This window comes from Schistocerca americana, chromosome 5, assembly GCF_021461395.2.
Source record: "Schistocerca americana isolate TAMUIC-IGC-003095 chromosome 5, iqSchAmer2.1, whole genome shotgun sequence".
Taxonomy (NCBI): Eukaryota; Metazoa; Arthropoda; class Insecta; order Orthoptera; family Acrididae; genus Schistocerca; species Schistocerca americana.
Window position 1 is genome coordinate 20,988,509 of NC_060123.1, and position 1,153,433 is coordinate 22,141,941.

General features: G+C 43.0%; 3 protein-coding genes, 4 non-coding genes and 2 pseudogenes across 19 annotated transcripts in view; 2 read left to right on the forward strand and 7 right to left on the reverse strand.

Annotated features, from left to right (window-relative positions):
• Window positions 1-9,600, forward strand: part of LOC124615580 (laminin subunit alpha-1-like) — a 1,154,169-nt gene extending 1,144,569 nt beyond the window's left edge. The window contains exons 41-43 of the mRNA XM_047143565.1: window positions 225-990; window positions 6,277-6,571; window positions 9,465-9,600. Coding sequence (XP_046999521.1) covers window positions 225-990; window positions 6,277-6,571; window positions 9,465-9,563 — 1,160 coding nt within the window. The 3' untranslated portion in view covers window positions 9,564-9,600. The remainder of the gene's footprint in view (window positions 1-224; window positions 991-6,276; window positions 6,572-9,464) is intronic.
• LOC124615304 (laminin subunit alpha-1-like) lies at window positions 9,524-58,385 on the forward strand. The gene is made up of 5 exons (XM_047143092.1): window positions 9,524-9,754; window positions 23,534-23,696; window positions 41,223-41,356; window positions 57,355-57,583; window positions 57,669-58,385. The coding sequence occupies exons 1-5, from the start codon at window positions 9,662-9,664 to the stop codon at window positions 57,812-57,814; spliced, it is 765 nt and encodes a 254-aa protein (XP_046999048.1). The 5' UTR covers window positions 9,524-9,661; the 3' UTR covers window positions 57,815-58,385.
• Window positions 58,386-134,513: 76,128 nt separating this feature from the next.
• Window positions 134,514-855,075, reverse strand: LOC124615292 (voltage-dependent L-type calcium channel subunit beta-1). Of its 13 annotated transcripts, none has more exons than XM_047143074.1 (11): window positions 768,629-768,649; window positions 650,870-650,944; window positions 457,532-457,648; window positions 373,514-373,633; window positions 294,988-295,222; window positions 254,177-254,402; window positions 237,491-237,755; window positions 209,800-209,967; window positions 192,630-192,822; window positions 180,463-180,510; window positions 134,515-137,166 (listed from the first exon to the last, which is right to left on the reverse strand). In XM_047143074.1, the coding sequence occupies exons 2-11, from the start codon at window positions 650,882-650,884 to the stop codon at window positions 136,631-136,633; spliced, it is 1,923 nt and encodes a 640-aa protein (XP_046999030.1). In that variant the 5' UTR covers window positions 650,885-650,944; window positions 768,629-768,649; the 3' UTR covers window positions 134,515-136,630. The 13 variants fall into 13 exon arrangements, 7 of the variants coding, with proteins under 7 accessions (XP_046999028.1, XP_046999030.1, XP_046999025.1 ...); XR_006979770.1 differs by lacking the exons at window positions 180,463-180,510; window positions 650,870-650,944; window positions 768,629-768,649 and adding exons at window positions 178,700-178,782; window positions 182,767-182,808; window positions 854,954-855,075 and having other exon boundaries at window positions 137,045-137,166; XR_006979769.1 differs by lacking the exons at window positions 180,463-180,510; window positions 650,870-650,944; window positions 768,629-768,649 and adding exons at window positions 178,695-178,782; window positions 182,767-182,808; window positions 854,954-855,075 and having other exon boundaries at window positions 137,051-137,166.
• Trnap-cgg lies at window positions 238,149-238,223 on the reverse strand. Its single transcript has one exon. It is a non-coding gene; the product is annotated as a tRNA-Pro (tRNA).
• Window positions 238,449-238,523, reverse strand: Trnaa-cgc. The gene has a single exon. It is a non-coding gene; the product is annotated as a tRNA-Ala (tRNA).
• On the reverse strand, window positions 238,749-238,823 carry Trnap-cgg. The gene has a single exon. It is a non-coding gene; the product is annotated as a tRNA-Pro (tRNA).
• Window positions 774,903-775,020, reverse strand: LOC124616988 (annotated as a pseudogene).
• Window positions 855,076-919,110: 64,035 nt separating the features above from the next.
• On the reverse strand, window positions 919,111-919,228 carry LOC124616975 (annotated as a pseudogene).
• A 157,330-nt stretch (window positions 919,229-1,076,558) lies between these two features.
• Trnak-uuu lies at window positions 1,076,559-1,076,633 on the reverse strand. Its single transcript has one exon. It is a non-coding gene; the product is annotated as a tRNA-Lys (tRNA).
• Window positions 1,076,634-1,153,433: the final 76,800 nt, after the last annotated feature.

Genomic DNA, 1,153,433 nt, shown 5'->3' on the forward strand with positions numbered 1-1,153,433 from the left:
TGCATCCTCTTTATCGTAAGTAGCAATCCGCCTTTCCCTACATTGTTGATATTCCTAGCTGGGGTTTCAATTATTTAAAAGAAAGGAGTCATTAGATAAGAAAACATTTTACAGTTAAAGTACAGATTGTGTGTAAATTTATACTTTAATTCGTGACTTTTGTTATATTTGCAAACTTGATTCTTCTAATGGCTGAAAGTAGATTTAATTATTTTATATTTCAGCAAAACTCAAGATCGGGAATGATGAACATGAAGCATCCCCCATCTCACCTCAAAGTTCTGACACTATTCCAGATTTGTCTGAGGCTTATTACCTGATTGGTGGTCTGCCTCCAGGGTTTGACTTGGCTCAGAATAACATCGGCTTTACAAAACCGTTTTTAGGTTGCATGTCAGGTATACAAGTTGTAAATGAGGGAATTAATCCTCTTCAAGGAAAATTTTATGGTGTAGAAGCTTCGTGCTCCCTGTCACTCAGAGTAGTTAGTTTTGAAGGGAATGGATATCTGGAATTACCATCACACACACTCAAAAGAAAATCCTCCTTTGAATTTGTTTTCCGTAGTTTGCAGAATGATGCTCTGCTTATGCTTACCACATCAGCGAAAACTGATTCATTGGACGAAGAGAGAACTGAAAAGTCTCACAATGTGTCACATTATTATTCTGTATCACTCAAGAATGGTAGAATTATTGTATGGTTAGATGCTGGATTTGGAAAGGCTGTGCTCACCTCAGCCACCTCTTTCAATGATGGGCAGTTTCATGTTGTGTCAGTAATAAAGCAATCAAGGAAGCTGGAACTGAGAGTTGATGATGCATGGCAGAGCACAGCTGTTTTACCAGGAAGTGCTGTTGTTATTAAAGCTCCAGGAAAAACTGGTGGACTTTACTTTGGTGGTGTACCTCAGGATATAAATTGGCACAGTATGGCAGCAAGTGCAAATCCAATGGTTGGCACAATCAAGGATGCAAACTTCAATAATGAGTGAGTAATTTAAAAAACACTATTCTACTGTTTAACTAAGAGTAAGGGCAGTGGTTATGTTTTGAAACATTAAAATTAAGTAAATTAAAATAAATAAATAAAAGAAAAATTGTGTGTTGAAATGAGGTGGTTGTAATTTAAACTATCGACACTGAGAATGTAAGTTGTGACAGGGACTTAGAAAGTGATGTTTAAACTTGACTGTTCCCTGATTTTCATTTTTCAAGCTTCCTTAATTTCATTGTACAATAAAATTAAATAATTATAGTCACAAGAAATAATTTTCAGTTGATAAACTCTCATATGCTATAGTATTTGTCTGTGTGTGTGTGAAGGTGATTTGAAAGGCAACTATAAATTGCGAATAATTTCACAAATGTCACATGTAATTCGTAAAGCTATCTAATTTTTTTTTCCTTTACTTGTATGATCTGTGTGAAGAGCAATATTTAGATTTTAAACAATGGAATAACATCAATATTATGAGGAGGACCAATTGCTACTCACCATATAGAGGAGATGTTGAATCCCAAACAGGCATTACTAAAACACTGCTATACAAGTGAGATGTCTTCTTCTAACATAGAAAACTTGCAATATAGATTAGATTAGATTACTTGTTCCATAGATCATGAATACGACACTTCGTAATGATGTGGAACATGTCAGGATAATAAAAGGTGTCTATACAAGATATTACATTAGACAAAATATTAAATGACAGTCAGTATTAAGAAATTCTTTTAATTTCCTTTTAAATGCTATATGACTATCTGTCAGACTTTTGATACTATTAGGTAAGTGACCAAAGACTTTTGTGGCAGCATAATTTACTTCCTTCTGAGCCAAAGTTAGATTTAACCTTGAGTAATGAAGATCATCCTTTCTCTATTGTTGTAGCCATGTACATTGCTATTACTTTTGAATTCATTCGGATTGTTAATAACAAATTTCATAAGTGAATATATATATTGTGAGGCTACAGTGAAGATTTCTAGCTCTTTAAATAAGTGTCTGCAGGATGATCTTGGATGAGTTCCAGCAATTATTCTGATTACACACTTTTGTGCAATGAACACTCTTTTACTCAATGATGAGCTACCCCAGAATATGATGCCATACGAAAGCAGAGAATGAAAATAGGCGTGGTAAGCTAATTTACTCAGATGTATACCGCTAAATTTGCAATGACCCTAATAGCATAAGTAGCTGAACTCAAACGTTTCAGCAGATCCTCAGTGTGTTTTTTCCAGTGCAACCCCTCATCAATGCATACACCTTGAAATTTTGAATATTCTGCCTAAGCTACCAATTTCTGATATAAGTCTATATTTATTAATGGGGTCATTCCATTTACTGTGTGGAACTGTATATACTGTGTTTTGTCAAAGTTTAATGAGAGCCCATTTGCAGAGAACCACTTAATGATTTTCTGAAAAACATCGTTTACAATTTCACCAGTTAATTCTTGTCTGTTGGGTGTGATAGCTATACTTGTATCATTGGCAAAAAGTACCAGCTTTGCATCTTTGTGAATATAGAATGGCAAGTCATTCATATATATTAAGAACAGCAGAGGACCCAAGACCGAACCTTGCAGCATCCCATTCTTGATTGTTCCCCAGTTTGAGAAATCACCAGTTTTTTGCATATTATGTGAACTGTTTATTTCAACTTTCTGCACTCTTCCAGTTAGGTATGATTTAAACCATTTGAGTACTGTTCCATTCATACCACAGTACTTGAGCTTATCTAGAAGTATTCCATGATTTACACAACCAAAAGATCACAAAAAATCCCAACAGGTGACTTCCGGTTACTCAGAGCATTTAATATTTCATTAGTGAAAGTATATATAGCATTTTCTGTTGAGAAACCCTTATGGAAACCAAACTGACATTTTGTTAAAACTTTATTTTTACAAAGGTGTGAAGCTACTCTACAATACATTACTTTTTCAAGAATTTTGGATAAGGCAGTCAGAAGAGAGATTGGGCGGTAGTTGTTGACATCAGTCGTATCCCCTTTTTTATGCAGTGGTTTAACAATGGCATACTTCAGTCTATGTGGGAAAATGCCCTGCTTCAGAGAGCTATTGCATATGTGGTTAAGAATCTCACTTATTTCTTAGGAACAAGCTTTTATTATCCTGCTGGAAATGCCATCAGTTCCATGTGAGCTTTTATTCTTGAGAGAGTTTATTATCTTCCTAATTTCAGAAGGAGAGGTGGGTGGAATTTCAATTGTATCAAATGGTGTGGGTAAAGCCTCTTCCATTAACTGCCTTGCTTCTTCTAATGAACATTTAGACCCTATTTTCTCTACACCATTTAAAAAATGATTATTCAAAATGTTTTCGACTTCCGGCTTGTTGTTTATCAAGTTTCCATTCGCTTTGATGGTGATACCGTCATCCTGTACCCTTGGTTGTCCTGTCTCCCTTGTAATAATATTCCAAATTGTTTTGATTTTGTTATCAGAGGTATTAATCTCAGAGATGATGCACATGCTTATGGACTTTTTAATAACCTTTCTTAATGCAGCCCAGTAGTTTTTATAATATTTGGCTGTTTCTGGGTCATTACTCTTTCTTGTTGTTAGATATAGTTCCCTTTTGTGGTTACAAGATATTTTTATTCCTTTAGTAAGCCAAGGTTTTTTGCATGGTTCTTATAATTAGATTTAACTACTTTCTTGGGGAAACAATTTTCAAATTCTCTTACAAGTGTTGTTGTTGTTGTTGTCTTCAGTCCTGAGACTGGTTTGATGTAGCTCTCCATGCTACTCTATCTTGTGCAAGCTTCTTCACCTCCCAGTACCTACTGCAGCCTACATCCTTCTGAATCTGCTTAGTGTATTCATCTCTTGGTCTCCCTCTACGATTTTTACCCTCCACGCTGCCCTCCCAATACTAAATTGGTGATCCCTCAATGTCTCAGAACATGTCCTACCAACTGATCCCTTCTTCTAGTCAAGTTGTGCCACAAGCTCCTCTTCTTCCCAATTCTATTCAATACCTCCTCATTAGTTATGTGATCTACCCATCAAATCTTCAGCATTCTTCTATAGCACCACATTTCGAAAGCTTCTATTCTCTTCTTGTCTAGACTATTTATCGTCCACGTTTCACTTCCATACATGGCTACACTCCATACAAATACTTTCAGAAGTGACCTCCTGACATTTAAGTGGATACTCGAAGTTAACAAATTTTTCTTCTTCAGAAACACTTTCCTTTCCATTGCCAGTCTACATTTTATATCCTCTCTACTTCAACCATCATCAGTTATTTTGCTCCCCAAATAGCAAAACTCCTTTACTACTTTAAGTGTCTCATTTCCTAATCTAATTCCCTCAGCATCACCCGACTTAATTCGACTACATTCCATTATCCTCGTTTTGCTTTTGTTGATGTTCATCTTATACCCTCCTTTCAAGACACTGTCCATTCCGTTCAACTGCTCTTCCAAGTCCTTTGCTGTCTCTGACAGAATTACAATGTCATCGGCGAACCTCAACGTTTTTATTTCCTCTCCATGGATTGTAATACGTACTCTGAATTTTTCTTTTGTTTCCTTTAGTGCTTGCTCAATATACAGATTGAATAACATCGGGGAGAGGCTACAACCCTGTCTCACTCCCTTCCCAAGCACTGCTTCCCTTTCATGCCCCTCGACTCTTATAACTGCCATCTGGTTTCTGTACAAATTGTAAATAGCCTTTCGCTCCCTGTATTTTACCCCCGTCACCTTCAGAATTTGAAAGAGATTATTCCAATCAACATTGTCAAAAGCTTTCTCTAAGTCTACAAATGCTAGAAACGTAGGTTTGCCTTTCCTTAATCTTTCTTCTAAGATAAGTCATAGGGTCAGTATTGCCTCACGTCTTCCAACATTTCTACGGAATCCAAACTGATCTTCCCCGAGGTCGGCTTCTATCAGTTATCTTACAAGTGTATCATGAAATAAGTTATATTTTAAATTAGCATCGGGTTCCTTGTACACCTCATCCCAGTCTAACTGCTGAAGATTTTCTCTGAAATTTCTAATTGTTGAGTCATTAATTGAATGCACAACTTTGGAGGGTAGTTTTGAATTACTGAATGGAGCTATGTCATATATTGTAACTAGCTGAGCATCATGATCAGAAAGCCCATTCTCAACTGGACAAGAATTTATGGTTTTAAACCTGTCTTGATCTATAAAAGTGTTATCTATCAATGTGCTGCTGTCCTTTACTACCCGAGTAGGAAAATTAATGACAGATGTCAAATTGAAAGAACCGAGCAAGACTTCCAGGTCATTCTTCCTATTACACTCTTTCAGTGAATCAGCATTGAAGTCCCCCACAAATAATAATTTGCTTTCCCCTATCTGACAGATAGCACAACAAGGCGCCCAAGTTTTCCAGGAATAAATGAAAGTTTCCTGAAGGGGACCTATATACTGTTACAATTACAAAAGAGCCCTCCTTCAGTTTAAGTTGACAGGCACATGCTTCTATATGTTGCTCTAGACAAAACTTTTTTGTATCTAAGGTTTCTACACAGTGATAACTTTTGACATATGTGGCAACTCCTCCTCCCACCTTATTCTCTCTACTCATATGTGCAGCTAGTTTATAAACACTGATATTCACCTTTTCCATATCAGACACGATGTGATGCTCAGACAGGAATAGTATATCTATTACATTATCAGATTCAGTGTCATATAAACAAACCAGGAGCTCATCTACTTTATTCTTCAATCCCGGAATATTTTGGTGAAAAATGGTAACATTATTTTTTACTTTACTCTTGTGAGAATCTACTTTTTTCTTTAATCCACCAATCCACCCTACACACACAAGCCCACTGTCTCTCACAGTTTCTTAAACTACTATGTCAAACATTTCATAGAATTTTAAGTGTGGTACGAGAATTTCATGATTCGTCAATGACCTTAAATACAAAATATCAGAGACAGTGTTTATGTGTGTGTGTGTGTGTGTGTGTGTGTGTGTGTGTGTGTGTGTGTGTGAGTTATGCTTGCATAAATGTGTGTGGTTTATGCATAAGGAGAAGGCCTTATGGTCGAAAACTCACATATATAGCAGTCTTCTTCTTGTGTCTATGTGAGACTTAACATCTCCTCTGTACAGTGAGTAGCAATCTATCCTTTCCAAAATCTTCTTTTGTGGAAATATTGAACTGGAAGTCTTCTGACTTTGAATTTATTTACATTATGTGTTGCTTTTATTATTCCACATTTTCATTGTTAAAGTAAAATGCCCTTCTTGTTGCAGACTGCTTCAGTTTGATGACCCAGTTTCTTTTAAACATGCAGCCATTGGACGCTCAAGCAGAAGTATTCCTGATCGGAACAACATCCAGTTTATACCACAAGGAAGTATTTGGCATAAAATGAATAAGTGTCAGGTTGCCAGTTATTCAGTGGAGCAGGGTGCAGTGAAATTTGGAGATTCTCACCAGAGCCACATAAAAATGGATCTTGGTGTCCGGAGCATCTTGCAGAAGAACTTTGCTTTAGAATTTGATTTTAGGACATTCTACCCAAATGGGCTTCTGTTCTTCATTCCAGTAAGTATGTTGCACAAACATAATAAAGTATATCTAAAAACCAAGATGATGTGACTTACCAAACAAAAGCGCTGGCAGGTTGATTGATACACAAAATACACACAAAATTCAAGCTTTCGCAACCAACGGTTGCTTCGTCAGGAAAGAGGGAAGGAGAGGGAAAGACAAAAGGATGTGGGTTTTAAGGGAGAGGGTAAGGAGTCGTTCCAATCCCGGGAGCGGAAAGACTTACCTTAGGGGGAAAAAAGGACAGGTATACACTCGCGCGCGCACACACACACACACACACACACACACACACACACACACACACACACACACACACACACACACATATCCATCCGCACATACACAGCCACAAGCGTCTGCTTGTGACTGTGTATGTGCGGATGGATATGTGTGTGTGTGCGAGTGTATACCTGTCCTTTTTTCCCCCTAAGGTAAGTCTTTCCGCTCCTGGGATTGGAATGACTCCTTACCCTCTCCCTTAAAACCCACATCCTTTTGTCTTTCCCTCTCCTTCCCTCTTTCCTGACGAAGCAACCGTTGGTTGCGAAAGCTTGAATTTTGTATGTATGTTTGTGTATCTATCAACCTGCCAGCGCTTTCGTTTGGTAAGTCACATCATCTTTGTTTTTAGATATATTTTTCCCACGTGGAATGTTTCCCTTTATTATAAACATAATAAAGTGATAGAGAAGTACCTTTGTTTCAGAGAGTATGGTTGTTTGTTCTGAACGTGACATGAATGTGTGTATGATTCTTTATCTTGTACCTTGTTGAGAGAACAGCCAATTTGTATCAGGTTTTAAACTATTTACCATACAACTAGATTTTATATGAAGTGGCCCATTCATGTTGCTTTATGCTCAGTGCGCTAGCTGGTGTGACAGAGGGGTGAGACAGACCTGAATTGAATCTGCATAGTGGATTAATGACCATCGGTCTACTACACCAGGCAGCTTGAGTGTGGTGTTTAGGCAGTTGTCCGTGCTTATTTAGGTACATGCTTGGCTTTTCTCAAATTTACACCTCAAAAAATATGACAGATGAACATTTATAACACGATAACACATACAACGAAGTTTACGCAATTCGTGGCTTCCCTCTCTTAAGTGAAAAATTGTATCTTAACTGGCAAAAAGTGTCAAAAGTGCAACAAAACAATAAAGAATGCCATTATCTTCTTAGATGCAGATGTGCTAAATAAAGGAGTCCCTCAGGGATCCTTTCTTGGGCCAATCCTCTTTCTGCTGTATATAAACGATCAAGACCTGAACATTGAGTCACAAACAAACACTTTTTTTGCAGATGACACAAGCATCCTAACTACAGGAAATACCCCAAGTCAGCTTCAGAGAGCTGTTAATAAGGTTACAGAACAGCTAAACAGATGGTTTGAGGGGAATAAACTTATGATAAACACCAAAAAAACAATATTCCTAAATTTCTGTTCAAAAGCTGATGCATGCTGCACCAGTGTGACAATAAATTCCAACAAAATTTCATTTTCTCTGGAAACAAAGTTTTTAGGCTTTGGCTTCAAAATAACTTCAAATGGCACACACATATCAACAAAATTAATGGAACACTAAATAAAACATGTTACAGTCTGCATTTACTCTCTGTCAAACCAAGTTATAGCACTGTCCGAACTGCCTACTGTGTCCAGTTCCACACCATCCTACTGTACGGAAGTATATTCTGGGGTAATACAGCACCTAGTTCAGCCATCTTCTTAACTCAAAAAAGAACTATAAGAGCAATGCAACATGGTTGACAAACAGAATCTTGCAAACCCCTCTTTGAAAAGTCATCAATTCTTCCTCTTCCCTGTATGTATATACTGGAAATCTGTAAATATATTAGAAAGAATTTAAAAGATGTACATGAAAATTTTGATATCCATAAACAAGATACAAGACAAAAGGAAAAGTTTCATGTCCAGTCAATAAGGACATCAGCCTATAAAACCTCCACAGGAAACAGCACTATACAAATTTACAATAGTCTTCTGTATAAAGTAGAAGACATATCATCATTCTTACTTTTTTGTAAAACCCTAAGGGCATTCTTATTGGATCATTGCTTCTATTCAGTAGCAGAATTTCTAGATCATTTAAGATACAAATGACTTGAAACAAGACAGTGCAGCTTCTGCAAGAACCTTTGTCGATAAACCTAAAATTCACGTATCTGCTGTCTGCTGAAATAACTACTGTTTATAGGTGTGTGTGTGTGTGTGTGTGTGTGTGTGTGTGTGTGTGTGTGTGCGTGTGTGTGTTCTGTATCCTGGAAAGATTTATAGGATGAACAAAAAAATCAACTGACTACATTGTAATGTTAAGGGAGTAAATTAAAATAAAAGAAGAATAAATTAAAATAAGTTTGCCAGGTTGAGATAAACAGCAGACACCATAGAACAGGATTAACACTAGGAAAGATTTTATACGCAGTCAATTAAACAATATTTCATAATGCCAGGATAGCTATAAAAACTTGACTCTTGTGATTTATTTAATCCAGTCTTCTCTCATGATTAACCACTTAGGAAGTGAGTTAGAAGTTTAAGAAATCAATTGACTCTTCAATATTTTGTGAATATATGTTTCACAACATCTTCTAAAATTTGTTCGGATGAAATTAAAAAAAGGAAAGAAAAACAAAAAAGAAAGAAGAAGGGAAAAAAAGAAATTGCAATGACATAAAAAATCAACAGAGTTTATGAAATTGAAGCGGAGACTATTAGGATACCAAAGGATTTTGCTATTGCTTTTTACATTACAACATTCTGTTATACATAGCTAATTGAAGATTTATAAATCTATTTTTATGATGTAAATGTGCTTAACATCAATTTCGTTGTTCAGGATTACATTTTTTTCCGTTACAGGATTCAAGACGGAAACAGAGGCATTACATTGTAGGAACATTATTTAACAAGAAAATGAAAGTAGTAATTAAAAAAGGAAACGGCAAAACAAAATTGTAACTCATTCGGACCTGAATGATGGTTTGTGGCACCATGTATCCCTCCAAAGAGAGAAACAGAATCTTAGATTATTCATCGATACAATCAGAAATGGGACAATGAAATACCCAAAAAAGCTAAATATCCGAAATATAATGTACCTTGGAGCTCTGCCAGAAGCGGGACTTCAGTTTGCATCAGCTGATGAAGAGGTAAGAACTCCATAGTTCTCTTTTTCTGAAAATTTATACTTACATCTTGTGATCTCTCCCTGTCCAGAAATACAATTCCTCCTTGGGACTGGATTTTATCTGAAATTGGCTCATCAGGTTTTGTCTACAGACCAAACACACACACACACACACACACACACACACACACACACACACACACACACACACCTCTGCAAAACTTTGTAATGATCTTGAGTTTGTAATGCCCTAGTAGACCTGCTAACTGTGTGCTACTTAAATTCAAGTAGCTGGAACTTGATTTCACCAATGAAACTGGGTGACACAAAAAACTTGTTTAAATTGCTCTTATTTATCTAATAATAACAATATATGAGTTGCACTAATTATCTCAGTCACTTAAGCAAGTAAACACTGTACCAGAGAGACTTAAAGTCTCATTCACAATTTGCAGAAATAATGTTCTAACTGTTCCTGAGCCTGACAACACTTTCCGACACAACTTTGCTGCTCTGAACTAATACCACTGGTGTAAGCATTCCAAGCTCAGATAAACCCAGTGAGAGCTCAAAGCTCTATCTGTCCAACTACATGGAAATCTTTGAAATGACAGTATACTATCAATAAAAAGGTGAAGTTTGGAACTAACACAGTTAAGGAAACATAGCGTCTTCCAACACTGATATGTCTGGACTCTCCTGACTCCCAACAGAAGTCCTCAAACACATTGAAAAATGTTTGGATTCGATGAAGTCCCACACCGAAGTCTGTTAATAATCTGAAACAGTTCACAACTGTCTGGAGTCTCAACCTGAAGTCCCCTCATCCTCTCAACGTCAATTCCCAGCTAAACTTTGAAAACACCACCCCCAATACCATTCAGTTTGTCTGACCTTGGCTGACTGTATCTGTTCCTCTCCCGCCATATAAGTTGATTGTATTGCCATGCAATAAGATAGACAAAGTTACACAGCTGTGAACCAATTGGCTAATCTCAACAACTGCAACCAAACAGAAGTTATATTCTAAATCACACTTAAATGTTGATTTTGATGCCACCAAACACTGTGTATTTACTACACTTAATATGAGAGGATGAAACTAGGATAATAGAGTGTAGTCAAATTAAATCAAGTGATGGTGAGGAAATTAAATTAGGAAACGAGACACTTAAAGTAGTAGTTGAGTTTTGATACTTTGACAGCAAAATAACTGATGATGGCCAAAGTGGAGAGGATATAAAATGTAGACGGGCAACGGCAAGAAAAGCATTTCTGAAGAAGAGAAATTCGTTAACATCAAATTTAGACTTAAGTGTTAGTAAGTCTTTTCTCAAGGTATTTGTCTGGAATGTAGCCATGTACAGAAGTGAAACACGGATGGTAAACAGTTTAGACAAGAAGACAATAGAAGTTTTTGAAGTGTGGTGCTACAGAAGAATACTGAGGATTAGATAGGTAGATCGCGTAACAAATGAGGAGATACTGAATAGAATTGGGAGAGAAATTAAAAGAAGGGATTGGTTAATAGTACACATTATGAGTAATCAGGGTTCACCAGTTTAGTATTCGAGGAAAGTTTTGTTGGGGGGGGGGGGGGGGGGGGGGGGGGTTAAAAAATCATCATAGAGGGAGACCGAGAGAGATGAATACAGTAAGCAGATACAAAGATACAAAAAGATATAGTTGAATTAATTATTTGGCGATGAAGAGGTTTGCACGGGATATAGTAGGTTGGAGAGCTGCATCAGACCAGTCTTCAGATTGAAGATCACAACACAATCTCTCATAAAATATGTGTTTACGTGGATGATTCCATTAGCATGTATTAATTTTGTCATAGTATTCGGTATATAAATCTTTTCCGCTTTCACTGTGAGAAACCATTCATGTTTTGATTTGATGTGGTAGTTGATTGAAACTAAAGGGGAAATTCAGTTTGATACTGTTTGTGCTGGTATTTTGTAACCTTATGTGGGTGGCTGGTATTGATGAGAGCCAATAATATACACAAAGGATGTCTTGAGAGCAACACGAGGCAGGCCGAATCACTGGTGGCTGTCCCTTCTGTAGCACTTTGCATACATGCGTGCAGTAGCCTAGGTATCTAATACACAGTGTCATCTGGCTTTCCATTCTTGGGCTGAGAAAGCACGTGACCATTTGGAGCATTTGAGGAGACAATTGCCCCTTTGAGAACCATTTCAAAAACATGTGCATTGGAAGCGCTCCGCCACCCTGAAGTGTCTAACAATTACTTGTCGTCCTCCCACCCGTTGAGTTAGAAAGCATGTCACCAGCACTTGCCAAAGACCAGATGTAAGGGGCATTCAAATGAAACCTGGTCATTAGTGTAAAGAAAGTAATGGTAACAATTTTATTAACTCAAAGCTGTAGTTATACACAATACACATACTCAAAAATAGTCACCAAAACTATTGGCATATTTATCCCATTGCGACTCTAGCTAGGCAATTTCATCCTTGAAGAAGCTAGTAGGCTGCTGTCGGATCCAGGCCTGGACCCAGCCCACACTCCATCGTCCGTTACGAATTGATGTCTGTGAATAACTTGTTTTAGAGGTCCAAACACATGAAAGTCACATGGTGAAAGGTTGGTACTATATGATGGATGTTCCAGCATTTCCCATCGAAACTGCTGCAATGTTGTCTTCACCCCAGTCAGTTGGTGGGGAACCCACTGCTCACAGATTTTTCGAAAGAGGTCGAGATAGAGGTACTCCTGGTACCCTCTGCCACACACCGTCGGGTGGCTTGCCAAGTATGGATGTAGATGTAGATGTAGAAGTTCAAGTGTTGATGCATTATGGTGTGGGCGGTGCCCACGCTAATACCCAGTAACTGATGGATCTCGTCTACAGTGATTCTGCAGTTGTCCAAGACTAAAGCATTCATTTCCGCAATCATTTACGGTGTGATAACAGAATGAGGCTGTCCAGAATGAGCATCATCTTCCTGTGACTCTTGCCCCTCAAGGAATTGTTTGTGCCATTCCACAACACTGAAACGACTCATACTGTACTCACCATACACAGCCTTCATCCGTCGATACATTTCACGGCCACCAACTCCCTCCGCCGCCAAAAATCAAATCACTCCTCGTTGTTCCTGCTTACTCGCTTGCACATTTGGTAGTGGACGATAACGAGTGTGACCACCTTCTCTTCGACATGAAACCATACTGTAGGTATACAATATCAAATGGTGCACATGCGTCAGTGTCTACCAATAGACGGCGTCACCATACTGGCGTTTATATGGTGCCACCTTACATGTAAGGCAAAGGTATACGCACTGACCAGGTTTCTTTTGAAAGAACCTCGTACAATAGCCCTTTGTAGTATGTTTAAGGCAAACATGTCATTGTTGGTGTGGTCTTTAGAACCTGTGACATGAGTACTACAATTCATTCAGCTCAAATCACTGCTATAGCAAGCAGTAGTTATACCATTCTTTTCACCAAAGCAAATGAGACGCAAGTTGCAAACACAATAAAACACATGGTGTTGCATCATATTCCATAAAGAAGAGCAGTGATAATCAGCTAAAATTGCTGTCAAGTTCTCTCTATCAGTGTTGCAACTTGTAATGTCATCTGGCATAGTGTTTGCATCTGAACAAGTCTGTCAGTCCATTTTGCTGGCAATTGTATAACTGCATTTGGGTGTGCCCATCTGTCTGTATACTTAGAGCATGCAGGTAGTTCTGAGATCCTGCAATGATGGATGTGTGTATCAGCCTAGCAAACTCTACAATGAGTGGAATGTATTGTGTATCTTGTCATTTGTTACAATAAATGCGATTTATATGTCAAATATCTTGATTTCTCTTATCATTTTAGTGGAAATTAGGGGAGGGCAGAGGGTACTGTACTATACACTGAGAGCTTAAATGTACAAATGCAGAAGTCAGAGGTCTGCAGTCGAACAAGTTATGTACAGTCACTAATGGTTGTATTGGCTGCTGCAGTAGGAGAAGATATTTTTCCCAATCAAAAGCAAGCAAAGAAAACCCAGTCACTAAATGAAAAATCTAAGGTGAATTAGGAAACTACAGGCCATTATTATTCATTCTTACTTTTGCAGAAAACTGTAAGTACTACCTCACCATAACATGGTTCAAGCGAAAAATAGTCAGCACATTTGGCAAAAACAGAGTTCGTTGGTCATATTCTTAGCACCGTTGGCAGACAAGAGAAGACTTGACTCTTTTTTTTGAAAGAATCCTTGTGAAGCATTCGGCTGAGTGAACCATTTTAAATGAATAGAGAAACTGTATCAGTATGGTATCCGAGGGAAATGCTATGTCAGACAGGGTCAGTGCACAGATACCAGATTTACTAATGGTAGAAATATAATCAGTGATAGATCTGAGCCGGTAATTATTAAATATGGTATACAAGACAGTTATCTAGTTGGACCAACAGCTAAACATTCTTTAATGATTTTCCACAGTGTGTTAATCAGTCACTTTTATTTAATCCTGATAACATTGCTATTATCAGCACAGGTAAGACAAAGGAGCAGCTTGAAAGAGAACCAGTCCTCTCTATTGAACATTCAGATACATATCTACTTCAAAACAGTGTTTTTACAAGTCATTCAAAACAACACAGTTGTCTGCGTATTTATTTTAATATACAAAGGGTGTGTAAATAAAACAATTTTTTCCTGAGTAGCGGTGCATGTGCAGACCGGTCTCCCCACCTGGACTATGTGGTCAGGGGTGTTGGCTAAGTGAGCCAAGCATCGACATTCCCCAGCGAAATTCTGGAGTGAAAACATCGCGAGTGCAGGGAGTGTCCGTTTCGAAACGTCGTTGAGAAATCAGTGTGTCCAAAATGCAGCACCTCTTGGAGCAGCAGTGTTTGATCAAATTTTGTTTAGAACTGAACAAGACTGGTACGGAAATGTTTGAAATGATTCAAGAGAGCAGAGTATGCCATGTCACATGCCATGGTTTTCATGTGGCACAAGAGGTACAAAGATGGCTGTGGAAACTTGGAGGACGATGAACACACTGGATGATGAACACACTGGAAGACCTTCAACGAGCAGAACTGACAAAAATGTGGCCAAAGTGCACCAAGTTTTAAAGGTGACCGACAATTCAGCATCAGAATGATTGCAGATGAAGTGGGTATGAATCACCAAACTGTGTTTCACCTAGTGGCAGAAGATCTAATGATGAGAAAAGTGTGTACGAAACTTGTCTCTAAAGTGATCTTGGATGAATAGGAGGAGTGGCACCTGGTTGTTTCACAGGAAATGCTTGAACGTTTACAAACCGTACCTGATTTTTTGTACAAAGTGGTCACTGGTGATGAGACCTGGGTCTTTGAATACGATCCAGAGTTGAAGAGACAAAGCTTCAAGTGGCACACCTCCGCATCACCAAAGCTGAGATTTTGCCTTTTGGACAGACTGTTAGTGGTCAGTATTATACTGGAGAGCTCTGCCATTTGAGGGATCGAGTCCACCCAGAGAAGAAAGACGACTGGATGCTCCACCGTGACAATGTGACCATTCACACCTGCTTCGCCATCACTGAATTTTCGACCCGGTTCAACAATGCAATACTGCCGGAGCCACGCTGTAGCCCCAATCTCGCCCCCCTCGCCCCCAGTGGCTTCTTTTTGTCCCTCGGATGAAGAGATACCTGAAAGGGAAGCAGTTTGACAGCATTGCAGCGGCCAAAAAGGCTTTGACAGAGGTTTAGAAAAGCATTCTGGTTAAGGAGTTCCAGGGAGCTTACCAGCAGTGGAAATCTCATTGGCAGAGGTGTGTGAATTCTCAAGGCACCTATTTTGAAGAATTTTAGTCCAATGTATGAAAGCATTCAATAAATTTTGTGTTTTGAGATCAGTCTTGAAACTTTATTTACACATCCTGTATATTTAATGCATTTCACACTGAGTGGTTTGGAATACTACATAAGTTGTTTTGGTGCCATGTTAAAACATTGTTTTGTAGTAGATATGTATTTTAATTTTCAGTAATCAGGACTGCTTTGCTTTCAATTTGCTCCTATGTCATACTTGTGCTGATAATTCCAATGTTATACTTATTCATTAAAAGTGACTGATTAACATTTTGCAGGAAATCATTCAAGAATGTATAGTTACTAACCCAAGTACAGCCCAAGTACCATATTTAACAGATGTCAGCACAGAGCTGTAACTAATTATATTTCTATAACAACAAAAATAATCAATTGTTGATAATATAATGTAAATGGACAGATAAAAAAATTTACTCACCAAGTGGCGCAGTGGAACACACACACACACACACACACACACACACACACACACACACACACACACACACACAAATGGATTTCACTTTCACAAGCTTTTGGAGCCAGTGGCCCCTTCTTCTGGTGGAAAAGTTGAAGGGGAAGGAAGAGGGCCGGCCGTTGTGGCCAAGTGGTTCTAGGCGCTTCAGTCTGGAACCGCGCCACCACTACGGCCGCAGGTTCGAATCCTGCCTCGGGCATGGATGTGTGTGATGTCCTTAGGTTAGTTAGGTTTAAGTAGTTCTAAGTTCTAGGGGACTGATGACCTCAGATGTTAAGTCCCATAGTGCTCAGAGCCATTTGAATCATTCTTTTTTGAAGGAAGAGAGGTGAAGGAAAATGACTGGAGAGGTTTAGGGAAGGGAATAAAGATGTCACCCAGAACCCCGGGTCAGGGGAGACTTAATGGGCAAGATGAGAAGGGAAGACTGATTGTTGGAGACTGCACTGGATGATTGGGTTTGTGGATCTTAGGAAGAAGGTGAAAGGTGATGGAGGGGGTAAGAAGTTCTATGGTTTGAGGTGTAAGTCCTTGCGAAGGGCCTGAGATTTTTAGGAGGGGCTGCAGGTCAGTTTGAACCACTGGAATGGGATCTTGCTGACAAGTGCTGTATGTAGAGGTGTGAGACAGCCGGCATAGACCTTAATTAACATGCTCCTGTCACTCAAGTACCACAGTGGCAGATCCTTTGTCTGCTGCTGGGGGGGGGGGGGGGGGGGGGGGGGGGGGGGGTAATGATGGAGTCAGCAGCTTTTAGGGAACGTAGTGCCTGGAATTCTTTAGAGGACAGGATAGGGTCGTGTTTTAGAGACATGAAGAAAGGTTGTGAAGCAATGCTGGATGTGAGGAATTCTTGGAAAGCTGATAAGGGATGATTCTGAGGTATTGGGATGGATCAAGTTAGGATCATGGTCGGAACTGTTCAAGGCAGGGTACAATGTCACTTTTATTGTTGGGAAGGTTTTCGGTTTGGGTTGCAAAGTGATATTTCCAGTTGACATTACTCATAAAGAAAAGTAGCTCTTTCACCAAAGCAGCATGGTTAAATGCAGGTTTAAGGTTGAAAGTGAGACCCTTGGATAATAAAGATAATTCAGGCAAGGAGAGTGCATTGGATGAGAGGTTAAGAATACTGTACTGTTGTAACTGGTGCTCGTGATTATGAGTTATTATAGGTCTGTGGGGCAGTGGTGAAGGCTTTGGGATGTTAAGGAGGTTGGCCAAGCTTTTTAGGAGAGGAGTGGTGGTTGATGGCATGGCTGTTTGGGGAGCTGCAGAGGGACAGGAAGGGAAACACCACTGTTGAGGTAGTTTAGGAGAAGGTGGGATAGCTGTTTTAGGTGAAGTCTGGCATGTTGTTGCAGTCTGAAGTTGGCTTCGCAGATTATACAATCCAGGGAAACCTAAGGCCTCTCACCAGGACTTACACCTCAGTCCATAGAACTTCTTATTTCACCCAAACCACACACCTTCTTCCTAAGATCTGCAGACCGAGCGAGGTGGCGCAGTGGATAGCACACTGGACTCGCATTCGGGAGGACGATGGTTCGATCCCGCGTCCGCCCATCCTGATTTAGGTTTTCCGTGATTTCCCTAAATCGCTCCAGGCAAATGCTGGGATGGTTCCTCTGAAAGGGCACGGCCGACTTCCTTCCCTAATCCGATGAGACCGATGACCTCGCTGTTGGGTCTCTTCCCCCAAACAACCAACCAACCTAAGATCTGCAAACCCAGTCATCCTGGTTGTCCTTTAGTTGCTGGTTTCAAAGCACCCACTAAATGTATATATGCCTTAGTTGGTCAACACCTGCAACCCATAGTACAAAGACTACCCTCCTATTATTAGTATTTACATTTTTTGGCCTTCATTGGACCACTCTAGCCAACTTTATACAAAGAATTTTGTCAGTTTCCTGTCAGCCCAGTACTTCTTCATTCTCTCGGATCTCATCCTTCTTTCTTCATCGGAAATCACCCTTCCTATTGTCTGTTTGTTGAATCTCGTTTGCATTCTGGTTTGTTTGTCTGTGAGTTTCCTGATTTAGTCAGTTTTGTTTCTTGGGTCTTCCAATGTAATCTGTAGCTCATCCATATCTTCCTTGATTTCTGTAATCCACTTAATGTTGCACTTACTGTTCCACATTTTTTCTGTTATTGTCCTGATAATCCTGTTCTCTCTTGTTCTGATTAGATGTCTGAAAAATGAAATACATTTCTTCTGATTGTACTCATTACCGGTTCTATTTCCTTGTAGACTGTTTCATTTGTAGCTACTCTCCAGTGTCCATCTTTCTGGTACGATTTGTTGATGCACATTCTGATGATGATTCTTCTCTCTATTTTGAGTATTTTGTCTATTTGCGCAGTGTTAGTTGTTTTGAAGATGGTTTCACTTGCATATGTTATTTCTAGTTGAGTGACTGTTTTGTAGTGTTCTAATTTTGTTGCTATCGACAGGCTCTTTTCGTTGTAGGTTTTCTTGGTGATATATTGTGCTCAAGTCAATTTGTTTATTCTGTTATGCCATGTTGGCTTTTCATTGAAGTTATATGTTATGATTTCTCCCAGATATTTAAATTTATCTACAATTGTCATTTCTTGGTTTCCGGTGGCAACTGTGTTTGAGGGTGGGTCATTTAACATGATGACTGTTTTTTCAAAGGATATTCCAAGACCAATTTTCTGTCTATTTCTTGTATATTTAGATAACCTGTTGTTTGGTTTCCTGGATACTGTTGGACAAGAGAGCAAGGTCATCAGCAAGTCCTAGACAATTTAAACTTATGTTTTCTTTGGGTCCTCCAATTTGGATCTTCTTTGGGTTAATCTTGTACCATTCCCTCATTATGTATTCTAAAGCGCAGTCAAATAGCAGGGGTGCCAAGCAATCTCCTTGTCTTCAACCTTTTTTTTATGATGAATGGCCCAGAGAGTTCCCCCATGAACTTGACTTTTGATACTGTGTTGGTTAAGGTGAGTTCTATCAATTTGATTAATTTTGTATGGAGCCCAAAATTTCTTAAGATTTTTAACATTGAAGGTGTATGGATACAGTCATATGTTTTTTTTAAAGTCCACGGGGGTTTTTACTAGAGGTTTATTTCGTTTCTTGTAATATGCTAGGCTAATTTTAAAGTGATGATTGTTCTGCACAGCTTCTCCAAAGTCTGAAGCCTCCTTGGTATTCACCTAATTCTTCCTTCTAGTTGCTTCCCTCCTATATTAAAGATACCAACCATTTCCTAGATTGTCTGAAATGCATGCCCTTCCCACTCCCACCACACACCTTGCTTGTCACCATTGATGCCATCTCCCTCTATAGCAACACGTACATGATCTGTCTGCTACTGAACATTTTCTCAGTCAACACCCACCTAATTCCAAGCCTATGATATCCTTCTTGATCATCTTAATCAACTTTACACCTACCATCAATTACTTCACCTTCGAGAGCAGACATACAAACAGATCAGGGGTATGGCCATGGGAACCAGGATGGCTTCTTCCTATGCCAACCTTTCTATAGGTCGCTTGGAGGGGGCTTTCTTGGGATCCTTAAGTCTTTAGCCCTGATTTGGTTTAGATACATTGATGACACCTTTGCTGTATGGACTTTTGATGAGGTTGACCTGTTAAAATTCCTGGAATCTCTAAATACTTTCTCCCAATTAAATTTCACATGGTCCTAATCCAAATCCCATGCCACTTTCCTTGACGTTGATCTCGTTCTCACCAAAGGTCAGCTACAAACTTCTGTCCACATCAAACCCACTAACATACAACAGTACTTACATTTTTATAGTTTCCATCCTTTTCATGTCAAACATTCCATCTCATCCTGCTTTGGAATTCCAGGCAAACATATTTGTTCAGATGCAGACTCTTTAAAGCATTCGTCACCACAGTCACTCCAGCTTTCAATGGACATAATTATCCCAACAGCCTAGTTAAAAAGCAGATTTCCTGGACCATCACCTTCAAGCCTGGTATTGCTGTTCCCTTCAAAAAACAATTTCGGAGCACATCACTTGTCACCCAGTATTATCCTGGTCTTGAATGAATCAATCAGTTACTTCAACAAGACCATAACTTCCTATAATCATGAGCTGAAATGAGATCCATTCTGTCTGAGATTTTTCCCACCACACCTAGAATAGTTTTCCGTCGCCCTCCCAATCTTTGCAATATCCTTGTCATACCCTATGCTCCTTCTGTACCCAGTCATGACCTCATGACCAGATCTGGATTCTTCCCTTCTTCCCACAGACACCAGTTTCTCATAACTCTGCAGGTGACAACTAACACAACATCATGTTGTTCTCGCCACCCACCTGTCCTTAATTTACATGAATTCTTTCCGTCTCAGCATATATTCTCAGTAACTACTCCTTTCTTCACTCCGTTTCAGTTTTCTACATCTTTCATTTTCTTACTTATCTATTTTACACCGTCTCCCCTCCCACCTGTTACATAAAATGCACTTAGCTTTTCACTATTATTAACTCGTGCACAACATTTTAGTAGTAATCTCTGTCTTGCATATTACCCTGTGTTCCACCTTTAAGCTCTCAGGTTTTCAACTCTCATCTGGTGCAGTGCTCAACAATCAGTGTTTCCTTCTCATCCCATCTGCTAAGTCTCCCCTGACCCGTGTTCTAGGTGACTTCTAATCTTTACCCCTTTGCCTAATCCTATGCAGTCTTTTCCTTCACCCCGCTTCCTTCCCCTTCAACTCTTCCACCACAAGAAGGAGCCACTAGCTCTGAAAGTTTGTGAAAGGTAAATCCTTTTGTGTGTATGTGTTCTCCTTCCATTACTTGGTTAGTAGTTTTTTTATTTGATTATATTTCTACCATTAGTAAATCTGGGATCGGTGCACTGTTGCCTTTTTGACATAGAATTTCCTTCGAATCCCATGCTGAAACAGTTTCTCTACACATTTGAAATGGTTCACTCAGCTGAATGCTTCAGAAGTGCACTATCAAAAATCAAGTCTTCTCATGTTTGCCAAGGGAGCTAAAAAGATGACCAACACTGTTGTTGCCATATGTGTTGACTGTTTTTCAATTGGACCCTGTTATGATGAACGTTGTATTTACAGTTTTCTGCAAAAGTAGGAATGAATAATATTTCCCTTTAGTTTCCTAATTCACCTCAGATTCCTAGCTTAAAGACTGTGTGACATTCACCTGCTTTATTTCTTCATTGATAGTCCTCAGTGTTGACGTACTGTGCACTTCTATACTGGCTGAAAAATGGGGGGTGGGGTGGGGGGAGTGTTGAAGTTCAACACTGACTACTGGAAATGATGTAGCCAAAAGTTGCACAGTTGCATTTCACAGTTCTTTACTTTCACTGTTCACAACCCCCCCCATATTACACTGTTATATGACCAGTTCACTATTGGTAAACTTTGATAAACCTCATTAATAGGTTGCAGGCAAACATCAGCATACTGCTACAATAGTTTATGCTGTTGAACACCTATGAGCAATAAAAACCTAACCACACAGTTCACAGTTCATGCAGAATAATAAGCTATGTGTGACACTATTTCTCAAATAAATTTAACAGACACTGTCATTGTTTTAACCCACGACCTCTTTGTGTTAAACTGATTCCACTGTTAAGTTGATGCATTGTTGTTACTTGAAACAGTACATAATTTCCCACTGGGAAACGGCTGTGGGCTGACTGTCACGGGATCAAGAATTGGGCCTTTATATATCCTCTTAATAATAGGCACTGAAACTATACATTGTTCGATGTTTAAGTTACAGAAATTACAATTAAAACATTCCTTTAACTGAATACATCAAAAAATTCATTCTTTTTAACACTTTCATCGACCACAAAAGTTAGGCCAAATTATTTGTTTAAATAATGACATTAACACATCCAAAAACAAAGATGACATGACCCACCACACGAAAGCGCTGGCAGGTCGATAGAAACACAAACACACACGCACAAAATTCCAGCTTTCGCAACCCCGTTAAAACCTGTGGGAAGCGGCTAAAAATGATCAATGATGTGTGAAAAAACGGAAATGGAAATAAAGCGAAAGTTATTAGAACTAGCCGAAATGGTTGTTTAATAGGTGAAAGGAACTGTTTGTGAACTGTAAACGGTGGATTTTATAGCGGCGGTAGTGTTGAAAGCGGAAAAAAAATTTTTTTGGTAATGGCAGCCATGTGTGGTTCGGATGTAAGGAAGGGACTTCTTGGCATACTATGGGTGCAGCTGTCGAAGTGGAGTTATAGCTGGTGTTTGGTAGATTTGGTATTGTCAGAGGTACTGATGTTGCCATCTTTGAGGTGAACGTTTGGTTGAGTAGGACCAGGTGAAGCAAATGGGGGAGAAGGTATTGAGGTTCTGAAGGAATGTGGACATGAATAGATTGGTATTGGATGGTGCCATGCGGCTGCCCGTAACCATATCCCAGATTTCTTTATAGGTAATGCCTTCAAAGGAGAAGTAATTGTGAATGAGGATATAGTTGGCCATGGTGGCTAGGAAGGAGGTTGTTGGTTTGGAATCTGTCAGGCTTTGGGAAAGATAGTGTTCAATAGTGATAAGGCCATGGGCATTAATGATGTTAGTGTAAAGGCAGGTGCCATCAATAATGACGAGCAGGAATTATGTGGTAAAGGAACAGGAATTGTGGAGAGTCAGTGGAGGGAATGGCAGGTGTCTTTTATACAGGAGGGTAGGTTGTGGGTAATAAGCTGAAGATGTTGGGTCTACAAGAACAGAGATTTTCTCAGTGGGGCCACAGAAACTGGGCACAATGGGGTGTCTTATGTTGTTGGGTTTATGATCTGTAGGAAACATGTACAAGTGTGGGTTGTGGTAGGGGTAAATAAAATGTCTTCTGACTAGGGCCTCCCGACAGGTAGACCATTCGCCGGGTGCAAGTCTTTCGATTTGACACCACTTCGGCAATTTGCGCGTCGATGGGGATGAAATGATGATGATGAGGACAACACAACACCCAGTCTCTGAGCTGAGAAAATCTCTTACCCAGCTGGGAACTGAACCCGGGCCCGTAAGATTGACATTCTGTCACACTAACCACTCAGCTACAGGGCGCAGACGTGGTAGAGGTGAGGAGAGAGATGGACTCTGGGAAGAATTTCTGGGATATGCCTAAGGATTTGGGGAGAGACTGGAGATATTGCTGGGTTTCTGGAATGGGGTCACTGTGGCAGGGTTTGTAGGTGGAGGAATGTGACATCTGGAGGAGTCCTTCTGCTGGGTAATCCTTGCGGTTCAAAACAAAAGTGATGGAGGCTATGTCAGTCTTTTTTGTGCCTATCTGTGACCGGCAACTCCACTGTATGGTGAGCTGCAACTATCCTTTACATAATGTTGTTAGCTGTCCTTCAGTTAATTTCTTTAATCTTATTTTACTTTTAGTCAGTAACAGTTCTTTCTTTGCCAACGAATACTAGAAATATTCCATTTCATTTTCTTATTCCAGGTTAAGAGGTATGAGACATTCAAAGGGTGTATACGCCATCTGACAATTAATGGGCAAACAGAAGATCTTGTTGGACCAAAAGCAACCCATCACAAAGTTGGACAGTGCTTTCCTCGTGTGGAAGCAGGGTCTTACTTTTCTGGAGATGCCTATGCTATTTACAGTAAGTGCAGTATTTGTAGAGTAGATGAAAAGCTGTTACCAGCTTATAATATTTTATAATTTTGCAGGTGATAATTAACTTGGAAAATATATGATTTGAGGGTCTTTATTCTGTGGCATAGTTTTTTTCCTTAAAAAACGGAGAGAGACAAAACATGTTTTGGTATGACCATGCATTTTGTTACACTGCTTTCAAAAGTTTTCTGAGCTGGTTTATAAACATGCTTATTGCAGTTCATAAAAGGTTTAAAAGCGTTCACAGGTAATGTGTACTGAACTCTCTCCAATAAGAAACTAGTGTAAAACTGACCATACAATCGTAAAAACAAATTATGTTGTGTGTTATACATTTATTAAGGAATACAAAATTAATCAACAATTCAACAAATTCAAATATTTATAAGACTGATATGGAATTGATGCTTTTTAGTTAAGAGAGCTGTCCATTATAGAAATCGCTTGAAACCTTAGTTTCGGCATGTGAATCGGTTGCTATCACATGTTTACACATTTGCATCTCCAATATTTTTTTGTCCTTTTACTTTGTCATTACATTTGAATAAGTGAGGGAAATAGACATGTCTAATGACCATCTGAATGAACCACAGAAAGGTGCTCAAGGTAAAACAGCTTGTGTTCTTTGGCAAATGTTACACTCATGGAAAGCTTATGCAGAACTGTTTGCGTGAGAGTTTAAGATTGGTTTGGTAAAACCTCCAGCAAAGTCTGCAGTGCAAAACTTACTGGCAAAATGACACAAGATGACATGTTCATTCACCAGGCTCAATTCTCAGTCAGTCATATTGTAAATATTTTTGCAACTAATTTTATTTTGCCTATCGTGTGCAGCTTGTGGGACAACTTTTTCTGTGCTAATGCAATGTTTAATTTTAATGAGATTTTTATGTTAAGTTATGATACAGTGAAGGTGAAGTTTATTTCCATTCTTCATAATGCATGCCAAATTATTATTTCTGGAATTTAGCATGAATTGATATGTCATTCATCTAACATTCTAGCTCATTTCAAAATGTTCCATGGTGTTCAGATCAAGACCTTGAGTGGACAAGTCAAGCAAATCTTAGTTTTCTCAGACTTATTTTGCTAACATAAATATTATCACACAGAGGAAAAAAGATATAGTTCTATACTGTAGTTTAAAATCTTTAATAAATGACTGTGGTTCAAAGTGAGAACAAGTGCAAAAATGTTCATGCAGTAGTTCAGTGGGAGAGTTAAATTACAGTTACAAATGCTCTGAAGTGGGGTTTTGAAACAGCATAATAAAAGACAGAAGGGTCGTGTGAGAAATTGAGAGAGATCATATCAAGACAAAAACTGAGACAGTGTAGGAAAAAGCAAGAAAACTGAAACAAGTTGAAAATAGTAACTCATAAAGCATCAAAATTATGCAATAAGAGATTGAAAACTAATCATGCTCAAAGAAAAACCGAGTGAAAACAATCACAGATTGCATGAAGGGTGAGTCTCAGTCCACACATGTTAAGTCTCTCCTTCATAATCAGTGTTTCTATGCAGTGTGATAAATCAGTGAGACATTACAAAAATAGTAAATAAGAAATAATGAAATATGATGTATAAGCAAAAGATAATATCAAATCCACACCTACATGGCTATTCTGTAAATCACACTTAAGGCAAATCACACTCAAGTGCCTGAGAGAGAGTTCACCAAATCACCTTCACAATAGTTCTCTGTTATTCCACTCTCAAACAGCACATGGAAAAAACGAACACCTATATCTTTCTGTGTGAGCTCCGATTTCCCTAATTTTGTGCTATGTAATATTTTGTGTAATGTAATATCTTGTATAGACACCTTTAATTAACCTGACACGTTCCACATCATTATGAAGTGTCATATTCATGATCTATGGAACAAGTACTAATCTAATCTAATCTTTATTATGATGATCATTTCACCCTTTGTCGGTCACCGTCAACAAAGTACTTTCACATTCAGAAGAGAATAAAATGTGCTGCCCTTTGAACTTTCTCAATGTTAATCCTATCTGGTAGGGATCCCGTACTGTGCAGCAGTACTCCAAAAGAGGATGAACAAACATAGTGTAGACTGTCTCTTTAGTAGCTATGTCGCATCTTCTAAGCGTTCACCTTCTCCAGAACATTTTCTGTGTGTTCTTTCCAATTTAAGTTGGTTCTAATTCTAATTCTTAGGTATTACTCTTAGCACTCATATGGATGACCTCACACTTTTTATTAATTAGTGTTGATTGACAATTTTCTCACCATACACATATCTTACATAAATCGTTTTGCAATTGATTTTGAGCTTTTGATCACTTTACTAGATCATCGGCAAACAATCTAAGATGGCTGCTCATATTGTCTCCAAATGATTAATATAGATAAAGAAAAACAGAGCACCTATAACGTTATCTTGGGGAACAGCAGAAATTGCTTCTGTTGTACTCAATGAGTTTCCATCAGTTACTGTGGACTGTGATATCTATGACAGGAAAACATGAATCCAGTGACATATGCCCACAAGGGTTCAGCATTCCTGAGCTGGGGCCTGGTAGTTGTCGCGAGTCCTCTGTCACTGTAAGCTCTGGGCATGCTTCAGTGGCCACTGTGCAGCATGGCAGTGGAACATTGTGTGGCACACGGAATGGGGATCTCGGCTTGACTGCCCAGGTATCCAGAGTGGTAAAAAAACTCTATGAAAAACCCCTCATACTGCTGCATTCTGATGTGCTGCATACTGATGTGATGCATGGCTGTTGATTTGGAACAATCATTAGTGGACAACCTCTAGCGAATCTGTCACACCTCTGTTGTACAAGGCTTAACTAGGTATGCGGGGCCCTGTCTAGGTGAACTTCTATTTCCCTAACTGTTTGTTTGACTGGGATGGATCCTTCGAAATTTTATTTGCCTCCTTCTAGTGGAAAGGGTGGGCCAGTGGTAGTTACTAACACCCAATGAAACAAGAGGGCTCGTGTAGCCAGTTCTCCACACTTGGGGACCACACAGACTCTTTCAGTATTGAATAACGGAACACGTGCTGGTGGCCAGAACGTGTTTTTTATAATTAAATCAAAAGTGGGGAGCTTTGAGACAGTTTCATCTTTGTACATACAAAAAGATTTAGAGGGAATCACTGGAAGTTTAAAATCTGTCATGTGCTTGTGAAACAGGACCCTGTTGCTAGAAACATCTAATTCCTAGCATGTGAAGAACATCTAGAAAGCTCAATGTCTCAGGGAGTATGCACAACACCTTGAACTACATAAAAAGTGTTGTGATGACAGGGATCTAGTGGACATTCCCCTAGAAGAACTGAAAGCTGAGTGATCCCAGGAAGGCATCATTGATGTGCAGAACACAATGAGATGGGTGGATGGTGATCTCATGAAATCAGACTCATTTATACTGAATTTCAGTAGCACGAAACTTCCAGAGCACGTTAAGGCTGGTTTCCTTCACCTCAGCAGGTGACCATATTTTCCTAACCGAATGCACTGTTTTACCTGCTGATGTCTCTCATGACCCTTTGGTGCAGCTGATGGACCTTGATGTCAGACTAGGGCAATCATCTCTCCCCAAGACTGAGCCCCCACCCATTAGGGCTCCCTTCCCCAGCAGAAAGACAGGATGAATGTGCAACCCCCATGTTAGATGGCTCCCATATTACAGTGGAACATCTATGAGTTCAAGACACATGTGGAGGAACTGAAACTCTGTGTTTGTCAGTAGTGTGCATCACTCCTCTGCTCTCCCTCAGGCTGCTGATCTGCAAGCAGTTGCTGTTGATAGTCATGTGTCATGTGTGTTGGAGGATCATTGTTTGTTACTTCCACAAGATGCAATAGACTCTGAGGCTTTCATAGATATTATGGAACAACTCCTGCAGCCATTTCTCCTGCTGGGAGACTTCTATGCTCATCGTTTCTTGTTGGGCTTGACCTCTACTGGCCCTCTTGGAGAATGTCATGATGTCTACGAGCTGTGCATCCCACTCACACTCATTTCTGTACTGCTGCTGGGTCATTCTCAGCCATCAACTTCTCTTTCTGGTCTCCAGCCCTTGCAGACCCCATTCAATGTGAGGTCATTGATGATCTTCATTCTAGTGACCACTTCCCACTCGGCATTCGCCATTTGGATGGAGCATTCCCTGAAAAAAAGCTACCAAAATGGATGGTCAGTAGGGCTTACTGGACGCTGTTCATTCAGGTGGCTATATTTGAACACCATGACAGTGTACAGGAAACGGTGGACCACATCACCCAAGTGATCCTTTACACCACTGACCTACTGATCCCAAAGTCTTCAGGACATCCTAGGAGGCAACTTGTACCTTGGTGGACCGATGAGTTCCATTCAGCAATCAGGACAGACATGAGGCTCTTCAACGCTTTAAATGCCACCCGACAGCAGACAACCTCACCACCTTTCGAGCTGCGAGAGCAAAAGCTTGGTGCATGATTAACGAGAACAAGAAAAGATGGTGCCAAGCGTTCCTGGATTCTATCCACCGTTCCACTTGTTCTACAACAGTATTGGAAGCCTTCCGGAGGATTTACAGTAAACGCAGTCATTTACCACTAGCAGCAGTGCCTGAAAGAGGTGTCTCTCCAAACAATGCCCATAGACATCGCTAAGGTGGCGGAAGAGCATTTTGCAGCAAGTACAGCCAATATCAGCCAAGATTTTGCTGCTACTGTGCGACTACAAGTTGGACTTCAGATCCCACAATTCCGAGTCTTACAACTACCCTCTCTCCATATGGCAGGCACAGTTGCACTGTCTGAGACTTGTGATACTGCTCCAGGTCACGATCAAATCTGGTACTGTATGCTTCAACATTTACCAGCAGCATCAAATGAAATCGTCCGTGAAGGTTTCAATCTTATATCGTAGACAGGCAACTCGTGGAGAGGCAATTCTGATACCTCTCCTCAGACCAGGAAAGGGCCGCACGTGTCCCAATAGTTACCGGAGTGTCACCTTAACAACTATGTGGGAAAGACCCTGGAGCACATTGTTAGTAGTCGCCTAGTCTTCTTGTTAGAGACCAGGCAACTCCTTAGCTGCTCTCTCGGAAATTTCCGTCCACTGTTGACAACATGACCCTATTAGAGGCAGCCATTCAGCAAGCTTCTGTATGTAATGTCACTCTCTTGGTACATTCTTTGATATCCGTAAGGCATACAACACTATTGGAGAGACAATATACTTGTGTAACTCATTCTCATCATATTTTTAATTTACCTGACTTGTATGCAAAGTACGCCATTCTATATTTCAAAGACCCAGTGAAGGTCTGGGTCTCACTTTTTTCTGCCAATTTTCATGGTTGCCTGAAAGCCAGGACCTTGAAGGCATTGAATATCATAAAGTCCCTTAGCCACAGGTCTTGGGAAACAGACAGAACACATCTGCTCCAGGTTTATAGGGGTTTCATGCATTTGTGGCTAGACTATGGATGTACTGTGTATGAATCAGCGAGGCCTTCCTATTTGAAGATCATTGATGCTGTCCATCATGAGGGGGTTAGGTTGGCCACAGGTGCTTACTGTTTCTCGTCCACCTCTAGGACACCTTTTCTTCAGTTGTCCATGAACAACAATGCCATTTGGGATCCATGTGCAGCTTGTGCTGGAGTCACTTGGTGTGGAGCATGTACAACTCCAAATTCAGGGTTTAAACCGTCTGCTGCCCTGGTTACTGCAGAGGGCCAGAGTAATTTTAGATTTGATGCAGTACAGGAGATATCACACTCCTGCGTATGTTTTTAATACTTTCTTTTCTGCCATTATATCTGATCATCAAAGCTCTATAGCTGTCTCTACGGGTGGGCTGTAACAGGGGGGCCTTGTGGTTGCTCTGTTGTCTTCCTTGATCATGTCCTCAAGGTCCCACTGCATCAGGACTTTACTGCAGGCACTGGAGCAGATGAGGTGTACTTAAAATGGTAAATTCCTTGTTTGTTCCAATTCTTTGAGTGCCCTTCCCTTTCTGCAATGCTTGTACCCAGCAGGTAAGGTAGTCTAGAATATCCAGGATGCCCTCCTTCAACTACAGTGGGTGGGGAAGGAATTGTCTTCCTGCTGGGTACCAGAACACATGGATGTTGCAGGGAACAAAAGGGCAGATATGGCAGCCAAGGAGGTGTGTAGCGATCCCCAGTTATTTCAGCGTGCTATCCCACTGCATGCTATCGCCTCGCTGTTGCAGTACAGAGTTACGTGTCAAGGGGAAGCCAAGGGCTGGAAGTGATTAATAATAAGCTGCATCTAGTAAAGCCCATTACGCGGCCACGGCATACCTCCTTCCAGCCACGAAGACGTCTTTGCATAGGCTAGAGTCCTCTGATGCACGGCTTCTTGCTGTGGCACAACAGTTGTTCAATGTGTGCTGCTTGTGGCTTCAGATCACTGAGCGCCATATTCTACTAGACTGTGTTTTATTTTCGGACAAGAGGACAGCGGCAGATTTGCCGGCAGATCTGACGTCTGTTTTAACTGATGTTCAATTGAGTGTGGGGCAGCTTTTAGGGTTTTGTGTTGTGTCCAACTTGATTCCAAAAATTTTAGGGAGATGTTTTTAATGTGTTAACAGGGTGACTGGCCTTTCTTTTTTTTTTTTTTTTAAGTGGTCAGCCAGGTACATTTCTCTGTATTTCTCTTTTAGCTCTTCTATGGTTTTATATTTGTTTTAATACCAGGTGTAGCACCTTCCACCCTTACTCTGTTGTCTTTGAGACAAAGTTTTATTGTGAAAACTATTATAAGCGTCTCGCATTGAGTCCGTGCTAAATTTCGAGCCTCTATAAAAGATTGCTAACCTTCGCAGGTTTACAATCATTTAAATTTAGAATGCTTTTTTCATTGTTTCTGCAACAGTGTTCTGACCTGTTTTGCATATCATCGGAGATCAGCAGTGTTGTTTGTTAATTTATTTGGTATAAGTCTCTCAATTGCTGTTGATATTATTTCTTTGAATTCAAGCCATATCTGGTCTACACTTACATTGTTAATTTGGAAGCAGTGGAGATTGTCTCTCAGGAAGGTGTCAAGGAAATTATTATCTGGTTTTCTGAATAGACGTGTGCTTTGTTTATTTTTGGTGGATTTTGGAGTTGTGGTATTCAGCCTCACTACGGCAACCCTGTGTTCACTAATCTCTGTATCTGTTTTGATGCTCGTTATTAGCTCAGAGATATTTGTTGCTAAGAGGTCAAGTGTGTTTTCACAACAGTTTACTATTCAAGGGGCTCATGAACTAATTGCTCAAAATAATTTTCAGAGAATGTGTTTATCACAATTTTTAATGATTTTTTATGCGTACCTCCAGATTTAAACATGTATTTTTGCCAACATATCCTGGATAAATTGAAGTTACCACTAACTGTAATTGTATGAGACAGGTGCATTTTTCAAATTAGACAAAAGTTTTGTTTGAATCTTTCAGCAATTTTATCATGCTGAAGTCATAGTCACTATCCGTATTGCAGACAGTGGAAAACTGTAGTACACAGACAAACAAATGACTGTCAACACGTGGTGCGAAATTCTACTGTAGACACTGACAAAAATGCAAGAACTGTGTCTAGCAAATTAGATTAACACACAGAGATTCGAAAACTAAACTACCAATCATTATTTTATAGCGGTTGCAAAGAATGACCTCTGCCCATCTTCACTACAAGATAAAACTATTTCTGACTGCAACAAGCACACCACCACCAACTGTATTTAGCTCTATTCTTTCTGAACACCGTGAAGTCCTTCAAAAAATGTCAGCTGAACTTATCTCTGGCTTTAGCCAGCTTCCATCACCTATAATGATTTGAGCATCATGCTTTCTATTAGTGCTTGGAGCTCTGGTACTTCCCCAACACAATAATGACAATTCCCAACTGTTATACCTATGATCTATGTTTTTTTATGTGTTTGTCGTACACCCTTTGAGACTGAAGCCCTTTCTGTGCTTCATCAAGGCTTTCTAACCTAAAAAACATCCCAGTCCACACTACATGCCCCCACTACCTTTGTGGCCACTTCCTGTGCATAATAGATTCCTGACCTATTTAGTGGAATCCAAAACCCCACCAACCTGTGGTACAAGTTGATGAATCTGCAGTCTACATGGTTGCAGAACTGTCTGATCCTCTGATTCAAACTCTCCAGTCAGCTCCATACCAGAGTTCCACAACTGGTCCTTTCGACTATGCTACAAATAGTGAGCCCTGGTATCATCTCACAAGCAAGACTGGAAGCCTTTAGCATTTCTGATAGCCACTTGAAGCCAGAGAGAATCTCTTCCAATCCAAAGTGGCACATATCATTGACACTGACATGGGCCACCACGTGCAATTGGCTGCCCCTGTGCTCTTCATGGCATCCACCCACTATGCACATGGAGCGCACATTGGCTTTCTTCCCCTCCATGGCAGCCATGTCCCTAAGGAATCCCATAATGTTCCTAACATTGGAGCTCCCAGCTACCAATATCCCACCGTTCGTGAGTGCCGGGATCTCACAGGCTGAGAGGTTTATTCTGAAATGGGGCAAGCAACTGTATCTCACTGAGTGACATTATCAGCCACAGGTAGCACCTGGCTGAGAGACATTTGTCAGCCACAAGTAGTACCTGGAACCTGTTTTTCAGACTAACGAGGGATGTTTCACATTTAGTCCCTGGGAAGTCTTTCACAGCCTGCCACATCACAAGGTGACCCCCCCACTTGAACATGGGTTAGCGGTCAACCTCAGTGCGAGCAGTAACTGGGCTGGCCACCCATACAGACTGATAGGTGGACTTGTGGGTTGGGTTGGGTTGTTTTGGGGAAGGAGACCAGACAGCGAGGTCATCGGTGCGGACTTGTGGATTGTGCTGAACGTCGATTGCATCCCCACAGCCAGTACAAAACAGTGATGCCCATCCACTGCAGCCTCAGTCTGTGTAACCGAAGTCAACACATCCTGGAGCTGAGAGCAAAGTGTCTCACACTCAGCTTGCATCTGCATGCTGCAGTCATAGTCACTATCCTTATTGCAGACAGTGGAAAACTATAGTACACAGACAAACAAATGACTGTCGACAGGTGCTGCGAAATTCTACTGTAGACACTGACAAAAACACAAGAACTGTGTCTAGTAAATTAGATTAACACACAGAGATTCGAAAACTAAACTACCAAAGCACCAGATGTGTTTTTGAGCTTAAAACTGCTAGAATTTTTACAAGAGAAATGATGTCAAAATTAACTACAACCAACTAAATACATAAAAAGCCTCTAATTACCAGGTGATGATAGACAAATAAAAATGAAAAGTACCACGGTAGATATTTCATTCAGAGAGGATGGGATTACATTAGAATCCATCAGCACCATTGAATTCAGAGAGATACAGGAAGACAAGACTAACAGCAAATTACACTACAATGCGAGCGGAAAACAGAGTGTGTGCGTGTGTGTCTATTATATATATATTTGCCTTTACAAATGTCTGCTTGTGTCTGTGTATGTGCGGACGGATATATGTGTGTGTGTGTGTGTGTGTGTGTGTGTGTGTGTGTGTGTGCGAGTGTATACCTGTCCTTTTTTCCCTACCCTCTCCCTTAAAACCCACATCCTTTTGTCTATCCCTCTCCTTCCCTCTTTCCTGATGAGGCAACAGTTTGTTGCGAAAGCTTGAATTTTGTGTGTATGTTTGTGTTTGTTTGTGTGTCTGTCGACCTGCCAGCACTTTCATTTGGTAAGTCACATCATCTTTGTTTTTAGATATATTTTTCCTACGTGGAATGTTTCCCTCTATTATAACCATATATATATAGATCCTCCATCGGGCGCCTCCCCAGGTGGCGGATAGGGGAAAGCCTCCCAGATATGGGTGGCACTGAGGAAATCAAATACTCGGGGCGGACCAAAACTATCACATCCTCGAGGATAAGTACCCGGAGTAAAAACCGGGGAAACTAAGAAAACGAACACAAAAGCCCAGACACGTCTGTGTGGTAACCACCGGTACTCTGGCCAGCGTCTGTCACAAATGGTGCGGCTGATACGAGCTCCAGGAACTGAAAATCCCTGGTTCTACCAAACTGGCGCAAGCCAGACGAATTACAAGCTTAATGGCAAGTACACCTAAAAACAACATTACCCCAGGTGGACGATCCACCCGTCGCAAGACGGCAACCAGGCACTCGGATTCTGGGGGACCTGGAGATGTACTAAAGGGCGAGTCGGAGCGCTCTGGCAAACTACCCAAGAAAACACACACATACTTTGGCACCTTCAACATACAGACACTAATACAAACGGGAAAATTACACAATCTAACAACGGAACTCACCAGTCAAAAGATCTCGATCCTAGCGCTACAATAAACAAGATACACGGATTCAGACACAATAGACTACGGAAACTACAGATTCTTCAAGAGTGGAACCAACAGGAAAATCGGCAAAGGAGGAGCACTCCTCGGCATGGCCTTCGCAGTAAACAAAAACATCCTAGACTCAGTAAAAGAAGTCAACGCGATCAACAACAGGCTCATGACCATGCGAATCAAACACGCCAACAAGAACTACACCCTCATCAACATACATGCCCCCACGAACGCAGACAACAAGGACAAACCAGAAGAAGCAGACAAATTCTGTGACAAACTCGAAACCACCCTGGCAAAAATACCCCAAGACAACGCGAAAATTCTACTAGGCGATTTCAACGCACAAATCAGCAGAGAAAAACGCTACAGAGAAACAGTAGGAAATTTCCCTGCACACAAATTCACCAACAAAAACGGCACCAGACTGATCGAACTCTGCCAGCAAAACAACCTCAAAATCATGTCAACCTCCCTGATGAAAAAGCCCAAGAAACAAAAGACGTGGCGATCACCAGTCCACTCACTAGGCGAATTCCAGATAGATCACGTGGCAATCTCCTATGAATACCAGAAAGAAATCCACGACGTCCAAGTGAGAAAAGGATCCAACATAGATTTGGACCACTACTTAACAAAAATCAAAATCAAACTCACTCCAAGAAGACAACACAAAAAGAAATTGACCTCACCGAAATTTGATACAAGAAAGATCAGAGAATCGAACATCACAGAACACTGGGAAAAACAAGAGGCGAAAGATTGGACCAGCTTTAAACAAAAAATTGTGAACACAGCCAAAGAACTGATCCCGCTGACTAGAAAACCCAGGCACCCTTGGTGGAACACTACCTGCGAAATCGCCCTACAAAATCGAAGAACAGCTTTCACAAACTACAACAGCAACAAACCACAAGAAACACAGGACAACTTCTATGAAATTCGAAGACAAACATCGAAAACAATAAGACAAGAGAAACGCAAATACATAAACGATCAGCTAAACTCCATCGAAGAAGACTTCAGAAATTTCAACACACGGGATTTCTACAGGACGTTCGCCAACCAAGTCAAAGGATACTCACCACAGAACCTCTGCTTCAGAAATGAAGACGGACAACTGGCACTTACCAACAAAGAAAACTGTGAAGAGCTCGCGAAGTACTTTTCAAAATTACTAAATTGCCCGGAACCTAACTCAACCTTCGAACCCCGAGAACCGGCCAACGCACCGGAAGACTCACCATCACCAACAAAAGAAGAAATCCTCCACTGCATAAAGAAACTGAAAAACAACAAGGCAGCCGGTGAAGACGGAATAACGGCAGAACTGCTGAAGAACCTAGGACCAAACTCACTAAACGAAATCACACAAATCATACAGAACACCTGGACAACCGAAATCATACCTGATGACTGGAAGACCGCACTCATTCACCCGCTACACAAGAAAGGTGACAGGACAGACACAAACAATTATAGAGGAATTTCCCTGCTACCGGTCATCTACAAAATTCTATCAACCTGCCTTCTCACCAGAACGCAAGGACAACTGGAACCTGCCATCTCGGAATACCAAGCGGGTTTCAGACCCAACAGAGCCTGCCCCGAACAAATCTTCAACCTGAAATCAATCATAAAATCCTACATGACAAGCCCCAAAAAAATCATCTGCACTTTCGTCGACTTCAAAAAGGCCTACGACTCGATCGACAGAAAGTCCCTCATCCAAATCCTCAGAGAAAAAGGCCTAGACCAAAAGACCCGAAGACTAATCGAACAGACACTAACCAATACAAAATCCATAGTCAGATTCATGGGCGAAATCTCGGACCCCTTTGAAATCCACACTGGCCTAAGACAAGGAGATGGACTATCCCCGCTATTGTTCAACATCGTCCTGGACAAAGTAATGAGCGAATGGGAAGCTGAAGTCAGGAGACAAAACACCTGGAGACCAGTCACATTAGGAAGGAAAAGACTGGAAATCCCTTACCTAGCATTCGCAGACGACCTAGCGATACTGACCTATGACCCAACATCAGCAAAAACACAGATCAAAATCCTGAAAGAATGCGCCGAGAAAGTCGGCCTACAAATCTCTTTTGAAAAAACGCAAGCCCTAACAAGAGAAGGCGACGACATCACAACCAAGTACGGCAAAATTAAAGGGGTCACACACTTCAGATACCTAGGCGAAATCATCGAACCGACCGGAACAGAGAAACTGGCTTACGAAGACAGACAACAGAAGACACGGAAATCACTAGGCATGGTACGAAACGTCTACAACAAACAATGCATTTCCAGAAACACCAAGATCAGACACTATAACACAGTGATCAAACCCGCCGTACTGTATGCCAGCGAAACACTAGCACTCAACAGGAAAATCAAAATTGAAGAAATAAAAAAAAAAGAACGCAAAATCATGAGGAAAATTTTAGGAGGAAGACCCACACCAGATGGCTACAGACTACAGAAGAACTCAACAGTAGAAGCATATTCGAACATCGAGAACGATATGAGAAAAAGGCGCCTTAAATTCTACGGACATTTAGATAGACTCCCTGAAACAAGACTCACCAAGAAAATTCTAGAACACATCAAGACACTTAAAGTCTCGACACCCTGGATGGAAGGAGTCCGAAAAGACCTACAAGCAATTGGCACCACAAACACCACAGACAGAAGCACCTTCCGAAAACACATAGACAATTGGGAAGTAAAGCCAGAAGCGCTAAAACAGCGGACCAAACAAGAATGGTCTGAGGAGAGAAAAGAGGCCCTCTCCAAGAGAATGAAGGAGTGCTGGAAGGACAAGAAGAACAAGCCTTCAAAGTCATAAGCTTAACGATTTCCTTTTAGGGAATATTCGCCAACAATAAACAACAATAAATATATATATATGAAAGTTACAGAATATGTTCACATATCCTAGCCAAAGCAGTGTAGAAGTATTTGTATTATTAGACACTCACTCATTTTGAAACTACAGCTTTAGTAACAAACCAGTGATTTGGTCTGGTAATTGTTTGTCCACTATCCGCTGACTCTGAATGAGGAAATGAGGATAGGTTTTTTTTTTTCTTCCCCTCCTCTGTGGAACTGAGGTTATTTACAAAGCTAGCTTTAATGAAAGAGAAGTTCAGGAACTTAAGTGTTAATAATTAGCACATAAAAATTTATAATATGTCTTCACTGTCTGAAAACAGTTGAAGATGTCTTCAGTTGTATGCAGGATACACAAAATGTAGCATAAGATCAAACCTTTACATAACAATTACTGTGTTGCATTCTTAGTCCAAGAAACATTTTTACTAGTCATTGATGTAGTTTTGAAATACAAATCCTTACTTTTACTGCTATTATCTGAGCTAATCACACAAAAATGGCTCTGAGCACTACGGGACTTAACTTCTGAGGTCATAAGTCCCCTAGAACAGAACTACTTAAACCTAACTAACCTAAGGACATCACACACATCCATGCCCGAGGCAGGATTCGAACCTGCGACCGTAGCGGTCGCGTGGTTCCAGACTGTAGCGCCTATAGTTCAATTCTTTTATCTTGGCGGCTCGCGCATGCCCGCCCAGACGCGGGAGATTGCTGCGTTGCCAGTTGCACACGACGCACGCGCCAATAGAAGCAGCGCCATAGTATGGCATAGTTCGCAAGCTTACGTTTAGGGGGGAGCGCGCAGTTCATGAAGTAGAGCCACTACGGCCGCATTAACCCTTTCGCTGCTACAAAGAGGTGCTCCCTACATTCCGCGCTGTGCACGATTTTGACAGTGCACTGCTCGCCTGTGCAGACACATCGTGTTCCGACTGCTTTGACACTCTTATCATTCGATTCCACAAAAACTATTTGGCCCAAAAATTAGATTTTTTACACATCATCTTGACTGATACCTTCCCCCCATAAATGACTTAATTTTGTTTCGATGTTCAACGCAGTCATTATGCATTAAATATAGTAAACCATTGCACAACATTTTGAAGAGTTTGCAGAGGTAAAAGTCCATAGAGTATACTTTCCGTATGGTCTATTTTAGTTGCCACAAAGTTGAGAATGAAATGTGGACAAGATACCTAAATTTCATATAAAATTTACTGTATAACAATATCTCATTTAAGTACCACATAGGTGTCGTATGTAATATTGAGAAATATTCCATCTTTCGCGACTGTAACAAAAGTTTTATTTACACTGAGCACGTTTGGCTTTATTTTAAAGCACTTCAATCAATCAAAAGGAAGTAGACAAAATACATTAAACAAAACTGTCGACTTACAAAAACATTAGGACTTGAATATACCGTCTATCAGTGAAGTGCTCTGAGCTATGTCAAATATAATTTTTGTGTGTGGCACACACAAACATCATTTATTTGCTAAAACACTGATCAGCCAACACAAACGTTGAATATTGTGTTACCACAGCACAAAACTACGAAAGGTGACTTGGCAATGGAGGAGACAAAATACTGTCCACTGAAGATGCTTCAAAAGAGAGAAATGCGTCTGGTCTAAATAAGTCGTTTATTACAGTTGCAGAAGAGGAATATATTTCAGTACCATTGGTAAAATTGCAACTGTGGAACAAAAACAAGAAAGAGAACATGATTACCATTGTGTATGTGCCATACCTGTCATTGATTGAAGTACTTTAAAATAAAGCCAAACGCGTCCGGTGTAAATAAAACTTTTATTACAGTCGCGAAAGACGGAATATTACTCAGTATTACGTACGACACCTTTGTGGTACTTAAATTAAATGGGATATTGTTATACAGTAAATTTTATATGAAATGTAGGTACCTTGTCCACATTTCATTCTCAATATTGTGGCAACTAAAATCGACCATACGGAAAGTATATGCTATGTCCTTCTTCCTCTGCAAACTCTTCAAAATTTCGTGCAATGGTTTACTACATTTAATGCTGCATAATAACTGCGCTGAACATCGAAACAAAATTAAGTAATTTGTGGGGGGAAGGAATCAGTCAAGAAGACATGTAAAAATCAATTTTTGGGCCAAATAGTTTTTGTGGAATCGAATGATAAGTGTGTCAAAGCAGTGGGAACACCATGTGTCTGCACAGGCGAGCAGTGCAGTGATGACAAAATCGCGCACAGCGCGGAATGCGGGGAGCACGTGTCTGCAGCAGCGAAAGGGTTAATGAAGAGACAAAGCACTAGAAATTTCAAAAAATTGCATTCAAACGATTATAATTCGTGAAGTAAGGCACTTCGATATTGTTTTTAAATAATGAAAATATTAAGCACCGCTCAAGGTTTGAACTCAAACCTTTCGCGTAGGAGCCCAACACCTTAACCGTTACGCTAACGGAGCTCATCTGACTACTGAATGCCATGAGGACTCTTAACACATCACGCAAAATATTGACAAACACTGTTGGTATGGCTATGATCTACTCACGCTTCGTCGAAGTGCAATAGGAAATAAACAATTACCGCTGTTCTTTATTGCGAAAAAGCGGTTCGTGAGATTGATACAAACACCTTTCCTTGCTATCGCCTGAATTAGGAGTCTTATTGCTTGTTTGGTTTAATTAATTAATAGAATATGAAGCAATTGGTATAAAGAATGCTTTTTACAAACTTTCTATAAAAGAAAGTCTGCTATCAAGACATTGCTTTTGTTCTATTACTTTATTTATGACTGAACGTTTCTAAAACTGAAGACACTCATCCATGCTCTGCACTGCAGTCGAGATCTGGCAATGTCGTTCTCTGTTCATTGGCTGACTGTGTTTTGTGACGTCAGATGCGCAGAACGAACCTAAACTCGGCCGCCAACATAAATGACGCGCACTTTAGAACTGCTCGGCCACCCCGGCTGGCGCTAATCGCACACCTTACATTTCAAAATTTGTTCAGTTTACACTGATCTTGATGTTTTTCTCTACTTGAGCTTAAGTAGAGATGGCATGTCTTACATCCATAAATACAACTCTTTGATGTCTTAAACCTGACTACTTAATGTAAATTTGAGCGTCAAAGCATTCATGTTGCTCATAGTGTATGTTTTCTTCCCAAACTATGATTGAAAATCAAGAGGTGCTGGAACACATTTTTATAGGACAAATTAATCTCATAACATCAGTGATATTCCATTTATTTTGTATGAGTTTTCCAGAATGACTTTTTGTACTTCCTGGCCCATTAAAACTATGTACCAGTCTGGGGCTCAAACATGGGACCTTTACCTTTTGTGGCAAGTGCTCTACTGACTGAACTACCCAGGAACAGCTCACAACCCACCCTCAAAGCTTTACTTTCACCATACCTAACCTGTACCTCTAAACTTTACAGAAGTCCTCCAGCACACCTTGTGGAATTAGCACTCCTGGAAAAAAGGATATAGCGGAGACATAGCTTAGCCACAACCTGGGGGACTGTTTCAAGAATGAATTTTCACTCTACAGTGGAGTGTACGCTGATCTGAAACTTCCTAGCTGCTGTGTCCTCTCTTCCAGGAGTGCAGATACCACAAGATATGCAGGAGAACTATTGTGAAGTTTGGAAGGTGGGAGATGGGGTAAAAGGTAAGAGATGGGGTACTTGTGACAGTAAAACTGTGAGGCTGGGTCATGAGTCGTGCTTAGATAACTCATTAGGTAAAGCCCTTGCCCACAAGAGGCAAAGGTCTCAGGTTCCAAGTCCTAGCTCGACACACAGTTTTAATCTCCCAAGAATTTGTATGACTTTTTTTTACAGAGGTCATATGTGCACTGGTGTAGTGCAATTTTCATCACATAAGTCAGAAGCTCACCAATTTCTGCAAGTAAAAATTTGGCTGCAGTCAGCATAATTGATTTTTATTGTACATGGCAACCTATACTTCAGTTAATAAGTTGCTTATTTTCTTTCCTACCACTTTGTAATTAATAAAATGAAATTTATTAACATGGCTGTAAATTGACTATAAGTGTTTGAAACATTGACACAGAAAAGACTGATGAAAAAGTGTGTTGAGAAATATTAATGCTGCAGCTTCCATTACAGCTCAGAGATTATAACAATACTATACACTGTAACAATCTCTTTGCTATAAAATTTTAGTGCATAATCTGTGAAAATAAATGGTGATAATTGTATTTTTTTCCTTGTAGAAGAGAATTTTGAGATTGTGGATCCACTGGAACTGGAACTGGAATTCCGAACGTCAGAAATTACTGGGGTCCTCCTCAGTGCTGCTACACCAAACAACTCACCAGCATTCTCCCTGGAGCTAAATAGTGGGAAGGTAATCAGTTACTGTTATCTTTTATTGTCTCAAACTGATATAAAATTTTGGCATGATAGTTAACACCAAAAAATTATTTACAAGTTTTTTCTTGACAGAGAAAAAACAATGCATTATTCCCACCCCCACCCCCCATATTTTTACTGATGCACAGATTTCTACTACTTACACCTGTCATCATTAACATGTTCTTTGAACCGAAAGTGCAACAATCTCTGCTGCCTCAGAATTTCTGAAATTTGTTATTAAACCATGGTGAATGTTTTTCATCCTTAATCCACTTTTTCAGCACATACTTCTCCTGAGCTTGATTTACAGTCCATTTAATCTTTGTCCATAATTTCTCTATGTCCATCATACTGGAGCTAAATGATGTCCACTCATTTTCTTAGTGGGATGCTAACAACAACTTGTCTGCTGTTTCTAGTAAAAATTCTCTTCGAGCAATCCCTCTTTGTTGCTACAAGGTCTAAAATACTTCCATTGCAAGTGTGCTGTTAAACTAATTGCTCAAGACAGGTTTTGGAAAATGTGTTCAAAACTACTTCACGACTTTATGCCCGTACTACCGGCAATGAGTCAACCAGTATTATGTGATCTTGAGTTATTCCGCACTGTGGAGTGTAGACTGTCTTTGAATGATTCTAAAACTGTCATGGCAGAATCAGGTGGCTGGTACTAACATCTAGTAATTAATTTGAGATTGCCTAGACCTTTCACATGTGTCCAGGTAACGTCACAGTCAGACTTAGTTTTTACTTTAATAGACTCTTTATTTTTGTCAATATGTCTTTTTGATGTATGGTCCACGCCTTGTAAAATATTTCAGAGCTTTCTACTTCAGGTTTCAGCCATCTCTCGGTTCCAAGAGTAATTTGGGCATGACAACTTTCCTGGTGGGCAGTAAATTCAGGAACCTTGTTACAAATATTTTGACAGTTCACTATTACAATTTTGACATTCAAAGTGTCTTTACTTCCTATGCAGTTTTAGTTTGCTCTCTGCATACTGACTGGTGATGCTTGATCAGAGGACTTCAAACTACCACCTAGCCTAAAAAACTCCCATGGGCACTTCACAACTGCTCTGCTACATGAGTTGCTGCTTCTTTTGTGTAGAGCACCCCTAGCCTATCAAGGACTGTCTTACAATTATCCACCATACAACACAGGTCCAGAAGTATGGAGCCAAGACCATCAATGATTGGTAGAGCCTTTGTTTGAGACCCTCCACTTGGCTCCAAACCAAAGAACCCCAATCAGTTGTGGGAATGATTCTGCAAATTGTGAACTGTGCTTGCACCTGGAGCTGAGGCTGGCCTCACACCCAAGCAACATTGTCACTGGTGCTGACATGAGCTACATCTTGCCAATGACTGAACCGTGTATGCTTGCTAGCTGCAGACAGGGCCTCCTCCATATCTAAGATGAGACAACGTGGCAGACATGTGGAGTGCACACTGGATTTCTTTGCAGCCCTTGGCACTATTTCCCATAGGGGCTCCATAATGCACTTAACTTTGGAACGGTGTCCTGTGTACAGAAATTAGCGCTTTCCATGCGCTCTTCATTTTCATCATTGCTGTCATTGACCTATCTCATCACATAGATCAGACAGCTATATGTGTATGCTAATGACACAATTCTACTTACCTCACATCAGGACAGTTCTGCTCCAGGTAATATTACACAGAAATCACCTGAATCTGCACTACACCGTTCCTCATCAAATAAGCTAATCCGCAATCCATGGGAAAAACAGCATCTTCTAAGAACATGTCAGCCTTATCTGCAAAGAGATTTCATGAGTCTCGATACTTTCGAACTCTTCCAGTCACGTGTCTCATATGGCCTTCTCATCTGGGGTCTTATTTCTCACATTACCAACATGTAAAAGAGAATACAAAAATAGTGTATGATTTATAAAACTAGTTCTAGGGAGCACTGTCACATTGTCCTTAGTAGGTTGGCTACTAACTTGTAAATCTGTTCACTTATATGTGTGTACTTTTTGTCAGTAACTGTGATGAAGCTTCTTGTCACAGTAGTAGTAGTTGTAGTAGTAGCTTTATTCATTTGTAGATCTCTTTTTACAAGGATGTAGGACATGTCAAAGTATTTACAAATTTAGATCAATTTAAAATAAGCTAATTCGTATACGCATATATTTACAGACTTCTCATTAGAGACAAACATTAGATTTACTCCTGGTATACAATACTTTTTTTCAAATAACTTATTAAATAATGTAATGCCACATTGTGTGCATTTGTTCCCGGAAAAAGAATGCCATAGCTAAGAATTGAGTGTAAATATGAATAATATGTAACTATAAGACACTGCATGTTACGCACTGATGATAGGATTCTAAGTGCATAACATGCTGATGACATTCTGTTTGCAAGTACCTTTGTGTGTTCACACCACTTCAACTGGGAACCAATATTCATTCCTAGAAATTTTGCATCTGTTACACAATCTATAGATGTGCCATCTACATTTAATTTTTGCTGTAACTTCTCTGCAATACTTGAAAAATGCTCGTTTACATAGTTTGCTAAGTGCTGTGGATAATTGATTACTTTATCCCCCTCCCTTAGCAGTACGTTATTCTGCGTTTGTTTTCCTCTCCCTGTTTCCTTTTTTATAACATCCCAGACTGCTTTGCTTTTATTCTCTGTATTATATATGATTTTGTTATTAAATGACCTTTTTGCAGCAATCAGCACCTTCCTATAGATCTTTTTGTATCTGTGATATAAATTTAAGAATTCTGGATCATTGCAAATCTTTTTCTTGGAACTGAGGTGGTTAAGTGATTAAGAGAACTTCTTAATACCTGCTGTTATCCATCTGTTTTGTGAGATGTTGATACAGACATGCATACTTTTGGAAATGCCTTTTCAAAGTTCAACAATGTGCAGAATTTAGAGAATTTCATATTCACATTGGTTTCCGTATACACTTCATCCCAGCTTTGTTTTTCTAGTTCTTTGGAAAAATCTTTTATTTTGATTTCTGATAGATGTCGTTTGTAGTCTTGTAGTTCAGGGAATGATTCGATGCCTGACTTTACTGATGTTATTTGGCAGAGATGGTCTGATAGTCCAAGATCTTTTACAGCTACATCACATTTTTCCCTGTCCATATTTGTGGCCACATGGTCAATTACTGATGAAGTTATTGCAGTAACTCTTGTTGCACTATTGACCAATAGGGACATGCCAAAACTTTGAAGGATGTTTATGATGGTGCTGCTGGATTCATTTGTGATGTTAGTCTTGATGTTAATGTCTGCACACAGAATTATGTTGACCTTTGTACTTGAGACTTTATCTGGAACTTCTGTTAACTTATTGAAAAAAGTGTCCACACTTCCACTGGGAGTTCTATACACACAAAAAATGATTAATTTCTTGGTGATATCAAGCCCTGTTAATTCAATAGCTGATATTTCAAAGTGTTTGTCTTCACTTATGGTACTGAGGTCATATCTTGATTTGAACTGCGTTGCTTTTCTGATATAGATTCATGATCCTCCACCCCTTGCAGTAGTTCTGCAGTAAGAGTTTGCCTTTTCATGCAATGATAATACTACATGTTGGATTTCTGTGTCGCTACACCAGTGCTCAGTAATACAAACTACTGTGCAGTTCAAAGATTGGAGCTCAACTTCTAATTGTTGTATTTTATTTTTTATTGATTGCATGTTTTGATGGAGGATTGTTAGGTCTGTGAAATGCCCCATGTTACTCTTTCCAATAGTTTGTTTTTCTTTATGACATCTGATATATGTAATATTTGAGGTGTTTAATCTGTCTTGTGAGTGATTTTTTCAGTATTTTTTAAAGTGCTGGAGTAATCTTTAGGCAGGGGAACCTGTTATCTGAATTTATCCTAAAACAGACCTACTTTTCCTACCTATGACAACAGGTATTTGACCATGTGTGGCCCGAGATCCATCCCGTATACTTTCATGAATCATGACTGCAATACCAGGAAGAAGGCAAAATTTTGTTGCTGGCAATAAAAATCAGTCTCAACTGAACTGTGATACAGAGTCACATTAAACATAAAAATAATTTTCATGTAGGCTATGCATTCATATCTTAAGTTCAGAGTGGAGTTATGTACTCTAGTTCAAAAGTGTTCAACAAGCTCCCATCCAACAAAAAGCATTGGGAATCATGGACAATTCCAAAGAAAATTAAATACATGCCTCGTTATGCACATCTATAAACCATCTGATTATCTAAATTCGATGATAGAAAATTCCTCTTACTAGCTACATGACAAGAGGGTGTGTTCATTGTACAACTGAATGGTTAAGGGTTGTTTATTATAAACAGACCTATGTTGTTATAAATGTAGGAAACTCTGTTCTTCAAAAAGTACCAACGTACTCATAATAAAAATATATTAATCTACCATGTGGAAATGAACAGCAGATATTTAATATTACTGAGGAAGCACTAGCCTTTTTTATTCTTATTTATTTATTTCAAGTTAGTGGTTTTCTTTCTAATTTACGATGTTAAATTTAGCTGGCTCAAGCTAGAATAGCACTAAGTAGTATAGTGATATATTATTAATATGTGTACAAATTAAGTTTTTATGAGTTGCTTGTTTTCTGTTAATATACACTGTAAATCCTTCCACATTCCAGGAGATTCTCCTTTTTGATGAGATATGCAGGAACCCAGAAGACTGTCCTTCATTGTGGGATCTTTTGAAGATGATTAACTAATGAGTGTCTTTTCTGGAAACATCCCTGTTGTATCATCCCTCTCCCCTCCCCTGCACAGTAGCAATGTTTAACATGACTCTCTGAGATGTTGAAATACATTCTCTCTTTTCCTATCTGCTTTATACTTTCAAGAATTATGTGTAGCATGAATTCCTCACGTTTCTATAATCTGCCTGATGCTGAGGCCACTTTTCTTTAAATTTCCAAAATGACAATAGCTCCTTGTCCTGTCTCTTGCTAATAAAAACAATCTATATCAGCTGTGGTTTGTTACTGGATAGTAAAAAGTGCATGGGGAATGCAGAAAGAAATTTGGATGACTAGTTATTCAAAAATCAGGATATCTTTTGGATGATTAGTAAATTGAGCATTTACATTGTAGGGAGTGGTAAAGTGGTTATTCTCTCATGTTAACATACCTCTGATGAATAAAAGGTGGAAACTGAGCAGTATAATATGGTACTGGGGAAGCACATGCAGGTGGCTGTTATAGCAAAGAGCCACAGAATGAGATAATCATTCAAAGAATCGTAGATAACTATGGAGCTGTACATATCTACCATTGACTTTCAGGCAGTGTGTCTGTGTATTGGCCGTAAGAAAACATTCTTTAAATACATCATTTTCCTTATGTATATCAAAAATTTTGTTGATTGCTGCCAAAAATAAAGAAAACCTAAATGGTATATCAGAATGGAAGGATTGCATCTGTAAATAGCAATTAAATATTGGCAAACAGACTTTTACATATACTGTCCTCTGTAACTTTTCGGGTTTTGCAAGTTGTCCATGAAGGAAGGTATACTTTGCTGAAGTTCATCATTTACAGGCTGGCACCTTGTTATTCACAAATAATGATTGTAGAAAAAGTTTTTGAGTAAATGACAGTCACTTCTTCTGTTGACTTACTTCCAACAGATGTTCATTCTTTCTTTAGTACCCTCACCAGCGAATATCTGTACGGACACACATGAGCTGGTGTGGGTCATGCAGCAGATTAGCATGTATGTTGTCACGAGAGGGCACATGAAGCATTGCCTGTGTACTGTTGGTGGCGATAAGTCTGGGTCCATAGGTTCTTACAGAGATTTCTTCTGCTGTGGACCCACTTGTTGCCTTGTGCCATGCTCTGTTTAGTGGTTCAGTTGTTTATGCCAGTCACTTTTATGGTTTTCTCTGTGCTGCAGTCAGACTCTCTGCTCCCCATAGACTAATTCGCACATTGAGTTTCATTCTCTCTTCAGGGGTTCAGCTTCCTAGTTTTGTAGTTGAGCCGCTGTCAGCTAGTATATAGTGCTGACAGTGAGAGTGACAGTTTCATGATATTGTCATACCCGTGCAGATACAGGCCTTGTGACATAGGATATTTTTATGTGTGTGGCACCTTTTTTCACAGTGTTAATTTGTGACCTCCATGGACCACGCGTTTTTGCAATTCTGTCAGGAGCAGTTGTGCCTCCAGGAGCAGCAAAAAAAGCTTCAGCAGGAGCAGATACAGGAACTGCTCAAACAGAATGTGAAATTGCTCTGCTCCTACTCCACTCTGCTGGTAGGCCAGATGTCTGCAGAGAAACCTTCTTGCCCACCACCTCCAATGCCATTCGCCACCTTCAACATGTCTGTGGAAATGTGAGAGAATTACCTGCTCTGGTTCTTATTCAAAAAATGGTTCTAAGCACTATGGGACTTAACATCTGAGGTCATCAGTACCCTAGACTTAGAACTACTTAAACTTAACTATCCTAAGGGCATCACACATATCCATGCACGAGGCAGGATTCGAACCCGCGACCATAGCAGCAGCGTGGTTCTGGACTGAAGCGCCTACAACCGCTCAGCCACAGCGGCCGGCCTGGTTCTTATTGCACTGCCAAGTAAGGTGTATCATGAATCCAACGGATAGGGCCACCTTGTTATTGTCCAGCAGTAACGGGATTGTACAAAATCTTGCAAAATTTGAAACCCTCCACTGAGCTCAAGAAACTTAATTTTGAGGAACTCTATCAGTTGCTCACACAGTACTTTTATCAAACCCATGTGGTGGTGTCACAGTTACAGTTTATCCAGCTCTACAAGTGTCCCAGGTAGTCATATGCAACCTAGATTGCTGACCTGCCAAGTCTATCATGCAAGTGTTGGTTTGTGAGCTCTGAACGTCCTATCTCATATGCGTACTCACTAACTAGGTATGTGATTGTCCAATTAGCACCTGACCCCAAGGTCCACACTAGGGCATTGGCTTGTCAGGCCCTTCTTTAGCCAAAGATGCCCAGATTGATGAATCACATCACAAAGGCAGCAGCAAGGAGTGTATTTTCTGACAAGTGGGAGGTGACAGAGTTAGATACACGTGGTAAACTGCCCGTGGCACCCCATGGGGCTGACCAAACAACCGTGCCTTCTGCTGTGCTGCCACCTGTTGCCACCTTTGACGATTTGAGTGTGATGACATGACAGCACTCCCTGCCTTTGCCTGCGACATGCCCAGCAGGTATATGTAAGTCAAAGAGTTATAGTCCCTACTTGTGATGTTTTCTGAATTCTCACCATTGCTCTCCTGCATCTTTTTCTGCTCAATCGACAAGTTGGCGGTCCTGCCTAGATTGCCATTTGTTGCATCTTAGACTGGACTGCCCATATGTAGACACCATGTGTATGGCATACTCTAAGTAGGCTACGTAGCATCAGCTTTTGACAGTTGGCAGCCCATCTCCAATGCCCCTCAGCATCACCCCAGGGTATTCTACTAACATTGCTCATGGATGGGCAATTAGTTGACTTCCAGGTGGATATGGGAGCAATAGTCAGCATGATTAACTTAGATATGGGCAGTCTCCTGGGCTGTCCTGCATTGCAAGGCCACTTCATCAAGTCCTGTCTTATAGTAAACTGTATATTCCTTTGAGGAGGCAGTTCACCATCTCAACGTATTATACAAATGTGGAATGCTAAATTGCATCATTAGTGACCAATTTGCTGTTGGTGCAAAATGTTTTTTTTATTTTAGATGCCTTTTCAGTTTTTGGCTTCCATGTACTAGAAAAAGTACATTTAGTGTTTCAGTTGGTCTCTTTTCAAACTTGAGACTTACTAATGTGGTCACGTGACCAGCTGTTTGAAAATGCTTTGGGGCAGGCAGAAATTTTTTTGAGGGCCATGCCTCCTTTGTACCATCTGCAGTACCTAAATTTTGTCACCGCTGCCCCATCACTTTCACCATAAGCGACAATGTCAAGGCCAAGTTGCAGCATTGGCAGGACCTTGGTGTTGTTTCTCCTGTTTCATTGACCCAGTGGATCACTTCTTTGGTGGTGATTCAGAATACAGAAGGTGCTCTGTGCCACTGCAGTGATTTTAAACAGATGGTTAACATGCAATGTGTCACAGACTGGTATCCAGGTCTGCAGTTGGCGAAGAAATTGGCAAAAATTACTGAGGTCCAGTATTCTCATTGCCGTCCTGTCACAACAGAACATGGATGGCACTGTGCCTCTCTTTCCTATGCATTGAAGACTCTTCCAGCAAAGCAACATAATTATTCACAGATGAAAAATGAAGTAGTCCTACATTGCTTTTGTTTTCAACATTAAAAAGTTTCATTTTTTATTGTATGGAGCGAAGGTCCAACCCAGCACCGACCACAAGTCTTCTTATTTGGCCCTTGTTCGCAGCCATCAGAAGCAATGCCCACCAATTGCAGAGAGATCAGCACTCTTTCTCAGTAATTACTGTTATACCATTAGTTAGCAGTCCACCACACAACATACTCATGCAGATGCATTGTCACAGTTGTCAGTGGGACCAGAGCTGGAGTTCAGCAGACAGAAGGCTCTTGTTTTCACATTGGACAATATCTTGCTGCAGACATTGCTCAGTTTTCCTTTGATGGCATGGAAGGTTGTGGCTGCCGTGGCAGAAGACCTACTTTTTTCAGAAAATCATTTCAGCAATTGAGATTGGATGATTCAAACGCATTCCTTCGGGAACGGAGTCAGCATTATGTACGATTTTCCTCCTCCTTGACAGCCTCTGTGGTCCAGAAAGTCCTCATGACTGCCATGGAAGAGCTAAGCTGTTAAGTGATCATCCTGTCAGCATTACGTCCGTGCATACTCCAGCTGCTGCATGCATAACATTGTGGTATGTCTTGTATGATGGCTTCGACATGGCATCGTGTATACTGGCCAGCGATTGGTAGTGATACTGAACATCCTGTGAGGCCTTGCACGTCCTGTGCACAGAACCAGGCCACACTGCCATATCAGTTTTCCCCTTGGCCAGTCCTGGAGCCCCCTTGGAACGCAGTCCACACCAACTCAGTAGGTCCCTTTTGGAAAAGCATGTAGATGTTTGTAGTTGATGCATTGTCCACTTTCCAGTGTGTTGTCGAACTGTCTTCCACAACATCAACAGCTGCTGTTTAAGTGTTTTGCATCATTTTTTCTGTCAACATTCCTCCCACCTCCCTCCTGGACCCTCATATCAGATAAAGGTCAGCAATTTGTATCACAGGAGCTTGACAATTTTTGCATTCGCAGTGGTACCCAGCATCTGACTACCACCCCATTTCACCTGCCTACTAACCCCAAGGTGAGCACTCCATGCACGTTTTCAAGACCTAAATGAAAAAATTCATGTCTGCCTCATCTGCTGATGATCCTCTGTGTTTTTTTCTCGCCATGCACTGGGTGACACCCGTTAAGGGTGCAGTCCAGAGGAACTTTGGCATGTGTGCCAGTTACAGAGTCTTTTGGATTTGTTGCCTGACTCACATGCCCATCTGCACTTTCCTCATGGGATTGCGTGACTGCCGGATGCTATGTTGGGCCACTATAGCAGGTATTACACAACGATCTGATGCAAATGGTACCCTTCTACTGCGACAGCCCTCTAGCGGGTGAACAGGTGAAACTACGAAAATTAGCAGACACATTATCCAAATGCCAGAATAGAGACAGTTCTAAACTGCTGTCAGTCCACGCACGTGCACTAGGCAGTGAGAATCCGCGCATGCGCAGAAGGGGCTACTGCAGTGTTTTCTGCTTATTATTTGCTTACTGCTTGGAGGCTAGTAGCTCATTTCAGATTTTCGTGTTGGGGATTTTCGGAGTGTTTTTTTCAGTAAGTAGGTTTTCATAAATGCAGAGAAAAAACATTTTTACATTTTTTTGCCAGTAGACTTTCTTTTATGCTAGCTGTTTGTGAAAGCATTATTTCTATACTGTTTATTCAAAACTTGGACAAATAACACAAGTGCACCTTTAAGTATTGGTCCTTTCAAGTGCTGCAAATTGCATTGCATACATCCACAACAATGTTTGAATTGGTGAGCTGTGCTATTCTGTGGCTAAAAGCCAGGTTCTTAAAAGAGTCCCCATTTGCCAGGAAACGTAATGCTGCAACCAGCCTGCAACATAGCAGGGCGTTTACCGGTACTTTGTCAGTGATCTAGGCTGATACAATCACAAAACGTGTAAACATATGACTTAATTTTTCTTTCAGGAATGTGAGATAGCCTCCCTCATGACTGTGTCACACTTGCCAAATCTGTCTTCTATCACATACACCAGCTTCTCGAAATAGGCCATGTCCATCCTAATTAATTTCAAAAATACCTGTGGATCTTCGGGCCTCAGTTCTTTCATTAACAGTGAATATATTCCCCTGTCTTCATCCCTTCTTTTCACCCAAGGTCGAACCCAACGACGTCTGACTTTTCGTTTTCGTCACAGTTCTGACCTAATCCAAAGATTTACTGTCACTGCCAGGGCAATAGCTCCAAAAACAAGTGGATCCTCCATGTGCAATATGCTGTATAAATGTAAATTTCGAAATACATGTACCTGTGCAACCAAGTGTCTTAATATAAAACTGTTCAGTGTGTAATTCAGAACAGTACTAACCTACATAAGAGAAAAACAATTACTTAATCAATAATGGTAAAAAACAATTTCTTGTTAAATAGGAACCTTGAGCTCACAGAAATAATTTGGACTTAAGACACCCTAGTATATCATACAGTCGCCCTTGAATTGCCACCGATAGAACGAACGACTTTACAAGACATCAGACAGTTCTATTTTCTTTTCGCGCGTCTCGTCTGCTGCTGCACATGCGTGCTAGGTATATCTCGCATGAATTGTGTAATAAGTTGGAAGTGAACCAGCCGTAGTTACAGGTATGCACGTTAGGGATGCTGGTGCATATGTTGCACAGTTCAGGCGCATTGTGTAAGACGGGCTTAAGGCCAGCATTAGTTGTGGTTGATAGTCTGGAGCATTGACCTGTCATTTGACTTCGAAAAGGTATTCAGTACAATTCTACACTCTTGCATAAAGAATAAAATATGAGTGTGCAATATAACAGACCAACTTTGTAACTGGAGCAAACAGCTCCCAACAAATAGGGCACAGCATGTCTTTCTTAATGGAGAGAAATCTTCAGTCATAAAAGTAACTTTGGGCATGCCTCAATGAAGTGTTATACGAGCATTTCATTTCATGATGTATATAAACAACTTAAAGTGCGCGTCATTTATGACGGCGGCCGAGTTTAGGTTCGTTCTGCGCATCTGACGTCACAAAACACAGTCAGTCAATGAACAGAGAACGACGTTGCCAGAGCTCGACTGCAGTGCAGAGCACGGACGAGTGTCGTCAGTTTTAGAAACGTTCAGTCATAAATAAAGTAATTGAACAAAAGCAATTCTTTATACCAATTGCTTCATATTCTATTAATTAATTAAACCAAACAAGCAATAAGCGTCCCTAATTCAGGCGATAGCAAGGAAAGGTGTTTGTATCATTCTCACTAACCGCATTTTTGCAACAGCGGTAATTAATTATTTCCTATTGTACTTCGACGAAATGTGAGTAATTCATAGTCATACCAACAATATTTTTCGGTATCTTGCGTGACATTTTAGAAGCCTCCAGGAGTCGTATTGAATGACGAGCTGCGTTAGTGTAACGGTTAAGGAATTCGGCTGGTAAGTGAAAGGTTCCGAGTTGAAGCCTTGATTGGTGCTTAATATTTTCTTTATTTAAAAACAATATTGAAGTGTCTTACTTCATGAATTTTTTCGTTTGAATGTAATTTTTTGAAATTTCTAGTGGCAACTAAAATTGACCATACAGAAAGTATACGCTATGGACTTTCACGTCTGCAAACTCTTCAAAATTTCGTGCAACGGTTTACTACATCTAATGCTGCACAATAACTGCGTTGAACATCGAAACAAAATTAAGTCATTTATGGGGGGAAGGTATCAGTCAAGAAGATGTGCAAAAATCAAACTTTTGGGCCAAATAGTTTTTGTGAAATCGAATGATAAAGTGTGTCAAAGCAGTCGAAACGCCATGTGTCTGCACAGGCGAGCAGTGCAATGATATCAAAATCGCGCACATCGCAGATTGCGGGGATCACGTCTCTGTAGCAGCAAAAGGGTTAATGCGTCCGTGGTGGCTTTACTTTATAAACTGCGCACTCTCCCCTTAACGTAAGTTTGCGAACTATACTATGGCGCTGCTTCTCTTGGCGCATACAACTGGCAATGCAGCAATCTCCCGCGTCTGGGCAGGCATGCGTAAACCGCCAAGATAAAAGAATTGAACTATAGTAGACAATGTCGACTTTTTTGTGAGGCTTTTCAAAATGATTGTTTAGTTTACTTCTGAAGAAGAAATCAGAAACACATTAAGAGTGGAGATATGCTGCCAACTTAATTTCTGCCATGCAGTCCTCAGATTGATCACCACAAAAGAAGAGTCTGACTTTGTAGTACCACCCTTGAGGTATATTTGTAATCAATGAATAAGTCAAATCTAGCAGTGGGAGACATGCAGCAGGTGTTTAGTATAGCTTAGTTACTAACATAGAGAGAATCAGCTTTTTTTCTCGTTGAACATTTACCCAATTATTGCAAGTATAGTGCCAAGAATTCCATATGGAAATGGAAGAGGATGTAGATGAAGATGAAATGGGAGATAAGACACTGCGTGAAGAGTTTGACAGAGCACTGAAAGACCTGAGTCGAAACAAGGCCCCGGGAGTAGACAACATTCCATTAGAACTACTGATGGCCTTGGGAGAACCAGTCATGACAAAACTCTACCATCTGGTGAGCAAGATGTATGAGACAGGCGAAATACCCTCAGACTTCAAGAAGAATATAATAATTCCAATCCCAAAGAAAGCAGGTGTTGACAGATGTGAAAATTACCGAACTATCAGTTTAATAAGTCACAGCTGCAAAATACTAACGCGAATTCTTTACAGACGAATGGAAAAACTGGTAGAAGCAGACCTCTGGGAAGATCAGTTTGGATTCCGTAGAAATGTTGGAACACGTGAGGCAATACTAACCTTACGACTTATCTTAGAAGAAAGATTAAGAAAAGACAAACCTACGCTTCTAGCATTTGTAGACTTAGAGAAAGCTTTTGACAACGTTAACTGGAATAATCTCTTTCAAATTCTGAAGGTGGCAGGGGTAATATACAGGGAGCGAAAGGCTATTTACCATTTGTACAGAAACCAGATGGCAGTTATAAGAGTCGAGGGGCATGAAAGGGAAGCAGTGGTTGGGAAAGGAGTGAGACAGGGTTGTAGCCTCTCCCCGATGTTATTCAATCTGTGTATTGAGCAAGCAGTAAAGGAAACAAAAGAAAAATTCGGAGTAGGTATTAAAATTCATGGAGAAGAAGTAAAAACTTTGAGGTTCGCCGATGGCATTGTAATTCTGTCAGAGACAGCAAAGGACATGGAAGAGCAGTTGAATGGAATGGACAGTGTCTTGAAAGGAGGATATAAGATGAACATCAACAAAAGCAAAACGAGGATAATGGAATGTAGTCAAATTAAATCGGGTGATGCTGAGGGGATTAGATTAGGAAATGAGACACTTAAAGTAGTGAAGGAGTTTTGCTATTTGGGGAGCAAAATAACTGATGATGGTCGAGGTAGAGAGGGTATCAAATGTAGACTGGCAATGGCAAGGAAATCGTTTCTGAAGAAGAGAAATTTGTTAACATCGAGTATAGATTTAAGTGTCAGGAAGTCGTTTCTGAAAGTATTTGTGTGGAGTGTAGCCATGTATGGAAGTGAAACATGGACGATAACCAGTTTGGAAAAGAAGAGAATAGAAGCTTTCGAAATGTGGTGCTACATAAGAATGCTGAAGATAAGGTGGGTAGATCACGTAACTAATGAGGAGGTATTGAATAGGATTGGGGAGAAGAGAAGTTTGTGGCACAACTTGACTAGAAGAAGGGATCGGTTGGTAGGACATGTTTTGAGGCATCAAGGGATCACAAATTTAGCATTGGAGGGCAGCGTGGAGGGTAAAAATCATAGAGGGAGACCAAGAGATGAATACACTAAGCAGATTCAGAAGGATGTAGGTTGCAGTAGGTACTGGGAAATGAAGATGCTTGCACAGGATAGAGCAGCATGGAGAGCTGCATCAAACCAGTCTCAGGACTGAAGACCACAACAACAACAGTGCCATGAATATCCTGCTTAATTGCAATAAAGATTTCAGGACTTCAAAAGATATATACAGAAATAAATAGATTTGATTTCAATTTATACATTTATTTTTATGTCTTCACGCAACATCACGACATAAAACTAACTTTTCTGTGGATGCATTGGATAGTAGTTTCATTTCCTATGTCAGGTTTACAGTGTCAGTTTCTTCCTAGTGTGTAAATATGATGATGGAATCTCCTGGATGGAATAAGAATAATGAAAGGGCTAAAGAGGCATTCAGAAATTGAAATGCACACAAATATGACTGAAAACATTGCTAAGCTTTTAGAAATTACCACCAAGTGAAGAGGGCACTGGGCAGCACACTCACATTGCAAATCACTGTCCATCCATCAGATTCAGATTTTCCCTGATTCCCCTAGATTTTCGTAAGGCAAATGCCACGATGGTTCCTTTGAATAGTCACAGTTGATTGCCTTCCTCGTTCTTCTCTAATCTGATGCTGCGCTTCACACACACACACACACACACACACACACACACAGTGACATGGAGGAAGAGAGGAAGAGGGATAGTGCCAGGAGGAGGAGTCTACCTTTCTCTTCTAGCCACCAGCTGCCATTTCCTTCAACTGTTTCTGCCCCTCCCTGCTTCATTTTTTTCCCTTGTCTACTCCACCCATTACAATCTCTTACCTCAATTGAGCTGCAGTGCTCTTGTGATACAGTCTGCTGGGACAAAAATGCCTCGAGTGATACATTTTACGTTATAATTGTATAAAATTCTCCTAGATGTACCCCCTTCATTTTCATGCATTATAGTCTTCCATGTAATGTTTCAGAGCAATCTTACACTTATACACCCAATAATTCTATGTGACGGTGTGTAGTGAACATTGTCAAAGATAATCTGTCGTGTTGTATTTCACATTACTGGTAGAAGGTTACTAAGCCACACTGGTAACAGCCTCACAGTGTATCACAGTGTATTTGCCCCTTTATACATTGTGTCATTATTGGCAACCAGTCCCAGTTTGAAAATTTCTGAGATACATAATACATTAAAACCTTTAAAAAACTTCTAATTTGCTGTAAATATTTATTTAAAGCTGGACTCTGACTTGTTTTGGAATTCAAAAATTCATCTCCAGTTGATTTTTTACACACTTGTTTGTTGAAACTTTACAATCTATTAGATCATGGAATGCTCTAAGTTGAACAGAAAATATATTGTAAGGATAATAAAGCCACAGTTAACTATGTATTTGTTAAAAGCTCTAAATATCCATCATATAGAACATGCTGTTGAATAATCTTGTATGAAGCAAAGAAATTCTGTCATCAAACATAACACAACTTCATTGTAAGGCCATAAAGGAATTTGAGCAATGGTGTCCAGGTTTCAAGCCCGTTAGTCCTAGGATTGTTTCTATCACTTATTGCTTCTTTCACTTCTGGAGAGTCCATAATGAACTATTGGTCACTTAGTAACTAGCTAGGTAAGTGCAGTTCAAATGTTGGAGGCAGACAGGTCCATGCCAATTAGAGCACCATAATGTTCAGACTAACTTTCAGATTTAAAAGAGATTTACCCTTTTCTTTTACCATTAATAGACAATGACAATCATCATTTTCTTCTAAACACCAATATCTTCCTACCATCCCCACAAGAATACAACTCATTTCTCAATGAATGGTAATGTCATATGTTGAAATATTTCTCTAAAATGTCTCTTTTTATATGACTGTGTCTATTTACAGGTCATAATGAAAGTTGATATGGGAGACAGGAAACCTTTTCGTGTAGAACAAGAATTTCCATCACAGTATACAATCTGCGATAATAAATGGCATAGGATTACAGCATTTTTTACAAAAGATGAACTTGCTCTTAAAGTTGACCAGTTACCAAACAAATATGGCCTTTCCGGAAATGGTTCATTTATAAAGGCCAGTGTTGGTATACCACTGTACATTGGTGGATTACCAGGTAAGTAAAATTTGAGTCTGAGATATTTACTTACAATACTATAAGGCTCAGTGGTTAAATTAAATATTTAACTGCTCTTTTACAGATAATGGATCTGGTACTATTTTGGAGACAAGAGACAGCTTTAAAGGTTGCATCAGAAATGTGAAAATTGGGAACATTAGGAGAGACTGGACTGACATGGCATCCTTGCATAATATTCTACTTAACTCTTGCCCAATCAGTTCATAAAGTATAGTTTACAAATGTCAACTTAACTTGCCATAACTATGTTTTAGTGTTCCCACTGCAATGCCTCTTACTCAAAAGAGAATGGGAAAAGCAACAGAAGACTGATATTATAACACTGCCATAAGTAATTCCTGTGAGAAAGTGGTGTGAATGACATTTCAGTTGATCAAAGGTATGTCTTAAACATACTGAGCAATTGAAAATAATGAATGGTGATGAATTCCAATTTTTGTTGTTATTAACTTATTTGTTGTCTTGAAAGAATGTAATAATTTATTCTTAACAGTAGATTCATTTGTTACACTAGGTTTTTCCATTGTAATAATAGTGTTTAAAGTGCCAATCAAGAATTCATATTTGGCTCAATTTTGTTGCATTAAAGTACTGTAGTAATTAAGGTTGTGGATGGTGAAAATCAGTATTAATTTATCAATAATTTTAGCATTGACTGTGTAAATTAGTATATATTTTTGATACGTACAATAGTGAGAAAGCATTACTCAATGATCATGTATTTATTTGTGAAACATAACTTGTATATATTGGTTTGTGTGTGTGTGTGTGTGTAAGTGTGTGTTTTCATGTATTTGTTTTCTGTACATTAACGAAGTTAAAAGTTAAATGTAACATGTTGCAACCACAAAAAAAAAAAAAAAAAAAAAAAAAAAAAAAAAAAAAAAAAAAAAAAAGTTGGATCAGAAATTATACTTGTAAAATTGGTAATCAGAGAAAAGTAAAGAGTGACTCTCAAATCTTAGGGGCAAAAGATACCTTCTCAAAACATGTCTGCTGCACACGATAAAGGCAGGGATCATGTATAATCCCAGGAAAATGTGGTCAGACTTTCTATGAAAAAGATTCAAATGTTAATTATGCTAATAACTCACATATGGAGAAAATCCAGTCCCTGCAGTACAATGTGTGATTATATGACAATAATTGAGTGATATGGCTTTTTATTTGTCTTTATTCGTGTCTCTTATGTGTTGTAGAGAAAGTAAATCATTTAGTGCCACTCATCCAAGTCACACATTTCACTTTTTCTTCCTGTATAGTCGTTTAACTGTGACTGCTAAGCTATATTTTGTTTTGTTATATGTGACCTCATTATATAAGATAGCACCTCATTAACTCATCACTAGGCAGCTGAAATGAAGTATGATCAGATAAAAAATTATTTTGGAAATTTATAGATAAATTACTAGCATGTAAAGGGTTTTGAGCCCTGTAGGTCTTTGGCATCATATTGGTTTAATCAACTGTTTGTACAGATGTATGTAACTCATTTATAATATGAAACATTCAATTGAGTGACTGTGAGTCATCAAGGTTGAAGTGACAGATTTATAACACAGATTTTGAGTTATGCACTCGCATACTAGTTCAGTTATCCTTTTAAGGGATTTAAGATACTAAAATTATGATATCTACAGAAAATTTTCATTTGACTGTACAAAATGGTTGGCCTAGAAAGGCTGTATTGATCATTGACATTAAGAGAAGCAAAATTAGATAATGATGAAATGAATGCTTAACCTATGCTGGTCCTCACTGTCATTTACTTGCAGTACCATAATTCACAAATTACTGTTGTATGTACATTATTATTGTAATTAACAGTGAAAAATTGTTGTATTGCATATTTGAATTCACACATATAATTTGCTAAAACAAATAAATGGTGAATCCTGAAAAGAAATTACTAACTATTAAAAGCATTAAGTTCTTTTTATATTTCTTACTTCTCGTTCCTGAGGCAGAGTAACTGGGCTTCTAAGAGTTAATTTTATTAACCTTTAACAACAGAATGTCACAATGGCTTCTGTTTATACGAAGTCATTTTCAACTGGGAAAGAAAAACTACATATCCAGTCTAATAGGAAATATAAATATTCAGGCTTCGTGATTAATAACCATACATTACTTCATACTATTTTCATATACTATACTGCAACACCAAATAAATATTTGTTTGTGTGTGTGTGTGTGTGTGTGTGACAGCAAAAATCACAGCAACACAAACAGACTGGTTGTGTGCTTACCATTAGGAAGAGGAGCTCACAATGCTAATAGAAACAAACTGACAGTTTCTGTCTGTACCAAGCATCCTATGAGATGTGATGAGCAGTATTCTTAGGGCTATCTCCATTTACACACCGAAAAGACAAAATTTTAAATATCTACGAAATGACAGAGAAAATGTGCCTGACTCTTCTTAGCAAAGCCACATGTGATTTATTTAGTCTGAATTATTAGATGAAAGAATCATCTAAATGATGTGAGAGGAAGAGCAGAGACTTTTTTTCCAAGGGAGCTGCTGTCTTGTTAAAATATGTAATAATATAATTGAGAAGTAATTTTCATAATAGGCAGTGTGAATAGATTAGCAGTAATTGTAAATCATTGTTAGTGTACTTTTACATAGGCTGCAATGGTTGCTTTGCCTGTGAATGTATAATTTGACTCATTCCATGGAGGCTCTGCTTCGTGATGGACTTTATGGAACACAACATGTGAGTGAATGAATTATGAGTAATCAAACAGTGGAAAATCCAGGATGGAATGTAACACTATTATGAAAAGGAAAGTTGCCACTCACCATATAGTGGAGATGCTGGACACTGAGTCGCAGATAGACACGACAAAAAGACTGTCATAAATAAGCTTTCGGCCAGCAAGCCTTAGTCAAAAATATATGACAGGCGCGCGCGTGCGCGCGCACACACACACACACACACACACACATACACACACACACACACTCTCTCTCTCTCTCTCTCTCTCTCTCTCTCTCTCTCACACACACACACACTCACTTATAACTGCAGTCTCTGGGAACTGAAGCCACACTACAGTGTGCCTTGCTGGCCGAAAGCTTATTGGTGATAATCTTTTTGTTGTGCCTATCTGCGACTCAGCATCTTGACTATATTGTTGAATTATGAGCAAATTACGTTAGAAATATGCAGGAATGACTTGTATGTGTGCAGCTAAAGATTTCAGTGCATGGAAAAATCTATAGGAGGCCGTTATCAAGCAGTGGATACCAAATAGCTACTGCTGATGATGATAATGATGATTAAGCACATTGGATACAAAACTGCTGGTCAAAATATTTCAACCAAAGACAATCATATTCTAGAAGAAATAAACCTTGTTTTACAAAGCACCTGGCATCCAGCACACGGTGGCCTATCAATTACTCGTATGATTTTGAAATGCATCCCTGTTGGTTTTTGAACACATTCTAAGTTGATTTCTGAATGAGTCATAAGTTGGTTTTTGAATGCATCACAACTTTAAATAAACTTTCCCGGAGACAAAAGGGGACTGGGCTATACGAGCTAAGATTAATAAAGCCGAACGGGTGACTGCCAGTCGCTGTTTATGGGGTTCAATGGGCTTGCAAATGATCAGCATTGTTATAATTACTAGGGAAGGCCATAGATTCAGTCTATCAGAGTGGAAATAAATGACTAACAGGAATAACAGGTAAGAAAGATTACATATTATCTTCTTGTTGTACCCAAGAAAATGAAATTTTGACACAAAATTTTTGGCCAGACTGCTACACTAGTAAGGGCCAGTTATACAGTTCCTGCCGAGCAGCCACTTAAGTTCTATTCTGGGAGTAGCAAGGAAAATGCATTGTGATAACCCCTAACCAGAGAATAAATGGAGGATAACTAAAGCGGTGACTGTGCCAGGGTTAGTGAAATCAACCGGAGAATAAGTTTTGACACTGGCAGGAATAGTTACAGAATTAGTGATGACAGGATTGTTTGTTAGAACGAGGAAGGAGCAGAAACGGGGACATCACACAAATTATGGAAGAATATGATTCCAAATGTATATAAAAATTTCATACTACCACTTTTCAATCTCATGTTTGAGAAGCTGCAGCATATGAATGAAATGTGAAACTATTTCCTAATATAAAGCTTTTTACTTGTAGTAGGCCTAATACGCATTTGATATTGGTACTTCATGAATTATATTCTGTCGTCTTATAAAAATTACCATTTGTGCCAAAACAGTCTTGTTTATTTAGTGTGCGTTACAATTGCTACAATATTAGGCAGGCCTATTTCTTTTTATCTAGCTGACAGTGACAAACCACACGTAATCAGATCGAGAAACCATACCAGTCTTTGGCACTATTTGTACTAACAGCTTTTTCAGTATTAGACAGCGACGTTTCGTTTTTTCATGTAGCAAAAACTTTCATGAACTTTACGCCATGTAAAGCTGTAGCAATATTAGAGAGAAAAAAAATGCTAGGACTTAAGGATTGAAGAAATCTGTGTTGTCTTGCTTGTCTCTTGTCTTTACTGGTTTTATGTATGCTATATTTAATTTTATGTAACACAAAACAGCGAGTTATTAGCTAATAGGTAATGGAAATGGAAATGAAGTCCCATGCTTCTCGACAGTGCATTGGGGAACAATGCGGGAGACCCGCACCGCCATACTAAGCAAGGTCGTAGTGGAGGTGGTTTGCCATTGCCTTCCTCAAACCATAATGGGGATGAATAATGATGATGAAGACACAACACCCAGTCATCTCAAGGCAGGTCAAAATCCCTGATTATGCCAGGAATTGAACCCGGGACCCCACGCTCGGGAAGCGAGAACGCTATCGCGAGACCACAAGTGGTGGACCCAATCGGTAATAAATAGTGCAAATTTTCTGAAGAGTTCTTGCTGTCCCAGTTACAAATAATCCCATCCAGTATTAATTGTGAGTGCTGGTGTGTGTGTGTGGTTTTTTTTTTGGGGGGGGGGGGGGGGGTTCAAACCAGCCGACTTCTGTCCTGAATATAGTTTGATGGCATCCATTACAAAATATTACACATTTGAATTTGCAGAGCTAAGTACAATGATGTAAGATAGAGAATGCTGTGTGAAGAAGTGTGGCACTGCACTTTGGCACACTTAAGAACAAATAACTTATCTTACATTTCCTCGAACACACATGTTTTATGTATCAGACTCTTCAGAAACATGTTCGCTACAAAATGAACATATTTTTGACAAGTCGATATCCTCCCCCTCGTCCTACCTCAAATGCTCGAGGGAGGGATCGTAGATCCTGGGCTTGTGCACAGAGCAGTGTGAGTTGTAGTGGGGAGGCGGCTAGTCTCCACATGACCCGTGTTTATGTTTAGTGATTTTGCTGCTTCCTCTTTGTTTATTGCTCTCACGTCAAATGAAAACAAAACGACTTTCTGTGGCTGGGACCTATCAAGCGAATTAAAATACATTCACATAATTACGGAAGGCTAAAATATGTTATTAGTTTGAGATTTCATTTTATTTCCTCCTTTCTGACAGTCAAGCATTAATCACCTTGCAGAACAATGAAGTTATTTTAGTCAGTTTGCTAAAGAAATTTGGCTGAGGCAGTCAATTTATTTGAAATGAAGTGTTTAATTCTACACTATTGGCCTGTTTCAACTGTTCACTGTACATTTTTGTCTTCTAGCATGTATGGCATTATGCTGTAATAAAGAACCAAACATGAGATAATACAGTAGAATTTCGAACCCAGATCAGACATTGGTGTCGTTAAAAATTTTACTGTCACTTTTGTGTGATGTGTCTTGAAGAGTAACACACTCAAAAAAGATCAACATATGTGAAAGCGTAGCTTCTCTTGCAGCTTATTAATTTTTGAGACCAATGTTATATGTAAAAGCTTTTCTGTTCTTGTAGCAACACTATGTATATTAATGTAAACCATTATCTTTTCCTATTTGTGTGTTCGTGGTACTTAACAGTGTTTGCTATTGGCTGACTAATCTCATGTCCTATCCTCTGAATATCTGCTGTTATCAGCTGGCGACATCACATGACATGAGCTATGACTGGCTTACAAAAGTGCATCACAATCTCGAATTTATACTTTCGTAACACAAAAATATGCTGTGAACATGTTGCTGTACATCAAAGATCTTTCCAAACGTGTTTTTTTCCCTGAGTTTCGTTTTCTAGAGTGCTGGGAAATTCTGTGTCAGTGTATAAAACCATAACCAATCAAAGGATTGATATGTTGTATTTTCACCCTGGAGAAAGTGTATTTTTAACTGGAAAATCTGGGAATTTGTTTTCCTTGTCCATGTATACACCCTGTACCAGTTTAGGGGTAGCAACTGCAGCATGGTGCCAACTGGCAACAAAACTTGAAGCTAGTAAATTATTTCTTATCTAAATGTCATATGAATAACCAACCGCATTACTGATTAAATATGTCGAAAGAGTATTTATACTGGTTATGAAATTAAGAATGTGGAAAAATGTATTCAAGAAGCTTGGCTTTAAGTAAAGTTAGTGCATCTCGATGGGAATCCCATTCATTCAATGGTCATTAGGTGTTAGTGCACATGTTTCAGTGCAAAGACGACCCTTACAGTGCAGACATGGTAATCAGAACAGTGATGTGAAACAGTGCTGCTTGGAAGTTAATTTTAGTGAGAAAAAAACCAAAGTGACTCAGGTGATGTTATCATCATTGGTACTAGTAACTAACCATGACTCAGATAATATCGGGTTCATTCTCAACTAATCGTGCAGTTTCTATGCTGTTATGCAACATGAACAACACATGGTTTTCATGTAAGCTTTGCTTTTGTGGATGAACAACTGCTTGTGATTGGTTTGTTGATTTGAGGGGAGGAGACCAAAAAGCAAGGTCATCGGTGCCGTCAGATTATGGGAGGATGGGGAAGGAAGTCGACCGTAACCCTTCAAAAGAACCATTCCGACATTTGCCTGAAGTGATTTAAATCAGGATGGTTGGACGTGGGTTTGAACCATTAACCTCCCAAATATGAGGCCAGTGTGCTAACCACTGCGCCACCTCGCTCAGTAATTGCTTGTGATAACAAGAAGTTATGTGTGTGAACCCGAACTACACATTTCAGTTTTAGAAGAGTTAGCAGTTTTCAGTGAGGCAGACAGTAATGCTCATGAAAATAGCAACAGCCTAAGTATTATTTTCAGTTGTGTTAGTGAAAGTAACGGACATAACTGAGGTGCCATATTTACAAGATAATTTGGGAAAGTATTATTTAAAACTGTGCAGCAAGTTTTCTCTGTTTTCATGTTATTTATCTTACTAGATAATAATTTGGTTCTGAAAGGTGAATTAATATTGTCTTATCATGTCATTCAAAGTGAGTGTATACTGTTCCTGTGTTATATGATGTACTAATGTGTACCTAATTTAGAGTGTTACTAATGGCTGTCGTGGTATGGATGGACATATGAAAAGTAAAACGAGGCAATACTATAAATTCTATTTAAGAACTCCTGTGCCGTCAATGAGATCATATATAATCAAGCTGGATCATTCCATATTAAAGATTACAGGTATTATGTCACTCCTTACACTATTCAGAATTGGCATAGTGGCTTTTCAGTTAAGTCAACCATCACTTAATCAGCATATAACATCATTGCAATGATAGGAAGCATAATGTTTAATGATGTCATTTTTACACTTGTTTATAGTCACCACAGTGCGCATTGTGTCTTCAATACAATGTAGGATAATTAATTACTTTTTCATTCAGTTTGACTGTTGCACTCAGAGCACTCAGCTCACTTAAACTCATTTAGTAATAGTTTTGTGAAAAGTAATTTCAGTAAAACTGCAGATTGTACATTACAAACCAAATACTATTTCAAACTTTATTGACAATACAATATTTATCAGTATTTCCTACAATATTAATATGTGTATTATAAGTTTTATGATTTGATATTCTCACGAGTATTGACTTACAAAATGTATTTGTGTGTGAAAACCACCGAGGTTTCTCTCATTGCTCAGTCACTTCAAAGTGACTATTCAAGCTGTAATTCACTGTAATTCACCACCAGTCTGCATTATTGTCCATTCAATTATTTCCATTTATAAATTATTGTGTGATAGCTGAGCATTAGTAATAATACTGTTCAGTCATTACCTTCTTATGCTGCGGCCCATAATCTGCTGCTACATGTTTGAGCCTAATAGCAAATAAAAGGGCAGAGGCGTTGACTCCCCACCTGAAACCTCTTCCTTACCCCCGCTACCTACCTCAGCTAGATGGCTGCTCAGGTCAGACTTGGCTTCATTCCGACCTGAGTGCCCTGAGACAGTGGCCATGTGTGTGTGAGCTGTGCTTGTGTGAATGTATATGTCTTTTCCATGTCGGAAGAGAACTTTGTCCAAAATCTTAAATAGTTTAGCAGTCTTTCTTCTTTCATTGTGCCTTCCTGCGACTCAACACCTCTTCTATGTAGTGAGTAGCATTCTATCCTTTATTATTATTATTTGCTTCTACGACCTCATTGGACCATTTTAGCCAATTATTTCCTGGCCCTCTTCTTCAGTAAACACATGTTTCATTCTTTCTTAACTGCTCAATATCTTTTCATTTGTTCTGATCTTTCCTGTCTTTTCTCATATGTAAATACCCTTTTCATTGTGTGTCATTTGTGTGCTTTTGGTTTAAATCTTATTTTCTTGTCTTTCAGTTTCTTGTGATTTTCTGTCTCGTTTTGCAGATCATCAAAGGTTATATCTAGTTCTTCCATATCCTCTTTAATTTCCTTGATCCATCCTCCTTTTGCTTCAGATTCCACAGTTTCTGCATAATTTTTCTTGCTAATCTGGTTTCTGGTGTCGTCATTATGTGGCCAAAGAAAGAAATCCTCTTTTTACGGATAGTATCTGTGATGGGCTCCAGTTCCCTGCACACTACTTCATTTGGCACTATCTGCCATTGTCCTTTCTTCTGGTATTTTTTATTTATGCATGTTCTAGCTATTCTTCTCTCTACTTTTAGTATTTTGTCAACACTGTTTCTCTGAGTGACTAAAAAGAGTCTCGCTTGCATATGTTACCTCTGGCTGAACCACCGTCTTGTAGTATTTTAATTTTGTTTCAATTGATAGACATTTCTTATTGTATGTAGATTAGTTTTTGAGCTTTTATCATTTTATTGGTTTTTTTTTATTGCCAAGCAGGTATTTCATCCAAGTTGTGTGTTATAATCCCTCCAAGATATTTAAATTGCTTCACTGTTTTAAGTTTTCTGATGTCTACTGTTAGATGGTTTATTACTAGCAGGTCTGTTGAATCGTCTCGGTCTTTTGGAAAGCTATCTGGAGTCCTACTTTTTGCGCTATATTTTTCAGGCTCATTATTTGAATTCTAGTATGCTGTACATTGTTAGTTAGTAATGCCAAGTCATCTGCGAATTCCAAACAATTTAGGTTTATATCATCTTTCTTGGTTCCAGTTGTTATGTTTTTAGGATTCTCTTTGTGCCGTTCTCTCATCAAGTATTCAAGAGCATAGTTGAAGAGCAGTGGTGATAGACCATCTGCTTGTCTCAACCCTGCTTTAATCATAAATGGCTCAGATAGTTCTCCTCTGAATTTTACCTTGGACTTGGTGTTTGTAAGGGCTAATTATATAGTTTTTATTAATTTGGGATGAAGTCCAAAATTTCTTAATATGTCCAGCATAGAAGATTTGTGGATGCAATCATAAGTTTTTTCGAAGTCTACTTTCGTCTGTCTCCTTTTGTAGGCGTCCGTTATTAATTTTAATCTGATGATCTGTCCTGGGCAGCTTTTCTAAAGTCTAAATCCTCCTTGATATTCTCCTAGCTCCTTTTCAAGTTGATCTTTACAGCGACTGTAGAGAAGTGTTGATAATATTTTATATGTGCAGTCCAATATGGAAATCCCTCTATAGTTTCCCGGATTTGATTTTTCTCCCTTTTTGTGTGATGGGCGTATGATAGCTGTAGTCCAATGTTGTGGTAGCTCTTGTTCAATACAGATTTTAACTATGCATTGATGTAATGATATCTTCAGGGGTTCTGCTGCATATTTCCAGAGTTCTGCAAATGTTTGATCTTCTCCACTTGCTTTGTAGTTTTTGAGCTCGCTCAAAGCTTTGTAGACTTCCTGAATTGTCAGTGGGTTTATATTTTCTGGTGGGGTTATTATTGGAGTTTCTGTGTTTATTTCAAGAAGTTCAGGAGGATCCTCACAATTTAGTATATAAATAAAAATATGCATTCATGAAATGGTTACTTTAGTACAGTAGGTAAATAAAAATGAACACATGGTTTAGAACAACAAAATTAATTTGTTTATATAGATTAAGAACTCTGTAAACACTCTGTGATGTGTTTGGTTAAACCCCACACTAAATTGAACCAGAGGCTTTCTTTGTGGGCAAGAGGCTGGATGGTGCTGCACAGCCTCGGAGACATGAGGGGATTGCAGACAAGTAAACTGGCTAGTCAACCAGTAATTAAGTAAACTAATGTGCTAAGACCAATGGGGAAGTTTAACTGAAAATAGATGTTTAGTTTAACAAAAAATGTATTAAACTTTTATAAGTGGGTGTAGGCACTGTCTTGTCGGCAGTTTGGTATTGGAGCTCAGGATGAGCTGGCATCAGGAGTGAAGTTAGCGTCACATGCACGACCGGATTAGTGTGGTTTGAAATATGAAGATGTTATGGCCAATCAGACTTGTGTTATGCCACTGTGTTGCAACTCTGGCATGCTGTGTGGCACTGATTCAGCTCAGAAAGAAATGCTAACTATCCATTTCAAAAACGTCAGTGTTACAATTAAATAACTGTATGGCTGTCTTGAACTATAATTAGTGAGACCCACTGCACAAGACACGACATTTATTGCTTATCACCCTGTGCTTCCGGCCATGGGAGCAAAACAACTATAAAGATTATGCAAGGAGATGGCTGCAACCTGTCAAGCACCATGTCAGTCATGGCCTAGCTATTGTGGTGGCCATGAGTTCAGTGCAGAAGAGTAGTAAAGAAGGATCCTGAGGTGCAATCACAGTGAGTGCATGGGAAAGCATTCTACAGTGAATATCATAGTGCAGGACAGAGGTGCCTATGGCTTTGGAAGAAGGAAGGAGTTGCACACCAAGCACTTGTGTCAGTTATATTAAGTGACAATATTTGAGGGACTGAGCAGAGGCAGATGGTTTACTGTGCTGACCTTATAAGTAATAATTGTAAAGCTAAGTCCATACAAGCCAAAGAAGTAGCTTGTGGGAGGTACATAAAAGGTGCTCCAAATGAGTGTATGGCAGCATGGGAAATTATTAGACAAGATGACACCAGGTGTTTCATAATGAATATCACAGTTTTAAAGCTTTTTAACGTTTATTATGTTCAACTCACAATTATAAATAACACATCAAATGAAAGAAGAACTCAAACAGTTTGTCATACAATTGTTTAATATGCCACCATTCATCACATGGCACACATGTAGTTGACAGGCAAGTTCTTCCTGGACCTATGTCTGGAGGAATTGTTGCAACAACTGCTTCAATCCTGTCTTTTAAGTTGGGTAGATCAGCTGGTAGTGGAGACACACGTGCTCCTTTATGAAATCCCACAGCTAAAAATCATATGGCATCAGACAAGGTGAACGTGGAGGCAATGCAAAATAAGCTCTGCCATCTGGCCCTTAGTGGCCAATCCAGCAGTCAGGGACACCACTGTTTAACCAATCACATACTGAGTTATGCCAGTCAGGCAGTACACTGTATTGCTACCAAATTAATTTCTGTGACTGAGCTTCCTGCAGTTGCAGAAAAAGACATAGTTCTAGCAAACCAAGATAAGAAACACCAGTTGCAGTTGCTTCACCAGAAAGGAAAGGTGCATAAACTCTCATTGTCTCATTGCAACTGTACCATCTCGTGGTGATTTCCTGATCCCCAAATCTGCACATTATGTGTGTTCAAATTTCCTGTTGGGTGGAATGTCAATTCATCACTGAAGGTGACATGATCCAGAAAATCTTCTTCATGCAACAGCATTTTGTTTGCATAGTTGTCAAGTAAAACGTAGTCTGTAGGCTTTAGAAGTTTTAACAACTGCAAATTATAAGCATGCAGTTGTAAGTGTCTCCCCAAAAGTCTCCACATGGATGTCACTGGAGCTCCTAATTCACAAATAGCTTTACGAACTGATTTCTTGGCCCTAAGCATGAAAGACTCTTTTGTTTGTTCAATATGTTCTTGAGTCGCTTTTGGTTGTCCCATACTCTTCCTTTTGCAAAGACAGCCAGTGTCTTCAAACTGATAATTGCTTGTACTGATGTTGTTATCACTGGGAGGATTACAATGGAAATTAATATGGAATGCATATTGCACTGTAACAACAGCAGTCTTTGCAAACTGTAAAACCCAAAAAGTTTTTTGTTCTCTAAACACTATGTTTGCTAGTAGCACTTTCTAATTGAAGACACCGGAAATGGTGCATGTACACAGGTGCTCAACCAAAACTGAGTTTCTCTTTCATTTAATGTGTTATTTATAACAATAAGGTACAAGACCAAAGGTTATACTCTTATAATTTGCAAAGGAAGATAGCAGAAGAAATCTGCAGAAAAGAAATCCATTTTGTGTTTTTTTAGAACATGAAATCTGCAATATACATAAAAACAATGTTAATCTACTTCTCAGCAACTTCAGTGCTTAAGTAAAGAAACTTAAGAATATTGCAGGTGAATATTCAGCACAATTAAACACAAACAGAAATGGCTAAAGACTGATCATATGTGTAAAATGTTCCTTTTAAAACTGATGCCCAATAATTTTCACAAACTACCAAAAAAAGCCAAAACTTGGATATCTTAAATCCAAACCTAGGAGAAATTCATCTGAATCACATACATATCAAAAAGGAATGTCGAGGAAAATATGTTAAAAGTGATCAAGAATGGGGAATTTCATTCAGATCATTGTCTCTCTAAGGTTAAATTGTGATTTCTTTCATATAAAAAAGCAGAAAGTAATCAGATACAAATCAGCAGAGAAAGAAATAAGAGAAGAAAATGAGAAAACTGAAAAAGGTGGTTGGCATGAACTCCAGGTACAAATTACTAAAGTGGTTGAAATAACTTTAGAATTAGCCAAGAGTAAAAAGAAAACACGGTGAAATGAGAAGTGTGAAGGAGCAATGATACTAAGAGCTCAAAAATGATGTTCACAGCAAGAACAACACCTAGAACAAGCCATACAAAAAAGGAAAAAAAAACATCAAAAATGATTAAAAATAAAAGAACCCTTGAGAAATTTCATCGAACAGGGATCAAAAATTGTTTTTGACAAGCTCTTCAACCGTTCAGTTGAATCAGTTAAATTAGAATTTCTATCAATATAAGATAATCTTGAGGAAGAGTTTCCACTAACAGAACTAGAAATTCATGAAACTATCAAAACACAGAAAAAAATAAAGCAAATGGTGAAGACTCCATTACAGAAGAATTACTGAAATGGTTAGAACCAAAGATTGTAAATGATCCACACTTGTTTTTTGAGAACAATTTGAAAGCAGAAAAGACTCCAGAGGAGTGGGAAATAGCGTTAATCCATATACTACATAGAAATGAAAACAACCGAAATGTCAACAATTATAAAGGAATGTCATGTAAATATTATCAAAGATTCTCCTGCTCAAAGCTGAAGAAACTTTGGACAAACAATTGAGAGAATATCAGAGTGGTTTGTGCATAGAACAGGTTTTAACTTAAAATCAATAATTTGTCACAGAATGTGAATCAGCAAACCTATAATAGTTTAATTTATTGATTTCAATAAAGCATTTGATTGGAGAAGCAGTAGATAAGAGTCATTATAGAATTTGGTGTTAAAGCAAAATTACCAAACATAATTTATGAATCTTTAACAAATATGGTTCTGGTATCTAAAGTTAAATTTATAGGAGAAATACCTCAACCATTTGAAATAAAAACTGGTGTTAGACAGAGAGATGGCTTATCACCTTTCCTCTTTAACTGTGTTTTAGAAAAAATATAACGATCTGGAATCTGGAGCTAAAAATCACAAAACTGAACCAATAATTGTGGAAAGAAAAACAAAAGGAATTAAGGTAAACTGCCTGGGTTTTGCAACAGCTTAAAGGTAATCCCATCAAGTCAACATAAGATTTTAGTATTCTACTAGAAACACCATTATAGCCAGTAGAATTACTACTTTTTAGTGACCGATGAATTCTGCAATCCCTTTAAGAGGTTGTAGTTTTGAAATCAGTGTCTGTTGGTAATAAAAACAGTGACTGCACAAATAAATCTAACAAATCTATATTTGTTTGCTTCTTTTCTTGATTTCTGGGAAACTATGCATTTGCGGACCCTATATGTGATGTTGAAAACTGCTCAATTATCTATCAATCTGACCAATTTGGACTTGATTGTGCATTATGACCTTTATGTGTAGTTTTCTCAAAAATCGATGATAAGGAAAGCGGGGGGAGCCAAAAATATCTTAATGTCTTTCATTTCAGGTTGTACAAAAGTGACCTGCAAAATATTGTTTATGATTCTGTAACACAATATTGTTCTTCTATGACTTGCACTTAACTAGTCATTAAATTTTAATGTTGACATTTGACCACCTTGGTCAAATATACCATTGACTTTTGGGTTTGAGTTTTTAAACTCTATCTTATGCAAAACATAGTGTATTTCTTTTCTATTTACCCAAAAATATTGGACACCTCTGTGTCATCATCATGGATTTTTATTTAAGCCTGTAAAATATCATACAAAGATGATGGTTGTTTTTCTATTTTTGGCCTAAAAACTATATCATGTGCATTTTCTCTAATTTGTTTTCATCCCTCTCCTGAAACTACATTACTTTTCAAAATTGATGTCTACAGGTTGGCTTGTTTTTTGCCTTTTTTATCATTTTGATAGCATATCTTTTGCAAGTAGTCATAAAGAAATTTGCTTATTTTTGTAATATATATATTTTTTTGAGTGTGTAAGTATAGTGACATACACAACACTTCTCTCAAAAAAGTGTTTAAAAAATAAGCAAGTTTTTTATGACTGCTCGGCAGATGACATGTCGTCAAAGCAGTAAAAAGGCATAAAAACAAACCAACCTGTAGAAATCCATTTTCACAAGTAATGTGGAAGATGACACATAATTGTCAAAACATGTCTGGGCAAATAGAAAAAGAAATATGTTGCATTGAACATAAGGCAGAATTTAAAAACCAAAATTTACTTTGCAAATATGGAAAAAATGTTAATAGCTTACAACCTGAACAAGATGACTGACTCTAGGTCTGACATCTAAATCACTGCATGTTGCGTGGTCTAAAAACACATTGTCAAAGCCATTGCACTACATCCTTAAGTCATTATGGGGAATTTTACTGTGGAAAATAGTGCAAAGCTGGACATCAACATCTCTAGGCGCACTTGGTCAGTATTATCTGACAAAAAATCACCATTAAATTCTCCACAAACAATTATTTTCCTAGCTCTGCTATCTCAAATATCTCTGGAACAACAATAGATATTCAAAAATGGTTTTCACCAGCATAAACGTACAGTAGAGGTTTAGGAAACCAAATACTATGCAAAATTTTAAAACGTAAACAAATAGTACTTTCAACACAAACTTGTGTATTTTTAAATGGACATCTCCTGTTATTTCATATGCAATCAATAACATGAAAAATCATAAAATAATGTCATTGGTTGCATCATAATACATCAATTACATCCCCAGAAATTGTGAAGAGAAGTTGATGCTTGAAATAAATGAAGCACACAGCTAGCACACGTCCTGAGACTCAAGCGTGCACCTCATGCTGCTGGTAATCATGATGTGATTGACATGCTATGTCAGTCAAGTGTTAATGTATGGTGTGGTATTGTATGACAACACATCATTTGCCCTATACTTCATTGATGGCACCTCTTATAATGTCTCAAATAATGCAGTATCAGAATGATGGATGTCTTGCCCATAACGTTTATTGTTGCAAAATGACAACTGTTGTTGTTGTTGTGGTCTTCAGTCCTGAGACTGGTTTGATGCAGCTCTCCATGCTACTCTATCCTGTGCAAGCTTCTTCATCTCCCAGTACCTACTGCAACCTACATCCTTCTGAATCTGCTTAGTGTATTCATCTCTTGGTCTCCCTCTATGGTTTTTACCCTCCACGCTGCCCTCCAATGCTAAATTTGTGATCCCTTGATGCCTCAAAACATGTCCTACCAACCGATCCCTTCTTCTAGTCAAGTTGTGCCACAAACTTCTCTTCTCCCCAATCCTATTCAATACCTCCTCATTAGTTACGTGATCTACCCACCTTATCTTCAGCATTCTTATGTAGCATCACATTTCGAAAGCTTCTATTCTCTTCTTTTCCATATTGGTTATCGTCCATGTTTCACTTCCATACATGGCTACACTCCATACAAATACTTTCAGAAACGACTTCCTGACACTTAAATCTATAATCGATGTTAACAAATTTCTCTTCTTCAGAAACGATTTCCTTGCCATTGCCAGTCTACATTTTATATCCTCTCTACTTCGACCATCATCAGTTATTTTACTGCCTAAATAGCAAAACTCATTTACTACTTTAAGCGTCTCATATCCTAATCTAATCCCCTCAGCATCACCCGATTTAATTTGACTACATTCCATTATCCTCGTTTTGCTTTTGTTGATGTTCATCTTATATCCTCCTTTCAAGACACTGTCCATTCCATTCAACTGCTCTTCCAAGTCCTTTGCTGTCTCTGACAGAATTACAATGTCATCGGCGAACCTCAAAGTTTTTACTTCTTCTCCATGAATTTTAATACCTACTCCGAATTTTTCTTTTGTTTCCTTTACTGCTTGCTCAATATACAGATTGAATAACATCGGGGAGAGGCTACAACCCTGTCTCACTCCTTTCCCAACCACTGCTTCCCTTTCATGTCCCTCGACTCTTATAACTGCCATCTGGTTTCTGTACAAATTGTAAATAGCCTTTCGCTCCCTGTATTTTACCCCTGCCACCTTCAGAATTTGAAAGAGAGTATTCCAGTTAATGTTGTCAAAAGCTTTCTCTAAGTCTACAAATGCTAGAAACGTAACTAGAGGTACAATTAGTGGTAACACACTTGGTTTCACATTTGTAAACCTCATAAGTTTTGAAATATATGGCTTGTAAAGGATAGCAATGGCATCACAGTTTCTGACGTTGCCTGCACTGGCGCCTGTATCCTGCTGTAAACATACCAATTTCACTGTGGCATGCTCTACCTTCAGTGTACAAGTGTCTCCTAATCTGGTCTGCTGAACAGCTGTCATATTGTAATGTAATACACATACGTTGCCACATTAAAACCTGTTTCCTTGTGGCTTGTTACATTTGCCGTCATCTAATCGATATGCTGGCCATCAGTAATGAAGGAAAACTAGATATTATTTTAATTTATGGCAAATCTCACAGAAATGCAACCACAGCTGTGACACTGTATGCTGAACACTACCCAGATTGGTGGTGTCCATCACGTCGACCCATTGGCAACATCTGCAAGACACTCACAGAAACAGGAAGCTGGACTTCCACAAAACGTCGACGTACAACGCCAGTGACTGGCAGTGGAAATGAAATTGCTCTTTTGGCTGCTGTAGCACATAATCGTCAGTTGGGTGTTTGAGAAATTTCACGAGGTGTAGGAATAAGCCACAGTAGTGTGTGCAGAATCTTGCATCGGCATCAGTTTCATCCGTTCCATATCTCACTGCCACAAGAACTGTATGGGAATGACTTTGAATCCTGCATTGCATTCTGTCGTGTAGCACTTCGGCAGTTGCAAGGTTATCCAGTATTCCTAATCAGTACGCTGTTCACAGATGAGGCTTCATTAACAAATCATGGTAATGTGAATCTGTGAAACACGCACTACTGGTCCATGCAAAATCCCAACTGGATTTGACAAGTTGCTCATCAACGACAGTCGAGTGTCTATGTTTGGTGTGGTATCATTGCTAACTGTATTGTAGGTCCCTATTTTTACTGTGGAACATTGAATAGACAGCGATTTGTATCATTTCTTCAACACACACTAGCACTCCTCATGGAGGATCTAAGATTGGAAACTTGTCTATCAATGTGGTTCCGACATGATCGGTGTCCCGCACACAGTGCAAAAGTTGCCAGAGATGTTCTAGATGTGACATTTCCAAATAGGTGGATGGGACGGGAAGGTACTGTGTGATGGCCAGCACGGCCCCCGACTTGATGCCATTAGACTTCTTTCTCTGGGGCACAGTGAGTAACAAGAGTGTATCAAGAACCCCCAATGACAGTAGAGGATATGCAACATAGTATTACTGCAGCGTGTGCGGCAATATCTGTAGAAACTGTACAATATGTGCAACACTCTCTCGTTACCCATCTGCTAACGTGTATTGATGCAAACAGAGGGCACTTCGAACATATGTTGACGTGACACAGTTTCATTGGTCAAGATGTGGGTGTATTTTCTATGCTAAATGCAATGCACAACAATACAGTTTCTATGGGTGACGGGGCACTAGTAAATGTGTTTAACAAAGTGAATTCAAGTGTGTTATCTCTAATTGTGACTCTAGTTGTCATTTTGCTAGAATAAACATACATTTACAATTTGAAAAATGTAACTTTGCATTGGACGTGTTAGTTGTTTATGTTTGTGGATTGTGCATACCTTCCCATTGTGTGAGCCCTTGACACAGGCAGCGTGAGATGCACACTCAGGACGTGCACTAGTTTAGTGCTTCATTTATTTCAAGCATCAGTTTTGCTTCGTAATTTCTCGGGATGTAATTGACTTATTGCAATGCAACCAACGCCATTATTTTTGTGATTTTTCATGCTGTTGATTGCATAAAAAAATAATAGGGGGTGTCCATTTAAAAATACATTTGTGTTGAAAATAGTATTTGTTTATGTTTTAAAATTTTGCATAATATTTGGTTTCCTGAGCCCCTGCTGTACGTTCATGCTGGTGAAAACTGTTTTTGAATATCTATTGTTATTCCAGAGATATTTGAGATGGCAGAGTTAGGTGGACACCCTGTATATATTGCTTAAACTGATTGTAGCTGTTTTATGAAGCTTATGATACTTCCTACTGGTGGTTTGCATACTGTCAGTACTACAAGCTTACACGTTTCCTGATCCATTATTATGGCACAACATTCAGAAAGCTGTTCAATACAGTATTCATTAACTTGAAGGGCTTGGGTCTGAACTTCATTTTTTTACATTTATAGCCACTCCTCCTTTCTTTTTATCAATTCTATAGTAGAATGATAACAGCTTGTATTCATCTGTTCAGTTTCAGTGATTACCATGCGATATTTTGATATGTGCAACAAAAATTTACTAGAATTCCACCTATCTTTCTTATTTTCCTGAATGGATATAAGAAATTCTTTTTTATGTATACAGCTTCTTATGTTTTTGTTGAAAGACACTCAATATGTTTTGTTTAATATCCTTGCCTTTGTGGAAACTGGTGTATTTTGTGGTACCAGTAGCCATTTCAAATGTATTTATGTTTAATCTGCAACTCTTTCAGATGAAGTTATCCTAAAAAAGACCCAATGAACACATTGTAAGTCACTGAGATAGGATGGATATTGCTGTGGTTGTAATGAATTCTTCTGGCAATTAGCTGCATTCAGCCCCACTAACCTGTTTCAGATCTTAAAGCTCTGCAATCTGTTGTCCCTAATTAAAAAGTAATAGAGTTTTTAAGCCCATGTTGTTGCATATTTAGTGAAAATTCATGTTCAAGATGTCAGTATCCACCACCTGAAGCCATTACCTGAGAATCCTCAGTCCTCTACATTCAATATTATTCCCCTTGGAATGGAATATCATGTCCCAGTAACTTGCAGGAGGCTGCAGGGCCTTTCATAGTCCAACCAGTGCCTAAAGAGATTGGTGAGCCACTTTAACAGTGTTAAACCTTAGCAGAGCTACAGTTACAGCAGTCTAAGACCAGTTCATAATGCTTCTAAATCTTAGAGCCTAGGATCAACACAAGCAATTTTCATGCAGATCATGTACCTGTAGGAACATCAAGTGTACAATCAGTATTTTTATTTAGTGGTCAGCGAGTTCTAATGCCAGCTGTAATACACTTAGTACAGAGGGTAGCAGATTTTGACCCTGTGTGCTGCCCTAAGTGAGGTTCAGTAAGCAGTTTTTTCACCATAAAGCAAGCCATCATGATTTTTATTTTATAGGTACTAACAACTGTATGATTTGAATGTATGGCTTGGTCATTTGAATCTACTCTGGTCAGTTTCTCTAATCGTCACTGAGATGTAATTGAGAGATTACCCCTCAGTCCTGGAAGCATCCAGTTTTTGCAGTATTTACATTTATGCACAGTGTAATCTCCTTGCTTGCTTTTTTTAACCATCTGCAATCATTCATGAAGATCAGTTTGAAGTGGTGGTTGCTGGAGAGGACATACAATGAAATTTGTCAGCTAATGATTTTAAAATTAGTTTTGAATCTGACAGCTTCAATATGAATGTGTTGTCATCAGAATCAGTCAACACTTACAAATACTTGGTTTAACAATTTATGGAGATATGAACTGGAACGATCAGACTGGATCAGACTGCTCAGATGGCAGACTTTGGTTCACTGTTAGGCTATTTGGAAAATGGAGTCAGTCTGTAAAGGAGACTGCTTACAAAATACTCATGTTGGTCGAGTGTGTAGGACCCATACCAAGATCAAACTAACTAGGCACACTGAATATATACAAAGGAGGTCAACCCAAGTGGTCATAGATTTGTTTGGTTCACATGAGAGAGGTAAGCAATTATTTAAAAACTTGTCACTTATCCCATGAAACCTTCCTTACAAAGTTTCAGAACTGAGTGCCAAATGAGAGATCCTGGAATGTACAATATCTTCTATGTACCTCTCCCATACATACTGTGAAGACAGTATTTGACAAATTACAGCAACAAAGAAGCATTGAAGCACTCATTCTCTCCACATTCCATATACGAATAGAACAGGAAGGAATCCTAATGTGGTAGTACAATCGTAAGTATCCTAGGCATACACTTCACAGTAGTTTCCAGATATGTATATAGATGTAGAGGAGTAGATGTAGATTTATTGTATCTTAACTCTATTGTGTGCTTTTCCTTCTATTTTCTGTGCATTTCTGTTTTTACTCTTCCTTTTCTCAGTACGCATAAACAAACAAAAAACATTTATACTTATGGTATTCATGGATATTAGCTTGCATGCTTTCTTCTGACACAAGAGACCAAGGAGAAAATTTCTTGCAGTCACAATGTTTAGCTGCTTGTTTCAGGTGAAAAATGCCTTTGCTTGTCGTCTTTTTGCGTTAACACAATTTGCGTGTAAATTCCTTCCTTCAAGTGGAATTTTCGGAGCTCTGCAAAACAACCATTTACATCTGCCAAAATGTTTTCTAGCCTCAAATCTGTTTAGAGATGGAAACAGGTGAACGTTAGAAGGTGCCAAATCTAGTGAACAGGAACTTTTTAATTTTTAAATGCAAAAGCACTTTCATGGTTACAAGTTTTTTCTCATACCCTATTGTGCACTTTCTGGGTCCTTAAACTAACACTTGCGGATGTGTAGTGTTATTCACATGGATAATCTTTGAATTTAGTCATCCATCCCTTAAATATTCAGAATCAAAGTACTAATTCCTTATAAACTGTCACCAACTTTGTGCAATTTTCTGTTATCAATTAACGATACAAAACAGAAAATATTTTGTGGTAGAGTACTCCCCTTTATCCATTTGAATGAAATACACACAAAAAATCTTCATAACATCTTTATTGAAAAGCCACATAAAAAAAAGCAATTGAATTTCAGATCAAGTTGACATATGACTTACATTACTGCACAACATAAACCAATATAATCGTAAGAAACTTAAAGCAAAATTCCATTAGTAAATTTGTTAAATTCACAGACAGTTTTGTTGGTCTGTACTTACCTTCAGGAAATGTAAGTCCTTGTAGAGCCAGTAGGCACACATAAAAATGAATAAAACTGTACTCCTTGTGGAACCACAGGCTTCATCTTAAGGGGAGGAAAGCACTATGACAGTGTCGGGTCAGATTCCTCGAAACCCACAACTCACATTGTTTTAGCAGGAAGAAACAGAGATACAAATGCATCTGAGAGTGGTGATATCAGTCCAGGAAGCACTTCTTTTCTGAAGTTCATTGTGATATAAACAAGCGAAAGAGAAAGAAATGAAATTTGAAATGGGTGAAGAGAAGAAAGCAGCAACTAAAGAAAATAAAACATTATGTAATAAAGGTAATATAAATTCAGAACATGTAGGGCAAATAGAAACAAATAAAAAGCTTCTTTATTATGAAAAAGATATATTTCTGCTCACTACATAGTGGAGACACTGACTCATAGACAGGCACAATGAAAAAAGTGCTATGCATTAAGCTTTCAGCCAAAAGGCTTTCTTCCGAAATAGAAAACATACACAGAGATTCACACAAGCACATCTCACGCACACATGACCACTATTCCTGGCCACTGAGGCAGAGGTAGTGGTCGTGTGTGTGTGGGCTGAGTGCAGGATGAGCAACATATGCAATATCTGTGCATTGACTGTGATCTAATGGTGCTTAAGTGGCACATGGAAAACTTTATTACCATTGTCGTATAGGTTGATATGCCAACAGGAATGTTCCAGAAGTATCTGCTTGGGAAAAAACTACCATTACCAGACTAAACAGACACATGTTGACTACAAGATTCAATGTTAACTATCATGGATAGTGCAACTGACAGAAAGACATAGAGTAGCTAATAACTCCCAAATACAATTCCATATGTCTGCAATAACAACTATTGAGTACTCATACCATCCAGAACCATCTTCTAACTAGACTATGCGGGGGTCAAAGCCCTGTGTATATAGGGTGTCCCATTTATCTTGACCACCCTAAATAACTGTTTGTCCAGGTGCAAATTACAAAATGTTTCAAGCAGATGTTCTTTAGCCATCCTCTCCTAAGGACCTATTCAAAAATGTATCACAGTATACCATTCACTGAAATAAAATGTTATTAATTAATAACACAACACTGACTTTGAGCCTGGGATCACAAACTCATCCACTTGCTGTAGTTGTCAGAAAACAAATGAAAACTAAGTAAAAACGTAACACAAAATTGACTTTGACTCTCCTGTACCACTGGCCAGGAGTAGAACATTCACAGGTGCTCAAGGTAGTGACCCTGGACACCGATACACTGGTGCACTCTTCGAATGAAAGAATTATTTACTGCTTCCAGTGTTGCCTGCTGGATAGAATTATAAGCAAGCACCGTACGTTCCTGCATGTCCTCTGGAGTTGTTGGAATATCGCAATAGACAACGTCTTTAATGCATCCTCAAAGAAAAAAGTCCAGAGGATTTAAATCAGGAGACCTAGCAGGCCAAGTAACTGTTCCTCCTCGACCAATCCATGTGGCAGGATACCTTTGGTTCAGAACATGATGTGCGCGCAAGGGGTTATATGCTGGACACCCAACATCGTGTTCTTAGTGGCATTTCATCTAGAAGAAGAGGAAGAAATCATCTGAGAAAGTTGGCATTCGCTGTGCCAATTAGACTACCATTGATGAAATAAGGGCCAATAATTGTAGTATCGAGCATCCCACACCAGACGTTAACTCTCCATTGACGCTGATATTCCTCCTGTCTAAGTCATCGTGGATTGTCACTGGACCAATAATGCAAGTTCCTTTTATTTACCTGTCCTTTGTTTGAGAAGGAACATCCATTGGTAAGTAGAACATTGGAAAAGAAGTTGGGGTTGGTGAGGATTTGCTGCTGTGCCCACTGACAGAACCGTACACGATTCTGGAAATCATTCCCATGCAGTTCTTGATGTGGGTGTACATGGTAAGGATGGAACTGGTGATGTGTAAGAACACAATGTACACTGGTTTTAGGAATGCCAATCTCGTGTTCAAGGTGTTGTGTGCTCACATGTGGATTCATAGCAACGAAAGTGAGAACAGTAACTTCGGCAGCTTCGTCTGTGAGAGTGCTACGACGATTGCATTGTTGTGGGTTGAAACTTCCCATTGCCTGAAGCATCACAACAAGACGAGAAAACATCCATTGGGAAGGTGGGTTCTTGCCAGGATATCGCTCTCTGTACAGTTCCACTGCCTGCGTAGCATTTCACCTACCTTCAACAACAACAATAAAAGAAATGTTATGCCGATGCAGTTTGTAGGAAGGACAGCCTTTACTGCATGCTTACTCTACACAACAATATTTAAAAGGACTAAACTACTGTACTAAATGTACCCATACATAAGAAAAAAAGTATTGCAATTACTGTGCTGTTAACTTACATTCCCCATAGATGAGTAGCATTTCTACCTTCTCTTCGTTGGTGTACATTCTACTCACACAACTCTTCAACTGATGATGATTGACGGAATGACGGGTGTGCATTTTACTTATGTTTACATCTGTCCTCTGTCAACATCAGCATGTGGATGTGTTCCATTACCCAGAGTACCTGCATCAAGTGCTGGTACCATCAACATCAGTGTTGTGTTATGTAATTAATAACATTGTGTTTCAGTGAATGGTATACTGTGATACATTTTTGAACAGATCTTTAGGAGAGGAAATAAATTACTGAATAAAAAAATACAGAGTTCCATTTAAAAAAGTCATACCACTGTTCGAATCTTTGTAAAAAGTGAAGCTCCAATGAAGGCAATCATGCTGATTGATGTCCCACTGACAGCTAATTAACATTTCCTTGAAACATTTTGTAATTTTCATGTGGACAAACAGTTATTTAAGGTGGTCAAGATAAATGGGACAGCCTGTATATACCTTCATTCACAACATGTGCCAGGGCACAGAGACTAGCAAAAGCATAGGAACATTGTACATCAGTACAAGTTCATCAAAAACTATATGAGTCAATGCATCTAGCTTGGCAACAAGGCATGCGTAAAGCAGGTAGTTGAGGTATTATTGTGTGGGAAATATTTACGTGAGATGAAATGAGGCTCTCGAATCATCTGCCACTGTCTCTCATCAGTGAATGATGCTAGGACTAGGATCCTCCCCACAGTGCTTTCACTGTTTCATGAAATCCAAACTATAGTGTGTTACCCCCATTATCTCAGCAAAATGAGTGGCCATTCGCAAATAACCACATACGTGTCAACCGCTCATAAGTGTGCAATGTGCAACAAAATGTCACAGTTTACTAACTGTTGTTAATTTTCAAGTCGGCAAAAGTGTAATTAATAGGTTCTGCATAATATCTTTCTCTTAAGAGAGCACTTACACTTTTTGGCAGCCTCTGCATTAACCTCTACTTACTGGTGACAAAATCCATTTAATTTGTATTGCTGCAAAGTGTGTGTAATACACCAAGCACTCTAAAATTGCTCAATCCCATTACAGAAATGTTATGGCTGGTAGTATGTTATTTAAGTAATTGAATCCTGTTCAGACTGCTTTACAACCAGCTAATTTTATACAGAAACATGATGCTGATAAATGTTGATCTATTGCCATTGTGTTGGGGAAATGTTCAATATTTCTTCATGAATGTCTTTTTTCACTAACTGGAATATGAACTGGGTAGATTGATACCCAATGTCCTCTCTTTGTGGTGCGTAGCAGACTGCTACATTTAAAAGTAGACTGTTGAAATTTATTCAGAAATTGGACAAAGGTCTTCATCAGATGAAGAAGTGTGCATGCACACGCGCAAACACACACACACACACACACACACACACACACACACACACACACACAAATATATGCGGCCACCGTCATAACACGTATGCAGCCACTGTCATCTCCAGGCTTTGCAACCCCATTACGGTGAATAGTGATTTTCGATCTTCGCTGGGGTTGATAGTGGAGGTACAGAACACACACACATATCCATCTGCACAGACACAGGCAGACATATGTAAATGCAAAGAGGTTGGGCAGAGATGTCAGTCGGGGCGGAATTACAGAGGCAAAGATGTTGTTGAATGACAGGTGATGTTCGAGGGGCAGCAACTTGAAATTAGCGGAGGTTGAGGCCTGGTTGGTAATGGGAAGAGAGAATGTATTGAAGGGCAAGTTCCCATCTCCAGAGTTCTGATAGGTTGGTGTCAGTGGGAAGTATCCAGATAACCCAGACGGTGTAACACTGTGCCAAGATCTGCTGGCCATGCACCAAGGCATGTTTAGCCACAGGGTGATCCTCATTACCAACAAACACTGTCTGCCTGTGTCCGTTCATGCAAATGGACAGTTTGTTGCTGGTCATTCCCACATAGAAGGCTTCACAGTGTAGGCATGTCAGTTGGTAAATCATGTGGGTGCTTTCACACATGGCTCTGCCTTTGATCGTGTACACCTTCTGGGTTACAGGACTGGAGTAGGTCCATCTGTCCAATGGCCAGCTTCACACATCCGTCCACATCAAATCCACCAACAAGCAACACTACCTCCATTATGACAGTTGCCACCCATTCCATATCAAACGGTCCCTTTCCTACAGCTTAGGCCTTCGTGGCAAACGAATCTGCTCCAGTCCTAAATCCCTGAACCATTACACCAATAACCTGAAAACAGCTTTTGCATCCCGCAACTACCCTCCCGACTTGGTACAGAAGCAAATAACCAGAGCCACTTCCTCATTATCTCAAACCCAGAACCTCCCACAGAAGAACCCCAAAAGTGCCCCACTTGTATCAGGATACTTTCCGGGACTGGATCAAACTCTGAATGTGGCTCTCCAACAAGGATACGACTTCCTCAAATCCTGCCCTGAAATGAGATCCATCCTTCATGAAATCCTCCCCACTCCACCAAGAGTGTCTATCCACCGTCCACCTAACCTTTGTAACCTCTTGGTTCACCCTATGAAATCCCCAAACCACCTTCCCTACCCTCTGGCTCCTACCCTTGTAACCGCCCCCAGTGTAAAACCCGTCCTATGCACCCTCCCACCACCATCTACTCCAGTCCTGTAACCCAGAAGGTGTACACGATCAAAGGCAGAGCCAAATGTGAAAGCACCCACGTGATTTACCAACTGACCTGCCTACATTGTGAAGCTTTGTATGTGGGAATGACCAGCAACAAACTGTCCATTCGCATGAATGGACACAGGCAGACAGTGTTTGTTGGTAATGAGGATCACCCTGTGGCTAAACATGCCTTGGTGCATGGCCAGCACATCTTGGCACAGTGTTACACCGTCTGGGTTATCTGGATACTTCCCACTGACACCAACCTATCAGAACTCTGGAGATGGGAACTTGCCCTTCAATACATTCTCTCTTCCCATAACCCACCAGGCCTCAATCTCTGCTAATTTCAAGTTGCCGCCCCTTGTACATCACCTGTCATTCAACAACATCTTTGCCTCTGTACTTCTGCCCTGACTGACATCTCTGCCCAACTTCTTGGCATTTACATATGTCTGCCTGTGTCTGTATATGTGTGGATGGATATGTGTGTGTGTGTGTGTGTGTGCGAGTGTAAAAATGGTTCAAATGGTTCTGAGCACTATATGACTTAACTTGTGAGGTCATCAGTCGCCTAGAACGTAGAACTAATTAAACCTAACTAACCTAAGGGTATCACATACATCCATGCCCAAGGCAGGATTCAAACCTGCGACCGTAGTGGTCACGCGGTTCCAGACTGTAGCGCCTAGAACCGCACGGCCACTCCGGCCGGCTGTGCGAGTGTATGCTTGTCCTTTTTTCCCCCTAAGGTAAGTCTTTCCGCTCCCGAGATTGGAATGACTCCTTACCCTCTCCCTTAAAACCCACATCCTTTCGTCTTTCCCTCTCCTTCCCTCTTTCCTGATGAAGCAACATTGGGTTGTGAAAGCTTGAATTTTGTGTGTCTGTGTGTTTGTTATTGCGTCTATCTACCAGCGCTTTCTCGTTTGGTAAGTCACAGCATCTTTGTTTTATATATATATATATATATGGGAGAGGCAAGTGAAAAGGGGGGGGGGGGGGGTGAGGAGGAGTCTGGGTCAGGAAGGGTGAGGGATAGCAGGGTAGAGGTTGGGAGAAAGTGAACTGCTGGGGAGTGTGCATTTATGAGGTGCAAAGAGGGTAGGGCAGCTACCTGCAGTTGGGTGGTTAGACAAGGGACAGGGCAGAGGTGGGTGAGGAAGGGGAGTAGAAGAAAAGAAGAGAAGTAAAAAGACTGGCTGCATTGGTGAAATAGAGGGCTGTGTAGTTTAGTGCTGGAATGGGAACAGGAAAGCGTCTGGATGGATGACGACAATGACTAACAAAGCTTGAGGCCAGGTAGGACATACTGCAGAGAGATTTTCCACCTGTGCAATTCAGAAAAGCTGGTGTTGGTGGGAAGGATCCATATGGCTTAGGCTGTGAAGCAATCATTGAAATGGAGAATCTTGTGTTGGGCAGTGTGCTCAGCAACAGGGTGGTCCAGTTACGTCTTGGCAACAGTTTATTGGTGGCCATTCACACAGGCAGATAGCTTGTTGGTTGTCATGCCCACATAGAATGCATCACAGTGGTTGCAGCTTAGCTTGTAGATCACACGACTGGTTTCACATGTAGCCCTGCCTTTGATGTGATAGGTGATGTTACTGACTGGACTGGAGTTGGTGTTGGGAGGATGTATGGGATAGGTATTGCATCCAGGTGTATTACAAGGATGTGAGCCATGAGGTACGAGGTTTGGATTAGGGACTGCGTGGGTATGGACAAGGACTTTGTGTAGGTTCAGTGGATGGTGGAATACCAATGTGGGAAAGGTGGGAAGGATAGTGGGCAGGACGTTTCTCGGGAGACAATGACAGGTGGAGAATGTAATTCAGTTGCTCCAGCCCCAGGTGGTACTGAATTGCAAGGGGAATGCTCCTCTGTGGCCAGATGGTGAGACTCTGTGAGATGATGAGAGACTGGAAAGATAAGGACCAGGAGATTTGTTTTTGTACAAGGTTGGGAGGGTAATTATGGTCTGTGAAGGCCTCAGTGAGACCCTCAATATATTTTGAGAGAGACCACTCATCACTGCAGACATGATGACCACAGGTGGCTAGCAGTATGGAAGGGACTTTTTGGTATGGAACGGGTGGCAGCTGTCAAAGGGGAGGTATTGCTGGTGGTTGATAGGTTTGATATGGACAGAGGTACTGATTAGCCATCTTTGAGGTCGAGGTCAACATCTAGGAAGATGTCTTTTTGGTTTGAGTAGAACCAGGTGAAGCAAATGGGGGAGAAGTTGTTGAGGTTCTGGAGGAATGTGAATAGTCTGTCCTCCCCTCAATCCAGATCACAAAGATGTTATCAATGAATCTGAACCAGGTAAGGAGTTTAGGGTTCTGGGTGTTTAGAAAGGATTCCTCCAGCTTCCCGGTCCCTACAGTTGAAACACTTTTTTGCCACCAAACCTACCAATCAGACTCAACCAAAGACCAATGTTGAACCCTGCCTGACTCTGTTCAGTCCTCCATCCAACCATGATCCGCCCCCACTGCCCCCAATCACCCTTTGTCAACTTTCCAGAATTCCTCAACATGCAAACTAACCTTACATCCACAGAAAGAACCACAGTCCACCATCTAAGAAATGATCCTGACATTATAATCCTATCTGCAGACAAAGGCTTCACCTCTGGTATTTTGAACTGCAAGGATTACCTGGCAGAAAGACTCTGCCAGCTGTCAGATACATCCACTTATAAACCTTACCACAGTGACAACATTTCAGAAATCCAGCAGGATCTCCTCAAATCCTTAGACCCATCACAGAACCTCTCCCTGGAGTCCACCTCTCTGCTCAACCCTAATGGTCCCCGCACTCATACCTTCAACATGCTTTCTGGAGACCATAAGTCCAGCCACCCTGGATGCCCCATAGTGGCTGGTTACTGAGCTCCCACTTGGAGAATCTCTGCTCTTGTAGACCAACACTTTCAGCCTATTACCAGGAACCTACCCTTCTATATAAAAGATACCAACCATTGTCCCTTTACCGCACAGTGCCCTGCTTATCACTATTGATTCCACCTCCCTTTACACTAATGCCCATGGCCTTACCACTATTGAACACAACCTTTCCCAGTGCCTGAAAGATTCCAAACCAACAGCCTCCTCCTTAGTCGCCAAGACCAACTACATCCACACCCACAATTACTTCTCCTTTGAAAGCATTACCTACAAACAAATCCCGGGTATGGTTACAGGCACCCACATGTCACCATCCAATACCAACCTATTCAAATGCCATCTAGAGGAATCGGTCCTAAACACCCAGAACCCTGAACCTCTCACATGGTTCAGATTCACTGATGACACCTCTGTGATCCACATCCAGGGTGAGGACACCCTGTCCTCATTCCTCCAGAACCTCAACAACTTCTCCCCCATTTGCTTCACCTGGTCCTACTCAAACCAAAAAGACATCTTCCTAGATGTTGACCTCCACCTCAAAGATAGCTACATCAGTACCTCTGTCCATATCAAACCTATCAACCATCAGCAATACCTCCTCTTCAACAGCTGCCACCCATTCCATACCTAGAAGTCCCTTCCATATTGCCTAGCCACCTGTGGTCGTCACACCTGCAGTGGTGAGCGGTCCCTCTAAAAATATACCGAGGGTCTCACTGGGTCCTTCACAGACTGTAATTATCCTCCCAACCTTGAACAAAAACAAATCTCCTGGGCCATATCTTTCCAGTCTCCCACCATCTCCCAGAGTCTCACTATCTGGCCACAGAGGAGAATTCCCCTTGCATCTCAGTACTTCCCAGGACTGGAGTAACTGAATTACATTCTACAACAGGGTTTCAACTACCTCTCATCTTCTCTTGAAATGAGAAACGTCCTGCCCACTATCCTTCCCACCTTTTCCACAGTGGTATTCCACCATCCACTGAACCTACACAATATACTAGTCCGTACCCACACAACCCGTTACCACATGGCTCACATCCCTGCAATAGATCTAGATGCAAGACCTGTCCCGTACATCCGCCCATCACCACTTACTCAAGTCCAGTCACAAACATCACTATCCTATCAGAGGCAGGGCTCCCTGTGAAACCAGTCATGTGATCTACAAGCTAAGCTGTAACCACTGTGCTGCATTCTATGTGGGTGTGACAACCAACAAGCTATTTGTTCAAATGAATGGCCATCAACAAACTGTGGCCAAGAAACAACTGGACCACCCTGTTGCTGAGCATGCTGTCCAACACAAGATTCTTCATTTCAATGACTGCTTCACACCCTGTGCCATATGGATCCTTTCTACCAACATCAGCTTTTCTGAATTGCACAGGTTGGAACTCCCCATGCAGTATATCCTACGTTCCCATAACCCACCTGGCCTCAACCTTTGTTAGTCATTGTCCTCATCCATCCAGCCCTTCCCTGTTCCCATTCCAGTACTTCACAGCCCTCTATTTCACCAATGCAGCCAGTCTTTTTATGTCACTCCTTTCCTGCTACCCCCCTCCTCACCCACCTGACTGCAGCTAGCTGTCCTACCCTCTTTCCTCCTCGTCCCTGCGCACTCCCCGGTAGCAATTCACTGTCCCCCATACCTAAGCTTCTACCCCTCCCCCTCCCTGCCCCAGCTTCCTCCTTACCCCCACCCACTTGCTGCTCCCTTCATGCACTGCTGCTGCTGCTGCTCGCTGTGTTGCTTCAGCTGCCGGAGACTGCAATCATGTGCGTGTGAGTTACATTTGCATGAGTTTATGTGAGTGTGTCTGTCATCTTATTTTGACAAAGGCACTGTTTGCCAGAAGCTTATTTTGGGACAGTCTTTTTGTTGTGCCTATCTGTGACTCAGCATCTCCACTATATGGTGAGTAGGAACCATCGTTTTCATAATATTGTTACTGAACATATATATTTTTCCACTTGTTTTGGTTGCCCTCTGTACTTTGGTAATCACTGTTGTCACAATCATGCCATGGTCATTGATAACATTTTTGATGTGGACATCCTCAAAGAGGTCAGGTCTAGTTGTTGCCATTAAATCCTGTATATTTCCATCATGAGTGGTGGTTCTGAGCTATGTGTTGTAGGCAGTTTTAGAGTATTCGTGGAGAATTATATTTAATTCAGCATTAAACATAAGAAAAGTTGTTACTTACAAGAACTATGGCATTCGTCAAGTCCAAATTTAAATTTTCTGTCTCAGTGCCTCATCGTACATGAGGATTATACAGCAGAGCTCATTGATTTGTAAAGGGAATTCCAATTGAATTTAGTAGAATGATTTAGGACTGCATGTGGAAGTAAGTGGACTATCACAGGGTTGCCAGTTCTCAGTTGTGATAGGGACAGATATGTAGCAAAATTCTCGTCATGCTCATCTCATATGGGTGCTCAAAGGGGAGGCATGAGCATAATTGGTTTTTATTCAGCATTATCACTTGATACCTTCTATCATCATGTATTCTTCATGGCAATACATTCAACATTCCATTCTCCCAAACTCACTGACCAAGTACTCCAGTACCAAATAAGAACGGAAAAGCTCTTGCAACTGAATGAACAATTATAATAACAGTAAAAAAAAAAAAAAATAATGAATTAAGTTTATTACATTACATGAGGTTGTTGAGAATTAAAAATAAATAAAAATCAGCTAATGTTCAAAGCAAAGAATTTCTTAGCATTTTGTTACTGAATTCTGCACTGGCTATTTCATAAGAGAAAATAATAATAATAATAATAATAATAATAATAATAATAACCGAAGCAACACACATGAGTACTGAACCAGCTCTACCCTTGTCTTAGACCACAAGATAGGCATGGCGCTACAGAGCAAACTTGATTTTGCTTTGTTTAGCTCTCTCCCACTGCTCTTGTGTTTGTTAATGTAGACAATTCACACAGTTGGAATGTAAGCAAGGAATTACCTTCCTAGGGTCTAGATATTTAATTTACAATCTCGATTTCCTATAAACATGATGACTATTCGAATTACTTCATCAGTAAGAAAAGAGAATATTACAACAATTTGGCAGGATTACTGAGCACAAATCCCAAAAGTGAGTGAACGATCATGAGATGCCAAACATCATCAGCAATATTGCCAAGTCTCAGCTGTATTACCAAAATGATGAACTCCACTGACAGAGCACAATGTCTTCATTACTATCCACAGCCTGCTCCAGACAACTCTCAGTGGAGCTGTGATAACAGATGCTAATCTAATGGACATCTTCAAGTCAACAGTAGATTACAATATTGAAAAATACAAATGCATGCTTATCCTGTTTGGCTTGCGGTGAAACTTATTTTGTAACAAAACTAAAAATGTGTGCAAAATGACATTTTCCAAAATGTCACTAGACAGTAAAGTGCTATGCACTGCTGATCTCAATTGAACTGTGTCTACATCCACCCTAGAGTCATACGTAAGTATAATATAAGGAATACCGCCAAAATGTGGAGGTATTATGGATAATACAGTAATACATCAATGCCACAGAGAAATAAATCAAATTGTGGATTCATCGAGAAAAACTAGACACGTGACTACTATGCAAAAACAAACCAAGCAAATGTGCAGTTTGATATGTTTTTCAACTGCAGATCCGCCATAGGTAATGCATACTACCAAGCTTATTCATTGCTTCTGTGACTTATCCTTGTTTGATATCAATATGATGACAAAATACAAATTTGCGCCACTAGCAGTTGCTTCGTATCTGTTGAGAGACTTTCTCTCATTTTGTTGGTGATGTAATATTGCATATGTGATGCAGATGACTGTGGCTGTTCCTGTGATGCTGCCAGGAAACACATGACATGGTGTGCTAAGATTCATCACTTAACTTGTGATAGTTAGCAGCTCAATTAAAGTGAAATGAAAGGAAGTGATAAGATGCAGCTTTTGCAGAACTATTGGAACTTATTTTGAAAACCTGAGTCGAAACAAGCCCCCGGGAGTAGACAACATTCCATTAGAACTACTGACAGCCTTGGGACAGCCAGTCCTGACAAAACTCTACCATCCGGTGAGCGAGATGTATGAGACAGGCGAAATACCCTCAGATTCAAGAAGAATATAATAATTCCAATTCCAAAGAAAGCAGATGTTGACAGATGTGAAAATTACCAAACTATCAGTTTAATAAGTCACGACTGCAAAATACTAACGTGAATTCTTTAGAGACGAATGGAAAAACTAGTAGAAGCCGACCTCGGGGAGGATCAGTTTGGGTTCCGTAGAAATATTGGAACACGTCAGGCAATACTGGCCCTACGACTTATCTTAGAAGCTAGATTAAGGAAAGGCAAACCTACATTTCTAGCATTTGTAGACTTAGAGAAAGCTTTTGACAATGTTGACTGGAATACTCTCTTTCAAATTCTGAAGGTGGCAGGGGTAAAATACAGGGAGCGAAAGGCTATTTACAATTTGTACAGAAACCAGATGGTAGTTATAAGAGTCGAGGGACATGAAAGGGAAGCAGTGGTTGGGAAGGGAGTAAGACAGGGTTGTAGCCTCTCCCCCATGTTATTCCATCTGTATATTGAGCAAGCAGTAAAGGAAACAAAAGAAAAATTCAGAGTAGGTATTAAAATCCATGGAGAAGAAATAAAAACTTTGAGGTTTGCTGGTGACATTGTAATTATGTTAGAGACAGCAAAGGACCTGGAAGAGCAGCTGAACAGAATGGAGAGTGTCTTGAAAGGAGGATATAAGTTGAACATCAACAAAAGCAAAATGAGGATAATGGAATGTACTTGAATTAAGTCGGATGATGCTGAGGGAATTAGATTAGGAAATGAGACACTTAAAGTAGTAAAGGAGTTTCGCTATTTGGGGAGCAAAATGACTGATGATGGTCGAAGTAGAGAAGATATAAAATGTAGACTGGCAACGGCAAGGAAATTGTTTCTGAAGAAGAGAAATTTGTTAACATCAAGTATAGATTTACGTGTCAGGAAGTCATTTCTGAAAGTATATGTATGGAGTGTAGCCATGTATGGAAGTGAAACATGGACGATAAATAGTTTGGACAAGAAGAGAATAGAAGTTTTCAAAATGTGGTGCTACAGAAGAATGCTGAAGATTAGATGGGTAGATCACATAACTAATGAGGAAGTATTGAATAGGATTGGGGAGAAGAGAAGTTTGTGGCACAACTTGACCAGAAGAAGGGATCGGTTGGTAGGACATGTTCTGAGGCATCAAGGGATCACGAATTTAGTATTGGAGGGCAGCGTGGAGGGTAAAAATCGCAGAGGAAGACCAAGAGATGAATACACTAAGCAGATTCAGAGGGATGTAGGTTGCAGTAGGTACTGGGAGATGAAGAAGCTTGCACAGGATAGAGTAGCATGGAGAGGTGCATCAAACCAGTCTCAGGACTGAAGACTAAAACAACAACAACAACAACAACAACATTTTGAAAACAGTTACAGTTTTAGAAAGGCAGCACTTTACAACAATGCAGATAAAAAAAACACTTCTGTAGCAAACACTCTCTCATTGCTAGAGCTGGAACTGACGTAGATGGCTCATAATGTGATAGATGAGAGTAGGGGTAGCTCACTCACATATGAAACGACTATTTTGAAATCAAAACGTTTGGTTTACTAACTCAAATTCATATCTTAGGTGAGAATCATTCAAATTATTTCATCGAGTTGACTAGAAACAGTTCAGTTAATTTTGCAGGATCAATCGTTCCCACACATAAAAATAATTTTTAAGCAATGGAGTTGCCAAACAATGCCTACAGTACTGCAAAGTTTTGACTACACTTGTGGCAAGAATAATACAGTTTCCTAGATGGAATCATGCAAGATCAGATTCGGAAATCCAGGCTAGTGTGAGATGCTGTGCTCTACAAATTTCAGATATTTTTTATTTTTGAATCACTGTATGAAGAAAATAACAACTCAAACAATTTTATGGTGTACAACAATTAAGGGCTTCTGCATTGAGTCCTGACTGCCAAACTAATCCACTTTCTGAAGTCAACAAGGCAGGGAACAGTGAGAGAAGTTTGGAATACATTAAGTATGTCTTCAAGAAATGGGGCGAAATTAACATTAGCCATAAACTGAATGGGCTTAACATAGCAAGGTATTTTATTGATTACAGCTTGACAGTAATTCCCTTATGAATAGCCCAATATTTTTTTTATTAACAATGCCTTTAGTATCAATCAGGTAGTAAACTGAGAGAAACTGTACCATCTTCAGGACACTATATCAATCCTGCCTACACTCAAACTGGTAAACATACTGCTCTTATTATTATTTTATTTCTTTCAACCTGAAATATATTGCAAATTGAAAAGCTCATTCACCAGTCTCTGTTTGCATTTATTGGCAAAGTTTCCTGAGTGACCATGCAGTAAACATTACATGTAGATGACATTTATTGTTCTTTTGATGCATAGACAAAAATAGAAATCAATAAACTGTGGTTGAATTACCTCAGGTGATGCAGAGTGAGGTTTGTTATGTAAGCAGCAAAATACCTGATGGTGGCAGAAGCAAAAGGGATGTACAACGTAGACTGGCACAATCGAGAACAGCTTTTCTCAAAAGATAAACATGCTAAGATAAATTTGAATGTTAGGAAGTCTTCTTAAAAATATTTGTCAGCCTTTCTGTTCTTGTTTAATGGTGTAGGTTGTTGTCAGTGCCCATAAAAATTATCCCTAGATAAGTATTACCCATGATCAGAACCACAGAGATGAAAAAAACCACTTGTTGCAGTGTTATCCAGTTTTCTACTCGTTTTAGACAGCTGACCACACCATGTATCATAAATCTGGACAGCATAGTGTCTTATGCTAGATTGTATAGCTTCTGTCTGTTAACACAGCACAACATGCAAGAAGATGAAGCCCTGTATGAAGTCGAAAAACTGTCTGACATTATCAGATTGTTTTACATAATGGGGGAGACTATGTTGCTGCTAATTTATTAATCTCATACATTTATCTTCTATGATCAACAAACTAATGAAAAGACACTATTTAGTATGCACTGTACTAATATAAATGAATTACAACTTATTTATAAAAACAAAGATGAGGTGACTTACCGAACAAAAGCGCTGGCAGGTCGATAGACACACAAACAAACACAAACATACACACAAAATTCAAGCTTTCGCAACAAACTGTTGCCTCATCAGGAAAGAGGGAAGGAGAGGGGAAGACGAAAGGAAGTCGGTTTTAAGGGAGAGGGTAAGGAGTCATTCCAATCCCGGGAGCGGAAAGACTTACCTTAGGGGGAAAAAAGGACAGGTATACACTCGCACACACGCACATATCCATCCACACATACAGACACAAGCAGACATATTTAAAGACAAAGAGTTTGGGCAGAGATGTCAGTCGAGGCAGAAGTGTAGAGGCAAAGAAGTTGTTGAAAGACAGGTGAGGTATGAGTGGCGGCAACTTGAAATTAGCGGAGATTGAGGCCTGGCGGATGACGAGAAGAGAGGATATACTGAAGGGCAAGTTCCCATCTCCGGAGTTCGGATAGGTTGGTGTTGGTGGGAAGTATCCAGATAACCCGGACGGTGTAACACTGTGCCAAGATGTGCTGGCTGTGCACCAAGGCATGTTTAGCCACAGCGGGACCCACCTCCTCTTCCTCAAAATCACCCTCTCCAAACCTTCCAGGAATTTCTGACTTCCAGCCTTGCATCTCAATCCTTCTTAAAAAACCTTAATCCTACACCCAACATCACCACTGCTGAAGCCCAGGCTATCCGTGATCTGAAGGCTGACCGATCCATCGTTATTCTTCCGGCGGACAAGGGTTCCACGACCGTGGTACTTGATCGTCGGGAGTATGTGGCTGAGGGACTGCGTCAGCTTTCAGACAACACCACATACAAAGTTTGCCAAGGTAACCCCATTCCCGATGTCCAGGCGGAGCTTCAAGGAATCCTCAGAACCTTAGGCCCCCTGAAAAACCTTTCACCTGACTCCATCAACCTCCTGACCCCACCGACACCCCGCACCCCTACCTTCTACCTTCTTCCTAAAATCCACAAACCCAATCATCCCGGCCGCCCCATTGTAGCTGGTTACCAAGCCCCGACAGAACGTATCTCTGCCTACGTAGATCAACACCTTCAACCCATTACATGCAGTCTCCCATCCTTCATCAAGGACACCAACCACTTCCTTGAACGCCTGGAATCCTTACCCAATCTGTTACCCCCGGAAACCATCCTTGTAACCATTGATGCCACGTCCTTATACACAAATATTCCGCACGTCCAGGGCCTCGCTGCGATGGAGCATTTCCTTTCACGCCGATCACCTGCCACCCTACCTAAAACCTCTTTCCTCATCACCTTAGCCAGCTTCATCCTGACCCACAACTTCTTCACTTTTGAGGGCCAGACATACCAACAATTAAAGGGAACAGCCATGGGCACCAGGATGGCCCCCTCGTACGCCAACCTATTCATGGGTCGCTTAGAGGAAGCCTTCTTGGTTACCCAAGTCTGCCAACCCAAAGTTTGGTACAGATTTATTGATGACATCTTCATGATCTGGACTCACAGTGAAGAAGAACTTCAGAATTTCCTCTCCAACCTCAACTCCTTTGGTTCCATCAGTTTCACCTGGTCCTACTCCAAATCCCATGCCACTTTCCTTGACGTTGACCGCCACCTGTCCAATGGCCAACTTCACACGTCCGTCCACATCAAACCCACCAACAAGCAACAGTACCTCCATTATGACAGCTGCCACCCATTCCACATCAAACGGTCCCTTCCCTACAGCCTAGGTCTTCGTGGCAAACGAATCTGCTCCAGTCCGGAATCCCTGAATCATTACACCAACAACCTGAAAACAGCTTTCGCATCCCGCAACTACCCTCCCGACCTGGTACAGAAGCAAATAACCAGAGCCACTTCCTTGTCCCCTCAAACCCAGAATGCCCCACAGAAGAACCACAAAAGTGCCCCACTTGTGACAGGATACTTTCCGGGACTGGACCAGACTCTGAATGTGGCTCTCCAGCAGGGATACGACTTCCTCAAATCCTGCCCTGAAATGAGATCCATCCTTCATGAAATCCTCCCCACTCCGCCAAGAGTGTCTTTCCGCCATCCACCTAACCTTCGTAACCTGTTAGTTCATCCCTATGAAATCCCCAAACCACCTTCCCTACCCTCTGGCTCCTATCCTTGTAACTGCCCCCGATGCAAAACCTGTCCCATGCACCCTCCCACCACCACCTACTCCAGTCCTGTAACCCGGAAGGTGTACACGATCAGAGGCAGAGCCACGTGTGAAAGCACCCATGTGATTTACCAACTGACCTGCCTACACTGTGATGCATTCTATGTGGGAATTACCAGCAACAAACTGTCCATTCGCATGAATGGACACAGGCAGACAGTGTTTGTTGGTAATGAGGATCACCCTGTGGCTAAACATGCCTTGGTGCACAGCCAGCACATCTTGGCACAGTGTTACACCGTCCGGGTTATCTGGATACTTCCCACCAACACCAACCTATCCGAACTCCGGAGATGGGAACTTGCCCTTCAGTATATCCTCTCTTCTCGTCATCCGCCAGGCCTCAATCTCCGCTAATTTCAAGTTGCCGCCACTCATACCTCACCTGTCTTTCAACAACTTCTTTGCCTCTACACTTCTGCCTCGACTGACATCTCTGCCCAAACTCTTTGTCTTTAAATATGTCTGCTTGTGTCTGTATGTGTGGATGGATATGTGCGTGTGTGCGAGTGTATACCTGTCCTTTTTTCCCCCTAAGGTAAGTCTTTCCGCTCCCGGGATTGGAATGACTCCTTACCCTCTCCCTTAAAACCGACTTCCTTTCGTCTTCCCCTCTCCTTCCCTCTTTCCTGATGAGGCAACAGTTTGTTGCGAAAGCTTGAATTTTGTGTGTATGTTTGTGTTTGTTTGTGTGTCTATCGACCTGCCAGCGCTTTTGTTCGGTAAGTCACCTCATCTTTGTTTTTATAAATAATTTTTCCCACGTGGAATGTTTCCTTCCATTATATTGAATTACAACTTATCTTGATAATGTCATGAAATTTTTTTAAAATTTTTTTTATTTTATTTTATTTTAAAGTATGGTATTGCAAATTATGTGAATTAACAGAATAATACACACTTTCTGCTTTGAAATAGTCTGTCTCTACATTCAGTCCACATTCATACTGATACAGGTTTAAAGGACTATGAAGAAAGTACGAAAATGTAGCAGATATGGGTATATATATAACATCTTGCTAGCAAATCACCCAGTGCCATAGTTAGGTCAATGCAATTGACAGAAGCTGGAAAAGCAGGCCCTAACAAGTGTGAAATTCAGCTATTTTTTCACTTTTAGATCTAAAAGGTGCAGAACCAAAGTAGTGACCAGCTGTATGGGAGAGAAGTTATTTTAGAATTTCTTTGCTGATTGACCATCTGCCTGCTAGTGGCTCTTTCAGAGAAGAGGTGGAAATCTTGTCTCCAGTGAGATTAAAACTGAAACCTAATGCACTATTCTGTCTGAAGGCTGAACACTTTACCGCTAATCAAGTGCACAATTGCAATTTACAACCCTCCCTTGTGTCCCGATCATTACCGAGCCAGAGAATTTGCAACATGAATGGTGAAGTTAACTGCAGTTTCTGTTGGAACAAGCTTCCTCAACTCAAAACCATAAATTTGTTATCTCTATGTCATCCCATAAATGAGTATAATTTCAGAAAATTTAATCTAAATAACAAGAAAATATCAACTAAATTTACGGGGGTCATTTTAACCAATCCGGGAAGTTGTTATGAATGCTTGCATTAATGCCACCTCTTGTATGTAATAACTCCAATGAAAAGACAACATGCCACTGTTTGAAGATGTTGGCATTTGGTAAACAAATATCATATGCTGTGAATAACACATAGCTTCAGACAAAAAATGCAAATCATACAAGGGAATTTTTTGAAATTACTGGAAAATAGGACTCAAAAGCCATGAACATAATTAGATAAGAGAATCACTGCAGTGCAAGTTTGATTCCAGATTCCAATAACACAAAAGGAAAGGCAAGTGAGATGAGAAGATGAAACAAGGAAAAAAAAGTGTGAACAGTAAGGTGTCAAGTACGTCATTCTTAAGCAACACTGTCATTCATTCCATAAAAACCAAAGAGGCGAAAAGTACTGACTACATATAATGTTTAGAATATAACTGCTGGTGATGCTTTGTCAATAAATAAGTTTTTCAATTTTCAGACTGCTTAAGACAGAGAGAAACCAAAGTAACAAGAAGAGGCTATCCTAGGTGAGTGTAGGAACAAATTTCTATGCAATTTTTCCCAGGTGGTGCACTTTTCTCATAATCTATTTCTTGGTTGTTTCACACCAACAGCCCCTCTAGCTATCCCAACATTTGTACACAATTTCTTGAGGTGAAGTGGTGAAACATACTGCTGTTTTAAATTATGTGTAAACTGAAAGTGGAGATGGGGAGAAAGGAAGGCAATTGCTGCTGTCAGCTGCATTGGGGCATTAGGTGGAATCAGTGGCAATGAGTGAAAATTTGTACTGAACTGGGATTCAAACCTGGGATCTCCTACTTACTAGGCAGGTGCATTAACCACTGTGTCATCTGGACACAGCATTATTGCGGGAAAAGATTTGTTTGTGATCGTGTTAGTGAAATAATCAAAGAAAGACTTGTAAGGGATAGAACAATTTATCAGCTTCCTGAACATCCTTCCAACAGCGAGGAAAACAAAATAAAGAAGAAAGAAGAACGAAAATACAACGCTGCTGACGTTCCTAATTTAAACTAGAGGTATGTGATGCTGTAAATATGATTCCCAATTACCAAATCGTGAATACGCCCGAACTAAAAATTTATCACCATAATGTGCAATCCCTGCGTAATAAGATCGATGAAATTAACGTTCTATTAACACATGAACTTAATGATATCTCAGTGTTATGCATTTCTGAGCACTGGCTTAACCCAGAATTAATCCAGAATACGAAAATAAACAAATTTGTCTTGGCTGCTTACTACTGCAGGAAAAACAGCAAACAGGGTGGGGTAGCAATTTACACAAAGGAAAATGTAGATTTTATTACACTACCTGACTTAACTAGGGCAAATGTCGAAAAGGATTATGAAATTGCAGCTATAAAAATTACTCGGTTCAACCTGGTTATTGCTACAGTTTACCGATCACCGTCCGGGAATTTTGAACTTTTCTTAAACAAAATGGAGTCATTGCTAAATAAAGTAAATAAAATAGATTGTGAATTGATAATCTGTGGTGACTTCAATATTGACTTCCTCACGAATAGTGGAAATAGGGAGACCATTTTGAACCTTGCAACGTCCTACAATTTAAAGGCTGAAGTAAAAGCAGCTACCCGAGTATCAGAAACTTATCAAACAGCTCTTGATCAGTTTCTAGTAAAGAAGAGTTTACACAACACCTCACTAAAAATTTTCAATGCAGGTTTTAGTGATCATCTTGCTCAAATATTAAGCATAAAAGTACAAGGCAGTATTATTAACAACATGTCTCTTAGAACAGCATATCGAAGCTATAATCAGCATAATGTGAACTACTTCAACAACTTATTACAGAAAGAAAAATGGCTAGGAGTGTACAAAATGAATGATATAAATGAAAAATTCGACACTTTCATTGATACATTAACCCATTCCTTTGAACTTGCATTCCCACTGAAAACATTAACCATACGGGGAAACTCTAGAACAAACAGCTGGATCACAAAGGGAATAAGGGTTTCATGCCAGAAGAAAAGACTACTTCATGAAATATGTAACTCAAGAAATTCCTCACCTGTAGTACGCGCATACTATAAAAAATACTCCAAAATATTAAGAAAAGTAATAAAAGCAGCAAAAATAATGCATAATGATGAAATCATTTATAATTCAGCTAATAAATCAAAGGCTATGTGGAGTGTTATAAAAAAAGAATGTGGAGAATACAGACAACCTTGGAAAAATATAACACTATCACATAAAAATAAAAAAGTAACAAACCCCTTAGAAGTAGCTAACACATTTAACAACTTTTTCACAGGTGTTGCTGAAAATATGTTACAATCAAACTTTAAGAGCATCCAGGCAAATGAATATAAAATAAGTACATGTAGAGGATCAATGTACATCAGTTCTGTTTCACAAGATGAAGTAGCTAAAGCAATAAAAGGACTAAAAAATTCCAAATCGGCAGGTATTGATGGTATACCTGCAACAATGTTAAAGAAGAGCGCATCAAACCTAATTGAAGTACTCACACATTTATGCGACTGCTCACTTCAGGCAGGCACTTTCCCTGATGTGTTAAAAACATCAAAAGTTATTCCTGTATATAAAAAAGGGGATAAAGACAATGTAAATAACTACAGACCCATCACAATTTCCTCCTGCATCTCTAAAGTACTGGAAGAAGTTATGTATGAGAAACTTATGAAATTTATAAATAAAAACTGCATCCTATGTAATGAACAACATGGATTCAGAAATAAGAGGTCAACGACAACTGCTGTCTATGAGTGCATCAATTCCATCCTAAACCTGATGGACAAAAAACAGGAAACAATAGGAGTCTTTATTGACTTGTCAAAAGCATTTGACATGGTGGACCATAAAATTCTGCTATCAAAGCTAGAAAGATATGGTATTCGAGGTCTGTCCAACAAGTGGATCAGTTCCTTCCTGACAAATCGTATGCAGGCAGTGTGCGTCAAGCACACAGATATTGAACTAAAAACTGTATCTAATCACTTATCTGACTATAAACAAATAAAATGTGGTGTACCCCAAGGATCCGTATTGGGACCCCTTCTGTTTCTTCTGTACATAAATGATCTAAGCTTAAATATTGATGCACACAAATCAATCATATTTGCAGATGACACCACGATTCTATTAAAAGGAGACGACGATGAACAGTTACAGCAGACAGTAAACATGGTCACGAAACAACTTAGCAGCTGGGCACAGAGTAACCAGCTTGTAATAAACAGTAAGAAAACTGTTGCTCTAAAATTCCACAATGTTCCTAACAAGGACATGTTTATCCCATCAGTCTCTATCAATGACGAACCAGTTGGTAACAGTACTGAAACCAAATTCTTAGGACTTTGGCTGCAGAGTAACATCAGATGGAATAAGCATATTGAATGTCTCAATACAGAACTGAGCAAAACATGTTATCTTCTTTGTTCATTAAAATCATGCTGTAGTGAGAAAACAGTAATGAATGCATATCATGCGTACTTTCATTCTCGTCTTAGATATGGGGTCACCTTCTGGGGAAACTCTAAAATAGCTAATAGCACTTTTAAACTACAAAAAAGGGCCATTAGAATCTTGTTTGGGTGCAAGCCTAGAGACTCTTGTAAACCCCTGTTTAAGAAATCTGGTATTCCCCCATTACCGTGTGTATACATTATGGAAACCCTTTTGTTCTTTAAATTAAATGTAATAGGCAAGGACCAGAGGCTACAAAAAAACTGTGATATACATGAGCACTTTACCAGACAAAACAGGAACTTACATATGACTCAAATCAGCACAGCACTGTGCCAAAATGGTACTTTTCACATGGGAGTTAAGCTTTATAACAAACTTCCTGAAAACATAAAAGCTATCACTGAGGTCAATACATTTGGAAAATCTCTAAAGTCATATTTACAGCATCACTGCTTTTATTCCATTGAAGAATATTTAAATTTATGAAATGTGTTATATAAATACTTGTGTGTAAAGTGTATTATTGTAAGCTTAAATATGTATTATTGTAAGCTTAAATATGTATGCCTTGAAATTACTTTCAGCCTGTATATTGATAACTTGACTTGTCCAATGTCTTATGCATAAGCTTCTATGTAGACAACAGGACCAATAAAATACAATCTACAATCTACAATCAACTTTGTGGACTATCTTGGCATGCCTCATGGCTGATCCACATTCCCATCAAGCACCACCTATCCACAGTCCCTGTCTGTGTACACTGTGTTCGCTACTCTGAGATTCCCACGGGAAGTGAACATATTTGTGCATCCGCATTGCCAAACTAAGTGAATCAATTATATGAATGCTTGGTGTCTGTTCTTTTAAACGGTTGTGACTAGATCTCACTCAGTGGACAATGCTAGTTGGAATTTTGTTTCATCTTGGAAACTACTAAAAAGGCTTAATAACACTTTCAAGACATTCACTGTGCACATCAAATTGTCTCCTGAGACAATTGTTCATTGGCTCTTGCTTAAGTATAATGTTGAGGGTCACATAAGTAGGTTGAAACCAGGAGAGCAAATATACATGGAGACTAGACACTTCACTCTTCATATCACTGTGGAATAACTTGGAAAAGTTAAGCAATGATAAGGCAATGGATTTAGATGAAATGAGATTGGTAAAATAAATTAAACTTTTTGAGATGAAACCTAAACCATCCTAGCAACAGATTCGAAATTTTGTGCTGCATGTTCAAATTTTATCTTATGATGTGACTTTTTTCTTCTGTTGTCATGGAAGTAAGAGAGGTCAATATCCTCAATATTTTTCTGACATTGAGAAACATGATAGAATTACTTTCAAAATAAAGAACCATTTCAAATATTACTAAATTATATTTTATCGTCATAAATATTATAAACCTTATGTAACTAACAGTAGTTGAACATGAAAACATGTAAATTTTAGTACTTCAGTTTTAGCTTTGATTTTTATCTTTGTGCTTCAAGAGAACCAGTTTATTTCCTAGGGTGATAATCCACCATAAAAATGTTCAAAGTATAAACAATCAAAGCACTACTAGCAACATGTAAAAGCACGTATGCCACACTCACATTCTTTAATGTGATTATCTCAAGGAAAAACAACTTTGGTCATATTCTAAACACCATGCGATTTGGTGATAATTCCATGGCAAACCAAGCATATCAAAGCATTTTCTTGGAAGATAGAACCTTCAGTTGATTATGGACCCAGGTGTATATTTTATTAATTTCATAGCTTCTGCTGTGATTTCAGTTTGCTGCGTGATGAGAATAGGGCACTTTTGTAACAGGTGAATGTAATTTTTATCCATCAGTAAAAGGTTGAGAGAACTGTGTACATTGGTGGAATCACTTTTAATGAACATGTCAATATTCCAATTTCATCAACAACCAGATCATTGTACAAGGAGGGATAACTTTGCTCATCCAACAAGAGAATAATGTACAGAAACAGCTCTGTACCTCAAACAGTAAAAACTAAACCCTTATAGGATCACTTTGTTGTCCGTGTGTCCATCCATTTATCTGTCTGGCTGGCTGTCAAGACTACTTTTTTCAGGAACTGGTAGAGGTAACAAGTTGAATTCTATCTAAGGTTCTAATGACTATGGTCCCTTGGAAATGTAAAAATATAAGTTTCTAAGCCAAATGCAATCAAAAGATACGGTGATATATGTCAAATATTTAGATACTTGCAAACTCTTATATTGAAACCCATAGATGAATTATCTTCATATATATCAGATGTCGTGGCCCAGCAGTAAAGTGTGTGCCTGTAAACCTGGAGAGTGCGGGATGTAATCTTAGTGAGACCACAGATTTTGCCATCTTCATTTTAACCTGGCCTTCTCCTCTCACAGTTGTGACGAGGAGTCAAAAAGAAGAAGAAGAAGAAGTGATTCTTCAGTCTGCCTTTGGGATTGCTACAGTGTGGACACATGACTGTGTTCTGTGCATGGGACAACATTTGCCTGTGTTTGTGATCATACAGGCTGTTACATGTGCACTAGCTGTACTAGCAGGACCTATGGTGAACCAATATCATAAAGCAATGTTACAGTTCACCTTTTGCTCCAACTTTGTGCGACACAAAACACTCGATGTGGAATGGTTCTTAAGAGACGAGGTAAAGATATCAGTATTGGACATCACAGGTACACATGTTTCCACCATAAGCAGCACAGTGTACGGAACATTATCAATGATGTCACATGCTACAAGATCATCAGGGAGGTGAGACAAGGACTCTGCTTCTGGGAAGAGGATGGCAATTAAGGCACTCCAACTCTCAATAATGTGGATTTGGGTGTCTGAACAATTTTAGTTGGCCTTTGAACTACCTGCTGAAGCTGTGATAACTGCCCTCTGCCACCATGGCACGTTTCTTGACAACATTGCTGAGAGACATATCCTGTCTTGGATAGTGTTCAACATGTGTTTATTGATCTCTGTGGCCATGTGCGCTCCTACGTCCTCATTGGGGGCTCCAGACCCATTACCATGTATGACTAAACCCACACATGATTGTGATGAGGAAAGGAAGGATATCTCCAGTTAGAGTGTATACAGTGTTGGATCACACAATTACAACCTAAGAACGTAAAGCCCCCACCCAACCTGTCTGCTCTGCCAGTGACATATGCAGCTGCGCTTACTGACACTGTGACTTCACAAAGCCTGCCACTTAGCCACCACAACCCACAACAGCCACCACAAAGCAACTGTTTGAAGGATGTGGAGAGACCAATAGACAGGGAGGCCACTACACAGTATCCTACTCCACCCAACACCACTACCAGATTCACCATCGTGTCAGCACTTGGCTCCCTTGTGGTGCCGATTGAAGCTTTCAAACCCAGACAGTGAGACTCGCTGCTGTCGTCTTATGAAGAAGGACATGTCTGCAAAGAACATTCACCATAGCAATCCAAATGGAAGAAAGGTTGATACCAGGAACTAGTGACAATCTCATGCACTAGAATGATAGCACCTCACATGTGGACAACACCCACCAACTGATGTCATCAGAAAGTGATAGTGGCGGACAATGTCATAGAGCTATCATTACAGCACCTGTTCCTCTATGGATGCCCTTTCAAAGGAACCATCCTGGCATTTGCCTGGAGCGATTTAGGGAAATTGCAGAAAACCTAAATCAGGAGGGCCAGATGCAGGATTGAACCATCGTCCTCCCGAATGCAAGTCCAGTGTGCTAACCACTGCGCCACGTCGCTCGGTCACAGTCAATGTCAATGTGATTCACAGTACAGCACAGATACAATAATTCTGAAACAATGATTCACACGTTGGATGACAATATTACCCTATTAACTCTTTAACTGCTCTGGACGTGTTAACACGCACACCTTTGTACCAGTCCCTGTGTGCTCTGAACGTGTTTACCATGTCTGTGCACAGACACATTCAGAGTACCAGGCAGAAGGACTGGCGGTGCGCGTAAACACTTTCAGAGCACACAGGGAGAGGTACAAAGGCGTGCACATTAACATGTCCAGAGCAGTTAAAGGGTTAGAGGTGCATATTTTTAAAAAATCCAGATTTTGATGGATACAACTTGTACCACTCTGTTGGAGTGTGGGGTAGCAAATCTAAGTGTGACCATACTCCTATCTGCATGGGAAATTCCCTCGCCATATTTGGAATGTGTATCATCAATCTATACTCAGTCAGGAATATCAAACCAACATCAATATTCTGTTTTTTTACTCCATAGACTTCATCCCCTTTTCCTTTGTTGTTTCAACCACTCTATAATTGGAGGTGACTTTAATTATCTATTGCATCAACAGACCAACATCCCAGCTACTCTCCATGTCCAGCACTACACAGAATGGTGGAAAATACTGCTTTGTTAATGCGTGGGAGAAGGTTCATGGTGATACCCAAAGTCACACACATCTTACAAGCCATTGTACAAGCAGAATAGATCACATTTAGGTCCCCAACACTGTCCAGTCCAGAGTGCTCACCACACAGAAATTGCCACTCCCTTTTCTGACCACTGTACACCCCTCCTACTTCTACCGCAGTCAGCCTGCTGCAGCCGTGGGCCACGGAAGCTTAACGTCTGCCTCCTAAATGACCCAGTTCGTTGACAACTTATCACAGCAACATGGAATTCCTGTCAATGTCTTCCCACATAGTCCTCTACAGTAATGTGATGGCTCAACTGTGCCAAACAAATGATCAGGAGGGAACTGGTCCAATGTGGGAAAGAACCAGCTGTGTGTCATTGAGACACCATGAGCTACTACAGCACCATGTGATGAGAACTCGATGAGCTACCTGTGTCACTCAAAATGCAGAGGAAATGGCAGCACATTAAGGCCGAGCTCCTTTCATTGACATACAATAAGCTTCAGGGTCTGGTCGTGAGATCGTGCAGACAGGATATCGTGGCTGAGGAATTATCATCTATGCTCCATACCATGTTTGATCATTGTTGTCATTGTCAACAGCTTATTTCCATCCTCCTAACAAGACAGTAATTGCGTCAGCACAGAGGTGACTATTGTCTCTGCTTTTGCTGACCACTTTCAACAATTTTACAATGACAGGATTATGGATGATGCAACATCTGATGGTGATGTCCAATATGTCGCATGTACTCTTGATGCTAAGAAGGCAACACCCTTGGCAGAGGCAGTCATTATGGATGAGGTGGCAGACACTATCGCCAAAGGTGTGATGAACAAATTTCCCGGCCCAGGTGGCCTCTTGGTTGAATTCTTATGGGTTTTCCATGATCTGATGATCCAGAGTTGGACTGGGATGATCCAGAAGCTGCTCAGTCCCAACTTAGATGTGTCAACAGCCTTTGTGGCTAGCATTTTAATTCCAGTACATAAACTATCCCCTGGTCTGGATATCACCAAACTTTCTCTCACTTACTATTCTAACAATGCAGCATGCATAAACTCAGTATTGCTCTCAATCATTTTGCTAGAGCAGATATTGCTTGGTCATGGTGACAACCTACAAGCTGCCCAGGGCGACTGTCAGGATCTTGTCACCTCGCTTCGTCCTGCCACCTCCGTGCAGCACTGGAATCAATCGACTTCAATATTGCCTTTGATAGGGTCCTACACCAGTTCCTTCTATTGGTGGTGATGTGTAAGGTTTCTCTCCACCATTTGTTGACACCCTGCAATGCCTATTTACCAATGACACATCGAGTATTTGAGTCAACGGACACAAGTGGGACCGATTTCAATACAGCATACCATGAGACAGGATTGTTCCCTGTCCATTGTACTATTCACTGTTACCCTTGAACCTGTTATCGAAGGCCTTACAGGACTCACCCTGAGTAGCCATATCTTCTGCTACCAGGCATGTGCAGACGACCTCCTGCTCTTACCACATACACCTTTGGAAATACATAACACCATCACATGGATCTGACAGTATGGAAAAATACCAGGAAGCATCCTCAGTGTGCCCAGACCAGTGGTTATGAACATCGCTTGTGGCCTCCGTGATGAAGAGATACTGCTGCTGCCTGCAGTAGACAAACTCCAATACCTGGGTATCGCATTTACTGAATGTACCTATCATACCCATCAAACCAGCGACTTCACCATTTGGGATAACCAAATCAGTGTTATATGTTCATTGCCACAGTGAGGTACTCACATGTCCGTCAACACGTGATGTCTGGGAACACATGCAACAGATGCTGGCATGTTACTTCCGTGTCCCGTCAATGATGATCAGCCCACAATTCCTTCTCCTTTTGAAGGACACGCATTTTCCACTCACCAAGCACCATGCTATCATATGGTTCAAGGGCCTGATAATCACCCTTTTTCAGACTGGTACAGCATACTACCCTAGGCCTGGCCAGTGAATGGGAGATGTGCTCGAAGGAGTGCACACTTTACCTCCCACCTTACATTTCTATGATTTTGCCTTTACTCCTCATTTTATTTCTGTTTCTTGCCATGCTTCCCAGTGTTTGTGGGTCTTGAGCTGTTAGGGAAGTATATCCCTTTTGATCAAATCTGTGAGGGGATTAAAGGAAAGGAATAAAAGAAATTGATGATTCCTATTCTAGGCCACTTCTACACATTTCCTAACTTGACTCAGCAGTCACAATGGGTGATGAGTACATTGAGGTCAGGCCTCAGGTTATGACCCCTGTCCACTTTGCCCTGCTACCACTGACGACAACTGTGTCACTTTCTTAAAAAAAGAAGTGGTAAAGTGCATGTCTGCAAATCTGGAGAGTGCAGGATCTAATTTTGATGAGACCGCAGATTTTTCAGTCTAAATTCTAACTTAGTGAAGAGTCACCAAAAACAACATGTGTTATATCCTAGCCAGTAATGCCACCTGAGCCCGCTGCCAAAAGGTTGGCAGCATCAAAGTCCGGACGCCATCTGCATAAGCAGCGCCAGCGAGAGAGGAAATCGCCGCGAGTCTGCGCGCGCCACCGCTGGCTTCTGGGTTCTTAAGCGCTGGAGTCGCGAGCGCTAGGACAGTTCTGTATTCGCCGCTCAGTTGTATACTCGCCACCGAATTGTGTACTTGCTAGTCAGTTGTGTGTTCATCGCAGCAGAGTTGTTGTTTGTCGTCAGCCGATGCTGACCTAGCCGCTCCTACTCGAACTAGACAGATTTCTGTAGACACGGAGTTCACTACTGTGTTGCTGTATCTTCGTTAATAAAGATAAGTACCGACTCTTATTTAATCAGAGTGTTTGGGTTTTCATCTTTCTGTTCACTGTTGCAGCGGACCGGTCGGCTCGCTATTAAAAGTGTGGCGGTGACTTCGTAAGCCGTTTCTACAGCGAATTGCTTGTCGCTACGAACGCCGCCACAAAACTGGCAACGAGGACTTCCGAACTCGTGTGCAGGGCTGGTTCAACTTGTTTCTTGTTATACTTATTATAGCGATAAAATTTTGGGGGCTGGTTTAATTTGTGTTCACTATGTCTGCCGAATTACAACAGTTGATCTTGTTACAGAGTCAGCAAATACAAAGTCTGGTGGAAGCAATCGCCCAACAAGCGGCTAATCCACCAACACAAAAGGAACAAGCACAGGCAGCACCACCTTTCCGTGCTTTTGATGCATCAAGAGAAGAATGGCGAGAATATTTCGCGCAGTTGCAGGGGCACATGACAGTCTACAAAATCACAGGTACTGAGCGGCAGCTTTATTTAATTTCCACTGCAGGCGTGGAAGTCTATCGACTACTTTGTAAGTTGTTCCCGGAATCCCAGCCAGAAGCTTTAGACTATGACGTTGTTGTTAACAAGCTTGCTAAGTATTTCGAGTCGCGAGTTCATGTGGCAGCAGCCAGATTCAAGTTCTTCAGATTAAAGAAACTGCCACATCAATCTAATAAACAGTGGTTAACAGATTTACGGGGCCTCACCCGTCAGTGCCGATTTAATTGTGTGTGTGGAGCTTCCTACAGTGATGTCATGTTACGAGACGCTATTACTCAAAACATTGCAGATTCTCGTATTCGTGCTGCTATCTTAAAGTTGCCTGACCCGTCATTAGAGACTGTGATGAACATCATTGAAGCCCAAGATACTTTTGACTATGCTGAGTGTGAGTTAGATCGGCCATGTATTTCTCAAATTGCCTGTGCTAAGCAAGTTATGTCACGCCCGCGGCCCCACCGGCATTGTCAGACTGTCAACACTAGCCGGCCGCGTCAGGTTAAACACATTCGTCAGCCGCGTGTGCAAAATGATAGAGTTAAGTCTTGCCCTAAGTGTGTTCTTGCTCATCCTCATGAACGTTGCCCGTTGAGAAACGCGGTTTGTCACTTTTGTCAAAGGAAAGGACACATCCAGACTGTTTGTTTGCGTAAACGCAAGAACAATTCTAGTGCTGCCCAGCCCATGGATATTCATGTTCTTCAAAGCCAGCCCGCCCAGAAGGTCACGTTTAAAGACTCTTCCACGGTTCGTGTGGGTAATAAACTTGTTCGCAATAAGCCACCCACCCAGCCCTCTGCTAAGCGACCCAAGCGTAATTCAAACGCTGTAAAAAGTAATGTACAGACTGCAAGTGAAGCGGGAGTTGTTGTTCCACCCGCCCAACCCACGAGTTGTCGTAAGCAGCGAACACGTGTTAAACGCGCTGATTTTGTGTCTTCCGCCTCCACTGCACCGATCCAGAGACAGTGTAATAAACTATTTGTGAAGCTACGCATCCAGGATAAGACCTTCAATTTTCAATTAGACACTGGTGCGTCTGTGACTCTCATAAATAGTGCTACGTATGCGGCTATCGGCCGCCCTAAACTTTCAGCGGCAAAACATTCTTTGGCTACTTATAGCGGAGAACAAATTCCTGTGTTAGGTGTATGTAGCGTGCCAGCCACATTCCGTGGCCATACAAAAACAGTTTCATTCACAGTGCTCCGCGCTACAGACAGTGTAAACATTTTCGGATTAGACTGTTTTGACTTGTTTGGCCTGTCTATCCAAGACAATGTGTTGCAAATTAATTCTGTTGTTGTTCCTCAAGACAGCATAACCGATTTCTGTAAACGATACAGTGACATATTTAAAGACGAACTAGGTTGTGCTGCGAACTTTGCCGCTCATATTACGTTAAAAGATAATGCTCAGCCTTGATTTTGTCATGCTCGTCCAGTGCCTCACGCCCTCCGGGCACCTGTAGAAGATGAACTTCGTCGTTGGCAAAACAACGGTGTTATTCAACCCGTTTCAGCGAGCCAGTGGGCTTCTCCCTTAGTTATTATAAAGAAACCGTCTGGCAAGTTACGTTTGTGTGCTGATTTTAAGTCGACAGTTAATCCTCAGACTGTCATTGATTCTTTTCCTTTGCCTAGACCGGACGAGCTGATGGATAAGTTAGGGGAAGCTCGTTTCTTTTCCAAAATTGATCTCCGTGAAGCATATTTGCAATTGCCCCTCGACGAGCAATCACAACAGTATTTTGTCATAAACACGTCGTTGGGGTTGTTCCATTTTCTGTGTTTGCCTTTTGGTTGTGCGTCAGCTCCAGCTGTTTTTCAGCGTTTTTTGTCACAACTTCTGGCTAATGTGCCATCGTGTTGCAACTATTTAGACGATATTGTTGTGTCCGGTCGGACGCCTGCTGAACATTTCCGTAATTTGGAGTGTTTGTTTACAGTGTTGTCTCAGGCAGGCCTACGTTGCAACATCGATAAATGTTCATTTTTCCTTACGGAGATGGAGTATCTGGGACATGTTATTAATGCTCAAGGCATTCATTCCTCCCAGTCACATTTAGCAGCTATTCGTGATTTGCCCGCCCCTCGCAATCTGCATGAATTGCAAGCAGTTCTTGGCAAATTGACATATTATATTAGGTTTATACCTAATGCATCACAGATTGCTGCATCGTTGCATCGTCTCCGCCGTAAGAATGTTCCGTTTGTGTGGTCAGCCTTTCAGCAGCTTAAAGAGGCTTTATTGAATGATCGTTGTCTGGTCCATTACGACCCTAACAAGCCTCTGGTGTTAGCTTGTGATGCCTCTTCTTTCGGCCTCGGTGCTGTGTTGTCTCACCGAGTCGGTAACACCGAACGTCCTATTGCGTTCGCATCTAAATTGCTAAACAAAGCTCAGTGTAATTATAGCCAATTGGACAAGGAAGCGTTGGCTATTGTGTTCGGTGTCACAAAATTCCATCACTACCTCTATGGTAGACCATTCTATTTAGTAACAGATCACAAGCCCCTGACGTCACTGTTTCATCCGTCTAAACCAGTTCCACAGCGGACAGCTCTGAGACTACAACATTGGGCTCTTTTGTTATCACAATACCAGTATGAGATACTGTATCGCCCTACAGCTCAGCATGCAAAAGCTGACGCGCTTTCTAGATTGCCGATTGCTGCGGATGATGTCTTCGATTCCTCTGACGACTCTTGCCATCAGATTGACGCCGATGAGCATCACTCCCTCCGGGATTTTCCGATTGATTATCGTCAGGTGGCACGTGAGACAGCTACGGATCCTCATCTGAGTTTACTATTACATTTTGTTCAACGTGGTTGGCCGTCCAAGGCAAAGGACATATCGGATCCTGTGGTTCGTCGCTATTATCCGCAACGTCATCTGTTGTCTGTTTCGCACGGAGTTTTGCTGTTAAGCACCGAGAATGACCAGCTTCGTGTAGTGGTTCCCCAAATGCTCCAATCCAAGGTCCTCGATTTGTTGCATCAAGGTCATTGGGGAGTGGTCCGCACCAAGCAGCTTGCCCGCCGTCATTGTACATGGATCGGCATTAATAAGCAGATTACGCAGATGTCTACAGATTGTTCGACGTGTGCCGAACACCAAGCTGCTCCGCCTCAACGCTATTTTGAGTGGGGACGCCCTGCCGGTCCCTGGCAGCGAGTGCATATTGATTTCGCTGGTCCATATTGGCATTCTCGTTGGCTCATCATGATAGATGCATTTAGTAATTTTCCGTTTGTTGTGCCCATGCAGTCTACAACGTATGCACAAACTATACAGGCGTTGACTTCAATTTTTTGTATTGAGGGTCTTCCAGAAGTTTTAGTGTCTGACAATGGTCCACAATTTACCTCTGCTGAATTTGAAAGTTTTTGTTCTGCCAATGGCATTCGCCATGTTCTTACTCCGTCGTTCCACCCTCAATTGAATGGTGCAGCGAAACATTTTGTACGTACATTCAAGGATCATATGGACCGCCTTCGAGCTACGCACTCTCGTCAGCCGGCCCTCATCACGTTCCTGTCGTCGTACCGGACCACGCCACGCGACGGCCCTTCGCCTGCGGAGCTTCTCCATGGCCGTCGTCATTGCACCCTACTATGGTTGTTGCACCCCCCGGATCGACCCGCCGCTTCTGAGCATCGCACGCCTTTTCCGCGCAACGACGCCGTTTTTTTCAGAGTTTATCACAGTCGCCGTCGTTGGGAACGTGGTACCGTGATACGTGTCCAGGGTCGCGGTTTTTATACTGTTCAAGGTGCTACTGGGGTGCACAGGAGGCATCAGAACCAGTTGCGCCGCGCTGGCCGCCCGGATTATGCTGCTTGTTCTTTGTCCACAGATTTGGTCCGCGGCGGGTTCCAGCCGTGCCTTCCTACTTCGCTGCCACCCCCAGGGCAGCAGCAGCAGCCGTCGCCGCTACCACGCCGACAGCCCGTCCCGTTGATGCCTCCCGCTCAGCTTCATCCGGGAGCGCCCCAGGTGGACGCTCCGGCGCCTGCGGTCCCTCTTCAGTCGCCACCGTCTTCGAAGCTGACGGACGTCGACCCCTCAGCCGGGCCGCCTTCCCAAGCGGTGGCTGTGCAGCCTGTCCTGCAGCCGCTTTCCTTGGGCACCCCCAAGGAGTCTGACACCGCGGCGCCTTGTCCGGCACCAACTCAGCAGCCGTCGACGCAGCGTCAGGAGACGCTGCCTCTCTTCGTGGGTCCCGACGCCCCGTCGCGTCCAGTACCAGAAGCTGCGCCCGTGGTCACAGGCGTGCACCCTGACCTCGGTTTTCAGTCGGTGTTTCCCGAGGCCCCGCGCAGCCAATGCTGGGGTGCGGACCGGGGACTCCCACCGACAACAGTCTCCGCCCCGGTCTCTTCTGCTACGCCTGCGGCCAGACCCCTCCCCCGCCGTCGACGCTCGCCACGTCGTTATTCAACGACGGTGCGGCGATTTGGGGGGGAGGAGTGTTATATCCTAGCCAGTAATGCCACCCGAGCCCGCTGCCAAAAGGTTGGCAGCATCAAAGTCCGGACGCCATCCGCATAAGCAGCGCCAGCGAGAGAGGAAATCGCCGCGAGTCTGCGCGCGCCACCGCTGGCTTCTGGGTTCTTAAGCGATGGAGTCGCGAGCGCTAGGACAGTTCTGTATTCGCCGCTCAGTTGTATACTCGCCACCGAATTGTGTACTTGCTAGTCAGTTGTGTGTTCATCGCAGCAGAGTTGTTGTTTGTCGTCAGCCGACGCTGACCTAGCCGCTCCAACTCGAACTAGACAGATTTCTGTAGACACGGAGTTCACTACTGTGTTGCTGTATCTTCGTTAATAAAGATAAGTACCGACTCTTATTTAATCAGAGTGTTTGGGTTTTCATCTTTCTGTTCACTGTTCCAGCGGACCGGTCGGACCGCTATTAAAAGTGTGGCGGTGACTTCGTAAGCCGTTTCTACAGCGAATTGCTTGTCGCTACGAACGCCGCCACAAAAACATGTGGTTCAGTTTCCATGTTAAACCATAAGTTCCCTTCCTCCAGATGGGTGACTGGGGAAGGTTAGGGACACACAAGTCACTGAAGTGGCATCAGGCCATTGAACCACACAAAATTATTATTATGTATTTACGCAATTAAGTTTGTGTGGAAACCTCTACATGGGGGGACTCCTTACATCCTTACACTCATCTGGTTTTTTATGTAAGGTTGCAAAACTTGGTCTGAAAGTTGATGATAGATTTCTTTGTTTCAATTGGTCAAAATCTATTTCTGTAACTTTCTCACCTCAAAATGGTAGCATTCTCTTACTAGAGATGTGATACATTCTGTATGATCCATACTTATAACTAAATATGATTGACTTCAGGAACTATTGCAGAGGTCTGAGGTTGAAAGAATGTTGTTGTTTCCAATCATTCATCAAATGTAACCTTGTCATTGGTATCATGTATTTGAAGACACAACACTGCTGAATTCTGTTTCCCCATGAATGAAATGCACCAGGTGTTTGAGGCTTTGAATTCAACGCTTTATGACAGCAATGAGGCTAATGTAGTCATTACCAATTGCTACAATGCCTGTGTAGTAACCACTGTCCATTACTTCTAGCCTCTGCATAATAATCGAACATCCATGAATCGATCATTTTTTGTTTATCTCGATTCTGTCCTCTACCTGTCATTTAGGCACTCCATCACGATAACTGTTTTGTACTCGTGAGCTTGTGCACTCATACACAGACCAGTATAGATTACCAGATTGCCACTTTCCAAAAAACTTTCACTAACAGTTTTTGTTTGCTCCAAGAAGTCAGAGCCAAATTTCTTACTTGAGTCCAACAACACAAAAACCAGCTAATGGAATGGCATCATAACGCATACACAACAGCTACAAATTCTGGAACACTCACAAAAGATACTTACCACCAGTTTCTGGACAAAGCTTGTGACTATACATAAAAATGGAGGGATGGGCAAAGCTATCTTTCCTTTTATAATGGCCTTGCAGTTGAAATTGGGATACGCCATTCTATTAGCACTTTGCAATATATTTTTACTGACAGGTGAAAAATTACATTAACAGGTTATATAAAAGTTGCCTGTTCTCATCACACAGCAAACAGAAATTGCAAGTTGAAGCAATGAACTTAATAAATTTATACTTCTACATCCATAATCAATTGCAAGCTCCAGCTTTTGACAACATGCTTTGATATGCTTAGTTTTGCTATGAAATTATTTCCTGACTGCCAGGTATTTATAGTTACCAAAGACGGTTTTCCTCAAGATAATCACATTAAAGAATGTGACTGTGGCGTATGTGCCTTCATATTTTCCTGGTGGTGCTTAAATTTTTTGTGATTTGAACATTTTTATGATAGATATCATCTGAAAAATATAGTGGTTCTCTTGAAGCATAAAAGTAAAAACTAAAGCTAAAACAGAAGTATTAGAACTTTTAATTTTTTCATTTTCAATTACTGTCAGTTACATAAGGTTATGCAGGATTTAGTATCATAAAATGTAATTTTGATTATATTTGAAATGCTTATTTTTTAAAGTAATTCCATTGTTCTTCTTAATGTCAGAACATATTGATGTCATTGATCTCTTATACTTCCATGACAACAAAAGGAAAAAAAAAATTAATAAATACACTCCTGGAAATGGAAAAAAGAACACATTGACACCGGTGTGTCAGACCCACCATACTTGCTCCGGACACTGCGAGAGGGCTGTATAAGCAATGATCACACGCACGGCACAGCGGACACACCAGGAACCGCGGTGTTGGCCGTCGAATGGCGCTAGCTGCGCAGCATTTGAGCACTGCCGCCGTCAGTGTCAGCCAGTTTGCCGTGGCATACGGAGCTCCATCGCAGTCTTTAACACTGGTAGCATGCCGCGACAGCGTGGACGTGAACCGTATGTCCAGTTGACGGGCTTTGAGCGAGGGCGTATAGTGGGCATGCGGGAGGCCGGGTGGACGTACCGCCGAATTGCTCAACACGTGGGGCGTGAGGTCTCCACAGTACATCGATGTTGTCGCCAGTGGTCGGCGGAAGGTGCACGTGCCCGTCGACCTGGGACCGGACCGCAGCGACGCACGGATGCACGCCAAGACCGTAGGATCCTACGCAGTGCCGTAGGGGACCGCACCGCCACTTCCCAGCAAATTAGGGACACTGTTGCTCCTGGGGTATCGGCGAGGACCATTCGCAACCGTCTCCATGAAGCTGGGCTACGGTCCCGCACACCGTTAGGCCGTCTTCCGCTCACGCCCCAACATCGTGCAGCCCGCCTCCAGTGGTGTCGCGACAGGCGTGAATGGAGGGACGAATGGAGACGTGTCGTCTTCAGCGATGAGAGTCGCTTCTGCCTTGGTGCCAATGATGGTTGTATGCGTGTTTGGCGCCGTGCAGGTGAGCGCCACAATCAGGACTGCATACGACCGAGGCACACGGGGCCAACACCCGGCATCATGGTGTGGGGAGCGATCTCCTACACTGGCCGTACACCACTGGTGATCGTTGAGGGGACACTGAATAGTGCACGGTACATCCAAACCGTCATCGAACCCATCGTTCTACCATTCCTAGACCGGCAAGGGAACTTGCTGTTCCAACAGGACAATGCACGTCCGCATGTATCCCGTGCCACCCAACGTGCTCTAGAAGGTGTAAGTCAACTACCCTGGCCAGCAAGATCTCCGGATCTGTCCCCCATTGAGCATGTTTGGGACTGGATGAAGCGTCGTCTCACGAGGTCTGCACGTCCAGCACGAACGCTGGTCCAACTGAGGCGCCAGGTGGAAATGGCATGGCAAGCCGTTCCACAGGACTACATCCAGCATCTCTACGATCGTCTCCATGGGAGAATAGCAGCCTGCATTGCTGCGAAAGGTGGATATACACTGTACTAGAGCCGCCATTGTGCATGCTCTGTTGCCTGTGTCTATGTGCCTGTGGTTCTGTCAGTGTGATCATGTGATGTATCTGACCCCAGGAATGTGTCAATAAAGTTTCCCCTTCCTGGGACAATGAATTCACGGTGTTCTTATTTCAATTTCCAGGAGTGTATATCCTAAGATGAGATTTGAACATGGAGCACAAAAATTCAAACCTGTGTTGTTAGGATGACTTAGGTTTCATCTCGAAAAATTTAATTTATTTCACCAACCTCACTTCATCTAAATTCATTGCCTTACCAATGCTTAACTTTTTCAAGTTATTCCACAGTGATGTAAAAGAGTGATGTGTCTAGTTTCCATATATATTTGTGCTCCTGGTTTCACCCTACTTATGTGACCCTCAAGTTTTTACCTAAGCAACAGCCAATGAATGATTGTCTCAGGAGACAATTTGATGTGCACAGTGATTATACAGAATGTGTTATTAAGCATTTTCAGTAGTCTCTAAGGCAAAATGAAATTCTAAGTAGCATTTTCCACTGAGTCAGATCCAGTCACAAGTGCAACATTTAAAATGGTAGTATGGTTCAATAATTCATATATGAGTGTTGGGGTAATCTAGAGGGGTTGTTGGTGTAAAGCAACAAAGAAATAAATTACGAACAAAATTGGCAACTGCAACATACTGCATAGAAATTTAATCCCACACTCTCGGTAGCCTCTTCTTGTTACTTTGGTTCCTCTCTGTCTTAAGGTATCTGAAAATTGAAAACTCATTCATCAGGTGCTTTTCACTGTCACTCACAAAGCATCACCAGCAGTTACATTGTAAGTAGCTGATTTTTTTTCTCTCTTTGGTTTTTATGGAATGAATGACAGTTTCGCTTAAGAATGATATACTTGACACATTACTGTCAACATTTTTTGTATCACACTTCCTTCTCCTTTCATGTTATTGGAATCTGGAATCAAACTTGCACTGCAGTTATTTACCTATTTAATTATGTGTATGGCTTTTGAGTCTTATGTTTTGGTAACTGCAAAAAATTTTATTGGATGATTTGCTTTTCCAGTTTGCAGCTATATGTTACTTGCAGCATATGAAATTTGTTCACCAAATGCTAACATCCTCAAACAGTGTTATGTTGTCTTTTCATTGGTGCTATTACATAGGAGACACCTCACGTGTAACTTGTTTCAGCCACAGTCTCTGCTGCAGACACACCTCCGAGTGTATCCAACATGGTGGATCCACCTTCACAGTGGGGTGATTTGCAGGTGGTAATGCTTTCCTGTGGCTCAAGGTAGAGGGCCAATGCAGAGGCTGTCAGTCTGTTTCCCGTGTGAGTGAACGGATGGCCATTCCTTCAGGGACCAAGCAGGCACACATGGGCAGGGGTTTGGTAGTTATTGGAAGATCCAATGTTAAGCAAATTATGGAGCACTTTATAAAGATAGTGTTCAGAGCTGGAAAGAAAACCAATGTGCACTCACTACATCTGCTGGGGGGCCTCATTCAAGATGTGGAGTAAGCCTTGCTTGGGGCTATCGAGCGTGCAGGAAGCAATTGTCTGCAAATTGTGGTTCAAGTTTAGCCCCGACAACTATTGCATTTGTTCTGAGGCCGTCCTCAGTTCATACAGGCAACTGGCAGAGGTGGTGAAGACTGCTGTTCTTGTTCATGTGGTGCAGAGATCATAATTCACAGTATTGTTCCCAGAGTTGATTGGCATCCTTTAGTTTGGGGCCGAGTGGAAGATCTCAATGGAAGACTTCGTTGACACCGTGACAGTCTTGGCTGCAGGTTCCAGGACTTGGGTTACTAAGTAGGGAATTGTAGGACTCCCCTTGATAAGTCAGGTGTGCACCCCACAAACGAAGGAGCTACACGGGTAACAAAGTACTTATGGAGTGATTATGAGTTTTCTTTTTTAGGCTAGGCCATAGTTTGAGGTACTCTGATGAAAATTTGCCAGTTGATATTCAGTTAGCGAAGTTGGGTTCTGTTCGAAGTAAAGACACTTCAAGTGTCAAAAAATTTTGTTAGCAAATTTTTGAATTATTCATAACAAAGTTCCTGAATTCACTGCCCTTCAGAAAAGTTCTCTCTCTCAAATCATTCTTGGGACTGAGAGCTTGTCATAAGAGGGAAAAGGGGGGGGGGGGGGGTTCCATAAGAGGGATAGAGGGAGTGTTCACTGCAGTTGACAAAAATATTGTATCTATTGAGGTCAAAACTGAGTGTGATAGTGAAGGTACCTGGTTGTGTATAACGGGTCTAGGCAAAACAAAGTTAATTGTTGGATGTTTTTACTGGACACTCAGTTCCACTGTGATAGTTCTAGAGTCATTCAAAGGAAGTCTTTGTTCAGTAGTACCTAAATTCAAAGATCATGCAATACTGGTTGGAGGCAACTGTAACATACTAGTATAGACTGGGAAATCTATGGATTCATTGCAAGGCATGCAGGCTTACAGTCTTGCAAAGTACTTTTGAACACATTTACTGAAAACTGTCTTGAGCAGCTATGGTAGTTTGACAGCCCACATGCAATGGAAATATCTTAGACCTGGTGGCTACAAATTGTCTGCGCCTTATCGTGGCACCAGCATAGAGATGAGGATTAGTGATCATGATGTCATCAATGTAGTTAGGGTTACAATAAGTCAATCAAGAAGGCTAAGAGAGTGTTTCTGCTAGAAAGAACAGATAAGCAGTTGTCAGCAACTCGCTTAGACAATGAACTGATATCATTTAGTTCCAGTACGATGGACGCAGAAGAATTATAGGCTAAGTTTAAATCGATTGTAAACTGTGCTCTGGACAAGAATGTGCCTAGTACGTGGATTAAGGATGGAATAGACCCATCATGGATTAACAATGAAATTCGAAAATTTTCGCGGAAGCAAAGCCTGTTGCACTCTTGGTTCAAAACAGAATCTGCAAATGATGACAAGCAGAGGTTAGTAGAGATTCTTATGTCTGTGGAAAGACTTATGCATGAAGCATACAACTTCCACTGTCGTACATTAGCAAAACATCTGGCTGAGAACACATGGAAATTCTGGTCCTATGTAAAATCACAAAGTGTGTCTAAGGCTTCCGTACAGTCACTGGTCAACTAGTCTGGCATGGCAGTAGAAGGTAGCAAAACAAAAGCCAAAATTTTAAAATTTGTGTTTAGGAAATTGTTCATGCAGCAGAATCATACAAACATACCGTCATCTGAAACACATTGTCCCAATGCAGACTGTTAAAAGGTACGAGCAAATGGAATAGGTTCCCAGATATGCGAGTGCTTCGAAGACTTCTTAAGTAATAAAACCCAGTATGTTGTCATCAACAGCGACTGTTCATGAGAGACAAGGCTATCATCAGGAGTGCCCCAGGGTAGTTTAATAGGACTGCTATTATTTTCTATTTACATAAATGATTTGGTGGACAGCATGGGCAGCAATCTGCAGTTGTTTGATGATGATGCTGTGATATATGGTAAGGTGTTGAGGTTGATTGACTGTAGGAGTTTACAAGGTGATGGTTCAAATGGCTCTGAGCACTATGAGACTTAACATCTGAGGTCATCAGTCCTCTAGACTTAGAAACTACTTAAACCTAACTAACCTAAGGACATCAAACACATCCATGCCGGGGCAGGATTCAAACCTGCAACCATAGCAGGCGCCCTGCTAGGGACTGGAGTGCCTAGAACTTGCAAGGTGACTTAGACCAAATTTGTAGTTGGTGTAATGAACGGCGGCTAGCTCTAAGCATAGAAAAATGTAGTTTAATGCAGGTAAGTAAGAAAAACGAAACCATAATGTTTGGATACAGCATTAGTCAACTTCAGTTTTTTGGGAGAATTATGGGAAACTGTGGTTCCTCTGTAAAGGAGACAACAAATAGATTGAAATAGATTGTTGGTGTGACCTATTCTTGAGTATTGCTTGAGTCTTTCAGATGTGCACAAGGTCAGCTTAAAGGAGGAAATCAAAGCAATTCAGAGGTGGTCTGTTAGATCTGTTACCAGTAGGTTCAAACAACATGCAACCATTACAGACATGTTTCGGGAACTCAAATGGATATCCTAGGAGGAAAGGCAATGCTCTATTTGATGAACACCACCAAGGAAATTTACAGAACCAGCATTTGAAGCTGACTGTATAACACTTCTCCTGCCACCAACTGAATGTAGAGAGAGACCATTTTGAAGCAGGAAGTGCATATTATCCTGCTAATTTGTGGCAATTTGGGATAGTTTGTTTTATTAAAAATACTTTTTTTGTAATATTAGCATAATGAGTTGTAATCTCTATGTATAAAAGGCAATGACCTGATTGATTCATCATTAACCAGTCCAAAACACTAAGGATAGGAACTTGAAATCTGGAGGTGTCGATCTTATATTGTAGGTGTCATTTTAGAGGGGATTTTTTGAAATTCTCCCCCAAAACAACACAACCCTATTTCATCCCATTAGGGGTAGGTGACCAGACAACCAGGTCATCAGTCTCATCAGGTTAGGGAAGGATGGAGAAGGAAGTTGGCCATGCCCTTTCAAAGGAACCATCCTGGCATTTGCCTGCAGCGATTTAGGGAAATCACCCAGACATGGGATTAAACTATCATCCTCCCGAGTGGTGAAATAGGGGATGAAGGTTTTTTTTATGCTGCTATTGAGGCAATTTTGAAGCTAGACCTATGAAAACTGTCATTTAGTTTCTCTGTCAGAAATAACAAAAGATATACGTTACAGTACTTTTGGAAATTTAACCCTATGGGGGAGGGGGGGTGAAATATTGGGTGAAATTTTTTTTTAATATGTCATTATTAAAGAACTACTGAAGTATTTTTAAAGCTACTCTATGAACATTGGCATTTGAATTCTCCTTTACAAATTAAAAAAAAAAATACATGTTCCAGTGCTTTTGGAAACTGAACCCTTAATGCGGAGAAATAGGGAATGGAAGTTTTCGTGGAAATATTTCACTGTGCAAGCATTTTTGAAGCTAAATCTATGAAAATTTGTATTTGGCTTCTCTGATGGAAATAAGAAGTGCATATGTCACTACTTTTTGAAATTCAACCTCCAGTGGGGTGAAACTTTTATGGAAATATTTCATTGCAAAAGCATTTTTAAAGCTGAATCTTTGATACCTGGTATTTGGCTACTCGATTAGAGATGAAAAAATACATGCGTCACTGTTTTGGAAATTAAACCATAAAGGGGCAGAAACAGGGTCAGACTGATTCACTGACTCATCATAGCCCAGCCCAAACTGGTGCGAACAGAAACTTGAAGTTTGGAGAGAGTGTGGATCTTTTACTGTAGGCATAATTTAAGAAGGGATTGTCCAAAATTTCACTCCTAAGAGAGTAAAATAGGGGATGGAAGGCGTTTTGGAAGTCTGTCACTATTAAGGGAATTTTGAAGCTAGAGCTACGAAAATTGGTATTTGGTTTCTCAGCCAGAAAATAAAAAAAAAAATTGTCTTTCATCATCTTTTAAAATTCAACCCATAAGGGAGTAAAAAGTGGGTGAAAGTTTTTTTGAAATAAATAATTACTAAAGAATTACTAAGGATTTTTAAGGCTACATCTATGACCTCCCTACATGCAATTCAAAAATTTAGAAAAATATTTCCAACCCATGTTAAACAAAAATTAGTCCAAACACTAGTCTTGCCTAATCTTTACTACTGTGATGTAGTTCAACACGGCACAAATAGTGAAAATTCGAGATGCCTTGAGCTAGTGATGAATGCTTGCGTTAGATAAGTATGCAATATACGGTTGTATGATCATATCAGTCCTTCATACTCCCAGCTAGGTTGGATACGCCCACATAAGGCACGCGATCTCCACACGATGTGCTTACTTCATCGATTTCTTAGCCACTGGTGCCCCCAATACTTATCTTCTCACATTTAACACCTATCATCATTCCACAACCGCAATACCAGATCGGATACATCTAGCATCTTGGCTGTACCTTTACATAACACAAAATCTTTCTCCATGTCATTCTCATCTCAGCCATACGATTATGGAACGCGCTCCCCTGTGATCTGCGTCTTATCCAGAACCACTTAACATTCAAGAGGGAACTCAAGACTTACATATTAGGGACGGTATAGCCACCATTGTTGTGCCCCTCTCATCTCTTTCTTTCTCCTCTCCATCATAGCTTCGAATTTTACCATTCTATTTCTCTTCCTCTAACCTATCTACCTCTTCTATATCTCTTTCACCTCATTCTATCGTCTTATGTCTCTGCTTGATGAGAATAACTCACAAGCTGCAAGAATATAATGAGAAAATTCCCAACTAGCAATAGGACTGACATTCATAAAAGAAAAATATGTCTACTTTCATATACATAGTCATTACTATTATTATTGTTATTCTTGATTCTTATAATTATTTTTTGATTGTTATAATTATCATTGTACTACTTTCATAATCTCTATTTTTTTCTCTAACATTAATACTGTATAAAATGTTATGTGTCCTTAATGTTCTGTAGAAACTGAAATTTGTTGAATCTGATTATGCTTGGTTAGGTGTAAGAGAGGGCCTGAAGGCTCTAAATAAATGCATAAATAAATAAATACATAAAAAATTACTAAGGATTTTTAAGGCTACATCTATGAAAACTGGAATTTGACTTCACAGTTAGAAATTAACAAAAAAATGTGTTTCAGTGTTTCTGGAAATTCAACCCCTAAAGGAGTGTAATTCGGATGAAAATTTTTAACAAAATATTTTTATATTATATATTTATATATTTTATATTATATATTTGGCCTTTACAAATGTCTGCTTGTGTCTGTGTATGTGCAGATGGATATGTGTGTGTGTGCGAGTGTATACCTGTCCTTTTTTCCCCCTAAGGTAAGTCTTTCCACTCCCGGGATTGGAATGACTCCTTACCCTCTCCCTTAAAACCCACTTCCTTTCGTCTTCCCCTCTCCTTCCCTCTTTCCTGATGAGGCAACAGTTTGTTGCGAAAGCTTGAATTTTGTGTGTATGTTTGTGTTTGTTTGTGTGTCTATCGACCTGCCAGCGCTTTCGTTCGGTAAGTCACCTCATCTTTGTTTTTATATATAATTTTTCCCACGTGGAATGTTTCCTTCTATTATATTGATATCATCTGTGTTTTTAGATATATAACAAAATATTTTGTTACATTTACAAAATTTAAAGCTAAATTTATGAAAACTGGTATTTCACTTCCCCGTTAGATATGAAGAAATATTTGTTAGGGGATTAAAGTTGCTAAGGAAATACAGTATCTCCACAAGAGCTCAACAGACATGATTAACAAAATCTTTGGACTCTAGCTACCAGAAGTATTTTTTGGTCAGAAGTACTTTCAGAAAAGAACCATGCTTAATTAGCGTGAAAAGTTCAGAAGGTGTTGCAATTTATGAACAACATAAAAATTCAATTAAATAAAAAGAAAAAACTCTGCAGGCCATAAAGTCTATGTGAGCAAAGCAGCAGGTGCTTAGCTAATACATTTATATTAGTGCAGTGCATACTAAATAGTATCTTTTCACTATTTTAACAATACCAGAGAAGGAAAGTTGCTACTCACCATATAGTGGAGATGCTGAGTCGTGATACTAAGACTGCAGATGTGTGTGCAAGTTGCGTTTGTGTGAGTGTATGTGTATGTGTGTCTACTGCTGACAAAGGTCTTAATTGCCAAAAGCTATGATTGTGTGAATCTTTTTGTTGTGCCTATAGCGTTCAGCATCTCTGCTATATGGTGAGTAGCAACTTTCCTTCTCTGGTATTGTTATATTCCATCCTGGATTTTCCATTGTTTGCGTTTCATTATTTTTTTGAACATGGCAGATAAATATGAGAGATTAATATATCAGCAGAAATATACTCTTCACCATTATCTAAACCAATATGACAACGCTAGGATACTTTTTCATTTTCACATCTCTGGACAAAATGTTGGCAGTGCTTCATCTTCTTACATATTGTACTGTGTTGACAGACATTAAAGCCCTCTAATCTAGCATGAGACACTGTGCACGCCAGATTTCAGATACACAATGTGGCCAGCTGTCTAAGAAGAGTAGAAAATTGAATAACACCCCAATGAGTGCTTTTTTCCCCCCATTTTTGTGATTCTAATCATGGGTAACACTTATCTAGGGGTACTGTTTATGGGCACTGAAAAACAAGCTACAAATTTATCTTTGATGTTACGATGTTTATCTTTTGAGAAAAGCTGTTCTTGATTTGCAAGTCTACAATGTATACCTATTTTACTTCTACCACGATTAGATATTTTGATGCCTACATAGCAAAACTTGCTCTGCATCACCTGACTTAATTCAACTACAGTTTATTGCCTTCTATTTTGTCAATCCAATGAAATATTCTGAATAATTCCCACTTAAGATATCAATTTGAGTTAGTGAAGTAAACTTTTTTGATTCCAAAATGGTCGTTTCATCCATAAGCTACGCCTATTCTCATATGATGAATAATCTGAGTAGTTATTGTTTATATGAGATAAAGATTGTAAATTAAATTCTAGACTGTAGGAAGGTAATTCCATGCTTCAATTCCAACTGGTTTTGTATTTAATGATGTGAACTTTCTGCATTACCTACCACAAGAGCAATGGCAGAGAGCTAAATAAAGCAATGTCATGTATGCTCCATAGCATCATGCTCATCTCATGACCTAAGTTGAGAGTAGTTGCTGATACAGATGGAGTTGGACTACTGATGTGTATCACTTCAGTTTTTCCTCTTTTCTCTGGAAATAGCCAGAACAGAACTGCAAGAAAATGCTAAGAAGACCTTTGCTTTGAAAATCAATTTAATTGTGAACATTCTTCTTTAATTCTATAAATTTCATTCATTGTTAGTTTGTTGTTATTATTATTATTACTGTTGTTTAGTCACAAGACCTTTCCTATCCCTATCTGGTACTGATGCACATGCCAGTGAATTTGGAAGAATGGAATGTTGGATGTTCTACCATGCAGAAAACGCGATTCCATAAATTATCAGTAGATAATGCAGCATAAAAGCTAAATGTGCTCATGCATGCCCTCTGAACAGTTGTAAAAGATGAGCATGACAAAAGTTTCACTACATAGTTGTCCCTAGTACAGCTAAGAATTGGTAACATTGTTGCAAATATTTGGCAATGCTGTGATAGTGCATTTACTTCCACACTTGGTCTTGAATCATTCCACTAAATTCAGCTGGAATTCCTTTACATTTCAATAATTTTTGCTACATAATCCGTATGTACGATGAGACAATGAGGCAGAAAATTTAAATTCAGACTCAAGGAATGCTGTACTTCATACAAGTAGCAACTTTTTTTATCTTTGATGTTGCACTATGAGGCTTGGTGATCAATACTGAGATGAGAGAGACCTGTTCCCACCAGTATCTTATTACACCAGTCGTCCCACAACTGTCTTGTGATGTAGTGGCAGCGCAAGTTCGCAATTCTATTCACTGTGCAGATCAGTGCAGTCTAGATTATTATTTTTCCATTTTATTTAAAGCAGCTGCAAATTGCTAGAAGAAATTCTTTAACAAATCTGAAGTAAATCTTTACACGTTAAGTCTTCTCACAAGCTCATCTCAGTAAGCTGTCACATACACTTATGACCCAAAACATTACGACCACCTTCTTAAAAGCATATTGGTCCACTTCTGAAACGAAATTCAGCAATGATTTTGTGTGCCATGGTCTAAACAAGTATTTGATAGGTTTCCAGACGTCTGTGGCACCAGATGCCTACACACAGGGCACACACCTCACGTAATTTACGGGTGGCTGGTTTATGGGTGCAGAGCTGGCCTCCAATAGCGTCCCAGATGGTTTTCATCAGATTCAGATAAGTTAAACTGGATGGCCAAGACATCAGTGTGAGTTCACTATCATGCTCCTTGAACCATTGCAACATGATTGCATCAGTGTTGAGGAAGACATCAAGCACAAGGGTTCCAGGTGGTCCCTAATAATGTTCACGTAGTCCACAGCTGTCATATTGCCTTTGATTATTACTGCAAGTCTCATGTAAGCCCAGTGAATGTGCCACATAACATAATACTGCTACCGCTGGTCTGTGTCCACGGTGTGCTGCACGGGTCGAGCAGCCGTTCACCTGGATGATGGCGTATCTGGACACAGCCGTCGACCTGGATTAACAATAAATGGGATTCGTCCAACCGGGCAACACGACTCCATTGGTCTGCAGTCCAATCTCTATGATCCTGTGCTGAGTGTAATCATAACTGATGATACTGTTGAGTCAACATGGGAACATGTAGGGGTCCTCTGCTGCAGAACACCACGTTCGATGCTGTGCTCCAAAATGCTTGTTCCTGCACCAGACGGTGCTATGTGCCACAGATCACTGCCTATCCAGCTTTAGAGAGTGGGAAAATCTCCGATTCCTATATTCCATGATGAAGTATGGACATCCAACTTTTTATTGCCTGCTCATGGTTTCAGTATTCTTCAACCACTTTCCATAGATGCTCACGACAGTAGCACACGAACAAGCGACCAGCATCGCTGTTTCTGATGGCTCACTCCCAGACACAAAAATTGGGCTTTTGTCAAAGTTGCTTAAGTCGTTGGATTTCTGCATTTTCATCACTTATCATCACTGGAATGATTCCCCATTCGCCTCTTCTCTGCTCATATACTTCTCTTACCACATCACGTGCCCTCAGTGCCACAAGGCGGCATACAGCCTTGTTACGGGCAGAGGTCATAATGTTTTGATTCATCAGTGTATTTCTGCTATGAGAATACAAGTTCCTTCACTACACAAACGTCTCTGAAGTACTTTGACTAGACTGTCAACTTACAAATTTGACTTTCATTTGTCACAATGCACCCATGTGTGAGGGGAGCAGTTGTGAAGTGAATGTTGTTTGTCTATGCCAAATTGTGAAGTAGCAATTAGGCACCCCCATAAACGTTTCCTGACATTGATGTTAGGAACTTCCTTCCACTCTGGGCAGCTTTCAAAATTAGGCTATTTTGTTGGTTCAAAACTAATATAGTGCTTTGAATATCGCTTTCAATCAATTGACCAATAGTAAGTTCTCCATGAACCCATACGTGGACCTGAAAATGTGCATTATGCCTATGTTGCTATAGAGCTTGCACTACAAGGTATTCACACTGTTTATTGCATACATGTACAATAAGAAATCAAAACATCACAGTAAACATTACCACACAGTTATTAACCGTAGGTTGACAAAAACATACAAATTTCTGATGAAAAAATTGTATAGGGAATTGCTTCTAAAAGGGAAAGAAGCGAGATATAAAGCATTAAGAACAACGTTGAACAAAATGGTGAGGTAGTCCAGTTGGATCACGAACTACAAAATTAATTTTGAGCAATACTCACGTCTTGCATATTAGTGTACTACAATAATAATCATATAAAAACAAACCACCTCCCTCTGTTGCTATTGGGTATGAAATGCAAATGATAGCCATTTTTTTAGAGCATCACTCAAGAACAACAAAGCATTTTACACTCCCGTAGGTGAGAGTGTAAAAGAGATGCTCGTGAGTAAATTGAATAAGGATAAATGTAGCGGGAAAGGGAAACTGTGTGGTTTCCTTTCTTGTATGCAGTGAATGTGGAGCAGTGGTGGAGCTGAGAAGAAAGGGGACAAGTAAAAAATGGTATTACAACCACTGGTCATCCAGGAGTCATTTGTGCCATGGTGCAGCAAGTGCCTGAATCCAAGAGCCATGGCATAAATGACCCACCAACAAGGGTGTAATGAACAATTTATGAGTGGTAGTTGTCTTTCTGGTTTTTTTTCTCTCAGGTCCCACAGTATGCATGTATGGACATTTGAATATACTCAAGAGAGTGGTATTACCATAGCAATTGTGAGTTGTGTTGTAAACAGTAATAATGAAAATGTTGGGCAAAATATACCCCTGTTTGTGAGAAGCGTGGCTATTTATTTAGTAGTGCAATAGAGAGAATTTGTGGAAGCAATCCAGGGACCTTCACCGCAGTTGGATCGATAGGGAGGTGGCACGAAAGGATCCAGACCGCCAAGAGGAGGAAGGTAATACGACTTTCATCTGGCAGTGTATTGGGGTCGGCAAAATATTGTCCCGTTGTATCGGCCAGGGATGCAGCTTCCCGCATGGTTTAAGACCCACCACAAATCTTACAAAATAAGCAACAGCAGCAGGAAAAGGAAGAAAAATACACCCCAATGAGCAGTAGCTGACACTTTCTAGAAAGTGCAAGCAATCACAGCACCACTGCAGCAGCCACTGCAGGGCACTGCTAGTGGTCCCCAGAGAGGCCTGATGCATGTAGCATCCAGAAGCAGATAGTCTGCCAAGGAATCATTTAAAAAATGTAATTGGTTGAAACTGTTATTACCGGTGAGTCAGAAAGTGAAATATGTTATAGCTGTGCTACCATTTCACTGAAGATGAAAGGTGCTACAAAAATTAATGCAATGAGTGGTTTCAACGGCAAGATGCTGCATTCAGACATACACTGTTTACTGCTAGATCACGGGTGCAACGTAGTATAACAACTCACACAAAACACAAGACTGACTCCAGAAAATGCTGCAGACCACAGTGTTGCCAGATTGTGCAGATAGGTGGACTTAGTGTATTATCAGTGTGGCCTGTTTATTTATTCCTTGTCATGATTAGCATGGACTTAAGACTCAGTGGTGCCTGGCCACTGACTAGGTTTTATGTCAAACAGTGTACATTTAACTTCTATATGGATCACCAGTAGCTAAAAACAAAAGGGCGATTGCCATCCAGGTTGTAACTTGGTTGTGTAATGTAAATGTAATAGTGCTGCACTGTCTTGCAATAGCTCATGTTCATCCATTTTGTGGCAATAGTGTGGCCCCTTGCAAACACTTCTGGCTCAGAAATGCGTTGCTGGAAACATTGCCAGGCAATAGTGGCCATTAGTGTGGTGGTACATGTGCCTGCAATTCATGTGGCAATGTTGCAGGACAACATTGTTGAGATGTATTGTTGGCTGTATGCAATTTTTATGGCCCACATAAATGCACTTTAACTGAGGTACACACCCTCAGAATTTGTGACATATTAGAAAAAAAAGGACACATATTTGTGACAGGAAAGAATACAAATGTCATTGATGGTCTGAAAATCTGTTAAAACATGAAAAAAGGGGAAAAAATACTAGCATAGAGCAAGATACAAACATACTTCCTTTCACTCCCAAACCAAAAGCAGGTGTTAGCAGCACAATTTTACCACTTTCATTTAGGACCAGAGATTATTACTCTGTTCTGGTAAAATCTTCAACTTGATGCGACGTATTTATCTATTTTGTATAACAACTTGCAGTATGTCGTTTCAGTGTAACTGCATACCGAAATTTTATCACAAACATATCACCATTATGAAACTTCCTGGCAGATTAAAACTGTGTGCCGGACCGAGACTCGAACTCGGGACCTTTGCCTTTCGCAGGCAAGTGCTCTACCACGAGAGCTTCTGTAAAGTTTGGAAGGTAGGAGGCGAGGTACTGGCAGAAGTAAAGCTGTGAGGACGGGGCATGAGTCGTGCTAGGGTAGCTCAGTTGGTAGAGCACTTGCTCACGAAAGGCAAAGGTCCCGAGTTCGAGTCTCGGTCCGGCACACAGTTTTGATCTGCCAGGAAGTTTCATATCAGTGCACACTCCACTGCAGGGTGAAAATCTCATTCTGGATATCACCATTATCATTAAATGTCAGTTATTAATGCATCAACAATATTAGCTTTCAAGAGATACTATGATATCCAAGGCAGGAAGCGAAAGAGTCACAATACACACTTAGCATAATGAATAAGATTATGTATTATGGAGGTGCAGGATGAAGGTGTGTGTCCCATTATTTGCTGATTTTTTTCTATCTTAACATTTTTGAAAAATTATAGGTCTTTCTCATGAATGTAGTGCAAATATGTTCCAAAATATTCTGAGTTATTTGCATTTCCGTCTGATTAGACAACAAAGGATGAAATACATATTTGGCTGTTTATTTGTGAATATGTGGTGATTTCTGAGTGTGTGGTTAACCAGGGTGGCCAGATTTTCAAAAATAAAAAACAAAGTGTTCCCTTACCATTTTTAATGATCATCTTTTCCAGCTCATATCGGTACAGTTACACATAAACTAAAGCAGGGACTTTTGTGACATTAATACTTGTTCTTTGAGTGTCACCTCAACACAAGACACATTTTTTTCATCTTGGGTATTAATGACTGCTTCAGCTGTAATTAGTCCTTTATTATTGGATCACTACCGGTTTCATGGCACTGACGGAAAACAAAGATTTTGAGCTTTTCCGCTCAAATGTTTTAGGCATATCTTCACTTGAAGATGTGGCTTTCAGTGGCACAAAACCAGTAATGATTCAATAATAAAGGACTAAATACTGCTGAAGTGGTTGTTAATATCCAAGATGACTACTCATAGCTTTGGTTGCCCCATCCACAAGGTGCTCTACATTTTTTTCAATAAATAACTAAGTGAAAAGCAAAGTAATATAACATACTAAATACATATTGTAGTTATTATGATTTCGTATACTAAAAGAACAAAATATTATCTTTAGATATTTAGTTCTTCTGCATAGGAGTAAACCTTGATGTATTTTTATCCAATTTTTCTTCAGTTGTATTTTGTTGATAACTGGGTATCTTTAAACAATTTTGTACAACCATTTACAAATTTATAAATTTGAAAAATATCTTCTCTTATGGGCCATGCTAAATCTGACATTTTTCACAACATTAAAAGAAAACAAAAAACTGGTGACTGAGTACAGAAGCAATGGAGGGGTTTAATCAAAGCAAAAAGATAGATTGTCTGGCAACCCTATGTCAGGCAGACAGCTAAGAGGAGAGCTTAAATTTCTGTGAGTGAAACAAGGGGCAATAACATTCACAATCTTCCTTGTCCATATATTTGGATGTTTATATCTGTGTATATGAAGATCATAAAGAGACAAATAATTCAAATGTTACAATGAGTGACATTTCTGACTGGCGTATTTCTGCTGCATCATGTCCTAACCAGACGCCTTCAACGGCATGGCCACACTGAATAGCATGGTAGTGGTGCTACTATTATCATGTTGTTTATGTTAGAGTCTCCTGAAGGCTTTCACCACTGATATGTTGTTCACTGACAATTAATAATAAGAAATCATACCGAGGGTGACATGTTTGTGATATATCTTCAGAGCAGCCAAAACATTAATAACCTGCACAGGGATGAAAAACACCACTTTTTGTTTTGCCTTCCGGTTCTGACTTTCCATTGGTCACTTGGCTAGAGCTTATACAGCATGGTGGGGTCACTTTACATTCCACATTATTTCCGTTCCTGCACAAAAATGTGCCTCAGTAGCCATGTGGACGCCTTAGCAGGTCATGCTCTCTGTGCTTTCTGCCATATAGCTAAAATCTATTACACTGGTGCAACATTGTGACATGATTTTTCAACAAGATGGTGCACAATGCCATTTTGTGAACAATATGAGGGATTTCTTAGATCAGAAGTTCTTAGACCACAGGACTGAAACAGGTACTCCATCCATTGCTTGGTCCCCTAGAAGCCCAGATATTACACCACTTGATTTTTTTCTGTGGATGTTTAGCAAGAATCAGGTGTACCAGACACCAGTTCATAATCTACCAGATCTGTGCCATTGCATTCATGAAGCTATGCAATGCTGAGAAATGCTTTGAGAGAAGTGGAACACACATTAGATGGCTGTTACACAACTAACAGTATGCATATCAAGGAGTATTAGGTGTGTAAAAAAATATTTTGAGTTACCGTACTTGTAGAAACCTACTGGCAATAAGTATCTCAATTACTTTGTGTATTACTACATTTCATATTATTATATGTTTAACCCAGACAGCCTCTATTTTGCATATGTATGGGGCCTCAAACTCCAAACTGCCTCTTACTTTCTGAACATATTTTGGTCTTGTTTGAGAGATGATTAAAAATGGTGTGGTCCTGGAGGCCCCCCAATGATCAGAAGCCCGGGGCAGGCCACCCTCTCTTAATCTCTCACTGGTTTTTGCTCTGCAGCATGGATCATCCTCCATTTCCTTTCAAATTTTTCATGCCACCAAAGTGCATACACAGACATAATGTGTATAACAAGAGATTTTTAGCAATGCTACTTACTGCAGTCATTAAGAGATGTTTTCGTGTTCTAAATTTTCATCTGTTTATGGGTAGCACGCAGTGATATATAAGAATTAACTTCATTAAATTATTCATAAATTAATTAATTCTACAGGACTAAAATATGACCCACGAAAATGTAACTCACTGACAGTTAGCCTAAATACTTCACTGTTTTTCAGAGTTAAAATGTTTTAACAGAAGAAGACACTAAAAGTATATAATTTCATCCCCCCCCCCCTTTTTTTTTAATGGTCCATTTTTATTCTACTGAGTTAATTATGAAAAATGCTTTAAAACTGCAGGAAAATAATGAAATAATCTTAACTCTTGGTAATGTTGCAAACAAAATATATGGGTTATTCAAGTTACATCTGTCTAATTAGTTAGTCACAAATTAACAGCTGTTAGCATAATGAGAAATTATGCCATAAAATAATAAAAGGTAAAGAATGTTTGTATGAATAGTTGGACACATGCTGTTCAGTAACTGATAAAACAACTAATGTTCTCCAAACCTTAATAGTAATGAAGTACACTTTAGCCAAGATTTTTTATTAAGTGGAGTTATTTTACTGTGAAATGAGTCTAGGGCAATCTCAGATGAAAAAACAAACAACATTTATATTGCTGCATGCAGCTGTATTTCATTTCAAATGAGACACAGGAAAACAGTAGACAATGATAGAAAACAAACTTATTACTTCTGTGATAAAATTTATATGTTAATGACATTAATGCACAGCTTAATATGCAATGAATTCTTGTATCAAATAGCATATACTGTGACAGATTAAATGCAGTTATATAATGTATTTTCTTATGTATACATAATATTCAATTATGATAGTGCCAACAGCAAACTCTCTTAATATTTCTCCTAGAAATAAGGCAAGTATCTTGTGTTTCAATATTTGTAAATGATGAACTTTTATTGAAACTTTTGCTTCTGCTGTAAAAAGGCAGGTGTTTCACTGAAACTACTGCCACTCCTGCTTTATCTTAAACTGACTAAAAACTGTAAGAACCAAGGGCACATACCACACGACTTGGATACAAAACTGAAAACCTATGACTGTCTTGCTCCCTTTATTATGCACGAAGCTGCTGTTAGGCAATCCTCCCATCTGCCTTTCACCAGCCATATTGACTTTGTAGTTACGGTTGCTCTTGTTTGATTAAAAAAAAAGAATCACAGTCACAGCTATTACACTTGAATTCCATTCATACCCAGTATAACTCTTAACGATATTCCAGAGCTTTTTTATACAGCTACTCATTATAAATTGAACAAAGACCAACTACAAACTAACTCTGTTAAATTGATCTACATTCTGAAACAATTTACTGACAATGGCTGAAACTGATTTTTGTACTAATATTTTCTCTACAGCAATCAAATTTTTGAAAAGAAACATCTATAGAAAGCTAAAAAGATTCTTAAAATGGCACAGTATAATTACATTTCCCATAACTATTACACTGTTCTTACTATTAGCAGCATGTACTTATACACTGAAGCATGAATTAGACAAAAAAGCACTTACATTTTAATTATTAGAAATTTTAATAAAAGTATACAGTCTTTTCCAGCAGATGTGTAGTGAAAATAGATCTTAATGAAATTAGAAAATTCCTAGTACAATGAATGAGCTACACTTTCAATATGGTAGGTGAAATTTAGGTTTAAGTCTCGAGAGGAAAACTAATTCTTCCCAGATACTGAATAGTGACAGGACATCACATTCCTTAAAATAAGAAGGTAAAGATGTTCACTTCTCTGTATCACAGAAAAAAAAACCAGTGATGAGAAGTAAACAAATTAATACCTGTATCTCAGCCATTACCTAGGCACCAGTATCTTACACAGTGCTGTATGATCCTCATGTTCCATGGAAACCTAAAAATCTGAAAGTTTCCACTACCAAAAATGGAAGAAATTCTGCATTTACTGAGACATGCTGAATGATTTTTTAATAATAACTTTGTTATAAACATCAGCATTTTGAATTCGATGTCAAGAGAAAAGGTTAAATTTTGAGTATATATTCTGTCATTAGCAGTAGAAGGTATGTATCCAGGCAACATAAAAAATATCTTAAAAAAAAAAACTGCACTGGTGCACTATCAAATTGCATTGCAAAATGAATGGATTATGATGCATTGCAAATGTAATTTAGTCTATGTTAGCTGAAAAGAAAGGGATCGAGTTTTAGGTGCCTTTAACAAAAACATCTTATCTAATGCTGGGAATTAACTTCTGGATACATACCTGTCTACAACAGTGAACTATTTAAATGTCCTTCGTAAACAAATTTTGTGCAAATTGTCAAATATATATCAATATTAACCTATGGAGTAAGTATTTGTGCTTCGTGTTTAGGAGAGAGGAAAAACTTAAACATAAAACTCAAACTGCTCTTCCATTCTACATGTACCAACAGTAAAATCAATGTACACCTACATAATCTGCAGGGACAAAATTGGTAAAACAATTTTGTCACCACTGATAAAGTACTCTTATAATCAGCAGTATGTGGCACCAAATGATTTCACTGAATCCGTATGAAAAATTGTTCAAAAAGTCACACTGCGACCAGATAATCGACAGAATTTTAAATAAATTGTCTGTCACAGACAGTCTGTTTGCAACCACCACTCAGCAATGGTTCCTACGTTGCCACCTCACAACAGAGCCCCGACTAGCACCGCTAGTCGTCATCGTCTTCTCGGGACTCTGGTGAGAGAAGCTCTAGCTAGATAGCGTTGAGAGGTCGGCGTGAGGAAGAGTGGTGGGGGGAGTGGTAATCATCTGCCGGGTCTCGCATGGAATGGTGTTGCCGGTACCTCTCCTCACGACCTAGAGGTGGCCCCAGAGACAGGCCTGAAGGTCCAGCAATGGCCGCACTTCTGGCCATCGACGGCCCGTACTGCACGTGTGGCACAAAAGTAGGGTCGGGTCGACGTACCGGACGACGGTGAGTATGATCGCGCAGTTCGTGTCCCACACGTGGATGGTTGTGATGGGATTGTTCGTGGTGCACTACACGTTCGAGATGTCCGGGATGGAAATGTGTACGATCGCGGTGTGGGTCTTCCAGACGGACACTCTGCAGCGGTATTTCGAGGAGGTCGTGGAGGTTGTGTTCGTGGTGGGAATGGGTGTGGTGGTATGCTGCTGCCAATGGAAGTGGTGCTATTCCATCATCGTACTCATCGTACTCGTCGTACTCGGAACGGTCGCGCTCCAACCTCGATCGGCCGTGTTGGTGCTGGTGGTACACTACTGCTCCTGCACACGTGAAAAGAAAATCAAGTCATTAAACAATATTATGAAATAATTCAGCTTAAGGACAGAATGAAATACTTTAAAATTGTTCTATTGTGAGTAAACGGAATAAATATATTTGAGTTATATATACACATAATGTAGGTAATCACCCAGGTGTTAAATATTTGTTCTGGCATTATGAACATAGTATTTATTGACAGCTCAATAATATTCAGATACTAATTTGGGACCCAAATACTAAAGAACACTTTTTCCATGAAAGACAGCATCTTGAGACCTGCAACTGTTGATCAATATAAACAGAACAGTTTTCTGCATCAGTCACTTATTTATTTGGTCACTATGTGTTTCGACAATTCGCACCGTCATCCTCAGGTGGAGAATTGTTTACTTACATAATTGGTGTTAGTGAAGAGCACAGACACCTTTCCTCAGCAGCAGACCGAGTGTAATGTATGTTATGTTGAGTCTTTTGTTGACGATAAAAACTGTTTCGTAGGAAAGGCACTACCAAAGTTAAAAGCAAGACTTTGTAAGAGTAAATTGTACTTACACAGGAAGCAGAGATGTAAAAAGTCAGTGTACTGCTACAAGTTGCAATATTTTTACAAGTAGCAGCATACAGACTTTTTTACAACTCTATTTCCCATGTAAGTATAAATTATTCTCAAAAATTCACGTTTCTTAACTTTAAAAGTGCCCCTTTTCTATAAAGAAATAAAAAAAATTATTTGTGGAGTTTTTATCATCAGCAAAAAATGCAACATAATCCTGGTCTGCTGGTGTGGAAAAGCATCTGTACTCTTTACTACCATCAGCTATGTAAACAAACAATCCTGAAACTGATGTTTAGAACCACTGAAATGCTTAGTGGCAAAATATATAAGTGACTGATGCAGAAAACTATTTTATTTATACCACATACAGCTCAATGTAAAGCTTGTCCTCTCTCCCAATACTAAAGAACAGAGACGAGAAATGAAAGATAGAGAGGATAGGTTGATTTCAAGTTAATAAGTTTGGCTCACCCTAATGTGCTTGGTGAAGTATGAAACAGCACAAGAGACTACAAAAGATAAAAATAAAACAATCATACCAGTTTCATTCATATTTGACTTGAGAAGTCTCAGTTTCGGGCACAGATGACTGTAATTGTCATTCTTTGGTAACTGCTCCTCTGATACGTAAACATTGCATTAGAAATGGAAGAGAAGCAACAGCTGTGTAAAATAATTGAGGAAATAACAGCTTTTCTTTCGTTTTTCCCCTAAAGTATTGAGTTTCCTGCTAATTTTAGGAGGTTAGTTAAACATAGTTATTAATAAACTTTCTACTGCTGCTCCTCTTTTCCAAACAGGAGGAAAGTTCTCCTGTAAGGTAGCAGTTATGGATATGGAGAGGGCTAGTTGTTACAGGAAGATTTAGGAAACAACAATCAAGTCCCAAACTTCTTCATGGCTAGTGCAAGTCTTAACAAGTAGTAAGGGATATAGGTTCAAATGGCTCTGAGCACCATGGGACTTAACTGCTGTGGTCATCAGTCCCCTAGAACTTAAAACTACTTAAACCTAACTAACCTAAGGACATCACACACATCCATGCCCGAGGCAGGATTCGAACCTGTGACCGTAGCGGTCACGCAGTTCCAGACTGTAGCGCCTAGAACCGCACGGCCACTCCGGCTGGCAAGGGATATAGGTTTTTTAAAATAGGAACCCCCATTTTTTTATTACATATTCATGTTCTATTTAGCGACAAAGCATCATTCACCAACAGCGGTAACGTAAATCGGCATAATATGCACTATTGGGCAATGGAAAATCCACAATGGCTGCGACAAGTGGAACATCAGGGACCTTGGTGGGTTAATGCATGGTGCAGCATTATGAGAGGAAGGATAATTGGCCCCCATTTTATCGATGGCAATCTAAATGGTGCAGTGTATGCTGATTTCCTATGTAATGTTCAACCGATGTTACTACAAGATGTTTCACTGCATGACAGAAGGGCGATGTACTTCCAACATGATGAATGTCTGGCACATAGCTCACATGCGGTTGAAGTGGTACTGAATAGCATATTTCATGACAGGTGGATTGGTCGTTGAAGCACCATACCATGGACTGCACATTCACTGGATCTGACGTCCCTGGATTTTTTCCCCTGGGAAAGTTGAAGGACATTTGCTATCGTGATCCACTGACAATGCCCGACAACATGTGTCAGCGTATTGTCAATGAATGTGCGAACATTACGGAAGGCGAACTACTCGCTGTTGAGAGGAATGTCGTTAGATGTATTGCCAAATGCATTGAGGCTGACAGACATAATTTTGAGCATTTATTGCATTAATGTGGTATTTACAGGTGTTCTCAGAAATGATAAGTTCACAAAGGTAGGTGTATCACATTGGAACACTCGAAATAAAATGTTCAAACGTACCTACATTCTGTATTTTAATTTAAAAAACCTACCTGTTACCAACTGTTCATCTAAAATCGTCAGCCATATGTTTTTGACTATTACAGCGCCATCTATCACATGTCCACATTTGCTATGAGGGTGCATGACATAATTGAAAACGAATGTAAAACTATAAGAGTAATAAATGAAAAAGAAATTGAGAAACTCAACAAATATTTATGAAGACAGCCTAACAAAATTTTCAGAATACATTTGATGTTAATGGAAGTTATACATATCTGTAGCACAACCATAGACTGCTTTGAAAACAGTTGTCCACAAAACTTAACCTGCGTAAGTAGATCAAATGCTCCCAAAACCAGTTTACAAATGGATTAAGAATTACATGTAAAACTAAAAGAAGACTCTACATAGCATCAAGGGGGACAAATCACATTACAAAATGTATAGTAAAATTATAAGCAAAGTCATCAAAATATAGAAATGTCTGCGCTTTTTAAACAAACATATTCTCTTCCTGGAAAAAGATAAGCCCTACTTCAAGCATAGCAAAAAAGTGACAGAAAAAATGTACAATGTCAGAAAAATGAAATTTTATCTGCGTGGCAGGAAGGTGTATGTAGCAGTTCCACACCGGTCATATTGCAACAGGAACTCGAATCAATCAAACATGGTGAACCACAGGTTTATAATTTGGCTTTTGTGTTATTTACAATCTACAAAAATGATATTTTGCTTGTATTCTAGTTGATGTCCATTTTGTCCTTTGATACAAGGATATGAATAAACAATAGTACCAGTCTCCTTACTGAAAAGACAACTAATTGAATATTTGAGAACATCAACAAATGGTTAGGGACAAACAGATTATCATTAAATTTTGGAGAAGAGCAAGGACATACAGTTCAGTGCATTTCATAGAACTCCACAAGCTATGAAATTCAAGTAGTACAAAGTGTTAAACTTTTTAGGGCTATATAGATCATGCCCTATATGTAAACCCCACACCTTAGAATTAATTAAATGTCTTAGTTCAGTTAAATTTGCAATAGGCATGATTAGTGCTATAGGTAATTTTAAAAAAATGAGGGAACTATTTTGGTCTGCATGGTTATGTTCAATAAATGAGTTACAGAATCATGTTTTAAGAAACTTCAACTTACATGGATAATATTTTCTGAATTCAGAAGTGGATTGTAATAATTATATCTGGCGTTGGTTCCAGAAAGTTCTACAAACACCTTTTCCTCTTCTTACTATCAATAATTCTCTTAAAAATAGTGAAAAGCATACAAGGTCTAAAAATGATGTCTACAATGACTTCAGTGGTAATACAGACAGGAACTAGATATATGGGGACATGTAATCAACATCACAGCCACTTTCAAGTGTCTTGTGGGTAATGTGATGGAGTTTAAGACTGAACAAAAGGACCTCCTTTTGGGCAACTCCTACTTCATAGAAGAGTTACTTCACAGAAACTCTTAAAATTGATATTTTATAATTAACATTATAACTGTAATATGTAATATTTAATAATGTGAGATCATTTCAATGTATTGCATTTAAATAAAATGTATATCTTTGAAATCTTTCTATATCACAGGGACCTTGCTCCACTAGATCCATGGAATACAACTAACATAATGTAATGTTAATGTATAAACTGCCTCTTATCACATCCACTAGGTTTTCCTCTGTCACGGGATCTGCAAAACACGACGGATAAATGAATCAATAAATGAATTACCATCATACTGCAGCACAGAAGTAGATATAAATCATGTGGGTTGTGGTGTTTGCTTGCGATAATCTTTAATAATGGTTTTTTTTTTTTTTTTTTTTTTTTTTGGTTTTTTTTTTTTTTTTTTTTTTTTTTTTTTTTTCCTCCACAAGTTTTTACAAATAAAATCATTATTTGTGCATTTTGCTTATATAACAGTACACATGATTACTTAAATGATATTAAAGTGAGTCTTTCATTTATCAGTGTGTCATTATATATCAAAGAAGAGAGACAAGAAAGAGTCACCTCACACACAGAAAAGTCTGTAAAGAATGAATGAAATATTTTAACTGTTATCTTTGAAATCCTCATTAGTTCTTCTAAGGCACGCACAGTAATTTTTGTAACTTATGAACGAGGAACTGTTATACATGAAACCTCTACATATCTAATGTTCTACTGATTACATAAGTAGTTAATACACATGAGAGAGAAATGGTCAGCCAACACATTTATTGCAACTGCCTTTTGCAAGAGTGTTGAATGGGGTGTCCTTAATAGGATTAGGTAATACTCAGATGTACATGGGGTATTTAGGGGTATTTATTGTTTAAATGAGGTACTGTAGTCTGGCTTGGAGGCTGGAGTTCATGACAAGATCAAAAAGTTCAACAGAATGGGTGAGAATTATAAAAGGAATGCCAAGCTCACTGTAATTCCCTTTTCTGGAACTGAACTTAAAAATTAATATAACTTTGAACAAGAATATATTCATCCTGGCAAAAGATGGGGCAGTGCCATGTGATTAAGTGGAAATAACTCTGTGTTGAGTTAGAGCTGGCATCTCAAGTATCAGATACAATATAGTGATCTAACTTCAAAGCAATTAATTCAACGTTACAGATATCTCACATAAAAACCACTTTGACAATATTCTTCTTTGCAACAACTTTTATGTGCAAGTTGTTGAGCTGACTGTGGATTAATTATTGAATTTATCTGCCTTTGCTATATTTTAAACAGTGTGGGTTTTCTGAAAGCCCAATTATTTAGCTCCAGCCTCTTAGATTGTACACACTAACTTGAATAGCTATTTGGTTGCCACTTCCGTCAATAATTTTAGAAATTCCAAAGAAATGTTATATATGCCTTCTGCTTCATTTGATTACAAGTTTTTGAAAACACTTCAAAATCTGAAGCTTCCTGGCAGATTAAAACTGTGTGCCCAACCGAGACTCGAACTCGGGACCTTTGCCTTTCGCGGGCAAGTGCTCTACCATCTGAGCTACCGAAGCACGACTCACGCCCGGTACTCACAGCTTTACTTCTGCCAGTATCTCGTCTCCCACCTTCCAAACTTTACAGAAGCTCACCCGCGAACCTTGCAGAACTAGCACTCCTGAAAGGAGGAGTGCTTTCAGGAGTGCTAGTTCTGCAAGGTTCGCGGGAGAGCTTCTGTAAAGTTTGGAAGGCATGAGACGAGATACTGGCAGAAGTAAAGCTGTGAGTACCGGGCGTGAGTCGTGCTTCAGTAGCTCAGATGGTAGAGCACTTGCCCACGAAAGGCAAAGGTCCCGACTTCGAGTCTCGGTCGGGCACACAGTTTTAATCTGCCAGGAAATTTCATATCAGCGCACACTCCGCTGCAGAGTGAAAATCTCATTCTGGAAACATCCCCCAGGCTGTGGCTAGGCCATGTCTCTGCAGTATCCTTTCTTTCAGGAGTGCTAGTTCTGCAAGGTTCGCGGGAGAGCTTCTGTAAGGTTTGGAAGGTGGGAGACGAGATACTGGCAGAAGTAAAGCTGTGAGTACCAGGCGCGAGTCGTGCTTCGGTAGCTCAGATAGTAGAGCACTTGCCCGCGAAAGGCAAAGGTCCCGAGTTCGAGTCTCGGTTGGGCACACAGTTTTAATCTGTCAGGAAGTTTCATATCAGCGCACACTCCGCTGCAGAGTGAAAATCTCATTCTGGACTTCAAACTCTGATTCAAATACAGGGACTCCGTACCAACTCCAATTTCTGTTTTAGCACACCATCAGATAGTTGTTTTCTCTCATAGAGACTTTCAATGTACTCCTTCCACCTATCTGCTCTAGTATCTGTGAGCACTCTTAATGTTGATGAGCTGCTTTTAATTTCAGTGAAAGTTATCTAAAGTTTTTTATATGCTGAATCTGTCTTCCTGATGACTGTTTCCTTTCTGATTTCTTCACCTTTTTCCTGTAGCTATTTTGCTTTTGCTTCCTCACACTTTTTATTAATTTCATTCCCAAGTGATTTATATTGCTGTATATCTACCTTTTCCTGAAAATTTTTGTCTTCTTTTTTGTCACTCAATTGAATTATTCTTCTCTTATCAGAACCCAAGATTTCTTTGCCTTTGCCTTTCCTGCACTGGTGTAAATAATGGTCCCAAGGATCCTGCAGTGCAGGCAGATCCCCATACTAAGAGAGCCTCTTATTTTGGGTGAGGGAGGGGGGGGGGGGGGGGGGGCTCAACTGTCTTCAGTGGTTTATTTAAAAATGTATTCTTATATTCAGTTTAGCCATGGAAACTCATTAAGGAGAAATGGAGTGTGCTAGTAAACACTTCATACCTTTCCTTGTTTAATGTTAACATGTAAGTAATAGTGTGTGTGAGCCAGCATTGCACACAGTGCACAGACTCTACCAATGCAATTTTTCCACTCAAGCAGTGGCCTGTACACCAGCTAGCAGTTTGGAATGCGCTACCTCCTTCAGTGTGCATTTTCTTCAATTGTTATTGAGAACAATAGGCTCTCCTACAAATAATGGTGGTGGTGGTTGTTGGGATGTTTAAGGGGGACTAAACAGCGAAGGTCATCAGTCCCCCTACAAATAATGACTTGCAAATTTATTTATTTATTTATTGCATGTTTGTAATGCATGCAGTGTTACAGTGCAAGTGATCTGCTAATAGAAAGTGAGTCTAACAGTGCAATGGTGTGTGTTACAGTGCAAGTTAACAGCTAACGGAAAGTGACTCTGACAGTACAATGGTGTATCAGTTATCTGTATAATGCAATTTATTCCCTCTTCATCTAAGTTGTGCAAGCATCAGTGTAAAATGTTTTGCTGGGCTGCTCTTAAATGTTTGCATTAAGTTGAAACCACAATGTCTAAAAACAAGTTATATTCATGTGGTGCTCAAAAGAGAGAATTAAAAACCTGCTAGGATGAAGAAGTTAGAAAGACAATGGAGATAGATACAATCTTCCAGTGATCAGCAACATGCCCAGAATGGATATATATTAAAATTAGTAATGAAAGTGAAAATGGAGAAAAGTTTGACAATTTAAAAGTTGAAAGTGTTAGTTAATAAAACGGCAAAAAATAATGGGGGATGATTCTAACAGTCTGGAAGTTCATAAAAGACATGGTACAAGCTGTGGAAATGAATTGGATGTAAATTCTAGTGAAGCGCAGTTTGAAAATGGACCAAGAGCAACAGATGCAGATTTGCCGCCAACAGACTGTAATTCTCAATTTCAAGACAATCGGCAAAATGCACCTTTCAGCACTGTTAGAGGATTATTGCAAGGTAAACTAAATGAAGAAACTAAACTAAAAGCTATAAATAGCAGCCCATGTCAACCTTGGGCACCTTTCCCTAGACACACTATGACCAAAACATTGTTTAACTGAAATTATTATTATAACTACACAAAAACAGATCAGAAAACTGAATGGCTTTGGCTGTGCCACTCCCCTACTTTAACCTCGTGGTGATCACTGATGCCAATGACTCTGGAATGAATAGTGCTCTACCTTCTGAGTCAGTGAGTCATGGAACTGGCATGTTTCTTGTTGTTGTTTTGAATCCTTTGCTATGTCTTGTGTGATTGTACATTAATAAAGTGCATTTGACAGTAAAAGATTGGTTATTTACATCAGTGGATTTCATCAGCATCAATAGAAAACAGACACTTGTAACCTTGAGTTCTGTGAATGTGCTTCAATTTGTGCATTACTTATTACTGGTTTCGTGCCAGCTCAAACAGTGACTCAACATTCTCGACAGTTTAGGATGTCACTATCACAGAACTGGCTGTCAACTGTGAAGTGCAATGTTTTTCCATGGGTGCTACAAATACAATGAGAATGCCCATTTCTCCAATGTTTACTCTTCCAGAACAGACAACTCTCACCTCCTTTGTCATGCCACACTGGATGCTACATACACCTGCCTGCTACTGGATTCTATTTTGCCAGGAAGTTGCTTCACCATAAGATTCTGGTTTCCCGTCTCTGTAGTTACTATCTCACTCCACTACAGACCATTCAGCTGTACAGTTTCAGGGTCCACATGCACAGTTCTCCTCTCCACAGTATGGTCCACAGTTATATGTGTCACACACCTTCAATGCCTACTTTCTCGCTGATTGCACTCTGCTGTTTAATGTGCCCACTTCTGCACCAGCCAATGGAACACTCCAGTCAACAATGCCAGGATACTCCTACATCTATCTGACCTACTGTACCACGCAGGCAATGAACCAGCCACATTTCTGTCCCACTACTCGGCACTCAATCGTTATTTCATGCCTGCCTCTGGGAATCCATCCGCATCCGTTGTCGATACTTCTGTGGCTTCGGTGTCACGTTTTGCTCACGGTCATGTTCTGCTCCCTCCTATGCAGACCACGGACAAAGATCTCTGGAAACCCAAGTCGGCACTGGTGCTTTCGTTTCACCCATCTTGCTTTACGATTCTTCTACACCGGCCATGCTGTGTTCATTGTGTGGCCACGCAGGCACCTTCTTCACACGAACTGTTAGTGCCGGGCATCATATAGCACCAACACAGGTCCCAGACTTTCATCAGAACATTGCGCTCGTCACCAAACACTTGCGCTGTCCGTGCCCTACCAACTCTGCCACAAGCTATCCCTCCAGGTCATTTTCTAAAGCAACTGCCAATACAAATGGATAATCTCATGATATGGTTACCTCAGTGGACAACTTGTCGGGCATACACGTTATCGTAGACAACGGCATTAGTTTTGTTTGTTTGGTGAACCATCTGCAAGACTACCCTGATCTTATTAAGTGATTTTTGCAAAACCCACCCGAGCATAACAAACACACTTCTGTATGTGCACTCCTCATTGAGCGTCTTTCACGTATGCCAGCAGACAAGAGTTTACGTGACAGAACCCCAACCCAGCTGTCAGGTCATAACAGAGTTCATGCCAGAGTTAGGGCTCAGGGCATTCTGATTAGTTAAACTGCCACAGGAACAACACCTACAATTGCTTCCTCACACCTCATCACGACATAAGGATAAACAATGGTTGGCTGGCCAAGCACACGCCGTTATTCAGCACTGCTGCCAACTTCCTCGGTGTAGTGCAGCATCTGCTACTGAGGTCGGTATGCCACTGCACATACTTCCTCTGTCAGCTGGCAGATGTTGGGTACGGGCACAGCTTGGGCAATGCAATGAACCGTACTCACCTAGTGGCTAGCAATGAGACCGTCAGCTGCTTCTCGTCGAACTTCCCTGACTACCACAGAGCTAGCGGGTGCCCTTCTTCTGCTCCCCACTCACACCATCGCAGAGGGTGTAGTGGTTCTAGCTGACTCACTTGCAGCACACTATCCAGTATATCCTCTATGCTAGTTCCACAAGGCTTTCAGGGACACTGCCAACAACTGCCAAGTACCCTGTACATTTCCAAATGCTTCATGTGGACTACAGAAGGTGCTACGGCTCACGAGGATGACGAAAAGCACCTACAGAAATTGCATTCTGTTCTATCCTCTATTCCATGACAGTGTCTGTATGCCTTGGATTTATGCTCATGTTGTCATTTCCTTGTTGACACTGGAGCTGACATTAGTGTCGTTCCATTCTCATGGCCCCGCGAGGTAGCCATGCGGTCTGTGGCGCCTTGCCACAGTTCGAGCGACTCCCCCGTCAGAGGTTCGAGTCCTCTCTAGGGTGTGGGTGTGTGTTGTCCTTAGCATAAGTTAGTTTAATTAGTGCTTAAGCCCAGGGACCGATGACCTCAGTAGTTTGGTCCCATAGAACCTTACCACCAATTTCCACTCTCATCCACTATGGCGGACAGGATACCAACCAAACTTTTCCTTCAAACGGAAAATAAATTGGAACTTTGCATCGATAGTATGGACATTTTAGATATTAATCTCATCCCTGGTGAACCATTCATGTGACCAACATCAAAGACCCAGTACTTGGAACTTGGGCTTGTTAACTGACCTTCTGTCATCTGCTTTATTGCACCATACTTCGGGTACACATACTGCGTGTTCAGCCACTACATCAGCTCCCTCTCCCCCTCATCCCCACAACAATACTGACACAGCTTTCACCGAGTGTTCTTTTCTGGCAAATTGCCTCGCCGCTTCTGTCACTTGGCTCAGCTGTCGACGACCTTCGTGCTCAGATTACAGAACTGAACTGCACCGTGTTGACAGCTACACAGACCCTCACTGATGTGAAACACCTCATATGCCACCTGTCTAAGCTGCCATATTGCAACACTAGTGACGCACCTCATGTGGCTCTGGCACGCCCGCTTTCACCAGCAGAGATGGCATCTCAGGTTAGCGACTCTTGTGTGCTATCATCTCCTGTTCGAGATGTCCTCTTGTCATCTTTGTTAGTTCAAATTAATGCTATTACAAATGTAATGACACATAAAAATGTCACAAAAGAACCCCTCCCCCCCTCCGCCCCCTTGAAGTGCATCATGAAGCACGCCCCACCTCCCTCCACACAAACTGCGCCTCGTTAAGACTGCTGTCGATGAACTCCTGCACGAATGCATTGTTCAGCCAAGTACTTGGTTTACTCCATAGACTTAGTGCCCAAGAAGGATGGCACAGTGCACCTCTGCAGTGACTATCGTTGTCTCAATGTGTGTACTGTAATAGACTATGACCATATCACCCACATTGAAAACTTCGCCCAAATACTTAGTGGAGCACACATTTTCAGTGTTTTAGACTGCAGCTAGGCATATTTACAAATACCTATGGAACAGAGTGAAATAGCAAAAACAGCCTTGATCATCCCCTTTGGCCTTCACAAATTTTGTTACATGCCCTTATGGTCTCAAAAACATAGCACAAACTTGCCAACATTTCGTAGACTTACTTATCTTTAACAGCTCTTACTGCTAAGCATACTACTGACGGCCTTGGGAGAGCCAGTCCTGACAAAACTCTACCATCTGGTGAGCAAGATGTATGAGACAGGCGAAATACCCTCAGACTTCAAGAAGAATATAATAATTCCAATCCCAAAGAAAGCAGGTGTTGACAGATGTGAAAATTACCGAACTATCAGTTTAATAAGTCACAGCTGCAAAATACTAATGCGAATTCTTTACAGACGAAAGGAAAAACTGGTAGAAGCCAACCTCAGGGAAGATCAGTTTGGATTCCGTGGAAATATTGGAACATGTGAGGCAATACTGACCTTACGACTTATCTTAGAAGAAAGGTTAAGGAAAGGCAAACCTACATTTCTAGCATTTGTAGACTTAGAGAAAACTTTTGACAATGTTGATTGGAATACTTTCTTTCAAATTCTAAAGGTGGCAGGGGTAAAATACAGGGAGCAAAAGGCTATTTACAATTTGTACAGAAACCAGATGGCAGTTATAAGAGTCGAGGGGCATGAAAGGGAAGCAGTGGTTGGGAAAGGAGTGAGACAGGGTTGTAGCCTCTCCCCAATGCTATTCAATCTGTATATTGAGCAAGCAGTAAAGGAAACAAAAGAAAAATTTGGAGTAGGTATTAATATTCATGGAGAAAAAGTAAAAACTTTGAGGTTCGCCGATGACATTGTAATTCTGTCAGAGACAGCAAAGGACATGGAAGAGCAGTTGAATGGAATGGACAGTGTCTTGAAAGGAGGATATAAGATGAACATCAACAAAAGCAAAACGAGGATAAGGGAATGTAGTCGAATTAAATTGGGTGATGCTGAGGGAATTAGATTAGGAAATGAGACACTTAAAGTAGTAAAGGAGTTTTGCTATTTGGGGAGCAAAATAACTGATGATGGTCGAAGTAGAGAGGATACAAGATGTAGACTGGCAATGGCAAGGAAAGCGTTTCTGAAGAAGAGAAATTTGTTAACATCGAGTATAGATTTAAGTGTCAGGAAGTCGTTTATGAAAGTATTTGTATGGAGTGTAGCCATGTATCGAAGTGAAACATGGATGATAAATAGTATGGACAAGAAGAGAATAGAAATTTTCGAAATGTGGTGCTACAGAAGAATGCTGAAGATTAGATGGGTAGATCACATAACTAATGAGGAGGTATTGAATAGAATTGGAGAGAAGAGGAGTTTGTGGCACAACTTAACAAGAAGAAGGGACCAGTTGGTAGGACATGTTCTGAGGCATCGAGGGATCATAAATTTAGCATTGGAGGGCAGCGTGGAGGATAAAAATTGTAGAGGGAGACCAAGAGATGAATACACTAAGCAGATTCAGAATGATGTAGGTTGCAGTAAGTACAGGGAGATGAAGAAGCTTCCACGGGATAGAGCAGTGTGGAGAGTTGCATCAAACCAGTCTCCAGACTGAAGACCACAACAACAACAACAACAACAACAACAACAACTGCTAAACATACCCTGATGACATTATCATTTTCTCCTCCTCTGATGAAGAACATAAGCTACACCTGCCCATGGTACAGGACTTGGTAGCATGTAATGGAGATGAGATTAATCAGGATAAATCACAACTTCGATGCATCTCTGTTACCATTCTTGGGTACACCCTCTCTTGTGATGGTGCAAATCCTCCATAAGATCAGGTCGACTGCATTTGCGATTTACCAGTCCCAGTGAATTTTCATGAATTGCGTTGGTTTTTGGAGACCATCAATTTTTACAGATGCAGTCTGCTGATGGTGGCAGCTATTCAAGCCCCTGTTACTGATGCATTTGCTGGCAAACAAACTGCCAGTAATCAGCAGGTCTGACAATAGGCTGAAAGCTTTTGAGAATCTCAAAACACCTTTGAACATGCAGTCACTCTTCCACACCCCATGCCAGACAATTGCATCTTACATGACAGAGACAAGTGATTTTGCAATAGATGCAATTCTTTAACAGCACGTTGGTGATGCAACTCAGCCACTCTGCTTTTTCCAAAACACTATTTACTGCTCAATTGAGGTGGTCGCCTTTTGACTGGGAACTTCTTGTGGTGCACGGACATCAAAGGAAGGAACATAACAATTTTTACAGAGCATTGTCCCCTCATGGGCACTACTCTCAATCCTACCATTTACCTTTCTCCACATAGATTTTGGCAGCTGGATCTCGTCTTTCAGCACATAACGGACATCTGATATATCTATGGCTCAGAAAATGTGGTGGCTCATTACCTGTCAAGTGTCAACGCTATTTTGTCTCCTGTTAATTTCGACAAACTGCCCTGCTTACAAGACAATCATATCGAACCTGAGAACCTATGTGAGGCTTCTTCCACTTCCCTACAGATAGTTCCTTGCAACCTACTGGGCACTGTCGGCCATTATGGTGGGATATGTCCATGGGTGTCACTCGGCCAATTTTCCCTGTTGCTTTATGTCACCAAGTTTTTGCTGCTTTGCATAATATTTCACACCCTGGTGCTAAGGCTACTATGCGTTTTGTCACAGAATCGTTTTTGTGAGGGCATGAGGAAGGATTGCTGTGTGTGGCCTCGCACCTGTGTGCCATTTCATCACAGCAAACCTGGCAGACATACACAGCCCACTTTAGACAAATTTGACATCCCAAGAGGCCATTTCTGACACGTGCACCTAAACCTCGTAGGGCCATCACCCACAACTGATGGTTTCAGATATATCTTGTCCATCTTCAACTGTGTTACTCTCTGTAGCCTGAGCATTTGTTTATCCATGGACAACTAGATTCAGGTGTCCTACATCCATTGCCACCAATCACAGCAGGCAGCTCAAATCACTATTGTTTAACAAGCTCTGCAAGCTCTTTGGTGTGGATAAATTCCACACTACAGTGTACCACCCTCAGGGAATGGGCTCGTCGAGTGTTGGCACAGGACTCTGAAAGTTGCCCTCTTGTTCCACGGTGGTCAGTGGGTTTGACGCCCTTCCGTGGGTCATATTAGGAACATGCACAACTTATAAGGTAGACATCTAGTTTTATCTTGCTAAGGTCCTATATACTGAAACTTTAGTCCTCCCAGCTGAGTTTGTGGACTATGCTACAACTGTCAACCTATCTGTCCTGTGTGCCTCCTCCACAACCACATACCTGTCCCAAGTTTTCTTGCATTCTGCTCTGGACTCATGTGATTTTATTATGTTACAGCATGCCAGAGTCAAACTAGCTCTACAGCCACCCTATTTTGGTCCACATCGGGTACTGGCATGCACGGCCAATAGTATGGATATCGTCGGCAGTGTCCAGCATCAGACAGTTTCACTCAGTGGGATAAACCAGCTGGGACAGTTGAGGAATGCATCCCACAACCACCTGAGTTGAGTTCTCCACCACTGTGTGATGGCACCGAGCCTGCACATACCACCCCTCATGTGCCAATCAGATCTCGTGAGTTGAGCCTACACCCATCAGCCATTCAATGGTTGGTTGTGATGATTCCCCTCCCTTGCCTCACTGAGACACCCATTCTCCCAGGGTTTGGGGGAGAATGGCACAGGGCACACATGGAAGTTTCGAGATGTGGGATGGTGGATATAGATATTAATGACTGGTAACACCTAAGCAAGAAACTATAACCACACATTTAAATGCATGACTTAGTTACAGTACAAGGAAACATGGCAAAACAATTAACATGCCTGTCAGCGAAGAGCATTACCAAATGAAAGCTATAATATATAGAGTACTGCACGTAACAAGTACCCTAGCTTTATGTCAAACAGCTTTCCGCAGCCATTATAAATCTGATATAGGGAAACAGAGTGGCAATTTCTCAAATATAACAGAACTTCTCTCCATATATGATGCTCTTCTCAGGGTATATCTTTCAAGTGAAATAAAAACTGAGACAAAATATCTGAGCCCACAAATTCAAAATGAGGTTACATGACTGTTAAAGGGTTGTGTTTTAGAGGGATCATTGATGAAATTAAATAGGAGTTGTTCTTTGCACTTGATGTATCAAGAAAAGAAAAACTTCATTCTGTTGTAAGATATTTGCACTTAGATTTAAGCAAACCAAATAAAAGGAGTTTGAAATAAAGGAATCACTCTTAGGATTCTATAAGGTAAGGTGCAATGATGCTGAGAGTTTTTAAAAAGAAATAAAAACTAACTTAGAAGAGGTGAACATGCAACTGGTAAGTGCAGAGGTCAAGCATATGATGATGTTGCATCTATGAGAGGCAAATACTAAGGTCTGAAGTTGAGAATTAAAGCAATTTGTTCCAAATGTCAAGTTTATACATTGTTCGATGCATTATTTATATCTAGTATTAAATGATTCCATCACGGATGTTGTGGAACTACAACAGTTTTATGAGGAAGTACAATCCATTTATGCTTTCTTCAGTGCTTCTATGGTTCAATGGTAACAAACAAATGAAACTTTTGCAACTGACAGAAGTGTTGCAATGACTCTGAAGCTTACTGTGCCCAATTAGATTGTCTTCTAGATTTGATTCATTGTTGTCAATGAAACAGAATATCAAATAAATTTTGCAGTGTCTACCCGGTATCATTTTACAGAGTAAAAATAAAGCAGAGAGGGAAGTAGCTTCTAACCTGATAAAAAATGGGTAAACTTTCAATTTTTTCCTGCCTCTCGTATTTCAAAGTAATATTTTGGAAATGCTGCCCTAGTTTCCAAACTGCTGCAGTCCCCTAATGCTGACATAGATAATGACTCAACTTCTTCAAACTGCAAAAAACAACCTAGTCACTGAGAACAACAATTTTGAATTTGAAACAGAAGAAGAAAAAGTACTACTGGAAGTGCGGAGTGTTGATCCTAAGTTGATTTCAAAACATTCTCGTAAAGTGCAGGATTTTTTGGATGAGCTTTCTACAGCTCGTAGTGTTGTGGATTCACTAGAGTCTTTTCAAATCAAAGTTTTCAATGCTTCCGCTGATATTGTAATTTGAGAATTAAACATTTTATCAGCATACAGAATGTTAATAATTATATTCTTTCTTATGTCCCACTCATCTTTGTCAGTCATAAAATGAAGATATTCATAAAAGAGCAGAAAAGCTGTTTAGAAATGTACAGATCAGATTTAACCATAAATCTTTCACATGAACTTATTAACCCGAAAACACTTTTGTCGAAAGAACTGAAAAGAAAAGAAACGTTGTCAATTAAAGAGCTTGAAAATTTTTTGTTTGTTGAAAATATTTTTCTTGCAAGTAGTCCAGATGATGTATACATAGTCTTCATCTATACTTGACTCTGACGCTTACTTCTGCAATAGCAGAAGGATCATTTTCTAAATTGAAACAAATCAAAATATTTGTTAGCGATAAATGTAGGAGAACTGGAAAGACGTTTGCTTTAGCGGGTAGCCTCAAGTTACTAAACTGAAAGTGTTGTTTGTTCCACAAAAAGTGCATCAGTTGCATCAGATAGTAAGTTTATTACAGTTTTAACCTGAATTATGGTGTGTGAATGCCAAATGTTTTCATGTTTGTTCTTCAAAGGTTTTTAGGAAACAAGGCCCCCAAAATTTATTTGCGGCGGGGGGGAGGGGGAGAGGGGGAGGGGGGGGGGTTGGAGGAGCGTTGCATCACTGAATCTGTGTGCCTATATTAGTCTGTTCAACTTCTGTCATTGCAATTTTTGGGGATGTCCATTCTAGTTCCCCTGAATTATTTACAGTGGTATTCATTACAACTGGATCTGCAGCCTTAGAGAATTTCAAAGACATGTCATCATTCCTCAATAATGAAGTATACCACTTCTTTAAACATTGATTTTTTCTGGTGATTCTCTTAAATTTCTACCTGCTCCTCATCATTACTAAAGTGTGATACAAATCTATATTTGCATCTGGGAATGCCTTACAGCCCATTACCTGATTTCAGAGTCTCTGTCTCACTATGATGTAATCTAACTGGTAGCTTTCCATGTTTCTGGGTCTTTTGCAAGTTGCCATGTCACCTGATGCCAATGGTAACATTCAGAAGCAGTATTGTGGGACAGAGTCTTGTTTGTTTGTTTTGTTTTGGGGAGCAAAAAACAACTGAGGTCATACGCGCCCAAGCCGAAACTACAGAACGCAAACACAGAGACAAGGGATATAACTATATGTCAGTCCCAATGGAAAGAATAGGAGACATCTAAACAAGGCAGTGGAAAAAGGGCTAAAAAAGACACCATAAAAAAAAATGGAGATCCAAAACTAAAAATTAAATGGCCTTCACCACATTGCTTCAAAGGATAAAAGTAAAATGTGGGTGACAGCCTGCGCATCATTTGCTAAAACAGCTAATAAATCAGATGGCAAATCCAAGATGGAATGTAAATTAGTAAAAAATGGGCATTCCAGCAGTTAGTGGCGGACTGTTAAAATTTGGGCACAATGTGTACAAAGAGGTGGGGCAGCACCATTGAGCAAATGATGATGGCTAAAAAGGCAGTGCCCAATACACAGCCGAATTAAAATAATCTCCTCCCAGCGGGAGGGCTGAGAAGAGGTCGTCCGAGGTGCCGGGAGAGGCTTAATAAGTCGAAGCTTATTGCCGCCAAGGGAAGACTATTGGCGGTGCCAAAGGGTCACTACCTCCTGACAGATGGAAACGCAGGGATCACTGGAGGGAATAGAGGTATTCGCAGGCTGAGGTAAGAAGACTGCAGCCTCGGCAGCAGTGTCAGCAGCCTCGATTCCTGGCACACTGACACGAACAGGGACCCACAGAAACATGACATTGACTCCACCAAGAATGAGCAAGTGACAGTTTTCCTGGACCCGCTGCACTAAGGGTTGAGCAGTGTACAGCGCACAGAGACTTTGGAGAGCTCTGAGTGAGTATGAGCACAGGAGACAGTCAGGAAGGCCGTGTCGCCAGATGTACTTCGCAGCCTGATAGAAGGTGAAAAGCTCGGCTGTAAATACTGAGGAGTGGGGCAGAAGCTGATATCGAAAGACACGGGTGCCAACGACTAATGCACACCTGACCCCTCAGTCAGTCTGAGAGCCATCAGTGTATACAAAGGTACTATCGCTAAGTTCCACGTGAAGGTTGTGAAACTGGAGGCAATAGACTGAGGCTGGAGTAGTGACCTTAGAAAGCAAATGAAGGCCAAGGTTAACACGGACTGCTTCACGAAGCCAAGGTGGTGAAGGGTTCACACCCACGGGAAAATTAAGCCATCGTAGCAAGTGGCGAAAGCGGATACCAGGAGGTAACAGGGAAGAGGGACAAGCCCCATACTGCCTATCTAAGGAATCATCAAAGACGGAGGGATAGGAAGGGTGGCCACGCACGGCAGACAAACAGCACGCATACCTGTTGAGGAGGAAGTCACAGCGGTAGGACAGTGGTAGTTCAGCAGCTTCAGCACACAGACTAACAACCGAGCTGGTGTAAAAGGCATCCGTGGCCAAACGGATGCCACGATGATGGATAGTGTTGAGATGGTGTAAAAGGGATGGGCGTGCAGATGCTTAAACAAAGCACCCATAGTCAAGTTTCGAACGGACAAGGGACCGGTACAAATAGAGGAGGGTGGTTCGATTGGCACCCCAAGAAGTACCATTGAGGACACGCAGGACATTGAGGGAGTGTGTACAGTGGGCTGCCAGGTAAGAGGCATGGGAGGACCAAGAGAGTTTTCTATCAAGCATGAGACCCAGGAATTTTGTAGTGTCAAAGAATGGAAGGGCAACAGGCCCAAGATGTAGAGGTGGTGGGAGAAACTACCTGCACCACCAGAAATGCATACAGACGGTTTTGTCATTGAAAAAGCGAAAACCATTGGCGATGCTCCGGGAGTGAGGATGATCGAGACAGTGCTGAAGACGCCGCTCAATGAGACAGGCCCGTGGAGAACTGCAACAGATGGCAAAATCGTCGACACTTAGGGAGCCGGAGACGCCCGGTGGGAGACAGGCCACGATAGGGTTAATGGTGATAGCAAAGAGGATGACTGACAGTATGCAACCTTGAGGCACACCATTTTCCTGAATAAAGGTGTCCGACAAAGCAGAACCCACATGCACCTTAAAAACTTGGTCTCGTACAAATGCCTGAAGAAAACAAGGCACGCACCCACGGAAGCCACACGTGTAAAGAGTAAGGAGGATACCAGTTCTCCAGCAGGTGTCGTAGGCCTTCTCCAAATCGAAAAACGTGGCCACAGTCTGGGATTTCTGCAGAAAACCATTCATGACATGGGTGGACAAAGTAACAAGATTGTCAACTGCAAAATGCCATGCTCGAAATCCACACTGTGCATTCGTGAGTAAATGGCAAAATTCGAGCCACCACACCAGCCCATCATGAATCGTACATTCCATCACCTTGCAAATGCAGCTGGTAAGAGAGATGGGGCGGTAGCTAGAAGGAAGGTTTATCTCCTTACTGGGCTTAGATGTGGGTATGACTGTGGCTTCACGCCAGCGTCCAGGAAATGTGTCCTCAGCCTAGATGCGATTGTATGTGTTGAGCAGAAAGTGCTTGCTCACAAGAGAGAAGTGCTGCAACACAACATCTGGACCTGGGGTGGAGGACCGGGATGAACTGAGAGCTCCCTCATAGTGAAGGCGACATTGCAGCACTCACGATTCGGAGAAGAGAAGGGTATCGCCCGAGCCTCCTCCACTCGTTTCCTATGGATAAAGGCAGGGTGATAGTGGGAAGAGCACAAAACTTCCGCAAAATGGCGGCCCAAGGTGTTGGAGATAGCAACAGGATCCACAATGACATCGGCACCTACTGTCAGGCCGGAAATTGAGGAATGGGTCTTAGTTCCAGAGAGCCGTCGGAGGTTGCCTCACAGAACAGAGGAAGGTGTGGAACTGTTAAAAGAACTGGTGAACGAAATCCAACTAGCACTTTTGCTATTCTGAAGAACTCTATGACACTTTGCATGCATCTGTTTATAATGGATGCAGATTTCCAGCATAAGGTGGTGGCTAAAAATACAGAGAGCACGTCTCCGTGCACGAATTGCATCGCGGCATGCCTCAGTCCACCGAGGGGGCTGGGACATGACATGGTAAAGAGGAAGTGTGAGGAATGGAACATTCTGCAGCAGTAAGGATAAGGTTTGTGAGATAGTCCGCCTGGTTATCACAGCTGAGGAAATCTTGTTCTGCGAAGGTCGCTAGGGAAGAGTAAAGCTGCCAGTCCGTGTTAGTAAGCTGCCATTTGGACATGTAGGGGGATGGGGTAGGAGTCAGCAGACTGAGAGCACACGGGAAAATGTCACTCAAGTAGGCATCGGAAAGAATGGACCACTCAAGATGATGAGCAAGCTGGGCAGTGCAAAAGGATAGGTCCAAATGGGAATAGGTGTGTGAGGAGTAAGAAAAAAATGTGGGTGCACCTGTGTGAAGGCAGAAGCGGTTAAGTTGGTTAAGAATGTTGGCCAAGAGGGCACCTCTCTGACAGATCCTGGGAGAACCGCAAAGGGCATGATGCACATTATAGTCACCAAGTATCAAAAACGGTGGAGGTAGCTGCCCAATAAGATGAAGGAAGTCAGCCCTGGTGACACTGAAGGACGGAGGTACATAAATGGTACAGAGGGAGAAAATTCAGGTGGGGAAGGAAGAGGCGAACGGCAACAGCTTGAAGACGGGCAGTCAGGGAGATGGGTTGACTATGAAGGTCATACCGTATAAGCAGCATGACGCCCCCATGAGATGGGATGCTGACCTCAGAGGGAAGGTCAAAAAGAATCGGTAAGTAATGTGTAAGCGCAAAGTGGTCTTGAGGGTGCAATTTCGTTTCCTGAAGACAAAGTACAAGGGGATGCTGTGATGTTAGAAGCAGCCATAAATCCTCTTTGTGAGACCGAAGCCCACGAACATTCCATTGGAGGACAGTCATGAGCAGGAAGAGATATAGGGGCATCAACTCAGTGTCCACTGAGGGACAGCCAGTGGAGAGTCGCTACTACAGGCCATAGAAGCAGGAGGATCCTGCTTCATGGCTTCCACACAAGTATCGGTGTGCTTGTGCAGTCGGTCGATAGAGTCCACCACCAAAAAACGGTTGGTGGAGTGCACCGGCAAGACAGAGTCCGGCCAGGCTCAGCAACCACATGGTGACACTGCCAAGCAGGATCTTTGAGTTGGTCAAGGGGTAGACTGTTTGTCTTTAACAGACTCCTTCAAGTCCTTCTGCTTAGAGGAACACTTGGGTGTTGTTTGGCTGGAGGGATGGAGGAAGTCTTCTTGGGAGTACTCCTTCTGGCCTTTCCTGCCTGCCGGTTGTGTAGTGGGTAGCTTCTCTCCTTGAGGCGAGAGTTTGACAGGTTGTTGCACAGGGGGACGGGGGAGGGGGGGGGGGCAGCGATGTTACCTTAACACTGGGTGACTTCACAACTTCACAACCTCAGAGCCAAATCTGAGATCACATGTCTGTGTAGCCATGCCCTTCATAGAGTGAGGGGTAACAAGAACTGAACTATAAGTGCCAGACGGGAGAACACAGGGTTTGCGAATTGCTGCTAACTTGCGAGCTACTGGGTTAGGCACTTTTTCCTTTACCCGAATCTCTTGAAGAGCCTGCTCATCTAGATACACGGGACAATCCCAGGAGGAGGCAGCATGGCTGCCATTGCATTTGATACAGCGGGGAGAAGGAGGCGGAGATTCACCCTTGTGTGCATCCCTGCAACAGGTTACGCGCTTTGGACCAGTTGTCAACAAGACATTCTAGTGTGACTGAACCGATGACACTGGTAACAGCACATCGGATTCGGAATGTATGGCCAGACTATGATGATTTCGTAGCCTGCTTTAATCTTGGGCAGCAGCACCACCCTATCAAAGGTGAGGAAAAGAGTGCAGATGGGCACCCAGGAGGAATCGACCTTTTTCATGAAACGATGAACGGAAATGACACCCTGATCAGAGAGGTAAGATTGTATTTCAGCCTAGGTTAAACCATCAAGCAGCCTGGTGTAAATTACACCAACGGAAGAATTCGAAGTTCTATGTGTCTCGACACAAACGGGGTAGCCGTGGAGAAGCGAGGCAGCAAGTAGTTGTTGTGGTTGAGCATCAGAAGCCATCTCCAAAAGCAAAGTGCCATTCCGTAATCGAGAGCAGGATTTAACAGGGCCAGCAATGGCATCAACATCTTTCTGAATAATAAACAGATTGATCGTGGCGAAGGACTGACCGTTTTCAGTATGTGATACCACAAGGAACCACGGTGCAGTGGCAAGGGTCTCTAAATCAGTAGCCTCATTATGTTTTCATTTTGTCGACGTTGATGGAGAGAATGAGTGACTCATCATGAGGAAATCCCCCATGATTGCCAGTGTCTCCGATGGTTCGCTCCTTCCAACTAGGGGTCCATTACGCAAGGAGGGGCACCTGTCTTAAGTGATTGTTCACACCTCAGGTCATACCTCCCGAACACATGACGAAGGGACTAATGGGCAATCTGGGAAGGTTACAGCTCAGGCAGTCACTGCTCGCTGGGTCTGGCCTGTACCGAGGGGTATGTGCAAATCCTACCTGTCTACCCGGGGTTGGGAATTACACGCTACCCAGTCACTTTTTACACATCATATGCGTGGGCCGGCCTTCAGGAGCACACAAGGAGGAAGAAGAAAAAAAGAGGATCCTCAAACGCCGAAGCGGAGGAACGAGAGGAGAAGGGAAACAAAGAAAGGAAAAAGGAGCCAAAAAGAAGGTTGAGACTGTTCACAGGTCAGCAACAGAATGCAGAACATTCCCAATAATAACCCAGACATGTTTCCCAAGGGAGGGGAAAAAGAATAGCAAGAGGCTAGACAAGCAGCACGGAAGGGAAAAAGTGCTGCAAAGTTTGGGCCCCATGGTATCTAAGCACGAACTTGCCAAAGAGTGGCAAGCCCCCTGGCGGAGGGAGGGGAGGGGGACAAAGTCTGCTCCTGCTTTCCCAACCTTTTTCAGTTTCCCCAAACATTGGCATAACTACTTCTCACTCAAGTAGCTTCTCTATTGGCAATCATGAGGCTGAAAGTGTCCTGTTCCAGTCTCCTCCCCCTCCCCCTTCCCAAAAAAAGAACTGGCAGTAACAGACATTAAATGCAAGTCCCCTGCATAGCCATCAGACATGCTGACTGTTTAGCTACTGAGGGGGACTGTCTGTTATGACAAGAAGCAATTTACTGCAGACCTAAAGAAGTCTTTTTCTTCTCTCATTCTTATTATCGGACCCATACTCTCCTGTAACTCAATGTTCTCAATATTCCTTACCCCACTACAGTGTTCCAGTCACCAATGGTTATTAGACTTTCATCTTCTCTTACGTATGAATTACATGTTCAGAGCCCTGATATACTCACTCACTCTCTTCAGCCACTGCTTGTGACGACGCGTATCATGAACTTCTAATTACTTAATTAATTGATTCACTCATTCTCACACCATGTTCTGTAAGTATCATTAGGAAGAAGAGCATTCAGATATAGAGAAATAAGTCAGCAGGCAGAGGCAGCCACTGCTGGCCAAAGTATATTAATAATAGATTAGGACTAGTGCAAATCTGTTCACAAAGATTATCATGGGAATTGACTCTAGATTACTTTATCTCTGTGTTTCAATAGTAGATGAAAAAATTCAAAATTTACATTCATGGACAAAAGGTGCTCCAAATTCCTAAATAAGAAGAAATAACCAAGAAAAATTTTCTGTCAATATTTGATGCAGCACTGTTATATATCCAGTGAAACTGTGTATCCACACAGGCACTCACAGGAGTCATCCAGAAAGCCTTGCAGCAAATATGTTGCCAAAGTGTATTGACAATGGCTTGTCTCCATTTAGCAATATATGTACATCACAGCACAACTAGCTATCATGACTGGCTGCCACTAGGGCCTGCTCTAGGACTGGGCAAACTGAACATTTGTCCAGGGTACAAAAATTTAAGGGTACCATATTGACTGCAACTATGAAAAAAATTTTGCTGTTTTAAATACTCCATAATAGAAAAATATTAGAGCATGCAAGTATAAAATATAATTTGTAGTCATGTGAGTGGTTTACATCATGTCAGCTATCTGCACTTTCATTATTATGTTGGCAGCCCTGGCGCAGACTGCACGCGCTTTGATATTGAGCTCATGAAGATAAGTAGTTAATTCTATAATAACTGTCAATTAATTTAATATTACATTGTAAGGACATTAAGTAGAGTCTGTTTCATTTTATTTATTCAAGGTTTCACTCATTTCAAAGTATTTCTTGGGGGAAAAAAAAAAAAGCATAACCTAAGGACAGGTTTCCGCGTACTTCCGACGTAAGTTTACACACAAATTTAAGACATTTGCTTAAGTATAGTATTTATTGAGGAATTTAGGTTGTCTTCATTACACATATATTTAGTAGTGCCATATCTACTTGGGAAATTAAAGGTTCTATCTTTTATTTCATTTCAAAACGTGTAAAGTGCATAATCGTGCATATGCGATCTTATGCCTAATTTTTTTGGGTATACAAGTTTTGATTTTTAACAGTTAGTTTAAGTGCATTACATTATTATGTTAATAGTATACATGTTTATTCGTGTTCTGCATAAATTCAGTGACTCTTGAGATCTGTAGTTAATAGAATATTACTGTAATTTCCTAGATAAATTTTGTTAAAATATTGTAAACAACTTTGAGTGAGAAGTGTTTGAGTTGATGTAGGAAAGTTAGTTCTGGGGTTCTGTGCAGCTGTTGTGACAGATGGTTACATTGGGGGGAAAATAATGTTAGTATATTGCATCAGAATATCAGGGGATTAAATAACAAGGTAAATTAGCTTCTTGTTTGTTTAGGAGATTTAGAAACTGAAGATGGAATAGATGTACTATGCCTCTATGAACATCATATAGACACAGGTATGGAATGGTAAATGTAGGTGAATATAAGCTTCCAGCACATGTAACTAGACACACTATGGAGAAAGGAGGAGTTGCCATATATGTTAAAATCTGTCATGGTGTGAAAAATTTGGAAACTAAATAGTGGTATTTTTATAATTGTATCCTTATATAGGTATCCATTGGGAAATTTTCAACTATTTTTGAAAAACTGAGATTCTTTGTTGTGCTATCTGTCAGACAGAGGGAAGCAAATTATTGCTTGTGGGCATTTCAATGTAGATTTCCTCCTGAAAGAGTTCAACAGAAAGCTTGACCTTGAAGTATTGCTTGGTTCTTTCAATTTGATGTCAGTTATTGATTTTCCTACTCGTGTGGTACAGGAAAGCAGCACACTGGTAGATAATGTTTTTATAGACCAAAATAAATTTATTCAAATTTATTCAAATAAAAACTTTTCCTGTTAAAGAATGGTCTGTCTGATCACGATACACAACTAGTTACGGTACATGATATAGCTTCCTACAGTAATGCAAAATAGTCCTCCAAACTAGTGCATTCAATTAACAATTTAACAATTGCAACTGGGATCAGTGTACAGGGAACTTGATACTAATTTAAAATTTAACCTATTTCATGGTACCTTTGTGAGTATATTTGGAAACAGTTTCCCTAAGAAAAAAGTGAAATGTAATTGTAAGAAACCATCTAAAAAGCCATGGCTTACTAAAAGGATAAAAATATCTCATAAACAGAAAAGAGAATAACAGTGGAGCGCTTAGCTACAACACTGTTCTGGGTTAAATCTGACTTTGGCACAGAAAGGGATGAATTATGCTTCCACAAAAATCCCTGGTTATTTAGTCTGACAGATAGCCAACCAACATTTAAAAGCAAATTAAAAGAATTTCTGAATGACAACTCCTACCCAATAGATGAAGTTTTAGATATGAAATAGTAACTGTAAAAAATAAAAAAAATATTAACAATACTATTTCAGGTTGGGGGCCAGTCCTACAAGAGAGTGCAAGAATTCAAATACCTAGGGGCACTTTTCACTGAGAACTTGTCATGCGAAGCAGAGATCAATGCCAGAATACCAGCAGGAAACCGATCTTACCACAGCCTAGCACAACTGCTTCGGTCCAGATATCTCTCCAGACAGTTCAAGATTTGACTGTATAAAACCCTGATCCAGCCTGTTGTTCTATATGGCTGTGAGACATAGAGTATCCAGAAACAGGACTTCCATAAGCTCCTTGTTTTTGAGAGAAAAGTGCTTTGGAGGATCTTCGGTCCGGTTCTGGATGCAGATACAGGGGAATGGAGGATCAGATACAACCAAGAGCTTGAGGAACTATACCAGCAGCCCAACACAGCAGGAACTGTCAAAGCCAAACGAATGCAGTGGGCCGGCCATGTGGCCCAGAGGGAGGATCACAGATGGCCTCGGAAGCTCCTGGATTTCGCACCTACAGCAAAGAGACCGCCAGGGAGACCCAAGAAGCGTTGGAGGGATGGACTCCATGTAGATTTAAACCAAGTGTCAATAGATGTGAACAGATGGCAGATAGCAGCAATGGACAGAATACAGTGGAGGAGGAAACTTGAAGACGCGTGCAGTCCACTGGACCTGATCACATAGTAGTAGTAGTAGTAGTAGTAGTAGTAGTAGTAGTAATATTTTGTGTAAAGAAAACTTATGTTAAAGTGACACATTCCACATCATTATGAAATGTTGTATTCATGACCTACAGAACAAGTATTAATGTATGTATGTACACATCTTGCTGCATTAGCAGGTGACGGCCATGTGCCATTCACAGTACAGAATCCTTAGAGCACGAGTTCTTTTTACACTTGCCTGATTTTCTTAAATGTAAGTACATTTGTAATTAAGACTTTTTTTGACAGATACTACTTTATTGTATGTTGATTATTGATTTGAAACAATGAAAGTGTTTTTAAATAAAATAAATATTTATTTTATATAAAAAGGTTGTTTACTGAATCGAGAAAATATTATATCAAATTTAAATGTAACTCCGCCAAAGCCGGTCCCAAGCCCGGTTGAAAAAGGAGGAGGGGGAGGAGTAACAACCTCGTTAAAAAACCTTGGTTCACCTGGCCCGGGTGATAGTACCTCGTAAGGGTCCCTTGCCAGGGTAACGGTGAAGACCTCAACGGCAGTGAAGGCGGAGATGAAGATCATCGGAACGGCGGAACTGGCGGAAGAGGTGAAGATTAACCAACGGTCCAGAAGGCGGAAGAAGACACTATATGTCCCAACGGCTTTTGGAGCGGAAGAGTTATCTTCAATCAGCAGCGTCTGTACTTCAGAGAAGCGGCTGCGAAAGGCGTCTGTACTCCAGAGGAGCGGCCTGAATTAACTTCTTAGTGTAGCGAACTAAGTCTTAGTGGAAGGAGGTGTATACCTCTGGAAACAACAGCTTTAACCAAGTATCAGAAATGGAAGGTGCAATGAGAAAGTTTCCTCCCCGTGGTGGTAATACCGCCGAAGCTGGGCATTCGGATCCGGGGGCCCAGCATCATTGCGCAACAGACCAGTCGGAGGGTCCTAGGATCCCTAACGCTAAACATAGGAACAGACATCAAACGTTCATAGGAACACTGAACGTGAACTCAATGCTGAGAACAGGTAAACAAAAAGAACTGACAAAACTAATGGATGAACACAAACTAAAAGTTCTGGCTATACAAGAAACAAGATACCCAGATGAGGATACAGTACAGGCAGACCAGTACAGGATTTATAAAGGGAAACCAGCACAGATAGTAAAGAATACAAAAGGTCTTCGGGTATATGGCACAGCATTTGTGATACATAACTCATTTTCTACTAAGGTACTAGAATTTAAATCTAAATCACCAAGAATATCATTGATAACATTCAGAAATAAAAATAAAAAGTACACACTTATAAATGCCCATGCACCAATAAATAAAGACAACCAACAAAATCCAGAGAAAGTGCAGACATTTTGGGAGGAACTGGAAGAAACAATAGGGAAGATCCCTGAGCAACACACTACAATTCTGTTAGGAGACTTTAATGCACAAATTGGAAGAAACGAATTATCAAAAAGCACAGGGAGGTTTACAGCACACACTAAAACTAACATGAATGGCCAGAGATTAGTAGAGTTTTGTGAGAAATTCAAATTGAACATTATGACAACTAAATTCCAGAAGAATCCCAAAAAACAAACAACATGGAAATCACCGAACAAATTACTTGGCGAGTTCCAGATTGATCACGTGGCAATAAGTTATGATAATTCAAGGGACATTCAAGATGTACAGGTGGTGAAAGGGGCCAACTTTGATTCTGACCATTATCTGACCAAAATTAAGATGAAATTAACACCAGAAAGAAGTCACAAGAGTGACGAAACAAAAATAGCCAAATACAGAGTACAGGACTTAATGCTCAATCAGCAAGTCTTAGACGACTACAAGGAAAAGACAGATAAAATCAAAAGTCACAAATGGGAAGAAATTGCAACCTCAATACGAGACGCAGCAGAACAAACAATTTTACTAACCAAAAAGAAAAAGCATCCCTGGTGGAATGAGGTCTGTGAGAAAGCACTACAGAAAAGAGCCAGAACTTGGGAGAAATACAACTCAACCAAAAGGCCAACTGACTGGGAGCAGTTCAAAACGCAAAGACGTGAAACGACGAAAATCATTAAAAGTGAACGAAGGAAATATGACACACAACAAATACAGAAAATACAAGATGAATTTTCTAAGAATAATATACGCAATTTCTTTCAAACATTCAGAACTACAATAACAAGATATAAACCACCGACACTCTGCTTCAAAGATGAAAAAGGAAATCTGATCACCAGCGTGGAACAAAATTGCCAACACCTAGCGAACTACTTTGAAACGCTGCTAAGCTGCAAAAGACCTGATGAAACCTTGACATTTGAGAAGCCTGAGAATAAGCTACCAGACTCTGAACCACCTAATGAAGAAGAAATTAAAGAGATCTTGAAAGGATTGAAAAACAATAAAGCATCTGGTAAAGATTCGTTAGTCGCGGAACTACTGTAATACGCAGGAGAAAACTTAATAAATAATTTCGAGGCGCTGTTTGAAGAGATTTGGAATACAGAGAAGATTCCGGAGGAATGGAAGACAGCATTGATTCATCCGTTACATAAGAAGGGTGCCAAGACAAATGCAAATAACTACAGAGGTATCTCATTGTTATCAGTGGCCTATAAGATCCTATCCAAGGCACTACAAAACAGGATTGAAAATCAGGTAGAGAAAGAACTGGGTGAATATCAGGCTGGGTTTAGAAAAGGAAGATCATGCAGTGAACAGATATTCAGTCTACTCTCCATAATACAACTTCGCGCACGCACATCGAAAAATCTAGTAATTACATTCATAGACTTCAAAAAAGCATATGATTCTATTGATAGACCAACTCTGATTAACACATTAGAAGAATTTGGGATTGATGATAAAAGCAGAAGTCTAATCCAGGAAACCCTTACGGGAACAAAATCGCAAGTGAAGTTTTTGGGTAGATTGTCACAGCCGTTTGTAATTGGAACAGGTGTTAGACAAGGGGATGGGCTCTCCCCGCTGTTGTTTAACATTGTCCTTGAAAAAGTGGTCAGGGAATGGAGAAAGAAGATGGCAGAAGCTGGAGTGAAAAATGGGATAACGTTAGGAAGAAATAAAACAAAAATTGAATGTCTGGCATTTGCTGATGACATGGCAATATTGGCAGATGACATCGAAACAGCAAAGATTCAGATAGAAATGCTGCATGAGATCGCTGAGAAGACAGGTCTACAAATATCGTATGAAAAGACAGAACTGATGATACAGGACAAAACAGACCCAACACAGACATTGCAAACTAAATATGGAATAATTAAGAGAGTTCATAAATTTAAGTATCTAGGGGAATGGATTACACCGACAGGGTTACCAAATGTTTCACTACAGGAAAGAGCAATAAAGATGGAAACGGCATACCAGCTATGCCGAAATGTATACAATAAAAAGTCGATCTCCATCAATGCCAAGCTCAGGCACTACAATGCGGTAATAAAACCAGAAAGTTTGTATGCGATTGAATGCATCCCACTGAACAGAAAACGTCTGTTGGAGAAATTGGAAATAAAAGAGAGAAAAATACTGAGAAAGATCTTAGGACCTAAAAAGGATGGACAGGATTATAAATTGCGATCCAATAAAGAGTTATACGAGAAAATTGAAAAACTGACAACATCCTTTAAAAAGAGAAGACTGAGTTTCTATGGGCATGTCAAAAGAATGGCACCAGAAAGAACAGCAAAGAAAATCCTGGAATACATGGAAAGCAGAAAGACACAAATTAACTGGCTGAAAGAAGTAAAAGAAGACATTGCAGAAATGAACATTATACCAGAGACAGTTTACAACAGAATGGAATATAGGAATGCCATCAACAAAATACAGGGATTCAAAGACCGAACGCAATCAAAGAAGACGGGAACAACCTGGTCGCAAGAACGTAAAGAAGCCCACTCAGAAAAAATGAAGAAGTACTGGGAAGAACGCAAGAAAAAGCACAAGAAATGACTGATGCTTAGCGTAGTCCAAAGTTGACTGTAACGAATAATAATAATAATAATAATAATAAATTTAAATGTATTCTATAGACACTACTATTCAAATTTTTATTTTATGAAAATATTTTTTTGAATCAATACTATACTTATATAACTGAACTGAATGAAATCTCAAAAACAAGAATTGTAAAACTTCCATTCATGACTATGATTTGCTGAAATATTTGTTAGTATAAAATACATACATGATAATACTAGATTTTATTTTTGCAGGATATCAAAAATATTGTATGTGGGCATAAATATTTTTTATGTTGACTGACAGAATACAATTCCGAGTTTATGTTAATTACAGTTTTAAAGCTAAAAAAAAGCTATAACAAGAACAAATCTTTACTTTTTAAATATTTTTTTATAGTTTATGTTGTTTAATTTTCCAGAACATCTAGCAGCCAAAGAAAATTGTTTGGTTTCCAGTACACACACACACACACACACACACACACACACACACACACACACACACACACAAAAAAAAAAAGGCTGGAAAAGCTAGCTGAAAGGCAACACAAGCTGACATGTTAAAAATTATATCCAGAGTTGTACCAAAACAAATGACAACTTTGAGAGCCCAACGTTACATATAGTTATAAAAGAAAATATGGAATCATCAAAGGATGATAATGACAAACAAATGTGTGAAATTTCTAAATCAGTTGGAACTAATGACACTTTGACTCTATCACCACCAGATGAAAGTACCGAAAAAACTGACTCCAATGTGACACCCACAGAAAATGTTCTATAAACTTTGAGAAGAGATCTGGCATTGTGGACAAGAATTTTGTGAGATGCTGAAATATATTTTTTTAGTAACACAAGGTCCACTTAAACCATTATACAATTACAAATTGCTTCCAATGACAATGGTCGAGCGATGGAGAGCAAGTTTTAAGAGAAAGCTAGGGTACTCTCTTTTGCAAAACTGCATTTACTGTTCCTGTTGCAAAATTTTCAGCTGAGTGGTTAGTTCTCTTTCAAAGGATGGTTTTAAAAGTTGGAAGCACCTTGGTGAAACTTTAAAAGAACACAAAATTTTCAAAAATCTTATTCAGCCCCAAAAACCATGGTTAGAAATCTAGAAATGAACAAAGGTTAAACTGTTTAAAACTATAGATGCGGCTACTCAAAGAATTATTAATGCTGAAACAAATCATTGGAACGAGGTGCTTCTGAGAATCATAGCAATTACTAAAATGTTTGGTAAAAGCGATCTGGCTTCTCAGGGTGCAAGCAAGAAAGTGTTCGAGTATAAAAATAGTAATTTCTTACAAATAGTTGAAAAATGTTTTAGGGATGATCAAAAAGTTTCCATACGATTGTGTTGCTGCAGCGTATATGCAATGTAGTGCAACTCCAATGTGGGTACATGAGCATCAAACTGTACGTAAGTGATTAGAGGAGCATTCATGTCTTTCAAACATACATGTTGTAAATGTGAGCTATGGTGATGTTATTAGCAAATGCGTCCAGACAGGACAATTGAGCTGTTATTTTTTTTCTTGGCTGCTGAAAGATGAACACTGGTAGACATCCACTGGAGAATAAAGAATGTGTATGGGGCAGCATGCCTGTCAGAAACCATTGTTTTGGAGTGGTGCATGACAAGGGGTGCTGCTGCTTCATGATAAAGCATGTCCCCATACTGCAAACATCATACTGCAGAAGTTATACCAACTCAAATGGAAGACTGTTGTGCATCCACCCTATAGTCCTGATGTGTCCCCATGCAATTATCATACCTTTGCTCCCTTAAAAAAGGCTCTGAAGTGTCAGTGAATTCTGTCAGTCAAGGATGTGCAACAGGTAATTACATAATTCTTCATGCAGCAGAATGTGGTATTTTACCAAATGGACATCTTCAGCCTTTTACATTGGTAGGGTACATTGCCTCAGTGTACATGGAAGTTTTGCCTTATTAACATAATGATTCCGGACTGTATCGCCTTCAAACAGAAACTTTTTGAGTGCCTTTTATACAAAACAAGATATCAGATTGACTGCATCAAAGTGTAAAGTGACAATTATTGATGAAATTAAAAAACAAAATATTTTTCCATAATTTTAGACTGTACTCCTGACAGTAATAAGGTAGAGCAGGTGACCCTTGTAATCAGATATGTTCCTGTCAATAAATTTGACACTGGCATTGAAATGAAAATTAATTGGAGCTTTTTAGGCTTCTTACTGGTTAGAAGGTCAACAGGGAAACAAAGGTCTGATATTACAATAGTAAAACTTGATGATTTGTGTTTACATTTGCCGAATATCAGAAGGCAGTAACACAACAATGGGTTGTGCTAAAGCAAAAGCGCAATCCAGAACCACACAATGTAATTCACAAGCATTCTATGTTTTGTGTAGTACCCACTCTCTCAATCTTGTTGTTAATGGTATGGCAAAAGCATCCTTGGAAGTAGTAATTCCAACAACATTGTCCACTTAAAAAAAAAAAATTTTTTTTTGGCATCTATTTTGCAATGGGCAGTGCTTTTAAAATGTGTTCAAGATTTAGCCTTGAAAACACTGATTGATACTAGATGGGAGAGTAGGACAGAGATATTTCAATTGGGAGATGTGTGTGACACCTTGCTAAACATTTACAGAAACTGAGAAGTTGCTTATTTAACAAGAGAGGATGACTTGTATCAAGAAATTTAAACTTGTGTGTTCATCAGTTATTTTGCATGAAACACTGAAATCCATTAACCCAATAAGCAATTTGATGCAAACAAAAGATTTTGATCTAGCCTCTGCACTTGATCTTTTACGAATCTGGAAAACATTTCTTATCAATCTTTGGTCGGATTTGTCCTTCTGAGGCAAAACAAGTGCTGTATCACTGTAATAGTTACAGAGGCGAGCGAGAGTGCTGGGGCGTACCCCATTTCATCACTACCATTGCCAAGTCACCATACCACACCTGTGCTCAACATACAAGGGATTGACCATAATCTAAGAGTGTAATTAAAAATTAAAATAACTTTTCCAAACTTCATCATCAGTGTATGATTCAGTATATTAATGTTAACATTATAAGGCCTCAAAATGATCAAATGAATAAGTTACACAAAATATACAAACGTAAGAAAAAAGTGTCACAAAATAATAAAACTAGAAAGCTAAAAATTGGTCATAAAATGCAAAAGTGTGTCACAATTGAAATTTACAAGACTCATCTTGATCAGAGCAATATTTTGGTCAATTATTATGAAAACTTGAAGGTGTTTAACATTAGACTACGAAAGATAAAAATTTGTATGCTATCTCAGTTACATATAAAAACATTATGTGTGTAACACCAGTCAGGTACCTCTATTAGTTTTCAAGTTATTTACTAAAAAACCAATTGCTTACCTACTATTACTTTACTATTGCTTTAAGAATGTTGTTAATGATATCAATAACAGTAACAAGAGGCAAAAGGAGTTTCTCTAAGTTAAAATCAATTAAGAATATTTTACATTCAATTACTACACAAAATTGCCTTAATGGTTTGGCCATTTGGCAACTGAGCACGATTTTGTTGATCAAGTAAACTGAAAAGAAAGAGAAAAAGTTTTTTTGTAATTTTGGTATAGCCAATGTTACCTTCTTTTATTTTCAAAATAATGGTATTTAAAAATGTAAAAAAATTATATGGTTATCAGTTTGTGGTTAGGTTCATATATTTCTTAATTTCCACTGTTTTTACTGCTTCATAATCAATGTTATTTTATTTTATATATTTCTTTCCAAATATATTCTTTTACTAAATTTAAACAAAAGATTTGATTTTTACTGAAAATAAAAAAAATTATTACTTTCAAACAATGGAAACTTTACGTTGGTATATCAACAACATTAGGAAAAGTTGCAGACAGGCACAATAAAAAGCCTGTTACACAATATAGCTTTTGGCCAAAGCCTTTTTCAGCAAAGAAAGCACACAAGCAAGCACGCGTCATGCACACATAGCCACCACCACGACCACCACCACCACCACCACCTCTGACCAGAATGTGCCTGTCACGTGAATAGCAATCTGGAGTGGGTCATGTGTTCATGAGGTGTGCTTGCTTGTGCGAATGTGCATGTTTTCTTTGCTGAAGAAGGCTTTGACCAAAACCTATAATGTGTAACACACTTTTCATTGTGCCTGTCTGCAATCAATGGGTCATCTTTACTGTGAGTAGCAATTTGTCCTTTTCCTAATATTATAACTATGTAGCTATGTTGTACACACACACACACACACACACACACACACACACACACACACACACACAACTTAATTTAAGGGGTGGCAATTTGTCTTTTTGTCCAGGATGACTTAACTGCTAAAGCAGGCCCTGCAAGCACTAATGCCTTCAAATAAATAATAAGATAGAGGAAACAGACATCTCAAGTGCTTAATACTGCAGTTTTTTGGGCCTTATAAACACTGTAATTTTCAATGTCTGCAAAACATTGCCAGAATTACCATCAAATTTCATGTGTCCAAATCCGTAAGTAGCACTTAAATGCACTTTACAGTTTAATTTCAAAACACTTTCATGTATCTCCAGTTTTTATAACATTCAGCCAGCACAGATGTGTTAATAACTCTCAATGGCTACTTCCACTTCACTTAAGTACATTAGATTGATTATAAATCTGACAGAGACTATTAAAAACTGTGCTGTAGTTCTGTACACTGGAACTCGAAAACATTACATCAGTGAAACAACTTTTTTTTAATAAGCTTTCACTCAATCATAAACTGACATTGTTGTTGTTGTTGTTGTGGTCTTCAGTCCTGAGACTGGTTTGACGCAGCTTTCCATGCTACTCTATCCTGTGCAAGCTTTTTCATCTCCCAGTACCTACTGCAACCTACATCCTTCTGAATCTGCTTAGTGTATTCATCTCTTTGTCTCCCTCTACGATTTTTACCCTCCACGCTGCCCTCCAATACTAAATTGGTGATCCCTTGATGCCTCAGAACATGTCCTACCAACCGATCCCTTCTTCTGGTCAAGTTGTGCCACAAACTTCTCTTCTCCCCAATCCTATTCAATACTTCATCATTAGTTATGTGATCTACCCATCTAATCTTCAGCATTCTTCTGTAGCACCACATTTCGAAAGCTTCTATTCTCTTCTTGTCCAAACTATTTATCGTCCATGTTTCACTTCCATACATGGCTACACTCCATACGAATACTTTCAGAAATGACTTCCTGACACTTAAATCAATACTGGATGTTAACAAATTTCTCTTCTTCAGAAACGCTTTCCTTGCCATTGCCAGCCTACATTTTATATCCTCTCTACTTCGACCATCATCAGTTATTTTGCTCCCCAAATAGCAAAACTCCTTTACTACTTTAAGTGTCTCATTTCCTAATCTAATTCCCTCAGCATCACCCGAATTAATTAGACTACATTCCATTATCCTTGTTTTACTTTTGTTGATGTTCATCTTATATCCTCCTTTCAAGACACTGTCCATTCCATTCAACTGCTCTTCCAAGTCCTTTGCTGTCTCTGACAGAATTACAATGTCATTGGCGAACCTCAAAGTTTTTATTTCTTCTCCATGAATTTTAATACCTACTCCGAATTTTTCTTTTGTTGCCTTTACTGCTTGCTCAATATACAGATTGAACAACATCGGGGAGAGGCTACAACCCTGTCTTATTCCCTTCCCAACCACTGCTTCCCTTTCATGTCCCTCGACTCTTATAACTGCCATCTGGTTTCTGTACAAATTGTAAATAGCCTTTTGCTCCCTGTATTTTACCCCTGCCACCTTCAGAATTTGAAAGAGAGTATTCCAGTCAACATTGTCAAAAGCTTTCTCTAAGTCTACAAATGCTAGAAACGTAGGTTTGCCTTTCCTTAATCTTTCTTCTAAGATAAGTCATAAGGTCAGTATTGCCTCACGTGTTCCAATGTTTCTACGGAATCCAAACTGATCTTCCCTGAGGTTGGCTTCTACTAGTTTTTCCATTCGTCTGTAAAGAATTCGTGTTAGTATTTTGCAGCTGTGACTTATTAAACTGATAGTTCGGTAATTTTCACATCTGTCAACACCTGCTTTCTTTGGGATTGGAATTATTATATTCTTCTTGAAGTCTGAGGGTATTTCGCCTGTTTCATACATCTTGCTCACCAGATGGTAGAGTTTTGTCAGGACTGGCTCTCCTAAGGCCGTCAGTAGTTCCAATGGAATGTTGTCTACTCCGGGGGGCTTTGTTTCGACTCAGGTCTTTCAGTGCTCTGTCAAACTCTTCACGCAGTATCATATCTCCCATTTCATCTTCATCTACATCCTCTTCCATTTCCATAAAATTGTCCTCAAGTACATCGCCCTTGTATAGACCCTCTATATACTCCTTCCACCTTTTTGCTTTCCCTTCTTTGCTTAGAACTGGGTTGCCATCTGAGCTCTTGATATTCATACAAGTGGTTCTCTTCTCTCCAAAGGTCTCTTTAATTTTCCTGTAGGCAGTATCTATCTTACCCCTAGTGAGGCAGGCCTTTACATCCTTACATTTGTCCTCTAGCCATCCCTGCTTAGCCATTTTGCACTTCCTGTCGATCTCATTTTTGAGACGTTTGTATTCCTTTTTGCCTGCTTCATTTACTGCATTTTTCTATTTTCTCCTTTCATCAAATAATTTCAATATTTCTTCTGTTACCCAAGGATTTCTACTAGCCCTCGTCTTTTTACCTACTTGATCCTCTGCTGCCTTCGCTACTTCATCCCTCAAAGCTACCCATTCTTCTTCTATTGTATTTCTTTCCCCCATTCCTGTGAATTGTTCCCTTATGCTCTCCCTGAAACTCTGTACAACCTCTGGTTCTTTCAGATTATCCAGGTCCCATCTCCTTAAATTCCCACCTTTTTGCAGTTTCTTCAGTTTTAATCTACAGGTCATAACCAATAGATTGTGGGCAGAGTCCACATCTGCCCCTGGAAATGTCTTACAATTTAAAACCTGGTTCCTAAATCTCTGTCTTACCATTATATAATCTATCTGATACCTTTTAGTATCTCCAGGGTTCTTCCATGTATACAACCTTCTTTCATGATTCTTAAACCAAGTGTTAGTTATGATTATATTGTGCTCTGTGCAAAATTCTACCAGGCGGCTTCCTCTTTCATTTCTTAGCCCCAATCCATATTCACCTACTATGTTTCCTTCTCTCCCTTTTCCTACACTCGAATTCCAGTCACCCATGACTATTAAATTTTTGTCTCCCTTCACAATCTGAATAATTTCTTTTATTTCATCATACATTTCTTCAATTTCTTCGTCATCTGCAGAGCCAGTTGGCATATAAACTTGTACTACTGTAGTAGGTGTGGGCTTCGTATCTATCTTGGCCACAATAATGCGTTCACTATGCTGTTTGTAGTAGCTTACCCGCATTCCTATTTTCCCATTCATTATTAAACCTACTCCTGCATTACCCCTATTTGATTTGGTGTTTATAACCCTGTAGTCACCTGACCAGAAGTCTTGTTCCTCCTGCCATCGAACTTCACTAATTCCCACCATATCTAACTTCAACCTATCCATTTCCCTTTTTAAATTTTCTAACCTACCTGCCCGATTAAGGGATCTGACATTCCACGCTCCGATCCGTAAAACGCCAGTTTTCTTTCTCCTGATAACGACATCCTCTTGAGTAGTCCCCGCCCGGAGATCCGAATGGGGGACTATTTTACCTCCGGAATATTTTACCCAAGAGGATGCCATCATCATTTAATCATACAGTAAAGCTGCATGCCCTCGGGAAAAATTACGGCTGTAGTTTCCCCTTGCTTTCAGCCATTCGCAGTACCAGCACAGCAAGGCCGTTTTGGTTATTGTTACAAGGCCAGATCAGTCAATCATCCAGACTGTTGCCCTTGCAACTACTGAAAAGGCTGCTGCACCTCTTCAGGAACCACACGTTTGTCTGGCCTCTCAACAGATACCCCTCCATTGTGGTTGCACCTACGGTACGGCTATCTGTATCGCTGAGGCACGCAAGCCTCCCCACCAACGGCACGGTCCATGGTTCATGACATACAACATGGAATTGAAGATCAGATCCATTGCTTTTGAAGCACTCTATTTATTCACACTGTCCCCACCCCTCCCCCCTGCTTGTGCAAATACATATGAAACAATAATACTAGCCACTGAAATGATACTGAAAAATCCTTGGTGGAACATGAATATTGGAAGAAGGAAAGGTAAACTGTTCACTGTATAGCTAAGGTGTTAAGCATCTGACATGCACATACACCTATTTCCTCCATACAAACAGCTTCAGCTTTCTTCCAGTGTTTCAAAATGTACACGATGTGCATCTTTTTATTCCTATCAAATTAAATTATTTATGTGCATTATTTGATTCCTTACAGTATCTTCTGATACTTAGCTCTACTAGTCATATACCGGGCAGTTGCAGCAAGTCATGGAGGTACTGTCAGCAAAACTTGGCAGATTTGCCAATGTGTTAATGGAGAACACATTTGGTTCAAATGGCTCTGAGCACTATGGGACTTAACATCTGTGGTCATCAGTCCCCTAGAACTTAGAACTAATTAAACCTAACTAACCTAAGGACATCACACACACACCCATGCCCGAGGCAGGATTCGAACCTGCGACCGGAGCAGTCACGCGGTTCAGGACTGAGCGCCTAGAACCGCTAGACCACCGCGGCTGGCGAGAACAGATTTACAATGGAAAACAATTATTTCCAATTTTGGCCACTAGGTGCAAATCTGGCAATGTACATGTCCCATTGATGTCTCCATTGCTCATACTGATCAAATTGTGTAAGTGGCAGTTAATAATAAAATAAACATTATTCCTTTTGCACTTGTTTGACCCTTTGGCCCACATCCCATTCTCAATCTGTTACATATGGTAAAATTTCTATATGTCTTTCTTCCATTCACATTGCTAGATTTGTACCTGATGGCCAAAACTGGCACTACCTTTTTTTGCAGCATAAATCAGTTCTGCATTAATGCATTAGAATATCTACCAAGTTCACTGTCATGCAATGTGACACACACGTGGTTATATTTTGGCTGCAGTGGACTTTGGCATCAGTTTGATGCTAGCACTGTTAGCAGGCCCTCATCTCATTTGCTTTAAAGTCAGAGGACGTGTTTTGTTACAGAACACACAAATGTGTTACAAGTTCAACATCACTGCTACTAATACACTCTTGGCACACTTTAGTGTTTGCTACATGTCCAACATATGTGAAAAACAACTCTGCGAATAACGCATTGTGACTCTTTATGCTTTTCTGTTCTTTGAGATGTATTACAAACAATTAACCAACTGTAAATATTTTGATTTTATCCTGTTTAAGTGAAATAATAAGTATATCACATCTGTAATCTTTTTTGTATGTCTCTACAACAGAACCATATCACACAAGAATGTAACGAAATAATCATAAAGCACACTGTTATTGTCCAAAGCTCTGAACAAAAAGAAGTGAGAATTATTGAGTATCTCTGAAGTATCCAGTATTCTGGACCACAGCAAGACCGCAAGTGGCACAACAATGCAATACCTAAGGCACTGTCATATCTTGCATGCTGCTGCTACTGCTGGAAGATTACAATATCTTTGCCACAGATGCACTTTCATACATAAAATTTTGAAAACTTAGAAAACATAGCAATGATTTGTAGTTTGTGGCCTTTTCTAAATGTGGAGATTTGAATTAGGAATGTTGTACACACTTCTATGACACGTAAATATTAACTCCAACACTTTCTTACTAACTACACCACCATTTCACTGTCAGAATGTCTGGCACATATTAAGAGTTATATGTAGCTTCCTCTATCCATTTGGGATTTCTATATTCTATGAAGACAAATCAAGAAATGCAGAAATAGGAATCCACTAGGTTATTCAATGAACAATTTTCAATATTATGTCATACATTTTCAATTTATAAATCATGTCCTAAACATCACCTATAGTTTCTGAGGAGTTTAGTTTTCAAATAATAACAAAGCTGTTATGAATGGTGGGGTAACATAGCGTTAAATGTAAATTAAACAGAAATCTGAGTACTGGGACAAATTTTTGTTAACATTTCTTTTTTTGTTGCCTCTCCAGATTTCAAATTACACTTAAGTAAATCATATTCTGTTACTTTTGTTATAAAATTTATCAGTTAGGTCTTATATTATTCTTCTACACAATGTTTCACTCTACGTATATTTCAACACTATCTTGAATAAGAAAGATAAAATTAATTTTTGATTTCTTGATAATGATATAAAAAAGCTAAAATGACAAATCTCATTCATGCAATAAGCTTATAGAAAATATGTTAATAAAGCCATGAAACCACACTAGACACAAATGAACGTAACACCAATTACAAAAAATTATCAATAGTACTCCGAAGATAAACAAAGAATAGTGCTAGATATGTGAAATATTTGTAAGATTATGCCACATAACAACACATAAGAAACTCACAGTTCACTGTTAAACAGTTGCAACATGCAAAATATTTGAAGCATTTGATGAAAAATTGCACACAAAAGCATATTTCTGCATTTATTTAAGTAGTCAAATATTTGCAACACATAAATTTGAGTTAACATATCATGTTAATTTGCCTTTGGAGCTTTGCCACATAAGCCTGTGCTCTGTTATTTTCCTTGCTTTTATCATCTGAGACTGTTACCTTCCCTTTTGGTAAATGTGAGACATGATAAAGTGAGCGGTGACCAACAGATGCCACTGCTCTCATCAGTACACACTTCTTCTGGTATCTGTGAAAGTAATTTGTAAACTCTAAGCACAGAACAGTTTCTTCTGTAACAACAATTGTCCAGAAATACTATCATCTGAGGCAACTGACTACCAAAAAATCTACAGAAAGAGGAGGAAAGACTGTCCTTACTTTCATAAAAACAAAAAATAAATGAAGTATGAGACAGTCTTGAAACAAGGTATTGTTTCCAATACACTACATTTTCTTGGAAATAAATACAGTTAAAACAAATAGACTAATATCTCTTTCTTATCACCATTGGGTGTTAGCTAAACAGGTAGCAAAAACAAATAGTACATTTAGCACAATTTCTGATAGATATAGGGTTTTTTGCCAGGCATACAGACAACATGCCTATGTCATGCATTGACTCATGCTGTGGCATATAATTTTACTAGACTGCCTTGATCTAACAATCAGTGTGTAGTCATGGAAGATACTTTTTTACTTGTGAAGTATTAATAATAATAATTATTGTTCCCCAGTAATATCAGATATTCCCCTGATATGATTGAAATACTGTACGTTTTGAGTGTGCTGCCCAGGATGAGTATTCCTTTCTGCACAATATTTTGACAACTGACTTACTCATCCCCATAAAGTGCTGACTTTCAATGTGCTTACTGTCTGGACTTCAACCAGACTCTCATCGTCCCAAGCAGAGACCAGACACTAAGCATATCTGAGAGCACCACTCATGAGACCTGATCAAGATGACGACACCAGCTATTGAAATACTGTGTAGACACATTGAATCAACACCAAGAAATATATTTTCTAACAATTAATTTCATGGTAATTTATATCTTTAGCAACTCTAATATTACTGTCTGTAGTAATTTTCAGTTAGAAAGTATTATGTGAACTTCATATCCAGAAACCAAACATTTTAACAGCACACAAAAATCAGTACCTGCATTCCAAATCTGATCTTTTGCCACTGACATTAGAAGTCTGAGACATGTATTTTTAAAATCTAATCATATTTCCTTAGAAACAAAACATCTTATGACCCAAATAGACTACAATAGATTATCAACGTATGGAAATACTGGATTGTTGCTGTCAAATATATCCAAATAATTATGTCACAATAGCACAATTATCCTGTCCTGTGGGTAATGGGAAATTTTAAGGACAATACAGTCATTAGGAGTAAATTAAAATACAGTTTACGTCTAGTAGTAAGACAGACGTTTCTTTATGCAGTGTTTCCACCATAAAAAAGTTACTGAGTAAAAAAATAATGAATTTGATGGAACTTTAGAATTATAAGTATTCTATTATCAAAGGGTAATTAATATTACTGCTCCAACATACTCAGGCTATTAACAATCTTTAATGCAAGTTGAGGTATTAATGGATGAATTATTCTACATGTACTATTCATTTATTTATTATGATTATGCAAGTTTCTCCTTTTTTTACCACATCAAGTATTTTCATAAATGTAGTTCAAGGTCTTGTGTGTTTTTAGTGTTTTACATGTGTGTGTGTGTGTGTGTGTGTGTGTGTGTGTGTGTGTGTGTGTGTGTGTGTGTGGATGCGTGCGTGTGCGTGCCGCACTATTAGCGATAGTGAATGTCAAGTGTCCACACCACAGATCATGAGCATAACAAAAGTAAAGAAAGTAATAAATATTGACATTCTTCAGCATATACTTTCTCAAATGGGTTACCTTCAGGTGATAACACTCTTGCAGCAAGAAAATGGTATTCTTCAGGATCTGTAATGACAATGAAAATCACAAAAGCTCTGAAAATACATTTAAATTATGTAGATGTGTGTAGTATGGAAGAAACCTGACTATTACCATTCAGAGAAATTAGTGAACTTCAATTAAACGAAGCTATAGTGTCATCACTAATAACAAAACTCCCTGAAATTATGTTATCACATAAGTTAGATAATAGTTTAATACTAGTTCACTAAATGCTTGATTTTTTTATGCATGTTTCTTACAAATATATGACTGAAAAGAAACTGTGGAGATGGACATTGCATAAGCCACTACACCAGATGTAAAATGTCATGGAGAGATATAAAAGCCTTAGTTTATGTATAAAGACTAAATATTGATTTGAAAAATTCAATATACATGGTATCTGAAAGCATAAACCTGGACAACAGTGCACTCAGCTGCAAGCAACACTTTGGAAATACAAATTGAGAGTATCATGCTAAAATGGAACACAATGCCCATGCACAGATGGTGTAATTGGTTTTTTTGTGTGGTTATGTGTGTGTGTGTGTGTGTGTGTGTGTGTGTGTGTGTGTGCGAGAGAGAGAGAGAGAGAGAGAGAGAGAGAGAGAGAGAGAGAGAGAGAGAGAGAGAGAGGGGGGGGCAGGGGGGGGGGAGTGGAAGAGAGAGAGGGAGGGAATAGAGGGGGAGGGGTAGAGAGAGTGGGGGAGAGAGGGAGAGGGTATGAGGGGGGCATGGAGATGGGACAGGGAGAAGAGACGGGGTGGCGAGGGGGCATGGAGAGGGCACAGGGAGAGGGGACGAGGAGGTAAGAGAGAGGGGGGTGAGGAAGGGAGGGAGAGGGGGAGAATGACTGCTGCACCTCTCCCAAATAAAGATTTGCTAAAAGAAATTAATGAATTTCAAATGAAAATCACAGTAACTATAACAATTGCTGCAACAAAGAAATACAAAACAAGAAACAGACCAAGGAACACACTATTGAAAACTTCACAGCAATGTCTGTTCATAGTGGCAATTTTGCCAAAATTTGCAGGTTTACTTGACATTCATTTAGAATGTTCAGAAACTGTCAGTGTTGTGCCAGGTCATGTCAAAATTATGTCAAGTAAATTAATTAGAGAGACTACCAAAGGAATCCCCTCTCTAATAACCATATGTCTCAACAATGCACAATAGTACATTACAGTGCAGTATTGTGGTGTCAAGCTGATGGCAGTTGAGAATCTTACACATTAATTTGTTGGCATTTCTTGTAACTTATTAATTACATTCTTGGTGTTGAGATGTATTGGTATGTATGGACTCTCTTCCTAAACAGTTATTATATTAAGCTATACAATTGCATTCTGTAACATGTGTACCTTACAAAATTAAAATCTTAGTATACATAATCATCAAGTAATCTCCCAAACAGTCGAAATGTTATAATGTTTGTCATCATGTCATGCGTTCTGAACCAGAATACCTATTTGATGATTTAGTATTAAAGAGGAGCTGAAACGGGACTTGAAAAACTATCAAAAGAGAGAAAAATGAATATATTTACAGCAATATTTAAATGAGTAACATAATTTTTTTATAGTACATAGGGCTAAAAATGTGAGCCAAAATCTCATACAAACTTTCATCACAGAGATAAACTCACGTCTGACATGCCACAAGATTTGCAGAAATCAAGGCAACCTTTCAAAACTAACAAACTCAAACATGCATCAAAGATACATCACATGCACATTACTACTATACTTACGGCAACTGAATATAATAAAATCTGGGTCAACTACTGTTTTGAATTCCAAATACATCAGTGCTCAGCCTAATAATGGTACTGTAGAAGTTTGTCGCACAACACCAGTTGATGGAACTACAGGCTCTGCCAGTCATAAGACAAAAGGAGAAGAGAATAAAAGAAATATAAAAAAAATTAAAATATCAGTTGCATGCTAAAAAAGAAAGAAAACTAAGTTTGATAATGAACATGCCACATAAAAAGAAATTAAAAGAAAAATGGAAAAGAGAAGTATGTTTTCTTTTGAGATAGGTAGTCTCCAGAACAATGGCTTTTACAATTATAAATATCTAAGCACAGATTTTGTTATACAACAAAAAGAAAAAAGAAGCATCTTATGTGAAAATTAAATGAGCAAATATCTAAGAAACGCACAGCTTATCTCTATCCATATAACACAACCTGTATGAGGTACAACACAAAACATACTTAATTGAAGGTTTTTTGTTATTAACTATCTGTTGCAACATGTTTGTGTCAGCTCGTACCTCTGTGAGCATGTGGATATCCATACGGATCATGATGAATTCCTGTAGGATAGACATAAAGTTTGATGCTGTTAAGCAGAAGCACAGTTTAACAAGATGAATAAATTATAGTCATGCATAACAAAATCAAATATGTGCCTAAACCTTTGACAATGTCACACATAAGCAATTACATCCATTTGTGAAATGATACAGTTTTTGTGAAGACGTAAGAGAAGGAGCCCATCATGCATATGAAAGAACGACACTGAACAATGAAAACACATGACAGTACATGCAAAAGTGATATATAGTGTGATGATACTCTAATATATATGTTTATGTGCTCTCCTTACAACAGAGAATTATATAAAACTTAATCATTTGTTCTTAAAGAAAATAACAACAATATTTGTATCCAAAGGAAGGTAAATGTGGAATTAGGAAAGGGAAATTAAATATAAGGCACAGCAGAAAGGGAAGGAAAACAATGGATTTTTCAATAGATAAACACTTCACAGAGAAAATAAAATAAAAAAGCCAGTAAATGTACGTAACAGTAAATATGTACAATCTAAAGAAAGAGACAGTAACAAGACAGGATAAGGCATATCATTGGACATGAAGGTTGTAAATGAGATAATTACAAAATGCTACTTTAAATCACATTGACTTATTAAGTTTGTGTGTTTATTGTACAGTCCAAGACATTAGAAAATATTCTACATTAGCACCATATGGTTGTGTTTTCAAAATGGTACATGATATATTTACACTAAAGAGATGAGGAACTGATGAGTTTTGTGTAACAGAGGCCTTTTTTGTGAAATAAGTTTAGGAAAAGCATCATCATGCTGAAAAATTTGCTGTGCGTTGCCACAAAACAGACTGCAGTGTACCATTTCCAAATTTAATTGCATGTAAGGATGTGTTGGGCATTACTAATGGCGCATAAGAACAAAACAATAGCTGAACTGCCATACAAATGAGTGAAATGGGTTATAGCTGGCACAAGGCAAGTGCATTTTCTTGGTCCGTCACATGTGTGTATGTGTCATCTGTCAAACTGCTGCAAGTGAGTGGTTGCCTATCCTAATGTTTGCTCACAGTTTTTGTTCTTTCATATTTTTGAGGTTACCACTTATACTATATTTCTTACTGGATATAGCACCACAATTTGACCCCAGTTATTTATCTGAAATAAGTAGCGCAAATGGTCACAAAACTACTGTGTAGCCTCTCAATCCTTATCATTTAGTAGTTGCTGACAATCATTTATTTTTCCTAAATTTGATAGTGAGCTGCCTCCTCTCTTCCTGCCACATATACCTATGACCTCAAACAATGCCATCTCACTGACCAGCAGGTCACAAGTATTATCCTGTCCCTTATTCATTTAACAAATGGTTTCTTTCACTGAATACTTCTCCTGCGAAGGATAGTCCTTAAATACTCTCTCAATGTATTCAAAAGCTTATGGTAAAAAAAGCCTACCATCAGAATTACACACACACACACACACACACACACACACACACATGACCACAATCTCTGGCTCGGCAGCAGCGAAGACTGTGGTCGTGTGTGTGTGTGTGTGTGTGTGTGTGTGTGTGTGTGTGTGTGTGTGTGTGTGTGTGTGAGAGAGAGAGAGAGAGAGTGTGTGTGTTTGTTTTATCTAATCCTGGTGAAGGTATTTTTGGGTGAGTGATCACTTGGTTGACAGTCCTTTTGTTGTGCCTATCTGCCATTCAGCATCTCCACTGTATGGTGAGTACCAACTACCTTTTTCATTACAAGCCATTCCCAATATCTTTAACTGATGAGACTCATAAGAGTTGTACAAATGAAAGTAAATCCCCCGACAGTTTCATTGAATCAAAACTTAGAACTCTGAATTTGCACCACTAGAAGGTGTTATGTGTATTGCAAGTCTGTACAATGATTGCCACTGGAAAGAGTGGTTTGTGCTGAAGATATGTGTAAACATGATGCTGTTGTTAAATAAGAGACATATACATATGCAGATTTCCACCAAGTTTCTACACTTGCTGATGATGGTGGCAATATATCGTATTCTGGAATATAAGTAGTAAAGCTATCTATCACAATACATAGTGTTCTTTTGGTGCAGAGATTTTCATACCAGATGAATGTCCATAGAGAGCACATCTGATCTCCTACACAATTGCACAAGACTATCAAAAGGAAGTAATTGACATCACAGACCGTTTTGTAAAATGAGTAACTGAATGATCCAATATAATACAGCAGAAACATTCCTGGTGAATGCAGAAAATGTCAGCATCATTATTCACCAACAAATGCACTAAAGTTGTACTCTCTACACTATCATATGAATAGTAGACAGATTTTTTGTGATCCACAAATGAAACGTATTGCTTCCACTTTGAGCTGGTGGTAAAACAATGCATATGAAATGATGGAATCTTCATTTTCGCCAAAAACCTCATTCCAACAACAAAGCAACCAATGCAATGTTCACACATTACTTTGCTAATGTTGGTCCTTGGGTTCTGCCTAGGTTAGTTGTTGGTGACAGTGACAGTGTAATCACAATAATACCCAACAACTACCATGTAACAACTATGCAGTCTTTAACCTTTTGAAATAGATTTTTAAAGTTGAATTTGTCCCTGTGTATGTGCCATAGTACACGATGTACAGGTTGCCATTAATTTATACTGTTGGGTTGGGTTGATTTGGGGGGAGACACCAAACTGCGAGGTCATCAGTCTCATCGGATTAGGGAAGGAAGCCGGCCGTGCCCTTTCGAAGGAACCATCCTGGCACTTGCCTGAAGCCATTTAGGGAAATCACAGAAAACCTAAATCAGGATGGCCGGATGCCGGATTGAACCGGCGTCCTCCAGAATGTGAGTCCAGTGTGCTAACCACTGCGCCACCTCAATCAATAACTTACCAAACGAAAGCGTTGGTATGTTGATAGAGACACTAACAAACACAAACACACACACAAAATTAAAGCTTTCGCAAACCACGGTTGCTTCATCAGGAAAGAGGGAAGGAGAGGGAAAAACGAAAGGATGTGGACTTTAAGGGAGAGGGTAAGGAGTCATTCCAATCCCAGGAGCGGAAAGACTTACCTTAGGAGGAAAAAGGGACAGGTATACACTCGCGCACACACACACACACATATCCATCCGCACATATACAGACACAAGCAGACATATGTAAAGGCAAAGAGTTTGAGTAGAGATGTCAGTTGAGGCAGAAGTACAGAGGCAAAGATGTTGTTGAATGACAGGTGAGGTATGAGTGGCAGCAACTTGAAATTAGGGGAGGTTGAGGCCTGGTGGGTAACGGGAAGAGAGGGCATATTGAAATTACTTTCTCTTTTTGTTTGCGCTAATTTCAAGTTGCCGCCGCTCATACCTCACCTGTCATTCAACAACATCTTTGCCTCTGTACTTCCGCCTCAACTGAAATCTCTGCCCAAACTCTTTGCCTTTACATATGTCTGCTTGTGTCTGTATATGTGCGGATGGATGTGTGTGTGTGTGTGTGTGTGTGTGTGTGTGTGTGTGTGTGCGTGCGCGCGCGCGCGCGTGCGAGTGTATACCTGTCCCTTTTTCCCCCTAAGGTAAGTCTTTCTGCTCCAGGGTTTGGAATGACTCCTTACCCTCTCCCTTCAAAACCAACATCCTTTTGTCTTTCCCTCTCCTTCCCTCTTTCCTGATAAAGCAACCGTGGGTTGCGAAAGCTTTAATTTTGTGTGTGTGTTTGTGTTTGTTAGTGCCTCTAGCAACATTCAAACGCTTTTGTTTGGTAAGTTACGACATCTTCGTTTTTAGATATATTTTTCCCACGTGGAATGTTCCCCTGATGTAACTTACAAAACGAGAAAGTGCTGGTATGTTGACAGACACAATAAAAAACACACAAACACACACATAAATATTCAAGCTTTCGCAACCCACGGTTGCTTCATCAGGAAAGAGGGAAGGAGAGGGAAAGATGAAAGGATGTGGGTTTTAAGGGAGAGGGTAAGGAGTCATTCCAATCCCGGGAACAGAAAGACTTACCTTAAGGGGAAAAAAGGACAGGTATACACTCACGCGCGCACACACACACACACACACACACACACACACACACACACACATTCATCCACACATATACAGACACAGGCAGACATATGTAAATGCAAAGAGGTTGGGCAGAAATGTCAGTCGAGGCAAAAGTACAGAGGCAAAGATGTTGTTGAGTGACAGGTGAGGTACGAGGTGCAGCAACTTGAAATTAGCAGAGGTTGAGGCCTGGTGGGTAACAGGAAGAGAGAATATCTTGAAGGGCAAGTACCATCTCCGGAGTTCTGATAGGTTGGTGTCAGTGGGAAGTATCCAGATAACCCAGACGGTGAACACTGTGCCAAGATGTGCTGGCCGTGCACCAAGGCATGTTTAGCCACAGGGTGATCCTCATTGCCAACAAACACTGTCTGCCTGTGTCCGTTCATGTGAATTGACAGTTTGTTGCTGGTCATTCCCACAGTGTAGGCATGTCAGTTGGTAAATCACGTGGGTGCTTTCACATGTGGCTCTGCCTTTGATCAAGTACACCTTCCGGGTTACAGGACTGAAGTAGGTGGTGGAGGGAGGGTGCATGGGACAGGTTTTACACAAGGGGCAGTTACAAGGGTAGGAGTCAGAGTGTAGGGAAGGTGGTTTGGGGATTTCATAGGGATGAAGCAAGAGGTTACGAAGGTTAGGTGGACAGCAGAAAGACACTCTTGGTGGAGTAGGGAGGATTTCATGAAGGATGGATCTCATTTCAGGGCAGGATTTGAGGAAGTCGTATCCCTGCTGGAGAGCCATATTCAGAGTCTGATCCAGTCACGGAAACTATCCTGTCACAAGTGGAGCACTTTTGGGGTTCTTCTGTAGGAGGTTCTGGGTTTGAGGGGATGAGGAAGTGGGTCTAGCTATTTGCTTCTGTACCAGGCCAGGAGGGTGGTTGCGGGATGCGAAAGTGTTTTCAGGTGGTTCAGGGATTGAGGACTGGAGCAGATTTGTTTGCCACAAAATCCTAAGCTGTAGGGAAGGGATAATTTGATATGGAATGGGTCCTTATACACAAATATTCCGCACGTCCAGGGCCTCGCTGCGATGGAGCACTTCCTTTCACACCGATCACCTGCTACCCTACCTAAAACCTCTTTCCTCATTACTTTAGCCAGCCTCATCCTAACCCACAACTTCTTCACTTTTGAAGGCCAGACATACCAACAATTAAAGGGAACAGCCATGGGTACCAGGATGGCCCCCTCAAACGCCAACCTATTTATGGGTGGCTTAGAGGAAGCCTTCTTGGTTACCCAGGCCTGCCAATCCAAATTTTGGTACAGATTTATTGATGACATCTTCATGATCTGGACTCACAGTGACTCACAGCCGCCCCTCGTACCTCACCTGTCATTCAACAACATCTTTGCCTCTGTACTTTCGCCTCGACTGACATCTCTGCCCAACTTCCTTGCATTTACATATATCTGCCTGTGTCTGTATATGTGTGTGTGTGTGTGTGTGTGTGTGTGTATATACCTGTCCTTTTTTCCCCTTAAGGTAAGTCTTTCTGTTGCCAGGATTGGAATGATTCCTTACCCTCTCCCTTAAAACCCACATCGTTATGTCTTTCCCTCTCCTTCCCTCTTTCCTGATGAAGCAACCGTCGGTTGCGAAAGCTTGAAATTTTTGTGTGTGCTTGTGTGTTTTTTATTGTGTCTATCTACCAGCGCTTTCTCGTTTGGTAAGTCACAGCATCTTTGTTTTTTTAATCGATGGAACTTTAGTATGATGATAGTGGTAAAAATATTAATAATGATCAGAGGATACAGACCGGAGATATTTAAGTTTTAATTAAGAGAATCTGTCAGAATTTACTCAGAGGTGGTTGGAGGGCAGGAGATTGGGGCTAGTGCATTTGAAGGCAGGCACTGATGGTGGCCCATAATTTCACCAGTCAGCTTGGCCGGCAAAGCCAGCAGGGCCTGGAAAGGGTAGGAGCAGGTGCACGGATACCGAAAAGGGCTCAATTTTAAAGTTAAGACACAGTTCTCAAAGTGAGCACCCCTTCACTTTGGTTCCTGCGGACGAGCCAGTCAGTGGGCCAAGCCAAAAAGGAAAACAGTTCACCGTACATTTTGCTGTGGTGGGCAGTAGAGAATTCACCGTATTTACAACCATTAACAGTGTTTAGAGTTGGTTTCCATGTACTTAAATTGGAGAGAATAATGTAATAACAAGCAGAAGTAATATTTGATGCCCGTTGGTGTCTGATGTCACTACCTCCAAGAACTGTGAGCAGTAGGGTGACAAGTCATTGTTACAGGAAACGCAGTTCGACGGTTGAGAAGGACACATGTGTGATGAGTGTCACTTCGTCTTGATTGCACAATAAGCTTTTTTTGGGTGCATACTGTGTTAACAACAGTACCTAAGTCACACACATAGTGAAATTTAAGAATGTGTTTGATGTATAATGCTGCTGGTGACAAATTGCTGAGGCTTAGACACGCATAGTTCATGAAGAAAGCTAATGGCATGTGGTACACAGCACCACCCATATGTGAAGGTAAGTGAACACGACATATTGGTGAGCTGTTAGCTACTCAAGTGTTTTGGTATTTCATCGTCAATGACCCTTTGGTTGCAAATATCAATTTGTGAGATTCGTTGACTTGGAGGATACAAAATAATTTATTTACAGCAATCGTAACTATTCTAGTGAGCTGTGAGACATCCAACATGGCAAAGAGCATTAACTGCATCTTCCCAATTTAGATTATTTGTGTTATGGTATTCAAAAGACAAAACTCTTATGTGAGTTACATTTCTTGGTGGCCTTTGTACCAACAGTAATGGCACACTTACATTTGAGCAATTTCTATAAGTTGTGATAGGTGCCATCTCTGAATTTGGTTTGATCCAATGACACATATACAACCACTTACTTTGAGGGCACTGGGCCTCCAGAATATAGCTCAGTTCTACCAGAATTTGTTTCCCTTTATTAGTAATTGTACTCTAATTCCTCAAATGTGGTTGTGTTACAAACTTAATTAGGCAGAATTCACATGTTGGAGCACAGTGTACTAATAACTGCACTTAATTAAGGTCAGGTGAGTTTCACAGGTTGGAGCAGTGTGGCTGGCTTGCAGTGTCGCAGTACTGGCAAGTATGTCAGTATCAACATAGTGTCATGCAGTACTGGCAAGCAGATCAGTACCGACCTACTGCCACACACCCCTGTAAACTGCCACCTACTGTAACAGCGAGTTGCGTACAGCAGTACACTGATAAGGAGGGTCTGTCATTCCATTATGTCAGCTAACGTAATTTTACAGTCTCTGTTGAGCTTCTGTGTATGCAGGACAGTGGCTGGTCTAATTAACTAGGAAAATCACCAAACAGCCTTGCCATTTGAGAAGTTATTTTATTTTATTTTCAAAAGCAGTTTCGGCAATTTAATATGCCATTTTCAGGCCCCATATGTACCTTATGTATAGAGAATCAATTGTACTGATATTGTCATACTGGAGCCATGAGTACCTGGATGACATGAATTTATATTTCAAGTGCTTCTTTTGAAAACTTGACAAGTCTTCAAAGGAAGCACTTGAAATACAAATTCACAACATACAGATACTGATGGCTTCAGTATGCCAATATTGATAAGATCAAGTGTCTACACATGAGGTGCACAGGGGCCTGAAGATAGCATTGTGAACTGCTGAAACTGGTTGTCAAAACAAAATAGAATAACTTCTCAAATTGTACAGCTGTTTGGCAGTTTTCCTTGTTACATAATTTTATAGTGTTTGGCACCAACACGCCTGTTAGATTCACAGTGAAATTCAATCTGACTGTGAGAGGATATTGGCAAAATTACAAAGAATAATGTTTGTAATGTTTGGCAATCTGGCTGGGTGGTTGTTGAAGAGAAATTATTGGCAAAATCACCTGTTAATGTTTCCAAGAAAAAGGGTATGAGTCTGAGGCAGTCATCCCCAAGTTCTGTTTCTAATCCTGAAGTGAACCTGACACCTTACTTCCGTAATCAGCTGAGAATTTTCAGCTGCCCACATGTGTGAACAATCCCACTCTGACAAATCTTAAAAAGAAAATGGACGTGGTGAACTGCAGATCTTAAGTGCACTGAATTAGCAGCAACTGGCAGAACTGTAATCCTGCATAATGGTCTTGGGGCCCGAAAGTGGCCATGTAAATCATATGCGTAAAGTGAATACTTATGCACAATTCATCATGTTGTCAAGGCCTTCAGAAGTTATAATCCTTTGCACATATGTTTCAAGATCATCATATACTCGTTACTACTATAGCTCTTCCATATCCAGCTTGCAAACTAAGTGAGGACACCATGATGTGTTGTCCTTATTCCAATCTGATATCTGTAAGCTGCTGAAGTAATCAACAACAAACTTTTTTTTATTACAGTTCAAATTCTGTGAATGTCATTTGACATCCATAACATGAGCCTGTTGATTACATCTATTGGCTAAACCATAGCAGAATATAAGGACTGCCATTTACTGTGAGAAACAATATGTGTCCATGTCAATGTTCATGTTTATCACACTGTGTGGAACCATTACAGAAACCACTGCTTTCAGTGAACTACATACAGAAACATGCATAAAAAATAAAAAAGAAGTTTTCTTGTTTCCTCACATGTGCTTATAGGAACCTTTTCTAGCTTTTATCGATACTATTTCCTGAACGTATGTGTGCCCTCTTGCCACATATGTCAAAAGCAAGTGATGTATCAATAAATCATAATTAGAAACTATTAATAAGTGTGATAAGATAGTACTATATTTTACAATGTGTTGGAAATATGCTGCTTCTAGATAGTGAATATTGTGGGAACCATATAGAAGATGATCATCTTCAGTGTATCACGGCTGGATTCGATTTCTCCACTGTGAAAGTGAAAGCATGCAGTATTCAATCTGCAGAATATTTGCTGTACAGCTGTCACATCCTGCCTGAACAGTACATGCAATTTTATTTTACAGTCATAGCTTTCTTCCAAGTCACAAATATTTACTTCTTATTTGAAGTTACTAAATGGCTTGTGCAGGAGATTAGTTTTAGCCTGTTATGGAAGATCTGATTTTAATTTTAGTTTTTAACATGCCACTGGATTACTCTCCATTGCAGATTTTTTTCATAATCAAACAGCAAACACATAGTATTTGAAAATGACATAAGGGTGAAACTGTGCAACAGTATTAAAAATAAACTAAAAACTGACAGCTGCAGGCAGCTTGGAATCACTCAAAAATTCTTAGCAACTGTGGACCCAGGTTCAAAGAAAACTACTTCCATTTTAATACTGGCAGAATAAACATTATTGAGCATAGGGAGTGATACCTATTAAACATTTATTTCCTGTCATATGGATGTATTGATGGGAGATTTTTTTTCCTTAACAGAAATCATTAACATGGCTGCATAAACTGCATTATGGGTATACAAGACGAGTTATTTATTGCAGAGATAGTCTCCCAAATCAGTAAGTATTCCATACAACATTACTCTTTTATTCTGCAGCAGGTCACTCCTTTTAGATGTTAAGTGTGATACCTAATGAGAATAGGGTGAATTCTTAGGCACAACCAAGCTATGGATATTAAAAAAATTACACTAATTACAAAAAGAAAAACATCTACCACTGCAAAGTAGGTGGTAAGATTTCTGTTGGAAGTTGTCTCTGTTTGATGTTGTACGAGACACAGCATGATGGTTATCAAAAAAAGTAAATTAGACTTAATTCTCTGCTGTTGAAAAGTAACTTATGACTTTGGAATGCTGTGGTACTTACCAGGAGGTGTGGTTACGTTGTGGTCAGAAGTGGAAGGCACTGCCCCAGGAGACAACTGCTGCGCTTGCGCCTGCTGGGGATTCTGTTGACCAGGAACCTGATTCTGGCTCTGCCTGGGTAAGCCGACAGGCACTACTGGTGGCTGCTGTGATGGTGGTGGAATTGCTGGCGGGTGTGTTGCTCGCCAGTAAGCCTGTAGCACATGAAAGGTATGCTTTTCTGTTATTCAAGACCAGTGCTTGGTTGATGGTTTTTGACCTTACAAAAACAGGTGCAAAGAAACAATCGTAACAGGAAATTTACCACTATTCAGACAAATAAAAGTTTAGAATTGTTTGAAATGAGTCTATTATTAGTACATGTATTGATAAATTGATATCAGTGACAATGAATTTACAGGGAAGTTAGAAATAACACTGCATACAATTTATATCAAGGGTAATTTTAATGTCTACAAGCATACACTACTGTTTAATGTCCATAAATTAATAAGCTCTTTACTATATACATAAATTTAATGTCTGGATATAATAGAGGGAAAACATTCCATGTGGGAAAAATATATCCAAAAACAAAGATGATGTGACTTACCAAACAAAAGCACTGGCAGGTCGACAGACACACAAACAAACACAAACATACACACAAAATTCAAGCTTTCGCAACCAATGGTTGCTTCATCAGGAAAGAGGGAAGGAGAGGGAAAGACGAAAGGATGTGGGTTTTAAGGGAGAGGGCAAGGAGTTATTCCAATCCCAGGAGCGGAAAGACTTACCTTAGGGGGAAAAAAAGGACAGGTATACACTCGCACACACACCCATATCCAACCGCACATACACAGACACAAGCAGACATTTGTAAAGGCAAAGAGTTTCGGCAGAGATGTCAGTCGAGGCAGAAGTACAGAGGCAAAGATGTTGTTGAAAGACAGGTGCTGTATGAGCGGCGGCAACTTGAAATTAGCGGAGGTTGAGGCCTGCCAGCGCTTTCTTTTGGTAAGTCACATCATCTTTGTTTGTAGATATAAATTTAATATCTGATATTTTAGATATCATCTTATTATAACTGTACGTTGTTGCCACCTTGTGTATGAAGGAATTCTACTCACTGAGGAACTGAAGAACAGAGGAGCTCTTCTCTTACTATTAGTTTCTTTTAGTTACAGTTTTAATATGCGGTAACCAGAATAACACAACAAAACCTTTTATATGTTTGTTGTGAGTACATACCTAAATACTTTATACAATGTAATTTTACTATCTTAAAATTCTCGTTTCACTTTTACCTATTTGTTACCAGACAGTATGTGATATGTAATACTGTTTTCAAATAACTTTCGAACTGGTCTATACTCACAAAAGTGATGAATACCATGGCAAAGACTAAACAATCACAGGAAAAATACCATAGTTTCTAGAACTTCTAGCCCTTTTCCACATACAATTTTCCCTATAGTGGGATCTATGGAACATTATAACAAATGAATTCCATTCTTATTCCTTGCAATGTTACTGAATTCAGTGATTTCGTGGTTACTATGTAGAAGCCTGTTATTTCAAATTCAACAGCTTCCTGCTGGCATTCTCAGCAGTCATCTGTTAGGCAGACAAAATATTTCAGTGGTGGAAATGAATCCCAAACAAGCATTTTAAGACGAAATTTTAAGAGATTTAATACCAGAAAATTAGTTGCTCATCTAAAAATATTGACAACCTACATGAAAGTTGAAAAACTTTTAATAATAAACCAAAGCATTACTGATGGCTTAACAGAATGTGGTGGAGCAACATTATGTTTAACACAATTTTTATAGGTAGAATATTTTGTAAACTCGCCAACCAAACTTACAGCAACATCATTTAGTTTCAGATCACAAACTACCAGTATATAACAATGTAAAGGAGACACTTGTAGAATCAAAAAATGTAGAAAATAAGATAATAACCACAACAGACAAAGTAAAATAGGTTGAATACTCAAAAACCTGTTTTGTGTTTTACAGAACTGAACAAAAGAACCCTCTTAAGATGGCACAAAGGTGCTGAAACACTTTTGAGCATTTACAAACAACAGTTGTTTGCAAAATAATAATATAGATAGGATATACTCACAAAATAGGGGAAGTGTTGAGTCACAGATAGGCATAATGAAAAAGACTTCTGAAATATTAAAGCTTTCAGACAAAGTCCTTCTTCTGCAGTAGAACAAACATTCACACAAGCACAAATCACACAAACATGGTCACTAGTCTAGTGCCCTGAGGCAGTAGGCATGCGCGCGCGCGCGTGTGTGTGTGTGTGTGTGTGTGTGTGTGTGTGTGTGTGTGTGTGTGTGTGTGTGTGTGTGTGAGTTTCCAGAAGGACTTTGTCTGAAAGCTTTAATATTCTAGCAGTCTTTTTCATTCTGCCTGTCTGCGAATCAATGCCACCTCTATACTGGACAGACAGAAACAGCCTGAAAATCTTGTAAGGGTGTTTCAGGAGAGGCTGTGGTGAGAAATAATAGTCAAGAAAATAAATTCGATACATTGCACTGTTTCTGAGTTATTTCTCCACGAAGTTAGCCTTTCAGATTACCACAAGTATACATTCAAATAGCCTTCCATAGGCGGTATTGTCAAACATGTTCTTCATTTGGTTAGACGCAAGGGGAGGAAAGGAGAGAGAGAGAGAGAGAGAGAGAGAGAGAGAGAGAGAGAGAGAGGCAGAGGCAAAGGCAGAGGGAGGAATAGGAGAACCATGGGAAATCACTGGATGGAAGCGAGGATTGAATTCACAGCATGGGCCCTCGTCTATTGGCAATCTAAAAAAAAAAAGTTATAGAATTCTTCATGATACTCTAGCGCCTTAAAAATAATAGTTCTGCCTAGAGTAATGGTATATCATAGTGGTTAAAAAATATTTGTAACATGCAGAAAGTTGTTAGGTTCAAGTATAATCAGGTAATTTGAAATTTTTATTTGTAATTTATTATCGAAATGACTTTGATCATTGGATCAGAAGAAATCCTAATAACTGGTACAATGGGACATCCCCTCTGTCATGCACTTCACAGTTGTTTGCACAGTGTAGATGTAGGTGTAGTTATTTGAATGCTATTAATTGCTTTAAAGGTAATGTTTCATATCTCTTCTTCTTTGAAACGTCACATTAATCATCTTAGTAACATTGCATTTGTCTTGATTTGTTCTTCCTATCATTGTTTTCCCTACTGGAATCTTCATGCAAGTGATTTGGATTATTTTTATTTGTCCACCATAATATCACAACATGTGAAATTGGCAATCTATCAGTTACAAAAATATCTATATTTTTATACTAACTGTGCAGATGTGTCAAAAGCTTTTTTTTCATTACAAGATGTGGATGTCAGGTTACAACACATCCACATTTTAGCAGACATGTCTGCATTTTTTATGTTTAATGTAGCATCCACATACATTTTTACGATACCTGCTAATGTCCCAAATATTTTATTTTTGGGAATCAAGACCTTTTGATTTTTGTTTTCAGCTTGTATTGTGAACAATTTATAAATCTTTTACTTCAGTTACGGAATTACATTTCTTGTTATTTGTTTACATATCAATTTCTTATGCTAGTAGAACCAAAAATATTAATTCATACAGCTTACAATTGACGTTTTAATCTTTAGAGCTTCAATATGGCTTGATGTGTACATTCCTTGCCCATCATGATGAAAACTGTTTTGATCAATTTTAAAACTTATAATAATTCATAGCCATATGTTATGGAAAATCTGAACCAACCCAGAAGAAAAGACGCAACACATTGAATCATTCAGTAGTGAAGAACAATTTAGGGAATTAATTAAAGCTGCACAGTTCTTTGCAGTGGCAACCCATAACGTTTGTGATGAGAGGTTGTGCTTAATGCAGGCACACTGGGCAAAGCAGAGAAACAGTGATACTAAATCTGTAAAATCGATTTCAATGTTGAAATTTAATTTTAGACACTTGAACTGCAAAGCATTCTTTAAATATTTGTGTCAACAAAAGAAACTTTAAAAAAGATTTGCTCCAATGAAAACTGCATAAAGAAGATTTTCCTATTCAGCCAGTTGTATCATTACCTACTGCTCCATCTTACAAACTAGCTAGTAAACTGGATGCCTTCATTAAGAGCAAGACTAAATTCAAACCAGAGCCCAGAACATGGTATTTCAAACTCTGTGGACCTTAGAAATAAGATAAAAGGATATGTGTCTCACACAGTGATAAATTAGTATCCTTTGATGTCTGCTGTTTGTTTTCCAACATTCCAGTAGTGGAATGCATTGATATTCCAACAGAGCTGATGTACAATCATGATAATGCTGTGGAATTGAATGATTTGAAACTGGCCACTCAGACAGGCTTGGCACAGAACTATTTCCAGTTCCAAGGGACTATTTATAAACAATTAGATGGTTTAGCTATGGGTTCCCCTCTTAGTCCGCTGTTGGCTGAAATATTTATGTACCATTTTGAACAACATTTTCTGGGGGGGAAAAAAAAAGAAAAAAAACTTTGAGTGCAAATATCAAATACTGGTTTAGATATGTAGATTATGTCCTCTGTATGTGGACTGGCACTACAAGACTCCTTAACACATTTTTGAAAAACCTGAACGGTCAACATAAAATTATACAGTTCACAATGAAGATTGGCAACAAATACATAAACTTCTTAGAGCTCATGATTGAAACCAGTACACAGATGCACTATATCAAAATTTATAGAAAAATACTGTAATACCGTCTTGCTCACAACACCCCATAGCTCACAAACAAGCAGCTTTTCACTCAGTGGTACTCTGTCTCATAACTGTTCCCACATCCACAAATGATTTTGAAGCAGAGTTAGATACAATAAAATTTATTGCCACAGCAAATGGCTACAGTCCAATCCTTATTGATTACATCTTGCATAGGAAACAAAAATGGAAAATTATACCCCGCCTCTATGCCCCATCTGCTTCCCCATCCACTGTCTGCAACAAATGGTGTACATTACCATATCTAGGAGAGGTATCGCAAATTGTAGCCAAAGAATTAAAAGCATGCAAGTATAGGCTTTTCCACTATTTTAAGAACATGACAGTGCAGTGTATTTTCAACAGCAAAGGTAAGATCCATTATAAGCCAACAGTGGGGTATACAAAATTACCTGTTCTGATTGTGACAAGTTTTACATTGGTCAGTCAGGCAGAGGTATATCAACTAGGCTGCCTGAACATGAACACAGCTGGAGGTTGCAGAATTCTGACTCCACATTTGCTGAGCATGTATTGAGTGAGGGTCACAACTACCAACCACAGTCTCATGTCCTTCACTTAGCAAATAAAGACCAAAAACTCAACTTGCTGGAAGCCCTGGAAATTAACAAACATCTAGCTCACAGTCCTGATCTAATCCTAAATGATCAGACACAGCTCAACACTTACCCTCTTCTAAACTTCACATAATCATCTCTGTTTTTCATTACTTCCCACACTGTCTGCTCCTTCATATTCTCATTTTCCTGTGTTCATTAACATTGACTGAAATTGTCTATGTCATCCATATAAACTGTAGTTTCAATTGTTAAGGCTTTCTTCTAACTGAGACTTGTATTACTTTCCATGTTTTGATACCTCTTGTAGTTGTCTCATCAAATATTGTTTTTATTTTACTGGGTTCATTTATTTAATGCAAAATCTTACAACATCACAGTTTTCAGTAAAATGTTAATGTTTTTCCTGTTTGCTCCTTTTGTATTTGTGTATTGTTCAGCCTCTTTTACGTTTTAAAATGCAGTACCACCACACTCTCAAAGATTGCAATTACAGTATGTTCCCTCACACTCCTCCATTTTCCTGCATTTATGCATTTCTGTTTATCTTATTGATATTGCTCAAGTTCGTTATATATTCTGCAGTTACACTGATAATTCTTTCTTCTTTTAACTGTATCACTCTCCATGTTTTATGCCTCCTGAAGTAGGCTTGTCATGTACTAATTTTATTTTATTTTCTTAGTTTTGTTTGTTAACAGAAGCTGTTATGTAGACATGCTGTTCCTACTTTGTGTTAAAGTTTTTTCCTGCTACTCAGTTTTTATTTTTATTTATTTACTGTTCAAAACTTTTTTACTTTTTACACTGCATTACCAGCACACTGTCAAAGATGTTTCTTACTGTATGTTTCTGCTTCAGCGTAGATGTGCAACTTCTCTTCCAACGTTTTTACAAACATTGTAACTCTTTTGTGACAATACTCAGTAAATGTCTGAAGATGGCCTTGTAAGCCGAAAACCGGTTAACACAATAAAAGCAATACTGCAGAACAAAAGCAAACTAGTGCTTTTCATTTATTAAAAATGCTCTGAAGTTATGCAGGGTGTGTGTAATGTATGTACCTGTAATTATTTGTATTTTTTGTTTCTTATGTAATAAATTTAAAATACGTGAAGTGTCTTCTTTTTCCACCATAAAAAATTGAAAATGTCCCTTTATTCATTCCAACATATGGTAAACCTATGTAGATGGTAATCATCATACAAACATTCGAAACACAAATTCTTGTTGCACTATGGAAAGAAATAACACAAGTTAAGATGTGAATGAAAGAAGGGATTGTGTATAAAACCAAAATTTAAGCAAAATGAGGAATAAAAAAACAGCAGATGAAAAAAAGAATGATAGGAAGTAACAATGAAAGCAAATGAGAAAGTTCATACAACAATTAAAATGGTGTGACAATGGCACAGAAATAAAAAAAATACATTTAAGACATGTAAGTAAATAAACACGATTATCAAAGTAATTTAAATAAGAACTTGAAAATAATAAATGTCAAAGTATCTGATGAGATTTGAACTTACAACCTTCTGCATGTTAACAAGATCCTTTTACAACTAAACTACACCACCAGTTTATGCAGTACTGTGTTTAAGGCACTAGCGTATCATGTGAAATTCCAGTGGTTTCAAACCAGGAATCCCACCACTGGGAACCTCTACTTGTTAGTCACTACCCGTAAGTGCAAGCAACAAATACAATGATTACTCAAGTCATTCATTTAACAACAAAATAATCAAGAATGAACAATAATAATAATTATTCGCAGCAGCTGCTCAAAGTGACCTCCTCCAGCATGAACAAACATGTTGCAATCCTATGTCATGGAGCCTGCAAGTTTTCTGAAGTCAAAGGTTTCCCTGTTTTCATCAAAGACTAAAATTATCCTCCCAAGAAGCTCTTTTATGGTGTCTATTGGAGTGGCATTGAAAATGTTCTTCACATGCCCCCACAGATAACAATCTAAAGGACTAACATCTGGCAAATGAGCTGGCCAGGGAACTAGATCACTTTGGCGAATCTAACTCTATGGATATGAATCATCTAAATGTTCTGACAAGAGCAAAGTGCGGTGATGCGCTATCATTTTGGTGTGACATTACCCGATGGATTGGTTGGGTTGTGTGGGGGAAGAGACCAAACAGCAAGGTCGTCACTCTCATCGGATTAGGGAAGGATGGGGAAGGAAGTTGACCGTGCCTTTTCAAAGGAACCATCCCGGAATTTGCCTGGAGTGATTTAGAGAAATCATGGTAAAGCTAAATCAGAATGGCCGGATGCGGGATTGAACCATCATCCTCCCGAATGCGAGTCCAGTGTGCTAACCATTGCGCCACCTTGTTTGGTTTACTCGATGGACTACCAGAAGGACATCATCTATATACAACAGAAAGTCATTTACATGGAATGCTAAATATGTCCATTCATTTAAATGGGGTGGTAGTAGAATAGGCCCCAACAAATAGTTGTCTACAATACCTGCCCAAATGTTCACGCCAGCTTATGGTGATATGACTTTGCACACATGCTATGTATAATTTCAATGTTCCACATGTGGCTGTATAGAGAGCTGAATGGCCCTTCTCTTGTGAAACATACTTCATCTGTCCACAACACCCTCATTTTGAAATTAGGAATTTTTATGCACTGATTTCCCTTCTCTTGTGAAACATGCTTCATCTGTCCACAACACCCTCATTTTGAAATTTGGAATTCTGATGCACTGATTTAAGTACCAAATCTTGTTCTTTCTGTTGGCGGTACAGAAATAGGTTTTGGTCATATAGGATGCCCAGTACTACAGTGAGTGAAATTTATGGTGACAGCTGGTAGCAGGATTAAAACAATCATATTAAAAATGTTTTCTTCACACTGAACAGTCTACATGCTGTTGTCGTCCAGTGTGAACTCTGTTCACAACAAAACTTCCGGTCTCCTTTAATTGTCTATCAACTACTATAAACTTATTCACACATGGAATAATGTGGTTCGGAAATCTATCACTGTAAACTTTGTGGGCCTCCAGTGCATTTTGACATGCAGCACAGTGTGCCACGTGCACATTGGCATATTCATTGAAGTGCTAGCTCCCATGGTTATCTCATCTGTGTACATTCGCAGCTGAACAAACACTTCCAACAACCACCGATTCTGAAGATGATCAAATGACTAACAGATAGAAGCCTGCCACTGTTATCATAGTACAGATAGTAGTGCACGAGATTCCTGAGCCACTGACTTGGTTTCACTCCTACAGTCAGTTGTTTAATGTTTATATTGCTCTCTTGTTTGGTTTGAGGAAACTGAATGAAGAACATGTCTGACATCATCATCTCGAGTAGGCTTCTAGAATTTGTGTGAGCGATGAGCTCACTGGCTAACTTCAATGCTAAATAACTTGGAAATGGTGCAGCATGTCAATTTTTTTTCTTAACAATTATTGCTCATCACAACCCCACCCCTGCGACACATTTACAAGATTTTTCTTTATCCTTCCCATATTATTGTTTTTCCATAACAGACTGCCCATAGTTTGCATAATACACAGACTGATTTTCCCACTGACCTGCTAGAGCTTCAAAAACTAAATGATTACATAATAATTTAGTCTGAAAAATATAATTTTATGAGTTACACAATCACAAGTTTGGCAAGGTCACAAAATATACCAAAATGAAAATTTGTCTTCTTTAGATCTACTAGATTTGTATTTGTGAGAACTTGTATTGTTTCTCCTTGGAGATTGCTTTATGAAAACCAAACTGAAGGGCAGTTTGAGTTATGGAAGTAATATGCTATACCACTGTGCTCACTCATTACAGATTTATTACATTTTGCAATCAAAATAGGTGACTAAGATAAGAAAGAAGGATGGAATGTAACAATGTACATGTGTGGGCTTTCAATGAGAATGAGACTGACTGGTGCAAACTGCACTGTGATCTGACCTATGGACCATGAGATATTTCAATTTTGTTTAAGCACTGGAATCAGAATTTGCTGCAGATTTCAATGGCCGAAGGCAACCACTGCATGCAGTAGGCTGCCGAGTGCCTCAGAACTTGCAGGTCATCAGGGCAGGAGTTAGCATGGTATCAGAAAATTTTTGGAGGGTGGCCATAAGATTTTGATGGGAAAAAAATTACAAGTTAGGTGCAATTTTTGGGGACAGACACCGTTTGGCAACAAGTATGTGGACTCATCCATAGTCCTGAGCCCAGGAAAAAGAAAAATAGTCCATTTGAAAATAACTGTTGCACAGAAGTTTGTTTTTATTTAAATGGTGACCAGTTTTGGACCTGTTTAGTCCATTATCAAGCCATCCACTTAATTCCCACATAACACCATAATGCGTGTACACTGGCAACATTGCTTGTATAGGTGGCTGAGTGCCAGGCAGTCATAGACAAACGGTATCTTGCACTCAACCACTCACACAAGCAATGTGACCAATGTACACACGTTATGGTGTTGTATAAGACTTACATGGATGGCTTCATAATGGACTGTGATGGTCTTAAACTTCTGTGCAACGTCGACAATTTTGTAACTTTATTGAAACAGTCGTATTGTGAATGGCTGTACATGGGAATTTGTAGCACAGATAGCTAATTTCTTATACCATACCCCAGCTTAGTGAGGATAGCGTAAGTAAATGTGAAGACTGAGTAAAACCTACACCTATACAGTACATTGCCTGTGGGCTGTCTTTCAACTTATTTACACTCTGCTTCCAACTAAAATACAAATTACACATAAATAATATAAAATACAGTGTGTTCAACATAAAAGAGACACTGTAATTTAATTTATACTGTAAGTATGATTTTATTAGCAAACTTACACCATAAGTTGCTATAAATTACAGTAGGTGTTGGAAATGTTCTCCATCCATTTCTACACCCTTGACACGTCTGACCTTGTTCCTGCTACTCTTGTTAGCTTTACACTATCTATTTCATTGATGAATTTTGTAGTCTTTGTCTTCAATTCCTGCATGGTAAGTGGATTGCCTCTGTAAACAATATATTTTAAGTAGCCCCACAGAACAAAGTCTGGACTATTAATATCAGGGGGTTGTGGTGGCCACAATCCTGTCAAAATGATTCTTTCTCAAAGAAAAGTAGAGTGAGCTGTATGGCTGTTTTGTAGCAACCAGCAGCCACACTCATCCTCTTGCAGTAAGGCTATGAACTGTTGGATAATGTCTTGGTAGATGACAGCATCCACAGTTGTTTCAAAAAACAAAGATCCTATTACTTATTGCATTGAGTGAGGTGTTGTCTTTCACTGAAACAAACTGAGCCAGTGGGACACAATTCCCCAGTTTTGGGGAAACATGTTTTATTTGGTGTCAAGAGGAGGCAAACACAAAATGATAGGGGTCTATCAGTCACTGCCAATTCAAACTTATGGCGAATGATGATACTCCTTAGGGAAGTGGCATCCAGGGACAGGAAAGGACACCAGCCACACTCAGTGTGTATGCCTGAGGGCCTCACTCGACATGTTGAAGCTATTCCAGCAGCCACTGGGGGAAGAGGGTGCAACCAACAGCAGACTGTGGTGCACATTGGAAAAAATGATGCTTGTCACCTGGTCTCCAAGGTCATTCTTGGGTCATTCCGGCAACTGGCGGAGAAGGTTGAGAAGGCCAGCCTTACACATGGAGTTTCAATGAATCTCACAATTTGCAGCATTGTCCCCAGAACTGATCATGGCCCTTTGGTTCTGAGTCAAGTGGAGGGACTGAACCAGAGACTTGGAAGGTTCTTTGACAAGCTAGGCTGTGAATTCCTGGACTTGCACCACAGGGTTCAGAGCTACAGGGTACCTCTAATGGGTCAGGTGCGCACTACACATTAGAGGCTGCTACTCAGGTAGCTGACTGTGCATGGGGTGCACACGAGGGTTTTATAGATTAGGCAATTCTCCATCCAATCCAGATAATGATAGTTGTAGGAAACCCAAAAGCATGAGTGCATGGTCAAAAACAAGGCCTCCCACAGGTGAAAGTATTAAAATTCTAATGGTAACCTGCTGAAGCATTTGCAACAAAGTGTCACAGTTTGAAGTGGTCATGAAAAGCAGTGAAGCTCACACAATACTACATTCAGAAAGCTGGTTAAAATCTGAAACTGATGGCAGTGAAATTTTGGGGCAAATTTTAAGTGTATATTGAGAGGGTAGGCAAAGGTGAAATAGAAGTGGTGTATTTGTTGCAGCAGACAAGAAACTCAAACCCTCCAATATAGAAATTCTGGCTGCATGTAATACTGTTTTGGCAAGACTCAGTATCAGGGAGGGGCATAAAATGATAATTCGATCTGTCTATCGCCTACCAGAGTCAACTCCTGATGTATCCAAAAAACCTCAGTTCATTTGTAGGTAAGTTCCCAAATCATACTGTAATTATCCATGCAGACTTTAATCATCAAACAGTTAAATGGGAAAATTACAGTTTTGTTAGTGGTGGGCATAGTAAGACATCCTGTGAAACATTACTAAATGCCTTCTCTGACAACTACCTAGAACAGATAGGAGCTGCACTCATGGTGGAAATATATTGGATCTAATGGCAACAAGTACACCTGACACATTTGAGGATGTCCACATCAAAACTGGTATCAGTTACCATGATGTGGTTATGACAACAATGATTATCAAAGTACAAAGGACAACTAAAGCAAGCAGCAAGATATACATGTTCAGTACACGCGATAAAAAAATTGGTAATGTCATACCTCAATGAGGAACGTGAAACTTCCAACACAGGACAGGAGCATGTAGAGGAACTACGGCTTAAGTTTAAATGAATAAGTGACCACGCATTGGACTGGCATGTACCCAGTAGAACAATTCATAATGGGAGAGATCCTCCATTGTGTACAATCACTGTAAACTTATAAGGAAACAGAGATTACTGCATAACAGGTGTAAAACTAATGATAGGGCTATAGACTGAGAGAAGCTCAATGAAATGTGTTTGGCTGTCAAGAGAGCAATGCTTGATGCCTCCAGTGACTACTGTAGTAGAATACTGTCAAATGATATTTCACAAAATCCAAAGAAATTCTGGTTGTGTGTAAAGACTATTCATGGCTCCACAATTAGTATGCAGTCCCTAGTGAATGAGACAGAAACTCAAACTGAGGACAGGAACACAAAAGCTAAAATGCTTAACTCTGTTTTCAAATGTTCCTTTACAAAGGAATACCCAGGAGAATTGCCCCAATTTAATCCTCATACCACTGAAAAGATGAATGAAATAAGTATTAATGTCAGTGGTGTTGAGAAATAACTGAAATTGCTGAAACTAATCAAAGCTCCAGGGCCCAATGGAATCCCTGTCAGATTCTAACTGAACTTGCAGCTGAGTTGGCCCCTCTTCTGACTGCAATCTACCATACAGCCCTCAAACAAAAAATCACGCAAAGTTCTTGGAAAGAAGCACAGGTCACATCCATCTACAAGAAAGGTAAAAACTTAACATAATGAAAAAACTTAGTATCCTCTGATAATAATATCAATGAGTCACTGTTGGAATCCACCAATTCATACAAATACCTGGGTGTTATACTTTGTAGGGATATGAAATGGAAGGCTCAGTCATGGGTGAAGCAGGTGGTATACTTCAGATTATTGGTAGAATACCGGGAAACTGCAGTCTGCAATGGAGACTGCTTATAAATTACTTGTGATCCACGAAACTACCATCCAATATCCTTGACGCAGATTTGTTGTAGATTCTTAGAACATATTCTGAGCTCAAACATAATGAGATATCTTGAAGAGAATGACCTCCTCAATGCCAACCAGCATGGATTACAAAAAAATTGATCATTTGAAACCCAACTTGCACTATTCTCACATGACACGGAAAACTTAGGATCACGACAGTCACATAGACACAGTATTTCCTGATTTCTGGAAAGCATTTGAATCTGTACCACACCAACACTTATTGTCAAATGTACGATTGTACATGATATCAAGTGAAATTTGTGACTGGACTGAGAACTTTGTAGTAGGGAAGATGCAGCATGTTATCTTGGGTGGAGAGTCATCGTCAGATGTAGAAGTAACTTCAGGTGTGCCCCGGGACATGTGTTGGGACCCTTGCTGTTCATGTTGCATAGTAATGGCCTTGCAGACAATAGTATAATGGTAACTTCAGTCTTTTTGCACATGATTCGGTTATCTTTAATGAAGTACTATCTGAAAGAAGCTGCATACATATTCAGTTAGATCTTGAAAAGATTTCAAAGTGATTCAAAGACTGACAACTTGCTTTACATGTTCAAAAATGCAAAATTGTGCACTTCACAAAATGAAAAAATGTAGTGTCCTATGATAATAATATAAGTCTGAATCAGCCAACTCATACAAATATTTGGGTGTAACACTTGGTAGGAATATGAAATGGAATGCTCAATCATGGGTAAAACAGGTGGTGTACTTCAGCTTATTAGTAGAATACTGGAGAAATGCAATTAGTCTACAAATCACTTGTGCAACCAGTTCTAGAATATTGCTCAAGTGCGTGGGGCCTGTACCAAATAGCACTAACGGGGGATATTGAATGTATACACAGAAGGGCAGCATGAATGGTCACAGGTTTGTTTGATCTGTGGGAAAGTGTTGCAGAGATGCTGAAGGAATTGAATTGGAAGACTACCGAAGATAGACATAAACTATCCCGAGAAAGTCCATTAGCAAAATTTCAAGAACCGATTTTAAATTATGAATCTAGGAATATACTACAATCCCCTATATATCACTCACATAGGGATCATGTGGCTAAGATTAGAATAATTACTGCATGCATAGAGGCATTCAAACAATTATTCTTCCCACACTCCATAGGTGAATGGAATGAGAAGGCACCTTAACAAATTGTACAGTGGGACATAGCCCCTGTCACGCACCTCACAGCGGTTTGCAGAGTATAGAGGTAGGTGTGGATGCAGATTGAAGCCATACCCCATATGCCAATTTTTTGTGTGTGTACAGGAGACAGTGAAAGTGTGTGGGTTGCCAGTACTGCAGGTCCAGTAGTTCTGGCTATTAACACAATTACCAAAATGAAAACAAACTTCACCTGTGAAAAAACACTTGCTCTAAAATACCAATGTTGCCACTAATAGGGTTTTGAACCACTGACAATAGTGAACCCTTCTGACATAGTCAGCATTATTGAGCTCATGGAAAACCTGCATGCAGTACAGGTATCATTTCAGTATTCCTCTCACTGCAATGTAGACTGAACCAAGTGAAATGTTCTTTTCCTGGCTTGATCTCTGCAAAGATTTATGGGGAGAAGTTGTCACCACTGCTTTTATATCCTGAATGAACTGCATACAGAGCTCTGTCTGGCATGTTTCTTGTCTAACACCAAATCCATTTCCAAAGTTCTGAACAACATTTTTCACGGGTTGCTCTTTTTCAAATGTTTCTGTAAACTTTTGCTGACACATGTCATGAGATGTCATCATGAAATAAGTTTTAGCCATGAATACATGCTCTTCAACAGTTATCCACATTTTAATAAACAACAAGACATGATGATGCAACCTTGTTCAAAAGCCAATGCTCAACAGTGACTGGCACAACTTAAGTGTGAAGGCAACAAACAGCCCTCCTGCTCCAGTCACATCAACCATATAAAAATTATTTCACTCAAGTCACACCAACAAATGCCTTTCAATGACAATATTCATATAGTATAAATTACTGAAAGATGGGCTAGTATAACAATGGAAAATATCTTCTTTCTTTCCTTCTCATCCTATCCGATAAGTCTTCCCTGACCCGGGGGGTTCTGGGTGGCTTTTCCAAACTCTACCCCTTCCCCTAAACCTCTCCAGTCCTTTTCCTTCATCCCTCTTCCTGTCCGCCCCGATAGCTGAGTGGTCAGCATGACGGATTGCCATCCTACAGGCCCGGGTTCAATTCCTGGCTGGGTCGGGGATTCTCTTCGCTCAGGCACTGGGCGTTGTGTTGTCTTCATCATCATTTCATCCCCATTCAGCGCGCAGGTCACCCCATGTGGCGTCGAATGTAATAAGACCTGCATCGAGGCAGCCGGACCTACCCTGTAAGGGGCCTCCCGGCCATGACGCCGAACACTCATTTCCATTTCCATCCCTCTTCCTTCCCCTTCAATGCTTCTGCCAAAAGAAGGAGCAACTGGCTCTGAAAGCTTGCATACCTAAAAACTTTTCTTATACGTGTGTTCTCCTGCCGCCACTTTGCGAGTAGATTTTTTTTTTATCTATACAATTACATTACTGAAAGATTGGGACTCTTAAGATGACTGCACTGTATGACCAACATTTTTCATTTCAGCCCGTAACTATAGTAATTTTTACTGATGGTTACAGTATAGGCACACTTCTGAGTGTTTGCTATATTTCTAGCTTCATTCAGGACAAAACACTCATTAACTAATACTGTAACCCCCTACATTCTCCCTCTTTTCCTCTCTAATTTTTTAACTTTTTCTCAGTGTGCTTAGTGTGTACTGCACGTGAGGTCATCCGATACTTGATACGTCTTATTTTAATTGACAAATATAGTAATGTTAGCCAAAAGAATCCGTAGAAGCTTTTATGGAAATGCATAGTGGGTGCAAATAAAGGGACTGGCACGGAAAAGCAACTTGCTGAAAAACAGCTTGTTATGATGACAACAAACTATGCAAATGCCTTTTGCTCTTTACCTCAATATTCATTCACCCATCCAGTCTTTGTAAACATCATGTTCCACAATACCCATCATGAAGGAGAGCCTTCAGGAATGTGAACTGAGACAAGTTACACATTAACAGCCAGAGGCAACCACTGTGGCTACTTTCATAAAGCATATTAACAACATATTATAACTAGTGCTAATTTACTCAAACTGATAGTTTCAGTAATTACTTCTAGATTACTTTATAGATGAATGTTACCAAAAAAGTCACTGCACCTCCTCCAATACTGTTCAGCTGTTGTTTAACCTGATACTTTAAACAAAGCACTTGTGCAACTTTGTACAGTCCACTAAAATCTGTCTACATACATGCAAAAGTAGCAAGCATTATAGTACAAATATTAGTATCATGTAGAATTTACAACATTAAATTCAAGATTTCTGTAAGTTGTAGGAGTGTCAAATAAGATATTCATTGATTCTTTTTTTTCCATTGGTAATCTGTGGTAGACTTTTGCGGCATAATATAAAACTTTATTCCGAGCCTTAGAATTGGATGCATTGTCTGTATGAAACTTACTTCTACTTCTAGTATTATGGTTTGCAAATGACTGTGTTCATTCTAAGTGCACTCTTATTATTAGCTACAAATGCCATCAACGAATGTATGCAGAAGCTTCTGCAAGATATTTGGGTGTCTACTCTGCACACTATTCTTATTGCACACTTACATAGAACACACACACTTTTTTCCTTAACTTCAACTCTTCATAAGATTATGCTACAGGACAGAACTGAGAGGAAGTATGCTAGCAAACCTGTCTGCCGGTCAAAATGTTGCGAGACATTTCAGAGCAAAAGGCATGCATAACTGAGCTTTTTGACTAACTTATTCACATAAACATCTTACAAGATGTTCTCATTGTTATGGTCAACACTGTGATGCTCATTCACGGCTTTCACAAAAACATATTTCCATCATTGTTCTCTCCGTACTTCAACTTTCTATAGCACATATTCATTACAAGGAAATATGCACCAGTGGATATTTACCATCCGTCAGTATTTTTCCTGAATTATTGTAGGGCATGCAAGCTACTTAGACACCTACTTAATTTCTACATGGAAAGTATAATTCACCTCGAGATATTCGGCGATGTGTTCACATGCATCATCTAGTTGATTTTCATCTAAAATGACATCAAACATCTCCTGTGGACACTGTGCTAGTTTCTCTGCAGCAACCATTTGCACATTGAGATGTCGAGCTTGCGATTTTCCTCTAGACTTTATCAACCGCTGAAGCACCTGCAAGTAAATATAAAAAACACACACATGGTGAATATATCTTGAACAACAGCAAAAACATATAGTCTGATTACATGTCACAGATTTCCACACAGATACGTAGAAATTTGTCAAACACAAATGATGGAAATGACTAATGCTTTTTATTGTTTCTATAAGAGCTATAAATCAGTACAGACATGATGCAAAATTATGGAGTAGTTCACTGAATATAGCAGCCACTGATGGGCCGAATGGCTGCAAAGCAGTCTTACACAATAAAAGTAACATGCATGCAGATCAAAGATCAACTGAAGGATTCAAGGCTGCTTCATAAACTCACAATCAATCAGTCACCTTTCAACCTAACTTAAAACTCCACTTACATTACAGGTAAGTCGTTAACACGTCTAAGATTTCGTATTAACATTCATTGACATTGCCAAATCACAACCAAACTAACGTAGACCCCGTACTATGATACAGATCAGTTTGTCAAAAAACCTAACTTCGAAAAACTCACAGAGCCAGAAAATAAATATGGCATCGTCAGTGTTCCATTCTCTTTCTTTTCGCACATATATGGCATCACGTGCTACATCCTAATTGCACTACAGGATGAAGCCAGCAATTTAGGGTTGGTAGTTTGTTGACCCCACGTCTACATCATCTCTATTCGATAGCTGACGATGGGTAGGCCTGTATCTTCATACACACTCCATCCTGGATCTCTCTCACTCAATTTATTTTTCCTTCCACCCCGTGGATTAAAAAAGAAAAAAACAAAAAAACTGGCATCCTGAACAAGGAGCAGTTGCAATCAAAACACGTTTCACTTTTCCATCAAAACATACTACTTATGCAATCGAAGCCGGTGGAACGACTGTTGAAGAATGAAGATACGTTTTTCATGTCAGTACATGAAACAATAAAATGTAAGGTATTTATGCAATCGCGCAAAATGTAACAGATCATTTGGAAGTTACCAAAATTGATCAGATGCATGGATGCAAACCAGCACCCATATACCATTACTGTAGGCGTAATATTAAGTCCCAGCCCATAAGTAATGCAGCCAACCGTCCTGGATTTTGCGAGACCTTCCCCGATTCTGCCGCGCAGTTCCGCAATGGAAATTAAATATAATTGTATGAAGCTGGTATATGTACAGATATCACTGATGATCTTGCAAGCTCTCGAAGAATGAAGGTATAATGAAATCTAGACCTTTCGCTGCTTACGGGCCATATACGCAAGAGGTCCCGGGTTCGAGTCCCGGCCGGGGCACACATTTTTCAACTGTCCCCGTTGATATTTATCAACGCCTGTAAGCAGCGAAAGATCTAGATTTCATAATAACTTAATATAAGTGTCCCGCAAAATGCCTAATTTGTTCTGCATTCCGGGCAATTTTCACACTCCACCAGCTGCGGTTATTCCCACGTGCCGTAAGCACTGCGAATAAAGATATGATCTAGGATTTATGAGTGTGATTATGTGCAGTACCCTTTATTGTCTAGTATACATAAAAAATACAAATATATAGTACCACTTGGTGAAACACCACTTGCTGTTAGCCCAGGGTGACCACTCTTAGTTCTCTAATGCTGGCAGCGATCTGAAAAACAATAGGTTCCAGACGAAGCATTCCGGGTAATGCCGCATTTGAACGGGCGATTGTTTAGGTTGTAAATTAGTCCGCCTGGAGACTTGACATTGTTGCTTTGTGTTTGCGTGCTTCGCCGAGGTCGGTAAACGAATTTTCTTGTTTTACTTAGCAATCCCGCAGACTGTCACAAAGCGAAATTGCCAATTAACGAAGGACTTGCAAAAGGAGTTCACTTTTTTACAGAAGTGTACAACATCTGCAGAAGTGCGGTGCAAAAAGTGTAGTGGGGTGTTCTCCGGTGCTCATGGCGGTAAACACGATATACAATGTCATTTAACATGTAACAAATATAAAAGGACGCAGTCTGCTGCAGGTACATCACCACTCTCAACTTACTTTCGTCAGGAAAACTTCGCTGACAACAAAGAGCTTGCAAGAGCCGAAGGTTTGTTGACTTTCCACACGGTAAGTCACAATCAGAGTTCTAGATCGATGGAATGCACTTCTAAATTGATTCAAATAGTGTTGCAAAAGAAGTTTCGCTGCGGGAAAACTTAAGTGAGAAGCAATAATAAAGAACGTGATAGCACCTTTTTCTTTAGATAATCTACAGATAGAACTTAAAGACGTTCCATTTATCTGTAGGGACGTCTCAGACCACAAAGTCCTCAAAATATTTCCAATACTAGTGCGGTACTTTCATCCAATGACGGGAATTAATGTAAAAATATAAGCTTTCCTGAATTTACCTGGTGAAACTGCAGTTATTGTATATGATTCTTTAATGGACATTCTGGAATAACATGGGCTTAAGAAGAAAGCCAGGGGAATTTGTGCAAATAATGCCAATACAAATTTTGACCGAGTTCAACGTGAAGAACCATGCAAGGTGTTCTTCACACTTCAAGAGGGGTTAGGGAGAAAAATAGTTTGCGTGGTGTGCTGGGCATATTGCACACAACGTTATACGAACATCAGCAGATTTGTTACCAGTGGACGTAGAATTTATTGTTACGAAGATTTATTCGTATTTTTATATATGCACAGTGCGTTTAGAAGCTCTCAAAATTTTCACACGAAAAGAGTTAAGAAGTCTTGCGGAGAGTGGGAAAATCGACAAAAAATATTTTATGGAATGTATATGTAACTTCTAGCCTATGATAGCTGCATCAAGTACCTACAGAAGTATATGCATCAGTACAATGAATTCGAAGTATATGCCTTTATTGCAGGTGGTCGCTCATGTCGGCACCAATGATGTGTGTCATTATGGATCGGAGGAAATCCTCTCTGGCTTCCGGCGGCTATCTGATTTTGTGAAGACTGCCAGTCTCGCTAGCGGGATGAAAGCAGAGCTCTCCATCTGCAGCATCGTCGACAGGACTGACTGCGGACCTTTGGTACAGAGGTGAGTGGAGGGTCTGAATCAGAGGCTCAGACGGTTCTGCGACCGTGTGGGCTGCAGATTCCTCGACTTGCGCCATAGTGTGGTGGGGTTTCGGGTTCCGCTGGATAGGTCAGGAGCCCACTACACGCAGCAAGCGGCTACACGGGTAGCAGGGGTTGTGTGGCGTGGACTGGGCGGTTTTTTAGGTTAGACGGCCTCGGGCAAGTACAGAAAGGGCAACAGGCTCAAAGGGCGCGGGGCAAAGTCAGGACATGCGGGGACCAATCAGCAATCGGTATTGTAATTGTAAACTGTCGAAGCTGCATTGGTAAAGTACCGGAACTTCAAGCGCTGATTGAAAACACCGAAGCTGAAATCGTTATTGGTACAGAAAGCTGGCTGAAGACAGAGATAAATTCTGCAGAAATTTTTACAAAGGTACAGACGGTGTTTAGAAAGGATAGATTGCATGCAACCGGTGGTGGCGTGTTTGTCGCTGTAAGTAGTAGTTTATCCTGTAGTGTAGTAGAAGCGGATAGTTCCTGTGAATTATTATGGTTGGCGGTTACACTCAACAACCGAGATAGGTTAATAATTGGCTCCTTTTACCGACCTCCCGACTCAGCAGCATTAGTGGCAGAACAACCGAGAGAAAATTTGGAATACATTTCACATAAATTTTCTCAGCATGTTATAGTCTTAGGTGGAGATTTCAATCTACCAGATATAGACTGGGACACTCAGATGTTTAGGACGGGTGGTAGGGACAGAGCATCGAGTGACATTATACTGAGTGCACTATCCGAAAATTACCTCGAGTAATTAAACAGAGAACCGACTCGTGGAGATAACATCTTGGACCTACTGATAATAAACAAACCCGAACTTTTCGGCTCTGTAAGTGCAGAACAGGGAATCAGTGATCATAAGGCCGTTGCAGCATCCCTGAATATGGAAGTAAATAGGAATATAAAAAAAGGGAGGAAGGTTTATCTGTTTAGCAAGAGTAATAGAAGGCAGATTTCAGACTACCTAACAGACCAAAACGAAAATTTCTGTTCCGACACTGACAATGTTGAGTGTTTATGGAAAAAGTTCAAGGCAATCGTAAAATGCGTTTTAGACAGGTACGTACCGAGTAAAACTGTGAGGGACGGGAAAAACCCATCGTGGTTCAACAACAAAGTTAGGAAACTACTGCGAAAGCAAAGAGAGCTTCACTCCAAGTTTAAACGCAGCCAAAACCTCTCAGAAAAACAGAAGCTAAACGATGTCAAAGTTAGCGTAAGGAGGGCTATGCGTGAAGCGTTCAGTGAATTCGAAAGTAAAATTCTATGTACCGACTTGACAGAAAATCCTAGGAAGTTCTGGTCTTACGTTAAATCAGTAAGTGGATCGAAACAGCATATCCAGACACTCCGGGATGATGATGGCATTGAAACAGAGGATGACACGCGTAAAGCTGAAATACTAAACACCTTTTTCCAAAGCTGTTTCACAGAGGAAGACCGCACTGCAGTTCCTTCTCTAAATCCTAGCACAAACGAAAAAAATGGCTGACATCGAAATAAGTGTCCAAGGAATAGAAAAGCAGCTGGAATCACTCAACAGAGGAAAGACCACTGGACCTGACGGGATACCAATTCGATTCTACACAGAGTACGCGAAAGAACTTGCCCCCCTTCTATCAGCCGTGTACCGCAAGTCTCTAGAGGAACGGAAGGTTCCAAATGATTGGAAAAGAGCACAGGTAGTCTCAATCTTCAAGAAGGGTCGTCGAGCAGATGCGCAAAACTATAGGCCTATATCTCTGACGTCGATCTGTTGTAGAATTTTAGAAGATGTTTTTTGCTCGAGTATCATGTCGTTTTTCGAAATCCAGAATCTACTATGTAGGAATCAACATGGATTCCGGAAACAGCGATCGTGTGAGACCCAACTCGCTTTATTTGTTCGTGAGACCCAGAAAATATTAGATACAGGCTCCCAGGTAGATGCTATTTTCCTTGACTTACGGAAGGCGTTCGATACAGTTCCGCACTGTCGCCTGATAAACAAAGTAAGAGCCTACGGAATATCAGACCAGCTGTGTGGCTGAATTGAAGAGTTTTTAGCAAACAGAACACAGCATGTTGTTATCAATGGAGAGACGTCTACAGACGTTAAAGTAACCTCTGGCGTGCCATAGGGGAGTGTTATGGGATCATTGCTTTTCACGATATATATCAATGGCCTAGTAGATAGTGTCGGAAGTTCCATGCGGCTTTTCGCGGATGATGCTGTAGTATACAGAGAAGTTGCAGCATTGGAAAATTGTAGCGAAATGCAGGAAGATCTGCAGCAGATAGGCACTTGGTGCAGGGAGTGGCAACTGACCCTTAACATAGATAAATGTAATGTATTGCGAATACATAGAAAGAAGGATCCTTTATTGTATGATTATATGATAGCGTAACAAACACTGGTAGCAGTACTTCTGTAAAATATCTGGGAGTATGCGTACGGAACGATTTGAAGTGGAATGATCATATAAAATTAATTGTTGGTAAGGCGGGTACCAGGTTGATACTCATTGGGAGAGTCCTTGGAAAATGTAGTCCATCAACAAAGGAGGTGGCTTACAAAACACTCGTTCGACCCATACTTGAGTATTGCTCATCAGTGTGGGATCCGTACCAGGTCGGGTTGACGGAGGAGATAGAAAAGATCCAAAGAATAGCGGCGCGTTTCGTCACAGGGTTGTTTGGTAACCGTGATAGTGTTACGGAGATGTTTAGCAAACTCAAGTGGCAGATTCTGCAAGAGTGGCTCTCTGCATCGCGGTGTAGCTTGCTGTCCAGGTTTCGAGAGGGTGTGTTTCTGGATGAGGTATCGAATATATTGCTTCCCCCTACTTGTACCTCCCGAGGAGATCACGAATGTAAAATTATAGAGATTCGAGCGCGCTCGGAGGCTTTCAGACAGTCGTCCTTCCCGCGAACCATACGCGACTGGAACAGAAGAGGGAGGTAATGACAGTGGCACGTAAGGTTGGGTGGCTTTCGGAGTATAAATGTAGTTGTAGATGTAAAAAATAGTCTGAAATGGGCTGATGTGGAGCAGGCGTACCATCAATTAATTGTGCAGATGCCAACGACGGCAACTACAATAGCTGAAGTAGATTGTTTGACGATGTAAACTACATTTCCGAGTACCACAGACTGAAAAACATTCGCGACTATTTTTAACATAGGGTTAACAAAAGGAAGGGAATTGTCATTACATCACGAACCTAAAGCCAACGTCCACCATCTGAAGTAGCCCAAAACATAGGGTTCGCCGCATACATTTTTCCATGGTTCACCACGGTGATACTTCCTCATAACGTCAAGCTGACGTGCTCGATTTCGACCATGTTGGGTGCTTTAATTTGTAAGGAGACGTAGTTTTTTCATTTAAAAAATGCCAGCTTGCATTGTTTTCGTGGGTACTAATCGATTCGATCGTAGACTAAATTTTAAGGAAATCACATTTCATTCTTAAATGGAGCCGTTCAAGCAATGTTGTGCTCTGTTTGGTTATTCCTGAAAAACTGACAGTTACTGACGAGAAATATTCTGGGAAAAGAAGCAAACAGGCTACTTTGGAAATGCAGGTCTGCATCTTACACAGGTTAAGCGTGTTAGACGGTGGGTTAGGCTATCATTGCTAAACACACTTAGCTACACGTTACAGCAAAATATCCATTTTACGAGGTCTTAAGCGTTTGAGACCATTCCCTTAATTACACTTAAAGCATTCCACGATGATGGAAGATGTTTCAAAAATTATATCTCTTTTTCAACCCTGTAAATTACTATTATTGGCCACACAATGAATGACGCATCATAGGTAAGATTTCAAAGTGATAATACGTGTGAACTGCAGTGAGATTAGCGTACTGACAAACTAATAAAACAAGAACTCTGTCCTGCATGGAGGTCTGCCTCTATGCAGCTCTGCTTCTCCGATACTTCAATAATTGTTCGCTTTTTGACATGTGCAAGATACGATAGCATGCCTTGCTTCTCTTCTCAATGCACACGTTTATAGGCTAACAAAGAACACGTTAGTAAGTGTTTTGCAAACGTCAACATTAAAAAAGTTGTGTATACGACTTCAAAGTTGAAAATGTGACGAACAAGAAGCAGTGCCAGTAAGCAAACAATCATTGGTTTTGGAGTTCCAGATTGATATACTATTGATACAAGTGGATAAGAGTGGAATGAAATGCGTTACAAAAGCCTACTTTTCACATCGCACCCTCCTCTTCTTGCTTACTCGAAATATATATGTAAGTACAATATAACTTCTACACAATTTCAGTGCAGTAATGTGTTCAGTACAAATATGTGTGTGTGTGTGTGTGTGTGTGTGTGTGTGTGTGTGTGTGTGTGTGTAAGTACAATCTAACTTCCGCACCACTTCAGTACAGTAATGTGTTCATTGTAAATAAGTATTATAGTAGTTGTATTACACGTTTATTACCTTATAAATAAATGAAAAACTTTTTTATTTTAAATTCAGTGCATTAGTATTTGTAAAATGATTCTTTCATATAGTGTTCATTAAAAAATGACGATCATTCCACTTGAGACCTGTGGAATGGTACATTAGCTTATTAGTAGTAAATATTTGTCATGTATTGTTGCTTTTCTGACATGTTCTACATCCTGGAGGACCTCCTCACTACGGATCAAATGGAATGAAAGTTAATCTAATCTATCAACAAAAACAAATGACAGTGACAAGACCAAATGTGTCGTATTACTAGAACAAATACGCATTCAAGAACAGAAAAAAGTTCGAAATTACCTTCCTGGCACTACGTTATTCATGCAGGCACTGTAATTTTTAGTATTGTTGCATGCACACGACAGAAATAATGAACAAGAACCAATCACAAATAGCAGTCTGCTAAACGCTTTGGGCTACTTAAATTGGCTACAGACCCCGTCCTCTTTGGCTTCAAAACAACGTACAGTGTAAGTCTGTAGTGCCATCTCGCTTCTTTTTTTACCTCCATGGTCGTGATACCAACTGTTGTGAAAGTTTTTATCTTCTGACTATTAGAACGACACTAGCGCCCCTTCTGGTGAGGAAGCCAACACGGTAAGCTTAATGTTTGTCTTCAATTATATTTCTACTTAATTAAGAAAATACTTCTATATTTCTATTCTGGGCATTACTAAACTGTCAAGAGACATGCCTGTTCGCAAATTAAATGTAAAAAGAGCCGTTTCTCACTGATTCTCTGACATAACTTGCAACTTATTCATGAACAAATAAATTCAAACATATGTGAAAGCAAGAAAATATAAACAATTATTTCATGAATGAGAAGCATATGTTTCTGCTCTCTGTTCTCGTTATGGTAGGCATTGTCCTTGACACGTGAGCTTGAACTAAATAAGGGTACTTTTATAATTGTTACTGTATATTGGTCCCCACTAGGATATTTTTAGCTGTTTCTAAAAAAAACTTTGATTCTCAGCCTTGCAATCTGTCAGATAGAGGGAAGCAAATTATTGTTTGTGGGGACTTCAATGTAGATTTTACGAAAGAGTCTGATAGAAAACATGACCTTGAAGTATTACACTGTTCTTTCAATTTGACATCAGTTATTGATCTTCCTACTAGGGTAGTATGGAAAAGCAGCACACTGATAATGTTTTCATACATCAACATAAATTTAATCAAATAAATTTTTTTCCTGTTGAGAATGCTCTTTCAGACCATGATGCACAGCTAGTTACAGTTTACGACATGTCTCCATACAGTAATGAAAAATTGTCCTACAAAATAGTGTATTCAATTAATGTTTTAACAATTGCAAATTTTAGGGAAAGCTTGCAATGGTTAGACTGGGATGAGAAGTACAGAGAAGCTGATGCTAATTTAAAATTTAGCTTATTTTGTGACACCTTTGTGAGTATATTTGAAAACAGTTGGCTTAAGAAAACAGTGAAATATAATTGTAAGAAATAATCTAAAAAGCCATGGCTTAGTAAAGGGATAAAATTACCCTGTAAACAGAAAAGGGGAATGTACATTATAGCTAGAAGGAGTAATGATCCAGGAACAGTCAAACACTATAAAATCGACAGCACTTTATTAAGGAAAGTTATTAAAATGTTGAGACGTATGTGCATTATGCGTGAGATTAGCACCTCTGGAAGTAAAATTAAAACAATTTGAAATATTATCAAAAGGGAAAAGGGGCAACAGAGAGCACAGGAAGACTGTATTTCTATGAAAGTCAATGAAAAGTTTGTGAACAAAATGTCAAAAGTAGAAAATATTTTTAATATTCATTTTTAAGTGTTGTAGAGAAAATAGGATCCAGCTGTTCATTAGAAAATGCAAGGTTTTATATGGGAGAGACAATACCTACACAATTAGACAAAACTGAAATTCAAGCCACGTCTCCTGAAATTGGGAAAATAATAAATTCACTGGTTAGTAAAAGCTCACATGGAATTGATGGCATTTCCAAAAGAGTACTAAAAGCTTGTTCCCAACAGATAAATATGATTTTGAGCCATATATGTAGTAGCTCACTGAAATAGGGGATAGGTCTGATGCTAACAACTACCACCCAATCTCACAGCTTTATCCGAAATTCTTGAAAAAAAGTAATGTATTCAAATTTAGCCTCACATACTTGTAAAAATGAAGTGCTAACGAAATGTCAATTCGGTTTTCAGAAAGGCTCTTCAACAGATAAATGCTATATATGCTTTCACTGATTAAGTGTTAAATGCCCTGAATAACTGAACATCACCCACTGGGATTTTTTGTGACCTCTCAGAGGCTTTTGACAGTATGAATCATGAAATTCTTCTAGATAAGCTTAAGTATTGTGGTATGAGTGAGACAATGCACAAATCCTTCACTTCATATTTAATTGAAAGAATGCAGAAGACTGAAATTAACAGTACAGATAGTCTGCAAAAATCAAAATTCAAAGGAACCATCCCAGCATTTGCCTGGAGTGATTTAGGGAAATCACAGAAAACCTAAATCAGGATGGCCGGATGTGGGATTGAACCGTCACCCTCCCGACTGCGAGTCCAGTGTGCTAACCACTGGGCCGCTGCGCTCAGTGTATATTAATGATTTGGTATGCTATATTCATAAAGATGCAAAGCTAGTTATTTTTGCTGGTTATACATGTTTCTGAAGAAGAGAAATTTGTTAACATCGAGTATAGATTTAAGTGTCAGGAAGTCATTTCTGAAAGTATTTGTATGGAGTGTAGCCATGTATGGAAGTGAAACATGGACGATAAATAGTTTGGACAAGAAGAGAATAGAAGCTTTCGAAATGTGGTGCTACAGAAGAATGCTGAAGATTAGATGGGTAGATCACATAACTAATGAGGAAGTATTGAATAGGATTGGGGAGAAGAGAAGTTTGTGGCACAACTTGACCAGAAGAAGGGATCGGTTGGTAGGACATGTTCTGAGGCATCAAGGGATCACCAATTTAGTATTGGAGGGCAGTGTGGAGGGTAAAAATCGTAGAGGGAGACCAAGAGATGAATACACTAAGCAGATTCAGAAGGATGTAGGTTGCAGTAGGTACTGGGAGATGAAAAAGCTTGCACAGGATAGAGTAGCATGGAGAGCTGCATCAAACCAGTCTCAGGACTGAAGACCACAACAACAACAACGACAAATACATGTACAGTAATCACAACCAACAAACAAGAATTAGCTGAGAAAATTTTAAATAATGCCATTGAGAAAAGTATTAAGTGGTTCTTTACAAATGGACTATAACTAAAATTTGAGAAAACTTGGTATATATAGTTCTGTACAGTAAATGGCATAATCTGGCTGATAAATATTGACTTTGAGCAGAAGTTTGTTGCTAAGGTGGAATATTCAAAATTTGTGAGTGTGTGCATTGATGAGAAATTGAATTGGAATAAACACATTGATGATTTGCTGAAACGTTTTAAGCTCAGCTACTTATGCTATTACGGTTACCACAAATTTTAGTGATAAGTATGTCAGTAAATTAGCCTAATATGCCTATTTTCGTTCACTGCTTTCATATGGCACCATATCTTGGAGTAATTCATCACTAAGAAAAGTGTGTAACCATAATAATAGCTGGAGCCCTCCCAAGATCACCTTGCAGTCATTTATTTAAGGAACTTGGGATATTCACAGTACCTTTGCAATACATATATTCGCTTATGAAATTTGTTATTAATAACCCATCCCAATTCAAAAATAATATCAAAGTACTTAGCTGCAACACTAGAATAAAAGATGATTCTTACTATTCTGGGTTAAATCTGTTTGGCTCAGAAAGGAGTGAATTATGCTGCCACAAAAATCTTCTGTCATCTACCAAATAGCATTAAAAGTTTGACAGATAGCCAACCCAAATTGGCTCTGAGCACTATGGGACTCAACATCTGAGGTCATCAGTCCCCTAGAACTTAGAACTACTTAAACCTAACTAACCTGAGGACATCACACACATCCATGCCCGAGGCAGGATGCGAACACGCGACCGTAGCGGTCGCGCGGTTCCAGACTGAAGCGCCTAGAACCGCTCGGCCATACCGGCCGGCCCAACCCAAATTAAAAGATTTTCTGGATGACAACTTCTTCTACTCATTTGATGAAATTTTTGTATGAAGTAGGAAAAAAAAAACTATGTTGTGTAAAGAAAACTTATGCTAAGGTGACACATTCCACATCATTACGAAATGTCGTATTCATGATCTATGTAACAAATATTAATGTAGTGTAACAATTTTGTATGGAGTCTAATGATTTGCACTTCCTTACGTTTAACTGTACTGTCTAATACCCGAATACTTTCGTAAATACAAGAACTTTTTCTTCAAAAAAGAACTGTGCTGAAGATATTTGAATTTTGTGGCTTACAAGGGGAAGGCCTCAGACACGGCCAACCGATTCGGCTCAGATTTGGCAGGTCGCTTGTGTACAACCTAAAACTAAGGGCTCTAAGTTATTTTGTGTCAACGCCCCCGAAATTGTGAGAAAATCGCCCCTAAAGGTTATGACGAGCAATCGACTCAAAATTGGCGGGATCGATAGATAACTGTAAATAGAGCATTTTTCATCATCAGGTATAGGGTCCGAAAGTGCATACTTTTCCAGAAATTGAGATAAGAAACTTTTACAACTGCCGCTTCTGTACCCACATGGTTAATGCTTTTCGCCGACAGCACCGATAGCGCTAAGGCAAAGGTAACTGGCCAGGACTTGGAGAACCCGGGTTCGAATCTCGAAGAAACCTAACGGATGTTGTTCTTTTCGTTTGTATTTTTCCATATCCCAATTAATAGGGATAGGAGGGTTAATAAGGTAAGTATTATTATCATTCCTTATTGATATACTTACCTTATTAACCCTCCTATACCTATCAATTGAGGTATGGAAAAATACAAATGAACCCGGGTTTTTCGATTCCCAGCCAATTACCTTGGCTATTGCACTATCGGCGCTGTCGGCGAAAGGCGTTTACCGTCTGGGTACAGAAGCGGCAGTTATAAAAGTTTCTTTCCTAGATTTCTGGAAAAGTTTGCGTTTGTGGACCCCATACCTGATGATGAAAAATGCTCTAATTACAATTATCTATCGATCCCGCCAATTTTGAGTCGATTGCTCGTCATAACCTTTAGGGGTGATTTTCTCAAAATTGCGGGGGTGTTGACCCAAAATATCCTAGAGTCCTTTGCTTTAGGTTGTACACAAGCGACATGCCAAATCTGAGCCGAATCGGTTGGCCGTGTCTGAGGCCTTCCCCTTGTTAGAGGGAACAAGAATTGCAGAACTGATTTCTTCTGTGTTGTAAAAGAGTTTTATTGCTGTTGACGCTTTGTTATCATGTCTGTGTAGTTTTGTCTTTGGCTGCAGTTATGGTTTATTTGGAGCATGCAGTAAATTTTGGAAATTTGTGTTAAGTTTATGTGTGACCAGACTGCTGAGGTCATCGGTCCCTAGGCTTACACACTACTTAATCTAACTTACATTAACTTGCGCTAAGGACAAAACACACACACACACACACACACACACACACACACACACACACACAAGCGAGGACTTAAACGTCCGACGGGGGAATCCGCGCGAACCGTGGCAAGGTGCCAAGACCACGCGGCTACCCCGCCTAGCGAGCATTCAGTAATGTACGAGGCGTTTTTTTTTTTTTTTTTTTAAGTAAGCACTGTTTTGAAATTAAAAAAAGATGTGCTAAGATATCTCAATAATTTTATTTTTGCGTGAAAGCCTGTACCTTATTTTACTTTTCTACATAATTTCCGTCAATATTGAGGCACTTGTGATAACGTTGTACCAGTTTTTGAACACCCTCCTCATAGCAGTCTGCCGCCTGACTTGTTAAGCACTGCATCACCACTGTTTTCACTTCGTCATCGTCTTGAAGACGCTGACCGACCAGGTGTTTCTTCAAGTGCAGGATCGGGGCTGTACGGAGGATGATGTAGAGTTTCCCATCGAAAAGATGTAATGAGATCTTTGGTCTGATTCGCTACATGCGGATGGGCATTGTCTTGCAGCAAAACGGTGCCCTTGCTCAACTTCCACGGACTGTTGCTTTGATTCTGGTGTGACGTAGGCCACCCATGTTTCAACGCCCAAAACAGTTTGGCTTAAGAAATCATCACCGTCGTTGTGTTACCGCTCAAGGAAAGTCTATGCACTGTCTAAACGTTTGGTTTTGCGCACATCCGTCATCATTTTCGGTACCCAACGTGCGCACAATTTTCGGTAATTCAAGTTCTCGGTCACAATGCCACACAAAACACTACGAGAAACATTAGGAAATGTCATCCCGCAAGGAGCGTCTGTTGTCTCTCACCTTATTGTCCACTTCCTGCGCCAAACTTTCATTAACGACCGAAGGACGCCCACTCCGTCGCTCATCACGCACATTTGTGCGGCCATCTTTAAATGCTCTCACCCACTTTCTTACCATTTCATCACTCATAATGTTTTCTCCGTAAACTGCGCAGATCTCACGATGAATATCGAGCGCTTTTAGGCCTTTAGCTCTAAGAAACCTTATAACAGCCCGTACTTCACAGTCGACGGGACTCACGATTATCGGAGGCATCTTAAACACTCAGTACACAACGTAAACAAGGAAGGATCAGACTGTAATGGCGTCAGCGCGTAGATTAAGTACAGGCTTTCATGTAAAAATGAAAGTATTGAGATATCTTAGCACGTCTTTTCTTAAATTTCAAAACGGCACTTTCTTAAAAACACGCCTCGTAGGTTTTGTATTCCATAGTCAGACAAGATTGCTGGTTCAGACCAAGTCTAACTGAACTAAATACAGGTTTTTTTTTTTTTTTTTTTTTTTTTAAAAAAAAAAGATTGATTCAATACAGTGTGTGTTGGCAGAAGATTTTTTTTTCTAAAAGGAGCTGTAAGGGAAGAACATGGCTACAAATAGAGGGTATAAAGTAAATATTCATAAACTTGAAGCACCTGATGATTGTGCAAAATGAAAATGAGCATCTCTATTGTGCTCCATTCATGATTATGAACTCAAAGGCATAATATCACTACATGCGAAACTGTGTGTTACCTCACGACAACAAATGAGTAGAAGGCAGTGCACGCAGAATGACAGTCAAGCAACAACTTGGACAGCAAGTGTGCCAAGCGAAGCAACTGTTGGACTTCCGTTGCTGCGCTAAACTGCTGAAGAAATACGGGACAAACTACACGCACAATACGAAGCAGCAGCCACAACGCTTTATATTATCTAAAACCTGTTGGGTCAAATGTGATGAAACACAAGATATATTACATACAGCTAAGCTGCAGAAGTTATTTGTAGATCTAAATGATGAAGTAACCAAACATGAAGAGAACTCGTTTGTCTGAAAGAATATTTGACAGTTGAATTTTATCTACGCTGGGAAAAGAATATGATAATTTTAAAGATCTCTGGGATGTAATACCGGTAGTACCCAGAGTTTGAACTTACTCATTGAAAAACCTCGTGACATTTAACTGATAAAACAAAATACAACAGACATAACTATATTTCTCGCTTCTTGCGCACGGAAAAAGAAGATGACGAAGGAGTGGACAAAATAAAAATTGCTGCCTAATAAATGTAAGGATACCTGCTGTACAGATGTACACCATGCTCGAAGTCTTACGGGAATCGGCGAAACGCCCCGAATAATGAGGGCAGTGAACAGAGACAGTATGTCAGTAGTGTGTGGATAAGTTGAGAATCTGGGTCTGACGGAAAGCGAGCTTGGTCAATCAGTGCAGTTGCGACGATCTCTGTGTCCAGATGGCTCAGCGGTCGCTGCATCTGCTCAGTACGCAGGAAACCTGGCTTCGAATCCCAATTTTGCACAAATTTTCAACCTTTCCCCTTGATGTAAACACGTAAACCAGTGCCCACTACCAGCTACATGCCGTAATTCCTTTGCGTCTTTACTGACAATTTATGCAGGATCAAAATGGTATCTCTTCTATCGGACATGTACGAAAGAAAAGGCATCACATTGTGCTCTCAGCACTATGGGACTTAACATCTGAGGTCATCAGTCCCCTACACTTAGAACTACTTAAACCTAACTAACCTAAGGACATCACATACATCCATGCCAGAGGCAGGATTCGAACCTGCGACCGTAGCAGCATCGCGGTTCCGGACTGAAGTGCCTAGAACCGCTTGGCTACCGCGGCCGGCGATGACCTCAGATTTTAAGTTCCATAGTACTTAGAGCCATTTGAACCATTTGTTATATACCGTACTAATGATATCAAATGAGATACCTTTTGACTGCAGTTTTCAGTATACTTGATTTCATACTATTGCATACTCACTGCTCGCAACTATTCCAAGCAATAACGTTAATTGTCCTACAAATATCTATGCCCTTATACTGATTTGTACCACTGCAAATATGCTATTGTCTTGAGCAGCCACGACAGACTGATCCAGTATGGCTGCCGGTGGTGCAGACTTTTTGCCGTCCTGCCTCAGCAGTCCGTTGCCCGGGGTACAACATCTTGGAGGTTGTCTACATGTGCGAAAGGAACGTTCAGGATATTCAGAGCGATTTTAGCTCATATGTGTATTTAAAAACAGCCGTTCTTCCTGCGCACCGTTCGCGCCTGGAAACGGAAAGAGAGGAAATGACAGTGGTAGATTTGTAGTTTATTTATGACCTCCTGACCGGGTTTTTGGGAAGATGCGAGGAGCGGAGGAAGCAAGCTCCGCCTGCTGAAGCCCAATGCGTCGACAGCCGCAGCGCGGGGAGGAACAAGTTGTACTTTCCTCGAGCATCTCTGGCGCTACTCGTGTGCTTGCTGATACGGCGTGGCACTACAGTCATTTCCAACAGCTGCTGTATACACGGGTTCTGTATTTTTAGATCGCCACTGTTGGCAGCGATGATGATGATGATGACGACGACGACGGTGGTGGTGGTGGTGGTGGTGGTGGTGGTGGTGGTGGTTTGTGGGGCGCTCAACATCGTAGTCACTAGCGCTCGTAAAAGTTTCAAATCTTTCCATTTCCAGTCTCGGCACTTCCCGAATGATGATGAGGTGATGAGGACAACACAAACACGCAGCCCCGGTCAATTTTTGGCAGCGGCCGGATGTAAAACACTTGCGGCCCGAAGACAACCGACTTTTACCAGCACGAGCTGGGTTCATTCGTTGTCGTCGAGGACGTTCTGGACGAACAGTACACGGTATGTCGGCTTGCGGAGAACAGACGTAGGCAGATGTACCTCTATGAGAATCCTGAGGAACCTGTACCATTTGACGACTTGCCCTCGGCGCTAGTTGGAAGTTTTTGCAGACGACTAGAAGGACGCTCGACAGGGATAGCGGCGGGGTGGTGGGGTTTTTGGGGGGCAGGCGCCGCTGCGCCGTCGGTAATTACGCTTTGCTTTTAGGCGCGGCCTCATTACGGGACATTCTGGCGGCCCCACTTCCTCCGGGCGGCCTCGCGGCGATATTCGCCAGCGCGCCGCGTCGCCTCACGGCTACCCACCCCTCTGCGTCTGCGACGCCACGCCTCGGCTACGCAACGGCCATTGTACACTTGCCGAGGCGGCAGCCACCAGTTCCGCCTAAGCGCTCGACACCTGCGAGTACACAGAGTGAATCACCAGAACCCTGTACTGCAACTATTTAGATAATGGAAGAAGCAATTGATATGTGGACTTGACAGATTGCAGTGGTCAGCAGGGTCCCGCCTTTGCAGCCCGTACACAAAGTGTTATGAGTTTCAACTGTGTTTTTATTGGCAACAGGTGCAAATATTTCAATGGAACAATGCCTACTGACAGAACCACAATCAAAGTAGACTAAATTAGAATGTCAGTGGGGTGTTTGTTGCAGCAGTCTGGTGCAAGTAGTTTACGATATATCGTAGTCTGAAGATTGTAAACACCGAGAGTTGTTTCTTCCATGTGGTAGCACAAACGAATGTGAATTTCACGTCGGTTCGTATGTGCAGCCCTACACAGATGTTATACTTTTGCACAGGCGTCGTGCTGTTAAATGGGACGTCCCCTAGGCCAAACGGAAAACAAAGACGAACACAGGACCTCTGTGGGGTCTGACAAAGAACCAATTTAACGTCAAAACTTGTGCTTAAAATGACGACCACCAGCGTCAGTACAAGCTTGCAGCGATTGCCAAACACGTTCTAGCATTTCAGCGGAAATTGCAGTGCAGGCAGCAGTAATACGCCGTATGGTATTATATGTATTGTCTGAAGAGGTTGACGTCTACTGGGGTGTCTTTCTGTGTGTATGGCACACGAACGAACGGCATATTTCCTGCATTCACCATAAACCATGAGCACATCTGATTTTTTCCACTACTACATCCACTATCGCACAATAACTGAAAGGACCGTGGCAATGAAATCGCAATGTACTCACAACAGAATTTAAACAAACATAACGTCGTCAACAAGCATCTAAGAAGTAGGATGGAACAAACAGCTGCCGGTGTTTACAGATTTCACAATACGACAACTCGTAAACTACTTGCACTAGCTTCCTGCAACAAACACCACTGACACACTCATTTACGCTACTTTTAGGATTCTACTGTCAATAGCCATTGTCACTTAAAAATCTGTAATTGTTGTAAATAACTGCGCTTTCGTCAACGTCTCCAAATCTGTGCCCTGGCTGCGAATACGCGCCCTTGCTTAGAATTTAGTTCTGTGGAAACCGTATATCGATAGTGCCTTCCATGTCCGAATGCATGCAGTACAAGGGTTAGGTGATCCGCCACGTAGCCCTTCAGTTTCCAGAAAGTGGACCTGTGCGCCGACGCGCGGTTATGTTATACAGAATACAGACCAGCGGTTGCCAGCCTCTCTACTCCAAACTGCTACCAGTTATTAACCAATACCCCTCCCCCAGCAACACAACATCATGAACAGTAGAGCCTATAAAAACTTTTTCATGCTAAAGTATTTTCGTTGAACACTTCCATTTTTAAACTGACGGAAGATAAACGACATTTAGGTTCTTGCTTATGAGTCAATCAACAGCAGGCACTGCTTATTTGTGAGAACCTTTCATTACAGAATGATGAAGCATTTCTCAGTGCATCGCGAGTGCTCCCTTCAACTCCTTCGAGGAAAGAAAAATTAATTCTGCGCAGTGATGGGAGACACTTGCTACGAAACGCGATGCCTCCGCGCCACTGCACGTAGCCACACTTGTTTCACCCAGCAGCTAAGTTTAAAATACACCAAATTAAAATGTGTGCATTATGCATAGTCCCGATACACCGTTCAGAACAATTAGGGGGACACTTTTATCAACGTCCGGTATGTTCAACCAACTTTGATACAGGCGGATACTGTAGTTTTACAGCATGGCTCGAGGTCTCCACTTTCAGTGTAGGCAACGATTAAAATCATTCTCCAGCTATTGGCTGTGTTACGCATTGCAGTGTCAAGTGACCCCTCAGAAGCAAGTGAGTAAAGGTAATCCAATTTTTTCTAGATGGCAGTCGTCATTTGTGGACGCTGTATTCAACCGAGCACAGGCATTGTGACATCTTAATGCAGTACAAGTTTCAAGGGCGGTCTGTTTGACCCAAAAAGGACGGGTTTCAGATCGTGTTGTTGCAGATGCTAGTCCCTCCCCATGTGTCATCTATATTTTGTGGACATGCAACAGGGAGACAGGTCAGCACACAAGGCGAGCTTGAGAAGGTTACGAGAAAGCACCTTACGACCCATACGTCCTGTTCCAGTACCCATCATCTTGCAGCTCGCTTTCAGCTCTGCCGTTCCCATGTCAACGGGCAGCTTCGACACTGGTGAAACGTTTTATTCACAGACGAGTCCACACATCCTCTGCTGCAGGGTGTGGCCCTGTTCGTGTGCAGAGACCTCTGGCGAGTGGTACTTGCCAAATGTTGTCCAGGAAATCGACATGTTTCCAAGATTCTTTGTTGACAGCCATGCGGATGTTGTCGTTGTCCGTGGTCGCCTTACTACCAGGCAGTACATCGACCAGTTCCTGTTGGATCGTATAGTCACACCTGCTTTCCTCTAACTTCCGTCTCATGCACCATAATTCCAGGGCCCATGCGGCGGGCGTCATCAGGGATGCCTTGCGAAGCCTCGACATTGTATTAATGGAATGACCGGTGGTGACTCCCGACCTAAACCCCAAAGGGCGAATGCGTGACATTCTTGATAAATGTGTTCGTGCCCGTCCTGTTCCATCATAGACCGTCCAAGAACTCTCATGAGCTGTCATTGAAGAATAGGAACGGATACCACGGGGTAACCTCCACAAGCTTACAGAGAGGATGCTTCGTTGGTGTCAGGCAGTGATAAAACGCACACAGAGGGCATACACGTTATTGAAGCTTGTAACCTCCCAACAGTTAAAATTTTTATAACATTCACATTTAGTGTAACCTCCCAACAGTTTACTTCCGTAACCTCGGAACAAAAACGTGACTAACCTCTCAATAAAATTGTGGCTCACGTATAACCTTTCAATAATTAACTGACTGCGAATTTAAACTGGTAAATTTTGGACGTGAGCAGTGCTGCGTCATGGCCCTGAAAGATCATTCTGAACAAATTGAACATTCTTACTTCAATGAAGTCGCCGGATAACGCGTACATATCTGCTCCTATAAAACAATTTTCTGGCACAACCCAGTGCAATGCTGGCCACTAGATTTGTTACGTATAAAAAGAAACAACAGATTTTTCTTTACGGTAATAGGAATGACCATGGATAGGAGAAATTAGTAAAATCTTTAAATTCAAATGAATGATTATCAAAAGTTATCTTTATAAGAAAGATTATTATTAAAAGATTTTTAAAAACATTTACATGGGACTTGATATAACAATAGTACAAAATCAGCCGTTACAAATTACATATGCGCGCGGCTGCTTTTACCTTATACTACATCGCTCTCCACGACCGGCCCAACCGCCCGACTGCCAGCTGCTGCTACTCCTACTACTGCTACTGCTACCGACACTGCCCTCTGGTCTGCGATTCTATTGCAGCTTACATATCGCAGGCACTGCGTGAGCAGTCCATCCAAGTTACACCTGCTCGAGTGCGTTAGCAATAAATTCCTTAGTCATGGACCTCTTACAAGCTCTCAAAGTCCAAACTCCCCACTCTCTATTTTCTATAAGTATATGCACCAGCCGCATCACTACTCAAATTTATAAATTTCAAATGAAAAGCGCGCAGGATGACGGAGTGAATGATTGTTTGCACTTTGTTTTCCGCACCTGTCGGGAATTTAAGTTCTTTTTACGAATACGATCGAGGATGTAATGTTTTATCGTGTACTTTTGTTGAAAGATAAAGGTATAATTAGGTAACATACCCAGTCCTCAATTATTGCTCAATGTAGTATAGCAGACACCCAGAGTCATGCTCCTCTAATTCTTTTGAGCTGTGTATTAGTGAATCTCTTGATTGCTAGACTCCTGAACTGGCAGAAGTTGGAAGATTTCAGACTTTCAATGCTGGGTGAGCAGTGACACTCATAAAATAATAATAACATTATTAACAACAGTAATGATGATACAGTGTAAGCCTGAGAACACTGTAGTAGGCGTTACATAGTAACTATTGTGTTGTACTTTCAATTAGGTCATTTACTGTTGCGAAGTGAACAATGAAGCAGTTTCTGCTCTATTGTCGGCACTCTACAACGCTTAGATGCGTAGAAGGCATTTTAATGAGATATTTCAGTATATACTACGAAAATATCTCTATTTTACTGTCTCAGATACGTAAGGCAAAGTATGTGTGTAGTGGGTAGCGTATGTGAGGAAGCTGATGTTCGTACATTCCTTCCGCAAACTGTAACTTCCACTACAGTGCTCCACGCTTTAAGGCTGCTATTTGAAAAAAAGTAATTATTGGTAACTTATACAGTCGGTTACAAACTTCCGAATCAGTGGTGATAATAATGACCTTTTACACATAATTTACTTTCGTTCAAAAATGGCTCTGAGCACTATGGGACTTAACTTCTCAGGTCATCAGTCCCCTAGAACTTAGAACTAATTAAACCTAACTAACCTAAGGACATCGCACTCACCCATGCCCGAAACAGGATTCGAACCTGCGACCGTAGCGTCGCACGGTTCCAGACTGTAGCGCCTAGAACCGCTCGGCCTCCCCGGCCGGCTAATTTACTTTCGTGATCGAAATACAATTGAACCCTTTTGGTTTTACCCCTCAGAAAATTAAATTTTACCCCTCATCGGGTAATTAACTCCAGGTTGGGAACCACTGATACAGAAGTAATCGTTGCTTAAAACCAATGAGTGTTGTTATACCAATAGCTTTTAAAATTACACCACCACCAAAGCGGCGTGCAACAAACGTGAAATTGGAATGAAGTATCTTACAATGCTTAAATCTCTTCGTGCGAGCTCTAATTTCTCATATTTTACTACGATGACCTTTTCTCCCTAGGTGGGTAGACGCCAGCAAAATATTTTCACATTCGTAGGAGAAAGTTGGCGATTGAAATTTCGTGAAAAGATCCTGTCGCAATGATAAACGCTTTTGTCTTAATGATTACCACTCCAATTCGCGTATCATATCTCTGACACACAGTCTCCTACCTCGTCATGAGTAGTGTAGACGGTCTCTTAAATAGACCTGTTGCATCTTCTAAGGGTTCTGTCAGTGAATCACAGTCTTTCGTTCGGTTTCCTCATTCCTGACATTACCTACTAGATGATATTTCCAGTATAACTTGTTCGTAATTGTAATCTCTAGTTCTTTTGTTGAACTGACAGCCTTTAGATTTGTGTGATCTGCCGTGTAACCGAAATTTAGCAGATTCATTTTCGTACTCATGTAGATGACTACACACTTTTTCGTTATTTAGAGTAAATTGCCACTTTTCGCACAGTAGAGATATCTTGATTACATCATTTTGCAATTGGTTTTGATCATCTGATGACTTTACGACGCGGTAAATGACAATATGATCTGAAAACAGCCTTAGATGGCTGCCCAGATTGTCTCCTAACTTGTTTATGTAGAATGCGAATAGCAGACGGTCTCTAACACAACCTTGAAGAACGTCAGATGTCACTTCTGTATTACTTGAAGACTTTCTGTCTGTTACTTTCTGAAGAAAATCACGAATCCAGTCGCACAATTGAGACGCACTTTGATTACACACAATTTAATTACAAACTGCTTTTGAGAAATGGTGTAAAAAACCTTCTGGTAATCGAAAAACATGGAATCAATTTGAGACCCCCTTTTGATATCACTTATTAGTTTGTGTGAATAAAGTGCCAGCTGTGTTTCACAAGAACGATATTTTCTGCATTCGTCTTGGCTGTCTGACACTAAATTGTTTTCTTCGAGGTAATTCATAATGTTCGAACGCAGTATACATTCCAAAAATCCTACTGGAAATAGACGTTAGTGATACGCATCTGCAATTCAGCGTATTACTTCTATTTCCTTTCTTGAATATTGGTGTGACCTTTGCGACTTTCTATTCTTTAGGTATGGATCTTTCATCGATTGAGCGGTTGTATATGATTGCTAAGTCTGGAGCATATGCATCAGCATACTCCGAAAGGAATCTAATTGGTATGCAATCTGGAACGGAGGACTAGCCTTTATTGAGAGATTTGAGCAGTTTCGCTGCACTGAGGACACACAGTTTTAAGTTAAGTTGGCAGCACTTCTTGATTCGAATTCTGGAATATTTGCTTCGTCTTCTTAGGTGAAGGCACCGTCGTTGGTAACATTACCATTGATATCACATAGTGGAAGTATTGACTGTGTCTTGCCGCTGGTGTACTTTACATACGACCAGAATCTCTCTGGGTTTTTGCCACATTTCGAGACAGAATTTCATCGCACTGAAGTTGGAGCTAAATTTCGAGCTCCAGTAATTCATTCAGACATCTCCCAATGCCGCAGTGGTAACACCGGTTCCCGTCAGAACACCGAAGTTAAGCGCTGTCGGGCTGGGCTAGCAAGTGGATGGGTGTCCAACCAGTCTGCCGAGCGCTGTTGGCAAGCGGGGTGCATTCAGCCCTTGTGAGGCAAACTGAGGAGCTACTTGATTGAGAAGTAGCGGCTCCGGTCTCGGAAACTGACATACGGCCGGGAGAGCGTTGTAACGACCACATACCCCTCCATATCCGCGTCCAGTTAAGCCTGTGGGCTGAGGATGACACGGCGGCCGGTCGGTACCGTTGGGCCTTCATGGCCTGCTCGGGAGGAGTTTAGTTTTTTAGAAACAAAATACAACATGAAAGTGAGAACGTAACTGATTGTGAACGACGAGTACCCGAACGATCTGCTTATAATTGAGGTGCTGTTTGACAACGTTCCATAGCTGGTTCGACTGGGAAATAAAAATAACACTTGGGCACATTATCAGAATTAACTGCACAGAAACGCATCGCAGAATATCGTACTCGCACTATCGTTTGCTGATCCACTTCAGCAGCAGCGACGATTCTGGCCACCATGTTTACGAGATTGTTGGTATCGGCTTCATGTACGAGCATATACAATATTGAAGTGCTTTTATTGTTCAGAAGTGCGATGCAATGTTCCTTCGGGTATGTATGCATATCCGTAGAAACAGGTACTTGGGACTACATTTGTTATAAAATTTCTTCTAGAAGTTCGGGGCTGGCTTGAAGCTTGCTCGGATAGGCTATTTGTAAGGCGACCGCGCCGGCCGATGTGGCCGAGCGGTTCTAGGCGCTTCAGTCTGGAACCGTGCGATCGCTACGGTCGCAGGTTCGAATCCTGCCTTGAGCATGGATGTGTGTGATGTCCTTAGGTTAGTTAGGTTTAAGGGGCTCCGGAACGCCCTATACTTGCAATGTTAAAATAACGCTTATAAATTACATCTTTCCTCACAAAGTATTTGAGCTAGGAAGTTGAACTTCTTACAGATTATTTATTGGAATATGGGCTACAACTTAACACAGGGATTTTACAAAATTTTAGTTCAGTTATTAAAGATGATTTTTTTTTCAATTGTAATGAAAATTCACAACATTTTTTTGCAATTTTTTATTTATATATTCAAAAATATACAGTTTTTTGGAAAAAGGCTGTGTTAAATTATGCAGAAGGTACTGTGTAACATTTACTGAAAGTTTGAAACAAATATGTTTGGAAGATCCTTAGAAAACATGTAATTAGTATGAGAAAATAAAAGTTTTGGGAATCGAGCGACAAAGATTGGATTAACTTTTTAGTGCATTCCAGGTCCATAGGATGGATTATCTTCATCCTCTGCAAACTCCTCCTCCAGCTTCCTCTTGTTCCTCCTCCTGTTTACTCTTGCTTGTATTTCTAGACTCTTTACAGCCCTGTCTGCAGCCCGAAGGCGTTCCTTGTCTAAAGCAAGCATCGCTCGTACCATGTTAGAACCTATCTTCATTCCCATATTTCTAAATACCTTGCACCTTACAATGTTGCCATCATTGAAAGTCGCAACAGCATCATACACACCAAAGTGAAGTGTTTCTATTCCAACAAATACAGTCTTGGGGATTCTCGACCATATAACACTATTTACACTTTCATTGGGGTTTTGAGTTGTTCCGTGAATACACTTTTTCAACAGTTCAGGTGCTCCTAAGTCTCTGAAAATAGGTTTTGTCACATCCATTATTGCATGAGGCAGAATATGCTTATGAGTGTACACTTCACCAGTTAGCAATCCTTTGTTATATTTACACCAACTGTCTTCTTCTTTGGGACACAAGCTATGTTGGGGATTTTCATCGGTTGAAGAAGTATGAAAAAAAAGAGCCCAAACAGCCTTCTTCATTTCGTCGACACTTGGTGTATTTTGCCTAATAGCCATTCCATAATAGTTCTGTATTTTGTCAATTACACTGTCAGTTAACCTTCCCTTCCCATCCAACCTTCTACCATCACTGAGTTTTTGTTTTTTGTACGAAGCTTTCAGTCGCTGAAGTCTTGTTCCCATTCGCTTCTGTACGTGTCCAATACACTCAAATTTCTGCACTACAACATCATCACCATAGGGCTTCAGTCCTTGAACATGTTTGAAACTTTTAGAATCACCGTCACCAAGGTAATTAACATATCGCACTTTATCACACGCCTCAGAACGCTGGAATATACTGGCAACACCAGCCACTTCCATTCCTCCACTACTGCCACTGTAGTTAGCTTTGCAATTATTTTCATGTGTACCTTTATATTTTTGTGGACATCTGCAATACTTTGATATTACTGCTACATCTAAAACTTTCCCTGTACACATACTGGTGGCAGATACTACACCATGAAGAGATGTGTGTCCCCGTTTATGCCAGGTACCATCGAACGCTGCAGTCAAATCTCTGTTACCATTATTTTCCATTACTGCCTCTTCCACAGCGTTCTTCATAGATTCTATACAGACATCTTCTACTTTAGACCCTATTAATTTATTATGGGTCGTAAACGTGGTTGGGGGATTTGGAAGATTCATGATGCCACAGAAAATTGCACCTGCAGTAGCACCCTTACCAACTGAACGCAAGGAATAAACAAATCTAATGTTGTGTTCGTAGATTTTGCTACCATTTTCTTCAGTTGCAGTTACTGCAACACTGTTCCAAAAGGTGGTCATGTATGAACACTTATCACATTTCAGTTGTATTTCACTAGCAAGTCCTACGTGCTTTATTATGGAGAGTTCCAGACCAACTTCACTACAATGAATACATCTTACACAGTTTGAAAAAATTCCTTTGAGAACCGACATATCAAATATTTCATTCACATCCGATTCGCCCATAAAACATTCATAGTTTTCACTCATTGAACCAAGCTTCTTCTGTGAAGTATTTTCTTTCCCACTTTGGCTGCTATGGGCAGGTGTACTTGAGAGGTTAGGTTCACTCACTTGGTTATCGTCTTTATTGTTTACAGTAATAACACATACCTTTGGCTTTCCAACATTTCTCCTTTTCTTAAAAGCCTTCAGAGGATTTCTAATAACTTTACTTTTACTCATTATTATACTTCAACAAAACAGAGAATCAGGAAACAGAATTAATTACGAATATTTTCGAGATAACGACAGAGTAAATAAACATGAAACAATCGACAATCACACCAGCGATATATATTGAACCATCACAGGTTAGCCACAACACATACTCTATCTCACATCACTAAAATGTACCTGATGAACACGGACGTTAGTAATAACACCATTTGACAGCAGTTTAACAGCGCCACAGTGGGTCACGCCCATGTAGAACACATTTCAAAAAAAATTTAAAAATAGTAGTAGTCTTCGGAATTGAATAAATTATATATCTATTAAAAGGTAATAGTCTGCAGATTCAGAAAACGCAAAAAAGTAAGAATTGAACTTTTCATGATTTTGAGCCTTCGGGAGCCCCTTAAGTAGTTCTAAGTTCTAGGGGACTGATGACCTCAGATGTTAAGTCCCATAGTGCTCAGAGCCATTTTAAGGCGACCGTTCGTGATAAACGGGAAATCCGGGTACTAGTGTCGGTCCGTCAGAAATTTTCAGTGTCATCATTCCATTATTGAGATTATGGTTATCCAGAATCGCAATTGCGAATGCATTTCATGTTCATGTGAATAAAGCCCCATTTTCGTAACACAAAATAACACAGCTTCGCTAATGGTGCTCTCAAAAATCACATGATGGCTGTACGGAACTGAAACTCGAACTGAGCATCTGGAAGGGATGATCACACTGGTCTACACAAGTAGAACAATGCAGCATCGCCAGATCGCTCGCAGTGTTGTCAGTCTTATTACTTTTCTCACACATAGGTAGACGTAGATCCGTACTGTTAGAGAGATGGACATGTGCCTTCCGATTAAGGACATTAAAGTATAGCCCCAATCGTCAGACTTTCGAACACCGTGTATTACCGAAAACTTCGTAACTGTGCCTACTACCGCAGCAATATGCAGTGAGTTTTGGTCAGAGTGGGCTTACCTTGGGCGAGGAGATCTTGAGGTAGACGATGGTGGGGGCGAGAGAGGTCTTGGCGAGCTGCGACGGGTGGTTGATGGTGTCGCAGTCGAGCACGACCAGCTGCAAGGTGCGGGCCAGCTCGAAGATGCGCTCGATCTCGGCCTGCACCTCGGCCAGGCACGTGGACCGCGAGTTGGTCCGCTCCATGATGGCGCGCTTGGACGGGTTGTTCAGCAGCGAGCGCTTCGCCAGCGAGATGTCGGCCATGACGCGCGTTATGATGATGCTGTGCAACGGGCAGATAGCGCCGCTTCAGTTCACTGCTCGCCACAGACAACAACTGTTCAACAATGGACACACTATCTCATAAATGGCAACAAGTTACTTATATCCCGATCAAGCGGGATATGTTTTTGGGTAGGAAAACGATACAGCTTGTAAGTATTCGCCGCTCAGCATAGCCTAAACGTTTTGTTATTCCTTGGCGTTTCTAAATGGGAGGGGAGAATAACAGGAACTATAATTACGGTTCCATTTGGTTCTTGCTTGTCGCCAACAAGAATCCCTTACCAGCTCACCACTTTTTCTCACCTCCTTGACAACACTGAACAAATCCTGGTGTGCTGCTGCACGTGGATCAACACATCCCACATGAAACTTCCTGGCAGATTAAAACTGTGTGCCCGACCGAGACTCGAACTCGGGACCTTTGCCTTCCGCGGGCAAGCGCTCTACCAACTGAGCTACCGAAGCACGACTCACGCCCGGTACTCACAGCTTTACTTCTGCCAGTACCTCGTCTCCTACCTTCCAAACTTTACAGAAGCTCTCCTGCGAACCTGCAGAACTAGCACTCCTGAAAGAAAGGATATTGCGGAGACATGGCTTAGCCACAGCCTGGGGGATGTTTCCAGAATGAGATTTTCACTCTGCAGCGGAGAGTGCGCTGATATGAAACTTCCTGGCAGATTAAAACTGTGTGCCCGACCGAGACTCGAACTCGGGACCTTTGCCTTGCGCGGGCAAGCGCTCTACCAACTGAGCTACCGAAGCACGACTCACGCCCGGTACTCACAGCTTTACTTCTGCCAGTACCTCGTCTCCTACCTTCCAAACTTTACAGAAGCTCTCCTGCGAACCTGCAGAACTAGCACTCCTGAAAGAAAGGATATTGCGGAGACATGGCTTAGCCACAGCCTGGGGGATGTTTCCAGAATGAGATTTTCACTCTGCAGCGGAGAGTGCGCTGATATGAAACTTCCTGGCAGATTAAAACTGTGTGCCCGACCGAGACTCGAACTCGGGACCTTTGCCTTCCGCGGGCAAGCGCTCTACCAACTGAGCTACCGAAGCACGACTCACGCCCGGTACTCACAGCTTTACTTCTGCCAGTACCTCGTCTCCTACCTTCCAAACTTTACAGAAGCTCTCCTGCGAACCTGCAGAACTAGCACTCCTGAAAGAAAGGATATTGCGGAGACATGGCTTAGCCACAGCCTGGGGGATGTTTCCAGAATGAGATTTTCACTCTGCAGCGGAGTGTGCGCTGATATGAAACTTCCTGGCAGATTAAAACTGTGTGCCCGACCGAGACTCGAACTCGGGACCTTTGCCCTCATTACTCCGCTGCAGAGTGAAAATCTCATTCTGGAAACATCCCACATACTCTCCATATCCTCTCTCAGCGCAATTTTAACAGACTCCCTTAGCCTGACAACGAAATCCTCCCTGACGTCTACTGCCCCTATCAGATTCAACCCGTTACCCCCTACCACTTCCCAGTTTCAGAGCTGACTCCTTCCCCATCCGTCTATTTCCTCCTGTTGAGCTTGTCCTAGCCTCTCTCCTAGGTATCTGCATCCTATATCCCGTGCTTACCAACCAGTCGTCCTCCCACATTATACCGATCTCCGCAACCCATCCCAACTGAACCAAGTATCTCCACAAAAATTTCACTACTCCAATGGACCAACCGATGTTCTCTCCCCTCATTACTCCTACTATATGTAGGTCCCCCCAATCAAGTGATGGCGTAGTGTAATGCACTGCAGTGCATGTTTTAATTTGCTCCGATCTCATTAGCACCGTTTCTAAATGTCAGACGTTTTCCTATGTTATTTCAAGTATAATCAACGAAAACCGTACTTTTATTTTTTTAATATTTGTATATAGCTCGACCCCGTTAAAATGTTTATTCCATCCTTGTATATTTGAAACTCTTTTGGCTTAAGCGATGAGCGCTGTTCAGTTGGCAGCCCACCTGTGGGACGATGGAATGAACTAAGAACGAGCGACTTGCTTGAGAACACAAGAAGCTTCTTTCTGTCGCTCCTATGCACATAATACTGGCCACGCACTACGGCATGTTCTATGGATTAGTTCGACTATTGTGATATGAATCGTGTTGGTTAACAATCCCCCACACACAGACACACAATTTTTTATTTCTGTCAAATCGCAGCACATTAATTCACATAAGATGGAGACTGGACCAGAGATGTTAATGGACGCATAATATCCTCCTTTCGATGCCAGAGTATGAAATGTGGTGGATGTTAGGTTATTCTAAATATCAGACTTATGAACATACTTTATACTGTGAAGTGTCATAGGTTGTTAAAAAAAAAGCATAAAGGCATGATCTTTCGAAGCTCTTGTATTTTCGCCTAGTGTTTTTACGACTAATATTAAGAAATTTCCATGTTCCACACTCACTTTGTTTTGTGGTGGGCACCTTGTGTCCAAGTTTGTGTTGCCACATGATCTTTGTATTTCCAGACGACATTTGTAAATGAAATACCGGTATGCAAAACAATCCTGTTTAGTGACGCTGTTTCCGATCCTTCAGTTCATCGTTCGCTAATAGGTATTGCATCTAGCTGTTTAAGAAAATCGATAATAATTTATTTCCATTTCATTTCCTTAAAACTATTGTTATATCTTGACACAATCAAATTTATACTTTACATTGCCGTTATGGAGAGTATCAAACCTCCATCTTAAGATCAATAGGCAGCACAGTAGTCTTAGAGTAGTTGAGGAACTGGATTGAACCTGGGTCCTCCATGACCGGAGTCTAACGCTCTACGCACCAGACTGCTACGGCCACATAATAAATGTAAAATCATCACTTTATTTAGCTGATTCACTCTCTCTTTCGTGTTCTTTTTTGAATTCGGTCGTATATTCGGATTAGTGTCGAGGTCCGGTGTGTCTGCCAGCTTGTGGATGGTTTTTAAGGCGGTTTTCCAGCTGCCTCAGCGAATGCGGACTGGTTCCCCTTATGCCAGCTCAGTTACACTATGTCGGCTACTGCTGCGCAAACACTGTCTCCACGTACGCGTACACCATAATTACTCTACCACGCAAAGCAGGAAATAAGTGGCCGGAAGACCGTAAGAGAGAACACAGCGAGTATATGAAGAGAATTTGGCAGGAGCGAAGGAAGAAGGGGAAAAAAATCGCGACTGCTCAAGTTCAGTCGCTGTCTGGAAAGGGAACAGCTGAAAATAATACATGATATATGCCATAAACCACCATTCAGTGCATGGATAAATGTACTGCGTACCAATAATAGCTACTTTTTGTGCTACTCGATTCGCCTATTGAACTGGGGGGAAATGTCGGCCTATATTTCTTGGCAGGCGCTTTAATCTCTCTTAGCCCCAAAAATGTGTTAAGTTTCGTCGAAACTGATCACCGCAATGGCGGTGGACTTCGCACTGTGCTACAGGTTAGTTAGTTAGTGACATGTTCCGTAGACAATTTGGACGGTTCTTTTATAGAAAAATGGTGTGGAGCAAGTGAGATTAGAGAATGCGTTCTTGTCCACTGCCGCAAGACTAAAACCACGGAACTCCTGAGTGACCTCACGGAGTGCGACGCGCAGAAATGTATTGAGTTCTGGTAGGAACGACACGTGGACTCACCCGGACCTACTGTGAAGAGGAACATCTTTAACTGGTCGTATAAAACAAAGAGACAGATTTGCAGCATCAGTCTCGTTTCTTCCTGGCCAGACCCGAGAGCTACGTTTTTCGCAGAGCGCAAAGACACGTTGGTACTGATCTTCTCGCCCCCCGCCACTGAGATGATCGATTCTCATGAAAGTTGCCCCAAAATCGTGCACGACACCAACACCTAAATAGGTAACATTTTTGTGTGCTACAATGAAGACAAAAAAAAATTAATTTCGCTTAGCATTAAAAAGATTCTCGGATCTCGGTGATCAGTTAGCTGCATATTAAAAGACCACAAGAAAACTCCGAGTCAGATGTTAACTAGGAAAATAGAAGTTAACGACATGAGGATACACGCTTTTAGAATAAGTCCTCCACGTGTCAGCGGGAAAGGAATAAAATGACGGAAACAGAAAACATTACAGATACTACCATATTTTTATGCCTGTGGCATATGCTGATTAAAATCGCATCTGTATGCCAGCCAGCTTATCTTCAGCACAGAAAAGAGTCATTCCTACGGTGCGGCTACATGGCGGCTAACGCTACTGAAAGTTTTCAGGTGGGAATCGCAATACAGCGTGTCCAAAGGACGTTCGCGTGCCGTCTTTCAGACTTTCAAAAATATCGAATCATTGGCGTAATAGACATGGGATCATCGTACCGCGACTGCCCAGACAGTTGGCTTTGCTGCAGCGACAGCAGAACGAGTGGCGACAGAGGGGTCAGCACAGCAGTGCAAAAGAGTAGGCGCAGGCCCTTCCACAAGGAGAGGAGATCACGCGACTGGCTAAGCTGAAATTCTGGAAGTCGTTGCAGGCAGCGTGTCAGCAAGAGCAGTCTCTGGAGCAGATTAGTGGAACACGAGTAGAGATTTCCACTAGCCACACGTCGTTTATCACTGCTATCGTATCAAAGAGAATAGAGATTTGCACGGTGTACAGGTAGAGTGAACTGGGACATCGAGTGGCGTTCTGTGGTTCTCAGCGATGATGTATACTTCTGTTTGCGGCGATCAGTTTGATTTCAACGTGTCCATAGACGATGTTAGGGAACGTCGCAGGAAGCAAATATTCTTGAGGCCTACAACTGTCCAACTCCTGGAATCATGATGTGTGGGCCAACTGGATAGTGGAACAGGTCAGTACTGATGATTACTGAAGTGAAGTTGAATGCTCGGCAGTATGTGGCAAGAATGATAACCCGTATGTTCATTCGCTGCGTGACCAGGTTATCAAATGGTGTATCCCACGAGGGTAATGCAGAACCCAAGACTGCAGTTCACATCATTAACGCCTTTAGAAGGTGATGAAACTTTGTGAGACAGCTCCGTCATTATCAACAGTTAGGAACTAAGCGGACGAATTCGAATGTGGACATATCACTCTTTGGGAAGGTCCACATGAGGTAAGTAGCAAAACAGTAACCTGGGCAATGTGCGCAATATGCTCTTAGGCGGTAGCTTTGTTTAAGATTATTGCCACATTTGTTGGATAATGAAGAAACACAAACGAGAAAACTAATTTATCAGCAACGACCAGACAGTTTTAAAAAGTATTGGACGTATTTTAGTAACCGATTTGGTACCGCGGATGAGAGCCTGTGTCCACTACTGCACCCCACAAGCGAAACAGCCACCACGCCAGTAGATAGGAGCCGGCAATCGTGCACTACAAAAAACGAGGTCGATTTCGTCTCCAGAGATGTTATTTCCAGTATTTTATGAACTGCAAAGGTTTATTTTTACTGAATGCCTTGCAAAAAATGAAACAATAACAGACAAATAATGTTAAGTCAAAAAAACAGTCGCAGCACGAAGGAATTATTTGAAGCAGACGGGAATCGCTAAATGTGATGTACATGTACAGACAAAGAAATGATTTCTGCTTCAAAAAATTTGGATGATATGTTCAGGAGATACAGCTCCACAAACTAAGAAAGTCAATATTGCCTTGGTCCTCCTCTGGCTCTTATGGAAGCATTACTCGGTCTGGCATTGATCGGTAGAGTTGTTGGGTCCTCCTGAGGATTACCGTGCCAAATTCTATCCAATTGGCGCGTTAGATCGTCGAAATACCGAGCTGGTTGGAAGGCGCTGCCCATAATGCTACAAACGTTCTCAGCTAGGGAGAGATCCTCCGATCATGCTGGCCAAAGTAGGGCTTTCCAAGCACGAAGACAAGCGGTAGAAACTCTCGGGCCAACATTACCTTGCTGAAATGTAAGCCCAGATTGTTTTGCCACGAAGAGCAATAAAACGGGACGTACAATATTGCCAACGTACCGCTGGGCTGTAAGGGTGCTGCGGATGACTACCAAACGTGTCCTGCTATTAAAAGAAGTGGCACCCCTGACCTCCACTCATGGTTGTCTAGCTGTACGCTTGGCGACAGTCAGGTCGATATCCCACTGCTGTCTGGGGAGTCTCAAGACACTTCTTCAGCCTGGAATCTCATTGACTGTAATGGAACTGTCTTCACTGGTGAGACCCGCTTCGAACTGAGCTCCGCCCGCCATACAGGAGTGATGTTCTGGGTGTCATTTCTTTTCGTAGCTGGTCCCCTTTGGTTCTCATGAGCGGCATCCTTACAGCATTCTGTACGTTGACGACATTCTGCGTCCTGGTTTGTTGGCCTTCGCGGTAAACAAACTTGGGCTTACATTTTAGCATGACAACGCCCGGCTGCACCTAGTGAGTGCTTCTATCGCTTGTCTTCGTGCTTGTCAAGCCCTCTCTTGGCCAGTAAGGTTGTCGGATCTCTCCCCTACTGAGAACGTTAGAAGCGCGGCCCTCCAACCAGCTCGGTATTTTGACGATCTAACGTGCTAATTGGACAGAATTTTGCACGATATCCCTCTGGAGGACACCCAACAACTATCAATCAGTACCAAGCCGAATAACTGCTTACATAAGGGCTAGAGGAAGAGCAACGCGTTGTTGACTTAATCTTTGAAGCTCTTTTTCTTGAAAAAAACGTCCAATTTTTCTGAAATTGTAACCATTTGTTTGTCTATGCACGTACGTCACATTTTCCGATTTCCGCCCCATTCAGATAACTTTTCGTGATGCGTGGTATTTTTTATCTTACAACGCATTAGACAAATCTCTATGACCAACTGGATGAACACACACTTAAGAAGAGTCCTGATAACGCGACAACTGCGGTGGCCTCGTATCCGTGCAGCAATGGTAGTGTTTCCCGAGCAGTAATGAATTCACAAGACATCTAATTTCTGGACACTTCAGAAAAGTCTAGAGGCAGAATCACGTCGTAAAACAAAATGTATTTTATGCAAATGAAGCTATTATTTATTGAAACCAGTTTTAAAATTTGCATTTATTGGAGGCGAGCGGGGTCTACGTGGTGCGACAATGAAGTAATGAGACTGATTTTCTTTGCAAGATGTAGCGACAGTGCAGGTCTGCGTAGGCGCAATATCTTTGATCGTGGTCTATAAGCTGCTTCCAGTCCAAGTGGCACGTCGATGCAACTGCTCAGTCGTGAGTTGTGTTGTAATAAGTGTCTCTCGACACGGAAATGGAACAGCATAACATTGCGCAACGGTATGCCATTTCTTTTTGCGTTAAATTGGGTGAAAACGTGACGACAACTTACGGTAAGCTTCAGAAGGCTTTTGGAGAGGAGGTTACGCCAAGAGCTCAAGTTTTTCGTTGGCATAACATGTGTAGTGAAGGCAGAACGAATGCTGAAGATGAGGACCGCAGTGGACGACCATCAACCTGACGGATGGATGTCAACTTTGACAGGGTGCGTGAACTCGTAGGATCAGATCGAAGATTATCCTTGAAAATGATTGCAGAAGAACTGAACATCAATCGAGTAACGGTTCGTCTAATAATAACTGAAGATCTTGGTATGAGAAAGATTTGTGCAAAAATGGTCCACAACAGCGAGAAACACGAAAAAATGTGGCAGCCGAACTGTTAGAGCAAACGGAAATCAATCCAGAATTGTTGAGCCGTGTTATCACTGGTGATGAAAGTTTTTTTTTTTCAGTGCGATCCGGTGACAAAACCCCAAAGTTCGCAATGGTGCTCAAAGGGATCACCCAGACCAAAAAAAGCTCGCATGTCAAACTCAAAAGTGAAATGAATGAATGCTTATGTGCTTTTTTGATTCCAAGGGAATTGTTCATAAAAAGTGGATGCCTCCTGGACAAACAGTTAACCAATATTACTCGTACTACAAAGAAATTTTAGAAAGACTTCGTAAAAGAGTACTTCGTGTCCGTGCCAACATCGCTGATGATTGGATTCTGCACCACGATAATGCGCCATCCCATACTGCTCTGTCAGTACAGCAATTTTTAACCTCAAAACAAATTTCAGTGCTACCACAGCCACTTTATTCACCAGATATCTCTCCGTGCGACTTTTTCTATTTCCAAGAGTCAAAACGGCGGTCAAGGGACACTATTTTCAAACAACACAACATGTCCAAAAAGCTTTGACGAGGGTCTCGGAGGATATTACAGAAGATGAGTTCCAGGAATGTTACCATCAATGGCAGAAGCGCTGGAAAAAGTGTGTGTGCAATCAGAAGTGTACTACTTTGAAGGAGACAACACTAAACTTGACTAAAACGGAAAGCAACATCTTTTTTTCACATCAGTCTCATTACCTTATTGTCGCACCTCGTAGTCTTAGATTCGCTTAAAAACCATATCCAGTCCGAATGTTCTTATGACGCGCAGATTCAACAGATATCTAGGTGACATCACATCTCACAGGATAGCGAACAAACCACGCGTGAGATGTCACAGTGAAACATCTGGAATTAAACGGCACGTTTATCGGCTGACTGAAATTAACGTAACTTAAAACTTTGAATTAAATTTTAAGCACTTTATGCATACAGGAGATGAAAGAATATGAATCCCAACAGGGTTACACCTACGTCATCTTTAATTAATGGCGTCGTGTTACAGGGAGAAGACACATTGATTGATGACTGTGAAAGAATTAATACAAGATTCGGCTGGTAGAATCGAAAGTTGGGTGACAGTGTCAGCATCCTACGAAGTAGGGACAGAGGCGTCTCCCCAGTGTGGGTGACCGTAACGGCGGTCTTGCCGAAGCATGGGGGAGGTTTGACAACACCGTGGACCAGCGCGCCGCAACAGTCGTGTTCTGTTAATGAATCCTAGACAATCTACCAACCTGACCTCTTTTACCTATCAATCAGAAAGGCTCAACAGTTGGCATTAATAATGGTTCAACTAATTACCTAATGACCGGTGGGCAAGTTTTCTGACGGACAGAAAAGAACATGAGGTTGCGTTGTCTTAATTATGCAGCGCTTATATTGCGGAAGCAACCACAATCAAGGAGCAATTATGTTTGGAACACAAGATAAATTATTACCGACTCTAGAAGTGCTTTGGAACAACTGGTGTATCGCAAGTGGAAGTCTGATAACAGTTGTACTTATCACGTGGTGGAATTAACAGTGAAAAACAGGAAAAAATGGTTCATCTAATGCGGCTGATAGAGCACTCAGGTACTCGCTGTATTGAAGCAGTAGATGCACCTTCAATAGACAGCTTTAAAGAAGGGAATCAAGTATTTAAACAGCTTCCATATTCCCACGTCCTTGACAAGAAAAGAGGCAATGGGAACAGCAGCGAAAAAAAAAAAAGCGAAAACCGATTTACGATCGCTTTAGTCCATCGCCCCATTGTAACAAAAGCGTGGCAGTTGTCAGAAGAATGTTCCGAGGAGACATTGGATATCAATTATTCTAATGAATCTGGAACATGCATGTTTTACTGCGCTTCTCTATGACACTGGAGTGACAGAATCTCTTCCATATGCAGTGAAAATCCAGAAGATGCCAGATCTTAACCACATCATTTTGGGAAGCTATAAATATACTCCACACAAAAATAAACCAAGGGTAAACGTTGCAAAAATGCAGATTTCATTGTCAACAAATAATAAAACATTAATGACTGAGAACAGTCTCGAAATTAAAAGTCTGATGGCACGTTAGATCCAAAAAGTGATTATAAAATCACTAAGGAAGGAGAGGCACACAGAAGTCAGTCGCAATCCGATTAGTTTTTATTATTCTTGCAAATCTAGGTTTCGGCTATAAATAGTCATCTTCAGTGTATTTTCGTTACAATTCAATAGACTCGCGGCAGTTCGTGTCACCATATGTTCTTACAGGTATATAAGCAGAATGAGTGTCCCGCATACAAGCACTGGTCACGCTGTCCACCTTGGTGATGAATGCAACAGTAGCGATCAACTACGCATTCACTTGCAGCAGTCTTTGTGATAAAGTGAGGCTATAAATATCGTGGACGAATCGAGCCTCTAGTTTAGTTTCTTTGTTTCTTCCCTGGGCACAGAGAACCTCCTGTTTATTTCGTTCTTACTTACACACATGGATAACATATTGCGCATACATAGGAAAAAACTCCACTACTTAACAGCTACACTACTGATGACAAACAGCTGGAGACAGCGTCTGCCGTAAAATATCTAGGCGTAATTATCCAGAGCGATCTTAAGTGCAATGACCATATAAAACAGACAGTGGGAAAAGCAGACACCAGACTCAGATTCATCAGAAGAATCTTAAGGAAATGTAACTCATCCACGAAAGAAGTGGCTTACAAGGCGCTTGTTCGCCCGTCTCTTGGGTATTGTTCATCAGGTAGGACTGATAGAGAAGACAGAGATGATCCAACGAAGAGCGGCGCGCTTTGTCACGGGATCGTTTAGCCGGCGAGAGAGCGTTACGGAAATGCTAAACAAACTCCACTGGCGGACGTTAAAAAAGTGACGATGTGCATCACGGAGCGATTTACTATTGAAATTTCGGAGCAGCACTCTTCAGGAGTCAGACAACATATTACTTCCCCCACATACACGTATTGACCACGAGGAGAAAATTCGACAAATTAGGGACAATACAGAGGCTTACCGACAATCATTCTTCCCACGCACTATTTGCGAGTGAGACAGGGTTGGAGGGATCTGATAGTGGTACCGAAAGTACCCTCCGCCACACACCATTAGTTGGCTTGCGGAGTATGATGTAGATGGGCAGTTATATGTGATATCTGAATTGTGACGTCAACAAAAACATGTTAGTAAGGACTGGTAAGGGGCAACACAAGCAGCCACAAATATTTTTAAATAATTTCATTTTATTCCCATGGCCGGTTTCGAGTCATTACACCCATCTTCAGATGGCTGCACTTGTTTTAGTTCAGTAACAGGATCGTCAGCAGCAACAAGGTGTGCATGATAGCCTCAACTGGTCACGGCACATAAAGGTAAAGCTTCTTAAAACTATGCGTGGCTATGTGGGTTCCATATCAAAAATATCTAATTGAGTAAGAACCCTGCAGTTGAACAAGATTACGCATGGATAAAATAACATTAGAATCTGTTATATTTTTTCATTTACCTGTTGTATTCATTCTCTAGGTGCATAAATGAACGTACTTGTTGACTTTTCGATGCTAAAATGCTACGTAGGAAAGGTAACCTTGTGTCTGACTGCATCACTTAGTAGTTTGTAATGGGGTCCTATCCATCACTAGTTTCCCAGCCTACGTTACATGAGGGCTGTGGTGGAATTAACTAACGAACTTTATGTAGGAGCCTAACAGCAAGAAAATATTCGATGCAGTCTTTATGCACATAGATTACTTGCTTATGGAGGATATAAACAACTTGTCCCAGTAGGAATGGCCAGGGATATGACAAGAACGGTCATTAGAAGCAAATGGATCTCGTAAACATGGACTCTAAAAACACACCTTAAGAGCTATGAGCACTTTTTCATTAGAAAAGATGTATATCACAGTAACGAAGAGGAACAAGTTCTCACAGTTTTTAGGGTATTTGTTTCAGAGCTGCGAATGATCATTCCTCTCATATCTCTCAATATTGATCATTCCTCCTGGGACAGGTTGTAGCTTGAGTCATGTACGACGTAATGCCCCTTTATTTCGTGAGCAGTTCAGGTTACCGAAACGAGGTTTTCAGCAAATGATAGAACGACGACGGACACGTGATTTCGTTGGATGTTTAATCCTTTTGCTCTTGTATCAACAAAGGTACTGAAGCAAGTACGCTTTTTTTAAAAAATGGAACGATACACTTCCTTTTAACAGCGCTCGAAAGCCTTTGAAAAGAGGAGTTACATGGATATAACGCTTGTTGATGTTGTAATTGAAACATTACGCATGAATATCCGAGAAGAGTGCTAATGCTTTGAAAACATCGCCAAGTTCGTCTCGCAGGCCAGGCTGCGTTGTTATATGCACCAAGAAGATTGAGCTACGTTGATGAGAAAACGTATTTCCCCTTGGTCCAACGATACAGATACAGGCAAGCTACAGTTTCAGTAAATGGAACTTCAAGTAGACTCGTAGCTTATCAGGAGTAACATAGGAAAACTATTTCAGAAGTGTGTACGTACTCATATTTAAGTGAACAAAGCCTCGATACAACGACGCCGACTGGCATGAGGGCCTTATCTGGTGGTGTTTACACTGCAATACCCGATTCCAGCAGTCTTCTCTTTCAAGCTGGGCTCATTTCTTGGATACTTTTCCGAAAAGATTTTAGCGCCAACATAAACAAGCCTTATAATCACTGTACTCGTCTTTTCAAGAGCTTTAGAATGCAGGTAAAGAGAGTATTTTGTAATGCAAACAGCCTCAGGGATCAGGCCTTAGTCCTGTTCCGACTGGGTTGAGAGTTGTCTATAAGGCAGTAAAAGAAACTATCTGTGATCGCGTGACATGTGATCACGACGTCGCCAAATCTCCAGTAGATAAAGCCTGATGACGCCGTTGCTTCCTTATTTCAAGCAGCTTCGTACTATCCTTTACGAGCCTTAAGTGCACCTCGTTCCAGAACTCACTCCATCAGAAAAATCCGAGAAGGTACTGGGAATCGAATAAGGGTCTTTCCACACCGAAAGCTGTGAAGGTACTTATTCGGCTAAGGAGACGTTCAGAGGATACCGTTTCAATAAAATAAAGTCATATTAGCTTGAGTATCTCGGTTGATATAACGGTTAAGAGCATTAAGCATACTACGCTGTTCCTCTCTGCGTAATATCTTTTGCATGTCGTGAACAGTTCACGAAATAAAAGGGGTGTTTCAGGGAAAGCGTTTTTCCCTGTAACTTAAAGAATAATAAATGAAAGGAATATTTATTTAGATACGTAGAGTCGTTGCTTTTTCTGCAAGATTATGATCATTGTGAATTTATTCATTTTCCAGATAGTTGTAATTTTTTAATAAAATATTTTTATATGACACATTTGAACGAACAGTATGCAAATGAATGAAAATAAAATTACAATCAGTTTTCCTACGGGAGCTAGAAACGTTCGCAGGTTTAGGGTTGGATGTAAAATGCTCAACATGTCTGTGGAGGTCCATGTTCTGGTGGCGAGATGATCAAACAAGTGTCTATTTTCCTGAATGCACAACTCAGTGTGCCTTCGAGACGACCAGCGGGTGAGACGTTAAGTTGCTGCTGTTTTTTTTATGTAAGTTACTAAGATCAACATCTTACCAAAAACACCATAGATATGTATTGGGTGATTCCATTAGAAACTTTCACGGAAAAGCGGAAAAGAATGAATTTGAGGTAAGGGATCCTGATCGGGAAACGACCGAGTCGAAAGTTCGAAAATCGTCCTGATAGCTTTGACAGTGAACCTCTTCTACCATAAGCTCTTTGTTTTCCAAGAAAAAATGTTCAATAAACGTAGGCTCTAAAGTGCTTGCCTTAAGAGCTGTGATCACTTGTTCATGTTCGCTAGTGTGAAACATATCTTCTACTGAACAAGTGTTCATAGCTCTTAACGTATCCATTTCATCGTCCGTGTTTACTTGGCAATTTTTTTCTTGTTTTTGTCCATACTGCATCCTCCCAGAATACGGAAAGCAAAGAGATTGCAGTTGAAGAGGTCAATTATGAGAGGTATCAGAACGACTTTCACCTAGAACTTTCGACTACGTCGTTTCCGGACTAGAATCCTTTACCTCAAACTTTCTCCATCACCCGTGGAAGTTTTTAATATTATCACGGAATCACATTGTGTGTAAAGGTTAACTGTTTACGACGTATAACGGTGGTTTACGGGACGTGGAAACGAACAATTTCATATAATACAGGCCTATATGAAGATGGTATCAGTTCTTTACGACATGTACGAAAGAACAGGTACCCCTGGTGACCATGCAGCTCGTTAGAATGAAATTACAATGAAATGAATACCCTTAGCTGCTTACAGGTTTTGATATAAGTGAACGGGGACAGTTGAAAATGTGTGCCCCGACCTGGACTCGAACCTGGGATCTCTTGCTTACATGGCAGACGCTCTGTCTTTTTTTTTCTTTTTTATTTCATTTTGTTCGCTTTCGTTTGTTGCATCTGCTCGCAGCGGACATCGTAAGACACCCATTTAAGTTCGTTGTTGATCGATTAACTCAGTCTTTTTTATTACAGAGGGCAGCTGACCCTCTGACCGAACACGCTGAGCTATCGTGCCGGGATACATCTGAGCCACCGAGGACACAGAGGACAGTGCGACTGCAGGGACTTATCTCTGGCATGCCTCCTTTCAGAGACACATTCCCAACTTATTTTCCCGCACTATATTCGTAGAGCCCCTGCCCATTACACTCATTACTTGCTGCTTTTCCGATTCCAGTTAGAGTTCTGGCAATGTGTGTGCATCCGCACAGAAGATGGTCAAATGGCCGGTGAGCCTTAAATGCTGGTATTTGTTCTTTCGGACAGTGTAATGGGCCGTGGCACTACGAATATAGTGCGGGACAATAAGTTGGGAATGTGGGTCTCACGGGAGGCGTGCCAGAGATAAGTCCCTGCAGTCGCACTATCCTCTGTGTCCTTGGTGGCGTGGCTCAGATGGGTATGCCGGCACGGTAGCTCAGCGTGTTCAGTCAGAGGGTTAGCTGCCCTCTGTAATAAAAACAAAAACTGAGTGAATGGATAAATAACGAACTTCAACGGGCGTCAGGTGATGCCCGCCACGAACAATTTCAACGAACTATAACGAACAAAATGAGATTACAAAAAGGATGGGTAGAGCGTCTGCCATGTAAGCAGGAGATCCCGGGATCGAGTCCAGGTCGGGTATTCATTTCATTGTAATTTTATATAAGACACTTGGGATTTGTCAAGCTGGAAAACAACTCAGATTGGTCTACAAAAGCGATTTAAGCTACAGCGATTTTTTGAATATCCTTTCGCCCTTCGTTATCGTTATCATTAGTAAGATATTCTTTTTTGTGAGAACAGAGGAATAGATAAGATTTTTTAGCAAGTTACACAAAAAGTAATTACGTTTCCAATACGATCCAAACATAACACTTACAAGTACATTTGTCACGTACTAAACAAAAATATTTAGTTGTTTATTTTATGCTGTTAAAATTCACAAAACTGTTAGGTAAAATGTACACAAATATCAATTTTGTACTCTGTAAGTGTAAGAGCAAGAGGTTTTTAGTTTTCAAGGACGATTTCAGACAAACTTGCGCGGTGCACATGTGTTATCGCTTAAGTAGCTTCTGTAGACCGCAAGTGTCTTGTATGGAACCGTACATCTCGACTTCTCCTACACCAGTGTGGTACGCTGTAAACAGGTAGCGTTTACAACTCATATGACAGAGAGAGAGAGAGAGAGAGAGAGAGAGAGAGAGAGAGAGAGAGAGGGGGGGGGGATGCACAGCAGTTAGAATTAGAAGGCTGTGGCTATTTAATTATATAGGGTGTTTCAGAAGTGGTAGTCAATATTCAGGGATATGAGAGGAACGACGATTCGAAACGAAAAAGTCAAGTAAACGTGGACTCTCAAACGCATACCTTAAGAGCTATGAGCAATTTTTAATCTTCGATACTGTGAAACAAATGTCTTCTACAGCAATCTGTTTGCTTTCCATATTTTCGGAAATGGTAGTTTAAAAAAAAAAAAAAAAAAAAAACAAGAGAGAAAGTCCAGTAAACATGTTCTGTAAAATGCATACCTTGAGAGCTTTCAGTGCTTGTTCATCATCGCTACTTTGATACAACTATTCAAGTGAACAAGTGCTCATGACTTTTGAGGTATGCATTTTAGAGCACATGTTTACTGAAGTTTTTTTCTTGTTTTGATCCATACTACGACTTCCGAAATGTGGAAAGCAAAGAGCTTGCAGTAGAAGACATTCATTGCACAATATCGAAGATTAAGAATTGCTCATAGCTCTTAAGGTATGCGTTTTAGAGAACACGTTTACTTTTTTTTTTTAATTTCGAATCATCATTCCTGTCATATCCCTGAATATTGACCATCACTTCCGCGACAGCCTGTATATTCCTGACATGGTCAGTCTGGGAGCGATCTATAATGTATGACAACTGAAGAAAACCTCAAAGCATGATCGCTAAAAAAGCCTTTTACTGGACTACTGGTTTCGTTAGAGCTGTGCTGTCACCACCGGTTGTTATGGTAAAAATTGGAAAGTATAAGATCCGATGATGCTAGCGTACTTCTGTCGAAAATGTTCTTCCAGTAAAATGCTCTTTTTTTTTTTTTTTTTTTTTTTTTTTTTCAAGCAATCTTGGCTTGTGAAGTTTCATTGGTTACCGTGATTATTTAATTTCGTAAAGAAAAAAAGTGGGGCACTGGGGTAGACATGTGAGGTGGCCAGAGTGCGCGGCTGGAGTGTACTGACCGTCCTTCGAAGCGGTGCTTGAGGAAGTCGAAGAGCGCCTTCTGCATCATGTCCGTCACCTCGTAGCCCTTGAGCGACGGCCCGACGAGGACGACCGGCCGCATGGAGGGCACCACGTCGTAAGGCGTCATCGTCTCCTGCTTGCGGAAAAACGGCTTGCGCTTCTCCTTCGCCGGCGGCGTCGTGAGCGTCGACTTGGCCAGGCGCGCAGAGTCGGAGTCCTCGCCTGTCCGCACAGGGAGCGGCGTCAGCGGCTGCCGGCGGCGCCGGGACCCCCCAAGGCCCCCCAGAGCCCCCCAGGCCGCGCGCCAGTGGTTAACCGAGGCACCCGCCCGCCACCAAACCTCCCAGTCCTCTCCCCTAGCTGTCAGTAACGCTAGTCTATTGCACGAGGCCACTTCCCACTGTCAACTGTTAATTTATCGTGGATAAATGGTAGATGGCGAGAGTGTAAACGAGAAAGAGAGTATCAGCTTTCGTCTACGTTTATACCCTGTTTGCAGTCCTCATTCCCTACTTATTTAACAGTGAGTTGCTCTAGTAGTAAGTAAAGCCGTGCGACCTGTACCACAGCTGACTTCGTTCCGCAGTCTACATTTACAGTGCAGAACGGTATTTCAGTGGGGAAGTGGCAGAATAAGGATACAAAGGACTCGGGATCGATTTTCAGTCGGTCTGTGATTTGTATCTGTCACTGATCACTTCTTTCAAGTCTGGCAACGCCCGTCAATGGGAAAAAAGTCGAGTTGCACCTGATTCGGATTCCACTGTAAACTGTAGGTCCCCTGTAAGTGTCTGGATAAGTCAGTTCCTAGGTTAGAGGGAGGCAACGGTATACCATAGACTACTGGACCATGCCTAGTACAGCACTGTCGTGTCCAAATTACCTTCAGGCTGATGCCAGGTTTACCTCTTTTCATTTGTATTTAATAGTCGGCAGTGTTGACTCATTTAACTTCGTCACCTACCTTTTACTATCGCGCAGTAATTCATTTCTGCACGTTTATTTCATCCATTTCCCTCACTAATTTGTGTTACATATTGTGAATTAACGAGCATTTCGCTCTCATTTAAGTATACGCCGAAAGAGTCCACCTTCAGCAATTGTGAAACGAAGCCTGTCGTCCAGGACCGTGTGCCACAAAGAGCGCAGATTCGCCACGAGATGGAGAAATTCACAGACGTCTCTTGTGCTGAATGAGACCTAAGCGCTGTAGCGTGCGAGTGAGACAGACGAGAACCTACGTCAAAGGCCAAGGAGACGTAGCAGCGTTAAATATGGCGGACGTAAGATCGGCCACAAACGGAAACATTTATGAAAACTATTTAATTCTGTAGTAATTCAGGGTATGAAGCCACAGTAATTTTAAACTACCACCTTTCATAAATTTTCATGGTGATCCCAATAAAGCTTGAATATTGATCGTCTCTATAATAGTTTAGGATTTACTGTTAAAGTGAAATTAACTAGTTTTGTAACAAAGACCTGAATGCTAAAATCTGAACGCTTTGCAGTCGATCTTAACGATCGACATTTCATGTAGAAGCGCGTCATTAAAATGACAAATGCTGTAAATATCAACTCCGAAACTTTATTTGTTTAAAAGTTATAGTAAATTTAAATTATCTATATTTCCTGTTGAGCACCAGATCATCATTTCCTCCACACAGAACACACTGAACGATGACAGCATGACACCTTAATGAATCATTAGGTAGTAGAATATTTGTTGTAAAGTTTAGTGCATAATAGTTACTTTTCTTCTTCATTTATTTATCAGAAAGCACAATGGTGCAAGGCTGCTGGCCGTGACATTCAAAGCTAAGAAGGAAATTGTATTGGTCTTACATAAAAGAATTTAACGTTTATTATGTAATGGATATTATTGTTATTGCATTTAGAACGTGAAAGTGGTCAAGCTTTGACTATTTAAATATGTTAAAATGTAAAATAATGTAGAATAAGCTGTAGCCAGTCAGATGGACGGCTTCAGGAAAGGGAACTGCACTAGTCACTTGAGCGAGGATGTTCGGCGTGTGGGGAACGCGGCCGGGGATGGGCGGAGAGGCAGTGCTGGCGGAGACACCGAGGTGGACAGTTCTGGTCTAGGCACCAAAGGGAAGCGTGCTGGTGCAGACGCGAAAGCGGGCAGTTCGTCTGGAGTCACCAAAGTGGACAGTTCGGATTGAGACGCGAAAGCAGACTGTCCGGCTTTAGGCAGATAGGAAGTGAAACGACTAAAAAAATTTCGCGTTGTGTGGTATCGCGGAACATAGTCTCTGAGAGGTGAGCAGCCGCTCGCCTGGTGTGAACTCTTAACTTTCTGCGTAGTTAACGTGGTGTAATTCGATAATCAAACCGCAACTATGTGGCCTATATCATTTATGGGTCGTTCAGTTCCCGATGTTGTAATTACTGTTATTATATGTTATATTAACTTTGTATTTAGCAAACTTGCCATCAGCCACACAATTTAACCAAAGAGTCACAAGTGTCTAATTTAGGACGAGTAATGCGACACGTGCGGTTCAAGCCCTAGACGAGTTTGAGCCAAGTCATTTCAAGGAAGAGGAACCGCGTGTGAGCCCCAACATCTTTGGGATGTTAGCTCGCAATATCATACACTGTGACTGTTTCTACAGTATATTCCTCCTTCCGCTAAGTCAATTAGTCGAGTATATTTTCGCACATATCGCACTACCTGTCCTCTATTTCGTAAAAGCTTTCTGTTGTGTAATATATCTTCAGTTGCACTGTGGTGTTCAAACTAACCTTCGTGCTGTTGACAATTTTGTTATTTGCAGTGTGTCTCAAACGTTTAATCAAAAGTATACGGATAAGAGAGAGAGCCCTGATTGAATATTTCTAGATGCGAACTAATGGTCGGAAAAAAACATTTTTTTATTGACAAAAATAATTTACGTCTCATAGTGACAGGTTCACTCTTAATGCGCGCATTACAACGTGGCATTTTCCATGTTGTGTTCTGTGTAGTGAGACAGGCAGCTAGGATCATACCAACAAAAAATGAAGAAAGGTTAGTGTTTCACGTCTCCTCAACGGCTAAATCATTAGAGACTGAGCACAAGCTCAGAATGTGGTTGGGAAATAAACGGTGCCAGTTTCACAGGAAACACTCCAACATTTGACTTACACCGCTGGGGAAAACAATGGTAAATCTAAATCTGCACTTTTTCTGAGACGCTGTGAGCACTGCTCTCAGAATGTTTGCTGAAGGAAACATACCGACGCCAGAAGCTCACAAATAAAACCAAAGTGACTGAGAAATAATTCCTATCTGGTGTAGCGAATGACTGCTATTTGTCGGTTTATCATGGGTAAATAGTAGATGGTAAGAGTGTAAACAGCAAAAAGTGTCTCAGTTTTGTCTTCATTTATGTTCTGAACGCAGTCATCACTGTTCAGGTAATTGCGCAATGTGACAGGAAGTGAAAAAAAAAACAGTTTTAGTTCCTGGAAAAGTAATTCAGATTTGTGTTCACAGGAAAAATGCCGAAAAGGCGCTGAGATCGGTTTGATGCGACTGAGTTGTGGGTAACAAACCGGTCTGGAGACTTGACGCGATATCAGATCGTCGAGACACACTCCCCGGTGACCTCTCCTCCCAAAAGTCTGATGTTCGTCGTCCGGTTTATTGCCTTGGTGACGTTTTGGTGTTCATATTAATCGGGTAAAAAAAGAGAGTTTTAAGGAACCATTAGGTACATACTGTTTACAGATCCTGACACCATTTCATGTTAACTAAGCATACCATTGTGGAACTCAGCACCCCGTCTTCGAAACAGATGTCACTGTAAGTAGGTGAGAGAATGGGGAAGAATCTGTCAGTACCTAAGGAGTCCCATATTTCTTGCAAATTTCCTTAAACTGGGATGACTATGAATTATGAATTTCGAAAATAGGCGCTTACGTAAAATTAAAGTTAGCTCTTTAACCAAACGATTTCATTTCTTAATGTTCAGAGTTGCGTGGAATTCTGTATTCTCAAAGCACTACCAGAGGATGTCACCGCGAATCCACGATTCATTAACTTTTGTTCACGAAGCAGTGTTATTTACAGCATCACAAGGCTTAACGCAAAAATCTAAATTCATAATTTTGAGAGTATTGGTTTTGCTTGCACGCTTTCAAAGAAGCATCCGCCTAATTCAGTAAAGTTGTACGGGATACCAACACCAGCAACTACAGTAGCAATTCGAGAAAACGGCCAGTCTTCCGAAAGGAATCATGGACAACATTCCCACTATAGTCAATAAGGTCGAATGTATGGTAGTAGATAAATACGCTATTTAGTCTCCTATATATGGCTGAACTAAATTATAGTAAGTGTTGGTGAAATGTGAGCTGTAGTTTTAATTGTAACTGATTCGACTGGGGGTATACATAAGGACTTCAGAAAACATGTCAGTGAATTGCGAATGGCGTGCTATCTCTCTCGTACGCAGTAATTATAACACATTTTCTCCTGAGTAGTGAAGATTTCGCTTTCCTTCCATATTAATAAATTATTTTGAAGTTATACTGTAGTCTTCTGATGAAAATTTATTTATTTGACAATAGTGGATTACTAGTTTCGGCAATATCAATTGCCATCTTCAGATCCATAGAATCGGGCAGTGGTAGTTACATCAGGCAGTGATTTAAACCACACTGTATTGTATGCTGTAATTACCACTGCGCGGTGGCAATTCATTTTGCAGAAACTAGTAATTCAGTAATCTGTTAACGTAGCGATCTTGGTAGGTAAATAACAGTTTTCGTAAGACGACTACAGTAGAAACGTATAGATCACCTTCTGCACCGTTTGATCACGTCAGATACCTATGCCATTTTAAAGTGTCAGCCTGATATTTTCATCAGAAACTATATTTAATGTAGGGCGTACCCAACTCGAGGTACTGAAAACCTACTTTCCTCAGTTAAGTGTCTTGGGATCGTATCCATTTCATAAGATGCGAAGCATCGTAATAGAGTACCTGTGACGAATATTGACAAGATAGCTGATTTATTATGAAGATGCGATATGAGGTGAAACGCGAAAAATGCTAATTCAACCAAAAATATTTAATATTACAGACGCGCGACAGACGAGTGTCTTTTAGAAAATCGTTGTAATTCCTCTCAGTGCTACTGTTGTTGCCTTAGTACAAGGCAGAATGCTTCAGCAGCTCCATGTAAATTTGCGGGAGCTGTGGCCGGAAAATCTTCCCTGCTGGAAAGTCTGCCATGTTTCATTTTACGTCCAGTCTCCTTCATACCGGTATGTTATGAAAGACATGCGAAATTGGATAAACGAAATCTCCCGTGCTTCCAATTATTTAATACAGTCTCTGGGATACCTACTAAGTCGTCTTCATGGGACAGACGGGTAGAATTCGAAAACTTGGTGCTGGAGCTGTTATCTGGCGTACATACTTGACGCAGACTGAGCGAAAGGAAGGGAGAAAAAGAACGAAAGAAGATTAGATCTTAATTTTTCGTCGACGTTGACTCATTAGAGGCGAAGCGCTCGCTAAATTTGGGAGCGACAGTGAAGGAAACGGTCGAGAATTGTTTAAAAAACCATCCTACGGAAGAACCTGATCGTTCCGCATGGGACTTAGACTTCTACATTTCATCATCTTTCATGGGGCTTGAAACTGTAAGATTTGAAGTTTAGTTAAAAAAAAATCGAGGATCTTTTATTAATTCCAGACCAGCGAGACGAAGTAAGCAAACGTCGGACTCTGCAGCGAAAAAAAAAAAAAAAAAAACACCGACCGAACAGAGCTTGACGGCCCAACTGTACCATCCTCAGCCCATAGGCGTCGTGGGATGCGGATACGTAGTGTCACATGGTCAGCACACCGCTGTCCCGGCCGCTGGCAGTTTTCGTGAGTGATACCGCTACCTTTCAGTCAAGTAGCTCCTCAATTGGCCTCACAAGGACTGAGTGGACGCCGCTTGCCAAGAGCACTCGGCAGACACAGACAGTGACCATGGGCTAGCCCAACTGTGCTCAACTTCGGTGATCTGACGGGAACCACTGCGGCATGGCCTTTGGCATATCATATCGATTAAACTCTCGTCTCAAAGGGGGGCAGCCAGTTCATTTTCGATTCATAATTTATTCATTTGTGTCTCCACGCACCCGACTACTACGTATCGACAGTGTAGCGCCGCAGTTCATACAATAGTCTGCTGAACTGTTTATGGAGAAGCCGTAATAACAGAGTCTATATTTCTGGTACAGGTAAATATTCAGTAGTAAAAACATTACTTCCGCGCTCCAATACATACTCACTACTGAACTGCTCGCAATAGAGTGCTCACTGGCTGCAGATAGCGCGCTATCGACCCCTCACTTGCCAGGTAACCCACATTTCAGGTAGATCTATATTTATCGGCCCCTTCTCTGTATCGGGTACTGAGTCCTGCAGGAGTCTGAGTGACTTAAATGCGCTTTCTGGCGTGCAGCCTACTTCACGGCCATATTAGCGATTTACTTGTGTGATCGTGCGTGGCAACTCTCGTGAGGAATATCCTCTTGTTTTCGGAAATATAACGATTGTACAACGTAAAATCTTTTGGTAATTATGCAACAATATCTCTTCGAGGAAGGTAATTTTCTTCGCAAAGAAAATGTTGACGGAAGTAAGTTCAGTTTACAGAGGCAGTCATGTGCAATGTTTCTGCTCGACGCTTTACGATTTATTATGTTCCGTCAACATGTTGTAGAGGAAAGAAACACACCTCACTGACATTGTGAGGTTCCTCTTGTAATAACGACAGGGATGGATGCAGGAGCAAAGCTTGAGCTACACGAGGGACTGCAAGCAAACGGAGCTGTGAGAGGCGATCCATGAAAAAAATAAGGCCTAATAAACATACGTCCGCAAATGCATACTATGTTAGAGACCATTTAAATCAGGCCACTCTGTACCCGTACATTACATTCCAGTTAATGATAAGCTACTAAGCAGATACTAATGTTCTCAAAAAGACAACAACAGCTCGCAACTCCTTCGTATCATAATACGCGCCACCTCTTTTGCTGTGTTGCCGACTGTGCTGTAGTGGACTTCCATATTAGACGATGGCCTAGTACCCGAAAATGTAACCGGCCAACAGGCTGGTGAAGGCGACGTACAGGCGGAATGCGGTCGTGTCGACGGCGACTTCAACACAAACCTTGTTTCGATCTCTGAGTGAGGCAGTTACGTGATCAGGACTGGGTAACCATGAAGAACGGTTCCGAGATGTGCGTACACGTACAGCGGAGGGACGTGTGATTAACGCTGTGGAGGACGACCGCCGTATCGGCAGTGCACTGGGTGACTCGATGGATCATCCTCCCTGTAAACTAGTACTATCTGCGCCACACGCAACGAATCAAGTTTGTTACTGAATGAATTTCGTCTAGGAGAACAATGTAATATTAGTTTTGTTGACCATGCCACAAACGTTTTAGAGATACCACAATCTTTCTATTCACAGATGAGCTCATAGCCATAACAGTCATCTATAGGCTTCGCATAATCTCTGTGGCTTGTGTCCACGAGACATCAGAACGGTGTAACTTCAACGTGTGGGCGTTAATAATTGTCGGCCGTTTCATGGGACTGGTCGTTCTTCCACGATGCACTGCGGCAGAGACGTGTCTTCCATGTCTCTGTTCACGAACCGTCTCCCCTGCTGGTACTAGTGTTTTTGGCGTTACGAAGAGTCTGGTAGGTGAAAATACCTTGGCACAATCTTCCCCGGTTGGGAACCCCGTCGAGCTCGTGCAGCTGCATGACCCTTCCGATCGCTGTACCTCAGTCTGTTGGACTGCTCTGTGTGAACGACATACGACAATTGAAACTACGCGTTCACGCTGCTACTGACGCCATTCGAATGCAAACTGGTGTATTTGAATGAATGCGGCTCTCCATGTTGTTGCGTGTTCATATTCGCCTCAAAGTCCTCGGGAACCACATTAAACACCTCTTAGAGGACACAGGGCAATGTATCATTCAGTAGAATGTGCTATGCAGGATGCTACTAGGGATGAATGAAATTGCCTACAGCATGGAAACCACATATTTCAGTGCATAATATTCATTAGGAACCCACTTTTATGTTCACAATTGTCTTGATAGCTTTGGATGATCTCATAATACTGTTTACGCCTCTTATGAGTCTTGTAGTGAAGTGACCAGGTTGGGCACTAGATGACTTGACATGTTACTTTGGTGACAAGGCCGGCCGCGGTGGTCTCGCGGTTCTAGGCTGGCAGTCCGGAACCGCGCGACTGCTACGGTCGCAGGTTCGAATCCTGCCTCGGGCATTGATGTGTGTGATGTCCTTAGGTTAGTTAGGTTTAACTAGTTCTAAGTTCTAGGGGACTGATGACGTAAGATGTTAAGTCTCATAGTGCTCAGAGCCATTTTTTGGTGACAAGTCTGATGATAAGTCATACGACAATTGTGATTAATTAAAAAGTATTTTTCAAGTAGATCGCTTGGTTGGTTGGTTGGTTGGTTTCGGGGAAGGAGACCAGACAGCGAGGTCATCGGTCTCATCGGATTAGGGAAGGATGGGGAAGGAATTCGGCCGTGCCCTTTCAGAGGAACCATCCCGGGATTTGCCTGGAGTGATTTAGGGAAATCACGGAAAACCTAAATCAGGATGGCCGGACGCGGGATTGAACCGTCGTCCTCCCGAATGCGAGTCCAGTGTCTAACCACTGCGCCAGCTCGCTCGGTAGATCGCTTGCTCGAGTCTTCTGTTTGTCCTTATTGTTCAGAATCATCGTTTATTTGTTAAATATACTGGATGAGTCATCTACACTGTTGATCACGAATATTTAATGAACTGTTTAAGATACTACAATTCTGTTTTCATCCAGGTAAATTTAAGGATAGCCTCACTGAACGGCTTTAGTTCCCTCATCATTAGTTCCAGAGATATCGGCATCAACATATTTTTTTAAAATGGAACTTCAGTAATTTTGGCTGCTGTTGTCGTAGATTTGAAATTCACGTCGTCTCGCGCTCAAAACGCGAAAAATAATGTTGGAGACAATACATGATATACACTGTAGGATTTCTACGTTTTGTCCAATAAACTGATTGCTATTATATATGAAAATTCACAAGTTTATGCCCAAATAAGAAACTCTGTCGCGTCTCAAAGGAGTTCACTGCCTGTTTTCCTCGTATACTAGTATCGCAGAGGTGCGCCATCTTTTCCTTCTTATTCGACGCCACGCATTGGTTGATTTATTTATTTATTTTTAATTCACGAACTTCCGCACAAGACGCCACACAGTTTGATGGCACAAAACACTCAAGTTCTGGATACTCTAATGATCTCTAAAATATACTCGTCGGATTTCGGAGACTGAAATGCCAAAATTTGTCTCATTCATACGTGAGGTACTGCAGCAGAATATGTTGTAATTCCAGTCTAAGAAACGATATATTGTTATAGCAATAGGCTGTAAGCCTCTTATTGAACAATGTTTTACAGTTCGTCTGACTGTAAACAGAATCAGAAATAGAGTTAGTAAATCTTAAACGATTTCGGAAATACTTGAGGTTCCAGGTTGGGTGACTTGCTGTACGCCATTCTAATTTATGCATTTAGAGACTCATTTAGGACATTTGGTTGTTTGAGAGTGTTAAAAAAAAGTATTTTGCTTGTAATTTTGTTTCCTTTGACTGTCCATTAATGGGAGTATTTTGATTGTGTGACAACATTCGTACACGGCTAGTTTTTTATTGCTGTTGTTTAATTTTATTGTTACATCAGTCTTCGTGCTCATCAGAGATGAAAGGAGACTTTGTAAAGTAAATTAAATTTTACAGTCTTGTAATTACTGTGGGCAGTTACCAACGACGAACCTCGGTTAACCACTGATACGCTGCAGCACGCTTTTCTTTCGAGTATACCCAATTTTTTCATATTAGATATATCACATGGACATTTATTTAGTAGTATTAGTTTGGAAGGATCTTCACATTATCAGAACTTTTTTTCGTTAATAGTGTCATGACAATATCAACAATAATATTTGCGGCGGATTAGCAGACGCACAAGAAACTCTTAAAAAGTGTCAACTGCGATGGAAAAAAAATTCACTTAACAGTACCTTTACTTTTAAATTATTTCCAAAAGCAACAAAAATAATGAAGCTGTTTCATTTAATTGTAGTGAATCGACAAATGATTGCTCTCAACATGAAAATATTACATACATTTTAGCTTTAAGCAAATCAAAATACATCTCTTGAAATTAAGTATGCATTTAGTGCAGGACAAACTTGCAGAAGGAGACAGTGAAACAGAAAGTACATTTAACGTGTTACAGCGAAAAATTAATCCTAAATTATTCGTTTAAAACGAAGAATACTATTACTTTGATGCACACTACCAGTTCCACCAGGCAATGCCTAAATAGAAACAGTTTTAACACGTACATTACGCAACAGAACACACATAGCAATTACACAGCTGTAACTAACACAAAAAGCAGGCAGTTCATAGGCTGTTGCTTCTGCTGCGATTCTTTTAAACGGTGCACAGTACTGCATTCCCGTGCTTCACAAATGAATCGACGACACACGGCAAATACTAACTTCAACCATTTTTGTCATATAATCTTGTACAATAGTGTGCGGTGCTTTTTAGATCATCATTGTACACATATAGATACGGATTAGTTTTCTGCGAAGCAGAACATGTGCTATGACATCTCAGTTAGGCATTCCATAAGCCGGGCTGGACACGAATAGCGGAAAAATATCGATTGTGTCCATTTCAAAGGTACCACCACATCATTTGCTTTAAGCAAATTATTGGAATCACAAAACGCCTAAACGAGTAAGACTGGGGAATAAAAGGAAACGGAGCCTCTGAGGAACGTTTAGCTGGAACAGCGTCACTGTAGCCCTTGAATATCTTCGTTCAGCTCCTCAGTCTAAGCTATATTCTGGTCGTGGAAAAAATTTTCAGCGCTATCATTTGTTCGGGTGTGAGAGATGATGTGGTGTAATGTTCCTGATGGCCAGCCATGGCAGCAACTAGGACTTAACCGAATCTAATACTACTGTTCTCAGAACGAAGCTTATTTGTGAAGGGTTATTCGAGAATGCGTCTGCGATTTCGGAAGACGACTGCGCGAAATCCAGAAAAACGACACGTATCAGTGGACAGAGCACGTCTCCAAGTTTCGATGCGTAATACGCGCCATAGCGTAGTTGCGCTAGGTGAAACGTGCCAGGACATGTAGATAAATCGTTCGCTCCGCATTGTATCGTACTAGTTCGCACCTTCAGATAGACGACCCAATGAACAGATGCTTTATACACTAATGTGTGTATGAGAAGAAGTGCCACCACAGCTGTATCTTGAGAACATCTTTATTCTATCACACGAATAATTTCGACGGCACATCTCCGCCATCGTCAGGTCCCACCACTGTCAAAAGAGTATTTGATTTCTTTGGTGCATTTATTGGGTATGCTTGTAACTAGCACATGTTGGCTAGTTTTCTTCAGGAATCTATATTCGACACCGTGTTGTCTCTAGTGCTCAATGGTGTCGAGTATGATTCGTGATAAAAGCTAGCCCGCGTGTGCAAATAACAAACATCCCACAGCAAATGCGCCAAGGAAACCAAATAGTCTTTTGGCAGTGGTGGGGGTCTGACGGTGGCACTAATATTCCGCCGAAAATAGTCATGCGATAGAGTAATACAGCTGTGGTGGTACATTTTCTCTTATGTGTCATCAGCTGAAGTCCCTCGGCCATGCAAGAAGGTGGAGATCCATAAACTAATATGGGTGTTTCCTGTATGTCTCAAGTGCTGAATCTAATAGGAATACGGGCCACAAGCAAGCTGCAAATTCAAAATCATATCCTTCACCTACGGCAGAAACGATGGTACGATGCCCAAACAGTGAGGTGCGTCTATGATTTTCTGCCAGATACAAAACAGACTGGGAATGAAGCATCGGAATCCCTGAAGAGGCCTGACACGCTACTTGAGCCCTACTCCGCCTACTGGCATCGAATTGGTAGAAAACAGACCTCCGAGTGTGGCTGTGATGAGGAAGGTACGTCAGAACGTAACATCTGGCGGTGCCCGCTGTATGCCGATATTGCTGATACTGATCGGCAGCAGCTGAATCGGCACGGAAGATTCGATGTCAATGAGATATTGCATTACGTATTACGAGACAGAGTGGCAGATCTTGGACAATATTACCGATGATATTTCAAGAAAGGCTCGGGTTTTGTGTAACCTTATCAACCAACACACTTCTACTGGACTACGAGAGGTTACGATAAAAGATCGAGGAGCAAAGCAGCGAAGGCAGCCGAGATCAACAGTTGCGGCTGAAGCAGTACCGACACCATATGAGCAGCCATCGTCATAATACCAGAGAAGAACGCAGCCGTGGGCCGTGTCCCGCCACGCTAGGAATTGGAACCAGGGTGGCGTGGATCGGCATGTGGCAGCGCTCCTTACCGGCAATAACGATGCTCGCTCGGAACAGAGGAAGCGTTCCCTACAACAAAGTAGCCAACCAACAGCGGAAGAGAGAGACGCGATCACAAAACTCTCCACAGCGCCTAAGGAACCGGCAGGGCATGTCTGTGAACTGGGTAGCGGTGGTGTGCACTGTGGAATGTGACAGACAAGAACTGAAGTTGTTATGTTAGTAGAAGAGCAGAGTCCTGCAGTATCGGCCGGGTTAAGTTCTCTAACTTCACTGGGCAACTGTGCTGGTTAATCGTAATATTAATATCCTATTCTCTTACCTTAAGACATGTTCTATGACTAGCACAGTGTCAAGATTTTTATTTCTTGTTTGTAGTTCTTAATTGAGCGAAAGTAAAAGAGTTACAACTACAAGGCTTGCAGAAACTGTCTTGCAGTATAGGCCATTGTCTTTTCTGTGATATCGCTCGTTAATTATACTCTGCAATGATACTCATTGAGTAATGATATGTCACATAAGTATGGAAACTTACTATTTCAGCCCAGCTCGCCACTGTTTAGCCCATTGTTTTACAGACGTCAAAAATGAAATACAAAACATCCTGCTGATCCACCCATCGAACATGTGCCCAGCCTTTACATCTGACACATAGCATCCAGTCTTCGTCAAATGACTCCGGACACATAATGCACTTTTCAGTCTCGTCTACTGACCCATTATTTCTAGTACTTCCAGTTTTCTTCGCCGCTTCGTAACTGACTTTTCATGGCCACCCTGTGCTAGTTTATTTTATTTGGGAACATCCGATTTAAGTTCGGCTTTCTTCAACTCTCTTTCAGACTTTATTTTTTCTGCTTTTAATCTATTCTCTTTGATGACGATCTTTTTCTTTTCTAATTGTTGAAAACGCTTCAACCGCCTCCCTCGCCGTAATTTTGTTAGTCTTAACCTTACTCACAGCCATTTTCATGCACTCTTCCATTTTCCACCTACCTTTTTCTTATTTTACGCCATTTCAATTTTAAAAGGAGTAAGAAGAAGAAAATATAATTTATAAACTGAAATTACTTGTGGCCGGTACTGAAAGACTAGGGCCTAGTCATATTGTACGTACTTTTATAGCAATTATAACGAAGCAGTTATAACGAAACAATTATAATGAAACATTTATTAGATGTCATTCCTCACATAACATAGATAACCGAAATACAGTAACGAATTGAATTGCTTACCCTAAAAACGAGCACCACACGTCTCAGAATATCTTCCGTACGCTAAGAGCTACACCATCACCATCAAGCACTCAGAACAGACAAAGTACTGAAGAGAGGAAGACGATATCAGACTCCATAGTAAATGGATGCACAAGCTTTCTTCTCCTTACTTTACTCTTCTGCTACTGGGAGGCGGAAACGGAAAATACAGTAGTGGTCGGTACTATAGGCCGTCCGCTGTGACTGAAGTTATTAAATGTGGTAATGGCAGTACATGTTCGTAAGCCAAAAACTGAGACTGCGTCATATTGACAGAGATGACTGATCTGTGATGGGACTCCATGGTAATTCGTGACACACAAATCATGCCGGTAAAGACTCCTTAGGGTGCCTGCAACTCTCACCTACGTTTAGTTTTTATTCATAATAGACACAGTATTTTTAATTACTATTGTTGTTAACAATAGAAATAGTTATGGTGTTGGGAGGTAGTAATGCGTAGGATAAAAATAAGTTTTAATGTATATTTCTTTATTTGTGTAAGAATCAATACAACCTATGTTTAAACTATAGGTAACAGGCTATAATGAACTGTAATGGATGGATAGGTAAATAAATAAATTTCTTGTCGTTTTCACACAGCGTTTTCTGATACCTCGGAGGTACTCCTTAGATGCTGAGTCGCAGAAAGTCTTTTTGTTGTACCTGTCTGCGACTCAGCATTTCCGCTATGTGTTGAGTAGCAACTATCCTTTTCAAAATATTGCTGCATTCCATCCCGGATTCTCCATTGTTTGAATAACTCTTTGTACCTATATGAGAAGTAAGACGTATTTTTGCTGGGTAAGGGGGGGGGGCTGGAGATATAGTGGTTGTTATGCTCAACGATCGCAGAAAACAATTTAATGGGACTTTGCTAACTGTGGTTGTTCAGATGAATTTGATTTTCTGTACTGTAATAATTATATCATTATAAACGGCATTTTTGATGATAAAGACAGGATTGCTGTGAGAGGGATCCACCTACTACCACTTGAAAGAAGAGAGTAGTTTCACTAACATTACTGACTCCCTGTTGATACCTGTCCAAGATCAGATTTTTCTTTTTTAATATTTTATACATCCCCATCAACGTGGTTACCGATATTGGAAAGTTACCCCAGTTAGGAAAGGAAGTGGTAATGAATAAGCCATGGAGACCCATACTACTCTTTCTGATGTAGTTTTCATCTGAACAGATGGAACTGCACAATATGAGGAATTTTAATCGTTTTGATTCACTTCAGGCCTTCTCATTCATGTGTTTTGCAGTCGCCCATATCACTCTCGGTAAACGCTGCGACTGAAGCTATTAAATGTGGTAATGGCAGTACATGTTCGTAAGCCAAAAATTGAGACTGCGTCATATTGACAGAGATGACTGATCTGTGATGGGCTCCATGGTAATTCGTGACACACAAATCATGCCGGTAAAGACTGCTTAGGGTGCCTGCAACAGTCTGTGAGAGAGAAGATCTTGGGTACCGTGGTTATACTAGCATATTCTGTGCGTTTGGAAGACACTATTTGAGTTGTAGAGAAGTAATTTGGCACAGCGAACACTTGTGGGTGACATTACACGCGATTGGGTCACTGTATCAGAGATGGCAGGAGTCACTGCGAAGCGAGCCAGGAGTTCAATTTCACCCTCGAATGTGATGTCATTACATGAATGTGGACAAATTTCAAGGAGAGTGTGGAAACATTCAGCTGCTGTACAGGGAAAATAGGTCGCGTGTTACAACTCAGCAGAGAATCATTATTTCTCCTTAAGTGTCTGAAGCACATAACCAGGGCAGCATCATCTCTGGCTATCTCTTGATTTTGGCATTACGCGTATTACTGTCCGTGACATGCTCGTACTTGGTTGGTTCGACGAATTTATTCGCCTGCAGCATTCTGTGGCTTTTGGCTAATTGAAATGGCGAGTTTCAAGCCTGCAGGTGTTAGAATGCTATTAGCTGATGCTTCCTCCACTAGATGGTACCTCTCGTCAGTCAATATAAGGCATTCTCGGCCAGTTGTAATTTTTTTTACTTGTGCTGGTATACACAAAAATTACAGCAGTTATTATCCCGAGGAAAAAATAGCTGTCCTAATTGTTTTGGAGCTTGCACATGATTTGCTTGGAAAATATTGCATTTATCTCGACAGTTGATACTCTAGTCCAAATTAGAGTAATAAATAAAGAAGTAAGAACCCCATAGTTGTCGGCACAATGCGGCAAAACTGAAAGGTGTTCCCTGACTTCACGAAAAATGAAAAACTGGACAAAGGCGAACGCATAACGGCGTATAGAAATAAACAGATATTGATGAAATGTAAGGAGAAGTGACATGTGATGATCATCACGATCCATGATGATACATTTCAAAAACTAAAATCTACGAATGGCCACGCGGAAGAGTCAAGTGCTGTAACGGATTACGACCAGAATATGGGAGGCGTAGATAGGAGCTATTCCCAGTTGCAAAGCCAATTGGCCAGGTACAGACTGAAAAAAAAAGTCAGAAGATTTTTCACCATTTATTGGACGTTTTAGGCTTCGATGCAGACGTTCTGTACAAGTAACAAAGCGGTGAGAAAAGCTGGTTGGAATTCATGATTATTGTCGGGGAATAGTTGGCCATATCCTCTAAACAACAAATGTCATCAATTGTACTTACAGAGCTTTGGCCAAGCACAGCCAAGAAAAGACCAGCAAGGAGGTGTCGAGGATAAGCGAGAAGAGGCAGACTGTGAAGCTCCTCTCTATTACCACCATGTTTTATAACATTTCACTCAGAAACCGACCTGTAAGTATGTGACAGTAAAGTGTAGTTCTGTTCTTTATTACATCTATTCGGCCCTAATCCACTTTATTTTTGGTCCATAAACTAAAATCAACAAAGGAAATAATTTAATGCAGAGCAAACCACTTGGTTCGACTGCATCAGCCACTACTAAGGGAAATTTCCCACTGGAGCAGAGGAGCGCACGCGGAAAACATCCGCATAAAGGACTAAAAACTTCACGGCACTCTGTAAGTCGCACTTCCTCGTGTCTAACTGTGGACATTCGGCTGAAAGAGGGTGCTTCAGGTGCCGTGCGATTCGCTAGATGGGTTCCCCTCGCGCAGAGGTAACGCGAGGTTTTACAGGAAGTACTGTCTTCTCCACTGTGTTTGGATCCGTCAATAACTGGGTAGCGTACTGTTCAGTGGCGAGTCGCTGTTTAACATGGAGAGTATTTCTCGTTACATGTTCGCCTGATACGCCCTTGTAACACTTGAAAACTCTGTCGTCATTGTGGGTAAAAGAACTATGCACAGACACCATGAAACCTGTCTGGGGCGGGATCAACCTTAACGTTCGGATACAGCATTAGTAGTGTCCTGGTTGACACAGTTACGTCGCGTAGGTATCTGGGCGTAACGTTGCAAAGCGATATGAAATGGGACGAGCATATCAGGACTGTTGTAGGGAAGGCGAATGGCCGACTTCGGTTTATTCGGAGAATTTGAGGAAAGTGTGGTTCACCTGTCAAGGAGACCGCATACAGGACGCTAGTGCGACCTGTTCTTGAGTACTGCTCGAGTGCTTGGGATTTTTACCAGTTCAGATTAAAGGGACACATCGAAGAATTTCACAGGTAGGCTGTTGATTTGTTTCCGGTATGTTCGTATAACACGCAAGTGTTGTTGTTGTTGTTGTGGTCTTCAGTCCTGAGACTAGTTTGATGCAGCTCTCCATGCTACTCTATCCTGTGCAAGCTTCTTCATCTCCCAGTACCTACTGCAACCTACATCCTTCTGAATCTGCTTAGTGTATTCATCTCTTGGTTTCCTCTACTATTTTTACCCTCCACGCTGCCCTCCAATACTAAATTTGTGATCCCTTGATGCCTCAAAACATGTCCTACCAACCGATCCCTTTTTCTAGTCAAGTTGTGCCACAAACTTCTCTTCTCCCCAATTCTATTCAATACCTCCTCATTAGTTACGTGATCTACCCACATTATCTTCAGCATTCTTCTGTAGCACCACATTTCGAAAGCTTCTATTCTCTTCTTGTCCAAACTAGTTATCGTCCATGTTTCACTTCCATACATGGCTACACTCCATACAAATACTTTTAGAAACGACTTCCTGACACTTAAATCTATACTCGATGTTAACAAATTTCTCTTCTTCAGAAACGATATCCTTGCCATTGCCAGTCTACATTTTATATCCTCTCCACTTCGACCATCATGAGTTATTTTACTCCCTAAATAGCAAAACTCCTTTACTACTTTAAGTGTCTCATTTCCTAATCTAATTCCCCCAGCATCACCCGATTTAATTTGACTACATTCCATTATCCTAGTTTTGCTTTTGTTGATGTTCATCTTATATCCTCCTTTCAAGACACTGTCCATTCCGTTCAACTGCTCTTCCAAGTCCTTTGCTGTCTCTGACAGAATTACAATGTCATCGGCGAACCTCAAAGTTTTTATTTCTTCTCCATGAATTTTAATACCTACTCCGAATTTTTCTTTTGTTTCCTTTACTGCTTGCTCAATATACAGAGTGAATAACATCGGGGAGAGGCTACAGCCCTGTCTCACTCCTTTCCCAACCACTGCTTCCCTTTCATGCCCCTCGACTCTTATAACTGCCATCTGATTTCTGTACAAATTGTAAATAGCCTTTCGCTCCCTGTATTTTATACCTGCCACCTTCAGAATTTGAAAGAGAGTATTCCAGTCAACATTGTCAAAAGCTTTCTCTAAGTCTACAAATGCTAGAAACGTAGGTTTGCCTTTTCTTAATCTTTCTTCTAAGATAAGTCGTAAGGTTAGTATTGCCTCACGTGTTCCAACATTTCTACGGAATCCAAACTGATCTTCCCCGAGGTCCGCTTCTACCAGTTTTTCCATTCGTCTGCAAACAATTCGCGTTATTATTATGCAGCTGTGACTTATTAAACTGATAGTTCGGTAATTTTCACATCTGTCAACACCTGCTTTCTTTGGGATTGGAATTATTATATTCTTCTTGAAGTCTGAGGGTATTTCGCCTGTCTCATACATCTTGTTCACCAGATGGTAGAGTTTTGTCAGGACTGGCTCTCCCAAGGCCATCAGTAGTTCTAATGGAATGTTGTCTACTCCCGGGGCCTTGTTTCGACTCAGGTCTTTCAGTGCTCTGTCAAATTCTTCACGCAGTATCTTATCTCCCATTTCGTCTTCATCTACATCCTCTTCCATTTCCATAATATTGTCCTCAAGTACATCGCCCTTGTATAAACCCTCTATATACTCCTTCCACCTTTCTGCCTTCCCTTCTTTGCTTAGAACTGGGTTGCCATCTGAGCTCTTGATATTCATACAAGTGGTTCTCTTCTCTCCAAAGGTCTCTTTAATTTTCCTGTAGGCAGTATCTATCTTACCCCTAGTGAGACAAGCCTCTACATCCTTACATTTGTCCTCTAGCCATCCCTGCTTAGCCATTTTGCACTTCCTGTCGATCTCATTTTTGAGACGTTTGTATTCCTTTTTGCCTGCTTCATTTACTGCATTTTTTTATTTTATCCTTTCATCAATTAAATTCAATATTTCTTCTGTTACCCAAGGATTTCTGTTAGCCATCGTCTTTTTACCTACTTGATCGTCTGCTGCCTTCACTACTTCATCTCTCAGAGCTACCCATTCTTCTTCTACTGTATTTCTTTCCCCCATTCCTGTCAATTGTTCCCTTACGCTCTCCCTGAAACTCTCTACAACCTCTGGTTCTTTCAGTTTATCCAGGTCCCATCTCCTTAAATTCCCACCTTTTTGCAGTTTCTTCAGTTTCAATCTGCAGTTCATAACCAATAGATTGTGGTCAGAATCCACATCTGCCCCTGGAAATGTCTTACAATTTAAAACCTGATTCCTAAATCTCTGTCTTATCATTATATAATCTATCTGATACCTTCCTGGGTTCGATTCCCGGCGGGGTCAGGGATTTTCTCTGCCTCGTGATGGCTGGGTGTTGTGTGCTGTCCTTAGGTTAGTTAGGTTTAAGTAGTTCTAAGTTCTTGGGGACTGATGACCATAGATGTTAAGTCCCATAGTGCTCAGAGCCAGCCTATCTGATACCTTTTAGTATCTCCAGGATTCTTCCAGGTATACAACCTTCTTTTATGATTCTTGAACCAAGTGTTAGCTATGATTAAGTTATGCTCTGTGCAAAATTCTACAAGGCGGCTTCCTCTTTCATTTCTTCCCCCCAATCCATATTCACCTATTATGTTTCCTTCTCTCCCTTTTCCTACTGACGAATTCCAGTCACCCATGACTATTAAATTTTCGTCTCCCTTCACAACCTGAATAATTTCTTTTATCTCGTCATACATTTCATCTATTTCTTCATCATCTGCAGAGCTGGTTGGCATATAAACATGTACTACTGTAGTAGGCATGGGCTTTGTGTCTATCTTGGCCACAATAATGCGTTCAGTATGCTGTTTGTAGTAGCTTACCCGCACTCCTATTTTTTTATTCATTATTAAACCTTCTCCTGCATTACCCCTATTTGATTTTGTATTTATAACCCTGCATTCAACTGACCAAAAGTCTTGTTCCTCCTGCCACCGAACTTCACTAATTCCCACTATATCTAACTTTAACCCATCCATTTCCCTTTTTAAATTTCTAACCTACCTGCCCGATTAAGGGATCTGACATTCCACGCTCCGATCCGTAGAACGCCAGTTTTCTTTCTCCTGATAACGACGTCCTCTTGAGTAGTCCCCGCCCGGAGATCCGAATGGGGGACTATTTTACCTCCGGAATATTTTACCCAAGAGGACGCCATCATCATTTAATCATACAGTAAAGCTGCATGTCCTCGGGAAAAATTACGGCTGTAGTTTCCCCTTGCTTTCAGCCGTTCGCAGTACCAGCACAGCAAGGCCGTTTTGGTTAATGTTACAAGGCCAGATCAGTCAATCATCCAGACTGTTGCCCTGCAACTACTGAAAAGGCTGCTGACCCTCTTCATGAACCACATGTTTGTCTGGCCTCTCAACAGATACCCCTCCGTTGTGGTTGCACCTACGGTACGGCCATCTGTATCGCTGAGGCGCGCAAGCCTCCCCACCAACGGCAAGGTCCATGGTTCATGGGGGGACGCAAGTGTTACAGAAATGAAATGAAATGTCGTGTGGCGGGGGCCTCCCGTCGGGTAGACCGATCGCCTGCTGCAAATCTTTTGAATTGAGGCCACTTCGGCGACTTGCGCGTTGGTGAGGATGAAACGATGATGAAGACAGCACAACACTCAGTCCCCGAGCGGAGAAAAACTCCGACTCAGTCGGGAATCGAACCCGGGCCTCTTTGCATGGCATTCTGTATTCTGTGTATTGCAGCATTTGGAAGGCATCTTGCAACAGTCACCGAAACGTCGGAATTTTATAGTTGGTAATGCGGTCCCAAATCCAGAAGAATTTTATTGACTGCGACAACGGCCGCGGAAGCCTACGTTTACATTTAGATGTAGATTATTTTAAACATGTGCGACAGTATATGTGTGTGGGAATGGCGTGTTGTAATAGTATGTGCGACTTTTGCGTGGTGCATATGGACCAGTGTTCCATCAGGTGCGTTGAAAATATGGAATTTACAGGACGGGTACCTACGGCAGAGGGGCATCAAGCATCTAAAGTGGCAGGTTACTCTCCGGAATTGAATGCGATTGAAAATGTTTGGGAAGGTCTAGGCCGAAGAACTGGAGTAACATCGCCACTATGAACCAACTCTGATCACCAAGGTGTCTGTCCAGCACTAGGGCGCAGCATTGCCAGAAGTCGTTCTGGACTGACTCATATACAGAACGGAGGGCTGCTGTGCTCTCTTCACTGGCATCCGCGGGTGTCGCATACCTTACTGGAATTCTGCATGGCGTTGGGAGACGGGTGGTGCCAGTCACACGTCACAACCGGTCTCCCGGTATATATTATATCCACATAACACTGTAACGTTCCAAGATGTTGCCAGGGCTAAAATCGCTATTCCACTTAGTATTTCGTGAAAATCGGAGGTCCCTTCACTTATGGGCCCGAGTGCCAACCACGCCTCTGATCTCCCCACCACTTCGGACAAGTAATAAAAAGGTGTAGGTAAGTGTAATGGGTGTGCGTGTATAGTGGCCTAGTGTCATGTGCATACTGTACGATGACGAGAGAAGAGAGAGGGTAAAACATGGTGCCAGCACATGGGCTGATCCTCTCGAATAGCACCAAGGCGACCGCTGAACTCAACGACGGACGGGTCGCTATTGGACACTGCAGAGAAGTTCGCATTTTATTCTAGGACACGAGCTCAAATCCTTTATGGTGGGGAACTTTACGCCACCACCTCCCTCCCCTAGTCGACTAAATACGGGCTGTGATAATTTCTTCGCTCATCAGAATTCGAATCTATAAACCGAGTCTACGAGATGGGTTCCAAAAAGAAATTACTGATGAAAAGGAGGCAGTGCTCTTTTGTGATAAGATTGTTGGAGTGAACGGGTGAGTATGACGCCGGAGGCAACGTGTTATGTATAGGTGGAGGCCTGGTGTGATTAAGCCCCAACAAAGACATTCTGGAGGTCAACGAGAGAGCAATATTTCTACAACCTGAATGCATAATGGAGGAGAGTTATAAATACCTCCATTGTAACAACCGTCACACCGCCGGACACGAGTGTATTAAGAAGGAAACGAATCTAAGTAGTCAGGCTGGTATCTGATCCTGTCTGACCTTGACACAAATTCACTTTCGTTATTAGAAGACAAGGTGCTCAAAAACAGTCTCTAATATTTGTACTCGAGGTAGAACTACAAGAAAAGTTCCTGTACTTGTATCTCCGGAGAGCGGTAGTTGCTGAGATTTGGACTGAACATTAAGAGTTCATACCTTGGATTTTATTTACAGACGAGGCAGGATTCACATGAGATGGCGTAGTAAGTTACCACAAGAAGCATGTACGGTCAGATGCAAATCCTCGAGCAGTCAAGGAGGTGAGACATGAGGATCGTTTCAGTATCAGTTATTGGCATGGCTTGTCGGTGAAGGGCTCGTAGGGCCAGACATTTTACCAAACAGATTTCTGCAAGATGAGTTACCAGCGCTATTGGAAAACGTCATCCTTGCAGAAAGGCAACTAATGTGATTTATGCACAAGGGGACACCCCTATTTCGTGAGGATCGTGGGACAGTAGCGCACTCCAGTTTTAAGGGCTATGGAATGCTCGAGGAGGTCCGACAGCGTGCCACCCTGTTCACCGCATCTGAATCCATTCCCTTTCTAGCTATGGGGATATTTAAAGGCACTGGTGATGCCCCAAACCGTCGACAATGTGAAGACGTTGCAGCAGCGCGTGATTAATGTATTTAACGCAATCCCAAAGGAGCCAAGCGTATTTGAAAGAGCGCACGATTCATTGTGAACAAGTGCTGAACGATGAGTGAGGATACGTGGCAACTGCAGGAAGCAGTGCCTGGTGTGTCCACGTCTGAGTCACTGACAGATGGGAATGAGATGACAGACTGGCCATATCTCAACAGGTGTTGGCACCGGACACATCATTGTGGGAACTTTTCTTCTAAGTTGACCAAAACTAAGCTCCTTTAGGAATATGTGACACTATTTTTTAAACAGCCCGCATTTTTGAAAGCTTTACGTAATAACTGTTAATGCCAAACGTTTTTTGCCAGTTCGTCTTTGTGGTACAGTGGATAGCACATGCACTGAAGAGTAGAACCAGATCAGTCAACAGGGAGATATAAAAATTTCGACATTTAAAGAATAAGCTTTTGCCGTATTTAGTGTTTTTACATAATTAAAAGACGAAGCACAGTAACCGGCAAACTCCGTCAAAGACCTGTTTCCCGCCTTCGTTTATTGAGCTGGAAGCTTCGAACGTGTCGGGAGATGCAGTGAACCGGTAGCAGCAGCAGCAGCAGCGCCAGTGCGAGCAGAAGAGCAGCACTCACCTGTGGTTAATAGCGACAAGCGCCAGCTGTCAGTGGGCAGGAACAACAGAGTGGCATGCTGGGTACTCACCCTCGGCGCCTGGAGCCCTCCCCCACCGCGGCGGTAGCGGCCGTGGTGCCAGGTCGAGGAGGTCGTGGCGGGGGCGGGAGGGGAGCGGGGGCGGGGGCGGAGGGGGGAGGGGGCGGAATACGTGCATAGCCGATTGCACTGGAGCGTCGCTTGGGTGCTCACTGACCGCCGTCTCCGTCACCCGTCCAGCTGGCGGCCGCTGGCTGCTGCGGCTTGGGACCGGCGAATCGCTACTCATCCACTGACAACTTTTCACTGAAGATACGGCTATAAGAGACACGATTTCTTACAGCGGAGATGAGCTCTGCAACGTTGCTGACCGCTCTAAAACACAGCGTTCCGGGAATCAGCGCACAGTGGCAGAAAGAAACACAGTTTCTCCACAGCAGTTCCACAGCCCACAAATCCGGAAGCTTCAGCTACGTATCTGGCAACTGTCGTAGACGCCTAAAGCATCATCAGTGGGCCTCTTATCAATGTGCATATTGCTGAACGCTCCAATGTGGTATAAATCCAAGATAATTCCGAAACAGACTTCTAGTCATTATTTTTTCTTAACATGATCTTTTCTTTACTGGGTACCACGCCCATACAAAATTTTCTAAAGAACAACATTTTCTCCGTTCCGCAGTACTTGCGTTTACTAAGACCATTACTAAAATTTCAACTTTAGAACCATCTTCAAGCGCAACACATTATCCTTCAGCACGTGTCCAACATGTCACACAGAAATCTGTACGTAAATGTCATCGTGTAACATACTCCATTTCGTATCTCGATGTCATGTCCTGGAGGGGGAATGTGTTTTACCTGGAGATAGTGTTCCTATGAGCACATGATATTTGCTATGTGGTATTCAAATCTAATGACCAATTTTAGAATCGCATGAACAAAAGCGCATCTGACAGCTGTAACCAGTCTCCGCCATTTTCTACTGTTTTTGTTGTTGCGAGACAGGCATGCAGCGTCTGTAAATATAAGAAGATCCACATATTTAAATTCTGTATAATTTCTTCTCCTTCTTCTTCTTCTTCTTCTTCTTCTTCTTCTTTCACTCCAGGTTTAGGAACAGAGCCTTTTCCGGACTCCGTCGCCTCCTCATCAGCCTTCCCACACTTCTCTGGACCAACGGTTAATTTTCCAACGCTAATTTAGGAAGTCTTTGTGGCGGCGTACAAAGTACATGTTTTCTATATTTCTCTTTGTACTGGATAGTCTTTTGTGTTATTTGTCCCTCACTGAATTCAAGATTAGACCGATATTTAGAAAAGAAGTTATTTACAGAAAATTATTACAAAATGCAGCTGGAAAAAAGAATAGCTAAATGTTGGAAACAACTTCTAAAAGATATTTTTGAGACTGCAGAATAAACTATCCCTCTTAAAAAGAAGTGGAAACATGCTTGGTGGAATGATGATTAGGACGAGTTAATTATAAAGAGACGACAAGTTTGGAATACAGGTACACAAATAAAAACGATAAGAACAGGAAAATTTTTATAGAAGCAAGGAAACATGTATCAAAAGGTCTCAGAAAGATTAGAATACAACATATAAAAGATCATCTAACGTCATTTGAACCACATTTTAAGTAGAAAAACATAAGGATCTTTTATAAAACATTCAAAAAGTACTTTAAAGGAGTACACACCACCAAGTTTACAGTTCACAGATCCAAAAACACGAAAGCTGTACATAACAAAACGGAGAACTGCACAGTACCTGCGGACTACTCCAAAGAACTACACAACTGCGATCCAACAAAAGAAGATTTCCGTTTTGATAACGTAATCCAAAGACAACCAGACTCAACGCCACCAATAATCGAAGAAACAGAGACATCATAAAGCAACTTAAAAGTAACAAAGCATCAGAAGAAGGCAATATAGTTGCTGAATTGTGGAAACACTATAGTGACAACATATTCTATGTCTAACAGAAATCATTAATGAAATTTGGACAAGAAACAGCTTGCCATCAGAATGGACATGGGAATTAGTAAATCCATTACATAAATAAGGAAATAAAACTGATCCTATCCATTATAGAGAGCTTTCCCTCGTACCAGTGACATAAGATCTTGTCCATGGGATTGTTAAAGAGAATTGAAGGAATAGTCGATACACAATAGGAAGGGAAGGTCTTAAGCAGATCAAATGCTAAATCTAAAGAACGTAATAGAAGTAAGAAAAATCAAGAACTTGAAATACGTGATAATTTTTGCAAATTTTTAAAACGCAATTGACTCAACTAACAGAAAAACACTAATCAACGTTTTAAAGGAATCGGACTCGACAATAAAACAACAGAATTAATTAAAGGCACTTTAACAAACAGAACATCGAAAATAAATTTTATTGGGGAACCGTCAAAACCTTATGAAATAAAATCACTGGTGACACAGGTAAACACTTTATCACCTATACTTTTTAAGTGCACATTAAAGAAGGTAGCGAGATAATGGAGAACATCCATCAATACTGAGGATGTTCACCTAGGACGAAAACCAAATAAAATCACCATATATTGTCTAGCTTTTGCAGAAGACATGGCATTACTTACAGACTCACTGGATACTGTCAAAGAACAAATCACAGAACTAAAGAAACAAGCAGACAAAATAGGACTAAAAATATCGTTTGAAAAAATACCTTTCATGACGAATATCAATGATGCCCCTCCAAATCTTAAACTCCACAACAATGCAATATCTAAAACAAACTGTTTTAAACAGGTAAGAAAATGGATAACAAGCAAAACAAAAGAAAAGATAGCCATGGAAAATAGAGCACATAAAATGTAAATGCCAAAAAACTTACATAACAAAGAAACTGTCCTGGAACACAAAACTAAGACACTATCAGACAGTGGTACGGCCTGAAACACTGTATGCAGTAGAAACACTTAAACTAACAGAATTTGGAGATCTTGAAAAATTGGAAAAAGTTGAAAGAAGTGTTCTAAGGAAAATACTGGGACGTAGAGTATAGGGATGTTGAATACAAATTAAGATCAACCAGAAAGCTCTATCTGAAAACGAAAAAGTAACTGATGTTATGAGGAAATGAAGACTACAGTTTTATGGCCAATTTTACCGAATGGATAATTACAGACTAGCCAGCTACAGATCCAAAGCGACAAATATACGAAAAACTCGGGAATTAGGATGAGATAACAGAATACTTTTTAGAGAAGCAAGGCAAAAGGCAGGATTTCAGGAAAGAAGGAGGTCTGCAAAAGGAAGAGAGTGGACCCACGAAGAAACAGACGACACTCTCGAAGGGTGAAGGAAAATTAAGCACAAAGTTGCAAAACCAACACTGATTTATCGAGCCTTCAAAAGGGGTTATGCCAATAAATAAATAAATAAGTAAATAAATATTGAAGCTATCTGGAAGGTATTGTTAATTCTTCAGTAAAAGAGATCCAGTCATTCCACCGGGAAGGAGGTACACGGCTCGTGTTGTCTGCCGTTCAACCATGCCTAGACGGTCAATGCCGCGGTTCCATCGCGTTCGCATTGTTCCTTTGTGCCAGAAAGGCCTCTCAACAAGGGAAGCGTTAAGGTGTCTCGGAGTGAACAAAAGCGATGTTATTCGGACATGGGGGAGATACAGAGAGACAAGAACTGTCGATGACATGCCTCGCTCAGGTCGCCCAACGGCTACTACTGCAGTGGATGACCGCTACCTACGGATTATGGCTCGGAGGAACCCTGACAACAACGCCACCGCGTGGAATGATGCTTTCCGTGCAGTCACAGGTCGTCGTGTAACGACTCAAACTGTGCGCAATAGACTGCATGATGCGCAACTTCACTCCCGACGTCCATGGCGAGGTCCGTCTTTGCCACCACGACATCATGCAGCGCGGTACAGATGGGCCCAACAACATGCCGAATGAACAGCTCAGGATTGGCATCACGTTCTCTTCACCGATGAGTGTCGCATACGCCTTCAACCAGACAATCGTCGGAGATGTGTTTGGAGGCAACCCCGCCAGGCTGAACGCCTTAGACACACGGTCCATCGAGTGCAGCAAGGTGGAGGTTCCCTGACGTTTTGGGGTGGCATTATGTGGGGCCGACGTACGCCGCTGGTTGTCATGGAAGGTGGCATAACGGCTGTATGATACGTGAATGCCATCCTTCGACAGATAGTGCAACCATATCGGCAGCGTATTGGCGAGGCATTCTTCTTCATGGACGACAGTTCGCGTCCCCATCGAGCACATCTTGTGAATGACTGCCTTAAGGATAAACACATCGCTCAATTAGAGTGGTCAGCATGTTCTCCAGACATGGACCCTATCGACATGCCTGGGATAGATTGGAAAGGGTGTATATGACCGACGTGAACCACCAACCACTGTAAAGAATCTACGCCGAATCGCCATTCAGGAGTGGGACAATCTGGACCAACAGTGCCTTGACGAACTTGCGGGTAGTATGCCACGATGAATACAGGCATGCATCAATGCAAGAGGGCGTGCTACTGGGTATTAGAGGTACCGGTGTGTGCAGCAATCTGGACCACCACCCCTGTAGGTCTCACTGCATGGTGCTACAACATGCAACGTGTGGTTTTCATGAGCAATAAAAGGAACGGAAATTATGTTTATGTTGATCACTATCCCAACTTTCTGTACAGGTTCCGGAACTCTCGGAACCGAGGTGATGGAAAACTTTTTTTGATGTGTGTACATGACCTTCGAACAATTTTTCACATTTGGAAAAACCTCATCTTTTCGGAGTATTTTTTGTAATTTCAGAGAAAGACTGCAGCTCACGTAAAGTGAATGCTGTATTTCAAAATGGAATAAGAAAATATATTAAACTTCCATTAGAGGTCTCGCTAGTTGCGAAATTCAGAGAACGTGTCAAGGCACAGCACTCTTCTCTCCCAATGTGAAGAAAAAAAAAAAAATTGTAGCAGGCACGCTCGCGCCCATGTGCTGAGGGATGATGTGTTGCCCACGAAACATGAAATCACAATAATTGTCATAATAAACATAACTATAGTCACATGGCGATAATGTTTCTAAATAGATATTTTTGTTAACCTGTTTGTTTGTACATTAACTAGTTATTAAGCCGTAGCTGGACCATCTGCTGAATGCACTTTATGCTATAGCCCGCTGTCTGCTGAGGGTTGAAAAAAAATCATGGCTGTTTTTAAAGATTTATCATCGATGGAACAGATTACTTAAATGGGCCTAAATGTTTCACTCACAGCACAGCATTTTATCGTTTAAAAAGCAAATATAGTGCCAACCTCAATAACGCCTCCGATTTCTACACCACACTTTAAAATGTATGCGAGTGTTTTTACGCTGAAATAAGACCAACATTTATGAAAAATGTCAGCCTCTAACAACACAAGTTGGATAATTTTCTGTCGTGGTGTATCTTATATTCTAAAATCCTTTTTTATTGATGACCTTTTATTGATGAACTAAGTATGTATAGAAATTTTGTTACACGACGATCGCCGTTTCCCCGCAGGCATACCTAGTTTGTAAAAAATTCAACTTATTACTGCGCTTTTTTTCATTATCAATATCTCCACGACTCTTTTTTTTAAAGTAATAGACCAGGTATGAAACATCATCTATACTACAACGCAAAAGAATACAAATGCAGACATCTTACTGAGAAACCCAACTGAAATTTAAGAAAAATCGTTGACATGCTTCGCCATTATTAAAAAAAATAAATTGTACCGTCTCTCTCCATACAACAGTAATGAATACCTGCTTTCTACATGTAGCCGACTGTGGTCTAATTAACCTTTCCTGCTGTTGATTACTATCGTCGTTAGAAATACAGTATTAGTTTACTTATAATTCTTTTTTGTGCGAAATCCTAGGATAAACAGAGCTGCTTCACTAAAAATAAAATCAACAACATTTAAATAAGCTTCAAGATGACAGATGATCTGAAAGTTTGAGGTAATAGGCAGATGATGACAATAACGAAGATCATGATTATATCCTTTGCAGCTGTTTAAAATTCGTTATTCGTACCTCCTCTTTTTCTCATGACTACCAAATATCTACTATCAGATTATATAACAGCATACACTGAGGATTTTTAGCTTTGTCACAATACTTCGCATTTGTTTAGTTTTATTAATAAGTTCCTTTCTTAAAATATGTGTTTTAGTAAAAGTGGTACATAAATTTTATGACCTTGGTGGAGAAATGAAGGAACGATGAAGTAATATTTTAGAAAAATAATGGTGTGAGCGTAAAAATTACAACGAAAGCATGAAGTGCAACAAAATTATTCGGCGTAATCGGTATAGAACGATGTTAACAGAGTGTGTGCTATTTGTGTAAAGTGCAGCCGTTTGATGATTTTCGTGACACTGCTTCGGGATAAACTTTGAGAAGAATCACTCGCAATCAGCTTTGTATCTTTCGACGTCGAAGAGCCTCATTGGTACTTGTTTTGACGTTTGTAGTTCGTTTCGTGCAAAGCGCAACGATAACCCCCACAGCCACATAAAGGAAGCGCGCTGCTGGAGTTTCGTACTCGACTACACTCTGTAATCTTAGTTGTTTAGTTTTGGTACAGTATTTGCACTCCCTCCATCATTCCCGGAGTCCTTAAAAAACTGTTAACACAAATGTAAATAAGTTATACACAACTGCAACGAGTCACTTTTTTTGAATAATAATACTTTATTACATGAACCGGTTTTCGAACCTTTTCAGGTTCGGGAGAAACCATCTGAAGATGAACCTGAAAAGGTTCGAAAACCGGTTCATGTAATAAAGTATTATTATTCAAAAAAAGTGACTCGCTGCAGTTGTGTATAACTTATTTACATTCAATATACAGTCACGGTTCTAAAATATCCGTAATGGATAAGCACAATCTGTTAACACAAAGCTGTAGGGCTATAAAGAGAAACACTTTTATTATGTGACGCAAATGCCACAGGTACAGCGTTCAGCCGCTGGGGATCCTTGAATAGTTCGACGTTCGGCACTGGACTTTGCTTAGGCCAACGTTCAGAATTGTTTTGACTGCTTCGTGTGCAACACGTTGACCCTGGAATCTCATTTGCAACACACTTACATCTTACTGCTCCCTAGATAAACAATTACAATATTGTTCTTTACATTACGTTGCGTTTACATGAAAGTTCTGACTGATGTCCACTGATTCTTGATGGCTGATTACATTCTAACGGAGTTGGCTGCTTTTTATCTCATTTATTGGGATGCACGACACAGCAGCAAGACTCGTGTATGCAGAACGGTTTACTGGGACGAGGTTACCAAATCATGTCACATTTCAAATACTTGGTGGCCGGCTTTGTAAAACGTCACATAGACTAGAGCAACGAGGAATTGGCAAGCTGCTCAGCTCAGCGCGCGGAGTGTTCAGTTTGAGAAATCTCCGTAGTCAAGGAACTCCAAGGAACCGAATACACCCAAAGCCAATGTATGGAATGTCCCCAGGAGACAGGTATGCATCCATTAGAAGGCAGAACACCTGACAGCCGGTGACTTTCCTCAGAGTGTGGAATTCTGCCGGTGGTATCTACATGAAATGGTAAACATCGTTGACTCATGGACGTGTGTTTTGTTCACTGACCAGGCTGCCTTCACAAGAGAAGGAACATTCAACAGCCCCAATAGTCATGTCTGGCAGCCGGAACATTCAAAGGTAACTCTTGTGTTCCACTATTAACAGAGATTTACCATAAATGTGCGAACTAGTATTGTTCATGACCACCTCATTGGGTAGGATCTTCTGGCTAACCCTCTCGGTGGAGGAAACTGACGTACCTTTCTCCATGAAGTACTACCGGAAACGTTGGAGCATGTCACGCTAGCATTCAGGCAACATAATTGTGATTCCACCACGAAGGGGCTCCATCACACTGTAGCGTTGATGTCAGAGAACGTTTAGACCATGTTTTCCCCAATTGGGGGAACGGGAAGGGGTGGGCCAGTACTGTGGCCACCAGTTGCCCGTGCTCTTCCTGCCTCAGTTGTCTTTTTGTGGGAGGGGGGGGGGGGGGGAGTTGAGAGAGACGAAGCATTTGGTGTTCGAGACACAGACTACACTCAAGAAGAGCTGACTGCTTTTTTTAGTGTTGGGCAGTCATTAGAACGCAGATGCCATTAGTGCTTTAATGTAAACGGACGACATTTTCAGCAACATCTCTAAAAGAATATTCATCACACCTCATTTTGAACACCGCCTCTGAACACCACTAGTGTTAAAACCTTCACGGACACACAGCGGGGAATTGCTGCAAATGTGACAGTTTGTCACGTAAAAAAAGTGTTTCTCTTACTTCCTTTAAACACTAACATTTAGTGTAAGTAGATTTTTTTACGTTCTATTTATCTGGCAACACTCCCTTCCCCCAATCTCTGTCAATAATTTATTCTTCATTCCCACTCATCTCTTCTCTTCATTCCGCCTTACTCTTCCTCTTCTTCCTCTTTTCTCCCTCCCCTCTTAGTCCTCTGTCTTCTTCCTGTCGACTCCTCCTTCCTCCTCGTCCGCCTCTCCTTTTTTATCGTACTCTCCGTTTTTCTCTGCATTTGACCTGTACATGAGAGCCCAGAGTAATACGTGCAGTCTTGGCGAACGCTTACCTCCCACCAGCGTTGCTTGTTAGCGCAAGTAAATAAAGTTCTACAGAGACAACTGAAAAACTCGTTCGAAGATTGTCTTCGTCCTTCCAATGTCGCTGCCGTGTGCAGAACAGTTAACAAACTTTTGAAGCAAGGCTTTGAGGCGCCCGCCGTCCCAAGCCGCAGTCAGACCAAGCGCCGGCTCCGGCGGACGAGTGCGGCAGACGGGCGCGCGCTCTTGCCTGCGTGCCTTACCGCATGGAACAAAATAAACACAGAGTAACACTATACCATGTAACAGAACATCAAATCAAGATACTCTCTAGTTTCTCCACTAAATTACACGATTAGGAACACAACACAAATGTCCACATACATGATGCAAATAAAACAAAACGGTTAAACTCAACAGGTGATTCGAGTCGGCCGGTTAAGAAGAAGAGACATTATTGGTGTGATGTGTGCAATATATTGTATCTGCTATTGGAAAATTACTGTTGTGACAGTCACTGGAACCCTCTGGCTTGCACATCATCTGCTTTGGATCAGTCATTGAGATTTATCGGTGTTTGTAACTACAGTGCTTAGATTTTGTCTAGTACTACGGATGAACTTGTGTCGTTAAACTGTGTAGTGGTAGGTGCAAAGATGTAGCAACTGTCATACCGTAGACTGCTCTGCTACATGACATCTTTTTAATTGCCTGTCGGGGATAGAGCTCTGTGTGTCCTTATGAGTTGCTCAGTGTTCCAACGTTACACGTTACACGTTCAGCAGCGTGATCCTGGGAGGTTCCCTTTGTTTCGTGACAGACATATACACCGCTAAAAAAACTTTGGATATGAGAATGTCCACATCCTTGTTTGAAAACAAATTACGTGCAGAACGAAGCAGGCATTCATGATTTGCGCTTTAAGAGAACTAGTTGTCTGAATTAAGACTCTCGTTGTCGTAAGTGCATAATGGCCATTTAAAAGTATTCTTTGTAAATCAGAGGAAAATTTCTAATTACTTCGGGGCCTACATAGTATATCGTGTAAGTGCGTCAGTGACTCTTTACTGGGCAAGTGGGGGCAGTGATGGGTTAAAACACCCGAAGTACAGGGTGAAAGTCACAGGAAATTAAAGTACTAGAGAAACATTTATGACGTTGCACTTAATAACGGGAGAGCGAATCAAGGAAAACTGGTACATATTACGAACATTTGGATACGTAGAGAAAAATTTGGATCTTATAATTTAGAACATGTTCCAGATACTACAACACTCATACTCCGCAACCTACCTTACAGTGTATGGCAGAGGGTACTTGTAACACGACAGTGAATGGTGGTAAGCAGAGACATGTGACTGCTCAGGAAATTTGCAAGAAGCAAGTGGTATTAAACGAGTGGACGCAACTAGCAAGACATAACTGTATTAACGATGATGTCATGTAGAGTAGTAGCCTACTTCCGCTGTTGTTTGACTCGTGCGTCGCGAAAGCAAGTAAGTCGCACAAAAGTTCATGGAAAAAAAAGATGCAAGGATGGCAGAAGCCAATGGTAAGATTCGCAGGCGTCTTACTATTCCTAACCGTAAGAAGACTTAGAGGAACTGGAATTACGGTGCTACTTAGCATGGAGTTCAGTTTACGAATAAATAAAGCTGAAACGATCGCGATGAGGGGCAGTCGGAGACACAATACTGGCTCGAGCGACACCAAAACTGGTCAGTAAGGGGTACAATTTATGTTAAGCAAGAAACCTTAGAGGTAACTTGTGCAAGTGGGAAAGTCTCCAGCAGAATATAGAACTCATATGAAATTTATGAGGATGTGTATCTGAAGCATAGCACTGTATGCAAGTAAAAAGTGAACGATGGGAATACCGAAAAAAAAGCAACTGTGGGAGGGGAAAATAATACAGGCAGAAGAGGATAAAAATATGTGAAACAGATATCGAGGAAAGAAAAAAAGAGCCATAGAAGACTGAAATAAATAAATTATTAAAGGCCAGAGGAATACTGAAATGAAATGATCGTATGGCATTGTTGGCCGGGAGGCGTCATGCGGGGAAGTTCGGCCGCCGTATTGCAAGTCCTTTTTAGCTGACGCCACTTCGGCGACTTGCGAGTCAATGATGATGAAAGACACACAACACCCAGTCATCACGGGGTAGAGAAATTCGCTGACCCCGCCGGGAATCGAACCCGGGATCCCGTTCGCGGGAAGTGAGAACGCTACCGCAAGACCACGAGCTGCGGACTTTCAAGAATATATCGAAGTGCAGTAACTAGTTTAAGGCTGCCTAGTTTAAGGCTGCCATGTGGAACCAGGAACCGGCCGGAGTGGCCGTGCGGTTCTGGGCGCTACAGTCTGGAACAGAGCGACCGCTACGGTCGCTGGTTCGAATCCTGCCTCGGGCATGGTTGTGTGTGATGTCCTTAGGTTAGTTAGGTTTAATTAGTTCTAAGTTCTAGGCGACTGATGACCTGGAAAGTTAAGTCGCATAGTGCTCAGAGCCATTTTTGGAACCAGGAGCTTGCTGGAACAAATGCAGCACCGGGAGGACGTGGTGGCTGACGAAAGTATAACCTGTTTGGTATAGGTGATGATTGTATCTTTCTTGATACCATCAAACGCTTATATCTAAGAAGACTGTATGTAACACAGCTGCAGTTATCTCCAACTTCTTCGCGTGGTGAACAAAGGGAAAAAATGGTAGTAGATTTGAACAGTATATTACTGTTACAGAAAAAAAAACCACGCCATTTGACACTTACGTGAAAGATGAGTATGACCAACTCTTTTTCAATTTTTTTTTCCTGCAAGGAGTGGACATAGCCCTATGAGACCACGCCCATTACAAAACCACCGGCTCTTTTCAGCCAACTACCAGGCGAGGTGGTAGCGGAAGACAAGAGTTCCCAATCGGGAATAAACGTGAGGGAATTATCAGTTGAGGTATTTGCCTTACAACCACGTCAAACCTCACGAAAACCTTGTTCGGAATCAAGGGGTTGCAATAAAAAAGTGTGTGTGTGTGTGTGTGTGTGTGTGTGTGTGTGTGTGTGTGTGTGTGTGTGCGCGCATGGGCTGAATGTATTGCGTACTACCTGTTTTCACTCAGAATCATTGGTAGTTACTTCGTGTTAGAAAGAACGGTGAAATATTTGGATGCTAACTACCGAATACAAGCACTACAGAATTGGCTTATGTACGAGGAAAATTTCCCGCCAGAGAGTGTGCGAGTCCAGAGGGTTGTAGCGGCCGTCTCCCCGCCGCCCCCGCCTGCCCCGGAGGGGCGGACGGGGGCGGCGCCCTGGCTGCCGGCTCCCATACTCGATCCACGCCGCCCCGCGAGCGTCGCCCACTCCCCTCCTTCAGACAAGCACCGCCTGTCCTATCCGACATCATTTTCTGCCGCAGGATTAACTACGTGTCACAGCCTCCGCCCCCCATCCCCCTCCGTCCCCCCCCCCCCCCAACACATATTCCGCCTCAACGCAGCTACGATGGTACTGTTATCGACTCCCAAGAAAGTCCGCAAAACCTGAAACTGACATTTTACGATTTCTACGTTTTTTCAAGGTCAGATCAGTCGACACGAAAACCACAGAGGGAATCGGATGGAACTTTGCGTAGATGTGTTGCGCAGTGTCTTTCTAGAATGCCCGTCGGTCGCGCCACGTCGCAGTTTTCGGTTCTGCGTGCTGTCATTAGATTTCTTCACACTCAGAGGTTCCACTTGATTTCACGCAGTCCACATAATGTAACTGTCATTCGTTATAGCAAAGGGCGACAGCGGTGCAGGAACTTCGAAAGAGGACGTACAGACGTCCATTATGTAGTCGATCGGGGAAGAAAGCTAGTGTCAACCGATGCTCCTGTTGACGGAGTGGATCAGGCGAGTCAGGAAAATCGTCTACGAAGGGCAGTTCAGAACAAGCGAAGAGAAATGTTGTCACCAGACACCTTCCTTATTCGTGACAATGCTCGGCCGCACAATGCAGCCGCAACAAAGACGCTCCTGCAGCATTATCGATGGGAAGTGTTTGATCACCCTCCATACAGCCAGGACTTGGCTACCTCTGATTTTCATCTCTTTGCTCACATGAACCGCTGGCTACGAGGACAGCATTTTGGCACAGACAACGAGCTGAAGACCAGCGTAAAGAACTGGAGGAAAGCACAAGCAGTGTATGACGAAGATACTGGAAAAGTTCGTACCACGCTACCACAAATGTCTAAATCGGAGCGGGGACAATGTAGAGAAGTAGCTGGAAGGTTTAGCTAAAAGTTAGAAATAAAAGATTTCTGATTTTCACTGTGGTTTCCATATCACTATCGATCGATGCTTATTATATCGTATTGTAGAACTTTGCTGTCATACCACGAAACACAAATGTTTTATTTTGTAGTTGCAGTTTTTTTCTTTTACAGATGCGTATCCGTTAGTAAAAAGCCGATGCGTGCTGAGAAACCTTATATTGTATTTCGCTTTCATTCCCACTGATTTATGAAAATAATGCAACAAATCTTCTGAAAGATGTTTCGTGAAGATGCACAGAATGTCAGCTTTACTCGGGGATCGAAATTTTGGTTTACCGCAACAGGATTCGTCTGTGACGAGAAAAAAGGAAAACGACTAGAGCAACAATGGGCGCATGTGAGTCAGTTCCTATGTAGCTCACAGGTGTCGACGAACAGAACGAGTAGAGAGCTTGCCATTCCTTAACAGACTGGAAGATCCGACTGAAACGAAACAGCCATCTTTGCACCTGATACGTTTCTCACCAGAATACTAAGAGGATGAGCCAGTATTTTTGTGTCACAGTAAACAAGCGCAATGTCCGTGCATTATCGAGCAGAACATTCAAGGTACTCCAAGTGTTCATGTGTTCTGTGCTATTTTACGGCTTAAAGCTTATGGAACTTTTAACTGGGCATAGGACTCTCAGTATGTGCTTCAAAACTGGCGGTTTCCAGCTACAGACCGAAAACGTGGGTTTAATCTACCAACAGTACGGTGCTCTACTCCACTTCCATATCGACATTTATGAATCTGTAACGACGACTCTGGAAAAAATCATGAATTGATGAAATTCGCAACACTGTCAAGAACTTTACATCATTGTCTCCACGCTCACCTGCGTTTCTTTTGTGTGGGCTTATGTAAATTATTCCACATTTCCGTTATCTTCATGAGGATACATACAAAAAAAAAAATACGAGCACACATCAGCAATGCCTTTTAACAGATCTAAATGAATATGTTATCTAGAATTTGGGATGAATTTACTACGGACGTGACATCTATGGAATGAGCACGTGAATTTCTCTGTATGACTACCAAACCAGTAATACTATGCCCTACAATACGGCTACAGGATCTGAAATACTTGCACACTGAGGTAGAGTATCGTATATTAATACATGTTGTTGATGTTTGAGGCGTAGGTCTACGAGATTCATTTAGCTTAAATGTTGCGCTTTCAGATATACACTGATCAACCAGAACATCGTGACCACCTTCGTAACAGCCGCTAGAGCCTTTGGCACGGATATCAGCGGCGCCGCGTCGTAGCATGGAAGCAATGAGGCCTTGCTAGGTCGCTGGTAGTTGGCGCCACATTTGCACTCACAAGTCACCTAATGTCCGTAGATTCCGGGGAGGGGGCGATGATCTCTGAGACCAAGTTCAATCACATACCAGGTGTGTTTGATCGGGTTCAGATCTGCCGAGCGGGGGGGCCAGCACATCAACTGGAACTCGCCAACGTGTTCCTCGAACCACTGCATCACACTCCTGGCCTTGTGAAATGGCGCATTATCTTGCTGAAAAATGACACTGCCGTCGGGAAACGTGACCGACATGAAGAGGTGTACGTAGTCTGCAACCCGTGTACGGTACTACGTGGGCGTCAGGGTGCCTTGCACGAGCTCCACTGGACGCATAGACGTTCCCCAGAGCGTGCTGGAGCCGCCGCCAGCTTGTCCCTGTCCCGCAGTACAGGAGTCGAGGAGCTGTTCCCTTGCAAGGCGACGGACTCGACCCTTCCCATCGGCATGATAAAGAAGGTATCGGGATTTCATCATACCGTGTAACTCTCTGCAAATGCGCCAACGTCCAGTATCGACAGTCGGGCCCACTTCACTCGTAGGTGCCAGTGCCCTGGTGTTAACGACGGCTGAGAGACCTTTCGCTAGGAGTTTTCGGTGCACTGCGTGTTCAGACACACTTGTATACTGTCCACCATTAAAGTCTGGTGTTAGTTGCGCCACAGTTCGCCACCTGTCCTGTTTTACCAGTCAGCGCAGCCTACGATATCCGATGTCTGTAATGAGCGGTGGCCACCCAACCCCAGGTGGCCACCCCACCCCTTCCCCAACAGCCGACTAGTCGTGGAGTTATCGAAATGCTCGTACCGAGCCTCTGGGCCATCACAATCTCCCCTCGCTCAAACCCAAAAAGATTGCTGGCCTTCCCCGTTCTACGTAGGGACAACACGCTGACTGATGCTACATGCACCGTGCGTGTGTCTGACTAACAGTCATTCCTCCCTACGTGACGCTGGCATCGCCTGGGTGGGTTATGTCGATAGTAAGTCGGTGGTCATAATATTCTGGCTGGTCGGTGTACACTGTCTGTAGGATGCACAAACTACTACTAATAATGTTGTTGGTATTCCTCTGCGCTTTTATTTTGACTGGAATTTATTGTCTCTCAGTAGGGAAAACTGTATTCTTGCCCTCACAACAGCTTCACTGGCATTTCACATCCACTTCATGTCTTGTTACGATACGAGGGTAATCCCAAAAGTAAGGTCTCCAATTTTTTTATAAGTACATACACCTGTTTATTTCTACAATGGTTTACATCAGTTTACAGCTTGAACATTTAGCTATTTTTCAACAAAATCACTATTTCTGTCGATGCATTTTTGTAAACGCTATGGCAGTTTTTGTATGCCCATGTCATACCAGCTCGCCGCCATGCTGTTCAGAAAGTTATGAACCTCTTCTTTCACCTCGTCGTCGGAGCTGAATCGCTTTCCGGCCAAATGTTCTTTTGACCTAGGGAACATGTGATAGTCACTGGGCGCCAAGTCAGAACTATAGGGAGGGTGGGTGATTATGTTCCACTGAAACTGTTGCAGGAGAGCAACGGTTTGCCGAGTGATGTGTGGGCGAGCTTTGTCATGGAGAATGTGTACGCCCTTGCTCAACATTCCTTTTCTCCGGTTCTGAATTGTCCGTTTGAGTTTTTTTTTTCACAATCTCACAGTACCTGTCATCGTTAATTGTGGTTCCAGCGATTCAGCTCCGACGACGAGGTGAAAGAAGAGGTTCATAACTTTCTGAACAGCACGGCGGCGAGCTGGTATGACATGGGCATACAAAAACTGCCACAGCGTCTACAAAAATGCATCGACAGAAATAGAGATTATGTCTAAAAATAGCTAAATGTTCAAACTGTAAACTGATGTAAACCATTGTAGAAACAAACCGGTCTATATACTTATAAAAAAATAGGAGACCTTACTTTTGGGATTACCCTCGTACTTCATCATTTCGATGTATCAGTCGAATTATGTGGAACTATGTGCTTGGTAGTGACGGGGCATGCCATCATTTTTTTTTTCATGGAAAAAAATTAAATAAGTTTGGAATTGTGATGTATAGTTTGCAATGTTATGTATTTTAAATAGCGCACGTTTGTCGACGTATCTGCTTTGCTCGGATAAGGTTTCCCCCGGGTCTCTGAATACAAACGAGAAATAAGCGGCGAAAAAGAAAAGAACCATAGTCGGAGATCGGTTCTACAGTACTTTAGACCAATCGAAAACAGTAACAGTCATTTCTGCCAGCCCACATACTTGAGGAAAATGTGAAGAAGATAATTTGGTAGCGATGCGGTGATTTGTTTTCGTAACAGAGAATAATAGCGTAAATATTAATGTTTTAGATTTACGGGGTTTCTTTGGAGCTGAGATTATTCTCACTTGAATTCTACTCCCCTCAGTTATCAATTTCGGTAACTACGATCTCGATCCTCTGTCCTACTATCGATATTGATCCCCAGTGGGTGCCCAGTCCCAACTGTTGCGATCCGCAGTGAAAATCAACACACGACTTAAGACGACAAACACTCGAAGTCGACCTGCACTCGAAGTCGACCCACATTCGAAATCTATCCTCAGCTGCAACAAATCCCCACAATAGAAATGGAAACACCACCGCAATCGATATGCACCCTACGGTGCAGGTAACACGGTTAGACGGTAGCCCTGCGCGGGGGCGGCGCTGTGCGAGGCGGCGGCGTCGGATTAGAACGCAAGAAGAACGAATAAGAAGCGGTGAGTGAGCGCAGTGTAGTGTAGTGTAGTAGTGTGTGTGTGCGAGTGCGGGCGGCGCCACGCAGCCACGTACCAGGGGTGGGAGGGGTGGATCCGCGCGAGTTGGCACTCTTAGAGGAGGCGAGCACATCGTTGACTAGCGCACCTAGGTTACTCGACGACGACGTCTTGGAAGCGTACAGCTTGGAGTTGCGCGCCTGGCTCTGCTGCAGCCGCAGGTTCTCGAGCTTGGCGGGAGACGGGATGAAGCCCACGTCGCTGCCCTCCTTCACCAGGCGGCCGATCCACCAGTTGTTGTCGTACTTCTCCTGCGGGACACAAAAACCACCATCAGGCCATGTTGCTGCTTACCGTCACTAACATACACATCGGAAAGCTGTGCGGCTGACGTAACTGGACAAACAAGAGTAGCAAGCTTACAAATGGTTCAAATGGCTCTAAGCACTATGGGACTTAACACCTGAGGTCGTCAGTCCCGTAGGCTTAGAACTACTTAAACCTAACTAACCTAAGGACATCACACACATCCATGCCCGAGGCAGGATTCGAACCTGTGACCGTAGCAGCAGCGCGATTCCGGACTGAAGCGCCTAGAACCGCTCGGCCACAAAAGCCAGCGGTAAGCTCACACTATGAAGGTTATAAACCGAGCCTGGATCTCATATCTACTGTTGTTCATCTTAAGTATAGAAGAAACAACGAAGAAAGTGAGAAATTTTTCCTGAAAATTACGGAACGAAACGATGTAACGTTTAAGGCGTTGGCATCGCATTGAGAAGAATATTGAACTTCCCCGCCCGACAGTTCAGATTTAGGTTTTTCCATGGATTTCCTAAATAAACGCAAATACTAGGGTGTGTGTTTGCAAAGGAAGTTTCACTTAATGAGCTAAAACTAACTACATACATAATTAACAAATATTCCAGCGTTGTCTGTACTCAGATTTGTCTGTTTTTCTGGGACTGCGTGATTATCACACCTGAGATTATTTCTGGCACTGCAGCGGTGTGTATGAGACTATGATCGATGTATATGTTGGTGATTTAATAGATAGCATCAGATGACGGCAGTTGTAGTTTAAAGATCAATCTTCTAAAGTGTATTTATTAATAAAAGGAAGCTATGGGATAATGCCTTTCTTCAGGCACTCTGGAACTGTCAGCTATGGCTCCTTGTCAATCACATGAGGGAGAAATTGGAAATAATCACGTGAGAAGTTTCGCTCTAATCCACGTCAATAAACAGAAATTGACGTTCTTTGCATTGTTATGTGGTAATTTAATCATTTATGGATATTATGAATTGATTAGATACCAGAATTTACGATGTTCATTCTCGTCACAACACCATGAAAACATGAAAACAGCATACATCTGTTGCTACAAGATAAGGATTCTAAACAGTTGTTACAATTTACTAATCACGTAAGTCTATGATATTCTGTTTTTAGTGTGTTTGCAAACTCATTAGACTTGCATGATGGCGTCTTTCCGTTCCTGAATATGTCTGTGGCATCGGCTCTATCTTTTAGCGTGCGATACTCTCAGCCGAAATGCCGGCCTAGTGGCTCGCACCTAGCCCTCTCAGTTTAGCGTCCCGTGTTCGAGACCCGATTATTGTATTTATTTATGTTATTTTTTTAATTATCTACCTTTGTCCGTGAAAACTTACTACAGGAATGCTTCTTATCAAGCTAAGGTATACAAAGGCATTATATTAATTGTAAAATTACAACTGGGTTTCACAATAAGTGCCATACATTTATTATATAATATATGTTGTTCGATTTTTCACGGGTTACAGTCTCTTTAAATTCTCATAAGCTTTTACTTCATTCTTATATCAATTCCTACATTAATCCTCGCAGTTTATTCTTATGTTTACCCTTCAGGAAGATTTGGTGCGTTTTCTTGTATGATAGCGAACGTAGAAACATTCCCAGCATAGGCATTCCAAACACGACGAGCATCGTGTGAAGGCAAATTAGCCGCAATGACATTCTTTTCTTATGAATATCACTCGTTAAATAAACGCTATTAAATTGCTGAAGATTTCATGCGTTGGAAACAATTCCGCGGTGAACCACGCATAACGGATCACTTTACCGAAAACTGGCGCTTGCAAATGACTGAGTTAAGATACACTACAGGAATGTCATCGAAAACAATTTCAAATAATTTTCCCATTCATTTAGTGTTCATCATTTTCATTTCGTGCACCAGATATCAATTGGTAGACAAATATAGACAATTTTATTTCAATATAAACTGGAAAACATTCGTGCTGTAATCTGTTATTTATATGGGTAGGTAAAGGAAAAATAATAATGAGGCTTAGAACGAAGGGCGCAAAGCTTAGAAGCGGCAAAGGTAGCCAGTGTGGCACCATTTCGGCTGAGATTAGGGTGTGCTCAAAGGCATCTAAATAACGTCGAAAACTCTGACCGTCATTTTCTCAGAAACGGTCGAGTATTTACGGTTAAGCCGAGACACGTGTTTAATTATTCTAACCGCCCTCTTCCACTCTGCGAAGTTTCTAAGAAATCAGGTTAAGGCGATTGCTCTGTTCTCCACGTCAGAAAAGGGGGTGTGTTGTAGTAAAAGATAGAAACGGTGCTGAGAGGAAGAGCTACGTTAAGAAGTCGAGTGATTAATAATTAATAATCATATAAAGGGTGTTCATTTCTACTGAAGACACTGAAATATCTCGAAAGCTTTCCATCGGATTAAAAAAAGTTATAGTTCCAATTTGTTTGTCCCGGAGCGGGACACCCAGCAATACCACACTCGACCCGCCACCCCACCTCATGCGTGGGTGGCGGGGGCAACTTTGATAACTTCAATGGGAACCCCCCCTTTCTTTTATTGCAGATCGTGATTATACGGCAAAATCTACATACGTTTTGTCTCAAGCATTTCCTTCGTTTCGCCACAATGGGTCTGTAATCGGAGGAAGAGAAATGGTGTCTCAATCGCAAATTACGACATGCTACTCAAAGGCCCTTGAATATCCAGTGGCGCGTGGGACCCCACCTCCATGCTGCGAGGGTAGGGCAGGCCATTATTTCATAACTTCTAGTTGGACACTCCATTGCAATGTTGTATTCCTCCGACGTACCGAAGAGGGGACTACAAGACGCACCACCGTGGCCGTGCAGCGAATTACGACGTACCGAAACAGGCAGTACAGTGCGACCATGCAGACGTAGAGCCGATAGCGACTCTAGACATTACAATACTTGCACAGTGTTCAGTGCCTGCATACCTACCTATCATCTTGAGAACAGACGTGCAAGTGGGCGATGAACGTGGCAAGCACAGAAGAAAAATTGAAATGATTCTGATTTACGGAGAATGTAGGAGAAATGTTGAGGCTACAGTTGGCTTGTATGCCGAGCGTTTTCCAGAGTAAGCTCGCTTTCGTTCGTTCTTTTACAAAGTTGTGAACGATTTTGTATCTGATGGCAGCGTACAGACCGGCAAAAGGAAACGAAGCAAATGTGTTACAGGAGAGGTAATGAAATAGCTGTACTAGTGGCACTGCAACAAAACCCACGGATAAGCGCCCGGCAATTACACCACGATTTCAGTATGTCCGGAGGTAGTGTTATCACAATACTGCGTCGTCGTGTCATCCACCCCACGTGTCACTGCTTCGAGAACTTCATGGGGCCGATTTCCATAGCCGGGTAGTGTTTTGTGAATGGACATGTCAACAAATGCAAACGACCCCCATGTTCTTTGCCGAGGTAATTTTTTCCGATGAATCTATATTAAAAACCCACGGTAGCGTTAACCGGCATAACAAGCATTACTGGAGTGGAGACAGTCCCCACTGGTTGAGTATCAACGTCCTCGGTCGGTTGACGTATAGTGTGGCATCATGGGGAACGAACTCACTGTCTGTCATTTATCGACAGCACGTTGAATGAACGCAGATATCTGATTTTAGAACAGGAACTACTGGTAGAACTGCGGAATGTTGCCCTGGATATTCGACAACTCATGTGGTTTCAGGATGCCTTACGCAACTGAAGCACTGGAGGTATTAGATTGTGTGTACACTGGTCGGTGGATCGGCAGACGTGGCGTCTCTAATTGGCCCGCTGGGTCGCCAGATTTGACGCCGCTGGATTCCTTTCTGTGGGGATATTTAAAAGATAAGGTGTACCAGCGAGTGTCAACAGGCCGTGAAGACAGACACGGTCGACCCAATCAGAAACGCTTCTGCCGACATTTCCGCAGATACGCTTCTGCCTTGTTTATGGTCATTTGAAAAGCAGGTCACTGAGTGAACTGAAGTTGGTGGACTACGTTCAGAGACTCGCTCTAATTGGAGAAGCAGAGAAGCCACGACCACAGCGCCGCGTCGAGTACATCCCTGTTCGATATGTCTCAGGAATACAGTGGTGCCAACGGGGTTTCCAATTAGAATTTATGAAATGCTGAGTTGTCCTGCCATCGCACTGTGGAGATGGGGTCCCACGTGCCATTGAATATTCAAAGGCATTGAGTAACATAATTGTAAGTTCCAATTGTGTACCCATTTCTCTTCCTCCGATTACAGCGCCATCTGTGGCGAAACGAAGAAAATGCTTCAGGTTGAATATACGTAGATTTTGCCATAGAATCGTAATCTGCAATAAAAACGGGTGTTTCCTTTGAAGATTTCATAGTTTCCTCCCTGCCACCCACGAACGGGGTTAGATATTTTTTTTGGGGGGGGGGGGGGTGGGGGGTCGAGTGTGGTAGCATTGGATGTCCTCCTCCGAGACAAACAAGTAGGAATTATAACTTCTTTGGATACTATATGTAGTTTTTGAGATATTTCAATGTCTTCAGTTAAAATGAACACCCTGTTTATGGGAAGCGAGTATGAGCTCCTCTATTGGCATATCATCGCTGCGGATTGCAAAATTGTGGGTGTGGAATGGATAGTTAGGAATATTCGTTGGTGGAAACCAATAAACTTAATTTGTATACATCGTGTTGTATTTTATAACACATCCTATTCATGTGTAATTACCAGTTCGAAGGCCATTCATAATTGATACGCTACGAACCGTAGGTTGACGGTTTATATATGTAGGACGTGATATGTAAGGTATTAACTTCGCATCCAGTTTTTTTCTTTTACTGCTTTTTCAGTGAGACAGGTGCGAGAATCTGAATGTCATTGTCGGAAAAATTTAGTATCAGGTCACACAAATGCATAGATGTCAAAAATATGGCGTGTAAACAAGTCAGGCAAGTTGAAATCAACGCTCATGATAGAGTGTTATGGCGTCCAGGTCATTACACTGCTGGAAACTATACCTGTTATACTCGTGTCATTGGCACAGGTAGGCTTCCATTAGTATACGTGGGCTGCGTCGATTGTGGTGTATTTGTACTTCCTGACCCAGAATGCCACAGACCTGTTTCGCGAAGAGCAATAGCACCTGTTACACGAGATTCGCGCGGGGGTGGACAGAAATAGGAAATACTGCGAGAAGTGCACGCTTGATCATGAATGCAGGCGCTGGTCAAGCCTGCAGGTTGCGCAGTCCTTATGATCAAGAACGGCACGTGTGCAAAACTCCTAAGTACAGTGTTCTGTATAGTTGTGAGTGCATCATGTCGCAGCTAAGTGAATTTAAACGCGGGAAAATTGTTGGTGTTCGTTTTATGGGTGCTTCCGTAGACAAGGTAGTCGAAGTGTTCGGTGTTTCAAGAGGCACCAACCGAAGGTTTACACCGCATATAGGGTAAGCCGAAAAACATCGTCCGCTAAGTCACAATGTGGACGGAAGTATGTGTTCAGTGGTAGTGACGGATGGCCAATTGAAGGGAACTGTAGCGAAAAATGGGAGGACGACAGATGCAAAAGCCACTGCAGAAGTGAATGTAGCACTCGCGAACCCCGTCCGCATCCAAGCAACACGAAGGGAGCTCCATGAGCAGGGAATCGCAGGGTGAGCTGCAGTTACAAAACAGTGACTCAAATGCCTGTAACAGGAAAACGTGGCGCCGAAGCCTTGAAACCTGAACTATGGGGCAATTGAAGAAAGTCATTTGGTCAAATGAGTCTTGTTGCACACTGTTTCCAACTTCTGCCGGCGATGATTTGGGCTAGCATACGGCGGTGTACGCCACGGCTACGCTGCAAAACTGATCAGATCCATCTCGTGGTACAGTGTTTGTTCCCCAAAATGGTGATGCTGTGTTCCAAGACGACGTGGTCCGTATTCACACATCGCGCACTATCCAGGACTGGCTTTGTGAACAGGAGGACCAACTGTCACATCTCTACCGGCCACCGCGGTCAGTACATTTACCTAAAGGTGTGTGGCGGAGGGTACTTTCGGTATCACTATCTGATCAGTCCAACGCTGTTCCAATCGCGAATAGTGCGTGGGAAGAGTGATTGTCGGTAAGCCTCTGTACTGGCTCCACTTTCTCGAATTTTATGCTCGTGGTCAATACGTGAGATGTTTGTGGGGGGAAGTAATATGTCGTCCGACTCCTCCTGAAAAGTGCTGTCCCGAAATTTCAATAGTAAATCTCTCCGTGATGCACAACGCCTCTCTTGTAACATCTGCCAGTGGAGTTTGTTTAGCATCTTCGTAACGCTCTTTTGCCAGCTAAACGATTCCGTGGCGAAACGCGCCGCTCTTCGTTGGATCATCCCTATCTCGTCTATCAGTCCTACCTGATAGGAATCCCAGATAGATGAATAGTACTCAAGAACTGGGCGAACAAGCGCCTTATAAGCCACTTCTTTCGTGGATGAGTTACATTTCCTTAAGGTTCTTCCGATGAATCTGAGCCTGCTGTCTGCATTTCCCACTATCTGTTTTAGATGGTCATTCCACTTAAGGTCGCTCTGGATAGTTACGCCTGGATATTTTACGGCAGACGCTGTCTCCAGCTGTTTGTCATCAATGTGTAGCTATACAGTAGTGGATTTCTTTTCCTATGTATGCGCAATATGTTACATTCATTTATGTTCAGGGTCAACTGCCAGAGTCTGCACCATTCATCAATTCTCTGCAGGTCGTTCTGCAAATTCTTACTATCTTCTGGCGTTACTACTTTGGTACAAACAACTGCATCATCTGCGAATACTCTTAAAGAGCATCCGACGCTTTCTATAAGATCTTTTATATATATTGTGAACAGCAACAGTCCTATCACACTTCCCTGTGGTACTCCGCATATTACCTTTACATTTGTCGATTTAGTTCCGTTAAGAGCGACGTGTTGAGTTCTATCTGCAAGAAATTCTTGAATCTAATCGCAGCTCTGCTCCGATACTCCATAAGCTCGTTTTTTTGGTCATTAAACGGCAATGCGGGACTGTGTCAAATGCCTCACTGAAATCAAGGAGCACGGCATCAAACTGAGAGCCGTTTTCCACTCCGCTGTGGAACTCATGGAGGAACAGAGCGAGCTGAGTTTCTGTATTTACTCATTCCGAGACTAATGGAAGCTGTTCTTGATGCCAAAAGTTTTCCTACGCCATATTAGGTGTGGTAATCTGTTGCGTTTGTGGTGTTTCCATGTTTTTATAGGACCCCTGTATGTCTCTATATGATCTAGGAATAAAAAACTGCTTTAATATACTAAGGTATTAAATGGCCATTTGAGCTGCAGGAAAAGTCATTTGGCTAATTGCCTCCAACTGTGACTGAATTGGCGATTTTTTGTGAGAAAAGAGTCAAAAAATGTAATGGTAATAGCACACGAGGCCCAAGCAAGCGCCATGATGATTTATAAGTTTTTAGACACTGATAACTATCAGTAATCCGCGTTTAGACAACAGTTCGCGCGAGATTTCAGAAGTATGTGTACTGATGAACAACAACTGCTGCTGGAGAAGTTGTTTTATAAAAATGTGGTCCGAATGTTGTTATGGATGAAATGCGAGTAAATGTAAAGCTTTAATAGGTAAATGGAAGCAACCTATGTGCGAACCTAACAGATAAGCAGACGGAAGTGAAGTCGATACCTGCTATTTTTTTTTTCTTTTTGTCGTTGCTCATTTTAATTCAACCGTCCGAAGCACGTAGTAACTGAATCCTGTTCGCACTAGAGTGTAAAGTGACCACGCTAAAATCCTTAGAACTAAAACTTCTATACAGGCGTGCGGGCTATGTATTACACTGAAGGGTCAAAGAAACAGGTATAGGCATGCGTATTCAAATACAGAGATATGTAAACAGGCAGAATACGGCGCTGCGGTCGGCAACGCCCATATGAGACAACAAGTGCGTGACGCAGTTGTTCGATCGGTTACTGCTGCTACGATGGCGGGTTATCAACATTTAGGCGAGTTTGAAAAAATGGTTCAAATGGCTCTGAGCACTATGGGACTCAACTGCTGTGGTCATCAGTCCCCTAGAACTTAGAACTACTTAAACCTAACTAACCTAAGGACATCACACACATCCATGCCCGAGGCAGGATTCGAACCTGCGACCGTAGCAGTCGCACGGTTCCGGACTGCGCGCCTAGAACCGCGAGACCACCGCGGCCGGCAGGCGAGTTTGAACGTGGTGTTATAGTCGGCGCACAAGCGATGGGACACAGCATCTCCGAGGTAGCGATGAAGTGGGGATTTTCCCGTACGACCATTTCACGAGTGTACCGTGAATGTCAGGAATCCGCTGAAACACGAAATCTCCGATATCGCTGAGACCGGAAAAAGATCCTACTAGAACGGGAACAACGACGACTGAAGAGAACCTTTCAACGTGACAGAAGTGCAACCCTTCCGCAAATTGCTGCAGATTTCAATGCTGGGCCATCAACAAGTGTCAGCGTGCGAGGCATTCAACGAAACATCATCAGTATGGGCTTTAGGAGCCCAAGGCCCAGTCGTGTACCCTTGACGACTGCATGACACAAATCTTTACGCCTCGCCTGGGCCTGTCAATACCGACATTGGGCTGTTGATGACTGGAAAAATATTTCGTGGTAGGATCATTGTCGTTTCAAATTGTATCGAGCGGATGAACGTTTATGGGTCTGGAGACAACCTCATGAACCCATGTACCCTCCATGTCAGCAGGGGACTGTTCAAGCTGGTGGAGGCTCTGTAATGGTGTGGGGCGTGTGCAGCTGGAGTGATAAGGAACCTCTGATACGGCTAGATGCGACTCTGACAGGTGACCTGTACGTAAGTGTCCTGTCTGATCACCTGCATCCATTCGTGTCCATTATGCATTCCGACGGACTTGGCCATTTCCTGTACGACAATACGACATCTCACGTGTCCAGAATTGCTACAGAGTGGCATCAGGAACACTCTTCTGAGTTTAAACATTTCCGCTGACCACAAAACTCCCTTGTCATGAACATAATTGAGCATATCTGGGATGCCTCGCAACGTGCTGTTTGGAAAAGATCTCCACCTCCTCTTACTCTTAAGGTTTCATAGACAGCCCTGCAGGATTCATGGTGTCAGTTCTATCCAGCACTACTACAGACTTTAGTCGAGTCTATGCCACGTCGTGTTGCGGTACTTCTACGTGCTCGCGGGGGCCCTACACGATATCAGGCAGGTGTACCAATTTCTTTGGCTCTTCAGTGTTGAAATTTTCTGGGTGATTCACTCCACGCTGGGAGTCCCATGCTGTCGCCAGCATCTCTCAAACAGCCGCACAAGCACGGCTCACGCTGCTTCACTCTGTCAGTTCCTACCTCCTACAGTCTTCTTTAAGAGTTGAATGATAATGTGCGAGAGTAATGGGTACATACTGCTGTTTAATATTTGAAAGTAAGTGTATGGTTTCTCGAAACCTATATTACACAACATAAAAGTTTCAGAGAGTGTAAAATATATGCCTATGGAAACCAGATACATAGTCTGAAAAAGTATTACACACTTATTCATTCGTCATTATCATAGAACAGCTAAGTGTTTCTGAAGGGTTACAGAAATACGCACAGCTGTTCTATGACAGAGTACCAGATTCAACCGAAGTTAAATTTGGTGAAATATATAACAAGAAATAAAGCTGACGAAAATAAGACTAAATCAGCTACAGAACAGTTTGCACGTGGGCTCCCTATGTCCTGAACGGAATCAAGGTTTCTTTGAGTGCTAGTAAAAGGAAATAAATGCAGTGGAATCATTCCAAGTTTATCGCAACGAGCGTATCCAACCGACTGCGGTTGAAATGCCTCTACTCGCGTAAATGTTGCTTATAATGGTGGTTTAACTGAGGTCTCAGAAATATATTGCTGTTAGTAGAAGCTGCTGTGCAGCAACCATGGTAACATTAGCACGATCAGTGACAGCGACACACGCTCAGGTAGATTGTGTTTCAATTATTTCCTATTGCAGTCATTTTCGCTTGCAGGAGTGAATAAATGAGATAAAAAATATATTTTAACAATAAGTATGGTTAACAACACAGCATTGTCTGCAGGTCAAAGTCGATGGTCTTATATAAAAAAGAATTCCACCTTGTGACTCATAAAATCTTTCTCGGTACTGTACTTAATGACTTGTCTCGGACGCCCGAGGTCCGGCTCGCTCTTTACGACCTTCTGCCCCATAAATCCCACACTGGTGTCACCCAGTGGCCATTTCTTTGCCCTCTGCCTCACAGCAGAGTACTCTTTGTGTCTTGCGAGTGACCTAATGAAACCTGAGAAGATCGTTGAAAAGTCTCTATGAGTTCGGCGTGAGTCTCTCGGTCGAAACTTCTAAATCTAATATTGTTTCAGAGTTCCTTCCAGAAAATAAAATTTAGTGAGGAACTTTTAGTTAGCATTTATGAAAATAATCCAGAAATAATTGTGCCGATGTAGCTCCCATGTAAATTAGCTTTGGGTAGAAGCTTTGTCCGTCCGTCTCCGAAGCATAAGGCCAGCGCGTCTGACTGCTATGTGGAGGATATAGTCACGATACTGCCGGGGATGTTCGCTCGGTGGGAGGACTGTGACAGGGTACACTCCGCCTCGCGATGCCAACTGCAGGTGTAGCGGCTCGAAGGTCAGGAAAGGCGACACCAGTCACCAGAAGAGAGTGTTGACTCCACGCGCCTCCCTACCACTTTCCAATGCCATGACCGAAGATGACAAGGTGGCGGTCGGTGCCGATGGCCCATCTGGGCCATAATGGGGAGCTTTGCTGTAAGTTTTATCTGTAACAAACCGAGTTGACAATATAACTTGGTCCCCACACAAATCACTATGCACAAAATCTGTAAGCAAAATAACTTTTCTTGAAAAATCCTCGTTGCTACTTTTGGTTCAACAAATCCTTCGATAATAACGACGACAACATGGACTACTAATATTATTAGTCAAGTATGGTGAAGTTTTATATTAATCTGAGGATTTACTATAGGAGTTATAGATAAATAGTATCCTCATGCCGCCAATGAAGGCGCGCGTGTATAAATGTGTCAACTGTTGGACAGTTACAATCCAACAACTCATGTTAGTAAATTACAGAATAAAAAACACATGGAAGAATAGAATCAAACAACGATGCATTTTAGAAAAATGATATGGCTTCAGAAAAATATAGTTATCAGGAAAGAAGTCTGGGCCTTCGTTCATAGAGAAAGCTATAATTTTAAATAATTAAGATACTTACATAACATGTGAAGATGTAGAGAAAGCCTTCAGTAATGTTAAAGTGAAAAAGGGGATAAAGAACAAACATAAAATATTAGAATTCCTGTAAGTTACAGATCTACATCTACATCTACATATATACTCCGCAAGCAACCCAACGGTGTGTGGCGGAGGGCACTTTACGTGCCAGTGTCATTACCTCCCTTTCCTGTTCCAGTCGCGTATGGTTCGCGGGAAGAACGACTGTCTGAAAGCCTCCGCGCGCGCTCTAATCTCTCTAATTTTACATTCGTGATCTCCTCGGGAGGTATAAGTAGGGGGAAGCAATATACTCGATACCTCATCCAGAAACGCACCCTCTAGAAACCTGGCGAGCAAGCTACACCGCGATGCAGAGCGCCTCTCTTGCAGAGTCTGCCACTTGAGTTTGTTAAACATCTGCCGAACGAGTGTTTTGTAAGCCACCTCCTTCGTTGATGGACTACAATTTCTAAGGACTCTCCCAATGAATCTCAACCTGGTACCCGCCTTACCAACAATTAATTTTATATGATCATTCCACTTCAAATCGTTCCGCACGCATACTCCCAGATATTTTACAGAAGTAACTGCTACCAGTATTTGTTCCGCTATCATATAATCATACAATAAAGGATCCTTCTTTCTATGTATTCGCAATACATTACATTCGTCTATGTTAAGGGTCAGTTGCCACTCCCTGCACCAAGTGCCTATCCGCTGCAGATCTTCCTGCATTTCGCTACAATTTTCTAATGCTGCAACTTCTCTGTATACTGCAGCATCATCCGCGAAAAGCCGCATGGAACTTCCGACACTATCTACTAGGTCATTTATATATATTGTGAAAAGCAATGGTCCCATAACACTCCACTGTGGCACGCCAGAGGTTACTTTAACGTCTGTAGACGTCTCTCCATTGATAACAACATGCTGTGTTCTGTTTGCTAAAAAGTCTTCAATTCAGCCACACAGCTGGTCTGATATTCCGTAGGCTCTTACTTTGTTTATCAGGCGACAGTGCGGAACTGTATCGAACGCCTTCCGGAAGTCAAGAAAAATAGCATCTACCTGGGAGCCTGTATCTAATATTTTCTGGGTCTTACGAACAAATAAAGCGAGTTGGGTCTCACACGATCGCTGTTTCCGGAATCCATGTTGATTCCTACATAGTAGATTCTGGGTTTCGAAAAGCGACATGATACTCGAGCAAAAAACATGTTCTAAAATTCTACAACAGATCGACGTCAGAGATATAGGTCTATAGTTTTGCGCATCTGCTCGACGACCCTTCTTGAAGACTGGGACTACCTGTGCTCTTTCCCAATCATTTGGAATTTTCCATTGCTCTAGAGACTTGCGGTACACGGCTGTTAGAAGGGGGGCAAGTTCTTTCGCGTACTCTGTGTAGAATCGAATTGGTATCCCGTCAGGTCCAGTGGACTTTCCTCTGTTGAGTGATTCCAGTTACTTTTCTCTTCCTTGGACACTTATTTCGATGTCAGCCATTTTTTCTTTTGTGCGAGGATTTAGAGAAGGAACTGCAGTGCGGTCTTCCTCTGTGAAACAGCTTTGGAAAAAGGTGTTTAGTATTTCAGCTTTACGCGTGTCATCCTCTGTTTCAATGCCATCATCATCCCGGAGTGTCTGGATATGCTGTTTCGAGCCACTTACTGATTTAACGTAAAACCAGAACTTCCTAGGATTTTCTGTCAAGTCGGTACATAGAATTTTACTTTCGAATTCAATGAACGCTTCACGCATAGCCCTCCTTACGCTAACTTTGACATCGTTTAGCTTCTGTTTGTCTGAGAGGTTTTGGCTGCGTTTAAACTTGGAGTGAAGCTCTCTTTGCTTTCGCAGTAGTTTCCTAACTTTGTTGTTGTACCACGGTGGGTTTTTCCCGTCCCTCACAGTTTTACTCGGCACGTACCTGTCTAAAACGCATTTTACGATTGCCTTGAACTTTTTCCATAAACACTCAACATTGTCAGTGTCGGAACAGACATTGTCGTTTTGATCTGTTAGGTAGTCTGAAATCTGCCTTCTATTACTCTTGCTAAACAGATAAACCTTCCTCCCTTTTTTTATATTCCTATTAACTTCCATATTCAGGGATGCTGCAACGGCCTTATGATCACTGATTCCCTGTTCTGCACATACAGAGTCGAAAAGTTCGGGTCTGTTTGTTATCAGTAGGTCCAAGATGTTATCTCCACGAGTCGGTTCTCTGTTTAATTACTCGAGGTAATTTTCGGATAGTGCACTCAGTATAATGTCACTCGATACTCTGTCCCTACCACCCATCGTAAACATCTGAGTGTCCCAGTGTATATCTGGTAAATTGAAATCTCCACCTAAGACTATGACATGCTGATAAAATTTATGTGAAATGTATTCCAAATTTTCTCTCAGTTGTTCTGCCACTAAAGCTGCTGAGTCGGGAGGTCGGTAAAAGGAGCCAATTATTAACCTAGCTCGGTTGTTGAGTGTAACCTCCACCCATAATAATTCACAGGAACTATCCACTTCTAAATCACTACAGGATAAACTACTACTAACAGCGACGAACACTCCACCTCCGGTTGCATGCAATCTATCCTTTCTAAACACCGTCTGTACCTTTGTAAAAATTTCGGCGGAATTTATCTCTGGCTTAAGCCAGCTTTCTGTACCTATAACGATTTCAGCTTCGGTGCTTTCTATCAGCGCTTGAAGTTCCGGTACTTTACCAACGCAGCTTCGACAGTTGACAATTACAATACCGATTGCTGCTTGGTCCCCGCATGTCCTGACTTTGCCCCGCACCCGTTGAGGCTGTTGCCCTTTCTGTACTTGCCCAAGGCCATCTAACCTAAAAAACCGCCCAGCCCACGCCACACAACCCCTGCTACCCGTGTAGCCGCTTGTTGCTTATTCTCTGAATTGAATGAGCGACGGGGTAAAAATGAGAAAATTTCAGAAGAAGTAGTTCATGTCGACGTAGCTTCTTCAGCATAGACTGCGGGATAGGAAACAGGACGAGGTGGCGTCGTCACAAAACAATGGACTCTTATTTGGGCGGGCAGCAGTCAAAATTCTCATTCGGTTATTGAGATTTTAGTTTTCACTGGTTTCCCTGAATCGCTGAAGCCAGATATCGGGTTAATTCCTCTCCTAAGTACAAGTCTGATTCCTGTTCGTTCCCAATGCGAATTTAAGTTTTCCCTCTAATAACCTCGTCCTCGATGGGACATTGAAAGAATGAGAGGAAAGATGAACAACTATTAATAAAGATTGATACAGGAGAAGACAAAGAGAACAACTCTGCGTCTAGGGAAGGAGCCAAATAAAGAAAGTGGTAGGAAGGGAGAGTTAATATGGAGACAAACGTTCCTAAGGAGGTTTTAACAACACATCTTTACGGAACCAGTTTAGGTACGCCTACTATGTACTGTGGCACAGGTAAAAAGTTCACGGAGACACTTCCTCACGTTGAACTCTGTCTCTGACCTTTTGTTCAAGGTTATGCATGACGTCGCTGATGACCTTGAACCGACGATATCGTCAATGATATCGTTATCAGTGGGATGCCAGAACCACTACTTACCTCCAGCCAAACATAGTGCAGTATTAAAAACAAAAGATGATGCAAATGGTCCAATTGCTTTAATAAAAATTAAGAGACCCCTCCATTCTCCCTATCTCCAATCAATCAGTCAGTGCAGTACTCCTTATCTCCAGCCAATCATAGTGTGCAAAATCTAAGCTGACGGAAATAGACCAATTGTATTAATGGGAAAGTAAAAGTCCCCCCCCCCCCCCCCCCCTCGTATCTCCAACCAGTCATAGTGCACACTATTAAAACTCCAAGTTGTTGGCAGTACAACAATTGTGTCTATTATACGCCATTCTCACTCCTCTTTCCAACCAGTCAGAGCGTGGTATTTAAAAGACGTCAAATTACGCTCTTTCCAGTGTAAAATTCTCTATCTCCAACCAATCAGAGCGTGGTACTAAAAGTAGGGCCAGATGTGTACTGAACATTACGTAACCCTCAGATTGAAGTCAGCACTCATTATTTCCGAAAAACATTTACTCTGGCCAAAAATGGTTTCAAATTACATTATTTACGTACTAATGACTGCAAGGTCAAAGATATTGGGATACATAAACACTGTATAGCGTTCCATCCAAAGAAACAGAATACCATACAGAGGCAACAGCGCGACCAGAATGAAGCAAACTGAACAAGCCTCCGCTTTGATTTTGGAAGCCAAAAGAAAGAGGCGTGGCACGTGACAGTTTGTAAGAAAGTCATGAAATTGCAACTCTTAGTGTTCATTAATAATATTTGAGTATAGTGCCTTAACACATTATGTATATCGTCTCTTGACAGTGTCAGTAGCTTTCATTTAAATACTGTAACCCCAAATGGTCACTGATTACACCATCAGTTCTAGGTCATCGATGACATCATGCAAGACCTTGAACAAAAGACTAGTGACTGAGTTCAAATTCAGATAGTATGTCTGTAAGGTTTCTAGTTGTGCCCAAATCGCCGTACCTATACTACTTCCGTATTAAATAATGATATTATAATGTGGAAGACGCTGTTGCAGCTGTCCATCTGCAGCAAAGAATTGTACAGGATTCGTCTGAGAAGTTCGGTGAATAGTCTCAGAAAATAAAGAAAACAAGAGTTACACACAAAATACCTTCACCAGCCAGCAGCGTAGCAACCATTAGCTACAACACACTTGTGGTATCGGCTGTGATGCTGTTGGAACCCGTCAGAAAACGGTTTATGTGGAATCACTCGAAGCACCGTTGTTACGCATTGTTGGTTCCCCGCATCCTTACAGGAGGTGAGACCTGGTGTTACCAATACCATGTGGAGACCAAGCGGCAGCCAGTGGCGTGGTGTTCTTGTCTTCCTCAAATCTAAAATAAAGTAATATGTCAAAATCCAAGATTAAGATGGTGTTAATCGCATTTTTCGACAGCAGGAATTTCCACCAGAGGGTGGTGTGGAAGATGATGAACTCCATGCGACTGACTGTCGCTTAGTCTCCCCATCGTATAGGCAGCAGCATGGCTCATCTCCCGTAAAGATGCAGATATTCGACAATGCGTGAGCACGGTGTTTCGGGCAATTCGACAAGGAGTGTTTACTGCCAGTTTCCAGTAGCTCTACAACCGATGTCACAAGTGTGTTGCAGCTGATGGTCACTACTCTGCTGACCAGTAATGGTATCTTGTTTGTAACTCTTTTTTGCTTTATTTTCTGAGCCCGTTCATCATTTAGGACGCACCTTGTATGAAAATAAAACATGAAGTGTGGAGAAATTGGAGAGGAAGAAACTTGGTGCACCTGAAATTTGGTGCCGTATGAGGATACTATAAGTAAACGAACGTAGAAAGTGACAAGGAAAGGTGCTGAAAGGGAAACAGAAGGAAAAAATCTATCACAAAATTATACCAGCAATGATTCGGTTTAGGGAAACTATTTTATGGGACGTGGATACCGTTGTAGCCTGTCATCGATGTTCTCCAGTCTGTACATTGAACAAGTTGTGAAGGAAACCAAGAAGAAATTTGGAAAGGGAATTAAAGTTCAGTGAGAAGAAATAAAAACTTTGAGACTTGCCGATGACATTGTAATTCAGAGTCGCTAAGGACTTCGAAGAGCAGTTGAACTGAATGAAAAGTGTCTTGAAAGATGGGTATAAGATGGACATAAACAAAAGTAAAAGAAAGACAGTGAAGTGTACTCGAATTAAAACATGCGATGCAGAGGGAATTGGATTAAGAAATGAGGCAGTGAAAGCAGCAGTTGACTTTTGCTGTTTGGACAGCGAAGTAACTGATGATAGCCGAAATAAAGAGGATATAAAATACAGACTAGCAGTGGCGCGAAAAGCATTTCTGAAAAGAGGACCTCGTTAACATAAGATATAATTTTGAGTGTTAGGAAGTTTTGTTCTGAAGGTATTTGTCTGGAGTGCAGCCCTGTGTGGGCGTGGAACGTGGAGGACAAGCAGTTCAGACAAGGAGATTATAGAAACTTGTGAAACGTAATGCTATAGAGGAATGCTAAGGATCAGATGGGTAGATCCAACAACAAATGAAGAGAGACTGAATCGAACTAGAGGAATAAATAAGGAATCAGTTGATAGCACACGTCCTGAGGCATCAAGGAATTGTCAGTATGGTAATGGAAAGAGGGGAGGTCGAGGGGGTTTGGGAGAGGGAGAGAGAGAGAGAGAGAGAGAGAGAGAGAGAGAGAGAGAGAGAGAGAGAGAGAGAGAGAGAGGGGTGGTAACAATTGTAGAGGGAGACTCTCTCGAATACAGTAAAGGCAATTCAAATGGATGCATAGTGCGGCAGCTATGCAGAGATGAAGAGGCTAGCACAGTTTGTAACAGCATGGAGAGCTGCATCAAACTAGTCTTCAGGGCAAAGACCACAACACCGCCACTTCCATATAGTGAAATACTGGACAAAGAGAGAAGGTAAAGATCTTCTTAAGCCATCATTTGGTTTGAATACTGCAGCGATTTACTGGGCCTTGTCCTACTGCAGGTGGTATGAACCGACTTCCGCAAGTTCCAGGGGGACCTAGCAATTCATTTGTACTCCGAATGACGGCATTTCACTTGCATGACGCTGTAACTTGGCATTGTTGACGTACACAAGCCTTTGCCAGAAGTAAAATAAGCAATAAATCACAGAAGGAAATTCCAGGCCCGACTCTGAATTAGTACTCGGAACTTTGAACTGGTGGCCTGGCACTTAACCACTCTGATAAAATGGTATTTGAGCGAGAATTTAAAGACACTAAATTTTTTAACGCTTTTAAGATGTGTAAAAATTTTATTCCAGTTTTGCAGTTGGTTTATTTAATTGTTCATGGACGCTGATTTCGTAAGCTGTATCCATGTCGTACTTGCTGGCTAACTTAATATTACTGTCATTTACTACTGTGTGTTCACCTAGGACGTACGGTAGCCTCACTGTATTGCACATGATTTGGATGGCCAATGTTACGTGTTCAATAACTTCAATCTTCATTACATTTTAACTTTGAATTTAATCTAATTTTTTCCTTCTTATTAGGTACAGATCAATCACTCCCATAATAAACTCTTCTCTAACTGAAGTTACTAGAGGCATCTATTGTGCTTTAACTGTATCAGCGGCCATCCACTGTTTAGTAAATCTAGTGCCGTTGCCGGTTAGAAGGCCCGGCTGTTCGGCGTCCAGGCCAGCATGTACGCTTGGCTCTAAGCTGGCCGTATCGATTCATACGTATTTGTAGTTCTTCGTTGGCTTTTTTGTTAGATAGTCAGACCACTTCTCTGTTGTGCCTGTGGGTTGATCTCTGAAATTTTCTGTCTGGGTTCCCACAGTTTCTTTTAGTTATTCTGACGACTGGATTTTAACCCAGACGGTTTCATATGCATGTGGCTGGTGTGTAGAGCTTCGGTAGCAGGTGCAGTGAATTTCATTTGACAGTTTTACGTGAGTATTGTTTGCGGTTTTTAATTAAATGTTTGACGCAGCTTAGAACCATTGATTACAATGTTTATAGGATAGTCATTTCATTCGCCTCCTTTTTCGTTTTAGATAATCTGATCATACGGTACCACGGCGAAACGCATTATTTTTAAATAAAAATAACTTTGCAACCGCGACTATTTTTATTTTCAAATAGTAACATTATCTTTTTAATTTTTTAAAGGAAAACTCTTCAAGAAAATATTTCCTGTCAACAACGAGAATGCCTTTACATTGGACGAGTACGTGAGCAATTTTAAAATGTTTATATTAAAGTGGAACTGGAAAGTGGAAGTTTTTTTGCAAAGTTTAACGGACGTTTCATTGTAAGATTTTATTTTGCTTCACTTTATAATACTTTTGTAGAAAGGTAAAGTTGTTTTATTGTGTCGTAATAAAATAGACATGTGTAATTTTAAATAGCAATTTAGATTACTTTGTCTTATGTTCAGGAGGTAATCACAGTCACGATACCTGACAGGATTCTGCATCCTACAGGTTGCTCCGGTTTACCTGTTTTATTTCAGGTGCAATATCGGTTCATGATTGTGTGCATGTTTCAGTTGTATGTTTTTTGTTAGAGCGTAGGACGTAATCGTAGTGCATTACTCATTGTGTAGTTACACTCTAATGTTCGTCTGTGCGCTGTACTGCGCGTATTTGGTGAAATGAAATTACTTGGTTCTACTTCTGTAACTTACAGTAGCTTCTTTCACCAAATTACGGTGATAAAACCAATTTTACATGTTGGGTCTTTGTACTAATCCACCACACCGCTGAAAGCTGATTGTAAATTGTCGCTCTGTACCGTTTTGACAGTAAAATTTATTTGTTGAAGAGTCCTGTTGCTTTATAGGCAAAATAAGTTAAAATACTGAAAGGCACGTTTATCCCAAGACATATAAGCATTGATAATTGGATCCCATCTTATGTAGTTGGTTGGTTTGTGGGGGGTTGAAGGGACCAGACTACAAACGCCATCGGTCCCTGATCCCATCTTAAATTATAAGAAAATGGGATACACAAATAGCCAAAGCTAGAACTATGAGATAGACTATGCCACTGACTCATCCTCCATAAAAAATAGAATCCAATACGCCTTGTTGCAACACCTTCTTAGCATTCCTACGTTGCCTACAAGCTGATGGGACGCATTTGTTAAATTTGAACTCATACACACGCAAGTGACAAAAGTCACGGGTCAGCGATATGTACACACACACATAGCGGTAGTAGCACGTACACAAGGTACGAAAGGGCAGTCCGTTGGCGGAGCTGACATTTGCATTCAGGTGATTCGCATGAAAAGGTATGACCGCGCAACAGGAATTAACTGACTTTGAACGCGGAATGGTAGCTGCAGCGTGGCGCTTGGGACATTCCACTTTGGAGATCGTAAGGGAATTCACTATTTTGAGATTGACGGTGTCAACGGTGTGCCGAGAATATCACGTTTCACCATGAACGATGGAATGGCCGACAGCCTTCACTTAAGGACTGAAAGCGGCGGCTTTTGTGTAAAGTCATAGAGTTGTCATTGCTAACAGACGAACAACACTGTGCAAGGTGGTGGCGGCTCCATGGTGGTGTGGGCTGTGTGTACACGGAATGCAGCGGGTGCTCCGGTCCAACTGAACCGATCGCTGACTCAAAATGTTTGTGTCTGACTACTTGGAAACCATTTGCAGCCATACGTGGACTTCAGCTATGGATGACAATGCGCCCTGTCACAGGGCCAGAGTTGTTCACGGTTTATTTGAAGAACATTCTGGACAGTTCGAGTGAATGGTTCAGCCACCCAGCCCGCCCGTCACGAGTCCCAGCTAACGTACCCGGGACGTAAGCGAGAGTCAGCTCGTGCACGACCGCCTCCACCGGCAACACTTTCGCAATCATGATGGACAGTTGTAGAGGCGGCATGGCTCACAGTATACCTGCAGGGAACTTCCAACGACATTTTTAGTCCATGCCATTCGAGTTACTGCATCATGCTGGGCAAAGAGAGGTCCGTCGTGGTGTTAGGACGTATCCCATAACTTTCGTCATCTCACTGTAAAGAGGTAGTCACATACTGGAAAGGTTTAATGAAGTCCACTTTTCAAGAAGCATGACGGCCTCCGGGAGTAATAACGTAAACGAATACTCTAGTTACCACTTACTGGTGGACTCTTGCAACAGAACAGAGGGAAGCCCCTTTGACAAGAAGGGGAGAAAGGTGTGACGCAACTTGGTCTCGCGGGAGTTGCAGGAAAGAGATACCCCACGTCCGGATACTTGCTGTTGTCGATCGTCTCGTTCTCTCTCTCTCTTCCACCACCTCATTCCCTCTGTGGTGCGCCAGCGTTCTCGTCAATAGGCACAAAAATGTGTGGAGGTCCCAACCAGGATTACATCCATTACAAAACAGTTAATGTATTACAAAATTCTCATGGTAAGGTAAACACAATATTGTATTTGACTTGGCCGGCCGGTGTGGCAAAGCGGTTCTAGGCGCTTCAATCCGGAACCGCGCTGCTACCACGGTCGCAGGTTCGAATCCTGCCTTTGGTATGGATGTGTGTGAGGTCCTTAGGTTAGTTACGTTAAAGTAGTTGTAAGTCTAGGGAACCGATGACCTCAGATCTTAAGTCCCATAGTGCTTACAGCCATTTGAACCATTTTTTTGTATTTCTACATCTACATCTACATATATACTCCGCTAGCTACCAAGCGGTGTGTGGCGGAGGGCACAATTCGCGCCAAAGTCATATTTCCTCCTGCCTGTTCCACTTGCGGATCGCGAGACGGAAAAACGTCTGTCTGAACGCCTCAGTACGAGCTCTAATTTCCCTTATCTTTGAATGGTGATCACTGCGCGATTTGAAAGTTGGTGGTAATAATATATGCTGTACATCCTCGGCGAAGATCGGATTTTGCAATTTAGTGAGCAGCCCCTTCCGTTTAGCGCGTCGTCTATCTGCAAGTGTGTCCCACTTTAAACTCTCTATGAGATTTGTAACGCTCTCGCGATGGCTAAATGTACCACTTCTTTGGACCTTCTTAATCTCTTGAATCAGACCCGACTGGTAAGGGCCCCAATACAGGTGAACAATACTCTAAGACTGGACGAACTAACGTATTGTAAACTATTTCCTTTGTTGAAGGACTGCATCGCTTTAGGATCATACCAATAAACCGCAATCTAGAGTTCACCTTACCCGTTGCTTGTGTAATCTAATCATTCCATTTGAGATCATTTCGAATAGTCACACCCAGATACTTGACGGATGTTACCGCTTTCAAAGACTGGGCATTTATTTTGTACTCCTACATTAATGGGGATTTTCGCCTTGTTATACGCAATATGTTACACTCACTAATATTGAGAGATAACTGCCAGTCATTACATCACGCATTTATTTTCTGCGAATCGTCATTGATTTGTTCACAACTTTCGTGTGATACCACTTTCCTGTAGACTGCAGCATCATCGGCAAACAGCCTAACGCCGCTGTCAATACCATCAACCAGATCGTTTATGTAAATCGTAAAAAGCAGCGGACTTATTACCCTGCCCTGGGGCACACCTGAAGTTACGTTTGTTTCTGTTGAAGTCACCCCGTTCAGGACGATATACTGCTTCCTGTCTGTTAGAAAACTATCTATCCAACCGGATATGTCATCGGATAGGCCGTAAGCGCGCACATTTTGGAGCAAGCGACAGTGCGGAACTGAGTCGAATGCCTTTCGAAAGTCGAGAAATATGGCATCAACCAGGGACTTGTATATGTGCATAAAATAATAATCTAATTGTAACGTGTAGTTGTTATGTGGTGGCCTGCGACAGAAGGTACATTGTATGTTATGAATATATGCAGACTGAAGGTACAAATAAAAATTTGTACCAAGGCTGGAATTCGAACCCGAGTCTCCCGCGCTAACCACTACGCCACCCTGGCACACTCGCTTTGCAGAACAGCATGGACTGCCCTAGCACGCCTCCTACCTCTGTCCAAATTCCCATTCACGTCTCGGCCCACTTGCAACTCCCCCTGAACTTAGGCAGCATTGCGAAGCGTCTCCAACTGTATTGGAATAGTACCTCAGCATCGACTGAAACGAGCCATCTTGCCTGAAACTGAGGCATAGGTGCTTTAATCAACTGATATTATATGGTTCCAGAGACCTTTTAAAGCCTCAGACATCTGATGTATATACGCAGACTGAAGCGACGAATAAAAAATTGTACCAATCCCAGGATTCGAACTTTGGTCTTCTGCCCATTGGAGAGATGCGATAAGCGTTACGTCTTCCTGGCACAATGTCTAGAGTAGTCCGTACAGTTGTGCAGAGCCAATGTGCCAGGGTGGATTAGTGGTTAGCACAATCTGCCTAGTGAGCAGGATTTTCACACATTGTTTCAGTCTGCATAAGTACATCACAAATGTTTGGCACTTGAAATGGTCTCTGGAACCGTAAACTATCATTTGACACTTTATGTGATTTTAGATGGTTTTTCACACCTGTGTGGATTTCTGTCCTAACTTTAAGGTGTCATCGTGGCGTTAGGCATGCCTCAAGTTACTTCTAATACGTGGAAATTCACAATGGGTAAAGACTCTACAATTACAATAATAGGATAATACCATGAACAAAAACGAAAAAAGGCGTGAATAGAGTAAGCCACGCTAGAATCAATGCTCAGAATAGTATTTCCCTGCATGTTGTTGCATTTAGAGCACAACCCAAGAGGTGCATCCAGTCTACGGTCCACTGTCCCTATATCGACACGAACGACGTGAGTCTTAGGTATAGAGCGTTTAACTACGACGAGGATGTAATTAGTCCTGGCATCGGTTATAGAGTTCAGCATTTCAGGCTTGGGATGGAGGCCGAGGTCTTCCGTAAATATGTGACAGATCTGAATGGTGTTTGTCTGACAGTACTGGTGGTATGGTGTGGTGCACTGCGATTTTCAACGGACGCGAAAGTAACATCGGTTGTCCCCAAGGGAGCGTAATGTACCAAATATACATAAGCGACTTACCAGACAGCGTCAACAGTACTGGCAAATTGTTCGTTGTTGATGGTGGTGTTGTAACGTCACGAGTCGATATGCAATAGAAGTTATTGCACTACTTTGCAGTACAGCTCATCGATTTGGAGTCGGTGATGGTGATAGAAACAGCCGCTTGTGTCTTAGCGTGACTCATTCGCACCTGCCGCTAGCCTAGTCGTGAGAAGCGGTACCTGTGTTAGTTCGAGCGACAGAATATTCAAGCCCCTAAGAATCTAAATTAACAGTATTAAATATTATTTAATTTTGTTATTAAAAAGAAGATTGTGTAAAAATCTCAGCTTTCTAGCTGTTATACTTCCAGAGTTAGAGAAAATTACCTAAAACACCCCAAACCGACACTTGTAACATTAAAGTCAGTTAGGATTCATAACAGTTTGTCTCTTAGTTTCATTTGGAATTATTACTGAAGTTCACTAAATGACAGAACAATTTATTAGATTTTTTATAATTAAAAACGTTCACTGTTATTCATTTTCGTAACATAGAATTGAGAAAGGATTAATATTTATTTAATAACTGTTTGTTTTGTTGTGTGAATAAATGAGATTGAGTGAGAGTGTATATGTGGGACATACGTAAAGATTCAATATTATCTGATGTTAAACATTACATAACTATGTCATGGGAAAGTGTGAAGCAAGCAGTTGCATTGAAAGCTGTAATTTCCCTATGTCCAAGGGTACTTGCTTTTGTAAGAAGGCAGCCAGAATAGCCATTTAAAGGGTAATAGTTTTCTAAAGTTATTTCAAAATTAGTTTTCGTTTGGTTTTGTTAAACATTTTAATATTTGCATGATGAAGTGACGTAAAAGCATCTGTGAATGTTGATTGGCGAGAAAGAACTCTGAGGATTGTTTTGGTTGGCTGGTCATTATGAACAACCAATCAGCGCTAAGCATTTCCCGTGCACTGCAAGTAGTTATAGGCCCTGGAAGGAACGGCACTGAGGAGTCGGGCGTGCAGGTCGTGGTGGACGTGTCCGTCTACATTATGAGTGAAATGAAGAAGTTGTGAAAGCAGTTGCATTTACGGACAGATTGTGAAAATCTCAACTTCCTGAAGTGATATGTTGGATAGGTAAACGCGTGTGAACTTTCGGCCTTTGTAGAATTCCGCGTGACATGTTTCATACCCGTTTATGGAATAATTGGCCAGCAATTTCTGTTAATAGAAATCCACTGAAAAGGACCGAAAGTGAAACTCGTATATTGTAGCAGAGCAATGACTGTAAATCGCGTAATAATTAGGGTCGACTTAAGTACATTCCTGGCTGCCTTGTGTGTGTACGGGGTTGTATGAACTGTGAGCTGAGGACAGTGACATTATTCGTTAATTAAATACAGGCTGATGGCAAGTGTTTAATTTTAACCTAGAGAAGTAAAAGAACTCGTTGCAGAATTTTGCCCGAAATTTGTTGTATGATATTACAGGATAGCTTGCTACCAGAGTTTACGCGGACTTTGCAAACTTTAGTATTGACGGTGTTTTTCTTCAACGCTGCTTTTAACATCGTCTACGTATACAGAGAAACGGGCTGGTGGTCAGACGCCGTATTGAGCTAGGTAGAACTTTTGTAATGTACAGTACGATGAGAGAAGTGATCGAACATTTTTACGCCGCAAGACAAACCCGCCCCGCCGCAGTGTCTACGTGAAAGTATCGTCGTTGCGTGAATGGATGCAAATGCCGGAGTTGCACAGTATTTCCACTTGGCGTAATGCATGGCAGCTCTCTTCAGAAGTCAAAAAAACTTAAAAACTGCAAGACAGTGACTTTAACAAAGGAAGAGCCGGATAATTGCCGGTTACAACGTTGGCGGCAAACTTCTTGAGCGTGTCAATCGTTTCAATACCCGCAGATTATACATAGAAGCGACTCGACGTGAAACGAAGGCATAAAGTCAACTGGAAGGTTTCAGGTTGTAAGTGTGAACTTCGTATTGTTGGTGTAACTGAGGAGCAGCAGCTTTTGTCAAAGTATGAGCATTCTTTCTAATTTACTTCATTAAATTCAACAGATTTAAGCATGAGTATCACTGTGGAGTTGGTGATAGTTTATTGTTAAGAATGAATTGATGAATGAATGAATGAATGTCGGGAGCGTTTGGACTGAGGAGGAGGGAGTGCTTGGGGAGTCCATGCAGTTCTGCAAAGCTGCGTTGTTCTGTAAATCACCTGTTCTAAGGACATAGCTAAATGGGGGGGGGGGGGGGGGCATCAGTATGGCGTAATTGACAGATATTTTGATTTTCAGTCATAGACGTAAAAAGTGATATGCACTATCAACAGTCAACAAGGCCTTCAGTAAATTGAAAGTACTAATATATCGGTAGTACTGTCGGCTGTCGCTCGTCCCTAACTGAGCCAGGACAGCTACTGTACGTTGTCGGCCTTACTTGAGCTCAGTTTTCATTTAGTTAATCAGTTCTCTTCTTACTTACAGTTTAATTTGATGTAAGTGTTGCCGTTTATCGTTTTTGCTGTGTGCCGTTGTGGTAGTTTTTAATTACGGACATTTGTATCATGAAAGAGGAGAAAAACCGGTTTTGATTCGTCCACTTGAGGTACGATAAGCTAAAAATATGAACGCAGTACTATAATAGCCTAATTACCTATCTACGGCTGTATAACGTTAGCACTGGGGTTGTTATTTGGAGACCGGTAGTACTTTGACATTTGCTGCAATAATTCAGTGTTTCACAAGGTAAGAAAGATAATAATAACATTATAATAAAATCAGTGGACAAAAATATGCGTGGATTTGCCTGCGTTGCTCAAATATGGCGTTGATCAACAAAAGTATCGTCCAAACATCGATGGTTGCATTTCTTTAAAAATGTGCTCAAAATCTTATCATTAGTAGCCCAAATGGCAAAATATCGCCCAATTTGGTCAGCTGGCCTGCACTTAGTTATGAAAATCAGTTCTAATATGAAACTACGGGGAGTGGTTTGTGGAGAGCGGAAAGGGTATGTGATGATAACACAGTATGTAGTTTGTTCGCTTCTAAAAGTTTTTTCAGAGGACTGCTTGAATTCGCCTGGACCACTGCGCCCCCTCCCCCCCCCCCCCCCCCCCCTCTTCCGTCCAAAATCTGTTTACGTTCTGCAATAACTGAAGTCAGGAATTCCATGCGCAATCGAATCTTAAAATACGCATGCATTTGTACACTATCAAACGACCAGACACGCAAAATTAAAGAAAATATCTCAACTACTTCGTTTGTTGTGATGCAGTTTATTTTATTTTAAAGCAATGTACAACGACCAGTTTTTCCAGATTCTTCAGCGACCGGTTCAGATCTGTGGGTTGAGGTTCTGAGCTAGCAATACGTGAATTCGAGGGGCGAGGTGGTTCGAACCCATCAGTCGGCAATCTTGAAAACGGGTTTGCGTGGTTTCTCATTTATAATTTCGGCGAATACTGGTGTTGGTCCCTTACTATAGATCACAGCCAATTCGTTCCTTTCTTGCCTGACAGATTCCAGATCTCTTTAAGAGGCAGCCTCACTGCATAAAGGAAAAAGAGTTGAATCGAAGGGAAACAGAATATCTCTTCGGAGACTCCCAGCACTAAACGTCACACGATAAATCGATACGTATGCGACAGCATGCGCTATCTAATATGTTCCAAAACGTGTTCCGCGCATAAAAACGGGATTTTTCCGTTGTTCACACCTCGGGTTCTATTGGTGACAGAATGGTGGGGACTATTTGTATACCCAACAGAAGGATCGCCTTATCCTACAGCACAGGGGTCAAAATGTGAAATCAAACACTTACTACTGCTTATCGGTTGGTTCTTTTTACATCTGATGTGGTCTGTGGTCGGCCTTAAGGGGCTCATGCAGGCACCATTAGTTCTTGGGCGGGTTCGTTTTAGCCATATTTTCGTACCCGAACCGTGCCACGGATTCGAAGACGGCTGTGGACAGTAAATGGCTAAAATATTTACGGTATATTCCTACAATTCCGATCTAGTACGACATTGAATATTTTGTTGATATCTTTATCCATTTCCGAGAAACAGATGATAAAAACTTCCTTAAATAAAATACGTACGTGAAATACGATGTGAGGTGAAACCTAAGTAATAATTAAGGACAGCAAATTGCTCGTATTTCAAATTCATAGTCTCTAGGAATTTATGTAGAAGTGACATCTTCTCATTTTCAAAAATCTTTACCCGGCACCGAGAAACACCCCAACAACAAGGTTTTTGGGTACCAAAACCAAGTCGTAGATTCCAAGACGGCTATGCACAGAAAATGAGTGCAATTTTTACTATGTATTCTTAGGAGACCGATCTCAAACATACAGGAGTCAAATGAAAACCTTAAATTTGTAATAACAACTCGAAATTTCGCGCCGTTATCCTGTAAGTTGGTAAGCATGCTACAAACAGCGTGCAGAATGGCCTGTAGGTGGCAACATAGTACAGATGCACACATACCGTCGCAGTATCAGTATAAAGATGGCCGCTCCAGTTGTGACTTGCACGAGGGAAGAACAGCGTTCTGTTATTCGGTTTTTGCGTAGTGAAGGTGTGAAACCTATTGAAATTCATCGACGAATGAAGGTTCAGTACGGTGATGCATGTTTGCCGCAGCAGCAAGTTTACGAATGGAGTAGGAAGTTCGCAAGTGGTGTGACTTCAGTGGAAGATGCTCCTCGTCCAGGTCAGGCACAACGAGTTGTGACTCCACAGAACATTGCAGCAGTTGAAGCCATAATGAAGGAAAACCGCCGAGTGACACTGAATGACACTGCAGCATGTTTACAAATTAGTCATGGGTCCGCACACCACATTGTGCATGATGGTATTTGAACATACTCGCTCTTTTTATGCCGTGAAAGCGGGAGACAGTGGCAGTGTGATAGATTCGGAAAAGTAATAAGTAATAATAATTAATAATTCTACGATAGTAGACAGTGGCTGTGGTATAGAAAGAGCGAGAGAGAGACTTTGACAGTGTGAGAGAAAGAGAAGGAACGCAGTGAAAGTGGAACACAATTGACAGTGACAGAACAGTGCTAGGATAAGAGTGAAGAAGACAGAACCAGTGGGAGAGGAATAAAAATACGGAGAAAGTGGAAAAGTGTGAGGGACAGTGGTCATGAGAGACAGAGTCTATGATAATGACAACGAGGAGGAAAGAGATAACGACAGAGAGAAGAGATAGCAGCAGTGGAAGGAATATATGATACAGTAGTAGCAACAGAAACAAGAAAATGGCTGTAAGCACTATGGGACTTAACACGTGAGGTCATCAGTCCCCTAGTCTTAGAACTAGTTAAGTCTAAGGACAACACACACATCTGTGCCCGAGGTAGGATTTGAACCTGCGACAGTAGCAGCAGCGCAGTATCGGACTGAATCCCCTAGAACCGCTCGGCCACAGCGGCCGGCGAGAAACAAGAGGGAGACAGTAACAGTGAGGGCAGACAGCTGTAGTAGGACAGAACGAAGGAGACTGTGGCTGTAAGACAGGAGACAGTGCCAGTTACAGAGAGACAAAGAGATAACGTCAGAGAGTTGGGTTGGATCGTTGAATGAGAGAGAAAGGGAAACTGGGAGTGGACGGGTTTGAGCGACTTAACAGTGCTGGAGTGGTGGCAGTGAGCGAGTTAAAGTTACGATAGCTTGTGGGAGCGAGAGGTGGGTTACATGTTAAAAAGAGTGCGAATATGTTCGAATACCTGAACGTTTGGGAAAATTTTTAAAGAGGCTGACGAAGATAGAATGAGGCAACTGGTACCCGAATTTTCACTCAGGATCTTTTCAACAGGAGCATATCCGCCTTTCCTGTGCTCCGTCAGGAGGATTTCCCGCTGATACATAATAATCCAGATACTCTTCATTTAGGCTGATGAGTTTATCTGCAGAAACTGATCCTTCTCCGTCGCCAGATGATGTGACAAATAAATACTTAGATGAGGAAATTTGGGAAAGTGTAAAAATGAATAATTGCAGATCCTTTGTGTGTTTTTGGAAATTTGTGGTAAGGACTATGGGACCATACTGCTAAGGTCATCGGTCCCTTGGCTTACTCACTACTTAATCTAACTTACGCTAAGGACGAAACACACACCCATGCCTGAGGGAGGACTCGGAACTCCGACGGGAGGAGCCGCGCGGACCCTGATAAGACGCCGTACACCGCGCGGCGTTTGTATTTTCGCCTCCAAAAATTGTTCTAGCTTCTCTGTCGAACATAACAATATCACATCTGTTTATTACTCTGTCAGTAATAATCATGGCGACCCAAAAAATTCAAGTTCGTTGATTCTGATGACTTCCTTAACTCAAATCGAGATTGAAAGAAGAAGAATGTAAAATATCCTTGGAGGACGAAGGGAAATTAAAGGAATACTGCTCCTTTGTGGTTCGCCAAAATACAACACTCCAAAGTAACGAGATTATATCCCCGCTCGGTGAAAACTCGGAGATCTTTGTCAAAGAAAATGGTTTATCGGTTTTTATGGCTATTCGCTATTCCATGGAGCAAAATTGACAAAATGCACTGTTACGCACAACAATGTAATATTATGCACTAAAGGTAGGAAAAGGTGATTAATATGCAGGATTAAAGGGCAAAATATATCATATTAAGTATAGAAAATCAAAATATGCAATAAGCATGAAATTACTTCGTGTAAGGCCAAAATATGCAAACACGCACAAGAAAACCCTGAGGCTGCCTCTTGCATGGCACGAATGGTACTGGTTTGTATTAAATCCGCATGGATAGCCGCGGCCGGTAGCACGCTGCCTCCCGGATACTGGAAACTGACGGTAAACCTTATAGTAGGTGGCTTTTGATAGCAGAGTCAAGACATTATATTAGAATTCTGATTCGTTTGGAAATAGAGTAAAGTGATCGTATCGCCAAATAAAGATATATTTAATTGTGCATTTGTGTATTTCTTACGTAGTTGAAAGTATATGTTACACTTTTTAAGAAAAGCTTTTATTCCTTAGTGTTATAGACCGAATGCTATTTTTATGAAGGCCTCCCGAAAGCAAATTGCGTACATAAAAATGTGTTACCAGAATAAAAGAAAAGCATGTGCCTGAAGGTACTTTTTAACATATTGGACCACCCCTTTGACACAATCCTGGCTATGTCGCTACCTCTTTTGGTGTACGGCTCCAGGTTTCGATTCCTTATCACGTGGGCATCACCAAAGCTATCGAACGCGTTGAGAGACTTACCATTGCAATCATAACAGCTCGCTCCATCCTATACGAAGTGTAACGCATGCGATCAGAGAAGCGAAATACGTGTCTTTGGAAAGCAATACGACGTTGATAAAGCGTTTATTAACGAATCTGTCAACAGTTGCAATAGTTTTATTTGGCGACTAGTTTCAAAACTTAGAGGTTCGTTTTGAAGCCTGGCCTACTCAGGCTGCACCCAAAGTGCTTCATCTTAATAATGGACATCAAAATGATAACATATGCTTTATAAAATGTTTCCAGAATGAATGTCACAGTCCACACGTGATTTTTAGCTAGTCAAAATCATGCTTTGATTAGACTTCGAAAATATTGTATTTCACTAAGTATACACCTGTGTCTGCAGCTTCAGTGATACAGACAGAGGTGGGGAGAGGGAGAGGGACATGAAATTTTTTTCACGAGAGATATTTCTAAATCATCTTGGAGTACAGTCATTATATTTGTGACCCCAAAATACATGAAAACTTCCCCGTAAATAGCGTCGATAGTATAAATGTCCTTTCAGTTTTTCTCGCTACGACTGGAAGACATTTTCCCTAACACGTGTGGGGACCTGTTCTGTATTCCAGAGAGCTACAATAATTAACATTTAGAAAGGCAGTAATCACCTTTCATTAATCTGCATGTTTCAGGTCCCCTGTGTGTTTCTAACAGGTCCACCAGTTTTTTCAACGGCGCCAGTGGTTTATTTTCAGGGAGCTCTTTCAGCATTAGCGCGTCTGTTAAATCGCAGTGCGCCGTAAATAAATCATTCTAGGTGGAATTTAAAATTTAAGCATTCATTTGGAGTCTTCTATTTCGGGTGCGTGATCGATAGCCGGCCGGACGGATGTGATAAATCCACAAGGTGATTTTGCGGATTCTAAGTTAGTTCTTCAGTTGGGATTTCGTCGTAGATCTTACTGTGGAGTTTGGGCGAGGAAATGTTTCGTATTTGTGGCCACGTACCTAAGCCGTCAGATAAATAAGAGATGAAACGTCTTTTGTATTTAAGCATTAAACCGAGAGGAGAGTCTTCGCTAATGTCGACCCACTTAGCAAATTAAAATAGTGAAACGTGCCGGGAAACCAATCCGTATCATTGCCTTCCGCAGCAGTGTCGTCCCGAGCAAGCCATCTGGAAGGAAGTTAGAATAAGACTCTGCTTTAATCTGCAACTGCTTCTCTCATCTAGTTCCCAGCTACATAGAGGCCTTCCCGAATTTTTAAAGAAGATCGTAGCTGTGGGAGATTGGACAGCGTGGAGCGTGGAGTGTACATACACTATTTGATCAGAGGTGTCCGGGCGCGGGGATGACAGGTCATCTGTTAAGACACCAGGGAATAACTGCCATGGTACTACGGGGAGCTGTAGAGGGTAATAATTGTAGAGGAAGACAGAGACTGGAATAATTGAGGACGTAGGTTGCAAGTGCTATTCTGAGATGAAGAGATTGGCACATGAGAGGAATTCGTGACGGGCCGCATCAAACCAGTCAGAACACTGATGACTCAAGAAAAAATCGGGACACCCCTACGTAATTCAGAACTGTCAATTAGATGTCGCGAGAACTGGACCAGCCGGTATCAAAAGAGGCGGAGAGTACTGTGTCGTTAGTAGCGACACTACTTAAATAACAGATCCATTAGGGACATTTCAAACCTTCTAAAGCTGACAAGTCCACAGTTGGTGATGGGATTGTGCAGTGGAAACGCACGAGAACAACCACAGTAAACCAAGGTCAGAGAGTCCTCATATACTGACGGACGGAGACCGTCAAGCATTGCAGAGGGTGGCTGAAGAAAACCTCATGAACTCAGCGGAAGGAATCACTCGTGTATACCAAGTGCTGCTAGCAGTCCAGCTAGGACAATGGCCGTGCGCAGTGCGCAGGGAGAAACAAGAATTGGGGGTGGAAGTGCGGGGGGGGGGGGGGGGGGGGTATAGCGGTCGTTACTGAAATTTGCTTCTGCTCTCTCATTACAATATAAAATTCACTCAATTAAAATGTGATGCACTGTGATTTGCACGCCGCACGCATCAGAGGCTCTTGCCGAAATCCGAAGTGGCTTGGGGCCATTTCATCCCACCCGAGTGGCTGGCAAGAGGAATGCCGTGGCCGGATAGCTGGCTTTACCAACCGCAGTCAACAGCCCCTCACTGGCTGCCAGTCCTCCTCCCACAATTGCATGGATCACTGACGCAGTAGTGAAATGACAGCCTGCGGGGGAGTAGCACATCGTGTTAAGCGGCGTTCAGAGCGGGCCTCCTTGCGAGTGAAGCCAGCTTACCCTGCTACTGAAGGACTTACAGTTGTTCGTATATGCGACGGACCAGATTCTTTGCTGTGTACATGTGCTGCAAAGATTGTTGGGCACTAAGGGAATCTGAAGAAGAGAAATTTGTTAACATCGAGTATAGATTTAAGTGTCAGGAAGTCGTTTCTGAAAGTATTTATATGGAGTGTAGCCATGTAAGGAAGTGAAACATGGCCGATAAATAGTTTGGACAACAAGAGAATAGAAGCTTTTGAAATGTGGTGCTACAGAAGAATGCTGAAGATTAGATGGGTAGATCACGTAACTAATGAGAAGGTATTGAACAGAATTGGGGAGAAGAGGAGTTTGTGGCACAACTTGACTAGAAGAAGAGATCACTTGGTGGGGCATATTCTGAGGCTTCAAGGGATCACCAATTTAGTACTGGAGGGCAGCGTGGAGGGTAAAAATCGTGGAGTGTAAAAATCGTAGAGGGAGACCAAGGGATGAGTACACTAAACATATTCAGAAGGACGTAGGTTGCAGTAGGTACTGCGAGATGAAGAAGCTTGCACAGGGTAGGGTAGCATGGAGAGCTGCATCAAACCAATTTCAGGACTGAAGACCACAACAACAACAACAGCAAGGGAATCTTAGCTGATGGGAAACTATTTGCCCTGAAGATGCCTTATCTGATAAGTGCCTTCAGAATCGCACGGAGTTCTGCAGTAAATACTGCATATCCATGAGGAAGGCGAATCCTGAATGCACGGCTGGTGGACACTATCGAACAGCCAACGGAATCCTCTTGTTTGGAACCACAACTTTTAAACTGTGATGGCCATCTAAAATATTAAAAAACAGATACTTAAACGTAGAATCTGGAGTATAATTTAGCACTTAGTCGACGACGTTTTTTCGTGGTGTAGCGTATTCTCTGGACAGTTCTGAGGAATGACATCGACCATGATCTTTTCAAGGAAAACATCCATTTCATTCTGGATCCATTAGTTTCTTTAAGCGATTTAAGAAACACAGGGAAATCCTTGAAGTGGGATGATAGCAAAGGACCCCGAGTCTCTAGAGGAAAATAGGATGTAACCAGAAATAAACCCAATGCTAGCCCTCAAAATAGCTTCAGCAAGTCTGAAGGTGTACCAATCAGTGATTGTTTTTCATCAAGTTTCATTTGTGGACAGAGAATTTGAATAGCGAGTAACATTCGCTGGTGGCGATCAAAATTACATCGCCAGGAAGGAAAGCAGATAACAAAATTTTAGTTAATTTGCATTTTCAGTACAGTAGAAACAATACATGATTAAATTTGTAGATGATTTGGGAGTGTGAAATTTAGTCTGGTATCAACAGCAGCAGTAACCCGATTGGGCATCGACTCGAACTGAGCTTCGATGACAGATTCTGTGCTGCTTCAACTCTTTACCAGAGGTCAGCAACTGTGGTGGCTGGCGGGTAATAGTGTGCCAGTCTCTCGTCAACGCATGACCAGACGTTTACAGTGTGTGACATACCTGGAGAATGTGCTGTCCAGGGCAAGAGTCGAACGCCCTCTGTGTTAAGGTCTGGATATCAGACAGCGATATATCAATATATCGGAACGAGATTCACAACATTTAATCGATATTTGCCCTGCTGATATACCCATAACATCGACATTTTGTGCCAGTACAATCGCATAACAGCAGCAACAACAACAACAACAACAACAACAACAACAACAACAACATCCCATAGAAGAGAGAATTCAACTCTACTTTCTTTCTCATATTGATACATTTAGAATATGAGAAAGCTATGAACGGTTCTTTACTTTGAAGTTCTTAGTTGAATTTTGAGTGTTGTAAGTTGTGTACTTTTGTAACCTCTTCTCAGTCGAAAGTAAAGTTGGTAGAAATATTACAAATGTAACTCTCGAAACCTCTTCCATTTGTGTTACTCGTTGTGTGTCTATATTATTTACTTAACAATCTGAAAAAACGAAAATAAAAAAAAGGAAACGCTTCTCAACAGTTATGTGTGGAAGCATTTTCAATCAAACAGCTTCCTCTCAAAGAAGTAGATTACAAGCAGACAATACAAAAAATTAATTTTTTGTAAATTATTTAGAAAATAAGTATTGGAACTGATATTTTTTCACTTATGTTATCCATACCTTCAGTGATTTTGCTTATCTGCTTTTTCTGTCCTTTCTTATCCTGTTGTATTTTTTACTTTTCTAAGCTTTCTCTAATTATATGCAAAAAACATGTAATTAAATGTGGTTTTTCTTAATTTTGTAGTCAGTTCGTATAACCCACTCCTTAAACTTTAAAATAACGTGTGCAACCATAAGTTATAATCTTAACCTTAAAACTAAATTTTCGGCACCGATATATCGATCTGGCATTACTTTCTATTCGATTAATCATCAATATCGATATCTAATCCTCAATTATACTATCGATATTTATCTCCTGATGTCCCATTCCTACTCCGTATTGAGGCAGCCCAGGGTAACACACATAACAAGGAGTCTTGGCTGATATAGTGGTTGGACGAATAAAGGGACGAAACTACCTGGTCATCAGCCCCTTTATCCTCGAACAGACTGGTCTACATGACTGATCGTCATCAGAGGTGGCCCACAGCGCAAAACCCAGGGGAAGAAAACCCTAAGGTTAACCGAAGGTCAACGAAGGCCAGATAAGGGACAAAAAGAAGAAACGGGGAATACACGCCGATGAGGCAAAATATTATTATCCCATACTTAGTAGCTTGTTTGTCCACTTTTGGAACGAAATACATCTCTGATTCTGCTTGCAAGGTGACAATCTATGTGGGCTCTGCACTGGGAGAGCAACGCCCGTATCGGTCGCCACTTTGCATATTTGAATAGTTAATTTGGCCAGTAATGACAGGTGGCAGCATAGATGTGGACAAATTTGTGGTCATCGCACTATGTTAACAGAGGCGGCTAAGAGATGAGCAATGAGAATGTACTGCATTGTGTGAAGTGCAAGTAATTTTTGCGGACAGATTTGCATGTGGTATTTGACTCAGGAAGCCGGTTGTATGAAACCAGCAATGTGTTAACCGTAAAGTCGAATTTTACAACCTCCAGCACCCCAGGAGGTGCTGTCCTCGCCAGGCCAGTCTCAAGCGGCGACGTTTCTGGCAGAACACTGCGAGGCAAGCAGAATATCTCCCCAAAGTGAATAACGCAGGGATACGCTGTTTCCTCCTTGGCCGTGTCGCCCAGGGCTCACAAAAGCGTCTCGGACGACATTGCCAGCAAGGAGTGTACCTCCGCGAATCTTGCACTCCCTATTTTCTGAGCGCAGGACAGAGGAGCGGAATGTGTCCGCTTAGACGCTGGCGCTAAGGAATCGTCTGGAAAGTTTTTTCGGACGAGCGGTGACTCCCACAGGCGACCGCGATTGGCCACATTGGCGCATTCACAGTCGTTCTGAAGTGGCGCTCACTGGTGAAAAATTTGTTAAAAATGTTGCGATCGGACAGCGACAGTAGCGGAGCGTGTGCACGCCGCACTAGATTTTGGTAGAAATGGGACACTCGCGTTTCAGCGCCCGTCCGCTAAGGGCGCAGTACTCCGTACTGGGAGTATTTGCGGAGCGGCTGTGTACCTTACCCGGAACTCCGGATAATTACGCGGAATTGTGCCGTATACTCTCGCCACTGCGGTTGCGGCGACATCAGAGCTGATCCACTTAACAGCACGACGACAGCAGCTGGCTGGGGAACAGAAGAGCAGAATAGGAAGTATACGCAGCTCCGGCCGTAGCACGATCAGCTTTGTAGTTCATAGAAGTTAAACGGGTGGACATTGACCCACTGAGCATCGCAGGGCATTCTCGCATTATACCTGTGATTAGGTACTGATGGAAAGAACGTGACCTGGAATCCTGTGCTCTCATTCAGTTAAGGGGAACAGCTAATCTGCATTGGTAGGTTTTATAGTCATAAATTAGTGTTGTGTTCCTTTCTCATTATTAAGATATTAATCTGTCCACGCTCAAGAGGCGTCACCTCATTAATTCAGTTTGTTAGTATATGTGATTCCAGAATGAGACTTTCACTCTGCAGCGGAGTGTGCGCTGATATGAAACTTCCTGGTAGATTAAAACTGTGTGCCGGACCGAGACTCGAACTCAGGACCTTAGAGGACTTGCCCGCGAAAGGCAAAGGTCCAGAGTACGAGTCTCGGTCCAGTACATAGTTTTAATCTGCCAGGAAGTTTCAGTATATGTGATTGTCAAACTGAATACATCTGATAACCGATTCCGATATTTCAGACCACACATGTGTCGACAGAGCAACTCTTTTGTAAAACCAGAAATTTTGATGGGGTTAATTTGATGTTAATAATTTACGCATATAACTGCTTTCTATGGGGCAAGCATGACAATAAGCATGGAGGAATCGGATTGGGGGAATTTATAATAGAATTCAGAGTTCAGCAAACAGGCCATTTGCATATCGCCTCACGGTAGCAAAGAAAGCTCGGAGGTCGTTCCCGATGATTACCAGGGATCCGACAGTTTATTGGTAGGTTTGTGGACGTATGTGGTATCAGGCGTCTTTGCACAAATCACGTAATTCTCATAAATAACGGGCCGCTGATTTGCGTTCGCGGTAATGGCACCCAATAGCTACCCAGATGGGTTCCGTACGGTTTACAACAGACGAATTTGATCGGCGAGTCATCAATGTCACTTCACTATAATGCTCCTCAAACTACGGCAGCACGGTTCTGGCCACGACATACGGACAATCACACTGCTGAAAGGTGACATCGCTGTTGGGGAAGCTGTCAAGCATGAAGGGATGCAGGTGGTTCGCAGCTGTCTGCGTGTCTCCGCTTACTACCACAGGTCCCATGCAAGTGCACGAAAATGCCTCCCACAGCAAAATACTGCTCCCACCAGCCTAGGTTATTGGCGAGTTGCACGTTTCGAGCCGCCGTTAAGCGCGATGACGGAGTTTGTGGAGACTACCATCGACCTAATGTACCAGAAATGTGGTTCATCCGAAGAGTCGACAAGTTCCCATTGGTCGACATTCTAATCCCGGTGGTGCGGTAGCCACCGCAATCGTAAGTGATGATATCGTTGGGTCAACATGTGAACACGTAAGGGTGGCTTGCTGCGGAGCTCCACGTTCAACAAGACAAGTTGGACGATGTGCTTGTGCATGCACCATCATCGTGTTCTGTCGGCAGAGATGCTACAGATCACCGTCTATCCTACTTTACAGAGCAGACAAGCCTCCGATCCACACGTTCTGTGAAGAGTCGCGGACGTCCGACCATTTAGCGCCCAGTGGCAGATTCATTGTCCCCCTACCCCTTTCCGTAGACGCTCACGGCAGTCCCACTTCAACATTCGACCAGCTCCGCATACCTGCATTTGTTACCGCGTCACGTGCCCGCTACGCCATCACCGGCATCCGACTTCGCGGTGGGCGGCGGTGATAATGTTTTTGCTCATCAGTGTAGGAAGAAAGGCAGGCGCGGTGCTCTTTCTAGGAAGCATCCGAAAGCCCCCGAAGCATCCGAAAGCCCCCGAAAGGAATGTGGGGACATACAAGCAGTCTTGCGTTGTATTGTTGAAAGATATCGTCACGCTCCGAAATACGACGTGATGCCACTTGTGTGCAGGGTGTTGTCTTTGGGCGAATCATCATCGGCTCGACCCACTCTGCCACCGTGACAAGAGAAGTTGCATGGTGGCAGGCCGTAGCGTTCTAAACGTCGTCCCACTCACCCTGTGGCTTGCTGCAAAGCAGCCAGTATCCTAGCTAAACTTACGTGACGCGTCTGTACGTTCTTGCACGCCGAGCGAACATCGTGTCTGTCCTCTGGGTAACTAGTCGTGTGGCGCTGCTGGCGTTGAGTATGGTCTTTTGCGAAGCCGTAGACTCCAAATTCGCATGACAGTCGTGGGATTCCGACCAACGTGACAGCGATATTGCGTAACGATAAACCGCAGTCTTGGAAGACTGCAGTTGTCGAATTCCGATAGTGCTGGTAGACTCGAGGCGTAACACAATCTTCTCGCAAGCAACCAACGATCAAACGCGATTTATGAATTAGATACCCTATGCATGGTCTTTCCTTATCTAAAGAATGTAGATGACGTACTCCTACCTACTCTATGCACTTGTGCTTCAGTACTAATCATTTGCATAACCAAGCAAGTACGATGTACGTTACTATACTACTCTCTCAGTGAAATACTAAGTGATCAAAAGTATCCGGACACCTGGCTGAAAATAACTTACAAGTTCGTGGTACCCTCCATCGGTAATGCTGGAATTCAATATGGTGTTGGCCCACCCTTAGCCTTGATGATAGCTTCCACTCACGCAGGCATACGTTCAATCAGGTGCTGGAAGGTTTCTCGGGGAATGGCAGACCATTCTTCACGGAGTGATGCACTGAGAAGTATCGATGTCGGTCTGTGAGGCCTGACACTAAGTCGGCGTTCCAAAACATCCCAAAGGTGTTCTGTAGGATTCAGGTCAGGACTCAGTGCAGGCCAGTCCATTACAGAGATATTTTTGTCGTGTAACCACTACGGCACAGGCCGTGCATCATGAACAAGTGCTCGATCGTGTTGAAAGATGCAATCGCCATCTCCGAATTGCTCTTCAACAGTGGGAAGCAAGAAGATGCTTAAAACATAATGTAGGCCTGTGCTGTGATAGTGTCACGCAAAACAACAAGGGGTGCAAGGCCCCTCCATGAAAAACACGACCACACCATAACACCACTGCCTCTGAATTTTACTGCTGGCACCACATACGCTGGCAGATGACGTTCACCGGGCATTCGCCATACCCACACCCTGCCATCGGATCGACACATTGTGTACCGTGATTCGTCACTCCAGACAACGTTTTTCCACTGCTCAATCGTCCAATGTTTACGCTCCTTATACCAAGAGAGGCGTCGTTTGGCATATACCGGCGTCATGGGTGGCTTATGAGCATCCGCTCGACCATCAAATCCAAGTTTTCTCACCTCCTGCCTAACTGTCATGGTATTTGCAGTGGATCTTGATGCAGTTGGAATTCCTGTATGATGGTCTGGATAGATGTCTGCCTATTACACATTACGACCCTCTTCAACTGTCGGTGGTCTCTGTCAGTCATCAGAGAGGTCGGACTGTACGCTTTTGTGCTGTATGTGTCCCTTCACGTTTCCACTTCGCTGTCACATCGGAAACAGTGGACATATGGATGTTTAGTAGTGTGCAAATCACGCATACAGGCATATGACACAAGTGACCCCAATCACCTGACTAATGTCAGAATCCTATCTAGAAATCTCTCTCCATATACCCGCACAATCATGCTTCCAATAACAAATTTTACCCATGGCTGTCAAACAGCAGTTGCGAAGTACTTTTTAAGAACAGAAATAATCAGTCGTCAGCTGCACAAATTTTTATTAAATCAGCTTCGTAACTAATTTCGGCAAATTAATTTTCCATCCTCAGATCATACAATTACGCTTACATCGGTAAGCAGTCGTCAAGGAAAAAAAAAAAAAAGTATGGAAGACTGTGCTTGTAACACCTCCCACATAATCATCAAATTAATAACATCTATCATCGTTACTGATTAATGTCAGATAAATTCCAATCTGCTATCTTTATTTTTGCTGTTTATTTGTGCAATATATTAGCAACTTCAGTCTTCAGAGTAACGTAACTTCATATTAGCGTGTGCGGACGAAAGTGTAAACCGTAAACGTACCACAGGGCTATGAATTTTCATTCGAACTGTAATTAATGGCAACAGTTGAGATAATCACTTGTTATATACAATTTAAGTTACACTGAGGTGAAAAGATCATGGGAAAGCTCCCAATACAGTGATGGACCTCCTTTTGCTTGGCCTACTGCAGAAGCTCGACGTGCCATGGACTCAGAAAGTCGTTGGAAGTCCCCTACAGAAATACTCAGCCACGCTGCTTTTATATTCCACTGTTGCAAAAATGTTCCCGCTGCAGGATTTTGTGCAAGAGTTGACCTCTCGCTCACGTCCCATAAATGTTCGATGGAAGTCATGTCAGGGGATCTCGGTGGCCAAATTCTTCGCTCGAATTGTCCTGAATGTTCTTCAAACAATCGCCAAATGAAAAGCGTGGTGTGCTACCTACTCCATGCTCTGCGCTCGTAGGTAGCACACCACACCTAGTACACGTCCACCGCGGCGCTCGGGGGCCACAGCACCAAGTTACGACACCTGGAGATGGGCGTATAAGAGCCCGAAACCAGTCGTGTGGTAATAAAACATCTTTACAGCTGTAGCGGTATTTTTTAGCTCTGCTGTAATGCTCACTTGCGGATGTTTCTCAAACAGGTTTGTTTGCGTGCTTAGATCTACTCCTTGTACTAATTATAAATTTTCTGTTCAATTTTCATACTTCCACAGATACCTGCCACTTTCACTTCGCGGCAGAGCACCCCACTTGCATTGTTCCCCCACTCCCGCTGGTCCATAGTCGCTAATGTCCAGCAGCCCCATCCTCGTGAGTTCAGTCACATTTGAAGTCTCAGAGAATTATGTAATGCTTCTGTGGAACACCTGCCTCAATAAAAGCATACCCACAAGTTCGATAAATCTAGACGGCTACAACTTTCTAAAACACGACAGATGTAGCCAACGACGAGGTGGAGTAGAGGCTACATACGGTTTGTTTTATCATCTGTGTGCCACACACATCCTACCATAATGAAGATACACAAGTGGAGTATACACTACTGGCCATTAAAATTGCTACACCACGAAGATGACGTGCTACGGACGCGAAATTTAACCGACAGGAAGAAAATGCTGTGATATGCAAACGATTAGCTTTTCATAGCATTCACACAAGGTTGGCACCGGTGGCGACACCTACAACGATTACTCATACACAAACAGCAGTTGACCGGCGTTGCCTGGTGAAACGTTATTGTGATGCCCCGTGTAAGGAAAAGAAATGCGTACCATCACGTTTCTGACTTTGATAAAGGTCGCGACTGCGGTTTATCGTATCGCGACATTGCTGCTCGCGTTGGTCGAGATCCAATGACTGTTAGCAGAATATGGAATCGATGGGTTCAAGAGAGTAATACGGAACACCGTGATGGATCCCAACGGCCTCGTATCACTAGCAGTCGAGATGACAGGCATCTTATCCGCATGGCTGAAAGGATCGTGCAGCCACGTCTCGATCCCTGAGTCAACAGATCGGGAAGTTTGCAAGACAACAACCATCTGCACGAACAGTTCGACGACTTTTGTAGGAGTATGGACTATCAGCTCGGAGACCATGGCTGCGGTTACCCTTGACGCTGCATCACAGACCGGAGCGCCTGCGATGGTGTACTCAACGACGAACCTCGGTGCACGAATGGCAGAACGTCATTTTTTCGGTTGAATCCAGGTTCTGTTTACAGCATCATGATGGTCGCATCCGTGTTTGGCGACATCGCGGTGAACGCACATTGGAAGTGTGTATTCGTCATCGCCATACTGGCGTGTCACCCGGCGTGATGGTACGGGGTGCCATTGGTTACACGTCTCGGTCACCTCATGTTCGCATTGACGGCACTTTGAACAGTGGACGCTACATTTCAGATGTGTTACCACCCGTGGTTCTACCCTTCATTCGATCCCTTCGAAACCCTACGCTTCAGCAGGATAATGCACGACGCATGTTGCAAGTCCTGTACGGGCCTTTCTGGGTACAGAAAATGTTCGACTGCTGCCCTGGCCAGCACATTCTCCAGATCTCTCACCAATTGAAAACGTCTGGTCAATGGTGGCCGAGCAACTGGCTCGTCACAATACGCCAGTCACTACTCTTGATGAACTGTGGTATCGTGTTGAAGCTGCATGGGCAACTGTACCTGTAGACACCATCCAAGCTCTGTTTGACTCAATGCCCAGGCGTATCAAGGCCGTTATTACGGCCAGAGGTGATTGTTCTGGGTACTGATTTCTCAGGATCTATCCACCCAAATTGCGTGAAAATGTAATCATATGTCAATTCTAGTATAATATATTTGCCCAATGAATATCCGTTTATCATGTGCATTTCTTCTTCGTGTAGCAATTTTAATGGCCAGTAGTGTATGTTCACAGGCGGGTTTGCCTGTGTCTAAACTGATCTTGCAAGTCTTGAATCGACACACTGTAAGGTAAATGGAGACAGAGTCGCATAACAACACATCACACAGCTGAGGCACTGTCGTCAGCTGGCCAAGTGTGCTATGCAGAATTCTATCGAGAATTTTAACACAAGAGCGGTGAAAGGCAGGGGGGGGGGGGGGGTAGGGGATGCTGATTTCGAAGTAAGAGTGCCAAGGTAAGTCATCCACCCAGAAACAGTTAAGGTTCTGCATAAATCCCCATAAGATTTGTATGTATGTTTATTGAATGAAAAGTTGGAAATTCGTATGAATAACGCAGTGAGGAAACAGAAGTAAATATAGTAAGACCTTTGACTAGTGTCTGTGGATTCCGGTGATGTACTGATCTAAAAATAAGCGCATTTTATAACAATTATGAAAGCAGTAAAAGTACATTTTGATATATGTGATAAATAATTTTCAATAGATATAATTTAATTCTCAAGCAAAATTACTTTTTTGACCAAAAGTGGTTGGGAGCAGATGGACTTTTGACTAGGGTAGTGACTTGCTGAGCTGAGAGCATGCGGCGCTGTTTCCGTTTTCTTTTGCCGGTGGACGCAGATCTGGTATGGTCGTTTAGGTGACAAAGTGCCGCTCATGTATATGTGCAGAGTATAGGATTTTGGGAGTCTGTTTTAACATTCGGACTGAGAAATACTTGAGTGCTTTGTTTATTAATTTTGAGATATCGGCAGGCGGTTTACTTTTGTGCATAACTTAACGATTTTTGGATTTGCATAAATATAATTTACCTGCAAACTGCTCTACATGCACTAGTAGAGACGTGACCAATTTAATTTGTTCCTGTTATAATATCCAACCGATTAGCGATTCTTGATGTCGTAAGATCTCACGCTTCATGTTATACTTGTGTAGATGAATCTTGTGTGAGCCAACGCTCGAAATCTAAACTTCTGTTAATAAATCAAGTGTTTAAAAACTGTGGTTTGCATTCGTCAGAGTCGTCTTAATTCCAGCTGTTTTAATACATATCACTTAGCGTACATTGTTTTCTTTATTCGCTGACTGAATTTCATTGGGCGCTTGTCAAAATTAAAACGTTCAGATAACGGCACAAATGCAACGGTGGACAACCGCTCCACTCAGTAGACGAGACATCCGCTAATGTTTAAGATGTTCACTCGCCCATTCTATGGGAAAATGGGATTAGTTCCTCTTATTGTAGTTTGGTGCCATTGACTGATGTTTATTAGTGCAATCTACTTCCTCGGTTCATTGCAATACGAGCATGTAATTATACTTTGTGACACTAACATAAATTTTCCGTACTACAGTCCTTCCAGTGCGAAATTTAAGCGGATGCTTTCTTCTTCAAACATGTTGCTACTTCAGCTTGCTCCTACCCAAAACAGTAGTCACTCTGTCATAGATATAGTTGCAACGAAATCTCTAAGCAGAGTAATTGGTACTTCTCAAATATCTGGCACATCGGCCAATGACAAATTTCTAACGTACATTCTAGAATGTACCAGAAAGAAACCGCACTGACTACACACAGTTACTTCAAGCGCACTGATTTATCCGACCTTGCAACTGAGGTGCAAGACACTGTTTGGGGAACGTCTTCTGTTCCCTTCTCGGACATAAACGAAAAACTTCACGGATTTACTAACAAACTTATTCAGCTATATGACAAATATGCTCCCCTAAAGACCGGAAAGTGAGAAGGAAACCTACACCTTGACTAACTGAAGAGCTAAAACAACCCTGGCGTACAAACTACAGCCCATTCCTGAGAATCATATTACTTACAACCAGATGCCCCCCTTGAACCATGGACCTCACCGTTGGTGGGGAGGCTTGCGTGCCTCAACGATACAGATAGCCGTACCGTAGGTGCAACCACAACGGAGGGGTATCTGTTGAGAGGCCAGACAAACGTGTGGTTCCTGAAGAGGGGCAGCAGCCTTTTCAGTAGTTGCAGGGGCAACAGTCTGGATGATTGACTGATCTGGCCTTGTAACATTAACCAAAACGGCCTTGCTGTGCTGGTACTGCGAACGGCTGAAAGCAAGGGGAAACTACAGCCATAATTTTTCTCGAGGGCATGCAGCTTTACTGTATGGTTAAATGATGATGGCGTCCTCTTGGGTAAAATATTCCGGAGGTAAAATAGTCCCCCATTCGGATCTCCGGGCGGGGACTACTCAAGAGGATGTCGTTATCAGGAGAAAGAAAACTGGCGTTCTATGGATCGGAGCGTGGAATGTCAGATCCCTTAATCGGGCAGGTAGGTTAGAAAATTTAAAAAGGGAAATGAATATGTTAAAGTTAGATATAGTGCGAATTAGTGAAGTTCGGTGGCAGGAGGAACAAGACTTCTGGTCAGGTGAATACAGGGTTATAAATACAGAATCAAATAGGGGTAATGCAGGAGTAGGTTTAATAATGAATAAAAAAATAGGAGTGCGGGTTAGCTACTATAAACAGCATAGTGAACGCATTATTGTGGCCAAGACAGACACAAAGCCCATGCCTACTACAGTAGCACAAGTTTATATGCCAATTAGCTCTGCAGATGACGAAGAAACTGAAGAAATGTATGATGAGATAAAAGAAATTATTCATGTAGTGAAGGGAGACGAAAATTTAATAGTCATGGGTGACTGGAATTCGACAGTAGGAGAAGGGAGAGAAGGAAACATAGTAGGTGAATATGGATTGGGGCTAAGAAATGAAAGAGGAAGCCGTCTGTTAGAATTTTGTACAGAGCATAACTTAATCATAGCTAACACTTGGTTCAAGAATCATAAAAGAAGGCTGTATACATGGAAGAATCCTGGAGATACTAAAAGGTATCAGATAGATTATATAATGGTAAGACAGAGACTTAGGAACAAGGATTTAAATTGTAGGACATTTCCAGGGGCAGATTTGACTCTGACCACAATCTATTGGTTATGAACTGTAGATTAAAACTGAAGAAACTGCAAAAAGGTGGGAATTTAAGGAGAAGGGACCTGGATAAACTGACTAAACCAGAGGTTGTACAGTGTTTCAGGACAGCATAAGGGAACAATTGAAAGGAATGGGGGAAAGGAATACAGTAGAAGACGAATGGGTAGCTCTGAGGGATGAAGTAGTGAAGGCAGCAGAGGATCAAGTAGGTAAAAAGAAGAGGGCTAGTAGAAATCCTTGGGTAACAGATGAAATATTGAATTTAATTGATGAAAGGAGAAAATATAAAAATGCAGTAAATGAAGCAGGCAAAAAGGAATACAAACGTCTCAAAAATGAGATCGACAGGAAGTGCAAAATGGCTAAGCAGGGATGGCTAGAGGACAAATGTAAGGATGTGGAGGCTTATCTCACTAGGGGTAAGATAGATACTGCCTGCAGGAAAATTAAAGAGACCTTTGGAGAAAAGAGAGCCACTTGTATGAATATCAAGAGGTCAGATGGAAACCCAGTTCTAAGCAAAGAGGGGAAAGCAGAAAGGTGGAAGGAGTATATAGAGGGTCTATACAAGGGCGATGTACTTGAGGACAATATTATGGAAATGGAAGAGAATGTAGATGAAGATGAAATGGGAGACACGATACTGCGTGAAGAGTTTGACAGAGCGCTGAAAGACCTGAGTCGAAACAAGGCCCCGGGAGTAGACAACATTCCATTGGAACTACTGACGGCCTTGGGAGAGCCAGTCCTGACAAAACTCTTCCATCTGGTGAGCAAGATGTATGAGACAGGCGAAATACCCTCAGACTTCAAGAAGAATATAATAATTCCAATCCCAAAGAAAGCAGGTGTTGACAGATGTGAAAATTACCGAACTATCAGTTTAATAAGTCACAGCTGCAAAATACTAACATGTATTATTTACAGATGAATGGAAAAACTGGTAGATGCCGACCTCGGGGAAGATCAGTTTGGATTCTGTAGAAATGTTGGAACACGTGAGGAAATACTGACCTTACGACTTATCTTAGAAGAAAGATTAAGGAAAGGCAAACCTACGTTTCTAGGATTTGTAGACTTAGAGAAAGCTTTTGACAATGTTGACTGGAATACTCTCTTTCAAATTCTAAAGGTGGCAGGGGTAAAATACAGGGAGCGAAAGGCTATTTACAATTTGTACAGAAACCAGATGGCAGTTATAGGAGTCGAGAGGCATGAAAGGGAAGCAGTGGTTCGGAAGGGAGTGAGACAGGGTTGTAGCCTCTCCTCGATGTTATTCAACCTGTATATTGAGCAAGCAGTAAAGGAAACAAAAGAAAAATTTGGAGTAGGTATTAAAATCCACGGAGAAGAAATAAAAACTTTGATGTTCGCCGATGACATTGTAATTCTGTCAGAGACAGCAAAGGACTTGGGAGAGCAGTTGAATGGAATAGACAGTGTATTGAAAGGAGAATATAAGATGAACATCAACAAAAGCAAAACTAGGATAATGGAATGTAGTCTAATTAGGTCGGGTGATGCTGAGGGAATCAGATTAGGAAATGAGACACTTAAAGTAGTAAAGAAGTTTTGCTATTTGGGGAGCAAACTAACTAATCATGGTCGAAGTAGAGGGGATATAAAATGTAGACTGGCAATGGCAAGGAAAGCGTTTCTGAAGAAGAGAAATTTGTTAACATCCAGTATAGATTTAAGTGTCAGGAAGTCATTTCTGAAAGTATTTGTATGGAGTGTAGCCATGTATGGAAGTGAAACATGGACAATAAATAGTTTGGACAAGAAGAGAATAGAAGCTTTCGAAATGTGGTGCTACAGAAAAATGTTGAAGATTAGGTGGGTAGATCACGTAACTAATGAGGAGGTATTGAATAGGACTGGGGAGAAGAGAAGTTTGTGGCACAACTTGACTAGAAGAAGGGATCGGCTGGTAGGACATGTCCTGTGGCATCAAGGGATCACAAATTTAGCATTGGAGGGCAGCGTGGAGGGTAAAAATCGTAGAGGGAGGCCAAGAGACGAATACACTAAGCAGATTCAGAAGGATATAGGTTGCAGTAGGTACTGGGAGATGAAGGAGGTTGCACAGGATAGATTAGCATGGAGAGCTGAATCAAACCAATATCAGGACTGAAGACCACAACAACAACAACAACAACAACAACAACAACAAGCAGATGCGGAATGGAGTCAATCAAGTTGTCAGAAATGCAAAATTCAGGTGTGCCCGTACATTAATTGACAATGGAAACAGACCAGCAGTAGTATGGAAAAACCAACACGGCCTTTGTATAGGCAAACTAAAACTGCAGTTGATCTCATCCCAGCAAAAGGACTGAACCAGTACTTCACATTTCCTACAACCACAATCGAACCAAAAACGAAACAGAGACTCATTGATTACTTCGTGGTGCTAAACGACCGTAACCTTCAAAAATTCTACCTAAAGCATATTGCTTAATATCGTCAAAAAAGCTATCATGCATATCAGGTCAGCATCTGCTGGACTTGATGACATCACAGTTCAAATGATGATGGTTATTACTGACCGACTACTGCCCACTATAAAATAAATTTTCAACCACTCCTAACCACAAGTGTTTTCCCCGAGGCCTGGAAACAGAGACTAGTTACTAGTTAAGCAACTTCCTAAAAAGGACGTTGCCGCGGCGTCCTCTGATTACCGACATATTGGCATTCTTCCCGCACTGTCCAAAGTCCAAGAATATATAGTCCACGAAAAGCTTATAAACTACCTAACTACAAATTATCTACTAGATGAATATGTATCAGGTCACTGTAAACATCGCAGCACATCATCTGCCTTGATAAAGGTAACAGATGACCTGAAGCCTGTCACGGATGCACAAGAGGCAACTGCCATGTGCTCCTTCCTTAGACTGCAGCACTGTCGACTTCGGCATTTTACTTGCCTAAATTTCTCGCCACGTGCGGTGCAATGGTTTCGCTCTTACATGACGCCTCGCCAGCACTGCGTCATGTCCTGCACCATAAAGTCACAATGAAGGCGGATAGTACCAGGCGTACCCAGTGTTCGGCGTTACGTTCTATAATATTTTCATTGTACATCAAAGAGTTCTCATCAGTTTTTCCCTACTGCAAATATGACATGTACGCTGATGACATCCAGTTGTATCTAAGAGCATAACAAGTATCGAGAATCTCTTTACCGATCTGTGTGCAATGTCAAAATGGGCCCAGGATGTAGGGTTAAAGCTCAGCTCATCCAAAAACCATACTGGTTAGTCATTATAAGCCCTTTAGCCCGAATCATCTGGAACCTCTACCATAGGAGTTGCGTTTGATAGTGACGACGATAGAGTGTTATGCAAACGTAACTCCTTTCCACCTTCCCCACCTATCACTATTTATAAACAATGGAATCATACCTTACATATGTCTGTTTGGCAATGCATATTTTCCTTCCTGTTAGTTAAATTGTGCACACAAAGAAGGGTTTAGGGTATTATTCGCTTTTAACACAATTTTAGTACTGTTTCATGCCTATATTATTATCTCTAAGGTTAACGGTCTGTCACCTAGATTTATATATACTCCCATTTTATTCAAATGTCTGGTATTGATCTGTAATGGAAATAACCGGGTATATATAACCTCATTTGTACTTGTTTATACAACAAAAATTGCTAATGTCAAGGTAAATTGCATCTCAATGAAAATGAACTAAATGTAATTACTTTTAATGAAGTCATCCTTCATATAATACGTTTATAATATATATATTTTGTACAATAGTTCACAGACTACTGATATCTCACATTGTTGTATGTGTGGTGTGTTATATAGGGCCTGAAGACGGCGTTGATGCATCGTCGAAACTAGTAGCCAAATAAATATAAAAACTTAAGTATAGCTGGAGGAGATCCGTTTTTAATAAAAATAAAGTTCGGGTGAAGATAAGGGAGCATGAAATAATAGGCGAACTGGCGCAGTAGAGCCATGCAGAAGTAAGCAAACTTTCAGATGTCTGCAAGCGAACGCGCGGACAGGGTTGCGACCTCATCCTCTGCTAGCGCAAGGACTCGGCAACAGCAGTGATGAGCTGCACGAAGACACATCTTCTGACTGCGCGTGGCGTGCCATGGAATAGTGTAGCTACGCGAGGCGAGACGATGACTGACAATAAAGCTTGGCCTGCCAGTTTTCGTACGCTAGTAACGAATGGAAAGGGTAGATGATGGGGGGATGGGGAGATCGTCTGTGAACTACAGACGGAGGCGAAATGCAGCCATAAGCTCCTTTTTTCTGTTGGGTGGTTTATGTAGGTATAGCGTGCAGCCAGTCGCCTTTTGGACTTTATCTCACCATCAACCAGTTTTCGAGCCACTGCAGGCTCCTCATCAGACGGAAGTTTTACGGAAACATTGTTTTGTGGCCCATGTGCGACTAGTCGCTAGGGTCATGGTTTTGGCAGAATTAACGAAATTTAGGCACATGTTAACGGAATGTTTACGAAACGAAAAGGTCATTATTTTTAAGAATATATACGCTGCACTGTCTCCTGACATCGTGACTTACGACACTACTATTATACAACCAGTAATTAAACTCATGTTCACACGTAGAGCTTTGATTGTCCATTTCTGCCTATCACGTACGTCTGCAAGTCTTTCACATGTTGTTCACGTTGTAGCGGAACAGCATTACTTATTCATGTACTTAGTGTTTTGTTGATTTCTGGTATGATTTATTAATGGTTATTTAGTAAGGAATATGGAGAGAGATTATAAAAGATGGTAAAAGTATATTACGATTACTACTTAAACTTTTATTTCGTTGTTACATATTTAATAACTTAAAACAATCTGAGTTGTTCTTGAAGATACTATAATTTATTAACATACAAAGAGTAATATTCAGCCAACCATATGGGAAGCCGTTAGGCCTGAGAACCGAGAAGCTTTGTCGCTTGTCGTTCCATTTCAGCAACTCCTTTTGTGTGGGAGAAAACGCTCAGGACGCTGACCCAGTGGATAGTCCGATACAGGGATGGCAGGTGCGCCGTGTCGTTTGCGTTTCTGAAATGCCTTTTCTACGGAATGAGTCACACTGAAGTGGTGGCGGTAACCAACTATCGGTGGTTGAGCGAGGTCATGTAACAGTGCGCTCTTCAAGATTTTAGTATCCTGTGATGACATGGTGCAATTTACGGAGGAAGACGATAAATAATACTTCTGCAGTAACACATCGTCCCATATAAATTGTAACTGCGGATGCAAGACATTTCCAGACTAAAATATGGTGTTGCAAGAATTACAACGTCTTACTTCAAGAATGGCTCCAAAAGTTAGACATTATGCCGTGCTCGGTCTCTCTAAATAATGTGGGACGTGAAACGCCATATTCTCAGCTGCACTGCCTCTGACAAAACTAACTACTCAGAATTTATTTCGTTATTATCCTTGTAAATGAAACAGCAGCAGCCTAGTTTTCTGCTAAACCCTGCGGAAGAAATACGATGGTCTAATCAGTATTCAGACAGGTACAAACGCTGTTAACATTCGTCAGAGAGTCCACTTTAAAACAGTTTTTATTTGTGAGTCCGAAGTTAGAGGCTACGAATGACAGCTGAGATTGTAGCAAGGTCATGCTGTTTATTAGCCGCGACCAGCCACAGTTTATAATATACGAGAACATCTACATCTACATCTACATTGATACTCCGCAAGCCACCCAACGGCGTGTGGCGGAGGGCACTTTACGTGCCACTGTCATTACCTCCCTTTCCTGTTCCAGTCGCGCATGGTTCGCGGGAAGAACGACTGTCTGAAAGCCTCCGTCCGCGCTCTAATCTCTCTAATTTTACATTCGTGATCCTCTCGGAAGGTATAAGTAGGGGGAAGCAATATATTCGATACCTCATCCAGAAACGCACCCTCTCGAAACCTGGCGAGCAAGCTACACCGCGATGCAGAGCGCCTCTCTTCCAGAGTCTGCCACTTGAGTTTGTTAAACATCTCCGTAACGCTATCACGGTTACCAAATAACCTTGTGACGAAACACGCCGCTCTACTTTGGATCTTCTCTATCTCCTCCGTCAACCCGATCTGGTACGGATCCCACACTGATGAGCAATACTCAGGTATAGGTCGAACGAGTGTTTTGTAAGCCACCTCCTTTGTTGATGGACTACATTTTCTAAGGACTCTCCCAATGAATCTCAACCTGGTACCCGCCTTACCAACAATTAATTTTATATGATCATTCCACTTCAAATCGTTCCGCACGCATACTCCCAGATATTTTACAGAAGTAACTGCTACCAATGCTTGTCCCGCTATCATATAATCATACAATAAAGGATCCTTCTTTCTATGTATTCGCAATACATTACATTTGTCTATGTTCAGGGTCAGTTGCCACTCCCTGCACCAAGTGCCTATCCGCTGCAGATCTTCCTGCATTTCGCTACAATTTTCTAATGCTGCAACTTCTCTGTATACTACAGCATCATCCGCGAAAAGCCGCATGGAACTTCCGACACTATCTACTAGGTCATTTATATATATTGTGAAAAGCAATGGTCCCATAACACTCCACTGTGGCACGCCAGAGGTTACTTTAACGTCTGTAGACGTCTCTCCATTGATAACAACATGCTGTGTTCTGTTTGCTAAAAAGTCTTCAATTCAGCCACACAGCTGGTCTGATATTCCGTAGGCTCTTACTTTGTTTATCAGGCGACAGTGCGGAACTGTATCGAACGCCTTCCGGAAGTCAAGAAAAATAGCATCTACCTGGGAGCCTGTATCTAATATTTTCTGGGTCTTACGAACAAATAAAGCGAGTTGGGTCTCACACGATCGCTGTTTCCGGAATCCATGTTGATTCCTACATAGTAGATTCTGGGTTTCGAAAAGCGACATGATACTCGAGCAAAAAACATGTTCTAAAATTCTACAACAGATCGACGTCAGAGATATAGGTCTATAGTTTTGCGCATCTGCTCGACGACCCTTCTTGAAGACTGGGACTATCTGTGCTCTTTTCCAATCATTTGGAACCCTCCGTTTCTCTAGAGACTTGCGGTACACGGCTGTTAGAAAGGGGGCAAGTTCTTTTGCGTACTCTGTGTAGAATCGAATTGGTATCCCGTCAGGTCCAGTGGACTTTCCTCTATTGAGTGATTCCAGTTGCTTTTCTATTCCTTGGACACTTATTTCTATGTCAGCCATTTTTTTCGTTTGTGCGAGGATTTAGAGAAGGAACTGCAGTGCGGTCTTCCTCTGTGAAACAGCTTTGGAAGAAGGTGTTTAGTATTTCAGCTTTACGCGTGTCATCCTCTGTTTCAATGCCATCATCATCCCGTAGTGTCTGGATATGCTGTTTCGAGCCACTTAGTGATTTAACGTAAGACCAGAACTTCCTAGGATTTTCTGTCAAGTCGGTACATAGAATTTTACTTTCGAATTCAATGAACGCTTCACGCATAGCCCTCCTTACGCTAACTTTGACATCGTTTAGCTTCTGTTTGTCTGAGAGGTTTTGGCTGCGTTTAAACTTGGAGTGGAGCTCTCTTTGCTTTCGCAGTAGTTTCCTAACTTTGTTGTTGTACCACGGTGGGTTTTTCCCGTCCCTCACGGTTTTACTCGGCACGTACCTGTCTAAAACGCATTTTACGATTGCCTTGAACTTTTTCCATAAACACTCAACATTGTCAGTGTCGGAACAGAAATTTTCGTTTTGATCTGTTAGGTAGTCTGAAATCTGCCTTCTATTACTCTTGCTAAACAGATAAACCTTCCTCCCTTATATTCAGGGATGCTGCAACGGCCTTATGATCACTGATTTCCTGTTCTGCACATACAGAGTCGAAAAGTTCGGGTCTGTTTGTTATCAGTAGGTCCAAGATGTTATCTCCACGAGTCGGTTCTCTGTTTAATTGCTCGAGGTAATTTCGGATAGTGCACTCAGTATAATGTCACTCGATGCTCTGTCCCTACCACCCATCGTAAACATCTGAGTGTCCCAGTCTATATCTGGTAAATTGAAATCTCCACCTAAGACTATAACATGCTGATAAAATTTATGTGAAATGTATTCCAAATTTTCTCTCAGTTGTTCTGCCACTAATGCTGCTGAGTCGGGAGGTCGGTAAAAGGAGCCAATTATTAACCTAGTTCGGTTGTTTAGTGTAACCTCCACCCATAATAATTCACAGGAACTATCCACTTCTACTTCACTACAGGATAAACTACTACTAACAGCGACGAACACACCACCACCGGTTGCATGCAATCTATCCTTTCTAAACACCGTCTGTACCTTTGTAAAAATTTCGGCAGAATTTATCTCTGGCTTAAGCCAGCTTTCTGTACCTATAACGATTTCAGCTTCGGTGCTTTCTATCAGCGCTTGAAGTTGCGGTACTTTACCAACGCAGCTTCGACAGTTGACAATTACAATACCGATTGCTGCTTGGTCCCCGTATGTCCTGACTTTGCCCCGCACCCGTTGAGGCTGTTGCCCTTTCTGTACTTGCCCAAGGCCATCTAACCTAAAAAACCGCCCAGCTCACGCCACACAACCCCTGCTACCCGTGTAGCCGCTTGTTGCGTGTAGTGGATTCCTGACCTATCCAGCGGAACCCGAAACCCCACCACCCTATGGCGCAAGTCGAGGAATCTGCAGCCCACACGGTCGCAGAACCGTCTCAGCCTCTGATTCAGACCCTCCACTCGGCTCTGTACCAAAGGTCCGCAGTCAGTCCTGTCGACGATGCTGCAGATGGTGAGCTCTGCTTTCATCCCGCTAGCGAGACTGGCAGTCTTCACCAAATCAGATAGCCGCCGGAAGCCAGAGAGGATTTCCTCCAATCCATAGCGACACACATCATTGGTGCCGACATGAGCGACCACCTGCAGATGGGTGCACCCTGTACCCTTCATGGCATCCGGAAGGACCCTTTCCACATCTGGAATGACTCCCCCCGGTATGCACACGGAGTGCACATTGGTTTTCTTCCCCTCTCTTGCTGCCATTTCCCTAAGGGGCCCCATTACGCGCCTGACGTTGGAGCTGCCAACTACCAGTAAGCCCACCCTCTGCGACTGCCCGGATCTTGCAGACTGAGGGGCAACCTCTGGAACAGGACAAGCAGCCATGTCAGGCCGAAGATCAGTATCAGCCTGAGACAGAGCCTGAAACCGGTTCGTCAGACAAACTGGAGAGGCTTTCCGTTCAGCCCTCCGGAATGTCTTTCGCCCCCTGCCACACCTTGAGACGACCTCCCACTCTACCACAGGTGAGGGATCAGCCTCAATGCGGGCAGTATCCCGGGCAACCACAGTCGTAGTCCGATCAGGGGATGCGTGGGACGAGCTGGCCGTCCCCGACAAACCCCCATCCGGACCCCCACAGTGATGCCCATTGGCAACAGCCTCAAGCTGTGTGACCGAAGCCAACACTGTCTGAAGCTGGGAGCGAAGGGATGCCAACTCAGCCTGCATCCGAACACAGCAGTTGCAGTCCCTATCCATGCTAAAAACTGTTTTGCAAAGAACGTCTGAACTAATCTACAGAGAGCGCAAACAAATCGACAAAATTTAAACGGCTATTAAAATACAAGATTGCCTAGTAAATGCAGTAATGCTGCTACTTGCGCACTGCTGACACTGCTCGGCGGCGGAAGGAGACTAAGCGAATTTACACTATTCAGGTACTAAAACACGATGCTACACTCTCAAATACTATAATACGCCCGAAATTTATGAATTAAACAATGCAAGTACCAAAAACACGCAAAGAAATTAAGAATTAAACTATGTAACAAACGAGTGAGCTAGGAGTATACGACTTGCTGCTCAGCTGCTTATCCAACGGCGGCAGGGAGCACACTGACTGTGACCAACCGACACAGGCCGTTCAAAACAAAAACAGTAGACAAACGACTACGCGAATTTACACTATTCAGGTACCAAAACGCGATGCTACAACTCTCAAATACTATAATACGCCCGAAACTTATGAATTAAACAATGCAAGTACCAAAAACACGCAAAGAAATTAAGAATTAAACTATGTAACAAACGAGTGAGCTAGGAGTATACGACTTGCTGCTCAGCTGCTTATCCAACGGCGGCAGGGAGCACACTGACTGTGACCAACCGACACAGGCCGTTCAAAACAAAAACAGTAGACAAACGACTACGCGAATTTACACTATTCAGGTACCAAAACGCGATGCTACAACTCTCAAATACTATAATACGCCCGAAACTTATGAATTAAACAATGCAAGTACCAAAAACACGCAAAGAAATTAAGAATTAAACTATGTAACAAACGAGTGAGCTAGGAGTATACGACTTGCTGCTCAGCTGCTTATCCAACGGCGGCAGGGAGCACACTGACTGTGACCAACCGACACAGGCCGTTCAAAACAAAAACAGTAGACAAACGACTACGCGAATTTACACTATTCAGGTACCAAAACGCGATGCTACAACTCTCAAATACTATAATACGCCCGAAACTTATGAATTAAACAATGCAAGTACCAAAAACACGCAAAGAAATTAAGAATTAAACTATGTAACAAACGAGTGAGCTAGGAGTATACGACTTGCTGCTCAGCTGCTTATCCAACGGCGGCAGGGAGCACACTGACTGTGACCAACCGACACAGGCCGTTCAAAACAAAAACAGTAGACAAACGACTACGCGAATTTACACTATTCAGGTACCAAAACGCGATGCTACAACTCTCAAATACTATAATACGCCCGAAACTTATGAATTAAACAATGCAAGTACCAAAAACACGCAAAGAAATTAAGAATTAAACTATGTAACAAACGAGTGAGCTAGGAGTATACGACTTGCTGCTCAGCTGCTTATCCAACGGCGGCAGGGAGCACACTGACTGTGACCAACCGACACAGGCCGTTCAAAACAAAAACAGTAGACAAACGACTACGCGAATTTACACTATTCAGGTACCAAAACGCGATGCTACAACTCTCAAATACTATAATACGCCCGAAACTTATGAATTAAACAATGCAAGTACCAAAAACACGCAAAGAAATTAAGAATTAAACTATGTAACAAACGAGTGAGCTAGGAGTATACGACTTGCTGCTCAGCTGCTTATCCAACGGCGGCAGGGAGCACACTGACTGTGACCAACCGACACAGGCCGTTCAAAACAAAAACAGTAGACAAACGACTACGCGAATTTACACTATTCAGGTACCAAAACGCGATGCTACAACTCTCAAATACTATAATACGCCCGAAACTTATGAATTAAACAATGCAAGTACCAAAAACACGCAAAGAAATTAAGAATTAAACTATGTAACAAACGAGTGAGCTAGGAGTATACGACTTGCTGCTCAGCTGCTTATCCAACGGCGGCAGGGAGCACACTGACTGTGACCAACCGACACAGGCCGTTCAAAACAAAAACAGTAGACAAACGACTACGCGAATTTACACTATTCAGGTACCAAAACGCGATGCTACAACTCTCAAATACTATAATACGCCCGAAACTTATGAATTAAACAATGCAAGTACCAAAAACACGCAAAGAAATTAAGAATTAAACTATGTAACAAACGAGTGAGCTAGGAGTATACGACTTGCTGCTCAGCTGCTTATCCAACGGCGGCAGGGAGCACACTGACTGTGACCAACCGACACAGGCCGTTCAAAACAAAAACAGTAGACAAACGACTACGCGAATTTACACTATTCAGGTACCAAAACGCGATGCTACAACTCTCAAATACTATAATACGCCCGAAACTTATGAATTAAACAATGCAAGTACCAAAAACACGCAAAGAAATTAAGAATTAAACTATGTAACAAACGAGTGAGCTAGGAGTATACGACTTGCTGCTCAGCTGCTTATCCAACGGCGGCAGGGAGCACACAACGCTACATTCACGAATAGAGCAGACGGTACATGGTCATTATAAAGTAACAAATACCGCACTTTGTTTGTTTATCTTTAACTGTTTCGTACGTTTATTGATGTGTATCGGACAGTCAATACGGGAAAGATGGAAAAAAAGTAAGCAGGTTGTTTATCATTTCAAAAGCAATCCCCATAACTATTAGCACATTTATGCCCTGTGAGGAAAGACGGTCAATGTCTTCATGGAACAATATTAGTTAGCCTAGGGAACCATGATTGTACCCAGGCATCCACCTCATCCTCTAAATGTCTTCGTTCGGGGTTCCAAAAATATGGAAATCACGTGGAGAGAGTTCGGGACTGTATGAAAGATGTTTAAAGGCTTCCCAGTACACTTGGCTTTGATGACTGCTTCTGTAGTGCAGGCGTTGTGTGCTTGGAATTGGATCTCCCATTTCTTTATTCACTTAGTGGGTAATGTTTTCACTTGCAAAGATATTGTTTGTGTTATATCCACGGCCCCATCTTCCACTCCGGAAGGAGTATGGTAGCTTTGGATCATGTATTAGGTACAGGCTCGTGCATTCTACCCGGTTTTCAATGACCACTCTACTTTGGTCTGTTTCTCTCTAACCACACGATATACTGTGGCAGTTAAGATCTCCAATGACCATCTTCACTCTCTACGAATAGAAATTATCTGGTTCCTTGGAACTAAATACGTTATTTTGGTGTTTGTACATGGATGTTACTGTACGAGACTGAGTTGCTACAGTCAGTATTTCTGTGTCGTTGTGTTCAGTTACGTTTGCGGACGAGATATTCAGCCCTGGTTTAGCATTGCCATATTGCGCGTAGGTTCTCTCAATGATTAAAGTCATTCCGCTTGTCTTTGGCCTTCTGTCATTCGGGACACTATGAGTTTCCTGGATGAGCAGGACGTGACATTTCTTTGTCTTACAAATGTTGGATAGTAGTATTTCTTTCTCTAATGATATTCTTTCAATATTTATGGAAATTGTTACAAGAGCCGGCCGGTATGGCCGTGCCGTTCTAGGCGTTTCAGTCTGGAACTGCGTGACCGCTACGGTCGCAGGTTCGAATCCTGCCTCGGGCATGGGTGTGTGTGACGTCCTTAGGTTAGTTAGGTTTAAGTAGATCTAAGTTCTAGGGGACTGATTACGTCAGAAGTTAAGTCCCATAGTGCTCAGAGCCATTTTTTGAGATAAGTCATCGTGGAACAGAAAATAAACTAAAATCGCTGTGCTGAGGATGATATCTGGACTTGAGATCCCTGTAGTATTACATTGAGAATGCGAGAGAACTCACTTTCTAACAACAGTTTATCGCAAGTCGCTGGGGCAACGAAGCGGTCGAAACTACTCGAAAAAGGCGCAATTCATTCCCGTTTTTAGGAAGGGTCGTCACACGGTGCACATAATTATAAGGCTATGTCTTTGACGTCAGTGTGTTGTTGAATTATGGAACACATTTTGTGCTAACATACATTGCCGAAAAAGAAAAGCAGCACCCTCAAGGACTATGTTCGTGTTAGTCATTCATTCGTCATGGTAATCAGCGATGAGACGGGGCTCAGGAGGCCCGCTTCAGTGTACCATCTGTTTTGACTACGCAGGCAGTAACTGTGGGATTTAGAGGTAAACACTGATTGCAACATGCATTGTAGGCTACAACAACGCCCCACCGACGGGTATGTACGTCTGCTGAACAACTTCAGCCATCTGAAAGGGTCGCATTGTGGGCCTGGTGGAGGCTGGATGGAATATCTAAGGATTGCTGCTCGTTTTGGGCACAATGTATCGGCGTGTCGCTACATTCAAAAATGTGTATGAAATCTTATGGGATTTAACTGCTGATCGCTGCTTTTAACAGTTGCCTTTGGAACATTCCCACTCCTGTAGACCGGGTTCTGGGCATCCGAGTAGTACAGACGACAAGATGGACGCGATGTGTGAACAACGGTGGCCGACCGAACATCATCCAGAGACGAAATGCAGGATCGTGTCGCATTTGCTGTGCCAGCAGGAACCACTGGTATTTCCGCAGGGCAAAATAACCCGTGTCCGCTACAATGTAGAGGCTGTTATCGCCGTGTTACCGCCATGTCTTCGACAGGAAGTGATGTGCTTTTTCAGCTGGACAATGTAAGTCGTGAAGAGCAACTACCCTGGCCAGCATGATCACCAGATATCTGAGCAATGGAACAAGTGTGGTACATGACGAAGCGGTAACTTCTTCTCCAGGGCCTTCAAGAACCAGTGCGGGATTGCGACAAAAAAAGTAAGGTGCTCGGTACAACAATCTATCGTTGGATGCAGTATGCAAGAATACACGCCTGCGTTGCCGTCAGAGGGGAGGGGGGAAGACACTGTGTACTGACACGACTATTTGGGCACCGCTTACTGTGACGTGTGTTTCGTTTGGCCTGAATTTGTTATCATATACTCCTTCCTACAAGGGTGAACTGCCTGTCACCTCATTTGTCAGGAACATGATCTTGTCTTTAAACGTGTTGAATTTTTTTTCCGGCAATGTATTATCACGTTTTTTGTGGAACGAAAATCACGTCTTTAGGAATCAATATGGATTCCAGAAACAGAAATCTTTGTAGTTCAACTCATCCCTTTCGTCCGTGAAATCCAGAAGGCTGTGGAAAATAAAGCCCAAGTCGACGTCGTTCGAAACGATTACACACCTACAGTTTGTGGTCAAATACGAGCTAACGAAATGTCGGACCAGCTTTGTGGCTGGAGTCAGGACTTCTTATCAGCCAGAGCTCAACATGTCGTCGACAGGGCGACACCCTAGATGTCAAAGTGTCTCCTGGAGTACCTCAAGGGGGCGTTGTAGGGCCGTTCCGCTGAGTTATACGGGAAGCTCTAGGAATGTGTTCGTGGATTATGTTGTTGTCTGTAGGCAAGCTGCAACGCCAGAAAACTAGTGAAGTGCAGGGAGACAGCCAGAGAAACGTGCAGGCATTGCCAATCGATCTTCAGTGTAAATAAACTCGGCGTATTGCGAATAATAGGTATATGGCTGAAAACAGAAACAACCGAAAATAACTTCGGGAATTCATCCGGAACGACCTAAATCGCAACATCAGACTAATACCAGGTAAAGTAGAGATTAATTGTAAGAAATCCTAGGGAAACGTAAATATCGACGAAAGAATGTTTTACAAAACAGTCATTCAATTGATATTTGAATCCTGCTCGTCAACCTGGGACCCTTACCTAGCAGACCGTTTATAAATTTTTTTTATGAATTTCTTGTCGGTATATCCTAGAGAAACACAGCTTGTTTAACGAGTTGCATGAAACCAATCACATCGACTACTGCCAAGCGCTTATCATCCTTGCGGATGAAATAAATTGTCCTTGGATTGCACTCGTAAAAAAATTATGCGGTCCACACTATCTTACGAAAGCCGAAACCGTCGGATCAATTAATTTACGAACATAATGCATGCTGGCGTACAGAGATGGTAAGCATTTTACACAAATGATAGTTTACATTTACTAGTATATTCTGCAAGCAGCCGCCAGCAGATGACATTTATTTCTGAAATTTGAATACCGCTGAATAATTTACACACTCATGAGTCGTGAAACTAAATACAATTCCCTAAGAACCATTTCTTATGAAATTAATACAAAAATGTCATCATTGTTATTGTTCTTTGACCTAAAGGTTTTTGTTCAATCTAACAGTTCATTGTCACATGTTCACCATAATGAATGTGTATCCTTTTTTTATTCCTGCTGTAGTTTTTGTATAAACTTTCGGCCACAGGAAATGTCATTACCAGTCATTTAAAAAATTTAAAATTGTGTACACTCTGATAACATCAACATTTAGATTCCACCTTTTGCCAGATGGCTATTGGTTGGACGACTGAGTCTAAAGGCTTTTCATGATCGGTCGATCGATGTATACCGTAGACATAGTGAACTGGAATAAATATTCAAAATTCACAAAGCTTCGCTATTTGAACTTCTTTGTATTAGCAGAGGATAGCAGTAGATGCAGGTCAGTGTCTTATGAGAGTTTAATGATGGCGAGTACTCTGTAGATACAATATGTGATCAAAAGTATCCGGACACCTGGCTGAAAATGACTGACAAGTTCGTGGCACCCTCCATCGGTAATTCTGGAATTCAGTATGGTGCTGGCCCCCTCTTAGCCTTGATGACAGCTTCCACTCACACAGGCATACGTTCAGTCAGGTGCTGGAAGGTTTGTTGGGGAATGGCAGCCCATTCTTCACGGAATGGTGCTCTGAGGAGAGGTATCGATGTCGGTCGATGAGGCCTGACACTAAGCCGGCGTTCCAAGACCTCCCAAAGGTGTTCAATAAGATTCAGGTCAGGACTCAGTGCAGGCCAATCCACTCAGGGATGTTATTGTCGTGTAACCACCCTGCCAGAGGCCGTGCATTATGAACAGGTGCTCGATCGTGTTGCAAGATGCAATCGCCATCCCTGAATTGCTCTCCAACAGTGGTTAAGCAACAACATCAATTAGGCCTGCGCTGTGATAGTGCCACGCGAAACAAAAAGGGGTGCAAGCCCTCTCCATGAAAAACACGACTACACCGTAACACCACCGCCTCCGAATTTTACTTTTGGCGCTACACACCTGGCAGATGACGTTCCCCGGGCATTCGCCATACCCACACCCTGCCATCGGATCGCTACATTGTGCACCGTGATTCGTCACTCCACACAACGTTTTTCCACTGTTCAATAATCCAATGTTTATCTTCCTTACACCAAGCGAGGCGTCGTTCGGCATTTACCTGCGTGATGTGTGGCTTATGAGCAGCCGCTCGACCATGAAATCAAAATTTTCTCACCTCCCGCCTAACTGTTATAGTAATTGCAGTGGATCCTGATGCAGTTTGTAATTCCTCTCTGTCAGTCAACAGACGAGTTCGGCCTGATCGCTTTCGTGCTGTACATTTTCCTTCACGTTTCTACTTCCCTCTCACATCGGAAACAGTGGACCTAGGGATGTTTAGGAGCGTGGATATCTCGCGTACAGACGTATAACACAAGTGACACCCAATCACCTGACCACGCTCGAAGTCCGTGAGTTCGGCGGATCGCCCCATTCTGCTCTCTCTCACGATGTCTAATGACTACTGAGGTCGCTGATATGGAGTACCTGGCAGTAGGTGGCAGCACAATGCACCTGACGTGAAAAACACATGTTTTTGGGGGTGTCCGGATGCATTTGGTCACAGTGTATCCGTACGTCTTAGTCTAATTGCTTTGAATTTTGCTTCACATTAACCATTCGTGTTTTAATTTGTGTAGTTTCAAGCGTGATTGCGTATTTGAAGCATGTGCAAAAGTTAATTTTTGCTTCAAATGTTACTCTTAGCATCAGTCCTACCGTTTCTTTCGGTTTTTTTGCGTCTCTGCACATCACTTTTGGAAACGATGCGTCCCACACTAGGTAAGTAACTTAAGCCACAAGCAATGAAACTAAGTTTGGAATACATTACTTCACTAACTGCAAGCCTACATTTCACACCCACCACCCCTCATGAATTGATTGAACGGACGAAATACACGCCGGCAGTTGTGGCCGAGCTGTTCTAGATGCTTCAGTTCGGAACCGCGCTGCTGCTACGGTCGCAGGTTCGAATCCTGCCTCGGGCATGGATGTGTGTGATGTCCTTAGGTTAGTTAGGTTTAAGTAGTTCTAAGTTCTAGGGGACTGATGACCTCAGCTTTTAAGTCCCATAGTGCTCAGAGCCAATTGAACCATTTGAACGAAATAAACAGCCAGAGACAGCTTTAGACACGCAGGCAAGTTCAGGTAGAAGTAGTTACATATATATCTTAAATTAATACACTTTTTATACAGAACTCACCGAGTACCCAGCGTTTCCCAGGTATGTATTTATTCCACTCATCTATTATTCCATCCCCACATTCTCCCCCCTCCTCCCCCTCCCCCCCCCCCTCTCTCTCTCTCTCTCTCTCTCTCTCTCTCTCTCTTTCTCTCTCTCTCTCTCTCCTCCCCCGCCGCCCTCCACCCCCATTCAGTCTCTCTCCCGCCCCTCTCTGTCCGTCTCATCCTCCACACTCTCTCTAAATCTGCTCCTCCTCCTCTTCTTCTTCTTCTTCGTATCTGTGCCTGTCTCTTTCTTCCCCGTTGCTATCTGTCCATCTCCTCCACTTCCCTTCTCTCTCCACGTTATCATGCTCACCCCAATCTTACCTCTAAAGTACAGGGTGCTTCAAAATGGACATACCGGTTTTAAGGCGTTGTAGCATTCATTACGTTCAACTTACAATTATAAATAATACACCAAATGAAAGAGCAACTCAAACAGTTTTGCTTGTATAGCTGTGCGCAATGGGAAGAGTATGGAACGACAAAGAGTGACTGAAAAACCTGTTGCACGAGTGCAAGTCTTTCACGCTTAGCTCCAAGAAATATCCCCGCGGGAAGTTTATGGGCCTTTCTTTTTCGATGCATCAACTGTAACTGATGTTTCTTATCTTGATGTGCTACAGCTATGGCCCGTGCCTCAATGGGAAGAAACCGAACAACACATCTTTATTTGGGAGCAAGATGGTACGCCGCCTCACAGGCATAACTCAGTGAGCGACTGGTTAAACGACGATGTATCCGACCGGCGGATTGGGCGCAAGGGGCCGGTTGACACAGCATTTCATGCACGACCTCCACGTTCGCACACGATGTGACGCGATCATGTGTATGTTCCTCCGACGTCAGAAAGAGTGTTATTGCAACAGTTACTCCTGACACATTGATCAAGGTTTCGGAACAACTCGTCTATCGACTAGATGTGTGATCGGTGTTCACACTGAATAATTTTAAGAAAAACTGTTTGTGTTTCTTTTTCATTTGGTGTATTATTTATAATTTTAAGGTGAATGTAATATGTGCTAAAAAGCCTTAAAACCCGTATTTTCATTTTGAAAAACCTTGTTTTTCTTTCCAGAGAGTAAATAACGTGTGTGCCGAACTTGACTGAAATTGTTCCAAGGATTTAGGATGAGCTTTTTACCAATGAATTTGCCTGCATACGCACAAGTGAAATATATTTCACATATATTTAAGTACATATATTTCACCTGTATATGTAGCGAACTTTGCCCTGCAGTGTCATTTTCACGCAGCTCAATGTCAATGACATCCTATCTCCTGATCTAATTTTTCTGGTGCGTTCACTGGTATACGTGAATACTGTCTGAAAAATTTGTCACGAATAGAGATAGTAGTAAAGAAGTAATGAATTAAACGTCATGCTTCATGTGACAGTTTTACTGTATGAACAGAAAAAATGTAGTAAGCGATAAAGTTTTTCCGTTTCATCATTTTATGGGTGTCGTCCGCGAAAAAAAGTTTCGTGAAGGCTTCAAATTATGTGTAAAGTTTGTTTCAAGTTTGTTCTAAATATTCTCATTCTTAAATACTGGATGAGTAACGTAAGTGTATTCGCGCTTTGTGGGCTGTACTACTTTTTCACCCCCGCCCCCACCCCTTTGATAGGTGGGTGGTTCTTACCCCCACAGTGATTCTTTCCAGACAGTAACTGACGTATGTAGCAAGTTTGGTTGAAATCGTTCCAGTGGTTTAGGAGGAGATGTAGAACACGTGTACGTATATATAACTACATCCGTACATCAGTTTTTGTACGGATGAGAGACAAAGACCGCCAAGATATCTAAACGTAAAAATTACTTAAAACGTAGATGAGGTGAGGAGCAATATACCAACATGACACTAGATACTTCATGAATCATCGCTATTTTAAGTTTGTTTGACACGTGAGAAACGTTATTTGCATCAAATCATCTTCTTCTTGGCCTTATCTCGTGTGTACACGGGGTCGGCGTGTTAATTCGGGTTTGGCGAATGTTTGCGAATTGTGTAACAGACGCATGACGTGGATACCAACCCGCTATTCATCTAGTTGGATATGAGAAGCCGCCTAAAAGTCACCTTCAGGCTGGCCGGCACACCCACACCGACTCTATCCGACAGTTCGCCGGCAGGATTTGATCCAGGGCCGGCGCGCCTCCCCATGTCCCGCAAGCGAACGCTTTAACGCGCTAGGCTATCCGGGCGGATGAATTACTCGCGTCAACACCCAGTAGTAATACATGGAAAATAGAATTATAAAAGCCCAATATATTGATTTATCGACAGTATAAAATCGATGTATTAACATGGATATTACTTTTACACAAATATTGAAATTTCCGATATTTCATTGTTATCTTAAGGTACCAGCAAGCTACCAGCGATCATAATCATTCGTAAACGTTACCTCTATGTCCTAACATGCAAAATGTTAATTTCATCCTCCCTTTCTGTTGCATGTGTTGGCGAATTACGTCGCACATCCGGCCCACGGCAACGAATTCCAGCGGCAGCGCAACGGTTCCCGGCGTTTGTCTGAGCCAGCACAGCGTTAACTGCCAGCGGCTGCCGCTCACGTCGCTCACAAAGCACCTCGTTGAGAGTCTTACACCTCTACACAGCATAATGTGTGTGTTAGTTAAATGACTCGCAGTGACGCTGTAACTATGGAAACCCAACAAATTGAAAGTTCGGAAGAATGCAAGGCAATACCATTTCCAACACGACCATGCCTCGTAAACCTCACTGGCATTCAAACCAACCTTGGTAGAGGCAGCTTTTTTTCTGAACATGTGGTGAGGAATGTATGCGACTTCATTGAAGAAATACGGATACCAGTGCTACCACCGTCCACTAACTCACCCGTCTGACGAATATCTCAAAGATGTGCCTCGTCGACAACTTAATCGGTTAATGATTTGTGCACTCATACAAACAGCGTTGTGAAAAGTTTCCCAGGAACGTACTCTGACTGACCTATGTTTTGCTGCCATGACTTTAAGTCTTTTTTTCACCACCTATACTACCACAAGGGAACATGACTGAATCTTTATATTTTTATTCTTAATCGAATTTCAGTTACTTGGCAAGAAGCTAGGCTGACTTGAATGTAAGCTGAATGTTTCTATTTCTAAATATATAAACTCCGCGAAATTTATTTCGCACGCGAAAATAAAATGGTCATTTGACGTTAACAATCTTTAAGATTGCATCCTGTTTTGTCATAGTGTAACTAAGTGTGAATGATAATACTAATGACGGAGCGGTTATATTTTCAGAAGAACAGTAAAATTCGTTTGGTCGATGTTCTGAGTGCCGGAGAAAATGGTCGAAGTCTCTCCGATGAAGCTGTAGTTCTCGACGACCCTGGAACGGTAAATCGTTTTTACTCTTCTCGCGTTAGATCAACCGGAGTCTGTCGTTGTGCAGTGACAGCAGCTTAATGAGAAGTGATTGGCAATCCCGCACATTTCGTAATTTCAACAGGGGAGCAAAATGCGTCTTGTTATAGTCGTAACCGCGTGCAGACTCGTCTGCCAAATCAATTCGCACGGCCTTAAGCGAAGCGGTGTTGCTGCTCGTATCAATCTCAGGTAATGGTTGAAAATGATAAACGAACGCAACTCTGTATTCATAAACGTCTGTTATATTCTCTGGCCAGTACTTCTGCTAGAAACTATTAGAAATAATTAATTTGAGCAAGATTAAGTTGTGATGCTGACCAGATAAAGAATATTTCGTCTAATGCCGATCCTCCATCAAGTTCCTCAATACAAAGACTCATCTTTTATGTTATTTGCTAATTATCCACATAAGATTAATATTGCTATTTTCAAAGAGTATGAGCGCTTCAGAGCGCTGAAGTCGCTCGTTTCACAACGATTTCCGCAAACGTGGCGTCATTTTTGAAGTTACACACACAATATCAACGACCGCATGATCGGCTATCGGCCTTGGTTAGCATTCGATACGGGCCTCTCACATGAGTTCATCCGCGCCTACCGGAGATTTACAAAAACCCGTCATTCTTGGGATGACTTATTATAACTATTCCAATAATAAAATGTCACGTAATGAATTATTGACGGTTAGTGCCTTCATATGAGAGGGCTCTGTTAGCAGTGAGTTACTATCGTCAATAATTTACAAATTAAGATAAAACACATGCTTTATAATTTGTAGTTTGCCGTTTCAGTGTAACGGAACATTGAAAAATTTATCAGAAACGCAATACTACTATCATTTAATGTCACTTAATAACGCATCGACGATACGATACTTCAGGACAGAATAAGAGCACCAAGACCAGAGTTAAACATGTTAGGATTGTTAATACGTTCTGTTACTTTTTATGAATGAAATACAAGTATGTTTTGCAATGTTGGATGTTATTTGCTCTCCGACTGATCTGAGAATGAAGGATGAAATAAATATTGAGCGATTTCCGAGCATGTGGTTAGGCAGGAACCTAAGAGTACAGCTTTAATTGCTGCGAGTGAATCGAGGGTCAATAATATTCATATTCTTCCTCGTCACAAAGTCGACAGCCAATCCTGCGGTCGTCGATATTGCGCCTGACGTCAAAGTGACGCCACGTTTGCGGGAATTACTATGAGAAGGGCATTATCCCCAGGCGAATATCGCTGTTTTCCGCTCATCAGAAATTAACGGTTATTAACAACGTACTCACTACTTTCTTCGTACAGCCCGCATCTCGTGGTCGTGCGGTAGCGTTCTCGCTTCCCACGCCCGGGTTCCCGGGTTCGATTCCCGGCGGGGTCAGGGATTTTCTCTGCCTCGTGATGGCTGGGTGTTGTGTGCTGTCCTTAGGTTAGTTAGGTTTAAGTAGTTCTAAGTTCTAGGGGACTGATGACCATAGATGTTAAGTCCCATAGTGCTCAGAGCCTTCTTCGTACAGCGAGACGAGAGAATCACAAAATAAACGCAACCATCTTTGCTACTATGATACAGACGGTTGGCCAAATACGAGGGCTGTTCGGAAAGTAAGGAACGATAGGTCGCGAAATGGAAACGACAGTGAAAATCAAAACTGTTTTATTTGCAACGGTTAGCTACACCTTTCGGCTACTTCTCTACACAGCCGCCGCTCAGACTTAGACATCTGTCGTAGCGTTGTACCAACTTTTCAATTCCCTCGATATACGAGGTGCGGCTAGAAAAAAACCGGACTGATGCTGGAAAAAACATTTATTTACAATTATTTACAATTTCATGTGATCTCCTTCAATGTATTCTCCTCCTCGGTCTCTACACCGCTCCATACGAATTTTCCACTGTTCATAGCAATGCTGCAGATCATTTTCGGTAAGTCCATACATTACTTCCGTCGTTTTTTCTTTTACTGCTTCAACAGTCTCAAATCTAGTTCCTTTCAAAGCTGACTTGACTTTAGGGAAAAGAAAAAAGTCACAGGGGGCCAAATCAGGTGAGTAGCGTGGATGATCTAAGATGGGAATGTTGTGTTTTGCCAAAAACGTCCTCAGTGACAACGCACTGTGAGCTGGGGCATTGTCTTGGTGAAGGATCCATGACTTTTGTCTCCACAAATCGTTCCGTTTTCTCCGTACTCGCTCACGTAGGGTAGCCAGGACGCTAATGTAGTAATGCTGATTCACTGTTTGCCCCTCTGGTACCCAATCAATGTGCACAATCCCTTTGATGTCAAAAAAAAAACAATCATCATTGCCTTGAATTTCGATTTTGACATTCGTGCTTTTTTTTGTCGTGGAGAACCAGGAGTTTTCCAATGCATCGATTTTGTTAGAAGGTGGGATCACTTTCAATGTTTTCCAGGATGTCAGAACAAATCATTCTTCGGCGTTCCTTCTGTTCAATTGTGAGACACTTTGGAACCATTTTTGAACACACTTTGTTCATGTTGAAACTTTCATGAAGAATCTGCCTAACACTTTCCTTGTCAACTCCTGTTAACTCAGACACTGCTCTGATTGTTAAACGGCGATCTTGTCGAACAAGTTTACCGATTATTTCAATGTTTGCATCAGTTTTTGCTGACAATGGTCTGTCAGTGCGAGTGTCATCACTGGTGTCTTCGCGGCCATCTTTAAATCGTTTAAACCACTCAAACACTTGTGTTCGCGATTAACAATCATCGCTGTACACTTTTTGTAACATTACAAACGTTTCACTTGCAGATTTTCCTAGTTTGAAACAAAATTTGATGTTAACACGCTGTTCTTTCTGTACACTCAACATTTTCCGACGCACAGACAAAACGTCAACTACTTAAAACAGACGCCACGGGCAGACTGAGTGCAGGAGGCAGATGAAACTCGAGCAGTAAGCGGAGCGAGAGTCACGTGACAGGCCACGCGACTTTCAGCGTTATTGCATTTGTTTTATTGTTTCACCAGTACAAGTCCGGTTTTTTTCTAGCCACACCTCGTAGATGACAGCCGCCTGTGCTTTTCGACAATTTTCTGCTCTGGACTGCAGCTCGTTGTCTGTGTCAAAATATTGTCTTCATAGCCAGCGGTTCATTTGAGCAGAGGTGAACCTCACGGGTAGCCAATTACAGGCTGTGTGGAGGGTGATCAAACACTTCCCATCGAAAACGCTGCAGGAGCATCTTCATTGCCCCTGCAGAGTGCGGCCGAGAATTGTCGTGTAGAACGAACCGTATGACAGTTATATTATGTGGATTGCATAGCTTCAGGCGAAACCTTTCGCCAGGCCGTCGTACTTGGCGGGAGACGCTAATTTCAAGCCATCCTTATGTTCTCACTGTGAACTCAGAACTGAAAAGAGCGACATGACGCGATCGACCGGCGTACTATACACAGTGCACAACGCATCTGTGCGAAGCTTCATCAGATTTTCACTGTATTTTCCATTTCGCGACCGATCGTTCCTTACTTTCCGAATAACCCTCGTAAATGTGAGCACCACCTATGTTCGACATGAACGTGCAACAAGTAGGAGCAGGCACTAGCACCGGAGAACATATAAAGCGAGTCGGGCGGACGCGGGAAAAGTGCAGTCGTTGTCGAAATGCGGAAACGGAGCGATTTATCTGGCGTCGCTAGCTTTCGGGCTAAGGGTGGAAGCAGTGGCGAAACGGCTAAGTCTGTGAACTGTTTGCGTGTCGCCGTGCTTAAATTGTGCTGTATGCGGCAAAATGGTGCTATCCAAATCCGGCGCGTAGGCAACTATGGTGCAGTACGTGCCATAGATAACAGGAGTGGACAATGTCTGTGGGTATGTGAAAGAGTGAATACACGTGCATCTGCTGAGCAGCTGACCGCCATAATGTTCCAAGGGGTACCAGCAGTGTCTCCCCAGCGAGCGTTGCGGCTGCAGTAGGCGCCTGGTTCATTCACCCGTGCTCACTGCTGTTCATCTGTGAAGGAAGCTGGAATTTGCAAGCCAGTGGCGCAACGGGACGTCCACTGAGTGCCGACAGGTGGCGTTTTCGGATGACTCACGTTTAATGCTGAATCGGTCAGATGGCCGTTGGCGGGTGCGGCGTGAAACGTCTGAAAGCAAATACTCTGCAACAAGGAGGGGTTCTATTGTGTGAGCGGAATGTTTTCGTGGCATTTAATAGGTGATCATTCTGGAAGGCACAGCGCATCAACCCAAGTATGCATCTACCCTTTGGGACCATGTGGACCGCTATATGCAGTCTGTTTTTCCTCACCACGATGGCCTCTGCCAGCAGGACAACGGAGCATGTGGCACAGATCGCAGTGTATATGCGAGGATCGAAGGGCATCAGGAGGAGGTAACAGTACTCCGCTGGCCACCGACCTCCCCGGATCTGAACCCAATCGAGAACCTGTGGGACCACGTCGATAAGTCTGTTCTCGCCACGGATCCTCAACAGAGAACCGTAACGCAGGTAGTCACGGCTCTGTGGTCGGCATGGCTCCACGCCGCTGTCGGCACCTCCCAGAACGTCACTGCCTCTCTTGTTGCTCGTCTCGCAACGGTCGGCGCTGCAGAATGTGGTCAGCCAGGCTTTCGAAAGGTGGCCCCACTAACGCAACTGGGCAGCGCACTACGTACAACGCGGTTTACTACATTGCCAACCCGTACCACAATAAATGGACTCACATGCAGAGGTCCTTCATTTAAATCTTGTTGCTCTTCCGGCTCTAATACAATGTTCCCTTCAGTAAGAGAATCAAACTGGTGCCCTGTGGCAATCCTAGGAAGCACTCTTGTATAGGCTGTTTTTCCATCAGGAAGTAGTCACTGATATTTTCGAACAGGAATAGAAATGTTAACCTCCACGTTTCAATTGCCTTAGATGCTCACTATTGTAACTTACTTCCCATGGTAACATCTTCAACTTTTATAGTCCTGTCTTCCTCAGTTGCGAGTAATATTACGGTATATTAATAATTTTTACTTATGGTCCGTCTGAATTTTCAAACAAGATACAAAGAACATATCAGATGTTGGAAGTATGAAAAAAACCATTCCACATTTGCAGAGCATTTAAAACACTACAACCATCGTCCTACAAACATGGAACAAGAAATGAAAATAATGAGAATAAGCAACCATGACAAACATACAAATGCAAGAAAACTTCCACATCCAGAAAGCCATAGCAGAAAACAAACATGTGATAAATGAACGCCGGCCGAAGTGGCCGTGCGGTTAAAGGCGCTGCAGTCTGGAACCGCAAGACCGCTACGGTCGCAGGTTCGAATCCTGCCTCGGGCATGGATGTTTGTGATGTCCTTAGGTTAGTTAGGTTTAACTAGTTCTAATTTCTAGGGGACTAATAACCTCAGCAGTTGAGTCCCATAGTGCTCAGAGCCATTTGAACCATAAATGAACAAACACACATCAACACAGGCTCCCTACTACACTTAGTAAAGGAAATGATAACATAAAACAAAAAATAATAATAAAAAAGAAAACTCTTCCCCCCATCATCTGGAGACACACACACACACACACACACACACACACACACACACACACACACACACACACACACACACAAATGCATACACGAACAGACCACAGATACTTCAATAGTTACACTCATAAGTTTGGCAATAACATTCGATCTTTGGCAAAAACATTTGACAGTAGGCAACAGAAACCAAAACATTGCTTTAAAACAAGCGTTCAGTGCATAGTGTTGTGGAATGGGGAAAAAAACCGCAAATTGGCGTTCATAAGAAGAAGAACAACACCAAAAATGGAACAGGAGCGTAATGTGTAGGAAATTGTCCACGCAACCTGTAAGTACAGTTCAAAACATTACTACTTAATAGGAAATACCAACCACCAGAACTGTTTATAACCTATAGGTACAATGACAAAAATGTAAATAAAATAGCTAACATATGTACATATTCCAGGCCACTGATGATGCCTTGCAGAAAATAAAGGCGAAACGCGTATGGCACTAAAATTGTGTTTTATTCAGTTGCTGTCAGACGGTCCATGAGTAAAAATTATTAATATATCGTAATATTCCCATGGTAAATACTGTTTGTCAAACAGTTGCTGGTAAATGATAGCGGTTGTCGCGGGAAGCGGAAGAAACAAGCTCTGTCGTGACACAACACGACATTTACTACGCAACGGAACACAGTTTTGTATTTTTTAGGTTTCTAAGGCTGGAAGTGGCTGGTCATACATTATCTAATCTGTATGAATTCTACCGATTCAGCGCTAGGGGGCCTACGATCACATATTTCCGATAGTATAAAACTCGTAGCATCACATTACAGAATCTAAACGACACTATTTCATCGGTCTGACCATTCTCGTTCACACAATTTGATAAGTCCTATTAGTACTTACTTTTGCGAGGAAGAAACTACCATGCAATATCGCGTGCAAAACAGGAGTGAATTTCACAGATTTGTGTGTCTGCGACATTCTACACTCTGAAAATGCAGCTGTGCGTCGGAACGTACTTAATACAACAAATGTATATTACCATTTAACTCGCCGTTCGCTGCACTTTCTCTGCGTACTAAAAGACCCAAAATTAACAAGCGCCAAAGTTCAAAAACGTAAGTAGAGCAAAAAACCGGCTCTGAGCACTATGCGACTTAACTGCTGAGGTCATCAGTCGCCTAGAACTTAGAACTAATTAAACCTAACTAACCTAAGGACATCACAGACATCCATGTCCGAGGCAGGATTTGAACCTGCGACCATAGCGGTCGTGCGGTTCCAGACTGAAGCGCCTAGAACCGCTTGGCCACACCGGCCGGCAGCAATAACAATGGAGTATACACTCGCGCAGATGACGGATGTGATAATCTATGCTTTTTGGTACTTAAGGGAGACGTAACAGCATGTAGATAGTGTGAAGTGGACGGAAAGACTAACAACACAAATTCGGATTTATTCAGAAGAACCTGTAATTTTCAGAAGATGACTACGTTCAACTATAAGACAATCATAAAAATGGCACACGTCGACGGACAGGGCTTCTTTCTACGTCTCGACTCGTAACGCTCACCGCGGTACTGCTGAACCAGTCGTCGAATCACCGCTCCGTATAGTCGCATCAGTTGGCTCCTGCAGATAGGCAAACCAGTGAACAGATTTCCAGTGCTGCTGACGCGTCTTCCCAGGCACTTCGTGTCAACGACTTCAGTTACGTAATTGCACGCACGTATTGACGTTTGCTGCGTCACAAACCGCGACCGTACCGGACAACTCTAATGTGAGCTAAAAACTTTGAGAGGTACTCTGTCCACTGATATATGTCTGTTTTATGCGCGTGTTTTGGTTTTCACACAGTCTCTTTCTGGAGCCTCGCCAGTACTAGTAGTCACCAGCTTCTTTGGTGTATTTCCTCGCACAATAAGAACATCTTATTCAGAAATTGATGACACTAAGAATTTTTCAAGCTTCTGATTTACCTGCAGAAGAAAGAGTATTCTTCGATGTCCGTATCGTATCGATAGACTTTAACGTTACTTTCAATTTGCCACTGTTGTCAGATAGCCCTTCAGCCTCTACACTAAAAAATGTAGTGTGTGGACAGTAAGTTAGAAATGTGGGTCTGCGTGCCAGAGGTAAATACTTTAAGTACTTGCAGTCCCACTATCCTCTGTGTCCTCGATGGCTCAGTCAGACAGAGCGACTGCCATGTAAGCAAGAGATACCGGGTTCGAGTCCCAGTCGGGGCATATCAACGCCTGTAAGCAGCTAATGATCTGGATTTCTTGTAATTTCATTCCCCTATATCTTGTCTGCACACCTACGCAATCACAGGCGAGTATCAAAAGTAGCAATAAACAATTGAAACGATTGATTCTGCTTCCGCAGATCACTTTAAAATGTTGACTCAACTACAAAAACTTAATGCTTAATATATATAAGAAATTATGAGCCTCGATTGCGGTAATGAAACCTACCTGTGCCTAGGTTTCAGCCCAAGTAATTGAGCCTTCTTCAGAAGATAAACCTGACTCTATAATATGTCTACGAGGGCATGGTCTAGAAATAAAACTAAAACAGCCTGAATAGGCGTAGTCATATTTTAAAAATGCTGTCCCTTGCGCCCAATCCACCGGTCGAATACAACGTCGTTTGTTTTATCTAAATGTTATCATCTTGTTTTCAAACTGAAAACTTCTCGTTTTTTCAGGCTGGAAACTTTTTACCTGTAATACTGATATGTGAAAGGCGATCGAAATGCTGATTTTCAACTCACTTGTTTAATCATTGCAGTCGCTAATAATCAAATAAAATACTGTACTTGGTTTACAGTACAGTAGTAGTAAGACGGAACTGCTTGTTCCGCCCCCATTACGTTACCTCAAGGTATCCATAGTTCCTTTATTAGTAACGACACAGTGCTCTTTGTAACTATTTGCTCTGGTACTGTGAAGCTCTGGTGGAGATCTGAACGCCGCTGTGTTTATTTGATGGTGTATTAATGCACATTCTGTTCTCATTCCTATTATGATTGCTCTTAAATGTCAGAATGAATGTTTGTTTGGGGTGTCATTCTGTTAGTAGTACGGCTGTAATGTGAAGATGCATGTAGGTACTCTGGTAAACACGCACCAGTAGTGGGAAAGCGTACGTGAATTTGTAGCAAGTCCTCGTCTCCCCTTTAGGAATGAGCAGAGCGACCGTTAGGGGTGCTCCGCCATTATTCCTCACTCGGGTAACGTACGGTTGAGAGTATCGATGGAACCTGTTCTGGTCTCCGTCAAGCAGTTTGCTAATTTAACGAAAGATGCCTCTGTATCATAGATTAGGTCACTAATCCGTTCTTTTCCAGTATCAACACAGTTAGGCTTACGTTACGACCACCGTTTTTTTAATTGTTTTCCGAGTATATTGGATAGTTAGAATTAACATTTTTAACGTTAGCATGGGGAACTTCGTAATGCAGTTGTAGGTTGTTAATCCTGTAGTACCTTCAGCATCCATAATAGTTTTCCAGTTGATTTCTCAGTTAGATGGCGTTTAACTGATACATTTCAGAATTTGTGAGACTTCTATTGATAGCATGGGCTTCTCCCTTTGCGCAGCCATCAAAAATGTGGTCGTAACCGTGCGACAAAGAGTAATCAGTTCCTTATTGTATTTCCAGTTTAGTAATTGGGCGTGTGAATAATGTGATATTTAACGAGTTTTGCATGTGAAGTTAATTGATTTCATTTATTTTTTCTTTGTTGGTCTGTCTCCACGCGGTAACGTGTGCAATACTGTTCGAAGATATAGCCACCAGCATCCTAAATTAAATTCAGTTAGTTTTTGCATTCGTTATTGGAGAAATTCTATGTAGGTTTTGCGAGCGTTCGTGGGACGGATTTAATACGATGTATTTCATTTTTGTGTATTACCTTTGCATATTTGTGCCTGCTTGCGTACTACCAGACCCCCGCTATAAGATCGGGTCCTATTCTGTTGTGTTGTTGCCCTCAAAATCAGAGAGGAACACCGAAATTGGTTTTGAATAGATTATGTTAAAATAGTAGTTGTCGATGTCGTATGAGAACGGTAATCCCAAGAGCGATGTAACGTTCCAACGCATGCCGTGCACATAATTAATTAAGATTAGAGGGACTGCATATCATATCCTTGTAACTTAGTGAATGTTAATTTGTGCAGAACTGAGAGTAGCGGCGTGTGGCCCAATAAAATTGATATTTAAGAAAAATCTTACGTGTGTAGAACAGTAATCCCACCCCCTGTCCCATACCTAATAAATTTAATTTTGAAAGGAGCCCTCATAATACAGTAATGTGACATCAGAATTAATGAAAATAAAGATCGCATGTGGTAGTATATCGTGTCTGATGATAGTGATGTAGATGCTCTCAGTTAGCTGGGTTCTTTGGTTGCTCACGTCGCCTTATTCGCGTTATGCGTTGCGAAATAGATTAATTGAATCATCATTAAATGCAAAAACCAATTAAACTAGCCGAGTTGTGCCTCAATGATTATCTGACAAGCACTCAATTAAGGAACGCAGCGAGAGTATCCGTATATCACCGGAGTCAGGAAACAACCTTTTGACAGATTCGAGACAGAAGAAAAATTAATCACTCGAATTGCGCATAAGTAAGAAAGACACGTAGGAACAACGGTAATCTTGCAGCAGTTTTTCAAAGACAATATTCTGACTTCGGCAGTTAGCTTCACCTAAAAATCAGCAAAAAATGTTTACATTTGCATACAGACACTACGAATCTCTTATTGCTAATTTTTTCAAAAGGAGTATCTACTGTGGTAGGATTTAACGCTATTTCCTCATGTGTTTCACGCAACCAGCTCGTTCGAAAGCGAGTGTCGTTAGCCCAGACCTAATTTCATCTCGTGTGTACTTCATTGCTGCTGTTGGGATTCTTCGTGTCGAGACAGTGGGTAGCTGCCCGGCTGGCTGGCGTGCTCCCAGAGAGGAGGAGAGGGGAGCAGGGAGCAGGTAGCAGGGGGGCAGGGGGCAGGTAGCGGGGGGCTGGCAGCGGCCCAGGCGACTCACCTTGATGTGCAGGAAGTCTCGGACGTCGAAGGAGATGGCGCTGCCGTGCACGGGCGAGTCGTCATCCAGAGTGCCGTCGTAGCTTACGTTGGTCCGTACGGCAAACGCCACTGGCTTCGTCTGCAACACAGGGCGCCGACGTCATGCTACACTCGTCTACGTCTACTTCTACATATATACTCTGCAAACCAGCGAGAAGTGGTTCACAATACATATAAATGATCCAGTGGGTAACGTCGGAAGTTTGGATGCAGTCATCTACAGGGTGATCCTTATTAACGTTTAATAACCTTCGAAGCAACGTAGACAAGTAATTTAACGTGAAACAAATGGGCCCACAAATGTCGGGAAGTACCCAAACAGTGGGTGAGAAATGTTGAACACGTGACGTCACCAGATGAAGTACCTCGCCGTACGCGCAGCGGTCGAGCCTGTCCGTCCGTCACATCTGACCCTCCCGACCCAAGTATTCGAGCAGGTGTGTCTCCGCGCAGACGTACGTGACTTTAGTGCGTGCGGCTCAGGATTTGAATCGTGCGCCTGGCGGACAGCATTTTTTTCCACTACGTGAGTTAATTGTGTATTTACACTGAAAAGCCAAAGAAACTGGTACATCTGCTAAATATCGTGTAGAGCCGCCGCAAGCAAGCAGAAGTGCGGCAAAATGACATGCCGTGGACTCGACCAATGTCTGAAGTAGTGCTGGAGGGAACTGAACCGCGAATCCTGCAGGGCTGTCCATAAATCCCTAAGAGTACGAAGGAGTGGAGATCTCTTCTGAACAACACGTTGCAAGGTGTCCCAGATATGCTCAATAATGTTCATGTCTGGGGAGTTTCGTGGCCAGCGGAAGTGTTTAATTTCAGAAGAGTGTTCCTTGAGCCACCATGTAGCAATTATGGACGGGTGGGCTGTCGCATTGTCCTGCTGAAATTGTCCAGGTCCCTCGGAATGCACAATGGACTTGAATGGATGCAGGTGACCTGACAGGATGCTTACGTACGTGTCACTTGTCAGAGTCGTATCTAGACGTATCAGGGGTCCCATATCACTACAGCTGCACACGCCCCACACCATTACAGAGCCTCCACCAGTTTGAACTGTCCCCTGCTCGCATGCAGGGTCATGGATCCCATCCGCTCGAGACAATTTGATTGGAGACTCGTTCGACCAGGCAATGAGTTTCCAGTCATCGACAGTCCAATGTCAATGCTGACGGGCCCAGACCAGCCGAAAGGCTTTGTGTCGTGGAGTCAACATGGATACGCAAGTAGGCCTTCGGCTCCGAAAGCCCATACTGATGATGTTTCGTTGAATGGTATCACGCTGACACTTGTTGATGACCCAGCATTGACATCTGCAGCAGTTTGAGGTAGGGTTGTACTTCTGTCACGTTGAACGATTCTCTTCAGTCGTCGTTGGTTCCGTTCTTGCAGGATCTTTTTCCGGACCCAGCGATGTCGGAGATTTGATGTTTTACCGGATTCCTGACATTCACGGCACACTCGTCATATAGTCGTACGGGAAAATCCCCACCTCATCGCTACCTCGGAGACGCTGTGTCCCATCGCTTGTGCGCCGACTGTAACATCACGTTCAGACTCACTTAAATCTCGATAACGTGCCATTGTAGCAGCAGTAACCGATCCAACAACTCCGCCAGACACTTGTTATCTTACACAGGCGTTGCCGACCGCAGCGCCGTATTCCGCCTATTTACATGAATCTGTATTTAAATACGCCTGCCTATACCAGTTTCTTTGGCGCTTCAGTGTACAATGGAGTATTAATTTATGAACCAGTCTTGCGGCCTCGGCTGTTTTTTTTAATTAAGTACAGTACAAAAGAAACCTACCGTACTGCGCCACAAGTAAAGGAGTATAAGCATCCGAACTGCGTCATTACCAGTAAATCACCTACGTTTTCTTCACTACATAATTTCTTTACAAAAATAGAAGGGACAAAAGGAAATAAAACATTAAATAGGAACAGCTTTTGGTTTGTTACAACGAGGACAATAATTTCGCAACTTCTACATTTACAACAGATAATATTTACAAGAGGGTTTAAAATTTGCACCGTCTGCTTGAAAGTAAATATTGCACCGCTCCGTTATTCCTTCAAGCATGCGATTGAGAATGCCCTTCGTATTTTCGATGTGACCTCACATGCTAAACATTTACCATCCACTTTTGAGGTATTTTCCGACATCTGCGGTCTTATTAAGTTACTTACATCTACGTCGTTTTAAGTCCTAAATAAGAATGGCTCTGTTTATTACTTAAACGCTATCCTCGAACCCAGAACCCGGTACCAGTTGCAGCATTTTCGCAAGAAAAATTCTATTTTCAAGAATTCGCGTGATTACTGACCGAATTAAAAAATTTAAGGTGCTGTCATAATCTACTCATTAAGAGATATACTCTTATGTTAAAAGTTTAATGCACTAATACAAGTATTAAAGTTAGAATGTGTGTGCAGCGTAACTGATGGCGGGCAAATATACCCGGACTTCAATCACCCACTATTTGAGAATGAGAGCACTTAGCGATTTCTGACGAACCTTAAACATAATTTCAAAATTTTTGTAGCTTACAATATTTTCGCTGCTGATGCAGTCAGACTTTAGTAACTGGCATGACGATTTAATTTATTACGCTCTTACTACTAACTCTATCCGCAACTTACTTTGGAGACAGTATCTACATATATCACTGAACGTACTGCAAAATTATATCATTATATAAGTCACATAGGCCGGCCGGGGTGGCCGAGCGGTTCTAGGCGCTTCAGTCTGGAACCGCGCGACCGCTACGGTCGCAGGTTCGAATCCTGCCTCGGGCATGGATGTCTGTGATGTCCTTAGGTTAGTTAGGTTTAAGTAGTTCTAAGTTCTAGGGGACTGATGACCTCAGAAGTTAAGTCCCATAGTGCTCAGAGCCATTTGAACCATTTTAAGTCACGTAGTTCAGGAGATACGCAGCGCGGGGTAGCAGCGCGGTCAGGGGCGCCTTGTCACCGTCGGAGGTTCGAGTCCTCCGTCGGGCATGGGTGTGTGTTTTGTCCTTAGCGTAAGTTAGTTTAAGTTAGATTAAGTAGTGTGTAGGCTTAGGGATCGACGACCTCAGTAGTTTGGTCCCATACGACCTTACAACAAATTTCCAAAATTTCAGGAGATATGAGGTCATAAATATTGAGATGCGGGAAATACTAGCTTTTGCCTAAAATGGAACACAAATTATCAAGTTCACATTCATCCAGTGTTTCATAATGACAACCTTTAGCGACTTCCAAAAACCCTAAGCATAATTTCAGTCATTTTATAGCCTTTCTCTCGGTTACGTACTTAAAGGCAAATATTTAACACATTAACTCATTTGTAAAGGGATCACATGTATGATGCAATTTTACACATGGGAGCTCGATTCTTTAAAGAATCAGTAGTTTACTGTTAGTAGAGAAGTCACAATATTAGGTAAGTGTACCGAAATGCAGTGACACCTACAGCAGGTCGACTCATGATCCAGGGATTGGCAGTGGATCCTGACCGTAAACAAATGAAACCTATTGTGATAAATAGCCAGAGAGACCAATTATATTGTGTGATTGCACGTTGCAGGACAACCACTACTAGATGTCACGTCCATTAAGTATCAGGAGTATGCGTACGGAGGGATTTAAAGTGGAACGACCACATAAAACTAATCGCAGAAAAGACAGGTGACAGAATGAGATTCATTTGGAAGTAGCTTACGAGACTCTCGTTCGCACAATGCTTTGGTTTCATCCTGGGAAACTCACCAGACAGGACACAGAGGAATTAGCGAAGATCCAAAGAACAGCAGCGTGTTTCGCTGCACGTAAGTTTAGCAAACGTGAAAGCGTGGCGTACATACAATTCAGAGGCAGGCTGTTATCGGTAGGATGCAAAAACACGTAAGTGTTACGGAGATGCTTCGGGAACTCAAATGGGAATCCCTGAAGGGAAGGCGACGTTCTTTTCCGAAACGCTATTGAGAAAATTTAGAGAACCGGCATTTGAAGCTGACTGACGAACGATTCTACTGCCGGCATCATACATTGCGAGTAAGAACCACGAAGATACATACGTTGACACTAAGGACCACTAAGATACGAGAAATTACGGCTCATACGGAAGCATACAGATTGTATTTTTCCCTAGCTCTGTTTCCGAGCGGAACAGTAAAGGAAATGATGGGCTACCCCCTGCCACGCAGCGTCCGGCGGCTTGCGAAGTACCTAGGTAGATGTAGATGTACCTTATCCAGTGGCAGACCCTACAAGAGGGGCGTTGTACGTCACGACGTGGGGTACTTTTAAAACTGCGAGAGCGTACGTTCCTAGCAAAGTCAACCAATATATTCCTTCTTATCAAGAAAAACATGAAGGTAAAATTGTAGAGGTTCCAACTCTCACGGAGATTAATTAACAGTCATTCTTCCCTCCTACAATACGCAACAGGAGCAGTAGTACACAAAATATCCTCCACCACACGCCATAAAGTGGTTTGCGGATTGTAAATGTAGATTCAAATGTAGATGAACTGCATGAAAGAATGACTACTCAAATGCCTATAATTAGTTTAATATCGTCTTCGCAGTCGATACACCACTCTCTAGATTATAGACTTAATACCGGCCCTTGAAACTTCGTAAGTAACACTTCGCAGGCTGACTGGTGCTTATCTTCAAGCGTCTGCCAATTGATGTGGTACACTTCTGTTAACTGGTAGGATACTGGGAATGTGCAATCAATCCATAAAGGAGAATACTTACCAACCACCTGTGCATCCTGCATAAAATATTTCTGAAGTGTGTGTGTGTGTGTGTGTGTGTGTGTGTGTGTGTGTGTGTGACCCGTAGTAAATAGGACTCGCGTAAGGTACTGAACGTGAACAAAGGAGGCCTGCACAAACGATGACAGGTTACTTGACACACGGGCGAGCGTCACAGAAAAGTTAGAAAAACCTGAACTGGAGGCACTGGTGCATTAACCAGACATGTGCACTTTTCGTCGGAAATAAGAGTTTGAAAACTGCTGGAGCGTTGGGTGCAAGAGTGAGACCTGTGCGTGGGACCACTGAAGCATAACACAAAGAATGGGCTTGCTGACGTCGGCTGTTTGGGGCAAGAACCAGAGGCGGCCTGGATTTGCATTGCCGTCGCACCAAACACTAGTCACATTCTGGCGTGTGAAAGGAATAGAACACGATGCGCGTATTTCTGCAGTGACAGCTCTGTCTACAGAATGGTAAACTTACACAAAAAAAACATTTATTTATTTCGCTGAATTTACGTAACACAAAAAGTTATAAACAGTTTCCAACTCTGGTAACAATTACTTGTACTTGTACGACGAGACTTGCGACAGAAAAAGACCAACTGTGGTGATAAATTATCTGCGAGGTTTCCTTAATAACATGCTTGACAAAAACGTAGAACATTTACATATATTTACTGACATCTGCAATGCCCAAAACAAAAGTCACAGCATGATGCAGTATCTGCACACACGTGTTCAAAGGATCTTTCAAGACAATAACTCGTACACTTCCCATCCCACGTCGCAGCTTTTTATCCGTTATCGCAGCTGTGGGTTAGTTGAAAAGGAAAGAAGGGAACACGACCGGTTATACCTATCAAATGAGTGGAAAACGAAACTTCTCAAAAATATCCTAGACGTTCACTGTGATTGATGTTACGTAAAATCTATTTTTAGACTTCTCATCTTACCTAACAAAGCCTAATCGTCATAATCTCAAGAGTGAGAATACTCCATTGAACGCAAACAGTTAGTTCGCTGTATTGTGTCATTATCACAACTTGTCTATAATAATTTCTCCATTCAGAAAGCGTCAACTACATTGGCTTTTCCTGAGGGAAAACTTTATAATGTGATTCTGTCAGTTATACCTAAGATATACAATATATGGATGTTATGAAGTGTGCTAACAAGTATATCTAAGACACGGAATTTTATAATAGTCTGACGTGTGACAGAACTGTTACGGATGCTACATCCAGTTCACCAGAATAAGAACAATGGAATCGTTAGGGACCAAACTGCTGAGGTCATAGGTCCATAGACTTACACACTACTTAAACTAACTTATGCTAAGAACAACACACACACCCGTGCCCGAGGGAGGACTCGAACCTCCGGCGGGAGGTGACATGGCGCATCTAACCGCGGGGCCACTTCACGCGGCACTTCAAACATATATGTTTGTAATATAGAAAAGGGAAAAGGTTGTTACCTAAAATGTGTAAAAGTTCTTGGCCAATCCACTTCACATTTCTACATTCAGATGAAACAACGAAGAAAATTAATCAAAAATTAAATGCCTAACAAACTGAATATATCGTGATAAACTGACTGTAATGCCTATCGCGAGAACAAATAACCGCAGAAATACCCATCTTGGAGGTGGTACTCATTCCGTTGACACCCAGTGATTCAAATGCGCCCTTCCATTTAAAGCGATCGCAGTTTCCGGTGCGGCTTGCACTCACCGTATCAAGAAGGCATAGGGCCAATCATTTTGTGTGGCAGATATTAAACATTGCGGGCAACGTCGGGCAGTGCAGCTAGTCATATTCATAAAACAAAGTTGTTTGGTACAAGAGAGAGGGACAAGTCGAACTTTTCAAAGTTCATTAAATATCATACTATATTTTCATTTAGCTATGTAATAAGCAATTACTGTGTGCTGGTGGCCTAAATAAAGGTTGAGAAGAGACGAGACTGATTAAAATTTATTTCTAGCTTCTGAACAGTTTTTTGTGTTATGCTTGAAAATATGCAAATGTGACTTAACTGGTTATTGCGCCACTTGATATCCTGATATCAGGATGGCCAGACCTGAATTCCTGATCCACCTTGCTCAGCCCGTTCTACAGTGTCACTGGGGTACTTACTGGTTGCAGACTTGGTTCTGTCCTAGTTCTGTTTCTACCCATCTTATAGAATCCTCTGGCTGATACATCAATACCTATTCACTTCCTTTGTCTTTCATTTTACTGGTAATTGTTGCCTGAATCTGAATCCTGGTTCCTGAATATTTTGTTGCCGTCTCCGTTTTATTGTCTTGCTGAACGTGAACAGTATGTGGTCCACGGGACAACCCACTTAAGGGAACACTTTCAAGGTGAGTCTTTTTGTTCTGTTTCTTCTTCGAGAAGGTGGTTTGGTTTCGTACGCACACGCACATGCACTAGCCTATTGCTAAGCATTACTTGATTAATTATTAATTCGGACCTTATGTTAGGGAAAGATTGGTACCCGTCTACGATGTAGAAACAAATATATGTAGTATGTTTCCGATCAGTCTTATATGTCACCTTACTCTCACGGTCGCCTTCTCTTCTAATAGTGCTAGTCGTGTCGTACAGCCTCTTCCCCTCCCTATTCCCCTCCCCCCCTCCCCCCCCCCCCGCCCCACCTACCGCTGTCATCCATCCCCAGGTCTACAGCATTCAAGAGAAAGGAGGTTAGAATTCCCAATATTCATTCAGGATTAGGTTGTCAGTGCCTTCCCTAGATTGCTTAAGACAAACGGTACGATAATTCATTTGAGAAAGGGCAGGGCGGGTTCCCTGTCCATGATTCTCCAGTCCCAACTCGTTCTCTATCCCTAATAACCCCCTTAAAGTCGGGTTGTTAAAGGCCAATCACTATTTTTCTGTTAATTAGTAACCCACATTATGCCACATTTGGCTAAAATTGTTCTAAGCATTTCGGTGCTACAGAGGATCGACAAAAATACGGAAATACTAAAAACACAGCACATTATCATGTCAAATACAGTGATATTATGTATCTCAGGGATTGTATCTTTCACAGTTACAGTGGACTATATACGCGGAGTATTTAGTAACTAAAATATTATTATCAACAGCGAAGTTATATAAGTTTTCTTATTTTTCACATGAATGCCAGGATAGTTCCGTCGACAAAGCCGATGACGACTAGTTGCCACGGAGTTCGTGATTCACTTCTGGAAACCTTGCTATCAATAAAACGTTACATTCCAACCTTTTCTTGTTTTGACAGAACTGTTTGGGCATTTCAGCAGCCGATGGAACCAGTTACGGCAGATATTAACAAAGGGAACAAATGTTAAAGGTAATACTTCTGTATTTACAATAACGGAGTTCCAGTTCATAATCCTGGACACTTTTCCTGTGTATTGTGCAAAATACCGAAATCGTTGCTCTTGGAGTTTACATTCAACACGTATCAGCGGTTCATAAAGCTGCGTTCCGGGTTCGTCTGTCATGTAGCTGTTCTTCCTGAAACGATCTAGAACACTGATACATCTCTCCCTTCAAGAAGAGAGGAATTCCTGTCTTCGCATTACGCCTGCAACAACTAACAAACAGTAATTAAGATGAAAGTAAAATAGAAGCTAGTTTTTAAGATTGTTTCCGTCAGGCTGGTAATTTAAAACAGTACTTTGTTACGCACTAATACCTAGTTTAGAGTTTTGCCCATTCTGTATTGCGTAACAGACGTGCACGCATCATACTGTCAAGTTGCAAAAAACACGAGTCACACGCCACGCGCAGTTAAGGGTAGCATGATCGTCAATGCACACGAACTTCGGAATAAAAGGTATCCACAGACTAGACAAACACGCAGCTGTTTACCGGCATCAGCCTCTCAAAGTGGAGGTTCAGGACTCGAATTCTTGTGTCCTCTGTAGTGGTAACATGAAATAATGGAAATTATTTGCAAGGGTTGCGCATGAAAAAATTGGTAATGGAAATTATTTGCAAGGGTTGCGTAGGAAAAAATTGGAAGGAAGTGAATGGTAACAAATCTTCTAAACACAAATTCAACTAGTTATGTGGCAAAGATGTCAAATACGAAATGGAGAGTGATACTCCACTGCACAACACTTTTAGAGTCAATACATGTGCCTCTACAGCGCTTCAATAAATGACCTCTGAACAAAGCATCGCCGTTGTTAGTCAAGTAAAGTAATTAAATACAGGTGCTCGGATGAATCTGTCAAGTGTACATTTCCAGAAATAAGATTTATTAGACGAGGAATCGAATAAGTGTATATTGGTATTACGCCATACGTATGCAACGTGATGTCAACATTGCATCTCTTAAAGAGGATGTGGCCGACAGGCCGATCTATATATGGGTGTGGTGCCTTGCTTTAATGTGTCTCGTCATCGTAACACGTCTGGTTTTCATGCATCACTGTCCGCAGCTCGTGGTCGTGCGGTAGCGTTCTCGCTTCCCGCGCCCGGGTTCCCGGGTTCGATTCCCGGCGGGGTCAGGGATTTTCTCTGCCTCGTGATGACTGGGTGTTGTGTGATGTCCTTAGGTTAGTTAGGTTTAAGTAGTTCTAAGTTCTAGGGGACTGATGACCATAGATGTTAAGTCCCATAGTGCTCAGAGCCATTTGAACCATGGACCACTGTAACAAAATCAAAGTTGGTTCCGTGCTCATACCCAAAGAAACTTAAGAGGAAATTCTTTGTCTACATCTTTCAGCATTTATTTTCCCATTAAACTCCCAAAATGAACTAAAATAAAGTGTGAATTGAGAACGCAGATACACCACAAGGAACACATAAGTGTTTGGAAAGGGTCAATGACAATGTTCAGACATTTTCCAGCAGTATAGTCTTTCTACGGTACAGACAGGCATCACGAACAATGCGTAATACCTTGCTGATAACGCCGATAAATCAACAATGTGAAAATGTATATAGTGCTAGTTGGCTTGCATTTTTGTAGAGAAGCTCGATATGAAAATTAGCCTCCTTCTGCAGTCACCTCCTTACAAGTATAATGTTTATTGCCATCATCTCTAGAGGAGTGTAACATAAATCTGTCACATGCAGCGTGTTTCTTACTCAGTTTAGAGGTTCGAATCCTATACTCAGAATATTGCGCAAACATTTGAACTCAAAATGTTAAGTATAGGATATGGTCACTCTATTGCCCTAGACTGGCCTGCGTATTTCGAATTTTTTCTTCTTCACATCCTATACTCAGAAATGTATAAAATAATCTGTCTGTTTCATTATTTAATAATAATAATAATGAATTCCATCAAACCCTGACCTACAAACTCCAAGATTTCCTGTCACATGCTAGAAAAAATTATGAGTGATAGAAGAGTAACACCTTCGAAAACCTTGTTTCAGCTGGCCCGGCTGACACTGCCAACTAAGGGCCCGTTGCTAGGGTTACGGTGAAGGCCTCAACAGCAGAACAGGCGGAGAGATGGGCTTCGAAATGGCGTAGCTGGCGAAAGAAGCAATCTGTTGTCTAAGGCTGAAATGGACAGAGGGCACGGCAGTTCCACATATTAGTGACGGTACCCCGGCAGCGTGTGGTCCACGTGTTAACTGCGTCTGAATGTAATAAACCCCAGGCTAACAACTTGCTCTTATTATGGAAAGTCAGGGTTTCTTGCTCTCTACAATTTACAACTTCAAATCGCAAAATGGAAAAGGAATCCACCAATATACCCTGTAATACATTGGGACCTAGGATTCTAGGAAGTTCCAGTGACTGTGGTAAAGAAGAAATGGAATATACTGAAATACCTTTTCAGCTGATGTTGAATAATAAATACTACTTTGGAACATTACGTGTAAACACTTCTGAAAACTGGAACACAGAAGGAATTGGAATTATTTCTGCAGAAGAATCATGAACAAAATTTTGGAAGTGCGGGAAACGAGATTATTAGATGGGAATATAGTTGATACACGACATTACAGAATTTATGAAGGGAAACCAGCAGTGAGAATAATGGAAATCACACCAACGCTTGTAACAGCGTTTCATGTAAACCAAAAAATATAATACAACAGATTTTAAGTCAATCTCAGAAAGAATGTCCATATTAAATATGAAGTGTAAGAATAGAAGTTATATCTTTATAAATTGCTATGCACCTATAAATGAAGCAATAGGAGAAATACGCAGAAAGTAAATAATTTTTGGGATCTTTTTGAATCTGAAATCTTCAACATATCTGAAAAGAATGCCAAAAGACTTCTTGGCAACTTCGATAGGCAAGATGCGATAGAAAAGAAATTTAAAACGTTGTAAGTGAATCTTCAACACTCTTAAAAACTGACAGCACTGGTGAAAGACAAAAATGCGTATAGAATGTTCCTGTGAAAACTAGCTTCCACATATTTTCGCAAACCACCAAGAAAATCCAAAACTTGAACATCTCGTAATCAAAATCTAGGTGAATTTCATGTGGGTCACAAAGTAATATAAAAATATGTATATAAAAGCATGAATGAACGTTGGAGTGACGAGAAATGGTGGATGACTGGGTGTTGTGTGATGTCCTTAGGTTAGTTAGGTTTAAGTAGTTCTAAGTTCTAGGGGACTGATGACCATAGATGTTAAGTCCCATAGTGCTCAGAGCCAATTGAACCATTTTGAGAAATGGTGAATTTCATTCAGATCATGATCTCTGTAAGATTAAAATAAGATTTCTCCAAGCTAAAACAAAAGAGAAAATCCAGAAAGTAATCACATACAACTCCAATAGAGCCAATACTACAATAGAAAATATTGTAAAGTTTAAAGAAGAACCAGAGAAAACTAAAAAACGTGATTCGTTAGAACTCTAGGTACAAATTACTAACCACACATAGGAAACGTTAGAACTGACCAAGAGTAAAAAGAAGACAGTGAAATGCGAACTGAAGAAGTATAAGAACAAAAATGGAGAAAGGTGAGATGTTCAAAAATAGACAAACAACTAGAGTAATTCAGTCAACAAAGGATAGAGACATCTAAAATAATGTGGAAAATCAAATGAACCTTTTCAAAATTTCGGATTATAGAGACACAAGAAAATTTCACAAATTATCAATGTTTTAAACACATACTTGACGGGTTTCAAGGACCAAGTATTTGTTTCAAAGTGGCAAAATAGAATCAAATAAAAGAAAGTCTGTGCCATGTTAGTAACATTTTTGAGAACCACTTAAACTGTCCAAATCCAACGGTTAAATTAGAATTTCCAGCAATACCAGAAAATTTTGAGGAAGGTTTTCTATCAACGGAGCTGGAAATGGATGAAATCGTCAAAACATTCAAAAGCAACAAAGCAAGCGCTGAAGACTCCATTATACTAGTTATAAGTAAACTACACTTGCTTTTTGAGAAAATTTGAAAAACAATATTTCAGGAGAGTGGAAAATAGCATTGGTCCATATGTGACACAAAAAAAAAGAGACAAACACAATGTCAGCAATTACAGAGGAGTGTCACTTTTGCCAATGGCACACAAAATTGTAACAAAAGTTCTCCTGAAAAGACTGCAGAAACTAAAGCCAATTTTAAAATCCGTAATCCACCAAAGAATTCTAAATAATCTGATCTGGTAGACAGAGACACAAATATGGTATTAAAAATTAAATTTGTAGAAAAAGTATGTCAGACTTCTGAATAAAAACTGGTGTTTTTCAAGGAGATAGATTATCAAATTTACTTTAGAATTGAGTGTTAGAAAAAGTTTCTGAAATTTGTAGCTAAAGAAGTTGGAAAACTGAAGCAGTAATTCTGGGAATGAAAACAAACGGAATTCAAATAAACTGCCTGAATTTTGTAGACGATTTTGGAATACTTTCAGAAAATCTGTCAGAAACATTTACTCAGATAAATCTTCTGGATAAAATAGTGAATAAGACTAGTACCAAAATTTCAGCTGAAAAGACAATTCATGAAATACAAAAAAAAAAAAAAAAAAAGAATGCACCAAAATATCTACATCTGCTTCGGTGTGAGGCGTGCGTGGCGGAGGGTACCTTGTAGCACCCCCTTTCCGCTCCACTCACAAATAGCGCGAGGGAAAAAAGACTATCTATATACCTCCTTTCGATCTCTAATTTGTTGTATCTTCGTTGTCCTTACGTGAAATGTGCATTGGCAGCAGTACAATCGTTCTGCAGTCAGTTTCAAGTGCCAGTTCTCTGAATTATACACAGGAACAGAAATAGGTAAAATGGATCAAGTTAGTAATCTTAAATATCTTGGATAAACTGTACAGCATACTGGACTAGAAAAAATTGCAGTACATAAAAAAGTTAACAAACTGGAAAGAGCAAATAATATCTTCATCGTGAAATGTAAATATTAGAGACAAATAACGGGCGTAATACAAACTACAGATGGCTGAAAAATAAGAAGTAACAAGGAGAATGTATGAGTGTAAGATACGTAAGAAGTATTAGAGGAAATTTTAATGTAAAACTGCATTCATTCACCACGTTAGTCTGCAATTGCCACGAGTTTTGCTGGCGTCGTGGAGACCCACGTGAAGTACTGGAATATTGTCATCCAAGCTGTCCGCCTGCTTGGCTTGGTGGTAACGTGGTCACCTCCAATGCAACCGGGCCCGGGTTCGATTTCCGGCTGGGTTGGAGATTTTCTCCGCTCGGGGACCGGGTGTTGTGTTGTCCTCAACACAGGCGCGCAAGTCGCGCAAAGTGGCGTCGAATGAAAGAAGACTCGCTCTTGGCTGCTGAACTCCCCCGAGTTGGGGCCTCCCGGCCAACGACGCCATACGTTCATTTCTGTTGTCACCCAAGCTGTTTCAAAACTGTTCGGAATGCCAGAAAATTGACGGTAATATGATTGTTGTCCTGGAAGAGTGTGTACAATATTGTTAAAGTTCTCCGTGTTATATTCCCGCACGAGACAAAGAATCTTGGTTGTTGCTAAGAAGAACAAATGATAACCCATGAAAACGAAAACCAAAGTTAGTACATTAACTATTAATCATCTGAAACATGATGCAACTACCAAAAAGAAAAGTAAAACCATTACACTACGGTATGACTGTGAACCAATGGATCTTTCTACCTCTTCATTTTAAAGGAGCTTGAGATAACTCTAATAATTGATTTGCAATCTGGATTCTATGCCATATGAGAGAAACAACTTTTTCTATCGAGGCAAATATCCAAAAGACGATAGAAAAATAGAAAAGTAATAATTTTGCATTACAGCAGCTTGGGAACAGAAAAAACTGCCTCCAGCGCAACATACCAGTTAACTGCTGGTTGCACCTGCAAGTTACTTACAAGAACTTCGTTTTCAACGAGACAGCTGCCTTAGCTAACACTCGAAATTATTCCAAATATTCAATTTAAGCTCAAAAATCAAACCAGGAAAAGTAGATAAATAAATTAAGCTACACGTCCTATTGGTTTTGAGAACATGGCGAAGCATTTCCTTCTGTCATCCTGATAATGTTTGCCTAAAAATTTACGATATATGGCTAGTTTTACCTCTGTCAAACACTACAGCGAATGTTCCCACCTTCTCCCGGCTACGCACTTTCTCTTTTCATGTTCCTACCAGGCACGTCATTAGTTGTGTTGTACCACTTCCTCTCTTTTCCACTCTTCCAGCCTTTGTCTCGTGTCCACTGCTGTAATTTTTACTTCTGATGACCGGATTATAAATCTGTTAGTCTATTCTTTCTGTCTCACAGTGATTTCTAAATGTTGTCCGCCTATTTAGCTGAGTGGTGCCGGAACGGTAGCTCAGCGTGTTCGGTCAGAAGGCTGTTTGCTGTCTGTAATAAAAAAAAAAAAAGAAAAAAAACTGAGTAAAGGGACGAACGTGAACGGATGTCTTGTGACGTCCGCCCAGATCAAACGCAACGAACAAAACGCACAAAAAAGTGGTGGCCTGCTTGCCTACCAAGCAGCGGATCCGGGTTCGATTCCCGGCTGGGTTGGAGATTTTCTCCCCTCGTGGACTGTGTGTTGCGTTGTCCTCATCGTCATTCCACCCTCATTACGGACGCGCGAGTCGCCCAATGAGGCGTCGACTGTAATAAAACGCGCACCCGGCTGTCTTCCGGCTAACAATGCCATACGATCATTTCATTCTTTTACTAAATGTTGCATGACGGTGTTTATTAAATGTAATTTGTAACATGATTACCATGAGGAATGTATGCAGAATATTTAGAATGCTTGGTTACATGTAAGAGGTGGTCTGATAGCTCTTATATTTCCAGGTGAAACATAAAAATAAAATGAGTTAAGAAATTTATGTATAGTGTGATTTTCATTGCCACGACATGGATTCGGTAAACAGACTTAAATATAGGTTGGTTGGTGGACTCAGGAGAGGGGACCAAACAGCGAGGTCATCGGTCCCATCGGATTAGGGAAGGATGGGCAAAGAAGTCGGCTGCGCCCTTTCGAAGGAACTATCCCGGCTTTTGCCAGAAGTGATTTAGGAAAATCATGGAAAACCTAAAGCAGGATGGCAGGATGCGGGTTTGAACCGTCGACCTCCCGAATGCGAGTCAAATGTGCTAACCACTGCGCTATCTCGCTCCATGCTTAAATATAGAACAGTAGCTAAAATACTAAAAGGAAAACACACACAAATGCGGGTAACGCACTGATTATCATGGAAAAGATTGTAACAACGAACAACATACTTCGCATGTGCCTGTCGCCTGTTATGGAATAGTAGCAACACCTTGTTGACAGCAGTTGGGCATGTTATCCCTATTTGGTGTCGCGTATTACACATAGGACGCGTGATCAAAAAGTAACGGTAATTTTTGTTTTTCTTAAAGAATCTTTATTTCTTCATCAACATCAGCTTTGGCCCTTCAGAGTAATCCTCCTCAGTCACAAACACTTACGTGAGCGCTTTTTCCAATCTTGGAAGCACTACTGGAACTTACTTTTCGTTATGGTGTACGGTTCCTTCAGCGATTCTGTTTTGTCATCACTGGTGGCAAAGAGAAGTCCTTTCATGGTGCTCTTGAGTTTTGGGAATAGAAAGAAGTCGCAGGAGGCCATGTCCAGTGAATACGATGGTTGAGGCAACATAACGCTTTTTTGGAAGGACTATAGACCTGAGTATGCGACTAAAACGCGAAGTTGATACGTCTACTCGTTCTTCAGGAAAAGGGTTTTGAATAGTCCAGCAAAGTGCTACTGTGCGGGCTCCGTTTATACCAACTGACTCACGGAACACTAGAAAGAGATTCTACTAAAAGAGGGTCGTCGGATGGGTACGATCTATTCAGAATGTGGACAAACGTACAGAAAAACAGCGAGAAATGTGTGTTTGAACGTAAACGCAGATTCTAGCCAACCCTGCAAGGTGTAACGTTGTCTTCGACCACGAACGTAGCCTGTGCAGCGTCCTCAGTACGTTGCAAGTATTACTCGTGGTCAGAATAGTGTTCTGTATAGTTGTGAATGCATTATGTTTGGGCTAAGTGAATTCGAACGTGGGGAAATTGTTTGTGCCCATATGCTGCATGCTTCCGAAACCAATGGAGCCCGTTCAAGTTCACCGTTGATCCAGCTACTCAGTTTTTCTTTATTTTTTTATTTTATTACAGAGGGCAGTTAGCTCTCTGACCGAACACTCTGAGCTACCGTGTCGGCTAACCACTCAGCTAAGCAGGCGGACAACGTTTAGAAATCACTGTGGGACAGAAATAATAGAGGCAGGGTATCGAAGATTCATACCTCATATAGGGAAAGATTAAAAACACCATTCGATAAGTCACAACACGGACGAAAGTGTGTGTGTTAAGCGTTCGTGATAGACGGTCATCGAAGAGCACTGTGACGAGAAATAAATGGACGGCAGTCGCAAAAGTCACTGTGAATCCTATCAGCACCACAACGACACGAAGTGAGCTCCCAACTGGGAGTTGCGCGGCGAGGTGGAATTCCAGTAACGCAAATGCCTGTAACAGGAAAACGTGGTGCCGAAGCCATGAAACCTGGACTGTGGAGCAGTGGAAGAATTAATACGGTCGGATGAACCTTGTTGCACGCTGTTTCTATTTTCTGGCCGGGTTTATGTCCCAAGAGTGAAACATGGCGGGAGTTCGGCGGTGATTCGGGCAGCTATCCGCTCTGCAGGGTGGCATTACTTCAAGGATTATATGACCATTCTGAGTTGATCAGGTCCATTCCAGGAAACGTTTGTCGCCCAGTGGTAAAGCTTGTCCCAAGGCGAAAGGGGCGCTTTCCACACAGCTCGCATCGTTAAGGTGTGGTTTTGTGAGCACGAAGATGGAAAGCCGCCTCTCCCCTGGCTGCCAAAGTCGCCAAGTCTCGATGTTATTTAGTCTTTGTGGTCAACTTGGGAGAGACATTTGTGGATGTTGCTAGAGTTGCCGTCCGTTGGTGTCCTATACGTGCTCGATTGGAGACAGATGTGGAGATCGAGCAGGCCAAGGGAGCAAGTGGATATTGTCTAGAGTATGTTGGGTTGCAACAGCGGTATGTAACCGAGCCTTATCCTTTTGGTGATCACCTCCTGGAATGGTTTTCATTAATGGGAGCACAACAGGTCGAATCACCAGACTGACGTACAGTTTTGCAGTCAGGGTGCGTGGCATAAGAACGAGAGTGCTCTTGTTGTCACACGAAATCGCATCACAAACCATAACTCCAGCTGCAGGTCCAGTCGATCTTCGTAGGCAAACAGGTTGGTGGCAGGCCATAGACTGGCACCCTTGTAAGCCACACGCGGCCATCAGTGCCACCGAGGCAGAGCCAGCCTTCATCAGAAGCACAGCGGGCTTCCCTTCCCCGCCCCCACCCCCCTCCCCCGCCCTTCAGTGAGCTCCCGCTTGACGCCACTGAATTCGCAGACGGCGGTGCTACGGGTCACTGGATGCATGCTGCAGGCCGTCTGGCTCTTAGCTGTCCTTGAAGTTACTATTTGCAACAGTTCCTCGTATCACTTTGGTGTCAACTGGTGCCCATATTGCTGCTGCAGACGCAGTACGAGGCGCCACAGCCGTATGCCGAACACGATGGTCTTTCCTCTCGGTAATGCCTCGTGGCCGTTCCGGGCCCGGTATTCTTGCGACCGTACATTCACGTGACCACTGCTGAGAGCAAACACGCACAGTGGATACATTCCTGCAAAGTATTTCTACAGTACCGCAGAAGTAACATCCAACTTCTCTTAACCCTATTACAAGACCTCATTTAAACTCAGAGAGGTGTTCACAACTCCTTCTTTGCCGCCTCAAAGTCATTCTAGATTAATGTCCAATCTCAAAGTACATCTACGTCTACATGTACCCTGTAAATTATACTTCAGTGCCTGGCAGAGGGTTCATCGAACCACCTTCACAATGATCCTCTATTATTCCACTCTCGAACAGCGCGCGGAAAAAAACGAACATCTATATCTTACCGTGCGAACTCTGATATCCCTTATGTTGTTATGATGATCGTTTCACCGTATGTATGTCCATGTGAACAAAATATTTTAGCATTTGGGGGAGAAAGTTGGTGACTGAAATTAAGCGAGAAGATCCCGTCGCAACGAGAAATGCCTTTGTTTCAATGATGTCCACACCAAATCCTGTATTATATCAGTGACACTATCTCCCCTATTTTCGATAATACAAAACGTGCTGCTCCTCATTGAATTTTCCAGATGTACTCCGTTAATCCTGTCTAGTAAGGATCCCCCACCGCTCAGCAGTATTCCAAAAGAAAGAGACAAGCGTAGTGAAGGCAATCCCTTTAGTACATCTGTTGCACCTCCTAAGTGTTCTACCAGTAAATCGCATTCCTTGGTTCGGCTTCCCGCACGTGTTCCATGTGTTCTTTTCAGTTTCTATTGTAGTCGACGACTTTCCGTCTATTACTACGAACTGTGACCTCTCCGACAGGAAATCATGAATCCAGTCGCATAACTGACACGATACTCCACAAGCACGCAATTTGATTACAAGCCGCTTGTTAGATACAGTGCCAAAAGTCTTATGGAAATCTAGAAACACGCAATTAATTTGAAATCCCTTGTCAAAAGCACTCAACACTTGGTGTGAGTAAAGAGTTGGTGTGTTTCGCAAGAACAATCTTTTTTAAATTAACTCTCACGACCGTTACAGCGTGTAAGTGTATTTAAAGCAAATCTGGTTTGTGTTCTCGTTGTGGCGCTAATACTCTTATGCGACTGGCGTGAAATTTGAATAGACATCTTTAGGTGTACTGTAGACACGCCTACTAACTTTCGTTTATGTCGCACAACTCCTCCTTCATGTCGCATTTTTTTCCGTCAGTATATAAAGTACAACGATATTCGCCTATCAGGCAGAAATCGAAATAGGAGCAGCATTGTGGTGGTCTGAGGTCTAGATCTCTGGGGCAGGAATGTAGAGTACATGACTATCTTCAATGCCCGAAATTACGGAAATCGATTGGAACGAAATTGGTATAAAATCAGTTATGAGTGTCAGTGACGATGGAGAGAGTTTACTTTTGGAATCGGAAAGGAGTGGGAGCGTACGAAATACTGGCATACCGGCAGAACAGTAAAACTAGTAATTGAATAAGACGTCGACGTTGAATTTGAGATTGTTGTGAAGATGCAATCCACGGGAGCTACATTTTTTAATGAACCGGAAGCTACGCCCGTTACCCATGCCGCCTGCTGTTGAATACTTTAAGGCGGCCGCATCGCAGCGGAGGGCGGCTGGAGGCGCCGGCTCCCCAGCCCCAGCCGCGGCCCGCTGTGCGCTGGTCCGTGGGTTCTGGCGCTGCCCCTGCCGCTGCCTCTGCCTCTGCTGCCGTTCTTTAATAGTTAAAGGCCGGAAAGAGCGGCGCTGGCGCAGCAGACCGCACGGACGCGGCCGCAGGTAAACTTAATTAGCAACCCGCGGGGGGGCACTGGCAGCCACCCAGCGAGCCACTCTCTTGTCTCTCTGACTAACCCAGACTCTGGCCGAACCTCCACTTCACGCGTCACACTCAGAAGTAATGGTAGTTTTCCATCCTTCAGAATGCACGGTGATAACACATTCAGGGCTATTACAAATGATTGAAGCGATTTCATAAATTCACTGTAGCTCCATTCATTGACATATGGTCACGACACACTACAGATACGTAGAAAAACTCATAAACTTTTGTTCGGCTGAAGCCGCACTTCGGGTTTCTGTCGCCAGAGCGCTCGAGAGCGCAGTGAGACAAAATGGCGACAGGAGCCGAGAAAGCGTATGTCGTGCTTGAAATGCACTCACATCAGTCAGTCATAACAGTGCAACGACACTTCAGGACGAAGTTCAACAAAGATCCACCAACTGCTAACTCCATTCGGCGATGGTATGCGCAGTTTAAAGCTTCTGGATGCCTCTGTAAGGGGAAATCAACGGGTCGGCCTGCAGTGAGCGAAGAAACGGTTGAACGCGTGCGGGCAAGTTTCACGCGTAGCCCGCGGAAGTCGACGAATAAAGCAAGCAGGGAGCTAAACGTACCACAGCCGACGGTTTGGAAAATCTTACGGAAAAGGCTAAAGCAGAAGCCTTACCGTTTACAATTGCTACAAGCCCAGACACCCGATGGCAAAGTCAAACGCTTTGAATTTTCGGCGCAGTTGCAACAGCTCGTGGAAGAGGATGCGTTCAGTGCGAAACTTGTTTTCAGTGATGAAGCAACATTTTTTCTTAATGGTGAAGTGAACAGACACAATGTGCGAATCTGGGCGGTAGAGAATCCTCACGCATTCCTGCAGCAAATTCGCAATTCACCAAAAGTTAACGTGTTTTGTGCAATCTCACGGTTTAAAGTTTACGGCCCCTTTTCTTCTGCAAAAAAAAAAAAAAAAAAAAAAAAAAAAAAAAAAAAAAAAAAAAAAAAGTTGCAGGACACGTGTATCTGGACATGCTGGAAAATTGGTTCATGCCACAACTGGAGACCGACAGCGCCGACTTCATCTTTCAACAGGATGGTGCTCCACCGCACTTCCACCATGATGTTCGGCATTTCTTAAACAGGAGATTGGAAAACCGATGGATCGGTGATGGTGGAGATCATGATCAGCAATTCATGTCATGGCCTCCACGCTCTCCCGACTTAACCCCATGCGATTTCTTTCTGTGGGGTTATGTGAAAGATTCAGCGTTTAAACCTCCTGTACCAAGAAACGTGCCAGAACTGCGAGCTCGCATCAACGATGCTTTCGAACTCATTGATGGGGACATGCTGCGCCGAGTGTGGGAGGAACTTGATTATCAGCTTGATGTCTGCCGAATCACTAAAGGGGCACATATCGAACATTTGTGAATGCCTAAAAAAACTTTTTGAGTTTTTGTATGTGTGTGCAAAGCATTGTAAAAATATCTCAAATAATAAAGTTATTGTAGAAAAAAAAGCAGTCGACGAACCATGAAAGAAATATCCGAACAGGAAGGAAGTCAGTAAATGTGATGTACAGACAAACAAATGATTACAACCGCAAAAAAATTGGATGATTTATTCAAGATAAAGAGCTCCACAAAGAGAGCAAGTCAGCAAGGCGTTGATTTCACTTGGCTCTTACGTAAGCAGTTATTTGGCTTGGTATTCGTTGACGAGGTCACTGCATGTCCTCCTGAGGCATACCGTGCCAAATTCTGTCCAATTGGGGCGTTAGAGCGTCAAATCCCCGAGCTGGTTGGAGGGCCCTGCCCATAACGCTCGAAACGCTCTCCATTGGGGAGAGATCTAGAGACCATGCTGACCGAGGTAGGGTTTGGCAATCACAAAGGCAAGCACTACAAACTCTCGCTGCGTGCGGGTGGCAATTTTGTTCCTGAAATGTAACCTCAGAATGGCTTTGCATGAAGGGCAACAAAACGGGGCGTAGAATATGGGAAAAGAACCATGCTTGGAGGACACACAAACTGGAGTTGATGGTTATCCCAAATACAGAAGACGAGCACCCAATAACAGTGACTTTACAGCAAAGTGTGAATACGAGGCAGTGACTAACTGGAAATAGACACTCAGTGGGCACTACAACATAACAGACTACTTTACGAAAATGTTCCAAGCACACATAACATACAATACTGCAATTAAGTGAAATCCATCGAACATGTCTGTAAGTATGTGAACAGAGGCAGTGACATGGCACAGTATTTCAAATAGCCAAAGACAGCGAACAACAAAAGAGAAACGGCGAGATCCTCATGTACCAAATCGGAAGAAACATCAGCAATAACGTAGCAGCGCGGCGGAATTTTGGTTTTCCCATACACGAACGCAAACCAGCTGTGTAATATCTAGCAATACATTTGGAGAATCGACAGAGAGTTTACTTCATAAAAGACACTGCCAGAAAAGTTGCAAGCGGACCACCTCAGAACAAAACATTAACAGCTTTTTACCAACTGTGCTAAACGGATCGATTCGCGAAAACATTACCATATGTCGACGTCCCTACCTACTATACGTGGAACACAACAATGAAAATCTTTCAACGACGAAAACAAGGAATTCCAGAACAAGATCATCCATGAATCGTGAAAACTGGCGCAATAGGCCGAGTATACACCGTGCATCCGAACAACACGGAATGTTTCTATCTCCAGAGGTTGCTACGCGAAATAAGGGGACCAACAAGTTTCAAGTATCTCAAGACTGTTGACGGTTACGCATGCCAGACGTACAGAGAAGCATGCCAGCGCTTAGGACTGCTGGTAAACGGCAACCACTGGGAATTAACACCACAAGAAGCCAGCCTCACTCATAGCCTCAGCTGAACAAATGAGACTTAATCGCCATAATTCTAACAACATGTAACCTATCGAATCTGAAACAGCTATGGGACTTCTTCAAAGAGAGCATGAGTGATGACATACTGTACCATATCCAACAAGCTCAACCTGAACTGACTATCGAATTCAACGACGACATCTTCAATGGAACACTCACTCTTCTAGAAGAGAAATGTTTAGCAATAAACAATCAGACCTTAATACAACTGCTATGCAAGGATCAGTTAAAGACGCTATCAGTGTGCTAAACTTCGAAATTACAAAGGAAAAAGGTACATCATCAACGAACTACCTGCTCACAACAAACCACTCCTCAATGACAATCAAAAGGAAATTTACAACGTTATCGTGGGGTCCATCGACATCAACACTTGGGAAATTATTTGGTTGCATGCACCAGGCGGCACTGGGAAAACGTTTCTAATAAATCTAGTACTGGCGGAAATACGTGCTAAACAATATACCCCACTTGCACTGCCATCATCCGGCATTGCAGCCATACTTATGGAAGGAGGGTGAACTGCCCATTCCGTCCTACAACAACCGTAGAATATGCCGAAGAACAATTCCCGGTATGTAAAACCTGAAAAGCACCTGACGGGGTGAACTTCTAAAGCAAGCTAAAGTTATCTTCCGGGAGGAATGCACAATGGCATATAAAAGATCACTCGAAGCCATTGACAGAACATTACAAGGCTTGCGAGAAAACTCTGAAGTAATGAGAGGAGCTCTACTTATACTCCCGGGAGATTTTCTACATACTCTTCCAATTTACACACGATAGATAAATAACTTCTGGAGTATCTCAACGGAGTATTGAAGGGTTGTCACTATTTCACAGTGTATGAAAATGATCTGGTGGGTAACGTCGGATGCTCCGAGAGGCAGGTCGCGGAAGACGCTGTTGTATATGCTACAATACCAGAACTCTACAGCGAGCGTAATGCATGAAGACCTATGCACGATCTACGATTAGTAGTAGGACAGGCAGTTGGCCTGGTCAGCAGAAGTAAATGTAACGTATCACTCAAACAGGCAGGTAGGTCCATAACCATTTGACTACATCATTGGCGATAAAACACTGGGAAGACACAGTAACAAACATAAAGTACCTCGGAGTAACCTTACGGATCGACCTGAAACGGGAAAGACAAATAAAACAAGTAGTAGGGAGAGACGATGTCAGGCTGAAGTTCATTGGAAGAGTCCCAAAGAAAAGTTATTCATTCAGGAAACAAGTGGCTTACAAACAATACCGCCATCTAGAATGAGATTTTCACTCTGCAGCGGAGTGTGCGCTGATATAAAACTTCCTGGCAGATTAAAACTATGTGCCGGACTGAGACTCGAACTCGGGACCTTTGCCTTTCGCGGGCAAATGCTCTACCATCTGAGCTACCCAAGCACGACTCACGCCCCGTCCTCACAGCCTTACTTCTGCCAGTATCTCGTCTCCTTTAATACCGCCATCTATTTCTGTGTTTTATAGTCGTCGTGGTACTGCAAGCTGTCACTTGCTCTAGTCATAAATATATGTCTGAATGAGCCTAAATGTTATTATTTTACATAAAGAAAAGTGTAATATTCGCAATTTTTATATATGATTTAATTTTTATATATGAATTAGTGAATTTACTCATGGCACTTTTCTTACCTATGCCTTTGGTCACTTTCATAACTCACATTAATAACCTAATTAATTAATTAAATATAATTTAACCTTAAACTAAAATTTCTGGTGTACCTGTGCACCACAACAATTAATTAAAAACAGTGAATAGTTGGAGTATGAACGAGAACAGTGCCGCATTTAAGTGCTATTAATCTTTCTGCAACTTCAACTAGGTGAGCAAAAATGACAAACAGAAATCAGAAAAGAAATAGTGCTTAGTTGGGAAAGCATACGTTGGGGTGGAGCTATATAGATTCTTCCCTGAGTTAATCCCTTTTGTAACGCAGTCTGACTTTGTTTACATGAATCCACTGTGAGGTCCAACTGCACTCAAACTGAATCAGTTGCGACCAAGTGTGCGACAGACTGTGGTTCACGTGGGAACAGGTGACTGTGAGCGTCACTTAACAACCCTACACCGGTGCAGCAGCACTTTGCCCTGTCACCTTGACTCGGGTGGCCGCACAAAACTGCGCGAGGGGCGTTGTGCTAACGTCCTGACGTGTCCACCAACCTCTGCAAATTACACGGTCTGGCGTTCTGATCATCAGAACGTGGGGAACTTCCCGATCAGAGCCCTGAAATTTGACTCACAGGCACGACGATGCGTGCTGGAATTGTGAAACGTCAGAAAGCCGACTCAGGACGAATAACTTCACCATCATAAAACACGATATGTCCGAGATGATATGCAGTTCCACTGTCCGTATATTTGGAAACTGCAACTGGCTCTTAGTCCACCACAGGACACAGATCACAAATCTCACACACTAGGGGAAGACCTGAGGTTCTCCACCAGGGGAGGATCACAATACGAAGCAGGCAGAGTGTCACCACCAATCCTCGGTGTGGTGGTCGAATTAGCAAAAACGAACACCCCCCCCCCCCCCCCACATTGCACAAACCAATCCAACTACACTCTACTCCTTGAATCTCCCCTCTTGACTATTTTACTGGCCTGGTAGCCAATCCAGACACAGCACCGGGGTTCCCACGCTTGTGGAGCAAGCCTGCACTTTGCACATCCTAAGAGGGAATAACCAGCGACTCAAAAACTCTCTTGTCTAGAACAAGAATATTTTAGACTGGGGAGGCGTCGTTCTCACGGTAAGCATGGCCATGCTTTGGAAGAAAACATCTACCTACATAAGAACACAGTCACCTATTTATGGAGAGAACTCATCTCTCTGGGCCGACCATTTCCAATGTCAGAAAGAAGGCCGATGTGCTTCCTAGACAGTCGTGCCCGTGAAATACAGATTTCTGAGGCTCGCTAAAAGAACCTGGCGACTTCTTGGCATCACGGGGGTTACAGTCTTGCCTCCACCAAACACGTGCACCAGCTGCTCTGTCCGCAGCTTCAAACACGAGGATGCACGGAGTCTTATGAACGTCCTACCGTTTGCACAAAGGCTCGGTTTACAGAAGTCTCTCCTTAATGGCCTCCTCCAGCCAACTGGCTGCCTTCGCAACGGACTGCCGCCTGGTCCAGGTGAAATGCTTTGTGACCCTAGGGAGGAGGTCGAGAGGGCTCCGGCCACAATTCTCTCTGCAGGTACCATCCACTGACTGCTGCTTCCCACAGTCACTCATACTGCCCGGTCGCTGCACTCAGTTCTGTGGCCTCCAATTCTTATCCCTCTCTGTTCTCCGCCACCTCCACTGTGGGCTCTCAGGTACATGTTCTCTACAGTTATGGGAACAGTCTGCCCACAATTTCCCCGTGTAAAAATGTCATAAACTTCTCATACCAAACTGTAGTACAGGGAAACACCGAGACCATGACCTAAAATATGGATGTTAATCTGAGTGACAATATTGTCAAAGTGAGAGAGTGGCGTGCTGCCTCTCAGTACTCGTACCATGCAACACTGATAAAACAGAAAGAGGAGATCGAACGCGTTTAGTAACAAATTCGCTTACCAAGCACGAGAGACTTATGGTTTGCTAGACGAATTGCAGTGGTAGACTAAATGGTCTACTGTTAAAGTTCAAAGAGCATACTTTCCTAGGAAAGTCTGGCAACATATTCCTACTTCTGACAATCAACTCGCGAAATTATCACGACAGAGAAACAAATAAATTCGAGCACATACGAAGGCTTATCAACAGACGTTCGTTCCACGTGCAGTTAGTGAATGGAACAAGAAAGGGGGCGAGTGATAGTGCTCCCAGAAACAGCCTCCGCCGCACACCGTTAGGCGGCTTTCAGAGTGTATGTCTAGATGTTACTTTCCTCGGAATTATTTACAAAGCTACGAAGTACTTTAAACACTGACCTTAGCAAATTGCATAACAGGTGATTCCATAATGATGTTACAAACTTTCATGGATGATTGAGAAGGGTAAATGTATCAATCTGATATAAGAGAACCTAGTCCGGAGACGAGCCAGTCGAAAGCTATAACAGAAAATCTGGTGAAGTTCGATCTAAGCGTCGCCCAGCACTCAAACTAAGGGCCCCAAGTTACAAACTCTGATCATGACGTACATAAATCCTGCTGAATACTCTCCAACACCCTCAGACAATTTCCCTTGTTGGTGGACTAGCAACGGCGCACGTAACCTGATGTCAGAGAGATCGAAAATCATAAGCCTATAATGAATTCCATTTCTCTGCTCAAGTTTCACAAACTACTTCATTTACAACTGTTTTTCAAAATAGCGTCCCTCAGCGTGGCATCGTCGCACAAAATTCTGTCTTACCCGTTCTAATACTACTGGTCTTACTTGAATGGTGTCGCAGGCCGCGATAATATTTGTCAGAAGCTCCTCTTCGGTCTAGGCAGGCGTCTCGTACACAAGATTTTTCGCATGGCCCCTCAATAAGAAATTACCCGGTGTGTAACAAGGTAAACGTGCTGGCCACGAAACAGGTCCTTCTCTGCCTATCCACTTTTCAGGGAATGTCTGATACAAGTGTTCACGAACCCTCAAACCAAAATGAGTTGGGATTCCTTCTTGTTGGAACCATTTCTGTATTGCCTACCCTACAATCTTAGCAACAAGATTAACGGTGGATGGATTCCACTGTCAGAGATATCTGAACGATTTTCACTTACAGCTTTCGATTCTGTCTTTTCCGGACCAGTCTCCCTTACCTCAAATTGACACATTTACCCTTCTCCGTCTACCACAAAATCACCTTTTGCTCACTGAGGAGCCGAAACACAATGGCCGCTATCTACCGCGAGATTCAGTGCCATCTGGTGCCACTGTGGGCGCGAGATTCGCTACGGAAAACACACAAGTGGAGCAGAAAATGAAGGTCACTCATTCTGGTGACGAAACGAGCTGCTAACAGGGAAATTCACTGACATAAGAGACTATGACAAAGGATAGAATTTATTATGGTTCGGCGCATCGGAACGAGCACCACCGAAACGGAGAAACTAGTCGGCAGTTCGCAGTTCGCGCGCTACTGTCTTGAGTATCTACGGAAAGTGGTTGAAGGACGTTGAAATCACGGTAGGCGACAAGTTGTTCAACGTACGCGGCTCATCACAGAACTTGGTGGTCGGAGGCTAGCCCGCTCTGTGAGGTACGGTAGGTGGCGCTGTGTGCCAGATCTGCCGACAGGCTGCAGTGCCGGTGCACGCAGGCACAAGTGTTTCGTAGCTCACCCCTCAGCTCACATCTCTGAAAAGGGGACTCCGCAGCAGATGCGGCCAAAGTGTTCCCATGCTGACCCAACGGGATCGTCAGTTACGATTGCAGTGGACACGGGATCGCCGAGACTGGACCGTGAATCAGTGAAAACTTGTCGCCGGGTCGAATGAAACATGTATCTTAAGCAATGGGAACTCCAGATTGGAATTTCAACCGTGTTGTGTAAAGGATCGACTGCCACTCACCGTGAAGATGACACTGTAATATTTCTGGCTTTGCAGCCATCATATTCGGGTACAAGAAGCTCTTTTTAGAGCAGTTGAGAAGGCAGCTGAGGCAAGATGACGTAATATGGTGTGATGCACAGATGACAGGTGGTTTGTTCGGTACGGGTAACGTGAGAAAGACGGCCTAAATTGTGGTCCTTCTCCGCGATTGGCTGCTGCGTTCGAAAGTTGCGTGCCAAAATAGTAATCTTCTATTACTAATATTTGAAAAATTAATCAGCGTATTTACTCGAATTTCAAATTGAAGCATCTCTCAATTGTGTGCTATCATTCCATCATTTCGCAAGCATTAATAACCAGCAGAATAATAAACAACTGCTAAATGAAAAGGCAGACGAAGCACATCGGTGATCTTCGGATCGCGCCTAACTCGAATGGCGTGCAGAGTGGTCCGGCTGTAAGGTCAGAGCTGGTTCGCCAGTCTCGGAGGACAGACATGTTGTCCGCCGCGGTATCACTTAAGACCTAGTTAGCAATGTCTAGTGTGTAAATCAGAACTAGTTCGGCAGTGTCGGAAGACAGACATGGAGTCTCTCGTGGTCAGCGTTAGTCAAGACTTTATTAGCAATGTACGGTTATTCGGACGTGTAGTTGAGGACAGAGTGATACTGATTACGGAAATGTGCAGGTCTTTAATTTGCTAAAAATAAAAATCATTTGTGACCCTAAAAAGGAATGTAATTATGCAGTTACTAGTGTTCTGCCAATAAAAAGCGAGTGGAATCCCGTTTAAACAAACTGATTGGAAATTTAATTATTTCTAAAATAATCGTTCCTCACAAAAAGTTTCTTACAGCCTCAAGATAACGGATTCACTACTAAGTTTTCTGCGCATGCGACAACAACTGTAGAAGACTGCAGGTTGGCGAACATTTGTTAGAACTTACGCATTCCACTTAGGGCGGCGGAAGCAAATAGGCACCTCGCGTGGACTAAAAACTTTGTACAAATGAGATGAGTGACACGTCATCTGTGGTAGCACAGAGGAGGTATGAAGAAGAGAAATATTTTTAATGCAAAAGGTTGATTATACGTATATATAAATCTCAAAAAAATGGCTCTGAGTACTATGGGACTTAGCAGCTATGGTCATCAGTCCCCTAGAACTTAGAACTACTTAAACCTAACTGACCTAAGGACATCACACACCACCCAGTCATCACGAGGCAGAGAAAATCCCTGACCCCGCCGGGAATCGAACCCGGGAACTCGGGCGTGGGAAGCGAGAACGCTACCGCACGACCACGAGCTGCGGACATATAAATCTCCCTCACTGTCTCTTTTTCAACTTACCGTAACATGTAGAGTGGCAGACAGGCACAACGAAAAGGTTGTTACACATCGAGCTTTCGCCCAAAGCCTTCTTCAGAAAGGAAAACACATACATATTCACACAAGCAAGGCAAGCACACCCCATCGCCCGAAAGATCTCTGTGCAACAGGCTTGTTGTGCCTGTCTGCGTTCACGTGTCATCTTTACGGTGAGATGCAATCTGTTCTTTTCATAGTACTGCTGAAACACGTTTCTTGTTGCACCAAGTCGATGGTCGTGTCCGAATAGACTGTCATCGAGACGAAAGGCTGCTGGGAAAAGCCTTGCGCAAGGGATACGGGCCGACGTGGACAGTATTGCCCTACAGCGAATATTGACCCGGACTTCCATGGGACCTGTGGTAGAGGGTGATCTATGGCACTAGGCAGCCGTAGACTACGTGAACATTCTTGCGGAGCAGCTGCTTCCGTTCACGTAAATGATTACTCTGCAATTCACAGTTAAGTTCCTGGCAGAGGGTTCATCGAACCACCTTCAAGCTACTTCTCTACCGTTCCACTATCGAACAGGGAGCGGGAAAAATGAACATACAAATCTTTCCGTTTGAGCACTCATGTCTCTTATTTTGTTGTGATGATCATTTCTCCCTATGTAGGTGGATGTCAACAAAATATTTTGCACTCGAAGGAGGTAGCTGGAGACTGAAATTTCATGAGAAAATCCTGCCGCAGCGGAAAACGCCTTTGTTTAATGACTGCCACCCCAGTAGGTGTAGAATATCCCTGACACTCTCCCCCGTATTTCGCGACAATACAAAACGAAATGCCCTTCTCTGAACTTTTTCGATGTCCTCCGGTAAGCCTATCTCATGCGGGTCCCGCACCGCGCAGCAATTCTCCAGAAGAGGGTGCACAAGCGTAGTTTAAGCTGTCTCTTTAGTAAACCAGTTACATTTTTTAAGTGTTCTGCCAATAAATCGCAGTCTTTGGTTTGTTTTCCTCCGAGCATTATCTATGTGATCGTTCCAATTTAAGTTATTCGTAATTGTAATCACTAAGTGCTGCCTTTAGATTTGTGTGATTTATCGTGTAACTGAAATTTAGCGGATTCATTTTAGTATTCATTTGGACGAATTCACACTTCTCGGTATTTGGAATCAACTGCCACTTTTTGCACCATACAGATATCTTGTGTCTATCATTTTTCAATTCGTTTTGAACGGTAAATGACATCATCATCTGCAAACAATCAAGAGGTTTACTCGGATTGCTTCCTACATCGTTTTTATAGGTAACAGACAGTAGAGGGACTGTAACACTACCTTGGGAAACCCACAAATCACTTCTGTTTTACTCTAAGACTTTTCGCCAGATACTGGAAGGAAATCACGAATCCTGCACACAACTGACGCGATACTCCATAGGCTCGCTCCTCCCGGGTACTGGAAATGGAAAGATTTGGAACTTATACGGGCGCTGATGACCACGATGTTGAGCGCCTCACAAATCATCATCATCATCATCATCATCATTATTATTATCCATTCATAGGCTCGCAATTTGATTAGCAGCCTCTTGTGAGGAAATCTATAAATATGGAATCAATTTGAGGACCATTGTCGATAGCATTTATTATTTCGTGAGAATGAAAAGCTATCTGTGTTTCACATGAACGACATTTTCTGCAACAGTGTTGGTTATTTGTCAATAACTGGCCATCTTCGAGGAAATTCATAATGTTCGAGTACAGTATATGTTTCAAAATCCTACTTCAAATCGACGTTAGTGATATGGGTCTGTAATTCAGCGGATTACTTCTATTTCCTTTCTTGGGTATTGGTACGATTTGTGCAACTTTCAAGATTTTGAGTACGGATCTTTCTACGAGAGAGTGTTTGTATATGATTGCTAACCATGGAGCTATTTTATCACATACTCTGAAAGGAACCTCACAGGCATAGAATTTGGCCCGGAGGCCTTGCTTTTATTAAGTGTTTTAAGCTGCTTCCCTCTATCGAGAATATCTACTTCTAAATTACTAATTTTGTCAGTTCTTCTTAATTAGAATTCTGGAATATTTACTTCGTCTTCTTTTGCGAAGGAATTTGGAAAACCTTGTTCAGTAACCCTACTGTAGTTCATGCTCAGTGTCTTCCCCGACAACCGCTGCAGATTCCGCCAGGGAAACTGCTCGTGTCACTACGTCAGAATTGCAGGATAGCGAACTCACGTTGACGTCTCGGACCCTAAATTCACAAGATCCGAACCCCACGAAACTCTTCTGGGATGATGTCGGGCGCCGTCTAACCACCGACCCGTAACGTACGAGAAATGCGTAAACACTGAGGACACCCCTAACGCCACATACCTTCGGAAAGCAACCAACGACCGAAGGCTTCTCGAATCCATGTGTGCGTACTGCGTTCCAAAAGTGAACCAATAGTCTGTTAAGCAAATGGTCTTAATCTTTTGCATCATCATGGCAATTCAGATTGATAATTAGAGGAAGGAGTGGGAGTACTGCATTTTGTATTTAGTTTACTTTTAGCCTTATTTATCAAGTCTGAAACATGAATCTGAACTTGAAAATAACACAGAGAGTAGAGAGTAATGCAGCAGAAAATTAAAGGTTCTAGACAAAAATTTTAATGTTGCCGTTTTACCACACTGAATGAAGTACAATGGTTGAGATTCGTATTATATACGAAACAGGTCCCTACTTAATTTGAAAAATGTCATATTACCGCACTGAGCTGCAGATAAAACACTTTATTTTTACAATAAGTTTCAGTCGTCTGACCATTATCAGGTTCCTATACACGAAATAAAATAATGCATAAGTAACATTACAGGCTTAAGCCGTCACGAATTTGTTAACTTGATGCATATGTGAGCAACAATGCACACGCAATGGAATGTCACATACTCACGTGAAAGTATTGACAGCATCATCTTAAGCGGAAAATAAGATCATTGTCGTCAAGTGATAAAGGGAGCGTACACATTCATGTTACTTATTTACATGTTCCATGCGTCATTTTGCACCATAGATGGTAATGATGTGGAACGAGTCATTTTACATGCACATCGCAGATTAATTTGTACATACAGTTACATTCTGAACACTTCTAATTTTTTAAACACAAAGAGATATACAGAAGGGAGTTAGTAAATATTATCTACCACTTTTACACATTACAGTAAAAGAAATTCTTCAACGGAATGGAAGAAGATATTAAGGAGAAACTCTCTCAGTTTGTTACCAGATTTTACTTTGCTGTCCATCAGGCATTTTATGTCACTGGGCTAGTGATAAAAAATTTTTGTTTCAACATTGTGCTCTCCTTTTTGTGCTAAAGACAACCATAATGTGGAATAACGAATGTCAATTTTCCTTCTGGTACTGCCACTATGTACCTCATTGTTCCTCTTCAAATGCGAATCATTTACGTCTTTACGATATGCGGTTTTCGTAATTGGTCAAATCATTGCGTTACCGTGTGCTTATTTTTCAGTGTATTATTCATGGTGTTATCACCTGACGATGAATATTTCATATTTCGCCTAACATGATGCTGTGAATACTTTTATGTGAGAATGTGACATTCCATTACATGTTCACTGTTGCTAACATTTACATCGAGTTAACAAATGAAGTGTTTTTTTCAGCAGCTCAAAGCGGTAATATGAAGTTTTCCAAACGTATAAGAGCTGTGGAGCACCAACTTCTGAAAATACATTCATATTAACTTGTTTGAATACAAAAATTTAGATTTTTCTTCTTCTTAGAGCAGTTTACACTTTTGCGTATTCAGTGCGTGTTGTTTAGCATGCATTCGACACCATATACAGGGCTTGGGTTCAGACGTATCGCTAATGTGGTATGCGGATGCGAATCAGTTTTGGGTTGTTTCCGTACTTCGCAAGATAACACGTTGCGCAATACAGACGGTCAATAATTCTTATTTCAATATTTCTCCGTATCACTTCCGGAAAATACTGGGAGGCTTCTCCTAACTGGGCTGACGTGTCTGTTGTACGAGTATAAAGGGCTGTTTAAGAACATCGTTATGTATCACTGCTGCCAGTGACAAACGATGCGTTAGAGGTTGCCTCGCCAACGCTGAAGGGAGCCGTAAGCTCCTGTTACGGGGTCGGAATGTAGATGAATGGTCGAACTTCGCGAATGTGGTTTATCGTACTGTTGAACGCAGCCCCGATGGCATGAAATTGCACTACAGTCGTACATATGTGGAAGCCATGGATGAAAGCGAATCAGACGAGCGTTAAATCCTCTTGTGTAGTTTGAACTGCGAAGCCAGCACCGTACGACACATCTCGTTCACTCTGTAGCGACATACATCACTGCTTAATGTCAGATTTTGCCACAGTGTCGGAGAACCGTTGCAAGTCTGCTAAGACCTGCCTACCCAGGTCGCTGGAGTGTCCTGTACCTTGAGCTTTCAGGTCTCCAAATACGCATGTATGCATTTTCTCTGGACAATTATGCCTTCCGCGTAAACACTGTTAACACAGTACAAACTCTTGAGGGCAAAATAAAACAAACTACAATGTGCTCGTCAGTCACGAAGTAGCTTGTCGACTGACGATCGTTCACATTTTTATTTGATAACTCTTTTCGGGTGGAGCAAAGAAATAATACGCTATCTGCTCTGTAGAAACGAACGCCATCTTCCAGAATGTGACACGACGAACGCACGGTGAGTTGACGTAGGGCACCATCGGGTGTCAAAGGGCATCATGGTGCACACCAGCTTTTTATAAGTGTTGATAATCTTCAACAGAGTCCTCCGCACAGCTAACTGGGACATCCTGAATTGCTACCTCACCCTTAAGGAATTCCTGTGACTGTTTTCTAGCCTGGGCAATCATCCTTAATTGTCACAAGAAATGAGAGAACTGTTCTTCTGTCACTCTGTCTTACCACGCGGCAGTTCCCTCGCGGACTAAATCCGCGCTTTTGTCACTTTCGACTCGCTCCTAACGATGGTCAGTGTGACTGAATTTTGGATTCTATCAGAAAGGAAGTTTCTTTCCTCAGGCACCCATCCCCATTCTAAGTCTTATCCGATAACACATTGGGTAGGAGACTCTTGTGGCGCATAGTGGATACACGAAACACTCGTTTTAGACAACTAATGTTATTTTCTTAACTTTGTACAGATTCTTAGAATGTGTAGTGGGCGTGTTAAATAGTGACGTGAATGAGAAAAAAAATTGAGAAATTGGTATTTAAGTTACTCCGTATAAGAAACACAATTTATTTCACTTTTACCCCTGTACATTCCAACATATTATGTACTGTCTGCTCTGTTAATTTATTTGTTTGCTTCAAAATTTTATCAAAGAATAAATAAATTTTGAAAACAGTGTTTACAAATTACTAGTTAGTGTTTGAAATGTAGCTAGAGGCCGGAACAGATGAAAGGACTGTAAACTATGTCATTTTGAAGCTCAGGTTTTTAAAATTATGTTTGGTATTTATAGACGAAAATAACGCTTATAACTTTTATTCAAAAATAATAAATACTAGACTGAGGACTACACGAAGATTGAGGACTGGATGAAGAGCCGCAGGAGAGTGTGACCTACTGCAGACAACATTTTTACCCTTAGGCAAATCACAGAGAAACACCGAGCGTTACACTCAGAAGCGTATATCCCATTTATAACCTTTCGATAAACTGAATGGTATTATATTACGGAAAATAACGAATAACAGAGGATATCCCCGCTATCTCATTCAAGTTTTAAAATAACGTGAAGAACTGCGGAACAGGAATGGGTAATGATAACAAGTTTATAAACAACACAGAGTACGACAAGGGAATTTTATATCACCCGACTATACAGTAACAGAATGGAAGAACGAGAAAATTTCTGGAATGAGAGTAGCTAAGGATACAGTAGTAAGCATTCTCTTATAAGCAAAGGATATTACGATTATACCAAAAACAAATGACCTACAGCGGTCTGTGTATAACTAAAACAGTTGCGAAGGAGTACGGCCTAAAAGTGTGACTTCCAAAAACCAAAATGGTCGTTCTCTAAGTTAAAAATGCAATACAGTTAGGAACACCATTATTGAAAAGGTATTACAGTATTTCTGCTTAGGGGCTTACGTATGTTATGACAAATACAGACATGTAGAAAAAACGAACAATTTTTCGCACGTGTGTATGGGATCATAAGCAGAATATTGAATAATAAGAGGACGGTGGATACAAGTCAAAGATTTGTGAAACAGTGGCGGTAACGATTCTGATATAAGGAACTATAGGTGAGTTTCCTTACAGGCGGATTTGAATAATATCAGTATAACGAAAATGACATTTCTTACCAGAATACAAGGATGCTCTAAGCTGGTTACGTTGTATAATCGTGGTACAAGAACAGAAGTAACTCTTATTAAAATTAAAATACAAATAGAAGGAAGTTTAATACAAACAGAATAAACTAGAGACGACTTCCTAAACAAGCATTAGAGAAAGGCAAAGATACGACATAAGACCTCGGAAACGAATGGTACGGCTGTCAGGATGAATCTGTGGTAGGTGTTTTGAATACATGTTAAAGTGAACAAAAAAGGAAACATCTTTTTACAACTTGTCATCTGCAAGAAAGAAAGAAACTTTCCCTTTTTTATTTTTTTTATTTTTTTTAGGGGAGATCGCTTCCAATTGGCCACATGATTTCGGGTGACACAGTTGTAATGGTTTATGCTCAGCACAACAAATCATCCACATTGAAGACAGGAAGTAGTCCCTTACTACACCCCATCAGTATCCCCACCGCATTAACTGATTGCCGATGCAGTGAAAACTCACATTAAAAAACGGGTGGAAGATGGTCAGAGCGAGCTGAATACGTGCCGTGAAGCAACAATTACATGCACAAGCAAGCAGAAACGATCTGTAACCATCAAGTAATGTCTGGAGAGAGAGAGAGAGAGAGAGAGAGAGAAAAACCATCAGGCTTGTAGAAAGCGATCTTTTGAACCTGAAACAAAAAATGGCGAAGAAGAATTTTGTTGTTGTAGGTGGCAAGCTGTAGAAGTGTAAGTGCTTTACGAGGTACGGTCCTATTGTATAGCGCATCGTGATGTCTTCCTACGATCTCTCAACTAACTTCTTGTTGTTTTCGTAGTCTTCAGTCCAAAGACTGTTTTGACGCAGCTCTCCGTGTTAGTCTGTCCTACGCAAGCATCTTCATCGCATGAATCCTTCTGAATCTGCTTACTGTCTTCAAGCCTTTGACTCCTTCTACAATTTTTATCCCCCACACTTTCTTCTATTACCAAATTAACATTTCCTTGCTGCCCCAGGTTGTGTGCTATCAGGCGATACCATATTTTTGTCCAGTTGTGTCATGAATTTCTTTTATCTTCAGTTCGAGTCAGTTCCTTCTTATTTTTTGTACCATCTACCCAATAAATAATCAGCACAATTCTACAGCACCAGATTTCAAAAGCTCTTATTCTGTTCTTGTCTGAATTGCCTGTCGTCCATGTTTCACGTTCGTATAAGGCTACACTGGAGACAAATGCCTTCAGAAAATACATCCTAACATTTATATTTGTATTATATTTTAATAAATTTCTTTTTTTCTGGAATGCTTTTCTTGCTTCAGCCAGTTTGCATTTTATATAATCTCTGCTTTAGCTATCTTCAGCCATTTTGCTTCTCGCATAGCAAAATTCATTGTCTATTTTTAGTGTCTGATTTCCTAATCTAATTCCCTCAGATCGCCTGTTTTTATTAGACTGCATTTCAGTAGCCTTGTTTTACTTTTGTTGATGTTCTTTCCAAAGACACTGTCCATTCCTTTTATCTGATCTTCTAATTACTTTGCCGTCTCTGCAGAATTGCAATGTCATGGATTTCAATCCCCCCTCTAAATTCCACCTTTGTTTCCTATAGACAACTTCATCTGACTTCCTTCTCAACCACTGCATCCCATTCATGCCCTTCGAGTGTTATAAACGCAATCTGGTTTCTGTACAAGTTGTACATAACCTTTCGCTCCCTGTATTTTATCCCTGCTGCCTTCCCAATTTCAAAGAGTTTAATCTAGTCCTCATTGTCAAAAGTTTTCTCTAAACCTACAAATGTTATAAACGTAGTTTGCCTTCCTCTAACCTGTCTTCTAAGGCAAGTCGTAGGATCATTATTGCCTAACGTGTCCCCACATTTCCCCAGAACTCCAACTGATCTCCCCCAAGGTCGGCCTCTACCTTCTTTTCCAATACTCTGTAAATAACTCGTATCAATATTTTGCTACCAAGGCTTATTAAACTGATGGTTCGGCAGTATTCATACCTGTCAGCAGTTGCCTTGTTTGGAATTGGAATTATTGCATTCTTCTCGAATGTCTGTGGCTATTTCGTCTGTTCAAAATGTGTGTTAATTTATAAGGGCCCAAACTGCTGAGGTCATCGGTCCCTAGACCTACACATTACTCAAACTAACTTATGTTAAGAACAATACAAACACCCATGCCCGAGGGGAGGACTCGAACCGCCGGCGGGAGAGGCCGCGCAATCCGTGACATGGCGCCTCAAACAACGCGGCCACTTGCCCGGCATTTCGTCTGTATCACATATCTTGCACACAGGTGAAATAATTTTGCATTGGCTGTCTCTCTCGATAATTCTGATGGAATAAGGTCTACTCAAGCGGCTCTGTTTTCACTTATTTCTTTAAGTGCTCTGAGAAATTCTTCTCGCAGTATCATATCTCCCATCTCACGTTCATGTAAGTCCTCTTCCATTTCTATAATATTGTCTTCAAGTTCACCTCCATTGTACAGAGCCTTTATATGCTCATTCCATCTTCTGTCTCTCCCTTGTTTGCTTAGGATTGATTTTCCATCTGAGCTCCTGATTTTCAAATAGTTACTTCTCTTTTCTCTAGAGGCCTCTTTAATATTCCTGTAGGCGCCATCTATCTAACCTCTAATGAGATATGTTTGGAACTCCTTACATTTGTCCTCTAGGCCTCCCTGATTAGCCATTTTGCACTTTTTGTCACTATCATTTTTAGATTTTTATATTCTCTTTCGCCTACTTCATTTGCTACTTTTTACGCATTCTCCTTTCATCATTTAAATTCAATATCTCCTGTGTTATCCAGGGATTTCTACGAGGCTTTGTTTTTTTACCTATTTCATCCTCTGCTGACTTCATTATTTAATTCGTCAAAGGTACCCAATCGTCTTCTGTTTTATTCCTTTTCCCCGTTCTTCAATTTTTGCCTAATGCTCCTCCTGAAACTCTCAACAATCTCTGGTTCTTTCAACTTGTTCAGGTCCCATCTCCTTAGTTTCCAAGCATTTTGGAATTTCTTCAGTTTTAATCCACAGTTCTTAACCACTAGATTGTGGTCACAGTCCACATCTGTCCCTGGAAATGTCTTAAAACCTGAAATCGGATTCCAGAATCCCTATCTTACATTTATATAATCAATCTGAAACCTTCCGGTGTCTCCAGATCTCTTTCACGCATACAACGTCCTTTCCTGATTCTTAAAGTAAGTGCTAGCGATGATTAAATTATGCTCAGTGCAAAATTCTACCAGGTGGCTCTTTCTTTCACTCCCTTCCCCAATCCATGTTGTTCTACTTTTTCGCCTTCCCTTCCTTTTACTACTACCAAACTGCAATCACCTATCACAAATTTTCATCTCCCTTTACTGTCAGTCTGATTTCCTTTATCCCATCATACATTCTTTCAGTCTCTTCATTATTAGCAAAGCTTGTCGACATATAAACTAGTATTGATATGGTGGGTGTCGGCTTCGCATCTATCTTGGCTACGAGAATACGTTCACTATTCTGCTCATAGTAGCTTATCCCCATTCGTATTTTTTGTTTCAGTATTAATCTAGTCCTGCGTTATTCCTGTGCTGACCTGATCGGATGTCTTTTTCATCTTGTCATCACACTTGACTAATTTCTGCTGCATCTCACTTCAGCCTATATATTTCCATATTTAAATTCTCTAACCAACCTACAGAAATAAAAGATCAAAAAATGGTTCAAATGGCTCTGAGCACTATGGGACTTAACATCGGAGGTCATCAGTCCCCGAGAACTTAGAACTACTTAGACCTAACTAACCTAAGGACATCACACACATCCATGCCCGAGGCAGGATTCGAACATGCGACTGTAGCAGTCGCGCGGTTCCGGACTGAAGCGCCTAGAATCGCTCGGCCACCGCGGCCGACAAATAAGGGATCTAACACTACACTCTCCGACCCGCAGAATGCCAGCTTTGTTTTTCCTGATAACGACATCCTCCTGAGCAACCACGTCCGAAGATCCTTACGGGGGATCATTTAACCTTTCCATTTTTTTTCAAGAGGATGCCAACATCATTTAACTATATAGTAGAGCTGCATACACTCGGGAAAAAATACGGATGTAATTCTTCCTTGCTTTCAGCTGTTGGCAGTCTCAACGCGGCAATGACGTTTTGGCTGACATTACGAAGACCAGATGAGTCAATCATCCAGATCGCTGCCCCTGCAGCTACTGACAAGGCAAGCAGTCTCGCCTCTTCGCAGATACGTCCCCGTTGTGGTTGCACCTACGGAACGATTACCTGTTGAAGCACGGTAGCCACCTCGACGGGGTCCACGGTTCACAGGGGCTGAATGATCTACACATCCAGTTGTACGGGGACCTACAGTTTGACCAAGAACTCCGCATCATGGCACAACTCGTTTTTTCCACGTTAGCAAATTTTGCCATAGGTGAAAGAACTGACAAGCGAAAAGTAAAAATACTAGGTCAGACCGGGGATAGAACCCGAGGCCTCTAAAGTCTGGAATTTACAACAGAGCCTCTGAGTCAGTCTAAAATTATCTGCCTAAATATGAAAATCTTAAGATAATTCTCACTAATTGTTCAGATTCAGTTGTACATTTTTAATTCGGTTACATTTTTCGACCTCTCGGGATCGTCTTCAGATCTAAGTCGGGACGCCACCAAACCGTTCTGTTTATTTAGAATATCATATCAGAGGAGACTGAAAAATAAATGAGAATTATCTTAAATATCTAAACAGTTGCTGACTGTCTAGAGACGAATACGTCGACTATATTGATAAAAATCTTAGCTTGCCAGAAATGGACGACTATTTTAAAATAAGTCGTGAATAACAATAAAAAACACTCAATAATCATCAAAATTATAACAATTAAACAAGTCCGAGAGTGATCTGCCTTTTCCAAAAGCCGTGTAGATGTATGAAGGTGCTTTACTAGCAACGGTCTGTTCCACGTTAGTACAGACACATCTTCGGGGTTATATGCCAAAGAATACAAATCACTGAGTGAAATTTTGTGAAAAATAGATTACTGGGTAACATCTCGTAGAATGTATTACAAATGGTTCAAATGGCTCTGAGCACTATGCGACTCAACTTCCGAGGTCATCAGTCGCCTAGAACTTAGAACTAATTAAACCTAACTAACCTAAGGACATCACACACATCCATGCCCGAGGCAGGATTCGAACCTGCGACGCAGCGGTCGCACGGCTCCAGACTGTAGCGCCCAGAACCGCACGGCCACTCCGGCCGGCGAATGTATTACAGAATTCGGTATACACCAGATATATAAAAGCCATGTAGGTAAACTTTAAATTCTGTGTGATGTGCGTACACCCGCTGTACTGCTAACAGGCCGACTTGGTTGAAAGCAGCCCGTGGACCCTAGCAATACACGAGAAGGCGGAAAGGCCACGGTGCCGACGAGGAAAGAAAAGCAAACTCATGAACAGCTGCAAGGAGGAAATCATAACAAGAAAAACAGTCTTAGCCTGAAAACTACTTTAAATTACTTTACAACATGCGTAGTTTATTGCAGTCGCAAAATAAAAGATAAAACATAATCGGCTTTACATTACTACCTCAATGAAAAAATGAAGTGTCGTGTGACGAGGGCCTCCCGTGGGGTAGACCGTTAGCCTGGTGCAAGTCTTTCGATTTGACGCCACTTCGGCGACTTGCGCGTCGATACTACCTCAATATTAATAAAGGAGTAGTATTTGATTATTATACATTGCCTGCAATGGCTGCCTCCAGAAATATATGTCAGACTGAGCGCAATAATAATATATGATTTAAAAACACGTAAACCTCGCCTACTTCAAATCAGTTATCTCAGTTTATCCAAAAGAAATGGGACACTGTTTCCACAGTTGAAAGGAATTTGCATATTATGTTTAAGGAAACAAAAGGAAATGTTTTAAGTGTTTTGGAATAAATACGTATCATGAAGGTATCAAAACGATCCTTAGCTTGAACTTTGAGTAATTAGATTGAAATGAGACAGTACAACATCCAGACGAATATTACAGCATGCAAACATAAAATGTAAGTCGTCATATTTTGATACGCAAACGAAGATGTTCTATTAAATCTTCCCTCTTTCTTTCGATATATACAGAAACTGAAGTCCTTTTCTGGCTTCTTTTTGTATGTCCGGGCTAGTCTGAGGAACTATTGTACAAATTTTGATACGTTGTTGGACTTCCCAGGAACAATATCAATATCGATATTTGGCAAAAATCGTTGAGATTCTCGATTCCCAGAATGGATGAGCTATACAGATACACAGACACTATGTGATCGAAAGTATCCGGACACCCCGAAAAACATACGTTTTTCATATTAGGTGTATTGTGCTGCCACCTACTGCCAGGTACTCGATATCAGCGACCTCAGTAGTCATTAGACGTCGTGAGAGAGCAAAATGGGGCGCTCCGCGGAACTCACGGACTTCGAACGTGGTCAGGTGATTGGGTGTCACTTGTGTCATACTTCTGTAAGCGAGATTTCCACACTCTTAAACATCCCTAGGTCCACTGTTTCCAATGTGATAGGGAAATGGAAACGTGAAGGGACACGTACAGCACAAAAGCGAACAGGCCGACCTCGTCTGTTGACTGACACAGACCGCTCACAGTTGAAGAGGGTCGTAATGTGTAATAGACAGACATCTATCCCTACCATCACACAGGAATTCCAAATTGCATCACGATCCACTGCAAATACTACGGGAGTTTAGGCGGGAGTTGAGAAAACTTCGATTTCATTGTCGAGCGGCTGCTCGTAAGTCACACATCATGCTGGTAAACGCCAAACGACGCCTCGCCTGGTGTAAGGAGCGTAAACATTCGACGATTGGACAGTGGAATACCGTCGTCTGGAGTGACGAATCACGGTACATAATGTGGCGATTCGAAGGCAGGGTGTTGGTATGGCGAATGCCCGGTGAACGTCATCTGCCAGCTTGTGTAGTGCCAACAGTAAAATTCGGAGGCTGTAGTGTTATGTAGTGGTCGTGTTTTTCATGGAGTGGGCTTGCACCCCTTGTTGTTTTGCGTGGCACTGTCACAGCACAGGCCTACATTGATGTTTTAAGCATCTTCTTGGTTCCCACCGTTGAAGAGCAATTCCGAGATGGCGATTGCATCTTTCAACACGATGGAGCACCTGTGCATAATGCACGACCTGTGGCGGGGTGGTTACACGACGATAACATCCCTGTAATGGACTGGCCTGCACAGAGTCCTGACCTGAATCCTATAGAACACCTTTGGCATGTATGGAAGGCCTCACCAAGCGACATCGATACCTCTCCTGAGTGCAGCACTCCGTGAAGAATGGCTTGCCATTCCCCGAGAAACCCTCCAGCAACTGATTGAACGTTTGTCTGCGAGAGTGGAAACTGCGAAGGGTGGGACAACACCATATTGATTTCCAGCATTACCGATGCAGACCGCCACGAACTTTTAAGTCATTTTCAGCCAGGTGTCCGGATGCTTTTGATCACTTAGTGTAACTAAGTTTTCATGGAACACTCAGTGCGCGAATCCTGCAGGAACTATCCAAATTTTTGGTGAATGTCAACACTATCTGTGGTTCTGTATTTCCACATTCTATAAAATTTCACACAGTGAATCGTATTCTTGGCAGATAAACCTGAAGATGCGTCTATACTGACGCGAAAGCGGTTGTTGCGAGTAAAGCACCTTCATAGAGCTATGCAGCTTTTGGAAACACATAATTTTTCTTCACTTTTTAACTGTTAAAAATTTTATAATAATTTAAATAGTTATTGAGCACTGACTGTTTAATTGTTATTCACAATGTCTTTGATTTGTTGTTGCCATTCGTAGAAAGTTATTCGTATTAAAATGCGTCATTGATAGTCGTAATGTAGGTGCAGTCACAATGGGAGGGGGGGGAGGGGGGGGCCTGTGGAGAGGGGAAGAGTATCCCATGGTTCCGGAAGAGGGGCAGCAGCCATTGCAAGAGTGTCAGGGGTACTGTACTGGATAACTGATATGGCACTGTAACATTAGCCAACATGACTTGCTGTGTTGGTACTGATAACGACTAAAATAAAGAGGGAGCCACATTATTTTTCCCGACAGCATGTAGCTCTACCGTACGACTTAATGATGATATCTTCCAGTATTCTGGAGTTTGAACAGTCCTCCCATCTGTGGCCGGGGACTACTCAGGAGAATATAGTCTTCTGGAAAAACAAAACTGGCTTTCTACGAATTGGAGCGATGGATGCTACATCACTTCATGGGATAGGTAGACTCTTTTTGTGAGTCATCTGTCATGAGACCGGTCTGATGCAGCCCGCCACGAGTTCCTTTTCATTCCAGAGTAGCATTTGCAACCTACGTCTTCAGTTATTTGCTGGAATTATCCGCATCTCAGTCTTATTCTACCATTTTTGTTCTCTACAGCTCCCTCTAGACCCATGGAAATTATTCCTTTTAACAGATGTCCTATCAACGGTCCCTTCTTTTTGGTGGTGTTTTTATATATATTGCTTTACTCGTCGATTCTGCAGAGAATCTCCTCATTCCTTACCTTATCAGTCCAAATAATTTTCAGAATTCTTGTGTAGCACCACATCTCATAAGGTAGCATCTCATGAGTAGGACAGAATTTAAAAAGAGAAATAGATAGGTTACAGTTAGATGTAGTGGGAATTGGTCAACTGTTGTAGCACGACGAACAGACTTCTGAGTAGTTGAGTACACGCCTATAAAATAAGATAGAAAACATGCAGGAGTAGGATTAATAATGAGTGGGAGAATACACTGAGGCGACAAAAGTAATGTAATAGCCATATGAACATACACTCCTGGAAATTGAAATAAGAACACCGTGAATTCATTGTCCCAGGAAGGGGAAACTTTATTGACACATTCCTGGGGTCAGATACATCACATGATCACACTGACAGAACCACAGGCACATAGACACAGGCAACAGAGCATGCACAATGTCGGCACTAGTACAGTGTATATCCACCTTTCGCAGCAATGCAGGCTGCTATTCTCCCATGGAGACGATCGTAGAGATGCTGGATGTAGTCCTGTGGAACGGCTTGGCATGCCATTTCCACCTGGCGCCTCAGTTGGACCAGCGTTCGTGCTGGACGTGCAGACCGCGTGAGACGACGCTTCATCCAGTCCCAAACATGCTCAATGGGGGACAGATCCGGAGATCTTGCTGGCCAGGGTAGTTGACTTACACCTTCTAGAGCACGTTGGGTGGCACGGGATACATGCGGACGTGCATTGTCCTGTTGGAACAGCAAGTTCCCTTGCCGGTCTAGGAATGGTAGAACGATGGGTTCGATGACGGTTTGGATGTACCGTGCACTATTCAGTGTCCCCTCGACGATCACCAGTGGTGTACGGCCAGTGTAGGAGATCGCTCCCCACACCATGATGCCGGGTGTTGGCCCTGTGTGCCTCGGTCGTATGCAGTCCTGATTGTGGCGCTCACCTGCACGGCGCCAAACACGCATACGACCATCATTGGCACCAAGGCAGAAGCGACTCTCATCGCTGAAGACGACACGTCTCCATTCGTCCCTCCATTCACGCCTGTCGCGACACCACTGGAGGCGGGCTGCACGATGTTGGGGCGTGAGCGGAAGACGGCCTAACGGTGTGCGGGACCGTAGCCCAGCTTCATGGAGACGGTTGCGAATGGTCCTCGCCGATACCCCAGGAGCAACAGTGTCCCTAATTTGCTGGGAAGTGGCGGTGCGGTCCCCTACGGTACTGCGTAGGATCCTACGGTCTTGGCGTGCATCCGTGCGTCGCTGCGGTCCGGTCCCAGGTCGACGGGCACGTGCACCTTCCGCCGACCACTGGCGACAACACCGATGTACTGTGGAGATCTCACGCCCCACGTGTTGAGCAATTCGGCGGTACGTCCACCCGGCCTCCCGCATGCCCACTATACGCCCTCGCTCAAAGTCCGTCAACTGCACATACGGTTCACGTCCACGCTGTCGCGGCATGCTACCAGTGTTAAAGCCTGCGATGGAGCTCCGTATGCCACGGCAAACTGGCTGACACTGACGGCGGCGGTGCACAAATGCTGCGCAGCTAGCGCCATTCGACGGCCAACACCGCGGTTCCTGGTGTGTCCGCTGTACCGTGCATGTGATCATTGCTTGTACAGCCCTCTCGCAGTGTCCGGAGCAAGTATGGTGGGTCTGACACACCGGTGTCAATGTGTTCTTTTTTCCATTTCCAGGAGTGTATACAGATGGTGGTAGTACCGCGTACACGAGGTACAAAAGGGCGGTGCACTGGCGGCGCAGCCGTCATTTGTATTCAGGTGAGTCACGTGGAAAGTTTTCGACTTGATTATGGCCTCACGACAGGAATCAACCATCTTTGAACGCGGAATGGTTGTTGCATCTAGACCAATGGGACATACCATTTCGGAAATCGTTGGGGAATTCAATACTTCGCTATGTAAATATTAAGAGTGTGGCGAGAGTATCAAATTGCAGGCATCTCCTCTTACCACGGACAACGCAGTGGCCCATGACATTCACTTAACGCCGAGAGCAGCGGCATTTTTGTAGCGTTGTGAGTGCTAACAAACAAGGAACACTGCGTGAAATAACTGCAGAAATCTTCGCTAACAGCAGGACATCGTCTACAGCGCCTCTCCTGGACTCGTGACCAATATTGGTTGTACTCTAAACTACTGGAAAACCCTGGCTTGCTCAGATGAGTCCCGAATTCAGTTGCTAAGAGCTGACGGTAGAGTTGGGGTGTGGTGCAGACCCCACGAAGCCGTGGACCGCAGTCGTCAACAAGGCACAGCATTGCGCAAGCTGGTAGTGGCTTCTTCGTAATGGTGTAGGCTGTGTTTACGGGGAATGGGCTGGGTCACCTGGTCCAACTGGACAGATCATTGACTGGAAATCGTTATGTTCGGCTACTTGGAGACCATTTTCAGCCATTCATGAATTTCATACTCCCAAACATGGATGGAATTTTTATGGAAGACTATGCGCCGTATCACCGGGCCGCAGTTGTTCGCTGTTGGTTTTAAGAACATTCAGGACAATTGGAGTGAATGGTTTGGCCACTCAGCTCGCCTTACTGAATCCCATAGAACACATATGCGACGTAATCAAGAGGTCAGCTCGTGCACAAAATGCTGCACCCGAAACATTATCGTAACTATGGACGGCCGTAGAGCCAGCATGGCCCAGTATTTCTACAGGGGACTTCCAACGACTTGTTGAGTCCACGCCACATCCAGTTGCGGCACTACGCCGGGCAAAAGGAGGTCCGACGCGGTAGGAGGGTAGCCGAAGATTTTTATCTCCTCACTGTAAGTCCTCGAGTTAGTATTGCCTCATTTGCTCCAATAATTTTCCGGAATTCAAACTGATTTTCCACGAAATCGACTTCGATAAGTTTTTCCATTCTCGTGAAAAGAGTTCATGTGAGATTGCTAATACACTACTGGCCATTAAAATTGCTACACCACAAATATGACGAGTTACACACTCCAAAATTTAACCCACAGGTAGAAGATGCTGTGATATGCATGTGATTTCAGAGCATTCACACAAGGTTGGCGCCGGTGGCGACACCTACAACGCGCTGACATGAGGAAAGTTTCCAACCGATTTCTCATACAGAAACAGCAGTTGACGGGCGTTGCCTGGTGGAACGTTGTTGTGATGGCTCGTGTAAGGAGGAGAAATGCGTAACATCACGTTTCCGACTTTGATAAAGGTCGGATTGTAGCCTATCGCAATTGCGGTTTATCGTACCGCGATATTGCTGCTCGCGTTGGTATAGATCCAATGACTGTTAGCAGAATATGGAATCGGTGGGTTCAGGAGTGTAATACGGAACGCCGTGCTGGATCCCAACGGCCTCGAATCACTAGCAGTCGAGATGACAGGCATCTTATCCACATGGCTGAAACGGATCGTGCAGCCACGTCTCGATCCTGAGTCAACAGATGGGGACGTTTGCAAGACGACAACCATCCGCACAAACAGTTCGACGACGTTTGCAGCAGCATGGACTATCAGCTCGGAGACCATGGTTGCGGTTATCCTTGACGCTGCATCACAGACAGGAGCGCCTGCGATGGTGTACTCAACGACGATCCTGGGTGCACGAATGGCAAAACGTCATTTTTTCGGATAAATCCAGGTTCCGTTTACAGCATCATCATGGTTGGATCCATGTTTGGTGAAATCGCGGTGAACGTACATTTTAAGCGTGTATTCGTCATCCCCATACTGGCGTATCACCCGTCGTGACGGTATGGGGTGCCATTGGTTACACGTGTCGGTCACCTCTTGTTCGCATTGACGGCACTTTGAACAGTGGACGTTTCATTTCAGATGTGTTACGACCCGTGGCTCTACCCTTTATTCGATCCCTGCGAAACCCTACATTTCAGCAGGATAATGCACGAACGCATGTTGCAGGGCCTGTACAGGCCTTTCTGGATACAGAAAATGTTCGACTGCTGCCCTGGCCAGCACATTCTACAGATCACTCACCAACTGAAAACGTCTGGTCAATGGTGGCCGAGCAACTGGCTCGTTACAATACCCCAGTCACTACGCTTTGAACTGTGGTATCGCATTGAAGCTGCAGTGGCAGCTGTACCTGTACAAGCCATCCAAGCTCTGTTTGACTCAACGCCCATGCGTATTAAGGCCGTTATTATGGCCAGAGGTGGTTGTTCTGGGTACTGATTTCGCATGATCTGTGCACCCAAATTGCGTGAAAATGTAGTCACAAGTCACTTCTAGTATAATATATTTGTCCAATGAATACCCGTTTATCATCTGCAATTCTTCTTGGTGTAGCAGTTTTAATGGCCACAAGTGTATATTTTTAAATAAGCAGTGGACAGTGATAGAGCTATGGTTCTCTGTTCCCTACAGTAATCTATTTAGGCTTGATCTGTTCTCTGCTTATTTCAGTTGGACGGAAAAACGCATTTTTCTGTTTTTACATTTTCCAAAGTTGCTACTGATCGGCCATTCCCATAATTCCACTATGTTCCAGTTTACGCAAGGGTATAGCGTGATCCACTAGGTCACATGCTTTTTTTTTAATTCACAAAAGTTATTTACCAGCATAAAGTTCTCATTTAGTCATAAAAAAGCCCCAAAAACAAAAAGGTAGGTTACAATTCGAGCTGACGATCTTTTCTGGAAATAAAACTGCCATTCTGACAAAAATCCTGAGTAATGAGATGTGGTTATACTCATAGGCTGCCGGCCGTTGTGGCCAAGCGGTTCTAGGCGCTTAAGTCTCGAACCGCGCGACCGCTACGGTCGCAGGTTCGAATCGTCCTCGGGCATGGATGTGTGTAGTGTCCTTAGGTTAGTTAAGTTTAAGTAGTTCTAAGTTCTAGGGGACTGATGACCTCAGATGTTAAGTCCCATAGTGCTCAGAGCCATTTGAACCATTTGAACCAATAGGCTTGATCTAATTTCGAACATCTCTCTAGTCTATCGGTCTAGATTTTAGCCCTGTTCGCTAGATGCTAGATTTGACTCTGAACACCTGTTACACCGTCTCTCTTATCGGCAGCAGGCGGTGTTTACGAGCAGTTTTGATAAGAGTCGAGTACCTGTGGGCGAGCGTGGGCTGGCGTAGGCAGGCATCCCGTCTGATTGGATCGTTGAGTCGTGACTGGATCTCCGTGACTCTGCGTGTTGGTTTAGTCTATCTTAATGCTTTTGGATACATATGTCATCGGCTGTTCTAGTACCGGCTCATACTGGGTTTCAATTTCCTTCCAAGATTTAAAGGAAAAAAGCTGTGTTTTACGGGAGAAATCATTGAAGGACGCAGAAAGTTATGATTTCTTGTGTCCTATGAAAATCAAGCCTTTAGCTATTACTCGCCCATATTTTGATATAATTTACCTATTTACCTATATTTCGATAACAACCAGGAAAAGTGGTACGCAACTGCGTTAGCCATTTCAAAATAATACCTTTCTTGTTGACTCTTTACCCGAGCCCCATTTTATTGGAGCAGTATTAATTTTCCAGTCTTCTCGGTAATTCCTTACTGGTTTCGTTTGTTGTGACTTGGCAAGACAGCCAAGCCACTATGAGGTAGCCGAAAGGCACGCGTTTAAGCTCACGCGGGCTGGCGTGAGGTCTGGAACAGTTAAAGGAGTTGAGTCTAGTAAAAAAAGTACGTAGCTTCTGGAATACTTAACTTTAATCCATAATTGCTAAACATCGGTCTGACGGTACATGCATCACAAGATAAATAGCAAATGATAATGGCGCCTTGCTAGGTCGTAGCAAATGACGTAGCTGAAGGCTATGCTAACTATCGTCTCGGCAAATGAGAGCGTAATTTGTCAATGAACGATCGCTAGCAAAGTCGGCTGTACAACTAGGGCGAGTGCTAGGAAGTCTCTCTAGACCTGTCGTGTGGCGGCGCTCGGTCTGCAATCACTGACAGTGGCGACACGCGGGTCCGACGTATACTAACGGACCGCGGCCAATTTAAAGGCTACCACCTAGCAAGTGTGGTGTCTGGCGGTGACATCACATCGTTATCCTTCGACAGGCAGCAGCAGCTGCAGGGCAGCGCTCCATAATGGTCTCTAACATAGAGATGCATTTAAAAGAGATGTGTCATTGAATCCCTCACTAACACAGTGTGCCAGTTAAAGTTCATCGACGCTTGCTAAAGGTGTGTGGAGACGACACAGTAGGCGTAAGCAATGCGGCGTGGGGAGTACTGTGTCCCGGTAAAAGTGCGCGGCAGGCCGCGCCCTGTTCGTCCCTGGTCAGCTGTGATCTCTCGTAATGAACTGCGTCTCGATCAACTCATCTGTTACAATCAGCGGATTCCAACCGAGGAACTGTGCGCATCACTTGAATCGCTTGAATGTCGGCTGTAAAGATGTCACGCAATTCCTGTTATCGCAAAGTGAGCCCGTGACGGATCCTGCTGATGCTTACGCAAGGGGGAAAAATGGTTTTGCACATTTTTCTGTGATAGGATGTGGTTCTTTTGGATATGTTGGAGCTTAAAGCAGCTCTAGACCCAGAATGCTACTAGGCGACACTGGCTGGACTGAAAGCCCAAATTTCTAGAGTCATCGCGATAACAGCAGGCCCTAGAACAGTTGTGTAGTAATGGAACTTGTTGCCGAATTGGGATGGACTGTCCAACCGCATCCTCCATTCATTTTTGATTTAGCACCTTCAAACTTACATCTCTTTCAGTGCATAGACTACCTAGCCAACATTTTTCTTACTCAGATGCTATCGTCGAAGTTGTGAAACAGCACTTACCTGAGCTGCTTCAGCATTTTACGAACGCAGCACATGGGCTATTATTCACCAGTGACGAAAATTCATGACAAATATTGATGACTTTATGGATAAATGATAGTATATGGCTGAAATGTCGCTCTATTTGACGGTATTGTTGTGCTCTCTGTATCTGTTGCAGTTGCCATGAAAATAAGTGGATGGCATTAATTTCGTAATAAGGTTCATATTTAACCGACATAGATGGCGTGTTAGTTGAGATACTGAATTGTCAGTAGGAATAAGCAGTGTCGAAATTATTTTTCGGCCGTGCAGATGCAGATTTCCCATGTTTTTCATAAATAATTTCATTATTCTTCAGTGTCTGTCTTTTACAGTGTACAATGCGATTTCCTTCAGACATGCATGCATGCACAGATGCTACTGTGACCTATAGCTGTATGAAACGGAAGATACGGCCTGGATGTGATTTTTAGGCGGTTTTCCACATCCCACTAGATGAATGCCGGGCTGGTCCCCACGTCCCACCTCAGTTCCACTGCTCGCAGACATCTGAACACGTTCGCACTATTCAATGGACTACACTATTCGCAGACACTTGGGGTACACTAATTCCGTCCTGGGGGGTACGGGGTGGCGGCAGGAAGGGCATCCGGCCACCCCTTAAACCAACTTTGCCAATTCAGATTGTTCACGCCGACCCTACGTAACCGCGGGAAAAGGCACAAGCGAAAGATGTCGTAGTTTCAGTTCAAGCGAATATGAGGATGTTTAATTTGTACAGCTCATACAAGTTTCGTCCTTATCCATCGGAAATGTTACTCAATAACTAATGATGTCGGTGTTACAGTGGCGTTATATTCTGACCGTTTTGGCACATATTTGAGAAATGCCACTGAAAATGCTTATGAAGACCGAGGACAATTGAGCATTGAAGAACATATTTTGTAACGCGATACATGCAAAAGAAAGATGTATCATCGAAAGAAAGACAAACACAACATTCACGATACTCAGTGTAATTAATCAATTGAACGAAACTGGTAAGACCTGTCGAGTAATTGATCTCCTAAATAACCACTGGCGCCTTCATAACCCGCTTCCTCCGAAATTAATAAACACTGAGTGATCGAAAGTACCTGGGCATCCCGTTAATACGGTCTGTGTCCAACCTTCGCGCTGATGACTACTTGAGCTCTGCTGGGAACACTTTCGAGGAATTTCTGTGGTTGTAAGGCAGTCCATTGCTGCTCAAGAGAAGACACCAGAGAAGGTAATGATGCTGGACGTTGGGTGTCTGGAAAGAAGGCGACCTTCTAAATCATCTGAAAGATGTTCCATTCTTTTCAGGTCGGGACTGTGGGAAGGACAGTACATTACAGGAACGTTATTGTACACAACCCATTGTCTCACAGATACCGCTTTATGAAAGGGTGCTCTGTCATGCTGATCCTCTACTGTACGCAGTACACAGTGCTGAAGACTGTGCTCATATCCTTCAGCATTTAGCTTTCCCTTAAGCGCAATAAGAGGACCTCACCATAATCACGAAAAATACCCCCACACCGTAACACCACCTCCTCCGTACTTCAAAAATGGTTCAAATGGCTCTGAGCACTATGGGACTTAACATCTGAGGTCATCAGTCCCCTAGAACTTAGAACTACTTAAACCTAACTAATCTAAGGACATCACACACATCCATTCCCACGGCAGGATTCGAACCTGCGACCGTAGCGGTCGCGCGGTTCCAGACTGAAGCGCCTAGAACCGCTCGGCCACACCGGCCGGCCCTCCGTACTTCACAGTACACTAGAAATACAGGACGTAACGCTGTTCAGGCATTTGCCAAATCCAAACCCTTCCGCCAGACTGTCACAGGATGTAGCGCGATTCACCACTCCAAATCATACTTCCATTCATCAGATGTCCTGTAGCGTCGCTCTTTACGTCAACTCGAGCGTCGCTTAGCACGGAGTACAGAAATGTGTGGCTTGTAATGGGCTGCTCGACTTATTAACTCCCTACGCATAAACCGGAACCTGATTAATTATGCTGGGGAACAGCTGATACTTGCAGCAGGTCGTCATAAGAACTCTTTCCATACACTGGATGAGTTCGAAAGCCATCGAATACTGATACATTTTTCAGCTGCATCTTGTGGACAACATACATGTGAAGGAGGGTCAAAATGTAGTAACGCGCTATTTAAATGTACTCTGTTGCAGTTTTGAGCGTCTAATATGGTGTGCATTTTCAACTTCTCGCGGCGTAATGAGTAGTCCACTAAATTTCGGGCATGCAGCGGCGCAAATAAAGTTTCCTCCACTTACATTTCGGCCGCGTATCGTCCGGCCATCCTCAGAATGAATCACAAGACTGACGACAAGATGCCAAGCGCGGCCTTATATGCTCCACCGAGCGGTACTGCGCATGCGGGTCACAGATGCTGGTCTGCGGCAGAGAAATACGCTTTCACATGCGCCGCCTGTGGCGAAGGCGTACAGACATTCGATTCGCTTATCGATGTATGATCGGCGGCGGTGACACCGTGGCCATTTCTCTGCAGTTTAATTACCCCAAGAGCCGTATTCCTTGCTTTGTCCAAATTAAAACCATTATCTCTGTTTATTAAATTATTAGCTAATCTAATCTCTATAGCTTCCTTGAAGACAGATTCCCAAAAAGAAGAGGTGGATGTTAAAATCTTCACATCACTGTAATTCATGGAATGCCCTGTATCAATACAATGTCCAGCCAGAGCTGACTTGTCTGGCTTTAATAAGCGCGTGTATCTTCGATGCTCCACACACCTCTTAAGAAAGGTGCGTGTCGTTTGACCTATGTGCGACTTCTCACAACTTCGGCAAGGAATCTGATACACACCCGCTTTACGAAGCTGTGAATCGTGCTTCACAGAGTCGAGTAAAGCTGCAATTTTCGTGGGCATCTTGTCGTCAGTCTTGTGACTCACTCTGAGGATGGCCGGACGATACGCGGCCGAAATATCAGTGTAGGAAATTTTATTTGCGCGTCTGCATGCCCGAAATTTAATGGTCTAATACGGTGTTTAAGTAAAGTATTCCATCTTTTGAAAGGTGGTAGTAGGGACAAGAACAAGACGATAATGTCCACTAAAAACGGGCTCTAAAATACCTACCTTAAGAGCTATGAGTACTTGCTAATCTTCGCTACTGTGAAATACATCTCTTCTACTGCAAGCTATTTGCTACAACTAGAGAATCCAGTAAACAAATGAGGGCATATCCTCCGTTATTGTCCACGGATACACAAGACAGTGAACACCTGCTAGTGTTGCTACTGTAAACTGTATTAACAGTTTTGGATAATTGCAACATATACATTAGTTCTAATGGAACAAGGTTGTGTTGCGATAAGTTCGTGAAACGCTTTTACCTTTTAGTTTCATCTTTGCATTTACCAGCGTAATGAAAGACTATTATTCCACACGGGAAATGGCAGACGTGATCTTCTCTTATAGTCTGTCAAATGGAAGCAACCGTCGAATCCTTATACTAAGTGCTAAAAAAATCCCGAACGCAGGATACAAACTGTACAATTATTCACCCTCCTTCTCAGGGAGCTAAGAGACTGTCTCCGTAACTCCAGCAACGGCGGATCGTCACAGATCTCGCATCATTCGTACCCCTGTTGTGGAGGAATAATTATTACAATGATTGGAAGAAGATCCTGGAACTATTGTACGCACAATTTCAGCAACTATCTGGGTTAGTCATCCTCTACTCCGGGCGATCCTGCTTGATCAGTTGCTATACACATATCACGAACAGCGTGTCCCAGCCCTTCGGCCACAAGATCAGCCTGACAGAATGAAGTTTTGTCAATGGCTGTGGCAAAGAACTGCTCAAACTCGACTTTCCACAACAGAAATACTGTTCACGGACAAGCCTAGTTCTACGCGAGACGGGGCTGCCAATTTTCATAACCAGCATGTGTGGTCTGATGCAAACTCTCACGCAGTTGAAGCCTCAAGGCATTAAAGCCGATCTTCAGTTCATGTATCGGCACGAATTATTCGCAAACTATTAATAGGACCTGACGTACTACCAAAGAGGTTGACTAGTGGCAAGTTGTCGTCGGTTTCTGTCTAACGACTTTCCCGTTTTGCTACAGGAGGCACCATTCCAGCAACGGTTGTAGGTGTGGTTCATGCGCGAAGGAGCACCAGCCCGTTTTCTCCTAAATGTCAGAGAACACCTCGCACAGACATTTATTGGACAATGGATTGGTCAGGAAGGTTAAGTACGTTGGCCACCTCGTTCTACCCAACTTAATCGTTTGAAATGAAATGATAATTAAATAGACACCCTAGCTGCAAGCAGGCGTTGATACATTTCATTGGGGACATGTTGAAAATGTGTGCCCCGACCGGGACTCGAACCCGGGATCTCCTGCTTACATGCCAGACGCTCTATCCATCTTTTTTTTTTTTTTTTTTGTAGCTCAGGGGGCAGAGTGGGCAGGGGTCGTACTTGGAGGCCTGGCCACGGTGTCCCCGTCTCCTGACAGGATAAGGGAGAGGCAGCAGGAACGAAACATTGATATTGTAATTTTTATTTTTTTTAGTAACAATAATATTTTATTTATTCATTTAATTTTAATGTCCCAAAAGAAAAATCACATATAAAAAAGAAGGGAAATAAATATAGAGCCGAAGTGACATCCTCGTCACTTCACTGGGAGTAAATCCTATCCCTCGAAACAACGTAAACCTGGGACTCCCCACCGCTTCGGGGGGTTATGAAACATGCTGCCTAGAAAGTTCGCAAAATGCGTTTTATATTTAGAGTGGCGTCTGATGATTTCGTGTTGTTCTAGTAGATAATGCCAATAGTCCATGCCCGATATCAAGGTCCGCGAGAGCACGTAGTGCGATGCGTGTCCTCCAATCCATCGGATTGCCGACGTTCTTTGTGAGGGGAAATAGACAGGGCCAGGGAAAAATAAAGCGTCCGTCGTGATCGTGGATTCGTCGGTGCGTCGGAGGAGGGCCATGATGCGTTGCGTCAGCCGCCAAACATCCCTTGCCTCACCGCACTGCAGAGAATGTTCGTCGGTGTCCTGCATGCCACATATAAGGCAGAGCGGGGAATCTACCATGCGAATGTCGTACAATCGTTGGCGGTTGACTGTCTTGCGGTTGATTAGTGTATACCATGACGATCGCGCTGCTGTGGTGAGGAGAGGTGTGTGGACAGCTCGCCAAATCTGTCGCCAGTTTCGTGTTGGGTATTTAAGTTCGACAACATTGCTGCCATGATGACGCCTCAAGTATCGATATATCTCACGGGTAGTGGGGATTCTGGTAGAAGGTATCTGTAACTGAACATAACTAAAATCAACAAAAAATCGCGCGACGTGAGAAAACGAGGGCGAGATAGTGCCTACTGCTACCGGTGGTTCAAAGGACGTGGGAAGAAGCACATCCAGGATGGCCGACGTAATGGCGTGTTGCCGCTGGTTCCAAGTTCGTAGCGTCGCTCGCAGGTATAGAGCTAGAGCCTTGTTCCGCACATCCGCGAGGTTAAGTCCTCCAGAGTGGTATGGGAGAGTTAAAGTCTCGTATTTGATCTTAAACAACATTCCTTGGCTGACATAGTATCCAAAGGCCGCCATTAATCTGTCAGCGAGACCATGTGGCATTGGCAGTACCTGTGCCAAGTGCGGCAGTCGCGAGGCCAGGTGAACATTAGTGTAGTCCACCCTTTGGAGCAGGTCGTGCGTTCGGAGTGAATTGTTGCGTATGTGCAGTCGGACGTTCTGGAGGAGACGTCGATAGCTCGCCGCCGCTGATTGTCGTAGCGATCGGGTGAACAAGACACCTAAGCATCGCAAGATGTGCACCGTCGTAAACGGACTTCGCAGAGCGTCCAGCCCTCGACCGATGTGCATGATCTTGGTTTTATTCATGTTGACCCTGCTTCCCGCAGCTACCCCGTACGTAGTAAGAAGGGTAACCACCTGACTTACTTCGTTCTCCGACCGGACGAGTATCATCAAGTCGTCGGCATATGCACGACACGTGAAGGAGCTCGCACGGAGTCGGACGCCTGTTAGAGTCCGTCTAAGAGTCTGCATCAATGGTTCGAGCGCTATTGTAAACAGTATCATCGACAAGGGACATCCTTGCCTAACTGAGCTGCGAACAGGAATCGTTCCTACCTCCCTGCCATTGACTCTCACCGTCGAAGAAGCGCCGCGAAGGAGGCGCATGAGGACGGTAATAAAATCCTGTGGTATCGCCATGCGTCGCATGGTCGAGTCAAGGAAATCATGGTTGATCCTGTCAAAGGCACGATCAAAATCCACCGATACGAACGCCGCTCGCATGCGACAAGCTTCCGTCAGGGAAATTACGTCACGGTATTCGCCGAGGATAGAATGTATGTTGCTCCGAACCCCTAGACAAGCCTGGTCTGGTGGTATTGTTTTGGATATTACAATCTTGAGCCTTGCCGCCAACATTCGCGCAAAGATCTTATAGTCAGTATTGAGCATCGTGAGCGGTCTAAATTGATGGGCGCCGTCACTCGCTGTCGATTTCGGTGTTGGTATAAGCAGTCCCGCCATGAACTGCGACGGAACATCCGTGTCAGGGCTCAATAACTCGTTATACATCAATACCAACTGGGACATCATTAAATCCGCAAATGCGCGGTAAAATTCGAGTGTCAACCCATCTGGCCCAGGGGATTTATGCACCGCACCCTTCGCGAGTGCGCCCCGGATGTCATCTTCCGTTAGGGGTGCCAATAGCACCTCTGCATCCGGACCATCCACCTCCGTTTGCATCTGTCGCAAAATTTCTTCTGCTGTCCGATTGTCCGTCGGCGTCCCAGTGAAAAGGAGGCGGTAATGCTCCAGAAACTCAGCAGCAATGGCCTGTTGTGACGTCAAGGGCCGACCATCGTCATCATGGAGGACTGTGATTAGGGATCGGCGATTACGCGCATGTCCCTTGGACACATGATGCATGCCAATACGTTCTCCATCGACGTTGTCCAAGCACCGAGCACGGATCGAAAGTCCCTCCAGTCGACGTCTCGTGATCGATAAAATGCAGGCCTGAATGCGATGGACTTCCGCTTGACGTTCGGGCGATGGGGCCCTGGAGGACAGGTCGCGGAGCACCATGTAGTAATAGTCAAGTGTATCTCGGAGCCATTTCGCTTTTTCCTTGCCATACGTTATGAGAGCTCTTCGTATCGCCGGTTTTGCACACTGCAGCCACCACGAAAGAACCGTACGGTGCAGCGGCAGACGGCGAGTGCAAGTCTGCCATGTTTCTTCGATCCGCTGGCGACATTCGAGATCCACCAATAAGGAGGAATTAAGTTTCCAGGAACTACGACTCCGCCAGACCCGCTGCCGTGGGAGGGTTAACGTGCATAAATACGCAAGGTGATCCGTAAAAGCTGTGGGCCAACGTTCGGCAGCCAACACGTGATCTCGTAATCCGTCAGAAACATAAATCCGATCCAGCCTGCTCGCCGAGTGGCTAGTAAAATACGTGTAGCCCTCTCGCTGCCCATGGAGCTTTTCCCACGTGTCCATAAGGGCCATGTCCCGGCAGATCGTGTTCAATGCGTGGCAGGAGCTGAAATTAGGAGTTTGATCCTTCGGTGTGAGTACACAGTTAAAATCCCCCCCTACCAAGATGTGGTCATACCTCCCATGGAATAGGGGGGCAATCTCCTCCGAGTAGAATCGTGCACGCGCCTGTCGATTGTCAGATCCGGAGGGTGCATAGATGTTGACGATACGAATGCCGTTCACGGTCATAGCCAAACCCCGAGCCGAAGGAAGGTAATCGAGGTCACACATCGGAATCCCTTCCCGGACTAGTATCGCTGTGCCACGTCCTCCATCTGGAGTCGGCGCTAGATACGTGTGGTATCCATGCACGTCGGGAAAAGCAGCATTGAAGGTTTCCTGCATCAGCAGAATATCAACGTCTGTGGCGTAAATCATGTCCCGGAGAAGTTGCATCTTTGCAAGCGAACGTGCGGTGTTAATGTTCACTGTGCCCACCTTATATGCTTGGTTCGTTGTCGTTGTCATGCTCGTGTCATGTCATTGAGAACTCCAAGGGCTTTAGTCCACTATTCGTGCTCAGAGGGGTGCCCGCCAACGGGCTGCCCTCCTTCGTTGTCGTTCCGTGGTGTGCATCCTGTAGGTGAGTGGTCATCATTTGGGGGTGGCAATTCCTGTAGGTCTTCGACTGGTTCCGCCCAGTCGCAGTGGTCATCCATCCGAGAAACGTCCTCTGATGTATTTCGACGTGGCTGCCGGGACATTGGTGTCCCTGACTCCTTCGTCGGCAGCGCTGGGTCAGTCGGTGTCAATGAAGAGGGACCATCTAAAAGGCAGGTCATCCGGTCACCATCGGACGGAATCCTGTCAGCGTCCTCTGAAGACACGTGTTCTGTGTCAGACAGTTCTTCGGCTAGGATACCTTCCGTGTCCCCTAGGGTAGGGGGGGACGTGTCACCCGAACTATGGCGACGCTTTTTGCGACGCTTCGGCGATCGCTGTTTGCGTGCCCTGCCCTCTGCTGCCTCACTGTGTTCGTCGGTCGTTCGCTGGTCCGTTGCCGGCGCCACCGTCTGGACCTCCACTTCCACGTCTCTTGCTACATGTGAGTTTTCGGAAGGTTCCTCCCTCAACTGTCGTGACATGGACGCAGGGACATTCTCCGAGTCACCTCCATGCTCCCGTAACTCGGTCTGCTCTTGCATAAACACGTCCTTGTCACGCTCCGAACTTGGCAACACTTCCCGGCGGGCCACCGACACGTACGTCATCGGCAGTTGCGTGGGAACTTCTCGCTGTGACGCTTCTCCACGTGGCAGTTGCACGACGCGGCGTTGTATGCACTCCGAGCGGATATGTCCTTCTCCACCACAGCCAGAACAGGTGCGTGGCTGGCCATCGTAGATCACAATAGCTCGACATCCGCCAATGTATAAATAAGACGGGATATGTTTAGTAAGGACGATCCGCACCTGTCGCACGCCGTTTAGCACAGGATAGGTATTAAAACTAGCCCAGCGTTCAGGCGTATGACTAAGTACCGTTCCATATGGTCGCAGCGATTCAGTAACCATCGATTCAGGCACCTCAAACGGCAATTCAAAGATCCGAATGACCCTCACACCCAATCCTGAAGGAGCTACTGTTACATCGCTGATATGGCCATCAGAGTGTCGAAATTTAAATCCTCTTTGAGCAGCGGAGAGAGTTCTTTCACACGCAGCTTCATCGGTCATCTTTGCGTACATTGTACTGCTTACAATGGACAGGTGTATTCCAATTATGTCTGCAGCAGGTAAACGAACTTCTTCCCTCAAAAAACGCTCTATTTCGAAAGCTTTGGATCTGGCAAATTCGTTGTCGAACGTAAATTGGAGCGTAGTCTTTCGAAAATTGTGTGCCATGGCGATCGAGTCAGACAACAACACGCGCGAGTACCGGCGGTGTAAACACTTCCTCGTTCACGCGCGCCCACGGCCGGGACAGCAGGTCCGTGCCGCGCCACTGCCTAAAGCAGACTGTGCGTTGATACATTTCATTGGGGACATGTTGAAAATGTGTGCCCCGACCGGGACTCGAACCCGGGATCTCCTGCTTACATGCCAGACGCTCTATCCATCTGAGCCACCGCGGGCACAGAGGATAGTGCGTCTGCAGGGACTTATCCCTTGCACGTTCCCCGTGAGATCCCCATTCCCAACATGTCCACAACACTACATTCGTAGTGCGCCTAATACATGTTTGCCCATCATACTCATTACTCGTGGCAGATTAATCTACCAAGTCCCGTACGAGTTCGGGCATAGCGTGTGCGTTCGCACAAGAAGGTCAAAGGCCGGGAACCCATATTTTTTTAACTATATACATGACGGTAGTATCTGTTCCCGAAAGAACAGTTACCGTGGATGACCATGCAGCTTTGCTAGAAATGAAATGATAATTAAATAGACACCCTAGCTGCAAGCTGCAATCGTTTGAATATTTAGTTGTGGGGACACTACATCTTCGCCATACGCAGGCCCGATTAACGATGTACAGACACTGCAGGAGCGTGTCGCCATGCCTGCCAGTGAATCCGTGACCGACCTGGAGTTTTTCACTGCGTGCGCGATGCCCTAAGAAGTCGGACTTGAACATGTCTTTAGATGAATGAACACCATATTGAGCACCTCCTTTAGTGATGGCTCACAAGTGCAGGTCGTATGTAATAGTAAGCTCTGCTGTTTCACAGTAACAGAGCAATGTGTTCTGATTTGTTTACTATTTGTCCGCAGCCCGTGGTCGTGCGGCAGCGTTCTCGCTTCCCACGCCCGGGTTCCCGCGTTCGATTCCCGGCGGGGTCATGGATTTTCTCTGCCTCGTGATGACTGGGTGTTGTGTGCTGTCCTTAGGTTAGTTAGGTTTAAGTAGTTCTAAGTTCTAGGGGACTGATGACCATAGACGTTAAGTCCCATAGTGCTCAGAGCCATTTGAACCATTTTTTTTTGTTTACTATTTGTTTGCTGCAATCTGTAGACCATTCGTAATAGCAAAGAACTTGCGGTAGAAGAGACGTTTTTATCAGTAGCGAAGATGAACAAGTATTCATAGCTCTTACGATACATATGTTAGAGTGCATGTTTAGAAAAAATTTTATTTTTGTTGTGGACCACATCTCAAAATGTGGAATACTTTTTTCCAACTGCCCGTATACATATTTTGTGGGCGACGGTGAGGTGGAAGTTACCATATTGTGGAACATCATAGCAGCAAAAGGAAAGTTTGTTGCTGATATCGACATACCTGTTACGTTAAGAACTGTCTTCAACTTTAATATTACAATTTTTGCAGTTCCTTTCAACGTGCAACGTGACAACTATTACAGTTTTGTGTTTTTATGTCGTCAAAGCAGTCTCACACAGTGTGTCTGGAGAGGCACGATGAGAAAATAATTAAAATAGTTGCTGTTATAACTTAGGGCATAAAACGAACATTTTAGTGCGTAGGCGTTAAAAAAAGTTGATATATGACGAATCTTTTTACGTGGTTGACCAGTAAAGAAAATGTTGGGGTCGCTTCATGTGAATTTATAGGATTTCCAAATCTGAAGCCAAAACTGAATTTGGGCCTGTAGGCCAACATTTCAAAGGAATTTGGTGTTTTTGTTGTTTCTCAGTATAAGGCGCTAGCTTCCACATCATAGATAAAAACTGCAAAGACGTGAATTTTAGGTAACCATTCCTATGTGTACAAACTATTTGTATTACGAAGATCTTTAATGCAGTACCATCTGAAGTGATATGAAATGAAGTGATCGTATGGCATTGTTGGCCAGGATGTCCCAGTCGGGTTTGGCCGCCAAGTGCACGTCTTATTTCATTCGGCGCCACATTGGGCGACTTGCGGCGGATGACGAGGATGAAACGATAATGAGAACAAGACAACACCCAGTCCCCGGCTGGGAATCGAACACGGGCCCAGTGCATGGGAGGCATGCACGGTGCCACCCACCTAAGCAGGCGGACATCTGAAGTGATACTGTGAGTACTAAGAATCTCTGTAACTCAGTGCATGCTGCCTTGAGCGTCCTACGAGTTTCTTCGTTTAACTAAACAGGCTGCTACATTCTTCAGAATCACCCGTTCTTATCTTGTTCCAACTTGCGAAATACTAAAGTGAATGGGAGTTAAAACGGAAATATTACGAGCATTTACTATGAACAGGATCTTTTTATACATAGAGGCTTCACAGCTAATATTTATAAGTACACAAGGTGATTAAAAAAATATTCTCATGTTCTCATGGCTTAGGAATTAAAAAAGTTGATACCAGAATTCACCAAATGATCATTTACGAAAGGTGTTAGGGAAAGATAAACCTACCACATGAGTTGCCAACATCCGATAAGACTCCGTAGTTAAGAAAATGAGTAGGTGGAAGAAAATATGGCTGTTTTAGTTTTTTCGATGCATTGCGAGTCCGTTCTTCTTCACGGTAAATCTGTACCGCTCCATTCCGATTTCCAGCATCCGTTCGTACCAGAAGCTCTAACTCCTGACAAGTTTTCGTAGACTTCGTTCTTTCATAGATTCCATATTGTTCAATAAATTAGGTTTACATTTTTTTATTTCATTCTTCGATTCATATGATTTCTCCCTCCTCTATCTAATTCTATAGTTATTTATGTAATGAATTTTTATGGTTGTCTTGACTTGATTTGGCTTTTGTTTGTCGGAATAATTCGGTTTAGTTTGAATCTGTTCTGTAGATTTCTCATATCTCTTAGTTAACTATTTAATGTTGTGGTTTCGGAATACATTGCAGAACGTTACGCTCGTTAAAGTTACACAAAACTAGAATATCCTTAATTTTGTAGCAACTACAACAAATCTTATTGGATACCATATGAATGATAATGTAGTTAAAACTGAATTGCCTTTGCAAAAAAATTATATCTGCACAGAACACTCACGTAAGTGGTTAGTGTAGAAGTGATTATGATGGTGACGAAGTTACTGTTTGCGCTCAAGCATAGACGAATTTAGCTATGCGCTGGGGAGTCTTAAAAGTTGCCGCCGAGAATGTATGGTGCATTTTATGTCTTGGATTCGTGAAGGTATAGCAACCAGCCCAGAAATAGAAGCAGCATCAAAATCGACGAAGTGCAGTTATCATATGAGATGAATCATTTATAAATAGATCAAGATATCGAATCCAAGTTTACGGCAAAATGTAGTCGGTAGAGGGGCTCATAATTTAATTGTGCGGATAATATATTAAACTCTTGTATCAAGTGGGACACTGAACTGTATATTTTAACGGTAATTTTTAAGCTGTCGAAGACGTGTACAATGGTATAACGCTCGTTTATAATGGCGTTGACATTCTTCGGAAAGGTATCCGAGAAATGTGCTATAGTTGAAAGCAAAGCTGTCTGCACTCTTTATTGCTATGTAAACTCCGCGAACCTTAATAAAGCCAACGAACCGCAAGGACGCTTTCCTGACTTGAAATTGAGTAAAAAAGGTTCTATGAACATTTGTCGGGACGTGGATGGTGTGCGTGTACCGACAACAAATCGTCCCGGAACACAGTACAGAGCTGCATCGCATCCACGTCACAACAGGTGCAGGTGTTCCAAGTTGCCTCCTTGGGATGCAATGCACACGTTGATACGCCGCAACATGGATAGCCATACCCTTTCGCAAGTTCCGATCTCTCTCCGAATAGCGTCACAGACGCGGTGAACGCGCTGTTGAAGGGTCTGCACATCAGGAACTCGTTCAGGATACACAACGCTTTCCAGATGCCCCCTGAGGTAACAATCCAGGGGGTTAGTCCTGTGACCTAGCAGGCCACGCTAGAGGACCTCCTCGTCCTATCCATCGTCCGGGGGAGACGATGTTGCGGCGTCGCCGAACTCTAAAGCGGAAGTGGAGTGGCGCTCCGGCACGCACAAACTACATAACCTGCCGTTTTGCCAGAGGCGAGCAGCCCAGCCAGCGTACTCCGCAGGAAGTCCAACTGCGTCCCTCCGTCGAGGCGCTGTGCAATAATAACAGGGCGAAGCACGCAGTCGCCAAGAATCCCTGCCCACACACTGATGCTCAACTGATGCTGATGAGATGCCTCAAACATTCCTTAAGAACTGTCTGTAGTGCATGCGTGACGATTATGCACACCGATGATGCGGGTTCTGACAAAGGTTGCTTCGTCGGTAGAGAAGTCTGATGAGAGAATTCCGATAACTGTGTTGGTCTGGTGCAAAAACCATTGACAGAGTCCTTCCTGTAGAGAGAGACCCGCTCCTAATAATCCTCGCACTCTCTCCAGGTGACAGGGATAGTAGTGGATGTCATCCAGGACACACACAGTCGTACATTACACTGACCTCCACCATGTTGACGGGAAGATTGCACTAGCGTTCGTCGCAATAGCCTGTAGAACCCGGTCCTCCAAATCTGGTGTATGCGCAGTTTACCGCCTCCTTGCAGGTTCGTCTGTCTGGAAGGACCCGCGATCACACAAACGCCCAAAAAGGTCTCGAAATGTTGTGTGATGTGGTTGGTGTCTGAGGGTACTCGCTTTGATACAGCCGTACTGCCTGCCGACTGTGCCCATCTGCTTGGCAGTACACAAACACCACCTCGGCCTGCTCTTGACATGAATACTGGACCATTCTGCCGCTCGCAGTAAGCTGCATCAACCACACAGACTGCAACACACAAGAAACACGCGGCAAGTGGTCGGAGGAACTTTCCTTCGTCAGCGCCATTTACCGTGTCAACGATACATTTCCGGACACATGTTCATAGGACCTTTTTTTCTTCCATTGTCAGTCACGAATCCGCCCTGCAGTTTGTCGATTATATCTGTGTTCACACTGTATACTACAAGAAGATAGATCTGGTCTACTAAGACCATACATTTTCCTCTTGGCTCTGCTTTATACGACACAGATAAAGGGTTAGCTACGATGGTTGTAAATGGAACTTGGTGCTAATTTCTAGTTTATCAGAAGGAGGTTAAGAAAACTGTTTCAAATGTGTATACGTACTCATGTTAAACTGAACAGCTTTTGTGAAAATAAGTAGACAGTAGAAAGGCTCCTAGCCCGGCATGAGAGCTCTTCTTGGCGGTGTTTACACCGCAACAGTTGATTCCAGCCGCGTTGCTTTTCTTTTCGAACATTTTTTGCCAAACGTTTCGACATCAAACGGAGTGAGGTGACGCTCTGGTTAGCAGGCTGGACTCATGTTCGTGAGGACGACAGTTCTAATCTCCGTCCGGCCGCCGAGATTTAGATTTTCTGTTATTTACCTAAAGCGCTCGAGGCAGATGCCGCAATGGTTCCTTTGAAAGGGCATGGCCGATTTCTTTCCCCATTCTTCCCTAATCTGAACTTGTGCTTCGTCTCTGAACACTAATTTTCCTTCCTTCCTTCCTGCCATCCTTCCTTCCTCTCTTCAACGCCAACAATAAAAGGCGTTATCTTACTGTACTCCTGGTTACAAAAGTTTTGTAATATCATTGAAAAAAGTACATCGTTTCATTAAAAAAACTTATTTTTTCTAAAGTATCTCGACTGATGAAGAGTTATGAGCATTACCGATATAACAAAAATACGTGCCCCTCTTCCACTAAAATTTGCCGAAAAACTTCGTTTCAGAATCTCGAACCATTCACGAAACAAAAGAGGTGCTCGTTTTAGGTAATCCACTCTGTAGAAAGAGACCTGAATACCGTGCACCGCATCAACAACAGAGGAAAAATACAACATATCGTCAATGCAAGCAGATATGCCAAGTTTACAACGGTGTTTGCATAAAGCACTTACTAGAAGTGACACCATTTCTTATCATTTCTGCAGCACTGATTATCATTACTGAACAATGCCGAATCAAATAGGGCGTTGCGTACAGCTTTGTTACAACATTAATCATGCTGTGGTAAAGAGTTTAACTATTGCATTAGCCGGCCGCGGTGGTCTAGCGGTTCAGGCGCTCAGTCCGGAACTGCGCGACTGCTACGGTCGCAGGTTCGAATCCTGCCTCGGGCATGGGTGTGTGTGATGTCCTTAGGTTAGTTAGGTTTAAGTAGTTCTAAGTTCTAGGGGACTGATGACCAGAGATGTTAAGTCCCATAGTGCTCAGAGCCATTTGAACTATTGCATTAGTTTTCTTAATTTCAGTTCAGTGCGTTATCATTACTATTACTAATCTGCTGCAAGGACTAATCAGGGAGAAATTGCTCCATGATTAGCCTAAACATACAGTATTGACTGTAATACTGTGCCAGTTTGATCTGAAATAATAATAGCTGTGGTCGTTGTCGTGTTCGGTAAAGAAAATTAATGCCATTCAACAAAAGCACTTGGTTCTACCAGCTGAGCAAGTAATTTATGACTTCACCTGTCGTAAAACGCATGAAATGTACTCATAGGTGCGAATATCAACCACCTCCGGCTGTATAATGGAAGGACGACAAGTAAAAATCTGCGCGGGCCGGGGCTCGAACTCAGATTTCCTGCTAAAGTGTACAGCACGGGGATGACACATGAACGACGACATATGGAAGTTCGGGTGTGGCCGCGGTCGTGGTCGTGGTCGGTTAGCTGAATCGGCGACTGCTCCCGTGAAGCTAGAAATCCGAGTCCGAAATCCGATTCCGCCCGACACATATTTTCATTGTCGTCACACCATTATATAGCCGGAGGTAGATCGTACGCGCAACTGTCATTACATTCACGTCTTTCATAGCAGCTGCAGTGCCCATTCCTTCAGAGGCGCATGCATCCCACTTCTTCACAACAAAGATGCTGACGCATTGTATTGTACAAGAGTTAGGTTTACGTCATACGCACGGTAAGGGCTTCTAGACACGTAGCAGCGTCCTAACTGCGATTGTGGTGGCCCCGGGGCAAAGACTTCAATTGATGACTCATTCCCCTACTCTCCTGCATGCTTGTCCCCCCCCCCCCCCACCCCGTTCCACTAGTAACTCAACAAAATGTCACCTACACATCACTTCTGACCACTCTAGCATGCTGAGAAAAAAAAAAAAACTGTAGATGTTCTCCGCTGTTTCGAAATACAGTGTTGCTTCTCTGCCAGCCTCTCAGGCTGTACAACGCCTTTAAGGAATAGATTCGAATTGTGACTCGATTCTTTTTTCGCCCACCATTGTTTACGACACTCGTGACGGATACATCGAGATAGCCTTAACCGAAACATTTTGATCTCATTTTGTCTCTTTCGTCCTGCAGATTCAGTTAACAGATGTTCTAAATTGATCTTTGACGTAAGAAAAAGAGGTAAATGATCCTCGTATTCACCACATAATATTTTCCAAAACAATCTTCGATTATTTTCATGCAGCGAAAAACTTGTCTTGAAAGATCAGCTTCACTCGTTTTTCGCATTTTTCCTCCACCTTTTCTCCGTTTATTTACTGTGTTTCGTTCAGGCGCCAGCGACTCGTCCTCGATGGCATTGCCTAAATACGACCCGGATACACTCTAGGAGAAAAAAAAGACGCACCATGAAGGAGTTACGCAAACTGGTCATAAACGACGGAATATGAAAACTATAAGCTTTGGCGGCCGATGGATGAACGTGTAATTCTGCTGCCTAATTTCAACGCGCAACTGTTAAGAATAGAAAACAGGGGATATGTCGATACCAGGGTCTTTGCGGATGGTAACTGTGACTCGCAGACAGAAGCGTAAACGGTATACAGACATGCCAGAATTTGAAAGAGGATGTGCAGTCGGGCTCGAAGAAATCAATAAATCAACTGGAGTAATTGGCTAATCGCTCGACATCCGAATACGAGCGATGCCACTATTCAACGGTGTTGGCATGAATGTGTGAACCGTGGCCGAACACAGCGTCAAGAAGGAAACAATCGCCCTAGATGGTGGTGGTTAGTGTTTAACGTCCCGTCGACAACGAGGTCATTAGAGACGGAGCGCAAGCTCGGGTTAGGGAAGGATTGGGAAGGAAATCGGCCGTGCCCTTTCAAAGGAACCATCCCGGCATTGCCTGAAACGATTTAGGGAAATCACGGAAAACCTAAATCAGGATGGCTGGAGACGGGATTGAACCGTCGTCCTCCCGAATGCGAGTCCAGTGTGCTAACCACTGCGCCACCTCGCTCGGTCAATCGCCCTAGAGAGACGACTGAACAAGCGCTCCGAGAAATCATCAGAGAGACACTCAGAGCCCCGGATTCATCATTATTATCGATCCGAAGTGCAATTGATGCTTCAGTGACCACAAGGACCATTATTCGGCGGATCACAGAAAAGGGGATGAGCTCACGGCGCCTCTTACGCTAACTACCATTGGCTTCTGTACACAAACAAGACCTTTTGCAGCGGTGTCGGGCACATTCGACGTGGAATTTCAAGGAGTGGAGTAGAATTGTGTTCAGTGACGAGTCCCACTTTGAACTGAGCACGACGACCAGCAGTGATGTGTGTGGAGCTGCCCCTGACAGCGGCGGAGCACTAGACTTACTTCACCCACCATACGGCTCTAAAACCAAGAGTGAAGGTCTGGGGTGCCATTTAATTCCCTAGCAGGACCCCTTTGGTCGTCATCCGCTGCACCTTTACAGCACAGCGGTACGTCGACGACGTTCTACGTCCCGCTTTGTTGCCCTTCATGGCAAAGCACCATGGACTTACACTTCAGCAAGATAACGCCCGCTCGCACACGGCTAGAGTTTCTACTGTTTTTCTCTGTGCTTCACAACCACTGCCTAGGCCAGCAAGTCGACGGATCTCTCCCCATTACAGCTCGTTTGGAGCATAATGTGGAGGGTCCTTCCACTAGCTCGGGATTCTCGCGATATAGCGCGCCAATTAGACAGAATTTGGTACGGTATCCCTCAGGAGGAAGTCCAACATTTCTGTCAGTCCGAATAACTGCTTGTGTAAGGGGCAGAGGTGGATCAGAGCGCTACTGACTTGCTCAGTTTGTTAAGCTCTTTCTCATTAACAAATCATCCAATTTTTCCTCAAATTGCAATCATTTGTTTGTCTGTACGTGTACATAGCATCTACCGATCTCCCCCCCCCCCCCCCCGCCCGAAAAAAAAAGTCGGAGAATTCCTCCGTGATGCATCTTTTCTTTGCTCTTACAGTGTATTATCGCTGGATAGTGCCCTAAATTATGCGGTAATTATTGTCCTCATATCCCCTCAGAGTAAACAACAAATGTCTACATGACGTAGTTTTCAACAATAGGGGCTTCCCTGCGGCGGCCGATGCCATTGCTCAGCATCAGTTGAAGACGAGGCGACTGCCGAGCAACACGGACGTTTCTGTCCCCACTCAGCAGAATCTTCAGAAAACCATGAAACGCAGCAAGAGCACGGAGCAACGATAGCTGCCAGAAGGTAAGCCGTCAGCCAGCATCTGATTTCTGCCAATCCTCGGCATCCAAAACACTGGGGTCAAAGTGATTGCATTTTCTGCGAGCGCATATGGAGACACAACAGTTATATTTAGGGTAATTTGCTTCTGAAAATCAGTCACTATACTGTGAATTTTAAAACATCAACGTTACACCCGCCTCTTGCAGCCAAGCAAGTCCGCTATTGCTGAACATTGTATTTCTACTGGACATTCAATGTAGTTTGAGAAAACAATGATTTTGTCCACAGCAACGTCTTTCTGGGACTCCATTAGTAAAGAATCCGTAGAAATACGACTGGCGGAAAATCTGTTAAGCCGTGACAGCGGCTACCAGCTGGACAGTGCATACAATCCCATCATCTCCACGATTTGCTCAAATCGAAGACGACAGAGTGCGTCGACGGCCGCGGCAAACAGCAACGCAGAGGGCGACTGAGTTCCGCTATTCCACCAGCGAGGGCGCTGCCGGCGGGCAGTGTGGTTCAAATATCAAGTTTTCGACGCATGCGCAGAATAGTTACAGTAAGCTATATATTGCGGAACGGAGGACGTTTTCGCCACCCCCGATGTTGTCATTGCCTCCGCCAACCTCCTTGGGCGTATCACTGTCGCCGTCCTTGACCCCACAGGTAGCGATCACCTCCCTGTCCTTCTCACCATAACGTCTGCAAACCGCCCCCCTCCAGCTCCGCAACCTGCACCCCCTCCCAAGGTCGTCCATGACTATCGCCGTGCCAACTGGGCTGCCTACCGGGACTCCATCTCCACCCAGGTCGAAAGCCACCCTCTTACCTATCGCCATCCTGACGACATCATCCGCGCCTCGTCCTTCCTTCAGACGGTAATTACTGACGCCGTGGAGGCCCATGTTCCTACTAAAACCATCCACCCACACCGTCCCACTCTCCCTCCGCGGGCTGTCCTCCTCCTCCGTGAATCCCGCCGCCTCTATCGCTCCTTCCTCCGCACTCGTGACAGGGATACACTCCAACGCCACCGGCAAATACAGCGACACGTACGGAACCTTATTACAGCAACGAAACGCCGGGACTGGCGCCAGACCTGCACACGACTCAATGCCACCCTCCCTATCAACTCCTCCAAGTACTGGTCTGCCTTCCATCGTCTTACTGGTTCCCTTTCCGCTCCCCACTACCCCCTTCTCCATAACGATCGCCCCCTTCCAGACAACCTCAGTAAGGCCAACCACTTCGCTTCCCACCTTTCCGAGGTCTTCTCCATCCCCGATGATCCCCACTTTGATTATTCTCTTTTCCCCACCGTCATGGCACGTGCTGATACCTCAGTCGCTCCACTTGCTCCTAGTCTCCAGTACTTGGGGCAGTTGCCCCCCTCCGACGTCAACACTCCCATCACAGCACAAGACATTAAACTTCTCCTCCAGTCCAAACGCAACACGGCCCCTTGTCACGACTGTGTCACCTACCGTCACCTTCGAGAAAGCCCCTATTCCTTCCTAACTGTCCTCGCCCATCTCTATAATGTCATCCTCTCTACTGGCTTCTACCCTGACCTGTGGAAGACCTCCCGCGTCCTCCTCTTCCTCAAACCCAACAAACCCCCTTCTGCCGCCTCTTCCTATCGTCCCATCTGCCTCACCTCCGTCTTCAGTAAGGTCCTTGAATCCATCCTCTCCCACCGTATCCATCGGCACCTTGCTCAACACCACCTCCTCCCCCTTACCCAGTGTGGCTTCCGACCCTCCTTCTCTGCTGACGACCAACTCCTCAACCTTGTTCACCTTCTGTCCCTCCAGCTCAACTCACGTCGCTCCGCCATTTTTGTTTCCCTTGACCTCCAAAATGCCTATGACCGTGTATGGCATCCCGGTCTCCTCTTTAAACTCCAAACCTACGCCCTGCCTATCAATTTTGTCCGTCTGGTCGCTTCCTTCCTCTCGCACCGTCCTTCCTATGTCGCCCTCCACAACACCAACTCCCGTATCTTTTATCCCACGGCTGGCGTCCCCCAGGGTTCTGTCCTCTCCCCTCTCCTTTATCTCTTGTATACAGCTGATATGCCCAAGCCACCCCCACCAGTTCACCTTCTCCAATATGCTGATGACACCGCCTTCCTGGCTCTCTATCCTACCCTTCAACGGTCTCAACGTACCCTCCAAACCCACCTTAACCAGTTCACCACTTGGTGTAATCAGTGGCTCCTCCGTCTCAACCCCTCCAAAACCCAGGCAATCATCATAGGCCGTACCACTCGCTCCTTTCGCCTCCAAGATTTCTACCTCACCCTTTATGGTCGTCCTATCCAACTCACCCCCACCCTGAAATACCTTGGCCTCACCCTTGACCGACACCTCACCTGGACCCCTCATCTCCTGACCATCCAGCAGAAAGCCCATTCCCGCCTCCGCCTGCTGAAACTCCTGTCCGGCCGGACATGGGGATTGCATCCTTCTACCATCCTCCACACCTACAAATCCCTCATCCGTCCTATCCTCTGTTATGCCAGCGTCGCCTGGATCTCCGCCCCCACCCGCTTTTACAAGGCTCTCCAAATCCTTGAACGCCATGCGCTCCGCCTTGCCTTCCGTATCCGCCTTCCTTCCCCCACACGGCTCCTGTATGAACTGATCCCCTTCCCCCACCTCCTCTTGTTCCTCCAACATCTCCGCATCCTTTACATTGTTCGCAGGCTTGATCCCCCCCACCCTCTGGTTTCCTCCTTCCTCTCCACCCCCCGCCCGTTGCCGCGCCTCTATCGCTGTATCCCTCCCTCTCTCCACCTCCACACCCTCCATCTCCTTCATCAGGGCAATTTCCAACGCCTTCCCCTCCCAGATGACGAACTTCGCCGTGACATATACCCTTCCTTCCAACTATAACCCGGCCTTGTTCCCCCCCCCCCCTCCCCAGGGCCCCCTTCTCCTCTTTCCTCCTTCTCCCAGAGCGGATTCTCCTCCATCCCCCCCTCCCCTGAGACCCTGCACCCCATACTTGCCTCTCTCCTTCCCACATCCCTCCCTACCTGGCCCTCTTCCGAGCGCCCCCCTTTTCCCCTCCCCCATCTCTTCCCCTCCCTCCCTTCTTCAGGTCTCCCTCATCTCCTTGAACCTGGCAGATCCTCTGTATTGATCAACATCAGTGTGCCACGTCAGTGTTGTGTTTCGTGCTTTTCTCGTGTGCGTCAAGAGGTGTGATTTTAATTGTGTGCTGCCTTGAGGTTCGCCGTCAGTGCTACGCTGTGTGCTATGCCAGCCGTCAACACCTTTATGCTCCAGTCATACTGTGCCTTGTGTTTCTTTTAATCGTCGCAGTGTGTGGCTTTTTGTGTGTGCTACTTTTAAACAGTTTTTTATCTCCATTTTACAGTCACCCCGTTTTTTGTATATTGCCTTCCATGATGTTCTCCCTTTTTATATCTATGTTCGCCTTCTTCTCTCCTTTGCTGTTTTTAAATGTCTTCTATTGTTTTGTTCTATGTCTTTCGGCTGAAGAGCAGCGCATATGCTGCTGCCAGCCCGCCCCGATAGGGGAATTGAAATACAATAAAGAAAAAAAAAAAAAAAAAAAAAAAAACGTTTTCGCACGGCCATCATACTGTCGCTGGGTGTGCCTTTTATCTCTTGCGAACAGAAACCAGACTGTCGCCATGTTTTTTAATTGTGTGTCTACTATGTTACTTGTCTGATTCCTGTGTATTTTATCTACATTGCCAACCCCTTTTGCTTTCTGTTTTAACTTTCCGCAATTTTACGCCATTTTACACTTTAAATCACCATTTTATCGCCTGTTTTTCCTTGTTTCTTTCTTCTTCCTTTATTTAAAAAAAGTCTGTAGGTTGTGGAGCAGCGTAGTAAGCTGCTGCCAGCCCGCCCCCTTCGGGGGGGAATTGAAAATCAATAAAGAAAAAAACAAAAAACGTTTTCGCCAGTCTGCGACGGCTCACCTGAAGATGGCTGCCAGGTGTCCAGTTGAAATATCGTGCGAAGTATTGAACGACGACCGGCTGCAAACCCGAAATTTGTTTGAACAGTCACCGTACTGTGTATGACGGTTTGTTTGAGGCTGTTTGTGTTGTTACCATGCCAAGGGCTTTCCGTATTCGTTCCCACAGTCGATGTTCGGCAAGCTGAATATATCACGTGCTAACTCGAAATATAACGTTCTTCATGCACGTAACGCAAGAAGTATTATTTGTTTACAAGAATTTTCTTACGCATTGTAGAGGGGTGAGCTTGACTGTCCTTGTGCCTGTGCCCTCGGCATCCCCAATACCAGGACACAGCTCCCACATTTCTTGTTTACCGTCTCCGTTGTGCTGGATAGGTTCAAGTTGCTGGAGTTCGAGCTGCTAACACATCGATTGCTCTGACTGCGAACTTTGGCGACCACATCATACTATGCGCCGTTGGCTAACACTATAGTTACGACTGCTTAATCCTGTGTTTCAGTTAGAAGATGCGTGATTTATAGCTGATACTACTACTGTATTTGTACTTACGTCATCTCGTACCCACTAGCTTGAGCTGTCATAACAAGTAGTTCCGTCGACGACGAGCTCATTTTACGCCGCACGCACGAGCGATGTATCGCTGGCAGTGTCACGAACAGTTATCGCCAGCAGTCTGTCATACACTAACGATTTACCAAGCGATTTCAACCAATATTTCGAGTACCACTATATCAAGAAATTTTGTTATCGAAAAATATGAATTTCAGTTAACAAAACAGCGTATGTCGACCGATACTTGTAAAAAAAAAAAATTGGAGTTGAAAAGATTTAAACCTGTTTTGGAATGTCTTTCGTTGAAAACTAACCTATCCACTAACCAAAGTATTCAGACTTAAATTATCTACTATTTAAATTTAAAAAATCTTATTAATAATGTCAACAATTTCAGTACTATCTATGATCAGTTCATAATTAGCCTTAAGAATTTCCCATTTCCCTGATTCATATGTTAGTTGGTTAGTTGATCAGTCTGTGCATCATACGACGAAAATATGTGATCTTCTGTGCTCTCGGAGGGCAAGATTGGTTGTGGATAATTATGTATTTTGTCGCTGGTTTACGAAAAATATCGAATGTTTGTTTAGATTTCTCGTTCGAAATTTTTTAAATCCAAAAACTTTATGCTCTTATTCTTTTCTCTTTCCATAGCGAAACTAATTTTTTGTAAATGCATAACGTTACTATCTTCTATTGTTCCACCGAACAGCATTAAAATGTCATCCACATGTCTATAGCAATAAAGGATTTTTTTGGCTGTTGAGTAAACTACTTAAAGTTTTTTTCCCTCTAAAGTGTTGACGAAAATATCAGCTAATGTACCCGCTATGCTTGAAGCCATTGCTACTCCATACTCTTGGAGATAAATTTCGTTTTCACACACTTCTGCTTGATTAATTTTTTTTTGTATTTGAGATAATTGTTTCTAATTATTTATGTAGTCTCTGTTGCTGGAATGTTTGCATACATATTACATACATCGAGTGATAAGAGGGTTCCATTTTCTGGTATTTTTATATTTTTAATTTTATTGACAATATTGTAACAACATTTTGCAGTGTATTCTTCTCATATGTATAATATTCCTTAAGGAGTATATTAAGTCTTTTAGTGATAACATATTCTGTGGTATTAACCGTGTTAACAAATCGGGATTTGTTCTCTACGTATCTTGGGCTGTGAATGCAGTGATGGTATTGTTGGATTCATTGTTATTAAATCTGTTATGACTTTTCTGTGAACATGAAGTTACATCATTTTAATGTTTATTTTAATTATGCATTAAATTTGCTGGTTGGGTCCCGGTCGATACTTCTAAAATTATTTTAATCGAAAAATTCCAGTTCTTTTCTATTGAAATACTCTTCTGACATAATTGTCAATGTATTTCCTTTATCTGATTTTGCACTAATTGTATTATGTTCTTCAAGCTCGTTATTAATCTGACGTATGATTCTACTGTCCTTTCCTCTAAGATTGGTCTTGCTTTCTCGTTTTCTTGTTTTCATGTTATTTTTGCAAGTAATGTTGTTTTGCTCATGAGGTGGCAACTGGGCCATATCAAGCGCTACTTTATTATCTGCAATAATATTTTTAATCATGCTGTTTCCAAAGTATGGTTGTAAGTTAAATTTGAGTCGTTTATTTAGTATGTTCATTCCTGTGAGAGTGAATCTAATGTTGGTCAGATTTTATACCTTCTGGAAGAATTTGAAGTATTTTTTTTTTTGCATGTGATGTTTATTTTCACTGAGTGTATTTAGATTTTTTCTTGTACTAGTCTTTTTAACTTTTTACGTCTTAATTAATATTTGAACCCACACAACCCACAAATTTATCAATTGCTGATAAAATATGATTGGTTTGTAACGGTGATAGGACACTAGCTGCAGAAGCAATAATAGTCTTCAACGATTATTGAGACACATATCACGGAAATTAGAGTCACTTTCGCAAGGAGGAGTCTACAAAATTAACTGTGAAGAATGCTCAAAATTTTATATTGGAGAAGCACGAAGGAAAGTTAGCAGGTGATTTAAAGAACACACGACGATAACTGACAATAACCCATCCACCTTTGCTGTACACTTAAAAGGCAGCAATCATGAAATATTAATACAGATGAATCACTTCAAATTTTACATAAGTTACAGAAAGGAAAACTCATGGATGTAAAGGAGGAGATTGAAATTTACATCCATCTAAAAGTCCAGTCAGATAGAGTTTTAAATGAGCAAAAAGACCTGCAAAATGGGAAATTCCTAAACATCTTTTTACCATTTCTAGAACAAAGCATTACAAAACTACAGAATGTAAAATCATCGCTGCACTCATTAATAAATATTACTGTAATACGAAAGATCACGTACCCATAAAGCTGTTTTTACTCGTTTCTCAAAGTTTTCACTACTATTTCATTAGAGTACTGCTATCGATTTTATATACAATATATTAGTAACAACTATCCAAAAATGACGTGCTCCCACAATGATAGAACAAATTTTTACAAGTTACTTTAAAGAAATTACATACAGTCAAGTTTACACCAATTATGAACGATAATTAAATATAATTGAAAACAGAGGCATAAATAGTTAAGTATGTTAAAGATTCGACTTTATGTACAGAAGGGTTTTGCAACAACTGCTCTAATGTAACGTGCTCCTAAAACAGCGGAAATCTTTCTAATTTATGTTCTGACCATGACATGCAATCACAGGAGCAAGGGCGTACATGGCATAACATGCTAATAAAGGATAATCTAAAAAGCAAATAATGATGCGCCGAGTGTATCTACTGATGTGACTTGTTCAGTGTCAAGGTCACAAGTATCAGGAATGTATCAAATATGCAATGCTTCCGTTTTCTGTATTTGAAAACTGTCTAAGGTCGGAACTGTACAATCGTACGTGAAATACAGAGAATCATAGAAAAAAAGAAATTTTAAACTTCTCGTGCTAATGGAAATGAAATGAGCGTTTGGCGCCATTGGCCGGGAGGCCCCTTGCGGAGCAGGTCCGGCCGCCCTGGTGCAGCTCTTACTACACTGGACGCCACGTGGGGATGAAATTATGATGAAGGCAACACTACAATCAGTCCCTGAGTGGAGAAAATCTCCGACACAGCCGGGAATCGAACTCGGGCCCGTAGGACGGCAATCCGTCACGCTCACCACTTTTTTGTTGTTCTCATTTTGTTCTATATTGTTCGTGGCTGACGTCCGTTGAGACCCGTTAGGTTGTTGGTTGATCCGTTCACTCAGTTTTTTTGTATTACAGAGGGGAGCTAAAGCCTCTGACCGAACACGCTGAGCTACCGTGCCGGCTACCACTGAGCTACCGGGGCGGACCTCACGCTAATTAAGACCATAGAAGCATGGTCTTTTCCGAATGTACTTCTGACCAAAAGCTATTCTGGTAGCTTTCATCTGCCCAAATGCCATTGTATACATGAAGGAGAAAGTACTTGCCTGTAAGAGAAAGGTGCTGCAACATGTGAATGTGTACATTGTCCAGCCCTGGGACGGAAGATCGGGATGACGTGAGAGCATGGTCAAACTCCTCCATAATAAAGGCGGTATTTTAGCATCACGATTCTGAGAAAAGAAGGATCTCACCCAAGCCGCCTCCACTTGTTTCCGAGGGAAGAAGGCAGGGTGATAGTGGGTGGAGCTCGAAATTTCTGCAAAACAGCGGCCCAAGGCGCTGGAGATAGCAATAGGGTCGACAATAACATAGTCAGGCAGAAAACTGTGGATTGAACCTTGGTCCCAGGGACCTGATGGTAGTTGCCCCACATGTTCAGAGAGGGAGTGAAACAGTTAAAAGGGTTAGTAAATGAAATCCAGGTAGCTTTTGTGCTATACCGAAGAATGCGACGACATAACGAATACGGTTCAATATTGTAGGCTGCTCTACCCGGTCATCACAACTGGGGAAGCGGAGGGAACCAGGGAAGAATACAGCCTCCAGTTAGCCTTAGGATGCTGCCGATTGGGGATACACGCAGGTGGGGTAAGTATCAGCAAATGGATAGTGAATGGGAAGTGGTCGCTGGAGTATGTGTCACAGAGAAGACGACGGCAAGGTGGGCAGCGTAGAACGAGAGGTAGAAGTGGGAATACGTGGGTGTGGAGCGTGAAAGGAACGTGGATGTTCCAGTCTAAGACAGATGAGTGATTGAACTGATTGAGCGCAGCCAGGAGCGAACCTCGCACACAGGCTCTGGGAAGGGAATGGTGGGCATTAAAGTCACTGAGTAGCAAAAATTGGTGAGAGTGCTGAGCAATTAGCTGGAGGAAGTCTGCCTTGGTGACAGAAAGGGTGAAACAGGGACGGAAAATGTGGGCTGCAACAGTTTGCAGACGCGTGTTCAATCATACAGTTTGGCTATGGACATTATCTTGTATGAGCACCGTGAATGCTGTCCTTGGCGGGAAGGTCAAAGTGGACCAGAAGGAAACGAGAAAGCTGAAGGATGCAATCCCATTTTTTGAAGGCAGAAAAGAACAGAATGTTGTGATTCCAAGAGAAACCATGATTACTCCTTGTTGGGTCTAATGCCACGAACGTTCCAATGGGGACGATTCATAATGGGGAGGAGGGAACAAACGAAGGGCAGTCGCCTCGGCGGCTGCAGAATGCCAGCCTTCGAAGACTCACTGCTACAGAGTGCAGAGGCTGGAGGATCTTGTTTCATGAAATCTGCAGAAGTGTCGGCATTCTCCCTGGGTCAGACTGCAGACTCCAGGACAAAAAAACGGTAGGTGGTGCGTAATGCCGAAAAGGAGGTTGGCCACACGAGGGCGATACCTTTGAAGAGGATCTCCGAGTTGGGGAAGGAGAGGACTGTTCGCCTTTGTTCGATTTATTAGGGTCTTTCCATTTGCCAGACGAAGGCTCAGGCTTTTGTTGGCTGGAGAGACGTAAAAAGTCTTTGCGGGAGTGTTCCGTTTGTCCTTTCCAGCCTGCCAGTTATGTAGCAGGTGGTTTCGTTGCTGGGGGGCGAAGATTTGGTGGCTTGTTGCGCAGATGTAGGAGAAGGAGATGGGGATGATACCGTGTTACTGGGCGATTTCATAACAGAAGTACTGAACTGGAGGTGGCAAGTCGGCTGGCCATGTCCTTCACGGAGCGAGGCATAACAAGAACCGTACTATAAGTTCGAATGGTTCAAACGGCTCTGAGCACTATGTGGCTTAACATCTGAGGTCATCAGTCCCCTAGAACTTAGAACTACTTAAACCTAACCAACCTAAGGGCATCACACACATCCATGCAGGAGGCAGGATTCGAACCTGCGACCGTAGCGGTCGCGCGGTTCTAGATTGAAGCGCCTAGAACCGCTCGGCCACCACGGCCGGCGTACTGTAAGTGCCGCGTGGCAAAATGCAAGGCATTTCGACCAGCCAGCAGCATGCGAGCGACAGGACAGAGTATTTCTTTTCGTTCGCCCAGTTCTTCTGGATGGCCTGCTCATCGAGATGCACGGGACTCTCACAGGATGAGGCAGCATGGTCACAGTTACAACTGGTACAGTGGTGAGGAGGAGGTAGGCAATCGCCCTCATGAGCATCTCTACCACAAGTAACACATTGAGCCGCGATTTGACAGAACACGAGAGTGTGATTTTAACGTTGACACTAGTACCAACACATCAGGTTTAAAATGTATGATCGGACCGTAATGACTTCATAGCCTGCCTTAATCTTCAATGGAAGGACTACTCGATCAAATGTGAGAATGCGCTAGGCCCTAAGTTTGCATCATCCTTTTTCATTAGCTGATGGACAGCAGTGATGCCCTGATTAGAGAGATGATGGTGGATTTCCCCCTCGGTCAGCCGTCAAGCAACTGAATGCAAATAATACCAAGCAAAGTATTCAGCGTACAGTGGGTTTCGACACAAGCACGGTAACCATGGGGGAGCGAAGCTGTAAGCAGTTACTGGACTTGAAAATCATAGTTGGTCTCCAAAAGCAAAATCTCATTACGTAAGTGAGAACAGGATTTCACAGGGTTTTCAACTGCATCAACACGTTTCCGAATAACTTTTGTCCTTTGGGACCCGCATTGCAAAATATGTACTCTAATGACATGATTGTTATATCAGCCAGCCACACAGCTTTTTAAATCGTTTTTAATTTATAAATCACTCACGATGCGCCCATTGTGGCATGCTGCCATCACCAGGTGTTCTGTACATGCATAGTTACAGATCATTATATTAAAGCCATCACCTACCTATGTATTTACAGAGCATCTGGTGATGGCAATATGGCGAAACGGACTCATCGTGAGCCATTTATAAAGTAAAAACCATTTAAAAAGCAGTGTAGCTGGCTGATACTCATAGTAATCATGTCATCACGGGATATTCCTCAGTAATAAGCGGGTTAGTCGTAGCAGAGGACTCTGCCCTCCTTCGGTGCGTGACGAACCGAAGTGCGTGTGAAACGAGTGGGGTGGCCTTCAGGAATCCATGGGGAGGAAGAAGAAACGGGAGACCTCAAAATCCGAAACGGAGGAAAGGGAGGACATGGAGAACGGAGAAAGAAGGAAAAAACAGACAAAAGGCTGTTCCGATGCCGGGCTACCGAAGCTTTAGAAAGCATTCCCGAAAATACCCAAGACATGATGTCTTAAACATTCTCTATCATCATGGCCCTTCTTCTAGTCCACGTTTTTCATATTTATCTTTCTTCTCTGTGTCTGCAGAGAACCTCGTCATTCCCTATTGTATCAGTTTGCTTAATTTTCAGTTTCCTCCTATAGCCAGACATTATAAGCGCTTAAATTCTCTTCTTTTCTGGTTTTCTCACAGTCCATGATTCACCTCTGTACGACGCTGTGCTCTCATCGTACATCGTCACAAGTTTCCTCCTCAGATTAACGCAGATGTTTGATGATAGTGAAATTATATTGGCCAGAAATAAACTTTCTGCCTATGCTACTGCTGTCCATGTGCTTCTTGCTTCGGCTGTCATGTTATTCTGCTTCCAAGGTAGCAGAATTCCTTAACATTGTTTATTTCGTGGTCACTGGTTTCGATATTAAATTTATCACTAATTTCATCTCTGCTGTTTCTATTTAGTTTCGTTTGTCTTCGCTTTGCCCTCAAGCCATATTCTGTTCTCAGTAGACTGTTCACTCTATTCACAATGTGCGACTCTTATCGTTGACATCCTTAATCCAACTTCTGAACTTACCCTTTATTTCCGACATTTCCGACATTTCTGAATATGTCCGACATGTCTGTGACATGTCATCGTCGGAATATGTTTTCTCGATGATCAGATGTCACAGAGAGGTCAGATATATTTTGACATTTCAGCATGCACTTCAGAATGGGCACCAAGTCCAAATCATGATTGCGTAAATTAAATGCACAATTAACAGTCAAACGGCAGAAAGCTCCTAAAAAAAAAAAAACCCTCGAAGACAGACGGCAGCTGCTTGTTGGAATATACCTCCTTTACGGATGCCATTTCGACGGCAACGCATAGCGCTGCCACCTATCAAAACTTCTGAAACTGTAGGGGCTGAAGCTAAATGTTTTACGATGTCCCACAGCAAATTACGAATTTTTTCAGCCGAAAAGGACCGAGAAAAAAATTGAACGCCCCTAGCACATGAATCTTCAGGTTTCTCTCAGTAATAGGCAGAACAACGCATATAACCCTCATATGCTGTGAAGGAGCATTACTCTGTTGCCAACAAATAAATTACATATTTCAGTGACTCCACGTTTAGTTTTATTCCCAAACCGCCACCCGCAAAGCACCTGCTGCAATCCGCTGAGACACCGCCTATCTATCTAGCCACTAATCGCACCCTCCCCTCAGCTCTCCCCCAGCGCCACACTCTTCAACGCATCTTCATCATGACCATTTTTTGTGTGTCACCTAGCCTCACCGTTACACCGTGGCACCACTCACGTCCATCAGTGACCGTATTTTAACTGTAATATAAAATAGCCACACGAGTTTTGAAAACCATTAGTATTTTACGTCTATGTGTATTTTACAAAATCCTCGTTTATTGTCACCCGTTTTATGTAAAAATCTTCAATATCGTCCACCTATCTATCTTTTTTTTTACAAAATCGTCTGTTGCTGTTGCGGTCTTCAGCCAACATACTGGTTTGATGCAACTCTCCGAGCTACTCTATCCTCTGCAAACCTCTTTATCTTCGAATAACTACTGCAACCTACATCCTTTTGAATCTGATTACTGTATAAATCTCTTGGTCTCCCTCTATGCTTTTCTCCCCAACACTTACCTCCAGTACTAAATTTGTGATCCCTTGATCTCTGAGAGTATGTGCTACCAACCTATTCCTTCTTCTAGTCAAGTTGTGCCACAAATTTCTTTGTTCCCCATTCCTGTTCAGTACTTCCTCCTCATACATATGATCTACCTACCTAATCTTCAGTATTCTTCTGTAGCACCACATTTAAAAATGCTTATATTATCTTCTTGTCTAAAATGTTTATTGTTCGTGTTTCACTTCCTTACATGGCTACACTCCATACAAACACTTTCAGAAAAGACTTCCTGACATTTAAATCTATACTTGATGTTATCAAATTTCTCTTCTTCAGAAATATTTTTCTTACCATTGCCAGCCTACATTTCATATCCTTTCTACTTCGGTCATCATCAGTTACTTTGCTGCCCAAATAGCAAAACTCATCTATTACTTGAAGTGTCTCGTTTTCTAATTTAATTTCATCAGCATCATTTGATATAATCTGACTACTTTGAGTCATCCTAGTTTTGATTTTGTTAATGTTAACCTTATATCCTCCTTCAGGACCCTGTCCATTCCGTTCAACCGCGCTTCCAAGTCCTCCGCTGTCTCAAGGAGAGTTACAATGTCATCGGCAAACCTCAAAGTTTTTATCTCTTCTCCCTGGACTTTAATTCCTACTCCAAATTCTTCTTTTGTTTCCTTTACTGCTTACAGATTGAATAACGTGCGGGATAGGCTCCATCTCCGCCACATTCCCTTCTCAATCACTGCTTCCCTTTCATGCCCCTCCACTCTTATAACTGCCATCTGGTGTCTATACAAGTTGTAAATAGCGTTTCTTTCCCCATTTTCTTATCCCTGTTACCCTAAGAATTTGAAAGAGATTATTGCACTCTATAAATTCTATAAATGTAGTTTAGCGTTTTCTTAACCTGTTGTTGTCACCTTTTTATATATTTCAACGAATTTTAAACATAGTTTTTGTAGCCTTTGGTTGAAGAGTGGTTTTATCCTCTGCCAGCCCGCCCCCTTGTGGGGAATTGAAGTAACACTGAAGGAGCAAAAATCTTTAGTTTGATTTAAAGAAAAATGTGTGAAAGAGAAGGTAGAGTTGTGCTAGAAGTGACAGCAGTGTTACACAAATCCATATAATACACGCGTCTCCGTATGGGAGGCGTGCAGCAGCAGTAGTAGAGCGCACGTTCGTGGAGGGTACTCACCCGCGCCTTGTCCAGCTGGCTCAGCGCCTGCCTCTCCTTCTCCCGCCTCAGCGTTTCCTTCTCTTCGTCCAGCGACAAGTCGGAAGACGGCTGTGAGTAGTTAGATTCTGCTGAGCCCTGGTCAACAGCAACAGGCACACGCGTCAGTCATCGCGCAAGGCTCGGCTCCGCCGCGTAAAAGCGCTCTGCCCGCTGCGTTCCTCTCTGTATGGCTACGGCTGCAGACCGGTTGGAGGTGGAGTAGTACAGGGTGGGTCAAAAAGAACTTGACAACCATGGAATTTATTGAGGTACTTTACAGAATCCGTAGATGTTTCACTTAGTAGTAGACACATAAAAGTGTCAAGAGTCATTTTGGTCCGATGCCATTTCCGATGCGGCAAACACCCCACCGATAATCAGTTTCTTCCCGCACTCGTTGGAGCAAGTAGTGCAAAACGTGTGCAACGGCAGCGTAGATTCTTCGTCTTTTCAGATCGGTTAAATTATTTGGTAGGAGTCTTTAATGAAGCCCGAGAGAAGGAAATCCAGCGGTATCAAGTCTGGGGAGTGAGGTGGGCACGTAATTGGCCCTACATGGCCAATCTACCGAGCCTAGGAAGCTATTATCGAGCAAAACTTCGAAATTCCGTGAGGAAATGAGATGGTGCACCGTCTTGCTGGCAGTAAACCACCCCTCTAGGTCATCTTCATCGATATGCGGAATCAAGCATATCCAGATGCACAAAACCAGTGACGGTTTTCTCCATGAAAAAGAAATGGCCACACACTCTAGATTTGCTAAGGGCATAGAACATATTAGATTTGGGGCTATCACGAAAGTCTTCCAGGGTTGCATGTGGATTTTCGCTGCCCCACATTTACACCGAACAGTTGTTGGATAGTTCGTTTCATGAAACCAAAACGCACAGCGAGCACGCTCCGCACCAGTGATATTAGCCATTGTGACTGTAAACTACGATGACGCTAGTGATGGTGCAATGGGGTACTTGTAACGACAACTGTACATATAATAATTTTTTTCTTTATGAATTTAGATAAATTAATGTAAGCCATGTTTTGAACTTCTTTTTCGGTTCGTTTCGTTATGTTAAAGAAACTGTGAGCAACTTTTGAAATGAATATTATTATTTATGTTAGATTTCAAATAATGTGGTAATCAAAAGGAAGTGTATTTAATGTTAAAACTATTGTAAGATGTGAAAATTGTAATTTATACACTTGGTCCATACGTAATGCATTAGGATATGTGTAGTAGAAAACCTGTGGTGATTACCCTACCTGTAGGGGAGCGGGAAAAGGTGGAGGCAGGCGAGGCGGGAAAACGCACACTGGCGCGGTTCGGCACAACGGGCACAGTATAACAGTCGGAGGCGAGCAACAGTCGGAAGTACACGTACTGTACCGAGGAGGCTACCCAGGAAAAGTGGATTCCATTGAGCCTCGGATGAACCGATTCCGACGACTACTTGGCATGGCTATATTCTGAGGCACAAAGTTGGAAAGATTACGACGCTAAGAAGATGGAAAGTGCCGATGTTGTGTGAGCCTTAGCCGTGCTTGCATGTGTGCCGTGCTGCCCGCTACCTCGCTGCCCGCCAACCGCCGCACCGACTTGCACAGGTCAAACATTTATTTCATCTTTAGAAGTGTATCTGTGTGGACCAGTGTCGAAAATGTTTCTAATGGTTCAATAATAACGTGACTTTTACCAGAATTGCTTTAGCCATGACTTATCCCGATCACTGACCTAGACAGGATCCTTACCTCGTATTGTGCAATCCGAGTATCCTAAACTGAAAGTTTAATGTTTGTGTTAATGAAAATTATCAGCAGATTAATCTATGCCATAAAGGAATCTATAGTTCTGTGTGCTGTTGCAAATATTGGTAAAGAACAAAAGAGTTTTTGTTGGATTGAGTTAGCGATGTTATTTAATTAATTTGAGACAGAAATAATGACAGTTAAATTATTCAGAAGTAAGACAAAGAGTAGTTATCCATAGATTGATAATTTTGAGTGTTAATTTGCCTTCAGTACTTAATAGTTTCAGTATAACGACCATAACAGTTTCAGGGCGCCCCCCCCCCCCCTTCTTTTGTCCATTCTTTCAAACCTTGAAATGTGTTGATCAGATTTGATCAGTAAGGCTACGTCTATATTAATCCTAAGTGTATTAATGTTTGTCCATCATTAATAGTGATATTGTGTGTGTACTTTCAAGATTGTCGATGCTAGGGCAATCTATGCCCGATTTTAGTCTGCTCAACATACAAAATGCAGTTCGTAGTAATCATTACTGTGTGGTGTTGTGTAAATTTAGCTCGTCCAAATTAGTACAAAAAGAGGAAACTTTAGTTCAGTGGATTTTTTTTTGGTTCCAAACTTTGCCATATAACGCAACGTTACTACGTGTAGTTATGCTTGTACATGCACCCACTTGTACAAGGAAAAACTCACTCATTGCCTAAGTAGGCTGGCGACCGAATTATTAATTATAGGTAGCATCTACTGTGTGTACTTCTTGTCCATGCGAACGAGTAGTTATACTTTACATTTGCTTGATGCATCCCTGTAGTTATTGACTGAATATAAGTTCGATCTTGCTTCTATTAGGTACACGCGGTCAACTTATGTACTAAAATCCTTGTTTATAAGGTGAAGCCCGTGAACTTATTACAGTACAGGCTTTATAGAGCTAACGTACGTCCGAGCAGGGCGGTAGCGTTACATACTGTTATACTACGTGAATCAAACTTGAGATTCTTTGCTATAAAATGACAAGTCTACCGATTCTGTAGGTTATCTCAACAATTTTCTATATCATTCCAAAGTTATAAAGTCCTTTTTGACTCACCCTGTACGTGTGAGGGGGAAAGGGTTGGATGGGATGGAAGGGGAATGGAGGGGGAAGAAGGTGTGAGAGAGTAGGAGAAAGGCAGGGGGCGGAAAGGGATGTAAGGGAGGAGCAGTTTATTGACATGAAGCCAAAGTGTTCTTATAATACCTTGTAATAAAATGCAAGCCAGTGGACTAACACCGCATTCCTCACCTCAGAAGAAATAAGACCCACATCAGACCTCAGCGAAGGCAGCAGTGACAGTCTTCTTATAGAGACTGGGGTTATGATGATTAGCTCTCATGGATGGGGTACAATGATTCATAACGATTACTACAGCAAAGCAATGAACAGTGTCACAGGAAAAAGAGGGCGTATTTTCTGACTATACAACTGAAACATGATTATATCCGTCTTTGCTTCCACATATTTCACTTTTAGCTTTCGTAAGCCCTTTTCTTGTTTGTTCTGAAAAATACGGTGATTCGGAAATACTTAGGCACTGTGGGAGACGAACTACGTACATGAAGATTGATACAAGTATCAACGAGCATGAAAACAATATTAAGTATTTAAAAACAGTTTCGTGTTTGTGCAGTTACGAAGAAAAATTTGTGAAATGCAGGGTATCGTTTTAAGGATTCTTTTCATACGTCGAAAGATATTACAACTGCATAAGTTATCTTGTTTGTGCATCACAGCTATAGACTTGCTCCGAAAGTATTTGTTAACAAAAAGGACGAATGAAGATAGTTTCTCTTCGGGATAATGATGATTTTAAATGTTTTACTTTGAATGTGAACATATGATGTAAATATATCAGAAATAAGAAAACCTGATTCTTTCATTAGATTTAAAAAGGTAGGGTATTGTACTTCCTGTAATAATACTGCCGCTGCTTGTTTACGACATTTGAATAATTTAGAAGTGGAACGCAGGAGGCATGTGAATTGAGCGGAGCCGTTACATTAGTATTTAAACTACTAATCTGTATGTGATCAGGTCACATACAGTTTTTAGTGCTATTTAAAATAATTTCTCACCATGATCAATACAACGAACATGAAACATGAAGCTATTGCTATTACTTTTGTATTTTATAGCTCATTTACAATACAGATATAAGAAAAATATTTATGTTTGCCAAAGCAGAAGCGAACTTTACATTACTCAATTATTTCTCAAAGAACTACATTCAGTGATTTACTCTCATAAGAGGATGTATGCTGTAGTACTAACTTTAATGCAACAACATTTAACTCTAGCTACCATGAAGCGTTTTGTCACACCTTATTACGTAATTATAGCATATTAGACTACAATTCAATGATATAATTTCGGTTCTATTGCTTTTACAGTAACTACCAGTTACTTATAAGCATTCACCCATAATCGACGAAAAGAAAAGTAAAAAGAAACAAACATGGGTAGCTACCCCTAGTAATCTATAACGACATATTACACCATACAGTAACAAGATGAGCGCAGCGACATTTCTGATAATTTGTAATGTGTGTACGTTCGTACCATGCAGGCAGAAAACTGCAGCCAGCAGCAAATACTCAAGAAGCATCCATCCATAGCAACGAACTCAGTACTTAAACGAAAACAATTGTGCACTCAGGTGTGAGTTTCTAATTTAGTGTTTGTGTCAGTGAAGCGCACTTGAGCTCAAGCAAAACGTGATGCTGAAAGATGTCTTACCAGTGAAGTATAGTTGTACATAAGTTACACGTCACAGCGCTAGAGTGCGGCGGCAGAGCATGCAACAGACAGTGGGAAACAGAAAGAAACAAACAGCAATTAACATGAACAAATATGACAGAGTCATCTGCAATAGAAAAATACATGAAAAATTAGAGTAAAGAAGGTAATAAAAACATTCCGCATCACCATGTGCTGTAAACATAAAATGAAGCCCACTCCTGGAACACACGTACAAAGTGGCACTGGTTCAGTATTACCGCAGTTTAACACACGCGCTGTCACATTATTGAGGAGTGCAGAAAGGGTTAATGCATTAAGTTTAGCTGTCAAAATATTTAATGTGTTCGTCACTAGGGAAACACTCAAGCCGGTTAGTTCAGACCGCCCGATGTATCGACGCTATCATAAGCATTTAAAGTTCAGATCCAGCAGGGTGAGTCTTTGTTGTCTTCGAATGACGGATATGCAAAAAGAACATTCCATGTAACTATAGTGTTCATTGTAATATGAAAGGCGCTTTTTTGCGACTAAAATCAGCAAATAGTGGCGTATTCATTATCTATACAAGCAACAAAAGAGCGTGCATAAATTTATTGCTAGAAAAAATGCATGGAACGGAATAAATTTTTGTGCAAGTTGCATTAGTGAGCTGAAATGATAAACGGTATTACCCAACTTTAATAATGATGAAGATTGTGATGGAGTTAATTTCAAGTACATGGAGCGATCAAAAAGTTTCCGTTTGAGGGCTTTGCTGCAAAGTAGCGACACTCCGATTCGCGTATACAGGGTGGTCCACTGATAGTGACCGGGCCAAATATCTCACGAAATAAGCGTCAAACGAAAAAACTACATAGAACGAAACTCGTCTAGCTTGAAGGGGGAAACCAGATGGCGCCATGGTTGGCCCGCTAGATGGCGCTACCATACGTCAAACGGATATCAACTGCGTTTTTTAAAAATAGGAACCCCCATTTTTATTACATATTCGTCTAGTACGTATAGAAATATGAATGTTTTAGTTGGACCACTTTTTTCGCTTTGTGATAGATGGCGCTGTAATAGTCACAAACATATGGCTCACAATTTTAGACGAACAGTTGGTAACAGGTAGGTTTTTAAAATTAAAATACAGAACGTAGGTACGTTTGAACATTTTATTTCGGTTGTGCCAATGTGATACACGTACCTTTGTGAACTTATCATTTCTGAGAACGCATGCTCTTACAGCGTGATTACCTGTACATACCGCATTAATGCAATAAATGCTCAAAATTATGTCCGTCAACCTCAATGCATTTGGCAATGCGTGTAACGACATTCCTCTCAATAGTGAGTAGTTCGCCTTCCCTAACGTTCGCACATGCATTGACAGTGCGCTGACGCATGTTGTCAGGTGTTGTCGGTGGATCAAGATAGCAAATATCCTTCAACTTTCCCTACAGAAAGAAATCCGGGGACGTCAGATCTGGTGCACGTGCGGGCCATGGTATGGTTCTTCGACGACCAATCCACTTGTCATGAAATATGCTATTCAGTACCACTTCAACCGCACGCGAGCTATATGCCGGACATCCATCATGTTGGAAGTACATCGCCATTCTGTCACGCAGTGAAACATCTTTTAGTAACATCCGGTAGAACATTACGTAGGAAATCAGCACAATTGCATCATTTAGATTTCCATCGATAAAATGGGGGCCAGTTATCCTTCCTCCCATAATGCCACACCATACATTAACCCACCAAGGTCGCTGATGTTCCACTTGTCGCAGCCATCGTGGATTTTCCGTTGCCCAATGGTGCATATTATGCCGGTTTACGTTACCCTTGTTGGTGAATGACGCTTCGTCGCTAAATAGAACGCGTGCAAAAAATCGGTCATCGTCCCGTAATTTCTCTTGTGCTCTGTGGCAGAACTGTACACGACGTTCAAAGTCGTCGCCATGCAATTCCTGGTGCACATAAATATGGTACGGGTGCAACCGATGTTGATGTAGCATTCTCAACACCGACCTTTTTGAGATTCCCGATTCTCGCCGCGACAACAGGTAAAACACCTGCTTGGGCATCATCATTTGTTGCAGATCGTGGTTGACGTTTCAAATGTTGCTGAACACTTCCTGTTCCCTTAAATAACTATCAGGCGAACGGTCCGGACACTTGGATGATGTCATCCAGGATACCTAACAGCATACATAGCACACGCCCGTTCGGCATTTTGGTCACAGTAGCCATACATCAACACGATATTGACCTTTTCCGCAATTGGTAAACGGTGCATTTTAACACGAGTAATGTATCACGAAGCAAATAGCGTCCGCACTGGCGGAATGTTACGTGATACCACGCACTTATACGTCTGTAACTATTACAGCGCCATCTATCACAAAGCGAAAAAAGTGGTCCAACTAAAACATTCATATTTCTTTACGTACTACACGAATATGTAATAAAAATGGCGATTCCTATTTTTAAAAAAAACGCAGTTGATATCCGTTTGACCTACGGCAGCGCCATCTAGTGGGCCAACCATAGCGCCATCTGGTTTCCCCCTTCAAGCTAGAAGAGTTTCGTTCTTTGTAGTTTTTTCGTTTGATGCTTATTTCGTGAGTTATTTGGCCCGGTCACTATCAATGGACCACTCTGTATAAGTACCGACATGTGGAGGAGGAGATTGTGTTTAACGTCCCGTCGACAACGAGGTCTTTAGTGACGGAGCGCAAGCTCGGCTTAGGGAAGGATGAAGGAGGAAATCGGCCGTGTCCTTTCGAAGGAACCATCCCGACATTCGCCTGAAGCGATTGATGGAAATCACGGAAAGCACTGACTTGTAGGAAAGGGAGTAATGTAACATCCGCGTGTTTCAGACGTACGTGCGGGAACGTGGACTATGGCGACGTTATTACCAAAGACGTCCAAATAGGACCAACGTGTTGTTATTTTCTCTTGGCTGCCGAAGGACGAACACCGGTAGACACCCCTCGGAGAATGAAGAATGTGTGTGGCACAGCATGACTGTCGCAAGCCATCGTTGTGGAGTGGTGCGCGACAAGGGGTGCTGCTGCTTCATGACAAGGCACGTCCGCACATCGCAGATGTTGTAACGCACGAGTTATGCCATCCCAACTGGGAGACACGCGACCACGTGGGCTATAGTCCTGATCTCTGCCCATGCGATTATCACGCCTTCGGCCCCTTACAAACGGCCATGAAGGGTCGAAGATTCCCGTCGGACGAGAATGAGTAGCAGACACTTCTCCTAGCAGCAAGACACGGTATTTTACCCAGTTGGTACGCTCAGCTTGGTGCGTAGGGTAACTGGCTCTGTTTTACCTGACTGGCATACCGATTCTGGACCGAACTATCTTAGAAAGGAAACTTTTTGATCGCCCCTTATACAACATCACAAGATGATTCATCGCGTTGTCGGGCCTGAAGGCCGAGTATTCAATTTTATTTTAAACGGGGAAGGGATAAACATCTTGGATGTATCCACGAACTGAGAAAATTTCATTTCTACAAGGTTATTGAGAATAATACTTAGAGAGATTTATACGAGTAACAGTTACTCCATGCTGTCACAAAAGATACGAACGTCGTTGCCTGCTGATAGGAAGACTAAAGCTCAGGAACAAAACGTTTGCGCTCTCTCTCCTACAGTACTGAAATACTCAAACACGTTACAAAGAAGGGTGAGCTGGAACATAAACGGCACTGGAACTTGATAAATGTACACCATGAGAATACTTTTACGCTGTAAGTCAGAAGTGAAGAACGAACTTCTCGGTATTACGACCAAGAAGAACACTGTCAGTTTCTTCTTTCTTGTCAAAACTTAAAAATATCGTTATTTTTATTGTTGTTGTTTTTGTTGTTGCTGCTGCTATTGTGTTTTCAATCCGAAGACTGGTTTAAACAGGTCTCCACCGAAGTCTAACCAGTGGAAGCCCCTTCAACTCTGCACGCTTCTTCAACCTACATCCAGTTCAAGCTGCTTACTGTATTGGAGTCTTCCTCTCCGTCTATAATTTTTACGCCCCACACTTCCCTCCATCACTAAATAAATGACTCCTTGAGGCTGGTGGAAGGGTCCTATCAAAAGATCCTCTATCTGATTAAGAGAAAAAAAAGAAGTTTTTTTTCTGTGGATTTTGGCCAGCATTTGTATTGTAGTTCAGTCTTATTTCTGAAGATGTTTAATAATTTTCTTGTTTTTCTGTTAGGGGTAATATTTTCACATTTCTGTAATTTTTTTTGAACAGTTGTAGTGAAATGTTTATCAACCTTTGTAAAATGCAGCACACACTTTTGTAATGTGTCGTAATCTAAGCACCACAATTGCTTAGCCACACTGAGCGAACTCTTACATGTTTGCTGATTTTTAATCCAAATCGATTTTCTTCACCTAGTGCATTTACAATTCAAATTTTACTTATAAGAAAAAAATGAAATGATTCCATTTTTATCGTTGGTCGAATTCAATTTTGTATGTAACAGAGAACGAGGTCGTTCTGCGACTGGACAAAATGTTGAGTAAAATTAGAGGAACAGTGCGACGGTTGGCAATGGTGCATTTCGTACAGTAAGATGTAAGTGAAAGTTGTGCAAACGGAGGCAGTAAACTAATTGTCCTCCTAACGCCAGCAGCGGCATTAGTGGTGATTTATGTGTATTCTAAAGCCGGCGGCTTTCGAAAGTGTGACACAACGTGGGAATCAAGCTTCAACTCTCTGTAGTTTATGTTGTCTCATTTATTATTGCTTGCTTCGTGATTGTATCGTCTCAGTTTGCTTCAGGGTAGTAAATGCGTATTTACAAATTCGCGAAACAACGAAGGAAGTATTTTCAGAACACATGCTCTGTCAACTCCCATATATTAGCCAAATATGTTCCAGAATAAACTAACAACGAGCGATGGTATGTTAGATTAATGAGATACATATATGCTCAAATAAAGTAAATGATTCAGTGTTAACTTAGAGGATCTTCTCTGGCAGTAGCTGTGATCAGACCCTCACCCGATTTTAACTGTATACATTTCCTAACATCTCTAAATAATAACTTACGGAAGTATTAAGAGAAAAGTGCGGTGCATAACTTACGTAACAACTTTCCTCAATATAAAATATCGCTACTGTTTTCCATTGGTGAGACATTTACTTCAAAGATTCTGAAAGCAATTAGAAGTTAATTACTAACGGAAGTAAACAAGTCAGTAATACCCTAAAGAATACCGAAAGTTAAGTGTGTTGTGATACTTTATTTGACAATCGAACAGGAAAGGAAATGACTGACTAGTAGAGGTTCAAGGTACCCTCCGACATACATCGTACGGATGTTTGCGGAGTATGGATGTAGATGTAGATAGTTAAAACTGAGTGATTTCCGTTCGTACTGTTTCAGTTCCTGCTACTCTTGAATGCAACCACACACACGTTTGTAGCTGTCGCAAATAGAGAGTGAACATTAATAACACCGACAAGCTGCAGGGACGCATTGCTGGCTGGAAATGGAGGAAAAAAGATCTAATGAACATGAGTCCGGAAATGGACGATGTGCGAACAACGACATCAAGTCGTCCGTAACATAGTCAGACATGCATCGCATCCACGTCTCAACAGATGTTGATCGTGGCCTCCATGGGATTGCAGGTGATACGAATAGTAGTGGTTGTGACGCAGGATACACATAATCGTAATTTGGCTGACACCCTGTTGGTGGGCCCCTTGCCTGGAGCTTGTGCTAGGGTTCGTCAAAATATCCTGTAGAACCCGGTCCTCCACATCTGGTGTATGCATAGTTCCCCACCTCCTTGCACGTCGGTCTGTCTGAAAAAGGAATTGATATGTTGTGTGATATGGTTGGTGTCTTTTCTTTGTACAGCCGTGCTGGCTTTCGACCGTTTCCGCCTGCTTGGCCTTACACAAACACAATATCGGCTTGTTCCCGACACGAATAGCAGGCTCTTCTGCCGTCTGCAGTGCGCTGCGTCAGTCACACAGCCTGCAACACACGAGGGACACACAGCACGCGGTCAGAGGAACTTTCGTTCGTCAGCCCCATCTACCGTGCCAACGGTGCATTTCCGGACACATGTTCAGGGGACCTTTTCCCCTCCATTTCCAGTCAGGAATCCGTCCCTGCAGTTTGTCAGTTTTATTAATCTACATCTACATCTACGTGGTTACTCTGCAATTCACACTTAAGTGCCTGGCAGAGGGTTCATCGAACCATTTTCATACTACTTCTCTACCATTCCACTCTCGAATGGCGCATGGGAGAAAGGAACACCTAAATATTTCCGTTAGAGCTCTGATTTCTCTTATGTTACTATGATGATCATTTCCCCCTACGTAGGTGGGTGTCAACAAAATATTTTCGCATTCAGAAGAGAAAGCTGGTGATTGAAATTTCGTAAATAGATCTCGCCACAAAGAAAACCGCCTTTGTTTCAGTGACTGCCATCCCAACTCGCGTACCATATCAGTGACACCCTCACCCCTCCTGCGCGGTAACACGAAACGAGCTGCCCTTCTTTGCACTTCTTCGACGTCCTCCGTCAATCCTACCTGGTAAGGATCCCGTACTGCGCAGCAATATTCCAGCAGAGGACGCAGAAGTGTAATGTAGGCTGTCTCTTTAGAGGGTTTGCGCACCTTCTAAGTGTTCTGCCAACGAAGCGCAGTCTTTGTTTCGCCTTCCCCAGAATACTATCTATGTGGTCTTTCCAATTTAAGTTGCTCGTAATTGTAATTCCTAGGCATTTAGTCGAATTGACAGCCCTTAGATTTGTGCGATTTATCGTATACCCAAAATTTATCGGATTTCTTTTAGTACCCATCTGGATGACCTCGCACTTTTCTCTGTTTAGTGCCAATTGCCACTTTTCGCACCATATAGAAATTCTCTCTAGATAATTTTGTAATTGGAATTGATCGTCTGATTATTTTACTAGACGCTAAATTACAGCGTCATCTGCAAACAGTCTAAGGGGGTTGCTCAGATTATCACCTAGATCATTTATGTAAATCAGGAACAGCAGGGGGCCTATGGCACTACCTTGCGGAACGCCAGATATCACTTCTGTTCTACCCGATGATTTACCGCCCATCACTACGAACTGTGACCTCTCTGAGAGGAAATCACGAATCCAGCCACACAACTGAGACGATACTCCACATGCACGCAATTTGATAAATAGTCGCTTGTGAGGAACGGTATCAAAAGGCTCCTGGAAATCTAGGAATATGGAATCGATCTGAGATCCCTTGTCGACAGCACTCATTACTTCATGGGAATAAAGAGCTAGCTGTGTTGCACACGAAAGATAGTTTCTAAATGCGTGTTGGTTATGTATCAAAAAGTCATTTTCTTCAAGGTGATACATAATGTTCGAGTACAGCATATGCTCCAAAATCCTGCTGCAAATTGAGGTCAGTGATACGATCACCATCAATTTTTTTTGGCCTGTTATGTAGTAGTCTGGTGAGTATAATAAGTAAGAGCAAAACTGAAGGGATGCCTTTGTCTCTTCGGCTTGATGTATATAGTGCCCTTTCGGATGCGAACCAATCCGACTTGTACGTTCGGCTCGGCCAAGCGGCGCCTCTCGGTGCTTCCTAAGCGCCAGCACGCCCTCAGAAGCAGTGCGAGGGAGGGGCCTTATCGCCGGCGGCCTTGGGAAGCTGCTTCTGAAGCGGCCGTTGAGAGCGAATGAGGCGGAAAGCGAAGCGAAGCGAAGCGGCCCGGCCGCGCAGCAGAGTCTCCGTACAGCACTCTACTCCCAGGATCTGGCTGCCGCTGGCGCACCCGCAGCCGCGGTTGCTCACGGAGAGGTGACGTCCACATCCGCTTCTGTACGCTAAAACCCATCCAATGATTAACACAGCCTGCCCCCTCCTTGTCACCCTGAGGCGTCTGAAACGTGGTATGGGGTCGGGCCGCAGTTTTAGCGCGCAAGTTTGTAATATTTCTGGCTTACTCAGCCATCATATTAGGCTCCAGGAAGCTATTCCCAGGGCAGTGGAGATGCAAGAAGCATAGAGAAGACGCAATGTGGCATGAGGTACCGGTGACAGATGTTCGATTCGGTACCATTCCCGTGAGAAAGACCGCCTGCATGATGCTGCTGCTCTGTGATTGGCTGCTGTGTTCGGCGGTAGGGCGCCAAAACGTTAAACTTTAGTTGCTATTATTAATTAAACCTGTCATCCAAATTACTTCATTTTTTTTAAATAAACACCTCTCAACAGCCAGCTATCAATCGGTCATTTCAAAATTATTAAAATCAAAGTACACTCCTGGAAATGGAAAAAAGAACACATTGACACCGGTGTGTCAGACCCACCATACTTGCTCCGGACACTGCGAGAGGGCTGTACAAGCAATGACCACACGCACGGCACAGCGGACACACCAGGAACCGCGGTGTTGGCCGTCGAATGGCGCTAGCTGCGCAGCATTTGTGCACCGCCGCCGTCAGTGTCAGCCAGTTTGCCGTGGCATACGGAGCTCCATCGCAGTCTTTAACACTGGTAGCATGCCGCGACAGCGTGGACGTGAACCGTATGTGCAGTTGACGGACTTTGAGCGAGGGCGTATAGTGGGCATGCCGGAGGCCGGGTGGACGTACCGCCGAATTGCTCAACACGTGGGGCGTGAGGTCTCCACAGTACATCGATGTTGTCGCCAGTGGTCGGCGGAAGGTGCACGTGCCCGTCGACCTGGGACCGGACCGCAGCGACGCACGGATGCACGCCAAGACCGTAGGATCCTACGCAGTGCCGTAGGGGACCGCACCGCCACTTCCCAGCAAATTAGGGACACTGTTGCTCCTGGGGTATCGGCGAGGACCATTCGCAACCGTCTCCATGAAGCTGGGCTACGGTCCCGCACACCGTTAGGCCGTCTTCCGCTCACGCCCCAACATCGTGCAGCCCGCCTCCAGTGGTGTCGCGACAGGCGTGAATGGAGGGACGAATGGAGACGTGTCGTCTTCAGCGATGAGAGTCGCTTCTGCCTTGGTGCCAATGATGGTCGTATGCGTGTTTGGCGCCGTGCAGGTGAGCGCCACAATCAGGACTGCATACGACCGAGGCACACAGGGCCAACACCCGGCATCATGGTGTGGGGAGCGATCTCCTACACTGGCCGTACACCACTGGTGATCGTCGAGGGGACACTGAATAGTGCACGGTACATCCAAACCGTCATCGAACCCTTCGTTCTACCATTCCTAGACCGCCAAGGGAACTTGCTGTCCCAACAGGACAATGCACGTCCGCATGTATCCCGTGCCACCCAACGTGCTCTAGAAGGTGTAAGTCAACTACCCTGGCCAGCAAGATCTCCGGATCTGTCCCCCATTGAGCATGTTTGGGACTGGATGAAGCGTCGTCTCACGCGGTCTGCACGTCCAGCACGAACGCTGGTCCAACTGAGGCGCCAGGTGGAAATGGCATGGAAAGCCGTTCCACAGGACTACATCCAGCATCTCTACGATCGTCTCCATGGGAGAATAGCAGCCTGCATTGCTGCGAAAGGTGGATATACACTGTACTAGTGCCGACATTGTGCATGCTCTGTTGCCTGTGTCTATGTGCCTGTGGTTCTGTCAGTGTGATCATGTGATGTATCTGACCCCAGGAATGTGTCAATAAAGTTTCCCCTTCCTGGGACAATGAATTCACGGTGTTCTTATTTCAATTTCCAGGAGTGTATTACTAAAACAAAAGACTGACGATATTACTGCCGATGCACTTCGGCGGCGTTCGGGTCACGCCTCGCTGGCTTGGCGCGCGAAGTGTCTCGGGCAGTCCGGCTCTCCAGTTCTGACCGTTCCAGTAGACAGACATGTTGTCTGTTATAGCAGTATTTGTTTCATGCAATACTGTTTACTACAGTTCCGACCGTCGCTAGGTACAGACATGTTGTCTGTAATAGTAGTATTTGATTCGTGTAATTTTATTCTCCAATTCTGACGGTTTCAGTAGACAGACATGTTGTCTGTGGCAGGATGTATTGCATGTTATTTTAGCCAGATATAATGACTGTGGAAAGATATGTTCAATACGTTGTGATCAAGAATAGTTTCTAGTGTCTATATCAATAAAAATGCGAGTGGCATCCCAAATGAGTTATAGTTTATTCGTAGCAGCAGTTCCTTGCGAAGTTAATTTCAGCCTCAAGAAAAAGAATCCACGACCTGCGTGCTGTTTTCTGCGCTGGGGACATCATCATCATGAAGACAGCAGGTCAGTGAAGTGTACAAGAACTTATGTATTCCACACAGGGCAGTGGAAACAACTAGGCACCTCTCGTGTACTACATGCACAGTACAAATGTGCTCAGTGACACGTCATCTGCAGTAATGCAGAGGAGGTAAAGAAGGATGAAAGTATTAACACTATCTCACTTTTATTCCTTTTTTCTTGCCGTAAGTTTCAGCGGATTACGTTACCGATGTTCGTTGCGGAGCTAAATGCTTTTCAAAGGAGATGAGGGCAACGCTGAAAACATGAGACTAGCAAACAGAGCAACTTTTCTCGCCTAGGTATGCGCCTCGCTCTTCTATACTACTCAACGCCTAAACTGATCGTGTGCTTCACGTTGCCTACCTAATGGTTTCAGGACAACAAAAATTTGATTTTTGTTGCGATCTCTCAGGTTATCTTGTCACAAGTGATTAATACTGAACTTCCGGATGTTCTGCCGAGCTGTCGTTTCCACTTTGCACACAATATTTCGACCACCGAGCCAGCCGTCTTGTTCAGGCGCTGCGACTTTTGCTGTTACGTCTGTACTCGCTGCCTGGACTCAAATCACACTGTGAATCGTTGTTGGTCACAAGCCGCTGTTTATTGCCGAGTTCGATTCCCGACGCCCGCTACGCGGTCTGATGCTCTTTTGTTTTTCTGAGCTCGCGCTGGCATTTTTACAGGACAGACAGGGAGAGCATTTAACAGCCGCTTTCGTGACCACTTGCCCAACAAAGACGGTGAGAAGTCAAGTTTTGCAGAACATCTTAAAATCGGGAAACACGCTCTTCCGTCCTTGCTTAATGTGGACGTTTTGCGTATACTTGACAAGGGGTACAAAATGGATCTTTTAGAAGAACTTGAAATATATTAACATTCCTATCTTAATTGAAATGGTTGTTGAACTATGAGCTTGCATTCAGAAACAGATGCCATTGTGGTTGTATAACATCTCTTACAAAGTGTGAAAATTTGCCCTTTTCTTTTATATATTAGAAAATGTGCTATTTTTTTCAAATGTATTACGTATAACTTCCTTACATACCTTAGATACACTTTTTATATCATTTTATATAGGTTCCTAGCTGCTGACACAGCAGCTAGATATGTGCATAGATATGGTTCATTTACTGTGAACTACCAATTTATCAATTGTTTTTACAATAATCACGTACAATATCGACATTTTTGGACAAATCATGGCATTATGCTTCTGTGTAGAAGACATCCTATAATACACTTCGTATACTTAAAGGTATAGCGAAATTCTTAACATTTATAATATCCCCCAAGCTTCTGAAGATGACAGATTAATTTGTCTAAACCGGCAAAGCGAAATAAAACTATGCAACTGATTTGTAAAGTGATCAGACCTTGGAAACTGTTTTATACGCGAGAGTCCGATGTTTTAAAGACTCAGGGGTGGGGTTACTGGTTGACATGGCTCTGTATCTGAGTGCAGAAAGTCTGTTGTAAATAGCTGATTTAGCAGTTTTCATGCATATCAAATCAACAGTACCTTTGGTGCAGAGTTTGTAGTGAAACGAAAGCAACTGAGTTTGGCAGTAACTGGTTGTTTTCGGTCGCTATATTTTTAACGTAATATCCTCGTTGGAAGGCATTCCACAGTCAGACAGAATTCTTCGTATTTTGAGTAAGAATCACAAAGTAATGTATATTTCTCACCAACTTGTTCAACGGACAATATACACTGATGCGCCAAAGAAATTGGTATAGACATACGTATTCAAATACAGAAATATGTAAACGGGCAGAATACGGCGTTGCGCTCGAAAACGCTTATATAAGACGACAAGTGTCTGGCGGAGTTGTGAACGTGGTGTTACAGTCGGCGCACGAGCGATGGGACACAGCATCTCCAAGGTAGGGATGAAGTGGGGATTTTCCCGTACAACATTTCCCGAGTGTACCGTGAATATCAAGAATCCGGTAAAACATCAAATCTCTGACTCTGCTGGGGCCGAAAAAAGGTCCTGCAAGAACGGGACCGACGACGACCGAAGAGACTCGATCAACGTGACAGAAGTGCAACCCTTCCGCAAACTGCTGCTGATTTCAGTGCTGGGCCATCAACAAGTGTCAGCGTGCGAACCATTCAACAAAACATCATCGATATGGGCTTTTGGAGCCGAAGGCCCACTCGTGTACCCTTGATGACTGCTCGACACAAGACTTTACGCCTCGCCTGGGCCTGTCAACACTGACATCGGACTGTTGATGACTGGAAACATATTGCCTGATTGGACAAGTGTCATTTCAAATTGTATCGAGATGATGGACGTGTGCGGGTATGGATACAACCTCATGAATTTATAGACCTCGTACGTCAGCAGAGGACTGTTCAAACTGGTGGAGGCTCTGTAATGGTGTGGGGTGTGTGCAGCTGGAGTGATATGGGACTCCTGATACGTCTAGATACGATTCTGACAGACAAACATATGTAAATATTCTTTCTGGTCACCCGCATCCATTTATGTCCATTGTGCATTCCTACGGACTTGGACAATTCTAGCCGGACAGTGCAAAACCCCACATGACCGAAATTGCTACAGAGTGGCTCCAGGAACACTCTTCTGAGTTTAAACACTTCCGCTGGCCGCCAAACTTCCTAGACATGAACCTTATTAAGCATGTCTGGGATGCCTTGCAACGTGCTGGGCAGGAGAGATCTCCACCCCCTCGTACTTTTACGGATTTATGGCTCTAAAAATGGCTCTGGGCACTATGGGACTTAACATCTATGGTCATCAGTCCCCTAAAACTTAGAACTACTTAAACCTAACTAACCTAAGGACATCACACAACACCCAGTCATCACGAGATTCCCACCGGGAATCGAGCCCGGGAACCCGGGCGTGGGAAGCGAGAACGCTACCGCACGACCACGAGCTGCGGACACGGATTTATGGAGAGCCCGCAGGATTCATGGTGTCAATTCCTTCCAGCTCTACTTCAGACATTATTCGAGACCTTGCCACGTCGTGTTGCGATACTTCGGCGTGCTTGCAGGGTCCTACACGATATTAGACAGATATACCAGTTTCTTTGGCTCTTCAGTGTTTAATAATTACATATTTGTTACTGCTGTACAACTTTTTGTACTATTAGGTGAGAAATGGCGGCAGAGACAATTTTTTATAGCACAGGGTTATTAAGATTGAATTACTACTTGCTGTTACTTGAGATCTCCCATCTTATTAGCGCATATGTGCTGTCCTGGAGTTGTACTTACTTGGTATGCTTACCCAGGATGTGCAATTTTAGCATTTTGCTGTCACATTTCGATTTTACATCTCACTTCGACTATTAACTGTGTTTGGGTGTTTACCGTATGTTGTGTTGCAAACTGACGCTCTGAATTTTTCATTCGTCGTTTCTTCGATTTGTGGCGTGTGGCTTCTGCAAGTAGTTTTATCTCTATTTGCTCCCTGCCCCCCTCCCCCCCCCCCCCCCCCCCTCTCTCTCTCTCTCTCTCTCTCTCTCTCTCTCTCTCTCTCTCTCTCTCTCTGTGTGTGTGTGTGTGTGTGTGTGTGTGTGTGTGTGTGTGTGTGTGTGTGCGCACAGACAGACAGAGAGAGAGAGAGAGAGAGAGAGAGAGAGAGAGAGAAAGAATTTCTGTATGTTGACTGGTTATATTCTACATCTCTGTTCGTTATTGTTTTAGTCGCTAGTAATTGGCTGATTACCTTAGCCACCAAGACAATAACAAACAGAGATATAGAACATAGCCAGACTAAATAATAGCCCCCACAAAACATCATGGATCGTAAGTGAAAGCAAACAGCAATTTAACTTCCCGAAATTTGTGCTTCAAAAAATTGTTTCTCACCTAACAAGAGAATACAAAGAAACTAATATAGTAACAAACCTGTAATTATCGTATAATGTTGTTATTATATACAAAAACAAATATGTATTACAGGCCACTGAATATGCTTCAGAAAGTAAAAGAAGCGAAATGCCTACGGAACAAAGAAAAGAATCTTTTATTTTTTTGCATTAGACGAAACCACATTTCCAAGAATACAGAAGCAACTAAGGAACGACGGAAAATATAAAATATAGTTCTCTCCCCTATTTCATGACAATAAAAGAAGAACTTCCCCTATTTGAACTTTTTCCACATCCTCCTTCAATCCTATGTGGTAAGAAGTCTACACTAGGCAGCAGTAGTTCAAGGAAAGACGCACAAGCGTAGTGTAGACAGTCTCGTTAGTAGATCTGCTTCTTCTTCTTAGTGTTCTGCCAGTAAAATGCAGTCTTAGTTTGCTTTGCCCACAACATAGTCAAGGCGATGATTCGAATTTGTGTAATTCGTAATTTTAATCCCAAGGTTTTTGGATGTATAGACAGTCATTAAATTAATGGGCTTTATCGCGTGAAAAACAGTAAGTTTAGCAGCAGTATGGGATAAGACATCGGAACAGCTAGGTGTATACGTATAAATCTTCTTAACTTTAGATAGTTATTAGAGAATAATGCTGATTTTGAGAAAGGCACCAAAATAATACGCAAATAAATCACAAAATAAATCCTCAAATGAAAATCCAATGTGACCATGTAAAAACTACTGAAATTCTGGGTCTGCTTGATCTCGTATACTACTTCTGGTAGCGACAGGTTTAACATAGTTTCTATTCGTTGTAAAATCGGAGTGTGATCGACGGCAGGCACTAGGCAAGATTTACATGTAAAAAAAAAACATTGAAACTGGCGTACTGCCACATATCAGATGTGTGTTTGGATGTACAGTTCTAGCAGTAACATGTACTGTGTTGGCGGGAGGGGAGGGGGGTAGGCATACTGGACGCCGACGGTTGATAGATCGACCGATCAGATGGAACGGCGGCGGGGGGGGAGGGGAGGGGGGGGAAGAAGGAGTGGAAAGCGTGGCGCCGGCCCTCCATCACTCAGTTCATCAGTGCACCTGATCTACATCTACATCTAAATCTACATGGATACTCTGCGAATCACATTTAAGTGCCTGGCAGAGGGTTCATCGAAGCACCTTCACAATTCTCTATTATTACAATCTCGCATAGCGCGCGGAAAGAATTAACACCTATATCTTTCCGTACGAGCTCTGATTTCCCTTATTTTATCTTGGTGATCGTTCCTCCCTATGTAGGCCGGTGTCAACAAAATGTTTTCGCATTCGGAGGAGAAAGTTGGTGATTGGAATATCGTGAGAAGATTCCGTCGCAACGAGAAACGCCTTTCTTTGAACGATGTCCAGCCCAAATCCTGTATCATATCTGTGACACACTCTCCCATATTTCGCGATAATACAAAACGTGTTGCCTTCCTTTGCAGTTTTTCGATGTACTCCGTCAGTCCTATTTGGTACGGATCCCACACCGCACAGCAATATTCTAAAAGAGGACGGAAAAGCGTAGTGTAGGCAGTCTCCTTAGTAGGTCTGTTACATTTTGTAAGTGTCCTGGTTAGCCTTCCCCACAACATTTTCAATGTGTTCTTTCCAATTTAAGTTGTTCGTAATTGTAATACCTAGGTATTTAGTTGAATTTAGGCTTTTAGATTAGACTGATTTATCGTGTAACCGAAGTTTAACGAGTTCCTTTTAGCACTCATGTGGATGACCTCACACTTTTCGTTATTTAAGGTCAACTGCCACTTTTCGCACCATTCAGATATATTTTCTAAATAGTTTTGCAGTTTGTTTTGATCTTCTGATGACTTTATTACTCGATAAACGAGAGCGTCATCTGCAAACAACCGAAGACGGCTACTCAGATTGTCTCCGAAATCCCTTATATAGATAAGGAACAGCATAGGACCTATAACACTACCTTGACGAACGCCAGAAATCACTTCTGTTTTACTCGATGACTGTCCGTCAGTTACTGCGAACTGTGACCTCTCTGACAGGAAATCACAAATCCAGTGACATAAGTGAGACGATATTCCATAAGCACGCCATTTCACTACGAGCCGCTTGTGTGCTACAGTGTCAAAAGCCTTCCGGAAATGCAGAAATACGGAATTGATCTGAAATCCCTTGTCAATGATGGCAACTTGGTCGTTTTGCCAAAGTATTGTGGCCATTGGACACTGACATCCGATAGTTCGCCCGTGAAATGTTTCGACATGAAGTACGGCGAGAGACGCTGAAGAAATACATCTTTTTAGTTTTTTTTGCTGCAATTCGAGGGCTGTACAATGGCAGCGTCCGTGCTGGCCACGGTCAGTCACTGTATGGGCTGGTACAGGAAAGCCTTGTGCGCATTTGTGGCACATCAGCCGCTGCTGAAAGTCTTCGAAATTTGTCGCCGGACTGATCGAGGGACCTGTAATATTCTTGCGCTGGTGAGCTCAGACAGGCTTTCTACAGCAGATGTTGTTGGCTTCAACTGTGAACTACAGCAGGGTTTCCGTGACTTGGTATTGCTATACAATGAGGTTCATAATTCATTGGATAGCGATATGCACATATGCTGATGGCGGCAGCATCAGTTACACGAGGAGTAAAAGGGCAGTGCACTGGCGGAGCGGTCATTTGTACTCTGGCGATTCCCGTGAAAAGGAGTCCAACGCGTACATGGCAGACCACAGAAATTAACGCACTTTCAACGCAGAATGGTAGTTGGAGCTGGACGCATGGGGTATTGCGTTTCGGAATTCGTTAGGGAATTCGGCACTCCGAGATCTATAGTGTCAAGAATGTGCTGAGAATATCGAAGTTCAGGCGTTAGCTATTAGGACGGGCAACGCACTCGCCGACGGCCTTCGCCTAACGATCTAGAGAAGCGACATTTGCGTAGAGTTGTCAGTGTTGACAGACAAACAGCACTGCTCAAATTACAGCAGAAATCAGTGTGGAACGTACGACGAATGTGTTCGTCAGGACAGTGCGGCAAAATTTGGAGTTCATGGGCTGTGTGAGCAGACGACTAGCGAGACTGCCTTTGGTAACAGCACGACATCGCCTGCGGCACCTCTCGTGGGCTCGTGACCGTGTCTGTTGGACGCTACAGAACTGGAAAACCGTAGACTGGTCAGATGAATCCCGATTTCAGTTGGTAATGGGTGAGGGTAGGATTCGAGTGTGGTGCACGCCCCACGGACCGAAGTTGCCAACAAGGCTCTGTGCAAGCTGATGTCGACTCCAAAATGGTATGGGCTGTGTAGGACTGGGACCTCCGGTCCAACTGAGCCTACCATTGACTGGGAATGGTTATGTTCGGCTACCAGGAGGCCATCTGGAGCCATTCACCGACTTCTTCTACCCGAACGATGTAGAATTTTTCTGGATGGCAGAGCACCACGTCATCGGGCCGCAATTGTTGCCGATTGGTTTGAAGAACTTTCTGGACAGTTAAAGCGAACGATCTGGCCACCCAGATCCTCCGAAATGAATCCCGTCGGACATTTGTGGGACTTAATCGAAAGATCTGTTCATGCACAAACTCCTGCACCGGTAAAAATTTCGTAGTTATGGATGGCTGTAGAGGCAGGATGTGAGTCCATGCTACGTCGAATTGCTGCACTACGCCGGAAAAAAGGAGGTCCGACACGATTTTAGGACTTGTCCGATGACTTTTGCCGCCTCGGTGTACATCAGCTACTTGTATGTCGTCCCGCGCTAAGATCGTCGCCCAACAAGTGTCGCGCGTTGTCAGAAGAATGTACGTTACCGGGATTCCTGTAGAGAGTGTTCCGCAGCTGTACAGATACCAGGTGCATCAAAACGCGGCAGTGAAATGCCGCTGCAAATAGTGACGTACTACAAAGCTTGTGTAATCGAGATAGTGCGATTCTTCCGGACAAAACATCTAAATTGCACACACATGCATCGTTTAACTCTGTCTGTATATGGCTGGCAAGCTTCAGCATAGTGGCTGGGCCAGACAAGTATGTAAGTGCCGTCAGGCTGTCGGTGGGGCCAGAGCGAGCGAGGCCGAGTTGAATTTCTTCACAGGGGAAAGGGGTAGAACGAAGCTACCACGTGGCGAGGTTCCGACAGTATATAAGATTAAAACATACAAGTTGTCCCTGGAGGAATGGTGGATATTCAGGGATATGACAGGAACAGTTGTTCGAAGCAAAGAAGTTTAGTCAACATGAGCCCTAAAATGCATGTCTTAAGAGTTTGTTCAATAGAAGCGATGTGTTTCATAGAAGCGAAGACGAAGAAATGCTTATAGCTCTTAAAATATGAGTTTTGGAGCCCATGTTTCTTAGACGTTTTGCTTCGAATGATCGTTCCTGTCACCTCCCTGAATACTGACGGTTCCTACTGGAACACTTATACAGCGTGATTCAGCTGCCCTTACCGCCTGGTTGTATGCAGCCAGCTACGCCTTCAAATGCCACACACGAGATTTTCATATTCTCTTGCTCACTACGTGCGTACTATTAGTCCTACAGAAAAATGAACAGGACCATCTTACAGGAAATTTAATGTAGTTAAATGTTTTCTCTGGAGGCCACGGTTTTCGATTTATTCAAGAAGAACTCGTTTGGAGGTTACTTTTCTACGTTTTTCTTGAATAATTCGAAGACTTCGGCCTTTAGCGTAAACGCATCCCAGTACCAAATTTAAAAACATTAAGTATCCTACGAAAAAGTCCTGTTCATTTTTTCTGTATGACTAACAGTTTGTGTGCAGCAATCGACGGAATATGAAAATCTTTCACATGATATTTGAAGGCGTTGCAGGTTGCGTAAGACCCAGTGACAGGTGCAGTTAAACCTCCCTGCATATATTCAGCAAAAATACTAAAATCACTTCCAAGGAGCTACAGAAAATCTAAAGACAATGGTGAAATGGCAATGAAGAGAGAATTTCTAAGAAGTTATTACTATGTTTGTAACATGTTTATCAATGGAGTTATTAACATTTGTGGATGAAACTGGCTATCATAACAGTAACAAAAGCTATAGACATTTTACATATGCATAGGATACATCATCTGTTAGTGCCGGAGATCCAGTATAAAATATATGGACTATATACTGGTACTTATTGTAAATAAAAATATACATTATCATTGCTGAGTGCGCTAAGTACAAAACAAAGAGTTTCGCACAGTTACACGAAAAGGTCAGCCACTGTGGGAGTGGTTTATTCCACTGATTTTATGGTTTATGTTGATTTAATAAGAAATTTGTGGATTAAAATATATAAGGGAGATATCTGAACCAGTTAGTGTGAAACTGACAAGAGAAAATAAAGATGGTCTGTTGATTAGCAATCACTGTTCCAGTTCATGCAAAATATAAAACGTAATCTTATGTTAGGAACCTAACAACGTTTTCTAAAGCTAAACAAAATTAGTTTTGTATATTATATTGCTGTGAGGGTATGTGCTTGCCTACCGCACTGTTCCTATATCATCTTACTTAATCTTCTTCCTTCCTTTCTTTCATTCTTTAGCTGGTGCCTCGTCCCGCGGTATCACAGGGTCGGCAGGTTAGGAACGGATTTGGCAAGGTTCGTTTTTTAAGGGGTGGCCAGATGCCCTTCCTGCTGCCACCCCATACCTCCCGCGATGGAAACAGTGTACCGCAGCTCTCTGTCTGCGTCTGTTGTAATCCGTGGAATACTGCGAACGTGTTCAGATGTCTGGGAGTCGCGTAACTGAGGCGGAACTTGGGGACCAGCCCGGCTTCACCTGGCGGGATGTAGAAAACCGCGTGTGCCAACGTCGGTAATCCGCCGGGTCGATTCGATCCGGGGCGTACCCGAGTCCAGGTTGGTTCAAATGGCTCTGAGCACTATGGGACTTGACATCTATGGTCATCAGTCCCCTAGAATTAGAACTACTTAAACCTAACTAACCTAAGGACATCACACAACACCCAGTCACCACGTGGGAGAGAAAATCCCCGACCTCGCCGGGAATCGAACCCGGGAACCGAGTCCAGGAAGCAGCGCATTAGCACTCTCGGATAACGTGGCGGGTTATCATCTCACTTAATATTTCACATTTATTTGTAAATTATAGATTACAGCAATGAGTCGTCCTTGCTTAAATTTATTACGCAGATCTAGATTTCAGCTGGAGTCTAGCCAATCTCAATGCACTATTATTTTCGCTCAAAGTTGATCGGGCTTCACCCACAGTTCATTGAGTACTCTACGAGTATTCAATGAACTGTGGGTGAAGCCCAATCAACAGGGACTTACATGCTTTGATCGAAAATAATACTGCATTGAGAATGGCTAGACTCTAGCTGAAATCTAGATCTGCGTAATAAAATTTAAGCGAGGAGAGATGATTGCTGCAATCTATAATTTACAAGTCAATATAACAGTCGCTGAGTGCAATTGCTTTCCAAATGGAAGGTAACCTGATGAACATTTACTTGTGTTTTTGCAATTTATTCATCGACTGTTCGTTAGGCTGAGCTTTCACGATTCAAAAGAGTTCATTAGGGCTCAATGCACAATGCACAATCAGACCCTAGACTAGTGATTGAGTCATTAAAGTGGTATACGGTTGTGTGCTCGCCCATGCTGTAGCTACAAAGTAACAATTTGGTACAGCATACAATTAGTTTCACTTCACAATTTTGTTACCGTTAACCACCCCGGTACGTCGTAACAGAACGGACGAGGTGCGGCCTTGCGTCATCTTGCTGAAAGACGGGGTCGAGCGGAGCACGAGACGCGGTCGCGGCCAGCAGTGTTCACCCGCGGCCTCCGTCCGACAGTCGACGCGCGGCGCTCCACAGCGACAGACGGCGTCAGCTGAGGGCGCGTTCTGCGTGGCGGTGGCCGCGTCGCGCCGCGCCGGGATAATAGAGCGCGGCCGACAGGCAATTACCGGCAGCCGGCTCGAGGGCCGCCGCGTCTGCGCATGCGCTGCGCGCGCGTCACTGGGGCGCGCCACGCCCCCGCAGTCGCCGGCAGCGGCTCGCGCAGTTTCGGGACTCGAGCGGCCGGGCACTTCGCAAATTTTTGTGACTGACAACTTTTTGCGACGGGACTGTTATTAAATGCATTTACTTATTTACGATCACGATTTCTGCTATGGTGCCGTCGTCTTGTAACGAATTTCACGCCTATGTTACTTTTCTGTTGACCCGGTCGCAGTTATAGGTTGCCTATCTAAAGGCTTTCAGGGATTAAAAAAAATTGATTTTCAATATTTCATAAAGTTGTTGCTGTGGTCTTCAGTCTCCATGCTACTCTATCCATGCAAGCCTCCTCATCTCCGAGTAACTACTGCAACCTACACCGCTCTGAATTTGCTTAGTGTATTCATCTCTTGGTCTCCCTCTACGATTTTTATCCTCCACGCTTGTTTAAAATACTAAATTGGTGATCCCTTGATGTCTCAGAACGTGTCCTACCAACCGATCCCTTCTTCTAGTCAAGTTGTCACACAAATTCCTCTTCTCTCCAATTTTATTCAGGACCAACTCATTAGTTACGTAATCTACCCACATAATCTTCAGCATCCTTCTGTAGCACCACATTTCGAAAGGTTCTATTTTCTTCTTGTCTACACGTTTCATCGTCCTTCTTTCACTTCCATACATAGCTACACTCCACAAAAATACATTCAGGAAAGACTTCCTGACACTTAAATCTATACTCGATGTTAACAAATTTCTCTTCTTCAGAAACGCTTTCCTTGCCATAGCCAGTCTGCATTTTACATCCTCTCTACTTTGACCATCATCATTTATTTTGTCCCCCAAATAGCAAAACTGATTTACTACTTTAAGTGCATCATTTCCTAATCTAATTCCCTCAGCGTCACCCGACTTAATTCGACTACATTCCATTATCCTCGTTCTGATTTTGTTGATGTTACTCTTCTTTCATCCTTTCAAGACACTGTCCATTCCGTTCAGCTGCTCTTCCAGGTCCTTTGCTGTCTTTCACAGTATTGCAATGTCGTCGGTAAACCTCAAAGTTTTTATTTTATCTCTATGGATTTGAATTCCTTCTACCAATTTTTCGTTTGTTTCCTTTACTGCTTGCTCCATATACAGATTGAATAACATCGGGGAGAGGCTACAACCCTGTCTCCCTTCCTTCCCAACCACTGCTTCCCTTTCATGCCCCTCGACTCTTATAACTGCCATCTGGTTTCTGTACAAATTGTAAATAGCCTTTCGCTTCCCTGTATTTTACACCTGCCACCTTCAGAATTTGGAGGAGAGCATTTCAGTCAACATTGTCAAAAGCTTTCACTAAGCCTACAAATGTTACACAAGTAGGTTTGCCTTTCCTTAACCTTCTGCCAGAATCTATAACGTGTCCTCAAATGGAAAGGAGACCACAGTTATATGTAATGACATTTTAATAATAATATTAAAATTAACAGTTAATGTGGAACATTACAGCTACACGTGGTTGTCTTTGGCAACGAGCCTACCGTGTAGGAAGGCACAAGATGGCTTCAGTGTTGCTAATGGATCAAGTTTTCCACCAAGTCCACCACTTCCTTGTCACAGATGAACCTCTGACTTTTCAGATAATGTTTTAGGGGGACGAGGATGTGAGTGTCACAGTGGGACATAGCGGGTCTGTAAGGAAGGTATTCCAGAACCTCCCATCGAGATATATGAAGGAGTTCGAAGGTCTTCTTTGCCTCATGGGGCTTAGCGTTGTCCTGGAGATGCACCATCCCATTCGACAGCTTTCTCCCTTGACCTTGTTCTTATTCTTAATGTTAATGGCGTGTTATGAGCCTCAGCATCTTGTTGCAGTACTGGCTAGTGTTAACTGTTGCACCCCGTGGTAGCCAATTGATGAGCAGACGTACTTCTTCGTTCTTCGTCAAAAATGAAACTACGCATCACTGTTCTGGCATTCGGGGCATAGTGGGCATTTTTTGGACGAGGGGGGAGGGGGGGGGGCGTAATTCCGGCATTCCATGCTCATCCGTTTGTAGGCACCATCGATGTGGTGACACCACGCTTCGTAACGTGCCACGATCTGAGCAATGAAATCCGTTCCTCGCGCCACGTATCTCAACAGATAAGATGTTTGGGCATCAGCTACGCATAAACTTCACCATAACGAAACTTTCTGTACTTATCGACAGTCCAACAGCAGTGTCAGGTGTGTTGATTCATTGGTAAGAGCTTCTCCACAGCCGAAATCTTGGCACTGGTGGAGGCAACGAGCGCCTGCCCAGGACGTGGCATGTGCTTGATGTGCACACTCGATGTGTACGCAACGCTGACGCCACCGGAATATTGTGCTCCGCGCGATACACTGCTCTCCGTACACCTTTTTCATCCTATGGCACATTTTTGATGCATGCTTCCCTAACGTGGGAAGGAATTGGATAACCACATCATGCAACGAACTGCAAAAACGACCCTCCAGGAATTGGGAAATTTCTGCAAAGCACTTAACTCCGCTTTTGCAACCGGGAATGCCATCATTCCATTTCTCGGGCAACACGTTTACCCACAGGAATTACGTACAACTCGCTACAGCGAATATCTCCTTTTCAGCTGAGCATACCTTACATTTATTAAGAGCTATAATCTTATCTTGAACTTCTTGAGACAAGTATTTGACGTAGGAACAGTGTGTATGTCTTGAGGCAATGTAACTCACAGCACGCAAATACCCCGGCTATATTCATCAATTCTTTCAGAATGAGAGCTGTTACTGACTTGCAACAAACTATACACACAGGTTGAAACCTTTACGAAACTTTTTCTGGGTGACAGCCTCCATGAGATGATGAAAGAAAAAAACTGTATATTGCTTACTATTTTTTCGCTATTCATTCAGTAATAAATCGGCATCAGGCATGACGTTATAATTTATTACTTTTTTCTACAAAATCTATTAGTAACATATTTTGCAGACGTTATTCACTTACACCTTTGAATATACATGCAAAATTATATCATTGTGTGGCACAAACACTGAAGAAAAACTGCACCGCGAGAGAGTTACGTAAATTGATGACAAATTGATATCCATACACATATCGACGGAAAATGGAAAATTGTAAACTTTGGCGGCCAGTGGGTGAATGTGTGGCCCTGCAGTCTATTTTACTCTGCAGCTGGCAAGAATAGTAAACAGGGGACATCTCGATACGAGCGCTTAACGTCTTTGCAATTTTCACTCCATGCACTCAGTTGGACAGTAACTATGCCTCACAGACAGATACGCGCTATATACGCGGACGTCAATAGTTGAGAGAGGACCTCGACATCTGAATAGGAGTGATGGACTATTCGACAGTTTTGGAAGGAATGAGTGAACCATGACGGAACACAACGTCAAGAAAGAAGTGGACGATCTAGAGAGACTACAAAACATGAGTAGCGAGTACTCTTCAGAGAGGCACTCAGAGCCCCGGATCCATCATTGCTCTCAATCAGACGTGCAATATGTGCTTCAGTGACAAGTTTACTAGGCGGCTCACAGAAAGACAGCTGACCTCAAGGCACCACTTGCGCAGACTACCATTGACCTATGTACACCAATAGGTGGGCACATTCAGCCTGCAATCTCATTGATTGGTGCAGTATTGTCTTCAGTGATGATCAGCCAAGACGTCTCTGCACACATCCCGGACGGCGGCGCGGTACCAAACCGACAGTCGTCCCCCATACTGCCCGACAACCCAGAATGGCGGTCTGGGATGCAATTTCTTTTCATAGCAGGACCGCTTTGGTTGTCATTTGCGACACCCTTACATCACCACGGTACGTGGACGGTTATCCTCGCTCCGTTTTGTTACCTTTCATAGAAAGCTATACTGGACTTACATTTCAGCAAGATAACGCCAGCCCGCACGCGCCGAGGGCTTCTACTGCTTGGCTTCGTGCTTGCCAAACCCTACCTTGGCCAGCAAGGTTGCCAGATCTCTCCACAATGGAGAACATTTGGAGCATTGTTGGCAGGGCCCTCAAGCCAACTCGGAATCTGGACGATATAACGCCCCAGTTGGACAGATTTTGGCACAACATCTCTCGGGAGAACTTCCAACACCTCTATCAATCAATGCCAAGCCGAATAACTACTTGGATAAGGGCCAGAGGTTGACGAACGCGTTATTGAATAGCTCAATTTGTGAAGCTCTTTCTCTTGACTAAATCATGCATTTTTTTCTGAAATTTTAATCATTTGTTTGTCAGCATGTGTACATCCCTCCTACCGAGTTTATTCTCAGTCGGGTAAGTTCTTTGTGGTGCGTATTTTTCTTTGTCTTAGAGTGTATTTCAGGAGATATGACAACATAAACGCTAAATGCATAAAAAGTAGCTTTTTCCAAAACGGAGCGGAGTTTACCGAGTTTTTATACTCGGAAGTGCGATTCTTTAAAGAATGGTGACATGGGGAGGGAGGGGAATAGACGGGTCATTTACTATACAAATTAAGTGGCATTAAAGTAAGAAGGATTTCATGCTGCCAGTGGAAAACTGAAATTCTTTTCATTTTTAATCTTATCAGTTCATTAAGTCGTAAATTGTACAGTAAAATTTTATACAGTTATATAATAAACCGTGAATGTTTGGCTGTAGCCTTTGAATTCGAGTATTGCTCTAAAATAATGTTTTTGTTGCGTCGTTATCACAATATTTACTGTGGTAGAGCCTGCATAACAGGTTCAACCTCGCGGTTTGCAGGTACTAAAATATAACGCGCAGTCCTGGCTGCGTGAATGACGCGGCGGAGTAGCTCGGGCTGCCCCCGTGGAGAGCCGGAAATTTCCAGCCGCCTGCCCCTGAGCTGTGAGCGGTAGCGCGGCCCGCACGACAGCCGCGTAAATCTTGCAGCGGCACAGCTGCCGCCAGGCGCGACGCATCCCCAGGAATTATTGAGAGTGCGCCATCTCGCGCCTGCACAGCCCCGAGCTCTTCCACCTGCTGACCGGTCGGCGGCAGAAGCGGACACTCCCGCGACGCACCAGGTAAAACGTGTCGACCTTGCTGCCTAGCCGTGTCTAATGCTGCCACCGCACACGGTACTTTTACCTCCATAAAAGAGCTCACTGGTTGCTCTGGAGCGCCGTAGACTCTCTAGGACATGTACCAGGCAGGCCTGTGACCCTGTACCACTGTCGAAAGTTACAAGAGTGGTGTGTGGGGCAAGTAAGTTGTATAGAATCGGCTCAGTAAGACAGCAAGAAAGGACTAACGTGCCTAAGTTTTCTACATTAAGAGAAATGACAATTTTGCTTGTAATACATGACACAGAGAGTGTCTTTTGATACCTGAATACATGACCGGTTTCTTGTGCTTGGAGCAGATGATGTCAGTGTCGTTCTGCAGCGAGAGGTTTTCTGTTGTCGGTAGTCGGTGAGCGAGCAGGTTGGCTGGCGAAAATGGTGGACAGAGGATGTTTTTTTGAGATTCTTTCTCGTGCAACGTTCATTTGGAATGTGGTTATATGAGCAATGTTTTTACGTGATGCGATGCTAATTTTAAGATTAATGCTAGCTGTTTTGGGTCACACTTAGCCTTACGCGAATTCTGGTATTTGTGCCAAAGTCAGTAATCACGTGTTCAGAGTTTTGATAACTATTCTTCACCCTCCTCTTTCCGTTAAACGTTTTTAGAAACAAAAGTAAAAAGGAAAATTTTATCTAACTTAAATATTGATAGTTGTTTAGTTGATGCGTGAGTCAGTTTCATTGTTTGTGACAATGGCTAAAGGGAAACTGCGGTTCTCATGGTAATGTAATTCATATTTTTTGTGTTTAGAAGTCACAATATAATATCGGTTTGAAACAACGTTTTCTTTTACTTGCCACGAGTTTGTTAATCTTTCCTCCCACAGTCTTATAATAAAACTTAAGATAACTTTGCTGTCGTGCCTTACTCTATTGCGTAATCAGTTAACTCCATTCTTGGCAAGATATCAATCCTTACTGGGGAGGAACTAAAATAATTACTTTCAGGAACATACAGCTCACTGTTTTAATACAGACACTCAAGAACAGCAGAGCACTGAAGCTTCTTCCATTGCGCAATTGACAATGAACTGTAGGGCAAAGACGAACTTCGTGAGTAAGAATCATGTTTTTCATATAACCCAAAAGTTGCATTTTATAACAGCATACAGATTTAATACGCGACAATTGCATTGTAACTTTTGATGAATTTATTCCGTATATGACGGATAGTTACTAATTAATTTCGATTAGTAATAATTTACAGATGTTAAGTTCAAGAAGCTTATGGGCGCTCAACGGCGAGTTTGAATTTTGCAAAGAGAAGTGAGTGTGTGTGTGTGTGTGTGTGTGTGTGTGTGTGTGTGTGTGTGTGTGTGTGTGTGTAAGGGCGCCTTTGCTTTGTTCTTGTTTGTTTGTAACCAAGGGCGGGGAATTAAATTTGGTGGGGGTGGGGGTGGGGGGAATTCTCGCAAGGCGGAGACCCGGCGGAAGTTGCACGCGAGGCACCGCGCAGCGCAGCTCTCTCCTCTTCTCCCCCTGCACCTTAAAAACGCGCCCGTGATTGGGTTAGGCAGCAGGCCACGCCACCTCGCTCCTAGGCGACTGGCCGCCGCCTCGAAACCCAATAACATTCTTATTCGATTACCCGGCCGCGCCACGTTTATATCGATTGTCGTGCTCCTCAAGACAGCGAGCCGCGTCTCTGGCGCTTCCACGCAAACCGTGTTGCTCGTACCCGCCCGCGTTCTTGCGTCGCACGAGCCGGTCGGCCTGCGAAGGCAACGCCGAGCTGTTACTGGCAGAGCACGAGCACCCTGTCAGTTCGGGAGACCTGGTGAGCGGCTTTTCAGTTTCAATTCCGGACGATAGATCCGGTTTATAAGAGATGAATCCGAAGCGCACCGGAAAAATTTCGAAGGCTGTTCAGGGATATTTTCTGACTGTTTTCAAGAAAGGGCACTTGACCTCCACCGTCTCGTTAGAGAGTAATAAAGTTGCCAGCGGTAAAATGCTCCTATAGTATTACAAAAAATTTGGTTATATATTTCTGTTTATATGCACGACTGACTGAAAATTGCGGTACCAACTGACCCATTCCACCTTCCTCACCGCGTTTAAAAATTTTCTCCGAAATTTTGGCAGGCGAACAACTTGAGCTTTTCTTAACACGCACTTCACCTCAAACTCCCACAAGCTCCCCTAACTTTAACTCACTGACGCTTTAAGTCTCTCATACCCATCTACTCTCAGTTTCAATTCCCCACTCACTCATTCAGCCCAACTCCTTGTAATTCTCTCTTTGTGGTCCCCCAACTGCCACTGTCTCCTGTCTCACAGCCACACTCTCCTCCGTTCTGTCTTACTACTACTGTCTCCCTCTTTTCAAATGGTTCAAATGGCTCTGAGCACTATGGGACTTAACATCTATGGTCATCAGTCCCCTAGAACTTAGAACTACTTAAACCTAACTAACCTAAGGACAGCACACAACACCCAGCCATCACGAGGCAGAGAAAATCCCTGACCCCGCCGGGAATCGAACCCGGGAACCCGGGCGTGGGAAGCGAGAACGCTACCACACGACCACGAGATGCGGGCTCCCTCTTTTTCCTCTCTTACAGCTACCATCTCATTTATTCATTCCCACTGCTGTTGTCTCTTCTCGCTGTCACTATCTATTTCTTCCTCGTTGTCATTGTCATACGACTCTCATTATCACTGGCTCTCAACCGTGTCCACTTTCTTTTTCTCTTTATTCCCCTACCACTGGCACTGTCTCCTCTACCTTTTACCCAGCACGGTTCTCTCACTGCCAACAATGTTCCACTGCCACTGTGTCCTTCTCGTCCCTTCTCACTGCCATTGCCTCCTTCACTCTTTATATAATACCATCACTTTTAACTATCTTCCAGTATTTATTACTCTTCTCTCTCTTTGCCACTGCCACTGTCTTCTTTTCATAAAATTGCGCGAATATGTTGGCATGCCAAAACTTTGGGAAAATTTTTAAAGGTGACGAGGAAGATTGAATGAGGCCGTTGATACACCTCTATTCAGTCAGAGTCTTCTAACTAAACAGGAATATATTCGCATTTTTTGTGCTTCGATAGGATCATTTCTCCTCTGGTTCTTTTCTTTTCCCTGTTGCATCAGGGTATGCAACTCATATGAAAAGACATGTATTGGTCTGTAAAATTTAGATAGCTTACTTATGTGAAACTGAAATAAAGCAAAACTAATTTTACACTTCAGACCGGATTTTACGTGCAAAAAAATTTTGCTTGTGCTTCAGTGCTACAACATAGGGTTCCCAAATGATAAATGAGTTACTTTGGAGAGTATTTGTCAGTACTACGTCACTTTATAAGCAACGTTTTTCCCTGGCACCAGGTTTTACGTGCGTATTTTACATGTATAAGTAGGTAACTTTGAACCTCTGTATCTCCGTAGCGGTTACATATACGAGTATGAAGACAATTTTCAACATTGTTTGAGATCTTAGAAATACGTTGTAAAAATGACAGCCATTTGCTGTGCATAGCCATCCTGGAATCGTCAGCTGAGTTTTGGTTCGCTGGTGACGGCGAAAGTATAATAAAGGAAACCTTTTGTGGGGTTTTCCGAGAAACCACCCTTGAACTAAAGGTGCCTCCACATGTCTCATCAAGCTCACAGTGTACCACATCAAATGCAAAAAGAACCATCCATTTGCTCCATTTGCCTAAGCAGGAGGAAGTGTGTAATATTCATACTTTGATCCTTTACTGTAGGATAGTAACACTAAGACGATCCTTCTTTTGGTTACACAAACGGTCCTTAGCCCAAGGGCTTTCCAAAACTCTTGATCCCCACCTTTTTATCAGCAATGGAAGCCGAGGTATGAGCCCTCGGAACTCCCGCGCGGCGTTTTGGAACCTATTAACGACTTGTACATCGACCCATTCCTCGTCAGTAAACTTATCTTACTATCCCGTGCCACTGTTAATGGAAAAACAAGCGCGGGTCAGAACAGAGCAGCATTAACGGAAGCTAGAGAGCGAAGAGTAAGGTGGGCCTTACTTTTTGTCAACAGTAAGTACTGTCAGTGAATGGAACAAGTTTTTCCCAAACAAGACACACAGGGCATACACACGACATATGCACCGTTGTGCAGACATTTTCAGTGCAATACAGATAGAAACGTAAATAGGGTTGCGGGAGCTAAGAAATGAAATACAGTGTAATTACTGCCTAAAGAGGCACCGAAGATTATTGGTCACTTATGCCAAATTATTCACTGTATGTCGCTCAACAAGCTTTAAAATTTTATCAAATGGCTCTGAGCACTATGGGACTTAACATCTATGGTCATCAGTCCCCTAGAACTTAGAACTATTTAAACCTAACTAACCTAAGGACAGCACACAACACCCAGCCATCACGAGGCAGAGAAAATCCCTGACCCCGCCGGGAATCGAACCCGGGAACCCGGGCGTGGGAAGCGAGAACGCTACCCCACGACCACGAGATGCGGGCTAAAATTTTATCGGTGTGGTTTTAGTTCACCCTGTGTATGTAGAGGGACATGCTCTTGATAGCTGGTAGTAACACACTTACGGACACAATGATAAGTATTTAATTTTTTTATAACTGACGACGATAATCTTAATACATGGACATCATGAGAACGTAAACTACTTGCCAGAACGACGAATCGCCGGTCTAAAGAGGGAGGAAGCAACGTCTGTAAGGAGTTCTGCAGAGAGAAGCTGGACTGAAACATTTGTGATATATTAAGTACGCGAAGATCAATAATTGTGACATCCAACCCCCCCCCCCCCCCCACCACACACACACACACACACACACACACACACACACACACACACACACACACACAGAGAGAGAGAGAGAGAGAGAGAGAGAGAGAGAGAGACAGATTGTCTTAATATCTCTCTCTGCAATACGGAAGGAAGAAAGGAAGGTTGCAGTTCAACTTCACGTCGCAGGCAAAGTCATTACGGACGGTGAAAAAGAGAAATCCATCTCATCATGTATTGCCAGACGTACAAATACATCATGACCTACCATTCATGCCTACTTTCTCCAAGATACGAGCATCAAATAGCGGTAATCCCTGCCTCATGCCAATCCCTGCCCCTAAAAAATATCCGGCGTTGTATTTCGCGTCACACTGTGTCTTCCGTATTTCATCACAAGCGGACAGCTGAAGCAGGAAGAGTTGGGTTCAACTTCCTGTCGGCTAAGGGTCTTCAGAGACGGTGCAAAAGCTGGTACTGGGAAAGAAGGGTGGAAGGAAACCGGCCTTTTCCTTTAGAGTGATTAATGGAAATCATGGAAAACCAAAATCTGGAAGGGCGCACGGCGGTTTGAATCGCCATTATCCGGAATAGGAGTCCATCATGCCCACCACTGCGCCACCTCACTCTGTTTGTCATGTCAAACTTGTTATCACAACAGCTGTTTCGATGGTTCCTCCACATTTCAATAATTATAATCGTCCCATGGCTTATGCACGGAGTACCGCAATAACAATCTACGAGAAAAAAATGTAAGCCCATAATGGCTTGCCACGAATGGCAACAAAACGGCGAGTAGAATGTCATTGGCGTACCGCTATTCTGTCAGCGTGTCGCGGATGACAACCAAAGGATTCCTATGAAGAGACATGCCACGCCAGACAATCATCGCTGTCTGTCGGGGCGCACGGCGGCCAACAGTCATGTTTGTGTCCCACCGTTCTTCGGGACGTCACCAGACGCATCTTCGGCCTGGAATCTCATTGAATGGATTAGAAATGTCTTCATGTGATGGGTCCCGCTGAGAACTGAGCCCTGATGACCAGTGAAGGCGTCTCTGAAGACACCTCGCACTGCGGTGGGATATTAGCCTGGCTATCGGCCAGCATGCGGCCCAGCAACCAGATTTGACGTCAGGGGTGCCACTTTTTCCATAGCAGGTGCCCTTTTGTTGTCATCTGCGGCGCCCTTACAGCACACGGCACGTCGATGATGTTCTACGTCCCATTTTGTTGCCTTCCACGGGAAGCCATCCTGGACTTACATTTCAGCAAGATGATGCCCGCACGCACACGGCGAGAGTTTGTACTGTTGTCTTCGTGCTTGTCAAACGATACTTTTGCCAGCAAGGCCACCGGATCCCTCCCCAATTGAGAACGTCCGGAGCATTATGGGCAGAGCCTCCAATCATTGCGGCAATTTCGACGATCTGACTCACCATTGGACAGAATTTAGCACGATATCCCTCAGGAAGATATCCAACAGTTCTATCAGTCAGTGCCGGCAGAACAACTACTTGCGTAAACGCCAGAACTGGATCAGCACTTTATTGTTGCGCTCAGTTTGTTAAGTCCTTTCTCTTCAATAAATCATTCATTTTTCCAGAAATTGTAATCATCTGTTTGCCTATACATGTACATCACATGAAGAGATTTCCGTCCCATTCGAATTCCTTTTTGGTGAGCCTTTTCTTCTTTTTTTTTGGTATTAGAGTATTTTTACTCTTGTTTGAGGGTCAGATTCCTCACATAATGACAACAAGAAAGTCCAAAGTTCTGACAGATTCATTGAATGATATTTTACAGAGTTTTCACGTCAGTGATTAACAATAACATACAAAAATAAGCTCCGCTTGCTTCTACACACGCACCTACCGACAGAAATGCCAGTTTTTGAGAATCTGAGGACCATGTCGAATTTTTTCTAGGACACTTCAACGAAGCGCCACTGTATCAATAATGTCTGCTGTATAAACTAATTTATTTATTTATTTATTTATTTATTTATTGTTCCGTGGGACCAAATTAAGGACAAGTCTCCATGGTCATGGAACGAGTCAATACATGAAATTATAACACGATATTAGAAACAGATAAAATGAAATATAAAAAAACATATTCAGGTGACAAGTCGTAAGTTGAAATAAAGAAAATCAACAATGTAACACTGGAATTTGCTTAATTTTTTAGCTCTTCCAGGAGCTCCTCGACAGAATAGAAAGTGTGAGCCATGAGGAAACTCTTCAGTTTAGACTTAAAAGTGTTTGGGCTACTGCTAAGATTTTTGAGTTCTTGTGGTAGCTTATTGAAAATGGATGCAGCGGAATACTGCACTCCTTTCTGCACAAGAGTCAAGGAAGTGCATTCCACATGCAGATTTGATTTCTGCCTAGTATTAACTGAGTGAAAGCTGCTAACTCTTGGGAATAGGCTAATATTGCTAACAACAAACGACATTACAGAAAATATATACTGTGAGGGCAACGTCAGAATTCCCAGACTATTGAATAGGGGTCGACAAGAGGTTCTCGAACTTACACCACATATAGCTCGAACAGCCCGTTTTTGAGCCAAAAATACCCACTTTGAATCAGAAAAATTACCCCAAAAAATAATACCATACGACATAAGCGCATGAAAATATGCGAAGTAGACTACTTTCCGTGTTGAAGTGTCACTTATTTCAGATACTGTTCTAATGGTAAATAAAGCAGCATTTAGCTTCTGAACAAGATCCTGGACATGGGCTTTCCACAACAGCTTACTATCTATCCGAACGCCTAGGAACTTGAACTGTTCTGTCTCGCTTATAATATGCCCATTCTGTCTGATCAAAATATCGGTTCTTGTTGAATTGTGAGTTAGAAACTGTAACAACTGAGTCTTACTGTGATTTAGCATCAAATTATTTTCCACAAGCCACGAACTTATTCCATGAACTACATTATTTGTCACTGTTTCAATATTACACACAAGATCCTTCACTATGAAGCTGGTGTCATCAGCAAACAGAAATATTTTTGAATCACCTGTAATACTAGAAGGCATATCATTTACATAAATAAGAAACAGCAGTGGCCCCAGCACCGACCCTTGGGGAACGCCCCACTTAACAGTGCCCCATTGGGACTGAACATCACTACCACTCTCAATATTGCGGAGAATTACCTTCTGCTCTCTGTTCTTAAAGTAAGAGGTGAAACAATTGTAAGCTACTCCCCTTACTCCATAATGGTCCAACTTCTGCAGTAATATTTTGAGGTCAACACAGTCAAAAGCCTTCGTTAAATCAAAGAAAACACCTAGCGTTCGCAACCTTTTATTTAATCCGTCCAAAACCTCAGAGAGAAAAGAGAATATAGCATTTTCAGTTGTTAAACCATTTCTAAAACGAAACTGAACATTTGACAGCAAATTATGTGAATTTAAATGCTCCAGTAACCTTGTATATACAACCTTCTCGATAACTTTAGCAAACACCGATGGCATAGAAATAGGTCTAAAATTGTCAACATTATCAATGTCTCCCTTTTTATAAAGTGGCTTCACTACCGAGTACTTTAATCGGTCAGGAAACCGACCACTCCTAAAGGAAAAGTTACAGATATGGCTAAGTACTGGGCTAACATACATGGAACAATACTTCAGTATTCTGCTAGATACCCCGTCATATCCATGAGAGTTCTTGGTCTTTAGTGATTTAATTATTAACTCAATCTCCCTCTTGTCAGTATCATGGAGGAGCATTTCAGGTAACAGTCTCGGAACACTTTTTTCTAAGAGCGCTATATGATTCCCTTTTGGGACTACCTTTCTATTTAGTTCACCTGCTATATTAAGAAATATGGTTTGAGTGCCACGATCGAATAAACTGAGCTAACGGGCAGATCTTGGTACTTGTCCTTCCCTATGTATTCACCCGTCATCGCAGATAACGTTCAGAGCTTCGCGGACAACGGAACTGAAGCCCCACCACGCATAAACCACATACTTCCTCTCATTAGCATAAGCACATCCTATTGCAACTTCTAAAGAGGGTTCTAAATGGAGGCTTTGTAGCCAAAACATGCAACGCTTGCCAGGAGAACATATGGACCGAACAGTCACTACAGCTTTATCCGAATCGTTAAATTGAAGTTGCGACGATTTTCCAACGGTCTACAAATTTCGGTTGTGAGAAGTAGATGTTGCATCTTTGCCGAATTTCACCTATATGAGCACAGTCACGCAAGAATTAAATGATAATTTAAAGTCTCAGGACTTCAAAGATGTGTTTGTTTCTTGTTTTCTTCTTCTGTGTGAAGTTTCCAAATTCTTTTTGCTTACATCATCTGTTGGAATATACACTACTGGCCATTAAAATTGCTGCACCACGAAGAAGACAGATGCGAAATTTAACCGACAGGGAGAAGATGCTATTATATGCAAACGATTAGCTTTGCACAGGATTCACACAACGTTGGCGGCGGTGGCGACGCCTACAACGTGCTGACCTGAGGAAAGTTTCCAACCGATTTCTCACACACAAACAGCATTTGACCGGCGTTGACTGGTGAAACGTTGTTGTGATGCCTCGTGTAAGGAGGAGAAATGCGTACCATCACGTTTCCGACTTTGATAAAGGTCGGATTGTAGCCTATCACAATTGCGGTTTATAGTATCGCGACATTGCTGCTCGCGTTGGTCGAGATCCAATGACTGTTAGCAGAATATGGAATCGGTGAGTTCAGGAGGGTAATACGGAACGCCGTGCTCGATCCCAACGGCCTCGTATCACTAGCAGTCGAGATGGCAGGCATCTTATCCGCATGGCTGTAACGGATCGTGCAGCCACGTCTCGATCCCTGAGTCAACAGATGGGGACGTTTGCAAGACAACAACCATCTGCGCGAACAGTTGGACGACGTTCGCAGCAGCATGCACTATCAGCTAGGAGACCGTGGCTGTGGTTACCCTTGACGCTGCATCACAGACAGGAGCTCCTGCGATGGTGTACTCAACGACGAACCTGGGTGCGCGAATAGCAAAACGTCATTTTTTCGGGTGAATACAGGTTCTGTTTACAGCATCGTGATGGTCGCATCCGTGTTTGGCGACATCGCGGTGAACGCACATTGGAAGCGTGTATTCGTCATCGCCATACTGGCGTATCACCCGGCGCGATGCCATAGCTTACTCGTCTCGGTCACCTCTTGTTCGCATTGACGGTACTTTGAACAGTGGACGTTACATTTCAGATGTGTTACGACCCGTGGCTGTACCCTTCATTCGATCCGTGCGAAACCCTACATTTGAGCAGGATAATGCACGACCGCATGTTGCAGGTCCTGTACGGAACTTTCTGGATACAGAAAATGTTCTGCTGCTGCCCTGGCCAGCACATTCTCCAGATCTCTCACCAATTGAAAACGTCTGGTCAATGGTGGCCGAGCAACTGGCTCGTCACAATAGGCCAGTCTCTACTCTTGATGAACTGTGGTATCGTGTTGAAGGTGCATGGGCAGCTGTACCTGTACACGCCATCCAAGCTCTGTTCGACTCAATGCCCAGGAGTATCAAGGCCGTTATTACGGCCAGAGGGGGTTGTTCTGGGTACTGATTTCTCAGGATCTATAAACCAAAATTGCGTGAAAATGTAATCACATGTTAGTTGTAGTATAATATATTTGTCCAATGAATATCCGTTTATCATCTGCATTTCTTCTTGGTGTAGCAATTTTAATGGCCAGTAATGTATTATCTCCAGTATCACTGACAAAAGCAACAGCCAGGTCTCTCTGCCGAATACAGCTCCGTATCAGCAAGTTTCTGTACTAATTCTGCTTCCAGCAGGACGCAGAAGAGTGCGCGTTGAGACGACGTTGGCAGCCCTGCGTTATGGATGCTGGCGCGGATGGGCGCGGCTCTGTTGTGAGACAAGTGCAGTGGCCGCAGATTTCCCTGTGGGCGTGACCTAGAACCCGGCAGACACTTCGCGGAAACAGCGCCAACGGCCACAGCACGTAACACACATCTTCTTACTAGCAAATGTTTCACATAACACGCACTCGGTTTACTTCTATAACGCGCGAAGCAGCCCACGTCCATTCGTTACCACAGACAGGTGACCTCTACCTCTGCCTTGCTTTCAATGGTGTAACGCCTTTGCTGTAGCAGATATTACTTTCATTTTGTGACATTCGCCACGAATAAATGTGATTACCGAATTCAACAGATTAAACCACATGCAGTCTAGCCGTACGCGTTTGTCAAAACCAAGTCAACTCGACAGCAGAAAAAAAGTAGTGTAGTTCGCACCCTATCAGGGTCATTCGAAAAGGAACTTGCAGGAGAATGTAAAATGAAAACCGCTGAAGGGATGGTAACTCCGCTACATCTGGAAGAACGTGTGATTTCTATGAGGGCACTAAAATAACTAACTCACGGCTAGAGGGGCAGGGCCTCACACAGACGTTGGGACAAAGCAAGCACGTCCACGCACCGACCGTTCACTGTTGTCAGTCGCGCTAGAAACAGAGAAATGAAGATATCAACAGAAGGAGGTGGCGCGATAGTTGGCAGCGGAGGGATTGCGGGGAAAGGAAATCCATCTGAGAGTGGCCCAAGGGTGCGGAGAGCAGTGCAAGGCGCTGCACGACCGATTCAGGGAAGAGTGGATGTTGTTGAGCGACGATGTGCCATCTGGAACGCCACACCGCGTTAACGAGACCATTGTCCAGCATGTGGACGCCCTCATTATTGAAGGCAGGCGAGCGGACGATGCCAATCATTGCCCTAGAGGTTTGACTGAGCGTCGGGATTTCAACGGACATACAGTGCCCTCCGTACACTTGTGTCATTCTTCGGTGAATTTTTGTTCGCCGCACTCCTTTTGCTGCTAGGAAACGCCCTACACCTGTTTGCTCTACATTTGAACCCTGCATTTCCCCTTTTCAGCACGACTGCCTGCAGTGAAGAGTCGAGGCGTGCATCTGCTCGCTCTGTCCTCACGTCCGGATGCAGCCTCGTCCCTCTGACGGCGCTCTTATACTGAGTACATCTTCTTCCATAGGCGATGGCGTTACGATTGCTTCATCTGTTTTCATTTTACAGCATCCGCCTCGTTTCTTTACGGATGACCCTCACAGGTAAGCCTTCCGAGTAGAGGACAAAGAGGCGGCTTCCATCCTTGAGTGTAAAGAGTATGTAGCTTCGACAGTGTTTTTAAGTTAGAAGCGTGATTATTTACAACACGAGTGGGGGAGTTGTTGATTAACGCTGGTAGAGGGCTTGATGTTTAAGATCCCCTACAGTGCAAGCTGGCGCTCGAAATTCAACAGTACAGTTTTTGATTGAGTACTGAAATAATTACGACGTATTAGCGTCAATTTAACATGGATCAGTGTATCAGAACTTAAGTTCTGTACTAAGAGTGACGAACCGAATGACGAACGAAACAAGTCGCTAGACGGTTAAACCCGAATCAATTAACCCTTACATATCGGGATTATAGCTAAGGAAATACTGATAGGTGGAAGTAGAATGAATTACAACGACATTACTGTCGCTTTATGTGCTCGCGAAATCAGTGTACTTCCATTAGTACGTCGATAATTAATGAGTCGGCAATATGTGACCTGGCTGTTTTAGACAAGAGTAATTAGTCTTCTGTATAAAATACACGAAACAACATACTATCAAATAAAATGGTTCAAATGGCTCTGAGCACCATGGGACTTAACTGCTGAGGTCATCAGTCCCCTAGAAATTAGAACTACTTAAACCTAACTAAGCTAAGGACATCACACACATCCATGTCCGAAGAAGGATTCGAACCTGCGACCGTAGCGGTCGCGCGATTCCAGACTGAAGCGCCTAGAACCGCTCGGCCACTGCGGCCGGCCAACATAGTATCACTTATGCTTACAAAATCTTATGTCTTTCTTGAGTGTGAGCATATATGATACCCTTTTTTTATTGTAAGCTCACCTTCCGTAAATACACTGATGTGACAGAAGCCATGGGATAGCGATATGCATATATACAGATGGTGGTAGTTTCGCGTACACGAAGTATAACAGGGCAATGCATTGGCAGAGTTGTCATCTGTATTCAGGAAATTTCTTCCGAGTTAATTGTGGCCATACAACGCTAATTAACAGACTTTGAACGCAGAATGGTAGTTGGTGTAGACGCATAGGATATTCCATTTCGCCAGCCGAAGTCGCCGTGCGGTTAAAGGCGCTGCAGTCGCAGGTTCGAATCCTGCCTCGGGCATGGATGTTTGTGATGTCCTTAGGTTAGTTAGGTTTAACTAGTTCTAAGTTCTAGGGGACTAATGACCTTAGCAGTTGAGTCCCATAGTGCTCAGAGCCATTTGAACCATTTTTTTGATATTCCATTTCGGAAGACGTTGGGGAATTCCATACTTCGCGATCTGCAGTTTCAAGAGTGTGCCGAGAAGACCACAACCCAGGCATTACCTCTCATCACGGACAACGCAGTAACCCACGGCCTTAACTACCGAGAACAGCGGCTCTTACGTAGAGTTGTCAGTGCTAACAGACAAGCAACAATGCTTGAAATAGCAGCAGAAACCAATGTGGGACCTACGACGAATGTATCCGTTAGGACAGTACGGCGAAATGGGGCATTAATGCGCCTTCGCAGCAAACGACCGTCGCGAGTACCTTACTCACAGCACGACATGGCCTGCAGCGCCTCTCTTGGGCTCCTGACCACATCGCTTGGGCCCCAGACAACTGCAAAACCGGGGCCAGGTCAGACAAGTCCCGATTTCAGTTGGTAAGAGCTGACTGTAGGGTTCGAGTGTGGCGCAGACCCCACGAAACCGTGGACCCAAGTTGTCAACGAGGCACTGTGCGCGCTAGTGGTGGCTCATTATTATGTGAGCTATGTTTTCATGGATCGACCTGTGTCCTCTGGTACAATCCTCTGGTCCAACTGGACCGTTACTTGACTGGAAATGATTATGTTCGGTTACTTGGAGACCATCTCCAGCCATTCATTGACTTCGTGTTCCCAACAACGATGGAATTTTTATGGACGTCAGTGGTCCATCGGGACACAGTTTTCCGCGATTCGGTTGAGGAACATTCTGGACGATTCGGGTGAATGATTTGGCCACGCAGATCACCCTAAATTAATCCCATCGAACATTTAAGGAACATAATCGAGATATCAGTTCGTGTACAAAATCCTGCACCGGCAGTACTTTCGCAGTTATGCACGGCTATAGAGGCAGCGTGGCCCAGTACTTCGCCAGGGGACTTCCAACGACTTGTTGAGTCCATGACACGTCCGGTTGCCGCTCTATGCCGGGCAAAAGGGGGTCCGACTTGATATTACGCGGTATGTTACGCTGCGTTCAGAAAACTCTCCATGTATTGGGTAGCAGTTGCCGGAGAAGACTAGGAAGCAACAGGCTACAGACACCGTACAGACACCGCTATTCTACCTACGATAACTGGCGACATTGTATAGTGGAGATTGTTGTGCCTGGATGATAGGTTACCCAGGAACACATGATATTTCCTGGTCGATGATTCAACCTCGTGACCTAGAATCACGTAATGGAATGTGCACTAGGGACAGCCATAAGCACTTTCCGACTTTTTCTACTGATTTATTGTTGGGTGATATGAGGTGGTTCTTTGGGCAACACTTGTAAATACTTTTAGTCCTGCTAGTTTGAGTGCTGTATAATGTGTTAAGGGTGTCTGTAATATATTGACAGGTCTTCAGCTACAGAATTATATGGTAAGTAATATTCTATGAAGTTTTGGAAGTAGTCGTACATATCGGTATGGTCGATTAAGGCATCTTGAACCGAAGAAAATCTTCTGCCATGAAACATGTGACACTGGAAATGAACTGAGTTCCTTTAACGTATTAACAATTTTGCTTTTCTTGAAAACGGAAATTTGTGTTAGTTTCCAATAAATTCTATTTCAAAATGTTTTAAGCTGTAGTTGGTTTTTGATAATATAAGGTGCAGTCAAAACAAAACAGATGGACAAAAAGTTACTGAACTGCTTATTGTTTTAAAAGTAGTCGCCGTAACTGTTACTACGTTTATCTTACAGTGAGACAAAACGGCAATGCCTTCATGGAAAAATGTTTGCGGTTACATACGGAATCATTATTGTACCCAGACGTCCATCTCTTCATCCGCAGCAAAGCGACAGGCAAGAACGTCGTTCTTCATGACTCCAAAAATGTGAAAACTGCCTGGGGAGAGACCGGGACTGTATGGAGGGTGTGTGAGAGCTTCTCAGAGAAACGGAAACAACAGGCATGCCATCTCCGTGGAAGTCATGATGAACTTTTTCTCTGCCTGCATTAACCGCTTCTGACTATCTTATGGAGCACGGCGCCATACATAGAGCACACTGCTACGTGAACACACTGCAAAAAATTGAATCGCGCCATGAAGTTAGTTAGTTATTTAGTTGCGTGTTCCGTTGATCAATCGCACAGGAATGTTGACGGACGGAATCTTTTCTGTTGCAGTATAATGCCCGCCCACATGCTGCAAAGTAGTTTACACTACGCTGCAGAAGTTTCGCTGTGCAGCTCTTGCGCATCCTCCGTCCTGTCCACTGTGATGTTCATATTTTTGGAAACATCAAGAAAGACAGTCGCGGCCACCGATTTGCCTCGGATAAAGAGGTGCTCACCTGGGTACAGTCATGTTTGCGTAAGCAGCTGGAAACATTTTTCCAAGAAGGCAGTGACCGCCTTGTTTCTCAGTGGTATAAACCTATTAACAGTTCCGTCGATTGCTTTTGAAATAATAAATAGTTTTCTTGCCTTTCATTTCTCCATCTGTCTCGTTTTGATTTGACATCCCTTTGTACTTAATTTACTTTCACTGACAAATTATTTGTATGTAGTTGACTAAATACATTATTGACCAGATTTAATCGACTGCAGTGCATTTTAATCTTAACAGTCTGAGTGTTCATGGGTATATGAACATGGTTTACCTTGGAGCAGTTTTTCTAATTTGTGGAGTATTTTCAATAATTCAGAAATATACTACCGCATAAAAAAACTTGAATGCTACTATTTAAATATGGAGTAAAGAAACATATTAAACATCTATTACGGTCATTTTTGTAAGGTGACTATGAACAGCCATCAAGAAATGTATGAAATACATGTTTGACCATCAGCTGCTTTTATTTTAAACCCAAATTTCAAACGGTTTCAGACATGGACGATCTTCGCGGATACTATCCAAAGATACAACTAATTGCATGTAGTAGAAACCAAACGTTAACAGTTCGTTTTCAAAGAGAAAATTATATATATATATATAAAATTTTTGCTTTGCACTATATTTGAAAACGAACTGTTAACTTTTCCTTTATACTACATATAATTAGTTGAACCTTCGGATAGTATCAGTGACTGAAACCGGTTGATATTTGGGTTAAAAATGAAAGCAGCTGACGGTCAAACATGCATTTTAGACATTTATACAGAGGTGGAAGTCTGAAAAGTGTTCCAAAACACAATACTTTCCTTTACTGCAACATATGCCAGGCAGAGCACAACATAGCATAAAACAAGAAATACACAACCAAGCCTGAAATCAAACAGACCTCGCAACACTGTTGCTGCTAATGTATTCAGGTACCGTTATTTAATTGGTAATAAGCTGCGTGTGCACTAAGAATGGAATTAGTTATATGCTTATTAAGTCAGGTTCAAATTATTCTAGGTAATTCCACTGTTATGGTCACACACCACTTCTTTCCAACATTCACCACCTACTAGATGGTAAGCCAGATGTGAATTACATTTGGTTCAAAGTATGTCATCCCTTTCTCTTCCAGACCCCCGCCCACCGCTCTCATTCCAATTCGATACCTAGTCTGAATCTCTAAGACGCTACAGGCGTTTTAGTTCCACCCTCTTTTTCTTCCACATTGTGTGCCATGTTTGTCCCGTGTTTAGGTGAAACTGCGTTCCTTAGTTACAAATCACCCCTTCCTATCACCACTGCTTCAGTAGGGATAAAATGTCATGTGGCAACTATCATCAACCTGCGGAGCACAGAGCTCTATGGGTTTGTTTTCTATTACTTTTATGTATCGTCCCTTCACTTCTCCACGCCATCTCTAAGCGTTCAATACGCGTCTTACCGCATCATTACATTTTTACAGGTATTTAATCACATATGTATCATACGATGGAACTTATTCCAAGGGATCTAGAGCTATGGAAATATATATTCATTGAAACATTGTTTGTGGTGCCAGTCTTAGGATATTTGGAATTCTGTTTTGTACTTAGTAGCTGGAGACAGCCCTAACAATACTAAGGATTAAGTCTTTCATACGACGCCCTGTGTCGGTGGAATAGGCTTTTTTGCGTTGCAAACAAAATGAATTTTAAATCAGAATGTCACGTGACTATTCGATAGAGCGATCCAAAATTAGTCTAGTCCGGTATTAGTTTTATCGATATGCGTCAACAGACAGAAGAAGCGTAGCCGGTACCTCAGCAGCAACAGCACCACCCTGGCCATCGCTGACTGCTACCGCCATACTAGCTTTTCTTCTTCTTTTACTGTCTTTATTAAAACGTACTGACAAAACAGATATTGCACTAGACTAATATGGAACCGTTCTATCACAAGGGCACGTAAAATTCCGTTTTGAAGATACGTTTGTTTGTAATGGGAAAGAAACCGACGCTTCCCATCGACAATAGGCGTCGCATGTAAGACGTGATGAGCGGTGTTTGTTTGGGCTGACTCCAGCTCAACACTGCAAAAGCGAAATTTGAAATATCTGCCGAAGTGACTGTCACTGTGTGTACATCGTGTCAGCGACTTATTCACGATTTCCCTACAGGCAGCCTCTCAACCTCTCGTTGTCCTCACTTGGACTGCTATGTACAGACGAAAATTACGGACTGATATCGGCCCAAGTGGATAAAAAACCAAACGTTTGTGACTTCTTACGAGACACGGAAAGGCTGCTACATACAGTGTGTTCGGATATCCCCGTTACTAACTTCTAGAACTTGTACAGGGTAGTGAGTGCATAATATTTTGAATAGAAACCCAAGTTCGGAAACGTCATTCAAGGACGCAAGAGTGCGTCAAAGTTATAGGCGCCGGCACATGTAAATATGTATATGTATACACGAGATGATTCTATGAAAATGGAGTAGAATAAATATATTATTCTGCGGTAAGTGTCTCTGTACAGGAAATGGACGAGTCGAAAGTTAAGAGGGTTGGAACTGCTAACGGTATACTACGCCTTCCACATCGCTGGCAACGTGTTCTACATAACGCTGGTGACTACTTTGAAGGACAGCAACATGTGCAAAGATGTAACTCTTTTGTATCGGTTGTGAATAAATAGTTGCCAATATTGAAGTTACAACCCTAGTATAAGCGAAAATGATTCTGATACCTATGACAGTGGAATATGCTGTTGCTAAGAATGTAGGACAGGCAGCTTTGAGGCGGTAGTATGTACCAAAAAAAGGAAACAATGTCGTATAAAGATTGGCTCTAAAATGCGTACCTGAAGAGCTGTGAGCTTTTGTTCATCTCCTCTACTGTGAATCCTATCTCCTCTATAATATCTTTAACGCCCTGTAGCGTCGTTGGATGACGTTTCCGGACGTGGATTCCTATTTAGAATATCATGCACTCACTACCCTCTACAACTTCTAGACATTTGTAACATGAATTTCGAAATCTTCGTGACCAAAACCTGTAGGGGTGATGGATCACGTCAGGCAGAAAAACACAGATCAAGTCATGCAGAACAACAGTTTATGGAGATAAACTGTTCGCTGACGCTTCCTGGCACCGTTAGGAATCGTTTTAAGGTTAGCCTATGCCCGAGAGAGGCGGTAGGGCATAGGTGCTCTCCGGCGTTCGTACAGTGTGTGTTGCCTATCACTCAGTCGACTGCTCCACGTGAAAGGTGGTAAGACGTGCAGAACTAAACTTCCAGGTTCAGCTGTAAACTATCTTTGTCCCTAAGCCGAGACTCAATGTTACGCTTTCCTTGTCGAGAACCAAGAGCAATATAATGAGGTAGGTAGCATCCTGCACACCTGATTGGTAGACCCTGGCAATCCGGTGAAATAACGTCGCCTCAGAGCCGATAAAACCTGAAGGACTCTTGGCTCGCAGGAAAGCGTCAGTGAACGTTTTATCTCTAAGAAAAGTTGTTCCCCATGACATGATGTATCACCCGTAGTCGTTTGTCACAAACACTTTGAAACACCCTGTACGTCAATCCAAGGTCTGTGTGTCCAAAAAGTTTGCCTCAGACTTTTCTGGCAAAATATGCACCTAAAACATGCAAACGCCTACGGAAATATCGTAGATTGAAGGGTCTCTAAAATCTCTACAATATTCTGAAAATGCTGACAATCCTACCAGTGGGAAGAGAGAAACTTCATACAAGTGAGCAACATAAGAACAAATGATAAACTCATATCGATGCACAAAAATGAACTCGTTAACCAATTAGCGACTATTTGATGTTGGATTATCTGTCTCTGAAGAATTCAACAAATTGTTTAACGTTTAGAGTAGCACGAATGACGATGGTATTGACGCTTAAGCGCCTAGTTAGCAAAATTTAATTACATTTACTTCATAGAAGTCAGAAGAACGTCATGATTTACTGCCAAGAACTGCTGATAAAATACCTGTATCGAGCAGTCAGTTTCGTTCGACAGATCGTTATCAGGTTCATAAAAACATTTACAACTTCATAATAGGCGATGATAATGTAAATGCTTTAATGAACCTGACGATGGTCCATGGACCGAAACTGGTTGTTCAGTACAGGAATTTTATCAGCAGCTCCTGGCGATAGATGACGACATTCTTGAAATACACTACTAGCCATTACAATTGCTACACCACGAAGATGACGTGCTACAGACGCGAAATTTAACCGACAGGAAGAAGGTGCTGTGATATGCAAATGATTAGCTTTTCAGAGCATTCACACAAGGTTGGTGCCGTTGGCGACACCTGCAACGTACTGACATGGGGAAAATTTCCAACCGATTTCTCATATACAAAGAGCAGTTGACCAGCGTTGCCTGGTGAAACGTTGTTGTGATGTCTGGTGTAAGGAGGAGAAATGCGTACCATCACGTTTCCGACTTCGACAAAGGTCGGATTGTAGCCTATCGCGATTGCGGGTTATCGTATTGCGACATTACTGCTCGCGTTGGTCGAGATCCAATGACTGTTAGCAGAATACGGAATTGGTGGGTTCAGGAGGGTAATACGGAACGCCGTGCTGGATCCCAACGGTCTCGTATCACTAGCAGTCGAGATGACAGGCATCTTATCCGCATAGCTGTAACGGATCGTGCAGCCACGTCTCGATCCCTGAGTCAACACATGGAGACGTTTGCGTGACAACAACCATCTGCACGAACAGTTTGACGACGTTTGCAGCAGCATGGACTATCAGCGCGGAGACCGTGGCTGTGGTTACCCTTGACGCTGCATCACAGACAGGAGCGCCTGCGATGGTGTACTCAACGACGAACCTGGGTGCACGAATGGCAAAACGTCATTTTTTCGGATGAATCCAGGTTCTGTTTGCAGCATCATGATGGTCTCATCCGTGTTTGGCGACATCGCGGTTAACGCACATTGGACGCGAGTATTCGTCATCGCCATACCGGCGTATCAACCGGCGTGAAGGTATGGGGTGCCATTGGTTACACGTCTCGGTCACCTCTTGTGCGCATTGACGGCACTTTGAACAGTGGACGTTACATTTCAGATGTGTTACGACCCGGAGCTCTACCCTTCATTCGATCCCTGCGAAACCCATTTCAGCAGGAAAATGCACGACCGCATGTTGCAGGTCCTGTACGGGCGTTTCTGGATACAGAAAATGTTCCACTTCTACCCTGGCCAGCACATTCTCCAAATCTCTCACCAATTGAAAAAGTCTGGTCAAAGGTGGCCGAGCAACTGGCTCGTCACAATACGGCAGTCACTACTCTTGATGAACTGTGGTGTCGTGTTGAAGCTGCATGGGCAGCTGTACTTGTACAAGCCATCCAAGCTCTGTTTGACTCAATACCCAGGCGCATCAAGGCCGTTGTTACTGCCAGAGGTGGTTGTTCTGGGTACTGATTTCCCAGGATCTATGCACCCAAATTGCGTGAAAATGTAATCACATGTCAGTTCCAGTATAATATATTTGTCCAATGAATACCCGTTTATCATCTGCATTTCCTCTTTGTGTAGCAGTTTTAATGGCCAGTAGTGTATTTACGATCTTCTGAAAATTATAGAAGGTTGCAATTCGCGGAGTGGGGGTAAGCTCATCGTAAAACAAAGGACAGCGTAAACAGCCTGTATATTACCGATGTAGACATTAGGAACCGTTTAAATTTTAGAATTAAGTTGAATGTGGGCAGCTAAACGGTATAACAATAAACAAATTGAATAGGTTGTACAAGGATTTTAGTCTCTGAGACATAGTGTGTTAAGCCTGATGCCGCATACGAACGTGTTTACTGAGTATGTAGCGTACACTGATTCGGCCAGTAGCCTTAGCATTGCAAGAGAGGTGTGGACAACCGTGTGTTAGGGGAGACCAGGGAGTGCGTTGTAACAGCTGAGGTTTCTGGCATGAAGTGAGGAGTGGTGCCCCTGCGAACAGACGGCTCATGGATAGGGTACGGATTTGCCCTCCAGTGCTCGGGAGCTGTACAGTACTCCTAACGATTGCGTTGTAGGCAGACAGTACCTGTGGACAGTGTCTACGAGACCGAAAATGCGTCAGTTGTGAGTGTTGCGACAACACCACCCCTCGCAATAGTGGGTTCACTGCCAGTGGGGCGGATAATCGGAATCTCTAACAGGTTTTGGCATTGTGAACGAGCCAGGGACGAAGTGTTCCCCTAGGGGGAAGAGCATCGGTAATAAACTTTCCACGTGCTAAAAATAGTACTGGTGGTGGTGGTGGTAGTGGCGCAGTTTCCCACAAGACCCTATACTTACTGCCTTCCGGCATGGTGATGATGTTTGAGTCATCCTCCAGAAGTTTCTCAAGGTAGTCAACGTAAGTGATGCGCATGGCCGTCATGACAACCCGTTGCTGCTAACGCAACTCTCTCAGATAGCGAAACAATACTACAAACAATTTCACCAGCTGCGACATTGTTGCGAATAAAACAGTGACCCGTATATACAATAAGTTTCCTTTAATTTACGTCTATGGTCACAAACTATTTGTTGACAGATTACCGGTTTCGGTCTATAATGACCATCATCAGATCTGTTTTATAAAAACAAAGTTCTAATGTACCGCAGCCATAGTTGCATCGTCGTTTGCATTTAACATTTGACGATGCCACTATGGCTGCAGTACATTAGGACTTTGTTTTTATAAAACAGATCTGATGATGGTCATTATAGACCTAAACCGGTAATCTGTCAACAAAAAGTTTGTGACCATAGACGTAAATTAAAGGAAACAAAAACATTTCTTGCTATGGTTGCTGTCAGTGAGGATACTTTCCCAGCAACAGCTGTGTAGGTGAGTGGCCATGGTCAGTCTTATGTCCAGATGCGAATACCAAGTCGGCTTATTCTCTAGGCTAATGCCAAGCCAGCGTCTACTACACATACCCACTCCAGCAGAGCTAGCAATAATTGTGGAAATGAATAACAGAGAAGAGAGGGGAATGCGACAAGGGCCTGATCTCTGCCACGAAACGACGGCTGGTATGCACTGCACACGGTGCGCCGTGATACGACTGGAATAGTTTCTCCATTACACGCCAGTGTTTCCCGCCATATGTTCACCATCAGTACTATTTTTAGCACGTGGAAAGTTTATTACCGATGCTCTTCCCCCTAGGGGAACACTTCGTCCCTGGCTCGTCCACAATGCCGAAACCTGTTAGAGATTCCGATTATCCGCCCCACTGGCAGTGAACCCACTATTGCGAGGGGTGGTGTTGTCGCACTGGATCTTGCCCTTTCGAAAGTCGCCTCCCGCAGTTTGTCCGCACTATTGAAAACTATCCAGTCTTGTTTTAGGTTTCTAGCCGCGTCCACCTGTGTTGTTGTAAAGAAAGCGAATAGCGATGTGAGTACAACGCTGGAGTCTTTTCCCCTACAATGCGTTGACGGGACTTATGAACTGTCACGTGGCAAACACACCAATGCTACTGATTCGAGCGACGTAAACTGAATTTCCTTTAGTCTGCAAAACGTGTTTGGGTTGAAAATTATTTTGCACTGATGAACCGCCGCACGTTGCGTACGACTTACGTTGCGTGACTATAGTCAGGTTTAAATTACTTAACAGTTGATGACTGTCGCTTGCCGCTACGGTGTTGCGACATGGGCTGCTGGCTGTCGCGACACACAAATACCGCGTGTCACTTCAAGAATGCTGTTAATATGTAACGCGGAGCAATGCTGGAAGCAGCCGCCGCGAGGTATGAAGGAAATACGAGGTGCTGTGACGACAGATTATATTAAGGGGCTCCGGAAAGGCTCAAAATCATGAAAAGTTCAATTTTTACTTTTTTGCGTTTTCTGAATCTGCAGACTATTACCTTTTAATAGATATATAATTTATTCAATTCCGAAGGCTACAACTATTTTTAAATTTTTTTTAAATGTGCTCTACTTGGGCGTGACCCACTGTTGGGCTGTTAAACTGCTGTCAAATGGTGTTATTATTAACGTCCGTGTTCATCAGGTACATTTTAATGATGTGGGATAAAGTATATGTTGTGGCTAACCTGTGATGGTTCAATATATATCGCTGGTGTGATTGTCGATTGTTTCATGTTTATTTACTCTGTCGTTATCTCGAAAATATTCGTAATTAATTCTGTTTCTTGAGTCTCTGTTTTGTTGAAGTATAATAATGAGTAAAAGAAAAGTTATTAGAAATCCTCTGAAGGCTTTTAAGAAAAGGAGAAATGTTGGAAAGCCAAAGGTATGTGTTATTACTGTAAACAATAAAGACGATAACCAAGTGAGTGAACCTAACCTCTCAAGTACACCTGTCCATAGCAGTCAAAGTGGGAAAGAAAATACTTCACAGAAGAAGCTTGGTTCAATGAGTGAAAACTATGAATGTTTTATTGGCGAATCGGATGTGAATGAAATATTTGATATGTCGGTTCTCAAAGGAATTTTTTCAAGCTGTGTAAGATGTATTCATTGTAGTGAAGTTGGTCTGGAACTCTCCATAATAAAGCACGTAGGACTTGCTAGTGAAATACAACTGAAATGTGATAAGTGTTCATACATGAGCACCTTTTGGAACAGTGTTGCAGTAACTGCAACTGAAGAAAATGGTAGCAAAATCTACGAACACAACGAGCGATGCTTGCTTTAGACAAGGAACGCCTTCGGGCTGCAGACAGGGCTGTAAAGAGTCTAGAAATACAAGCAAGAGTAAACAGGAGGAGGAACAAGAGGAAGCTGGAGGAGGAGTTTGCAGAGGATGAAGATAATCCATCCTATGGACCTGGAATGCACTAAAAAGTTAATCCAATCTTTGTCGCTCGATTCCCAAAACTTTTATTTTCTCATACTAATTACATGTTTTCTAAGGATCTTCCAAACATATATGTTTCAAACTTTCAGTAAATGTTACACAGTACCTTCTGCATAATTTAACACAGCCTTTTTCCAAAAAACTGTATATTTTTGAATATATAAATAAAAAATTGCAATAAAATGTTGTGAATTTTCATTACAATTGAAAAAAAAATCATCTTTAATAACTGAACTAAAATTTTGTAAAATCCCTGTGTTAAGTTGTAGCCCATATTCCAATAAATAATCTGTAAAAAGTTCAACTTCCTACCTCAAATGCTTTGTGAGGAAAGATGTAATTTATAAGCGTTATTTTAACATTGCAAGTATAGGGCGTTCCGGAGCCCCTTATGTGACCAGTGACTGAACTGCGGCAGAAGGCGCGTTTTGCAGCCCTGAATCTAATTTGCCCTAACCCAGCCACAGTCTCCTGCTGTGCAATGTATCCGAGAAAACGGCGGACAACAATCGGCGGCAGAACTAAAATCACGACAGCATTGTTCACGACGATTAAAGCTGACCTCTATGAGGAGTCTCAAGACAGATAAATTCAGTTTCAGCGATAAAAACAAACTGTAATTTCTTGCTGTCATTCGTTATCTGGAACTGTTCTTACGTTGGATACACGAGCTGCAGCGTTAACAACCAGAGAGCAGTCCTGGCTGGCACTTGGTTGTATATTGTAGGCGACTCAGGGTGATTACAAACGAAAAAATTATGACAAGAAGAAAAACAAGAGAAAATGAAAAAATCAATACGGTAATGAAAATGACGCGGCAGAAATGTAGAGAAAATTACATTTAAAACCAATAATTGACTAAAAATAACAATCAAGGTCTTCAGATCAAGAAATAATAAGAAAACCGCTGCAACTGTCTTAGTCGCAACGACGAGATGTAGCCTTTTAAAATTCGGCTTCACACAGTGTCACGCGAAACTTATCTAATGTAAGCCGACCTCTGTGGCTAACCATACAGGGTGTATCAATTAATGGCGTAAACGCATACAGTTGAAAGAACACGATACTAGAAGCAAAAAAGCACAGGGTCGAAAATGCATACCTTAAGTGTTACGAACAATTTTTCATCTTTGATACTGTGAAGCAAATCTCTTCTACTGCAAGCTGTTTGCTTTCCATATTTTGGGAAATGCTAATGTGGACCAAAACAAGAAAAAAATGTCCATTAAACATGTGCTCTAAAATCCATACCTTGAGAACTATGAGCATGTGCTCATCTTCGCTACTTGGAAAAACAACTCTTCTAATGAACAATTGCTCATAACTGTTAAGGTATGCATCTTAGAGCAAATGTTTACTGGACATGTTTCCTTGTTTTGGTCCATACTACAACTTCCCAAAATCTGGAAAGGAAAGAGCTTGCAGTACAAGAGATTTGTTTCACAGTATCGAAGATGAAAAATTGCTCGTAGCTCTTAAGGTATGCATTATCGACCATATCATATGTTTACTGAGCCTTTCTTGCTTCTAGTACCGTGTACTTTCAACTATATGCGTTTACGCCATTAATTATGATACTCCATGTATATGTAACGCTGAATCACGTTCTGTACGAAAGTATCCAGTAGTGTTTGGTTAGTGCTGTGTGTGTGTGTGTGTGTGTGTGTGTGTGTGTGTGTGTGTGTGTGTGTGTTTGCTGTGGTTATGTGTGGCGAAACACGAAATAAAATGGCAGGGCCAGACCCAGGACTCTGGATCCAAATACATTAACAAAGAAAGGCAGACAAGGAATTGGTAGTGAACTGACCAATTGTTGTGACAGTTTGGCAACGGCGAACTGTTCGAGCGTGACGCTCTGATTTTGAGTGACCAGCTCCAACGCGTGAAGTGTCAAATATCGATTAATTTTAATCAGACTATAGTTTCGCTCATTACATATCTGAGAATTATATTTAAGAGAACTAACTGAATAAAAATAACAATCAAGGTCTTTTGATCAGATTTAGAAATTAAAAAAAATCGCTGCAACTGACCCAGTCGCAGAGAAACTAGTCAAACAAATCAAGTAATACTTGACTTTCGGCGAATTAACTGTACATCGCATTAAAAGTCACTGTGTCCCTCGCAGGCGATACCTGCGTTTGCTACATTTCTTCAAAGTGCGTCGGAGTCTATTACGAGTCCATTAGAAAGTATACTGCGAGTGCTTTTACTAGTAGAGAATACTAAGTCAATGTCAGATTATACTGTCTGAACAATTGCTTCGGGAGCTTGGAACGGCCTTCATCTTAGATAATAGTGGTGAGGAGACAGCACCCATTGCAACCCACCCTGGCTCACCCACAACCGTCGCTGCTCCGCTCGCTATTAATCATTATCTCGTGTATTTCAGGAGCAGTCCGTTGAACTAGTGAAGGGGTCGAGGGGCGGGAGCTGAGAAGAGAGGGGTGCGGGGATGTAGGGAGCCGAGGGACTGGCGACAGGGTCGGGGTACGGCTTTCAGGGTGCTCCGCGCCGGCCACACGACAGTGTAAGAGAGCAGCCAACTAGTCGGCTGACGCCAACTCGTTCGCGGCGTACTGTGCGCATTGCGGAAGGACGCTCGCCGCTTTGGGCCGCCGAGGGAATCGATTCGAGGACCGGCACGCGAAACCGGGACAACGGCGCGCGTCGCAGCAGTCGGCACGCGAGCCGGCACGCGCGGGCACGCGAGGAGTGCCGGGGGTGGGGTGGGGGCGGAGGGGCGGGGGTGGGGGAGGGGAGGCGGGGGGGCGCCGCGACGCCGCAGCGCAGCGCTATCGACCCCGCTGCCGCTGCCGCTGCCGCACGCAGTCGGCCGCCATCTTGGCTCACGCAGCAGCCGGCGGCCGCTGGAGCCAGTCCAGAGCTCCGGTGCGCGATTCCTCTCCTCCGGGTCGCCCCTTACAGCGATGTTACCAACGCTACGGTTAACTCAAGTGCCGCGCCATCGTTTAAGTACTATCATACGAGGCATTAAACAAGATGCGTGACTGGAATGAAAATTTATTGGTGGGGGTGGGGGGACGCAGCATGATACACTGTCTGATCAAAAGTATCCGGACGCCTATTGATGGAATTAATGTGGAGGGTGCGCACCCTTCGCCTTTATGACGGCTTAGAATCTACTGGGGACGCTTTCAATGAGGTGTCTGAGTGTAGAGGAATGCCAGCACATCCTTCCTTAAGAGCACTAAACAAAGAAAACTGCGAGGTCCTCCACATGGGTACTAAAAGAAATCCGATAAATTTTGCGTATACGATAAATAGCACAAATCTAAGGGCTGTCATTTCGACTAAATACCTATGAATTACAATTACGAACAACTTAAATCGGAAAGACCACATAGATAATACTGTGGGGAAGGCGAAACAAAGACTGCGCTTTGTTGGCAGAACACTTAGAGACAGCCTTCATTACACTTGTCCGTCCTCTGCTGGAATACTGCTGCGCAGTATGGGATCCTTACCAGATAGGATCGACGGAGGACGTCGAGAAAGTGCAAAGAAGGGCAGCTCGTTTCGTGTTATCGCGCAATAGGGGTGAGAGTGTCACTGATATGATACGCGAGTTGGGGTGGCAGTCACTGAAACAAACGCGATTTTCTTTGCGGCGAGATCTATTTACGAAATTTCAATCACCAAATTTTTCTTCCGAATGCGAAAATACTTTGTTAACACCCACCTACATAGGGAGAAATGATCATCATAATAAAATACGAGAAATCAGAGCTCGAACGGAAAGATTTAGGTGTTCCTTTTTCCCACGCGCCATTCGAGAGTGGAATGGCAGAGAAGTAGTAGAAAATGGTTCGATGAACCCTCTACCAGGCACTTAAGTGTGAACTGCAGAGTAATCATGTAGATGTAGAGCCGAAACCAGAGGAGGTAGTGATGTTGGATGGTGGGGTCTGGAGCGAAGTCCACGTTACAACTCATCCCAAAGATGCACCACTGGGTTCAGATTGTGACTATGTGTAGGGCACTATTTCAGTAATGTTATTGTTCATAAACCATTGACACGCAGACGCTGCTTTATGATAGGGTACACTATCATGTTGATACAATCATCGTCTGCAAACGATTCCTCTGGGCCGGAGTGGCCGAGCGGTTCTAGGCGCTACAGTCTGGAACCGCTCGACCGCTACGGTCACAGGTTCGAATCCTGCCTCGGGCATGGAGGTATGTGATGTCCTTAGGTTAGTTAGGTTTAAGTAGTTCTAAGTTCTAGGGGACTGATGACCTCAGAAGCTACGTCCCATAGTGCTCAGAGCCATTTGAACCTGTCCATCATTACATGAGGTTTTCCTGGAGTTGGCTCAGCTGTGGCGGTTGTTTCACATTTCCACATCACAATCATTTCAACAGTTGAAGGCTCGGGAAAGGGTTGAAATGTCCTTGATGGATTACTCAACTGACATACAACGACTAGTTTAGTTTCCAAATCACTCATCTCTCGTTACATCTACTGGTCAATTAAATATTACGTAGGGGCGTCCGGATGTTTTTGATAAAACAGTCTGTTTTGGATGGAATCACTGACAGTAAAAATGATTTCAGACTCTTCCATGATCTTAAGGTCAATAAAAATACTAATCTCAGACTTTTCACACAGATGATGCGTTTACTCGTAATGAATGACTACGTCATAAAAACTGCACGAATATCCAATCACAATTAAAATTTCTGCTAAGATTGGCAGCTTCCTTTAAATGTACAGCAATGTAAAACTATCAATGCAAAACGCAGAAAAGTAGTTTACTCTGACCACAATAGGGACGAAACACAGTTGGAGTCAGTCAGCTCATACAAATACCTGGGTGTAACAAGCCGTGAGGATGTGAAACTGAATAATGACACAAGCTTACTTGTAGGTAGAGCAGGAGGGAAACTTCGCTGTCCCTGGAGTATTTCAACGTAAGACAGTTCGCAGATACACGATTCACGTATGGGGGAGCACATGACGAAGGAAGACATAAACACTGTGAGTTCACGATGTCTCTCATCTTGTTTGGGTCGTTTACGTACATGTTGCCAACCTAACGAAGTATATACTGAAAACTAACTTCTATTCATATTTCTGATGTTTATATCGTGTGTGTGTGTGTGTGTGTGTGTGTGTGTGTGTGTGTGTGTGAGAGAGAGAGAGAGAGAGAGAGAGAGAGAGAGAGAGAGAGTTCCTAAGGGACCAAACTGCTGAGGTCATTGGTCCCTAGATTTACACACTACGTAAACTAACTTAAACTAACTCACGCTAAGGACAACACACACACCCATGCCCGAGGGAGGACTCCAACCTCCGCGGGAGGGGCCGCGCAATCTCTCTCTCTCTCTCTCTCTCTCTCTCTCTCTCTCTCTCTCTCTGTGTGTGTGTGTGTGTGTGTGTGTGTGTGTGTGTGTGTGTGTGTGTGTGAGTGACGTGTACATACACAAACTACAACGTTACATTGACATCCGACTTTGCCTTCTGGGTGCTTCATTCGTTTTATCAGGCAGTGTATATTTCAGCCCGAAGTGCAGCCCGCGCCCGAAAGGACAGAGAACACAAGACTGATCTCACTACCACGCCCAATGTGGTTTTCATGTAGTCATCCTTCGAGCGCTCCATACACGACTGGAACAGGCCGACACATTAATATGTCGTACAATGGCAAGTACCTCATGCCTCACACTTCACAGTGGTTTGCTGAGCGCGTATGTAGATGTAGATATCGATTTAATGAGTAACATGGGAAAACAGTACGACTAAAATTTCCCATCCACTGGAGTCGTCTCCAATAGTTGGATAATAGAATATGAACAGCTACCGAATACACTATCTGGCAACATTTGCTTATAGAAAAGTCCAAATATTTCGTGTACATCGAGGTATATAAATTGTGTTGAGTATAACTTTGTGTTAATTCTTGCTGAGTAAGAGCTTTAATTTATTGGGGCACTCGGGAAGAGGGTAACTGGCCTTCCTTCATGGAAACCATAGCGACTATTCTTGGCAAAACGCAAGCAGTGTAATGAATGGGAAACTTAATAATGAAATCTAATTAACAGTGTTTTTACCTCACCAATATACATTCTGAAGCCACAGCTTGATCACCCATGGCTTCTGTTGTAACATAAGCACCTTTGTGGTGATGTCAACCTGCCAGAAATGCGTACCTGTGAACCTCGCAGGTTTCTCCTGTGTGTACACATAACAGTGAAGTAACTTCCGCATGCTGTGGTGACCACTGCCACCTGTGAGGTCTGTGTATGCTGATTCAAAAGTGTAAACAACATGTGGAAGTGATATCATTGTAATGTCATACACAAAAGTAGTGAGCAAAATTCGCAGAGACGCATTTCTGACATGTTGATTTTTCAACGAACCCCTGATGATAATGTTGTGACCTGGAGATATACATTGGCGAATCAAAAAACGCTGCCGGCCGCAGTGGCCGTGCGGTTCTAGGCGCTTCAGTCTGGAACCGCGCGACCGCTACGGTTGCAGGTTCGAATCCTGCCTCGGGCATGGATGTGTGTGATGTCCTTAGGTTAGTTAGGTTTAATTAGTTCTAAGTTCTAGGGCTTTGATGACCTCAGATGTTAAGTCCCATAGTGCTCAGAACCATTTGAACCATTTGAACCAAAAAACGCTATACCGAAGACAGTAGACGGATTAAAATAATCAGTTTAATTTATTTTCCAATAGAGACCACAGTTGAAAATCAGGCGACATCGGAGTGCTGTCATGATGTATTATTTCTTCCTGTTGCTGATCAAACAATTTTTGGACATTTGCAGCGTAACTGCATGAGCCATGTAAACCACTTCCTTTGAGTGAGTTTGCTCATCTAGAACAGAAAAGACAGTTGGCAAGGCCTACTGAACTATCAGTTGACCATATGACTAACTGATAACCCCAATGCAACTGTCCAAATCATTACATGCTGCCACGTATGTTCTATAGTATCTGGATTTTACGCTTCCCTTAGTTTCTCGCTATCTGAACACGTTCTGCTAGGGGGAACAGTGTAAAGGTAAGATCATCGAATTACATTACATGTTTTAATTGGTTGTTACTGTAGCTTTCGTATTCATTACGGAATTGGAGCCTATTCTTTGATTTTCGACATTTTTAAAACAGACTTTTCAGTGAATAAATACCAAGAACTTGTTCTTTACAACATTCTAGTTATCAATGTATATTTGAGACGAAAATAAGGTTTAGCGTTCTGTTTCGCGACTTTGGTCTTCTTAAGCGCCCATTACCGCACGCTTTCTACATAAGTTACTACAATCTTATTTTCATTACAGTGTTGAGCTTACAAAGAATTCTAACGAAATCTGCATGTGGTCATGAGACTTGGTAGGCCTACAATTTCTTTTGATGCTCTCAGCATATTTTTTACTAATGTTAAAGGATGCACAAACTAAGCGATCCGCATAGGTTTGCCATCGTCTTCGCTATTAAGGCCAGTTACACTGCTCTGTCAACACGTCACCTCAGCGACCACAGAGGTACTGGATTCATTGAACAGTATAAGGAGAAAACAAACAAGGGCGTCGTCGTTGTCAAAAGACTGGACATGTGTAAACGCTGATGTAAAGAGATGCACCTATGCGTGTACATTCTGTTGGAAACGTTGCACTATTTAGAAGGTGTTTCAGGATGTAGCGCACCGACCATATTCGGCCAGAACCGTGCAAAATAGGAAGTAGATTGCAGTAGCACCAGCCACAGGCGACCACGGATGTTCCGTCTTACAAAACGTAACACAGCCGTCTCAACATTTCGAGGCGAGCCGGCCTGGTGAGATAAGGAAATTGTTGACACAGAAGCTTCTCCACACCGGCGCTGTGGACGTGTACGTGCAGCAAGGCATAGCAAAGCCGAAGCAAGCGCAGGCCGAAAGCGTGTGAGTACTTAAGCATTCTGTACTTAAGCCGCTTGTGTTGGTGTTCACGGTTCTACCGCCGCCCTGAATGCTGTTCTGCGACCACACTTCGACTCTACCTCATGGCAGCCCAGCCTGAAATAATGGCTACATTGGGCCCGCCCGGCCCCAGGGACTCCGACAACAAGAGTCATTGCGTCATTGCAATCACGTCATCTGCCGCCGCCAGAAAGCCACGAAAAACCAGACGCCTTGGCTCATACGTCATAGCACGTTCCACACTAGGCCACACGAGTGCCAGCAACCGGCTTCATAAAGAAGAACGACCAGCCTACGAGACTTGAATACCGCCAGCTTCGCTCTTTATCTTCGCGTTCCAGCACAACATTATAAGGTCAAATCGATAAGCATCGTGAATATTAAATTAATATTCGTCAAATATACTATGTGATCAAAAGTATCCGCAAACTCCCAGAAACGTACGTTTTTCATATTAGGTGCATTGTGCTGCCACCTACTGGCAGATACTCCATATCAACAACCTCAGTAGTCATTAGACATCGTGAGAGAGAGCAGAATGGGGCGATCCGCCGAACTCACGGACTTCGAGCGTGGTCAGGTGATTGGGTGTCACTTGTGTTATACGTCTGTACGCGAGATATCCACGCTCCTAAACATCCCTAGGTCCACTGTTTCCGATGTGAGAGGGAAGTAGAAACGTGAAGGAAAATGTACAGCACGAAAGCGATCAGGCCGAACTCGTCTGTTGACTGACAGAGAGGAATTACAAACTGCAACAGGATCCACTGCAATTACTATTAACAGTTAGGCGGGAGGTAAGAAAACTTTGATTTCATGGTCGAGCGGCTGCTCATAAGCCACACATCACGCAGGTAAATGCCGAACGACGCCTCGCTTGGTGTAAGGAGGATAAAAATTGGATTATTGAACAGTGGAAAAACGTTGTGTGGAGTGACGAATCACGGTGCACAACGTGGCGATCCGATGGCAGGGTGTGGGTATGGTAAATACCCGGAGAACGTCATCTGCCAGCGTGTGTAATGCCAACAGTAAAATTCGGAGGCGATGGTGGTGTGGTGGTGTTTTCAATGGAGGAGGCTTGCACCCCTTGTTGTTCTGCGTGACACTATCACAGCACAGGCCTCCATTGATGTTTTAAGCACCTTCTTGCTTCCCACTGTTGAAGAGCAACTCGGGGATGGCGATTTTGTCTTTCAGCATGATCGAGCAACTGTTCATAATGCACGGCCTATGGCGGAGTGGTTACACGATAGTAAAATCCCTGTAATGGACTGGACTGCACAGAGTCCTGACCTGATTGCTACTATAGAACGCCTTTGGGATGTTTTGGAACTCCGCCTTCGTGTCAGGCCTCATCGACCGACATCGATACGTCTCCTTAGTGCAGGACTCCGTGAAGAATGGGCTGCCAGTCCCCAAGAAACCTTCCAGCACCTGACTGAACGTATGCCTGCGAGAGTGGAAGCTGTCATCAAAGCTAAGGGTGGGCCAACGCCATATTAAATTCCAACACTATTGATGGAGGACGCCACGACTTGTAAGTCATTTACAGCCAGGTGTCCGGATACTTTTGATCACATAGTGTATGTACTCATATATGTGGAAGAAGCAATATAGAAGAAAGTTGCAGCACACCCACAGTTATTTTACGATGCGATCGCTTTTCCATTCTATTTTCATTTTTATTTATTTTATACGCCTGGTTCTGTAGGATCAAATTGAGTAGTCTGTTTCCAAGGTCATGGAACGAGTCAGTACATGAAGCAACATCAGAAAAATTAATAATAAACAAAACTAAGTTCACATGAATCCTTTGCATACTATTTATATTAGCACAATCTACTATATAACACAGGAATTTGCTTATTTTCTTTTTCAGGAACTCGCTGACAGAATAGAAGGTTTAAGCCATCATCAAAGTTTCCAATTTAGACTTTAAAGAGCGAAGACTGCTACTAACATTTTTTAGTTCTTGCGCCAGCTGACTGAAAGTGGATGGAGTAGAATACTGGACACGTTCAATCTAAATGCAAACGGCATTTCTGATTAGTATTATCTGAATGAAATCTACTAATTCTTGAGAATAAGCTCGTACTGTTGTGAACAAATCACATTAAAAAAAATATGTATTTAGAGGGTAATATCAGAGTCCCCAGCCTCCTGAACAGCGGTTGAGGAAATGTTCGTGAACTTAAAAACATATTGCTCGATCTGCCCGTTTCTGACCCAGAAATATCCCTTGTGTGGAGGAAAAATATAACCCAGAATATAGTGCCGTACGTCAGAAACGAATAAAAATAAGAAAAGTAAATTAATTTTAGTGTTGGATTATCGCTTATTGCAGATACTGTTCTAACGTTAAATACAGCAGCTTTCAGTTTTTGTACAAGATCACGAACAGGGGCTTTCCATGACAACTTACCATCAATCTCAACACCCAGAGCCGCTGAGATTAGCCGAGCGGTCTCAGGCGCTGCAGTTACGGACTGTGTGGCTGGTCCTGGCGGAGGTTCGAGTCCTCCCTCGGGCATGGGTGTGTGTGTTTGTCCTTAGAATAATTTAGGTTACTTAGTGTGTAAGCTTAGGGACTGATGACCTTAGCTGTTAAGTCCCGTAAGATTTCACACACATTTTTTTCAACACCCAGGAATTTGGAATGTTCACGCTCATTATCATATGACCATTCTGTGTAATCAAAATGTCCGTTTTTAGCTGAATTGTGTAAAATATATTGTAAAAACTGAATCTTACTGCAGTTTAGCATAAATTTATTTTCTGCAAGCCATGTGCTTATATCTTGAACTGCACTATTTGATAAATTATCTATGTTGCAGTGAACATCCTTCACCGTCAAGCTGGCGTCAACAGCAAAAAGAAGTATTTTAGAATAATCTGTCATATTAGAAGGCATATCAGTTATATATACATATAAGAAACAGCAGTGGACCCAGGACTGATTTGTGAGTCGTGCCCCCCACTCCCCACCCCCACCCTTCCCACTTAACCGTGTCCCCATCAGACATCACCTCTAGCCGTTCTCATTTCTGTGGAGAGTGTGACCTTTTTGCTGCCCGTTCTCAAAGTGAGAGAGGAACCATATGTGAGCTACTCTTCTTATTCCATAGTAGTCCAACTTCTACATTAGTATGTTGTGATCAACGCAGTAAAGCGCCTTAGTTAACACAAAGAAGACCCCAATGTTTGCAACTTTTTGTTTGTCCCTTCCATTGCCTCATTGAGGAAAGACAATATTGCATTTTCAGTTGTTGAACCACCCGTAAAACCGAAATATACGTTTGACAGCAAACTATGTCAGCTAAAGTGACCAATTCCCCTTTTATGTACGGCCTTTTCAATAACTTTTGCAAACATCGATGACACAGAAATAGGTCTAAGGCTGCCTACATTCTTGCTTTCTGCTTTTTTATAAAGCAGTTCACTACTGAGTGTTTTAATCGTTACGGGAAGTGATCATTTCTCAAGGAAAAAGTACGAATGCAATTAAGTACAGGTCTAACATATGCAAAACGGGGCTTTAATACCCTGTTAGACATACCATATCCATGAAAATCCTGTCTTCAGCGATTTCATTACTGACTCAGTCTCCCTTTCGTTAGTATCACATCGGGGCATATCAAACAGCAGTCTTAAAAAGCTGTTTTCTAAGAGAATGTATGATTCCATTTAGAAACTAAGTTTCTGTTTAGTTCACCCGTTATATTCAGAAAGCGACTGTTCGTTGGTATGCACGTATATGACGTACCAGTAAGAAAAACATTTTACTACATATTGACTCAATATTCTCGACCGTGTGCTGTTGAACAAGAACTTTCTCTACGACTGACCACGTTGTTGTAATCATATCCTGAGAATTAGCTATTCTTTTTGTTTACCACAAGCTTCTTGCCTTCCTAGTGACATTTTTAAGGAACTTTCAGTATTGTTTGTAATGGGCTACTTCAGCTCGACTGTGAATATTGCTAACATTCTGATATAATTCCCATTTGTTCTACATGATGTCCTTTGCCCATTAATAACCACCCAGGTTGCTTGGTAGTGTGACTACCCTGTTTTAAACATTCTAATGGAAAGCAACTTTCAAATAGAATTAAAATTATGTTATGGGAAGCATTATATTTATCGTCTACGCTATTAACACTGTAAGCACTCTACCACCCTTGTTCTTTACTAAGTTTAAAAAAAGTCTCTGATACCACTGGATTAACATTTGACATGTCAATTTGCACAAATCCGTTTTAATATTGAAATTTGTGCATGTCGTTTGAAAAGCTGTTTACCCTTTTTACTAACGGATTGCTCCTCTAGTAATGATGAATGAACGAAACTATTATATTGTTACTACATTCGGGTTCAAACTGGAGTGTAACGATCGAAACATGAACATCTTGTGAGTATAAATAATAACGCATGACTGTTAGCTACACACATCAAAAAAAGTTTTGCACCACCTCGGTTCCGAGACCCAGAACCTGTACAGAAAATTGGAATATAGATAAATATAAACCTCATTTCCGCCCTTTTTATTGCTCATGAAAACCACACATTGCATGTTGTACCTTCAGAGCTAGTGGTCTAGATTTCTGTACACACCGGTACCTCTAACACCCAGTAGCACGTCCTCTTGCATTGATTCATGCTTGTATGCATCGTGGCGTACTATCCACAAGTTCATCAAAGTACTGCTGGTCCAGATTGTCTCACTCCTCAACGGTGATTCGGCGTAGATCCCTCAGAGTGGTTGCTGGGTCACGTCGTCCATAAACAGCCCTTTTCAATCTATCCCAGGCATGTTCGATAGGGTTCATGTCTGGAGAACATGCTGGCACCTCTAGTCGAGCGATGTCGTTATTCTGAAGGAAGTCATTCACAAGATGTGCACGATGGGGAGCGAATTGTCGTCCACGAAGACGAATGCCTCGCCAGTATGCTGGCGGTATGGTTGCACTATCGGTCGGAGGATGGCATTCACGTAGTATCGTACAGCCGTTACGGCGCCTTCCATGACCACCAGCGGCGTACGTCGGCCCCACGTAATGCCACCCCAGAACACCAGGGAACCTCCACCTCGCTGCACTCGCTGGACAGTGTGTCTAAGAAGTTCAGCCTGATCAGGTTGCCTCCAAACACGTCTCCGACGATTTCCTGGTTGAAGGCATATGCGACACTCATCGGTGAAGTGAACATGACGCCAATCCTAAGCGGTCCATTCGGCATGTTGTGGGGTCCATCTATACCGCGCTGCACGGTGTCGTGGTTGCAAAGGTGAACCTCGCCATGGACGTCGGGAGTGAAGTTGCGCATCATGCAGCCTATTGCGCACAGTTTGAGTCGTAACACGACGTCCTGTGGTTGCACGAAAACCATTATTCAACAAGGTGGTGTTGCTGTCAGGGTTCTTCTGAGCCATAATCCGTAGCTAGCGGTCATCCACAGCAGTAGTAGCCCTTGGGTGACATGAGCGAGGAATGTCATTGTCTCTCTGTATCTCCTCCATGTCCAAAAAACATCGCTTTGGTTCTCTCCGAGACGCGTGGACACTTCCCTTGTTGAGAGCCCTTCTTGGCACGAAGTAACAATGCGGATGCGATCGAACCGCGGTATTGACCGTCTAGGCGTGGTTGAACTACAGACGACACGAGCCGTGTACCTCCTTCCTGGTGGAATGACTGGAACTGATCGGCTGTCGGACTGCCCTAGTGTAATAGGCGCTGCTCATGCACCTTTGTTTCCATCTTTGGGCGGATTTAGTGACATCTCTGAACAGTCGAAGGGACTGTGTCTGTGATACAATACACACAGTCAACGTCTATCTTCAGGAGTTTTGGGAACCAGAGTGATGCAAAACTTGTTTTATGTTTGTATATGCCTTTTAACTTACGTAGAGGCGCATAGCGCAAACCGCTTTCGTCAGTCCGTTAACAAGTCATGCCCATTGAGAAACCGTTATTTTCACGCTCACTGATTACAAATTGACAGTAAAAGCGACACAGTGACGTATCATATATAAGAAAACAGCTCCGAACGCCCCGCGTAGAGACCACCAGAGGACAAACAGGGCAGAGATCAGCATGGATCGAGAGTTCCGACGAATGGTGGAAACCTCGGACGAGAGGGCATACAACAGCAGATACTGTGTACAAGGGTCAGCCAAGACATTATGGCCACCTACCTAATTGCCGGTGTGTTCTCCTTTGTCACGGGTAACAATGGCATCGTGGCATGAAAACAATGGAGCGTTGGTAGGTCGCTGGAGAGAGTTGGCAACACAGCTGCACACCCATGTCAACTAATTCCTGTAAATTCTGGGAAAGGGGGTCATGGACTGACGCCACGTCCAACAACAGCCTAGACGTGGTCGATCGGGTTCACATATGGGGGACCAACACATCAGCTGGAACTCGCCACTGTGTTTCTCGATCCACTCCATCACACTCCTGGCTTTGCGAGATGGCGCATTATGTTGCCGAAAAATGCCGCTACCGTCGAGAAACATGACCGCTACGAAAGGGGTGTACATGGTCTGTAACCAGTGTACGATACTCAGCGGCCGTCATGGTGCCTTGCACGAGCTGCACTGGCCCCACGGCTGCCCACGCGAATGTCCCCCGGAGCATAATGGAGCCGCCGCCAGCTTGTGTCCGTTTCGCAGTACAGGGGTACAGGCGTGAAGGAGCTGTTCCTCTGAAAGAGGACGGCTTCGCGACCTGCCGTCGGCATGATGCAGAAGGTATCGGGGTTCACCAGACAATGCAACGCGCTCTGCCACGGCGCCAACGTCCAGTGCCGATGTCATGTGCTCATTTCAGTGGTAGTTGCCCATGTCGTGGTGATGACATTGGCACATGCACATGCTGCGGAAGCCCATCGTTTGGTGTGTTCAGTGCACTGTGATTTCATACATACTTACACCCTGCTCAGCATTGTAGTCTGATGTCAGTTCCGCTACAGTTGGCCGCCTGTCCTGTTTCACCATCCTGTCCGGCCTGCGACGTCCGATATCTGTAATGAGGAGCGTCTGGGCAGCCTCATAAGGTCTGGACGTCATTTCACCTTTGTTTCACCACGTGTTGAAGACACTCACAACGGCACTCTTCGAACACCCGACAAGTCGTGCGGTTTCCGAGATGCTCGTGTCGAGCCTGCGGGCCATCGCCATCTGCCCTCTGGAAAACTCAGACAGATGGTGTGCCTTCCCCGTTCGAAACAAAGACAGCACACTCCAGGATACTACACGCACCGTTCGTGCGTCTGATTAGGAGTCACTGGTCGTCAGGTGACGCCGCTGTCGCCTGGACGGGTCTGCATCGACAGTAGGTCGGTGATCGTGAAGTTCTGTCTCAGCCTAAGAGTTCCATTAGAACAACAGAATCCGTCACTTCCGTGATTCGTGGTCAGTAGTACCACATATTACCGCATCTTAAAGTTACAGGCCGAGAGCGCCATGTGCTCTAGTAAACCATGAATGTACTCTTCTCCATGTTCACCGCTAGCACGCGTAGAAGCGTAATATAAAGCACACCAGTAAGCCAACCCAGAGCTTCATTTCACTATTATCACCGTATCTACCTCATTTAGCCTGACATCCAAGTTTTGCAGTTGCAAAATATAGCATTTAACCTGTGAAACTTGTATGTCAGCAACAGCTGAAAAAAGAGGTAGGAAAAAAAAAAGAAGACAACATGTATTCCGATACTTATTGTTGTATTACAGCGTGCTGCTAATGAGCAGGCGGTGTCGTTTTATATACTTTTATCTATCTCTTGTGAAGGAAGTAAAGATAAGATAGGTTGTGTTCAGACACCAATTCTGAAGGCCCGAAAATTCTCGGTTCTGCACCGTCGCCGTTTCACTCCTGTTCGCAGTCGGTCGTGTACCAGGAAACGGATGACGTGACGTCAAAATCGCGCATCACCTCTGATCTGAAAGTGAGCTTCTAAAGTAAGTACGTCACCGCCCACGCCGGCTTACGACAGGGGGGATTTACTGTCCTGGAACTAGACACGCTGACTGATTTCTAGATATCCACTAAATACACAGTACCTTTATATCTACATAGCGTGCTCACCAGCATCAAAGCTTGAATTATACGCGATAGTTGTCTATTGCTACAATTATTTTGCTTCTGAGATCGCCTTAAATCCAGTAGCAGCAAGTTTTGTCTGGTACACTTTTGTATTTACACCCCCTCAGTAGGCAAGGACGGCTATAAAAATGGCTCTATTCCTTACTGAAACTGCTGCGAAAATTAATTCTTCTGACTCAAGGGATGACATTTAAATAACGCAGCAAATAATGTTAATTAGGTCTCAAAAGGTATTAAGAAAGACGCCGTTATAGTTATGACTGGAGCACTATATCTGCAAAAGTTAATTATAGTTTTGAATAAGAATCTTTCCGTACAACATTTGAAGCAGTGGTGTCGTTCGAATCGAAATTTCTTGAGACAACCGTGGGTTTAAAAACAGCCCATTTAGAATCGTGGAAGGGGATTACGACCGCGCTTAATTTGAAGTGAGTTCCGTGTTTAAAATCGCTTTGTGTTGGCGCGAGACATCTGCCTATACACCTTGCTGAAGCTTGCGGAGAATGAATGCAGATGCAGAAGACGGAAGAGAAAGGACTACACCTGTACCGAAAACAGTCTTCCTTCGTATCGGGAAGGGACTTTTATAACTTTGCTATTAAAGTAAGGGAGACTAAGAACGAGAAAGTGAATGTCATGGAAGTACAAAGGAAACACCAGCTTTATCGATCACAGTTTATCGTGCGATTTTTTGTTTTCCGTCGTGCGTTTGATGACGCGTCATAAAGGCATGGCGATGTTGGTGTGGAGTGTGGGCGTGAGTTAGCCGAGCTTCAGCACGTGCAACGTCCGCTTCACACTGGCGACTGACCGACGCCTATTCGCCTGTAGCGTTCTTATTCCCTCTATGACTCGGTAGAAAACTTCTGCCACTTCAAGCAAGACAAAGTTCACTCATATTTCTAAAACGTCATGAAGTGAGTAATTTAATAGAATTGTATTAAATGTAAGTCCTTCTGCTATTTACAGTGCCAGTTCTATTTTTAGTGCATCCACTTGATGATTTTCAGCTACTCGAAAACAGAAAGGAGATGTGTACATTCTTGAGGAATAAATTATGGACGTGCATCAATTAATTGTTGCATTTGACGTCTATTTCTGGCGCGAAGAATGGTGCACCACTTTTTAGTCCATGACCTAAAATAAGAGTGGAATTTTTCAAGCAGTAATTACTCTGAAGTTTACAAGTTGCAATAGACTGAGTAATCGGGTTAAACGAAGGACTGGGTAAGTGTTTAACGATAAAACAAAGAGAATTTGATACTAAGCTGCAGAATGAATTGCTTTCGTACACTCGTTCGATTCGAGATGATGCTGACTTCGAGATACCAGCAGAACTTGTTCAGACTGGCCAGTCGCAAACTCTGGGAGGAAATAAGGCATATTTGCCTTCATGGAATCAGCTATTTAACGAACTATCGGCTGTCATTTGTTAATTCCAATGAAAGTCAATTTCATTACAGCTGTGTTATTGTTCTTACATCTTCAATCTGAAGACTGGTTTGCGCAGCTGTCCACGCTACTCTATCCACTGCAAGCCTCTTAATAAGATCGATAACAACTGCAACATAATCCTCTGAATCCACTTCTGTATTCATCTCTTCGCCTCCTTTCTATTCTCTTCCTGTCTAAACTGCTTATGATCCATATTTTACTTTCATGCAAGGCTACACTCCACACAAATACTTGCAGAATAGACCTTCTGACACTTAACTCTATATTTAATGCTAAGAAATATCTCACCTTCATTGCCATTCTGCATTTTATAGACTCTCTATTTCGGCCAATATAAGTTATTTCGTTGGCCAAATAACAAAACACATCCATTACTGTAAGTGTCTCGTTTCCTTATCTAGTTTCCTCAGCACCACCCGATTTAATTCGACTACATCCCATTAACCTTGTTTGCTTTTGTTGATGTTCGTCTAATATCCTAGTTTCAAGATAGTGCCTATTCCGTACAGCTGCTCTTCCAAGTTCTTTGCTGTCTCTGATAGAATTACAGAATCATCGGCAGACCTCTCGAAGTGTTTATTTCTTCTTCTTGAACTTTAATTCCTACTCTAAATTTTTCTTTGGTATCCTTTACTGCTTGTTCAATGTACAGAGTGAATAACGTCTGGGTTTAGCTACAACCCTGCCTCATCCCGTTCTCAACCGCTGCTGTCTTTTCAGGTCCCTGGATTCTTATAACTACCGACTGGTTTCTGTAGAAGTTGTAAAGTGCCTTTCGCTGCTTATTGATTTTGATGCTTATCTCATGAATGTACAGTCGATTTTAGGGTGGTGGTGTCTATCTTCAGTACTTATTAGCCGTGTTTAATCAAGTGGCGTAACTACTGTGGCTGTCGTTCCATCAAGGAAGGCGTTATAGTACTTACAGCATTTGATTCACGAAGCACGCCATTAGGTACTTGTAGACGAGACAATATAGTGTTCCACTGATTTTCCGGATTGCAGTTGGAGGAGACTGAACTCTGCTACGATATTTTTCAGGTGAGTTCTAAAAGGAGCAAACACACTGAAAAACAGGTGTAGAGTGCTGAATGGCTGTCAGCCGAAACTTTATGAGAAGTGTTCGACGTCATACAGCTGCAATCGCGAAACTTAATGGAACACTCATTATGTCGGGAAATCTTTAAGAATCACATGAGGCAATATTGCCTTGAAATCGGTTGTACACATATGACGTCAACATCAAGGAAATTTATTTTCTTTGGAATAAATAAAGCATACTGTCCCAGTCCGCAGCTCGTGGTCGTGCGGTAGCGTTCTCGCTTCCCGCGCCCGGGTTCGATTCCCGGCGGGGTCAGGGATTTTCTCTGCCTCGTGATGACTGGGTGTTGTGTGATGTCCTTAGGTTAGTTAAGTTTAAGTAGTTCTAAGTTCTAGGGGACTGATGACCTCAGAAGTTAAGTCCCATAGTGCTCAGAGCCGAGCCCTACTGTCCCACAATTGCTTAATCAGTGTTCTCAACCTGGAGGAAATCATCGTGAATAGTTAATTAAAATTTTATGGGAGGGAAAAACAAAAAGTAAGTACTTTGTCAAATTAAAAAAATCTCTTATAACTATACTGGTAGACCCTAATATTTAACACATCATCAGCACCATAATCGACCAACTGGCAACCAATGATGAATAAATGCGTCCTCTGTACATGGCGACCTTCAGTGACCTGGATCCAAGTCACCGTCTACTTTATGACGCCACCGGTGGAGAACTTTGTTATGCCATATATCGACGTACTTCTGGATACACGTCTCTCTCACATCTATTCAATTTTTATTTAACTCAGCACTACGTCTTCTACTCCATTCTGTCCACCCCCACCCCCAGCACACACACACCTACACACACACACACACACACACACACACACACACACACACAAAATTGTAGACTTTGGTTGGTGGATTTGGGGGAGGTAACTAAACAGCGAGGTCATCGCTCCCACCGAAGTAGGGAAGGATGGGGAAGGAAGTCGGCCGTGCCCTTTCAAAGGAAGCATCTCGGCATTTACCTAAAGCGATTTAGGGAAATCACGGAAAACGTAAATCAGGATGGCCGGACGCGGGTTTGAACCGTCGTCCTCCCGAATACGAGTCCAGTGTGCTAACAAGTGCACCACTTCGCTCGGCTTTTTGCCTTTGTGTATGCCAATGGGCATCAGGCGAATGCCAAAACAAGAAATCCGTTGATAAAAAATCACAACTGGGATTCCCTCTGCCTGCTGCGATATTTAGCTGGAACGAAGTTCCACGACACTGCTCTCAAGAGTTGGCAATGTAAGATGGAAGAGAAACCTAATATTTTGTTTGTTTTTCTTGCTCTCTTACTAATTCCCATCGTGCATGATTCCACTGGTCGCCGAGAAACGCTAAATTTTATCGAGTAAAAGTCTCACTCCAGTCGGTAAAAGTAGATGACTGCTGATCGTAAACTTTTAGTTCAAACAAATCGGACGCTTCGTTTTGAAAGGGTCTCTAGTTTACTAAAAGCACTCAAGGTCATTTATTACTCTTCTACTTCTTTGTTTTGCATCACACGTTATCACTAAATTTCACATTATCATTGAATCTTGGCGTGAGGGCGCTTCGGTCGGCTTATCGTGAGTTTTTATCGAGATATTTCATGATGACACACTGAACCACTTGACAGTATATGCATAAATGCGGTAAAAGCATTCACAGTGCGATGCCTTTTCCTTGTCCACCACTTGTGTACCGCTGCAACGGCAGTACACGTCACGGCAGGCCGCGTGCTGCAACACCGTGGTCCAGCAGTGACGGTGTCCACCGCCGCCGTGTTCTGTCTGTATGTGAAGGCTAACCTCAGAAACTACTGTAGGGATTTTGATACGGGTTCCATTAATAGAAATAGACTGATTCGCGAGGAAGGTTTGCTTATACAATTTATTATAATAATGGCGTGTGACGAGGGCCTCCCGTTGGGCAGACCGCTCGCCTGGTGCAAGTCTTTCGATTTGACGCCACTTCGGCGACTTGCGCGTCGTGGAGGATGAAATGATGATGATTATAGTCTGGGAGACGAGTCTTTGGTACTGACAGCTCGGTAGCGTCTTTCCGTTGCCTAGCGACCGCAGGAAGGCAGCCAATGACGGCCTGACTTTGAGCGGGTGGCAAGGGCCACGCTGCCGCCCTGAAACCCGGTCGCGCGTGCTTATGAAACTTAAGCAGTGTCTCGCGTGCAGGCGGTGCGGTCGTGCGTCGTTTGTCTGAAGTTGAATTCGCAGTTTATTTCGTTTTTGTTGTTTTTAGTGTTTCTTTGTTTATGTTTCGTTGTAAACAATGTTTAGTGCGGCGGGTAGTACCAGCCCAACACAAGAAGTGAAACGGAGGAAGAAAAGTGTGCTACACACCCAGGCCCGTGAATTCGTGTGCTCTGTGAGGGATTACTTTGAGAAAGAAAAGGACAAAGGTGGGCCCTTAATTCCTGTTGTTCAGGTTGTGAAGAGAACTGCAGCAGCATTGAAAATAAGTAAGAACACTGTTGTAAAGATAGGGAAAGAACAGTATAGTGTAGATTGTGGCGAGAGTGGCACAACAAAGCTGCACACACCAGGAAAGAAGCGACCGAGAAATAAGCAGGTGACAGCTTTGGACGATTTTCAGAAAGACGCTATTCGTCGTCATATATACAGCTATTATAAGAGAAGGGAACATCCCACTCTATCTAAATTACGGGTGTCGCTTCAGAAAGACGATCTTCTTAAAGGGAGCAAATTTTCATTGCGTACAGTGTTGAAAGACATAGGCTTCAGCTATTCACTGTTTAACGGACGCAAAATATTAATGGAAAGGACAGATGTAGTTGCATGGCGGCGCAGATTTCTGCGCAGGATCGTGGGTGTGGAATTCGAAAGTATAGTGTGGTTAGATGAAACTTGGGTCAATGCCAGCCATTCTTTACGTAGTGGCTGGAATGATGGAACGCCCGAGGGGACAATGGCAGTGCCTGTTGGCAAAGGAGGGCGTATTATTGTCTTACATGCAGGAACATCGAAAGGTTTTGTGCCAAACTGCTTGAAAATGTTTCGGTCAAAAAAGACGGGAGATTACCATGAAGAATAGAACAGTGTAGTATTTCAAGAATGGTTCGAGACATCGCTTATGACGAATCTGACAAGTCCATCAGTCATTGTTATGGACAATGCGCCTTATCATTCCGTTGTTCACGATAAGGCACCAACCTTGGCAACAAAAAAAGACGATATCATTCAGTGGTTGAAACGGCGAAAAGTAGATTTCAGAGAAGATTTAAGGAAGGCGGAACTGCTCGAAATTGTGGCACAAAAGAAACCCCAATTTCCAACATATGTAATCGACGAGATTGCTAAAAGGCACGGGCATGAAATCGTTCGGCTTCCTCCATACCACTGCCACTTCAATGCAATTGAAGGAGTGTGGGCGCAGATAAAAAATTACATTGCTGCAAACAATAAAAAATTCACGATCTCTGAAATGGAAACTCTCCTTCCAGCAGCAACCAATAAAGTGACAAGCGAGACGTGGGCTAAAATTGTAAACAGCACTGCAAGTGCCATCAGAGAGGCGGCCAAAACCGAAGGGTTTGTGGAAGAATGCATCGAAAATTTAATTATACATCTGGGAGAGAGCAGTGATAGTTCGAGCAGTGCTGAGGAAGACAATGTCAAATCAGATTCTGACAGTGATGTGAGTGGTGTTTTTCCATTACAGTAACTACAACGTATTCAGGAATGTAAGGAGGGAGTTTGCTATCGATCTACAACCAGATCATCATATTGTGAGTACTTTCTTCAGATTATAACTCTTAATACCCTGACCAATTATTCTGTAGCTTGTAGTAGAACAAATTAATAATGCTAATACTTAACAATGGAAACCAAAACTGGTAATGTTCAACAACTTGCGAAAGTAGTTTTCATTTCAGTTGTGAAGTTTAACAAATAACTTTATTATGTTTCAGCATCTTAGATACTTGTACTTAATAGCTCTTATCAGTTTTCGAGTTAATATATTTCAAGCATCAATTTTAAATTCACGCGTACCAATACGACTTGTATTTTGTCTCGCTTTTATTTCTGTTGCTAGAGAATGCGTGTAGCAGACAGGGCGCCGCGTGCTGTGAGCCACGTTCGGCAACACCGCCGTCTGCCCGCCGGAACTGTCACTACCGATCACTCGTCTCAGGGATATAGGACAACACAACACCCAGTCCCTGAGCGGAGAAAATCTCCGAACCAGCCGGGAATCGAACCCGGGCCCTTAGGATTGACAGTCCGTCGCGCTGACCATATATATTTTTTTCCAAAATGTTCGTTGTTGATCGTTGTGTTTAGTCGTTGCGGACGTCACATTATATCCGTTAAAGTTCGTTTGTTGATCCTTCCACTCAGTTTTTTGATTACAGAGGCCAACCAGCTCTCTGAGCGAACACGGTGAGCTACCGTGGCGGCATGACTCAGCTGCCGGGGGCGGACATACCGCTACACCAGACAAATCGTTCGGCCGTAGATCTTTAGTGCTCACCTTGCAAAGCCGGTGCCGGCCGCAACTAAATTCTAATAGTAACTGTTTTCCTGATTTGGAAAATTGACAAGGGAATGCCACGGTTCTAATACCATTTTTAATGAATGAAAGAATATTGTCAGATAGCAAAACTGCATCCACAGCGCAGCTTCTTCGACTCCACAACAAACACAGTATACGAAAAACAACATACTGGTATAACAGAAGTAGCAATTTGTTTCAAAGTGCGGTGGATAGTAGCCATTAATACTGGAAAAACTCTTAATGTATAAATATTTCATTCGGCCAATTAATAGATGTGAAGGTGGACTTTCGACTATAGTGACAATGAAAACCAAGGCGAGGACACCAAACTCAATAAGAAGAAACGGTTGTTACGGGATAAGCGTAATGAATTGTCTCATCGACTGACTTTGTTTAATAAAAGACATGCTAAAACTCACCAGTGTATTTGTTCTTACTATTTAGCACTCAACACTCTAAAAAGATGTTAATTATTTGCAAAGTAGTAAACAGTTTTGATGGGTCAGAAATCACTTAAAACTTGGCCTTGAGAGTGCTATTGATGTGTGGTTTTCACAGAATTGATTGGTAGTCAGGAGGATCACATTGTTAGCCAATCTGCAGATTGTAATAATACTCAGAAATATATTTTGTGTGCAAAGCAACACTTTCTTAAATGCAACAATAGCTATTGACATTAGCAAATTAAAAGTAGGATAAATTAGAATATTAGTGGTGTTTGTTGCAGAATTCCAATGCGAGTCATTTACGAGATATATTATTTTCAAAAGTTTCCACACCGACATTTGTTGGTGCTATTCAGACTGCTTCGTTTCTAGGTACGATGTTGTTATGTTTGCTTACAGTGTGCGTGTGTGTTGTTCGGCTGCACTGCAACTTGCTAGTCAGTAAATATGTGACAGTCCAGTCGTGGGTGGACGATGGGATCCACCAGTGCAGAAAAAGCCGACATGCTGATGTTGTATGGAGAGTGTAGGAAGACTGCAGTTCGTTCTTGTGCTGTGTATGCGGCAAGATATTCTAACAGACGTCAACCATCTCGTCAATTATTTATCAACGTATTCAACCAGTTACGTGAAAGTTTTAATGTAATACGTTACAGTAGAAAACAAGTGACGCCAGAAAAGGGGGAAATTATTGTTCTTGCTGCTGCTGCTGCTGCAATTGATCAGCACGTTAGCTGCCACGCAATCGCACGAGAAAATGGCACGAGTCAGAAAAGTGTCCTATGCATCCTTCATCGACATAATTTCCGAACCTATCACATCACTCTCCATCAAGAGCGGCATAGAAACGATTATGAGAATCATTTTAACTTCTGTGCGTGGCCTTTAAGACAGGATACTCAACACCTATCATGAATCTTGTTCAGTGATGGAACCACATTTACCAATTATGGCCAGGTATACCACCGAAACATGCAATGTTGGTCTGTTGACAATCCCAGTTGGCTTCGTCAGGTCGAACGTCAGCGTCCATTGTGGTGTGGGGTAGTGATCCCATCACCTTATAGGCTCGTTTTTCACAGGCGGAACAATGAAAACGGCCAAGTATCGCAGCCTGCTAACAGACCACCGTCCACGGATGCTAGAAGACGTTTCGCAGCAGACTGGGAGGAACCTGTGGTACCAATATGATGGCTGTCCAACCCATAGTGCACGAAGTACTACAACATGTCTTCAGGAATTGTGTCCAGATTGTTGGATTGGTTGCAGAGGACCTGTACTTTGGCAGGCACGTTCCCCGGATTTGACGCCTGTAGCCTTTTTTTGTGGGGAAAGTTGAAAGACGCTGTCTACAAGAACACACCAACTACACCCGATGTTACGCAACGACGTATTATTGCAGCTTGCTTGGACGTCTCCTCTGGAACGCTAGCACGCGTTCAGCCGACCTTCCCCACCAGAGTCAAAGCGTGAATTGCCGCTGCCGGTGGTCATTTGAACATAATCTGTGATGATCAATTTCATGGTTACTGGTCAGAATCTACAAACTGACGCATGCAATTTTGTTGTTCTTTAGTGTGTACTACCACAGGTACTGTACGAATGCCGGTATGGAAACTTTCCAGAACACGATATCTTGTAAACAACTCGCACTAGAATCCTGTAATGAACGCCACTGACATTCCAATTTGCCCAACATTTAGTATTTTAATATTAATAGGCATTGTTCCAATTAAAAAGTGCGTGTATAAACAAAAAATACACTTTCTAAGTATTATTATTACAATCTGTTGACTGGCTAACAATACGAGCCCCGAACATTAACAGCACTTTGTATTTCGAGAAAGGATAGTATGTAGTACAGCGTCAACAAACAGCCAACTCCTTTTGTTGCAGCGACGGGTAACTCACATCCCTAATGATGCTGCAGCAAATTTGGAATTTAATGTTTAATACTAGACCCTGACTGGTGCTTTATGACTCCCAGAATGTCCACAGACGTGGTAGTTATGTAAGGGGCCAATAATTTGTCGAACTCCTTCCGTCTCAGGAGACCAGTAATATCAACGTATTTAAAATGGTGGGAGGTAGGTGGTAAGTTCCTATGGCACCAAACTGCTGAGGTCATCGGTCCCTAGGCTTACACACTACTTGATCTAACTTAAACTGACTTTACGCTAAGAACAATACACACACCCATTCCCGAGGGAGGACTCGAACTTCCGACGCGGGGAGCCGCGCGAACCGTGGCAAGGCGGCCAAGACCGCGCGGTCTTAAAATTGTGACGCGATGTTATGTTATGTTCAGTATAGGAGTAATGAAAAACATAATGGAACCTGAACAACCGAATACACCAGTGTAGACAGAAGAAGCGCACGAAACGTTTGTTTTATTCAGCGACAGGTATCGTACCGAATGACGCGGTGCAATTCTCAGAAATCTTTTATGTCTACTGACTCTGGCTGCGCAGCCATTGCGACTTTGATTTACAAAACAACAGTAGTTTGAGGAACCGTGTTCAGTCGCAGGATAAGCGGACAACGGCTTGGACACAACAAATTAAGATTGTCAGAATTTTACTGTTACAGTAGCTTAAAACAACTGCAACATTTTAAAAATCTTGTATCATCTTCCAGAATAGATTTACACCCATTTAAAATTTTAAACATCTTATATCATAAATTTATTACAATCCTCATCATCGATCCCCCGTCACAGGCGATATTAGGGCTTCCGAAATCATTAACCCATTAAGTACCAGTGTTCTATTTTGAGGACAGAGCACATATTTATTTATAAATACACAATAAATTATTAATTTGCAACTATTACTGTTCTACGTCATTTGTTGATGCTTTTTATAACAATTGTATGCTTACAGGAAATTAAAAGCAATAAATCCTACCATTAATTGACTATTGAATACTAAGGCACACTTTTCATTATTGCAGGTATTTACTTCATCGACAATTTAGTAATATTTGAAATATATGGCAAAGATCTTTTTGTGACTGTTTATAGTCAAAAAAGTGTCTTTTAAACTACTTGCGTTGTTAGCTCAATTGGAGTTATATTCATTGTTTTTCATTGTAATAAAATTTTGTGTACTCGAAATAGGACACTGGGACTTGGTGTTACCATTTTAGTTATTTGTATTGCTGCACCTTCGAATATGAAACTCTGCTCCTGCGGATGTATTTTCTTTTTAGAATGTGGTAATTTTACCAGATTCTGTTGTTGATGTAAGTAACGATCCCTCTTTTATAAATATGTATTACAGGATATGAAGTTACTTTGAAATTTACAGCGTATTATATAAGTATCTTTATGAATACGTTACCCTTTAGTAAATAATACTGTTCCAGGTGGACAGAGGTATTTACACATTCCCTTTTCTGTAGTTTGCAATAATGTATTATTCTTTCATTTCACTTTATTTTATTACATTTTACTTCATTTCATTTAATATAGATTATAATGGCCTTCAGGCGAGATAGATACCTCACTAACGAAGAAATAATAAACAGTGACGCATTCTATAATGTGGTGTCTGATGATCAGCACCATATTGATATCACCGTATGTCCTCTTGAAATAGACTATATGACAAACGAAGAAAAAGGTCCAGACGATGTTACTGGAACCGTGGAAGTCTCAGATGTGCCAGGGGCTGTTGAATTACATTATGTTGCATCAGAGAATAACGAAGAAACTGTATATATAACTTCACTGTCAAGTACATCCCAAGTTTCCAGAAGTAAATCAAAGAATGGCCCTCCTAATTTGTCTGGCTCTTCAACAGACAAGTACGTGCGAAAAATGCACTGGATATACTGGATTTGAGGCGTGCTGTTACAGTTACATACCTGAAATTGGACACTGGAAGACCGAATATTGGATGTCCAATGGAATACCCACCAAGTCAGTTGACAGTGATACCAGACATCAGGTTTGATGGAATTGGTCATATAATTGACAAAAGAAGCATGCAAAGAAGATGTGTAAGAGCTAAATGAAATGGGAAACCAAAAACATATTGTGTTAAATACCGTGTAACACTGTGTGTGAAGTGTTGTGTAACATTTCACAAGAAATAAATAGTTAAGACTTGAATACAGTTTAGTATGGTATGTGACACTGTTAGATCACAGTGTCCTATTTTGAGGACGGCCATTATATCAGCATGTATAAATATTCTTTGTCTATTTTTGTACTTATTGTGGTTCATACACTATGTACATTATAATTCAGGAATAAAAAATTCAATTAAAAAAAAATAATTTGGGACTTTATGGGTTAACTTGTGATGGATACTAGCGAGACTGCGAAGCGGTTAAGACACTGGGCCCATATTCAAGACGAACTGTCTCTCACACCGCTTCCCAATGTCATCTTGATTTACGTTTATAGAGGTTCATCCAAATTTCCAAACACAGCAGTTGATTTGGGATCTTCAAGGAGGCAGTGTCCTAACCAATCATTGTACAACTGATCCTGAAAGCCGACTCTAATGACCACATTGTTGGTGGGCGTTAATGTCTAACATGCTTTCTTCCTCACTTGTTTTCTTGGTTAATTTTTTGCTCACGTAAAAAACAGAACTCTCTATTTGCGATGTTCAACTGCAGAAAAATTAATTGAAAAATAGTGAACCGGTAAAAAGATTGTAGACGTAAAAAACCCAGCACTGACACATGAAAGCAGTAAAAAAAAAAAAAAAGGACGTAAACTAGAGGGAAGCAGGGAAAATTCAGTAGCATCCTTCACGAAAAATTGGTAGAGCTCAGTGAACCAAGTTAAATATCTAAAGGGAATATTGGAAATCATATTAATAATAATATTGGAAAACACATTAAAAATAAATCAAAATAAGACGCGAAACCCAGTTCCACAGAAGAACCAATGTCTATTTGAATGTACAAACATTAAATAGGGTGTAATTAACGTGTGTTTTAAGTACGATATCAGAAAAAATTAGAAAATATAAAGGGAGAATTACGAGAGTGGTATCACTGACGACTGACCTCGTCACCTTTCTAAAGATCTCGACCCTACATACAGAGATAGTAGATGCACGATCAAAAATGAGACATACGAAAAGCTGCCACCAATGAGTTACTCAGCCCCAAGAATTTCCTAGAACTACATCTGTCAGCAGTTTTGTACTCTACCCTCACGGCTGCGGACTAGCCGAACAATAATACTTCAAAATGTTGGAATGTACCCTACGGAAAAAAATTGCGGAGTAACATGTTCCTGACGTAAATACTTCCGGGAGTTTGTGGAGTTGCAAAATACTTAAGAGAAATTGGAAGAATCATATAATTGACGTTCTGGTCAGCTGGTAGTAATAGAGGAATGTGACTAAGAAACGAAAACAATCAAAACTGTGCAACTACTGGTGCGGTGACCTTAGACAGTATTATTCTTACAATAGGGAAAATTACGGAAATAAAGCTAGGTCCAGCTTTTAGAAAAGCAAGGGCAAGAGTTAGAGAAAATGTGTAATATATGTCGAGTCTGTAACGACCCTGAGCAGGGTAAAAAAAAAGGAGACGATCATAAGAGTACTAGCAGTAGTAGTAGTAGCGGCAGCAGTTGTGTCTAATTGCACCACAGACAGTATCCCACGGAAGTCTCTTCATATCCGAGTAACTACTGCAGTCCACCAGCATTTGGAACTGTTTGCTGTACATGTGTCTTCGTCGCTCCCCCCTCCCCCTCTCTTCCCTCTTGCCCCTTCCCCCTTCCCCTTCCCCTCCCCACCACACACTTCCTTCCGATACTATACCGATGAATCGTTCATGTCTCACAATGTGTACTATCAACTGAACCCTCCTTTGTCTGGAACCGCTCGACCGCTACGGTCGCAGGTTCGAATCCTGCCTCGGGTATGGATGTGTGTGATATCCTTAGGTTAGTTAGGTTTAAGTAGTTCCAAGTTCTAGGGGACTGATGACCACAGCTGTTAAGTCCCATAGTGCTCAGAGCCATTTCTGATCCCTCCTTTTAGGTAAGTTATGCCCAAAAAAATTTCTCCCCAATTCTATTTAGCACCGGTACCTCCTTATTAATTATGTGATCTATCTCTCTAACTTATCTTTTGTTGTTTATGTTCCACAGTTGTGTTAAATTGTAGAAATGACGTATTGTAGCATGTAAAATTGCTGTCTAATTTATTTTTACTTGTACAGTTGGCTGCAGGCACCGCAGCCGATGCCCATATTGTACTAGACTTCTTTATTCAGTGGCACAGTTCTTGACTACCAGACCATTTGAGAAGTTCACACTGAAGTAACTTACAACGAACACTTACATTCTGCTAGGAAACTGAAAAATTAAGTGATGCTCATTCGTCGTCCTCTCGGTGGACACTAACGTACTGCAAAGGCCAAAAATTAGATTCAGGAACTATGCGTTTAAATTCACGATAAAACTTGTATGTAGAAAGGATCGTGGTTATTTCATAGGCAGTAACAAAGCGAATCACCACAGAGCCATGATACTTGGTTACTTATAAGCACCATGCATGTAGCAGCAATATTTAGGAATGAAACATGCATATAGTTATTTACAATTCGAATCGTAGCCATCAAAAACGCGGCAGATATATATGATAGGAAAGTAAGATATTTGCTACAAGAGCAGAGGTCAGTACCAAAAGTGTAAACCATATTTTAAGACAAAAAACTGAGCTGCTGTCATCAGCATATCGGTCATCAAAAATGTTCAAATGTGTGTAAAATCTTATGGGACGTAACTGTTAAGGTCATCAGTCCCTAAGCTTACACACTACTGAACCTAAATTACCCTAAGGACAAACACACACACCCATGCCCGTGGGAGGACTCGAACCTCCGCCGGGACCAGCCACACAGTCCATGACTGCAGCGCCATAGACCGCTCGGCTAATCCCGCGCGGCTATCGGTCATCATCTGTAGCTTATAATAGTCTACACCTCCCTTTCCCCCCCTCTCCCCCCCCCTCCCCGGACATGTTTTCGCAATACCGGCGAAAGCTGTGTGCATCCGTAAATAAACTAGTTATATGGAGTTACATGATTCACGCAGCTTGCTGGCACCTGCAGCGAGTGACAACATTGCCAGCTACGGTTAGGAATCGTGTGCGTAAGCTGTTGTCACAGAGTGGCACTTCTATTAGCAATGTGTGATAAGCACACAATATTGATCGTATTAACGTCTCCTATGCTATCGCCGTTGCAGTACACAACAACGCCCCGTTTCATGTCAGTTAGAAAGACATCGAAACATTTTTGAAAGCATCGAATATAGTATGAAATCAATGAAAATTTGGTATGTAAAACCCTATCTCCATGTGTGTACTTATGCTTTTAATACAAATATTGTACCGACAACACTAAATATTGCACCGAAATCAGCGAATATACTACAAAATAATCAACTTTCCACGTAAATATGAGAATTTCCATGTTAGATCTAACCCCCTATGGTTGAACGTATACGTCGAAGAATTAACTCTCTTGCTATGTTGTCTAAAACTGACATGGTGTGACCGTGGCTGTGTACAATTAATGTAGGTTAATTCTTACAAAGAAGAAAACAGCAATCAGCCACTATTAATACTGCTCTTTATTTAGGTAAATAGCGCCGTTACCGGTTTCTAACTGACAAATTCATCATCAGACGGCTGTTATCATTTTCAAGATACACTTTACATTATCGTCCGTTTTCGGTTTTTATTATTCCACTGTGGCGAAGTATTTTTGGTGTGTTGTTGCCCTACGGTAGAAAAACAGTGTTAGAAGCGGCCTACGTGAAAATAACTAACCTCCAAACAATGGAATTAAGCGTAAATAAATATGTGAGGTTAAGTGGTTATGGTACTTACGTCGACGCTGTATTTCATCGTTTGGAGGTTAGTTATTTTCACGTAGGCCGCTTCTAACACTGTTTTTCTACCGTAGGGCAACAACACACCAAAAATACTTCGCCACAGTGGAATAATAAAAATCGAAAACGGACGATAATGTAAAGTGTATCTTGAAAATCATGTGAACAGCCGTCTGATGATGAACTTGCCAGTTCGAAACCGGTAACGGCGCTATTTACCTAAATAAATAGCAGTATTAATAGTGGCTGGTTGCTGTTTTCTTCTTTGTAAGAATTAACTCTATTTACGCACTCAGTGAACGACACATGACAGCAACCACATAACAGAATTTCTCGTCTAAGGGTCCCGCCTCTGTGTTTTACGATGCATACTTTACTGCTGCGCGGAGTGGCCGCGTGGTTAGAGGTACCATGTCACGGATTGCACGGCACCTCCCGCCGGAGGTTCGAGTCCTCCCTCGGGCATCTGTGTGTGTGTGTGTGTGTGTGTGTGTGTGTGTGTGTGGTCCTAAGTGTAAGTTAGGTTAAGTAGTGTGTAAGTCTGGGGACCGATTACCTCAGGAATTTGGTCCCTTAGGGATTCACAATCATTTGAACATGTTGAACATACTTAACATCAGACGTCTGCGTAGGATTTCTTCATGGCGACAGGCGACAAACATACAGCAAATCAAAGAATTTTTACGTCAAATTTATGATGAAATCAATAAATAACATGTCTAAATAAATGAAATTTCAACCTAAAGAAATATTAAGCCCCTTTCCAGGTATAGTCTCATTCTATTGAAACGAATATTGTACCGTCAACACTGAATTTTTCGTTGAAAACATTGAATATCCATTGAATTATGACGTTAAGGTGTACGTAGACTTTTTCTATCATTTTCTATCATAAATGCTTCGGAAAGTTCGAGTAGAATTCAGGCAGACGTGATCTGCCGCCTTCTGGGTCTCGTGGGCCGACAGAGCGAGCTGGGCTGCACACACAATCAATGTTTATGCAATGCATGTTGTTATTCTGTGTCCAAAAGCATACAAGACGTGTTCCAAAACTGGACAACCGACTAGCGCTAGTGATATAGACATTTAGTTATGTGGATCAACTCGATGACCTTTCTTGAGAAATGGGAATGCGTATTTACTAGCGTGTAGGTCTACGTCTTTTCTCGCCCAATACAGTTTAGGCATTCTGTTTTACATGGATTAGACACGTTCTTGATAGGTTGAAATGGACTGAAATGTACAAACTTTGAACCGTCAGGCCATTTGAGGTACGGCGCCCTACCCTACATCCCTCCTGCCTAGAGCCTGTGTATAGGGCGAATGACTCATGCGGGCACAGTCACAGATCGTGTGAAGCGGGTTCAGTCGAGTACGCAGTTCTAATTTTCATCTGCTAGAGGACAGCAGCGGACAGGACTAAACACAAAGAACTGTAATGTAGTTAAGAAGTTTGACTATCAGAGTCCAGTAGTGCACAGAGACATTCAAACAAAACAGGTCACTCTGCCTCGTGATGGCTGGGTGTTGTGTGCTGTCCTTAGGTTGGTTAGGTTTAAGTAGTTGTGAGTTCTAGGGGACTGATGACCATAGATGTTAAGTCCCATTGTGCTCAGAGCCATTTGAACCAAAACAGGTCAAGAGAACGCTTTTGTGAATTGTTTTGTTTATTTCTTGAAGGCTTTCTTGTTTATTTATCTTTGTACAGTTTTGTATATGCTTTTAGTAGTGTGAATGACGCGTGAATGTGGTCTAAAGTAAATATGCAGGTCATTGTTCTACTGATGAACGCTGTACGAACAAGTGTGAGATTGTTTTAAGACAGTGTGAATGCAGTCGACGGGGAATTTTGTATCATAATATGTTAAGTAAATTTACGGCAAAAGGGAAGCTAATTCGAGTGCAAGTGAAAATAGTTAATATCGTCAGGTACAAACAAAATATGAGAATGTTAAATACTTATTACGGGGAAAAGTACAGTTCGAAAGCGTGTTATTTGTTGATTGGTTAGTCATGAAAAGCGCGGACTAACTAGGGAGAATAATGTTTTTCTATTGGCTTTTAAGAAAACTGACCAAACAGAACGGAGTATTCTTCGCGCGTCTATTCTCTTGGAGATATAGAATGCTTACAGCGGTCTAAGGTGTCGGCGCCCAGCCTTTCAATGTTACGGTAGTGCGTAGTATGAGCCGGTTTTAGTTGCGCTACATGTTTCAAAAGTGTTTTGAAGTAAGGACATATTTATTCCGGTGTGGTTTTTAGAAACTATGGAATTTTTAAGTGATTCCACGCGGCAGATTGAGCAGATCGGTGACTAATCACTTGAGTGCATTAGACACTGATAAACTTAACAGTATGGCGAGCAGTTTCATTAAAGAACAATCCGTGCTTAGTAGCTGTTCAGATTTCGGGAAATACGTTACCATAAACATGCTAACGTGAAGGAAAGGGTTTGTGCATGACTGTGTTAAGACTAGCGTGGGCTTGGCAGTAAACATGTACATCTCAAGGTTCATAGTATACCGCAGTTTTGTCAGTATTTGCACCTTTCATTCAAAATTAAGACCTTTTCCCGATTCTTAGAATAATTACGTTGTAAGCAGCGCGAGTTGCAGTACGGCAGGTTTCTGCTCGGCTTTCCTACCGGCGATCTGCTGCACGAGTTCACAGGTAGGTGCAGATAGTGGACCAACATGACCGCACCGCCCCACATCATCTGTCTTGCGTGAAATGTATTCATATGAAAACGCTTCCTATTGAATCACGCGTATGCACACGAAATGAGAGTGCAGAACGTACGAGGGTTGCCCAGAAAGTAATGCACCGCATTTTTTTCTTCAACAATTCTTTATTGAACATAATGAGAATTACACACACGAAAGAAAGGTGTTTTATGTACACGCCCTATTTTTCCACGTAATCTCCATCCCGTTCTATGGCCTTCCTCCAGTGCGAAACAAGGGCGTGTGTGCCCCGTCGGTGCCAAATCTTGTCTGGTGGCGGAGCCAGTGCTTCGCTGTGTGAACTTCCTTTGCTGATTGACAGATGCGGCGCCAACTGCCGAGTCGTAATGCGTCTGCCCTCGCGAATGACATCACCAGCTCGCTAAAACATGTCAGGTGTGACTGCCGTGGATAGTCTTCACGATCGCTGCAAATCGTGGAGCTCCGCCGAACCGCCTTCTGAAGACCTCACCCTCCGTGCCAAGCGACGAGCTGTGCTTCTTTCGACAGCAGGTGCTCCATGCACTTTGCACATGCGCTTGTGAATATTCCCCACAGTTTCTTTCTCTGCAGTGAGAAATTCAATGACGGCTCATTGCTTGTAACGTACATCACCTACAGACGCCATTTCGAAACCGTCCTGCTGCCACGCCATCTGTCGGACGTGACGGAAACTCGGCGCGCTCACTCAGGAGATTTCAAACTATCCATACGTAACGTTTCGCATTCGTAGTATTGTCTTCGGCTAAGAGAAAAAAAAAATGCGGTGCATTACCTCCTAGGCAACCCTCGTACAATGGGAACGTGTTGATAATGATTTAACTCCATCTAATAGTGCTTAGATCCATATGTTAAAGTAAAATCAATAGAACAGTATCACATTGGCCGGCAGAACACACAAAACTGTAGTAATCCCTCTTACACAGCTGTTTGATACAGTTTTTCAACCGAAGGAGCATTCTCTGCAGTCCACAGAACACAGCTCGTTATACGGGATTCGGATTCAGAATGCCCCAATCACAACAAACATAAACGACAGAGACAGACTTGAAACGCCTCTGAGGGATTTCTAAATTATTATAACTTTCCATGAATTACTGCAAACAGTCGCATTTTGAGCTTGGTTGTAGAAATTTCTGGAAACCTTTACGCATCACACTCGCAGTGTTCCACTCCATAATCCAAAAATGTTTTGTTTTCAAATTATTTCCGCCGAACACCATCTAAGAACAATTTTTTGTAGCTTGACAGAAGAAGAGTGAAGGTCTTGTACAGCAAGGAATTTCGCTTTGAAATTGGTTTCCCAGCAGCGCGTGTGCCCAACATTTAGCAATCGCAATCTACATAGTCTCATTGCTAAGGTTTCAGCTTGTAGCTCAGCAGAAGTAGTCTGACAGGCTTTTACTTACAGATCACGAAAACAGCTCTTGACATGACAGAGCAGGAGATTTATAAACAATTTATGATGGATTGTGTGTGCGTCTGTTCTTTCAGACATCTCTGTATCTTACTACACTACTGGCCATTGAAATTGCTACACCAAGCAGAATGCAGATAATAAACGGGTATTCATTGGACAAATATATTATACTAGAACTGACATGTGCTTACATTTTCACGCAGTTTGGCTGCATAGATCCTCAGAAATCAGTACCCACAACAACCACCTTTGGCCATAATAACGGCCTTGATACGCCTGGGCATTGAGTCAAACAGAGCTCGGATGGCGTGTGCAGGTACAGCTGCCCGAGCAGCTTCAACACGATATCACAGTTCATCAAGAGTAGTGACTGGCGTATTGTGACGAGCCAGTTGCTCCGCCACCATTGAGCAGACGTTTTCAATTGGTGAGAGATCTGGAGAATGTGCTGGCCAGGGCAGCAGTCGAACATTTTCTGTATCCAGAAAGGTCCGTACACGACCTGTAACATGCGGTCGTGCATTATCCTGCTGAAATGTAGTGTTTCGCAGGGATCGAATGAAGGGTAGAGCCACGGGTCGTAACACATCTGAAATGTAACGTCCACTGTTCAAAGTGCCGTCAATGCGAACAAGAGGTGACCGAGACGTGTAACCAATGGCACCCCATACCATCACGCCGAGTGATACGCCAGTATGACGATGACGAATACACGCTTATGTGCGTTCACCGCAATGTCGCCAAACACGGATGCGACCATCATGGTGCTGTAAACAGAACCTGGATTCATCCGAAAAAAATGACGTTTTGTCATTCGTGCACCTGGGTTTGTCGTTGAGTACACCATCGCAGGAGCTCCTGCCTGTGATGCAGCGTCAAGGGTAACCGCAGCCATGGTCTCCGAGCTGATAGTCCATGCTGCTTGCAACCGTAGTCGAACTGTTCGTGGAGATGGTTGTTGTCTTGCAAACGTCCCCATCTGTTGACTCAGGGATCGAGACGTGGCTGCACGATCCGTTACAGCCATGCGGATATGATGCCTGTCATCTTGACTGCTAGTGATACGAGGCTGTTGGGATCCAGCACGGCGTTCCGTATTATCATCCTGGACTCACCGATTCCATATTCTGCTAACAGTCATTGGATCTCGACCAACGCGAGCAGCAATGTCGAGATACGATAAACCGCAATCGCGATAGGCTACAATCCGACCTTTATCGAAGTCGGAAACGTGATGGTACGCATTTCTCCTCCTTACACGAGGCGTCACAACAACGTTTCTCCAGTCAGCGCCGGTCAACTGCTGTTTGTGTATGAGAAATCGGTTGGAAACTTTCCTCGTGTCGGCACGTTGTAGGGGTCGCCACCGGCGCCAACCTTGTGTGAATGCTAATCATTTGCATATCACAGCATCTTCTTGCTGTCGGTTAAATTTTGCGTCCACCCGCATGACAATGCTCTGATTCTGGCGTCACAGAGATTCACCAGGAAGACAACAGTTCTCCTTACACAGGAGCAGAGGAATACCCCTCCAAAATCTGAATTTCCGCCAAAATTTCAATTTCGCATAATTGTAGATCTAGGGCTATTGGCCTTTGTCAGCATGGGGAAGGAATGGAGAAATCTCGTCCTGTCATCGATGAAGTACATTGCACTAGAATGCCCACAACGTATCTATTGTTAGCTAGCCAGTGAGTAGCGGAATCGAGTTAGAGAGGAAAGTACACTAACTTACGTTCGCAACCATATCACAGTTCACCTGGTGAACAGTGCTACTACAGCCGATGTAGATGAAGTCTTACTGCACTCCCCGCTCCCTTCTCCTACCCCCTCCCCTCTCCCCTCTCCCTACAGAGTCCCACCGGAAATCGAATTCGTTACTTGGGCATTTAGGCCGCTGTAGATGAATACATCAAGAATTACTATTTTAATGAAAATGACCACCCAAAGTAGTGACTGACGAACAACCATTGCCGCTACTGCATTAGAAAGAAGTCGTTTTAGGGAAACAGATTACTTCCATTATTTTCGTAATAATGCATAGACCAAGTTCTTAATGCAGAAGACTACTTGAGTATTAGTGTAAATTTCTGTAAGATGTACTACTTTAGGGGGGAATCGCCACAACGGAAAATAAGCCAACAAGATGGCGAAGAGCAGTACACCGTAGACTCTAAAAACTTTTTCCGAATGGCGAAACAGAAGCCTGCTGAGACACAAAGTACGCAGCATTTTGTCGCTTGCAGTCCGTAAAGTCCCTATCGGAAATCTTGTTGCCCCTACGACGTGAAGGAACGGATTATAAGAATGCCGTAACCTTTGTTTTCGAACAGGATTTCGTGTCACTAACAGGAAGCGCCTATAGAATTGTGGAGTGAAGATGAACAGCGAGTCGAAAGTTTGGCAGTGCACCAGGAAATGAGGTGTTGGCATGAGGGAGTTACAACTGTTCTGCTGGCACTGTCTAGCATACGTTCTGCCGCATTCCTTTGCTCCCACGGATCTCACGACGTCTAAGTCTCAGCGCTATGCTTACAGGCATTTCCTGTCTCTCTCTTTTTCTTTTTTTACACTGAGCACTTCACAATTAGGATGTGGATTTTACTGACAGATGATGATCAACTGAATCACAGTCGTGTCTTCATGGTCCAGAAGGCAAATAGCGACAGGGTGCAGAGATGGCAAATTGAATCCGACAGTGGAAGAAATGTTCAAATACAGAAAATTTGGTCGACAAGACATCAGCAGCTGAGCATCGTGGAATGAGATTATACCGTACCTCGCCTGGCGTCCAGCGTGCGGCGACCTTGCACCTCACCGATCTTGTTCAGCTGAAGTGGAGTTATGACTGAACCAATAAGTCTCTTACAAATGAAGCGGTTTATTATCTGATTTCAAATACAGAATATGAGTGGCAGATGACATTGGGGTGAGGGGAGGGGAGAGAAGGGAGGGGGAGAGGGGAAGGGGAGAGGGGAATGGGAGAGGGGAAGGGCAGAGGGGAGGTGTAGTGGCCAGGGGTAGAGGGGAGAGGGAGAGGGAGGGGGACAGATTCTGAATTAAGAATTCCAATGCCAGCACATAGATTACTTCTCTCGAAGAGCAGAGTGTAAGTTGCCAGACTTTGAGTCTCTATATGATAACGTATCACCGTGAAGAGTGCCATATGCTCTCACTCCATGAGAGACTGCAGAGATATTTTAGATATTTTGAATGTAGCCCTGTACGCTGGAGCAAAGGCTGGCGATTACGAGTTTTACGACACTATTTCGGCATATCTTGCCGATAAAATGTTGCTTACGCAAACGTCAAGAAAATGCGGCGCTTCTATTATTTTGTTTTTAGGAAACTAATATCAAGAGGGGGCGAAGGATATAGAAAAATGACTTTACGCGTTATCCAAGAAAAATGAATACGACATGCATAACCAACTTGCAGTGTGGTGACACTTGTAATGTTGCCTTATGATGTAACAGGTTTCATTGCTGTAACAAGTTCCTTTTTATAAATGTTGGGTGCGTGTGGTACAATAGGACCAGTTTCTTCCAGTGAGCTCCAACCTGGCGCCTGGTCAATAGGGTAGCAATGAGACACAAGGGAATTTATAGGACGTTGGAAGAGCAATTATTTATCACCTTCTCTCGGCAGAAAGACCGCAGTCACAGAGACATCGTTAATTTGCTGAATACAGCCAGCATGACTGTTGGTGCTATAAGACGACTGGAGGAGGAGGATAGGGCAGAATCTGTCCCTCAAAGAGGACAGCCACGGACGGTAAATGAAAGAGAAAGGCAATTAATCATAAGGCATATTAAGCGCTTACTTCGATTAAGTGCAGCTACAGCTGCAACTCAGCTGTTGCAAGAATGTGGTGTAACTAAAGGGCACAACGGAAGAACGGCGAAGTTAATGCCATATGTTAATACCGAACACCGAGGCACAAAACTCCAGTTCGCAAGAGACCACATCACAGTGGGGAAATGATGTTACATTTGCTGGCGAGATCAAATTCGACTTCTTTTCGGCTGGAGAACTACGGTACTTCGAAATACAAAATACGAACAGTAGGTTGAACTGTTGCCACCCAATGTAAACCATGGCAGAAGGAGAGTTCTTGTATGGGGCTGTATTTCGTCATCTATCGTGGGATGGACTGTTTTACATGCTAGCAATGGAAGCAATAGCGGACCATCATCTTGGACGAAATTTGCAGAGGAGTGCAGAAAAGTTGCAGGATTAGATCTACGACAGTTATTCGAAAAGTAAGGAACGATCGGTCGCGAAATGGAAAATACAGTGAAAATCTGATGCTTTGTACAGATTAATTGGGCACTGTGTCTAGTACGCCCATTGGTCGCACCATGTCGCTCTTTTCAGTTCTGAGCTCACAGTGAGAACGTAAAGACGGCTGGGAATCTGCGTCTCCTGCCAAGCATGAGAGCCTGGCGAAAGAGTCCGCCTGAAGCTATGCAATCCGCATAACATAACTGTCACGCGGTTCGTTCTACACGACAATTGTCGGCTGCACTTTGCACGGGCAATGAAGATACTCCTGCAGCGTTTTCGATGGGAAGTGCTTGATCACCCACAATGCAGACCGTATTTGGCTACCCCTGAGGTTCCTCTCTGCTCAAATGAACCGCTGGCTATGAAGACAATATTTCGACACAGACAACGAGCTGCAGTCCAGAGTAGAAAATTGTCGAAAAGCACTGGCGGCTGGCTTCCATAACGAGGGAATTGAAATGCTGGTACAACTTTACCTCAGATGTCTACGTCTGAGCGGCGATTGTGTAGAGAAGTAGCTGGAAGGTGTAGCTAACTGTTGCAAATAAAACAGTTTTGATTTTCACTGTGGTTTCCATTTCGCGACCTATCGTTCGTTCCTTTCCGAATAGCTCTCGTACATTCATATTATTCGAACAAAATGACGCAAAGCAGACATCGTGAATGCCTTGTAAAAGACTGGATTCCGTAAAATTGTCCCAATGCTACTGTGCTGACACTATCTCAGTCACCAGACTTCATAGAGAATTTATGGAACGTAATCGATAAAAAAAGCAAGCAGACTTACAATGTGTTCGAATTCGGTGATCAAGACACCAATCTGAGTTCACTATCATACTTCTCAAAGCACTGTAGAACGATTCTGGACTCGTGACACGGACAATTGTCCTGCTAGAAGACACCACTACTGTTGGGTAAGACAACTTGCACGAACGGATACAGGTGGTCCGCAGTAATAGTCACGTAGTCCACAGCGGTATTGGTGCTTTCGGTTACTGCCACAGGTCCCATGGAAAGGGAGGTGAATGTCTCCCACAGAATAGTACAGACTCCCACCGGCTTGCGCCCGTGGCGTGGTGTGTGTTTCGAACAGCCATTGGCTTGCGTGGCGGCGTACCCGTAAACAGCCATCGACATGTAACAAGAAAGGTAATTCATCGGACAAGGTATAACATTATGTGTGTCATCCTAGAGATGTGTTTACGCTACCGCATGAAAACACGTGAAAGTATAAGTCATAAAATAAGTGTATAGCGATAAGAATGTGTTAATGCTATATTGCTTGTGATTTTCCATTTCATTCGCTGTGTGAAAAGCTTTACGTCTTTAAAATCAAAAGACACTTGACTCGAGGCTTCACAAACGAGTCAAGATTGCCGAAACGACTAAAATCTATGTAAAATTTTGCAAAAACAAGCGGGAAGGCTTACTTCAAAAACGGCTCTGAGTACTATGGACTTAACATATGAGGTCATCAGTCCCCTAGAACTTACAACTACTTAAACCTAACTAACCTAAAGACATCACACACATCCATGCCCGAGACAGGATTCGAACCTGCGACCGTAGCGGTCGCGCGGTTCCAGACTGAAGCGCCTAGAACCGCTCGGCCACACCGGCCGGCAGGCTTACTTCATTCTCTCTTGCCATGTTAAGGCATTGTTTCATCGCCTGGAAATTGTAACGTAAGCATTCATATTTCTGTCCACCATAATTCTGATTTCAATAGACAGAGTTTTTTTTTACCTGCGTATTTGAAATTCATTTAAAATATTAGACCTGACTGTCTCCGACGTTAATAACCACAATTTTGTGTGAGTTTTCGGACTTTTTTATATTGCAGAGGCCGTAGAAAAAGATTTGGTGACGAACTGTTAGAGGGTATAACGACCGAACACATTCCGTGTTCTCTCGGTATCGCTAGGAGAACCTTCCTGAGATAGACTTTCCGATAACCTCTTTTAGTTCCTTGCGTATATTTTTTACGTGATAATCGTGATAGGTTGATCGGTCAATGGCTTTCGAACAATATCGTCGGGAACCGCTTCACTGCCTTGATGTATTGTGCCTTACCAAAATCAACAGTCGGGAACCTGAAATATTACGTGACTGCGTAATTGTGACCTGTTAACAGCAATCATTAGTGCCATTTACATGGAATTTTAGATCAGGTTTGCCGTCTCTGGACGTTTCTCTCACTCGTCACAGTGAAATCATCTTATTTACTTACTAAAAAATTCTTATCTAAACCAACTCAGGCTTTGTCATATAGTATATTCAAGAGGGAAACGTTTCACAGGCGACAGGTTTCCATTGATATGCGGTCCAATCTCGATAACCCCTTGCCCAGTGCAGTCGTGATTAATGTCGCCGTTTGGTCGACCAGGGAACGCGTACCTATCATCTGCGGCAGAGCGCCACGTTCAGCAACGTAAAGTAAACGTGCGCTCTGGAACACTCGTGCCTGCACCAGCACTAAGCTCTGTTGACACATCCGCCACAGGTCGCCGCATGTCGCTCACTGCACAGCGGAAAAGCACGTGACTTGCACATTTTATGATGAGGCGTGGACGTCAGTCACTTTGTCATCTACTCGTGATGTCACCTTCCTTCAGCAACTTTCCGCAGATGCTCAAGACAGTAGCACGCAACAACAGACCAGCTTCGTCGTTTCCAGGCCGCTTACCGTACCAATCTGCCCTTTGCCAAAGTCGTTATATCAGTGAACTATTCCTGTTTGCAACCCGTGTAATGATTTTCCACGTTTGTGCTCAGCTTATATTCTTTCCCTCCCGCGTTACGCGCCCACAACGCCACCAAGCTGGATTCAGTCTCTCTGTGGGCACTGGTCATAATGTTCTGGCACAACAATGTATATGCCGCAGTTTACGCGCATTGAGAAAATTAATTTTTCATTTATTCAAACTTGCATTATTTGTTAAATGAAAATCTGAAAGTAAAACACAGGCAACGACCTTGCCGCAGTGGATACACCGATTCCCGTGAGATCACCGAAGTGAAGCATTGTCGGGCGTGGTCGGCACTTGGATGGGTGACCATCCAGGCCGCCATGCGCTGTTGCCATTTTTCGGGGTGCACTCAGCCTCGTGATGCTAACTGAGGAGCTACTAGACCGAATAGTAGCGGCTTCGGTCAAGAATACCATCATAACGACCGGGAGAGCGGTGTGCTGACCCCACGCCCCTCCTATCCGCATCCTCCACTAAGGATGACACGGCGGTCGGATGGTCCCGGTAGGCGACTCGTGGCTTGAAGAAGGAAAAAGTAAAATACATACCATTAGAAGCAGAGGTGTCCGAATACTAATGACTGCTTCGGTATGTCTAGCTGCGACTTTCACCACCATGGCGGTAGAGTTACGCGGAGTTGTTTTGTGAGGAATCGTCGAACCCTGCCAGTCAGTTCACTTCGTGCTCCCGATGTCGCGCCCACATCCACGGAGATACCCCGCTTTGGTCGAGGCATGCCCTCCGCCTCCGCCTCCCCCTCCCCCCTCTCCCACCCACCCCTGACGCAGTACAGCGGGTGGTGGTCCGGGAGTCGGTCGTTGCCCCCCCCGCCGAGGCCGAAGCGAAGCCAAGCCGACGCCTCTTTGCGTTGCTACGCATTAACGGCACCGACGCTCGCCGGGGGCTACAAGGCGCCGGGGGGCGGCGGCGGCGGCATCAGAACGCTTCCATTTGTCGCCCGCTGCATACAGCGGCCACTTTCTCTGACGCAACTACTCGCACAGACGGGATGCGAAAATAAAATGCACTTGTAGCTAGCAATGCGTCACATCGCTCAAAGAAACTTCCACTTGCTGAAGTAAAGTATGACGGGGTGGCCCAAAAAAAAAAAGCGAACTTTTTCAGTTTCTTCAAGGCAGCAATATGCAGCCGACGGAACAGTGAGCCCCACACGACTGTGCAGTTCATAATAATGGTGGAGCAGACACGAGTAACAGCGCGTTTTCTGCATTTAAAAAAATTCTGAAAGAGAATGATCGTTTGAAACTTATAAAAAGGGAACGCGAACCTATAGCCGTGACTCAGTAGCTGTCCTCCTGAAATACAATGAAAACATGAACTACAAATAGACTGGGTCGGGTCTGGAAAGCATACCGGAACGCCGCCGGAGAAGTGAGTGCACTCCGCGTAATATAGTGGCTAAGTGCATTTCATTGTTCATTCCTTTACTTTCGTGGCGTATTTATCTAAATGTTCAGAACTGTTCAAATGTGTGTGATTTCCTAAGGAACCAAACTGCTGAAGTCATCCGTCCCTAGACGTACACACTACTTAATCTGACTTATGCTAAGAACGACACACACATTCATGCCCGAGGGAAGACTAACTCCGGCGGGACAGGCCGCGCAATCCGTGACATGACGCCCTAAACCCCGCGGCCACATAAAGCTGCGTTTTTTTTCTGTTTTGCATGTTGCCATTAACTTATCTGTCGAGAAATATCAGCGTTTTCTAATACCCATTTTACCCTCGCAGTGCGTGCCACTTTTGGACGTTTGTATTGGAACGCTAGTGTCTTTTGTTTTACTTATGTTGCGCAACGTCTCGATACTTTACCTCAGGAGAATGATGCGATGTCATTCGCTGCAAGCTAATAATGGCATTCATTTCAAGAACTGTTCGCTAACAGTTATACCGAGATTTTATGCAATCCTGTTCACGCCCTGATCAGTAGCTTTATCCGCTTCTTATTTTGCTTGCGTAGCCACCTTAGGTGTCAGATGTGTGAAGAAGACTGGAAAAATTAAAAATAAATAACTAAATAAGTAATTCAAGAACAAATTCGTGGTACCTGAGCTTAAACTTTGAAATGAACAATAGATAGTGTAAGCGACAGATTGTGGTGCTGAATACGTGAGTGGGGCGCAGGGAGACGTAAATGACTTTCACACACTGATAATTTTTACTAAAGGCCGCTCACCACAAAAAAAATTAATATGTTGTTCCTATTAATGAAGTGTTTCTGCCGGCCGTGGTGGCCGAGCGGTTCTAGGCGCTACAGTCTGGAACCGCGATACCGCTACGGTCGCAGGTTCGATTCCTGCCTCGGGCATGGATGTGTGTGATGTCCCTAGGTTAGTTAGGTTTAAGTAGTTCTAAGTTCTAGGGGACTGATGACCTCAGAAGTTAAGTCCCATAGTGCTCAGAGCCATTTGAACCATCTTTTTGAAGTGTTTCTCTTAAAATTTTTCTTTTGTTTCTGTGTTTTTTCAAACACTATTTGTCGTTGACTGGAGAGATTCTCCTCATCTCGTGGCAGTCACAGGACTCCCCCCCCCCCCACCCCCCCCCCGGTGTACTCACTTAGCAGAAACGAAATACGATTAGAATCCAACGCAGTGCGCCTCAGGCACAAATTTTTGATTTTGGCATAGAGACGATAATACGAGAAAAAATCTGTGTACCTAACATTTTTGGTCATTTCGTTGCAAATTGACCCGCTTCCTTGCATGCACACAACACACACACACACACACACACACACACACACCCACACACACACGAGAACACGACTCGCAAGACTCAAACGAGCAAAACTCAAACGAGCAAAACTCAAACGAGCAAAACTCAAACGAGCAAAACTCAAACGAGCAAAACTCAAACGAGCAAAAAACGCAAGAAATCGTTCCCGGTGTCCGGTAATGATGTTTAAAGATGATTCATCTCGATCTGAGAACAGTTGCCTATTAAACGCATTACCAAAACTTACGTAAACACTTCGTCGTCCTTGTCTGTTGCCAAAACTTACGTAAACACTTTGTCGTCTTAGTGACGCAATGCGATATGCCAAGTTCAGAGCTACTCGTAATAGCCTTGGTAGATTTCTGGAAAAAATGTACTTGGTCTTAGAACAAGAAAGTTATAAAACGACTCACGGCCGGTACTCACAGCTTTACTTCTGCCATTACCTCGTCTCCTACCTTCCAAACTTTACAGAAGCTCTCCTGCGAAGCACTTGCCCGCGAAAGGCAAAGGTCCCGAGTTCGAGTCTCGGTCGGGCACACAGTTTTAATCTGCCAGGAAGTTTCATATCAGCGCACACTCCGCTGCAGAGTGAAAATCTCATTCAAGAAAGTTATAGCTGACAGCAGCAGTAGATACTTCCACTAAAAGAATTCCACATCATCCAGTGTAGGCTGCTGAAAGATACGTAACGTCGCCGCCAAGAGAATTTTGAGTAGACTTCGGAAACTACGTTGCACAAGTCTTCTCACTGTAACACCATTGCGCAACACGAGTGGCGGATTGTTAGGAGAGATTACTGAGCATGTTCCAGGTCTCCTGTAGAGACCCGTTTGCTTCGGAACGGAAACCAGGTACATCACCGTGTGCGAGTAAGATGACGCGGGAAGTGGAAATGTATGCGGGACAGTACTATATACTTGTGAGCAAAACACCTGAATTTCACAGAGATCCACCGTCAAATTATGCCGGTGTGTAGACCAAATACAATATCGCGTTCAGCCGCAGCGAAGTGGTGCTAAAATTTGACCTGTGCAGCACAGATGTGCATAATGTTAATCTGGAAGTCTATGTTTAGATCTTCCGACGACGAGGACTTCTCGCAGACGTTCCCGGATAGCTCTGTGAGCAAGGGCGAGATTCTGTTGTCGAGGAACTAAACGACTGGTAGAACACCATTGTTTACAGAGACTTCTCATTATGTTCAAAAATAATGTCAGGTATCCGTGCCATTTTGAAGTGTTGTACAGCATTCAAGAAAAGTTACTTGGCATATCATAACGTACTATTTTGAAGTTCCCTCGTACATTGCTAAGCAATTACTTCAGAACTGCGTCATATCACACCAGTGACTGCGGTAGCTCAGCTAATCCTCGGCGGGCCTCGACGGAAACACTTCTCGCGTGACTGCATACACAGGGCGCCTAAGAATTTGGTGCTCAAACTAACAGGGATGGCACAGAAGACAGAGCAAATAATATTTGTAAAGCAACCATGTGTCGGAAACCCTTATTGGGTGAGCACCGAGCATGCGTAGGTAATACACAAGTGCAGGAGATAAAAGTCGTTGTGAGTGGGCGTGAGTCGAGCTTGGGTAGCTCAGTTGCTAGAGCACTTGCCCGCGAAAGGCAAAGGTCCCGAGTTCGAGTCTCGGTCCGGCACACAGTTTTAATCTGCCAGGAATTTTCATACCAGCGCACACTCCGCTGCAGAGTGAAAATCTCATTCTGCAAAAGTCGTTGTGCCTAACATTGTTACATCAAATGTTAGTCTGGGTTACGTAGTATGGTGTGATGTCATGCGCTTCCACACTGAATCAATAAAGAGCGGGTAGCACTTGTGGCTGCGTGAGAGCTGCAGTGTCAACATGGAACGCACTACACACGGGGAGAACTGCAAGACACGCACTTTGTTTACGGTGCGGCTGAAGCCAGTAGTCGAAGAGATGCCCCTAGATGTGGTTTCAGCGTGACGGTGAGCCGGCACACTTTGCAGAACCAGTCCGAGCTGTAACGACCAGTACTTTTGGCAATCTGAGGTTCTGCTGGTGGAGGACTTGTACATTGGCCTGCAAGATCCCCGAACACCACCCCATTAGATTCTTTCTCAGGCGCGACACGAAGGCCGAGGTGTATTCAATCCCCGTCGACTCAGAGGCGACACTGAGAGCAAGAATTCTTACAGCAGCCACACAAATACAGAACACACCACAAATTTTCCAGAATACACGGGACTCCCTGCTACTCGATACCGGCAATGCTCTGAGTTTAATGGAGCTCATTTTGAGCATTTTTTGTAGAGTCGTAACGATTAGAACAATAAACCACTGAAAAACATTCATCACCATTTTATCCTCAGTCACACATAGTAACCTCCTGCATACTCAGTACTCCAACAATATGCGTTTCCGACACATGGTTGCTTTACGAAACAGATTTGTTTTTATTTCAGTTACCCTCCCTTTTAGTTTGGGCACTGAATTTTTGAACACCCTGTAAGCGAATTAATGTAGTCAGTTAAGAAGTTCCTTTTTTAAGTACACACTTTTAATAAAATTTCGTAAACATCGCAGCACAAGATCTTCATTAAGTAACTTATAATATAAAACTAACCATGTCGCCTGAATCACCTGTTACATGTTACCAATTGTGCGTAATGGCTAGAAAAGAAAACATGCAATATATACAAACGAAAAATTACTGTAATTACGATCTATATACTTAGTATATAGGAGAACCAGAACAGAAAATCAATGGGCAATAATGAACACTCATAGCGATATGAAAGTTGTTGACCTCTCGGCTTCCAAAACATGCCTTAAGCTGAAGTCCGCCAAACACGAAGTAGTCTGTAGTCTTGTGGGCTGTTAAGTACCCATCAGAACCCCCCCCCCCCCTCCTTTAGTGCAAAGAGCTTTTCGTTTAATAGTGTAACAACCGCGCGGAATTAGCCGAGCGGTCTAGGGCGCTGCAGTCATGGACTGTGCGGCTGGTGCCGGCGGAGGTTCGAGTCCTCCCTCGGGCATGGGTGTGTGTGTTTGTCCTTAGGATAATTTAGGTTAAGTAGTGTGTAAGCTTAGGGACTGATGACCTTAGCAGTTAAGTCCCATAAGATTTCACACACATTTAAACATTTTTTAATAGTGAGAGAGCATTTAGCCCCCAACAAATATTGGGGAAGGGGTTAGTAAAAGTGGAGTCAGAGGATACGATTGGACATGAATGTATGCATGTAACCACACCACGTGGCGCGCACGCCATGTGTACTCCCGCCACGCGATCCCCACCTGTTCAGAGCGCAGCGCGGGCTGCGTCAGTGTGGGTGGGGATGATGGTTGTCACAGGCGGGCAGCGAGCGTTCGTTGCGGAAAGTTGCTTGACAACCAAGTCGTGGAAGGTGTTTGTTGTGGAAAAGTATGTGACAACAAAGTCGCGGAAACGGTGCCGTCAATTGTTTGCTGACGTGTAATGGTGCCAAAATGGCAGCGAAGAGTGCTATGCGTCACACAGGATCTGTTTTGAACAAGTCAGAAAACATTCTGAAACTGCCGGAACGCCAGAAAATGTGGCTGCAGTTCACCAGAAAATGCTTCAGAGTCTTGCCAAATCAACTCGATGCATGTGTTTCTTTGTACCCTGGAACTCTGTTCTCTGAGCCACTTTCATTTGGCCTTTATTTGTCACTTAGCGTCATTGAAGCACAGTGATGACTTCTGTTCCAGGATACTTGAAAAACAAAACAGTTAACGGCTGATAATTATCTATCTGACACGCCTTAGAAAAAGGTCTAAACAGCAGAAACTACCTCTACCTGGAACTCGTTCTAAATTTCTTGGGAGATTCACAAAGGACACAGCCGTGGCCATTCCTCATTCCCTACACAGAAATATCTCTTGTTACATGCAACCCAACGGCAGGAGTATAACACGGCAGGCCTTACCCAGGTATCCTAAGTAATCACAGACACCATCTATCTTTCAACTACAGAAATCAAGTGGGATGGCTCAGTGGTAAGACCCTGCACTTGCATTCGGACGTATCGGGTTTCAGTTCCCTGTTGACCATCCGTATGCAAGATGACCGTCGTTTCCCTGAAGTGTTTAATTCAAATGTGACGCTGGTTCATATGAATAGGACACAGCCTAATCGTATTCCCTTACTTCTCCAACCCAACCTCCTCCTCTCTCTCTCTCTCTCTCTCTCTCTCTCTCTCTCTCTCTCTCTATCTGTCTATCTATCTATCTATCTCCCTCTCGTGCCTCGTCGGCGACGGGGCGTTAAACCCTAGTGTTTCTCCCTTCTCTCCGTCCATTATAGAATTTTTACGTTAACAATGGCCACGAAATGATTTCCGTAACGACTTTTAACTGTATAAACGTTCATGTCAAGTGCATGTGTATTACAGGTGCTGGAGAGCATATCTACTAATACCCTAGGTCCAAAATTTTTTTTAAAAAAGTAGCCTACTGATCTCTTGAAGTAACAATAATTTTTGGAAATTTGTGTAAGATCTTATGGGACCAAACTGCTGAGGTCATCCGTCCCTAAGCTTACACATTACTTAATGTAACTTAAACTAACTTACGCTAAGGATAACACACACACACACACACATGCCCGAGGGGGGACTCGAACCTCTGACGGGAGGAGCCGCGCGAACCGTGACAAGAAGCCTCAAACAGTGCGGCTACTCCGCGCGGGTAGCAATATTAGAGCTACTTTTACGTTCCCTTAAAACACTAACTGCAAATACTCTTAGTACGTTTACCTAAACCTTTCAGCAAATATTAACTTTTTTTTATTCATTTTACTCAATCCTTTCTTTCTAGTGTTTTTTTAATTGCAGTTTCTCCTGTAAGTTCACAGGAGCGACATTCGTGAATCTTTTTGCAGCTATGATAAACCACACACTGCGGATGCTTCACAGACTAACAAACGATATCAAAGTCAACAGAGGAGTTGCTGCACTTCTACATAACTGGCGCTTCTGCGTCGACTTCCAAGGTTATCGCAAGTGCTAGAGAGATTTTAAACACGGTGAAAAAAAAAATTACTGCTACGATGGAAATAACGAGCTCAAACTAAATCAACTGAATACCTATCTCTGCACTTTTTCTTTTTAAAAGAATGAAACATCACGGAAACTGCGATAAAGACGTTGGGACTACAGCATGCAAGCCACAGAAATATATGGAAACCATTGCACTGACATCAGGGCAAATGTCTGTTCTCGCTATTTCCGACTTCGAAAACAAACACGTTCGGGCTGGAGCGTGCACACATTAATAATATGCACTGCTGCTCAGTTGGAGAACACACTATTGAGCTAAAACCTTATGACTGACTGCTTGATGGGATGGTGGCCTATCTTTGGGACGTAATACAATAGCGACTCGTCATTGTGTGGGCTTCATAAACACTTGATAGGTTTGCGAAGGTACGTGGCACCAGATGTCTAGCCACAGATCACGCAATTCACGTGTTCGACAGACTGGTGGTATGTGTTCCATCGGGTACAGATCAAGCGAATTTGATGGTCCAGGCGTCAGCGTGAGTTCGCCATCTTGCTCCTCAGTCCACTGCAGTTCGTTGTCAGACGGACAGACGTGGAGCACGCAGCGACGCAGGTGGCCCACAGTAACGTCCGCGTACTCCGCACCTGTCTGCCACAGGTCCTGTGGAAGCCCAGACGGATGTCCGCTCCCCGGCCTGTGTCCGCGGCACGGTGTGTGTTTGGAGTGGCCGTTCGCTTGGATAGCGGCCTATCCGGAAAAGACCATCGGCCTGGTGCAGCGAGAAACGTGAGTCATCCGACCACGCGACACGTTTCCACTGATGTACGGTCCAGTCTCTGTGATCATATGCCCGCTGAAATCGTAATCGACAATGTCGCTTACTCAGTATCGGAATTTGTAGCAGTATACAGCTGTGTGTAGTATGGCTAGCGGCAGCACCATTACCATTTCCAAATATTGGACTGATTCATTGTACATATCTCAGACGTTTATAAATAACAATTATCAACACTGCTTGGATACTATCCGCAGCCTTAATCCCATTCTATTATTAATTGTTCTCATGTCTTAGGCCCAATATCTCTTTCATTTTGCATGTTTCCATAGAAATTATTATATATAATCATTTCAAATTTTCTGTCTTTTGTATATATTGGTTGTTAATTTTAAAATTGACTCTCTATCTGAAAGTTTCCTTTTATCTCTGCTCTGTGATTAAAAGTCAAGCAATAATTTCTAATACTGTTGTGATTAGCCTAATTAGTGCTACGGACTTGGGTAAAGGTAACATATGTGTTATTTATTATGTACAATGTCTTTCTGCTTATGTTGTGGTGCCTGGTACATGTGTTCTCAGGTATAACAGTACTCAAAGACCTTATTCTGGCGAGAGTAAATAACAGACAATAAATAAAATGTATACATTTTCTTTTGAGTTTGAGTAATGACGTACAAATGATTGCAGAAATTTTTCTGTCTACTCTTGAAATTATTCAAGTGTTTTTGATTGGCTCTCCTCAACATTTAGGTGAGTATTCGTAGTCCTGGAAAGTACTGTATATAATAGCCAAGTTCAGTACATAGTCCCTGCTTAACTGAGGCAAATGTAAAGCAAAATTTTTGATAGAAATAGTAAGTGCTCGCTATTTCTTCCGTATGTCTCTGACTCATCGAAAAACGTTTACATAATGATGGCCAGACTGAGAGTTCATCGTTTAATTTCATTGCAAAAGCCTCCAAATAGATAATATTGCCTTTTCGTTTGTGCAGGCAAACGCAGGCGATTCTGCAGTGAATAGAGGTTTCCTCAAATACTTTTCAGTAGTTTGAGCGATACACCGACTAAATGAAAGAGACATGTGTATCCGCAGATTTATCACGAAAAAAAGCAACTCAGAATTAAAAACTTTTAGACAACATTAACAACATTTTCGATCTCCACATTGACTACAAAAATCTAATAGGTTCGTGAAAACTGTCGATAGAAAGTGCAAATGCAACAAGATGGATTCAATAGAAGATGACTTTACAGAGACGGATACGAAGCAATGCTTTTCCCAACTTGCACTAAATAGATAATGTTTTAGTATTATCCGTTTCTCGTGGGTGTCCCACATGTCAGCTACGATTAAAGTCCGTGGAAGATCAGCTCGTAGGAATTCCGGTTGTAACGTCTGTACACTGATTCAGCACAGTCAGGTCGTTTACAAACTTCTGCAATTATAATTTATAGTGAAGATGCTGCACTCTTGTTCATAGTTCTTATTCAGCTCTTATCGACTTAGTGATCAGCGCTCACTTCAATCCCTAGAACACTGTTATGGGAATATTGCGTCACTATATATACATCGGACGCAGCTTCTCTGATTATTGATGAAGATGCAGTTACGATGGAGAAAAAGCAGCGAAGTAACAAAATACAACGAAGAATCATGGTTCGGAAACTCCTCAGACGAAACTTTTAAGCTTAAATAATTGATATTGACGCCCCAGTAGACGAGTAAACAAGGATAAAACATGGACGTTCATCGAAATGTGAACCACTGCAAGTGCTACTCAGCGTTTTGAACAGTTTTGCAGAAATGATCTCGTAGCACCAGAATATTTATCACGACGCATTAGTGGGTATGCATGCGCCCGTGTGTTCCACGTGCGCGTGCGTTTTCGAGTGGTTGCGTGCATGATGCTTGCAGCGTATTTAGAGTGTAATGTGTAATGCTCCTACTACAGACATAACAAGCATTACGCGGAAAAAAGTTGTATGGTCAATAGTTTCCCCAAGAGTAATAGAAAAAGCTACGAATATGGCCACAGCGAAATTGTTCAGATTTAAGGGTCTAAATTTAATTGTTAATTTTAATCTCTGTAAGTGTTGTACACGAAAATGTGGAATGGTTCCTGCTACTCGTAATCACTGAAAATAGCTGAAACTGTGATGTAACTTAATTTTCTATCGAATGTCATATAATAGGGTTTGATACTGTCAGTTCGGGACAAGCATTGACACGTGTAATGAAAAAGGCGACTCTCGTCTGTAACCACTTTTGGTGCGATTCCGGTCGTAGCGTACCTTCCCTCTTGCAACCGCTATTTCTAAAACACTCTTTTTCTATGGCTGCGTGAGGTTGCGATTTCGTGAGTACGGCGGATCAAATACGTATCCGACCACGAGAATTCAGATTTACGTGGTTTCTCTAATACGCTAAGGCAAATAATGTCGTGGTTCATTTGATAAGAACATGGCCGAATTCTTTTACCAAACCAAGCGCGTGCTCGGTCCGTAATGGTTTCGTTGACGATGGTACTTCAAAGCTTCGTCTTCCCTTCTTTCTCTTAACTTCACTATCGTTCCGATCTGTCACAACGAACTTAGCCGTGTACTTAGCCGCTGAATAATTTCATACCTCATGACAGGTCCATTACAGACGATCTTAACAACTACAACATCTCACCTAATATGATAGCAACTACCTAATTCCACGGTATCCTTTTCAAAAGGTCTTGTTTCCTTTTCATGCACTGTTATCACCGATTGTCCATAAAGGTGAAAGAAAGTAACGAGATCGAAAATGCAGACAACGACGTTCTGACCGGCGTATGTGTTTTGGGGTAATCTTCATTGCGATAGGATCTGCAGCTGCGATGAATTTTTAAAGTGATTTTGTGATTCTTCAGCTAACATTATCTGAATTTGATGTATAATTGTATCATTTAGGTCTTAGGCTATTTTCAAAATTCTAAAACGGAAGCATTATACACTCGATGCGTTAATATCACATATGGATTTAACATAAGAAAAAGTCATATCTCAGCTCGTATGCTGGGAGGAATATAATTTACTTCTGTCTTTGCTCCTGTGACTTCCTAGACTACTCAAAAGTAACTTGCTCCTAAAATAATGATTAACTATTTCTAATTTATTTTATGACAATTACATGAAGTCACAGGAACAAAGACGTACATGGCAAAATATACCATTAAAGAAGCTGCCAAGAAATCGGTTATAATCAACCGAGTATATCTTGGTGTATGACTTGTTCCTATGTTAATTTCATAAATGTTACTAAAGCATATAGTGTATAATGTTTCGGTTTTAGATACCTGAAAACGGCCTTAGGCCAAAATTCTACAGTCGTACATCAAATAAAGAGAACGTCAGCTGAAGGTAAAGCGAAATGATAAGTTTATTTCAACAGAATGATCTGGGAGCCTCTAAAATACTGATGTCCCCTTAAGTCTTCCGTGAACAGGATATTGTACCTCCATTCGACAGTACGTTCTCCACAAACGTCACGGATAGAGAAAATTTACTGCCTAAAGACTGCTTCGCCAGGTACCCTGTTAGTTTTCATAAGCAACTTGCGGATTTATAACTAACCATCTAAACTGCCCTGGCCTTAGAAGGTTAAGACAATACCAATCTGCCCGTAAGTGCGATCAGCAGTGCTTGGTAGATTCATCTGTAATTTTGTTAGTGTAAAATTCCTGCATCGAGATAAAATAACGGTCAAGATTAGTACTTATAATAACGTTATTTCTTGTGTCCACTGTCAAAAAATTCATTGTTTTAATTAGCGCCAGATCAAGAATGCTACTGTGTCTGCAACAACCAATACGAGACACTGGCGTGTGCAAGTGAACAGCCCCACGTGTAATCTCCAGATCCGCAACTGATCCCAGTCAACGCTAGATGGCTGGAAACGTGTTGCTGTCTAAAGGAGAGACGTGAAGTGCGAAATGAAGAGTGTGGTTAACAATTCATCACTGACGAGATTTCTCAGAGACCGCGTAAAAGCTCCGAGTGGACGTGGGTGGGACGGGAATTCAGTCGTAGCACTGTTAAAGCTACCATCCCGGCTCCAGCCTAGGGGAACAACTTAAAGCGCAAATCAGAATAGTCAGGTGATCAAATGAAGATCTGGAAACACGTCCTGCAGTGCCGTGACCCTTGTGCCATCTCTTTTACTTTTAAGGAAGATAGAACTGGCCTTGGTATATGTATGAAGTCCCTCTGTGTTTGTGTCTATACTTTGGAGCCGCCAGACAGAGTATATGGAAGGGAACATCGTATTCCAGAGACGCTATTCCACTGGTGAGTAGTGCACGAGAAACCCAACTGCCTGTACGCCGCTGACGGGGGCCAGTTTTTCTAATTTGATCTTCCTGGTCATTTACCGATACCTCAGTTCAAGTTCCACGACAGGCCACTGTCCTCCCACAGGACATCCGAACTGCGGCGTCAAGCAGTTAGGTAGAATATCTCTGTTTAACTAATATGCATGCCTCTAGAAACTAAGTTCAGCTATAACGCTGTTAAACGACTAAATACTGGAGACCAGTATTAGAAACGAATGAACGAATGAAGAAAGCTAACCCAGGGAGGTAAAGAAATAGTGGACATCCTTTCGAATTTTAAATGAACGACAGTTCGTACCCCCACCCCGCCGCCTAGGTTTTGGTTCTTACGTCGTTCCCTTAAACCGTTGGCACGTTTGCTGGACTGAATCCTTCGAATAGGTCTCAGTCATTTCCCTTCGCTATTCTGTCCACTTCGAACCTGAGTTGCGCCTTTAATGACCACATGATCAATACCAATCGGGAGTGATAGTTGAAGGTAGCAAAACGATAGTCGAAGTTTTAAATTCCACTTTTAAGAAACCGTTTTCTCAGGAAAATCGAAAAAAAATACCGTCGTTTGACCATCGTAGAGAATCCCTTATGGATAACATAGTAATAAGCATCCATGATGCAGAGAAACAACTGAAAGAGTTGAAGACAAATAAATCGCCAGGTCCCGATTGAATCTCAATTCGGTTTTACAAACGGTACTCTACGCCACAGGCCCTTACTGATACTGCATTTGTCGCCAATCTCTCGCCCAGCGCAAAGTCTCAAGAGATTGGAGAAAAGCATAGGTAACTCCTGGGAATAAGAAGGGCAAACTAATGTACCCGCAAAATTAAAGACCAATATCCTGAACGTCGGTTTTCTGAAGAATTCGAGAGCACATTCTGAGTTAGAATATAATAAATTTCCTAGACAACGAAAAGCTGATGTCTACGAATCAGCATGGTTTTAGAAAGCATCGTTTGTGTGAAACTGAGCATGACATGCCTCTTCCTCACAGGATCTACTGCGAACTATAGATGAAGAACAACTGACTGTAGTTTAACGAAAAGCATTTGACACGGTAATCCACTGAAACTTTAACGAAGGTGCGAGCGTACGGAACAGGATCCCATAAATGGGAGTAGCTCGAAGACTTCTTGAGTAATGGAACCCAGTATGTTGTCCTCGACGGCGAACGTTTGTTAGAGTCGAGGGTGTCTCCAGGAGTGCCCCAGGACCATTGTTGTTCTCTATATACATAAATGATTTGGTGAACAGGGCGGGAAGCGATCTGCGGGTGTCTGTTGACGATGCTGTGGTGTACGGGGACGTGTCGATGTTGAGTAACTGTGGGAGAAGACAAGATAACCTGGACAAAATTTCTAAATGGTATGGTGAATGGCAGCTGGTTCTCTGTATAGAAAAAAATATAAGTTAATGTGTACGAGTAGGAAAAAAACCCGTAATATTCGAATAAAGCATTGGTACTGTTCTGCCTGACAGTCACGTCAATTAAATGTCTGGGCGTGACGCGGCAAAGCGATATGAAATGGAACGGGCGTGTGCGGATTGTGGTAGGGAAGAGAAATAGTCGACTTCGGTTTAGTGCGAGAATTTTAGGAAAGTGAAGCCCATCTGTAAAGAAGACAGCATATAGGATGCTAGTGTGACCTATTCTTTAGTACTGCTTGAGTGTTTGGGATACGTACCAGGTCGGATTAAAGGAAGCAATTTACGAGGCGGCCTGCTCGATCTGTTACCGGTAGATTCGAAAAACTAGCAGATGTTACGGAGATGCTTCGGGAACTCAAATGGGATGTCCTGGAGGGAAGCCGACGCTCTCTTCGATGCACGAAACTGAGAAAATTTAGAGAACTGTCATTTGAAGCTGACTGCTGAACGATTCTGCTGAAGCCAGCGCACATTTCGCGTAAGGACCACGAAGATAAGATACCACAAACTGGAACTCGTACAGAGACATATACACTACCGGCCATTAAAATTGCTACACCACGAAGATGGCGTGCTACAGACGCGAAATTTAACCGTCAGGAAGAAGATGCTGTGATACGCAAATGATTAGCTTTTCAGAGCATTCACACAAGGTTGGCGCCGGTGGCGACGCCTACAACGTACTGACATGAGGAAAGTTTCCAACCGATTTCTCACACACAAACAGCAGTTGACCGGCGAGGCCTGGTGAAACGTTGTTGTGATGCCTCCTGTAAGGAGGAGAAATCCGTACCATCACGTTTCCGGCTTTGAGAAAGGTCGGATTGTAGCCTATCGCGATTGCAGTTTATCGTATCGCGACATTGCTGCTCGCGTTGGTCGAGATCCAATGACTGTTAGCAAAATATGGAATCGGTGCGTTCAGGAGGGTAATACAGAACGCCGTGCTGGATCCCAACGGTCTCGAATCACTAGCAGTCGAGATGACAGGCATCTTATCCGCATGGCTGTAAAGGATCGTGCAGCCACGTCTCGATCCCCGAGTCAACAGATGGTGACGTTTGCAAGACAACAATCATCTGCACGAACAGTTCGACGACGTTTGCAGCAGCATGGACTATCAGCTCAGAGACCATGGCTGCGGTTACCCTTGACGCTGCATCACAGACAGGAGCGCCTGCGATGGTGTACTCAACGACGAACCTGGGTGCACGAATGGCAAAACGTCACTTTTTCGGATGAATCCAGGTTCTGTTTACAGCATCATGATGGTCGCATCCGTGTTTGGCGACATCGCGATGAACGCACATTGGAAGCGTGTATTCGTCAGCGCTATACTGGCGCATGATGGTAGGGGATGCCATTGGTTACACGTCTCGGTCACCTCTTGTTCGCATTGACGGCACTTTGAACAGTGGACGTTACATTTCAGATGTGTTACGACCCGTGGCTCTACCGTTCATTCGATCCCTGCGAAACCCTACATTTCAGCAGGATAATGCACGACCGCATGTTGCAGGTCCTGTACGGGCCTTTCTGGATACAGAAAATGTTCGACTGCTGCCCTGGCCATCACATTCTTCAGATCTCTCACCAACTGAAAACGTCTTGGCAATGGTGGCCCAGCAACTGGCTCGTCACCATACGCCAGTCACTACTCTTGATGAACTGTGGTATCGTGTTGAAGCCGCATGGGCAGCTGTACCTGTACACGCCATCCAAGCTCTGTTTGACTCAATGCCGAGGCGTATCAAGGCCATTATTACGGCCTGAGGTGGTTGTTCTGGGTACTGATTTCTCAGGATCTATTCACCCATATTGCGTGAAAATGTAATCACATGTTAGTTCTAGTATAATATATTTGTCCAATGAATACCCGTTTATCATCTGTATTTCTTCTTGGTGTTACAGTTTTAATGACCAATAGTGTAGATAGTCGTTTTTCTGTCGCTCTATCTGCAAGTGGAACAGCAAAGGAAACAACTAGTAGTGGTAAATGGTATCCTCCGTGACGCGCCGTACGGTGGCTTGCAGTGTATGTATGTAGATGTACGAGAACGGGACGCCAGACAACGTTATTCCTTTTTTCAGTACTTAAAAAGAATACAAATGTCTAATGTGATGAGTCCAGCGGTTCAAAAGGAGAAACTGCTACTGCCGGCGTGTATACTTTAGTTTGTGCTGTGTTACGTCATATTTGGGCGTGGAATTGAGACTAAATATCATGATACGAAGTATCCCCCATAATACTCCGGAATGTGTCTTGCGGACTATGTATTAAGACACCGTGATTTACCGTGCTGTAAGTTACACTGAAAGTGAGAGGTGCTCTATTGACACCATTTTCGCAATAATTACTCGTCTCAAGCATTTTGAAAATCGTTATCAGTTTCCATTTTCACACTCTTCCCCGCACCTATCCGCTGCTCAACAACGAACAGTGTGTGAAATTCATAAGGCTGCAACTCAGCTATTAGCCTGAGTATGCAGTATGTACTGCATTATGTGTGTACCAGATTATTGTTAACTTAGCAGTCACAAGCAGTCAGACATTCGATGGTATTTCTCGGAAGCAAATGTTTTCCTCTATAGACATTAGGCAGTTTTTCACGTATGTCTTTGCAAGGAGAAACTTTTTCGTATAACAACCATTCAGTGACAAGCGATTGATTTCTGTTTCATTCCATGATAATTTTGGTAAGAACAAGTTGCTGAACACTACGCAGATCACTTATTCAACTGATTTCGGGGGAGGGGGGGGGGGGGGGGGTGAGGATACTATGCCCCATCAAGACGCCAAAGTTAACGAAGATGAGAACAAAAATTCATTCCGATATGGTCACAGATCGAACGTATATGGCTTAACACCTCACTGCAGCACCCGTGGATCATTCACTGTGAAGTGGTTGAATTAAACGCACACGGAACTGCTACAGAACACACCTCATCAATGCGGTTACTAAAAACATCGACAAGAAACTGAGATGTTACGAAACTGAAAAAATAAAACTTTGATAGAGAAGACGAACTACCTAAGGACAGTCATCAAGCATAATTAGACATCTATCTCATCTCCGCAAGCCACCTAACGGTGTGTGGCAGAGGGTACTTCGGTACCATGGTACAACTAGCTGTCTGCTACTGATGTGCGGTTTAGCCGCGACAGCAGCTAAAACACCTTCTTGGGCATCATCATTTGTTGCAGGTCGTGGTTGACGTTTCACATGTGGCTGAACACTTCCTGTTTCCTTAAATAACGTAACTATCCGGCGAACGGTCCGGACACTTTGACGATGTCGTCCAGGATACCGAACAGCATACATAGCACACGCGTGTTGCGCATTTTTATCAGAATAGCCATACATCAACACGATATCGACCTTTTCCGCAATTGGTAAACGGCCCATTTTAACACGGGTAATGTATCACGAAGCAAATGCCGTCCGCACTGGCGGAATATTACGTGATACCATGTACTTATACGTTTGTGACTATTACAGCGCCATCTCTCACAAAGCCAAAAATGTGGTCCAACTGAAACATTCATATTTCTTTACGTACTACACGAATATGTAATAAAAATGGGGGTCCCTATTTTAAAAAAACGCAGTCGATATCCGTTTGACCTATGGCAGCGCCATCTAGCGGGCCAGCCATAGCGCCATATGGTTTCCCCCTTCAAGCTAGACGAGTTTCGTTCTTTGAAGTTTATTCGTTTGACGCTTATTTCGTGAGATATTTGGCCCGTTCACTATCAATGGACCACCTTGTGTTGATTGACGATACACGTCTCTAGAATAAGTGTAAGACGTTTCGTCTCCGACCAAAACTAAATGAAAGGACATGTTTAAAGGGTATTGTTGTGGGCTACTGCCGCAGCATCCAAGAGTGAGAGTCAATGGCGCACGCGAAGGCTGAAGAACCGGCTTCCTCGCACTCTGTGGAGCATCCACGCGTCGCCATTAATCACTGAGCGTCGGCCGGAAAGCCGCAGTGGCCCGCAGCCGAGTGCCGCTCGCTGCATGCGGAGAATTATCTCAAGGAGGCGCCTGGGCCGGCTCGCAGCCGCGCTCGGCCCACCCATCAATATCGGCGGGTGGGCCCCTCTGCCGCAGTCGCGGCCAGGAAATCACGCATGTCCTCTCGCGGCAGACACGCTGCCCGCCTGCCTGCAGCACCAACACTACACCGCGCCGCGACGTCCTGGAAAAACTCCAGCCCCCTATACGGCAACTGGGGCAGCCAGATGCAGACGTTTCAGATGCTCATTAAGATGGATATCAGGGGGCTGGGACAGAACTGCCTCGGAGAGAGAAATGAGCTGGGTAGTGGGAGCCAAAGCCAAATCGCACAACGTCTGCTTTCTTCTGGAGCGACATTTGCATAGTCGTATGCGTAACTACTGTCAAGCAGCAGTCCTCAGTAAATATAGTTGATATGCCGAAGGAAAAAACTTCATCGTCGTCTATTTGTTTGTACAGACGAGAATCAGCTAATAGGTTCTCATATGTTCAAATGGCTCTGAGCACTATGGGACTCAACTGCTGAGGTCATTAGTCCCCTAGAACTTAGAACTAGTTAAACCTAACTAACCTAAGGACATCACAAACATCCATGCCCGAGGCAGGATTCGAACCTGCGACCGTAGCGGTCGTGCGGTTCCAGACTGCAGCGCCTTTAACCGCACGGCCACTTCGGCCGGCGTTCTGATATGTCTACGTTTCTTCGTGTGACTTATCAGTTTCCTCTCGACACGATTCAGAGGAAATACGATATCACGTATTTTTTTTATTACGATATATAATGCCAAAATAAAAACGTTACCCTGCGAGATATAGAAAAGTTATTGTAGCCACATATCGTCTACCTCTCGGCAAGACGCAATAACACACAATTTTTCTAAAGCTGCATCGCTCATGACAGTTCGTGGAATGTGGCGCACTGAAAGTAATTATTATCATAATGACGCAACTGCGTGAGCATTTCGGCGCGCAAATACGCGGACTTTATTCACTCGTTATTTGAGAATGAGAAGACTTAGCGGCTTGGAACAAACTTAGCATCTAATTTCAAACTCATCCGAAACTTTCTGTTGCTGACAACACTGCCCCCATCCCCTCACAAAATAATTAAAGGAAAAAAAGTTTATCGCTTACTACAATTTCAATGTTCAGGCAATCAAACTTCACTAGTAGGCATAACGTTTTAATTTATTACTTGTTTAGTACAGGCTCTATTCGCAATACAATTGGCAGACAGTATCTACGCATATCACCCTGTGTACCTGCAAAACTGTATCACAGTAGTGGAGGACATACGGCGTCATAAATATGTAGGTGCGACAACAACTAGCTCTTGCTTAAAATGGAGCGTAAATTACCGAGACAACACCCATCCAGTGATTCACAGTGACAGCACTGAGCGACTTCCAGCAAACATTAAGCATAATTTAAAACTTTTCCTAAGCTTTTTCTCGCTTAAATGCTTAAAGACAAATGTTTAATACATTAGTAAATTGGAAACTTGGGGGAAAGGTCTTATGGGACCAAACTACTGAGGTCATCGGTCCCTAAGCCTAGAAACTACTTGATCTAACTTAAACTGGCTTTCGCTAAGGACAACAAACGCACACCCATGCCCGAGGGAGGACTCGAACCTCCGACGGGGGGAACCGTGCGAAACGTGACAAGATGCGTTACACCACGCGGTTACCTCGCGTGGCTATGTTTAATACATTAATTCAGATGCAAAGTAATTAGTTGTTTGGAGCTATTTTATACATGGGAGTTCCATCCTCTAAAGAGTTGGGAGCTTACAGGTAGTAACTGAGCTGAGTATTAGGATTAGATACGTATCTTTAAGTTTGGGAGAAATAATAGTGGTTGATAAACTCCAAACCGGTGATTCTGCCCTGAGTGTTGTCGCATAGTTTAGAACCGCTAAGTCAACTTCCTACGACACTAAGAAAACGTGCAATAATACTTCGGAGTTGTTTCTAAGACAAGACGAACTAGCCGGAGAACGAGAGCCGACAAATAGACCAAAACTGTCCAGAATTCATTTTTCCACGTACTCCCGGTACAAACATTGCTCTGTCGGACGTCCTATAAGTTTTGTCCAACTGTAGGCTGCAGCACTTGTAAGCGCCTTTGTAGACGCAGGCAACTGTATGAATGTATGCTGTCTTTCAACGCTCACGTCAGTGGCGAAGGCATTCAAGGCGAACAGACCAAAGAAACTGACAAGCTTGTACAATAAAGAGAGGTACCCACCACTGCGTCAGCAGGTGAAGTGGATTTAGAACTACGACCATTCAAAACGCATGGAACTTGGAGCAACACAGAAACAGAATTTGATCTCAAAGGGATAGACGAATCAGGTTTCCAGAGTGCATGTGGAGCTATAAGCATGGTGGGTGATCGTGACTGGCTGAAGAAAGATGAAACTTTTGGTCACCAAAGCGTGACTAAGGATCAAATATTGGACCAGGCACAAGAAGTTTACAGCGATAAAGGAGCAAGTAAATTGTATCAGTGAATGAGCGGATAATAGAGCAAAATGTAGAAGTGTTACCCACAAGACTATATTTCGGAATACCAACTTTACTGACATTACTCCGGATTACCAAAAAATTTAACTTACACGAAGAGAGATGTGACAGATGATAAAAGAAGAGTGTACAAAGTGTCTCAATTATAGTAAATTCCTTTTCGCTGCCAGTATTGCCACGGCATTAACAACGGGTAGTAGCACCCCTCTTCGGCTGCTACGGACCTCATCACTACTGTTCCAGACGGTACAAATTAATAACCGATGAAGCATGTATAATTCTGTAGTAAGTGTGACGAAAATTTCCAGCTCATTGCAGACATTCATTTTTGAATACATCCAATAATGTACAGTGACCAGCCAGAAGATTATGACCACCTACCTGACAGCCGGTATATTCAGCTTTGGAACGGAAAACAGAGGCGACGCTTGATGACATGGAAGCATTGCGGCTTTGGTAGGTTGCCGGAGGGAGTTGGCACCACATCTCCACACACACGTCACCTGATTCCAGTAAATTCCGGGCGGGGATGTTGAACTCCGACCCACGTTTAAGAACGCCCGCGATGTATACGATCGGATTTAGATGTGGCGAGTTCGGGGGCCAAACGCATAAATTGGAACTCGCCAGGCTGTTTCTCGAATCACTCCATCACACTCCTGGCCTTGTGACATGGCGCATTATCCTGTTGAAAACTGTCACTGCCGCTGGGAAACGTGATCGACATGAAGGGGTGCACGTGGTCCGCAACCAGTGTACGACACTCCTTGGCCGTCAGCGGGGCCTTGCACGAGCCCCACTGGACCCGTGGATGCCCGCGTGCGTAATGCGGGCGCCGCCAGCTTGTCTCCGTCCCGCAGATAAGGCGTACAAGTGTCAAGGAGTCGATCCCCCGGAAGATGGCGGAATCACGCTCTCCCAGCGACATGGTGAATAAGGTATCGGGATTCATCAGACCATGCAACGCTCCGACACTGCGTCAACGACCAGCACCCATGGTCACGTGCCCATTTCAGTCGATGTGGTGTTAACACTATCACATGCATGGGTCGTCGGCTGTAGAGGTCCATCGTTAGGAGTGTTCGGTGCATTGTGTGTTCAGACACTGTTTTACTCTGCCCAGCATTAGTTTTGCCACAGTTCGCCATCTATCCTGTTTACCAGTCTGCCCAGCCTGCGACGTCCGGACGTTGTTCACCTTGGTTTCGCCCCGTCTTGAAGACACTCACCACAGCACTCCTCGAACAACCGAGAAGTCGTGCAGCTTCAGAAATGCTCGCGCCGAGCGTTCGGGCAATCACAACCTGCCCCCGGTCAAACTCAGAAAAGGTTGCCCCTTCCCCATTCTATACTCGGATAGCAGGCTCACTGATGCTACAAGCTCCGTGCGTGTGTCTGATTAGCAGTCATTCCTCAACGTATGACGCTGCTACCGCATGAACGGGTTTATGTCGATAGTAGGTCGGTGGCCATAGTCTTCTGGCTGATCAGTGTATAAGTGCAGTAGTTTAATGTATTTAATCCTATTGTTCATTATTTTGACATCGCTATATAACTTGCCTTAGTCTCTTTGTAGAAAAAACCTCGCTTACGGTGAGCTGAAATGCTTTACGGAAACGCAGGAAACTTCATCCAAGCTGGTAGGACAGAAATTCTCACGTCTGTGACTTGACCATCGTACCATATAGCATGGTCTGAACATATCAAGAAAGCAATTATATCCGACACAGTTAAGGCGCAAATTATAATAGTGAATTAAAAACTGCACGAGACATAGCCGTGTCATTATATGCAACTGTTTAGCAATTTCAGAACATTTAAAGTCACATGAAAAAGTATCAAAAGTCAGTAATGTTATTCTGCGTGAGCGTAAGAAGCGAAAGCGATGTACATACATATCTGCTCTCCCTCAGCAGAAATGCTCAGAACCGGTTTACTGACATTTTCTGCTACCAAAAGCATTAAGAAACAAACCTCTATGTACCGTAGCACTCAACTTTTTAAATTTTGTCGAACTGTATAATGCGCACGAAATGACTACTCCAAACGGCGAATGGCTTCCCCCTTGATCGTCAATTTGTTAGTGTGAGTTAATTCAGTTATTCTCAAACCACATTTTTTGTAATTTGTTTCTTGACATTCAGCTGCAATGTTAAGAATCTTTGCGTGACGACATACCAAGCAAATGCTGCCTTTACAGATATCTGTTAGTGCTAAAACACAATAATAATAATAATAATAATAATAATAATAAATATAGGGACTCTATGGATTAATTTCTGGACAGTCGTGAATTGTACATCTATACACACACTTCTCACCTAGCGATGTGGTGCAATGGTTATCAAAGGATTCGCATTCGGGAGGACGACGGTTCAAACCCGCGTCCGGCCATCCTGATTTAGGTTTTCCATGATTTCCCTAAATCGCTTCAGGCAAATGCCGGGATGGTTCCTTTGAACGGGCACTGCCGCTTTACTTCCCCTTCCTTCCCTCACCCGATGGGACCGATGACCTCGCAGTTTGATCCCCTCCCCCGAATCAAACAACCGTACTTCATAAAACACCATACCCTGCATGGTGGAGGACACCTTCTACCACTACCAGTCATTACCTGTTTTGTTTACCTTGTATATGGAGCGAGGGGAGAACGACTGTCTCTGCTTATGCACGAGACCTAATTTCTCTTTTTTTCTCTTCTCAGTCCTTATCGAGACGGACGCTGGCGGCAGTAGAATCCTCCCTCCTGCTGTCTGTCGCAAATGCCGGTTCTCTGAACTTTATAAACATTATTTCACGAAAAGAACGCCGTATTCCCTCCGGGGATTCCTACTGGAGCTCACTGAGCATTCCAGAATACTCTGATAGTGTTCAAACCTGCCGTTAACAACTCTAGCAGCAAGCATCTGAATTATTTCGATGTCTTATTTTAATCCGGCCTGGTGGGGATCCCAAACACTCGAGCAGCGGTCAAGAATGGTTCCCACAAGCGTGCTATACGTGGAATACTTTATGAGGCCCGTTTATAGATGAGGAATTCACAGGACTGGAACTGAAACGCACAGTGTAGTACTTGTACGCTTCTTCTATCCAACTGTTAGGACAGTAAGTATTGCTGGACGCAGGAGTGAGGGCTATTCTTGATGTCAGCTCGACTTCTACGTCAGTCCCTCCAAAGCAATTACCAGACACACTCAAATTATACAATTACCTCCCTCAACGCTTGGCGGGACAGCCCCAAAAATTTCAGTCCCATGCAAAGGAAGTATCGTCATTTGTCCCTTGTTCAGTAGCTCGAGAACAAAAGAAGAAAAAAAAGAACAAAAAAGATAGAAAATATTACCCTAAAAGATTCCCTTCTTCGCGCGCCTCTGGTGTTGTGTATGTAGTAGCTTCCCTTTTCATCAACCAGTGACAATCACTTACTATGGCAGCATTCCATTTCCCTTTGTGTCTGAAAAATCCTGCTAAACCGCTCACTAACTTCATTGCACGTCTCACTGTAAATTGGTGTTAAGAAAGCCACTTGTTATTGGAAAAAGTTCTTATTAAGTGACATATTGCATTGCAATTATCTGTATGGGCACATCGGAGCTTCCGTAAGTTCTTTGAAGTTATTGAAAAATCGTTTGCAACATTCCTAAAATATTGGCATACGGTTTTCTATTCATCCTTTAGCACTAATTCAGGCCGAGTGTGTTCGCTGATCTTTCTTCTCTGCTATGTTAACATAGCAACTAATTTCCAGAATGAGTCTGTGATCATTGTGAATATTTTCTGAATAAAGCAGAATAAAACACTCAGTCCATTTCTGTATTAACAACTTATTTTCGACCGCTGCGATCAGCAGAAGAAAACTTAAGACTTGTGAAGCAATGTCTTACAATTTCTGACTTTTGATCTGATGAGGGCAGCAGCCGAAATGATGTTCTTGATATATGGAGCAAGAAACACAGCTGATTCCACTTTTGGAGAGAATCCTAAGTGAACAGAACTAATTAGGACTCTCAAACCCTTTCTGGGAAGTTCAGGAGCGACAGCTTTAGAGCTTGCAGAGTGTATGCAGCAGGGTATGTAACTCTTTGTTTATAAGTGGAACTATACGAAAATAACAGTCATTAGTACGTTTTCCGCTCTTTTTCAAAACTTAGGCAGTTCAAAACCGCATGTTACGTCTTTTTCATTTAATCCACGCACAGTGGTTGAAGGAACATGTAGCGCAACGGAAGTCTGGCTGTTGTTTGTCCTGGGCACCTATCTGACGACTCCTTCGGGACCTTTTCCTTTCGCGGAAAAGTGTTCTATAGAATGGGCTACCCAAGCACGACTCACGACCCGTCCTCACAGCTTTACTTCCGCCAGTACCTCATCTGCTGCCTTCCGTACTGCAGAGTGAAGTTTCCATTCTGGAAACACCCCCAGGTTGTGGCTTAACCACGTCTCAGTATACTCGTACTGTTCCCAGTAGCTCTACTTCTGCACGCTTCGCAGGAGTACTTCTGTGAAGTTTGGAAGGTACAAGATGAGGTATTGCCGGAAGTAAGGCTATGAGTATTGCCCAAGAGAGGCAAAGGTCTCGCGTTCAAGTCTCAGACGGCACACAATTTTAATCTGGCACGGAAGTTTCAGATCAGCATACACTCCGCTGCGAAGTGAAAATTTCAATTTGGGAATAATACAAATGGCCTGCGTTATTTATAGATTTGTGAGACGCCATTGCGCGTGTCTGTTCATAGCGCATTACGTGTTCTAACTACATTACGACACAATTCTAATGAAAACATTCCGAGGCGCGTCTAAACACCACCGCTTTATTGCAGCAGTGCTTAAGAACTGAAGACGATTACTTGGCCACAACGTTACTGATCACCTGGCGATCACTTAGATCACCAATCGGTCGTCCACAGCAGCTGAAATGTCGTCCACGAAAGATTTAAAATTTCAGAGTTTTTCTCGTTTTCCATTGGGGGCACATCATTATGGAGACGCTGCAGCGCCGCGCGCCGAGTGAAGCATGGGTTGCAGGGGCGCGGACACGTGACGGAAGGCGCAGCATGGCGCGGGCCAGCCAGCCAGCCACAGCGGCTGGCCGTGTCAGTGATTCTGTTTGGCTGTGTGGTGGGTCGACAACATCAGTAGTTTGAATAGCCGTTAGTTCTCAACATTCTTACCAATGTATGACTTACGAAAATGAAGTACACATTTTTGTACTTTATACACTTTTAATCAAAACTAGGTGTTATAATACGGAATATAGGCGTGAGTGAGTACACCTATATGTGTCATTATAACAAAGAGTTGACAACAGCTAGGCAAGCTGCCATTGTCTACCTAATTGGAATATCACATTACGTAGTAAGTAATTAAAAGAAAGATAGTAGATCTATATTTATTACTTAATTGTGCAAAATACAGTATTTTTACGCTTTTGTTATACGTGATTGCATTTCTGCTTCATTTTCAGAAAATGGTGCCTAAGAGAAAATACGACAATAGTTGCATTAAATTCGGATTTACTTCGACAGAAAGGAATGGGAAAATAAAACCACAGTGCGTTATATGAGCAACCGTTCTCGCGAACGATTATTGGTAGCCAGCGAAATTACAATGCCACATAGAAACGGTCCACCATAAATTTGTCTAACAGACGACCAGAATTTTGTGAACGAAAATTAAAGAAACTGAAGAAAATGAAAAGTTTTGCGTCATCGGAGCAAAAGTTAGTAGCGTCATTTGAGACATCTAACTTGACAGTGCAATCAAAAAAGCCTCACAAAATGGGAGGAACACTGGTGAAACCTTGTTTGATCAAATCTGTCTAAGTTTTAGGGTTAAAAGCCAGCAAATAAACAAATATAAGAAATACCTTTATCGAACAACACGCTAAAAGTTTGAACTGAACTAATGTCACATTATATCAAGCATCAATTTGTTTCATGAGTAAAAAAAATCACCATGCCTCGCTTTGCAACGTTATGAATCGACATACATTTGTAATTATTGTCATTTACTCTCGTTTGTTCGCATTTTAGACGACAACATAAAGAAGAATTACTATTTTATGCATACTGCAAGCGACATCGTAAGGTATGGACGTGTTGAAAATAACTGAATTTTTTCAGAAACGTAACATTACGTGGGAAAATCTCGTCGGTTTCTGTACAGATGGCGTACCAGCCATGTTAGGATCACGTTCCGGTATAGCTACGTTAATAAATCAGAAGAATCCTTCAGTATTGACAATGCACTGTATCATACATGGTCAGGCAGTAGCTTCCGAAACTTCCTGAATGTCTTAATAGTGCAATGCAGCTGACCATAAATATGGTAAATGTTATCAAAAACAGTGTCTTAAATAAACGCCTTAAAAAGGCTGTGCACTGAAATGGACTCGGCCACGAGACCCTTCGCTTTTACTCCGAAGTTCGTTATCTGCCGAAACGTAACATGCTAGGAAGATTATATACCAACTCCGAGGAGAGGGCAAATGGTTGCTAAGTCAGAAAGAAACGAAATCATAATCGAGAAGCTTTTGGATCTGACATTTCGGATACATTTGGCTCACCTTGTGGATATTTTTACACACTTGAATTAGTTGAACTTGCAACTGCAAGGTTCTGGAAACCGATTTTTGGAAAATGATTTACCTTTGAAGATAACCTCATGCATTTATTTGCATACTCTAATTATGGATGGATGAAACTGGCGAAGCCAATTATTCTGCATTCGCGACATTAAAAGCACTCTATGGTAAAAAGTACGACACGATTAAGGCAAACACACATGGAAGATTGGAGGGATCGCATTGCGGTGTGTTAGCTTATCTCTACAACTTATTAATGCGAACAGGGGTTATCTGCTTTCCTGGTAATTACAAACAAGTCCAGGATTCGACAGAAAGTAAGTGACGAAATACGTGCAGCTTTTAGCAATAATATTATTCCCAGGATTACCGAACTGGTACAGAAGATGCAAGTTCAAAATTCACATTGATACAAAGCCGAATATGATTTTCTACTAAAAAATGTTATGTTTTCTATTACAACAGTACTTCTAGTGCAGGTTAGTTTTGAATTGAACAAATTGGTTTTTTATTTAACTTTATTTTTAAATTTACACAGCTCATTTCTTTTGGACCTCGTGGTCCGTGCTAACAGCAAAGAAATCCAAGTGGTTCCTAGATTTCTCTGGCCTTAATCAAGACTTTGCTCACTGAATACGTCAAGGTTGGTTCAAGAGACAACTAGAATGTGTCCGATGAAGCTGAGCACAGTTTTCCCATGTTACCTTCAAGAGAAATTGGTAAGTGCCTTTTGAAATGCTATGATTATTGATATGCTACGTATTTATACAGGGTGTCCGTAATTAAAGTTCCAGTTTCAAAACACTGTAGAAATGCAAATACTACTCAGAATGACGTCATATCTGAACAGCAAATTCCTAACGTCAAGGAAAAAAATGTAACGTAAATTTGAACATTAGAGGGCACTATAAGTTAGAGAATATATGCACCAATAGACTCGCAGCAAAAGGCTATTCCTTAGTTTGCGTACGAGCCGTCCAATATGACTGTCTCGACGAGGGACAGCGCGCCGCTGGTAAAGCAGAACGGTGTCTGTGCGCCGCAGCCCTGCGGCAGTTCCGGACCCTCAAGGGTATGGAGGAAGACATTGGACCGATGTCTGCTAAGGGTCTGGAGGAAATGATTACAAAATTCGAAAAAGACAGGTTCATCTGAAGTAAAATGTGGCAGAGAGAGGGAAGATGTTGATCACACATCTGTCGAAGATGTGGCCACAGCATTGCACAACGGGACGAACGGTGATGTGCAAACAAGCAGTGCGCGGGAACTGCCCAGACGTCGGACATACCAGCGGACACGGTACATGAATTCCTACAAAACACCCTACATTGCTATCGATACAATATCATCCATGTTCAGGAGCTGCTTCCTGCTGACTTGTCAGCAAGATAAAGGTTCGTTCTACAACTTCTCGCTCGTATGGAGGTGGACAATGAATGGCCGTGGAACATTTCGTGGACAGACGAAGCCCATTTTATCTCCAGCGACATGTCAGTAGGCAGAACTGTAGAATACGAGCAACGAACAAACCGTTACCACTCCATTCTGCAAAGTTGAGTGTGTGGTGCGGGTTGACTGCATCGTTTATCGTAGGACCGAATTTTTAGTAGGGGATGAGTACTGCGGGTCCTTTACCTTTACAGTCAATGGGTAAATGCAATAAGAGTGTCTGGCGCACGAACGTCATCGCAGCGTGGCTGTGTGCGTGGGGTCGTTTTGATACAAGATGGCGCTCCTCCCCGCGTCGCACAGCCAGTGAAGCGGCTGCCGTGGAGGCATTCCAGAAATGCTACAACTAGCAGCCGTCATGTCCTTTCAACCTGGCCCTCCAGATCACCTGCTCTTAGAGTTTTGGTTGTCAGAAAGACATTGTATTCAATGCTCCAATTATTAACGTAGCAAAACTGAAGGCATGCATTGCGCAACGCATTCTGAACGTGACTCCCGAGACACTCCGAACTCCAGGGCAACGTGCTATTCCTCCATTTTAACTTTTGGCAGAAACCGGTCAACAGCATACCGAACATCTCTAGCGTCAGTCTCACAATTAGTAACCGATGTCATTTTGCATTTTTTGCGATTTTCTACCTCACGACCATTAAAAACTGGTTTTTGTTCCATCCGATGTGTTACGACCTTGGCGTGGCGGATGGGCTTATCTAGCTAGCAGTGCCACACTGTTGACTGCCGAACTTGGCAGTCATGCACGTTGAACAGTACGGATAGTGCAATTTACAACTTAAACCATAGCAGTCGTACTGGGATTCATCTGTCATTTGAAGCCGACCCCATTTACGTTACGACACTTCTGTTTATAAAATTTTCATTAAATGTTTTTGGTTCATGGGGTTTTTCTTTGCGTCAACAATATGCTGTCCAAATTTGACGTCTTTTTAAGCAGTGGTTCTCTTTCCACAGTGTTTCGGAACTGGAACTTAAATTACGGACACACTGTAGATGCAGTGTCAATAAATCTGTCTTATTTGTATATTTTACATTCTTTGGAATGTTCCAGTTTCCGTACTTTATTTTGCACTGCTCAATACTCCTTGACATTTGCTAAGAAAGGGAATGCAGATACACTGCACTCCACTGGATCATATCGAAAGTTACGTATGAATGAAGTAAGTGGGAATTGTTTTGTTGTGCATCGTGATAACGAGAAGGATAATGCAGCTAGAAGAACAGAGCAGAAATTACATTTCTTCTCTGAACAACTGTAGTAATTAGTCATGTCGCTAAATGGTTCAAATGGCTCTGAGCACTATGGGACTTAACATCTGTGGTCATCAGTCCCCTAGAACTTAGAACTACTTAAACCTAACTAACCTAAGGACATCACACACATCCATGCCCGAGGCAGGATTCGAATCTGCGACCGTAGCAGTCGCGCGGTTCCGGGCTGAGCGCCTAGAACCGCTAGACCACCGCGGCCGGCAGTCATGTAGCCGATTAGCTCCATGTGTTACATGTAAGCTAAACGGACTTACTGCACCTTTTTATTGAAATGATTCTCACTTACGACTTACATGGAACTTTAACAGTTGTAGTCTTTGAAGCCAATTGATACACTCTGTGGATCCACCTAGCCGAAAATCTCTTTTCTGATAGAAATTACTGCCGCTGTTAGTAGCTTTGTACCTGATAATGTTCTAACAGCCGAAAACCGGTTAGATAATTTACATCTACATGGTTACTCTGCAAATCACTCGTAAGTGTCTGGCAGAGAGTTCTTCGAACCACTTTCACAGGAATTTTCTATTGTTTCACTCTCAAACGGCACGCGGAAAGAACGAACACCCTTATCTTTCCGGGCGAGCTCTGATTCCCTTACATCATTATGGTGATCGTTTCTTCGTATATAGGTCGGCATCCAAAAATGTTGTTGCATTCGGAGGACAAAGTTCGTGACTGAAATAGTGAAAAGATCCCACAGTAACGAGAAACGCCTTTGTTTTAATGATATCCGCCCCAAATCCTGTATGTCTCTGACAATCTTTCCCCAATTTCTCGATAACACAAAACGTGCTGTACTTCTTTGAACTCTCTCGATGTACTCCGTTAATTCTGTCTGGTAAGAATCCCACACCGCGCAGCAGTCCTCCAAAAGATGACGGACAAGCGTAGTGCAGGCAGTCTCCTTAGTAGATCTGTTCCAAGCGTTCTGCCAATAAATCGCAGTCTATGGCTCGTCTTACGCACAATATTTTCTATGTTCTCTCGAACTTAAGTTGCTCGTAATAATAATTCCTAGGCGTTTAGTTGAATTTACGGCCTTTAGATTTGATTGATTCCTTTTATCACTGATGTGGATGATCTCATACTTTTCATTATTTAGGGTCAACTGTCAATTTTCGCACCATACAGATATCTTTTCTAAATCGCTTTGCAATTTCTTTTGATCTTCTGATGATTTTGATAGACGGTAAAGGACAGCATAATTTGAAAACAACGTAAGACGGCTACTCAGGTTGTCTCCTAAGTCGTTTACACAAAAAAAGGAAGAACAGAGATCCTACAACACTACCTTGGGAAACGCCAGAAGTCACTTTTGTTTTACTCAATGACTTTCTGTCAAATACTACAAACTGTCACTTCTATGATAGGAAATCAAGAATCCAGTCACGTAACATATGGTATTCCATAAGCATGTAATTCGATTAGAAGCCGCTTGTGAGGTACAGTGTCAATAGCCTTCTGGAAATCTAGAAATACGGAATCAATTTGCAATCCCTTGTCAATAGCACTGGATACTTTGTACGAGTACAGAGCTAGTCGTGTTTCGCAAGAACGATATTTTCTAAATCCTTGTTGACTGTGCGTTCTCTTCAAGGTAATTCATAATGAATGAATGGTGGGCTCCATGTGGTTCGCAAGTTGTGCAGCGACCGTAAACCATAAAATTACCAAACAAGCAGTAACCAGTCGCAAAACCATGTTTTATTTATTCACTTTTGCAAATCGATGTCAACTGATTAACAGCCATCACCCGTGTTTTCAACGACTGTCTTAAGACAGTATTACTACTCATGGCGCACATCCGTTGAAAACACCGATGATGGCTGTTAATCAGTTGAAATCGATTTGCAAAAGTGAATAAATAAAACATGATTTTGCCACTGGTTGATGCTTGTTTGGTAATTTTTTGTAGTTCATAATGTTCGAACACACCGTTCCAGAATCCTGCTGCATATCGACGTTAATGATAGGCCTGTAATTCGGTGGATTAATCCTATTGCCCTTCTGGAATATCAGTGTGACCTGTGCAACTTTCCAGTCTTTGGGTACGGAACTTCCGTCGAGCGAGCAATTGTATATTATTCTTAAGTATGGGGTTATTGCGTCAGCGTACTCTGAAAGTAACTTAATTGGTGTGCAGTCGAGAACAGAAGACTTGCTTTTTTTTAAGTGATTTAAGTTTCTTCACTACTCCAACGATATGTACTTCTGAGTTACTTGTAAAGTTATTGTAGTGTATTACACAAGTGTCGCGTGTTTTTCATTCCTTTATGCGGATACCCTGCCGCAGCTACAAGCGCACCTGCACAGTAACACGGCCGCTGCGCCGTCCTCGGTCATCGATATTTTATGCATGGGAGCGACGTGGCAGTTGGCCGCAAAGCGACCGCAGCAAATATTCCGCCACTGTCCGGAAAACGCACGCACAGCGAATGCTGGTATCGAGCCTATTATCGCACTGGAAAATATTCTTCCAGCCCCCAGTCATATTTGTTTCCTAATGCTGTTCGCTTGATATTTTAGATCCTTTGCCATTAACAACGAAGTTCAGCGAATGCAGTCGTGTTTACAGGGGCAAATAAATTCATTCCGCACGATAAGCAGAGTTATTTTAAAATAATCTCCAGTGCGAGTTCTCAAATATGTTCCTTTGTGCCGAATTTAATACTGCAATTTCAGCAAGTGGGAGAAGCTAGTTTCGCAATTACCGTTACTCAAGTATACGTGCACGCGTCTAGTGTAAACTTAAAAGATACGGAGCTTCTATCTAATAGGGATTCTGATACTGCAACATTATACGGGATGGGCGAGAACAGTACCGACATATTTTGGGGTTAATGTGATATAAGAGACTTATGGTTTTGAGTGGCTCTTTAGTGAGTAATTTGGTGGTGCTGTCTTGGGCATTTAATGTCCTTAAAACAGCGTCAGACGGTTTACCATTCTGAAAATAAATCAATCAAATTAGGTTTATCCTTAACACACTTATGGAATATTTATTCCCATTAATATCTTTTCGAGCCTTTTCCGGTTTATTTTCAGATGACAAATACAGGAGTTACTTATTCGTGTTTGTGGCTTGATTATAGATACTGGAAGTTTCGCAGCCACATAGGTGATATCGGTGTTCTGTATGAGCCACAGAATTAAGCTCTGTGCACTATGAGCATTGAGTGTCGCTAGTACGCCTACAGATGAGAGAAAACTGATGACCCGAGGACGATGAGGAAAAATTACTTGAGTGCGTTTACGTTGCGGAAGTCAAGTGGAAACTGCTATAGCACCCCAGACACGTAGAGCAACAGCGACCAAGGAGACAACTGTTTGCAAGGTTGCGAGTCGAAATCATTAAGCGGAGAGTAATGAGGGAACATAACTGCTCTTCACCGAGTCGCATAATCGATAAATGAAGAATTCTACGAAGAAAACGTATGCGGTAAGTGTGACATCCTTCAATCAGCCCATGCGCTAACATGTCCCTGTAACCACGATCTGGTGTGAGCCACAACCATACGAACGAAACACGCGTGATGCTTAGCAATCTCTAAGCCACTTGCTACGAGCGTGGATCAAGTATAAAACGAAATTTTTCTTTTAGGCGCCTTTTTTGTAAACGGAGAGCGGCGTGATCTCTGCTCTTTGTTGCTTTCGTTTCCAGTAATTGTCCTCCGCAGCTAGAATGTCGTCGTGTCGCTTCTTTAGTGAGAATCACAATGTCAGAGCAAGAGGTACCGTCATCAGTTGCCCAACGCATTATAATCAAGTATCTCACAACAGATGTCGAAAACAGTCAGGAGTTTTGATGAGACTTCCGGCAGAGTTCGGGGACAACACCCTGAGAGAGAATGAGGTGTACGCTTGGCAGAAACAGTTTTTACGAGGACGACAAACGGTTGAGGATGCAGCTCAGCGACGCTGCCCCCGAGGACCAGAGTAACTGAAGACAGTCTTTTCTGGTTTTAAAGGAGTTCCTCTCGTCATTCCGAACGTCGTATTCTGAACGCTGCATACTGCTGCCAGGTTTTGGACCAAACGAAATGTACGTATCTTCAGAAACGGCATTCGTTTCCAATACTGTATCTGTGACAACGCTCCATCCCACAGCTACAGAAAAAATAATAAAAATGCAGGAAATGTTCTGGACTACAGAAGAACATCCTCCCCACAGTCCGGACATATCGATCTGCAATTTTCATTAGTTTGGACCATTAAAGGAAGCAGCCGAAGGATACTGGTTGCAGTCATACCCACACTCAATTTACGAACAAGTGATCAATAAACTGCTTATCCGCTACGAAAAATGTGTTTCCCGTTCAAGAACGTACATAAAAAAATAAGTTCGTGTGTATGAATTTTTCTGAAGCTGAACTAAACTTACAAAAAAAGTCCGGGTTATACTGGATTCAACCGACTACCTCTAACAAAGAGTTAGCGAACAATTCGAAGCTTCCATCTGTTGCTACCTCCAGCCCTGTTACCTAAACTGGAGTTCCCAAGAGCACTAGGGTGTGAGAACAGCTCGGGAGTGATTCCTCAGAATGTCATTACGGGATGTAATCGCTTCAAAACTATTTTCTTGTTAAATTTCATCATCATTCTACTTGTCTTACATAAATAAACAATTGATAAACGATACTTGATCGCAGACTGGTACACACCCGTTGCCTTTCCTCAGTGTACGCTGAACTTTTGGTTTTGACTCTTACTGGTTTGATGCAACCCGCCACAGATTCCTCTCCTGTGCCAACTTCTTTATCTCAGAGTGGTATTTGCACCCTGAGTCTTTAATTATTTTTTCGCTGTATTCCAGTCTGGCTTCGTGTCTTCCCCAACTGTTTTTACCGTGTACAGCTGCCTATAGTACCATGGAAGCTATTCTCTTATATCTTAACACATGTCCTATTTTGCTGTCCCTTCTTATTGTCCGTGTTTTCCATATGTTCAAATGGTTCAAACGGCTCTGAGCACTATGGGACTTAACATCAATGGTCATCAGTCCCCTAGAACTTAGAACTACTTAAACCTAACTAACCTAAGGACATCACACACATCCATGCCCGAGGCAGGATTCGAACCTGCGACCGTAGCGGTCTTGCGGTTCCAGACTGCAGCGCCTTTAACCGCACGGCCACTTCGGCCGGCTCATATTAAGGCCTGTGTTTGATACTAGCAGGCTACTTCTGGCCAAGAGCTCCTTTTTTTCCTGTAATGGTCTGTTTCTATGTCATTCTTGATCGTCCATCACGGATTATTTTGTTTCTACGGTAGCAGAATTACTTAGCTCTGTTTCCTTTGTGATCACTAATTTTCATGATAGGCTTTGCACTATTCTTGTAAGGCGTGGGAGTGAGAGCTGAGGTTGGTGTATATGCATGAATGTATCTATGTATGTACATACTTGCGCAGGGACGCGACAAGACGTTCAGGTAAGATTGAAATTGCAAATTTTGACTCCTGTGCGTTCTTCTAATTGGTTATGAAATTAAGTGAAATGATTATAGAAAAGAAACACTTAACACACAAGAAAAATACCGTTTAATATTGCTTTTAGGATGCATAGTATCGAGAAAGTTTTAACTAACATGTATCAACCCCATAAAATAGTATCAAATGATGGATCATTAGAGGCTCTCTAATATTACTTGAACAGTTCTCACGTGTGTGGACAATGGTCGGCTGGTTGATTTGGGCGAGGGGGCCAAACAGCGATATCATCAGTCCCATCGGAGTAGAGAAGGATGCGGAAGGCAGTCAGTCGTGCCCATACAAAGGAACTATCGTGGCATATGCCTGGAACGATTTAAGGAGATCATGGAAACCTTAATCAGGATGGCCGGACGCGGGTTTGAACCGCCATCCTCCCGAATGCGAGTCCAGTGTGCTAACCACCGCGCCACCTCCCTCGGTGTGGACCAAAGGAAAGATGTGAGAGGCAGAAGAAATTGAATGCGTTCCACTCCAATACTCGGGGCTCGAAGCTCGTACAATCAGGGAATACCAGAAATAACTCCCGAGATCGTCATATCATGACTACCAGACGGTTAACCATGTACTGATGTGGGAAATACATCTACATTCGCGACCTATATCTGAACTAAGACTAAAATTTACTGGTATTGCATAAATTTGTAAAAGTTCACGCATCAGAGCGAGAAACACCTAACGAAATCTGTTACGCAACCCGCAGAGGAATGCTTAGCGCCAGGTAGTCGAGGTCAGCGTGACCGCCCGTATGGACCCGTAGTAGTCTAAGTCTAGCTATGGCTCCCTACATGGAAAGCCTTGCACTTGCAGCTCTGTCGCCCAATTCCGAAGTACTTCCCCTTCCGAATCCAAAACTGAATGCTCTTCTCCACGTACTATTCGAGTTCGGCTTTGCTTCTTGCGTATATTGGTTCAATGGCAATGGCGCAGCAAGAACATTTTCTGCGCCACTCGGATGACAGAGTTTGTGGCTTATCTCCCCTCCACGTTAGTTTGCAATGTCGTCCAGTCGGGTTGAGATAAGTAGAAATTCTGACCTTCCCTGCTACAAACTCGTATGGAAAATTACCAGGTAAGACCAAAGAAAGAAAGATGATAGTGACAGAGAGAGGGCGCTTGTTTGTCACACCCAGAGTACGGTGCCAACTTGGCGGAGGGATTTGGCCTTCTGTTGGAAAGTTTCCAGCGTCGGCACTTCAAGGAGAGTCTGCCATATTTGAGTCGAGATGTGTGCGAGTGGCTATGTGGGGAAAAAATTGTTCGGCCACGCCCTCTCCTGGCACCAGCGGACGACGCTGTACGGAATGTTCCCACTGTTAGCGGATACACAGAATGCCTGACTGCAGTCTGGCGGAAGGCGTTGCCACAGGATTTCTCTTCTCGCGCTCCGCTATGGCCACGTGCATCGAATGTTCCAATCGTGGCTATTGTCAGCGAGGGCGTCTCATGGAGAGATGCAGCGAGGAGCGCTTCGGTGGGGCAGAGACGTGTCCCCAGTGGGCGATGTGTCCTTCCTTTGCAAGAACACGCCCAGCCGCAGACTGCCTCGGAGCTGAGGGTAGAAGCCAACACTTGAAGAGTTTATAAACTGCAAATTAAATGATAAAATTAACAAGAGCTGCTCGTACTCTCACTAGGCAAGAAACCCAATCTATGTATATTAAACGCAGTGTCCTGACTGATTGACTCAACATTGACGCCGCCCAGGGTAGCCGCGCGTCTGAGGCGCCTTGCCATGGTTCAGACGGCTCCCCCCGCCGGAGATGCGAGTCATCCCTCGGGCGTGTGTGTGTGTGTGTGTGTGTGTGTGTGTGTGTGTGTGCGCGCGTGTGTGTGTGTGTGTGTATTGTCGTTAGCGTAAGTTAGTTTAATTAAGTAGTGTGTAAGCCTAGGGACCGATGACCTTAAGAGTTTGGTCTTATAGGAACTTACAACCACCATCATCGTTCAGCCCAAACCGTTAAGGATAGAAACTTGAAAGGTTAAGAGGGTGTCGGTCTTATACTATAGGGGTCGTTTAAGAAGGGATTTTTCGAAATTCTATCGCTAAGGGGGTGAAATTTTTCTTGAAAACTGTCGCTATTAAGGCAATTTTGAAGCTAGACGTACAAAAATTGGTATTTGGCTCTTTCAATCAGAAATGAAGAAATGCGGTTTCAGCATTTTTGGAAATTTAGCCCCTATGGGGGTGAAACAGTGGGTCAAAACTTTTTTGGAAATAAATAATTATTAAAGAACTACTGAAGTATATTCGAAGTTGTATCTATGAAAAGTGATATTTGAATTCTGTTTTAGAAATTTCAGAAAAACGTGTTTTCAGTATTTTTTGAAATTCAACCCCTGATGAAGTGACGTTTTTTATGTAAATATTTAATTGTGAAAGCAGTTTTGAAGGTAAATCTTTGAAAATTGATGTAACGTTTTTCGGTTACAACTGAAAAAATACGTGTTTCACAGTTTTCTTGGAAACTTAGCCCCGGAGGGGATGAAACAGGACCACACTGATTCACTCACTCAGCATCGCCCAGCACAAACCGCTAAAGATGGAAGCCTGAAATTTGGAGAGGTTGTGAATTTTCTACTGTAGGCATCGTGTAAGAAGGGGTTCTTTGAAATACCACTCCTAATTGGGGTGAAATAGGAAATGAAAGGTCTTTGTGGAAATACGTCGCTCTTATAACAATTTTGAAGAGAGGACTCCGAAAACTGATATCTAGTTTCTCAGTCAGGAACAAAAAAAAATATGTCTTTCACTGTTTTTGGAAATTCAATCCCCCCCAAAAAAATAGGCGATGCAAATTTTTGAGAAATATTTCATTATATTGAAAACATTTGAATGTTAATTGTATGAAAATTTGTATTTCATTGCTCGATTAAATACAAAGAAATATGTGTTACGGGATGAAAGTTTCTATGGAAGTATCACCTATCACCACAAGAACGCAAAGACCTTGAACTCCAGTCACCAGAATCTCTTTTTGGTCGGAAGTACATTCGTAAAAAGATCTTGCTTCTGTGGCCTTAATTATCATGAAAAATTTAGATGGTGTTGCTGTTACACGAGCGAAGCAGCGGGCGCTAAAGTAGTTTACATATAAAATCAGAGAGTAGGGAATGAGATTGTCGTGCACAGATCTTCTGCAACTGTTACTAATAATTACAATCTTCTCGCCCAGTTAGTGAGGATGGTAATCAACTAAACCGCTTGAAAACAGAATGCTCTCAATGCGGCGACGCATCTAGTAGCTCAGCAGAGCCCTTACATTATCATTTAGGCCACTTCTCACTAGTTTCATGTTTCTTCGGTTTATTCTCAATCAGTATTCCTTCGGCCTTTGTTACTGAGACAAAACAAAGAAACTGATTCGTACACTTCAGAAAATGTCGTACTAATGAACAGTAGAAGGACGTCTGTATTCTGGTATGTCTTTGCCATAACTGTTCTCAATTCTGTGTCTGCCTCTGCCGTCACGCCATCAAAAAGGTTTCCGAATTTGAATGGGATGGTATCTGCACGTATACTTCGTGTCGACATAAGAGAAACTGTAGACGTTTGTAGATTAAGTTGAATACAAATTACACTGGTTGGTAGTAATGAGGTACGAAAAATATACAGGAAATTTCCGAAGGACGTATTCTGAGTTTATTTTAGTTCGCTTTAAAGAAGCTCTTCCTAAGTGTGCGATGCAATTTTCGCGGTCAGTAATAAAATTTAATAAGTATGGTAATTCTATTGAACGACGCGCTATTTGTTTTGTTAGACCTATTGCCTAAGCCGTTATAATACTAGGTGGCAAACAAGTCAGGAAGACCTAACGCAAAGGCAAGTTTCACGAGATAACGGTTTCTGATAACCGCATCATTCTGATACTGTTATCAGTAGCATCATATGGGTCAACCACGTTTGCCTTTTATCCCGTCAATCTGAAAGCTATGGTTTCTTCAGAGAAGTTATAATATGCAGACAAACGAACGCAGCAGCGTTTGGTTTTGTATCTACGGATACATTTCATTACGTGTGCGCTACACTTAAGAGCAGTTAATAAGACACTCGCCCTAGTAGCATGTAGCTCTATCTTGCGCTGTGACAACGGTTGTAGATGGTTTCGAAATGGATTCCACGAAACACTAGAAGCGATGAGAAGCTAAGCAGACGCATAGGCACCTACGATTTGTGAAATAATAGCTCCGAAACAGGTCCAAAGAAAGACGGAATGAAACCTTATCCACGGACTAGAGGCGTTAACGCTTGTCGTCGTTAGTCTAGGGAACTTTAGGACTGCAGAAGGGTCTATGTGACTGGTCAAAAGGAACCTACAGGATGTATGTTTTAACTTGAGACAGCTGAATATCTCTAAAACGACGCGTCGTACTAAAAAAATGTTCTAGGTGAAAAGTTGATATTAGTAAAAGGGACCACAGTCTGTGGTACAGCTGGCCACTTCCTAACTACCCCTCATCCGTTGTGATGTGCCTGGACTCTGGCCTAAACTTTTAGGCTGGAGGTTTTAGTGTATTGCAGAGTGGCTGGTTCCTCCCTTTTTTTTCCTTGTAGTCAGCCAGCCACTTCCTGTTCTGAGCACTTTCTTGACACCCTTTTCAATCTGTTACTGAGAGGGGGCTCAAGACCTTCTCGTCGTGCGCCCGTACAACCCTCTCAATCATATCACATCATCGTCCTCATCCGTGGGCGGGGTCAACTTTGTATTTTCCAATAGAAATCTCCGTTTTTATTGCATATTCGGATTGTACCCGAAAGATATACGTACGGTTTACTCAAACCATTGTTTTCCATTCATGGTAGATGGCGCCGTAATCGACAAATATCAAGTGTGTCGCTTTTTGCAATTAAGAACCGATGCATTTTATTCTACATTCCATTTACACTGAAGCGCCAAAGAAACTGGTATAGGCACGTGTATTCAAATACAGAGATATGTAAACAGGCAGAACACGGCGCTGCGGTGGGAAAGGCCTGCATAAGACTACAAGTGACTTGCAGTTGTTAGACCCATTACTGCTGTTACAACGGCAGGTTATCAAGATTTAAGTGAGTTTGAACGTGGTGAAATAGTCGGCGCACGAGCGATGGGACACAGCATCTCCGAGGTAGTGATGAAGTGGGAATTTCCCGTAGTGTATCGTGAACATCAGGAATCCGGTGAAACATCATATGTCCCAGACTGCTGACGCCGGAGCAAGATCCTGCAAGACCGGGACCGACGACGACTGAAGAGGTTCGTTCAGGGTGACAAAGGCGCAACCATTCCACAAATTGCTGCAGATTTCAGTGCCGGGCAATCAACAAGTGTCTACGTGCTAACCATTCAACGAAACATCATCGATGTGGGCTTTCGGAACCGAAGGCCTACTCGTTTACCCTTGATGACTGCATGACACAAAGCTTTACGCCTCGCCTGGGTCCGTCAACACCGACATTGGACTGTTGATGACTGGAAATATGTTCCCTGGTCGCACGAGTCTCGTTTCAAATTGTATCGAGCGGGTGGACATCTGCAGGTATGGAGACAACCTAATGAATCCATGGACACTGCATGTCAACAGAGGAATGTTTAAGCTGGTGGAGGCACTGTAATGGTGTGGGGCGCTGTGCAGTTGTTGTGGTACGGCTTCCCTGATGCGTGTAGATACGAATCTGACAGGTGACACGTATGTAAGCATCCTGTCTGATCACCTGCATCCATTCTTCTCCGTTGTGCATTCCGACGGACTTTGAGACTTCTACCATTCCAGCAGAACAATGCGACAACCCACACGTCCAGAATTGCTACAGTGTGGCTCCAAAAACACTCTTCTCAGTTTAAACACTTCCGCTGGCTACGAGACTCCCCAAACATGAACGTTATGGAGCATATCTGTGATGCCCTGCAACGTGCTGTTCAGAAGTAATTTACGGATTTATGGACGGCCCTGCAGGATTCATGGTGTCAGTTCCCTCCAGTACTACTTCAGACGTCAGTCCAGTCCGTGGCACGGCGTGTTGCGGCACTGCTCCGTGCTCGCGGGGGCCCTACATGATATGAAGCAGGTGTACCAGCTTCTCTTGCTCTTCAGTTTATAATGTAACTGCAAACCTTTGTCTTCTAACACTTGCTACTGATATTCAAACGTTACTTGAGTGTTGCAAATGTGACTGGTCAGTGTAAATATTATGTATAGACATTGACATTTCTGCCAAATAAGCTACTTTCATTGTAACGCAGTTTTCTGTTCGCTGCGGGGCTGATTGTTGAGAGTCCTCAAACCATCGGAATGCTTGAATTCGGTGGCCACCCTCTAACCCTGCCATCAGAGTGACTGATTTCGGTGTGTGTGTGTGTGTGTGTGTGTGTGTGTGTGTGTTTTCCGCTATGCGGCCACCGGCGGAACAACTATTGCGGTAAGGTGAAATGTTCACGACGTAATAGTAACAGGAGCACCTGCCGTGGGTGCACACAGATCGCGTAAACACTCACACGACCGTCCCATCACTCTGTGCCACCACCAGCGCTTTCATAAACACGAACACCGAACGCCTCGGCACCATTCCTCAATGCAGCTTCTCCTGAAAAAACTGGCGTACGGATGTTGTACCTGTTGCAGAGCAAGCAGAGCAAGCACACTCACCCATACTAAGCATCCCGATGGGAACAGAAAACTAATGCACCCACCGCCACGTCCTTGTCCCTGGATCATGCAAAACGTAGCTTCTAACCAGGCATTGAAAAGGCTAAATATATTTTACTGTATAGTCAAAGCTGCAAAACCAAACCAGATTTCTAACATAAATGCCAACCGTTAGAGCAAAAAGGTTTACATTTACATCGTAAATGAAAAGGAGAATCAAGTGCGTTGGTTGTTAACTGAAAAAACAGGCACACTTGATGTTTGTCGATTACAGCGCCATCTATTACGAATGGAAAACAGTGGCTTGAGTAAACCGTACTTTTTTTGCGTGGAATCCAATTATGCATGTGGCCAGTTGTAGCGCAGACAGATGCCCATTTTACGATGCGTCGTTTCAGAGATACTCAGTTGTCTTAAGTTAAAAAAAGAAACGCCCTGAACATTGTTCGCTTGGAGACGGAAAGTAGAAGATTTATCTTACTCCATGAGAATATTCTCTTGCACACAGGCAGTAAGAGCAACTCATCTCATATTTTACCAGTCGCCACAGCATTTGCCATTATTCGTGCACTAAGCCAACCACTGTTCCTCGTGAGCTACCGTCAACACTGTAACTCTTGTGAAATCGTGGTGTCTGTATTCCATAACAAACAGATTGTTCGTAATGAATGAATGAAGGAAAAAAAGGAAAGAAGGAAGGAAAAAAGGAAAGAAGGAAGGAAAAGAGGAAAGAAGGAAGGAAAAAAAGAAAGGAAAGAAGGAAGGATTAGGATTCAATTACCCATCGACGGTAAGGCCATCAGAGATGGAACGCAAGCTTGGACTGACAAAGAAAGGTGAAGACGAACAGCAGTGTCCTTTTCTAAAGGAACCATCCCCGCCTTTATTTGTGCCTGCCCGGTACTAGACTCTCTCGGCAAAAATGCCCGCAGATCAACGCCTATCCTCTTTCGCACAGCCGGCAAACCTGCCATCTCCACGCTCTATAATGAGACGTGGACATAAAACGCGTTGTCGCCAAACTGAAGCGGCACCGAATCTCGCCACGTGTAGCGTTCGCAACACTTTGGCTCACCAGTGTATGTAGATGCAGAAAAGTTTCATGGAAGAATCACTCAATTTGTTTACAACGACGGAGAATGACAGTGGCAATGCTGAAATCGACGACACGTGTATACAAAATGTTAGAGCTGGGTTAGTCTGTGTCGTGAAAATCACCTACCGTGGGTGACGACACGAAGTTGAAATAAATGGCGTTCGAGAATCTACGTCAAAGAAGAAGACTAAGAAGAAGCTAAGTGCTCATGTTAAGAGTTCCGTTCACGTTTGCGTAAATGCACTACCAGACAGAAATTTTTGTGCTAATTTGTAGTACTTAAGGAGGGAGTAACGGTGTTAAATTTATGTAGCTTTAGACGCATAAGGCTAATACAGAAACTATCAGAAAAAAATATTATTTTGAATGGTCTCGATTGTAAGAGGCGCCGGATTAAAACATAAATCGTTACGAAATAATGACGCGTCTAAATTCTACCGCTAGTAGTTTATTTAGACGAGGTGACGATTCACGCCCATGACACTGAATAAATACGGGGAAAGCGACAAAGTGTGCGGAGTATTTCTAAACGTAATGGCCGATCAACAATTAACTTCCAGCAGCGTGCTATTTGTAAGGATGCTGTCGCTACCTCCGACTACCTCTTTCTCCGACGTAAATGGTACGGTGCAGCCACTCTGCTTGGGATTTCATACTGCCTTGTAGCGTAATACGTAACGAACTAAGCGACTGCTACTTTCTCAGTACGCCCTATAACTGACATCGGCGTGATGGCGTGCGCGAGTTCGGAGATGGTCAGTGGTGAGCTGGAAGCACAAATCCAAGGGATGGTGAGACGGGGGGAAGGGGGGAAGGGGGGAGGAAGGAAATCATGACCACCTCCCCCACCAAACACTCCACCCACAAAAATTTAGTAGATAACTTTCGGAGAAGAATTTAGCACGGAAATAGTCTTGCACCAGGAATTCTACGACGTTATGAGTTATGTTTAACACGAGGCGCTTTTATTACAACCAGGTAGACTCGCACTGCAGCTGACAACGAATACGACACGGTTCCAGGATCCACAGAGAGGGCCGACAAAGCGCAGGATGTTGAGTAAGGCAAGACAGAGTGAAAGACCTTCCAGTAAGAAAAAAATATCAGAAAGACACACTTAATACAGATAGTCTGCAGACCTCACTGCGCAGTCACAGAGTTCAATTAAATACGCACTGATAATGGTGAACGTGCACTACGATTTCAAACGGTGTAAATTTTGATGCTGTCATATTTATCTGAAATTCGATTTCTTGGAAGTTATGGCAAACCAATGTAGTACGCATTGATGTAAACAAATCGTTATTATGTTAGAATATGTTATAACATAAAGGGAGGCATATTCACAAGGAATATAGATTTACAGCATTCTTTCACACTCTGACATGTAAGCATTTCAACCAGTTATATATACGGTTATATTAAAGGATCAACTACAAACAGAAACCTAACAATTTCTAGATTACAAGTACAACAGGAATTTCTAATGATCAACTACCACAAACATTGGTAGATAATTACGTGATATGCGTAGGTAATTTCGCGATAGTTAAGATGATAAGCAGAGTGCAGTTAGGTCAACAACATGCGTCAACACTGATGTCCCTAGAGACTACAGGCCAAAGTGTAGTATTGTCCCTCCAACAGGTGTGGTTGCAGAGCGAAAATAATAATAAAAAAGAACACGAAATTGTCTATATCGCGAAAATACCTCCCTTTACCTCAACCCACGCTTGGTGAAAAAAATTACACAGGTGCGCTAGTCAAAATTTCTCCGACATTTTCGGTATTTTGTCTTTTGCTTTGGCATATTCTGATCTGAAATACGAAGAAAATATCTTATGTTAGCTAATTTCGTGATATACTGAAACGAAAAAATATTTACACGAATGTGAAGCTAATTATATAACCAATCAATTTCGTGTAGTACAGTATGTCTATAAACGGACAAATTAACCAACCTATAATACAAAACAGTGGGCCACGTGTAAACTTCACCTTCAGCAAACGCTAACAAATAACCAATTTCCTTCCAAAACGTAAGTTTTAGCTCTTGCCACGTAAATGAATCTAAAAGCGTTACATAGCGAATTACTAACGTCATTGCTGTTTGTAGTGGTTATCTCAAATTTTCAGAAATAGTTCACTCACTGTTACAACTATTGAACCTGACGGCCATGGGCGTCCATAGAAATTTATCCCAGACGGGGGGGGGGGGGGGGGGGGGGGGGGAGGCAAGATTCCAAGAGTGCCGTTTTTGGTTAGTCTACAGTTTCAGAACGTCTCGTGCCCGAAGAAATAAATTTAACTTGAAGTACGCAAAGCTTAAACTGCGTTGAACGTTTGATAGTTATCCAGTCAATACTCTTTTGAAGGTACATTATCGTTATATATTAAATGTAAGCATATTTCACATCATTTTGCATCATAAATATGAATTTGCGTGTGGGAAATCTTCGGAAAAAACCATCAAATTTGTCGGTAGAAACAAATTTAGACAACCTACGACTGAACACCATGCTCCTCGTCTCCCTAGTTTGGCTCGTTATCTTGTGGGCACCGGTAGTTGGACCAGACATCTCGCAAGTCATATCACTGTATGTAGCGTTAGGTTGCGTTTTTTAAGAACCGTATAGTTTGTATCCGCTAAAACACCTTTTAGACCTTGATATTTCACCATTTCTCTCTTCCGTGCATAAACTGGTATTTCATCTGCATGTGGGTCCGCAGACGAAGTGCAGGTAAACACACGTACAGTGTACATGTCTACGTTCTTCATACAGTTCCACAATCACTCTACCGTGTGAAATCGAATGAAACCTCAGCAAGCCTTGACGGGCCAAACGTAAACCTAATGTTAAGACGACAGGGCTGTTATTCTGGGGAGTGGGGAGCGGTGTCGGGCAGGAATACCGAAGGCATGTTTGTACTGTGGTGAGCGTCGAGACTGTTCTTTTCTGTAGCTCATTTAAGGCCTGTACAAGGGAGCGACAGAGAAAAGATGGGTACTCTACTTATGAAATGTCCTGTAAAGATTCATATCCTCCCAAGATTGTAGCACAACGCCGAAACTACCGCCACAACAGGGAAATCGGTATAGCTTCCCGCGAACAACATCACAAGCAAACAATGTGGTAGATAATGCAGGGCCTGTGTTGTTCAGAAGTGCGATGTATGCACGTCCGAAGGAACATTGCGCCGTACTCAACAGCACAGCTACTGCAGTCGAATATTTATCCGCCGACACCAGGCAATTCAATTAAAATATCACCCCTGTATGGGAATATACAGTACATAATGAATGTACGATTACAGACTGTAACACACCGTTGGCGACATATGAAACCTTTGGTATGGACGTGAAGCGTGCATCGGTAGCGATAATTGGAAAATCCGGTTTCGCGTCCAGGTCCGGCATAAATTTTCTCTGTCGTAACTCCATTACACAGCTGATGGTTGTCCACATTTGCAGCTACGCATATATCTCGTGTAAGCAATGTAGTGATCACTAAAGCTACAGTATTTCCCTTGGCGTTCGGCAGTGCTAAATCTTGGATTGAGTAGAATCGGACAACCGTTTAGAGAGACAGGAGATGACTGTGTAAAGAATAGCAACTCTAACAGAGATTCCAGGAGGAGGAAAGTGCTCCATCTTGTCTCCCGCCCTTCCCCTTGCGGACTCTTGTACTTAACGGCGAACAACGATACTAACTTTATTCCCACTCGACTGAGAACTTTCAACTCAGTGTTGCCAAGTTTCCAAAAGGAAATAAGCCAAATGTCACCATAAAAAAAATCCAGAAAAAAGCAGAACTAAAACAAGGCGTATTATTACGCAGATCTATTTTTCCAATAATTATACTGTGTAAAAGATTGGCATGAATTTATATTTATTTTCTTCATTTGGAATCTACTGGACTTTACAATTAGATGAGAATGTGTAATATTACTATTGGGTACTAAAAGAAATCCGATAAATTTTGGGTATACAATAAATCGCACAAATCTAAGGGCTGTCAATTCGACTAAATACCTAGGAATTACAATTATGTGCAACTTAAACTGGAAAGACCACATAGATAATATTGTGGGGAAGACGAAACAAAGACTGCGCTTTGTTGGCAGAACGCTTGCAAGATGCGACAAACCCACTAGAGAGACATCCTACATTACACTTGTCCGTCCTCTGCTGGAATATTGCTGCGCGGTATGGGATCCTTACCAGGTAGCATTGACGGAGGACAGCAAAAAAGTGCAAAGAAGGGCAGCTCGTTTCGTGTTATCGCCTAATAGGGGTGAGAGTGTCACTGATATGGTACGCCAGTTGGGGTGGCAGTCACTAAAACAAAGGCGGTTTTCTTTGCGGCGAGATCTATATACGAAATTTCAATCACCAACTTTCTCTTCCGAATGCGTAAATATTTTGTTGACACCCAACGAAGTAGGGAAAAATTATCATCATAATAAGAGAAATCAGAGCTCGAACGGAAAGATTTAGGTGTTCCTTTCTCCCACGCGCCATTCGAGTGTGGAATGGTAGACAAGGAGTATGAAAATGGTTCGATGAACCCTCCGCCAGGCACTTGAGTGTGAATTGCAGAGTAACCATGTAGATGTATTTGAATTACATATCCCTCATACTACGAGACCACCATTGTTAAAAGTTCAAAATAGAGGATGCACTTCATTACATACTTTAATTTAAGCATTAATTTGAATCCGTGAAACTTACATTTGTTAGGGCTTCATCCAAATCATGTGAGGATAGTGACGTTGACACATGTACATAAGACTCCGTTGTTCCAATTTTGTTTCCCGTGGAAGGCTGAAGAATGTAATCGTTGCAACTCTTATTGTGGCGGCTCGCACTTTGAAACAGCGTCTCAGTTTATTGCGAAGTTTCGTTTTAGCTGCATTCATTCGACTAAACGCTCTCTCGCATTCCCCGTTAGCCAGTGCAAGAGCGGGCATAGACGACGTGAAAGAAGCCAAATCGTTAAACGGGTTTTCTCTTGTCGTGACTCTGTATTTTTACACCTCACCCCAGAATGCAATACTGTTCGACGTATCGTACCATTCAATTTTTGAAAAGTCAGTAACAAAGTTAACAGCGGTTCGTGATCGTTTTCTCATTTACCATGTATGTGTAATCGTTCAATCATTTTTCCAAAGCTGTAGCCTCAATATGGCTTTAGATCTACACTCCTGGAAATTGAAATAAGAACACCGTGAATTTATTGTCCCAGGAAGGGGAAACTTTATTGACACATTCCTGGGGTCAGATACATCACATGATCACACTGACAGAACCACAGGCTCATAGACACAGGCAACAGAGCATGCACAATGTCGGCACTAGTACAGTGTATATCCACCTTTCGCAGCAATGCAGGCTGCTATTCTCCCATGGAGACGATCGTAGAGATGCTGGATGTAGTCCTGTGGAACGGCTTGCCACGCCATTTCCACCTGGCGCCTCAGTTGGACCAGCGTTCGTGCTGGACGTGCAGACCGCGTGAGACGACGCTTCATCCAGTCCCAAACATGCTCAATGGGGGACAGATCCGGAGATCTTGCTGGCCAGGGTAGTTGACTTACACCTTCTAGAGCACGTTGGGTGGCACGGGATACATGCGGACGTGCATTGTCCTGTTGGAACAGCAAGTCCCTTTGCCGGTCTAGGAATGGTAGAACGATGGGTTCGATGACGGTTTGGATGTACCGTGCACTATTCAGTGTCCCCTCGACGATTACCAGTGGTGTACGGCCAGTGTAGGAGATCGCTCCCTACACCATGATGCCGGGTGTTGGCCCTGTGTGCCTCGGTCGTATGCAGTCCTGATTGTGGCGCTCACCTGCACGGCGCCAAACACGCATACGACCATCATTGGCACCAAGGCAGAAGCGACTCTCATCGCTGAAGACGACACGTCTCCATTCGTCCCTCCATTCACGCCTGTCGCGACACCACTGGAGGCGGGCTGCACGATGTTGGGGCGTGAGCGGAAGACGGCCTAACGGTGTGCGGGACCGTAGCCCAGGTTTATGGAGACGGTTGTGAATGGTCCTCGCCGATACCCCAGGAGCAACAGTGTCCCTAATTTGCTGGGAAGTGGCGGTGCGGTCCCCTACGGCACTGCGTAGGATCCTACGGTCTTGGCGTGCATCCGTGCGTCGCTGCGGTCCGGTCCCAGGTCGACGGGCACGTGCACCTTCCGCCGATCACTGGCGACAACATCGATGTACTGTGGAGACCTCACGCCCCACGTGTTGAGCAATTCGGCGGTACGTCACCCCGGCCTCCCGCATGCCCACTATACGCCCTCGCTCAAAGTCCGTCAACTGCACATACGGTTCACGTCCACGCTGTCGCGGCATGCTACCAGTGTTAAAGACTGCGATGGAGCTCCGTATGCCACGGCAAACTGGCTGACACTGACGGCGGCGGTGCACAAATGCTGCGCAGCTAGCGCCATTCGACGGCCAACACCGCGGTTTCTGGTGTGTCCGCTGTGCCGTGCGTGTGATCATTGCTTGTACAGCCCTCTCGCAGTGTCCGGAGCAAGTATGGTGGGTCTGACACACCGGTGTCAATGTGTTCTTTTTTCCATTTCCAAGAGTGTAAATAACACTTCACTTTATCTTTAAAAGAATTAATCCTTGTTGGAGTAACAGCTCTTGTACGCAGTGATAGAACTACTACTATTAGACTTGTCAAGAGTTTTGTGAGATCGACGTTATTAGATTGAAATGCTTTCATTAAATGCTGCATTTTTTTGAACGGAATGCACGAACACGAGAAACCCACGATTCCCCTCATCTGTATATTGGCCGTACAACACTTTAGCCACAAACATTTTCCCTTCTGCCTTTACAATAGTGAAATGGGTTCGCAATTCCAGTTATGAATCTAAAATTCTGTCAACCGCAGACACAGTTCAAAGCCATATTCTTAAGACCCTCAGTAAGCTATTTCCATCATTAATTTAACCATAAACCTCTCTTTAAGACTCTTACCTAATAAATAATTTGGGAAAACAATTTTAACTTTCATGGACAATGAAATCTCCATGGTGTGTGAGCGCACTTTCAGATGCGGCTGATACTGCTACTTCTAGGAGTCGCACACACACACACTTAACCAAAATTATATTAATTAATTAATTAATTTATTTATTTATTTATTTATTTATTTATTTATTCATCGAAGACTCGTCTCACAATGGTACAGGATTTGTCAAGGTAATACAGTGCCATAAATCGGCCAAAATATAACATACAGCATCCATAACATGCTTTTAAAGGACAGAACAGGCAGCCTGCGGTGAAAGGACAGGCAGACGGCCGTGGCCTTGACTAAGGGAACATCCCGGCAATTGCGTTACTGGTACCGACAAACCACGGGAAGCTCAAATCAGGATGGCCGGACAGAGCAGTTCCGTCCTTACGCTACAGTCTGTCCACTCTCTAATAAGCAAATTGAAAACCCGTCACCCAAGTCTTTGCTGAGATCCTCGATGAAGTGACTTGCTAGGACGTTCTTAATAACTGTACCGCATTTAGTACGGTGCTTGTGAGGATATTGGGTTGTATTACTATCAGGGAATTCTGGACGGCAGGCTTCACAAAAATGATGAGTTTATTTACAGCAGTCTCTGGACATAGAAGCAGTGAAGGAATTCCCTCAGCATAGCTTGCTTTCTCATTCCTAGTGATGGGCTGGTATTGTAATTTCCTCTGACGAGCTGATGAGAACGGTTGCATAGCAGCGCAATGTTTTTGTTTTGTTTTGTTGTAGCATGATTCTGAAGATCACATTTATTTGCTACGAGTTTACACGGACACAATTTGCGGTAACCGTTTGCTGCGTCATCCACAACTTCAGTCAGCCAGTCTCTTAAATTGTTCCTCTGTATGCCAATCTTTGCGGAATTTCTGGCTGTGTGGTACTTACCGAGGTATTTCCAATACTTGGCAGTTACAAGCCCCGAAACAATAAAAGTATCGTGGCTGATCTGTCTTTTACTGCAGGGCATATGTAGGGTGTTTAAGGGGGAGGGGAAGGAAGGGACGTATACAAAAATATGTTCAAAAATGTGCAAATTTGTGTGAAGTCCTAAGTGACCAAACTGCTGAGGTCATCGGTCCCTAACTTATGGTAACAACAACAACAACAACACAACAACAAACACACACACACACACACACACACACACACACACACACACACACACACACACACACACACGCCCGAGGGATGACTCGAACCTCCGGCGGGAGAGGCCGCGCAATCCGTGACATGGCGCCTCAAACCGCACGGCGAAAGTGATATAATGTAGACATTGTTCGATAGCTTTCAATTCAACTAATTGTTTACTCTGAGAAGCCGAAATGCAATCAACGCTGATATAGTTTTGAGATTTACTCATATCAGTTATATAATTCACTTTTAAACAACTTCAAAAATTAACTGTTCCTCAGGATTTTACATAATGTCTTTAATGGGTGTGCGACGTTTCATTTTACTGGCTGTAATAGCCAGAGAGACAATGTATAGATACTCAAAAATGGAAAGTTTATGGGAAGAAAAATAATAAAAATATACAGACGTGCCTTGTGCATCTCGTTAGAATAATAGTATATGGATACACTTGTAATTCGAATGCGGGTTTAACAATCTGAGACACTATTTCTACGATATGCTTACAAAACATCAGCCTATTTAAAAACCGCGATATTTTGACCAAAAACCACATTTAAATAAACATCTTCATGACGGTTTCTCTCGCAAAGTTTCTTTTTATCGCAATAAAAATATAAATACTGTTTCTGCTAGGTACTTACATGACAAACTTCACAACATCTGCATCATAATATTGTATTATTTATTACAATTATTGAACTCCAGCACTTAATAGAAATTCGCTGTTTCTCGCAACTGCGAACCGTTTGACCTCTGATTCATCCTGCATGAATCAAAATATGTTTTGCTTACAACAGTACCCTTCATTATTGTGAAGTTGCGGTACTTTGCTGATGTCAGCTATTCTGCAACAGCATTTCCAGTAACGCTGTGATCTGTTTATACTTAGTTGTGTTTTTGGTCTTGTGTATGCGTACGCTCACGAACTCGGAACACGCGCCAGCACAGCTTCAGTTTGCTTTGTCGTGCTTTTTAGCTCAATCTAACAATACGTTCCCACGGGATGTCAAAGCGTGCTTTGAAAGCCTCGTTCAATGCAAAAAAAAAATTCCTTTAGTCAATGCAGAATCTGATGCGTTGGTAGTTAAATAAAAAGTCAGATGACTGTGAAAAAAAGCTACAATTCCGGACTGCGGCTAAATCTCTAATTTATCAGATCAGCTAAATTTTATTGAAAAGAAGCCAGAGTTAGCTCTAAAGAAGCTGGTTTGGGAAGGCAGATACAGCTAGGTCGACAATACCTTGTGCTGCCAACAATAATGTCGTAAGCAGGGGGGCGCAGAAAGCTATGCGCAGAAAGCAACGTGTTTTCTCAGTTGTGCGCATGACGTCACGGTGGAAGCAGCAGTGCCAAACAGTACAAAGTTCGAATTGTCTGTGATTGTTTTTCTTGTGTTGTTTTGTGTTTGAAGGAGTGTTTTGATTGAGTTCTTTCTTCTGAGGTACTCAGTCAACAGCGGAAACATTCGGAATTCGGGAGTGTTAACGGTTTTTGCTGTAACTGGTATTTGACTCGGAACTGAAACAGTTAGCGGTAGTGGACGGCGGGATCAACATTGTGTTCGCCAGCTCTATGGTTTATGGTTCGTCCTGTGAAATTCTTATTGGAGAATCTACAAGTGAGTGAGAAAATTAATTTTTACAATGCCAGGCTGTGCTGTTACGGGCTGTTTTTCCTACAACCGGAGCACAAAGGGAAGTGACGTAATGTATCACAGTTTCCAGCGTAATTAAACATTACAAAAACTATGGTTGTCGAAATGTTGTAGGAAAGACAGTGTAAATGTTGCGCATGCACGAATATGTTATCGTCATTTCGCAGAAACAGATTACTTAAGGGATTTACAGTCTGAATTGCTTAATTTGCCTCGAAAAAGAATGCTCAAGCCAGATGCAGTTCCTTCGTGAAATTTGCCGTGCAGTAGTTCGACTGTCAATGTGTCACCCGCAACAGAAGACAGAACCAAACGGTATAAGAAACGAGAACTACATAAGAGATCTCTGGAAACTCTGGAAAAGCTGTCACCAAATAAGAAACATCATAATAAGAGCACACGTACAGATGACAGTTTTTTTTCAGACACAGATAAAGTTACTTTGATGAATACTATAGCGGCTTTAGAAAGAAGGAATGCTGTTCTTACAAACAAGTGTGTGCAACTTCGAGCTCTTAAGTAAATTCATTTCAATGCGATTAAATGAGTAGTTTCTGATTTATTTGAGCCGAGGTTTCGAATTTCAAGTGTGTGTCAGTGTGGTTGTGATCTGACATTTTACCGATGTGGGAGGCATAAGCTACGAAAGAATATAACTCATCAGTTTTAACTGCAATATTTTAGCAGCAGAAAAGCAGTTTAGACATCTCAATTCTGGTATAAACAAAATCTTCCGCCAAAAACTTGACGTAAACGCGCATGCCGTGTCGTCTGCTTGTGAGCGCTTGCTTCCACGCTGACGTCACTAGGCCAGCCAATGGCAGAGCAGAACGCTTACTGCCCAACCTTATTATTTAGTAACCTTGGTCGTAAGCGACTAAAAGCCAGAGTCATACGTTGTCCCTCCAACAGGTCTGGTGGCAGTGAGTTGACAAAAAACATCACGAAATAACCTTTATCAGGAAAATACCTTCCTTTACCTAATATTTTATTATAATAACTAGAATATTAGGCATCTAAGACAAGTAAAAGGTGGGGTTGCGGTAATTTAGATTTTGTAGAGAGAGAGAGAGAGAGAGAGAGAGAGAGAGAGAGAGAGAGAGAGAGACCCCTCCCAGAACCAAACGCCTCATGCCTGGATGCTGTGAGCATTTAGCCCCGAAGTTCGGATAACCTCCAACAACACAGTACGGCCGGCTTGTGGTGTGACGTGTGACGTTGGCAGGCACCGCCGGCGCCGTGTGTGGCCTAACTCCGCGACGCGCCACTCTTGAGGGGCTTCGGCCATCGTGTCCTCGCCTTCGCCGCTGTTACGCAACTGCAAGTGGATGGAGAACATTCGTGCTCTACTTGAAGGTGAGTGCTGCCTACCTCAGCAAATCAGCCACGTTAACTTTACTCCAGTTCTCACAAGCTGCTGCTCCGTATGCAGCTGAGACGACTTCTCTTCCTCTATTTTTCATCCGTAAATGGTGTGCGTGAAGGATATTCACTCCTCTTCGCCAGTTCTATGCTTTTTGGTAGCTGAATCAGTCACCACAAATGCAACTCACAGAATGAACACTTGAACAATAATAACAGGGATACAAGTTCCGCCTATTGCGACGGGAAATTGCCTGAAATCTCGAAAGAGCATGAAATGTCACACATTACATCTGGATGCAAAACGTTGGCACCGACGCTAGTTTTGGAAAGGCATGATGAGGTCACCAGCATAAACAAACTTCCCGCTTCATTACAAACGGCGATCCTCTCACTGCCGTAGAAAATGAAAATTTCGAAATTTCTTGGAGCTGACAAAAAATACGTTGTAACTGACATAACAGTGATGAATTAGAATGAGATTTTCACTCTGCAGCGGCGTGTGCGCTGATATGAAACTTCCTGGCAGATCAAAACTGTGTTCCCGACCGAGACTCGAACTCGGGACCTTTGCCTTTCGCGGGCAAGTGCTCTACCAACTTTTTTTTTTTTTTTTCGCGGGCAAGTGCTCTACCAAGGTTTTTTTTTTTTTTTATATCCAATGTCAGGCTTACCACCTTTGCTGACATACATGTTGTTGTACTATCGCACAAACAGTGTCTACAAAGTCCATATGTTGACAAATAGTGGCTAATTAGAAAATTAATTAATGAAGGAATTGAATCCATCTGAGCTACCGAAGCACGACTCACGCCCGGTACTCACAGCTTTACTTCTGCCAGTTTTAATCCGCCGGGAAGTTTCATATCAGCGCACACTCCGCTGCAGAGTGAAAATCTCATTCTGGAAACTCCCCCAGGCTGTGGCTAAGCCATGTCTCCGCATAGCCTTTCTTTCAGGAGTGCTAGTTCTGCAAGTTTCGCAGGAGAGCTTCTGTAAAGTTTGGAAGGTAGGAGACGAGATACTGACAGAAGTAAGGCTGTGAGTACCGGGCGTGAGTCGTGCTTCGGTAGCTCAGATGGTAGAGCACTTGCCCGCGAAAGGCAAAGGTCCCGAGTTCGAGTCTCGGTCGGGCACACAGTTTTAATCTGCCAGGAAGTTTCAGTGATTAATTAATTTGAGAAAACCGTATTCGTTATAGATATCACTGCATCCAACAACCATAATTTGCAAAATACCTGCAGTGAGAAGATTCCCAAGTACAGGGACCTGGCAGATGAGAAAAGCCACGTGGAAACAGAATTCAGTACACATTGTTCTTGTGATAATATTGGACATTGGCATTGTCCCTTAGCGGACCGTGAAGAGTCTGCAGGACCTAAAACAGCATCCTTCACTATTTTGGCAGCTGCAGAAGGCAGTTATACCGGTAACGTGACGAACTGCGTTAGAGACCACAGTTAATTTAATGGTTCTTACTTAAACCTTTACCGACAATAATAATAATAATAATAATAATAATAATAATAATAAGTGATGGAAACATAATGGAACCTACGAATATGAAACACTAGAAGAATTTACGCCTCCTTCAGGCGCACCAACACAAAATCATAAAACAAGGTGTCGCAGGTACATGCTGTCCACGCAAACTGAGTTGACACTCGACGCCTTGGTGTTGGGAGCGACCGTAAATGATTGAAGCTGTCGGGAGCCTGTTATTGGACATTAACATGTGGTGTGTCCACCCTTCGGCTTTACGACGACTCGATCTCTTCTAGGGACACTTTCAGTGAAGTGGATGAATGTCTGGAGGAACGGCAGCCCATTCTTCCTCAACGGCCGGAACAAGAGAAAATAGTGATGTTGCAGTCTGGGCTCTGGAGCCAAGTCGACGTTCAAAGCCATTACGAAAGACCTGATTTTATTACCGTGGTCTTCACGCAACGTGTGTACAAAATACCTGCAGTACTTTCATTCACTGCTCTCTCAAATTATTTCTAACATAGGCGTCTTGCTTAATACCGGTTTTTCAATGGCTGCCATAGGAGTTCTTTGTATATTATTGTTACATTTTCGAGGCAGATGGTGGGGCTAATTAGGAATAAATTTCGCAAGCATCTTTCTTTAATCTTCTCAGCCCATTCTGTCAACCATATTTGACCCTTAGCATATTTTCAGAATTTCTTCAATGAATCACAGTTGACGTTTCCCTTCACACACAAAAGTCAACTAATTTACCTTGCTATTCACACTTAACCAATGAAAATAACCATTGAATCGCCATCAACATTACACTGAGTAATCGTGTTTATGTATGGAGTGTGCGGGAGGGGGGTGCATATTTGAACGTTTGTTTAGAGTTTAGATTGTGCTTCATTTTCTCAAAGAGATTGCTACTACAGCATATTGTTTTGTTAATTTCCTAAACTCTACTGGTGGTCTACCAAACTGCTCTCTGCCAGGCACTTAAATGTGATTTGCAGAGTATCCATGCAGATGTAGAAGCATGCTGTCTCTTTTCGTTCCTAAGCTACAGTTAGTTAATTCTTTGTTCGGCCAGAGCGCGAATGGAAGTCCTACTCGCTGCCCGAATGACGTAAGCGCGCGTGACCCGTTGGTAGTGAAGCGATCTACGCGGTCCAGCATAATTAATGAGACCCCCGACTATGGACGACGTCAGCATGTAGTATCCATTCTCGGACGGCAGGTGGCAACACTAGCAGTGGAGGGTAAACCGAGTAGTCGTTGCCATAACACGGAAACAAAGCGATGTGGGTCACGTCCAAAAGGGCGCGATCATTGGCCTTCGGACCAAGGGTGGCCGAAATGGCTAATTTTTTTAAACTGTTCACGTGTCGCCGCGCCTAAAGTATACAGTGCATGGCAAAATGGCACTCTCCAAAACCGGCCCTATTCTTCTTGTCGGTGTCCCAGTACCGTAGCAGAGAACAGTGGAGAACCTGGGTGTAACTTAAGATGAGCATATGAACTCGGCATGAAACACTCTCGCCACATGCAGGAAGACTTTAGTTTAATTCTGTGGCCTCCGTAAGTTACTTACACAGGATGTGAAGCGTAACCTTGTGTAATCATGTATTACACCGAACCACTACTATTGCGATGCAGTCCGATACAGCACGACCAGAGGGCGCAGTAAACTGTTAGAACTAACCATGAACGCTTGTGTCCGTTACATGTGAAATATCCGTCTTTTTAACCATACCAGTGTTTCATATGTCCATTCAGGATGGTTGAAACCGGGCAAGTTACGTGATTACGATGCGCTATACACCATACGTCCAAAAAGTTCCGTGACTGATTTTATTCCTGTCGTATAAGCGACGTCATCGCAGTAACTACGGCGGGAGCTTGAACTAAGAAATGTAAACAGCAGATGGGCATTCGACCAGTCAGTCGCGAGAGGGCAATGTTAAGTAGTGGACGTGTGACTGTAGTGTCAATGTTGATGTGTAGCAAACTGCAATGGAACATCATCTCTAAACCAAGTGTTCAGGATATTCTCGAGAATGTTTTGAGGAAGAGAAAAGTGGGTGCAAAGCTTGTTCCGCATAACTTGACTCGACAACTACTGGTGGACGCCTGCCGCGACTACATTGAAATGCAAAACGCGGGAAATTCTTTTCTGGAAAGGACCATCACGGAGGACGACACTTAACGTTATCATCACGGATCTACCGCAAAACGACACAGTGCAGAAATTAATACGAAGTGTCAACGCTTTGCCGTCATAATAGACATTTAAGAAAACGTTTCTGACAGTCTCACATGGTTTTATAAACATTCCGTGCGTTGTGCTCTAGTGGAGGGAGAATATGTAAAGTACCTAAAGCATTAAAATCTTTATTTGAAGTTCCTCTATTTTTTTATTTATCCGGGATGAAAACTTTTTGGATTGACGGGGTGGGGTATGTCTACTTTATTGGCTCCGAAGTGTTCATGCATCCCATACATCGCATCAGCAATTAAGTAACTGCCACCTCATCATAATCGGAACACAAGGTCACAGTTATCTAGTATGCTAGCTGTGCCCATCCATGCAACAGTAACATTCGCTAACTGCTCCTGTATGGGTACTGTGCGCCTCCAGAACACGCTACTCTGCAGTATTCCCGCAATTCAGTGTCCTGTTGCATAAAATCCCGAAGTTCTTCGATTGTCTATCGTTTCCCCAAAAATTAAGGTTTGTGACCAGATTCTCAAATAGTAAATCACACACACCAATCTTCTCCTGTTTACGCTTCTTTCTCTATTCATTTCGTAATCAGTGACTTTCTTTTCACTATCTTCAATACTGACCTACCACGTTCCTCTTTCCCTGTGTCTTCCATCTCTTCTCTCATGACCTCAGTTGCTAGCGCACCAAGTTTAAACAAACCTACATCCCTGTAACTTGTCTTCGTAGTTGCACTTGTTCAAAAATGGTTCTAAGCACTATGGGGCTTAACATCTGAGGTGATCAGCCCCTAGATTTAGAACTACGTAAACCTAACTAACCTAAGGACATTACACACATCCGTGCACGAGGCATGATTCGAACCTGCGACCGTAGCAGCAGCGCGTTTCCGGACTGTAGCGCCTAGAACCGCTCGGGCACAACGGCTGGCCTAGTTGCACTTGTCATGAACGAATATAACCTGTTGTCTTTTTCTAAACTGTGTATCTGATAGTAATTTCTAATTCTTGGATTCTACACTGTCGAAGAAAAAAAGGGTAATACCGTCAAGGACTGCGTTCAGTGGCACCAGGGTACAACATGTGTTAGCAATTCGTTTGTCACAGTCCTCGGCGATCAAATTACGCTCAGGAGGCACGTCTGTGCGCCCTCCGTTTTGATTCTGCAGGCAGTAACCGTGCTGAGTTTAGATGTGAACAGTTTTTTCAACATTCATTCTAAGGTACAAATTTTGGAAATTTGTGGCAAGTTCATATGGGACCAAACTGCTGAGATCATCGGTCCCTAGGCTTACAGACTACGTAAACTAACTTACACTAAGGACAACACACACACCTATGTCAGAGGGAGGACTCGAACCGTGGCAAGGCGCCTGAGACCACGCGGCTAAGGTACAGCTATGGCCTGTTGAACAGGTTCAGCCAAATGTACGGTGTCGCAGTTGGGCCTATGGCAAAACTGATCTGATTGCTGCACAAGTTTCACACAGTGTATCGGTGATGTGTCGCTGCTTTTGACAGTGGTCTGAGGGACTTTCCCTCGCCTGCTCACCAGGCTCTGGACGTCCGTCTAGTGTAGGCGCATTGTGGGAGGAGACGAGATCCGGGTACACGTTTGCACCTGCTGTATTATCGGACACCATTGGGAATCGTCTGCTTGCAGCAGGTTTAAGAGGCCAGGCTACCGCTGACACCGACACACAGCCACGCGCGGCTACTCTGGGATCGTGGAAGACTTGAGAGTGGAAATGCGCTCTGTTCGCTTCGGAGGTTAGAGAGTGGGTCGTGTCTTTATGCCGGTGATTGACGTACACGTGTACTGCGCAGACCTAGAGAGCAGTCTATTCCAGTGTGTATTCGCGTGCGAGAATACACGCCTACGTTGCCGCCAAAAGAGAGTACACTATGTACTGATGCAGCAGTTCGGGCAACTTTTACTGTGGCATATGCGCTTCATTTGGTTTGGGATTGTTAACTGATATCATATACTTGCACAACGATGGACTACCTTTCACCTCACTTTTCAACAAAATGACCTCATTCTTGATTATATCCTTTCTGGTAGTGTATCCTAGATCTAATTTATAAAATGCTTGACGTACGGAATGTGCTGTAAAAAATGTAAAATGCGTTGTTCGATACAAGAGACGGCCTCATGGTCCCGATATTGCCACGTGAAATAAGTCAGTAAATAAATAACAAAATAAAGTAGATAGACTCAAAGTTGATGGATTTTTCCTTCCTCTCGTTTTGTCCGCGAATAGAAGTGTAAATAAAGCGGGCAAGAGAAGGAATGCTGCTGCTCCACGTTGTATCCTCCGCCACTCACCGAGACTTTCAGTTTAGGCATATACAGGGGGCAGGCAAAATAATGTTAACAGTGGTAGTAACGGGATGGTTGTGTTTGACGGTAAACTATACAGGTAAGGCATGTTTCGTGCTGCACTGTGCGTGTCCAGTGCAGATTAGGCTTCAGTGCAGCTTGCAGTCAGAGGCAGAGGTCGACGTGCAATTAAAGACGTAACAGAGTTGCAAAGAGGGCAGATTGTGGGGGCCCGATTAGCTGCAGCATCAGTAACCAAGACAGCCAACTTACTGAATGGTTCAAGAGCAACTGTTTCAACAGTCATGACAGCCCACACAAAACATGGAGAAACATCATCGGGTAAATGTAATAGTGGGCGGAAATCAAATCTAAATGAAAGAGATCGTCATACACTAAATGAATTGTGTCAAAACAACACAAAAGTACTGTGACTGCAGAGTTAAATAGCCATCTTCGAGACCCCGCATCTATCGACAACCAACGCAAAGAACGGTAAAACATGGTGTCAGGAGCATAAAACCTGGACAGCTGATCAGTGGAAATACGTCATATGGTCCGACGAGTCAGCGATTTCGTTATTTCCAACATCGGGCCGAGTTTACGTTTTGAGAACGCCAAAAGAAGCTCACAATCCCGACTGCTTCGAACGGTTAAGCATGGATGTGGCAATGTGATGGTGCGGGCCACCATGTCATGGTATTCTGCTGGCCCCATCGTTACTCTCAAAGGCCGTGTTACAGCCAACCATTATGCGAACATTTTAGATGATCAGGTGCACCCCATGATTCAAATGTTGTTCCTCAACAATGATGCCATGTTTCAAAACGATAATGCACCCATTCATACAGCCAGGACAGTACAACCGTTGTATGAGGTCCACGCCTCTGAACTGCAGCGTCTTCCCTGGCCAGCACAGTTCCTTCTGGGCGGTATTGGAGTGCAGACTCCGGAGCCGATTTCTGCCTGCCTCGTCGCTACAGCAGGTTCTACATCTACATTTCTACTCCGCAAGCCACCCAAGGTGTTTGGTGGAGGGCACTTTACGTGCCACTGTCATTACCTCCCTTTCCTGTTCCAGTCGCGTATGGTTCTCGGGAAGAACGATTGCCGGAAAGCCTCCGTGCGCGCTCGAATCTCTCTAATTTTACATTCGTGATGTCCTCGGGAGGTATAAGTAGGGGGAAGCAATATATTCGATACCTCATCCAGAAACGCACCCTTTCGAAACCTTAACAGCAAGCTGCACCGGGATGCAGAGCGCCTCGCTTGCAGAGTCTGCCACATGAGTTTGCTAAACATCTCCGTAACGCTATCACGGTTACCAAATAACCCTGTGACGAAACGCGCCGCTCTTCTTTGGATCTTCTCTATCTCCTCTCTCAACCCGACCTGGTACGGATCCCACACTGATGAGTAATACTCAAGTATAGGTCGAACGAGTGTTTTGTAAGCTGCCTCCTTTGTTGATGGACTGCATTTTCTAAGGACTCTACCAATGAATCTCAACCTGGCACCCGCCTTACCAACAATTAATTTTATATGATCATTCCACTTCAAATCGTTCCGTACGCATACTCCCAGATATTTTACAGAAGTAACTGCTACCAGTGTTTGTTCCGCTATCATATAATCATACAATAAAGGATCCTTCTTTCTATGTATTCGCAGTACATTACATTTGTCTATGTTAAGGGTCAGTTGCCACTCCCTGCACCAAGTGCCTATCCGCTGCAGATCTTGCTGCATTTCGCTGCAATTTTCTAATGCTGCAACTTCTCTGTATACTACAGCATCATCCGCGAAAAGCCGCATGGAACTTCCGACACTATCTACTAGGTCATTTATATATACTGTAAAAAGCAATGGTCCGATAACACTCCCCTGTGGCACGCCAGAGGTTACTTTAACGTCTGTAGACGTCTCTCCATTGACAACAACATGCTGTGTTCTGTTTGCTAAAAACTCTTCAATCCAGCCACACAGCTGGTCTGATATTCCGTAGGCTGTTACTTTGTTTATCAGGCGACAGTGCGGAACTGTATCGAACGCTTTCTGGAAGTCAAGGAAAATGGCATCTACGTGGGAGCCTGTATCTAATATTTTCTGATCTGATCGATGAGTGGCATAACACCCCACTGGAGACTATACAGTCATTGTACTCCAGAATCCCAAGAATAATCGCAACTGTATTATGGGCAAATGGCGTTCCGACGCCTTGTTAATGAACTGTTTCCAAGTAAGTGCAGGTGTTCACATTATTTTGCCTTTCCCCTGTAGGTGTTCCACCTTAGTGTGCTACCCCCATACCGCTACTTTGTTTACCGCCTCGGCAGCTGGGCGCGGTACAGAGCTGGACGCTTGTTTCCTGGCGGCACAGTCCCGCGGTGTAAGAGCGTCGCAGCAGCTAAGCGCCGCGTAGGGAGGGACACAGACAGGGCGCGGAGCGATGACTGGCGAGGCGACGCAGGAGGCGGCGGGCGCAAGCAAACAGGCGCCAGGCGGAGTCGGCTGACCTTGACGCGCCCGCGCCCGCGCCCGCCCCCTGCACGGCCACGCCCTCCGTGGCGAGGGCGAGGGCGCGCACGACATCCGTGCCGCCGGCGCTACGCCCACGGCCGGCCCTGTTGTTCACGCGACGGAACGAGGCGGCTCTTACTGACACGCCCCCTGCTCGGGCTACTAATTTGGCGTACTTTGAGAGCAACAAATACTTCTCCCTTCTTCGTCCAAAAACACTATTTTAGCTCAGTGAGGATAAAAGTTACCTTAACGGCAGTCTTTCTCAGTTACAAAATTAAAAACCGTGAAACCGACCTTAATATACACAGCGTGGAAAACAATTAATGGAGAAAACTAACACGTAAGAATGAATACCATGTTGTTGTTGCTGTTTTTAGTTTGAACTTCTATTTCCTACAGTTCCCCACGCTACTCTATGCTGTGCGAGCCTCTTCGTCTTCGCAAGCTACTGCAACCTACATAGCCGGCGGGAGTGGCCGAGCGGTTCTAGGCGCTGCAGTCTGGAACCGCGAGACCGTTACGGTCGCAGGTTCCAATCCTGCCTCGGGCATGCATGTGTGTAATGTCCTTAGGTTAGTTAGGTTTAAGTAGTTCTAGGTTCTAGGGGGCTGATGACCTCAGAAGTTAAGTCCCATAGTGCTCAGAGCCATTTGAACAATTTTTTTGCAACCTACATCAATTGGAAAATGCCTACCGTACTTCTCACCTGCTCTCCAAAAACCCCCCTACCACCCCTCCTCCCCCACCAGACACACACACACACACACACACACACACTCTCTCTCTCTCTCTCTCTCTCTCTCTCTCTCTCTCTCTCCCTCTATCACCAAACTGACCATTCCTTGATGCCTAACGATGGATGCTGTCAACCGATTCCTTCTTTTAGTGAAGTTGTCCCATAAATATCTTTTCCCCCAGTTCGAATTAGCACCTGTACATCCATATCTATAATCCACAATAGGCAGTCCATCTTACGGCGTGTGGCGGAGGGTAGCCTCTACCACTACCAATTTTGGGCCTGGAAGAAGATTAATGAGGAACCACTGTATGTTTGGAGCACAAACCTACACGAGTGGGAAACACTGGCAATGTGGACGACACTAATGAAAGGATTAGAAGCCTCCTAAATGTGTAGTTATAGCACATCGTTGAATATCAGAAGAATTGATCGAGTAAGGAGCGAATACATTCTGTGGGGAGCCGATGGTAAAAAAAAATTCCTTATAAGGAACGTGATGAATTGGAGAAAGGCAAACATACATACAGACAGACAGACAGACAGAGAGAGAGAGAGAGAGAGAGAGAGAGAGAACGACACGAGTCGTTGCTGAAAACTCTATTTAAAGGGATGGTGAAGGAAAAGAACAGCTGGGGGCTGTCCTTGATATGAGTACATAAGGCAGGACGTTGGTGATGTGAGATGCAGTAGTCATGTAGGATAGGTGGCTTGTGACGTGAATGGAAAGTGATATCAAAACGTGGAGTTCCTTGGTTATGGTACCACATCATTCTCTGCAGAATCCTCGGGATCCAACGTTTACATCTTGTTGATCCGAAATGTCGGGCCCCAAAATTATTGAAAAAATGACGGGATACCAGAACCCATGATATTCTAGCTTCATCGACAACGAACGCGAGAGGCTAAGCACTTAAAGTCAAAACAATTTGAGCGGTGGTGCTTGAAAAACCAAAACAGTAGAGGTGTAACTGGTCAAACGTTCCCACTTCTTTATAAATGTGATTCGTAACAGGTACAATTCTCTTCGTCTCAAGTGATAACTATGGACCGCTTTGGATTGTTGCTAACACATGTGGTACATGAATTGCAGTCTACACATCAGAATACGTTTACAAATACACGTGTGCTACTTACTATGTCGGTGCTTGCCTGCGAAATTAAAGGAGCAGTAGAGTATGAAGAATTACAAATGCCATAGGTAATTGGTACGGTCAACAACTTTCCCGTCCCACGTAAACGCCTGAATGCTCAATGGGAGCAGCGTCATTCGAGAAGCAGTGGCGTGCGGCGGAACGGTATCAGGTAAGAAACCCTCACAGTAATTAGACCTGTGTCACACAGTAAAAGGGCATTTGAAGCTTTACAGTCACCCAGCTTGAGCCGCAAACCTGCTGCACTTGTTTCGGATTTCAAGCGAGAACTGGAAAAATTCAACATTCTGATCAGTGGGCAGCGTTTCCGTAGGCAAAGAGCAACACGTGAACAATACACAACGATGCGTGGACACGTCGGCAAAAAAGGCAGTGAGAATTCGCCAGATAAATGATTCTGATTTGCCATAACTTGGATTCAAACATGAAATTTTGAAAAGAGAGAGAGAGAGAGAGAGAGAGAGAGAGAGAGAGAGAGAGAGAGAGAGAGAACAAGAGCATTTGAAGAGTGAGGAAGGTGGTGGGCAATCGAAAATTATAAGGGGAGTAATTTATACTAAAGTAGTAGGCAGCAGTTCGACGAAAACATTGGTTTATTTCATTCAGAGAAAACAGAATGTACGTAACATCGTTAATAAAGATTGGCCTAAGGGCCAGGTGCTAGTAACCTGCATCAAATCGAGGTTATGGATTCCCCGTATACATAGGACAGACAAATATAATTTGGAGATTTTAACATTTTCTTTCCTTACAGCGCAATACATACTGGACACAAAACAGGTGAGTTATTTCACAAACAATATGACAATCTGTAGGACATTAGGTATGTACTTTTATAAATGCAATATACTAAGTCAAGAAAATGTATAACGTGTAAATAAAATCTCATAGCAGAGTTATGTAAACAAATCTCTAACGAGATACAGTGTTCAGTACAGCCACACGACCAATCATTTATTAAGGATCCACCTCCATCTCCGGGATTACAAATCCACTGCAGCTTCCTACTACCGAGTATCTGGTTCGTATTCTGGGAGCCAAAGAACGGGTAATTAGTAGAACTTGAAGGGATTGCAGAGCTGATTACACTAAACTGAAGGACAATCAACGGAACTGCCGCAGGCACTCGGATCTTACATGAAACTATTAGAAATTAATTCACTTTCATTCGCGTTAGTTTTGTCCTCACAAGCTACAACAGCTTCATGCAAATAACTCAAATAACATTATTAGAACTGAGTTCACGAAAGATATTCTCACGTTGTACCAGGAGGCCCTGACTCCTACACAGGGCAAAATAAGATACAAATATAACGTAAGCGACGTTAAATCTCTGAAATTCGAGTGCTCTTATGTAGAATGCAAACATATTAAGTTGGTAACTATTTCCAACTGCTTCTGTAGCTTTACCTACAGAAGCTGTTATAAATTTCCAAGAAATGGAATGAAATTAATGGTTATATGGTCGGCAGTGGTATCTAGAACGGAACTTCTAACACCAGCTTGATGGCTCATCTAAATAACTGTCAATATAACAAAAACAAATGAATGAGGAAAGATTCAAAATGTGTCGTGGAATTTTCTCTTGTATGTAATGCATTTTCCCCTATAGCCATGTTTTTTACATTAAGAAGTACAGCTTATTCGTGGTAATAATTCATTTTACATTTATTGACCTAATAAAGAAAAGGACAACGACGACGACGACGACGACAACAACAGCAACAACAACAACTACAACTACAACTACTACTACTACTACTACTACTATCACTACTACTACCACTACTGGCCATTACAATTGCCACACCAAGAAGAAATACAGATGATAAACCGTTATTCACTGGACAAATATATTATACTAGAACTGACATGTGATTACATTTTCACGCAATTTGGGTGCATAGATCCTGAGAAATCAGTACCCAGAACAACCACCTCTGGCCGTAATAACGGCCTTGATACGCCTGGGCATTGAGTCAAACAGAGCTTGGATGGCGTGTACAGGTGCAGCTGCCCATGCAGCTTCAACACGATACCACAGTTCATCAAGAGTAGTGACTGGCGTATTGTGACGAGCTAGTTGCTCGGCCACCATTCACCAGACGTTTACAATTGGTGAGAGATCTGGAGAATGTGCTGGCCATGGCAGCAGTCGAACATTTTCTGTATCCAGAAAGGCCCGTAAAGGACCTGCAACAAGCGGTCGTGCATTATCCTGCTGAAATGTAGGGTTTCACAGGGGCCGAATGAAGCGTAGAGCCACGGGTCGTAACACATCTGAAATGTAACGTCCACTGTTCAAAGCGCCGCCAATGAGGACATGAGGTAACCGAGACGTGTAAACAATGGTAGCCCATACCATCACGCCGGGTGAAACGCCAGTATGGCGATGACGAATACTCGCTTCCAATGTGCGTTAACCGCGATGTCGCCAAACACGGATGCGACCATCATGATGCTGTAAACAGAACCTGGATTCATCCGAAAAAATGACGTTTTGCCATTCGTGCACCCAAGTTCGTCGTTGAGTACACCATTGCAGGCGCTCCTGTCTGTGATGCAGCGTGAAGGGTAACCGCAGCCATGGTCTCCGAGCTGATAGCCCATGCTGCTGCAAACGTCATCGAACTGTTCATGCAGATGATTGTTGTCTTGCAAACGTCCCCATCTGTTGACTTAGGAATCGAGACGTGGCTGCACGATCCGTTACAGCCATGCGGATAAGATGCGTGTCATCTCGACTGCTAGTGATTCGAGGCCGTTGGGATCCAGCACGGCGTTCCGTATTACCCTCCTGAACCCACCGATTCCATATTCTGCTAACAGTCATTGGATCTCTACCAAAGGGAGCAGCAATATCGCGATACGATAAACTGCAATTGCGATAGGCTACAATCCGACCTTTATCAAAGTCGGAAACGTGACGGTACGCATTTCTCCTCCTTACACGAGGCATCACAACAACTTTCCACCAGGCAACGCCGGTCAACTGCTGTTTGTGTATGAGAAATCGGTTGGAAACTGTGGTGTCACCGCCAGACACCACACTTGCTAGGTGGTAGCTTAAATCGGCCGCGGTCCATTTAGTACATGTCGGACCCGCGTGTCGCCACTGTGTGATCGCAGACCGAGCGCCACCACAAGGCAGGTCTCGAGATACGGACTAGCACTCACCCCAGTTGTTCGGACGACATTGCTAGCGACTATACGGACGAAGCCTTCCTCTCATTTGCCGAGAGACAGTTAGAATAGCCTTCTGCTAAGTCCATGGCTACAACCTAGCAAGGCGCTATTAGCTTTACATAGTTTGAGAGTTATCGTATGAAATGTCTCATCAAGAACGTTGTAAACCAACAAAGAATTAAAGTTAAGTATTCGGGGAGCTGCATACTTTTCTTATTAGCATTCAATAGTTATCCTGTTCCAGATTTCACGCCCGTCTGCGTTAGATTTCGGCCTCCTCTATCTACCAGGTGTTGGCACATTTACCAACACATCAGAAACGTTTCTCATGTCAGCACATTGTAGGTGTCGCCATCGGCACCAACCTTGTGTGAATGCTCTGAAAAGCTCATCATTTGCATATCACAGCATCTTCTTCCTGTCGGTTAAATTTCGCGTCTGTAGCACGTCATCGTTGTGGTGTAGCAATTTTAATGGCCAGTAGTGTATTACTACTACTACTACTACTACTACTACTACTACTACTACTACATCACTTTACTTTGTCGATTCGCTTGGGTAGATAATTCAGATGGTAACTAACTATCATATACATAAATGTAAACAGTATATAAATATACTACTGTTTCTGCAGAACTTATCTTGAAACTGATCAAATTACGTCAACACAAAACATTTTTGAGATCGCTGGCTTTCAATGCCGACATTTCACTCTTTACCTTTATCGACCGAAACATGATTAGTAATTTTGAATTTCAGTATACACCATTTGTCCATCAGTTACTTCATGTGCGCGTGCGCAGTATCGACGTATTTTCTGAAGGTAAAACCTTTTTTATACATCCGCCTGTTGTTCTCAGAAAGAACTGTTTGACATTGAATATTACATCACCTGCCAGTTTCGGACTGGGGCCATTTTCAGATGCATTTCACAACAGTATTTCCGTTATACGACGTTATACGCAATGCGTTCCTGTACGCAGTGTATGATATTCAAAACGTTATGAGCCCGATATGTGTTTGGGAACAGATCTTTTTACCCAAGTAACACCAAATAATTTTTAAATATAGACACACATTTCGTATACGCAAATGCATTTGAAAATGGTCACAGACCGAAACTAATCAGTAACGTAATACATGATGCAATAAAGTTAATTTGCATGAAAGGTTTCCGACAGCTAATGGTGGATATAACAGATGGTTTTAGCATTCCTTTATATTACCATTATGATCTTCTAGTAGAAAGTGTTAAACGACAGAATTAACAGAAGTTAACAAATTTTGGTAATGTAAATTTGCGGATCGATTCATCCCGTTGTACTAGTTAATAGCTGCTTCCGATACCATTGGCTTATGAAATATGGAAATAATAATAATTGCTTAAATGTGTGTGTGCGAGCGTTAATTATTCCAGTATTTGTGGTCCCTTTGGGAACGACACGTACAACCGCTGAATTTCTCACTTAGTAGTGGTGATGGACTTTTGTAAGTAGGTTTGCGTGGGTTAATTGGTGTCTATCTTCTAGGGCTTGCAAGTACAGCTTTCTCAGCAGCTCCATGACACTCAGCCGTGAGACAAATCTGTGACCATTACAGATGCCCTTCTTCGTACACATGCGGTTCCCCGTCAGTCTTATTTGGTACGGGACCCACACACCTGAACAGTATTCTAGGACGATCGCACGAATGTTTTATGAGGAGTCGCCTTTGTAGCCTGACTACATTTTCCCATTACCTCCAATGAAACCAAGCCCGCTACCATCTTTGCCTATGGCTCAGCCTATATTATTACATTTTGTATCCCTACATACCATTACTCTCTAGTATTTCTGTTTGTCGACTGATTCTAATTGCGGTTCACTGATACTGTGGGATACTACGTTTTCTCATTTTGTGACGTGCAAGTTTTACATTTTTGAACATTTAAAGCAAGTTGCCAATCATTGCACCGCTCTGGTACCACCTCCTCTGTGTACTAAGCGACACTGTGGGTCTTTTTCGAATACCTTACGCAACAGTGTGAAATACGTTTTGGGCTATTGAGAACTGGTTAAACACTACGAAATGACAAACATGGCTCATGACGCCTCTAATTCCGTAAAAACTTTGGTAGGTGGATATTGTGGCTTCGAAGCACGCTTGCCGATATCTCAGCCGCTCTACTGGGATACATAGAATTATAGCTGCATCCGGAACGGTGGTTATAAATTATTCACGAAGTGCTCTGCCATTAACTCATCGCCTTCCGGCTTTCCCCCTGCGAGTTGCAACAGATTGATTGAGTGACGCCAGAACCATCGTCCTGCTGAAAGCTACGTCTGCTCGCTTGCAGCCTCGGTAAGAAAAACGTTTCTGCACAACTCAGAGGATTCTGGAGTGGACTGAAGCTCTTCTTGCTCAAAGAGTCAACACTTGGCTGCAGCAATTAAGGCCCACATTTAGGTAAGGAATTTTCTTCTCCTTAGTAACGTTTCAATAACGTGTTGCATGTAAAAACGAATGGACACCTGTGCAGACGCAAAGATGATTGTTTATTGTTACCGAAATGAAAACCATCTCACCGTAAGTTTGTTGTCTGTGGATTTCATTTTTGTGTGCGCGGTTCTCGCATTCGCTACCAGAGGCTCTGCTGCTGTTAATCTGAATTTAACAAATTTCACATACACATGTCCTAGGTAATATGGCTGACACCCGGACGGAAGTCCATTTGTCTCAGGCCCGTCACACCATTTATTCGGTTCTCCGCTTTACTACAAGAGATGCGTTTCTCCAAAGTTTCCTTTTGTTGCAGCAAAGGGAAATATACTCAGCAGTACTTCATAAAGATAAATCTGGTGCTCCCAGAGCAGCATCAGATTTTCACAGGTCCAGACTGGTACTGAGGTGAGAGGAAAGTTCCTACGAGACATTGAAAAACTACGTGGGTTGCGTTATATTGTGGGTTGTGGTACATTTACCTCGCGACTGGACAGCATTTTCTGTTGTTTGAGCTACGTATATAGCTATGCATCTCAGATCTGCATTGTCACCCACCGACGTGCATAACCAGTCAGGCATTTCGCGAGACACGGATATACAACGGATCTGAACTAGTGAACATAACGTGATATTCTTCCCTTTTGAGGTAGGCGCGTGTTAAATTGTGTATACAAGGTTACAACAGACATTGCAGCGCTGGGTAGCCGCGCGGTCTCAAGCGCCTTGCCATGGTTCGCGCGGCTCCCTGCCATCGGAGGTTGGACTCCTCCCTCGGACATCGGTGTATGTCTTGTTCTTAGCGTAAGTTAGTTTAAGTTAGATTAAGTAGTGTGTAAGCCTAGGGACCGATGACCTCAGCAGTTTGGTCCCATAGGAACTTACGACCACCAACACCAACAGACACTGTTCCTGCAAATTCCATGACACACAAACTCTGGCTATGAGGTCACCGTTTTGTAAACAGCAGCTTTTCTGGTTCCAGTACATGAAGTACATGCAGAGGCAGACATAACACTGATCCACAACAAATTTATTAAGTTCGTTTAATACTGTATGTCGCTGTAGATAGTATATGTCATTTAGACACAGAATGAATCGGTTTTACTAAATAACGATGTATTTGATTTCTGATTCTCATGTTATTGGAAGAAACACTGTAGGTCAGCGTTTGAAAGAGAGAGCCCTAAGGCATTTCTTCTCCTTTCCACTGCGTATCGCCAAGTATGGTACGAACAGTGATTAGTCAAAGGAAAGTAGTTACCGAGCTATTAAAAATTCGATAGCTTCGACAAGTCGTATAAAACAGAACAAAAAGTCAAAATCGCAATTTACTTTAGTTCTGTTGGTGATAACTAGTTTCAGTTTATAATTAACTACCATCTGACCAAAATTCCAGACCACATGACCAACCAGTGTCCAGAGCCGCTGTATAGTACTGTAAAGTACTCGCTACCAACTGATGTAATGAACTGTGAAATTGGAATCAAACTTACTAACATTGTGCGAAACTATGTTACTGAATGACTGACACATTAAAGAAGTGGTTCGTCTTGGTTTGACGGCCGGTCAAACCAAGACGAATATAACAAATGAAAAAAATTGATAATTATCATCTGTCTACCAAGAAATAACATTACTGTTCTTAACAATACTATAGAAATTGTAGTTAAAAACATCGAAGCAGGAAACGAACAGTCTTCTTTTTGAGCATCAGGAAAACGAAGAGAACGAAATTTTAAATTGTGATTCTTAAGTTTTAACACAAAGTAGCTCTTTTCTTGCAAAAGCAAACTCTAGCGTTGTTGCTGCTAATTAGTTACTGTCATCAGCGGGCTTCAGACACAAAAATTACGATCTTCCTTGTCTGTCATCCCCAATAAATTCCGAGAAACAAAGTGCTTGCTGAAACCTGGGCTGTTTTTGCCGACAAAATGCGAATGTGGGCTAGATAAATCGAATAAAATTCATCGCGTCAGCAAGTTCATGACAGCTTGTGGTACTTAACTTGTAAGACCGATGTTGACATTTCACTAATTGTAGGTTTTCGATGTAAAGTTGTTTTCTTCGCTAAATTCTGTTTCCTGTTGGGTATAAAAACAATAGAAAAAAATCACTTAGCTTTGCATAAAAAGTGACAGTGGGTTTCTGTAAAGTAGTTGTGATGATAGGGCACTCAGCTTCGATGTTACCAGCGCACATTCCAAAATATTTTGAAAAGAATGTGGTTAACAATTTAAATAGTGCGATCTCACAGGTAAAATATCTAATTGAAGTGTGATTCAAACTATCGCATTCACCCATAATGACTAATGTAACTACACAGAAGTACACGAAGCACAAAATTCGCTCTAAAGTCACGTAATAAAATCCATTGTTACGATACAACGACAGTACAGATTTATAACCATTGAAGTGGGTATTGGTCGCAGAGGAAAAACAAAAAAATAACAGGAGCCAGCTACCCTGAAATACTATAGAATGTTCTATGCAAGAACTTCTGCTCTTGTTTTATCGGAGAGTGTACATCCGGGAAACGAGAAAATTAATTGATTTCAATTCAGTTCAGTTCAGTTACCGGTAGTAGAAAAGCCGTGGTCGATTTATTGGCGTGACACATCGCATTTTCTTGTTTCACAACCTGTCACTGGGCCTCCTACTGATTTATGTCCCTGTATATCAAGATTGAGGTGACAGAATGTAGGGGCGTGGCATGTTATATCACAGTTTTGTGAGTGGCAACATTTCTCGCACTAAATGTTAAGAACGCTTGTTGTCTGGAACTGCAGTTTTGATTATTTACTCATATCCATCCAATGGATGCTGCAATAGTACAACATAATACCACATTGTGTTTTTGCAAGTAGCTATCCTTGAAATCAACTGCAGCCTCATTTTGTTAACTCGTGCATCCTGCGCTATCCAATATAATGACGCTGACTTCTCCTTCTTCTGTAAGGGGAGCAGAGAGAGCTTGTCTGTAGCTTTCAAGCTGGTGTATAATTAAGTAGCCGTATAAACAGTTGGAACGTGTGAGCAGATCTGGAGTTTAAAATTGCGTAGCATCTACTGCAGTGCCCATAAGATCCCTGAATACAGCGAATTCATAAAGTAAGTGAATTTTAGAGAGATGCAGAGATACAGAACTCATCCTGGCATCCATCAGCGTAAAAGTGAAACTTGGTTAAAGTGGTGCTCACAATACGGTAACAGCTGCCTAATATAGAATTCTGTAGACCGATAAATCTAAGATAAACTTTGAACTTGGATAACGACTTCTCTCAAGACTCAATAGAATAGTATGGACTGCACCTAGTTTCAATAGGTCCTGATTAGCTTGAATCCCAAATGGCCGCATCAGTCATTGTCGATTTAAGAATATTCGCTGGACTGTACGGTGAGGAACGGGGTGCGACATCGGTGAGCAACGGTTTGACAATTGGCTGTGTGCATGAAGCACGATTGGGAGCTGTAAGAGGACAGCAAGCAGAGGATTAACAGCCTTAACACACACTCTGGGAGTTGGGCTGGTATTGTATGTCATGGTGAACGGCATCGAATATTTTAAGATACGATGGTCTAGTTGAAATGATCATCTACATTAGAGGCAGGTTCGAATACAGTGTTGAATTCAGAGAGCGGTCATGTCCACCTACAAACGCTCCCCCCCCCCCTCCCCTGCCCTGCCACTCTCCAATTTAATTTGCAGTTACTATCATCTTTAAAGTACCACAAATGCCTAGGATTTCAGTAATAATAACAATATAATACATAAGTCTGTTAATATACACTGCTGTGCAAAACTTAAGGAAGACAGTAACTTTCGCGTATGTCTCACTGCCAAGTAACGCAGCTCAATGATATGTTGATCATTCATAGAAAGTACTTATACAGTATTGTACAGAAAGTAACTGAAAGAAATACGCAATGACACGGACAGAAATGAGACTACTATTCAAAGACAATAGTTACACTTGAGTCTGTGCGAGTCATGATTATCCCCTGGCATTACAAACGCCGGGACGTAGTTCTTAATGGGATGTATGTTCACCATCGACGGCACGCATTGTCTGCAACGTGTCCTCATGCTGGCCCCGGGGCTGGTGAAGGGTCCTGGTGGTAGAGCGTTTCACTCCCTCCACCATCGCTTTTGACACCAGCTGGATGGTCGTCGGTGTACGTGGACTGCTGGAGTACGTCCCACCCAGCGCGTACCACACGTGCTCGATGGGATTTAAGTCTGTAGAACGGGAGGGCCAGTCCATTCGCCGACTATCCTCTCATTCGAAGTGCTGCTCCACCTGTCTGTTCGGTGCGGTCGTGTATTGTCTTCCATAAGAATGAATTCAGGTCCGAATGGATCAACGAAAACATGGACATGGTGAATGAGTATAGCGTCACGTAACACTGACCGGTGAGTGCACCGTGTTCAGAGACATGGAGGTCAGTAAGCCGAAGCAACAGTACGCCTCCCCATCCCCACGTCATAACACCTAGACTAACGAAACGGTCATATCTGACTACGCCGGATGTACCCCACATATCGCCAGGGATGGAAAGACCTGATGCACCCAGCAACACTGCCGAACACGATTGTCTTGGTGGGCCAGGTGCTATGGTGTGTGTGGAGGTATAGTGTAGGAAGGGAGTACTAAACTCAGAATCTCTGAATACGGTGCGCCTGCAGGTCACCATTATTGTGACACAGTACCTCCTCCTTTGAGGCATGTCGCAGCAGCCCTAGATAACAGTAGTATAGTTTTACTTCTGAAGAAGGTGACATATTACTTCAAAAAAAACAAATAATACTATTTCAGTTTAGTAAACCTCTAATATCGAACACTTGTGTGGCACCAGTTTTTATTACAAGTGCCTGAGATAGTTCTCCCATACTATAAACTTTAGATATTGTATTTGTTAGCGTTTCACGAATTACGTTTGCTATTTTTGCTTCAATAACAAATATTCTAATAGTTTTATCTATTGTTTCTTTGTGTAACGAATCAAATACATTCTTGAGCTCAATAAATGGTACTATTATACGTTTGCTGGTTAATATTCTGTTGCAAATTGTTGATTTTACGTTATAATAGCAATTTTAATAGTTTATTTTTCCGTTAGGAATTTCAGCTTGGTTTGCCCAACTCAGACGAGCTCTGCGTTAGATTTGAGTGTATGAGCTTGGCTGTGAGGTAGCGGGGTGAACGAACGTGAAAGAAAAAAACTACATGGTGTGTCTTGGCTCTGTAGAAATGTCAACAGATTCCATCTCCGCACAAATGTCATGCCACGTAACTTTGAGCGGATGGGAGGGTGATTCGGGGGATGGTTGTTGATGATGTTTGGTTTCTGGGGAGCTCAACTGCGTGGTTATCAGCGCCCGTACAAATTCCCAACCTTTGCTCAGTCCAATCTTGCCACTTTCATGAACGATGATGAAATGAGGAGGACAACACAAACACCCAGTCATCCGAGGCAGTGATTCGGGGTGGAAGGGGGGGGGGGGGGGGGAGCTGCTCATAATCGTGATGCACAAAGCCCCCTCAACCCCCCTCCCCCTGCCCCCCACACCGTTGAGCTGGGATGTTACAAAAGCTTTGTGAAAATGGAACAAATGTATGTACTCTCCTCCTCCACGGGCTTCGACTGAGACCATTTGTTACATTCAGCTAGCGAACCCGGATGTGTATCGCAACTGGACGTACGTCTTTATCCAGAGTATTCATGAGAATTGTGTCAGGACGCAAATTTCGACTCCTCGTTGGGACTTCACGCTCTTTGAAGGTATATAACTCGAAATTATAATAAATAATATAGCATGGAAACGAAAAAGTTAATTTTTTACGTATTTTTGTTGTTATCAAAGCTTCTTTGAAATTATTGTGCTCAGTAAAATTACGAAACTTCAGAATATATAACATTTTTGTTTTTTGGATACTGCGTGGTAAGAGTATGGACTGGTTTTCTGTACTACCAGTTCGTGAAAGGTAACACAAAACTGAACATTCTAAAAACTTGTCTGATAGTTCAAATGCCCCGCTATGTTACTTAAAATCGACTACAGGAAAGCTAACAGATCAGCACTTTTTCACTGCATATCTATATTATTCTATATATTTTCGTGTAAACAATTGTTGCTTAAAAACCTTGTAACCTATGTCCTAATAGAATAAAGGATAGTTGCAGTTTTTGAGACATTGTATGGCAGGACTTAGTGAAAGTGCGCGTAGAACTGACCATGGATAAAAACACACTGATGGTAAATTACGCTGCGCAACAGGATCATTTTTTCATAGATGGGCTACAAGAAAGACATGTCTCGTTGCTGGTACTTTGAGGCTAGTCACTTCGGTGTCATTATGTATTATAATTTCACTCTGCAAACACTTGCAATAGTAAGTTTCGCATCGTTCGGGTTGCTTAGTGGTATTGCCACAGGCCATAATTCTAACAGGTTTTCTGTCAAAAACGACTGCGACGTACAAAAGAAAACAGCACATTCTTGTGTACACAATTTTTGTTGAAAATACTGGAATACATGTACCGGCACTGTTGTTGCTAAGATTGTAGCGGAGACAACTTTCAGATGTGTTAATAGGGAACAAAAGAAGGAAAAAATGTCCAGTGAACATGGTCTCTGAAATGCATACCTGTGGAGCTAGGAGCACATGTTCATTTTCGCCATTGTGAAACATCTCCTGTATTGAAGAAGTGTTCATGGGTTTCACGATGTGTATTTTAGAGCCCATATTTATTGGACATTATTTCCTTGTTTTTGTCCGCCATTGAAAGTTCCCTGCCCTAGTGTCTCAGCAACAACAGTACCGGTCCGTGTATTCTATTGTCACAGGCATCAGAACGTTTTCGCTTTTAACTTTAGACTCGTTCGTTTCCTGTGCAGAGCCCGTTACGCCAGACTGATACATTTATCCTTCTCCATCATTCTTATCACGGAATCACCCTGTGTATACATACATTTATAGGCACTGTTGGCTTTATCTTTGACGTCTGTAGCGACGTTCCAGAACATGGGTTGCCACGTAAAACTTGATCTAGCAAGTCCCCTCTACAACCTTTAGAAATGTGTAAAATGGATCGTGAAACACTCTGCGTGTTAGTAAAGGTTATCTACAGCGTAGCTGAATACAGTTCGCTAGTCTGTATGAGAAGGGCACACGTAATTACAGAGGTCGTCCAAATGAAAGAGAAAGTGCGGATAATCTCCGGAACACTGAAGGCTAACCCGCGTGCGTGGCTCTCCGTCCTAGCAGGCACATAGTCCTCTGAAATCGGTGATCACAGCCTCAAAATTGTAGAGAAAATCCTAGACGACCCAAAATTACCTACACACTAAGATCTCGCATATCTAAACAGACTTAAATCCATGCCACCTTTATGGAAACTTGGTGAAGAACCGCAAGGCTTCGAGTGGAGGACAAATTGGAAAGAACTGTGGGCTGTAGGTGGACATAAGAGCCAGAACTTGGTGGACGACCCTAACAACAAAATCGATGGATCCAGCCTCCAGAAGAAATTGTGCGCAACTTTGAAACGTGTGAATGTGTGTGTTGGTAGGTGTAAGCGACTGATGAACAAATGGTGCCAATCGGACAGTCCTGAATGTGAGTGCAGTGAAAGCCAGCCAATAGACCATTTAGTTGAGTGTGAAGTGCATAGCTATGAAGGTGATTTGAAGGACACACACAGCCGCGCTGTTTGAGGCGCCTTGTCACGGCTCGCGCGGCTCCCCCCGTCGGAGGTTCAAGTCCTCCCTCGGGCATGGGTGTGTGTGTGTGTGTGTGTGTGTGTGTTGTCCTTGTTGTCCTTAGTGTACCTTAGTTTAAGTTAGATTAGTCAGTGTGTAAGCTAAGGGACAGATGACCTCAGCAGTTCACAATTTCACAATTTCCAAGGACACACACCAACTCTCCGACTCAGACATAGAGTGGCTCAAGAATCTACATCCATAATCTGCAAACTACTGCGAAGTGCATGCCAAGAATATTTGTAACGGTGCAGAGCAGCGGCTCGCAACATTTTTAGCTGTACGGACCACCTATTTTACTGGAAACAATCTCGGTAGCCCAGTAAGTGCACATGCAAGTAAAAAACAGAAAAACACAGGTGTGTGTGTGTGTGTGTGTGTGTGTGTGTGTGTGTGTGTGTGTGTGTGTGTGTGTCAGTAGACTTAATTAGCAAAAAAAATAAGGACTGAAAAATTTTTTTTTATTAAGGAAAGATTGTATTGTATTCATTTAGCTGTCGCAACTAAACGAAAGCTCAAAATGGAGTGATCAGTATTAAAAAGAACAATAGCTTTTTTAACATTATTTATCGCACACGAGATAATCAATATTTGCATTAGAACTAAATAATTTTAGCCTCAAATCACTATCAACATTTAATCTGTTCCCGTAGTTTTTTTAAAAAAAGTAGAGATGAAAAAGCTCGTTCGTATAGATACTTTGTCGAAAAGTTCATCAAGTGCCTCAGTGAACAGCAATTCAACAATACCTGCAGGGAGACTGAGCGAAGTGGTATAGTGGTTAACGCCCTCAACTCGTACTCGAGAGACCCGGTTTCAACTCTCGGCTCGGTCATTCAAATGTCGTTTTTTCTGCGGTCACTCCATGCAAATGCCGGGATGGTTACTTGGAAGGGTAATGACCGCTTCCTTCCCCTCCAGTAGTAATAAATCCGAGCAAAGATGCGTCTCTCATGATCTTAGACGTGAGTGTGACGTAAAAGACCGACGGTCCTTTCTTCTTCTCGTGTCAGGATGTTAAATTAGCGAAATTCAGGCCGATCGTTCTTGTAAAGATCTGTGTAAGAGAAACTACGAATTCGACAAATTATAAGATCAGACTGCGGCATGCTACGCGCGTCAGATCTGTAGTTCAATCTTCAGTGATGTACACTTCCAGCTGCCTGGCGACATACGATATTGGTAACTTTCAAAATAAAAAAAAAATAAAAATAGTTCTGGCAGCCGGTTGTAGCACCTTCGTTTCATCTGCTCTTCCTGTGTACGTATGTGTGTGTGTGTGTGTGTGTGTGTGTGTGTGTAAAAACAACAATAAAACAAAAAAATAGGGCAGGGGCAGCTGTCGACATGACAGAATGGAAAATTCGCTTGTGAGAAGTACAGGATAGCGATAGGGCAGTTCAACTCTCTAACCTTGACGATTGACAAGTGAGACCCCTAAAGCTCCCGATAATCTTTATCTTGCCTTCGACTCGCGACCACTACTTACCACGCCATGGAGACCACGGCCCACAAGTGGGAACCGCTGGTGTAGACTATTACAAGGACATACAGTATATGAAGAATATTTCGACTCGTTTGAGAGCCATCAAAACATTTTAGTCAATACATTACGTGATAAATTCCTCTGTAAATTTCGAACGAGTAAACAAATAAATTACTTGAAGTGTTTCGTTTTTGAATCGTTGATACGCTGCAGCGTGTAAAGCCCGTGATGTGATCGCCCGGGCGCTCCTGCGGCTCTCCCTCCTGCCTACGTCACTCGGTAGCCAGGCGGCAGCACAGCACCACACAGGGCGGAACGTCGGACCCCGCTGGCGGACGCACCGCGCGGCGGGGTCAGAGTCGCAGCGCGGAGGCTGCGAGCGAGCGAGCGAGCTCGGCTGTTGCTCCCGGGTATCGATCGCGGCCGGCAGGCCGCGCGGCCGGCGCTGCGGAACTGGGGCAAGAACGCCGCGCCGCCGCCGCCGCCGCCGCCGCCCCCGCCGCCACCGCGGCGCCTCGCCCCCGCCTCTGCCCTGCCCTCCGCTCCCTCAGCTCGCCGCGCATTCCGGGACACCGCGTTGCCCCACGGCGACCCGCGAAACTGTCCGATACTGCCCTATCACTGGTTTGTAGCGGCGGGGTAACGGGCACTGACAGCGATCCGCGTGCGGTAGTGCTAACGCGAAAGCGTCCTCGACGGCTACTCGCCCAACACGGTGATAGAAACCACGTCAACGACAGTAGTACTACATTCAGGGGAGCGACGGCCAAGAAGTCAGGGAACCTTGGATACGACTGGACTAAATACCGTGAACCCGAGGGAACCTGAGTTCGACAGTGGCCACCTACGTCGACGCAGTGTTGACTGTACGGACACCAACGCTGTTACGTAGATGCAATGGAGCCGTACGATTTCGCTAAAGCGGTGCCACCTCCTAACTGCTTACCCATGGCCGCTGGAAAAGGTGCTAGCTTGAAGAGCAGTTTCTATTTCGTGGGTAACGCTGGTGGTGGATACAAGCAAAGACCTTTGTAGGTGAACAGTGTAGACACGATAAGCGTGGCGATACTAACATTGCGAATACTGGGTCTGTTGTGATGCAGAACTACGCGCCCAGCAAGCTATATCCGTGTACCAGCCGGCACCCAGCAACCTACGACTCTCTGTTCGCGGTAAACAAATACGCCACAGTTCTAAAATACTGTTACTGACAGAAATCTTACACGATAGGAGACGCTGCACACTGCAGTGGTTTCGCGGTCGTACCACCGTCATCAAGAGTATCTGAAATCTGAATTACAGAGAGGTGACAAAACGTGTGGGATACCTCGCCCTAATATCGTGTCAGACCTCTCTGTGCCCGGCGCAGTGCAACAATTAGGCGTGGCATGGACTCAACAAGCCGCTGGAAGCCCCCTGCAGAAATATTGAGCCATGCCCCCTCTACAGCCGTCCATAACTGCGAAAGAGTTGCCGGTGGAGGATTTTGGCACGAAATGACCTGTCGATTATATCCTATAAATAAATGTGGCGCGATCTGGGTGGCTAAATAGTTCGCTGGAATTATCCACAAAGTTCCCCAAACTAATCGCGAAAAGTTGTGCCCTGGTCACATGGCGCATTGTCACGCATAAAAACTCCATCAATGGCTGCAAATGGTCTCCAAGTAACCGAACATAGGCATTTCCAGTCAATAATCGGTTCTGTTGGACCAGAGGACCCAGTCCATTCCCTGTGAATACGGCCACACCATCATGGAGCCACCAGTGGCTCGCACAGTGCCTTGCTGGCAATCTGCGTCCACGGCTGCTAGAGATCTGCGCCACACTCCAACCCTGTCGTCAGCTCTCGACAACTGAAATCGGGGCTAAGGTGAACAGGACACGGCTTTCCACTCGTCTAGGGCCCAGCCGATACGGTCACCAGCCCAAGAGATGTACTGCAGGCAATGTCGTGCTTCTAGCAAAGGCACTCGCGTCTGTCATCTGCTGACATTGCCCATTAACGCCAAATTTCGCCGCGCTGTCCTAACGCATACGCTCGTCGTACGTCCCACATTGATGCCTGCGGTGTTGTTTGTCTGTTAGCACTGACAACGCTATGAAAACGCGTCTGCTCTGGGTCGTCAATTGCAGGCTGACGGCCACAGCGATGTCCACCGTGAAAGTTTATGCTTGAAATTTGGACTTCTCGGCACCCTCTTCATACTTTGGATGTCGGAATACTGAATTCCCTAACGACTTCTGAAATGAAATGTCCCATGTCTCTAACTTGGACTACCATCCGCGTTCAGAGTCTGTAGAACCCCGTCGTGCCGGCCGCTGTGGCCGAGCGGTTCTAGGCGCTTCAGTCCGGAACCGCGTTGCTGCTACGCTCGCAGGTTCGAATCCTGCCTCGGGCATGGATGTGTGTGATGTCCTTAGGGTAGTTAGGTTTAATCAGTTCTACGTCTAGGGGACTGATGACTTCAGATATTAAGTCCCATAGTGCTTAGGGCCATTTGAACCACTTTTGAACACCGTCGTGCGGCTATAATCACGTCGGATATCTTTTCACTTGAATCACCTGAGAACAAATGACAGCTCCGCCAGTATCTATCCTTTTATAACTTGCGTACGCTATACTACCGCCATCTGCATATGCGCATTTTGATATACCATGACTTTTGCCGCCTCAGTTTAAAACGACATTTGTGATCTACTCCTATAAACAATTAAGAAATTTTAAAAAATTGAAAATTAATATTCAGAATTTAAAAAATTGGATGAAATGATTAAAAAATAGCCTACCTAGCAGCGGTAGGACATCATGTCCATACCCAAACATTTTATGCTAGTATGAAACTACCCTATCCAGTGTTTGCAGTTTCAGGGTAACGGACGTTGTTACGCTGTAATAGCCTGTCAGTGAGGAGGTAAGTGCGGTCTTCCAATTGGAAGGACGACGTACACGACTGACCTATCCCAGAATATATCAGACATCTTAACAACTGTTGCAACTCACGCAACGGTTAAGACACTGAAATTTCATTCAAGAAAAGCGGCCCCAACGATCCAGATTTAGGTTTTCTGCGGTTTCCATAGATCAGTTCAGGTGAATTCCGCGGTGGATGTGGGTCGATTTACTGTCCTCTATCCTCCGTACATTTTGAACTTGTGTTCAGCCTCCGATGAACTTCTCGTCGCCCTCGTTGATGATGTGTTTAAATCGAATATGAATACTCCTGATATGAATGCGGACGTGTGAAAGTGACTTCTTCATTCCGGTTTTTCTCTGCAGCCCGTTCATGTCTGTCGTTGGAAGCCGGGTCGTAATAACAGTTGTCGTTCCATAGTATTTGTCCAACGCTAAAGTTTTCCTGTTGTTAGAAAACTGGGGGGAAAATTTAGTGATTTGTTTTTATTGCACAGTTTGAGTCTGAACTCGCTCCGCGGATGGAAAACTTAGGAATGAATGATTTTGCGTGTGAGGGGGGATCTGAATTAAGGAAAACAAAAGTGAACGTTTCTTCATTATGTGAAAAATCGAAATTTTATGCTTCAATTTGGTACGGTCAAATGCCTAAATTTGTGACAGCGCTGTCCTGCTAACAAGCCATAAAAGCTCTAGCTTTCGTGACAACGCTTTCCGCATCATAGTCATAGCTTGAAGGGTAATGACAAAACTTCAGTGACGAGGATCGTGTTAGTTGTCAAACTGGACCGCGTATTACAATTGACGGTTACCACGACGGGGATTCATGACCGTCTCGGTGTCGCTTTAGGGTACATTCAGTCAGCGTTGGATTACAAGAGCAAAATACGCATATCGCATAAGCTTGTAAACAAAGGTGTAAGGCCCAATTTAAGCTCGGCACGAGATACAGTTTACTGAGATGTCCTGTGCCTTTTGTTCCGTCAGAGCATCAATACTCGGAGAGGAAGTGTGTTTGACGTAACGACTTCAGCAACATCGGTCAGTGTGGCTGGATTCTAGCTAGCGGCCACGGGTGGGACCGCCGCTCGCAGCGACTGAAGACGACGCCCAGGCACAAAAGGTACACAGTATATTTGGTATGGCGTCTTTAACGCTCATTTGTATACTACAACTGTTATTTCATATAGCCATTTGCTACTTGTTCACCCTTTTCCACAGTTAGAACATGATGTGTAAAGAATGTAAAAATCACTTGCCGTAGGTGGACACTCAAGTACATTTTATTGAAGGGTAAATAAATTACTTCTTATGTTAAACATAACGAACAGTAAAATGTGTTGTAAAATGCCAAAGACAACACGTTTAATGTTAAGAACAAACTTAAATGATCTTTTACACATATAATACACATAACCACGAGGTGACAAACCCAAAGACTCGACAGCCAACACGAATTTATTGAATCAGTTCTTCCTGTAAGTGTTTTATCAATTATAAATGAAAAGCACAAAATTCTGGATTCTCTAAGTTACCGCAGAACATCTAAAATTTTGTGCTTTTCATTTATAACTACCAGTTGTTCTACAAATTACCAATGGAAGAATCAATTAAGTATATCTCATTGAACGTATTCTTAACGCTACATAATTAGCTAATTTCGATGTCATTACATTTTAAAGTACACTATCACTCATAAAAGTGAACGATCAAGTATTCTCTATTGACAAATCGTACGTAGTGTTCATGGGGCTTTCAAACCATATGATACACTCTAAGTATACAAAATTTCTAGAAAAAAATAGTTCCAAATTATCATTTAACATCATAAATTTTTTTCTGAATGCACATCCACATAATGCCAGAACAGTACACTTTATCTAATTCTGACCAACCCGATAAACATGATTTATTTGGCGAGTCTTCGTTATGCCCTCATATTCCAGATAAAGTGTACCTTTATGTACACGTTTCTAATTGAATCTCTTCCCCAATCGTTTCAGATCTTTGTACTGCAAATTATCTGTTGAATGAAATAATAGTAATAATTCTGTCAAGTTCCTGGCCGTGTTTTGGAAATTTTTGACAGCCAGTAGGTGTGGGGAAACGATAAATGTGAAAAACTCAAAATATTACGTTACCAAACTGACCATTTGAAGACGAGCGTACCACGGAGAGCGAAACGAAGAACTACCAGTAGGGTCTTGTACAAGTAATATAAGCAATATAAACAAGTACTCATAAGCATGTGATACGAGTATGTTGCCTTATTCGCCTGCGTAATACATAATTTAATAGATTCACAAATACGAACGTCTATTTCGCACCACAGGTGGAACGCCTAGGAGACTACGTATAGACTGACACATCGAAACTTTCAACTACGTCTAAAAGTTTGGTTTATGAGACGATCAGCTGACTAGTGGGTTACTGCATGCTTCTTAAAATGTTCGCCAGTGATTGAGTCTGGGACGGAGGATTAGAATTTAAGTCTTGTTGACGACGACGGCGACGACATTATAAAGCGAGCATAAACTTGTTCAAAATAAAGGCGGGAAATGAAAATGGTAGTGTCTTTCACATCGGAACCATCCTTACTTTCACACGTCTTTAGTGTTTTATGGAAAATAAGAGAAACGTAAATGTGGATTTTCGCCTGGCAACTTGAGGATCCGGCCCCCACTTCCCCTAAATGCATGTCCAGAGCGATAAACAGTGATGCACTTCACTCGAAGTCAATGACCGGAATCTTTCCAAACTAAATGATTGCCACTGACACGGAAGTACGACGGAGGCACCGGTAGATTAAGCATTTGAGGTCGTTCGTTGATCGTTACCGTGTGCTCATTGACAACAGGATGTACCATGAAATGCATGAGGGCGAGTTCTGTTCCAGATTTAGCACATTCTTTTAACTCTAAGTGAATTTTCCGTCGTGCTTCGCAGAGTGTGATAGTGTTAAAAAGGAAAAATCTCGTAATTTCGTGCAAATTGATATTTATTTGGACACGAACCGCCTTTCGGTTTCTCGAGCCATCTTCAGGTGGCAATTGAATGTCGCCAACACAGATAAACATAATGTGCCGCTTAGACATATCATTTGTACAGAAGATACAAAAATGAAAGTATCTACATAGGACAACATTACTTCTCTGTCACAGAGAAATAATGACATTAACTAAAAATCAGTAAAAGTTTTTTATGTGGAGACACATTTAACAACTGAAGAGAAGCATGAAGAATTTAGAGTTTGAATCTAACAACTGTAAAGAAAACTTTATTTAACAAGCGAAAAAATGGAAATTGAATCTGATAGTTTAATACTAGTCTGGCATTTTGTCTCACGTTGGTTTCCAATGCATCCAGCAGGGTCTTTTCTTTCGAAGTTTTACTTGCTGTCAAGAAAAGATGACCCTACTGGAGATACTGTAAAACAACTAACACGTGACACAGAATGCTTGCCTAGTATTAGATTATCAGATTCCCCTTTGTTTAATTTTCGTTACAAATACTCGATTCAAATTGTAAATTATTCTTACTTTTCATCAGCTGGTTCATGGTGTCGGCTCCTGTAGTCATGTCCTAGTTCATGAACTATGGGCAACGTATGAGTGGCCAAGTAAGTGGTCTCGACAGTCGGGATACCAGTTACTTTCGAATAAGGCTGGGCATCTCGGACATACTCTGAGTCGTGGTCACCTTTGTGCTCAGACGGGAAAGACTACCAAATCCACCGGTTAGTCCCTCAGCCGTTAGGGGTAAAACCCAATGGGACTCGGCGCAAGTAAGGCTAGCAACCTGCTTCCCTGGTACTTCAAATATGATGCTGGCAACAATCAGAGCAAAATGCCTCGGACCTTTGGAGGTGACGGAGTCCCACCTCTAACTGACAAACTAGGAACTCCTAAGATACGACTTGCCAAACAAATGGTAATGAGATGGGGAGCTATTAATATCAATGGGGGCTACTCTGGGAAGAAGGTCGAGCTGGCAGAGGCTGCAAGTAAGATGGAGCTGGACGTTTTAGCTGTCAGTGACATTCGGGTAAGGGGTGAGAAAGAAGAGGAAGTGGGCGAATACAAGGTCTACCTGTCAGGAGTCAAAGTAGGAATAGCACAATGGGGTGCAGGGCTTTACATCAGGAAAGAAATGGAACCCAGTGTAGTTGCAATAAGGTATGTAAACGAACGACTGATGTGGATAGATTTGACAGTGTCTAGCAAGAAAATTAGAATTGTGTCAGTATATTGGCATTGTGAAGGGACAGATCAAGATAAGATGGATAGTTTTTATGAGGCACTCAGTGATGTAGTTGTTAGAGTAAAGGACAAGGACAGTGTTCTGCTCATGGGTGATTTTAACGCCAGGATTGGAAATCGAACAGAAGGGTATGAAAAGGTTATGGGTAAATTTGGAGAGGATATGGAGGCCAACAGGAACGGGAAACAACTCATGGATTTCTGTGCCAGTATGGGCTTAGTAATCACAAACTCCTTTTTTAAACATAAGAACATTCACTGGTATACTTGGGAAAGCAGGGGAACCAGATCTGTCATTGACTATATAATGACAGATCAGGAATTCAGGAAGGCTGTGAGGGACACACGTGTATTCAGGGGATTCTTTGATGACACTGATCATTATTTAATCTGCAGTGAAATTGGGATTGTGAGGCCGAAAGTGCAGGAGGTCAGGTCCATATGTAGGAGGATAAGAGTGGAGAAACTTCAGGATAAGGACATAATAGCGATCTCAGAAAGGTACCAGTTAGTTGAATGTAGTCAATTACAGTCATTGGAAAAGGAATGGACAAGGTACAGGGACACAGTACTAGAAGTGGCTAAAGAATGTCTTGGAACAGTAGTGTGTAAAAGTAGGATGAAGCAAGCAGCTTGGTGGAATGACACAGTCAAGGCAGCCTGCAAAAGGAAAAAGAAGGCCTATCAAAAATGGCTACATACTAGAACTCAGGTAGACAGAGAAAGTTATGTTGAAGAAAGAAACAAAGCCAAACAGATAATTGCAGCATACAAGAAGAAATCTTGGGAAGACTTTGGAAACAGGTTGGAGACTTTGGGTCAAGCTGCTGGAAAACCATTCTGGAGTGTAGTTAGCAGTCTTCGAAAGGGAGGTAAGAAGGAAATGACAAGTATTTTGGACATGTCAGGAAAACTGCTGGTGAATCCTGTGGATTCCTTGGGCAGATGGAGGGAATATTTTGAAGAGTTGCTCAATGTAGGTGAAAATACGATCAATAATGTTTCAGATTTCAAGGTAGAATGGGATAGGAATGACGATGGAAATAGGATCACATTTGAGGAAGTGGAGAAAATGGTCAGTAGATTGCAGTGCAATAAAGCAGCTGGGGTGGATGAAATTAAGTTGGGACTCATCAAATACAGTGGAATGTCAGGTCTTAAATGGCTACACAGGATAATTGAAATGACCTGGGAGTGGGGACAGGTTCCATCAGACTGGACAAAAGCAGTAATCACACCAATCTTTAAACATGGAAACAGAAAAGATTGTAACAACTACAGAGGTATCTCTTTAATCAGCGTTGTGGGTAAAATCTTCTCAGGTATTGTTGAAAGGAAAGTGCGAGTATTAGTTAAGGACCAATTGGATGAAAATCAGTGTGGGTTTAGGCCTCTTAGAGGTTGTCAGGACCAGATCTTTAGCTTACGGCAAATAATGGAGAAGTGTTATGAGTGGGACAGGGAATTTTATCTATGCCTTATAGATCTAGAAAAGGCATATGACCGGGTTCCTAGGAGGAAGTTATTGTCTGTTCTACGAGATTATGGAATAGGAGGGAAACTTTTGCAAGCAATTAAAGGTCTCTACATGGAGAGTCAGGCAGCAGTTAGAGTTGACGATAAATTGAGTTCATGGTTCAGGGTACTTTCAGGGGTAAGACAAGGCTGCAACCTGTCTCCACTGTTGTTCATATTATTTATGGATCATATGTTGAAAACAATAGACTAGCTGGGTGAGATTAAGATATGTGAACACAAAATAAGCAGTCTCGCATATGCGGATGACTTAGTTGTGATGGCAGATTCGATTGAAAGTTTGCAAAGTAATATTTCAGAGCTAGACCAGAAATGTAAGGACTATGGTATGAAGATTAGCATCTCCAAAACGAAAGTAATGTCAGTGGGAAAGAAATATAAACGGATTGAGTGCCAAATAGGAGGAACAATGTTAGAACAGGTGGACGGTTTCAAGTACTTAGGATGCATATTCTCACAGGATGGCAACATAGTGAAAGAACTGGAAGCGAAGTGTAGCAAAGCTAATGCAGTGAGCGCTCAGCTACGATCTACTCTCTTCTGCAAGAAGGAAGTCAGTACCAAGACTAAGTTATCTGTGCACCGTTCAATCTTTCGACCAACTTTGTTGTATGGGAGCGAAAGCTGGGTGGATTCAGGTTACCTTATCAACAAGGTTGAGGTTACGGATATGAAAGTAGCTAGGATGATTGCAGGTACTAGTAGATGGGAACAATGGCAGGAGGGTGTCCACAATGAGGAAATCAAAGAAAAACTGGGAATGAACTCTATAGATGTAGCAGTCAGGGCGAACAGGCTTAGATGGTGGGGTCATGTTACACGCATGGGAGAAGCAAGGTTACCCAAGAGACTCATGGATTCAGCAGTAGAGGGTAGGAGGAGTCGGGGCAGACCAAGGAGAAGGTACCTGGATTCGGTTAAGAATGACTTTGAAGTAATAGGTTTAACATCAGAAGAGGCACCAATGGTAGCACTGAATAGGGGATCATGGAGGAATTTTATAAGGGGGGCTATGCTCCAGACTGAACGCTGAAAGGCATAATCAGTCTTAAATGAAGATGAAGAAGATGATGATGATGATGATGATGATGATTCATCAGCTGTTAAATACATCCGCACATGAAAACTTCGTTTACCTGATTTTTTATTAATGTAATTTTTTATCTGTGACAAAGAAGTAATGTTATCCTACGTAAAAACTGCCATTTTTTTGTATATTCTGTGTACGGATGATACCTGTGTAAGTCGCACATCAGGCTCATCTGTGTTTTCGATGTTCAGTTGTCACCTGAAAATGTACTGAGAAGCCGAAAGCCAGTTCGTGACCGAATAAATATAATTTTGCGGGATATTAGGAAGTGTTTACCTTCTTTAATATCACGAAAAATCGTTAAGCTTATGAGACAGCGCCTGTTTGGTACTATTTCTGCGTTGCTAAGGGCCCTCTCATACCCATAAGTGTACCCAAGTCGGCCAACTGGCAACACTCCCATCGGTCGTAGCCCAAGGCTAAATATTATTTCGTAGCCAAGTGGTACCGCGTTCGCTTTAGCGCGTGTGAGCGGGTCCAGCGTACGCTGCTGATGAACATACAGCCAGCGGGTCCTAGGGTGGTCCACTAGGCAATATTATTAATGCCGATCCATAATTAGTGAAATGAATTTCTCAGAGACGTCTATCTTCATCGTGCTCAAAATTACTTCCGGTAGAAAAAAGAGGAAATTTACAGTTTAAAATCCAGTCAACAACGGTACAAGCTCGGATTAGAGAAAGAAATGGGCCATATATCTTTTTCAAAGGAACGATCTCGGCATTGGCTTTAAGCAATTTAGGGAAACCACGGAGAACTAAATCTGTATTGTTGAACGGGAATTTGAACCGCTGCCTTCCAGAATGCGGGTCCAGTGACTTACCACAGTTCCATTTTAGGAGTGTTCCGATCAGGAATGCTATAGCGGTTCTCTTTTGACTGCAATCGAGTCAAAAATTTTCACCATATGCAGTATTTCTCCTAATGTCTTCATTCCAAAACATGTCGAATGCTGATAAAAGAACACACCAACAACGTTAAGTCCCCAGTAGCGCGATCGACTTTTTGAAACTGTCTACTCGATTATGTAAGTTAAGATCCCAGGTATCACACAATGCAACCATTCACCATGGTGAGACCTCGTTTGCGAGTAACTGACGAAAAAGAAATCGGAATTGTGTGTGTCACTCGATAGCATTAAGAAAGCGTTAAGAATCGGAATTTTTGTGAACATGAATCTGTTATAATATTCAATTATTTGAAAACTCTGATCTATCAGTTAAAAACTAAAAGACGAAATAATACATTTATATTTGTGCATCACTGTGAAAAATGTATTTTTGTTTCAAGATGTGCAATTTTGTTTTGCGCGGTAATCGTCACACAGACATTTAAAACATAACATTAATAGCTACTGAACTATGGACAAAATAACGCGGATGAAAATTTGAATGAAAGATGGGTTATAAGTAAAACAAAACAGATATAATGAATGCAATATTGCGGACGAAAAAGCAGCGTGATAAAACAATAGAAATTACATCGAAGTTAATACGTAAATTTAATTGGAAACACATGAACAAATACTTCAATTGGAGAAAGAATGATATAAATAAAAAATGAAACAAATGAAAAAATTAATAAGGTGATCAAAATAATGTGACAAAAGAATGGAATTTAAAAATTATGTTTAAATCAGTTAATTGAATAAAAATGAGGATCAAAATCACTTCGATAAAGAAAAACACAATCTCTTGCACAAGATACTGTCATCCTATCCATTAAACCATGCAACCAAACTTAACAAAACAGCTTTCTTAATGCTATTGCTTGTCCCACAAAATGCCGAATTTTTCGTCGTCAATTACTCGTAAACTAGGGCCTTTGCTACATCACCATACAGACAGTTCCAAAAAGTCTGTCGCACTGATGGGGACCTCTCACTGAGAGAAAAAAAAAAAAAAATTGTCCGAATCGGAAGGAAATCGGTAGACGCTATGTGTACACACACACACACACACACACACACACACACACACACACATATATATATATATATATATATATATATATATATATATATATATATATATATATGTGTGTGTGTAGGCAAACAAATGATTACGATTTCAGAAAAATGGATCATTTGTTCAAGAGAAAGGGATCAAAAATTGAGGAAGTCAGTAACGCGTTAATCCACATCTGGTCATATACAATCAGTAATTCAGCTTGTCGTTTATTGATAGAGTTGTTAAGAGTCCTCCTGAGGAATATCTTGCCTCGTGCATGGATATGTGTGATGTCCTTAGGTTAGTTAGGTTTACGTAGTTCTAAGTCTAGTGGACTGATGACCTCAGATATTAAGTCCCATAGTGCTCAGAGCCATTTGAACCATTTTTTGAGGTATATCGTGCCAAATTCTGTCGAATTGTTGCGTTAGACTGTAAAATCCCAAGCTGGTTGGAGGGTCCCTTCTGTTGTTATCCGCGGCACCCCTACAGCAAATCGGTACGTTGACGATTTCCTACGCCGGATTTGTTGCCCTCCATAGACGGTCATCCTGTGCTTACACTTTAACTCGCACACGGCGAGAATTTCTACTGCTTGCATTTGTGGTAGCCAAACCCAAACCTTGGCCAGCAAGGTCTCCGAATCGCTCCTTATGGAACGTTTGCAGCATTACGTGCTCTTCAATCAGTCCGGGATTTTGACCATCTAACACGCCAACTGAACAGAATATCGCACGACATCCAATCAGTACCAAGCCGAATAACTGCTTGCATAAGGGCCAGAAATGAACTAACACGCTACTTATTCTAATCTCACTTGAATCAATAATCCATTTTTTCCGTAATTTTAATCATTTGTTTGTCTGTACATGTACGTCACACACATCTATAGATTTCCGCCCGATTCGGATAATTCATTCGTGGTGCGTCTTTCTTTTAGGATATTTGATTCTATAATCTTAACCAGAATATATCTATGATTCTGCAGTGGCGCGCATTCTGCAATGGCGCTTTTGACAGGACCAAGACTTGAATCCGGACCGGCAATGCTCTAATTGGCCTATAATGACACTTATCACAGCCTGATAAAAGTTTCATTATATAAACTCTTGCAGAATGCACAGAAGCCTATGAGGTGTGCCGAAAAGACACCGTGGAGTTCGATACAGTGGCAGAAGGATGCTGACAAGCTGCAGCTTCGAGACAGCTCGCGAGCAGTCTCCGTATGACTCAGCTGACAACAGCTTTGGCTGTGAATGCCGAAGTACGGGCTGGAATACTAGTATGACACCAGTCTTTAATAATGCAGGAAGTTTCCTTCCTTCATACACCAATTTTCCTTTTAAGCACGATAAATACTAAAGGAATCCATTTAACGTCTGCGTCGTTAGGGGTGTCACTATGTGCTTTGTATAGAAGCAGAGGCCATACCATTTGGGAAGGAAAGAAAGCAAAATTTTAGCTTCGCATCTACGTCATGATCACTGCGCGGATGTCAGCAATACTGTATGATGCTGTGAACACAACTCCTCCCAATTATGTCGCGCATCAACCACCGCTTCATTTGTCATAGCTGAAACGCCGTTAATTCACTCCGATTGACATCTAGATATTTATCAATCTTCGGCCCTGTCCGGCGCAATGTTCGAAATCCTTTGAAAAAGAGGTTGTATCAGCAAAAAATTTAAGATGTTTTCTGTTTGTTTTTCGTCCATTTAAACTTTTTTGGTGTTGTCGAACACAGGGTGCAGCTGGTACCGTAACTGCTAAGTTATTTTTTAGATTTAAATAAAACCTGACTAGGATTCACTTAGGTAACATGGAAACTGTCTCACTAAGATATCCATATTACTCTCGTATGCTGTACCTCAAAGACCCGTTAGCGAGAAAGTCTGACCGCAGTCGTCTTTGGAATCCTAGCTCCAATACATCTTCGCAAGAGGGAAATTGTCAAATAGCGAAAGGTCTCTTGTTCTTGCACATTCGTACCAACACAAGCTGACAGCACTCGGCATTTGCTGTATGGAATGTCGATTAAAAATAAATAATAAAACATTCACAGTTCTGCATAACATCATCCTACCTATCACGCTTAGTGACATATTCAAGACAGTCACTGACCTTTAGTGTTTAATATAATGAAAAGTATGTAAATAGACGCAACAGAACAAAATTACGAATTACATTCTGCTGAACTTCAGGGCATGGCGGTTTGTCACCACACTGTTCTGTGAGTACTCATTGTTGACACGTACATACAATGCATGATGTTCCGCATAGAATCTAGGGTAATTCATAACTGAAACGAAATGTATCATCGGTTAACGTGATGTGAATGTGTACAAATAGCTTTTTGTGTCTTATATTTCGTTGGTTCTACTTACCCTCGTGAACAATACTACTGATATTGGCCTTTGGTTCCCGTTGTATGATGTTGGGCTTTTAAAAAAATTACATTCTGTCTTCAAAATCAACATTAGGCTGCCTCGCTACATAGGGTCTTAAGTTTATTAATCTAACGTTGACAATGTAAGTTCAGAATTAGTCGCAACTTATTATCAAAATCATCAACATCCTCACCTCACCATCTGAGGTGTAACCGAGCGACAAAGGAAAGTCGGAAATGGAAAGCCAAAGGAAAAGCGCTATATTTCCCCCGCGTGCTTTTGGCGGACTGAAAATCCGTAAGAGTACGAGGGGGTGGAGATCTGTTCTGAACAGCACGCTGCAAGGCATCCCAGATATGCTCAATACTGTTCATGTCTGGGAAGTTTGGTAGCCATCGGAAGTGTTTAAACTCAGAAGAGTGTTCCTGGAGCCGCTCTGTAGCAGTTCTGGACGTGCGAGGTGCACCTTGTCCTACTGGAATTGTCCAAGTCCGTCGGAATGCACAGCGGAGAAGAATGGATGCAGATGACAAGACAGGATGCTTACGTACGTGTCAGGTGTCAAGGCCATATCTAGACGCATCAGGGGTCCCACATCATTCCAGCTGCACACTCCCCACACCATTACAGAGCCTCCACATGCTCCTGCTGACATGCAGGGTCCATGGATTCATGAGGTTGTCTCCATATCCGTTAACGTCCACCCGCTCGGTACAATTTGAAACGAGACTCGTCCGACCAGGCAACATGTTTCCAGTCATAATCCGTTCAATGTCGCTGTTGACGGGCCCAGGCGAGGCGTAAAGCTTTGTGTCGTGCAGTCATCAAGGGTACACGAGTGGGCCTTCGCCTCCAAAAGCCCATATCGATGTTGTTTCGTTGAATGGTCCAGTGGTGAAGTCTGCAGCAATTTGTGGAAGAGTGGCACTTCTGTGACACTGGACGATTCTCTTCAGTCGTCGTTGATCCCGTTGTTGCAGGATCTTTTTCCGGCCGCAGCGATGTCGGAGATTTGATACTTTACCTGATTCCCGATATTCACGGTTCACTCGTGAAATGGTCGTACGGGAAAGTCCCCACTTCATCGCTACCTCGGCGATACTGTGTCCCCTCGCTCTTGCGCCGACTACAACATCATGTTAGGTCACTTAAATCTTGATAACCTGCCACTGTAGCAGCAGTAACCACTCTAACAACTGCGCCAGACACTTGTCTCATATAGGCGTTGCCGACCGAAGCGCCGTCTTCTGTCTGTTTACATATTTCTGTATTTGAATACGCATGCCTTTATACCAGTCTCTCTGGCGCTTCAGTGTATTGGTAGAAGCTCGATTACTTAGAAATCCCCATCTTAAACATGTTTGGACACCCTGTAATTGCTACTCGATGTTGACATCTACTCTAACTTGCCTGTGACCGCGGAGCGTAACTTGCCGGGAGGAATCTTTCTTTTTCGCCGACAACGCTAGCCTGTTTTCGTCGTTTAGAGCCACTGCAAGAAGACGACTTCCGCAAGCCGCGAAGAGTGCGTGTGGTGCGTGGCGGCGCGTGCGCGACTTGGCGTGTGTGGGGGTGCACTACCGGGACCGGCGGTGAGCTCTACACTGCCAGCTACTACTCACCCACAGCACATACATCAGGTGGGCAGAAGCGCGCCCATGGCGCCCATGCTATGTACCGGCAACTAGTAGGCAATCCTGAAAAAACAAACGGCTCGCACAGTGCACAGGAGACGCAGCCGGCAGGGCGCCGCCCTCATACCTAGCCTAGCCTACACCTACACCTAGACCTAGACCTAGACCTAGACCTAGAGCAAATGCGAACCCAACTGCGGCACCCAGCTGCCCGCGCCAAGTGGCACACACACTGGTTACTTCTCTGGACGAACAAGCACAGAGGCGCGGGCCAGTCATCACTATTTTGGAGCGTAGTACTGACGTGGGAGATTGCATTCCTGTAAAGGTTTCTGACAGTGAATCTATCTTACACAATGTGAGCTTCTTCACCATCAAGTCACTAATATTATGCTCTGAGCAGTTGTCGCTCTCATAATTAAGTAACTTAAGTATACTTTTAACTCTTCGTTTCTCCGATTTATGGTTTCAGTCTAAAACATTGGCTTTATGAGATACTACAAAAATTAAATGTTTTCCAATTGTAAATTTATCTTTTATATTTAGATCAGAACCGTTTATACAAAAAATCATAATTATGAATTATTTTTATGGTCATTATAATAATTTTATTTGCTTAGTCGCTTATTTAAGGATCACCACAAGCTCAGAACCATTGCGATATTGTTTCCCGTTTCCTTTTTTCCTTTAAGCTAGATGTTTTCCATTAATGCACTGTCTATCACCGTCTTCTTCTGAGTGATTGGCATGAAGTGTTCGCCTCGTATCTCGGAAAGTCATAAACGTCACTGCAGCTGTTCTGAAGGTGTAGCTGTTCTGAGCGTATTCCGCGAGTATATCAGTACCCTCTAGACATTTTTTGACGTCCACTTATCATGCATTATTTTTTTTAGAATTTCTGCCATAGGTTTTGAACATGTGTTACTCTCATTTGTAATCAATAATTATTATTATATGGGCATAAAGACGACCTTTACGTATACGCTTTGTGTCTGTAATTTTTTCGTGTTGTGGAATTGATTTCTTGTTTATTTTTGTACGAAACAAGTTTTCATATTATGTTTCAAGTATACTGTGTAAGATCTTTTCCTCTCAGTCTAATGTCGCTAGAAGATACCTCTCAGAAAGGATAAGACACTCGCATGAAAGTGCTCAGGTTTTCTGTCAGTGTTGTTATGATTTATCTCTATTATTATTATTATTGTTGTTGTGGTTTTATTATTATTATTGTATTTTTCGTGATTATACGAATTATTACTATTACTGTTAATGTTATGGTGTATCACAGCACTACCCACCCCATACGTAATTATGTTTTATTAATTTTAGACATGTAAGATCTTCATTGTTTAAGTATTCCCATACTATTGTCCTATGACATTTCTTACTATTTAGACTGCGCTGATCTCAGCCTCTCATCAAGTATTTGCTTTAATAACGAAAAATCAATTTTGAACGAATTGTCTTTTTTTTTAGATATACAAAAGTTTTTAGCAGTTTTAACTAGATGTTGGTGGACCTGATTCAGCAATAGAGACAGCGGTGTTGCATTTCACTCAACAAGCATCTGAGCAGTAACCTTGACTAGTGAATTATATGTTCGCAAATCCATTGAGCAAATTTTTTAAAAGTGTTTTGAATGGCATGGAGTATAATTGTATTTTTTGCACTGCAGTAGTAATAACGGTGCCATGCGTTCGAACGGTCTGGTGCAAGACTTTCAATTGGACACCACTTCGGCGACTTGCGTGTCCGTGAGCCAGCAGCACCTGGTTTTCCCAGGAGGTCACCCATCCAAATACTAACCGGGCGCGACAATATTTGGAAATGAGGGAAGCAACCTATTTGACATCTACATCTATGAAGTTCCAATAATTTTCTTTATTGTAATTCCAGTCTTGGAGCACAATGTTTATTAGCTATTTTGTGAAAATCCAGTCTTGGAGTACAATGTTTATTAGCTATTTAGTGAAAACTTTTTCTTGACTGTTTCACATCTTGTTTCAGATATTAACCCACGACAGTGAACTGTTGCACTTAGTTATGGAAACTCTGAAGTTATTATTATTATTTTTTCTTTCACCAAGAAATTTATTTGGACTACTTACAAAGCTAATACTTTGGTTCGTTATACGGCTCCGTTTCTTTATCTTTGCACCAATCTCTCATGCACCACGACAGAAGTGTCCCAAAGGCTACGAGAACCATTTCTCCTCCGACCACCCCCGTATTTTTCTGTACTTCACGTACTGAGACCTACGTTTTGCAGAATGTATCTCGCACCCTACCTCATATTCCGAAATGTTTGCTCCACTTCCTAAGCGTATCTCAACTGACCTCAATTCGGTTCTCTTAGTCCACCTACTTGTTCGCATGTTCTGTAGTAAAACACTTCAAATGGTTTCACGTTTCTCCTTCCGCCTTTCTCGTTTTCAGTTTTCAATTATCATGTACTAATCACTGAAAATTCTCTGTATCATGGAAACATTCAGCTTCACGCTTATGACGGAAACTCCCACCGATAGACTGCTTTTTGGCAAAACTATTGGATTATACTAATCGAAAGTAGTTATAGTGTTCAATTTATTCAAATCTGAAAATGTTAAACTCATATTACAATTTTAGTACATCTCCATTAATACTCTCATTTATATTGCTTTTTTAAGTCAATTTACTCACTGAAGCAGGTGCATGAGCAGCTCACTAATCCTCTACGAAACATTTCCATCTCCTGTCAGGAAGGTAAAATATTCATCCCTCTGCAGAGTGTTATCGTCTCCACTCATATTTCCTCCACTCTACTGTGTGCATTACTTACAGAGTCGTTGATACTTTCTTGCTATAAAAGTTAAACAACGTGCAAGGTATGTTACAGAGAGCTGCTGTTTCTGTAACAATTTGTATCTCGTCTTTACTGTCTTCATGGATTAACATGAATATTATGAAATAATCTTTCACAGCTTCACCCGTACTTTAATGTGAAATCGCACTCAACATCATTTATGCTGTCACACATATTTTTGCTCATTTTTGTCGATTTCGAGTATGATTAAAGATACAGTCAACGAAGTGATCCTTACATTTAATTATTTAATGGACTGTTCGTTTCAGGAAAAGTAGTTTCTGAAATTTTATCAATCTCTTAACGTGGCGTAAAGAACAACTGAAAGTCCGGAAATCTTAAAATGTATTTTTCTACGACACCTGCTACAACAGGGGACGTTCAACGGGAGAAAGCACTGACGTTTTTCAGCATTCTGGGATCGGCGACACAGAGTCTGACTGTGACGGTTGTTTACGTTCTGTTATTTCGCTCTCCTGTTAGTTTTTCCTTCGTCCTCTCTTCCCATTCCATTTTCTTTCTGGGCGCATATTAATAGCTAAGTAGCTCATCAGTTTATTTACAAAAAAATCTTTACTTTGGCCGTAGCTTACAGTATCTGAAACTACTGAAGTACTATTAATTCTTAATCCATAGAAGTTCCTTTTTTCTTCGAATTGTTCGATACTTTTTAACTGGAAATTCACCTTATTTTAAAATAGATTTTCAACAGAATAAATAAAAATTTCCTGTAGATACTTTTAAGCTGGTTGTAGGCACCTGAAGGCATTTTTGACAATGACTGACTGAGGAGCGAAGGAACCATTTTGTGCTTAAGTACTTATAATCTCAGTTGGTTTACTATCACGTTGTTTGCTGTGTGGAACGTTTACTCAAAATTACTATAGCAGTCCATCTCATCACAGCCTTATCGTAACACAACGTGTTCTCCGTAAGTGTCTCTCTCTCTCTCTCTCTCTCTCTCTCTCTCTCTCTCTCTCACACACACACACACACACACACACACACACACACACACAACCTACCTACCTACTTCCTCAATTCTATCTTCCTTTCTGAGCCATTCAACTATTTCCATCATTCTCGGGTCTTTGTGTTAGCCAGTTCCCTTGCTTTTATTTTTTACACAGTCATCACTTGACTGATTCAGAGTCATGCAAATACACAAATTTTATTAGCTACTATTACTTCAGTTGTTTTAGAAGCGGTTCTGTCCTCCTGCTGTCTACTACTGCGTAGTTCCATTCCTTCAAAACAATTTCAGACTTTGGTCACAAAAAATATTATTCTTTGGTGAGGAAACAGCCTTCCACAAGTTTGAAGCAAATTCTTTCCAGTTCGTTTTCGTCGTGCCATCGTCACTTACTCCTGATCATATTCAAAATGAGAAGCAGTTATCAGCAATACTGAAATATTACTTTTGTCTCATATCCACTATTAAATTGAATCCAACACGGAATACGTTCCTGGAATGAACGCCGTCTACTCTACTGCGATAGTTTCAGTAATTTACTACTCTTCATTATGGGTGTTTAATTATTTCCCCACGTACGTCATTTATAATTTAGAGCTCAAGAGTATGTTAGGCACATTTTAGTGCACTAGTTCCTAATTATTGATACGTGCAAGCAAATTTCCATTCTTGGTCATCTCTACACTACTTCACTTCTGAAATCTAAAGTTTGCCAAGTGAGAGTTAAATGGATATTTGGCACGAAGAAGCACGCCAAATACACGTCTTTGTGGGTTCAGCGAAGAGTGTTTATAGATTTCACGTTTAAGGTGTTATATAATAGTATTTTGGATTTAGTTATTTATGTAGATATTTGCATTTAATTAAGTCAGTTTAGATGTACATTATAAATACCTGGAAATTTTCCAACCTTGCCTTATATTAATAATATGTAAGAGTGTAAAACTCAATACGTATGTATTACATCCTCCTTGCATTTTAATTTGTTATTTCTTAGAAACATAGATATGTTGATTTAGCGACGCACATGAAAATAAATTTCATTTCTGAAAGTAAAAAAGTTAACTGCAGACGAGTTTTGCGGTAATATTATTGCATCAGTAGTCGTAATATCTTGCACTTATTACGTTTTGCCGCTGTCAAGGTTCGCATTCGCAGCTAATTTTCGTTACCAACTGAGCATGCATCAGGTGGAAAAGGATTACAGGATTATTAAAGCAGGGTTGCATCGTGTAATGTGCGCTTACGTCGAATATGTGATGTAGGTGGTAAAATTCCAAATATTCAGTGGCATAAAGAGAAAATAAACACGAGAAAAACAAAAGATCCATGATATTAAAAAAAAAAAAAAAACAGAAGTTACTTGAGTTTTCGCTTTTCTGTGCAGAGAGAGAGAGAGAGAGAGAGAGCGAGGGGGGGGGGGGGGGGCAGGAGGAATATGAAGGGGCAATGAGGGAAGAGGAGAGAAGTAAGGGAAATAAAGAGCCAAACTGGCAGGTGTGGGTGTTGTCAGCTCCAAAATGTTGGAACGCCTTTTTGAATTGTTCCGAGAACAGGCAAGTTTACGAATAGAGGACCGTAACCCGGAGGCTCGAAGGAGAGAGGATAAAGAATAGCTATTATATTTGTTGTATATGTACCTGCTCTTCTTGAATGGAAGGAGCCATAACGGACTTGGTATGGTTTCTTCTCACTGATCACTCATGCCGTAGACATGTTTCGTAAAGCGAGACATGGAGCACGCAATTAGCGAGAGGTGTACGGCACCTCCGAGGTAATACAAAATTCTATCACATATGTACGCCTCGGTTGCAACGAGTAACAAAAACGTTCCTTAGATTTCATAGACATTTTAATGTTGTCCTTAGATTTCCTGTACGGTTTCTGCTAGCAGCTTTTGGATCTATCGAAATATGTAGTTATTTTTTACAATAGAACTATTCGATTTTAACAGCATTATTGAAGTCTTAAAAACATGATAACAGTGATATGGAGCTTATTAATGTTTCTATGGAAACGTTTGACAAAAAAGTGGGACATTGTTCGCTGCAAAGGCTAAGGTTTCCGACAAAGCATTGGTTATGAACCGTATTTGTTGTTTACGTAGCAGTAGAGGCCAAACAGAGCGGTAGTCCTTGCTGTCGTATTATCATATTCCTTGCATCTTTTTGCTAACTGTCACTTCAAAGATAAACATGTGCTAAATCAATGGACTGCTCTTTCCAACGGCTTCCAACGTCCTTCAATGAAGAACCTGTTTCCATTTAGAAAACAATAGCTGATTGTCTTGGAATACAGAAAATCGTCATATTTTTATGTACAATTATATATACTCGGAAACCATTGTTCAGAAGCTCTGAGTGGATTAAGATGTGTCTGAGGTGTCTGCCTTAAGTTGGTCACTCTGTACTATTTAATCGATACATCATTATCGATTTGTAATGCGTCAGTATAGTAATAACCATGTGACTGAGACAATGCTCTCGTGTTGGAAGGAGGGGACCCCTGTCGCCGTGGTGAATTTGAAATGTCAACAACTGAGTATTGATTCTATACTCGAAATAAAATTGACGTTCTATGCGTTTTGATCAGGATGGGTTTGAAAATACAAACCATGTATCCCTGAGACTGTCTCTAGGTGAAATCTGTCATCATACCTTGCTTCGTTGGTGTTCATCCGTCAGCATAACAAGCTTTTTTTACGATTGCTGGTTTTGGTTTATATAATGAATTATCTTCAGATATTCCACTGCATTCGTCGTTGGTTTATTTGATACGAGTATCGTATGGTATGCTTCGTGTAACGGTATGTCAAACATTGTATACGATATGGATTTGACATTGCGATTACGCAGAACGGTAACTGCTAAAATCGCTACTATCTTGGCGGATAATAAGTGTTCTCTTAGAACACACTAAATTTCGATATGTCTCCGAGTGGATCGGGGCAGGACGGAATATAAATACGGAACCTATGTCGATACACACACCACGATTACTGTCAGTCCTAAAAAGAAAGATAAACTTGGTCTCACACCAAAATCGTATCCACGAAAGTAATACGACATATTTCTTTGATAGCCAAACCGATGTATCACGTAGCAGCTCGGCACACTAATCAATAAACATTCTGGTTAACTGAAAAAGCAATATTAGTTAGTCTTTCTGATGAATAACAGGCTGAAGCAATTATATATTGTCATCATAATACACTAACTAGTGGAGAACTGCATTATTAGTGGTCGCAAAGGAACAGTCTTAGTAGCACATTGTCGTAAATTTGTATCGATGGAGGCAATGGAATAAGCCTCTGAAGTTATTAAGAGCTTTCATGGCCTCCCTGTTTTATGTGGCAAGCAGTTTGGAATTCACATCTCGAGTAAAACAACGGCACAATGACATGCAGCTGAGATCAAGTAAGTTTTCAAATTTCAGTGTCGTCGTAAGTCAAGCTCGTCGCAGACGATTTCCGCACGTCACTGATGGCCCATTAACAGCGACATGTGTTCACTATATGTTCACGTTTACTAGTGCTACCCACTGCACTCATAAACATGTACTCCTGGCTCGTAACAGGAGATATCGGCTGCCTCTCGCTTGTCAAGGTGAAATGTGGCTCGCGTCGATAGTGGCGAAATCTGAAGGCACAGAGGTTTTAGATAACTCAAGAATGAGTATCGATGCAACTAAATTACCGATCTCGTTGACGCCCGAATGAAACGCGCAGAAGAATTTAATAATGTGACAGTTTACGCAGCAGTCTAGGCGAAAGTGTGAGACAAGTGTTTCATTTTTTTTTTCTTTTCAGAGCAGCGAATGAAAGTCCAGTTCTAAATTTGGCTTACCATTTCCGCTTCTAGTCCGGTATTTCTAAGCAGTCTGTTGAAATTTTCATTGGTATTGACTTGCAAATTTATCTTTTATCTTTAAATTTATGGACGCATTACTATCCTCTAAGCAACTGTCTGAGGCTCTCTAAGATGAAACGGAACACTGACACTCGTTCTGAAGCATTAAACGGCTGGCCAGGAGTCTACGAAAGACATTACAAGACTGTATTACTTATTTATGTTTCGTACGCTAAATGGAAGGGGAATAAAAAGATCTTAAATTTCAACGACCTACTGTTTGCAGAATGAGTGTTCTGAACTACAATTAGAGGACAAAACTAATGAGATAGCTCCTAATATCGTGTCAGACCACCACCTGCCCGGAGTACTGCAGCAACGCGACGCGGCGTGCCGTGGGCTCAAAACGTCGCTGGAAGTCCTCTGCAAAAATAAGTGACCCAAGCTGCTTCTAGAGCCGTCCATAATTGCGAAGGTGTTGCCATAAATGTTCGATGGGATTCATGTCGGGCTATCCGAGTGCCTAATCGCTCGCTCGATTTGTCCAGAATGTTGTTCAAGCTACCTGCGAACAGTTGCGGCTCGGTGACATGACCGTCCACAAAAATTACACCGTTGCCTGGGAATATATGGTCCGTGAGGGCTGCAGTCAGTCTCCGAGTAGCCGAACATAGCCAGAACTCACTCCAATCCACGTGAACTCAACCCACACCATTATGCGGCCACTAACAGCTTGCACAGTGCCTTGTTGACAAAGTGGGTCCATAACTTCGTGGGGCATGCGTCCCATTCGAACCCTAACATCAACTCTTACTAAGTGAAATCGGGACTCATCTAATCAGGTCACGGTTTTCCAGCCCTGTAGGGTCGAACCGATACGGTCACAAGCCGAGGAGAGGCGAGGGAGTCGCTGTCGTTTTGGTAGTAAGGGCACCAGCGCCATCGTCTGCTGCCATAACCCATTAACGAAAATTTCGTCGCTCTGTCGTAACGGCCACTTTCGTCGTACGTCCGACGTTGGTTTCTGTGGCTCTTTCATGCAGTGCTGTTCATCTGTTGTCACTGACAACCCCACGCAAACGCTGCGCTTTCGGTCGTTAAGACTGCGTTTTTCGTAGTGAGAGTTAATGCCTGATACTTGGTGTTCCGGACACACTCGTGACTCTAGGGATTTCGGAATATTGAATTTCCTAACGATTTCCGAAATAGAATGTCTCATACGTCGAACACCAACTACCATTCCGCGTTCAAGGTCTGTTAATTCCTGTCTTGCGACCATAACTACGACGGAAACCTTCTCACGTCAGTCACTTGAGTACAAATGAGAGCTTCGCCGATGCAATGCTTTTTTATTCTTTGTGTACGAGACACTACCGGCATTTGCATATGTCCACATCGTTATTCCATCGTTATTCCATGAATGAAGTGTGTGCTCTAACAGGCTCTTAAGGGTTTAAAACTACGTATCGGAGCGAAAGCAGGTCGCTCATTGGGTGGAATGTACACTGTGAGGTTACCGCACCGTGGCTGAATTTATACGACTTTTTGGTACATTAACGAGGACTGTCCAATGTGTGTACAAGTAATGGTGTATCACTCGCGGCGATGTTACACGACGTAAGAACAGTGGTCGTAAAAACATCCTAACCCACAGGGGCCAGAGACCAGCGTTATGCTTTGTCAGTGATAATCGGATTCAAACCCGAAACAAAATTATGGTATCGGCGGATGGAGATCTATCACAGTCAGTTTCCGAGAGTAAGTTGTAAAGATAACTGTGGCCAAGATACATTTTGAGACGTCTACCTCGGAAATGACCATTCCTCGTTGTGGGACGTGAAGCTACACGTTTCCGACGGACCAAACAACATGGAAACTGGGCCGTAGCTGAGGCGTGGAGGATGGGCCGACGAGTTCGATTTCACCTCTTTTCAAACTGATGCGAGGTGTCCAGTGCACCGACGATCCAGCGAAGCGTTTAAACCGCAGCGTGTGCAGCGAGAAGTTCAGGTCGGAGGTGATTCTATGACACATTCTATGTGGTATTTTTCATGCTATGTTTCGGACCATTTCATTCGAATTACGCCGCACATGAATAAGAATTTTTATTTCGACGCTATTAGTGTCCAAGTGTTATCAATTATTCTACATCGGCATGATGAATACGCTGCAGATACTCCTCTCTCTTAAAATAACAACACCCGTTAAAATTTGTGTTACATAATACACAGCTCTACCACTACGATTTATTATCGAAAATCTATTTCGGTCTAACATGAAATCATCTTAGAGTCTTCCACACCAAAAGGAGAAAACTAGATAACAATTGTGTACTATTCTAACACATAGCCATTATGTGTATGGACATTACGTGTAGACCATCACATATTAATACAAGACAGTACTTACGAAAGCAACTCAGCTATGAATTCTCACAGTTGCACTCCCAATCAATGTAACTTACGACATCTTCCTTTAGTACTATTAACTGTCCACGCGTAACATTTACGTCTTGAGAACCTCAGAGGCGATTCTCTGTTACGTTTTAAACGGAACAGGCCAAAGACCTTTAAGATGGCAGCCTTAAACGTTCCAGAGATATAATGATAACTGATTTACTCCAACTGTCAACGCATCGCAGATCTCAGTAATGCTCATAATTCGACTAATGATTGCTAGCACCGGGCTTCACGTTGCTATATATCCGTGTGCGTATTAGTGAACATGTAGTACTGATCCTCGTCATTCCATTATACGGCAGATAGTTGTTCATATTCGCAACTATCTGGTTTTCTCCTTTTTGTGCAGGAGACCCGATGAATGTCTGATGTTCGACCGAAATCGACTGTCTTCAATGAAAATGGTGGTACAATTGTATATTTTGTAATGCAGTTTTTAAACTTCGTAAAAGTTACCGCCGACGCGAAATAAAACGACAGCTCTGTTCACTGGGCACCACTCCTAAGTTCCTGGTTTGACGAACATTCGCGCAGTGTATCGCACCGCGACTGGCCGGCAGTTATCGTCCTTTCATTAATGTCACAGAAGCTGTCTCGGACTATCTGGCACAGAGGGAGTCAACATCCTCCAAACTTGTTAGGTCTACAGGATGCAGCCATCAGTCGTTCGTTTCAGCTGGATATGGCGTGCAGAAAAACACCTGTGCTCTCTCTTGCTGGCCGAACTACGGTAATTATAAGGCTAGCATTGGTGTCACACGGTATTAGCATCGTGTCTCCTGGACGCGAATAACTTTGTTGTTTATAGTGTTTAGTTTGTCGCTTGGTTCTGGCTTCTCGCTCTACATTTCCTAGTAATAAAACGAGAACTGTGAAACAAAATCTCTCATTACCTTATGCCGAGCGAGATGTCACAGTGGTTAATAAAATCACCCAAGACAGATGGCAGGTATAATGTATCATGTAATAAGATGGCTATGCATTAATGCGACAGTAAAAGAGAGAGAGAGAGAGAGAGAGAGAGAGAGAGAGAGAGAGAGAGAGAGAGAGAGAGAGAAGGATATTCTTTGTTACTCTGTGGCGTTGTGCTCTTTGATAATTATTCTTAGAAAGTAAGCTTTTGTTCTTGTTAACATTTGATTTCATGAGAGAGGAGACCGTTCTTTAATGAGTGGTAAAAACTGACCCCATTACGGGTTTACATAGGAATTTTGGATATATACATCTTCATGTATGATAGATAATCGCTAATTCATATGCGAGAAGAATTTCATTGACACTAAGGTCAATAAAACTTCGTTCATTTCAAAAAGGTACCAGTTACTTCCACAAACGACGTATACTCAAGTGTTATCTATTAATGAATACCAGCAAGAGAACAATTCCGACGGGACCGTTCAGTTCTAATTAAATAATTTGATGCTTTCCTCGGAAAAGAAGTGATTTCACGGATCATTTATTTATTTATTTTTTGCCACCAATGTTTATAAGAACTGAAGGCAATCTGATTGCTATGCAACAGAGCCCCTACGAATATTTCTCCGCAACTTTGATTATCACTTTCAGCTTCAACACAGCATCTGCAGCAGCTGAAGCAGATCGCCATAACAACGGAAGCGTACAGTGTGAAAGCAGTTTCACCCATCGCCCTTTGTTCCACGAACGGTGTATGTATTCACTACAACAGAACACACACAGAGACAATCACTCATACATATAAAGCCACAGTACAAGGTGGTGTGGGAAACATCGTATAAAAGGCTCAGTATAGGCAAAATACAAACAACAGTAAGTGAAGATAACTGAGTGATTTTATACAGGATGGCAACTATGAAACCAGAGACGGCCGATTTCCTTCCCCATTGTTATGTAATCCACGCTTGTCCTCCATTCCAGATAACTTCGTAATGGATGAGGCTGGCCTCCCAGATCGACCAGCGTTTTGTGTCGAACCGCGACCGGAAAGAAACTTGACGCACCATTCCACAACGGCGGTTGTCGACAGATGTGCTGCCTCACAGATATTCATCACACTCCCATGGATGTCTACCTGTGTTTGTCCTCCGGCTGCCAACAAAACAACAACGTAACAGCACGTTGGTCCTGCTTGGACGCATTTGGTAATAACGTCGCCATAGCTCATGTTTCCACACTTACAGCCCGCACGTCGGAAACACCCGAATGTCATACTAACACCTTGCCTGCACGTCGTGCTTATATACTCACAATGGAGTCTCGCTACGTTGCGTAGCGCTGCAAAAACGCTCTTAAACTGCTTGACCTTCGTTTATAGTTCGTTAGATTACCAATGATAATGAGCGATACTAGAGGTTACTTAATTTCCTCCGTGTATGTATAGCTCTGCGCAAAGCAAACATTCTAGAGGCATCCAGACGTTTTTTTAAACTCCCTTAGCTCTCCAGTTTTAGCTGCTTAAGACTGACGACAACATAGTGTTCCAAAATTTTGATACAAATACCCGGTAATGTCGAATGAGATGGCGCTGTGGTTATGGCGCCGGACCCGCGTTTGGTTCATCAGATCCCCATCCGGTCATCCATATTTAAATTTTCCGCATTTTCTAAAAATCACACAAGGCTTCCTGTGCCGAGTTTCTTCTCAACACAAACTTCTGTTTCACGTTTGTTTATCCTGTTTGTCAATGGAATGTAAATTGTCATCATGTTTCTCAAATCCCTGCTAAGGTATTCTCTTTGCAAATGTAAATCCCAGTTCAGTAATTTCATATTGACTTATCTTTTATGTTTGTTATGATTGGAAACCCTTGGAAAACTATCAAGAATCGTGCGAAACATCTACCAAAGCCGGCCAGTGTGGCCGAGCGGTTCTAGGCGCTTCAGTCTGGAACCGCGCGACCGCTACGGTCACAGGTTCGAATCCTGCCTCGGCCATGGATGAGTGTGATGTCCTTAGGTTAGTTAGGTTTAAGTAGGTCTAAGTTCTGGGCGACTGATGACCTCAGAAGCTAAGTCCCATAGTGCTCAGAGCCATTTGAACCATCTACAAAAAATGATGCACAAAATCAGCGTTTCTGATGTTTTCCTGTGAAGACTGAAGTTCGACTTCTGAATGATGAGGAGTCATCCACTCAATACTTTTGATCTATGGCAATTTAAAAGAAAATTACAATTTTTTTCGGCAAAGGAGGGAAGAAACGGTTTACTTATGAAATCCAGTTGAATAAATGTGGTGGAACCGTTTTGGTTAGTAGTTCATGGTGTCTTGAGCTCAGGCGCGAGATGATTCAAATATACCAAAGGTAAAAGAAATTTTTTTCTACCGGATAAAGAAGGTAGCTGAACGTTGTGGAAGCGAGCAGATTTGATCATCTGACTGTGCGGTTCTTGATGTGTGTTCAGAGGGAGAGCACAGTGCGGTGTTGGGATTGATCCCTCCGTTGGAGCAGGACGTTAAGTCTGAGAGTCCCCTTGCTGCTTTTTGCGACCAGAGCGTAAGGTGCCGCAATGGTTTCATCGTCTCCATAACTTGACGTCTCCACGCAGAAGAATTAAAAGGTGACAATGTAAACCACTTCTTTAAAAATCACCCACGAAGAAGAATTTCGCCTCTGTAAAAAGGGGCGAAGATAATAGCAAACAGTTCTCACTTGGATCTTTCCAAATGAGAAATAAGGGAGCTCATGAATGTTTGCCGTACTCAATCCGTGAGTACCTAAGTCCATGTTGTCGTCTTTGCTTTTCGTCCTCTTTTCTTCCGCAGCTGTAGATATACAAACTTTATAGGTTAAATACCATCTTTCACGACTGTAATGAAAGTCTTGCTAAGACTAAACGCGCTTCGCTTTATTCTAAAGCATCTTCAATGGTGAGGTTTTGTGGCGTAAGCGAAACGCACCTTCTCAGAAAACGTATTCAGATGATTCAGAAAAGGAAGGAACGTTGAAGATAAACCCCTCGTCGATACTGAAGTCATTCCAGACTGAATACGGGCTCAGTTTCCACTATCTGTCTTGTTTATTACTATATTTACTTGGTCGTTATTGCCTGTGTTCAACACTACCCGACGATTAGTTATGAACATATATACAGACAATCCACACGAGGAGATTATGTACGTATTTTACAATAAGAAAGGTATTTGGGGAGATACCGTAAAATACTCGATGCTACACTGAGCAAGAATGTTGTTAAAAATACAGAAAATAATGAACTAATTGAACCTGTGTAGAAACTCGCCAGATGGACCACCCCTATGCTCTCTGTACAGTTCCGCTGCCTGCGTAGCATTTCGCCTACCTTCAACAACAATAAAACAAACGTTACGTCGATGTAGTTTGTAGGAAGGACAGCCTTTACTGTATGCCTGCTCTACACAACAGCATTTAAGAAGAAACAGACCGGAGGCTGTAAAATGAAAACCACCGAAGAGCCCGCACAATCCCATTGTCTACGGAAGAAGGCGTGATACCAGTAAGAGCACTGAGGTCCCTAACTCGCCGGTAGAGGGACCCGGGTGCACACCCACGTGGCGACAGAGCGAACACGTGGACGCATCGACCGTCCACTGCACTGAGTCGTGCTGAAAACAGGGGAATGGAGGCTTCAAAAGATGAGGCTAAGGGTAGTAGTGTTTCGTTACAGCGGAAGGAATGCGAGGAACGAAAATTCATCGAAGGATGGCGTAAGTTGTATGGAGAGCACTGCATGTCCGTTGCAATTCCGACGCTCAGTCCAGCCTCTGGGACAGTGAGTGGCTGCCACCTTAACTCAGCCGGTCTTCAGTGATGAGAGCATCCACCTGCTGGACAATGTGGACAACGGTAGCCGTAGCGCGGTGTCGCGTTCCAGATCGTGCGTCATCCGCCAGTGACATCCGCCCTTCCATGAATCGCTTGTGTCACGCCCTGATCCTCGCAATACAGAAGCAGTTTTCTCCGCACAATTGTGCCGTTATTCGATGAATTTCCTTTGCCCGCACTTCTTCCTCTGAAAGGGAACGCACTACACCCCTTTGATCTTGTTGTGATGGTTCATAGGGCTCTGAGGACTATGGGACTCAACATCGGAGGTCATCAGTCCCCTGGAACTTAGAACTACTTAAACCTAACTAGCCTAAGGACATCACACACATCCATGCCCGAGGCAGGATTCGAACCTACGACCGTAGCGGTCGCGAGGTTCCAGACTGAACGCCTAGAACCGCTCGGCCACACCGGCCGGCTCTTGTTCTGAAGCCTCAGTTCCTCTGATTTCTGCTCTGTCGTCGCGTGCGTGCGCGCCTATGTCCCTCTAGCAGCGGGTCTGGGGCCTAAGGACTCTTATATGGACCACGTCCTCCATAAGTACTGGTTTTACGATACCATTTCATTTTGCATCCCTCGGCTCTGTTTTTTGTGATCCTTATATTAGAGTTTCAGTAGCCAAAGAAAGAACTTATCTTAACCAAAGAGACTAGAGTTCTAGCTTTATTGCACTGAACCTCGTTTATACACAAGTAGTGTGAACTTAACACCAGAAGGACCAAGGAAACCCAAATTTTCTTCTGGAAAGCGCCAAATCAGCTACCTTTGTTATACATATGCTAATGAGCAAAATGTTAGGACCACCTTCTTAGTAACGCGGAAGGCAATATGTAAGCGATTCTGCGTAGCATAGATTCGGCAACTCCTTGGCAGGCTTCTGGAGTTATGTAGCACCAGAAGTCTTCGCACAGGTGACGCAATGCCGTCGAGGTACAGGTCGGTGGTTTGTGGGAGGGCAGTTGGCGCCTAACAGCGTCCCAGTCGTGTTTCATGCGGTTCCGATCAGGCGAATTTGGTGGCCAATAAATCAACATGAGCTCACTGACGTGTTCGTCAAACCACTGTGGCACGATTCCGGTCTTGTGACACGTACATTTATCCCGCTTGAGCAACGATGTGATAAATGTTTATGTAACCATTAGCTTATATTGTTGTTCCTTGATAATTTTGTAGACTATGTGATTTCCGATCGCTGACCGTTCACGCTAGTATCTCGATGTATGTGCTTCAGCTTTACCCTCCACTGACAATATACGTTTAATTTATAACAAAATTGGTTGCATACTACGTCTTGTACGATACGGAAGTATTAACAGTGATTTTCTTCTTCACTTCTTCGTGTATAATCCATATAAATTTCAGTGTAACATTACTTATTCCAACAGACATAGTGACTTTCGCAGTGATCAGCACAATGTTTACACCCTCATATCTGTGTAAATAAACAGATCAAACAAGAAATTGGCTCGTTCGTTGTTGTGTCTTCGATATTTATATCTAATTTAACGTACAGCCGCAGTGTTCAACGACATATATGGTGAAGAAGACTGTCCCGTTCAGAGCTATGACTGGAATTCAGTTATCAAAAGGCTGCTCTATCATTGCTGACTCATAGAAATTGGAATACATAACTTTCGGCGAAGCTTTAGTGAAAAAAATCTTTAAAACGAAATATTTTAGTTTCAAACATACTTTTTTGTTTTATCTGAACGACGAAATTAAAAAATTGCAACCCGACTGTCAATAATATTGTTGTACCCGCTCTTATTTGTAGAGAGGAAATTAGGTATAAATCAGTAAACCTCTGTACTTTAAGTGATTGAACTCCTACGTATAAAACAGTTTCAAACTTCTGGTTACTTTAAAAATGAGTCGATGGGTGAAATATTGGTCGTTAAGCAGATAAGCGACGAGAAGTTTAGAGAAGGATTGAAATTATGTTTAAAGTTTGTTGCTTGTCAACAAGTGCTCGCATTCTCAAATACTGGATGAATATAATCTGAGTATCTGGCGCAGAGAGTTATGATGTCTCATGACACGAACAGTTTCTAACTGTAATACCTGCCTTATTGTCTTGAACGTTTAATCTAAGATTATACCTCGTAATGAATAGATTACGTCAGCATTTTATGTTTTTAAATTCGGTCAACAACTATATGAAATATTGAAAATAAATTTTTTGTTGCTCTCGAAGCTGTTATGTAGGCAACCTACAACGAGGATCGTGAACCTTGAACGTGGATAGCAGTTTTGTTTACCATTCTAATTACCTCGATGACAAAGTACGAGAGAGGAAAATAAACAGCTATCCGGTCGTGTCCAACATCAATTAGCTTTCGGGAGAGTGCGATGGTTCTGTTTTTCATTGATCGCAAACGCTCTTCGCAGGTCACTCCAGTGGCCAGAAAAAGAATGAGCCACTAACTACTTCGTAACTACAAAACAAAACAGGCTCTTTCGAAGTAAACTGACTGCTATTGCTCCGTTTATACAAGCGGACTTCCCCTTTTCACATGAAATGTATTCGCAGTTGCGAATACGAACAACCATTGGCTGTATAAGGGAGTGACGACACTAGGAGGTCACTATAAGCCGTTTTGGCTACCCGTGCACTACTCACGGCCACGTCCACATATCGTCGTTTCTGCGTCACAGCCTGTACTCGTCCACACAGTATGTAATTCCGTGCAAGAGAGGACATTTTAATTTGAAGTCACTGCCCGGTATCGGCTGATAAATACGATACTGCCTGTGTTGTTCAGAAAGACGTGCATGCGTGTCCGAAGCGACACTGCATTGTTCTTCTTAACACAGGTTCTGCAGTATCACGTTTCTGAGTTTCGGCTTTTCCCTGCCAGCTATCCAAGTATGTCGCACCTCTCTCACTATGAGCCCTGTGCGTATTTTATGTTGACTTCTCTCGTCAATACGGAGGAATGCGTTTGTCACCGCCTTGTTACAGGGCAATCTTTGTACAATTTTCTGTGTGCTGCTTATCTGAGGTACGGATGAGAAGTAAACCCAAAATCCGCCTAAGTGGTGCGTGAAAAAAAAAGTCCTAGCTGTTTAGCACACAGCAGCGAAGTCGCTAAACTTACTAATGGGTTCGGGATGGTCCTCTCTTTCGCCTCCGTTTAGAGACAGCGCCTACTCAACACACACGAACGCACCGGTTAGCAAGTAGTTGCTGATCACAGGTACTCATTGCCCTGTGCTGTCCTTATGGCAGTGCATATGTGATAGTAGTTATTTAGCCACCACTGATTTCGAGGTAAAAGCAACGACGCCACACATTGAGGAAAAAGCGCTGTGAACTACTGACATCGATGTGATCGCTACGCAGAAGAAAGAAGAATACACAACGTCAAAAGCAGCATGCGAGTAGCAGCTAATTGTACCGTCCTCGACACTCGTTTCCATAAGAACTCCACGCGTTTAAAAAAATTTTGTTCTCCGTGATATATTTAACACAACATATTATTTATAACCTCTGTATACAGAGTCATTCACGAACATATACAAATATTTTAATATGTTATTCTACAAGTAGAACTAAAGAAAAAAGTTCATACAAACATAGGTCCGCAAATTTTTAGTTACGGAGTTACGGCTAATAAAAGATTTTGCCTGAAATTTAGCAACGTCGCTAATATGAAGCCGTCGCAAAACTGCACGAGGTTGAAGGAAAGTGCAATTTTTCTGACTACGATGACTTCACATCCCAGTGCACCCATTCTGATTTATGATGCCTGCAATCCCTCACATCATTTCAGATGGATAGAGCCAGATCCTATAATTACGTCACGGCCTATTCAGTTTTGTCCTGTTGCAGTTCTCAAATAGTACTCAGTGCCTAATATACTCAACATTGTCGACACCTACCAGACGCCTATTTTTACTGTATGACAAGCTCTTGTGTAACAGTTCTTTCATATCGTGATATTCTAACTCTGACCTTTGGTTTCCTGTCCTGGCCCTGCGCCCGCCAGGTTACCGTGGCTGTGTTTTGTGGGTATGATTTTATTCGTGTTTTGAGATGCTGCTTTCAACTAACTTTATTGTCTACTGTGCACATCGCAGGCACCTATTTGACAGCTACCATTTATAATCTTAAATAACATTTTACTGTAGATCCATGTTCAGCTCTAGCTCCTCTCTAATTGCATTTTAACTTATCATTTTTTGTTTCAGGCAGAATATCAAGGATCACATCCCAACACATTATTTTGTTGAACAATCTGAAGATGATCATTAGGAGTGAAACCAGTCATTGAAGAAAAGAAATACTTGGATTGTGGAATGTTGTGATTTTTACATATTCCCAAACTTTGGATCATTGTTATCTTCAAAGTGACCATGTCACTCCTCAAGACTTCCTTCCCTCTTTCCTTCCTTCAGACGGCCAGTAAGTAAAGTCCTCGCATCAGCTATTCTGTATATTTTATGTAGACTACATTTCACCCCTATTGAACCAAATGCTTTTGTATTTTCCCCTTTTTGCACCAAATATAATTTCGAGAATTCTTAAAACAAAAGAAAGCAACCAGAAACGAATGTATGACACAGAAACAGACGTAATTTTCGTTGCTTATCAGATATAGTGTAAAGTCATACACATTTCTATGTTCAGCATTGAAGAAATGGCTCGTTTATAATGGACTGTAAAACAGTAGGCTTTTTTAATGCTGCAGTTTGAGACTAACACATTGGGAGTAGTTTCTGGGCGTGGTTGCAGCAGTAGAAATTTACAATACGAATAAAATTGCGTTCTTAGTCACATCAAGAAACTCTGTGGAGCAAAAGTATGAAGGCTTCGAAACGGAACTATATTCTAAAGGGAAATGATACCTCTCGCCGCCTATGTTAGGATAAAATCTTTCGCATTGGCGTTTAGTCCTGGTGAGGGGTATTTTGTGAATGTTAAATCATGACCTTAGCGAATGGGAGATGAATTTATGTCAGTAACACATCAGTAACATCAGTCTTTATCGTCAACTGCCCGTCCATTGCGGTTTATGATTGTAAGAAGTACAAAGAATCAACATAGTACGACATGAACATGCCTACGATTTGTCGGTGGCTGCTTTGAAATAGTTGTGAGCTATTAGCTGTCTGCACTGATGTTTGCCGCTAGAGTCGGACTTGGCGAGGCTTTTTTTAAGCTAATTAACTGTCCTCGTTGCTGTGGAAACAAAGTGTTTTGATTTTGAGTCTCTTTCGACCTAGGAGCTTTGAAATGCTGCAGTGCGAATAATATAACGTGGGTGTCGGTAGCAAGGAGAACGTAGACGGCACGAGGAGCGAGGCAGGCGAAGAAGTTCCACCTCCCCTCGCAGGGATGCCAATATACATCGTGATTGAGCTACCCCTACCGATTCGTTTTATCCAACCCACAGTATGTCCGTATCAGGAACAGTATCCTGAAAGACGACAGCCACGTAATTTATGCAAGTTACCTTCAGATCTTTGGGCGACTGTTAACAGTACTGTCAAAACTACAAGTGAGGATTGTCCAAGAGTTACATGCTATTTTTGGACACAGATACACCTTATTTGTGCCATATTTATTCAAGTGTCTCCAACCTTTCTTTGTGTAATTAGCAATGTAGTCATACAGACTGTCGATGTCCCTGTAAGTTTATTCCGTTTTTAGTACTTAACCTTTCATAAGTGGTTCAGAAAAGTGGCTTTATAAAGTTTCACCATTAGAAAGGAAAATAACAGATCTCAAGTTGGAAAGCCGCGGAAGTAAGATGGCTAAATGGCTCTGAGCACTATGGGACTTAACAACTGTGGTCATCAGTCCCCTAGAACTTAGATCTACTTAAACCTAACTAACCTAAGGACATCACACACATCCATGCCCGAGGCAGGATTCGAACCTGCGACCGTAGCAGTCGCGCGGTTCCGGACTGCGCGCCTGGAACCGCGAGACCATCGCGGCCGGTAAGATGTTTCCAGTATATAACCTCTGAGCCATTTACGAAAGATTAAGTACTATAAACGGAATAAACTTACAGAGACATCAAGAACAGGTGCGACTACACGCTAACTGCAAGAAGAAAGATTGGAAACACTTTGATAAGTATGGCAGAAGTAAGGTATGTCTTGATCCAAAAATACGGCATATTTCATGGTCAATCTCCGTTTGTATGTTTTACAGTATGATTCAGTTTGCTTCCGGTCGGCCAAAGCTCTGAGGGGGAACTTATAATGATTTACGTGTCTGTCGCCTATCTGTATGCCGTACCTGATACAGACAAAGTGCAGGTTCCATATAACGAATCGGTAGTGGCAGCTGAGTCACCACGTACGCCTTTGCTCAACCCCACGACTGAAGACTGTCAGGAAATCACTCATTTCAATATACGAAAAGAAAACGAGCAACGCACAATGCGAAGCAAAGTGGAGTACACAACGCAATTGGTAAGTGTTGCTGCGGTATTGCTTACTTAGGCTGGCAGTTTCGTGAAGGCGGTAGCCCAGGCCCGAACTCTACTGATATTTTAAGCAACCATTGCTCTAAACACCCCCACCCAAAACTGCAACGTTAAAGTGTCCGCATAATTCCCCTTTTTGCTTTCGTGGAGATGATTTTGCAACTTGCACGGAACCTGATGCATGTGGTGTATTTACTTTTAGCGGTGTTCTTTCTCCGTAACAGAGAGCGATCATATCAGGGAATCTCTGTGCAAATCAGGACTGAGCTCTTTATACTCGTTTTAATCTCGCCAGAGGGTCCTATGAAGTCATATCCGAAATCGATCACTCCGCACGGTCGTAGACTCGAGTCGCGTCTCTGTCACTGCCAGTTTAACTGAAAACTCCTCACTGGAATCCGTTGTTCACTACGATTGGACTATACCATCATAACATGAGGGCGAGCACACCAGTTCGCAAGTAAATCGAGCACTCACGGCACTGCCGTCACATACGCAACCCTGGGCGTGAAGATTAATTGTGTACCAATAAAATGACTGATCGGTTAGCAGTGAATGTTTTTCTGTTTGTAGCAACATTTGGGGTCAGAAACAGTCTAGAAAGCTTGTAAGGATGTTGCAGGGTAAGTTGTGCTGTGAAATAATTGTTAATAACGTAATTCGATACATTGCACTGTTTCCGAGTTAAATAGCATTGAAGTTACACAATCAGGCCGTTGCCTGCGCAAATTCAAGCCGCCCGCCATATACACAATTAGTGTCAGTTTTTCTCACGGCATAGGTGATAGCGCACAAGATTGCTGACCCTTTGGCTCGGGTTCGATCCTTACTACCGTCCCATGTCCAATTTTAGTATCGCCCTTTCGTTGGGTTTTATCAAACCAAACGAAGAACACGTTTGGTGATATCGCATCTGGCGGGCCGCTTGATTTTGCACCCACAGCGGCCTGATCCGCTAGTTTCAATGCTATTCAACTTGGAAACGGTGCGACGTATCAAATTTTTTTTCTTAACAACTATTTCTCAGCAGCTCAGCAGAAGCTATCCTGCAACACCCTTACACATTTCAGAATGTTTCTGACAATCCCGTGTCAGTGTGTGTGTGTGTGTGTGTGTGTGTGTGTGTGTGTGTGTGTGTGTAATCCCGTGTAAGTGTAAGTGTGTGTGTGTGTGTGTGTGTGTGTGGGTGTAAAACTGTTTCGAGGAATGCTATAAATAAATTTATTTTAATATTTGACCTATGTTCAGAGTATGGCAAATAATTACGTTGACATATACAAACTTTCTACACATTACCAGGTTTGCGATGCCAGTGCAAGAAAACAGCTCACGAGGACGAAGTGTATTCAGTAAACGGTGGTTAGTTATGAAAATAAATTTACAGCAGTCTTCGAGAAAGTTACAGAAATGAATGATAAGTTACACAACTCGCCATTAACCTGTAAACGCAAGTTACCATGACCGAGAGAAAACACAAGTAGTACTCTTTTTGGTTGCAGGGGCATGACACAGACGTTTCCCTATGCTGTGTTTTCGTTTGACGCAGCACCTAAGTTCTCTCTTGGTGGAGGTGGAATAAATAAGAATACAATCATTTTCGCCTGAAACGTGGACTACAACATAGAACTTTTTCCTCTTGTTTAGCACATTTGCAATTCTATGAACTGTATCCATTAAATTTCGTCGTACAACCTACACAGTCTCCGAAAATACAGCTTCATCAGAGGCCATGTGATCCCGACAATCGGTCGTTTTCGTCCTGTCAGTGCAACAGTAAGATCATGCACTCAGCTTCTGTACTAAGACAAGACTATTCCTATACTCTTGCACGCTGCAGTAACAGGGGAGTAGTAGAAAACAGCAGCATCACCACCGTTCCCTAGACTCGTCAGACTTGCGGAAGTTCTGCGGGAAGACAGGAAGCCGATGTGGCACTGGCGTTCAAGTGGGGCCTTGATTTCTAGTGCCTGCAACCCTCAACACTCAGCTCGTACTCGGCTCCGTTCCTGACCCCTCTGTTATAGGGTAGGGGTGTACAGACTTGCTAGTATCGCGGACTGCAAAACCGCTACTGTGACTACATAACAGCCGCAATTTGATAAATATCATGTCGAGAGCCAAGTTATTATTCAGTATCTGGCACTCCTGCCCCAATGCCAGGTAGACTGGGGTCAAAAGAACTGAATTCTAAAAGAGCTCGCTCTCTCCATTTCGGGAGCCAATGAAAGGTGAGAAGAAAATCGAAAACATTACAAGAACGAACAGAGAGGGGCGGGCTGCCCTCTGATCAATGGCGGGCCACATGCGGCCCGCGTGCCGTGGTCTGGGCATCCCTGTTACAAGAGATTTATTATTAGCGTTGGAGGAGTGACAATATAAATTCTGACTCTCGGGTCAAAGCGAGACTGACAACACTTATTAATATTGCTTTACAATTGAAGCATTATCTAGAGTTAATCCAGTAGCGCCTACACGAGTATTATCGCTAATCGATGCCACAGTTCGTTGCTAGGAGCCAATGCTTTGCAGCCGCGTACGGAGAGAGACCTCTCACAAACGGGGAGAGACTTTGCAAAAGACCACGTGGTCGAAGACGGCTAAAATGTCCGTAATTTCTATTTATTTGGTAGTTATAGTTTTCAGTTATCCCTGCTTTATTTCGAAATCGAGAGGTAGGCGGGGCAAAAGGGCGCAACAGCTGTAAGACAATAGGTTACAGGTCTGAATGTTCTATTTTATAATCCAAGCCTGTAGATGTCTCATGCACACAGTTTCAGAGGGTGCGACCGTCACTAACAACTGAGCAACCAACACTACATGACACTCAGATATCTTAAGAATTGAATATTTACAACACATTCAGCAGGAATAAAGCGTGTGAAGGGATTTTCGGAGGGACTACGAGTAATATTACCGCACGACTCCCTTTCACTTTCCTTATGTCGCCATTTACGGCCCGTCGACGGCGTGACGGATTAGGCAAACGTATCTGATGTATTGCGAGAGGAGAGTTATTTGGCGCCCCGGCTCTGTGAGTGCGGTGTGCACGTTTCCTGGAATTGTAAACTGCGTCGGGTGTGTTCGTGAGCGGATTAGATAAGGCCGAACTTGGAAGCCAAGCCGCTATGCGACGGCCACAAAATCGATTACAGCACACGCATCATAAAAAGCACTCGCGTTAACATCTGCCTCGCGACAGGGTATGTGACGGGAGCGTCAATTCTGCTGAACTGGACGCAACTCAAGTAGCCGATTCCTGGCTTTCACATTCTGTATTTCATTTCCGGTTAACGGAAATTGAAAAAGCTTTATAAAACATATGTCCCGTTTTTATTATTTTTATCACCGTGTCAGAAAGATGCATAAACCACGGTTCATGCAGTTGTTGACAGATCAACACAGTTTGTATAATCTTTACCAACATTTGGCCACTTCCAGTAAATTTTCCGTTGTCTGGTGAAGGTCACCGTCTGTGCAGTTGGCGGGACACAGTCGACACTGTAGCATATGTTGAACAGTCTGTTCTTCTCCGTAGTCGCATTGGGTTTTGTTTTCTTCAAAGTATCCCAGTTTTGCCAGGTTAACCCGTGATCTGCCCACCCCTGACCCCAGCCTATTCAAGGACTTCCAGATTGGCCAATTCTTACTATGACCGGGGGATAAAGATTCTGAAAAGCTTTTCCAACCAGGAGGGTAAGATATCTCAGCTCTCCATAGTTGCAGCCTGGCTTCATCAGTGGTTGCTAGTTTCTCCGATGTTCTGAGGAAACTTTTCCTTGACCTTAATCGTTGTGGGTAGGGTTGTTACCCATGCACGGGATGCGTTTTTTCCTGCTCCAGTTTCGTTCTTTCCCTATTTGCTGCTCTTTATCTTCGAACAGGAGGTGGTGCAATTGGTGCAAGGTTGTAGACTCACTCGACTGCAGCTGACTTCAAGCACCCTGTTGTAACTCTGCTTGTGTCGTTTAGGGCAACATACACCTGTTTGGCATGTGTTGACTTATACCAAACAGGACAGGCACACTCTGCGGCGGAGTAGCATGATGCCATTGCATAAGTTCGGATGGTCTCAGCTTGGCTGCCCCACTGTGATCCGACCAGTTTTCTCAGTAGGTTGTTCCTGGTGGAGACTTTTGATTTGAGATTCATGGGGTGCTTTTTGAACATGAGAGGTCTGTAGAGTGTAATTTCTAGGTATTTTGGAGCGTCACAGTGTTCAAGTTTAACCCCTGACCATTCTATCTTTAATTTGTGGGTGTTTCCCCTATTTCTCAGATTGAAAGCACACACTTGTGTCTTTCATGGGCTTGGTTTAAGCAGGTTTATTCATCAGTATTTTGACAGATCTTCAACAGCAGTCTTTAGGGTGAATTCTATTTAATTGAAGTTTGTGCTTTGGGTCGCCACAGCGATATCATCAGCATATAAGAAATCCTACGGTTGGGGACTATGGGTTGGTCGTTAGTATATATATTCAACAGAACTGGAGCCAACACACCCACTGGGGAAGAGAGAGAGAGAGAGAGAGAGAGAGAGAGAGAGAGAGAGAGAGAGAGAGAGAGAGAGAGAAAGAGAGAGAGAGAGACCGCTGTGGTGCCTGTCACACAGTGTCACAGCCACAGGAATTCTGAAACCAGGGAATCCTTCGACTTGTGAAACGGTGGGATAGTTGTGCTCAGGGCTTTGGTGATCACCTTTGAATGAAAACTTCAGTTATACAGTGTTACTGCAACAAAAATGGGACACACACTGTCTGACAACAAAATTTATGCACCCAGTCAAATTTACAAACAACAATGAGCTCACTTTTCAGTACGACTGTGCACGCTTCTGGGCTGGATGCACGCACTGATTCGGTTGGGAAGGGTGTCAAAGCCGTGGTGTCGTCGCCTGAGGCAGGCTGGCACACAGCTGTTCTACCCGCTCGTGGTATTCTGGATACTAGCGCTGGGCCGGAAATGACGCCCGGGCTGGTCCCACATATTTTCAATGGGGAACAGATCGGGCGATCTTGCTGTCCGCGGAAGTACGATAACATAACGCAGACAGTTCGTAGAGACGCATACCATGTGCGGACGACTACTGTACTGTTGGAAACTGGCACCACGGTACTATCGAGTGTGAGGCGCTCATGAGGACGCATGATGTCCAGGACGCACCTTGCGCCGTCCGAGTTCAGTCAGTCACTACCAGCCGAGACCTTAAGTGATACCACATGGCGCCCCAGTCCGTGGCGCCTCTCTAAAATTTTGGAAAAATGGATGTCTTTCAAGGTCACCGTAGCGTCCTGGGAGCTCCATGTCCACCGACAACGGTCATCTGGAGGACGGCAAAAATACGATGCACCACTGAACACAGTGCGGCGCAAGTCATCAACAGCCGACGCCTCCCTGTCACAGAACCACTAAAACGCAGCAGTTTGTGTCGTGATGTTAGCAGCAGCCTACACGTAGGACGTTAATTTCCTATTCCTTATGGTGGTAGATTCCGACAAATGGTGCGGAAGTACCAAGTTTTCCAGGGAGACCACTCCTTGCTCTCAGATGGCAGACGCAGGTGCGGAGGAGCTACAATGTGCTTCGTGCACACTGAGGCGATCCTGTCTTGTGGTGGTGAAATGTGGTGGACCGGAACCATGACGACTGGTATGCTTCCCCTCATGTTACGATGCACTCCAACACTAAGCCACTGTCGCATATGACTGTTGCACAAATTTGGATACTGTACGATTCGAGCAGCCGGCCAAATGCAGACCCACAATGAGGTCCCTTTCCAAGTATATCAGGCTCTGATAACGCATTCCCACACGAGTACGCAATAAGTCCGTGCGCACCACATTAATAACTCAACATTTAGTTGGTAACAGCTGATGGTAGGGTTCGAGTGTGGTGCAGACCCCAGGAAGCCATTGTCAACAAGGCATTGTGCAAGCTAGTGGTGGCTCGGTAATAGTGTGGGGTGTGTTTACGTGGAATGGACTGGGTCTTTTGGTCCAACTGATACTTCGAGACCACTTGCAGCCATTCATGGACGTCATTTTCACAAAGAATAACGGAATTTTTATTGATTTCACGAGGGGTCAGTTCGTGCACAAAATCCCGCAGTGCCAATACTTTCGCAACTATGGGCAACTGTCGCGGCAACATGCCTCACACTTATGTAGGGGACCTGCTGTGACTTGTTGAGTCCACGCCACGCCCAGCTGCTGCACTACTCCGGATAAAAAGAGGTCCGACACCATATTAGGAGGTATTCCATGACCTTCCTCACCACAGAGGATATCCAGCGGCACGATTCATAGGTGGACCATGGAAGATACAATAAGAAAAGAAGAAATTGACGACAGAACATAACGTGAACAGATAGCATAAAACACGTAACAGCAGCACAGATGAGTCTGGCTGCACGCCGTAAACGCCTGAATAGATTCGGCGGCCTTAATAACGTTGCCGAAGTCAAACTACTGATGCTGATTTAATACTTTCAAAATGCCTGAAACAACCGTACCAGTTCTAAAATAAATCAAGTTTATCACTTGAATATTAAGCGTTTCAAATTTCAAGTTATGATAGAACCTCCATCTTTGGCAAAAGCGTCCACTATTTCATTTTCTTCACGGTTCTTATAAATCGCATAGAATACATCCTTTGCACTTGAACTAGGGCGCTGCACGCACAAGACAGTTTTTCTGTAACGTGTTTATTAAAGTTTTTTTGCTTTCTCAACAATGCAGGAATTTTAGTAAAAAAGGAGGAAAGTCAATATTTGAGCTGCTGGTGGGATCTTTGCAGGGACTGAGCCTCTGAGAAAACTGCACACCTCTGGGGCGCACCTGTCTGAACAGAACCGAAATGGATCAGTGGCCTATAGGCAACTCAACGTGTTCATCAGATATAAAACTGACGCTCATGGTCTACTTTTAAGAACAGGGGCGGGGAGTTGCCACGTTATAGGAGACCAATGACTAAATTATGGCGGTAGACTTTAAAAAACCTCACAGAATTCAAGAGTAATGTCTTACAAATATAGGGTGACAATTATTGAACTATATGAAATAAAATCGTCGTAACTTCTGAACGGTTTCCGTTAGGACGTTAGAACTGCACGACTGGCCGCGTGGCATGATGGGAAATAGTGTGCGTATGTATGGTCTGGTTTAGCAACGAGGTACACTTTAATTTGGATGGATTCGTCAATAAGCAAAACTGGTGCTTAGCGGGACTGAGAATCCGCAAACCACGATCAAGAAGTCTCTTCAGCCTCAACGGGTGAATGTGTGGTGTGCAGTGTCCAGTCACGGAATAATCGGTGCGATATTCCTTGATGGCACGGTGACTACCGAACGGTACATGAAGGTTTTGGAAGATGATTTCGACAAGATGTGGTTCATGCAAGACGGAGCTCAAACGCACTGAAGCAGGAGAGCGTTTGGTGTCCTGTAGCAGCACTTGGGGGTACCCAGACGCCACTGGCATGGGCTTCGATTGCCCGCCATATTCTCCGAATCTGAACACATGCGCCTCCTTTTTGTGTGGCTGTATTAAAGACAAGGTGCACAGCAATAACCCCAAAACCATTTCTGAGCTGAAAACAGCCATTGAGGTTGTTGTCGACAGCATCGATCTCCCGACACTTCAGCGGGTCATGCAAAATTTCGCTATTCGTCTGCGCAACGTCATCGCCAATAATGGCAGGCATATCGAACATGTCATAACCCAAAACCGAATATCTGTAGTGACATTTATATCTTGAATAAAGTGTGTGCACGCCGTAGTTTGTAACTAAAGTACCATTTCTTCATATAGTTCAGTAATTGACACCCTGTACGTCTTCTTTACAAAACATCGCAAATGATATAGAGAAAAAGTTTCCAAGCAATTTACGGAAGAATCGATGAAAAAATAACTTTACTGGAAGAACGGCATCAGCCTACCATGGTTATAATACTTCTATCAGTCTTATAAAGTGTGCCATCGGTGGAATTCTCATTCCTAAGATTCTTCTCTATATTAAAAGTTAATGTATTCTCGAACTGACGTATAAGACGCAAACTGGACGACAGTCGGTGTAAACCTTCGCGGTAGTAAAGATCGTTAATCTTAGAGTATGACTTGTAAGTAGGCTGTTTAGGTTTTTAGGTTGGTCACGCCACGTAGCGCTCTGTATGAAAATCACTGACTGTGCTGTGTGCAGTCTGAGGCTGCTCGGCATTGCTGGAATTTGCTATTGTAGTGTTGGGCAGTTGGCTGTTAACAGCGCGTAACGTTGCGCAGTTGGAGGTGAGCCGCCAGCAGTGGTAGATGCGGGGAGAGAAATGGCGGAGTTTTGAGAGCGGATGATCTGGACGTGTGTCCATCAGAGACAGTAAATTTGTAAGACTAGATGTCATGAACTGATATATGTATGTATATATATAATGACTTTTGATGAGTATTAAAATAAATACATTGTTTGTTCTCTATCAAAATCTTTCATTTGCTAACTATGCCTATCAGTAGTTAGTGCCTTCAGTAGTTAGAATCTTTTATTTAGCTGGCAGTAGTGGCGCTCGCTGTATTGCAGTAGTTTGAGTAACGAAGATTTTTGTGAGGTAAGTGATTCATGAAAGGTATAGGTTAATGTTAGTCAGGGCCATTCTTTTGTAGGGATTTTTGAAAGTCAGATTGCGTTGCGCTAAACATATTGCGTGTCAGTTTAGTGTTGATCAGAACAAGTAAAGAGCGAAATGTCTGAGTACGTTCAGTTCTGCTTAGCTGTTAGAAAATCAAATAACGTAAGTGGTTTACCAGCACACTAATTCATTAATTTTTCTAAGGGGACGTTTCAGACTGAATTCCATTTGAGAAAAGAATATTCATCACTCGAAACAGGAGTGCACGGGCGAAGAAAAAGTGAAACGTGTTCCGCAGTCATCAAAAATTCGTCTGCTATGCCGATAACAAAAAATGGTTCAAATGGCTCTGAGCACTATGGGACTTAACATCTGAGGTCATCAATCGCCTAGAACTTAGAACTACTTAAACCCAACTAACCTAAGGATAACACACACATCCATGCCCGAGGCGGGATTCGAACCTGCGACCTAGCGGTCGCGCGGTTCCAGACTGTAGCGCCTAGGACCGCACGGCCACACCGGCCGGCTGCCGATAACATCTGAAATCATTAATGAGTACCCGTCCATAAGAAGGGCGCAATAAACTCAACTACTTTCCTTTCGACTTCCGGCAGAAATTCCACTACTTATAGGAACGAACGACGTTTCTTCGTCCTCGTTTCTCTCGATCCCAACCCACGAAAAACACTAAATTTCAATATTTACATCCTTATTCGTAAATCAGGGGTCCATGAGATACACTAAGCAGCCATGCGTAATGGCGACTTGGTGAACTAACGGAGCCACGTTTGATGAAGCAGATGTGGAATGTGCGTACGGGTGGGGGGGGGGGGGGGGGAGGCACTAAACTTTCCCTCGTAGTGTACTACTGGGCCCCCTTGACTTTGTCGCTCGGGGGTTTGTGATTTGACGTATAAATTTCTTATACGCCTTGTCAAGATGTTTTAAATGTCTGAGCTGCCAGATAAGTCGAAAAGCTAGTTCCCTTCTTTTGTATCGTCAACTCTTCCCGGGACTTACTCGCCTTTTTTGTGCTACGATAGGAGCATTTTTCATTTTAGTTTACTTTGAAAAGTGCGTTACCGCAGGAGTGAATTTCTTCGATTTTGTGACTTCAGTCTGATTAAAAACGAAAGATGAAACTGCTGTGAGTGAAACGACCAGCAATGAGATTTATGTTCTTGGTTGTCTCAAATATTTAGGTGCCATCGAATCTTTATTAACGCTTCAATAAATCAGGAGGCGAAGAAACAGCGAGGGACGTTGCGCCACCGCTTTCCGATTTTAACTGAAGGCCAGCCGAACACCGTTTTAGCGTACTTATTTTAGTTGCTCGTACGTGGAGGTGTAGTAGTTTGCGGTGGGCACTGTTAAACGTCGCGGTACGCCACGCCACGGCAGCGGACGCTGGAACAGGTATTGCGGTATTGACGGGCGCGACGACAATGGACGGAGCCTGGAAGCGGGCGAGCGACCGCGGCCGACGGTCGCCGGTGTGTCGGCCGCGTCGGGCCGCCCTGGACGGACGTGTCTGCGGCCGAACTCCGCTTCCGCCAGTGCCGCAGTGAATGAACAAAGGGCTTAGCGCCGAGGCCGGTCGATGGTAACTGGCGGGCTTCATCCCGGAGCACGGCGCGACTCAGCGGAGCGGGATCGATGGGCGTCCCCTGAGGCCACGTGGACGACGGCGACAACGGCGACGACGACGACATGGACGGACGGCTGCCTGTCCGGAGGGCCGAGCGGCGAGCGGCCGGCGAAAGCGCGCCGCCCCGCTGTGCGGGACGTCGCCCGGGGGCGGCGCCAGGAAAGCTCTGCAGGGCGCGCCTCCGGCCAACCCAACTGACAGTTCGTGCCGTTTCCCAAGATTGTACGGGAACTCGCTATAGCATACATGAAAACCAAAAAGAAATCGCAGAACAATCTGAAACTACTCTGAAGAAGAAGAAACCGAACTTCTCGACACAAGAGAGAAACTGTCGTATCTTCCAAGTTCCCAACCAATTGAAAATGTATGTGCAGCGCCACTGGAACCCGGTCCCTCCCATTTGCGGCCAATCCTCTTTCTGGAAGGCTCCTCGACTGGAGCTGCTTAATTCTTCATCATACTTTGCCGAGTCCTGCTACGACGGTGAGTGAAATTAAAACCTTAAATCCAGAATGAGATTTTCACTCTGCAGCGGAGTGTGCGCTGATATGAAACTTCCTGGCAGATCAAAACTGTGTGCCGGACCGAGACTCGAACTCGGGACCTTTGCCTTTCGCGGGCAAGTGCTCTACCAACTGAGCTACCGAAGCACGACTCACGCCCGGTACTCACAGCTTTACTTCTGCCAGTACCTCGTCTCCTACCTTCCAAACTTTGCAGAATCTCTCCTGCGAACCTTGCGTTTGAAAACCTTGAATATTTTTTAAATATTCTTTATTGTGCAGAAGTGGTACAAAGCTGTATCATTTTTCAACATAACCTCCCCCACGCTCAATGCAAGTCCTCCAGCGCTAACAAAGTGCATAAATTCCTTTAGAAAAAAATTCTTTTGGAACTCCGCGCAACCACTCATGCAGCGCGTGGCGTACCTCTTCATCAGAACGGAACTTCTTTCCTCCCATTGCGTCTTTGAGTGGTCCGAACATATGGAAATCACTTGGGGCAAGGTCTGGTGAGTATGGTGGGTGAGGAAGACACTCAAAATGCAGGTCTGTGATTGTTGCAACTGTTGTACGGGCAGTGTGGGGCCTCGCATTGTCACGTTGCAAAAGGACGCTTACTGACAGCAATCCACATCGCTTTGACTTGATTGCAGGCCGCAGCTGATTTTTTAGGAGATCTGTCTATGACGCACTGGTGTCAGTGGTCCCTCTAGGCATGTAAGGCTCCAAAATGACGCCTTTTTCGTCCCAAAATAGAGTCAGCTCAACCTTCCCTGCTGATGGTTCTGTTCGAAACTTCTTTGGTTTTGGTGATGAGGAATGGCGCCATTCCTTGCTCGCTCTCTTCGTTTCCGGTTGGTGGAAGAGAACCCATGTTTCGTCCCCAGTAACGATTCTCGTAAGGGAGCCATCACCTTCTCGTTCAAAGCGCCGAAGAAGTTCTTCACAAGCACCAACACGTCGTTCTCTCATTTCAGGAGTCAGCTGCCGTAGCACCCACCTTGCCGACACTTTGTGAAACTGGAGCACATCATGCACAATGTGGTGTGCTGACCCATGACTAATCTGTAAACATGCTGCAATGTCATTCAGTGTCACTCGGCGGTTTTCCTTCATTATGGCTTAAACTGCTGCAAAGTTCTGTGGAGTCACAACTCGTTGTGCCTGACCTGGACGAGGAGCATCTTCCACTGAAGTCAAGCCATTTGCGAACTTCCTACTCCGTTGGTAGACTTGCTGCTGTGACAAACATGCATCATCATACTAAAACCTTCATTCGTCTATGATTTTCAATAGCTTTCACACCGTCACTACGCAAAAACCGAATAACAGAACGCTGTTCTTCCCTGGTGCAAGTCGCAAGTGGGGCGGCCGTCTTTATACTGATACTACGACGGTATGTGTGCATCTGTACTATGCTGCCACCTACAAGCCATTCTGCACGCTGTTTGTAGCACACTTATCAACTTACAGGATAACGGCGCGAAATTTCGATTTGTTATTACAAATTTGAGGTTTTCATTTGACTCACCCCCGTATTACGTGTTCTATTCAGCAGAACCTCTGAGAAGAGAATTAGAGACTGTCAGATTCCATCCTTAGGTTGGTTCATGAGGCGTCACTGGATGCTCAGTAGGCAACAGATATTGATTCAGAAAACAAAGGTTTGGGTTTAAATCCCACATCATTGGGCGACATTTCATTAGGGAGTAGAAGATACCTTTTGTGTCAACGTTTAAAAAGGGATTCTCATGGTTTTAGTACGTAAACATTCAAAACATCCATCCTCAGAATGATGCACTGGCAGGATGCAAATGACATGGTTAGGGAAGCTACTAGGAGCGTTCAACAAGTAACGCAACACTATTTTCTCCGCCAGTTTAATTTGAAAAAGATTAAAAATGAGGAATTTGTGACGTCTTGGACTATTCCCGCTTCAGTCACTATAGTTTCACGAAGGTCCGATAGGTGGCGACGCTATTCGTAGCCTTCAAAATGGCGTCTGTAACGGAGGTGTGTTCCAAGCAGAAAGTTGTCATTACGTTCAGTTCGGCGAAAAACGAGAGCATCACAGGTATTCATAGGCGCTTGTACATAGTCCACGGAGACCTGGCAGTGAACAAAAGCACGTTGAGTCGTTGGGCAAGGCATCTGTCACCACGGTCGCGCAAACCTCTCCGATCTCCCGCATGCAGACCGGCCGCGCACAGCTGTGTGTGCCGCAGTGTTGGAACGTGCGGTCACTCTCATTCGAGGTGATCGACGGATCACGATTAAACAACTTGCTGCTCTACTGGACGTCTTTGTAGGTATGGAGACGGTACTCACGGCTCCAGAGAGTAACGCACCACAATCGATAATCCGCGCTGGAAACACTCGCGGCGCAGCAGCTGCATGCGTTGGCAGTACGAAGTCTGCCGCGGCTCCCAACCCGTGGGCGTCACGTGACCGGACAGCGACTGGTCGATGCCTCGTGAAGTACCGGAGCACTGAGCTACGGCCGACAGTTCTCTTCAGTACGCGCCGAGTCGTGTAGTCACCAGTTACCGCTGAGTCCATAAGCTGTAGTGTTCGTCCGTCGTCTCTGAGACTTTGGCTCAATAAGCATCGTAGGCCAGCTCTGGACTCGACGTAGGCATCACCCAAAGGCAAAGTGACTAATATTTTAGGGGCCTTTTAAAGTTGAGCATTTCTTGATATTTAATAAATTTCGTTACTAACTGTGGGAATATTTCTGGCTGAAGATCACCTACGCCGTCCTCAGGCATTCACAGTAGTAGGTAGTGTTGATACACTTGTCCACCAGTTCAGTTGGAGTACTGGATTTCTCGTCGCTTAACGGAAGAGAGGATGGGCCGACAAATGACCGTCTGTGCGGAATTGCTTGTGCTTTACGAGACGGATTGTGACAATTCATTGTCTTACATCGTCGCAGGCGATGAAACGTCCTTTCGTCACTTGGGACCGGAATGAAGTGAGGCCACCCTCCCTCCGCTGCGAAGAAGCAGTCCACATCCGCAACCTCAACCGGTAAAGCCATCGCGATTCTCTTCCGCAACTCTGGATGGGTTATTCTATTTGATGCCCTCTCTCGTGGCACAACGATCACTTCTGAAGCGTGCTGTGCTACTCTCAGTAAACTGAAGAAACGACTTCAGCTTGTTCGTCAACACAAAAATGCAAACGAATTTCTCCTTCTCCATGACAACGACAGGCCTCACAAGTTTGCGCACGAAACCTCATTGGACTGTTCTTCCTCACCCACGCTACAGCCCAGGTGTCATGTCTTCGGACTTGCATCTGTTTGGCCAAAGGAAGGACGAACTCCGCGAGGAGAAGTACGTGGTTGATGGGGAAGTTATCGATGCACACAGACGTTGGTTCCGAAGTCGACCAATATAATAGTTCCAGGCGGGCTATAGACCCTCTCAGTAAGGTGGCGTAAGCCCGTCGTATTGGACAGAGAGTACATATTCTGTAGCCAAAAGAGTCGTAAATAATATGGTATACTGCAACCGTGAATAAAACCAATCTGCTTTCAAAAGAAAATGTTTTCCATTACTTATTGAAACCCCCTCGTAAATTACAATTGATAATAGCCCCGAAAATGTCGAAACGACAGTAGCACACGTTAAGGGCGAGAGAGATGTTCTTCTGTGGGTATCGTTTGAGAAGACTCATTAACAACGTCCAGGAAACTCGAACAATGAAAAAGGTCAGTAGGTATAACTCTGAAACCAGCGTCTCAAATCAAAGAAAGCTGGCGTTCCATCCACTGAAGAACACACAGAATAGGAAATCAATCTACATTAACCCCAAATTAGGACACCACCAGAGAGTAATTCAATCAGACTGACTGTACGATTCAGAGGGTACCGGGATTAACAACCAGAAGAAAAGTCCACCAAACGGGGAAGAAAGGAAACAAGTGTTAACAAAAACCTCTGGGCAAGAAATAACGTAGACTATTTAAGCACTTCGAATCTTCCAGCAAATAGGTACTGTAACGAAACTGCATTAGTCCATCAGACTGTGTACAGAAGCGAGTTGCTAAACTTCCCGGTCACATCTCGAAAACGAGCAACATCATTTTCGAAAAGGAGAGACTTCATCCACTTTAATAAAGGCAAGAACAAAAATTTCCGGAAAATGATTAAACATCAGAAACATCTTTAAGTGAGTAGGACTTGTGCCCTGAGGGTTCCGTACGAACGTAAGACTAAACTTAATTATGTATATGGATACACTGAAATGCCAAAGAAACTGGTACACCTGCCTAATATCGTGTAGGGTCCCAGCGAGCACACAAAAGTGCCGCAACACGACGTGGCATGGACTCGACTAATGTCTGAAGTAGTGCTGGAGAGAACTGACACCACGAATCCTGCAGGGCTGTTCATAAATCCAAAGGAGTACGACGGGGTGGAGACCTCTTCTGAACAGCACGTTGCAAGGCATCCCAGATATGCTCAATAATGTTCATGTCTGGGGAGTTTGGTGGCCAGCGGAAGTGTTTAAACTCAGAAGAGTGTTCCTGGAGCCACTCTGTAGCAATTCTGAACGTGTGGTATCGCACAGTCCTGCTGCAATTGCCGAAGTCCGTCGGAATACACAATGTACATGAATGGATGCAGGTGACAAGACCGGATGCTTACGAACGTGTCACCTGTCAGAGTCGTATCTAGACGTATCAGGGGTCCCATATCACTCCAACTGCACACGCCCCACACCATTACAGAGCCTCCACCAGCTTTAACAGTCCCCTACAGACATGCAGGGCCCACGGATTCATGAGGTTGTCTCCATACCCGTACACGTCCATCTGCTCGATACAATTTGAAACGAGACTCTTCCGGCCAGGCAACATGTTTCCAGTCATCAACAGTCCAGTGTGGGTGTTTACAGGCCCGGACGAGCCGTAAAGCTCTGTGTCGTGCAGCCACCATGGGGGGTACATTAGTGGGCCCTCGGCTCTGAAAGCTCATATCGATGATGTTTCGTTGAATAGTCAGCTCAGCACACTGACACTTGTTGATGGCCAAGCACTGAAATATGCTACAATTTGAGGAATTTTGCACGCCTGTCACGTTGACTATTCTCTTCAGTCGTCGTTGGTCCCGTTCTTGCAGGATCTGTTTCCGGCCGCAGCGGTGTCTGAGATTAGATGTTCTGTCGGATTCCTGATATTCACGGTACACTCGTGAAATGGTCGTACGGGAAAATCTCCACTTCATCGTTCTCCACTTCGGAGATGCTGTGTCCCATCGCTCGTGCGCCCAACTCTAACACCACTAACTTAAATCTTGACGGCCTGCCATCGTAGCAGCAGTAACCGATCCAACAACTGCGCCACACACGTCTTGTTGTCTTATATAGGCGTTGCCGACCGCAGCGCCGTATTCTGCCTGTTCACACATCTCTGTATTTGAATAGGCATGCTTACACCAGTTTCTTTGATGCTTCAGTGTAGTTCATCTACAGATCTTGACGAGTGACTTTGCGATTACCAGAATATGTGCCACAAATGGCAGTATTTTTTGATTGCATTGCCTGAGAAGCTTGAAGCTTAAATTTTTACATCGCCAAGGACCGTAGACTTCAGTATTTGATATAAATTTCAAGTTGGTATCTCCAGCCGTCCTAAGAAAAAAGGGTCTTAACAGACGGAAGGGGACACGGACAGGCGGGCAGGCAGACGGACGAAAAAGATGATGATGCTGTAAATTTTTCCCGATTGAGGAAGAGAACTCTAAAGCAAGAGCATCATCGACGTAAATACACATCGTAAAAATATATTATTTAAATACAAGTCGTAAAGAAACAGCAGCCGAGAAGGAACAATAGGCGTATAAAACAAACGAACCGGCTGCTAAGAGACTGTTGGAATATTGGTGTTCGTCATCATTGAAATCTGGAGCTCCTTGGATGATTAGTAGAAGTTCCCGTTGGATGCTGCTAAACATACATAAACTAGTTCAGAAACAAGGTGTCACATGGATTTGGTTGTAACAAAACAAAAGTCGGTAAATTTGTACATGAAATGCTACGTTTACTATTAGTTTACAATAAACAAGAAAGTGGAGGTTCTGTATGTTGTTCAAAAGCATAACTTTTCTGTCAGACAAAACCAGCTCTATCAGGATGGGGGACCGTGGTGGTCGCGCGGTTCCAGACTGTAGCGCCCAGAACCGCTCGGCCACTCCGGCCAGCTCAAGAGTTCTATTCATACTACTGTCCATAACTCTTAAAGGAAAAACAAACCTGAGACAGAATCGAATAGTATTGAATACAAGCTTGAGGACCAAGAGTCAAGTTGCCATTACTGGGAGTGAATGGAACAAGACTGTTTTCAAATAAGACACACAGCGTACAGTGTTGACATTTGCGCTGTTGCGCAGATGTTTTCAGTTTTAAAATAAACGAAGGTAAGAAGTCAAACGCAATACATTTATACAGCACTGAGTAGTTCATCCTGTCCATCTTCAGCTTGTAAATGCCTCTTTCACCACGGAATGAATGCACAGAATTGTGAAATGTTTTCACATAAGTTTGCGACATTCTTACTACGGTGCACCACTTATTTCCGCCAACGACCATGGGGGAGAAAATTTTAACCGTTCTAATGTTCAATCGAGTTCAAATATAGGATAATATGAGAATTTTTAAATACGTTCAGCCATTTCTGGCTCAAAATTAAGAGGTGTAAATTGTGATCTGCTCCAGTGTAACTAAATGTGTAGTACGATATCAGAACGATCGTGTATTTGTGCTATGCCTGGTTGAATGGTAATTTCAGATGCAAAAACGTATTGACATTAACATGAATGAATAGTCTACACACCGCCTGTACCACAACAAAGCTCCGTTATTGACTCAATAACAAACAATATTAGCACTAAACGAATAACCACTGTTATTAAATGACGAATATGCTGTATTCCTAAACACAGAAGAATTCATACTGTAATATAAATCTGTATGTGTATAATGAAAGTCAGCATTGTCAACTTCCCAGCTCCATGATTAACACGTAAATCTGAGAGAATATGTAACTACAATGGATTTCTGGTGACAACAAAAGAGGCCTCGAGTATCCTGCCTAAATTGTATCTCGATTATAATTTAAGAATAGGCCGCCCGCAGTTGCAAAATTTATTGTACTCGTCTATTTTATAAATGTAAAAGCACGAGTTAATGATAAAAAAAGGATTGAAAAATTAAAAGTATTCCAGACAAGTAAAGATTTGTTGACGCTACAACTTCATCATTCTAAACGGGGTCCAATTGAAGGGTTTAACTCACAACTAGCTATGCTTCCGTTTTCAAGAAATTCACTTTCAAAGGTGAGGACACAGGATCCGTTTCAGGTCAAGTGGAAACTTTAAAGCACTTGAAACTGAGGGAATTCATTTACAGACAACAGGCCCAAGATAAAAAAAGGGACGTAAAAAATGCGATTCGAAACCATGCACATGTAAGCTGACTGTGTCATCATCTCAGGCCCTACAAAACTGCGCCACCGTCCACGTTCGTCTGAGCGTCGCTCTTCAAATAAAGGATGGTTACGCTGCAGTTAAACTTGAGAGAGCCCCAACATGAAAAACGAGTGGTCTTAGGACAACGAAAGTTTGTGAAAACATTTTTAAGGACATGCGGAAGAGAAATAACGAATTTGAAAGAAACAGATTTTAATTTCCACAAGAGAGGGTAACAACTGATAACTACGTACATGTTTACGTTAGAAGCTACAAACGTCGGTCAGTGTGACGACCATCTCCATCCGCGACAGTTTGGAACCTCACAACTGTTCGCAGTAGTTTTAGAAGAGGAGGAGGAGGAGGAGGAGGAGGAGATGATTAGACCTTAACGTCCCGTCGACAACGAGGTCGTGAAGGACGGAGCACAAGCTCGGATTAGGGAAGGATGGAGAAGGATGGAGAAGGAAATCGGCAGTGCCCTTTCGAAGGAACCATCCCCGCATTTGCCCTAAGCGATGTACGGAAATCACGGGAAACCTAAATCAGGATGGCTGAACGCGGGTTGAGCCGTCGGCCTCCCGAATGCGAGTCCAATGTGGCGAACACTGCGCTATCCCGCTCGGCAGCAATATTAGAACTGTGGAGTATGGAATGTTCGGCAGTCGTGACATAGCTTTAAAGTCGCACATTGGGTCAAGCGTTCTCAGCCATAGAAACAGTAACTTTTTCAACAATTTGTGACGCAGACTAGCTGTCGGCCTTTCCTAGGAGCAATTCCCAAACCGTCAGCTACTTTGAACTTCCGAATCATACTCTTGTCTCTTATTTCACATCTTTTCATGGGAAACCATTCATTAAAACCAGTAGGGTACCTCTTGTTGACGGAGCACAATCCAATTTGGAAGGAAACAAAGTTTCAAAGTACAATTAAAGGAAAAACTCAGCAAACTTAATTTGTAATTATACCTTACAAAATATTTTTGACATTTGTAATTGGAACTCATCAAATACAGTGGAATGTCAGGTCTTAAATGGCTACACAGGATAATTGAAATGGCCTGGGAGTCGGGACAGGCTCCATCAGACTGGACAAAAGCAGTAATCACACCAATCTTTAAACATGGAAACAGAAAAGATTGTAACAACTACAGAGGTATCTCTTTAATCAGCGTTGTGGGTAAAATCTTCTCAGGTATTGTTGAAAGGAAAGTGCGAGTATTAGTTGAGGACCAATTGGATGAAAATCAGTGAGGGTTTAGGCCTCTTAGAGGTTGTCAGGAGCAGATCTTTAGCTTACGGCAAATAATGGAGAAGTGTTATGAGTGGGACAGGGAATTTTATCTATGCCTTATAGATCTAGAAAAGGCATATGACCGGGTTCCTAGGAGGAAGTTATTGTCTGTTCTACGAGACAAGGTCTCTACATGGACAGTCAGGCAGCAGTTAGAGTTGACGGTAAATTGAGTTCATGGTTCAGGGTACTTTCAGGGGTTAGACAAGGCTGCAACCTGTCTCCACTGTTGTTCATATTATTTATGGATCATATGTTGAAAACAATAGACTGGCTGGGTGAGATTAAGATATGTGAACACAAAATAAGCAGTCTCGCATATGCGGATGACTTAGTTGTGATGGCAGATTCGATTGAAAGTTTGCAAAGTAATATTTCAGAGCTAGATCAGAAATGTATGGACTATGGTATGAAGATTAGCATCTCCAAAACGAAAGCAATGTCAGTGGGAAAGAAATATAAACGGATTGAGTGCCAAATAGGAGGAACAAAGTTAGAACAGGTGGACGGTTTTAAGTACTTAGGATGTATATTCTCACAGGATGGCAACATAGTGAAAGAACTGGAAGCGAAGTGTAGCAAAGCTAATGCAGTGAGCGCTCAGCTACGATCTACTCTCTTCTGCAAGAAGGAAGTCAGTACCAAGACTAAGTTATCTGTGCACCGTTCAATCTTTCGACCAACTTTGTTGTATGGGAGCGAAAGCTGGGTGGATTCAGGTTACCTTATCAACAAGGTTGAGGTTACGGATATGAAAGTAGCTAGGATGATTGCAGCTACTAGTAGATGGGAACAATGGCAGGAGGGTGTCCACAATGAGGAAATCAAAGAAAAACTGGGAATGAACTCTATAGATGTAGCAGTCAGGGCGAACAGGCTTAGATGGTGGGGTCATGTTACACGCATGGGAGAAGCAAGGTTACCCAAGAGACTCATGGGTTCAGCAGTAGAGGGTAGGAGGAGTCGGGGCAGACCGAGGAGAAGGTACCTGGATTCGGTTAAGAATGATTTTGAAGTAATAGGTTTAATATCAGAAGAGGCACCAATGTTAGCACTGAATAGGGGATCATGTAGGAACTGTATAAGGGGGGCTAGGCTCCAGACTGATCGCTGAAAGGCATAATCAGTCTTAAATGATGATGATGATTTGTAATTGGACTAAAACATAAAATTGTATCACTCTAGAAGGTCCTGGAATTCCTGGGACAGATATCCTGTAGATAACAGACAAGAACTGTCGAGATTCTCGATTCCCGGGAAGGACGGGTTGTCTATGTATCTGTACAAGTTTGTACTGAACTCTCACAATCAGTGAGTCAGTCCTACTTGAAACTGGCCTTTTCTGTTTTTTAGTTACTACCGATTTTTGTGGCTCCACATGGGCTGCCTACTGCAAAAACTGTTTACAAATCGGTGTAAGAAATAACATTCGCACTGAGCGCTGGCGTCACAGTGGAGTGTCGTGACTTTGTGTGTTGGAATGTGGTGGTGCAAGGTGGCGAGCTCTCGATGAGGAGAGGACAGGGAGAAATGTGCTTAATTGTCTGCACCCATACGATAACGGCGGTAGTAACGGCGAGTTTCGCCAACCAACCACAATGGGCTATAAATTTAGTTAGTTACTTGCATGTTCCCCAGATCAGTCGACTGATTCTTTGTCGAAACGATGTGGATCGAGTCAGTTTACAGGATACGTATATATTATTAGTGTTAACATTAATGAAAACATTTTGGTGCTTCTCATCAACTACACTTATTTATTTATTGTTATTTATTCAGTTACCTGATTACCAATTTTTAAACTGAAATTCGTTAATGGATTAGAAGTAGCTGTCCAGGAGAAATGACTTTAAATTAGTTTCAAAACTCGCTTCGCTACCTGTCAAACTTATGTATTGTTGCACAAATGATCGAAAATGTTTGTTACTGCATACTGAATTCTTGTCTGAGCCACTGGCAGCTTGAACAGTGGGTAATGAAGGTCACTCTTCCCTCTAGTTCTTTAGATACAGACATCACTGTTCTGGATTATACATGACGAATTTACCTAGAGAATATACGTACTGTGACAGCGCAGTTAAAACGCCTAACTCCTTGAAGAGGTACCTACATGACGTCTGTGGGTCAACACACATTATTCTTAGAGCTTGGTTATCTGCAATCAATACTTTCTTTCTTTCTTTCTTTCCCCAGAAAATTATTCCGTAAGCCATTATTGACTGCAAATATGCAAAACATGTGAGGAGGTTGATACGTTTGTTTATAAGATTAGAATTTATACGAAGAGTAAAAGTAGATGGACTTAATTGTTCGCGAAACTTAGTTTTCATCAATATATACACCCCAGAATTCGAAGCGTTGTACCCTACTTACTGACTCCTGCTTATGAGCTACGGCACTTGTTGGTATGTCTATTTGTTATATAGAACTGAATGTAGTGTATTATTTAAAATTTTAGGGAGAGTATTTTCAGAGAACCACTTAATAATTCTTCGGAAAATATCATTTATCAACTCTTCTGTTGTTTTGTCTCTAGCTAGATTTATTACAACATTAGTCTCGTCTGCAAAAGTCCCAAGTTTGCCTGTCGAAGTTAAGCGGAAGGTCATTTTCATATACAGGGTGTAAATTTTAGGTTGACAAACCAGAATAAGTCGAAAAATAAGCTCCACACCAAAAATGTGTAGAATCCAAAGTTGATTATTTTCCAGGGGGACAGCTGCTGGTGCCAAAATTAGCCCGCCACCCCAGCCCCCTGAGTGTGGGGGCGGGAGGCAATTTTAATCAGATTCTACATAAAAAACTACGTACATGTTGTCTTAAACATTTGTTTTGATTCTTGGTAGTTGGTGCTGTAAATCAAGAAAATCCATGTTCTCATTTTTAGTGGAAAATGATTACGGATAAATAAAAAAATACTTATTTCGCCGTAAATTTTGATTCGCTAAAACTAAAACTCCCCCTCTCTCCCCATAGGGTGGGGTTTGAGAGAGAGGAATTAGAATTTTACAAATTTTGACCCAAATATTAATTTTTTCCACAGATTCGGATAAGTTTTGTTTGTTTCGTGGTCATGAGGCGACACAAGTTTTAATTGTCAAACAAATCGTCTGAGTAGCTAACTAACCAAACATTCTACTTACTAACGAGTGAACTCATTAACTCACGGAGTAAACGAAGTAAAAGACTAACTGAGGAAAAGACTAACCCACTCGCTAACTAAAGATGAACGTATACCCGTTTAAGATTTGATGGTCCTGAAAAGGAACGATTGGTTTCGTTTCATTGTTGATTATTTGCAAATACTTTCAAGTAAATGAATTTCGGGGTGCTTGTTTCCAGTGAGTCCCTTCGCCTCTTACTTTCGGCCTGCTTATTGTCCGTAGATCCCTTGCATCTCACCCTTTTATGAAATCAAATGTTCAAAGTGATCACCTCCAACTTCGATGCATTTATTGACTCGTGCTGTAAATCCCTGCACACATTTTGATTGACATGTCTGGTGTAATTGCAGCGCAAGAGTCTCTTATTCATTGCATCATGTTTTCGCGAGTGGTATGCGTTTCCTGATAAACGATATCTTTTAGATAACCCCATAAGAAAAAAATCTGGCGAGGTAAGGTCAGGCGATCTGGCTGGCCAATTCACAGGACCTGTCCTGCCGATCCAGCGACCATGGTAAAGCCGATCTCGTACATCGCGTGCTACTAATGAATAATGCGCTGGACAACCATGTTGAAACCACATGTTTTGTCGAAGTTCGATGCTCAGGTCTTCAAGTAGAGCTGGCAGCAGGTTTCGACATTCTTTGCCATTCAAATCACCGTCGATAAAATATGGACCGATCAGTTTATCGTCAGCTATACCACACCAAACATTAACTGACAAAGGTCGCTAATGGTTGACTGCTCGAACCCAGTGTGGGTTCTGTTCACTCCAATAATGCATGTTATGGAGATTAACTTCGCCGTGGCTTGCGAATGTTGCGTCATCGGGGAAAAGTACTCTGGCAAAAAGATTTGGTTTGTTTGCATCCGCTAAACTGCCTACTGACAAAAAGTCAGACGGGGGCATGGATACATGGTATGGACGAAAATTGTGGAGCTTCAGGATTTTCCAAACACTCATGTGTGAAATTCCTGATTGACTCGATATTTCTCTTGTGTTCGCATGTGGATTACGAGCCCGAGCAGCTAGGACTGCCACTTGATTGTTTTCTCCACGAACAGTAGCTGCATGAATTCTTTTTTTGTGGTTCACATTACCTTCAGTAGTAAACTGTTTAATAATTCGAACGAAAGAGGACCGTAATCGTATTTGGCCAGGAGAACGCTGCGCATAAAGCGCGACTGCATCATCAAAATTTCTCCCACTTTCTTCATAAATGTACACCATCTCAGTTTGTTCTTCCACAGAAAGATAATTCATAATGACATATGCCACCTATTAATCTCAAGAGAGAAAAGGTAGCGGGCGTTGAGAAAGGTGGGGTTAGAGTTTCTGTGAGGGAGAAGCGGCCCGCTCGGCGTAATTCCGCCTAGCCATACAAACTCCGCGTCAAACGCGACTGGCAGTGAGCAAAAGCAGCGAACGCAGTCACACAAGGTAATCAGACGTAAGTCGCCCAAAAGACAATCGTTATAAACGATGTATTGCTGTCTGAATGCTCAGACGGCTAAAAGATACAGTGCGTTTATTACATTGTACTTGTAGTTTCTGAAGCCCAGTCTTATTACGAGAAGGGGCGAATTTCTCGTCCCTGCGCTACCTATCGGCGGCACTGCCGATACATTACGCCGTTCATCAGCAAGGGCTGGATAACAGGATCGATTATCGATCAGGGCTCAGTGGGATATCGATTATCGTACATTATTCTAAAAGTGTAAACGACGTAACAGCCGCGATATTCCGAAATAAAATAAATGTGTGAACAACGTTATTTAAGTCAATAAATTTATGAATGGTGTTGTCTACGTTTTTCCACCCGAAACTAAAAGACTCAAATTAAGCAAGCACCCCAGCTGTGAGACTCCTCGAAAAGCAAGAGTGATTACTCAGAATCTAATAAAAAATTAGGTTCGTGAGTCAGTTTTTTAGTTAATGAGTTCACTTGTTAGTAAGTAGGATGTTTGGTTAGTTAGTTAGCTAATCAGATGATTAGTTTGAGAATAAAAAGGTGTGTGGCCTCATGACCACGAAACAAACAAAACTTATCCGATTCTGCGGAAAAAATAAATATTTGGGTCAACATCTGTAAAAGTATAATTCTTCCCTCTCAAACCCCACCCTATGGGGAGAGAGGGAGAGTTTTAGTTTTAGCGAATCGAAATTTACGAAGAAATAAGTATTTTTTATTTATCCGTAACCATTTTCCACGCAAAAATGAGAACATGGATTTTCTTGAATTAAAGCGCCAAGTACCAAGAATCAAAACAAATGTTTAAGACAAAAGCCGCGCTGGATTAGCCGAGCGGTCTCAGGTGCTGCAGTCATAGACTGTGCGGCTGGTCCCGGCGGAGGTTCGAGTCCTCCCCCGGGCGTGCGTGTGTGTGTGTGTGTGTGTGTGTGTGTGTGTGTGTGTGTGTGTGTGTGTGTGTATTTGTCCTTAGGCTAATTTAGGTTAAGTAGTGTGTAAGCTTATGAACTAATGACCTTAGCAGTTAAGTCCCATAAGATTTCACAAACATTTGAACATTAAGACAAAATGTACGTAGTTTCTTATGTAGAATCTGATTTTGCAATAAAAAATTTAAAGTTGCCTCACACCTCACGCCCAGGGGGCTGGGGTGCTAATTTTAGCAAAAGCAGATGTTCCCCCTGGAAAATAATAAACTTTGGATTCTACACATTTTTTCGTGTGAAGCTTATTTTTCGAGTTACTCTGGTTTGTTAACTTAAAATTTACACCCTGTATAAGGAACAGTAGGGAACCCAAAATTGAACCATGTGGAACTCACTTTTCTCCAAAATGGTTCAAATCGCTCTGAGCACTATGGGACTTAACATCTGAGGTCATCAGTCCCCTAGAAGTTAGAACTACTTAAACCTAACTAACCTAAGGACATCACACACATCCATGCCTGAGGCAGGATTCGAACCTGCGACCGTAGCAGTCGCGCGGTTCCGGACTGAAGCGCCTAGAACCGCTTTGCCACACCGGCCGGCAGGGTCCCTTTTCTCCGCAGTCACTAAAATTTTTCACCTTTCCAACATTGTATGAATTATTCAGCACAACTTTTTGCATTCTGTTTGTTAATGATGATTCAAACCAGCTGTGCATCAAGCCATCAGTTCAATAAAACTCGAATCAGTTGCTCACCAAAACGGCAGTCACGACAGTGAGTTGTTCGTGACGAGGACAAAGGACGATTTTGTCGAAAGTCGTAGATTTTGCACAGGTTTGGAGCGAAATGTTAACAGAGTATTTTGTGCTAGGGTGACCTCACGAGAAACTTCGATCTCTTATCACACTCGATGTTTCTTTCGTTTCTGTGGAACATCGATTGTGGCGTGCTCTGACAGTGTGGGACACGAAATAGACATCCAGACGTAGGGACTGCAGTGATCTTTGCGGAATGGCAGGAGCTGGCGGGAACCATGGGGGCCGCCCCTCTCGCGGCAGGTGGACGCGGCTCTGGCGGCGATACGGCAGGCCAGGGCAGGGCAGGGCAGCTCGATGGCTGGCGCGGCTCCAGGCCGGCGCGGCGCGGCGCGGCGCTCGATCGCCGCAGAGGCGGCGGCAGCAGCAGAGGCAGAGGCAGCAGGCCGCTGGAACCTGCGGTCCTGCGGCGCCGGCTGGTTGCCGGGCAGACCGCGGCGCCTGAGCCAGCAGGCAATGCCTCGGGCTGCGCTGAATGACAACACCGTGCAAACGCTGATGAATCCAAAAAATTCCCCTTACCGAGAGGAGCGCGCACACCAACCAACCTCAACATTACTGCTATTCTTCTGGCGCCTGACAGTTCCACCAACTAGGATTGGTAGTAGCAAGTGATACGGAATAGAACAGCACGTGAAGTAGGTTGTTTGGTAGTAGCAAGTGATACGGAATAGAACAGCACGTGAAGTAGGTTGTAACAAAGACAAATGGGAGTCTCTTGTTTGACAAACGCCTGTTGGCTTCTTTTTTTTTTGTTATGGTTTTAGGGCGCAAAAGTGCTACGGGCATTAGCGCCCCGTCTGTGACTTAGGAAAAGGTAAAAAAACGAAACTGTAAACCAGCAGCAACGGGAGCGAAACTCAAAAAAGTGGGGAAACCAAAAACAGAAGGAAAGCTTAAAAAACCACTGTAGAAGGGGGGTTGCTTGTCCCCAAACAGAGCGTCAAATGACTGACGTCATCTCACTGGTACTAATGAACTCGAGAACGCGATCGGCTGAGCGCGTGTCATTTGCTAAAATGGAAGATATATCAGGCGACAGCTGTAGACGGGCGCGTAACGGCGTAAAATAGGGGCACTCAAGTAAAAGGTGTCTTACCGTCCACAGCTGAGAGCAGTGGGGACAGAGTGGGGGAGGATCGCCGCTTAAAAGATGTCGATGGCCGAAAAGACAGCGCCCTATCCGGAGTCTAGCTAAAATTACCTCCTCCCGACAACGCGTTCGGGAGGAAGAGGTCCGAGCACAGGGAAGAGCTTTCACGTCCCGCAATTTATTATTGGGAAGTGTCGGCCAATGTGCGTGCCATAAAAGAGCAACACGACGACTTAAAACACTCCGTAGATCGGCGAAGGGAATCGTGCGAATAGCGGGCTGAAGAATAGAGACTGCAGCCTTGGCCGCTATATCGGCCGCCTCATTTCCACAGATACCAACGTGTCCTGGGATCCAGGATCCAGAGGAACGCCACAGAGAGGCCCCCCAAGTGGAGCAAGTGGAGGCAGTCCTGAATCCGGTGGACCAGAGGGTGGACAGGGTAGAGAGCTTGGAGACTGAGGAGAGAGCTGAGAGAATCTGAACAGATAACATACTGTATCCGCTGATGGCGACGGATGTATTGGACAGCCTGGAGAACAGCGTAAAGCTCCGCAGTATAAACCGAACACTGGTCGGGAAGCCGAAATCGATTTGGGGTTTCGCCAACAATATAGGCACTCCCAACACCAAACGACGTTTTTGAGCCATCAGTGTAAATAAATGTGGCTTCCTACGTTTGTGCACATAGAGCAGCAAATGCCCGACGATAAACAAGTGAAGGGTACCATCCTTGGGAAACTGACAAACGTCACGGGGCAAGCAGGTCCGGGGCCGGAGCCAAGGCGGTGCTGTACCCCAAGTTGTCAAGAAAGTTTTAGGAAAGTGGAAGGAAAGAGAATGGAGCAGTTGACGGAAGCGGACTCCCGGCCTGCATACCGTAAATCCAAGGAGGCGTCAAAAAAAAAAAAAAAAAAAAAAAAATGTTATTGGCCGGATTAGCAGGCATGGAAGACAGATGGCTAGCATAACGACTCCGAAGGACAGCTCGCCGGTTGGACAGCGGAGGTTCAGCATAAAGGCTTTCCACAGGGCTGGTGTAAAAAGCTCCAGACACTAAACGTAATCCACGTTGGTGGATAGAGTCGAGACGCCGAAGAATAGACGGCCGAGCAGAGGAGTAAACTATGCTTCTATAGTCCAACTTCGAGCGCACTAAGGCGCGACTGTTGGGTTCTGTCTGGGTTCTTAAGACGACGTTTGTTTGACAATTTTTCTGGCTTTTCGCCAGCACAAGTGACTGGCATTGTCAAAGCTTCACTCTCCATTGCCGGTGGTGGACTGGAGTCGAGGTCGCGGCCGTAGATTATACAGGGTGGTCCATTGATCGTGATCGGGCCAAATGTCTCACGAAATAAGCGTCAAACGGAAAAACTACAAACAACGAAACTTGTCTAGCTTGAAGGGGCAAACCAGATAGCGCTATGGTTCAAATGGTTCAAATGGCTCTGAGCACTATGGGACTCAACTGCTGAGGTCATTAGTCCCCTAGAACTTAGAACTACTTAAACCTAACTAACCTAAGGACATCACAAACATCCATGCCCGAGGCATGATTCGAACCTGCGACCGTAGCGGTCTTGCGGTTCCAGACTGCAGCGCCTTTAACCGCACGGGATAGCGCTATGGTTCGCCCGCTAGATGGCGCTGCCTTACGTCAAACGGATATCAACTGGTTTTTTTAAAATAGGAACCCCCATTTTTTATTACGTTTCGTGTAGTACGTAAAGAAATATGAATGTTTTAGTTGGACCCTTTTTTCGCTTTGTCATATATGGCGCTGTAATAGTCACAAACATATGTCTCACAATTTTAGACGAATAGTTGGTACAGGTAGGTTTTTTAAATTAAAATACGGAACGTAGGTATGTTTGAACATTTTTTTTGGTTGTTCCAATGTGATACATGTACCTGTATGAACTCATCATTTCTGAGAACGCCTGCTGTTACAGCGCGATTACTTGTAAATACCACATTAATGCAATAAATGCTCAAAATGATGTCCGTCAACCTCAATTCATTTGGCATCAAGTGAAATGATCACGGCCAAGGAGTATTTGAGCGAAAGATGGCGGAATTTGAATCACTTGACGCGGCAGTAACCCGCAGAAGACAATTACTGAATGTTACTTATGCGAGACTCTGTAGTCTTACATGTCTTACAGTACTAAATGATAATTAATTGAAACCCTCAGCTACCGACAGATGTTGATATACCTCATTGCGGACAGCTGAAAATGTGTGCCCCGACCGGGACTCGAACAGGCATCTCCTGCTTACATGGCAGACGCTCTATCCATTTCTTTAAATTCTTTGTTGATCGCATTTTGTTCCATATTGCTAGTTGTATTTCTTCGAGGCAGACGTCCCGTAACACTCGTTTAGGCACTTTGTTGATCCGTTCACTCAGTTTTTTTTTTTTTTTTAATTACAGATGGTAGCTAACACACTGACCGAACACGCTGAGCTACCGTGCCGGCGTCCATCTGAGCCACCGAGGAGACACATGAATAGCGCGACTGCACGCTACGAATGTAAATTGTGGACAGTTGGGAATGTGGGTCTCACGGCAAGCGTGCATGGAATAAGTCCCTGCAGTCGCGCTATTCATCTGTGTTCTCAGTGGCTCAGATGGATAGAGCGTCTGCCATGTAAGCAGGAGATCCAGGATTCGAGTCCCGGTCGGGGCACACACTTTCAGCTGTCCCCGTTGAGGTATATCAACAACACCTGTCGGCAGCTGAGGGTTTCAATTAATTATTTATTCTAGAGAAGCTGCACTGTCATCAATGGTATCTGTTCTTTCGAGAACAGTTACTATCTTCATACAATCTTACAGTACTGCTTCAGTGCTTCGAGGCGTTATCAGGTAGGCGTGACAATAGATGTCGAAGGAATTCAAAGTCGCAGTATTAAGATCGTAACATATGAAAGTGTAACAGGTGCTTGTCGAACTCAGCGGCAGTCTCTGAGAGAAAAACGGTTCCATACATTAGGAAAGGTATATTGTAATTCTGTTGCTTCCACTGTAAATCTACTTTAGTGATTTTCAGAATAACGCATTGAAAAACATTACGAGCTGCATGGAGAAAAATTATTCTTTCTATCTTCTACGAAGCGGGGTATGGACTAGCTAACAGCGGTACTACATTCCTTCGTGGCATTTGCAGCTCATTGGTTTGTAGACCACAGTCCTATTGCTGGCCGGTGTGGCCGAGCGGTTCTAGGCGCTACAGTCTGGAACCGCGCGACCGCTACGGTCGTAGGTTCGAATCCTGCCTCGGGCATGGATGTGTGCGATGCCCATAGGTTAGTTAGGTTTAAGTAGTTCTAAGTTCTAGGGGACTGATGACCTCAGAAGTTAAGTCCCATAGTGCTCAGAGCCATTTGAACAGTCCTATTGGAGCATGGAACGGCCTGGGTCCAACATACTGTCGAAGACGAAGGCCTTTGTGAGGGACCACCGGCTCTGAGTTGACATGGATTCCTGAAGGAATTGGCCGTGGTATTGTTGATTGAATCATCCGACAATCGCTGAACATAATTGTGGAAACCACCTTAAACCTAAAATCAGGATAATTGCACGGGAACTCGAGCGCTCCTCACATTTTCCCTTCACGTAATATGGTGATTTCTGTACGATGTGTCACCTCAATCTTAGTTCACCTCTGTGTACTGTTCCGAGAGAGGTTTGGCAAGGGTTAATACTCTGTATTTAAATTTCGAAGGAGCTGTTTTCAAATCTTACCTGACCATTTCAATGGAAATTGTTTGCGGTGTTCTTAAGTCACTTCAGAAAAATGCCGTAATTATTCCTTAAACATTGCTTCTTTCGATGTGTCCTCGCAGCCTTGGCCAATGCGAGCTAGTGATCACTCTCTAATGATCTCGACACCGGCGTTAAATCCAAACATTGCTTCATTTGACCTGCAATTCGTCATGTGACGTAAAAAGTCACTGTTTTAGCGATATGAATTTTTTCTGCGACATCAGGCCCTGACGGCGTCACTGAGTAGTTCTTTCTCCATCTTTCTCAGCAGGTCCCTTTTACGGATCTGAACTACTGCCCCTTGGCACGTGTGCCTACGTACTGAGGAACAGGCCAGACCAGTGCATTACAAATGAAAAGAGGTACATGAGCACAAGAGATGAAAACGTGTAACATTCCTGATAAATACTGTGGACTGATAAGACTCTCTCATTAAACTTTCGCAATTTTTCGCTGCCGAGAGGAGGTTTAGGACGATGACTCGGGACGGCCTGCAGCGATCCGCTATTAATAGCGTAACGGCCACCAGTCACGCAATCACGCCGCGTTCATTAAAACTTCCTGGAGGCAATGCGCTCGGCTGGACGAAAGCGGGCACCGTCGTAGCGAGATCTAACCGTGTACCCGAAAGCAGACGTAAACAATGTTTGGTTTTTAACTTTAGCCGTGAGTTCCACGGCACATCGCCTCTGGAGTCATTAGCGACGATGTACCGGAATCTTTTTGCGTGAGCTTCAGATATGGTCGAAACTTGAATCTCGTATTGTGTGTCAATTCAAGCCGTTACTGATTTCTGCAGTATACTCTGAATTCTTATAAATCTATGCGGAGAAAAGCGCCAAATTAAAATTTTGCGCATTCGTATTCAGATTAACGTCTTGATTATCGAATAACTGAGTTCTGTTCACCTTGAGAGGTTGCGAGTTCATATGCAAGGTTATTAAACAAGAACAATGTAGCTGAAGAATATTAGGAACACCAAAAAGTTATGGATCGATCAGGCAGGTTGAGTGTCAAATACGCTTTACTCTCAGCAGCTGCGTAGAAAAATCATTTGTTTCATCGTTACACGTTATTGCTTTCCAGCCAACTGCCAGATATGACAGTGATCTATCTGCTATACCTGAAGAATCTACGAGTAGCTAGCGGGAGGAAAGACAATCGGTCCGTAATCGCTCGTAATTAGGGCCGATTCCATGGTATATCTTTATCTACACATGATGACTGCTGACAGTTTACACTGGGAAGATCTCGGGGGTTTGTCTCTAATAATTCGAAATGTCGATTGGAACTAAAGTCCGTTGGACGAGCCTTACAGGAGATAGCTCAGCTACTACTACTGATATGCCAGTTACTTCTGCTTTATAATTTATAAGGGAGCGAGGCAGCGCAACGGCTAGCTTAGTGGACTCGCATATGGGAGGATGACAGTTCAAAGCCCCGTGCGGCCATCCTGATTTACGATTTCCGTGACTTCCCTATACCTCTCCAGACAAACGCCGAGGTATTTTCTTTGAAAGGGCACTGCCGACTTCCTTCCTCATCCTTGGAACAATTCGAGCCTGTGCCCCGTCTCTAATGACCTCGATGTTAACAGGACGTTAAACCCTTAGCTATCTTCCTTCCTTCCTACATTATAAAAATGTTGGAAATGTCGCAGACGAAAGACTGCGCTCTTCTTTCATTACATTAACCGTGGTTATCATCACGTATGGACACCGTAATTGTTGTAGACTGAAGGAGTAAGCAAATTTTCTCGTGATGCTCCACAATATGTAATAGTGTATTTCTTCCTAACTACCGTAATTCACCCTCAGAATAAATACCTTAAAACCACTGTCCATTATTGGTCGGTACCTTTCGTAGATTTCTTTTTTGTGGAGATATAAATTATTAGCCGCTTTATATAAAACATTTTGTATGTTGTTTTATGTAACAGTTTACGTATAAGACAACTGTCGGTAATTCCATATTGCTAATTACAGAACTGGTTATCTTGCACACTAACATTTACATCAAGTAAAAATGCTCGGGAAGGAGCAGCCTGGTATTTAGTTTTACACAGCAGCAGATTTCAATTACATAGATGTGGAAAGATATGCACTTTCGATCGGACTACATTAATTTGCTTATTGTTTTGTTCCTCTTTCATAATGAAGTTACTTTCGAAGTTTCATAAGGTACAGTCTTTCATTCCCTCCTCTTCCTTCACCATATTCGTATGTTCGCCGGTACGCGAGGGTTGCTACACTTTCCTAAGTTGTTAATTTACAGACAACTTACGAACTTCCAGTATGCTGGAATACTTGCAGGTCAGCAACTTCTGTTAATCAGTGCAACGAAAAACCAACCAAAGTCGCAAATTCCACTTTTTTAATTGTTCGGTGGCTATTTTTGGGCCGGGACCCATTTCCAATTCATCGTGGCAGATAATCAATACGGTATTTCTAAATTACAAAGCCATCTCAAAATACATACGTATTATGAAGTGCATATTAACAGTTGCAGCGCATGCAGTTATGTGAATGTGCTGTTAATGTTCATTTGCACTTCATAATACTTTTATATTTTTGGAAATACCACCTTGACTGTCTGGCATGATGATTTAAAAATGGGTCCAGAACCGAAACTAGTCATCGAATAATTAAAAAAAAGTGATATATGCAACTTTGGCTGGTTCTTAGTTTTACTGTACAGACAACTCGTCGATCGAATGAAATTTTCACTCTACAGCGGAGTGTGCGCTGATATGAAACTTCCTGGCAGATTAAAACTGTGTGCCGGACTGAGACTCGAACTCGGGAGCTTTGCCTTTCCCGGGAAAGTGCTCTACCGACTGAGCTACCCAAGCACGACTCACGCCCCGTCCTCACAGCTTCAATTCTGCCAGTACCTCGTCTCCTACCTTCCAAATTTCACAGAAGCTCTCCTGCGAACCCCCAGGCTGTGGCTAAGCCATGTCTCCGCAATATCCTTTCTTTCAGGAGTGCTAGTTCTGCAAGGTTCGCAGGAGAGCTTCTGTGAAGTTTGGAAGGTAGGAGACGAGGTACTGGTAGAAGTAAAGCTGTGAGGACGGGGGCGTGAGTCGTGCTTGGGTAGCTGAGTCGGTAGTCGGCACGGTAGCTCAGCGCGTTCGGTCAGAGAGCTGGTTGGCCTCTGTAATAATAAACTGAGTGGAAGGAAGAACAAACGAACTTGGCCGGATGTCATCTGACGTCCGGAACGACCAAACACAACGAACAAAATGCAAAGAAAAAAAGTCGGTAGAGCACTTGCCCGCGAAAGGCAAAGGTCCCGAGTTCGAGTCTCGGTCCGGCATACAGTTTTAATCTGCCAGGAAGTTTCAACTTGTCAGTCGTCAGACACATCTCATTCACTAGCCCATATTCGATACTACGTCATTAGCTACGTGGTATAGGGTTCACACTTGCGCGGTGGACGTAACAACGTAATATGACAGAAAGTACTGCCGGCACTGTTGCACAGTGATAATTCGGCGAGCTCGACTGCCGGAAGTGGTGCGGTGCCACGTACGGTACGTGATGTACAGTGTTGCAGTGCACGTACGGTACGTGATGTACAAAGCGGCGAGCGACGAGGGCGCGGCGTGGGCCGCTGGCGGCTAAACCGGCGCGTGTCAACACGGCTGCTGACGTCAGCGTGGGTCGCGGGTGATAACGCCGCCGCCAGCTTCCTCCGCGCCGCCACATTCTCTCGGCAGCTCGGACACGCCGTAGGGGCAGGTCGTCGTACCTCAGCTGCAGGGGCTTCCTCGAGCGATACCTCGTGACCGGGGCGACAACGACGCAATTTCGATCCAAGGGAAGCTGCCAAATTGTGGGTCACGGATCTGACGAAATTTTCGTAGCTGGCCACTGAATTAAAAGTCAGCAGCTATTTCGGTTTTTATCTCAAATATTTGTAGTTTTTAAAAAAATTTGGCACATAAATTTTATGTATAACTAAGTTCGTAATGACTGTAACTAGGTTATAACAGTGCTCATGCGGACGACCAGATACAATACTTTTAGAACAGTGTGTGTACAATTATGAAGGAAAACACAACCGATACTTGTGTAACATTCTACAATATTTATTATTTTATTTTGCAAACCGGTTTCCGACTGTTACGCTATCATCAGGTACAAAGATATAGGCATGTGACTGCAAATTTTTGTACGATCAGTGCTTTTATTCTAGTGCATCTACAGAGTATCTTAGTTGGTTTCCAAATAAGACAGTTGTTAATGTTTGATTCCGGACTGAAACTAAAGGAATTACGTCTATTGAAATTAGATAAAATATGTGAACTACTCCTATACGACAAATAATAACAGTGCTTCTGAGGAGAAAATCAGTTCCACAATAAACTTCGGTGACTTGTTCCGAACCAGTGCCTGTATAACAGGCCTAGTCTTATAAACAGGTAAGGTATACAAGTGAGATTAAGTAGGCAAGTACAGAAGCTGTGATTACACAAACTAAATTTTTTTAACACGGTTAGCGAAACCAGAGTAACTGAAATAAAGGAAAAAATGGGTTATGTGAACAGCAGGGAAACACTACAACATCGTGTTGACCGGATCATGGGTGGTGGTAGTAGTAGTAAATTTAGATCAATTTAAAATATGCTAATTCCTATACACGTATATTTACAGACTTCTAGTTAGAGACAATCATTAGATTTACTCCTGGTATATAATATTTTTTTTACAAATAACTTATTAAATAACGTAATGCCTCACTGTTCGCTCATATCTCACTATCAGTCACTGCACACACTACACGCACGTTGTTTCATAACACTTCACTCACTACACACACACACACACACACACACACACACACACACACACACACACACAAACACACAAACACTGGTGATCTCTGTGTCATTTTCTGTACCGCAGCTTCCTATTTGCTATCCTGAAAAACTGAGTCAGCATCCCTCCTTAATGAGTGGGATGTTGAGCTCACAAAGGGGAAGAGGCGTTAGTATTGCGCTGTGCATAGCTTGAGAATAAGTATTTCTAGAAAGGAAAAAAGGAAAAAAAACTAAGTGAAGATGTTACGTGGAATGTTGGATATTTTATAATCATTATTATTATTATTATTATTTATTTGTATAACATTTTTTTATCAAACCCCCTATTCTGTTTTAGCTAAGTAATCCTTCGACGTATAAAATGTATTGCATAATAGATACTTTTTAGCTGCCTTTTTAAATAAGTGTATTTTGGCAATTTCTTTAATCTCTTTTGCTAATTCATTGTACAGTTCTGCAGTCTGAAGTGGCAACTAAGAGAACTGTGTGTGATCACTCAGTACTAGACTAGGGCAAATGAACGTTATCAATTTCCATGATGTCCAGGTAGTCCATTTTCCTTCCTTCATTGATGTACAATGCCTTATGTTATAACTGTGCCCGTCTTCAAGGAGATAGTCTACAAAGTAGAGTGTCTTTTTCTAAATTTGCATCCTCTATGGAGTTCCTTCAAGATGATACATGTTGCCCTGCCAGACTCACCTATATAGAATTTGCCACAATTAAAACTGGTTTTATGTATTCTACTCTATTCGAAAGATGAAGTGCTGTCTTTGGAAACCAGCTAAAATACTCTCTAGTTGCATTAGTTTAAAATCTTTGATTAAACAAAAAAATCTTAACAGCCGAAAAGCGGTTTTTAAAACAAAATAATAAATATTTTAGGATATTACGCCAGTGTAGTTATTGTTTTCATTCATAATGTATGAAATATTCTGACAAGAACCGACGAAAATGCTATAGAAGAAATTTCATACAATAATAAATGAAAATCTATTAAAAACACAAATTACTTCCTTCTTTATGGGAAGTATATTGGTACTAGTCCCAGAATCATGAACTGTTGTATCACAGACTATATGAAGAGAATTACAGTGTTGAGATCTGACTACAAAATGTTAGGTAGTTTCATTCGAGAAAGAATGAAGCTGTACACACAAAAACTGTTGGGCGAAAGCAAAACCTTGAATAAATGCGTAGGAACGATTGTACAAGAAATCAGTCATTAGAGGAACGTATTAGCACTGATAAATGCGCCGAGAAATAAGGCTGCTTTTGTTTCATTACGTCTGGGCAAGACACTTCACCGCCGTTCTCATAAATTAATCTACGAGACTATCAGCAACTTTTAGTTGTACACTTAGAAAGACGAGTGAGATAAAAGATGTCGATTATCAGTGGATATGTCTCTAATACCTTGTCGGTCACAATCTGAAAAGCACTACCACGTTTTAGAGTCTTGGGAAAATTTGGCTGGCATTGCCAAGTATTGCCAACAGGAGATACGACATATTCTAGCGCGTACAAATTTTAGTGGCGTGTATTCAGGGCTGAAGCGACTAATTTTCATTCTAGAGCGCTGTTGCTTTCACGTGAAAGAAGGCTGTTACCTCTATAGCAAATTACCATGAAACACGTGTCGATTATTCTACTATGTCGCTCTTACAGCGTCATGTTGGGTCAGATGCTGATTCCCCTCTAATGAAATATGTAGTGGCGCAAACGCATTTCGGGTTCTTACATGCCGGTATTCAAAAAAAGTACAAAAGGCTGGAACTTGTAATGGCGTCGCAGCAATGCGACGTTAATGGCAACGCTTGTGCAATGCAACGTTATAAATAAGGTTTGCGTGGAAAACATACTTAACAGCGCAGAGGACCAGCGCTAATGAGGTATGCGGAAAACTTTAAAGCAGATGGAGCTGCTGGCAAGCTGAGATACGCTACAGGATCGATTTTCTGCTCAGTTTTGTGATTACGTCATGTGCGTGTTGTGCAAGATACGTAGTGACGGTGTCAGTATGATGGTGGTTGTCTTCGCTCCCTTCCTTCTGACGCTGCCCCCCCCCCCCCCCCCCCCACACACACACACACACACACAGAGAGAGAGAGAGAGAGAGAGAGAGAGAGAGAGAGAGAGAATACACGTGGAAAAAATCAAAGATGTTACACAATATTTTGAGTCACCTCACGAAACTTAACGACAAGGGAAAGAGAAGTTATACGAAAGTTTTTGGAAACAATCGTCTAACGAGCACAGCATGCTGTAATAAATCGCTCGTTGGAGCTCGTCGGTGAGCATGAGTTTGAAATTCGCATGCGTAACGTTTATGTCACGCTATTTTAGTGACTGTTTCTGCATGCAGTTCCCTGTATAATTGCAGACTATAAATTCACAACTAAACTCCATTCCAGACGATGCTTCCAGGATAATACCGTTATGTTTGACGAGTCTGAGAACTGGCAGACACTGAACTGAGATCGAAAACAGGTTGGCTGACAAAGAGGAAGTAACACGGAGCAGGAGGATGTGGGTGATATGTGATCTGGAAAACTACCAGCAGGGAGGACATGCCTGGGGCAGGAGATGAGGGAAAAAGAAGTATGTGGACAGAAAGGGGGAGATGTTTAAGATGAGAAGGAAAAAGAGATTATAGAGGAATTTAAGCATGATTCTAAAATTACAGAGATGAAGACGTAAAGTAGTGGATGGTGTAGGTGGTGATGAGCTGTAAAGATGAGAGACGAGGAGCGAGGTCAAAAACGAAGTTAAAAATGAAACAGAAAACAGTGACTGGTACGATTAAGAACAATACCGTGAGCACGTTGGGGAGCGTAAGAGAAGATGAGAGATACTAAAATACATGTTACACTGTTGGGCAGTGAGTGAAATATAGATTCTATAATCGCGTGCGGAATAAACATCAGAGCTGTTCGCTCCTGCAGTAACCTGTTCTTACAACATGACAAGTATTAGTATTAATTGCGCTCAACAGATAGACTAAGGAAACTGGAGCTGACTTTCTGCCTTCAGATAAGTAACACCTGTACTGCTCAAATAAAATTCTAGCGGCGGGTAGTCTAAAATGGCACATCAAGTCTTTTGTTATTAGAGAACATTTTCAATAGAGGACGAAGGCGAACGTAAATATTGGAAATCAATAGTTTCGTAATCTAAACTTGCCCTTACTATTCCTTTCCATTACTACCCAGGGTATAGCCCGCTCGGTTAGCCGCGCGGTCTAACGCGCTGCTTCCCGAGCGGGAAGGCGTGTCGGTCCCTGGCACGAATCCGCCCGGCGGATTAGTGTCGAGGTCCGGTGTGCCGGCCAGCCTGTGGATGGTTTTTAAGGCGGTTTTCCATCTCACTCGGCGAATGCCTTATTCCGCCTCAGTTACACTATGTCGGTGATTGCTGAGCAAACACTGTCTCCACGTACGCGTACACTATAGCTGCTCTACCACACAAACATTTGGGGTTACACTCGTCTGGTATGAGACGTTCCCGGGAAAGGGGTCCACTGGGGGCCGAACCGCACTATAACCCCGAGTTCAGTGTGGGGCAGCGGTGGGGTAGGTGGACTGCTGTGACCTGTTGTGGGGTTGTGAACTACTGAGGGTGTAGGGAAGCAGCCTACTCACGCCGTAGTAATTTCACATCAGTCTTTCCATTGTGTGCCAGCCAGTCCGCTGTAACTAGCTCTGACGTCATAAATGTTGTGCAATACTTTAAAAATCAAGCAAACAACCTAAAACGTTTCTAGCATGTCAGGATTAATACTAAATCAACATGTGTTCAATGTCAGTTCAATAACTTTAACCATTTTCGAAATTTGGACGTTTTTCTGTAAAAATCATTGGCGCAACAGAAAAGAGCTAGAGATTTAAAAATTTATACTTAGATTCCTTTTCAATAATAATTTAATAGAAACAGTACTTTGGATCTCACAAATTAAGATTTTAGTTAAAATTCATAATTTTCTGGTTTTTGTCTTAAAAATTAAGGAAGCAAGATAGATTAAGTAGGCTAATAAATAAGGCTAGGATGTTTATATTTAAGTAGAATGGAGATCCGCTATCACTATAAGGATGTGAAAAGTTTCATTTGAATAACTATAAAACTATAGCGATAGCGTATCTCCAAAGGGCAAGTTCAGAGCTCGTCTACTGCGTGTAGTGTAATTAAATTAATTCTCTCGCCCAAAATATTTAACTTAGCCATTTCAAACTTTTATTATGATTACTTACCTGTGTGCTGAATGCACATTTCAATTGAGAGCTTCATCGGCCATCAGAAAAAGAAGCTATGATTTATTCAATGACTTAAAGTGGTGCATTACTAGTCCAGCGGCTAGTCGGGAGGGCCGATTTGATCAGGCGTTCCCTTAGCCGTCCGCACCGCGGCTTTATATATAAGAACGCTGCGCGAGGAAGGAAGGCCCCAGTTCTCTCCAGACGCTGAATAGCACGCCATCTGTGTCGGGAGTCGCGTCGCGTCGCGTCGGTATCATTGCTATAAACAGCCTCGGATGCCGTATTAAGTTACTCGAGATATGCGTAACCATGAAATCATTTTCGAGTGAAGTGTTAATTCTGGGATGACTTTAATTATCGATCTTCGGTTTGCGTATGTCGTATTTTCACGTGCCGTCGCGGGACAGACATTCTACAATTATTTAGCGTGGCGTTTGATGAGCATTATCATCAAATTATGGCGAGCATTCATTTAAACATTTAATTTGGACAGTTATAGTTGCATCAGCGCATTAGACTCTGAACTGCTCTGTTAGTCAGGTTGTGTGGATTCTTTTTTTTCATCTGTGACTTTCAGAATACAGACGACGTTTTTTTTTTCACGATCGTTTTTGATTATGAATCCCAGACAATCTCCTAATTCCTCAGAGCTATAAGCTGTAGCTATAAGCGTATTTCTCAGGTGAAGCGGGCACTAGGAATTCTAATTACAGGCTTCACGTTTTGCTAATCACTTTCTGGTTGCCAATATTGTAGTTAGAGAGCCAGTGTTGAGAACGGCAAAAGACAGCATAAATGATAGGAACACATTTAACAACAATAATTCCACCCGCCGCCGCACATATGGTTAATCGGCCGGGAAATGAAGTGTTTCTACATTCTACTTTATTAAATAACAACATTTAATTTTCCACCAGCCGCCCCACAAGGGCTACGGCGCGACGAAGCCTCTCCGTCGTTTCTACGTCACCGGTTCAAAATATATAGGGTGTGATCAAGTCGTTTACTCCACCACAGCGTGCTCCATCTAGGAGCTAGCTGGGTCTGCAGTACCATGAAGATCATCTGTGGAACACGAGGAGTAGAACCTGTGCATCTGCTCATTAGGAGTGCAAGAATCGCTGTACTGCAAGAGCAATGCAGTGGTACGAATCTGTCTGTTGCACAAGCTTGACGTGAGTGCTCGTCGAGTCGCTCCAGGATGGAACACTTCTACTGTTGTCATTCTCCTTTCCTGCAGCTGGCTCTTTTTTGTCTTCTGAACTTGTCACCTCTATCTAGAACTGGTTTAAATTAAAGAACAGATTCACACAGTGTCAGTCAGGTTAATATGTCTCCATTAATGTCGCCAGTAGTATTTCTTTGCTGCAACGGAGCGTCTACTATGCAGCACAACTGCATCAAATCGATGGAATGAGACTTCCCCTAATGAATCTGCCAAAGTGCACACTATTTCCTTCTGGAGTACTAGTTGAAAAAAAAATAAAAAATAAAAAATTCTCTGCGTTGTATTCTGACAGCGGAATCGCTGGATTTAGTAATTAATGTGCAAGTTGAGCTGTTTTCCAAACCTCGTTCAATTTACGCACCTATATTTCAACTTGGTGGCAAGTATCGAAGTATATTCTTGGGAGATTTTAAAACGGCGCTTCTGATAATAACACAAGCTTCCCCCTAAACATTCCGAAACAGTTTCCGCGTACGTTAACTACCAAAAGCACCCTTAGTTATTTCTCTGTAACGATCGAATCTTAAAATCGAAAATTCTTTCATAAAGTATCATTAAGTACTACTAGCATAAACACTAACGTCGAATCAGAATACACAGTGAGTTCTAGAATCATCACGTACTTTTTAAGTGATTGTAATCTGGGATTATTATTGAGTGTACTTCCTCCGAGAGCTTCTACACCATGAACTCTGCGTGGTTTTACTAATTTTTTGGAGTATCAAGAGAATCTTCCCCGCACTACGGTGTTGCGGCGTAATATGTATATTCCACTGCGAATGAGAAAGACAAAGGTCAAAAGCATAAATTTTAGCAGACTGAGTTTTTAAGTGGAACTCGGTGCACAAGGGCAGAAAATTTTCTTACATACCCTCACTGCTTTTCTCCTGTAATACCGATACATCACTTGCACGAAACAACAGAAAGGGCTAAACAAGTAGCATGAAGGAGCACTGACAACAAGAATTACTTTCTTCTGACCTTTAACAACAGACTAGGTCAGCCTGTTGAACAGACTCAAAGATGTGAGAAGCGAACAGAGGCTAAATTTTAACGACGGTGCCTAAGTCAAGCCGAAGCGCTTCCGCAAGTGCGAAAAGCATGTAGGACGGAATCAGAGGAATTACGTGTATAGAACTATTTAAGACGCCCTCAATGCAGTTTTCTTACTACTGTATGGACAGAGGAAGATGTTTAACCATGCTGCGAACTGGGATTATCTTCCGCATCCATAATAAGGAGAGCAGTTTTCCCTAGCACCGAAAACTGTAAACTATTTTGGTGCCTCTGTGATGAAACTTTATCGTGAGTAAGCTACTGGCGCCACTTTGGGGCACTGTTGAGAGAATTACGAAACTCCACATACCACTGATGTACGGGATGACCGTCGAATACGACGATACTTGACGGGCCATAGAAATGCTACGGCGGGACATTGCATCGTTTAAGTAACCCAGCAGGCACAGCCTTCCTCTTGTCTACAGAAAAGTGCAGATGAACCCTATACTGTACTGGGCTCCAGTGCAGACGCTTAATTTGTGGAATCTAGGCGGAACATCGATGTAGAAGTCGAGGATTTTATCTAAACTGTGGAAACTGGTTTACTACAGTTTCGAGACAGCAGTATTCATATGTCGTGATCATTTGCATTGAATGGTTCAAATGGCTCTGTGCACTATGGGACCTAACATCTATGGTCATCAGTCCCCTAGAACTTAGAACTACTTAAACCTAACTAACCTAAGGACATCACACAACACCCAGCCATCACGAGACAGAGAAAATCCCTGACCCCGCCGGGAATCGAACCCGGGAACCCGGGCGTGGGAAGCGAGAACGCCAGCGCACGACCACGAGATGCGGGCTTTTGCATTGAATAGGATGGATTGATGTCTTAGTGTATGACACAATATATCCGAAGAAAAAAAAGGTCTGCATGAACCACTGAATAAACGCACTATGTTGGGAAACGATGTTATCGTTTAGCGAATGTTTCCGTTCCACGGCTAATTTAGTTGCGGATCCACTGTCTGGCGGTTTTCGGTTTCAACTGAGGTAAGGATCGCTTTCAGACGTGAAGGGCAATTGCTGCCCCCCGCCGAAGACGTCAGTAGCTCTTCCAGGTGATTAGTGAGTGACAACTATACGCAGGGTGGTCATTACATGGGAAAATTGTTGCAAAATACATGAAGACGTGCAACTGACGCGTACAAGGTGAAATGACGTAGCTGACTTTCGGTATAAGTGAGTGAGGTGTCATTCACGGAAACAGAATAAAGGTTACGATATTGTTCGATTCCACCGACGCCAATTGGAGCCGAAATCCTCAAGAAACTGGCGGTAGGCATCCGGAGCGATTTAAGAGGAACGACCAAACACACTACTGTGCAAAGCGAAGAACGAAAGTCACTTGCGTGTGAAGTGTCACAGCCAAGTAAGACAGCTCGATGAAACTTTGACGTCACGCTTCTTAACACCGTGCGTGGTTACTACGGACGGCAGTGCATGGTCTGCAACGTACTCCCTTGCTAGTTGGTAAGGAGTTCATGTCGAAGGATGTTCTGCTCCACCGACATCGCGGCCGACATCGCTGGATGGTCGTTGGTGCATGTGAAAGTGCTGCAAAACGTTTCCAAACGAGTCCCTAAAAAGTGATTCGAGTCGGCGGAACGGGCAGGGCAGTCCATTCGACGAATATCTTCTCGTTGCAGAATGACCTCAACATGATCTCATGAATCGCTGTGACGTCAGTGCAATAATTACACTGTTGTTGTTGTGGTCTTCAGTCCAGAGACTGGTTTGATACAGCTCTCCATGCTACTCTATCCTGTGCAAGCTTCATCATCTCCCAGTACCTACTGCAGCCTACATCCTTCTGAGTCTGCTTAGTGTATTCATCTCTTGGTCTCCATCTACGATTTTTACCCTCCGCGCTGCCCTCCAGTACTAAATTGGTGATCCCTTGATGCCACAGAACATGTCCTACCAACCGATCCCTTCTTCTTGTCAAGTTGTGCCACAAGCTCCTCTTCTCCCCAATTCTATTCAATACCTCCTCATTAGCTATGTGATCTACCCATCTAATCTTCAGCATTCTTCTTTAGCACCACATTTCGAAAGCTTCTGTTCTCTTCTTGTCTAAACTATTTATCGTCCACGTTTCACTTCCATACATGGCTACACTCCATACAAATACTTTCAGAAACGACTTCCTGACATTTAAATCTATACTCAATGTTAACAAATTTCTCTTCTTCAGAAACGCTTTTCTTGCCATTGCCAATCTACATTTTATATCCTCTCTACTTCGAACATCATCAGTTATTTTGCTCCCCAAATAGAAAAACCCCTTCACTACTTTAAGTGTCTCATTTCCTAATCTAATTCCCTCAGCATCACCCCACTTAATTCGACTACACTGTATTTTCCTCGTTTAGCTTTTGTTGATGTTCATCTTATACCCTCCTCTCAAGACACTGTCCATTCCGTTCAGCTGCTCTTCCAAGTCCTTTGCTGTCTCTGACAGAATTACAATGTCATCAGCGAACCTCAAAGTTTTTCTTTCTGCTCCATGGATTTTAATACCTACTCCGAACTTTTCTTTTGTTTCCTTTATTGCTTGCTCAATATACAGATTGAATAACATCGGGGAGAGGCTACAACCCTGTCTCACTCCCTTCCCAACCACTGCTTCACTTTCATGTCACTTGACTCTTATAACTACCATCTGGTTTCTGTACAAATTGTAAATAGCCTTTCGCTCCCTGTATTTTACCCCTGCCATCTTCAGAATTTGAGAGAGAGCATTCCAGTCAACATTGTCAAAAGCTTTCTCTAAGTCTACAAATGGTAGAAACGTAGGTTTGCCTTTCCTTAATCTAGCTTCTAAGGTAAGTCGTAGGGTCAGTATTGCCTCAAGTGTTCCAACATTTCTACGGAATCCAAACTGATCTTCCCCGAGGTCGGCTTCTATCAGTTTTTCCATTCGTCTGTAAAGAATTCGCCTTAGTATTTTGCAGCTGTGACTTATTAAACTGATAGTTCGGTAATTTTCACATCTGTCAACACCTGCTTTCTTTGGGATTGGAATTATTATATTCTTCTTGAAGTCTGAGGGTATTTCGCCTGTCTCATACATCTTGCTGACCAGATGGTGGAGTTCTGTCAGGACTGGCTTTCCCAAGGCTGTCAGTAATTCTAATGGAATATTGTCTACTCTGGGGGCCTTGTTTCGACTCAGGTCTTTCAGTGCTCTGTCAAACTCTTCACGCAGTATCGTATCTCCCATTTCATCTTCATCTACATCCTCTTCCATTTCCATAATATTGTCCTCAAGTACATCGCCCTTGTATAGACCCTCTATATACTCCTTACACCTTTCTGCTTTCCCTTCTTTGCTTAGAACTGGGTTTCCATCTGAGTTCTTGATATTTATACAAGTGGTTCTCTTCTCTGCAAAGGTCTCTTTAATTTTCCTGTAGGCAGTATCTATCTTACCCCTAGTGAGACAAGCCTCTACATCCTTACATTTGTCCTCTAGCCATCCCTACTTAGCCATTTTGCACTTCCTGTCGACCTCATTTTTGAGACGTTTCTATTACTTTTTGCCTGCTTCATTTACTGCATTTTTATATTTTCTCCTTTCATCAACTAAATTCAATATTTCTTCTGTTGCCCAAGGATTTCTACTAGCCCTCGTCTTTTTACCTATTTGGTCCTATGCTGCCTCCACTATTACAGCCCTCAAAGCTACACATTCTTGTTCTACTGTATTTCTTTCCCACATTCCTGTCAATACTACGGTCCTGGTTTCAGCGGCCCCTCTCTCTCTCTCTCTCTCTCTCTCTCTCTCTCCCTCTCTCTCTCTCTCTCTCTCTCTCTGTGTGTGTGTGTGTGTGTGTGTGTGTGTGAGAGGTGAGAGAGAGAGAGAGAGAGAGAGAGAGAGAGAGAGAGAGAGGGAGAGGGGAGAGAGAGAGAGAGAGAGAGAGAGAGCTTTTCGCATGTGGACAACGTTAACAATGACGCCAATCTTCTTAGCAGCCTTGACACACCTGTCTCCTTGCTATGAGCCTGGATACTAATCGCCGCTGTTTAACACGGACGCTACGGGCGGCGGCGGATGGCCGCTGTGCAGAGTGACGTAGCGGCTGTGTTTACGGGTCTTGGCGCGCCCGGGCGGTCCGTTTATTTTCGCTCGCGTGCGCCGCTGTTTGGCGGTCGCTGCCCACAGCTGTCGCCGGACACGCTCGCCGTCATTCACCTCCGCGGCCATGGCGGCGCCGAGACGGTCGCCACCGCTGCCTTCCTTCTCCCAGCTTCATATCCTCCTCGGAGAGCGACCAATTGTCATTATGACTCACTATTACTGTAATTAATGTTCATCCATCTGTACATTCCCCACTTTGCCCTTTAAGGATCGTGAACGATAACCAGTGCCGGCCGATGTAAGACCATGAAGATGGTATTCAACAAATGTCATACTGGCTTTAAGTTATTGGATATGCAAATGATTAGCCTTTCAGCTAAACCGTACAATGTAGGTAGGAGAAACGTCATCTGCATTCTGTATACAAGGAAAGGTTATCCAACGCGTATTTCATGCAAAAATCTCATCTGAACGCCGCTTTCAAGACGTTCGTGTTACGTCTGATGTAAGGTGGAGGAACGTCCAACAGAAAGTGTCGGAGTTCGTCAGCGACAGGATCGTGGCCTATCCAGACTGCAGTTCATCGTTTCGCAATCCTGACGCGTCCACTGGTTGACAGTCCACGACTGTCATGCAAGTATGGGATCAGCTGATTCAACAGGGCCACGCAGGATCTCGACGGCCCCACGCGACTGGCGCCCGAGTGCACAGACAAGTTGTTTGATCGGCTACACAGGATCGTACAGCCATATACGAAGCTTGAATCAGGAAGTGGACCGACGTGCAGCGAGACAGCCACCCACTCAATCAGCGCGACCTCGTATGGAGTACCAGGAACTGTCAGCGTGGCAGCCGCTGTTGCTTCTTCCCTTGACGTGGCAGCAGGAGGAGGCCAGCCGATAACAGAGTACCCGACGACCCACACAGGTTCTGCGTACAGCACCTCTAAGGTCGTATGTGTATGTGGAGGATCCGACGAAAACAAAAGATGCGAGACTCTATTCGTCACAGCATACGGGTGAAGCACCTGTAGCGGTGGTATGAGGTACCATGGGATTCACAAACTGAGTGCCTCTGGTTCGTATAGCCAAACTTTGGAGAACAGCAGTTACGAAGCGTGTTCAGGAAGTAAGTCTACAAGATTGTCTTTTAGAAAAAGGTTATTTGGAAAAAGTATATTCAGTAAAAAATAAACGGTCTTGTTGATACACTTCTTGACTATTTTTCCACATAGTCGTAACCCCGTTCAGTGGATGTAGTGAGTGGTGGCATAAGCTTCTTTATGCCCTCCTCTAACAACTCTTCCTTCCTCCACTTCAGAATCTCTTTCCGCACCTGCTTGTCGGTCCCACTCATGTGTGGCTTCAGGAAGGTAAAAGGTTGATGACCTGATGGCTCCAAATCAGTGAATATGGCGGTGGTTCGAACATCGCGACCAGAAGAGTCCAAGCTAAGGCTGTGTAAGGACGGGCGTTGTCGTGCAACAGGCACACTCCTCTCGTAAGCACTCCCCTCCTTTTGTTTTGAATGCCCCTTTTGCGTTTTTTATGGTCTCACAGTATCGTTGTGCATTGATGGCCTCACCCTGAGACAGAAATTCGACCTAAAGTGATGCCTTTTCTGTACCAAAACACTGAGGCCATGAGTTTTTGCCCGAGATTGTGGTTTTTAATTTATTGGCAGGTTGGGAATCCGCGTGACGTAACAGTGACGACTGTCCTCCTGTCTCAGGCGTGTAATGAGCTACCCACTTTTCATTGCCAGTAACAACAGAGCTCAGAAAACCCCCGCCTCCCAATTCAAGTCACTCAAGAAACTGGCGGGCGGTATTGCCCCAATATTTCATGTGCTACTCTTTCAGCTACTTTGGGATCCACCTTCCGCGCAGTTTCCGGTACCCCAGCGTTTCTGTGACTTTCTCGCTGAAAAGAGTTCTGGAGGGTTGTGAGAACATTACTGAAATTTCGTCTCCTGTCAACCGTCGGTCTTCACGAACAGTTTCCTGGATTTTTTTGCTCCAACTCTTCAATCAAAATGAAAGGTCTTCCACCCCTCTGTCGGTCGTGAACATCTGTTCTGTCTACTAATCTCCCGACACCACTTAAACACACTCGTTTTGTCGTAGCACCTTCTCTGAAACCGTACTGATTCGCAAAATAATTTCGGTAGGTGTTACTCTTCCCGCGAGCAGAAAGCGGATCACGGTACGTGGCTCGCATTTGGCAGGATTTCTTACAGAAATGTTTCACGCTACTGGACTCGACTGCTACAGACTAAAAACAGAGGCGAATATGGCTCTCTCCATTCTGTAGCCCTACATTCCTTCCATGGTGTAGCGAGGGAGGGAAACGATTTAGGGTAATACCTGTCGGTATCGTATTCGATCTTGCCCTTCTTAGAGACTGCTGTTGCTGTACGGTCACCCTCAAGAGATGACTTAGTCCGCTCCATTGCCCTCATCCGCCCTGATGCCACCCACGCCGATCAGGGGCTCTCCCCACGGGCGCCACCCAGCCACAGCAAAGGCCATTTGGCATGATGGTCGTTGCCGGGAATCCTGATGCCCCAGGAAGACAGGCGTCTACTCCTCGGCATATGTGGGGAGTTTACGGCTCGGGCATCAGCAGTGCGATCCCTGTGTTGACAAGGGGGTTACCACGAAATGGGCACATCACAGCTTCACCACAACGGACTGGCTACCATGCTGGATGTTGGGCGCAGAGAAATCCATTTTGTCGTGGGGGCGAAAGAGGACAGCAGACAAATGAAGAAGATGACGTACCCTGGAAAGTGTCCTCGCGCAAACAGTTGACTCGCAGGTGGAGATGCAAAGCCATGACAAGAGATTCAGGAGACTGAATGTAAGGGCACCATGGATAGCTCGTGCACCATTTAAGGCGTCCGTCCCCATGTAGCCTGCACTTCTGTAGAATTTGGAAAGTGGCAGGTCAAACCATAGAATGGGACCTGAACTCACAGGGCCGAAAAATGTGAGACTCCTTTTAGTCGGCTCTTACGACAGGCAGGAATAGCTCGGGCCTCTTCGAACCCCGAACCCGCAAGGGGGAGACCGCCATTGAGCATGTGACGAAACCTCAGCGAATTTGTATGCTATTCTGGTTACTTTCAAATATGACACTTCTGAATAGCATGGAACCCTGGGGAACCGTAAGAGAAGTGAATCGAAGCGTTTGAGATGTGGTGCTATAAAAGAATGTTGAAGATTAGGCGGACTGATAAAAGAAATGAAGAGGTACTCCGCAGAATTGGCGAGGATAGGAGAAGAGTCGGGGTGACAGAGTATGTGTCGAGGCATCAGGGAATAATCTCCATGGTACTCGAGGGAGCTGTAGACGATCCAACAATAATGAGGACCTTGGACGTAAATACTACTCTGTGATGAAGTGACTGGCATAAGAGAGTAAGTTCTTGGCGGGTTGCAGAGAGCGCTAGAGCGAGAACCAAACCAGCTACTGATAAACTGGAGGCACAAGGATATCCAGCAGGCCTTCATCCAAAACGATAGATACCAAGACAGAGAAATCAAGGACACAGAATATCTCAATATTGAAGGCTTTTGTAGAAACGGTGCGCATTTTTAGCTGAAGACGTGCACGGGACTTTTACCGGTTTTTATTGAAGAAACGAGTGAATTAAGTGACACAGCTGTTAACGCACTGAATTCACATCCAAGGTATCCCAGGATCAAATTCCAGTTCCATTAAGGTTCTCCACGTTATGCGTAAATCAGTATGTTCAAAAATGTTGAAATGTGTGTTAATTCCTAAGGGACCATACTGCTTAGGTCATCGGTCCCTAGATTTACACACTACTTAAACTAACTTATCCTAAGGACACACACATCCACCCACGAGGGAGGTGTGGTACCTCCGGCGGGATGGGCCGCGCAATCCGTGGCATGGCGCCTCAAACCTCGCGGCCACTGCGCGCAGCAGTTTAAGACTGATATCAGCGTAGTTCCGCTAGTAAATCAACACTCGATTTCCTGCTTGACAGTCGTCCAATGAGCTAGTGTTCCAAATTTAAACAGACGATTACTGGACGTTACATTTCTTCTTACGAGGGCAGAGTGGTTGGTTAGTTCCGATAGTGCATGCTAGTTTACACATTTACTGTTACAAAGACGTATATCACAGCTGGACTGTCTAAAATGCAGCTGTTCTATTTCTTTCCTACTTTATGGCGCACCTTAATCAAAAGGACGAATCGGGTGCCAGTCCACATTGTGGAGCATCAAGGAATAGCGAATTTGGTATTGTACGGGAGTGTTGGGGCTAAAAGTTGTGAAGGGAGGCTACGCCTCGAGTACAATAAGCGCGTTCAGATAGTGTAGTTTGGAGAAGTTATGCAGAGGTGCAGGGGGTTTTACAAGATAGATTAGCGTGGAAAACAAGTCAGCCGACTAAAGACCGTAGCACCGACGACCAATTATCCACATTCCAAAAGAGTCTTAAACGAATGACTTGTCACACTACTCGAAAACTTATAGTGAAAGGGAACTTGCGTCTTCCACTGAATTGTCCATAGACGAAAATCACCACAAATGAAGAGAAAATCCAGCTTCACACGTTACGTGACTACTGTAATATTTCTGATGAGCAGAAAGAACGTATTTTAGTTGCAAAGTAAGGCTGCTAACAGAGAGCCACCCAAGGGGTAGATACATTTATAGTCTTCTTTTTTCCTTGACATACTCTGTGCAGCTCTGCTGTGAGACGCTATGGTCAATAATTGACTACCCCCTCCTCCACCCTTCTCTTCCACTGGTCGCCTACGTTGCACAGACATTAAACATGGCCGTTTACTAGTGCGCTACCCTAGACAGCTCATCCAACAGGTAACTACAAAAAATATGTACATCTAGTGAACACTGCAGCTTTTGTTTTTTGATGGTTCGCTATTTTGATAGCATACGCTTGAATGGTGAAGCCTCCACTATTAACCTTAGCAATACCGACGTATTCTCTATAACGTGTTCTACCATGGAGAGTGGAGGAGGGGGTACTTTATGCCTGCCACAAAAAGAATTAAAAAAAAAAACAAATTTCGATACCTGTTGTTAAGTTTTATTAACAACATACTTTTTGAAATAGGTACTGATGAATAATCATAGTCCGAAACCTGAAAATACCTTTTAGCACAATCTGAGCAATACCAATGCATTTTCAGTAATGTGAACACAGAGGAGACGGCTACTTCGGGATACCACAAGAAATTTAAAAAAGAAACAAAAAATCGTTAACTGTCGTTGACTATTACTTACAGCATACTTTTTAGAGAGTTATGGAGATGTGTAGGAAGGTTCCTGAACCTGAAAATATCAAGTACGCGAACAGATTACAATAAATTCAAAAGTTGGACGTAAAGTACGTCCCCCTCCCCCCACTGGTACTACGAGGGTTAAGGCAAACGAAGAAGATAATGTAAACGAAAGCTGTACTAAAGGCGACAAGCTTTACAGACCATTGATCGTTACCTAGCCTGACCGGTTCGAACCGCTTTGGCCCCATGTGCTGTGAGACTGCCAAGTATGTAATTCATTCTGTCGGCTAGCAAGTGTCAGAATCTTTTGCGCTAACGGCCGTAAATTAACGTGGACGAAGAGACTTGTCATCACGGTGGAATCACTAAGTGGTTAGACTAACCAGGAAGAAATAGATTGGTGGGCCTGAAATACAGTCGTCATTCAAACCACGAAACTGAGTCGAAACAAACTAAATACGTAATTTTGGTTCGTAGACAATGGTGACAGCGTGAGGCGGCGAGGCGCAGGGGCGAAACTGGAACCTGTTATGATGATCCACGGGGAAAGAAAGCGACGTTGACGTCGGACCGGTTACACGTTAACGGCCGTATCCGCTTCCGCAAGACGGCCGCCATCACGGCAGATTCAGATGGTGGTGCTGTCTGTGGCAGTAGCCGGCAGCGGGAAAGGGACAATCTCAGGAATTTGAGAATAAATGTCACCTGCAACGCTTAAACAGGTACATAGGCCAATAATTCGGCCTAGAATTCTTCTCAGTGATTTAGTACGATGTGTGACCAGTTTGTACTCTGAGCGTATCTTGATAGATATTTAGCCGTGGAATTTACTGTTTCGAGTTTGTTTAAATTTACCAAGAGACAAAACTGGTGGTGTTCGAGCAATATATGTAGCTTAGAAAGACCAAGCGTTGTGTCCAACCTTGAAGGAAAGCACTGCAAAAGACATTTAGTCATTTAGAAGAACTTTATGAATCTGAATGGACGAAGAGAGACGTGTTCCCCATCCTTTCTGAGACTCACACGTTCGCTGTTGCACCACGCCGTTCAAAAGTAAAGGCGGTAAGGTAACAAAACTTTAACGAGAGATCTTAGCAACCAGATCAGAGAACAGATTTTATAACCCCTGTTAGACAGTTAGCGGTTTCCGGCCTCAAGACGGGGGGCAAGTTTTGCTCTCCTCTAATTCTGGGATACCCTTGTTATATCATCTGTCAGCAAAACTGTGCACGAGTTAAGACCATGAAACGTAGGAGGAGGACTGTCTTAAAATCTAAGACAGCTGAAACATAAGAGTCTGGTTCACTCAAGTGACAATCGAATTAAGTAGCTTCTAACTTGAAGTCGAGTCTGTCACATGCAGAAAAAAATGGATGAGATGCAAAATCAAAATAGAGATGAGAGTGTTTTTGTTTAGTGTGTCTGGAGAATAAGTACATAGGAAACGGTTTATCTGGATTCATCAGTGTGAAAACTGTTTAATAGTGGCGCTGCTGAAAAAAAAAAAAAAAAACAGGGTGAAACATCTTGAAAGTTCGTTGAGAACCACCAAAAACGAGACAGGGGCGCTAGAAAACAATTGAAATACACTGATGAGCCAAAGGATTGTGACAGCGTGCTTAATTGTGTGTCGGGCCACGTATGGAACGCAGTACAGCAGGTTCTGATTGGCATGGATTCGTCAAGTCCTTGGTAGGTATTCGTAGTTTTATGGTCCGTGTATTTACTCGCAGGTCACAAAATTCCCATAAATCACATGTCGGTGGTTTGTGGGCGCAGAGCTGGCGCCCGGTGGCGTCCAGCGTGTTTTTCATCGTGTTGACGATAGACGAATTACGTCGCAAAGACATTACCGTGAGTTTTCTATCACCCTCCTCAAACCACTGTAAAGCTATTCTGGCTTTATAGCACCCACAACTGTCCAGATGGAAGGTCCCATCGTCATCGGGAAAGACACCAAACATGAAGGGGTGCAGGCGATCCACAGTGACGTTTGTAAGCCCCTGTGGTGTTTGTAACTTATGGCATGTGTATGAATGGTTGCCTAATGCTGTCTCAGCAATGAAATTCTCACGATTACAAATGATTAAGATGACCCTGCCACTGACAACCTACGCCTAGGGATTTCCATAAAACGTAACATCGTGTTGCGGTTTTTACTTCACTTTAATTCAGCACACCAAACATGAAATTTGTATCGGGTTGCAACCAGATACCGTAACGTATTTATTCTAAAAAACTTTCAGAGTGCAATAATTGTATAAATATAAAGTACATAATATCGGAGTCTATCCTACATGTAAATTCGAGATTGTCAGAACATGAATCATGCTTCGTTTAGACTGTCCCTCCCCCCCTCCCCCCCCTGACAGCGTCCAGTCAGCGTGCGTTTTATTGACAGTGCCCAGGCTGAAATAACTAATGTGTACTTGATTCTTAATGTTCTACTTGATCGTGATGTACAAACAAAGGAAATAAACAATGCAACACGTGTGAGCTCATAGGCATTTTCTTATAAAACACTGAGCGTACAATGTTTTGAGAATAAGATAAAAAAGGCGGTGTGGGACACGACATATAAAGTGAAACTTAATGCTTTCCATAGTAAATTTGTGCCAATATTTGGAAGTAGCTTTCCTAAAAAATTATCCCCAGAAAGTCTATTGAAAAACGTAAGCCCTAGATAACTAAAGGAATTAAAATATCAAGAAACAGAAAATTTGAAATTTATAGCAAAACCAAAAGAAATGAAGATTTGGCATCATTTGCATTCTACAAAAGATACTGTTACACAAGTACATCGAAGAAAGTCATTAAAATGTTCAGAAAAATGCATGTCATGACAAAAATTAATAATGCAGATAATAAAATGAAAACTACAGGGAATATTGTAAAATGGATGAAATGACAACCAGTCAGTGCACAAGACATTTTCACACTTATATTGAATGCAAATGTTGTGAATGGTAACTGACAAGCTATGAGTATTTTTAATAATCATTTTCTAAATGTAACAGCAAAAATTGGGTAAAAGGTTCACTTGAACAAGCAAACGAATATATCAAAAACGTCATTCCACAAAACGTCAAACAACTGGAAGCAGCATCAACATCCTTCACCGAAATTAATAAAATTATAAAAGATTTCAAAAACGAAAACTCATGAGGTCGTTATCAGTAAACTCTTCCGGGCTAAGTTGGCGTGGTCGATCTGTAGAACTTCTTCTCCCTGACGTTTCGTTCTCAACTACGGAGAACATCTTCCGAGGTGAGTCGACTCACCTCGGAAGATGTTCTCCGTAGTTGAGAACGAAACGTCAGGGAGAAGAAGTTCTACAGATCGACCACGGCAACTTAGCCCGGAAGAGTTTACTGATAAAGACGCCGGCCGTGAAAGCCTACATGGAATGATTCATGAGGTCGTGTTGGAATTTCAGACATAATTCTGACGTGTTCTTACGTGTTGTTTTAACTTAATAAGTAATGCCCTTAGTGTTATAGGTAATATGTCATTGTCTCAGGAAATTTTTGCACACAGATTAAAATATGCCATTGTTAAAACTCTTTTCAAGAAAGGTAGCAAGATGGATTTAAATAATTATCGTCCAGTTTGCTTACTGACGTCTTTTTCCAAAATATTCAAAAAATAATGTGCTCATGAGTTCACTCTCATTTAAATATAAAGAAATAGTACATGTCAGTTTGGATTCTGAATGGATTGTTCAACTTACTCACAAAATATTAAGAGCTTTGAATAATACATACCAACAGTTCGTATTTTTTATGATCTTTTTAAGGCGTTTAACTGTGTAAATCATGTCTTAGAAAAACTTAAATTTTTGGAACTGTTGGCCTTACAAACGACTTGTTTGAATCGTACCAAACAAACAGAATGCGTAAACGTTTGCTGAATAATTCAAACAATGTTGGAAGAAGAGAAAATTTTAGCGATTGGGAGAAATCAGGTTTCAATTCTGGGCCCACTACTATTCCTTATATATGTGACTAAGCTTCCACTTACGTTCATCAAGAAGATGTGCCACTTTCTGCAGATGATACTGGTGTCGTAATAAATCCCTTTACGTTACGGTCGCAGGTTCGAATCCTACCTCAGGCATGGATGTGTGTGATGTCCTTAGGTTAGTTAGGTTTAAGTAGTTCTAAGTTCTAAGGGACTGATGACCTCAGGTGTTAAGTCCCATAGTGCTCAGAGACATTTGAGCCAAATCCCTTTGAAGAGAGCAACAGTGGAAACTTCTAACAATGTTTTCAATTAATTATTAAGTGGCTGTCTCAAAATGAACTATCCTTAAATTTCGAGAGAACACACAATATTCAGTTCTCTCCAACAAATAAAATCATAAGAAAAATCTATAGTATTCGGCCACGTGGTTACCTCTAAGTAGTCAGGTATTTTAAGTGAACTTTCATAATATAAGAATTCCCTAAGGAAATTTATATAAATAATCCGTCATATTTCGAGAAGAATCGCCATGTCCATATGTATAAAATAGAGAAAAATGAGCTTTATAACCCATTGTTAAAGCTGTCAGTTATTCAGAAAGAAGGTCAACACTCATGAAAAAATCTTCTGACATTTTGCCAATAACATAAAACGTCTGACAGGTCGAACAGCAGTTTTCAAATCTAATCCAAAATCAGTTCCTGCGTACAACTCTTACGCCACGTATGAATTTTTCTTTAAAAACTGGTAGCTATAGAGAAAATAGTTTTTAAATAGTTGCATCAGTAAGTCTGACATATTAATTATCGTTAAAAACAAACGTGTGTAGATATCCTACAAACTGTTCGTTTCACAGCATTTCGACGAACAATGGTTTAAATGAGTGTCGTGAAACTGAGGTCCGCGGGCAGCATGCGACCCGAATCATGTGTTTCTGAAGCCCACGATTCTCAACCGCATTTTTTAATAACATACTTCTAGCAACTAACAGTAGAATTTAAAAAGTCACTAAGGGCTTCTTAATAATATTTTTCTCGCTCAGTAACCAACAAAAATACAGGAACAGCAATATTTCAAGATGTTCTTAATTTTAATTCAAGTTGGTGAATTCGGTGGTGAGCTAAGTAGAGTTGGGGTTACGTCAGGGGCAGGGTGGTACGTGGTGCGGTCAATGCGCGGGACATTTTATTGTTTGTCTTTCAACGCTGAAAACTCACGGGTGTTTACAACTAGCACCGATTAGCTGCTATGGTATAAATATCAAACGGAAGTATGATGGATTCGTGAAGACTGTCACCTTCAAATGTGATACCCTTTTGTAGCAAGTAATAGGAAATTAAATTAACACTGTTGCAATAAAATGTGAACAGGCAAAGAAAAATGACATTCAAAACATTTAGCAAACATTCGTTCGTGTTTCATATTGCAAGTACTGTTGTTAATTAAAATAACACACGAGTTAACGTAGGTTTCCAGTTAATAGTAAGATCGGTAGGGAGAATGTGGTAATGTGGCCAGGATGGGAAAAATGACCATTGCACATTTTTTGCCATGAACAGTGCTGGTGCCTGCTGAGAAGTGGTCGCTCTATTTCCGATATACATCGCCGTTGTAGTGAGTGAGACTGACAGAGAGAAATCTTGTTTCATTAATTTTAATAGTCAAACATCCACGGGTGTGCTGCCGGTCTATAGTGTCCAACGGGCACAATATTTCGGCGATCATACATGTCGCCATCATCAGGTGAACTGACGGACTGAGCTCCTGTGAACGTGCCGGCACGGAGATCCGTACGCTATGGCTGCTCAGAGGGAACTGGGTTCGGTCGCGGCGGCGGCCGATTTAAATACCCTCCGCCCGCGGCGCGCTCCCTCCGCCGTCCGCGCCCCGCGCCACGGTCGCGCGGTGGAACAGATTGCGACGGCGTCTGAGATGACGTCGGAGTGATGGCTCTGTCCGCCGTGGTAGTCACAACTATACGTTTGCTCGATTTACTCTTGATTAACCCGATCGCTGGTTCCCAAGCCTTGCTAAGATTATAGCCACAGTCACGGTTTATGAGGTCGTCATTGGTGCGAATTTCGATGACCTCTCTAACAACGCTGTCCCAGTATCTCGACGTCTGTACCAGAATCCTCGTGCGGTCATATTCCATGGCGTGAGTTTCCGACAAACAATGTTCAGCGACCGCCGACTTGCTCGGATACATCGGACGAGTGTGCCTCTGGTGTTCACGGCATCGCTCCTCGACGGTACGCATCGTCTGACCAATATACGACTTGCCACATTGACACGGAATCTGGAACACGCCGACCTTCCTCAAACCGAGGTCATCTTTGGCGCTCCCCACCAGTGCACGAGTTTTATTTGGAGGACAAAACACAGTTCCGACCCGGTGTTTCTTCAGAATGCGGGCGGTTTTCCCCGAGAGTGCGCCTGTGTATGGAATAAATGCAGTGCCTACCTCCTCCCTCGTGACTTCGTCCATCTCAACAGGTTGTGCTGGAGTGGTTGGGCGGAGAGCACGTTGAATCTGCCACTCTGAGTACCCATTTTTTCGAAATACAGTTCTCAGATGTTCCAATTCCTGGGGTAGACTCTCTGCGTCAGAGATAGTGCGCGCCCTATGTACTAGAGTTTTAAGTACCCCATTCCTCTGTGAAGGGTGGTGGCAGCTGTCTGCGTGCAAATACAGATCAGTGTGCGTAGTCTTCCGATACACCCCATGACCTAGGGTGCCGTCAGCCCTTCTCTTGACCAAGACGTCAAGGAAAGGTAATTTACCCTCCGTTTCAGTCTCCATAGTGAATTTGATGTTGGGGTGTATGGAGTTTAGATGTGTAAGGAAGTCAAGGAGTTTATCCATACCATGTGGCCAGATGACGAACGTGTCGTCCACGTAACGGAAAAAGTAAGTAGGTTTCCATACGGATGACGACAGGGCTTCCTCCTCGAAGTTCTCCATGTACAAATTCGCTACCACCGGTGAGAGTGGGCTACCCATGGCGACTCCCTCCGTTTGTTCGTAGTATTCTCCATTAAAAAGAAAATACGTGGAAGTCAAGACATGCCTAAAAAGTTCAGTGGTCTTCTCGTCAAACTTCTGACTAATCAATTCTAGTGACTCTCGCAGGGGTACCCTCGTAAACAAGTAAACGACGTCAAAACTCACCATGATATCTGACTCATCCAACCTGAAGCTATCAAGGCGTTTAACAAAATCCACGGAATTACGGATGTGATGAGGGCATTTACCCACATAAGGACTTAATATTCCCGTCAGGTATTTGGCCAACAAATATGTAGGTGCCCTCATGTTGCTGACAATGGGGCGTAATGGTACCCCCTCTTTGTGAACCTTCGGGAGTCCATATAGTCTAGGCGGTACCGGACCTTGGGGTAACAATTTCTTAGCGTCGCCCTCCGGTAAATCTGCGTCCTTGAGAAGCGCCCTCGTCTTGTTCTCCACCTTCTTTGTAGGGTCAGGCTCAGTCCGTCAGTTCACCTGATGATGGTGACATGTATGATCGCCGAAATATTGTGCCCGTTGGACACTATAGACTGGCAGCACAGCCGTGGATATTTTGACTATCAAATACGCCGGGAGAAACTCAAGAATCACAATTTTTATAGTGATAGAAGCTGAAGAAATAAATTAAAATTTATACCACAGCTGGCCGTTGAACCCAGGTCTCCTTGGTTATTACCCAGGTGTGCTTTACTTTTAGCATTTTTTTTTTTTTTGTTTTGTTTTAGAGTCGTCTGATGTAAGGTGTCTCGTTACACTACTTGGCTTTTGGCTTACATATATAGTTTGATAGTTTCTTTTCTGGGTCACTAATGCAAACACGGCATTCGATCTGGAAATGTGGGCAAAGTGTTCACCTCAATAAGACGTAGCTACTTTCAACAAACGCAAGTAACACAACTGATGAAAGTGACTTCCAAACTCTTTTCATATACAAAGCTATCATCATCCACTCTACCCCTTGGTGACAATTTTGAATTAATTGGCATTTTTTAAAACCGTCTATGGTCTGTTGCATTTAGCCTACCGCAAAATTCTGATTGAAAACCGCCTGCTGGTACCGCTTGGTATTCTTTCAGACACACGGACTTGAAGATATCTAGAAAAAGACCCCGGAAATCAGAAAAACAAACATGGCCGCAATTCCCACTTAGGCACGGAAAATTGATCACTATGAAAGCCTTCATAAAAACGCACATAGTTCAAATTTATTCTTGTCTTTATCACTTAAAAATAGCGGGGTGATATCTTATAATTTGCAGATTTAAAATGTTTAAGTGATAAGCTTCTGTCAGTAACCATGGTTTGGTGAAAACTGAATTTATCTCAGAGCGGCCACTCCCCCCCCCCCCGCCCTCTTTCCTTGGTGGCCCGAGGTAACGCCGTACGAAGACAGTATTGGCTCTTAAGGAAAAAAGCTCGACGACCACTGATTTAAATGCTCTATGGAATGTGGCAGTAACTAATTAACTGTGTCCGTGGATTTCCTCACTTCTGAGGCGTGTTGTCGCTATAATGATACAAATTCGCCTCTTGTATGGTAATAGTGCAGGTACCTTAAGGCGACAAAGGGCCGCAACGCCAGCAGGCGGCTTTAAATATAGTGGTGGGCAGCGGTCAAAACGTTGTGACTCATCAGTGTCGAATACACTACGTTACCCGTGGTGGCTGAATAACGTGAAGAAATAGACGGACGAAGTAGCAAAGCATTCATAATTGCACCTTACAGAGAAGAGTGAGAAAGCTATGAAGCGAACTTTCGAACAGTAGCTGAAAGTTTCAGAGAACTGATGGAAGTACGAGTGAAACGAAGTGGAATAGGAGTGGTGGTGGTGGTGGTGGTGGTGGTGGGAAGATGGAGGGGGTAAGTAACTGTAAACTGATTCGATAAAAAGAATAAAAAGCAGGACGAAGTGAAGGAGACTTCATCGTAAGGAACGAAAAACTGAGCAGGAAGTAAGTAGGAGGCTCTGCTGCGGTGTGGCCGAGCCGAGCCGAGCCGAGAGGGCACGGTTTGCCGCGGAGCTTACGTCACACCTCCGTCGCACAGTAGGCGCCGTACCTCGCCACGCCGCCAGGCTATCGGCTCCGAGAATAGACCTCGCCTCCCATCTCGTTCCGCCGGCAATTAGAGCGAGTCTAGAGGCTGGCCCGCGCCACTGCCTCATAACACTGTGTACCGTATTAGGCACAGCTGTCCGTTGCTCTAACGGGTTGCCTTTCGTTGCGGAATTCACAAGGTCAAGGATAGAAATCTAAGAGTATCCGCCACAGACACCAATTCCTGTTTTATTTTTTTTTTCTGTCAGGACTACGGGCATTTCCTGAGTGTACCCCACTCAGTTCGAAACAAAGAACAGCACTGTCTGAATACCACATCAAATAATCTAGTCGAAACAATGCCGAATTTGTGAACATAATGACGATGTAGTGATATCTCTATCGTTGGGAGTGCCGAGTTTCGCGTCTCTAAACGTAGATGCAGTTTTCTGAAGTTCTTGTTATTCGAATATTTCGAGCTTCTCGTACGGAAGATTTTCCACTATGTCGTCACTATGGGATAATTCTAGTTGCGCTGGGGACGACCTGTCGTGGTTTAACACGTCCTTTCGACATGCTAAGATACGTGCACCTCAGTTGCGTTTGTATGTTGATACCAGTATTACCAATCCCAACCTCAGTGAGAAAGTAACTGGTCGTTGGTAGAATGTGATTCTGATATTTCAGTGTGATACTCGGTTTGGTGGATATTAAAAAATCGTAAAGTAATTTTATTTGAAGAGTCTGGTTCGTTGAAATGGCGACAGTAAACATGTAGTTGTAAGCGTATGGGTTAAAGACGCTGAAGCACTGTAAAAATTCCGTTCTAGTTTGACGATCTGTCACCGTCCATTGGCTAAATTTGTTTCTGGTGAACTTAAAACAGGTTATGAGCTATTGATAACTCGCCTTTGTGTACGCTACTCTAAATGTCCTATAACACGTTGTTGTTCTATGAAAATGGAATAAGACGCTTCCCCTCCATAAAACGAGGAATGTGATGTCTTCCAGAATGAATTTTCATTCTGCAGAGTTGTGTGCGTTGATCTGAAACCTCCGGGAAGATTAATACTGTGTTACGGACCAGAACTCGAAGCTGGTATCATTGCCTTTCGTGATCAAGTGCTCTACCGACCAATATAGCCAAGCACGACTCACGACCCACGCCAAAAGCTTTGCTTCCGCCATTACCTCGTCTCATACTTTCCAAAGCCCTGCATACTAACTCAGTCGGTAGAGCACTTGGTGGCGAAAGACAAAGGTCTAGGTTCGAGTCCCGCCCCGGCCCACACTCTTAATCTGCCAGGAAGTTTCATTTCGTGTGTTGTCAGCGCCGCCAAAATTCGACATTTTCTCGGCGTCGGATAATGAATCTTAATGTCAAGCGGTGGTTTTGTTTGTACATGCTGCAAGATGACGTGTTAGTCGGCGTTTGTGAAACCCATTACATCTACTCTGAGATAGTAAAGCATTTGACATGAGGTTTAAGTGTAGGAATAAAAAATTTAACAATAATTCCGATAGGTTGGTAGCATTGTCTTTTAATGGTGTACATGCAAGTTGCATTTTATAGGAACGGTTATGAAAATACTATTAATAAGTTAATAGTACAAAATAGTAATTTACGTAGTTGGAAAATAACTCTAGATAAGAATATTAATAAGACGCATTTTGAGAAACGCAGTTTGATTGAGAAAACAAGAACTGAATTTATCTGTTTTTATATTTATCCATGTATCCGCCTCCTGTCAGTGATCACTAAATACTATCGATTGGGAAAAAAACTGGAACAAAGAAAAACGATTTATTTCTGATTGTGTAACTGCATGGACGCAAGAATTACACAAAACGTTGCATTTTTGTACTTGGGAGACAAAATCATCTCAGTCACGTAGCTGTTTTTGTTCAAATATCATCAAGTTACGACCTGAACTTCATATGTTTTTCAGTTGCCACCGATTTCTGGAGAAAGTTTAACGTCCAGGTCGCTGGGAGAGGTAAAATTTTCGATTGACGGTGTGGCATGTTAAATTTCCAAAATTGAAATCCCTCAACAGAATCTAGGATGACACAAATGTAACCTGGACATACCTACACACGAAACGGAAGTGATGGCCGTTGCATTAGCAAATACCACCAGTTCGTCAGTCAAATGCTGAAACGTCCCGCACGTAAATGCAGCAATCTTTCGAGCCTCTCTGTTCGCCTCCCCTACCCCTCCCCCATCCACCCCTGTGAGTACAAACCGGTGCGTCGTCAAGCTGTCAATGTGTAACTGGTCGAACTTCATTGGGCGTATCTAGTATTGTGTCCATCCATTCCGAGAGACTGAACAAGATCTGTCACATCCAGATGTACTGGGTGGTTATACTCGTAGTTAAACTGACGGCTCTCGCAGGTGTGTTAATTAATCGGTGCGCTCGCCGAATATGCTGAAAAAGAAAAATAGTGCCGCTTTCCGTCACCAGGTGAAAATACAACGCTGTAAGCAGTCAGAACGTGAAACGTTTCCTGTTAATGACGTTAGTATGCTGTTTGTCACTTGGCGACTCGTGTTGATTTGTTAAGAAGGTTGAAGTTTTCTGTAGGAAACGCAATGGCTATTGAGAAGAAAGACAGTACACTGTCGGTAAAATTGTTTCATCAGAACAACAGAAATGGCAGCGCTGCACTGCGGAAATGCACTGCATGTCAGTAAATGGTCCAAAAAAATATGATCAAGAAATCTGAAGAAACAGTGCAGCAGGGCGAGGGAGGCGGCCCATTCCCACGGCAGTTGATAAAGTTGATGTAGCTACAGCCGACCGTTCATCACATGCCTCAGATTCTGCAGCCCGTGCTCCAACTGTGTCACGGGAATTCTATCTATCTCTTGGTCAATAGTTCAAAAGATTTTGCAACGCCTTTTGCACCGGTAACCCTACAAGATTGAGAATGCACACCAAATGAAAACCAAAGATGCGATACAACGCCATGACTTTTCCCTTTGTTTTGGCACACATGAAAATCAATGACATATGATCTGCGAATATTCTTCGGACAGACGAGAGCGCCGTGAATCCATAGAACTGTCGCATATGGTGTTGTACTCCGCCACATGTATTGTAGGTACAGCCGCTGCATTCGGTGTTGTGGTTTCACAACCACCTTAGTTTTCGGTCCATTTTTCTTCGAGGACATAACATCTCACAGGCCTGTTAGGTGTACGGTGACCTCTGCACGCTGTAAGGACCTCCTTGTGCAACACGAAATTCCAGCTTTGCAAGGGCGCAACACTATTTCCGTTGCGCGATATTGCAGTGCCTGTATTGTTCCGAATACGATGCAAAGTTCCTTTGGACTTGCATACACGCGGGGATATACATAATGGATGTACGAGTACAGGTTGTCGACACATGGCGGACGACGTATGAAAGTTTTGGTGTGGCCTTGTGTAAGGAGACCGCTCGCTACCAATGGGAAATCCGTGTCAAGTCCCGGACCGGCAGAAATTCTCATTGTCATCATTCCATTCTATAGCTGATGGTTATCAATTTTTGGAAGTGCAAATGCATTTAATGTAGCAGGATGGAGCGACGCCACTTATCGCTTGCCAGGTGAAATATTGGCTTCGAGATACCTTCGGTAACGACAGCATCACCTCTAGGCAATTTCTAGATGTGTGGCCTCCCAGATCCCTCAGCATAAATCCACGTGACTTCTGATTACGCGGATATCTGAAAGATCGTGTCTATCAGGGATGTATCCGTAATATTCCTGATCTGAAGGATAGCATACGATGACAAATCACTCTGATCACAACCGATAGGATGCGAGCAACTGCCGACCATGTCTTGTTACAGATGCAGCATGTTGCTGAGTTCGCGCACTATATTGAACACATGTTGCAATTTGTGACCATATCCTAATAAACGAACTAGAACCTCCGTTATCGTGTGTCTGGTCGTTCCTCCCCCTTTTCCGACACCCACACCAAATTCTGACTGCTTACAGCGCCATATTTTCACCTGGTGGCAGAAAGTGGAGCTATTGCTTTTTCAGTATATTCCACGAGCGCACCGATTAATGAACATATCTACGATGTTTCTGCGTCCTGCGATGTATGCAGTCCGCAATGCGGCACTTTGACACAGTCAGTTAAATTATAACCCGGTATTTGGCCTTTCACGGCCCTCCCCTAATGTCCCGGCACGTTACGTCACAATTTAGATATGCTTTATTTTATTTTACGCGAGTTTAGGACGTGTTTTGAACGTAATGGTTTAATTTCCGTCTTCATATAGCTTGCTAGACTGCAGGAAACTTTATACATATCGGCAGCACATTGTCTTTGTATCCAATATAAATTATAAATATAATTTGAGTAAATCTCTTCTAAACGCCTAAAGAAGCAATAGAGCATCGATACCGCACTGTGTAATTTAATTTCTGAAATCGGAGAACTACAGCAAGTTACGTGCTTATAAGGTCGATCCTAGAAAACTCTAGTAGTTAGCGATAGTCAATGGTGTTATTATTGTTGAGGTTTGTTGGTTGTTAGTATAGTTACCAGTGTTCGCCATGGTGTGTAGATGTTAACAGGATACTTGCAGGATAAGGTCCTAAGATCGTCAGAAGTTGTCAATATGTGTACCTAGAGCATATGTCCTATACGATATTTTCAGTGGGTCGCTAGACGTGAAACTGCCTACACAGCCAAGAGATGTCGGCCAATGCGCTGGTGCATCACATGGTGATAACGTATCTCATAACAAATAATTTTTTATACACAATGTGAAAACACTTACGAAGTAAGAAGCAAATCCTATGAAATGCGTCTGTTTTCTCAGAGACAGAAATTTTTTCCTGCGTTAGGAATAAGAGCAATTTTACTTTAAGCATAAAATCGCCAATTAAAAATTACGTTAGTACAGACGATTTATTAATCATAAAAGAGGAAGTTATTTTTTCCTGTTGCTTTATTTCGTTTCGTGAGCAAAGAATTTGTGGAAGACGAGATGACAGAAATCTGAACTAAAGTAGTACCGTAAACTACCGAGATATCTTGCCATGTTTACTGTGATATGCTAATAAATGAAGACTTTCAGGGTAGCTTGAAAATATCGTATGAAACGTTAGGAAATGATATGAGCACTGTGGACAGCCAAAGATTATGATCGACATCCGGCGGGTTCAATTATAAACTCACAAAGTGACTCTAAAGAGCTTAAAGTCAATTTGCGTGTCGAGTGCAGGAAGTGCTAATGACGCGGAATTTTCCTTGATACAAACCGTTAATGTTATTTTTTATTGTTTACGCACCGCTTTATACAGCGTGGATAAACTGCATGCAATGAATTAACTTGTCACTAGCACGTGGTCACAAATTAATTAGAAAGCAATGGGCAGTTCTCTGTGCTCATGAAATGCATAGTTGAGAGAGAGCGGGCAGCATTGAAGAAAACTGGATTTCTCATTAGCGCTCTTGGTTGTCGATTAATCCGAAACGGGTGATGATTGAAAAGAAAAGTCTTCGAAGAAAGAAAACAAATGAAATATGTCACTAACAAATGTCACACGTAAGTGAAGATGTACTACTTTAAGACGGCGTACTAAACGCAATGCCCCGAATTTATGCGAAAACTCTTAAAACTTTTTAAATAAAACAAACGTTATTAAAATTCTACATCTTTATTGTTCATGTCTATATATTTATTGCTCAACATAGTCACCCTGGTGACGAACACATTTCTCCCAAGGACATATTGATTTTTTTACTGCTGTCACTACAGTATTGTTTACTTTGCTGACCGGCCGACAAATTCATCTGCTTGAATCATTTCATGACTATCACAGTCAAGTCTTCGAGGGTGTTCTTTAAGTTTTTGAAACGTGTGAAAATAGAATGGAACCAAGTCGGAACTGTACGGAGGATGGTCGATGACAGCGAACGCAACGCGTCGGATTGCTGAAGATGTCGCAACGCTCCGTGTCCGGACGAACTCTTCGAATTCGTAACTCGATTACGGCGCGCTGTTTGGTGCAGGAAATCGGTTGCAGATTCTTTGAATAAGTTGTCCGGAATCCAAGTTCACTGACGAAACGTATCGATGACTCTGCTCGGGAAAGAAACTACATCTCCTTGATCAGTGCCTTCATATATCAGATCCAAACACAAGCAATAAAAGTATGCAACTATACCCAAAATATCTGTTAGATGCTACTGCACACTTTAATTATAAGTCGTAAAAGGACGTAAAATGTGTCGTCACTACATTGGTGTACACATTGTTATGTACACTGTGGTTACTTCGTAATTATTATTTGAATAAAAGATTTTTGTTGAACAAAAATCCAACCAACATTTTTCGGAAGCTTGGTGGAATTTGGAGTTAAGGTAGGTAGTTGTTCAAGATAGGAGCGAACGAGAACCCGCAAAGCAAGATGCGAACTCACGATAAGAATCCAAATAAAGCATGAGAAGTTCGTAAAACGTAGTACAGGACTTAAAAAGGCAACGTGACATAAAATAGAATCGTAAATAATTGTTAGGTCAATGTTCGGCTAATCTCATTTGTTTCTTATTTATTTGTTTCGTCACTGTTAAAGGCCCCGAGTACATCGTAGATGACACAGGCCATTGTATCTTTCTCATTACACAGAAAGAAATTTTTCAATTGTGTTAAATTCTGTGAAGTGCGCGATGACTGACTTACGTTCCTTCTAGCAAAGAGTAGGGGGTGGCAGTGGACAAGACAACCCCCCCCCCTCCCCCATACAAACATGCACACGCACAGGGGGGTAGAGGGAGAGTGGGGGGTAGATGGAGAGAGCGGGGGAGAGACAGGGGAGAGAGGGGGGAGATGGTGGCAGAGAGAGAGAGAGAGAGAGAGAGAGAGAGAGAGAGAGAGAGAGAGAGAGATAGAAGGGGATACTCGGTGCTGAATGGCAGAGACGAAAAAATTAACTATTGATAAAATCCCGTCGAGGGTGCAAGGTAACAGGCGAACTACAGTATTCTTTTCAATGTTCGCCGAGGTGGCTGAAGTGATTGACAAATATGATACTATTGCACTATATCAGTAGATTTGTAGCTGTTGCCGCGAATCTAAGCGATTAACAATAATTTGTAACTCAAAAATGAGTACTACTGTGGGTTTCTTTTGTAATATAATCAGCTTCCCACGAATATCAAAATAGTGTGTGTTCTTTCGGACATATACGAAAGAACAGACACCCCATACAGAAGGTATATGTTGTCCGACTCTTCCCGAAAACGTTTCTCGAAATTTTAATCGTAAACCTCAGAAACACACAACGCCTGGGGATTGTTGAGCATCTCTGTAACGCTCTAGCGCGGGATAAACGATCTTCTGACGAGAAGCGCCACCCTGCGGTCGATATTCTCTATCAGCCCTACCCGGTAAGGATCCCAGATCGATGAGCAATGTCACGAGTAAAGTTTACACTGGCGTCACCATAATGTGAGCGAGTACTCGGCACGTTGATACGGGTTAAACAGTACATTACTGGCATGCTAAGTAAACCTTCACTTTGGGCACCGAGGACAGATCAAGCAACATTGTCGACATGAGAACGCCAGAATTCAGTCCTTTCGTGTCGTTCAAAGAGAATAACACGGCTGCAAACAACCATCGGAAAAATGCTCCCATAGGAGCACAAAAAATGCGATTGTGTTTCGCTTGCTGTCTCTTCTCATTATCACTGGTTCTCACACAGTTGCAATTTCTCTCTCTCTCTCTCTCTCTCTCTCTCTCTCTCTCTCTTCCTCGCCACGCCTCACCCCCCCCCCCCCCACCTCCCCGACAGTTTTCTGTCACTGTCAACTATGTTCCACTGCGCTGCGGGACCTCTCTTTCTCTCGCGCTGCAAGCGTCTCCTTCACTCTTTCTATAACAAAAGCACTGTCTGCTATCTTCCTGTATTCATTACTTTTCCTATCTGTCTGCCACTGCCACTGTCTTATTCACTCTCAGCGTAAAAACAGCGAATATGTTCACATGACAAAAATTTTGGGAACATTTTTAAAGGTGCTGAGGAAGATGGAATGAGGTAGTTGGTTCCCCACCTTTCAGTCAGAATCTTTTAATTAAACAGGAATATATTCGCATTTTTTGTGCTCTGATTCGAGCATTTTTCTGCTAGTTCCCTTCCTTTCCCTGTTACAGCGGGAAATGTAACGCAAATGCAAATAAACGTATTGGTCAGTAAAATTTAGATAGTTTACTCATGTGACATTGAAAAACGCAAAAATAATTTTACTCCTCAGATGGGATTTTAATGGCAAAAGAAATGTGCACGGGCTCCCGGCTACAAGATGGGGTTCCCAGATGACAACTGACATACTTCACAGCGCATTTCCTGTCCTACGTCACTTCATAAATTACATTTTCGTCTCACTCCGAATTTTACGTGTACAAGTAGGGTAACTTTGAACTACAGTACATTAGAAACAGATGAAGACATGAAGAAATGTTTCAAGCTCGCTCGAAATCGGTATCTTAGAAACACGTCCTAAAATTACAGCCATTTATTGTCCATAGCCTTTCTGGAATCCGCGGCTGGGTTTTCGTACACAGGGAACAAGTTTTTGGGTGTTTCTCGCTAACAGTTACAGTTTTTTGAAAACGAGGAGCTGGCTCTTCTAGATAAATGCCTAGGCAATATACCACTAAAATTTGAGCATTTGATGTGTTATTTATTATTTAGATTTCTCCTCTTATGTGTAGAAGTAGAAAAGCTTTGAATGTATTTACCTTCGAAGCTGATATATCAAGAAATTTTTCAATGCTGTTAGAGTCCGGGATCTTAAGAACATATTCCAGCCATTTTCTGTGCATAGACGTCCTGGAGGCCTTGGCTGGATTTTGGCAAAAAGGAACCCTTTTGAGTGGTTTTCCGAGAAACTACCCATGAACTGGTGGTGCCTCCGTAAGTACCGTTAAGCCCACCGTAGACCACATCAAACGCAAAAAGAACAAACCGATTGCTCCATTTGCCTAAGCAGGAGGAAGTGCTTACTTTTCATACTTTGACCCCGTACTGTACGATAGTGACACTAAGAAGATTCTTCTGCTGGTTATGCAATTGGTCGCTAGCCGAAGGGCTATCCAAAACACTTCACCCTACCTTATTATCGCCAATAGAACACGAGGTATGACCACCGGAAAATCCCGTTTTTATGCGCGGCGTTTTGGAACACAGCTGTCGCATGCATACCAATAAAAGAAGACAGTTTTATACAATATGCCAAAGATTCAATAGCAGTGCAATTAATTTATTCTTTTATTTCGGCGTCCATAAAAAATGCCTTCAGTTTTATTTCAGTGTATGGCTTTCAGTGCGAACGTCACATTCAATAATTGCAGTCAAACTATATTCCATCGCTGATCAACTGGCAGATCTCTGTTCCTTTATGGCCTCTTACGTGTGCTGCCGTGAGGGTAAAGTCCACTACGAGGCGCTCAGCCGCGTGTTACCTGTTAAGGGCACTGCGACACAGGACCGCGAGGCAGAACGAGGGGAGCAGGAGATTACCGGAGCAGAGAGAGATAGCTCAGCAGGGGAACAGCCCGCTGATGAACGCGATGGCGCCGAAATCATATTCGCGACGGTGTAATGAGCTGAGAGAGACGCCGCGCCGAGAACCGGCGGAGGCGGCGGCGGCGAAATGCGGGTCAATCCTGCGACGCCGCCCCGCTCAGCTCGGCTCGGCTCGGCTCAGCTCCGCTCACACACCCCTCCCTCCCCGCGGGGGCTCGCGCTTAAAACCCTCACAGGCCGAGGCCCGCCTACGGCTGTCAGACTACTCGCAAAATAACGAGTTTACCAGTCGCGCACGTGATGGAGGCGCTAGTTCGAAACTACCGTGACGCGATATACTAGGACGGGTCAGATGGCCCGTTTCCGACTACTCTAGATTCTTATACCTGAGTCCGACTAGGTGCAACCTGCTCTTGCGCGAGTTTAGACGTGTCAAAATGGCTCTGAGTACTATGCGACTTAACTTCTGAGGTCATCAGTCGCCTAGAACTTAGAACTAATTAAACCTAACTAACCTAAGGACATCACACACATCCATGCCCGAGCCAGGATTCGAACCTGCGACTGGAGCGGTCGCTCGGCTCCAGACTGGAGCGCCTAGAACCGCACGGCCACTCCGGCCGGCAGACGTGTCAAGAAATACACTGTAGCCAACAGACTGAGCTTGCAATTTCACTGGAAGAAATATTGGCAGGCAGTCATGTGACCCTTTAAACACTGACGTAACTCACGGCAGTGAAGCGTTGCGTATGTACCATTGTGGTTGTTTGGAATCAACGAAGCAAGATCGGTTGATGTGGGAACGTGTCCTAGTGATAGAAAAAGAGCTATAGTGTTGGTGCATGCGAACGACTACACAGTAAACAAACACTGAGGTGACAAGTAATGGGGCACCAATATGCTCAGACGGCGAAAGTGTCGCTTACACAAAGTATAAAACGGCAGTGCGTTGGCGGAGCTGTCATTCGTACTCAAGTGATTCACGTGAAGAGGTTTCCGACGTGATTATGGCCACAAGATGGGAATTAATATACATTGAACAGGGAAATATTAGGACCTAGACGCATGGCCTCCCCCCCCCCCCCCCCCCTGTGAACCATGGACCTTGCCGTTGGTGGGGAGGCTTGCGTGCCTCAGCGATACAGATGGCCGTACCGTAGGTGCAACCACAACGGAGGGGTATGTGTTGAGAGGCCAGACAAACGTGTGGTTCCTGAAGAGGGGCAAGAGCCTTTTCAGTAGTTGCAAGGGCAACAGTCTGGATGATTGACTGATCTGGCCTTGTAACAATAACCAAACGGCCTTGCTGTGCTGGTACTGCGGACGGCTGAAAGCAAGGGGAAACTACAGCCGTAATTTTTCCAGAGGGCTTGCAGCTTTATTGTATAGTTAAATCATGATGGCACCCTCTTAGATAAAATATTCCGGGGGTAAAATAGTCCCCCATTCGTATCTCCGGGCGGGGACTACGCAAGAGGACGTCGTTATCAGGAGAAAGAAAACTGGCGTTCTGCGGATCGGAGCGTGGAATGTCAGATCCCTTAATCGGGCAGGTAAGTTAGAAAATTTAAAAACGGAAATGAATAGGTTAAAGTTAGATATAGCGAGAATTAGTGAAGTTCGGTGGCGGGAGGAACAGGACTTATGGTCAGGTGAATACAGGGTTACAAATACAAAATCAAATAGGGGTAATGCAGGAGTAGGTTTAATAATGAATAAAAAAATAGGAGTAGCGTAAGCTACTACAAAAAGCATAGTGAACGCATTATTGTGACCAAGATAGACACGAAGCCCACGCCTACTGCAGTAGTACAAGTTTATATGCCAACCACCTCAGCATATGATGCAGAAATTGATGAAACGTATGATGAGATAAAAGAAATTATTCAGGTAGTGAAGGGAGACGAAAATTTAATACTCATGTGTGACTGGAATTCGATAGTAGGAAAAGGGAGAGAAGGAAACATAATAGGCGAATATGGATTGGGGGTAAGAAATGAAAGAGGAAGCCGTCTGGTAGAATTTTGCACAGAGCATAACTTAATCATAGGTAACACTTGGTTCAAGAATCATGAAAGAAGGCTGTATACATGGAAGAACCCTGGAGATACTAGAAGGTTTCAGATAGATTATATAATGGTAAGACAGAGATTTAGGAACAAGATTTTAAATTGTAAGACATTTCCAGGGGCAGATGTTGACTCTGACCACAATCTATTGGTTATGAACTGTAGATTAAAACTGAAAAAACTGCAGAAAGGTGGGAATTTGAGGACATGGGACCTGGATAAACTGAAAGAACCAGAGGTTGTACAGAGTTACAGGGAGAGCATAAGGGAACAATTGACAGGAATGGGGGACAGAAATACAATAGAAGAAGAATGGGTAGCTTTGAGGGATGAAGTGGTGAAGGTAGCAGAGGATCAAGTAGGTAAAAAGACGAGGGCTAGTAGAAATCCTTGGATAACAGAAGAAATATTGAATGTAATTGATGAAAGGAGAAAATATAAAAATGCAGTAAATAAAGCAGGCAAAAAGGAATACAAAAGTCTCAAAAATGAGATCGACAGGAAGTGCGAAATGGCTAAGCAGGCATGGCTAGAGGACAAATGTAAGGCTGTAGAGGCACATCTCACGAGGGGTAAGATAGATACCGCCTACAGGAAAATTAAAGAGACCTTTGGAGAAAATAGAACCACTTGTATGAATATCAAGAGCTCAGATGGAGACCCAGTTCTAAGCAAAGAAGGGAAAGCAGAAAGGTGGAAGGAGTATATAGAGGGTCTATACAAGGGCGATGTACTTGAGGACAATATTATGGAAATGGAAGAGGATGTAGCTGAAGATGAAATGGGAGATACGATACTGCGTTAAGAGTTTGACAGAGCACTGAAAGACCTGAGTCGAAACAAGGCCCCCAGAGTAGACAATATTCCATTAGAATTACTGACAGCCTTGGGAAGGCCAGTCCTGACAAGACTCTACCATCTGGTGAGCAAGATGTATGAGACAGGCGAAATACCCTCAGACTTCAAGAAGAATATAATAATTCCAATCCCAAAGAAAGCAGGTGTTGACAGATGTGAAAATTCCCGAACTATCAGTTTAATAAGCCGTGGATGCAAAATACTAACGCGAATTCTATACAGACGAATGGAAAAACTGGTAGAAGCCGACCTCGGGGAAGATCAGTTTGGATTCCGTAGAAATGTTGGAACACGCAAGACAATATTGACCCTACGATTGAGGAAAGGCAAACCTACGTTTCTAGCATTTGTAGACTTAGAGAAAGCTTTTGACAATGTTGAGTGGAATACTCTCTTTCAAATTATGAAGGGGGCAGGGGTAAAATACAGGGAGCGAAAGGCTATTTACAATTTGTACAGAAACCAGATGGCAGTTTTAAGAGTCGAGGGACACGAAAGAGAAGCAGTGGTTGGGAAGGGAGTGAGACAGGGTTGTAGCCTATCCCTGATATTATTCACTCTGTATATTGAGCAATCAGTAAAAAGAAACAAAGGAAAACATTGTGCGTAATCGATAAAACCGGGACTATGGGGCAGTGGAAGAATATCATTTGGTCGGATGAGTGTTGTTTAACAATGTTTGCAACTTCTCGCCGAGTTTGACTCAAAAGTGAAACACAGTGGAAGTTCGGTGATGATTTGGACAGCCACACCGTGCGCAAGATCGCTGTACGGCCGAGGATTATGTGACTTGTTTGTTCCCAAATGGGTATGTTCTGTCCCAAGACGACAGGTCACCTGATTACACAACTCGCATCGTCCAGGACTGGTTTGTGACCACGAGGATGAATTGCATCTCCACTGGCCTCCATGATCACCAACTCTCAATATTATTGAGCCTTTGGGTTCTACTTTGTAGGGAAGGGTGCATGGTTGCTGTCCCCCTCCATCGTCAGCCGAAATTGTCAGTATTTTGCAGGAAGAATGGTGTAAGATTCTCTTGAAAACCAGAATCTGTATTTATCCTTTCCGACTGGAAGCTGTTTCGAATGCCTACGATTTTCTCACACATTGTCAGGCACGCTAATGGACTGTGTTTTCATATTTTATTCCCTCCCTGTATCTCTCTGTTCATTTGTGAGATGAGATCTGCTTTCAGGGAGGGATGGGAAGAGCTGAGCCCTAGACCGGTACAGCTTTGAAGCACTGACAAGAAAGCTCTTTGATTGTGAAAAATGCAGCGAAGAGAAACTGTCGGATGATGAAACTGTACATGCTATTAAGAACTTACGTATCAGAGTGTTCAGTGACGACGAGTATAGGATTCTAGCAAACAAATTCTACGAGGCAATTACGTATTTAAGGTACTTCCTGATACGATATGTCAGTGGAAGATCGGCCCTTTCTGATCTTCTGTCGTCGGTCTCATTGCCATTCATTGCAGCCGTCCTTGACATTTAAGGCAGTAGACACACCCCGTTAAATGAGCAACTAGAATCAGAAGCGCTAAATAAACTAGAATTTAACGAAACCAGGCCTCAGGAATAGGTTTGCTGGAGACTTGGGTGGATGGGATAATTTACTGAATATTTCTCATGCTATCTTTTGTCGTGGATGCTAACAGCTGCCACGCATATCAAGGCACGTAAGCCCCCCCCCCTTCCCAATCACACACACACACACACACACACACACACACAGAGAGAGAGAGAGAGAGAAAGAGAGAGAGAGAGAGAGAGAGAGAGAGCGAGGTGATGAAGCCAAGCGGGGGAGGGGTGGGGGGAGATTACGGGTAGTGGGAGTGTATAACAAGACGCTACGAAACATTTGCATAGGGATACGGAAACTTCCGGCTAAGCACGATGTAGCCGCAATGACGGCTGTCCTTAAATGGACTGCACGCTTCCCGACTGGTGTCAATTAATCGAAGTCAGTGGGCGGGTAGAGAGTATGTCACAATTAACCATTTGCGTGTCTGGCGATGCGTTTTATCGTAGTGAACAGTTTCCAAATGTTGGCTGTCATTTATAACTGACGAATCGCTAAATTGTGCATTGTAATGTATATTTTAAAAACTTACAGGTGGTTGTGTTTTGTGAGTCTCTACCTTTGCATTCAATTTCTTCCTTTGCTGTCCAGTGAATGACATTTTGTTAATCAGTTTTAGTTTCTTGGAATCTGTTTTGAAGTTAAATGAGGAATGACTGTAAGTAGTCACTGAAGGATATTTTCTTGCTGCAGTGGATGTTAAGGAGATGACGTTCCGTACTCAGGCGAAAACCATATCCCAGAGAAAAACAACAATGGACAGGAGAGTCGAAACTACGGGTATTACTATAACAAACAAGCAACAACATGTAATACATCTTCGATTTTCTTTAAAAAAAGTCTTTAACGCAATTCATCTGGAAACATACATCGATCCCTTACGTAATTTAGATTTCTGTATCATGCTATTATAACTGATTAAGTATTTAAGTTTTGCTTGTGTTATGAAGGTTCGTTGAAGAAACTGACTGTAACTGTACATCTGGTGCCTGCAGATCTCAGGCTTTTGTAAATCACATCACAGCCATCTATTACTAAGTTTCTCACATGAAGTAGATTGAAATTTAGTTTTTCGTAAGGTTTCATGATCGGTACATACGGGGACAGGTAAACTAATTTCGTAACAATCTTGTACGGGATAAATATTCCCAGAATAAAAGCTCCGCTCACGGTAGACACAAATGGAATAACGTAGTGAACAATTCGAGAAACAGAAAAAGAGTGAAAGCATTTTGAAATCAGCGCTCTTGTTTGTTGGTCGAAAGCTTGAAAGTATTGAGAAGTAAGCTTTAAACAATTAATTCCCAGTAGTTTTCCTCCTATGTAAGAACGACAGAAATGGCAACTGAGAGATGAAGCCATACACAAAAGTCCATAATCAGTGAGTGTCTAAGGAATTATCTAATGATGGAGTTCAAATCTCAACTCAATAAGGAAATAAAGAAGCTGGAAAGGTAATGATTTATCTTTTCACTGTTAAACACTAAATCGATCTACAAAGAAGCAACGAAATAACTCCTTCAAGGAAGAAAGTTCTTTGAGAAACACGTCTCACAAAATCATGCGAAATTTTCACCCTGGTCAGAATGGCGCAGCATGTATCTCTCCGGCATCTCGCGAGTTTCTTATTTCTTGTACTCAGCCGAAGATGTCGTCGCTTGCTTCACAATCACAGATGAAAGAAAGTTCCCCATTAACGTGAGGCAGCAGTAGCTCTGGAGATCGTTAGCTCCCAAATATGTTTATAATTCATAATTGTATTTAAATAATTTAAAATATAATACATGTAATCAAGACAATACTTAAAACATCCCACTCTTATCTCAAACAAACTACGAGCAGTTATTATCGTCCTGCGTCATTAGAATATTAAAACTCTTACGTTTTAGAATAAATTAATATGAGGAAACAGAACAAATATATAAGGTTGTCAAACACCTGTTTTATCCGACCAATTATTCCCATTTGGATTTCGATTATGAAGTTTTTTAATGTTGCATGTGGGGGTACCAAGCCGACTAAATCGCAAACTCTTTATCTGGGGACCAGGGATTCAAAAGCTCCCTAGAGAACTTTCCTTGTCTAGAGAATCTGAATTCAGTATGGCTGATTAAGCTTCGTATCTGTGTTTTTATTTCTTGTAGCTATAACGTATCCTTGTTAAAACTGTTGACCCAGAGGATTGGTTCAAATGGCTCTGAGCACTATGTGACTTAACATCGGAGGTCATCAGTCCCCTAGAACTTAGAACTACTCAAACCTAACTAACCTAAGGACATCACACACATAGATCTACTTAAACCTAACTAACCTGAGGACATCACACACATCCATGCCGGCAGGATTCGAACCTGCGACCGTAGCGGTCGCGCGTTCCAGACTGAAGCGCCTAGAACCGCTCGGCCACACCGGCCGCCGACCCAGAAGAAAAAATCATAAACCAGAGGGTGGGAATCTTTTCAATACCCAAACTGACGCAGCTATGAAAGACTGCAAAAACAATATGTAACGTTTTCGCATTCGAAACACAGTTTTATTATTCGATAATCCAAGGCTCTTGTGGACAGTGAGACTGGCATATTTACTTCAACTCTTCAGCTCAGTGACATCTGTCGACAAACCTTAGGGGAAGTATTCAGTCCGTTCAGAATTTGTAATTTTCAGCAAAATAATCGAGCAAATTAACAAATTAACTATTTAGGTTGCTTGATTTCCTAAGATCTGAGGTTGAGTCAAATTTCAGTGTGTCAGTTTACATGGTGTAGTATTTGGACTAAAGATGCCAGACACTATGGAAAAGCCAATATGATAAGCTATTTAATTTCCCTTACACGTATAGTACTTAGGTTTAGGATCTGTCTCACTCTTTCATGTTCATTATCAAAAGTCTTCGTAATCATAGCTGCCTGAATCCTCATCTAGCCGCTTTTCAAACCGTGCATTACTTTCCAACGAAACAACTGCTGGACAACTGAACAGTTACTTGCAGTTTTAGCTACAGCGAGCTATGCCTGTAATAATAATTCGAATTCTATGTTTGGATTAGATTCAGTTTTCGTCCCACAGACCCAAAAAATGAGATGATTCTTGTGGGTGTGGAACATGTCAGAAAGTATGACATAAAAAGATAAACCATTTGAATATAATACTTGCTACCCTGATCATTTGTCAGGAGATAGTTGAAAATAAGTTAATACAAGGCAGTAAACTGGGACAGCTAATATTTACAGAATTAACTCACTGTCGGAAAGAAACACTGCTATGCACTACTAATAAATTTATCACACGAAAAATACCAAATCTTGACTGTTGTGACCAAGTGTTGTCAAAACTGAAATCTAACATATTTTTACTTAAGCTGACGGAACAGTCTCTGTAACGATATTCATGTATGGAGTAGAAGGAGTTGCCTATCAAAAACTCTTTCAAACTCTGTTTAAACCGTGCTTTAACTGAAACCAAGTTTTTAATGGTTCCTGGCAATCTATTAAAAATGTGTGTTCCTGAATATTGGGCCCCTTTTTGGAGCAAGGTGGAGCTCAAACACGCAGTTCTTATTTTAGTTTTATTTTATTTGTTTGTTCTTCTTATTTAGAAAACTATTTGACAATTTGATTAACGTCTCAACAATAATGTTTCATGTTTTTGGCTATTAAGAGGGAAATTCGTATTATGACTCGGTAACTTCCCATCTTCTTGTCAAAAGGTCCCACCTGAGTTCTCCTTCATGCAGTTTAAAAAAAATTTCCCAACTAAAATCTCTTTTGGTTTATTTTTTAACGCTGGCTCAGCTGTTGACAGATGACGTTTCAGTGGCACAGGTCACAATGAGTCGTTACTTAGAACATTTTGAGACACAACGAACTCTGGCAAATGGGCATTGTCTTTTTTCTGTAAACGTGACCCTTACGTTCATCATACAATCTTCTTTTAGCAGACTTTTCACTGAACGTACAAACCAATAAAAAAGCTATTTACTTCTACGCAGCGCAACAGGCGTAATACCAAGCTAAGAATGCAAAGCGCAGACTGAAGAATGTGTTGTTTCAGCAATAACTTCGTGGCGCGCAAGGCAAAGCTGATGTTGCCAACTCTACAAAAAATGGACTCATTAACTGTAGTAATAATACGACATTTTTGACTTGTCTGCATGTTTCTGCTTTCTGCTAAGCTTTCCGCGACCCCATCCCCCCTGTAAATCTCTTATCCCCTCCCAGGTTGGGAACCACTGGTTTAAATAATTGAGAAAGTTCACCATAGTCTCCCAGTACATTTATTCATTTATGAAATTTGTTTTAAGCAATCCACTGGAGTTTGAGCGTAATAGAGACATTCACGAATACAATACTAAGAGCAAAACAATCCACACTGCTCTCTAGGTAATCTAACTTTGGCGCAGGAAGGACTGTAATGCTCAGCTATATGTAAAACTCGCTGATAATTGTCCATCGAAATATAGACGATCGAAGTGATTTCATATGTGGGTTAAAGTTTTTTCCCTTAATAACTGCTTCTACACCATAGCAGAATTCTTCAATAGAAATATTTGTTGAATCACGAACCTGTAAATGAATAGACAATTTGAAGAAACCTTGTGTATTTTCATATAATCGAACTGTCGAAGCGATTGTGATGACACAACGCCAACAAACACTCTTGTATCGAGCCAGGAATAATCTTCAGAGAAGGCTGCAAAAGCAAATCCTGGGAAGCCCAGTTGCATCAAAGATACAATAAGACAGCTATAAAACAAAGGAGAAGTAGGAGAGTATTGAGAGAGGGTAAGGTGGGTGAGCCACTCTGCAGGCAATGCGACTGGTGGTTCACAGGGCTCGGTATGCGGTGGGAGGCGCACCCTCTTCACCCGATCAGCCCTATCTCGTCGTCCGTTAGCCCGAGAATACGAGCAGCACGGACAAGATAACAAAATTTTAGTTAAGATAACAAATTAAGATAACAAAATTTTAGTTAAGACAAAACATTAAAAACTGCAAACATAAAAGAATAAGAATAAAAAGGCAGGGGCCAGGCCAGACATCCGAACAACGGCCGCTATTCGTCCTCTGGGCCAAAGCAGACAAGGGGTGCCCCTTCAACCCCTCAGGTGGTCAGTGAGGCCGAAGTGCCCCATCTCTCAGGGAAGGGTAGAAATCACCTGCGCGAATGAAATGCAAACCAGGTCAGCCACTTTGGAACCGTCCGCTAGCGCCAAAGGTAGCGAGTCAGGAAGTCGCAAAGCAGCCAAATTTGGATTGTCCAGTAGGAAGTGGGCCCCCCGTCAGGCGGGACCACATTGACAGTAAGGTGGGTCCTCATCCTGGAGAATGTGGCCGTGGCTCAGCCAAGTGTGCACAACGAGTATCTGAGGGACAGTGGATTCCCTGCTAGAAGCGCGAAGGGAAGACTGCTACGTGTTGGTGGTCTCCTTTATTGCCCTCAGTTTGTTTGGGCTGTTCAGGGGGGACCACTCCGAGTTCCAAACCTCCAATAATTTACGGCATACATTCGAGTGAAGATCCAGTTCCGGGACCACTATTTCCAAAACCGGCATCTTCGTAGCCAATTTCGCTAACTGGTCGGCAGGTTCGTCCCCTAAGATCCCAACAAGACCATGGGTCCAAAAAAACCAACTCGATGGAAGTCAAAGAAGATCCTGGATAATCGTGACTAGTGGATGACGAGGTTCATTTGGTCTTTAGCCTGAACGTCGCTCAGGGAGTCGCTGCAGATCAGGAACATCTTGCTGGGGTAAGAGCCAGAAAGGCTAAGGGCTAGTCCGATGGCCACCAATTCAGAAGCGAAGACGGGCGGCGTAGTCCACTGCATGCGTATATGCAAAATGGGTTCGCCCATCGACCGCTGAGCCGTCAGTTATACACAGTACCTAACTGTAATACTGGTCTTACTATGTCAAAGTCTAATATAACATTATACCTCTTAATGAGTAGGTTAGGACGGCGTTTCAAATTTTTAAATTCGATCAACAATTATGTGAAATATTGAAAACAAAATTTTTGTTGCCCGTGGAAGCTGTTAGATGGGAAACTTGCAACTGGGATAGAGCACGGCTCCTGAGTTAGCTGTTTAGTAATGTGTCATTTGATGATTTCTTACATTTTAACGATTCTGTGGAAAGCAGGTTGTTTGGCTGGATGATTAAAAGGACCCAGCTAACAGGTCATCAGCCACGTTTTTCTCGAACAGACAGGTCTATGTGACTGTAGACCAGAGATAGCCTACCGTGCAGAACCCTGGGGAAGAAAACCCCAACGTCTTCCAAAGGTCAACAAATCTAAGGGACAAACAGAAGAAAGGGAGACAGAGGAAGAAAGGCAGGCAAGGTGCTCCATCTAGGGAGCAGGAGAAGAAGAAGAAGAGGAGGAGGAGCCGATGTTGTCGGTGACTCCATAAGAGTTGAAATCGTCAGTAAAGACGTTGTGCATACACATGATTGTAACTAAAGTAGACGATGAAGTATTTTCGACTTTGGTCACAATAGAATATGCCATTGCACAAAAATGCTGGAGGCCACTGAACATTTTTTTGTACCGGATACCCTTATTTCGCTTATTTCGTGATTCCATCTTGATCAGTGAAACTTTCGTTAAATCTAACTCTCAGTTGCCCACACTTTCTGAGGTGCTCTGAACTATCGAGGGTCTACGTTATCTGTTTGTGCAGCTGACAAATTTCACATCACAAAGGGACCCTCACACGTTCAGTATTTACTCACATTAATACTGTCAACAATATAATGTCAAACGGTCAATATATTTTAGTGACCTTCACACCGTCAATAGTAGTCATCATTGTCAGTTGGTGGTATGATTTCGTGAAGATAACGTGTCGATCCAGGAGATGTGCCGTAGCTATATCAGCACTGGCTGGCAAACACAAACAACCGAAAACACTGAAATAGACGAAATTGGTTCGTGAGTGATTAAAAAAAGGAATGGCGTTTCACGTGTGAATCTGTTGCCGGAAATGCGAACTACTGACCCGAAAGATAATTTAATAGAAGCTATACGACAAATTACCTGCGATGATAATGGGAAAAAATCGAAAACCGAGCTCGTTGTTTATCCAGCACTCCTGTGGATAAATGCGTGACGTTCCGGCACCTGAGCGCCTCTATGATCCGCTTTTTTCAGCTCCTTGAGGAAATTTGTTATCAATGTATTCATTTACCTTTTCATATCTATTTTCGCTTCCGGATATTTCAAACGATAAATGTCTGATAACTGCTGATGCCCATCAAGGTCTTTTTTTTCCTATCCAATTAACTTGGTGACATTCGTTTCCATAGATAAGAATTACTCCTGCAGCATTCAGTAATCTGAAACATTATGTGTGCGTTCATTTCTCTACATAACTTTCTATCTGGATTCAAGACTGATAGGTAAGGAAGGGCAAATGTAAACAACAGTTCCGTGACACACGATAGCGCCCTGCGGCTGTTTCGCGAAACACGGCAAACAACTGAACGGCAAATATTGTCAAACCAGAGAATACTTTTGAGCCCATCAATATGCTCTGTCAATATTTCCGGTGCTGACAATACGTCAGTACTCAATCTCAGACAGTCAGTGTAATAGCGCACTGTCAATATGTTGCAATAGCACTGAACGTGTGTGGGCCCCTTGACGATTACGTGAATATGATCTTCGTAACAAGGACTGACTACAAATATACAACGACTACATGCCACCAACGTCAATTGGAATGCTCGCATCTAAATGCCTGAACAACGGATACACCTACACCTACGTGATTACTCTGCTATTCACAATAAAGTGCCTGTCAGAGGGTTCAATGAACCACCTTCAAGCTGTCTCTCTACCGTTCCACTCTCGAACGGCACGCGGGAAAAACGAGCACTTAACTTTTTCCGTGCGAATCCTGATTTCTCTTATTTTATCGTGATGATCATTTCTCCACACGTAGGTGGGTGCTAACAGAATGTTTTCGCAAACGGAGGAGAAAACTGGTGACGGAAATTTCATGAGAAGATCCTGTCGCAACGAAAAACAGCTTTGTTTTAATGATTGCCACTCCAGTTCACGTATCATGTGTGTGACACTATCTCCCCTATTTCGCGAAAATACAAAACGAGCTGCTCTTCTTTGTACTTTTTCAGTGTCATCCGTCAGTCCCACCTGATGCGGATCCCACACCGCGCAGCAGTACTCCAGAATAGGGCGCACAAGAATAGTGTAAGCAGTCTCTTTGGTAGACCTGTGGCACCTTCTAAGTGTTCTGCCAATGAATCGCAGTCTTTGGTTTGCTCCACCCACAATATTATCTATGTGATCGTTCCAATTAAGGTTATTTGGAATTGTAATCCCCAAGTATTCAGCTGAATTTACAGCCCTCAGATTTGTGTGACTTATCGCGTAATCGAAATTTAGCTGATTTCTTTTAGTACTCATGTGAGTAACTTCGCACTTTTCTTTATTCAGAATCAAATGGTTCAAATGGCTCTGAGCACTATGGGACTTAACATCTATGGTCATCAATCCCCTAGAACTTAGAACTACTTAAGCCTAACTAACCTAAGGACATCACACAACACCCAGTCATCACAAGGCAGAGAAAATCCCTGACACTGCCGGGAATGGAACCCGGGAACCCGGGCGCGTATTCAGGATCAATCGCCACTTTTCGCACCATACAGATATCTTATCTAAATCATTTTGCAAGTCGTTTTGATCATCTGATGACTTTACAAGACGGTAAATGACAGCATCATCTGCAAACAATCTAAGACAGCTACAAAATTGTCTGCTATATCGTTAATAATAGATCAGGAACAATAGAGTGCCTATAACACTTCCTTGGGTAACGCCGGATATTACTTCTGTTTTACTCAATGACTTTCCCTCTATTACTACTAACTGTGACCTTTGTGTCAGGAAATCACGAATCCAGTCGCACAACTGAGGCGATACTCCATAGGCACGAAGTTTGGTTAGAAGACGTTTGTGAGGAACCGTGTCGAAAGCCTTCTGGAAATCTAAAGATATGGAATCAATTTGGCATCCCCTGTCGATAGCACTTATTACTTCATGAGTATAAAGAGCTAGTTGTGTTTCACAAGAACGATATTTTCTGAATCCGTGCTGACTATATGTCAATAAATCGTTTCCTTCGAGGTACTTCGTAATGTTCGAATACAGTATATGTTCTAAAACCTTGCTGCAAATCGGCGTTAGTAATATAGGCCTGTAATTCAGCGGACTACTCCTACCTCCCTTTTTGGGTACTGGTGTGGCTTGAGCAAATTTCCAGTCTTTAGGTAGGTATCTTTCTGTGAGCGAGTGGTTGTATATAATTGCGAAATATGGAGCTATTTTATCAGCATACTCAGAGGAACCTGACTGATACACAATCTGGACCGGAGGCCTTGCCTTTATTAAGTGATTTAAGCTGCCTCGTTACACCGATGATATCTACTTCTATGTTTGTCATCTTGGCATTTGTTCTTGATTGGAATTCAGGAATATTTGCTTCGTCTTCTTTGGTGAAGGAGTTTCGGGAAACAGTGTTAAATAACTGCTTTAGTGGCACTGTCATCAGTGACTTCACCGTTGTTATTGCGCAGTGAAAGTATTGATTGTGTCTTGCCACTGGTGTGCTTTATGTATGACCAGAATCTCTTTGGGTTTTCTGCCAGAATTTCGAGACCGAATTTCGTTGTGGAAATTATTAAAAGCATCTCGCATTGAAGTACGCGCCATATTTCTAACTTCTGTAAAACTTTGCCAATCTTGAGGATTTTGCGTTCTTTTAAATTTGGCAATTTTTTTTCGTTGCTTCTGCAACAACGATCTGACCCGTTTTGTGTACCATGGGGGATCAGTACCATCACTTATTTTATGTGGTACATATCTCTCAATTGCTGTGGATACTATCTCTTTGAAAACATTCCACAACTTTTCTACACTTACATGATCAGATCGTAAGGAGTGAAGAGTGTCTCTTAAAAAGATGTTAAGAGCATTGTTATCAGCTTTGTTTTTTTTAAAAAGATGTACTTTGTGTTTGTTTTTGATGGTTGTAGGCCTTACGGTTTTAAGCCTAGCAGCAACTGCCTTGTGGTCGCTAATCCCTGTTTTCGTCACCTTTCCCAAAACATGTAGTCTGTTGTTGTTGTGGTCTTCAGTCCTGAGACTGGTCTGATGCAGCTCTCCATGCTACTCTATCCTGTGCAAGCTTCTTCATCTCCCAGTACCTACTGCAACCTACATCCTCCTGAATCTGCTTAGTCTATTCATCTCTTTGTCTTCCTCTACGATTTTTACCCTCGACGCTGCCCTCCAATGCTAAATTTGTGATCCCTTGATGCCTCACAACATGTCCTACCAACCGGTGCCCTTCCTTTTCAAGTTGTGCCACAAACTCCTCTTCTCCCCAATTCTATTCAATACCTCCTCATTAGTTATGTGATCTACCCATCTAATCTTCAGCATTCTTCTGTAGCACCACATTTCGAAAGCTTCTATTCTCTTCTTGTCCAAACTATTTATAGTCTATGTTTCAGTTCCATACATGGCTACACTCCATACGAATACTTTCAGAAACGACTTCCTAACACTTAAATCAATACTCGATGTTAAATTTCTCTTCTTCAGAAACGCTTTCCTTGCCATTGCCAGTCTACATTTTATATCCTCTCTACTTCGACCATCATAAGTTATTCTGCTCCCCAAACAGCAAAACTCCTTCACGACTTTAAGTGTCTCATTTCCTAATCTAATTCCCTCAGCGTCAGCCGACTTAATTTGACTACATTTCATTATCCTCGTTTTGCTTTTGTTGATGTTGATCTTATACCCTCGTTTTAAGACACTGTCCATTCCGTTCAACTGCTCTTCCAAATCCTTTGCTGTCTCTGACAGAATTACAATGTCATCGGCGAACCTCAACGTTTTTATTTCCTCTCCATGGATTGTAATACGTACTCTGAATTTTTCTTTTGTTTCCTTTACTTCTTGCTCAATATACAAATTGAATAGCATCGGGGAGAAACTACAACCCTGTCTCACTCCCTTCCCAACCGCTGCTTCCCTTTCATGCCCCTCGACTCTTATAACTGCCATCTGGTTTCTGTACAAATTGTAAATAGCTTTTCGCTCCCTGTATTTTACCCCAGCCACCTTCAGAATTTGAGAGAGAGTATTCCAGCCAACATTGTCAAAAGCTTTTTCTAAGTCTACAAATGCTAGAAACGTAGGTTTGCCTTTCCTTAATCTAGCTTCTAAGACAAGTCGTAGGGTCAGTATTGCCTCACGTGTTCCAACATTTCTACGGAATCCAAGCTGATCTTCCCCGAGGTCGGCTTCTACCAGTTTTTCCAGTCGTGTGTAAAGAATTCGCGTTAGTATTTTGCAGCTGTGACGTATTAAACTGATAGTTCGGTAATTTTCACATCTGTTAACACCTGCTTTCTTTGGGATTGGAATTATTATATTCTTCACATGTAGTCTAATAAAAAAATTAAAATGCGACTAGTTGTTAGTTAAACATAAAATATACCAATGTTTTTCGACCGGACGCTGGGACCAGAGGCGGCGTTCCGGTTTAACACGCACCGGGACCCGACAGTCCGTTAGGCGGTTAGTGGCGGCCCGTCGGTGGCGCGTGCCGCCGTGGCGACGGATCGCATCGCCATGGCGACGCGGTGACGTGGCACGGGGCACAGTGGCAGTAAACATGGACGAGCCACAACACAGCCCTGCCGGCGCCAGACGCATACTGCGGAGGCACTGCGGCCAGCCACCCGAGCAAGTGGGGGGGTGAAAGATATGTTGCAAGGGGGAAAACTTACTTGTCGCACACCGAGCAATGCAAGGCAACGGCGTGACACAACCTCTAATTTGTGACTAATTTGTCGCTTCTCTGTGGAGGAAAAGGAACTATCAGAACACCCGTATTAATTGTCTGCAACAGTGAGCTGCTTACTTGGCGGTTATAAATCCAGGCGGGTGTACCAGTATGATAAATTATGAAACAGACTTTAAAAACGCCGTAAAATTGTTCAAAACTATTCACTGTTTTTTGTGAATTTGTTTCTTGTCATGACGGGATTATTCCATCGTCTGATAATGACCTAAGCTTCAATTGACAATACACGACTGGTATGTCAAAGTCGTGTTGTATAGTTTTACACTAAGGTCATCAGATGATGGGATAATCCGGAAACGCGTCGTGGCAGGAAACAAGTTCACAAAAAACCAGCATTGTTACAGTATTTCTAAAGCCTGTTTCATAATTCCTGTGATAATGGTTGTATTCATTTTCAATCCAGTTCAGATTTCAGTTCGATGAAGCCGTACGACACGAAAGAAACTTTCTCAAATGCCTGTGTGTAGCAAGACTACACTTCTGCACTTAGAACAATACAGACTTGCATTTAGTCTGTAGGTAGGACCCATTATTATGTTTTATGTTTAAACAGGGAAAATATGCCAGGAAATTAAGAAAATTCGTTGAATACCCGCTGTAAAGGTGGTCTTCAAATTCTAGAATGTTACACGCTTTTCTTCAAGTGCACAGCTATTCATATTTTTCAAAATTTATTACCTACAATGAAAATACGGTCTTAAGCTGTCCCTGCATGGGCAGATAAAGTTGGTAATAATGTAAGGGAAAATGAATGATTATACAATTTGCTGAGTGACATTAGATGGCAAACTCCAGCACAAAAACTGTCAGAATGCAAGCAAAGATTCTACCAACGGGCGATAAAAGCGTAGAAAGTAGTTAACGTGTATCGGTAACGTTACATGCAGACACTTTCCATGTTACGTCTGCCCTAACGGTGTAAGGATGTAGTATTAAAACAGCATATAGTGCACCGTATCAACTCCCAGTATAACGTATTAATATCATCTTAAGCTACAGTTAGTAACAGTAATATTCGAACCTTACGAGATTTTTTTATGCTTTGTATCATCACAAGTGTATTAAACAAAAATAAAAAATAACAAAGTATTATATGAAGGTAGATGTCCTGTAAGTAATAGTATGAATGTTGTTACTCAACTTACAATTGTTAAATAAAATGATTTAATGGAAACACTTTTCGATTTTCACGTTACTTTAATATTCGGACAGTTGGCAGTATAGCACTTGTTTTATCGTTCTGGCCAATTTGTATACTTAAGAGTTAGAAGGCAGCATTTATTTATAAGCGCGATCGACTATCAAGACAGTACAACGCCACGCAAAACTAATACTAGGTTTGATGTACGACAACTTGTGATTTTTCGTAATGCGAAATGTAAATCAAATGGACAAATTGCTGTCATGTTCAACATGAGTACAGTAGCAGGTATCAGATGATTCCGAAACGAGTACCGTAAAGACTGTACCTCAAAAGGGCCAACCAAAGAAGTTGCATGCACGTGACAAGATGGATCTAATTCGAAAAATAAACAAACATCCTACACTCAGAGCACCAATAGTAACAAGTGAGATTCTAAACGAGACTGTGAGTAAGGTAGACTGGAAGGAAGGTACATCCTCAAACGATTCGCAGAGCACTGAAAGATAGTTGCTACAATGGAGGAACGGTTACGGAAAAACCGTATTTGAATGAACAGAATCTAAAGTGAAGATTGGACTTTGCGGGCGAGTTTGTTACAAAGGAAGCAGCATTGTAAAAGCACATCATTTCTACCAACGAAAGTAAATTTAACATTTTTCGCTCGGTGACGGAAGAATGGTGTGGCGGAAGAATGAAGGCTTTAAAGCGACAATTGTTAAGGCGACTGTAAAGCACGGAGGTGGCAGCTTTCTTGTCTCCGACTGTACATCCACATTGGGACCGGACGAATTAGTGTTCATCGACAATACTATGGAAAAATGTCTATCCGAGCATGCTAAACAATTTACGCAAAAGTGCTGAGAAAAATGGGGTTATGAGACACGTCTGAGTGTTACGAATACAATCACCAGAAACATGAGGCTCGCATTGTTGATGATTATTTATTGGAATATCGCCCAAAAGTCTTATAACCACCACCACAATCACAAGGCCTATGGAGAATGTGTGGGAGAATTAGAGTGAGGTATCAGAAAAAGACCAATATCTTCAGAAGAAACTTCGAAGCATCGATTAAAAGAAGAAAGGGACAGTCTATGTACCGACTATTTTGATATATATATTAGCAGTATGTCTCAGCGTTTGAAAGAAGAAATGCAACAGAATGACTGCCAGATAAGATATTGAAACATACTTTTCACAAAAAATTGCTTGAAATATTTAGTTCTGGAAAGTGTACGAATATTAAAGTAATGTGAAAATAGGACCGAGTTCTATTTAAATCGCATTATTAAAGAATTTTTGTAAGTTATGTTGGTAAAGTTTATGCTGCTGTTTCAAGACATGTAACTTAATATAATATTTGGTCAAGCTATTCTGTTTGTTTTGTTAAGACTGAAGGTACGATGCTACAAAATAAAAATCTCCTAGTGTCCGCATACTCACTGTCCATCTCTCCTGCTTCATCAGCAGACCAGATAAACTGAAATCCGTGAGGTTTGTAAGTGAGCGTAGAATCGCTTGACTTTTTTACAAGAGTACACAATGTACATACATGCGTTACACAAACCAAACGGAGTAGTTGTTAAATGCTAAGTGCTTTATACCGTGTAACTCATTGAAGGTAGATTGCGCTCCAGGGTTGCCGGGTAACTGACGTACAGGCGAGTGGGTCTCTGTGTCGCTGGTCACGTGGCAATGTTTACTGCTGCGGGTAAGCCGTCATAGCAGCTTCGCTACCATTGGATGTGGAGGCCAAGCACCGATTACGCAAACCAGGGACAGAACGTGAATGTCAATGAGGTGATAGCTGACGGGATAACGATAGAGGGGCAGCGCAGAAGCCAACCCCTTGTGAATAGTTTCTTGTGACCCGTCATCTAATCACAAGTTAATGCAATGTTAATTTAGAAATACACAGTACATAAACAAGCCCAAGATCCGTTTTTCATGCGGTATTGCAAGCATTTTAGAGACATAGTACACAGGTTTCTATAATTGTCTGCCAGTTTACATTGTGTTGTATTACGACAGAAGAAACGGACAATACGGAAAGACAGGAATGGTAGCGGATCAGATAAAGCCTAGTTCAGTAATAACGTAAGAGGCTGTTTAGGACGACTCATCGTGATGAGTTGTATAATATCGTTTACACACACAGTAATCAGGTTTATGATCGCTTCCGATCATCCAGTCGCTTACGATTTGCGTCATTTGTAGCGAGCTGTGTATTGCTTTCTGAACGGTAGATCTCCTAAACAACTGTCCGGAATTAATTTCAGATGCGATAATGACGAGTTACTTGTGTAACAATAGTAATGATAGGTTCTGGTAACAGCACTCAAAGGGTGAACCCGGCCATTTGATTATGTGGTCGTGAGATATATGATACTTTTTTCTAAGTCTCTGCTAGTTAACATGACGCCTGATGTCCGTTACAGAACAAGTCCAAACAATGCGAGTTAAAACTACTACATACAAATTAATAGGTAGTTAAGAATAAAGGGACAGTTACGATTGGTGTGTAAACCGTGTGGGGATATGTTACACAACGACAAAGAAACACAGCAGATACTCAATGCAGACTAATTTACAGCGAAATCCATTGGAAGTAAATTACCGAGAAGCACACGCCATTTAGCAGCACAGGTCACGTGGTTGCGTTTACAGTTACAGTAGTCGACTGTTGTTGGAAGAGGTACAAGCAGAGGAACGCTGAAAGATGCGTTTCAGTTATGCTGACTGATGGTACCTCGGACTGTGTACAGCGACAAGGGACTCAGCTGCAGCATGCAGAGGGCAGCCAAGTCATAAAAGAGTGGACGGCTGCTCCAACCGCTTCGAGCTCCATCAGTTATGTAAGAATGTTTAAGTTAGGTTCTAGCTGCCTGGTGTCTGCAGCTTAAGATTTCAAAGCATTTTTGTAAACAAACTTATTTACTTTTATGCATCATAAAATATGTTGAACGTCTTAAATAGTAGATTCAAAATAAGAAAATCTTTACATTGGTTAAGTTATATACAATAAATTTCTCTATCTATGTATGTGTGTCTGTTGTCCTGCAATTTAGTTCAGCCGTTTTCAAGGAGAATACAATGACCATAACTTTTTTCTTCAAATGTTTTTCTTATAGTGTATATTACATATACAAGCAATGCAAATTACGTAAGTCGCATTAATGGAAGCGTACGTGTTCTTTCGACAGCAATGTAATATCTTTGTACTACTTCTTCCAGTTGAGGTGAAAATACCGTGGACGGAGGGAGTGGGAGGGAGAGAAAGAAAGAAAGAAAGAAAGAAAGAGAGAGAGAGAAAGTTTGCAGTTAATGGTATGGAAGAGAGAAACCCCATAGTATAAAAATACGATTTCGGCCACAAACTAGGTTACCATCCAAATAAAGAAGTTTGCTGTTTTCGCCGGTACTAGGAAGGATATAAAGGACGACCGCACACAAACCCAGAACAATGGTGCACGCGAACATCGAATTCATGCACTTCTAGATCCTACTGCAGTTGAAAATGAAAATAAACTCCTGAAATACGTCAAACGTCAAGACATAAAATGGCGGTTGTGATTTTATTTGGACTCCACACGAACAGGGTTGTTTTCAATTGGATGATGCTTCCCCTACTTGCAAGTAGATTTTATCGTTTATTTACGTTTATTTATTCAATCATGTTTTCATTACGCCTCAAAGACGGACACACAACGTTCGGAGAAGAAGACTGTGATACTTTCTGTGTCAGCCATTGGAGCACAGAGTTCTTGCGCAAGAATATAGTCGGCAGAAAGCGGAAAGTAAACTTTGAACAACAACTAAAGAATAGTTAGAACGTGACGAGGGGATGTAATAAGGACGTTAGACGTGTTATAGTAAAAAAGATCTAAAGGGATATGGTATGCTCATCACAGTCAGTAGAGTGTAGGTTGAAAATATTGCAATATATGCGGCATTCACGGCTATGCTGTCATCGTCAGATGGAAAGCAGTTTTTAAACGAGAGCTCTTAATGGCAGGCATTGGCGACTTCTAGCAGCTGCTAGTGCATTATGCTCTGTCTCATATGTACTGGAGGTACAGGAATAGTCCTGCCATCTGATGAGGATTTTCGAATATTAGCTAGTGTGTAGCCAAAAAGCATCAGAACAGACCTAGTGGTTCTCGCACAGTAAGTACTTCTTGTGTAGAAGTATTCTTTGCATCACACTCACTGGTGTCGTGGTTAATGTTACTAACATGAGACCCTCCCCTGACTCGTGGGCTCTCCTCCAGCGAGAGGAGCTGCCAACGTGCAGCGCTTGCAATGTCGCACACAGAGTGCGACGCGTTTTAGTCAACTGTACTTCATCTGCTGACATAAGACAAGCCCTGCAAGTGCCTACTGGCTTGTCCTCTGTCTTAGACGACGCTTGGACGAGTGTGAGAAGGATTTTAAAATTCTGTGCGGTTACGGGAATATTCCCGAAGATACTAGGGCATAGGTCTTTTACTGGAATAGAAGAGACAGACTCTTTACCGTTTTTATAGCAGTTGCTAGCCAGCCATAGGCATTGGAGAAAAAAATTTAACCAAGTTTCATTTCGCTACTTATGTTTTACATATTTTTGTCTTTTGATTAATACAGACTCTTTAAACATTGAGGTTGTTCGTCAGGAAGCCCGGTTCCTTTACTTGTTTGATAGTGTTCAACCGGCCTCACTTTTAAGGCTTTTTTCTTATTATAGGATCTTTGCTTGAAAATCATTTAGCCTTATGTCTAATAGTATTATTTTAATGAATGTGTAAGAAAGGTTCTATTATTGTACTTTTAAATGCACTTGTCTAATAGTGTTATTTTAGTGAATGGGTAAGTAAGGTTCTATTATTGTACTTTTAAATGCACTTGTCTAATAGTGTTATTTTAGTGAATGGGTAAGTAAGGTTCTATTATTGTACTTTTAAATGCACTTGTCTAATAGTGTTATTTTAGTGAATGGGTAAGTAAGGTTCTATTATAGTACTTTTAAATGCACTTGTCTAATAGTGTTATTTTAGTGAATGGGTAAGTAAGGTTCTATTATAGTACTTTTAAATGCACTTGTCTAATAGTGTTATTTTAGTGAATGGGTAAGTAAGGTTCTATTATAGTACTTTTAAATGCACTTGTCTAATAGTGTTATTTTAGTGAATGGGTAAGTAAGGTTCTATTATAGTACTTTTAAATGCACTTGTCTAATAGTGTTATTTTAGTGAATGGGTAAGTAAGGTTCTATTATAGTACTTTTAAATGCACTTGTCTAATAGTGTTATTTTAGTGAATGGGTAAGTAAGGTTCTATTATAGTACTTTTAAATGCACTTGTCTAATAGTGTTATTTTAGTGAATGGGTAAGTAAGGTTCTATTATAGTACTTTTAAATGCACTTGTCTAATAGTGTTATTTTAGTGAATGGGTAAGTAAGGTTCTATTATAGTACTTTTAAATGCACTTGTCTAATAGTGTTATTTTAGTGAATGGGTAAGTAAGGTTCTATTATAGTACTTTTAAATGCACTTGTCTAATAGTGTTATTTTAGTGAATGGGTAAGTAAGGTTCTATTATAGTACTTTTAAATGCACTTGTCTAATAGTGTTATTTTAGTGAATGGGTAAGTAAGGTTCTATTATAGTACTTTTAAATGCACTTGTCTAATAGTGTTATTTTAGTGAATGGGTAAGTAAGGTTCTATTATAGTACTTTTAAATGCACTTGTCTAATAGTGTTATTTTAGTGAATGGGTAAGTAAGGTTCTATTATAGTACTTTTAAATGCACTTGTCTAATAGTGTTATTTTAATGAATGGGTAAGTAAGGTTCTATTGTTGTACTTTTAAATGCACTTGTCTAATAGTGTTATTTTAATGAATGGGTAAGTAAGGTTCTATTGTTGTACTTTTAAATGCACTTGTCTAATAGTGTTATTTTAATGAATGGGCAAGTAAGGTTCTATTATAGTACTTTTAAATGCACTTGTCTAATAGTGTTATTTTAGTGAATGGGTAAGTAAGGTTCTATTATTGTACTTTTAAATGCACTTGTCTAATAGTGTTATTTTAGTGAATGGGTAAGTAAGGTTCTATTATAGTACTTTTAAATGCACTTGTCTAATAGTGTTATTTTAGTGAATGGGTAAGTAAGGTTCTATTATAGTACTTTTAAATGCACTTGTCTAATAGTGTTATTTTAAGGTTCTATTATAGTACTTTTAAATGCACTTGTCTAATAGTGTTATTTTAATGAATGGGTAAGTAAGGTTCTATTATTGTACTTTTAAATGCACTTGTCTAATAGTGTTATTTTAATGAATGGGCAAGTAAGGTTCTATTATAGTACTTTTAAATGCACTTGGGTAAGTAAGGTTCTATTATTGTACTTTTAAATGCACTTGTCTAATAGTGTTATTTTAATGAATGGGCAAGTAAGGTTCTATTATAGTACTTTTAAATGCACTTGTCTAATAGTGTTATTTTAATGAATGGGTAAGTAAGGTTCTATTATTGTACTTTTAAATGCACTTGTCTAATAGTGTTATTTTAATGAATGGGCAAGTAAGGTTCTATTATAGTACTTTTAAATGCACTTGTCTAATAGTGTTATTTTAATGAATGGGTAAGTAAGGTTCTATTATTGTACTTTTAAATGCACTTGTCTAATAGTGTTATTTTAGTGAATGGGCAAGTAAGGTTCTATTATAGTACTTTTAAATGCACTTGTCTAATAGTGTTATTTTAATGAATGGGTAAGTAAGGTTCTATTATTGTACTTTTAAATGCACTTGTCTAATAGTGTTATTTTAATGAATGGGCAAGTAAGGTTCTATTATAGTACTTTTAAATGCACTTGTCTAATAGTGTTATTTTAGTGAATGGGTAAGTAAGGTTCTATTATAGTACTTTTAAATGCACTTGTCTAATAGTGTTATTTTAATGAATGGGTAAGTAAGGTTCTATTATTGTACTTTTAAATGCACTTGTCTAATAGTGTTATTTTAGTGAATGGGCAAGTAAGGTTCTATTATAGTACTTTTAAATGCACTTGTCTAATAGTGTTATTTTAATGAATGGGTAAGTAAGGTTCTATTATTGTACTTTTAAATGCACTTGTCTAATAGTGTTATTTTAATGAATGGGCAAGTAAGGTTCTATTATAGTACTTTTAAATGCACTTGTCTAATAGTGTTATTTTAATGAATGGGCAAGTAAGGTTCTATTATAGTACTTTTAAATGCACTTGTCTAATAGTGTTATTTTAGTGAATGGGTAAGTAAGGTTCTATTATTGTACTTTTAAATGCACTTGTCTAATAGTGTTATTTTAGTGAATGGGTAAGTAAGGTTCTATTATAGTACTTTTAAATGCACTTGTCTAATAGTGTTATTTTAGTGAATGGGTAAGTAAGGTTCTATTATAGTACTTTTAAATGCACTTGTCTAATAGTGTTATTTTAATGAATGGGTAAGTAAGGTTCTATTATTGTACTTTTAAATGCACTTGTCTAATAGTGTTATTTTAGTGAATGGGCAAGTAAGGTTCTATTATAGTACTTTTAAATGCACTTGTCTAATAGTGTTATTTTAATGAATGGGTAAGTAAGGTTCTATTATTGTACTTTTAAATGCACTTGTCTAATAGTGTTATTTTAGTGAATGGGCAAGTAAGGTTCTATTATAGTACTTTTAAATGCACTTGTCTAATAGTGTTATTTTAATGAATGGGTAAGTAAGGTTCTATTATAGTACTTTTAAATGCACTTGTCTAATAGTGTTATTTTAGTGAATGGGTAAGTAAGCTTCTATTATTGTACTTTTAAATGCACTTGTCCAAGTGCAACATTTGCAGGCGCTTGTAACCTAGACGTAGGTCACCCGAAACCATCACAGCAATGACAGCTTATTTTTAGCAGTGCACGATGTAATGTGATATCCTGGCCACCTAACACGCTGTTGCAAAGAAAGCTCCCAGCTCTTCTTGGTAAGAACAGTCAGGAAAAAATAATAAAAATAGCTCTCGGTCTATTATGGTGCAGCCGTAGAAATGCGCAATGCATGAAAGAAAATCTGGTAACTGGTATACAAATTGCGAAATTTTCATCGAGGCTAAATGCTGCAGTCGTGTCAACACAGGCAATAGTGGATGAAATAGCGGGTTAGAAAGCAGGTTTGCACCTAGGTGACTGACATTACATAAGTATTTTATGCAAATATTATTTGTGTCGCCTTGACCGTTGTTGTGGGTAGGCTGGTTTATTATCGTCAGTCCAAGCTGGAACGTAATTTGCTGACCACCTCACACACCGTTGCCCGAAATAGCGCGTCCGTCATATTAACAACAGAAGCGAGAATAACTAATGCCATCCTGGCGATGAATGTGCAACTGGAGAAACGCGAGAGCGTAAATAAAAATCTCGCGAATTATGCAGAATTAGTGGTCCCACTTAGAGTAACTGACATAATGAATCTAATAGATGGTTGGGATGTAGGTTGGAACGGGTAGCGGGAGAAAGGTGACTGAACGGCACGTGACAGATAGTAAAGTGGATCACGTGGCCGTGTTTACAGTCGTGGTCGGATGACGTGGTGGCTTGACGTTCAACGGGTGGAGATGCCTAGCACAGTGTACGCAGTCCAGGAGGGTAAAGGGTGTGTGTGTGCGTGCGAGAGAGAGAGAGAGAGAGAGGAGGCGTGAGAGCAGGCAGGCAGGCAGCTAGAGTGGAGGCGGAGGCGGCGGCGGGGGCGCAGTACCTGAGTGAAGAGCTTGTTGTACCCCTGGTTGCACTGGCCGTAGCCTATCATGTTACGACATGTCGGCGCCGTGGGGGGGCGGCGCTGCACCATGTGCCGGCGGCGGCGGCGGCAGCGGCGGCGGCGCCGGCGCCGGCGGCGTCAGGACGGGAGCCCGGGGGCGGCGCGCGCCACCGCCGGGCCCGGGGCCGGCGTCGTGGCGGCGGGCGGGCGGCGGCGCTCCGGGTGGCGTGGCGCAGCGCAGCGTCGCACGGCCGCGCCGCTCCCTCCTCTGCACTGGCCCGACTACCGCCGCGACGCCGCCGCCGACGCCGCCGCCAGCTGACCGCGCAACGCCGCCGCGCCGCGCATGCCCGGCTATCGACCGCGAGCCCAGCCGCCGCTCACTGTGGTGTCTTTCCGCACCGGAGCCGGCGCCTCCCCAGAGCCGCGGGTGTGTCTCCCACACCCTCCCCCTCCCCCACCCCAGTCACGACACCTCGCAGGTCACTAAACTCGCTACGGTCACTCCAGATAGTATTCGTCAGACCATAGCGCATACAATACAACAACCACAATTACAAAAAAATCGACGGTAACTATTTCCCTACATCGGTTAATATCTTCAATTAGAAACAAAAGGATATTTTGGGTTCATATCCAGCTTAATTAGTGAATAAATCCTCGTTCAAATGACACTACACGATTCCAGAGACGCTTTCGAGTCCCAGGCATCTATGATGTCCGTATGTACATTGAAGCGATAAATCAATATTCCTCATCTACATCTACATCCATACTCCGCAAGCCACCTGACGGTGTGTGGCGGAGGGTACCCTGAGTACCTCTATCGGTTCTCCCTTCTATTCCAGTCTCGTATTGTTCGTGGAAAGAAGGATTGTCGGTATGCCTCTGTGTGGGCTCTAATCTCTCTGATTTTATCCTCATGGTCTCTTCGCGAGATATACGTAGGAGGGAGCAATATACTGCTTGACTCTTCGGTCAAGGTATGTTCTCGAGAAGGTAACAAAAGCCCGTACCTAGCTACTGAGCGTCTCTCCTGCAGAGTCTTCCACTGGAGTATATCTATCATCTCCGTAACGCTTTCGCGATTACTAAATGATCCTGTAACGAAGCGCGTTGCTCTCCGTTGGATATTCTCTATCTCTTCTATCAACCCTATCTGGTAGGAATCCCACACTGGTGAGCAATATTCAAGCAGTGGGCGTACAAGTGTACTGTAACCTACTTTCTTTGTTTTCGGACTGCATTTTCTTAGGATTCTTCCAATGAATCTCAGTCTGGCATCTGCTTTACCGACGATTAATTTTATACTGTCATTCCATTTTAAACCACTCCTAATACGTACTCCCAGATAATTTATGGAATTAACTGCTTACAGTTTCTGACCTGCTACATTGTAGCTAAATGATAACGGGTCTTTCTTTCTATGTATTCGCAGCACATTACAGTTGTCTACATTGAGATTCAATTGCCATTCCCTGCACCATCCGTCAATTCGCTGCAGATCCTCCTGCATTTCAGTACAATTTTCCATTGTTACAACCTCTCGATATACTACAGCATCATCCGCAAAAAGCCTCAGTGAACTTCCGATGTCATCCACAAGATCATTTATGTATATTGTGAATAGCAACGGTCCTATGACACTCCCCTGCGGCACACCCGAAATCACTCTTACTTCTGAAGACTTCTCTCCATTGAGAATGACAAGCTGCGTTCCGTTATCTAGGAACTCATCAATGTAATCACGCAATTGGTCTGATAGTCCATATGCTCTTACTTTGTTCATTAAACCACTGTGGGGAACTGCATCGAACGCCTTGCGGAAGTCAAGAAAAACGGCATCTACCTGTGAACCCGTGTCTATGGCCCTCTGAGTCTCGTGGACGTATAGCGCGAGCTGGGTTTCACACGATCGTCTTTTTCGAAACCCATGCTGATTCCTACAGAGGCTGGGACTCGAACCCAGGTTTCCAGCTGACTAGGCAGATGCGTTCACAACTACGCCATCCTGGCACAGCAGCTTTGCACAGTATACTCCCTAGTCCCATTCACACCTCACCTCACTTCCTACACCCCCTTAAACTCATACAGCGTTGCAGAAACTTCCTGGCAGATTAAAACTGTGTCCCGACCGAGACTCGAACTCGGGACCTTTGCCTTTCGCGGGAAAGTGCTCTACCAACTGAGCTACCCAAGCACGACTCACGACCCGTCCTCACAGCTTCAATTCTGCCAGTACCTCTTCTCCGACCTTCCAAACTTCACAGAAGCTCTCACTCTGGAAACATTCCCCAGGCTGTGGCTAAGCCATGTCTCAGCAGTATCCTTTCTTCCAGAAGTGCTAGTTCTGCAAGGTTCGCAGAACAGCTTCTGTGAAGTCCGGAAGGTAGGAGACGAGTCGTGAGTCGTGCTTGGGTAGCTCAGTTGTTAGAGCACTTGCCCGCGAAAGGCAAAGGTCCCGAGTTCGAGTCTCGGGCCGGGACACAGTTTTAATCTTCCAGGAAGTTCCATATCGGCGCACATTCCGCTGAAGACTGAAAATCTCATTCCAGCACTGCAGAACCTTTCCAGCTGTATTGGAATATCACCTCAGCATCGAATGATCGGTGGACCCTGCCTGAAACCAGGTATAGGTGCTTTAATGAAATGAAACTGTATGATTCCAGAGACCTTTCCAAGTCTCAAACACATATGATGTATATATGTAAACTGAGGCGATGAATGAAATTTGCACCAAGACTGGGATTCACTCGGGTCATCTGCTCACTAAACAAGTGCACTAACCACTACCCCATCCTGGCACACTGGCTTTCCACAACTGCACACATGACCGCAATGTACACCCCCACCACCTCAGTCCAAATTCCCATTCACGTCTCAACCCACTTGGTATTCCCCCCTAAACACAAACAGTGGTCTGATGTGCAAATGGGAATTTGGGTTGAAGAAGAGGTATGCTAGGATAGTCCGTACAGTTGTGCGAAGCCACTGTGCCATGACGGCGTAGAGATCAGTGAAAGTACATCTGTCTCGTGAGCAGCTGGCTCAGATTCGAGTCCCAGCATAGGTTCAAAAAAACCACGATATTTTAAATCATGTCCCAACCGATCTCCAACAACTTTTCATCTAGTAAACAAGATCCCGGGTACGGTATCTCACCGACACACACCTCTCTCCCTTTCCTTATCCGGCTGTGTAAATTTAAGGTGAAGGAGGGAGAAAGGAGAGGAAAGGGGAAGGAATTATCGATGTCAGCTGGGCTGAGAATTTACGCAAAATCAGCAGTGATGAGTAAAAATGTGTGCCGCACCAGGTCTCGAACCTGGAATTACCTGCTTACTAGGCAGCTGCGTTAAGCACTGCTCCATCCGGACACAGTATTTATCTCAATTTCACAGACTATTTCGGCACGCATCCCAGCCGCGCCACACTTCCATCGACTGCCACCTATCCGCCCACACATCCACGTCCTCCATGCTTGCTACTTTGAGATTACCACAGGATCACGGACATAATTGTGCATCCCCACTCAAGGTGGTGGATTCATGGCCCATCGAGATGAATCATTGTCCGAAAGAACAGACGTCACCCATTCATATAGTTATTTCGCCGCGACGGGCCATGAATCCACCACCTCCAGTGCAGGTGCAAAATTGCATTCGGCCTCTTGCAGGAATCTTAAAATGGCGAGCATATACGGCGTGGAGAGGAGCTGCCCACAGGTAGCGCTCGATGGAGGTGTGTCGAGATAGTCCGCACAATGTCGATAAACACCCTGTCCGAAAAGTACTGTGGTTAACGCAACTAACTGGTAAGCATAAGATCCCGTATTCGAGTCCTGGTTTGGCACGTATTTTTACTCACCGCCGCTGATTCCACATAAAATTCCGATGCAGCTGACATCACTAATTCCTTTCCTTTCTCCCACCTCCGCCTTCAGTTTACGTGATACGTACCGCAGCAGTGGATTCCGTATGGTGTCCGTCCGAAAGGAAAGACACCACGCATCCATATTATGCAGCTGTGTTTCATCCACTACAGTGGATAGTTGCCTCTCCATTTTCATAGCCCGTTGAGTGGCATTTGAATAATGTGGATCGAAAACATCGCGAAACTACAAAAAAGCACTCAAGCATTCCGTTTGCAGGGCACAAGGGACCCATCGCGACCATCCGACCACCGTGTCATCCTCAGATGAGAATGCGGATAGGAGGGGCGTGGGGTCAGCACTCCGCTCTCCCGGTCGTTATGATGGTTTTCTTTGATCGGAGCCGCTACTGTTCGGTCGAGTAGCTCCTCAACTGGTGTCACGAGGCTATGTGCGCCCCGAAAAATGGCAATAGCGCATGGCAGCCTGGATGGTCACCCACCCAAGAGCCGGACACCCCCGACAGCGCTTAACTTCGGTGATCTGACGGGAACCGGTGTATCCACTGCGGAAAGGCCGTTGCAAAAACTACAAAAGACGAAAGAAAAATCTGCGTAAGGTTGTTTCGAAAAAGGAAACCTTTTCAAGAAATTGGAGAAAGCATTGGTATACCTACCAGTACATTAAACGCTATTGTCTACACGCTTAATCAGAGCCAAATTTACGAAAACCAACCACGAGGCAGTCGCCTGCTGTTCTATCCGACATGAAAAAACAACAGCTCGTTAGAAAAGTCAAGAAAACTTAAAAAACGAATCGCTCCAAAACTTGCTACTGAAGTTCGAATGCATACAGGAAAGTCTGTTTCAGTATAGACTATAAGAAATGTGCTTTATGAAGCTGGATTTGGAGGCCGAACAATACGTAGAAAACCGTATTTCAGTGAAATCAAAAGAAAGAAGCGAGAGTTGCATTTTCAAGAGAACATAAATCACATGGGTTTTATTTCTAGAGGAAGGTTGTATTTACTGACGAGAGTGATCCGAGGTGTTTAAGTCAAATATGCAGCCAACACTGTGGAAAATAAAGAAATGTGAACTTGAATAGAGAAATATAATAGGCTCAGTTAAACATGAAGGAGGTTCAGTACTTGTTTGGGGTTGCACGAGTACAAATTATGTCCGAAATTTGCGTTTTGTTAATGGATTCATGGACCACAAGACTTACATAAAAATCCCAAAATCATATACGTTAAGAAGTGTGAATAAAATGGATCTTTCTGGGGATATATTTTCACACAAGATAAAGATCCAAAACATATAGCTCTCGCCCCAAACAAGGATCCAATAGAAAATTTGTGGAATGTACTCTACAAAACATGAGAAAACATTAGATATCCAATAGCAATGATATAAAGAACGCTCTATTAGAAGAAAAGCGTAAAATTACAGTGCAGAGAATAGAGTCTCTGATGAAATCCGTGCCTAGGAGAATGCATGAGATTATAAAGACGAAAGGAAGGACTACTAAGTACTAACTACAACATTCCATGTTCCGAGTGTCATTTTCAGTATTCCAGACGAATACTTATTTTGCATTCTAAATTGTCAGTCTTTACATTGGGTGTTCAACTACGTTTATATAAATATAAAAAACTGTTTCCTCTTTGTATTCTCCTTTTCACTGATTAATAAACAAATATATATCCCTGCTGTACTTCACTCTGACAATTTTTCTCTAACTGCACATCCTTAAACGAAAATCCATGTATTGGATGAGCACTTTTTTGAGTGTATTTACTTCTCTCAGAGAGCGCAAACTTCCGGTAACGATTTTTGGACGTGAAAACGTCTATTCGTTCGTTATTCGAACTCACTTGTTAGTGATTTCAAAAGTTTCTTTTCAGACGGGACCTACGCATACATCAGGTTGTTGAATGAGGTAGTATATATTTTTTCCAAAATTCTGCTACACATCTACTTTATTAACGTGTTATTTGCATACAACAATTGTCGTTACAGCTATCCTACCATTTTAAGTGATCCTACAATATTAATTATATTAAATTTTTTATACGAAATAAATTTAAAAAAAATACCGCTTTAAAAGAGACAGTACATGACCAGTGAAAGTACCTCACCTACAATTTTAAAAACTAAGTACGACAACATGTAGAAAAAAACTAAACTACACTCCTCTCGAACAGGTCTTGAAAGCCCAACGGTATCGACCGGCTGCCGTGTCATCCTCAGCTCATAGACGTCACTGGAAGCGGATATGGATGGGCATGTGGTCAGCACACCGCTCTCTCGGCCGTATGTCAGTTTCCGAGACCGGAGCCGCTACTTCTCATTTAAGTAGCTCCTCAGTTTGTCTCACAAGGGCTGAATGCACTCCGCTTGCCAACAGCGCTCGACAGACCGGATGGTCACCCATCCAAGTGCTAGCCCAGCCCGACAGCGCTTAACTTCGGTGATCTGACGGGAACCGGTGTTACCACTGCGGCAAGGTCGTTGGCAACGTCTAGAAAACACACAACTTTAAAGATCTGGATTAAAATATAAACATATAAAGTGAAAAAGAAGCAGTTAAAATTAGGACTGAAAAAATAACAGGGCATACTTAAAAGTAGGGAATCTGCAGAATAAGAAAATGATTTTCTGAAAATTTTAAATACAGGCATTATAGAACAGTCGTAAAATACGAAGTCCTATATGGGTCGTAAACACTACTCGTACACGGATGCAAAAAGATATTACAAGATTTTCAAACGCCAGAAAGAAGCATCCTACGAAAAATGTTAGGTCCAAGAAAGAACAAAGATGGCAAATGGGTTTTGAGACCAAATAAGGAAATATACTCACTCTATCCTAAAATAACAGACGAGATCAGGAAAAGACGTGCTACACTCTACGGACGTCGAGAGAGGGTGAAGGAAGACCGATTAACCAAAATCATCCAAATATGAAAACAGACAAAGAAAATGAGTGGGGAGCAAGACAAAAAATGACTTTAAAAAGCAGATTAAATAGGAAACCTTACTGAACAGAGACAAATTCCGACTATAAATCAAAAAATTCAAAGATTTACGGGAAGCTAAAACAAACTTAAGAAGAACTGGTGTCAATTGGTCAGATGAGAGGGAAAAAAACACATTCTGCCAAAATGAAAAGGTTTTGGAGGAAGATGAAGGAAAAGAGAAATAAACAGTCCTCAATTTGCGGACGACTGTGTAGTAATACGATCTTAGTAATGTGGCTATTACCTTTGATTTCCGAGAGTGAAAACCCATTGTAAACATAGGCATCAGGGAAGTAAGCTTTTCCGTGAAACGATTATAGGTGCAAATACAAAAGTGAGCACCATACGTAAATTTCTTACAAACTACAACAGCACAAAAACTTGAATATAACCACAAGAAAGCACGCCAGGGCGCTATACAGGAACCAGCGAGAGTCCAAACTTGTGACACGTATCTATTCTGTAACCGTTATTCACTGAAGAGCCAAAGAAACTGGTACACCTGCCTAATTTCGTGTAGGGCCAGAGGGCCAGCACGCAGAAGAGCCGCAACACGACGTGGCGTGGACTCGACTAATGTCTCAAGTAGTGCTGGAGGGAACTGACACCATGAATCCTGCAGGGCTCTCCATAAATCCGTAAGAGTACGAGGGGGGTGGAGATCTCTTCTGAACAGCATGTTGCAAGACATCCCAGACATGCTCAATAATGTTCATGTCTGGGGGTTTGGTGGCAGCGGATGTGTTTAAACTCAGAAAAATGTTTATGGAGCCACTCTGTAGCAATTCTGGACGTTCGGGGTGTCCCATTGTCTTGCCGGAATTGCCCAAGTTCCTCGGAATGCATAATGGACATGAATGGATGCCGGTGATCTGTACGTGTCATCTGTGAGAGTCATATCTGAACGTATCAGAGGTCCCATATCTATCCAACTTCACACGCCTCACACCATTACAGAGCCTCCACCAGGTTGAATAGTCCTCTGCTGAATGCAGGGTCCATGGATTCATGAGGTTGTCACCATACCCCTAGAAGTCCATCCGCTCGATGCAATTTGAAACGAGACACGTCCGACCAGACAACATGTTTCCAGTCATCGACAGACCAGTGTCGGTGTTGACGGGCCCAGGCGAGGCGTAAAGTTTTGTCTCGCGCAGTCATCAAGGGTACACGAGTATGCCTCCGGCTTCGAAAGCCCATATCGATGTTGTTTCGTTGAATGGTTGGCATGCTGCCACTTATTGATGGCGAGCATGGAGATCAGCAGCAATTTGCGGAACGGTTGTACTTCTGTCACGCTGAAAGATTCTCTTCAGTCGTCGTTGGTCCTGTTCTTGCAGGATCTTTTTCCGGCCGCAGCGATGTCGGAGATATCTCTTTTTACCGGATTACTGATGCTCACGGTAGACTCGTGAAATGGTCGTACTGGAAAATCGCCACCTCATCGCTACCTCGGAGACGCTGTGTCCCATCGCTCGTGCGCCGACTGTAACACCACGTTCAAACTCACTTAAATCTCGATAACGTGCCATTGTAGCAGCAGTAACCGATCTGACAACTCCGCCAGACACTTGTTGCCTTATATAGGCGTTGCCGACCGCAGCGCCGTATTCTGCCTGTTTACATATCTCTGTATTTGAATACGCATGGCTATACCAGTTTCTTTGGCGCTTCAGTGTACTATTCTGTGCAATCATTGTTTAAAGGAGATTGACGAGTAAGTTACATATTAATACGAAACACTTGATATGATTTTATCCCGCTGCTTTCACAAAAGAAAGAAAGAAGAAATGTAAAGAGAATTTTTTTTGTGTGTGACCCGCCATGACTTACCGTCCTATGGCAACCTTATCTTCTCAAAATAGAAAGTGCGCCCAACATCCTGAGTCAGATGTTTCATATATTCCAGTCTCTGTTACCGGGAGGGGCGCAGTGGTTAGCACACTGGACTCCCATTCGGAAGGACGACAGTTCGTATCCACGTCCGGCCATCTAAATTTAGGTTTTCAATTATTTCCCTAAATCGTTCCAGGCAGCTGCTAGGATGGTTCCTTTGAAAGAGTAGCGCCGGTTTCCTTCCGCACCCTTGAAACCATCCGAGCTTATGCTCCGTCTGTAATGACCTCAGAGTCGCTGTGACACTAAGCCCTAATCTTCCTTCCTTTCTTCCAATCTCTGTCACTCCTTTTGTTTCGGGAGTCGCTGACGCAACTCCAAGACCAGGAAAAGAAAGCAGTATTGTGATGGGTACCAGGGAAACGAGGAAATGAGGAGGGTGGCACTGCAGGCAACGAAGCTTGTCAGGGGCACACGGCAGCAGCGTCTGCTGTCCCCTCGCCAGATATTTGATCGATGCTAAGCCACAATCTCGTACGCCTCTGGGAGGTACAGTGGCTTCCAGTGTCGGAAAACGAGCTGCAGACTATGAAACCATCTGTCCGGCCGTGGCGATCCTCCTCCAGGACACAGAGACGGTACGAAGTCGCGCTGACCCATCTCTGTATATGTCGTAGCCATCTGACCCAAGGCTTCTTGTTGCAGTTTATGGAGCTTGTGGATTGTGTATTTCAATACATCACATTTTAAAAGAGTGTATTTTATATTATGGCGAGAGTGAACTTTAAATGGGAACCATCCCTCTATGTTAACTTGTGACGAGACGAGTGTGGTAAGCGGTTTAAATTTTTTCAACTGTCCAGATACCAACGTAATCTGTTACGCTGGAGGTTTTCATGTGTTACAGAGTGGTCGGCGCATCATTTTTTGTTCAGTCATCAGCAAGCCGCATGTACTCTTTAATCGCTTCTCCCTTTACTTTCATCCATGTTTTAAGAAATGGCAGATAACGAGCTCTTGTACTATTTTTATTCTGCTGTATGTATGTATATATGTTTTACAAGAGCAGTTTTAGAAATTATTTTATCTTTTTGTTCTACAGTTTTTAGCGCTTTTGCTTATTTAGACCACATTCGACTCTCCAGAACATACTATGGGTGCTAAACACCTCACTGTCGTGCGCTCAAATAATTCTATCACCGGCATCGTAATCATCGTCATCCAATCTCTGTCGAATGGCTTCTTGGACAATACAGTAGTAGTGGCAGCCGATCATCGGACAGCGGTACAACAGAAGGCGAAGACAGACCAGAGAATAAGAACTAAATGTAAGGCACTAAAATGCACTAGTTGATGCAGTAGAATTGCTATCTACTAAAGCAGATGAGTCCAGTATTAATACGCATGGAGCCGGCCGCGGTGGCCGTGCGGTTCTAGGCGCTTCAGTCCGGAACCGCGAGACTGCTACGGTCGCAGGTTCGAATCCTGCCTCGTGTATGGATGTGTGTGTGATGTCCTTAGGTTAGTTAGGTTTAAGTAGTTCTAAGTTCTAGGGGACTGATGACCTAAGATGTTAAGTCCCATAGTGCTCAGAGCCATTTGAACCATTTGAACCAATACGCATGGAACAATACTGACCATTTATTATACGAGACAGAATATGTTCATAAATACACAAATGGTAGAGCTCTAAAGAATAAAGAACGTAGCTGGTAAAGCTATAAATAGGATCGTAATTAAACGTGACTGATGATACATTAGACAGACTGTAAGACAAATTTAGAAATAGGTGACAGTACACGATGTAGCGTAGAGCAGATCTAAAATAGAACGTAAGCTAGATGTAGGATCACGCCATCTCTGGGAGAGAAGTACAAAGTAGTGCTGAGGTCTTCGCCCTCGGATGGGGGGTAGTAGGAGATGGGGCAGTGGTTTCCCAGGAGCGAGGGGCTCAGTGTTTTCTGAAGCACTCCCTCCTGTGCAGCACCCGTGGTGTCACTCGATATAATGTCCATGTACATACAAATGATTAAAATTTCACAAAAAATTGATTATTTATTCAAGATAAAAGAGCTTCACGAATTGAGTAAGTTCATAACGCGTTGTCCCACCTCTGGCCCTTATGCAAGCAGTTATTCGGTTTGGAATTGACTGAAAGAGTTGTTAGGTGTCGTCCTGAGGGATGTCGTGGCAAATTCTGTCAAACTGTAGCGTTAGATCGCCAAGAAATCCCAAGATGGCTGGAGGGCCCTGCGCACAATCTTCCAAATGTTCTCAACTGGGGAGAGGCGCGGCGGTCTTGCTGGCCAAAGTTGGGTTTGGGAAACACAGAGACAAGCTCTCGCCGTGAGGGGGGGGGGGGGGGCATTATCTTGTTAAACTGTAATGGGTGGATTGCAATGAATGGTAAAGGAACGGAGTGTAGAATATCGTCGACGTACCGCTGTGCTGTAAGGATACAGCGGATGTCAACCAAAGGGGTCCTGCTATGAAAAGTAATGGCACCCGCGACCAGCACTTATGGTTGTCGCGCCTTGTGGCGGACGAAGCCCAAGTTGATATGACACCGCATTCCAGGGCGTCTCCAGACACGTTTTCGTTGACCATGGTGGCTCGATTCGAAGCGGGAATCATCACTGAAGGCAGTTCTACTCCAGTCAATGAGACTCCAGGCCGAAGAACTTAAGGAAATCCGCGGAAAATCTAGATCAGGATGGCCAGAAGAGGATTCCAACCCCTCGTCTTCTTCCTCGACGCCGATGCGTCAACCGCTAGCTGCCCGTAGTACATCGACGATACGAAGGCCTGTGTGAAACACAAGCGACAGTGCTACGGAGTTCAGGTTAGTGCAATTTTTGCACGTGACCTGTTGAAACATTCTGCTGGTCTGGATCTCGATCTCCTGCATAAAGTACAGAGTGCTTCGAAAATAATTCATCCGCCTGCACAAAACCCTATCTTTTTCATGAATGAAAACAGCAACTTTTACCTACGCATCGGAACTAAAGGCTTACTTTTATACCAGTTTTACGTTGCTCGTTCACGTGGTTGCCCGCAGGGGCCTTACCGAACGTGCGTCGAGTCGAGACTGCGACAACACAGAGAAAAAAACCGCTTTATGTTCTTTGTTTCAGCAGCTGCCGTTGTGCCGTGTGATTTTGCATAAAGAGTACAGCAGTGCACCTCCTACAGCTCAAAGCATTCGACGATTTCTGTTTCAAGAAGCTAGTTTTCTTTATGTAAGGAGGAATCTACAGGTAGACTCCGTGCGCTCGTTCAAGATATTTAACACATTGTCCACAGAAGTCAGCACACGTCTCCGCCGAGAGCTAGCCATTCTCTGTGTATCAGTCAGGTGTGTTTTGCAAATAAGTCGGTATTTCAAACCACACAGGATTCAGTTACTGCAAGTCCTTCGTGCTGGTGATTACAACAACATGTAGACTTTTGCGAATGAACTCCGGGTGACGAGATGGAAGACAACAATCTTCTTTCACATTTGATGTTTACTTTACTGGTGAGAATACATTCCATTTAAGTGGAAATGTGAACCATCACATCGTAAGAACATGGAGTACTTGAGGAGTGCTCGTGTGTTTTTTTTTTAAGGCTAACCGATAATTAGACGTCCTCTGATGAACGCTCGGCAGTCGATAGGCAGACAACGAAATCAGATCGCCTACGAAGTAAACACTCGTCGACTGTCAACATTTTAACAATAACCTGTCGAAGTGTTCGTAACAAAGTTACTGAATTTACTGCCCCCCACCAGTAAAGGTCGCGCTCAAATGATTCTCGGAATTGAAGCAGAAAACTGCGAAATATTTAGCGACGTACGGAACGTATGCCGACGAGCGTATTAGATGCTATACGAGGGACAGTGTTCATTCCAGTCGACAAAAATATCATGTGTACCGAGGTCGAAACTGAGTTACCTGGACGCGAGTAATAGGCTTCGGTAAACTCAGTTAATTATCTGATCGTTTTCACCGGTCACCCGATTCCGCCGTGACTGTTTTAGAATCACTGAGAGAAAGTCTACCCTCAGTAGCGCGAAAGTACACAGAGCATGCAATATTAGTCGGAGGCGACTTTAACCTACCGAGCATAGCATTCATTGCAGGTAGTACGGACAGATATTCTTGTGAAGTAGGTTTGAACACATTTGCCCAAAACGGACTAGTGCGACAATCCACAAAAAATGGAAATACTTTACTTCTTGTAGCTACAAACAGGTCTGCTCTTCTCGACAACGGTATATAGAGAAAAGGATAAGTTATCGTGACGCCACCACAGCGACGATGGTTACTGAAGTTAGTAAATGCGTCAGGAAGTATAGGAGAGTATTTTTGCTCGAAAGAGCAGATAAGCAGTTGTTAGCATCCGACTTAGACAGTGAATAGACGTCATTTAGTTCCAGTATGACGGATGTAGAGGAATTATCGGCAAAGTTCAAATTGATTGTGGCTCCTACTCTGGAGAAGTACGTGCAGAGCAAACGAATTACGGAGGACAAGACCCACCGTGGATTTACGAGTATAATAAGTTCAGAAAATGCTGAGGAAACACAGACTATTGCATTCTCGGTCCAACAAAGAACACACAAATTACGGCAGGCGAAAATTAATACATACTCGTGCGTCTGTAAAAAGATCCTCTGCGCGAAGCATACAACGACTTCCACCGTCATACCGTAGCAAAACATCTGACTGAGCACACAAAAAAATTCCGGTTCTACGTAAAATCGGGAAGCGGGACGAAGGCTTCTATCCAGTCACTCTCTGACCAGTCTGATGTGGCAACAGAAAACAGCAAAGTAAAGCTTAAGTTTTGAATTTCGCGTTTAAGAAATGATTCAACCAGGAGGATCGTAAACACATACGGTCGTTTCCCAACGCACAGCCTCCCGTATGGAGGGTATAGTAATAAGTATTCCTGGCACACAGGAGCAAGTGAAAGAGTTGGAAACAAATGAGTCACCAGGTCCAGACGAAATCCCAATTACGTTCTGCAAAGAGTACTCTAAAGTGTTGGTCTCTTGTGTATTGGGGACCTAGAAACGACTGAGAGGCTTCGTCCCGCCGTAGCCCTCAGTGGTTCACAACCCCACAACAGGCCACAGCAGTCCACCCACCCCACCGCCGCCACACACCGAACCCAGGGTTATTGTGCGGTTCGACCCCCAGTGGACCACCCCGGGAACGTCTCATACCAGTCGAGTGTAACCCGAAATGTTTGCGTGGTGGAGTAATTACGGCGTACGCGTACGTTGAGACAGTATTTGCGCAGCTATCACCGACATAATGTAAGTGAGGCGAGGGAAGGGGAACCAGTCCGCATTTGCCGAGGCAGATGGGAAACCGCCTTAAAGACCATCCACAGGCTGGCCGTCACACCTGACCTCGACACTAATCCGCCGGGCGGATTCGTGCCGGGGACCGGCACGCCTTCCCGCTCGGGAAGCGGCGTGTCAGACCGCGCGGCTAGCAGGGTGGGCTGTTGGTCCCTCACTTACACTGCATTTATCGCGAATCTCTCACCAAGCGCGAAGTCCCAACCGATTGGAAAAAAAAGCTGGGGTGACTCTTGTATATGGTTAACGTAAAAGAAAGGACCTGTAAAGTTACATACTAATGTCATTAACATCGGTTTGCTGCAGAATGCTTGTACATATTCTCCGTTGAGATACAATAAATTCCTTTGAGAAGGAGAAGTTTCTGTCCACAAATGAAGACGGATTATAAAGCGTCTCTCGTGCGAAACTCAGCTTGCCCTTTTATCACACGACGCCTAGCGATCCGTGGATGAAGGGGAAGCAGCAGATTCTATATTCCTAGATTTCCGGAAAGCGTTTGACACTGTGGTCCACTGCAGAATGTCCGAGAATACGGATTAAGTTCCGAGATATGTGAGTGGCGCGAAGACTTCGTAAGTAACAGTAAGTAAGTTGCGTCACCCTCGACGGCGAGTGTTTATTCGGAGACAAGGGTGTCGCCAGCAGTGCCGCGGGGAACTGTGTTGCGACCGCTCTTATTATCTGTATACATAAATTATGTGGCGGACAGGCTGAGCAGCAATCTGAGGCTGTCTGCTTAAGGCGCTGCGCTGTACGGGAAAATGCCGTCGTTGAGTGACTGTGGAAGGGTAAAAGATGACTTAGACAAAATTTATAGTTCGTGTGATGAATGCCAACTTGGTATAAATATGGGAGAAAGTAAGTTAATGCAGACGAGTAGGAAAAATCCCATAATATTTGAATACAGGATTAATAGTGTGCTGGCTGGCACCGACAAATCGATTAAACATTTTGGCGTAACGCTATAAAGCGATTTGAAATGAAAAGAGCACATGAAGACGGTAGAAGGGAAGGCGATTGGTCGACTTCGGATTATTGGAAGAATTTTAGGGAAGTATATAGACCGTGTATGGAGCACTGGTGCGAGCCATTCTTGAGTAATGGTCGAGTACTTGCGATCCGTACCATGTCGGACGTAAAGGAAGACGTGGAAGTAATTCTGAGGTGAGCTGCTGGATTTGTTACCGGTAGATTTGATCAACGCGACAATAGTACGGAGATACTTCGTGAACTCAAATGGGAATCGCTCGAGGGAAGACGACTTTGTTTGGCGAAACACTAGAATGAAAATTTAGGGAACCGGCTTTTGAAGCTGACTACAGACCGATTCTTCTGCCGCTATCGTACATTTCGCATAATGATCAGGAAGCTTAGGGAAATTTAATACGGAAACATATAACAATCAGTTTCCCCTCGCTCTTTTTGAGAGTGGAACATGAGAGGAAATGAGCAGTATTGTTACAATGTACTCTCCGCCAAGCGGCATGTGATGCCTTGAGGAATATATATGAAGATATAGATGTAGAACACAGTAGCCAAATACCCAGTAGAGCATTAGAGGTTCTCCAAAGTTTTGCAAGAAATAATTTACCTCTCTCATTTTTTTTTTTTTTTCGTTTTCGCGGTTGGAACAGACCATTACAGAAATCACGTACCTGGAAATTTTCGGAATGCAGGTATTTTTTCACAACGGCGGGAACAAGTTTCAATAGGATGGAGCACCAGCCCGATGGTACCTGCATATAAGAGCAGTTTTTAACAATGTGCTACATCCACGACGAAGCAATCGCAAGGTGTGTACGGATCTCACATTGCACCATTGGCCTTCTAACAAGGTATTTTTGTTGCCCGGAATAGTGAAACACTCCGTCAACGTATCTTTTCTTCAAACAACTTTGGGTGAAGTGTGACACGTATAGCAACAGCAGGGAATGCAACATCTCCGGAAGTATGAATCAGATTTTCAATCTGCAGCGGAGTGTGCGCTGATATCAAACTTCCTGGCAGATTAAACCTTTGCCTTTCGCGGGCAAGTGCTCTACCATCTGAGCTACCGAAGCACGACTCACGCCCGGTACTCACAGCTTTACTTCTGCCAGTATCTCGTCTCGCAGGAGAGCTTCTGTAAAGTTTGGAAGGTAGAAGACGAGATACTGGCAGAAGTAAAGCTGTGAGTACCGGGCGTGAGTCGTGCTTCGGTAGCTCAGATGGTAGAGCACTTGCCCGCGAAAGGCAAAGGTCCCGAGTTCGAGTCTCGGTCGGGCACACAGTTTTAATCTGCCAGGAAGTCTCATCTCCAGAAGTGCTCGCAAAAGTATGGTTCGAGTCGGCCCATCGCATGGCTGTTTGTTGTGTGTCCGTTGACGGTATGTTGGACATCTGTGAAAGGCTAATGTAAACTTGGCTCTAAACGTGACTGTAAAAAGTATCCCAAGATTGTACATGCACGTCTGTAAATCATATACTGTTTTAAAGGATGGTTTTATCGAAAGTAAAAACTTGGGAGGTCTGTGTGAAAGTCAAAGTTTATCCGTAGCTTCGATATACATTCGTCCAGAAAATACAGTTTTATGAAATTGGATGAATTACCTGAAGCATCCTGCACATTATTTAAGGCACAAGTTGGTGCTTCACAGGATCTGACAATATCTCCTTTCCATTTCTTCCATGTCCCGCCGAGGTTTCTACAGGATGTTGTGGACTAAACGCCTCTGGAAGATGGTTGGAGAGGAGACCATGGTCCATCTATAGCCCTAGTAACGTTGTTTTAACTACTGGGTCCTCTCCGGAACGTGCTGTTATCACAGGATCGTGGAAGAAACTCAGTGGAATTTGATACCAATGGAGTGAAGCGAGTGGCCGTTTGATGCTTCTCGCTGGACTGCAAGGATTGCTCAGATGATCCAGCTACCTCAGCAGGAGGGCAGTTGTCTCCGTACGACCTACGGTACGGTCAGCACTCTCTGTCAGATAACTAACTGTGGCCTGCAGTACTTTAAAGTAGGATCAGCAGCGATTGTATTTCGCCAAGAGTAGAAGTTTTCAATCAAATAAAGCTTAGTTTTAGAATCTTATTAAGCCAGGATCCAGTTGCCTTTGAATCTTGGCTATCCCGCGACACAGTTATAATAGCTGCATTGGATTAATACTCGACGACCCTACTTGAATTTAATAATTCACTTTTAAACTGAAGAATGACTTCTAAAAGCAGGCTTACATCTGTTGCTTCTATTGTGGGTCCTCCCCATACATCTCGCTTTTAACGACACTCCGTAACTAGTAGTCAGTTGGAATGAGACCAGGACAGCGGAAACGATACGTCGTCCTTTAAGGTTTTGTTCAGATGGATCATTCCCAAACATTTACAACTGTCTGGTTAAACTCTTGCTCCTAAGTAACAAGTCTATTGTAAGTGTATCTGGAAGTACAGATATGGCTGGTTACATTTTGCATTTGTTTGCATCATTCGACCCTAGTGTGTTATCAAGTGAACTGATATCAGTGGTGTGTTCCACGGTTTACGGCGACCGGGCACGGCCTGTAATTGTGAACTATCAAGTTATTACTGTGTATCCATATTTTCTGTTTAATAAACGGTGTGTTGCATCGTAGCAGGTGCAATACGGCCTACACACACGCATTGCTCCCTCATAAAGTCGATGTTGTTGTGCCTGTTAGGACCGTGGACAAGATGGCGACCTCCATTCCGTATTCCATGCACCAGTTAAAATGTCACTGTATGATAAACTATGAGACTGGAGACATACCGCCCATCTTTCGGGAAAAGAAAAAGAAGTCCTTTGGCGCTGCTGTTGGGAGAACTATAGGAGGGTCTTCCTCCATTCACAACTCCTCGATTCTGGCATTTTGTTTCCTCAACAAGAAACAGATTTCAAATCCAGCAACATTATATTTCTGTTGTCAGCTTGTCTATTAGACTTAGTACGCACATTCCCACCATCAAAGCCAACTTCGTATCGTACCGTCTCCCTATGTGTTCACAGTTGTGCCACCATGTCGGCCTCGAAAACACTACGGAAGAATTTGCTCGCAGCCTGCCGGACCTTAACTTGCCGCATCAGCGGTTGCAGACACGTAATTGCAAGGAAAGAAAGAAACCAGACAAGTGTAGCAGAAGCTATAGGACAACCAGGAAAGCAACTGAAAGGAAAACAAATAAACAACAAATAGTGTGGAGGCATAACTTTGAAATCTGAACACGAAACATTTCCTTTTGGAGGAAAGATCTCACATAGTGTCCATTTATTCAGTGTAATGTGGCAGCAATATAATTCTACGTCATCGTAGTAGATATCTATCGATGGTCAGCGATGCTGAAATGGCCTGTCGCTAACACAGAGAAGAGTAGGGAAAAATGTTTTCTTGTTTTTGTGTAAGAACGCGCCTCACTCTTGTCTTGTCTTTCCCCGGTAGCCAGTCGTAGCGAAAATACAGGCTATGTAAATTGTGTTTAAAATATATCGTTTGTTGGCTTAAAGTAATCATATGTGATATCTGTTTAGAATTATTATAATTATTTTAAATTTACCTACTGTCATTGCAAATAGTTACATTATTCTTGCCACTGTATAATATGTTGCAGACTAGAAACAGAGAAGTCGGAAGATCATAGCGAAGTGACATAATGACCGAACTCGTATTGTATTCAGTCATTAATTTGTCTTTTCTCACAGAAATCAGCAGCTCTAGATTAAAATCCGCCCTTTATGGTGTATCTTGCATCCATTCCATGCAACAGATGTTACAAATGATTCTGTCATTAGTGTCCGAACAACGATGCAGTCCGTCGTTGCCCATATCAGACACCGGCCACAGTTTTAACAACTAGATGGTCCAACATCTTAAAAATGATGAATCCTGTGAAATTACAGGGGTAAGTAACGTAAAGTAAAAAGAGAGGCACGAAAGCGTCAAATTTCACTGACAATCGAGGGGCTACGGGAGTGTGCTGAAAAGTAATGGTTCAAATACAAAATTGTTAAGGCTTTCGTGGCCACTTGTTGACAAACTGCCTATTGGCTTCTGTCTCGGGTTCTGCGGCCGACGTTCATCTAATGATTTTTCTGACGTTTCGCCAGCACGAGTGGCTGGCATTGTCAAAGCTTCACCCTCCATTGCCGGTGGTGAACTGGAGGCGAGCTCGCGGCCGCAGACTATATGTACCTGGCGCGCCAACGTCCGAGGGCTTCTCCGCGGTCATTTCCGGTGCGGTTCTCCTCTTGCTACCTGCGACGGTCGTCCGCTGCAGTACGGGCAGCCAGGATCCGTTTACCTTAAGGCTTTCCTCTTTCTTGTTGAAACTGTTCGCGTGTTTTTTGATTTCTACAGCTTCTCTGAACAAGCGCGTGTGATAGTGCTTCTCTACAGCCAGAACTTCCGTGTCGGCGAAATTTATTACGTGGTCGGTCTCATTCAGTGCGTGCTCTGCCACGGCCGATTTCTCCACCTGCCTCAACCCGCAATGTCGCTTATGCTCTTTGATCCTGTTGTTAATTGATCGTCCAGTCATTCCGACATAAACTTTTCCGCACCTTAAGGTAAACGGACCCTGGCTTCCCGTACTGCAGCGAACGAAGGTCGCAGGTAGCAAGAGGAGAACCGCACCGGAAATGACCGCGGAGAAGCCCTCGGACGTTGGCGCGCCAGGTACATATAGTCTGCGGCCGCGAGCTCGCCTCCAGTTCACCACCGGCAATGGAGGGTGAAGCTTTGACAATGCCAGCCACTCGTGCTGGCGAAACGTCAGAAAAATCATTAGATGAACGTCGGCCGCAGAACCCGAGACAGAAGCCAATAGGCAGTTTGTCAATGGTTCAAATGGCTCTGAGCACTATGGGACTTAACAGCTGTGGTCATCAGTCCCCTAGAACTTAGAACTACTTAAACCTAACTAACCTAAGGACATCACACGCATCCATGCCCGAGGCAGGATTCGAACCTGCGACCGTAGCAGTCGCGCGGTTCCGGACTGCGCGCCTTGAACCGCGAGACCACCGCGGCCGGCGAAAAGTAATGCATCGGAATTTTTAATGTGATAACTCTTACGGTTTTGTAAATAAAACAAGCGTTATTAACATTCTGCAACATTATTCTTCATCTCTACGAGTTCGTTTCTCAACATAGTCACCTTGGAGGCGAGTACATTTCTCCCAACGAGAGACCAGTTTGTTGGCACCGTAACCGCAGAACGAGTGACTGGGTTCACGGAGCCATAACCTCACCTCTTACGGCATCGCTTCATCACCATCAAAGTGAAGTACCCGAAGTTGTTCTTTGAGCTCTGGAAACAGACAAAAAGCGGATGGGGTCAAGTCAGAACTGTGCGGAGGATGATCGACGAGTGAAACCAAAGCGTCGAACTGATACACATGCTGAAGTGCTCGTGTGTGGTACGGCATAGTTATGCTGAAGGCGAACGTGCTCCATGTGTGGACGAACACTTGGAATTCGCAACTCGATTATAGCACGCTGTTCCTCACGCACTGACATACAAAGATGGGGAAAGAAATTGCAGCACCAAGAACGGTTTGTGAAACACAAACGAAAGTTGGTAGGCGTGTTTCTATGTCTATCCGAATTTCGTGTCAGTCGCAAAATAGTGGCGATAGTAGTGCCACTACAAGGACGGAAATCAGGTTTGCTTTAAATCCACGCCGTAACGGTCGTGAGCTTTAGTTGCTTTTGAGATTGCACGTTGTTAAGTCCCATAGTGCTCAGAGCCATTTGAGATTGTACGTGGGGAGTTGATACCAACCAAGAATGCCTTTAAGGCGACAAAGGCGTCATCAGGTTTGCTTTAATTTACGTCTGTGGTCAAAATCTTTTCTGTTTAACAGATTACCGGTTTCGGTCTTTAATGACCATCATCAGATCTCGGTACTGATTTGCTGCTTCAGTTTACAGAGCCTTTTGACTCTGTCGTAAGCCAGACATGGCACTAGTTTCACAAGCTGCGACCATAGACGTAAACTAAAGGAAACTTATTACATATACGGGTCACTTTGTTTTTCCGCGACGATGTCGCAGCTTGTGAAAAGACGCATCCAGACTGCTACACTGTACATCAGTCTGGTAATCCGACCTGTTGTGATGGCATTCATGAACAGCATTCCAGATGGTGTTTTCCAACAGGTTAACGCTCGCCCACATACCGCTGTTGCAACCCACCATGCCCTCCAGAGGGTCGACATGCCACCTTGGCCTGCTCGATTACTAGGTGGAGCACATATGGGACATAATAGGACAACTCCAGCATCATCCGCAACCAGCAGTAATCGTCCCTGTATTGGTCAACCATGTACGAGAGGCGTTTGAAAAATCCGTGCAAAAATAAAAACTACTTACGTGTTTGGGGTAAACCTTTTTTATTTTTACACATAGTCTCCCATTAGACTTATACACTTCGTCCAACATTGTTCTAATTTTTTGATCCCTTCCGAATAATAGGAATTAGCTATTAGTTGCTGCAATCACCTCCTCATTTGAATAAAAATCTTCGTCCCACCAGCCATTTCTTCAAATTGGGGAACAAATATTAGTCCGAGGGAGCCAAGTCTGGAGAATAGTGGGGATGTGAAACGAGTTTGAATCCTATTTCCACTAATTTTGCGACCACAACTGCTTAAGTGTGTGCTGGTGCATTGTTGTGATAGAAAAGGACTTTTTTGCGGTCCAATCACCGACGTTTTTCTTGCAGCTCGGTTTTCAAACGGTCCAATAACGATGAATAATATGCACCTGTAATAGTTTTACCCTCTTCCATATAGTCGATGAGGATTATCCCTTACGAATACCAAAAGACAGTGCCCATAACCTTTCCGGCCGATGGAATGGTTCAAATGGCTCTGAGCACTATGGGACTTAACTTCTCAGGTCATCAGTCCCCTAGAACTTAGAACTAAAACCTAACTAACCGTAGGACATCACACACACTAATGCCCGAGGCAGGATTCGAACCTGCGACCGTAGCGGTCGCGCAGTTCCAGACTGTAGCGCCTAGAACCGCTTGGCCACCCCGGCGGGCCCGAAGGAATGGTCTTCGCCTTTTTTTGGTATAGATTCTCCCTTGGTAACCCATTGTTCAGATTGTTGTTTGGTCTCAGGAGTGTAATAGTGTATCCATGTTTCATCCACAGTGACGAAACGACGCTTAAAGTCCTGTAGATTCTTCCTGAACAGCTGCGAACCAGCCTTGCAACACTTCGCACGATTCCGTTTTCGGTCAAGCGTGAGCAATGGCGGAACCCATCTTGCGGATAGCTTTCTCATGTCCAAATGTTTATGCAGGATATTATGTACCCATTCATTCGAGATGCCCATAGTACTAGCAATCTCACGCACCTTCATTCTTCTGTCATCCATCACCATATCACGGATTTTATTAATGATTTCTGGAGTCGTAACCTCCACAGGGCGTCCAGAACGTTCAGCATCACTTGTGCCCATATGGTCACTCCGAAAATTTTGAAACCACTTATAAACTGCTCTAATCGAAGGTGCAGAGTCACCTTAATGTTTATCAAGCTTCTCTTTAGTTTCCTGAGGCGTTTTGCCTTTCATGAAGTAATGTTTAATCACCACACGAAATTCTTTTTCGTCCATTTCTTGACAATCACCTGACTTCCTTGATTCGCACATATGCCAAACACAAATAAATAGAGCAATATGGCTGAAACTTGGTGTGCGTTCTTTCCAAAGATGCTACTAACTAAACATGACATCGATACGCGCCGGTGGTGCCATCTCTCGGACTTCGCACGGACTTTTCAAACGCCCCCGTACAACAGGCATGTCACTCCATCCCACTAACTGACATCTGGCAACAATGTATTGCGCTTGCATTCAACATTCTAGCTCAGTATTTCACATCTGCAATGACTTATCTTGCTCTAATATTAACCTGTGATCTTGCAGCCTTGATCGCTTCCACTACATAGACAAATGTATTCCCGAAATTTTATTACACTACTGGCCATTAAAATTGCTACACCAAGAAGAAATGCAGATGATAAACGGGTATTCATTGGACAAATATATTATACTAGAACTGACATGTGATTACATTTTCACGCAATTTGGGTGCATAGATCCTGAGAAACCTGTACCCAGAACAACCACCTCTGGCCGTAATAACAGCCTTGATACGCCTGGGCATTGAGTCAAACAGAGCTTGGATGGCGTGTACAGATAAAGCTGCCCATGCAGCTTCAACACGATACCACAGTTCATCAACAGTAGTGATTGGCGTATTGTGACGAGCCAGTTGCTCGGCCACCATTGACCAGACGTTTTCAGTTCGTAAGAGATCTGGAGAATGTGCTGGCCAGGACAGCAGTCGAACATTTTCTGTATCCAGAAAGGCCCGTACAGGACCTGCAACATGCGGTCGCGCATTATCCTGCTGAAATGTAGGGTTTCCCAGGGATCGAATGAAGGGTAGAGCCACGGGTCGTAACACATCTGAAATGTAACGTTCACTGTTGAAAGTGCCGTCAGTGCGAACAAGTGGTGACCGAGACGTGCAACCAATGGCACCCCATACCATCACGCCGGGTGATACGCCAGTATGGCGATGACGAATACACGCTTCCAATGTGCGTTCACCGCGATGTCGCCAAACATGGAAGCGACCATGATGATGTTGTAAACAGAACCTGGATTAATCTGAAAAAATGACGTTTTGCCATTCGTGCACCGAGGTTCGTCGTTGAGTACACCATCGAGGAAGCTCCTGTCCGTGATGCAGCTTCAAGGGTAACCGCAGCCACGGTCTCCGAGCTGATAGTCCATGCTGCTGCAAACGTCGTCGAACTGTTCGTGCAGATCGTTGTAGTCTTGCAAACGTCCCCATCTGTTGACTCAGCGATCGAGATGTGGCTGCACGATCCGTTACAGCCATGCTGTCATCTCGACTGCTAGTAATACGCGGCCGTTGGGATCCAGCACGGTGTTCCGTATTACCCTCCTGAACCCACCGATTCCATATTCTGCTAACAGTCATCGGATCTCAATCAACGCGAGGAACAGTGTCGCGATACGATAAACCGCAATCGCGATAGGCTACAATCCGACCTTTATCAAAGTCGGAAACGTGATGGTACGGATTTCTCCTCCTTACGCGAGGCATCACAACGACGTTTCACCAGACAACGCCGGTCAACTGCTGTTTGTGTATGAGAAATCGGTTGGAAACTTTCCTCATGTCAGCACGTTGTAGGTGTCGCCACAGTCGCCAGCCTTGTGTCAATGCTCTGAAAAGCTAATCATTTGCATACCACAGCATCTTTTTCCTGTCGGTTAAATTTGCGTCTGTAGCACGTCATCTTCGTGGTGTAGCAATTTCAATGGCCAGTAGTGTATGTAACGCCCTGATATCAGTGTACTTTACATTAATTATTCCTTGATGTTGCGGCCTTCTCCGTCAATGTAGTTACGTTACAGGCTACGATGAGGAGGCCTCTAGACGCAGAGGGCTGCAAAAATGTACAGATGAAGAATAAAGATGTAGAATGTTAATAACGCTTGTTTGATTTATATAGCTTTAAGAGTTTTGACACAAAGAATTGGGAGGCATTTTTTGTCAGCACGTCCCCGTGTTTATCCTGCGATCTGCAACTGGAGCGGCAGCAGCCTACGGCGCCGCTGTGTGCCGCGCACGTCAGCTCCAGCCGGCCCTTGTTTGCCAGGCAAAGAAGCGGACGTGTCGATAGTGACAGCCGGGGCCCCGTACCGGACGCGAAGCGCCGCGAGTGGGTTCAAGTGGCGCCGTAGAGCGGCTCAGCCGCCCGCTCCCGTCAACATATTTTCGAAGCTGCGCCGAATAGAAAACAATGGTTCTCCGTGCGACGAGGCGCACGCAGATGCCGCTTTCACCCTCACAGAACACCTGCGCAGCCACCACGCATGCTTATCAGCGAAGGACTCTGGATTCACCAGCCTGAACGGTGCTTCCGCTACTATCCTGTATCAATACCGCACTTCCACACAGCCGGCCAGGGTGGCCGAGCGGTTCTAGGCGCTACAGTCAGGAATCGCGCGACCGCTACGGTCGCAGGTTCGAATCCTGCCTCGGCCATGGATGTGTGTGACGTCCTTAGGTTAGTTAGAGGACTGATGGCCTCAGCAGTTAAGTCCCATAGTGCTCAGAGCCATTTGAACTTCCACACAGGTTACTCGGCGCATGAAAAGTGCAATAAGGTTCATTTGTGATATCATCATCATCATCATGAAGTCCCATACTCCTTCATAGAGGGTAGGGGAACGATGCAGGAGACTCGCACCGCCGTACTAGGCAAGGTCCTAGTGGAGGTGATTTGTCATTGCCTTCCTCCGACCGTAATGGTCATGAATGATGTCCTTAGGTTAGTTAGGTTTAAGTAGTTGTAAGTTCTAGGGGAGTGATGACCATAGATGTTAAGTCCCATAGTGCTCAGAGCCATTTGAACCATTTTTTTGCGGACTGTTGACGAAGGTACGAGCAAATGTAGTAGGTTCCCCGGTATGTGAATGCCTCCAAGCATTTCGTAAATAATAGAACCCAGTACATTGTTCTCGATGGCGAGTGTTCGTCAGAGGTGAGCGTATCGTTAAGAGTACGCCAAGGACGTGTGATGGGGCTGCTGTTATTTTCTATGTACATAAATAATCTGCAGGACAGGGTGGGAAGCAATCTGTACTATATAAGTCACCTTGCGTGTGTGGGATGGACACTTTTGGTAAAACTATTCCTTGCTTCCTTTCCTGTTACATTCCTGAGTGTTGCGCGAAATGAATGACAGTAGATAAGTCTCGCAAAGAGCTCAACTTCTGTGGTTTTCTAGTCGGGATGATTTAGTGTGACGTATGTGGGAGGAAATAATATACTGCCTGACCCTCCTTCGAACGTATGCTCTCAGACTTTGAACAGTAAACCTCTCCGTGACGCACGACGCCACTCTTCTACCGTCTGCCCCTGGAATCTCGTCAGCATTTTCGTAACGGTCTCTCTGTGACGTATCGTGCCCCTCTTTGTTGCATCTTCTCCATCTCTTCTTTTGAGACCGTTCCTCAAAAATGGCTTCCAAGCAAACTGCGTCCCTACGGAGCGTCTCGTCAGCTCTGCAACTGAGTTCGGAGTTTCCTGTAAGAAGATTCACACTTCGTACTAACTGATGAAGAGTAATGGAGAAAACAGAAATGATACCTAGCGTTCCCCAAGGAAATATTTTAGGCCCTCTTCTGCTCCTAATATATATAAATGATTTACCCTACGAACTGTGTAGTCATCTCAGATTTTTTACAGAAGATGATGTCACTTACCACCTAGTAAAGTCAGAAGATCAAAAACATTTGCAGAGTGATTTAGACAGGGTATCTGTGTGGTGTAAAAAGTGAAAATGTACTCTAAACAATTGAAAGCGTGAGGTCATGCACGTCAGTACTAAACCAAATTTGTTAAACTTCGTTTGCACGATATATCACACAAGGCTAAAGGCTGAAATTAGAACGATCTCATAGAAAATGTTGTGGGGAAGGCGAACCAAAGACTGCGTTTAATTGGCATAGAAAATGCAAAAAATGCTCTGAAGAGACTGCTTACAGTAGGTTTCTGTCCTCTTTTACTGTTGCGCTTTGTAGCAGCCTATCCATACAGAACTGACAGAGAACAAGGAATATGTCCAAAGAAGGACAGCTCGTTTGGTATTATTGCGAAATAGAGGAGAGAGTGTCATGGACATGATACGCGAGTTTGGTGTCAATCATTAAAACACAGGCGTTTTTCGCTGCGGCGAGATGGTGTCACGTAATTTCGAAGTCCAACTTTCTCCCCCGAAAGCGGAAACAGTTTGTTTCAGCCCACATACTCATACTTACGGAAAAATTTAATAAAATAAGAGAAACCAGCGCTCGCACAGAAAGAAAGATTGGATTGCCCCCCCCCCCCCCTCCCTCGCCGCGCTGTTCGACAATGGGGCGGTAGAGGAATAGAAAAGTTTTGATGCCGGACATTTAAGTATGATCCGCAGAGTGGTCATATAACTGTAGATGTAGACGTAGATGAAGGAAGCCAAACCAGTAAGATTCGCACGTTGACGGGCAGTACTCAAAAATTGGTGGAACGAGTGTTTTGCACACAATTTCTTGTATGACTGAAATGAAACGATGGTGTGACATCATTGGCTTGGAGACGCCTGCCTGGTGTACGTCTTTTTGTTTGGGGCCACTTCGATGACTTGCTCGTCGATTATGACGATGAAGTGAGGATGAGGGCAACACAACACCCAGCACCTGCGCAAATAAAATCTCCAGCTAGTAGACAATCGAACATAGGACGCCATGATGCAGAGGCAGCAACGCCAGCTTCTGGACCACGAGCTGTGGACTTCTGTGGATGAAGTTCATGTGTTTAAGAATGTCAGCGTAGCATCTGATTTTTCTACAACTATTTTTTACAAGTGATCATTCCACTTTAGGTCATTCCGGACGATTACTCGCAGGCATTTTATGACTGATACTGTTTCAAGTACTATGAAATATTACCCACTTGCGCACAAAACCTAGAGGGAACAACAAGAGTGGAAGACCAAGAGAAATGAACTGATTAAGAATAGTGTGAGGCAGGGATGAATCAAACCTATCGACCATTAAAGCTGTGTATCGAAGAAGCAATGAATGAAATGAAAGGTTAAAAAATGGGATTAAAATTCAGAGTGAAAAGATATCATTGAACAAATTGCTATGGTCACTGAAAGTAAGGAGAAATTAAATGATTTGTTGAACGGAGTGAGGGAATGAACAATCGACTGACGACAAAATATAGAACGAGAGTAAACGAAAGAAAGGAGAAATTTTTGAGGAGCAGAATAAATTAAATCAGCAATAAAGTTAACATCAAAATTGGAGAAGACATACTAGAAGAAGTGACTGAATTCTGGTACCTTGTAAGCAATCTGATGTGAGACACACTAAGCGAGAAGGACATAAGAGGCAGACCTGTACAGAAAAAAGAGAGCACTCGTCACCGAAAGAAAAACTATTATCATAGAATTGATTGGGTGCACATCATTGAGGGCTTTCGTGCCCTCCAAAAGAAGCTTTATTTTGAGGAATAAATATCTCAGAATGTGCGTCTTGTACACAGCATCCTACTGAAGCGAATCACGAACAGTGAAAAAAAAAAAAAAAAAACAACAAACAAAAAAGTCGAAGCAGCTGAGGTGTGGTGTTGCAGAACGATGTTGAAAGTTAAGTGGACTGATAAATAGTAAATTAAGTTTTACACAGAACCGGCGAGAAAAGGAACATGAAGAAAACACGGACTAAAGGAAGGAAACATAAAATTTAATCTGTCGTGAAAATCTCAGTCTTTCAAAATATTTGGAGGCTCTAGTGGGAATGTATTTTTAGCTGGGTGGTAACGTGCCCGCCTCCCATGCTAGCGGGCTCGGGTTCGATTCCCGGTCAGGTTGGAGATTTTCTCCACTCGTGGACTGGGTGTTGTCGTCATCATTATTTCATCCACATCCCCGGCGCGCAAGTCGCCCAATGTCGCGTCGACTGAAATAAGACTTGCACTTGGCGTCCGAACTTCCCCGAATAGGAGCCTCCCGGCCAACAATGTCATACGCTCATTTCATTTCCATTTCAGCAGAGAGCAATGTAAGAACAATACAGGCCGTGCGGTGCAATTGGCTGACACTGGAATAATGGTAAATTCACAAACTTCTTGCGCGGCAAATGACATGCAAGAATTCTCCTTCTACCATCTGAGGAACACGACCAGGCCAACCCCTCAAACAGTTTATATGAGGGTTTAGTGTAAACGCTGTACAGGAAAGTATGATCGTCGTATTGTGCCTACCATATCATCGTATGATAGGCAAAGTTAGTAGGGATTCTGTGCCGTCCTGTTATTGCTCTGTGTCCATTACTGTGATGGGCACATTGTGTACGAATGTACTTCGTATATTCTGATGAACGACGTCCGTTGTAACCTGTAACCAAGCCAAATATCCCCCCCTCCCCCCTCCCCCCTCCCCCCTCCCCCCTCCGTCCACTCCCTATACCCCACCGGTTGCTCTTCTCGATTCAGAGTTTCCATTGTTACCACGAAATAAGTTGTCTAAATATAGACAGTATTCACAAAATGTAGCTCTTGGCCGTCTCACGACTGTGTGAGAAATAGGCGGTTTCGTGGACTATAGCTCTCAGATGCGCCAGCAGGGGACCGTAGAAAGTTACAAGCGGTCGTGTCATTCACTGCTGTTGACTAAACAAATCTAGGCAAAGCGGAAAACGTAAGTTAACTGTGTAGGAGTTTGGTTGATTCCTGCTGCTAGCGTTCTTTGTAACGTGTTTCGAAAGAAAAGACACGGAACCGACGGATCGGCGGATTCAGTAGGAGTTGTAATATTATCCCAGAATTTCTGCTTACAGAAGATTATACTAAGTCATTACAAACTGAAAACACCACCTAAGCTAATCGCAATGTACATTTAGTCGACGTTCCGTTCAGATGATTGTGCTAAGCTTTTGTAAGAAACGTATACGCTTTTTTTGAAGAGCCTGTGTATGTCTTTGTGTAGGATTCAGTATAATCCGTTTACTGTGCCATGCTAGCCTGGATCAAAGTCGCTCAAGATTTCTAAATTGGAGGCTGAACAAAACACAGAGGTCTCCCACCCACTGGCGTCATTTCACATTAGTTTTAGGGAATCCTGAATAATTTCTGCTTCATTCATCCCCTCCTCACCTCCCACCCACCCCCACATTTTTTTAAAAATCTTGCGCTTAGAATAAATGTTCATGTTGCGTACTGAATCAGTCTAAACGTTACGAGGTAGATGAAAACACGAGAAAACAGTTTTGAATGCGGCGCTCTGTAGATAGGAAACCGCCTACAACATTCTCCATAATTAGCATTAGTGTTCCATTACATGAGCCGTAAAAAGACGTATATTTATACCAAGTACTTGTAAATACGTGCGGTATGGTTTTAAATACATGCAGTACTGGAGACAGTTTACTTGAAACTGCGGTGTCGCTTCCTCCAGGCAGTAACAGCGAGTGCTAGTCGCCTATTCTAGATCTATGAACGAGCACCGGGCATCGGTTATCTTTATTCCCACACCCACTGAAAATTGAACACATGTTTGTACCAACATATTGACTCTAATTTGTCTGTACAATCACCCACTGCAACAGAATTCCATCCTTCGCACTATTCACATGAGCAGACATTGCGGCCACTGTTTGGAGAATATTTGAAAGTAATTTCCTAGGATTAAGGTGAAACCTCAAGTGCCAAATTTTGTTTCAACAATTATATATTATTATTATTATTTATTATTATTATTATTATTATTATTATTATTATTATTATTACTGTTAACAGTACTACTGTTTCCAAAAGCTGTAGGGAAAGGAAATTCTTTTAAATAGTGTCTGTTTACATAAAATGGTGAATAGTCTTGCTTGATAAACTTACGATATTAGTAATTCAAGTAGTGTTCTGAAATGTTTGCGAAACAGGATAGGGAAAGGTAAGTGATCTTGTGCCAGAGTCTGGTAACATTCGCTGCACTGTTTTTACCCTGGAATAACTTCGTAATCTGTGGCACGCAGCAATATGACACCGAAATAGGTGTTTTATTTTCTTCTTCCTCTTCTTCCTCAGTCACTTGATCTGCCTTCGTCTGTTCAAGGATTCCTCCTTCGTCCAGTGAAGATCATCTCCCACCGGTAAGATAAAGGTTCTACAAACTTTGGAAGTGCTCCCTTATTGCTATCCACAGTTTAATTTTTGTAATTCTGTTCTCGTCTATTTAATGCTGATGATGAGCTGATGAAGTTGTACCTAGATCTCAGACTTTGCTTTACTGATTTATAACCGTGTCCAGGTTACGTTTCTATCCCTCAACCACCATTTCTTTTAGCATCAGCAGCTATCTTTCGCTAAAACATATCCAGTGGAGCAATGTGTTCCAGACAGTAGAGCTTTCCCATAGGAATCTGTCCCAGTCACCCTGTAATTAGCTGCAGGTTTTCGTTGACGGCTACGTGTACTGGCTTCGCATGAGCAGAACTGTTGCACCAAGAACAGACGTAGTGCTCCTAGTGGAGAGACAGAATTGAAAGGAAGGTGTCCCGAGTATCCTCGGCTGGGACCTAATTAATCCAAGTAACTTTACGAATGAAGGTATTTTTGACTGGTAGGTCTAGCTTGACAGTGATAGCTGGTAACAGTTAGCTTTAGAATTTACTTCAGTTTTTATTCGTATATTTCGTTCGAGTTCCTTGTCGTTATGTACCGAAATATCTGCTGCCGACGCGATACTGTTATTTCCGTCAGAGCAACTGAAATCTGCGGTAGCAGCACAGAGGCCTGCATCGCCAGTGACCTGTTATTGTGACCGCTGATAAAGATCAGGTCGGAGCAGGCGGAAGGCCTGACGTAGAGAGGTCTTTGAAAGGCGGCAAATAACGCAGTAAGATCCGCCGAAAAGAAATTCTTAAACAAAACATCTATCCCATGAGCGAGAATGGGGTGTGCAAGTATTCTTCCTAAATATTACCCATGTTTCCTAACACTCACAACACACGAACAAGACGGTCACTTTAAAAGTGGAATGTATTTCTTGAAATATACCTGAAGAGTAACACTGGATAAAGAATGACTTGATTGTTGAAAAGTGATGCAGTTGATGTTAGAGCTGAAACACATTTAAAAATCGTGATCGCTAAAAAAAGAATTTGAATATCGCAATATTTAAGATGTCTTCGTGTAATCTCGGCAACGTCTCCTAACCGGTGCAAGAAATAAAACAAAATTTACAAAGGAACAAGTAGTTTTTAGCATAGCGAATCCTTCGTAAGTAAGTTTCATCTACTAATGTAATGAAACAATTACATCTTTTTTCTAAATGGAGCGATGTATTTACCTCCTCAGTTTCCAATGATTTATGGAAAATGGCTAAAAATGGAGAGTTTACTGAGCAGCTTTTACTGAAAATCATCAGGATGCGTAAGCTACGTCTGACGGTGCAGTATTCCAGGGCACCGCAGTCTCGAAACTCCTTTTACTATAGGGGACAGTCGAATGCAAACGATACACTTGCAAGAAAAGGCAGTAAACTTCATTATTTCGAAAGTAATCGCCATAACGGTTAATACGATTATCCCACTGTGAGACAAGACAGTCAGTGCCTTCAAGGAAAAAATGGTTGCGGTTGCCTAAGAAATTACTATCGTACCGAGGCTTGCACCTCTTCGTCCGAAGCAAATCGACGACCACGAATGTCCTTCTTTGGGGCACGAAAAATACGGACATCACACGGGAAGAGATCGGGAGTATACAAGGTGATTCACAAAGATACGCATATAAAATGGCTCTGAGCACTATGGGACCTAACATCTATGGTCATCAGTCCCCTAGAACTTAGAACTACTTAAACCTAACTAACCTAATGACAGCACACAGCACCCAGTCACCACGAGGCAGAGAAAATCCCTGACCCCGCCGGGAATCGAACCCGGAAACCCGGGTGTGGGAAGCGAGAACGCTACCTCACGACCACGAGCTGCGGACGATACGCATATATTTTAATATGTTATTCTACAAGTAAAGCTAAAGAAAAAAGTTCATATTCACATGGGTTCGCAAATGTTTAGTTACGGGCCGAGCGGGATTAGGCGAGCGGTCTCAGGCGCTGCAGTCATGGACTGTGCGGCTCATCCCAGCGGAGGTTCGAGTCCTCCCTCGGGCATGGGTGTGTGTGTTTGTCCTTAGGATAATTTAGGTTAAGTAGTGTGTAAGCTTAGGCACTGATGACGTTAGAAGTCAAGTCCCATAACATTTCACACACGTTTGACCATTTTTTACTTACGGAGTTACTTATGGAGATTTTGCCAGATATTTAGCAGCATCGCTAATATGAAACCATCGCAAAACTGTACGGGGTTAAAGTAAAGCACGATTTCAATTTATTTTGTTGTTATCGATCTAGTGAATCTAATAAAACATGTCTCAGACGTGTATCTGCAGTAGTTTTCCAGGACATGCAGAGAAGCAAAGAAGTAATTTCGTAACATTTTTAATTTATTACCTGGTTGGCCCATTTTTGTTTTTTTTTTAAACTCCAGACAATTGTACAAAGTTTTCAACACAAGTTGTAGAGGATTTAATTTTGGAAAAATGATGGTTCAAAAATGGCTCTGAGCACTATCGGACTTAACTTCTGAGGTCATCAGTACCTTAGAACTTGCTACTACTTAAACCTAACTAACCTAAGGACATCACACACTTCCATGCCCGAGGCAGGATTCGAACCTGCGACCGTAGCGGCCGCACGGTTCCGGACTGAAGCGCCTAGAACCGCTCGGCCACCCCGGCCGGAAAAATGGTGGTAATAACGTTAACTGAGACTGCATGAATGTGTCAGATAAGCTGCTTTTGTTAATACCATAGCACACGTGAATTCATGTTAAACCGGAAGAAACAAAACTCAGTGTTAAGGAAGTTGTGCCTGCCGCTGTGGCCGAGAGGTTCTAGGCGCTTCAGTCCGGAACCGTGCGACCGCTACGGTCGCGGGCTCTAATCCTGCCTCGGGCATGGATGTGTGTGATGTTCTTAGGTTAGTTAGATCTAAGTAGTTCTAAGTTCTAGTGGACTGATGACCTCAGATGTTAAGTGCCATAGTGCTCAGAGCCATTTGAGCCAAGGAAGTTGTGCAGAGTGCACACAATTTCACAATACATTCACAATAAATGTTCAAAAATGTCTCCACCGTGTTCAGTGCATTTAGCAATTTGAAAGGCATCCCTATTTCATAAATGATCTAGAAACTACAACACTTACTACGTGGTTTCACTTAAATACACTTTTGTTATTATGTTCTTTCACGAATAATAAAGAAAACTGACTCGTTTAAAGGTTAGGAAACGACTGAAACAATGCACTAACGGTTGGCAACAAAAACGTAAACGTTTCTACATTATTAATGAAAAGTAAACAAATTACTTGTATAATAATCTTTGCTTCTCTGGATGTTCTGGAAAATTACTGGATATACACATCTGGGGCATGTTTTGTTAGATTCACCAGACCAATGACAAGGAAATAAATTGAAATCGTGCTTTTATTTAATCTCATACGGTTTTGCGATGGCTTCATATTAGCGAAGTTGCTAAATTTCAGGCAAAATATTTTATTAGCCGTAACTCTGTAACCAAACATGTGTGGACCTATGTTTGTATGAACTTTTTTCTTTAGTTTTACTTGTAGAATAACGCATTAAAAGATATGCATATCATCATGAATCGCCGGCCACAGTGGCCGAGCAGTTCTAGGCGCATCAGTCTGGAACCAGGCGACCTCTACGGTCGCAGGTTCGAATCCTGCCTGCGTCATGGATGTGTGTGATGTTCTTAGGTTAGTTAGGTCTAAGTAGTTCTAAGTTCTAAGGGACTGATGACCTCAGATGTTAAGTCCCATAGTACTCAGAGCCATTTGAACCATCGTGAATCACCCTGTATGAAGGGTGTGTAGGGACCTCCTATCGAAACTTCTAGAGCGTTGTTGAAACAATCTTGGCACACATGTGGTCGAACAGTATTCTGCATGAAAATGACGCTGTCCCTCAACATTCCTGGGCGTTTGGATTTGACGGTGCGATTCAGTTTTCGCAAAGTGTCCACGTATTGCTGTGCGTTAATTGTGGCACCATGTTCCAGAAAGTCAAACAGCAGCGGACCCCCGCTGTCAACGAAAAACGTGATCACGACTTTCCCCGAGCTGGCATATCTGTTGTTTGGGCTACACTGCAGAAGTTTCGCCGTGAAGCCCTTACACATCCTCTGTTACGTCCCGATCCCTCTCCATGCGATTTTCGTATTTTTGGAACCCTGAAGAAAGGGATTCGTGACCGTCATTTGTTTGGGAGTGCACGCCTGAGTACAATCGTAGTTCCACAGGAAACAGAAAACATCTTCTCGTGGAAGCATTGACCATCTTGTCTCATGTAAGATAAACGTAGTAACAGTTATGGCCATTACTTTTGAAATAATAAACGGTTTAGTTACTTTTTCATCCGTATTTTTCGTTTTCATTCTAGTGCCCCTTGTACATTCACATCGCAACAACGGTCAAATTGCATAGTTACGGAAGAGTTTGAGTACCCACTTAAAACTCTCTGTTCACTTTTGCGAAATATGCGCAGTGCCCCAATATTCCATTTTCGAATGTCGCTAAAGAAGTAAACAGTCGTATATCAAAATATGACTGATACTCCAATGCTGTATCTCCCACATAAATAAGTTACTGTTGTTGCTTGTGAAGCAAACTGCTCCGTTACGTGCTACCGTGTAATGAAAAGCTCAGGTCGGTATCCTGGACAGTTTTTCTTTGTTTTTTATTTGATCTTCCATAGGATACGTTACGTGGGAAGAACATTCGGTTTCCAGACAAAGCGTTCCCCGTCTGTGTTCCTTAATGACAAGTGTCGTTTTGACCCAATACGTCTGACACGCACTGCACAGCGATTGTGTGATCAGTCAAATCTATTGACATGATGGTCAACAAAAATGCAATCAGCACTGTTTATTTGAATCATTTCACTTATTTCTCAAGAAGCCGACAGATATATATATATATATATATATATATATATATATATATATATATATATACACTCCTGGAAATTGAAATAAGAACACCGTGAATTCATTGTCCCAGGAAGGGGAAACTTTATTGACACATTCCTGGGGTCCGATACATCACATGATCACATTGACAGAACCACAGGCGCATAGACACAGGCAACAGAGCATACACAATGTCGGCACTAGTACAGTGTATATCCACCTTTCGCAGCAATGCAGGCTGCTATTCTCCCATGGAGACGATCGTAGAGATGCTGGATGTAGTCCTGTGGAACGGCTTGCCATGCCATTTCCACCTGGCGCCTCAGTTGGACCAGCGTTCGTGCTGGACGTGCAGACCGCGTGAGACGACGCTTCATCCAGTCCCAAACATGCTCAATGGGGGACAGATCCGGAGATCTTGCTGGCCAGGGTAGTTGACTTACACCTTCTAGAGCACGTTGGGTGGCACGGGATACATGCGGACGGGCATTGTCCTGTTGGAACAGCAAGTTCCCTTGCCGGTCTAGGAATGGTAGAACGATGGGTTCGATGACGGTTTGGATGTACCGTGCACTATTCAGTGTCCCCTCGACGATCACCAGTGGTGTACGGTCAGTGTAGGAGATCGCTCCCCACACCATGATGCCGGGTGTTGGCCCTGTGTGCCTCGGTCGTATGCAGTCCTGATTGTGGCGCTCACCTGCACGGCGCCAAACACGCATACGACCATCATTGGCACCAAGGCAGAAGCGACTCTCATCGCTGAAGACGACACGTCTCCATTCGTCCCTCCATTCACGCCTGTCGCGACACCACTGGAGGCGGGCTGCACGATGTTGGGGCGTGAGCGGAAGACGACCTAACGGTGTGCGGGACCGTAGCCCAGCTTCATGGAGACGGTTGCGAATGGCCCTCGCCGATACCCCAAGAGCAACAGTGTCCCTAATTTGGTGGGAAGTGGCGGTGCGGTCCCCTACGGCACTGCGTAGGATCCTACGGTCTTGGCGTGCATCCGTGCGTCGCTGCGGTCCGGTCCCAGGTCGACGGGCACGTGCACCTTCCGCCGACCACTGGCGACAACATCGATGTACTGTGGAGACCTCACGTCCCACGTGTTGAGCAATTCGGCGGTACGTCCACCTGGCCTCCCGCATGCCCACTATACGCCCTCGCTCAAAGTCCGTCAACTGCACATACGGTTCACGTCCACGCTGTCGCGGCATGCTACCAGTGTTAAAGACTGCGATGGAGCTCCGTATGCCACGGCAAACTGGCTGACACTGACGGCGGCGGTGCACAAATGCTGCGCAGCTAGCGCCATTCGACGGCCAACACCGCGGTTCCTGGTGTGTCCGCTGTGCCGTGCGTGTGATCATTGCTTGTACAGCCCTCTCGCAGTGTCCGGAGCAAGTGTGGTGGGTCTGACACACCGGTGTCAATGTGTTCTTTTTTCCATTTCCAGGAGTATATATATATATGATCTTGATCTAATTTCATGTATTTCAATCGCAACCGCCGAATGATAACGTTTTTTGTAATTTTGAACAATTTGGGCGATTGTAGCGAACGAAATTACTACCCGTAAAAATGTTCCGATTGTCAGCGAATTAGTCCCGCGAGAAATGGTACGACGGGGCCAATACAACTTGAAATTTTGAGCTGCGCTGCGTGACGTCAAGAAATAAACACCATTCAGAATTCTAAATCTGAGTACTGGTGAATCACTTTTTGACCTCTCACGTTATTGTAGAGCCATGGTGGTCTCTGGCCCGACATCACCTAAAAAAGTTACAGGAAGAATCAGATGCAGCGGAACAACGAAAACAAGTTAAGTTCACGTCAGTATTTTTTTGAGCAATTTGAGTCACATCTTCCAACATCAAGAGCTTTTTATCTTAGCTACCTTCTTCAAGATTAATATTCATGAAGAGTTTTACCTTGATTGATTTATTTTTTCGACAATCACCATCCCCAGTAAAGCGGTTACACAGCAGACCGGAACAACACAAGCGGTGATCCAGGGATTGGAGGGGGGGGGGGAAGGAGGAGGATATCTCATGGAAGTCATGATCACCTGGAATGCTGGACTAGGCTTTACACACCAGAATGGCCTGCATTATCAGCTATTCCCGTAGGTACTGGCCATTAAAATTGCTACACCAAGAAGAAATGCAGATGATAAACGGGTATTCATTGGACAAATATATTATACTAGAACTGACATGTGATTACATTTTCACGCAATTTGGGTGCATAGATCCTGAGAAACCTGTACCCAGAACAACCACCTCTGGCCGTAATAACAGCCTTGATACGCCTGGGCATTGAGTCAAACAGAGCTTGGATGGCGTGTACAGATAAAGCTGCCCATGCAGCTTCAACACGATACCACAGTTCATCAACAGTAGTGATTGGCGTATTGTGACGAGCCAGTTGCTCGGCCACCATTGACCAGACGTTTTAAGTTCGTAAGAGATCTGGAGAATGTGCTGGCCAGGACAGCAGTCGAACATTTTCTGTATCCAGAAAGGCCCGTACAGGACCTGCAACATGCGGTCGCGCATTATCCTGCTGAAATGTAGGGTTTCCCAGGGATCGAATGAAGGGTAGAGCCACGGGTCGTAACACATCTGAAATGTAACGTTCACTGTTGAAAGTGCCGTCAGTGCGAACAAGTGGTGACCGAGACGTGCAACCAATGGCACCCCATACCATCACGCCGGGTGATACGCCAGTATGGCGATGACGAATGCACGCTTCCAATGTGCGTTCACCGCGATGTCGCCAAACACGGATGCGACCATCATGATGCTGTAAACAGAACATGGATTCATCCGAAAAAATGACGTTTTTCCACTATTGCAAAAAATGGCTCTGAGCACTATGGGACTCAACTGCTGAGGTTATTAGTCCCCTAGAACTTGGAACTAGTTAAACCTAACTAACCTAAGGACATCACAAACATCCATGATCAAGGCAGGATTCGAACCTGCGACCGTAGCGGTCTTGCGGTTCCAGACTGCAGCGCCTTTAACCGCACGGCCACTTCGGCCGGCTCCACTATTGCACCCAGGTTCGTCGTTGAGTACACCATCGCAAGCGCTCCTGTCTGTGATGCAGCGTCAAGGGTAACCGCAGCCACGGTCTCCGAGCTTATAGTCCATGCTGCTGCAAACGTCGTCGAACTGTTCGTGCAGATGGTTGTTGTCTTGCAAACGTCCCCAACTGTTGACTCAGGGATCGAGACGTGGCTGTACGATCCGTTACAGCCATGCGGATAAGATGCCTGTCATCTCGACTGCTAGTAATACGAGGCCGTTGGGATCCAGCACGGTGTTCAGTATTACCCTCCTGAACCCACCGATTCCATATTCTGCTAACAGTCATCGGATCTCGACCAACGCGAGTAGCAATGTCGCGATACGATAAACCGCAATCGCGATAGGCTACAATCCGACCTGTATCAAAGTCGGAAACGTGACGGCACGCATTTCTCCTCCTTACGCGAGGCATCACAACGACGTTTCACCAGACAACGCCGGTCAACTGCTGTTTGTGTATGAGAAATCGGTTGGAAACTTTCCTCATGTCAGCACGTTGTAGGTGTCGCCACAGTCGCCAGCCTTGTGTCAATGCTCAGAAAAGCTAATCATTTGCATATCACAGCATCTTCTTCCTGTCGGTTAAATTTGCGTCTGTAGCACGTCATCTTCGTGGTGTGGCAATTTTAATGGCCAGTAGTATATGTTACGCTCTGATATCACAGCGATGGACAAAAACATTCCTCCTATGTGCGACCTTTTGCTTTGTACATAAGGATGGGGAGAGGCCGCGCCGACAATTTTGCTGGCTCCTTTCCTGCCGCTGTTGTGCGTAGAAGCGGCGTCAGCGGCTGCGGCAGTCCGCAGCGACGCAGACGCAGTGGTGGTCTGTGTGTGGGTGGCCTGAGGGGGGGTGGGAGGGGGGGGGAGGGGATGGAAAGGGGGGGGGTGGAGGCGCCGGGGCTGAATATTTCATGCGTCCAGATAGCGGCCGGCTGCGCTGACGCAGCACGACGGCCGGCCTAGCTGGCTGGCTCGGCGTGGTTTGTCCGCGCGTGCGCGCACACACACACATCCGGCGCTCCGCTGGGTGCGTTTGTCTGTCGCGTCGGCCCTGCAGCAACACTGCAGCTGGACCTAATTTCTGGCAGGCATCGAGCCGCTCACCCAGTTTCCCGGCGGCGGCGGCGAACAGTTGCCAACAATAAGCACGTCGAGGCAAGCTCTGCCGCATTTGGAGGAACTGTGACATCGCGAAATGTTATACTGCGGTGGACGCAGAAGGATGTCGCACATTAGCTAATAAAGAGTAGCGAAGAAGTGAATTAAGGACACTCCCCTAACAAAGTGTGAGGATCCTGTAAACTTACACGTCAGACATATTGGTATCTTCTGTCAGTTTTCTAGCTAATCCCTTCTTCTGGTTGCGTGTGTGAAAAGCAGCAACTATCCTGAACAATAAACCGTTCTCCACATGAGTAAAATACAATCCGTTAACTTTCGGTTACATCACAATCATACCAATTTAAGGGTTGTCGTCGATTCAACTAACTACTTAGCAACTACAATTACGAACAACTTAGAACGTTAAAAATGTTGTTGGGAAAGGGACAGCCAAGGATTGCCTGTTGTTGGTAGAACACTTAGAATGCGCAAAAATACTAAGAAGTGTACGTACACTGCGCTTATATGTCTTCATCAGGAGTACTGCTGCGCAGTATGGGATTCTTATCAGATAGGATTGACGGAGAACATCGAAAAAGTTCAAAGAAGGGCAGTCGTTCTGTATTATCGTGAAATAGGGGAGATAATGTCACGGATGTCATAAGCGAGTTGGGGTGGCAGTCACGAAAACAAAGACATTTCACGGTTTTGCAATCAGCAAATAGAAAAAAAGAAGTCGGGTCATATTTAATTGTTCATTTTTTCGACGTTTTGCCGCAGAGTGAAAGTCAGGGGGTAGAGACGGGTATGAAATAGTCTGAAAATGGTACCATGACGCCTCTGCCAAGCACTTGTGAATCGCAAAGTACTGACATAGACGTAAAAGTAGGTGTATCGATAACCACGCAGCACATTTGGTTAAGCTGTGTCCAGCGGACGAAAATTATCTTTGCTTGCGACAGTGTTTGGAGTTTATCTGTGTTGTTCGCACAGTGCTTTTCACTTGGAAAGGAAATAGGGAGGTTTGCAGTCGTATGAAAAGTGGGCGCGTTGACATATTCGTCGCGGAACATCTAACAATTACTTAGTGATTCACGTGCGTTTTTCAATGTTATATCAATACCTCACGTCAGAAAATTTGGCAGAGCTCAACATTCAGTGTGAAGACGTTTACTGTAAGTTGTACCAGATGGGCGATATCATGCACTATGAAACTCTATCTGTTGTGTTAGAGTGACAAAAGTGAAAAAATAAAAGACAAGGTTGTTACCCATGATTGGTTGTCACCAATAACAGGCATAATTGTCCGCATCGTCATCCGATCCTAATTAAAATTATTTGATAATGATGATAGAGCAAACATAGACTTGACCTATTGATTGACAACGTACAGGATAAGGTGAAATAGCAGCAGAGGAATTATGTGACATGAACCTCTCGATGGAAATGTCATGTCTACATTGTCGGTAAAGCTCCGTATGACACCTAATTTCTCAAATTTTCTAGTCGAGATCATTTCGTGAGAAGCATGTGGAAGGAAGTAATTATCTTTCCTGATTCCCAGATGCACAACGCCTCTCTTGTAGCGTCTGCCACTTGAATTTTTTGAGTTTCTCTGCGACGGACCTCTCGCGCAATAAAAGATCCCGTGACGAAACGCGCCGCTCCTCTACTGATCCTCCTTGCTAATGGTCCCAGACTCATAAACAGTACTGAAGAATCGGTCGAGCGAATGTTTGGCAAGCCACTTGTTTCGTGGATGAATTAGATTTCCTTAAGATTCTCGCAGTTAACACCGTCTGGCATCGGTTGTTCCTACAGTTGTTTTATGTGATCATTCCAGTGTAGATTGCTGTGGACTATTAATCGCTGACGTTTTAAACAGTTAACTGTTTCTAGTGAATTGTCACCTATTGTATAACCGAATAGCGGTGGGTCTCTTCAGCTATCCATAAGCAGGACGTTACATTTATTTCTGTTCAGGATGAACTGCTAATCCCCGCACCAGTTGTCAAGCCTTTGCAGGACTTCCTACATTTCGCAACCGTCTTCTCCAGCTGCAACCATCATGTGGCCTGCAGCATGGTACGCGATTAACCTGACGGAGCCTCCAACGTTATTCACTAGGTATTTGATATAAATAATTGTAAATAGTTGTCCGCAGCTCGTGGTCGTGCGGTAGCGTTCTCGCTTCCCGCGCCCGGGTTCCCGGGTTCGATTCCCGGCGGGGTCAGGGATTTTCTCTGCCTCGTGATGGCTGGGTGTTGTGTGATGTCCTTAGGTTAGTTAGGTTTAAGTAGTTCTCAGTTCTAGGGGACTGATGACCATAGATGTTAAGTCCCATAGTGCTCAGAGCCATTTGAACCATTTTTGTAAATAGTTGCGGCCGTATACACTGATGTGACGGAAGTCACGGGACAGCCATATGCACAAATACAGATGGCGGTAGCATCGCTTGCACACGGTACAGAAGGGCAGTTCATTGAGGGAGCTGTCATTCGTACTCTGGTGATTCTTGTGAAAAGGTTTCCGACGCGACTATGGGGAATTCAGTATTCAGAGAGCCGCAGTGTAAATAGTGTGTCGTGAATACCAAATTTCAGGCATTCCCTCTCACCACAGACAACGCAGTATCCGACGGCCTTCACATAACAACAGAGAACAGTGGCGCCGGCTTACAGTTGTCAGTATTAACAGACAGGCAACACTCCGTGAAAAAACCGCACAAATCAATGCGGGACGTACGACGAACACATCCTTAAGGACATTGCAGTGAAATTTGGCGTTAGTGGGCTGTTGCAGCGGACGGCCGATACGAGTCCCTCTGCTGACATCACGACACCGCCTGCGGCGCCTCTCCTCTGCTCCTGGCCGTATTGGTTGGAACGCAGACGACGGGAAAACGGTGGCCTGGCCAGATGAATGTTCAAATGTGTGTCAATTTATATGGGCACAAACTGCTGAGGTCATCGGTCCTTACTCTTACACACTACTTAAACTAACTTACGCTAAGAACAACACACACACCCATGCCCGAGGGAGGACTCGAACCTCCGGCGGGAGGGACCGCGCAGTCCGTGACATGGCCCCTCAAACCGCTCACCTGGCCAGACGAGCCTCGATATCAGTTGCAAAGTGCTGAAGGTGGGGTTCGACTGTGGTACAGATCCCCGAAGCCGAGGACCCAAGCTGTCAAAAAGGTACTGTGCAGCCTGCTGGCGGCTCCATAATGTAGTGCGCTGTGTTTACATGAAACGGACTGGGTTCTCTGGTGCAACTGAACCGATCATTAACTGGAAACGTTTATGTTTGGTTACTTGGAGACCATTTGGATCCACTCGTGGACAACAGGTTGCCAAACGACAACGGAATTTTTATGGATGACAATGCGCCATGTCACCAGGTCACAATTGTTAGTATTAAATAAAAATGAAATGAATACCCCTAGCTGCATGCAGGAGTTGATATAAGTCAACGGGGGCAGTTGAAAATGTTGTTCCCCGACCAGGACTCGTATCTGGGATCTCGTGCTTATATGGCGGACGCTCTATCCATCTGAGCCACCGAGGACACAGAGGGTAGTGCGACTGCAGGGACTTATCTCTGGTACGCCTCCCACATTCGTAACTTATTGTCCCGCACTATATTCATAGCGCCCCTGCCTATTATACACATTACTCGCGGCTTTACTGCCGATTCTGCCGATTCCGAGTTCGGGCACCGAGTGTTCTTTCGGACATGTCCGAAAGAAAAGACACCATCCTCACTGGCCATTTGAATATCTACTTCTGTGCGAATGTACAAACAGTGGCCGAACTCTTACGGGAATCGGTAAAGCCGCGAGTAATGACTATAATGGGCAGGGGCACTGTGAATATAGTGCGGGACAATAAGTTGCGAATGTGTCTCTGAAGGGAGGCATGCCAGAGATAAGTCCCTGCAGTCGCGCTATCCTCTGTGTCCTCGGTGGCACAGATGGATAGAACGTCTGCCATGTAAGCACGAGATCCCGGGTTCAAGTCCCAGTCGGGGCACACATTTTCAACTGTAACCGTTGACTTCTACCAACGCCTGTATGCAGCTAAGGGTATTCATTTCATTGTAATTTCATTCTAACGAGCTGTATGGTCACCGATGGTATCTGTTCCTTCGGACATCTCCGAAAGAACAGATACCATCTTCATACACAATAGTAAATGATTAGTTTGAAGAATATTCTGGACAATTCGAGTGAATGATTTGACCTCCCACTGAACATTTATGGGACATAATGTAGACGTCAGTTCGTGCACAAAATTCTGCATCAGCAACGGTTTCGCAATTATGGACGTCTATAGAGGCAGCGTGGCTCAATATTTCTGCAGGGGACTTCCAGCGGCTTGTTGCACTTGTACGAGTATATACGTCGTTTTGTGGAGACCCTTGGTTTCTGAGGTTATGTTTATTAGTATTATTTTATTTCATTTTCCTCTACTCTTCCCCTTCTTCCGCGCCTGTAATAGTTTAACACTCTGCTTCAAAAGGACTTATAAGACTAAGGAAGAAGCGCAACCAAACTTTTAGCTGGTGCTGATGTTGATGTTGACTACAGGGAAGTGTATAGACTGTGTATGTTCGTAGGGAAATGCAAGGCAGATTCTTCGCATGGAACTCTGAATGGTACCTCATGTAGATGAAGATGAATGCAATATAATGAAATTACATGATTGAGGGTTAGCTATGAAGTTCAGAGACGCGTTGCTAGAAGAATTGCAGGTCGGTGCAGCTAGCACCAAAATGGTAGACAGACACTCAGGGTTCTTACATCAGAATCTTTGGAGGAAAGGTGACGCTGTATTCCTGAAACGTTGAGTAAACTTGGAGACCTGATGTCTGACGGAGGCTGTGCGAAAGTTCTGTAGGATCTGTCGTTTAATCTTACAGACCATGGAACAACATAGAAGAGTAGAGCACGTACAAAGGCGAACAGAAAATCGTTCTGCCCTCGCTAACACTGGCAAAACGTACTCTGCGCCATATGTATAAAGCCTTAGGCGAAACATAATGATCGTTGCTAAACACGGACTGGCGGCCGCTTTGAGGTGTTGCAGGCAATGGCAGGACAAGAAAAGTATACAAGTGGAGCAAAGAGGAATACGAAAAATTCTCGCGGTGATATAGCCAGCCAAAGGGGAAATCCGCTGGCTTTCACGACTTTGACAGAGGCCAGATTGTTATGACCCAACACCTGGGAACGAGTGTTTCAGAAAGGGCGAAGCTAGTCTGCTGTTCTCGTGTTAGTGTTGTGCCTATGGGAGGTGGTTGGACGACGACGAATCCGTGAGTAGGCGACCAAGTACTGGACATGACGGCCTCGTCACAGAACGCGGAGGCCGGAGACTTGCCAACTCTGTCAAGCGGGACAGTTGGCGACCTGCGGCAGGTCTGACGACGGAGAACAACGCTGCCGCGCGTATGTGTGTTTCGAACAATCCATCAGCGCACACCGTCGAACATAGGGCTCCACAGCAGACGACCCCTATGTGGTCCACGGTGACTCTCCGACGTCCTCAAGCGCGGTTGCAGTGGGCACAGTTTCATCGAAATTGAGCCGTGTGTCAGTGGGAACGTGTGGCCTGATCTGATGAATCAAGTTTCTTGTAACGCCAGGTCGATGGCCGGGTCTGAATAAGCCATCATCCGGGCAAAAGGCTGATAAAACATGCACCGCACCACGGATGCTCCTCGTTGGGGTTACGTATTATGCTACGAGATACGTTCACCTGTTACTCCATGAGATGTACGGTAATCATAGAAGGCACCATGACCACTGTGGACTATATGAACAACATTCCGGACCACTTGACTTCCTTCGAGACATCTTCAAACAGGATAACTTGCCATGTCACAATGCTAGAATCGTGCTACAGTGGTTTGAAGAGCATGACACTATAAAGTCACGTCGATGTCTTGACCACGAAATTCGCCTGATCTTGGGATATCTGGAACACTGTCGGGTGCCAGATCTACGTCCACAAACTAACCTGGCGCAATCAACGGGAGTTGTGCGAGCTCTCCGTTAACATCTGGTGCCACATACCTCCGGAAATCTAGCGAGGACATGTGGAATCCGTTCCACTTAGAACCTCTGCGCTATTGCGTTACAAAGGTGGACCAACACGATATTAAACAAGTGTTCATGACGTTGTGACTCATCAGTCTTCGAGAATGTAGTACCTGCCCTCTGTCATCGCTGGCTGCTACCCAACACATATATGAGCAGCTGAAACGGAGATATCTCCCAGGAAACAAGTAGCATCCATTTTTTCCCTAACTGTGCCATCGATGCCTCTTGCCATGAATTCTACAAGACGCCAAAAGCGTCGGGGCGTTTCCGTGATCCGTTAACCACTCGTCCGGAAACGCACGGAAATTGGTGGGAGAATGTACAAAGGCTCGCACATTTAGCTGCATGGTGTCCGAGTACCATGTGGCCTATGGGAACACATGAGCACCTTCACTTCCGTGGAGGATTCCTCAAACCATGCCGGCACAATTTGAGAGAGGTGGTTTTGTGCATTTTCTCGCCGAAGGTACATGTCGCCTGAAGAGTAATGAGCAACTTAGAAGAACGTATCCATGGATTAGTGAAGCAGCTTAAATCATTTAATAAACACAAGTCTTTCGGTCAAGATTGTACACCAGTTAGGTTCCTTTCAGAGTATGCTGACGCAATAGCTCCGTACTTACCAATCATATACAACCGCTCGCTCGACGAAAGACCCATAACCAAAGACTAGAAAGTTGCAGAGCTCACATCAATATTCAAGGAAGGTAGTAGGACAATCCACTACATTACGGGCTCATATTACTAACGTCGAAATGCAGCAGGATTTTGGAACATTAATTTTGTTCGAACATTATGAAGTACCTCAGACAGAACGGTCTATTGATACATAGTCAACACGCTTGTAGAAAACATGATTCTTGTGAAACACAAATATCTTTTCACTCACAAGAAGTTTTGAGTGCTATTGACAAGGGATTTCAAATTGATTCCGTATTTCTAGGTTTCCAAAAGATTTTCGACACTGTACCACGTAAGTGGCTTGTAGTGAAATTGCATGCTTATGGAAAATCGTCTATGCTATGTAACTGGACTCGTGATTTCCTGTCAGAGAGGTCACAGTTCGTAGTAATTGACGGAAAGTCACCGAGTAGAATAGAAGTGATTTCTGGCGTTCCCCAACGTGGCATTATAGGCCCTCTGCTGTTCCTTATATGCATAAACGATTCAGAAGACAATGTGAGAAGCAGTCTTAGGTTGTTTGCAGATGATGCTGTTGATTATCGTATAGTAAAGTCATCAGAAGATCAAAACAAACTGCAAAACGATTTAGAAAAGAGATCAATATGGTGCGAGAATTGACAGTTGACCCTATATAATGAAGTGTGAAGTCACCCACATGAGTGCTAAAAGGAATCCGTTAACCTTCGGTTACACGACAGACCAGTCAAATCCGAAGGCCCTAAATTCAACTAAATACCTAGGAATTACAATTACGAACAACTTAAATTGGAAAGAACGCATAGAAAATGTGGGCAAAGCAATCCAAAGACTGCGTTTTATTGGCAGAACGCTAAGAAAATTGAGCAGATCTACTAAAAGACCGCCTACAATTCCCTGTCCTCTTTTGGAGTACTATTGCGCAATGCGTGATCCTTACCAGTTAGGGTTAACGGGATACATCGAGAAAGTTCAAAGAAGAGCAGCACGTTTTGTATTATCGCGAAATAGAGAGAGAGTGTCACTGAAATGATATAGGAGTTGGGGTGGACATAATTAAAACAAAGGCGTTTTTCCTTTCGGCGGACTCTTCTCACGAAATTTAAATTACCAACTTCCTGCATCGAATGTGTCAATATTTCGTTGACGCCGACATACATATGGAGAAACGATCATCATAATAAAATACGGGAAATCACAACTCGCACGGAAAGATAAAGGTGTTCGTTGTTTCGGCGCGCTGTTCGTGATTGGAATAATAGGGCATTGTTGTGAAGGTGGTTCGATGAACCCTCTGCCAGGCACATAACTGTAATTTGCAAAGTATCCATGTAGATGTAGATGTAAATGGAGAATGAAAGAATGAAGACTAGAGTTTAACATTCGTTCGAAGTCTAAATAAATTTTTAAAAAAATGAATAAACGACGAGGACATTAGGGACGGAGCACAAGCTCGGTTGTGGGAGGATAAGGAAGGAAACCGTCCGTGCCCTTTCAAAACATCCATCGCGGCATTTAGGTTAAGCAAATTAGGTAAATCGTGGAAAACTTAAATCTCGCTGCCCCGGTGGAGATTTGAACTACAGTTCCTCCCGAATCCGAAGTCTTATTACAGCGAAGTCTCATTCGGTACTGTGTGGCAGTAGTTCCTCCATCCTATAATGGGGAGATGATCCTGGTGGCATGGTTGCTTCCAGAATATTATGTTGCTGAAAAGCGATTTGCAAAATAATTTAGTATCTTATGGCCCGGCTATCTGCCGTTGCAGTCCCCTTTAGTCAATGCGTTACTACTCGTGTTGTTGATGCTGCCGGTGGTGGTCTTCCCCATATCGAGGTATTCGTCGAACGCCCTTGACGTGATGGCACGTGAAAGCACAGTGCTATCTTTGAACAGCCTTGTTTTCTCGGCCATTAACAAAACGCTGCTGACGCTATCAGGGAGTACAGTCATCTACGTCTATACCTTAATGACTACTGTGCAATTCATATTTAAGCGTCTGATGGGAGGGTTCGTCGAACCATCACAGACTATTTCTCTAGCGATCCAGTCTCAAATAGCATGGAGAAAATGAACATCTAAATCTTTACGTCAGAGCTCTCATTGATTACGGTGGTCTTTTCTCCATACGTAGGTGGGTGTAATTGCGCATTCGTAGGAGAAAGTCGGTGACTAATATTCCCTGAAGAGATCTTGTCCAACAAAAAACGCCTTTGTTTTAATGACTGTCACCACAACTAGCTGATCATATTCGTGACACTCTTTCCCATATATTGCGATGATACAAAAGGTGCCGCTCTTTGTTTAACTTTGCCGATGTCCTCCGTCAATTTTATCTGGTAAAGATCCCATGCCGCGCAGTAATACTGCAGAAGAGGACGGACAAGCGTGGTATAGCTGGTAGATTTGTTGCATATCCTAAGTGTTTTTCCAATAAAACTGAGTCTTTGGTCTGCCTCCCCCAAAAAATGTTCTACGTGATGGTGGTTGTTCGCAATAGTAATCTCTATGTAATTATTTGAATCGACTACCCTTTAATTCGTGTGAATTATCTTTTAGTCTCACACTTTTGATTGTTTAGTGTCAATTTTAACCTTTTACAACTGTTTTTCATCTTCTGGCGACTTTACTAGACGGTAAACGACAACATCATCTGCAAACAATCTACAAGTAGGACTCAGATAGTCTCCTTAATCGTTTACATAGGTCGGCAGGCGTGTAATACATCCTTGGCAAACGCCACATATCAATGCTGTTGGACTCGGTGACTTCCGCCACTACTAACTGTGAACTTTCTGACAGGAAATCACAAATCCAGTCTCACAACTGAGACGACATTCGAGATGAACAGAATTTAATTGGAAGCCGCTTGTGAGCTACGCTGTTTGAAGGCGTCTGGAAATGTGGAAATAAGGAATCAATGTGATACCCAATTTCGATAGGTCTCATTACTTCTTATGAGTAAAGAACCAGTTCTGTTGCACAAGAACTATATTTTCTGAATCCGCGTAAACTGTGTGTCAACAGATCGTTTTGTGTGTCTGTAATTGGGTTTCTTCGAGTTAACTCATTATGATCGAGCACAGTACGTGTTCCACATTCCTATCGCAAATCGGCGTCAGCGATACGAGTGTGTAATTCGGCGGATCACTCCCATTTCCTGTCATGAGTATTGGTGAGACCTATGCAACTTTCCAGTCCTTAGGTACGGATCTTTCGTCGAGCCAGCGAGTGTATATGTTTTCTGGGTATGGAGCTATTATATCAGCTATCTCTGAAAAGGACTGTAGCGGGTATACAGTCTGGAACGGAAGAGCTGTCTCTATTAAGAGGTATGAGTTCTTCGCTATACCGCGCATATCTACTTGTAAGTTTCTCATGTTGGCAGCAGTTCTTCATTCAAATACTTCATCTTCTTTGGTGAAGGAATTTCAGAAAACCGTGTTTAGTACCTCCGCTTTAGTGACACTGTCATCGATAACATCACCATCGCTGTGGCACAGCGAAGGTTTTGATTGTGTCTTTCCGCTGGTATACTTACATATGACCAGAATCTCTTAGGATTTTCTGCCAGGTTTCGAGACATAGAATTTCGTTGTGGAAACTGTTAAAAGCGTCTCGCACTGAACTCACGCTAAATTTCATGTTTCTAGAAAACATCGCCAAACTTGGCCTTGTCGGTTAAGTTGGTGGCACAACGTAGGGGAATTTCAAAAACTTTCACCAGATTTTGCAAAGACCGTACGTAGTATACGAATGAAGACAGAAACTTGAGGTGAATTTTAACTTACGCATGGTAATCAAGAGTATAACTTGGCGTCAGTTACAAGTTACCGGTCGTTGTTTTTCTTTTCTGATGATGCGACCCTCCTTCAACAACTTTCGGTGAAGTGCGACACCGTCTAGCCGCAGCGTTGAATACAGGAACTGCGGAGATGCTCCAGAAATTAAGGAGGAGTTCGATTGTCGTCTGGATGTTCGTCGTGTGTCCTAGAAAGGGCACGTTGTACATTCAGGCGGAGGTAGAGTCCTGTGAAGGGTGATTAATGGTTTTGAAACACCTTGTTCTACTTTTGCTATCATGATGTGTCGGTCCACTTATGTCGGCAGACTTCACGCCTTCTTCATTGCCTGTAAGTAATAAGGCTTGGGCGGTGTGTGAAAATGCTTTAGTAAAGTAACGCGCCCCCACTCAGTAATTCGATTCACTGGTGAAAGAATTGCCCAGCTGCAGCAGCGTGTGAGCGATGGCAGTAGGACAATGGGTGTAGGGTAGGATAGAGGAGGCTGTCTCCATACAGTGAAGAGATGAGTCAAACTCTCCAATAGGCAAGTACCTGACCGACATAATGATATTAACAAAGCCAGGTCAGCTTATCTGAATCGACGTATTGTTAATATTGACCGAAATATTTAAAAGTTGCCTAGGTACAGTGTTTGTGACGTTTATTATCAAAAATATGAGTAGGAGTTTGTTATTTCAGTAATTTGTCGGTTTCATTGTTATTTTGACAAAATACGAATGATTGTGTTGGCTTATTATTTTGTTAGAAGAAGTACAGCGGTTTTACTGTTTTGATAATATTACGCGAAATTAGTGCAATATAACTACGCCTTCAAAAATACCCTCTAAACAAGAATGAACGAAAGAAAGAAAGAGACGCAGCACGAAGGAATTATCCGAATAGGACAGAAATCAGTAGATGTATGTACCTGTACAGACAATGAAATGATTAACTTTTCACCAAAATTGGATGGTATATTTAAGAGAAAGAGCTTCACAAATTGAACAAGTCAATAACGCTTTGATCCATCTCTGGCCCTTATGAAAGCAGTTATTGGGCTTTGTTATTGATCGACAGAGTTGTTGGATGCACTTCTGAGAGATATAGTGACAGCTTCTGTCCAACTGGTGCGGTCGATCGTCAAAATCCCGAGTTGGTTGGAGGGCTCTGCCCATAATGCTCTGAAAGTTCTGAAGTGGTGAGAGATCTGGCGGCCTTGCTGACCAAGGTAGGGTTTGGAAGCAAGAAGGCAAGCAGTAGAAACTCACGCCGTGGGCGAGCAGGCTTTATCTTGCTGAAATGTAGGCCCAGGATGGTTTGCCACGATGGGGAACAAAACGTACCACTGTGCTGTAAGAGTGCCGCGGAGGACAACCACAGGGGTCCTGCTATCAAAAGAAACGACAACCCAGACCAATACTCGTGGCTGTCGGGCCGTGAGACGGGTCACAGGTTTGTAGCCCACCATTGTCCGGGCCGTCTTCAGACACATCTTCGTTGGCCATCGGTGCTCAGTACGAAGCGGGACTCATGACTGAAGACAGTTCTATTCCAGTCAATGAGATTTCAGACCGAAGACGTGTCTGGAGACACCCTGGACAGATATTCGTCAAGAGATCATCCAATAACTCTGTCAATCAATGCACAACCGAACAGCTGCTTGCCTAAGCGACAGAGGTGGATCAACAGGCTATTGACTTGCTAAGTTTGTGAAGATGATTCTCTTCAGCAAATCATCCAATTTTTCTGAAACTGTGATCATTGTTTGTCTGTGTGTGTATATGACATCTACCGATTTGCGTCCCTTTCGGATAATTCCTTCATGGTGTACAGCTTTTGTTGTATATGTTACCGGCCAAACCCGATTTTAGGATGAACTAGTTTCGCCTAAGTCAAACTCGTTCATGCTGTTACCGATAGGATAAAACAGTTTAGCCTAGGTCGAATCGGTTTATCCTAGTTAGAATTTACATGCTTTACGATAAACGGCTACGTCCTAGTCTGAATTAATTTTTCATAGACGGAACGCATGTCGCTGCCTATGCGAACGGGAAATCCCTGAATCATCTCTCTGCCTCGCCCCTCGCGCCTCTCAACCGTCTTCGCTCGCACTGTTCTTTGTTTTGAACTGTATTTTGCATAGACGAGTGCGCGTGTTAAGTTGCTGGTTGCGTTTAAAAGATTTTATTATAATCTTAGTACAATTATTGTGAGGCGTTTCATCATGGGTGAGCCTTCATGTAGTAGACAAACCAAAAAAAGCTGTGGAGAGAAAAGTTTCTGGAGGAAATTTTGCAGAGTGAAAACAAAAAGTATTCTCATTGTAATGTGTTATCAGTAGACGAATATGCGGTTTGGTTAAACAAGTAGAAGGCGCGGTAAAGTTGAAAAAAAGAACATCATTACAAAAAACAAGACTGAAACGATGTGCTGTTTTGAAAATTGGTGTGTAGGGGATATAAAATACTTTGTTCCAGCTGATGAACTTTAGCCGTACGGGGTGGCCGAGCGGCTCTAGGCACTACAGTCTGGAACCACGCGACCGCTACGGTCGCAGGTTCGAATCCTGCCTCGGGCATGGATGTGTGTGATGTCCTTAGGTTAGTTAGGTTTAATTAGTTCTAAGTTCTAGGGGGCTGATGACCTAAGATGTTAAGTCCCATAGTGCTCAGAACCATTTGAACCATTTTTTTGTGATGTTTGTCAACAAAAGAAGACAAAAAAAGAGGGCTAGTTTCAAAACCAGTTCTCCATTCGGAAATGAATAGCAGATGCCAAGTCGATCTGATTGATTTCCAGACACAACCAGACGGGAATTTAAAATTCATTCTAGTTTACCAACACCATCTCGCAAAATTTGTTCTCCTTCGCGCGTTAAGAACAAAGAGGGCTGAAGAAGTGGCTTATCATCTGCATGACATATTCTTAACATTAAGGGCGCCGTGCATTCTTTAATCTGATAATGGCAGAGAATTTGTCAATAATGTTATAAGTGAACTCGCAAAGCTTTGGTCAGAACTGAAAACTGTACATGGAAAACCAAGGCACAGCCAAAGTCAGGGTTCTGTTGAACGTGCCAACCAAGACACTGAAAATATGTAAGTTCTTGGTTAAAGGACAACAATCCGACGAAGTGGCCGGAAGGATGAAGGTATGTCCAATTCATGAAAAATCTAGCTTACCACTCTGGCATAAAACAATCATCTTACAAAGCATTATTCGGAATCGAACCTTGAGTAGGACCCTCCACTTCCTCGTTGCCTCAAGAAATCATAAATGATATTCAAGGTGAAGATGACATAAAGAAGGCAATCGAAGATGACAGCAATACTGAACACTACGATGACAGTGATGATGATAACATTGTGAAAATTGACACAAACGACATTCAACATGCTAGAAAAATTGCGACAGAAAATTTTAAAAAACAAGCTAAAAGAATGAAAGCTTCCTCTGACGAATCCCATCCACCAGCTGACATTGGAGACAACGTGGCCATACCTACTCCAGATGTAGATAAAGGCAGAGGTGACCTTTGAAACATAATTGGAGTAATACTTCAAAATACTGATGAAGGCCTCTACAAAGTTGACACCAAACATGGCGTACTTCAAAAACATTATTGCAGGTATAATTTTATTAAAATTTTCCATATTTTTTGTAATAAAATATTAAAAAATATTTGTTTTAACTTCTTTTTTATATTTTTAGAACTGATTTCGACGTCTGCATTCAGAAGTTTTTAGGTTAGGTTAGGTTAGTGTTGTTTGACGTCCCGTCGACAACGAGGTCATTAGAGACGGAGCGCAAGCTCGGGTTAGGGAAGGATGGGGAAGGAAATCGGCCGTGCCCTTTCAAAGGAACAATCCCGGCATTTGCCTGAAACGATTTAGGGAAATCACGGAAAACCTAAATTAGGATGGCTGGAGACGGGATTGATCCGTCGTCCTCCCGAATGCGAGTCCAGTGTGCAGAAGTTTTTAGATGTGGGAGATACTAACCAGGATATTGAAATATCTTTAAAGACTGCAGCCACAAAACATTCTGTTGGATCAGGGCAAGGCTTCGTGAAATGCATTTGCATGCAAAACTGTACAACAAACAAATGCAATTGTAAGAAAAACAAAGTACTCTGCAATTCTAAGTGCCACCAAAGTAAACCTTGCAAAAATAAGTAAATAAGCAAATTGCAGATAAGGTGATTTCTGTGGATGGATATATGTAAGTTGATCTAGTGATAGATGTGAAACTACTGATTCGTTAATAAAAAACTTTAATGAATCATACTATTTTATTTCTATTCCTTTATTCAGATTACTTTGAAAAGCTTACAGAAGCTACAAACTGGGTGAAATTAATTCAGACTACGACGTACCAGTTTATCCTCATCATCCTCAGTTATCTGCTATACTAGCAGGTCCTTTGCCTCTCCATTTTCTGCGATCCTTTGCTTCCTTCTTAAGGCTGCCGTATGTTGTACCGTCCATCATGTCAGCCAGTATCTGGAATCTCTTCCTTCCTCGCTTCCTTTTCCCTTCTACATAACCTTCTAAGAATGTTTTTACCAGTCCGTCATTCTTTCTTAATATATGCCCAATCCAATTTCTTTTTTTCTCTTTATTAGATCTAGTAACTGTCTTTTCTCTCCCACTCTTCTCAATACTTCTTCATTTTTTACTCTGTCCATCCAACTTATTCTTTCCATCCTCCGCCATGTCCAGATCTCAAAAGCCTCCAGCATTTCTGTGTCTTTCTTCCTCACAGCCCATATTTCAGCGCCATATACAAGAACAAGCCCTGAGTTCTCTGTCCAGACCGCTGCAGAAAATTTTCATTTTCTTAAAAAACGCCTCTTTTGCCATTGCTATCCTTGTTTTAATTTCTGTGGTGCACTTCCAATCGGTGTCTATTCTGCTTCCAAGATACTTAAGATTTTGCACCTGTTCTAGTGTTTCTCCATTCAGCATAATTTTTATTTCCTTATTTCCTCCTAGTGCCAATACCTTTGCTTTATTTGTGTTAATTTAGATTCCATATTTTTTCCGTTAGTTTCAATGGTGTCCACCAAATTCTGTAATTCTTTTTCCCCTGTGGCTAGAAGGACCATGTCATCAGCAAGCTTGAAACACCCTACTCTTCTTCCTCCTCCAACTCCTACGCCTTTGTCATCTAATGAGCATTGGTCAATCATATTTTCCAAGTAGAGGTTGAAACGAGTAGAAGATAGACAGCATCCTTGTCTTACTCCTTTTCCTAGTCCGATCCGGTTTGTACTTTCTCCTCTCACTTTAATTGAAACTTTTTGATTAAGATATAATGAGTTTACAAGTCTTCTGGATTTCCAGTCCACACTCTTTTCCCTCATTATAGTCGCCAGGTTGTCCCAAACCACATTGTCAAATGCCTTTTCTAGATCGATGAAGCACATATAGGGTTTATAGGTCTCTTCCTTTTTCAGTAAACCTTTCTCCCAACATTCGTAGGAGCCCTATTGCATCTCTGGTGCCGGTATTCCGTCTAAAGCCAAACTGCTCCTCGCCAAGATTCTCCTCTATTACTTTTTCAAGTCTTTTATTAATTATTCTTAACATCACTTTGGCTGCATGTGAAATGAGGCTGATTGTCCTGTGCTCGCTGCATTTCTTGGTTCCTTGTTTTTTCGGTATTGGAATCATTACTGTTGTCAGAAAGTCCTCAGGCCATTCACCACTGTCATATATTTTACTACATAATCTCAATATTTCTCTTATTTCATCTTGGTTCAAGCATTTTAATATTTCTCCCGGTATCGTATCTGTACCTACCGCTTTGCCATTTTTCATTGCCGCTATGGCAGATTTTACTTCTTCCATTATGATGGTTGGTCCAGTTTATCCTAAAGCCAAAACCGAAGCTATCAGGAAGGGCAGTGTGGCACAGATAGCAGTTCGTCGCAAGTTGCTAGCCAACTCAATCAAATAACAGAACGCGAAATACTATAAACGTGAGACAAAAAAAGACGCTTTAATATCACCCATTGTTCGAGATATACGTTGCTGTATTTTATAAGTAATTGCTAGCATTCACCACTTTACACGTACCTAACACAATTTTAGTTCGAATTTTAGAAGTAACGCTCTCATTATCAGACAGTCAACACTCAGCCCATTATTTATTTCGTGGACGCCGCCAACGTGCTTTTTACGAGTTTTCAGTATTTTTGCCATACGTACTGATTGTTGACAATCTGATGATGAGAGCATTTTCTCTCAAAAAGAGTCGTTTTTTCGTATTAAATACGATTAAACTGTTCGAATGGTACGAATTATGACTGAAAAGACGTCAGAGTGTACAGATAAATCAGGAAACAAGCTAGGCAAATGAGATTTTTGTACGAATGTTTCGCTATTAACTTCGTCCAGGTTCTGCGCCCTCAGGTTCTGCTCTGGTGATCGGCCGCGCAAACAGGCCGGCTCCTGGAGAACGCGCCGCAGTGGGAGGGAGGGCGTAGCGCGCGACTTACTCGGCGTGTTGACGCGCCGCCTTTCGGACGGAAACGCCGGCGTCTGGCGGCGCCGCTGCTAATGTATTGACCGAGCCGGCGGGCGAGTGGCGGCGCTACGGCGGGCGCGGCCCACCAGGCCGGGCTACCGGCTGCCGCGCCTCCTCTATTATTTATACGGGGCCAGCGGCCGGCGGCCGGCGGCGCCCGGAGCGCGGCTACCCGCAACGCAGGCCGCCGCCGCCGCTGCCAGCCCGACACACAGACGGTCCGGTCCGTCAGTCCCTCCCGCCTTCTGCCCATTGCTACAGCATATTCTTGCGGGTCTTCCTCTGTGTCTCTCCCACAACAATTACACAGGGACTGCTCTCTGACGTAAGCCCATGGCGTATTGCACGTGTTCCGAGATGCGTGAAAGGTTGCCTTAATGGATATTCTTAATTTTATCCAGGTATATGGAATTGTCTAAGGTCTGCGACTCTATTTCAAATTTATGAAATAATTTTACTGCTTCAGTTCCTTTTTAGTAATTTTTATGAGCACCACCGGTTTCAACAGCATGCTGCTACCATCAGGTGCATTAAGTTACATTTACGTTGCAATAATCTGAACTACGATGAGTATTATTTGGCGAGGATCCCTGTCAGATTGTTGTTGTTGTTGTTGTTGTTGTGGTCTTCACTCCTGAGACTGGTTTATTGCAGCTCTCCATGCTACTCTATCCTGTGCAAGCTTCTTCATCTCCCAGTACGTACTGCAGCCTACATCCTTCTGTATCTGTTTAGTGCATTCATCTCTTCGTCTCCCTCTATGATTTTTACCCTCCACGCTGCCCTCCAGTGCTAAATTTGTGATCCCCTGATGCCTCAGAACATGTCCTACAAACAGATCCCTTCTTCTTGTCAAGTTGTGCCACAAACTTCTCTTCTCCCCAATCCTATTCAATACCTCCTCATTAGTTATGTGATCTACCCATCTAATGTTCAGCATTTTTCTGTAGCATCACATTTCGAAAGCTTCTATTCTCTTCTTGTCTGAACTATTATCGTCCATGTTTCACTTACATACATGGCTACACTCCATACAAACAAATTCTTTCAGAAACGACTTCCTGACACTTAAATCTATACTCGATGTTAACAAATTTCTTTCTTCAGAAACGCTTTCCTTGCCATTGCCAGTCTACATTTTATATCGTTACTTCGACCATCATCAGTTATTTTGCTCCCCAAATAGCAAAACTCCTTTACCACTTTAATTGTCTCATATCCTTATCTAATTCCCTCAGCATCACCTGACTTAATTCGACTACATTCCATTACCCTCCTTTTGCTTTTGTTGATGTTCATCTTATATCCTACTTTCAAGACACTGTCCATTCCGTTCAACTGCTCTTCCAAGTCCTTTGCTGTCTCCGACAGAATTACAATGTCATCGACGAACCTCAACGTTTTTATTTCTTCTCCGTGGATTTTAATACCTACTCCGAATTTTTCTTTTGTTTCCTTCACTGTTTGCTCAATATACAGATTGAATAACATCGGGGATAGGCTGCAACCCTGTCTAACTCCCTTCCCAACCACGCTTCCCTTTCATGTGCCTCGACCCTTATAACTATCATCTGGTTTCTGTACAAATTGTAAATAGTCTTTCGCTCCCTGTATTTTACCCCTGCCACCTTCAGAATTTGAAAGAGAGTATTCCAGTCAACATTGTCAAAAGCTTTCTCTGAGTCTACAAATGCTAGAAAGGTAGGTTTGCCTTTTCTTAATCTAGCTTCTAAATAAGTCGTAGGGTCAGTATTGCCTCACGTGTTCCCGTATTTCTACGGAATCCAAACTCATCTTCGCCGAGGTCAGCTTCTCCCAGTTTTTCCATTCGTCTGTAAAGAATTTGCGTTAGTATTTTGCAGCCGTGACTTATTAAACTGATAGTTCGGTAATTTTCACATCTGTCAACACCTGCTTTCTTTGGGATTGGAATTATTATATTCTTCTTGAAGTCTGAGGGTATTTCGCCTGTCTCATACATCTTGCTCACCAGATGGTAGAGTTTTGTCATGACTGGCTCTCCCAAGGCTGTCAGTAGTTCTAATGGAATGTTGTCTACTCCCGGGGCCTTGTTTCGACTCAGGTCTTTCCGTGCTCTGTCAAACTCTTCAGGCAGTATCGTATCTCCCATTTCATCTTCATATACATCCTCTTCCATTTCCATAATATTCTCCTCAAGTACATCCCCCTTGTATAGACCCTCTATATACTCCTTCCACCAGCGATTATGTATCGCTATTTAACGATTACTGCTGGAAATTCATTTGTCTGGCACACGGAGCATTATAATAAACACATCATCTTCCCTTCACACTTCCGCATTCAGATACTTACATCGTTCGAGCACTCTTTAAGTTTTGGCAGCTAAGAGTGCCTGGATTTATGTAACCATCTGAATCTCTACTCCGTGAGCCAGACAAATAAATTTGCTGTTGATATTAATAAAAGCTTATCGTGTCCCCGGAAATTTGTGGTTTTTTTGGCTTGAACGTGGTAAGAGACTGCATTGGGGAAGCTAATTCGTGAAGTTCTTTAACCAAAATTACATTTGAGCTTCAGTTTCAGAGTGCGCATGACCAAAGAGGAGTTAAGGGCTTTACAACCTTCGTGCAGCAAGAAGCGATAACACATACATTCGAGTCCTCCCTTGGGCATGAGTGTGTGTGTGTTGCTCTTGGCATAAGTTAGTTTAAGTAGTGTGTAAGACTAGGGACAGATGACCTCAGCAGTTTGGTCCCTTAGGATTTCACACACATTTGAACATTTGATACGTCGCTAACGCAACAGAGCTTGGCTTAAGGTTTGTATAATAGGCTGCTGATATGTATTCTGAATGGTCGCAGACGATGACATGGTACTCTAAACACTTAGCGGCAACTTTTACCTGTTAGTAAAACGCACGTTGCATAATGTTGTTCTGTTACTCTTCTCGGCATTAAGTAATGCCTGGGTTTGCAAAATGAATGTCTGGTTTTTAAAGCTTTGTAGCATTTATTGCTTTCAACTTATAATAATACATAACACAAATGGTTCAAATGGCTCTGAGCACTATGGGACTTAACATCTGTGGTCATCAGTCCCCTAGAACTTAGAACTACTTAAACCTAACTAACCTAAGGACATCACACACATCCATGCCCGAGGCAGGATTCGAACCTGCGACCGTAGTAGTCCCGCGGTTCCGGACTGAGCGCCTGAACCGCTAGACCACCGCGGCCGGCTACATAACACATCAAGTGAAAGATCAACTCAAACATTTTTTCTTACAAGCGTTCAATGTGAGCACCATTCGTCACACGGCACACATTGAGTTCAAGGGCGAGTTCTTCCGAAACCCCGATTAGTGTGTCTGCCGTAATTGTTGCAATTGTTAGTAAGTCGCGTAGTGAGTTATGCAGTTGGGGCAGAATCTTGCTGCTTAATAAAGGTCTACGTTTGAGCTTCTTCCAATCGAGGAAAGATCCATAGCACCAAGAGCCATAATGTGCGCATCAAGATAAGAAACACCAGTTACAGTTGCTTCACGGAAACGAAAGACTCATAAACTTTCCGCCAGGCTATGGCACAGACAAAGAAAAATCACGTGCAGTTTAGGGGAGTCTCGTTGCAGCTGTACCATCCCATGGCGATTTGATAACCCCCAGATGCGTACATTATGCGTGTTCACATTTCCATTTAGGTGAAATGTCGATTTATCACTGAAGACGACACGACCCAGAAATTCTAATGACCGTGCGGCAACAGATTGTTTGCAAAGTTGGCACTTAAACCATAGTCTGTAGGCTTTAGAGCTGTTAACAACTGCAAACGACAAGGACGTAGTTGAAAGCATTTGCTTAAAAATCTTCACAAAGACGTCGTTCGAAGAGCTAATTCGCGACTAGCTTTCCGAACTGATTTCTTGCGGCTACGTGTGAAGGCTTCCTCACTCGATCAACACTTTCTTCAGTCATAAGTCACTCTTGTGCCGTGTGACGAATGCTTTCACATTGAACACTTGTAAGGAAAACTGTCTGAGGTGCTCTTCATTTCATGCATTATTTACAGTTCTAAATTGAATGTAATAAATGCTACAAAGCTGTAAAACCTCTATATACATTTTGAAACTCCCGGTATTTTTCATTTAAAAGTTATGGTCTCTCTGTCACCGAACACGATAACAGATTTCCCTTAGCAGGCTACTTTTAGATGATGCCTTCCGACTGCAGCTACACATGATGCAGACTCCGTAACCACAAAGATCCGCCAGTACATCGCTGCTTAGAGTGACCGGCGAAGGTAGATAAGTAACTCAGATGTATGATAGTGACTTTGTAATACGTAACACAGAAGAAAGAAGGAGAGAGAAGGACGAGATCACGGCCTCATCTGAAATATTTACACGCATCTAGACCTCTGGAGACAGGCAATGAGCGACTAAATATTGCTGATGACATAATGATGGTAGTATGTTGGTGCATGACAACAAGATCTCTAGCACCCGTAATAAAATTTTATGAGATGAGTGTGGCTAAAATTCATAGAATACTAAAACTAAATATAACTAAAAAATATAAAAACGCCGTAAAAATGAGTAGTAAATGTCACAGAGTAATAAAACTAACTTCAATGAAAAATGTAAAAGCCATAAAAATCCACAGAAAAATGGCAGAATAATAAAACTAACTGTAAATAAAATATATAAAACCACCATTAAAGTACACGCGCTACAACAAACAAACACACACACACACACACACACACACACACACACACACACACACACACAAACTACGAAAATCACGTCCTTTGTCAAATCCAAAACTTACAGCAAAAAAAAAAAAAAAAAAAAAAAAAAAAAAGTGAAAGGAATTAAAATAGAATAGCAGTCTACTGCGACTGTCTAATCGCTGAAATAAATAGCGTAAGTACTCTAACTTCAGTACACATTCACTGAGACATCACGCCTCGCTGCGTGCCATTTCATATCAGTATTATTATTCCCGGTTTCAGCGATACTTTTCCGTCATTTCACATTTTACTAATAACAATACATGGCTATCAGGAAAATCAAATGGCGTTTGTTTGCTAAACTTAGTTGAACGAAAGGAGATACTTCTCCAGTTGCAGTTGAACCGTTAAACACGAACAAGAGACCTTAGATTTGATGGTATCCTGTGACACGTGTTCCAACTGAATCTTATGAATGTTAAACTGAAAGATCGTAACGCCGATGTAACAAAATCATCAGGAACACCTAGAGGATGTAAGAAGGGAACCTTAGAAACTTCGTTTATGGATCCTACTTTCCAAGCTACTGAAAATTGTACATTTTTGAGATCACGATGCACTGAAGTGTCCAAGATTATCACTGCACTACCACAATAAAGAGGCTAATTTATCGAAATATCAAGCCTAATTTTAATTGTCTAGTTCTCAGTTGTAAGAAACATCCGCAGGCGATACAAACTACAGAAGAATACTGGAAACGTAAGTCTTGTCATTAATGAATACTTACTGTCTAGAAACTGTTTGCCCGCCCAGATAGCCGAGTATGTTAAAGCGCCAGCTGCGGGGTAGCGGAGAGGCGCACCAGCCCCAGATCGAATCCGCCCGGCGAATTAACGACAAGGACTGGTGTGTCGATCAGCCTGGATGTGGTTTTTAGGTGGTTTCCCACATCCCACTGGGTGAATGCTGGGCTGGTAGCCTAGTACTCACGCGCCGCTTCAGTTACACAGTTCGCAGACATTTAGTAAACGTTCTTATACTTACACATGCGACACAAAAAGCTAGGGTACATAAATTCCGCCCCAGTGGTATAGGGTAATGTCAGAAAGAGCATCCGGCCACCCAGACATACTAACATTGTCAAACCAGAAATAAAATGCCGGTCGCGTCGGACACGGGATAAGGCCAAGAGGAAGAAGAAGAGTGACTAAAACTATTTCATAGATACAAAAGGCTACAACTACTAAATAATTGAAGGACATTGTCGCAGGAAAGCAATAGAAGCGGCTTTGTAAATATTTTAGACGAAGAAACTACAGCTTTCAGGAGAAATAAAAACGTGAACTGCACTGAACGGGTTAAGAACAGGAACCGGACGGTGCAGATATTTAAGAACTCGGTGGAGCCTTAGGTGTGAGCTCCGATGGGAATTTACAGACTTACATACACTTGCAGATGTAGCAATGGACTGGCAGAAGAAAATTTTGTAATTTTGTAGTGTTCCATTTAGCACAATATTCTATAATTTGCTATGTTATGCAGGCTGGTTGAGCTGCCCCTACCGACGCCGTTTTATGCAACAAGCAATATCACGTTTGGCATTCAAGAACCACGCACGAGATTTTCATATTCTCTCGCTCGCTTCACGCGAACTATAAGTTCTACGGAAAAAATGAACACGACTTTTCTACAGGAAATGTACTATAGTTAAATATTTTATTGGGATATTTTTTCACTGGAGGTCGTAGTTTTTCGAGTTATTCCAGAAAAATAAACAAAAGTGAGCTTGACACCCCACTCACAAACTCAGCTCCCAACGGTCAAGATTTCTAATATGTTAATCGTGGCGGTCACTGTACGAAAATTTCCGACTTCACCAACTTTTCCCGATATTAGAACATTTTTGGTCTGTGTTGGTTCAAATGGCTCTAAGCACTATGGGACTTAACATCGGAGGTCATCGGTCCCCTAGACTTAGAACTACTTAAACCTAACTAACCTAAAGACATCACACACAACCATGCCCGAGGCAGGATTCGAACCTGCGACCGTAGCGGTCGCGCGGGTCCAGACTGAAGCGCCTAGAGCCGCTCGGCCACACTGGCCGGCAACATAATTAGAAATCTTGACGGTGAGGCTGCGCGTGAGTGTACGGTGTGAAGCTCATTTTTTTACATTTTTCTTGAATAACTTGAAAACTACGGTGAAATATTTAACGACATTAAATTTCCTACAAAAAAGGGCATGTTCATTTTTTATGTAGGACTAATAGTTTGTGTGTAGCGAGTGGTGAGAGAATACGAAAATTCGCGCATGGTTTTTGAAGGACATAAATTTGCAGGTTGCATAAAACAGTGTCAGTAGGGGCAGCTGGATAACCTTGTCTAAATCTCTACCTATAACGTATATATTTTTTCTACTATATTTTCCTAAATGCTGAACGAGTTAGTAAATAGTCAAGCCAAATGACACACGTATCAAATGGCAGTGGGAGTTACGGAGAAATCGTTGTAAGAGAGTGTCGAGGAAGATGTGTTATAGTAAATATTTCGTATGACATTGCAAAGCGAATGCTACCCGGGCGCCGGCAGTGCTTGGTACGGATGGAGGCCAGCTTGCAACAACAAAGTTGGGGGACAAGGAACGAAGAGAAAAAGGCCGCGCAGCGTGGCCAAGTTTTGAGTTACTGCGCCCGCGGCAATTAGTCGGTGTAAGCCCGTGCCTCGTGCACGCCGATGGTCCCGACAACTTCGCCTCCCAGGAGTCTGCCCTCGACCCTCCCCTCCCCTCCCCACCCCTTCCCGACCCTACGCCCATCCCAAACTATACCCCTGTGGTTTCGTCCATCTGTGTCGCCATTTATATTTCGTAGATCAGTATCCAATGAGTGGCTGATGCATTTGCTACGAATACTGTTGACCAAAGCAGACACAACTCTATTTTGCTGCCTTCTGAATGAGAACACCGATGGAAAGTGATAAACTTGGTATCTCAGTGTCATCGCATGAATACGAAGTTCAGTACCCTCTTAATCGTGTTGGTAAAAATTACGTCAGAAATAGGAAAAAGGAGTCTATTAGGTTTTCCTGATCATAACAATCCAATGCTCCAGTCCCTTGGGTTGAATTCGAACCTCCGTCCAGTGGATAGGGACGTCAACTGAGGCGCAATTTCTTGGTGTTTTCGAGAAGAGCAGACAATACGCAGCCATCTAAACTGATTTTTAACGCATCTAAAGCCCTTAAACACCATTACTCTCTACACAAGCGTCTACACTAAAGAATTGTACATGGACCACAACACACAGGCTTCAGGATGGGGATTGCAAACAGGTGAGCGTCATCCACGAACTTTCTAAAATAAAATAAAATAAAATCTGAGCAGACATCTCAGATTTTTCGCGTATGATGCTGTCATTTAGCGTCTAGTAAGTTCATGAGAAGATTAAAACAAATTACAAAATGATTTAGACAAGATACTTGTAACGTGCGAAATGTGGCAATTGATCATAAATAACGAAAAGTGTGAGGTCCAGCGCATTAGTCCTAAAAGTAATCCGCTATATTCTGGTTACACGATAAAAGGCACAAATCTGAAGCTGACTGTGCAGCTAAATACCTAGGAAACTTAAACGGGAACGATCACATAGATAATGTTCTGGGGGAGGCAAACCAAAGAGTGAGTTTTATTGGCATAAACTTAGAAGATGCAACAGGTCTACCAAAGATACTCCCTACACTACGCTTTTCCGTCCTGTGCTAGAGTACTGCGTGCGTTATGGGATCCTTATCAAGTGGGATTGAGGGAGCACGTCGAAAAAATTCAAAGAAGGACGGCTCGTTTCGTATTATCGCGAAGTAGGGAGAGAGTGTGACGAATATGAAACGCGATCTTTTCATCAGTCTCCAACTGTCACCTTGGAATGCGAAAATATTTTGTTAACATCCATCATCATAGGCAGATATGATCATCGTAATAAAATAAGAGATGTCAGAGCCCGCAGTGGTAGGTCTAAAGGTTCGTGTTTTCCTGCGCTTTTCGGGAGTGGAATTGTATTGAAATAGAGTGAAAGTGGTTCGATGAATCCTCTGCCAGACACTTAATCGTGAACTGCAAACTAGTCATGTATATGCAAAATGGTTCAAATGGCTCTGAGTACTACGGGACTTGACTTCTGAGGTCATCAGTCCCCTAGAACTTAGAACTACTTAGACCGAACTGACCTAGGGATATCACACGCATCCATGCCCGAGGCAGGATTCGAACCTGCGCCCGTAGCGGTCGCGCTGTTCCAGACTGTAACGCCTAGAACCGCTCGGCCACAACGGCCGGCTATATGCAAATCAATAAAATCTTAGACCTCAGTTTACAGTCATTCGCTTCGTTATCAATGTAGTCAACAAGAAATACAACAGGCGATTTGGAGCCAGCAACGAATTTAACGAATACCCAGAGTTTCATATGATTTCTTTCAGATTTCCCTCCCTGGAAGTCTTCCTGTAGATATCATTAGTTCAATTAGTTTCGTCTTCTTCGTGAGCATAGGTCTTCTTTTAGGAGCCGTGTACCAGAGTTCGTTCCCACAAGAACAGTTCAGTGGTACGCTTAAATGAAAGCGCACGTTTACCGGGACACAGCCTAGTTAATGCACTATATGTTCAAAGGAAGGAAGTCGTAGCGGGTTGCATCAAATCATTCAGAAGACTGATGTGTCTACATTCACACACATACTCTGCAAAACACTGAAGTGCATGGCAAAGGGTACTTCTCACGATACCTGGTATTATGGCTTCTTCCTTTTGCATTCATGTATGCAGCGCCAAAAGAATGACCGTTTCAGTGCCTCTGTATGCGCTGCAATTAATCTGATCTCGTCCTCACGATCCCTACGGAAGCGATGGGTAGAGACTTGTAACATATTCTTACAGTCATCATAGGAAAGGTATGGAGAGACGGATTTGACGTCCCATCAAAGATGAGGTCACAAGAAACAGAGCAAAAGCTCGGTCCCGTATCCAGTCGGTGTAGCCCGCACGGAAGTGTTGTTGAAGATGCTCAGGGACTTTAAATGGGCGCCCGATGTGGCTGAGCGATTCTAGGCGCTTCAGTCCGGATCCGCGCTGCTGCTACGGTCGCAGGTTCGAATCCTGCCTCGGGCATGGATGTGTGTCGTGTCCACAGGTTAGTTAGGTTTAAGTAGTCTAGGGGACTGATGACCTCAGATGTTACGTCACATAGTGCTCAGAGCCATTTGAACCATTTTGACTTTAAATGGACGTGTCTGGAAGGAAGGAGAAGCTATTCTCAAAGCAAAATCCTGGGTAAATTTATAGAGCAAGTCTTTGAGGAAGACAGTGCTAAAATTCTGCTGCCTTCATCATATATCTCTGCAGTGATCTTTAGAATAACGTAACAGGGACTGGGGAGCGTACCGTACCACAGAGTTCATCTGTTTTTGCTGGGCTCCACTTGCCAACGCAGTGGGACAAAGGGCCACTAATACTGTTACGAGATACCTTCGGCCATGTATTGCACAGTGGTTTGCGGAGTAATGTGTAAATGAACCCTCTGCCATTAACTGCACAACGGTTTGCCAAGTATAACGTGAGCACGGACGTATTCATTTTACAAAAGAGAGTGAATAAAATTCTGAGTTTGGGTTCACACAACTAAATTTTATAAGCAAGTGCTTAAGCAAAATCTAAATTTAGCATAAGGAGTGAAATAGGGAACTATAAACTCTTTGACAGTTTACACAAGTAAATCAAGTCTGAGACAAATTGCAAAAATTTCTGGAAAAACGTATTAATTTCTGTATTCTCATTGACAAGTCGTTGCACATGACAGATAAAGTCTTCAGAAAAACGTGTACGGAATTACGTAGACAAAGAAATTAATTAAAGTTTCTCATAATGAGAGGGTAGAATTATGATCTATACGTGCTTTAAATAAAATTTTTAATAGCCAAGATCGCGTCCAAAGTTGTTTTTTATTGACCGCTTTCGACAAGTACGACTGCCGCCTCGAGATTTTTAAGAACTTCTGTGGTTGCACGCCATGTTCTATTGTACGTTCATTACTCATGCGATGTCAACATTTTAGTGGCGAATATATTCCATATTCTGTACAGGTTTTTCTGAATCTGTACATGCAGAATCTGCACTACACTGTTGCACTATGTACAGAGTGGTCCAAAAGTACAGAAACACCCTGATAACATCCAAATGGAGTAGCAAACAAGGGAACAGAGTCCCTACACAAGAGGAACGGGAAGGGGGAAACTTTATAGGCTATGCCACCAACATGGCGGCTATCTTGGAAGCCGCCATCTTGGATTCAACTCCAAAATTTCAGATGGGAATGTGGCCATGTGACATATCAAACAGATAGAGAATTTCACCAGAAAAACAATGCCATTGTTATTTTAAACATAGCTTTATTCGTTCTCGGGTTATAGCCAATTACTTGTGGCAGCGGTGGGACGCTCGCCAGCGTATTACGTAATGAGACGTCATAAAATGGAGTCTGAAACGGTGCAAAGTGACTATCCCATGCCAGATATGTTACGTGTGTTTAATCATTGTTTCCTTATTTACAGGTTACAAAATGTCCTTAACACATTAAGAACGCATTGAAATCATCTTGATATCAGGAGAAAGATGCACACGGGTCATTGCTGAGGATTTCAACAGTCGTCACCCAACCGGACAGCCCATCACTCGAAGCGCAGTTGCCAAGCTTTTGGCCAAAATCCGAACAACAGGTTCTGTTGCAGATAAACCTAAGGGTGGAAGACCTAAATCTGCCACCGATGAAGCAACAACAGTGAGCATCTTGGCATCATTTAGCAAGAGTCCTCAACGGAGTATTCGTCGCCTGTCGCAAGAATGTGGGGTTAGCCGTGCCTCCATACTGCGAATTTTATCGCAGCACAAATGGCACCCGTACAAAATTCAGCTGCACCAACACCTGAACGAGGATGACCCAGACAGTCGGGTACAGTTCGCAGAATGGGTGACAGCTGCAGATAAACCCACGTTTCCCCTATCAGGTGCCGTTCAGCGATGAAGCCAATTTCTTTATCAATGGTGAAGTGAACAAGCAGAATCACAGAAAATGGTCCGACACAAATCCGCACTGGATTAATGCTTCCAAAACGGTCGACTCACAAAGAGTGATGGTCTGGTGTGGTGTGTGGGGTACCAAAGTCTTTGAACCTTTTTTTATTGATGGTACCTTAACAGCCAACGGTTATCTGAGGTTATTGGATGAAGAAGTGTTTCCCTCGTTGTTAACAGAGGACGGGACATTTCCGGAATTCTTCCAGCATGATGGAGCCCCACCACATCATGGGCACGATGTGCGAGCATACCTGGACGTGCAGTTCCCTCAAAAGTGGATTGGTCATAGGGGTGCTGTGGAGTGGCCACCACGTTCACCAGATTTGACTCCTTTGGATTTTTATCTTTGGGGTCATGTCAAAGCACTGGTTTATTCTGTGAAAATACGGGATTTGCATCATCTAAAGCAGCGCATTGTTGATGCGTGTGGTCAAATTCAGTCAGATGTGTTGGTCAAAGTTCATCAGGACTGGGTTCGGAGGATAGCATTATCAATCCAACATAATAGACAACATATCGAGCGATTCCTATGACTGTTGGTGGTCTCTCGGAACTGTGTAACATCGGCGTAATGTCTCTTCGGCACATAACACACATGCTGCCGAGCGTCCCACCGCAGCCACACGTAACTGGCTATAACCCGACAATGAATAAAACTATGTTTAAAATAACATCGGCACTGTTTTTCTGGCGAAATTCTCTATCTGTTTGATATGTCACATGACCACGCTCCCATTTGAAATTTTGGAGTTGAATCCAAGATGACGGCTTTCAAGATGGCCGCCATGTTGGTGGCACAGCCTATAAAGTTTCCCCTTTCCCGTTTCTCGTATATAGGGACTCTGTTTCCTTGTTTGCTACTCCATTTGAATTTTATGAGAGTGTTTCCGGACTTTTGGACCACCCTGTATTTCGAGTGAGAAGTTTCCAAGTTGTGCTTCACTCGTCATGTAAATGTAAACATTGGCATAACGCAGATATGTCAAGTTCCACAAGGTGCATTTGAGATGTGTATAATTTTACTTGTGACAAACCAGTTTGTTATTTTGTTCTCCGCAAACCTGTGTGAAATTTACAATATATTCTCGTCTAAAATGTTAACATGGTGTGCGTGATGGACGCACAATAGGCATGACGTACAACCAAAAAAGTATTTAAAGATGTGAAGATGACAGTCTTACCGGCCGAGATCGGTAAATAAAAATCAATTTTGAACATAATCTTGGCTATAAAAATTGTTCTTTAAAGCAAATGAATTTTTGTTTGTGTTTGTTCCGCTAAACCTATTTTCACATATGAAGAGTCGGTTACAACATTTGACCGACAAACGAAGCTGAACCTTCTGCGTGATTGTTCTGCATCTATACTCCGCAAGCCACTGACACCAATAACTCTTCCATTTTTCCCTGCCCAATTTACGAAGCTGCATGAGGGAATGGCTATAGGCAAACCTAATTTCTTTGTTTTCTTCGCTGTGGCCTTTCGCGATACATATGTGGGAGGAAGTATACGTCGTCCGACTCTTCCCGGAACCTACTCTCTAGGAATTCCGAGAGTAAACCTCTCACGTGACGCACAACACCTCTTATAGCGTTTGCCACTGGAATCTATTGAGCATCCCCGTAACGCTCTCGCGACTACTAAACGCTCTCGCAACGATACGCTCGGCTCTTCATTAGATGTTCTCCATTTCTTCTATTAATTCGACCTCTTAAGGGTCCCAGATTGATGAGCAATATTCAAGAATCTCTCGAACAAGTGTTTTGTAAGTCACTTCTTTCGTCGGTGATTTCCTTGTGATTCTTCCAGTGAGACATCTGCTTTTCCCACTGTTTGTTTTATGTGGTCATTTCACTTTAGGAGACCCCGAATGATTTCTTCTAGTCATTTTATAGTAATTACTGTTGCCAATTATTTGTATCCAGTAGTGTGATCATAAATTAGTGAGTTTATTCTTCATTTACGCGCAATGCCTTAACATTTATTCATGTTCAGGGCCAGTTGTCACTCCCTGCACCAGACGTCAATCCTTTGCAAGTCTTCCAACTATTCCCTTCTGTTTGATGCCATTGCTGCCTCCTTATAGACAACTGTATCATCTGTGAACGGCCTCACGGAGTTTCCGATGTTGTCCACTACACCATATATACAGGGTGATTCAAGAAGAAATGCAAATATTTTAATATGTTGTTCCACAAGTAAAACTAAAGAAAAGAATTTATATAAAAATAGGTCCGCAAATATTTTGTTACAGAGCTACAGGTAACAAAAGATTTTACCTGAAATTTAGCAACTTCGCTAATATGAAACAATCGCAAAAGTGTACGGGGTTAAGGTAAAGCATGATTTCCATTTAATTTGTTGTTGTTGGTCTGGTGAATCTAGTAAAACATGTCCCAGACGGGTATCTTCAGTAGTTTTCCAGAACATATAGAGAAACAAAGATTATTATACAAGTAAATTTGTTTACTTTCCATTAAGAATGTAGAAACGTATGTGTCATTGTTGGCAGCCGTTAGTGAGTTGTTTCAGTCGTTTCCTAACCTTGAAACGAGTTCGTTTTTTGTATTGTTCACCAACGCCGTTACTACACATTTAAATGAACATTTTCCGCAGAAATGGATTGATCGTGGTGCTACACGTCTGTGGCCACCCAGATCGCCCGATTTAACACCAATGGATTTTTTTTTGTATGGGGATGGATGAAAGACATAGTTTACGAGGCATTACTTGCTCGCATCATGAATGGAGTAGACGAAATTATGAACAACCCTGTGAAATTGAAACGAGCAACAAAATTTGTTCATACACGTGCAGATAAATACATTGAACTCGGTGGAGACATTTTTGAACATTTATTGTGAATGTATTGTGAAACTGTTTGTACACTGTACATCTTCCTTATCACTGAGCTTTGTTTTTTCCAGTTTAACATGAATTCACGTGTGCTATGGTATTAATAAAAGCAGGTTATCTGACAGTTTCAGTTAACGTTATTACCATCATTTTTCCAAAATTAAATTCTCTACAACTTCTGTTGAAAACTTTGTGCACTTGTCAGTGATTTAAAAGACAAATTGGGCAAAATAGTTAATAAATTAAAAATGTTACGAAGTTACTTCTTTGCTTCTCTCGACGTTCTGGAAAACTACTGCAGTTACACGTCTGGGACACGTTTTACTAGATTCACCAGATCAATAACAACGAAATAAATGGAAATCATATTAGCGAAATTGCTAAATTTCAGGCAAAATCTTTTATTAGCCATAACTCCGTAACTAAACACTTGCGGACCTATTTTTATATGAACATTTTTAATTTAGTTTTAGTTGTAGAATAACATATTAAAATATTTGCGTATCTTCGTGACTCACCATATGTAAACAGTAGCGGCTGTTAAGAGGGGAGAGCCGCGCGGGATTAGCCGAGCGGTCTGGGCGCTGCAGTCATGGGCTGTGCGGCTGATCCCGGCGGAGGTTCGAGTCCTCCCTCGGGCATGGGTGTGTGTGTTTGTCCTTAGGATAATTTAGGTTAAGTAGTGTGTAAGCTTAGGGACTGATGACCTTAGGGGTTAAGTCCCATAAGATTTCACACACATTTCAACATTTAAGAGGGGAGAGGTACACATTTTACTGGGAATTAAAAATTTTATTAACATCCTCTGCAGGACATTTTCAGCCTTTAAGCCATTGTCAACTGTTACTTGCATATAGATGCGCACTGGCAACTTTTTGACACAGTATGCATCAACAGTCACTTCAGCATATAAGCGGAGGTGTTCATCATGAACTAATGTCCACATTGACAGTTTATTACATTTCCAGCTGTATCCACATATATTATAAAAATGGATGTACAAATGTATGTATGTTCCACATCTCGTCCTAAACCACTGGACCAGTTTCAACCAAACTTGGTACACATATCACTTAGCCTCTGGAAAGAATCGCTGTGGCGGTAGGAACCACATACCTATTACAGGAGCAGTGATGGCGGCGAAAAACAAGTGTAGCTAACCATGCGAGAATTCCTAGACTTTGTTCATCCACTATTTAAGAATGAGAGCACTTAATGACTTTCAGTTAACTTTACACATAATTTCAAGCCTTTGCGAAACTCATTCTCGCTGACAACCACCACAAAATGATGAAAGGAAAAAAACTTTATCACTTACTGCATTTTCGCTGTTTATACAGCAAAATTGCAACATCAGTCATGAAGGTTTAGTTCATTATTAATTTACTACTAAATGTTCACGACACATTTTTCATACACTATTCACATATACCACTGAATGTACCTGCAAAATTATGTCTTTGTACGACACATAGTTCATGAGATGTGACGTCATAAACAATGAGATGTTTGAAAAACTGCCACATCATGCATGGCGTTAAATTTATTTATTCTCTGTTACTAATTCTGTTCGTAACACATTTCGTAGACAGTATCCACATACGCCGCTAAATGTACCTACAATATTAATCAGTGTACAACACACACTTCAGATATAACGTAATAACAATGGGAGACATGAAAAACTGCCACATCGTACATGAAGTTTTAATTTATTAAGTTTTTACTACCAACCCTATGAGCAAACGAATTTGCAGACAGTATTCAAAAATACCACTGAATGTACCTGCATTGTTCAGGAGATATGACATCACAAATACTGAGCTGCGTGAAAACGAAACTGCTGGGCGAAATTCGCTACAGATATACGTGAAATATATGCACACATACGTGTGACATATGTTAAATATATGTGACATGTGCGTACTGTGGCAAAGCTGAGGGGAAAAAGGCTCCCCTTAAACACCGTGACCGACTACAAGAAAACTTGGTGTACATATTACTAACTGTCTGGAAAGAAATACTGTGTGGGTAAGAAGCACCAGCATGATATTGTAGTGGAGGTGATAAATTGGTGATTGACGGCGGGGAGTTGGAGATGGACAAAGAGGGCGAAGGACGAGATGGACACAGATAGCGATGAGGAGAAGGTGGATAGAGAGAGGGGAGGAGGAAATCGATAGAGAAAAGGAAGAGGTTGAGGTGGACAGTTAGAGGGTGTAGGAGAAGATGAACAAAGAGAGGGGGAGGAGCAGAAGTATAGAGGGAGGGGGAGGAGAAGATGGACAGTAAGAAAGGCTGGAGGATGTGGACAGAGAGTGGAAAAGGAGGAGGGGGGGGGGGAGGGGAAAAGGAGGAGATGGAGTAACAGAACACTGGAATAAATACATATCTGGTCAGCGCCGGGTACTCAGCTGGTGTGTTATAAATGAATAGGAAAATAAAATAAATGAGGAAGTCATGTATCAGCTCCCGTTTGCTGAAATGACGTTAATGCGCAGACATGAGATTACTATGTGACTTACAAGCTGAAACAGGCCCTAGTTTATGTTTTTTGTTTAGAAAAATTGTCTGCGTCGTTGGTGCAACCACAGTGTTAACTTTTTAGAATATTCTTGCCGACTTTGGAAACCAACATAATGAAAATAACTGCTGATAAATCTGAGAGAAGCACTGCACAGTTACGAGTAGTATAAACTGCCACGTTTCTATTACTCCAACTAGCCACCTAAGTAACAGCAGAATCGCTGTTTTAAACGTAATTTTTTTTGGTTATTCCTTGATGAGTCTATAAAACAATTAATTTACACAGTTAATCTTGTCGTGAGTGGCTACAATTAAATTACTTTTTCATCCCAGTAGTTAATAAGGTAAAGAAAACATGTTGATCACTGTTTTACGAGCCTAGTTTGACTGTTTGTAAAGCCGAAAACACATCACCAATATCTTTAACGGGCCAATATTGAGCTACGCGAAATTATTATTATTGGATAAATCACGTGATGGCGTTATGTGAAACACGTTGCTGTTAGACAGTACCTCATCTTCCACTGTACTTCAAACGTTGTAACGCCAGGACACGCGAGAAGCGAACACGGCGAGGAGGGACAAAAAGAAAGAAAGATGTCACAGCTGAGTGGAGACCGGCGGCAGCGCACGCAACGCTGGCCGCGGGCCTGCGTGCTGAAGCGAGCGTTGCGTGCGGCGCGTATCGACACGGTGCGTAAGCCTCGCGGGACAGGTGCGCCCGCGTCACACCCGGTCTGCGGGCAAAGCGGCTGACGTTGCTTCAGCGTCATCGCTTCCTCACACAAATTACCAAGCTAATACGAGTTCACAGTTACTGTAGGCTGTATCGGATGCTCCAAAGTGGCGTATACAGAATGTACAAACTCTCTAGGGACTGATGGATGAGAGGACACAAAAGAAAAGAAAATCTAATGAACTTATGTCCGGAAACGCACGGTTTCCTTACTGTAGACGGTTTATTCAATGACGCACTGTCACAGAGACTGCAGCTAAGGTTACAGTGTGCATGGTTTCCTCATAGAGAGTGGTACTGTTCCTCATACCTCATGTCCCAGCGCCCTCTCCTGCCACAGTCATTGGTAATGTTGTGGCCGATTCACTTCTCTTGCTGACTCACACTGTAGAGGATGTGATATAGCGCTGTACATTTCGACCATAGATACTAGTAGACTGGCCTTGCTGTGCAGAAGCTATAGGGCTGGTGTGGCTCCAACATAAACCACGTGACTGTTGGCAAAACGTGGCGGGATTTCAAATCAGCGGTCTGCCATCCTATGTTTGTATCGCATTTTCTCCACATTTCTCAATTGACTGCCAAACGCTTCCAACAAAAATTACTTTTTTATTTGCGAAAAATTATGTCAGAACCACATTTGACCTGGATTTGTTCACAGTACCATTTATAAAATCTAACAAATACATCGAACGCCCCTCTGGTGGGCAGCGGGACGAAATTACTATAACTATCGATTAAAGTAAAATGTCTTAATATTCTTTTAAACAGTAAGAGTGGGCTCGAGTCAAAACTTTAAATATTGGATCCGCCGCGTTTTGTCAACTACAGGTGCCAAAATTGTCGACTTTAGGAGGAGGTCCATTTTATAACATCAATTTTAAGTGCGCTTCAAAGGTTCAGTTCCTACTATTTTTACAAAAGTTTGAACTATCAGTTTAAAAAAAAATGATATTTTAGATGAAAGGTGAGACTTTGAAGTTTCAGAAAATAATTTTGGAGCCTACATTTATTTAATAGTACTAGAAGGTAGAGAAAGGTCTCTTTATGTGTCGACTATACGTGCTCTTACCTTATTATAATCTCACTTGTATATACAAAAAGGCGCGTATGTGCAGGTGGCTTAAAGTTTTTCCGTTTCAGGGCCTGTTGCCAAAGCTGCCTTCGGTTTTCATCCTTAGGGAACCTATGAGTAGGAACGAGAAACAGTTATACTTACTTCTGTAACCGAATTATCACAGATACTTTCAAAAATGTAATATGAGTCTGACTTTACAGGCATCACTTGCAACACTTTAATTTACGTGATACTCTATTTCAAGGGTAAAAAAACATACAAAGGTCACTTCAGCAGATTTCAAAAAACGCATCTGCACTATCATAGAAACACACGTGAAATATAATGCCATTTCCACCGACAAAACGCTGAGTACAGCCATAAGCGCAACACCAAACAACCTTTTTTTGCCAACATTCACGTGACTTTAGCCCAAAGATGTTGGAGCCACGAAAATGACGTCAGGGCCAACATATTATATTTATGGTCGAAGGTTGTACACAATGGTTCCGCATTCGAATCGAGAGCTTGCCGATATGGTGTTTACTTACGGAAATGCAAATGGCAACGGGCGGCGGGCAGCAAGGTTGTATCAGGAGGCCTATCCCCGCCGACAACAACCACAGCATTCAATGTTTGCAACAGTGTTTCGGTATTTGTCTGAAACAGGGCTGTTTCAGGAAGCAGGAAATCATGAAGGACGTATGCGTAATGTTCGGACAGCAAACTTGGAGGAAAATCTGATTAACACTGTGAGAGGCGACCTCTGTGTCAGCACCAGGCAGTTGACCCGCCAGGACAGGGTAAGCCAGACGACCGTGTGGAACAGCCTCCATGACAATTGTTACTTCTCTTGTCACTTACAGCGTGTGAAGGGCTTACTAGTGACAGACTTTCTACATCGGGAGCAGTTTTGTCGCGGGTTTCCTCACCAGGCAACCACGATTCCGGGAACTGTGTCATCCACCCTCTTGACAGATGTGGCCACCTTTACGCGGAGTGGTATCTTCAACTTTGATAACACTCATCTGTAGGACAGCATGCAGAACCCCCTCGGTATGGTAACAGCGAACGATCAGCACCGGTGCAGTCGGAATGTTTGAGCCGGGATAATCGGCGATCGTAGTTTGGGACCAATCTTCCTGCCACGTCGCCTAACAGGCCGGAACTATCGGAGTTTCTTGCGAATGACTTTGTCTCCCCTGCTGGATAAAGTGCAACTGATGATTCGAAGGGTTATGTGGCTGTTAGGTGATGGTGCTCCACTTCGCCGTTAACTTACGGATGCACGTCAGTCGTGTCTTCCCTGGTCGGTGGATCGAACGAAGGGGTCCAGTTGTATGGCCTGCTCGTTCACCAGATCTCAACCCGTGCGATTTCTGGTGACGGGGCCGTATCAAATCTATCGTGTATGCAGAGCCCATTCCAGATGTGCAGCCACTGGAGCAGCCTATTCATGCTGTCTTTGACACTGTTCGGATGCAGCCTGGCCGATGTGAATGTGTGAGACAGAACATGCTACAGCGCTTCACGCATGCGTTGAAGCACATGGAAACCATTTTCAACGCATACTTTAACCGTGGTTGCATGTACAGCGCGCTTTAGACCGCAGTCTCTGTAACAATGTACGATTGAATAAATGGTCTCTAGCATGGAAACGATGCTCTTCCGGACATAACTTCATTAGACCTTGTTTGTTCTGTATCCTCTCATCGATCGGTCCCTCGAGCTTTTACACGGTGGAAAAAATCATCATGTATAAGGCAGACACTTGAGACAAACTCGCACTGCAAAGTTCCCACCAGAAACTCCCTGACATCTGTTGTCGAATGCTGCTTTGGTGTTGCGTTGCTTCCACAAAAACAAAATTATGCGAATATATCGACGTAGAACACAGTGCCCGTGAGATATACAGCAGCATCTTCATCAAAGTTAATGTAGTCACTAGCAGGTTTAGTGGTTTGCACTTTACGGTACACTAGGCCCAGCAAAGAGGGAGCATCGAGAGTCAGTTGTCTCATAGCGATTTGAATGGAAAGACAGCTGGAATAATAGGTTTGAAAGAGCAGAATACACAAAAGGTGAAAGTGAAGTCCACTGACAAAATTTCGGAAGTTGTTCAGCGACATTTTCTGAGTGTTTTGGTTAATAATCATCATCTAATAATCTGAGTGTTTTGGTGTAAGGGACACGCGCTCTTCGGTAGCTCGGTGCAGAGTAATTCCATTTAGTTCGATTTCTTACCCAAATTTATCTTTGTATTGTATTGCACTGACAATACCTGAACAACAGCGCAAATGTTATTGGTATGCGCTTAGTGTTTTTTTAAGAAACAAACTTGCCCCATTCACTCATCGAACTTGCTGTTGACGATAGTAACGCCGAATTTATTTTTCGTCATGAAGCTTGCATTCAGTTTTGCTCCGTTCTGTCTCGGGTTTGTTTTCCAGGCAGTGTTAATTGTATGGTAAGCGTAGTACACAGCAGTACGGATAGGTATATTTATGAATAATTGGCCAACATACCCCTCGTATGTGGATTCACTGAACGTAGTGAAAAATAGCCACAGGGCGGGAACCACGTGGCACCAGCTATGCATCTGATTGTGAGGCTTGTGGCAGTACTCTACATTTTGTGTTGTACGTGTTGGTGACTGCGTATTGCAATGTTGTGAAGGTATTTTCACAGAAAGGTAACGGGAGAAACAAACATTATAAGCCACAATTACATTATTACTCTGCACAGAAGACCACAGGTGGCACACAGTGTCCATGAACAGCATCCGAAATTTTGTCGGTCAATTTCGACTTGACGCTTTACATATAAGTGGTCGGCGTTGTGGGAAGTGGAGAAAGGGCTGGAAATCTCGTGTATACAACACTAAAGTATGCTCTGACAATAGTTTTGATAATTATGGCAAATGTGGCACGACCGCTATAGCCAAGTGAGGCTAGGTGACATTTTTGATGGCAATTTGTTCATCATATGGAGATGTTAAACTCGCCGAGTCTCTTGGTATTATTTGAGAGGAGTAATATATTGTTCTGCTCTGTATTCACCTTTTCTCTTCTCACTCATAACCACCAACAACACAACAACATCGCACACACGCATCACAATCACGACACGTTTCAGCTATACGTTTGCCACCGATATTTGATATGTAGTTGAAAAAGCTGCGTCAGGCAATGAGTTAAGGCAACCTGAAACAAAAACAAAAATAAAAACATGTTTGGTTTAATTGTGGTCTTACATCGTAATTTAAGGATTCCAGTCTATCTTCTTTATTGATAGGATCAAACATAGAAAGGGTACTACTACGTTACGTAAACATGGTTGCACAAATTTGTAGGCCTGGTAGTCGTAAAATTCCTGCGTAGTAGAGAAACTGATCCTTAAACATTGTTCCTTTATTGGGCTTGGCAACGGCTTTGCCGCAGTGGATACACCGGTTCCAGTCAGATCACCGAAGTTAAGCGCTGTCGGGCGTGGCCGGCACTTGGATGGGTAACCATCCAGCCGCCATGTGCTGTTGCCATTTTTCGGGGTGCACTCAGCCTCGTGATGCCAACTGAGGAGCTACTCGACCGAATAGCAGCGGCTCCGGTCAAAGAAAACCATCATAACGACCGGGAGAGCGGTGTGCTGACCACACGCCCCTCCTATCCGCATCCTCACTGAGGATGACACGGCGGTCGGATGGTCCCGATGGGCCACTTGTGGCCTGAAGACGGAGTGCTTTTTATTGGGCTCGAGACAGACAGTTTTAAGAGACGCAGATACGCCACAAGTTCTAAAATGAAGGGAGGGGGGAGTGTGTCAGAGCAATGAGTGATACTTCATTCGATGTGCACAGCGTGACGACTTGTATAAATGTAGAGGGTTATATAGAAGGACTCAGCGAATAACATCTATAACGAAAATTGATATGTGGTTTTATTAATGACTTTTAATAATAGCTAGGGTTACGAACATGTTACAGATTTCGTCTTCGTTAGAGTCGTTATTTCACATCTCGTATCATTTCATTATTCAGTACCACTTGATTATGAAACGTTGCTCATTTACTTATCTAACCCAATGTCTGGAATATGAAGATAATGGAAAATAATTTCTCACACGCAGGTTTGTGATTGCTCTTCCTGACTATACTTTAGCGTTAATTGCATTGGTACTCTCCTGAGTCAGTTCAACAACACCAGTAAAATTTGACTCGACACAAATACTGTTTTCCATTGCTATCTTCACCGCAACGGCTAGCTATGGAAGGTCACCGGAGAAGGCACCAGTCAGCCTAGCGACGAGGAAAACTATTCGTTCGGCACTAGTATTAGTTATCCTCTCGTTACCACGAGTTCTCAACCTGCGCTGTTCTACGCGGTCGCCCATTGTCATCCATAAAGATGAAGTCAGGACCAAATGTACCCTGAGCAGACGCACATGCGGAAGGAGAGCGGTGTCACAATAACGCGGACCGGTGAGTGTACCTTGTGCAATAATACAGAGGACTATACGGAGCTGCAGCATTACGCCTCCCCACACTGTAAAACATGGACAGCCAGGACGAACATGTTCGACAATGCTGGACGTGCCCACATGTGACGAGAGCTGGAAATACGTAATGCGCCAAGAAGCATTGTGGAAGATGATAGTTTTGGTGGTCCAGGTGTTGGTATATGGCAGGCATAATGTTTCATGGCCGTGCTCACCTCCAAATCTTTCAACACGGTCCACTCAGCGGTCAACGCTGCACTACTTCCCTATGCGCTTCTTTTCAGGGGTGTATTTGGCTCTGACTTCTATTTTATGGACGACAATGCGCCACCGCATCGAACTGCGCAGATAGAGGAGCTCTTGGAACGAGAGGATGTTCGGCAAATGGAATGGCCTGCCCATTCCGTCTCACCGAGCACATGCGGGATGCGTTGCGGCCACGTACCGCCTCACGTCTACATGTACCAACGACCGTCCAGAGCAGCCGGCTGCGCTGATAGACGAATGGAACGCCTTAGCACAGCTACTCCTTAGCAACCTCGTGGTCAGCACTGGAGCGCATTGCAAAGCATGCATTGCCGTCTGTGGTTGGTAAGCATACACCCTATTAAGTGTCCGCCACGATAGCTGAGTGATCAGCGTGACGGATTGCCGTCCTACAGGCCCGGATTCGATTTCCGGCTGGGTCGAAGATTTTCTCCGGTCAAGGACTGGGTGTTGTGTTGTCTTCATCATCATTTCATCCCCATCTGGCGCGCAGGTCGCCCAGTGTAGTGTCGAATGTAATAAGACCTGCACCAAGGCGGCCGGACCTGCCCCGTAAGGGGCCTCCCGGCCAATGACGCCAAACGCTCATTTCCATTATCCTATTAAGTAGCGTGTTCCGCCGTTTGTAATGTGCACGGGATCAGTATGAATCGTGGTAACTTCAATATGATTATTGTCTTTGAATAAAAGTGTCATTTCCGTTCGTCTCTTCACGTATATCTTTGTTACCTTCTGTACTGCACTGCACTGCACTGGACCACACAACATTAAAGTGACAAAAATCATGGGCTACTTCCTAATATCGAGTAGGGCCTCCTTTTGCCTGGCGGAGCGCAGCAGCTCGACGTAGCATGGACTCATCAAGTCGTCGGAAGTCCCCTGCAGAAATTTTCAGCCATGTTGCCTCTATAGCTATTCATCATTGCGAAAGTTTTGCAGTTTCAGGATTTTGTACACGAACTGGCCCCTGGATTATGTTCTATAAATGTTCGACAGGATTCATGTCGACTGATCTGGATGACCAAATCATTCACTCGAATTGTCCAGAATGTTCTTCAAGCCAGTTCCAAACAATTGTGACTTGGTAACGTGATATCGTTCTCTGAGAGCCTGAAGTACTTGAATGGCTGCAAATGCTCTCCAAGTTGCCGAACATAGCCATATCCAGTCAATGATTGTTTCAGTTGGACCGAAGGTCCCATTCAATTTCGTGTAGTCACAGCCCGCACTATTATGGAGTCACCACCGGGTTGCACAGTGCCTTGTTCACTACTTGAGTCCATTGCCTACCGTCAGCTCTTACCAAATGAAATCTAGGTCCATCTGACCATACCACGGCTTTCCAGTCGTCTAGGATCCAGTCGGTATGCTCACGAGCCCAGTAGAGGTGATGCAGGCGATGTTGTGCTGTCCAAAGCCACTCGCATCGGTCGTCTGCTCTCGCAGCCCATTAACGCCAAATTTCATCGCACTGTCCTAATAGGTACGTCAGTCGTACGTCCCGCATTCATTTCTGCGGTTGTTTCAAGGCAGTTTTGCCTGTCTGGTAGGTCTGACAATTCTACGCAGACGCTGCTGCTCTCGGTCATTAAGTGAAGGCCGGCGGCCACTGCGTTGTCCGAGGAGAGAAGTAATGCCTGAAATTTGATATTCTCGGCACACTCTTCAATTTTCGAAATGGAATATCCCTTGCGTCTACCTCTGCCAATCCGGCGTTTAAAGTCTCTTAAGTCCCACCGTGCGGTCAGTCACGTAGGAAACCTTTTCACACGAATCGCCTGAGTACAAACGACAGCTCCGCCAGTGCACTGACATTTTTTACCTCGTATACGCGGAAATACTGTCACCAGCATACTTCCATATCATTATTCCATAACTTTTCTCATCTCATGGTACCTGGAAATAGCATCCCTAAAAAATTTCTGAACATTATTCCCCGCCGAATTGTTGCCGTTTTCAAGGCTAAAGGCTGTGCTACACCATATTAGCGTGGTGTCTTCTAGACGGTGACTAACATTTTGTCCCGTTTCCTCTATTACAGTATAAAAAACAGTTGACTTCAACGTCAACATGGAGTAACAACAACAACGAAACGAGGAAACGAGAATAAGGGCATAATCCGTACTAAACAGCAATGCTAATGCAGTTAACACCTTATCGATGAAATAACTTCTGCTCAAACTCTTAAACACGAATTATGTGAGGAGTCAAACTGATATTTAATAGTAGAACACAGTTTCTTTCTTGGCCTTACACGTCTTGTGACGGTGCTCGATTCCCACTAGGAAAAGACGAAACTATGGTTCAAATGGTTCAAATGGCTCTGAGCACTATGGGACTCAACTGCTGAGGTCATTAGTCCCCTAGAACTTAGAACTAGTTAAACCTAACTAACCTAAGGACATCACAAACATCCATGCCCGAGGCAGGATTCGAACCTGCGACCGTAACGGTCTTGCGGTTCCAGACTGCAGCGCCTTTAACAGCACGGCCACTTCGGCCGGCACGAAACTATGAACCCAAGTGTTTATTTAAGGCAGTTCCCACATGCTCTTCCCCAGGGTGAAATAGCATGAATTTCACTTTGCCAGATTATTTAAATCTAACGAAAATGATGTACAGGTAGTTTTACTAGTTCTCGTATGGACCCTCAAGTGCAAAAGCAGCGAAAAGAATCACAGTATCACCATCTTTCTCAAACTATACTCATAACTGTCAACACAGGTTACAAGTTCCGCCTAGCGAATCGGTGTCGATTTGAAGTCGTCGTTACTATGTACACATTGTGTCTTGACAAATGATTACGGAGACAAAGAAATAAGAGTGCTTATGACGTACTGTATAACGAAATGAATAGCTTCTGACCAATTACAAATTATATTAAGTTTGATCAACTCATTGTTACTGTCGATAACAGGAGTAATAATCGTTCCCAGAGGTAATCAACTAGTGCGTAAATTGAAAGTGGGGGAGAAAGGAGAGGAAAGGAAGAGGATCACTGCTGTCAGCTGTATCACAGCAGCGGATTCTGCGTGGCGTCTGTCAGACACCACGCATTCAAACAAGTAATCAAATAGGATATTCACACACTAATACCATAGTCGCATGTCTTTGGGAAAAGAATCAGTTTCATGTGGCTGGTAATCAGAAATGTAAATACCCCGCACGCTTTCGCATGATGCGTCACTCCCGAGCAACATTGGTTCAAAAATGGCTCTGAGCACTATGGGACTTAACATCTATGGTCATCAGTCCCCTAGAACTTAGAACTACTTAAACCTAACTAACCTAAGGACAGCACACAACACCCAGCCATCACGAGGCAGAGAAAATCCCTGACCCCGCCGGGAATCGAACCCGGGAACCCGGGCGTGGGAAGCGAGAACGCTACCGCACGACCACGAGATGCGGGCCCGAGCAACATTGCTCGATGAAATTTGGACCATACAGCTGCAGTGGAGTACAGGACGAGCTGAAAGAAATACGAAATGAAAAAAAACTGCGACTGAAACCATAAGGCTTCATATTCTGGCACTGACGTACGGAGTGGTGGAATGAGAGACCGGTATTATAGTAAAGTATAAAATAAATGTGTGCCTACGTTCTTACAATTCAGTACACGGATTACCCCTGCTGCATAGGCATCCTTGCAGAACGCGCCGATCGTGGAAGCCTGTCAGCAGCGTAATCGCGTCGTGTGACGAGCTCCATTAGCGTCCAGCTTGGCGGCTGCAGCTACGCTTACATGTGATTCTGGCGCCGACCATTCCATAAGTAAGACAACGATAACACAACTGAATGATATTTTTTTTTAAAGATTTGTTGTTTTGAGGTGCAAAGTGATGAGAAACTTGTGAGCCAGAGATAGATATAAATAACAGCACAACAATAAAATAGCTCTTGTCGACACAAATAAGGCTGAAACACTGAATAACCACACAGTATTTCTTCATGTATGTCGCGTGCAGTGAATGACAACTGTGATACACAACGCATAGGTCAAATGATGTTTCTGGAGAAATCACTTTCTGCCACGTTCATTGTCATTTTATTTGAGCTGCCTTACATGCTAGAAAAAGGAAATGGGAGCTTCTACGACAGTATGCTTCCTATTAAAGATTCATATTTTATAGCAAAATATTCATTGTACACTAACATACAAGACTTCCACGCTATTATTTATAATTAAATTATACATATTTAAAAAATGCAAGCATTGAGTGACTGCACGACTACGGACTTAATTAGGCTGACTCTATAGTAATATATTATATGGTTTCAGAGAACATTCAGCCTTAAAAATTTTGTGATATTATTATTATTATTATTATTATTACTATTGTTATTATTAGTCTGCTTCATGTTGTTACCCATCTAAAATTGTTATAATTGTCATAGAAGGTGTAGCAAATATAAAATCTTTGACAGATGTGCAATTTCACTAATACATGTAGCTAACAATGCACATTTCTTATGAAGACATGCACAGCAATTTTATGTCATTGTCATTGTTAGTGTTTCACGTGACCAGTGCAACTATCATTAACTTGGGTTAGACTATGCATCTTCGTTTTCTATTCGCCGCTGACATTGTTGCATGACTTCGAAATATAAGTCGTGATCTGTCTTTTTTCTGTCGCATTGACCGGTTCTCATAAATTGAAGCAAGCACACGACAAACTGAACAATGCTGCACCCTTGACTGACTATTCACAAAACAGATCTAGCTTCATGTCAATATTCGTTACAATTAACTAAAGCTTGCATGACGACATGAAATCTTCTTAGCAATACTGAATTTTTAACTATTTGGAATGTCGTGTACTTCTGAAATTTCTAAGCATGCACCATAGAACACACAACGTTAGATCAAGTAATTCCGCTAAAAATTCTGCTGATTTTCTACGTAACTGTAGCTCATCTGAATACATAGCAACAAAACAAAGTATTAATTACTAATCTGCTTTCAGGCATGTCAGAAATGCTGTATTTATCGTGTCATCGGGAGGACTGTGGTCAAATATCTGCTATGCTGTGACACAGGCTGTCTCATTTTTGTCTTTAGCCTGTATGACAATTGCGAAATGAGTATCCAGTTGGTTGAACAAAGCAAGTAAGTAACTGAGTGGTTCAGTCACATGCTGAATTCATTAAATTCCGTAGAATCTGAATACACTAAAGTTCATAAAATTATTATAAAATGAAGACTATGCAACACGTTGGACTGGACCTGGTAAATGGCCTGAAACACTGTGAATACTCTCCACACAACTGTAACACTTCTGAGTAATTGAGTAAGATGAGAATACTCTTCAGACATTTGGACAAAATCGTGTCAAGAACACTGCAGTTACAACTGAACCCGAATAATGAGTGTGCTTCCTACAGACGCCATCGCAGGTGCCTTAGGATCTCGAGGGACTGAGCATCTGTTACGGTTTCACACGCACAAACCGCCGCCTAGTATTTTTACTTCGGCGTGTGAGGAGAGGTAGCGACGTGACGCGTGGGTAGGGCGCGCCGGCAAGGGCACGTGCGTATTTACCTTCCTGGGCCTGCCGAAGGGCTTGTAGGGGTCCCTCCTGCGGAACTGGTGCGCCATGTCAGCTGCGCCTCATCACACGACACCGGACACCCGCGCGCGCTCCGTGGCGGCCGTCGGCGCGCCGGGACTCACTCGACTGAAGTCGCCGCCGCCGCGGCCGCGGCTGGCCAAACCTTAGCCCAGATGAAGCGCTATAAATACGCGCGAGGAATGCCGAACGCACGGCAAGTGGCCCTGGTGGCCGCGCCGGGCGCCCTTCAGACGCCTCCGGAACTGGCCGACCCGCGGGGACCCTGACACCAGCGTCAACACCCCTCTGGGGTGCGTGGCGGAGCTTGCCTGCCGCTCCCCAGCTCCGGGTTCAGCACCGAAACGATCTTACGTCACAAACCAGTCTAACGCTGGGTTCACGCTGGCGAATACAATTTTGTATTTGGAAGAAAAGTTTTGAGGCACAATTGCACAAACCCAGGTGTCAGTCTCGACGACGACCATTACAAATTAAGAGTTTTTATTGTCTTTCTATGTCGGCAAGATTCTACATTAAGTACCCAGTCGTTCTAGTTAGCTACATGTAGCACTGTTTGTGTGCCGACTTGGCGGATCAAGGTCAAAGGGCGCTACAATGCCCGTGGTAAGAAGCAACACAGCCCAGTATTCTTTCAATAAATCATCAGGAGGCGTAGGATAAAGGCTGGTATGATTGCCTCTCCCCTTTGCCTGCAGAGATAAACTCCACATTCTCGCTCTCTTGTATTTATCATTTCTCCTATAACCTGCGTTCGTGTCAGTCTCTTAGTATAATCCCAAATCTTTTAAGTCTGGCCACGATCGGCATATGGTAAACCACATCCTTCTTCAATGGTCCTTTTCTTAATTATATGTATATATATATACAGGGTGTTACAAAAAGGTACGGCCAAACTTTCAGGAAACATTCCTCACCCACAAATAAAGAAAATATGTTATATGGACATGTGTCCGGAAACGCTTAATTTCCATGTTAGAGCTCATTTTATTACTTCTCTTCAAATCACATTAATCATGGAATGGAAACACACAGCAACAGAACGTACCGGCGTGACTTCAAACACTGTGTTACAGGAAATATTCAAAATGTCCTCCGTTAGCGAGGATGCATGCATCCACCCTCCCTGATGCGCTGATGCAGCCCTGGAGAATGGCGTATTGTATCACAGCCGTCCACAATACGAGCACGAAGAGTCTCTACATTTGATACCAGGGTTCCGTAGACAACAGCTTTCAAATGCCCCCATAAATGAAAGTCAAGAGGGTTGAGGTCAGGAGAGCGTGGAGGCCATGGAATTGGTCCGCCTCTACCAATCCATCGGTCACCGAATCTGTTGTTGAGAAGCGTACGAACACTTCGACTGAAATGTGCAGGAGCTCCATCGTGCATGAACCACATGTTGTGTCGTACTTGTAAAGGAAGATGTTCTAGCAGCACAGGCAGAGTATCCCGTATGAAATCATGGCGGTGAATCGAGGAAGTACAGTACATACTGACGAAACTAGAATGAGCTCTACCACGGAAATTAAGCGTTTCCGGACAGATGTCCACATAAAATCTTTTCTTTATTTGTGTGTGAGGAATGTTTCCTGAAAGTTTGGCCGTGCCTTTTTGTAACACCCTGTATATATAAGGACAGCTCTAGGTATTTTAAGTGCGGATGCACCATATTTTCCGAACCCCTGCAGGGCTTCCCGAGTGCTACGAGCAGTAGGGCTAATGGACAGGGACGCTACTTGCGCGTGACAGGTTGAGAATTTGGAGCGACCGCTAAGCGTGTCCGGACGGCCAACATCGTTAATGCAACTGTTCCAGAGAAGCGGATCATCCGGATTCGAGTCCTCGTTCGGCAAAAATTTTCAGCCTTCACCACTGACCACTGACGGCTGGAGCCCTATTTTTCGTGATAAACTACATTTCTTGTAATCCCCCAAATCCTGCTCACCGTCCCGTGCGCAGTTGTTGTTATTGTGGTCTTCAGTCCAAAGACCGGAGCCGGAACTAGGCTGTGGAAATCAGTGAATTCCCCCTTAGCCCTCCAGTTAAGGGCTCCTGGCGTCCGAAAGAAAGAAACGAAGAACAACACAGAAAAAATAAAATAAAATAGCAAAATCGATCAGTCTGTTCAAGGCTTTCCCCATACTGAAATAATCAAGTTTTGCTACGGAAATAATTCTGACGTAAATGTATAGAGTGGTTTAGTCAACTTCAGCAAGCACGTGACGCTGTGTACAGTGCTTCTGTGTACCCATAATCGAAATCAAATGTAATACACGGAGTTAAAGATCACAAAAAGTCATGTGTAATTGAGTTTGAAACGATTTGAATTTGTTGGAAAGTTCACTGAAGATACTCTTTGTGCACAACTTGAAAGCTAAGATTAGTAGCGACCGGAAATAAGTGAATATCAGTACGAAGTCATGCACAGTCATCCGACTTTTATCTAAAAAGCTACAGGTCGTGTGCAAATCATTACTCGTTGTTATAAATCACCTGAAATGATACACACCATTGAACAGTGACATCTACACTGTAAGTCCCATTGCTCGTGTTATCATTTGATCGCCAAAGTTAACAGTGAGAAGAATCAACTTATCAGCGGCTCGAATGCCAGTTTAGTAGTAGACAGACACGAGTACAAGAGAATGCAGGCGCGTTGTACTGGGACTGAAAATACTAACTGCACTGCCACAAAGACGCAAGCCGACCCACATTCTTTAACTGAACGTAAGGAGAACCAACAGTATCAAATTTCAATTCATTCCGTTTATAATATGCCAATGATTTAAAAGGAAAATCAATATTTTGACAATAATACAAGTTAACGCTTGAAATGCATCTAAAATAGGTTAGAAAATCTTATAAAATGCATTATTTCTTGTGATATATGAATGGAAAACAAGTGTTTCAAGGTACAGTGGCGTTAAACTCGATGGCTTACCTTCTGAATGTTACCGTTGCTAGGTGCTTTTTACTAAGTTTCACGGGGTTCTTAAGCTGTTGTTGAATGCGGGCGGAAAAATGACGTAGTTCGCCAGTTGCCTCTCTTCAAACTGATGCCAAGCAACGGCACGGGCCGCTGAAGAGATCTATCTGTTGTAAGAACTGCGAGACGTTGAGGTTTGTTGTTTACTCCTAGAGGTTATGCGACAAGGAAAAGTAGAAAAGTTAGTTTAATCGATCAATCAAGAGGCATCTTTCGCGAAGTTAGAATAAGGAAAGATTGTTTCAGATTCTGACATAGAACTACACGAGTCATTTACAATATCTACCAGTTCGAAGATCAATACGAACATCGCTTAAATGAATACATAGATATGAAAAAGTGTTGGTGCCATGGCAGTGACGGAGCATCCCTCGTTGGCGACGTATAGAGTTGTGTGCAAAAGAGGATCAAAGCACAATTTTTTCCTTAAAGGCGCTGTAGAGGCTGGTCAGGAAAGAACCCTGTGTTTCGAAACAGCTGAGAGCATCAACAATTTGTTTTGAACACTGCATGATACGGTGATAGGATTTAAATTCTTTTTCTGTTATCACGTCGGAGGTGACGCTAAAGACACCAAATCCAAAGCCTTGGACTGGAAAATAAGAAACAATCTATAGACTTTAAAAGCGATTCATTGATGTTCTTAAGGATCCGACAGTCAGTTTGTTAGGATAAGAATTGTAACGAACGACCAGCCACTGTGGTCGAGCGGTTCTAGGCGCTTCAGTCCGGAACCGCACGACTGCTACGGTCGCAGGTTCAAATCCTACCTGGGGCATGTATGTGTGTGATGTCTTAAGTTAGTTAGGTTTAAGTAGTTCTAAGTTCTAGGGGACTGATGACCTCCGATGTTAAGTCTCATAGTGCTCAGAGCTATTTGAACCATTTTGTAACGTACGACGTGCAGCAACACGTCTTAAAAATATAATAATGCGAGTGGCGCTAAGTAAGTAAAGCAACACATTTTCTTCTGAAAGCAGGTTGCTTTTTTTCGAAATTCCACCACACCATATTATTCCACTGTCTTTCCCCTAAAAAACCATATTTTTAACAAAATCTCCGTTCCTTGCGACGCCCTTGCGCTGCCTTACTGCGAGGACCCGGTGTGCCCGCATGGTACTGCTCTACTGGTCGACGTCGCAGCAACCGTCTTGCTGCATTAGTAAGCTCCCATCATCCACGCACAGCTAGCCGCGGAGTGCATCGTTCATTGGTCCAAACAGATGGAAGTCGGAATGTGCGAGATCCGGGCTGTAGAGTGGGTGAGGAAGGACACTCCAGTGGGGTTCTGTGAACTCCTCGCGTGCCCACATCTGTGTGAGGCCTTGAGCTGTCATGGAGAAGGAGAAGTTCGTTAGCATTTTTGTGGCGATGAGCACGCCTCAGGGCGGCGCAGTACACATCACAGTTGATCATCGCACCATGAGGGAGAACATGAAACAGAATACCCCTTTAGAGTCCCAAAAGACGTCGCCACGACTCTGCCGCCTGAGGGTGTGGCTTTGAATTTGTATTCGGAGGAGAGGTGTTGAGCTACCACTCCACGGATTGACGTCTTGTATCCGATTCCAAGTGATGAACCCATGTTTCATCGCCTGTGACGATGTGTTCGACAAAAAAAAAAAAAACTGCCACGATAAGCCTTGTAACGCGCAAGCAATTCGGCACAGATGGTCGTTCGTTGGTCTTTATGGTCTTCTGTTAGTCGGCGAGGAACCGAGCAGGAACGCACCTTTGAGTACCCTAACGGGTGGAAGAGTGTGTCAGCTCCACCAACAAAGACGTACAGCTAAACAACGAGGTGTTTCATTGTGATCCGTCGATCGTCTCGAACGAGAGTATCTGCACGTTCCAACGTTGTAGGAGTCACACCTGTGTGCAGCCAGCCGGCACGTGGGAGATGAGACGCGTTTACGCGACCTTGTTGCGATGATGACAGACGCCTCGCCCAACCACTCACCGTGCTTTTGTTTACTGCCAGGTCTCCGTAGACATTCTGCAGGCGCCTATGAATACCTGCGATGCTCTGGTTTTTCACCAAAAGAAACCCGATGACAGCTTTCCGCTTCGAACGCACCTGCGTTACAGACACCATTTTGAAGACCACGTATAGCACTGCGCGCAATTGATACTTCATGAAGCTATAGGGGCAGAAGCGGGAATATTCCACGACGTTCTACAGCAAATTCAGCGTTTTTTCAACTGAAACTGTCCGAGAAAAAGAAGTGTTGCATTACTTGCTCAACGACCCTCTTGTTACCCTTTTCGTATTCAGTCTGAACCAGTAGAAAGGATTAGCACAGCACCTAAGCATTTGCAGTCTCTGAGTATGGACGTTACACGCTGCGCGTGACTTCTTAGCAACGGCGCTGTCTGAAATAAATATGAAAGATTAGGTCTTAACGTCTCGTCGACGATGAACTCTTTACAGACGGAGCACAATCTCGGGTACTGGAAGAACGGGTGAGGAAACTGGCCGCATCATTTCCGTGGGACCACCCAGACATTTACCTCTAGCGACTTCGCGGGAATGACGGAAAATTTCAAACTGTATGAGGGGACGAGTATTTGTATTTACAACCTCCAGAAAGCGAGTTCAGTCCCTTCCTACTACGACATATCGCTCGGTTGCTCTCAGAAACATCTGGCATCAAAGGACCATACGACAAACTGCTCTACGAAACTTTCAAAATCTGTGAAAGATGCGTCACTGAGTTTAAACAGTCTGCAAAACGAATTAAACCGGTAGAGAACCACATCGGCAAGTTCTGTGAGGACGACAGCCTGACAGAGTACGTAAGGGGGATTAAAGTAACACTTCTTTTACGTAAACATACATAGATACATCATTCCTTAAAACTATATATGTCATTGTAAATAAATGTTATGGACGCATACGTACCAATGCAACATTTTTTCATATTTACCGCCTGTGACGAGGATCTTAGAAATGGATCGCTTACGTTTTTCAGTGACATTTCTCCCGTTTACAGCACAGCATAAGAACTTAAATTAAACTACAAATATGAAAAAAGGCTGTTGTCAAGAAACTAGCAGAGCTGCTGTGTTAGCCTGACGTATGCACAGCAGTCCCGATGTACCTCACAAAAGACACGGCCAGCGACCTTGTTGGCCAAGATATGGGTTGGCAAGCGCGAAGACAAGAAGTAGAAACTCTCGCTCTTTGCGAACGGGCATTATCTTGATGATATGTAAGGCCAGGATTGTTTGCAATGAAGGGCAACAAAACGAGGCGTAGAATATCGTCGACGCACAAATGTGCTGTAATGGTGCCGTGGATGACAACCAAAGGAGTCCTACTATCAAATAACATGGCACCCCAGACCACCACTCATGGCTCTCGGACTCTACGGCAGGCGACAGTCAGGTAGGTATTCCCTCGCTAATCGGGATGTCTCCAGACACGTCTTCGCTCTGGAATCCCATTGACTGGAGTAGAATTGTAGTCGGTTATGAGTCCTGGTTCGGAGTGAGCCCTGATGACCAGCTCTGCCGGAGCTCTCCCCAGCTGAGAACGTTTGGACCAGTATCTGATACGATATCCCTCAGAGTACTCTAGTAACGAGTTCCAAGCCGAATATCTACTTGCAGAAGGGCCAGAGGTGGACCAACGCTTTCTCTTGAATAAATAATTTTTTTCTGAAATTGTATCGATTTGACTGTACATGTACAACGCATCAATCGATCACCATCACACTCGGGTAATTCCTTTGCAGTAATTCGTTTTTTTTTTTAATTTTTTTGTCTTAGAGTGTACTTGCTTTATACAACGAATCAGGTATGTTTATCCAGTTTGAGTGGCAAACTTATTTCTAAAACCGCCAAGACCCATCTTTCAGTGCAAAATCAGTGATGTTCTTCATCCTATACGTAACTGTCCTGTAGAGACAGAGCAGGAGAGATGAGGCCTCGCACAGATACGTAGCGGCGGTCATTCTTCACACTCTCTGACCGCAAATGGAACAGGCCCCGGTCTTTTATTGAACCATACATTAAACTGCTCTCTGGCACGCAGTTTATGGTGATTTGCAGAGTAAAGGTGTAGATGTAGGCGTATAAATTTATGTAGAAAATGAAAGAACACGAAATATTGATTTCTCCTAAGTAACTGACTATATTACATGTACGAGAACAAGGAGAAACTCGTTTAAGTAATTTATGTTTTATGGTCATTAGCTCATGGTCCAGTGCATATTTCAGTGCGTAACGCTTCTTTTTCTAATGATGGAGATATCGTCACTCTATAGATATTTAAGATAACAGTTTTAGACTTACACAAGATTAGCAGGCCAGACTGCTAAAGCTCAGTGAGTCGCGCTGTCACGTGTTAATGGAGCTTCTGCTGGGAAGAGCTGGCGCTGTTTGCTTTACACAGAATGACTCAGTCGCTCCTACCGATGCTGTTTGATGCAACCCGCAATCGCCTTCATAAACCACGCTCGAGATTTTAATATTCTCTCTCTCTCGCTACGCGCAGGCTACTAGTCCTACACAAAATTAACAGGACATATTTGTAGCAAAATCAATGTAGTTAAATTTTGTACTGGGACATTCTCCATAGGAGCCATAGTTATCGAGTTAGAAAAAAAAAAAAAACGTACAAAAGTGACCTTTACACGAACCCCGCTCCCACACTGAGCCCCCACAGGTGAGAATTTCTAGTAAAGTGTTCATAGCACTCCCTCCTATCACTGCACAAAAATTCGCAACTGCACGAATTATTTCCCTATTCGAGGTATTTTGGTCCTCACTGACGTGCTTACTACGCCATGGCTAAGTCCAGCCAGCTCTTACAAATTCTACCTAACAAATTTGACAATATTCACAGTCTAAAATAAATAATTACATCGCTGAATTCGCCAAGCCTTGTGACAACGAAACTACTGCGTTTGTAAGGGTTAAGTTTGGATCGAATTGTCAAAGTAATTGATTTTAGCATAACGTTTACAAAAGCCATTTTGCCTTTTTTATCCACATGGGAGCGTTTAAATTAGTAATGTTAAAATAATAGCGGACTATGCTGGTAGCGTTACTACCCAAACTATAGACCAAGAAAGATCACATATCGGTAATAGTTCCGTGTAGTTAGTTCTGTGTAGTAGGAAATTTGTATACAATGTTAGGAGGGAGTGTCACGAGCAACGTATTAGAAATCCTGACCAATTAAGGTTGATTATGGGAGTGGAGGTTTGTTCAAGGTGACATTGTAAGTTTTTCTTGAATAACTCGAAAACCGTTGCCTCTGGTGAAAACGAATCGCTGCACAAAATTGAACTACATTAAATTTCCTACAAAAAGGTCCCGTTAATTTTTTCTGTAGGGAAATAGTTTGTGGGAGGCGAGGGAGAGAATACGAATATATCGTGCGTGGTTTATGAAGACCAAGTGTAACACTGCAGTTTGGATAGAACTGCAGCGGTAGGAGCAGCTAAATCTCCCTATATACTACTAAGGCACACAAGGTATCTAACGTCAGTCCTTCACATGCGTAAAAAAAAAATTGAGCCTAAAAGAATCCTTCAGAAGTACAGAATAACTTTAACGGAAATGAAGGACTCACAGGAGGTAACTTGGGGACGTTAATGATAAATAAAGCAGACAGCGACAAATCTTGCCCACTAGAAGCTCCGTACCACGCGACGGAGCGCCCGTGCGATCTCGGCAACGGTGCGGTGTGGTGAGGTCACGCCCCGCCCCGCCCATCTCACGCCTTGCTCAGCTTGTTTAAGTTTGAAGACCCTGATGATGCCTCCGGCGTCAGAAGACCAAACGTCGGGCACAGAAATAAGCCTCATAATACAGCGTAATGCCCATAAAACAAAAATCGGTAAGGACGCAAATACCGGCCGTGAAAGCATGCACTTATTATTATTTAACATATGAATTTCAGATCTACATCTACATCTACATTGATACGCCGCAGTCAACATTACGCCGCCTTGCGGAGTGCACCCCGTACAACTACAACTCATTTTCTTTCCTCTTCGACCCGCAAATACAACGAGGGAAAAAGGGACTATCTTTATGGCTCCGTATGAGCCCTAATTTGTCGTATCTTATCTTGATGGTCCTTACGCCCAATGTATGTTGGAACCAACAGAATTTTTCTGCAGCCAGCTTCAAATACCGATTATCCAAATTTTCTCACTAGTGTTCCTCGAAAAGAACGTCACTCTCTCTTCAGGGAATCCTTTTTGAGTTCCCGGAGCACCTGCGTAATATTTGAGTGTTGTTCGAACCTACCGTAGCAAATCTAGCAGCCCGCCGCTGAATTGCTTCGATGCCTTCTTTTAATTCGATCTCGTAAGAATCCCAAAACTCGAGCAGTACTCAAGAATAGGTCACACTAGCGTCCTATATGCCGTCTCCTTTACAGATGAACCAGACTGTCCTAGAATTCCACCAACACACCAAAGTCGACCATTCACCTTTCCTACCACAGTCCTCCGCGCTCGTTCCATTTCATATCGCCTTGCAACGTTAGGCCCAGAGGTTTAAATGGAATTACTGTGTCCAGCAGGCCACTACTAATGCTGTATTCGAAAAATTCGGGTTTGTTTTTCCTATTCATCCGCATTAACATTCATTTTTCTACATTAGCTGCCATTCATCACACCATCTAGAAATTTTGTCTAAGTCATCTTGTATCTTAATACAGTAACTCAGCTTCGAAGCCTTACCATATAGGACGGCATCAAAGGCAAATTATCGAAAATTGCTGTCCACCCTGTCCGCCAAATCATTTATGTATACAGGGTGGTCCATTAATCGTGACCGGGCCAAATATCTCACGAAATAGGCGACAAACGAAAAAACTACAAAGAACGAAACTTGTCTAGCTTGAAGAGGGAAACCAGATGGCGCTATGGTTGGCCCGCTAGATGTCGCTGCCATAGGTCAAACGGATATCAACTGCGTTTTTTAAAATAGGAACCCCCATTTTTATTACATATTCGTGTAGTACGTAAAGAAATATGAATGTTTTAGTTGACCACTCTTTTCGCTTTGTGATAGATGGCGCTGTAATAGTCACAAACATATTGCTCGCTATTAGAGACAAGCAGTTCGTAACAGGTAGGTTTCTTAAATTAAAATAGAGAACCTAGGTACGTTTGAACATTTTATATCGGTTGTTCCAATGTGATACATGTACTTTTGTGAATTTATCATTTCTGAGAACGCATGCTGTTACAGCGTGATTACCTGTAAATAACACATTAATGAAATAAATGCTCAAAATGATGTCCGTCAACCTCAATGCATCTGGCAATACGTGGAACGACATTCCTCTCAACAGCGAGTAGTTCGCCTTCCGTAACGTTCGCGCATTCATTGACAATGCGCTGACGCATGTTGTGAGGCGTTATCGGTAGATCACGATAGCAAATATCCTTCAACTTTCCCCACACAAAGAAATCTGGGGACGTCAGATCTGGTGAACGTGCGGGCCATGATGTGCTTCGACGACCAATCCACCTGTCATGAAATATGCTATTACCGCTTCAACCGCACGCGAGCTATGTGCCGGACATCCATCATGTTGGAAGTACATCGCCATTCTGTCATGCAGTGAAACATCTTGTAGTAACATCGATAGAACATTACGTAGGAAATCAGCTTACATTGCACCATTTAGATTGCCATTGATAAAATGGGGGCCAATTATCTTTCCTCCCATAATTACGCACCAAACATTAACCCGCCAAGGTCGCTGATGTTCCACTTGTCGCAGCCATCGTGGATTTTCCGTTGCCCAATAGTGCATATTATGCCGGTTTACGTTACCGCTCTTGGTGAATGACGCTTCGTCGCTAAATAGAACGCGTGCAAAAAATCCGTCATCGTCCCGTAATTTCTCTTGTGCCCAGTGGCAGAACGGTTCATGACGTTCAAAGTCGTCGCCATGCAATTCCTGGTGTATAGAAATATGGTACGGGTGCAATCGATGTTGATGTAGCATTCTCAACAGCGACGTTTTTTGAGATTCCCGATTCTCGCGCAATTTATCTGCTACTGATGTGCGGATTAGCCGCGACAGCAGCTAAAACACCTACTTGGGCATCATCATTTGTTGCAAGTCGTGGTTGAAGTTTCACATGTGGCTGAACACTTCCTGTCTCCTTAAATAACGCAACTAAAGCATTCATATTTCTTTACGTACTGCACGAATATGTCATAAAAATGGGGGTTCCTATTTAAAAAACGCAGTTGACACCCGTTTGACCTATGGCAGCGCCATCTAGCGGGCCAACCATAGCGCCATCTGTCTTCCCTCTTCAAGCTAGACGAGTTTCGTTCTTTGTAGTTTTTTCGTTTGATGCTTATTTCGTGAGATGTTTGGCCCGGTCACTATCAATGGGCCACCCTGTGTAAGGGATACATTATGTAAGAGATCATGAGCTACAATTGCCGGAATTCTCTGGTGTCTGTTTAGCACACGCTCAGGACATCCACTAGTTGATTTTGTTGCCGTTCGTAGAACTTAGGGAGGTGTCCTCTTCCAAGAGGACATCACCTGTGCAGCTTTATCACCCAATCCTGTTCACTCTAGACGTTCGTCAATTCCTGCCAAGCACGATTAGCATAACGTGGGCCACGAAATGGCACCTTTTGGTCACCGCTACCTTACTAGTAACTTTCGTTTAATATTTGCGACAGCAAACGGAGGCAGTGTGTCAGAGTATCGGTCCCAAGTTTCGGGGATTCCCTCTACTATCGGCCCTGGTTTTCCTCTGTCATCTGTCCCTTCTTTCACTTCTGGCAACGGTATGTTAATAAGAAAAATGCCAAACGGTATACAGGTTCGGAGTCCACATTAAACTGCAGATCACTTATAACGGGCAGAGTAAGTGAGTCCAAAGGTCGGAGGAACGTATGGCTGTTCACATTAGGGCGATGACCGGAAACTTCAATTTTTTTATGGGAAAGGTGAAGTGTGACTCTTCTATGATGGCTTCTATGCGCGATTGTAGGCCTGCTTTGTAGGTAGAGGAAGCTAATCAAAATAACAGAACTGCTGACCAAAACCATTTCTCCATACATGCATTACTTGGGGACTGCAATCATATATAGAGTAGAAAGAAAGGTCTCGTGCAGAGCAAATACTAATTCTAAAGAACATAAAAGAAATCAGGAAAAATCATAAACTTGAAATGTGAGATATTTTAATGGATCTAAAAAAGGCCTGTGACTCAGTTGATAGTAATGCACTAATCAATATTATAAAGGAATTTGGATGGATAATAAAACAACAGAAATAATTAAAGTAACCTTAACAAAAACAACATCAAAAGTAAAATTTATTGGGGAACTGTCAACATATTTTGAAGTAAAATGAAGAGTAAGGAAAGGTGATGGTTTGTCACACCTGCTTTTCAACTTCGCGTTCAAGAAGGTAGGGAGGAAATTCATCAAATCTACTGCTGTGCAACTTGGAAAAAATCCAAATAAAATCGCCGACGATATGGCGTTAACGACTAACTCAGTGGATGCTGCCAAAGAACAACAGGAACAAGCAGACAAAGATAGGACTAAAAATGTCATTTGGAAAACACATTTCGTGACAAATGATGTCCCTCAAAATCTTAAAATTTATAACAATATAATACCTAAAACAGTTCTAAGTACCTACGAGAATGGATAACGAGCAATACAAAAGAAACAGTAGCAATTTTTTTCTCCATATGAGAAAAAACACGTATACCAAAAAAAATTATTTGTCCTGCAACACATAACTAAGAATTACCAAACAGTGGGTAAGGTCTCAAACGCTTTATGCAGCAGAAAGACTTTAACAATATTTTGGGATCTTGAAAACCTGGAAAAAGTTGACAGAAGAGTTCTAAGGAAAATTCTGGGACCTAAAAGTGAGAGAAATACTGAATAAAAATTAAGATCAAACAGAGCCTTCTATTTAATAATGGGAAAGCTAACTGATGTAATGAGGAAAAGAAGACAACAGTTTTATGGACATGTATACCGAATGAGTAATAACACATTAACTAAGCAGATCTTCAAGTTACTAAACAGCAGCAAATCCAAAATCACACAGTTCACTTAAACTGATAAAGATATGAAAAACACTGGAATTAGAATAGTCATAGTAGATAACAAAATACTTTAGAGTAGCAACACAAAAGGCAGCATCAGGAACGAAAGAAGAGGACCTAGGAAGAAAACGAGCGACACAATCGAAGGATGAGGGCCGTCTGGGAGCAACGAAAAGGAAACACAATGAAGCAAAGCCAAAGTCGATTTATCGATCACTTCAAAAGGGTTTTTCGAACCCTTAAAAATTATAAAAACATATGTGTGTGTATATATGCCTGTGTGTATGTTCCACTTCTCCTCCTACATCAGTGGACCTGTGTCATATGCCTGCGTGTATGTTCCACATCTCCTCCTAGATCACTGGACCTGTGTCATCCAAGATCGGTACATCTATCACTTACTGTCTGGAAAGAATCACTGTGGGGACAAGAACCACAGCCCTATCAAAGGGCCAAAAAGTAGTATAACTCATGACGCGCTAAAACCATAAACCTGTACTTTAGTCATGCAATATTTGAGAATGGGAGCACTTCAAGACTTGTGACAAACTTTAAACATAATTTCAAACCTTTAAAAACTTTTTCTCCCTGACGATAGCACCCCCCCCCCCCCTCCCCCAATAAAAAATGAAAGGAAAAAGGTTTATTACTGCCCACATTTTCACTGTTCATGCAGTAAAACTGCCATATTAAGAATGACGTTTTAATTTATTACTTATTTACTACTAACTCTATGTTGTTGTTGTTGTGGTCTTCAGTCCTGAGACTGGTTTGATGCAGCTCTCCAAGCATATAGTAAAGCTGCATACCCTTGGGAAAAATTACGGCTGTAGTTTCCCCTTGCTTTCAGCCGTTCGCGGTACCAGCACAGCAAGGCCGATTTGGTTAGTGTCGCAAGACCAGATCAGTCAATCATCCAGATTGTTGCCCCTGCAACTACTGAAAAGGCTGCTGCCCCTCTTCAGGAACCATACGTTTGTCTGGCCTCTCTACAGATACCCCTCCGTTGTGGTTGCACCTACGGTACGGCCATCTGTATCGCTGAGCCACGCAAGCCTCCCCAACAACGGCAAGGTCTATGGTTCATGGGGGGACTAACTCTATATTCACAACCAAATTTCGTAGTCAGTACCCACACATAACACTGGAGGTACCTGCAAGGTTATGTCATAGGACAGCACATAGTTCAGGAGATAAAACGTCATAGACAATGAGATGCGTGAAAATGAAACTGCAGGGCGAAATTCACTAGATATACAGGTGAAATATGGTACAAATACGTGTTAAATGTGTTACATATAAGTTAAATATATTTAGCATGTGCGTACGCGGGCAAAGCTACGGGTAAAAAGCTAATCATCAACCCCTGGTACGATTTAAATCAAATTTGGTACACGTATTAAAGTTTGGAAGTTCGTGGTACGGTCTTATGGGACCAAACTGCTGAGGTCATCGGTCCCTAAACTTACGCACTACTTCTTGTTCTTCTTGTGGTCTTCAGTCCTGAGACTGGTTTGATGCAGCTCTCCATGCTACTCTATCCTGTGCAAGCTTCTTCATCTCCCAGTACCTACTGTAGCCTACATCCTTCTGAATCTGTTTAGTGTATTCATCTCTTGGTCTCCCTCTACGATTTTTACACTCCACGCTGCCCTCCAATACTAAATTGGTGATCCCTTGATGCCTCAGAACATGTCCTACCAACCGATCCCTTCTTCTGGTCAAGTTGTGCCACAAACTTCTCTTCTCCCCAATCCTATTCAATACTTCCCCATTAGTTATGTGATCTACCCACCTTATCTTCAGCATTCTTCTGTAGCACCACATTTCGAAAGTTTCTATTCTTTTCTTGTCCAAACTATTTATCGTCCATGCTTCACTTCCATACATGGCTACACTCCATACAAATACTTTCATAAATGACTTCCTGACACTTAAATCTATACTCGATGTTAACAAATTTCTCTTCTACAGAAACGCTTTCCTTGTCATTGCCAGTCTACATTTTATATCCTCTCTACTTCGACCATCATCAGTTATTTTGCTCCCCAGATAGCAAAACTCCTTTACTACTTCAAGTGTCTCATTTCCTAATCCAATTCCCTCAGCATCACCCGACTTAATTAGACTACATTCCATTATCCTTGTTTTGCTTTTGTTGATGTTCATCTTATATCCTCCTTTCAAGACACTGTCCATTCCATTCAACTGCTCTTCCAAGTCCTTTGCTGTCTCTGACAGAATTACAATGGCATCGGCGAACCTCAAAATTTTTATTTCTTCTCCATGAATTTTAATACCTACTCCGAATTTTTCTTTTGTTTCCTTTACTGCTTGCTCAATATACAGATTGAACAACATCGGGGAGAGCCTACAACCCTGTCTGACTCCCTTCCCAACCACTGCTTCCCTTTCATGTCCCTCGACTCTTATAACTGCCATCTGGTTTCTGTACAAATTGTAAATAGCCTTTCGCTCCCTGTATTTTACCCCTGCCACCTTTAGAATTTGAAAGAGAGTATTCCAGTCAACATTGTCAAAAGCTTTCTCTAGGTCTACAAATGCTAGAAACGTAGGTTTGCCCTTCCTTAATCTTTCTTCTAAGATAAGTCGTAAGGTCAGTATTGCCTCACGTGTTCCAGTGTTTCTACGGAATCCAAACTGATCTTCCCCGAGGTTGGCTTCTACTAGTTTTTCCATTCGTCTGTAAAGAATTCGTGTTAGTATTTTGCAGCTGTGACTTATTAAACTGATAGTTCGGTAATTTTCACATCTGTCAACACCTGCTTTCTTTGGGATTGTAATTATTATATTCTTCTTGAACTCTAAGGGCATTTCGCCTGTTTCATACATCTTGCTCACCAGATGGTAGAGTTTTGTCAGGACTGGCTCTCCCAAGGCCGTCAGTGGTTCCAATGGAATGTTGTCTACTCCGGGGGCCTTGTTTTGACTCAGGTCTTTCAGTGCTCTGTCAAACTCTTCACGCAGTATCATATCTCCCATTTCATCTTCATCTACATCGTCTTCCATTTCCATAATATTGTCCTCAAGTACATCGCCCTTGTATAGACCCTCTACATACTCCTTCCACCTTTCTGCTTTCCCTTCTTTGCTTAGAACTGGGTTTCCATCAAAGCTCTTGATATTCATGCAAGTGGTTCTCCTTTCTCCAAAGGTCTCTTTAATTTTCCTGTAGGCAGTATCTATCTTACCCCTAGTGAGATAGGCCTCTACATCCTTACATTTGTCCTCTAGCCATCCCTGCTTAGCCATTTTGCACTTCCTGTCGATCTCATTTTGGAGACGTTTGTATTCCTTTTTGCCTGCTTCATTTACTGCATTTTTATATTTTATCCTTTCATCAAATAAATTCAATATTTCTTCTGTTACCCAAGGATTTCTACTAGCCCTCGTCTTTTTACCTACTTGATCCTCTGCTGCCTTCACTACTTCATCTCTCAAAGCTACCCATCGTTCTTCTACTGTATTTCTTTCCCCCATTCCTGTCAATTGTTCCCTTATGCTCTCCCTGAAACTCTGTACAACCTCTGGTTCTTTCAGTTTATCCAGGTCCCATCTCCTTAAATTCCCACCTTTTTGTAGTTTCTTCAGTTTTAATCTACAGGTCATAACCAATAGATTGTGGTCAGAGTCCACATCTGCCCCTGGAAATGTCTTACAATTTAAAACCTCGTTCCTAAATCTCTGTCTTACCATTATATGATCTATCTGATACCTTTTAGTATCTCCAGGGCTCTTCCATGTATACAACCTTCTTTCATGATTCTTAAACCAAGTGTTAGCTATGATTATGTTGTGCTCTGTGCAAAATTCTACCAGGCGGCTTCCTCTTTCATTTCTTAGCCCCAATCCATATTCACCTACGATGTTTCCTTCTCTCCCTTTTCCTACTGACGAATTCCAGTCACCCATGACTATTAAATTTTCGTCTCCCTTCACTACCTGAATAATTTCTTTTATCTCGTCATACATTTCATCAATTTCTTCATCATCTGCCGAGCTAGTTGGCATATAAACTTGTACTACTGTAGTAGGCATGGGCTTTGTGTCTATCTTGGCCGCAATAATTCGTTCACTATGCTGTTTGCAGTAGCTTACCCGCACTCCTATTTTTTTATTCATTATTAAACCTACTGCTGCATTACCCCTATTTGATTTTGTATTTATAACCCTGTAATCACCTGACCAAAAGTCTTGTTCCTCCTGCCACCGAACTTCACTAATTCCCACTACATCTAACTTCAACCTATCCATTTCCCTTTTTAAATTTTCTAACCTACCTGCCCTACGCACTACTTAATCTAACTAAAACTAACTTACGCTAAGGACACCGCACACACCCATGTCCGAGGCAGGACTCGAACCTCCGACAGGGGGAGCCGCGCGGACCGTGACACGGCACCTTAGGCCGCGCGGCTACACGTATCAGTTAAAGCCTGGAAAGAAGTACTGTAGTGTTAAAAACCACTTTCGTCCAATTGGGGTGAGCGTGATAACGTGGAGAGAAAAGGAGCAGGAGTAGATAGACAGAGAGCGAGGAGGAAAGAAGAGGTAGGTACAGACAGGAGGAGGATGAGATGAACAGAGATAGGGGAAACGGACACAGAGAGGGGAGGCGGAGAGATGGACAGAGGAAGGAAAGCAGAGGAGACAGACAGAGACAGGGGAGGATGAAATAGGCAGAGAGAGCAGGGAGGAAGTGATGAACAGACAGAGGGGGAGGAGTAAATACACAGAAAAAGGGGAGAGAAGAAGATGGAGAGATACAGGGGAGAGGAAGATATGGACACAGAAAGGAAAGGGGAGCAGATGACCAGGGAGAGGGGCGAGCAAGAGGCAGATGGAGAGAGTGGGGGAGGGAAAGATGGACAGAGAGAGGAGGAGGAGGAAATTGGCAAAGAGAGGGGAGGAAGAGGCGAAATTAGAAGGGGGAGGAGGAGATAGACAGAGGGGGCAAGAGCAAATGGAAAGAGAAGGAAGGTGCAGATTAACAGAGATAAGGACCAGGAGGTGATGGACATAGAGAGGAGCATAAGGAGACAGACAGAGAGTCGAGGATGGAGGAGATGGAAAGAGAGAGGCAAAAACAGTAGCTCATGACGAGCATGTGGCCAGATTATATTCATCCAGTATTTGAGAATGAGTGCACTTAGCGACTTGCGATAAACCTTTACGACACTTTGTCTTGCTGACACCATGCTCGAAGTGATTAAAGGAAGAGAGTTCATCGCCTACTACATTTTCGCTGTTCATGCAGTAAAATGGCCGCATCAGGCACGGCCTTATTACTTCGTTATTACTAAGTCTAGTAGCAAAAAGATTTGCAGAAGTGTTCATATAGAGCGCAGGATGTACCTGAAAAATTACATCATTGTATGATACTTAGTTTTGGAGATGCTATGTCATAAACACTGATCTGCCTGAAAACGAAACTGCATGGCAAAATTCGCTAGTAATACATGTGGTCTACGTTTAAAAATATGTGTGAGGTGTTTTAAATATATGTGAAATATATATGACATGTGCACACATGAGCAAATCTGTGGTAAAAAGCTCCTCCTAAATACACTGATCGATTGAAACCAGATTTGTTACACATATTACTGATGACTAACTGAAAACCTCAGCTGCCGACAGGTGTTGTTGATATACCTCGATGTCGACAGCTGAAAATGTGTGTTCCGACCAGGACTCGAACCCGGGATCTCCTGCTTACACGGCAGACGCTCTATCCACCTGAGCCACCGAGGACACAGATGCATAGCGCGACTGCAGGGACTTATCCCGTGCACGCTTCCCGTGAGACTCACATTCCCAACTGTCCACAATTCTACATATGTATTGTACCTTATAGACATTTGCCCACTGTCTTCGTATATAGACATATTACTTACTATCTGGAAAAAAGTACTGTGGGTGTATGATCCTGCAACCTTGTATCATGGTGGGGGTGATTACCTGGGGAGAGAATGGAGAAGGACGAGATGGACCAACAGAGAGGGGAAAGTATGAGATGGACACAAATAGGGGTGAAGAGGGAATGAACAGAGAGAGAGAGAGAGGAGGGGGAAATGGACTGTGAATGAGAAGATTAGGAGATGGACATGATGAGGGAGGGGGGGGGGGGGGGAGCAGATGCAGAAAGGAGAGAGAGGGAAATGGAAAGAGTGAGGGTAGGAGGCGATGGAGAGAGAACAAAAAGATGAGGAGATGGACAGAGAGAGGGGGCAAGATCAGATGGACAAGAGAGAGGCAGGGGGAGATGGAGAGAGAATGCTCATAGAGGAGGTGGACAGACAGAGGGGGTGGAGGGTAGAGGATGGGCAGAGTTAGGGGGAAGAAGGAGATGAACTAACAGATGTGTATACATGCCAGTCTTCTATTACTCCATCTCCTCCTTCCTCCCTTGCTGTCCATCTTTTTCTTCCTCCCTCTCTAGCCATTTCCTCCATCCCTTCTCACTGACTACCTCCTTCACCCACAACTCACAGTTCACCTCCTCCTGCTCTTCTCTATATCCATCCCCTCTTACCTGTCTCTCTTTCTTCCATCTCCTCTTCTACCTCTCTGTCCATCACCTCCTACATCTCTCTCCATTTATCTCCTCCTGTCCCCCTCTCTCTCCAACTCCTCCTCCCCCTCTAAGTTTCCATCTCCTCCTCCCCGTCTCTCTGTACATCTTCTCCTCCCACCTCTTTTTGTCCTTCTGCTCTTCCTCCCTCCCCCTGTCCATCTCCATCTCTCTTCTCTTGCTGCTCATCTCCTCGATCCCCTCTCACTGTTTGTCACCTCCTCCCTCCTCTCTCTGTCCACCTCCTCTTCTTTCCTCTCTCTGTCCATCTCCTCTTCTCCTCTATCTCTGTCCAAATCCTTCTCTTCCCATTGTATTTCCATTCCCACCTCCCCTCTTTCTGACCATCTCATCTTCTCCATCTCTCTGCTCATCTCTTCCTCACCCTTGCCTCTATCCATCTTCTCCTCTCCCCTTTCTCTGTCGATCGTCCGCCCTTCTCTTTCCACATTATTAGCTCTATCCCAATAGCAGACTGGTGGTTCTTACCCCTCGCAGCATTTCTTTCCAGATCGTAAATAATACGTATTTCAGATTTGGTTGAAATCGTTCCTGGAATTTAGGAAGAAATTTTTACCTGTGGCTTCACCTGTACACACTCATTCAAATATGTTTCACATATATTTAACATGTTTCACACATATTTGTTCACATATTTCACCTCTATCTCTAGAGAATTTCACATTGCAGTTTCATTTTCACGCAGGTCGATGTTTTTTTACGTCGTATCTTTCGAGCTACGTATCTTTTATGATGTAATTTTGGAGGTACATCCAGTGGTATATGCCGCCACTGTCTGCAAAATATGTCGTAACTAGCATTAGTGGTAAAGAAGTAACAAATTAAAACGCCATCCATGATGCGGCAGTTTTTTCGCATCTCAGTATTTGACGTAATATTTCGTGAAGTATGTGCCGTACAATGATATATTTGTGTAAGTAAATTCAGCGGCAGGTGTGGATATTGCAGGCGGAATGTGTTGCGAATAGAATTAGCAGCAAAAATGTAATATACTTAAAATTCATGCAAACTTTTCACGCATCTCCATGACGTGCAATCTTCTGAAGTATGTGTTGCACAATGATATAATTTTGCTAGTACATTTCGTGGTATATGTGTCTTCTGTCCGCAAAATGCGTCGCGAATACAGGTAGTAATAAACAAGTAATATATTAAAATGTCAGACTTATATTGCAGTTTTCCTGCATGAACAGCGAAAACGTAGTAAGCAATGAACTTTTTTCCTTTCATCATTTTGCAGGGGTTGTCAGCGAGGAAAAGTTTCGTAAAGGTTTGAAATTATGTGTAACGTTCGTTAAAACCCACTAAGTGCTTTCATTTCTCAAACACTGAATGAGTTAAGTATTGGTACTACTCTGCTTGTATGCGAATACATTTCTCTTGACTAGGAATGCCGTTTTGCAAGTGCTAGTCTGCTTTTTATGTCTTCCTTGCTCTATGCATCATCGATTAGTTTGCTGCCTAGGTAGCAGAATTCCTTAACTTCATCTTCTTCGTGATCATCAACTCTGATGTTAAGTCTCTGGCTGTTATCAGTTCTGCTATATCTCATTTCTTTTGTCTTTCTTCGAGTTACTCCTGATTCATGCTTTGTGCTCATTAGTTTACTCCATTCAACAGATCCTGTAATTCTTCTACAGTTTCACCGAAACAGCAAAGTCATCTTCAAATCTTATCATTGATGTCTTTCCACCTTGATTTTTAATCCCTCTCTTGAACCTTTCTGTCTCAATCTCAAATAATGAGAGAATGATTTATGGGTACTCAAGTGTCGTTCGCTACATTCCTTTTTAAAACGACCCTCACGTTTATTATGCATAGCTGGTTTTTAGCCCGACAGAGATTCATTCCAGACGGTAAGTAATATACGTACCAAGCTTGGTTGAAATCGGTCCAGTAGTTTAGGAGCAGATGTGGAACATACATACATACAGGTGACAATTACTGACTATATGGAAAAAAAAATAGTTTGGACAAGAAGAGAATAAAAGCTTTCGAAATGTGGTGCTACAGAAGAATGCTGAAGATTAGATGGGTAGATCACATAACTAATGAGGAGGTATTGAATAGAATTGGGGAGAAGAGGAGTTTTGTGGCACAACTTGACTATAAGAAGGGATCGGTTAGTAGGACTTGTTTTGAGGCATCAAGGGATCACCAATTTAGTTTTGGAGGGCAGCGTGGAGGGTAAAAATCGTAGAGGGAGACCAAGAGATGAATACACTAAGCAGATTCAGAAGGATGTAGGCTGCAGTAGGTACTGAGAGATGAAGCAGCTTGCACAGGATAGAGTAGCATGGAGAGCTGCATCAAACCAGTCTCAGGACTAAAGACCACAACAACAACAATGTGAAAAAAACATAAATTAGTTAAAAAATACGGCGTGCACACAATTTATTCAATAAGTAAACGTGACTACAAACATTTGGATTTAGGTTGTGACATGTTCGATATGCCTGCCATCATTGGTGATAATGTGGCGCAGACGAATAGCGAAATTCTGCCTGACCCGCTCAAGAGTCGGGACATAGATACTATCTATGACCTCCTGAATGGCTGTTTTCAGGTCAGCGACGGTTTTGGGGTTATTGCTGTACACCTTGTCTTTAATATAGCCCCACGAAAAGGAGTCCCATGTGTTCAAATCAGGAGAATATGGCGTCCAATCGAGGCCCATGCCAGTGGCCTCTGTGTAGCCCAGAACCAGAAACCAGTCCCCAACGTGCTCCGGCAAGATATCAAACATTCTCCTGCTTCGATGGAGTCGAGCTCCGTCTTGCACGAACCACATCTTGTCGAAATCGGGGTCACTTTGGATAATGGGGATGAAATCATGTTTCAGAACCTTCAAGTACATTTCGCTAGTCACCGTGCCATCAACAAATATCGCACCTATTATTCCGTGACTGGACACTGCACGCCACACAGTCGTCCGTTGAGGATGAAGAGATTTCTCGACCGCGAAATGCGGATTCTCAGTCCACCAAATGCGGCAATTTTACTTATTGGCGAACGCATCCAAACGAAAGCTGGCTTCGTCGCTAAACAAATCATACAACGCATACTAATTCCCGTCATGCCCCGCGGCCAAACGTGCAGTTTCAACTTCCTAACGCAAATCGTTCAGAAGTTATAGCAATTTTATTTGATATAGGTCATTGATGATCACCCTGTACATACATAAGTTCACTGATTTCTGTAACATTGTGGGGCGGCGGGTGGAATGAATAGTTATTATAAAATTTTATAGAATGTAGAAACATTTCCCGGCCGATGCACCATTTGTGGGGCGGCTGGTGGAAATTAATGTTGTATTTTATGTATAGAATTGTAATGTAGAAAAGATGCATTTCCCGGCCGATTAACTATATGTGGGGCGGCGGGTGGAATAATTGTTATTTAAAATGTTCCTATTATTTATGCTGTTGTTTTGCCGTTCTGAACACTGGCTCTCTAACTACAATTTTCGCAACCAGAAAGTGATTAGCAAAACGTGAAGCCTGTAATTAGAATTCCTAGTGCCCACTTCATCTGAGAAATACACTTATAGCTACAGCTTATAGCTCTGAGGAATTAGGAGATTGTCTGGGATTCATAATCAAAAACGATCGTGGAAAAAAGGTTCACTGTATTCTGAAAGTCACAGATGAAAAAAAAGAATCCACACAATCTGACTAACAGAGCAGTTCAGAGTCTAATGCGCTGATGCAACTATAACTGTCCAAATTAAATGTTTAAGTGAATGCTCGCCATAATTTGATGATTAGGTTCATCAAACGGCACGCTAAATAATAGTAGAATGTCTGTCTCGCGGCGGCACGTGAAAATACGACATACGCAAACTGGAGATATATCATTAAAGTCATCCCAGAATTAACACTTCACTCGAAAATGATTTCATGGTTACGCGTATCCCGAGTAACTTAATACGGCATCCGAGGCTGTTTATAGCAATGATACCGACGCGACGCGACTCCCGACACAGATGGTGTGCTATTCAGCGTCTGGAGAGAACTGGGGCCTCTCTTCCTCGCGCAGCGTTCTTATATATAAAGCCGCGGTGCGGACGGCTAAGGGAACGCCTGATCAAATCGGCTCTCTCGACTAGCCGCTGGGCTAGTAATGCACCACTTTAAGTTATTGAATAAATCATTGCTTCCTTTGCTGATGGCAGATGAAGCTCTCAATTTAAATACGCAATCAGCACACACGTAAATAATCATAATAAAAGGCTGATGTGGATAAGTCAATTATTTTGGGCGAGAGAATTAATTTAATTACACTACACGCAGTATACGAGCTCTGAACCTGCCCTGTGGAGATACGCTATCGCTATAGTTTTACAGTTATTGAGTTGAAACTTCTCACATCTTCATGATTATAACGGATCTCCCTTCTACTTAAATATAAACATCCTAGCCTTATTTATTAGCCTACTTAATCTATCTTGCTTCCTTAATTTTTAAGACAAAAACCACAAAATCATGAATTTCCACTAAAATTTTAATTTGTGAAATCCAAAGTATTGTTTCTATTAAATTATTATGAAAATGGAATCTAAATATAAATTTTTAATTCTCTAGCTCTTTTCTGTTGCGCCAATGAATTTTACAGAAAAACGTCCAAATTTCGAAAATGGTTAAAGTTATCGAACTGGTATTCAACACATATTAATTTAGTATTACTCCTGACATGCTAGAACCGTTTCAGGTTATTGACTTGATTTTTAAAGTATTGCGCAACATTTATGACGTCAGAGCTAGTTACAGTGGACTGGCTGGCACACAATGGAAAGACTGATGTGAAATTACTACGGCGTGAGTAGGCTGCTTCCCTACAACATGTTAGCATGGATGATACCTGCTCTGCCCGCGACAGTACCTATCACAGTAAACTAATGAGACTAATGTGTGGAAACTACTTACTTACCGCATTTTATCGCCTTCAGGCACCAAACACCAACTCAGTTAAGCAGCAGTGGCCACAGCTGTGTGGTCAAGGAAAGCAGCAAAAGATATCTCAGCAGCGAAAATGCAGTCAGGGAAGTGGCGAAGTGCAACAAGTTGAAAATTTTGTCTTTAGTTAGATTTACTTCCCTTTCAGTAATGCTAGGAGTCACAGGTATTACATGCGAAGTGTATGTTTTCATTCAGTTATCTACCTTTGCCTTATGTCTTATTACTTACATTTTCCCTTTCCTTGTCTATTAATTTCTTCTGTGCGCTTCATTTAGAAGCTATGATTACTCTAATCATTTTTCTTTGATTTGTACTAATGTTTTCCTTTACATTCGTTTTCGCCATACATGGTTTTTAGCATGCTTTTGAATGACTTCACGGGAAACGAACAGACAGTTAGTTGTAAGTGCTATTTGTCACAGGAGCATCCCAGTCAGCGGACTGATTGCAAAGACGATTCCAGCCATAAACAGAGCCGCAATGAAAGACAACAGCAACATCGTCAACTCGACAGAATGCTGACCCTTACCGACACGAATACAGTGGGCCACATCTCGACAAGTATTTATCCCCGAACATACTACAGTAACTTCCTTTTCATTCTGTTTTTCAAATTTCACACGTACTGTCTCCTGTAATAATATAGGACATTTTTTTAAAAAAATATCATTTATATATGTAGTCGACCGGTTGACGCGTAGAGGTAAATAGGTGAGTCCCGGAAACATAACGTGACTGAGCAACTGGTAGACCCCACGAGTACACCCCCTTGAGTCGCAATGGATACAGCCTGCCTCGACACGACACGAGTTCTAGTGCAGAGTAAACCAGGTTCACGGTGAGGACGTCGCAAGAGGCCTCCCATTTCTTCTTGACTACGTCTGGCGAGCAGGACGATCTCGTGTGTAACACATTTCTAGCGTAGCGAAGGTGAGCTGTCTTCGATGTAATAACAGCGCACCAAGAGTAAGTGCCACAAGTCCATAAATATGCTGTTTGTCAGAAAGTAAAAAGTTTCTACTACTTTTGCTCCCTTTTGTACTAAACATCACTGCTTGTCGTGGAAACTGGAGTCTACATGTTTACTATATAGCACAGCTGTGTGTCAATAACGATTCTTTTTTCATTATTTACTCTTCTTCCTAGGCATAAAGCCATCATGCGTGTTACTAGATACGATACGAAATTATGCAACAATGCAGGAAATTGTATGTTGATGCATAGCTGATGTTCTGTTTATCTGTACGGGATATGTATCACATCTCTGTGACATAATAAATATAAGAAAAAAATAACTTAAATTATTTCGGGGGCAGCAGTAATAGCATTCAGAAACCAAATATTTGCTGTAACTATGAAACAACAGCTATCGTATCTCTTGTAACGTTTTCAGTAGTTTTCTATTTAACTGTTCACAAAGAATTTGACATATGAATTCACTCTGTAACTCTCCCTTCCTATCCTAGTACCCCCATTTATCCGTAGCACACATTTTCAAGTCACGAAACACTCGTGTCAAAAATTGGAAAGTTGTCATGGACCGACGCCTGTGTCTCAAAAATAGCTTTCAGGTTCCAAGGACATTACAGCTATTAAAATAGATCTAATAGTAACTAGGAGCTATTGGCTTCATATTCTGCCGTTACAAATATGCTCATTAGAAGAATATATTTATTCTTTGCTTGAAGGAATATGTGAGGTTCGATTAATAAGGCTTGCTATCGGCGTATTAACTACGACAAGATTATCACGGTTTCTCTCTGAGTTCTGTTGCTAACATGCGCTACAAAGGATTAACAGCCACTTGAAATGCTGTTCATGGACAACAAGGAAGTACTGGGAAATGGTACTGGCAGATGATAATCCAAAAACAGGGGAAGCACCCTTAAGTGTAATACGACAAGTCTGAGTCGGTTGCACTTAGCATAATGCAACTTTTAGAAGAAGAATTGTCATGGTCTGATATTTAAATGCGAACATTTTTAGGTTAGGCTTTACCGTGACTGTTACTGACATTAAATGAAACAACAAGTTCACTGTTACCAGCCACCATTTTATTTATTTCCACGACGCGTTTCGAAGGTTTAAACCTCCATCGTCGGGTGGATTTACATTAGTAAGTATTACATTTGTGTGTGTGTGTTGTGTTACGATTTTTGGAGGAACTTGTGGCACTGCCTAGTGGAGAAACAAGACACTATTTCAGAATATGGTTTAGGATTACTTACAAAAGTAAAAAGTAATCCTAAACCATATTCTGAAATAGTGTCTTGTTTCTCCACTAGGCAGTGCCACAAGTTCCTCCAAAAATCGTAACACAACACACACACACAAATGTAATACTTACTAATGTAAATCCACCCGACGATGGAGGTTTAAACCTTCGAAACGCGTCGTGGAAATAAATAAAACGGTGACTGGTAACAGTGAACTTGTTGTTTCATTTAATGGTCTGATATGTTAAAATTCGACTGAGATGCTTTACGGATAAAAAATTCCAGTCTCTTTGATACTTTGGACACAATTTGTCTCATTTCGCCAGGTAAAATCTTGCTGAAAAACTCAGGGATCAATTTGGAACTACCATCAGAATTCCGCCCTTGGTACTTGTATTTGGTGCTTTCTGAAACAAAAGAAAGAGTGTTATTTTGAACATTAGACAGTGGAAGCATTTACTTCATACACTATCGTACACGCAGAACACAGGCCACCTGCACTTTCTCCACGTAACCAGTATACACAAACTGAAACGAGAATAAGTATGAACCATAAGTAGTAACACATTTCATGTTAGGCGTACGCTGCTGAATCGAGAACTTAAACTTCCAGCATGTGTTGTGTCCTCTTCGTTCCTCCTCGTCTTGTGATTCATGTAATTCTTTTAGAATCAGCTAAGAATACTCATAAATATGAGATAAATACGAATTCTAGAAACAAGAAAAAGTACCCTTTGCCACACACTTCACAGTTGTTCATAGTTCTATTGGCACTAATAACTATCATTTATTTTTCAAACTGCGTAACCTTGACCAAATTCTCATTATACGCTTTGTTAAGAGTAAAGCGTAGAAATTATTTCCGACAAACTACAAACAAGTGATGCGAAATATTCGCTGAACGTGGTTCCACAGGAAAAGTCTACTCCTGAACGGGTACGTAAAAATTACAAATAACAAAGGTATCATCATTTTGGCAGCCGTTGAGCTCTTATCATCATAGGAGTGGCTGAATACGAACAGACGGCCAACAGAATAAGCGTCAAGATTATTATAGTACAGAGATATAGCCACTAAATTTTACACAGTTAAGGAATTCAAGCACATTGCAATCACCTGCCACAGTGACTGGAAATCCGGTTGAACCGGTAGAGCACTGCACACAGGCTGTCCAGCTGCATCGACACAAATAGGCCACCAAAAGGAACGACCTGCGTGATTATAGAGACTACCCTGAAAGAAGACTTTTTGGCAAACTTTCTATGGACCTGATGAACAGTGATGGTTAATAGTTTCTGTGAGTCGAGTTCTGTAACTACGAGGAGTTCTACATTGCAGCCAGTCTCAACGGAACACTTCGATTCCACTGTCATAATAAACTACACGTTGTACATAGGGTAAGGTGGAGCTAAAGTAATCATTTCAACTTTTTGGGCCCCAAAGTAGTAGTAAATATTTTATTACGCATGTTAAATTTTAAGGGTGAATAGACCACAGTTGTAAGTATTGTTCGTAAAGGTACACACCTTAAAGAGTTATTCTTCTTCATTGTGAATAACAAAATTTGAAACGTTGCAACGATGCAACGATGGAACAACAAAAAATTTGTGGGGCATTATGCATAATTGTAAACTGCCATACGATTATACACAATATGGAAAATTACACTTTTTGAGTGTTGCAGTGGTTGTTACGTGCATTTCCCACAGCGAAATTTGCTACGACCAGCAGCCCACATACAAATTTCGTGAAAGCGTACCTTGCACTAATGGCACCTGATCCATTCATCTTTCTTCACAGGTCTAGGGTCGTAATATTTGAAGCTGCAGAGACCATAAGGTATGTTTTATTCTCCCAACTCAGCTTCAGGTTATGATGAAGATGAATCCTGTTCTGGATTAGGAGGTTTCTCTTGAACATCCAGCCCAATTCTGCAATCACTGACCATTGTTCTTTGAGAATTTTCAAAATGCAGTTTTCCCTACCCTCTTGTGAGACTGAGAAGAGCCGGTGAAGTCAGATAACCAGCTGATTTTTCTCTTTCCTCGCACATGTCTTACGGGATTGGCAAAACAGAAGAAAATCACAGTGATGATGATGATGATGCTGACCTCTGACTTCCAGAATTTTTTGAAGGACTAGAAGGTTCCTACATTTGCTCCACGTCTCCAGGCAGCATCGAAAATTTACCAAAAACAAATTTTGTAGTGGTGGCTGACTGATTATTCTGTATAATTAGGCTACGTAAATACTTTAATAAAGAAGCAATAATGCATGTAATGTTCTATTCAGAAAGCCCCACGGAGACTGATTCACATAACGCCTATCCCTTGTAATTTTTTAAATGTAAGCAGTTGCTGAAAAATACAACAGTTGTTGCTAGTTCCTTATTGACGGACTTTATGTATACTATACAACTGGTAGCGGAAAGATTTATAACCAACATTCACGTATTTCAACAATATACCTTATTTTAAACCGACTTAACATTGGATGGCGGATTGCTGCAAGCAATACTGTTGTACCTCTTCCTTCTCTCCTGGATGATTATTGTCTAGATTAAATAAATTCGGAAAAGCTCCTTGCCCTTTGTGCACGACTTATCTTGTAACAGTCCTGTAACACAATGACTCCCTAACTGAACACCTGGGCTGAGTAATAGAATTTTTTCTTATATCTATCCATATAGTCCCACGATTGAGAAAGTACCACCCTACCGCAGTGTACTTTTATGAGCCCATTTGGTAAGACAGGTTGTCAAAAAGTTTTAACTCTCACCTCTAAAAATAAATTTACATAATTAATAATTTATTGGGTTGCAGGACTGCGTTTGAAGTCCTCGTAAAGATTTAAACCCCAGCGCTAGAGAACTGTGACATGATACTAGAGGATCGAAATGAAAACGTCGTAGCTCATTGGTAAAGAAGAATATAGTGCTGCAATTCCTTTTCTGTAAGAGTGGAAATACGGCTACAGAAGCCATATGGATTGATATGACGCAGTTGCCACATTTCTGTTCCTGTGTAACACAGATTCCCGCACGCTATTCCACGTTATTAATGGGCGACAACATTTCGTTCTGTCTCCCCGAGCGGCGTGCTGTAGTGTGAGGATTTCAATGTGTATCAGGGCTACGGACATGTACCAGGAAACTAACAAAACATTAATTACGTAACTTTATTTGGCTGAGGCAATTAAAACTTTACGACTCTCCCTCTTGGAGCGACCTAAAATTACTCTGATACCAGGTTACGTTCAAGAATGTGACTGAGTAATACGAGGAATAATGAGCGTATGAGGAAGTGATTGTCATCACGGCAGATTAAATGACGCTGAAATGAACATCGCACCAGGTTAATCAGAGGTTTCTCTGTCGATTCCGAATATCAAATGAAAGCTTTATCGACACTGTGTTCATAATGAGAACCATAAACATAGTTTTTCTTCTGACATTATTTCGCATGAAACAGTCCACGAACTGCGTTTGTTTGGACCGACTACACTTAAACAGGGTGATTCACGAAGATATGATTATATTTCAACATGTTATTCTCCAAGTGAAACTAAAGAAAAAATTTCATATAAGCATAGGTCTGCAAATGTTTGTTTACGGAGTTGCGGCTAGTAAAAGATTTTGACTGAAATTTAGCAACTTCGCTAATATGAAGCCATCGTAAAACTGTACGAGGTTAATTTTCTTGTTATTGGACTGGTGAATCTAATAAAACATGTCCCAGACGTGTATCTGCAGTAGTTTTCCAGAACATCCAGAGAAGCAAAGACTATTATACAAGTAAATTTGTTTACTTAGAGTTAAGAATGCAGAAACGTTTATGCCATTGTTGGCAATCACTAGTGAGTTATTTCAGTTGTTTTATAACCTTGAAACGTGTTAGTTTTCTGGATTGTTCAGTGAAAGAACATAACAACAGTGTATTTAAGTGAAACCGTATAGTAACTGTTGTAGTCTGTCGATTACTTATGAAACAGGGATGCCTTTCAAATTTACTACAGAAGAATACGCCGATATGGTGCTTATTTATGGCAAATGTGATGGTAATGCTACGGCTGCAGTTAACGAATATCGCGTACGTTATCCAACTCGGAGGATTCCGAATGCACGAACCATTAGCGAACTGTCAAATTGTATGTACACTGTACAGCTTCCTTAACACTGAGCTTTGTTTTTTTCCGGTTTAACATGAATTCACGTGTGCTATGGAATTAACAAAAGCAGATTATCTGACACATTCATACAATTTCAGTTAACGTTAACGCCATCATTTTTCCAAAATTAAATTCTCTACAACTTCTGTTAAAAACTTTGTGCAATTGTCTGGAATTTAAAAAACAAATTGGGCCAAGTAGTTAATAAATTAAAAATTTTACGAAATTACGTCTTTGCTCGCCTGGATGTTCTGGAAAACTACTGCATATGCACGTCTGGGATACGTCTCAATTAGATTCGCCCGATCAATAACAACAAAATAAATGGAAATCGTGCTTTACTTTAACCTCATACAGTTTTCCTATGGCTTCAAATTAACGAAGTTGCTAAATTTCAGGAAAAATCTTTTATTAGCCGTAATTCCGTAACTGAATATTCGCGGACGTATGTTTATACGAACTATTTTCTTAAGTTTTACTTGTAGAATAACATATTAAAATATATGCATATATGCATATACCCTGTATACCGCACCTATGGAACAGATAGTATTTTTATGAACATCAGAGAAACAGAATGAGATTTTCACTCTGCAGCGGAGTGTGCGCTGATATGAAACTTCCTGGCAGATTAAAACTGTGTGCCCGACCGAGACTCGAACTCGGGACCTTTGCCTTTCGCGGGAAAGTGCTCTACCATCTGAGCTACCGAAGCACGACTCACGGCCGGTACTCACAGCTTTACTTCTGCCAGTATCTCGTCTCCTACCTTCCAAACTTTACAGAAGGTCCCGAGTTCGAGTCTCGGTCGGGCACACAGTTTTAATCTGCCAGGAAGTTTCATATCAGCGCACACTCCGCTGCAGAGTGAAAATCTCATTCTGGAAACATCCCCCAGGCTGTGGCTAAGCCATGTCTCCGCTATATCCTTTCTTTCAGGAGTGCTAGTTCTGCAAGGTTCGCAGGAGAGCTTCTGTAAAGTTCGGAAGGCAGGAGACGAGATACTGGCAGAAGTAAAGCTGTGAGTACCGGCCGTGAGTCGCGCTTCGGTAGCTCAGATGGTAGAGGACTTGCCCGCGAAAGGCAAAGGTCCCGAGTTCGAGTCTCGGTCGGGCACACAGTTTTAATCTGCCAGGAAGTTTCATCAGAGAAACAGTACCTGTAGGCTCTTAATATCGACATCCTGCATATATAAATATGCTTCCCTGAACCGTGTGACCCTGACTCTGAAGGTCTTACGACTAACGATAATGCTCAAGCAGATTAGTTTCAAGTCAGTGTTCGCGCATCTCATAGTGTCGGAGACCTGCAGGGCTTGGACACAGCTGGACCGCGAGAAATGCATGCTTGAACCTAAACACAGACGCTAGCTAAGACTGCAGGTTGCTCTGTTCAGTGTCCTCAGTACGTTGCAAGTGCCAGTCATCGTCAGAACAGTGTTCTGTGTAGTTGCAAGTGCATTATATCGGAGCTAAGTGAACTGGAATGTGGGAAAGTGGTTGATCCTCTTATGGTCGATGCTTTCGTAAGGGTCTGGTCTTCCAAGAGAGCCCATATTAAAGATTTAGACCATAATAACGAACCACGCAATTCTTCGCAATTTCTAAGCATGTATGGGAATTGTATATACCTCTTAACCCCTTCTCCCCTCTTTCTCTGTCAATCTCACTGTGCATCCCCTCCTCTTCCCCCCTCTCTTTGTTCGTCTCGTCCCCTTCTCCCTTTCACTTTCCATATCCCCCCCTCCCAACCTCTCTCTATCTCCTGCTCACATGTCTCATCTTCCCCTCTCTCTCTGAACTCAAGCCATGGTTATTGATACTGCAAACGATGATGTTTGGTTTATGGGGCGTTCAACGGTGCGGTCATCAGCGCCCGTACAAAGTCCCAGTTCCTTCGCAGTCCAACTTTTTTTACACAGTTCAATCTAGCCACTGTCATGAGTGATGATGATGATGATGATGATGATGAAATGATGAGGACAATACAAACACCCAGTCCCCGGGCAGAGAATCGAACCCAGAACCCCGTGATCCAGAAGCACCAACGCTAGCCACAAGACCACGAGCTGCGGACTGAAATGCAAACGAAACCTAGATTGATAATCAAACCATATGAAATGAATGGGTAAATCGGTGGGAATTATTAATATAAGAGTAACTGGAGAGACGTCAATAGCCGCCGGTGTGGCCGAGCGGTTCTAGGTGCTTCAGTCTGGAACCGCGCGACCGCTACGGTCGCAGGTTCGAATCCTACCTCGGGCATGGATGTGTGTGATGTCCTTAGGTTAGTTAGGTTTAAGTAGTTCTAAGTTCTAGGGGACTGATGACCTAAGAAGCTAAGTCCCATAGTGCTCAGAGCCATTTTAGAGACGTCTATAGCTGCTGCATCTGTGAGGATACTAGATTCTATGGCAGTATTTCTCATACATTTAATCTGTGAACTGGTAGGACTACAAACTTTCGGATGATTCAGGTTCCATGGTATCTAATTATAAATCGATAAACATCTCTTTCATCTTAAAACTGACTGCGACGAAGAAAACAAAACAGCACGCTCAAGAAATTTTCCAGATCTTTTGTAACGTACCGCCTAATGTATTATATATATTTTTTGTATTATATACATATGAAAAATATATAGCCTGTTTTCATCCGAAAGTTTATTAGAGCATTATATATAAAAATCTGAAGCAAATCGTTCACGAACTTTTCGAAATTTTTGGTAATATATATAACGTGTAGCTTATGTCTATACGAACGTTTCTTCGGGTATTGTGTAAAAATTTAAAATAAAACGGTCAGAATATATATTTATGTCCGCGCGGCTTCCCCTGTCGGAGGTTCGAGTCTCTCTCGGGCATTGATGTGTGTATCGTCTTCAGTGTAATTTAGTTTAAGTTAGATTAAGCAGTGTGTAAGCTTAGGGACCGATGGCCTCAGAAGTTTGGTCCCATAAGACCTTACCACAAATTTCCAAAAACTAATTTCGTCAATATTTTTTCGAGATTTCTGGTAACGACGTTAAAAGTGCAAAAAGTCGCTCTAAGCACTATGGGACTTAATATCTGAGGTCATCAGTCCCCTAGACTTAGAACTACTTAAACCTAACTAAACTAAGGACATCACACACATCCATGCCCGAGGTAGGATTTGAACCTGCGACCGTAGCAGCAGCGCGGTTCCGGACTGAAGCGCCTAGAACCGCTCGGCCATATTGTTAAAAGTGCAACTTGTCTCTATAGATATATAGATACAGGGAAAGGAGAAAAAGATCTGCAAAGTCACAACGCGGGCGGTTGTGTGTGCTGAGAGATGGCGACGGACGGTGACTGACGGGGATTACGATAAAAATAAAAGGACGATACATGCAAAAATCACTGCAGAACTTAATCCCGCACTAGTGGAGCCTTTCAGTCGCCAGCGAAACCGCTCGAGGGGAGTTCCAGAAGCAAGAAATTGTAGGGCGAGATGGAATTCCGAAACCACTCATTTGTGATGCAAATGCCCATAACAGGAAAACGTGGTGCCGAAGCCATGAAACCTGGACTATGGAGCAGTGGAAGAAAGTCATTTGGTCGGCTGAGTGTCGTTTAACAGTGTTTCCAACTTCTGGCCCAGTTTACGTCCCAAGAGTGAAAAATTTGGCGGGGGTCTTCGGTGACGATTTAGGTAGCCGTATTATGGCATTCCGTGGGCCCCATGGTTACTCTGCAATGACGCATTGCTGCCAAGGACTATGTGATCATTTTGGCTGATCGCGCCGTCTGGTTGTGTGATCACGTGGGATGAATCGTCGCATCTGTCCTGGTCACCACAGTCGCCATATCTCGATATTATTGAGCCTTTGAGGTCTACTTTGGAGAACGGTGCGTCATCGCAATCCTGCATATTCGTCACCAGAACTTGCCACTATTTTGCAAGAAGAACCGTATAAAATCTGCTTGAAAACACTCAAGGACCTGCATTTATTATCCATTCCGAGACAATGGCGGCGATAAGAGAAAATTTGAGGATCGCGGAGGTTTTCCGGAATGCGGGGCGAAGGTGGCGGTCTACAGTCGTTGATTACCATAACGTAGTTTACGAGCCCAAAAAGCAGACTTTGTGAAAACATTTCCCGAAGAAATGAAGCGAACAGCTTTTGAAGTGAAACTGGGAGGTCCCGTGTTGTTCAAGAGGAAGAACCTGTGTCCTGGTACATCATCTTTTTCGTGGATTCGTCACTAGACTACATTACTGGCCATTAAAATTGCTACACCAAGAAGAAATGCAGATGATAAACGGGTATTCATTGGACAAATATATTGTACTTGAACTGACATGTGATTATATTTCCACACAATTTGGGTGCATAGATCCTGAGAAATCAGTACCCAGAACAACCACCTCTGGCCGTAATTACGGCTTCGATACGCCTGCGCATTGAGTCAAGCAGAGCTTGGATGGCGTGTACAGGTACATCTGCCCATGCACCTTCAACACGATACCACAGTTCATCAAGAGTAGTGACTGGTGTACTGTGATGGGCCAGTTGCTCGGCCACCATTGACCAGACGTTTTCAATTGGTGAGAGATCTGGAGAATGTGCTGGCCATAGCAGCAGTCGAACATTTTCTGTATCCAGAAAGGCCCGTACAGGACCTGCAACATGCGGCCGTGCACTATCCTGCTGAGATGTAGGGTTTCGCACGGATCGAATCAAGGTTAGAGCCACGGGTCGTAACACATCTGAAATGTCACGTCCACTGTTCAAAGTGTCGTCAATGCGGACAAGAGGTATGACGTGTAACCAATGGCACCCCATACAATCAAGCTGGGTGATACGCCAGTATGGCGATGACGAATACACGCTTCCAATGTGCGTTCACCGCGATGTCGCCAAACACGGATGCGACCATCATGATGCTGTAAACAGAACCTGTATTCATCCGAAAAAATGACGTTTTGCCATTCGTGCACCCAGGTTCGTCGTTGAGTACACCATCGCAGGCGCTCCTGTCTGTGATGCAGCGTCAAGGGTAACCACAGCCACGGTCTCCGCGCTGATAATCCATGCTGCTGCAAACGTCGTCGAACTGTTCGTGCAGATGGTTGTTGTCTTTCCAACGTTCCCATGTGTTGACTCTGGGATCGAGACGTGGCTGCACGATCCGTTACAGCCGTGCGGATAAGATGCCTGTCATCTTGAGTGCTAGCGATACGGGGCCGTTGGGATCGAGCACGGCGTTCTGTATTACCCTCCTGAACCCACCGATTCCATATCCTGCTAACAGCCATTGGATCTCGACCAACGCGAGCAGCAATGTCGCGATACGATAAAACGCAATCACAATCCGACCTTTATCAAAGTCGGAAACGTGAAGGTACGCATTTCTCCTCCTTACACGAGGCATCACAATAACGTTTCACCAGGCAACGCCCGTCAACTGCTGTTTGTGTATGAGAAATCGGTTGGAAACTTTCCTCATGTCAGCACGTTGTAGGTGTCGCCACCGGCATCAACCTTGTGTGAATGCTCTGAAAAGCTACTCATTTGCGTATCACAGCATCTTCTTCCTGTCGGTTAAATTTCGCGTCTGTAGTACGTTATCTTCGTGGTGTAGCAATTTTAATGGCCAGTAGTGTAAATTAACAAAGTACTCACCACAGTCGTCTATTCTGCACGGAAGGAAGAGAAACTAGGATTTAAGGCTCCGTCGATGCAGATGTCATTAAAGGCGAAGGCCAAGTTCTAACTGGGGAATGGGAAGGGAATCGGCGGTGCCGTTTCGAAGGAACCAAGAGCACTCGCCTTCACCTAAGTCTCGATGTCCGTCCTCTCGAACAGGTTACCACTGCGCCACCATGCTCTGTGTTCTGAGCACAAGGTCAGGGCCACAATTAATTGCACATGGTAACAGCTGTGGATGTTGAAAAATCACTTTCAGTGCGGACGTTACCAACAGTTTAGGGTCCTACGAATACTGACAGAAGCTAACTCCGGTATAAGCTCACATCTTTTGCTTATGTTTGTGCCTGTATCTACCTTTGATGTAACAAAGCTGATAAAATCCCACTTTGTGTGTGCGTAGGAATATTCAGACGTTACCTTTGTGCCAGGAACAATAACCGACGTATTGATGCGCGTGGAGGTATTTTTGTATCGAATTCGTGTAAACTCTGCTCCGTATCCTCCAATCAAGCGGAAGTTCGTCGTTGCTGATACGTATGCACAGAAAATAAAACCACAAAACCTAATTGAATCCCTTCCCTGAGGCATATAATTTCGGTTCTATTCCGTTACTATCGAAATTATTATTGCCCCTTCCGGGATAAGTATGCACATTTTCAAGCTTCTGGTATGTTGTTTTATTCTGGTCTTCAGTCGGAAGACTGTTATGATGCGTTCTTTCCGCTAGTGTGTCCTGTGCAAGTTTTCCATCTTTACATTACTACTGCAAGCTACATGAATTTCAACATGATTAGTGTACTGGGGCCTTTGTTTCCCTCTGCAATATTTAAATCCCCCTACTCCCTCCTCTTATTGAGGTCGCGCCATGAATTTATGTTTTAAAATTCACTTTTCTACCTCTTAATTAATTACTCGATCTTACCATCTAGTCATTCAGTGAACTTTTGTGCCCCCACATTTCAGAGCTTCTTTTCTGTTCTTGTCCAAACTGTTCGCCGTCCACATTTCACTTCCGTTTAACTATACACTACTTTCAGGAGACTCCCAAACACTTAATTTCATGTAAAAAGGCTTCCAAAATATACGTTGTATTGCCCAGCTCGCAGTTGATACATATCACGATTACTAGTTTCGGTGAAGCTATGTTTCCAGCTCCAGATCATCGGATACTTGAATTATAAAGCCACTATGTGTGGCACACTGCCATCTGGCCATTGAGAACCTGGATATAAACTCTTCAGATGGCAATGTGCCACACGTTGTGGCTTTATAATTCACGCATCCGAGGGTCTGAAGATGGAAATATAGCTTCGCTGAAACGAACAATCGTGATATGTATCAACTGCGATCTGTGCAGTAAAACTTTTATTTTGAAAGCTTTTTCACACTGGTATAGAGATCGCTTTCCATCTGACAATCCTAGGTAATTACTTAATTTCATATTCTATGTTAACAAATTTCTCCTTATCTGATACTCTTTTTTTGCTACTGCCAGAATGCATTGTATATCCCTCTACTTCACCATGGGCTATTTTGCTATCCAAATAGCAAAATTCGTTTAGTTCTTTTAGCATCTTACTTCCTAATCTAATTCTCTCTGCATCGCCTGTTTTAGTTCGACCAAATTCCACGACCCTTGTTTTACTCTGGTTGATGTTCATCCTATAACCTCTTTTCAAGACACTATACATTCTGTTCAACTCCTCTTCCATGTCCTTTGTCGTCTCTGACAGAATTATAATGCCGACGCCAAAGTTCCAGTTTTAATTTCTTCTGCATGAACTTTAATCCCCTTCCCAAATTTCTCTTTGGTTTACTATACTGCTTGCTCAGTGTACTGATTGAATAACACAGGGGATAACCTGTAACCATGTCTAACTATCTTCTCAATCTCTGCTTCCCTGTCATGTGTTTCTGTTTAAGTTTTGAATAACATTACTGAGCTTGAATTTGCTTCTGCTATCTTCCGAATTTCAAACAATGTAGTCCAGTCTGTCAAAAGTTGTCTCTAAATCTGCAGATGCAATAGACGTAAGTTACGCGTTCCTCAAACTATCTTCCAAAACTAATCGTAGGGTAACTATTGCCTCATGTGCTCCTGCATTTCTCCGGAACGCAAACGGAGCTTTCCCACGGTGGGCTCCTACCAGTTTTTCCATTCTTCTAAAATTAGGCCATGATCTATTGAACTGATAGTTTTGTATTATTCGCATCTATCAGCATCTATGTTTTGGAACTGGAATTATTAAATTCGTGGAGTGTGGGGCCATTATCACGCACACCAGGTGAAATAGTTTTGTCATGTCTGATTCTCCCACGGATCTGAATAATTCTGAGCGAATGTCTTTCACATAATCAAATCAAATATGAAACGACGTTAAGGATCTGCTAGAAAAGCTGTTAAAAACGTATCGCAATTTATTCATCAGAGCAATCCTTACTGTCAGAAATTAGATCCAATTTTTCATGTTCCTTTCAGTGAAGTCAAATAACCGATATAAATCATGAAAATCTCCAGTAAGAGAATAATGTTATGGGAAAATTACTCCGTCTCCAATGGCAGCTGATTATTGTTACGACAAGCGATGTGGATATTCGAAAATTATCTCTCTGGCCATTTAATGTTGAAAGCTGAAGAGAGTACTATAATCATTCACATTTACAACACATTTGTCGAACCCTGAGAGGTAATGTGACTATTTCGCCTCTTTCATTCAGGAGTACCTGTATTTAACTAGACTACAAGAGAACAAGTTCACCAGAGTATCGACACGCGAACTGTTACAAATATTTGAATCATGTAAATGAACAACCCATTCCTTTGGTTTTTGTGTGAGAACGATCTGGAACGGATTGTTGTAAAGACAAAATGGCAATTAAGCCAACAAACCCTCTGAAAAATGAAGTAAATACATTATTAAATCAAAATATTTCTTATGTTAGTACGTACTGATTTGGTTTAAGCAAGGCTTGTGAGTGTACATAATTAAAATTTAATTCGGTATAGTATTTCTCACGAATGTTGCGAGAAGTGATACATTCATTTCATATATATTTGTCGGGTTTGGTAATTTCAAATAATTGCTTTTGTATGGTTACAAAATCACATAAGAATATCTCGAATCATTCACTAACCTGTAATCTTGATCCAGACTGCTAGATGCATAGTTTCAATTCATACTAAATAGGGCAGAGAGACCTGTTATTTCCCTGTGGTCATGATACCACCTACACAACTGCTACGAGTCTTAACATACGGGGTGTCCCAATAAAAAAATAAAAAATAAAGTAAAAAAACGTCGAATCTTAGGGACAGCTTCCTATACAGCAAAACAAGAAAAAGATGTCTCATGAATAAGGGCTCTATAGCGCATATCTCAAGGGACATGAGCACTTATTCATCTTCGACATCATGAAACACGTCTCTTCTACTGCAAGCTCTTTGCTTTTCATGTTTTGGGAGGAGGTAGTGTGGACCAAAACGAGAAAAAGAAGTCAAGTAAGCAGGGGCTCTGAAATGCATTTCTTAACAACTGTGGGTATTTGTTCTGTAGAAGAGATGTGTTTCACACTACCGAAGACGGACAAAAGCTCATAACTCTTTTAAGTATGCATTTTAGACCACATATTTATTAGACCTTTTTATTCTTGTTTTGGTCCATACTACCATCTTTCAGAATATGGAAAGCAAATACCTTGCAGTAGATGAGAACTGTTTCATAGTGTCGAAAATGAGCCAGTGATCATACATGCCAAGATATGCATTTTAGTGTCCATTTTTACAAGATATTTATTACTTATTTCTATGTAGGGGACCTCTCCCTGAAGTTTGTCGGTGTCGGTTTGGGCAGCCTGTATGTTTAGGAGCCCTAAGATGCGAAAAGAAAACCACTTTAATGAATCTTTGGCATTTGTGGCCGATATGGCATGGTTCGAAACAACAGTATTTCGCCTCCACCTTCCTACTGTACATAGAGTAACATCATTGGACGTTGGCATTTCACAGCGATGTAAGCTCGCTACGGCGTAGAGACCTTGTAGCTTTCTGGTTTTCATCAACTAAGCGTCCTCAGGAAAATATTCTCTCACGTTTCTGTTCAGAAAAAAATCTATTGCCATTGCAGATGAGACAGCTATCACATTTATTATAACATGCTAGTACTCTCATGTAAAACATGGAAAAGAAACATCAATATAGAACAGACGTTCAAAATAACATGCACTCTTCGGTCAGAGTACCAGAATGAAAACGACAACGACACTGGAAACATGTAGACAATGAAAGCTACGATCTAAACTAACACCAATAGCAGTCATGCAACTGAAGGCATAAGCACACACGTCTTCGCGATTGCGATCGCGCATTGAGCACATAAATGAACAACGAAAATTAGTCACAGATATCCAACTACCGAAATAGTTATTGTAAGATGTAATGGTCTTCGTAACAGGAAAAGTATCGACGACAACAATGAATGCTTGTGACTAATAAGTAAGAGTAATTTGTCACAGATTTCAAACGAAATGATACTAAGTTTCCGTAAGACTCTACAAATGACACATTCCCACCTGTCGTAAATTACATTTGTCTGCGTACATAGCCAATACATTATTACAGAAAATAAAGGACAATAGCTAAAATACACCCCTCTGCTGTGAGTATCCCGGCAATAACTGCCATACGATCATTTCATTTCATTGTCGTAGAAGATCCAGAGATCATACTAACAGTAGCATATCTGCAATACTTCTGTCATTGTCTCTAAGGGAAGGAATCTTTGAAACCACATTACTGTCCCTTAGTTCCATCTCCTGCTGTTTATTAGTAGTTTTCCACTTGTACCTTGACGTAGCTGTCACACAAATTTTGGAACGTCACACGATACACGACATCACTTCCTGTGGCATGCTGAATGCTCCTTCGGTATTTCCTTTCTTTTTATGTCAAATATGCGCTTTTTATGAATTATTTATCGTACATGAACGTTAGTGATCCAATTTTACTCATACATTCTTTGCGCAAATAACCTGGGTTACTTCTTCCTTTTGTGTAAGTTAATATCAATAGCAGTTGTAACAATGTTAAATATTTAATTAACGTTTTATTTGGATAGTTTTTGTTCAGGTCTCGCCATCAGTTACTGACTCTGTTAAATACATCCGGAAATTAAGGAAAGTCGAATACAGTCAATTTGATTTGCATTAGTATACCTTTACCATAGCAGCTTACCATTAAAATGTTGCATTTATTAAATTTTAAAACTACATCTGCTTTTACCCTTTAATAGTCCTTACGAGGCCCAACGTGGCAAATTGGCGAATATGAGTATAGTGCTAGTGTATAATCTGTGACACAGTAATATTACCGTGAGATTGGCATTAACTCATAGACATTCCCGGAAGACTGAATCGATCGGTTAAATGCTTAGTCAGTCGTCTTTTTAATCTGCGATAGGTAGTAATATCCCTAAGATTTTTTTTAAAAAAAGAAAACTACTATTCCATATTGCTTCGCAACTAAAATGTATCAGTTTTAACTTAACATATGTACTGACCTAAGACTGCTATGTAGTTAGGAGCCGAAAATAATGAAATGCCATTTCCTGCGTGTCCTCGTGTAGTATTCAAGACGAATTAAGTTCAAAATCGTTTTCCAGCCATTGAGATTTAGGTTTTCCGTAGTGTCTGTAGTTTCGTTAAATCATTCGAATGATTTGTTGAAATCCTTGCGATTAACGGTTGTAAATTAATGACAGAATTTACGAAAGTGTTACCGGCGTGTTTCTTCTTTCAGTACGATGTAGAAACATTGGGTAATCAAGCAGATGTTTAGTATCTCTATTTAGCATTAATTATAATCACACATTTTAAAATAATTGGGAGTTGTTGGCTAACTAGTCTCCGTATTTAATCACATGTTTTCGCCGCCGAACTCAATCACTTTTACAGTTTTTTATGTTCATGACAATTACACACCGTGTGCACAGCAAGCTTAACGTTTTCGTTCCCGTTAGTTTCATTTGTACACTGTAATAGCTGTAATTAACTGCGTATTTTGCTCCAGTCGGCAATCCGCTCGCAGCGACGTGATACGCTGTTTGACTGGTAGATGGCAGAGGCGCAGTACGGGAGCAGAAACAGTTGGCCAGTTTCGCCAGGAGCACGCTAGGTAGCAGCCGTGCTGCTTCGACCGATCGTCGACTGTTCAGACTTCACCACCAGAGTGCCCTGCAGTACAAAGTTTCTGCCGCCGACTACTAGGTGGCAGCAGCCTGCCACGCAGCGAAAAGGTGGGCGGGGCCACCAGCCACGTGCTGCAACACCTCGCGTGAGGGGAAGGGGTGGGGAAGCTGTCACACACATTGCGACACACAAAGCAGGGGAGGGAGCTAAAACGTGATGCCTTCTGCCATGTGCACCGGTCTGCCGGATGCTGAGCCAACAGTGTGGGGGTTAATCACTGCTGTTGTTACACGAAGGCTGGTAAAAATACTTCGTAAGGCCCGCTGCGCATGTGCAGCGGGGAGTTGCTGTCTTTTCTGAAGCAGGTAGCTCTGCGTCACGCACAGTATTACGACATCGAGTGACTTCAAGAACAAATGTATTCTTGTATGAAAACAACTTGTATTGGACGACGCAACGTATATCTTTCGTGTATAAGCAAACAAATTTTTTTTTTTCGTATTCGATAACTAAATTTTAGTGTACAGACTAACGCTGAAGGCCGTGGAAGAGAATACGACGCTAAACCTAATACGCGCGGGAAACAAGAGAAGGCTGAGTACGGGTTTTTCTTTTCTTTTTCTTCCGACGTCCGTATTTCGGCATGTCGGGACCCCGTAGTTTCGCCAGTGTTTTATGGGCAGCCATTACGCGAAGGAACAGCAGGACGAAGCGGCTGGCTCGGCAGGCTTTTATTTTCTAAGGTCCTCTGCGCGGCGTCGCGCGGCTGCATTATTTTTAGAGTTATATAGCTCTTTGTTTTGCAGCCCTCCGCTTTCCTCTGTAACGGTTAGCAACGAAAGAAAGCAGATCCTCCAAGTGTCGCACATGCACGTCAGCCGCGTTGACCGTGCTCAACAATGAGACAGTCGTCATCGCCAAGAGCACAATATATAAAACTGAGATAAAAAAAGGTCAGATTCATTTCCAGTTTTAAAAGATGTGCCCATACCCTTCTTTGTCATTATGGCGCAATAGAAGAAACACGATACAGCTTTAGTGACACTTGCCGCAGAACGCGCAAATGTTTCAGTATAATTTTTGCGTTAAAGTAACTGTTTTTTATCAAATTGATCTATATAATTTTCAACGCCATACAGTAGCTGTTGAAATAAGAAATATGGTGTTTTTAATTGTCGCTAATGCTTGGACGTAAATAACTCTTAACATCAACCGAGAAAAGTGATAAACACAAGGCTCGTAGATATGTGCAGTTTTAGGCTCGATAAGCAATTTATCGGCTAATTTCCGGAAAATGTCACTGCGAAATTTTCATGTTTTTTATGGCCACTCACCTCCTATTCCGATCGTATCTAACGGCGATAAAAATAATTAGAATATTTCATTTAAGAAAGAATGCTGTTGCTGTAGTATCTAAGAGGATTAAAGGACATCAACCATACAGCAAAATACTCGCCCTTTTGCGTTCTTTCGTTTGTCAAAAGACTTATTACAATATCTTCGAGTACTCTTAAAACATTATGGTAGTTCATATTGTTTGGAAAATCACGTAAATAAGTAAGCCACAATAAGGCGTGTTGTGGAGAATCCTCTTATCACTACTGATGCGCTCTTTCCTATGGTGCCTCGCACATGTTTTACTTTCATGGTCTTTATACAAAAATTCCAATGAAGGTAGTAGAACTGTTTTTCAGTCTCTCTGAAGAACTGGTTCCCAAAATAATGAATAGCGTTTCTAAAGATAAACATGTTTCCTTGTGACATTTCCTATTGACGATCTTTAAGCAACTCCATAGCGATGTCTCAGAGGCAAAAACAACCACTTACAAATCAAATAGAATGTCTCTGTCCTTGAACTATACGTATTTCTTCACATAACCCAATAATGGTTTCAAGCACTGGATCAGTACCCAAGATCTCGTCGCATGGAGTATTGCATTTCTTGTGAATCCAACAACCGGTTTTACTCTCGCGTACGATTGTGCATCACTTGGTTGCGTTATCTCCAGAAACATTATGTACAGAGTCCAATGTTTTGTCACTATTGCTATAACGCTATTGGTAAGGGACTACTGTTTACCCAACAGCGCCGAATTCCCCTAGTTTTTTAACTTTAATTTTTTTTGTTTATGCTTCTGCTAACACTTTTTTGTTTTAATGCAAAATCAGTCGGGGATAAGAGAAGCGTCTGAAACAGGAGTTTGAAAACACTTATCTTCGTTTCATTATGCTGAAAGAAAGCAATTCCATGAGTGCTTACACACGTTGAGAAATGCAGCCAAATCCTCGGAAAAGAGAAAAGACGACGAAATTGTTTCCATAATTTTGTTTTAGTGATGTCTTTGCCTGAAGAGTTTGCTGATTAACGGTGAAATCACTGTGCTTAGGCAACGGAATCGCCAACGTCATTTTTTTTATTTTTTTAGTTTCGATAATGGTGTGAAATAATTGGAGTGTTTAGCTATAGTCATTTCTCAGACCGCAAATTAATAACAAGCAACATAGGACGATAAGTGGAATCGTCCAGTCTTCATTGCACCATTCTCCGCGGTGGAATGTGAAGAAGGATACTTCGTCTTGTTTTCGTGTCGCAAGAGTCTCTTATGAAAGAATCTCTTTGTTAACTGACGTCTCCCAGCGACCGTCACAACACGTCGTAAGAATGTGTGATCCTGTGACCATTTCTGTGTCAGTCAAAAAATATAGTTGTAGCAGACATCATAACAAGGAAAAAGGAATTTACTGTGTGAGGCAGTTTTGTTTTTCTGTCTTTCTTCAGCTAAGAGTATTCAGATACAGATATTTTGCTATTAGTCCGTTTCAGAACGTTTGGAAACTTAAGACTGCTGCTTCGCGTAGAGAGGTTGTCACTGTCTCTGTTTATCCTCTCTATAAGCTCACAGAAAATGGAATTGTCTCGCAATGGAGTTGAAAGTTCTCAAAAAAGAGCAGAGTAGACTATGCGGATGTTTACGCGCGATTTAAATGATTTAACAGTAAAGCTCATCACCAAATTAAAACAGAAGCTTCGTGATAGTTGTCGAGAATTGTCTTTACTCTTAAATGATTTGTTTCTTACGAGAATTATAGTTAAATTGAGTGAACGAGATTTTCGCCATTTTTTAAATAAAGCAAATTAATCTTACTAACTTCGTCCCCTTCTACTGGTTAACTATTTGAGGAAATTCTTTTTGATTAGAAAATAATGGTTCCTGCCTGTATACTTATGTTACGTTTAAGTTCAAGGAGTAGATTACACGATTATTTTATGTTCCATCGACAGTGTAATGAGGTGTGAACAGAAATAAAATGAAGCTTTGGATTAATCAAATATTTATCAAGATCATTAAAATATCCTGTTCCGTAGTTGGTGTATTATACAGTATCTAAGGTAAGTTACCACAACTGCACTAAATCTAAAGGTAATGTGCTTGTGGATATCACCTTCAATTACAAATAAAGTCATTTTGAAAACCTGGTATTAGTTTCTAGCCATCTGTCGACCTTTGGCTGTTTTTTTTGTTTTTTTTTTCAATAATTGCATTGTGCCTTGTATGATGCTTGCCACCGCACGTAAAATAACCACACTGTTGTGGTCGTCCTTAAATTAGCGTTGATCTGCTTCACCACGTACCGGGTGGTTACAATTTGAAGTTCAGCTACTCACGCAGGTCCAGAGTGGGCTGTAACTACCGTATGGTATTAGAACTTGGTATATATGCTAATTCGTTAATGCGGAACCGATTTACACTGAAAAACTCCAATTCTAGCCACCAGGTGCAATTCTGGCGCTGTACAGCGTCCCGTCGACGTCTCCCGATGCGCATATTGAACAAAATGTGTAAGCGATGGTTAATAATAAAATCAACATTATGCCTTTCTCGCTTGCTTGACCTTTCCTGCCCACGTCCCATTTCTAATCCATAGCATATGGGAACATTTCTATACGCCTCTCTTGGATTCACAGTGCCAGATTTGCCCCTTGTGGCCAAAATTGGAACTATTTTTTTTTCAGCGGAAATCGGTTCCACACTACCGCATTGGAATATCAAGCACGTTTTGCTGCCATACGATAATTACAGCCCACACTGGAGCTCTGTAAGTAGCTGCACTTGAATTATACCCACCCGATACATCAAAGCTGTTTTGTAAACGGAATGATTGGGTTATATGAACTCTTAGTCGTGTTCTAGGCGCCGCAGTGCCCGAAGATGGACCCAGTGGATTTTATTTGTCACTGCGGGCGAATTAAAAATAGAAAACCCACTTTTATGCGATGCAAATCGCAATTCGTATTTACATTTATATGAAAGTATTAGCATGTCTTCTCGAAAGGAAAACTATATGTAAAACACACATAAAAAGAAACATAGAGAAAGAAACAAAGATACTCTGCACGATAATTAGGTTACTGAAGCGTCGTACGAACACCGAGCAACATCAAGCGCCGCCCCCACTACAGACACACATACTGTACTGTTTACGAAGAAGAAGAAGAAGAGGAAGGAGACAGGAGAAAGCGTCTAGTAAAGCAGCGAGCACACATAGCTTAGCACAGCAGGAGCAGCACATGGCACATAGCACATGGCACATGGAGAGTCATGCGGTACATACGGGTCTGGGCCGCGGTCTTCTTCGCCGCCGCCGCTTCCGCCGCCTCCGCCGCCCCCGCAAGCGGCTGTAGAGGTACTTTGGCGCCTCCAGTGAGCCGTAACAAAAGCAAAAATCAGTCACACTCTTACAAGGGAACACAGCAGGGCGTATGTAGGACAAAAAAAAGAACTAGTAACCTAAAGTGAACTTGGCGGCTACCCCTACCACTTATAACTCCCGATTGCCCCGAATTTCTCGTCCTTATCCACCTCTGTCAGTGTCCAAGGACAGGCAAAGTTGTTGTCAAAGAGATCAAAGCGCCAGAATTCGCTTATCCACTTTAACTTGAGGGACACTGGTGGACATGGATATCGGCACATCCACGAAGGCAGTCATAAATTTTTAATTACGTCAATTATTTTTTGTTCGTTTGCTGGTACATGTCTGTGATCCTGGCAGACGTTGAAATCTCCCCACCACACTACTACAGCTCGCAGCCAGAGGAGGAAAAACAGAACGATGCAGCCTTCTGACAAAGCGCAATATCGTGCAATGATTAGTTTTTTGAACGTCCCTTTCGGTGTCTCAAAGAAGAAAAAGCAACCGGTGTCGACTTTTCTTCAGTATTGCTGAAAAGCTTAGATAACAGCACAAAAGAAAAGTTATTCAGAATAATAAATAGCTGCTACGAAAGAGAAATCATGTCAGAAGATTCCACACAACGCAGAACCATACCTAAAACAGGAAAGGCAATTTACTGCACCAATTATAGAACACTATTAATGTTATCATGGGCCCCCAAAATACTCATAAATATACAGTGGTCAAAATAAATGTTGCATATATAGCCGAAATTTTAATACTGAACGTTATGATCCATAAATACGTTATGACATCAATAGCTTGGTTTGCTTGTAATGTAATTCTAGCGGAAGCAGTCGACGTTTCTACCGTGTGGGGCAATATGTGCAGCCCATGGCAACCGTGTCAGTTGTAAACATTACAGTACTTTTGCTGTATGTCATTAAGAGAGTCGTGTTGCTTCAGTATGGTTCGAACAACCATAATGCACAATCAGAGGGAATGAGACAGGTGAACGTGCCAGCCAATGTCACTGCAAGTCAAAGTGACCTCCCTATAATCTCGAACAAGTTTCTAGCGACAAGATGAGTTGAGGACCATCCAAGAGGTGGCCGCAGGAGAAAAACAACTGGTGCACAGAACTGATATTTGCTTGTAACAGCAAGCAGAAATCCTCAACACAATTCTACACATCTTCGGCGGTAGTTCCAAACAGCCACAGGAGTGCAGGTATCGACAAAAACGATACGAAACAGGCCCCATCGGCAGAGATTACGTGACCAAAGACCTCTCAAGGCCCGTCCTCGAAACCCGGTTCCAAGAGGGGCTTTTGTCACATGGGCACGAAACCAATCTTTGTGTATTAGAGGGGAAACAATATGCTTTTCTGATGAGCCTCGTATTAGTCTCCAGCCACGCAGTGCTGATATTCGTGTACGGAGGCAACAAGGACAACGAAGTGTGTTACAGACCGCCACCTGTATCAAGGCACATCCATGCCCGAGGCAGGATTCGAACCGGCGACCGTAGCGGTCGCGCGGTTCCAGACTGAATCTCCTAGAACCGTTCGGCCAGGGAATCATGCTGATGGCCGACAATGCACTCCCCGATTGTCACAATCTTGCGAACTCTTTCCTAGCGATGAATTGAATCAGTCGGACGGAATGGCGTCCACATTCTCCAGATCCCACTGCACTGACAATGCACGGACCATGCTAAAGCGAGCGGTTTGCAATCCTCCTGTCCCACCAGAGACCTTACAGGGCAGCACAGGTCGCTGTGAAGGAACGGGACATACCACAAGCTTATCTGGACAGCTTGATGAGCAAAATTTGATGAGCAAGACGTGTAACCGCTTTCGAAAGTGTCTCCAGTTACGACTAGGGCCAATTGGTTCATAAACAGTGCTATGCAAAATTGTAGTGAGAAGAAAGTGTATAATTGCAGCAAAATCTTTCGTAAGGTTTTGTTTCTGTATCAAATGGAAGTGCATTCATCGGCTTTGCTCTGGTTTTTATGATTTTATCTGACAGATGAAAATCAGCTTTCTTTCCCATTACGTTCAGTACCGACAATCAAGCAATATGCAATATTTATTTTGACCACTATAGTTAAGAACAGGGCAAAAAGAAAAGTAAGTATACTGGAGAATACCAGCTGGCGTTTAGAGAAGGTAGAGGAACAAGAGAAGGGATTTTGGCGTTATGTACGCTATTGGATAGAAGGATGGATATGAATAGAAGAACTTATCTTATTTTCATTGACTTAGAAACAGCTTTTTATAATTTGAAGTGGAAGCTACTCCCTAGAACTACGGAAAAAAATTAGGATTTGACTGGAAGGAGAGAAGAATGATTAATCAACTTTATCAGAAATAAGTTACAAGAATAAACATCAGCAAGGCAGAGGAAGAGGCCTGTATTACAAAAGGAGTTAAACAGTAATGGCCACTGCCTACATATTTACTTTAAGTGTTCATTGAGGACGCTATTCATATCATGCAAAGGTAATAAAAACTAATGGTGAAAGGAAACATTGTATTTGCTGATGACATCATGGTGGTTGCAGACTCAGAAAAAAATGAATAAAATGCAGAAAGTGGGATCAGTCACTCTTAGACTATGGAAATTAGAAGTGAACAAACGGAATACAATAGTAATGGTAGTACGGAAAAATATGGGAGAAATTAAAACCAGTATAAAAACTGATGTCGGCAGAAAAGATCAGTCAAACAATTTTGTTATCTCGATAATAAAATCCCAGAGGACAATAAATGCTTAATGAAGTGAAGAAAAGGATTGCATTGGGGAAAACAGGTATTTATCACTAAGGAAAACACTTTAACCAACAAACAGATGAGTATAGATGTCAGAAAAACCTTTTGGAAAATAATTTGTATGGAGTACATTGCTCTACTGAAATGAACGTTTGACTCTGGGTAAACTGGAAAGCAATCCACTTGAAGCTACTGAAATGTTGATCTGGCGGAAAATGACAGGAACGAGCTGGACGTAAAGGAAAACAACCTGTTAGTCGTAAGGGAAGTGAACAAAGAGAAAAGATTATTGAAGGAAATGGAATCAGAAAAATAAAATTTATTAGACATGAAGTCAGACACAACAACTTCGTCGTTAATATTCTTGCAGGGAAAGTGCTGCGAAAGAAACGTAGGCAACGCCTTAGGATAAAGTACTTGGAGGACATCGATAAGAGAATAGGGTGACAATTACAGGGTGTTTCAAAAATGACCGGTATATTTGAAACGGCAATAAAAACTAAACGAGCAGCGATAGAAATACACCGTTTGTTGCAATATGCTTGGGACAACAGTACATTTTCAGGCGGACAAACTTTCGAAATTACAGTAGTTACAATTTTCAACAACAGATGGCGCTGCAAGTGATGTGAAAGATATAGAAGACAACGCAGTCTGTGGGTGCGCCATTCTGTACGTCGTCTTTCTGCTGTAATCGTGTGCTGTTCACAACGTGCAAGTGTGCTGTAGACAACATGGTTTATTCCTTAGAACAGAGGATTTTTCTGGTGTTGGAATTCCACCGCCTAGAACACAGTGTTGTTGCAACAAGACGAAGTTTTCAACGGAGGTTTAATGTAACCAAAGGACCGAAAAGCGATACAATAAAGGATCTGTTTGAAAAATTTCAACGGACTGGGAACGTGACGGATGAACGTGTTGGAAAGGTAGGGCGACCGTGTACGGCAACCACAGAGGGCAACGCGCAGCTAGTGCAGCAGGTGATCCAACAGCGGCCTCGGGTTCCCGTTCGCCGTGTTGCAGCTGCGGTCCAAATGACGCCAACGTCCACGTATCGTCTCATGCGCCAGAGTTTACACCTCTATCCATAAAAAATTCAAACGCGGCAACCCCTCAGCGCCGCTACCATTGCTGCACGAGAGACATTCGCTAACGGTATAGTGCACGGATTGATGACGGCGATATGCATGTGGGCAGCATTTGGTTTACTGACGAAGCTTATTTTTACCTGGACGGCTTCGTCAATAAACAGAACTGGCGCATATGGGGAACCGAAAAGACCCATGTTGCAGTCCCATCGTCCCTACATCCTCAAAAATTACTGGTCTGGGCCGCCATTTCTTCCAAAGGAATCATTGGCCCATTTTTCAGATCCGAAACGATTACTGCATCACGCTATCTTCGTGAATTAGTGGCGGTACAAACTGCCTTAGACGACACTGCAAACACCTCGTGGTTTATGCAAGATGGTGCCCGGCCACATCGCACGGCCGACGTCTTTAATTTCCTGAATGAATATTTCGATGATCGTGTGATTGCTTTGGGCTATCCGAAACATACAGGAGGCGGCGTGGATTGGCCTCCCTATTCGCCAGACATGAACCCCTGTGACTTCTTTCTGTGGGGACACTTGAAAGACCAGGTGTACCGCCAGAATCCAGAAACAATTGAACAGCTGAAGCAGTACATCTCATCTGCATGTGAAGCCATTCCGCCAGACACGTTGTCAAAGGTTTCGGGTAATTTCATTCAGAGACTACGCCATATTATTGCTACGCATGGTGGATATGTGGAAAATATCGTACTATAGAGTTTCCCAGACCGCAGCGCCATCTGTTGTTGAAAATTGTAACTACTGTAATTTCGAAAGTTTGTCTGCCTGAAAATGTACTGTTGTCCCAAGCATATTGCAACAAACGGTGTATTTCTATCGCTGCTCGTTTAGTTTTTATTGCCGTTTCAAATATACCGGTCATTTTTGAAACACCTTGTACATGGGTCTAAAACGAACAGCCAACGAGAGAAGAAAGTGGCTGCACCGGAAAGGCAGCCTTTGGAATAAAAATGTATGTATTTCGTTTTCTGCATTTGAAAGGAAAGAACGCTGCAAAAACCCATGGATGGATACGGCGACTGCTCGCACCCGTTCAAAAGGCCAGCAGCGGAAATATTCCAGCTGAGTCAGGCCAGTCCCTGTTACTTCTTCAGCAGTCTAATCCTCACGGACGGGTACTGGGAGTGTGACTTTGACGACGAGACAAAGGAACTGAGGAAAAAATTGGTAATTTCGCGATTCACCAGTTCCGAAAAAGGCGAGGACCTAACCATCAGCCAGATGATTCTGAATATTTTTCAGGCTGCCGTGGGGTGGTGCCAACAGATTATGTTCGTATGGGGCGAAGTGTCGCAGGAGCATACTGCCGGAATATCCTGAGGAGGCTACGGGAAGCTTCCAAGACGGAGCGTCGCGGGAACCTGTCCAAAGAACTGTTTCGCTCCACAACACCACGACTCACTGTGTGCACGGCCGCACATGCTGCCTCCTTGGGCTATCAGTTTCTGTCTCTCCTCCGAGTATTCTCCCGTCGTGGCAACCAGCGACTCCTTCGTCTTTCATCGGATTGCGTGGCATGCATTTCCAGAATAGCGAAAGGATGATATTCGAGGTAGGACATATTTTGAACAGCTAAAAATGTAGACTTTTATACGATCAGTAATGGTAGAGTAGGGAGAGTTCTGGCGTCATTTCCTGGCATGCTCATTTTCTGACGTCACGAATGAGTCATGGGATTTCTCCTCCTCTTGCCCCTTTGCAAGGCCAATTTCCCTACGTATAAAAAGAATAAGAAATTCATATTTTGGCGGGAAATTCAAAATTTTTGCGGGAAATTATAAACATTAGTCCATTTGCGCTAGTGTATCTCCTATGTAAGGAGGTTTGTCGTCATGAGGAAAAATTGGCGGGAATTCAAAGATGGTGCATTCTCGTACTGGCTGACTTGGAATACTGCCTCTGGCTGTATGACAGGACAATCCGAGACTTGAAATATTAGCAGCAGCCTAACTCAGTCTGCACCAAGTCATTCATCTTTGTGAAAAATGTCTTGCATTGAAGGATGAATAAATACGAGTGCATTCAGGACAGACACCTTCACCAAGTATCGTGATCGTTGTCTGATTTCCTTTTTGTTTATTTTTTTTCTTCTTCGAGCTGATAATTAAAACTTTATGTACCCCTCATATAGGAAGCATTGACTCTCATCCAGATGAGGACCACTCACCAGAGCAATAGGAAAATGTAAAAGACACAAGTGACGTCACAGGAACGGAGGTGCACTGGCTACAAACAGCACGACTCAGATTAAATACACCTTACACCTCCATCGACGAGAAAATGCAAAACTGTAAAGTTTGGCGGCGCAATTTCATCGCGCAGCTGGCAAGGATGGTAACCAGGGGACATGTCGATAAGAGGGCATAAAGTCTTTGTGAATTTCGTTCTGTGTGCTCAATTTGACGCTAACTATGCTTCGCAGAAGCAGATGTCAGCATTAGAGGCAGGACGTCTAATTGGCCTCAGAGAAGCCGGTTGAAATAATTGGCGAATAGCTCGACATTTGAAAAGGGCCGATGCCACTGTTCGACTATGTTGGCAGGAATTGGTGAATCATGACGGAACACAACGTCGAGAAGGAAGCGGTAGACCTAGAGAGACAACAGAACATGAAGGCCGAGCGATCGTCAGACACACACTCAGAGCCCCGGATTGATCATCATCTTCGATCCGACGTGCAAATGGTATTTCATTGTCTAGAGTGACCATTAACAGGTGGTTCACAGAAAGGAGGCTGAACCCACAGCGCCACTTGCGCCCACTACCATTGACAACTATGCATTAAAAAATCCTGGTTGCAGTAGTGCCGGGCACATTCGGCCTGGAATCTGGAGTAGTATTCAGTGATGAGTCCCTCTTCCCAATGAGCCCCAATGTCTGGAGACGTCCCACTGGAATGACAATCTGACTGTCGCCGGCGGTACGGCCTGATAACCAGAAATGATAGTCTGGGGTGGTCTTTCATTTCCTAGCAACACCCCTTTGTCATCCACAGCACCCTTACAGGACAGCGATATTCTATACCCCATTTTGTTGACCTTCATGGCAAGCCATCTTGGGCTTAGATTTCAGCAAAATAATGCGCGCCCGCACATGGCCGGTGTTTCTGTTGCTTCTCTTCATCCTCGTCAAATCCTACCTTTCCCAAAAAAGGTTGCAGAATCTCTCCCCAATTGAGAACGTTTGGAGCATTATGGGCAGAGCCCTCCAACCAGCTACGGATAATGACTGTCTAACGCACCAGTTGGACAGAAACTGGCACGATGTCCTTCAGGAGGACATTCAACAACTCTTTCAATCAATGCCAAGCCGCACAACTGCTGACATAAGGGCCAGAGATGGACTAACGCAATACTGACTTTGCAGAATTTTCTCTTGAATAAATCATCCAATTTTTCTGAAATTGTAATCATTTGTTTGTCTGCACACGTACAGAATTGAATCGAGCAACTACTAAATGCGAATCTAGTCTGTAAGCTGTTGCACCACATCGCCCGTTTGCTTTGCCTTTGAAAATCGTACTGCGATAGTTAACGTAGACAGAACGGAGTCGACGAGCACAATTCGTTCAACTTATAGTACGTCATCGGGGTTGTGTTTTAGGCCAATTGAAAGCTGAATATTCGTTCAGAAGTTCCCAAAATACTGAATCATAGGTCTCAACGGTATGATATTGATGTTGCCTTTGATCGAAAGAAAAAGCCCATCTGGTCATCATTTTTGTGAACGACAGTAGCATCTCGATTTACGCCTGGACAACCACTCACAGTTCAAGGCCGTGACAATCCTGTAACAAAGTGACTGAAATCAAGCGATGAAAGAGGCAAAGTTGGGTTTAGCGATGGCAGTAGATTCTGTCTTGGCATTAATGATGATCGTCTACGAATTCAGTATCGAGCACGGTAACTGGTGCAGAATATTAGGCAGCAACTCAGGGTATCATGGTGCGAAGGACCGAAGTCTACAGTGACTACAGCTCTCACAACTGTTGACGAGTCATTGAATAAGGCACGATGTATCACATCAGCACTAAGAGAGTTCCGTTGCCATTCCTACAACGCCAGTGTGATGCGCTCAGGACAATGTCCATGCAGAAAATAGTGCTGAAGACAGGGGGCCAGCGTCTATTCCAGTCTACATTGTAGGCAATGCTCCACGACCAGTTGTGACAACATACAGTGATGAGCCAAAACATTACGATCACTGCTCACCGCTGGACCAAACGCCCCCTGGTGACGTTATGGCCACGTGACGCTGTAAGGAACCTGGATAAACAGAGCAGAGACTCAAACAATGGGACGATTGTTATGGTCCGGTGCCTGGGAAACAACGTAGCTGGTGGGCTGTTGATGTACTACTGTCGTGGCCATCTACGGTTCGTTTTATTGTCCGGCATGACAAGGAGTCCTAGGATTAAAACAAGATTTCCTACTGCCTGTCTTCGTGCTTGTGACATCCTACCTTGGGCCCCAAAGTCGCCGGATCTTTCCCGAACTGAGAGCGTTTGGAGCAATATGAGCAGAGCCCTCCAATCAGCTACGGATTTTGACAATGTAACGTGCCAATTAGACACAATCTTGCACTGTATCCCTCAGAAGGACATTACAATCTACGTCAATGAATGCCAACCCGAATAAGTGCTTGCATAAGGGCCAGAGGTGGACGAACCCTTTGGTGACTTGCTCAATTTGTCAGGCTCGTTCCCTTGAATAAATCATCCAATTTTTCTGAAATTGTTATCATTTGTTCGTCTACACATGTACATCATACTTACCGCTTTCAGTCCCATTCGGATGATTCCTATGTGGTCCGTCCTTTTTTTTTTTTTTTTTTTTACTTGGAGTATAAAGACTTTAATTATTTCCAGTTTGAATTTGTGGTGTTTTTGTGTGTGCCCTTTTCACTTTTTACTTTAAACTGCTAACCAGTTTTGGTTTTTTGGAGTAGATACTGCTCTGTCCAGCCACATTAATGTGACCACCTGTCAAAAGCCTGAATAACCACATTTTGCGCCATTTCCAGAATCAATGGGGTTGTTCCGGACTGTACCGACAGGGATGTGGAACCACGGCGACTCCGCTAGTTTTCTCGTTTGAGGATCCGTGACGCGAACACCCTGGTCGGGGTGGTCCCACAGGTTCTAGACTGGGTTTAAGACCGGGGAGTTTGGTTGCCAGGGGAGTGCGGTGCACTCACCGTGGTGCCCTTCGAACCACACTGAGAGCTGTGTGACACGTTGCATTGTCCTGCTGGTAGATGCCATCATACCGAGGAAAAACAGACAGCATGCAGGGGCGGACTCGGTTCCCAAGTATACATGGATTTGTGTGTTGATCCACTGTGCCTTTCAGAATTACAAGATCAACCAGGGAATGCCACGAAAACATTTCCTAGATCACAGCGCTCCAGTCTTCGGGTTATACCCTTCTGGCTACAGTTGCAGGGTGTTTGCTTTAAAACGTTTCACGCCGTTCACGGCCGTATGCCACCTCAGAAGGCCACCTGTCGCCCCTCACTGGACGTCAAATTGCGGTTTCGGAGTGAAAATTTCAGCCTTCGTCGCCGACGAACAGCAGTCATCACAGGTACATGGACCAGGTGCTTGCTGCAGCGACGTTCGGTGAACGGTCGTTGGTGAGACACTATTGCTTGCCCCTTTGTTCATCTGGGCCGTCAGTTGCTCGACTGTTACACATCTATTCGTCCATAGATATCTCTGCAACCGTCTTTCATGCCTGCCATCTGTGGCCGTGGTGCAACCACCATTGCCTCGGCGCCGGTTTCGGATAGCTCCAATTTTACCACGCACGGTGTACTTTAACCACGAGGCACGCGAACAGTTCGCAAACTTAGCCGTTTCGGAAACACTTCCACCCTTGGCCCGAAAGCTAATGGTCATGCCCTTTTAGACGTCAGATAAAGCGCACCGTTTCCGCATTACGACAACGACTGCACTGTTTTCCGCATCCTCACGACGTGCTTTATACACCCACTGCTATTGCTGCCACCTGCCGTCTGTGAGTGGTTATTGCACGTTGCCGTCGAACATAGGTGGTGGTAGGTTGGTTGGTTGGTTCGGGGGGAAAGTACCAGACAGCGAGGTCATTGGTCCCAGTGGATCAGAGAGGGATGGGGAAGGAAGTCGGCCGTGCCCTTTCAAAGGAACCATCCCGGCATTTGCCCGAAGAGATTTAGGGAAATCACGGTAAACCTAAATCAGGCTGTCTGGACGCGGGTTTGAACCGGCGTCCTCCCGAATGCGAGTGCAGTGCGCTGACCACTGCGCCAGCTCGCACGGTAGGTGGTGGTCACTTAATGTGAACGGACCGAGTTGAAACCTATTGGAGACGGTGTAGTGGCTGTGGCGCTCGTTTTCCAATCCATTGATCGGGTCTGAGAGTTTTTTGAGAGTAGTTGAATCGCTGAAAAGTACTGACTCGTAGTACACAAGAAGTGACTTTTTAACCACGTCTCGCGAGTCAAAGCGAGTTTGGCGACCATTTTCTTAGCGTAACATGTGCAGCGGTGTACAGAAGTAATCTGGGCCCGTCAAGAAACGTTTCCGAGAAAAGCTCGTGCGGCTCAATGCACTGTTGAGTATGTAGATGCTCGATGGGTCATCTCCAGGCGCCACGGAAGCTCCAAGCCAGCAGAAGAGAAGAAACACGGACGAATAAAATATTTAACACTGGAAAAAAGGAAGTAATAGAAAGAAATGGCGAGGAGAAGTATAATATGGAAAAGATTTATGAGAGAAAAAGATATGTTAATCAGTATGTGCACCGCGGAATTAAGTAATTATTAACTGTGTACCAGAAAGTGCAGTAGAATGGGCTGAGTGTCTTTGTGGCGTGGGTGGGTGTACTTTGAAATTGGAGACGGCCAAAGTCGATAATTTTTCAAGAGACCATTAAAGACGCAAAGTGCAAGAGATTTGCATTGATGCAAAGAGTAACAAACGAAAAGGTAGACATGGAGGAGGACATCGAATCAGTCAGGAGAGTGACGACTAAAACAAAAACAAGGAATAATAAAAGCGGGGTTGAGAACGCCATGAACAAATTGCTCTGAATGGTCCTGTGGACCCTCTTCAAAATACCTTTGTTTTGTCTCCTTGTCCTCAAGCATCACTTGACGTCACTCAGAGGGGTAACTGGTGGACTGCAAACTATAGTGCTCGATGACGCGATACAAGATATTCACGCATCAGTTTTGGACGGCAACTATGTCCGCTACGGCATCAGCCACTGTTTATCATCTGCACCAGGACGGAAGTGAAATCCGTCAGAGGACACAGTCACATTTTCTGGTGCCCGTTATGAGTTTCGGTGCTAATGCCGCATTGTTGCATGCAGTGTTGTGTGGTCAAGGATACATAGCATAGAGTGTGGCAGGAGAGGAGACCAAATTATTGCCAGGGTTGACACAGCAGCTGTCATGTTCTTTACGAGTGCAGAGACAGCTAATACATAAGTGGGTTCTGCAACCCCACCTGCTGTTGTTATTATATGCTGTACGTGAAATCTTTATACAATACTCTCTACGGAATGTCAACATTGCTCTTCGATTTGAACCGTCGAGGCACTTCTCAGCAACTATACGTGTTTGGGCTTTCCTCGGATTACACCTGCTCCGCCGTCCCCATGTACTGAGCGATCAGCGCCAGCAGTTGCAGGACGAACACTGGAATGATATCTCTATCTACAGAGCTTCGAGAGAAGAACTTAATGCACACTCTCGAATCAGTAGCTTTGTTCATTCACACTGTTGGTTCGATGTGCGATCCTGATTTTGGTTGACGTCAGATGAGTCCCTGTGGATGTAACGATTTCCGTGTCCGACGCTTGTCTCTTGTTCTTGTGCAATATGTGTCTGAAAAGTCATACACGGCCTCATGTATAGTGAGAACAACTCTCGAACAGTTTGGATCGTGATCTCATCTAGCAGTCACTAGTAGCTTCTGCTCTATGTAGAAATCAGTAAGTTTTAAATTTCATTTTCTAATTATGTGCTACTATTCGATAACATGTAAAAATTCTGAGACGCTGAAGGTCGTTCAGGCGCGATTTGGTTGATACAATCATTCAGGATTTTTTTGAAGAGCTGCCCTATTAATTTTATGATGAGAAGTTAGTAAGACGAATTAATTTCGGTAAATTAACCCGTTTCTACTATTTACGAGAAGCAATAAGAGCAAACGGAAAATAACTCGAAGTATTAAAATGTCTAATAAGATACGTCCAGTAAAAAAACACACTGAACCAATAATGGAACAAGTCGATAACACTCGCCATTATACAGTGAAACTAATCAGGCAGAGGCCTTTTTACAGCTGAAATATGAATCAATTCCGAAGATTCCACATTACTTTGCTCTGAGAATCTGTTTACTTTAATTGCTCTTATATTCGAAAACAGATGATTCATTCAATAAAGGACGTAGGAGGCACACAACAAGAGAAGATGACGTTAAGACTTCTTTGGTGATGTCAGAGACAGTCAGACCGTCGGGAATACAACATTAATAAATGCTATTATTCTTATAACCACTTGCTTCATCAGCATGTCTAATGATCGACAGCTGTCTGAGACCGTGCATAACTTTTCAGATGAAATTTGAAATCTGTGTTACTACGAGTATAAAATTGCAAAAAACCAATAAAAATTTAATGACAACCGGGAGTTATAATCTTGTTCCCGACAAAATACAGGGTGATTCAAAAAGAATCCCACAACTTTAAAAATGTGTATTTAATGAAAGAAACATAATATAACCTTCTGTTATACATCATTACAAAGAGTATGTAAAAAGGTATTTTTCACTCAAAAACAAGTTCAGAGATGTTCAATATGGCCCCCTCCAGACACTCGAGCAATATCAACCCGATACTCCAACTCGTTCCACACTCTCTGTAGCATATCAGGCATAACAATTTGGATAGCTGCTGTTATTTCTCGTTTCAAATCATCAATGGTGGCTGGGAGAGGTGGCCAAAACACCATATCCTTAACATACCCCCATAAGAAAAAATCGCAGGGGGTAAGATCAGGGCTTCTTGGAGGCCAGTGATGAAGTGCTCTGTCACGGGCTGCCTGGCGGCCGATCTATCGCCTCGGGTAGTTGACGTTCAGGTAGTTACGGACAGATAAGTGCCAACCTCTTTCGTAGGACTCTCCATACGGTTGATTGTGGAATTTGCAGCTCTCTGCTAGCTCTGCGAGTCGATTTTCCTGGGCTGCGAACAAATGCTTGCTGGATGCGTGCTACATTTTCATCACTCGTTCTCGGCCGTCCAGAACTTTTCCCTTTGCATAAACACCCATTCACTGTAAACTGTTTATACCAACGTTTAATACACCACCTATCAGGAGGTTTAACACCATACTTCGTTCGAAATGCACGCTGAACAACTGTCGTCGATTCACTTCTGCCGTACTCAATAACACAAAAAGCTTTCTGTTGAGCGGTCGCCATCTTAGCATCAACTGACGCTGACGCCTAGTCAACAGCGCCTCAAGCGAACAAATGTACAACGAAATGAAACTTTGTAGCTCCCTTAATTCGCCGACAGATAGTGCTTAGCTCTGCCTTTTGTCGTTGCAGAGTTTTAAATTCCTAAAGTTGTGGTATTCTTTTTGAATCACCCTGTACATTGACTTTGTGTGTGTCAAATAAATACTAAACAAAGTAGATATATGAGAGAGTGTTGTAGTACTGTTTCCTAAGTTTTTTTTCATATTTTTGCCTTTGTCCCCATTTTTAAATCACCGTGTAAAATACATTTAGGTAATCGTAGTCTATGCAAAGTCATGGAAACAGTATTGTTGCACTTCTCGTATGGTTTTTTTCCAGTGGGACTAATGTGAAAATAAACAATATCATAAACAATATCGTCTTATTTTTAACGAAAGATATTACATGGTGGTTCCCGAAAAGTGAGTCAGTGATGAGATGGACCCCACGAAAGGAGAAATCATGTAATACAAGCCTGTTTCTCCAATACAGAAGGAAAGACCACCACTCAAGCACGCGATACACATAATTAGCTTAGGGTGATCAGGACAAGAAACAGGTCTGCAACCATTTACAGAAATATCTTACCCACTCATCTGAGCTATTTTATGCAAAGTTACGAGGAGTATTCACGATTGTCTGTGAGACTGTCTCCGTACGCGCAGATAATTCTGGCAAAATATCTAGCAATAATTGTTGAATACTACATTTCTTTGGTCACGGTATCCATAACTGTTGTGTAATTACTACCTATCTATAGTGGAGTTCTTTCATGGGAAGAAATTGTGGTTCTCCGCAGCTACTACTTAGCAGCGAAATTTGTGTGAGGATTGTTTCTGAAAACTCGCGTCATCATCGGTGAATGACGTTAAATCTGGTGGAATGAGGGCAGAAGACGATACAAAATAATTTTTTACGAAAATTAAATCTGACTACGATCTTCAGGTGCGACAGAATACTGTGCATGAAAAACCGAAGACATTCCCAGCTAATAGTCCTGCATGAGCGAATGTAACAATAGTAAAAATGGTTAAGAGTTTTCCAACTGAAATATTTGAACAACAAAGAGGTTTACTACAAGAACAACATTAATTTCTATGTATCTGAAAAACAAGAAGCTTTCTGTGGAACAGTCACCTTCCATTGAAGTTAACATAATAGACACTCAATCACTATGAGTGGCATTTCATTGGAGAAGTGGATATGAGAGGCGCAGTTACAAGCAGTGAAAGGGGAGACTCTACATTCTACTCTGGATAAGGCAAAGAACACTTCGAGTCCAGACATGTATTTCTACACCTGTTAACAGATATTCACGCACGGAACATTATCACTGTCGCCTGAACTGACAAGAATTCTTCTATGCAGATGGGCCATATGAAGATAAGTGTTTCACGAATTCTGTTCCCAGGTCATTAAAGACTAATAAGTCTAAAACACGTAGTCATTTTAAGTGGAAAGTAATGTTGCTGACAACAAGTTGAGGATTTCTACCTTTTTACACCTACAGGATGAAATATGATGCGAAAGTTTGCTATTGTAAACAAAATCATCTCATTATGGTTAAAACAATTTTCATATTATTATAATATAAGAATATGAAATGTCTTCTTATATTCAGGGAGGAATTTCAGAAGGCATGAGAACATAAATGAAGAAAAACGAGCCAGTCGGGTTTTTCGAAACAGATCTCTTCGACAGGAATAGAAGTGAAATAAACGATTCCTGAAGTTACTGGTCATTGGTTCCAAAGATGTCGAGTCTACTCTCATGCGTAGCGGAATAGCTTACTCACACGAAGTACTAACTCAGAGAACCTCGTAACTGTTCGGGCAAACTGACATAAGTTCTGCATACAGAACGCAAACTAAACTCATCTAGCAGGTGAACGTCACCGTGCTTTACTAGACATATCGTTACTCAAACGGATGGGCCTTTTTCTTCTATCTACTGTCTGAAACGGCTCTCCCAGCCAGTTATTACAAAACAATATACAGTATGAGCTTTTTATCTTGAGACAATAGAATAATTGAAAAACTACGAAAGGCTTAAAAAATGGAAAACTACATGTTCAGTATCTTTAAAAATGCTTTCCAGTTATACCAGTGTTGATCTCCACGCCGCACCCCCATGGGGTGGGGCGGGGGAAAGTTTAAAATCTTAAATAGGAACATCCGATTTTTATCGTAGAATCAGATTCTACGCGAAAAATTTGCAACATTTATACGTAACACTTTCGTGGTTGTGCGATGAAGGGCGCTGAAAGCGACAAATAACAAAACTCAGTTCCAAAATGGTATTATCTCGAGAAAGTTCACTGAGTCAAAAACGTAAAAACAGACGTGTGTGGCAAACGAATCAGAGTTTTGCAGTGTTCTCCATGCAGCTGTTTTGTAACATTCATTCAGTCATTATTTGACTTGATAGGAGTCGATAACGCTGTAACCATTTATGTTCGACGTTTTCCAAACAGCGTGCGATCAAGCGCTTCTTTTTGTCGTGTTATTTGGCAGTTTTCCGCTGAAGGAACCGTACAACAGCGAAGAAGGAACCATGGAAGAACAGTTGCTGGAAAGAATAATGAAACTGTGATATTAGCTGCAGTGCATCATAACCCCTGCATTAGCGCTCGGTAATTAAGTCGTGAATCGGGGGTTAGTCAACTTACTGTTTACCGAATTCTAAAACGTAGAAAATAACATCAGTTCTACATTTCCGTCCATCAGGAACTTCATACCAATGATTTCCAGAACTGAGTAACAGTTTGCCAGCGGTCGCTCCAGCAAATACAGAGAAACCCCAATTCTTTTGCTCGAGTACTATTCTCTGACAAGTCGATCTTCACGAACCACGGTACGATTGATCGACACAATATGCATTATTCGAATGTGGAAAACACACACTGGATGCACCAAGTTGCACATCAGCGTTCGAGGAATGAGATCGTCAAGTGTGGAATAAAACTAAAAACTAAACTCCGACCGACCAGGCCATGAAGGCCCAACGGTACTGACCGGCCGCCGTGTCATCCTCAGCCTACTGGAGTCACTGGATTCGGATATGGAGGGGCATGTGGTCAGCACACCACTCTCCCGGCCGTATGTCAGTTTCCGAGACCGGAGCCGCCATTTCTCAATCAAGTAGCTCCCCAGATTGCCTCACAAGGGCTGAGTGCTCCCCGCTTGCCAACAGCGCTAGGCAGACCGGGTGGTCACCCATCCATGTCCTAACCCAGCCCGACAGCGCTAAACTTCGGTGATCCGACGGGAACCGGTGTTCCCACTGCGGCAAGGCCGTTGGCCAAGTGTCGCATAATTGGCAACAAACTCATTGGTCCATTCTTTACCGATGGAACCTCAAAAGGTGATAAAATGGAACATTCTTGGAAGACGTCTTCCAATGTTGCTTGAAGGCCTTGTCTTGGACTTGAGACAAGCAGTGAAGTTCCTGCATCATGACTGTACAGCACGTTGTTCTGTAGCAGCACGGGAAGTATTAGATCGCATGTACAATCGTCGGTGGATCGGAAGAGGCGGTTTAGTGTCTTGCCCTGCAAGATCGCAAAATCTTACTTCACCTGACTTTTGTTTGTAGGGTGACTTTAAATGTGAAGTTTATAATTAACTGCCAACAACGCGCGGTAACATGATTTAGCGTATCTCCAATAAATGTCAGAGAATTACGTCGGAAACATTTCTCAGTTGTGTCGAATCATTCCATTTGCGAATGAGTAAGTGTGTCAAAGAGGGTGGCGACATTTTTCAGCACTTACTGTGAAATAATTCTTACAAACAAGCACGCCGTGGGTGAGAGGATACACTTCAAACCAGCTTTCTTTATAAATACTGAACACGTCTGATTTATTTTTTTCAGTTCTGTGCGTGTTTTCTCAAAATAATACCAGCCTGGGACTCAGTAGCCTTGTTTGTCGGTTACAGCGCCGTCTATCGCGGTACGACAGAAATGTTACATACAAAAGTTAAGCATATTTATGTAGAATGCGAATCGTTGATAAACATGGTATCTACCAGTTTAAGATTTCAAAGTTTCCCCTCGCTCTAGCCCTGGGAGTGGAGCGGTGTGGTAAGAACTGGTACCAGCGGATGGCACTTTTAAAAATATTGAGCACATATCTTTCCGTTTTTTAATCCGAGAGAGGGAGAAAACCGCTTGAAACCTTAAAAGGCACCTAAGAACAGTCTACTAACCTCCATTTTGATAGTGCTTCACGTATTTCTTTATTTATTAGTTCATTTCCTCTTGTATTGAATGTGAAAGCAAAATATATTTAAAATATTTTGTTTTTATATTTGCTTTCAAAAGTGCTAAAACAATTACGTTACGTTTTAATAAAAGATGGTTATGACAGGCGAAATAGCTTCAAATAATACCGGTGACGGCGATGAGAATTTGCCAAATGTAGGTGCCGATGTCGGAAGCGTTGGGGATTGCATTCGTATGAGTTGCGATCTGCTGTGGATGATGTGAAAGCTGCACCACAAATACTGGTAGCTTAGCCCAGCTAGAGGACATGGGCAGTTTTAATTTCTGAATTAATATAGATGATGTATGTACAGCAACGAACATAGATGGGAAACGTCGGAGATACAATGGGCTTTTGGTTTCCTGGGGGACGAACTATTTACAATGAATTTTGGAAAATGTGATGAGAGGTATGAATTTCAGTACCATATGAAGGATGTCGGTTTGAGATGGTAACAGAACAGAGAAGACGAAGTGGAGTTTCTGAATTTAAGGATTTCGGAGAATGATGTAATTTCGAAGAGGGGTATTCCTGGGGACAACAGTGAAAGTAAAGATATGTCAGGCTTACCTTTCGAGGATTTTATAGCTGAGAAATATGATGAAAAGTTTTAATCCTAATGTTCAGTTAATTTTATTAGCTTATCAGCTTTCTGTCGCACTGTAGGCAGATGAAGTTGCAACTTAAGTTTGCATTCGTGAGGCAGTTAAACATATTTTAGTCCTTTGTGTTTCTTCTTGTCGAAAAATCATTTCATGTTAAGCATGGTTGAAACTACGTTCAACGTTGACCAAATGCAGGGAAATATCTTGTCCTGTATCATTTATGATAAGCAGCAAGTGGAAAACCTAACGAAATGATTGAAGAAACTTTCTTGGACTTCCTACAGGAAGGAAGAAATATAGGAGTTTACTTTGTTTATAAACGACACAACTACAGGGGGAACAGAGACTCTAACTGGACAGGCTGACGCAAGAATTCTTCAAAGAGCTTTTAAATACGATCGATCGGGCATTCGACTTAAGTGATTTCGGGAAATCACTGAAAATCTGACAAAATTCGTATAGTCGGTCCCCTTCCGAATGTGAGTTCAGAATAGTTGGCTTTAATAGTGCTGGACCATATTCATGAACCAGAAACAGAAGACGTGCTGCCATATTTACATAAAAAAGGCGTCGTAACGCTGTAGAAAGAACCAGCGCGAGTGAGGTTATGCAGTCAGCACGGAACGCCAAACGTCACGCGTCTGAGTATTTTATTGGTAAAGTATTCAAAGGATACCGATGGAGAGTTACGTGAAGATGACAACTTCGTCTCTGGGAAACGTGAAGAAATCCTCAGTATTACTGGGTTAACTCTTAGTATGGAAAGAAAGAATTTAAAAAGAAATGAATTATCTCATTTGCGGACCAGGAGAGAGTCTCCCAAAATGTAAAGCGTAATACAGCGATCAGAATTCAGAAATGAATGGGGACGAATTATAGGCCAGCTAAGTTTACAGTATCCACAAAAACCAAGTGGAAAGAATAATATGGGAAACCCAAGAAAGACTTGAATAACACAAAGGAGGAAAATATCACTGTACGAGGGGAGTTCAAAAAGTACGTCACACGTTATTGTGGCAGGGAAAGTAACTTGAATTGAATGCTAGGGTAAACTTCAAAATGACAAAAATACGTGATACTATGTTTCAACGTAGTCAAAAAGCCTCTGTGTGCAGTGATCGAAAACGCTCCACCAGACGTTCAAATCCTTGATCACAGAAATTCACCCCTTGGTCACGGAGACAAACGAGAACCGCTGTGTTGAACGCCCTCATCGTTGGAAAATCTCATTTCCCCGAGCTGTCTTTCACCTTGTCGAAAATGTCGAAATCAGGTGGTCCCAGCATAACCCACGTCTGTGCGGCCGTCGTCAAATTGGTGGCACAGTTATCGCTGCGGTTTGACTCGACACTGCATTTGGTCAACATACAGCCAGAATTTGAGAGTGAATGTTTATGTAATTTAGACATCTTGCTCTCTAGAAACGTACTGTCCCACGTATCCCAATTTTAGAGTACGTGTCAATCGACGTGCCATTTTACTCACACGCTGTGACGCTCCTGTTATCCCTGCCGCAACATAGCTGTGTCTCCAGAAAACCCGTAACATGGCTCTCTTTTGGCAATGCCCCATTCTTGTTGCACAGTGGTCTTAGCGTAGGACAACATGTGTGACTTGCTTTCTGAAGTCCCTTCGTAGTTTATTACTTCTATAGTTTTACTTTTAAGTCGAAGAGGCGATGAAGGAAGTAAAAAACAATTTTTGTCACTAATAAAGGGTGCGACGGAGCCAAGCACGTTGATACGACTTATTCGGGGTGGTTCATTGATAGTGACCGGGCCAAATATCTCACGAAATAAGCATCAACTACAAAGAACAAAACTCGTCTAGCTTGAAGGGGGAAACCAGATGGCGCTATGGTTGCCCCGCTAGATAGCGCTGCCATAGGTCAAACGGATATGAACTGCGTTTTTTTAAATAGGAAACCCCATTTTTATTACATATTTGTGTAGTACGTAAAGAAATATGAAAGTTTTAGTTGGACCACTTTTTTCGCTTTGTGATAGATGACACTGCAATAGTCAAAAACGTATAAGTACGTGGTATCACGTAACATTCCGCCAGTGCGGGCGATATGTGCTTCGTGATACATTACTCGTGTCAAAATGGACCGTTTACCAATTGTGTAAAAGGTCGATATCGTGTTGATGTATGGCTATTGTGATCAAAGTGCCCAACGGGCGTGTGCTATGTATGCTGCTCGGTATCCTGGACGACATTATCCAAGTGTCCGGACCGTTTGCCGGATAGTTACGTTATTTAAGGAAACAGGAAGTGTTCAGCCACATGTGAAACGTCAACCACGACCTGCAAGAAATGATGATGCCCAAGTAGGTGTTTTAGCTGCTGTCGCGGCTAATCCGCACATCAGTAGCAGCCAAATTGCGCGAGAATCGGGAATCTCAAAAAAGTCGGTGTTGAGAATGCTACATCAACATCGATTGCTCCCGCACCATATTTCTATGCACTAGGAATTACATGGCGAGGACTTTGAACGTCGTATACAGATCTGCCACTGGGCACAAGGTAAATTACGGGGCGATGACAGATTTTTTGCACGCGTCCTATTTAGCGAAGAAGCGTCATTCACCAACAGCAGTAACGTAAACCGGCATAATATGCACTATTGGGCAACGGAAAATCTACGACGGCTGCGACATGTGGCACATCAGTGACCTTGGCGGGCTAACGTATGGTGCAGCACTATGGGAGGAAGGATAATTGGCCCCCATTTTATCGATGGCAATCTAAATGGTGCAATGTATGCTGATTTCCTGCGTAATGTTCTACCGATGTTACTACAAGATGTTTCACTGCATGACAGAATGGCGATGTACTTCCAACATGATGGATGTCCAGCACATAGCTCGCGTGCGGTTGAAGCGGTATCGAATAGCATATTTCATGACAAGTGGATTGGTCGTCGAAGCACCATACCATGGCCCGCACGTTCACCGGATCTGACGTCCCCGGATTTCTTTCTGTGGGGAAAGTTGAAGGATATTTGCTATCGCGATCCACCGACAACGCCTGACAACTTGCGTCAGCGCATTGTCAATGCATGTGCGAACATTACGGAAGGTGAAGTACTCGCTCTTGAGAGGAATGTCGTTACACGTATTACCAAATGCATTGAGGTTGACGGACATAATTTTGAGCATTTATTGCATTAATGTGGTATTTACAAGTAATCACGCTGTAACAGCTTGCGTTCTCAGAAATGATAAGTTCACAAAGGTACATGTATCGGATTGGAACAGCGGAAATAAAATGTTCTAACGTACCTACGCTCAGTGTTTTAATTTAAAAAAAACTTACTGATGACGATAGATATTAAGTCCCATAGTGCTCAGAGCCATTTTAAAAAACCTACCTGTCACCAACTGTTCGTATAAAATTGTGAGCCATATGTTTGTGACTATTGCAGCGCCATCTATCACAAAGCGAAAAAAGTGGTCCAACTGAAACATTCATATTTCTTTATGTACTACACGAATATGTAATAAAAATGGGGGTTCCTTTTTTAAAAAACGCAGTTGATATCCGTTTGACATATGGCAGCGCAATCTAGTGGGCCACCCATAGCGCCATCTGGTTTCTCCCTTCAAGCTAGACGAGTTTCGTTCTTTGTAGTTTCTTCGTTTGACGCTTATTTCGTGAGATATTTAGCCCGGTCACGACCAATGGACCACCCTGTATAGCGGGCTGTCAAATTAAAATGAGACGGATAAGAAAAGCCCCCTATACAGGGTGTTTCCGCAAGAGCGTGTAAAAATGTAACAGGACACAGAGGATTGTCCACTGAGCGATGTGTAGCAGGCAGCCTGGGGTCGTAGAGGCCAGTTTAAGAAGACATGGAAGTAAACTCGTCCATCGCTTTGTGTAGCATTACTGTTTTCCAGCTTATTTACAACTAACATCCGTACAAGTTCATGCGTACTACGCTGTTTATTTACAAGTACATTCTTTATTTCCTGCAAGGAAACAAGGAGGACGAGACTGATTACGAGGAAGTCATGATGCGGCTTTTGTTTACTTGACCATAAGGTTGGTCTCTTGTATCGTATTTACATTGTCCCATGACAGAAAGTTCGTTACTCAGTGCTGTTCACAGACGTACAGCATAGTACGATGGAGCAGTACCGGTGCAGTTTCGAAGAACTCACTGACATGCACCTTATGTATGGGGAAGTACGTTGCAATACTGTCTCTGTTGAAAAGAGGTACAGGGAACGATTTCCTAACAGCCATCATCTCAACCGTTAGCAAGACGGCGCACCGCCACACACCTACATCTACATCTACATCCATACCCCACAAGCCACCTGACGGTGTGTGGCGCAGGGTACTTTGAGTACCTCTATCGGTTCTCCCTTCTATTCCAGTCTCGTGTTGTTCGTGGAAAGAAAGATTGTCGGTCTGCCTCTGTGTGGGCTCTAATCTCTCTGATTTTATCCTCGTGGTCTCTTCGCTATATATACGTAGGAGGGAGCAATATGCTGCTTGACTCCTCGGTGAAGTTATGCTGTCGAAACTTCAACAAGAGCCCGTACCGAGCTACTGAGCGTCTCTCTTGCAGATTCTTCCACTGGAGTTTATCTATCATCTCCGTAACGCTTTCGCGATTACTAAATGATCCCGTAACGAAGCGCGCTGCTCTCCGTTGGATCTCCTCTTTCTCTTCTATCAACCCTATCTGGTACGGATCCCACACCGGTGAGCAGTATTCAAGCAGTGGGCGAACAAGCGTACTGTAACCTACTTCGCCCGCATCTCGTGGTCGTGTGGTAGCGTTCTCGCTTCCCACGCCCGGGTTCCCGGGTTCGATTCCCGGCGGGGTCAGGGATTTTCTCTGCCTCGTGATGGCTGGGTGTTGTGTGCTGTCCTTAGGTTAGTTAGGTTTAAGTAGTTCTAAGTTCTGGGGACTGATGACCATAGATGTTAAGTCCCATAGTGCTCAGAGCCATTTGAACCATTTTTTTTTGTAATCTACTTCCTTTGTTTTCGGACTGCATTTGCTTATGATTCTTCCAATGAATCTCTGTCTGGTATCTGCTTTACCGACGATTAATTTTATATGGTCATTCCATTTTAAATGACTCCTAATGCCTACTCCCACATAATGTACGGAATTATCTGCTTCCAGTTTCTGACTTGCTATATTGTAGCTAAATGATAAAGGCTCTTTCTCTCTATGTATTCGCAGCACATTACACTTGTCTACATTGAATTTCAACTGCCATTTCCTGCACCATGCGTCAATTCGTTGCAGATCCTCCTGCACTTCAGTACAATCTTCCATTGTTACAACCTCTCGATATACCACATCATCATCCGCAAAAAGCCTCAATGAACTTCCGATGTTATCCACAACGTCATTTATATATGTTGTGAATAGCAACGGTCCTACCACACTCCCCTGCGGCACACCTGAAATCACTCTTACTTCGGAATACTTCTCTCCATTGAGAATGACATGCTGCGTTCTGTTATCCAGGAACTCTTCAATCCAATCGCAAAATTGGTCTGATAGTCCATATGCTCTTACTTTGTTCATTAAACGACTGTGGGGAACTGTATCAAACGCCTTGCGGAAGTCAAGAAACACGGCATCTACCTGGGAACCCGTGTCTATGGCCCTCTGAGTCTCGTGGACGAATAGCGCGAGTTGGGTTTTACACGATCGTCTATTTCGAAACTCATGCTGATTCCTCCAGAGTAGATTTCTAGTCTCCAGAAAAGTCATTATACTCGAACGTAATACGTGTTCGAAAATTCTACAAGTGATCGACCTTAGAGATATGGGTCTATAGTTCTGCACATCTGTTCGACGTCTCTTCTTGAAAACGTGGATGACCTGTGCCCTTTTCCAGTCTTTTGGAACTCTACGCTCTTCTAGAGACCTGCGGTACATCGCTGCAAGAAGGGGGGCAAGTTACTTCGCGTACTCAGTGTAAAATCGAACTGGTATCCCATCAGGTCCTGCGGCCTTTCTGTTTCGAGAGATTTCAATTATTTTTCTATCCCTCTGTCATCTATTTCGATATCTACCATTTTGTCGTATGTGCGACAATATAGAGAAGAAACTACAGTGCAGTCTTCCTCTGTGAAACAGCTTTAGAAAAGGACATTTAGTATTTCAGCCTTTAGTCTGTCATCCTCTGTTTCAGTACCATTTTGGTCACAGAGTGTCTGGACATTTTGTTTTGATCCACCTACCGCTTTGACATAACACCAAAATTTCGTAGGATTTTCTGACAAGTCAGTACATATAACTTTACTTTCGAATTCGTTGAACGCCTCTCGCATAGCCCTCCTCACACTATATTTCGCTTCGTGTAATTTTTGTTTGTCCGCAAGGCTTTGGCTATATTTATGTTTGCTGTGAAGTTCCCTTTGCTTCCGCAGCAGTTTTCTAACTCGGTTGTTGTACCACTGTGGCTCTTTTCCATCTCTTACTATCTTGCTTAGCACATACTCATCTAACGCATCAGTGTGGATGTCGGCATCCACGTCAATGCTGTATTTCCTGGTCTTGGATTAGAAGGGGATGTACTATTCCATGGTCTTCGAGGTCACCTGACCTGAATCCGCTTGATTATTTCCTGTGAGGATAACTATACTCACTTGTGTACGAGAGCCTAGTGGATACGGAGACAGAATTAGCTGCCAGAATTGTAGCTGCCTGTCATGTGATTCGAAACACACCACGGATATTTGTCAGGGAGCGTCAGAACCTTGCTCGCCGATGTCATACTTGCATTAAGGTTGATGGCCGCCAGTTTCACCACGTTTTGTAACATACAGTACAAATGGTGAGGTCATTGCGTCAATGATGGTATTTCACTTACCTGTAACTAAATGTAAATAAAAAAGTACACAGTAATGTGATTTTATACTTGTTATATCCTTAAGGTGGCTTCTCCGACTCTATGTTCCCTACCTCAAATTTTTTAGTGGAGCATTCTCTATGTTGTGTTAAATTTTTGCACCGTCTTACGGAAACACCCTATATATAAGACAGGCAATAAGGAATACTCAGAAGAAGTGTTATGTGAAATGGACTCGTTGCTCAGCACAAAACTCTCCTTAAGCATGAGCAAATTGAAGAGAAAGGTAGTAAGAAGTAGCAACCAAAGAATAAGACAATGTACGCACATCGGTTGACGTGAGAGGTCAGGGCCGCACAAGAGGCAGGTTTCTGTGATAAGAGCGAGTGAGAAACCTGGAACAGGGGTACAGCTGACGTCTGTTGTATGGAATACGGAATTCGTCCGACTATCAGTGTGATTATAAATGTCTTTGATAATGCCAGGAGTGATAGTAGCTAAAAAAGCGTATACTGCCTAGCTGCTTCTCTGAGAAATAGCCGTTTATACTACATGAACATAAAGTGAACCAACAAAATTTCATTGGTTATTCACGGATATTCGGCGATGTAAGGGATCAATCAAATCCAGTTATTTATTAACGAATGACTTAATGTAGATGATTTCGATCCCTTATTATATTCTGATCCATGCGATATTATGTATACATAAAAAAGTGTCGGAAGTCACCAAACAAATTACATGAGTAATGAAACGATCCATGGGAGAAATGCGTGCACTTTTGGTACTGAACTGTTCAATACGATACTTTCCTATCCGATTAAAACTGTGCGCCGGACCGAGGTGATAACGACACGCAGAACATAGGTGTCTGTATGGTCCCTAGCTCACCAGAAAATGGGCGTATAGTTTCAGCTGTCGCGACAGTTCTATATGATGTTCAAAAAGTCACACAACTTTACGGCAAAATGAGGAAGTTACAAAAGCTGTTGAAAGTGACCTCCGTTATGCGATCCGCATTTTTCAATGCCACGCTGCTCGTTCTTAAACGCGTATTGTAAAATTTCGTTGAATTACAGCAGCGCGTTGTTCAGTTTCTTTCTGCAAATTTGAAATAGCGTGCGGATGAGTTTTCTTTTTAGTATCATCCTTAAGGTATCCTTACAAGAAAAAAACAAGAGGGAATGAGTCAGAAGATCTAGGGTGTTACAGCCCCTTGAACCAAACTTCGTCAATCAAGATCAGTCATCGGATTCTTCTGGAAATAAAATGAACGACTGAAAGGAAGATACTCTTTCCCATTGCCTCCATTTCACACCTCATGAACACCAAGAATTCTGTTCGAATATGTCTTTTAAACACTCAACGTCATGCAGGCACTAATAGTGGAGAGAGCAGACTGGATATGAGGACCCGAGGAATACGCAGCTTGCACGTCGATCAACGCTTTTAGCGTCAGAGCTTACAGCCGACCACTCTCTGCAGCATCGTCGTATTCCCTGTCTCCTGGAATTTCTCATACAGCGTCTAGATGGCGCACTCGACTGGCGAATTCTTGCCTTTCTTCTCTGTGGAAGCCACAGTATAACTGAGAATATTTCATGTGGTTGTGATAATGAATACTCGCTACTGTAATGTGTCACCCATTCGTTCATCAGTTAAACTTGGCTCATACATTAAACGGAAACGAAACATTATTCCATAAGGAAGAAAACCCTACAGTATCTACGTCCAAACAAATTGGATTGGAGCCCTTCATACACATCAAAAAGAGCAAGATCCTTGGCGTCACCGACTGACGCGGAACAGATTCACTGCTAACCAAGGAAGTTGCTAAAATCGCTGCTAAATGTCCAAAAATCTAAAATGTTGAAACAGCATAACCTCCTGAATTGTCAGCAAAAATCTTCTAGCAAGTGCTGGACGATATTTTAGAGACACACTTGGTGGAAGATCCCTTTCAGATTCTTGGAATGTTTTGTTAACATCACGTGCCTGTGGAAGAAGTTGCTGATATTTTCACCCTGCACAAGTTATCACTCTTGGTCTTTTTTTAAGTAGATCAATTTATTACTTGAGCTGTTACTGTCATCATGTCTTTTTATGCTTTCCTTGTACGGCTGATATTAGACATGTATCTGGGTATCGTAAATTACACAATATATTTATGGCTGTTTTTTAAGACTGTCAGGGGATATACCATAGCCCTAGGCGAACATCTCTTCCTCTCTCACTTCTCGTTAGATTACAAGCAGGCTGTGGGATTATATTGGTTACGCACGGCTATTCATTCGCGAATTTGACTCCTGATCGTGCCATTATACATCATTCGTGAATGTTTTCAGTCGCGGCACGTCCTCATATCCCCACAGGCTGGCCACTCTCAGAGTCTCACAGATAAGACGACGAACGAGATTCCAATAAATTGAAGGTGGACTCCCCAGATCATCTTAGTAATGTTAAGGAGACAATGAAAGTGTTGAGAAAATTTTTGTGGCTGTGATAACTGTGACAAATGATGTGTTGTTGTGGTCTCCAGGTAGAAGAACGGTTAGATGCAGCTCTCCATGCTAATCCATCGTCTTCAAGCCTTTTCATTGTCTCTGCATATCTACTGCAACCTACATCTGTAATCAAGTCTTGGTCATACTCTTCATTTTTTACCCACGGTTATCAAATTGACGAATCCTTCATGTCTCAAGACGTGTCCTATCAACCGATCCCATTTGTTGTTGTCATAAATTTATTTTCTCCTTAAGCTCAATCAGTACCTCCTCATTGGTTTATCCGACCCTTTCATCTAATCTTCAGAATTCTAGTAAATCATTTCAAAAACTTGTTTTGCATTGCTGCCGTAACTGCTGTTTATCGTCCACGTTTCGATTCCGCGTACCACATGAGTCTTAAAAGTTTCGAGACAGCATTAATAAAACATGGGGGAATGTTAAGATGATGGTGTTAATGCTTCTGGTGTCTCCCTCCACTTGCGTAACCACGCACATAACGTGCATACAACCATGTGGATCTGTTAGAAAAGTTCGTCTCTGGGATGTTGTTCAAATCGTGAGTCACATTGGCTTGAATGTCTGTTATGTCATCAAAGCGTTGACACTTCATGTGAATTTCTGCACTTTGTCGTTGTTTGGTAGGTTCGTAGTGGTAACACCAAGTCTCATTACCCGTCATGATTTATTCAAGGAAAAAATTGTCCAAGTCGCAGCAGGTGACCACGCGTCGACGTCTCTCTTCGGGAATCACGCTGTGCGCGACAAACTCTGTACACATTTTTGTCGTCTTCAGGATATTCTGGAGAATGTCTTCAAACTCGATTTAGAGCTGTTGCTCCATTGCGATTTGTGATACAACAACATCCATTACATAACACTGCCTACTTTGACAGATCTAATGCACATCAGAAGTTTGCAGGTTTTAGTTCAAACTGCCGCCGTAGTTTTTCTACTGACGTCGCTTATACGGCAGGAATGAAACCAGTGAACATTTTGGACGGGCATATTAGTCTATATTCCAGACAAGTACTTTCAGAAAAGACTTCTTAAAATTAAATTTATATTCGCCGTTGACAGATTTCTCTTTTTCAGAAACGCTTTTCTCGCTATTGGCAGTCTGAATTTTATATCCTCTCGCCTTCGGCAGACGCCAGCTACGAGGGCAGTTCAATATGTAATGCAACACATTTTTTCTCTCGGCCAATTTTGGTTGAAAAAACCGGAAATTTCTTGTGGAATATTTTCAAACATTCCCGCTTCGTCTCGTATAGTTTCATTGACTTCCGACTGGTGGCAGCGGTGTACGGAGCTGTTAAAATGGCGTCTGTAACGGATGTGCGTTGCAAACAACGGACAGTGATCGAGTTTCTTTTGGCGGAAAACCAGGGCATCTCAGATATTCATAGGCGCTTGCAGAATGTCTACGGTGATCTGGCAGTGGACAAAAGCACGGTGAGTCGTTGGGCAAAGCGTGTGTCATCATCGCCGCAAGGTCAAGCAAGACTGTCTGATCTCCCGCGTGCGGGCCGGCCGTGCACAGCTGTGACTCCTGCAATGGCGGAGCGTGCGAACACACTCGTTCGAGATGATCGACGGATCACCATTAAATAACTCAGTGCTCATCTTGACATCTCTGTTGGTAGTGCTGTCACAATTGTTCACCAGTTGGGATATTCAAAGGTTTGTTCCCGCTGGGTCCCTCGTTGTGTAACCGAACACCATAAAGAGCAAAGGAGAACAATCTGTGCGAAATTGCTTGCTCGTCATGTGGCTGAGGTGACAATTTCTTGTCAAAGATTGTTACAGGCGATGAAACATGGGTTCATCACTTCGAACCTGAAACAAAACAGCAATCAATGGAGTGGCGCCACACCCACTCCCCTACCAAGGAAAAGTTTAAAGCCATACCCGCAGCCGGTAAAGTCATGGTTACAGTCTTCTGGGACGCTGAAGGGGTTATTCTGTTCGATGTCCTTCCCCATGGTCAAACGATCAACTCTGAAGTGTATTGTGCTACTCTTCAGAAATTGAAGAAACGACTTCAGCGTGTTCTTAGGCACAAAAATCAGAACGAACTTCTCCTTCTTCATGACAACGCAAGACCTCACACAAGTCTTCGCACCTGAGAGGAGCTCACAAAACTTCAGTGGACTGTTATTCCTAATGCCCCCTACAGCCCCGATCTCGCACCGTCGGATTTCCATATGTTTGGCCCAATGAAGGACGCAATCCGTGGGACGCACTACGCGGTTGATGAAGAAGTTATTGATGCAGTACGACGTTGGCTCCGACATCGACCAGTGGAATGGTACCGTGCAGGCATACATGCCCTCATTTCAAGGTGGCGTAAGGCCGTAGCATTGAATGGAGATTACGTTGAAAAATAGTGTTGTGTAGCTAAAAGATTGGGGAATAACCTGGTGTATTTCAATGCTGAATAAAACAACCCCTGTTTCAGAAAAAAAATGTGTTGCATTACTTATTGAACTGCCCTCGTATTTTACCGCCTAAATAACAAAACTCCTCTACTGTTTTCAGAATCTCATTTGCTAATCTAATTCCCTCAGGAACGCCTGATTTTATTTGACTACATTCCAAAATCTTTGCTTTACTTTTGTAGATGTTCATCTTATGACCTCTATTCATTATTTTCAACTGCTCTTCGAAGTCCTTTGCTGTCTCGGACAATATTGCAGCGTCCTCGGAAACCTCAGAGTTTTAATTTTTATTCTCCGAATTTTAATTCTCTTTGAAAATTTATCATTGGTTTCCTTTACATCTTGCTCAATGTACAGATTAAGTAACATCGGGAACAGGGTACATCCCTCTCTCGCTCCCTTCTCAACCTCTGAATTTTTTCCCAGGTCGTTCACCCTCGTAACTGAAGTCTGGCTTCCGCACAAGTTGTATGTAACCTATTGCTCTCTTTATTTGTCCCTGCCACCCACAGAATTTCACAGAGTCGACATCGCCAACGTCTTTCTCGGATTTACAAATGTTGTAAATGTAGGTTCGCCTTCTTTAATCTGTCTTACAACACAAGTCGTTGGGTCAGTATTGATTCTTATATTCCTACATCTCTCTCCGAGGTGGCCTTCTACTTGGTTTTACGTTATCCGAAAAGAAAACATATCAATCCTTATCAACCATGACTTACGAAAGTGATTTCTCGGTAATATTCAAACCTGCCAGCAACTCCTCTATATCGAATTGGAATTATTACAGTCGTCTTCAAGTCAGCCGTTGTTTCGCATTTCTCGCATATCAAGTAGAATAGTTTTGTAATGGCTGTCCGTCCCGAGGATCTCGAAGATTCTGAGCGAATGTCGTTTATTCCAAGTATCTTGTTTCGATTTAGGGCTTTTAGTGTTTATGGTTATAGCAGCTGTGCCATGTGAAGATGACAATGATTGTGAAAATATAGCAGCGGTATCAACTAAGTGCTTGGGAATGGAGTCGGCTAGTGGCAAACTAGAAATAAGGTTGCCCTCATGCATACCTGTGTCCCTATATACTTGATTATGCGTCTCTCCTGATGCTGCTATTCGGAATTAATAACATAAATTTTCCAGTAAATCACACATTAATAACGAGAAGTCTTCCTTAAAGTTCACATTAAAAAATCTTAATCAAAACTGTGAGCCGCGCTGACTGGAGATACAAATCTCTGCTAAAAGACAAAGACTGTTTCACGTATTCCCTGTTACGCAGAGAGAAATTAAAAGTACGTTGAGCCTGCCGTCCGTATTAGGTAGTGGGGATAATTTTCCTCGAGAAGACTGAATATGGCATGTCATTAATGGTGGCTCTTGAAATTATCTGATGGAGTGTACTTCGTTAGGTGCGAAGTAAGCAAGTGCATTCCAGTGGAAGTTCAGCATACTCTCAGGCGACGGTCCGCAGGACGCCATCTTTTACTACTGCTCTTTCCTTTGTCACGATGTTTAATAGAACTCGTGATTGTCAACGATGAACTGGAGATATAATTGAAGAACCAATTAACTGCAACTGCTTTATCTCTTTAATGAATCATTTTGCTATTACACTATTTAATGAGTATCGAGCGCTAATGACGCCTGGAAGGTTATCCCCTGATTTCGACTTGCTGGCCTTTCCGTCGCTCCTGTATCAAATACACCAAGGGCATCAGCGATCGCCGGCGCATTGCTCTGCGCCTCGCTTATCCGGCTGCACAAAGCCGTCTCCCAACGAGGCGCTGCTGCCGGTCGAGATGTCAAGCCCTGGTCTCAGCCTTGGCTTCCACTGCTGAAGCATCAACTCGTAGTGATTTGGAGTCTACTGTACGATAACCGCTCATTCATCTGGTAACTTGTCTCTAACCACGTTGTACACGCCCTTTTTCGCTGAAAACGTTCTTTCAGTTTTTCTTATTTTGGTCTGTTTCAGTATCTGCTTAAAGCGAAACAGGAAAATCAGTACACTTAATGTGCTACTTTTCGATTACACTGACGGTATTTACAAGCTTAAAGACATATACGCCATGCTCCTCGTCGTTTACACACTATGGAGGAAGGATAACACAGTTCAAAATGTGCTCCCGTATAACTTCCCTGTTGTAGTCAAGTAGTGGTTCCCGCAGACACTGACAGTGTGAAATCAAACTCGCTATCTCTGTTCGTGAGATCCAGGAGACAGTAGATAGATATACGAGGGGCGTTTGCAAAGTCTGTGAAAAAATAAAAAGTACTTACGTGTTTGGGGTAAACCTTTTTTATTTTTCGACATAATCTCCTTTTAGACTTATACACTTCGTCCAACGCTGTTCTAATTTGTTAATCCCTTCCAAATAATAGGAATTGTCCAAGTCTGCAGCCGGCCGCGGCGGTCTCGCGGTTCTAGGCGCTCAGTCCGGAACCGCGCGACTGCTACGGTCGCAGGTTCGAATCCTGCCTCGGGCATGGATGTGTGTGGTGTCCTTAGGTTAGTTAGGTTTAAGTAGTTCTAAGTTCTAGGGGACTGATGACCATAGATGTTAAGTCCCATAGTGCTCAGAGCCATTTGAATCATTTTGAACCAAGTCTGCAAAATAGCTATTAGTTGCTGCAGTAACCTCCTTGTCTGAATAAAATCTCTGTCCAGCCAGCCATTTCTTCAAATTGGGGAACAAATAGTAGTCCAAGGGAGCCACGTCTGGAGAATAGGGGGGATGCGTAACGAGTTGGAATCCTACATCCATTAATTTTGCGACCACAACTGCTGAGGTGTGTGCTGGTGCATTGTCGTAATGGAAAAGGACCTTTTTGCGGTCCAAGCGCCGGCGTTTTTCTTGCAGCTTGGTTTTAAAACGGTCCAGTAACGATGAATAATATTTACCTGTAATAGTTTTACCGTTTTCCAGAAAGTCGATAAGGATTATCTCTTGCGAATCCCAAACGACAGTCGCCATAACCTTTCCGGCAGAAGAACTGGTCTTCGCCTTTTTTGGTGCAGTTTCTACCTTGGTAACCCATTGTTTAGATTGTTGTCTGTCTCAGGAGTATAGTAATGTATCCATGTATCATCCACAGTGACGAAACTACGCTCTAAGTCCTGTAGATTCTTCCTGAACAGCTGGAAACCATCCTTGCAACACTTCACACGTTTCCGTTTTTGGTCAAGCGTGAGCAATCGCGGAACCCATCTTGCGGATAGCTTTCTCATTTCGAAATGTTTATGCAGAATATTATGTACCCGTTCATTCGAGATGCCCATAGTACTAGCAATCTCATACACCTTAACTCTTTTGTCATCCATCACCATATCATGGATTTTATCAATGATTTCTGGAGTCGTAACTTCCACAGGGCGTTCAGAATGTTCAGCATCACTTGTGCCCATATGGTCACTCCGAAAATTTTCAAACCACTTATAAACTGTTCTAATCGAAGGTGCAGACTCACCGTAATGTTTATCAAGCTTCTCTTTAGTCTCCTGAGGCGTTTTGCATTTCATAAAGTAATGTTTAATCACCACACGAAATTCTTTTTCGTCCATTTTTTGACAATCACTCGACTTCCTTGATTCCTCGAACACAAAGAAATTGGCCAATATGGCTGAAACTTGGTGTGCATTCTTTCCAAAGATGCTACTAACTAAACATGACCTCGATACGCGCCGGTGGTGCTATCTCTCGGATTTTGCGCGGACTTTTCAAACGCCCCTCGTATAGCCTTTTTTTTCCGGGAAGCCATCGATACAGTTCTGCAATGTCTCCATTCAAACGAAATACACGATACGCAATATCCTAACATATGTGATTATACTGAAGACTTTTACAGCAAAGTGAACGCAGTCCGTCGTTATGAATGGCGAAACATCTTCAGAAGCCAAAGTAGCCTTCCCCATGCTTAGGAAGGTGCCGTTGATGATGCAGTGCACAAATTCAGCTGTGTGCCGGAAGGTGACATCGCTAGCATAATTGTTACGAAATACTGAGAGATTTGTAAAAGAGATGGGCCGAATGTGATCGCCGGCAGCTGTCCCTAAGCCACAAGCAAATAGACGAAAAGATTCAATACCCTTTGATTTCGCAATCGCCTCCCAGTCTAAAGAATTGGTTGCAGCCGTCAAGCATCTACGGAGCGATTAAGAAGGAACGACCACAGAAGAGGCCAGATCAATATTATGAGAAGAATTCTAGAGAAACGTAATTCGTGCAACAAAACTGGTCTGCTAAATGACACTCAAATATTTGCTGAGTTTTGTTTGTCGTTACGAGGCCTTCCCATGTTGGATTATTCAAAAAGTAGAAAAGATTCGTCTTTGATACGGGTTACCTTAGTCAGCGGAACAGCGTCATAGAAACGCACAACAAACTTCAGCGGAAAACTCTTCGAAACTCGGAGCGTTCGGGTTTAAAAACAAGTCATAAAGCATGTTACCATCTCCGACGTACATTTCGCCGCATGACGATGTGAGGTAACGGATGAGCTATCGATATACTCCTGCGGATGACAGAGTGACCTGGATCGGATGACCTTACCGAGAAAGCGCAGTCAGTGGACCTCTGCTCACAAACAATGTACATGACCGACCCACCACAAATTTTTACGAAACTAATTAATCACGTCGTCGTCAGCTGTCATTCGCCAAAGTAATGTACAAAATACACTATTGGCCATTAAAATAGCTACACCACGAAGATGACGTGCTACAGACGCGAAATTTAACCGACAGGAAGAAGATGCTGTGATATGCAAATGATTAGCTTTTCAGAGCATTGACAACAGGTTGGCACCGGCGGCGACACCTACATCGTGCTGACATGAGGAAAGCTTCCAACCGATTTCTCATACACAAACAGCAGTTGACCGGCGTTGCCTGGTGAAACGTCGTTGTGATGCCTCGTGTAAGGAGGAGAAATGCGTACCACCACGTTTCTGACTTTGATAAAGGTCGGATTGTAGCCTGTCGCGATTGCGGTTTACCGTATCGCGACATTGCTGCTCGCGTTGGTCGAGATCCAATTACTATTAGCAGAATATGGAATCGGTGGGTTCAGGAGGGTAATACGGGACGCCGTGCTGGATCCCAACGGCCTCGTATCACTAGCAGTCGAGATGACAGGCATCTGTAAGGGATCGTGCAGCCACGTCTCGATCCCTGAGTCAACAGATGGGGACGTTTGCAAGACGACAACCATCTGCACGAACAGTCCAACGACGTTTGCAGCAACATGGACAATCAGCTGCGGTTACCCTTGACGCTGCATCACAGACAGGAGCGCCTGCGATGGTGTACTCAACGACGAACTTGGGTGCACGAATGGCAAAACGTCATTTTTTCGGATGAATCCAGGTTCTGTTTACAGCATCATGAGGGTCGCATCCGTGTTTGTCGACATCGCGGTGAACGCACATTGGAAGCGTGTATTCGTCATCGCCATACTGGCGTATCACCCGACGTGATGGTATGGGGTGCCATTGGTTACACGTCTCGGTCACCTCTTGTTCGCACTGACGGCACTCTGAACAGTTGACGTTACATTTCAGATGTGTTACGACCCGTGGCTCTACCCATCATTCGATCCCTGCGAAACCGTACATTTCAGCAGGATAATGCACGACCACATGTTGCAGGTCCTGTACGGGCCTTTCTGGATACAGAAAATGCTCGACTGCTGCCCTGGCCAGCACATTCTCCAAATCTCTCACCAATTGAAAACGTCTGGTCAATGGTGGCCGAGCAACTGGCTCGTCACAATACGCCAATCACTACTCTTGATGAACTGTGGTATCGTGTTGAAGCTGCATGGGCAGCTGTATCTGTACACGCCAGCATCCAAGCTCTGTTTGACTCAATGCCCAGGCGTATTAAGGCCGTTATTACGGCCAGAGGTGGTTGTTGTGGGTACTGATATCTCAGGATCGATGCACCCAAATTGCGTGAAAATGTAATCACATGTCAGTTCTAGTATAATATATTTGTCCAATGAATACCCGTCTATCATCTGCATTTCTTCTTGGTGTAGCAATTTTAATGGCCAGTAGTGTATTCACTGAATTATGTATCTTGAGTGGGAGCGATGGTTACACCTATGACCTTTTGACATTGCTGCAACTGACGATGCGGTTTTAGACCTCGAAACCTGTTGATTTTGAATAAAACAACAATTTTACCAGCTGTTAGCCAAATTCTCCTTAATACCATAGAGTGGACCGGGACTAGCAGCCGATGTCTCGCCGCCCTCGGCGGTGGTCTGGCGGACACTTTGAAAAGGACCCCTAGGCCCTCGGGAGCAGTGGCTCTGCACTGGCCCTACCTCCTCTGTTCTGTGACGCTTTGCTCAACATGCATTCAGTAGGACTCTCAACTACGCATTTAAGTGGTCCTTCAGAAGAAGAAATTAGCGTGGAATTGTGATAGTTATACAGGATGTTCGGAAATTCCCATTACAAACTTCTAGTACTTGTAGAAGTAAGTGAGTATATAATATTTTGAATAGGAACCCATGTCCGGAAACGTACCGTTTCCGTTCTATGCTTAAGTTCAGAACTTTAACTCATCCACTTCTGCTTGAGGAACAGAATTAGGCGTGACGTAGTACAATTATTAGGTATCAGTTCGAATGGAAACATAGCGAACCATCCGTTTATCACTTAAGCACATTCGTTTGTACTGACATTTAAACGTTACGTGTTTACATTACTCCAAAATAAAAAAAAAAAGAACCCAACATACTGTACGCACAGAACAGTACTGATGCGTTACGACATCAGGTGACCATCTGACGCAGTACACGTCGTCCTGTCTATCCTGCTGCGTAACACGAAAAACAACTCTGAGACTTTTCTCTGTCCCTCGGCAGATGTGGACGCGTTACACATATGAATTGAAACCAACGCGGAACGGAAACGGTTCCGGACTTGGGTTTCTTTTCAGAATATTATGCACTCAGTGCCCTCTTCAAGTCCTAGAAATTTTTAACAGGAATTTCCGAACATCCAGTATATGGCCATCACCGATATTAACACCCGTATTTTCATTTCTCGATAGAAATTAATTTATATCATTTGCGTTTATCAGTTGAATGGAGTGTGATTATGATGCGTACCACTTTTGATAAAAACGGTCGCGTATCACCGACAACATTAAAATTAGAGAAATCCTGGTTTATATACAGCATTGTAGGCTGCATTGCTTCCCGTGTACTTTTTGCAAATTGAAAGGGGTAGGTTGGAAAATGGATATGAAACAATACGTACCCCTTACCATACACCTTACGGAGACTTCCGGTGTAGAGATGCAGCTGCAGGCTTCTAACGTATCACTTCCTGGCTGTGTCCTTGGCTACTGTGTACTCCAAGAGGCCGTTTTCGGTATCTGGGGAGAGCAGGTTTCTGTCCAGCCTGGGTGTGTTCGGCGAGTCTTTCTGTAATCCCTCTTAAGTTGTTTGTAGTCTGGGCCTACTACGTTGATTTCAAAGGCGAGTAATTTTCTTGGAGTGGGTACCGTCTTCCAACACCTGCTAGAAATAAACTTCTATGAAGCCCCTGCCGGGCAACAGCCCTTGGCCAGTGAATGCTGTCAGCGGCAGCAGGAAATTGTCAATGGAAGTTCCTGACTGCTGTTGCTGACGTGGATTGGCTGAAGGGTCGAACATGAAAAGTGATTTCGTGGAACTGCTTGGAACTCTCTAAAGCCATAGAGAGTCAGCTGACAGTTACCGTGAGGTGTTTGCGCGTATGTGTGTGTGTCTGGGGAGGGGGGAGAGGACGAACCGCGTGGTTACACCATGGGATGGAGGTTGTGGATTAAAGTGGTTATCATTTCGGAAGTCAGAAACTGTTGATACTTCGTTATCAAAGAAGTTACTGTGCCAGTACGGAAATCCGAAAAAAGGCTCTAGAGTAAGTCCCCGCGTCTTTTCTTCCGCCTTAGCCCGGCACTGGCGCAGGGTCGCGGATTTCTCATGGTTAGATTAAGAGATGTGCGTTGCCCTTCCTGTCGCCATCACGTTACCCTCCTCCCCCCCTTTCCCCCCGTGACAGATTATGTATATCCAAATTGTCTGCATGTAGTGTTATTCATGTGAAGGTGAGCGAAAGTTTTCTAAATGTTTCCGAATTGTGTAACTGTGGAGGATTTTGGGGGCCAGTCCGGCATTCGCCTAGTGGGATGTGGGAAATAGTCTAAAAATCACATCCAGGCTGGCCGGAATGCCGACTCCAGTGGTTAATCCGCCGGACATACTCGATCCAGGGCCAATGCACCAACCCGTCCCGGAAACGGCTCTTCAACACGAAAGGAAGAGCTATAGGTAGCTGGAGAAAGTGTTAGATAAAAGTGAAAGGCTATATGATGTTTAATTGAAGCCAATAAATTCCATTCCTTTTGTGGTAGCTTGAAATGTGGTGTTTTTGTGCGTATTTTGACCAACTGACGTTTGTTGTCGAGGAGATTTTGGCGGAAGTTACTAGGAGCCACCCGGAGGTGTTTTATGAACTGTTAGCGGTGTACGTATTACAGTCCAGTGGTAGGATCTAAGAATATTTCTGAAAGTAGTTAGATTGCTACAGGGCTTTTATTGCTGACTTTGTTGTAGCTACCACTTCAACCCTGTCACCGGGTGAAAGCCAGGCTGACGGCCTACACAGGATGATTCAGCTGCCCCTATCGATGTCATTTTATGCAACCCGCAATGTCATTTCTGGCCTTCAACAAGCACGTGTGAGAGTTTTATATTCCTCGCTCGCTCCGCGCAAACTATTAGACCTACAGTAAAAATGAGGAGATTCTTTTTCTGTAGGAAATTTAATGTAGTTAGATTTTGTACAGGGATACGTTTTCGACAGAGGCCACGGTTTTCGAGTTGTTCAAGAAAATTACAAAACCGACCTTCATACGCATCTCCACCCCACATTCATCCCTCACTAGTCAAGATTTCTAATATGTTATTCGTGGCACTCTCTCGTTCCATTGTATACAAGTTTCCGACTACGCGAACTATTCCCAATGTTCAACCTTTTATAGTCTCATTGATGGGGTTATTACGCCGCCAGCATAATCGGCTATATCGTTAACATTATTAATTTAAATGTGCCTGTGAGGATAAGGAAAAAAAACGACTCCTGTAAACGTTATGCTAAAACTAATTACGTTGACAATTCCATCCAAAGCTACTCCATACAAGCCCAGTAGTTTCGTAGTCGCAAGGCCTGCCGAATACAACAATGTAATAGTTCGTTTTATGCTGTTAAAATTCACATAATTGTTAGGAAAAATTTACACAAACGTCAATTTTACAAATTGTAGGTGCTCGACTAAGCGGGTGGCGTAACAAGGCTAGTCAGTGAACACCACCAGTAAAGGTCGAATATCGGGGATAGTTCGTGTAGTTGAAAATTTGTGTGTAGTGGTAGGAGGGAGGATATTATAAATCCTGACCGATGGGGTCTCAGTGAAAGGGGCGGGGGGTTGAGTCTGAAGGCCACACAGATCTGTAGCGCATTCGGTAACGACCAGAAACAGTGCAGTATTGGTGCGTGAATTCAGAGAGACTGCCTCTGAGGACCTGCGTCTAATGGAAGCCCAAAGCGTGCGTGCTGCGTTCGTGCTCTCGCGAAGCGTGGCGCAGGAAGAGGTTTTGGGCCGCCTCCTCGGTGTGTTGCGAGTTTCCGTTCGGCCGGTCGATTCCGAGGCGAGCGCGAGACGGTAACTTCGTTTCTGTCAAGAGTTGCCCGACTCGGGGGCGCTGGCTGCCGACTCAAATCAGAGAGCAACTCTGCAACTCGGCTGCCGCACTATTTGTTCTCGCGCAACTAACTTTCGCGCAACTTCGATCGCTCTTCTGCTAACCGTCCCCCTCCCTCTTCCCCCCCCCTCCCCCCCACCACCACCCGCCGCCGCTAACATCTTCCGTGGGAGTCCTTATCTCGTTGTAAACAAAAGGATCCCAGAGGATCATTTTCCTCACCATTAATACAGACTGTCGTCCGCCGAATGTTTCCAGTTTCTTCAGCGTTATTTAGCTTCTGGTGCATGTGATCTGGCGCTATCTATCTTCCTGTGCGATGTTATCTGTCTCAAGTTCTTCACGTCTGCTTTCCTAATATCCTGTTCAAATGTGTGTGAAATCTTATGGGACTTAACTGCAAAGGTCACCAGTCCCTAAGCTTACACACTACTTAACTTAAATTATCCTAAGGACAAACACACACACCCATGCCCGAGGGAGGACTCGAACCTCCGCCGGGAGCAGCCGCACAGTCCATGACTGCAGCGCCCTGACCGCTCGGCTAATCCCGCGCGGCAATATCCTGTTAGGCGGCGCAGTGGTTAAAGGCCGGGATGCGTTTTTAGGGGATTGGGGTTATTATCCCGCTCTGGCTACGATCATTTAGGTTCGCCAAATTACTTCTGGCCATTGCAGTGTCCGTTTCCCAAACAAACCGTGCCAAGTTACTGAACTGAATTCTCCAACACTACTCAGTCTGCCATCAATGCTATCTTCTATTTTAAGCTTCTTTTTGCCTATCTTCCGCATCGAACGTAATAAATTATCTGCCCGGGCTTTCCAGTAACTTCTTTTCTACAAGCTTTGTCTCCAATCCTTTTTCGATTCTGTAAATACCAACTCATGAAAGGTACGAAGTTTCAACCAGTCTGCACTCATATATGGCAGAATTTTTACGCTCTCCTTCTGCTATACGTCTATTTTATTCATAATATGTAGCCATATGTTCGTGGTATTTCTTATTACGGTTTATCCACCGTTCCTGTCTAATCTTCAACATGACCTGGGACTTCCAATACGCGGGGCAAGGTCGAAACATTCCGACGTGCACAGGATTGAGTTAATATAAATTCATTTTTGATGTGTTCTGTCGTACTTGTTGAACAACAGTGTAAGACAGCTGTCAACTTCATGTGTGGGACATTTTCTTTTTTTCCGCTGTTTTACACTCTTGTGTTGTGTAGGTTCCTCACAGATGGATAAAGCAGAATTCTGCGACTTTATTGTGTGTCATTCCTTGTATTCTTTTCGCGGTATCACATGTTTGCTGGCTTTCTTAGCAGACACAACTTGTGCAGACAGGCAGAATACGTAACAGGGGAACTTAGATACTAGCGTCACGAGGAAAAACGATTGGTAATCCCAAGAATCGCAACCTAGTGAAGTATAATGGGAGTAATTACAGAAGCCAGAGATACGTGTTTACATCGTAGTCTGGAGTACAGCCGTGAGAGAACACAAAACATTTTTTCGAATTCCTTAGCGTAAGAAAATTTACGCATAATGTTGTCCTTTTATGTGAGTAGTTGATATCTACTCACAGGTATATTTTGAGAGGTTTCAGGCGTTATCAGGCGTAAGGAGACGTACATGTACTAACCATAAACATAATGTACAGGTTCCTGCATTTTTTCGAGGAATTAATCCCTAAGGCATAATTACGAACACTTAAATTTGTTTCTTCTTGGCCCACACTTCCCTCCTTCGTTTAAACGGTATGAATCACATTATAAATAACGTCTTCATAAACTGCATTCGCTGCAATTGGCACGCTAGTCTTAGGTATGTAAAGAACGTAAACTAACTCAATATTCCATACGAGTATTTCGATCTGAAATATGAAAACAACCAATGCTGTTCCATTGTTTAGAGAGATTTAATAAGTTTGTGTTGATAACTGAAAATCACTGAATCATTTTAATGTGAAGCCCAGTGTCGGAACTTCACTGTACTTTCCATTAGCCGTTTACCAATGAACGTGTAATTAAAAGCAACTAAAGCTTTACACTTAAGTAAACACAATCCTCATCTTGTTTGTTGTTACTCGTAATTATTAGAGAAAGTAATTTCGGGGACGGTAACTGCTTCCTCCTCTGCCTTCTTCGTCAAGAGTCAGCAGTATTGGGAGGGATACGAGGTATGCGTGTCCAACACGCCGCTCCTGTGATCAATAATGTCATCTTGAAACCAGAGCCGCTACTTCTCGATCACAAATCTCCGCAGTTGCCTTTTAGAAGCTGAATGGCAGATGTTGTGGTCCTCCCATCACATATAAGTTTTATTGCCCATGCCGCGCAGCAAGTGTTTGACAGCCATCTTACTGGTATGAAATTTATTGCCGCGTTATACACATTTACTGAATTTTTGTAAAGGAACTCGATAATGTCCAAAAATACAAAATTTATTTCGATATTTCTATGTGACGTTCTTCAGTACGGTAGCTGTTAATTTTCATAATGCCAGTGCAATGAGTAATGGATTTACTAAGTCGTAAGATTAATCAGAGCAGTATAGGAAATATCCTAGCATCAAAAATCTGAAAATGTCTCAGAAACGTATATCAAGCGAAAGATAGATAGTTATTCCGATCCAGCTTAAGAACAGAGTATCAGTAGTCTAGAAAAACAGCATCGTTGCATATCTTTGTTGACTGAAAGTTGTAATGTCTCGCTTTATGGGAAAGAAACGGCGCTCGCATACGGAGTTACGGGATTACAGTTGGATATTGCACTCCAGATTGTCGCCTTCTTCCCAAATCGACGTCAGTCGAGTATGAGCGTGCCCTCTTCAGCAAGGTTATGGTCACTTTGAGGTGAGTATTGCAAATAACGTCGGTAGTGTTTCACCTTCAGTATTTTTGGTATCTACAAGACCCAGAATTATAAGACATGTCACCGCTATTCATAGAACTCGTATATGGTATCCTCTAATAACAGTGCGATCATTCAAGGCACAGTATAGATTCTCCATACACGTCTATTTTTAATACCGCCAATGAACATAGTCTTTGATTAGCACTTTTGAGGGTGCGAAGCATGAATAAAGCAATCATCAATTCTTATTCTGATTTTGAGCCTCAGAGCGACGAAAATAACGGCAGGTGGAAACAATTTGTATTGTCGTTGTTGTTCTTAGTTCCTCTTTGGCCTCTGTGAATTATGGTTACAAAATTTTATTAGCTTTGTCTTCTCATTTTGTATTCCTCCAGTCTGCTTTCAGTGATATAGCCAATATCTTCTGCAACGTCTCAGCTATCTCTTGATAATTCACGTAAAGCTGAACCGAGGATCATATGCTTGTCATTTTCTAGAACTTGAACACTTTTCGTTTCTTTCTCTCCTGTTACCAACAGTATCCTCTTCACAAACTGCATTCTGACATGAAAATCATAAGATTATTCCTAAGTTCGGCTTGATTTGGTTTGAATGTCTTCTGACATATCTTAAACTGCGTCTCTTCGATCTGAATTGTCCCGCTGCCGTTTGGGATAAGAATTCCACTTCAATACTTCAGCCACTAATTTATGTTATGAAATAACATTATGATATTAATATTATGATATTAATCTTCGTCATTACTAGTGGTTAAGTGGCATTGATATTCATATATTTTGAAACTTTGAAGCTTTTGAAACTGAGATTCTGACACGTAAACCTAACTTTTTATGACCTAATACGGTCACCATTTTCAAAATCCAGTTACATAGGAGTGAGGAAATATCATTTTGGTCCTAATTTAAAGCGACACCAATTATTCTAGGACTTCAGTGTATGATCTGGTGTTTGTGAATGTTTGCTGCAAAAGTGCTGTTATTTTACGATTAGCCCTAAATTCATTCAGTATTTTTAGGAACGTATTCTTGCCAAATGAATCTAATAGTCTTTCCAAAATTACAGATAATTTTCCTGTGTTTCAGTACACTCTTGATTTTGATCGAAGTCTTGTGGATTAAGATGTGTTCTGCACTTCGAGCGTTTTACTGTTCTTGCTTGACATACTTTTATTCTTGATGTTTGTCATATTGAGGAATATTTTGCATGACAGCGGCAGGTGTGATAAATTTGTGTAATTGCTGATATTGTTTTTATCTCTGTCCTAGACGGATGAATAGTTGTGGGTATTTATTAGTTAGATATTTTCTTAGCGTGCCAAGGGTGCTGAAAATATTTCCTGCATTGTACCAGTAATTTGTGCGATGGATAATTTTGAAATGGCTGAAGATTCCCGACTTATATCCTTATTTTTAACGGATTCGTATTCTTTCTTTTTTCCTGATAAACTGGCGATATTTAGTTCGGAAGATGTTTCATAGTTTCTAGCAGACGATTTTCTTCAGCTCTAGTTCACAGATGAGCAGTTCTTTGAAGTAATGAGTTTATTTCACCGGCTTTATTGCATCCATTAATATTTTCTCTTCCTATATTCGGGTGAGAAACTTTCTACTGTTGTCGAGGAGAGCCGGCAAGTAACTTCTGTGTGTGGAGACCAGCCTGTGTTTGGGCAGTTCAGTACTTCTGTGATACACACCCCATCAGTCCAAATAGTTTCGAGATTGGACTGCTTAAAAAATAAAGGTAAGATGATGGCTTTAATACTCCAGCTGTTCTGCATAGTCTCCTTTGCTTGAGTACAAAATACAGAACGTTCATACGACCATGTGAAACTGTCAGAAAAATTCGTCTGTGGGATGTTGTTCAACTCGCTCGTCACATTGCCTGGAAATAGGTTGTGTCGTGAAAGTGATGGCCCTTCGTGTAACTTCCAGTTCTTTGTCGTTTTGTGGAAGATTCGTACTGATAACACAGTGTCTCCCCAGCGGTGATGATTTTTTCCAGAGAGGAATTGCCCGCGTTTTGCATTTCAATCAAGTTGCGACAGAATTTCCCGCGTCGTCGTTTTGATCAGGTGTCAAGCTGTGAAGGACAGACTTTGCACACACTTCTGCTTCTTCAAAACATCCTGGAGAACTTCTAGAAGACTTGATTTTGTGATGCTTCGTGACACTGCAACGTTGACTCACTATGGCCACACGTCCATTACTTAACACTGCCTGCTTGCAACTGGCTGGTGGAATGTACATCTGTTGTTAATAGTTGTTAGTTCAAGCTGCCACAGTAGTTGGTGCCTTGACGTCGCTAATAGGTGAAGAATAAAATCGTGCCGCGCGGGATAGCCACGCGGTTTAAGGCGCCTTGCCACGTTTCGCGTGGCTCACCCTCTCTGTGGTTCGAGTCCTCCCTCACGCATGGGTGTGTGTTAGTTTAAGTTAGATTAAGTAGTGTGTAAGCCTAGGGACCGATGACCTCAGCAGTTTGGTCCCATAGGAACTTTCCACAAATCAAAAAAAAAAAAAAATTCCAATAAAATCATGCTCGAAACATTTTGGACGGACGATGTATAACATAGAAAAAAACGCTAGTCATCGAGGAAAAACTTTTGCGTCGAAGATAAATGTTGCAAGCGTCGAGTATAAACGTCACAGAGTTGTTCGAGAAGCCGCAGGTCCGTAATTATTATGCTCCTGGTGTCAGAACGCCAAGCACTGAAGACATAGTACATGGATCTCTTCAGCTGTGTGCCGTTGGTATTTGACAAACCGCCCTTGTGCTGTGCTATGGTTTATCCCATATAACTTGACTAGCTCAGCGCTCACATCTTCACTCACGTTGACTGTATGGTATGCAAAGATTTTTTTTTTTTTTTTGTTTCCCTTTAATTGAATTTTTAGGTTGTTCACAACTGTAACATCTTCTAAACTTTACATGCTATTTAAGGCCATAGAAACGAGGTCTTTTTCGAATTTATTTCTGACGAAAAATCAATTCTGCCAGCTACATTCGGAGGTCTTTGTTAATCCTGCCTCTTGAGTTCTTGTGGCGGTATTTCTATAGAAAATTGCGACTTGTAAGACACCGAAGTGGCGTCAAATAGAAAGACCCGCACCCGGCGAACGGCCTACCCGACGGGAGGCCCTAGTCACACATTTACTTTTTTTTATAGAAAATTTCACCCCATAACACATATTTCTTCAGAAGTTAAATACAAACGTTAGTAGATTTAGTTTTAAAAATGTTTTAATGTAACGAAATATTTTCATAGAAAATTTCACCTCGAATTTCACCTCCTTAGGAACTGAATTTACAAAATGTATACAAATTTTCAGAGATTTAGTTTAAAAAATACTTTCGTACTGAAATATTTCCATAATATCTTTCATCTACTGCTTCACCGCCGTAGAGGTTGAATTTCCAAAAATACTGAAACATATATCTCTTTGTTTCTAATCGAGAATCACAACACAAATTTTATTTAGCTTAAAACTCCTTTCACAATGAAATGTTTACAACAATATTTTCATACATTGTTTCACCACGTTAGGGGTTAAATTTCCAAAGACACTGACACACGTATTCTTCTAGAACCAACCGTGAAGTCAAATACTAATTTTCATAGACGTAACTTCAAAAAGGCTTTATTAGTACTTGAATAATGGCTTATTTAAAAAAAAAAACATTCACCCACTATTTGACCCAATTAACGGCTGAGTTTCCAAAAACAATGAATACGTCATTTTTTATTTCTAACCAAGAATTCACATACAAACGTATACAGATTTGGTTTCTAAAATGCTTTCGTAATGAAATATTTCCATAAAACTGCCATCCCCTACACACGCTCTTTGGGGCTAAATTTCCAAAAACACTGAAACAAGTACGTCTTTATTCCTGACAGGGAAGTCAGGTATCAGTTTTCATAGATGTAGCTTTCAAAAGGCTTTAGTAGTTCCTTAATAATCATTTCTTTAAAAAACATTTCGCGAACTATTTCACAGCCATAGCCGTCAAATTCCCAAAAATGATGAAAGGTGTATTTCTTTAGTTCTGACCGAGAAACCGAATACCAATTTTCGTAGTTCCAGCTTCAAAATTGCATTAACACTGACGTATTACAAAAACTGTCGTCCTCTATTTAAAACCCCTTAGGGACCGCATTTCGAAAAATCTTTTGTTAAGCGATGCCTACAGCATAAGATCAACGCCCTCTTCAAATTACCAATTTCTGTCCTTAGCGGCTTGGGCTGGGCGATGATGCCTCGTCAGTCATTCAGTCAGCTCACTGACGTTTCTGTACACAGATGCCACAATGGAACGTAATGTTTTAGGTACCCATCTTTTGCAAAAGCGGAGCGTCTTTGACAGTACCTAGGAGAAATGCCGTCTTGGCCGGCTGACGGAAGAAAAGCCGTAGACCTTGCAACAACTCTTTCCTCCTCTTGTGACTGCTCTGGCGTTCCGCCTTGCAGAGCCTTCTTTTCAGAATCCTTTCTTCCTGAGTGCAGACTTTCAGTTGTGCCAGTTCGTCCTGAAGGGTGTAAATTTCAGGTCCTGCGTGAAACCAGTGAAAAAGTTCCAGGAGGCGGTCAGAGTCTGTGATAAAGGTTGCCTCCAAGTCTGTGCTACTAAACTACGGTCACCTGACTACCGAATTCTAGTGTATCTAACAGCTTCCAGGGGTAACAAAAGTTTGATATTCAGTGTTTCATATAATTACTGAGTTAACTTAAAAATTTAAAATTCTGTCATAGCCCTCTGCCAGGCACTTAATTGTAATTAAGAGTAATCATGTAGATGTAGATGAGGTCTACTAATTAAAGGGAGATTGCGTAAAAGGGACCAAAATTGCAAAAGAAAAAGAAATTACTGGATCTTCATTTGCTACATGGTATTGAAATATCAGTTCCTGATTAGTCCGTTCAAAGTCCACTCCCAAGTTGTGATGAAAATGATAGTTGGGAGAAGCTTGCACAGGGCCACGCCCTATTCTTGTTCCGTATTTCCTCGTATTACTCATTCCTGCGGCGTTTCCTTACAGTTCTATGCGATCACAATACGACAAATATTTGTACAGTAAATCAGAAAGGCTCTGGAATAGCATCACTGCCACTGGTGTATGCTTTGTTTTATGGCATTTGTTTACAAGAGGTTGCGGAGAACTAACTTTTATGGAAGTTGTGTGTAGATCTATTACATCAATCTGAGGCATGCCTCGTTCTAGTAAATTGCATAAGAAGGTTAGGAAGTGTCGTTCTTCTCGATGTCATAAAAACAACTTGAAAAATAGCGCAATAACGATGAATGAAGACGCCTTTTCGAGCAAGAAAACAAATGCCTCAAAAAGGGAAATTGAGATATAATCTTGCGTTAAAGGTGTAACGCAATAAGTCAAGTACTGAAGGTAGGAATTGTGTTTGCGTATTGAGGCAGTGAAGCTCAAAGCGAACAATTTACGCAGACCACGGTTTGAGACTGGGAGCATCTAGCGATGTCTAACAAACTTCAAACATAATTTCAGACCTTTCCTAAACTTTTTCACGCTTACAGCCCCATAAAATAACCGAAAGAAAACAGTTTATCGTTTGCTAAACGTTATGTATTGTGTATTAAAACGGGGACGATGGAGTGGCTTCGTCTCGCTGTAGCCCTCTGTGGTTCACAACCCTACAACAGGCCACAGCAGTCCACCCACGCCACCGCCACCCCACGCTAAAACCAGGGTTATTGTGCGGTTCGGCCCCCTACCCCCTCGGGAACGTCATATACCTGTCAGGTGTAACCCCAAATGTTTGTATCGTAGAGTAATTATGCTGTACGCGTACGTGAAGACAGTGTTTGCGCAGCAATCGCCGACATAGTGTAACTGGGGCGGAATAAAGGGAACCAGCCCGCATTTGCCTAGGTAGATGGAAAACCGACTTAAAAACCATCCACAGGCTGGCCGGCACACCGGACCTCGACGCTAATTCGCCGGGCTGATTCGTGTCGGGGTGCGGCACGCCTTCCGTCCGGGAAGCAGTGCGTTAGACCGCGCGGCTAGCCGGGCGGGCTTTACTAAACGTTAGTTGGTCATGCGGTAAAAATTTGGACTTTGCTTCTCCAATCATAAACGTTTCGTTTGCTCAGCGTCAAGTATTTAACATATTAACCCGTCTGTAAAGCAATCAAACGTCTGAACTTGTTTTACACATGGGAGTTCGATTCTTTAACGAATCGGACGTGGTGGCTGAGCCGCGGGGGCAACTGGAGTAAATCTGTGCGGTTACTTTACGACACACAGAATTTGTTAGGATCTCATGCTGCTTCCGTCGAACTAGTACGTCCAAAAAAGTATTCCAGTGCAGTTACATACGTTTTATGATCCTACCTGAAGTATTAATTTTATGTACGAAAGAAACTATCGCGTATTAAACGGCTTCTGAGTGATGGGAGAAGGGCGGCGGTTGGAAAAACTTATTTTATTAATCTGTCTTTAAAAATATGTTGCATGTTGCAACTGTCAAAGTACATCATATTTCCGGGAATGGAGATCCCGGAAGACTGACGCGGAGGCGGAGAATGATACTCTGACAAGAAAACATCACCAACTCGGCCTCATATTTAAAGGAGAAAAAAGCACGCTTTCGCTTAGAAGAAATTATTCTGCACTGTAACCTTCCAAAAGCATAGTTTTTAAACATTTGCGCGTACCGGTTGTTTACCATTCGCTCCGCTCCATCGCAACCGCCTAATGCCCAAGTGCGATGCACTGTACAATGGGGTGGCATCCAGAACCCTTCTATTCACGGAATGCTGATGGCGACGAAAGAGGGGGGAGCAGGTTGTCACGTCTGCCAACCGTCTTTTGAAATCTCGTTCGAGAACACATGTTATTGTACCCGAAAAATAGGTAAGTAATATGGTTACTTCGTAACTGACATCACGCACATATACGTTCAATATTATTTTAACAGCATTCTCATACTGATAATGTCCAGCAGTTTATGTATATGTATAGACTGGTGTACAAAACTTAAGGACGAAAGTAACTTTCGCATGTTGTGTCAGGGACAAGCATCATAGCACGATGCAACATGGACAGCGCTCCTACAGCATTGTACGTAACAAAACTGAAAGAAATACGCAATGAAACGAACAGAAATGATATTTTTTTTCTAAGGTAACAATTACACTGAAGTCAAGGCCATTCATGATAGTCCCCCGGACATTACAAAAAGTGGAAAATAGTTCTTAACATGATATGTTACATGTGCTCCAATACCTCTCCCCAACACATCTAACATCTGCTGGATGGGATTTAAGTCGTGCAGGCTACTCCACCTGCCATATACCCTCATCGACCTGCGTTGATCGATGTGGTTGCGCATTTTTATCCATAAAAATGAACTTGGGGCCTAAAGCACCCCTCAAAAGACGCAAATGAGGAAGGAGAACAGTGCCACAATGACGCTAACCGGTGAGTGTACCGGCAACATTATGCCTCCCCACACCATAAAATCTTGCACCTCCAAAACGATCATGTTAGACATGATTCTGGGCCTATCATCATATGCATAGGAGCACGCTGCAGAGCAGGCATTGCATCCATGGCGATCACTTATCCTGTTAAGAACCGTACCCCACTTCTTGTAATGCCCAGGGGACCATCATAAATCGCTTTGACTTCAGTGTAATTGTTACCTTTTAATAATAGTGTCATTTTTGTTCCTCTCATTGCATATTTCTTTCTGTTATGTAGAGTACAAAACTGCATCAGTTCTGTCTTTGTATGGTCCAAGTTTCATCGGACCATGTTACTTGGCATTGACACATTATGCGAAAGTTACTTTCGTGTATACGTTTTGCGCACCACTCTATATGAACATCCAGAGATTGGTTTCATGCAGCTCTCCATGCTACTCTGTCCTGTGCAAGCTTCTTCATCTCCGAGTAACTTCTGCAACCTACACCCTTCTGAATCTGCTTAGTGTATTCATCTCTTGGTCTCCCTCTGCGATTTTTACCCTCCACGCTGCCCTCCAGTACTAAATTGGTGATTTCTTGATGGCTCAGAACGTGTCCTACCAACAGATCCATTCGTCCAGTCAAGTTGTGCCACAAATTTCTCTTCTCTGCAGCTGTATTCAGTACCTCCTCATTAGTTACGCGATCTTCCAATCTAATCTTCAGCATTCTTCCATAGCACCACATTTCGAAAGCTTCTATTCTCTCCTTGTCTGTTCTATTTATCTATTCTTCTATTTATCGTCCATGTTTCACTTCCATACATGGCTATGCCCCATGCTAATACTTTCAGAAAAAACTTCCTGGCACTTAAATCTATACTCGATGTTAACAAATTTCTCTTCGTCAGAAATGCTTTCCTTGTCATTGCCAGACTAATATGTACATATATACCTATTGTAAACAGAAAATCAATGACTTCATTTCATAACAACTTTTGGTTAAGTTTATTAATTTTTATTTTGAGGTTTATATGTATGTATTATACTTAAAACCTCAAAATAAAAATTAATAAACCTAACCAAAAGTTATCATGAAATTAAGTCAATGATTTTCGATTTACAATTTCATTACGCCAAACACGTTGAAGAACAACGCAACTCCTGGAAGTGCACTTTATTTGTTCAGTGTCAAATTTTACAAAACAAAGAACATAACGCGCAACAACGATGATTAATTAAATAGCACTTCGGTGCTTCTTTCATACTCATTCATTTCAATAATAATTTGTGTGCCGCTACATAAAAGGGTTCAGATCTCTGGCACCAGCTACATGTTACAAATAGTGCACACTGAGACAATGAACAAAGCACTACCTCTTGCTGGTTCACCTCTTACGCAGCTGTGCTGTGCTTCGAGTTCGGGAATTAGAGTGCTGCAGTGGTCCGGAGCGAGTGAAAAATATGGAGTGCGTGCGAATTTTTACAAGTTGTGCTTTCAGAAAATCGAGGGGCAAATTTTCGCTTGGAATCGTTTTATGAGGCTGATACCTTGCAAGCGTTGTTTTTTTCTCCTTACAATGAGTTAGTGAGTTTTTCTTGTAAGAACAAGAGGCAGTACACCCGACTGTTGTTTCCTCAAGATTTATGACAAATATCGCAATGTAATATCGTCAGTCTTTGTGTTACATCCATTTTGACCGGCGTATTTATCGTTGCTTTTATCATTAATTAGTGAAGCTGCTATAAAAGTTGGTTCTACGGGTCGCAGTACCATTAATATTACTGGCTATAATATCCGGTATTATGTTTGTAATTCGGTGATCAATGGTTAATTTCAAAGATTGAGCTGGTGTGAAAGCTAGTTCATTTTGTTTTCTGCCATTTCGCGAAGTAATTTTTAAATCCTCGCATGAAGCTACGACGTTGATTTTTGAATTGCTATTTCGACTCAGTTGTTTTGTTAGCTCCGCCGGAGGTGTCTCTTAGAAAATTTTTGATAGACTCAGATGCCAATCTGGGGTTGCGGTCATGATTCTTGTGCTGGTTAACGTAGTTTCCCCAGAGGATTCTTAATAAAGCTCCTAAATTACACAGGTCATCCGAGCCAAATATGGCAACAAACTTAGGTTTATTCTGAAGTGTAGCGCTTGGAATTCTAAATAAGCTAATTACATTCAGATAGACGCCTCCTTAAGGGTATTTTTTTTGTTTTTGGACGGAATCTCCACAAACAGCAGATACTATTTCCTCTTCCATAAAAAACTTATTAATTCCAGGAATGGACTTTAGATGCTCCAATAACTCCACCAATTTGTTTTCACCATGTGGGTACAGTATGAATGCGTCAACGTATCGCCATACCTTCGCATCTAAACAGTAGCATTAAGTGCTTTCTATTCGGAATCCTACATAAATACGTTCGCCATCAGGAATGAAAGTGGGTTAGGATTCCCGGTGTTTTTTCTTGTATTTATCCGCTATTTCTTTCAGCTGATCTGTGCCGCTCGGAGTAGTCGTGCGGTCTTAGGTGTCTTGTCACGGTTCGCGCGGCTCCCCCCGTCGGAGGTTCGAGTCCATCCTCGGGCATGGGTGTGTGAGTTGTCCTTAGCATTAGTTATTTTAAGTTAGATTAAGTGGTGCGTAAGCCTAGGGACTAATGACCTCAGCAGTTTGGTCCCATAGTCCTTACTACAAATTTCCAATTTTCAGCTGATCTGTGTAGAAGAGTTAGGGGAATATTGTTTACATACCGTCCACACATTCCTTTAGAATCTTCAGTACTATTCTTTCGTTGTATTTGAGTTGGTGCTGGCTTCCTAAAGTAGTGCCTACTACCTGAAGCCAGCAACAACTCAAACACAACGAAAGAACAGTATTTAAGATTGTTAGGGTGTGCTGACGTCGCAAGGCGAAGATGAAGAGACAGAGAAAATATATGAGGATATTGAGCGAGTGATTCAACATGTAAAGGGAAATGAAAATCTAATTGGAACGCAGTCGCAGAGGAAGGAGTCGAAGAAAGAGTTACCGAAGAATATGGGCTTGGTAATACTATTGAGAGAGGAGAAAGACTAATTGAGTTTTGCAACAAATTTTAGCTAGTAACAGCGAATAATCTGGTCAAGGTTCACAGGAGTAGAAGGCATACTGGGAAAAGCCCGGGAGATACGGGAAGATTCCAGTTAGATTACGTTATTATCAGGCAGAGGTTCCGAAATCAGATACTGTATTGTAAGACGTAGCCAGGATCAGATGAAGACGCAGATCACAATTTCGTAATTATGACGAGTAGGCTGAAGCTTAAGAGTCTATTCAGCAAGAATCGACGGGCAAAGAAGTGGCACACGGAAGGACGAAGGAATGAAGAGATACGCTTGAACTTTTCTGATGCTGTAGATACTGCCATAACGAACAGCACAGTACGCAGTTCAGCTGAAGAGGGAAAGACATCTCTCACAAGGGAAATCACAGAAGTTGGACAGATAAACATAGGTGCAAGGAAGGTAACAGCGAACAAACCATAGGTAACAGAAGAAATACTACAATTGATCGACGAAAGAAGGAAGCACAAGAATGTTCAGGAAAAATCAGGAATACGGAAATACAAGTCACTTAGGAATGAAGTAAACAGGAAGTGCAAGGAAGCAAAGGTGAAATGTTTGCATGAAAAATGTGAAGAAATCGAAAAAGAAATGATTGTCGGAAGGGCTGCTCCGCATACACAAAAGTCAAAACAACCTTTGATGAAATCAAAAGCAGGGGCGGTTACATTAAGAGTACAATGGGAATTTCACTGTTAAATGCAGGGGAGAGAACGTATATGTGGAAAGAGTACTCTGAAGGCGTCTATGAAAGGGAGGAATGCCTAATGACGTAATGAAAGAAGAAACAGGAGTCGACAGGGAAGGGATAGGGGATCCAGTATTAGAATCAGAATTTAAAAGAGCTTTGGAAGGCTTAAGATCAAATAAGGTAGAAAGGATACATAAAATCCCATTATTCTTTTAAAATCGTTGGGGAAATGGTAACGAAACGACTACTCACGCTGGTGTGTACAGTGTATAAGACTGGCGGTATACCTTCACACTTTCGGAAAAAACATTATCCACACAACACCGAAGATAGCAAGAAACAACAAGTGTGAGAATTATCGCACAATCAGCTCAACAGTTCATGTGTCCAGTTGATGTCAAGAATAATATACAGAAGAATGGGAAATTAAATCGTGGGTGTGTTAAATTACTATCAGTTTCACTTTAGCAAAGGTAAAGGCACCAGAGACCCATTTCTGACGTTGCGGCTGATAACGGAAGAAAGACTGAAGAAAAATCAAGACTCATTCACAGGATGTGTCGACCTGGGAAAAATAAACGACTATGTTAAATGGTGCAAGATGTTCGAAATTGTGAGAAAAGTAAGGGTAAGGTATGGGGAAAGATGGGTAATATATAGTACGTACAAGAGCCAAGACGGACTGGACGAGGACTGGAAGACCAAGAATGAAGTGCTCAGATTAAAAATGGTGTAAGACTGGGATGTACTCTTTTGCCCCTACTGTTCAATCTATACAACGAAGAAGCAAAGATGGAAATAAATGATAGGTTCAAGAGTGCGATTAAAGTGCACGGTGAAAAGATATATATGATGAGATTCGCTGATGACATTGTTATCGTCAGTGAAAGGGAAGATGAGTTACAGGACGTGTTGCATGGAGCGAACAGTCCATTGAGCACAGAATACGGACTAACAGTCTATTAGAGAAAGGTAAAGAGAAGTAGCAGAAATTTGAGAACAGCGAGGAACTGGGGATCGTGTAGTAGACGAAGTTAAAAAATTCTGGAACCAAAATAATCTATAACGAAAGGAGCCAGGAGGACAGAAGAAACAGACTAGCTCTGGCGAAAAGGACATTGCTGGCCAAAAGAAGTCTACTAGTATCACACACAGGCCTTAACTTGAGGAAGAAATTTCTTAGAATGTACGTCTGGAGGACAACATTGAATGATAGTGAAGCATGGACTGTGGCAAAACGGGAACAGAAGAGAATCGAAGCATTTGAGATGTGGTGCTACAGACGACTGTTGGAAATTAGGTGGACTGATAAGGTAAGTAATGAGAAGGTTCTCTGCAGAATCGGTGAGAAAAAGAATATATGGAAAACACTGACGAGAAGGAGAGACAGGATGACAGGACATCTGTAAACACTTCATGAAATAATTGTCATTGTATTAGAGAGAGTTGCAGAGTGTAAAAGCTATAGAGGAAGACAGAGATTCGAACACATTCAGCATGTAACTGAGGGCGTAAGAAAAAGGTGTGAATGGACGGCAAGTTAACAATATTCTCACAATGATTCTACACGGATCAGCTGAAATAAATAGAATGAACGTATAAGAAAAACACATGAAGTCCTAAACCACTTTCACTGCACATGGCGAATGTATTTACGTAGAATTCCGAAGAAAAAACGCTTAATACTACTCTTTATATATGACTACTCTTTATATATGAAAATTCTCCTTTTCCTGTTCTCAGGAACAGAAACTCGAGCTGTGATTGTTGACCTGGGAGTGAGATCAGGTGATTCTTGTATAGGAAGTTCTACGTTGGTCTCTTCTGTGTCAGCGACGCTGACTTCCAATTAGTCCAGGTCCCCTGCGGTGCAGGCTCAAACATGTGCATAAAGAAGCTTTACACTGCAATTTCTCAAGTTCTCCAGTCGGATTTCATAGATGCAATACTTTCTAGTGGCTAGCCAGATTGTTATTTCAATTTTTTGTGCAGAGTATCTCGAGGATTCATTTATTAGTCTTCGAGAGTCGTCGAAACGTTGTGAAGAAATAATAATAATCGATCTGGCTGAACATACGGGAGCATTCTCCTGGACACACGAGAACAAATTTTCGGTATGTTCGGCCTTACCCACAACTGCTGTTAGTACCATTACGTACACACTTCAGCCAAAGAATGTTCGTGTATTTGTAACTGTACAGATGCCAAAATCCACACGTGCAGAGCTAATGGTAATAACAGAATTTTGCTTCAAGGACTACAAAGAGATGCTTCTAAAGGGAAATGACAAATGCAGGATGTAACATGAATCTTTGCTTAGAGCACAAATAAGTCTAGGAACTAATTGGAATACTGAAAGTAAAATGTTGTCAGTATAGGGCTACGAACCCAATTTTTGTGCAGACTTTTGTGCTGATACATGCAGGAGTAAAAGGGTATTTCAGCACACAATGAGGGAATGGTACCTACAGACGGACAAGGTGGGAGGAGCCATTAGTGCCGATGCAGTTCCTGGTCCAGGCGACACTGTTGACTAGCCAAGCCTGTGCAGCGAGAAAGCGTGACCCGGCACAGCCGCGGGGAATTCCCCGCCAGCCCTCTGTCGCAGCGCACCTCTGTTACCTGCTGCACTTTCTTTTCGTGTTTGTGTCTCCTCCAGGGAGCTGCTGCTGGGTGTTGAGCAGCAGCCGATGCTGACTTACCATTTTATCCTTTGTGTTCCAGTAAAAGTCCGCTATAGCCCAAGTGCGACAACCCCGACACTTATGACCATACTAATAAACAGTAGCAAAATATGAAAAGTTAGTACTCCTTAATTGTTCTGGGAGAACTCTGACAGGACGACCATCCTCATAAGAATATTCCAAAAAGCGCAACAAGCGTAGCAGAAGCAATGTTCAATTGGTTCCAAGAAAGGCACGGTCCATGAAGTACAGGGCAGTTTTTTCTTTTCTTTCTTTCTTTTTTTTTTTTCAAAGAAACAACGCGCTCGGTGCCGAATGACGGACAGTAACGACAGTACAGCATTTAATTACTTGCAGCACACCGTGCTCACACTTCCACAAATAAATATAAGAGATTTGGATTAGCTTAAAGCGCGAAGCTAGTGATTCCTCAGACAGTTTTGTTCAAAAGGATGCAGCCATACGAACAGACGAAACAAGCGACAAATGGTGATCTCAATGCATTTAAGCAGAAGCAGAAGTCATTCAATAGCAACAGAATTGCACTATGCAAGGAACTTACGTCTAGGCTCCATGCCTTTGAGGAAATGAATGCTGTTCAGATACAATCTACTGTCTGACAGTTAATTAATATCGTGCTTCACACTCCAATTATTTTACAAGTTACAAACTGCTTGAAGTAAATACTTTTGTTTCCTTATTTACTCGATTAAAAGGTAGCATCACAAACCAGACATTACGAAAGCAGCATGCGAGAATCACATAGTACATAAAACGCAGATATGAAATTGATTTCAAGGCAGGTGAAATAACAATGACTCTTCGTAACAAATATACACTTGTGAGCTTATAATATTGTATCTTTGAGTTTTATGACGATAACCTTACAGTAAATTTACAGGTACGCACGGTATATTGATATTTTACATTCATGTTCCAAAGTAGTTAATGAATCTCAAATATTTTTATCAGGTTACTATCCGTTACGAACGTGGATGCACACGGCGACTGTGATCTGATTTATAAATTTTAGAGCACAGCAATCAGTCGTCCTTTTTCGCAGGTTTTATTTGGCAAATCCGTATTTCAGCTAGTGTCTAACCATTATCGATGCACTATTTCATAGTCTCAATGCATGTCAGTTTCCTGTTGTGCGACCGTCAGTCACTGTTCCTTGAATACTCGAAGTACTATTCAAAGAACTGTGACTGTCGTTCGAACAGCAGGGAACTGATATGTATTGAGACTATGAAATAGTGCATTGCTAATGGCTAGGCACTAGCCGAAATCTGAATTTTCCAAATAAAACCAGCAAAAAATGGATGACTGATGGCTGTGCTCTGTAACTTATAAACCCTAGTATTTTGTTGTCTGCGTCCAGAAGCGATGAATGGGGGGGGGGGGGGCGTGCACGATTTGCTCCACACCTGTGAGTGATGTGACTGTGCGTTATGTCTCTAGCAACAAAATCCCTCTTCTTGTGATATTTTATGAATATTCTGCTGAAATATACATTTCTGTCAGTGTTTTATCTATCTGGGCTTTGGCAACCAGAACAGCGCCCGGAGCTCCCAGTCCGCCAATCCGATGGTGGGGAAGAGGGACTGGGGTACTAGCGCTAGAAACAAAGAAATGAAAAAAACGAAAAATTCAAATAGAAATGTTAGTACAATGGATCAGTTATGTGACGCTTTTCCCTTGTTAATATAACTAAAGTCCACGACAAGGATGAAAGCTGAAGAAACGAATCAAAATTTGTGCCCCGGCTGGGACTCGAACCCGGGTCTTCTTGATTACTATGCTTACTACAATGCCGGAGAGCCCCGGCATTAGTGACAGTTTAGGGGGGAAATAAGCTGACGATAGGAATTGAAGTTTGTGTTGGAGAGGGCACTCGACTTGAGTAGTCCGAGCGGTGATGCTTAACACGGTGCTGCGGTGGTGTAATGGTCAGCATTTCTGCTTGGAGACTTGGGTACGAGTCCCGGCTAGCAGACAAATTTTGATTCATTTCTTCAGCTTTCATCCTTATCGGAGATAAAGACGAGTCTTAAATGTCTCAGGGAAAAAATAATAATAAGATAACTGGAGTCCGTTTGGTAACTCATTCTGAAGTAATGAAAAGCACATCATTAACTCAACTTGAGCGCTGGGACTTTGCTGTGTTCAGTGCATCTACGTTCTCGAAAATGATAGTAGACGTAACGCACGGAAATAAAGGTCACGGAAATGTTATAAGTAATTCAACTTGAAATGATTTAAACTTATTGATACGTTCAACGAAGATACTTATCAGTCTTTGGACTTGTATCAAAGCAGCTACTGCCGTCAACTACTGCGACGAAAGACATCTTTGAGTGAACGATTAATAATTGCTGTGTCACATCAGGAGGGTTTGGGGGGGGGGGGGGTTAAGAGGTTCATGTGCAAATGATACTCGCTGCTACAAATTACCCGCCACTTAAACGAAACGCAGCGGGTCTGTTGCACACAGTATTATTTGATCGCCAAAGTCGGTACCCAGAAGAATCGACATATTGTCACCTCTAATTGCAAAGACCTGGCCGATTCTCTACTAGGGAGTCGACAAATCTGAAATATGTGCGTGTTCTGAACTGAGATTGAGACTACGAACTGCACTGGCTCAAACACGAGAGCTGGTCTCTGATCCCCATGATTTAATTTCACTTAAGCAATCATTTCAAATAGCATTTCATTTCTTTTATAAGCCCAGTGATTTAAAAGGCACGTTAGTTCTCAAACAAAAATACAGCATAATGTTTGAAACTCATCTATAATCGTTAGAAATTCTTATAAAATATATATTTCTTATTATATGAGCAGGGAAAACGTGTGTTTGAGGACTCCGTAGTGACACACTCAACTTGTCGATCAGTGTCTGAGAACGGATACAGAGATCTCTTGACACGGACACTTCGTAGGAGGAGGTTCCGAGCAAAAACAAATACGTCACCAAATGAAAATTTCGAGAATTTTCTGAAAAACTAATATTACAATATTGTTGTAATACTATAATTATGATATAAATATATCATGTTTTCTATGAATTTCCATACGCAAAACACGTGTAAATTTCCAATATTTTATAAGTACTATGGCTTTTATTAGCTATTAAAATACGGACATGTTCTGTTTTGAGTGCTCACAACTGACATATTTGCTTCTGCACAAACCTATATAGGACATGTTTCCTTTTGCTCGACTTAGGAAAAAATGCAGTAAACATTAAAATGATAACTGGTTTATTATGTAAAATTACAAAAATATTAATTCCATGATAACTGTATGAAATCATAAATGTAGGAAGTAGGCTTAGTGAACTTTCAGATGTGCAGTCGAATGTCTGTTTCTAGACAGTCACTTTCACACTCTTCTTCATCACTTTAATTATTTGGACGAAATTCAGGTGACTGCTCAAAAATTGTTTTATTCGAAGAAAAGTTAATACTGCTTTTCCAGTTGTCACCATACATCAAGTCTAGCAGAGATTCATCATCCTTCTTGTTAGCTACTTTTACAGCACGGCCAAGGGGAACACGTTCTAAAGGGGTTGAAAATCATTTGGCAGATGACCAAAGTCTCTTCTGCAGAAAAGTGAACTTTTCATTTTCACTTTGAAATATGAAGTTACTGGTTGATTTCAGTTTAACTGTGGGCACTTCACGACAAACAGGTGTATTTCTTTCTACCACCGATTGTTCCTTCCTCTTCCCATTTTCCTTTCCCTTCCTCAAGAAAATTCTCTTCTTGTCATAAATTAAGTCGATGTCCCTGAATCTTGTTGATAAATTTTTTGTGTCTACCAGGGACCAGTCATCTCCCAGTTTTCTCACTTTTCCTACAGCTTGGTAGATATTGTAGTATTGCTCCTTGGCGCTCAAGGTAGGCTGCTTTCTCAATAACATCTCAATCCTGCCACTCTGTCGGCGGGCATGAAACTGTGCCCTTGGACAGGAAAAGTAACGACAGTCTCTTTGAAGTCGTGACTAACAGTGCCCGCAAAGTACATCAAAGTGTTGACGAGGGAGTTATTTTTATTTTGCCCTGGGCACCCATCACAAAACAGCCTAACTGTATGGACATTTTCAGGCAGACCATTTGTCTTTGAGATCAGAAAATTCAAAAGGCCTGAGGGTATTTTAGTGGCCCCTCGTCCAGCTTGCTCCTCATTCCGAGTATAAGATACCAGATCTCTTCCATCTGACGCAACAACACTAAAGCAATAAGAGGTGAGCTGTCTTTTCTAAACTGACTCTCCTGGACAGAGGTTCTGGAGAGGAGTTGTACCTGCTGTAGCTCGAAGTAGGAGGTTGCCTCGTCATCTTTATTCTCCCTCAAGTGTTCGTAAAAGCACTTAGTTCTTATTTTGTGGACTCGTTTTTTTAGCATATGTTTGTTTTTGACCGATTGTTTCTTATTAGGTTTAGCCTTTTTTTATTTAATGTTAAGGTATAGTTCATAGCAAGACTAGCATGTATCAGTAACAGGGCTTCTAAACCTATATTCTTGTCATTAAGTACCCTACTAAACATGCTTTTGGAAACTGTTAGATCTTGTCAAACTGTGGCATTGTAAATAGCACGCAATTTCACATTCTGTAAAACTGCCTGTAGGTGAACCCTCTTCGATTTTTCTCCATTATAATGGCTCTCTCTGCCTTTCAGATTACTCAAAAATAACCTCAAAGCCTGTTTTTCGGCTCACTTTCTTGGCGACATCTAACATCGCACCTCTTGTCTATTATACTTTCTCCGTTTCTTATCTTTGGAGCAATGTTATGCCAGCAGGTTGCTTTTAAAAGGGCGATGCGCATAAATAACATTTGGGCCACAGGGATCATCTTGTAACTTGTAGAAATCATCTTATACTTCACTGTGAAGTTGGGTTTCTTTGAGCCTGCTGAGACAGGCATAGGTCTATGTCTCTTAATATTATTTAGACTTGCCCAGCTAGCAATGATTCTCATTTTGTTCGTTCTTATCTGCTTCTTTATAAAGAACTTTTCTTGCATACAGAGCATCTCTGGGTCTCACTTGAGCACATTTAATACCTTTGGTCAAGTGTGGAGAAGGATGGAAAACACGACAACCAAGAGGGACAACGTGTCCTTTTACCTTAGCTAATGTTATACACCTGCCGTTCTTTTGTTTCTCTGTTAATCCTTGATTTACAACACCAGCTGTAAAGAAACCGTCGTCATGCATATTTTCTAAAACTTACTGAACTAAAACTGTCACAAGACTTTGTAAAAAACTGATAGAAGACATACTGCACAATCTAAACACTGCAGCTCTTACAACCTTGCCTCCAAACACAAACAGAGTGATTGATAAACCAAATCGTAATACTGGAGATCACGTAACCAGACGGGCCTTCCCACTGGACGAGAGGAAACATTTGTGTCTGCTTAGAACTAAGCGGGGGCGTGTTTCTCTTTGCTTTGAGTCTGCGTATTTCGGTCCTTAGTTTAAATGGGACATAAAATTTTTTGACTCATTTTAAGTGAAAAAAGAGATAGCAGTGACACCAAACCTTTCAGATCATCTGCTAACTCAATTGTTTTTTATTTTTTGCGTGGAATGTCCTCATTTCTAGTATTCTGATACTTCTATTACAAAATTTATAAAATTCATGCTTCTCCAACACAAGCTGCCCTAGAACCTTGATAAACAGTCTGGATGGCTGGTGTGCAAAGTCAGATTACCCGAAATATGACTGCATTATCGAAGATCTCCATAAGCATCAAACTTGCAGGCCTGCGAGAATTTATTTATGCGGTTTCAGGAATTACTACAATCAATCGCTGTTTTTTCTTCAATTTTTATTTATTCATGACCGGTTTCGCCTGGCGACTCATCATGAGATGATACAATTTAGTTTGGAGTATTGTTGGGGTCGTGCATTGTTTTTATTCGTGTGGCAGGCACTGCTCTGGAAAACATAATGTGTGCTTACCAGTATCGTTAAACATCAAGTGAAACAGGCACTTCTCCACCGATGGCGACTCCCACAACTTAACAGAATATAAACAAATCAAAGAGTGATTTGTTTATGCGTCCCCAGAAAGGCGCAGTCTCTTTGAGGCATTTGTTTTGGGCGACACAATTCGGCCGAACTCGGATGTTTGTAGATAGTTTACCTTCCGATTGCTACCGGTGGTCCGCGCACTGACTGCATTTCGCTGTTTTCGCAACATGAGTAGGGAGCGGATATACGTATTCATGTTGTTGGCCAGTTACCTCGTCTCAAACTAATGCTAAGCAACAGCTGTGGCCGCTGCGGAGACCCTATACTGTTGAGAACTGCGTCACGTCGCTATATGTTTTTTTCTCGTAGAGGATATGTTCACCGCAGAATTAAAGTAACTATACACAGATAATAGCGGGAGCATAATTCTGCTGGGACCTGGGACGACCGAGTCAATACCCCAAAGGGTAAGGTGCTTTTGGAAAGCCAAAAATGAGAATTCGTGAGGAAAAATTAAAATCTGGGAGAAAAGTGGAAAAATTAGTAAAATAGATCAGTCAAGAGAAGCCTTTCTTTAACTTAAAATAATATAAGATTGTTTTGGTAATCATTCTGCGCAAAGATTCACGAACCATTTACCTACTTTACACAGGCCAAACATCATTCTGCATTAGGTTAGGAATATCAGTTAGCTGAACATATGCACGAAAAGGACCAAAGGACTGCAATTATTTCTGCCACGGCTATGACAAAGCACCCGTCGTGTGTGGTGTATACAATGGTGTGCAAAGACGAAACAAGTCACGATTTAAATTTAGTCCTAAAATGCGATCTAGAGGCTGAAAGGCTAAACAAGAAACAGCCCTGCATTTCGAAACGGTGTTCGAACATTTAATAATTTTTTGGTCACAGTGTGTTACGGTAATAAGATTTAAAAACTTACCCCGTGAATACTTACTAGGTACCGCTAAAGACGAATGCAATAGGCTGGCAGATAAGAGAAGTTAATTGACGATCTTAAAGTTCTGACAGGCGTAATTCGTAAGACACGTAACGAACGAAGTTTATCAATAGATATTAAAGACACAATAATGTTACCCCTTTCAGATTCAATATAAACCGCCAGAAAGAATTACTAAAGCACCTACGGTTTGCAGTCTGAGAGTAGGACGTGACAACTAAATATGACTTCTTAAGAAATAAAGATGGAAGATTAGGGTTTAAAGTTCCGTCATTGGAGAAGAAGCGCAAACTCGCGTATGGGTAAAGTTACGTAAAGAGGATCGGTCGTATCCTTTTGAAAGGAACCACCCACGTTGAGCTATTTGGGGGCAACTGGGCATGGAAAACGACAATCTGGATGACGCGACGGGGATTTGAATATCCGCCCTCTGAAATACGAGTCAGTGTTTTGCCACTGTGGCATGTCGCTCGGGCGCTGTCAGAAACAGCTAGTATCAAAGGATCATCTACATATTGACGCATATTGAGATAGCACATAAAAGAAGTGAATAGACGTACAGTATGAGTCACCCGCAGGACAGGTGGCGTCAGCTGCTCGAAAGTATGTAGTTCCTATGCTGTCTGGTAGAGGTCACTAGCTGACGGACACTGTTTAAGGTGCAGTCAAAATACAATCACTTCATTTGCAGCTCTGTTTGTTTAATTTTATAATGGTTTGTTAATTGCTATTATAATGACAATGTAATAGGGAAATCTTGCCTCTTGTCATAGAAATATGATCAAATCTAGAGCCTCACCTTGCATAATAGTCGTTCGTCTTATGTTCACTGTAGAAGTGAATAGACGTACAGTATGAGTCACCCGCAGGACAGGTGGCGTCAGCTGCTCGAAAGTATGTAGTTCCTATGCTGTCTGGTAGAGGTCACTAGCTGACGGACACTGTTTAAGGTGCAGTCAAAATACAATCACTTCATTTGCAGCTCTGTTTGTTTAATTTTATAATGGTTTGTTAATTGCTATTATAATGACAATGTAATAGGGAAATCTTGCCTCTTGTCGTAGAAATATGATCAAATCTAGAGCCTCGCCTTGCATAATAGTCGCCGGCCGAAGTGGCCGTGCGGTTAAAGGCGCTGCAGTCTGGAACCGCAAGACCGCTACGGTCGCAGGTTCGAATCCTGCCTCGGGCATGGATGTTTGTGATGTCCTTAGGTTAGTTAGGTTTAACTAGTTCTAAGTTCTAGGGGACTAATGACCTCAGCAGTTGAGTCCCATAGTGCTCAGAGCCATTTGAACCATTTTGCATAATAGTCGTTCGTCTTATGTTCACTGTAATGTGAAATGTAACCGCATGGAGCGCTGGTATCACTACAGCAACTTGTCGTCTCTGTTGTGAGTTTTTAAACATGGGTTCAAAGTTGATGTGTTATGTGTTCTTCCTAATCTTTCTATTAACCTTGCTTCCACTGGACGGTGGGGGGGGGGGGGGGGGGGAGGGGGTGGTCGAGGGACACAATGCATGCTGTTAATTGTGTGCTGATGGGCAGATGGAATATGCTGCAGGCGATTTCGTATCTGCACTCACAGCTACAGCCAACCATCTCTACATCTGCAAACATCCAGGCAGCTTTTCAGCAAGCCGGAATAGAGGAAGTGGTCACACTCTAAAATAAAGAAAATTTCTCAACTTTCCATTCTACTTTGTCTATTTTTGAACTCTGGATGCCACAAGTCAACAAGTGCTTCAGCTGTATCGCACTTTTTTTATTAATTTAGTAGTTCTTGTGCTTCATATATTTCCTAGTTGCTGGAATACTAACTATATTAAATAAATTATTCAAAAATAAAAATAGTTCTTACTGCTTTATGAATCGCTTCACACGTTTCTGGAATTATTTTGGTTAATGTGCATTGTGTTACTCGAGTCCTGTATTGTAAACCAGAGGAGTTCTCTCCTGTATCAAAAAATCGCAGTGTCACGGTGACTCTATCTTCTGTACATATAGCGTTTCTCAAGCGAGTATTCTGTTTTGTAATGTGAGAAGCAACTTTACTGAGCAAATACTGAAATACACTCTCATCCATTCGTAAGTAATTTATGTAAGACTTGACCGTCCTCCACTTCCAGCTGTCGTAACAAATTTCGCTGAATGCTTTTATTACCTCGACGTAATACCCATGGCTTCACCCAAGGATGTTTCCTTTTTTTCTGCCGCTTTTCTTCCAAATGCACACACAATGCAACGAAGGTGGGGCTTATTCCCTGCATCGCTCCCCGTCCCTCGGACAGTCCTCGTTTGTTTACGGCTTTCACTCGTCCAAGTGCGCTCGCTAAATTCTTGTTCTCAAGGCTGATGCAGTATTCAACACACAACAACAACGACGTAAGAAACGAAATTTCAAAAGATATTTTAGTCTGTAATTTCTCCTTCGATCGATGAATTATTTAAATTACCGCAGACGCTATGAGAGAGACGTTTTACATCAAGATGTGGATTACTGTTAAAATCCCGACAATCTACTTTCCTAGAAGAGTCATCCAGTCTATTGCTTTACCCTCCGTACATTTCACGATAAGCCACGAAAATAAAATTACATAGATTCGATCTCACTCGGAGGCATACTAACAATCACTTTTCCTGCGAAGTATCCTCGGCTCATCAAGAAAAAAATGGTTCAAATGGCTCTGAGCACTATGGGACTCAACTGCTGTGGTCATAAGTCCCCTAGAACTTAGAACTACTTAAACCTAACTAACCTAAGGACAGCACACAACACCCAGCCATCACGAGGCAGAGAAAATCCCTGACCCCGCCGGGAATCGAACCCGGGAACTCGGGCGTGGGAAGCGAGAACGCTACCGCACGACCACGAGATGCGGGCGCTCATCAAGAAAGAGGAAGGAAGGGAAAGGACAGAAGTAGACAAAGTACCCTCCACCATATACCACAATGTGACTTGAGGAGTCTCGAAAAGTGACTGCAGTGAGAAATTAGTATTCATAAGGCGATTTACCGATGGTAGTTTATGCCCGCACTATTCGCGAATGGAAGAGGAAAGGTGGAAAGACTTACACGATCCAGTCATATTAACGTGACCACTGCCTATTAAAGCGTCAATGAGGAGTAACTGCTCCTGTGGAAACCGAGCGATTTACGTGTCGTCCAAAACGGCTTAATCATTGGATGTGGGGCCAAGGGTGGAAGCATTTCCGAAACGGCTAAGTTTGTAAACTGTTCGCCTGTCGCCGTTCTTAAAGTGTACCGTGCATGTCGAAATGGTGCTATCCAAAAATGACACCAAGCAACTGTGGACCACCACAGACCTTAGGTGGGAGGGGTGAACGACGACTTCAGAGACGTGTACGGGCGAATAGACGTGGAAATGTTGCAGAACTGACCACACAGATAAATCAGGGGGCTACCGACAGCGTCTCTTCAGTGACCTTTCAGCGAACGTCGCGTACGAGCCTCCTCAGCAGGCACCTGGTTCGTGCGCTCGTGCTGACTGCTGATCATCGGCAAAGTAGGCTGGGATTTGCACGCCAGTACCGTAACTGGGCGCGCACTGAATGACGACAGGTGGCCTTTCCCGCTGACAGATAGCGTGAAACGCCTGAAAGCAAACACCGTGCAACAATCGTCGGCCGGTGGAGCGACTCTTATGATCTGGGAAATGTTTTCGTAGCACTCCGAACTCGCCATTCTGGAAGGCACAGTGGATCAATACAAGTATGCACTCAAATCCTTGGGGCCCATACCGATCCCTACCTGCAGTTGGTTTTTCCTCGGATGATGGCATCTACCAGCAGGAGAGCTCAACCTGCCACACAGCACGCAGTGTATGCGCGTAGTTCGAAAATCAAGAGTTTACCGCGTGTGTATTGTGTATTAAACTGGGGACGTAGAAGCGACGGACAGGCTTCGTCTCCGCCGTAGCCTTCAGTGGTTCACAACCCCACAACAGGCCGCAGCAGTCCACCCACCCCACCGCCGCCTCACACCGGACACAGGGTTATTGTGCGGTTCGGTACCCAGTGGACCCCTCCGGGAACGTCTCGTCCAGACGAGTGTAAGCCCAAATGTTTGCGTGGTAGAGGAATTATGGTGTACGTGTACGTGGAAACAGTATTTGCGCAGCAATCGCCGACATAGTGTAACTGAGGCGGAATAAGGGGCCCAGCCCGCATTCACCGAGGCGGATGGAAAACCGCCTTAAAAACCATCCACAGGCCGACACACCAGACATCAGCACTACCGCGGACCAGCACGCCTTCCTGCTCGGGAAGCAGCGTGTTAGACCGCGCGGCTAGCCGGGCGAGCAACAGTTTACCGTACTCCTCTGGCTACAAAATTCCACGGATTTAAACCCAATCTGGAATCTGTGGGATCACCTCGATCGCGCTGCTTGGAGCCATGGATGCTCAAACGAGAAACCTAGCTGGCCACGGCACTTGAGTCGAGCCGGCCGGTGTGGCCGAGCGGTTCTAGGCGCTTCAGTCCGGAACCGCGGGACTGCTACGGTCGCAGGTTCGAATCCTGCCTCGGGCATGGATGTGTGTCATGTCCTTAGGTTAGTTAGCTTTAAGTAGTTCTAAGTTCTAGGGGACTGATGACCTCAGATGTAAGGTCCCGTAGTGCTCAGAGCCATCTGAACCATTTGAACTGGAGTCGGCATGGCTTCACATCCCTGGCGGTACCTTCCAGCACCCCACTGACTCGAAACCTGCACGCACCGCAATTGTGCGCGCTGCCAAAGGTGGTTATCCAGGCTTATGACAGGGAGTGTGAATGTACAGTGTAGAAACCAGAAGCATCTTCTACTACACCACATAAGAGGGCTGTTGGCGAAGACGCACATATTAACTAAGGCAGGGCCTAAGTGGGATGGGTGTGCCATCCACTACTCCTCTTCACTCAATACTGCCTCCGGATCACCGCGTCCCGGAATCGATACCCGGCTGGGTGGTGGATTCTCTCCACCCGGGGACTGGATGTTGGTGTTGTCCTCATTATTTCATCATCATTTAGGAAAGCGACCAGACTGGACAGTGTTTGATTGGGAATTTGTACGGGCGCTGATAACCATGCAGTTGAGCGCCTCACGAGCCGTAGGCCTCTAGAAGAGCGTAGCGTTCCAAAAGATTGGAAGAGGGCACAGGCCATCCCCGTTGTCAAGAACGGACGTCGAACAGATGTGCAGAACTATGGACCTATATCTCTAACGTCGATCATTTGTAGAATTTTGGAACACGTATTATGTTCGAGTATAATGACTTTTCTGGAGACTAGAAATCTACTTCGTAGGAATCGGCACGGGTTTCGAAAAAGACGGTCGTGAAACCCAGCTCGCGCTATTCGTCCACCTGACTCAGAGGGCCATAGACACGGGTTCCCAGGTGGATGCTGTGTTTCTTGACTTCCACAAGGCGTTTGATACAGTTCCCCACAGTCGTTCAATGTACAAAGTAAAAGCATACGGACAATCAGACCAATTGTGAGATTTTATTGAAGAGTTCCTAGATAACAGAACGCACCATGTCATTCTCAATGGAGAGAAGTCTTCCGAAGTAAGAGGGATTTCAAGTGTGCCGCAGGGGAGTGTCGTAGGACCGTTGCTATTCGCAATATACATAAATGACCTTGTGGATAACATCGGAAGTTCACTGAGGCTTTTTGAGGATGATGCTGTGGTATATCGAGAGGTTGTAACAATAGAAAATTGTACTGAAATGCAGGAGGATCTGCAGCGAAATGACGCATGGTGCAGGGAATGGCAATTGAATCTCAATTTAGACAAGTGTAACGTGCTGCGAATACATAGAAAGAATGATCCCTTATCATTTAGCTACAATATAGCAGGTCAGCAACTGGAAGCAGTTAATTCCATAAATTATCTGGGAGTAGGCATTAGTAGTGATTTAAGATGGAATGATCATATAAAGTTGATGGTCGGTAAAGCAGATGCCAGACTGAGATTCATTGGAAGAATCGTATGGAAATGCACACCGAAAACAAAGGAAGTAGGTTAAGTACACTTCTTTTCGAACTACTTCAATACTGCTCACCGGTGTGGGATCCGTACCAGATAGGGTTGATAGAAGAGATAGAGAAGATCCAACGGAGAGCTGCGCGCTTCGTTAGAGGATCATTTAGTAATCGCGAATGCGTTACGGAGATGATAGATAAACTCCAGTGGAAGACTTTGCAGGAGAGACGCTCAGTAGCTCGGTACGGGCTTTTGTTGAAGTTTCGAGAAGATACCTTCAGCGAGGAGTCAAACAGTATATTGCTCCCTCCTACGTATATCTCGCGAAGAGGCCATGAGGATAAAATGAGAGAGATAGAGCCCGCAGAGAGGCATACCGACAGTCTTTTTTTCCACGAACAATACGACACTGGAATAGGAGAACCGATAGAGGTACTCAAAGTACCCTGCGCCCCACACCGTCAGGTGGCTTGCGGAGTATGGATGTAGATGCAGATCACCTTCGTTCAGTCGCAGTGTGGATCTGTGTTCTCCCTGTAACGACTGATCGAGACGCTACGGACGCAGCTTTTGTCATCGAGGCGACTTGCCTCCAGGTAGGTCGGCGTGCGCAAAACCTCGTGCCCTCCAGAGCCGCACCAGGGTATCATCAGGGTATAAATTGCGCCGGGCGCGCACATCGTTACCCGCAATCACAGAGACGCGTTTCGCGGAACCGTCGCGAGTGCGGTCCGTCTGCTCGCAGCAGGTAATGGCCCGGCCGGCCGGCCAGCGGGGTCCCCCCGGCAAGAAGGCGGCGCTAAGCAGCAGCGCGCCGGCGGTTCGAGTTTCCCGTCCGGCGCAGTCGGTGACGACACCCGCTATTAAATGACCATTATCGCGTTAAGCCGGCGTCGCCCGGCGACAAAAACTCTTCATTACGGCTGGCGGGGATTAAAAGCGGAGGGTCGGCGCGGCGGCGCGCGCGGTTCGCGTGCGACGGCGGCGGCGGCGGCGGCAGACAGGTGGGGGGCGCGTCACGCACCTGGCGCCGCCCCGCGCCGCCCACGAGGGCCGGCGCTTTCACGGGCACACAGCCACGGCGCGATCCGCCGCCCTTTGTCCCGGCCTGTTATTACGCGCCGCGGCCGCCGGCCGCTCTTTCACTGGCAAACCGCAGGCACAGGCCCGCGCCGCGATTTTCTGTGCCCGCCGACTCCATCTGGGGCTCCGAAACGTCCTTCCTGCCCGCTGACGCTCACTTCCTCACCTTTAGCGTGTTAAAGGCAGGAAGGAGCCAATTATACACTACTGGTCATTGAAACTGCTACACCGAGAAGAAATGCAGATGAGAAACGGGTATTCATTGGACAAATATTTTATACTAGAACTGACATGTGATTACATTTTCACGCAATTTGGGTGCATAGATCCTGAGAAACCTGTACCCAGAACAACCACCTCTGGCCGTAATAACGGCCTCGATACGACTGGGCATTCAGTCAAACAGAGTTTGGATGGCGTGTACAGATACAGCTGCCCATGCAGCTTCAACACGATACCGCAGTTCATCAAGAGCAGTGACTGGCGTATTGTGACGAGCCAGTTGCTCCGCCACCATTGACCAGACGTTTTTAGTTGGTGAGAGATCTGCAGAATGTGCTGGCCAGGGCAGCAGTCGAACATTTTCTGTATCCACAAAGGCCCGTACAGGACCTGCAACATGCGGTCGTGCATTATCCTGCTGAAATGTAGGGTTTCCCAGGGATCGAATGGAGGGTGGAGCCACGGGTCGTAACACATCTGAAATGTAACGTCCACTCTTCAACGTGCCATCAGTGCCAACAAGAGGTGACCGAGACGTGTAACCAATGGCACCCCCTACAATCACGCTGGGTGATACGTCAGTATGGCGATGACGAATACACGCATCCAATGTGCGTTCACCGCGACGTCGCCAAACACGGATGTGGCCGGTCGATGTGGCCGTGCGGTTCTAGGCGCTTCAGTCTGAAACCGCGTCACCGCTACGGTCGCAGGTTCGAATCCTGCCTCGGGCATGGATGTGTGTGATGTCCTTAGGTTAGTTAGGTTTAATTAGCTGTAAGATCTAGGCGACTGATGACCTCAGAAGTTAAGTCGCATAGTGCTCAGAGCCATTTGAACCATACACGGTTGCGACCATCATAATACTGTAAACAGAACCTGGATTCATCCGAAAAAATGACTTTTTTCCACTCGTGCAGCTAGGTTCGTCGTTGAGTACACCATCGCAGGCGCTCCTGTCTGTGATGCAGCGTCAAGGGTAACCGCAGCCATGGTCTCCAAGCTGATAGTCCATTCTGCTGCAAACGTCGTCGAACTGTTCGTACAGAAGATTGTTGTCTTGCAAACGTCCCCATCTGTTGACTCAGGGATCGAGACGTGGCTGCACGAACCGTTACAGCCATAAGATGCCTGTCATCTCGACTGCTGGTGATACGAGGCCGTTGGGATCCAGCACGGCGTTCCGTATTACCCTCCTTAACCCTCCGATTCCATATTCTGCTAACAGTCATTGGATCTCAAGCAACGTCGCGATACGGTAAACCGCAATCGCGATAGGCTACAATCCGACCTTTATCAAAGTCGTAAACGTGGTGGTACGCATTTCTCCTCCTTACACGTGGCATCACAACAACGTTTCACCAGGCAACGCCGGTGAACTGCTGTTTGTGTGTGAGAAAACGGTTGGAAACTTTCCTCATGTCAGCACGTTGTAGGTGTCACCACCGGCGCCAACCTTGTGTGAATGCTCTGAAAAGCTGATCATTTGCATATCACAGCATCTTCTTCCTGCCGGTGAAATTTCGCGTCTATAGCACGTCATCGTATTGGTGTAGCAATTTTAATGGCCAGTAGTGTATGCAGGCCGCTTCCTTATGGCAGTGGTCAGCGTTTCTGGCTGCTATGCTGAGGACTTGTGTTCGATTCCTCTTAGTGCCAGAGATTTTTTCCTAGGTAGAACGATTCGAGTGGGTGCTCCCAGAATAACGATGCCAACTGAGCGACTTGAGTAAGAAGTACCGGCTCCGAAGTCAAACAAAGCTTTGCATTTACTCACGTGATATGCTGTGAACCGTGGATGAAACGCAAAGAGGAGATTCCGTATTCCTATGTTTCCTGCAAGCGTTTGTCACTGTGTCCCACTACAGCCTGTTACCGAAAGTGCTTGCGTACGGAACAGGTTTCCAGATACGTGAGACGCTCGAAGACTTCTTAACACTTAGAACGGAACATCCGTCTGACAGGCGGATATGGTTTATGTTTCTTCGGCTAGAGGCGCTGAAAATGTCCGTACAGTTCTAGCCTGCTACGAGAACCCTATTTGGTATTTAGTGCCAATGCAGTGAATGCCACGTGCTTCGTTATGCCGATTTACCCAACAAAATCTGCGCCCATTCCAGGACAGCTATTCACCCGTTTCGCAGATTGAAATTCCTCGACTCGCACTATAGTGCCTCAGAGGCGGCTGATACAGTTTCCTCTTTAAGAATGCAGCTATCACTACTAAAGTCGATCAGCACGACCAAATTGAAAATTCTCAAGATACTGTCCGATATACGATAAACACGCAATGTGATCCTCCAGATCCATCACGTGTTCGAGACCTCTGCGGTAGCTTATCTCAGGACTACCGAAGCGACGTTTAGTTATTTCTGTACAGCTGAAATACTGTACAAGACTGATAAAACTTCGTTTGAGACCTGGGGCAAGGGGAGGCTGCCGCTCCCACCCTCCCGTGCTATTAGGAAAGGGAAATTTGAAAATTTGTGGCAAGTTCCTATGGGACAAAACTGCTGAGGTCATCGGTCCCTAGGCTTACACGCTACTTAATCTAACTTACGCTAAGGACAACACACACAACCATCCCCGAGGGAGGACTCGAACCTCCGACGGGGGGAGCGGTGCGAACCGTGTGGCTACCCCACGCGGCATCAGAAAATGGATAAAAAGTCTAGTGTAGTAGATGTTTTTATTTCAACAAAGTCGATATTACGCAGGCGGACATCTGAGTGTTAAAACCGCTTGAAATAACAGAATTTCGTTTTTTATTCTTGTTATTTCCTGTAATAAACCTAGAAATTGAACGAAGACTTCAAAAATTGACTCCCTCAGCTTCAACATACATAGAATCAAAATATTAAAGTCAATAGACGAATAAAAGAAAACTCCATAGCTCGCTGATTTTCTCGGAAAGTGATAAGTGGTTGAATACTGCAAATATCACCAGTATTCTCCTATTGATTCTAATTTTTAGAAGCTCTGCTCAAAAGTTATTGTATAGTCGAGGATCATACCACTATTTGGGCATTACGAATAGTCAGCTCTAAAAGGTAAAAACTGAGGGTAGAAAAGTCTCATTTTGAGTTAATTTTCAAAGGCTATAAGCAGATAAAGGCTTAAATGTACACACAGGCAACAGATGGGTTACCTTCTGTTTTTAATGCAAACGATGAATGAATTAAGTTTCAAGTTTTCTTTTTATATCACGTCGCCAGTTTGTTGCGGTTCCTCCGGTTCTTGATCTTTTAAAGCAAGTAGGGCGTTATACTGCAGTGATATCGCACTTCGTAAAATTCTTACAGGCTTTGCATGGTCCTCATTCCGTAATGCAGCTAATGTCCGACGACAACAGCGAGAAATTACCAAAGCAACTACATTATTACATGAAGATCGTATCTGTTCTTTCGGACATGCCCTGGTTCCGGTCGGGGAATACGTTTTCAACTGCCCCGTTGATATTTATTAATGCCTGTAAGCAGCAAATGGTCTGGATTTCATTGTAATTTCAATTACATTATTGTCTCAGCAATGATGTACCAATTCTTACGCCATGTATTTCTCGCTCGTTTCTGTTGGCATTGTTATTAAAACAGCTCTGATCGCATTTCCCATTATCTGTAACTTTGCAATATTTCAAAACAATGAAAATTTTACGAATAACAACTACACTTTTTTTTTAAAATGGTTTATTTTAAAAACACAAATTAGAGCACTACTGTTGTGGCTAACTGATACTTCGGTTTTTTTTTCTTTTTTTTTTTTACTCGGTTATCGTCGTCGTCGTGGTCTTCAGTCCTGAGACTGGCTTGATGCAGCTCTCCATGCTACTCTATCCTGTGCAAGCTTCTTCGTCTCCCAGTACCTACTGCAACCTACATCCCTCTGAATCTGCTTAGTGTATTCATCTCTTGGTCTCCCTCTACGATTTTTACCCTCCACGCTGCCCTCCAATACTAAATTGGTGATCACGTGATGCCTCAGAACATGTCCTACCAACCGATCCCTTCTGCTAGTCAAGTTGTGGCACAAACTTCTCTTCTCTCCACTCCTATTCAATACTTCCTCATTAGTTATGTGATCTACCCATCTAATCTTCAGCATTCTTCTGTCGCACCACATTTCAAAAGCTTCTATTCTCTTGTTGTCCAAACTATTTATCGTCCATGTTTCACTTCCATACATGGCTACACTCCATACAAATACTTTCAGAAACGACTTCCTGACACTTAAATCTATACTCGATGTTAACAAATTTCTCTTCTTCAGAAACGATTTCCTTGCCAATGCCAGTCTACATTTTATATCGTCTCTACTTCGACCATCATCATTTATTTTGCTCCCCAAATAGCAAAACTCCTTTACTACTTTAAGTGTCTCATTTCCTAATCTAATACTCTCAGCATCACCCGATTTAATTCGACTACATTCCATTATCCTCGTTTTGCTTTTGTTGATGTTCATCTTATATCCTCCTTTCAAGACACTATCCATTCCGTTCAACTGCTCTTCCAAGTACTTTGCCGTCTCTGACAGAATTACAATGTCATCGGAGAACCTCAACGTTTTTATTTCTGCCCGTATCTCGTGGGCGTGCGGTAGCGTTCTCGCTTCCCACGCCCGGGTTCTCGGGTTCGATTTCCGGCGGGGTCAGGGATTTTCTCTGCCTCGTGATGGCTTGGTGCCGTATGATGTCCTTAGATTAGTTAGGTTTAAGTAGTTCTAAGTTCTAGGGCACTGATGACCTAAGATGTTAAGTCCCATAGTGCTCAGAGCCATTTGAATCATTTTTTTGCTTTTATTTCTTCTCCATGGATTTTAATACCTACTTGGAATTTTTATTTTGTTTCCTTTACTGCTTGCTCAATATACAGATTGAATAACATCGGGGATAGGCTACAGCCCTTTCTCACTCCCTTCCCAACCACTGCTTCCCTTTCATGCCCTTCGACTCTTCTAACTGCCATCTGGTTTCTGTACAAATTGTAAATAGCCTTTCGCTCCCTGTATTTTACCCCTGCCACCTTCAGAGTTTGAAAGAGAAATAAAGAAAAAATACCTGTTATAACTCAGATTAAAGAAATACCGAAAAACATCCTTTAATCGGAACTAATATAACGGAATCTGTTTTAACCGATCGGTTTTTCCCATCCGTACTTCGGACCCATGATAGCAAATGGCGTAATTCAGCAGCATGAATTGAGAATTCACCGTGGAGTTCTCACAACAAACGCCTTGAAGACCGTATGGATGGCTGATTCACCTGACAGGCCCCCAAATTTGTCACCCAGGGAGCAGGTCTTGGATGCTATGACAAGACGGGTACGTTCATATCAACCTCCAGTTGGCATTGTTTATGAACTGACATATCAAACATTACAGGCACGCCAAAAAACTGCTAGAGTTGCCATTCGGACGTTGTTTGATTCTTTGTCACAACGAATACATGACTGTATTACAAGCGCGGACTCGGGTGACTCTCGACGCGACGACAGATGGGAGCGACTGTAAACGGGAAATGCCTTCCTTGATGGTCGCTCCCATCAGCCGCCACGCCGACAAACCACTTACTAAAATGGTTCAAATGGCTCTGAGCACTATGGGACTTAACTTCTGAGGTCATCGGTTTCCTAGAACTTAGAGCTACTTAAACGTAACTCACCTACGGACATCACAAACATCCATGCCCGAGGCAGGATTCGAACCTGCGGCTGTAGCGGTTGCGCGGTTCCAGACTATTCCGGCTGGTATGGACTTATTTACGATTGTCATTTTTTATTTGTAAGTCACTGCTGCTGTTAGAGTTTACCTTGTTGTCATTTTGCCACTTGGAGATAAGAGAGTGAGCTGTTGACCTTAGAAAATGAAATATCAACTGAAGAAATCGGAACGTTTCCGTCACATTCTTCTGTTTGAGTTCGATAGAAGTGTGACAGCACCGGACGCAGCGAGAATCATTTTCGCAGTGTATACGGATAATGCCATTGGACACAGCACGGCAAGTAAATGGTTTTCTTGTTTTAAGGAGAATCGTTTTCAAATTAGTGATTCTCCACATTCGGGAAGACCCTCGGAATTTGATGTAGATCGTTTAAACACATTAATCCACAATGATATACGTCACTGTACTCGAGAACTGGCAAATGTGATGAACTGTGATCATTCGACCATCCTGCGACCTCTGCACGCAAAGGGGAAGGGTGTATGGGTACCGCATGCTCTGAGCCAAAAACACCAAAATAAAAGGGTGGCCATATGTGCATCTCTGTTTGCACGTCCCCAATTGGCTCGTAAACAACACTGGCCGTTCGTATCCTGTGCCATTACTATTGATGAGAAATGGTGTCTATGCTAACGTAAGGAAAACAACGGAATGGTTGAGCCCGAACAAAGCAGCAACTCCCCATACGAAGACCTGCGGCATCCACAAAAGATAACGTTACGTATCTGGTGGAAGAGCGATGATGTTGTGTACCACGATTTGCTTCCCCGAAGTGCAACCGTCACTGCTGACATTCACTGTCAGCAACTGAGATGTCTTACAAACGCAATCCAAGCATTACCACTAGGAAGTCTGCGTGCAGTGATACCACACGATAACGCCGGCCGGCGTTCTGCTAGGCTGTCAAAAAACACTATACAGCAGTTGGTTTCGGAAATCATTCCGAATGCACCTCATTTTAAATCTACATCTACATTTATACCCCGCAAGCCACCCAACGGTGTGTGGCGGAGGGCACTTTACGTGCCACTGCCATTACCTCCCTTTCCTGTTCCAGTCGCATTTGGTTCGCGGGAAGAACGACTGCTGGAAAGCCTCCGTGCGCGCTCGAATCTCTCTAATTTTACATTCGTGATCTCCCCGGGAGGTATAAGTAGGGGGAAGCAATATATTCGATATCTCATCCAGAAACGCACCCTCTCGATACCTGGACAACAAGCTACATCGCGATGCAGAGCGCCTCTCTTGCAGAGTCTGTCTCTTGAGTTTGCTAAACATCTCCGTAACGCTATCACGCTTACCAAATAACCCTTTGACGAAATGCGCCGCTCTTCTTTGGATCTTCTCTATCTCCTCTATCAACCCGACCTGGTACGGATCCCACACTGATGAGCAATGCTCAAGTATAGGTCGAACGAGTGTTTTGTAAGCCACCTCCTTTGTTGATGGACTACATTTTCTAAGGACTCTCCCAATGATTCTCAACCTGGCACCCACCTTACCAACAATTAATTTTATATGATCATTCCACTTCAAATCGTTCCGGACGCATACTCCCAGATATTTTACAGAAGTAACTGCTACCAGTATTTGTTCCGCTATCACATAATCATACAATAAAGGATCCTTCCTTCTATGTATTCGCAATACATTACATTTGTCTATGTTAAGGGTCAGTTGCCACTCCCTGCACCAAGTGCCTAATCGCTGCAGATCTTCCTGCATTTCGCTGGAATTTTCTAATGATTCAAGTTCTCTGTATACTACAGCATCATCCGCGAAAAGCCGCATAGAACTTCCGACACTGTCTACTAGGTCATTTATATATATTGTGAAAAGCAATGGTCCCATAACACTCCCCTGTGGCATGCCAGAAGTTACTTTAACGTCTGTAGACGTCTCTCCATTGACAACAACATGCTGTGTTCTGTCTGCTAAAAACGTGGTCTGCACCCTCAGCTTCTCATCTATTCCGTTCTCTATAGAATAATCTTCAAGGAACTTCCTGTCCGGATGAGTAAGTGCTCCGAATTTGGCTCGACGTGTTCTGCGCCTCAAGACTACGTGATTTCTACAGTCGTGGAGTGGAAACGTTACCCCAACGTTGGCGGACTGCCATAAATAGTGAACGAGACGACTGAAGTTTCTGTTCCGTGTATCTGTTGTGGTCGCTAAATTTACGGAAAAACGCTACGAACTTATGCACCTACCCAATGGTTCGCACGATAATATTCGTCTCCGTGCGGCTCACACCGCATGCTGATATTGATGATGAATATTAGTCACGGATGGAGTGAAACTTTTAATCGTTTCATACCCGTTATGTGTTGAACATCCCCACAAGTTCTTATAAACGCCGCACCAGTGAGTGGCGCACGGTGCAACGCTTCCCACGTCCGCTGGTGTATTTTAGAGCAGCGCCGACGGAGACACCGCAGCGGTCCGCGAAGCCGCGGCGCGCGCTTTCGCTTTCGCTTTCGTCCGTAGGTGCGCGCGTGTACGCGAAGCCGGCGCTGCCAGAAATACCCACGTGCGGAGCACGTGGCGCGGCCAGCAGGCGCCTGACCGGCGCGCGGCCCACGCGGCGCCAAGCGTGACGCCTTCCACCGCCGCCGCCGCCGCCGCCGCCGCCGCCTCCGCTGTAATTGTTATTAATACGCCGGCCGCCTCCTGCTGCAGCGGACACTCCGGGAGGCGGTCCCCCGTGCCGGCGCCGCGCCAGCTACCTTGCACTGTGCGAGTGAGACATCGCTGCGGAAGCGCAGCAGGGAATCTGCAGAGAGCGAGCGCCGGCCTCGAACGCCACAATACGCCTAAACACGTGATTTTAATGGATGCCCTCCTCCGGTCTGTGAAGCATCTCACCAAGCCGGGTATTGGCGTGAGAGGGCTTCCAGTACAACACGGGACTCTAAATATCGTATAACGTGCCTTCTAGTGGACAGAGACACTGAGGTGACAAAAGTAATTGGTTATCTCCTAATGGCGTGTCGGACCTCCTTTTGACTGGCGTAGTGTAGTAACTTTACATGACACTGACTCAACAAGTCGATGAAAGCCCCCTGCAGAAATACTGAACGTTGCTGTCTCTGTAGTCGTCCATAACTGCGAAAATGTTACTGGTACAAGGGTTTTATGCACGAGGTGACGCCCCTATTACGTTCAAATGGCTCTGAGCGCTATGGGACTTAACTGCTGAGGTCATTAGTCCCCTAGAACTTAGAACTAGTTAAACCTAACTAACCTAAGGACATCACAAACATCCATGCCCGAGGCAGGATTCGAACCTACGACCGTAGCGGTCTTGCGGTTCCAGACTGCAGCGCCTTTAACCGCACGGCCACTTCGGCCGGCCTCTGTTACGTTCCATATACAGGGTCGTCCATTGATCGTGACCGGGCGAAATATCTCACGAAATAAGCGTCAAAAGAAAAAAAAACTACAAAGAACGAAACTTGTCTAGCTTGAAGGGGGAAACCAGATGGCGCTATGGTTGGCCCGCTAGATGGCGCTGCCATAGGTCAAACGGATGTCAACTGCGTTTTTTAAATAGGAACCCCCATTTTTAATTACATATTCGTGTAGTACGTAATGAAATATGAATGTTTTACTTGGACCACTTTTTTCGCTTTGTGACAGATGGCGCTGTAACAGTCACAAACATATGGCTCACAATTATAGACGAACAGTTGGTAACAGGTAGGTTTTTTAAATTAAAATGCAGAACGTAGGCCTAGGTACGTTTGAACATTTTATTTCCGCTGTTCCAATCCGATACATGTACCTTTGTGAACTTATCACTTCTGAGAACGCATGCTGTTACAGCGTGATTACCTGCAAATACCACATTAATGCAGTAAATGCTCGAAATGATGTCCGTCAACCTCATTGCATTTGGAAATGTGTGTAACGACAATCCTCTCAACAGCGAGTATTTTGCCTTCCGTAATGTTCGCACATGCATTGACAGTGCGCTGACGCATGTTGTGAGGCGTTATCGGTGCATCACGATAGCAAATATCCTTCAACTTTCCCCACAGAAAGAAATCCGGGGACGTCAGATCCGGTGAACGTACGGGCCATCAATCCACCTGTCATGAAATATGCTATTCAATACCGCTTCAACCGCACGCGAGCTATGTGCTGGACACCCATCATGTTCGACGTACATCGCCATTCTGTCATGCAGTGAAACATCTTGTAGTAACATCGATAGAACATTACGTACGAAATCAGCATACATTGCACCATTTAGATTGCCATCGATAAAATGGGGGCCAATTAGCCTTCCTCCCGTAATGCCGTACCATACATTAACCCGTCAAGGTCGCTGATGTTCCACTTGTCGAATTCATCGTGCATTTTCCGTTGCCCAATAGTGAATATTATGCCGGTTTGCGTTACCGTTGTTGGTGAATGACGCTTCGTCGCTAAATAGAACGCGTGCAAAAAATCTGTCATCGTCCCGTAATTTCTCTTGTGCCCAGTGACAGAACTGTACACGACGTTCAAAGTCGTCGCCATGCAATTCCTTCTGCATAGAAATATGGTACGGATGCAATCGATGTTGATGTAGCATCCTCAACACCGACGTTTTTGAGATTCCCGATTCTCGCGCAATTTGTCTGCTACTGATGTGCGCATTAGCCGCGACCGCAACTAATACACCTACTTGGGCATCATCATTTGTTGCAAGTAGTGGTTGATGTTTCACATGTGGCTGAACACTTCCTGTTTCCTTAAATAACGTAACTATCCGGCGAACGGTCCGGACACTCGGATGATGTCGTCCAGGATTCCGAGCAGCATACATAGCACACGCCCGTTGGGCATTTTGATCACAATAGCCATACATCAACACGATATCGACCTTTTACGCAATTGGCAAACGGTCCGGGTAATGTATCACGAAGCAAATACCGTCCGCACTGGTGGAATGGTTACGTGATACCACGCACTTCTACGTTTGTGACTATTACAGCGCCATCTGTCACAAAAAGTGGTCCAACTAAAACATTTCTTTACGTACTACACGAATATGTAATAAAAAATGGGGTTTCCTATTTTAAAAAACGCAGTTGATATCCGTTTGACCTATGGCAGCGCCATCTAGCGGGCCACCCATAGCGCCATCTGGTTTCCCCCTTCAAGCTACACGAGATTCGTTGTTTGTAGTTTTTTCGTTTGACGCTTATTTCGTGAGATATTTGGCCCGGTCACTATCAATAGATCACCCTGTATATTCAATGGGATTCATGTCGGGCGATCTAGGTGGCCATACCATTCGCTCGAATTGTCCGGAATGTTCTCCAAACCAATCGCGAACAATTATGGCCCGGTGAGGTGACGAATTAATCGTTTGGGAACATGAAGTCCATGAATACCACCTAGTAGCGGCACATAACCATTTCCAGTTGCCTAGAGGCCAACCGATAGCTCAAGAGCCCAACAGAGGTGCTGCAGTCAATTTCGTGCTGTCAGCAAAAGCACTCTCGTCGATCGTCTGCTGCCATAACCCATTAACGCCTTATTTCGCCTCACTGTCCTGACGGATAAGTCCGTCGTAAGTCTCACGTCGATTTCTGCGGTTATTTCACGCATTGTTGCTTGTCTGTTAGCACTGACAGCTCTATACAACCGCTGCTGCTCTCGGTCGTCATGTGAAGACCATCGGGCACTGCGTTGCCCGTGGTGAGAGATAATGCCTGAAATTAGGTATTCTCAGCACACTCTTAAAAACTGTGAATTTCGGAATATTGAATTTGCTAATGGTTTCCGAAATGGCATGTCCCATGCTTGTACCTCTATCTACCATCCTGTCTTCAAAAAGTCTGTTAGTTCTAGTCATGCCAAAATCACGTCGGAAACTTTTCCGCAGAAGCCACCTGAATACAAATGGCAGCTCACTGCCCCTTTTATATCTCTTGTGTGCGATATACCGCCATTTGTGTAAGTAAGTGGCACTATCTCATGACCTTTGTCACTTCAGTGTAAAGCGTTTCTAAAGGTGAAACTTCCTGTAGCGTCAAAATCAGTTTACGCTAGCAGCAATGCGTAGATCGTGTTGATGATGGCACTAGTCAATGACCATTTCTTCGAGCAGGTACGGCGCTGACTCATTGACTATCGAACTAATACAGAGGCGCGCTGGTAGAATCTGAAGAGGTCGGTATAGCCCATACGGAACTGTAAAAGATATGCTTCAGGAACTAAAATGGATATGAAAGAAATTTTTTACAGGCATCAACCCATGATCCAAGGCGTATTTCTCTGCTTAGCGTAGCAAGCTCAGATAGAATTTGAAACATACTCAGGCTCAGCGATCCGAAACGTTTATACGAATCCTCGTTGCAAGAATTGCTCGCCTTACTGGGCCTGTTTAAGTTTTATACTGTTATCTGCGTCTTCGTAGCCTCTGCTGATGTTTCCACGGTAGGAGACGAAACGTTAGGCACAGAAAGGCATGGGCTGGCCAAAAATGTGGAAACACCAAGTCAAAACACATTAAGATTGCTATTATGGTGTACGAAGCATCTTAGCTTTCAAAACAGCTTCCAGACATGTCGGAATGGATAAATATGGATCCTGCATGGTTTTCAAGGGCATTTTGTACCGTTCTTCCTGCAAAATAGTGACAAGTTAAGGTCGCGATTACGGAGGTGGAAAGCGATCACACACCTTTCTTTCTAAAGCAGACCCCAAAGACTCGATAATATTAAGATCTGGGGTCTGTGGTGGCTAGGGGTCATGCGACATATCATCCTCGTGCTCACAAAACCAGCCCTGGACAATGCGAGCTGTATGAACAGAGGCCCTGTCCTCTTAGGATACAGCATCATCGCTGGGGAACAAACATTGCACGACGGGATGAGCCTGATCAGCCAAAGTGATCAGATAATCACTGAGGCTACTGCATTCCACCTAAGTAAAGAAGAAGCCCAAAGGAAGCTACGTGTGACTTCCGATGGAATCGAAGCACCGCATAACTATGATCCAATATAACTAGGACTCACTCTGGATCGGTCCTTGACATTCAAACAACAGTGCGTCAAGTTATCTAAGAAACTTGGCTCAAGAGTAAATCTACTTCGCAAGATTGTCGGAAGCAGATGGGCGCGGACACCAATACCCTACGCTCTGCTGCACTCGCTCTTGTGTATTCTGCTGGAGAATATTGCGCTCCTGCGTGGGAAAACAGTGCCCACACAGCAAAGACTGATACGCAGCTTAAGGAAGCCATGAGAGTTATCGCAGAAGCTGCCAGATCTACTGCCAGTCAGTGGTTGCCTGTCTTAGCTAATTCTGCTTCACAAATCTAAGGAGGAGAGCGGCTAAGATAAACTTGCTCAAAAAGATTATTTCTCATAAGACCTCTCCGTTGTATAATGGTCTACAAGATCCAGCAACAACTCGTCTGGAACCACGCAAACCACCCTGGGCTGACTGGAAAAGTGTCGGTTCTTTTGCCGCGACCTCCAAATTCCGACGACGCTGGAACTAACATCCACCCAACAACGCTCACGCGGTTCAAGATCCAAAGAAGAAGGTCGAGGTATTCGGAGTACCACGCCGAATCTGGTTGATGCTGAAAAGCGTTAGTACTGGCAAAGGAAGATGTGGTTACACCATGAGGGAGTGTGGTTTCCGACAGCGGAGCGGAGAAGCAAACAATAGATCACATTGTTGAGAGATGCCCACTTGGAACGTTTGACGGTGATCTGAGGACTTTATATGAAGTGACTCAAAGTGCTCCTGGCTGGTTGTGACATTTGGACGCTTCCATTTTATTGTAGATACTTTTGTGTACTTGTAAAACCTTACGATAAACAAAATAAAATCAGATAATCCTTGGCAGCAATGTGACCTTGCAAAATGTTGATGAGGCCCGTAGTATACCGCGATATGGCTACCCAGATCATCACTCCTGGGACGTAAACTCGATCAGGAGGTGAAAACAGTCTGAAACAAGGCTCATCCGACCAAATGACTTTCATCCATTGCTCCGCAGTCCAGGTTTTACCGCTTCGGCTCCTTGTTTCATTGCTACGGGCATTTGCGTCACTCGTGAGTGGTTTTGAAATTCCAGCTCAACCTGAAATTCCCTGCATACAGAATTCCCTTCGTGTTGTTTTGGTGCTGACAGGGTTCGTGAGTACGATATTCAGTTTTGCAGTAACTTTCGCAGCTGTAGTCCTCTTACTTTTCGTCCCGATCCTCTTCAGTGACCGTCTGTCTCTATCACCCGTCACACGCTTTTGTCCGCATTGTACCTTGGTGGATGATGTTGTTCTGCTTTCCCTTTATGCGGTATTAATCTCCGATATGGTGTCTCTCGAAATATCAAACACTTCGGCTCACTTTGTTGCGGAAGCATCCTCCGTACGAGCATTAACAATTCACTTAGCTCCGGCGTGATGCACTCACAGGTACACAGAGCACAAGTCCGACTACGAATGACACAGAGGGCGCTGCACTGGCGACGTTCGTGGTCAAATACAACGGCACGATCTGCAGCCTTGCTAGCACCTGCATTTACTCTACTGCCCACTCAAATTGCTACACCACGAAGATGACGTGCTACAGACGCTAAATTTAACGGACAGGAAGAAGATGCTGTGATATGCAGATGATTAGCTTTCCAGAGCATTCATACAAGGTTGGCGCTAGTCGTGACACTACAACGTGCTGACATGAGGAAAGTTTCCAACCGATTTGTCATACACAAACAGCAGTTGACCGGCGTTGCCTGGTGAAACGTTGTTGCGATGCCTCGTGTAAGGAGGAGAAATGCGTACCATCATGTTTCCGACTTTGATAAAGGTCGGATTGTAGCCTATCGCGATTGCGGTTTATCGTATCGCGACATTGCTGCTCGCGTTGGTCGAGATCCAATGACTGTTAGCAGAACATGGAATCGGTGGGTTCACGAGGGTAATACGAAACGCCGTGCTGGATCCCAACGGCCTCGTATCACTAGCAGTCGAGATGACACGCATCTTATCCGCATGGCTGTAACGGATCGTACAGCCACCTCTCGATCCCTGAGTGAACAGATGGGGACGTTTTCAAGACAACAACCATCTGCACGAACAGTTCGACGATGGTTGCAGCAGCATGGACTATCAGCTCGGAGACCATAGCTGTGGTTACCCTTGACGCTGCATCACAGACAGGAGCGCCTGCGATGGTGTACTCAGCGACGAACCTGGGTGCACGAATGGCAAAACGTCATTTTTTCGGATGAATCCAGGTTCTGTTTACGGCTTCATGATGGGCGCATCCGTGTTTGGCGACATCGCGGTGAACGCACATTGGAACCGTATATTCTTTATCGCCATACTGGCGTGATGGTATGGGGTGCCATTGGTTACACGTTTCGGTCACCTCTTGTTCGCATTGACCGCACTTTGAACAGTGGACGCTACATTTCAGATGTGTTACGACCCGTGCCTCTACCCTTTATTCGATCCCTGCGAAGCCCTACATTTCAGCAGGATAATGCACGACCGCATGTTGCAGCTCCTGTACGGGCCTTTCTGGATACAGAAAATGTGCGACTGCTGCCCTGGCCAGCACATTCCCCAGATCTCTCACCAATTGAAAACTTCTGGTAAATGGTGGCCGAGCAACTGCCTCGTCACAATACGCCAGTCACTACTGTTGATGAACTGTGGTACCGTGTTGAAGCTGCATGGGCAGCTGTACATGTACACGTCATCCAAGCTCTGTTTGACTCAATGCCCAGGCGTATCAAGGCCGTTATTACGGTCAGAGGTGGTTGTTCTGGGTACTGGTATCTCAGGATCTATGCACCCAAATTGCGTGAAAATGTAATCACATGTCAGTTCTGGTATAATATATTTGTCCAAAGAATACCTGTTTATCACCTGTATGTCTTCTTGGTGTAGCAATTTTAATGGCCAGTAGTGTATGTTGAAGCACGCATTGTTCTCAGCGTTTCCACATTTACATCCAACCCCTGTACGCCTTGGATCATGGCCTAATGTCCATAAAAGAACATTCATAAAGGACGCAAAACCCAGGTGTGCGAACTTTTAACCACCGTCGTCATTAATGAATCGCACCATTCACCAAACTTTTAGACAAACCTTGCATTACGTCCTTCCACGTGAACACTGTGTAATGATTTTTCTTTATTGTTCAACTGACACCTGATCGACTGCGGTGCGGCAAATAGCCGAACTCAACACTGAAACGTTTCTCCGGCCTCGTCGTCCGAACTTCAGTAGCGCAGCACCAAGTCGCAGTAGAGACCGCAACTGAATTCCACGCACATTGATCGATCTGCTGCGCGCTAGACAAAATCCGCAGATTTGCCCGGAAACGTTCATTGACGGTCCGCAACTAAAGCTCCACGCTGCTATACTTATAAAAACAGTACAAATAACGGTCGCATTGACCAGCGGGACAAGGTCAGACTTATCACTATTTCGTAATTAATGGGTTGTAGCAATCTAACTACTTTCAGAAAGTCTGGGATCCGACAAATGGACTGGAAAATCTTCTGCACTAGCAGTTTAATACATCATATCCGGTTGTCTCCTAGAAGCTTCCGCCTGTTATCTCCTCAAACACCAAATTGGATCACAGTTCCAAGCCAACCTGTAAATTTCACACAAAAACGACACGTTTCAAGTTCCTACAGAAACAAATGAAATTTGTGAGGTTAGTGAAACCGAACTCTAAAGCCACAAACCGTGTCTGGTCCAATCGCGAGGGCATAAAACCAAACAAACACCAAAATAAGCTCTTCTTAAGTCGAGAGCTACGACAGATGCGACAAAGAACGGTATCAGTGTCGCCGAGGGAACGCAGGTGAAAGAAGATTTAAATCAAAATCAGTCTTGGTTGCAACTTATTCTTTCATTAACAACGCGTTTCGCCGGCGAACGACATCTTCAAAATATCTGAAAATTTTTCCTTTACAACATTTAAAAGAAAACCACAAAACCGTCTGAGCTAGATTGAAGCAGCCCCTGGATCAGATGAACCCGCAGAGACCTTAGTGAAGTCGTATGCCAGTATGGTGCAATGGCAGGACCACACTAGCATTTAAACATGATACACAGTACTGGCACCGTAACTTCACGATAGAAGCCTCGAGCGGGCACACAGACGACCAATGGAATGAGGCTTGCATACAACTGATTGTATGCATAAGTCAATCAAGACTGATGTACAGCAACCACATTACGCCTGGTGTTACGTAAAAGACCCGCACTTCTTCGCAGACACACAAATAAAAACAAGGGCATGTAATTTGAAAACATGGAAAGTAGCGTACCCAATACGATCAGCGACGTGGTAAAGTTAATTGGTGTATAAAATAGGAAACGAAAAGAGGAAAATGCCATTTAAGGTAAAAGATTTAATAAATATTTTTCTAAGTCTGAAAATGCAAACTGACACCGCCGAATCGGTAGTTGTAACAATAACAGTCAAAATAAAATTTTAACATTATTTCAAAATGTTCAAATGTGTGTGAAATCTTATGGGACTTAACTGCTAAGGTCATCAGTCCCCAAAGCTTACACACTACTTAACCTAAATTATCCTAAGGACAAACACACACACCCATGCGCGAGGGAGTACTCGAACCTCCGCCGGGACCAGCCGCACAGTCCTTGACTGCAGCGCTCTAGACCGCTCGGCTAATCCCGCGCGGCTTTTAACATCATTTAATGAAGGCACTGAGGACGGTGAAATTTATGACGACAGTGGTGGTTTAGCTGGTGCAGAATAGGCGTTAAACGCTTGGGAACTGTGATGACATATGGAAATAATTAAATCGAGAAGTACAGAGCAGGTGAGACAGTGTCGAAGAGTGTGTGGAGGACGAAGAACAAATTACGCGTGTGTGTGTGTGTGTGTGTGTGTGTGTGTGTGTGTGTGTGTGTGTGTGTGTGTGCGGAAGTGCAAGTGCGGACGTAAAGCTATTGGTTTAAGGTAAGGAAAATGCAAACGAAACATTCAATGATGGATAAATTGTTTTATTAATGGTGTTGTCGGAGAGTTTACTGCTCTTCACGAGGCATCGAAATTAGAATAAGCTTCTGCGTTCACCGTCCAACTCTGGTAATTTCCCTTCCAGGATGAGTAGTGAATTAGCTACTTCATGTACCTCATCGCCTATACGTATGGGAAATTAGACTATCCCGACTTTGTCACGCAGCGACTATTATGGTAAACGTATGGTATACGAATACAGTTTTTCTTGTCGCTGACGATCCGCTATCAGAATAGGAAAAGGGGACGCGAAAGAGGGCTACCACCGGCACCCCGTGTGCTCTCCACCCATGACCGCACGACCAAGAGGGGATCTCAAGTTGATTCCACTTTCCTGATGGCTTTCGACACCGTTCCCAAAATGCGGCTTCTAATCATATTGCGTGCCTACGGAACATCGTGTTAGCTGTGCGACTATATATGCATTTTTTGCCAGAAAGGTCACAGTTAGTAATGATTGATGGAAATTCGTCGAGTGAAACCGAAGTTATATCCGAATTTCCCTGTAAACACTTTATAGGGCTCTCCTGTTAAACTATATAAACGGTTTGGGAGACAATCTGAGCATTCATCTTAGACTATGCTATCGTTTACTGTCCAGTGCAATCATCAGAAGATCTTAAAGAATTAGAAATAGATTCCGACAAATACCTGCATGAGACGAAAAGTAAAACTGCCTCATGAACTATAATAGTGTGAGGTCCTACACACGACTGCTGTAAAAATTTCGTTAAACTTCGCTTACATGATAAATCACACAAACTTAAAGGTTGTAAAAAAAAAAGGTAAAGTCCAACGTCCTAGCCATACATGGGATAATCGCGCCCTACCGACCATAGCGTCATCCTCAGCCAATTGCGTCATCTCATGCGTTATAGACATGTGCGCAGGGCAGCACTTTCCCGATCGTCGTCGAGTTTCTGGACGCTGGGACCGCTACTAATCAGTCGAATAGCTCCTCAGTTGGCCTCACGAGCCTGGGTGCATCTCGTACCAGTCCCCCCCCCCCCCCCCCCACACAAAGAAAAAATCGCATGCAGTACTGGGAATCGAACCCGTGGCTTCCGAATGACAGTCAAGCGCGCTAACCACTCAGCTACGGAGGCGGACTGTGCTAAAGGTAAAATGTCGAATCAAACCCCTTCAGCCGTCTAAATTTCCAGTTGTTACTTTATCTGAGCGACCAGTTTCAGCGCTACATTACCCCATCTTTAGGCTCGTGACCGACGAGTAGGAATAATCCCGCGTCTGGTCCAGTCAAAATAGAGGCCAGCATTCAGTGACTGGTCCCTACTCTGACTGGACCAGAGGTGGGATTACTCCTACAAGTCGCTGAAAGCTGGCCCCTTTTTTGACTGGACCAGAAGTGGGATTATTCCTTCAAGTCACTGAAAGCTGGCCCCTTTTTTGACTGGACCAGAGTTGGGATTATTCCTATACGTCGGTCAGAGGACTTCAAAATGGCGTAATCTAGCGCTGAAACTGATTGCTCCAAATTACAACTGGAAATTTAGGCGGCTGAACGTGTTTTGATTCGACATTTTATATTTAACAGCCGATGTCCCGCAACCACCTGTATAACGATGGACTTATAGAGAACTGAGTTGGAGGTTTTTGTTCAACTAATTCGTAGGGATTACGAATAACCTAAAATGGAATCATCACATAAAAAAAAGATATTATGTGGAAGCCGACCAAAGACTGCGTTTTATTGGGAGAACATTTGGAAAACGCAATAAATCTAATAAAGAGACTGCATACGCTACGCCTGCCTGTCCCCTTCTGGATGACTGCTCTGCGGTATGGGATCTTTACCAGGGAGCATTGACGGACGATATAAAAAAGATGGCTAATATTAAAACGGAACCGACTTATGTTGCGGCAATATCTTTTCACGAAATTTTGGTCACCAACTTTCTCCTCCGAATGCCAAAATATTTAACTGACTTTCACCTATGTATTGAGAAATGTCCAATCTAATAAAATAAGAGAAATCACAGCTCGCGTGGAAAGGTTTTACGTGTCCATTTTTCCGACGTGTGATTCTAGAGTGCAACGGTAGGGAAATAACATCTTCAACTTTTGTAGTCGTGTCGTCCACAGTTGCGTACAATAATACGATATGTTGATAAATTTTACTTTTGGACCGTCTAATTACTACTGAATGAAATACAATTTTCGTGCCGTTCCCGTTTATTCCTATTCCCCTAAATCCTATTTAGCTTACATTTTGGGACGACGTAATTGTAAGCTATAAACAGTTCTGTCGGTGTGCTTTTCTATGATGTGGTATTAAAATAAAGTTGTACTTACAAAGTCCGTGGATGTGGTTCTACATTTTGTGTTTCTGTTGCCAGCAGTTGGAAACAACAACCAAAACGTAACGTCACAACAAATGTTCATTTCTTAGTGCTGTGAAGTCTGAAGAACAATGTTTCAAATGGCAATTATAAGAAGGTGAATAGCGCCAAAAACAGAACAAAAACACAACATGTAGAACGACACCCTCGAAACCTTTAAGTAGAACTTCAGCTGATTGCTACATTACAGAAAAGCATGCTGCCAGAATTGTTAACGATCTTTATACACATCGTCCTAAAATACAAACTAAATAGTGTAAACAAAAATATATACATATTCCAGACCACTGAAGATACGCTGCAAAGAATATATGCTAAATGCGTATGACACGAAACTTGTTTCATCCTCTGCTAAAAAGTTAAGTGTGAATGGCGGAGTAACCGTGTAGAGGCAGATTTTGATGGCTTACGAAACGCAGTTGCAAAAGTTTCACACGCGATAGCGCCAACTCGCTCCGGCGAACGTTGTTAACCGGTCAGCCTGCGTTAAGCTAATGCGCTTCTATAATCGTTAATTAGGAGACATGTGCCTGAAGTCCTTATGACAAAAAACGAGGCATTGCTCTGGAGGAGGAGGGAGGGGGGGGAGGGAAGCGGGGGGGAGGGGGGGAGGACCACCCACGTTCCGCGACCGGCGAGCGCGCTCGGGCGACGCGGCACGAGGACGCGTGAGTATCATCCGCGCGCCCGGAGGTGGAGGCGGAGGCGGCGGGGGCGGCGGCGGAGGCGGAGGTGGGCGTCGCGGCGTCACGCCCTCCCCCTCCCACCGTTAATTGGACAGCGCGTCCGCCGAGGGCGTCGTTAGGTGCGGCCGCGGCAGCGCGCGGTCGATGCTATCTGGAGCCACCGCCTCGGCACACGTCGCGCTGCCGGCAAAACATCCGCTGCGTCCCCCCGAGTAGGAGCTCTCGAGCGCCGATTCCTAAAGAAAGCTGCGTCTTGTGTTGCATCTGAGGTGCTTAGCCTCACCTACAACCGAAAATGAAAGAAGATGTTGGGAGCTACCCTGTCCGTGACGGAATGCACAGTGGCTGGAATGCACAGTGCCCTAGAGAGGATAGATGAGTTGTTGATGCCTGCGAAGGTCAAATATGACGACACGCCCTTCTTCCTCTTCTCCACACCAATACACGCACATCCTAATTTCTTCGTAGCGGCATTTGCCATAAGTCCGTACGGATGTCGATACTACAGTAATATTCACTTTGCGGATAAACTCCGGCGTCGATGCAGTTGCCCGAGAGCACATCTGTGGTAAAAAGTTAAAGATAGCATCAATATCACGATTTTCGCCTGTTTTCATTTCATACGACAGATGCTAACAGTGATTTGTTCTATTTCGTTTCAGGCCAACTAAGGCCCCCGCTATGACAACTATTCAGTGTTCCTTTTCTTCACCCCTCTTCAAAACTTTCATTTTTCTTAGAATGAACTTTTTACCCTTCATCTGACGATTTGAATCCAGTTGTTTTTTATTTGTTTTATCATCTGAATACCTTTGAATTTCTAGATTTTTAAATTAACTTTGTTGAATAAGTCTCCTGTTCAATGCCCATTTCCTGTAAGTCCTTTTTTGTCTTGCCTTCCCATCGATTTTCTTTGTCTCGTTTCCTCTTTTGGAAATATATGTCGCTGAAATACACAGTGTCCCAGGGAGGATAGATGAGTTGTTGATGTTCGTGGCGTTCTCGCTAGAAGGTCAGGGACACAAACCACAACTGACTATACACAGAGACATCAAACGCATTAATTAATGTGAACTTGCAACTGGGGCGCAAGAAATTGTCTGAGGACGTCTTCTATTCCCGTCACGGACATAAACGAAAAACTTAATGGATTTACTAAAAAAACGTATTCTGCTATCTGAAAAGTAAGTTCACTTAAAGACCACAAAAGTAAGAAAGAAACCAGCAACTTGGTTAAATGAAAAACTAAAACAACTCGTGAATCTCAGAGACGTTGCACATCGGGCGTACAAACTGAACTTTTCGCCTAGAAATCATATTCCTTACAAGCAGAAGCGGAACACAGCCACGGGGTAAACGACCATAGCGACGAAAAATTCTGTCTAAAGCATGTTACTTGCAATACCGTTAAAAACATCTTGGGTATCAGATCAGCATCTGCTGATGAAGCTTATTATTGGTCACTACTGCCCACTGTAACAGATAATTTCAACCACTTCTTAACAGCGAGTATTTTTTCCGGAAGCCTGGAAACAGGGACTAGTTAAGCAACTACCTGAAATGGGCGTTCCCAAAGTACCCCCTGATTACCGATCTATTTGCATTGTTCCTGCAATGTCCTCCCTTGGGCATGCGTGTGTGTTTTTGTACTTAGGATAATTCGGGTTAAGTAGTGTGTAAACTTAGGGACTGATGACCTTGGCAGTTAAGTCCCATAAGATTTCACACACATTTGAACATTTTTGAACATTTTGGCGATCTAACGCGCCAGTTGGACAAAATTTGGCACGATATTCCTCAAGAGGACATTCACCAAATCTACAGGGTGTTAAAAAAAGGTACGGCCAAACTTTCAGGAAACATTCCCCACACACAAAGAAAGAAAATATGTCATGTGGGCATGTGTCCGGAAACGCTTATTTTCCATGTTAGAGCTCATTTTATTACTTCTCTTCAAATCACATTAATCATGGAACGGAAACACACAGCAACAGAACGTACCAGCGTGACTTCAAACACTTTGTTACAGGAAATGTTCAAAATGTCCTCCGTTAGCGAGGATACACGCATCCACGCTCCGTCGCATGGAACCCCTGATGCGCTGATGCAGCCCTGGAGAATGGCATATTGTATCACAGCCGTCCACAATACGAGCACGAAGAGTCTCTACATTTGGTACCGGAGTTGCGTAGACAAGAGCTTTCAAATGCCTCCATAAATGAAAGTCAAGAGGGTTGAGGTCAGGAGAGCGTGGAGGCCATGGAATTGGTCCGCCTCTACCAATCCATCGGTCACCGAATCTGTTGTTGAGAAGCGTACGAATACTTCGACTGAAATGTGCAGGAGCTCCATCGTGCATGAACCACATGTTGTGTCGTACTTGTAAAGGCAGCACAGGTTCTAGCAGCACAGGTAGAGTATCCCGTATGAAATCATGATAACGTGCTCCATTGAGCGTAGGTGGAAGATCATACTGACGAAACTAAAATGAGCTCTAACATGGAAATTGTTTCCGGACACATGTCCACATAACATCTTTTCTTTATTTGTGTGTGAGGAATGTTTGCTGAAAGTTTGGCCGTACCTTTTTGTAACACCCTGTATATCTCATTCCCAAGCCGAATAACTGCTTGCAAAGGTGCAAAGTGGACCAATGCGTTACTTACTTACTCAATTTGCGAAACTCTTTCTCTTGTATAAATCATCGAATTCAGAAATTGTAATCATTTGTTTGCTTGGAAATGTACGTCACATCTACCGATATCCGTCCCATTCGGATAGTGCCCTATTTATACAAAAACTACACATTAAATGCAAAAGTATCACTGAAGACAATTCTACTCCAGCGATGAGATTCCAGGCAGATTACAGTAAAGATTTCAATATCATCTAGCGAGGTTATCACGGAATGTGAAATAATCTGGCTAAACTTAACCCACAAAGGTCGGTCAAAAATGGTAATGGGATGCTTTTTTAGAGTGCCTGGGTCAGGAGATCTACCGGCAGAGAGATTCAGAAAGAAGCTGCAGAATATCATTCCGCTGTAGTAGGTGGTGATTTCAATATGCCAGGCATAAATTGAGAGAGTCATGCTATCAAAACAGGTTCCAGAGACAGAGATTCGTGTCGCGTTATTCTGAATGTCTTCTTCAATTGTTACTTCGAGCAGACAATAAAAGAGCCAGTTCGTGAAGCTAACGTCTTAGCCCTCCCATCAACACATAGAGCTGGACTTGTCGAACCAGAAAATGCAGAGAAAGGTATCGGTGATCAGTGAGGCCCTGATAGCAACTATGACCATGGATATTACAAGGAATGTTAAGAAGCGTAGCAAGAGTTACACGATACAAATTGCAGAGCATCTGAGAAGTCAGCATCAAATAACAAGCGCTGCGGACGATGTGGACCACAAATGGAAATCATTCAAAAGAATCGTTCAATATGCCTTATAGAAGTATGTTCCAAGCAAGGTCTTAACGGTTCTAAAAGACCTTGGGATAACAGGTATATCAGAAAACTGCTACGTGAACTAAGAGAATTTTATATCAGATTCGAGAGAAGTCAAAACCTAGCTGACAAACGAAAGCTGAACGACAAGAAAATGGACGAAAGGGGAGCAATGACTTTGAAAGTAAAATTTTGGCAACCGATTTACGTTCGATGACTTTGAAAGTAAAATTTTGTCAGCCGTTCTGAGTAAAATCCCTAGAGATTTTTGTATTATGTAAATACGGTAAGCGCTTCGATATATCACCTATTTATTCACTCAGTGCTCACACTGGCGCGGTACCGGAAGATAAAGCCGGCCGAAGTGGCCGTGCGGTTAAAGGCGCTGCAGTCTGGAACCGCAAGACCGCTACGGTCGCAGGTTCGAATCCTGCCTCGGGCATGAATGTTTGTGATGTCCTTAGGTTAGTTATGTTTAACTAGTTCTAAGTTCTAGGGGACTAATGACCTCAGCAGTTGAGTCCCATAGTGCTCAGAGCCATTTGAACCATTTTTTGAAGATAACGGAAAGAAAGGGGAAATACTGAATTCAGTCTTCCGAAATTGAAGATTGTAACATCGTTCCTCCTTTCAATCATTGTACGATCGGGTAAGACATCCGATCACAGAACAGAAAAGCACCGACAGTTATTTCGCAGTGAAAAGACATCGGGACCAACGAGATACCTATAACACTCTACAAAGATTATACGAAAGAACTTGCTCCCCATCTGCCAGAAGTTTATCGTAGATCGGTGGAGCAACGAAGCGACCTAGCTCTGAAAAAAAGAGCAGGTTATTCCTGTTTTCAAGAAGGGTGGTATGGCTGATGCACGTAATTATGCCGCCAATTATTCTTCGCACGCTCCATTCGCAAGTGGAAAAGGGAAGGGGGGATGAATTAGTGGTACCAGAAGTAACCTCCACAACATGCCGTTAGGTGTAAATGTCAACGGAACGGCGAGAAGCCTTAGTAACTGGTATAATGCGAAGTAGTCTCTGCAGCGCACTTCACAGTAGTTTGTAGAGTATATACTTGAAACTTCCTGGCAGATTAAAACTGTGTGTCGGACCGAGACTCGAACTCGGGACCTTTGCCTTTCGCGGGCAAGTGCTCTACCAACTGAGCTACCCAGGCACGACTCACGCCCGGTCCTCACAGCTTCACTTCTGCCAGTATCTCGTCTCCTACCTTCCGGACTTCACAGAAGCTCTCCTGCTAAACTTGCAGAACTAGCACTCCTGGAAGAAAGGATATTGGGGAGACATGGCTTAGCCACAGCCTGGAGGATGTTTCCAGAATGAGATTTTCACTCTGCAGCGGAGTGTGCGCTGGCAGAAGTGAAGCTGTGAGGACGGGGTGTGAGTCGTGCTTGGGTAGCTGAGTTGGTAGAGCATTTGCCAGCGAAAGGCAAAGGTCCCGAGTTCGATCTCGGTCGGGCACACAGTTTTAATCTGCCAGGAAGTTTCATATCAGCGCACACTCCGCTACAGAGTGAAAATCTCATTCTAGAGTATATGTAAAGTGGATATTACTTGTTGTATTCGCTCTGGAGCGCACCGCTTTACGTGGTTTGCGTGCCACAGGCACGAGCTGTAGTACCAGAAGAGGCGCGAGGGAGTTGTTATTTCGTCGAGAGACTCGCTTAGAGGCTCGGAAGGGCAGGTAAAACGCAGACGTAAAGCAAATCCGAGCCACCTGGCTTTCCCTCGGAGCTTCTGCTCCGTGCGAGCTGCTACTGATCGATCCGTCACTGTTTGCTGACTGAGCTGGGTGGTCGGTGGAGGGGGGTTGGTGGTGGTAGGGTGGGGGGTGGGGGAGTGTCCATCACAATCCCTCCTGGTCCTGCGAGCGCCGCAGCCGTACAGGTCCGAAAAACACCGACTGCTTATTGTAGACACTGTGCAATTTTATTTACCGCTTTGGTGTACAGTGAAGCTTTTATAATCCTAAAATAGGGCGACGTACTCTAGACTGTAGCTGTTGATTTCTTCTTTTACTCAACATTAAAATACACGTGTCCAGTCCGAAAAAATAACTGATATTACTCCTCCTTTTTTCCTACGAATTTAGCATACGAAAAGTTTTCTATGCAAATGCTTATAAACCGACTACAAACAGCTTTTATTCAGTTGTATGCAAAACCTGAAGACGAAAATAACTTTGACATAATGTGTAACTGTCGATTCACATAGATCGATGAAACTTGGATCATACGTAGAGGAAGCTGTATAGTATAATAGAGAAGGTAACTGCAAGAAATACGGAATGAGACGAACAGAAATGACCCTTTTATTTAAGGACAGTAATTACACTGTCTTAGACTTAGAGAAAGCTTTTGACAATGTTGGCTGGAATACTCTCTTTCAAATTCTAAAGGTGGCAGGGGAAAAGTGTACAGGGAGCGAAAGGCTATTTACAATTTCTACAGAAACCCAATGGCAGTTATAAGAGTGGAGGGGCATGGAAGGGAAGCAGTGGTTGGGAAGGGAGTGAGATAGGGTTGTAGCCTCTCCCCGATGTCATTCAATCTGTATATTGAGCAACCAGTAAAGGAAACAAAAGAAAAATTCGGTGTAGCTATTAAAATCCATGGAGAAGAAATAAAAACTTTGAGATTCGCCGATGACATTGTAATTCTGTCACGGACAGCAAAGGACTTGGAAGAGCAGTTGAACGGAATGGACACTGTCTTGAAAGGAGGATACAAGATGAACATCAACAAAAGCAAAACGAGGAATGTAGTCGAATTAAGCCGAGTGATGCTGAGGGAATTAGATTAGGAAATGAGACGTTGAAAGTAGTAAAGGAGTTTTGCTATTTGGGGAGAAAGCATTTCTGAAGAAGAGAAATTTGTTAACATCGAGTATAGATTTAAGAACCAGGAAGTCGTTTCTGAAAGTATTTGTATGGAGTGTAGCCATGAATGGAAGTGAAGCATGGACGATTAATAGTTTGGACAATAAGAGAATAGAAGCTTTCGAAATGTGGTGCTACAGAAGACTGCTGAAAATTAGATGGGTAGATCACATAACGAATGAGGAGGTATTGAATAGAATTGGGAGGAGCTTGTGGTACAACTTGACTAGGAGAAGGGATCGGTTGGTAGGACATATTCTGAGGCATCAAGGGATCACCAATTTGGTATTGGAGGGCAGCGTGGAGGGTAAAAATCGTAGAGGGAGACCAAGAGATGAATACACTAAACAGATACAGAAGGATGTAGGTTGCAGTGGGTACTGGGAGATGAAGAAGCTTGCACAGGACAGGGTAGCATGGAGAGCTGCTTCAAACCAGTCTCAGGACTGAAGACCACAACAACAACAACAATTACACTGATCTCAGAGCTATTTATGATCCTCCTCCGCCCATTGCAAAAGGTGGGAAATGGTTCTTAGTCCGCAGCTCGTGGTCGTGCGGTAGCGTTCTCGCTTCCCACGCCCGGGTTCCCGGGTTCGATCCCCGGCGGGGTCAGGGATTTTCTCTGCGTCGTGATGACTGGGTGTTGTGTGCTGTCCTTAGGTTAGTCAGGTTTAAGTAGTTCTAAGTTCTAGGGGACTGATGACCATAGATGTTAACGCCCATAGTGCTCAGAGCCAAATGGTTCTTAATGGGGTGTGTGATCATGAAGGACGGCAACGCATGTTCTGCAGCGTGCTCACGTGTCGGTCACAAGGCTGGTAAGGAGTTTTTGCGTTAGGGCGTTCCTTCCCTCCACATGCGCGGTTGACTGCTGCTGGCCAGTCATTGGTGCGTATGGACGTGCTGCACACACGTGCTCCATGGGATTTAAGGCGGGGAGATGGACAGGTCAGTCCATTCGCCTAATACTCGCTCGTCGTTCCAAGAGCCTCCCCCCCTGCACTATTCAGTGGAGTCGCACTTTGTCACCCATAAAAATGAAGCCAGAGCCGAACGCGCCCCTGTTCAGACGCACATGGGGAAGGAGCACAGCGCCAGAAGAACGTTGTCCGATGAGTGTAGCGCGTTCAAAGTCCGGGAAGTCAGTAAATCCGTGTATCATTATGTTTATCATATCGTGTTCGGCTGTAGTTCTGGACGTATAACGTGCTCCCACCTCTCGCCATGTGACGGTACGTCCAGCATTGTCGAACATGGTGGGCTATTTGACGAATTCACTGCCCTGGCTGTCCCCCCCCCCCCCACCCCCCCCAACATAAATCGCATCGAGCACGTGCGTTGGGGAGACGCTTTGCACCACGCCCACGTGCACCGAGTGTCGTCCAGCAACTGTCAACCGCATCAGTGGACGGGTGGAACACCCTGTCACAATAACTCCTTACCCTCACTGTGACCAGCGCGGGAGTAGGTTGCAGAGCATGCCTTTCATTCCCCTTGATCACACATCCTAATCAGAACCATGTCCCGCCTTTTGTAATGCCAAGGGGACAATCATACATTGCCGTGAATTCGGTATAATTTTTGTCCCTGAATAAAAGTATCATTTCACAATCCGTATTTCTTTCAATTTCTTTCTGTGCTATAATGTAGCATCTCTCTCTATGAGTGGTCCAAGTTCCATCGACCTCTGTTATTTGACAGTGAAACATCATGCGAAAGTTACTTTCGTCCTTACGTTTTGTGCACCTGTGTATTTTGTGAATTTTTGACTGCGTATTTGCTCTTCTATTAAAGAACTAATGCTGTTTTCCGAATAAAAAGTTGGCGGCTATGTGGCATATACGTTGTAAATTTACTTGCATCACAGTCGCTAATATAAACCCATCACTTTATTCAAGATGCAGCGGAAGACCAACCAGGTCTCAAGGAAACGAAAATATTATAGCTTGTTCGCGACATCGTAGAGATAATATGTGAAATATGTAGTTTTCAGCCTATCTAAAAAAATTCTCTTTATCCAGGGTTGGTGTTGCCACAGTAGGCCTACACACTGAGAAGAAAATCTTCAGTTTACTAAGAAGTATATAATAACAGTCTCTCTTTCGTAAATAATTTTTTTTCTGAAAATAAACATTTTCACTTTCATTTGAAACTTAACTTGGTTTCCGACGGGCAATCGGCGACTGATCAAAAATTTTCGTCTCATCATAATTCATCTGAAAAAATCCAAACACTATTTTCCAAATATCTGCTTTTATAGTCTCGTTTGTAGGAGCATTAGGGGCTTTCAGGACATACAGGGTGATCAGAAACGGCCTCATGGAAGTGTGTTGCACGGAAGGGTGTGCTGAGAAATAACTGTGAAGAGAAAAATTCGCTAAGTTGCGCCGTTTCAGAGTTAATCAACATTTCAGTGAGCCAATCAGGCGGCTGCGCGCGCCAATTCAAGCGGCCCGTCAGACACAATTAGTGCCAGTTGTTCACGAAGCGTAGGTGACCAGCGCACGAGATTGCCCAGTGTTTGGTTCGAGTTCGATCTTTACTGCCGTCCCATATCCAACTTTTGTATCGCTCTCTTTTTCGGTTTTAGGAAACCAAACAAAGAATACGTTTGGAGATTCAGCACAGTCTTCCTGTGAAGTTCCATTAGCAAATGTTTCAATGAAGCCGAAAGAAAATTTAATACTCTTTTTCATACGTCAACGCTGGCTTTTCATTTACGGAATACCTGTTGCAAGTTGGCGCACACAACTGCTGGGGTCAACGGTACACCCTTCGTATGAAAATCATGCATCTTCTGAAACGGATGCACTACTAAGACTGACGTGTTGCCATTACCATCACTAAATGAATTATGTGAACATTATAATTTATATTGGAACTGTATGTTCTAAAATAGATTATGCCCTAGTAAACGAGATATTTGGAAAATACTTTCCCAAATATCCAAGTTTGTACAGCTGCAAACTAGCACCGCCTCATCGTCAAGATGAAGAAACTTGTTTCAAACAACAGAAAACAATCAGTGTACCTGTTCCCCTGCTTCTGACAGAACGTCTGCGTTCATTGGGATAACGTCAATTCTAAAACAAATATAAGTCCCAGAGAGGCCATGTCTTCACCTTGGTTGAGGCAACACAGTGAGTAAGGGTTAAACTTTCGTTGGTGAAGATCCATACTCAAATCACTGTCCAGATACTATGAACTATGTTTCTGTATTTTCCATAACAAATTTCGAGATCAACTCTGGAATCTTTAGACGTTGAACAAGGAATAACGATTATGGCTGAACATCCCGTTGGCGAAGAGATTTTTAGAGTTGGAGAAGATGCTCGGAATGGTAGAGGACAGCGAGGGAAACCCGTTCATACGAACCGCTCTCTAGTTTACCTCAAGTTATTTAGGAAAATTACAGTAAACCTATATCTCTGAAGCTGGAAGCTGATTTGAATACCGGCCCTACCGTGTGAGATTCCAGTCTCTTGTCGCAACGCTACTTTGCTCGGTCTCTGAGTGTTGAAGCATTTTGCTCATTAGTCACGCCCAGTGTTTGGTGAGAGAACAGTTCTTTTGTGGATAATTTATTTTCGTGTGAGATATTCCCTAAGTTTACCTTGTCGCACTCACTTGCTGTGTTGTATGCACAAACTTTCTGTATTCCATTTATAAATATTATTGTTTCCTACATTAATTTAACGCTTGGCGTGAAAAAGCAACACGATGACTGCAAAATATCTAATCTGTGGCCGATTTGCTAGACTCTGTGAAATACATATTTAAGACATCCCCTCTTGGGTCTCGTGGTTGTTGTCTGACGGTGATGCATACTCTTGGCTAACGACTCAAGGAGTAGTTACATTATAACGCCGCGGTTCATGAACTGTTCTTCGGCATTCGGGGAATATTTTGAATTTCACACTAATGAAAGCCGCTGAGGTGAACACATTACTCTACAGAAGTTTTGCTCTACCACCATTTCGAAGTCGTGCACTTCATTTATCAAGAATAGTGACTGACACCCGTAAGTATTATAAATCACATCCTGAACTTTGTAGTAAGAATTATAACAGAGAAAATGCAGTCACCAGTACTGTCTCCACCTCACAAGTTCCCTCTCAGGGAAGGTTTATTATAAAGTTAATCCACCCGTTGCTATTCACCTTCCTCGCTACGCAATTCTGTTCCACTCCTTTTTTTTTTTTTACACACAGGTTCTCGTAAGATTGCGTTACTTGGGTAGTTAACATCAGAGCAGGGAGGGGGTGGTATTCACTACAATGCAATCGACAAAAATATTACGCCTAGCGAGATCGAAATTGATTCTGACTGCAGACTTACCTGGAAGCAAGTAACAACTCTAGACGAAGCCAAATTAATCACTCGATTCTGATGTAACAATTCTAGAATCATTCAAAGAAAGATTTCGCTCAGCGGTGTGGAAGTATCCTGCTCGAGCAGTATTAGGTGGAGGCGACTTTAATCTGCCATGTGTAAACTGGGACGTCTGTGAATTCATTTCAGGTGGTGCGGATAGTCTTGTGAAAGAGTTCTGAACGCTTTCTCCGAAAACTGCATCAAGCAACTTGTGCAACAACCCACGCGATATGAAAATATCTTAGGCCTCGTAGCAACAAATAGATCTAAACCTTATCGACACAGACAGTATAGAGGAAGCGATTAGTGGTCACGAAGTCATGGCCACGATGGTTACTAAAGTTAAAAAATCCATAGACAAGGCTAGAAGTGTTGTTATGCTGGAAACAAAATTTTACTTAGACAATGAATGGACGTCATTAGTAGCGACCCGAGGGACGTTGAGGAATTATTGGCAGAGTTTAAACTGATTGTGCGGAGTAAGCGGATTGGGGACGGAAAACATCCGCAATTGTTTATAACAAAATTCGAAAAATGCTGAGAAAACAGCGATTGTTACTCTCTCGGTTCAAAAAGTACGCAGAAATTACGACATTACTAAAGGTAAAAATTTAGTAGCTATCCGTACGTCCACAAAAATATCGATGGCGCAACATACAACTTATACCATTATATGTTATTGAAAGATTTTGTCGAGAATCCTTGAAAATTCTGGTTCTATCTAATATCGCTATTTCGTTGCTCGTAGACCGGTCTGATGTGGCAATAGAGGACAGCAAAACGAAGAATGGATTTTTAAATCGCGTATTAAAGAACTCATTCACGCAGGAGAATCGTATAGACATATCGTCTTTAGACTATTGCATAGACTCACACATGGAGGACATAGAAATAGACATCCGTGGCGTTGAAGAGCAACTGAAACAAATAAGTTGCTAGGTCTGAATGGAGTCCCAAATCTGTTTTACAAAGAGCAGTCCTTTGCATTGGTCCTTCACTTAGCTTCTATTCATCACTCAGCGGAAAGTACAAAGCGACACGAAAAAAGTGCAGGTGAATCCCGTATAAAAGGTGGTTAAAAGAACAGGACAGCAAAATCACAGACCAATATAATTAATGCCAGTTCGTTTCAGAATTCTTGAGCAAATTCTAAGTTTCAATACAACAAATTTCCTCGAGCGACGAAAACATATATCCACAAATCAACACGGATTTAGGGAGCATCGTTCGTTCGAAACTCAACCTTTTCTCTCACAATATCCTGCGAATCATGGATGAAGGTCTACGCGCAGATTCCATATTCCTAGATTTCCGGAAAGCGTATGACACAGTGCTTGCAGACCGTTGACAAAGGTCCGAGCAAACGCAACAGGTTCTCATTATGTGAGTGGCTCGGAGTAATAGAACCCAGTACGTTGTCCTCGGTAGGGAGGTTCATCGAAGACAGAGGTTTGGTCAGGAGTGCCACAGGGATATGTGGCAGGATAGCTCTTGATCTCTGTATACAGAAACAAACTAAAGGAAAAAGGAAGCAACTTTAGCGTACGGGAAAGTACAGTCGTTGCGTGACTGTACAACGACACAGATTTTATTTAGACACAATTTCTATGTGCCGTGGTGGATGGCAGCTTTGCTCTGAATGTAACAAAATGTATGTTAATGCAGATGATTAGGAAAAACAATCCTATAATGTTAGAATGTGGTATACATGGTGTTAGTGATGAGATGGTTGACACAGTCAAGCCGAGTAAATATTTACGCGTAGCGTTGCAAAGCGAAATGACATGAAATGAGTGCTCAAGGTTGACAGTAGAGAAGAGTCCGCAGCTCGTGGTCGTGCGGTAGCGTCCTCGCTTCCCGCGCCCGGGTTCCCTGGTTCGATTCCCGGCGGGGTCAGGGATTTTCTCTGCCTCGTGATGACTGGGTGTTGTGTGCTGTCCTTAGGTTAGTTAGGTTTAAGTAGTTCTAAGTTCTAGGGGACTGATGACCATAGATATTAAGTCCCATAGTGCTCAGAGCCATTTGAACCATTTTTGAGTAGAGAAGAATACTGGTCTGCTTCGGCTTATTGGGAAAATTCTAAGGAAGTGTAGCTCATCTGTTGAAGTGCGAGCCATTCTTGAGTTCTGCTCTAGTGTTTGGGATCCCCACCAGGTCGGTTTAAAGGAAGACAACGAAGCAATTCAGGTGTGTGCTCCTAGATATGTTACTCGTAGGTTCGATCGACACGTAAGTTCTACGGGATGTTTCTTGAACTCAAATGGAAATCCCTGGGGGGAAAGATGACATTCTTTTCGCGAAACACTATTGAGAAAATTTAGAAAACCAGCATCTGCAGCTGACAGCAGAACGATTCTATTGCCACTAACGCACATTCCTCGTAAGGACCGCGAAGGCGAGGTCAGAGAAATTAAGGCTTATACTGCGGCATACAGACATTTCGTTTTTCTTTCGTTCCATTTGCGAGTGGAACACGGAATGACTAACGGTGATACTTTGTACCCTCCACTATGCACCGTATGGCGGTTTGCGTAGTAGTGGTGATCATACGGTGAATGAACTGTCCTTGTAGAGGCGCTTTCTTACACTCTGGGTCAAGGCAGCGATTCTGTATCGTGTAGGTATGAGTTACAATTCTCGGTATGCGTACTTAAACATTGTCGATCGCAGACAAACACTGCGAGGTAGGTCTTCCAGTGTTTGGTAGAGCGTGTATGCTGTCTTAGTCTACTATGTCGACATCGTGTACGCCGGCGCGAAGGGACGCTTCTCGCATGGACAATTTTTTTCTGCTGCAAATGGACACACAGATGATCCTTCTAGAGTGGACGACCCACTGAAAAGAACGTTTAGCATTGTGTACGCAGCACACTCTACTGGCAACGAGGGCCAAGGAACTCTTCAGCTCTCAGTGAGCTGTCTGGTTGTTTCTCTGCTGTCTATTCTGCTAACCTGAGTATGTCAATAAGACGTCGTATGCTCCAAGTTTTGTGTCTTTCAGATCACTGAATAACAACATGCTTATCATGCAGGGATATCTCATATTATTCCAGATGCACAGCGAGCTAATTGACGCAAGTGTGTGGATCGCATTAAGAGAGGAAGAGGGAGGACAACGTGCCAAATACAGTGACAAGGCGACTTGGAAGTATAATGAATTTTGCATCAATAGCAGAGCTTTCCAGCACGACCCATGAAACCACTTATCTCTTCGTGTCAGCGCCGAGGTACGCTGCTCCTTGAGCGAGGTCACTGACTCCCAGCACGCGATCGCACACAACCCGGAGGCAGCCGTTTCGGATCCTAATGGTGGAATAAATATTCATAAGCAGAATTTGGCCGTCAAGTAGGGGCGGAGTTCAATTACTAATCACAAAACAGCGTACCGATATAGCAGGTTAACGTCCAGATCTCTCTGCATCTCGTAGGGTGTAACACAAAGCTTGTGCCAGTATGTTCGTCGGATGGTGACGTTACTTACGACGGATCTTTTAGATAAGACCGTACACACTACATTTAGATCTCTCCTTCTTTTCGATCATCGTTATAAACTATGAAGGGCTTGAAAGTTATCTATCACATTTGCAACTTCCACTCCAGCATCACTGGTTCACTCGTGGGCTCACTACAAAGATACGTAATGTACTGAGCGATCGATTTCTGCAAACATAACTGACCTTGGCAGAGTCTGTGGGAGGGTCGGAAGCACTCTCTGAGCTCCGGCCCCACGAGTCAATCAGACTCCAGCGATAACTGTGGAACGGTGGATCTGAATGACACAATAGTGTGTCTAGTCTAGTACAGTTTAGTCCAGTGTAGTCTTCTCCCATCCGCTGCTTGCGTCGGTCCGTAAATGGGGTACTACGATTTTAGTAAGATGCTACATGGCTGGGCAGAGGTTGAACACTTTTGCAATACGACTGCGTTAGTCGTTCAGAATATCATGTAATTTAGGTGTACCGATTTTTCTGGTTCGTATTGCAAGGTCAGAGACGCAGAGCTTCAGGAAATGTCTCACGACATTAAAGCGTGTCTTCAACGTGGAGATATTACTTTCGTCCTTTGTGAAACGAGTTGTCTTCGATGAGCAGTACAGACTCGTTTTGGTACTAATCCATCCGAATAGTAGAGCATTTAAGTTCGTCACACTCGAAGCCAATGGCCATTCTTCAATGGTTTTCGAGGTAAGTAGACTTCCTTTTGTTTCAAATTTTCATGTGTTGTAACTTCTTATCCTAAGTGTTTTCAGCGTTAATATATATGTTCTATCGTCTCTAAAGAACTTTTTGGAATAATTATATGCTACTTCCCTCGAAAACTTTCTAAATAAAAAAAATTGCTTCCTGTCACTTTCTATTCAGACGAATTCACGCAGCGTTGTACTTTGCAGTTAGCACACTAACACTCGATATGGAGTAGACGTTTCCATCAGCAAAGACTGCTTCTTTTGTCATAAACTGTCTGCACGCACAATTTCAAGATGTTCATGGATCATGGTGAGTGTTACGTATCGTCCTTCTAAGCACGGTTTTCCCGAACAAAACGTATGTGACGGAGCAAGACGAAGGTGGCAGAGTTGCAGTTCATCATTTCATACAAAGTATGATTATTTTACTAGTTGTATTTGTGAGTTATAATACCAGTCCGGGTACACCATGCCCATTGCACCTATAAAGGTTGCAGGCATACTTGCTTACATGTTTTCAAGTAAATTCTGAAGTTTGCTATGATTAATAAGGTTCACGCAAATAAATTAACTATGTACTGTGCCCATTATGAATACGTTATGCTAAGTAAGTCTTTCCTGTTCTAAGTCACATTTTCTGAGCACTGCAGTCAGATCTCGGTACTATATAAAATGATAGGTCAAAAATTTTTATATGAGAAGACATACTAATTCAGCGCATACGTCGGACTTATTTTTATAGGTAATCCGTTTTCAGAACTGGACACGGAGCTTACAAGCTACACCTAGGACTCGTGCAATCACATCAGTCAAGGCGAAATAATGTGATGCGAATGACTGAAACGGTTTGAAATTGGACGGCTGAGTCCCATCGAGCATCCTGCAAAAACAATGAAGCAACACTAGCCGCGTGGTTTAAGGCACCGTGTCACGGTTCGCGCGGGTGCCGCCGTTGGAGGTTCGAGTCCTCCCTTGGGCATGAGTGTGTGTGTTGTCCTCAGCGTAAGTTAGTTACATCAAGTAGTGCGTAAGCTTAGGAACCGATGACTTCAGCAGTTTGGTCCCATAAGACCCTACCACAAATTTCCAAATTTTCCAAAGGTTATGACACCATGAAGTTACACAACTGTATTGTAGTAGATTTCTTAATTTGTCCACGTGGCTCTTATGATACAGATTGGAGGTGAGAACAGTGATGGGAGCACACATTCTTTGGCGTTAAGATATTCGGCGTTGTTTGGATCATATGGCACGTTATTACCATGTTGCCAACACGAACATAGAATAATGTTTCTAACTAAATTTTTGTTACGTTCGTCTATAATACAACCATAATTGTTATGTATTTTTAGTGAAGAATGCATTAGACAAGGAAGAAGGGATGTTGTTTAAGTGTGATCATAAGTGTGTGTAACAATTCTGTTAAATGTTACATGCAACCCAGGTTATGTGCTATCTCTCGATCGCCACTGCGTACAGAAAAATGGTTCAAATGGCTCTGAGCACTATGGGACTTAACTGCTGTGGTCATTTGTCCCCTAGAACTTAGAACTACTTAAATCTAACTAACCTAAGGACATCCATGCCCGAGGCAGGATTCGAACCTGCGACCGTAGCGGTCACACGGTTCCAGACTGTAGCGCCTAGAACCGCACGGCCACTCCGGCCGGCACTGCGTACAGAATTTGAGGGATGTTTCATTAGCTTTTCCAACTAACTCTTTTGTTTATCATCTGTGATCGCGATTGAACGATCAGGTGTTCACTTACAGCAACTGGCGGAAGGGATTTGTGTACCCGAAAGTATTTCTCGGTGCTCTGTCATCTTACTCTTTATTTGGGAAAAAAATTTGTACACATTTATGTGTGAAATAAAACTCGTAATGATATCATTAGTGTTCTGCAGAGCTGACACATTCATTTCGTACATCTTAAACATATTCTAAGCTCTGCACTAAGTCCTTTGGCTACATACGACTTTTCACTTTTTATGCTGGGTGACTCAAAACAACGGGAAATTTTGGAGTGGAGATTAATGGATGGGGGCAATCATAGAACAGAGTATGTCATTACTGAATGTCATACCCACTCTTATTTCTTGAATATCGCACGTGATACATGAGCTGCCCCTCGGCGCACACATTCCTGCGGCCTCATAGGATCGTTAGGAATGGCTCGACTTAACATTTCAATAGGAATCTCGGACATTTCCTCTCGTATTCTTGTTTTAAGTCGTTCGGCGATAACAGGTCGAGTAGGGAAAACCTCCCTTCTAAGGTGGACCCACAGGAAAAAATCGCACGCTGTCAGGTCAGGCGACCTTGGGGGCCATGCACTCTCACCGTGCCTTAAATGACACAGTTGCCGGAAAGTCGTCGCACAGATCTCATCGATATACGAGCCGTATTTGCAGTTCCTCCGACATATTGAAATTAACTGTTGGCAGAAAAATGGGGCAGTTCATGCGCAAAGAAGTTTTGCACCATGGCAACATATCGAACAGACGTTGCTGTAGTTGCGCACCCATCATCATCTTCAAGAAAGTAGAAGCCATAATACCACGCGATGACATGGCGCACCATACAGTAACCTTGCTGTTGTGCAGTAGACGCTAGTGTAGCTGTCGTTGATTTTGCTGAGACCAATAGCGAAAATTCTGTCTATTGACAAAGCCACTAACGTGTGAATGAGCTACGTCCGGTATCGAGACGTTTTTAACGAAATTGTCATCGTCATGTACTTTTGATAACATGCCTTCAACGTACTGTCTGCGCATTAGCAGATCGTTAGGTTTAAATTACTCAAATTGGTTCATATGACTCTGAGCACTATGGGACTTAACATCTGAAGTCATCAGTCCCCTAGAACTTAGAACTACTTCAATCTAACCAACCTAAGGACACACACATCCATGCCCGAGGCAGGATTCGAACCTGCGATCGCATCGGACGCGCAGTTCCAGACTGAAGCGCCTAGAACCGCTCGGCCACAGGACCGGTTTGAAATTACTGAACGGTGTGCAGCATTTACGGATGGAACTTTAAATCCACTTTCAGTAATCGTCAAACACTCGAACGATGCATCTCTAGAGACTCAACGTGATGTCGAACAGAGCGCGGAGGGGTCCTTACGAAAGCGTTTCGCACAGCCTCAGCCTCGATATAATCCCCCTTACGAGTCGCTCGGTGTCTGCCTGCAGATTGCTTTTTCAATGCAGAACCCGTTGCTTCACAATTCTGGACACGGGCATTGACTGCATGCGCCGAGGGAACACGACCATGCCGTCCGATGTTGAAATGACGCCGAAATTCTCGACTGGCGGTCTCCACACTTCCATTCTAGTAATAGGCTTTTACCGCAAAGGCTCACTGCACACCCTCCCATTGCTCCCTGCATCCTGTTTACTAAATGGCAATACAGAGGAGCCGGGCGCTGTGGCCGAGAGGTTCTAGGTGCTTCAGTGTGGAACCGCGCGACCGCTACGGTCGCAGGTTCGAATCCTGCCTCGGGCATGGATGTGTGTGATGTCCTTAGGTTAGTTGGGTTTAAGTAGTTCTAAGTTCTAGGGGACTGATGACCTCTGATGTTAAGTCCCATAGTGCTCAGAGCCAATACAGAGGAGACAGGGGGGGCAGCTTTCTCTGTGTCATGCAGCGCCACGTACCTCACATATTTGGCAGCATACATTCCAAAATTTCCTGTTCTTTTGATCCACCCTGCATGTGCTGTGTTCAGTATCCGCCAGAGAGAGCTAAGCAACGTGGAACAGCGTCCCGCTCGGGACGCCACACCCCCTCAGAGGCCTGTGGTCTGTGGTGAGGCAGCCATAGGCCACTATGGGCGTGGCCAGTCGGCCGCTGTCCGGGATAAACGCCGCATCGTGGCGCTACGAATCTGCTGTCTGTCTACCATCGCGGTCTGCCCGACGGACTCAACGACAGCGAAAGCAGAAACGATGCTTGATTTTCTCTCAAGGACTCTACTCGGTGGATTGGTGCTCAAATGGTCCATATGGCTCTGAGAACTATGGGACTTAACATCTGAGGTCATCAGTCCCCTAGAACTTAGAACTACTTAAACCTAACTAACCTAAGGACATCACACACATCCATGCCCGAGGCAGGATTCGAACCTGCAACCGTAGCGGTCGCACGGTTCCAGACTGAAGCGCCTTGGACCGCTCGGCCACACCGGCCGGCGTGGATTGGTGCCTATGCTGTCGACGACTCTTGGTTATGAAGCGATTTTCAAAGAGTTCACGAGTGTTACACTGTCGATTGAACTTTGTGTCTCATACTGTCATTTATTTTATGCTGTTTTCTAGCAATACAGCGCAGCTCTGAGCCGACATAAAACTGTGTGACGAGGTTTACATGATGACTGTACCATTGTACTGACACCAGAGTCTTAGTTAAAGATCATTATAGCAACATTTTTTGGTGAAATGTTTGAGCGGAGTGAAAACAACACACCCTAGAAATTTCACAATGGATTTTTGTCCTAATATTCGTAGCCAAACCAAGAATGTACAATGGGCAACTGGGATCTCAAACTGACCAGTGAGATTTATTTGCTTCAATTTAACCTGGGTAATTAAGAAAAACTTCAGTCGGGGTTTGAGGGGAAAATTTTGTCTAAATTTTCATAGCCAAACAAAGTGTGGGGGATGGACAAATAGGGTGTCGAATTGATCAACGTGATGTCTAGTGTTGCAAAAAATATTTAATAGCTTGAAAGTAATAAGGTTAACCAAGGAAAACTTAGTTATTTGCGAAAAATTGAATTATGGTAGGCGTCCAGTAAGTAATGCAACACCTTTTTGCTGCCAAATTTCGGTTTAAAAAACGTGGAAATATTCCTGCTTTAGGCCCTTCAGGAATTTCTAATAGATGGCTGAGCTATATGTAGCCTGAGTCTGTAACGGTAGTGCGTTCTAAGCAGAGAGCTGTCTTTGAGATTCTTTTGGCACAAAACCATAACATCGCAGATATTCAGATGCGCTTGCAGGGTTTCTGCAGATACCTGGCAGTGACCAAAAGCACGGTGAGGCGTCTGTCATCATAGCAACAATGTCACGTAAACCTGTCTCATCTCTCGCGGCGCCGGCTGGCCGCAGACAGGTGTGACCCCTGCAGCGTTGGAACGTGTGGACACTGTCATTAGAATGATCGACAATCAAACAACTAGCTGCTCAAATGGACGTCTCTGTTGATGGTGCTGACACACTCGTCCAACAGTTGGGGTACTGAAGCGTGAGCACCCGCTGCGATCCAACCCACCGTCCAGGTCCCACTACTTCTAACTTCCGTCTATTTGCCCAATGAAGGATGCACTCTGCAGGAAGCAGTACGTGGGTGACGAGTAGCTTATTGATGCAGCAGGACGTTGGCTGCGACATCGACCAGTAGAGCGGTACCGTGGGCAACAATGTGATGTATTGGAATCCTAAACAAAACCAACCTGCTTTCGGAAAAAAATACACTACTGGCCATTAAAATTGCTACACTAAGAAGAAATGCAGTTGATAAACGGGTATCCATTGGACAAATATATTATACCAGAACTGGCATGTGATTACATTTTCACGCAGTGCATAAATCCTAAGAAATCAGTACCCAGAACAACCACCACTGGCCGTAATAGCGGCCTTGATACGCCTGGGAATTGAGTCAAACAGAGCTTGGATGGCGTGTACAGGTACAGCTGCCCAAGCAGCTTCAACACGATACCACAGTTCATCAAGAGTAGTGACTGGCGTATTGTGACGAGCCAGTTGCTCGGCCACCATTGACCAGACGTTTCAAATTGGTGAGAGATCTGGAGAATGTGCTGGCCAGGGCAGCAGTCGAACATTTTCTGTATCCAGAAAGGCCCGTACAGGACCTGCAGCATGCGGTAGTGCATTATCCTGCTGAAATGTAGGGTTTCGCAGGGATCCAATGAAGGTAGAGCGACGGGTCGTAACATATCTGAAATGTAACGTCCACTGTTCCAAGTACCGTCAATGCGAACAAGAGGTGACCGAGACGTGTAACCAATGGCACCCCATACCATCACGCCGGTTGATACGCCAGTATGGCCATGACGAATACACGCTTCCAATGTGCGTTCACCGCGATGTCGACAAACACGGATGCTACCCTCATGATGCTGTAAACAGAACCTGGATTCATCCGAAAAAATGACGTTTTGCCATTCGTGCACCCAGGTTCATCGCTGAGTACACCATCGCAGGCGCTCCTGTCTGTGATGCAGCGTCAAGGGTAACCGCAGCTGATAGTCCATGCTGCTGCAAACGTCGTCGAACTGTTCGTGCAGATGGTTGTTGTCTTGCAAACGTCCCCATCTGTTGACTCAGGGATCGAGACGTCGCTGCACGATCCGTTACAGCCATGCGGATAAGATGCATGTCATCTCGACTGCTAGTGATACGAGGCCGGTTGGATCCAGCACGGCGTTCCGTATTACCCTCCCGAACCCACCGATTCCATGTTCTGTTAACAGTCATTGGATCTCCACCAACGCGAGCAGCAATTTCGCGATACGTTAAACCGTAATCGCGATAGGGTACGATCCGACCTTTGTCAAATTCGGAAACGTGATGGTAGGCATTTCTCCTCCTTACACGAGGCATCACAACAACGTTTCATCAGGGAACGCAGCTCAACTGCTGTTTGTGTATGAGAAATCGGTTGGAAACTTTCCTCATGTCAGCACGTTGTAGGCGTCGCAACGGGCGCCATTCTTGTGTGAATGCTCTGAAAAGCTAATGTTTTGCACACCACAGCATCTTCTTCCTGTCGGTTAAATTTGTCGTCTGTAGTGTAGCACGTCATCTTCGTGGTGAAGCAATTTTAATGGCCAGTAGCGTATGTTTCGTCACTTGTTGAGCGCTGCTGGTACTCGGGAGTCTCTTACGCATCACGGTGACGTCCCCTTGTCCAGGCTGCTGCGGCCACACCAGCGCACTCTGGGCGAAGCAGCGGCGGCTTCGGCGGCGGCGGCGCTCTCAGCTGGAGCAGCCGGCGGCGTCCAGCGGCCAGTAGCCGGCAGGGCGGCTGCACCGCTCGATTATTTTCCAGGAGCCGGTCTGACTCGAATCGGATGTCGAAACACGCCAGACCGGCCGTCGGCGCACTCGCCTGCTTTAATTATCCGCTACAATTTCCCGGCCGCCGCCAGCCGCGCACTGGCTACGTGCCGTGACGAGCATCACGGAACGAAACAGAGCCGGCCGGTCGGCGCTCGCGGCTCTGCGCCCGCACAGTGGCTGCGCCGCGCTGCCGTGCCGGCGGCTGCTCTGACGCTACAGACACTCCTTTTTCGCAACGTTCTATAAAATGTTCAGAGCTAGAGTATAAGCTTCTACATCGAACAAACAGTGCCCTCCATGGTAATTAGCACGGATACTCAAAAGACCTGTTAGCTGTCCCCAAACCCAATTTGCGCTCTTTGTACAAGGTCCCCTTTAAATGGCGGATACGGATAATCAAACGGATTTTCAGTTTCTTAACTTTCAAAACAGTTTCTACTGAGAACTGAACTGGTGAATGCTAAGGAAAATAATTTCTGAGGAGTATTCAGCTCCGTTTTGGACTCAGTTGCGGACTTCTTGATACTCTTAGCAAAGAAGCGTAACTGGGATGTGTGATAGAACCACTATTATAAGAGACATTTATCTATGACGAAATTATCGCAGAAAAACACTTCACAGAAACCTTAGCAATATTTCAGACCACTTTGAGACCGTCAGTTGAGCCTCTATGGTCAAAGAAAGAATAAATGCAGTAGGCATTTCACTGACGGATATAATGTCACACTGGGAGCCTTGCTTATGGTGGCATTTTGCCGGCCGGGGTGGCCGAGCGGTTCTAGGCGCTACAGTCTGGAACCGCGTTACCGCTACGGTCGCAGGTTAGAATCCTGCCTGGGGCACGGAGGTGTGTGATGTCCTTAGGTTAGTTAGGTTTAAGTAGTTCTAAGTTCTAGGGGACTGATGACCTCAGATGTTAAGTCCCATAGTGCTCAGAGCCATTTGAACCATTTTTATAGTGGCATTTTCATTAAAATTACGAGCGTCGTTCAACAACTAATGTAGGACAATTTTTTCTGCAAGCTGGTTGATTTTATACAGGATTCCAAGACTTCATTTCCCAGTACAAAACACTATTTTTCAACATAACCTCCGTTCAGTGCGACTGCCTTGCGCCACCTTAGTGCGTGGGGGGGGGGGGGGGGCGGGGAGGTGGGCGTCTGTACACCCATGGTGCCACTCTGCTGGTCGACGTTGGAACCAATGTCTTGCTGCATCAGTAACGTCCCCATCACCCCCATAGGCTACTGCTTCCCGGTTCCTGCTTCATTGGGCCAAACTGATGGAAGTCGGAAGGTGTGAGATCCGAGCTGTAGGGTGGATCAGGAAGAATAGTCGAATGAAGCTTTGCGAGCTCCTTCCTCTCAGGTGCGCAGAGTTGGGTGAGGCCTTGCATTGTCATGGAGAAGGACAAGTTCGTTTATAATTTTTTGGCGACGATCGCGCTGAAGTAGTTTCTTCAGTTTCCTGAGGATAGCACAACGAACTTCAGAGTTGCACCATGAGGGAGGACATCAGACAAGAGGACCCCTTCAGGGTCCCAGAAGACCGTCGTCATGACTTTACCGGCTGAGTGTGCGGCTTTGAACTTTTTCTTCGAGGAGAGGTGTTGTGAGGCAACTCCTTGGATTGCAGTTCTTTTTTTTTTTGTGAAAACTGGTGGACGAGTGTGTCAGCACCACCAGCAGAGGTGTCCAGCTGTACAGCGAGGTGTTTGATTGCGATCCGCCAGTCACCGCGAATGAGAGTGTCCTCACTTCCCAACACTGCAGGAGTCGCAGCACTGTAGGGCCGGCCAGTACGGGCTGGATTGGGCAGGTTTGGGCGAGCTTGTTGCGATGATGACTGACGCCTCGGCCAAGGACTCGCCGTGTGTAGACTGTGTAGACTGCTAGGACTCTGTAGACTTTCTACAAGCGCCTATAAATACCTGAGATGCTCTGGTTTTCCGCTAAAAGAAACTCAGTGACATCTCTCTGCTTGGAACGTATCTCCGTTATGGATGCCAGTTTGAAGGCTAGGTACAGCGTCGTCGCTTCCTATCGGAACTTCATGAAATTATAGGGTCCGAAGCGGGAATACTCCTGACGTTTTAATTTCGCAGAATGGGTATATGCTTAGTGAAAATGAACAGTTCAAATTTCTAGGTGATCAGATAGGTAGTAAACTGGATCGGACTTCCTTAACTCTTGTGCTACATCCATTTTCAATAAGCTGCCACTCGAATTCAAAAATCTTAGCAGTGATCCACGCGCTTTCAAATTGAAACTTAAGATGTAAATAAGTTATACAGAACTGCAACCAGTCACTTTTTTGAATAATTATGTTTTATTCCATGAACCGGTTTTCGAACCTTTTCAGGTTCATCTTCAGATGGTTTCAGGAAGTTACATCATTACTGGTGGCATAATACTGGTGCTGGCTCTATGGCAGAAAGATGGGTCACACTTTAACGTATCGCCATGACTATAGCTTATCTCTCGATATGGACGTAAATTTAGTTTTTACTTACTGCGACAGTACAGGCGGCTTTTTTCGGTTACATCCATATCGACAGATAAGCTATAGTCATGGCGATACATTAAAATGTGGCCCATCTTTTTGCCATAGAGCCAGCACCCAGCATTATGCTACTACCAGTAATGATGTAACTTCCTGAAACCATCTGAAGAGAACCTGAAAAGGTTCGAAAACCGGTTCATGGAGTAAAACATAATTATTCAAAAAAGTGTCTGGTTGCAGTTCTGTATAACTTATTTACATTTAATATACAGTCACGGTTCTAAAATATCCGTAAAGGACAAGCATAATCCGAAACTGAAGAGTTTCTTCATGTGTCAGTTCTTCTATTCGGTCGAGGAGTTCCTTGAAAAATTAAACTGATTCTTGTTGTATTGTTGATTGCGTTTACTTAAACTTATGGCTTGACTTTTTTCGGGTTCATGAACATTGCATTTTTATCTCTTATTACTTTTATGATCTAATTTCAAGTACTGACACGTTCCATGACCTTGGAGATCTGCTCCTCAATTTCTTGCCACGGAACTTGACGCGTAAATGAAAATAAATCACAGCAAGAATAACACACTACAAATCACATGTGTGATTCTACAAGTAATACACATTAACTGACAAAAAGTGAGGCATCCATATGGGGAGAGGGAAACTAAATGAAACTTCGGTCCTTGAGAGGATATGTGATATTATAACAGTGACTACAAAATCGAGACAAATTTACAAAGAACTTGACAGTATAAGATGATTTATTAGTATGACGCTACACCCCCCTCCTCCCTACAACCCCCCGCCCTCTCTGACCTGCATGCAAGCAATGATTGTGTTATAACGCCATTGTATATCCTCCTGAGCCGAGCCATGCTGGCCCGCAACTGTTGGAAATAATCTTTGATATCCTGGATATTGGCACTGGGAAGGAGTTGACTTTCAACTTGGTCGCACACATGATCTTTCGGGGATAGATCTGGGAATCTTGCTGGCCACTGGGATACCTCAACGTCATGCAGGCAGGTCACAGAGATACATGACATCTGTGGAGGAGCATTGTCCTGTAGAAAAATACCGCCCCAATACTGTCGTATGAGGGATAACGCATGAGGATGCAGGATGTCTGTGATGCACCGTTGTGTCATCAGAGTTCCGTCAGTCACTACTAGCCATGATGTGAGGTCATACTCGGTGTATCCCTACACAATGGCCGCTGGAGTAACACTGCTGTACATCTCCAAAACACTGGAGGAATGGGACAGCTTCCCAGATCGCCGGTGATGCTTATTCGGAGTAGAGTAGGATCGCGATTCATTATTGAACGCAATACGACACCTTTCATCAGGAGTCCACGCTTTCAAGTCATGGTGTCAATGGATTGGATGGTATGCCCCAGTCCAGTTGCTGCTGGTCTCTGACTAATGGTGCGGAATGGCAGAAAATGTTACACAGAGTCCATTGCTTGCTCTCAGAAGACAGACACATATGTAAAGTGCTTCCGATGTGCTCGGTGCACAATCTGGTGATCCTGCCTTGTGGTAGTCAGACATGGTTGAACATAATCTTGAGAAAGAGGATGCCTTCCACTCACGTTCTCATGCGATTCAGCATAGGACGTCTTTCAGATCCGAAAGGCCCACAAATCTGGATACTGGACGATTTGATAAGCTGTCCACATGGATACCCAGACTGAGGGCCATTTCAAACTTTGGAAGGTGCTGATAACGCTGTTTTACACGAATAAGCTCTGGGTTCTTCATAGTGACCACTCAGCATCTAACGCTGTTCACTCCCTTTATGCGCCCTAACAGACCTGGTAACAGTACTAAACACGACCAACACTAATGCACTCTGGTGACCAAACTACCTGTCACAGAGAATTACAACTCCAATCAATTACTTGCCCACTGAGGGTACGAGGACAAAGTCACATTGGCATCCGACCATGACTTCTGGATGCTTCGTCTTCTATGTCAGGACGGACATTTACAATGTGCAAACAAACCAATTTTTCCCATTGCTCACTGTATTCTATCGTAAGTTATCTACACATCTTGTACAGCACACAGTTCGGAAATTCTGCAGATGATGGTTTTGGTAGCTTCATATAATCATCGATAGACAAGATAGGTGGCATGCTTCATAACGTCTGGTATACTGAATAACATAATTTTAAAATATGCAGTTGTTTAAAAAATCACATGAGTTCACATTAAAAATTGACTTGAATGTTTATTTAGGTTTTTCGACCATAAACATAATAAAATAAAATAAAAATAAAAATGACAAGTATGCAACCTAATACGATTCTATAAAAATTACAGAAACAGAAGCTGTAACAAGATTTGTGGTGCAGCGCCAAAACCTGTGATCGTAATAAAGTGCATACACGATTAAAGATTTAAAATATTTGTGGTCAAAATCATAGTAGTTCTGACTATATAATGAATGAAAGCTCAGCCGGAGTCACGTACGTCTGCAAACTATCGGAACCAGTGGCACGTGTGCTCGTTTAGTCTTTGTCCTGAGTAACAGCAGGTGCGAGAGCATCTTATTACAGACTGTCTGCCTTGAGGAGAATCCTTGACAGTAAAAACTGTCTTCATCAGATGAGAAATCTGCTACTTTTCTAGACGATTTTCAGCCTAGTTAAGGTACATCGCAGGTTGCAGAAAACTTCGAGACACTGCATTTCAGATATTTCAACGGCCGTGCCCAGGTGAATACGCCAGTTCCCTTCAGATCACCCAAGTTCACCACCTTCGGGCCTGACTGGTATTGGGTGGGTGTAAGCCGTGTGTTGCTGACAATTTTCGCTTTACCTTTACGGCAGAGAGGACCGGGGGACTGGGCGTCGTGAAGTCTCTGATCACCTGCCTCTGCGCCAGTGTCCTGGATTGAATTCTAAACCTCTCCGCAGAGTTTCATGAGGTGAGGGCATGCGACAAGGTTGATAATGACCCGTCCGTCACGTGGGGACGTTAAGCTCGAGGCGTCGCGCTAGGTGCCGGCACCGGGTTTCACCCTCTCCTTTTTTTCGTCTTCTCCAACACGCACGCGCGCGCACGCACGATCACCATTACAGTCGGCTGCGCTTAAAAGATACACTCTCACACACAGCTCTCACTCTTTGCGAAAGAAAGGTACCTGCAGGCGCGCAGAATAGGCAAAACCTTTACAGTGAGTCGGCTGAATCTGCCCTTCGGGGACTCCCACCCATTCACGCCATACGACTTTACTTTAGGAAATCATTCTGTTGTTAATAGACAATAGGCCGTACAGAACAGCAGTTCCATCTGCATCGCACTTTACAGGCTCTATTACCACACTTGAAGAACTTGCATATAATTTTGTATTGCTTTAACACGAGTTAAAGGCCTCTTTATATTCTGTTGTGAAGAGAAAGTACGCTCATTACCACAAAATTCGTTGAAGGTAGTCATATCCCGTTATTTTTGCATTTATGAGTAAAATCTTGTAAAAAGGGGAATATTTTCAGGGCATTAACACCGGAGTCATGACCCATATGCACTCTTAACCAATTAAAAACCCTTAGTAGTGAAGGCTTCCATCTGACGACCCTTGTCTGGTATGCCTTAATGGGTATATTACTCAGCTGAGGTCAAGTTCTGTAATTATATTATGTTTTATCCTGTCACTGTTAACGATTTCATGTGGCTTACTCCTCCAGGATTGCGATTTTTGGAATCTTTTGAGGCATTCTGTTGTGTGATAACCAATTTCACTCAAAAATTTAGTCATTTTTAGGAAAAATGCTGTCAAATGTTGAATTTCGTCTGTAAACCTCTAGCCAGGATTTCAGTATTTCGTGCTTCTGAGAACTCGTGTGTAAGAACATTCTTCAATTATTTCATGTGAATTCTGCTAGCGTCTGTATTCAGGTCCATTCTTTGCAAAATTTTGGGCTTTAACTTTCATTACTGCGCATATAAATTTGCAATGATGTATTAAACAAGTATACTACAATTAAAATTATTCAAGCTGCAAATATTGATGTGCTTTTGATTCCTTTTAAATGTAGCTTTCTGGACTTGGGGAAATTCGTAGTGTGAGGATTTCAGTTTGCTATTGCTTCAGATGGGGTGTGAGATTGGTTATTGAAGTTGTCTGTAGGTCATGCTGCCTTTACATGCATTTCATTTCAATAATGGGAAGTTTTTTTTGTAGCTGTAGGGAATATTTTGAATAGATTCAATGGGCCTTCCAATTTAATGCAAAGTTCTGTTGAGGAGAATAGTGTGATAAGCAGAGATTGGTTGCAGGACGTAAGAATAAAATTATAATAAATCTTTCTTTCCACAGGAGAATTGAGAATTTTCCTTTCTTTGCTAAATATAGAGACTACTCCACATGTTTGATGATTCGTCTGGTTGCACCATTTTGTTAATATGCCAACAATATCGATTTAAAACCACTCTTCATTTATTTAATGCCTGTATAGGAATCTGTATTGTTAAAGAATGATAATAAGAGTGCTTCAGTTAACTGACGCTTGGTAGTGAAGTGGTATTGGTAGTTAACTAGGGAGCTTGGTCTCCATTTATTACTATTGTGCTTAACAGAAATGATAATTATTTTGTGTGTCAGGAAACTTGTGGGGATACTTTGATGCTTCAGTCTGGATATGACAAATGCAGACTGAAATTAGTCTCTAAATTGTTGAAAGCTATCTGTGAATTTCATTTAGGTGGATCCTGCATTATTTAAATACAAATACTTTGATATGAAGTTTCATAGTTGAGAATATTAACACATTTTATTTCGTATGTTGTCTTGCTTTAATGGATGACACACAATTTTTAGTACTTTAACAGACAAAATACCGTCAAAATCCCTCCCTTATTTTTTCGAACTCATGAAGAAAGAAGGCGAGAAGATACGATACTGTCACTCTGGACTTGTCAATGAGCCTCCTCATAAAGACAGTCTAACTTTCATGTTCTTATCTATGATATTATCCCTGGATCATAAATTGATAACAGTTATGAAAGCCTGTGAGAACTAAATGATAGTCCCATAAAACTTCCAACGGAGCTACTTTTTCCCACCGAGGCGAACTTTATAATTCCAGCTGCATAAATATTTCAAGTCAGACCATATGGGTGGTAACGCTAGCAAAAATAATGGCAGTCATTTTCGTCGAGGCATTCACATTCTTACGCAAATTTAAGACGGAAGTTAATTACCGTTTAAAGCTGATAACCTAACAGAAATTTCCGCTAACAGGAGGCCAGTTTTTACACTGAAGCACCTACATTTGTTCTTTCGAGTGTGTCGCAGAGGGTACTATTTTCTTTACTATATACCGGTATTAACCTATTTCCCCTCTCCATTCGCGGATGGAGGGTGAAAAAAAGTATTGGTCATATATCTCCAAGTTAACTGGCTGGTTCAAATGGCTCTGAGCACTATGGGACTCAACTGCTGTGGTCATCAGTCCCCTAGAACTTAGAACTACTTAGCCTAACTAACCTAAGGACATCACACACATCCATGCCCGAGGCAGGATTCGAACCTGCGACCGTAGCAGTCACACGGTTCCGGACTGCGCGCCTAGAACCGCGAGGCCACCGCGGCCGGCCCCAAGTTAACTATTGTTATGTTTCATTACATATTTTTCACGAATATGGGTAGATTTCGTCCTGAAAACAGAAGCCTGGTGTTATACATGTACATTCTCGCAAGACGTTAGGCCACTTCAGGTAGCTGCCAGCTCCTGATTTTGAAGCATTTGCGTTGCTCCCATTTGACTGAAACAAGAATGTGACTATTCGTGATAATCTATTCCGTATTTATTCAGTTAGTCTAACCCGAACTGATGTTTCACGCAGAAACGCGTCGTTTCTGCAGGTATTCGTACGATATGAATATCACCAATTGGAATTAATGAGTCAACTAGTGAAAGGCTACCGCGCTTCTTACATTTCGCGAAACGTACACCTTTACATTTACCCGCAGTAAGAGCTAACTGCTTCTGTGTACACCATGTCAATATTTTTCCACTGAAAAGACGCGTCATACACGTGAAAAGACTGCCACTGAGAGTATTGCTATCGATTAAGTCGTTCACGCAAGGAGCATCTAAAAGTTCATAGATGGATAGATGTCTTGATGGAAATGTATGTTAAAATACATGTATGTGTGTGCGTCTACAGAGATACGTCCAAAAGTATCATGTTGCTTCGAACACAATAAGCTGTAGCAGAGTTTTCTACTGCAGTGAAACACAGTGAAACTCATGCTTCGTTCATGGTGCAATAGAGTAACACACAAACATATAGCATCCTTAAAAAGTGAGGAAAACGAATACAAAGATACTTCAGTCGTGAAAGCGTGCTGCGCAGAAGCCACAGGCTAAATGTGTGTTTGCGACAGGTTCGTGGAATTTCGAGACGGAAAGGAAACTATTGAAAATCGTCAGCTTGCGATAACTCAAAACGGACAAAACGATACACAACGTAGAGTACTTGTGACTGTTGTCATAAAATTACCGAATTTTGAAAAGACTGATGTCGCAGGACTGTGGAATTAGCGAGGATGCTGTTAATACCAATACTCGCTAATTTGGGCAAGCAGACGATCCAGTGCATGCCTCAAAATTTTAATCGCCAACAGAAGGCAACACATGGACCCCTTTCCGGATAGCCGCGTGCATTAGCACGCCGCTCCTGGGATGCGGGGAGGCGTACTGGCCCCGGAAAGAATCCGGCATGCCGATTAACGAAGCGGATCGGTGTGTCGGCCAGCCTGGATGTGGTTTTTAGGTGGTTACCCACATCCCACACGGTGAATACCGGGCTGTTACCCACGTCCCGCCTCTGTCACACATTTCTAAAACATTTAGAAAACGTTCGCGCAGTTTCACGTGGGATAACGCAAGGCGCGGACAGTTGGGCTACACAAATTCTGTCCTGGGTGGAGAGGGAAGGAGCCGTTGATCTTTTCTGTGACGCTCTTGCACTAACTAAAAAACGTATGATAACTCGTACAGCCGTAGATCGGTTCGTCGGTCTCTGTCAAAATGATTACACTTGTTAAGTATTCCAGACTGGTGTAAAATACTCAAAAACCTATCGTGTATCCGGCCTCGTGTGTGGCATTCGACAGCCGAGCTACGGAAACATGACCCCGTTGTTATACGGACCCACTAGGGCGCCAGCAGCTGGTGAAGCCTGAAGAACCACACAAAATATAACAAATAATCAGTTTAGTTACGTCCTCTGCTCCAAAAGGTTTAAATGTTGCTAAAAGTGTATTGGGGCGACTGGCGATGAGTTTTAAGTCTAGTGAAGACACTTCGTATTTATGATCTCTTTTCTTAGTCTTACAAGCTTATCGTACAAACTATTAGCCACTCTGTTAAAGGAGCACAGCACTGTAGCTGCTCACAGAAGTCCAATGTGGGCTGGAAGTATCATATGGCAACTGATTTAGGCTGAAAAATAAAGAAACAGTTCCTATTTTTGGCCACCAAGTACAAATCTAGCGCTGTAAACGCCTTGCACGACGGTACGACATCCACGCTGTCATTTTAGAAGCCATAACGTGCGTGAACGGTTTGACTATCGGGAAGGTGTTCGTGAAAATGTTTTACCTTAACGGTAGCAATTACAGTGCTGCATTGAGAGAGTACCGCCGACTGAGAAGTCTCGTACCCGCGCAAGATCCAGACTGCTGAAACCTCATGACCCGCAGCAGCATATCGGAATTTTCCCTTCGGTTTCTAGCACGGATCAAAGTTGATGACTGTTTTCAGGCAAGATGGGGAAACATCTCATGTCACTCACCCAGTGAAAGATCTGCTTAACGTAACCTTCCACGAACGTATTATCTCTAGACGTTTTCCAGGTGCTTGGCCTGCAAGATCACCTGATCTACAGCCATGTGACTTTCGGCTGTGGGGATATCTAGCAGAACGCGTTTACCAGGGACTCATCCGGTCACTACACGACCTAAATGCCAGTATACAGAAGGACGTCGCTGAGGTTTCACCGGAACTGCTGCTAGCAACTCATGACCACGTCGTTTCACGGATACAGCTTCTCATAGACGTCTTCGGTGCTCATATTGAACAAACTGTGTAAGCTGCGGTTAACAACAAAATCAACATATGCTTTTCCCACTTGTTTGATCTTTCGTGCCCACGTCCCGTTCCTAATCCATTACGGATGGAAACATTTCTATCAGCCTCTCTTTCATTCATAGCACCAGATTTGCACCTGGGGGTCAAAACTGGAAGTAATTTTCTTCTAGTGTAAACAGGTTCCGCATTAACGCATACCTCATATCTACCACGTTTCGCTGACATAAGACAGTTATAGCTCACATCGGACCTCTCTGTGTAGTTGCATTTTAAATATAACCACCCGGTATGGTTCAAATGGCTCTAAGTACTATGGGACTTAACATCTGAGGTCATCAGTTCCCTAGACTTAGAACTACCTAAACCTAACTAACCTGAGAACATCACACACATCCATTCCCGTGGCAGGATTCGAACCTTCAACCGTAGTAGCAGGGCGGTTCCGGACTGAAGCGCCTAGAACCGCTCGGCCACAGCAGCCGGCCACCCGATATACATATGCCAGTCAGTTGTATGGGATTAGTGAAGTAAGGTGCGTCGACTTGGAATCGTGGCAGAAAGGCATCATGTTTTGAAGCGCCGATGACGACACCGTAAATGAAGTTACGTGATTTGCTGGTGTATCAACGAGCACTGACCAGCGTATCTACAAGGAATGCCGTACAATAGCAACTACGTGACACGGCGAAAGAAGGATGGTCGTTAGAAGACACTGTGAGTGACGGTTGGTTTCAAATCGGACAGGAATTGCTGCTATCAGTGGCAGCCTCAAACAGTTTCCAGGTGGACATGGTAAGGGAAACTGCATGCACTCATGCGTGCCCGCAAAAATGTTTATAAGAGGGGTCAAAATTCTGAAATTGTCATTTTTGATACATCTGATTCGATGAGTCTGAAAACCTGTCGAGTACCAGGAACTAAGTTTGACAAGAACAACTCAGAACTTATTGTTGCTCAAACGACTGACAGTAATTGAATTAATTTTTTTAGGACAGATTACTTTCATATCCAGACGGTAAGCGCATCCAGTTCTATAGGCCAAATACATCATGTCTTGTTCTTAATATGAACGTTGATTCCACCTTTTTTATTCAGTGATTCAGAATCTCATCCTAATATGATTAAATCTAGGGTACCCAAAGAGTTATGAAATGGAGCCAGAAAAATTTTACAAAAAATTTATTCACAACCTCATCGTCTTTGTTGTGGTCTTCAGTCCGAAGTCTGGTTTGCTGCAGCTCTCCATGCTGCTCTATCCTGTGCAAACCTCTTCAGCTCCGAGTAAGTATTGCAATCTACATTCTTCTCAATCTGCTTACTGTATTCATTTATTGGTCTCCCTATGAGATATTTACCCCCTACACTTCCCTCCACTACAAAAATGGTAGTCACTTGATGTCTCGAAACTTGTCCTGCGAATTGTTCCCGTCATCTAGTCAGCTTGTGCCTCACATTTGTTTTCTTACCAGTTTTATTCAGTACCTCCTCATTATTTACTTCATCTGCCTTTCTAATCTGCAGCGTTCTTCTGTAGCACCACTTTTCAAAAGCTTCTATTCTCTTCTTGTCTAAACTGTTCATCGTCCATGTTTTCTTTCCATACATGGCTAAACTCCATACAAATACTTTCAGACGAGACTTCCTAAGATTTAAATCTATATTCGATGTAATCAGATTTCTCTTGTTCAGAAACGGTTTTATTGCCATTGACTGTCTACATTTTAAATCCTCTCTACTTCTGCCATTATCAGTTATTTTGCTGCCCAAATGGCAAAACCTACCCACTACTTTAAGCATCCTAATCGAAGTCCCTCAGCATCACATGATTTAATTGGCCTATACCCCATTATCATTGTTTCGCTTTTATTGAAGTTCATCTTATGTCCTTCTTTCAAGACTCTATCCACTCAGATCAACTGCTTTTCCTAGTTTTTTGCTGTCTCTGACAGAATTAAAACCTCATCGGCAAACTTCAAAGTTTTTATTTCTTCCCTCTGAACTTTAATTCTTACCCCAGCTTTTTTTGCTCAATGTACAGATCGAATAACATCTGGGATAGGCTACAATCCTGTCTCACTCGCCGACGGCTGTGGCCGAGCGGTTCTAGGCGCTGTAGACCGGAACCGCGCTGCTGTTATGGTCGCAGGTGCGAATCCTGCCTCGGGCATAGATATGTGTGATGTTCTTGGGTTTAAGTAGTTGTAAGTGTAGGTGACTGATGACCTCAGATGTTAAGTCCAATAGTGCTTGGAGTCATATGAACCTGTCTCACCCCCTTCTCAACCACTGTATCCCTTCCATGCCCCTCGGACCTTATAACTGCTGTCTGGTTTCTGTATCAGCTGTAAATAGCCTTTCACTCCCTTTATTTTACCCTTAAACCTTCAGAAAGTCAAGGGGAGTACTCCAGTTAACATTGGAAAAGCTTTCTCCAAGTCAATAAATGCCGTAAATGTAGGCTTATTTTTCCTTAATCTTTCTTCTTGCCTCTCGTGTTCCTGCATTTCTGAATCGCAGTTGACCTTTCCCAAAGTTTGCATCTACCAGTTTTTTCATTCTTTTGTCAGGAATTCGTGTTAGTATGTTTCAACTATAACTTACTATACTGATAGTTTGGTAATATTCACACCTGTCAGCTGTCAGAACCTTTTCTATTTTATTATTATTATTATTATTATTATTATTATTATTATTATTTGCTGTCTGAGTATATTTTGCCTGTCTCATACATTTTGCACGAGATGGAAGAGTTTTGTCACGGCTATCTCTCGCAAAGCTACCAGCAGTTCCGACAGAATGTGTCTACTCCCAGGGCCTTGTTTCGACGTCGATTTTTCAGTGCTCTGTCAGATTCTTCTCGGAGTATCGTATCCCCCATCTCATCTTCATCTACGTCCTCTTCCAGTTCCATAACATCGCTTTTTAAGTTTATCTCCCGTGTACAGACCTATCTGTATACTCCGTCCACCTTTCAACTTTCCCTTCTTTGCTTAGAACTGGTTTTCCATCTGAGCTCTTGATATTTATACATCTGCCTCCCTTTTCTCTAAAGGCCTCTTTCATTTTCCTATCGGTGGTATCTATTTTCCCACTAGCGATGTATAGTTATAAGTCCTTATAATTGCCCTCTAGCAATTCCTGTTTGGCCCTTTTGCCCCGTTATGTGGTATGAAACGAAAATTAAAAAACGGCAGCAGAAAAAAGCCGGAACGATTGAAAGAATCCTATATGATATTAACGAAAATAGACAGCATGAATAGTCCTAAAAGTGGAGCCACAGGGTGTAAACTTCGAAAAAAGGTTTATTGCATTTGATGTCTTTTTTATGAAATGATATATACTGCAACAGTCACTTTTTTCTAATATTTTATTACCACGACGTGTTTCGAAATTATGCTGCCATCATCAGGTGCACGCTGCCGAAATGCGTCGTGCTAATAAAATATTAGTAACACGTGCCTGTTGCAGTATATATTATTTCATAAAAATATTATAACACAGTCGCAGCCCTCAAACAGCAGTTATGAAGCATGGATAAATTTAAGATTTGATGTTTCCAATTTATTGGCAGGACACCTTTTCGATCTTGAAATTTTACACTATTTTCCCCTCTATTCTAGCGCATAAAATGAGATATTCTATTCCGACTGATGCATTTGGCCTAATAGATTAAGTACAGACGGGTGTGTTTTTCAGTCTACTTCAGTAGCTGTACCGTGTAAATCTGAGTGCAGAATATAAAGCCATTATAGGTCTTCTTTGTCCACAAACAAACGGCAAACCGTTACTAACATTGCCGTGTGCGACAGTGACAGGGGTTGGGATCTCTCTTGCTTCAGAAGCGATATGACAGGAATGATCATTCGAAATAAAAAAGTCAAATAAACATGGGTTCGAAAACGCATACCTTAAGAGCTATGAGCAATTCTTGACCTTAAATACTGATAGCGTGACAGCTACGTGACATTTCCTTCAGTGCGGATTCACTAATATCGTCCAAACTCCTACGGGAATAAATAATTTGCGTCTAGGGGCCTAATAGGCTAGGGACGCTGCATTGGAGCGTGTTACAAGTTGGAAATTTTGTACGTTTCGCTTACCACCTGGTAAGTTTCAGAAGCATAACATGAAATTGCACTTTTTTTTATCTAAAGTGTTGTTGCTGTGGTCTTCAGTCCGAAGACTGATTTGATGCAGCTCTCCATGCTACTGTATTCTGTGCAAGCCTCTTCATCTCCGAATAACTTCCGTAACTTACATCTTTTGAATCTACTTACTCGGTCTCTCTCTACTATTTTTAACCCCTGCGCTTTCCGCCATTACTAAATTGGTGATCTCTTAATGTTTCAGAATGTGTTCTGTCAACTGTTCCCTTCTTCTAATCAGGTTATGGCATAACTTTTTTTCTCCATATCTCTGTTCAGCATTTCCCTTCATTAGTGACGTGATTTGCTTACCTAATTTTCAGCATTCTTCTGTAGCACTACGTTTTACTTTGAGAAAAGACTTCCTAACACTTAAATCTGTATTCAATGGTACCAGGTTTCTCTTGTTTAGAAACGATTTTCCTGCCATTGCACGTCTACATTTTATATCCTCTCTACTTCGGCCATTATCTGCTATTTTGCTCCCCTAATAGCAAAACTCATCTACTATTTTGTGTGTGTCTCGTTTCCTGATCTAACTCCCTCAGCACTAGCTGATTTAATTCGACAATTCTTGTTTCGCTTTTGTTGATGTTCATCCTATTTCCTCCTTTCAAGGCGTTGTCCAGTCCATTCAACTGCTCTTCTATGTTCTTTGCTGTCTTTGACAGAACTACAATGTCAGCGGCAAATCTCAAATTTTTTACTTTCTTCCCTTGTTCTTTAATTCCTACTCCTAACTTTTCTCTGGTTTCCTTTATTTCTTGCTTAATGCACAAATTGCACAACATCGGTGATAGGCTACATCCCTGTCTCACGCCCTTCTCAACCAGTCCTTCCCTTTCACGCCCCTGGACTCTTATAACAGCAGTCCGGTTTCTGAGTAGGTTCTGAATAGCCCTGTACTCCCTGTATTTTACCCATGATACATTCAGAATTTCTGAGGGAGTATAGCAGTCTTCACGGCCAAAAGTTTTCTCTAAATCTACAAATTGTGTAACGTAAGTTCGCCTTTCCTTAACCTATCTTCTAAGATAAGTCATAGGTTCAGTACTGCTTCGAGTGTTCCTATGTTTCTGCGGATTCAAAAGTGGTCTTACCCGAGGTTGGCTTCTATCAATTTTTTTTGATCCTTCCGTAAGGAATTCGTGTCAATATTGTGCAGACGTTACTTATTAAACCAATAGGTCGATAGTATTCAAAAGTATCAGCGCTTGCTTTCTTTGGAGTTGGAATTATTATATTCTTCTTGAAGACGAGGGTATTTCGCCTATCTCGCAAATCTCGCACACCAGTTGGAAGAGTTTTTTCACGGCGGCTTCTCCCACGGCCATCTAAAGTTTTTCACTAAAAAGAAAAGTTATGGAAGGAGGTGATGTTGATGTTGATGATAGTAATGGTTTTAGCACCCTACAGCCAGGTTTCTATGCGACTTCCGCGGTAAAAATGTGATGTAGAGTAAAATTATAAGTTGACATCAGACAAGACAGAGGGGCAGCTACCTGCGCCTGGGCAGGACACTACCGGCGGGGTTCGCTTCGGAAGCAGGCCGCACCGCACGCCACGCGCTCCGCCGCGCACGCAGCCGGCTGCGTCCAGGAATAAACCGACCGCACGCACGCACACGCACAAGCAGTCGCACACGCGCGCACCCGCTCGCGGCGCAGGGCGCGAGAGGAGCCGACGACGCATAAATCGCGCACTTTAAGCACGACAGTTATGACCGATGAGAGAGTTTATTTTTAAAGCTCCCCGCTTGCCGAGGCCCACAGCCTAGCATCCCTTGTAAATTATCCGGACTTTTAAATCTCCACACTTTTTATCCGCCTTCTCTTTCCTCTTTTTTGTTTGCGCGTATCCGTGGTTGAATGGCCGGAAGATATTCCGGTGTACGAGAGTCTCAAGAAAAGAAGTTCTTTGCGAAGAGCTTTCCTCCGGTTCCCGTAGTCGTGAGCGCGACGCGATTTCCGTCCACAGCCCTACGAACGTCAACAGGCTCAAACAAAACCACGTCTACGAGCCCAGATGGGCTGGGAGACGTTTTCGTAGAACTTGGCCGGAAGTTCACAGTTTTTATTTCTTTGTATCCTATGTCACTTCGTCCACCACTTGCTGATATTTTTATACACACTACAGGCCATTAAAATTGCTACACCACGAAGATGACGTGCTACAGGCGGGAAATTTAGCCGACAGGAAGAAGATGCTGTGAAATGCAAATCATTAGCTTTTCAGATCATTAACACAAGGTTGGCGCCAATGGCGCACCTACAACGTGCTGACATGAGGAAAATTTCTAACCGATTTCTCATACACAAACAGCAGTTGACCGGCGTTGCCTGGTGAAACGTTGTTGTGATGCCTCGTGTAAGAAGGAGAAATGCCTACCATCACGTTTCCGACTTTGATAAAGGTCGGATTGTAGCCTATCGCGATTGCGGTTTATCGTATCGCGACATTGCTGCTCGCATTGGTCGAGATCCAATGACTGTTAGCAGAATATGGAATCGGTGAGTTCAGGAGGGTAATACGGAACGCCGTGCTGGACCCAACGGCCTCGTATCACTAGCAGTCGAGATGACAGGCATCTTATCCGCATGGCTGTAACGGATCGTGCAGCCACGTCTCGATCCCTGAGTCAACTCATGGGAACGTTGGAAAGACAATAACCATCTGCACGAACAGTTCGACGACGTTTGCAGCAGCATGGACTATCAGCTCGGAGACCATGGCTGCGGTTACCCTTGACGCTGCATCACAGACAGGAGCGCCTGCGATGGTGTACTCAACGACGAACCTGGGTTCACGACTGGCAAAACGTCATTTTTCGGATGAATGCAGGTTCTGTTTACAGCATCATGATGGTCGTATCCGTGTTTGGCGTGAACGCACATTGGAAGTGAGTATTCGTCATCGCCATACTGGCGTATCACCCGTCGTGATGGTGTGGGGTGCCATTGGTGACACGTCTGGGTCACCTCTTGTTCGCATTGACGGCACTTTCAACAGTGGACGTTACATTTCAGATGTGTTAGGACTCGTGGCTCTACCCTTCATTTGATTCCTGCGAAACCCTGCATTTCAGCAGGATAATGCACGACCGCATGCCGAAGGTCCTGAACGGGCCTTTCTCGATACAGAAAATGTTCGACTGCTGCCCTGGCCAGCACATTCTCCAGATCTCTCAACAACTGAAAACGGCTGGTCTATGGTGACCGAGCAACTAGCTCGTCACAATAAGCCAGTCACTACTCTCGATGAACTGTGGTATCTTGTTGAAGCTGCATGGGCAACTGAACCTGTACACGCCATCCAGGTTCTGTTAGACTCAATGCCCAGGCGTATCAAAGCCGTTATTACGGCCAGAGGTGGTTGTTCTGGGTACTGATTTCTCAGGATCTATGCACCCAAATTGCGTGAAAATGTAATCACATGTCAGTTCTAGTATAATATATTTGTGCAATGAATACCCGTTTATCATCTGCATTTCTTCTTGGTGTAGCAATTTTAATGGCCAGTAGTGTATTTATTTAAGTTGAAATAAAGACAGTCTTGTATCTAATCAGGCAGTTTACATATTGTACATTACATTCATTACGACAAGCGTATTATAAGAGGTCTTCCCTCTAACACAGCATGTCAGTAGGAAAAGTTTCGGCACTGGATCAGTGAAAAAAGAGGCAAAATGTAATGTGGTAGTTTCCAATGCTCCAAGTGTTCTGTGTAGTCTCACCCCAGTTTAGTACAGCTCACAGAATGTTAATGCCGTAATGTGAAAGTGAGAAATGTGTGTCTTTTGGATGTTGTTCAACTCACCATCACATTTGCTTTAATGTCCATTATGTCGTCAGAGCGTTGACCCTTCTGGTGAATTTCTGCACTTTGTCGTTTTGTTCTGGGTTCGTATTGATAACTCCATGTTTCAACACCCGTGATGATTATTTCCAGAAAAGATTGCGTTTCAGTCAAGTAGCGAAAGACGTTGAAATATCGTTTTCATTGTCCGGCAGTCAAAGTATGTAGGACAAACTTTCCAAACACGTTTCTCTTCTTCGAAAGATTCTGAAGAATCTCTTGAACACTTGATACAGGGATGTTTGTCCACTGTGATTTGTGGCACAAGAACGTTGACACATTTCGACCGGACGCCCACTACTTAACACTGCCTGCACACAGCTGACTGGCTGAATGCACACGTGTGGTTTGCAGTCATTAGTTCAAGTTGGCACCGTAGTTATTGCGCTGAAGTCACTTATACGCCAGAAGTAAAATCAGTCTCGGAACTAATTAACGTTGTACATTACCTGACAAAAAAAGAGGAGGCAAATAAATGAAACTCCACGTGTTGAGAGGGTGTGTGATGCTACTGCAGTGATTACGAAATCGAATCAAATTCACAAAGAAGTTGGCAATAGTGACTTGCATCCTCTCTGGCCCGTATGCATGCACTGACTCGGTTAGGACAGCGTTATAAAGCCTTTGTATCGTCTGCTGAGGCAAACTGGCCCGCTACTGTTGTGGAGTTAACGGCAGTATACACGTGGCTGCTATTAATCTCCGACTAAGGGTGCGGAATGACTCAGAATGTTGCAGGGAGCCCATTACTTGCTCTCGACTGGCAGGCGTAGATCTGACTGCGTTGCTCGCACAAAACAGTGTGTGCCTCACTCAGTGCTGAGTGTGGTCGAGCCGTGTATTGACGACCAGTATGCCTACCTTATGTTCGCATGCACTTCACCATCGTGCCACTGTCGCATCCTCTTGACCCACAAATCTGGAATTGAACGATTTGAGCAGCTGGCTAAATGAAGATCCACAGAGAGTCCGTTTTCAAAATCCCTCACGTGCTGATAACTGTCTCCCAAGAGTGTGCGGCACCTCCGTGCCCTTAAACAACGCTCGCTTAACGTCTGACGCTGTCTACGCCTCTCGAACATCCTACCGGGCCTGGTAGCGACACTAAACTCAAGCAGCACTGATCCACTCTGGTGGCCGTTCGACCTGTCGCAGAGAAGAGCAACTTGTAACGCCAAAACCGATATTCTCTATACTCATATGACTTCTTCGTCTGCTTTACGTAACCTGACATCTATATAACCATCCTATTTGATGAAACACTATGTAAATGTTTTATTCATTATTTATGTAACTGTAATTAATATATGGATGTAATTTTAAAAGCAATATCCCACGAAAGAACGGAAATGTTAAAGCTTCACTTGTAATATTGCTACATGTATACGGTGCTTAGGTTTGTATTGACGTAAACCTCGGAGGCAAGTCCCTCCGCAGCGACGGGGCGGGAACAGGAAACGTGGGTTCGGATTTGGCGGTCGAACTGCAGGGTGCTTTGTGTCAAGATTTAGTTGGTGGTTAACACGAAAAGTGATCGCTTCTTGTGAGCGGAATGAGACAAGAAGAGAAGCAAGATTATTTTAAAAGTCGATAGCCTAATTAGACACTCTTATGTCAATCAAAATGATAAAGCAGGAGGCAGTGCTAAGGCTAACCTAACCTTCCTTGAAAAATACACCAAACTCTTCCCTTATACATGTTCGTACTAAAACACGGTAACATTGGAGGTAAATGGGTTCTAACAAACAAATGGCCAATGAAATGACAACACGTACCTTAAATGAACTAGGTGCAAGAGTTTATAAAACCAGTTACCGACACACAAGAATTTAGTAGCAATACCTGCCAGGGAAAAGTTTGAAATGATTCTGGATTTAAACTAAGGGGTCTGCTAATGATTATAATCTATAACTTCATTGTTTAGTACAGGGTCTCTATGCCAGTGCATTTTCCAATTTGCATTAGAATAGGGAACACAATAAACAGTTCTTTCTTAAACGCGACTTGAAGCAACTAAACAGAATGCAAATCTAATTACACTGGCTCTGAAGGAGCCTTTGCATTGCTTCGTTAAATAACTACCCTAGTACATGAGGACCCTTAAACTTTCATCGTTTTAAGAACCATGCTCATTAACAAAACTATACCAGTATGTATGAGGAATGGCAAGTATTCATATCATTAATTATTAATTATGTCAAACACAACAAACTATAACTCTTTAAATAACAAATGTGCTTTGATTAGCAGTCTTTTGACCTACTCAAAAGTATAATTGGATGTGCAAATGACAACAGAACATTACATCCAAGTTCAACCACTTTCACATAATAAATTAGAACACTCGGAACTACACACATCAAAAAACGTTTTGCATCTTCCCGGTTCTCAGAACTCCTGAAGATAGACATTGACTGTGGATACTGTATCACAGACACAGTCCCTTTGACTGTTCAGAGACGTCACCAAACCCGCCCAAAGATGTAAACAACCATACATGAGCAGCGCCTGTTAGACGGAGGGGGTCCGGCAGCCGATCAGTTCCAGTCATTCCACCAGGATGGAGGTACACGGCTCGTGTTGTCTGTAGTTCAACCATGCCTAGACAGTCAATACCGCTGCTCGATCGCGTCCGCCTTGTTAATTTGTGCCAAGAAGGGCTCTCAACAAGGGAAGTGTCCAGGCGTCTCGGAGTGAACCAAAGCGATGTTTTTTGGACATGGAGGAGATACAGAGAAATAGCAACTGTCAATGACATGCCTCGCTCAGGCCGCCCAAGGGCTACAACTGCAGTGCATGACCGCTACCTACGGATTATGGCTCGAAGGAACCCTGACAGCAATTCCACCATGTTGAATAACGCTTTTCGTGCAGCCACAGGACGCCGTGTTAAGACTCAAACTGTGCGCAATAGGCTGCATGATGTGAATCTTCGCTCCCGACGTCCATGGCGAGGACCCTCTTTGCAACCACGACGGTGGCAATCCTCGCGGATGACACTGCCATCCTTGCGCAAGATGGTATGCCATCTAACATTAACTCACGACTGCAGACTGCACTCAGAGCGTCAGAGCCTTGGCTGGTGAAATGTCGTGTTAGAGCAAACGTCGACAAGTGCGCAGCCGTTCTGTTCACTAGAAGACCGAAACTACTGCGCAAACATCAACACTACAACCCAATAACACTACATGCACGCCCAATAAGTTTCCGCGAGGAGGTCAAATACCTCGGTGTCTGGCTGGACCGGAAACTACTCTGGGGGGACCACATTCAACACGTGCCCAACAAAGCAAACGCGAGGCTCAAACAACTCTACCCTATGCTTAACAGGCGTAGCACACTGAATAGGAGGGTGTCCAGGTCCATGTACACCACACTTATCAGACCTCTGATGACGTACGCAGCCCCTGTCTGGGAATACGCTGCGCCCACACGCCTGCGCCGTCTGCAGCTCATACAGAGCAAAGTACTCAGAATCGTAAGCAACGCTCCGCGCTACACACGCACCGCAGATCTTCACCGGGAATATCTGCTAGATACCATCTTGCAAGTGTTTCAAAAACTCTCCACACGACTGTGCAGAAACACGAGACACTCGCGTAACTCGTTTATCCTTTCTCTGGGTAACTACGACCACAACCATATATGGAAACATAATAGACCAAAGACACTATTAGCAAGAAACTAAACATCTATGGTCCATAGCACGCTAACACGACAGTACTGGCAAGCCCCTGCAACACAGCTACTACTGGCAACCCCAGATGCTCGACCCGCCGAAAAACAGGCAACCGCAGGGAAACCGTACTGCACACAGCACGCAAACCAGCCACGCACACGCCCCCCACCCTCCACTGTGAGCCGATCTATGACCTATCGCCCACTAATGTGTGACGACCTCGAACTGTTACAGGGACGCAGCAGCTGCAGCACCCGCAACGACGAAGGTAAGGATGCACGATACCTCGCACTAACATAACCTCACCTCGCATGCACTGTCGCAGCTAGCAAGCCGCTACTGCCCTTACTACCCGTCCTACTGTCGCAGGCTTCTTTCCCTTGGCGCTTGCCTTGGTACTTTTATCCCTCTGCCCGTCTCCTGATGGACCATGTCAATGAGTAATCCTATCCAGACGCATGGACATCACAGCCCGCATCCTGCGACTAGCGATTTGAAAACTAACATGTTATAAGAAGGTGACAGCAGAACTTTTCGTTTAGTCACTACGTTGGTGTGGGCGTGGTGGGGCCCCATCTTTAAAAAGAAAAAAAAAAAACATCCAGCGTGGTACAGATGGGCCCATCAACATGCCGAATGGACCGCTCAACATTGGCATCATGTTCTCTTCACCGATGAGTGTCGCGTATGCCTTCAACCAGACAATCGTCGGAGGTGTGTTTGGAGGCAACCCGGTCAGGCTGAAAGCCTTAGACATATTGTACAGCGAGTGCAGCAAGGTGGGGGTTCCCTGCTGTTTTCGGGTGGCATTACGTGGGGCCGACGTACGCCGCTGGTGGTTATGGAAGGCGCCGTAACGGCTGTACGAGACGCGAATGCCATTCTCCGTCCGATAGTGCAACCATATCGGCAGCATACTGGCGAGGCTTTCGTCTTCACGGACGGCAATTCGCTCACCCACCGTGAACATCTTGTGAATGACTTCCTTCAGGATAACGACATCGCTCGACTAGAGTGGCCAGCATGTTCTCCAGACATGAACCATATCGAACATGCCTGGGATAGATTGAAAAGGGCTGTTTGTGAACGACGTGGCCACCAACCACTCTGAGGGATCTACGCCGAATCGCCGTTAAGGAGTGGGATAATCTGGGCCAACAGTGCCTTGATGAAGTTGTGGACAGTATGCCATGACGAATACAGGTAAGCATCAATGCAAGAAGACGTGCTACGGGGTATTAGAGGAACTGGTGTGTACAGCAGTATGACCACCATCTCTGAAGGTATGGTGGTACAACATGCAATGTTTGGTTTTCATGAGTCATAGAAAAGGGCGGAAATGATGTTTATGTCGGTCTCTATTGCAATTTTCAGTACGGGTTTCGGAGCTGTTGGAACCAAGGTGATGCAAAACGTTTTTTTATGCGTGTATATAACCATGCTCTTTGATGTAACATCTATGTAAATGTTTTCTTGTTAATTTATTTAACTGTAATTATCATATGGATGTAATTTTAAAAGTAATATTCTACGAGAGGGCGGAAATGTTGAAACTTCACCTGTAATACTGGTTCACGCAACTGTGTTTAGTCCCTCCGCAGCGACCTAGTTTGGCGGGTACGGAGAAGGTGAATTTGGAGCTCGATCTTAAAGGGTCCTATGTGGCAAGAGTTAGTCGGTGGCTAACATGCACAGTGATCGCATTTTGTGAGCGGAATGAGACAAGAAGAGCAGCAACATTATTTTATATAGCCTCGGATGTGAAAGAAGAGAATTTTCGGAGCTTGTTATATAGGAAGAGCCATGGATACTTTTGCCGCCTTTTTTGAGTAGCTACAGGAGATCGACACTGCCACCATCTTCGCCTCAACGAATCAGTGTGGCCACAGGAGGCCGCCACTGCTACCATCTTCATCTCAAAGAATCAGTTGTGTAATGTATAACTGCATGGACCTAGTTACGTGTTTTATTACACAATAGTAAGTCTGAGTTCTCTAAATTTTGTGTTGAGCAAGCACATTATTTCCTTCATCGTTTACCGAGAAACAATAAAGGAGGAATGTAACTACGGTAACAGTAATAAATTAAAAACTTAACAACAGTTCATTCGTAGTATAAAAATAGAAAGTAGCTGATTTGCTACCTTCGTCTAAAACGGACAAATTAATACGAAAAACAAAATTCTGCAACCTCAGCTTTCACCATTTAGGACTGACTAGTGGCATGGTCCCTTATTTCAACATTAGTTTTGAGCAGAGTTTCAAAAAATTAGAATCAGTTGGAGAAAGCTGGTGATTTCTTGTAGTACTGAACCCCTTACCACCCTTGGAGAAATACGGCGACGAGTGGACTTACTAAATTTTCTTTTGTTTGCCTATTTAATTTATTATATTGATTCTGTGCATCCTAAAATTGGGAGGCTCAAAATTTGTTAATCTTTGTTCGATTTCTACGTCTACTACAAGAATTAATAGAAATAAAGAGCCGAAAACCAGTTCTTTCAGAACCGATTATTCTCGGCGGTTTCAAGACTCAGCTTAAACTGACGTGGAAAAAGCCGATATAACCAAAAATCGGTTGTTTTAGTGATAACCGCCATCCCTACTCTCCCCCTCCATAAAGAAATCACATACCGTGAGGTCCGGCGACCTTGGAGGCAGACTGTGCAGTGGGAAATCCTTTTGCCGCTTAAGGCCGACCAGTCGCTGGGACAGATCACTGTTAAGACATTCTCTCGGACATGTGCACTAGTGCCGTGAGAATGAAGAATAATGTTTTAAAAGATATTTTATACAATACTAGCTCGCGGTTAAAAAATCATTTATGAAGAAATGTTAAACCCGAAACTCACTATCCACGCTAATGAGCAATCACGAAAGTTCTCTCTTTCCGGTTCAACAAACCGCAGGACTTTTTTTTCCTTTTTGACAGGATGGAAGAAGCTCACAACTCCTCGTTTACTAAAGGAAATAACTAATCTCTACGGTAAAACTGATGCAATCATTTGACACTTTACTTTCATGGATGACTTTTTAGACGCGTACCTGTTCCATGCGAACTGTAGTCACATTGGCCATCACACTGTAACAGTAGCTTTTTTTCGAATAAAATATAGCGTATGTGTTAATTCAGAGTATAGGCCGTCTCCATTCCAAAGTTCATCCAAAACTGTCCAGCCGCTACGGCGTGAATGAGTAACAAATATACTAACTCGACGAAGGAAAAAAAATAAGCAATTTCTAGTTCAGAGCAGCAGCAATTTTATATATGCTATAACTTACGTGCCTATTATCAGAGGATACGCTAGCATATCATAGTGAAATCCAGCCTCACTAAAAGCCTGCCGCGTTGTGTATGTAAAGGCACGACATCTCTATGCATTTACATGGCATCGTCGTCCTGATTCTTCATGTGTCTGAGAAGCTGACAGACCCTCAGCGGCTAAAATGGAACGGGGTTGTATGTCAGGATGGACTGAATACTCTGAAGATTGTATAAGCATTGTTTTCATCACGTTGAATCGTATTATGTAAGACATATTAAACAATAACATTTTCACAAATGCTACACAGTTCGCGTTATGATCTTTAAATTAATAAACATCTTCTACTATACACTTTTGAAAGTAGCCTTTGTGTTAATTCTGGGTGTAAGCTACCGCCATTCCAAATTTCTTCCAAATACGACCAAACGTTTTAGCTTGAGAGTGTAGCAAACATACTCATAAACAAACTTTGGCACTTATAGTAGACGCGGGATTGTATACTCCTATTATTTGGTTATTCTCCTTGCCTAAAGGTAACTGGAAGATGGTCAGATTCATGGCTGAGATTGACTGCCTGTAATAAAAATAAATAGGTACAGTTTTCTATTTAGTTTTAGCCATTTTTAGCCGAATAAAATAGTATTTTTATATTCGAAATAAATCAGGCACCAATGGTTAAATTGCAGAGGTACTGGAAGATGGCAATTTTATTGGCTGAACGACAGTAAACGCCGCGAATTACGTTACAAATGCAATTGGCTGTTCGTGCTCCTGGTGGTAATGTCGTGTGACTAGGGTCTCCCGTCGGGTAGACCGTTCGACGGGTGCAAGTCTTTCGATTTGACGCCACTTTGGCGACTTGCGCGTCGATGGTAATGAAATGATGATGATTACGACAACACGACACTCAGTCCCTCAACAGAGAAAAAACTCCGATTCAGCCGGAAATCGAACCCGTGTCCTTAGGATTGACAGTCTGTCGCGCTGAGCACTCAGCTACCGGGGGCGGACTTGTGGTGGTTAATGTATGGGAATTGTAACGCCAGTGCAGCTAATGTGGCCATAAGAAGAGGCCATTAATTGGCAGTGAGTTCCGGGAGACAATTTGTGTCCCAGCACTGTGGGACTTAACATCTGAGGTCATCAGTCCCCTAGAACTTAGAACCACTTAAACCTAACTAACCTAAGGACATCACGCACATCCATGGCCGAGGCAGGAGTCGAACCTGCGACCGTAGCGGTCGCGCGGTTCCAGACTGTAGCGCGAAGAACCTCTCGGCCACCCCGGCCAGCTCCGGGAGACAAGGCCACCTCAAGTGCAGGGACACGGACTTGTAGCTTTGGCACTCTGCAAAAGGCGGCCGAACTCGGAGGGCGCGACACAGAGTGGGCGGCTGTGCTGCAGAGACGGCGTCGCACCGCGGGTGCGCAGTAGACGTGGCGGCCCCCCGTGGCCGAGGGATGCGCCCCCCCCCCTCAGCCCTCGCCTGCACTTCCAACAGTTTCTCCCCACTGGCCGCCGCAACGAGGCCATAACCGGCTACATGCCGCGCCGTATACTGTATAACGTTCCACAGCTCCAATTCGTTATCGACGTTGCGCTGCATGGGAAATTCGTTGCCCGAAATTCACTCTTCTGAGCTCCTATATCGCTGATTACGCTAATACAGTGACAGAAATACTGGGTGTCCCACATAAAACCGGTGTACGCCTTACGCCAGAAAGTCAAACAACAATAAACTAACTAAATAAAGGGTTTTTCTAAATGAATATACCGGTTTTAAGGCTTTGTAGCATTTATTACATTTAACTTACAATGACAATAAAGTGTCATATTCCTCATTTTTCTCTTATCTTAAGCTTAGCACACACGAATATCTCTGCCAGTAATAGAACAAGTTTTGTATCAAGACGGTTATGTGCGTCTTACATATAGTCCTTGGAAATGATGTAAATACATTATAGCTGATTCCCACCTGTTTTTGACCAGTACGAAGTACGTTATTGACATGCGTAGAAATCAAGGACCCAGTTTCACTATAAAATTAGTTCAGAGTGTTTTATTTATTTTCTTGTTTTGCGATATGTCTCCGAGACGAGAGTGTGTACTTTGATCCCTGTTACAGATTATGTATGTAACGTGATGAACCTTGGACTGGAGCTTGACCTTCATCACCAAAACGGAAACCGCCCATCCCCTTTTCTAACCATCCAAGCAAAGGCTCACAATGCAGTGAAACTGCTAACTGCCTGAACACGGGGGCATCCTGTTACAGTACCACGCACCTTCCCTGATCGGACCCATCCTCTGCTATGTAAATGTAGCACGAATTTCTGCTCCTCCAGATTTCTCTCATGCCCTACACATCCTACAACACCACGCAGTCCACTTCGCCTTTCGGATCCGATTACTGCCCCCTACAGGAATTCTCTATGAACTTAAGAAATTTTGCGCACTTGTCTTCTATACTGAACATTTTTGAACTGCCTACATTACTCTCCAACTTGCCAGTAACCATCTTATACAGGGTGTATCATAATTAATGGCGTAAACGCATACAGTTGTAAGTACAAGATACTAGAAGCAAAAAAGTCTCAGTAGGCATACCTTAAGAGCTACTGGCAATTTTTCATGTCCAAAAATGTTCAAATGTGTGTGACTTCCTAAGGGACCAAACTGCTGAGGTCATCGGTCCCTAGACGTACACACTACTTAAACTAACTTATGCTAAGGACAACACACACACCCATCCCGAGGGAGGACTCGAACCTCCGGCGGGAGGGGCCGCTTTCATCTTCGATTCTGTGAAACAAATCTCTTCTACTGCAAGCTCTTTGCTTTCCATATTTTGAGAAGTGGCAGTATGGACCAAGACAAGAAAAAAATGTCCAGTAAACATTTGCTCTAAAATGCATACCATAAAAGTTATGAACATTTGTTCATTAGAAGAGCTATGTTTCAAAACAGCGAAGATGAAAAAGTGCTCATAGCTCTTAGCGTATGCATTTTAGAGCACATATTTATTGGAGTTTTTTTCTTGTTTTGTTCCATACTGCCAGTTTCCGAAATATGGAAAGCAAAGAGCTTGCAGAAGAAGAGATTTGTTTCACAGTATCGAAGATGAAATATTGCTCGTAGCTCTTAAGATATGTATTTTAGACCCTATGTTTACTGACACCTTTCGATTCTAGTATCGTGTACTTTCAACTGTATGCGTTTACGCAGTTAATTACGATACACCCTGTATTTTCCGCCTTTCTCTCCGATCCTAGACTCTGCTGCGCCTACAGAAACTCATTCCTGCAAAACTACGCCTACACATTCCTGACATCAACTCTCAAGGAAACTTTAATCGCCTTTTCTTACTTGAGAATGCAGTCCGCCGAGATATGTAAATTTCCTTCCAGTTCTAGCAGAAATCCACCCATCGTCACCATTCCCCTGCACCAGCATCGTATGGCTTGTTGCGAAACCTGTCTCTTATCACTCTTCCGAATACATCAAACAAACATCCATCCACATGAAATCCATGCTTCATTCCACCCAAAAATCCCACATATTTCGTAATACTATTGCCAATGGCACTCTACACAAACTCATTACTTCATTCTCTCCTCTGTAAAGTACTCGTATTTTAAACAATTTTAAAACCTTCTGGCGCTGACAGCGCACTTCCTGCCAGTGTGGGGTGGGAGGTGGGAGGGACGAAATGAAAAAGAGAAAGAAAATAATAAACTGAAAAATATAGATTAATAATGCTGACATGAGCCATGTGGACTCATTTTGTGTCAATTACCGATGCACATTTTTCATGGAAATACAGTGAAATGCCTATGAATTTTGTCTGTGGTTCAAATGGCTCTGAGCACTATGGGACTTAACTACTGAGGTCATCAGTCCCCTAGAACTTAGAACTACTTAAACCTAACTAACCTAAGGACATCACACACATCCATGCCCGAGGCAGGATTCGAACCTGCGACCGTAGCGGTCACGCGGTTCTAAACTGACGCGCTTAGAACCGCACGGCCACACCGGCCGGCTATGAATTTTGTCTGTGGAGTTGAAAAGCGGCATGCACTTCGGCATGCTGTTTTCATCAAAAATAGAGTGTGATTTTGTTATTCAGAGACTGAAATCAGGGTAAATCGGTATGAGAAAGTTCATTGGTGAGTTTGAATTGCGGTGACTTGGGAGTATGGTGCTCTAAGTAACTGTAATTTTTTTCCTTTATTAACGAAGAGATCAACTCACTGGTTTGCGGAAGTTTCTGGCGTGCTTCCAAATGAACACCGTGTTGGATGTGACGTGGAGAGCCGAGAACCCAACAGCCAAAAGAGACCGGCCGTGGGCAGGGACGGGCCACCCGGGTGGTAGGTTCTTGGAATGGAGGCCGGAGCGCCCGCCCCGTGAGGCAGCAGTCCATTGTCCACCTGTACGTCTGCACAGACTGATGTCTGGAAGGCGGGCAGTGAGGCGCCGGGCGCAAGGAACGGGGACACCTTTCCCTGTCTGGGGGACCTGCTTTGAAGGTGGCCATCTACCTGTTGTGGGAAGCGAGCGCTATAGGAAACAGAGGCTAGTCTCGTAGCGGCTGTTGCTTTAGTTCTCGAGGCCAGAGGTGCGAGGCTGACGGCACAGACGGGGGGAGAATGAGCGATTAGCGGAATAGTGTGAGAAGACGGTGTGTTTTTGAAAGTAAGGGGTATGTTCGTGTTGTGATTGCCGTCTGAAGGAGGTGCACTTTCTTCGCGGGATTCTCTAGTTGAAGGGAATCCTTGCGATTGGGCAACAGTGCTTCTCAATTTTGCAACTGGCAACTAACACCGTTTGTGGGGAATAAATTAAGACGGTGTAAGTGAGCGCCAAGAGAGAAGGAACTAGGTATTTGGTCGCGGAGGCGCATTGTCACGCGCAGTGATCGTGGAGGTGTCCGGGTCAAAAATGGTTCAAATGGCTCTGAGCACTATGGGACTTAACTTCTGAGGTCATCAGTCCCCTAGGACTTAGAACTACTTAAACCTAACCAACCTAAGGACATCACACACATCCATGCCCGAGGCAGGATTCGAACTTGCGACCGTAGCGGTCGCGCGGTTCCAGACTGTAGCGCCTAGAGCCGCTTGGCCACACCGGCCGGCGGTGTTCGGGTCGAAGCCGTGGACGGTAGCTATACAGGACAGATCGACTCGGTGTTGCATCGTGGTTGAGTCTGCAACATCTTCACGAAGGGTCAGTAAGTACTCTTGTAGCGTACAGCGCAGTGGAACTTCGCCATAATGTACAGCACCGGCAGAATAGTTAAATTCGATTTCACACTTCTAGAATCCAGGACGATCGCCTGCCTAAAGTTCAAAAATACGCGTGTATGAATGTGTGAACCATTGGGGATAGTCACCCACTTCCAGACACTGTTCAGTCGAGAATTTGTACGATTATACACATTAGAATTATTGTTGTACTTTATTTGAGTGTGTTAATTCTCAAGTGGACAAACAGTAAATTAATAGATGGGTCAGTAACACTGCCATCCCCCGCCCGGGTAGCCGTGCGGTGTAACGCACTGCTTTCCGGGCGGGAAGGCGTGCCGGTCCGCGGCACGAATCCGCCCGGCGGATTAGTGTCGAGGTCCGGTGTGCTGGCCTGTAGATGGTTTTTAAGACGATTTTCCATTTGCCTCGGCGAATGCGGGCAATTTTCCCTTATTCCGCCTCAGTTACACTACGTCGGCGATTGCTGGGCAAACGCTCTCTCCGCGTACACGTACACCATAATTACTCTACCACGCAAACATTAGCGTTACACTCGTCTGTTGTGAGACGTTCCCGAGGGCGTGGGGAGTGAGGTGGGCGGTCCACGGGGGTCCGAACCGCACAATAACCGAGGGTTCGGTGTGGAGCGGCGGTGGGGTGGGTGGACTGCTGTAGCCTGTTGTGGGGTTTTGAACCACTGAGGGCTATGGCGAGGACGAAGCCTCTCCGTCGTTTCTAGATCCCCAGTTCAATACAATACAACACAACACTGCTATCCACTTAAACTTATACCTGAGTTTGGAAACAGAACTGTCATTATTTTCATAGTTGAATTTATATGTCGTTAATTGATGTGTTTGTCAATTCATTTGAGTGTTTTAACTAATCAGTGTCGCCGTTTACTACCGTGACTGTGTCAATTTACAGGCAATTAACCAGTGTTCAGGGACATACTTTGAGTCGTAGTAAGTTTATGCAAGTTCCTAGATTACTCCAGTCAGCTAGCGTTAATCAGATTCAGCTTTATGCATATTTTCCACTCCACGGTCGATGCCAAGGTCACTTTGTGTTAACCACTTATATTTGCGCAGCACTGACATTAAAAGGGTAGATCTTAAAGAAGTCGTCTGCCTACAGTTAGTTTTGAGGGATTGGGAATATAACAACCACCAGGAGTCTGCCGAGTTTATTAATGAGCTTGTTATTCATTGCAGATCAGTCACTTGAAAATGAGTTAAGCTCGAAATTTCAATTGTGGAAATTATAATTAACGATAACAGGTGACAGCGAACGTGCCGTCATTTAAAATATTTGGCTGTAATGTGGCTGTCCTAGCTTTTCCGTCTGATATGTTGTAAATAGTCTTCACGGGTTTCCCACTGGATGACATTGTGCAAATTCCAGAATATTTCCTCTGTGCAACTGTTCGAGATCTTCAGGTGGTTGAACCTTGTTGGCCGGCCGGTGTGGCCGAGCGGTTCTAGGCGCTACAGTCTGGAGCCGCGTGACCGCTGCGGTCGCAGGTTCGAATCCTGCCTCGGGCATGGATGTGTGTGATGTCCCTAGGTTAGTTAGGTTCAAGTACTTCTAAGTTCTAGGGGACTGATGACCTCAGAAGTTGAGTCCCATAGTACTCAGAGCCGTTTGAACCATTTTTTTTTAACCTTGTTTGTGCCTAGGTACGTCAGTTGTACCTAGCCGACAAAATACTGTGGAATTTGCACAACGTCATCCAGCGGCAAACCCACGAAGACTGTTTGAGTGTAATGTTAGCCTAGTGCGATCGAGATGTCAAGGATCTGTCAAGCCCGACATCCAGATGTTTTGGGGTGGGGTTGTATTTTATGCCATTTCCATTAAAATAGACATGCAACTGACCATTGGACGGCCTGTTACTGACATGGGAGCACGCCGTAGGACAGTTGGGCCAGGTCTGAGGTGCCATTTACGAAACTACTGCGACAAGACTGAGAGATCCCGGTCTGCCGACTCGGCATGACTACGATGACGAAGCAGAAGGCGTCCAGTAACATGCAAAAGCTACTGTACGCGGTGGAAAAAGAGCAGCAAGCGCAATTTCATTCAAAGTGGCGCCCGGCGGCGGCGCACAATGGCCGTGACCTTGAGAGGCGGTAGACGGGCCGGAGGCGGCCATTCATAGCGGCGGCGGCTGAATCACGGCCCGGCGCGCCGCTCAGCGCGTAGGGAGGTCAAGGACTGCGCCACCCGCCACCAGCCTCCAGCCACCAGCCTCCCGGAAGGGGATTAGCGGGCCCCCGCCCCCGCAGGCTGCACGCCAGCGATTTATGTCCCGCCGGCACCGGCCGTCTGCCCCCGCCTCTGCTCTGCGCTGTGGCCCACTGGCGGGGGCGTAATAATGAACGCCGCGGGCGATATTCCGTGAAATTTATCACGTCGCGAGTAGAGCTCGGCATGTCATTAACTCGCATTGGCAGGCATCCATCTGGAAGCACACCTTGTTGTCGTAAAACAAGGCGGAGTGTCTGATGTCAATCGACGCAGGCAACACTTCAGCCGCAGTAGCGATGTCGGTATTAAGTGGTCCGCAGACGGTCAATAATATTGCGCAATATTTCCTGATGCTCAATAATATTGACGATCTAGGTGTGAGATTGAGAGGTTGAGCGATATTACTGAGAACGGATATACATTGCCCTGCCCCGAAATACTCTAGCATCTGTGGACAGTTGTGACAGTTTTTCGTTCAACCTCAGTTCTCTCGACAAGCTTTCGTGAGTGATATTTGACGCGCCCTAAACCAAATTTTCATCCACCTTTTTTTCTGCTTGCAGCAAGGTGGAGCAATTGTCACAGCAACAGCTTCTTTGTCTTCCAACATTCCTAACCACAGTGTTATTGCACAATATCACTGTCAATATTATTGAGCAGGCTATGAAGAATGTCAGTAATGTTGCAAAACGTTATTGTCCTACTCTGTATGAATCAGCATTGGTTTCGAAAAAGACGACCGTGTGAAACCCAGCTCGCGCTATTCGTCCACGAGACTCAGAGGGCCATAGCCACTGGCTCCCAGGTAGATGCTGTGTTTCTTGACATCCGCAAGGCGTTCGATGCACTTCCCCAGAGTCGTTCAATGAACAAAGTAAGAGCATATGGACTATCAGACCAATTGTGTGGTTGGATTGAAGAGTTTCTAGATAACAGAACGCAGCATGTCATTCTCAATGGAGAGAAGTCTTCCGAAGTCAGAGTGATTTCAGGTGTGCCGCAGGGGAGTGTCGTAGGACCGTTGCTATTCACAGTATACATAAATGACCTTGTGGATAACATCGGAAGTTCACTGAGTCTTTTTGCGGATGATGCTGTAGCATATCGAGACGTTGTAACAATGGAAAATTGTACTGAAATGCAGGAGGATGTGCACGAAATTGACGCATGGTGCAGAGAATGGCAATTGAATCTCAATGTAGACAAGTGTAATGTGCTGCGAATACATAGAAAGAAAGATCCTTTATCATTTAGCTACAGTATAGCAGGTCAGCAACTGGAAGCAGTTAATTCCATAAATTATCTGGGAGTAGGCATTAGGAGTGATTTAAAATGGAATGATCATATAAAGTTGACCGTGGGTAAAGTAGATGCCAGACTGAGATTCATTGGAAGAATCCTAAGGAAATGCAATCCGAATGAGCCGAGCGGTCTGAGGCGCTGCAGTCACGGACTGTGCGGCTGGTCCCGGCGGAGGTTCGGGTCCTTCCTCGAGCATGGGTGTCTGTGTTTGTCCTTAGGATAATTTAGGTTAAGTAGTGTGTAAGCTTAGGGACTGATGACCTTAGCAGTTAAGTCCCATAAGATTTCACACACAGTTGACAGTTGCAATCCAAAAACAAAGGAAGTAGATTACAGTACGCTTGTTGGCCCACTGCTTGACTATTGCTCACCAGTGTGGCATCCGTACCAGATACGGTTGATAGAAGAGATAGAGAAGATCCAACGGAGAACAGCGCGCTTCGTTACAGGATAATTTAGCAATCGCGAAAGCGTTACGGAGATGATAGATAAACTCCAGTAGAAGACTTTGCAAGAGAGATGCTCAGTAGCTCGGTACGGGCTTTTGTTACCTTTTCGAGAACATACCCTGACCGAAGAGTTAAGCAGTATATTGTTCCCTCCTACGTATATCTCGCGAAGAGACCATGAGGATAAAATCAGAGAGATTAGAGCCCACACAGAGGCAGACCGACAATCTTTCTTTCCACGAACAATACGAGACTGGAATAGAAGGGAGAACCGATAGAGGTACTCAAAGTAGCCTCCCCCACACACCGTCAGGTGGCTTGCGGAGTATGGATGTAGATGTAGATGTACTGGCCGTCTAGAGACCGCTTTAGTGGCTGACATTGACGGGGGTCGATCAAATAATAATGACTCGCGCGCCATAAAAAAATAATAATGAACATGTAACAGCGGAATTAGTACAGATCATCCCCTGAACTGTCTCTACGCAATATTATCGTTCAATATAGCCACCACGAGTTTGTAAACATTCGCGCCTGTGTTGAACTGTGGCATCAAAACCAGTTTTGAAAAATTCAGGGTTTTGTTTCTTGCCCCATGACTTGAAAACTGTTTTTGCCTCATCCATGAAGATAGTGTATGGCGACGCTGTTGTGAGCATAAGAAATGTGCGAAGTGGGTGGAGAAGTTTGGTAACAGAGAAATGGACGTCGCTGATTAACCGCACGGTCAACGATTTCTGTCACAGCTGCCAGTCGAGGAGTTGAAATTCTACATCTACATCTACATTTATACTCCGCAAGCCACCCAACCGTGTGTGGCGGAGGGCACTTTACGTGCCACTGTCATTACCTCCCTTTCCTGTTCCAGACGCGTTTGGTTCGCGGGAAGAACGACTGCCGGAAAGCCTCCGTGCGCGCTCGAATCTCTCTAATTTTACATTCGTGATCTCCTAGGCACGTATAAGTAGGGGGAGCAATATATTCGATACCTCACCCGGAAACGCACCAACCTGGACAGCAAGCTACACAGCGATGCAGAGTGCCTCTCTTGCAGAGTCTGCCACTTGAGTTTGCTGAACATCTCCGTAACGCTATCACGCTTACCAAATAACCCTGTGACGAAACGCGCCGCTCTTCTTTGGATCTTCTCTATCTCCTCCGTCAACCCGACCTGGTACGGATCCCACAATGATGAGCAATACTCAAGTATAGGTCGAACGAGTGTTTTGTAAGCCACCTCCTTTGTTGATGGACTAGATTTTCTAAGGACTCTCTCAATGAATCTCAACCTCGTACCCGCCTTACCAACAATTAATTTTATATGATCATTCCACTTCAAATCGTTCCGCACACACACTCCCAGATATTTTACAGAAGTAACTGCTATCAGTGTTTGTTCCGCTATCATATAATCATACAATAAAGCATCCTTCTTTTTATGTATTCGCAATACATTACATTTGTCGATGTTAAGGGTCAGTTGCCACTCCCTGCACCAAGTGCCTATCCGCTGCAGATCTTCCTGCATTTCACTGCAATTTTCTAATGCTGCAACTTCTCCGTATACTACAGCATCATCCGCGAAAAGCCTCATGGAACTTCCGACACTATCTACTAGGTCATTTATATATATTGTGAAAAGCAATGGCCCCATAACACTCCCCTGTGGCACGCCAGAGGTTATTTTAACGTCTGTTCTCCATTGAGAACAACATGCTGTGTTCTGTTTGCTAAAAACTCTTCCATCCAGCCACACAGCTGGTCTGATATTCCGTAGGCTCTTACTTTGTTTATTAGGCGACAGTGAGGAACTGTATCGAACGACTTCCGGAAGTCAAGGAAAATGGCATCTACCTGGGAGCCTGTATCTAATATTTTCTGGGTCTCATGAACAAATAAAGTGAGTTGGATCTCACACGATCGCTGTTTCCGGAATCCATGTTGATTCCTACAGAGTAGATTCTGGGTTTCCAGAAACGACATGATACGCAAGCAAAAAACATGTTCTCAAATTCTACAACAGATCGACGTCACAGATATAGGTCTATAGTTTTGCGCATCTGCTCGACGACCCTTCTTGAAGACTGGGACTACCTGTGCTCTTTTCCAATCATTTGGAACCTTCCGTTCTTGCGGTACGCGGCTGTTAGAAGGGGGCAAGGTCTTTCGCGTACTCTGTGTAGAATCGAATTGGTGTACCGTCAGGTCCAGTGTTCTTTCCTCTGTTGAGTGATTTCAGATGTTTTTCTATTCCTTTGACACTTATTTCGATGTCAGCCATTTTTTCGTTTGTGCGAGGATTTAGAGAAGGAACTGCAGTGCGGTCTTCCTCTGTGAAACAGCTTTGGAAAAAGGCGTTTAGTATTTCAGCTTTACGCGTGTCATCCTCTGTTTCAATGCCATCATCATCCCGGAGTGTCTGGATATGCTGTTTCGAGCCACTTACTGATTTAACGTAAGACCAGAACTTCCTAGGATTTTCTGTCAAGTCGGTACATAGAATTTTACTTTCGAATTCACTGAACGCTTCACGCATAGCCCTCCTTACGCTAACTTTGGCATCGTTTAGCTTCTGTTTGTCTGAGAGGTTTTGGCTGCGTTTAAACTTGCTTTATTTGTTCATGAGTTATTTGGGAAGACAGGTGTGTACACAATCAACAGCAAAACCTATACAACCACACTTAAGGGCACAGGGTACTTTTGAATGATGGAAAAATAGAAATTTTTGTGTAACTTTATTAAATTCGAATATCTTTCCTGGTTACATTGATATAAACGTTATTGGGTTTAGAATGAAAAATGACAGTTATTTTCTAAATTCCATCGTTAGGACCGTGTACGCTGCCACGCCACCTTTATTTCAATTACAGAAACCATTAGAATTGCGTAAAACAGTTATTAAGGTTTTATTGCCAGCGATTCCGTTTGGGATATATTTATGTAATGGTAGCACTGCTGTTTTATAGCATTTCTAAATGATAATTTTGTCCTTATATGGTTTAACTTTGCTAAGGTGGTCTGTTTACGTTCTACTGAAGACTTGTTGCCGAAGTTCTACCTGTAGTTGTGGGTACAGATTATCTTTAGTGTGCAGTGACAATTTCAATGATGGAGTGATAGATACAGAGAAAATTCTGATAAATTTGAGCATTAAATATGACTCAGATATGAAAGATTAATTGCTTCTCTGTGATAGACTACAGGTGCAGGAAGCTGAAAGGTTCACGGTAAAAGTCACCAAAGAGCAAGAAGGGCTAAAAGGAATACCAAAAGAAAGGCTGAAAATGAAGAAATTCAACAGAAAGAACTATACTTCAGGAATGTACTGAGGCAAAGTTTAACGTGACTCATGGCTTTATTCGCAGTTTCCCACGAGTTGTATTTTTTTCGTTTTTTCTTTTTTTTTAATTTATGTATTTATAATTCCTTAGGTTCACAAAGCATAGTACTAATTTTTTCTGTTACTTGCAGCTGTGCCTGCTTATCCAGTAGACAAACTTTATTGCAGTTTCATGCAAATTATAGAGAAATAAAAAAAATATTAGGAAAAATATTTTAAAAATTAAGATGTAAGATGTAATAATATTTTTTTGGTTACTATACTTACTGTGTGGAATTGAATAAATCTAGCATTTGTCATCAAAATACATATATATGGTAAATATTTGGTCTCTTTCAAATATGTGTTATAGTGTTAAATGGTACCTGAATTTGACGAAGCAATTTGGAAAATTTTGTGCTGCAATTTCTTTGTTATCGTTTTTTAAAAACATCAGTATGTCGTAAATTGTTCAAACTACTCGTAAATTGTTTGGATAGTATTCGGCATTAACTGTGTCAAACTGTAAAACGTATACCAAATAGTGCACGAATGAAATGGGTGTTCATTTTAACGTAATATGGAGCGGATAAAGTACCCTGTTTCCTTAAGGAAATTAAGGAAGGAATAATGTACGCAACCACACTTCATTTTTCACCACCCAAGCGATTTCAAAAACCGAACTGTTGAATGTTACCCCATGCACCCTCCAGTCCTGATTCGGCTCCGTCTAGCTTCTTCCTGTTTGCAGCTATGAAAGACAATCTACGTAGTTATAGGTCCAATGAGTTGAGTGAGTTTAAAACAGCTTTAAAATCATGGGTCAACAAGCAAGATCATGTATTTTTGCAATCTGGTTTTGATGCCTGGGTTCAACGATGCCGCAAATGTGTTCAAATACATGATGACTGCGTTGAACTGTAGTATTGTGTAAGATGTTATTTCAGGCAATGATCTGTACAATTCCGCAGTTGTATGTTCATTAATTAATTTATTAACACACGAGGAATAACGTTTTGACCCACCCTCGTACATCTGAATATACATACTTGACGAGCCACTGACTGGTGGAGGATACTTAGAGTACCCCTATCACTTCGTGTCTTTCCTGTTCCAGTCGCATGTAATACATATTAGCTCTTACAGCAGCCTACATCATTTAATAATTTGCAGGTTTAATCACAATTGTTAAAGATGAAGCGTAGGAAAAGAAGACAGTTATCGCAATCAAAGGCTTTAGCCGGTGTTTCATTTTCAACATAGTTTGTTCCTACAGTCTACAATCGCGATTGTGTTTCTGAAAATAACAAGCTAGTCACTAACGGAACTTAGATACAAAACAGCATTGTAGTTTTTGAATGTAACAAGTGAGGTAGAAGCAACGGCAAAGATGAAACACAAAAACACTGAAAATATCGCTAGCAATGTGATGTGGGTATTGCAGAAATGCACAGAATAGCATGGTAATATTCTTCAAATTAAAGCAACCTGCACGACTAAACAATGTCAGATATACTAATACTGTTTTTGTATTGCCAGTAAACTTTGTTGTAAAAATGTTCCTATGGCTTTCTGTTGATTTCCAGGAAAAACTATTTCGTATTACTGGCAACATTTTCCGAAATGTGGATTTTTCCACTCGTTATTATCAATTGTACAGCGCTCCGTTTGCCAAAATACCAACATCTAGACAGTGAGCTATTAAGTTAGTCCGAGCTAAAATAAAAAAAAAGAGCCTCGGAAACATTAACAGAAGCGATAACGCAAGTAAATAGGATATGTGAGAAGCTCCTAATTAAAAAGTCTCTAAGAGGTACACAGAGCGGTTCGTACATATTATCGTTTAACAATAAGTTTTTGTAATGAAAGCGCAAAGTTAAGTATACAATCTCGTAAACAATGAAAATGTTTCGATCTGAAGTAAAGTTCCTAGGACAGAAAAAAAATCTTAATTTTACTGAAATGTGTTTATCAAAAAAATGGTTCAAATGGTTCTGAGCACTGTGGGACTCAACATCTGAGGTCATCAGTCCCCTAGAACTTAGAAGTATTTAAACCTAACTAACCTAATGACATCACACACATCCATGCCCGAGGCAGGATTCGAACCTGCGACCGTAGCGGTCGCGCGGTGCCAGACTGAAGCGTCTAGAACCGCTAGGCCACACCGGCCGGCAAATGTGTTTATCAAAAATCCCAAGACTCATACCTGGAATAGCACTCCAAATTTCCCCCTTAGCCCACCTCACGAATTTGCGTTTAATGTGGGTGTTCCAAGCGCTTTCCGCCAATGACAACTTACTCTTCCTGGTGTGTTGCCGAACTGATGGCGAGATGTATCCAGGGAAACAGGTTCCATTGTTCGTAGAGCTTCGCAAAGAGCACGCTTATTGATTTGGGTTATGACCTGGTACGAAGATGGCTTTCCGAAATATTCCAGGTTTAAATCGATTTCCGAATAATTTAGCCCATTAGATGGATGTTTTTACCTGACGTCATATCACTGTAAACAAAGCAATGTGAATCAATGCGAGTCTTTTCAACTGTCATGCACAGTTCTCTTTCCTTCATAGATTTCATTGCTTGACTAGGAGAAGGATGTAAGAACGTTGCGAAGTAATGCGTGACCGTTTGGCTACAGCCAGAGTGAACTTCCTTGCTGAGGGTGAAGACTGAGTTTTTCTTATTTAGAAAACAACGTTTCAGCACTAAGGAAAACAACGTTCCAGCACTAGCTGGTTTCGAGAAATCTAAAAGTGCGAAAAACCTACTTTATTTTAATTTAGAAGAGTTCTCCAAATGCTTCCATTTCTGTGTGTCGTTGAAATTAAGCGCTGTAACGCTGTTCTTAGGCGCTACACTTGTACATGGGAACAGCGACACTGAAATCTACATAGTGCCTTCATTTACAGTTTTTGGAGTTTCGCTAATATGACGGGATGGTTCTCTAAACAATCACACCAACATGTTTTCGTCTTTATCAAAATACTATAGTGCTGTGTATGCAATAGCATATGAGGCGTCAAAATACAGAAGTCTCTCCTATAAAATGACGAAGTTTACCTACTCAGTGCACAACCAATTCGAGATCAGCGTAAATGTAATGTCACGACTTTCTTGAAAACCAAAAGATTTTTTGTGCAATATTGATGATTCAGCTGCGTGTATTAATTTTCGTTTATTTACGGACGGCTTTGGGTGGGTCAGTTCCCCATATTCAGGTTCCGAGGTACAGCAAACATATTGTTCAACATATTGTACAAAACGAAGCATTCAAATAGTAAAGACATCAACCACAGAAAGTGTAACTCTTCTAACAACTCTTTTTGTGGAGAACCGAATAGCCTATATTATAACTATGTAGGGATCTTGAGTGTTGAGGACTGTATAACTCTTACGTATAACAGAACATTTATAGTTGTTTTGGTTACAATTTAAAATTGAAACACGTGTTAAAAGGTCTACTCATGTGGGATAGAGACACTATTTGTAACATAATAGGCTACATGTGATTAACTACGATGGTCTACATACTTCGCCCAGTCAAGGCAGAAATACGATCTGGAATGTAATTTCTGTAAATGTATGTTTTGACAGTAAGGTCTTATTTTGTTCGTGTAACAAAATGTACTCTGGTGTGAGAATAAATAGTTTCACATATCATATGTGTAACAAATATAGCATGTGACGATATCTATCGGCTGACGTGAACATCGGTGTAGTTGTTTACTACCAACAGCATAGCATTCATGTAAAATCACGATGTATAAGTTTATACGGAATGTAGAAAACGCTCACGTTTACAAGGTATGATGATCAAGTTTTAAAGTGAGAATACCAGTATACTTACAGTAAAGGTCCATGACTATCGGTGTATGCAAAAGTCATACTGAATATAACATAATATACGAGAGTCCGTCCATAATGAGGGTTAGTTGTCACAAGTAATACGTAAAGTTAATCACAATGTCTCCATATACCTTTCATTTGTGGTGCATTCGAATGTTGACATCAACTTAATTCTTTGTAGGAAGCAGAGTCTTAAGATATCAAAATCCACTGGGGAAAAAATAAAAATTACAAACAGTATCATGTAGACGCGATGCGATAGAATGACATACATGGTTTCAGTAATGATACATAACTCTCTGTGTGCGACAAGTGTGTTAAAAGGAATTTTCTGGATCCATGTAACAAAAAGTAAGTACCAAAATATTATGTAGGAATTATGATAGCCACTGTTGTGTTCAGCTCTTGTAATGACTTTAGGAAGTAATGAAACAAATCTGACAGAATAAAAGTGAAGCATATGTGATGGAATATATGGTAATTGTATAAGCATCATCATCATTGCTATAAATGTATTAGCTGCTGTCCCAAAAGCTGTCAGAATATGCATATATCTGAGAAACATTTTTCAGTCGTACCGAACCATCTTTAGCGGAATTTATTCTGATAACCAGGTATATCTGAAACGCAGATACCCAATTCTGTAGAAGGAAATAAAATTTTCATCTCATGAGTACTAGAGAATACTTGCTGCGCTGTATTAGAAATAAAATGATATGAGAACGACACAGTTCATTTTCCCGTTAAATGTGTGTTATATATGTTGCGTGTTCAGTAAATAATCAAACTGTTATATTGAAATAGTCTGTTTGCTGTTCTCAGCGTTTTCAAAATATTATTATTTCGTATTATACCCCCCCCCCCCCAAAGGTACAGTGGGCTGTTCGAAGTGCAGAGTCAATCTTTTCAGCAAGATACTATCGAAACATAGTGGGTTAACAAGTGTACCAACTTCCAATACATCGGAACAAATTTCACTTCCGGCATTTACCTTGCAACCAAGGGAAACCAAGTAAGGGTGTTTAGAACTATTTTTAATTTAACTTTGGAACGATGTGTTCCAGAAAGAGAATGTGAAACCCTCGTGTACTTGTAAGTATGTTAGTGTACACAGAGGAAAGTAGGTGACTTAGAAATGTACAGTGTTCTCATGTCGTTTCGATCGCACACGATGCCAACGACGGTCACTGCTTCCTACTACTTAAAAATCAACTGAAACAAGGTAAGGAAAATGCACCGCATAAGTATCGTATTACAACACTTATCACAAGTATGTTCACGTATAACATGAGTTTAAACTCAGTACCTCAATGCTATTTCTTCTCATGTTCTGTGAAACTCTCAAATTTAGGTGGAGTGATAGGTTTTTCTTAATTTCTCACACATTCGCTGCACTCGTGTGCGCGAGCCACACATAAAATGAAGTGTTCAAGCAAGTCTCGATATCACATTTTAGATGTTTATATTCTCTTCTTGTTTGAACTCATACCGTTCACGTCTCACATTCGTACAAGGCTACACTCCAGACGAATACTTTCTAAAACGTTCCCTTGACTGAAATATACATCTCATGTAAAAAAATTCATCTTTTTCACAAATTTTTTTCACGCTGTTGGCGTTCTGCCTTTTATGTCCTCTCTACCTCGGCAATCATAATTTATTTTACTACTCAAACAGCAAAAGCCATAGCCTACTTTTAGTCTCACTGATTCTCTCAGCATCACCTGATTTAAATCTACTGCTCTCCATTACCCTCTTTTTACTTTTGTTGGTGTACATCACGTAACCTATTTGCTACGAATTTTGCTCAACTGATCTTCCAAATCCTTCATCGTGTTTGACAAAAGCTAAGCTTTTATTTGTTCTATTTTGCCTATAATTCCCTTTTCAGATCATTTCTTGGTTTTTGCTTTACTGTTTCCTCAATGTATAGGTTGAATAACAAGAGGGATAGGTTGCACCCATGTCGCACTACCTTTTGGTAGTACTGCTTCCCTTCATGTCCTTCTACTCTTATAACTGCAGTTTGATTTCTGTACATGTTGCAGATGACCTTCCACTCTGTATTTTATGCCTGCTACCTTCAGACTGTATATTGAGCAAGCAATAAAGGAAACAAAAGAAAAATTCGGAGTAGGTATTAGAATCCATGGAGAAGAAATAAAAACTTTGAGGTTCGCCGATGACATTGTAATTCTGTCAGAGACAGCAAAGGACTTGGAAGAGCAGTTGAACGGAATGGACAGTGTCTTGAAAGGAGGGTATAAGATGAACATCAACAAAAGCAAAACGAGGATAATGGAATGTAGTCGAATTGAGTCGGGTGATGCTGAGGGAATTAGATTAAGAAATGAGACACTTAAAGTAGTAAAGGAGTTTTGCTATTCGGGGAGCAAAATAACTGATGATGGTCGAAGTACAGAGGATATAAAATGTAGACTGGCAATGGCAAGGAAAGCGTTTCTTAAGAAGAGAAATTTGTTAACATCGAGTATAGATTTAAGTGTCAGGAAGCCGTTTCTGAAAGTATTTGTATGGAGTGTAGCCATGTATGGAAGTGAAACGTGGACGATAAATAGCTTAGACAAGAAGAGAATAGAAGCTTTCGAAATGTGGTGCTACAGAAGAATGCTGAAGATTAGATGGGTTGATCACATAACTAATGAGGAGGTATTGAATAAAATTGGGGAGAAGAGGAGCTTGTGGCACAACTTGACTAGGAGAAGGGATCGGTTGGTAGGACATGTTCTGAGACATCGAGGGATCACCAATTTAGTATTGGAGGGCAGCGTGGAGGGTAAAAATCGTAGAGGGAGACCAAGAGATGAATAGACTAAACAGATTCAGAAGGATGTAGGTTGCAGCAGGTACTGGGAGATGAAGAAGCTTGCACAGGATAGAGGAGCATGGAGAGCTGCATCAAACCAGTCTCAGGACTGAAGACCACAACAACAACAACCTTCAGACTGTATGTCATTTAACATTATCAGAAGTTTTCATAAATCTGCAATTACTATGAATACAATTTGCCTTTCTCAAGTCTATCTCCTAACAAATCAAATGTTTTTTTATTCTAGTCTTTGATTACAATATAAAGTCCTTCGACGATGACCGGTTTCAGTCAGTAATGACAATCTTCAGATCTACAATACAAAAAAGTAATATGCACCTAGTGGACAATCTATCTTTCAAAACAATACAGCATTTCATATCACGATATACCATCAAACAAACTGGAAAATGTATAGATAAAATAAGGTACAGAGTCCCTGTTCTACAGCATGTCCTAATGTGATTGAGCCGTAACGGCATCGTCAAAACATATAAGTACACTCAGCAAAGCATTGTCACATAGAGCTGACAAATGTCGTAGGCTCAGTGTTGCTTCGTGTGTTCAACACTTCTCCGAAACCGAAGCTGATCTACTAGTCTTTTCCCCCTTCTGTCAATAACTGGTGTCAGTAGTTTGCAACTGTGACTTATTAAAATGATATTCTGTAGTGTTCACATCTGCGTGCATCTGTCTTCTGTGTAATTGGAACTGCTGTTTTATTCTTGAAATCTGAGGATATCTCATCTGTCTAGTATGTCTTGCGTACTATGTGGAACGGTTTTATCAGATTTTCATGATTCTAAGGGTGTCATCCACTCTAGCCTTTCAGTGCCCATGTCTAATTCTCCTTGCAGTGTCACATTTCCCATCACCTCTTCCTCAACTTCCTCCTCCTTTTTATAACGATGTCTTCAAGTTAGCTGCCCTTGTATAGCCTTTCTATGTATGTCTCCCACCTTTCAGCCTTCCGTTCTTAGCATAGTACTTGCTTGTTATCGTGCAGGTACTTTTCATTTCTCCAAAAATCTCCTTACTGGCCGGCCGCGGTGGTCTCGTGGTTCTAGGCGCGCAGTCAGGAACCGCGCGATTGCTACGGTCTCAGGTTCGAATCCTGCCTCGGGCATGGATGTGTGTGATGTCCTTAGGTTAGTTAGGTTTAAGTAGTTCTAAGTCCTCGGGGACTGATGACCACAGCTGTTAAGTCCCATAGTGCTCAGAGCCATCTCCTTACTATTGCTACAGGCTGTATCTATTTTTCTCATACTTGCGCATCGTTCTGTAGATCTGCATTTCTCCTCTAGCCATTCTTGCTTTTTGTGAATCTCATTTCTCAACCGTCTGCGTACCCTTTCGCCTGTATAATTTGCTGCATTTTATTTTTTCTCCTTTCTTCAATTAAATTCAATATCTAGGGTATTATCCAAGATTTTCTACTAGGGCTTGTCTTTTTGCCTGTTTGATTCTCTACTACTAGTATATTATTCAGGGATTTCTACTAGGACTTGGCTTATTGCCTGTTTGATCCTCTACTAGTCTTGTATCCCAGCATAACGGCAACTAAGGATCAGATTCAGACGTCGCCGTCGACTCTGCTCAGTCGCTCACAGACACTGTCGCCCGCGCGAGGAGGTGCTCGCGAAACGTCCAGTGGTGCCTCAGCTGCAGCGAGTAGCCGGTACGTAAGGATATGCATTCGCCGGGCAGTAGCCCTCCAAATCCTTGAACGTCTTGCACTCAGCCCTGCTTTTCCCATCTCATCAAATTTACACCCCTCTTAACCTAAATGGTTCAAATGGCTCTGAGCACTATGGGACTTAATATCTGAGGTCATCAGTCCCCTAGACTTAGACCTACTTAAACTTAACTAAGCTAAGGACATCACACACATCCATGGCCGAGGCAGGATTCGAACCTGTGACCGTAGCAGCAGCGCGGTTCCGGGCTGAAGCGCCTGGAACCGCTCGGCCACAGCGGCCGGCTTCTTAACCTAAACGGAAAGCCTCCGTATACCGTGCACTACCCACATGTTAGACTCCAATAACCCTTTTTTTGCCCTCTCATCACCAATCCTGATATGTTGTCCGCCTTTACCAAAACATGGCGCTGTCTCTACACCTGCACCACTCAGTACCCTACTCCAACGCAACTTCAAAAGTCTTCCTGTCACAGAAATTGAAATCGGCACCGATATCTATCCATACTACGAAATACTGCTCCGCCCCACCCATCACATTTCATATCACGGCTCCCCTCTCGCTGATCCCTCTCCATCTCTCTTTATTGTACGGCTCTACCAACCCACCGGACTGCTCTTCATCCTGTGTAATGCCACAAGCCACTCCTACACCTGCCTTCATCTCCATAGTTACTACCCAACGGACCCATATATCTTTCTACTCGCACCCTTCAACCCTCTGGAACACATTTTTCTGACTTCGATATTAGAATGTCACAATTTTTGTAATACATATTTTTGTTTTTATGTTTCACTTCTTTGAATTTAATTTAAAACACAAAGAAATTCAATAGTTTTAATGATTTCTATAAACGCCCACAAAGTTCGTCCCTTAATGGACACAGATACGACTGGATCACCCTGCTGGAGGATTTCGCTTTTCCGCTCGGCGATTTGGCTTTGGATCCTCCGACCTTTTCGATGAACTATTTCTCTCTGTTTTTGGCACTCGTGCACTAACACTCGGTACAGACAGGGAAGGAAGTATTTAAGCTGTAACGCGACTGTTATTTCAGAGTGTTGAACACGCTGAGGTGCAAAAGTCATGGGACAGCGATACTTACATACAGATGCTGGTAGTATCGTGTACGCAAGGTACAAAACATTACTTTGGTGGAGCTGTCATTTGTGCTCAGATGATTGAAGTGAAAAGATTACCGAAGCAATTGTGGCTGCACAACGAGAATGAACAAACTTTCAACGGGAATTGGTATTCGGAGCTAGCCGCACGGGAAATTCCATTTCGAAAATCGTTAGGGAATTCAGTACTCCGAGATTCACAGTGTCAATACTGTACCAAGAACTACACGTTTCAGTCATTACTTCTCAGCACGGACAACACAGTGGATGACGGCCTTGACGTAACGAGCGAGAACAGCAGACTTTGCGTAGAGTTGTCAGTGCTAACAGACATAGAATACTGCGCAGAAGTCAGCGTGGGACGTACGACGACAGTATCCGTCACGACAGTACGGCGAAATTTGGCGCTAATGGGCTAAGCAGTAAACAACCGACGCGCGTGCCTTTGCTAACAGCACGTCATCTTCCGCATCGCCTCTCGGGCTCGTGACCATAGCGGTTGGACCCTACAGACTGGAAAACCGTGGCGTGGTGAGATGACTCCTGGTTTCAGTTGGAGAGCTGATGGTAGAGTTCAAGTGTACCGCAGACCCCATGAAACCACAGGCACAGGTTGTCAACAAAGCACTGTACAAGTCATGGCTGAGTATTTCTTGAGGGGACTTCCAAAATCTTGTCGAGTCAATGCCACGTCGAGTCGCTACAGTGCGCTGCGCAAAAGGGGGTGCGACACCCCATTATGAGGTATCCCGTGACTTTTGTCTCCTCATTATACTGCATTCCTAAGAAGCCCAACAATGAGCACTGAGAAATTTAACATTGTTGCTGAAAGCCGAGATATCATTTCGTGTTTGCTGTCAAGTTGTCCCAGACGCCGACGAAGAGTTCAGTAAATTATGTTACGTTTACTAGTAGCCACAGATATGGAGGCTTGCTGGTGTTTACCTCGACCTAACGAAACTGCGCGTTCGGTGTTGGGTGACAGCAGAAAGCGGCCGGCGGCTGAAACGGAGGCTGGAGCTACGCGCGGGGGAAGACGCGTACCCCGCCCCAGCCCGCGGCGCCGCACCGGACAAAGACCCCTGGCCGGCTGGACACGTGCGTCGCGGCGCCCGGCCGTCGGGGCGCTACTCGGCGTCGGGACGGCGAGGCTCGGAGGGGGGGGGGGGGGGGGAGGGGGGTAGGCGGCGCGCGCTCGGTGCAGCGGCGGTAAAAATAAATTCCTGACTCAGCAGCCGCGCTGGCTGCTCCATTGATCTTGTTATTCCCCGCGCTCCCTCTACGAGGCATAACATTTACAGCACTTTATGCGTTCCGTAAACACCGAATTCTTCCGTCCGTTCAGAAGGAATCAAACGTGTGTCGCTCTCTTTTTCCACGCGCCCAGCAAGAGAGGCTTTGCGCAGGCGAGTCTACGCACTCGCTACGAAATAAAAAAAATATCCGGCAAAGTGGGATCGGAAGCTACGATTCGTGTTGTACGAATAAACTCGAACGAGAGTAAACTTTTCATACAGTCCCCTAATGTATGTCGTTTCTAAGATGCAATCTACGAGGCGTGCCGAAAAGTAACGCCTCTGAAATATTTATGTGAAAACTCCTAAAGCTTTTTAAATAAAGCGAACGCTATTAACATTCTACATCTGTATTCTTCACTTCTACATATTTATTTCTCAAGATAGTCACCCTGGCGACGAACGTATTTCTCCCAGCGGGAGGCCAGTTTGTTGATACCGTCGCTGTAGAATGTTTGACTTTGTTGACGGAGCCACGACCTCACCTCTGCTAGTGTCGCTTGATTGCTATCAAAGTGAAGTCTTCGAATGTGTTCTTTTTAGTTTTGGGAACGGTAAAAACCGCCTTCAGATCTCGGTAAGAGATTATTCAAATGGTTCAAATGGCTGTGAGCACTATGGGGCTTAACATCTGTGGTCATCAGTCCCCTAGATCTTAGAACTACTTAAACCTAACTAACCTAAGGACATCACACACATCCATGCCCGAAGCAGGATTCGAATCTGCGACCGTAGCGGTCACGCGGTTCCAGACTGAAGCGCCTAGAACCGCACGGCCACACCGGCCGGCTAAAAGATTATTACGTGACTCCTAAACCAGCTGTACGAGCAACCTTTCTAAAACACTGTCAGCTGTGTGAGGGTCGAGGTGAACGATGCATCGGCAAGTCAAAGTTAAAACGACAATATACAGAGTAATTCACGAAGTTCTCGAGTCCCGTACCACACCCTTCTGAGTACTTCACTGCACCAGGGCTCCGCTAGACCTATACCTAGCGGTGCCTTGGCTACAATGAGCTGGAAACGGGCATTTGACGAATTGCTCTGTACATTGTGGTTTTAACTTTGACTCGCCGATGCATCGTTCGTCTCCAACCTCACACACCTGACAGTGTTTTAGAAAGAGTACTTGTACTGCTCGTTTAGGAAATATGCAATTACCTTTCATCGATATCTGAAGATAGTAAGCACGGTTACCAAATCCGGTAATCACAATATGATTGTTTACAAGAGATCTTCGCCAAGAAGTTCACATTCTCTCAATTACTTTTTTGTTTGTTTGGGGCACGCGTCTGCAATCCTGGTACACATCGAAATTCCCGCGCCACATATGGCGTATCCAGAAGAAAAGAAAAGTGCGAAAGCAACTGCTACATGAAATAACTCAGCCGGCCGCTGTGGCCGAGCGGTTCTAGGAGCTTCAGTCCGGAACCGCGCGGCTGCTACGGTCGCAGGTACGAATCCTGCTTCGGGCATGGATGTGTATTAGGTTTTAGTAAGTCTAAGTTTAGGGGACTGATGACCTCAGATGTTAAGTCCCATAGTGTTTAGAGGCATTTGAACCACGAAATAACTCAGATAAAAACAATAAGCGAGGCGTGTGAAGATATAAAATAAGTAAAAAGTTTCTTTAATGTATATATAAATGTGTTTCGGTATACCGACGCGGAATGGATAGAAATTTCTGTAGTCTATGAAAAAGAAAATATGTAATATCGCTTGTTTTCTTCGTTAGGAAGATTTGTTTGGTTATTATTTTTACCTTTTCACATCATTATAATCGGGCTGTACCTCCAACCAAATTTTATAGTATGAAGATGAACTATATGTGGCTGAAAACATTTATCAGGAAGAGAGGCTATAATTTGATAAACTGATCTCAAATTTACAGTTTCAAACATTTTTCGTAAACGAATGCGTCTGCTGCTCTTGGTACTTCAAGGGGTGCGGCATGCGTCAACAAGTGTACCAGATCTCTTGTACTGGCTAGTTTGTTACTAGACAGTGAACAATAGCTCATACTTCTTGATCATACCCTGCTTTGCTTTACTTATTACGATGGTTTTTTCCCTTTCTTTTCAGCTTGCTGGTTGCTACATCTTGCTAATAAGATAAACACGTCTTTAGGAGATGTATAATGCAAGTAATTGAAGGATAACCAGCCGAAGTTCTTTGTGGAATGACTTATGAAAACGTAACACAGTCACTTTGTGATTAGCTTTCCTTATCGTACTACAAGTTGTGAGTTGTTCTCGTACGTCTCCAATTGCTCTTACTGTTTTTCTCTGTACGTAAATTTAGCATTTTTGGTAGACAAGGACTTTTGAAGACGAGTGTTAATATCGTATAGAAATTAAAATATTGGTGAAAAGTCTAAAATTTGCTATGTGTTTGTTTCAGGCAAATTCAGGCTAGTAAGTAAACTGTTAGTTATAGTCCGATTTAAAGTAGTTGTCACTTGGCAGCTAGCGGGCTAGACTGCTCCCGTCACCAATACGCCCATAGGAGAGCGGCATATTTGCCTTCCACTGCGTTGCCACTTCCGCCACGCAAATTTTTGTGCCTGTCAGTTCCCGGACTCTACAATTTAGCCGCTTTCAAAAAAGAAATCAAAAAACAGAACTGTCTCTAAGTAAAATTAACAAGATATTTTTGACATACTGAATGACACTGTATCTCACATGCGAATTACAGAATTTTTACGTGACGTTTGTAGGAGGCAGAGACTTTAAACATCTTACCTTAAAGAAGTTAAATATTCATAAATATTTTTAAAGGAAAAACAACGATCTCTAAAGCATATGTATGGCAAACGCAATCCGACACGCAACTTTGAAACCATCTTTAGTCGAGTGGGGACTCGCGCTAATTAACGATCGCAAAAAAAGTATTTCGTGAGTTTAACAGTTTCCCGGACAAGACGTTGTAAGTTTGATTCTTGGAAGCGGAAAATTTAACTCGTTTCAAAAAACTGAAGTGAACCATGGCCGTTATTAAAATTGAGAGCAAATTTTGTACACGCTTAGAGGTTTTGTAGAGTCGACACCACATGTTAGTTTCAGATTTTTTGAGTAATTTTTGCGTGAATCAGAGGCTTTAATGTGCTTCTTATCGTCGCAGTGTGTGGGGCGCCAATACGGCTGCCCGCAGTCGGTGACTGTCGCGGGAGCGTCGAATGACGACAAACTCAAAGCAGACCACGCATGGCCCCTATTCAGCGAGCTACGAGAGCGCAACAGATGTTGAAAACGCGTCTTCCCGGGCTCGGAAACAACGGGAGGTAAGTCGGAGCGGCTCACAGCTCGCCAGTAATCATAATTTGTCCTCGAGCTGCGCGGGAGACGCGCGCACTAAATTAAAAGCGGCTAACTGGGTAGCTCGCCCGGGAGCTGGCAGCGGCGGGCCGCGCTGCGCCGTTTAACCCGGACAACAAACACACTGGAGAAATTAGTTTACGCCTAATTAAGCGGGAGGCGTGAAAGGGGCGCCCTCTGCCGGCGCCGCCGCCGCCGCCGGAGATTTATACACGCGTCCGGCCCCAGCGCGCGCTCCCCACCCGGCGTGGCGGTGGCGAAGCGAAACACCGCTGACCAGCTGACCACTGTGCCCGGCGCTCCTTGTTGGTAGGCGGCCGGGGAAGCCTCTGGCTTATCGGGGTGGCCTTCTTTCTCGAATCGAACTGTCATTCCATGAAGGGTCAAAAAATATCGTGAATTTTTGTTTTTCTTAAAGTGTCTTTACCTATTCATCAACATCAACTTTGTCCCCTTCCAATTAGGAGCCAAAGTAACTGGTAAACTTGTCTAATACAGTGTAGCGCCACCGCGAGCACGCAGAAGTGGCGCGCCGTGCGGCTTGAGGCGCCATGTCACGGATTGCGCAGCCTCCGCCCCCCCCCTCCGCCCCCCCCCCCCCCCGACCGAGGTTCGAGTCTTTCCTAGGACATGTGTCTGTGTGTGTGTGTGTGTGTGTGTGTGTGTGTGTGTGTGTGTGCTGTTCGTAACATGAGTTAGTTTAATTAGTGGATAAGTCAAGGGACCGACGACCTCAGCAGTTTCGTCCCTTAGGAATTCACATACATTTGAACATTTGAGAAGTGCCGCAATATGACGTGGCATGGACTCGACTAATGTCTGAAGTAGTGCTGGAGGGAATTGACACCATGAATCTTGCAGGGCTGTCAATAAATACGTCAGAGTATGACGGCATGGAGACCTCTTCTGAACAGCACGTTGCAGGGCACCCCAGATATGCTCAATAATGTTTATGTCCTTGGAGTTTGGTGGCCAGCGGAAGTGTTTAATTCGGGAGAGTGCAAAAACAGACATAATGTCTGATGGGATAACCGCAATCAGTGTTTATGTGACGCAGCATGTGAAGGTTTCTGTGTGTGGACGGGCTACTCCTATAACCAAAAAAAATGTTCTAATGTGTGTGAAATCGTATGGGCCTCAATTGCTAAGGTCATCAGTCCCTAAGCTTACACACTACTTAACCTAAATTATTCTAAGGACAAACACACACACACCCATGCCCGAGGGAGGACTCGAACCTCCGCCGGGACCAGCCGCACAGTCCGTGACTGCAGCGCCTGAGACCGCTCGGCTAATCCCGCGCCCAGTAACCGAAATTGCAGATCTGTAGATGGTTCTTGAGGAACCGAAGCCAGTCATGTGAATAAACATTTTACACAATCAAGACGGATTATAGGTAACATCGGAAGAGTGTTCCTGGAGCTACGAGTTCTGGACGGGTGGGGTGTCGCATTGTCCTGCTGGAATTGCCGAAGTCCGTCAGAATCGGCAGGAATGGATGCAGGTGATCAGACAGGATGCTTACGTTCGTGTCACCTGCCAGAGTCGAATCTAGACGTATCAGGGGTCCCAACTGCACGCGCCCCACACCAAAACAGTGGCTCCACTAGCTTGAGAAGTCCCCTGATCACATGCATGGACCATGGATTCATGAGGTTGTCTCCATACCCGTACACGTCCACCCGTTCCATACAATCTGAAATGAGACTCGTCCGACCAGGCAACATGTTTCCAGTCATCAACAGTCCAATGTCGGTGTTGACTAGCACGGGCGATACGTAAATCTTTGTGTCGCGCAGTCATCAAGGGTACACGAGTGGGCCTTCGGCTCAGAAATCCTATATCGATGATGTTTCGTCGAATGGTTCGCACGCTGGCACCTGTCGATGGTCCAGCACTGAAATCTACAGCAATCTGAGGAAGGGTTGCACTTCTGTCGCGGTGAACGATTCTCTTCAGTGGTCGTTGGTCCCGTTCTTGCAGGATACTTTTCCGGCCGCAGCGATGTCGGAGATTTGATGTTTTACCGGGTTCCTGATATTCACGGTACATTCTTCAAATGGTCGTACGGGAAAATCCACACTTCATGGCTACCTCAGAGATGCCGTGTCCCATCGCTCATGCGCCGACTATAGCACCAAGTTCAAACTCACTTAAATCTTTATAATCTGCCACTGTAGGAGCAGTAACCGATCTAACAACTGCGCCAGAAACTTATTGTCTTATACAGGGTGTTACAAAAATGTACGGCCAAACTTTCAGGAAACATTTCTCACACACAAAGAAAGAAAATATGTTATGTGGACATGTGTCCGGAAACGCTTAATTTCCATGTTACAGCTCATTTTAGTTTCTTCCACCTACGCTCGATGGAGCACGTTATCATGATTTCATACGGGATACTCTACCTGTGCTGCTAGAACATGTGCCGTTACAAGTACGACACAACATGTGGTTCGTGCACGATGGAGCTCCTGCACATGTCAGTCGAAGTGTTCGTACGCTTCTCAACAACAGATTCGGTGACCGATGGATTGGTAGTGGCGGACCAATTCCATGGCCTCCACGCTCTCCTGACCTCAACCCTCTTGACTTTCATTTATGGGGCATTTGAAAGCTCTTGTCTACGCTACCCCGGTACCAAATGTAGAGACTCTTCGTGGTCGTATTGTGGACGGCTGTGATACAATACGCCATTCTCCAGGGCTGCATCAGCGCATCAGGGATTCCATACGACGGAGGGTGGATGCATGTATCCTCGCTAACGGAGGACATTTTGAACATTTCCTGTAACAAAGTGTTTGAAGTCACGCTGGTACGTTCTGTTGCTGTGTGTTTCCATTCCATGATTAATGTGATTTGAAGAGAAGTAATAAAATGAGCTCTAACATGGAAAGTAAGCGTTTCCGGACACATGCCCACATAACATATTTTCTTTCTTTGTGTGTGAGGAATGTTTCCTGAAAGTTTGGCCGTACCTTTTTGTAACACCCTGTATAGGCGTTGCCGACCGCAGCGCCGTATTCTACCTGTTTACGTATGTCTGTATTTGAATACGCGTGCCTATACCAGTTTCTCTTGCGCTTCAGTGTAATACCGTTGTGTCAATGTTTTTTTCCAATCGTAGAAGTATTCTGGAATTCACTTCTCGTTATGGTGTTCAGCTCATTCAGCGATTCTGTTTTCTACCATCAGTGGTGGCAAAACGACGATCTTCCGTGGTTCTCTTCAGCCGCGGGGTAGAGAGAAAGAAGTCGCCGGGGGACATGTAAGGCGAATACGGTGGAAAAGGAAACATGACGGTTTTGCTTTTTGCCAAATACCCCGACCAAGCACTTAGATGTGATGCAATTTCCACGAGTGGTTTGGGGACCTGATCGTTTTCTTCGGACTGCTTGATGGAAACGAAGGGTAACTTCCAGCTAGTATTCCTTACTGACCGTGCGACATAAAACAGGGACTCATGTTGCAATTATAATCGAAGAAACCAGTGAGAATAACCTTTGCAAGTGATCGAACTTGTTGATTTTTTTTTTTCTTCTGGGAGTTTCCATTAGGACGATTGGGCCTTGGTTTCGACGTCATATTCATATACTTATGTTTCGCCTCCTCTTACAACCGTCTATAGAAGTTCTGGATCGTTGGCAACGTCATTCAGCAAGTTCTGAGCGATGCCTAAGTGACGTCATTTTTGGTCGAAATTCAACAGCTTCGGAAACAAGTTTTCTGCAATACGTTTCATGCCCAGAACATCAGAAATAAATTGCTTGGGATGAGCCAAAAGACATGCCGAAATCATCAGCAACCTCTCTGATGGTGATTCGGCGATTGTCCAGAACCATTTTCTTTATTTGTTCCACACTGTCTTCAATAACTGATGTGCTACGCCGTCCAGTGCAGCCATCGACTTCGTCTTCTCGACCCCTTTTGAAACTTTTATACCACCCGTAAACACTTGTCATCTCATAGTAGATTCGCCAAAAGCCACAGTCAACATTTCACATTCGCTCCTTCACTTTATTCCATTTTTCAAGCAAAATTTAATGCAGATCTTTGACCCATTTTTTTCCGATTGTCATCAATAAACTAGATATTCAAACCAGTCGAAAATGCAAACATACCAACAAGAAAAAAAAAAGTTTTAAATATCGGACGTATCAAGCACGCGAAATTAAAATTCCCTTTACTTTTTTATCACACTTCCTGTACAATCGAAAAGAAAACTAACTGGAACAAAGTGGAAAACTCCCGGTCTGATACAGAGAGGGCATAGAGGTCAGCGAAAATTTCTTTTTGTTCTGTTGGCACACCTGCTATAGAATTCCCACTTAAGTGATTGATAGAGGGTTCACAGAACCAATTTCAGGCCGTTTCTCGACCTTTCCGCTTTCGAATTGCACGTGCAAAAAATTATCACCAAAAATTTTCCGTGCAAGCTCTGATTCCACCTACTACATTACGATGACTATTTATTCCTATGTAAGGAGAGTCAATAAAATATTTTCATGTTCTGGATTACTGATGTGAAGTCATCGTGCAACTGCTATTGAAGCAATATTGAGGATATTCAGCCCAGTTGTCAATCGTGTGGTTATTGCCTCAATACTCGTATGTTCCGGGACAAAATTGCACCATTTTCAAGTTCTAAATGCAAGGAAACCAGTTAAAAAAGCCTCCTTATACCCACAGATATAAAAGTGTTACAAATTTCCTGAGTTATAACCTGCCTTAAAATTTTTTTATGTCATTAGGCCTCGTCACAACTTAAAAACAAGCTACATACGTGCGTTGTCCAGATAGCTTGACTCCACGTTGCTCATGCTCTACTGTGAGTTGGTTAATCACTTTAGCAAGATGCGTGAGAACATAGTTTTTACAGTAGAGCATGAGATACATGTAGTCTTAAATCATCTGGACCTGAGGACCGGCTAATCCCGGCAGAGGTTCGAGTCCTCCCTCGGGCATGGGTGTGTGTGTGTTTGTCCTTAGGATAATTTAGATTAAGTAGTGTCTAAGCTCAGGGACTGATGACCTTAGCAGTTAAGTCCCATAAGATTTCAAACACATGTGAACATGTGTGGACCTGAGGATCGAGAACAAACATAACAAGCTCGAGATAGGAATTTTATGGAACCCACGTTCATAGGGGCGGTTATTGACAAATCCTGATGCCACCCCCATAAATATAAATTAACATTTTTCAAAAACGCTGTGCACAGGGCTGATTTCATACTTCTAATTCCGGAAAACAAGAATGAGGAAATGAAAAACCTTTAGAAAATTAGCGGCAGAAAATGTGCTTGACTCGGGTTTGATAAGATCGGTTGGCTGTAGCAATCAGGCATGTAACCAGTAAAATGATAACAATCCAGAAAAATGCATAGGCATGCGTATTGGGGGAGGGGGTCTTCTCACATAAATTAGCAAGGTTGTTTAACAAGAAAGGCGTTAGAATTGCTTTCAAGACGGACATCAAATTAGGACAGAGGCCGAGGCATAAGATCGACACAGATGAGAGCTGGATGAGGGAATAGGGAGTGTATGAAGTAAAATGTCAGGATTGTGAAGCGAGATGTGTGAGGCACATGGGACAGAATTTTAAGGTTAGATGTAAAGAGCATTATAATAGCCGTAGCAAAGCATTTCAAGAATGAGTAGCATTCGTTGGGGGTATAATGGAATGCATGAGAGTGTTGCACGTTGAAGAAAAAGGGTGGTTCTTATCAAATTTAGAGGAGGTAGAGATTTATTATGCCTTGAAAAAGGAGTGCGTCGGCGCTTTAAATGAGAGGAAGGGAGTGTCTGAATGGAATTTACGGACACTCTTCAGCGATATGCACCAACATATTTTCCCTACTGACATAGGATTTTCGCACGCCATTTCCGCTGAGATTGAGGCGTACAGATCGTTTAACTTAGAATAGGCTACGAAAACAGGCGTTTTTGAGGATTTTATGGCGGACGATAGTATCGTTGGTGCTGTGCATTAGGCTCTAAGTAAATATCAACATTGAAAGGTAATGGCAGCTTTCAGTTTGCACTTGTACCTCGGGAACGGTGGATACACCGGCTTCTGATGTTTTATGTTTTATGGTCTGAGTTTACATTGCACGTGTGCAACTTGTTTTTAAGTTGTGACGAGGCGTAACGGCATAAAATTTCATGATGCAGGTTGTAACTCAGGACGTCTGTAGCCGCTATATATCTATGTATATAAGGAGGATTGTTTTATCTGGTTTCCTTGCTTTTTAACTCTTGAAAATGCGATAATGTTATCCCGAAACGTGTTGTGGCAATAATGACACGATTGACAAGTGGGTTGAATATCCTCAATATTGCAAAACAAACTGCTGATTGAAATTTCGTGAAAAGATCTCGCCGCAAAGAAAAGCGCCTTTGTCTCAATGATTCCCACCTAGCTCCTCTATCATATTCGTGACACTCCCTCCCCTGTTTCCAGATAATTAGAAATGAGCTGCTCTTCTTTGAAATTTTTCAATGTTCGGTGTTCTTCGTTAATCATACCATAGATGAGTACGGAAAAGCGTGGTGTACGCAGTCTCTGTATTAGAATTGTTGCATCTTCTAAGTGTTCTGCCAGTAAAATGCAGTCTTTGGTTTAATTAATTTACTTAATTATTAATTAATTTAACAAAGTAAAACTTATTTTATCAATAAAAAAGAATGCGTCAGTGGGAATAAACATTATACTGTGCATGCTCCAATACTTACGTAAGCTTCAGTACTTACGCATGCTTCAAAGGCAAGGCATGAAGAGAAGCAGGTGAGCAGGATACAGGCTGGCGAGATGAAATTTCAGAGCAACGGGATGGGACGTATTAGAATAGATAGAGTAAGGAATGACACCGTAAGACGGTGAAAGAGATGCCCATGCAAGAGACTGTAGAAAAGACAAGATAAAGATTGTATGTACATGTTAAGAGACAGGTAGTTGTCAGGATACAGAGACATGCACGTGAAATGACAGCACAAGGCTAGAGACCTAGAGAAAGACCTTGAGATGGCTGGATCGTTGTACTGAAGGAATACGTGAAGAAGAAAGAGGACGATTGGGATAAAGAGGAGGGAGAAACATAGTGGGAAGCGTCAGAAACTATGGAAGATGACGACAACGATGATGTCGTTGGACTGAAGGAGTCTGTGAAGAAGAGAGGGAAGAATGGGACAAAGAGGAAAGATAAGCGTGATGTGAAGGGGTAGTAATTAATGATGTTGATGATGATTATGATATGTTTGGACTGAGGGAATGCGTGAAGAAGAGAGGAGAAGACTTTGACAGACAGGAGAGAGACACGTGGTGGGAGGCGCAGGAAACTATCGAAGATGATAACGATGATATCATTGGACTGAAGGAATGTGTGTAGAAGTGTGGAAAAGACTGGGACAGAGAGAAGAGAGGAATTTGGTGGGAGGGGTGGAAATTGTAGAAGTTGGTGGTGGAAGTGAAACATGGGCGATAAATGGTTTGGACAAGAAGAGAATAGAAGCTTTCGAAATGTGGTGCTACAGAAGAATACTGAAGATTAGATAGGTAGATCACATAACTAATGAGGAGGTATTGTATATAATTGGGGAGAAGAGGAGTTTGTGGCACAACTTGACAAGATGAAGGGACCTGTTGGTAGGACATGTTCTGAGGCATCAAGGGATCACAAATTTAGCAGTGGAGGGCAGCGTGGAGGGTAAAAATCGTAGAGGGAGACCAAGAGATGAATACACTAAACAGATTCAGAAGTATGTAGGTTGCAGTAAGTACTGGGAGATGAAGAAGCTTGCACAGGATAGAGTAGCATGGAGAGCTGCATCAAGCCAGTCTCAGGACTGAAGACCACCACAACAACAAAAAAGGTGGTGGTGACGGTAATGATGTCGATGATTTCGTTGGATTGAAGGCGTCTGTGTAGAAGAGAAAAACAGAGACACAGAAGATAGAGAAACATGAATGGAGAGGCCAGAAACTGTTAATGATGATGATGATGCTGAGAGTCAGGCTCGGGTATCTGCCAGGGAGGTGTAAATGGGGAAGTTCGAGAATCTAGACTCTTTGATGAGCTTCAATATTTACAAGTAAATAATGACTAACTGACAACCTCAGCTGCCGACAGGAGTTGTTGTTATACCTCGATGTGGACAGCTGAAAATGTGTGCCCCGACCGGGACTCGAACCCGGGATCTCCTGCTTAAATGGCAGACGCTCTATCCATCTGAGCCACCGATGACACAGATGAATAGCGCGACTACACGGACTTACCCCTTGCACGCTTCCCGTGAGACTCACATTCCCAATTGTCCACAATTCTACATATGTATTGTACCTTATAGACATTTATTCTAGGTAAAAGCTGCACGGTCATCAACAGTAACTGTCCTTTCGAGAACAAGTTACTGTTTTCGTATATATATTTACAAGTAGGTCTTGAACAATCATTACATTTTTCTCCTGTGAAATATGTGATGTCGCTGATGAACAAGGTGAGAGCTTTGATCAAGAGTGGAAGGTGACGGTAAGACTAAATTAGAGCCTTTGAAATATCGGTATGAGAGACTTATGTTGGTCACTTGGTTGAGCTGTACGACTGACAAGCTGAACTGGATGCTTTTAAGAACAAAAGAGGAAGGAAATATATGCCAATAGGTACAAAACTTCTACGTAGTGAACATGTACCCTAATGTTTACACTTCAATAAAACCATTTTATTATAAATAAGTATCCTTCCCAACTGTGTTTTTTTATCATTGTCCAGTTTTTAACGAAGACACATTGCAACAAATCTGTATGTGGTAGAAAAAAAACTGATGTCAGATTTCCATGCAGTGCTCAAAAAACACTATGAGATTAAACTATTACCTAATAAAAAGGATAGGAAAATTTTTTAGTTCCGCTGTGTAATGTATCTTTCCAGTGTAAACAGATTTCTAATCACTGTCTGAACCTTCTTCATGTGGCTTCTAGGAGCTGCTGGTTGACATTCTGTAGCGGTGAAGACTTCGCTGTGGAAGTTACTGACGACAGGCAGCGTGATAGGCTGAGGCAGCCGTCGGCCTCTGGGACTGCAGCGGCGGGAGTCCAATCTTTGCGGGCCCGGCGCGGCGCGGCGAGGCGCCTCCATTACGACACGTAATTATCGGTGCCTACCCGGCGGCGTAATGGCCCGTTACTGTTTATTCCGAAGTGCCGGAGAGGCCCGCCCGAACTGCTATAGCTGATTCGACAATTTACGTCGCGTCCACAGTCAATCAAACCTTGAGAGATTCCCATCTAAACGGGTTTAACGAGTTACAGAAACGCTGTAATTAGCTCTCGGAAGATATCGACGTCTCGCCGGGTGAGAACGCTGTTTAATGCAAAGCCGGCTCGATGTTTCGTTGTTTTAACGGGCATTTCCTCTGAGCAGCTCTCGTTAACTTGTAAGCTCTCACTGAGTGCTTAAGCGCCAGAAGTATATTTCTGCTTCACCAGCGAGATGGTCGGGAACAGCTAGTGGTACTGGAAACCAAAGAGGACTGTCAGAGGCAGCGAGACAAAGACAAAAGAGTATACGTATGTAATAAAGCAAATATCACTTCATGTAGGTCTATTGTTAACGAGTTAAGAATTGTTACATTGTCATTTATGAGCTTCGCAGTTGTGAAGATGAACTTGTTTAAAAGCTACAACAGAATCTATCTACTAAATACAAGACAGGACGATGTTTGTCTTGCTACCCTATCTGTGACTACTCTCCACAAAATGCTGCAGCAAAATATAATATATGTCTTCAATAGGTTTCTAGGGTTTCACAGTAGGTGAAGTTTATTACAGGTAGCTGTATTCTAGAGTAAAAGGGATGGTTTTGCCCTAACAAACTATCTCGTTTCTCTACATGAATTCTTCAAGTCCACTTAATGGTGTTACAAAGGTGAAATTCAGTTAAACGAATGGAATGTATACAAGTAATACTTTTGTACATGGCAATTTTAATTCTGATTTATGATGTTATTCTAGTAGCAAGGTACATAATGCTGTGGGAAGTACGAAAACAGTAATGGTTTGTTTAACTAATTCCAACATTTAAGCCGCACGGGATTACCCGAGCGGTCTAGGGCGCTGCAGTCATGGACTGTGTGGCTGGTCCCGGCGGAGGTTCGAGTCCTCACTAGGGCATGGGTGTGTGTGTTTGTCTTTAGGATAATTTAGGTTAAGTACTGTGTAAACTTAGGGACTGATGACCTTAGCAGTTAAGTCCCGTAGGATTTCACACATACACACTCCAACATTTAAATATCGTTTCACATGGTTTTCTCAAGTCATTGGAGAGAAATATCAGGATGGTTCCTATTAATAGATTATTGCCAATACCATTCCTTTCCTTTGTTTGTTATTAAGAAACTAAAGGGTCATTCCACGTGAAGTGTCCTAGTGCTCCCAACTCAGCTATCTTCAATTTTGATGAAATTTGTACAGTACGTACCTGAGGGCCCTACATGAATTTATGCAAAGTTTGAGGCTCACGTGTAACTTGGTTGAGTTGCTAGAGCCACTTTTGTGAAGACCACTTTTATCGAGACCGAAAAGTCCCGAAGAAATCTTCAAGTTTGGCATTCAACTGTTCCTAATGTAAAAGAGTTTGACTCTTGCTTCTGGGTATGGTGGTACAACGTTTTGTGCTCTACACACAAATGATGGAAGTAGAGTTCAGAAAGCAATGCATTTGGCTTAATATCAGTTCAAAGTGGGCAACAAATCATGTCGTGAGAAATTTGTGTCATACTTTAATGAGGCATAAGTAGTGGAGAAAGTGCGCTATGGTCCTGGTCCTTTGCCAAACTACTGTCTGTCTGGGTGTTTAGTGTACCACAAATTTGGGCTTGGCTTGTGTGTTTAATTACTGTGCTACTATCCTGTAAATTTGCTAAAAAACATGAATGTATCAAAATATACCCATGTTCAAAGTCATGTGTTCAGAGTCTACCACATTACATTAATTAATACAATTCAACAGAGCACATTTCATTCTATCAGAAAAACTTACGGTCATTTTGGTGTCTCTTTGCGCCTTAAATCTGAAATTTTGTTGATTGTGTCTGCAGTGTTTAAATATTCATTTTGCTGCTTATTTGGTGATTTTAAACCTGTTTGTGACAATTTTAATGCTAAATTTAACCATTAAACATTACTTGAGACTGTTACATAATTTTTGTGAAGCTGAATGCTTATTAATTTTGTTTTTTTTTTCTTTATTTAGGACTCGACAATTTGATTTTAGTACCTGAAAAATATCAAGTTGTTGCTAACACGGAAAAACAAGAGTTTTGGAAATACTGATTCCCCATGCCATTTAAAGACATACAGTGCCTTAAAAGGGCTAAAAGCTGTAAAGTAACTTCCCTTAAAAGAACAAGAATTACTTACTAGACGGAGTGGTTTACACTCTACTGAAAATGGTCAACTATGCTTCCACCATAAAGCTTTACTCCTACAAAGATTTGAATTTTTGCAAAGATCGTGCTGCAACCGAATACGTTTGCACTCAATCAACGTAGAAACAGCAGACCTACTGAAAAGGATAACCATGTCTGATATTAAACCAAGCCAAAACTGTGACCTTCCTGTAGAAAAGAATTTGTTACACGGAAATATTCACAAATGGAAGTTACTTCTCAGTTAGATGAAGATGATAAGACTAATATTGCTCACATCTACATCTACATTTATACTCCGCAAGCCACCCAACGGTGTGTGGCGGAGGGCACTTTACGTGCCACTGTCATTACCTCTCTTTCCTGTTCCAGTTGCGTATGGTTCGCGGGAAGAACGACCGTCTGAAAGCCTCCGTGCGCGCTCGAATCTCTCTAATTTTACATTCGTGATCTCCTCGGGAGGTATAAGTAGGGGGAAGCAATATATTCGATACCTCATCCAGAAACGCACCCTCTCGAAACCTGGCGAGCAAGCTACACCGCGATGCAGAGCGCCTCTCTTGCAGAGTCTGCCACTTGAGTTTGTTAAACATCTCCGTAACGCTATCACGGTTACCAAATAACCCTGTGACGAAACGCGCCGCTCTTCTTTGGATCTTCTCTATCTCCTCCGTCTGCCCGATCTGGTACGGATCCCACACTGATGAGCAATACTCAAGTATAGGTCGAACGAGTGTTTTGTAAGCCACCTCCTTTGTTGATGGACTACATTTTCTAAGGACTCTCCCAATGAATCTCAACCTGGTACCCGCCTTACCAACAATTAATTTTATATGATCATTCCACTTCAAATCGTTCCGCACACATACTCCCAGATATTTTACAGAAGTAACTGCTACCAGTGTTTGTTCCGCTATCATATAATCATACAATAAAGGATCCTTCTTTCTATGTGTTCGCAATACATTACATTTGTCGATGTTAAGGGTCAGTTGCCACTCCCTGCACCAAGTGCCTATCCGCTGCAGATCTTCCTGCATTTCGCTACAATTTTGTAATGCTGCAACTTCTCTGTATACTACAGCATCATCCGCGAAAAGCCGCATGGGACTTCCAACACTATCTACTAGGTCATTTGAATACAAGCTTAACAGCTGTTGGAATATCACCATTAAAATTTCAACGAATTGGTGCAAGAGATACAAAAGGATGTGCAAAGCGCAAAATATATAAAGTTGAAGGTGCAATTATTAAGAAAATTGCAGAAATGGGAGGACTTGATCCCAGTGAACTGGAGAAACCATCCACAAGCAAGCAATGCTTGACTTGTTCAGATTACAGTCAGCTGATCCAAGAATTGAAAGACAATATCATAAAATCATAATGAGAAAATTCAAAGACTATGGAAGAATTTTGTGTTTCAGAAAGAATGGTAAGGAAGGGTAGAAAGTTAAAAGCTGAACAGGGAATATTGGCACAGCCCACAGGTAAATGTGGGAAAAAGCTTTCTGAGGCTGTGAAGGCAAGAGCCTTAGAATGTTTTTATGATGAAGAGTTTAGTCGGATTTGTCCAGGAATAAAGGACTGTGTTACTGTTCGGATTGTCGGAGAAAAGTCTCAAAAATGCAAATACTTATTACTGAGCAACTTAAAAGAGATGTTTGTTATCTACCGCAATAAAAATGGACCCGAAATTGGATTTTCCAAATTTTGTGAATTAAGGCCAAAGTGGTGTGTGACTTTCGGCACAGCTGGTTCACACTCAGTTTGTGCCTGCACAGTACATCAAAATGTGGAACTAATGTTGGCACGTAGCCCAATAAAAGAAGATTACGAAATATTACTGAGCAAAATTGTCTGTAATTTGGATACAAGAGATTGCATGCCTCATCGCTGTGAAGTGTTTCCAGGAACAGAAGCTCTAATATTTGGAAATCGCATTTGCAGATATTGATCCTGATGACAGAATTAAGTTCAAACAATGGACTCACACTGACAGAGATATACTTGAAACCAGAGAAATGACAGCTGAAGAATTCATTGAACTACTAGTTACAAAACTTTTGGCCCTTTCTACTCACCACTACATTGCAAAGCGTCAGAGCAAGCATTTGTAGTTCACTAAAGAAGGTCTCCAACCAGGAGAACTGATTATATTAATGGATTTCGCTGAAAATTACTCCTTTGTTGTCCAAAACGCAGTTCAAGGATTCCATTGGGAAAATAGTCAAGCTGCAATACATCCATTTGTCATTTACTACAAAGATAATGAAGACCTAAAAAGCGTCAGCTGCTGCATAATCAGTGACTGCCTCCGACATAACACAGCTGCAGTGCACGTGTTTTTAACGTACTTGATCAAATCCCTGCAGTACATTTTTAAAGAAATTAAGTACATTCATGATTTTAGTGACGGTTCGGCCGCAAAGTACAAAAATTTTGAGCTTCCAAAATCTTTTCCATCACAAAAAAGATTTTGGCGTTACTACAGAATGGAGTTTTTTTCGGAACAAGCCATGGGAAATCACCATGTGGCGGAATTGGGGGCACAGTAAGCGTTTAGCAGCAAGAGATAGCCTTCAACGCTCAATCGGCAACCAAATCTTAACACCAACGGATCTGTTTGAATATCACAAAAAAAAAAGGAATGAGCATGCATTGAATTGATCTATATGAAAAAGAAAATTATTGAAGATGCAAAAATTTATCAAGGAAAACGTTTTGAGGGTGGACGTGCTGAGCCGTGCTCACTCCCAACTGTGCAGCTTCGTGAACCTGGCTGTCTGTATGCGTTTGGTTTCACGCCCTTGTTGCGGTTAGGCCGTGGTTCTTCTTCCTCCTACGTGTGGCAACAGCGATGTGTATCGATACTTGCACCGTGTACCATCTTTGGTTTTGTGCATATACTTTTCAGCTAGGGGGTCTGCGGGCAGTCGGTCGGTTGCTGCGGACCAGGGAAGCTATCTCCGCGCGGTGGAGTCGGATGGGTCCGTTGGTGGTCCCTGCGCAGTGTCGGAGCGTGTGTGGAGCTGTCCGATCGCTACGAGCTTCGTGGTTCACCGACCCAGGACGTCAAAGTTGAGTAGTGGTTTCAAGTACCCAAGCCACATCTATTCGTGTTGTGTGGTTCGTTTGGGTGGTTCGCTGTTGGGGAGGTTTTCCTGTGAGCAAATAGCTCAAATGGCTCTGAGCACTGTGGGACTTAACATCTGTGGTCACTAGTCCCCTAGAACTCAGAACTACTTAAACCTAACTAACATAAGGACATCACACACATCCATGCCCGAGGCAGGATTCGAACCTGCGACCGTAGCGGTCGCGCGGCTCCGGACTGACAAGGGGAGGCCGCCAATTGTGAAATTCAGATTCGATTCATACTGCGCATAATAAAAGCTCATGGCCAGAAGTGTAATGTGGCAAAGCACCAAGATGCACTTCTCAGCCGTTGTCGAGAAAATCGACAGTTAAAAGAAACCGTTGCGGTGAAATACTCTCTACGATTAATGATTTTCTACAGCGTCGTGGCGCAGCGGTAAGCTCTCGGGTTCGTAATCCGAAGGTCGCCAGATCGAATCTCGCGCCATGCAACCTTTTTTTAGTATTTGTTTTTGTAACCCAAATATATATATATATATATATATATATATATATATATATATATATATAATTCCCGGAAATCAGTTGCAACAATTATGCATATTATAAGTTGCTGAATGTCGTTTGTCGTGGAAGAACTGGCGACTTCGAACATCATTATGTTTTCCGCAAACAAAGTTGTATTTCACAAATGTTATTAATAGTCTCATAATGTTTACCACGTATAGTTAACGGAAGACGTAGAAACGATATTCCGAAACGAATACGTATAGTGTAAGTCAAACGTTCGAATTAGAATAGAGACCCCACGAACACAAATTTGGTGTGGCAGGTATGAAATATAAACTCCGTTACTCGCTCGTTACACTTGAAGGACAGATGTTGAATGGGCCCAAACTAGCCGCCGCATAACAGCGTAGTTGCCTGCTAACTTCGAAAGAAGATAGATGCGGTCCCTAGCGCAACTTATAACATCGTCGAAAATCAGTGCGTACGTGAGAGCTTTGGTACACCCTGTTAAACAAACGGAAAAATGGAGTCAGTACAATCGGAGAGCGATCCGCCTTCACCAACGTGCATAAGCAATTCATTAATAGTTTATGTGTGTGTGTGTGTGTGTGTGTGTGTGTGTGTGTGTGTGTGTGTGTGTGTGTGTGTCAGTGTGTGTGTACATTTGAATTACAAAAAACAAATAATAAAAAAAAGTTGCATGGTGCGAGATTAGATCCGGCGACCTACGGATTACGAACCCGAGCGCTTACCGCTGCGCCACGACGCTGTGGAAAATTAATAATCGTAGAGAGTATTTCACCGCAACGGTTTCTTTTAACTGTCGATTTTCTCGACAACGGCTGAGAAGTGCATCTTGGTGCTTTGCCACATTACACCTCTGGCCATGAGCTTTTATTATGCGCAGTATGAATCGAATCTGAATTTCACAATCGGCGGCCTCCCCTTGTGAGCGCCTAGAACCGCTAGACCACCGCGGCCGGCTCCTGTGAGCAACACCGAGTGTTTGTATTCCGGAAATTTAGCCGCCATGCGGTGGAATTAAATATATTGGTTGACTACAATTCAAGTGCACCAGCGGAATTTTCTGCCTTGTGGCCGTTAGTGTTCCGGTTACCTGCCCTGGCCACTAACGTAATTTCAGGCAGTGTCCTTCCTCACCTGTTGTCACTGTCCAACACGGTGCGTATTTTTGACATCTTAATACATATACATATTTGATTGTGGATAATCACTCCCATAACATTTTGTTTGACTTCTCATGTACCGATTAGTGGCAAGCAAGTCGTTTGTCGGTCGCTCCGTGGCTGTCCCTTGGTTGGGTTCCGACGGATCAAGTGTAGTTGGGCTCGCCACCTGTCGCAACTAAGTGACCGAGGGCAGACCGACCCCCTGGAGGCTTCTGAGTGCTGTTGTCTTTACTGGCTTTCTCACTGGTGTTTAGTTGTCTGTTTATAATCTATCATAGCCAATGACAAAAAAATTCTTGGTTCTACTGTGTTTTCTGAAAGTAAGTTTGAATTCCGGCAAGTGGATATTTGCTGAAAAGTTATTGCCGTTGTGTTGTCTTTTCTTTTAGGCCGGTTTCGGCTACTTAAAACTTTAGGCTTATGGTTATATATTTTTTTTAATTTTGGAAAATTAACTGTGGGCCTTCAGCCTTGGAACCTCATTACATCTCAAGCTTAAACATTGCGGCTTGGATCCTTATTCTTAAAATTACCCTTTAAGCAAAACACTGCGGCCTTCTGCCTTTGAAAGGTTATGCTAATTTATTTTAAAATCATCAAAATTTTATTGAGGGCCTTCGGCCGTTTGTATTGCATCTTGTTTATGTTTGTCTACCCACTTTTGCCTTGAGGGGTTCAGCCTAACTGTGATAAAAATATATTTTAATTATTTTATTTGCTGTTTTAACTGCATTTTTATCTTGTTGATTTTTAAAATTTCCTGTTTGGAGGCCTTCAGCTGTGAAAGAATTGCATTTTGGAAACTTGTAGTTGTAAAAGTTCGGCTATGTGCCGCTTTGGTTGTAAATCTGTTATTACATTACAATAAATTACAATTTTAAGGTGCAACTGGCCCCAACCTTATTTGGCCCTTTCCACAATCCTAATCACCTGTTCAGTCCAGCGGGTTTAGCAGGACGTCTCACGTAAAGTGACTGGTAAAGAGACCATAATCATTTTGTGTCAACTGATGAAAAGCGACTTCAGATTCATAGAGTATCAAATGATTCATTGTCCTTTATAGCAAATGTTAACCGCTGTGCTAAAGTTGCCACTAAACATGTTGCCATTAGTGAACTACCGCCTGGCCAGTATGTCGCTTGCATTTATGATGGAAAATGGTGCATAGGAAGTATCTGTGAACTTTCATGTGAAGAAAAAGATGCCTTGATTAATTTCATGCATCCTCATGGAGCTGCTCGATCATATCACTGGCCAGCTAGAAGAGACATATGCTGGATCCCAGAACAACAGATAATTGCAGTCATACCAGTTCCAGCTGCTTCAATGATGGGGCGTCAATACATTTTGCCAGAAGCAATAGTTTTGGACATTAGCAACAAAGTTAAAGTATTTAACAACTGAAGAATTCTGCATTATGGTTTGGGAACTACAGAGAGACCCAAACAAGGCTTGGGAACCTGCGGTAAAGAAATCCACCAATAGCTGACCTTGCATGGCTATCGGAAATGGTCCCCTGGCGATGGGGCTACCAGTCACTGAGATTGGTAATGGCATAGCCACCATGGACCAACGCAAAGATTTTTCTCGAGTTAAAAAAAAAATGTTTAGGCGCATTTTTGCACCTTACCCAATAGACACCAAAATGAAAAAACGTTTTTCTAATAGAATGGAATGTGATCCTTTGAATGTAGTTAATGAATGTAATGTGGTAGGTGTCCATTTTGAGACACATGACTTTGAACATGGGTATATTTTGACACATTCATGTTTTTTAGCAAATTTACAGGATGGTAGCACAGTAATTAAACACACAAGCCAGGCCCAAATTTGAGATATACTAAACACCCAGACAGATCGTAGTAGACTAGGTCCATAGCGCACTTTCTCCACTACGTATGCCTCGTTAAAGTATGGGACAAATATCTCACGACACGATTTGTTGCCCACTTTGAATTGAGATTATGCCAAACGCATTGATTGCCGAACTCTACTTGAATCATTTGTGCGTAGTGCACAAAAAGTTGTACCACTACACCCAGAAGCAAGAGTCTAGTTCTTTTACATTAGGAACAGTAGAATGCCAAACTTGAAGATTTCAAAAAAATGTTCAAATGTGTGTGAAATCGTATGGGACTTAACTGCTAAGGTCATCACTCCCTAAGCTTACATACTACTTAACCTAAATTATCCTAATGACAAACACACACACACACACACCCATGCCCAAGGGAGGACTCGAACCTCCGCCGGGACCAGCCGCACAGTCCATGAGTGCAGCGCCTGAGACCGATCCGCTAATCCCGCGCGGCTTTGAAGATTTCTTCGCGACTTTTCGGTCTCAGTAAAAGTGGTCTTCACAAAAGTGGCTCTAGCACCTCAACCAAGTTAGAGGTGAGCCTGAAACTTTGCATAAGTTCATGTAGGGCCCTCAGGTACTTACTGTACAAATTTAATCAAAGTTGAAGTTGGTCAAGCTGGGAGCATCTAAACTGGGACACTTGACATGGAATGATCCTAAAGGAAAATCTTATACTCTTTGTTTAGTAGTATTACTGTTGCCAACAGCATTCTTCTGAGTCTGGAATGTAGCAGTCCCATACTGTGCGAGTCTGTTTTGTTTTCTTTCAGTGAAGTGTGTTTGCTATGGATGTACTCTACAATGATTCGTTGCTGTGGGACGCATCAGGCTGTATCCTTGCCTCGCGCTTAATTCTAACCACGCATGCTTATTGAATCAGTAAAATGACAGGTAGATTTTGCTCTGGAGAATGTGACGTATACGTAATGTGGGTCTTAATTCCCAAAGGGCATGAGTGATTGATGCTGGATAACCCATTCCAGATTTTAATACTTCTTTCTGTACTACATCTGTGGGTATGTAGAGGGCAGAACAGCAGACTGGTGGCCAGAGAGCGCCGTTAGGAAAGGGCTGGAAGCCAAGTCAGCGTCCGGAAATCCATTCACCCACAAGCCATTGTATAGGTGGGGGCAGCGGGCCGTTTCGCCGTGGTCCTTCAGGTAGGCCGGCGCTTTCTATGTTTGAGGGGATTAAGTTTCCTCGAACTGGCGGCGCCTGGCCTGGCGTGCGCCCCCAGCCGCCCGCCGCGCTTCGCCGAGGACGCGGTGTCTTCTGTAGAGAGCCTCCGAACTACTATTCATCACCCGCATATGGGACGGGGTGTCCAGTCGGCAGGAGGTAAAGCCGTGCGACGCCGGACACCTTGCCAAGTTGAGACCGATTCTTAACTTCGGAAAAGCAAAATTTCGCTCTGAAGACCAGTTTTGTAGCTTGCTGAAACCTCCTCGCTGGAGTCGCTATTAAAAGCACTGTCCATGTGAAGAGTAGGTGGGAAAGTAAGGCTGAGTTACGATTGGTCGGCATTCGCAAACCATGGGAACCGTGGCTTACCATTCGTCACAACTCCCCGAAATAGATCCGATTATTTTGCACAATGAATGCTCCATTTTTGAGATAAGTTCTCCCATTGGCAGAGCTTGAGACATTCATTTAGACTGACTTACCAGTAGATCGCGAGTGCAGAAGCGGAGAGCACAAGTTGTTGGACATCCAGGCGGGAGTGTTCTCGAGAGGCAGGCAGGCGTTAGCCTTCTTCGGAGACCCTTCAGGAGGGGACAGCAGAGGTCAGGAGCCATCGCGCACTCTGCAGACCCTCACTCTCTGTACTTTTCCTCACCTCAGATCCGTATAACTTTTGTAAGTTTACACAGCAATGTGGCAAGCAAGTAACACTCGTGCGAAACCGAGCGAGGTGGCGCAGTGGTTAGACACTGGACTCGCATTCGGGAGGAGGACGGTTCAATCCCGCGTCCGGCCATCCTGATTTAGGTTTTCCGTGATTTCCCTACATCGCTTCAGGCAAATGCCGGGATGGTTCCTTTGAAAGGGCACGGCCGACTTCCTTCCCCATCCTTCCCTAATCCGATGAGACCGATGACCTCGCTGTCTGGTCTCCTTCCCCAAAACCAACCAACCAACCACTCGTGCGGGAATAGGAGCTTTTAGACTTCATGATACTAGCAGGTCACGCTTTGTTCTTCACCTCTTGGCCATGGCTCTGTCGTAGAGTTTTTTCACATGCTTACCCACCTCACTCATCAAATCGATGAAATCATCACGTTCAGAATGACCCTGGTTATCAACTCAATTACATTCTGTGCGAAGTTCTGTTACCAGAGTTATTTCAGTTCCTTTATGGGCTATACCTGTCACCCCAACAGTTAAAGTGATTATTTCACGAACTCTGGTTCAGCACTCACTTCCTTCCATACAGAAATTTGATTGTTTTTCGTGCCCCCATCTGATAAATTTTGTGTGTGCCCTAGTTATCCACTCAGTCGTCTCAGAGGGGACCAGCGGGCCCCACCGTGCAGCTTTCATGCTAAGCAGCTGAGGCCGTGGACAGCAACACGTGGAGGTGGGGCCTCGTAGATGCGGTTTGTCCCCTTTCTTAGTTAAATGGCAGCTCTGTTATAAACATATTACACATCATATTGGAAACAGGAAATTATAAAACTAAGAAAATTTGATTAAGAAGAGTGATATTAGGTTAGATTGAGTGGCAGCGGTCCCTTCACCTTTGCTGTCTCGGAACGTGACCTTCAGCCTGACATCTTTGTGCAATACCTCTCAAGGTTACATACTAAGGTTATGTTGATATCATAGTCTACTCAGTTGTAAGTTAGCGTATTACAGTTTTACCATGGCGCCTGGTACAATAATCAGCCGCACTGGCTCATACATTCTACACGGTTTGAATACTTTTGTCCAATGATAATTTACATGTGACTAAATTGTCAATATATCATAATGTTTCTGAATTCTCATTTCATTCCAATAGTCATGTGTCCCCAAAGCTACTCTCATATTCATTATTTTCATACCCGACCCCCAGCTATGGTTCACGTGTCAGTGCCACCCTTCCCTTTCACTTCCTTGCACTTACATCATTCCCATACATCTGAATCGTAGTGCGGTAATATGCATGTCGAGAACGATTTACACGGTGAATATCGAAGCTCCATTTAGTAAAGCATAGCCATAGCCCCAGTGACGTCTCGCTGTTGCAGATGGATACAAGCACGCCCTACCTGTGCATATTCATTCACAAAGCTACTGGCAGAGCATTAGTGTGGTACGAGAAAAAGTAGAAGTAATGCAAAATAAATTAGTTTTGTTTAAGTTTAAACAATGAAACCGTGCTGTTGAAGGTACATAGTATGAAATCAAAGTGATAGGTGTTCGTCGTCCGTTAAATAAACGTACAGTTAGTGTCTACCTCACGTCGTACTATTATCTTTAGTACTTATAATATTAACACAGTTCAATTTTTAATGGAATACAAAAACTAACGATGGCACTTTGTACTTACATTCTACATTCGCTTGCCGGCCGCTGTGGTCGAGCGGTTCTAGGCGCTTCAGTCTGGAACCACGCGGCTGCTACGGTCGCAGGTTCGAATCCTGACTCGGGCGTGGATGTGTGTGATGTCCTTAGGTTAGTTAGGTTTAAGTAGTTCTAAGTTCTAGGGGACTCATGACCTCAGATGTTAAGTCCCATAGTGCTCAGAGCCATTTGAACCTATTTTTCCATTCGCTTGTTGTGTTATGCCGTGTTATTGCTTCATTCATATATGCAGACACTCTCTTACACTGCGACGTACGTATCCAAACATTGCAACGCTCCAGACATATAGTTTCAAGAACATTAGCCTCAGTTCTCCGTTAATATTTTATAGGCAAGAAGAGGAAAATACTATTAGAGTCTCACGTCTCTTCGACAACTACCTTATTAGAGACAAAGTGAGAGTTCCGAGTGTGCAAGTATGAGACTCTACACTGAAGCGATGCAGGAAAACCACAAGCGCCAAAGTCCAGGAGGTCAGACAGACATTTCCAGCCTGCTGTTCAGCGAGTTAAACATTGGCTTACGTCGATACATAAGTTTCTGATACCAGCATACACCTTTTCCAATAGAAACTACAATTTTATTGTAACCAGTCAACAATTTATTTTCGTTTCCACTATGCGTATTGGATATTTGAGCCTCCATCGTCAGGTGAATTTATGTCAGCTAAAAATAAGTGTTTGTGTTAGAATTGTTTATATGTGTATTGTGTATGTATGTTGTGTATATGTGTGAATGTCACTGTAGGTACATGTGAAAAATTCCACCAGGTAGCTTCCACTTTCATTCCTTTGCCCCAGTCCATATTCTCGTATTGTTTTTCCTTCTCTTCTTTTTCTCACTTTCAAATTCCCGTCCCCAGTAACATTTAAATTTGTCTCCTTTAACGATCTGATTTTTTTTTTCCCATTTCATCATTGGCTACAGTCCTTCAGTCTCTTATCTGCGAATGTAGTAGGCATTCAAACTTGTACTGCTATAGTGGAAGTTGGCTTTCTGTCTGTCGTGGTTGTTGCAGTGATTTAACTTTGTTGTTCTTAGTAGCTCACTCTCATTCCTGTTTTTGTCATCGTCATCTTCACTTTCAGGAATTACGCTAACTGTCTGTTCCATCTCCAGAGGTTACTGTTAAGCTTATCTCATTTTGAGCTAGTTAGGGTGTCTTTTTCCTCTAGGACTGTATCTCAACAGTTATTTAGTCAGTCTTTCTTCTCTCGTATCTTTCTTAACTGTGTTTGTTATCCCTTCACAACCATTTCTTCTCTAATTTGTTCGTCACTAATCCAGTCTTGCCGTGTGCAACCTTTCTCTGTTATTAGAAATCTCTTTTTTCTTATAATGAATAATAAAACGAATTAGGTCTCTTTCTGCGTTGTCCTCGTTGTGTGCGGTGTGTGTGTGTGTGTGTGTGTGTGTGTGTGTGTGTGTGTGTGTGTGTGTGGTGTTGCTAAACCTGTACTCACCTCACCAGGCGTCCACTTCTTCTTGTCACAGGCTTCTCTTATTCCCGCGATACATAACAGCAACTAATACAGTTCTCTTGTTAATTTCTCTAACCCTTCTGCCAGATTTTGAGATCTAAGATTGCGTACTCTGACCCATGGAATTCAGTTTTTGTTTTTCCGGATGACAACATATTCAGAGTAGTCCGCAACAGGAGATCCGAATGGGGGATTATTTTGCGTTTGCAATATTCCACTCAAGAGGATGTCATCACCATTAAGCCATACAGCAGGCCGGCAAGTCCTCGGCAAATATAATGGCTGTAGTTTTATCTTGCTTTTATCTGTTGGCAGTTCCAACACAGCAAGGCCACGACGGCTAGTTATTTAAAGGTTAGGTCAGCGACTTCCAGACTGTTGTCTCTGAGTCTCTATACATACTAAAACGGACCTGTTTAAGAAACAGACGATAATACGAGATTGCACACGCAACTGAAGCCACGCCACAGCAAATGGCATGACCGGTGATACGGTTGTGGCACCGCACATTGCTGTTCACACACGATAGTCTCAAAATCCCAGTGGCAGCTTTCTCAATATGGCGTCAACTGAGATTATTCGTACGGACAGTGGTGAGTCATTCAGATTATGGCACTAGAATTTAGCCAAGAGTCCACTTCACAAGAAAAGAAATCATTAATGTTGGATTTGTAAGTGGGTTTTGAACAGAGAGAAGACAGAGAGATCAAACACACAGGGAATTAGCCATTATAAACGAAAATCAATAATTCAAAATGACGGTCACAATCGCATTATTTATTTTGCCGCCAACCGGTTTCAACCCGCGGTGGGGTCATCTTCAGGGCAATTTACACCATTTGGTCGCTCCCTGGAGTCGTCAGCCTGCCTGTGCACGGTTGGTAACTATGCCGTTACCAACGGTGCACAGGCAGGGTGACGACTCCAGCGAGCGAGCAAATGGTGTAAATTCCCCTGAAGATGACCCCATCGCGGGTTGAAACCGGTTGGCGGCAAAATAAATAATGCGATTTTGAATAATTGATTATAAGTAAATTAATCGTTGTTTATCTCCATACAACTATGTTGTCTAAAAAAAAAATAAACGAAAATCCTTTCGTAAACCACTTTCGAATAATAATAGAAAATTTAGCATTCTTTCTGAGATGCGTATCGGGCTATATTAAAAAAATCCTTTACTCACGCTAGAGATGCAGTATTGGCTCAAATGAAACTGCAAGTGATTCTTCGATGTTTAGCATCTGGCGATTGCGTGTCATATCTCCCGTATACAGGATGAGTCAGGCGGAAAGGTGATAGTATTAGTTATTCGGAACAAAAAATGCCGTATGGACATATTTCGTTTCCTTAACAGTTTCCAAGGAAACTGTTGAAAACAATGGGCAACAGAAAAAATGAAGGCGATAGTAAATTAAATGTTGTGATCCAATGTTTCGTTTAACTATATACATTTTCTCAGAAAAGATGTTCAAATAGTCCACCGACAACTGCAATGCACTGTGAAGCTCTAGTAGAAACATGCTGTGTTGCTGATCTGAGCGTCATTCGCACGGACGTTAACTTGACCACATGGGCATCAGGCACCTGTTCTTCTTCACTAGCACTCACGAGCGAAAAAAAAAAAAAAAAAACAAACAAAATCTAAAGTGACGTTAATCTACATAGTCTTGTCTTTAGTGACCATATCAATGCGCACTTCACATGCGCGTGGGGCGATGGACGCATCTAAAATGTAAGCGACAATTTCCTCCTCTGTGTCTACTCTGCGCTTGTAGACTTCACTCTTGTGCCAACGCCACGAACAGTAACTAAACCAACCCCACGAACAGTAATCTAATGGAGAGTGAACGGGTAGCCTCGGTGGCCAATAAATGACACTACAACGACCGATCCAACGCCCAGGATACGTTTCACTGCGGTGCTGTGTCACTGGCCATATGGATTTTCAAACAGCTGTATGTCAGAAGGGTTAAGAAAAGGGCATACGTTCACGTGAAATTATTTGTTCAGAATCACCAATATTGTCATCCCTCAAAGCACGTACCTTTCCTCCTGACTCACTCAGTATAAACCACGTCGCCAGAAGTACAGTTGCAGAGTCGTGTGATGTTTTGGATGCCACTTACGATGCCAAGAAGGTTTACCGACCTACTATCGATGTAAACCCGTCCAGGCGATAGCAGCGTCACATAGTGTGGAATGGGGAGTGCGCGCGCGATGTGTGTGAGTCTGACCGAGGGCAGATTGTGATGGCGCAGAGGCTCGGCACGAGCATTTCGGAAACTGCACGACTTGCGGAGTGTTCAAGGACAGCTGTGGCGAGTGTTTTCAACACGTGATGAAACCAAGTTGAAACCACGGGAGATCTCGTGGGGTTCGGCATCCACTCCTCATTAGAGATACCAAACGTCGTAGGATGGGCAGACTGGTAAAACAGGACAGGTGGCGAAATGTGACAGGAGTAACATCACACTTTAATGCTGAGCACAGTACAAGTGTGTCTGAACACATAGTGCACCGAACATTTCCAACTATGGGCCTTCGCAACCGACGAACCATGCATGTCGCAATGTTAACACTACGACATCGGCAGCTACAAGTGAAATGGGCACGAGACCATCGGCACTGGACGTTGACGCAGTGGCAGAGCGTTGCATGGTCTGAAGAGTCCCGATACCATCTTCACCATACCGATGGGAGGGAACGAATCTGTCGCCCTCCAGTGTAACAGCTGCCTGACACCTGTACTGCGGGACGCAGGCAAGCTTGCGGTGTCTCCAGTACGCTCTGGGGAACATCTATAGGTCCATTGCAGCTCGTGCAAGGCACCATGATGGCGAACGAGTATCGTACACCGATTTCAAACGACGTATCCCCCTTCATGACGATCATGTTTCCCGATGACAGTGGCATTTTTCAACAAGATAATGCACTGTGTCACAAGGCCAGGAGTATGATGGAGTCGTTCGAGAAACCCAGTGGCGAGTTCCAATTGATGTGCTACCTGCTGCCACCCCCCCCCCCCCCCCAACTCGCCACATCAGAACCCGATTGAACACATCTGGGATGTTACTGAATGTAGCGTCAGAGCTCATCGCCCCCCTCCCCAGACTTTATGAGAAATAGGGACTTGTGTGTGCAAATATGGTGCCAACTCATCACTTCCATGCGAAGACGCGTCGGCGCTGTTATCCGTGCGCCGGCCGCCGTGGCCGTGTGGTTATAGGCGCTTCAGTCCGGAACCGCGAGACTGCTACGGTCGCAGGTTCGAATCCTGCCTCGGGCATGGATGTGTGTGATGTCCTTAGGTTAGTTAGGTTTAAGTAGTTCTAAGTTCTAGGTGTTACAGACCCATCTGCTTGTTAGACATACTGGGCAAACTTTTTGAGAGGCTACTGGCGAACAGACTGACAGCACACCGCATGCTGTGCGGGATGAGTGACAGACAATTCGGTTTTCGGTCTGGGCGTTCTGCGTCTGACGCAATCGCCCTGGCTGCCGAGGTCTGTGGCTCCACCCCGCACAAGTATGTCGTCGGCATCATGGTGGACATCAGTGGCGCCTTCGACAACCTATGGTGGCCCTCACTCTTTTCCTGCTTGCGGGAGAAGAACTGCCCAGGGCTACTATACGGCTGTCTGAGGAGCTATTGTGTAGACAGGGAGGTCTGGTTATCGGCCCCTAGCGGCATAGTCAGGAAGACTGTTACCGACGGATGTCCTCAAGGCTCTGTCCTAGGACCTCTCTTTTGGGACATCAATATGGAGCCACTACTTGAAGATCTAAAGAACTGTGACGATGTGCTAGAGGTCATAGCATACGCTGACGACCTCCTCCTGCTGGTCGGCGGCCGAAGCCGCGAGGACTTGGAGCCTTAAGTGGAGAGAGCTTACATCGTGGTGTCACAAAAGCAAAATGACGATTTCGCCCAATAAATCCACATACCTACTCCTCAAAGGCCAATTGGTCAGAAACCCCACTGTAAGAATTAATGGCACGCCAGTTCTTCGGCGCCGCGAGGCCCGATACTTGGGCGTAATCATCGATGAGAGGTGGAACTTTGCATCACACATTGATACCGTATCTCAGAAATCCTTGGTTCTATTAAACAATCTCATCGGAATTGGTCGTAAGCGGTTTCACATTCCACCTAACTTAATTAAGTTATACCACAATAGCATCTTGACCTCAATAGTAGGATACGGATCAGGAGTCTGGGCACACAGACTCACGAGGGTCATGCCTGCCATGGCCGTAAGAAGAGTGCAGCGGAACATGCTTTTACGTTCAGCAGGGGCCTACAGGACAACACCTGGGGGAGCGCTGTTAGTGCTGATGGGAATCTGTCCATTGGACATAAAAATTCGGGAGCAGGCTGCCTGGTACTGGGCGAAAAAGGAGAACAGGGACAAAATCAGGGAGATACTTGGGGTTTATGCTGGGGACAAGTACGCCATCAAAAAGAGAGGGATAGAACTGTGGCAAGAACAATGGAACAATGAGGATACGGGACGCAGAACCTATGACCTGCTACCGGATATAGAGGAAAGAATAAAACTTACATTTTTCACGCCTACGAGAGGAATGCTGCACTTTCTTACTGGACATGGACCATATCCAACATATCTATGCAGGTTTGGGAAGCAGGCTACACCGGCGTGTGACTGTGGTGCAGTGCAAGGCACCCCGGAACATGTGGTGTATGAGTGCCGCCTCTTCGATGATGTAGCCCATGATTTAAGACAACAGCTACCAAACAATGACACGTACCACTTATTAAGGCACGACAACACCTTTAACACTCTAAATAAACTCACAGATGAGATATCAAAAAAGGTACTTAAGAACTTATTAAGGGATAATCGTCATTAAAGGCAAAAAACTTTCACCGACTTAGACTTCGTGCACCCTTCCTGTACCGCCGGGTAGGGACTGGCCAGCCGCTTCACGGCTGGAATCCGCCTTGCTCTGGACTAGGAGAGAGGGGGGTACACAAACACCAGACTAAAACCCACACCGATTATGACTTATGTAATTAGAGTAGATGTAGAAGATAGGATAACACCTTAGAATAGACTGCAGCGATACCAAGTTAAGGGCCAGCCCAGTGCCAGGGGCATGCCCACTGGGATTAGCTCAGTGGGCCTGGCCAACAACTAGTAGGTTTATAGTAGCACTGGCACACTTGTAACGCTGCAGGTAGTATGCAGTTTCCTCGTAGATTAAGTAGCTTAGAGCCTCATAGCGGTAAGATTAGAGTCAATAATAATAATAATAATAAAATTACCTGTGGTGTAGAATAGAAAGCTGCATATTTTCTGTATCATTATTAGGACCCACTAATGTAGTCAGGTAGTGGGTTATTATGTATAATGTAATGGATTGAATAAAGTTCTAGGGGACTGATGACGTCGGATGTTAAGTCCCATAGCGCTCAGAGCCATTTGAACCATTTTATGTTATCCGTGCCAGAGGTGGATATACCGGCTATTAGCTAGGTGGTCATAATGTTCACCATGGGCATTGTAAATATTACAGTTATTTTTTATTGAATTTTGGAGGTACGCTTTTCGCACGTGCACTGAAAGACACTATAATGTAGTTGGAAATTGGATATCACGTTTCTCTATTAAAAGCTACAGTGAAGCTAAAAGTATACTGCCACTAGCTACCTTGTTACTTTCTTAGACGAATTCACTGGACAGGTGTATAAGAAACAAGAAAACCACAATACAGTGACGTCGCTTCGAAATTCAGCCACGAGACGGCAGCCGAATGAGAATAATCTGGGGTGGGGGCGAGAAAAATAGCGCCACCAAATTACAGCGACTTTAACTGTTAGTGGCATGATTAAAAGTGGCGTCACTCGAGTGATAGCGTAGGAATCCGGGAGCCTCCACATCCAATTTTGGTGACGCCAGCCCAGTGGTTGCTGAGTGGTTCAAATGGCTCTGATCACTATGGTACTTAACTTCTGAGGTCATCAGTCCCCTAGAACTTAGAACTACTTAATCCTAACTAACCTAAGGACATCACACACATCCACGCCCGAGGCAGGATTCGAACCTGCGACCGTAGCGGTCGCGTGGTTCCAAATTGAAGCAACTAGAACCACTCGGCCACACTGGCTGGCGCTGAGTGGTTCAAATGGCTCTGAGCACTATGGGACTTAACTTCTGAGGTCATCAGTCCCTTAGAACTTAGAACTACTTAAACCTAACTAACCTAAGGACATCACACACATCCATGCCCGAGGCAGGATTCGAACCTGGGACCATAGCGGTCACGCGGCTCCAGACTGTAGCGCCTAGAACCGCTCGGCCACTCCGGCCGACGGCTGCTGAGTAGAGTCGCTTCAGTTGCTATGGTCTGACCTCTCCACGGATACCATTCCGACATAGTTGCACCTGAGGCACCCAGCGACCCCATCGCGGCAAGGTCACGATTCGTGGGGGGAATCTGATTATATAAAACTAAACGCAGCCCGTTCAGGCCATGAAGGCCCAACGGTACCGACCGGCCGCCGTCTCATCCTCAGATCGCAAGCGTCACTGGATGTGGATATGGAGAATCTGGTTATATGTCCTGCAGATGTTGCTTCTGCCGGAGGTATCTCCGCGCTTCGTTCGCAGTGGTAATTGCTCCGCTCAGTCGCAGTGTCTCGCCCCCGTGAAATTACTCGTTGCGTTGCTCGGTGGTCGGGTGTCCACACGGTGGTTCCCACGCGTGCGCGCCGGCGACGTCTGCGTCGTGACTGCAGCGCCTGCGCGGACGACCCGTCTAACCTGTTTACCCCGGCTGCCGCCGCACGCCGCACGCAGCACACCCACTCGATTCGCACCGCATCCTGCCGCGCCGGAACCGCCTCGTAACTCGTTGCGCTCTCGCCGACCCTCCCAGCCGCCCTGTCCCTTCCTGGACACCAGCATCGCACCTGTCGCAGTCCCCGTTATGCGCATTTACTTCAGATAAATCTGGACAAGTTCCGTCACTCAGCTCTACATATTAACAGCCGCGTTTCCCGTTATTGTACAATTAAACAAAATACAGAATTAATAGGTCGGTTAATAGGACGGAATCGGAATGGGCGTATGATTAGTGACTTTGAACAGTTCAAATTTCTAGGTGTTCGGACAGATAGCAAACTGTCGTGGCAAGCCCATTTTCAGGATGTTGTTCAAACACTTAATGCTGCCATTTTTACTATACGAACGGTATCTGAAGCAAGTGATCGTTCGACACGAAAATTAGTTACTTTGCTTGTTTTGCAAATCAAACTGCCTTTTCCTGCTGCTATTTATTTTATTTAATCCATACGCGTTTCGCCTTCTATGTTGTAAGGCATCATCAGTGGAATCTATAATGATACAGTTTTGTTAGTTGTAGAATATCAAACAGTTCACTTCGCGATTTTTTGTAAAAAATGTAGTTACTTACGATTTGCTGATTTGCGTTTCCTCACATCTGGTCTGGAGGTCGCACTACCACTTTTATCACTGTTCTGTGTTCACCTCTTCGTGTTTTCGCCATCCACACACTGTCCAGCATGTTTGTCACTCTTTATTCAAAATGGCTCTGAGCACTATGCGACAACTTCTGAGGTCATCAGTCGCCTAGAACTTAGAACTAATTAAACCTAACTAACCTAAGGACATCGCACACATCCATGCCCGAGGCAGGATTCGAACCTGCGACCGTAGCGGTCGCTCGACTCCAGACTGTAGCGCCTAGAACCGCACGGCCACTCCGGCCGGCCACTCTTTATTGTGGTGGGCTATCGTTCTTCTGTCACTCAATACAACTATTTCGTCGTACACTTCTTTTCACAGCGTAAATATTGCGACTCCATTACGTGTTTCATCGTCTTTGGTATGTTTATCTATGTGTCGCCAACCTAACTAAGTATATGTTCGTTACTAACTTGTGTTTATGCTATTTATACCGTCTGTGTGCGTATGAGTGAGAGAGAGAGGCGCGGATAGAGCCGATTTATCTAGGAGGTGAACACAGAACAGTGATAAAAGTGGTAGTGCAACCTCCAGACCAGATGTGAGGAAACGAAAATCAGCAAAGCGTAAGTAACTACATTTTTTACAAAAAATCGCGAAGTGAACTGTTTGATAATCTATAACTAACAAAACTGTATCGTTATAGATTTCACTGATGATGCCTTAAAACAGAAGAAGGCGAAACGCGTATGGATTAAATAAAATAAATAGCAGTAGGAAAAGACAGTTTGATTTTCAAAACAAGTATTTATATGCTTGCTGCGGAGCATGGCCGTACAAATAAACATGTTAGTTACTTTGCTTTTTTTCATTCGCTTATGTCGTATGGTTCAAATGGCTCTGAGCACTATGGGACTTAACATCGATAGTCATCAGTCCCCTAGAACTTAGAATTACTTAAACCTAACTAACCTAAGGACAGCACACAACACCCAGCCATCACGAGGCAGAGAAAATCCCTGACCCCGCCGGGAATCGAACCCGGGAACCCGGGCGTGGGAAGTGAGAACGCTACCGCACGACCACGAGATGCGGGCTCTTATGTCGTATGGTATTATATTTTGGGTTAACTCTCCCCATTCTAAAAGGATATTTTTGCCTCAGAAACGGGCAGTTCGAGCAATAAGTGGTGTAAGTTCGCGAGTCTCTTAACGACCCCTGTTCAGTAGCCTGTGTATTTTGACGTTGGCGTCTCAATATATATATATATTCCTTACTGTCGCTTATTGTTAACAATTTCAGCTTATTCCCAAGAATAAGCAGCTTTCACGCAGTCGCTATTAGACAGAAATCCAATTTGCATGTGGATCGCCCTTCCATAACTCTTGTGCAGAAGGGTGTGCAGTATACTGCTGCATCCATTTTGAATAAGCTACCACAAGAATTCAAAAATCTTAGCAGTAATCCACGCGCTTTCAAATCGAAACTGAAGTTCCGTCATGGGTCACGCCTTCTATTCTGTTAGCCGGCCGAAGTGGCCGTGCGGTTAAAGGCTCTGCAGTCTGGAACCGCAAGACCGCCACGGTCGCAGGTTCGAATCCTGCCTCGGGCGTGGATGTTTGTGATGTCCTTAGGTTAGTTAGGTTTAACTAGTTCTAAGTTCTAGGGGACTAATGACCTCAGCAGTTGAGTCCCATAGTGCTCAGAGCCATTTGAACCATTTTCTATTCTGTTGAGGAGTTCCTTGATAAAATTAAGCTGATTCCTATGTTATATTCTTGATTGCCTTTTCTTAAACTTACGGCTTTAGATTTTTGGGTTCATAAACATTTTATCTTATCAGTTATTACTTTTATGTAGTAATTTCACGTGCTAGCGCGTTCCACGACCTTGGAGATTTGCTCTTCAGTTTGGTCCAACGGAACTAGACGTGTAATTAAATAAGTAAATTGCGTGCCTGTGGACTATCGTCTCAGCTAAGCAACTGGATTCGTGATTTCCTGTCGGAAACGCACAGTTAGTAGTAATTGAATAGAAAGTCACTGAGTAAAGCAGAAGCAATAATTTCCGTTCCCCAAGGAAGTGTTATAGGCCCTCTGCTATTCCTGCTCTACAGAAACGATTTAGGTGTCAAACCGAGCAGCCCTCTTGGATTGTTTCCAGATGATGCTGTCATTTACAGTCTTGTAAAGTAAGGAGACAATATATCTGTGTGGAGTGAAAAGGTTTAATTGACTCTAAATAATAACGTGTGTGAATTCATGCATATGAGTAATAAAACAAGTCCGCTAAATTTCGTTTACAGGCTTAATTACACAAGTATAAATTCTGCAAATTCAATTGGATGCATTGGGATTACAATTACGGATAATTTAAACTGGAACGATGACATAATGTTGCGGGGAAAGGAAACTAAAGACTGCCTATGCGTGTCATCTTGAAGAACCTATAGTCATGCCTAAAAAACATGCTGTCCCTGTTCATACAGATTGACTGGTACATGAAAGTATACATCTACCTAAAGCATCCCAGATTAGCTCCTAGTTTTCACTCAGCACTTTTCTGACTGCTCTGATGCAACCCGCAACGAATTTGTCCCCTGTGCCAACCTCCTCATTTCAGCGTACCAGTTACATCCCATGTCCTTAATTATTTGTTGGATGTATTCCAACCTCTGTCTTCTCATGTAATTTGTACCCCCTACAACTCTCTCTAGCACCATGGAACTTATTTTCCTATGGCTTCATACATGCCTTATCTTACTGTCCGTTCTTCTTGTGCATGTTTCTCACATTTTCATCTCCGACTCTGCAGATTCATTTCTTATCACTCCACTTGACCTTCAACATCCTTTCATAGCAGCATACCCCAAAACCCACGATTCACTCCCATACATTGCTGTGCTCCACGTGCGCATCCAGGGAATTTTCTTCCTCAAAATACGTCGAATGTTTGATACTAGTAGACTTCTTTTGACCAGGAATCCTCTCCCCGGGTGTACTGGTCCACTCTATCGCTATTCTTATTTCTGCTGTTCGTCACTACTTTCGTTTTTCTTTAGTTTACTCTCGATCCATAGTGTTCACTCGTTACACCGTTCATTCCACTGAAGAGAATCACGAGCGTTATCACTGATATCCTTTCACCCTGAATTTTTAACCTAAACCTTAAGCTTTCTTTTGTTCATGGTTTGTGGATGAAAAACAAGGGCACACCACTTAAGTATCCGAGCATTCTTCAAAGATCTGTGGAGAGAACTGCAGCCTGGGATCTAGCATTACCGTTCTGGAATATGCCTTTCCGTACGCTTCTAACGGATTATTTACGTTCCGCGGCCATCGGGAAGTGCTGACCGCTATCGTGAGTGACAGAGCCAATCCGCCAGTGCCCGTGGGGGTGCGGCTGTCCACAGGCCGGAAGGTAACGGGGTGGGTTCCGTCAATCCGGCTAAAGGGTGCTGGTCTGGCCCGAATGCCTCTCTAGCAGAATGGCTGGCGTTTCCTACTACTCTCTGGGAAACAAACTACTAAATGTGTCCGCGGGAAGCAGCAGTTCACCGTAGTGCTGCGAGCATGATCAGGAAATGTCCAGCCCTAGTGCCTACTTTCTGCTATGGACGCTGATCGTCCGAACTGTAGGCACGTAGAGCTACCGTCGTGGAGCTGTGGGCAAGTTCGCGAAATCGAGGAGTCGACCGGTGGCTCTGGTAGGATGCAGGAGACGAGTCTGAATCTCCTGGGGCAAAGGTGGTGCGGTGAGGTACTTCGGACGTTCGCAGTCAGGTTGTAGTAAGGCTGTATTCTAGATGTGAAAAGTTCAGACGTGTTCGGAAGTGCGTTTCCCTATCGCGCGTGAGAAACGCGTAATCTATTGCTGGTTTTCGAAGCGGATGTTGATGTTAGCGAGCGTACAGGGACTGTTAAGTAGGAAACCGCCTAAGAGTGTGTGGAGCATCTGGATAGCGGGATGCATTGTGTAATGAAGGAAGCGGATTTGGAGAGGGTTATTAGGAGAAGAATAAAATGAATATTGTATTTTATTGTATGTTAACCGGCGACCTAGAAACGACGGAGAGGCTCCGTCCCCGCCGCAGCCGCAGTGGTCCACAACCCCACGACGACTACTGCAGTCCACTTCACCCCTCCAAAATGGTTCAAATGGCTCTGACCACTATGGGATTTAACATCTGAGGTCATCAGTCCCCTAGAACTTAGAACTACTTAAACCTAACTAACCTAAGGACATCACACACATCCATGCCCGAGGCAGGATTCGAACCTGCGACCGTAGCGGTCGCGCGGTTCCAGACTGTAGCGCCTAGAACTGCTCGGCCACTCCGTTCACCCCTCCGCCGCCCCACACCGAACCCAGGGTTATTCTACGGTTCGCCCCCCCCCCCCCCCCGCCCCCAGGGAACGTCTCACACCAGACGAGTGTAACCCCTATGTTTGCGTGGTAGAATAATGGTGGTGTTTGCGTACGTGGAGAACTTGTTTGCGCAGCAATCGGCGACATAGTGTAACTGAGGCGGAATCAAGGGAACCAGCCCACATTCGCCGAGGCAGATGGAAAACCGCCTAAAAACCATCCACTGACTGGCCGGTTCACCGGACCTCGATACAAATCCGCCGGGCGGATTCGTGAAGGGGACCGGCGCTCCTTCCCGCCAGGAAAGCCGTACGTTAGACCGCACGGCCAACTGGGTGGACATAAAATGAGTAATGCTCTAATAAAGTGGAGAAATCTCGTGTATGTCCTTACCTTCTTTGACTTTCGGCTGTGCTCCTGTGTTGTTTACAGAAGATATGTGAGAATTCGACTGGTGGCAGTATGGTGGCTGATTGCAGTGTTTATCGTCCAATCCAGTGGTCAGACTTGGGAGGTTTTATAGGTAGTCAGATGGCTTCAGGGCAATGAATAGTGGCATAGCACAAGTGACTTAAGTCCGTCTCTCTGTCCTAAGCGAGACTGGCGTCCGTTATTTGGCATTGCAGCGTGGGTGTAGCAGGGCCAAAAAACTATCCAGGTCCACCAACAAACGTTCGGGAGGACGTCTACGGAGCAACACGTCGCGCACTGCACGGCCTGGCCGCGGGGACTTCACCGGACTCTACAGCAGCTACGAGAAACGGACGAAGAGGGACGTTTCACACTGACCACGAGTGGTCTGCCAACTGCATTACCCATTATTGCCTCATATTGACGAGCATTCGGCCTTCCTTGAACGGTTACTAAATCAGTGCTATTTTCATATCCGATAGTGCACCACACCGTGATTCCAGAGGGTGAAGAGGAATAGGTCTCGAGAATCTTTGCTTGCTGCCGCCCGCAGCCACTCCGTGGCGTTGACGCCGATCTAACCGGCATAAAGAGAAGTGGGACTTATTGCTGGACAGCGCAGAATGCCACTCCGTGCCCCAGCTGTGTCTGGTTCTGCACCGTGCAAGTCTTAGCTGACAATGCAACGACGCACGACACCTCAGTCCAACTCCAAGTAATCGGTTTCCGAAGAGTTCCTGGTGATACTCTGCCTGCAATGTCTGCCTTGATTCGGCTGTAGTCATTCGTCTGTTTATCCGAGCCTTTCGAACGGTGCTCTGATCTTCCCGTGGTGAAGAGCTCCTGGAAGGACCCGTGCTCACCCTTCTGGTGTCCTCAGTACATCTCGTCACCACTCGTTTGTCAATCATTGCGCCACACACAAATGTTTGTGCGATATATCCGTATGATAGTCCCACACCGCTCATGCTAATGATTCGACCTTTCTCATGGTACGAAGTTGGCACAACCTGAGCGTGGACGCTCTCCGGCAGTACTGTGCTGCAATCTCCGCCTGAAAGTTTCCAGTAACATTAGACACACCGACTAGCGATCGTGCACCCACATCATGCAGCATTTGTAGATATGGATATTTTCTGTACTCAAAATAAACTCGCGTAAAGGGTTGGCTGGGGAGGAGACAGACAGCGAGGTCATCGGTCTCAACGGATTAGGGAAGGGTGGGGAAGGAAGTCGGCCGTGCCCTTTCAAAGGAACCATCCCGGCATTCGCCTGGAGAGATTCAGGGAAATCACGGGAAACCTAAATCAGGATGGCCGGACGCGGAGTCGAACCGTCGTCCTCCCGAACGCGAGTCCAGTCTGCTAACCACGGCGCCACCTTGTTCGGTGAAACTCGCGTTAGGATGAATTTTAATAAACACCTCCGAGACCCATGGAAATACTGAAGTGTCAGTGTGGTAGCATACGGTCAAAATGTTCATGGAGTAACAATTACCATTTGTGTCAATGTGTTACAAAAAGGTACGGCCACACTTTCAGGAAACATTTTTTTTTTTTGGTCATCAGTCTACTGACTGGATTGATGCGGCCCGCCACGAATTCCTTTCCTGTGCCAACCACTTCATCTCAGAGTAGCACTTGCAACCTACGTCCTCAATTATTTGCTTGACGTATTCCAATCTGTCTTCCTCTACAGTTTTTGCCCTCTACAGCTCCCTCTAGTACCATGGAAGTCATTCCCTCTTGTCTCAGCAGATGTCCTATCATCCTGTCCCTTCTCCTTATCAGTATTTTCCACATATTCCTTTCCTCTCCGATTCTGCGTAGAACCTCCTCATCCCTTACCTTATCAGTCCACCTAATTTTCAACATTCGTCTATAGCACCACATCTCAATTGCTTCGATTCTCTTCTGTTCCGGTTTTCCCACAGTCCATGTTTCACTACCATACAATGCTGTACTCCAGACGTACATCCTCAGAAATTTCTTCCTCAAAATAAGGCCGGTATTTGATATTAGTAGACTTCTCTTGGCCAGAAATGCCAAGGAAACATTCCTCACACACAAATAAAGAAAATATGTTATGTGCACATGTGTCCGGAACCCTTAATTTCCATGTTAGAGCTCATTTTAGTTTCGTCAGTGTGTACTGTACGTCCTTGATTCACCGCCAGTTGGCCCAATTGAAGGAAGGTAATGTTGACTTCGGTGCTTGTGTTGACATGCGACTCATTGCTCTACAGTACTAGCATCAAGCACATCAGTATGTAGCATCAACAGGTTAGTGTTCATCACGAACGTGGTTTTGCAGTCAGTGCAATGGTTACAAATGCGGAGTTGGCAGATGCCCATTTGATGTATGGATTAGCACGGGGCAATAGCCGTGGCGCGGTACGTTTGTACCGAGACAGATTTCCAGAACGAATGTGTCCCGACAGGAAGACGTTCGAAGCAATTGATCGGCGTCTTAGGGAGCACGGAACATTCCAGCCTATGACTCGCGACTGGGGAAGACCTAGAACGACGAGGACACCTGCAATGGACGAGGCAATTCTTCGTGCAGTTGACGATAACCCTAATGTCAGCGTCAGAGAAGATGCTGCTGTACAAGGTAACGCTGACCACGTCACTGTATGGAGAGTGCTACGGGAGAACCAGTTGTTTCCGTACCATGTACAGCGTGTGCAGGCACTATCAGCACCTGATTGGCCTCCACGGGTACACTTCTGCGAATGGTTCATCCAACAATGTATCAATCCTCATTTCAGTGCAAATGTTCTCTTTACGGATGAGGCTTCATTCCAACGTGATCAAATTGTAAATTTTCACAATCAAAATCCGCACGCAATTGTGCAATCACGTCATCAACACAGATTTTCTGTGAACGTTTGGGCAGGCATTGTTGGTGATGCACAATGGAGCTCCTGCACATTTCAGTCGAAGTGTTCGTACGCTTCTCAACAACAGATTCGGTGACCGATGGATTGGTAGAGGCGGACCAATTCCGTGGCCTCCACGCTCTCCTGACCTCAACCCTCTTGACTTTCATTTATGGGGGCATTTGAAAGCTCTTGTCTACGCAACTCCGGTACCAAATGTAGAGACTCTTCGTTCTCGTGTTGTGGACGGCTGTGATACAATACGCCATTCCCCAGGGCTGCGTCAGCGCATCAGGGATTGCGTACCACGGAGGGTGGATGCTTGTATCCTCGCTAACGGAGGACATTTTGAACATTTCCTGTAACAAAGTGTTTGAAGTCACGCTGGTACGTTCTGTTGCTGTGTGTTTCCATTCCATGATTAATGTGATTTGAAGAGAAGTAATAAAATGAGCTCTACCATGGAAAGTAAGCGTTTCCGGACACATGTCCACATAAAATATTTTCTTTCTTTGTGTGTGAGGAATGTTTCCAGAAAGTTTGGCCGTACCTTTTTGTAACACCCTGTATAACCCGTTAGCCTTTTGTAGTGGTCATATAAATAAAAGAAACAACGCATAAATAACAACTCATGCTAGTCTCATAAAACTTAGCTGAAATGAATGAAACGACAGACTCATGTTGTCCTATATCATTCCCGAGGCTTTTGAGACACGAGTTTAGAGGAACAGTTACCAGTTCAGAATTTCAACTGGGGTGGAGATTTCGTGTCATTATGCGTCAGTCTCCGCAGACGCCCGTGACCTTTCCACGTGGTCTCAGCTGCTACCGTCGGAAGAGCAGGCGTATGACTGCTTCCGAGAGCCCTTTGAGCTATAGGGCTCGGTTTGTCTGCTGCTGATAACTGACGGCGTGGTTTTCCTTAAACCACATGAAGCGAGCTATAGCGCAGATTCACGGTACGAACAAGCTGTTGTTCTGTGCCTCTCCTAGGAGCACTGAAGAGGTTAGGGACTTCCCCAGTGTTCGGTGTTTTCCAGTGGCATTTATTAGGAAAACATACTGCGAGAAATACTTACAGAAGTGAAACCATTTCGGGGAAGTGCTATTAGCCGACGAAGGGGATGGTCAACGTGATAGGTTGCTTGTGAGCTGGAAGTTAACATTTCTGCACCTGAGGCGTGACTGACAAAGATTTCGATGCTTAAAACAATTTCGGGACTGAATGGGAGCTTGCAAAAACTCAGTTATTGTCGGCAGCACTGCTGGATTTAGGATGAGTCGAGCGGCACTACTGCTTTACGATGCCGAAACCTGGCGACGGTTATTTAAGAAGTTATTTTTGCATTACGCCAAATCTGCAAGAATTCTCAAGCACGGCATGAGGAAGTATTATCACTTAGGTGTGACGATGCTGAGCTGATTTTGTGTTTATCTTTTGACGGTGCCACTTTGGTTCCATTAAATTAGGACATGTTTTAAAAACAGATCTGAAGATTGTCATTGCTGACCGGAACCGGTAGTCTGAATATCGTGAATCCGTTGACTAGATGGAGGTGTAGTTTGGTGTAACTGACGGACATGGCGAAAGGTAGTTACAGCTAACACACGACATTTCTTCCCATGTTTCCTTGAGTGTTTTGATATTGCTCTTGAGCTATGTGACTTGTATACATTATCTTGTTTTGTTTTTGAGGAAATTATCCGCACAAGCTGCAAAGGATCTGTTAGGGTGGATGTATTGACTCAGAACAGCACGTGTTCCACACCAGTGACAGATTTTATCCTGTCTTTCGGCTCAAAGCGAGGCTGCCAACCTTTACAGAGACTGTTTTAAAAGTGTACCAGTGCCGACGATTGATCCTGCCCGCAAACAAATGTTTGCTAACTGTGCATCAATTCTGGCCGCTCCACGTCGCTATGCATCCGAGGACTTGCCGAGAAAAAGTTTGAACATTTCCAGTGAAAGACGGAATTTAACTTTTTAAACCATGTTGTACATGTATATATGTATAGGTAAGACGAATACAGTGTTAGTTGATGCTCAGTAAAAATACCTTACGTGCAACAAAATACAGGGTGAGGCACCAACTATTGCCATCTAGAATAACTCAGAAATTATGATAGGAGCTGGAAAGTTTGTGGGACAAAGGTGTTGCATGGGACAACGGGCGCCATAATGTGACTTTTTTGTTGTTGCTAGGAACGGTCGCTTCAAAAATATAAAGGTCAATTTCTTGTTTTTTAAGTGGGATGCTATAGTTTGGTACTTATTTTCTGATAGCGGCTATCGAGGCGAATCCAATGATGTGTAACCAATGAAGGTCAAAAAGGTGTCATGAACATCCATTTACAGAAGGTGTTTGAGGTGATGACCATTAGTATCAATGCAGGGCTGTATTCTTCTTACCATGGATTGAGTGGTATTCCTTATCACATCGGCACTTATCGAAGCACATGCTCTGTCCATTCTCTCTCGTATATCGTGCAAATAGTAAATATTCGCAAAATACGGCGAATCCATCTAACGTGCCATTGACATGTAAACACCGTTCGACGGTTTCGCAATACAACACTGAGAAGAACGGTAAGACTAGTATCGTCGAATCAAGCGAAAGTGAATGATGTATTCCTTCAAAGAGCAAGTCGATATGCTTCTCATTTGCGGAGAATCCTTGTGTTAGTTCGCGTCAAATCTCAATGGCATCTGGCATGAGTTAGAGTAGTGTTGTTCGTGTTCTGCATCGCCATAAACATCACCCTTACCATATGAGTCTTCACCAAGAATTAACTGGTACGGATTGTATGCGTCGCACTGAATTCTTCCGATGGGCTCAACTTCAGATTCAGAGGGATGACCCATTTATTAATTTGATTTTATTTACTGACGAGTCTACATTCACGAACCATGGAAATGTTAATTTGCATAAGATGCATTATTAGGCAACTGAAAATCCATGTTGCCTGCGGCAAGCTGCATACCAAAAACCGTGGTCGGTGAATGTATGGTGTGGGATTCTGGAGGACAGAATTATTTCATCTAAGGAAATCTTAATGGTAGGAAGTACACCACATTCCTGCAAGAAACATTAGGTCTGTTATTGGAAGAAATACCTTTAAGAACAAGGAACACGAAGGGTGTCCTGCACATTTTTCGCTGATGGCTAGAAACGAGAGAGACTATTCCCAAATCGTTGGATTGGATGCGAAAGATATGCGAGAGAGAATTTTCAGAGCATGTGCTTCGATCAGTGCGGCTGTGATAAGGAATACCACCCAATCGATGATAAGAAGATTGTAGCACTGCATTGATACCAATGGTCATCACTTCGAACACATTCTGTAAATAGACGTTCATGCCACTTTTGTGACCTTCGTTGACCTTCAAAGACCTTACTGAAACTTCCTGGCAGATTAAAACTGTGTGCCCGACCGAGACTCGAACTCGGGACCTTTGCCCTTCGCGGGCAAGTGCTCTACCATCTGAGCTACCGAAGCACGACTCACGCCCGGTACCCACAGCTTTACTTCTGGCAGTATCTCGTCTCCTACCTTCATATCAGCGCACACTCCGCTGCAGAGTGAAAATCGCATTCTGGAAAGACCTTACTGTTAGACATCATTGGATTCGTCTCGATAGCCGCTTTGAGAAAGTAAGTACCAAACTATAACATCCAACTAAAAAAAAAAAAAAAATGTTGACCATCATATCTCGGAAGTCACCCCTCATAGAAGCAAAAACCCAACGTCATATTATGGCCCCCGTTGTCCCACGCAACATTTGTCCCACAAACTTTTCAGCTCCTGCCATACTTTCGCAGTTTTGGTGGCAATAGTTATTGACTCATCCTGTATAATGACATTAATAATCGTGTCTATGGATTCTATAGGAAGTGAATTTCCTCTCTTATTCTCGAGAAACTCTTCTGAAAGAGCTATGGTTTGGAGAGAGGGACCGACGAGCAACAAGCAAATTTGTGATCGGGTAACCAAAACGAACTAAGAAATATTTTCCCCAACATGAAACTTGCGTCTCCGTGAAGTGAATGGTGTGGAATGAAAGCTATTCCATCATTGAAACTTTTGCGGTCTGACGTTATCTTCTTCTTGATTTGGAACAATCGTGTGTTAGATATAGGTAGGTACATGAAGCACCAATGAAGGCATCACTACTGACCCGTGCAGGTGTAGCACTACTTTGGAAATGACGTTCAGCTAAACTAGAGAGAAACGTGCTTCAGCTGTTGGTCGCACGACCCTCATCCTGTCTTGCCTCCGCCGAGAGCGTGAGCTGTCCTCCTCGTGTTTCTTTTACAGTAAGAGAGGCAGAAGTAAGAGCGCGAGGAGAAAGATTAAGAGATGAAGGACGGAAGAAAGGAACCGGGAGACGAGAGATGAAGTTTCCAAACCGGAATCCCCTCCGAAGTGAGTCTCTGCATGAATCAAATCCGGTTACGGGATTAATTTCGAGTCCGAACCCACTCGGCGACCGCTCCCAACAGAGCGCGCGAATGCACGCCGCTCCATTTCCCCATCTTTCTTTCCGCCGTCACGTACTGCGATCTCCCACCACATTTCCGCACCGTTCCCCCACCTCGCTTCCCCTCCCTGCTGCCACTGGGCAGCCTAAATAAAGAAAGTCGTCTTTTGAACTCTAACGCGTGGGGGAGTGGAGGGGGGAGGGAGGGAGGGGGGGGGCACCGCTTTTATTTCGGCGGTCCTAAGGTCAACTACTTTTCGGGGAGGGGAATACCATTTTCTGATTCCGATATCCAAATAAGATTTATAGATGTACACGGCACATACATAGCGGGGAAACAGACGCAGCTGCTGTAGTCGTTTTTCCTAGTTCCACGGCCGCGCCGGGCCAACGGAGCTGATCGCGATAGGCGAGTGGAGAAGCGGGCGGCGGCGACGCGGCCGGGGGGACGACAATGCTAATTCGGCGGCCGGCTGATCGCATATTCGCTGCCGAGCACTTCGGACGAGTTCTCGTTCGGATCGTTATTTCATTCCAAGGCCAGCGGCGAGTGGGGGAAGGTTAGCGGGCCGGGCAAACCGGCCCGTGCCGCTTGCGTGCGGCCGTGCGTGCGAACGCGGCTGCGCCGCCGTTCCTCCGCGTGCGTGCGTGCGCGCGCGCTCGCGGGTTCGACGGTGAGAGGCCAATTTAGGCCCGCTGCCCGTCGCTCAGTGGCTCCTATTTAACGGCCGAGATTTAGTGCCACGCACACCATCTATCACGTTGCCGCGCTAACGGGAGCCCCTTTCTTTGTTCGGTTGCATTCTGAGCTTCCGTGTCACTCGCCTAGAACAGTTAACAGCATTTTTAACGTATTCCCGTGTCTATGTACGTATTTTGTGTCACAATCACTCTTCGAATATTATACTATTCATTGTACCATTAACTGGTTTTCGAGATTCGTCATCAGACCATTACACTGACGTGACAGAAGTCATATGATAGCGACATGCACATAAACAGACGACGGTAGCATCGCATACACAAGGTATAAAAGGGCAGTGCGTTGACGGAGCAGTCGCGTCCACTCAGGTGAGTCACGTGAAAAGGTTTCCGACGTGATTACGGCACGACGGGAGCTAGACGCCTGGGACATCCCTTTCCACAAGTTGTTAGAGAACTCAGTACACAGTGTCAAGAATGTAACGAGATTACCAGATTTCAGACATGATCTCCCACTACGGACAACGCAGGTACCCACGAACTTTTGTTAATGACCGAGAGCAGCGGCGTTTGCGTAGAAAAATGTTGAAATGTTTGTGAAACCTTATGGGACTTAACTGCTAAGGTCATCAGTCGCTAAGATTACACACTACTTAACCTAAATTATCCTAAGGACAAACACACACACACTCATGCCCGAGGGAGGACTCGAACCTCCCCCGGGAGCAGCCGCACAGTCCATGACTGCAGCACCTTAGACCGGTTTGCGTAGAGTAGGTAGTGCTAACAGACAAGTAACACTGCGTGAAATAACCGCAGAAATCAATGAGGGACGTACGACGAACGTATTCATTAGGACAGAGTGACGAAATTTGGCGTTAACGAGTCATGGCAGAAGACGGCCGACGCGAGTGCCTTCACTAACAGCCCGGCATCGTCTGCGGCGCCTCCCCTAGGGTCGTGACCACAGCGGTTGGACCATAGAGACTGGAAAACTGTGGCGTCAGCAGATGAGTCACGATTTCAGTTGGTAAGAGCTGATGGTATGGGCCGACAGTGGCGCAGACCCGGCGAAGTCATGGATCCAAGTCGTTAACAAGGCACTGAGCAAGCTGGTGATGGCTTCATAATGGTGTGTGCTGTGTTGGAATGGAATTGACTGGGTCCTCTAGTCCAACTGAACCGATCATTGACTCGAATTGGTCATGTTGTGCTAATTGGGGACCATCTGGAGTCATCCATCGACTTCATGTTCCCAAATAACGATGTTATGTCACCGGCCTACAATTGTTCGCAATACTCGGACTAGCATCTTATATGCGGCCTCCATTGCCGACCACTGGCCTTCCCTACCACAATCTTCACATGCTCTTTCCGTGTCATATCGTTTAACAACGTTACGACCAGATATTTAAACGTGACTGTGTCAAGCATGACAATACTAATGCTGTATCCGAACATTACGGGTTTGTTTTTTCCTACTCGTACGCATCCGTCTTTCATGATGAAGACCTTGGAAAAAAAAACCCTAGCGTCTAGGTGCACGTGGTCCAGAATGTAATGTTCTTGTAATTCCTCCTTTTGACGAACCAACAGTGTCTCAAAAACTAGGTAATGGTACAATAAATCATATAAAATTCAAAAAGAGAATGGTTCCACATTATCTGTATCTCAAAACGGCTAGCCTGGGGTATGGTCACCCACAAAAATTTGATTTTGAATATTTCATATAATTATTGATCGAATTTAAAATGCTGTCATAATCTACTTATTATGGACTTTAACCGTACGTTAAGGATTTAACATAGTGAGACAAGTACTACCGTTAGAAACTGTGTACACATTATACCTCGAGGCAGCGTAGCTTACGAGAAGCGCAACTATATTCATCCAGTATACGAAAATGGGAGCACTTAGCGACTTGGCCAACTTTTTCTCGCTGACTGTCCCCACAAAATGGCGGAAGGAAAAAAAGATTACTACATTTTCGCCGTTCGTGCAGTAAAACCTCAGCGTCAGGCATCACGTGTTAATGTATTACTTCTTTATGAGTAATTCTGTTCCAACAAATTTTGCAGACACTATCCACATGTACCACAGAATCAACTTGCAAAATTATGTCATTGTGCGACGCATAGTTCGGGAGATGTATCGCTATAAACACTGAGATGCGTGCAAAACTAGCTCTTGCTAAAAATGCTGCGCAAATTATCCACACCATATTCATCTAGTGTTTGATGGTGAGAGCAGTTAGCGATTTCTGGTAAACTCTCGTCACCATGAACAATTTTTTGCCTACCACGCTTCCCTCCATTACCAAATTCACAATTCCTTCATGCCTGAAATCAGTCAACACGTTAGTTCAAAAACTAGACAGGAAAAATTATATCTACAAGCGATGTTATAACAATATTCGTTTGTGATTCATTTGAATTTTTTAATAATTTTTTGCTTCAAAAATTTCGCAGATTGGCACTAACTTTTCTCTGCACGTAAAGCAAAGTGCACTATATTGGAGATTGAAGTTCTTTGCATTGTATGTGAGTAATGTATGTAAAAAACTATGTAAATTGTTTATTACCTTAAATAATTTTCTGATGACCTTCCGCATTTAAAAATATTTGTGTGTATCAATTGTTCATGTTGATGTAAATTTGACAATTTAAGAAATGGTCACGCTTAGCAACAACATAAGAAATAGGTGTTTGTAAAAGCCAGTGTGCTTCTGTTTAAAACGAAAGTGGCTCTGGGGAGTGGAAAAGGTGGCAAGGGCGGATTGGTGCGCCGCTACCTAGAGCAAGCGGGGGAAGTAGGTCACAAATGCCTCGGATGGAGACTGAGGACGGCTTGCGGCATAGCTGCGAGTTGTGGGGCTACTGTATGTAGAAATGAACGACGCCAAGAAGAGAAGTAGTGTAGGCGCCATAGTTGTTTGCCACACCCAAGCCCACAGCCACCAGATAAGACATTTTTACAGTAAATTTACTTTTGTACGGCGTGAACCATTAATTTAAACTGTGTTTTAATAATCATTCTTGAACTTTCAAGAAAGTGGTTCACCTTGTTATTTCATCCTAATCATACACCTACACAGGGTTCCTTCCTGGTGTTTGAGCCAGTCGCTGTGCCCGAGCGGTTCTAGGCGCTTCAGTGCGAAACCGCGTTGCTGCTACGGTAGCAGGTTCGAATCCTGTCTCGGGCATGGATGTGTGTGGTGTTCTTAGGTTAGTTAGGTTTAAGTAGTTCTAAGTCTAGGGGACTGACGACCTCAGATGTTAAGTCGCGTAGTGATTAGAGCCATTTGAACCTGGTGTTTGATGAATCCGAGTATGCTATTTTACAAAATTATGAAGCGCCAAGTTAATATAAAGGGGCACCATTTATATTGTTTTTGTGTTTTCTTAACAACTGAAAAGTGTTATAGTAAAAGTTCGCTTTAATAAAATTCAATCAGAGTGTAGACAAGTTACTAGAATCTGGTAAATGACTATACAGAGGTAGTTCAAACAATAGTTGCTTTTGACAGTAAATTCCAGTTAGAAAGAGGGTTCCTTGAAGTAAAATGATGAGAATAAAAACTGTGTGCTTTAATATCTAAGTATTTTAGTATATAAGTGTGTTTATTATACAAAATTATTTTCTGTATGTCCCCCCCCGTGCCGGCCGAAGTGGCCGTGCGGTTAAAGGCGCTGCAGTCTGGAACCGCAGGACCGCTACGGTCGCAGGTTCGAATCCTGCCTCGGGCATGGATGTTTGTGATGTCCTTAGGTTAGTTAGGTTTAACTAGTTCTAAGTTCTAGGGGACTAATGACCTCAGCAGTTGAGTCCCATAGTGCTCAGAGCCATTTGAACCATTTTTTTGTCCCCCCCGGCCCAATTTTTTTTTTAGCTTCCCTGAAGTTATCTACTGGGCTTTTTCTCTTTTTAAAACGGGGTGTAAGGGTGTAGTAGTCAAAAAGAAATTCTAACATTGTTTACGTGGATTAATATTAATTTGAAGAACCAAATTAAACAGTAGGATGAAAGCAGGCAAAAACTCATACTTCTGCTTTGCCAATACTTCTGTTTCATTCCCTGTATAGGCTGGCGACCATTAGTACATGTTTTAAACCACTAAATGAACTTGGAACTGAGTTATCCTAGCTTCAGTATATTATTATTCATATTGCGTTTCTGTTTAACGGCTGGGTAAGATCTTAGGAAAAGAACTGAATAGTCTGATTTACTTATCCATTAGACACAACACATGGTCAAATACAGTAAAAAGAGTAACTCTATTGGTTAGCTTTTCCTTTTAACAGGACTACCGTCTCATAGGGTACTTTATTAGGAAACTAAACTAAATTTTAGTAAGGATTCTACTTGGCTTTTCCCGTGACAGGACAATTTGTCTGTTAGGGTATAATATACTTGACAACATAGAGAAAGGTTTTACTGTAAAAGCATACCAAATTACAACAGTAGAGGTAGGGTTACAATGTGAATCCTATCTTTTGGGGTACCGCAAGTGACTGCTAGAGTCAGAACAGTTTCCGTTAAATGGGAACTTTGTTTCATTATTATTTACAAGCACCAACTCAATTAAAATACAATTTTCTTGAAGCTACTAGAAAAACTGTAGATGCTAGAAGTGTATGGCGATGGAAAACAGCAGACTTTTCAACTTTCACCTGAAGATACAAATATCTTTGCTGAGTAACTTTTCAGATACGGATTCTCCATAAAGAATCTGTTCACTATGAAACATAGATCAGTAAATGGGGGTGCGTTTAACGGTGGTGAAACTTCTTGCACCTGCTTGTTTGTTACAGGCCGGCCGGTGTGACCGATCGGTTCTGAGTGCTTCAGTATAGAACCGCGCGACCGTTGCTGTCGCAGGTTCGAATCCTGGCCTCGGGCACGGATGTGTGTGATGTCCTTAGGTTTAAGTAATTCTACGTTCTAGGTGACTGATGACCTCAGATGTTAAGTCCCATAGTGCTCAGAGCCATTTGAAGCAATTTTTTGTTTGTTACAGGTACGTAGCTGAATCAGTTGCCCAAGTTGCAAGTTCGTCAGCTCCACGTAACTGCCATTTTCATTCGTTCCTACTAGGTGCGAGGAGGCTCTGAGTAGGTCCGAGAGGAGGCGTGTTTAGATAGCGCCGTTGGCAGTGCTCTGCCCGCCGAAGACAGAGCTATGGTTTCGAGTCCCAGTACGGCACACGTTTTAACTTGTCGCAAATGTTACTCGCACCGTACCCTCAACTAACAGGAGGAAACATCTCATTTCCTGAACCGAGAACTTTGTCACATGCATTACGTACACGTTAACACATTGTCATGAAGACGGCTAAGGTCTGACATACGGATTGTTCTTTTGTATTATGTAGGGTGAATATTAATAAAATCAACAAACTGCAGGGACCAGTTAGTGATTGGAAATGGAGGAAAATATCCTATTAACATGCGCCCGGAAATGCACTGTTGCCACGCTAGATAGCGCTGACGGATGACACTTCCTCTGACCACGTAAAGCGCACTCCATGTGTGTTGCAGGCTGTGGGATTGATGTAGCGTACTGTAAGCGGCAGAATCGTCTGGCATTGCTGTAGGGAACAAGCCTAGGTGGTGTTTGTCTACGGCCAAGCAGAAGGAAATGGTCGAGAGGCAGCACGGCTATACCAAAGCACGTACCTTCACTGGTACCAACCACATCACACAACATTTCAAGTGTTTTTTGTTTCTTTTTTTTTTTTTTTGTCGTTTCTCTGATCTTGGGTCTTCCAGACAGACGAATGTGCAAGGAGAGAGTGGATTTTACGAACACCATATCTGTAGGACTAGGTTCTACAGGATATTGAGACGAACCTTAGTGCAAGCTCCAGACAGGACACACCAACATGGTTTAAGCCAAAGTACGATTATATGTACCCTGCATGACAACAGCTACTATTCCTATCACCTGCAATTCCATGGTGGCCGCTTTGAGCATCTGCTGCCACGTGGATGAGCTGCAGCTGTGTTCTGTCTATTTCCAGACACGTGTTCGTAAGACCCTTTTTTCTTCATATCCAGTCAGGCATCCATTTCCTTCAGTTTGTCGGTTTTATTAATGTTCACCTATAGCTTTAAACAGTAAGACCTATTTTGAGCGTCAGAGATAAAAGGTACCTCAAATATTGCTGTGTAATGTCCTAGAGGAAGTAAATGGCTGGTGCCTTTTTCGGACCTCTCCGTTAAGTGTTAATAGTGTATCTATATGGTGTTTAAAAGGCGTTTAAGATATTCTTACAGGAGATAGTACTGGTCAGGACTAGAAGAAAAGTTCATTTATTTGTATGTCCTGACACAAATATTGAGGTGTGGGCCAATCTGTCGTCTAATTGGTTCAAATGGCTCTGAGCACTATGGGATTTAACATCTATGGTGATCAGTCCCCTGGAACTTAGAACTACTTAAACCTAACTAACCTAAGGACATCACACAACACCCAGTCATCACGAGGCAGAGAAAATCCGTGACCCCGCCGGGAATCGAACCCGGGAACCCGGGCGCGGGAAGCGAGAACGCTACCGCACGACCACGAGCTGCGGACAATCTGTCGTCTAATTCCCATTTGTCACCTAAGTACAAGTAGACAGCATATGTAGCACTGTATGTGGTTGGCACTCGTCCTCACACATCCTTCAGACCTTCTTCGCAACGAAATCACGCACTCTTTCAAATACACCCGGCTCCATTCGCATTGCGTCACATGCCTTGGGCATACTCTTTTATAACGTCTGTACAATTGTCGATAGACTGGGCATGCCTTAAAATATCCCCACTGCCAGGAATCCAATGAATTAAAGACCGGTGTTTGAGGAGACCATGCGGCCGGACCTCTTATACCAATCCATTGCCCATCAAACGTTACGGTGAGGTAGGACTGCACCATCCATAGGAAATAGTGTGGTGTACCGTCGTTCATAATACATTGTATATTTTTTTTAGGTAACGTCCTCAGATAGTGTTGGCCATTCATCACTCAGAGAAACACAGCACCCGTTAGGTAAAGTGTATGGCCGTATGTGCCTGTCAGATAATTCCTGCTCACACACTGACCAAGCGAGCTTGATGTCTCATCTCCACGATTGTTCCAGGATTTGCACGTGCCCTGGCATACTAAGTGTGGTAATATACTACACTATCTCTTGTAAATCCTGTCTACGCCACTAAATACTACTCGTCATAAGTAAAACAGCCCATATGTCAACATGTATTGGTTTTCGGATATATGTCTACAGGAACTTATCTTCTAGTTTTGCCAACGGCCTTGCCGCAGTGGCGACACCGATTCTTATCAGATCACCGAAGTTAAGCGCTGTCGGGATTGATTAGCACTTAGATGGGTGGTTGTCCTTACCTTCCCAGGTCCGTTAGCAAGCGGGGTGCACTCAGCCCTTGTGAGGCCGACTGAGGAGCTACTTGACTGAGAAGTAGCGGCTCCGGTCACGACGGGTTACAGCGGCTGGGACATCGGTGTGCTGACCACATGGCCCTCCAAGTCCGCGTCCTGTGGCGCCTGTGCCTTGGATCACACGAAGTTCAGTCGGAACCGGTGGCCCTTCCGAGGCTTGTTCGCGCTGAGTTTCTCCTAGGTTTGGACCGTGCTATCTCCTGTAGGAACACGTGATGCTCTTTTCAAACGACCTGCATATTATGAACGTGTGCTGTGCTGAAAATTTTACCGGTGTTTGCAATGAAAAGGCTGGAGAGGCTACAACTCAGTGTTAACACATAGTCTGCTCCTTTCGAATTGAACCTAATGGGCCATCGAACGTAACGTCCCGACATGACGGTCGAATGGGCACATAAAACTTTCGCGGCCTCAGTCTCTGGTACCCTGCACAGAAGTTTGGGGTTTAACCCGAAAACTTTCCGCTCAGCAGAAATATAAGTTACCTCTCTCTGATGGCCAGTTAGTACGTCCGTCTTCTCTGTATCTACCAGAGATGGTGTTACTTTGCTATCTTTATCTTTCTTGGGTCTGACAACCCCCAATATTGGGAGTCGTACAGTTGGTTGCTTTTCAGACGCATATAGAACAGTTACTGCAACACACCCACACACCCACACATTTTCGTATCTGATTGGTGCCTCTCTCCTCGCCTTCCCACGTCCTTCTCCCCACCATTTTATAGTTTGGCGTAAGACAGGTAGAACTGATTTCCGACAGGGCAGGTAGAAACCGAAACACTGTATACTGTATTTCTAATTCGGAAGTTTTCCTTCTGAATAAACGCAAGTTCTGACTAACGGTCTGACCGTGCCTTTAAATACAAAACAACCGTTCTTGTGCCTGTTTACTGCCACTAACATTAGTACCAGTTGAGAATGGAATGACATTCCTTTCAATCTCTGCATGTGGACGGAGCGACAGTCCCTATAAAACACACAGTTATTTTAATCTAACAAGATCAAATGAGGTACAGTCGCGAACAATTCCTGTAATTTGAAGCAGCCCAAAGGCAAAGATATTTTGAGTTTTACAGCGCTTGCTAATTATTTGTGATTTATGTGACAGCGTAGACCGAATTTTATGTCTGCCGCACATGAAATATGCAACAGGATGGAAGCAGAAACGGAATTCCATTTTAATGGCACGCATTTCACTTCTAGGCGCTGTTGTGGCGGCGGCCTTGACTTTAAGAGACTTCCCTTCCGATTTACCGAGCGTGGGCACGATTCTCGTAAGATCTGAACGCGGTGCCGCAGAAAATCAATTACTTTGTTACACGGTTAAAAGTGTAAAAAATTATTATTTGTAGATCGTTTACGATAATGTGATATACGGTGTATTAAGTAAGAGTGTGGTCGGTATTACACACAGATGGTAAAAGATATTGCCTTAGTTTTTTCACAACCCAATAGAGGGAACCTTTGTGCTTCATGAAATGTCCATAAAGCGTTCGCTTACTTTGAATTCTTGAGAGAGACACACAAGAAAAGAAATGACTGCAGCGCATTTTCAAAGTCATCCACGTTTTAAACCAATTTGTAGTGTGTTACCCACTTCTGTGCAAATCACTCTGATTTCCCCATATATTCAGGCGCCGCTGCATGACTCATTTTCGGACCTTTGGCGTGGCTGCAGTGAAGCACAGCTTCAAAATGTGACACGTAATCTGCATTCGTATCTGTTCTTGTGTATCTCAGTCAAGAATTCAATGTAAATTAATGTTTTATGGGTATTGTATGAAGGAGAAAGATTGCCTCTACTGGGCTCTAAAAGAAATAAGGTGGTATCTTTTACCACAATTGTGTAACGCCGACCACGCTCTTACATAACAGATCGTACCTTTGAAAACGAGACAATGGTGAAAGCTCTCATAATCAAAGTGGGGATTTTATGTATAACTTATGAAGTTTATTCAATAGAATGTAATGTGATCACACAATGGCTACTGTTGTCTGAAATAAAGATCCCAGAATATGGAGCGAATTTCAAATGTTTCCAAACCTGCCGTTCTTTATTCATTTCACTAAACAGCTAGAAGCAGTTTTCCTAATTTTCAAGACTGTAATGCCAATTCGTGGAAAGTCTCTTCAAGTACGATAAATCACTATTATTTTTCGCTTCTCTGTGTCGGCGTCATTGGTGCGCTGATTTACTTAAACCAAGTAGAAACATAACGAAAAAAAGACACATGAGAACCCTATGTCTTATATATGATGAAAAATCAGGCCAAGTGTAGAACTAAACATTTCGACCGATGAAAACTTGTGCATCGGGCCGGGACTCGAACCAGGGACCAGGTTCCATGTTAGAGTCCTGGCCCGACACACAGTTTTAATCAGTCAAAAAGTTTCAAATTTGTGCACACTCCACCGCAGAGTAAAATTCATTCTGGAAAGTGTAGAACGTGCATCAAAGCAAGATTTACCTTATTGGATAACGATAACATCAAGATATATTCTGTTGGCTCCTCATCACCATTAACATCTTCTGACAAGGCCTCTCTAAACTTACGGTTTCACATATACGGACATCCATCATCACGAACTGAATGAAAATACGTTCAATTAAGACGTCTTCCATCTCCTTTTTGCTGTTTTAAGAATCTAAACGGTTCCTCTAGGATTGTTGAAAAAAATTGTGTCGTTTGCAATCTCCTAACCTGTTTGCCATTTCAGTTACGAATTCCTCACTATCCTGATTAAGTGTACGTGAATCTGTAGCACCGACGTTTATAGTCTCCAGTATACTAACATACAGTGAATCAACATCTTGTTTCTGAAAGGAAAACAAAAAGTTTCTCAAAAACTGTCATCGTCAGGCAAAGTGGTTATCCATTCTCATCCATTTCTTAAGCTGGCTTGCTCCTTTGTCTAGTTAGAACTTAATGATTCATGCAGTAGGTAGTAATTTTAATGAAGATATTATACATTATGGGCACAGATATAAAGATTTTCAGTGAGTCGCATCTTGCAAACTAAAGTGTCTTTTCTTGGGAGTACGGGTAGAAGTGCAGATATTTTTATATGAGGTATCTCCGTGTGTTAATTGTTTATTCTCTGTATTGTGCAGTCTTCCCACAAACACATCACAAACCTTATGACCTGATGTTTTCCGCTTGGTCGCAACTGCAAGTGGACTACACCTGTCGGTGTAGTTTAACCGCCTTCTCTCTGTGCATCCATACTCCAACACCTGACCTGCTTCCCAGGGGAAAATAAGAATTAATGGCTTGCTCTTGCCGCATGTAGTTGGAGATTGTACCCAACCTAAAAACATACGATGTGTGATAGCTATAATTATTGGTCTGCAACCCATTACAGCCTGCAAAATCTTTATCAGCAACAATTGCTAGCTAATCTGAATCTATGGAGGAAGAAAGGCAAATATTCTATATAGGGAACTTCAGATTTATAGATCAGTTATGAGACTGTGAAGGCATAACAGCAACTAGCAGTGGTTCCAACAACGAAATTAATGTTGTAAAACATCTTGAGAGTTAAAAAAGGTAATGCTGTCCTCAACCTCAGGGTTGGTCTAAACAGCGCGCAATTTTGTTAAGTATGGTCCTGCTAGAGGTGGTATGGCATTGCCTTCATCTGACCTTTTAACTGACTAATCCAACCAGTTGTAGGGGGGGAAGTTACAGTTTAGGCAACTCGCCATTTTTCGCATTGACAAACATCGCCAGAAGTGAAAGAACTGAGATGTGATAAACAAACATCACACGATTGACCACAGATCGTATCCAGCACTCTTGGATCTGTAATCTGGCACTTAACCATTTTTGAAGCAACTGAACCAAATCTTAAGTAAATAAGTGTTATAGCAATAGAGATAATGCTAATGCAGAACCAGCTAACGACTATACAGCAGTTGTCGGGTTTCGTATCTTGAACTTAAATCATTAGCTCTTATTCACTATGCACATGGATAACAGTGTGGCTGGTTTCCTTTCAATAACGCGGAAGCCTGTGGAAATAGCTAAGAATAATCTGTAGTACAACAGGAAATGGGAAATGCTGATTGGTCCGGGTATTTTTGCCTGGCGTACGCAAACCTTCGTAAGGGGTTCAGGTTTGCAGGTACGTTGTTGTCAAATCGTAAAGTCCTTCACGATCTGAAATTAAAGCAAAATAAGAAGCTGCCGCTCTCCGCTGCTGGAAATCCTGTTCGGTGCACGAGAGCGAAAGCAGATGGGGGAGACTGACCGTGAACAGTGGAGCGGTTTGAACCTGAGAGCTCTCACTTCTGAACCGATCAGCAAAGAGCTCGTGCAACAGGACTGTACAGACCAGAAAAATGCTGGCAGAATACATTTACCGAAGGAGTATCATAAAGTGATTTAACTAGGATCTCAAATCAAGATAAAATAGTAAATATTAGCAAGACTCGACCAATGTGGTGATGTACGGGAAGGCCTCAGTTCTGAAGAGACAGAAAAGGTGACGCACGTCTGACTACGGCATCACTGACGAAAAGGGCGGCCGGAAAACTGAAACCCACTCTAAAAGCGGTGTAGTGTCTTCCTGAGAAAATGTAGATGTGATGTACATTCAAAATAGACATGGAAAAATGTAATATAAAGAAAACAGAAAGGTAGCATGAAATGTGAACGATATTAAAAATAAATAACAGTTCTTATGAAAGAGATAGTTTTAAATCTAAATAACTACAAAAATGGTTCAAATGGCTCTGAGCACTATGGGACTTAACATCAATGGTCATCAGTCCCCTAGAACTTAGAACTACTTACACCTAATTAACCTAAGGACATCACACAACACCCAGTCATCACGAGGCAGAGAAATTCCCTGACCCCGCCGGGAATCGAACCCGGGAACCCGTGCAAATAACAACAACGCCATCGCGTACGTAACAGACAGGAAGCGAAAAATCATCAAATGTGTAGCAGGACAGAATGTCAGTTTTCGTCTCTATTAACAACAACCAAATAAAAAGCGCTGTCAAATCAGTATAGTCTTTCTTAAAGAAATATTTTGAATGCTGGCTCGATCCGTTTGCAATATCAGCAAATGGGAGACACGCTGTAAACTGTCTATCTTACCCTACATAAAACATATAAGTGAGAATTTTAAACACAATGCCAGAGAAGACAAATCTTCTACGTTATGCTCTGCTTAACATTCCGTTGACTTTGAGGCGAATAAATACGCAACTGTTAAGCACAGTGCGAACTCGTTGCATGCACCTGCAAGGAATTCGAGACATTTTCAGAAGAACATTACATATATAATCAGAAGTGAGTATCTAGTGGGTTTAATTGAAGAAAGGTAGGAAGATCAGCGCTTAACATCCCGTGGACGACGAGGTCGTTTGATGCGGAACGCAAGCTCAGATTGAGGAAAGATGGGAAAGGAAATCAGCCTCGACATTTTGAAAGGAATCACCCCAACATCCTCCCTAAGTTATTTACGGAAATATGGATGACCGGGTGGGATATACGAACCATCATCCTCCCGAATACGAGAGCAGTGTGTTAACCACTGGACCTAGTTGCACTGTACTTTGTGGTGGGCAGGAGTTCGTCAGACATACTGACATAGATTCCCTCTTTTTTCCCTGACATAGTTCTTACTTATGTGGCGCAGATAAGGAAAATGGGTAGTCGGAGGAAAGGAAATAGTTAAAGCTGTGACCAGCTCACAGTCTACTTCTCTCCGATAGTGCCAAGGTGTCTACGGTGCTTGACACCCCAATCAGACGGACGGATCATCATCAACAGTGTCATATACATCTATATAACAGTATCAGTTACAAGATGGCTGGATGTACGAATTCCAAACGTGTTACGTATCCTCATTCCTGGAGACTGTGTGAACAATACTGAAATACAACTCTGAAAAATTGGCCAGATGCATGTATCACTGAGGGTTCCGTACAAACTTAATTATGTACATGTACAAATATACAATGTACCCATTCCGAAAATCGATGATACTGACGATTTTTGCCTGCTATAAAAAAAAAAGTATCAAATGTGTGTTAATTCCTAAGGGACCAAACTGCTGAGGTCATCTTACACATTACTTGAAACTGAACTTAAACTAACTTATGCTAAGAACAACACACAGACACCCTTGCCCGAGGAAGGACTCGAACCTTCGGGGGGACGTGCCGCGAAATGCGTGACATGGCGCCTCTAACCGCGCGGCCACTCCGCGCGGCTTACCTGTTATCGGCATCGATACTGGCAAGATATTGGTTCCGGGGATTCCAAGACCTTAGAGAATGGTTTAATTTCAAATCTGATTAGAATAACATGTGATAAATTAACAATTTCGGATTTTTCCCTTTATTTGTACTGTGAACCCGTGCTTCTTGCCAAATTTCATGATTCTCTGTCAACGGGAAGTACCCTATAGGTTTTGATGAGGGAGTTTCCGAGGAACAAAATATGTGACATAAGTGACCGCATCTTTTGATTGAGATGACTTAGAATCTTAAAAGGTCTACACTAATAAGGGACCATATTTTAGAATGTGACATAAATGTGAACTTCATACGACTATCTGTTCCAGAGAAAAAAAGTCTTAAGACCGACACACAAACAGACGTATAAAAAATAACAAAAAATATTTTTTCCTTTTATATAGTTATAAATTTAGAATTTTTGAATTTTTTCTTATATTTTCACTGTGAAACTTTGCTTCTCGGCAAATTACATGGTTCTGGGTCACCGGGAAGCACACTATAGTTTCTGAACAATGAGTTTGCGGGTATCAAAATATATGACATAAATGTTATCATATTTTGACTGAACTCACTTGGAAACTTAAAATTTTTACACCGCCAAGGGACAGTGAACCTCAGTACCCGACATAAATTTAAACGTGATAAGTCTGCTCGTTCTTAACACCCAAACCTCCAGATGTCAGATCCTCATGTCGGTACCAAACGTTGTATGTCGATAGAGTATCAACCAAAACTCAGATTTAGTTCGTATTATGTGCTATCGTCCAGCAGAACTGGCGTAAACGTTAATGAAAAGTAACACCATAACTAGGAAGCACATCAAAAGCATACCTGTAACTAACACCTGTTCCTTAGGTGGGAAAGTTGATAGAGCGGCAGATCTCGTATCGAGAGTCCCGCTTTCAAACCGCGATGTCGAGAACCTTTTTTTTTTTTACTGTATTATGCGTGAAATTGCTGTATGAGACAACGTGTTTGACATTTCGCTTCGTTTCTTTGATAGTAATAAACCTATAGAGTAGATCTGTAGTTTCACAGAATATACAATCATAACATAAATAATGAAACAGTTGCATCATACGTGCGTAAGTAATAGTAATAACAATAATAGTTTATAATATAGAAAATAATAAGGGCAGTGCAAAGTACATAATGTTCAACTAACGAAGCGAAAGCAGAATGCTAAGATATCGTTGCTACAAACTCCGAAAAGTCCTTTTACACGTCAGGAAAGTGTTCACCCATATATCAGTGCCACGCGTAATCAATTAAAAAAATTGGCATCAGTGGGGTTTGATCGCTCTACCTTCTCACCCACGCGAGATCTACTATACTATCACTCACATATAGGCTTTTCCTGTGTTCCGTAGCTCTGATGATACTTTTAATTACCGTTTACGCATGCTCTACTGGACGACAACACACAGTACGAACTAAATCGGTGTTTCGGTTGACACTCTATCGACATACAACGATTGGTACCGATCTGAGTGTCTGACATCTGCAGGTTTGCGTGTAAGAAAAATGGTTCTTAACAGTCGGACGGCCAGTGAGACAGAAAGACGGTCAACGAGGCGATCCTACAAGGGTTCCGTTTTTACAGATTGGGACAAGGAACCCTGACAGTGGGACATAGGGTGACGATAAAAAGTTAGGATTAGAATATCATATGTCCTGGTTCGACTAGATGCTGCACTGAGACACGGAATTCAACACAAGATACTGGCGCACTGATTGGCAATGGGAAATTGTACATCGCGAACTTTCCTTTTCTTACCGTTCTAATGCGGATGTTTCAACCGAGCTACCCCCATATCGATCGCCATCGCAGTAATATTCATTGGCAACTTTGACTACTTAGATGATTCGGCATATGCTCTGAAGACCCAAAGAAGCTGGTACACCTGCCTAATGTAGTGTAGCAAAGAAGCTGGTACACATGCCTAATGTAGTGTAGAGCCCCCGTGTGCACGCAGAGGTGCCGCAGCACGACGTGGCATGGACCCGACTAATGTCTGAAGTACAGCTGGAGGGAACTGACACCATGAATACTGTAGGGCTGTCCATAAATCCGTAAGAATATAAGGGAGTGGAGATCTTTTCTGAACAGCTCGCTGCAAGGCATCCCAAATATGCTCAATAATGTTCATGTCTCGAAAGTCGGGAGGCTAGCGGAACTGCTTAAACTCAGAAGGGTGTTCCTGGAGCCACTCTGTAGCAATTCTGGATGCGCAGGCTGTCGCATTGTCCTGCTGGAATTACCCAAGTCCGTCGGAATGCACAATGGACATGAGTGGATGCAGGTGGTCAGACAGGATGCTTACGTACGTATCTAGAAGTATTGGGGGTCCCATATCACTCCAACTGCACACGCCGCATACCGTTACAAAGCCTTCATCAGGTTGAACAGTCCCCAGGGTCCATGGATTCGTGAGGCTGTCTCCACACCCGCACACATCAATGCGCTGGATACATTCTGAAACGAGACTCGTCCGACCAGGCAACATGTTTCCAGTCATCAACAGTCCAATGTCGGTGTTGACGGGCCCAGACGAGGGGCAAATCTTTGTGTCGTACAGACATCAAGGATGCACGAGTGGAACTTCGGCATCGAAAGCCCATATCGAAGATGTTTCGTTGAATGGTTCGTACGTTGACACTTGTTGATAGCTCAGCATTGAAATCTGCAGCAATTTGCGGAAGGGTTGCTCTTCTGTCACGTTGAACGATTCTCTTGAGTCGACTTTGGTTCTGTTCTTGCAGAATCTCTTACGAGCCGCAGCGATGTCCGGAGATTTGATGTTTTACCAGATTCCTGATATTTACGGCACACTCGTAAAATGGTCGTTCGGGAAAATCCCCACGTCATCGCTACCTCGGAGATGCTGCGTCCCATCGCTCGTGTGCCAACTATATCACCATGTTCAAACCCACTTCAGTCATGATAACCTGCCATTGTAGCAATACGAAAGGTGAAATTTCAAATTTAGCATTTGGGAAATCTTTCACGCAGGAGGATCGTACAAACATACCGCCGTTTGAGTCTCGTACAGATTCCCGTATGGAGGACATCCCTAGGGTTGTGAAGCAGCTGAATGGGTTGAAAATAAATAAATCACCAGGTCCTGATGGGATTCCAGTTCGGTTTTACAGAGAGTACTCTACTGCATTGGCTCCTTACTTAGCTTGCATTTATCGCGAATCTCTTGTCCAACATAAAGTCCCGATCGACTGGAAAAAAGCGCAGGTGACGCCTGTATATAAGAAAGGTAGAGGGACGGATCCTCAAAATTACAGACCAATATCCTTAACATCGGTTTGTTGCAGGATTCTCGAACATATTCTCAGTTCGAACATAATGAATTGCCTTGAGACAGAGAAGTTGCTGTCCATGCATCAGCACGGCTTTAGAAAGCATCGCTCCTGCGAAAAGCAAATCGCCCTTTTTTCACATGATATCTTGCGAACCATGGATGAAGGGTATCAGACGGATGCCATATTCCTTGACTTCCGGAAAGCGTTTGACTCGGTGCCCCACTGCAGACTCCTAACTAAAGGTACGAGCATATGGGATTGGTTCCCCAGTATGTGAGTGGCTCGAAGACTTCTTAAGTAATAGAACCCAGTACGTTCTGCTCGATGCTGAGTGTTCATCGGAGGTGAGGCTGTCATCTGGAGTGCCCCAGAGTAGTGTGGTAGGTCCGCTGTTGTTTTCTATCTACATAAATGATCTCTTGGATAGGGTGGATAGCAATGGGCGGCTGTTTGCTAATGATGCTGTGGTGTACGGGAAGGTGTCGTCGTTGAGTGTCTGTAGGAGGATACAAGAAGACTTGGAGAGGATTTGTGATTGGTGTAAAGAATGGCAGCTAACTCTAAATATAGATATATGTAAATTAATGCAGATGAATAGGAAAAAGAATCCCGTAATGTTCGAATACTCCATTAGCAGTGTAGGGCTTGACACAGTCACGTCGATTAAATATTTGGGCGTAACATTGCAGAGCGATATGAGGTGGGACAAGCATGTAATGGCAGTTGTCGGGAGGGAGGATAGTCGTCTTCGGTTCATTGGTAGAATTTTGGGAAGATGTGGTTCATCTGTAAAGGAGAGCGCTTATAAAACACTAATACGACCTATTCTTGAGTACTGCTCGAGCGTTTGGGATCCCTATCAGGTCGGATTGAGGGAGGACATAGAAGAAATTCAGAGGCGGGCTGCTAGATTTGTTACTGGTAGGTTTGATCATCACGCGAGTGTTACAGAAATGCAGTCTCTAAAGAAAAGGAGGCGTTCTTTTCGTGAATCGCTACTGAGGAAATTTAGAGAACCAGCATTTGAGGCTGACTGCAGTACAATTTTACTGCCGCCAACTTACATTTCGCGGAAAGACCACAAAGATAAGAGAAGAGAGATTAGGGTTCGTACAGAAGCATATAGGCAGTCAATTTTCCCTCGTTCTGTTTAGGAGTGGAACGGGGAGAGAAGATGCTAGTTGTGGTACGAGGTACCCTCCGCCACGCACCGTATGGTGGATTGCGGAGTATGTATGTAGATGTAGATGTTAGTAACCGATGTAACAACTGCGCCAGACACTTGTTGTCTTATACAGGCGCTGCCGACCGCAGCGCCGTTTTCTACTCCTTTACATACCTCTGTATTTGAATACGCATGCCTACACTAGCTCATTTGGCGCTTCATTGTATAGATTCATATTAATTGCGTACAGTTCCTGTAAGTGTACTGGCTGTCCTCTTTGGAAGACGTTCTTGCAGACTGTAAGTGGAGCACACTTGTCGCAAGGCTGCCACGTGTCGCAGCCGCTCGGCCCACGTCCAGCTCAGAGCGCGGGGCGCACGCGCTGCCACTCTGCAATGATCGTGGCTCGTTGAAGGAAGGACGGGCAGCGATTGAAGGCAATTTGCTTGTTCGTAGAGGTACTTGTGCAAGGAGTTATGTTGTAAGTCAGGATGTCACAGATTGAGCGATTAAGGTCACCGCTGCGCAGAGCTCTGTGCTCAGAGTTCCTCGCTACTGATAGCGACCGTCCGACGATACATCGGCTTTCCTAGGAGTGCGCAGCATTAGTTGTGCCTCGGCACTAGCATCGTCGTACTTCGGTCACTCTTTAAATGTGACTGTAACAGAAGCGAGAAATTTAAGTGTCCTGCATTACTTACACTCGTAAGGAGGACATAGCTTTATTCCATGTACCTGCTGTGAGAGCATTTTCAATAAAAGGAAAAAAGCAGATATCCTTACGTTACTGAACAGGCACTTGTTGTTGAAAAAAAGACTGTGCAGTCTGACGTCTTTACGTGGTTATCCGTTCTTACCCACTATTTATTTTAAATCGCTGGATCACAGGTTGTGATTGTGAGTTCGTTAGATTTTAAATTGAATCTCTCATAAGCTGGCCCTTCTTCTAGCACTATTTTACCATCGGTTTCTAGAACATCGGAGCGTGGCAGTCATTTGAAAAGGTGCAGGTTATTCCAATCTGCTGAAATCTGCGTCACTGACGTAGTTTTCTCACAGAATTCAGAGATATATAGTGTGATCGTTCTGATGGATCCTATGGTTTCTTGTTTTCCTGTAAGCTTTTGAGACAGTTCACTATTCTCGCTTAAGAAGCGAAGCACACGCATACCGAATATTCGACTAGATACGCCATTCGACTGAAGACTTACGAAGAAACAGGTCTTAGTATTACTAAGTAATCAAAAGGGACCGGATACCTATTAGCAAGCTTCGGTATGGGGTGTGTCCACCTTTCGCCTTCATGACGGCTTGAGCTCTGCTAGGGACATTTTCAGTGAGGTATCTGAAGGTCTGTAGAGGAACACTTCTTCCCTAGAGGAACACTTTTTCTTAGGAAAAGTTAACTTCGTATGGCGGGCTGAAACTAAGCACACAAACAAGGCAATTTCGGCGAACCCTTGTATTACAGGAAACCTGGCTATCACCGCCAGCTACTTTGATACAGCCTACTAACCTGCGAAAATAGGGAAGCGGAACAAACCAATGGGGATCTGTTCACAGGACATTAAAATCCGTGAGCAGGCCGCCTGGTACTGGGCGAAGGAGGAGGAAAGGGATAAGATAAGGGAGATACCGGGGGTTTACGCAGGGGATAACAATGCAATTAAAAAGAGAGGGATCGAACTATGGCAGGAACAGTGAAACAACGAGGATACGGGGCGCAGAACCTATGAGATGTTACCGGACATAGAGGAATGAGTAAAGCTTACGTACTTCATGCCTACGAGAGGAATGCTGTATTTTCTTACTGGACATGGACCCTACCCGACAAATCTATGTCGCTTTGGGAAGCAGGCTACACCCGCGTGCGACTGTGGTGCTTTGCAAGGCACGCCAGAACATGTGGTGTATGAGTGCCACCTCTTCGATGACTCAGCCAACGACCTACGACAACAACTTCCGAATAACGACACGTACTATCTGCTAAGGCATGACAACACCTTCAATGTCTTGAACAAATTGACAGACGAAATTCCGAAAAAAGTCCTTAAGAACTTTCTAAAGGACAACCATTAATCAGTAAAAATTACACTAACTCAGACTCCGTGCACCTTTCCTGTTCCGCCGGGCCGGGACTTGGCCAGCCGCTTCACGGCTGGAATCCGCCTTGCTCTGGACTAGGGGGGGAGGGTGTACAATAACCGGATAGGACCACGCACCAATTATGACACTAGATGTAAAATTAGGTTAGACGTAGAAGATAGGATAAGTTTTTCTAGGATAGACTGCAGCGAAACCAAGTTACTGGCCAGGCCAGTGCCAGGGACACGCCCACCGGGATTAGCTCAGTGGGCCTGGCCAACATCCATCAGGTTTATAGGAGCAGTGGCACACCTGTAGCGCTGCAGGTAGCGTAAGTTTCCTCGTAGATTAAGTAGAACAAGGGACCACATAGCGGTAAGATCACAACTAAGATTACCTGTAGTGTATAATAGAGAGCTGCATTTTTCTGTATGAAAATAGGACCCACTAATGCAGTCAGGTAGTGGGTTAATATGTATAATGTAATGAGTTGAATAAAAATTTTAAAAAGAAAAGAAAAAAACGAAACACAAGCAATCTCCACACGACTCTATACATCAAGCGACCGATTTTATAACGAAATTAATTTCTCGTATGCCGGCCTGGGCAAGTTACAGGCACGCTGACGCTGCAGATGAGCAGGTTGATGTATCATCTCAGTCCAGCTACAACGGTGACATTTCCTAACACTCACACAACAACTGTCGCTACTGCCACAAATCATCCAGCAGGCCTACTTCCCGCACAAACTGTCGCAGAGAAATTTTGCCAAAGCGCATGCTGTGACACATTTTTGCCCTTTGCCAGTAAAATCGCTGCCCCTCAATCGCTTTGTGTCCACTGGACGGGACCGTGTTAGTGGGTGATCGCATCCAGACTCACGGACAAACGTACGGACAACATCACAGACCTGCCTGCATACTGTGGCTCCTGGATTAGCTAACTAAAAATTCTCGCAGAAGCGACAGTAGAACTTTTTCTGTTGATCACCATAATAGTATGGGGATGGAAGGGCTACGCTTCTCTTTATAGAAGAAGAAGAAGAAAGAAGAAGAACAAGAAGAAGAGAGATAGGGATAACACTAAAATCTTCCTCAAGAGCAAAAACCAGAGAGGGTAACGATGTTGGAGGTTCGGGTCTGGAGCGAAGTCGACACTCTGAGTCATGCCAAAGGTTTCCCATTAGACAACTTGTGACACAGTCACGAAAAAGTTTCCAACCATTCAGGAAAATATATGTTTCATTATAATTTTAGTTTTGGACGACAACGTTTATTTGTAATCAGGTTATCAATTTCGGTCGGTAATGGCAACTTTCAGACCTGAGTAAAAACGTGTTGCATTACGTGTATAACCCCATTACTTGTGATAGTGCAGTCAGAATCATTAGCCATTTCGGCTTCGTCAAGCAGATTAAGTTATAGTATGTAAAGACCACTACTGAAGCGTACAGGCTGCACATGGAAAGAAACTCAGTTATAGACACAAATATTGTGATTCAAGACTGGAAATTTAAAAAAGCAGGTGTTTTCCATTAGGTTCAGGTCGGGCCTCTGGGTAGGCCAGTCCATTTGAGGAATGTTATTCTTCGCAAACCATTTTCTTACAGGTGCCGCTGTATAGATGGTGCGTTGTCATGCTGATAGAAAGTCATCGACTACAAATTATTCCTGTACTCTACGTAGTACGTAATACTGCAAAATATGTTCATAACGTTCCGCATGTAGCGTTTTCTCAAGCGCAGTAAGGGGATCACACTCTAATTACGAAAAACACCCCCCCCCCCCCCCGCCCCATACCGTGACACCACCTCCCCGTACTTCACTGTTGGCACATGACGACAGGTATGGTTCTCCAGGACGTTCGCCAAACTCAGAGCCATCCATCGGACTCCCACAGGGTACAGTGTGATTCGTCACTCCAAATCACTCGTTTCCAGTAAATCACCGCCCAATGGCGTCTCTGTTTACGCCACCTCAAGCTTCGCTTACCACTGTCTAAAGAAATGTCTGGCCTACGTGAAGCTACTCGACGTTCGTACTCCACTCTTTTTAACCCTACGCACAGTCGGTATGCTACCTAGACTGTTGGTAGCACTTTGGAACTCACATGTGATTTCTTCCGTTGGTTTCATGTGATTTTGTACTACCAACCTCCGCAATCCGTCAGTACCTCAGGACTGCCCTGATCTCAGTTTGGTTCTGGTTGTTCCTTCGCGTTTTCACTTCACAATAATATAACGAACTGTTGATTCTGGCTGTTTTGGAAAGGTTGAAATGTCCTGATTCGTTTATTGTGCAAGTAGCCTGTTTGTATGTTGGCAGCACTATAGGCTGTGTTAATATCGCTGACAGCGCTCTGCGCCCTCGGAAAGAGATTCTCTGGTTGGGAGGACTAACAGCAAGTGAGTGGATAGGGACGTGTATGGACATGATATTATTAGTGGAGACTCCGTGTTGGTAAGACATGCATTGTAAAGCCAGATGAAATGATGTGTTTATAAGAAAATACGCAAGGAAATGTATGATGATGGATGTTTGGTCGATAATGTTTGGGCAGTGGAATTATTGACAACTATATAATTTTTGGAACTGGATATCGCATGAATAAGGTAAAATTTTATAAATACATTGTCTGGTCTTCAACAAAATCTTTCTTTCGCTAACCATATGCCAATTTCTTATTTAGCTGGATGTAGTTGCTACTTGCTATAATTTCTGTAGTTCGTGGGCCGGCCGTAGTGACCGAGCGGTTCTAGGCACTTAAGTTTGGAACCGCGCGACCGCTACGGTCGTAGGTTCGAATTCTGCTCGGGTATGGATGTCTGTGATGTCCTTAGGTTAGTTAGGTTTAAGTAGTTCTAAGTTCTAGGGGACTGATGACCTCAGCTGTTAAGTCCCATAATGCCCTGAACCATTTGTAGTTCGTGTTATGAAGATTTTCTGTGAGGTAAGTGACTTATGAAAAAGAATGGGTTTTGCACTGTTGGGATTCGTGATTGAAATGAGTTTAGGCAGTTAAGAGTTGGAGGTAGTTTCATATTTCTTAATTTCATATTTTTTTATTTGTATTACTGTTAAGATTTCTTGCTATTCAGGGCCATTTTCTTGTGTTAATTATTGGAAGTCATGTTGTCAATGTATAACAGCCAGACTGCGTTGGGCTAGTGTACTGTGAATAAATGAATAGGTTGAGTTGTCTTTGTCAGGGAGAATTCTGTAGGTCAGTCTTTAATACAAATTATTGAAAGAGGTAATTTCAATTAGCCATGTGGTATCCACGCTAGAGGCTACCGAAGTCTGCCGACAGAACCATTTTGCTGTTACTCCTTCTCTGTCGACAACAGAATATTCCGCGCCTCCTTTTAAAGTAGGCATTCGGTGACATCTGGTGGTCATATGCGATTGCAGTCTTTCTCGGCGTATTCCACTGATGAATTCTTCTCGGGTTATCAGCCACCACTCGGCTGATAACCCGAGAAGAATTCATCATCTGGTGGTCAGTCCTGTATTACATGACTGTGTCCCAATACTTTTGATCAGTCAGTGTATCAGACTATTTGTCTTGTAAAGACAACAGAATTGATCAATTACACGCTCGCCGCACAAATTTTTGATGCTCCCCAAACCTTCTCAGTTGTTTTGCAAGCGTGGTCATAAGCTTTATCTGCCCAATCTGTTTTCTGTTCCTTTTGGAATTTCTTTCTTTTTTATTTGATTCCCACTTGTTGAGTTAAGTTTTCTCGACAACTCTGTCGTTGTTCCACACATTTTAATCATAATCTTTTCTTTATTTATTCTTAATTATTTGTCAAAGCTCGGCAAGATCCATGTGTAATTTCAACACTCACAGGTCTGTCTCTTTCCCTTACTGAGGCAAATCAATTTACTGTTCGGTCACAGGGAGAGTAGGAATGTCATGCAAATTTCCGCGTCTCTGGTAGAAGCAGAATCATCATGGAACTGATGAACAGCAAAAACAATTGGGTCAGTCCAATAAGTAACACCTTTTCCAACGCATTTTCTATGTAGTGTAGACACCTTGCGCTGTGAGGCAGCTATTTCGCAACTTCAATTGCTAGTAAAGCAAGTGAGGTTTAGCTTGTAACGAGATTTCCCGCTGGGCATCGCTTCGTCAGAATAGGGGTGTCGGTGGCAGCGTGTGGGCTCGACGCCTTCGTGTCCCAGGGCGGCGTTCGCCACTCGGGCCGGTGTCCCTTTTGTCGTATGTTCACAAAGGGCTAGTTATGCCTTTCCGGGCGATGAGGGTTGAAAAGCTTTAGGGATGGGCGAACCCTCCCGGCGTGAGTGTCAGAACTGGCGCCATGTAGGAGCGCGGCTTTCCTGTAAGACACGCCCTTTCCCCTTGTGTACTGGGAAAAGAGTCAGTTACAAAGCTGAAAGTTGCTTACATTGTACCGTGTCGCGACTAGTCTGCGGCGAAGAGATTTCTCCCCTTTTGTAGACACTCGCTTGCTCACGCTGTGAACAGAGTGGAATGAGAAATACAGTCCTCGTTCTGGACGACACAAGTAGATGACAGAATTTTAACGCAATTTTTCCAAGCCATTCTCTTAAGCCCCTTTTACACGCTCGACTTCCTTGTCTCAACTGACTGCTGGAGGCAAGTGAGTCTACTGCAGCGCCCCTGGCGTTTTATTCTTGCACGGAGTCTCTCCTGTCACAAGTGGTCAGTCACATTTGTACGTCTGCGAAAAAATTGTGTGCAATGCGGTGTAACGCCGGAAATGCATATCCTCCTATTTCCATCTATTGTACTATTATTTTTTTTCCTTGTTTTATTACCTCAAGATATGACATTTCTGTCTCTTTATATATTGTAATTGCTTTACTGTTTGGATATATATATATATTTATGCATTTATGTCGATGTATAATTGGTTTGTTTCGTAAATATTATTTGTATTTTTGCGCTGGGTCTTGCCTAGGGAAAACTGCTATCGAACGATTACATCGATAGGTCGTGTGAAGAATCAAAGTGTGTAGGATCTTTGGTAGTGTTAACTCTGCCGCGTGGAGCGCGGGCAGAGCAGTGAGAGTCTGGCGGGAGTAGCGAGTGGAGCAGGTGTTGTGTGACGCTCCCGCGAGTTGCCGCGCTTTCGGGGTTTGGCAGCATGTAATTGCGCTCGACTCGCGATGATAGTTTCTGACATGGTGTCGCGGACGGGAAGCATTAGCTGGCGCACATCAAGAGCCCGTTTCGCCTGGTGACCGTGTCGAGAAGAAGGCGCGCCAACATCCAGCTTCTGCAACAGCGACGGCCGACAATGAGTGACTGTCGCCACCTCCTCGATCGACGGCTTCAAACCTTCAATCAACCAACAAGGAAGACTAAAAGCACGTAAAGTTTCAGAACTGTATGGCAGACCTCAGCTTTTCAAATTGTTCCATTTGCCTCGCAAAATTACAGCAACTTAGCATGAACCTTTGTTGCTCATTGTCCCAATTGCATTGCCAAGCAGGGTCCCTTCCTTTTCCGAAATGAACCCGAGTGTCGTTGAAATTCAAACGCCAGCATTAAAATAATATAATTAGATTTCACTGCTTTAATTTCAAAGTTCAGTAGCTGGCTACAATATTTAGGTTACACGAGCACAAATTTAGAGTGCGAGTTTTGTTAGCATATTTTAGCTTACCTGTGACTGCAGCTCAGCTTGGTACGTACTAAATTTTACTATTGTTAATAGTTCAGAATCATTTAATTCAAGTTCAAAGTTAAATCTCTTGTTTCTAAATTGCGTAGAGTCAAGTTGCTTTTGAAATGATTGTTGAGGTAGTCCAAGACTAACCGTATTTTACTGGATTTCGATGTGCTTCAGAAAGAAAGCTCACTATTAACTTCAGTCACTAAATTAACTTTCGATTTTCCGGTTTTATTAATTCTTTTGCTAAATTAAGTCAGAGTGTAGCGAAATTTATTACTTCTGACAAACTTTCAGTTTTCACACTACACGTGTCAACCTTCAGTTGCCACGCTTCTAGTGTTAATTATATGTGTAATAACCTTTCTTTTTCAGTTACTATAGTAATTGTCCTTAGGACTGGCGACCGTGATTTCCCCCAAATCTCAAATATCTAATTACCGCTAGTTAATTGTTAACGTAACGGCCGCACATTTACATTCTTTATTAACTTTACCCCTTTTCAAAATTAATTTCCACCAGTTTCATTTGCAGTTTTCCTTTCATTTAGATGTAACCCTTTCCTCCCTCTTTACCGACAGATTAACTTCGGTGACGATTGCTTTTCCCAAATTTCCATTAGGTACACGCGGTTTAATTTTTCACTGTCATTAAGGTCGATAAGTGAGGGGGAGGTTACAACGGGCTGACTCATAAAGGACTTTACCACTTTCGAATGATACAGGAATTTGTTGAGATAACTTACAGAATCGGTAGATGTCTCATTTTGCAGCACACAGCCTCAAGTTCGACTCTCTTAAGGCGTCAGTACCCCGTTCCATCACCAGGAGCGCCAGCGCGGTGCAGAGTTCAGATGGCTGCCTTCACTGGTGCGGAGCGTGCTCACAGTGTGTTTTGGTTTCATGAAGCGAACGATGCAACAGCTGTTCGGCCTTACTTTCGCACCGAATATGCCAAGGAACTTCCAAGCAACCCTACAATTTACTCTTGTCACAAGAAGTTTTTTGAGACGGGTTTTTCACTATGACATGATAAATCACCAGGTCGTTCGCGTGTTGGTGACCACTGGATTTCTTTCTCGGGGGATTTCATTAAAGACCGTGTATATATTCCCCTCCTACCAAGCAATTTTAGCCGACCCGAAAAATCAAATTTACGCTGTCATTACACAGGTTACGTCCAACCTGCTGCAACAGGTGGGGAAAAAATTGATTACCAGTGAGATGCTTTTCCGTATCACAAATGGTAGTCACATCGAACCATAATGATACTTGGCACTTTTATGTGAAACTTGAGGTTGTTGGCAACAAAATGAAAAATATGCCAGTCCTATAAGTTATCTCAATAAATTTCTCTATCATTCCAAAGCTGTTAAGTACTTTTTCACTCACCCTATGTATCCAGTTTTTTCCAATATGCGTCACAGTTGGGATAATAGTCATTTTCTTTGCGGCCACTATGATGGATATTGGAAAAAAAACTATTTCGTACCGAAGTTGCTGGTCCTATTGTCTGTTATGTTGGAACTTCCTAAAATTGTATGTTTGTGAAAGCTGTTTGTTGTGCAGTCTGACATCTGAACAGTGAACGGGAGATTATGAAGGACTATTCATTTTATGAAAAAATCGAAATATTTAAATAAAATATAGGAACAATCAAAGAAAATAGCTTATCAACGACCAAAGTAAAATCCATACCGGATGTTCCTGTTCACATACACTTTTCGTGAAGTTTTTTAAATTTTTGCAGCGGCTACATGATACCATAACTTGTCGAATTGCACAGCCTGCTGTTCATATAGAGGCTGATTCTTATTTAATGTTTAAAAACCACTGAAGCGACTTAGATGACGCTGAGACAAGTAATTTACACACATCAAAAAAAGTTGTGCATCACTCCGGTTCCCAGAACTCCTGAAGATAGACGTTGGCTGTGGGTAGTGTATCACAGACACAGTCCCTTTGACCGTTCAGAGATGTCACTTAACCTGCACAAAGATGTAAACACCATTGCATGAGCAGCGACTATTAGACGGAGGGGGTCCGTCAACAGATCAGTTCCAGTCATTCCACCAGCAAGGAGGTACACGACTCGTGTTGTCTGTGGTTCAACCATGCCTAGACGGTCAATAACGCGGTTCATTCGCGTCCGCATTGTTACTTTGTGCCAGGAAGGGCTCTCACTAAGGAAAGTGTCCAGGCGTCTCGGAGTGAACCACAGCGATGTTGTTCGGACATGGAGGAGATACACAGAGACAGAACTGTTGATGATTGTTCTGACATGGAGGAGATACAGAGAGACAGGAACTGTCAATGACATGCCTCGCTCAGGCCGCCCAAGGCTTACTATTGCAGTGGTTGACCGATACCTATGGATTATTGCTCGGAGGAACCCTGACAGCAACGCCGCCATGTTGAATAATGCTTCTCGTGCAGCCATACGACGTCATGCTACGACTCAAACTGTACGCAATAGGCTGCATGATGCGCAACTTCACTTCCAACATCCATAGCGAGGTCCATCTTTGCAACCACGACACCATGTAGCGCGGTACAGATGGGCCCAACAACATGCCGAATGGATCCCTCAGGATTGCCATCACCTTCTCTTCACCGATGAGTGTGGCATATGCTTTCAACCAGACAATCGTCGGAGACGTGTTTGGAGGCAACCTGGTCAGGCTGAACGCCTTAGACACACTTTCCAGCGAGTGCAGCGAGGTGGAGGTACCCTGCTGTTTCGGGGTGGCATTATGTGAGGCTGACGTACGCCGTTGGCGGTTATGAAAGGCGCCGTAACGGCTGTACGATACGTGAATGCCATTCTCCGTCCGATAGTGCAACCATATCGGCAGCATATTGGCGAGGCACTCGTCTTCATGAACGACAATTCGCGCCCCCATCGTGTACATCTTGTGAATGACTTCCTTCAGCATAACGAATCGATCGATTAGAGTGGCCAGCATGTTTTCCAGGCATGAACCCTATCGGGATGGATTGAAAAGGGCTGTTTATGGACGACTTGATCCACGAACCACTCTGGGGGATCTACGCCGAATCGCCATTCAGGAGTGGGACAATCTGGACCGACAGTGCCCTGATCGACTTGTGGATAGTATGCCACGACGAATACAGGCACGCATCAATGCAAGAGGGCGTGCTACTGGATCTAAGAGGTACCGGAGTGTACAGCAATCTGGACCACCACCTCTGAAGGTCTCGCTGTATGGTGGTAAAACACGCAATGTGTGACTTTCATAGGCAATTAAAAGGGCAGAAATAATGTTTATGTTGATCTCTACTCCAATTTTCTGTACAGGTTCCGGAACTCTCGGGATCAAGATGATGCAAAACTTTTCTTGATGTGTGTCATATAAGACACACGGGACCGCAGATGTTAGCAAATACCTCAAAAGTGGATGAAATATGTCCAATGTGAGCCGTCACTAGATGACGTAACTCGCCGCACGAGCAGTGATTGTGCTTGTCGATCCCACCCTCGCTGACAGGGGGATCGAGGGAGTACTACACATCGCTCTGCTAGGCCACTCTGTTTTCGAGCTCCTTTTGCAAACGTGGTGTGGTGCAAACGTAGAAGTTTCAATTACTGTCCTCGCTGTAACCAAGCAAAAGCTGATTTCGTGTTTCTTTCCTTCTGCCTCTTTTTCTTCTTCCTCTTTTTTTTTTTTTTTTTTTTTTACAGACTTTACTTAGTAAACAACACGTGGGTCATTTACTGCCAGCAATGCAGTCCGGAACGTGATACTTCTTTACTTGTGACGCAGTTTGTTAGGATTTTGTTGCTCTGTACAGTGCAGTTAACCAGCGGCGACTGCGAGACTGGTAAATAAAATAATGAATATTACCTCACTGTAAACACGCAACTGTCCAACTCAAAGCAAAATAATGATACTGCCTACCAGATGTAAAACTCGAACCCTGGACCCCAAGCGCTACCGTCACGCACGTAGGCTGGGAGCCACACCGGCGTGATTATTTGATTTGGGTTGGGATGATCAGGCGCGACAGACCGACAGCCTCTACCCCTGATGGGTGTGGCGAGGTACGCCATCTGGTGACGTCACATGTTCAGTGTTTGTCATCCACTTTTGGCGTATTTCTTGACATGTGTCCTATACAAAATTACCTGTCTCAGCGGCGTCCACGTCGCCTCGGGGGTTTATAAACATTAATAAGAAACACCATGTACAGTAATTGCGTTTTAAGCCATTGCTAGTGTGCTGTTCATCTATTTACTGTCATTTACTGTGCTCCTAGTGTACTACTCCTTCTTTTTCATGGTCTTATTCCCCATCTATACTGGACTGGCGTGTTAACCTGCATCAGATAACATTAGTGGTAGAGTGTGATCAGTTCCCTACCTCTCGCTACCCCCTATCCCACCAGTCGTCTCCCTGAGAAGCAATAGGTGTACCTCATCTCTCTGCGCCTCGTGTTACGTTTTTCAAGATGTTAGCGAATCACGTAAATGATGCGGGAGTTGGGTAGTAGCCTGACAGCAGTAGCCTGATATTCATCTAGTCGGATGTGCGAAACCGCCAGAAACCACATCCAGGCTGGCCGGCAAACCTGCCCTCATGGTCGGGGGCATTGGATCCGAAAGCGCAGCGTCACCCAGAATCCCGGATGCGTCGTGCTAATGCGCGCTGCTGTCGGGGTGGGTCGTTTTCTGTGTTCCTAGTGCCTCGTGCTGCCTGTAGGATATGGTTTCGTTTCTTACTTCGCCCTCACGAGGTGCATGCGATGTGAATGATGTATACAACAAGCGAGCCAATAACTCGTATCAGGTTAGGGTTTTTTTTACGTATGTACTAAGAGCACGTGCCTCATACTAAAACGGTTCATGACTTTACCGTTGCCACCCTGGAATAACAGGACTTGGCCCTCGGTGTTCTGCTGCAGGTAGCACGTCAGCAACCTCGCTACGTGTTACAGAACTTGGCGGAAGTCACGGCTGGAGGTCAGCGCACCGCCACATCGCATATTCCTCCCCGGCGGCTGGCGTATTGTTTTCGGCGCCTCTGGACAGGAAGGCAGCCGTGAGTGATGGCGCGCCGGCCGGATATTTCAGGCGGGGACAGTGGCGGCGGTGCAGCGGCAGAGCGGCTAGGCGGGGCGGGCCGCGTGACGGATCCCACCCCGGGGGCTAACGCAGACTGATGGGCCGCGCGGCCATTTGTCTCGACCGGCCGCGCCGCCGCTCTTCCGCGCCTCCCTGGGCCGCCTTCCCTGCCGGAGCGTCAGAAAAATAAGACCCTCTGCTCCGTCCACCTGTATCTCACGATAACTGCGTCACGCACCTCAGATGGCGCCTACACTGAACAGTCGGACAATGCACCAAAGTGTAAAACGGTAGGCTCGTAACTGGAACGCCCAATGCACAAACACCGGACAGGTGGTAATAGTATTAGGACGCGACAACGGAACCAGTGCTGGAGAAAGATCTGTTTACAATGAAAATGAACTCGAAAGTCTGCCCCTTAGAAGCTAAGAACATGCCAACTCTTGGTGCCTCTCGTTTGTGCATTTATATTGTTGCTGTACATTATACGAGGGGTGTTCAATAAGTAATGCAATACATTGTTTTCCTCGGCTAGTTTAGGTTAAAAAAATGCGGAATTTGCTGTGGGACATCGTCAAACATTTCCGCTTGAGTTCCTATAGTTTCATGAAGCTCCGATAGGCGACGGTTCTATACGCAACCCTCAAAATGGCGTCTGCAGTTGAGGTGCGTTCCAAGGAGAGAGGTGTCATTGAATTCCTTTTGGCAGAAAACCAGAGCTTGCGGAATATCTACGGAGACCTACCAATGAACAAAAGCACGGTGAGTCGTTGGGCGAGGCACCTGTCATAATTGCAACAAGATCCCGAAAACCTGTCCGACCACCCGTGTGCGGGCGAGCTGCTCACAGCTGTGACTCCGGCAATGCTGAACGTACGGACACTGGCATTCGAAGTGATCGACAGATCACAACCAAACACCTCGCTGCTCAACTGGACGTCTCTGTCGGCAGTGCTGGCACACACACTCTTCCACCAGTCGGGCTGCTCAAAGGCGCGTCCCAGCTGGGTTGCTCAACGACCGGCAGAAGACCATAAAGAGCAACGGAGGACCGCCTGTGCAGAACTGCTTGCGGGTTTCGACGCTGATCGTGACAATTTCTAGTCTAACATCGTCATAGGCGTTGAAACATGGGCTCATCACTTCGGACTGGAAACAAAACGGCAATCCATGGAGCGGCGCCACACGTCATCTCCTCTGAAGAAAATGTGCAAAGCCGCTCCCTCAGCCGGTAAAGTGACATCGGCTGTCCCTTGGGCCTCTGGAGGGGTAATCTGTTTGATGTCCTCCCTTATGGCGCAACGATCAACTCCGAAGTGTTTTGTGCAACCCTCGGGAAATTGGAGAAACGGCCTCAGCATGTACCCAATTCTGGAACAATCTCCCTCATTAATTATATTAGAGAACTGAATAACATCTCCAGCTTCTAAAGACAGCTAATGACACATCTTGTGAGGCAACAATAATGATTGCCATGGTCCCTGAACGCACTCGTTGTCGCTGTACGTTCCTTCTTCCATACCACATCTTTCTCATTTCCCAGTACTCTTAGCTGGTTCAGTCTCCTAAAATTTCCTTTCAGGAGGACTTGTTATAGCAGAAAACATCTGTTTTATACACTTACAAAATCTTTTTATATCTGCTATTATCATTATTGTCATTATTATTATTATTAGTAGTAGTAGTAGTAGCAGCAGCAGCAGCAGCAGCAGCAGTAGTTGAAATATTGCCAGTATTAACTTTATTTGTTCATAGTCAGAATTATTTATGATCATTGTCTCTATAGACACTCAAATAATTTTAACACCATTTTTCATATTCAAGTTGTGATTTCTTATGTAACTATGAGTAAGAAATGTACTGTACATGTGAAAACCTGGTGTGATGTAAGAATGGACCAGATGGCCCTAATCAAGTCAGATTGAATAAATAAATAAAATAATTGCTTTTTTGCGAGAGACGTGGAGGTTGGACAAAAGAATGGAAACACCAAACACATTACACTTTACCATGCCTAATACAATGCAGAAAACAGCTTCCTGTCATCTAGCAATGCATACGGTAAATACAGGTCCTGTATAGTTTTCAAGGTAATCTTAAACCAGTCTTTCCGCAAAACAGTGACAGGTTCAAGTCACGATGATGGAGATGAAATAAACACCTTGAACTGGCTGGTTCCAATGGCTCTGAGCACTATGGGACTCGACTTCTGAGGTCATTAGTCCCCTAGAACATAGAAATAGTTAAACCTAACTAACCCAAAAACATATGTATTGTTAAAGCAAACAAAGACAGGAGAGTTTCAACCTCAAGATGAATAAGGAGTGGTCGCCTGTTACTTGGTGTTGAGGAAGAGGTGACGGTCGATTTTGAGAAGCCATCAGGGTCCACAGGACGTTGTCGTGCCCACGGAAGAGGAAAAGACAAGAATACAAGTAAGTGGCACTTGTAATGTAAGAGATATTTGGTTGGAGAGCAGTTGAAAGACATTTGTTTAAAGTGCTTGAAAGCAGTCTAGTGCTTATCGAAAAAAGGCCGTAATATTCAGTAGAATGCTGTGTAAAATCGAAAGTGTAAGTTTTATTTCGTCAAATAAATGCAAGAATCATGATTTAGAGATGATTTTCCTTTTCTAGGTACAGTTTAATGTCGGGTGTCATCTGCACCCATGTGCCCAATAGTGCATCACGAACGTACGCACCCAACACAGGGTTAAGCCCCCTGAACAGGTAGCCGTGAGTTTGAACGACACGTAAACCACAGTGGGTCTGCAGCGTTGGGGATCAACTGGAGAAGCAACAGGTGAGCCACCAGGGACGACTCAGCGGACAGTGAAGCGGCGGCGGTATCTGCTCCCCCGCTACCCCCCCCCCCCCCCGCCCCCCCCTGGCCAACTCGCTGCAGGGAGATTATTAAGAGCGAGAAACGCGTGAGGGCGCCGAGAATGGAAATGAAAATACTCAGCTCCACTGTGCGGCGTGTGGGGCGCTGGGCCCTCGGAGTGTTTCGGCACTTTTCGCCCGGATGAGTGGCCGGCGCCAAGCCGTGGGAACAGGTTAGCCTGTCCGCGTTTTCTTACGCAGCCAACTAGCGACTCCGCAAAAAAGACAAACCAGTCTGCTTGAGAGCGAATTGAAGTTCCCAGACGTGGACTGCTTTGTTACCTCGTTTGCCAAACTGACGCGCTATTTCATAGCCTTGTAGTCATCGGGGCAGGCAGAGATTATATTATTTCTTCAGCCTTCTATGTCAGCCGAGTAAACGATTTCTTCTTTTCTTCGAGGTATATCTCAACAATTTTAGTGTATCTTTCTTATGAAGCTCTCATGCAAGGACTTGCTAATACAGACAAGGTCAATAACGCATGAGTGTGTGGTGGACTTTCATTCAGTAAGTCATTTAGAATTCTGGTGGTGCAAGGAATTTTCAGCGTCATGATTTGACCAGTAAAGGAAGGAAAGTCGTGGCGTATGTTTCTTGACAGCCACACCTCACCAGCGTTCTGCATGCAGTATCATGGAGTGAGGGAATGCGAATGTGTTGACGGTGGCTTGTCCGTTGTGTGGGGAGTTACGCGCGGATGAATCCATGGTGCCCTTCCGGAAAAATAGACATTGTGCAAGCACTAGATTTCATTCTTTGCTTCAAATGGTTCAAATGGCTCTGAGCACTATGGGACTTAACATCTGTGGTCATCAGTCCCCTAGAACTTAGAACTACTTAAACCTAACTAACCTAAGGACATCACACACATCCACGCCCGAGGCAGGATTCGAACCTGCGACCGTAGCAGTCGCGCGGTTCCGGACTGAGCGCCTAGAACCGCTAGATCACCGCGGCCGGCCATTCTTTACTTCCCCATCGTTCTCTTTATCACTCATAACGAAAGGAATACGACATTAACGGCATAAAGATTTTTTCACTATTATTCGCACAAGGTGCAGATACGCATCGCGCAGGTCAAGAGGGAGTAGAGAAATACGACGTAAGTATTTAACTATGCGTCAAGATTCTTGACGATAAATCGTAGTTTTTCCTCCTTGAATTGAGGATTCGACCGCGTCACTAATGAGTAAGAGAAAAGACGTCTGGAGTTCAAGGAGTTTAGAGTTTCGGCTATGCTCTAACCGCTGAGCATCATTAAGAGACAGAAAAAGAGCTCGAATTGGACAAAGATTGGGAGGGGGGAGGGGAAGAATGGGTCGTGTCTTTTTGAAAGAAACCATTCCAGCGTTCAAATATAGTGATTTACCTAAATCATGGAAGATGTACGTATCTGGCTGGACGGCTAGTGAGCATTTGAACACTATTTTTTTTATTGTTCCAATGTCCTTTCTAAGCAATTTCTTATTAACGCTCCAATGTTGCAGATTACCACGGATCAACATTTTATATGTGCACCGAAATTGCGAAAACGCTCTACATGAAGTCACGGTGGAGTGCCGACGCCACTTCGAATGCTGGTGGGGGATGAAACTGTCTACCGAAGTACACTGATCTTCCTACGGGGTCGGCGTTGTTATGTGGGTTTTGGGAAAGCCAGTGCCGGTTGGTGGGTGGACGCGTTGCTGAGGCCACCTCCCAGGGGAGGGATCGCATGCTGTGGAGCCCCACGTTCAACAGTGTGCGCTGAAATGTGTGCTCCGAAACTCTCGTGCCTGCACCAGTACTGTGCTCTGTCATAGGGTCTAGCCATCTATACTGCTCTGTATAGTGGACAAGCCTGTGACCTGTGCGCTGGTTGGTGAGATGTGGACGTCCAACACTATGTCGCCTACTCCTGCTTCCACCGTCCTTTAAGCATTTTCCACAGATGCTGACGATAGTAGTATGCAAACAGAAAATGGTTCACATGGCTCTAAGCACTAGGAGACTTAGCATCTGAGGTCATCAGTCCCCTAGACTTAGAACTGTTTAAACTCAACTAACCTAAGGACATCACACACATCCATGCCCGAGGCAGGATCGAACCTGCGACCGTCGCAGCAGCGCGGTTCCGGACTGAAGCGCCTAGAACCGCTCGGCCACAGCGGCTGGCTACGCAAGCAGGCCACGAGCATCGTGCAGCTAAATGCCGTCCTCAGACAGGACGTTAACAGCGTCCGTCGACGAAGAGGTGGTCGAGTTTTGTGACGTCAAAAGGTGGTATTTCACGTTCACCACTATTCCGAGGTGTGAAAAACTGAATAAGTGAGATGTTCGCTTCGCGGAGAGAAACATGACGAATGAGATGTAAGACCGCTTTCTACTCCAAAAGCAGAACTTGGACCGAGCGAGGCAGCGCAGTGGTTACAACCCGGACTCGAATCCGGAAGGACGACGGTTCAAATCCGCGTCCGTCCATCCTTTTTAGGTTTTCTGTGTTTTCTCTACATCGCTTCAGGCAAATACCTAGGCGGTTGCTTTGAAAGGACACGGCCGACTTCGTTCTCCATCCTTCCCTAATACGGTGGGACCGATGTCCTCCCTTTTTGTTCCTCTCCCCCAAATCAACCGACCAACCAGAATTTGGAAGACGCCATACTGGATTACGTCTTTCGCTGTTGAAGCCTATATTTGAGGGGCTTTATTTATAACTTGAGTCCTATGAATATATGGTGTTCCAAAGCACTGGCAGATTGAGTATCTCTCAAATCGCGTCGATTTCATACTAATTTTTGGAATAAAATGACGGGAAACGTCGTATTGGTTGGTTGGTTAGTTAGTTACTTTGATGTTTCATTGATCATTTAGCATGATACATTATAATGATGTGGAACGAGTCGCTTTACATTCGCACCGCAAATTAATTTGTAAATATGGCTACATACTGAACATTTTTAAGGTTACTTTTTTTTAAAATATGCAGATGTGAGTTATTACTGCTCACCCATCACCTTTCGCACATTACAATAACAAATTCTTCTAGGGAACAGAAGGACTAGTAAAGGAGAAACTTTCCCAGTTTGTTCTCAAATTTAATTTTTCCGTCTGTCAATCATTGTAAATCACTGGGTAAGTGACCAAAAACGTCCGTTCCAGCTTTGTGTATCCCTTTTTGTGCTAAAGACAACGTTAATAGGGAGTAATGAATGTCATGTGATTAAAAAATTTTCGTCTTTGGTGGTTTTCATGTTGTAACTTTCGTGTTACGAAAACAGGTTGTTTCATGACATTGGCGGAATGAACATTTACCAAAAAGATGTCGTTCTTGGAACGAATTGTTATAATTATCACTTTGGAGCATAAGCTCATAGCGTTTCTGTCTTGCATGTTGGCATTCCGGCTGCTATGGGTTTATTTATCAATTGTCATTTATTTGTAGTTCACTGTTGCTATTTGAGTTTACATCTTGTCATTTTGTCATTTGGAGATGGTGAGTGGAGCTCTGGACGCTAGAAAATGAAGTTCCAAGTGGAGAAATCGGAACATTTCCACCATATTCTTCTATTTGAGTTCAGTAGAAGAGGCAGTCAGAAGCATTTGCGCTGTGTATGGGGATAACACCGAATGACAGAGCACGGCAAAAAATGTTTTTCTTTTTTTGTTTTAATGAGGATAGTTTTGACATTAGTGACTGTCTACATTCAGGAAGACCTTCGAGGTTTGATGCATTGATCCACAATGATCCACGTAATTATACTCGAGAACTGAGACATATAATTAATTATGATCATTCCATCATCGCTTGGTATTTTCATGCAATAGGGAGGGTTAAAAAATCGGGTGTATGAGTAACGCTTGGTCCAAGGCAAAGTCACAAAAACCAGTGGGTCGTCCTATGTGCAACTCTGCTTCATCGTCATCAATAGTTTGTCATTACTGGTGACGAGAAATTGTGTCTTTATGCTAAGATAAGGAAAAGAAACGTATAGTTAAGCGCAAAGCAGAAACTCTCCGTGCAAAGACCTGCGCCCATCCATAAAAGATAATGTTATGCGTGTGGTCAAACAGTGGATTGTGTAGTTTATTAAGAAGTGCATCCCCGGGGTGTAACCGTCATTGCTGATATTTATAGTCAACAACAGAGACGTCTTGCAGAAAACGACGACCAGGAAGTCTGCGTGAAGTGATGCTAGTCCACGATGAATCCCGCGCCCATTTTGCTAGACTGACAAAAAAAAAAAAATATGCTATACTGGAGTCGTGTTGGAAAGTCATTCCCCAGCCGCCTTATTCACCTGATTTTGCGCCCCCGTATTATCACCACCTCTTCCGCTCTCTATCGAACAACCCTCGAGGAACTTTTGTTCCGAACGAAAATGCGCTCCGCACATGGCTGGATGAGTTCTCCGCCTCAAAACCACGTGATTTCTAGAGTCGCCGAATCGAAAAGTAACCCCAGCATTGACAGGCTGTTGCAAATAGTGAAGGAGAATACATTACTGATGATTGAAGTCTCTGTGGTGTGTATCTGTTGTGTATCGCTACGAACTTACACGCACCAACCGAATAAATGTCATTTAATGACATATCAGCAGTTAAAGCGTTCATGATATCATAACATCGATGACATAGACATGCAAAACACCAGTTCGTTATAGTGTAGAGGATAGAGGTGTGAAACTGTGAAGTCAAACACAGCTGGTTCACGTCGTTGTATGTTCACACAATTTTTGTTCACTTTTTTTTTTATAAAAGATTGTAGGACTTTATTATTAATTTAAAGGTAGTATGTTATATTACGTATGTACAAAACAGCCTCAGGAGTGAGTACTGTAGGATTTTCCAACATGTCAACGAACATGGACTTACGACTTTCGAGACGGTTTCTGGATGACTGCCTGATGCAATCCAAACTGACTACTTATTTATTCGTTTTCTATTCCATCACGCAAAAAGCTCGTCATAATGTGGGATGCACAACTGCGTTATAAATACTGTGCACGATTGTGTGCAAGCAGCATGCACGTACGTACTAAACTGTGTGACTTGCCGCTGGATTGCACTGTGGTCAGAATCACGACGACGAGAGAGTTCGGTGTGCAGCGCCAACTCGTTTCTGAGCGAGCGCCACGTCTGGTGTACTTCGCGAGGAGGAAAGCGCGCCGTGTGAGGACGGCCGCAGCGGCTGCCGGCCGCTTCCGGAAGGTAAGCGGCGGCGGGCGGCAGGTGGTGGACCTTCCGCTGCCGCTGCCGCCGCCCCCGGCCACTCGGCCACAAAGGGCGCGCGTGCGGCGTGCGCGGCCGGGCTGCTAGGCGGGCAGCCGGCGCTAATTTGCGGCCGTGATTGCCGCCGCTTCCGATGGCTGCCCCCCTGCCCCCGGGCCCCGGCGAGAACCGCCGGCTGCTGTCTGCCCTTTAATAACATGCCGGGAGGCTGCGCGCACGCATGCACGCTAAGCGGAACGCTTAACTTGGCCAAGTCTCCCGGTGCTTTCAGACTCTGAAGCGCTCTCAATAACTTTCGCCCTACATAGCCGCGCTCTTATTTCTTCGGCGTTTTTAAGACTTACCATACCGCCGTGCAGACTCCTTCCTCCTAAAACCTGCTAACCGAAGAACAGCTTTTCTACTCCCACTACAGCGTACGAACTACGCTAGGTATACACTGAGGTGACAAAAGTGGCGGAACACCTCCTGATTTAGTGTCGGGCCTTCTTTTTCCCGGGGTTGTGCAGTAACTCGACGTGACATAGACTCAACAAGTCGTTGGAAGTCCCCTGCAGAAATATTGAGCCATGCTGCCTCTATAACAGTTCATAATTGCCGAAGTGTTGCCACTGTAGGATTTTATGCACAAACTGCCCTCTCGATTACGTCTCGTAAATGTTTGATGACATTCATACCGGGCGATCTGGGTGGCCAAATCGTTCACTCGAATTGTCCAGAATGTTCTTCAAACCAACCACAATCAACTGTGGCTCGGTGACATGACATCACTGTTTGGGAACATGAAGCCCATGAATGGCTGAAAATGGTACGCAAGTGGTCGCCAAGCAGCCGAACATAACCATTTTCAGTCAACTATCGGTACCGTTTGACCAGAGGACTCAGTCCATTCCATGTAAACACAGCCCTCACCATTAAGAAGCCACCACCAGCTTGCACAGTGCTTGTTCACAAGCTGGGTCCACAGCGTGCGCCACACTCGAACCCTACCATCAGCTCTTACCAACTGAAGTCGGGACTCATCTGAGCAGGCCACGGTTTTCCAGTCGTTTGGGGTCCAACCAATACAGTCACGAGGCCAGGGGAGACGCTGCAGACGATGTCGTGTTGTTAGGAAAGGCACTCGCGTCGTCCGTCTGCCATCATAGCCAGTTAACGCCAAATTTCACTGCACTGTTGTAACAGATAAGTTCTTCGTACGTCCCTCATTGATTTCTGCGGTTATTTCACGCGTGTTGCTTGTCTGTTAAGACCGACAACCCTACGCGAACGTCAAGTCACGGTCGCCCGCCACTGCGTTGTCGGTGGCGAGAAGTAATCCCTGACATTTGGTTTTCTCCGCGCGCTCTTGACACTGTGGATCGCGAAATACTGAATATTTCTATAGATTTCCACAAAGGAATGTCCCGTGCGTCTAGCTCTATCACTCCGCGTTCAAAGTCTGTTAATTCCCGTTTGGCGGCCATACGTCGGTAACCTTTTCACATGCCCATCTGAATCCAAACGACAGCTCCGCAAATGCACTGCCCTTTTATATCTTGTTTAAGCGATACTACCACTATCTCTACATGTGCATATCGCTGTCCCATGACTTCTATTACTTCAGTGTGGTCTATTAAGCGAGAGCTGGGACGAAACAGTATTACTTGACATACTACCACCAGTTCCAGTGCAAACAGGAGTGCACGCTGGGCAATTGGCCGCAGAGCTGAAGTCACAACGAAGCCTGCGTCACTCGAGGACAGCTGAAAATGTGTTCCCCGACCGGGGCTCGATCCCGGGATTCTCCTGCTTACATGGCAGACACTCTGTCCATCTGAGCCACCAAGGACACAGAGGATAGTACGACTGCACGGACTTTTTCTCAGGCAAGCCTCCCGTGAGACCCACATGCTCAACTTATTGTCCCGCACGATATTCATGGTGCCCCTGCCCGCTATACTCATTACTCGCGGCTTTTTTGCCGATTCCCGTACGAGTTCGGGCACTGTGCATCCGCACAGAAGAAGATGGTCAACTGGCCGCCGCTGCCGCTGCAGAATATATTGGGGCATCTAGGATTGCCCAGTCTGAAAATAGAAGTTCAAGCCATGCGGCTACGCCTTCAATAATAAAAATTAACATTAAAACAATAGCTTTTTGGTTGTCATGTTTTTTTTCTGTTTGTAAATGATTTAAAAATACATTGGCTGTATGATATTTTTTAATATTTTTTATTATAATTTTTTTAATTTTTTTTTAATTTTTTTTTTCCTCCCATTCGCTAACACATTCACACGATATATACATTGTACACATTCATACGTATTACAGTTGACACATTCTCACACTCATTCATTCACCTTTTTATGTATAAAATAATAGTAATAAATAAATGATAAATAAATAATAAATACAATAAAATAAGATTTAAAATATAATTAAAATAAAATAAAATTAAAATTAAAATAATATAAAAATATATACACAAGATGTGTAGTCTTGTTATTCGTGTAGAACATCGGGCCACCTGGTGGAGCCTAGGTAGCGC

Bases quoted from the DNA above. Each gene is read 5' to 3' on its own strand.
- LOC124615304 (XM_047143092.1), top strand. From the start codon at position 9,662: ATGAAATACCCAAAAAAGCTAAATATCCGAAATATAATGTACCTTGGA. The intron at 23,697-41,222 runs GTAAGTGCAGTA...TTTTCCTTGTAG, and splicing joins AGATGCCTATGCTATTTACA to AAGAGAATTTTGAGATTGTG. The intron at 41,357-57,354 runs GTAATCAGTTAC...GTCTATTTACAG, and splicing joins TGGAGCTAAATAGTGGGAAG to GTCATAATGAAAGTTGATAT.
- LOC124615292 (XM_047143069.1), bottom strand. From the start codon at position 855,010: ATGGCGCACCAGTTCCGCAGGAGGGACCCCTACAAGCCCTTCGGCAGG. The intron at 457,649-854,953 runs GTAAATACGCAC...GCTGTTGACCAG, and splicing joins CCTTCGGCAGGCCCAGGAAG to GGCTCAGCAGAATCTAACTA. The intron at 137,167-180,462 runs GTAACCCATTTG...TCACGTGTGCAG, and splicing joins AAGAGTGTTATCACCTGAAG to GAGCAGTAGTGTACCACCAG.